The sequence below is a fragment of the Mobula hypostoma genome, chromosome 18 (assembly GCF_963921235.1).
Source record: "Mobula hypostoma chromosome 18, sMobHyp1.1, whole genome shotgun sequence".
Classification (NCBI taxonomy): Eukaryota; Metazoa; Chordata; class Chondrichthyes; order Myliobatiformes; family Myliobatidae; genus Mobula; species Mobula hypostoma.
Genome location: NC_086114.1, coordinates 16688394 through 17841826, shown reverse-complemented (window position 1 = coordinate 17841826; position 1153433 = coordinate 16688394). Strand labels below are relative to the sequence as shown.

Sequence of the window (1153433 nt, the reverse complement as noted above, 5' to 3'; positions counted from 1 at the left end):
GATGGTCCAAGTCCCTCTGCAGGCTCTGAAAACCTTCCTCACCGTCTACTACACCTCCAATCTTTGTATCATCAGCAAACTTGCTGATCCAATTTACCACATTATCATCCAGATCATTGATATAGATGACAAATAACAATGGACCCAGCACTGATCCCTGTGGCACACCACTAGTCACAGGCCTCCACTCAGAGAAGCAATTCTCTACCACCACACTCTGGCTTCTTCCATCGAGCCAATGTCTAATCCAATTTACCACCTCTCCATGTATACCTAGCGACTGAATTTTCCTAACTAACCTCCCATGCGGGACCTTGTCAAAGGCCTTACTGAAGTCCAAGTAGACAATATCCACTGCCTTCCGTTCATCCACTTTCCTGGTAACCTCCTCGAAAAACTCCAATAGATTTGTCAAACGTGACCTACCACGCACAAACCCATGTTGACTCTCCCTAATAAGCCCCTGTCTATCCAAATGCTTGTAGATTCTGTCTCTTAGTACTCCCTCCAATAACTTACCTACTACTGACGTTAAACTCACCGGCCTATAATTTCCCGGATTACTTTTCGATCCTTTTTTAAACAACGGAACATGAGCCACTCTCCAATCCTCCGGCACTTCACCCATAGATAGCGACATTTTAAATATTTCTGCTCGGGCCCCCGCAATTTCAACACTAGTTTCCTTCAAGGTCCGAGGGAACACTCTGTCAGGTCCCGGGGATTTATCCACTTTAATTTTCCTCAAGACAGCAAGCACCTCCTCCTTTTCAATCTGTACAGTTTCTTTGGTCTCACTACTTGATTCCCTCAATTCCATAGATTTCATGCCAGCTTCCTTAGTAAATACAGACGCAAAAAACCTATTTAAGATCTCCCCCATTTCCTTTGGTTTCGCACAAAACCGACCACTCTGATCTTCAAGAGGACCAATTTTATCCCTTACAATCCTTTTGCTCTTAATATACTTGTAAAAGCTCTTTGGATTATCCTTCACTTTGACTGCCAAGGCAACCTCATGTCTTCTTTTAGCCCTCCTGATTTCTTTCTTAAGTATTTTCTTGCACTTCTTATACTTCTCAAGCACCTGATTTACCCCCTGTTTCCTATACATTTCATATAACTCCCTCTTCTTCTTTATCAGAGTTGCAATATCCCTTGAAAACCAAGGTTCCTTATTCCTATTCAATTTGCCTTTAATCCTGACAGGAACATACAAACTCTGCACTCTCAAAATTTCCCCTTTGAAGGCTTACCACCTACCAATCACATCTTTGCCAGAGAACAACCTGTCCCAATCCACGCTTTTTAGATCCTTTCTCATTTCTTCAAATTTGGCCTTCTTCCAGTTCAGAACCTCAACCCTAGGACCAGATCTATCCTTGTCCATGATCAAATTGAAACTAATGGTGTTATGATCACTGGAACCAAAGTGCTCCCCTATACAGACTTCTGTCACTTGCCCTAATTCGTTACCTAACAGGAGATCCAATATTGCATCCCCTCTAGTTGGTCCCTGTATATATTGATTTAGAAAACTTTCCTGAACACATTTTACAAACTCTAAACCATCTAGACCCCTAACAGTATGGGAGTCCCAATCAATGCATGGAAAATTAAAATTCCCCTACCACCACAACTTTATGTTTCCTGCAGTTGCCTGCTATCTCTCTGCAGATTTGCTCTTCCAAGTCTCGTTGACTATTGGGTGGTCTGTAATACAATCCCACTAATGTGGCCATACCTCTCCTGTTTCTCAGCTCCACCCATAAGGACTCAGTAGACAAACCCTCTAATCTGTCCTGCCTGAGCACTGCTGTAATATTTTCCCTAACAAGCAATGCTACTCCCCCACCTTTCATTCCTCTGCCTCGATCACATCTGAAACATCGGAACCCTGGAATATTAAGCTGCCAGTCCTGCCCCTCCTGTAGCCAAGTTTCACTAATTGCTACAACATCATAATTCCACGTGTCAATCCACGCCCTCAACTCATCCACCTTCCCCGCAATACTCCTAGCATTGAAATATATACACTTCAGAAGATTTTTACCACCACTCACAGCCTTTCTATCAGCGGATATGATTATGGCAAGGTCACGGACTCACTGCAATCTCATTGGCTCTCCACTCTGTTTTGGAACACCTAGACAACAGCAGTACATATTTCAGACTGCTAAATGGCCCCTTGTCAGCCCGATACTTGTTGGTCTGCCAACACATCGATATGTCCATCAGGGAATATTGCCATCCAGGTCATTCCAGGTTGCAGGAGTATATGCTGAGGGACACATTAAGGCTTGGTGCAGTCACCACAAGGGCTTGGTGGGGAAGGATCACAGAATAGTGTTCTTCCTGTACTGGACAGGATAGGGCTGGGTTAGGTGAGGAAGCCCCTGAATTATTGTGGAAGTATAGCACCGGGCACCTCAGGAAGATGGGGCCTGTCAGCCGTGGTTGGCAGCTCACCTGGGAGAGGGAAAACTCTGATCTCAAACTTCTGCTGTCTTGCGGCCATACTTTCTCATGGGAAGGCTTTAGGAGTAAACCTGAGGGAAAGTACAGAGCTGGAGCCCCTAAGGCAGTCCCACATAGAGTTCAATGCTGACTGGCAACTCCTGCGATACTGCTGGTACCAAACTGTATCAGTCCCTGCCATTCCTTTGGGTTCATCAGATGTGTGGAGAGGAGGAGCTTGCTATTTGGGCAACAGCTCACTCTCCATATCGTACTGCCCTGGCTTGCGTACCTAGACAGCTAGGATACAATAGCCATGGTCAACTCTGACTGACAGAGTCCTCAACTCAAAGAAATAACACAGAGGGGGCCACATGAATGGTCCCATTGGTTTTAAGAAATGTAGTGAACACTACATAATGCACTATCTATGATTGGAAGAATGAAAAGGCATTGCACGATTTCTTCTAGTAAATAATTTTTACAATAAATAAAGTTTACTTTGCTTAAAAAAAGTACAACTCAGCATTCAGTAACATCATTCCTTCAGTAATAATCACCAAGCTTCTAAACCTGGGCCTCTGTACTTTCATCTGCAATTGGATTCTTAACTTCCTCATTGGAAGACCACAGTTAGTATGGATCAATGATAGTGTTGTATTATGAACAATTTCACCAGAGAGACACTGAAGCTAGAGGATACAGAAGTGCTTTATTCAACAAAATAAGACACTCTTGCAGGAAGAGGCCTTTTTGACCTAATATTACATGACACGTTATATGCTAAAGATCACATGTAACAGCAGGACAATTCTATAGTTACAATGTATCTACAATGCTTCCTTTGAATTACATGCAATTTTCACACAGCTTCTTCTATATACCCACACTCCAGACGCCCAAATTGAATAGAAACATAGAAACATAGAAAATAGGTGCAGGAGTAGGCCATTCGGCCCTTCGAGCCTGCACCGCCATTCAGTATGATCATGGCTGCTCATCCAACTCAGAACCCTGTACCAGCCTTCCTCCCATACCCCCTGATCCCTTTAGCCACAAGGACCATACCTAACTCCCTCTTAAATATAGCTAATTAACTGGCCTCAACTGTTTCCTGTGGCAGAGAATTCCACAGATTCACCACTCTCCGTGTGAAGAAGTTTTTTCCTAATCTCGGTCCTAAAAGGTTTCCCCTTTATCCTCAAACTGTGACCCCTCGTTCTGGACTTCCCCAACATCGGGAACAATCTTCCTGCATCTAGCCTGTCCAATCCCTTTAGGATTTTATATGTTCCAATAAGATCCCCCCTCAATCTTCTAAATTCCAACGAGTATAAGCCTAGTCGATCCAGTCTTTCATCATATGAAAGTCCTGCCATCCCAGGAATCAATCTGTTAACAGCATTGTCTGGTTTTCAATCATCTGGTGTCCACAGCCCCAGGAAGCTTTCGTTCAAGGCTACATTTTAAATTTAATCTACAATCAACATTCAGGTCTGAAGATTGGTTGCTGAAGTTAATATTTGCTCCCCTAACTCTAGAATATGCCCTAACAATATTATGCCCTTCTCACTGACAATCAACACAGGCACACCTCAATGATGGGTACATAGCCCACTGCACTACTCTTTCTACACTGATGACTGTGTAGCTGAGCAGAGCTCTAATACCATCTATAAACTTGCCAACAACACCACTGTATTTGGCAATACCTTAGGTGGTAACAAGGGGGCGTAGCGGGGTGAGATAGATCAGCTGGTGGAGTGGTGTCACAGCAACAACCTTCAGAAAGGGGAAGTCAGGAAAACATGCTCCAGTTCTCAATGAGGGGTCAGCAGTGGAAGGGCAAGTTCCAGAAGATGTGGTATGTCATCAAAGACACTTTGCAAACTTCTATAGATATACAGTGGAGAGCATTCTATTCCCCAGTGCACAGGGTCACAGTAGACTCATCACAGGCATCCGTACCATCAAGGATATTGTCAAGAGTTAATACCTCAGGAAAGCAGCATTCATCATTAGGGACCCTTGCCATCTGGAACATGCCTGCTTCTTGTTACCACCATTGAGGGGAAGGTACAGGGCCCTGAAGACCCACACTCAGTGATTCAGAAATCCATCATCAGATTTCTGAACAGTCTTTATTATCTCATTATTCCTTTCTTTTGCACTATTTATTTGTTTTGTAATTTATAGTAATTTTATATCTTTGCACCGTACTGCTGCTGCAAAACAACAAATTTCACATTATATGAGACGGTGATAATAAACCTGTTTCTGATTCTGAGAAATGTGCAATTAAGTGTACATTCTGGAAATGGAAAATACGTAAGTTTATTCATTTTTTTTAATGGTAAGGATATTTTATTGATTGTATTTTGTTTTGCATTTGTAGGTATTTTTGCAAAATGTCACTACGTCTATCACGGAAGACATTCAGAGGGGAATAGGTTCATCCGTGACGACCAACTTTGAGAATGCTTACGTTAACCTTTCTGCTTGTGTGGTGTATTTTGGTAATAAAGGCAAAATAAAGGGAAAGCAAAAAAGCACAGAGAATACAACTTCAGCCTGCTAGTGTCTTCTGCTGACTTTGCCATGCCTGTCAAGATCAACAGTTCAGTCTGGTCTGAGCAGACACATAGAAATTGACATGATTGCCTTTAAGCAGGTCCCTTGTAACGCCATGACAGACAGCTGCATTCCTGACAGGATGAGCTCCAGTGATGGATTGCTTGGTAGAACTGGGAGGTCAGAGGCCACAGCTGATGTTGAACTGAGCATGCTCATTACATCACCACAAGTTCTTGGAAGTCACATTAAGCCCTTACACCACTCATTAAGAATGACTTGTTGTTGAGTAATGGGGAAATTCTGTTGCATTTTATAGATGACCACGGACAAGATGAAATGAGCAGTCACACTAAACTGTAACTCCCTCTAAGTGACCAATATTATTTCAGGGATTTTATTCTGATTTATGTTTTGCTTGTGGGTCTTATTTTGATATTGGAAAGATTAAATATCAGCCCCATTAGATGAGCTCTTTTTAACTTTGATCAGTGAAGACTCACAAACAAAACTGACAATTCTGGCAGGCTGGAGAGATTATACTTGTACCTCTGTGTGGTTTTGACTTCTGATGCAATGAATGAATACCCAGTCTATCTTTACCACAGCTTATTTTTCTCTTAAGCAGCAGACCATTCCTGAACCATGCTGAAATACATTTTCAACACCATATTTGGTGTGTTATGAGACATTTAAATAGAATTTACAATTTATCCTCACTCTGAAAGGTGAAAAAAAAATTTGAGGATTTTTCATTTTCTGTATTCAATGTTATTAAGTTGGGGGGTCTCATATATTTTGGTAAGAGGAATTTTCAGGCAAACAAGATAATCCACAGTGTTAATTTGGTATCTGGATTTTCACAGTAGTTATCTATTTAGCACAGTGCTGCTTTGGATACATTTCAGGAATGGACAAATTACTACTTTATATTTAATGGTGACTAAACTCTTCAATCTGTATACTTTCCACACAGCACACCATTGTGGTTTTGTTTAATTTAATGCACTAACTAAATATTTGCTTGCATGTTTTCTCTAAATAGTTTTCCTGTTCTCTTGTGTTTGGTACTGAAGATGTTCCAAATATCATGTTTACAACTTAAGGTAGATTCATTGAGCACTGATGATCAAAATTTACTGTAAAGCAGATAACAAGTCCAAACAATATGAAATTATTGCAAGTATATTTACATGTGCTAAGAATATTATGTTACATTGTTTTGATTTAAAAACTAACAAAGCAGAATTTATAGCTTAATTAATCTCTTTCTGACAATCCACTGTAATAATTTATGTTCCAACTTTTTGCCAAAATTACACATATCAGTTTGTTACTGAGTTCAAATCATTGTTTCATTGCACCAAATAAAAGCATTCACCAAAAATGTGGGATTCTTTTTTTTTGCTCTGACCAAGATATTTGCATTGCCCCAAGTTTTTAGAATGGTGGGCCAGCGTTGGTGTTAGTGAAAGATTTCAGACACAGGGCCTGCAAGAAAATGAATCCAGGGTAGTATATGGTGACATATATGTACTTTGATAATAAATTTACTTTGAACCTTGAACTTTGCAGCCATTTCCTGCACAATCTCTCAGATTGCTGAATCTTTTAATTTGCAGTTTTCGATTTATTTTAGTGATGTAAAAATGAAAAGATAGCACATTGTTTCATTTTCAACTGCATCACTTATTTTTAAAGGTTTACTTTTAATTTTCAGTTCAGCTCTGTCACATTGAACCAATTTTGGCCCCATGTCTAAGGAAAGATGTGCTGTCCCTGGAGGTTCACAAGAATGATCCCGGGATGAAATGAGGAGTGTTTGAAGTCTCTGGGCCTGTACTTGATGGAGTGCAGGAGGAGGGGGGAGGGGCAAATCTCATTGCAACCCAGCAGACACTGAAAATGGAGAGAGTACCTTCCATTAGTGGGAGTGTTAGGCTACTAAAAATAAATGGATATACCTTTATAATTGATATGAGGAGAAATTTCTTCAGCCAGAAAGTGGTGAATCTGTGAAATTCATTGGCACAGAGGGCTGTGGAGGCGAAGTCATCGGGAATATTTAAGGCAGAGATTGAAAGATTCTTGATTGGTAAAGGGGTTTAGGATTATGAAGAAAAGGTGGGAGAATGGGGTTAAAAACTAAACAGCCATGATTGAATGGCAGAACAGATTTGATGGACTGAATGGCCTAATTCTGCTTCTATATCTTATAGTCTTATGGTATAATTGTGGGAGTTTGACTACCCTTTCAACTATTCCCTTATACTTGCATTTTAATATGTTTTATTGGCATGCGTTCAGTCCCTTTGGCATAGTATTACATGGGACAACATAGAGAAAGGAATTATTCCATGAAAATTGTTGAGCTTTTATAGAGTTATTATTATGGAAAACGGGCCGGCTGGTGGCATAGTGGCATCAGTGCCGGACTTCAGAGCAAAGACTCCTGAGTTCGAACCCCGCCGGTTCCCCAGGCACGCTTTCCATCCATGCTAAGTTGAGTGTTGAGCTAGCAACTCGACCTCATAAAAAAGAAACTTCCTGCTACAGAAACATCAACGGCAAAAAGTTGATGGCCTATGCTTTCTCATGAGTTAAAAGACAATTTCCTTTCCTTATTATGGAAAACATGGCATCCAAATTGCACGCATCCAGTTCTGACATGACCAGATAATGGCCATACAGTATATTTTTCTTTTTTAAGACAGTAATTGACCAAGATTCCCTGCCTGTCCTTTGAAATATGTTGTTGGGATCTTTAATGTCCATTTTGTTTGGAGGCTAGTACCTTGGACTCTGCAGCTCCCGTTTGGTACTACATGAGGTGGTAACCGAAAAATCTGCCTGTCAAACCCAAGCTGACTTACACTTGGCCCAGGAGATACTGACACCATTCTCCTCAACAGAGGAATGGTTGTGTGAACCTATTGAACTGAATTGACTTTATTTCCTACGTCCTTCACATACCTGAGCAGTAAAAATCTTTACATTATGTCTCCGTCTAAATGTGCAATGTGCAATCATAGTAAGTTACAATAAATAGAACAATCAATGTAACATAGAAATACACTCAAATCAGTGTGAGTTAATCGATCTGATGGCCTGGTGGAACAAGCTGTCCTGAAGCCTGTTAGTCCTGACTTTTTTGCTGCAATACCATTTCCTGGATGGTCACAGCTGGGGTTGGGGTTGACCATGGTTGGGGTGACTCAGGTCCCCAATGATCCTTTGAGTCCTTTTTATACACCTGTCTTTATAAATGACCTGGACCATGGGAAGTTAACCTAAGGTAAGCAGGTTCCTATTCAGATAAAACACACATTGAAATGTGTCATTTGCTGTAACAACCAACACAACATAAGGATGTGCTGGTGGCAACCCACAAGTTTCACCACACATTGCAAAGCCAATATAACATTCCTACAATCTTCTGCAGCCAACTGATGTTCAGCATTTGGGAACTTTTTAAATAATTTGGTTTTACTTGTGCTTTCATAGACACTTTGTAAATCTATTTTAGTTGAACTTTGAAATGTTTATCTTTTAATAGTTTGATTTATTTTAAATCACTTTTGAAAGTGCTTTCTGCATTTTATTGGTTGGGTCCATTTCTGATCGGTGTACTGTTCCACCCATTACAAAGGGCAATTTGACGAAGATCTGGGTGGCTTGGTTAAAGAACTTGCAGCTGGGAATCCACACAAGGTAAGAGCAAGTTTGGAGGCTAGGTGACCAGTGAACTCAGACAGCACAATGGTTGCCATGAACTTTAGCTCCAATGGCCAAAATGCAGTTATAGAGGGATGAGGTCTCAACTCGATCTCAAGAGAGAGAGAACATTCCCAAAACATAAATATTGAAACTGAGACACTGATATTTGAATTGTATGCATCAGTCTTTGGATTTGAAACTGACCTCTGCACAAAAACATTTTGTGGATCAACTTTGGCTGCACAATTGGGATGGCATGGTTAAATGGTTTCATTTAATATCAGAGAATGTATACGGTATACAACCTGAAATTCTTACTCTTTGCAGACGTCCACAAAACAGAAGAAAACCCCAAAGAATGAAGGGCAGAAAAACGTCAGAACCCCAAATGCTCACCACCACTCTCCCAAGCAGTAGCAAATCAATCATTCCCCCCAAGCGTTCCAGCACAAAGCATCAGTGCCCACCATCCACCAAGCAAACAATAGCCCCAAAGAGTCCAAGATCTAGTTCCATCTAAAACTACAGTCCATAACCCAGCACTTTGACATGCCTCAGGCTCTCTCTTTGGTAGCATCACTGTTAGTATAACGCTATTACAGTGCCAGAGACCCGGGTTCAGTACCTCATTGTCTGTGAGGAGTTTTCTCTCCATAACTGTGTTGATTTCCTCCAGGTGCTCTGTTTTCCTCCCACATTCCTAAGAGGCACAGTTTAATAGGTTAATTGCTCACATGGGTGTAACTGGTCAGCACGGGCTTATTGGGTCAGAAAGGCCCATTACTGTACTGTGTCAATAAATAAATGAAACCTGTTTATGATTGTCAGCTGTCCAACATGTAAAGTTAACAAAAGTAATGTTGCTTCAGGAAATGAAAAGGCATTGGTCAAGCACTAGTGGCTTGTTCCTACCCTGTTGATAAGTTTGATAATAACAGATAATGCAAAGGAACAAATTTTCTCCTACGATTTATTTTCTGTGCTCTTGCCAAGCACAGAAGTCACTGGTGCCAATATCACTCTAGAAAGTTGAGTCCAATGTGTCATCTAAGGATCAGATTTTGCTGTGCACACTGATTACTTATTCATGTTCAATTCATTTCATAAAGGACTTCCTTACAACAAAATCATTGTTTCTTGAAAGTATTGAGAAATATCCAAACAAAAGTGAAGAATGCTTCCATTTATTCTAAATCCTTTAATTATGTAGTATGCCAGATCTAATGTTAGCTTAAGGCAACACACTTGAAGAACAGTGTGCCATTGAATGTTGTATGTCTGCTGAACAAAATAGAACAGGAAATACGCAATTAGGTGCTCCTTTCATTTGGGTTTGAGTCTCTTAAACTACGCAATAGAGATATTTACACTCACTCCCAACTATGGCAAAAGGTCTCTGAGTCATTCATATCACATTGAATAAGAGCAGGAGGAGGCCAGTGAGCCTTTACATCCTGTTCTCCTCATTCAGAAATCCACATTCCTCCCTCCGGTTCCCTTCCTCACTTCCTTCCCTTTGTTCCATGGTACACTGTCTTCTTCTATCAGATTTCATCTTCTTCAGCCCGTTGTCCCTTCCACCTATCATCTCCCAGCATCCTTCAGCATTTTGTGTGTTGCTCTCACTCTGTGAGGTAATTTTTCATCTGAATACAGCTTATACTCTGTGTTCCCATTAACACATGGTAACATATCACCCTCTTACTAATTCTGTCTCTCTCTCTCATTTTATATATCTACACATATTCAAAGATTTTTCTTCAGTCAGAAGGTGAAACTGTTCCAAATACTGGCAGTTCTCTGAGGGAAAAAATTACCTCACCTCTACCCTATTTTTAAACACTATTAAACCCTCCCATGAGGAACCATCCTTCCCTGATCCGGCCTGTCAATGCTCTGAAGGATTTTTCATACTTCTCTCAAATCCACCCTTATTCTCCTGACCTGCAAAGGAAGCCTAACCTACCCAACTTTTTCTCAAGAGACAACCAACTCGTTCCAGGTATTAGTCCAGCAAACCTTCTCTGAATTTCCATCATACTAACATTCTGAAATGGGAACAATACTGTACGCTGTACTCCAGATTTAGTCTAATCGATGTCCCAAGTAACTGAAGCATAACCTTACCTTCCAAATCAAATCCTCTATCAAAAAATGATAACATGCTGTTAGCATGACTAACTGTTTTTTATAACTGCATACCAACTTTTAGTGAACTGTGCACTAGGACACAGAGATCTCTCTGAGATGCAGAGCACTGTAACAACATAATACAGAATATGCTTTCTTATTTTTCCTATTAAAATAGACATTTGCACATATCTCTACTTCATACTCCATTTGCCAGGTTTTTTGCTTACTGGTCTAGTCTCTCTACATCCTTTTGTATTCTCCTTGAATCACTTTACAACTTAAACTTCATTCCCAGAGGGCAGACTGCAGGTGATTCAAGTCCAAGTTTAGTTGTCATTCAACTATATAGATGTACATAGCTAAATGAAACAGTGGTCCTCTGTGGGCACGTAGCCAAGAGGTTAAGGCATTCAACTAGTGATCTGAAGGTCGTGAGTTCGAGCCCCAGGCGAGGCAGCGTGTTGTGTCCTTGAGCAAGGCACTTAATCACACAGTGCTCTGCGATGACACCGGTGCCAAGCTGTGTGGGTCTGAGTGCCCTTCCCTTGGATAATATCAGTGTCGTGGAGAGGGGAGACTTGCAGCATGGGCAACTGCTGGTCTTCCATACAACCTTGCCCAGGCCTGCGCCCTGGAGATCCATGGTCTCACAAGACTAACGGATGCCTTGACTTGGTCCTCTGTGACCAGGGCACAAACACAGTACAGTATACAAGCATGATCCCACACCACCAGATTCAGGAACAGTTATTACCCTACAACCATCGGGCTCCTGAACCAACGTTGGTAACTTCACTGACTTCAATGCTGACCTAACTCCACCACCAATAGTTTCAATTTCAAGGAGTCCACAACTTACTATTATTTATTTATTTATTATTTACACAATTCGTCTTCTTTTGCACATTGGTTGTTTGTCAGCCTTTGATATTTATAGTTTTTCATAAATTCTATTGTATTTCTTTATTTTCCTGTAAATACCTGCAAGAAAACAAATCTCACTTTAGTATGCGGTCACATATATGTACTTTGATAATAAATTTACTTTGATCTTTGATTCTGGAATAAAATTGCCAATCACTGGAAGCAGGTGAAACAGCAACTTTGGAGGGAAAGAAGGTGTATGCCAACATTTTGGGTCAAGACCCTGCCTTGGGATAGAGAAGGAAGAGGAAAGATTACCTCTTTATAATAGGGGTGGGACAAAGACGAGGAAGTGATAGGTAGAACGGTGGGGATGGGGATGATGGGCAGATGGAATCACATGCAGCAGAGGGAGAGGATGGGAAAGATTAAGGGATAGATGAGTGTGAGTATGGACGTAGGAGAGCACTGTGGGTGTGTGAAATCAGAAAATTCAATGTTCATACCATTGGGTTGGAACTTCCTAAATGGGAATATTGTTCTGCCAATTTGCACTTAGCAATGGAGAATGTTCAGGGGCCAAAAGGTCAGTGTGGGAGTGGGAAGGAGAGTTAAAGATAGAGGTGTACAAAATGATGAGAGGCAGAGATCAAGTGGACAGCCAGAGACCTTCTTCCTGAGCTGGAAATGGCTAATTTGTGAGGGCATAACTTTAAGGTATTTGGAGGAAAGTTTGTGGGGGGGATGTCAAAGGTAGGTATTTTACACAGTGGTAGCTGCATGGCACACGCTGCCAGATGTGGTGCTAGAGACAAATACATTAGTGATATTTAAGAGAACGTAGGCACATGGATGAAAGAAGAAAATTAAGAGCTATGTGAGAGGGAAAGTTTAGATTGATGTTAGAATTGGTTAAATGGTGAGCGCAACATTGTGAGCTGAAAGTCATGTACTGGCTCAGTGTTCTATTGTATGCTTTATGACACGCAGCACATCGTTTAAGATGGCCGGTGTGGTCAGAGTGCAGATGTTCTGCAAAGTGGTCCCCTCGTCTATATTTGTATTCACCATTGTGGAGAAGGCTGTATAGTGAACACTGCGCAGTAAACCTGGTTGGAAGAGGTGCAGGTGAATCTCGGCCTCACCTGGAATGGCTGCTTAGGTCCCTGGATTGTGGGGAGGAATGAGGTGAAAGGGCAAGTGCTTCTCCTCCTTCAGCTGCAGGGGAAAGTGTAGGAGAGAGGGTGGGTGGACCAGGGAATCACAGAGAGTGTAGTCTCTGCAGAAAGGGAGGTGTCTGTTTGGCAGAAGACAATCCATTTATGCCCATTAGCTATTTAATCCTCTGTCCATACAAACATATTCTTCGCTGCACCAGAAGATTCTATTTTCCACAAGAACCTTTGATGTGGGACTTATTAAGAGCATATGTTATATCACCTTTACACCTTACTATTCTGACATCAGGGAATCCACAATTTCACAGTTGCTCCACCAATATCTCATCCTGTCTAAATGAAGGGTCTCAACCCAAAATATCTGTCCTCAGCAGATGCTGCCTGATTTACTGAGTTCCTCCAGCAGATTTCAGCATCTGCAATCTGCTGTGTCTACATCTGATTTGTTGATTTTCTGCATTTGCTGGTCATTTAATTTAATAGATCACTATTTGATCTAGGATTCTATGATCCACTGTTCAAATTTCAAGTTCAAAGTTCATTTATTATGTATAAATCGGGGCCCGGAGCAAGTGGCAGGATCGCATGGTCCAGGCCTGGAGCCTTTCACAGCAGCGGTACCTGGGTCCTAGTGTGAGGTACAATACGCTGTTTAGACAACTTAAACGCCAATTTCACTCACTTCCTGTGATCTTCACTCTTCTCTCCAGGGCACAGCCTTTCGCTGTTCCATTGCTTGGTCAATTTAAACGCAAGCCTAGATAGACTGAAAAGACACGGAGTCAGCATCCGAGGTGAGAGCTGATTTCACTCGTTCTCCATGGTGCTGAGGCTATGAAGACAGCCTTGGCTGCTATGCTCTGTGCCCGCTAATCTGATGAATTGAAAAATTAGACTTTGGGCTAGGGTTGCCAACTGTCCAGTCTTAGCCGGGACATCCCATATATTGGGGTAAATTGGTTTGTCCCATACGGGACCGCCCTTGTTCCGTATTTCCCCCACTAAGGTACAGCGTTCCTATGAAACCTTTCGTGCTGAAATGGCGTAAAGCGAAGAAGCAATTACCATGAATTTATATGGGAAAAAGTTTTGAGCATTTCCACACCCAAAAAATAACCTATCAAATCATACCAAATAACACATAAAACCTAAAATAACACTAACAGATAGTAATAGCAGGAATGATATGATAAATACACAGCCTATATAAAGTAGAAATAATGTATGGACAATGTAGTTTCACTGAACAGAATCACCAAAACTGATTTGTAGAAAAAAATCGGCACGTACACACATGCGCACACAGGTGCCCGCGCAAGACTTCATGGTCATGGTAGTCTTTCTCGGGGTAAACCCAAGTGTCTCATCTTTGACTGCTACTTTTGTCCCTTATTTGGGAGTGAGAAAGTTGGCAACCCTACTTTGGGCCCACTCCAAGTTGCTCCAAGTTTTGGATCTGAGGACTCAGTTTTGGTTGGGAATGTTGTTATTTGCTTCAATTGTTTGCATGATTTGTATTTTTTTCTTCTCTTGAGCATTGAGTGTTGGTCTTCTATTTTTATTTTTTTCTCTTTTTCTTTAATTGGGTTAATTTGGGTTTCTAGCTTCGTGGCTACCTGTGAGCAAGCAAATCTCAAGGTTGTATAATTTATACGTTCTTTTGAATCTTGAATTATATAACCTTGAGATTGGTCTGCTTACAGGCAGCCACAAAATAATAAACCAGAAAGAACCCATTTTAAAAAAAGACCAACACACAATGCACAGAGAGAGAAAAAAACAAATCACGCAAACAATAAAAACAAGCAACGACAGTCAGAACAAAAGGTCCATAGATCTGAACCTGGAGCAGCCAGAGCAGGCCAAGAGCCTCAGCCTCAGTTCATCAGACAGCGGGGCAAATTGTCGCTAAGCTCTCCGACAGGGCACAACCTCGGCCTTACTGTTTAGACTGGTGCAAATGATCCAGAGGCAAGGTTCAGACCAGCCTGAACCTTGCCTCTGGTCCCGACACCCTGGCCCAGCATTTAAATTGTCCAAACACCTGGTCATACCCCACACTAGTATAAGATTTTAAGCAGAATCAAATGTCTAATACCAGACGGCATGCATTGAAGGTGAGAGGGCATAGGTTCAAAAGGGATGTGAGGGGTAATTTTTTACTCAGTGGTGGATGCCTGGAATGCGCTGCCTGGTATGGTGGTAGAGGCAAATATACTGGAGACTTTTAACAGACGTTTAGATAGGCACATGAATATGAGGAAGATAGAGGGATATGGACATTTTGTAGGTAGGAGAGATTAGTTTTTGGGGGGGAGTGTTTGATTTGCTTTTTAGCTGGTTCGGTACATTGTGGGCTGAAGAACTCTTTCCTGCGCTGTTCTGTTCTATGTTCTAAACCCAGAAAATCAGATGAAAAAAAAAACAGAAGAAAAATATGAAATCAATGATACAATGTGTTTTTTAAAAGTATAAACATTGGACTTGGCTATAAATTCCTTTTCAATGCTGCTGAAAACTCTGAGGAAAAGTTAGGCATTTCATTTTCATCTCCCCAAGCTCATTATTGCTCATGTGGATGCTAATTTGGCCAAATATTTCCACTGCTACCGGGATCAGAATGACCTTCTGCAACTTTTCGTTCATAATTCTCGGTACGGGGAATATTCCAGTGAAATGGAAGGGAGCATTAAGGAACTCATGTGCATTTGAGATGCGCTCATCAGTCCTAGAAAGCAGCGCATCACAAAGGTCAAAAATAGCCTGGCACGAAATAGTTTGTAGCTCTGTTTCCTAGGAGAAAAACTGCACATTTTGACATGGCTTTTTTAAAAAAAAACTTGGTCATTACTGCATTCATTTCCAAATGACCGTGTTCATTTGTCCACAATTTGATATGTTTGGAGGATACTTGCAATGACAGTTGGAAGAGGGAGCCATAAGAACTTTTTCTCCCCCACCCCCTTTACAAAATGTCATCTTTTCCATGGCTGGGATATAGAGGCATCCTAATGAAAAGAGCAGACGTTTAAAAGTTTCTGACAGATGTCAAGGAGGCTGCCATTGAGCCAGTGCTCCTGATGTGGCTCAAGATGACAGCATCAGAGGCTTGAGAGCTGGCTGCAGGACATTCCGAGTTTGGTGTGTGTCGCATTCGATCCTCGTTCACTGGATGTAAGAAGGAGGGAGGAAGGTGGTGGGAGGGTTGGGGGGGGGTGGCTGGCTTAGTGGGGGAAGGTACCTTTATTTTCCATCATCCTCCGGGCTGTGGACTTCAGCACAGAGTGACAGATATGAACGGGTAGAAAAATCCGTTGAAAGCAATAAGCGAACCAGGCTCTGACATTCAGATTGATAGCACAAGGTGTCTGAGTATTTGGATCAAGTGAGATGTTCTCACTAATCACCATGTGAGCAGAGTTAGCTGCATTCTGTACCTGTAGATATCAGCTAAGGCTGGCTCAGGATGAACTCACTCGAAGGAAAGAAAAAGCACCTATTTCTGGAAAGGTTTCAGATGAGCAGTATTTGTCATTGAGGGGGAGATGAATGTAATTAGCTTGTCAGTCTAGTTTGGGCTGAGTTGGCTTGCAGTGGTAAGAAAGATGGACTGACTGCCAGAAGAGCTGACAGCCAGTCGATAATGCAGCAATTAATGTCATAAATAATTCTGGAACCAATTATATCAAAATGGACTCCATGCTTTGAAAAGGAGCAGTATTCCCTTATCATTTCTCCTAACAGCAGGAACAGCTTTCATATTTCTCTGTAATTACTACTTATTCTCCACCACAATACAATAGTTCTGTTCTTAGTACATTTGGACTTTTTTTCCCTCACAAATACATTTTAAAAAATAAAATGATAAAATACAGTACAGCACAATTCAGTGTAATGAAATCAGTTAACTCCAATAGAGAAATAATTGAAAGAGGGTGGGGGGGGGAGTGAAAAAACTTTTATAAAATACTATTTGGCTTAAGCTTAGATAGGGACAAAAAAAAAATCACTTAACAATGACATTTGGGAATGAAGACATTTATGAAAGAAATGGATTTGTCTTGATATTTTAGAGGTTGCTGCCGCATCACTAACACCACAGCTATTGATTTTTTTCCCTTCTCATTGTCGGAATCTGAACACTAGATACGACAATTCCCTGTACACCAGAGCACAGTGGCAGGAGGTGACCGAAGGATCTGTCCCTTCTCCCTTAAAGGCTACCTATGATTATTCTAGTCCTTTGGTATTGACAGCTCACAATGCTGAAGGTCATTGGAGGAGACTCGGACTATCTGTGTCACATGATTTCTGTTCTTGTTGTTGTCACACAGCATTAATCTTCCAGACTGCATGTTGCAGTGTCAGTAATATGGAAGAAAATATTGGTTAAATACAGCTAGTGTATTTATAAGCTGTTGAAGGTCAAATCTGATATAATATACTGTGCAAGTAGTCATGACTCAAGGTCACTGCAGTTTCCTGTTCATAATGTATGAATATTGAAAGTCTCACAGACTCCAATCAACCGACCTAAACCTTGGAACAAAAATTTTACTAAGTAAATCAGTACATGTTCTGGCACTTCTATTAACCTCTAATACACTGCTGACAGTAAATGAGTAATGATAAATAATATGACGTGGTTGCAAATCACTTTTAGTACCATGGGCGAAAGAACTGTGCTGGCATGCAAGCATCTGTTAGCACTTAAGCCTGATTTTTTTTTACTGGTAAAATTAAACTATATTTTGAGTAAGAAATGGCTAATAACAAATGAAAAGAAAGCTTAATAAATTAGCTTTGTCCTCTGGAGAGCTACAGTTATGAATTTGTTTCAGATTATTTAGAATCCAGCTCCTTGAATAAGGGAGCCAGGTCCTACATGGGCACCATTTCAACATTCATCATTGGAACTCAGAAATAAGTTCTATTTCCTGCCATGAAGACATAGCGCAACGGGAACATATCTTTGAAAAATCAGGGTAAAGGCATATTTTTACAGCAGCTTTCATAGCTTGGGGATATATGAAAGTGCTTTGCAACTAGTGAAATCCTTTCTGAAATGCAATCAGATTTGTAGTGTGGGAAACTGAGAGGCATTGGAACCAATTTGTGCACAGCGAGCTCGTGCAAACAGTAATGTAAGTTAGTTACTGCCTGTTACGCCGCTGGCGTTTATGGCTGCAATGAAGTTCTTCCATAAAGAGTTATGTAACAACAGCCATAAAAAATGAGAATAAACTGTACATTAAATCCAGCATGCTTTCACCTTAATCTGATTTTATTCATCTATTTTATTGCTTTTTATTCAACAATTATATCCTCTTCTCCTAGGTCTACAACCTTGATTGTGTCTTCGCAGTAAAAAGCAGAGGTGATCAACTCATCCATCCAGTCTCTGCCGCCAGTCAACATGATTGTGTCAAGTATACAGCACAATGGCCATTTTATTAGGTACTCCTGCACATCTGCTCATTAATGCAATTATCTAATCAGTCAATTACGTGGCAGCAACTCAATGTATAAAAGCATGCAGACATGGTCAAGAGGTTCCACTGTTGTTCAGGCCAAACATCAGAATGGGGAAAAACCTTGATCAAGGTAACTTTCGCTGTGGTATGATTGTTGGCACCAGACGGGGTGGTTGGAGTATCTCAGACACTGTTGATCTCCTGGGATTTTCACACACAGCAGTTTCTAGAGTTTACAGAGAATGGTGTGAGAAACAAAGAAAAGTCCAGTGAGCTGCAGTTTTGTAGGCGAAAATGCCTTATTAATGAGAGCGGTCAGAGGAGAATGACTAGACTGGTTCAAGCTGACAGGAAGGTGACAGTAACTCAAGTACCACGTGTTACAACAGTGGTGTGCAAAAGACCATCTCTGAATATAAAACACGTAGAATCTTGAAGTGGATGGGCTACAGGTGCGCAAGACTACACTGGGTTTGACTTACGTACCTCATAAATCGCATCTGAGTGTAATTGTAATCTTTACTGCTGGATTCCCACTATTCCTGGTAATCATTCTCTCCCTTGCTTCTTCAGAACCTATTCACCTCTGCCTCAAAATTATTCCAAGATTCTGCTGCCATGCGATATGAGAGAGTGACACTTCCAAAGATTTACAACCCTCGTTGACAAGATTTGTCAGTATTTCCAGCTTCTTGAGTACCCGAAGACAAAAGAGTCTGTGGAAGCAAATGCAACCAGGGCAAGTTGTGAAATTGCACATGCAATTCCAGCATTTATTTCAAGAGGGTGAAAATTTAAAAGCAAGGATTTAAGGTGAGACTTTATAAGGCTATGGTCAGACCACTTTGGGAATATTGCGAGCAGAGAAGGAGGTTCTCAGGAATTACCCCAGAAATGAAAGGAGTTAACATACGACAAGGGTTTGATAACTCTGGCCTGTACTTGCTGGAACTTAAAAGAATGAAGGGGGATCTCACTGATATCTATTGAACATTGAAAGGCTAGATAGAGTGGACATTGAGTGGATGATTCTAATAGTAGGGGAATCTAGACCAGAGGGTCATCCTCAGAGTAGAAAGGTGTAGAACAGAGATGAGGAGGAATTTATTTAACCAGGGGGTGGTGAATCTGTGGAATTCATTGCCACTCATGGCTGTGGAGGCCAAGTCACTGGATGTCTTTAAAGCGGTGGTTGATAGATTCTTGATTAATAAGAGTGTCAAAGGTTACAGGGAGAAGGTAGGAGAATGGGATTAAGAGGATAATAAATTGACCACAATCGAATGGCAGAGAAGATTCGATGGGCCGAAAGGCCTAATTCTGCTTCCATGTCTAATTTGTAACTCAGGTCTAGAAAATAACCGTTTAGAGCTGGCAGATTGGCATGGGTCCTCTATTGTCCTTCAAGAAAGGAATCATTGATGTCCAATCAAATGGCTAGCCCTGAAAACACTCAAGATGGTTGGGATGACACCATAAACAATTTTGTACAGCCTATCCTTATTATTGTGTTTATCTAATATTTTTCACAGAAAAGCAATCAGATATTCAATTGAGACAACAAGGCGCAGTTGACAAAATCAAAATTATTTCAACTTATTTCTAAATTTCTTGGCTGTCACTTCAAAAGTAGTTTCAGAAGCCTTTGGTGCCCAGCTGCTCATCAAGAAGGGCACAGCACCACAGAACCACCGGCTGGTGAGTGAACACAAGAGATTCTGCAGATGCTCGAAATCTTGAGCAATGCACTCAGAATACTGGAGGGACTCCACCGATCGGGCAGCATTCATGAAGGAGAACAAACAGTCAACGTTTCAGGCTGAAATCTTTCATCAGAACTGATGAGGGTCTCATCCCGAACTGTTGACTCTTTACTTCCTGCCATAGATGCTGCTTGATCTGCTGAGTTGGTCCAACATTTTGTTTATGTTGCTAGGGAGTGGATAATCCAGCCCTAAAAAGTTCAAAGTAAATTTATTATCAAAGTACATATATATCACCCTGAGATTCATTTTCTTGCAGGCATTCACAGTAGAACAAAGACATACAATAGAATCAGTGAAAAACCACACACTGAAAAAGCCTGTCAAATCAACCAATGTACAAAAGACAAACTGAGCAAATACAAAGAAATAATAAAAATGCATAAATAAATAATACTGCAAACATGAGTTGTGCAGTCCTTGAAAGTAAGTCCAGAGTTTGTGGAATCAATTTAGTGTTGAGGTTAGTGAAGGTATCCACATTGGTGGATGTTTGAAGGGTAATTACTCTTCCTGAACCTGGTGCTGTTGGGCCTAAGGCTTCTGTACCTCCTTCCCAATGGCAGCAACGAGAAGAAAGCATGACCTGGCTGAAGGATAAACATTATGAAGGAGTTCAGGATAGAAATTAGCTGATCGTTGTCTTTGCAGCAAAAGGCAGTCAGGTCCCGGTTTTAAGACAGCACCTCCAGACGTGTTGCAGTCCCTCAGCTCTGTAATTTAATGCCAGAGTCAAGACTTTGTGCTGGACATTCTAGAGTTAGTTTTGAAATTCCTAACTCAGCTACAATAATCCATGCTCAAGTTTAATTTCATTCAACCATACATAGGAATACCCCCAAATGAAACAGTGTTCCTCTGGGGCAAAGGTACGAAACACAGTACCAACAGTCAACACACAGCACCCAGCACGCATCATTAGAGTAGCAGAAAAACATACAGTTACAAAAATATATAAAATAAAAATAATACTATAGCCCAAGTCCCTGTGTTATGGCCTGTAGATTGATGGAAGATGGATGTTTCTGCAAGAACAAGCCGTAGCAGTTCCTCATCTAGCGCAAGTGCAGCCGCAGACTAACGCAATCCAGCTTGCATACCCCGGAGGGATTACTGGAGGGCAGCTTGCATACCCCAGAGGGAGCACTGGAGGGCAGTTTGCATACCCCAGAGGGAGCGCTGGAGGGCAGCTTGCATACCCCAGAGGGAGCACTGGAGGGCAGCTCGCATACCCCGGAGGGAGCACTGGAGAGCAGTACTACCAGGAGGGTTCAGCCCACAACTCAGTACGGGATCCAGCAGCACACAGCCAGCTCTAGTGTTCCCATCATCGCGGATTGTTAGTGAGGACAGAAGAGACTGTCGATACTGAATGCTGGAATCTGGAGCAATAAACAATCTGCTGGAGGAGCTCAGCAGATCGAGCAGCATCTGTGAGGGAGGGGCGTGGTGGAAGGAACTGTTCATGTTCAAGTCAAAACTGCATCAGGTTAAGGACGGAGAGGGAAGAGCAGAGAGGGATGGTGAGACAGGGGCCAATGGGTAATTGATTGAACAAAGAGGGGTGAAGAATGATGAGTAGATGGAGCCATGTAGGGAAAAGTGAGGGATAGAATTCGGAGACCGAGGCAGGTGGATGATAAATGGAGGCAGAAAAAACAAAGGGGCAGATGGAACTAGGTGCTAGAGGAGTGGAGGGTGAAGGTGGAGACACCAGTGAGGGGGATAAAGAATACTAAGTTTACCAGTGCTGGAATCTGATCAGTAAAGAAGGTGGTAATGTGAACTATTAGGGGAGAGGTGAAGGACAGATGGAACCAGAACCAGGTGGGATGCCAGAGGGCAGAATATGTCGGTCGTAGGTAAATGGAATGAGGAGAGGAAAGGGGGATGAAGACACTCTTTACTGTTCTGATTTGATGGCTACGTGATGGTGAAACATCAGCCACACTTTCATTGGAGACCTTCCTGAAGATATAGATAGTTCAGTGCAGGAAAGCTATCATTGTCTGCATTCAGCCTCTGTAATTTGTGTGTTTCATCCACTTTCTCTACCACATTTAAGAGGAAAAAAGTGAAATGAAGAAAACTTTATAAAAACCCAAAAAATGTTACCTTTGATGTCTGACATGAGTCAAAATATTAGTAAATTTAAATACATGAGGAACTGGAATTCCCTTAGGTAAACATTTTTCAATATACTTAATTGTGAAGTAAATAAACTTTAATTTGCCTCCTCTACATTGGTAAGACAAGTTGTAAATTGGGGACCACCGCACCATCCCCTACAGCAGGACTTCCTGGTGGGCAAACATTTTAATTCTAATTCCCATTCCCATTCCAACATGTCGGTGCATGGCCTCCTTTTGTGCCATGATGAAGCCACCCTCAGAGTGGAGGAACGTCACCTTACATTCTGTCTGGGTAGCCTCCAAACTGTTGGCATAAATATTGATTTCTCCTTCTGGTGAACAAATTCTACCCACCCCCCCTTCCTCTATTCCCCACTCTTACCTTTACCTCTTCTCACCTGCCTATTACTTCCCACTGGGTCCCCTCCTCCCTCCCTTTCTCCCATAGTCTCCTCTCCTGTCAGATTCCTTCTTCTCTAGCCATTGACCTTTCCCAGCCACCTGACTTCTTCTTTCACCTTCCGGCAAGCCTCCTTCCCCTTCCCCACCTTTTTGTCCTGGCATCTTTCCCCTTCCTTCTCAATCCTGAAGAAGGGCCTTGCCCCGAAATGTCAACTATCTAGTCATTTCCATAGATGTTGCCTGACCTGCTGAGTTCCTCCGGCATTTTGTGTGTGCTATGGATTTCCAGCATCTGCAGACTTCCTCGTGTTTATAACTTTTTATGATATTTTAGCTTCTATCTTTATGGAGGTGAAAATTCCGATCCTTATTTTGCCTCATATAAAACATTATTTTGTTTTTTTTCCCTTTCTTGTTTGTAGAATGAGCTGCCAGAGGAAATGATAGAGACAGATTCATTTGCAATGTTGGGGGAAATTTGGACAAGTAGACGAACAGGAAAATGACTAAGACAAGTGCAAACAGAGAAGGAGGATTTTTGGCCCATTATGTCCTTGCTGCTCTCCACCAGTGAGTCCCTTATCTACCAACCCATCAAAATATTTATCTATCATATGTTTATCTAAATCTTTCTTGAAGGCAGCAATGGAGCCAACCTCCACCACATGTGTAGGCAGCGCATAGAACAAATGTTCCATCCATCATTTATTTTACAAGTAATTCAGTAACTATAATGACTTGATTGTCATCTGTATTACAATAACACAGTTAATTTTATATGCATCTCAGAAAAAGTACTGAAGTCACAAATGTTTCTGTTGTGTTTGACGGGGGTTCTGCCATGTTGTAGTAGTTGGCAGCACTTTCTGCCGCTCAAACTGTTGTAAAATGGTATTATAATCTCTCACCTCCTTATCCTCCAGCGGGGTACTGAGGCCTCTTAAATCTATCACTACATTTGGACGCCAGCAGCAGCGGACAGCTCAATTTTTTATTCTGCACAAGCTGCCTTCGACATCTGTTATTTTCATCAAAGCAAAAACACTTTGCATGGGTTGCATTATCAGCAAAACAAAATTAAGAATGGCATTATGACAAATAAAATATAGACATTTATGTCACTGCTTTCTTTAGGTATAAACAGACCTGCAAAATTTCACTGCAGGTGTTGAATGTTTCACACAGTGAACTAAAGTCTTCAAAAAGAGAGCCTGGATGAACAATCTTCTGGAAGTGTAATAAATACACAAACTAGTACTCCATTGCGCACAGGCTATGGTATTTAAATCATTAAATATTTTTAAAAAGTACTGCCTTAATTTCAGTTATCTCCATTCTCCTTGCCTTTCCTAGAGGGTGTGAATCCTGAGGGCAAGAGAATTCTGGCAGATCTACTGGGCATTCAGCACTTCGATGTTTCTTCTACACACAGCCTCGCTATCTAGGTCAATCTTCTATCCCATTCTCCCCTAGTGGTCTTGTTTTTTTCATAAAAATACAGCACAGAAAGAGGCCCTTCAGATCAAGCAGTCCAGGCCAACCAAGATGCCCACCTAAGCTAGTCCTATTTGCTCACGTTCGGCCCATATCCAGTACCTGTGAACATTTCCTACCCGTGTCCCTGTGCCTTGTAAGTGCTGATATTGTAACTACCTCACACAATTTCTCTGGCAGTACATATCCAGGCCACCCTCTAGTTGTAGAAGTTACCCCTCATGTTCCTACTAGATCTCTTCCCTCTCAGTTGAAGCTATTCATTCCCCAATCCTGGAAAAATGCTGTTTACATTCACCCTCCCTACAGCGGCCAATTCTAACCAAATCAATTGCCGCTGTTAGCAATGCCCACGGATTTGTTATACTTGTAAGACATGCCCTCAGCTCCAGTAATGATAATCTTGAAGCAATGAAATTGAAACAAAACTAAGCATAAATAAGTAGTCAACAAAAGATATGATATTCATCAGCTCCCAGTACTAATCAAAACTCCTGAGGACAAAGCACAAATACATAACTAAACCTTACACTTTTACCACACCCACACCCATGTAACTAGTTACCATAATAAATTGAATTGCATTGAATTGACTTTATTTCTTACATCCTTTACATACATAAGGAGTAAAAATCTTTACGTTACGTCTCCGTCTAAATGTACAATGTGCAACCATAGTAACTTATAATAAATAGAACAGTCAATGTAACATAGAATACACTCAGATCAGCGGGAGTTAATCAGTCTGATGGCCTAGTGGAAGAAGCTGTCCCGGAGCCTGTTGGTCCTGGCTTTTATGCTGCGGTACCGTTTCCTGGATGGTAGCAGCTGGAATAGATTGTGGTTGGGGTGACTTGGGTCCCCAATGATCCTTCAGGCCCTTTTTTCACATCTGTCTTTGTAAATGTCCCAAATCATGGGAAGTTCACAACTACAGATGTGCTGGGCTGTCCGCACCACTCTCTGCAGAGTCCTGCAATTGAGGGAGGTACAGTTCCCATACCAGCCAGTGATGCAGCCAGTCAGGATGCTCTCAATTGTGCCCCTGTAGAAAGTTCTTAGGATTTGGGGATCCATACCAAACTTCCTCAACTGTCTGAGGTGTTGGTTTTTTTTGCATTTTTCTTGTAGTTTAACTTCACTATGCTGGCTTGTTATTTTAATAAAATTATGTATACATTCAGTGGCCGCTTTATTAGGAACCTTCTGGACCCGATAAAGTAGCCACTGAGTGTATATTCGTGGTCTTCTGCTGCTGTGGTCCATCCATTTCAAGGTTCGACATGCTATGCATTCAGAGATGCTCTTCTCCATTGTTGCTACACTGTTGTAATGTGCGTTTATTTGAGTTACTGTCACTTTCTTGTCATCTTGAACCAGTCTGGCGTTCTCCTCTGACCTCTCTCATTAACAAGGAATTTTCATCCACAGAACTGCCGTTCACTGGATTTTTCTTTTGTATTTTTATACCACTCCTGAGATTGTTGTACATGAAAATCCCAGGAGATCAGCAGTTTCTGAGATACTCGAACCTCCCCATCTGGCACCAACAATCATTCCACAGTCAAAGTCACTTAGATCACACTTCTTCTCAATTTTGATGTTTAGTCTGAACAACAACTGAACCTCTTGACCATATCTGCATACTTTTATATATTCAGCTGCTACCATATGATTGGCTGGTTAGATATTTGTATTAATGAGCATGTGTACAAATGTGCCTAATAAAGTAGCCACTGAGTGTTAACATTTTAGTAAATTTTCTAGTAATTGTGATGTAAATGATTCTGAATTTTCTGGAAGCTTTTCAGTTTTTCTGCAGCAGTTGTCACTCGGCTTCAATCTATTTCATAGTTTACATATTATAATTGAATGTACTTTTATCTCTTGTCTGAGTATGAGACAACTACAACTTTTTCTTTGTCTTCTTCCTTTGTTCTGGTGAAACCGTCAAGTTTTATGACTCATTCTTGACTTCTGAAGAACCTCTGAATCAACATTATCAAATCCAACATTTTTGTCCACGCCACCTTCCGCAGATTAGCTCTGTAGTCAGTAAGAATGGCCTATCTGCACTTCATCTGGATTGGCCCTCCATCGCGGGGAGTGGCTGTATGTCATGCACATAGAATTCATGATCTCTCAGAGCAATTCCACTCCACATGCAGTAGCTTAAGAAAATTAGTCAGGAAAGACTTTTAAAATGTTGGAGCACTGGCGATAATGTGGAACTGTTGTAGAAAAGACCATAAGATAGGAGGAGAATTAGGCCATTTGGCCCATACAGTCTGCTCTGTCATTCCATCATGGCTGATTTATTATTCTTCCCAATCCTGCCTTTTTCCGGCAACCTTTGGCGTCCTGATTAATCAAGAACCTATCAACCTCCGCCCCAAAGATACCCAATGAACTGGCCTGAACTGCAATGAATTCCACAGATTCAACACCTTCTATTCTAAATTGACATTCCTCAATTCTGAGGCAGCTCCCTCTGGTCCTAGACTCCACAGCTATAGGAAACATCATCACCACATCTACTCTATCTAGGCCTTTCAATATTTGGTAGGTTTCAATGAGATTCCCCCTGTTATTCTTCTAAGCTCCAGAGAATATAGGCCCAGAGGCATCAAATGATCCTCATATGTTAACCTGCGCATTCCTGAGATCACTGTCATGAACCTCCTCTGGACCCTCTCCAGTGCCAGCACATCTTTTCTTAGATAAGGGGCCCAGAACTGCTCACAATCTCAAAGCGCAGTCAGACCAATTCCTAATAAACACACAGAATTTCATCCTTGCTTTTCATTCTAGTCCTCTAGAAATGAATGCTAACATTGCATTTGCCTTTCTTACCACTGACTCAACCTATAGGTTAACTTTCAGGGAACCCAGCTCAAGGTCTCCTGAGTCCCTTTGCACCTCTGATTTGTGAATTTTCTCGCCATTTAGAAAATAGTCCACATACTTATTTCTTCTACCAAAGTGTATGACCATACACTTCCCTACACTATATTCTATCTGCCACTTCTTTGCCCATTCTCCCAATCTGTCTATGTCCTTTTGCATACACCCTACTTCCTCAATATTATCTGCACATCCACCTATCTTCATATCATCTGCAAACATGGCCTTAAGGCCATCAAGTCCTTCATCCATATCATTGACATATAACGTGAAAAGAGTAGTCCGAACACCACCACTTTGGCTCACCACTAGTCACTGGTAACAAACCAGAACAGACTCCCTTTATTCCCACTCTGTGTCTCCTGCCAGTCAGCCAAACTTCTATCCATGCTAGTACCTTTCCTGTAATACCATGGGCTCTTACCTTGTTAAGTAGCCTCATATGTGGCACCTCGTCAAAGGCCTTTTGAAAATCCAAATAAACAGCATCCATCGACTCTCCTTTGTCTATCCCGCCTGCTATTTCCTCAAAGGTTTCCAACAGATTTGTCAAGCAAGATTTCACCTTGAATACACCATGCTGACTTTGGCTTATTTTATCATGTGCCCCCAAGTACTTTAATAATCCTTAATAATGGACTCCAACATCTTTCCAACCACAGGCCTATAATACCTTTTCTTCTGTCGCCCTTCCTTCTGAAAGAGTGGAGAGACATTTGCAATTTTCCAGTCCTCCGAAACCATTCCAGAATCTGGTGATTTGTGAAAGATCATTACTAATGCCCCCGCAATCTCTTCAGCTACCTCACTTGGAACTTTGCAGTGTAGTCCATTTGCACCTGGTGACTTATCTACCTTCAGACTCTTTAGCTTCTCAAGCACCTTCTCTTTAGTAATAGCAACACTCACTTCTGCCCCTGACACTCTTGCATTCCTGGCATTCTGCTGATGTCTTGCACAGTGAAGAGTGACGCAAAATCCTTATTAAGTTCAACCACTATTTCTTTGTCCTCCATTACTACCCCTTCAGCATCATTTTCCAGCTGTCTGTTATCTACTCTGATCTCTCTTTTACCCTTTATATATCTGAAAAAAATTGCATCCTCTTTGATATTATTGACTAGCTTACCCTCGTATTTCATCTTTTCTCTCTTTATGTTTTTTTTCAGTTTCATTCTGCTGGTTTTTAAAAAGCTTCAGAGTCCTCTACCTTCCCAGTAATTTTTGCAATATTATATGCCTTCCCTCTATGCCCTTTCTTGTTCTTGTTTCCATCACTGTAACCATTGTTTGGTGTATTGTTTTGTCTAGAGCCTTACACCAAGGAAACATGCCAACCGAGAATACCTGCAACACACACAACATGCTGGAGGAACTCAGCAGGCCAGGCAGCATCTAGGAAAAGATTACAGTCAACACTTCAGGCCAAAACCCTTCAGCAGGACACCCTTCTAAGCTAGTCCCAATTTGGTCACATTTGGTCCATATCCCTCTATACATGTACATGTCACGTTGTAAATGGGTATCATATCCGTGTTCAGGAACACCATAAATGGGTTTCCCTGGAATGTAAGCCTTGAAGTGTTACCACATGATTGTATTGTCTGAAAATAATTTATTTGCAGTGTTCTAGAAAAGCATTGTAACTTTTCAATTAAGTCTCCATACCTTGAAGAGTGTACGAGCAAGATGGGATTTCTGGTGTATCCTGTCATCAACACTATGTGAAAATTCTTCCTCACAGAATATTGTAGGGCATCCAAATTCAAAGCGAAATAAAAATATGATTCCTTTAGTCATAGTCATAGTCATAGTCATAGTCATAGTCATAGTCATAGTCATAGTCATAGTCATACTTTAATGATCCCAGGGGAAATTGGTTTTCATTACAGTTGCACCATAAATAATAAATAGTAATAGAACCATAAATAGTTAAATAGTAATATGTAAATTATGCCAGTAAATTATGAAATAAGTCCACGATCAGCCTATTGGCACAGGGTGTCTGACCCTCCAAGGGAGGGGTTGTAAAGTTTGATGGCCACAGGCAGGAATGACTTCCTATGACGCTCTGTGCTGCATCTTGGAGGAATGAGTCTCTGGCTGAATGTACTCCTGTGCCCATCCAGTACCTTATGTAGTGGATGGGAGACATTGACCAAGATGGCATGCAACTTAGACAGCATCCTCTTTTCAGACACCACCGTGAGAGAGTCCGGTTCCATCCCCACAACATCACCGGCCTTACGAATGAGTTTGTTGATTCTGTTGGTGTCTGCTACCCTCAGCCTGCTGCCCCAGCACACAACAGCAAACAGGATAACACTGGCCACCACAGACTCGTAGAACATCCTCAGCATCGTCCGGCAGATGTTAAAGGACTTCAGTCTCCTCAGGAAATAGAGATAGCTCTGACCCTTCTTATAGACAGCCTCAGTGTTCTTTGACCAGTCCAGTTTATTGTCAATTCATATCCCCAGGTATTTGTAATCCTCCACCATGTCCACACTGACTCCTTGGATGGAAACAGGGGTCACCGATACCTTAGCTCTCCTCAGGTCTACCACCAGCTCCTTAGTCTTTTTCACATTAAGCTGCAGATAATTCTGCTCACACCATGTGACAAAGTTAACATATTGAGGCAATGACTTAAGGCAGATATGCAAAGACAATTCACCTTTCCCTTTCAGCTGATAATTTGATTCACCTTTCCCTCCTGGATAATTTGTACTTTGCATCACCAAGTTTAATTGTTCCACTTATTGTGACCATGCCCTCAGCTAACTTGTTCCTGATCTCTGGAATTCCTTCCCCAAACTACTTATCTTTCCTTCTTTAAGGTCTCCTTAAAACTTGCCTCTTAGACCATGCAGTTGGGTGTCAGTTTTCGAACATAGAACATAGAACTTAGAATCTGGAACATAGGACATTGAAAACTACAGCACAGTACAGAACTGGCCCTTCAGACCACAATGCTGTGTTGACCTTTCAATCTACTCCAAGATGAATCAAAGCTTTCCCTCCTGCATAGTCCTCCATTTTTCAATTAGCCATGCGCCTATCGTAGGAGTCTCTTTAATGTCCCTAATATATCTTGAATGTGGTAAGATATACTTAAGGAGACAGAAAAATTTCTGGATGCAAAGGAGATCGGGGGTATAGGAAGATAGCAGGATATGTAATTGAGATTGGTTATCAACCATGCTGAATGGTAGAGCATGGTCGAAGGGCTGAATGGTTAATCTTTCTCCTATTTTCTGTTTTTTAACTTCACCTTATTTGGTTAGGATTAAGGCATCAAATTCTATTTTCTAATTCTCCTGGGGTATTTGCTATATTAGAAGTTTTATATAAATACAGATAATTTTTCATCACGGCAAAGACAATCGTCCATTTTCCATCCCTGCTGTGGATTCACAGAGCACTACAGCACAGAAACAGGCGCTTCAGCCCATCTAGTTCATGCTACAACTATTGTTCTGTCTAGTTCCATCAACCCACACCTGGACCATAGCAATCCATATACCTCCCATCGATGTACTTATCCAAATTTCTCTTAATGTTGACATCAAACCCGCTTCCACAATTTCCGCTGGAAGCTTGTTGCACACTCTCACCACACTCTGAGTGAAGAAGTTCCCCCTCAGATTCCCCCTAAATATTTCATCTTTCACCTTTATAGATGTACTGTGGAGAGCATTCTGACAGGCTGCTTTACTGTCTGGTATTGGGTGGGGGGGGGCGGGGCTACTGCGCAGGACCGAAAGAAGCTGCAGAGTTTTAAATTTAGTCAATTCCATCTTGGATACTAGCCTACAAAGTACCTAGGACATCTTCAGGGAGCAGTGTCTCAGAAAAGCAGCGTCTATTATTAAGGACCTCCAACACCCAGGGCATGCCCTTTTCTCACTGTTACCATCAGGTGGGAGGTACAGAAGCCTGAAGGCACACACTCAGCGATTCAGGAACAGCTTCTCCCCCTCTGTCAGCTGATTCCTAAATGGACATTGAACCCGTGAACACTACCTCACTTTTTTAATAAATATTATTTCTGGTTTTTTTGCATGATTTTTAATCTATTCAATATATACGTATACTGTAATTGATTTACTTAATTATTTTTTTCTTCTTCTTCTATATTATGCATTGCATTGAGCTGCTGCTGCTGTTAACAAATTTCACGACACGTGCCGGTGATAATAAACCTGATTCTGATTCTGATTCAACCTATGATCTCTAGTTCTATTCTCACCCAACCTCAATAAAAGCCTGTTTGCATTTACTCTATCTATACCCCTCATAATTTTGTATACCTCTATTCCCTCCCTCTCTGTACAGTTCACCGTAGATACTGTAGATTGTAGGAAAGGTGGAGTGCTTTGAAAAGGGGGGAGATGAAGTATTCCCATAGCTGAGGGACAGTAAAGTCATTCCACTGATATCAACCTGCTGCTTGAGAATTTCTATTTGCATGTTGTTTGAAATGTTGTACGGTGTACGGGAAGCTTAGCTGGGAGTACCGATCTACACAGCTCCGTAACAGATCGCAGATTTCCACCAGCTGGCTAAATCTTTTTTATTTACTTAAAATTTCATTCAGAATCAGGTTTATCTTCATTGGCATATGTCATGAAATCTATAAATACAAGAGGTTCCGCAGATGCTGGAAACCCAGAGCAAAAAGCACAGAATGCCAGAGGGAACATACATCAAAGTTGCTGGTGAACACAGCAGGCCAAGCAGCATCTATAGGAAGAGATGCAGTCGATGTTTCAGGCCGAGACCCTTCGTCAGGACTAACTGAAGGAAGAGTGAGTAAGGGATTTGAAAGTTGGAGGGGGAGGGGGAGATCCAAAATGATAGGAGAAGACAGGAGGGGGAGGGATAGAGCCGAGAGCTGGACAGGTGATAGGCAAAAGGGGATACGAGGGGATCATGGGACAGGAGGTCCGGGAAGAAAGACAAGGGGGGGGGGTTGACCCAGAGGATGGGCAAGAGGTATATTCAGAGGGACAGAGGGAGAAAAAGGAGAGTGAGAGAAAGAATGTGTGCATAAAAATAAGTAACAGATGGGGTACGAGGGGGAGGTGGGGCCTTAGCGGAAGTTAGAGAAGTCAATGTTCATGCCATCAGGTTGGAGGCTACCCAGACGGAATATAAGGTGTTGTTCCTCCAACCTGAGTGTGGCTTCATCTCCACAGTAGAGGAAGCCGTGGACAGACATGTCAGAATGGGAATGGGATGTGGAATTAAAATGTGTGGCCACTGGGAGATCCTGCTTTCTCTGGCGGACAGAGCATAGATGTTCAGCAAAGCGGTCTCCCAGTCTGCGTCGGGTCTCACCAATATATAAAAGGCCACATCGGGAGCACCGGACGCAGTGTATCACCCCAGTCGACTCACAGGTGAAGTGATGCCTCACCTGGAAGGACTGTTTGGGGCCCTGAATGGTGGTAAGGGAGGAAGTGTAAGGGCATGTGTAGCACTTGTTCCGCTTACACGGATAAGTGCCAGGAGGGAGATCAGTGGGGAGGGATGGGGGGAACGAATGGACAAGGGAGTTGTGTAGGGAGCGATCCCTGCGGAATGCAGAGAGAGAGGGGGGGAGGGAAAGATGTGCTTAGTGGTGGGATTCCGTTGGAGGTGGCGGAAGTTACGAAGAATAATATGTTGGACCCGGAGGCTGGTGGAGTGGTAGGTGAGGACCAGGGGAACCCTATTCCTAGTGGGGTGGTGGGAGGATGGAGTGAGAGCAGATGTACGTGAAATGGGGGAGATACGTTTAAGAGCAGAGTTGATAGTGGAGGAAGGGAAGCCCCTTTCTTTAAAAAAGGAAGACATCTCCCTCGTCCTAGAATGAAAAGCCTCATCCTGAGAGCAGATGCGGAGACAGAATGCCAGAGGGACTCAGCAGGTCAGGTAGCATCTGTGGAAATTAGTATACAGCCGACATTTCGGGCCGAGACCCAAAACGTCATGAAATTTGTTGTATTGCAATACATTAAAAAGACTATAGATTGCAATAATATATAATAATATATTTTGTTTTTTTTTGATTGAGTAGTGCAACAAGAGAGCCAAAAAGGAGTGAAGTAGTGTTCATGGATTGGTTCATTGTCCGCTCCGAAATCTGATTGTGAGGAAGGAGGACCAGCTCGAGACAACAGAGACTTATGGAGAAGAGGAGTTCGGTGGGTAATAAAATAGACGAGTTCACGGCGCTAGCCAGGCGTCAGCGAACATTTCAGGGGTGCAGTGTTATGTGTTTAACTGGAACAGGGCTGCACGAGGACATACCCGATCAAAACTTCTCCATGGACGGCTTTCAGACTGTTCCAGCTGACCGGAAGTGCACTGAGAGCGGTAAGCATTAAGGAATTGGGTGCTTACTGTTCTGGTTAACAACGGATGGTGCAATCCGGGTCATATTACGATCGAGGAACGTGTTTGTAGACCGGATATTGAATTTATTGCTGTTGGACTCCGGCCATATTCCACCGAGATACAACACTGGGCGTCACGGGAGGTTATTCCTGCCTGTGGCCATCGAACTCTGCAGCTCCTTCCATGGAGGGTCAGACACCCTGAGCCAATAGGTTGGTCCTGGACTTATTTCCATCTGGCATAGTTTGCATATTGTTGTTTGATTGTTTGTGGTTTTTGTCTTGCTATATTTATGCTCTATTCTTGGTTGGTGGGGCTATAGCGAAACCCAATTTCCCTCGGGATCAATAAAATATATCTATCTACCTATCTATCTATTAATGAGAAGAAGGCATTTTCTGGGTGGTGAGGGTGCGTAATGATGGATACCACCTTTTTGATTTCATTCCTATTGCAATAAAAATGGTATGCTATAGTCCCAAGTGGAATGGTAGATTTGAAGAGTCTGCTTATTGTAGAGGAGTGCAATTTCACTTGAAGGCTGAGCAAAATGTATGTATAATGGGAGAAGCAACAACAGCCTCACATTATAGAACAAGTGCGAAGTTAATAAGGCCAACATCTTTGCATACAGCCGAAGGATCTTCAATTTGGAGAGCTCATGAGCTGAGCAAACTCCAATGTTTATCAAGCGTTGTGGAAATTTACTGGCTGTTAGGGGTTTTCATAGGCAGTGTGCTGAGCATGGCCTCAGGCTGTACTGCTTCATTGATGGAGATGCATCCACTGTAGCAGAGTGCATGTTGCACCATGTTTAACATTAAACTGGCCTGAAGCTCTGTTTCAGTTTGTCCCGAGTTTAAATGCAAAAGCTTGCTGGAAACAATGACATTTATTCACATTATCAGTTGCCAAGGGGTCTTTCAAGGGAGACGGTTATTTCTTCTGAGGACACGGGAATCAAGTGCCCCCTGGAGGTGAGGGTTGCTTCTAATGAAGGCCATGTGACGGTGGCTTTGCTGTGACAAGGACCAGTTGCAGGTTATCTGAGGCTGGCTTTATTACAGCTTCAATGCCGTCCAAATTTGTCTCCATGACGATTTAACTTAAACATTCCAGTTAGCAGCAAAATAAAGCTTGTGTGGTCTTTGCGATTGTTTCGCCTTATTAATTACCTCTTGAAAAATGAGATTGTTGTATTAAAAGTTGTATGCAATTTATATATCTCGAGCAAGAGAGAGATAAAGTACTTACGCACGGTAAACAAAATAACGTTGCTATATAGTGACGATTTGATAGGTTGTACTTCAAATGATGTACCGTGTAGAGCAGACAGGTAATCCAGTAACTAGAACTAATGAAATAGAGACAACTGTTCAAATTCTACCATTACATTCAGTTAATAATTTGGCATTCTGAAAAACAGATGGTTAAGCGTAGGGATGACAGCATCCTTACAGGATCATTCCATAAGCCTATCTAGTTCACTAATACCCTTCAATGGAGGAAGTTGTTCTGACCCAGTATGTCTTATATCCAACTCCAGACCCACCAGTCTACTTGCCTCTTAAACACCTCCCGAAAAAGCTCAGCGAGCCATTCAGTTCAAAGGCAATGAGAAAAGCACAATAAATTTTTTTAAAGCTGCATAAACTATTCTAACATCTGTCTTTTCTTTAAAACACAGGATTAAATTATGCTGTAAAATAGTCACCAGTATCCAGAGACTCTCACAGCTAACTCGTGTACACCTCCTCTCTCCCTGCTTCCTCCAAGATTGCCGTTCTTATCCAAGTCAAGCCAAGCCTGCCATGTGCCCGACTACGGTGAGTTACAAGTACGACGAAAGGCATGCTTGTAGCTGCATCACAGGCAGAACAAGAATTACAGTTAAATTATACATAAATTACACAAGATAGTGAAGAAGAAAGAAGGAAAACGCAATACAAGACACTAGTGCAAAACAAAAGACCATTAGAGGCAAGTCGATGGTCAATCAAGAGAAGTTCAGCAGTGCACCATCACTGAGGCAGGATTAGGGTTGTGCACATTAGTTCAAGAACCTGAGGATTACAGCTGCTCTTGAACCTGGTGGTATGGGACCTCAGGTTTCTGTCCATCCTGTTCAATGGCAGCAGTAGGAAGAGGGCTTGACCCAGATAGTGGAGATTCTTGATGATGGATGCCACCTTCTTGTGGGAGCTCTCCAGATTGATATTTCAATGGGAAAAAGCTATGCCACCATTGGACCAGGCAGTGTCCACTCTTTAAAGCTCTTGTGTTCCTGTACATTGGAATTGCCAACCAAGTCATGATGTGACCAGTTCAGCTATTTTTAAAAGTTCCATTTCTTCTCATTTCTTTGTCTCCATCATATCTGCTCTAATAATCAGATTATTAGCTAAATGTCTTTAACATAGAACATAGAATAGTACAGCACAGTACAGGCCCTTCAGCCCACAATGTTGTGCCAACCCTCAAACCTGCCTCCCATATAAGCCCCCACCTTAAATTCCTCCATATACCTGTCTAGTAGTCTCTTAAACTTCACTAATGTATCTGCCTCCACCACTGACTCAGGCAGTGCATTCCACGCACCAACCACTCTCTGAGTAAAAAACCTTCCTGTAATATCCCCCTTGAACTTCCCACCCTTTACCTTAAAGCCATGTCTTCTTGTATTGAGCAGTGGTGCCTTGGAGAAGAGGCACTGGCTATCCACTCTACCTATTCCTCTTATTATCTTGTGCACCTCCATCATGTCTCCTCTCATCCTCCTTCTCTCCAAAGAGTAAAGCCCTAGCTCCCTTAATCTCTGATCATAATGCATACTCTCTAAACCAGGCAGCATCCTGGTACCTCTGCTCTGTACCCTTTCCAATGCTTCCACATCCTTCCTATAGTGAGGTGACCAGAACTGGACACAGTACTCCAAGTGTGACCTAACCAGAGTTTTATAGAGCTGCATCATTACATCGCGACTCTTAAACTCTATCCCTCGACTTATGAAAGCTAACACCCCATAAGCTTTCTTAACTACCCTATCCACCTGTGAGGCAACTTTCAGGGATCTGTGGACGTGCACCCCCAGATCTCTCTGCTCTTCCACACTACCAAGTATCCTGCCATTTACTTTGTACTCCTTCCAAAGTGTACCACCTCACTCTTCTCTGGGTTGAACTCCATCTGCCACTTTTCAGCCCACTTCTGCATCCTATCAATGTCTCTCTGCAATCTTTGACAATCCTCTACACTATCTACAACACCACCAACCTTTGTGTCTTCCATTTTTCTTCACCATGGTTTCCACTCGGCCACGACTCACAAATTTATGCCCACTCGTCTCCCAGTCAGAGCGAGAATAGGGTCTGTTCTTTCCTTCGCTGCCTCCTCTCTGCAATTTAAAACACGCTTGTTTCCTCACTTCTCTCGTTCTGGTGAAGCGTCCTTTAAACTGCGATTCTGTTTCTCTCCCCATTGATGCTGCCTGACCTGCTGATGTCTTCCAAAACTTCCTGTTTTTGTGTCAGGTTTTCAGCATCTGCAGGTTTTTGATCCAAATAATTTATCCTCTTGTGTTGCAACAAAGGCCGCTTTATTAAGTACACCTGTACACCTGCTTGTGAATGCAAATATCTAATCAGCCAATCACGTGGCATCAATTCAATGCATAAAGCATGGAGACATGGTCAAGAGGTTCAGTTGTTGTTCAGACCAAACATTGGAATGGGGAAGAAATGTGATCTAAGTGACTTTGACCGTGGAATGATTGTCAGTGCCAGACGAGTGATTTGAGTATCTCAGAAACTGCTGATCTCCTGGTGCGAAAATTAAAAAAAAACATCCAGTGAGCATCAGTTTCTTGGGCGAAATCACCTTGTTAATGAAAGAGGTCGGAGGAGAGTAGCCAGACTGGTTCAAGCTGACAGGAAGGTGACAGTAACTAAAAAAAAACCACGTATTAGAACAGTGGTGTACAGAAGTGTATCTCTGAATGCACAACATGTCAAACCTCGAAGTGGATGGGCTACAGCAGCAGAAGGTTATGAGTATGCGCTGAGTGGCCATTTTATTAGATACAGCAGGTACCTAGCAAAGTGGCCACAGTGTACTATGCACAATGTTATACTCCAGTCCAGGCTTTGCTTTATTTTTAAACATACACCAGTTTTAAAAATCCAGGAAATTAATAGACATTTTACAGACCATTCATCTTGCACTTCATTCTGCAATAGTCTGAAATTTAAATAGTCCACTGTGTGTGTTTTTGAAAGTAAATCTTTATTCAGTTGTTTAAACATCTGTTCAGCTCAAAAGAATCAAAAGTGAGCTTTATTTCTTTACTTTAGGTAAGACATCATTGCAAATATTTATACTTGTTTCATTTAGAAAGAAAAAAAGCTTTGTTATTTTCATGTCTAAGGTTAACAACACAATTAACAGCTCAGTTATAAATTTAGTAATGCTTTTAAACCGTTCCTCCTGCCAAACACCTCTTAAATAGCTAATAAAAGTGAGACACTAACAGGACATGATCTCCAACTGCACTATCCCCTAGAAGTCAATAAATGTCCAAATTGTTCTGCAATTTAATCCCCACCACAGACCATTGTTCCATCCATGAATTTTAGAAGTGGTGTATAACTGAAATTCCTCATTGGTATTGTTCATCTAGTTTGGTTCTATTTTATCAAAAGAAAAAAATCACAGACAACTATAGTTCCAGCATTATATATTGTTATGAAGTAAATTATTATAAATTAATTTAATATAAGATTATTATAGGTTAATGGGATCTAGGAAGCATGTGTGGCTACATCTAGAAAAAGGAATATGCTTTTAAGCTTTGAAGAATTGGAGATTTTTTCAAATCGATGAGGCATTTTATTGAGAAGTGGGAGTGGATACATTGTATGGAGAGCGCCGGGAAATAAAGTGTTGCCACTGAAAGGACACCATAGTCCCACCATAGAAAAGACATTGAATTATGGATAATAGGAACTGGAGTGGGCTTTGTTGGTCTTTCAAGCTGCTCCACCATTGAGTACAGTCATTGCTGACCTTCTATGAATTCCTGTTCAATACCCACATGACTTTTGCAACTAGAGAACTAACTCTCTCTCTCTTAAATATTTACTCAATGACTTAGTCTTGACCCCAGACATCAACTGTCCATTCCCCTCCATAGATGCTGAATTTGAATTCCTCCAGCTTTTCGTATATGTTACTTGATATTTCTGGCATCTGTTGTGGAGAGTACTACAAGATCACTACCAAAAAATTCTCCACATTTCAGTGCTAAATATCCTACCTATATCCTGAGTTTGGTCTAAGTACAACCTGAGTTTGGTCTAAGTATATCCTGAGTACGGTTTAAGATCCCTCGCCAGCATATGATCCTCCATTCATTCAGCCTGTTGTGTCCAGTCTGGATTTTACATATCAATCCGATCTTCCCTCATTTGTCTTTTCCATAGATGCTGCCTGGCCTGCTGAGTTCCTTCAGCACCTTGGGTATGTTACAAATGAATGCAGATCTAGCCAACCCAATCTCTCCTCCCTTCACAGTACCACCATTCCAGGATTCCGTCCTCTGAACCTCTGGTGCAACAATTCGTTCATGATCATTATAGCCTCTGTTAGATGCAAGTTCAAGTTTATTGTCATGGGCATACATACCAGAGTACAATTGCCTCTTCCAGCAGCAGCACATGTTAAACCCATGTGACCAATTAATCTACTAATCCTTACATCTTTGGAATGTGGGAGAAAGCAGAACACCCGGAGGAAACTGGCATGATCATGGGGAGATCGTACAAGCTCCTTACAGACAGAATCAGAAATTGAACCCTGGATGCAATGAAGCATTATGCCAACTGCTAAGCTACCGTGCCAAATTAACATAAATTATATTTAACTTACAGAACACAATGAATAAAAGTAACATAACAACATTGGTGCAAGTTGAGATAAGTAGAGTCCTAGGAAGAATTAGGGATTCAAGGACCTGACTGCAGCCGGGAATCAGGTCTGTGTCTCAGGTAAGGAAACTAAATATGGAGGGAGGAGAAGATGGTGGCGCGACACAGCGCGTGCAGCCGTTCAGATTTGATATCGTATCTGTGAAGTAGGATGCCGTGCACAATCCTGATTTGATAGAGACAGACGTGAAGAAGCACGGAGGAACATCTGGAGTAACTTCTGAAATGCCAGCTTCGCTGCCGCTGCTACTGCGCGATCGAGAATCTCCGGAGGAAAGGCCCCAAATCCTCGGCCTTGGGTATCACCTGATGCCGGGGCCAGGGTCAAAACGCTCGGCAGAGATGGTGCCCGGTGCATCGGTGTTGGGGAGCTGGTCGGAGGCTCGGAGATTGAGTCGGACTATGGTCGGATGCTTCCAGGATGCTGCATCGGCAAGTTTGCAGCGCTGGAGGTTTACCGTCTGCATGAGATGATGGGACTTTCGAGAGACTCTGTGATTTTACCGTACCCATGGTCTGTTCTCATCAAATTGCGGTATTGCTTTGCACTGTTGTAACTATATGTTATAATTATGTGGTTTTTGTCAGTTTTTCGGTTTGTCGTGTGCCTCTGTGATATCATTCTGGAAAAACATTGTATCATTTCTTAATGCATGCATTACTAAATGACAATAAAAGAGGGCTGCATGTCCTCATAATCTAATCTAATCTAATCTAAATCAGAATACAGTGCCACAGGGTATTCTCCCCAAGGTGCTATGCAATGCCTCTGGTTTAAACTGTTTCATGTGATGCTGAAGACTCCGGTGCAGCAGTGCAATAAACTTTGAGCAATAGTTGAAAACTTACCAATGGGCATTTGATTGGATAAGCTCCTAAATATAGACATAGGCGACAGGACAGAGAGTAGAGAGGGCAATGGGCACTAGAATGGGAGTGTTAAGTCAAGATGCCAACGTCCAGAATCATAGAACTACCCAGCATGAAAGCAAGCTTTTCAGCCCAACAGCCCCTTGCTGGTCTTCAGATCCGGGTGTGGGTAGATGGGACAAAGCAGAAGCTTGGGTCAACACAGACAAGATGGGTCAAAGGGCCTCTTTCTTTTCTGTAGTACTCTATGACTCTACACTAATCCTATATTCAACCCATCTCAATTTCCCCAAGTTCCTATCAAATCCCCTTTGACCCTGTGGTCCACCTGCAGTATACATTAAGAACAAGTTACAACAGCCTGCTTAACCCATCAACCTGCCATCTTAGGGATGCGGGAGGATATCAGAGAATCCCAAGGAAACTATGTGGGTAAAAGTATGGACTTGGCGCAGAACATCAACAGTATCTCTGGAGCAAAAATATAGCCGCTCTACTCACTTTGTTCCTCCAGGGATACTGGGGCTATTGTCCTCAGAGCATTAGGGTTTAGAGGAGATTCAATCAAGGTGGATAAGAACCTGAATGGTTGAGACAGAGTAATGAGTGAGAAGCTGTTCCCAAGAGTGGATTGTCAAGGATTAGAAGACACAGCTTTTTGCCAAAGGATACTAGGAGTTTATAGTCATAGTCATAGTCATACTTTATTGATCCCGGGGGAAACTGGCTTTCATTACAGTTGCACCATAAATAATAAATAGTAATAAAACCATAAATAGTTAAATAATAATATGTAAATTATGCCAGGAAAAAAGTCCAGGACCAGCCTATTGGCTCAACGTGTCTGACCCTCCAAGGGAGGAGTTGTAAATTTTGATGGCCACAGGCAGGAATGACTTCCTATGACGCTCTGTGTTGCATCTCGGTGGAATGAGTCTCTGGCTGAATGTACTCCTGTGCCCAACCAGTACATTATGCAGTGGATGGGAGACATTGACCAAGATGGCATGCAACTTGGACAGCATCCTCTTTTCAGACACCACCATCAGAGAGTCCAATTCCATCCCCACAACATCACTGGCCTTAATTGGATAGACATTAAAGAGAGAGTAATAGAAATTTGGGGGATGGCACTGGTGAGGTTGCTCTACTCAGACCTGGCATAGACTGGATGGGAAAAATGGCCTTTTTCTCAGCTGTAACAATGCCACAATTCAATTAGTAGTTGGGTTTTGGTGCAGGTACATGAATCCCGCACCATACTAAGGCAAGGAGGATGCGTCATCCGACTAGTTAGGGAAAAGTTTAGGCATAACATGTCACATGTTAGGTAATGGGTGGCAGAGGTAGAGAACTACTCAATAGTCCATGCCTCAGAAAGTGGGCCTTGAAAAATCGAGGATGAAGATCAGACATTGAAAGGTAATAGTGAAGAGATCTGAGACAGAGGGAAAGAATAACTTGTTGCGGAAAGGGGTTTAAAATGAATAGAAACGTGAGAGAGATTTAGAGCATTGTACAGGCAGGGTGGGGAGCTCTATGAGATCAAACCAGAACATAAAATAGTCAAAGGGCTTTCATTATTTTCATTTTGACTTGCTTTTAACTGTGCATTTTCCAAGAACAAATGGTGTCACAGTAGCGTAGTGATTAGTGTGATATATTACAGCTTGGGGCATCGGAGTTCAATTCCGATGCTGTCTGTGAGAAGTTTGTCCTGACTGAGCTCATGGGTTTCCTCTAGGTGCTCTGGTTTCTTCCCACAGTCCAAAGTTCAAGTTCAAATTAATTGTCATGCATGAATACAGACAAAAAATACAGTATTTCTCCAGGGCCAATGTGCAAAACAGTACCAATCATCATGCACAGCACAAGGCACATAAAGCACAGAAAATTATGATAGCACAAACAAATAATAATGTAGTCCAAGTTCCTGGGTGTCACATCCTGTAGATTAATGATGCATGGAACGTTGCGGGCAAGGACAAGCCCGCAGGAGTCCATTCACCTCATGCCAGTGCAGCCACAGATGAACGCAATCCAGCTTGTCTTTCACCAAGTGAACACTGGGGGGCAGCACTGACGGGAGAAGCCAGAGCCCAACCCATCACTGGTTAGAATTGATTAGTAGGTTGATTGATCATTGTAAATTTCCTGTGAGTATGTAAGGGTTAATTAAACAGGTGGGTTGGTGGGTGGTGTGGCTCGTTGGTCCAGAAGGGCCGGCTCCACGCTCTAGCTCTAAATAAATAAACTAAAACTACAAAAAAATTATATTATAGACAGAAAATGTTGGATATACTCAGCAGGTCAGGTAGTCTCTGTGGTGAGAGAGATAAGGTAACAGTTTAACAGTTCCGAGGGCTATAGAAGTGGCAGTCTAGAGAGAAAAAGTATCAGAGTTATACAGCACAGAAACAGGCCATTCAGCCCATGTCAATGCCACCCCTGTACATATCTACATTCATCTCATATATGCAAGAGATTCTGCAGATGCTGAAAATCTGGAGCAACAAACACAAAATACCGGAGGAACTTAGCAGGTCAGGCAGCATCTCTGGAGGGGAGTGAACAGTTGATGTTTCATGCTGGGAGCCTTAATCAGGAATGGTAAGGCAGGGGTAAGTGTTGTCTTCCTGTCAGCCTGAACCAGTCTGCCCATTCTCCTCTGACCTCTCTTATTAACAAGGCATTTTCACCTACAAAACTGGCACTTGCTGCATGTTTTGTGTTTTTTCATATCACTCTCTGCTAACTATAGAGACTGTTGTGCATTAAAGTCCCAGATCAGCAGTTTCTGAAATACTCAAACCACATCATCTGGCACCAACAATCATTTCACAGCCAAAGTCTCTCAGATTAAAAAGGATCTAATGCTTTCCTGGCATATATGATGAATTACCTCTTCTTAAGCTTCCGGCCAAGCACAGGTATCAATTTTAACTGTCATTTCGATGCTGTATTCTGCCATCTTCGTCAGTGATGATGCCTGGGCATGTCTAGTCTGGTGGTATTCAAGAAGCACAGGAGTGTATTTGTTTGGGTTACTCGGAGAAATCAGTGGTAGCAGAACATTGTGTTTGCAATGGTCATAGAATTGACTTTGAAGCACCATATTACTGTTCCATGCCAATGGCTTTTGGGATCACCCGGTGAAGGAAGCCATTGAAATAAAACTAGAGGAGAAGAATTTTAACAAAGACGAGGATCTCGCTCTGAGTAAGAACTGGAATTCGATTGTAAACAAGGTGGGACAGCGGAAACCCAACTGGATGAGGACTTACCAATCAGGAGAGAGGACTGATGGATGACGGAGGTATAAATACCCCTGGGCTAAACATGCACAGACATCATCCCTGATGAAGATGGCAGAGTTGGCCATCAAAATGTCAGTTAAAATCAATACTTGTACCCGGCTGGAGGCCCAAGAAGAGTTTATTCATCACTTAGATCACATTTCTTCCCCATTATAATGTTTGGTCTGAACAACAAACAGACCTCCTGCTCATGTCTGCATGCTTTTATTGAGGTGTTGCCACAGGATTGGCTGATTAGATATTTGCATTAATGACCAGGTGCACAGGTGTACTTAATAAAGTGACCACAGGGTATATGTTATCATAGGTGAGTCAATAACAATCAAGCTATAGTGAAGTTATGAGGCAGACCTCACACTGCACATCAGGGGCAGCAAAGTTTGAAATATAGACACATGGGCAAGTGTTCTGACTTGGATTTTCAGCTTGCAGATAATTATATGAAAAGAATTGGATCATCCAATGTTGTCTGTGCAGAAATCTCAAACACACTGCAAGAGTTACTGCTCTTTTTTTTATATTTTTGGTACTGATTATGTCTCTATAGGAGTGGGAGAAATCTGCTCCGCAAACTGTTGTGACAGCCTTGAGAAATGAAGTGGTGGTGTGGAGACAGGACCGAATATGAGAGAATTCATTGGAACTGCATTGCGCTCTACTCTGATTATGATCAGTCCTTCTGCCAGTTAAAAAGCTTTCTCCAAAAAAAGCCCCAAGCTGATGCAATAAGAGCATTATATTTTTTTTCACTTCTGAACACATGGGTCTTCAAAAGCACCACAGCTAACACCTTCGCAAATTGCATAATCAGTTGGCAACAATTTATATAAAAAATTGACTTGCTTTCACATTTTTAAGGCTGGGATATGTCAAGAGTAAACCAAAGTGTCATATTTAATACTCTGAGCCAAAACTTTCTTTGTGGTAAACTAAAATAATAGCCAATGCACTTTTGATTTATTGCCTGTTTATCTGGAATCATCCATATCGCAGCACCTTAAGTGCTCTGATGTGGTTGGTGGTTTGCAATACCTGAGAAATGAGACTGATGTTTCAGCATATTTTTGACTTTTCTTAATTCCTAGCAAGTCCTAACCCTGAAGCCAGTTGTATCACTTCACCAAACCTCACACCTCTGAACGCGTGAGAGCTCTTCCACAACTGTATAAGATTGTAATTGCTTCTGGCTTTCAAGTTCCAGCAAATACAAGAAGCTTTGAATTTGGAGGGCACAACCTCGGAATTGAGTCATTTTAGAACAATGATGAGAAGGAATTTCTTTAGCCAGTTGGTGGTGAATCTGTGGAATTCATTGTCATAGATGGCTGTGAAAGTTAAGTCACTGGGTATATTTAAACTGGAAGTTGAAACGTTTTTGACTAGTAAGGATGTCAAAACATACGGGGAGAAAGCAAGAATATGGGTTTGAGAGGGATAATAAATCAGCCATGATGGAATAGTGGAGCAAACTCGACTGGCCGAATGACCTAATTCTGCTCCAGTGCTTGGCTCACTGCTCCACAAGGTTTACTTGTCTCGGCACTGAACTGACACTGCGGCTGTGGCCTGCAAGCTTTGACAGTCACCTCAGCATTGAACTGACTCCATGCTAATGCCCAGTAGCCATCACAGTCCTGGACCAGATTCACTTGCCCCAGTGTGGCTGTGGACTCATACTCTGTGCTATTCATTTACTTTTCATTGTTTGCACAATTCAGTCTTTTTTTCGCACATTGGGTGGTCAAGGGTCTTCGTCGTCTGTTTTTTTTAACGGGTTCTATTATGTTTCTCTGTTTTGTGGCTGGCTGTAAGAAGATGAATCTCAAGGTTGTATATAGTATGCATACTTTGATAATAAGTGTACTTAAAACTTTGAACTTTGATGTCTTATGATACAGTGAATCTTTTAAATTAGATTAGGCTCAACTTTATTGTCATTTTGCCGAGTACAGATACAAAGCCAATGAAATGCAGTTAGCATCTAACCAGAAATGCAAAGAATAGTGTTATTTACAAAATAACTGCGAATAAAAAGTAAGTGCTACAGCACACAAATATAAAAGTACTGAGACAGTACAATACGGGTGCAATACTGCTTAGCGCTGTGATGTGAGGTTCAACAAGGTCACAGGCTCAGGGAAGAAGCTCTTCCTGTGCCTGCTGGTGCGGGAGCGGAGGCTCCTGTAGCGCCTACTTGTTGGGAGGAGAGTAAAAAGTCCATGGTTAGGGTGAGATGCATCCTTGATAATGCTTTTCACCCTGCCCAGGCAGCACTTATGGTAGATGTTCTCAATGGTGGGCAATTGGGTGCCGATAATCCGCTGGGCAGTTTTCACCACACGCTGGAGTGCTTTGCGGTCCGATACAGGACAATTGCCATACCACACTGAGATGCAGTTGGTGAATATGCTCTCAATGGTACAGCGGTAAAAGTCCGTCAGTATCCTGGGACAGAGGTGAGCTTTCTTGATGCTCCGCAGGAAATAAAGGCGCTGTTACGCCCTTTTGATCAGGATGGAGGAGTTCGGGGACCAGGTGAGATCCTCGGAAATGTGGACACCAAGGAATTTGAAGCTTGATACACGCTCCATTACAGCGCCGTTGAATGTAATACTGCTGTCCACTCTGCCCAATTGTTTTATACTATAATTTCTTCAAACAATGCTCTATAATTTCAAAGTTATTTTCTTCTAATCTGTGACAGAGGAATGTAAGTATGAAGAATGCTTGCCTTTTATTTTGCACTCTGACTATATTGTAATCATTTAATGAGTAAATAAAATTTGCATTGGAGGTGCCACAATCTGTAACGTATAAAGTTTCAGGACCACACCTGGAATATCGTGTTCAGTTCTGGTTACCTCATTATTAGAAGAATGTAGGAGCTTTAGAGGGTGCAGAGGAGATTTACCAGAACGCTGCCTAGACTAGAGGACATTTATTCTGAAGGTAGGTTGAGTGATCGAGGGATTTTCTCATTGGACCGAAGGAGGATGACCGGTGACCTGACAGAGGTGTACAAGATTATAAGAGGCATAGATTGAACGGACAGCCATGGACATTTTCCCGGGGTGGAAATGATTAATACAAGGGGACATTATTTTAGGGTGGTTGGAAGAAAGTAAAGGGTGGATGTCAGGGATAAGTTATTTAACACAAGGAGTGGTAGGTGCATGAAGCATCCTTCCAGGGATGCTGGTAGAGGTAAATACCTTAGGGACATTTAAGAAGCTCTTAGAAAGGCACATGAATGATAGAAATCTGGAAGGTTATATTAGAGGTAAGGGTTAGATTGATCTTAGAGTAGGTTAACAAGCCAGCACAACGTCAAAAGCTCTGGGACTCAATTCTCCAACTAATGAAGGCCATCATACTGTATACCTTTTCAACTAAAAATAGTGTTGAATGAAATGATCATGGAACTACTTGTGTTATGGTTTAGGGTGGTGCTGGTGACTTTAGACTTTATTACAGATATACTTTCCTTATCTTCTCTGCAGTGGTCAAGGTAGGTTTGGATGAAAATGGTAATATTCTCTATATGCGTGGATAGTCAGAGGCTTTTTCCCAGGGCTGAAATGGTTGCCACAAGATGACACAGGCTTAAAGTGCTGGGGAGTAGGTACAGAGGAGATGTCAGGCCTAAGTTTTTTACTCAGAGTGGTGAGTATGTGGAATGAGCTGCCGGCAACGATGGTGGAGGCGGATACGATAGGGTCTTTTAAGAGACGTTTGGATAGGTACATGAAGCTTAGAAAGATAGAGGGCTATGGGGGAATCTAGTTATTTCTAAGGTAGGGACATATTCTGCACAACTTTGTGGGCCAAAGGGCCTGTATTGTGCTGTAGGTTTTCTATGTTTCTATGTTTTTCTATGACTTTGTCCCACACACAACATCAGAAGACAGTATTCTATACTATCTCCAAGAAAACTCAGAGCTTTTGATGGACAACTTTCTACTCTACACTTGTCTTCCAGACTTTTCCAAAACCAAATCTGAAAGTCTCATCTGCTTTTGTTAGTTTATCAAAGCTTAGAGCTCTTTCGAATCTTTTGTTAATGCTTTTAAATTAAATATTTTTTTTGCTGAGAGTTTGTTCTGCTAATCTCTGAAAAGAAATAAAAGACAAGACCTTGTTAGTCTTTCCAGACAGCCCTCAGTTTGTCTGTCAAGTTCCCTCAGAGCTCTGCAGAATTCACAATGATTGCACCAGGTGGCATTTTTCCAGACATCAGTGTAAAAAAATGTTCTTAATCCTCGAGGCTGGATTGTGTTAGTTTTGACAGGATGTCCTTTTGTCTTCCAAAGTGTGTAATGGCTCTACATTCATCTAATCCTTTTATTATTTTAAATTCGAAATTGTAATCCCTCTTCCCCATCATTATGATGCAAAGAAAGCAATTTTCAGTCCTTACCCTAATTTCTCCAGGAGAGCAGAGCCTGGAAATCATCGCTGGCAAGGTTTGACATGCAACTATTTATACCCATCACGTACTAGATACCTCCTGCTCATGGTCTTCTGCTGCTGAAGCCCATCCACTTCAAGATTCGACGTCTTGTGCATTGAAGGATGCTCTTCTGTGCACCACTCTTGTAATATGTGGTTATTTGAGTTACTGATACCTTCCTGTCACTTAGACCAGTCTGACGATTCTCCTCTGACCTCTCTCATTAACAAAGTGTTTTCACCCACTGAACTGCTGCTCACTGGATGTTTTTTTTTGTTTTTCACATCAATCTCTATAAACTCTAGGGACTGTCATGTGTGAAAATCCCAGGAGGTTAGCAGTTTCTGAGATACTCAAACCAACTCATCTGGCACCAACAATCATTCCACAGTCAAAGTCACTGAGATTGCATTTCTTTCCCATTCTGATGTTTGTTCTGAATAACAACTGAATCTGCTGATACACACACAAAATGCAGCAGGCCAGGCAGCATCTATAGGAAGAGGTACAGTCGAAGTTTTGGGCCGAGACCCTTTGTCAGGACTAAATGAAAGAAGAGATAGTAAGAGATTTGAAAGTGGGAGGGGGAGATCCAAAATGATAGGAGAAGACAGGAGGGGGAGGGATAGAGCTAAGAGCTGGAAAGTTGATTGGCAAAAGGGATACAAGGCTGACCATGTCTCCTGATCATGTCTGCATGCCTTTATTGTGGTGCTGCCTCATGACTGCCTGATTGGATATTTGCATTAATGGGCAGATCGACTAAATAAAGTGGCCATTGAGTGTATTTGTCAAACTATGAATGCGGGCACTTTGTCATTAAGCTGACTATTAATCAAAAAATAATTTGCAGCAAAGGTAATGTAATAAATGATGGGGACCTCAGTTTGCATACAGAATGAGTAGTTTTGGATGTGGACTACAGTTTTTGATGGACCTAGGTATTGTTCTCTGGGGGCTTTTGCTATTGTTTGCTTGGTGGGTAGTGGGAGCTGATGCTTTCTGCTGGAACGAGTGAGGGAAGGATGATGTTTTGCTGCTGCTTGTGTGTGGGAGGGGGGAGGAGGCCTTGGGGTTCTAATGTTTTTCAGTCACTCTTAGGGGATTTTCTTCTGTTTTGTGGATGTCTGTGAAGAATAAGAATTTCAGGTTGTATGTTGCATACATTCTCTGATAGTAAATGGAACCATTGAACCATTGAAATTAAATTAGCAAAAGTAACTTGGAGAAGCTTCACAGAATTGATTCAGGATGATGATACATCATAGGACCAGCTAGGGATCAGTCTATTTTAGAACTTGTCTTGTCAAATGATGCAGGTTCAATCAGAATCCTCATTGCAATGGGACCTGCTGCATAAATGTGTTCACCCAGTGATCAAATTTACACAGTTTGAGAGTGACACACTGAAGCCTAAAATGAGAACTTTGAATCGAAAGCAAATTAAAAAAAGATTAGCGGAATGAGCATGTGTAAACCGAGATGATTTGGTAATTCGATTTATTATAGTCTCCTATATTGAGATATAGTGTTTTGAATTCTATCCATAAAGATCATTTCAGAACATTGGAATATTAAAGTAATAAAAGGGAAAACAATAATAGAATGCAATCTAACAATTACAGAGAATGTGCAGTGCAGGCAGATAATAAGGTGCAAATCTACTCTGTTATAGTCTTTCCATTGCAAGATCTACACTCTGTGGGGAAGAGAGTCCTTCCTTTGCTTCTTCACGGTGATAATACAAAAGGAGGAAATGTACAACTTTGTGAAGAATAATACTAATCCTGAGGATTATCAGAAAACTGCAAAGGACAGTCAGTAATTGGAAAAGGGGAATTGATAAATGAGTGGTGTGGTAGCATAGTGGTTAGCATGAGGCTTTACAGTACAGGTGACTAGAGTTCAATTCCCACTGCTGCCTGTAAGGAGTTTGTCTGTTCCCCCGGCATCCGCATGGGCTTCCTCTGGCAGCTCCTGTATCCTCCCACAGTCCAAAGATGTACCAGTTGGTAGGTGAATTGATTGTCGGAAATTGTCCTGTGGTTAAGCTAGGATTAAAATCGGGGTTTGTTGGCTGGTGTGACTTGAGGGTCCAGAAGGGCCTATTCCCTGCAGCATCTCAATAGGTAAATAAATATTGACAAGAAATGTGGCTCCTTGGTCTTTATGTATATTCATGGCTGAGCTAATAGGCTTCAGGAGATTGAAAAAATCAGGGCAGGTGGAGTTCTGGTGGACAAGGCAGTGTATCAACCGAATTATCTGCCCCCACTCAAACATTTTTTCATGTTTTATTTGAAAAGCATGTGCAATATTCTATTACTCTTCGATCCCATGGCAGTTCAAAAAGATGTTTTAATTGACTGACTTTCAGGTACTTGAGGGCTGTCATCTAAGTTGTGTTGGTTGCAGTTCACAGCACGTTTCCATGTACGTATGATAAATAACTGAATCTGACTCTGGGTCCACGATCCCAAGAGCACTATCTCATTATTCCTTTTTATGAACTATTTATTTATTTTGATGTTTATAATAATTTTTAAGTCTGTACACTGTACTGCAAAACAACGAATTTCATGTCATATAATTCACAGATGATAAACATGACCTCTGAGGAACACAGGATTTCTTTATTAAGAAATACAGCCAAGGGTTATGTAATTGTGTTATTTTTATTCATTTAATTAAAGATACAGCACAGAATAGGCCGTTCCAGCCCTCTGAGCCGCACTGGTCAGCAACTCCCGACAACTCCAATTTAACTTGGACCTAACCACTGGATAATTTACAATGACCAATTAAACTACTTGGTACGACTTTGGACTGTGGGAGTAAACCTAGTGAAAACCCATGCCTTTCAAGTTAAGGATGTATAGACTCCTTACAGAGGACACTGGAATTGAACCCTAACCTCCAACGCCCTAACCTGTAATAGCGTCGCCGCTAACCACTATGCTACCATTGCTAAAGTGAATGAAATGAATTTTTACCTCGCTAGTAGACTGGCTTAGCAACTCAGAAGGGCTAATAGAGGCTTCGGCAATTAGTCATAAGTAAACAAATACTCTTTCAATGGCTTATTAAGGTAAATTGGAGTTGTCGCAGGTTGACTGTGCGGTTAAGAAGGCATACGGTGTATTGGCCTTCATCAACCGTAGGATTGTGTTCAAGAGTCAAGAGGTATATAGAACCCCGGTCAGACCCCATATGGAGTACTGTGCTCAGTTCTGGTCACCTCACCACATGAATGTTGTGGAAACTATAGAAAGGGTGCAGAGGAGATTTACAATTATGTTGCCTGGATTGGGGATTATGCCTTATGAGAATAGTTTGAGTGAACTTGGCCATTTCTCCTTGGAACGATGGAGGATGAGAGGTGACCTAATAAAGATGTATAAGATGATGAGAGGCATTGATCATATGGATAGTCAGAGGCTTTTTCCCAGGGCTGAAATGGCTAACATGAGTGGGCACAGTTTTACGGTGCTTGGAAGTAGGTACAGAGGGGATGTCAAGGGTAAGTTTTTTATGTGGAGAGTGGTGAGTGTGTGGAATGGGCTGCTGGCGACGATGGTGGAGGCGGATACAATAGGATCTTTTAAGACAATCTTGGACAGGTACATGGAGCTTAGAAAAATAGTGGGCTATGGGTAAACCTAGGTAATTTCTAAGGTAAGTACATGTTCAGCACAGATTTGTGGGTTGAAGGTCCTGTATGGTGCTGTAGGTTTTCTATGTTTCTATGTACATGACAAGATCAAACCCTATCTGAAAGTGATAACATCATATGTAAACCTGGTTCCAATAAAAATATTCAATTTATGGTGGTATCTTTTTTTAATTAGGTATCATAATTCATTCGGTAAGAACAAATAACACTACTTAATATGTTTTATTTTAAGATCAAAAGCAGGAAAGGTCTGTGTGCTAATTATATTATTTTTGTCTAATCCTACCTGGATGCATCACAGCTCAGTATGACATTTGCTCTGCCCAAGACCACAAGATATTGCAGAGAATTGTAATTAGCAGCTCAGAACATCACACAAACCGGCCACCACTCCTCCGATGCCATTTAACATTTCTGCAGCCTTGGGAAAGAAGCAACATAATCAACAATCCCACCAATGCCAGTCGTTCTCTCTTCTCACCTGCCTGTCCCATTGGGCAAAGGTTTGGGCACACAAGTCACCAGGCTCAAGGACCTGCGTTAACAGACTTTTGAATGGACCTCTCATCTAAAAGGTGAACTCTTGTTCTAGCAATCAATCACACGGTGGCCCTTGTACTTTATCTGTCTACCTGCACTGCACTTTCTCTGTAACTGTTACACCATATTCTGCATTTTATTTCCCTTCGTACTACCTCGATCTACTTGTTTATGGAGTAATCTCTGGATGGTCCACAAAAAAGCTTTTCACTGCATCACGGTACATACTGTTGACAATAATAAACAAATACCAATAATTACACACACTTGGCATCGTAGCGTAGCTGTTAGTGTAATTGATCTACAGTGCTAGCTGCATAAGATTGAGGTTTGATTTTCCTCCCGCTGTCTGCAAGGCATTTATACGTTCTCCCTGTGCCCATGTGGGTTTCCCTCAGGAACTTCAGGTTCCTTCCACATTCCAAAGACATACAGTTTAGGGTTGGTGAATTGAGGGCATGGTATGTTGGCACCAGAAACATGGTGACACTTGTGGGCTGCTCTGCATAATTCGCACTGATTTAACGCAAAATTATGCATTTCACCATAGGCTTCGATGTGCATATGACAAATATAGGCAATCTTATCTTAATTTCTTCACACATAATGTTGATTCCAGCGCCACAGACTCCAAGAGTGCACATCGTGGCTGTGCCTTCATTACCCATGGCTGGCAAATGAGATGTTACCGCACCTGCCTTTGTAAAGGGTGCAAGCACTCCTGATAGTCTGTTGCTTCCAGTTTGTAGTAAATGTAAACACAAGAGGTTCTGAAGGTACTGGAAATCCAAAGGAGCGAACACAAAATGCTGGAGAAACTCAGTAGATCAGACAACATCTGTGGCGAAGAATGAACAATTGACATTTCAGAATGAGACTCTTCATCAGGGCTTTCTCAGCCCGAAATGTCAACTGTTTATTCCTCTCCATTGATTCTGCCTGACCTGCTGAGTTTCTCCAGCATTTTGTGTGTGTTCCTTCATATTAAATGTGTTCATTAGAATCCATTTGTATCTGTATCAATCAATATGGGGAGAAGAAACAATTGAATAAATGTAGGACTAGTATAATTGGATGGTTAATGGTTGGCATGCTCTCAGTGGTCTGAAGAGTCAGTTTTTACACTATATCTCTCTTTGATTAGATTATGAGGACACTCAGTCCTCATTTATTGTCATTTAGAAATACGTGCGTTAAAAAATGATACAATGTTCCTCCAGAAAGATATCACAGAAACACAGGACAAACCAACACTAACTGACTAAACCACATAATTACAACATATAGTTACAACAGTGCAAAGCAATACCGTAATTTGATAAAGAGCAGACCATGGGCACGGTAAAAAAAAGTCTCAAGTCCCGATAGCCCCATCATCTCACGTGGATGGTAGAAGGGAGAAACTCTCCTTGCCGTGAACCCCCAAGCGCCGCAAACTTGCCGAGGCTGCACAATTGGAAGCACCCGACCGCAGCCGACTCTGAGTCTGTCCGAAAACTTCGAGCCTCCGACCAGCCCTCCGACACCGAGCACCGAGCACCATCTCTGCCGAGCGCTTTGACCACTCCCCGGCCGCCGAGTAATAAGCAAAGCCGAGAACTCGGGGCCTTCCTCTCCAGAGATTCTGGATCACACAGTAGCAGCAGCAGCGAAACAGGCATTTCAGAAGTTTCACCAGATGTTCCTCCGTGCTCCCATGTCTGTCTCCATCAAATCAGGATTGTGCACGGCACCCTACTTGACAGATAGCAGATATTATTCACCGGAGTGGCCGCTGCGAGCTGCGTCATGCTGTCATCTTCTCCTCCTTTATGATTCTGACATAACTTCTAGCCCTGTGAACTCTATCCTTTTCCATTTCTGTTCTGTTTGGCAGACCCCACTTCCTTTGACCTCTGTTAACAGCTTTGCCTTCAGCTGTCTTGGTTCAATGCTACAAAATTATACCCTGTCTCAGCTGTTCCTTCCTTAATTAAAGCATATTTCTTTTGACCAAACCATTAATCATACATCTTTTTGTGGTTTAGTGTCAAAACTTGTATGAACACTTTTCCAAGAAACAAATTACCACATTTCTCTCCATTGAAGCCACGACTTCTGATCATTTACCTAATGCTTCTGTATTCTCCACTGCTTACATACTTAAGACCATCACCCTATTGGGGCATACGCCACCAATAGCCCTCACCTTTGTCCTCTGTGCTGAGCCAGTAAAAGATTGATCAGCCCTGTGGCTTCAATGGACTTGAGATTTTCACCTCATGATTTCATATGTCTTCTAGTCCAAGATCCTTTCTTTCCCATAGATGAAGTCTCTAGAGCTTTTACTGGAGTTTCTGTAACATTGGGATGGGGATGCTAACCCCATGCCCAACCCTCCTCCATTTGCAACGGGGTTTGGGACTATCCATGGTCGAGGTGCAATCTCCATGTTCAACTCATATTTTGATAGCTGACGGAATGTTTCTGTGTGAGTTGTTTAACTTGGTTGTGAGAAGTATACTTGCAAACAATGAAACATTGTAGGACAAATATCTACTCTGTATACCCTAGTTCTGTTAAATATTTTTAAATTTTGGCACTAATTCCATAATCATCAATCTCTTGTAAGGTAATTTTGCCAAGTACCTCTTGCAAGTTATTACATATTTATTGGATCACTCCCATCAGAAACTTTAGACCCACCTCCAAAAAAGATGGTAAAAATTTGTGCAGTTTAATTTTTACTTCCATATATATTGGCTTTCATTTATTTGGATTTGTTTTCCTAGACATTGCTCACAATATTATGTAATGGTGTTGAATATATTTTTGCTAAAATTGTTGGCTTGTTAAATCATTTCCAGCGTTGCTTCTCTGGTTCTTGGAGGGCTAATGTAGCATTCTCATTCCTGCATGTCGACCAGTACACAACCAGTGCTGTTATTTTGAGGAATGAGTTCAAGAATCATTCTATATTAGTCACCGGAATCTCTCATTGATGAATCTTTAACAAATCTCATTGTACTGCTTCCCAAGTATGAGGAGAGATCTCAAATGGCGTCTCTCAATGAGCAAGAGATCAATAATGAAAACAGCAAAGGAGTTTAGTGGGATCGTTCTTCATTCCACAAACAAAATGGATGAGGCATCAGGGATTGTGTAGAGAAGACAATTATTAAAGAAGGAGATGGCATTGAGGGAGTATATTCAGTATAACGGTTGTTCTGCTATTGATTTTTGTTCCATGAATTTCCCTTCGTGAAAATTGTCCCTGACTATGACCTGTGTTTGGCTCTTAAATCAAAGCGTTTCTTCATATTCTGTACCAAGTATGTCAAAATGATTTTATTTAGTATAATTCCCAGATTTCTCTCCTCAGTGACACTTCAGTAATCTTCAGTCGAAATTCTGATTTTAGACTTTTTGTGTAGTTCTGTATCACACTTTCATTTACCTCCACACTTCAGTGTAAGTCTGTCTGAATTCTTTTTTCTCCCCAGTGCCTCTAATGTACTGTGTGAAAAGTATATTTAGCTGCTTGTAAACCAGTTTGCCAACTAATCTAACTTTTCTGCTGTTGGAATCACTTGTTCATATGTCAGAAGGATTTATCCTGTCCATTGAATTAGATATGTTCACGACCATTTGGTTTGAAGTCACTTTTATATGCATTGTGTTTGCGTGGATGTTCTTTACTAGTAAGTATTGGAGAGCTCACAGGAGGTGGGTCAGAATGTTTCAATGCTCGATCTTTGCAGCTGATTCAGTGGTAACAATGAGTGTTGCAGATTGATTTGGCCTGGTGTTTGGAAAGAATGTTGATCATTACCTACCTTGAAAAGACAAGGCACCACTTGGCATCAGCTGTAAGCCAAAAACACGGAGAAATGGGATCAACTTGCAACTTATTATGGGAACACAAGCTGTTTCTTCTTATACGCTCTTAGAATCTGCTATTTCCTACATCCTACTCTATCATGACATTGAAATCTGATCTTTTCAATATGTGTCTAATTCTAATTTTAAATATATAGATCTAGCACAACAAAGGGCTTAACATCACAAATCTGCATTCAATCGCCCCTTCATTAAACCTCTACCCAATAAAGTGGCCACTGAGTGAATATACGAGGGGTGATTGATAAGTTTATGGCCTAACAAAGGAGTCAATTTTAGAAAACTTAGCACATTTATTTTTCAACATAGTCCCCTCCTACATTTACACACTTAGTCCAGCGGTCGTGGGGCATACGGATCTTGGACCTCCAGAAAGTGTCCACAGCAGGGGTAATTGATAAGTTTGTGACCTAAGGTAGAAGGAGATGAGTTATACAGCTCTCATTACATTCACATGCAGTTCAACTCTTTGAGTGATTGTGCAGAAAGTTTGAAGTTAATAAATCATCAGTTAATAGCTCATCAGGGGTGATTGATAAGCTCGTGGCCTAAGGTAGAAGGAGATGAGTTATTAACTTCAAACTTTCTGCATAATCACAAAGAGTTGAACTGCATGTGCATGTAACGAGAGCTGTATAACTCAACTCCTTCCACCCCAGGCCACGAACTTATCAATCACCCCTGCTGTGGACATTTCCTGGAGGTCCAAGATCCGTATGCTCCATGACCACTGGACTAAGTGTGTAAATGTAGGAGGGGACTATGTTGAAAAATAAATGTGCTAAGTTTTCTAAAATTGACTCCTTCTACCTTAGGCCACGAACATATCAATCACCCCTCGTATGTTCATGGTCTTCTGCTGTTGTAGCTCATCCACTTCAAGGCTCGACATGTTGTGCATTCAGAGATGCTCTTCTGCACTCCACTGTCGTAACGCATGGTTATCTGAGTTACTGTCACCTTCCTGTCAGCTTGAACCAGTCTGACCATTCTCCTCTGACTTCTCCCACTACAAAGGTGTTTTCGCCCACAGGACTACTGCTCGGTGGATATTTTCTGTTTCTTGCACCACTCTCTGCTAACCCTAGATACTGTTATGTGTGAAAATCCCAGGAGGTCAGCAGTTACTGGGATTCTCAAACTGCTCTGTCAGGCACCAACAATCATTCCACGGTCAAAGTCACACAGACATGACTTTTCTCCCCATTCTGATGTCTGGCCAGAACCAGCAACTGAACCTCTTGTCCATGTTTGCAGCGAGTTGTTGCCGCATGATTGGTTGATGAGATAGTTGCATTAGTAGAGCACGTATATGGGTGTACCTGATAAAGTAACCACTGAGATATGACATATTAAAATCCTTTCATCATCTATGTCAGTCATTACTATTTGGTTCGGTATAGCATCCTCTCACAATATACGAAAACTACAGAGAATTGTCAGGTCATTGGTTGCAGTCTACCATCACCGCAGGACTTGTATGTGTCTGGGAAAATGAAGCGGGCACAAAATATCATTGCAGGCACTACCACACTTTTCCAAAAGCTCCCTCTGGAAAGTGCGATGAGGCCATTAGAAGAAAAACTTCATGCCACCTTAAAATTTTCTACTCCCAAGCAGTTGATCTGATGAACCATTCTAGTTAGCTTGTCCCCACCCCACTCCATTACCCCAGTCATTGCACTGCATTGTAAGCATATTAAACCACTCTTTATAATGTTGTTTGCATTGCTGCTATTTATTTATTTAAGCTCATTTTATTCCATATCCATATTTTAACCACTAGCTTTATTTTTTATATAATTCTTTATCCTTTCTTATAGGCATCCGTTAGTCTCATGAGACCATGGATTTGCGCCATGGAAGGTTTCCAGGGCGCAGGCCTGGACAAGGTTGTATGGAAGACTGGCAGTTGCCCATGCTGCAAGTCTCCCCTCTCCAGGCCACCGATGTTGTCCAAGGGAAGGGCATTAGGGCCGATACAACTTGGCACCGATGTCGTCGCAGAGCAATGTGTGGTTAAGTGCCTTGCTCAAGGACACAACAAGCTGCCTCAGCTGAGGCTCGAACTAGCGACCTTCAGATCACTAGACCGACGCCTTAACCACTTGGCCATGCGCCAACACAGTCTTTATCCTTTATAATTGTGGCATATCACGCCCTGATCAGCACAACACAGCAAGTTCCTAATACATGTAAGTACGTATGCTGAATAAAGTTGATTCTTGATCCTTGATGCTCAAATCACAAATATTGTCATTCTGAATTTATCCACATCTCATCCCTTCTCCTTTAAGGCATACATTAGACCTACCTTTGACCAAGTTTTGGTTTCCTCTTAAAGTTTTTTGGGTCTTTGTTATATTTTGTCTGGTGATGCTCCCTTTAGGTATTATGAAAGGTTTTATGAAAAGTAGTGAATGAATTCATTTGTTAGTGGCCTTTGAACTACCTCACTTACAGTTGCTTAATATGATAGTTGTTCTACTTCCATTGGCCATGGTTTGCGTTGAACAGTTCTGGTTTAGTTTGTTGCTTATACCCCTGTTACCCTGAACAATTATATATGCATTATGTTCTTTTTTAAATGATTTACTGTTAGGATTTGTATTTACCGTCTGATGTTCCTGTATCAAAGATTTCTCTCCATCTTGCTTTTCTCTTTCTAAACATTTTCACTTCCATTAAATATGTTTTTTTGTCAATTATTACGTACTCTTGTCCAATTTTCTGTTCTGAGAAGGGTTTTGGATCTGAAACATTCATCTGTTTCTCTCTCCACAGATGCCACCCAACCTGCTGGCTGTTTCCAGTATTTTCTGATTTTCCAACTAATTTTCCTATGCATCTGGCCAAACGCTAATTTTCCACATTACCATATATAAAATCCAAATCTCTCGTTAAATCTTACTCCTCATGGATTTCAGAACCTTAGTGTAACCCTAGGTTCGGCTAGCGGATTAATCTAGGGAAAGACAGCCAGCGGCCCAGCCAAACTTCAGAAATCTTGTTTGGGTGGATGCTGTGTGATATGCTCCCCTGTTACAAATCAGTACCACAAAATAACAAACAGTACACAATATGCAATTAAACGATTGAGCTTTATAATTCTTATTGACTATAGGGTTAGTAAAGAAACAAAAACCAAAAAGGGCTCATTCTCGTGACACAGTCTAATGCGCAACATTGGAGCTCACTGTTTTCCCATCTGTTCGTTCGCCATCGATTTATTTATTTATTCCCCCCCCCCCGCGGGTGTCGACTCCTGATCCCATTCCAAGTCCACTCCATCCTGCAATCTACGACTTCCCCGTTCTAGCATCTTCTCTCTCCATCTTCTGCCAAACAAAAGACCGCGAAACCTTCGCTCGTGCACACAAGAAAGAAAAGCATCTCCCCTCATTGGCCAGCGCACATTCCAAAGCCCCCGCAACCTTTCCCAGATCGTTACATTAGTTTGTGACTCCACTTATGGCCTTGCTTTATCCTACCTCTGCAGCACATGTGACAAAGATTTCAGATGGGAGCAACCTGTTAAATACAAAATGTGACTTGTTTTGGCTCGAAAAGTCTTTGAAAAGCACTATTGAAGTCATGGAATAGTGTTACAAGTGTGAAATAGGTTGGACATTGGCATATGGAGAGCAATTACATATTTACACGAGGAAAAAGAGTTGAAATTTATTGTCATGTACTTACATACCCAAGGTATATAGTAAATGGCATGAAAAATTATGTTTGTGCAATGGCAGCACAATGCATTACAAACATTTCAAACATCAATTGCATAAGCTTAAATTAACATAAATTACACATAACTTGCATGACAAAATAAAAATGAACATAACACAAGGAGTGCAAATAGAGGAAAATGTCATCTGAAGTAGAATTAGAGGGTTTTGGGTCACTTTAAGAACCTAATTCGAGAAGAAACCATTTTTGAACTTGAGGTGTGGGTCTTCATGTTCCTATACATCCTGTCCCATTGCAGCAATGAGAAGACGGCATAGTTCAGATGGTGGTGGTCCCTGATGATGGCTGCTACCTTCCTAAGATATTGACACCTGGGGTGTAGTCTATTTGGTCCAGCTGACTAATCTTCCCCCAGACCTTTCAATTTCCCAATCACCTTCTCTCTAGTAATAGTAACTGCACTCACTTCTGCCACCTGACAATCTTGACTTTCTGGCATTCTGCTAAGTGTTTTCCACAATGAAGACTGATGCAAAATACTTATCAGTTGGTTGGGCATTTCCTTGTCCTCCATTACTACCTTTCCAGCATAATTTTCCTGTAGTCCAATATCTATTCTTGCCTCCCTGTTAATCTTTGTATATCTGAAAAGACTTTTGGTACCCTCTTTGATATTATTGACTATCTTTCCTTAATATTTAATCTTTTCCCTCCTTATGGCTTTTAGTTGCTTTCTCATGGTTTTAAGAAGTTTCCCTATCTTCTAACTTTCTACTAACATTTGTTTGATTATATGCCCTCTTTTGCTTTTATGTTGTCTTTGCCTTCCCTAGTCAGCCACAGTTGCATCATCCTGCCTTTAGAATGTTTCTCTTGGAAATATCTATCCAGTGCCTTGCGAATTGCTCACAGAAACTTCAGCCATTGCTGTTCTCCTATCATTCCTGCTAGTGTCTCCTTCCAATCAACTTCGGCCAGCTCCTCTCTCATGCCTCTATAATCCCCTTTACTCCACTGTAATGCTGGTACATCTGACTTTATCTTCTCTCCCTCAAATTGCAGGGTGAAATCTATCATGTTATGATCACTATCTCCTAAGGGTCCCTTTACCTTATGCTCCCTGATCAAATCTGGTTCATTACACATTGATTATCATAATATTCCTTTCTTAGATGCTTTTTCTGTTTCCCTTTGTAATTTGTATTCCACATTCTGGCTACTGGTTAGATGCTTTTATGTAACTTCCATCAGTGTCTAACACGGAAACATAGAAACACAGAAAGACTCCAGCACAATACAGGCCCTTTGCCGAACATGTACTTACTTTAGAAATGACCTAGGGTTACCCATAGCCCTCTATTTTTCTAAGCTCCATGTACCTATCCAGCAGTCTCTTAAAAGACCGTATCGTATCCACCTCCACCACCATCTCCAGCAGCCCATTCCACACACTCACCACTCTGCGTATTTTTCTTAAAAAACCCTAACATCTCCTCTGTACCCACTTCCAAGCACCTTAAAACTGTGCCCTCTCGTGTTCGCCATTTCAGCCCTGGGAAAAAGCCTCTGACTATCCACATGATCAATGCCTCTGGGTTTTTTCTAACCTTACGGTCTCTTAACTCTACCTATAAGGATTCTATGTCTTTTGATCCTATGTCACCTTTTTCTTACAATTTGATTTAATTCTTTACCAACAGAGTGAAAATAAACAATCTTTTATCATCCTGCTCTGCCTAACTGCCTGCTCTTTTGATACAACATGTATCCTTGGCTATTAAGCTCTCAACCATAACTTCTTTCAGCCACGTTTCAATGATGGTCACAACGTCATACATGTCAGTCTCTAAATGCACTACAAAGTTAACTATTTTATTCTGTATACCATGTGCAATCAAATATAACATTTTCTGTCCTGTATTCACCACCCTTTTTAATTTTGTACCCATGTTACAAGCAACTCATCCCACTGACTGCAATTTTGCCCTATCATCAGCCTGTCCTTCTTGTCTGTCCCACTACATGCTTCATCTGCTTGTATACTAACTGCTCCATCCTCTGCCCTGTTGCTCCAGTTCCCATTCCCCTGCCAACTTAGTTTAAACCCTCCTCAACAGCTCTGACAAACATACCCAGAAGGACATTGTTCCTCCTCAAGTACAGGCCAGAAGAGATTCAAATGTTCCAGAAATCTGAAGTTCTGCCTCCTGCACCAATCCCTTGGTTAAGCATTCAACTGCCAAATTATCCTGTGTTTACCCTCACTGGTGCATGGCACAGACAGCAACGCAGAGATTACTGCCCAGGAGGTCTCATTTTTTAGCTTTCTGCCTAATTCCTTAAGTTCTCTCTTTAGGACCTCCTCCTTTTTCCTGCTATGTCAATGGTGGCAATATGTACCAAGACTTATGGCTGTTCAGCCTGCCTCTTTAGAATGCCGTAGGCCCAATCTAAAGTATCCCTGACTCTGGCACCTGGGAGGCAACACACCATCCAGGTACCTCTTTCAAGTTCACAGAATCTCGTATCTTCTCCTCTAACCATAGAAAACCCTATCACTACTGAAGTCCTCCTCTCCCTCCTTTCCTTCTGAGACACAGTGCCAGAGACCCAGTCACGGTGATTCCTCTTGGTAGGTCAACCCCCTCAACTGTATCCGAAGCGGTATACTTATTATTGAGGGGAACGGCTACAGAGGAAATCTGCACTGGTTGCCCCTTTCCTTTCCATTACCTGACAGCCACCCAGGTACCTGCCTCCTGCAACTTAGGGGTAAATACATCCCTAAAACTCCTGTCTATAACCTCCACATTGTCCTGTAGGAGTTGAAGGTCATCGAGCAGCATTTCCAGTTTCTTAACACGTTCTCTGAGGAGCTGCAGTGGTGCATATCCAGGAAGCGAGTGGAGTTATCCAGTATCGATAACTTCACTCAACTCAACACTGAACTGATTCCCGAACCTATGGACTCACTTTGAAGGACTCTACATTTCATGCTCTCAGTACTATTTATTTACTTTATTTAATTTTTTTTTGTATTGGTACAATTTGTCTTTGTTTGCACGTTGGTTGTTTGTCAGTCTTTGCGTGTAGTTTGTCATTGATTCGATTGTACTTTGTTCTTTGAATGCCTGCAGTGGAATGAACCTCAGGACAGTATATGGTGGCATATACATAATTAGATAATAACTTAACTTTGAACTTTGTTTTCTTCTGGAGATCTAGACAAAGTAATAAAGAAATCTGCAGTATCAAACAACTTAACAAGCAGCTATGAATGCTCATTTTTTAAAACAGTCCAGTTGATATGAAATAATTTTTTTTTAAATCTAGACTAGTGAAAAGTGTTCGAAAGCTTATGGAAGACACGGCTGGAATGTAGGTTTGCAGAGTTCCTTGAATTCCAGCACCAACACATCCATCCATCACTGGTCAGTGTAGGTGTCTTGCAGTAATTTGATGCTGTCCAACTCATGTCCTGATTTAGTCCAAATTGCAGCTTAAACATTTGTGAGATCAAGTTTAATTCTTATCTTTTCATCTGATCTGATCTGAACTGAATCCCCAGTGTAAATGGATAATGCACTACCTGTTTTCCGAAGCCTGTTTCTTCACTTGTCCTCTCAGTTCACTTTAGTTACCCAGTTCTAAACCTCATTCCAAACCTCCCCTCCATCTGTATCTCCATCACATCTCTGGCATGAACTCACTTGAGATTTCTTGCCACTACAGGTACAATACCAAAGCAAAGTTCAGAACCTGAATCAGAGTCAGGCTTATTATCACGGACATATGTTGTGAAATTTGTTGTTTTGTGGCAGCAATACAGTGCAAGTCATAAAAATTACAATAAATTATAAAATAAATAATAGTGTAAAATAAAATTTTTAAAAAGTAGCAGTAAGACAGAAGCTGTGCTTGAGCATAGTAGTAAACACCTTCAGAATTACAAAAGCCTGATGGCACGTCACAGCAGGCACAAGAACATCTTCTAATCTACTGTTATCAGACTCTTGAATGGACCTCTTGTACAATAAGACCGTCACAATTCACCTTATTATAATCTTTCTCTTCATCATTTACCTGCACTGTACTCCTTCAGTATCTTTTACCCTTTATTCTGCATTTCTATTGTGTTACCTTATTCGAGCTCAGTGCACTGTGTAATGATTGGACCTGTATAAACAGTAAGCAAGACCAGCTTTTCACTGCACCTTGCTACATCTGACAAAAATAAACCACTAACAATAAGGGAAAGGTACATCGCATCCGGAGTTTCTCCGGTTAGCGGAAGATTTCCCTCCACGCCTCTCTGACGTAGTGGGGAATCGCGTACAGGGTACCATATAGCTAATGAGCTAGTGCTTGTGGACCATTCAGAAATTTGACGATGGAGGGATAGAAGCTGTTCCTAAGGCATTGAGTGTGGGTCTTCAGGCTCCTGTATGTCCTTCCTGATGGTGACAAGGAGGCATGTCCTGAATGGCGAGGGTCCTTAGTGATGGATGCTATGAACTCTTGAAGATACCCTTGATGGAAGGGAGGGTTGTGCCTATATGACATTTCCTTAAAATTAACAGGATATGTGTTTTAATTAGAATCTTGCTTTTTTTTTTGTTTTCAATCAAAAATATAGTTTGTTTGGAAAAAAAATGTATCTTGGGCTTTTTTAAAGTCCTAACTGATATTCCAAGGTCAGTTTTTGGTGCAGAGAACAGTTCTGCAAAGTTTTGTGATTACCAGTATGTACATTATCTATTTATAAGCCGCAGTGAAGTGAGTTCAGCTTGGTACCTCAAAGGTACATCACTCCCAACCATTGATAGTACCTACATGAGACGCTGCACTCAAGAAGGCACCGTCCATCATCAAAGATCCCCATGATCTAGGCCATACCATTTTTCTCACAGTTACCTCTGTCTGTGATGTAAACTTTTTCTGAATCTCAAGGTAGTATATGTGAACATATATGTATTTTGATAATAAATTTACTTTGATCTTTGAAATTTGCTTTCATCCCCCAGCCAGGATAGGGCGAGGAGCAAGATTCCAGCATCGGAGTTATAGAACCCTGTTATGTTTGTAAGTGAGGTTTGGTAACTAAGAGAGTTTCGATGACTTCCAAGAAAAAAAATCTGAAAATAATTAGCTGGATGATTTCAGTGATCTGAATACCCAGAGATGCTTACCTAATCCTGTAAATAGTGTCTCCTTTAAGAAGTGCTTCCAATAGTTTCCACTTGATATTACCCCATCAAATGAAAGCTATTGAAAATCGAAAGAGGCCCCTCCATAACGTATTGGTTAGCATAACACTTTGCAGCGCCAGTGATCAGTGATAGGATTCAATTTCCACTGCTGTCTTTAAGGTGTTTGTACGTTCTCTTTGTGACTACAGGGATTTTGCCGGGTGCTCTAGTCTCTTCCCACATTCCAAAGATGTAGGGGTTAGGGTTAGTAAGTTGTGGACATGCAATGTTGGCACTGGAAGCATTGCGACATTTGAGGGCTGCCTCCAGCACATATTTGGACTGTGCTAGTCATTGATGCAAACTACTGATTTCACTGTATGTTTTATGTACATGTGATAAATAAATGAATCTGAATCTGATGCAGGTGTCACCAACACGTTCAGCATGCAAAAGTCCTTCCACAGAAGGTGTAGGATCTTGCAGAGTGCTGTTGGGTAGAGAATTCCTGGAACAGACTCTTCAATAAAGAAGTGTTGAATATAATTCAACTCAAAGTAATGTGTGACAGTTGATGGTATTTTGATGTGCTTGTCTTTCCTCATCCTCTTCAATGGTAGGGATGATGTATCTAAGAGATGGTTTCAAAGACACCTTGGCAAGCTGCTGTTAGACCATAAGACTATAAGACATAGGAGCAGAATTAAGCCACTCAGACGATCAAGTCAGCTCCATCATTTCATCATGATTGATTTATTATCCCTCTCAAATCCATTCTCCTGATTTCTCCACATAAACTTTGATGTGCCTCGGCAAAACCATAAACCTATACACCTTGCTTTAGGCATACTCAATGACATGGCTTCCACAGCCATCATCAATGAATTCCACAGATTCATCACTGTCTGGCCAAAGAAATTCCTTCTCATCTCTGTCCTTAATGGACATCCCTCTATTCTCAGGCTGTGCCATCTGGTCCTAGCCATACCAACTTTAGGAAACATCTTCTCCACATCGACTCCATCTAGGCCATTCAATAATCGATAGGTTTTAATGAGAACACCCCCCCCCAAATTCTTTTGAACTCTTGCAAGTACAGGTCCACAGCCATCAAATACTTCTCATACATTAACTTTTCATTTCCAGAATCATTCTCATGAACTTCCTCTAGAACCTTCTCCAATGCCAAAATATTTTCCTTGGATAAGGGGCTCAAAAAAGCTCACAATACTTAAAGTGCGGTCTGACCAATGTCTTATAAAGCCTCAGCATAATATCCTTGCTTCTGAATTCTAGTGCTCTAGAAATGGATGTTAACATTCCATTTGCTTTCCTTACTACCAACTCAGCCTACAAGTTAACCTGTAGGGAATCTTGTATGAGGAATTCCAATCCCCACTGCACCTCCAATGTTTGAATTTTTTCCCGTTTAGAATATAGTCTATGCTTTTATTCCTTTTACCAAAGTGCATGACCATACACTTCCTGACACTGTAGTCCATCTGACACTTATTTGCCCATTTTCCCAATCTGTCTAAGTCTTTCTGCAGACATCCTGCTTCCTTAACATTACCTGCCCACCCATCTGTCTTCGTATCATCAGCAAACATGGTTACCAAGCCATCAATTCCATCATCCAAATTGTTGACATGATCATGAAAAGTGAGGTCCCAGTACCAGCCCCGGGGCAACAGGCAGCTAACTGGGAAAGGACCCATTATTCCACCTCTTTGTCTCCTGCCAGTCAGCCAAACCTCTATCCATGCTTGTATCATTCCTGTAATATCATGGACTCTTATCTTGTTAAGCAGCCTCATGTGCAGCACCTTGTCAAAGGGTTTCTGAAATCCAATTAAACACTGACTGCTCTCTATCCAGCCTGGTATTTCCTCAAAAAGTTTCAACAAATTTGTGAGGCAACCGTGCTGACTTTGGCCTTGTCTTTAATAATGGACTCCAACATCTTCCCAACCACTGTCAGGCTAACTGGAATATAACTTCCTTTCTTCTGCTATCCTCCCTTCTTAAAGAGTGGAGTAACCAGATGGACCACATCACCTGGGATGTAGACCATATGGTCCAGGTGCCTAATCCAACTTCAGAACTTTCCGCTTGCCAAGCACCTTCTCCTTACTCACTTCTGCTTCCTGGCACTCTCCAATTTCTGGTATACTGCTAGTGTCTTCCACAGTGAATAATGATGCAAAATGCATATTAGGTTCGTCCAACTTTTCTTTGACCCCATTATTGCCTCCCCATTGTCATTTTCCAATGGTCGAATATTCACTGTTGCCTCTTTTTTTCTTTAAATATCTGAAAAACAACTGGTATCCTGTTTGATATTATTGGCTAGCTTACCTTCATATTTCACCTTATCTCTCCTTATGTTTTTTTATAGTTGCCTTCTGTTGGTTTTTAAAAGCTTTCCAATCATCTAACTTCCTACAAATTTTTGCTATATGTCCTCTCTTTTGATTTTATGATGTCTTTGACTTCCCTTATCTGCCACAGTCACCTCATCCTCCCTTTAGAATACTTCTTCATCTTTGGGATGTATCTATCTTGCATCTTCTAAATTACCTGCAGAATCTCCAGCCATTGGTGCTCTGCCATCATCCCTGATAGCGTTTCCATCCAATCAACTACAGCTGCTCATCCTTCATACATCTTTAATTCCTTTTATTCCGCTATAATACTGAAACATCCGACTTTATCTTCTCCTTCTCAAACTGCAGGGTGAGTTCTTTCTTATTATGATCACTGCCTCTCAAGGGTTCCCTTAATTGAAGCCTCCTAATGAAATAAGTAGATAGATATCTTAATGATTCCAAAGGAAAAGACAGTGTCATAGTAACATCACAAGCGTACAGATATACAAATGTTAGGAGAAAAAAATAGTTACCTTGAAAATAAGGTGGAAGTACAAGAATTACCGTAGTATTACACAGTAATGGGTACACATTCACACAGTCCAGATAAGAAGCGATAGTAGAATTGCACAGGGTGTCCTTGATAGCAGAAGTGGTAAAAAGAGCTAAGCAGAGCTTAAACAGAGGTTAATAACAGTCTAACAAGAAGGGTTCATCACTTCCCTGGCTATAGGTTGACTCATTATACAGCCTAATGGCCAAGGATAAGAATGACCTCATATAGTGCTATTTGGAGCAGTGCAGTTGTCTTAAATCTGGTTTATTACACAACACCCAATCCAGAATTGACTTTCCCCTAGCAGGCTCAACCACAAGCTACTTAAAAAGCCATCTTGTAGGCATTCTGCAAATTCCCTCTCTTAGGATCCGGCACCAACCTGATATCCCCAGTCTACTTGCATATTGAAATCCCCCTTGACTATCGTAACATTGCCCATATTACATGCCTTTTATATTTCCTGTTGAGGTTTATATTCCACATCTTGGCTACTGTTTGAGCGCCTGTATATAACTGCCATCGGGATCTTTTTACCCACGCAGCTTCTTACCTCTACCCACAAGAATCCTACATCTTATGATCCTATATCACTTCTTCCTAAGGATTTGATTTAATTTCTTACCAGTGGAGGCACCCCAACCCCTCTGCCTACCTGCCTGTCCTTTTGATGCAATGTGTACCCTTGGATGTTAAGCTCCTAACTATGTTCTTCTTGCAGCCACGTCTCACTGATGCTCACAAAATCACAGACACTAGAACTAGAAACTAGACTCTAGAATACTACAGCACAGTACAGGCCCTTCGGCCCTCGATGTTGTGTCGACCCATATATTCCTAAAAAAAGTACTAAATCCACTCTACCCTGTAACCCTCTATTTTTCTTTCATCCATGTGCCTGTACAAGCGGCTCTCAAATACCCCTAATGTTTTAGCCTCCACCACCATCCCTGGCAATTCATTCCAGGCACCAACAACCCTCTGTGTAAAAAAAACCAAACAAACAAACAAACTTACCCCTAATGTCTCCCCTAGCCTTCCCTCCCTTAATTTTGTGCATATGCCCTGTGGTGTTTGCTATTCATGCGCTGGGAAACAGGTACTGGCTATCCACCCTATCTATGCCTCTCATAATCTTGTAGACCTCTATCAAGTCCCCTCTCATCCTTCTACACTCCAAAGAGAAAAGTCCCAGCTCTGCTAACCTTGCCTCATAAGACTTGTTTTCCAATCCAGGCAACATCCTGGTAAATCTTCTCTGCATCCTCTCCATAGCTTCCACATCCTTCCTATAATGAGGTGACCAGAAATGAACACAACACTCTAAGTGTGGTCTCATCAGAGATTTGTAGAGTTGCAACATGACCTCTCTACTCTTGAGCTCAATCCCCCTATTAATGAAGCCTAGCATCCCATAGGCTTTCTTAACTATCCTATCAACCTGTGCAGCGACCTTGAGGGATGTATGGATTTGAACCCCAAGGTCCCTCTGTTCATCCACACTCTTAAGTAACCAACCATTAACCCTGTACTCAGCCTTCTAGTTTGTCCCTCCAAAATGCATCACCTCACACTTATCCGGATTGGACCCCATCTGCCACTTTTCTGCCCAACTCTGCATCCTATCTATATCCTCTTGTAACCTTCGACACTGTGTGCATCAAACATAACACCTTCAGACCTGTATCCATCATCCATTTTGATTTTGCCCCTACGATGCACTTCACCTCATCCCACTGACTGCAAATTTGCCCTATTATCTGCCTGTCCATCCTCACAGACTTATTATGTACTACATCAACTTATACATCAACCACCCCTTCCTCAGCCCAATCACTCTGGTTCCCATCCCTCTATCAACTGAGTTTAAACCCTCCCCAATAGCTGTAACAAACCTACCCACAAGGATATTACCCCGCCCCCCAAGTTCAGGTGTAATATTCCTTTTGTATCGGTCATACTTTCCAAAGTTCAAGGTAAATTTAATGATCAAGGTACATATATGTCACCATATACAAACCTGAGATTCATTTTCTTGTGGGCATACTCAGCAAATCTATAGAAAAGTATCTATAACAGGATTAATGAAAGATTAACCAGCGTGCAGAAGACAAAAAAAACTGTGCAAATGCAAATATATTATAAATAAATAGCAATAAATAACAAGATCTTGACATAATGAGATAAGAAATTCTTAAAGTGAGATCATTTGTTGCAGGAACATTTCAGTGATGAGGCAAATGAGAGTAGTTATCTGCTTCTATTCAAGAGCCTGATGATTGAGGGGTAGTAACTGTTCTTGAACCTGGTGGTGCGAGTCATGAAGCTCCAAGGCAGCCATCAGGTAAAAGGTACAAAATCTCCAGAAATATAAAACCCTATCCCTTTCACCACTGTCTCATCCACTAATTCATCTGTACCATTATTCTATTCCTGTCCTGACTAGCCTGTGACATTGGGAGTAGTCCAGAGATAAATACCTTGCAGGTCCTATTCTTCAGCCTTTTCCCTAATTCCCTATACACACTGCGCAGGACCCTTTCTACTTATCTCATTGGTGCCAATGCGCACAACGACCTCTAGCTGCTCACCCTCCCTCTTGAGAATCTTGCGCAGTCGCTCTGAGCCTTCCTGGACCCTAGCACCTATGAGACAACACAACATCCTGGTTTCTCTTTCGTTGTTACAGAATCTCCTGTCTCTCCTCCTATCACTACCATTCTGCTCTATCATTCCCTGCTGTGCCTTTTTCAGTAAGAGAATATGTCAGTATTACCGCATTGTTGTTTGAGATCTATTGCATCAGGTCATTATCATGGGCTGTGATGTCAAATGCAGTAATTAGAGACACAAAAAAGGTGGTTACTCTTGGCAACCCATGGAGAGATTTCCAGATATTGATGATTTAAGTAACCCTAAACATGAGAAATTCTGGAAACACAGAGTGACACACACAGAAATCCACAGGTCAGGCAGCATCAACGGAGAGGGATAAGGAGTCGATGCTTCGGGCCAAGACCCTTCATCAGGACTGGAAAGGAAGGAGGAAGAATCTAGAATAAGAATGTGGGGGGAGGGGAAGGAGTACAAGCTGGAAGGTGATGGGTGAAGCTTGGTGAGGGGGAAGGTGGATGGATGGGGGTGGTGGGGGATGATGTAAGAAGCTGGGAGTTGATAGGTAGAAAAGGTAAAGGGCTGAAGAGAGAGGAACCCTGACTGGACTTTCACATGGTGCAGAGAGGAAAGTGACTGAAAATTAGGACTGGAGTCATTGATGTGACCATCCGTAGAGAAATCTGGTTGAGATACCTTGGAAAGGTTGTCTCAGCAGTCTCACCTCTGTGTCAGGTCCTCCTTGACCTCTCAAGTGTGCAATGAGCCAACCACGTTAATAGTATAGCAACACCTGGGAGGCAACCCATCATACAGGCTTCTTTTTCGTGGCCACAGAATCTGCTGTCTGCCCCCTGACATCGAGTCTCTTGTCACTACCACTCTACCTGACTTTACCCTTACTTTCTGAACCTCAGAGTCAGCCACAATGCCACTGGCCTGGCTGCTGCTAACGTGTCTCAAATACGTCAATACCCCCGATAGTATCTGAAGGGGTATACATGTTGCTAAGGAGAAATGCACTAAATACTTACTCACCCATCTAGTCTCTGAAGCCTGCACTCAGTAAAAGGCTCACCTATGAACTTGATAGCCCTGGATAGTCCTGAGTGCATTCTAGCTCCAGTTCCTTGACCTCTACAGACAGGAGCTGAAGTTGGATGTACTTCCTAAAGATGTAGTCATCAGGGAGACTTGAAATCCCACATCTCATTGGAGGAACATTCCACACTGCCTGAACTATCATCCTGCCTACATCTGTTATGCCTCTAACTTCTCAAACTTAAGTTCTAGCCTGCGCCTGTTCTCACTGTATCCTGCTGACTGACCACTCTAACACTGGCCCTTTCCATCAAAGGCCACTCCAATTAAACCTCACTTCTTTTCATTAGCCCTTTTATACACACTTTAAAGGAGGGAATAAAACTACATCTATGCGAATCCCTGCAGCATTCGGTGACCCTGTGATTTCTATCTTTAAGGCCAATGTCAGAACACCTTTCAAGAGGGTGAACCCTCACAAGGCATCAGGGCCTGGTACTTGGTAGGGCTCTGCAAACCTGTGCCAACCAACTGGCAGGAATGTTCAAGGATACCTTCAGTCTCTGATAGCTGCAGTCGGAGGTTCCCATTTGCTTCGAAAGGGTGATAATCATACCAGTGCTCAGCAAGAGCAGAGTGAGCTGCCTCACTGACAATCACCCAGTGACACTCACATCTACTGTGATGAAGTCCTTTGAGAAGTTGGTCATGGCTAGACTCAACTCCTGCCTAAGCGAGGAACTGGACCTGCCTGTGGATACAATGTTTGGTCCACCTTTAGACCTCAGAACTGCAGCTGAATGGTCCTGGATTCAATAGGTTCAATAGGTACATGTCAGAGAAATGTGTACAATATACATCCTGAAATTCTTTTTCTTCGCAAACATCCACGAAAACAGAGGAGTACCCCAAAGAATGAATAACAGTTAAACGTTAGAATCCCAAAGCCTTCCTCTCCCAAACACAAGCAGCAGAAAGGCAACGACCCCGCCACTGGCAAAAAAAGCATTGGCATCCCACCCCCCCCACCGAGCACTCAAGCGTGCAGCAAAGCATTAATAAAGACACAGACTTGCAGTACCCCAAAGACTACTTGTTCACCCGGTAATTTGACATACCACAGGCTCTGTCTCTCTCTGATAAGGGGAAAAGAGGAATCCCCGTTTCACAGCGGGAGGGGAGACAAAACAAACAACTCGCTGATTTATGACGTTAAAAGTCTGTGGTGTCGCTTTTTCCGAGCTCTGCGCCCAGAGAACTTAAGTCTCTGGACACACTGCCCACAGCAGAAAACCCGCTGCTCCCGATGTTCCATGTTCTCCCGCGACGCCTCAGTCAGGGGCAACAGCCTTGAACCAACCTGTCTCCAGAGCCACGAAAATCTGGCACCCTAAAGGCATGCTAGTCTTCAAGGCCGCCTCCTTGGGATAACAAAAAGCAGCTGGTTGTGAGGCCCTGACAGTGGTCCCATTCCTGCAAAGAACCAAAGTCAGAGTGTAACTCCAGGTCAGGGTCTTCAAAAGAACCCTGAAAATGGAAAAATGAGATATGAAAGATAGAAATAGAGCTGCTTCCGAAGATGCAAGCAAAGGAATCGCTATTTAGATTAGATTAGATTATGAGGATACACAGTCCTCTTTTATTGTCATTTAGTAATGCATGCAGTAAGAAACGCTACAATGTTTTTCCAGAATGATATCACAGAAACACATGACAAACTGACTGAAAAACTGACAAAAATCACATAATTATAACATATAGTTACAACAGTGCTAAGCAATACCGTAATTTGATAAGAACAGACCATAGGCACAGTAAAAAATCTCAAAGTCTCTCGAAAGTCCCATCATCTCACGCAGACGGTGAACCTCCAGCGCCGCAAACTTGCCGATGCAGCACCCTGGAAGCAACCGACCACAGTCCGACTCTGAGTCCGTCCGAAAACTCCGAGCCTCCGGCCAGCTCTCCGACACCAAGCACCGAGCACCATCTCTGCCAAGCGCTTTGACCCTGTCCCCGGCAACAGGCAATAGGCAAAGCCGAGGATTTGGGGCCTTCCCCTCTGGAGACTCTTGATCACACAGTAGCAGCGGCAGCAAAGTGGGCATTTCAGAAGTTCCTCCAGGTGTTCCCCCGTGCTTCTCATGTCTGTCTCCATCAAATCAGAATTGTGCACGGCATCCTACGTCACAGATTTGATATCAATTCAGAACGGCTGCGCGCGCTGCGTCACGTCGCCATCTTCTCCTCCCTCTCCTTTAGTGTCTTGACTTTGCTCCGCCCTCCAAATTCAAGCTAAGTACATCTAACTCTGAATCTGAATCTAACAATCTTGACGTTGTGAGCAAACTATGACAGTAATCGACATATTGGTAATGCCTTCTATCGTTTTAAGATGTTAGCTAATAATTGCCGATGTTCAACTTCATTTGCTATACTTCAGAAAATTAATCAAACCACGTCTATCAGATTATCATTGAATAGCAACGTAACTGGGCCGTCTAGATTTGGACTCTGGGATGATACCCAATTCCCTAAACTTTTTCTGCCATCTGCATTACACTGATTAGCAGAGGGATGGAAAGTCCTCCAGTTGATTGGATGAGTGCAGTCCCAATCATGCTCAACCTTGGCACCACACAAGCCAAAGCTGGTCTTTTCACCAGTTTACTTCCTCTGCCACTGCCAACTTAGTTTAAACCCTCCCCTATCAACACATCGTCACCTTGTCATGCTGGAGAGGCTTGAGAATTCCTGAGATCCCGAGAACGATGCCACCCGGAACTTAGTTCCTGGTAGGGTCACCCATGGTGGTAGGGTCAAAGGGGAGATTCGAGACCAAGAGCAATCCAACCAAGACCAGAACAGTGGAGCTTGTGGGATGTGATATAACATCGCAATGACAGTGGAAGTGGTGAAAGGCTGCAGCAGTGAAGGGTCTCCAGTCGTCTTCTGTGCCGTGCCACTGGATCCCGACCCCGATCTGTCAACCACCATGTGGTGGCTGCCCCTGCATCCAGCCTTCCCATGTTCAACAAAACCACACATAGGCATTGTCCATTAAGGGAATAACCCCATGGGAGAACATCATCCTCGAGTCGAGTAATCGCACTATTACCATTAGAAACATTTTTGAATATTGCATAAATGAAATAACTTTTTTTAAAGTTGCTGTATTTTAAAAAGAAGCATATTATCATAGGTTTATTTTTGTTCCCTTTCAATTTTCTATTCCTGAACAAGAAAAGCTTTGGTTCCTTAATTTGTACTTTTCCCCTAATGTTCTACTTTCCTTCTTGTTGGTCTCCTCTGCGCCCTTTCAATTTATGGTCAGATGCCAGACTCACGCTAAGCACTCAATTTCTAAGGATTAAGGTAATCTGTTTTTACTTACATTAATGTTTCCAAGATGACCCCAGTACTTAATTGTTGACAATAGACTTGGCCACCTTGCCTGCTTGGCTGTGAAATTTAAAGTCATTGGAACTGTCAGCTTCACTTGTGCAATTCAGTCTCTGTGCTTGGAGTGTAAATACTTAAATAAGCATCTAGCAAAGGCTTGATTTTACATGGCAGCTTTCTACTAAGTAGGCATTTCCAAAACAAGTGTGGATCTACTGGAAAGATTACAGATGGTGGGAGCCTTGGCAGATTAAATAAAGGAGATCTTGCAGTTCGATAAAGTGCAATCATTCAAACGGGGAGTTTTATTTAAGTAGAAAATGGCTTGAGGTCAGGAAATTGGATCGTACTGTGCCAGTTAGACCATGGGACACAGAAGCAGAATTAGGCCATTTAGCCCATCAAGTCTGCTCCATCATTCAATCATGGCTAATTTAATTTCCCTCTGCTACCTTCTCCATGTTACATTTGGTGTCTTTTTAATCAAGGACCTATCAACGTACGCTTTAAATATATCCAATGATTTGGCCTCCACAGCCATCCAATGAATTCTGCAGATTCACCACCCGTCTGACTAAAGAAATTCCTCCTTATCTCTGTTCTAAAGGCATCTTCTTGTCTTCTGAGGCTGTAGCCTCTGGTTTTAGATTCTACCACTAGTCAAAACATCCTCACCATATCCATTCTACCTACTCCTTTCAATATTTGGTAGGTTTTAATGAGATCCCCAATAATTCTTCTAAACTCCAGCAAATACAGTCCCAGTGCCATCGAACACCTTGTATGTTAACTCGTTCATTCCCAGAATCATTCTTGTAATCCTCCTCTAGACCCTCTCCAACACCAACACAACCTTTTTAGATATGAGGTTGAAAACTGTTCACAATACTCTAACTGTGGTGTCCCCAGTCCTCCTATTAAGTGTCAGCATCACATCATTGCTTTTATATGCCAGTCCTCTTGAAAAGAATACAAACATTGCACTTGCCTTCCTTACTATCAATTCCACCTGCAAGTTAACCTGTAGGGAATACTGCACTAGGACTCTCAAGTCCCTTTGCACCTCTGAATTCTGAATTTTCTCCTGGTTAAGAAATAGTCTACACCTTTATTCCATCTATCAAAGTTCATGACCATACCCTTCCCTACCATCTGCCACTTCATGCCCATTCTGCTAATCTGTCAAATTTTTTCTGTAGGTTACCTGTTTCCTCATAGTACCTGTCCCTCCACCTAACTTTGTATCATCTGCAAACTTGGTCACAGAGCCATCAAATCTTCTAACCGGATCATTAACATATAATGTGAAAAGTAATTTATTAATTTAGAGAAACAGCGTGCATTAGGCCCTCCCAGCCCTTTGAGCCACACCACACAGTAAATCCCGATATGCTGATTTAACCCTTATCTAGACATGTTACAAATTACAATGCCCAATTAACCTGCCCGGTATGTCTTTGAACTGTGGGAGGAATCTGGCTGACCCTAGAAAACCCATACATTCCATGAAGAGGATGTACGAAGATTCTTTGCAGAGGATGCTAGCAAGGAACTCCAAACTCCAACGCCCCAAGATGTAATAGTGTTGCACGAATCGCTACGTTACTGTGGCCGCAGATTTGAAGGTGTTGCCTGAGGGATTCTTGGGGTAGGGGCCAGGTCAAAGCTCACTCTGTGATTAAGGTCCCTCTTTAGTTAAGGTCCCTCAGAAGAATCCTTGCCACAAAGTTGAATTGGTCCTTGGCATGTACATGTACGGAAGTAAATGTGTCTCTGTGGCTTCCTTTGGACAATTGTGTTATGCTTGTGTCTGCTTTAACTGGGCTGATTCTGATTCTGATTCAGATAGCTCATCTGTCTCGAGTTCCCAGGAGTACACCTCCGCCTCCCCACCATTTAATCTTGACCTCCCATGTTTTGTGTTTGTAGATTTTATACATTCTCTCTGTGCCTGTGAAGGTATTCCACTGTAGGTCTGGTTTCACTGTGTAGTTCCGTCTCCTTGCTTGAAATATAAGTACACATCTCATGACAGCTCAATTTCATGTGGCGGCTTCCTACCAAGTGGGTATTTACAAAACTAGAACAGTCGTAACTCAAGCAACCCCTTGTGTGGTTTAATGGAGCAAAGAATCAAATGAGAAATAATGGATATATGAAAGATTTTAGGTTATAGTGATAAAGAGAAATAAAGGGAATGGATCTAACAGCATTGCTTCCCAAAGAGCCAACATGAATTCAATGAGCAAATGGCTTCTTTTTATGCTTTTCTCAGTATTATATCATGAAAACTCATTAGCCCTCCATTAACCGGTAAACCTTGGTGAGATGCTCTGCAACTGTTGACCTGGCTCTTTGCAACATCCTCAATCCCCAGGATATCCCTGACTCATTGGCCTTTTTCCTAGCAGTCATGCTGTTTATTTGCAGGTGGTTCTGAGCTCATCATAGTTCTGATAAAAACTGCCCATGATTTTCTCCAGAGCGTCCTGGAAGTTTCAGAACATTTATTTTTTTGAGATACAGTGTAGAATAGGCCCTTCCAGCCCTTCAAGCCGCATCACCAGTAATCTCTCTAATCATGGGACAGTTTACAATGACCAATTAACCTACCAACTGATACGTCTTTGGACCTTGGGAGGAAGCTGGAACATCAGGAATACAAACTCCTTATAGGTGGGATCTGATCCCAGGTCAACCTGCATTGTTGAGCATTGTGCTCACTACTACGCTACCACCCTGCGCCATGGGCACAAGTTGTACATTGCAGACTAACGAAAAAGAACCTGTGCCCCACCGTGCCCGCACCTCAGTGAGCTCTGTGCCTGCCATGTTGGTGAGCTCCTCCTTCGTCGTCTCCATGTCCATGCCTACTTCTTTGGCAAGGACTCTGCAGCCCGCACCGATCACCCTTTCTCCCATCTTCAAATCTCCTCATCTTTTTGGACACCCTGCTCTGCTTTTCTGCCTGCTCTGGGTCTTTTTATCACTAACTGCTGGAAAAAACCCAGACCTGCTCACGACAAAGATGTTTGCCATTGGCACACATGTGGGGGGTGACATTGTGACTTACTCTCGTGATTTATTTACATCCATGGAAGGCTTCTTCATGAATATAGAGCAATCAGAGGTTCAGTTTATTTACTGTTGCTCTCATGCTTGGATCTTATTACCAGAGTCTGGGTGTCTGGCTCTGCTGATGCACCTTCGTCTGAAGGATGTATGGCTTCCTGACCTACTGTAACTCACTGTTGACTTGAGATGCATTTGATTTGTATTACTACTGGAATAAATTTGTCATCACCTATTACTTCAGTGTGTTCTGGTCTGTCTCTTGCTTCAATCACTTGACCTTTCCTCCAAGTCACAAGTCACGGGAGTTGAATACTGCTGAAGTACTTACTATATTCCCTATGTCCTAATTCTCCATCCAGGTTCTTATTTGTAAGTTTTTCCATTCTCTATCTTTCAAATGAAATAAAAGCAAATAGAATTTTGAAATGGTTGATAGATTAGAGCAAGGAGGATTCTTTTTTCTGACTGGAGGTCTGTAAAAATTGGTGTGCCACAGTGATCAATGCCGGGACCTTTGTTATTTGTACAGAAATGACTTGAGTGAGAATGTAGTAAGAATAAGTAACTTTACAAATGGTGCAAACATTACAGGAGTCTTAAATAGTGAAGAAAGCTGGCTAAACCATTTGGATGCTTGGGCCAGGCAATGGAATTTCACCCAGGGAGCTGTGACGTAAAGCACTTGGGGAAATCAGAATCTGGTAGGACGCACAGGGACATTAAAAGCATTGATGTACAGAGAGATCTTGGAGTACAAGTCTATAGCTTGCTGAAAACAGTGACACTGGTGGGCAGGATAGTGATGAAGGCATTTGGTGCACTTGCGACAGAGGAGTGAAAGAAGTGCATGGAGTAAAGCCAGATCTAACATATAGAGAGGCTTTGAGGAAATAGAAGCAGAATAAACATTGTAAATGTAGTAAGGTAGAAGGGCTGAAGTGTGTGTACCTCAATGCAAGAAGCATCAGGAACAAAGGTGATGAACTGAGATCTTGGATACATACACGGAATTACGATGTAGTGGCCATTACAGAGACTTGGCTGGCACCAGGGCAGGAATGGATTCTCAATATTCCTGGATTTCAGTGCTTTAAAAGGGATAGAGAGGGAGGGAAAGGGGAGGAGGGGTGGCATTACTGGTCAAGGACTATTACAGCTACAGAAAGGGTGGGTATGTAGCAGGATCCTCTTTTGAGTCAGTATGGGTGGAAGTCAGGAACAGGAAGGGAGCAGTTATTCTATTGGGGGTATTCTATAGGCCCCCTGGTAGCAGCAGAGATACAGAGGAGCAGATTGGGAGGCAGATTTTGGAAAGGTGCAAAAATAACAGGGTTGTTATCATAGGTGACTTTAACCTCCCTAATATTGATTGGCACCTGATTAGTTCCAAGGGTTTAGATGGGGCAGAGTTTGTGAAGTGTGTCCAGCACGGATTCCTGTCACAGTCTGTGGACAGGCCGACCAGGGGGAATGCCATACTAGATCTAGTACTAGGTAATGAACCGGGTCAGGTCACAGATCTCTCAGTGGGTGAGCATCTGGGGGACAGTGACCACCGCTCCCTGGCCTTTAGCATTATCATAGAAAAGGATAGAATCAGAGAGGACAGGAAAATTTTTAATTGAAGAAGGGCAAATTATGAGGCATAAGGCTAGAACTTGCGGGTGTGAATTGGGATGATGTTTTTGCAGGGAAATGTACTATGGACATGTGGTCAATGTTTAGAGATCTCTTGCAGGATGTTAGGGATAAATTTGCCCCGGTGAGGAAGATAAAGAACGGTAGGGTGAAGGAACCATGGGTGACAAGTGAGGTGGAAAATCTAGTCAGGTGGAAGAGGGTAGCATACATGAGGTTTAGGAAGCAAGGATCAGATGGGTCTATTGAAGAATATAGGGAAGCAAGACAGGAGCTTAAGAAGAGGCTGAGAAGAGCAAGAAGGGGGCATGAGAAGGCCTTGGCGAGTAGGGTAAAGGAAAACCCCAAGGCATTCTTCAATTATGTGAAGAAAAAATGGATGACAGGAGTGAAGGTAGGACCGATTAGAGATAAAGGTGGGAAGATGTGCCTGGAGGCTGTGGAAGTGAGCGAGGTCCTCAATGAATACTTCTTTTCAGTATTCACCAATGAGAGGGAACTTGATGATGGTGAGGACAATATGAGTGAGGTTGATGTTCTGGAGCATATTGATATTAAGGGAGAGGAGGTGTTGGAGTTGTTAAAATACATTAGGACAGATAAGTCCCCGGGGCCTGACGGAATATTCCCCAGTCTGCTCCACGAGACGAGGGAAGAGATTGTTGAGCCTCTGGCTAGGATCTTTATGTCCTCGTTGTCCACGGGAATGGAACCGGAGGACTGGAGGGAGGCGAATGTTGTCCCCTTGTTCAAAAAAGGTAGTAGGGATAGTCTGGGTAATTATAGACCAGTGAGCCTTACGTCTGTGGTGGGAAAGCTGTTGGAAAAGATTCTTAGAGATAGGATCTATGGGCATTTAGAGAATCATGGTCTGATCAGGGACAGTCAGCATGGCTTTGTGAAGGGCAGATCATGTCTAACAAGCCTGATAGAGTTCTTTGAGGAGGTGACCTGGCAAATAGATGAGGGTAGTGCAGTGCATATGATCTATATGGATTTTAGTAAGGCATTTGACAAGATTCCACATGGTAGGCTTATTCAGAAAGTCAAAAGGCATGGGATCCGGGGAAGTTTGGCCAGGTGGATTCAGAATTGGCTTGCCTGCAGAAGGCAGAGGATGGTGGTGGAGGGAGTACATTCAGATTGGAGGATTGTGACTAGTGGTGTCCCACAAGGATCTGTTCTGGGACCTCTACTTTTCGTGATTTTTATTAACGACCTGGATGTGGGGGTAGAAGGGTGGGTTGGCAAGTTTGCAGACGACACAAAGGTTGGTGGTGTTGTAGATAGTGTAGAGGATTGTCAAAGATTGCAGAGAGACATTGATAGGATGCAGAAGTGGGCTAAGAAGTGGCAGATGGAGTTCAACCCGGAGAAGTGTGAGGTGGTACACTTTGGAAGGACAAACTCCAAGGCAGAGTACAAAGTAAATGGCAGGATACTTGGTAGTGTGGAGGAGCAGAGGAATCTGGGGGTACATGTCCACAGATCCCTGAAAGTTGCCTCACAGGTAGATAGGGTAGTTAAGAAAGCTTACGGGGTGTTAGCTTTCATGAGGGATAGAGTTTAAGAGTCCCGATGTAATGATGCAGCTCTATAAAACTCTGGTTAGGCCACACTTGGAGTACTGTGTCCGGTTCTGGTCGCCTCACTATAGGGAGGTTGTGGAAGCATTGGAAAGGGTACAGAGCAGAGTTACCAGGCTGCTGCCTGGTTTAGAGAGTATGCATTATGATCAGAGATTAAGGGAGCTAGGGCTTTACTCTTTGGAGAGAAGGAGGATGAGAGGAGACATGATAGAGGTGTACAAGAGAGTAAGAGGAATAGATAGAGTGGATAGCCAGCGCCTCTTCCCCAGGGCACCACTGCTCAATACAAGAGGACATATTTTTAAGGTAAGGGGTGGGAAGTTCAAGGGGGATATTAGAGGAAGGTTTTTTACTCAGAGAGTGGTTGGTGCGTGGAATGCACTGCCTGAGTCAGTGGTGGAGGCAGATACATTAGTGAAGTTTAAGAGACTACTAGACAGGTATATGGAGGAATCTAAGCTGGGGGCTTATATGGGAGGCAGGGTTTGAGGGTCGGCACAACATTGTGGGCCGAAGGGCCTGTAATGTGCTGTACTACTCTATGTTCTATGTTCTATGTTCTATAAGGCAAGATACTGAGTACAAGAGTTGGGATGGTGGTGAACATTGGTGGCTGGGGGTAAGGGATTTTATGTTGCGATGTTAACCAAGTTTGATTATTAGCAGACATTTCATCACCAGCTGAGGTGACATTCTCAGTACGCAGTCATTGGTGTTTCTCTCTGGGAGTGCTCCCATTCACTTGTTTCGGTCCTGATCGGCTGCCCTTTCAGTTCACCTTTGAACTCTATTGTCTCACATTTCTTTGGTTCTTAGGGGTTCGTAGATAGCCTTTATTTCAATATGTTTGTTGGGATATTGCATCTGCACAAAACTTTGTTTAGAATAAATCTGAAATACTGTGTATAACTCTGATCACTGTCCTACAGGAGTCCATTGGATCTTTTGAGGAACAATTATCCCGGATTGAATTTTCAAGAATGATGCTAAGCAGTTCAGTGAGCGTTATGGCAGTGATCCTAATTGATTTGGATCAAGCAAAGTTCTAAAGGTTTATTTTATTTGAATAAAACTATGTTCATTAGTGCATTATCTGTGGCTGCAGATTTCAGCCACAGTGGCTCTAAATGACAATACTTGATTTCCTCAGGAGCTGTACATATAAAAAAAAGTTGCCACTCTCTGGCTCCATCTTGCTCCGTTGTGCTATGAACACTACCTCATTTCCATTATTTTTTATTTATTGATTGATTGTAATTTTTATGTCTCACATGTACTGCCAGCACATAACAACAAATTTCACGACATACATCAGTGATAGTAAATCTGATTCTGATAAAGGTTCTGCACTTTTTGTAAGGCCAAATATATTAGACTGAGATGTAACTTAGCAAAAGAGTATGAGGTCGACGACCTATATTTTGAAAAGCAGCATGGTACAGGTCCTTCCAGCTTAACGAACCCATGACGCACAATTACACCGATGTGGCCAATTAACCTACAAACCTGTGCATTTTTGGAATCATCAGATCTGTAAAAAGTTAGAAAAGAAATATGGACAGGCAGCCCTGATTGACAGAGGGTTGAGTTCAAAATGCACACATCACGATTTTCCTTAATGTGAAGCCGCATCCTCTGCAAATGAAACAAGAAATTTGAGTTGAAAAAAAAATCGTATGTGTTTATTTTTGGGTATCATTTCTGTGACACTGGATTTTATTCTGTGTCACAAATTTTTGGATAGTGTTTTGTGAATTCTATACAGGCAAACTTCTATAAACCAAACAGTCATAAGATAGGGCTGCCTGTGTTAAGGTTTCAGGTGGGCAGCACTATTGTGTAGTGATTAGTGTAATGTTATTACAGCACCAGTGATCAGCAATCAGCATTCAATTCCTGCCGTAAGGAGTTTGTATGTTCCCTCCATGACCCCATGGGTGCTCCCACATTCCATAGATGTACAGGTTAGGGCTAATAGGTTGGGGCCATGCTAACTTAGTGGCACTTGCAGGCTGCCCCCAGCACATCCTCGGACTATGTCGATTGTTGATGCAAATGACGCATTTCAAGTTTTCAAAGTCGCTTGGTGAACGCAGCAGGCCAGGCAGCATCTCTAGGAGGAGGTACAGTCGACATTTCAGGCCGAGACCCCTCGTCAGGACTAACTGAAGGAAGAGCTAGTAAGAGATTTGAAAGTGGGAGGGGGAGGGGGAGATCGAAAATGATAGGAGAAGACAGGAGGGGGAGGGACGGAGCCAAGAGCTGGACAGTTGATTGGAAAAAGGGATATGAGAGGATCATGGGACAGGAGGCCCAGGGAGATGGAAAGGGGGAGGGGGGGAAAACCCAGAGGATGGGCAAGGGGTATTGTCAGAGGGGCGGAGGGAGAAAAAGGAGAGAGAGAGAAAGAATGTGTGTATATAAATAAATAACGGATGGGGTACAAGGGGGAGGTGGGGCATTAGCGGAAGTTAGAGAAGTCAATGTTCATGCCATCAGGTTGGAGTGTCGCTTGAATTTCCAGCATCTGCGGAATTCCTCGTGTTTACATTTCATGTTTTGATGTTTCAATGACAAAATAAAGCAAATCTTTAAAAATTTGATGTTTCCACCTTCTCACAGCCAGTGCTACCACCACCTGTGTCCGTCAGTGACTCTTGATCGGAACCCCATCACAGTTATTCTCTTTGTTCTCTCCATCCCCCTCCTTGCTCTGCATCTTAGAACTTGGCCTTGAGCATAGAAGTCAGGATGTGATGTATAAAACATTGGGTTAGGCTGCACAGACTACTGTGTTCAGATTTGGTCACTGTTATAGGAAAGCGGTGCTGAACCGCTGTTCTGCCTAGTCCCATCAACCCACACCTGAAATGCAGCCCTCCACACCCCTCCCATCCACGTAGTTATCCAAACTTCTCTTCAGTTTCAAAAATTTTGATGTGAGGGATTTAGCAGTTACCAGAAGGGCAACTTTCTCATGCAGTGAGTGGTCAGTATATGGAACAAGCTGGCAGCGGAAGCAGGTGAGGCAGGGATAATAACCCAGGGGTTCCCAACCTTTTTTTGCACAACGGACCGGTTTAATATTGATAATATTCTTATGGACCGGCCGACGGGTGTTGGGGGGGAGGGGTGGTGTTCAAGTAGGGTTACACTCACCTCAACATGTCTTTTACAGTTAGGGTTGCCAACTTTCTCACTCCCAAATAAGGGACAAAAGTAGCAGTCAAATCCCGGGACACTTTACCCCAGAAAGACTACCATGACCATGAAGCCTTGCGCGGCACCTTTGTGCGCATGTGTGACGTGCGCATGCGCATACGTGCCGATTCTTTCTCCCCACAAATCGGTTTTCCCTTCAACTTCCCGACTATACTGTACATACATTATTTCTACTTTACATAGGCTGTGTATTTATCATATCATTCCTGCTTTTACTATATGTTAGTGTTATTTGGTATGATTTGGTAGGTTTTTTTTGGGTCTGGGAACACTCAAAAATTTTTCCCATATAAATTAATGGTAATTGCTTCTTTGCATCACGCCATTTCGACATGAATGGTTTCATAGGAACGCTCTACCTTAGTGGGGGAAATACGGGACAAGGGCGGTCCTGTATGGGACAAACCAATTTAGCCCAATATATGGGATGTCCCAGCAAATACGGGACGGTTGGCAACCCTATGTCCAAGTTCAACAGTGTGTGACAGGGAATGAGGAAAGGTGCAGCTGACTCATATCGTTTCCTCACGGCCCGGTGGCACATGCTTTGCAGCCCGGTGGTTGGGGACCGTTGTAATAACCCATAGTAGCATAGCAGTTAGTGCGACGCAATTACAGCTTGGAATGTTCTGGAGTTTGGAGTAGAATTCTGGCACTGTCTGCAACAGGCTTGTTTGTTCTCCCTGTGACTGCGTGGGTTTCCTCCGGGTGCTCCGGTTTCCCCCCACATTCCAAAGATGTGTTGGTTAGTGGGTTAATCGATCATTGTAACTTGTCCTGTGATTAGGCTTGTGTTAAATATTGTCAGGCGGTGTGTCTCGTTGGAGCCAAAGGGCTTGTTCTGCACTATATCTCCAAATAAAGAAAATAAACAACATTTAGAAAGGCAATGGACAAGAAACATTTCTCGATAAATGGGTCAAAAATGGACAGATTGGACTGTCCCAGATTGGTATCTTGCTTAAGTGCCTGTTTCTGCAGATATGATTCTGTGACTCTTATGTTTAACTTCACACCTTCTGTACTTTTGATGAAAACTCATTCACTTGACATATTAATTCTGTTCCCCTCTCAGTAGATGTCCTTGAACTACTGAGTGTTTTCAGCAATCTTTATTTGTATTTTCATGAACAAAATTCCATTGACAAATATTCATCCCTAGGCATTTTCAACCTGATCTTCTATTTTAAGAACATTCTTAGCAGTAAAGGACCTTTCTGTCATTCCCATGCATGCTATGAGACAATTGCGTGCTGTGATTAAGGGATTTAAATTAATGGATTGCCAACCAGAGTTCTGGACCATTGATCCAGGGACAGGAGTTGAAATCCCACCAGAGTAGCTGGGGAATTTAAATTAACTGGATTTTTGTGAAAAGCTGACTGGATTGTGGTAAAAATCCATGGGCAATGTCTTTTAACAAAGTCATTCTTAGTCTGCAGAGCCCAAACGTGACTCCAGATGTGTTAATTGGTTGATTTTTAACTCCCTTCTCAGTTTTGGAACAATCAGGAATGCAGAGTAAATGTCAGAATTTGAGCAATACTCACATCCTCTCAGGTTCTACCTCCATGGCTGCTTGTAGCGATTTTCTCAGCTTGAGCTGCCACTTTATACCTTTGACCACCAAAAAGAGAGACAGCAATGCTTAAATGGTGGTTGAGAGGTAAGCCCGCCTGTGTGTTTAATTCTCTTGTTATCAGCAATACCCTGTGCTACAATCTACCATCTTTATCATTGCTGTTTAAGAGTTACAGAGCTATACAGCTCTGAAACAGATCCTTCAGCCCAACTGGTGCATACTAACCAAGATGTCCCATCCAACCTATTCACACTTGCAAGAACTTGGCCCATAACCTCAACTTTTCTAATCCACAGGGCGGACCAACTGTCTTTTCAAGGTTGTTATTGTACCTTCCACCTACCACCCCACCAGAACTCCGCATCCAGCATGTAATTCTCTGAAAACCTCCTCCACCTCCAATGGGATCTCACCACCAAGCACATCTATCCCTCCACCCAATTTCTGTTTTTTGCAGGGATCACTCCCTATGTGACTCCCTTGTCCATTCATTCCTCCTCACTGATCTACCTCCTGGCACTTACCCTTGCAAGCGGAACAAGTGCTACACCTCCCCCTACACCTCCTCCCTCACTACCATTCAGGGACCTAAACAGCCCCTCCAGGTGAGGCAACTTTTCACCTGTGAGTCTGTTGGGGTCATTTACTATGTTCAGTACTCCCGGTGTGGCCTCCTGTATATCGGTGAGACCCAAGGTAGATTGGGAGATCGCTTCGCCAAGCACCTACGCTCCATTCGCCAGACCAAGTGGGATCTCCCAGTGGCCACCTATTTTAACTCCACTTCCGATTCCTATTCCAATATGTTCATCTATGGCCTCCTTCACTGTCATGATGAGGCCACACTTAGGTTGGAGGAACAACACCTTGTATTCCCTTTGGGTAGCCTCCAACCTGATGGCATGAATATCGATTTCTCAAACTTCAGTACCCTCCACTGCCCCCCATTTTCACCATTTCTTATCACCTTTTCTCTCTCTCACCTTATCTCCCAGCCCACCCATCCTCTCCCTCTGGTGCTCCTCTCCCTCTTTCTTTCTACCATGGCCTTCTGTCTCTTTCACCTATCAACTTCTCAGCTCTTTACTTCATCCCTCCCCCTCCAGGTTTCACCTATCACCTGATGTTTCTCTCTCCCCCTCCCCCTCCCCCACCTTTCAAAGCTACTTCTTAGCTTTCTTTCTCTAGTCCTGTTGAAGGGTTTTGGTCTGAAACGTCGACTGTACTCTTTTTCATAGATGCTACCTGGCCTGCTGAGGTCCTCCAGCATTTTGTGTGTGTTGCTCGGATTTCCAGCATCTTCAGATTTTCTCTTGATTGTACCTTCTTCAACCATTTCCTCAGGTATCTGATTCCACATAAATAGAGTCATAAATTTATCGAACACTACAGCATAAACACAGTCCTTTTGGCCCATTGAGTCCATGCTAAATTATTATTCTGCCTGGACCCATTGAACCATAGCCCCCCATTTCCCTCTTCTCCATGTACTTATCCAATTTTCTCTTAAATGCTGAAATTGGATTAGCATCCACCATTTCCACTGGCAGCTTGTTCCACACTCTCACCACCATCGGAATGACAAAGTTCCCCTTCGTGTTCCCCTTCAATATTTCACTCAGCAGGTCAGGCAGCATTTGTGGAGGGAGATGGGCAGTTTTGCCTTGAAACCCTTCATCTGCAATGAAAGATAGAAGGGAGGTTGCTAGTGAGAAAAATTGAGGGGTAAGGGATGGAGTATGATCGTTCAGAGTTCAAAGTTCAAAGTAAATTTCATATCTTATGGTAGCTCCATAAACTATCCTGAGATTCATTTTCTTGTGGGAATTCACAGTAAATACAAAGAAACACAATACAATCAATGCAAACTGCTCACAAAAAAAGATGAATAAATAACCAATGTGCAAAAGACAACAAATTGTGCAAATGCAAAAGAAAACAAAACAATCATGGATAAATACATAAATAAATATAAAATAGCATTTAGAACATGGGTTGAAGAGTCCCTGAAAGTGAGTCCACGGGTTGAGGTGAGTGAAGTTAACCTTTCTGGTTCAGGGGCCTGGTGGTTGAAGTGTGCTACCTCTTGCTGAACCTGCTGAGGGGTGTAAATAGTTGAGGAGTGGTGGAAGGCAGATGGAGGTCAGAAGACTGGAAGTAGTGACACAGGTTGTAGGTGAGTGGAACCTGACAGGAAAAGAAGGTGGAGAATGGAATCAAACAAGGGAAGTAGGCTGGGGAGATGGGAACAGTGAGGCAGGGTGTAGCTGTTGGAGGAGAGTGTGATTGATGGGTAGACAGAGTGGGAGGAGGAGAGAAAGTAACAGGTGGGTTGGTTAAACCACTGATTGCCCCTAGTGGTAGAGTCTGGTAGTTGTTGATGAGAATTTAAGGAGAATGAAAACTAGGTTGATGCAACACTCCAGTGTAAATATTGGTTGAAGGGCCAGCCCAGACTCAGCGGGCCAAAGGGCCTATTTCCAAAGTACATATATGTCACCATATACAAATCTGAGATTCATTTTTCGCAGGCATGCCTAATAAATCCGATAACCATTATAGAGCAGGGTGGTGTGCAAAAGACAACATATTTGGAAATAACAAAGAAAAAAAATATAAATAATTGAGTGACATTATCTCCTCTGGTTCACAAGCCTGACGATTGAGGGGTAATAACTGTTACTGAACCTGGTAGTGTGAGTTTTAAGGCTCTTGTACCTTCTTCCTGATGGCAGCAGCGAGAAGAGAGCATGAATTGTGTAGTGGGATCCCTGACAGTGGATGCTGCTTTCCTGCGAACAACGCCTTTTGTAGATCTGCTCAACGGTGGGGATTTTCAATCTCCCTCCTACATACTGATTCATCACCACCTTTGATTCAGCCAATGGCTGTGGTGTCATTAGCAAACTTAAATGCGACATTGGAGCCGTGCTTTGCCTCACAGTCATAAGTGTAAAGTGAGTAGAGCAGAGGGCTAAGTACACAAACTTGTGGTGCACCTGAACTGATGGAGATTGAGGAGCAGATGTTGTTGCCAATCCGAACCAACTGGGGTCCGCGAGTGAGGAAATCGTGGATTCAATTGCACAAGGAGGTACTGAGGCCAAGGTCTTGAAGCTTATTGATGAGTTTTGAGTGGAGAATAGTATTGAATACTGAGTTGTAATTGAAAAACAGCATCCTGATATTTGCATCATTGCTGTCCAGATGTTCCAGGGTTGGTGAAGGAAGAACCAATGAGATGGCATCTGCTGTGGGCCTGTTGTGCCGGTAGGAAAATGGAGCAAATGCCTTCTGCCTGTACATGATTCACATCCCTCCATCCCTACATATTCATGAGTCATCATTTCAAAGAGACTAGAATATAAAAGCACGAATGTAATGCTGAGGCCTTATAAGGCATTGGTCAGGCCATACTTGGGATATTGTGAGCAGGTTTGGGCTCCTTATGTCAGAAAGAATGTGCTGACATTGTAGAAGATCCAGAGGATCTTGAGAATGAAAGGGTTAATGTGTGAGGCGTGTTTGATGGCTCTGGACCTGTACTCACTGGAGTTTATAAAAAATGAGAGGGTGATCTCACTGAAACCTATTGAATATTGAAAGACGTAGACAGAGTGGAGGTTCCTTGAGGTTGTAAAAGCTCCCACTACACTCCCAATGGTGTGCGACTTAAATGGCCTTTGACATGCAAGTCCAGCTCTGGGCCTTCACGTATGGTTTAGTTACTAATCCCAGCGGAACTGTTTTTACTGACAGGAGAAGGAGCAAAGGCGGGGTACTAGTGCCTTCAAACCAGTCACTTTGGGCAAATGGGGCTTTTCAGCTGTGGTTTGCAACTCATCTAGGAGAACGAAAACTCTGATCTCAAACCTCCGCTGCATAGCACCTATACCCACATCATGGGGAAGGCTTCAGGAGAAAACCTTGAGGAAAAATCCGGAGCTGGAGTCCTAAAGCAGTCCTACACTGAGTTCAACACGGACGAGCAACTCCTGCGGTGCTGCTGGTGCCAAATTGTATCAGTCTCGGCTGTTCCTTTGGGTTCATCTGCTGTGCGGAGAAGGGGAGCTTGCCACATGGACAGCAGCTTGCTCTTTACATTGTACGACCCTGGCTTGTGTACGTAGACAGCTAGGAGCACCATCCATGGTTGACCCTGACCAAAGGAGGCCTCTCTAGATAAAGAAGACGTGGAAAGAACATTTACTATGGTGGGGGAGTCTAGGACCAGGGGGTACAGACTCAGAACAGAAGGACGTCTTTTTAGAACAGAGATGAGGAGGAATTTCTTTAGCAAGGGGGTGATGAATCTGTGGAATTCATTGCCACAGATGCCTGTGGAGGCCAAGTCATTGGGTATATTTAACACGGAAGGTGATAGGTTCTTGATTAGTTAGAGTGTCAAAGATTATGGAGAGAAGGCAGACGAAAGAGGTTGAGAGGGATCATAAATCAACCATGATGGAATAGTGGAGCAGATCCGATGGACCGAATGATAAATGATGGGTTGTATAACCTAATTCTATTCTTATGTCTTTTGGTTTTATAGTCTATCAAATGGCCTTTGTCATATCTGCTTCTACTCTACTCTGGCAGCTCTTTGCAGGAACCTATAATTCTCTGTGTAAAGAAAATACTTGCCCCTTTAAACTTTCCCCTCTCACCTTAAGTACCTACCCTCCAGTAGATGATATTTCATCCCTGGAGAGAATGATTCCACTATCCTGCTTTAAAATTTATGGATAGCACTTAGGAATTTAAGTAATTTATTTTCTTTAAGTAATGTCATTGATATTTCCAAAGAAGAAACAAAATAAATCACATCCAATGTGATTCTATCAGCAGTTAATCAACAAGTCTGAACATTAACGTGGCACTTAGTAAATACTTAACAGCATTTCAGTTTCTTCTTGTAAAGACCGTCAGTTATGTTTCTGGCAGGAATATACTTGGATCTTCTCCAGCTATGATTATTGCTACTGGTTATTAATTAAAATCCAGTCAGCTAGATGCAATTAAAATAGATTTAAAATCCACAATGGCAAGGGAATTTCATTTTGTTAAATTAATGATTAGGGCTCCTGCAGCTTAGCATAAGCAAAATATTTGCCCTGCATAATAAAGCGTGATTTTACTATGACGGTAATGAAAAATTAGACCAGATGAAAGTGTGTAAAATACACTTGTCAAAACAGAGTTGATGTATCAAACTGACAGTGATATGTTCTGTTGATGTTTTTATTATAATCTTCATTTAAAGATAGGTAATCAAAGTAAGCACGTTGTTACATGTCTGCTGTGCTAATTAAAACATTGCACTGGCAAGTGACAGATTATAAATTGCCGTCTTTTTCATCTTGAGTGTACATTTTTTTTCCAAGCTACCGCTGACACCAAAAATTGACAGGGATCTTGTAGAATACCTGCTATCAGTTAACCTGGAGGGCCAGCTGGCAACAGATGTCTCAGATCCTCTGAGAGCAGGAAGAGGGATGAAGGGTTTGCTTCGGTTTGCTTTGTTCCTCAGTATGTTACTCCTTGACATGCACTTTATCATCTCAAATTACAAGGCTGCTGGGTTTTTTCTTTTTGAAAATTGTTTAAAAACATCCCTCTCTACTCCCTCCCACTATTTCCTTTCCTCCCCTCCCCTTCCTTCCCTCCTTCTAGGGCATAGCATAGGAACTGGCCCTTTGGGCCACAATGTCTGCAAAGAAGATTGCATTAAATCTCTTTTGCCTACATGATTCATATTCCTCTATTCCCTGCTTATCCATGACTTTATTAAGCAGCTTCTTAAATGCCACTGTCATTTCTACTTCCAGCATCACCGCCTGTGGCCCATTCTAAGAACCTACTATTCTTTGTGTGAAGAAATGTGCCCCACACATTCTAATTGTTCTCCCTATCACCTTAAGTGCAATGTTTTCTTCCATCCCTCCTCCACTCTCTTCCTCTCTCCTTCCTTCCCTTCTTCCTCTTCCACTCCCTCTCTCACTTCTTCCTTCCCTTTCTCTCTCCTCCACTCCCTCCCCTCCACACTCTTACTCCCTTCTCCACTCCCTTCCTCCCTCCCTACCTTATTTCTCTTCTTCCCTTCTTTCATACCTCCACACCCACCTTCCCACTTCCTCCGTCCCTCCCTCCCTTATTCTCCTTCCCTTCTTCCTTCCTAGCTCTTCCATCCTCCCTCCTTCTCTTCTTCTCTCTCCTTCCTTCCTCCCCTTCCGCTCCCGCCACACCCTCCCACCCACCTTCCCTTCCTCCCTCCATTCTTCCCAGGTGTTGATTTTATTGAATGACGCACTTGGAGAGTAGGCTGTTCCAGCCCTTCGAGCCACGCCACCCCAGTGTAGGAGTAGGCCTTTCTGGCTCTTCGGGCCATCGTGCCCAAGTGTAGGAGGAGGCCTTTATGGCCCTTCAAGCCACACCCCCCAGCATAGCAGGAGGCCCATCCAGCCCTTCAACCAACGTCACCCCAGTGTAGGAGTAGGCCGTTCTGGCTCTTCGAGCCACACTACCCCAGTGTAGGAGGAGGCCTTTATGGCCCTTCGAGACAAGCTGCCCCAGCAACTCCAACAAACCCAATTAGATTAGATTAGATTATGAGGACACACAGTGCTCTTTTATTGTCATTTAGTAATGCATGCATTAAGGAATGATACAATATTTCCTCCGGTGTGATATCATAGAAACACAGGACAGACCAAGACTGAAAAACTGACAAAAACCACATAATTATAACATATAGTTACAACAGTGCAAGCAGTACTGTAACTTGATGAAGAACAGGCCATGGGCACGGTAAAAAAAGTTCGAAGTCTCTCGAAAGTCTCACATCTCACACAGACGGGAGAAGGAAGAAAACTCTCCCTGCCATGCCCGACCACAGTCCGACTCTGAGTCGTCCGAAAACTTCGAGCCTCCGACCAGCCCTCTGACACCGAGCACTGAGCATCATCTCTGCTGAGCACTTCGACCCCAGCCCCCGGTCGCCAGCAGCAGACAAAGCCAAGGATTTGGGGCCTTCCCCTCCGGAGATTCTCAATCGCACAGTAGCAGCGGCAGTGAACCGGGCATTTCAGAAGTTCCTCCAGATGTTCCTCTGTGCTTCTCACAGCTGTCTCCATCAAATCAGAATTGTGCACGGTACCGTATTTAACAAATACGATATCATTTCACCGGAGAGGCTGCGCACACTGCGTCGTGCTGCCATCTTCTCCTCCCACTCTAATTGACCCTAATCTAATCACAGGAGAATTTACAATGACCAATTAACCTACCTGACATGTTGGTAGGTGCCTGAATCGAACTCCAAACTCCAGAACATCCTGAGCTTTAATAGTGTTGTGCTAACAACTACACTACCATGGTAGTGAAATCATTGACTTGTCAATTCCAGTCTTCCATCCTAAAGCAAATCCAAGCATAACCCATGTTTTTGTAGGCAGCACAGGATGGCAAATTTGTACTAGGAATCAAGACTTATTTAGAGCTGAAACTATCTGCACACTTTATGGAACCTGAATTTCAGACAAAATATGCTGATGGCTGGATTGAATTTTTTTTTCAAAACCCTAAATCTTCTTCCCTCTCTCTATCGAATCAATCTTCCTTCATGCCTATGCTGTTCAAATGCCAGTCTGAATCATGTCTCCATTTTCCCTGGTTTCTTGTTTGTAGCTTGCAAAGATGTTTGCACATTTGGCAAACTGCTGATCCAGTATCCGGTTGATCTTGCAAACATTTATCTCCATAACATCACCCACCTATATTCCCACCTGAGTTCAGAGGTTGGTAAGATGTTAGAGACCATTTTGAAGATGAAGTTTCAGGTTACTTGGAGGCACATGATAAAATAGACAAAGTCAGCAAGGCTTCCTTGAGTGTAAACCTTGCCTGACAAGTCATTTGGAATTGTTGGAAGAAATAACAGGCAGGATAGACAAAGGTGAGTCAGTGGATAATGTTTACTTAAATTTTCAGATGGCCTTTACAAGATGCTGCACATGAGGCTGCTAAACAAGATAAAATCCTATGGTATTACAAGAAAGCTACAAGCATGGATAGAAGATTCATTGACTGGCAGGAGGCAAAGAGTCAGTATTAGGATGTACCTTGGGGTTAGGCATACAGCAAAATATTGACTTCAGTGACCAACATTCAGATTCAAATATAAATTGTGGGTTAAATTTAAAACAGCTCTGAACAGTAAAGGGCAGACTAGGAAACAGGCACTTAACTGATTGATTACACACACACACGAATCCAATCAACATCCCATTGCATGGATACGACCGTAATTAACACTTTTTGTGGGTGTAATGGTGGGAAGATCTAGACACTTGAAACTGTCATTCAAAGGAAAAGATTGTAAGTATGGATTTGTTTGAATTGTCCTGAATATTCTTATTTTCTCTCCCTCTCTATCCCCTCCCTCTGCCCCCTACACACACACACACACACACACACACACACACACACACACACTCTCTCTCTCTCTCTCTCTCTCTCTCTCTCTCTCTCTCTCTCTCTCTCTCTCTCTCTCTCTCTCTCTCTCTCTCTCTCTCTCTCTCTCTCTCTCTCTCTCTCTCTCTCTCTCTCTCTCTCTCTCTCTCTCTCTCTCTCTCTCTCTCTCTCTCTCTCTCTCTCTTATATATATATATATATATATATATATATATATTCCAAAGGCTGTCAGCTTATTTGTGATATTTTCTTATTACACAGACTGCTTCACATCTAACAATACTTCTCTAGTGACTTCCTCCATACAGTCGGGGCTTTTAATGGTTATCAGTTTAATCTGTTCAGAATTGAGTTGAAGGAAGTTATCCATGCTGGTTCAGGAGCCTGATGGTTGTAGGGTAATAACTGTTCCTGAAGCTGGTGTTGTGAGAACTGTTAGAGTGGGTTTTTTTGGATAGATAATTCATTTACACTGAAATGACTTTGGCCACCAGACTACTATTTAACAAAGTGCTTCGGATTGAGTTCTTAACAATGTGCTTCCTAAAAGGGTGTGAATACCAGATGCTTCTGGCGCCGTACTTTGACCAGATGCTGTAGTTTCGATGACGGTATTATCTATACTTTATAAATATTAATTGTCTTCTATGTTAGCACGTAAAATGCCAAATAAATTTATTGTGGATTTAACTTGCAATCCCAAAGGCTGTGGATACCAACCCAGACATGTTGGCGTCGAAAGGAGAGGATAGTCAGCAGGTGTGATGTTTTGTATATAGCTTCAAAAGGAAGCATTGTCTATAACTTTTTCGGTAGCGATTGCCTTTGTGTTTGGCATATAAATATCAAGCCCACATTGAGATAGCAGACCTTTCCACCGAAAGCGTCTCTGTCCGTAGATGCCTGCTGTACCTTGTTGTGTCGAATAAAGAAGCTGCTTTGTATCTACCAGTGATTCTGTCCCTCCGGTGATTTTGTCCACGCTACAACAAGAACTAAGGGTCCTTTATCTCCTGCTCCATGGTGGCAGCAAGAAGGGAGCATGGCCTGGATTGTGGGGGTCCTTGATGATGGATTCTGCTTTCTTGTGGCAGCACACTCCATGTAAATGTGCTCAACGGTGCGAAGGGTTTTGCCTGTGATGAACTGGGCTGTGTCCACCACTTTTTGTAGGCTTTTGTTGGGAAACCTTCCACTGTACTTCTATGGAAGGTTGTCAAAGTTTTAGGTGACATTTTGAATTTGCATAAACTTCTAAGAATGTAGAGGAGCTGCTATGCCTTCTTTGTGATGGAACTTGCGTGATGGTCCCAGGACAGACCCTCTAATATGATAACATCAATGAATTTAAAGTTACTGACCTTCTTCACCTCTGATCCCCTAATGAGGACTTGGCTCATGGTCCTCCAGTTTATTTCTCCTGTTTTTGTGTTGCGTGAGAGGTTGAGTAGCAGGCCATGATACAACCAGTTAGGATACTCTCCACTGTGCATCATATAGGAAACCAAAAACCTTATTTACTTATGTTCAAGAAAAAAATCTGTAATCCTTGGTGATCTAGGCTTAAATATAATACCAGAGCCACCATTGTGGTTGAACCTTGGTGCTCTTCAAAGCATCCCAACCAGACACTTGATTTAGGGACAATTTGGAAGTGGCAATAAATTCTGCTGGCAATGCCCTCATCCCATGACAGAATAAATATAAATAATAATCAGCATCTAGCTACAACATACTTGGCCTGGGAGTGGCTAAAAGCTAAAAAAGAGTCATGATATCATAAACTCGAGGACTTAATGACTCTAAGTGGATGTGTTCCTTCCTACTGCAAACCTTTTGTCACTTATATGAGGAGAATGAAGTTGCACAATATAGGTGTAATGGACAAAAATTAGTTATACAGTATTTTGTTTTGTTTTTATTTATGTTATTTAAAGATTTACAGGCCCTTCCAACCTAGTAAGCCATGCCCCTTAAATACATCCATGATAACAGGTGCTTCCAACCCACCGAGCCCATGCTGTCGAAATATATCCATGAGACCACTTAACCTACGTCTTTGCAATGTAGGAGGAAACTGGAGTACTCAGAGGAAACCCATGCACTCACAGGAAGGATTTACAAGCTCCTTACAGACAGAGGCAGAATTAAACCCGTTTCACTGGTGGTGTATTAGTGTTACACTAACACGAAGCTACCATGCTGCTCCACAAGATTTTAATCAGAGGGCTTATTTGGCTGAGGTGATGCGAGTTTAAAAAAGAGCACAGAGCCATACAGAATTTCTCAGCGGGCTGCAATTACCATGAGCAGTGGCTTGTTTGGCTGAGATGGGACAAGGTTCAGAAAGAACTCGGGGCCCTTTCAGAACTTTTTGGCACCTGCGATTATAACAATCTATTAGTCATTTGGTAAAGGCCAATAAAAAGGTGCAAGGAGTAAGCAAAGTCGCTATTGTAGGAGCAGCCATTATTGGAGTGAGCCAGTGTTAGAGAGGTCAGGCTTTGGCTAAACAGAATTGGGAGAGAACATATGGCCACTCTATGTACGTTTTTAGCAAGCTATTTTGCTCTTTGGTTATTAGCACAGAGCTACTGAGGTGAAAATGGACCCATGGTTAGTGGTGTGTTCTTTGTGAGAGATGTGGGAGTTCTGAAAGATCTCCAGTCTCCCTGATAACTTCATCTGCATGAAGTGCATTGAGCTACAACTCCTAAGAGACTGTGTTAAGGAACTAGAGTTGCAGGTTGATGACCTTCAGATCATAGAGAAGAATGAGGAGGTGACAGACAGGAGCTACAGGGAGGTAGCCATCCCTGAGTTATAGGAGGCAGATGCCTGGGAGACTGTCAGGAGAAGGAAAGGGAATAGGCAGCCAGTGAAGAATACTGCAATGGACATTTTCGTCAATATTACATTGGATACAAGGGGGGAGTGTTTCGGATTTCAGGATCATTGGGATCTCTTCTAGGGAAGGTTTGGACTGTACAAAAAGGATAGGTTACACCTGAACCTGAGAGGGACCAGTATCTTTGCAGGCAACTGTTGGGGATGGTTTAAACTAATTTGACAAGGGGATGGGAACCACAATGATAGGGCTGAGGATGGGGCAGCTAGTATACAAGTTAATGCAGAGTGGAGTGAGATTGTGAGGAAGGACAGGCAGATGATAGACAAAAATTGCAGTCGTGGGATGAGTTGAAATGTAACCTGGGGACAACATTGAAAAGGTGGTTGAATACAGAACTGCAGATGTTAAACTTGGATGCGTGCTGTATATGGACAAAGGTAGATATTTTGTACCACATTTAGAAACTGGAAGGTACGACATTGTGGGCATCACCTAGTCATAGCTGACAAAAAATCATAGTTGGGTGCTTAACATCCACAAATACACAATATATCAAGAGGACAGGCAGGTAGGCAGAATGGGTGGCATTAGATCAGAAGATGTAGAATCCTAATGGGTAGAGATAAGAAAATGCAAGGTTAAAAGGACCCTGATGGGAGCTACGTACAAGCCTTTGAACATTAGACGGGGTGTTGTTGTTCCTTTCTGCACCTTGTGGCACACGGGGCTATAACCTTGCCGTTTCTTTAGCACTTGTCTGTTTTTCATGAAGCTGAGCTGCTTGATGCTCAACCCAGCACAGATGGAAAGTGCTTTTTTAGAGCAGCTTTTGGTTGAGCTCGTTAGGGGAAAGACAATTCTAAATTGGGAGTTGTGTAATGAAATAGAATTGATTAGTGAGCTTAAGGTATGTATTTGTCCATCGTCGACGTCAATGAGGACCTCAACACCATTATGGTGGTGTCGAGACTAGCACGAGATTTGGATTTAAGTGAGGGAGATTTGCGCAGCATCAGCCTCACTCTCTCTTCCCAATTCCCATCTGGATCCAGTGGCAAGACAGAGTCGAGACGGCTGGGGATGGGATGACCAGGACGTTTTCTGTGTCTTGTCCTGCTCTACATGTTCCACGGTGCTTGCAGACCGTTGGACCTTCCATTGGTCTAGTCCGCTCAATTCGCCGGGGTCTGTCTTCACATGCTGGGATAGACAGCTCCCTGTCTCACCGAAGGTTTGTGACCCGTCGGCTACACTCACCTGGTTTAGCCAGCTTGTTGAAGCCGTTGCCCGGGGTATGGCCGCTGTCGCATGCAAACAGCTACGGGGAGCCACAGGTGAGAGCTGAGTGCCAGGTGGGGACCAAAGGTAGACTAACCGCCTTGAAAAGGATGCGACATGTTCCCCCACCAGAGGTGCTACCCCTCCCTGACACCCCATACACCCAAAAATGAAGAGGAAGCTTAAGGACCAATTGATCATAATATCAGATTCATCCTGCCATTTAAGATGGAGAAGCTAAAAACAGATGTATCAGTATTACAGTAGAGTAAAAGGAATTACACTGGCATGAGAGGGGAGCTGGCCAAAGTTGATTAGAAGGGGTCACTAGCAGGGATTTCTGGGAGCATTTCAGAAGGCACATTCTAGATACATTCCAAAGGTGAAGAATTCTTCTAAAGGGAGGATGATGCAACTTTGGTTAACGAAGTAAATCAAAGAAAGCATTAAAGCAAAAGGGAGGTCATATAATATAGAAAAAAAATTAGAAGTTTGAGAAATGGGAAGCTTTTAAAAACCAACAGTAGGCAACCAAAAAAAGCCATAAAGAGAGAAAAGATGAAATATGAAGGTATGCTAGCCGATAATAAACAAGAGGATACCAGAAGTTTTTCAGGTATTGTCGATAAAGAGTAAAAGAGGGGCAAAATTAGATATCGGATCACTGGAGAACAATGTTTCGGAAGCAGTAATGCGGTCAAAGAAATGATAGATGAACCAAACAAGTATTTTGCATTAGTCTTTACAGTGGAAGATAATAGCAATATGCCATAAGTTCGAGAATGTCAGGGGACAGAAATGAGTGCAGTTGCTATTAATAAGGAGAAAACGCTTGGGAAGCTGAAAGGTCTGAAAGTAGGTAGGTGAGCTGGACCAGATGGACTACATCCCAATGTTCTGAAAGAGGTAGCTGAAGAGATTGTGGAGGCATTAGTAATGATCTTTCAAGTATCACTAGATTCTGCAATGGTTCAGGAGCACTGGAAAATTGCAAATGTCACTCCACTAAGAAGGGAGGGAAGCAGAAGAAAGAAAATTGTAGGCAGTTAGCCTGACTTCAATGATTAGGAAGATGTTGGAGTCCATCACTAAGGAAGAGGTTTTGGGTGCTTGGAGGCACATGATAAATAGGCCACGGTCATCAATGTTTCATTGAGGGGAAATTTTACCTTACAAATCTGTTGGAATTCTTTGAGGAAGTAACAGGCAGGATAGACAAGGGAGAGTCAGTGGATGTTGTTTAATTGGATTATCGGAAGGCATTTGTCAAGGTGTGGCAAATGAGGCTGCTTAACAGGATAAGAGTCCATAGTATCACAGGAAGGATACGAGCATGGATAGAAGATTGGCTGACAAGCAGAAGGCAAAAAGTGAGAATTATGGGGTCTCTTCTGGTTGGATGCCAGTGATTAGTGGTGTTCTGCAGGGGACGGTTTTAGGACCACTTCTTTTCACATTATATGTCAATGATATGGACGACAGAATTGGTTGCTTTGTGGTCAGGTTTGTGGATGATACAGGATAGGTGGAGGGCATGTAATGTTGGGGAGGTGGACTCTGATAACGAACTTAGATATATTGGGAGAATGGGCAAAAAGGTGGCACATAGGATATAGTGTAGGGAAGTGTATGGTCATGCATTTTGGTGGAAGGAATAAAGTCATAGACTATTTTCTAAATAGTGAAAAGATTCAAAAATCCAAGGTGCAAGGGGACTTGGGAGTCCTTGTGCAGGATACCCTGAAGGTTAACTTACATGTAGAGTTTGTAATAAGGAAGGCAAGTGCAATGTTAACATTTTTTTTCAAGAGGACTAGAAGATAAAAGCAAGGATGTAATGCTAAGGCTTTACAAGGCATTGGCCAGAATGCACGTGGAGTATTGTGAGCAGATCAATCCTCTAAGAAAATCCCCTCATCTAAGAAAAGTTCACACTCAGGTTGGAGGAGCAACACCTTATAGTCTGTGTGGGTAGCCTCCAATTTGATGGCATGAATATCAAATTCTCAAATTTCTGGTAGTTTTAGATTATGAGGATATGCAGTCCTCTTTTATTGTCATTTAGTAATGCATGCATTTAGAAATGATACAATGTTCCTCCAGAATGATATCACAGAAACACAAGACAAGACTGAAAAACTGGCAAAAACCACATAATTATAACATATAGTTACAACAGTGCAAAGCAATACCGTAATTTGATAAAGAACGCTTCGAACGCCGAGCGCTTCGACCCTGGCCCCAGCAACAAGCAATAGGCAAAGCCGAGGATTTGGGGCCTTCCCCTCCGGAGATTCTCGATCGCACAGTAGCAGCAGCAGCGAAGCAGGCATTTCAGAAGTTTCACCAGATGTTCCGCCATGCTTCTCACTTCTGTCTCCATCAAATCAGGATTGTGCACGGTCCCTACTTAACAAATACGATATCATTTCGGAGCAACCGCGTGTGCTGTGTTGTGCCGCCATCTTCTCCTCCTCTCCTTTTAATTGCCCCTTCCCTCACTATTCCCCATTCCTGTTTTCCTCTCTCACCTTATCTCCTTACCAGTCCATCACTCCCCCTAGTGCTCCTCCACTTTCCCTTTCTTCCATGGTCTTTTACCCTTTCCTTTCAGATTCCCCTTTCTCCAGCCCTTTATCTCTTGCACTAATCAACTTGCCAGCTCTTTATTTCACCCCTCCCCCTTTCCCAGTTTTACCTATTCCTTACCACCTTATAATTATTCCTCCCGCTCCCCCCCACCTTCTTGCTCTGAGTTCTCATTTTCTTCCATGTCCTGACAAAGGCTCTCAGCTCAAAACGTCATCTGTTTACATTTTTCCATAGATGCTGCCTGACTTGCTGAATTCCTCCAGCATTTTGTGTGTGTATTGCTTGGATTTCCAGCAACAGCAGATTTTCTCGTGTTTAAGAAAAGATGCGCTGGCATTGGAGAGTGTCTGGAGGAGGTTCACACAAATGATTCTGGGAATGAAAGAGTTAACGTATGAGGAGCATTTGATGGCTTTGTTATTATAGTCACTGGAGGGTAGAAGAAGAGGGGACCTCATTGAAACCTATTGAATATTGAAAGGTCAGGATAGAGTGAATGTGGAGATGACGTTTCCCATAGTGAGAGAGTCAAGGATCAGAGGGCACAGACTCAGAATAGAGATATGTTCATTTAAACAGAGATGTGAAGGAATATCTTTAGCCAGAGTGTAATGAACCTGTGGAAAATGGCATTGAGAAGGATAATAAATCAGCCATGTTGCAATGGCTGAGAAGATTCAATGGGTTAACTGGTGTAATTCTGCTCCTATGTCTTTTGGTCTTATGGCTCATCCAGGATTTGAACCAGGACATTTCACAAATTGAAACCCATGGCAAGAATCATACACCCCTAGACCAACAACAGCACTGATAGAGAAGTTGTATTCTTATACATTTTACCTTGCAATGAAGATTGGATTGAGTCTGATCAATATGCTCCCAAACCCTAAAACGTACATGAGGACCTCCTTGGAAGGCCAGAGGTTTGTTCAATATCTTCAGACAGTTTAATCCATTTATACCTTCAGAGAACCTGATTATCCAAAATAAATTGCCTGATGAAAAGCTTAGACTTTATTTGATCCACCATCAACTGCCCCAGTTTCTAAACGAGCCAGTGCACATAGAGGTGTGGATAGCACAGCAGTGTAGTGGTTTTTAAAAAAAAATTATTTCAAAATATACTTTATTCAAAAATGAAATTATAAACAATAAACCATTCAATGATTGTCAATCCTTTACATATGTTTCCCTCATGGTCTCTACATATCCATACTTTTGGCCACCCACGTGGCACTCCGTTGGTTCAGTGTAGTGGTTAGTGCAATTGTTTCACAGCACTCACCGACTGGGTTTCAATCCCCATCACTGTCTCTGAGGAGTTTGTACGCTCTCACCTTGACCGTGTGGGCTTTTTCCGGGTACTCCAGTTTCCACCCAACTCCAAAGGCAGACAGTTGGGTCAGTAAGTTCTGTGCACGCGGTGTTGATGACACTTTCCGGCTGCCCCCAGAACAATTCTCCCTGATTTGACTTGATGCAAATGACACACTTCAGTGTATATTTCAATATACATGTGACAAATAAAGCTAATTTTTAGAGATTACTGTTGATGGATTCAGAATTAATGAGCACATCTCGACAGATAAAAGCAGGTTTTCGAAATAAGTCAAATTTTAAATTAAATTATTACATGTACCTACAACATACTATTTGGAGATTTTCCAAAAAATCTCATGTTCACTCACTACATCTAAACACCAGCTGTTTAGTGATATAGAAAAGATTCCTCTACTGGGAAATTGGATTAGAGCGCTGAGTACTTCTCTTTTTAAGTTAATCCTGCAGTTCAATACTACATCTTATGATATGGGAAGGAACAATTGCTGCCAATTTGACCACATTACACTTTCATTTTTTTCTTTCCCTTATTAGTCTTTGTTACTGCATTTATAAAAAGTATTTCAATGAAGATTGTTAAAGCAGCGTTACCCTGAGAATTACCGGCATACAGCTTCTGTCTGTGGTGGAAGGATTCAGGAGATTGAGTGTGTGCAGTGATAAAAATTGGATTTTTATATGTGTTAGCTTATTGTTCAGAAATGAAACATTTTCAATGTGAATTTGATGAATTGAAATCAGTGCTGTTAGTCCTAATGCAAAAGATGAGTTAATACTACCAAGCTGAAAATCAAATAATATAGATGTGAAGTGTACTGTACTAGAAATTTCATTTTTTGTGTGCAGTCAGCATGGATTTTATAAATGTATGCGCATATATCCATTTTTTCCATCTGCATCATTTCCTTTATGTGACAAGCAATGCCATTTGTGATGTTGAAGTAGACTTTTATCTGTTCAGATTCAATTTTTCTGGATTGCTCCATTTTCCAACTTTTTAAGCAATTCACTATTTAACACTTTCTGAATGCTCAGCATGCCAGCATCACAAGGATTAGGTTTCATTAAGCCTTTCTGGATATAGTGCCTCTCTGTGTGTGTATATATGTACACACACAAGGGGAGATGTTTTTGTTAGCTCATAAATGCCAAATCTACGGGGTTAAAAAGAGCTACCATGTTCTGTCATTAGAGAGATATTAGCCACATACACTCAGTGGCCACTTTAGTAGATACCTCCTCTACATAATAAAAACTGTATGTTTGTGGTCTTCTGCCGTTGTAGCCCATCCACTTCAAGGTTCGATGTATCAGAGATGCTCTTCTGCACACCACTGTTGTAGCATGTGGTTATTTGAGTTACTGTCGCCTTCCTGTCAGCTTGAACCAGCCTGGCCATTCTCCTCATGCCTCAATAGCAAGGCAATTCCCCCACAGAACTGGGACTCACTGAATGTTTTCTCGCATTATTCTCTATAAATTCTAGAGAGCGCTCTGCATGAAAATCCCAGGAGATCAGCAGATTCTGGGATACTCAAACCACCAACTATTCCACAGTCAAAGTCACTCAGATCCCATTTCATCCCCGTTCTGGTGTTTGATCTGAACAACAACTGAACCACTTGACCATATCTACATGCTTTTCTGCATTGAGTTGCTGCCACATGATTGGCTGATTAGATATTTGCATTAACAAACAGATGTACAAGTGTACCTAATAAAGTGGCCACTGAGTGCCTAAAGCAGTCCAGTAACAACACCCCCCTCGACCCACCAAATAGTGTGGTGAATGTGGTTTCTGTATTGGGAAGGCAGGAACTGATGGATGCATTTTGCAATTAATGCAAGCATGGTAATTTTGATGAAAATGCCATGAATTAGAAATGTACCTGATACAACTCAATAAATACTATTTATCATATTTGTGGATTGTATTCCATCTTGCTGAACAAATTCCTTACAATAAATGAGACAAAAATCAAACTGCTGGAGGAACTCATTGGGTAAGGCAGCATCTGTTGAGAATGAATTCCTCCATCGGTTGTGGTTTTTTAAGCTTGCTTTCTTTCTTTTTATTTTCTTAAAAGTTTACTTTCTTACTCTACTTTCTTAGAAGTTCGCATATACTCAGCATGACACTAAAACCTTTGACAAACTTCTATAGATGTACAGTGGAGAGTGTCCGAACTGGTTGCAACACGGCCTGGTATGGAAACAATGTGGGCAACTTCATTCACCACAACTCAACTAATTTTACTATCATTGACTCACGTTCAAGGTCCCATTACAACTCGCGTTCTCAGTACTATTTTTATTTGCACAGCTTGTCTCCTTTTGCACACCAATTGTCAATCTTTATTTATGTTTAGTTTTTTATAAAGCTGTATTGTATTTTTTCCTGTAAATGTCTGCAAGGAAATGAATCTCACGAGTAAATGCTAACATATATGCCCTTAGATAATGTATTTACTTTGAACTTTGAACTTTAAGATTCCAGTATCTACAGACTCTTATGCTCCTGCAAAATCTGAATTTTAAATAATTGGGAATGCCTTCAAATGATTACTAGCAGAGAGAATATCTTGTATTTAGGAAAACTATTTAGACTGAGGGAGAGGCAGGAAGGGGGATGATGAACAAACAGACTTTCAACAGGACTGCTAAATAGATTGAGAGAAGTGGCACAGTGTCACTGCATTGTGGGAGCTATTTACAATACAGGCCTGAGTAAATGTAAAGGGTTAATCTACTTGCTGCATACGTTTGTCAACATGGTGGTAGTGACAGGAGTGACTATTGCAGAATTCTGTTGGAACAAAGTCGCGACCTTGTACTGGGGGTGAGATCTTTCATCTTTTACACCTTTTTTTATTCTTGTTATGTTTATTGCTTGCACTTTACTACTGCCACTCAACCCCACAGATTTCAGGAGTTGTCAATTTCAGATTTACTTACCACATGTACTTCGAAACATGCACTGAAAGGCATCATTTGCATTAGCAACCAGCACACTCAAGTATATGCTGGGGGCAGCCCGCAAGTGTCTCCACACTTTCGCCGACAATGTTCAGCAGAACAACACAAGGAGCAGCAACACCAACAAAACAAAACACGCCCCTTTCCCACCCTTCCCACCAAATCACCCACTCACACAACCAGACAGGCCGCCAACCCCAGGACAGGCTGGATATAGGCCTCCAGTCCTCGTCCTAGGATTCTCAGACTCGCAGATTTCTCCCATAATAAACCAGATTCTAATTCTGATTTTCAGTGATATTGTCGCTCTGCTAAATGGAAGCTGAGTAAGCAGAAATCTTACTCTTCACCCTTCTTCGCCTCCTACTCCTCCACTCCTCGTCATACAGTTGTGGTAAGGACTACCCCTTCCCAGCTCAAAGTCTTTCACTAGAGACCCATGCAGTGGAAGTGTTCTTTCTACCTGTTAGAATTGTGTTCCATTTACATTTCTTGTAAAAAGTGGCTTTCATTGTCGGCATGATGCTCATGGTTAAAGTCAGACTGAACTGTATTGTCATATGCGCAAGTACATTTATGCGCAGGTGAAATGAAAAACTAACTTGGAATAGCACAGGCACGTAGGATCAGGGGCATGTTTTACCATGCCAGGGGTACCAGGCATGGACCAGCCTCTGCTCATATACCAGCTGGATTCCCTTTTGGTTTTGGTGATCAGCTGGCAGAGATAAAATGTGTGTGATCAAAGGCACCAAGAGTTCCAGTCCTGGATAAAGCACACACTATTGCTGTACGCAATACAAAAGAGAAGGAAGCTGCCTCCTTTACATTGACAATGGAGTGCAAGCTGTGAGATGTGATACCTTCAGAGAGAACCCTTCCTCACCTGCTTGTCCCCGTTCCGACACCTTACCCGTTCTATGTGGCCTTTGCTCATTCTCCAATTGCATCCACGTCACGGAGCGTCTGGTATGTGAAGAGCTCTGCAAAAGCCCTCCAGCTGCTGTCACACCATCCACGTGGGCTTTTACAGCTTGAGACAACCACAGAAAACTCTAGTGGAGTAAAGTGTGAGCACATTATTTTTGTGTGCTTTCTGTGGTCATAGAAACAGTTTGGAGACAATAAATCAACAACACTCCATTAGGAGTCAATGAACCCATTTTTGTTGGGTGAGTATCCTTCCTCCGGCTTATCAGCCGAGAGAGATTGAGAAAGGGCAACAGACATATCACTGAGCTCCAAAATGGGTTCAACTTTTCAGTGTGCACTGATTGATGTCAGGATCTAACTAATCCAGTTGACGTCTACTGCATTCAACACCGACTTAATTTTGAATCTCTAAAAGGACTCAAGGCATCCAAAAGATGTGCATTAATGATTTCAATTTCTCTTGAACCAGAAATTTAATCTAATGACCTGGTGGTTTATTTTATTGGGACAGTGCTGCAATTGCTTTCACAAATACTGATGAAATAAAAACTGTTCTCGTTTCTTTTCCCTAATTCGACTGAAATTGATGCATTTAGCATGTTAATCGAACATTGTGTGTTGAGCGTCTCACACAACAGGAGTAGAATACAGAGAGGTTAGTAACAAAGTGTTATTGCCTCTCAGTGTAAAAATGGATGGGACAACCAGGATTTATTACAGTAATAAGTGTGCTCTAGACCAGCTGTGAACTTAAATGAACATTAAAATAAGATCGACTATTAATTAAACATTGTAAATGCTTAATTAATACTAGATCATAGTTTGCCAAAGTATTATGTGAATCATTTTATCCAGTTCAATAAAGTTTACCTTCAACAGCTGTCTTTCCCCTGAAAGGTTATATTAGACCACGGCATAACTTGTCACGTGTCATAAACCACAATTAGGCAATTTAAGTATATAGTTTATGCATGCTCTCTTCACAGTTTCACAGATGCTGCTCAATGCATTTAATCTTGGCATTAATTTTTTTTTTATTGATAGTCTTGGTAGAATGCTAAGTTCAAATTGGGCTGAAGGAAATTCGTGTATATGACAACTTTACATTCACTTGCGTAGATAGGAATCAGAATCGAGTTCATTATCATAAGGCCATAAGTTATAGGAGCAGAATTAGGCCATTTGGCCCATTAAGTCTGCTCTGCCATTCAGTCCTGGCTGATTTATTGTGCCCCCTCAAACCCCATTCTCCTGTCTTCTCCCCGTAACCTTTGATGCCCTTACTAACCAAGAATCTATCAACCGCTGCTTTGAATGTACCCAATAACTTGGCCTCCATCAGTGACTCGAATATGACGTTAAATTTGTTATTTTGTGGCAAAAATACCGTGCAAAAAAACAGAATTAGCATAAATTACTAAATAAATAAATGGTTTAAAAATAGGCTCACGGTTTCGTGGACTATTTATATATCAGTGCATCATTTTTTTGTCAAATATATGCAAAATAATTATGTGGGCACTGTAGCTTGTATCCCAAAACTTAAAAGAATTTCTGCTTTCCATCCACACTCTCAATTTAAACATAATAATGTAGTGACACAGTCCTATGCTGCTTCATCTCCTGCTGGTTTTTAACATGTACCCTTCCCTGCTGTGTAACTGAACTCCAACCCTTTTATATTGCTGGACCATTGCATCCAACCGAAAGGAATACTTCAAATGGTTAGTCTTGATTTGGGTGCTGTTGTGTACCTTGGCTAAAGAAGGAGAAAATCATTCAGACTTTCCATTTTCTAATGGTTAGCAGGTGGCTTTATCTGGTAATACTCAGCAAAGTTCTGCAGGTTAGTAATCTATTCGTACTGATGGCATCTCTGCAATCACCTGCTTGGGGGAACGGCGGGGGACCTTTGAGGTCTATAGAATCATTACCCAACATTACTCACTTGTGCAATTAGAGGAAAGACTAGGAACTTCCTCAGAGATCCCTCACTGGAAACACAGCAGATACTCCACTTACATGCTCAAGTAGGCTTTACGAGGCAATTATAATAAGTTTCAGCAGCAGCTCTGAGGAACTTCTTGGCTTTGCTGTGCTGCAGTGATCCTGTTCTCCTCAAGTGTAGCTTAACCAATGCCAGTTGTTGGCTTTGTGGATAATTTGGTGTCTTCAATTTCATCAGGTCACCAACTTCTTTTCCCTGTACTTAAGAACAGGAATTAGTGACATGACTCCTCTGGATAAGAATATATACTGTATTTTATAAAGTCCAAGATAATTATTCTCAGCATTTTATTTTATCTTTGTCTATGTATAGATTCAAGATTCAAGCATGCTTGTCATCAAGTGCACGAGTGAAAAGGAGAGCAAAATGATTGTTACTCTGAATCCGATGCAGCATAAAAAACACAATAAGCATAAAGATGCAATAAATATAAATATAAAAACAATCCTATGATATAAAATGCACAAGTAACTGTTTGGTGTGGCTATATATATATATATATGTGTGGCCTCCTGCTGTTGTAGCCCAACCACATCAAGGTTCAATGTGTTGTGTGTTCGGAGATGCTTTTCTGCACATCGCTGTTATAACACGTGATTACTTAAGTTACTGTCACCTTCCTGTCAGCTTGAAACATTCTCCTCTAACCATTCTCCTCTGACATCGCTCATTAACAAGGCATTGTCAACTCTAGAGACTGTTGTCCATGAAAATCCCAAGAGCATCAGTTTCTGAGATACGCAGACCACCCCATCTGGCACCAACACTCATTCCATGGTCAAAACCACATTCTGATATTTGGTCTGTACAATGACTGAACCTCTTGATCAGTTCTGCATGCTTTTGGCATTGAGTTGCTGCCACATGATTGGCTGATTGGACATTTGCATGAATGAGCAGGTGTTTAGGTGCATCTAATAAAGTTGCCACTAAGTGTATATAACAACAGACATGTCAGGTATTGTTGGTTCACTAATTCTTACTTACTAATCTACTGCCGGTTACACTGCTGGTGTTTAGGGCAGCAATGAAAGTTCTCCACCTCTGTCTGTCCTTAGCCATGTACTGTCTCACACATATAGAGAAGGATTCTTCATGGCTGTGTTCATAACAGGTTTATTTTACCAGTCAGGGTTGTTAGCCCTGAACTGGATCCCGGAACCTGGAGGACCAGTGGACTACCCTTAGTCTGGCCTCTACCCTTTGACCTGTTTGGCATGGGTGACCCTTCCAAGAGCCAAAGCATAAGGCCTGACTCCAATCAGTATCGCTCTTCAGGTCACTGAGGCACACATGCCTCCAAACCCCATGGCAAGTTTGTGGTCCTCTAGGAGGTCATTAATTCTTTTCTGTGTGTTAATCCAACAATGGCAGCAGAGTGAATCCATTTACTGTGCACATCAAGTCACCAGTGTCTGGTACTGAGCAACATTACTTCTATCTGAAGTAATTCTCTTTACTGGTTAGACATTGTTATTGTTACAGTTTGCTTTAATAATGCATAAGGAATGGGCTGCAGTTTATTTTACAACTTGCCATTTATTTTATCAACACCTGCAAAATGGCCAACTGCAATAACTAGGTATATTACTGGCAATCCCTGTCTAATACTGTGGTAACTCTCGCCAAGATTAGATTAGCAGGTACCTGTCTCATGCAGCCAATTTTATTCAGAGACTTCATTGCACAGGATTTTATGTGTACTAGAGGGAGCGGTTAGCTAAGTTCCTTGAATTTAAAGTATAATGATCGATTGTACTGTGCGAATGTGATGAAGTTGGCAGACTCTGAGCTACCTGGTGAAAACAAGTTGTTGAAAACGTGGTTCATCGTCTTTTGCCAGGTGGAATGTCATGTGCGCAAATCAAGTAACACATCTTATTCCCACAGAATATCAAAGTGGGATCTTTTTAATGTTATTGTTTTGATCCTATCACTTTAAAAAGGAGAGGAAAAGCTTAGCTTGTCTACTGTGTGTACTTGACAATTAAGCACGTAACTACTATAAGCCTACAGACTCTCACAGCTACGTGGACTATTCCTCTTCCCATCCTGTCTCTTGCAAAAATGCCATCCCCTTCTCGCAATTCCTCCGTCTCCACCGTATCTGCTCTTGGGATGAGGCCTTTCATTCCAGGACGAAGGAGATGTCTTCCTTTTTAAAAGAAAGGGGCTTCCCTTCATCCACCATCAACTTTGTTCTCAAACGCATCTCTCCCATTTCACACACATTTGCTCTCACCCTATCCTCCCGCCACCCCACTAGGAGTAGGGTTCCCCTTGTCCTCACCTACCACCCCGCTAGCCTCCAGGTCCAACATATAATTCTCCGTAACTTCCGCCACCTCCAATGGGATCCCACCACCAAGAACATCTTTCCCTCCCCTCCACTTTCTGCATTCCGCAGGGATCTCTCCCTACGCGACTCCCTTGTCCATTTGACCCCCCATCCGTTCCCACCGATCTCCCTCTCGGCACATCCTTGTAAGCGGAACAAGTGCTACACATGCCCTTACACTTCCTCCCTCACCACCATTCAGGGCCCCAGGCAGTCCTTCCAGGTGAGGCAACACTTCACCTGTGAGTTGGCTGGTGTGATATATTGCGTCTGATGCTCCCGGTGTGGCCTTCTATATATTAGTGAGACCCGACGCGGACTGGGAGACCATTTCACTGAATGCCTACGCTCTGTCCGCCAGAGAAAGCAGGATCTCCCAGTGGCCACACATTTTAATTCCACGTCCCATTCCCATTCTGATATATCTATCCATGGCCTCCTCTACTGTCAAGATGAAGCCACACTCAGGTTGGAGGAACAACACCTTATATTCCGTCTGGGTAGCCTCCAACCTGATGGTATGAACATTGACTTCTCTAACTTCCGTTAATTCTCCTCCTCCCCTTCTTACCCCATCCCTTATTTATCTATCTATCTATCTGTTTATTTATTTATTTATTCTCTCTCTCTCTCTCTCTCTCTCTCTCTCTCTCTTCTCCCTCTGTTCCTCTTACAATAACTCCTTGCCTGCTCTCCATCTTCCTCTGGTGCTCCCCTCCCCCTTTCTTTCTCCCTAGGCCTCCCATCCCATGATCCTCTCCCTTCTCCAGCCTTGTATCCCTTTTGCCAATCAACTTTCCAGCTCTTAGCTTCATCCCTTCCCCTTCTGTCTTCTCCTATCATTTCAGATCTCCCCTTCCCCCTCCCACTTTCAAATCTCTTACTATCTCTTCTTCCATTTAGTCCTGACGAAGGGTCTCGGCCCGAAATGTTGACTGTACTTCTTCCTATAGATGCTGCCTGGCCTGCTACGTTCCACCAGCATTTTGTTTGTCACATAAATAGATGTTACTTTTAGACCTCTAATTAAAAATGTTCATTGCTTCATTTAGAATATTTGTGCATGCGATTACTTGGAGGTAAGTTGTAGTCATTAAATGTTTTATATGAGAAATAATGTTCACAAAGCAGTATGTCATTTCAATATAGTAATTTTTGAATATCAGATTTATTGGCAACAAGATGGCCACTTTGACCGACTGGAAACTCTACAACAGTTTGTTAAAGCTGCCCAACACATCATCAAAACCAGTCTACCCAATATCAAGGACATATATGCAGAAATGTGTCAGAAAAAGGCCAGAGATATCATGAAGAATCCCACCACCCTGCTTATGGACTATTTATCCCAATGCCATCAGGGAAGAGGATATACAGCATCCACACCAGAACCACTAGACTAAAACACAATTACTTCTCCCAAGATGGCAGGGTGATGTACACCTCCACTCATTAACCCACCCCACCATCACTACATATACAACATCTAATGATACTTTATGACAGATAATCAGACTATTTATATAAATAACACTCACAACACGCTGGAGGAACTCAGCAGGTCGGGCAGCATCTGTGGAAAAGATCGGTCGATGTTTCGGGCTGGAGCCCTTCGTCAGGACTTTTCGATCTTTTCCACGGATGCTGCCCGACCTGCTGAGTTCCTCCAGCGTGTTGTGAGTGTTGCTTCGATCCCAGCATCTGCAGATTATTTTGTATTTATATAAGTTACTTGCATATTGTGTTCTATATGTTTGCTATTATATTTATATATTTTTACTTCTTTATTGTATCTTTATACTTATTGGGTTTTTTTTTAATGCTGCATAAGATTTGGAATAATAATCATTTTGTTTTCCATTACACTCCTACTGAAGAATGACAATAACCAATCTTGAATCGTTCAACTTATTCTTTAACTTAGATTTATTTTCTCAGGAGTTGCAATGTTTATCAGACACATGCCTCTTCTTTCAAAATGTACCATCAGATTTCGACATACTTTTCTCCCAAATCATTGACTTTTTTGAGCTGATTAGAGATCTGTCATTCTGTCAGGCTCCCAGTAAATGAAGATAAGTGAAAGCTATGTCCTTTATTAGGAGCTGCCAATTACAGACTCTCTTTTCAGAAAGTACTTTTCAGTTTCTAACTCTTGCTTATAAGATGCTATGGATTTTGTACCTATTACAAGGACCACCAGCAGCGGCATTAAGGCAAATACAGCCTTTGCGTTGTCAGCTACCAGCTGAGTACCATTGGATACCGGTGACAATAGATCTGCTGGAGTCCTCAGGCTGTCTATAAAACACACCAAAGGTTTCAAGGAAGGAAGTTCTGGATGCAGAAATTGCAATGTGGAGATTGTTCATTGTTACATATCGAGAAATAACGAGCTTAGATTACCTACAATAAAACAATATCTAGAATTAAGTGAAGGAAGATACATCTAGCATGTGCACGGCTGTGGTTTTGTACTTAAATTCTGTTAATCGCCCAAGGTAAAGATTAGCTGCTCTTGTCAATTTAATTCAGCTTCAAGTAAAGCAACAAGGTCACTTTTTCCTGCAACAAGAATTGAGTTGTCATGTAGTTCTAATAGGCAGCACAGGGAATCATTAGTCCACCTCAGCTCAATGACTGATGGGCATTTCACTTCAATCATCTGACCATGCACCAGTGGCCCAGTACTATTGACACCACGTCAGTGCCGAAAGAAGATGCCTTAATCCGCTGAGACACTCTCCGAATTGATTTGACAATCTGCAGTAATGACCTTCTAGTTTTCGTAAAGAATCACTGTTTATCCAGGGCTGTTCTGGTATACTAAATACATTCGATTGTCATGGAAACTCATATCATCACAATCAGAAGCCCTTGAAGTTTCCAGCTGATAATGTAGGTGTCAGACGGTGAATATTGCTGGCATGTTGACAGGGCACACCAGCAGCTAAGTGTGCAAAATCACTAATAGGCTGCATGATGTGCTACTTCTTTCCAAGGTGAGACATGCAGGCAAAGACAACTCCTGGCACTCAGCAACAATAATTTAAAAGACAAAGGAAGTGAGACGAGGCTCCTGGCTCAGAACTTTGCCGAGCTCGGGAATTCACGTAGAACTCTGTCAAACATGATTTTGCAGCTTCTGTTAAGGCAGAGATTAAACAGCATGCCTCGTGTTGCTCTGTGAAGGCGAGATTGAAAATTTTCCTGAAAAATATAATCGACTGAACATTTCCTTGTTATCTGCAACCTTGCCTTAAAATGCAAGGTGATTTCAATAACGCTACTCAAAAGTGGTCAGATACTAGTGTTTTTTTTGGCTCAGGGACTGAAGTGACCAAAGTGCTTTGCATAGCTGAGGTTTGAGAAGGAAAACTAAAATCACCTCCTCACCAATTGTATGTCTATTGATCACACCGTTAGGCCCGATCTCTGTCACATCATTGCACTGTTGGAGGTGTGAAAGTCAGTTTTGAAAAATCGGGAGTGTGAAGAGTTTTGAAACTCAATTTTATAGTGGGAAGAGGTAAAAAATGAGCTGTCATTTTTATTCCATTATTGGTACTTGATTGATTATCAGCAAAGTAAGTTTCTCAGAAACGTTGGTTCCAGTGGCAGCTGATATCATTTGACAACTTAACAATTGTTCAAAAGTTTCCCTACCCTGTGAAGCACAGACAGTGAAATGTTTATGCAGATTGGAAAGTTGACGTTCCAGCAAGAGACAAAAGTGTGAAGCTTTGGAATCCCAGCAATGTATCTGTCATTTGAAATTGAAATTCCTAAATTTAAACTCCGATGTCAAGGTTCCTTAAGGGCTTGGGCTGATTTGGGTAAGAGATGACTTGTCAGATTCAGTTCAAGTCATTGGATTCTTGCCTCAAATGCCAATCATGAGCTTGAGTACAGTGGCTGCCCCAGGCCTTAAATCTATCCATCCTTGCTGACATACCTCCTATCGATTCAAGAGCTGCCTCTTAGATGGAGCATCAGAAGAGGAAAATTATTATGGTAATAGTGAGTTTCATGATAATTGGCAATCACATTATTATGGCAATAGAGAGTTTCCTGATATTTGATGATTACATCTCCCTCTACAGGTACAAGTAATTCAGAACTCAGTGGTAATCCTCAAGAGTACCGAACAATCCATTCCTGTTGCTCTTATCTCCCTGCAGTCTTACCTCAGCACTATGACATGACAGGCAACCTCTTGCACTATAATGGATTTCTCCCTGATTATGTGTTTTCATTTGCACCAAGGTCTTGCTTTCACACACACAAAGAATTCCAAAGCAACACACTGTCATGGACCCTTCTGGCAATCCCCCACCTTGCCATTTGCCTCAAGATTTGGGCCTCGATCACCTCATTTAGATTCCAATCATTCCCAGCTACCACTAACTACACGCACCTGCTTCCCATCAAACGGCAGGATAAAAGCCCTGTGACCACAGCAAGAAGCTGCCAGTTGGTTGGTCGACTCTTGTGAGAGTAAACTTTGTTTCCTATTCCTGAGAACGGTTAGTTCTAAACTTCGCATTGTCTCCTGGATATCGGCTCCCCGTTCGCGGAGGTGCTATGCCTAACGACTCTGCCTCAGCATCTGTGTCCTGCACTTGGGTTCGTCCCCAGCTACGTCCTTGCAACAGAACGAACTGGCCAACATGAACCCAGCGGACACGAATCCTCTGCAACAAGCCCTCGCCAGCCAGGGCTCCCTATTGGGCTTGCACGATCAGCTGCTCCGGGAAGTCATGGAAAACCTCTGTTGCCTGTCGGTAGATGTAAGAAAGGTCAGTGAGCAGGCCAACCGAGTATCCACCCATCTTACCCGGTTGACTCCAGAAACTCTGTCTGACCAGCCCGAGGCATCAACAACACATCCACTAAGGGAGCCGCGCTTCCCTGAACCAGAACCCTACGCCGGAGATCTGGGGAAGTGCCGGGCTTTTCTGCTACAATGCTCCCTGGTGTTCGATCAGCAGCCATCTACGTACGCCACGGACAGATCTAAAATAGCTCACATTATGGGGTTGTTACGAGTTAATGCCTTAGCGTGGGCCACCGTGATTTGGGATAATCAGCCAGAGACCTGCTCTTCCTTCCCCATCTTCATCTCAGAAATAAGGAAGATTTTTGACCATCCCATCTGCAGTAAAGATGCCGCTAAGCGGCTACTCACCCTCCATCAAGGCTCACGTAGTGTTGCAGAATACTCTGGATGCTAGCGGCCGACTCGGGCTGGAATGATGAGGCACTCCAGGAGGTATTCCGGCAAGGCCTCTGTGACAAGGTAAAGGATGAGTTGGCGGCTAGGGATGACACTACCAGCCTGGATTCATTGATCTCCCTAGCCACCAGGCTGGACAACCAGCTCCGAGAACGGCAGAAGGAGAGAACCGGTTGTCCTTTGGCCACCCCAGGGCATGCTTTACCATCTACTCCTAGCCCTAACCTCTCTCCTCCTCCCACTCCCAGAATAGCCATTTGCCTCAAGATTTGGGCCTCGATCACCTCATTTAGATTCCAATCATTCCCAGGTACCACTAACTACACGCACCTGCTTCCCATCAAACGGCAGGATAAAAGACCTGTGACCACAGCAAGAAGCTGCCAGTTTGTTGGTCGATTCTTGTGAGAGTAAACTTTGTTTCCTATTCCTGAGAACTGTTAGTTCTAAGCTTCGCATCGTCTCCTGGACATTGGCTCCCCGTTCGCGGAGGTGCTACGCCTAACGACTCTGCCTCATCATCTGTGTCCTGCACTTGGGTTCGTCCCCAGCTACGTCCTTGCAACATACACACACAAAATGCTGGAGGAACTCAGCAGATCAGGCAGTATCTATGGAAAAGAGTAAACCATTGGCATTTTGGGCTGAGACCCTTCAGGACAGATGAACAGGATGCTTTCAGCCTATTGTTCTCTCTTGTATTACACACTGCCTTGTGTAATTTATATTCTGCGTGTTATTTGGACTGGTATGTGGATAGCATGGACCAGTTGGGCTGAAGGGCCTATTTCGATGCTGTATGACTGTATTTGTACTTGAGCGCCTGTGAAATTGCTGTAAGCAGGCTCTTCCATTGCACCTGCTCCTCACTACACTTTGCATATGGCAATAACCTTGACCTGATTTGACTGAAATGATCACTTCCAATTCCTCTGCTTCTGCGATGCTAATTTACACCCCACCATTGCTGACTACTCTTTCACTCTTTATGCCCCAGTTTTCTGAATTTCAATTATTACGTTAATTTGCCTTCTCAACCCCTTATTTTAAAATGATTTCAGTCTGACCCCTCCTTGCAATTGGCCATCCCTTGTGGCTGAGGATAACCTGATTCTGGTGGGTTCTGGAGTGGCATATTTGACTATGATATCTGCTGGGGTTGGCTGGTAGTGCGAATGGGATGCCTTTCCTCCTGTTTATCACATGGACTCCATGAACTCCCATCATAGTGCTTCAAGAAACTCATTTCATATCCAGGTGAAAATCTTTCATTTTTAAAATTTATTTTTAATTTTAGAGATACAGCATGGAACAAGCCCTTCTGTTCCAGCAAAGCTGTGCCTCTCAGCAACTCACTTATTTAACAATGGTCTAATCTCAGGGCAATTTAGTGTCCAACTAATCTAATCGTGGGCCAGGGATCCCTGTAAATAATGCAGCAGTTTTCCAAGGTGCATCCTTTTCTCCATTATCCTGATAAGTTCTTCATGTGATTGTTACGGGGAGAAGACAGTAGAATGGAGTTAAGAGGGATAATAAATCAGCCAGGATGGAATGTTGGAACAGACTCAATGGGCCAAATGGCCTAGATCTGCTCCGAAGTCTTGTAGTCTTATGGTGATGGAGCTCACTATAAAGTAGCTGTTCAGGTGTTTAAAAATTATCCGTCCTTGGACTCGCTTTACACCGCATGCTGTCGGAGCAGTGCTACCAGGATAATCAAGGACACGGCCCACCAACACACTTTTCATCCCTCTTCCCTCTGGGAGAAGGCTCAGGAGCTTGAAGACTCGTACGGCCAGATTTGGGAACAGCTTCTTTCCAACTGTGATAAGACTGCTAAACGGATGCTGACCCGGATCTGGGCCGTACCCTCCAAATATCCGGACCCACCTCTCGGTTTTTTTGCACTACCTTACTTTCCCTTTTCTATTTTCTAATTATGATTTATAATTTAAATTTTTTATATTTACTATCGATTTGTATCCGGGGAGTGTGAAGCGCAGAATCAAATATCGCTGTGATGATTGTACGCTCTAGTATCAATTGTTTGGCCACAATAAGGTAAAGTAAAAGTAAAGTATTTGTCACATGTATGTCAAGGCATACAGTGAAATGCATCTTTTGCATCAGCAACCAACACATTCCAAATACGTGCTAGGGCAGCCTACAAGTATCGCCATACTTCTGGCACTAAAATAACATGCCCACAACTTTGATGTGTGCTGCAGGATTCCTGTTGTTTGTGTTTTTATGTTCACTGCTGCGAAGCCTCTTCTGGTGATGCCTACACTGAAGAAGTTTAAATCCTCTCTTCAACGGGAGTTCAGTGAAACCATCTCTCACTGCTCCCCATCTGTAATTTCTTCGGCTCTTCAACTTCTTTCCCCCTCCCCCTCCCACTTTCAAATCTCTTACTAACTCTTCCTTCAGTTAGTCCTGACGAAGGGTCTCGGCCTGAAACGTCAACTGTACCTCTTCCTAGAGATGCTGCCTGGCCTGCTGCATTCACCAGCAACTTTGATGTGTGTTGCTTGAATTTCCAGCATCTGCAGAATTCCTGTTGTATGCCCACAATTTACTAACCCTAATCTGTATGTTTTTGGAATATGGGAGGAATCCAGAATACCCAGAGGAAATCTATGCAGTCAGGGTGTGAATGTCCAAGCTCCTCACAGACAGTGGTGGGAATTGAACCCTAATTGGTGATAGTTGGAGCTGTGAAGCATTCTGCTAAATTCTACACTACTGTGCTGCACAGTTTGGAGTCAAACATGTGAGTGATGTTCCCCCTCCTTTCCCACACCAGCAGAATTGTTTTTTTATGGTCAGAGCCTCTAGCTGGGGATCGTGACTTGGGAACTGGCCTGCCAAGGCTGTTAGCTTGGTTGGATGATCTTCAGAAAGTGGACCAAAGATATTTCTTCACAGCTTTGAGATGCCTGCTGTAGGCGGCCAATGTCTATGAAGTATAAAGGAAGGGGAGGATTACAGCAGATGGATAGACCATGGAAATGCTTGACTTCTTTTTCATTAAAACTTCCTTTTCTTCAGCAGCCCAAAGGTTGTTCTGAAGCCCCAAAGATTTTCATTGAGCATGTCTCTCCTGACATATGGGAATTAACTAATATATATTATCAATTTTTTTAATTTCGAGCTACTGGATGGTATCCAACCCAATGAGCCCTTGCTGCCCAGTTACACCCAAGTAACTAAATAACCTACTAACCCATAGTCCTTTGAGATGTGGGAGGAAACCAGAGCACCTGAAAGAAACCCACGCAGTCAGGGGGAGAACGTACAAACTCCTTACACACAGCTGTGGGAATTGAACCTGGGTCGCTGGAGCTGTAAACTGCAATGCCAACCGCTTTGCTACTGTGCTGTCTTTTTCCATTATCTTGGGTATATGCCACCAGATTGTAACATCTGGCACTCTCTGGGCGGCAGCTCTGAATGGGGGATTGCTTTTCCATGTTACTTCAAAGATCTGGCGACCCCTGGCATTTCAGAGAGTCTTTGCAATATACAAAAAAATAAGAGAGATAGCAAGCGTTAAATTTAGCAATACTTCCGTCTCTCTAAGTGTTGTGTATTTATTATTTCAGTAATATTTGACTAATATTGTAAATATATTGTTTGATTAAGCATATTTCGTTGCTTATATAGTTCATTATTATTTTATATATATGTATAAAGTACATAACCCGTTCTCCTGGGCTTCCATCATTTCCTTGCATTAGTTTTGTATTGGAGTTACAAATATAATAGTGGTGATGAGGAAATTTTAACAAACCCGAGATGACTGCCTACCTGTTGAAGCACAACAAAACGTTCAAATTTTTTAAAAGTGCAGCAAGAAAGGTTCAAGAAAAAAAAAAAAATTGCAGCATGTTCTTCAGGAAGGGACCAAGATGTCTGAGTTTTAAAGACAGAGAATGGACAAATTCATGGGTTCATAAACAGTGAGTACCCGGTGATTATAATCATAAAGAAATGAGCAGAAATGACTGGCTATATCGGAAAGATTGATACATTTGATAACAAAACAGATGACTGGATATTGTACATAGAGCAAATTAACCAGTCGTTTGAAACCAATGGAATAAACAATCAGAATCAGGTTTATTATCAATGGCGTGTGACGTGAAATTTGTTAACTTAGCAGCAGCAGTTCAATGCAATACATAATCTAGCAGAGAGAGAAAATAATGATAAATAAAATAAACATAATAAATAAACAAGTAAATCAATTATGTATTTTGAATAGATTTTTTTTAAATGTACAAAAACAGAAATACTGTATATTAAAAAAGTGAGGTAGTGTCCAAAGCTTCAATGTTCATTTAGGAATTGGATGGCAGAGGGGAAGAATCTGTTCCTGAATCGCTGAGTGTGTGCCTTCAGGCTTCTGTATCTCCTACCTCATGCTAACAGTGAGAAAAGGGCATGCCCGGGGTGCTAGAGGTCCTTAATAATGGACGCTGCCTTTCTGAGACACCGCTCCGTAAAGATGTCCTAGGTACTTTGTAGGCTAATAACCAAGATAGAGCTGACTAGATTCACAGCCTTCTGCAGCTTCTTTTGGTCATGTGCAGTAGCCCCTCCATACCAGACAGTGATGCAGTCTGTCAGAATGCTCTCCATAGTACATCTATAGAAGTTTTTGAGTGTATTTGTTGACATGCCAAATCTCTTCAAACTCCAAACAAGGTATAGCTGCTGTCTTGCCTTCAATTAGAAACAAGCACCAGTTTTACTGAGTTCATTGGGTTTAAAAGCATGCTGTTTGCTTAAAAGTTTAACTTCTCCAGCCAAACCAGCTGAAATTAGCTTTGTTGGTATCACGAAAGCAATGCAGGAACATTTAAAACCAAACAAGAGAAAATCTGCAGATGCTGGAAATTCAAGAAAAGCACACACAAAAAAATGAAGGAACTCAAGAGGCCAGGTCCTGCTGAAGGGTCTGGGCCCAAACGTCAACTGTACTATTTTCCATATATGCTGCCTGGCCTGCTGAGTTCCTCCAGTATTTTGTGTGTGACATTTAGAACCAAAGCCTTTGATGATCTCAAAGTGATTTAGGTTTCATAAGTTGAATCAAAAAGAGGGAAGTCCATTTCAGTTTATGTGGCTGAATTGAAGAAATTGTCTGAATATTGTCAGTTCAATAACGAGCCTAATTATGCATTGAGAGATCATTTACTTTTGTGGAACCTAACAAGAAGCATTCAAAATTGCTCCTAGCTGAAGCACAACTAACGTTTAAAAGAGCAGTTGAATTAGCTGTATCAATGGAAACAGCAGAGACACAATTGAGTTGCAGTCAGGAATGAAACAGAGCATGAACAAAATTGCAATGTCTAAACAGAAACTGGTCTGGCCAAACAAATTGTGTCACCATGGTGGCACGATGCTCACATACACCAGAACAAAGCAGATTTAAAGGTGAGACTTGCAGAAAATGCAACAAAGTAGAATACACACAAAGAGCATGTTGGGCAGACAGAAATAAATGGAATGCATAGGGGAAAAGGAGAGTAAAAAGCCAAGTTACAGATTCCAAAAGAACACTAATCTACATGCTGTTGTTCAGAAATCTGATATTGATGAGAGTGACGAAGGACTGAGTAGCCTTATGATTCACAATGTGAAAACTAACAATAGACAAGCAATGTGGCTTGCACCAGAAGTGAACAACAAGATAATTAAAATAGAATTAGACACTGGCTGGGCAGTGTCAGTCATTCCACAAAATGAGTTTAAACAGCATTTCAAAGAGACTAAACTGAAGCCTGCAGATATCCAACAAAAAAAATTATACCGGAGAAAAGATAACTCCTGTGGGAATGACATATATAACTGTGAAATACAATAACCAGCAAGCCATAGTGGGCTTGTGTGTAGTAAAAGCAGGAAGGCCAATGTACTGGGGCTGTGAATGGCCGAGATAGCTACAACTTGATTAGAGATCCATCCATCATTTGCATGCCTCATCCGAACAATAGAGTCAACTGAAAGTGAACTAGGAAATGTGCTGGATGATGCCACAATTGTGTCCATGCTGTACACGATGAATCATTGCCCAACAGAGGACAAACAGATGCTGGTGCCAACCTCTGTGTCTCTGGCTGGAAAGCTTATCAGACTAAGGAAGGTCCGTGCTGCTCAGAATAATCACGAAAGTGATGAGAGCAGTGGTAACTACAACAGTTTTTGTTATCAACATAACTGAGGCAGTTTCTGGTATGTTAATCAGGCAGTTACTTGCAAAATGTGGCTTGGTTTAAGCTGGAAGAGAGTTTAAGGAGCTTCAGGAAAGTTGCAATGATCAGCTTTTGTGAGTATAAAGAACCAGAATCTACTCTGTGTGCATTGAGCTTATTGCATGAGTTCAAGTAGTAGACAAAAAGCTGCTTGTAAAAAAAGATGCAAAGACCAAAGCCCAGCTGGATGAATGGAAGGCAAAAAGGAAGGAGTCAATAGAGATTTGAAAAGAGTGGTTTCATCAGATGATGTTGTGGATGAGGAAACCAATAGGATTTTCCAGCCTCCCCGACGACACATGTCTTCTGCTGTGACACTGACCCTCGACCCTCCTATCTCCAGAGCCCCGAGATCTTAAGCTTCCGAGAACAATCGAGACTCTCAGGCCAAACACTTGGCATGTCGAATAACGGCCAGTTGTGGAACCACAAGAACGGGTCCCATTCCCGCAAAGAACCAAAGTCTGCATGTAACTCCAGGTCAGGGTCTTCAAAAGGGAAAAATAAAGATATTGAAGGTGGAAATAGAGCTGTTTCTGAAGACGCAAGCAAAGGAGTCACCATTAGGCACTATCACCCCTCCTAAGAAATTAGCAAATTCAGAGGAACTCACAAGAGATAGAGAGAAAAAATATGAGCGAGATTAAGAAAGGCACGAAAGAGAGAAGGAATGTGAGACCGGTAAACAGCAGGAATGATGGTGTGAGTGGGATCGGGACCATGAATGAGATGGTGATAGGAATCGTGAGAGAACCAAGGATAAGGAAATGGAGTGTGACCAAGAAAGGGATCGAGAGTGAGATAAAAAGAGAGGTGAGGGGTGAAACTATGAGGTGGAGAGGGGTGAAGTAGAGCGCTGGGAGGTGGACTAGTGAAAGAGATAAAGGACTGGGGAATGGGCAACCTGACAGAAGGGGACAAAGGACCAAGGAAGAAAAAAATGGGGGAGGAACACCAGAGGGAGGTGGTGGGCGGGTAAGGAGATAAGGTGAAAGAGGGAAAAGAAAATGGGGAATGGTGAAGAAGAGGGAGTTCGAGAAATTGATGTTAACACCATCAGGTTAGAGGCTACCCAGATGGAATATAAGGTAACACACACAAAACGCTGGAGGAATTCAGCAGGTCTGGCAGCATCCGTGGAAACGAGCAGTCAATGTTTCGGTCCGAGACCCTTCATCAGGACTGAAGAGGGAGGGGGAAGGGGCCCTATAAAGAACGTGAGGGGAGGGTGGAAAGGAGAAGGCTGGTAGGTGCCAGGTGAGAAACCTGTAAGGGGAAAGATCAAGGGGTGGGGGAGGGGAAGCAGGGAGGGGATAGGCAGGAAATGTGAAGAAGGAATAGAGGAAAGCACAATGGGTAATAGAAGGAGGTGGAACCATGAGGGAGGTGATAGGCAGCTGAAGGAGGGGACAGAGTGAAACTGGGATGGGGGAAAGATGGAGGAAAGGAGGGAGAGGGAATTACCGGAAGTTGGAGAATTCAGTGTTCATGACGAGGGGCTGGAGACTACCCAGATGATATATGAGTTGTTGTTCTTCCAACCTGAGTTTGTCCTCATCATGGCAGCAGAGGAGGCCATGTATGGACACACAGGTGTCCCCCACTTTTCGAACGTTGGCTTTACGAAACCTCACTGTTACGAAAGACCTACATTAGTACCCTGTTTTCGCTTTCAGAAGGTGTTTTCACTGTCACAAAACAAAAAGCAGCGTGCGATAAAAGGCAGCGCGCCGCGCGCCCCAAACAGCCGCTCTCCCCAGATTCGGAACTGCATTCTCTCCAGCATTGCTTAAACAGGTGCCTGTGAGCAGCCATTTGCAAGATGAGTTCTAAGGTATTGGAAAAGCCTCAAAGAGCTCGTAAGGGTGTTACACTTAGCGTAAAACTAGACATAATTAAGCGTTTTGATTGTGGTGAACGAAGTAAGGACTAAGTGAGTTTGGCTTGTGGAAGCTGACGAAGATGATGTTGAAGAGGTTTAGGTATCCCATGACCAAGAACTGATAGATGAAGAGCTGATGCAATTGGAAGAGGAAAGAATAACAATCGAAACCGAATGCAGTAGCGAACGGACCGAAAGTGACTGCGTGAGATTTTCACTGCAATGATAAAGTACGACTTTAATTTTGACAGGGTACGTAGGTTTAGGGGATATTTGCAGGATGGTTTGAGTCCTTATAAAGAACTGCATGATAGAAAAATGTGTGAGGCTCAGCAGTCAAGCAAGCCTTCGGCATCAGCCACAGCAGACGACGAACCTCGACCTTCGACATTGAGGCAGGCAGTCATAGGAGAAGATGAGCTGCCTGCTCTAATGGAAACAGACGATGAGATGACAGCCCAGTGTCCCACCACCCCAACACCCAGGCCGCAGACAGATACTATACAGATTCATGGAGAATGCAGCAGTAGCCGGGAGGCACACAGCACGTCTTTAAGAAAAAAGACGAAATAAACATGCTAATTAATTAGGTGCCACCCGACACATAATTAATTAGCATGTTTATTTCGACTTTTTTCTTAAAGATGTGCTGGATGCATCCCAGCTAGCATTGCACCCCTGCATGCTTCGCGGTTCAGTATCTGTCGGCGGCCTGGAGGATGGGGGCCACTGCACCACCCAAACTGCGACAACTCAGTCTAACACAGTGTGCTCGGCGCTGAACCAATTCCGGTAAGTGATACTACACTGTACATACATTATTTCTACTTTATATCGGCTGTGTATTTTTACGTGTTATTTGGTAAGATTTGGCAGCTTCATAGCTTAAAGGTTACTGGAGAGCGCTTGCGCCGTGTTTTTGCGGACGGTGCTTGCGTGAGATTTTCGCTATGGAGAACAGCAATGATTGTGGAAAAGTATTTCTACTTTATATAGGCTGTGTATTTATCATATCATTCCTGCTTTTATTATATGTTACTGTTATTTTAGGTTTTATGTGTTATTTGGCATGATTTGGTAGGTTATTTTTGGGTCTAAGAATGCTCACAAATTTTCCCATATAAATAAATGGTAATTGCTTCTTCGCTTTACGACATTCCGGCTTACGAATCGTTTCATTGGAACGCTCTACCTTCGGATGGCGGGGGAAACCTGTATCTGAATGAGAATGTGAAGCAGAGTTGAAATGGGTGGCAACCGGGAGATCTTGTCTGTTGTGGCGCATCGAGCGGAGGTGCTCGACGAAGTGGTCCCCCAATCTGCGTTGGGTTTCACCGATGTAGAAGAGGCCACACCGGGAGCACCAGATGCAATAGATGACCCCAACAGACTCACAAGTGAAGTGTTGCCTCACCTGAAAGGACCGTTTGGGGTCCTGAATGGTGGTGAGAGAGGAGGTCTAGGGACAAGTGTATCACTTACATTTGCAGGGATAAGTACCAGGTGGCAGATCCGTGGGGAGGGACGTGTGGACCAGGGAGTGGCGGAGGGAACAATCCCTGCAGAAAGCAGAGAGGGGTAGAGAGGGAAAGATGTGCTTAGTGATCGGGTCCTGTTGAATGTGGCGGAAGTTGCGGAGGATAATGTGCTGGATCCGGAGGCTGGTGGGGTGGTAGGTGAGGACAAGGGGATCTCTGTCCCTGTTGTGGTGACGGGAGGATGGGGTGAGGGCCGAAGTGCGGGAAATGGAGGAGATGCGGGTGAGGGCATCATTGATGATGGCAGAAGGGAAACCAGGATCCTTAAAGAAAGAGGACATTTGAGATGTCCTGGAACGGAAAGCCTCATCCTGGGAGCAGATGCGGCGGAGACGGAGGAACTGGGAATAGGGAATAGCATTTTTGCTTGTGGAAGGGTGGGAAGAGGTATAGTCGAGGTAGTTATGAGAGTTAAATATAAGGTGTAACTCCTCCAACCTGAGTGTGGTCTCCTCGGGACAGTAGAGGAGGCCATGGACTGACAAGGGAATGGGAACAGGAAATGGAATTAAAATGGGTGGCCACCAGGAGATCCCACTTTTTCTGGCGGATGGAGCGTATGAGTTCAGTGAAACAGTCTCCCAATTGACGTTGGGTCTCACCGATATACAGGAGGCCACACGGGGAGCACCGGGTACAGTAGATGTCCTCAACATGACTCACAGGTGAAGTGTTGTCTCACCTGGAAGGACTGTTTGGGGTCCTGAATGGTAGTGAGGGAGGAGGTGTAGTGGCAGGTGTAGAACTTGTTCCGCTTGCAAGGATAAGTGCCAGGAGGGAGATCAGTGGGGAAGGATGAATGGACAATGGAGCTGTGTAGAGAACAAAGTGGGGGGAGGGAAAGATGTGCTCGGTGGTGGGATACCATTGGAGATGGCGGAATTTATGGAAACTTCTCAACCTCTGCTGCCTTGCGGCGATACCCGCTCATGGGGAAGGCTTTGGGAATAAAACCAACGAAAAATCTGAAGCTGGAGTCCCTGAGGCAGTCCTAGGTTGACTGGCAACCAGTGCAATGCCGCTGCTGCCAAACTGTATCCATCTCTTCTGATCCTTTAGATTCCTCTGCTGCATGGAGAGGGTGATCCTGGTGCATGGGCAACAGTTTGCTCTCCATATCATACTATCCTGGCTTGTGTATCAACTTCGAGAGCTAGGATGTAACATCCATGGTTGACCCCAGCCAATGGAGGCCATCAGTGCAGTGCACTAAATAAAATACTGTATACTCTAAATTACAATAAACTTTAAAACAGTCTGCTTCTGTTTGTTGGGGGGGGGGCAGCTGATATAAAGGGAGTACAACTGACACAATCGAGAGACACTTTGAAATGATCTACCACTCAGTAGAATACATACTACATATAAACTGCCTGCCCAGAATGATTAAGGCAGTGTATGTTTTCGCACTGCATCAATTGCCTTAGGCCTCAAGGGCAAGAAAAAATACTGAGGTATTTTTGTCAATACAACAATAATCCATGCTTAATATCAGGTCACTGAGACTCTCCCCCACCAACACACAAAAGCACACACATACACACTTGTGTTAGAGATCAGATAAACTGAAACGGGAGGAAGACATCTTTCACCCAGGCGATAGTTGACGTTGGAGCGCACTACCCAAATGAAAGTGGGAGGTGAAGAATTTCACATTTAATGATGTGAATCACCAAGGCATAGAAGTCTATGGACCAAGTGCTGGAAAAGGGGATTGGTATGGATGGATCCTTGTTGGTGAGCATGGGCATGGTGGGCTGAATGGCCTGTTTTTCAGCTTGTGTGACAGTGTTTCTGTAACACTCTACTCGGAGCACCCTTCTGTCTCACCGTTTCCCCCCTGTACTAACTGGAATAAGCCTACAGCTCAGTCTCAGGTTAAAAATGCCACCTCTACTCTGTCTGTGTGTATACCAGCATTATTGCCCTTCCATTACCTGAACCAGTCTCACAGAACCTTAATCAAAATGGCATACTGCAATGACAAGTGTTCCCTGACCCCAGAGTTATCTGGATTTTATTTTTTTTCTTTCAGATTTTCAGCAATTGCTGAATTTTGCTTCTGATTATTGACTAATCTACATGTCCTGGATCTGTAAATGCTCTGCGCAGAAGACATTTAATATAAACTCAAGGTTGAAGCAACAGCTATTGATGATAGACATCAATAATAAGAAGCCTCAGTAATTATCAGAGACTCAATGTTGTCAGGAATATTCCTATTTGCTTTAAAGTATGGATGCGTTCCACCACTGTCCTCGGGGTAAATATGATAGGCAAAGAGCTTTAAAGAGCTTTCAGCTTTGCTCAGGTGTTTGACTCTACTGATGCCTGAGAGCTGTGGTGACAGTCGCTATTTATTCAGCAGCTTTGTACTGAAGGCTTCACCCATTATCAGTGCTGCTGCATGATCATGAAGGGGGCAATTATTCACTGCAGTGACATTGGGGAAGAAGGCTTTAATGTGAACTGCCAGCCATTGCACACCTGAGCTTCTGTCAGACAGGCTGCTTATGAATAAACAGCTCCTGTACACAGCCCAATATTCTCGTTCACACTGCAAAAGAGGGAATACTGTTAACCCTTTTATTAATGAGTGTGAGTGTGTGTGTGTGTGTGTGTGTGTGTGTGTGTGTGTGTGTGTGTGTGTGAGAGAGAGAGGGAGAGGCCTGATACAAGAATACGCCATGTTTGGATTTCTTTTCTATTTACATGGTATTAAGTGGGTCCTCCAACAGTGCTGCAGTGGTACTGACCACTGCTTCCTGCAGTACCTTAGTCTGTAACTACAATACAATCTTTGGCTGCCTCCTGGACAATGTGCATTTTGCATTCCCCTCTGCCATCCGAGATCTGAATGGACATTGAACCCATGAACACTATCTCACTACTGTTTATTTTTATTTTTGCACTACTTATTTAATGTAACTATCTAATATATATATAGGCACATGGCCAAGTGGCTAAGGCATTCGACTAATGATCTGAAGGTCGTGAGTTCGAGCCCCAGCCGAGGTAACGTGTTGTGTCCTTGAGCAAGGCACTTAACCACACAGTGCTCTGCGACGCCACTGGTGCCAAGCTGTATCGGCCTTTGCCCTTCCCTTGGACATCATCGGTGGCGTGGAGAAGGGAGACTTGCAACATAGGCAATTGCCAGTCTTCCATACAACCTTGCCCACGCCTGCACCCTGGCGAGTGAAGACTTTCCAGGCGCAGATCCATGGTCTCGCAAGACTGACAGATGCCTTAATATCTAATATATATACTTATCTAAATTCACAGATTTTTTTCTCTATTATTATGTATTGCATCGTACTGCTGCCGCAAAGAAAATGCCAGTGATTCTGACACAGTTGTGACCTGATACTGTGAAATATTCGAAGTTCAAACGTCAAGGTAAATTTTGTAATTTATTACACAAAGAGCTGCTGGGTTGGGAGCTGGAGCCTGCAGGCTGTCTCTCCTGTCGGTGTAGCTCTCCAGGGTTCACTCCCTGGAGGACAAACTAGAATGCCTTTGACTCCACCTGACCCAGATGTGCTGGATGTTTGGTCTTGCAGACGTATGTCTCCAGGACAACATCCCATGCACCATGAATTTTCAGGCCAGGCCACTCAGGGACCTGTGCTAATATTATTTTGTGACACTATGTGCTGTGTGTGATTGTACGCATCTTGGCTGCAGAGGAACAATGTATTGTATATGTGTTTATGGATGAATGGCAATTAACCTTGAATTGAACTTTAAAGAAAATCTGAGTGGAAAGTTTTCACACTGAGAGAAGTTGGAGTGTGGAATGTGATGAAGGCAGATACTTTCACCCTATATATGAAGCATTGAGACAACTGGATTTACCAAAGCTAAGGATCGAGGTCAACAGTCGAGGTCAAAATAAAATTCATTATCAAAGTACATTAATATTATCCTATACTGCCTTGCGATTCATTTTCTTGCAAGCACTTACAGGATTTATATAAACAGACGAAGACTGACAAAGAACCAATGTGCAAAAGGAGTTAAACTGTGCAAATAAAACATGACACTGGGAACATGGGTTGTAAGGGGTCCTTGAGAGTGGATCTTAGGTCATAAAACCAGCTTGAAGTTGTGGTGATTGAAATTATCCACGCTGGTTCAGGAGCCTGATATTTGTACGGTAATAACTGATCCTGAACCTGTGGTGAGAGACTTATAGGTGAGGCACTTGCAAAGTTCTGGTCACTTGGTTAAACTGGTAAGAGAGCAGAAAAGATTTATGAGATTTTTACCAGGACTAGAGTGATAAGGAGAGGTTAGCCTGCTACTACTACAACATCAACTCAGGCCTAAGGGGCTGGCGTCGGACACAATGACCTACCCAGCCTGGCTAGGTCTTTAGTCGTTGGAATTTAGGAAAATGAGGGGCAACTTTACAGAAGTGTTTAAAATTATCATAGATTTGGTGGATGGTCACATTCTTACCAAAGTTAAGGGAGTCCAAAACTGGTGGGGGGTGGGGGTGGAGGTTGATGGGTTTAGGGTGAAAGGGGAAGATTTAAAGGAGACCTGAGTGTATGGAATGAGCTGCAGAAGAAGTGGTTAAGGCAAGTACAGTAGTATTAGTTGAGATGCATTTTGATATGTACGTGGAGAGGTGGTGCTTGGAGGGACATAGGCCAAATGTAGGAAATTGGGACTAGCTAGGTGGGGACCCTGGTTAGGCTGAAGAACCTGTATCTGTACTGTATTCCTCTCTGACTCTATGATTGCATCAACCTCATGAAGTCCTGTTTCCCAATGGATATGTGCCCGTTCTACTGACTAAGCCCATTAAACTTAAGTTCCACTTGAAAAGGCATGTCCAACTCCAAAACACAAACCTAATTGCAAGAAAAAATGGGAGCCCAGGAGCAAAGGTCTCGGTTTCATTTTACGTCAAGCTAGGTGCTTAGGTATGATGCAGTGGCGTGATGATGTATGCTGTTCACATTCCTTGTGCATATAATCATAATGAATTATGTAAACAACAGGTAATGCTTAATCCAGCAACACATTTACAATATTCCTCAAATATTAAATAGAAAACACTCCTCCCTGCTTTGCTATAAACTTAAACTCAATACAGAATACATCCCAACAATTTTTAATTGTGCCATTTGGGCCTAAAGCTTTAATCGTTGAGGAGGATTTCCTCCTCTTGTGGAATAATATTTTTCCTGCAAGGGAGGTAACTCTGCCTGGAAGGTGAGAGATGGCTGTGAATAAACCTGATTTTGATTCTAATTCTGAAGTGGGGAAGTGAGGGAGATAGGGCAGTAAACAGATGGGGTTGTGATGTAAGGGTAAGACAGGGTGGAGATGTGAATGAGATGGAGAGGATGGTGTGGAGAGATGAAGGAAATGGAGAGGATGGGGTGGAGAGGTGAAGGGGACAGAATGGAGTAGAGAGGTGAAGGAGATGGACAGGATGCAGTGGAGAGATGAGGGAGATGGACAGGATGGAGTGGAGAGGTGAAGGAGATGGACAGGATGGATTGGAGAGGTGCAGGAGTTGGACAGGATGGGCTGGAGAGGTGAGGGAGATGGACAGGATGGGGTGGAGAGGTGGGGGAGATGGACACAATGCAGTTGAGAGGTGAGGGAGATGGGCAGGATGGGGTGGAGAGGTGGGGGAGATGGACAGGGTGGAGTGGAGAGGTGGGGGAGATGGACACAATGCAGTTGAGAGGTGAGGGAGATGGGCAGGATGGGGTGGAGAGGTGGGGGAGATGGACAGGATGGGGTGGAGAGGTGGGGGAGATGGACACGATGCGGTTGAGAGGTGAAGGAGATGGACAGGATGGAGTGGAGAGGTGGGGGAGATGGACAGGGTGGAGTGGAGAGGTGAGGGAGATGGACAGGGTGGAGTGGAGTGGAGAGGTGGGGCAGATGGATGGGATGGGGTGGAGGTGGGGGAGATGGACAGGATGGAGTGGAGAGGTGGGGGAGATGGACACGATGCGGTTGAGAGGTGAGGGAGATGTACAGGATGGAGTGGAGAGTTGGGGGTGATGGACAGGATGAGTTGGAGAGGTGAAGGAGATGGACAGTTGAGTTATGGAGATGAGGGAGATGGGAGGACAAGGTGGGGAGTGGAGGGAGAATTTGGGAGATGAGGAGATGGGCCGGGCCAGATGATGGAATAGACAGAGCGTTATCCTGGGCAAGATACTTCTGTGACTAGAGTTTTGCAGAATTTGGTTCTGTTGTTGCCACCCGCATTACAATTGCTAACTATTCTTCCCACTTGTTTGCAGAAGCAGGCTGCAATGATCTCTCAATTCTGAAGCCTAAACAATGAATCAGATGGTGAGAGAGAGACAAAAGTAATGATATAGCTAGTTTCCTCTGTAACATTTCAGTTGACAATTCAATGCAACATCTTTAATGGATCAATAGTTCTCTTTTGCTCCTGTCTTTAGGCAAACAATTTACTCAATGTTATTGACAATCAAAATTATGTTTGCATTTCATTTACCTCACTTGAATTTTAAACCATTTTATTGTGATGTTGAAGTGCACAACTTTAAGATATATGCATAATTCTCTCTCACCGTCTAGAAAATTGCCTACATGTTACAGAGTTTCTGAAATTATAGATGGGTACATCTGTGAAGAAAACACTAGCTTTCTCTGAGGACATCAAAGAAATTTACTCAAACTGCTATTGAGGATAGATCTGATTTAGTGAAGAAGGTTAAAATGCTGTGCTTTTGAAAGGATTGAGATTAGATTTGTAAACTCTTTGCAACATAGCCCCCACTGTAGTCAGACAGTGACATGTTCACAGTGCTGTCAATAAAGCTGCTGCCAGATTAAACAGCTGATCAATCACCTTCAGCTAAATCGATCAGAATTGGTTCAGCCTGCATGCACATGCTGGAGGCCAGTTTATTTTCAATCAATCATTTTTAAACCACCTCACAAGTAGGTTTTAAGCAAATGATTGATTTGAATTGATAACTAACATTTGTGTGGACACATCAAAGTGACTCGGTTAACTCCTGGAATGAGCCAGTGGAGGTGGTTACTGGAAAACTCGCACTGCTGAACACTGTTCTGTGATACACACACTGTCTCAGAGTGAGTCACTGTTCACGCTCAAATTGTTGGTTCTTCCACTCCAAGAGTGTGATTGCGTTCAACACAAGACTGGCATAGCATCCAGTATCCAGATGCGGACCGTTGGAAACCTCATGTGGACACAAAGACTGTAGAAGGGCCCTGAAAAGGGATCTCGGCTCGAAACGTCAACTGTTTACTCATTTCCATAGATGCTGACTGACCTGCAGAGTTCCTTCAGCATTTTGAGTTTGTTGCAGATGCTGGAATCTGGAGCAAACTACTGGATGGATTCATCGGATCACGCAGCGTCTGTGAAAGAATCTACCAGACCCATCCGACCCAGTCCAACCCTACACTGGCCAGCCTTTTTCACTCTTTAGTTGCACAAACTCGACCTGAAAAGCAAGCAAATGGCAGATTCTGGAACATAACTTACTGTAGCACAGAAAGAGATTATTCGGCCCATCGTGTCCATGCCAGCCTGCACTGGGTAATCCCATCAGTCCCAGTGGTGAATCTGTGGAATTCATTGTCACAGGCGGCTGTGGAGGCAAAGCCATTTGGGTATATTTAAAGCAGAGATTGATAGATTCTTGATTAGTTAGGGCATGAAGGGAAGTGGCCTGTGCCACTTAACCAGACTCAGAGTTAATTGACAGCACAGCTTTGAGAAACCAGAGCACCCAGGGCAAATCCCGACAGTCACATAATATTCAAACTCCATGCATGAGATAGTCAGTGTCAGGATCAAATGCAGGTCACGAGCTGTAAGGCAACAACACTTTGTGATTAAAGGTCGCTGACCAGCAATACTAGATCTGCTTCGCTCTCCACAGCTGCTGCCTGACCTACACACACACACACACACACACACACACGCAACATGCTGGAGGTACTCAGCAAGTCAGACAGCATCCATGGAGGGAAATAAACCATCTTTGTTTCGGGCAAAATAAGAAAGTGGGGGAAGGGGAGTGTTTACAAACTGTTGGGTGATAGGTGAGATCGGGGGAAGTTGGGTGGGTGGGAAGGGAAATGAAATAAGAAGCTGGGAGGTGATAGATGGAAGAGGTAAAGAGCTGAAGAGGAAAGAATCTAATAGGAGAGGACAGCGGAGCATGGAAGAAAGAGAAGCAGGAGGGGGACCAGTGGGAGGTAATGGGTAGGGCCTGACCTCACTAGCTTTTCCAAGATTTTCTATATTTGTGCCCTTAAATTTGATGTCATTCATAATTCTGTTGTTCATGTCTCAGCTCTCACCAAATCCCATTCCCCGTCAATACTACCCTCACTAATCTACACAGACTCCCAATTAAACAATGCCTTGTCTTTCAAAATTTCTTCCGGGAGTGAGTGCCGGATCAGAGGGACGGCGGAAGTATAAAAAAAAGAAAAAAAGAAAAAAAAAAGTTTCTTCCTTGGCCTCATTCCTCCCACATTCTGTGATTTCCCTGCACCTTATAAATCTCTGAGTTTTTGTCCAACTTTGACCTTTTGAACATTCACATTAATTGCATCCATTCCTTTACCTCCCAAATCCTAACCAATAGAATTACCTCATAGAGACGTCCATTGTTTTATCTTTCTCCTTCTAACACACTCCTCGGAATTTATTTCTTTATCTAGGCTTTGATGTCTCCTCCCTATCTGATGTCACTCAGTTATTTTTATTTTTGTTTGCCAGACCTTCATAAATGAACCTCAATTTGTTACGTTCTTATGCTATCTGCATTTGGTTTACTTTCTCAAACAACTCAAGAAATGGCTCAAGGCAATCCAAAATTTTTACAACCTACAAGATGGCAAATAGTTTCAATCTGTTAGTCAGCTTTCAGGAGGGCATCCACAATGTTTTTAGCCTCTGTGTGTGCATATGTGAGGTTATAATCATCACTACTACCATTGGAAAGGAAGTTCAGAAGCCCTGTGTCCCACACCAGCAGATTCGGGAACAGTTATTACCCTACAGTCATCAGGCTCCTGAGGCAGCATAGGTAACTTCACTCAGCACTGATCTGAATTGATTCTACGACCTACAGACTCACTTTCCAGGAATCAGAGTCAGAATCAGGCTTAATAACATATGTCGTGAAATTTATTGTTTTATGGGAGCGGTGAAGTGCAAAACTTAAAATATTTTATAAATTATAATACAAATATATTAAAAACTTAAATAAATAGAGCAAATAGAGAACAAAAGAAAGCACAAAAGTAGTGAGGACTCTTTACAACTCATGTTCTCTGTATTATTTTTATTTGTGCAGTTTGTCTTTTTTTAGGACGTTGGTTGACAGTCTTTGTTTATGTATATTTTCTTGTAAAATTCTATTTTATTTATTTTTTCCTGTAAATGCCTGCAAATGAATGAATCTCAAGGTAATAAATGGTCACATATATGTACTTTGATAATTCGATATGTAGGGAGGTTTCGTCTCTTATGTTACTGCGTAGGCTCATTAAAATGGCTTCTTATGTTATACTTGGGAATGCTTCTTTGTTATGTTAAATGCTGAGAAAGTTTTTGTGCTAGCGGCTTGTTTTGATTTAGAGTGTGATAAGAATATGTTGCGAACCAATTGGGATAGTTGTAATGTTTTTGGTGTATTTGAAGATACTGTATGCGCAGGGTTTTGGGGCAGAAGGCGGGAGAGAGAGACAGAGGATGGACCGGGTGCTGTGATGTCCACTAATGGGGTCGGACCCCGAGGAGGGTGTTCAGCGAGGAGACGGAGACGGACTCGTGTGGAACGTCTGGTCGACCACCTTTGTTGGTCCCAGGCGGCCGGTCGAGGTGGTCCGAGGGGTCGCAGGGTGAAGAAGAAGGGTCCTGAGCTCCAACTGTTTGTGCACAAAGAGATTGAACTTTGATAAGTGTGGTGCCTTTTATTTTCCTTTTATATTTTATTCTCTCTTAATTATATAGTTCCAGTAATATCTATAAACTGTAGATCATTTAATCGTATCTGGTGTATTGTCTGTTATTTGGGCGGGGTGGGGCACATCACACAGCATCCACAAAAACTAATTACCCAGTTTGGCGGGGCCGAGGGCTGTTTCCCTAGACGACAGCAAGCCAAGCGACCCTGAGGTTGGCCAGGGGGGGCTACAGATACTTTAATAGGTTTAATTTAAACTTTTGAACTTCGAGGTTATCAAGAGCTGAGGAGAGTAGATGTGACTTGGTCACAAGTTCTGCATGCTCCTGTTTCTGCCAACCTGATTTCAAGCCCCATTTCCAAGTATTGTCTAATTGACACAATACTAGTCTCCACATTACTGTCCCCTCTTCCCAACCATTTTTTTTTGAACAGGAGATATGTAATAAATTCTTAGTGACCACATTAATAGGTATTATTTTTATTGAGTTACTGCCACATGGTTGGCTGATTTGCATTACGAGTGCACCAGCTTGTAATACAAATTAGCCAACCATGTGGCAGTAACTCAATGCAGAAGAGCATGCAGACATGGTCAAGAGGTTCTGGTGTTGTTCAGACCAACCATCAGAATGGGGATGTAATGTGATCACAATAACTTTGAACATAGAATGATTGTTGGTGCCAGATGGGGTGGTTTCAGTATCTCAGAAACTGCTGATCTCTGAGGATTTTCACACACAACAGTCTCCAGAGTTTACAGAGAATGCTGCAAAAAACATATAAAAACTCCAGTGAGGGACAGTCTTTGGGAGAAAACACATTATTAATGAGAGAGGTCAGAGGAGAATGGCAAGACTGGTTCAAGCTGACAGGAAGGTGACAGTAACTCAAATAACCACACGCTACAGCTGTGGTGTGCAAAAGAGCATCTCTGAACACACAACACGTCAAGTCTTGAAGTGGATGGGCTACAGCAGCAGAGGACCACAAACATATGGAAATACCTTCAGAGGCCTCTTGGTTAGGTACCTCCTGTACTTAATAAAGAGGGCACTGCGTGTAATGTCTGCATAGGAGACTGATGGTCCTGTGTTTGCTTTTACAGTTTTTTTTTCCCAAGGTCGGTATTAAAATCTATGATGCTACAACTGTACCTTCCCTCACTACCAGCTGAACATCTGCAATGTTTGATCATTCATCACTTTACCTTTAAAAGGCTGTTAATTTTATTGCAGAAATATATTTACAGATGGTCCATCTGCAAAATTAGCCCCTGTACACTGAGATCACTGGTTGGCTTATTTGAAATCCAAGGAACGGACTTGGAATTGACAATTATAATGTGGATATTCATAAAGGAGGAGTTTGGTTGGTTAAGAACTGTGTTAAACCCAGGAGAAAAACTCAATCGTCTCTACCAGAGGAACAAATCGTTTTGCCAATTAAACATAATTTATAAAGCAACAAACTTTTAGTGACAATTATAATCATAAATTCTTTCTTACACAAGTCGTGTTTTAGAGCACCTCTTCATCAGAATTAAAGCCTGTGCACTTTTGTTTGAGAGATGTAGAGTTAAACAGCATGAACAAAGTCCCTTCAGCCCGCTCCCGGCTGGTCTGCCTTCTCATTCAGTGATGGAAAGAACTTCAGCAAAACATCATAGAGTCATTGAGTCCTGAAGAAGGCCCTTCAGCCCACCACATCTATGGTGACCACTAATTACTCTTTGACACAAATCCCATGAATTCAGCCGCCACATTCTGTACCAAATTAAGTGGTCACTGAGTCTATGCCCGTGGTGTTCTGCTTCTGCAGCACATCCACTTCAAGTCACATTTCTTCCTCATTCTGATGTTTGGTCTGAACAACAATTGAACCTCTTGACCATGTCTACATGCTTTTATGCATTGAGTTGCTGCCGCATGATTGGTTGATTAGATACTTGCATTAACAAGCAGGTGTACAAGTGTATCTAAACAAGTGGCCACTGAGTCTACTCCAGCATTTGTCCTGTTGTCTTCTAAGCACTGGCTCATCCAAATGCCTAAACTCAAGAGATTCTGCAGGTGCTGGAAATCCAGAGCAACAAACGCAAATTGCTGAAGGAAATCAGGAGGTCAGGCAGCATCTATGGAAATGAATAAACTGTCCACATTTCAGACTGAGACCCTTCTTCAGGACTGGAAAAGAAGTGGGAAGATGCCATAATGAGGAGGAGGACAGGATAGAGTTTTTCTTGTTCTCATCTACTACCTCATGAGCCTCCGCATCCAACACATTATTCTCTGCAACATCCAACATCTTCACTGAGAACCTACTACCATACACATTTTTACCTCCCCAACCACTCTCCACTTTTCACAGTGATCACTCCCTCCATGATCCCCTTGCCACTCGTCCCATCCCACTCATCTCGCTCCTGGCGTTCATCCCTGCAAGCAACCAAAATGCTACACCTACCAATTCACCTCCTGCCTCACCTCTATTTAGGGTCCCAAACAGTCCTTCCAGATGAGGCGGCACTTCACCTGAGAATATTTTGAAAAGGCCCAGCTCATTTGTACCTACTTCCCTTTCAGGCAGGGAGTGACTGCCATCAGATGCTGTGTGCAAACTTTCTCAGTCTGTCATGCCATCGAAGTTGTGGAACCTGCTGTCTCTTCTATAACTTAAATCCCTCTCCATCTATTTTCCCCAATATCTTTTCTATTCTGTGCTGTTCAACTAATCATCTACCTTCAGCAACCAGCCTTCATTACAGAGTACTGTTACCGTCACACTTTAGCATGCTATTCATGGGTTTCTGTCACACTCTTGGTGTCTTCTGCCTTTCCATTTGCTGTGGGTGTTTCCATCAACTGTGGTCAGGTCTGGTGTGTTCATCTCTTAAGTTCTCTGTAATTACACGGTTACTGGGTACACTTGATCTCCTGCTCTCCTCTCTCTGGGGCAACAAGAAGGTGAGTCATACAGTTTAACCTGAGTCCATTGTTTCCACTGGCTGCCTCGCCAAGTCTGCACACAGACACAAGAGTCACTTGTTGAAAGTACTATCTGTGGTCCTATCCATCTGGGAGCAAACACTGCCCTTTCGGACAGCACCCTCACCATGACTTGGTCACCCAGCTGTGGGAGGACCATCTCCTTTCCTCTGACTCCCTCGGATCAGCAATGTGCTGCTGTTGTTTTGCTCGGTCCTTCAACACTATAAGTTGGTTACAAAGGTCTTTCACACACTGTGTCATTCTATCCCTGTAAGCCCCAAGCTCACTGCAACCCGTAATTACCCCATAAAGGAGTCACATTGCTCACCCCATAAATAATTCACAGGGGCTGAGACCCAGCGAGTGGTTTAGGGTTGCTCGCAATCTCATCAGGACTCCTTGCAGGGAAAGGGACCACATACCTTTCCTGTCTCAGCAATTGCTTTGGCTGAAGGCACTCTCAAATGTTCAGTTCAACCTTTCTACCATTCCTGAACTCTGAGTATGGGAGGGTACTTGAAACCACTGTTGAATCTCCAAAAATGTTTTCCCAAGGTGGTTTGCCAGCCGTAGCTTTCTGCCCTTCCCAGGGTTATGCTGGGCACATATGATACAATGGCAGCAGAACTTCTCAAAATCTCTGGCCACCACCAGTCTTGCCAGAGGATCGTGATCATGCTTTGCCTTCCCCGTTGCATCTCCCCATGATATAACTTCACTAGTATCGGCCTAATACATGGTGGGGCCACAGCGACTCCTTCCTCCTGGTGGGTCCAGCTCCCATCTGGTCCCTCCTTTGCTCCTTTCTCTGCATTTCGCTTTCACATCTGCCTCCACCTCTTCACTGCCAGGGACTTGCTCAGCTCAGGTGGTGGAACTGGTGGTCCTGATAAAAGCACAGCACTACAGTAAAGGCAGACGCGTAATTATATATACAGGTACAGACAACTGGTATGCCTTTGGGGTAGTGCATGATTATCTGATGGTATGGGCCGGACGAGGATTGGTAACTTCAACAGGGCCAGGTATTCAGCTCGGGCACCGAATACAACAACTGCAGGAAACAGCAAGTCTGCTGGCAGAGGTGGCAGTGATTAAAATAAAAGCTCACCAGAAAGGGGAGAGTGAGGAGCAGAAAGGGAATGAGTGGAAAGGAGGGAGCAGGGGAACAAGAGGCAATTGAAATTGCAAGTGTGCAGGAAGAAGTGATGGAAGCCAGTTTAGTGAAATTATATGAAGAGGCGGAGGCAGATGAGAAGACAGCCTCTAAGTCAGATAAAGATGTGGCGGCAGCCCCCACTGCCAGCACTAGTGACCTGCAGATGTACACAACAGTATTGTTAGGAGGCTGGCAATGTGATATGTTAGTGGATACAGGGACATTGGCATCGATAACTGACCTAGCAGCCATTGAGATCGGTACTGCAGATATAGATTGTGCAAAAAATAAGCAATTTTGAGTCTGTTTTGGATTCACTCTTTTGCTGCAGCTTTTACATTCCCATTTAAATCCAAACCCATTGGATGTGCTTGATCCTGGTGTGCTGATTCTTATTTAATTCTCTATATGTATTGAAGACAATGTGAGTATTCCTGTAGTAACTGAAGGTGTCCTTTCCAGGTATTTTCAGAGTGAGGGGCTCTATCATTGCTGCAGTAGCCCACACTCATCTCAGGTATAAATGGGTTTAAGATGGCGCTGGTAAAAGACAGCGACGCCTTAATGGTAGCAAACAAATCTACTATTCTATTAATCATGCTTTTTCTGGACAATGATCACTGAAATCAATAGCCTGTCACTTCCCTTTTGGAGTTGAGCTTTGGAACCTACGATACGACATGGCATTTTTGCAGTGTGAACTGAAGTCTTCGAACGTGCAGGATGGTTGCGCCATGGCAAGTATGGGCCGAATCGAGGTGGTGGGCGCCAGGCCCGAGAGTGAGGAACGAACCAGTGTTTGGCCATTGCTGGAGCAGACTTGGAGCCGATTCGAAGTGGCAGATCCGAGGTGAGATGAGCCTAGTCGAGGTGGTGGAACTCGGTCCCGAGAGCAACGAACAAGTCGATGTTTGATTGATTTAAGCACCAGGTCAAATTGGAAAGGTCAGGTACGGGCTGAATTGGGGTGGCGGAACCTGGGACTTAGAGTGTATCAGAGCGGCAGGGCCCAGTTGCAAGAGCGAGTTTTGCCAGTTTAAGCACTGGACCAGATTGAAAGCTTCAGGGTGACAGCGCCAGAGGCAAGGGATGGCCCAGTGTTCGGTACACTGCTTGGTGACATTTATTGATTCTAGTCTCAACTTAGGCTGTGGCCTACAATTAACGGGCTCCGGGACCAGCTGATGACAAACTTAATGACTGTGAACTCACTTCCGTGAACTTTAGTTCTGAATGTTACTTACTTTTTATTGCTTGCATGATTTGTTTTTTTTTGCACATTGGGTGTTTGACAGTCTTTTTAATGAGTTCTATTGGGATTCTTTTTTTCTCTGGTTGCCTGTAAAGGGACAAATCTCAAGGTTGTATACATACTTTGGTAATAAATGTACTTTCAACTTTGAACTTTGAATTAGCAAGTGTACTGTAGCAGCAGAATTACAAATTCCATGTACACATAAATATTTTTATTAATTTTTATTTGCTTTCAGAACTTTTCATGGACTTCCATAGCTTCCACGCTTGAGATCTGGTAAATGATAACTGCAGGTAGTTGGCTAGCAACAAGAGAGCCCCATAAAACCTCTCTGATGTTTTTAGTGTGTCGGCACACACTTATCATTTCCTTAACTGTGGTGGCTGTATATTATTCCAAGGTCTAACTTCAAGTATTAAAATGGATAGATAGTCTAAGTGCACATAGAACATGGATGTATGAATGAATTAAGCAGCAGAAAAATAACCTTAGATTAATAACTAATAAGACATAAGACATAGCAGTAGAATTAGGCCATTCAGCTTATTGAGTCTGCTTCACCATTCAATCATGGCTTATCGTCCCTCTCAACCCCATTCTCTTGCTTTCTTCCCATAACTTTTGATGTCCTTGCTAATCAAGAACCTATCCTGCTCCGCTTTAAATGTACCCAATGGCCTGAACTCCACAACAATATGTGGCAGTGAATTCTGGAGATTCACCACCCTCTGGTGAAAGAAATTCCTCTCCATAATAAGTTATTATATGTTTGTGAATCATAGTCTGCCACAAAGATTCTGAAAAGATGGAGTTCTTGACATATTTCAGCTGGGCACCAGGAGGTACATTTATCAGATACATCCCCTGTGCAGTTTCTCTCTCTCCCATGGCAAACCATATCAGCAATCCCTTGTTGAGGTCTGGGGTCTTTTGCTCTTTTCTGCACCATTGTGGGTGTTCTGGGCCCCTGCTCCTATGGCTTTATATTTTGACCTATCCTTGACCAACGCATTCAGATCAAATGAAATGACAGGAAATCAATGTCAAGAGGTAACACAGCACTTGATGCTTCTGACCCCAAAGACAACAGGCCTTTTCAATGTCAACATGTACCAGTTAACAAGTTTAATCAAAAAGGCATAGATTCCCATCCTCGTGTCCAGTGTTTGCTCGCAAAGCCACCCCACTGCTTCTTCCCATTCACTTTGGCTGCTGTCCAGAAATTCTGCTTCTCTTCCCCCCATCCTTTTCATTTTCCATTACCCCAGTCTCTCTCCTCCACCCCTTTGTTCTTTTTCTCCCTTTCTGTCATCTCTAACCCGGTCTCTTTCTCCTCTTCATTCTGTCTCTTCCTCCATACTTTATTTCTGCCCCAACCATGTCACTTTTTTCCACACTTGAATCTTTACCCCATCTTGTCCCTCTATCCCCACCTGTCACTTTCTCCCACCCATCCCTGTATCTTGCTCCCTCACTCTCCTACCACCACTGTCTTTCCCCAACTCCATCTCCCTGATCTCATTTGCCTCTCTCCCAAAAACTTTTATCTCTCTCTCTTTCTCTCTCCCTCTCTTCTCTATTCAAACCTTCCTCTCCTTCTGCCCCTCCCTTCCTCCTCTCCCTCTCTTCTCTCTGTTTCTATGTCCCTCCTCTTCACCTTTTTACCCCTCCCTCTACCTCCTCTCCCCCTCTCCCCTTTACCTCCCCTCCCTTTCTCCCTTCTACTTCCCCTCTCCTTGAACTCCTCCCTTCCCCTCTTCCCCCACATCTATCTCCTCCTTCTATTCTCAGGCAGCTTCCTCTTACCTCTCATTTGTCAGATGATGTAGTTATGACTAGATTATGGGTCGATAAAATGGGTTACAAGGCCTAATGATTCCTTTTCTACTTTGTCTGGAAGCCTGATGAAGCTAATTTATCTAATCTTTTGAACTAAAGAATGTGATTTTGTAAAACTCGATCTGTATTGAATACTCATCATTTTAGATGTGCTGCTCGATTAAATTCCCCATCATGAGGGACCTTCAAAGTGTTGTTATCACAAAATTGTTTTCTCGCCCTGACCCACATACCTTTCACTGTTTATTACTATCTAATTTCTTGTTGACTCCCGAGGGGTTATACCTCAACATTAAAGCCATTTTCTATGCTTTGAACAAGAAGAGTTTATACTTCTCTATGAGTGGTAGAGAGGTAAAGAGAGGTGGGGGGAGGGGAGAGAGGGGGAGGGAAAGAGGGAGGGAGAGGGAGGTAGTGGTGGGGAGGTGGAGGTGGGGAGGGGGAGATGGGGAGGGGGAGTGACAAGAGGAAATGAATTAAAGGAACGTGAGATAGGAATGGAGTGGGAAAAAGTGATAGGGGGTGGGCATAGAGGCCAGCATTCTCCTCTCCTTTGCAGAATGTTTCTTTCCTTCCCACTGTGCACCCTAATCCTTAACTCAGCCAATTCCACCACAAATCCTGCACTCCCCGAGCTTTCTTTTCTCCTGTGAGAGACCCCTTGAAACTCAGAAAGGTCCTCATTCCAATACACTGTCTGTTATTCTCATTACTTGTTACAAGGGGGCGCTGGAAGCAGACTCAAATGCAAGACACAGACACTGAAGTACTAGGAACAGGACAAGGTTTTATCAAGAAAGCAAGGGGAGTCAGGAAGAAACGACGTTGGACATGGACACAGGCCCTGGACGAGACAAGGACACCAGGCCTGGGCTAGGACTAAGACTAGGAAAGCGGGACCAGGACAAGGAACTTGGAACTAGGAGCCTGGGCTAGGACTCCGAGCCAGAGACTGGACAGGGACCCGGAACCTGGGTCTTGACTCGAGCTCGGACCCTGGATCAAGGCGAGGACAAGACGTGGCTACAGGACTGGATGTGGAACTCCTGCACAGGACGAGAACACAAAGACTTGACTTAGACTGGACGAGGTTCTTGGACGTGGCTTGGACTGGACGAGGGAACTCCTGGACATGGCTTGGACTGGATGAGGGAGCTCCTGGACATGGCTTGGACTGGATGAGGGGACTCCTGGACATGGCTTGGACTGGACGAGAGAACTCCTGGACATGGCTTGGATGGACGAGGGAACTCCTGGACATGGCTTGGACTGGACGAGGGAACTCCTGGATGTGGCTTGGACTGGATGAGGGAACTCCAGTACGGGGCTGGGCGGGGTACTCTAGGGCAGGACAAGGAAACTCCAGGGCAGAACGTGACTCTTGAACTAGATTTGGCTCGGCTCTTGGACTTGGCTGGGCTAGGCTCTAGGGTACGGAGCCAGGACTCCTACTTGAGCTCGGAGCCACCGGGACCCTTCTAGGACGCAGGGCCTGGATGACTGCCAAGGACGCTTGACGAGGATTCTGACAAAGTGGCAGATGAAAGTTGCGGGCGAGGTAACCGTCGGGGATTCAGAAGGAAGGGGAAGGGAATAGTCCAGTAGGGAATCCTTGGTTTGCAGAGGTATTTATGTGCCAGCCCAAAATGAGAATCAGGTTCCTCAATTAAGGCACCCAATGGAGCAAGGGAAAACAGGAAATCTTGGAACAAGGATCGATGAACCGGACCGTGAACCAGAATGCGGATATCACGGACCGGACCATGACATTACTATCTGCCTTTGCATTGAAAGATACAAATTAATAGCATCTTCTTTGTCATAGCTGATTGCAGAATTGGTGAAATTTCATCTGTAGTTCAATAGAAAACTGTAGAAAACTGGGGAATGGGGACGTGGCTAGTTTTACATTACTATTCTGTATACGGTACTAAGTAGATATGATAATAAGTAGATAAGTTTTGATAAGTACGTGGATGGGAGGGGTACAGAAGGCTATGGTCCAGGTGCATGTCAATGGCACTTGGCAAATTGATTATTTGACATGGACTAGATGGGCTGAAAGGCCATTTTGTGTGCTGTAATTCTCTTTTACTATACTAATTTTCATATTCAATTCAGGTTCATTTATTTATCACATCTGCATCGAGAAATACAGTGAAACGCACTGATTGCATTGACAACTAACACACCCAGGGATGTGCTGGTGGCAGCTGGCAAATGTCGCGATACATTCTGGTACAACATAGCACAGCCAACATCCTCGGCAGAGCAACACAGAACCCAACAAGCAACAAATAGCCACCACAAAACAAGCTCTTTTCCTCCATCCCACCCACCCACGCCCACGGACACCACAGGATGGGCCTCTGGACCTCCAGGCCTCGGCTATCAGGCTTTGATATCTGGACTTCCAGTCAACCTTCAGGCTTTGATATTCGCTTTCGACCTCTGGACTAGCCGACGACGAGGCTTCGAACTCCGAGCTTGCTGACTCACCACGCCTTCTGCTCACACAGAATCTGATACCAACCTGGGACAGTCCAACATCCTTTATCACATGTCCACACTTCTGGCCTTTGAAACAGACCAGAGACCTGGACTACAGATGCGCCTCATCCTATGCCCACGTCACTGGCCTTCTCTATTAATCTCTAGTGATTCTTGCTGATAACAAGTTTCCAATTTCTAATCAGTTTCATGGACTTAGAATCAGTGATTGGACACAGGTGCAGGTAGTGCAGTGGAGCAGCTGGTAGAAACAGTGCCTCACAGCACCAACAACCCAGGTTCAATGCTGACCTAGGCTGCTCTCCGCATGGACTCTGTACCTTCTCTCTGTGGGTTTCTTCCACGTTCCTTCCACATCCCAGAGATGAGTGGGTTGGTAGCTTAATTGACCACACAAACAAGAAGCTGTACTGTATCTCAGTATGTGTGACAATTCAAGCCAATTCTAATTCCATTGTGAAGTTGCCACCAGTGTATATGCAAGTGACGTTGGGAATGTGGAGAAGATAAAACACACAAAATGCTGGACAAACTCAGTAAGTCAGTCAGCTGACATTTTGGGCTGTGACCCTTCGTCAGGACTAGAAGTAAAGGGGGAAGAAGCTAAAATAAGAATGTGGGGAGAGGGAAAGAAGCAAGGGGGGGTAAAATTACTGGAAGTTAGAAAAATTAATGTTCATGCCATTAGGTTGGAGGCTTACCAGATGGAATATGAAGTATTGCTCTTCTATAGAAGTATGTGAAGATTCAACATGTTATCCAAAATTTCTATAGACGTGTGGTGGAGAGCTTATTGACTAGTTGCATCATGGCCTGGTATGGAAACATAAATTCCCTTGTTAAAACAAAGCTTACAAGAACTAGTGGATACAGCCCTGTCCATCACAGGTAAAACCCTCCCCACTACTGAGCGCAGTTGCAGGAAACCAGCATCTATCATCAAGGACTTCCACCATCCAGGCCATGCTGCTGCCATCAGGAAGAAGGTACAGGACCCTTAAGTCTCACAGCACCAGGTTCAGGAACAGTTATTACCCCTCAACAATCAGGCTCTTGAACCAGAGGGGATAACTTCACTCAAATTCACACACCCCATCTCTGAACAGTTCCCTCTGAACAGGATTTCAAGGACTCTTTATCACATACTCAATATACTTACTGTTCATTTCCTTTTTTTCCTTTTTTCCCTCTTTCTTTTTGTATTTGCACAATTAGTTGCTTTTTTTTTGCAGATTGGTTGTGTCCAGCCTGTTGGGTGTGGTGTCTCATTGACCATATTGGGCTTCTTGCATTTACCGTGAATGCCCACAAGAATATGGACGAATTTAAGGTGGAGGGTTATATGGGAGGCAGGGTTTGAGGGTCGGCACTAAATTGTGGGCCGAAGGGCCTGTACTGTGCTGTACTATTCTATGTTCTATGTTCTAAAATGAATCTCGGGGTTCTTTATGGTGCCATATATGTACTTTGATAATAAATGTACTTTGAAGTCTGAGCTTTGAACTTTGAATAAGCTGCACCCTATCCATGTTATTACAGTGGAAAGATGGAATGAGGGCAGATGTGTGGGAAATGGAGGAGAAGTGGGTGAGGGCAGCATCAAATGTGAAGATAAAATGAGAGTTGATGGGAATGTGGAAAACATATGGAGATAAGTGCATGTTTAGTGTAAATAAGTGCATAACTGTGGGCCAAAAGCCTGATTCTGTGCAGAATGACTCTGACTATGAAATTCAATAATCAGTAGATAAATTGCGACTATAATTTAAATGAATAATTAAAGAGTTGAAGCTCATATGCAATATCATTAAGTGTAGTTAATTAGTTGAGAAATTTCCCCAAAACCTATTTCACCATAAATTCTTTGTTAAAGATGGTGCTCCTTCGACTCTGAGCTGGAACTTACTGGGAGATGCAGAGAAGCTGTTCTCATTTCTGGAAGGTTTGATCACGGGGGGAAGGTGAGGGTGCGGGGGTGGGGGGGTTGGGTTTGGCAGAAAGACCTAGAGAGGAGGCAGGGGTGGTGTGTAATGGGGTATCGGTGTGGGGAGGGTCATGTTAGAAATGATGTTCAAACTGGAGTGAAGAAGTGAGGAGAAGCTCTTCTTGGTTAGAGAGTTACTTTCATCTGGAATTCACTGTTGGTAATATCAGTGGAAACAGAGTCTTCAAAATCTTCAGAATCTTCAAAAGGGGCATTGAATGGGCATCAGTTAAAATAATTTCCAGGTCTATGGGGATGATGACGTGGAATTCGACTGAATAGATTGCTAAATATTTGCCTGTGAGTCGGTCGGGGTTATCTACTATATCTGGCACTCTTGGTGCCTCCTCCTCTTCACCGATGGAGATTGGGGTCTAATCAATTGAGCAACTTTTCTCCATCCACCATATATAGTGGGCTTTCTTGGTGGCCACCCATTTTAGTTCTACTTTGCATTCTCATTCCAACATGTCAATCCATGGCCTCTTCTGCTGCCATGACGAAGTCACTCTCAGTTTGGAGGAGCAACACCTCATATTCTGTCTGGGTAATCTCTAGCTTTTCGGCTTGAACATCGATTCCTCTAACTTGCAGTAACCTATTCCTCCTCCTGCCTTCTCTCTTCCATTCTCCTTTCTGGCCCACCTCTTACCCGCTCTCTCATCCTCACCTGTCCATAACTGCCTTCTAACTTTCCCCCTTTTCACCCATGGTCCACTCTCTTCTCCTATTAGATTCCTTCTTCTTCAGCCCTTTACCTCTTCCATCTATCACCTTCCAGCCTTACATTTCACCCCCTTTCCCCAACCACCCACCCACCTACCTCACCCTCTCCCCACTTGTTTTCATCTATTACTCACTAGCTTGCACTCCTACCCCTCCCCATGTTCTTATGCAGGCTTCTTCTCATTTCCTTTCCAGTTCTGATGAAGTGTCTAGGCCCAAAGCATTGCCTGTCCATTCCTTTTCATAGATGCTGCCTCACATGCTGAGTTCCTCCAGCATTTTGTGTGTGTTGTTCAATAGGGAGCCAGTATGGACTTGATGGATTGAATGGCATCTTTTGTGCTATAATGATTGTATAATTCTATGAAACCTACAGAATATGAAGCTGAACTTACGGTCACTAAAGGATTTTGCCAAGCTCATCTTCCTTGTATTGTTCCATGTACCATGTCTAATTGACAGATTTGATTATTTATTATATCTTTGATAGAATGCAGATGAGGTAGCCCTTAAGCACTTCATATCAAACATTCCAAGACCATAAAAGAGAAGGGGAAAGAGGAGGGTCACCAGAGGGAGGCAATGATCAGGCGAGGAGTAAATAAATAGTAAGTGGTGATCTTGAATAAGAAATGGAAGAAGAGAGGATGTGGTAGGAAGAAATTACCAGAAGTTAGACAGATCAATACTTATATCATTCTTTCCTTCATTCCATGGTTTATTGTTCTGTCCTATCAAATTCCCTTTTCTTCAGCTCTTTACCTTTTCCACCTGTCACCTTCTAGCTTCTTACTTCACCCCCTCCCCCACCCACTCACCTTCCCCCTCATCTGCTCTTACCAATTCAGCTGCCGGCTTGTACTCCTTCCACTCCTCACACCTTCTTCTGACTTCTGTTCCCTTCCTTATCCTACCAGTCCCGACGAAAGGTTGACTGTTTATTCCCCTCCATAGATGTCCCCTGACTTGCTGAGTTTCTCCAGCATCTTACATGAGTTGCTCAAGATTCCCAGCATCTGCAGAATCTCTTTTCTGCTTATGTACCACTAAGCGATTTTGCCAAAGTTCATCTTCCTTAAGTTGGTGCATGTACTACTGTGGACTAATTGATACAGTGGATTACTCATTATATCAATGATAGAATGCAAACTAAATAACCCTTATGCATTTCATATGAAGCTTTCCAAGACTCCTGATTCTGGTTCATTTTTTGTGGGCCCTGAATATTTACATATTTTACACGTTACTGTTCATTTAATGCGTCATTTAGCAAACCTTGTTCAGCATAGGAGAATGAAGGATGATCTTCACCGACGTGTATAAAATTATGAGGGACATAGGTAGAGTAAGGCACACAGATTTTTCCTGGGGGGAGGGGGAATCAAGAACTAGAGGGAATAGGTTTAAGGTGGAAGAGTAGAAATTTTATAGGAACCCAAGGGGTAATCTTCTCAGCCAGAAGGTGGTGCATAAATAGAATGAGCTGCTGGAGAAAGTTCAAAGGAAATTTATTATCGAAGTACATTATATCACCATATACAACCCTGAGCTACATTTTCTTATGGACACATACAGTAAATCCAAGAAACACAATAGAATCAATGACAAAAGTTACCAAAAAGGTGGACAACTAGTGTGCAAAAGACAACAAACTGTGCAATACAAAAGAAAAAAAGTAATAATAATAATAAATAAGTACACAATAAATTTCAAGAACATGAGATAAAGAGTCCTTGAAAGTGAGTCCATAGATTGTGGGAACAGTTCAGTGATGGGGTGAGTGAAGTTGAGTGAAGTTATCCCCTCTGCTTCAAAGTGGCGGGAACAGGTAGGTTAAGAACATTTAAAAGAGACTCATACAGGTGCTTGGATAGGAAAGTTTGAGAGGGCTGTTTTAGTCTGGCTTACTGAGCATCTTGGCCAACATTGACTAGTACGGCCAAAGGGCCTGTTTCGATCTGTATGGCTCTATGACTCCATATACCTCTGGGTGCAATTGTAGAAGAACAATGATGTTGCTACTTAATTCTTGGACAGGACCTCCCACAATTTGTGCTTCAGTTAGCGTGGGATATTAGCGATGTGCTGAAATATTTGGTCGTTGCCTTCCGGGAGGGGGGAGAAGATGATGGCAGCGTGCGCGGCCACTTTGGTGATGATATCTGTTATCTGTCAAGTAGGGGACCGTGCACAATTCTGATTTGATGGAGATAGATGTGAGGGTACGGAGGAACATCTGGAAAACTTCTGAAATGCCCGCTTCGCTGCCGCTGCTACTGTGTGGTAACCGGAATCTCCGGAGCTCAAGGCCCCGAAATCCTCGGCTTTGCGTGTTTCAGCAGCTGGGGAGAGGTTGGAGGCGCTCGGCAGAGGATGGCGCTCCAGAGGCTGTATCAGCGAGGCTGGTCGGAAGCTCGAAGTTTTCGGATGGACGGACTCAGAGTCGGCTGTGGTCGGCTGCTTCCAAGGCGTCAGCAAGTTGACGGTGCCTGGAGGTTTATGGCAGAGAGTTTCTCCCTTTTGCCGCCACTATCGGGGACTTGGGAGTCGATCGACTCGGGACTTTGATACTCTCTTTTACTGTGCCTATGGTCTGTTCTTCATCGAATTATGGTATTGCTTTGCTCTGCTGTAACTATATGTTATAATTATGTGGTTTTGTCAGTGTTAATCTTTGGTCTGTCCTGTTTTCTGTGATATCACTCTGGAGAAACATTGTACCATTTCTTAATGCATATATGCATTTCTAAATGACAATAAAAGAGGACTGAGTGTTCTCATAATCTAAGATTAACATTTCTGGCTCTACTGCTTGCAGACTTTCAGCACAGTAGTGTAGAGGTTAGTGTAACACTTTATGGGGGCAGCACAGTAGTGTAAGGGTTGGTGTAACGCTTTACAGAGCCAACTGTAAGACAAGCCCACTGTTGTCTGCAAGGAGTTTGCACATTCTCCCCTTGACTATGTGGGTTTTCTCTGGGTGCTTTATTTTCCAAAGACATACAAGTTACGGTTCGTAAATTATGAACTTACTATGTTGGCATCAGAAGCGTGGCGACCCTTGCAGGCTTCCCCCAGCACATTCTGGATGCAAACGATACGCTTCACTGTTTATTTCACAGAATCAGAATCAGGTTTAATATCATTGGCATATGTCGTGAAATTTGTTAACTTTATGGCAGAAGTACAATGAAATACATGATAAATATAGAGAAAAAACTGAGTTGCATTAAGCATATATGTATCTATAAAAAATTTAAGATAAAATAAGCAGTGCAAAATAAGAAAAATTTTTAAAAAGTAGTGAGGTTGTGTCATGGGTTCAATGTCCATTTAGAAATCGGATGGCAGAGGGGAATAAGCTGTTCCTGAATCACTGAGTGTATTCCTTCAGGCTTCAGTGCCTCCTTCCCGACAGTAACAGTGTGAAGAGGGCATGTTCTGGGTGGTGGGGATCCTTAATGATGGATGCCACCTTCCTAAGGCATTGCTCCTTGAAGATGTCTTGGATACTACCCAGGCTGGAACCCATGAGAGAGCTGACTAATTTCACAAGCTTCTGCAACTTATACCAATCTTGTGCAGTAGTCCCCCCATATCAGATGGTGATGCAGCTAGTCAGAATGCTCTCCACAGTAAATTTGTAGTTTTCGAGCGTTTTGTTTGACAAGCCAAATCGCCCCAAACTCCTAAAAGAATATAGCTGCTGTCTTACCTTCTTTATAGCTGCATCAATATGTTGTGTCCAAGTTAGGTTCTCAGGGATATTGGCACCCAGGAACTTGAAATTGCTCACTCTCTCCACTTCCGATCCCTCTATAAGGACGAGTATGTGTTCCTTTGTCTTACCATTCCTAACATCCATAATCATCGCTTTGGTCTTGCTGACATTGTGTGCTAGGTTGTTGCTGCAACACCACTCAACTAACTGGTATATCTCGCTTCTGGGCGCCATTTTGTCACCATCTGAAATTCTGTCAACAATGGTCACCATCGGCAAATTTATAAACACAATTATAAATTGTGAGCTATGCCTAGCCACACAGTCACGGGTGTAGAGAGGATAGAGCAGTGGGCTAAGCGCACATACCTGTGGAGTGCCAGTGTTAATTGTCAGCAAGGTGGAGATGTTATTTCCAATCCGCACAGATTGTGGTCTTCCGGTTAGGAAGTCAAAGATCCGGTTGCAGAGGAAGGTACAGAGACCTAGGTTCTGTAGCTTTTCAATCAGCACTGTAGGAATGTTGGTGTTAAATGTTGAGCTATCGTCAATAAACAGCATCCTGACATAAGTATTTGCATTGCCCAGGTGATCCAAGGCTGCGTGGAGGGCCACTGAGATTGCATCTGCTGTAGGCCTATTTACATGTGATAAGTAAAACTAATCCCTTTAAAGTCTTCTCAGGACAATCACTATTGATCAGTGGCTACTCTGCTGAAATTGCTTCCCTTTCCTCAGTTCAAGCTTTACTGCCATTGAGATTCAATGGAAGCAGACGAAATCTTGTGTAAACGATCCTCCTTGATAGCCAAGTCAAATCAGCATCCACTTCATCTATTTTGACCAGAGTTTTGACTATAAATTAAAGAGGCAGCCTAAGTTAAAATTTCATTCTTTAAGCCAGCAACACTGGCTTTATCAGTCCTCCATAGATGCTGCTGAGTTCCTCCAGCATTTTGTGTTTGTTAACCTTAATAACTCTTTCTGCCTCTCCCTTTGATACTCACCCCCATACGTACGCTAAAGTTAAATTACAGATAATATTTTCTTTTCAAACATCAGACGGAAGCATTTAAGAAGTTTCCAGAGGAGCACGTGAATAATCTAGGCATAGAGGGCTATAAACAAAGCACACACACACACACACACACACACACACACAAAGTGTTGGCAGAACTCAGCAAGTCAAGCACTATCTATGGAGGGGAATGAACAGTTGGCGTTTTAGGCTGAGAAATGTCAACTGTTTATTCCCCTCCATAGATGCTGCCTGACCTGTTGAGTTCCTCCAGCACTTTGTTGCTCGAGATTTCCAGCATCTTGTGATTACAGAGAGCAATGAGCCAACAAGGGATTAGGAAATATGGCTGCTCACAGGTCAGAGTGGATATGGGGGACCGGATGGGCTATTTCCATGCTGCATGACTCTATGAATCTAACTATTGGACAGGTGGTAGCTAAGTCCCCTTGATCAGCATCTGACCACCAGTACCCCAGTGCAGACACTTGACCCACAAAGGGCAAACAAGACAAATGACCAATAAGTGCCTCCCAGTGTAGCTGGTACAGGGCTAACAGATGAAGTCCCCACTCTCCAATGATTATCACAGAACTGTTTACGTCCACTGCCATTAGCAGCCTAGCTACCACCTCTATATTTCTGACCATGTCCATTGCAAAACACACAGTTACCTGGTTAACACCTGATGTGACATGGTGATGACTACAGCAGAGCCAACACTAACCAATGTTAAACAATATCTTCTCCATTCAGTTGGTAAGGAAAGGGCTAAATAATGCAGAAACTATTGTTTGCTTTGTATTTCCTTGATTAAAAGTCAAGTGAGGAACTGCATCCTTTCAATAGCTTTGTATTTATGATCACCATAAATTTAGTAATATTCCCCTCGTGGCTGAAGTTTAGCACATTTGGCTCTGCTCTGCTCATTCTGGGTAAGCAAAAGTTGGCATTACAATTCCCCAAAGTTGACAAGTTTCCATAATTGTTGAAAAAAACATACACACACATTAAAGAGGACCATCTTTTTGGATGAAATAACCACAGCAATTCAAATAAGTATGATATTGTTAGAATGAACTATTAAAAGAAAAACAAACGGAACATCCTCACTTTAATTGTTGCATGTTTATCGACACAGTTTGAAGCTTAAAGATAAAAATGTCTGTCACAAGTCCATGCTTTAGCTCCAAGACTTCAAACATCTATTTCATACTTTCTGTGCGGTTCCATTATAATCTGTCAGCAGCTAGTGCTGAAAGAGACATTTAATATGATAAAACTGAGTATCATGCATGTATGAATGAACAAGCTAATGAATGGATAAAATGGAGAAAGCTTTACAGCTTGGAAGGCATTTAACCATGCTACTATACCATTTATCATCTTAATTTTTTTAGTGCAGTTCATTTTATCTGACTGGTTAACATCACACTGACATACACAGATATTGAAACATTTCTTGGAGGGTTCGAAGCTTCCGGTTGACAGCAAAGTGGGAGCGTTGTGTGTTCTCCTCTCCTGATGGATTGAGTGTAACCAGGGCCTTGATCGTGTACGAAGATGGAGGCATCTTAAAGCGCTGGTGAAAGGCTGAGTCGCTCTGGAATTAAGATGTGAAATAGTAGTAATCTTAAAATCGCGAGTTGAAAATCTGGTTTGATTCTAAGGAGGTGCACCTCAAAGTGTTTGCATACGTTCATCAGTCAATTGTCATCTCGGCAAACTATTAAAAAAAACGTTATTTGCTATTTTCCATAGTTAAAAAATAAATGTAAAGACAACATATCCAAGGCTTTGTCAGTGGAGACATTTTTTCAATTATTTTAGTTAAGTTACAGTCATAGAACAGGCCTTCAGCCCACCATATCCAGGCTGACTATCAGACACACACCTACATTTATCCCATTTTATCTTTCTCACTAAGATCAATGGGGCTAGGCAGAATAATAGTTTGGCACTGACTAGATGGGCCAAAAGGATCTGTTTCTGTGCTGTAGTGTTCTATGACTCTATCTAAAAGGATTCTAGTGACTGCTCAGAGTCAACATAATGGCTCTGAACTCTCAATACAGGGCCAACATGGGACCAAAGACACTTTGCATAGGAAAGTTAAAAATATTTGAATGGGTACATGGATAGGAAAGGAGTAGAGGGATGTGGGTCAAATGTGGACAACTGGGAGTAGTTTAGATGGACAACTCGGCTGGAATGCACAAGTTAGGTCAAAGGTCCTGTTTCCATGTTCTATGACTCGATGACTCTTTGACCCAATGATGATAATACAAATTGAAAGATATAATAATACTAACTAAATAAATAATCAATAAATTTTGAGAACATGAGATGAAGAGTACTTGAAAGTGGGAACATTTCAATGATGGAGCAAGTGAAATTGAATGAAGTTATTCCCCTTGGTTCAATTGCCTGATGGTCAAGGGGTAATAACTGTTCTTGAATATGGTGGTGTGAGTCCTGAGGCTCCTGCTTATATTGTATGTTGATTCGTCACCACCTTTGATTCGGCCTACAAGAGTGGTGTTGTCAGTAAAGTTGAATATGACATTGAAGCTGTGCTTAGCCACACAGTCATAAGTGTAAAGTGAGTAGAACAGGGGTCTCAGTGCACAGCCTTGTGGTGGACTAGTGCTGATGGAGATTGTGACGGAGATGTTGTTGCCAATCCAAATAGCCTGGGATCTTCAAGTGAGGAAACTGAAGATCCAATTGCACAAGGAGGTATTGAGACCAAGATCTTAAAGCTTATTGATTAGTTTTGAGGAGATGTTGGTATTGAAAGCGAGGCCGTAGTTGATATAGAGTACAGTATTGTATCTTTGCTGTCCAGATGGTCCAGGGTTGAGTGAAAAGCTAATGTGATCTCATCAGCTGTTGACCTGTTGTTCTGGTAGACAAATTGGAGTGGATCCAAGTCACTTGCAGGAGTTGATATGTTTCGTCACCAGCCTCTCAAAACACTTCATCACTCTAGATGTAAGTGCTACTGGATGGTGATCATTAAGGCAGGTACTCACGTTCTTCCTAGGCACCGGTATAAGTGAAGTTTGCTTGAAGCACCTGAGTACCACAGAATGGTGAAGCGAGAGGTTAAAGATCTCAGTGAACACTCCAGACAGTTGATCAGCAGAGGTCTTTGGTACTTGGCCAGTTAGCCCATATGTGCTACTAGACAATAGTCATTGATGCAGGTTACCACTTTCTTTTTGTGCTCCGGTATAAGTGAAGTATACCAGTACTAGTAAAGTAGTAGAAGAGTATAACAAGGATCAGTGCCAGCAAGCCAGCAGCATCTATGGAAGAATAAGCAGAGGATACTTCAAACCAAGACCCATCACCAGGGTGATAACTGATGAAGGATTTGTACAATAATACAGTGATCTCTCACTTAGTCATCATTAGATTCACAGAGATATACAGCATGCAACAGATCCTTCAGCCCACCTGGGCTGTGCCAACCAAGGTGTCCATACATGCTTGTTCTATTTGCCAGTTTTTGTCCCATACCTCCAGCATTTTGTATGTATTGAATTGTCAAACCCTGCCTAGTGAATAAAGCTTATAGAGAAGCAATCCATACTTACCCATTCTTACCCAAATATGACTCCAGATTTTAAGTAACATCAAATACAGTTGATATTTAACTAATTTACAAGGAGCTCAATTGCAGAAAAGCAACATCCATCATCAAGGACCCCCACCACCCATTCCATGCTCTCTTTTCACTGTTAGGACTCACTTTTAAGGACCCTACAACTCATGTTCTTGATATTTATTGCTTTTTATTATTGTCATTGTTTATTTTTCTCAGCTCAAACTGGTAAAATCTAAGGTATGGGCATAACCAAGAAAGCTCATTTGTCAATTGCTAGGAACTTTCGGACCATTCTAGCGCTGTTTAGTATTGTAGCTTTCTGAAGATTTACATAGAAATTTCTGTGTAGTCCTGATAGTTTAATGCTATTGTGTAGTACCTTTGGGATGACACCAGTTGTAGATATTTCTACTGGGATGATGTATACCCTGTTCATGTTCCAGAGCAGCAATGAAGGGCCTCCACCTCTGTCTGTCCTTGGCCATCTGCTCCTTTGTGCCCCAGGTGTGGTTCAGAATATTGGACTTAGTGGTGTTCAGGGCTTCCTTCATCATGCCAGTAACTTCCTCTTGGTTTTCACTACAGTCATGCAAGTACCGAGCCGAGACTCAGGAAAACCATCCCACAAAGATATAGCATTCTTCATTGCGATTTCCTTAACAATTTGATTTGAACAGTCAGAGTTGTTAGCTCTGAACTGAATCCCCGAAACACGGAGGATCAGTGGACCGCTCTTAGTCTGAACTCTACCCTTTGACCTGTTTGGCATAGGTGACCCTACCAAGAGTCAGAGCACAAGACCCTGACTCCAGCCAATATTGTTCTCTGGGTCACTGAGGCATGCAAGCCTCCAAACCCTATGACAAGATTGTGGTCCTCATGGAGGATGAGCAAATGAGACAGTCAGAAACCTCATTAATAATTTATGAATAATTTTCCAAAGAATGTATTTCAATTTCTTACATCTATTTGTTGCTATAAAAGGAACTTGCATTTATAGGTCCTGATACCTCCAGATGCAGAGTTTGACCTGAAACTTTGACAGTTCTTTTCTCCCCATGGATGCTTTTCGACCTGCTGAGTTCCTTCAGCAGATTGTTTGTTGCTCTAAACTCCAGCATCTGTCATCTCTTGGGTCTTCTCTTGCATATATAGGTTACTTTTTATTTGGTAAAGTGTCCCCAAGATGCTTCACAGAATCTGAAACCTTTCTGGAACTTTTCTGGAAAGATTGATTTTACAGCCATCAGGCTGTTGAACAAAGGGGATAACTACTCTCACTTGCCCATCCAATGATCACACTTAAAGGACTCTTTATCTCATTACCTCATGTTCTTGTTACTTAGTACTATTTATTTATATGTACATTTGCACAATTTGTTGTCTTCTGCACTCTGGTTGATCTTTCATTGATCCTGTTATAGTTACTATTCTATAGGTTTGATGAGTATGCCTGCAGGAAAATGAATCTCAGGGTTGTATATGGTGACATATTTGTACTTTGATAATAAAACTTACTTTCAACTTTGAACTTTTAAAGGAGGAAATAAATAATTAGTTTAGGAAGAGAATTCCAGAGTTTAGGTTTTACACAGATCGAATGCACATGCACTAAATGCAAGGATGTGGAAATTGTGGTTGCATAAGGCCAAAGCTGGAAGAAAGTTAGTGACTTGTAGAATCAGGAAAGTCTATGTGAATGTTATAGAGTCATACAACATGGACACAGGCCCTTCAGCCCAATCAATCCATGCCGACCAAGATGCTCATCTAAGCTAGCCACATGTGCTCACATTTGGTCCATATCTTTATGAACGTTTCCTGTCCAAGTGTCTTTTAAATATTGTTAATGTGCCTGCCTCAATCAGGCAGCTTCCTCTGGCAGCTTGTTCCATATATGCACCACCTTCTGGGTGAAAATGTTGCTCCTCAGGTTCCTATGAAATCTCTCCTGCCTCACCTTAAACCAATTCCCCCTAGTTCTTCATTCCCCAACCACGGGAAAAAAGACTGTGTGCATGTGGAAATCGATACCCTATTTATGCCCCTCATGATTTTTTTTACTCTTTTAGCTTTGTACCAATTGCTGAACTGATTTGGTTTCTTGTGATGGCTTCAATGTAGCTGGCATGGCTAATGCCACAAAATGAAAGCATTCCCCCTGCTGCCATGAAACTGGTCGTTATCCTGATCGAACTTACCCCCCTCAGCTTAAATATATGACTTCTAATGTTAGACATTTTGACCCTGGGACAAGAGATACCAGCTGTTTATGTATCTTGAAAACCTCTATCAGGTCTCCCTTCAGCCTCTACCACTGCGGAGAAAACAACCTAAACTCCCCTTATAGGACAGATCCTCTAATCCAGGCAGAATCCTGGTAAACCACTTCTGCACCCCCTCCATAGCTTCCACATCTTTTCTATAACAGGGCGACCAGAACTGAATGCAATATTCCTAAAAAGCCCTAACCAGAGCTTTATAAAGCTGCAATATAACTTCCTGACCTTTGAACTCATTGTCAGTGTTAATAAATGAAAGCATGCTATATACCTTCTTTACCTCTCTATCTGCCTGTGCAGCTGTCTTCAGAAATCTATGACCTAGACTTAGATCTTTCATTGATCCTGTTATAGCTACTATTCTATAGGTTTGATGAGTATGCCTGCAGGAAAATGAATCTCAGGGTTGTATATGGTGACATATTTGTACTTTGTTAATAAAATTTACTTTCAACCTTGAATTTTTAAAGAAGGAAATACATAATTAGTTTAGGAAGCAAATTCTAGAGTTTAGATTTTACACAGATTGAATGCACATGCACTAAATGCAAGGATGTGGAAATTGCAAATTGATGTGGATGTGGAAAGGATCAAGAACCTTCCATACATGATCCCTGCTAAGGATGTTGCCATTTACTGTGAATTGTCCCAAAGGTTCTGAACTTAAAGAGGGGTAACTTTGAAGGTATGAGACATGAATTAGCTAAGATAGACTGGCAAATGACACTTCAAGGATTGACGGTGGATATGCAATGGCAGGCATTTAAAGGTTGCATGGATGAACTACAACAATTGTTCATCCCAGTTTGGCAAAAGAATAAATCAAGGAAGGTAGTGCACCCGTGGCTGACAAGAGAAATTAGGGATAGCATCAATTCCAAAGAAGTAGCATACAAATTAGCCAGAGAAAGTGGCTCACCTGAGGACTGGGAGAAATTCAGAGTTCAGCAGAGGAGGACAAAGGGCTTAATTAGGAAGGGGAAAAAAGATTATGAGAGAACACTGGCAGAGAACATAAAAACGGACTGTAAAAGCTTTTATAGATATGTAAAAAGGAAAAGACTGATAAAGACAAATGTAGGTCCCCTGCAAACAGAAACAGGTGAATTGATTATGGGGAGCAAGGACATGGCAGACCAATTGAATAATTACTTTGGTTCTGTCTTCACTAAGGAGGACATAAATAATCTTCCAGAAATAGTAAGGGACAGAGGGTCCAGTGAGATGGAGGAACTGAGCGAAATACATGTTAGTAGGGAAGTGGTGTTAGGTAAATTGAAGGGATTGAAGGCAGATAAATCCCCAGGGCCAGATGGTCTGCATCCCAGAGTGCTTAAGGAAGTGGCCCAAGAAATAGTGGATGCATTAGTGATAATTTTTCAAAACTCGTTAGATTCTGGACTAGTTCCTGAGGATTGGAGGGTGGCTAATGTAACCCCACTTTTTAAAAAAGGAGGGAGAGAGAAACCGGGGAATTATAGGCCGGTTAGCCTAACGTCGGTGGTGGGGAAACTGCTGGAGTCAGTTATCAAGGATGTGATAACAGCACATTTGGAAAGCGGTGAAATGATCGGACAAAGTCAGCATGGATTTGTGAAAGGAAAATCATGTCTGACGAATCTCATAGAATTTTTTGAGGATGTAACTAGTAGAGTGGATAGGGGAGAACCAGTGGATGTGGTATATTTGGATTTTCAAAAGGCTTTTGACAAGGTCCCACATAGGAGATTAGTGTGCAAACTTAAAGCACACGGTATTGGGGGTAAGGTATTGGTGTGGGTGGAGAATTGGTTAGCAGACAGGAAGCAAAGAGTGGGAATAAACGGGACCTTTTCAGAATGGCAGGCGGTGACTAGTGGGGTACCGCAAGGCTCAGTGCTGGGACCCCAGTTGTTTACAATATATATTAATGACTTGGATGAGGGAATTAAATGCAGCATCTCCAAGTTTGCGGATGACACGAAGCTGGGTGGCAGTGTTAGCAGTGAGGAGGATGCTAAGAGGATGCAGGGTGACTTGGATAGGTTGGGTGAGTGGGCAAACTCATGGCAGATGCAATTTAATGTGGATAAATGTGAAGTTATCCACTTTGGTGGCAAAAATAGGAAAACAGATTATTATCTGAATGGTGGCCGATTAGGAAAAGGGGAGGTGCAACGAGACCTGGGTGTCATTATACACCAGTCATTGAAAGTGGGCATGCAGGTACAGCAGGCGGTGAAAAAGGCGAACGGTATGCTGGCATTTATAGCGAGAGGATTCGAGTACAGGAGCAGGGAGGTACTACTGCAGTTGTACAAGGCCTTGGTGAGACCACACCTGGAGTATTGTGTGCAGTTTTGGTCCCCTAATCTGAGGAAAGACATCTTTGCCATAGAGGGAGTACAAAGAAGGTTCACCAGGTTGATTCCTGGGATGGCAGGTCTTTCATATGAAGAAAGACTGGATGAACTGGGCTTGTACTCGTTGGAATTTAGAAGATTGAGGGGGGATCTGATTGAAACGTATAAGATCCTAAAGGGATTGGACAGGCTAGATGCAGGAAGATTGTTCCCGATGTTGGGGAGGTCTAGAACGAGGGGTCACAGTTTGAGGATAGAGGGGAAGCCTTTTAGGACCGAGGTTAGGAAAAACTTCTTCACACAGAGAGTGGTGAATCTGTGGAATTCTCTGCCACAGCAAACTGTTGAGGCCAGTTCATTAGCTATGTTTAAAAGGAAGTTAGATATGGCCCTTGTGGCTACAGGGGTCAGGGGGTATGGAGGGAAGGCTGGGTTCTGAGTTGGATGATCAGCCATGATCATAATAAATGGCGGTGCAGGCTCGAAGGGCCGAATGGCCTACTCCTGCACCTATTTTCTATGTTTCTATGTTTCTATGTTATTTCCATGGTTTTAATATTCCCACTGATTGTGAGCTGTATTGAATCCTGGCCATGAAATGTTATTCAAAGTAGGACAGATATTTCAGTGGATTACTCCAAAAGTTTTGTGTAACAAATAAAGTCTGTTCGCTCAATTTATGTTTCTATGAGAAAGGAATCTCACTTGGTTAGAATTTGCATGATTGATTGACCAAACCCCATCTGGTAACAGAATGGGAAATTGCACCCGAAGCCTTCAGATCTTCTATTGGGTTGACCTGCAGTTCATCTTCAAACTCAGTTTTCCAACATGCAAATTTAGAAATTGAGGAATAGCAGAGGAAGGTTCTAGAGTTTCTGGATAAAGGTGAATATTATCCAGCCCTTTAAATTTTCTTTATCTTGCTCCAGTATTCATCTTCATCTCTTTTGTTGGGGTTGTCCATTGATGGAGAGAAGTGCTTCTTACTCAATCATTTTTGACAATCTTCTGAATAACAAGTTCCTTTTTATTATACTATTATTATTATTTATTATTATTCTTATTATAAATGGAAAATATATTCAGCAGTACACAACCATTAAAGAAACATCATTCCTAAACTAACTGGTTTGAATGCCCTTGTTGGAAAATTTAGCATTCAGATAGGGATTAGCAGAGGCTGTTTCTTTAAACTATCCAGAGCTCGGGGAAATTACCTCAGGATTTGGGCTTGGATTTTTGGAGAGATGAGAAGGCTCAATCTCCAAATCAATCCATAACTTAGTATTCTCTGTATTTATTTTGTTTTTTTCTTATAGCAGTTAGACTTATTTTTCAGAAGCAGAGTGATACCTGAGCAGCTCTTGGGCTGCATGCTGTTGAGCAGGCAATCCATCAGCCACCAATTATTGGGGGTCCTTAAACCACCTGGGAAGGAAGAGAGGGAAGAGATTTTCCACTTGCTGTTTCTAACCTTTGGGTAAGTACAAGAACATAGTTTTAAGAGTTATTTTAAACATTTGATTCAGGCAAAAACTATTAAGAAGTGTTATATTAAACTGGCTGCATTAAGGCTGAGAAAGTCTTGATGTGAAGGGTTGTTTTGGCACAACATTGCAATTCGGGACAAACAATAAATTCTGCACCAAACAAATAAATAAGAACTTGCGCCCAATATTCCTAAAGTATTATTCTCTGCCAACCAAATGTGTATTTCTCCTTCAATGCATTTTTAAAAATCTTCCCAAGTGAACTTCTAGGACTCAGAACAGGCCTGAGTGAATTGACTTTTGTGGGCCGATGGGCCTGTCGTTATACTATACTGGTCTTGGTCCGGAGTGGCATATAGTGCCAGGCCATGTAAGGACAGGAATTTTCTTCCCTGGAGGATATAATAGAACCAGATATTACCTTTTTAACAACATTCTGTTACAGAGTCTGGCAGCCTTAAGTTCCAAATTTATATAATTATACAAATTTAAACTGCCCCAGCTGTCAGTGAATGGGATTTAAACTTGCGTCTTGGGATTGACATGTACTTCTCCGGATTGCCAGCCTGTTAACCAGTACATTACCAAATGGCACTAACACACCACCGTACATTGGGTTCCATTGAAGTCAATGGAACTGATGATTTCAGTAGTTTTCAAGCCAAAATGGGATTTGTTTAGAGAGGAAACAGGATCATGGGAGAAAGGCGTAAAGTAATACCTGAGGAAAATATTAATGAACAGGTCTAGGCAGGAAAAAAAATCACAGGGATTCCCAAACCGGGGTCCACGATTGGCATAAAAAAAACGGCTGGGAACCTCTGGGCTCGAGGAACTCAATGGGCTAGGCAGCATCCATGGAGGGAAATGGATAATTGACATTTTGGGTTGAGATCCTTCATCTGGGCGGTTCTGTCCAAATGAAGGGTGTCGACCTGAATTATCAAATGTCAATTTCCCTCCACAGATGTTGTCTGGTCTGCTGAGTTCCTCCAAAAGTTTGCCATTTTGGTCCAGATTCCAGTATCTGCAGTCTCTTGTGTCTCTGGTTCATAAGATGATATTCATATTTTTATAATGCCACAGAATTTGGCCATTCAGCTCCGTGCCAGCTCCAGGGGAAGCAGTCTCATCCAATTTAATCCAATTCACCCTCCCTATATACCCTGATTAAGATTTTAATGCTAATGTTGTAGGGTATTTCATTTAATGGTTTTCTGTAGAAGCTATGTGTTCTGCTGATAGTAGAAACATAGGCTACGTCCACACTACGCCAGATAATTTTGGAAATGCTGGTTTCGAGTGAAAACTAAGCGTTTTTCAAAATATCTCTGTCCACATTAGACGGACATTTGGGCGAATTTCCTCATTCTGGGCATGTGCAGGACACACAGAAAACAAGCGAAGAGGAAACGGTGTACTTGGTGCACGTTTGTCCAGTTATAGAGTAGAAAAACTTGAAAGGAATTGCTCTTGGCTCTCGCGCAGGAGGACTTAAAACTGAAAAAAAAACAAATACTGGAGCGTATGGAGGCAACTGACAGGGAGTTCACGGACAGTATGACCCGGCTGACGACGAACATTGAAAAAACTGACTAACTCTGTTGCATTAATAAAGCACCTTGTTAAATGTATAAAACGTCTGCATCAGTGTTATCAACACACATAAAAGTTGCTGGTGAACGCAGCAGGCCAGGCAGCATCTCTAGGAAGAGGCACAGTCGACGTTTCAGGCCGAGACCCTTCGTCAGGACTAACTGAAGGAAGAGTGAGTAAGGGATTTGAAAGTTGGAGGGGGAGGGGGAGATCCAAAATGATGGGAGAAGACAGGAGGAGGAGGGATGGAGCCAAGAGCTGGACAGGTGATAAGCAAAAGGGATATGAGAGGATCATGGGACAGGAGGTCCGGGAAGAAAGACAAGTGGTGGGGGGAACCCAGAGGATGGGCAAGGGGTATATTCAGAGGGACAGAGGGAGAAAAAGGAGAGTGAGAGAAAGAATGTGTGTATAAAAATAAGTAACAGATGGGGTACGAGGGGGAGGTGGGGCATTAGCGGAAGTTAGAGAAGTCGATGTTCATGCCGTCAGGTTGGAGGCTACCCAGACGGAATATAAGGTGTTGTTCCTCCAACCTGAGTGTGGCTTCATCTTTATAGTAGAGGAGGCCGTGGATAGACATGTCAGAATGGGAATGCATCAGTGTTATCTTGTATTTCCATACAATGTTACATTAGGCTGTTACACATCTATTGTCAGAGAAGTACTTGCATAAATAGGTGAACCACCTTCATACAAGCAAGGACAGAAAACAGGGCAAAGTGAGCATACTTATTTATTCAGTAAGCTATGGGTCAAAGTATTTGGTGAGTACATTTCTAACCCTTCTGGCTTCAGTCTCGTGGCCGAAATTGTTAGGTGGTTGCATTCAAGAAAACAATGAAATGCCGCGCTGCTGCCATCTGTTCTGGCACGTCATGACAGCGTTTTTAAATACTGTAGTCAAAAAAGCTCACTTTACAGTTTAACTCTCACGCCGTTCACAACGACTGCGCGTTATAACAGCTTGCGCAGTACCAAGCAGAAGCAGAAAAAGCATTGTTGTTGTGGTGTTGTCATGACAGCGTTTTTAAATCTCTCCAGTTACCCCGTACACACTACAACAGATATTAGGCGTTTTCAGATTTATTCACTCTGGAGATCGTTTCTGAAAATCTCCGTTTTCGGGGGATGAAAACGCAGTTTCAGTGTGGACAGAAGGTCAAAACGAAGAGAAAAAGCTTCATTTTCAAAATTATCTGGCATAGTGTGGACCTACAGAACAATACAGGCCCTTCGGCCAACGAAGTTGTGCCGAACATGTCCCTACCTTAGAAATTATTAGGCTTACCTATAAGCCCTCTATTTTTCTAAGCTCCATGTGTTTGGGTTACTCTTAAAGATAAGGGGTTGTGATGTTCATGCTTAGGAATGTCGTGTCATCCAATCAGGATGGTGGAATTGGGAGAAGGTTCAAGAGAACGCTGGGCAGGGAGGTTATTTTTAGGATACTGGGGTGGGTCGACATCTTTTGCGGTGGGAGATAGAGAGAGGAGAAGCTTGAGAGCACCAGCTGTAGGATGCGATCCAATGGGAGTGCGCAATTTGATGGAGTCCAAAAGGGGAAATCCTACCAGTGAATGGAGAATAAGTACACTGGACATATCAGCTTTTGGAAGATTTGAGCTCCAACCTTGTGGCACCTTAGACTGTTTTAATTACTAATTATTTTGGTTTTTTTCTTTTTCTCCTCTTTTTTCTTTAATAACATTTTGGTTAAATTAATACTTATAAATTTATTTTCTTTATGCTTGAATATAGTGTGCGATCTGTTATTTCCTGCCGATGGGCAATTGCATGGGATCAGTAGTTACACAGTATTTACACAGATCATGGTTTAGGTGGGCAAGACATCCCAACTTCCTGGTTTTGGTGGGACCCAAATCATATCAACCCTAGACGTACGGAGTCTGAGAAAGGCGGTTTTCTCACTGCCGAGTCCAGTGGCTGTTAGCGAGCGGCTTACGAGCCACACCTCTAGCGACACCTGGTAAAAAGGGTTTCATACATAAGGCCAGATATCACAATTGGTAGATTTAAATATAGTAAACAATTAGTTGGAAAAGCCCAGTGGGTCGAGCTGCATCTGAGGAGGGGAATGAAATTTTGACATTTTGGATCAAATCCCTGCGTCAGATCACCCGACCCGGAACGTTGACAATTTTTTTCCTCCCCAACAGAAGCTGCTCGACCCGCTGAGTATTTAAATGCAGGAAGCGTCCTGCTGGTGGAGCTCAGTTGGTCAAGTAGCTGTGAGGAAAAAAACTCAGAGACAGACTCAGGTTTAATATCAATGGTATATGTTGTGAAATTTGTGGCAAGAGTACATTGCAATATATAATAAAAACTAGAAATTACAATAAAATGTGTGTGTGTATATATATAATATATATGACAATTAAATTAAATAAGAAGTGCATACAAGTGGAAAAAATATTGAGGTAGTGTTCACGGGTCATACATTTTGGGTCAAAACCCTGCCTCTGAACACCTCATCCTGAAACATCGACATTTTCTACCTCCACCAGCCCCATAGATGTTGCTCAACTTGCTGATCTCCTCCAACAAGTTGCTTGTTGCTTCAGATTCCATAATTTGCAGTCTCTCATGTATAAGTTTCTGATACACTTATTAGATTAGGTTAGATTATGAGGACATGCAGTCCTCATTTATTGTCATTTAGTAATGCATACAATGCATAGAAATGATACAATGTTCCTCCAGAATGATATCACAGAAACACAAGACAAACCATGACTGAAAAACTGACAAAAAACACATAATTATAATATATAGTTACAACAGTGCAAAGCAATACCGTAATTTGATAAAGAACAGACCATGGGCACAGTTAAAAAAAAAGTCTCAAAGTCTCTCGAAAGTCCCATCATCTCATGCAGACAGTAGAAGGAAGAAAAACTCTCCCTGCCATGAGCTTCCAGCGCCGCAAACTTGCCAATGCAGCACCCTGGAAGCACCCGACCACAGCCGACTCTTGAGTCCATCCAAAAACGTCGAGCCTCCGACCAGCCCTCCAACACTGAGCACCGAGCACCATCTCTGCCGAGCGTTTTGACCCCAGCAACAGGCAGTAGGCAAAGCCAAGGCACAAAATAATCTACAGATGCTGGGGTCAAAGCAACACTCACAACACGCTGGAGGAACTCAGCAGGTCAGGCAACATCTATGGAAAAGATCGGTCGACGTTTCGGGACAGAACCCTTCGTCAGGACTGTAGAGGGAAGGGGCAGAGGCCCTATAAAGAAGGTGGGGGGAGGGTGGGAAGGAGAAGGCTGGTAGGTTCCAGGTGAAAAACCAGTAAGGGGAAAGATAAAGGGGTTGGGGAGGGGAAGCAGGGAGGTGATAGGCAGGAAAGGTGAAGAAGGAACAGGGGAAAACACAACGGGTAGTAGAAGGAGGCGGAACGAAGAGGGAGGTGGTAGGCAGCTGGGGGAGGGGGCAGAGTGACAGGTATAGGGGAAGGGAGGGGGAGGGAATTACCAGAAGTTGGAGAATTCTATGTCCATACCAAGAGGCTGGAGACTACCTAGACGGTATATGAAGTGTTGCTCCTCCAACCTGAGTTTAGCCTCATCATGGCAGTAGGGGAGGCCATGTATGGCCATATCTGAATGGGAGTGAGAAGCAGAGTTGAAGTGGGTGGCTACTGGAAGATCCCGTCTGTTGTGGCAGATGAAGCGGAGCTGCTCGACGAAGCAGTTCCCCCAGTCTGCGTCGAGTTTCACTGATGTAGAGGAGGCCACACCGGGAGCACCGAATGCAATAGATGACCCCAACAGACTCACAAGTGAAGTGTTGCCTCACTTGGAAGTACTGTTTGGGGCCCTGAATGGTGGCAAGAGAGGAGGTGTAGGGACATGTGTATCACTTGCGCTTACAGGGATAAGTGCCAGGTGGGAGATCCATGGGGAGGGACGTGTGGACCAGGGAGTCGCGGAGGGACCGATCCCTGCGGAAGGCGTAGAGGGGTGGAGAGGGAAAGATGTGCCTAGTGGTGGGGTCCCGTTGAAGGTGGCGGAAGTTGCGGAGGATAATGTGCTGGATCCGGAGGCTAGTGGGGTGGTAGGTGAGGACAAGGGGAACTCTGTTCCTGTTGTGGTGGCGGGAGGATGGGGTGAGAGCCGAAGTGCGGGAAATGGAGGAGATGCGGGTGAGGGCATCATTGATGGCAGCCGAAGGGAAACCACGATCCTTAAAGAAAGAGGACATTTGAGATGTCCTGGAACGGAAAACCTCATCCTCGGAGCAGATGCGGCAGAGATGGAGGTACTGGGAATGGGGAATGGCATTTTTGCATGTGGCGGGGTGGGAAGAGGTATAGTTGAGGTAGTTATGAGAGTCAGTGGGCTTGTAGAAGATGTCAGTGGACAGTCTGTCTCCAGAAACAGAGACCAAGAGATCGAGAAAGGGGAGAGAAGTGTCCAAGATAGACCAAGTGAATTTGAGGGCTTGGTGGAAGTTAGAAGTAAAGTCGATGAAATTGACAAGCTCAGCATTGGCGCAGGAAGCAGCACCGAGGATTTGGGGCCTTCCCCTCCGGAGATTCTCGATCGCACAGTAGCAGCGGCAGCGAAGTAGGCATTTCAGAAGTTTCTCCAGATGTTCCTCTGTGCTTCTCACGTCTGTCTCCATCAAATCAGGATTGTGCACAGTACCTACTTACAAATATGATTACTTACACACTTAATACAGCAAATTCTGCTTTAAAGTGAGAATTGACACCAAATAGAATTTGTATTCGAGGAAGTTTTGATAAACTTCAATGGATTATTGATGGCCACAGCCCTGAGTCTTTGATTCTGAAGTTCACCATTGTCTGTAAGTCCACTAGAGGCTTGAAGGCCTATCCTGGGATTATGTTTGGGTGAGTGGATGGGAAGGAGGAAAGGGGCTTGTTTTTCCTATCGTTTTTGGTGTTTGTTGTGCCTTGGGTTGCTCTGCTGAACATTGTGGGTGTGCTACGTTGGTGCTGAAATATGTGGCAACACTTGCGGTCTGCCCCCAGCTCATCCTTGGGTGGCAACACAAACTGCACAATTCTCCGTATGTTTTGATGTATATGTGAGAAATAAATGAATCTGAATTGAGCTATCACCTCCCCCGGTAGCAAGTGGGAAATGGCATCTCATAATTCTGTATCCAGGTACACCAGCAGATTCATTGGATTTGCCCCTGGACCAACTGAGCGCAAAGAAGATGTTTTTCACTTAAAGGACTTTGAATCAACTAATGCAGAGGTTTCCAGATATGAGTACATTTAATGTTTTTTTTCGATTCTGAGAGAATGTGAGGATCATGTTGCATTGTGGCTTGAAGGCAGAGGGTCAGCACTGACTTGACTGAATAACTGAAGAGACAAAGGGCTGATCACCATTAACTGTCTACTTGGCTTGCACATGATTCAGAAAACATGGATTCTTTCTGAGGCATAGGCTGTATATTGGCAGACTGGAGCTGGAGAATGGTTGATAGATGCATTCAAAATTTGCTTTAGTTTCTGGTTTGTGCAGAGTGGATGGTTAACCCTATTGACGCTGTGGCAGACGGTTGATTGAGCATATTGGTAAAGGATAAGGTCGATGGGCATTTTCAATGTAGTGTGATTAGTTTAAAATGTGGCAGCATCAGTCTGATGTAGAATTCAATTGACAAACTTGATTTACTTTCTGTGGGGTCAGGAGAATTTCACAGTAATGAAAAATCACAGAAAAATAATGACTTTCTTCCAAAAATAAGTACATATAGAAAAATATATTGGCCTACAGAGAGCAGACTAAATTTGTGTGGATTCTTGAGTTGCAGTCTGTCTTTGTACTGTGCTGGAACACTGGCATTCTTAATGGATAAGTTTTATTATTTGTGGTCAACTGTCTTGTTAACTCACTGCTGACATCAAGCTGATTTAAAATGACATGCAGAAAGTTGCAAGGCGTGCTCGGGTCTGTAACTTTTTAAGCTGGCTCCTGGAGATAGTCTTGGATTTCTTGCCGAAATGTGGTTCTGCTCACTTCACACCAGATTATACAGCAATGTGCTGACAAGAAACCAAAGATGTGTCATAATGCTCAGTACCTGACCTAGTTGCAGAATGACTTAACTTGCAGTTTCTTATAAGCATGCAGTTTCAAAGTTCAAAAGTTCAAAGTAAATTTATTATCATATAAATGTCACCAATACATCCTTGAGATTCATTTTCTTGTGGGCATACCCAATAAGTCCATAACAGAATTATTACTGTAATAGCATCATTGAGAGACTGCACCAATTTGGGCATACAGCCAGTGTATAAAAGACAACAAACTGTACAAGTAGAAAAATAAAAAAAAAATAAATAAGCAATAAATATCGAGAACCTGAGATGAAGAGTCCTTGAAAGTGAGTCCCTAGGTTGTGGGAGCATTTCAACAATGGAACAAGTGAAGCTGAGTGAAGTTATCCCTTTTGGTTCAAGAGCCTGATGGTCACAGGGTAATAATTGTTCCTGAACCTGGTGGCTTGAGTCCTGAGGCTCCAGTACCTTCTTCGTGATGGCAGCAGCAAGAAGAGAGAATGACCTGGGTGGTGGGGTTCCCTGATGATGGATACAGCTTTCTTGCGACAACATTTCATGTGCATGTGCTCAGTGGTGAGGAGGGCTTTACCTGTGATGGACTGGGTCGTATTCACTGCTTCTTGTGACATTTTATGTTCAAGGACATTGGTGTTTCCATAACAGGCTGTGATGCACCCAGTCATCAAAAGATATTTGTCAGTGTTTCAGATGTTATGACAAATTTTCGCAAACTCCTAAAGAAGTAGAGGCCTTCCTCATAATTGCACTTACATGCTGGGCTCAGGACATGTCCTCTGAAATGACAACACCGAACAATTTAAAGTTGTTGACCCTCTCCACTTCTGATTCTCTGATGATGATGGGCTCATGGACCTCTGGTTTCCTCCTCCTGAAGTCAATAGTTAGCTCCTTGGTCTTGCTGACGTTGAATAAAAGGTTGCTGTTGTGGCACCTCTCAGCCAGATCCTCAATCTCCCTCCAATAAGCTGATACATCACCACTATTGATTGGGCCTGTGACAGTGGTGCTGTCAGCAAACCTGAATATGGCATTGAAGCTGTGCATAGCGGGCCGGCTGGTGGCGCAACGACATTGGTGCCGGACCCGGGAGCGGAGGTTCCCGGGTTCGAAACTAGTCCGGTCTGCCGCCGAGTACGCTTTCCATCCGTGCCGCGTTGAGAGTCGAGATATTCCCTGGAGCGTAGAAGAATGAGGGGAGATTTGATAGAGGTATATAAAATTATGACGGGTATAGATAGAGTGAATGCAAGCAGGCTTTTTCCACTGAGGCAAGGGGAGAAAAAAACCAGAGGACATGGGTTAAGGGTGGGGGGGAAAGTTTAAAGGGAACATTAGGGGGGGCTTCTTCACACAGAGAGTGGTGGGAGTATGGAATGAGCTGCCAGACGAGGTGGTAAATGCGGGATCTTTTTTAACACTTAAGAATAAATTGGACAGATACATGGATGGGAGGTGTATGGAGGGATATGGTCCGTGTGCAGGTCAGTGGGACTAGGCAGAAAATGGTTCGGCACAGCCAAGAAGGGCCAAAAGGCATGTTTCTGTGCTGTAGTTTCTATGGTTCTATGGTTCAACCTCGTAAAATAAAGGGAAAATACTGTGAAAATGTCTGTGTGAGGAGTGGTGCACCACACAGTCTCTCTGTCGCTCCACGTCTTGTAAAAAGCCATGAAAAATCCATCATCACGGACGCACGCATGGACACATGGACGCACACACGGACGCACACGCACAGACTCACACGCACGCAGGCACACGCCAAAAAAAAAATGTGCTTAGCCACGTATTTGTAGGTGTAAAGCGAGTAGACCAATGGGGCTAAGCACACAGCCTTGGGGTGCACCTGAACTGATGAAGATTGAGGTGGACAAGTTGTTGCCAATCCGTATTGACTGGGGTCTGCGAGTGAGGAAATCGAGGATCCAACTGCACAAGAAGGTATTGAGGCCAAGGTCTTGAAGCTTATTGATTAGTTTTGAGGGGACAATGGTATTGAATGCCAAGCTGTACTTGATAAAGAGCATCCTCATGTATGCATATTTGCTGTCCAGATGTTCCATGGTTGAGTGAAGAGCCAATGAAATCTTATTCACTGTTGCCATGTCGCTCTGGGAGGCAAATTGGAGCAGATCCAAGTTACTTCTCTGGAAAGAATTGATATTTTTCATTACCAACCTGGCAAAACACTTCATCACTCTGGATGTAAGTGCTACTGGATGATAGTCATTGAGACAGGTTACCGTGTTCTTCTTAGGCACTAGCAGAAGTGAAGTCTACTTGAAGCAGGTGGGTACTTCAAACTGCCAAAGTGCGAGGTTAAAGATCTTAGTGAACACTCTAGCCAGTTCAGCACAGGTATTTAGTGCTTGACCAGGTACCCCGTCAGGGCCAGATGCTTTGTGTAGGTCACCCTTGTGAAGGCTGCTCACACATCAGCCTCAGAGACAGAAATCACAGGATTATCGGGGGCTCTGTGAGTTTGTGATGGTTCCTCCAGGTTTTGATGGTCAAAACTAGTATAGAGGGCATTGAGCTCATCTGGAAACGAAGACCTGTTGTCGCCTACCTCACTTGATTTTACTTTATAAGAGTTGATAGAATTCAAGCACTGTCACAACTGTCAAGCCTCCTTTGTTGATTCAGGTTTAGTCTGGAATTGCCACTTAGCCCATGAGATAGTTTTCTAGAGATTATACCTGGACCTCGTGTAGCTTTCTTGGTCACTGGGCTTGAATGCCTCTGACCTGGCCCTCAGCAGATTGCGGATCTCATGGTTCATTCAGGGCTTCTGGTGGGGGAAGACCTTGAATGATTCTGAGAGGGCACACTCATTTACAACTGTCTTAATAAAGTCTGTGACAAACATGGTGTATTCATTCAGATCTACAGATGAGTCCTTGATCACAGCCCAGTCCACCGACTCGAAGCAATCCCATAGCCGGTCCTCTGCCTCCCAGGACCACCTCTTTGTTGTCCTAATTTCTGGAGCTTTGCTCTTTAGGCTCCATCTGTATGCAGGTCGGAGAAGGACAGCTAAGTGATCAGATTTGCTGAAAAGCGGTCTGGGCATGGAACGTTAGGCATTCCTTATTTTACTATACCAGTGGTCTAGTGTGTTGGAAGTACTGGTGCTACAGGTTGTATGCTGATGGTAATATGCAGGGTTTTCCTCAAACAAGCCTGGTTGAAGAAAGTTCAGTAGTTGTATGAAACCCCCGGTTTCCTTGGCAGCGTAAATCTAGGGAAGACAACCTCCGGCCCTGCCAATCTCATGAGACTGAGGCACTCTCACACCCCAAACCCCCGTTTGTGTGGATACTGTGTAATTTGCAATCCTGTTACAAATTAGTGCCACGAAATAACAGATAGTACACTGCATACCATTAAAGGATTATATTAATGAATCTTAATTTGACTAAAGGGTTAGTAAAGAAAAGAACCAGAAAAGAAAAGGGCCCATTTTAATGAAACAGTAAATGTGAACAAGTTGAAGCTCAAAGTTTCTCCGTAATCACCGGTCCTCAATCGATCTCGCCCCTGGCTTCTTCGAATCAAGGTCCCACTCTGGGTCGAATGCTACAACGTCTTCTCTCCTGCATCTTCTCTCTTCCTCTCCTCTCAAAAAAAAAACCCCAAGCCCAACCTTAGTGTCTCTCACCAGAGAAACTGCCCCTTAATCTGACCATCCTAATTGGAAGGCACATATTTCTCCTCATCTCTTATCTTCAACAATAACCCAAACAAGCTGAAAACAAAACAGATCACTCTTACAGAACTGCTAAAAGAAATACATACAGCATAACAGTAAAAATATGAACCAGGGCATTACATGTATAAAAATTAAAGAGATTTGTATTTATACAGTACCATTCACAATCTTGAAACGCCTGCAAGTACTTCTCAGACAATGAAATATAGTCTCTGAGTGCTGAAGTAATTTTCTCTCGTTCCAAAACTGACTCCTTTTTGTACACTTAGTGGCCATTTTATTTGGTCCATCTGTATACCTCATTAATGAAAACGGCTAATCAGCCAATCATGTGCCAGCAATTCATTGCATAAAAACATGCAGACGTGATCAAGACACTTAGTTGTTTTTCAGACGAAAACATTAGAATCGGGAAGGAATGTGATCACAATGACTTTGACTGTGGAATGGTTGGTGCCAGATGGGGTGGTCTGAGTAACTCAGAAACTGCTGATATCCTGGAATTTTCATGCAAACAGTGTTTAGAATTTACAGAGAACAGTGGAAAAAACAAAAAAAAAATCTAGTGAGCAGCAGTACTATAGACGAAAAAGCCTTTTTAATGAAAGACATCGGAGGAGAATGGCCAGACTGTTTCAAACTGACAGGAAGGTGACAGTAACTCTACCACACATCATTAAAAAAACATCATTAATAACACCTTTTCCTGAGGTAAATTGTGGTAAACTATTGCCACAAACAACGAAGAGGCAAGTGAAGGTGAAGTCTAACTTGAGCGATGAGCCATGCTGGTGAATTGCAAAGGCAGAGTGTAACATGGTTGAAATGGAGATTGTGTCACTGTTGGAGGTGGAATTGGAGCGAGCGATTTGGAGAGGAGTCAAGGTGGAGGTGTTTTGATGCCCATCCACTGAAACCAGGTGCGAGGTTTGATTGCTCTAAGCAGCAAGCTGATTTGGAAAGGTCGAGAATGACTTTGGGCTGGGAGGAAAGGTCTAGGCCCAGGGCATATCACTGTAGTGGGGCTTAGGTCCTAGTGCGGGGCATGACCTGGTGTTTGAACAATTTAAACACTGGACCAGATTGACTGAGTGTTAGGACTGGAGGTGAGGGTCGGGCCGATTTCGCTTGCTCTCCCACAACATTCACTCCTCTTTCTGCAGTGCTGAGGCTGTGAGACTGCGCCGGTTGCTACACACTTCGTGTATGCGAGCTTTGCGGTGATTTGCTCTGCCATATAATGAGCTGAGACTGAGGCTTTGGGTCTGTGTCATTCCCAGTAAGTTCTCATAATGGGTCCTAAACTGAGTTGATATGCTCAGGTTGGCTTTATGATCCCTTTCCCGCCATGCACGGCGGAATATCCCATTTCCTTAATAATAGGGATGTGTAAATGTGTATATGTTGTTTCTATACTGTATTTAAGGTTGACACCTGTTTATTTTGTAATTATGATTGTAACTACATTGTGGGGTGCATCATATTCTAATTCATGTGTTGTCTTAAGTTAACTTTGTGGGTAATTAAAGATGGTATGTCCTGCTGCCTAATAAACTCAAGCGCTTCACTTTCAGTAGGGGGGAGAGAGCGATTGGGGGCTTCCTGGAGATCACACTGGACAAAGTATGGAACTATTATTGTGCTTTCTGGCAGATATTGCTTTGTAAATATTGGCAGTTTTCTTTTCACTATTTTCGTCAATTTTTGTAAGTTTGATTTTTGATGCACCTCATAAACACACTTGCACTAAAGTGCAAAGCAACTCCAGCCACTTTTCCTTTGGTTATAACCCACATATCTAACAAAGTAAAGTGGGAACTGAGTGTACATTGATTACTAAAGAAAAGCTTGACTTGCTACAGGAACCTTGTTAAACATTTGCTTGCTACTTTACGATTTTGGGTGCTTTGAAATGTAATGTTCAAAGTCTTCCTTGCATTATGTTAAGTGATATTTTCAAAAGCATTGTGTGCTAGTGAGAAAATGTATTAAGTATCAAAAGAGCCAAGGCACTCTGGCTGGAGGAGATTTTATCCCATTGAAGAAATGACTGGTCAGAGGTTAATGCTACTTAGAGTTTTGCTGTGAGTTTTCCATCATTGTATCAAAAGTAGTTCTTCTGATTGACAACCTGTCTAGTATAATGTAATAGGAGAGTACAAAATGTGTCACACCACCATGTGTCAAAAATAGTATCCTTGTTATGGTGATCATTCGAATAGTCCCCTGTGGTGTGGGTTTCCTACACATTCATAGAATTTACATCTGCAGCTGTAACAGCAAGACATGTTCAGTATTTGCAACAGCTATGAGCCAAGTACTGTAAAAATATTGGCACCACAGCGGTTAGCGCAAAGGTATTAAAGCTCGGGGAGTCAGAGTTCGGAGTTTGATTCCGGCATCCTCTGTAAGGAGTTTTTGTACGTCCTCCCTGTGGAATACATGGTTTTCTCAGGGTGCTCTGGTTTCTTCCCACAGTCCAAAACCATACTGGGTAGGTTCGTTGTAAATTCACGCCACTTTTAAGAAAGGAGGGAGGCAACAGAAAGGAAATTATAGACTAGTTAGCCTGACCTCAGTGGTTGGGGAGATGTTGGAGTCAATTGTTATGGATGAGGTTGTGGACTACTTGGTGACATAGGACATGATGGGACAAAGTCAGCATGGTTTCCTTAAAGGAAAAAATTTTCTGATGGACCTGTTGAAATTCTTTGAGGAGATTACATGTAGGATATACAAAGGGGATGTAGAGGATGTTGTATATTTGGATCATCAGAAGTCCTTTGACAAGATGCTATACATGAGGCTGTTTACCAAGTTAAGAGCCCATGGTATTACACAAAAGTTACTAGCATGGTTAGAGCATGGGCTGATTGGTATGAGGTAGCAAGTGGGAATAAAAGGATCCTTTACTGGTTGGTTGCCAGTGACTAATGGTGTATATCAATGATTAAGATAATGGATAGGTGGCTTGTTGCCAAGTTTGCAGATGATACGAAGATTGGTGGAGGGGCAGGTAGTGTTGAGGAAGACTGTGGAAGGACTTAGACAGATTAGGAGAATGGGCAAGAAAGTGGCAAATGAAATACAATGTTGGAAAGTGCATGGTCATGCACTTTGGTAGAAGAAATAAATGTGCAGAGTATTTTATAATGGAGAAAATCCAAAAACCTGAGATGCAAAGGGACTTGGGAGTCCTTATGCAGAACACCTTAAAGGTTAACTTGCAGGTTGAGTCGATGGAGAGGGAGGCAAATGCAATGTTAGCATTCATTTCAAGAGGTCTAGAATACGAGAGCAGGAATGTGATGCTGAGACCTTATAAGGCACTGGTGAGGATTGTGAACAGATTTTAGTTCTTTATCTAAGAAAAGATGTGTTGGCAGTTGAAAGGGTTTAGAGGAGGTTCACAAGGATGATTCATGGAATGAAAGGGTTATCATATGAGGGACATTTGATGCCTCTAGGTCTGTACTCGCTGGAATTTAAAAGGATGAGGGGTGTTCTCAGTGAAACCTTTCAAATATTGAAAGGCCTAGACAGAGTAGATTTGGAAAGGATGTTTCCCACGGTGGGGGAGTCTAGGACAAGTGGGCACAGCCTCAGGATAGAGCGGTGTCCATCTAAAACAGAGATGCAGATATATTTCTTTAGCCAGAAGGTAGTGCATTTGTGGAATTTGTGGCCACAGGCAGCTGAGGAGGCCAGGCCTTTGGGTGTATTTAAGGCCGAGATTGATAGGTTCTTGATTGGACATGACATCAAAGGTTATGGGGAGAAGTCCGGGAAATTGAGCTGAGGAGGGGGAAAAAAAGGATCAACCATGATTGATAGGTAGAGTGGACTCAATGGGCCAAATGGCCTAATTCTGCTCCTATGTCTTATGGTCTTATAATTGGTCATTGTAAATTGTCCTGTGAATAGGTTAGGGTTCAATTGGGATTGTCGGGAGTTGCTGGGTGATGCAGCTCAAAGAGCCGGCAGGGCTTATTCCGAGCTGTCTCCATAAATAAAAATAAAATACATTCCCACTTTTGCTCAGTGAAGCTGTTCAAAATTATGTCAAAGTAACTTAGGTTTAAATTCGATGAAATTATTCATTAAAAGCTTTATCTCGTATTTTTCTGTAATTTCAAATTATTTATAATTGGACCTGCGCCTGGATTATATCCCTCCATACCCCTTATCCATGTACTTATTCAAGTACTTATCCAAATTTCTCTGCACTGGCCTCGACTCCATTGCCATTTCTCCATAGTCCCCTATTCCTGCTCTAACACATGTTGATCCAGCTTCACTTTAAATCCTTCTAATGATCCGACTTCCACCAGCCACTGAGGCAGAGTGTTCCAGAGATTCACCACCCTATGTGATAAGCAAGTTCTGCATACCTCCATTTGAAACAACTGTCTCCTTATCTTGTAGCTATGTCCCCTTGGTCCAGACTTTTCAACTGATGAGAACATCCCAATGTCTACCACCCTGTCGAAAGCACAAGAAAATCTGCTGATCACAAACATGAGAAATTCTGCAAATGCTGGAAATCCAAACCAACACATACAAAACACTGGAGGAACTCAGCAGGTCAGGCAACATCTATGAAAATCAATAAACAGTTGACGTTCAGGCTGAGACCCTTCACTGGGACCTGAAGAAGGATCTTCTTTAGTAGTTTATTATTGACTCCTGTAGCAAGATACAGTGAAAAGTATTCTTTGCATGCCACCCATACATTGGGATGGTACAAGAAGGAAGGACATTTAACAGGATACACTTACAGTTACAGAGAAAGTGCAGTGCAGGTAAATAAATAAAGTGCAAGAGCCAAGACGAGGTAGTTTGGGAGATTATGAGCTAAGCTCGATCGTAAAAACTATGACCATTGTACAGATGAGACATTTTCAATCTGCTTTACAGCCACTTACCAGCACCACCACATGATACACATCTCAACATATCATTTTTCCACATTTGTGTGGTGGTTGGAGAAAAGGGAGGAGACCGTGGTAAAGGAATCATTTTGGGCATTAAATACATTTTTTTGTAATGAAAGGCTTATGGGATCTTGGCATTATTTGTTCAATGACTTGGAATGGTCAGAAACCAGAAAAGAAAGAAATTTTTTGCTCAGATGTCCTTTACAATTAAATGTTGCTGTACATTCAGGATATTCAGCTCTTCAACGCTATGCTGATACTGCTGCTGCTCTCCATCGGCCTTGACCCATTCTCTTCTGTATAATGGTCCAACCTCCTTCGGCAATGGCAACTCCTTTGGAAGGAACTTGCTAATTGGCTCAACTAAACTTTATGTTATAAAAATTCCATGTACTAATTATCCTTCAGAGTAGCAATTACTTAAAGTTCCCCACACTTTATTTTTGCTGTGATTATTAGCATAGATCCCCAAACACCAGTAACGCACGTTTAGGGAGGTACAACTTTATTGAGAGGAAGTGCTTTGACGACAAAGATCCCACAGAAGTGATTTTGGCATTTACTACACCAGGTTAGAATTATGCAATACAGATTTGAGCCTTTGCAGCCCACTTCATCCCTGTTGACTGTGATGCCTTTAAACACTCATTCCATTTGGCTGTATTAGGCCTAATCACTCCATGCCATTCCGATCCAAATCCCTATCCCAATTTCTTTCATCCTTATGGTAAGTGCCTCCGCCATTTCCTTTGGCAACCTGCTTCAAATATTCACCACCTTGTAAAATGATCCTTCAAATCTCCTTTAAGTTTCTCAACTCATACCCTAAGCCAGTGACCTCTAGTTTTAGTCTCCCCAGCACTGGGATAAAGACTGTGTCTATCTATCCTCATAATTTTATATATCTCTTTACGACCATAAGATATAGGAGCAGAATTAGGCCATTTGGCCCAGCAGGTCTGCTCTGCCATTTCTTTGTGGCTGATCCATTTTCCGTCTCAGCTCCAGTCTCCCCATATTCTTTCATGCCCTGACCAAATAAGAGTCTGTCAACCTCTACCTTAAATATATGTAAAGACTTGGCCTCCAGAGCTGCCTGTGGCTACAAATTGCACAGATTCACCAGTCTCTGGCTGATGATCTTCCTCTTCATCTCTATTCTAAAAGAATGCCTCTCTGTTCTGAGACTGTGTCCCCTGGTCTTAGACTCTCCCATCATAGGAAACATCCTCTCTGCATCCATTCTATCAAGGCCTTTCACCATTCAATAAGTTTCAAAGAGATCACCCCCATTCTTCTGAATCCCAGTGAATACAGGCCCAGAGCCATCAAACACTCTTCATGTGGCAAGCCTGATTCCAAGATTCAATCCTGGAGTCATTTCCGTGAATCTCCTTTGAATCCTCTCCTGTATCAGCACATCCTTTCTAAAGTAAGGGGCCCAAAACTGCTAACAATGCTCCAAGTGAGGACTTACCAGTACTTTATATTACCTCAATATTACATCCTTGCTTTTATATTTTAGTTTTCTTGAAATGAGTGCCAACATCGCATTTACTTTCCTCACCACTGACTCAACCTGCAAATTAACCTTGCACAAGGACCCTCCAGGTACCTTTGTGCTTCAGATTTTTGAATTTTCACTCCATTTAGAAAATAGTCTATACTTTCATTTCTTCTACCAAAGTGCATGACCATGCACTTCCTGACATTGTATTCCATCTGTCATTTCTTTGCCCATTCTCTTAATCTGTCTAAGTCCTTCTGTAGCCTCTCTATTTCCTCAAAACTACCTGTCCCTCCACCTATCTTCATATTGTTTGTAAACTTTGTAACAAAACCATCAATTCCATCATCCAAGTCATTGACATATAACGTAAAAAGACACGGTCCCACTGTTGAACACCACTAATCACCGGCAGCCAACCAGAAAAGGACCCCTTTATTCTTACTCTTTGCCTCCTGCCAATCATCCACTGTTCTATCCTTTGCAGCAACTTTCCTGTTATAACATAGACTATTAACTTGTTAAGCAGCCACATATGTGACACCTTGTTAAAGTCCTTCTAAAAATCCAAGTACACAACATCCTACTATTTCCCTTTGTCTATCTTGCTTGTAGTATTTCTTCGAAGAATTCCAACAGATTTGTCAGGCAAGATTTTCCCTTGCAGAAACTATGTTGACTATGGCCTATTTTATCATGTGCCTCCAAGTATCCCAAAACCACATCCTTAACAATCTACTCTCACAACTTCCCAACTACTGAGGTCAGACTAACTAGCCTATAATTTCCTTTCTTCTGCTTCTCTCCCTCATTAAATAGTGGAGTGACATATGCAATTTTCCAGTTCTCCAGTACCATTCCAGAATCTAGGAATTCTTGAAAGATCATTCCTAATGCATCAACAATCCCTTCAACCACCTCTTTCAGGACTCTGGGGTGCACACCATCAGGTTCAGGTGACTTATCTACATTCAGACCTTTCAGTTTCTCTAGAACCTTCTCCCTCGTAACGGCAACTTCACACGCTTCTGACCCCTGATATTCTCAAACTTCCACCATACTGCTAGTGTCTTCCCCTGTGAAGAATGAAGCAAAATACTTATTCAGTACATCTGCTGTTTCCTTGTCTCTCATTACTACCACTCCAGCATCATTTTACAGCGGTCCAATATCCACTCTCGCCTCACTTTTACACTTTATGTACCTGAAGAAACTTTTGGTATCTGCTTTAATATTATTGGCTAGCTTACTTTTGTATTCCTTCATTTCCTACTTACTTTTTTGGTTGCTTTCTGTTGGTTTTTTAAAAGCTTCCCAATCCTCTAATTTTCCACTAATTTGCTCTATTTTATACCTTCTCTTTGGCTTCTCTATTGGCTTTGACTTCTCTTGTTAGCCATGGTTGTGTTATCTTGCTTTAGAATATTTCTTCCTCTAAGGTCACCCTTCAGTTTCTTCTATTCCAGTCACAATAAAACTTGCCTAATCTCTACAAGTGTTTATAGCCCCCCATTCCAGGTCGCATCCCAATCAATCTCCTCTGAACATCTTTCCTTCCAGGATGATCGGGTGGCCATAGGGGTAGTGGAGTTAAGGACTGGAAGAAATGGTGGGGGAATCTGTCTATACCCTTCCTTCTCCTCCCATGTCTAGTCACTTGGTTGAAGTCTGTATGAGTGGAGCCTCCTTTTACCCATCTGGTGGTTAGAATGCTTTATCTTTGTTGTCATACTGACCTCCAAAGAGAGGCTAACAATAATCCACTAAGGCATATGGCATATCCACCATACTTTCATTTCCCAACCTCAAGATTCAGATATGTCAATACATCTTTATCCCTGCTATTTTCCAATGGAATCCTATAATCTCTAAAAGGATTAGGACCAGAACACTCAGACTTTTCAATACACTGGCAGAGTGTTGTTCATTTGTGAAGTCAGTTGATCAGACAGAAGGAATGGTCAGAATTGGTACATTTGTTGAACTGATTGTAACTGCAGTAAATGGAGGACCCAGGATTAATTCTTGTCAATGAGAGGTAGGGAGACATATTTGTGGTACTTGAGGAATAGTGTCCTCATTTTCCTACATCATCTCTGGGCCATTTCTTTGCCATTTTCCCTGTGGGCACTCAATGTCAGATCACAAATTATACAAAATCATAGAGTTATGCAGCACATCCAGGCTGACTGAGATGTCCTTCTAGGCTAGTCTCATTTGCCTGTGTTTTGCCCATGTTCCTGTAGTTCAAGGGGTTCCAACCTGGGGTTCATGGATCTTGATCTGAGCAATGAGATCAACATGCATGAAACAGTGCATCCTAATGCCTTCACCATTGTTTTGGGAGATTTTAACCAGGCCAGTCTGAAAAAATCAAAGTGATTACCATCAACAGATCACTTGCAGTACCAGAGGAAACAACACACTGGACCATTGTTACACCGCCATCAAGAATGCCTACTGTGTTATTCCACACCCTCACTTTGGGAATTCTGATCACCTGGCTGTACTTCTATTCCCTGAGTATAGGCAGAGACTGAAGACTGCAGAACCAGTAGTGAGGACCAAGAAGGTATGGACAAGGGAAGCACAGGAGTGCCTGCGGGATTGCTTTGAATTGGTGGACTGGACTGTATTCAGGGATTTACCTTCGAACCTGGATGAGTATGGTACAGTTGTTACTGACTTCTTTAAAACCTATGTGGATGAGTGTGTTTCTACAAAAGACTTAGTGTACATTCCCAAACCAAAAGCCGTGGATGAGCCAGGAGGTATGTTGCCTGCTGAAGGCTAGATCTGTGGCGTTCAAGTATGGCAACCCAGGATTGTACCAGAAAACCAAGTATGATTTGCGGAGGCTATTTCAAGGGTGAAGAGACAATATTGAATGAGGTTGGAGGCAACATCGGATGCACAGCAACTCTGGCAGGGTCTGCAAGACATTACTTCCTACAGAGTTCAACCCAATAGCATGAATGGCAGCGATGCTTCACTAGCAGATGAACTCAATGCCTTCTGTGCCCGCTTTGAAAGGGAGAACACAACTACAGCCGTAAAGATCCCTTTTGCACCTGATGACCCTGTGATCTCTGTCTCAGAGGCCGATGTTAGGCTGTCTTTAAAGAGAGTGAACACTGGAAAGACGAAGGGTCCAGATGGAGTGCCTGGTAAGGCTCTGAACATCCATGCCAACCAACTAGCAGGAGTGTTCAAGGACATTTTCAACCTTTCACTGCTACGGGTGAAGTTCCCACTTGCTTCAAAAAAGGCAACAATTATACCAGCACCTAAGAAGAATAATGTGAGCTGCCTTAATGACTATCACCCGGTAGCATTCACAATGACAGTGATGAAATGTCTTGAGAGGTTGGTCATGACTAGACTGTACTCCTACCTCAGCAAGGCCCTGGACGCATTGCAATTTGCCTATCGCCACAATAGATCAACAGCAGACACAATCTCAGTGGCTCTCCACACGGCTTTAGGCCACCTGGACAACACAAACACCCATGTCAGGATGCTGTTCATTGACTATAGCTCAGCATTTAATACCATCATTCCCACAATCCCGATTGAGAAGTTGCAGGACCTGAGACTCTGTACCTCCCTCTGCAATTGGATCTTCGACTTTCTAACTGGAAGACCACAATCTGTGCGGATTGGTGATAACATCTCCTCCTTGCTGACGATCAACACCGGTGCACCTCAGGGATGTGTGCTTAGCCCACTGCTCTACTCTCTATATGTACATGACTGTGTGGCCAGGCATAGCTCAAATACCATCTATAAAACTGCTGATGATACAACCATTGTTGGTAGGATCTCAGGTAGTGACGAGAGGGCATACAGGAGTGAGATATGCCAACTAGTGGAATGGTGCTGCAGCAACAACCTGGCACTCAACATCAGTAAGATGAAAGAGCTGATTGTCGACTTCAGGATGGGTAAGGTGAAGGAACACATACCAATCCTCATACAGAGATCAGAAGTGGAGAGAGTGAGCAGCTTCAAGTTCCTGAGTATCAAGATCTCTGAGGATCTAACCTGGTCCCAACATATCGATGTAGTTATAAAGAAAGCAAGACTGTGGCTATTAGGAGTTTGAAAAGATTTGGCATGTCAACAAATACTCTCAAAAACTTCTACAGATGTACCGGGGAGAGCAATCTGACAGGCTGCATCACTGTCTGGTATGGAGGGGCTACTGCACAGGACCAAAAGAAGCTGCAGAACGTTGTAAATCTAGTCAGCTCTATCTTGGGCACTAGCCTACAAAGTACCCAGGACATCTTCAGGGAGCGGTGTCTCAAAAAGGCATGTCCATTATTAAAGACTTCCAGCACCCAGGGCATGCCCTTTTCTCACTGTTACCATCAGGAAGGAGATACAGAAGCCTGAAGGCACACACTCAACGATTCAGGAACAGCTTCTTCCCCTCTGCCATCCGATTCCTAAATGGGCATTGAACTCTTGGACACTAACTCACTTTTTTTAATGTACACTATTTCTATTTTTTGCACATTTTTTAATCTATTCAGTATACATATACTGTAATTGATTTATTTATTATTATTATTATTATTTTTATTTTATCATTTTTTTCCCTCTTCTATATTATGTATTGCATTGAACTGCTGCTGCCAAGTTAACAGATTTCATGTCATATGCCGGTGATAATAAACCTGATTCTGATTGTGAGTTAATGGTAAGGCTCCATAGCATAAAAAGTTTGGGAATCCCTGCTCTAAACCCTTACTATCGTTTACCTGATCCAGAGTCTTTTAAATGTTGTTATTGTGTCCACCACTTCCTCCGGCAGCTCATTTTACTAACTGTCTATGTGAAAAGGTTATCCCTCAGATCTCTTTTAAATCTTTCTTGCTTACCTTTAACTTTTGCTTTCCAGTTTTGATTGCATTCCTCTGGGGAAAAAGACTGTGTGCATTCACCCTTTCCATACCCCAAATATGGGAGTTATGGATGGAAAAGATGCCTGATCTGCAGGTCATTTAATCTCAGCTGAAATGTGAGATTCTTAAAGAAGACTCCGTACACACTAATCATTTGATCTGTTATATGGGACGAAGCCAGTTGTTGTAAAATTAAACCTGGAGCCTCCGGCAGATGATCTTGGTTTGGTAATGTTGGGTTTGCCTGATTGTTCACTCATCTGCACGGCCCTGAGGTTCGGTGGGGTGGGGGGGGGGGGTGCTGCTGTCGGTGGTGTCTTTAATCTTGCTGTTCATTGACCCACAGTCATTGCACAGCAAGCCCACCGATGTGGCACTGTCCAATCCACTCTACTCTGGCAAACTGCTGTGCCTGTTATTGGTGTGGCTCCAAACCTGCTCTTGGCCATAAGATGTGACTTCAGCTTTAGTTCAGAAGCAACCACCCATCTTCCTATCAATGTAACAATCAAAAGCATTTCAAAAAGGGTACTTAAATGCCACCACAATTTAAATTATCAATTAAAAACAAATTGTAATAAAAGGCCAGTATTAGTCATGTTGACCTTGAGATAATCTCATTGTTGTTATAATACTCAGTTCTTGGTCTTCCAAAAGAGCAAGATGTCCATTAAGGGTATGCTGCTGACTGGAACAGTCCAGGCAACAGGAATTCATGTGAAAGGGGTGCACTGAAACTTGGTGCAGCCAATCCAAAGGTTCATTTTGCTACAGGACATGGGCTGAGTTGGGTGAAGAAACCCCTCGAATATGACACAAGTGTTAATGGTGCCAGGGTTCCAAAATCAGGTTAATGCTATTTAATGTAATCATCATGAGTGTAAATGTTTTGCCCTGTTGCCTTTTTTGTATATTTTATTAGGAATAATGTTTCTTTTTGAAATATAAAAATAAGTTCACTAATGTCACATAGGAAGGAAACTCCTCCACTTTTGTATGCTCTGGAAGAATGTGATTCCGGATTCCCTGTACCAATCTTCCCCAGATTATGACAAGGTTCTGTTCTTGTGAACTGTGGATAGTTTGCAAGTCAGAAATGTGGTCACAAACCGAGTTCCCTCCTGGCAGAAGGTACCTGCAGCCCTGTAGCAACCATCCTGCACAATTCCTAGAAGCTCATTTGCGTGTATGGGCTGTAGAGATGTCAGGCGTTCATTGGCTAGGGAGGACCTGTGATCTGGTTCTCTCTTGCCTTCCGGAAATGGCCAAGCAGGCAACTTGGTTCAAGTGCTAATTAAAGATGGGTATAGTCATAGAGTAATACAGCACAGAAACAGTTCCTTTGGCCCCACTTGTCCATGCCGACCGAGCCGGTCTCATTTGCCATCATGTAGCCATCATCTCTCTAAACCTTTCCTATCCATGTACTTAACTAAATATCCTTTCAATATTGTTATTGCACTTGCCTCAACCAGCTTGTCTGGCAACCTATTCCATACACATCCCAACTTTTACATGGAGTATTTACCCCTCCTGCCCCCTTTAAATCGTTCACCCAACATCTTAAACCTATGCCCTCCAGTTTTTAGTTTCCTGTTCCAAAGCTGAAAACTATGTGCATCCACCCTACCTACACCCCTCTCAACTTCATAATCCTCACTGAATCTTCCTCATTCTAAGGAATGAAGAAAGGCGATTGACACCTGCAGTGCAAAAATGAGTACAGTAATGTTTTTTCAATAAATGAAATTATAATGAAATGGGTATTATAAAGGCAAGGAAATGGCATGTTTTGTTAGTTTTATCAGAATATCTATTTCCATTAACTTGGAGCATACCTTTAGTTGTTGTAAATGTCCATTGCACTGGAGATGTCTGAATATCTGCTCTGTTCCCTGGCTGCGTTTATTTAATGGGGTGAAAATCTATTGAAAATCTTATCCTTTTGAGATTTTCTATATATTTTTTTGCTTTGAAGAGTAATTAGATCCTAATCAATCCCAACCAAATTATGTAGAGGATGTGGAAATTTGGCAGAGAGATATAGATAGGTTAAGTGAGTGGGTAAGGGTCTGGCAGATGGAGTACAACATTGGTAAATGCAAAATTATTCACTTTGGAAGGAAAAATAGAAGATTAGATTATTATTTAAATGGTGAAAGACTTGAGACTGCTTGTGCATGGTTTATAGGTGCAACAGGTTATCAAGAAGGCAAATGGAATGTTGGCCGCTTTTGCTAGAGGGAATGAATTTAAGAGCAAGGTGGTTACGCTGCAATTGTACAGGGCACTGATGAGATCATACCTGCGGTACTCGGTGCAGTTCTGTTTTCCTTACTTAAGGAGCGATATATAGGCTTTGTAGGCAGTGCCGGAAGGTTCACCAGGTTGATTTTGGAGATGCGTGAGTTAGCCTGTGAGGAGAGATTGGGACCGTACTTGCTGGAATTCAGAAGGGTGAGAGGAAATCTTATAGGTTCATGAATTGGATTGTGGTTTTCGAACTTTGAGTCTTTATATTCAGTGTTTACATCCGTTCTTGTTGCCACTTGTGCAATTTTCTTTGCGGGGAGGGGTTGGGGTTTATGTTCTTGTTGCTGTTTGCACAATTTGTGTTTTTTGCACAAGAGGGAGGTTTGGGGTTTGATATTTTTGTTGCTATCTGCATGATTAGATTTTTGCACGTGGGTGGGGGGAAATTGATGTTTTACTTTGATGGTTTCCTTCGTTTCATGGCTAACTGGAGAAGAAGAATCCCTAAGTTGTATAAGGCATGCATGCTTTGATAATATATGTACCTTGAAATATACAATTAGGAAATGGATAAATAAGACAGAGGCAGGAAAGTTGTTTCCACTGGTAAGTGGGAGTTGAGCTAGCAGACATAGCCTCAAGATTTGGGAAAACAGATTTAGGACAGAGTTGAGGCGAAACACCTTTTCCCAGAGAGTCATGAATCTTTGGAATTTTCTGCCCTTGGAAACAACAGAGGCTACCTCATTAATTCCCTGTATAGCAGGGGAATTAAAGGTTACGGGCAAAAGGTAGGTAGGTGGAGACGAATCCTTGCCAGATGGTCTAGTCCTGCTCCTTTTTCTATGTTCTCAAGACAATGCAGAATTCTGGGAAAAGGAAAAAATACCATGACTTTCTTAATCCAGTGTTGGTGTCCTGACACTCAATAGAGAAATTGCGAAGAACTCACAACGTTATTTCATTGGACACAAATACAACAGTTTTAATTTGAGAAAAGATATAAAATGAAACCATGTACAATATATGTACAAACTCTTTTTGTACAAGACAAAATATTATCACCAGGTATCAGATATGACATTGCCAGGTCAGTCAAGTCTGAGCACCGCCATATTCATCCTTTCTAATTTCCTAGCGAAAGGAAACTCACTTAAAAAAAATGCAAACCAAAAGTAAAAATTAAGGAGGACGCAGGAGCCTTTTCAGTGATTCTCCGTCTGCACAGCAAGACTGTGGGGAGCGCTTGAGCAACAAGAACGACACAGAGTTCAGGAACGAAATTTAAAGAAAGAAAGTTGTGCAAATGCAAAACCTAAAACATGCCAAATAATGATAAAGATGCATATTTTATCGGTAAGAGCAGTAAAGTTAGCTTTTCATTTTTGTTGGGTTTTAATCCACTTAATTCCCAACTTCAGGCAGCATGAAAGAGTCAAACTTGAATGGTAGATGCTGAAGATTAAAACAGGTTAGCAAGCTTTCCTTATTAACAATCCAATTAATAGTATTATATTTTATTCACAATTCTTTCACTCTACTGCCTACAAAATATAACAACAAAGTAATCACAATTCGAAAATCACTCCAGAACAAGGTGTTATCTGGTTGCAGTATGGATGTGTTCAGTGTTGCAGTCACAGAACAGACAGTGAAGCTGAGATATAAATTTACCTAAAGACTGAATCTAAACTTGTGGGATCATCACAGCAAGATGTGGGTACAAAGAGTGAGGGTGCCCAGTGTGTTTCTTTTCCTCTCCCTTTATGTTAGTCTGCAGGAGTCTTTGTCAGCTATCTTCTTGTGATGGCTATCAGCTCTGTGAGGGGGGCAAGGGGTGTGGTGGGCTGTCCCGCTAAGAGTTAAGACACTGAGTTTATCAGGTCAGTAAGAACAGCTTTAGATTATGAACTAGGTTAAGACTCTAGGCAAGCTTACTTTGGTTTGTCAACTGCAATATTGTTTTCTACATCATTGAATTAACATTAATATCTTCTCCTCCCAGAATATACTGCAACATACAATTTATTCTATAATATTAACTAATTTGTGTCTCAAAATTCCCATTTTAAAAGAATTTATAAACCAAGAAGATGGTCGATGATTACAGTAAAATAGCACTTGGCTGGTAATGTTCTCTTCCACAGGAGACCGTATGCCAAGCCCTTCAGAATCTTAGCCAAGCAGGGAAAAGTAATTCAGGGATGGAAAACTGAATAATGGGCAGTGCCATATTGTTGAACAATTTGTAAAACAGGACTTGCTCTATGCCCTATCTGAACACAGGACAGATAACAGCTTATATTCTGAAAGCATTCACATGCTAGTCATCAGACCACAATGGAAGCCTCACTGCAGAAGTATACTGGCTTTATTGTTTTGTTTATTGAGGGATTGTGTACATTTAACTAATAATTTGTTTTTTTTTGCAGACTTCATCCTCCGAAGGGAAACAAAATCCGAGACTGGTCACAGAAAGAAAGAAGTTACAAAGTAGGAAACGACAACGTTTTGCATTATAAAATAAAGACCTTCTAATCTTAACTGGCCATAATATTCAGTCTGCATCGATTGTCTTCAAGTTATCAGTGAAACCATTCAATAAAACCTGTGATTCCATGCTGGACAAGCAGATAATGTTCAACAGTAGAGAGCTGCTGCTTCTTGGTGGAGTGACATGTATAATCCTTCAACTGCTGTAACGCCAAGCTCCATGGAGTGTCAAAGCCAGCATCCGGTTAAAGGTGCTTCACTAGGTCTCCCTCTCAGTTTAGAGTTTGTACAGGTATCAACATTCGTCTTCTACCTCTCTTATGGGTGGGATCAAACTGCTGGTGGATTTGTACTGATTGATTTGATTAGCCATGTGACCGCTCAGTGGTTTTATCTGAATGTTCCTGGGGAAGGCGTTGTCAGTTTCATCTGTAAACCATTTCTTTTCTGCAGCGAGAGCGAGGAGTCACAGATGAGTGAGGGAGCAAGGAGGGAAAAGAGAGAGAAATGTTATGGTTAGTCTTGCGGGCTGGGGGAGAAAAGGTGTTAGCACTGTTACATGTTTGACAGATTGCAAAATTGGAATTCATGAGATGTTCCCTCCTCCACTGTGATCCTGACTGATTAAGTGGTTTAAATTATTCCCTGTGACAGAATGATAAAGTTACAATCTGTTCTGACATGATCCACAGGTTGCCAGCACTCTGCAGTGTCCATCCACATTCATCTTCACGTCAAACAGACATTTTGTTTTTGGTAGCTGTAATTCAATGGAACTTTTAAAGTAATCAAAAGACCTGAATTATTGATGGGGTTTTTATGTGGAGGGCTCCCAGTGGACCAGAGTTGGAAAGAGAGAGGAAAAACAGTGCTTTCTTTCAGGCTCGGATGGCAGCCGCCCCTAAACTGGTTCAATTGCTTTGAAACCCTAGGCTTATGGCACAGAGGTATTGTAAGTGTAAAATAAGATCAAAGCAATAAAAGACTGACTAACTTTTGACATTACAACACTTGTGAAAACCAATAACATTATGATGTCTTGTTTGATATAGTGAGATTGTTCAGTTTAACAGGCAATTTTTTTTCTTTCTCATTTTATCTTCCACCTTTACAAGCCCTACTACTGTAGACTTGGTGGAACAGGGCAGGCTCAGAAACTTATACCATGCTTAGCTTCCTCACCAGATGCTTACAGTGAGCTTTCATCCTTGCTCTTAGATGGAGTACCTTGCCTTTCTGCAGTGTCCCATTACTGTGATAGATAAGAGGCAAGCTGACTGACTGCTTGAGTGAGGCAAGTTGAAGTGAAAGACCACTCCAAGATTCAAGCACTAGACTTTCTCAATTGTGATTTGATTGTGTGGATGCAGTATTTTAAGCTCTCCAAGTCTCTCGCCAGTGGAGAATGCTGTGCTGGCAGAATCAGGCCTTTGAGCAGCAGTAAAATCATAATTAAACTAACAAAAATCAAATGCACTGCAGATGATGGAAATCTGAAATAAAAAGACTCAGAAAGTCAGGCAGCATCTGTGGAAAGAAAAACAGAGCTAACGTTTCATCAGAACAGTCTCCTACCTGAAACGTTTACTCTGTCCATTACCTGAGTTAAGCAGGAAATAGAAGAACATTGGGTGCAAATATACCCAAAATGCTGGAGGAACTTGGCAGGTTAGGCAGCATCTATGGAAAGAAATAAACAGTCGACTTTTCAGGCCAAGACCCTTCATCTCCTGACTGTCGACTCCATATTCCTTTCCATATTTGCTCCTGACCTGCCTTATTCCTCCATTTTGTGTGTTACTCTGGATTTCCAGCATCTGCAGAATCTCTGGTGTTTATCGGTGCAAGTATGTACTCTGTTGGTCATGATGGAAAGTTGAGATCTTTGGGATGGAATCTTTGACTCACATCCACTCGTTTCCCATTGCATCTCTATGATAATTGACCTTTCATTATAAGACTATTAAATGGTTCCCTACTATGATAAGATCCTCCAATGTACTGGTTGGGCACAGGAGTACATTCAGCCAGAGACTCATTTCACCGAGATGCAACACAGAGCGTCATAGGAAGTCATTCCTGCCTGTGGCCATCAAACTTTACAACTCCTCCCTTGGAGGGTCAGACACCCTGAGCCAATAGGCTGGTCCTGGACTTATTTCCTGGCATAATTTACATATTACTATTTAACTATTTATGGTTTTATTACTATTTATTTATGGTCAACTGTAACGAAAACCAATTTCCCCTGGGATCAATAAAGTATGACTATGACTAAGAGGATCACAATCTTGTCATGGTTTGGAGGCTTGCATGCCTCAATAACCCGGCTCTGTTGGCTGGAGTCAGGACTTTGTGCTTTGGTCACCTATGCCAAACAGATCAAACAGTTGTCCATTGGTCCTCCAGGTTCGGGGGTTCAGCTCTAGGCTAACATCCCTAACTGATAAAACAAGAGTGTTACCAAGACAGCAACGGTGCCTCTACTTCTGAGTGCAACAATATTCCTGAGTCTCCACCTGGAATTTGCATGACTGACAGTAGTGAAAACCGAGCTACTCACATGATGAAGGAAGCCCTGAAACCTGCTAAAGATGAAGGACCTTTATTGGTGCCCTAAACGCCAGCAGTGTGATGGGTAGTAATTAAGTATGATAAGATGGACTCCTGACCTCACAATCTACTTTGTTAACCTGCACTACACTTTCTCTGTAGCTATTAACACTTTTGCTGCATTGTTACCTTGTTCTACTTCAGTGAACTGTGTAATGATTTGTTCTTTATGAAAAGTATGTAAGACATACTTTTTTCACTGTATCTCAGTATATGTGGCAATAATTAAACCAATTACATTTCCAGTACAGCTTGGTAATGAAAGAGATCGGGGGTACAGTCTCAAATACATTCTTTTTAAAGTGTGTAGTTGTAGGTTTTTTTTTCTAGAGCTAAACTCTTCTCCATCAATGTAGTTTCCCACCAAAATTTTCCTGTAAAACCAGACATCTTTGAAACCTGACATGTGAGTGCAACTCTTTCTAACCAATGTTGGCATTTTCATTTCACGCACCTTATCCATGATCAGACAGTTGAAAGATCATGTTCTACAACTCGGGTAGTGGAATAAGACAATTATTTATAATAAACACAAGATATTCTGCAGCTGCTTGAAATCTAGAGCAGTGCACACAAAATGCTTAAGGATCTTGGCAGGTCAGGCAACATCTATGGTGAGGAATAAACAGTCTGTCTTTTATGAATCTAAATCCTTTCAAAAGTTGCAAAGCCCAGGTATTGACAGCAATGATGTTATTCTTCTGGACTTGCAGCCAGATGCAGCCTGTTCTGTTCCACAGACTGTCAGTGATTGATGTGGATATTGATGTTCAGCCAATAGTCACTGGCAGGTTTCACCAACGGTGTCTCACTTTCACAAATCCTGTGACAGGTGTCGAGCTTTGGGGGAGGTGTGTACAGCCAACTAACACATTTGTCACCAAGGGTCTTTTTCTTTCATAGATTATCGAACATCTGGGAATTGGAATAGGTTAAACATGATAACCTCAGACCATTGAGAAGGAACTGCTGATGTGTTAAAAATGCTAAAAGAAGGTGACTTAGATACAGATTTGAGCAGATTAATGACTAAATGTTACCTTCCCCAAAAGTGTATTCTCTCCTACACACGCATATTCACACCACATGCACATGCACATACATGTACACACACATACCACATGTACACTTACACACAGACAACATGCACATCCATATGTGCCACATGTACATACACACACATACTCACAAGTTCAAGGACAGCTTCTATCCCACTGTTACCAGATTCTTGAATGGACCTCTTGTATGATAAGATGGCCTCTTATACTCACAATCTACCTCGTTATGATCTTGCACATAATCATTGACTTGCACTGTATGTTTTCGGTAGCTATTACACTTGTTCTGCATTGTTATTGTTTTAACTTACTTTAGCTCAGTGTGCTGTGTAATGACTTGATTTGTACAAAACAGCTTTTCACTGTATCTCAGTAAATATGACAAAAAAAAAACTAACGCATACTCTCTTGCACTCGCTCTCTCGCGCACGCACTCTTGCACGCACACTCACTCTCACTCTCACTCACTCTCACACTCACTCAAACACACTCAACACACTCAAACACACTCAACACACTCAAACACACTCAGACACACTCTCACACACTCACACATACACTCACACTCTCCCTTATATACATATACACACACACACACACACACACACACACACACACACACACACACACACACCTGACAATCTTTGTTAAAAGTTGAGATCACTATGAAAAGAGATCGGGATAAATAAATTGCAAGTTTGGCCTGAAGTGAGTGAGTGTGTTACTGGACTGCAGGGCAGAGTACAGGTGGTGAACAGCAGTTAGGGTTGAGGAGTGGTGTAAGGAAAAAAGCAGACTAATGTAATATTAGGACACAAAGTTGTTTCCAACTATATCTGGTCATTGGCCCTCACACCTCTGGGTAACAGGTGAGACTTCAAACTTGTTTGAAGATAGTTTTGGTTATTATTATTGTTTGGTAAAATTGCTGATTTTAAAACATAGACAACTTCTGGTTTCTGCAATAAACTAAACTGCTAAAGACCTGTACATTCTAGGTTTTGCTTACCACCACTGAATCATATTATTGACTGGAATATGGAATGAAGTTCCACAAATAAGAATATTCGGTCAATAGTCCACACATTTTTGGGAGCCTGTATTTTAGAAACAAAATCTATGATTGACATCATAAAAGAGTATTAAAATTCCTGATTTTTAAGCAGGCCATCATTACAGTAGACTGAAAAATTCAAGGGCTGCTTTTATTGTATTGGGCTGTGATATCAGAGAATGAGATGTAGAAGCTTGGCTCCAACTGCAAGTGATGAAGAGTTGCTGGTACAAAGAAATGCTCCCTGAGGCTGAATAGTTCTGTGTTTGTAACTATGCATAAATATTTTCCAAAGATCCTAAGCTGCACAGCAGGAAGCAAAGAATTCAAAGAATGTTTTGGGATGCTCATTTTATCAATCTTACTCTAGATTAATAAACTCTGATCAATAAAAAGAAGCTTACAACAGGATAAAGAGTTTAGGATGTAAATTATTGCTAGCAAATCCTCTTCAATACACGTCTTGTACATGATTCACGGCATCCGGCTAGTGCTCTGATCAAAGTTAGGAGTCTTTGCCAATTAAGAGTTGTAGAGTCATAGAGCACAGCAGCATATGAAAAGGCTCTTCAGTCCAAATGGACTGTGGCGAACTGTTATCCTGCCTAATCCCATGACTTGCAGCTGGACCATAACCATCCATGCCCTTCCAATCCATGTAGTTATCGAAACTTATCTTAAATATTGCAATCGAACCCACATCCATACTCACGCCACTCTCTGAGTGAAAACGTTGCCCCTCAGTTTTCCTCAAATAATTCACCTTTTGCCCTTAGCCCATGACCTCTAGTTGTAGTCTCACCTGACCTCAATGGTAAAAGCCTGCTTGCAATTACCCTATCTATACACCTCATAATTTTGGATAACTTTATCAAATCTACTCTCACTCTCCTACACCAGAGAAAAAAAGTCTTAACGTATTCAACCTTTCCGTTGAACTCAGGTCCTCCAATCCTGGCAACATCTTTGTTCTTTTGAGGTGAAGGTCTAGTAAGAGTCCACTACTCTTCTAGAGTGGGTGGTGAGCAGTTCAGTTATAAACATCCTTCATACCCGACATGCATAGAAGGAACCAGGCATATTTTGGGCAGAACTTCTTAGCATGACTAGAAGGTAGCCTCCATTCTTTGGGTGCCAAGTGTTCTGTAGTCAACAGAATCAGTGTTTCCAAAACTAAAATGAGTGGTTGGCAGCAAGTGGGTAGTTGAAGGCAGTTGGCCAAACATCTACTAATTGCAAAAGTACTCAAATCAATTGTTAAGAAGATAAGAAGAAAGTGGGAAGGCCATAATCTGATCAAATAGAATCAACATGGCTTCACAAATGTGTTAGAATTCTTTGAGAAAGCTTCAAGTCAAGTAGATAAAGGGGGACCAGTAGACGCAATGTATCTGGGCTTCCAAAAACCTCTCAACACATAAGTTTTCTTTGCTACAAGTCAGTGACCATCTGATCAGATAATCCAGCACCCTGAGATCAAGGATCAGCTAACCAGACGGAAATTGGGATAAAGGGGTAATTTTCAGATTAACAACCTTCAACTGATAAGAAACTGCAGAGTCAGTGCAGAGACTACTACTGTTTGTGATCTGAAGGTGGGATAGAAAGATATTGGCAGTTTCAATCAATGGATAAAGAGTTGGCAATTGGAGTATAATGTGGGAAAATATGAAAGAGATCATATTAATTATTATTACTACCTGTTTTTGTATTTGCACATTTTGTTTTTTGCACGTTGTTTGTTGTCAGTTTGTGTGTGTAGCTATTCATTCATTCTATTTCTTTGTATTTATTGTGTTTTATTTTGTAAGTCTTTGTTTTGCTGTGAATATCTGCAAAAAAATGAATCCCAATGTAGTATTCGGTGATATATACATACTTTGATAATAAATTTACTTTGCACTTAGCGATCACTTTTGAAAGAAAACCAGTGAAATATTATTTAAATGGAGAGGAACTGCAGAAGCTGAAGGATTTGGGGTTATATGTGATTCACAGGAAGCAAGCCAACACCTTTATATTTTATTTCAGATTTTTGGTTTCTACAGTTATTTGGGTCAGTACTCATTTGGAAAGTTTTGGATACAAATCTAGCAGTTAGCACAATGCTACTACAGCTCGAAATATTGGAGTTTTGAGTTCAATTCTGGCACCGTCTCTAAAGAGTTTGTACATTCTCCCTGTGACCAAATGGGTCTCCTCTCAGTGCTCTGGTTTCCTGCCACAGTCCAAACTTGTACTGGTTAGTAGGTTAATTGGTGATTGTAAATTATCCTGGGATTGGCCAGTATTAAGTAGGTATTGGGCACGTGGCCAAGTGGTTAAGGCGTTCATCTAGTGATCTCAAGGTCGCTAGTTCGAGCCTCAGCTGTGGCAGCGTGTTTGTGTCCTTGAACAAGGCACTTAACCACACATTGCTCTAGTGTCTGTGCAAGGAGTAGCGCCCCACACAGACTTCCAATCTGCGCCTTGTAAGGCATGAAAAATGCCTGACGCATGGTCTGGGTCGATGTTCCCTCCCTCCCCCTAAGTAGGTGGGTTGCTGGGCTGTGTGTTCGTTGGGCTGGAAGGGCCTTTTCCACGCTGTACCTCTAAGTATGTAAATAAATAAATTAAAAGATACAACTAATTTAAAAGGCTAATGGGAAGTGACTTTATTTCAAGTGGGTCAGAATATAAATATAGTGAAAGACTTCCTACAACTGTATAAAGAATTAGTGAGGACACATCAGGAATACTGTAAAGAGTTTCAGGGTTACAAAGCATAGAATCAGGCCCTTCAGCCCATTGAGTCTATGTCAACTATCAAAATTCCTATATCAGTTTTGCTCTAACCACATTTTTTGTTCTCCAGAGATTCTCTTCAACTATTCCCATATGCCACTGCTCTCTACATGTCAGTCAAAATTTGCAAAAATCAGCTAACATATCAACATGCACATCATTTAATGAAAGATATATTGTCATTGAAGGCAGTTCAGAGAAAGGTATGGGGATTGGAGGAATTGTTTACTGTGAAAGGATGAACAAGTTGTGTTTCTACTCATTGCAGATTAGAAAAATCAGAGGTAGTTTTTTTTTGAAACATGAGCTTCTTAGAAAATTTGAGGGGGTAAATGCTGGGAGAATGTTTCTTGATGTGAGAGCCTAGGACCATAGCAGATGGTTTAAGAATAAAGGGATCCCTAATTATTTTGTGTTGGGCACATGGCCAAGTGGTTAAGGGGTTTGTCTAGTGATATGAAGGTCACTAGTTCGAGCCTCAGCTGTGGCAGCGTGTTTGTGTCCTTGAGCAAGGCACTTAACCACACATTGCTCTAGTGTCTGTGTGAGGAGTGGCGCCCCACACAAACTTCCAATCTGTGCCTTGTAAGGCATGAAAAAATGCCCGACGCAGGCCTCTCATGGTCTGAGTCAATGTCTCCTCCCCCCCAATTAAGATTAAGGTGAGGAAGAGTGTCTTCCTTCAAAAGTTTGTTCTGATTCTTTGCCCAAGAATGCTGAATCCATGAATATAGCTAAAGATAATAAACTCCTTCTCTATAAAGAAATAAGGATTAAGAGGGGAGCATGGGAAAATGGCACTGAGGAAATTTGGATCAGCCTTGAAATAGAGGTGGAGCAGGCTGTAGGGATTGAATGGCCAACTCCTGATCTTTTTTTCATTCAGGGCATGTGGGCTTTCCAAGTGGACTGAGCCAGCATTTAACTACTTATTCCTAATTGCCTTTGAGAAGGCGGTGTGAGTTGCCTCTTTAACCATCAAGCTTAGCAGCAGCAGTAGACCATATGGTCCATTAAGCCTGGTTTAGCATTCAATCATGGCAATTTCTTTTCCCTATCAATCCCATTCTCCTGCATTCTTTTGATACCTTACTAATCAACAACCTATCAACCTCTCCTTTAAAATTACCCAGTGACGTGGCTTCCACAGCTATCTGTGGCAATGAAATCCACAGATTCACCATGCTCTGGCTAAAGAAATTCCTTCCCATCTCTGTAAACCACTGCTGTCCTTGAGGCATGAGTGTACCCACAATGCGGTTAGGGAAGGAGTTTGAAGATCTTGATCCTTAGACAGTGAAGGAATGTTGACATATTTCCAAGGAAGAGTGGTGTGTGACTAGGAGAGCATCTCCCAAGTGGTGGCATTTCCATAGTTTTGCTGCCCTTGTCCTTTTAGTGGGCAGAAGTAGTGCATTTGGAAGGTGTTGTCACAGAAGCCTAGGTGAGGAGCTGCAGTACATCCGTGTATAAACAGCTGCTATTGTGAATCAATGGTGGCGTGAGTGGATGCCTATGCATAGTGCTTATCAAGTGAGCTGCTATGTTCATACTTTTCCAGGCAGGAGGAGAGTATGCCATCACACTCCTGACTGTCAAGGGTGGAGTTTGGAGAGTAAAGAGATGAGTTACTTGTCAGAAGATTCTGAGCATCAGGCCTGCTCTTGTATCCGCATTGTTCAGTTGAACTTCATGACTGTTGTTGAAGCTGGACTCAACCAGGCAAATGGAAAACATTCCCTCTCTTTCCTGACTTGAGCCTTAGAGACAGTGGACAGCCCTTTTAGGGAATTACTTGCTTCTGGATTCTTAGTTGCTAAGTTGCTTTTGTTGCCACATTATGTATATGGCTATCCAAGTACATTTGCTGGTCAGTCGTAACCCCCAGTATATTGATAGTAGGATCTTCAGTGGTGGTAATGCCATTGAATATCAAGGAGTGATCTTCTCTTGTTGGACATTGTCATTAGAGTTATAGAGTATCACAGCACAAAAGAAGGCCCTTTGGCCCAACTGTTCCATGCCAGCCACATCAACCTGCCTACTAGTCCCAGTGTCCTACATTCAGCCCATAACCCTGCAAGCTCTTCCCTTCCACATACTCATTCAAATCCCTCTTGAATGTTGGACCAACCTGATATTTCTTAAGATGTGAACCAAAAGCTAGAAATGAAATCATATTTTTTTAATATCAAAAATCCTCTTCATGGAGCATGTAGACCCAGGCAAGGTGGATGAGGCACGTTTTATCTCAAGGAAATTTTAACTCTGTTCATTTTTACACAGATGCTGCCTGACCTGCTGAATTTTTACAACATTTCATGCTTTCATTTAAGATTGCCTGCATCTGCGGCATGCTTTTTAAAATTTTCTAAGGAGAGGTAGGGATGAGCAGCAGTTGTTACACAGAGGCAGAACTGTGTCATGTTATCCCATATGGCTGATGGTAGTCAGTGGATGAAAGCTAATGAGATTGGTTTGTAGAGAGTTCCATTAGCATCAAATTTCTGTGTGTGTGTGGTGGTTTTGCATTTCACCAGAGCCTCAGTTACAACACAAAAAAAAAACAAGCCAACTTTCAGGCCTCAGTAATCAAGCAGAAAATTATAAGCAGATCAAAGAATCCCACAGGGCTCTTAAATAACCTGAAGTTTAATAATTTTATAGCCAATCATCTAATGTTTTCATTTCCTCGAACCATAGCTTTCACACAAGATGATAAAGTAGCAACTGGCAGGAAACAATTTAAGAGTGGGATTTTTTTTACCATAAACAGCTTTGACAGCAACAATCTCATGGCATTACTTTCTATCAATGCAGGGAATTATCTGGACATGTTTATAATTCCTTTCATTTTACCAAGTGCTTTGAATGTTTGAAATAATGGTTCCTATTCTGCAGAATATCTACATTTATGTATGTTTTCAGAAAACTCTCCTAACTGGTTAACTTTATACTTCTTTGTGTAATAAAATTTTGTGTAAAATTCATTATTTAAAGTTTTCCTGATGACACAGGCAGACAGTACCTTTTCTGATAGATTAGGAATTCTTGAGATTTAACTTTCCATCTATTTACATGTAATTGTTCAGTGAATTTTTCAGCAATTACGATACAGTTGTTTCTGCATTTTTCTCGAATTTTCTTTATTTTCTGTAGCAGGTCACGCCACTTGAAAATGGCTATTTTATAGGATACTTGTGTTATCTCTAGTCTGAGTATGAGACCAGCACAACTGCTTTTTCCTTTGCCTTTCTTATTTGTTTCATGCTCTTGTTATATTTAATACAATTGCTAGCAATAAGTTTTCTGCCTCAATTCGCAATATGTTTAATGCCTCATTCTTGACTTCCGAAGAGCCTTTGGATCACAAAAGCATCAGGATAGAAACAGGTAGATGGCACCTATTTCTCTGCATCATTAAACGTATATTCATGTTTGTGGATTCAAGGAGTGCTGTGTTGTTAATAGGGTTCCTCTTCCATTTAAGGTACTACAACAAAAGGGTAGAGGGTGCCACAGGCTGGCTGAAAGCATGTGTTTAAGATAACATAATTTTTCAGACAATACTTCATCTTCAGGTCAAATGGGAGGAGCTTTAATTCCTCATATATTGTTTATAGTTAACTCTTAACATCAGTAATACCATCCATTGAGGGAGAAATAAATAGCTCTTTCCTGCACCTTATATCACCTTTTGGATGATTTGTTTCATGGTTTATGTGTCCTGTTACAAGTAGAATGACAGAGGTTTTTAAGTTCAATACTACAATGAGCTTATTTAATATTACGTCTATTAGATAGGTTAATTGTTATCTCTAGTCTCAGTATGAGATGACCATGACTCAAGCTCATGGTGGAGGACGCTCACTGCTTGTTTCCAGGACCTGGGAGATGAACAAATTGACTGAATTTCCTGCTGTTCCCTGAGTGATATTGTCTGGAGTAGCTGAAAGCACGATTGGATGAACTGCAGTAGGAATTATTTTTTAATTTGAGGAAGTTAATGGCCAAAACCTAAAGCAGAAAAGAGGTGGACAAAGTCCAAGCCAAGTGTGATAACAACTAAATTAAGGCAGGCTTCAATTTTATAGCCCAGTAATTGTAGAATACTGAGCAAGGTGAAATTCCATAGGCCTAGGAAAAGGGGAAGGACAACGAGATCTAGGTGTCTTTGTTCATCAGTCACTGAAAGTAAGCATGCAGGTACAGCAGGCAGTGAAGAAAGCTAATGGCATGTTGGCCTTCATAACAAGGAGAGTTGAGTATAGGAGCAAAGAGGGCCTTCTGCAGTTGAACAGGGCCCTGGTGAGACCACACCTGGAGTATTGTGTACAGTTTTGGTCTCCGAATTTGAGGAAGGACATTCTTGCTATTGAGGGGGTGCAGCGGAGGTTCACGAGGTTAATTCCTGAGATGACGGGAATGTCATATGTTGAAAGATTGGAGCGACTGGGCTTGTATACAGTGGAATTTAGAAGGATGAGAGGGGATCTGATTGAAACATATATATTAAGGGATTGGACATGCTAGAGGCAGGAAATATGTTCCCAATGTTGGGCAAGTCCAGAACCAGAGGTCACAGTTTAAGAATAAGGGGTAGACCATTTAGAACGGAGCTAAGGAAAAACTTTTTCACCCAGAGGGTTGTGGATCTGTGGAATGATCTGCCCCAGAAGGTAGTGGAGGCCAATTCTCCGGACGCTTTCAAGAAAGAGTTAGATAGAGCTCTTAATGATGGCAGAGTCAGGGGATATGGGGAGAAGGCAGGAACGGGGTACTGATTGTGGATGATCAGCCAGGATCACAGTGAATGGCGGTGCTGGCTTGAAGGGCTGAATGGCCTACTACTGCACCTATTGTCTATTGCCTAATATATATTGCGTTAATGTAAGATGTACAATTGGCCAGTGGTAAAGTGGCATCCTGGACTGCCAGGCGAGTGGTCCCAAGTTCGGATCTGGCCAGCTCCTTGCACACTCTCCATCCATGGTGGTCTTAGTGTTCAGCTAGCAAATCGACCTCATAAAAAACAGAGCAATGCTAAAGAAACAGCAAGATTGCTGCCTGATGTGCCACAAGTGTGGAGAGGAACAACAAACAAGATGTACAACGAAATCTTCTTTGCTACAGAGCAGGACTGCAGATCAAATAGCATGTAGGACAGGATATTTAGAAGATAAGAGAAAATAGAAAGGTAGCAATGCTGAAATTTAGAAAATAAGAGGATGAATAGGACAGGCAAGGAAGATTATATCTGGAGAAGTTTTCTCAGCTGGTGAATATTTTCATCTTTCTTGTCCAGGAATGCAGAGAAGTATCTGGAAATTAATGGGAAATTTTTAAACATTTCATGGGTATGTATTTTGCAGACTGTGTGTGAACTGTTGATGGAAAAGACTGGAAAAGGACTTGGCCATTTAGCCTTAATATATGGCTCACCCTTCAGTCGGCATTGGACTGAGCCTCTGCTTCAAGTCCAGTTTTTTCTCTCTCAATAATAAAGCCTCTTGTTCAAAAAGATGTGACTTAAGGTAGCTGTGCTCGGAACAAAAAAGATATTTGATGAATAATCAAGGAAAGTACTTGCAGCATTGAATGGGTGCAGGAAGCAGAGAAGATGTCCTCTGTGAATCTGCAATATGAAGGAATGTCACAACATCAGTAAAAGGAAACTATAGTTCAGTTAGGATTCCATTAATGCAACAGTTATCGAGCTGATAATGGAAAGAAGACTTTGAGTATGACCCATAAACTGCAGCCACATAATTGTTATTCGAAAGGAAAGTACTGAAGGTAATTTCTTGAAATGTCTATATGAGTAGAGTCAGCTTTAAAGTTGAGAGCTGAAATGCTGTCCATTGTTTTGGGTTTGAGGTCAATGAAAAATGTAGCATGAGAGCAGATTTCAAGCAATATTACCTCGAACAACCGATGAGCAACAAATGGAAGATAATCAAAAGCAAGGAATTGTACATTGAATTAGATGAGAAGTTCCAAATAGATGAATTGTTTTAGTATCAACTGCACTTTCCACAACTGTACGAAGTTCAAACCATTATAGATCAGGCTAGAAGTTGGGAAGAAGGTTAAACAAATTTTCTTTGGAGTAGAATATGGCACCAAATTCTGAAGAAAGGAGGTGAGACAACAGAAGAGCTCAGCGGCACTGGAATTGGGAGAATAGAGAAGCTGATGCTGTCTAAGTTGCATGCCATCTTGGTCAATGTCTCCCATCCACTACATAATGTACTGGGTGGGCACAGGAGTACATTCAGCCAGAGACTCATTCCTCTGAGATGCAGCACAGAGCGTCATAGGAAGTCATCCCTGCCTGTGGTCATCAAACTTTACAACTCCTCCCTTGGAGGGTCAGACACCCTGAGCCGATAGGCTGGTCCTGGACTTATTTCATAATTTACTGGCATAATTTACATGTTACTATTTAACTATTTATGGTTCTATTACTATTTATTATTTAGGGTGCAACCGTAACGAAAACCAATTTCCCCCGGGATCAATAAAGTATGACTATGACTGAACACCAGAGATGGTTTTGGATTTGTTCTGTTGGAGCAGAAGTAGGAATAGAGAACGTTATGACTGAATTGAGTGGAAACAGTGAGCCACAAGGTCCAGCTTAATCTTCGGGATAGTCACCCTCCAATGTGTCACATCCCAGCCCCATTTGGCTACTTGAGAGAACAATTTATTGTTGAGAGTATGTAATAATAAATAGGTTAAGTTGGAGAGAGTCCAGAAGTTGTTCATGAGAATGATACTGGGAATGAAAGGGTTAATGTATGAGGAGTATGTGATAGCTCTGGGCCTGTACTCACTGGAGTTTAAAAGAATAATAGAGGATCTCATTGAGCCCTATCAAATATTGAAAAGCCTGGATTGAGTGGATGTGGAGAGGATGTTTCCAACAGTGGGAGAGCCTAGGACCAGAGAGCACAGCCTCAGAATACAAGGAACAGAGATGAAGAGGAATTATTTTTGCTAGAGGGAGAGAAATCTGTGGAATTCATTGCCACAGATGGCTGTGGGGGCCAAGTCATTGGGTATATTTAAATCGGATATTGATACAGCCTTATTTATTAAGGGTGTCAAAGGTTACGGGGAGGAGGCAGAAGAATAGGGTTGAGAGGGATAATAAGTCAACCATCATAGAATGTTGGAGCAAACTTGATGGGCTGAATGGCCTAATTCTACTCCTATGTCTTATGGTCTTATACTACCCGTGACTTCAATATTCACTTGCAAAGCAAATGCAAATGTACTTTGACAAAAGATAACAAAATAAATGATAAAGCTGAGGGTCAAGTAAGTAGATGTGAACAATGCATTTTACTGGGATGGAATGAGTGTACCCTTTTCCAAACATGTACCTAAATGAGTGCAGGCCACCTTGATGACTAATTGGATTTCGCTTGTCCAGAAAGGGTGAGCAGATGGGACAATCTGTATCCTTGGCAAGTTAAAAGAGCCCAGGAGCAACCGCGAGAGCAGGAATGGAGCAGCTGGTCTTTCTTCCCAATGACACATGGATTACTCTTCTTAGTAATCCTGAAGAAGAGCTGCTGCAAGCACAGAGGGAATTGAAGTGGAGTGATTCAGGCTAGTTGTTCCATTTGCCTCAGGAGACTCTAGGTCCTTCTCTGCCCTCCCAAGAAAGAGCAGAAAATGCAGAAAAGCATCTAAAAGAAGACGTGCTTATGGTTTGCAATAATTGTTCTCATTGATATTGAGGGCAATGAAAACAACTTCAGTTCTCTCATGGGAGAAAAATACAATTCAGTCTTGAGCTGTGCTCTTTGCAACAGTTTGTGAGGAATTTTTTGAAGAGAGACTAGATGGGATGGGATTGTTGTCCTTGGAATGGAGGAGTCTGGGAGAGGACCTGAATGAAGTGAGAAGAACTATGAGGGGAATAGAAGGGGGAAACTGCTCCCCTAACCCATAACTGAGAACATAGAACAATACAATACAGGCCAGGCACTTCAGCGCATGATGTTGTGCCAAACTATGACTCTTAATGTATCCAACCTTTCTTCCCTGCACGTTGACCATATCCTTCCCTTCACTGCATATTCACTTGTCCATCTAAGAGTCCCTTAATACCCCTGTGCTGGTTGCCTCTACCAGCACCCCTGGCGGCACATTCCGGGCCCTCACCACCCTCAGTGTGCCTGGCACATCTTCATTGTATTTCCAATACTCCTACCCACTCACCCTAAATAAACGCCCACTAGAACTAGATAGATTGTATCTATGCTTCGCGTAACTTTAGAAACTCTATTAACTCTCTCCTTGACCTCTCACCTCTCTCTAATGCCAGCTTGGCCAACCACTCTCTCGTCATAGCATATGTTCTCCAACCCAGAGAGCATCCTGGTCAACCTCCTCTGCATCCTCCCCATAATCTCCAGCCCTTCCTTTCATGAGGTGACTCAAGATAAATGCCATACTCCATCATTAAGGACCCTCACCATCCAGGACATGCCCTCTTCTCATTACTACCATCAGGATGGAGGTGCAGAAGCCTAATAGAACAGCTTCATCCATTCCACATCAGATTTCTGAATGGTCCATGAACACTACCTCACTATTTTTCTCTTTTTCCACTAATTATTTTTATATATTCTTGTAACTTATAATAATTTTGTGTGTACTGCATTGCATTACTGCAGCAAAACAAAAAGAATCACAACATATATCAGTGATAATGAACCTGATTTTGAGTCTAAAATTGAAACCTTTCAAATGTTGAACGGCTTAGAAAGAGTTGATATGGACAGGATGTTTCCAATAGTGGGAGAGCTTAGGACCAGACAGCACAGCCTCAGAATACAAGTATGTCCCTTTAATACAGAGATGAGGAGGAGTTTCTTTACCAGAAGATGGTGAATTCATGGCATTCATTGCCACAGATGGCTGTGAAGGCCAAGCCATTGGGTATATTTTAAAGAGAATTTAATAGTTTCTTGATTAGTAAAGGCATCAAAGGTAACGGGATTGAGTAGAATAATAAATCAACCATGATAGTCTTTACATGTCACCTTCCACGACCACAGCCTTATGCAATCCTAAAAGATGGAACTCAGGAAGCACATAAGTGGTCTGGGGATTAATTAGTTCTAGCATGAAGAATTAAAAAGATGGTTAAAGTGAAATGAAAGTGCCTACATTTTGAAATGTTTTTTATGGTGGGGCACATAGTGTTTGTAACAAGGAATTAGAAGTAGGAATACATGTGTAAAAATAAGGATCCAACAGGACCAGGACCAGATGCTCAGTTGTTTACATCAGTGACTCAACCCTGTTTGCTCCTCCCATTTGCATCCCAAGGGATGTCCTGATTTGCCCTGCAGGTCCCAAAGTTGTTCTCACTGCTGTGTCCACCCAGAAAGCAGAGAGAGTCAGCCATAAATAAGGGGCGGCATGGTAGCATTATGTTATTACAGCATCTGTGACCTGCTGTAATCATTAGAATAATCCCAGGAATCAAAGGATTAACCTATGAGGAGCATTTGATGGCTTTGTGCCTGTACTCACTTGGTGTTAGAAGAATGGGGCAGTGGATCTCATTGAAACCCTGTAGATATTGAAAAGCTCTGATAGAGTAAACTGTATATTCCTTGAAACATTCCTTGTTTCCTCTGTAAACTCTGCCATTCCTTGGGATTCAACAGCTGCGGGGAGAGGGGGAGCCTAGTGCATGGGTAACAGCTTGTTCTCCATATCGTACTGTCCTAGTTTGTGTACTGGCTTGTGTATCACATTGGCAGCTAGGATGCAATACCATGGTTGACCCTGAACAGTAGAAAGCCTCCGATGGAATGGAGGTAGATAGGATGCTTCCTATAGTGGGGGAATCTAGAACCAGAGGACACAGCCTCAAGATAAAAGGACGTTCCTTTAGAACAGAGATGAGGAGGAATTTCTTTAGCCAGAGGATGGTGAATCTGTAGAATTCATTGCCACAGATGACTGTTGAGGCCGAGTAATTGGGTATATTTGAGGTGGAGGTTTATCAGTTCGTGATTAGTAAGGACATCTGAGGTTAAGGGAAGAAGGCAGGAGAATGGGATAGAGAGGGATACTAAATCAGCCATAATGGAATGGTAGAGCAGACCTGATGAATTGAATAGCCTAATGTTGCTTCTATGTCTTATTTGGTCTGTAGCCTTCAATGCCTTGCCACACTGGAAGTCAGCATTATCTGGTCCATTGATCAAGAGGGGAAAATAAGCATGGATTACCCAAAGATTGCCAATGGTACAAAGCGAGGAAACTGAGATGTGAAAATGAAGCAAAGGGTCTGCTGAGAAAGATATAAAATTATGAAAGAGATAGATAAAATAGAGGCAGGAAAGTTGCTTCCACTGGTAATTGAGGCTAGAACCAGGGGACATAGCCTCGAGATTTGGAGGGGTAGATTTAGGATAGAGAAGAGTTGGAGGGGGAACTGCTTTTCCCAGAGAATAGTCAATCTGTGGAATTCTCTGTGCAGAGAAGCAGTATTGGCTACTTCATTGAATATATCTAAAACACAGTTAGACAGATTTTTGCACAGCAAGGGAATTAAGGATTATGGGGAAAAAGGAGGTAAATAAAGCTGAGTCCACGGCCAGATTACCCATGATTTTATTGAATGGTGGAGCAGGTGCGACAGGTCAGATGGCCGACTCCTGATCCTATTTCTCATATTCTTATATAGGCAGGCGGCACAGGCAGGCAACTGGAAAATATGAGTCTATCCAACTTGAAGGATGTATATTTTTAGCTGGCAGGAAACTAGTACATACTGGTCTACAAAGAGATAGCTTGATATGTAGCAGGTAATTAAGCAGTAGACACAAGAGACAATGGGTGCTGGAAATCTGGAGCAGCACATAAAGTGGTAGAGGTATCAGCAAGTCAGGCAGCATCTATGGAGGGAAATGTAGAGTTGGCTTTTTGGGTCAAAACTGGAAAGGAAGTGGGGAGATAACCAGTGTAAAATGGGAAGTGGTGGAGCAAGATACAGTAGCTGAATTCCGAGTGTTGTCATCTTGTCGTGGTGGAGAGGCTTGTAATTTCCTGAGATCCTGGAAAGATGGCGCCAGGACCTTAGCTGCTGGTAGGGTCACCCATGGTGGTAAGGTTCCAGACAAAGAGCTGTCCAACCAAGACCTCAGTGGTGGAGCTGGCAGAAGATGATGACACATCACAAAGGCAGTGAAGGCAGAGAAAGTGAAGGGTACCAAGTCATCTTGCGTTCTGTGCCTCTGGACCCTGACTCCAATCTGTCAAGGACTGTATGGTGGCTGCCCATGCATCAACCTCCCCACGTTAACCAAAGTCATGCACAAGTGTTCTCCATTAAGGGAATAACCCCTTAGCAGAACATCATACTTGAGTCGAGTAAGAGTAAATTGCAGGTTAGCCTCTACTTCAAGGAGGTGTGGTGCAATAAGTATGAACGCTCTGTCATGAGTCTGAACAGAAAACAGAACGTGTCTGAATCCAAGGAATCCTAAACTTGGCCCGGAACTTATACTCCACAGATTCATTAGACTGATTCCTGTCAGTGAGGAGCAATGAGGAAGATTGGTCCATTCTCATCAGAAAACTAAAACAATGAGGTGATACTGAGGGGTCTGGTCAGGTTACAAGACAGTTCAAAGTATCACTTTTTTCATTTTTTATTTGGAGATACAGCACGGTAACAGGCCCTTCTGGGGCAATGAGACCGTGCTGCACGTTTACACCCCTGTGACATGATAATCTGCTAACTATTAGAATGTGGAGGGGGGAACCAGAACACCTGGAGAAAATCCACATGATCATGGAGAGAACAAACAAATTCCTTTCAGATAGCAGTGGAATTGAACCTGGGTAGCTGGTGCTGTATTAATGCTATGGCAACCACTACGCCCCAGCCATACATTTTGGATTCAAGTCCTCCATCCATACTCATCTACACCAATGACATTTCCTCATACTGCATATGTTCTTCAATGCTGTGGCATAAAAGGAGTATAGACAGGGTAAATGCAAGCAGGCTTTTTTCCCCTCAGGTTGGGTGAGACTAGAACTAGAGGTCACAAGTTAAGGGTGAAAGGTGAAATATTTGAAAGAAACCTGAGGAGGACCTTCTTCACTAAGAGGACATTGTGAATTTGGAATGAATTGCCAGTGGAACTGGTGGATGCGGGTTCAATTCCAACATTTGAGAGAAGTGTGGATAAGTACAAGGGTAGAGGGCTATGGTCCAGATGTGGGTCATTGGGTCTAGACAGAGTAACCGTTCGACAAGGACTAGGTATGCTTGTTTCTGAGCTGCAGTGTTCTATGACTCCATTTCACTTGCCCATCTACAGAGTATGGATAGGCTAGGACCTTTTTCCCTTGAATCACAGGAGGCCGAGGGGTGACCTTAAAACCATGAGGGTATACATCAGGTCACAGTCTTTTCCCAGGGTAGGGGAATCGAAAACTGGAGGACGTACGTTTAAGATGAGAGGGGTAAGATTTAGAAGAGTGGAGCAGAAACTTTCACACAGAGAATGATGGATATATTGCACGTACTACATCTTTGTTCTTGATGGAACAAGCTGCCAGAGAAAGTTCTAGAGGCGGAAACAATGATTTAAAGACATTTGGACAGGTACACGTGTAAGAAAGGTTTCCCAGGGATATGTGCCATATGCGGGCAAATAGGACTAACTTGGATTGATCAGCATGGACGAGTTGGAGCTTGTGCAGTATAACTCTATGAAATAATTCTTAAATGTTGTCAGAGTATCTGCGTTTACCACATCTCCTTAGATATGAATGCCAGGGTTTAACCACCTACTGCAGGCAGCCAGATACCTGGGCGGTAATTGTCAGTGTAATGTAACAGTGGAGGCAGATCCAGAGATGGCAGGTGCTTATGTCTCCAAAGGTATTTCTTGTTCGGCTTCAGCGAGGCTTCACCTTGCAACTGATAAATATTAAGCAATGTAGAACTGCGTCCTATGCATTTTTAGCTGCTGGTGCAGGGGAGGCCAACTTGTAGTTCCTTCAGCATTGAGCAAATTTCCTTGTTCAGAAAGGATTAGTTTACTTTGGCATTTAATAGCTAGTTTAATTAGTTCAGCACAAAAGTGATGGCTGAAGGGCCACAAGAATGCAGCATCCATCATTAAGGACCCCCACCATCCAGGTACTGCTCTCTTCTTGCAGCTGCCATTGGGAAGAAGGTACAGGAGCTTTAGGTCCCACACCACCAGATTCAGGAACAGTTATTACACTTCAACCTTCAGGCTCCCGAACCAGAGTGGATAACTTCACTTAGCTGAACCCTGAACAGATGTCACAACCTATGGGCTCACATTTGAGGACTCTACAAGTCAGTGTGCATGTATGTATGCATTTATTTATCATTGTTATGTATTAACAAGTTTGTTTTCTTTTTGCACATTTGTTATTTTTCAGTCTTTGTGTGTAGTTTTACCACTGATTGTATTGTATTTCTCTGTTCTACTGTGAATACCTGCAGAAAAATGAATCTCAGGGTAATATATGGTAATATATACATACTTTGATAATAAATTTATTTTGAACAGTGAACATTTCCCAATTAAGTCATTTATTCAGCTTCAGAGCATTGCCATATTTTAAGAATGAGTACGCCCTCTTCACCTAGGAAAGGCACTCTTCCCATTGCTATCACCAAGGAGGAGATACAGGAGTCTGAAGACACACACTTGACATTTTAAGAGCAGCTTATTTCCCTCTGCCATCAGATTCCTGAATGGACAATGAACTCATGAACACTACCTCACTATTATTTTTTTTCTTTTTTTCCTTCTCTTTTAGCACTACTTATTTAATTTAGTCATAGATATATAGTAATTTTTAGTTTATTGTTACTATGTTTTGCAATATACTACTACCACAAAACAAATTTCATGATATATGCCAGTGATGCTAAACCTGATTCTAATTCTGAAAAATATACATCCCTAAAATTAGTTTGACCAAAGTTTCTTGGTAAGAAAGGATTTGTTTCATAACCCTGCTCTCCATCCCCACCACCAGAATGTAATGGGAAATAAATACAAAGAGACTGGGAAACAAAGTCACTAGAGTAAAAGCACAGATAAAGGGTGGTATTTCTTTCCTTTGCTTTGATTAGAATATGAAGCTTGTGAGAAACCATTTCCTGCTATGCTAACATTGAGCAAACAGGAGCAGGTTTAATTAGTTCTGCTGTGAGTCCACAGAATGCAGTAGGTCAGTGACAGGGGCAAGAAGAAATTCTTACTTCCCGTGCAGTCATCTGTAATGGCAGGTACCTGCTCAGTGTCTAGCATGCCTATATACACTTTGATCCCACAAACTGTAAAAACACTGGAAAGTCTTATTTTGAGGGAGTGGGTGAAGGCATGGTGAGAGTGGGCAAAAAGTCAAAGGGAAGTGGTATGTTGGTTGGGGGGGGGAGGTGTTAGCAACAATTCATTGATGGCTTTGAAGGAGTATTAGACTGTCAATTAGATGGAGTCTCTCTGGGACTCAGTTCCGTTCAGGTCTCAGTCAGAATCAGGTTTAATATCACTGGTATATGTCATGAAATTTGTTTATGGCAACAGAACATTGCAATACATAAACTATAAGATAATAAAATATGTGTGTGTGTATATATAAATATATTTTTTTCATTTTATTTATATAAGCAGTGCAAAAGGTGCAAAAAAATGGTGAGGTAGTGTACATGGGTTCAATACAGAAATCTTATGGCAGAGGGAAAGAAGCTGTTCCTGAAACAGTGAATGTGTGTCTTCAGGCTCCTGTACCCACTCCCAAATGGTAGCAATGAGAAGAGGACATATCCTGGGTGATGGGGGTCCTTAATGATGGATGCCACCTTTTTGTGATTTCACTGATTTAAAGGGGATCTGAGGAGAAACTTTCACACAGAGTAAGAAGTGTATATTACACATTCTGCCCTTTTTTCTAAAGTAAACAAGCTGCCAGAGAACGCTGTAGAGGTGAGTGCAATAATTAAAAGACATTTGGACAGGTACATGGTTAGTGAAGTTTTTCATGGATATGGACTATAAGCAGGCAAATTCTCTGTAGAGAAGCCTGGTTCAGATACCTTGGAAGGGTGGTCTCAGCAGCCTCACCTCTGTGTCAGGTCCTCCTTGACCTCTCAAGTGTGCAATGAATAAACCTCATTAATAGTATAGCAGCAGAGCATGTGCTCTCTTGCTGACCAGCTCCAGCACACACTGTGTTAACCAATGTGAGAACGCTTCTCAGAAGGATTGGATGAGGAAAGGAAGCACATAGTCCCTGAATCCTGCTATTTGTGTGTTTGTTTGAGCATCATGTGGAGAGGGTTCAGTTGATTTGCAGAGTAACCTGTTGGCCCTTGGCCTTGAATGGCCAAATGCTGTTGAAGAAACATGTCTGCTGAGGAATCTGGATGTCTAGAGGAGGTGGAGAGCATTACTGAGGGAGTACAGCACTGATAACGGTAATCAATGTCCCACTATATTTAATAACCTCACTAATCTGATCAGTACTTCTACAATACTGAGATTTAACTCTGGATTCCAAGGCTAGGAAGAGCAGTAACTTTAACATTTGCCACATGTTGTGAAATGTCAGACTTAGTTTCAACTGGTCTTTAGCCAGAAGATGATGGATCTGTGGAATTCATTGCCACAGGTGGCTGTGGAGGTAAAGTCATTGGGTATTTTGAAAGCGGAGGTTTTTAGGTTTCTTGATTAGTAAGGATAGCAAAGGTTATGGGGAGAGGGGAGGAGAATGGGATTGAGAGGAATAATTAATCATCTTTAATGGAATGGCAGAGCAGACACAATGAGCCAAATAGCTGAATTCTGCTCCTATGTTTTATGATCTTAGAGCTCCACAGAGACCAAGACACCACAAACATTATTTTGCATATTGGCCATCTCAGATTTGAAGCAGGATCTATGATTGTGCTTATTTCAAATCTAAGATCAAATCTGAGATGCGATCAAGAAGATCCTATCTCCTTGGAGATGGAGAAAGAATTAGGAAAGCTACTTCCTTTAGTATTTTACATCATTTTTAATCTCTGAATATTAGAGATATTTAGTAGTTGCTAAAGATTTTTGACAGCGAGTAGAGCTGAGAGGGAGGGAAGAGGCAAAACGGTTTGATTTATTTAGTCGCAATCTCCAGTTAGTTCTTTGTTGTTCAGTTTATCAAGTTAACGCTTGAAATTCTGCTCCTGGTACATTATTTTACTAGTGTGTTTCCTCAGTTCCCACTAATTCTCCTAACAGACCCTTTATGCAGAGAAATTTTAATTTATATCAGACATGCAAAGTGTACAGCAAAATCTACAACTTTGGTTTAAACATTGTTCAAATAAAGCAGAACATACAAGTGGCTTCAAGGTAATGCTTGGTATCAGCGCAGGGTAGGAATGAAGCATCACTGGTTTGCTGGGCTTGCTGTGCAGCTCACACCTCTCCTGCAATGCTCTCATTCACACATTGCTGAATCCCATCCAGACCCCGCTCCCCCCTCCCCTTAACAATTCATGTCAGAATGCGCTGATACAGAATGACTGAGTCACCAAAAAACATCACTTTCAGCAGACCGAGAATTTTCAAGGAAGAATGGGAATAGATGTTAGCAAAACCGCTGTGCAAACAGGATGATTGATTGTTCAGCTAACATCAACACAAGAATCGGATGGTCCCGCCTGTTACCACAGAACAACGACGTGTATGACAGAATCTGCATACGGTGACAGATTCCAATGGGTCACAACGCAACCACATGAGCAGCTGGATGCCACATGCAAGGAAGAGAATGGGTATCGTGGAAATGGGGGAGGGGGGTAGGTGGGGGGGGGGTCACATCTGTCATGGACAAAGCAGCAGCAGCAGACAGCTCGTTTCGGCCAGAAAGCATAAATAAACAAACACAAATTATCTGATCTGTTTTAAAAAAAAGTCTTTTTACTAAAATTTTAATTGACAAAATTTCACAAGGACAATGGAAAGAACCCACGGCACTTGCCGTATCATGCAAAACCATTGACAGTCATACCTTGGCTCATTCTAGTCATCCTTGTAGCACTTTAGAGAAAAAGTAAGTAAATATTCTAGGTAAGTTTACAATTTTCTTAAACTATCACATTTTGGTCTCAGGCCTTTCACTGTCGCTGTCCAAATGAACGGTAAAATATGTTAACAGAACAGGGTCAGTGAAAGGTGATTGGTAGTCTTTGAACCATAACACACACTCACTGGCAAACCCATGCTATGAAATAGCAGTATTGGAAACTATTAAATTTATATATAAAGCTTGCTTTACTGGATTGGGGGAAGAAGATAAAGGCACCGTACAAATCTCCCTAGAGAATCTGCACCCCACAAAACAAATGGACAGTGTGTCTATGACAGTTACACAAAAGTATGCTTAACAATTACTAACTGTGGAATGAAATGGCTACCATATAAAAATATCTGCCACACTATTATTACTTTCTGCCAACATTCATGAAACTAAACCATCCTAGTAAAATTTTATTGCAATTTGTTTTCATCTTAGAAAAATGTAAAAATTAATTTAGAAAAAGTTCATCCATTCTCAGGGAGTAGAAGAAATCTAGTTGACAATGTAGCAGTCAGAGAGAGTAATGTTTTGCATGTCTGACTAAATTCTATTCATTATACCCTCCACCCCAATATTGTTCAACTGTGTCTGCACTCAAGAGTATTGAATTAGTCGCAATGTCATGAAGTTAAAATGATCTGACTCCATTTCCAAGGTGGGAAGCAGTAACCACCTTCATAGGATTTGCCTCTGGATGCAAGCCATGTTTCAGTTTAAGATAATTATAAAAATCTTACCCTTTTCTGTACCCTAATGCTATGCATTAAAATAATTATTATGGTGCTCTGTGTAAACCATCAAACATTAAATAATTGCTTCAAATAATAATGTCAGTGCTTTCTGCAGAGAATTGATTGGTGTTGGATAATGATAGGCTCTTAGGTTCCTCTGGTTTGTTGCTGTTGTGCTGCGGGAATGGATATGATGAAATCTGTTGACAAACGCATGCATATAGACAAACATGTGCAGACATATATGATGCGGTCCGTAACAAAGGGAAGTTCGGCTCTGGGGAATGGACAAAGATGGACATTTACAAACATTCTCTGTCATCATTTAGTATGGTCATAGCAAGCTCTTTTGTCAATCACATACTTCTGCTTTTCCCGGGGATCCCTTGCCTTGTTGCGGTTTGGACGGTTGGTGGAAGATGGGGCTGAGTGCACAGACGAGCTTTTCTTACTGGAAGAGTGTGAGGAATGAGACGAGTGCGATACGCTGCCACGAGACTGGCCAGCATTGTGGTCAAATTGCATCAGGCAGAAGATCACATCCGTTGAGACAAGTTCAAACTCATAGGGTGGATTTGCGATTACATATCTGCAAAGGAAGAGTAAAATACAAATGATTTATGCCATCCATCTCAGGACTGCAGGGTTTTAAAGTAAACCTAGCAAACAATTAGATTTTTAAAGTTCTGCTTATCTACAATGTTGTGTCTGAAGCTATGCATCATTCAAAAACTTCATTGCATTAATATTGCCCTCTACACGTTCTACCATTGGGGAGGAGGTACAGGAGACTGAAGACATGCATTCATTGTTCTGGGAAAAGCTTCTTCCCCTCTGCCATTAAATTTCTGAATGGTCTGTGAACCCATGAGCACAGCCTTGCTATTTATTTTGCACCTTACAATCATTTTTATGTCTTATTGAAGTCACAAAACAACAAATTTCATGACAAATACCAGTGATAATGAACCTATTTTTTAATCTGATTATATTTGCATTAACAGAAACATAATTTTAAGCTGGGATATCCCATGCAATCAAGAACTATAACACGAGGAAATCTGCAGATGCTGGAATTTCAAGCAACACACATAAAAGTTGCTGGTGAACACAGCAGACCAGGCAGCATCTCTAGGAAGAGGTACAGTCGAAGTTTCGGGCGGAGACCCTTCGTCAGGACTAACTGAAAGAAGAGCTAGTAAGAGATTTGAAAGTGGGAGGGGGAGGGGGAGATCCGAAATGATAGGAGAAGACAGGAGAGGGAGGGATGGAGCCAAGAGCTGGACAGGTGATTGGCAAAAGGGATATGAGAGGATCATGGGACAGGAGGCCTAAGGAGAAAGAAAAGTGGAGGGAAGCCCAGAGGATGGACAAAGGGTATAGTGAGAGGGAGAAAAAAGAGAGAGAGAAAAAGAATGTGTGTATATAAATAAATAACGGCTGGGGTACGAGGGGGAGGTGGGGCATTAGCAGAAGTTTGAGAAGTCAATGTTCATGCTATCAGATTGGAGGCTACCCAGACGGAATATAAGGTGTTGTTCCTCCAACCTGAGTGTGGCTTCATCTTTACAGTAGAGGAGGCCGTGGGTAGACATATCAGAATGGGAATGGGACGTGGAATTAAAATATGTGGCCACTGGGGAGCACCGGACGCAGTATATCACCCCAGCTGACTCACAGGTGAAGTTTCGCCTCACCTGGAAGGACTGTCTGGGGCCCTGAATGGTGGTGAGGGAGGAAGTGTAAGGGCATGTGTAGCACTTGTTCCGCTTACAAGGATAAGTGCCAGGAGGGAGACCGGTGTGGAGGGATGGGGGAGGACGAATGGACAAGGGAGTCACGTAGGGAGCGATCCCACTGTACCTCTTCTTAGAGAGCTTCCTGGCCTGCTGCGTTCACCAGCAACTTTTATGTGTGTTGCAATCAAGAACTATATTAGTTTAGACTGACTATTAGTAATTTCCTTTATCTTTACTGGAGTGACATGGTGAAAACCATCATTTAAGTGGCACAGTGCCGCGAATGATTGAGCCACTGCCTCTTAGTGCCAACGATCTGGGTGCTATACCGACCCTGGGTGCTGTGCGTGTGTTCTCCTTGTGACTGTAAGGGTTTTCTCAAGATGTTCTGTTTCTCTCCCACATTTCAAAGTCATGTGGGTTGGTAGGTTAATCGGTGATTATAATTTGTCCCTAGTATATGAGTGAGTTGGAGGGTGGAGGGAGAGATTGGTGAGAATTTGCTATAAGAGCAGGACTGGAGTAAATAGCTTGGCACAGACTCACTGGGCTGAGGGATCTCTTTCCACTACTGAGTTTATTGAGCACTTTCCAAACTCAAAGTAAATTTATTATCAGATTACTTATGTGTTACCATATACTGCCTTGAAATTCATTTTACTTCCATTTTTACAAGATGATCTGCCTAGAAAAATTGAGAATAAATAAAAATTCTTCAATCATGTGGCAGCAGTTAACTTCAAGTATCACGGATTTTGGAGCTGTTCATCTATTCATGAACTCAGAAATAGCACCATCCTACTTAATTAAGGCGCCGATTTAGACATAGCTACCAAATGTTGCGAGCCTAGACAGAGTGGATATCGAGAGGATGTTTATATTAGTGTGAGAACCTCTGGCCAGAGGGTCCTAGATTCTCAGCGTCAGTAGACAAGGACATCCCTTAAGAACATGGATACGGAGGATTGCTTTTTGCCAGCAGATGGTGAATCTGTGGAGTTCATTGCCAAAGACAGCTGTGGAGGCCAAGTCATTGGGTATATTTAAAGTGGATGTTGATGGGTTCTTGATTAGAAAGGGTGTCAAAGGTTATGGAGAGAAAGTAGGAGAATAGAGTTGAAAGGGAAAATAAATCAGCCATGATCAAATGGCAGAGCGGACTTGCTAGATTAAATGGGCTTATTCTGCTTGAATGTCTATGGCCTTATGGACAGTGGTGCAAAGAGACCTTGTTTCAAAGCGAAGTGGGCAAGTGGGCCCTTAAACAGAGTCATCGAGATGTCTCTTCCTTGGTTCCCACAAGCTACTGGACATTGCAGTGTCTTAACGAGCGGGTACACAGGCAGTATATTGTGGTCATCTCACATGCCCAAAATGAGTCACAGGCCATTTATGACGGAAATGTGAAATTCTTTCAGTCAGAGAACGGTGGTGAATATTCAGAATTCTCCTCTTGAAAGCGCTGTGAATGTTCTGTATCCAATTGCATTTAAAACTGTCGTTGATAGATTTCTGGATAGTAGCGAAATTCAGGGAATATGGGAATAGAAATGAAAATGGTATTGCACAGTCTGCTCAGACTCGGACACTGGGAGAATAAATAAGACCAAGATTGGTCAGAGGATAGAGACAATCAGATGCTCTATTGGAGAATAAAAGAATCTGCCCTCTGAATGATAGCTTTAAAAATGGTATGTGTGCACCGCTTAATGGAATAAACTGAAACAATTCAGGCTGTAAACAATAAGAAATAATAGTAGACTACAATGTGGATTTGAATACTTGGCTAATTTTGTCTTTGTATCTTGAACATGAGCAGAACAGAAACTTTAAAGTTATGACTGGTGGTGGATACACCCATCTTCTGGATTTGGTGATCAGCTTAATGTTCCTTTACTCCCTTTGATAGTGGATGGGAAGGTGAAAATCAATCCTAAATCTGACATTGCATAAAATTCAGATCCCACCGGAAGCCCTCACTCATCCATTCTTCCCATCTCTGAGTAAATTTCGGGAGCTCCAGTAGATATCCCTGTAGTAGACTGCCAGTGAATTCATACAAACCGCTGATGAGCTTAGCTCCAGGATGCTGGAATTTCTCCTGGTATTTACTACATCCTGTTGTCGTAGGTTATGATTGGACTTGTTAGGATGCGGACCTGGGCTGAGAAGTGGCAGATAGAGTTCAAACCCGAAAAGTGAGAAGTGATTCACTTTGGAAGGTCGAACTTGAAGGCAGAGTACAGTGCAAGTTAAGAGGGTAGTTAAGGTAGTTAGTGTGTTGGCCTTCATTAATCGGGGTAGTGCATTCAACAGCCATGAGATAACTTTGCAGCTTTATAAAACCCTGGTTAGACCACATTTGGAATACTGTGCAAGAAGGCATAATTTTAAAATGATTGGAAGAATGTATGGGGGGATGTCAGGGGTAGGTTTTTTAAAACTGAGAGTGGTGAGTTCATGGAACGTGCTGCCATGGGTAGTGATAGAGGCAGATACATTAGGGACATTTAAGAGACTCTTAAATGGAAGCGTTGTGGGAGTGAAGAGTTAGATTGATCTTGGAGTAGTTTAAAAGTACAAAGTTCAAATTCATATTTTAACCTTAAGATTCATCTTCTTGCAAATACTCACAAAACAAAGAAACACGATAGAATTTACTGAAACACACACACAGGACCATTACGTATCCAATTTGCAAAGAGGTCAAATCGCGCATATAGTAAAAAAAAAGTACTATAAATAAAAGTACAGGGTATTTGAACTGCAGAGTCCTGAAAGTGAGTCCACAGCTGCACAGCCCCTTCAGCACTGAGGCGAGTGAGTCCCAATGGCTGCAGGGTAACAACTGCTCCTGAACTTGGCGGCGTGGGACCCAAGACTCCTGCACCTCCCTGCCGACCGTAGTAGCAGGAAGAGAGGAAGGCTGGTGAAATGCAGGCAGACGTCATTAAACACCTGTTCATTTTCTGCTGTTGTCCTCGGCAATTGTAATCTTGCTTAAGTGCTTCAATCAGCGTGGACTGATTGTGGGTTCATCTTCTGCTATTAGACCTGGACGCAGCATCCACCCTGGCCATACCTGCACTCTCGGGAGTCCAGTTCATAGAATCCCCCAGGAGATTGCAAAAGCACCAGATCGTTTAGCTGGTTCAAAAGTACATCTTTAAAAGGTAAATTACAGGCTGCAGACTGCACCAATTCCAATTCAGAAGTGTATCTACTAGAGTATCTAGTTTTCTGAGCTGTCTTCTAAAGGTTGTTGTTGGTTGCTGGCACCAAGTTGGCACAACATTGTGGGCTGAAGGGTCTATACTGTACTCTTCTACATCATATGAATGCTTTTGCAATTAATTTTGCTTTTCTGCTAAACCAAACACGAATGACCCCGACATTATTTGTCACCACAAAAGTAAATTCCAAATATCTAAATGCACTATTGCTGATTGTGTTTTTACAGAAGAAATGGACAGTCTAGCTGCTTCCTACACTTGAATTGTCTCAATAATTGACTGGAAACAAACTACTGGAGAAACGCAATGGGTCGAGCAGCATCTGTGAAGGCACACGAATTGTCAGCACTTTGGATCACATTACGGTTAGCAATTCCTTTACCCTCCATGGGTACTGCTTGATCTGCTTAGCTCACCCAGCATTTTCTTTCTTTCTCCAGACTCCAGCATCTGAAGTCTCTTGTGTCTCCAGTAATTGGGCTTCTTTTTGGTGGCTTACCCATGAAGTGAAATTCCAAGTTAAGACAAGACACTCACGATTTGCAGGTCTGAGATTTCTCTCACATAAGCACTGTTGCTTAGATCCTAACTGCTATCTTTGAAACATCATCCAATTCTGCTCCTTTCTTAGTTCATATCCTGTCTCCTGCTGAAGTTCTCCATGTATCTTTATTTGCCCAAGATATAACTATTCACTCTTCCAGCCATCTAACCTTTTCTTTTCTGTATCAATATGTCCATTCAAAGTTTTGCTTTCTAATATTAAACTACTCAAAAAATCTTCATCATTCATGGGCATTGACAACCCCCCTCCCCCCCCACCACTAGCTTCCAGTTTGATAGTCGAAATCTAGAAAGTCAACATAAAACCTGCAGATGCTGGAAATCTGAAAAATATAAACAGAAATTGCTGAAGAACTCAGCATCTGAAGAGGGAACTTTTCAGGTTGAAGACCTGTGATTAGGACTCTGATGAAGAGCCTTCAAACTAAAGCCTTAACTGTTTTCCCTGCCACAAATGTTACCTGATCTGCTTTTTTTTTAAACAGCATTTTCTGTTTTTGTATCAAAATCCTTATACTTGCCTAGTTCATGACCATTACTTCCTCTCCCCCCCTGTATTTTGGTCCAATAATACTTATGTTAAAATTGCCTTAGTACATTTTATTAAATTGGCGCACAATATAATTGCATACTTTTCTGCTCTAGGGTTTAAGATAGTGCCAATTTCAATATGGTTATGCTCTTGAGAAACAAGATATTCCTTAGACTTGACATTCTTGCTTAATTCGTGCTCAGTCAGAAGCACTCGGGGTGGTTTCACCTTTTCACAATACTGTGTACTGGAGTTAGGCCTGGGCAATTCCTACCGACTCATGCAAGATGAATTTTTTGCCAAAATTAAGTTAGGCAAACATTTGAAAGGGTTTTATTTAAATAAATATGGGCTGGTCACACACTTCCCATGACATTTATGTTAGATAGTGTGGTAAGCAAGGCACCTTGCCTTTAATAGTTGAGGCACTGTCTTCAAAAGTCAGGGAGTTAAGCTGTAGCTCTGTAAAACTCTGTTTTGGCTGCACCTTGAATTCTGGTCCCCACACTATAGGAAGAATGCAGAGATTTGGAGAGAGTGCAAGAGAGTTTCACATGAATGATCCTGGGAATGAAAGGATGTTTCTCTCAGAGGGGGAGTCTAGGACAAGAGGGCACAGTCTCGGGATAGAGGGGCATCCATTTGAAACAGAGATGCGGAGAAATTTCTTTAGCCAGAGGGTGGTGAATTTGTGAAATTTGTTACCACGGACAGCTGTGGAGGCCAGGTCGTTGGGTGTACTAAAGGCAGATCTTGATCGGTTATTGATTGGACGTGGCATCAAAGGTTACAGGGAGAATGCCAGGGAATGGGGTTGAGGAGGGGAGCAAAAAGATCAGCCATGATTGAATGATGGAGCAGACTCAATGGGCCAAATGGCCTAATTCTGCTCCCATGTCTTATGGTCTTATGGAAAAGGTTAATATATGAGGAGCATTTGATGGCTCTCTGTCTGTATTCGCTGGAATTTAGAAGTTTGGGGGGACGGATCTCATTGAAAAGTACCAAATATTGAAAGGCGTAGAGTGGATGTGTGGGAGAATCTATGACCAGAGGGCAAAGCCTTAGAATAAAAGGACATCCTTTAGGGTAGAGATTTCTTTAGCCAGAGGGTGGTGAATTTGTGGAATTCATTGCCACAAATTCCTCTGGAGGCCAAATCATTGGGTATATTTAAAGTGGATGTAGGTAGGTTCTTGATTAGTAAGGATGTCAAAGCTACAGGGAAAAGGCAAGAGAGTGAAGTTGAGAGGGACAATAAATCAGCCATCATGGAATGGAAGATCAGAATTGATGGGCTGAATAACCTAATTTTGCTCCTTTATCTTATAGACTTAGGTTCATCAGGATGCTGCCTGGATTAGAGGGCATAAGATAAGACAATAAAATCATAAGATATAGGAGCAGAATTTGGCCATTTGGCCCATTGCATCTGCTCCGCCATTTCACCATGGCTGATCCAAGTTTCCTCTCAGCCCCAATTTTCTGCCTACTCCCTGTATCCCTTCGTTCCCTGATCAATCAAGAATTTATCAGCCTCTGCCCTAAATATACATAAAGACTTGACCTCCACAGCTGCCTGTGGCCAAGAATTCCACTCTCAGGCTAAAGAAATTCCTCCTCATCTCCGTTCTAAAAAGATGCCCCTCTATTCTGAGGCTGTGTCTTCTGGTCTTAGACTCTCCCACCATAGGAAACATCCTCTCCACATCCACTCTATTAAGGCCTTTCACCATTCGATAGGTTTCAATGAGGTCACCCCTCAATCTTTGGAATTCTAGCGAATACAGGCCCAGAGCCATCAAACACTCTTCATATGACAAGCCATTCAATCCTGGGATCATTTTCATAAACCTCCTTTGAACCCTCTTCAGTTTCACCACATCCTTTCTAAGATAAGGGGCCCAAACCTGCTCACAATGCTTTAAGTGAGGCCTCACCAAAGTTTCAACATTACATCCTTGCTTTTATGTTCTAGTCCTCTTGAAATGAATACTTACATTGCATTTGCCTTCCTCACCCCAGACTCGACCTGCAAATTAACATTTAGGGAATCCTGTAAAGGACTCCCAAGTCCTTTTGCCCCTCCATTATTTTTTTGTATTTTCTCACCATTTAGAAAATAGTCAACCATTTCATTTCTTCTACCGAAGTGCATGACCCTACACTTCCCAACACTGAGGAGGTGGGACAAACTTCAGCTGATTTCTCTGGAGTAGCACAGGCTGAATGGGAGAGCTGATAGTTTATAAAATTACGAGAGATACAGATTATGATGGACAGTCAGTATTTTTTGCACCCCCGATCAAAGTTTGTAATAGTGACGGCATGCATTTAAGATGAAAGGAGATGTTTGGTAAAGCTTATTTTATGCATACAGGTGTCTGGAATGTGCTGCCAGACCTTTGCCAGAGGCAGATATGACACACACACATGAATATGCAGAGAATGGATGGATATGGACCATGTAGAGTGGATAGGGGAGAACCAGTGGATGTGGTATATTTGGATTTTCAAAAGGCTTTTGACAAGGTCCCACATAGGAGATTAGTGTGCAAACTTAAAGCACACGGTATTGGGGGTAAGGTATTGGTGTGGGTGGAGAATTGGTTAGCAGACAGGAAGCAAAGAGTGGGAATAAACGGGACCTTTTCAGAATGGCAGGCGGTGACTAGTGGGGTACCGCAAGGCTCAGTGCTGGGACCCCAGTTGTTTACAATATATATTAATGACTTGGATGAGGGAATTAAATGCGGCATCTCCAAGTTTGCGGATGACACGAAGCTGGGTGGCAGTGTTAGCAGTGAGGAGGATGCTAAGAGGATGCAGGGTGACTTGGATAGGTTGGGTGAGTGGGCAAACTCATGGCAGATGCAATTTAATGTGGATAAATGTGAAGTTATCCACTTTGGTGGCAAAAATAGGAAAACAGATTATTATCTGAATGGTGGCCGATTAGGAAAAGGGGAGGTGCAACGAGACCTGGGTGTCATTATACACCAGTCATTGAAAGTGGGCATGCAGGTACAGCAGGCGGTGAAAAAGGCGAACGGTATGCTGGCATTTATAGCGAGAGGATTCGAGTACAGGAGCAGGGAGGTACTACTGCAGTTGTACAAGGCCTTGGTGAGACCACACCTGGAGTATTGTGTGCAGTTTTGGTCCCCTAATCTGAGGAAAGACATCTTTGCCATAGAGGGAGTACAAAGAAGGTTCACCAGATTGATTCCTGGGATGGCAGGTCTTTCATATGAAGAAAGACTGGATGAACTGGGCTTGTACTCGTTGGAATTTAGAAGATTGAGGGGGGATCTGATTGAAACGTATAAGATCCTAAAGGGATTGGACAGGCTAGATGCAGGAAGATTGTTCCCGATGTTGGGGAGGTCTAGAACGAGGGGTCACAGTTTGAGGATAGAGGGGAAGCCTTTTAGGACCGAGGTTAGGAAAAACTTCTTCACACAGAGAGTGGTGAATCTGTGGAATTCTCTGCCACAGCAAACTGTTGAGGCCAGTTCATTAGCTATGTTTAAAAGGAAGTTAGATATGGCCCTTGTGGCTACAGGGGTCAGGGGGTATGGAGGGAAGGCTGGGTTCTGAGTTGGATGATCAGCCATGATCATAATAAATGGCGGTGCAGGCTCGAAGGGCCGAATGGCCTACTCCTGCACCTATTTTCTATGTTTCTATGTTTCTATGTGCAGGCAGGAGGACTTAGGTGTCATTAGCTTAAATAGTTTGCCACAACACCATTGAAAAAATTTCACATCACATACCTCAGGGTAATAAACCTGATTCTGAAACTCAGTCTGAAATATTGACTCAACATTCTGCTTCACAGATGTTGACTTGATGAGTTCCTCCAGCATTTTTTGTGTGTTGCTCAGGATTTCCAGCATCTACAGAAGCTCTTGTGTTTGTAACCCAGAGGCCTGTTCTTGTGCTGTACTCTTCTTTGTCCTAAGTCATTGAAACTGAGTGTAGCTATTTTAGTGACTAAAAAAGTGGAAAGTATTTTCAATCCATTCACTATGTCAATTGAGAAGCAAACGAAATCCAGAGAGATGTATCAATGTGTGTGATTGAGGGAAATTAACAAACAGTCTTCCTACAGAGGAATTCCGAGAAGCTTGTACTACTTACCGCTTGGTACACTGACTTTGTGTACGCATATGTGCGTCTCGCAGTCGGTAAATTCCAAAGCACAGCATGTTATAGGTTTTCAAGGCCTTGCAGAACAGGTCTCCATAGCAGCCACCATCCTGGGGCAAAAATAAAATGGAATGAAGTTATCAGCAATGCTTCCTGAGCAACTTTGGTCTCAGTCCAAATGTACAACACTAAAAGGTTGGAAGGAATAGAAATATCTCAAGTGTAAAACAAAATAATTTCTTTAACACATTTGTAGCATAGGTTTACAAAAATGAGACCTAGATTCTAAGAAAATATGAGGTGAGATTTTTGTCTTAATCTTTTGAAAGAAAGGGTGCATTGCTGACAAAGCCAGTATTTACTGTCCTTTAGATCTCTGCTATCCCTCTAGTGAAAATACACACAGCATGCTGTTTGGCAAAATGTTCCAGAACTTAGACCCAATGATGCTGAAGGAATGTGATGTGTTTATGAGTATAAGGGTAGTGTTATATTTAGATGGGGACGTGAAGGTGGTGATGTTCCCATGCTCCTGATGCCTTTGTCCTCTTGGTCAATGTCACAGATCTGGGAAGAGAAAGGAAGACACTAAAAACCCACTGTGATTATCTCAGTCCTAAAACTCTTAAGCAAAGGAAATAATTTCTCTTTTTCTACCACACTGTTGGATTGGGGTGTACAATTGTAATTTTTTCTTATACAGTATTGTAAAAGTATTCAGCCCCAAACCTTTGTTGACATAAATGAGTATTACAACCAGGGATTTTGATCAATTTAACTAAGAATTTTTATTTGTGAATCATGTTTTTTTTTAACAGTAGAGACCCAAAAAGCAGGGAAAACTGTAAAGCATGATAAACTAAAAATTCAAAATCATGATGTACTCATCCCCCTTTGCGTAGTAGAACCACCTCTTGCAGCTATTACAGCCAATAGTCTTTTTGGATAAGTCTCTCTTCGCTTTGCACAATGTGATGGAGCAAGATTTGCCCATTGCAGCTCATTCAGAGTGTCTGTGTCATAGTAGCCTCCCTTGGAAGTGCCATTTTTCTCCAGCAACTAAATTTAGAGGGGCAGCCTGACCTAGGCAATGTGACTGTGGACTACACTGAGTTCCGAGGTATGTTCAGTGCCTTTGAGATGGTCTTGTACCCTTCCCCAGATTTGTGCTTCTCTACTATTATTTCCCTTACTTGTCTTGAATGCTTTTCTGTCTTCATTTTGGTTGGTCTGTTGCAAACCTACCATAATGATGGACCTTACAGAGAGAGGTGGTATTTATTCAGGTGATCCTCCAATTTTCTACATCAACAAGATGGATGAGTTGGTAAGGTTGTATTCAGTATTGCAACTGAGGAAAGTTAGCACAGTAATTACAATGGGAAGAATACTTCAGCCTCTCAGTTTTAGTTTTTAATTTTTGGTAAATTGTTGACAGGTTTTTGAATTTTTCTTTAGATTTGATATGATGGACTATGTTTTGTACATTAGCTCAAACATTCCTACTACAATATATCTTAAATTTAGAAAATGAGACAGTAAAATGTGAGGATGGTTTTTCAAGACTGTATATTCTAGTCCTCTTGAAATGGATGCCAACACCGCATTTGCCTTCCTTACCTCGACTCAAACCCTGAGTTGACCCTCAGGAAATCCTGCATGAGGACTCCTAAGTCTCTTTGAACCTCTGATTTTTGAAATTTCTCCCTGCTTAGAAAATAGGGCAATATTGGATGGGCAATAAATGCTGGTCTTCCAGCAAATATGTCCTCTGTAAAAGAATAAAAAAACTGTAGTGTAATAGCCTAAGTGCTGTATCTGATATCTCAGGGTAATGTAATTAGACTGCTCCAAATACAAATGTAGAAAGATAATGCAGATATATGGCCCGAAATGTTGACTGTACTTTTTTTCCATAGATGCTGTCTGGCCTGCTGAGTTGCTCCAGCATTTTGTGTGTTGCTAGCAGATGTCAAAATCACTTTCACAAATGGTAATCATTTTCACATTGAGATCTTTTAAAAAAAACTTTTGCTCAGGGATTCCAGTTTGGGCTCAGTCCGGAATCAATCTGGACACAAATTGCATGCATTGCTGGTTATTTTTTTTCATAAAAACAGGAACATGAGGAGGCTATTTGGCTTCTCATGCCTGCTCCCCCATTCAGTAATTTCCTTTGGGTGCCCCAGTTTCCTCCCACATCTCAAATGTGTACTTTTTGGTAGGTTAATAGGCCACTGTTACCTCAAGTACATGGCAGAGCTGATGGAAAAGATTAAAGATGAGCTTTATTTGTCACATGCAAATCAAAACATCGAATGGGTTATTTTGTGTCAATGACCAACACAGTCCAAGGATGTGCTGTGAGCAGACAGCAAATGTCACCAAGCCTCCAGTGCCAAAACAACATGTCCAGTGCTAGAACACCCAGAGGAAACTCATGCAGTCATAGATATCCCACCTCTCCCGGAACTTCTGGGAGTCTCCCACATATTAATAGTGGCTCCCTGATGCCCACAAATTATATACAATATCACGGAAATCAATTTTTTTGAGAGCGAGCGCGAGAGCGACCATAAGAGAGAGCGCAAGAGAGAAAGCAAGCAAGCGCATGAGCGAGAGAGGGGGAGAGAGAGCGAGCGAGAGAGCGCGAGTGAGAGCACGCCATTTCCGAGTGTTCCAAAAAAATATAAAACGTACGTCACCCCAGACTACACTAAAGTGTACCCTTACCTAATAGGGGTCAAAATAATGACAGTGTTGCTCGCTGCACTGTTTGCAACAATGACTTTTCTATTGCCTATGGTGGGTTAAGACTGTAAAAGACACGTTGAGGTGAGTTTTACAGGTGTCATTCATTCATTAGCATAGCTAACATTATTTGAACTAGCTGGCCAGCTGCTAAGGAGCTACTTTATTGCAATCATCCCACCTCTCCCGGAAGTCTCCTGCAAATTGATGGTGCTACCTCCCTGAAATGAGTTTTTGCAGGGTGGGATGTCTGCAGTCATAGGGAAGAACATATAAACTCTTCACAGACAGCAGTGGGAATTGAACCCTAGTCACTGGCATTGTTAAACATTTTGCTGTAGGATTAATGTAGATGGTCAATGTGGATTTAGGAGGCCAAGGACAACTTTCAGAGCTTTGTGACTGTGTCGATATTGATTCAGACCATGGTAATAAAGTAATACGGGAGTGAATGGTTCAGACCTTGGTCTGAATGGTTCACCCCCATATTACTTTTCATGACTACTTGTAAGGATGTACATTGGATGATTCCAAAGTAAATTAGAAGCAATTTAGAAATTTTTTTTTATGAATTTGCTCCAACCTTCCAAAAAATGTTTACTTATTTCAAAGGCCTACAAGCAATTATAATTAGCAGAGTAATTCCCAATAGGAACAAAGGTGCAGGGCCATTTTCTTCATATTACTTTAAAACCAACAGGTTGTGTAAACTCAATTCATTTGAAGTATCGAAGAGTATGGAAGCAGAGTGGTTAAGTTATTATTCTAATATCTTGAAGCCTGGATAATTGACCAGGTAACAAAAGATTGAATCTCACATTTGCCACTGCTGGCTTTCTGTTCATTTAATTCATTTTACACATCTGAAATTAATAATATGGTGAATTTGAAATTACTCTAAGAAAGTTTAGGGGGAGAAAAAAGCATCTGCTTCATTAATATTGTCCAGAAGTAGACTCCTGATTAGATTGGGCCTGTATGCGACTTCACTCTTATCAATAAGTCCAACCCTCAACCTGGGCCTGTCACCACTGGAATTTAGAAGAATGAAGATGATCTCAATAAAAACTACTGTAACAGTGAAAGGCATGGATAAAGTGGACCTTCTGAAGTTGTTTTCTGTCATGGGAGAATTTAGGATCAGAAGGCACAGTCTCAGAATACAAGGTTGTCTCTTTAGAACAAAGATGAAGAGGAATTTCTTTCACCAGAGGGTGGTGAATCTGTGGAATTGATTCATACAGATGGCTGTAGAGGCCTAGTCATTGGGAATATCCAAAGTGAAAGATGATAGGTAGTTTGGGTATCAATGTTAAGAGGAGAAGGCAGGAGAATGGGGTTGAGAGGAAAATTTAATCAGCCATTTATCAAAACATGGAGCTGACTTGATGGGCTGAATGGCCTAATTCTGCTCCAATGTTTAATGGTGAACTGTAGTCAACAAGCCACAGTTTACGAAGAATTGGGACCAGGCTTCCTGGCAACAGGCATGTCCTGTGAACAAATAAATAATCTAATTTCCCTGTACTGATGCTTTGGTTAATTTTGGGCCAATTGCACATGAAATCTCAGGAGCAAATTCTCAAAGTAACTCTTTATTTTCAATCTAGTATCCAGGAACGAGTGATTGCTTAGCTAGGCAGAGAGCAAGGCAAAAGCTAGAGTTGATTTCATGGCTTTTAAGCTCCGGTAGCTTTTTCCTAACACCTTTACAGTGAGCTGAAGATGTTCAGGGTATTTAATCCCTTACAATAATGAGTTTGCTGTTATATACGATTATAGTTTCAGCATTTGCAAAAGTTGAATATGGAGTGCACAGAAACAAGGCATTTCAGCCTGTTTAGTCTATCTATCGACCTGTACCTGGACCATTGCACTCCATACCCCTCCTGTCCATGTACTTAGCCACACTTTACTTAAATTTTGAAATCAAATCCACATGCAACACTTCCACTGGTAGCTCGTTTCACACTCACACCACCCTCCGAGTGAAGAACTTCCACTCAACTTCCCCTTAAATAAAACATAGAACAGTACATTTGGCCCACAGCATTGTGCCTAACCAGCAAAAAGCGAATCAAAAACACCCAAACACTAATCCCTCCTACCCACACCATGTCCACATCCCTCCATCCTCCTTACATGCATGTGCCTATCTCTTAAAAGTGTCTAACGTATTTGCCTTTACCACCATACCAGGCAGCGCATTCCAAGTATCCACCACCCTCTGAGTAAAAAAAAACTTACCCCTCACATTCCCCTTGAACCTGTTTCTTCTCACCTCCAATGCACGCCCTCTGGTATTAGACATTTCAGCCCCGGGAAACAGATACTCTGTCCACTCTATCTATGCCTCTCGTAATCTTGTAAACCTCTATTGAACTCCCTTCAGCCTCCAGTGCCCCAGAGAAAGCTTCTCCTAATAGTACATGACCTCTAAGCCAGGCAGCATCCTGGCGAACCTCTTCTGCACCCTCTCAAAACCCTGAACATTCTTCCTTTTGCGGGGTGACCTTCATTTCACCTTTCTCCCTTAACCCATGACCTCTGGTTCTATTTTCACTCAATCTCAGCCTGCTTGCATTAACCCTATCCATACCCCTCATAATACACTCAGTGGCCACTTTATTAGATACACCTGTACTCCTGTTCGTTAATACAAATCTCATCATCCAACCATGTGGCAGCAACTCAATCATAAAAGCATATGGATGTGGTCAACAGGTTCAGCTGTTGCTAAACCCAAACATCAGAATGGGAGAAGAAATGTGATCTCAGTGGCTTTGACCATGGAATGCTTGTTGATGCCAGGCAGGGTAGTTTGAGTAAACAATCTGCCTGGCACCAACAATCATTCCACGGTCAAAGTTACTTCGATCATATTTTTCCCCATTCTGAAGTTTAGAAGTTATTTCAGTGACTGTTGGTCTCCTGAAGTTTTCAAGCACAACTGGCTGTAGAATTTACAGAGAATGGTATATCAAACAAAAAAAACATCCAATGAGCGACAGTTCTGTGGACAAAAACACCTTGTTAATGAATGAGGTCAGGGGAGAATGGCCAGACTGGTTCAAGCTGACAGTGGCAAAAGTGGTGTGGAGAAGAGCATCTCTGACTGCACAACACATCAGACCTTGAAGTGGATGGACTATAGCAGCAGAAGACCACAAACCTAATAAAGTGGCCACTGAGTGTATTTTGTTATTTTATGCGCAAGGAACAAATACCCACAAAAGTAACCAACTTGATCTCTTTTATATGTACTGTTTATTATATAAAGTACTTTTAAGCTCAAAGCATTGCAGGGAATCAGCAGCAAACATCACAGTAGAGTGGGTTACTGCCCACAAGGCATAAAGCGCTGAATTAACTCACACAGTCAGAATGACATGATTGCTGAAGTACTCTGGGTTAATGACTGTATATCCATTAATGTCAGTTCGGAATGCTCCCTTGACTGAAACCTTTGTGATGTTCTCTTTTTCTATGGGATTGAATGATCATTTGATGGCAGTGGAATTAAAAACAGTAATCCACTGTGCTGGATTGGCACTTAGACGTTCAATTCACAAGGAACATTTTTGAGAACATTTACATTCGAATGCCTTCCCTCATGGAAGACAGTATGTATTAAAGTGCACCAACCCCCTCCCATCCTGCAACTTCAAAAATGCTTCTGTTTTTGATTTGAAACCGTCCTATTCTCGTTACTTTTGCAGCCAGTGTTGCCACAAATAAGTCTCTCACTTCTTGTGATACTTAGCACTCTTGGGTGAAAGTGCAAGTTTCATGAGTTATGGGCATTCCCTGTACATGAAAGAACTTCAGTAATACCACATCACGGATGTATCACGTGGCACAGGGTGGTAACTGTACTTTCAGCAGAAATATTTGCTTTTTCTCAATTCCATTCATGCTTGGAACTGCTCCATGAAGCAAAGGGGTGCTGGCATGATGGACCATGGCAAGGGGATATGCTTTCCTGCAATGCCACTCGGTTCCAGGTTTGTCTCACCCCTTCCCCAGGTGCTGAAATCCATCCCAGTACTCCATTCAGCAGCTTAAACAATGGGTATTAAACTCCATCTCGCACCCACTGTGTGTTGCATTTTAGAGAATGCAAGGGGAGCAGTCTTCACCAAGCCCATGGTAGATCTTCAATTTCTATCTTCATTTCACTTCCTCTCCTGATCCTATGCAAAAATGCATCACTATAAGTTCAAGCAGGTCCCTTTCCACTGAGAGGTCATTGGTTAAGGATGCAAGGTGAAATATTTAAGGGGAAGATGAGGGGGAACTTCTTCACTCAGAGGGTGATGAGAGTGTGGAATGAGCTGCCAGTGGAAGTGGTGGAGGTAGGGTCAGTTTCAACATTCATGAGAAGTTTGAATAAGTGGATGGGAATGATATTGAGGGCTATTGTCCATGTGCAGGTTGATGGGACTTAGAAGAGTTCAGCATAAGCTAGATGGGCCAAAGGGCCGTTCTCTATGCTATAGTGCTTTATGACTCTAATATCAGTTTTAATTACACTCAGTTTCAAATGACCAAATACCTGCAATCTTCTGGCACAGACAACTAATGGAAGGCCAATTATCGTTAACTCCCAGTTGCATGCCATTTTGATTCCACTTCCCAATTCCACACTGGCCTGTACATCCTTGCTCTCCTCTACTGCTAGATTAAGGCCCAAAGCAAACTAGAGCAACAACACCTCATATTCCTCCTGGGTAATCTACTCACTGCTTGGTACTGCTTTGCCTCAGACCACAAGTTATGGACATTGCTCAACAGAAACCAACCTCCCATCCATAGACTCATCTACACTTCTCACTGCCTCGACAGAGGAACCTATATAATTAATGACCCAGACATTCTCTCTTCTATCAGGCAGAAAATACAAAAGTCTTAAAGCACGTACAAACAAGTCAAGTTACTTTTTATTGTCATTTTGACAATAGCTGCTGGTACAGTACACAGTAAAAACGAGATGTTTTTCAGGACCATGGTGCTACGTGAAACAATACAAAAACTACACTGAACTATGTAAAACAACACAAAATCTACACTAGTCTACAGACCTACCCAGGACTGCATGAAGTACACAGAACAGTGCAGGAATTACAATAAATGATGAACAAGATAATAGGCACAGCGGAGGACAGTAGGTTGGTAGTCCGATGGCTTGAGGGAAAAACTGTTACATAAATAAACACACTCAATGCACTCAAGGACAGCTTCTGACCAGCTGTTCCAAGACTATTGAATGGTCCCCTTGTACAATAAGATAGACTCTTGCCTCACAATCGGCCTTACACCATTTTGTCGTTCTGCACTTTCCCTGTAATTGTAACACTACATTCTGCATTCCGTTGTTGGTTTTCCCTTGCGCTACTTCAACGCACTGATGTGATGAAATAATCTGTATGGATATCATACAAAACAACCTTTTCGCGATACCTTGGTATACATAACAAAATTAAACCAATTTACCAGTTCATCAATTTACAATTCCTCTCCTCCCATAGATAGTGCTTGACCTACTGTGTTCCTTGAGCAGATGGTTTGTTGCCTCCTCATCTTTGTCCAAATGAGTCAAACTCTTACTTCAAGGCAGGTTAAGAGGTTGACCCCATGCTGGATTAAGGAAACAGCCTCTCAGTCTACACGTTTGAATGAGATCACTTTGGATTTTTCTAAACTGAGTATAGTTCCAACAGTTTTCTCCTTGGGCAACCCCCTCATCAATCTAATCGATCCACACTGTATGCCCTCTAATAGCGAGGAGATGAAAGGTATACAAAGGACTCTGGGGACTGTGACCAACTCCCTATAATGTGCACATTATAAAAGGAATCTGTTGAAAGGACAGGCTTAACAGTTACAAATAACGTGGGTTAGTTACTGAGTTGCTAAAAACGTTCATTTAAAAAAGCATTTTTCTTCTCGAGGGGATGAAGGGTTCAATGGATTACCATTACTGAACAGGATTACTAAATGCAATCTGCCAAATTTGCATCATGCTTGTGCTGTCTAATTTACTAGAAAAAATTATTGTAATTTCTATACAGAGTTAGAAATGTGGGCTGATCGGATGCAGAAATTAATTTACCCACTGGGCTACAATGACAGACAGCCCTCTGATCTGATCTTACAACATTCCAGTTGGGAGAGAAGTAGTCAGCTGATTGGATTACTTCCTGTAGCTTTGCGACATGTTAATGTGCTTAAAAGTGCATTGTATTGACTATTAGTCATTTAAACTGACCAATGTCTCAATGTTTTATTTTTCCTAATCAGTATTTTAAGGAATTGATTGTGGACTTCAGTAAGAAAAAGTCAGGAGAACACGTACCCACCAGATATCTTCGTAGGGCCAGCAGAGGAAAGGGTGAGCAGCTTCAAGTTAGAACATTTCTGAGAATCTATAAGCACCCCAGCATATAGGCATCCGCTAGTCTCATGAGACCATGGATTTGCGCCTTGGAAGGTTTCCAGGGCGCAGGCCTGGGCAAGGTTGTGTGGAAGACCAGCAGTTGCCCATGCTGCAAGTCTCCCCTCTCCACGCCACTGATGTTGTCCAAGGGAAGGTCATTAGGACCCATATAGCTTGGCACCAGTGTCATCACAGAGCAATGTGTGGTAAAGTGCCTTGCTCAAGGACACAACACGCTGCCTCAGCCAAGGCTCGAACTAGCGACCCTTGAATCACAAGACGAACGCCTTAACCACTTGGCCACACACCCCAACATATTGATGCAATTACAAATAAAGCACGCCAGTGGCTATATTTCATGTTGAATGCGGAGACTTGGTATGTTACCCAAGACGCAAGCAACGTTCTACAGATGGTGGCATCCATCATTAAAGAACCCCATCACCCAGAATTCTTATTGCAACCATCTAGCTGGTGGTACAGGAGCCCAAAGACATGCTCAATATTTTAGGAACAGCTTCTTCCCCTCTACTATCTGATTTCTGAACAATCTATGAACCCATGAACACTACCACAATATTTTGCTCTCTTTAAGGCACTACTTATTTAGTTTATATAAATATTTCTTATTGTCATTTATAGTAATTTTTATGTATTGGACTGTACTGCTGTTGCAAAACAACAATTTTAACAAATTATGTCAGTGATAATAAACCTGATTCTCATTCTGAAGTGCCCTCAAAATATTTGGCAGCTCTTCTCAAAGAGGACATTTTAAACAATCTATTCTTTGCATTTTTTCCCTCTTCTGTCCTGGACTTGCTATCTATAACTCATGGTCATCAGAAAGACAGTAATTACTAAAATGCACTTTGTAGCTATATTTCGTAAACACAAAATATTCTGCAGATGCTGGGGACAAAGCAACACTCACAACACGCTGGAGGAACTCAGCAGGTCGGCAACATCCGTGGAAACGATCAGCCAATGTTTCGGTCCTGACGGAGGGTTCCTGCCTGAAACGTTGACTGATCGTTTCCACGGATGCTGCCCGACCTGCTGTGTTCCTTCAGCGTGTTGTGAGTGTAGCTATACTTCATTTTGAGTTTGAGAAGATTTGGTATGTCACCAAAGACTCAAGCAAATTTCTATAGATGCACCGCGGAGGACATTTTGACTGGTTGCATCAGCACCTGGTATGGAGGTTCCAATCCTTCCAGCTTCATCATGAGTACTAGCCTTCCCTCTGCTTGGAGCCAGCATCCTCACACTCGGACTCAGAGAGCCCAGAAAAAAGTAGGTGCAGAGTGTTTTACTGAGGGGACACCACAGGCAAAGCCTTTCCCATCCTTGCGAAGGTCCACATCCAACCAAACATTGAATATGGGCCAATAAACAGGGGGCCAGCATCTGACAGATTTGCCCATAGTTTGCAGCTCAGAGAAACCTCTGTCATTTTGCATTTGCAAGTTCAACACCCACTCAGGATTAGATTCAAGACATTGCTTACTGTCATGCAATCTCTGTACACCGGACAACGGCTGAGTAAATATACCATGGATCTGATGTACTATGTCTGACCTATTAAAGTGGTAATGATTTGTACCTCAAAATTGTACCTTTTAATATATCCGCCCTATAATGTGCATTAATACATATATACACACACACATTATATATTGCTACACAATACATACACAAATGTCTTATGGTTGACACAACTGAGCAGGGTTTTGGTCAGGCAAGCACTTGAAATCCCATGTACATTTTGATCCCCTTAACTAAATGAAAATATATTTGCCATGGAAGTGGTACAAAAAAAAAGGTTCACACACAAAATGATAGATGATCTCAACAGGTCAGACAGCATCTACAGAGGGGAATAAAAAGTCAACATTTCTGGCCGAGCCCCTTCATCACCAAAATGTCAACTGTTTATTCCTTTCCGTAGATGCTGCCTGACCTGCTGAGTCTCTCCAACATTTTGTGTGTGTTGCTCTGGATTTCCAGCATCTGCAGAGTCTCTTGTGTTTACATAAAGGTTCATAAGATTATTGGATTCATTCCTAGACAAGATGGTTATTCTATGAAGCTGGAGGGACTTGTTCTACGTGCTGTCCTCTGACCGGGAAGTTGACAAGTCATATATAACTTCGCGCGGCCACTTCGGTGATGATGTCTGTTATCTGTCAAGTAGGGGACCGTGCACAATTCTGATTTGATGGAGACAGACGTGAGAGCACAGCAGAACATCTGGAAAACTTCTGCAATGCCCGCTTCGCTGCCGCTGCTACTGTGTGGTAACTGGAATCTCTGGAGCTGAAGGCCCCGAAATCCTCGGCTTTGCGTATCTCAGCGGCCGGGGCTAGGTCGAAAGCGCTCGGCAGAGGATGGCGCTCAGGAGGCTGTATCGGAGAGGCTGGTCGGAAGCTTGAAGATTTTGGACGGATGGACTCTGTCAGCTGGGGTCGGCTGCTTCCAAGGTATCGGCAAGTTGACGGTGCCTGGAGGTTTACGGCAGGGAGTTTCTCCCTTTTCCCGCCTGCTATCGGGGACTCGGGAGTCGATCGACTTGGGGCTTTGAGACTTACTTTTACTGCACCCACGGTCTGTTCTTTATCAAATTATGGTATTGCTTTGCTCTGCTGTAACTATATGTTATAATTATGTGGTTCTGTCAGTGTTAGTCTTTGGTCTGTCCTGTTTTCTGTGATATCACTCTGGAGAAACATTGTATCATTTCTTAATGCATGTATGCATTTCTAAATGACAATAAAAGAGGACTGAGTGTTCTCATAATCTAAAATCTAACCAATTCTCTCAGAACCCCAGCATCTTGTCTTAGCTGAGAGAGGCTGCTAATTTTCCTGATCTGTTTGGGATAGCTGTCTGACTTTTCCCTGTCTAGATCTCTTCCTGAGATTCCCAGGTCAGAACATCCACTATAAAGCACCATGTTCAAGAACCAATCAAACATGGTGGAAATTAATGGGTTGTAATCAATTCATAACGCACACCCTACTATACTGTAGAAAAGTAAGGCAGTTGGAGAGTACATATATTACATTGTCTATATTTGCAGTGCTTTTTGTTCTGAATCACATCTGCTACTCTAAGCCTCGCTCATCAATTATCTTTTCATTGCTTCCCCCTTATAGAGTCATACAGGAGAGAAACTGGTCATCCAGCCCAACTCATTCACACTGACCAAGTACTCCCATTTACTGGCATTTGGCCCATAACCCTCTGACCCTTTCCTACTGGTTTACCTGTTCAGATGTCTTTTAAAATTTGTTATTGTACCTGCCTCAACAATTTCCTCTGGCAGTTCATACAAAGTACATACCACGCTGTGTATGGAAAAATTGTGTGTGTTCGGATTGTCAGCATCTGCAAATTTTCTCTTGTTTACAACATAACATCCCAATTTCTTTACACAGTGCTTTGACTAATGAAGGTCAATGTGCTAAATGTTTTCACCACCTTGTTTATGTATGATAACATTTGCAGTCAGCCATGTACTTGCACTCATAGGTCCCTCTGTTCTGAAACACTCCCCAGGGTCCCAGCGCTCACTGTGAAAGTCCTACCCTGGTTTGACTTTCAAACTGCAATGCCTCACACACCGGCATACTGTCATGTACCTGTTAAGGTGCGACAGAGGTCTGTAGAGTTGGGTAGAGTATTGTATGTCTAGAGTCAAGGAGAAATGGGCCCTTCAGCCCAAATTGTTCCTGTTGTCTCTGATGCCCAATCCTGATGAAGGGTCTCAGCCCGAAACATCGACTGTATATTCCTCTCTATAGATGCTGCCTCACCTGCTGAGTTCCTCCAGCATTTTGTATGTGTTTGCATGTCTATTAATCCTACCTGCCCACATTAGGACCGTATCTCGCTACTCCTTTCCTACCCAGGTACCTATCCAGATGCCTTTTCAAAGTTGCAATGGCATCTCTTGTTCTTCAGTGTAGACGAGTCAAGGTTGGAATGGCACAGCAAGCAAACATCCACCTTACCCCAAGGTCTGCAAAGGGGCCATCGTACAGAGCCAGCTGCGCCACCCGACACCTATCCCTGTTTGCCAGTGTCTGCGGAGTGCTGTAGCCACCTCGCAAGGCATTTTCTTCAGCAAGCATTGACTCCAGCTCCGGTGTGGCTCCCCCCGTCACTAATGTCCGTATCAGAGTCAGGATATTGTCGTTGAAGTATGTCTGTGGAGATAAAACAAACTCTTTAAATGAGCACTATTAAAGTCATCACTGAAGAAATTCAAATTACGCTTTTGGAGGACTTTGTGCAGTTAAAACTAGCGGCCTGTCACTTCACATGTTTTATCTTGGAAGTGAAAAGACAGCAGACTCCAATTACTCTGTTTTAGTTGTATGTCCCATTAGGTCCTTTCACTATATATCTTTTCCTCAACACACAAATTCAGGTCAGTTTTGTTCTAAAGGGCAGAAATTGCAATGATTAATTCCCTCTATAATTGGTGTTAGTGGCGATGCAAAGTCTCCCTCTCTCAGTGTTAACTTCACAACCTATATGAGGCCGGGGAAGATACAGAACTAGAGGATTCTAGACAGGTTTAAAGCTCATGCAAGCTAGAGTGCCTTTTTTCCCCATCACCGATTCATTTGGGAGCGGCCTTTATGTCGAGAATGTCGCTGCACATCGCCACAAGTATACACTGACTGTCCTCTCCTGCGATCACATCCTCTATCCTCACCACAGGAACTGACAGAAATCAGGCTTAAGTATGTATCAATTAAACATTTTGATTTCCTTAAAAAATAAATGCATGATGAGGAGAAAATCCCAGGTGGTCTTGTTTAAAACACTCGAGTGTGCAGGCAAGCAGGGTTTATTAAGTGCAGGTTCCTTCAAGATGATAGCTTGCCAGCATCGATAACTATTCTATGCTGTCAGGTAAACAATCAGGCTTAGAAGTATTTGCTTAATGTCAATATGATATATTTAAGCTTCCTTGAACTAATAGAAATGTACAAAATTATGAGGAGCATAGATAGAGTCAGGAGTCCCAGGGAGCAAATGTCAAATACTAGAACCTTTAAGGTGAGAGGGAAAAGTTTAAAGGAGATTTATGAGGTAAGTTGTTTTTTAACACAGAGAGCAGTAGGTGCCTGGAATGCACTGCCAGGGGGAGGTGGAAGAAATAGACACAATAGCAACATTTAAGAGGAGGTCAGGTAGACAGGCAGGGAAAAGAGAAAGATTAGCTTTGTTTGTCGCATGTACATTCAGTTAAATGCGTTGCTTGCGTCAATGGGCGGCAGAGTCCGAGGATGCAATGAGGGCAGCCTGCAACTGTCGCTACGCTTTTTGCACTAACATAGCATACCCACAACTTTACTAACCCTAACCCGTACGTCTGGAATGTGAAGCACCCGGAGGAAAACCACATGGTCACGGGAGAATGTACAATTCCTGACAGGGAGCACTGGAATTGAACCCGGGGTAGTGGAGCTGTAATAGCATGGCACCAACCACTACTAGAGAGTGGGTTACTGACAGATGTTCCACGGCAAACTAATAGCTAACAAACAAAAGGAGCTAAATGACATAACTCCCAATAGTGACTATGGGCACTAAGATGGACAGTTAATCCCTAATGACAGCATTTAATGATGGACAATAAATATGAGGTGGCATTGTAGCATACTTGCTTTACAGTACATGCCAATGATTACTGATTAGGGTTTAATTCCTGCCTCTGCTTTAAGAAGTTTGTACTTTCTCCCTCAGGGTGCTCTGATTTCCTCACACATTACAAATGGGTATGGCTAGGGTTAGTAAGTTGTGGGCATGCTATGTTGCTGCTGGAAACATGGCTGCTCCCACCACAATCCTTGGTGATTTGCTTTGACTTAAACACTGTATAAATTGATGTTGTAATGTACCTATAACAAGAAAAGCTAAATACTAGCCTTGCTCATGACACTGAAAACTGTTTTTAAAGAAGTGTCAAACCTCCGTCTAGTTGTAGCCAAAGAGTTCCATCAATAATCTGTAATATATCCTGCTGTAAATAAGTGCTGGGTCACTTTTTTGCAATATCAGGAATGGACACCGAGAAACATGGCGAATGAAAACCGTCTATGCAGCTCCAGGGATGAATCACACAGCTATTGCTGCAAGTGAAGCCAGCTCAGCTCTAACATGTGGCAGCTATCTGCGATTCTGACAACGCTGTCAGCCAGAATGATAGATGAGAGTTGTCTATTAAACCATCAACACCTTTGTTCAATGTGAAATGCTGTCTGAATGATGTTTTGTTCTAACCGCTTTTCAAAACCACGATAGAAGCCAAATTGAGACATCAAAGTAATGGAGTGTTTCAATGCCCAGAAATTCATCTCCTCCTCGCTGGCAACTCGTAGACGACGTCACACAATGGAGGGCACACGGTGCCAGAGCAGTACCCACAAGCCCCGGTAACGCTTGAGGATTGTCACTCGGGGAGCTAGATGCTGCAGCGACCTTGTTAAGTCATCTGATGTGCTCAGCACAGCTCCATTTGATGGCAACGTTTGTGAAACGTGTGTTGACAGAAACTTCACTTTGCTGATGCCGCACCAAATCGGACTGTCTAATCAATCTGACAGATCCATTTATAAACTTTTGCTATATTAGTGCAAGTTGGATTCAACTTAAATTTGCATCTGGTGCCAGCAATGAGTCGCTGATTTTTTTTTACTTGTCGCTGCCTGGTACATTAGATTACTTCACATTTCTTGCATCAAGTGATTTAAGGGCGGCACGGTAGCATAGCAGTTAGCTGAACACTATTACACCGCCAGCGATCCAGGTTCAATTCCTGCCACTGTCTGCAAGGAGTTTGTATGTTCCTGCTGTGATCACGTGGGTTTCTTCTGGGTGCTCCTGTCCCTCCTTGCCCCCTCCTCCCCAGCTTTCTAAAGACGTACCGGTCAGTAGGGTAATTAATTAATCACATGGCGTAATTGGACGGCATGGGCAATGTGCTGCATCTCTAAATAAATTGCAAATCTCAGAAGGAAAGCACAGTGGAACTAGTGTAGCTTTGCTGTACAAGAGATTAAAAACCTCTGATGAGCACACTCTCAGCAATTTCTGTACCAGGTTCACAAATTAAAGATCTCTCTGTGTATTTCCACGGCAGTTTGTAGCCCCTGTGCTCATATTCTGGATATACTAACATCTGTCCCTAGTGTTAGAATTATGGGACCATACTTCACAATTTGTCAGCTGTGTTTACACTAATGTTTAATAAAAGTGGAACCATATCTGTTCTGCTCACTGCCGAGCACCCAAACCTCCCTGATCTGAAGCTGTGACAAATGTTAAAGAAAAGTCACTTCTACAGACGTACGGTGGAGAGCATTCCGACTGGCTGCATCACTACCCGTCAGATGGATACTAGCCTCGAGCCATCTTCAGGGCAGTGTCCATGATTAAGGATCCCCACCACCCAGGGCATGCCCTCTTCTCACTGTTACCACCAGGAAGAAGGTACAGAAGCCTGAAGGCTCACACTCAGCAATTCAGAAACAGCTTCTTCCCCTCTGCCATCCAATTTCTAAATGGGCATTGAACCAATGAACACTACCTCAATACTTTTTAAAAATTTTTGTTTTTGTACTATTTATTTAACTACTTAATATACATATGTACTCACCAATTCAGTTTTTGTTATATTTGTCGTGTACTGCTGCCGCAAAGTTTACAAATTTCAAGACATATGCCAGTGATATTAAATCTGATTCTGACTCCGTTACAGTCAATTTCTCACCATGCATATTTAACATTTTGTCCTCGTTTTTCCCTCATGCTACAGGCAACCAAACAATTTGCACAGATACAGCAATTTAACCTCAGTAATCTTCCATTACTGCATTGCAGAACTGTCTCCCCTCAAATGACGGTCTACATTTCCTGCTGCCTTGGGAAAGTGGCCGATATAATCAAAGAGCATGCCCATCTTGGTCATTCTGTCATCTCTCCCTTTCCATTGGGCAGGAGATACAAAAGCTTGAAAATACATACCACTTGGCTCAAGGAGAGTTTCTATCTCACCGCTGAAAGATTCTTGAACAGTCCTCTTGTACGATAAAGATGAACTGTCAATGTCTCAATCTTCCTTACACTTTATTTGTCCACCTGCACTGCACTTTCACTATAACTGAAGCACTATATTCTGTAATGTGTGTTTATTTTCCCCTTTGTTCAACCTCGATGTACTTGTACTCAAAATAATCTGTCAGGATGCATGCAAGAAATGCTTTTCATGCTTTTTGGTACACGTGGCAATTATAAACCATTTAGAATTGCAGGGTGCACTTGTTTGAAAAACAACACTTGGTCAAAGAGGTAGGTTTTAGGACAGAGAAGGAAGTTAAGAGCAGTAACTCAAGACTTAAGGGGATAAAACAATCAGGTGAATGAATAATCTGAATTGGAAGGAAGGACATGAGGCTGCAGAGATGAAGCCCAAGTCGAAGGAAGGATTTCAGAGTTAGAATCAGGTTTATTGTCGCTGACATACAGTATGTCATGATATCGGTTTGTGGTTGCAGAACATTGCAAGTCCTAAAAGAGTTACTATAAGTTAAAATTATAGCAAAAAGCGGGCAAAAATAGTCAGGTGGTTGTCAAGGGTTGATGGTCCAATCAGGAATCTTTTGGCAGAGGGGAAGAAGCTGTTCAAAAAACATTGAGTATGTGTCCTGAGGCTACTGTGCGTCCTCCCTGAAGCTAATGATAAGACAAAAACATGTGCTGCATCATGCGGGTCCCCATGATGGATGATGCCTTCTTGAGGGGAAGAGATGCAGTTGGATTCAATGCAAATGTACGTTGACAGTCCACAGTAAAAAAGATCTGATTCAATTTAGGATAGAGATCTCGATAAACTCAAATGTGAAGAGGAAAAGGGATGAGAGACAAGCTATAACACTGGAATAGCCAAGTTTAAAAACAAAGATAAAGGCATAGAAACATAGAAAATAGGTGCAGGAGTAGGCCATTCAGCCCTTCGAGCCTGCACCGCCATTCAGTATGATCATGGCTGATCATCCAACTCAGAACCCTGTATCTGCCTTCTCTCCATACCCCCTGATCCTTTTAGCCACAAGGATCCATATCTAACTCCCTCTTAAATATAGTCAATGAACTGGCCTCAACTGTTTCCTGTGGCAGAGAATTCCACAGATTCACCACTCCCTGTGTGAAGAAGTTTTTCCTCATCTCGGTGAGCATCAGAGATGGCTTTTGATTTTTATAGTTCCTCAGGTTAATATTGATAAACTAAATAAAAACTAAGACTCTGGAACATAGAACAGGAATACTCTTTAGTGTAGATTACCACATTTCATGAAAGCAATTTTCAATCTTCACCTCAAATTATTGTACTACCTCCTACCTTTCCCTCTTCCTTCTGTTCCCTAAACTCCCTTCATTTACTGATCTATTTGGCTATGCCTCCTAACTTCAAAGTTCAAAGTAAATTTATTATCAAAGCACGTACTGTATGTGTCACCATACACCACCTTGAGATTTATTCTCTTTTACAGTAGACCAAAGAAATACAATAGAATTGATGAAAAACTACACAGAAAGACTGACAAACAACCGATGTGTAAAAGAAGATGAACTGTGCACCTATATAAAAAAATGAATAAATACATAGCACTGAGAACTTTATACTAATGAGAACTTAATACTGATGACTTGGCTTAGTGTCGAAGAATTGTCCGTTCTTCTGGATTCTGTTAATGAGTTAAAGGGTGTTACTTAAATGCAAGTAGTGGTTGTTGTTGTTTAGTGCTCCATGCATGCTGGGAAGGACTGCTGAGTGAAATATTTAACACACAGCAAGTCCAGGCCTTGTTCTGACACATTGAGAAGACTGGCTGTCAAAGGTGAGTCTTCCAGGCATTACATTGCAACTACTCTGGAGCACTTAGCTAACTGAATTCCATTATTTCAGCAACCCATTCAATAAAAATCACCAACCGCTTTAACTGTGGTTGGCTATTATTATTTTGAAGAGATGCTTTGAAAGCTTTTGATCGCTTTCAAAATAACCCCAGCTTTCTTACACGGTGCTTTATTTTGACAAAACAAGAACCACCCTTAAAAATACAGGTTCTGTTACTGGCAGGGATCTCAGCTGATCGATCCTGCAGGTACTTATCACAGTTTGAAACCACGACAGAACTTCACACCAGCACTCTTTACAGCAAATCGTCTAGCCCTAACGGGCCAGTTGAGGCACATCATTTGAATGAACCTTTGCTTCAAACTGATTCGAAATGCAAACTATGATTCTACTGCAGAATTAATATAAGCAGCAAGAAACCACCTTGAGGAGCTGAACTCTTAATAGTGCTTCACCATCTCAGCAACTTCCCTGCGTGCAGCCATCAGCACGTAAGGGGCAATCTAAATGTTTCTGAAGAGACTGGCAGGGAACTTAAATAAATCTTTATTCTCTAGGTTTTAATGTAACAATACCATCAAATATTGTTAAAATTTAACTGCTGTCTGAATGCCTCTAAGCGGAGTTCCAGTTCTCCAGTACTTGGTCAAGAAGCAATCTAAACCTTGTCTGACTCCAAATCAACCTGAGTAGGTAATTATCTGTAAGTGCTACTTGTGCATTGTGCTTAAAAGGATAACTTCACTGCTATTGTCTTCTGAAAGGATGTGCAGCTCAAAAAAAATTGCTTCAGAACTAATGGGAAGTTCAGTTCCAGATATACACTCAGTGGCGACTTTATCAGGTGTAGGTGGTACCTAGTAAAATGGCCACTGGGTGTATTTCTGTATACTTGTGGTCTTCTGCTGCTGTAACCCATCCATCTCAAGGTTTGACGTGTGGTGCATTCAGTGATGCTCTTCTGCACACCACTGTTGTAACGTGTGGTTACTTGAGCTACTGGCTGAACCAGTCTGACCATTCTCCTCTGATCTCTCATTTACTTGGAGTTTTCACCCACAGAACTGCTACTCACTGGATGTTTTTTGCATCATTCTCTGTAAAACATTCTCTGTGAGCTCTAGAGAATGTTGTGAATCTCTAGGAGATCAGCAGTTTCTGAGATACTCAAACCACCCCATCTGGCACTAACATCATTCCATGGTTGAAGTCACTTTCATGTCTTCCCCATTCTGATGTTTGGTCTAAACAGCAACTGAACCTCGTGACCATGTCTGCATGCTTTTATGCATTGACTTGCTTCCCCATGGTTGGCCGATTAGATATTTGCATTAACGAGCAGGTGAACAGGTGTAAAGTGACCACTGAAAATATGCTGTAGTCTGAAGTTACTCTGGCACCCTTCCTTTACAGCACATTGTCATGGTAGAGAGCCTTCTGAGTTCCTGAGATCCCAAGAGCAAAGCTGTCTTCTGCTTAGCTCCTGGTAGGGTCATCCATGTTAGTAAGGTCAAGGGGGAGGTTCCAGTCAAAGAGCGATCCAACCTATACCTCAATGGTGGAGCTGGCAGAAGATGATGACACATCACAATGGGAGTGAAAGAAGAAGAAGGCAACAGCAGTGAAAGGTCCCCAGTCATACGATTACAAGATATAGGAGCAGAATTTAGGCCATTTGGTCCATTGCATCTGCTCCACCATTTAATCATGGCTGATCCATTTTCCCCCTCAGCCCCAATTTCCTGCCTTCTCCCTGTATCCCTTCACACCTTGACTAATCAAGAATCTATCAACATCTGCCTTAAATATACCCAATGACTTGGCTCCACAGCCACCTGTGGCAACGAATTCCACAGACTCACTACTCTCTGGCTAAAGAAATTCCTCCTCATCTCTGTTCTAAAAGGACACTCATATTCGGAGGCTGTGTCTCTGGTCCTAGATGACCCCACCATAGAAAACATCCATTCTTTTGAGGGCCTTCAACACTCTATAGGTTTCAATGAGGTCAAATCTCATTCTTCTGAATTCCAGTGACTACAGGCCCAGACCAACCAAACACCCTTCACATGACAAGCCTTTCAATCCTGGAATAATTTTTGTGAACCTCCTCTGAACCCTTTCCAATGAAAGCACAACCTTTCTTAGATAAGAGGCCTAAAGCTGTCTGCAGTACTCCAAGTGAGACCTCACCAGTGCTTTATAAAGCCTCAACATTATATCCTTGCCTTTATATTCTATTCCTCTTGAAATGAATACTAACATCATATTTGCCTTCCTTACCACCGACTCTACCTGTGGAATCCTTTAGGGAATCCTGCACAAGGAATCCCAAGTCTCTTTGCATCTCAGGTTTTTGAATTTTCTCTCCATTTAGAAAATAGTCTGCCCTTTTATTTCTTCTTCCAAAGGTCATGACCATACAATTCCCAACTCTGTATTCCACGTGCCACTTCTTTGCCCATTCTCCTAATCTAAGTCCTTCTTTAACCTCTCTACTTCCCCAAAACTACCTGCCCTCCACCTACCTTTATATCGTCCACAAACTTTGCCACAAAACCATCAATTCTGTCATCCAAGTCATTGAATATAACGTAAAAAGAAGCGGTCCCAACACAGGCTCTTGTGGAGCAGTACTAGTCACTGGCAGCCAAACAAAAATGGCTCCTTTTATTCCCACTCTTTGCCTCTTGCCAATCAGCCAGTGCTCTACCCATGCTAGTATCTTTCCTATAATATCATGGGCTCATATCTTGTTAATCAGTCTCATGTGTGGCACCTTGTCAAAGGCCTCCCGAAAATCAATATCTACCAATTCTCCATTGTCTATTCTGTTTGTTATTTCCTCAAAAACATCCAACAGATTTGTCATGCAAGATTTTTCCTTAGTCGTCTTGCATTCCAAGCCACTGGACCCCAATTCCACTTAGTCAAGTACCGTGCAGTGACTGCCTATGCATCAGCCTTTCCATGTTAAGCGAAGTCATGCACAGGCATTCCTCAATAAGGAATAACCCCTTTGGAGAACATCACACTCGACTCCAGCGATCGCACTACAACTACTCTGAAACCTTGAATTATACTCAATAGCCAGTTTATTAAGTACACCTGCTTGTTAATGCAAGTATCTAATCAGCTAATTATGTGGCAGCAACTCGGTGCATAAAAGCATGCAGACATATATCAATAGGTTCCGTTGTTGTTCAGAACAAGCATTGGAATGGGGAAGAAATATGACCTAAGTGTCATTGACCATGGAATGATTGCTGATGCCAGACAAGGTGGTTTGAGTATTTCAAAAACTGCTGATCTCCTAGGATTTTCACACAACATTCTCTAGAGTTTACAGAGAATGATGTGAAAAACAAAAAGCATCCAGTAAGCAGCAGTTCTGTGGGTGAAAATGCCTTGTTAATGAGAGAGGTCTGAGGAGAATAGCCAGGCTGGTTGAAGCTGACAGGAAGGCGACAATAACTCAAATAATCAATAATTACAACAATGCTGTGCAGAAGAGCATCTCTGATCGCAGCGCACGCCAACATTGAAGTGGATGGGCTACAGCAGCAAAAGACCTCACTGGGTTCCACTTCTGTACCTAATAAAGTGGGCACTAAGTGTATATCAGCACACCTTATTGAAAAAAAGAGCATGCAAATTCCCAAAGGCTTAGCCGAATCCTGCTAAGCTGTGGCTTGGAGAGGTTGATAGATCATCAACGAGTGACTTGCAAGGAAGGAAACAAAACATACTTATCAGACAGATGCAGTGTAAAAACTAATCTTGAAAGGAATGTGAAACCATATTGGTTTGTTTTTACGTACCGCACTCATTAGAGAGTCTAACACACTGACAGCAAATGCGGTCCCACATGCAAATGGCTGCGTCAGGTACAACTCGGTATCTGGATCATCATCATCATCTTGGTCCAAGAATTGAACGTTGGAGTCATTCACTGGGGGAGGAAAGACAATATGTCAGCACACACTGACCGAACCAGGGAGGGACAAGAGCTCTTGACAATTACCAGCAGATTTAAAAGACTGCAATGTCAAAACTTTGCACTCATTTACTTAATACAGTAATTCCATGCACAGTGATAAGCAACTGGACGTTAGTCTCTGCGTTACAACCCCCGAACTTTGCCTTCAGAGAGTAAATCTAGTAGAAATAAAGAATTTGTTCTGAAGTCTGTTTCCCTTTTCTCAGACATCTGAGAAGAGCTTTAGAAAGAACCGTCAGTCAGCATGACAGAGGCCAATAAAGATGCTACAGCAAACTGCAAGACACAATACTATGGGGAAAATAACAGCAAGGTCAGAGGGCAAGGGGAACAAGAGACGCTTTGTGAAAATAATATTAACTGTTGGGGGGGGGGGTGAAATTAAAAGGACATAGCCAAGGCAGCGAACGTCAATCACAGCTAGCAAAAGAAAAAGTGCAGCAGCGGAGAAAAATCCCTTTCAGCCAAATGCAAAGAGAGCTATGGAGTGAGGTGAGGCTGTGTAAGAAGAGAAAGGGACTGCTTACCCAGCTCAGTTATCATTGGGATGTTGGCTCCAGTGTTTTTTTCCTGACTGAATGAAACCAAAGGGAGCAATTTGCCAGGTTTAACTAATAATGAATGAGAAATTGGTAAACAGGAGAGTACAAAAGACACAAGAAAAGAGAACACATATTGTAGGTAATACTTTCAATATGGAGCAGTAATTTATCAAATAGTTACAGTTTCTAAATGAAGAAAAGGTGTTTGTTAATTAGCTACAAAGGAGAACTAGCTTGAAGTACCTATAAGCTTGGACGTATTTGTATATGGACCCCAACTACTGAGATGTCCATTGTAAGTTCCTCTCTGAGTTTTTCCTCTTCTTTACTGAACGCCGTTACCTGAGAACAAGGGCATTGGACTGGGTGGTGGAGGGGAGGGTTAGCATATCCAAGGTTAGTGCTATCTTTGATAATGCCCAGTGCTTGGTAACAACAGAGGGACTGCAGTCAGAAGTCTTAAACCTTGTTTCTTTTTATTTTGAGATACAATGCCGAACAGGCCCTCCCAGCCCAATGAGCCATGTTGCTCAGCAACCTACCTACTTAACCCTAACCTAATCACAGGACAATTTACATTGGCCAATTAACCTACGAACCGTTACATCTTTGGACTGTGGGAGGAAACCGGGGCACCAGGAGGAAACCCACGCAGTCACGGGGAGAACATACAAACTCCTTACAGAAGGCACCGGAATTGAACTCCGTACTCCGAGCTGTAATAGCGCTGCGCTAACTGCTACGCCATCGTGGCTCCTCTTCACCACTACCAGGTCGCATCAGGCGAAATAAACTCCAAGCGCTGGGTACCACTCCGCACGGCTCCTTCCTGTGAGGTACTTCTCTCTCCCTCTCTCCCGCCCTCCGCCCCCAGGAATACAAGACAATACTTCAATGAAAACTGCTTGGTGTCCTTGAAAGAAAAACTCCAGTGAAGTTATTATTATGAAAATTACCACTGTCATTCAGCTCCTGTCAGCAGAAATCACATAAGCATAAACAACCCCTGCCAACAAGTCCAATGCTTAATAGTAAGGTGCTCAGTGGCTTGCATTGCTACTGAGCATACAGATGATGTGCGTCTATGTAAACCTGGAAGTATTTGTAGCACAGAAGTACTTGGGTTTGGGTTAGTGGGGTACAAATTTTGACACTTTAACTAACAAAAGGTTTGCTAGCTTTGGAGCGTATCTAATGAAGGTTCACAAGAATGAAAGGGTTAACGTATGAGGAACATTTGATGGCTCTGGGCTTGTACTCTCACTGGAGTTTAGAAGAGTGAGGGAGGGTGATTTCATTAAAACCTATTGAATATTGAAAGGCTTAGACAGAGTGGACACGGAGACGAAGTTTCATATGGTGGAGAAGTGTAGGACCAGAGGACACAACCTCAGAATACAAGGTGGCCTTTTAGGACACGGATGATGAGGAGAAATTTCTTTAGCCAGAGGATAGTGAATCTGGAATTCATTACCACAGACCGCTGTGGAGGCCAAGTCATTGGATATACTTAAAGCAAAGGTTGATGGGTTCTTGATTAGTAAGGATATCAAAAGTTATGGGGAGAACAGGGTTGAGAGGGATAATAAATCAGCTATGATGTAAAGGCAGAGCAGACTCGATGGGCCAAGTTGCCTAATTCTGATCCTATGTCTTACAGATAGTAGAAGGAAATAGTTTAATTAGGCAATATTAGCTTTAATCAGTTCAGCACAAATCATGGACTGAAGAATCTATAGCAGTGCTGTCTGTTCTATGTTCTAAACAGAGCAGCTGCAAGTCCCGGCAAGAGCTGAGATAAATTTTTTGTTTAATTTGATCAGAAGACAGTAGAAGGAACAATGCAATACTCTGCTTATAGGTCAAAACAAATTAATAGCTTGCAGGTTATGGAGGTCATCTCACAAGAGATATAGCTGTCTGTTTATGATTCAGTGATGTTGACAGCTTTATATGAATGGTCATGTTTATATTCAACACTTGAAATTTGGTCTTTTTATCTTCTACAAGCTGCAATCTTTAGACTTTTTTTTAGCAGGAGATGAAGTACTCAAGTTGCTGAACACTGATGCTATAAATTGGGGCTAGACATGGAGAAAGTCATGGGCTGGATTATGCTGAATCGGGTTTGTAACTTGCTTGTACCTGCCGAAGCAGAATTTGCTGGGCCTCAGTGCCCAAGGCCTCTATTGTTCAGGTTCTGGCCTCTGAGCAACTGGTGACAGCAGGCAAAATCAGGGTTAGTTGGGGCATCAAGGGGTACGGGGGTGATGGTGGGGGGGGGCAGGAAGGCAGGAGAATGGGTTTGAGAAGGACAATGAATTAGCCATGATAGAATTGCAGAGCAAAAGCAATGGGCCTATTTCTGCTCCATGTCTTATGGTCTTTTTCTCCAGAGTTTTGCTTTCTGTTAAATATGAACATATTTGAGATGTTTTAAATAAATTAATAAAACCTAAATACAAGAGATTCTGCAGATGCAGAAAATCTTGAGCAACACAGACACAAACTCAGAAAGTCAGGCAGCATCTCTGGAGGGGAAGAAACAGTTGAAGGTTTGGTCCGAGGCCCTTCATCGGGACTAATAAAATAAAATCTAAGTAACTTATTAAAAAAAAATAAAAAATAAAAAAACATCAAAGTGTGATAATAATTCACCTTTTTCTGAAGGGTGAGAGGCTTCAGTTTGTTACTCAGGGCCTGAAGGGGTGCAGGGGATGTAACCCTGCTCATACTTAAGCAGTATTTTCATGCGTACTTGAAGCGCTGTGACCTGCAGTGTTAATGGACCCAGTGCCTGAAGGTGGGATTAAGTTGAATAATTCTATCATACAGCACAGACATGATGACCTTACTGTGTTGTAAATGTTCAGTGACTCTACGAACTCTTGACTCCGTGCCAGATGGAGTTCAGTAGTGTGGCTTGGTGACAAGCACCCCAGAGTCTGTTCTGAGTTTGTCTCAGACTGGGTCTAGGCCTTGCTCCACTCTGAATGTCTGGAGGCTCCTGTCTGACTCACCAGACACAGTCAGGAAGATTCATTGCATTACAATCTGACTCCAGAAATTTTGGGTAAGTGTGCAGTTTTACAGTGAGGTGCACAACATCGATTTCTTGTGGTAATTTCTTCCCCCCTCCCCTTTCTCTGTCTTTCCATTCCCCATTCTGGCTTCCCTCTTACTGCTTCTTCTCTCACCTGCCCATCCTCTTCTAGTGCTCCTCTCCCCTCCCTTTCTCCCATGATCCATTCCCCTCTCCTATGAAATTCCTTCCTTTTCACTTATTACCTCCCAGCTTTTCACTTTAACCCTTTCCCCCATCCACCCACCTTCCCCCTCATCGGATTTCACCCATCTCCTACCAGCTTGTTCTCTTTCTCCTTCCCACACCTTCTTATTCTGGCTTCTTTCCCCTTCCTTCCCAGTCCTGATGAAGGGCCTCAGCCCATCACATTGACTGTTTATTCCTAAGTGTGTGCCACTCTAGATTTACAGCATCTGCAGAATCTCTTGTGATTTTGCGTTTGTGTTCCTGTATGTTTCCGGCAGTCCATCTGTATTTCAGAAAAGCACTAACATCAGAAACACCATCCTAGTGTAGGTGAACTCTGTAAACCTTGCGGTAGTATTTTTGAAACATTGTACCAGCCACTGCTGTGATTTTGAAGTCAGCTATTTTCAGTAAATGATGTTTCCTTTGTAGCTTTACGTCTGAAATTTGTCTTGTAAACAGAAACACCCAACAGCCAAAGGAAACAACACCATTTTTGATTTGGAAATCTTGCTAGGTCTGAGTGTTGCAGCAACAAATCAAAGCCTTTGAGTCCTGGAGTCATCCTGCACAGAAATAGGTTCCTCATAACAGATCTCAGCTGGTGCATGCTGCCCAAATTCTCACCGAAATTAGTCCCACTGAACTCAGCAGCAGAAACCACAAAGAGGAGCAGTGAGAGAGGGTCTCACTGAACTTGTGTTTATAAATTAGCCCCATTTGTCCATTTTTGGCTCATAGCTCTCTCAACCTTTTCCATCCACAGAGCTGTTCAAGTTTTTTTTTTAAATCTTGTTAATGTATCTGCCTCAACCACTACCTCTGGCAGCTGTTTCCATATACTGACCACTCTCTGGGTGAAAATATAGCCCCTGAGGTTCCTATTACCTGTCTTCCTGCTCACCCTAAATCTACAATATGCCCTCTAGTTCTTGAGTCCTCAATGATGGGGGAAAAGCTTGTGCAAATTCATGCTACCTGTACCCTTCATGGTTTTATACAACTCTAAAAGGTCACATCTCATTCTCCCTTGTAATGAATAAAGTCCTGACCTGGTCAGCTTCTTTCCATAACAGAGCTCCTCGAATCCTGGCAATGTCCTCATATATCCCTTCTGCACCCTTTCCAGCTTAAGGACATCACTCCTATAGCAGGGTGATGTAAACTGAATACAACCTTCCAAACGCAGCCTCATCAATGCCTTGTACAACTTTATATAGAGCAGTGAAGCAGTACTGTATCTCCACCTGAGATCCAAAAGCAATGTTGCAAGATAGGACTGAGTTTAGGAGTAGGTACATTTTGTATCAGATTGTTGTTCTGCATACAGTTACAGAAAATTAATGTGGAATTGCTCCAAAATTATTGAATTCACCAAGGTTATTGGTATGATGGAGAAATACAATCTGCAAAGCAATGGCAAGAAAGGCACCCTGGTTTCCTACACCATGGGCAGTCTGTATTACAAATACAAAGAACAATAAACCAACTGAAGTGAAAAAACTCATTCGTCAATGGACACATTGTCAGCTCTAGTCAATCTCTTAGAATGTGCAGTTAAATTTTTCTTACATTAAACCCTTACAGAAAGGATCACTATTAATTCTCTGTTAAATAAAGTTTAAATTCTGGTTTAAAAGAGATTTTGCTCAAAGGCACTTGGCATACAGTATTTCATGGTTCAATGCTCATTTTCCCCATCGAGCTGATCAAAATACAAATTAATTAAGATGTTTAGTTAAAACTTGGTTAACAGCTCAGGGCAACTCCGTGCTTCCTGTGAATCTAAAATCAGATAAGGAGTAGTAAATATGCCTCTTGGAAGCTGGTTTCCCCGGGATTCAGGCAACCTACAGGCTGGTCTCTGGAGCAGAGAAACATTTCACTCCTGTTCTTCTGAGAAGTTTTTGTTTATTCTCTTCCTGACAGGTCCAGGGGACAATCTGTTTGTTGCAGTGGGAAAAAAGCTATAAAGCACTGATCGGTGAGAATGTAGTCCAGGGACCGTGAAGCAGAGTGCAAAGGGATTACCCTGATGAGACTGGTAAAATTATTTGCTAATATGAAGTAATAATGTAGGTGCATTTTTTTTATATCTAATACAATGTTGACCTTACTTATTCTATGTGTGTTCACTATATTATGAAAGAAAAATAGATTAGTAACTCCACGTGGTCTTCAAGCAAATGCATAAAATTTAGCCCACATATTAAGGGAATCTGATTTTTACCTCTTCTCACCTGACTATTACTTCCTGCTGTGTCCCCTCCACCTTCCTTTTCTCCTACTGTCTACTCTCTTCCCCTATCAGATTCCGTCTTCTCCACAAGTTCTGCATCAAAAGGCTGGATATTGAGATAGGTGCGGACAAGAACAAAATGACTGGTAGTCATGGTAACACGTAATTCAGAGCAACACACACAAAATGCTGGGGGAACTCCGCAGGTCAGGTGGCTAAGACCATAAGATATAGGAGCAGAAGTAGGCCATTCGGCCCATCGTGTCTGCTCTGCCATTCAATCATGGGCTGATCCACTTCATTCAGTCATCCCCACTCCCCTGCTTTCACTCCATACCCTTTGATGCCCTGGCTAATCAAGAACCTATCTATCTCTGCCTTAAATACACCCGATGACTTGGCCTCCACAGCTGCTCGTGGCAACAAATTCCACAGAGTTACCACCCTCTGACTAAAGTAATTTCTCTGCATCTCAGTTCTAAAAGGACGTCTTCAATCCTGAAGTCATGCCCTTTTGTTCTGGAATCCCCTACCATGACAAATAATTTTGCCATATCTAATCTGCTCAGGCCTTTTAACATTGAGAATGTTTCTATGAGATCCCCCTCATTCTCCTGAACTCCAGGGAATACAGCCCAAGAGCTGCCAGACTTTCCTCATACAGTAACCCTTTCATTCCTGGAATCATTCTCGTGAATCTTCTCTAAACCCTCTCCAATGTCAGTATATCCTTTCTAAAATAAGGAGCCCAAAACTGCACACAATACTCGAAGTGTGGTCTCATGAGTGCCTTATAGAGCCTCAACATCACATCCCTGCTCTTATATTCTATACCTCTAGAAATGAATGCCAACATTCCATACACCTTCTTCACAACCGACTCAACCTGGAGATTAAACTTTAGGGTGTCTTGCACAAGGACTTTCAAGTCCCTTTGCATCTCTGCATTTTGAATTCTCTCCCCATCTAAATAATAGTCTGCCCGTTTATTTCTTCCACCAAAGTGCATGACCATACACTTTCCAACATTGTATTTCATTTGCCACTTCTCTGCCCATTCCCCTAAACTATCTGGATAAACAGTTGATGTTTCCAGCCGAGGCCCTTCATCAGGACTGGAAAGGAAGTGGGAGGGAACCAGAATAAGAAGCAGGGTGGAGGCGAAGGGGCGCAAGCTGGAAGGTGATAGGTGAAGCCAGGTGGGTGGGGGAGGAGGGTAATGAAGTAAGAACCTGGGAGGTAAGGAGAATGGACCATGAGGGAAACGGGAAGGAGGAGGGGCAGCAAGGGGGAGGCGACAGGCAGGTGAGGAGAAAAGAAGAGAAGAGGTAAGGTGGGGCAAGGTGGGGGATAAAAGAAGACGGAAGGGGGAGGGGGAAAAGTTACCGAAAGTTAGAGAAATTGATGTTTATGCCATCAGGTTGGAGGCTACCCAGATGGAATATGAGGTGTTGCTCTTTCACCTGAGACAGGCCTCATTATGGCAGTAGAGAAGACCACGGACTAACACGTCAGAACAAGTAACTCAGATTGCTTTAGCATTGGCCTGTTATACACTATTGATTGTCACTGGGTGGTGTACATGTTGCTTCACTTCTGGTATTCAAGGAGGAACTAGATTTATTCCTGATTGAACAAAGACTTAGAGAAAAGCAAGATCTGGTTAAGAAAAGGCAGATAAATAATTGGTCAGATTAGGATCCAAAATAGAGCAAGAGATTGGCTGGATGGGGCATTCTGCTAGATACTCAGTATAGCGGGAATAAACCCCTACACTACCAAGGCAGTCGCATCAGGGCACAAGCTGTTGACTAAGTCATGCTTTTAAGTTGAAATAAAAGTAAACTTTGCCCTTAATAGATGCGTAGATCTCAAAAGCATCATAGAACAACTGACATGAGAAAATCGCCTCTTCAAATGTTCTGAAGAAGAGCTGAGACCCTTCTTCAGAACAACTGAATACAAGAGGTTCTGCAGGTGCTGGAAATCCAGAGCAACACGCACATAATTCTAGAGGGACTCAGCAGGTCAGGCAGCATCTATGGAAATGAATAAACAGTTGACATTTTGGGCTGGAAAGGAAGTGGGAGGGGGAGTGGGAAGAAGCCAGAACAACTGAACATATTTATTCCTTTACATCTACTTTAACTGGCTGGTTTACGTGGCATTTACGATGAGCAATCATTACAGCTTAATTATAAAATTACAATTTTTAAGTTATCCAGAGGGCAAGAGTAATTGTCCAAAGGCAGGAGTACGAATCCCAACCTGACAGATGGGGAATTTAAATTTGGCATAATGATCTGGAATCATAACAAAAATAATTTGCCCATGAAACCTCAAAACTGTCACAAAAAAATCCATCTGCTTTTTTAAGACACCCGTCATGTGTTTGGCTTATATGTGAGACCAAACCACATCAACACGAGTGCTGAAATGGCCCATCGAGCAGCTCTGTTCTGACAAGAAGACTCAACACTAACTTCTCCAGGGCAACTGGTGATGGTCAATAAATGACAGACTCGTCAGCGGCACCAATGTCCCATAACTGAATATTAAAAGTCTGAGCAGCAGTGGTAGACAACAGATGTCACAGGATTAGCAGTAGGTTATTCTTGGAGAAAAAAATGTTTAGCTGAGTTTACTCTCTATGATTCTTTTGGATAAGTTCCCAAGTAATGGATAATTGGGTGGATTACGCTTTGGCTTATAGGAATGATGTTTAAAGGAAGGCGACAATACTAGCAGAGTTAGAGTATTTTTCTCTGGTTTACATGGACAGTCAAAATATGTGATGTAATTTATGTTTTGTTACATCTGTGTGTAGATACCATGAAGAACAATAGTTGTCACTGTCCTTAACTTGTTTGATAAATCCCATAGGGCAAGTTAAAATCAGTGGAGAGACTGCAAGGGATCTGATAGGTAGTGATGTGAAACTATATGTGCATTGTGTGACTATAATGATAATTATATGTGCTCTGTGTGACTATATGTACTGTGTTTTGCACTTTGACTCCGGAGGAACGGTTTCATTTAGCTGTATTCATGCGTATAGTTGAATGACTATGAACTTGAACTCGAACTCGATTCCATTTGCCGGAGGATCTTCACTGAGCCAAGAGTGAAGCAGAAGACTGGACTAAATCGTGACCTCCGGTGCTGTCCATGGTGGGTGAAAGGTGCTGAGGGTTAGCACACAGAACTGCTAACAAGCTGCTGTCTATGCAATACATACTCTATGCTTCTACAGCTACAGACTTCAGTCTGGAATTGTGGAATATTTATGCCACATTGTATAAACCACCGAGCTGAGGTTCTGGAAACATTACACATCCAAGTCCCAGCTGTACACCAGCCACAATGGGTGTATTCAGCATTCTTCCATTCACTTAAAAGGTTACTTTCAGTAAGTCACAGAGCATCACAGCTCTGAAACAGGCCCTTCAGAACATCTAGTCCATGTTGAACTATTATTGTGCCTAGTACCATTGACCTCCACCTGGATCATTGCCCTCCATACCCCTTCCACCTATGTACTTAATACAAATTTCTTCCAAATGCTGCTATCGAATGCACTTCCGAAGGAAGCTCAGAGCATGCTTGCACCACCTTCGAAGTGAAGAAGTTCTCCCTCGGGTACTCCTTAAACTTTTCATCTTTCTCCCTTAACCTATGACCTATAGTTCTAGTCTCACCCAACCTTAGTGGAAAAAGCCTGTCTATACTCCCCATTCTGTGGATCTCACAGTATTTTCACTGATTTGATACATATCTGCTGTAGACATGATGGGCCAAATGACGACCATTAAATGACGATCTTCAAGCAACTTCCCACTTGCAGAGTCCGACTGTAGGATTTTATTGGGATTTTACCAGGAGAGAAGCAGCAATGAGATGTTGTCAGAACACAACTAGGAGTTCTTCCAGCGTGAAACAGTAAACCCAACTTTATGGCTCCAGTTTCATTTGCACTTGGAGTGCCACATCTATGAAATAAATTCATCCGTTTACAGCACATAGAAATCATGTTGTAATTTTCTACCCAGGACCAGCATCTGGCTCCCAGATACTGGGTTATTTAAGCAGCACTAACGCCATGGCATTACATGTAATGTTATTGTCTACTAATTCCGAGCTTAGGCATCAACTCACAACGTTCCCCAGGTTCCTGTTCTTTAACACAATGACTCACAAGGCGATAGTAGATTTAAATCTCAGCAAGTGTCTCCATTAAGATTGCCAGTGTGCATACCACATAATAAAAGAAAAAAAAAGGAATTTTACAACCACTACAGATTACACATGACATGCATAACGCATCCTAAACATTTATCAGTAACTAATTACAATTAGCTCCTGGTGAACTTGCACTAATCACGTCACGGTTGTTAACCACTGATGAAAATAATTCATTGAGGTGTTGCAATGAGAGAAAGCATATTATAAATGTGTGTCTTACCACTGTTAGAAACAAATTAAAGTGGTGAAGCACTTGCGATGAAATCAGAAACAATAAGGATTTGGAGATGAGTCACGGGAGTTCTATTTGATACCCTAGGGTTTTCATATAATTTACACAGAAGTGAGTACATTAAGCTAACACTCAGCTTCAGAAGGTTAAATTCTCCAAGCTGACCTGAGCTTCCATGAGCCCAGAAGAACCTCTGCTTCCTGCAGAGCATGCAGTAGAAGACAGTTTAGCTCAAAGTTAAAAGTAAACTTATTATCAAAGTACATATGTCTTGCCATACACTACTTTGAAATTTATTTTCTTGCAGGCATTTACAGAAAAAGAAAAAAAAAACAATAGAATTCTATGAAAGCTGTACATAAACAAAGACTACCAAACAACCAATGTTCAAAAGAAGACAATGTGCAAAATGAAAATAAGACTGAGAATATGAATTGTAGAGTCTTTGAAGTGAGTCTCCTGGTCTTAGAATCAGTTCAGAGTAAAGGTGAATGAAGCTCTGCATTCCGGTTCAGGAGCCTGATGACTGTAAGGTAATGACTGTTTCTGAATTTGGTAGTGTGGGATGCAAGGCTTCTCTATCTCCTGCCCGATGATAGTAGTGAGAAGAGAGCATGGCCTGGATGGTGGGTGTCCTTGGTGATGGGTGATGCTTTGTTATGGCAGTAGCTCTCCATGTAAAAGTACTCAGTGGTGGGGAGGGCCTTGCCTGTGATGGACTGGGCTGAATCCACCAATTTCTGTTGCCTGTTCCAATCTTGGCATTGGTATTTCCACATCAGGAAGTCATGCAACCAATTAGGATACTCTCCACTGTGCATCTACAGAAGTTTGTCAAAGTTCATTTATTAGTTACTCCACACTTCCATTTCCAAAGTCCTATTTACTTGACGAGAGCAAAAGGTGTTGATGGGAGTGAATGGTTCTTTACTCAATTAGTAACATTAAAGACCAATCATGAGGACTCAGGCACATCATACACACTTCCCTTTGTTAGTAAATAATTGCCACCAGTTCGTGATAAATGTCCGGGATGTTAACTATGCCATAGGGCTGTCGGTGGGAGAAAAAACTTCTCTTCCCCATCAATGTCAAAGGACAAATACAAGGGTATGGACCCATTGCGGTGGTTGGCCTGATCAGAGGGGATGACAAGACAGCCTACAGGGACGAGGTCCAGCACCTGGCCACGTGGTATGTCAACAACAACCTGGCCCTTACACCCAGAGGACCAAGGAGATCATTGTGGACTTCAGGCATGCTAGGAGCCACACTCACGTCCCCATCTACATCAACGGAGCTGTAGTGGAGCATGCATCAAGCTTCAAATTCCTTGGTGTCCACATTTCCAAGGATCTCACCTGGTCCCTGAACTCCTCCATCCTGATCAAAAAGGCGCAACAGCGCCTTTATTTCCCGCGGAGCATCAAGAAAGCTCACCTCTGTCCCAGGATACTGACGGACTTTTACTGCCGTACCATTGAGAGCATACTCACCAACTGCATCTCAGTGTGGTATGGCAATTGTCCCGTATCGGACCGCAAAGCACTCCAGCATGTGGTGAAAACTGCCCAGCAAATTATCGGCACCCAGTTGCCCACCATTGAGAACATCTACCATAAACACTGACAGGGCAGGGCGAAAAGCATTATCAAGGATGCATCTCACCCTAACCATGGACTTTTCACTCTCCTCCCATCCGGTAGGCACTACAGGAGCCTCCGCTCCCGCACCAGCAGGCACAGGAAGAGCTTCTTCCCTGAGGCTGTGACCCTGCTGAACCTCACATCACAGCGCTAAGCAGCATTGCATCCGTATTGTACTGTCTCAGTACTTTTATATTTGTGTGCTGTAGCTCTTACCTTTTCTTCGCAGTTATTTTGTAAATAACACTATTCTTTGCATTTCATTGGCTTTGTATCTGTACTCAGCACAATGACAATAAAGTTGAATCTAATCTAATCTAATAACTCACCCTTCATTGGGGAATAATTGCAATTAATTACTGAGAAGTATCAAAGTTCAAAGTAAATTTATTATCGAAGTGCATATACATCAGCATATGATGCCCTGAGATTAATTTTCTCACAGGTATTCATAGAAAATAGAAAGAAACACAATAGAATCAATGAAAAACCACACACTACAGAGAGGGACAAACAACCAATGTACAAACTGTGCAAATACAAAAACAATGGAGAAGAATAAATAAATAAGCAAAGAAACAAATAAATAAATAAGGCAATACTGAGAACACAAGTTGTAGAGTCCTTAGAAGTGAGTCTATAGGTTGTGGAATCACTTCAGTGTTGGGGTAAGTGAAGTTATCCACTCTGGTTCAAGAGCCTGATGGCTGAGGATCAATAACTGTTCCTGAATCTGGTGGTGTGGGACTTGAGGTTCCTGTACTTCCTTCTGATAGCAGCAGTGAGAAGAAAGCATAGCCTGGATGGTAGGGGACTTTGATGGTTTCTGGTGACTGCATTCTTTGCAAATGTGCTCAACGGTGGTAGGGCTGTACCTGTGATCGACTGGGCTGTATCCTCTGTAATTACATTTTTGTAGTTTTTTTCTGTATATTTTATATATGTTAACCACACTATGCACAATGGGCAGTAAATGTAATAATCCTTGCTAGTAGCCTTAATACAGAGACTTTCTGACTTTTTAAACTACTAGTGCCTTGAATTAAAGAACAAGGAGTGAGAAACATGAAGAGGTAGTTATTAAAATTTAATCCAATAGTAGCTGCTTTGCACTGTCAAAAATATAAATGTTCACGACCCTGAACAAGGCAAGAAAGAAAAAAAAAACTTGGCCTAGGGATGTAGGGGATATGTCAGAGGTAGGTTTTGTTTTTACACTGAGAGTGATGGATGTGTGGAACGTGCTGCCAGGGATGGTGGTGGAAGTAGCTACATTAAAGGCACTTCAAAAACTGTTAGATAGCTACGTGGATGATAGAAAAATGGAGGGCTATGTGGGAGAGAAGAGTTAGATTGATCTTAAAAGGTCAGCACATCACAGGCCAAATGGCTTGTACTGTACTATAACATTCTATATCCTATGTTCTATGTCTGAAGGACTTGATGTGAGGCAGAAGGTAGAGTCAAGGAAATGCTAATCAAGTACACTCAGTGGCCACTTTATTAGGTGCACAAAAGCATGCAGACATGGTCGTGAGGTTCAGTTGTTGTTCAGCCCAAACCTCAGAATGGGGAAGAAATGTAATCTAAATGACTTTGACTGTGGAATGATTCTTGGTGCCAGGCTGGGTAGTTTGAGTTTCACAGAAATTGCTGATTTCCTGGGATTTTCAAGCATAACAATCTCCAGAGTTTACAGACAATGGTGTGAAAAACAAAAATCATCCAGTGAGCGGCAGTTCTGTGGGCAAAAATGCCTTGTTAATGAAAGGGGTCAGAGGAGAATGTTCAGACAGGTTCAAGCTGACAGGAAGTTGCTGGTAACTCAAATAACTAGGCATTACAACAATGGTTTGCAGAAGAGCATCTCTGAACACATAAGATATCAAACCATGAAAAGGATGGGCTACAGCAGCAGAAAACCATGAACAAGAGGTACCTAATAAAGTGGCTTCTGAGTGTATGTGATATTTAGTCTGCTAACAGTAATTATTACTAGGATTTTTAAGAATCCTTTCTAAGATTATTTCTTTACTTTGCGTTTGCAAACCCTGCTGCTAGTGAGCTCACCTCACTTAAGTGCTGATCAGAAGTACATGGCAAGGATTACTGAATGCTGCTTCAATGCCAAGGAGAAGCTTTGCTTTGATCCTTGGCCAGAGCTATCACTTGACTGCGTATCACTTGTCAGCAATAAAAAACATCAGGTTGCAAGAAATAATGTGACTCACTTATGGAAAGAAAAATCAAAGGAATGATTTATAACAATGTCATTTTGTACATTGCCACAGATGGCTGTGGAGGCCAAGTCATTGGGTATATTTAAAGTGGAGGTTGATAGATTCTTGATTGGAAGCAGCATCAAAGGTTATGGGGAGAAGGCAGAAGAACGGGGTTGAGAGGAATAATACATCAGTCATGATGGAATAGCGGAGCAGATTCAATGAACCTAATGGCCTAATTTTGCTCCTATGTCAAATCAGAATCAGATTTAATATCACTGTCATATGTCCTGAAATTTGTTGTTTTGCAGCAGTAGTACATTGCAATACATAATAATAAAATCTATAAATTACGGAGAGTATATATAAAAACAAAAATTAAATTATATAATAAGTGCAAAAAGAGAGGAAAAAATACTGAGGTATTGTCCATTCAGAGATCTGATGGTGGAGAGGAATAAGTTGTTCCTGAAAAGTTGAGTGTGTCTCTTTAGGCTCCTGTGCCTCCTCCTTAATGGTAGCAATGAGAAGAGGGCATGTCCCGGGTGATGAGGGTCCTTAATGATGGATCCCACTTTTCTGAGACATTGCCTTTTGAAGGTGTCCTTGCTGCTGCCCATAATAAAGCTGGCAGAGTTTACAACTTCCCAATTCTCCTCAAACTCCTAATGAAATGTAGCCGTTGTCATGGCTTCTTTCTGATTGCATCCATATGTTGGGCCCTGGATTGATCCTCGGAGATGTTGACACCTAGGAACTTGAAAGCGCTCACTGAAACGTCGACTGCGCCTCTTCCTATAGATGCTGCCTGGCCTGCTGCGTTCACCAGCAACTTTGATGTGTGTTGCTTGAATTTCCAGCATCTGCAGAATTCCTGTTGTTCACACTTTCCACTCCTGATCTCTCGATGAGGACTGGTGTGCGTTCCCTCAACTTTCCCTTCCTGAAGTCAACCATCAATTCCTTGGTCTTACTAATGCTGTGTACACAGTTGTTGCTGCAACACCATTTAACCAGCCAGTCTATCTTGCTCCTGACACTCCTCACGGTGTCATTATGCACAACTGTAACAATATTTTCCAAGTGTTTTTGTCAGGAACTATTGCAATATTTACAAACAAATTACTGGTGCTGGGGCAACACTGACCAAAGATAATTATTCTCAGTTTCCAGAAAATCTATTTAAACACAGTATAGAATACATGTGGCCAGCATTGTGCTTTCTACCTAATCTAGGAACGTTGACCCAATGAGACATGTTGTTGAGTCTCTGGATCACTGAGTGGGCTACACTGCATTCGTGATCTCAGCTGAGTTGCTGCAGTTGTCCACGGAACAGTAGGTGTACTGCAAGAAGAAAGTTAGGACAGGTTGAACCGCGACTTTTAGACCTAAATGATCTGTAGCATTTCCTGAATTTATTTCTGGGTCATTAGGGGTGGAGACCAAACTAGTTTTGAATTCAATAGTGAACTATAAAATCATAAGGCTTCCTGAACAGTCAGCTCTTTACCTATGGACTTTTGATCTACCAGATTGTAACAGGCTGCACACATTATATCAACAACCCGTGAAAAACTGGGACAGAATTCTGGTCCTCATCCCTTAGCTGGAGTCAGTGTGGATTTCAGTCATCATCCAACATATCTGTGTTGTCATCTTCGAGGTTTCATCATTGTTTTTCTATTAGATTAATAAAAGAATCCATAGTGTATAGCTACTTTTTACAGATCGAGCATGCTGTAAGGCAGGGGTTTCCAACCTGGAGTCCACGGACCCCTGAGTTAATAGTAAGGCTCCAGGCGTACAAAAGGTTGGGAACCCCGGCTCTAAGGCTTTTTAACAAATCCATTGCTCTCAGGTTCTTAGAAACATCTCCAAATCAAGAACTAAGTATATCCAGATAACAACAACCAGCTCCTATTCAAGTTTGTACTGGTGAACCCATTGGAAACAAATCACTGGGAAATGTAGATGTAATACTGTAAATCTCCATTCTACAAACATACTTGATCTCTAAACTTATCTGGTTATTTTATGTAATTCGACCATAAGACATAGGAGCAGAATTAGGCCATCCAGCCTATCAAGTCTGCTCCAACATGCCATGATGGCCGATTTATTATCCATCTGAACCCCATTCTCATACCTTCTCCCCATAACCTCAGACACCCTTAGTAATCTAGAATCTGTCACCCTCACTTTAAATACACCAAATGACTTGATCTCCACTGCCATCTGCGGCAATCAATTCCACAGATTCACCACCATCCGCTAAAGAAATTCATACTCACCTCTGTTCTAAAGAGACATCCTTGTATTCTGAGGCTGTGCCCTCTGGCCCTCACAACAGGAAATATCCTCTCCACATCCAAACAATCTAGGCCTTTCGATATTCAGTAGGTTTCCATGAGATCCCTCCCCCTCATTCTTCTAAACCCCAGTGAGTGCATGCTCAGAGTCATCAAATGCGCCCTATCCTCCTTTTTCATTCCCAGGAACATTCTTGTGAACCTTCTCTGGACCCCTCCCAATGCCAGCACATCCCTTCTTACACAAGGAGCCCAACACTGCTCACAATAGCCCAAGTGCAGTCCGACCAATGCCTCATAAAGCCTCAGCATTACACTTTTGATTTTATATTCTAGTCCTCTTGAAATGAATGCTAACTTGCCTTCCTTTCCACTGATTCTACCTGTATGTAAACTTTTAGGGAATCCAGCACTAAGACTGCCAAGTCCCTTTGTACCTTTAGTTGGAATTACTAGCTAACTAACAGCTACATACTAAAAGAAAATAATTACCATTCCCGATGACTCTCACAGCTATTGTTAGGACCATATGGATGTTTGCTGGGGTATTTCACCAGTCAGGACCATTAATGAAAATACCAGCCTTGGAATGTCACCTCAGGAATAATAGCCATTCTCATTTGCAAGGGTTAAATGCGCAATGTTGTTGCAACTCTGCATAAGCCAAATGCAATTTGCAACTGCAAACTTTGCGTTTGTGTCTGGGGTGAAAACCTCAGTTGCGTAATCTCAAGTCCATAACTTGGGATTGCTGTTGGCAAATGTCAAATAAGTCATGTGACCAACGGGAATAACTTGGCACATGCACACTGAAATGCTCCATGCACTGTTAGCAAATAATGGAGTAATAAAGAATGGCCCGTCCAGGGGAAGAAGCCCCACACCCTTACCTAGCTCAGTCATCATTGGGATGTTGGCTCCTGTGGTGATGCAGGTCTGTCGGACCAGTCCGTGGACGGGACTGTTGTCTGGTGATGTTCTGTCCATCCCTGGAGGTGTGAATCCTATGAAAGAATTTAAGAAGTCACAAAATCAACCATCTATCTCTCCTCATCAGCAAGATGAACATGGGATCTTGGCCGGTCTGGATGATCCCACCGCTGGTTCTGAGGCAACGGTACATCACTTCAGTTATTTATTTGTTTGTTTATTTATCACATGTACACCGAAACACACAGTGAAATGCATCGTTTGCATTGACAACTAATTCAACCTAAGGACGTGCTGGTGGCAGCCCGCAGGTTATACATTCCACTGCCAACGTAGCATGTCTATGTGGGTGATTCATTGATATAGTCTCCTTGTTGGTGTGAACGATCTCCAATCATTGAGACCTATCGTAGGTCCGAATGCTCAGTAGTATTTTCTTGCTAATGAATACATGCGCAGGGTTGGCAGACTGCAACTTATTATTTCTACAAAATACACAAAAAGATCAGCTTGAAATGGAAAAACTAAAAAGTGCTGTCGTAAGCCCTCATTATAAAGCTTTCTGATGCACCACGGTTCTTGATGCAACATACGTTGCTGATAAATAAAGTATATCCAAACTCCAGCCCCTCTACAGAAACATGTTTTTCGCATGGTTCCTGAAGGGAGTGATATAGCGAGGGGCTGCAGTACAAAGGAAGCTGCCAACATCTTAAGTTCAGAGAAGTGACGTGCTTTAAAGCCAAACACCCCAAAAAAATGGTTAAGAATTCTAATTGAAGTGATGAGCTTCAACTGATCAGACAGTCCTCAATTTGGAAATGCAAGGCACACTGAAGAGCAACTCCTGAGGCTTCTCTTAAATCCAGTTCCTTCCCTCCTTTCTAATCTTTTTTAGATCAGAAACTCCATCCTGCAAGCTTTTCTTCCAAATTCATTTTCATTTTGGTGCCTGCATTAATGTTTTACCAAACTGACAAGCCCACTAGCAGTAACCCAAAATAATTTAATCAATAAAGGTCATTTGATCCCTATTTAGCATTTACAGGTTTCCCGTCATGTTGCTGATATTAATTTTACGTGTTCTCCATTTTACTACTACACAGTGAACATAAAATCCTTTTTATCAGAAATGTTAACATTCAACATTCTAAAAACCCACAAACATGCCATTTCTTTTGAAGTCATAGACCTTGACATTTTTCATTTTCCATGTTCACAAGTCAACACCTAAAGCCAGTAATGCAGTATGCATAATACATAGACTTCAGGTTCTTTTAGAGAGGGCTTGAGGCCATTAGTTAATGCTGACACAATAAAACCCTGGCTGTTGGCTTTTAGAATTGTTATCTTTTCTTTAAAACATACTGATCTTAAAGTTTTTAAACAAAATCACATTCTTCCAATTGACCTTTTTAAGCAAACTCTCTGAAATTATTTCTTTCAAATGGAAATGTATACACATTTCATATTTTTTTTAGAAAGCCTTAGTTTAAATGAAGAGTCACGTGCACTTGAATATCAAGGATAAAGCTTAATGGTTGATGACTGCAGAGATGATCAGGATCAGTTCAGGCAATCAAAGCATTGCATTTATCCCAGGCAATTCTTGTTTCTCCCCCCAAGTTAACTTGTGCTAGCAGTTTCTGTTGAAGAACTGTTGGTAATGTGTCATTCAGCTGTTAATAAAAGGGAACCAAGGGTCTTTATTATTTGCATGCAAATTTCCTGACTGTCGTTTAGTTCTTTATATGCTCCAGGCTCTGTGAACCTTGCCAAACTCAATTATATAAATTACCTATACCTTACACAAAAGGGTGACTGAGTGAATGAGGAGGTCAAATACCTGGGTACAAAATTATTTAAAAGCATTAAATGAGAATACATTGAACTTTTTTTTAAAACGTGGAATTGAATGCCGAGGCATATTGAAATTTTATGCCATTACCTTCACTTATTCCTTACCACACTTGTTTGGATGTTTACTGTTCAATAAAAATAAAGTTAACTTTGAATTCTGAACAGTGGCACCCTCATGTTAATTAATGGGGGAACTTTGGAACCTTTGGGAAAACGAGGACTCAATGCACACTTAATGCATGTACAGAAATTACTACACAGCATTACCACGTCAAGTCAAACCTGACATTCCAAATTCTTCCAAAGCAAGGTTTAATGGCCTTGGCAGCATTAAAATAACACAGAATAACCTTGATGCACAAGAAACATGTATTTAGTGAGGCTGGAGAGTAAGGAGAGTGATCGTACAAAGGCCGGTGCTTAGGTCATCTTTGTTTAGTCCCCTCTGCAGAAAGTCAAAGCATTTATTGCATTTAATTCCCCAGCCCAGAGGATTCCTCTACAAGATGCTGACATTCTATATAACACACTATTCAGGCTTTAGAACTCCCTAGTTGTTTGAGATTGTTAGTTACTGGGCCATGCATGGGAACTAATATGGAAATAATGAAAAGGGGAACTGACAGTGTGTCTCTGGTGACTGGGGACAATTTTATGGAGGACGCAGATGAAGTCACTGAGCAAGATATTTTAAGAAAGTGATCATTCAGTGATGCTCACCAGATAACTGAATTCAAACAATTGAAGGCTGAAGAGACAACCAGTCAACAAGATAAATAAAACTCAATGACTGGATTAAATACTTTTTAATATCACATTAGTATCTGCTGCAACATAAATTATGCAAATTTCAAACCAAAGTTTATGTGAAAATTATGCAGATTATAACTTGATTAGGCTTCTATCAGGAGATCCAATTTGGCTTTTTTATCTATTAAGCTCCAATAAATGAAGCATCTGAATAGGTCCCCTGAGCAGCTGCAGTAATAACTGCACCAGCGGTTGTTTCAGCGTTTGATGTTTAAGTAGTTCTGCACATAAAAAGTGCAGGGAGCGATCTGAGTAAAGGATGCAAAGGATTGCTCTTCTCAGTGGATGCGTTTAGATTTCAGAGATGACAAACCAAGCAGCAGTGAATAATCCGGAGCTTGGAAGTCATTCTCCTGGTCACCCTCAGTGTCACAGTGTAAACACAAAAGTAATAATATGCCAACATTAATTTAAGAGGAAGAGATTGATGTATGCATTTCAATCTCTTTAGAACTCCCCAGTTGTTCGAGACTGTTAGTTACTCAGTGGCCACTTTATTAGGTACACCTGCTCGTTAATGCAAATATCTAATCAGCCAATCATGTGGCAGCAACTTAAAAGCATGCAGACTTGGTCAAGAGGTTCAGTTGTTCAGACCAAACATCAGAATGGGGAAGAAGTGTGATCTAAGTGATTTTGACCATGGAATGATTGTTTTTGCCAGTTGAGTGTCTCAGAAACAAGGATCTCCTGCGATTTTCATGCACAACAGTGTCTAGAGTTTACAGAGAATGGTATGAAAAACATCCTATGAGCAGCAGTTCTATAGACTATGCTTTCTTAATGAGAGAGGTCGGAGGCGAATAGCCAGTTAGGTTCCAGCTGAGAGGAAGGCGACAGCAACTCAGATTACCATGGGTTACAACAGTGGTATGCAGAAGAGCATCTCTGAACACGCAACATGTCGAAAGTTGAAGTGGATGGGTTACAGAAGCAAAATACCATGAACATACACTCAGTGGCTACTTGATTAGGTACAGGAGGCACCTAATAAAGTGGCCACTGACTGCAGCTAGGAATCTTAAGTCCTTTCTTTAACATGGCGAGCCTCCCTTAGCCCCAACACCTCTCCCGTCACCACTTATCTAACATGACTGTGTATGGTGGATCACCTGAGCTTTGGTCTGAGCGTTGGTTATGATGATGCTCATTTCTGTCTATTCCTAGTTGTTAGCACATTTCCACTGACTAGTACCCATGTAGTCTCTGTGTCATTGCTTTGGTGTGTTGACACCGTATTTTTAGATAACGACTACCTTTACTTGTCACAGCTACATCGAGATTTGCATCAAATCAAATCAACCCACAAGTGTCGCCACACTTCCTAAGCCAACATAGTATGTCTGTAACTCACTGACCATAATCATACACCTTTTGGAATGCGGGAGGAAACTGGAATACCCAGAGGAAACCCACATGGTCATGGGGTGAACCACTCCTTCAAGTAAGATTTTACCATATCTGTGCATACATGTGCTTGTGGAGACGACAAAAAGCTCGACTTGAATCTTCTGGAAGAACTCAGTGGTTTGAGCAGCATCTGTGTGAGGAAAGGAAGCATGGATGCTTTGAGGCCCGATGCAGGGTTTCGCTCCAAAACTTCGATGATGCTTTTTCTCCCACAGATTGCAGGTTGTTCCAGCATCTGCAGTCTCTTGTGTCTCTGCACAGACACAGCTGCTCTTTATTTGGGATTGATGACACGCCTACCTGCCGTTCACTGGAAAAAGTGTTTTCTCCAGAATTCCCAATTCCCCCAGACTCAGAAAATGGCCATACCCTTCACCTCCAAGCCACAACCATCAGTATATAGTTAAAAATAAAAAAGAACAGCCATCAATTTAAAATTAGGCTTGGAACCTATTGGGATTCTCTTATTAGTCTATGACATTGGTGCTAATACACTCTCATCTTGTGACATCTTGATTACTTTTTAAAAGATTTTCATCACCTTTCCTGTCAGCTCCCTCACAGAAGGCTTCTCTCACCAGCAGGTTTCAGTAATGAATGAGCTTGAAGAAGGAATCATTTCCAGTATTAGAATATGATATAAAGGCACAAAGCATGCTCAAAGCTTGGGCTATTCACCTGCCCTATAACAGCACTATTATGAAACAGATATTAAAACACTGCCATATGGTTCAGCGTGTTGCACAGTGTATAATTATGCACGCCTGTGAAAGAATTGTATCTCTTCAGCTCTGCACACAACTATATCAATATTCTATTCATTCTGTGTCAAAAATGCTAATGATTCAAAGTTTGTATCCATGGTAATTAAAGTTCATGAGTTGTAACAACATGTTTGGAATAACTGCAGTAGATTTTTCATTATTAGTCCTTCATTTGACTTTTGGCAAAATCCAAAAAAAAAGATCTAGATTGTAATAGAAGTAGGAATGATTTTATTTTTAACATATATGAATAATATTTAATTCAACAATCATCATTGTTACTAGTGGGATACTCTTAAAAGTTATGTGTCTGAATATTTTGATAGGATCTGGTCATTTCCTATGTGTTATCTTCTGTAGCCAAGTTCATTTCTCACCCCTGTTCCATGACTCGGTCTGTTCTGTCTTCTCTATATTTTCAATTTCTCGGTCCTTTCTTAATATATCTATAATTTTGCTCATATAATGTTGTGTTGTATACAGTGCTTTGCAATAAAATATTGTTTTATCTGGGAGGCAAGATGTGATAACAATCACTTCCAGGTCACTTTGCAAGAAGGGATACTGGTGGCACGGTGTTTAAATGATCAGACGAGTAAACCAAAGTCATATCCATAGAGTCAGAGAACATCACAGCACAGAAACATGTCCTATGGTCTTACTAGACTGTTCCAAAATATTATGCTGCCTAGTTCCATTGACCTGCGCCTAGAAAAAAGACTTCACTAACAGTCCTGACACCTGACTTCAATACCCACTATGGTATCTGTGGAATTTAAATTCAGATTAATAATCTGGAATTTAAAGCAAAAGCTATCACTGAGCTTGGTCATTGACATCAATGAAGGATGATATGTGACTGCAACATGGTTGACTCTTCAAGCACAAGACAGGATGGGCCATTTGACCAAAATAATTTTCCCAGTGCAATCTCATTGGTCCCATTCCACGACTTATTTCCTAGTAGCACTGCAACATCTTCCCTCTCAGATCTCCACTAAGTTCCCCTTTTGGTTCCTTTAATTTACACGCAATAGCCGTTTTATTAGATGCCTCTCTACATAATAAAGTAGCTGGAGTGTATGTTCATGGTCTTCTACTGCAGTTCAAGATTCAACATGCTGTGTGTTCAGATAATAAAGCAGTCACTGAGTGTATTTTGTGGCAGAATATAGTGGGGATCTGGATTCTGCCATCTTCTTTTCCAGTCCTGATGATGGGTCTGTTTATTCCCTCCATAGGTGCCCCCTGACTTGCTCAGTTCCTCCAGTATTTTGTGTCTGACACTGAAGATTTCCAGCATCTGCAGGATCTCTGTGTTTACATTTTAACGGAAGTCGGACAAGATGATCCATCTCAGATCTAAACTAATTGGCCAATTGGACTCATTCTATGCAGCATCAAGAAACAGATGACAGCACTCAATATAGCAAAGTGTGAGACCTGACCACATATAAAGATAAAGATCAGCTTTATTTTTCCTATATATATATTTAAGCATCAAAATGTACAGTGTCAATGACCAACAAACTCCTAGGAAGTGATGTGCTGGGGGCAACCCATGAGTGTTGGCATGTTTCAGGCACCAGCAATACATGCCCACCACTTACCAACACATTTTTGGAATGTGGGAGGAAACTGGAGCAACCAGAGGAAACCAGTGTGGTCATGGACACTAGCCTCCCCATCATGAGGACATTTTCAAAAGGCAATGGCTCAAAAAGGCAGCATGTGTCATTAAGGACCCCCATCACCCAGGACATGCAGTCTTCTCATTGTTACCATCAGGGAGAAGGTACAGCAACCTGAAGACACACACTCAATGTTTTAGGAACAGCTTCTCTACCATCAGATTTCTGAATGGTCCATGAACCAACACCCGAACTACCTCACTATTTTTGCTCTCTTTTGGCACTACTTATTTAATTTGATTTTTAATATATTTCTTATTGTAATTTATAGTATTGCAATGTATTGTTGTCACAAAACAACAAATTATACATAACATTGATATTAAACCTAATTCTGATTGGTGTCAAATTTTCGACAAGGGAAGCGTGGCTGCAATTGTTGGAGGTCAATCATTCTAGTCCCAGGGCATCAGTGCAGAGTTCCTCACATACAATGTTCTATGCTCAGCCACCTTAAGTGCATTATCTATAATCTCCCTTTCACTATAGATCAAAAATGGACATGTTCATACGGCATAGAAACAGGACCTTTGGCAAACTTGTGCATCCCTACCAAGGTGCCTGCTTGAGCTGGTCCCATTTGCCTGCACTTGGCCAATATCCCCTTAAACCTTTCCTCTCCATTCCCTGTCAAATTTATTTTAAATGTTGCAATTGTACCTGCCTCTCCCAGCTTTTTGACCATCCCTGCCCATTACTTTGTCCCGGCAAAGGTACTTGAACATCCAGAGATGTCTGATCAGTTATAGTGTGCTTCCATTGTAAATATGTAATTTAATGGAACCATCTGTTGGACTCAAAATATTGAAATAAATATTATAATATTATGCTGAGTATTGAAATGATATTGAATACCTGCTTTTATCTTTGTTCTTAAGAGTATAAAAACGGTGTACTTTAAGTTTAACTGAGACTGTCTCCTGGAGAAGGCTTGCTTGTCACGTTGAATAAAGGCCTCTAACAGCTTCCTTTTCTCTAAGGCTTAGTGAGTCACAACACCAATATGCAACAAGACCCAGATAACATTCAGCATAGTCTGATAAATGGCAAGTAACATTCATGCCACAAAAGTGCCACGCAATGATATCTTCCAACAAGAGAGAAGCTAATCACCTACTTCTCATCTTTTTTTCCAGTCCTGATGAAGTCTCGGCCCGAGACTCTTTTTTCCATAGATGCTGCCTAGCCTGTTGTGTTCCTCCAGCATTTTGTGCGTGTCGCCTACTCTTAGCATTGTACCAATATCATCATTAAGATCTTCCATAACCCATATTTTGGGGATGACAAATGACCACCCATGATAAAGACACCTGCAGCAAACTCGCAGTTATCGATCACAGCTCTGCCGTCAATATCATAATTCCAGCTAAACTCATCTCCAAACTCTGAGGCCTTGGAATCAGCTTCGCCCTTTGCAGCTTCTGCATTGATGGTAGATGGCAGTCAATAAGGAAAGGCAGCAACATCACTGGCACGATTATCCTCAACGCCGATCCCCGCAAGGCTGTGTCCTCAGTATCCTGGCATACTCCCTAAGCACTCACAACTGGGTGGCCAGATTCTGCTCTAAGACTGTAAGACATTGGAGCAGACCATCAAGTCTGCTCCACTATTCCATCATGGCTGATCCCAGATCCCGCTCAACCCCATACACCTGCCTTTTCACCATATCCTTTGATGTCCTGACTGATCAGGAAACGATCAACTTCCGTCTTAAATATATGCATGGACTTGGCCTCCGCCACAGTCTGCAACTCCATCTACAAGTTTGCAGAGGACACCAACGTAGTGGGCAACAGCTCAAATAGTGGTGAGACGGAGTACAGGAAGGAGGGAGAGATTGATGGGATAGTGTTCAGGCAACATTTCCCTGAATGTCAGCAGAACCACAGAGCTGGTCAATGATTTCGGGAGGTAGGGTGGAATACATATTCTAGTAGGTATCAATAGTGCTGAGACGGAGGAGATTGAGAACTTCAGGTTCCTGGGTATAAACATTATTAATAGCCCACCTGGATCCACCCACACTGATACCATGGTCAATAAAGTATACCAATGCCTCTGCCTCTGGGGCATTCTATTCAGAATAGAATAATGTCCCTTTAGAACAGAGATGAAGAACCATAGAACCATAGAAACTACAGCACAGAAACAGGTCTTTTGGCCCTTCTTGGCTGTGCCGAACCACTTTCTGCCTAGTCCCACTGACCCGCACATGGACCATATCCCTCCATACACCTCCCATCCATGTATCCGTCCAATTTATTCTTAAATATTAAAAAAGAACCCGCATTTACCACCTCGTCTGGCAGCTCATTCCATACTCCCACCACTCTCTGTGTGAAGAAGCCCCCCTTAATGTTCCCTTTAAACTTTTCCCCCCTCACCCTTAACCCATGTCCTCTGGTTTTTTTCTCCCCTTGCCTCAGTGGAAAAAGCTGCTTGCATTCACTCTATCTATACCCATCATAATTTTATATACCTCTATCAAATCTCCCCTCATTCTTCTACGCTCCAGGGAATAAAGTCCTAACCTATTCAACCTTTCTCTGTAACTGAGTTTCTCAAGTCCCGGCAACATCCTTGTAAACCTTCTCTGTACTCTTTCAACCTTATTTATATCCTTCCTGTAATTTGGTGACCAAAACTGAACACAATACTCCAGATTCGGCCTCACCAATGCCTTATACAACCTTATCATAACATTCCAGCTCTTATACTCAATACTTCGATTAATAAAGGCCAATGTACCAAAAGCTCTCTTTATGACCCTATCTACCTGTGACGACACTTTTAGGGAATTTTGTATCTGTATTCCCAGATCCCTCTGTTCCACTGCACTCCTCAGTGCCTTACCATTAACCCTGTATGTTCTACGTTGGTTTGTCCTTCCAACGTGCAATACCTCACACTTGTCAGTATTAAACGCCATCTGCCATTTTTCAACCCATTTTTCCAGATGGTCCAAGTCCCTCTGCAGGCTCTGAAAACTTTCCTCACTGTCTACTACACCTCCAATCTTTGTATCATCAGCAAACTTGCTGATCCAATTTACCACATTATCATCCAGATCATTGATATAGATGACAAATAACAATGGACCCAGCACAGATTCCTGTGGCACACCACTAGTCACAGGCCTCCACTCAGAGAAGCAATTCTCTACCACCACTCTGTGGCTTCTTCCATCGAGCCAATGTCTAATCCAATTTACCACCTCTCCATGTATACCTAGCGAGTGAATTTTCCTAACTAACCTTCCATGCGGGACCTTGTCAAAGGCCCTACTGAAGTCCATGTAGACAATATCCACTGCCTTCCCTTCATCCACTTTCCTGGTAACCTCCTCGAAAAACTCCAACAGATTGGTCAAACATGACCTACCACGCACAAAGCCATGTTGACTCTCCCTAATAAGCCCCTGTCTATCCAAATGCTTGTAGATTCTGTCTCTTAGTACTCCCTCCAATAACTTACCTACTACTGACGTTAAACTCACTGGCCTATAATTTCCCGGATTACTTTTCGATCCTTTTTTAAACAACGGAACATGAGCCACTCTCCAATCCTCCGGCACTTCACCCGTAGACAGCGACATTTTAAATATTTCTGCCAGGGCCCCCGCAATTTCAACACTAGTCTCCTTCAAGGTCCGAGGGAACACTCTGTCAGGTCCCGGGGATTTATCCACTTTAACTTTCCTCAAGACAGCAAGCACCTCCTCCTTTTCAATCTGTACAGTTTCCATGGTCTCACTACTTGATTCCCTCAATTCCATAGATTTCATGCCAGCTTCCTTAGTAAATACAGACGCAAAAAACCTATTTAAGATCTCCCCCATTTCCTTTGGTTCCGCACAAAGCCGACCACTCTGATCTTCAAGAGGACCAATTTTATCCCTTACAATCCTTTTGCTCTTAATATACTTGTAAAAGCTCTTTGGATTATCCTTCACTTTGACTGCCAAGGCAACCTCATGTCTTCTTTTAGCCCTCCTGATTTCTTTCTTAAGTATTTTCTTGCACTTCTTATACTCCTCAAGCACCTGATTTACCCCCTGTTTCCTATACATTTCATACAACTCCCTCTTCTTCATCAGAGTTGCAATATCCCTTGAGAACCAAGGTTCCTTATTCCTATTCAATTTGCCTTTAATCCTGACAGGAACATACAAACTCTGCACTCTCAATATTTCCCCTTTGAAGGCTTCCCACCTACCAATCACATCTTTGCCAGAGAACAACCTGTCCCAATCCGCACTTTTTAGATCCTTTCTCATTTCTTCAAATTTGGCCTTCTTCCAGTTCAGAACCTCAACCCTAGGACTAGATCTATTCTTGTCCATGATCAAATTGAAACTAATGGTGTTATGATCACTGGAACCAAAGTGCTCCCCTACACAGACTTCTGTCACTTGCCCTAATTCGTTACCTAACAGGAGATCCAATATTGCATTCCCTCTAGTTGGTCCCTGTATATATTGATTTAGAAAACTTTCCTGAACACATTTTACAAACTCTAAACCATCTAGACCCCTAACAGTATGGGAGTCCCAATCAATGTATGGAAAATTAAAATCCCCTACCACCACAACTTTATGTTTCCTGCAGTTGCCTGCTATCTCTCTGCAGATTTGCTCTTCCAAGTCTCGTTGACTATTGGGTGGTCTGTAATACAATCCGACTAATGTGGCCATACCTTTCCTGTTTCTCAGCTCCACCCATAAGGACTCAGTAGACAAGCCCTCTAATCTGTCCTGCCTGAGCACTGCTGTAATATTTTCCCTAACAAGCAATGCTACTCCCCCACCTTTCATTCCTCTGCCTCGATCACATCTGAAACATCAGAACCCTGGAATATTAAGCTGCCAGTCCTGCCCCTCCTGTAGCCAAGTTTTACTAATTGCTACAACATCATAATTCCACGTGTCAATCCACGCGCTCAACTCATCCGCCTTCCCCGCAATACTCCTAGCATTGAAATATATACACCTCAGAAGATTTTTACCACCACTCACAACCTTTCTATCAGCGGATTTGCTTAAACTTTCAACATCATTTATTTTCACTCCAGCCACACTGTCAGCTCTGGCACTCTGGTTCCCATCCCCCTGCAAATCTAGTTTAAAGCCTCCCCAGTAGCACTAACAAACCTCCCTGAAAGGATATTGGTCCCCCTGTGGTTCAAGTGTAACCCGTCTCTCTTGTACAGGTCCCACCTGCCCCAGAAGAGGTCCCAATGATCCTGAAATCTGAAACCCTGCCCCCTACACCCAGTTCCTCAGCCACTTGTTCCTCCTCCAGAGCATCCTATTCCTACCCTCACTGGCACCTAGCACAGGTAGCAATCCTGAGATTACCACCCTTGAGGTCCTGCTTTTCAACTTCCTACCAAGTTCTCTATACTCACTGTCCAGGACCTCTTCACTCTTCCTTGCTATATCATTGGTACCGATGTGCACCACGACATCTGGCTGGTCACCCTCCCACTTCAGAATGTCATGCAATCAATCAGAGACATCCTTGACCCTGGCACCTGGGAGGCAATAAACCATCCTGGATTCTCTGTTACGACTACAGAACCTTCTATCTGCACCTCTAACTATCGAGTCCCCTATCACTACCACTCTCCTCTTTCTCCCCCCTCCCTTCTGCACTGCAGAAGAGGAAATTCTTTAGCCGGAGAGTGGTGAATTTGTAGAATTCATTGTCACAGATGGCTGTGGATGCCAAGTCATTGGGTATACTTAAAATGGAGGTTGATAGGTTCTTGATTAGTAAAGGTGTCAAAGGTTACAGGAAGAAGACAAGAGAATGGGACAAAGAGGGAAAATAAGTCAGTCATGGTTGAATGGCGAAGTAGCCTCAATGGGCCAAGTAGCCTAATTCTGCTCCTATGTCATATGATCTTATGGTCTACTTCTTCAGAAGGCTCAGAAAATTGGGCATGCCCCCAGTGAACCTCACAATTTCTATAGGAATGTATTGTGCTTTTGCCAGTATTTTCCCACCTGAAATTGAACTCACAGGAATCTAAAGAGAAGGATGATGATGAGGGGACTTGGAGTGAACAGAGTGAGACGACCATGGAGGTCAGAATAGTGGTAAGTGGAGAGAAGCAATGAGTCAGTATATCAGCATCATCACAGGAATAAGACCAGGAAGGCTGCACAAGAGACTTTGAGATTAAGATGACTCAGCACAAATGGTGATTTCCCAAGGAGAGGATTGGAAGGCTAAAATCTCCCCACAATCACGAAAATTATTAATAATCTACATTAAATTGGACATCTATATGGACAGGAAAAGAATGCAGGGTTATGGGCGGAGTGCAGGTCGGTGGGACTAGGTGAGAGTAAGAGTTCGGCACAGACTAGAAGGGCCGAGATGGCCTGTTTCCGTGCTGTAATGGTTATATGGTTATGGAGCCTGGTGTGGGACCTGTGCGCAGGCTTCTGGATGTGAATCTTGGATTTGTTACTCTAAGCAAGTTGCAACAGTAAAGGACAGCTACTTTCCTTCAACAATTTGGTTCTCGAATCAACTGGTGCAATTTTAATCACTTCAGAATAGCAGCACAGTTGGTGTAACACTTTACAACACCAGCTGTAAGAGCTGGGTTCAATTCCCATTGTGGCCTGTGAAGTGTTTGTATGTTTTCCCCGTGACTGCATGGGACTCCTTTGGTTTCTTCAGTTTCTCCCACATTCCAAAAAGATGCACGGCTTAAGGTTAGTGAGTTGTGAGTATGCTATGCTGGTGCAGGAAATGTGGCGACACTGGCGGGCTGCCCAGCACAAACTTTGTTGATTTGATATGATACAAAGGACACATTTCACTGTATGCTTCAATGTATATGTGACAAATAAAGCCAATCTTTATCTCTGTTTCAACTTTGATCACTTTGCACAAAAAGAGACATTGTATCTTTTTGTCCTAATTTTGCTCATGCTTGTAAATGTACATCTGATGCAGTTGCAAGTAAGTTTTTCATTGCACTTGTGCATATGACAATAAACTCCACTTTGCTTTTGAGCTTTTGTGCTCATTCTCCTGATCACGGTGTGAGACAGACACTGAACAATCTCCACTGCCCTTAACTCTTTCTCTCTCTCTTTCACACACTAACAGTTGATCATCAATGGACTTAAACTTTACAGAGAGCTCAGAGTTCAAAAAGTGAAAAATAAAACAAAATAAAAGAAAGAAAAAGCTCTTTAGTGCAGATTCTTGGCATAGGATTTCGATCTGAGATCAGAGATTTCAGTACGCATAGACACAGGGGGACTGAAAATGGAGTCATCAAAGACATGGGTTGACAGCTGTTGGTTGGACTTTCATCTTCAGAAGTTGAAAGCTACAATATGATCGCCTGCCCACAGGACATAAGCACAGTGATCCACACATCAGACTGCACAAGAATCAAGGACAGTTTGCACAGAGGGAGCACAGTCTGAAGGAAGTGAGGAATGCACTGGAATTATCTGCAAATTTGATATCACGACTCAGGATATCGGGGTTTAAATTTGAATTAAGCTCTAGATCCACAAAAAGCCTTAATGGACCAAAGGCCAATGGAGGGGAGACAGCCAGCTCCTAACGGCATAAGAGAAGATTGGAGTTCATGTAAGGGATTTGTTCATATACACAGCTCCTCTCTCCAAGTTTTCCTACTTTATTTTTGAAAGCTCTACAGAGGATGGATTTTTTGGGAATGCGACCATCAGGTGACAGGCATTCCAATCGGAGGCTGGAAGGTGGATAACATCAGGTATGCGGACAACACTGCGTTATTAGCTGACAGTGAATACAATCTGCAAATTATGCTGAATAAAGTGAATGAGAAAAGTCTTGACTACGGACTTAAAATCAACCCTAAGAAAACAAAATCAATGGTGGTAAGCAAAACAAACACTAAAGACTCATTCATGATGGTATCGTTACAAGTGAATGGACAAGACATTGAACGGATGCGAAAGTTTGATTATCTTGGCAGTTGTCTGTCAGATAATGGGAGATGTGACGTTGATATCAGAAGGAGAATAGGTATGGCTAAGACCCAGTTCATGATGCAAAAAGATCTACTATGCAATCGAAAGATAGACATCCAAAGTAGAATCTGCTTCCTCGTGTATTACATATGGTCAGTACTGAGGTATGGATCAGAAACACGGACCCTGAAGAAGGATGACATGAAATGAGTTAATGCTTTAGAAATGTGGTGCTATTGATGAATGTTGAACATCAGCTGGGTAGAGAAAGTTTCAAATGAGAGGGTTTTGTTCGAAGCTGATAGACCACGTATATTGCTGGAGAAGATTATGAAGTTAAAAGTTGCTTATTGTGGACACGTTACGCGGAGAGATAACATCTTGTGGGACTTGCTATATGGAAAGGTGGAGGGAAAGAAAAGAAGAGGAAGGCAAAGAACAACGTGGCTGGATAACATCAAGGATTAGATCAGCTGGACAAGAGTAGGGATGTTGTGGACAAATGTTGGGACAGAGCGGCGTGGAGGGAAATCATCCGCCAACTGGAAATTCCGGATGCGACCTAACGACGACGACAAATAAGATTTTTGGTGGGTATGATTCATTTGTGATTCAAGAAAGTGAGCAGTGAAAAGGCATTCTAGAGCAACTGCACTGAATGTGCAACAGAGAAAGGAGCCATTCAGCCCATTTCTGTGATGGTCCTTACAGTTCATTTAAGCATACTCGCATTTTATTTTCTAATTCCTTTTCCCGCATTTACTTATCCAGCTTCCTCTTAAGTTGTACTTACTGGTGGTCTCAACCACTGCACTGAGTTCCACATGACCTTCCAACTGGTTTGATCCGTTAAACTCTGATTCAGCCATAATTAGAATATTGGGGGAAGATGGAGGGTCAAAACCTGAAATGTCAACCATCCCTCTGTCCTCCCCCACCCCCCAGAGATGCTGCTAGACCCACTGAGTTCCTCCAGTAGCTTGTTTTCACTCCATATTCCAAGCATTTGTAACTTCTTGTGTCATTCTTGTACATTGGAGTACTGCACCCATGTGCCAAACTTTTGGGGGAAGAAAAGACTATAGAGAGCTCATGCAGAAGAGACTTAGCAAAATGATTCCAGGGAAGAGGGTGGTTAGTTATGTAAATTGCCCTAAGAAATTAGAACTGTTATCCTTGGACCAAATGGGGTTGTATATCAGGAAAGGCACAGAAAGAGAAACTGCTCCTTTTGGTGGGCAGGTCAGAGTGAAGGTAATTTGCAAAAGTGAGATAATGGCAAATTCTTTTTACCCCATGAGTGACTGTGGTCTGAACTGTGCTGTCAGTGGTGGGAGTAGAGTTGTAGTGTTCATTTTGGAACTGGATAAGTACTGTACCTTAAAAATATATATTTTCATGACTATGTGAAGTAGAATGAACTGTGTGGTCTTTCATGGGAATGGTATAAACTCTATGGACTGAATGGCCAGATTTCATGCTGCTGCTTATTACAAAGACATCTCTTAGGTGCAGCCATGATCATCCAGAGAAAATATCAATTGTCATCCAAACTGTTTGTAAGTTAGAAATGACAGTACAGTGGTAACAGGAGAGTGAGCAGGTACGGGAAGAGCGGTCACTAGGCGGCATCACTGACTGTGGCTCCATCTACCCGATTCCTGATTGCTATGGCACAGGGATGAGGAGGTGTGGTTGGGGAAGGCACACTGAAATACCCCTGTTCATACTCAGCAGAAGATCCTACAGGTCCACAGCAGCATCCGGCAAATCTTTATCCATCCATTTCACGTTTCCAGCATGGGTCCTTGTATGTAGTACAAACCGTCCTAAGTCCAATTGTAACCTGGGCAGGAATCGTTACTATTCCTGTTTAATGTTTTGGTGCTTTTGCCCAGGCAACTGTACTAAGGAGTAATTTAGACTGGCCAATTAACTTCTCAACATGTCTTCAAGAAGTGGGAGAAACACGAAGCACCTGAAGGAAACTTACACCATCACAGAGGAAAAAGCTGACCCTGCACAGAGAGCAACCAAGGTCAGGATCGAACAGTGGCTGTAACCAGGAGCTGCCAGGGAGCAGGACTAACTGCTGAACCAGTGCTCTACCTTACTGCTGCAGGAAAAAGTATTCTACTTGTATAGTCTATTCCCTTTGCAATAAATTTAACCTTCCTAAATATTGCTTCAGCAATGTTGATCCATATGACATTAGCATAGCATACTTCATCGAAATGATAATACTGTACCCCTTGTCAGCTCTGGATTTTCCCAGTACTACACGGGGTACCGTGCCATATTCCGAATTTGAGCCTCTGGAGTGGGGTATGAATTCACTCTAATGGGACAACACAGTAGCATAGCGGGCTGGCTTGGTAGTGTAGTGGGCTAGCTTAACACTTTACAGTGCAAGCGACCAGGGTTCAATTCCCGCCACTGTCTGTGAGGTGTTTTCACACTATTCCCGAGACTGCGTGGGATTCCTCCAGGTGCTTTGGCTTCCTCCCACATTCCCAAGAAGTACCAGTTAGCATTAGTAAATTATGAGAATGCTATGTTGATACTGAAAGCGAGGCGATACTTGCAGGCTGCCCCAGCACATCTTTGGACGGTTGGTCAATGACACAAACGGTGCATGTTGCTTCGTTTGGATGCTTCAGTGGACTTGTGACAACTAAAGCTAATCTTTAAAATAGAGACCTGAGGTGTATAACCAAGCTGCATGGAGAGGTCTTGCCAGGGCAGGCAAACAAAATGGCATGATGGATTGAAGGCAGGAAGAAACCTTTTACAAATGTCGAGTTCTTCCCTTTTAGAGCTCACTCAATTTAAACAGTAAGGTATAAATTAGGTAGCAGAAAGTTGCAAATAAATCACAAATAATGAATATGCAATATCCTTAATCTTCCCTGCCATCAATATGCCACAACTCCTGAAATATATTCACGTTCCAAAAAACATCTGCATGATAACAGAGCTGCTGTCACACTTGCAAAATTGTACCTTATTTATTCATTTAAAAAGGTGAAACAGTCAACATTACAAATCATCAAACCTCACTTTCTGTTCTTATAACAAATCTATTACAGAGAAATATGTAAAGTGGGGATTTCACACCTGAATAAAAGACAAACCGATGAATCACCAGAATGAAATGTTCTCTGCCCATTGTACTCCTTCTTAAATGTCACTGTTATGTAATAAATTATTGACCCCCAGTGGCTATAGAGGCACTTCGTACTTTGTCAAATGCTTCTTTAATGGTCTGTCAGTGTGGGACATTTCAATGTGGTGGACACTCTACATCAGTGCAAGTTGCTGTTGATGACATGTTCCCAGTCTGTACAACAGGAAGACACTTCATCCCATTACTGTGCCTCTCTGGTAGATGATAATGAGCGTCTACAATGGTTGACTCTCATTACTGCTGGAAGGACAGACACGCTAATGCCAGCTGAGGAGGCCAACATAAACAGCATCTCCACCACAGTAAAGCAATAGCCACTCGGATGGCTAAGTCATGTCATTCGGATGACTAACTCATGTCTCCCCAAACAGATCCTGCTGCAGGAAGGTCAGTGAGGCCCCAGTGGGCAAAGGAACTGCTTCAAAAATAACATCAAAATTAGCCTGAAAAATTTTAGCATTATACCTAAAAATTGAGAAGACCTTGCACCCAACAGGTGCACTTGGAGGAAATCTGTTCAAGAGGGAGCTGTGCTACATGGGAACAAACTCACTATTTTCCCTCTCTTACTGTACTACTTATTTAATTTAATTTTATATATATATATATATATATAAAACTATGTTGCAAAAGGAAAGACTGAACAACAAAAAGACCCAATCACTATCCACAGCCACTACTTACTCCTGCCCATTCAGCACCAGAATATGGGAATCCCGGATCAGTCTCAACAGCCACCTGAGAACCTACTAGTAGACATCCCCTTTGGAAAACATCATACTCGACTTGAGTGACCGCACTACTGCTACCACAATGGAGAGTCATTTTGCCTGAAGTTCACACCGAGATTCATGGAGCTCTGAAGTAGTGTGGCTGGTGTAAAAGGCATAGAACAGATCAAAAGAGAACAATGCCGAATTCAGATGCATAAGACTGAGCGCAAATGAGACTCCTCTTCCATCTCCAATGGTAAAACCTTTAAGTAAATCATTTATGAATCAATTTAAAGTAAAGGATTGACTTCCTGTTTTACATGCTGCATTCCTCTCTGGGTGGAGGTTATGCTATGTAAACAACCATTTGGTTTTCATTCCAACAGGAAAAGCAATACATCTGTCCCTTTTGTCGAGTAGGTCCACCCAACTCCCTCACCACCGCTCAGCTCTCCTTCATCCCTCTCTTCCAATTACTGGAGTTGGCTGCACATGAACATGTCCTCCCCAGATGCAGGGAGAACACATTCCTTCCACCTCCTGTCTCCCAGGGTTCATAACCATTCATGCCCAGTTCCTTTTAAGGGGTGCCTCTGCTCATAACATTGTTGCAGCCTCTCTCACTCCCTCCCAGTTCTAATCTCTAGTCCAGTATTGCCTCCTAAGAAAGTCAAAAATCCCCAAGACTCTGAGACCCTCTGCCTCTATCTGAACATGGCTGATATTCCGTCCCTGATTTCCCTCTCTCCCTCTACTAAACATTCTGGTTTCACATTCCTGAGCTTCTCTCCCGCCCCTAAGCACTTATCTCCAATGCAAAGCCTCTGGTTACCTCTCCCTGAAATCCCACACCTCACGTACTGTGTGTAAGTCCTAAACTCTCTTCTCTCAGCAGACATTTCCCAGGTCCTCAGATGGGGGTGCCCATGAACCTAAGTAGCTCAGTGATCAATCATTGTTGCTTCTCAACATATAATGTGCTGGAGGAACTCAACGGGCCTAGCATAATTTGTGGGGGAAGGAACGGTTGACATTTTGGGACAAAATCCTGCACCCAAGCCTCATAACCGGAGCAGATCTTGCCAGTTATTGAAACTACCTGTCAAAGCACCAGCTTTTGCATCAGGGTAGAAAGGTCACGTTAGATACATCTGTTCAAGTAGTCCATCATGAGCATAGTCTCTCCACTATCAAGGACATCTTCAAAAGGTGATGCCTCAAAAAGGCAGCATCCATCATTAAGGACCTCCATCACCCAGAACATGCCCCCATCTCATTACTACCATCACGGAGAAGGATCTGGACTCTTAGATCCCACCAGGTTCAGGAACAGTTATTACCCCTCAACCGTCAAGCTCTTGAACCAGAGGGGATCATTTTAATCACCACAACAATTGATGCACTCACTTTTAAGGACTCTATAACTCGTATTCTCAATATTTATTGCTTATTTATTATGATTATTATTATTATTCTCTGTTCTTTTTGTATTTACTTGGTTCATTATCTTTTGCACCTTGGTTGTTTGTCTGTCTCTGTCATGTGTGGTTTTTCATTGATTCAATTGTTTCTCTCTATTTACCGTGAATGCCCACAAGAAAATGAATTTCAGGGATGTATATGGTGACAAACATGTACTTCAATAATAATTTTACTTTGAACTTTGAATAACTTTTTTTTGTATTGCACTGTATTGCCGCTGAAAAACAACAATGACTTTAGCATCATAGTAGCCTCTTACAAGTCCCATCCTTCCCCAGCATCTAAGTTCAGAGGGGTGGCCAGTGTCGCTGTGGTTTCATATTTGTTCCCAATTTTTCACAATGGACTGCACTCAAATTTGATGACATATACAACTGATAATCAATCTGACTCTGCAGATAATCAGCAAACCCCCAAACCAGGGCACAGGCAGTGGATTTATGTGGTGGCGCGCGACGGGATTTCAACCTCCCACCGAGGTCACATGCAGGACACATACACTGTAAATTCAAGGCCGGCATCCTGTGAGTGAGTCTAATTAGTGTTGTAAATTCCAGAAAGCCCCCATTGACAGGGATGCTGAATGCTGGCAGTGTTTTACACCAGTGATCTGGGCTGACTCTAAAATCATGCCCTGGGCAAACCAAAAGCAGTGTGCAGCTATCAGCCTCTGAGTTCCGTAGGCACACAAAGCTGAAATGATGCGAGTTTTCTGTCAGACTCTCAATGATTTATGGGCAGGCTGAGAAGTCAACCGAAGACCATGAATTTCAAACGTTGGGGCCATGGATAAAAAGCATTCCGAGGGAGCTCTGCAGATTTTCTCACTTTACACAGTTATACATCCCCCTTGGTGAACCAATGCATGAATTGATGTAATGTGGGATCCAGTTTGTGGACTGACAAAAGCTGGGCTTCTGCGGCCTTTTTCGAAAGACATGGAATAAAATTCCGAATCATTCCTGGAGATTTCTTCAGCTCTCTTTCCACCCCTCCACCACCTCGATCAAACATCCAGCTCATCATCCCCTCAAAATTTCAAAGTTCAAAGTACATTTATATGGTAAGCAGTAGATTATGTGTAAAGGACAGTTCATGGAGTGAGTAATCCCAGGTGTTTAAACAGATTAAGGGATTTGGTTGAGTTTAGGCAGGGTAAATCATTTTCTCGTAGGAAATCCAGTTTAAGAGGGCACACACTGGAGGGAAACTTTAAAGCTAGGAATAGAAACATCAACTTTTAACCCACGGGGAAAAAACACAATTTTTGTGTCTCCGAACACTCATCAGTACCAGACAGCAAATGATAGGGTGGGGGGGAAGGGCGGAGTGGAGAGACCATTGAAGGGACTGCATGTTTGTATATATTGAGGGAGTGTATAGCGCCCTGTGTTCACAACAGGCAGCCTCGTTGAGATTTTGCAAGGGGCTGGCAGGGCAGATGCAGCAAGGCTCTTTCCTCAAACTGGAGTCTCAATCAAAGGTGGTGATGAATCAGCACATAGGAGGGAGATTGAAATCTGGTTGAATGGTGCCACAACAACCTCTTATTCAACATGAACAAAACCAAACAGCTAATGATCAACTTCAGGTGGATGAACCTGGAGGTCCATGAGCCAGTCCTCCTTCCAGGATCAGAGGTGAAAAGAGTCAGTACCATTAAAATTCTTTGGCATTATCATTTCAGAGGGTCTGTCCTGGAACAAACACATAAGTACCATACAAAGAAGGCATGACAACACCTCTACTTAGAAGTTTGCATGGATTTGGCTGGTCACCTAAAACTTTGACCAACTTTGATAGATGAACTATGGAGAGTATTTTTACTGGTTCTATCACTGCCTGGTATGGAAAAACCAATGCCGAGGAAGGGAAATATCTATGGAAACTGGTGAATCCAGCTCAGTCTATCACAGGCAAAGCCCTCCCCACAATTGAGCACATTTTCAAGGAGCATTTTCACAAGAAAGCAGCATCTATTGTCAAGGACCCCTACCATCCAGATCATGCTCTCTTCCCACTACTACCATTGAGGAGGTGATACAGAAAGCTTATGTCCCACACCACCAGTTACAACCCAACAATCATCAACTCCTGCACCAGAGAGGATAATGTCACTCACCTCAACCCTGAACTGATTCTATAACGTACAGATTCACTTTCCAGGACTCCTTACAACTCTTGTTCTCAATATTATTTATTTGCAAAATGTGTCTTCTTTCGCGCATTGGTTGGCAGCCTTGATTTATGTATAGTTTTTCATAAATTCTACTGTAATTTCTCTATCTTCCTGTATATGAGTGCAAGAAAATGAATCTCTAGACAGTATATAGTGACATATACATACTTTGATAATAAATTTACTTTGACTTTGAGAGTCTGACCAGAGGCGGCTTCAGGTTAAGGACAGTGAGGTAAACAGAGATGTCTTTAAGCTGTAGGTGGTGAATGTGTGGAATTCTCTTCCTTGAAGGCCAGTGGATGTTTAGTCTCCGAGCATGCTCAAGGCAACAACATAAATTTTTGGACTTCAAGGGAGTTAGAAAACATGAAGATTGGGATGAAGGTATTGAGGCAACAAACTGGCCATTATCTTAGTGGCAGTGCAATCACTCAAGTCAAGTGAGATATACTCCCAAGGGTTTGGCTATTGGTGGGTCCTCAGGTGGCTGTATATTCGGGTGCAGTGTGTGCAAGTGTAAGTTGTGGCTGTGGTTATCTCTGCTTTGAGCATGTTCAGGGACTGAATACCCACTGGCCTTCAAGGGAGAGAATGTTTGGTCGTTCAGCCTCTCCTTTCACAGCTACCTCTTGTGCTCTATGGCACAGAGGAGGTCAGTCTCATGTCGTGCAGTCCCCTCTTTATTTCCTCCAGGTGTATATTGAATACAATACCTTCTCAATTTTTTAGATGTAATGCTGAATTTATTTAAGCCAATTTTGATGTTATCCTTGAAGTGTATCCTTCTTACAGAATCGTGATGGAGGCATGAGGAAAGGAATGGCCGACTCCTGGACCTAATCTCACACTACCTTAGAATAATGACAGCATTTGCATGAATTAAGGCTAATAAGTGAGGAATAGCATTTGAAAGTTGGGAGGTTAAATATGGCCAATGTTACTGTTCTTGATCACCAGATACAAAGTCAGCTATGGAATCCTCTCTAACTCTGTGGCTGTTGGGCTGGAGACAGCCTTCTGTGAAAAGTGAAAGAGAGGAAGTACTGTGCTAAAGTCTTTGGCACTTGTTTATGTTTATGCATTGCACCATACTACTGTTGCAAAACAAAACAATTGCATGACACATGTGATGGTAAATCTGATTCTTATATGGCTCTCTATTGTGGACTGATAGAGGGAAGGGGTAGGGAGAGGGGAATCGTGGTTGTGGTAGGGGACAGAGAGAGGGGAATCATGGTTGGGAAAGGGGGCAGGGAGCACCAGAGAGACATTCTGTAATGATCAATAAACCAATTGGCCTTGCCTGGTGTCTCAGGGCTGGGTGTGCCTGCACTTGCTTCATTCCAACACCGCCCCCCCCAACTCCTTCTCTTCCACCGCACTCCCACGGCGCTCCACCCTCGCCATTCCTGACATCCTTGGCTCCCGCCAGATTTACAAACTCGCTCTCCACTCCACGATGACAAATACAGTACTGTGCAAAAGTCTTAGGCATCCTAGCTATATAAATGTGCCTAAGACCATTGCATAGTACTGCACATGAATGAAATAAAAATGAGTAACCTCACCATAAATGGAATGAAGCTGCCAGCACTGAGGCAAGAATAAGAATGACTCAGTAAGTGGTGACAAAACTCCAAAACGTTGTAGTTTATTTTATAAAGGTTCAGGATAATGAACAGTGAAATCCCATAGCAAAAAGACCTCAAGTGTATAAAGGGAAGATTTGTGATGTTCTACTTTAAAGCCCAAATGGGCGGAGGTTACTATTTTTATTCTGGGCTTGTAATTGCAGTTGAATAGCAAAATAAAAGTGAAGTGTCTCATAATTCAGAACCTGCCAGTGTCTCATATATCAGAACTTGATATAAAAACTAATTAAAACCAAATTCACTTTATCACAGGGAAGTTTCAGGGCAAGCACTTCAGGTCACAATAAGTTAATGGCATTGAGCAGAAACCAAGGACAGCATGTGTCTCTGTTGTAGATTCGATGTGGACAAAGGGAGAGGCTATTGCAGAAGCTCAGCTTTTGACATGGAATTTTCCAAAATCACATTCTATGTTACAACAAACAAGATAAAGAAGAAATCCGAATTGCACAGGTCTTCAATAATATGCTATCTCACCTCAATATCAGAAGGTCATAGGCTTTGGAACAGAGATGAAGAGGAATTTCTTTAGCCAGAGGGTGGTGAATCTGTAGAATTCATTGCCACAGACAGCTGTGGAGGCCAAGTCATTGGATATATTTAAGGTGGAGTTTGATAAGTTCTTGATTAATAAGGGCATCAAAAGTTAAGGGGAGAAGGTAGGAGATTACTGCCCCTGCAACTTGGCTTTAATTCCACTGCTGTCTGTAAGGAGTTTGTACGTTCTCCTCGTGACTACGTGTGTTTCCTCCGGGTGCTCAGGGTTCCTCCCACATTCCAAAGACATTTGGATTAATAGCTAAGACCAGAAGACCATAAGACATAGGAGTTGAATAGGCCATTTGGCCCACTGAGTCTGCTCCACCATTCAGTCATGGCCGATCCTTTTCCCCCTCCCGAACCCCATTTCCTGGCCCTCTCCCTGTAACCTTTGATGCCGTGACCAATCAAGAACCTATCAATCTCTGCGTTAAATACACCCAACAACCTGACCTCCACAGCTTGCCTGTGGTAACAAATTCCACAAATTCACCACCTTCTGGCTAAATAACTTTCTCCGCATCTCTGTTTTAAATGGACACCTCTCTATTGTGAGGCTGTGCCCTCTTGTCCTAGACTCTCCCACCACGGGAAGCATCCTTTCCACAACTACTCTGTCTAGGCCTTTCAACATTCTAAAGGTTTCAATAAAATTCCCCCTTATCTTTCTAAATTCCAGCTAGTAAAGACCTAGAGGCATCAAACCTTGCTTGTATGATAACATTTTCATCTCCAGAATTATCATTGTGAACCACCTCTGGACCCACTCCAATGCCACCACTTCTTTCTTAAATGAGAAGCCCAAAACTGTTCACAATACTCAAGGTGAGGCCTCACTAGTGCCTTATTAAGCATCAACATCACATCCCTGCTCTTGTATTCTAGACCTCTTGAAATGATTACTAACGTTGTATTTGCCTTCTTCACCACAGACTCAACTTAGGGTGTTCTGCACAAGGACTCCCAAGTCCCTTTGAATCTCAGACTTCTGGATTTTCTCTCCATTTAGAAAATAGTCCACACATTTATTTCTATACTAAAGTGCATGGCCATGCATTTTTCAAACATTGTATTTCATTTGCCACTTTCTTGCCCACTCTCCTAATCTGCCTAAATGCTTCTGCAGCCTATCTATTTCAGCAATACTACCTGGCCCCCGCGAATCTTTGTATCATCTGCAAGCTTGGCAACAAAGCCATCTATTCCATCATCTAAATCACTGATATACAGCATAAAAAGAAGAAGCCCCAAAAGAAGAAGAACACCACTAGTCACTGGCAGCCAACCAAAAAAAATGAACCTCTTATTCCCACTCGCCGCCTCCTACCAATCTCCCAATGCTCTAACCATGTTAGTAACTTTCCTGTAATACCATGGGATCTTAATTTGGTAAGCAGCCTTTTGTGTTGTACCTTGTCAAAGGCCTTCTGTATGTCCAAGTATACAACAGACACAGCATCCATTTTATCTATCCTACTTGTAATCTCCTCAATGAGTTCCAACAGGTTTGTCAGGCAAGATCTTCCCTGAAGAAAACCGTGCTGACTTTGTCCTATCTTGTCCTGTGTCACCAAGTACTCCATAACCTCATCCTTAACAACTGACTCCAACATCTTCCCAACCACTGAGGTCAGGCTAATTGGTCACATGGGTGTAATTGGGCGGGCACTGGCTCGTTGGGCCAGAAGTGCCTGTTACCATTCTGTATCTCTAAATACAGAAAATAAATAAAACATTCTCTGAATTGCTTCCAATGTCTTTACATTTGTCCTTACATAAGGAGACCAATTCCATATCTAGAACTCATTAAATCTCCATAAAACTGAAGCATAACCTTCTTCCTTTTTTTTTATCGCCGACAGAGTCCAAATCACTCGTTGGGCAACACTATGATCATTTTGATCAGTCTGTAGTAAGAGTTTTCTTATTCTAATTGTGTTCTTTCTTTTAAAAATCGTGTATAATTTATGTTTTTCCGTGTGAATACTGCTTATATGATGTTGCAAGTAAATTTTTAATTGTGCTTATCACAGTAAACTCAACTTTAACTTTGATATCACTCTTCCATCCTTCATAGAGTCATAGACTTAATGAACTACAGATTTTACAATCTTCCAAAAGACTCGGCGGACTTAACTCTCAAGCAAGCAGGTACAACACCTTTAAGCAAACAAAGGTTCATTGGAAGCAAGGCACGGGACAGGTGCAGGGGGAATTCCAAACCACACTGAAACACAGAGAAATGAGAACCCCTCTACCCAATATCTTGTTAACAAACGTGCAATCACTAGAGAACTAAATTGAGGACGTGAACTTCTTGCCATTAAATGCCCAGATCACATTTCAGTAAATCTGATCACTTGGCTATCCTTTTCTTGCCTGCATATAGGCACAGGCTAAAGAGCAAAACCCCAGAGATGAGGACAACAAAGAGGTGGTTGCAGAAGATTGGCTATGGGATTGCTTTGAGCTGGTGGACTGGGTTATGTTCATCTGTGGATCTGAGGGAACGCACCATAGATGTCACAGACTTATAAAAACAGTTGTAGATGAGTGTGTCCCCACAAAATCATTCGGCGTCTTCCCTAACCAGAAGCCCTGGATACACCATGAGATCTGCAATCTAATGGGTGCCAGATCAGAGGCATTTAAGTCTGGTGACCAACAAAATTACAAGAGGTCCAGGTACGATCTCCAGAAAGCTATCTCATGGGTGAAGTGGCAATTCTGCACTAAACTTGAATCAATGAAGGATGATCGATAGCTATTGCAGGGCTCGAATGCTATCACCTCTATGAAGTAAAATCAAGTGACAGAGTCGACAACAGTGCTTTGCTTCCGTATGTGCTCAATATCCTCTGCACTCGCTTTGACTGTGAAAATATGGAGGAACCATCACGAACTCCACAGCCCCTGATGACCTTGTGATTTCAGTCTCTGAGGCCCCATCACGAACTCCACAGCCCGTGATGATCTCGTGATTTCAGTCTCTGAGGCCATTGTGCGAGCAGCCTTCAGGAGGGTGAACCCATGAAAAACATCCAGTGCAGACGGGATACCTGGGCTGAGTACCAAAGTCCTATGCTGGTCAACTGGCTGGAATGTTCACTAACCTCTCAGTTGGGCAGTCTGAGATACCCAACTGCTTCAGCAGACTTCATTTATATTAGCGCATAAGAAGAACATGGTAACCTGCCTCGATGACTATCATCCAGTAGCACTTACCTTCACAGTGATGAAGTGCTTGAAGAGGTTGGTGATGAAAGATATCAACTACTGCCTGAGAAGTAGCTTGGATCCACTCCATTTGCCTACTGCGCAACAGGTCTACAGGAGATGCCATTTCTTTGGCTCTTCAATCAACTCTGGACATCAAAGATGCATAAATCAGGATGTCCTTTATCAACTACAGCTCAACATTCAATACTATCATCTCTCAAAACTAATCAATAAGCTTCAAGACCTTAGCCTCAATACCTCCTTGTGCAATTGGATCCTCGATTTCCTCACTCGCAGACCCCAGTCAGTTCGGATTGGCAACATTTCCTTCATAATCTCCATTGGCACAGGTGCGCCACGAAGCTGTGTGTGTAGCCGCCTGCTCTGTTTGTTTGACACCTATAATGGTGGGGCTAAGCACAACTCCAATGGCATATTCAAGTTTGCTGACAACACCACTGTTGTAGACCGAATCAAAGGTGGTGATGTATCAGCATGTAGAATGGAGATTGAAAATCTAGCTGAGTGGTACGACGACAACAACAACCGTTTACTCAATGTCAGCAAGACCAAGGAGCTGATTATGATTTTAGGCGGAGTAAACCAAAGGTCCATCAGCCAGTCATCATCAGAGGATCACAGGTGAAGGGGGTCAGGGATTTTAAATTACTCAGTGTTACTTCCTTTACTTTCTTAAGTATTTGTAGAGATTCAGCATGACATCTAAAACTCTGACAAACTTCGAGAAAATCTTCAGATTCAGGAAAGGATGAAGGGTCTCAGCCCAAAACGTCATCTGTTCACTCTTTTCCATAGATGCTGACTGCCCTGCTGAGTTCCTCCAGTATTTTGTGTGTGTTGCTCTGACAAGCTTCTGTAGATGTGTGGTGGAGTGTATATTGACTGGCTGTATCACAGCCAAGTATGGAAACACCAACGCCCTTGAATGGAAAATCCTACAAAAAGTAGTGGATACAGCCCAGTCTATCACAGGTAAAAACCCTCCCCATCATGGAGCAAACATACACAAAGCACCGTCGCAGGATAGCGTTATCACGGATCCCAACCACCCAGGTCATGATCTCTTCTCATTGCTGCCGTCAGAAAGGAAGTATAAGATGCTCAGGACTCACACAACCAAGTTCTGGAACAACCATCAGGCTCTTGAACCAAATGGGATAACTTTACTCAACTTCACCTGCCTCATCTTTGAAATGTTCCCACAACCTATGGACTCACTTTCAAGGACGTTTCATCTCATGTTCTTGATACTTATTGCTTACTTGTTTATTCTGATTATTTCTTTCTATGTGTATTTTCACAGCTTGCTGCCTTCTGCACACTGGTTGAACATCCAAGTGTTCAAATAACTATTGATTCCATTGTGGTTATTATTCTACTATGGATTTATTGAGTAAGCCCGCAAGAAAATGAATTTCAGGGTTAAAGAGATCTAAAGTTGTTACCTATCCAAGTGGAACTGAGATCATGCATCTTATTGTTTGGTGGAGCAGATCTGAGGGACTGCTGGACCAACTCTTGCTCCTATGTCTCTCACTCAAAGTTTGTTCATCATTCACTTGGAAATCAGGAATGCAAATCATCTGCTCTTTGTAAAAATCAACAAAGCAGTGAATATTTTATTTGACTTAATAACCAGTATTAGACGGCGGAACGTCGACTCAGGCCATGAGAGGCCTGCGTCGAGCATTTTCATGCCTTACAAAGCGCAGATTGGAAGTCTGTGTGGGGCGCCACTCCTCGCACAGACAATAGAGCAATGTGTGGTTAAGTGCCTTGCTCAAGGACACAAACACGCTGCCATAGCTGAGGCTCGAACTAGCGACCTTGAGATCACTAGACGAACGCCTTAACCACTTGGACACGTATTAGAATGCTAGCTGAATGAGTGAGATCACAAATTTTGATAGATTAGATAGCTTTTTTCTCAACTGTGATATCTTCTTGAAGTAGACACATCTTAAGTAGGGTCCTTGAAAAGCCGTAGCTAGCACATAATGCATAAGTCTGCTCTTCCTGCCCAGGAAAGGGGATAATTGTAATAGAAGGGCACTGAAGATTCACCAGATTGATCATGACATGGTGTTTTTACCAATCATTATGTTTACAATGTCACATGAATGCCTCCCATCTAGGACATCTTCTCAAGGCTATGTGTCAAGAAAGCAGAAACATTCATGATGTTCCTGCAAGATCCAAGACATCCTTTCTCAATATTACCATCAGACAATAGGTACAGGAGCTTGAAGAGAAAAACTCAATGTTTTAGGAACAGCTTAGAAACACAGAAAACCTACAGCACAATACAGGCCCTTCGGCCCACAAAGCTGTGCTGAACATGTCCTTACCTTAGAACCACCTAGGCTTACCCATAGCCCTCTATTTTTCTAAGCTTTATGTACCTATCCAGGAGTCTCTTAAAAGATCCTATTGTTTCCGCCTCCACCACCGCCACTGGCAGCCCACTCCACGCACTCACCACTCTCTGTGTAAAAAACTTACCCCTGACATCTCCTCTGTGCCTACTCCCAAGCACCTTAAAACGATGCCCTCTCATGATAGCCATTTCAGCCCTGGGAAAAAGCCTCTGACTATCCACACGATCAATGCCTCTACCTCTGCACGATCAGAGGTTCTTCCCCTCTACCATCAGATTTTTGAACACCCTGTGAACCCAGGAACACCAAGTCACTATTGTGATCATTTTGCACTATTTATTTATTTTTTTAAATATTCTTGTAATTTATTGTAATTTTTATGTATTGCACTGCACTGATGTCACAAAACAACAAATTTCACAACATATGTCAGTGATAATAAATCTGATTCTGAAGAAGGATTAAACAGAATAGACTAGGACTCTCTTGAGTTTCGAGGACTGAGAGATTATCTCACTGAATTGGGAAAATTCTTAAGGGGCTTGTCAGAATAAAGGTGAAATTGATATTCCCTCTGGCTGGAGAGTCAATAATCAGGGGCTATGGTCTCAAAACAGGGTCAGTCTTTCTGGACAGAAGTGAAGAGGAATATCTTCACACAAGGGGTACTGAATCTCTGGAATTCATTATGAAAGATGCCTGTGGAATCTGTCACCAAGTAAACATAAAAATCAGCCGATCATTAGATAACAAATCAAGGGTGTTATGTTTTGTAACTCCAGAAATTAATCGAAAGAAAGACAGAGGAGCCCGGGATAACGTGAACAATTTTTGCTTTACTACAGTGAGGCATGTACTTATGACATGGTAGTGTAATGATGTATGTCATTCATGTACTTTTATATTTCTCCTGTAATGAATTATATAAACAATAAAGAATGCTTAATCAAATGATATAGTATATTTATAATATTACTCAAATATTACTGAAGTATTAAATACATGACACACCTCCCTGATTAGCTATAAACTCCATCTCAATACAAAATACATCTCAACACACACACACACACATACATAAACACACACATGTATATAATACAACTACTGTGTAGACATCCACAGCATAGCAAATATTTAATTGTCCCATTCAGGTCTAACAATTTAATCGCTGTGGAGGATTTTTTACTCTTGTGAGATAACATCTTTCCTGACCGGGATGGGGTGGGGGGCATCACACTCCTTAGCAGGTGAGACTCGTGGCTGTGCAACAACCTCAGGTTCTGGGGCTTCCTCCATGTTGTTTTTGGAGTTTACCGGATCGCAACACCCAAGGAGGAAATTGGTGAGCTTCTGATTCAGTGCTGGTGCAGTGTGTGCTCCTGACATTACTCGCAATGCCTTCTTTAGAAACTGGATAAAACCTTTCCGCCAAGCCAGCTGGGTGGTACGGTGCAGGTGTAACATGTCTTATTTATTCATTTTCAGAAATGACTGAAACTGTTCTGCAACGAACTGTGATCCATTGTCACTGACTAAGTTTTCTGCAACAACAGTCCTTGAGATGAGGCTTTTCAACCTTGGAAGAACTTCTTCAGCCTCCATGCAATCTAGCTCACTGGCTAATTTATCATGGATGATATAAGGAACTGGCTGGGCTTTGTAAAACTTAGGTGTGGCATTTTCATTTGACACTATTCTATCCTTGATATGTGCCATCCATTAACACAGCTGTAGCATCATCAAGTACACTTCTTAATTCGCTTTCAGTTGTCTCTATTGCAGGGATGTGACAAACAAATGGAGGACGGATCTCCAGTTAAGTTGTAGTTGTCTCAGCCAATCATGACTCCACAATGCAAGCCCAATATGGCTTGATGGTTGTTGTATTTCACTGCTATGAATGTCATTCCCACAGGTGTTATCTTTTCTCCAGTATAAGCTTATAGTTGGATAATGCAGGTTTCAGTTTAATATCTTCTAAATGCTGGTCAAACTCATTTTGTGGAATGACTGGAACAGACGAGCCAATGTCCAATTCAATTTTAATTAATTTGCCATTCACTTCTGGTGTAAGCCATATTGCTTGCCTATTGTTAGTTATCACGTTGTAAATCTCAAGGCTACCCAGTCCTATGCCACTCTCACCATTACCAGAGTTTTTATCAACAGCATGCAGGTTAATGCTCTTTTTGAAACTTCAACTTGACTTTTTATCTTTTTATTTATTTCTGTCTGCCCAGCATGTTCTTTGCATGTGTCCTACTTTGTTGCATTTTCTGCCAGTTTCACCTTTGTCTGGTGTATGTGAGCCCCTGCCACAACAGTAACAAAATTTGTTTGGTCAGGCCAGTATCTGTTTAGGCATTGTAATTTTGTTCATGATCAAATTCATTCCTGGCTGTAGCTTAGTTGTGTCCCTGTCTGCTGTTTCCATTGATACAGGAATTTCAACCGCTCCTTTAAATGTGAGTTTTGCTTCAGTTAGGAGCCATTTCTGAATGCTTTCTTATAAGATTCCACAAACTAAACGATCTCTCAGTGCACCATTCAGCCCATCACTGAACTGACAATAATCAGATAATTTATTCAATTCAGCCACTTACACTGAAGTGGACTCCCCTTCCTTTTCATTCTGCTTATGAAACCTAAAGCATTCTGGAATCAACAATGGGTTTGGTTCTAAATGTTCCTGCATTACTTTCACAATATCAGCAAAGCTCATGTCTGCTGGTTTGGTTAGAGCAGTTAAACTTCTAAACAACTTGTATGTTCTTCCACCTATTGCACTCAGCAAAATTGGCACTTGTTTCTCACTGGCTATTTCATTTGCTTCAAAATACTGCTCAATTTGCTCAGTACGTATCAGCTAGTTATCCGTTGTACAATCGAACACGTCTATATTTCCGATGTAACCAGCCATTTCTGATTTTTAAATTTATGTTTATTATTTCTGTGTAATCACTGTTTATGAACCCATGAATTTGTCCATCTTCTCCCTTTTTTAAAATTTGACTACCTCTGTCCCCTTGCGAAGAAGCACGTGCTATGCTTTTTTAAAGAAGACTCGAACATCTCACTGTGCTTCAACAGGGAGGCAGTTGTCTCGGGTTCATTTTAAAACTTCCTCATTGCGATGTTATGTTTTGTAACTCCAGAAATTAATCAAAATCAAAATTCAGGAGCCCAGGATAACGTGTACTCTCTTTGCTTTACTATAGTGAGGCGTGCACTTATGACATGGTGACATTATGACGTATGCCAGTCACATAAAACCCATAATGAATTATGTAATCAAGAAAGAATGTTTAATCAAACAATATATTTACAATATTACTCAAATATTATTGAAATATTAAATACACAACAAAGGGTAATGCAGGAAAGTTGGTCAGAGGTAAAGGATCTCACTGAAGGTGGAGCAGACATGGTAGGGTTGAATGATCTATATTTTTTATTTCTTCATGAACCACTTGTGCTCTAGCTAGGATCAGTAAGCTCAGCTCAGACCACAATCAAATTGGGAAGCTCCAGGATCAGTGAGACTTACTGCCAACTCAGGTGATACATGCACCCAGGAAAACACAGAAAGTCCCTCCTTGTTACAAAAGTTATAATGACAGCTGCTCCCACATTCCCAAGGACACTTGTGTGACGACAGCAAAACCTCATGAGGGGACATTTGCAGAGCCCGGAGGAGATTCACAGTAATGGGGTAGGTCCAGTCACACAAAAATTCACTGCCAAGTTATCTGCAGCTCCGGCAGATTTTTAATTGGACCTCTGCATAAAATAACAATTAGACCGTGTTCCAAATGAAGATAAAATACACATTTCACCAGAATTCACTGCAGGTTTCAAAACATTTTTTTTTGCAGTTCATAGCATTGAACAGTAAAAGAATGGCTATGTAGGATTAGTACACCAAGTAATAAATGGAAATGGCAGGAATTTAGAGGTAATGTCTTTCCTGAACTATTCCCTTAAGGCCATGCTGTGAAAAAATTCCTAAACGTAGATACCATGCTAATGTACTTTACCCTGCAATTAGAACATTACTGGAACCATTATCCACTTAAACAACATCATCTGATGCAGTCCTTATAGTCTCATTAGAATTTTAGGGTTATGTAGTTTACTCACATTGTGGTGCTGCCTTGAGTTTGCAATTAGTAAATATAAACCTGCAGGGTGGCTGGTTGTGTCATGCCAAAGGTGTGTAAAATATTACCATGAGAATATTTAATTTTTATTTGCAAGCGAGTGCTTTAAATGGCACTCTCTTAGCCAATGCAGCCCTCATCTAATTAAGATTACTGAGCCTCTTAAGAAAAAAAATCAAAGGGCCAAAAGTCATTCTAATAAGGCACCAAACACAATTATAGTAATAATGATAGAGCTCAAAATCTATTCCAGAGGCTTTTAAAATATACTACCATCACGTCAAATACCTTACTGGCATGAGAGCTTTTCAATCTATTCTGAGGAAAATTAAGACGAGCCTTGGAACAACCTGTCCAACATTAAAGACGCTGAACATTTTAAAAGTCTCAAAGGAGGTATAAAGTGCTTTTATAAATATTTCAGAAGTACAATCATTTAAACGGCGTTATTATCTATTGCTCTGTTAGCTTTCAAATACCACTACTTGAAGTTGGCGAGTGTTATTTAGCAATTGTTGCAAATCGATTTCAGTAATTTTATAAACAGCCTAAAGCAATGGTTGATTTTCAACCTGTTGCCTAGCAACTGCTGTAATGCATAGTCACCTATATAAATCATTACCTTCGGTAGGACCAAATGTTGATGCACTCGTACGTTTTAATTAAATCATAATATTTTTTTCTCTAGATTAAAGTACATAGCATGTTGGGCAGAACTGAAAGCGGAATCTTCTTAAACATCTCAATGTCTTAAGGCAAGAACAGATATTAAAATATTTATAACAGGGTCTAAGATGTAGTAAATAATGGTACTCAACACCTACATGGAGATGTTATCGTGCATTTATTTGCTGCTTTTAAACGTCCCCCGTCATTTCTCACTTGCAAAAAGAAAGTAAGCCTTGTCCCAAATGAGAAGGAAGCATATTAACGATTTCTAATATGTTTCTATCCCAAGATAGTAGCATTTAAAATATTTTCACATTACTGCATAAACAGCCACACAATGTGAATCTAAATCTTTCTCAACAAAACATTTTATGGGGTTAATCCATTCCCTGCCTCAATCCATTGTGAACAGAGTCAAAACTAGTATATGATTAGTCATAGCTAGGGAAGTATATGTGATACCTATCAGTAGGTGGACAATAATGGTGTCTTCTTGAAGTAAACAAGAAGCCTTCTCTGAAACTCTTCAGGAGTTTGCAGAGCTGAAAACCTACAGCCAAGTCCAATTATCCCTTGACCTTGTGACAAAGCAATGAAACGTTTAAGGATAGAAAAAAGAACAATTGTTGCAAGGAAAATTACCATATATATTAAAAATATTTTTTTTGTCCGTATTCTGCTTGGTTCTTTCAATCAGTCAGAAAATGGACCACACACAAACTATAAATATGAACCTTTTAAGCACTTAAGGTTAATTGTTCCTGTCTATATTAAGATTCAACTCGGCTGAAAATCCCCATCAATCCAAAAGCTATTCCTTTTCATGGTTGTTTATCTCAGTCCTGTTTAAAACATCAGAGCAGTCAGTTGTCCTTACCATCAAACAAACCAATACAAGACTGTTTGAATTACTGAGTGAGAGATATTCTACTTGCCAGCTCCTGTCCCCTCCAGGCATAGCAGGGAAGTATTATAGGGCAGTCCTTACCTTGGGAATTAGCTTGTAAGACCCCTATGCTGTCATCAAACTGCATAGACTTGATGTTGAGTGACGCCAAGATGCATTCTTTGTCTTGGAGCGAACAATCGTCGATATTGTTCTGATTGGCTGATAAAATAACACACATGTCGCAGAGGTTGATGTTGACAGCTCTTAAATCAGCTCGACATAATGGCGTACCCTTCAGCAAATAAAAAATAGAAAAACAAATTAAAGATCAAGACTGGAGCTATGGGACAATACTTAACAAGTAGTCTTTTATACTCCAACATTAAACCAATGTAACTATGTGCTGGGGAATTGGAGATGTGCACTTATCTGAAAGGGTAGATGGTGCTGATGGCAACTCTCTGGTTCATTGTTTATACTCAGTGAAGCCATTAAAAGCAAATAAGAAGTCGGTTTGTTGCCAGCTATTCACATCAGAGTCACTGATGCCAAGTCAATAACTGTGAGCAATTTTTTCTAACTGGCAAACTCTGGCATTCAGAATGTGTGAACTAAATGCCAGACTGCTCATCACTGCTACAACATGTCAAAGAGCTAGTTCTGCATCTGGACACGCACAAAAGTAAGGGTCAGTTAAATGAACGAGGCTTGACCTCAACAGATACTTGTGGGGACCAGTCCTCAATAGCTTGTTGACTCTAGCTGTGCTGGTGGATATGCTTTTACTGAGAACTGTCCTCTTGTTGTCAATTACAACCAAATCATGTCTAAAGTCTCAACTTTAGGGGCGGCACTGAGGCGTAACTCCACTATAGTGTAACTCAGTGTAACTCCACTATAGTGCCTGCAACCCTGTTTAAGTCCCACCATCATTTGTAAGGGGTTTGTATATTCTCCCCATGACTGTGTGGGTTTCTTTTAGGTGCTCCGGTTTCCGCTCTCAGTCCAAAGATGTTCAGCTTAGTAGGTTAATTGGTCACATGGGTGTAATTGGGCATCATAACCTTGTTGGGCTGGAAGGACCTGCAACCATATTGTATCTCTAAATAATAAGGGAGGACATTTCTGTTTGTGGAAGATTGTGTTTTGTAGAATGCCTATTTTAGACAGCTCCAGCATATTGGATTTCCAATAAGGTGAGATTTTTGGGTGTGTGAGGATAATTACACGAGAACAAAAGCACTTGGATCAGTTTTGGCCTCTGGAAATCTAGAAGGATAGAAAGTGAGTATTGATAGTTCAAGGGCTGATTTACTGGTTATGCTCTCTCATTGTCAGTTTACCTTTGAGCCACACAGTGCCTCAAAAATGTAAATACCAAAGTTTATTTAGACCACAGGAACTTGAAACAGAGGAGCAGAATTAGGCCATTCATCCCATCAAGTCTGTTCAGCCATTCGATCAACCCCATTCTCCTGCCAACTCCCCATAACCTTTGGCACCATTACTAATGAAAAACCTATCAACCTTTGCTTTAAATATACCCAATGACTCGACTTCCACAGCCCTCCACAACAATGAATTCCACAGATTGTCCACCCTCCAGTCCAGCTGAAGAAATTCTTCCTCCTCTCTGTTTTAAAGAGATGTTCTTGTATTCTGAGGCTGTGGCTTCTGGTCCTAGACTCCCCCACTATAGGAAACATCCTCTCCATGTCCATTCTATCTAGTCCTTTCAATATTCAATAGGTTTTAATGAGATAAACCCCCCCCCCACCGCATTCTTTTAAACTCCAGTGAGTAAAGGCCCAAAGCCATCAAACAATCCACCTACGTTTATCCTTTCATTTCCAGGATTATTCTCATGAACCTCCTTTGGACCCTCTCCTCTGGAGTTGGCTCGCTTAATCCTTCTTGAGTGCTGTGGTCTGCTGCTGGGGACCGGGTGCTAAATGGATCCCAATGAACTGAACTCACATTAACTGATATGATTTCACTAGGTTGAATGAACATTAGCCATTCACTAGTAATATCTGGGTTTATGTCAGTACCAACCACTTACTTGAGAGGTGACATTGGTGCTCAGATGTGCAAGGATAAAAGTGGCTAAGCCAAATGTAAGGTGATGCAAAATTTATGGCTAACAGATGTTGGCATTAACATTCAATTTCTGAACATTTTGCCAAGCAAAATAAGGGTGAGAACTATTTTATTTCTTTCTACGGACAAACATTTACTTCTAGAATCCTGCAGAGATCATAAGGGATGAGAAGGGGGTTTGGGGAAATGAACTGACACCTGGTAAAACTTACCTTCAACAACAGAGGTGCTAGTCTCTGCTCAGCTGGAGAGCCTCCTACCCTTTAGTAGTGGCAGCAAGAGCCAGGGGCATTACACAGTACAGCGAGCTCCAACTGTTTTAACCCTTGTATTTTGTGATCAATTATACAGACCCAGTTCACTGCTGAACGCCTTGGAAAAAAATGGCTGCCTTCTCTCCTATCGTACCTGAGCAAACTCAGAACCAAAGTGCCCGCAAAGAGAACATTCACATGGTGTTTTTAGAAGGGAAATGGACAACATTATAATGTACAAAAACACTATGAATCTTCTGGATTTATATAAACGTCATCCATTTTACCTACATGATGGTATTAAATTGGTGTTTAAGTATGTATAGTGTTCTAGAAGATTTAAGGCTGTCAGAGACCAAGCTATTTCTTAAGCAGGCAACGTCTCATTCTTTCTAAAATTCTTCTGAGGGATAACTTGGGCATTAGTGTGAATTTCCAATATGTTGAAAATTAATCATAGCTGTGGCGTCCTACAGCATGTAAAGACAACCTTCAGCCCATTGACCTCACTGTGCCTAATTAATATACCTCACATCTTCAGGATGTAGAAAGAAGTTAAAGCACCTACTGGAAGCCCAGGCAACGTGAAAACTCCACAGAGGCTGCACCCAAAATCAGTGGGAGCTATGAACTAACAGTATTACTTGCATCACTCTGCATCTCCATACCTCCATAGTCATACAGCACAGAAAGACATCTTTCAGCCCACCCACAACCACTCAATTATTGATTTTCATTTTTATTTGAGATACAACGCAGAACAGGCACGAGCAGCACCAGCCAGCAACCCACCCGTTTAACCCTAGCCTAATCACTGGACAATTTAGAATGACCAATTAACCTACTGAACAGTACGTCTCTAGACTGTCGGAAGAAACTGGAGCACCCAGAGTAAACACATGCAGCTCACGGGGAGAACGTACAACCTCCTTACAGAAGGCGCTGGAGTTGAACTCCGAACTCCAGAATGCCCAAGCTGTAATAGAGTCTCGTTAACTGCTACTCTATTTAAGGGCCGGGGGGGGGGGGCTGCACAGCGGTGTAGCAGTTAGCATAATACTATTACAGTGCTAGACAGCGATCCAGGTTCAATTTGTACTGCTGCTTGTATGGAGCTTGTACGTTTTCCTTGTGACCACATGATTTCCTCTGGATTCTCCGGTTTCCTCCCACAATTCCAAAGACGTATGGGTTAGTAAGGACTAATAAGTTGTGGGCGTGCTATGTTGGTGCTGGAAGCATGGCAACACTTGCGGACTGCACCCAGTACATCCTTGAACTGCGTTGGTCATCGACGCCAATGACGACATTTCACTCTTCACTTCAATGTATGTGTGAACAAATGAAGCTCATCTCTTTGATTTCTTTATGTTATTTGCACTAATTCTACACTAATTTTAAAGTCCAGCACTCACCAATGCAATAGAAAGACTTTACAGTGGCCAATTAACATAGCAATTTGCATGTCTTTGTAACATAAAAAACTAGGAAACCCAAATGTTCACAGAGCGAATGTTCAAACTCAGAATTGAACCCAGGAGAATGGCAACTCCAACACCTCTAGGGTGTTAGTTTCTCCATTCTGTTGCCTTCCAAAATCAAACCAATTCTAGTAGGACTCACCGGCAATATCGAGACTTTGGGGAAGTTGTGAAGGGTCTCCCACTCTCTCGTCAGATATTCCAGTGTCCCGACAAAAACAATGTGCTTCAGTTCATGGTAATGGAAATTGCTGGCCCGTAAAGGCATGACGAGGTTTCGTAAGCCAACCAAGGCAGAGTTCATGTCCCCAAAGATGCACACAACCACGTGACCGCTTAATACTGTCATAGCAGCTTCACTCCGGGTCTGAAAAAGAGAGACCATTGTTAGTGTCATGCACGCAGGCAGCACAGTTCAAACAGGAGAAGGAAACCATGGGTGCAAGGATGGCTTGGTCCATCTCCAAGAAAGGAGCTGGTCATCATGCAGCAGCTGATCCAATCAAGGATTCCACCAACCTTGGGTATTCTCTCCTCTCCACCCTCCACCAGGATGAAGGTGTGTAGCTTAAGGATAGCATCTATCCACAGTTACATGGCTATTGTACAATAATCTGCCTTGTCATGGCCTTGAACCTTATTGTCTGACTGCATGGCACTCTCTCTTTATTGACAACACTTTATTCTGCATTATTTTACTGATTTACCTTGCACTGCCTTAATACACTGATGTGGTGAAACTCAATGCCTTTTATGCTACTCTACCTCGACTTCGCCTTACAAGAACTCTTTACGGCTCATGTTCTCAGTATTATTTTTATTTGCACAGTTTGTCTTCTTTCGCACATTTGTTCTTTGTCCATCTTTGGCTGTTTGTGCATACTTTTTCATAAAATTCTATTGTATTTATTTTTTTCCTGTAAATTCCTGCAGGAAAAAGAATTTCAAGGTTCAAAGTTCAAAGTAAACTTATCATAAAAGTGTGTATATATCCCCATTTACTAACCTGAGATTCATTTTCTTGCAGACATTCACAGTAGAATAAAATTGTATATACTTTGAAAATGGTGTGGAATCAGTTCAGTGTTGAGGTGAGTGAAGTTATCCACGTTAGTTCTGTAGCAAGATGGCTGTAGGATAATAACTGCTCCTGAACCTGGTGGTGTAGGACCTAAGGCTCCTGTGCCCCCTTCCCGATAGCACTGAGAAGAGAGCATGGCCTGGATGGGGGGTCCTTGATGATGGATTCTGCTTTCCTGTGGTAGTGCTGTTTGTAAATGTGCATAATGGTGGAGAGAGCTGGTCCTCTGATGGACTGGGCTGTATCCACCACTTTTTGTAGGCTTTTCCATTTTTGGGCATTGGTGTTTCCAACTAGGCTGTGATGCAACCTGTCAGGATACTCCACTGTGCATCTACAGAAGATTGTCAACGTGGTATATGTTAACATATACATTCTTTGACAGTAAATTTACTTTGAACTTTCAACTTTAAAATGATCTGTACGTATACATGCAAAACAAAATTTTTCATGGTATGCATGTGATAATGAACCCATTTACCAATTTACCATTCTGAGTAAGTAGAGATGGACCCCATAAGGAGCAGCTCATAATGTTGCCCTATTCTTTCTCCCTTGAATCCTACCTACATTAATTCCAAGCCCATCAACAGAGTGAGACAGGAGTGTTTCCATTAGCAGGAGAAGGTTTAGCTGGCAGTGAATGCAGAGTAATATAATTACCAAGGAGCCAGGGATGATTCGGTTGATTTTGTAGAGTTAGAACAAAAAAAGATAGAACAGTTACAGCACAGTACAGGCCCTTTGGCCTACAATATTGCAACAACCTTTAAACCTACTCCAAGGTCAATCTAGCTCGTCCCTCCTGCATAGCCCACAACCCTCTTTCATCCATGTGCCTGAGAGTCTCTTAGCTCTCCCTGTTGTATCAGCCTCTACCACCATTCCCAATGATGTATTCCAGGCATTCTGCGTAAAAAAAAATCCTATCTTTGACATATTCCCTACACTTTCCTCCACTCTCCTTAAAAAGTTATCCTCTGGTATTAGTTACTGCAACCTGAGGGGCCTTTATTCCATATTGTATGGTTCCATGATCTCTAGTGCAGAGGAAGTTCACCAGGTAGATTCCTGGGTTGAAGGGGTTGCGTCATGAGGAAAGTCTGAGTGGAGTGGGTCAAAAAGAGTCACAGAGCACTGAAGTGGCCACTAGATTGTCAGTGCGGTCTTTTGGCCCACTGAGACTGCACCGAGAATCAAGTGTCAATTTATGTTGATCCTTCAACATGTTATTCTCCCACATCACTGAGATAAATGGGGCCAGATTCTACCACACCAACAGCTCAGAGAATTCAGTATCCAATTAACCCACCGATCCTTATATCCTTGGAATGAGGGAGGAAGATGGAGCAGCCAAGAGAAAGCAGCACAATCTCAGGAAGAACTTGAAAATTTCTCACAGGAGCACCCAAGATCAGGATTGAACCAGGTTTGCTGGGACTGGGAGATAGCACCTCTACTACCTCTGCCACTCTGCTGCCAAAAAGTCCAAAGTCTTGTATGATCCTTTAGCACTGGACTATTCTTAGCTATTAAATGGAAGGCGAGTCAGTGGAACATCTAAGATCCTGAAGGGGCTCGAGTAGGTAGATGCTGAGAGGACATCTTCCCCTCCCCACAACTCGACTGGAGATTTAGACCAATGGGACAGACTTTCCAAATAAAGGGGCCATCCAAATAAGATGGAGATAAGGTGGAATTAATGCTCTGTGGATTGTGAACCTTTTGCAATCTCTACCCCGGAGACCTGCAGAGGAGTCACTGAATATATTTAAGTGTGTGCTCAATAGGCTTTTAGACTAAAGGTTAGTCAAAGGTAATGGGATCTGACAGAATGGTTGAGTTGAGATCAAAAATCAGATCAGCCATGCCATAGACATAGAACACTACAGCACAGTACAGGCCCTTTGGCCCATGATGCTATAGAGACTTTTTAACTTACTCTATGATCAGGCTAATCCTTCCCTCCCACATAGACCTCCATTTTTCTATCTGAGTCTCCTATATGTCCCTAATGTATCTACCCCTACCACCACGTCCCACACACCCACCACTCTTTATGTGAATAACTGACCTATGACATCCCCCACTTACTCTCCTCCAAATAACTTAAAGTCATACCCCCTGGTTTTAACCTGGGGAAAAGTCTCTGGCTGTCCACTCGATCTTTGCCTCTTATCATCTTGTACAACTCTTATTAAGTCACCTCTCCTCCTCCTTCACTCCAAAGGAAAAGCCCTGCCTTGCTCATCTATCTTCTTAAGACACACTCCCCAATCCAGGCAACATGACCTTGGTGTATGTTGGACGGATTGAAGATCCACATCCTTTAATTCAACTCCTGCTGCTATTCTTTATGTTATTTATACATTTATTTGAAGGGGAATAGAATATAAAAGCAAGGATATAAATGCTGAAGCTTTATAAGACACTAAATGTGCATTTGGAGTATTGTCAACAGTTTTGGGCTCCGTATCTCAGAAAGTATGAATTGTCATTGGAGAGAGTCCAGAGGAGATTCACGAGGATAATTCTGGGAAAGAAGGTGTTAACATATGAGGAGCATTTGGAAGCTTTGGTCCTGTACTCACTGAAATTTAGAAGAATGTGGGGGGGGGGCATCTTATTGAAATCTACTAAATGTTAAAAGGACTAGATAAGATGGATGTGGAGAGGATGTCTCCTATGGTGGGGATATCCAAAACTAGAGGGCACAGCCGCAAAATTGAGGGGAGACATTTTTTCAGCTGGCGAGTAGTGAATCTGTGGAATGATCTGCCACAGACTGTGGGGAGTGGGGGTGGGGGGGCAAGTCCATGGGTATATTTAAAGTGGAAGTTGATAGTCTCCTGATCGGTCAGGGCATCGAAGGATATGGCAAGAAGGCAGGTGTATAGGGTTGGGTGGGATCTGAGATCAGCCATGATGGAATGATGAAGCAGACTCGACAGGCTGAATAGCCCAATTCTGCTCCAATGACTTATAGTCTTATGTTCTACCTTCACAAGCAGCGGAACTCCTTTCTATTTCCCCTGTCTGTGGGCCCAGTTCAACTGCGGAGACCTAAAGTAGACCTGGTGACCACACCTCAGAAGGCAATGAATTTTATAACAATATTTTCTGTGTTAACATTTCTTTATCACAAAAGGCAAACTGAGACACAAGTCAATGCTCAGAAACTATTTCTATAGCCTTGGAACTGAGGCATTTCCAAAACAGCACCTAGCTTTAGGCTCATTCCAGCTTTCTGCATCTTTGGGCAAACCCTGGTGTAGTCGATGGTAAGTTTTGTTTGTAGCAGAGATCAGTGATCATCTTAGGAAGGGGCTTCTATCATTCACTATCTTCACAACTGCTTCATCCAATCACTTTGCAGCTTTAACCTATGAAGGCAGCGGGAGATCCAGAAGATCTTGGACAGTCTGTGAATCTCTGCAGGTCCACTGGGAAAGTCAAAAGCCCAATATCTGTGAATCTACGAGTCCGCTGTAGCTCCGGAACGTGTGGCAACTTGCAGGCTGTCCCCACAATATTCTGAGGTGTGTTGGTTGTTAATGCAAATAACACATTTCAGGGAATGTTTTAATGTCCATATGATAAATAAATCTGAATCTGAAAATCTCCTCAGCCTACCAATCACCTTGGGAACTTGTCTCACCACTTCTCCTCCCCTTTTTGTGATGGCCATCTCCCCTCCCTGTCCTGATGCAGGGTTCCAACTTGAACCATCGACCACTCGTCTCCGCTCCACCAGGTGCAGCTTGATCCACTGAATTCCTCCAGCAGATGGTTTGTTGTTCCATATCCCAGCATCTGCAGTCTTGTGCCCCTTAGCTAATGGGATGCTGCAAGTTCATGGCAGATTCCAAAGGTGAACTGAGGAATTGTCCTTTAGCTGCAGTGGGAATCAAAATACCATGCAACTTCAGTGGGTCTTCGACCTTTGGAAATGCCAACAGTCATTTCTTCCTCATGAAGTACCCAACTGGGAATGTGGACTGGCTCAAAATGGTGTTAATCCCCATGGCTGAATAGCCAGCTGTCACTCTGAGTCCAAACTTGCTCACAAGTCTACCTACAGCAGGCTATAGCCCCTCTGTATTTTATGGCTTATAATCCAATTCAGCAGGAGATACAAAGGAGAATCTAACAGGAGAACTGAGAATGAGGTGCAATTGTGGTAAGAAAAAACTGTAGAAAAATACGAAGCATACCATGTTCTTATCCAGTAGAAAGTCATCATTTCTTCCTTTCTTCAGTTTTTTTGGCAAAATACCAGAAAAACACTTTTAAAACATTTTGAGATAGATTAGCTTCAGCATGGTGAATGAAAGATCAATTTTCAGAGACATAATGAAGTGATTAATGGTTGGGCATCAACAATACCACAAGCATAACCAAATTGTTCAGTTCATGGTATTCATGGTCTTCCCATGAAACCACGGTTCCCAGGGATCCAAGGACCCTTTGCATAATGGCATTGGTCCATGGCATTAAAAAAGGATGGGAACCCCTGCATTAAACTAGTATTGAGCTGTATTTCCTTTGCCAACATCACACCATCACCTGGCCATACATCCTTTTGACTTAACACTCCGAGAACCTGAAACCATCAATCATTCACTTGCATATTGCAGATGCAATGACTTCAAAACTAATGGCCTATGACACCATTGTCAATGTCAAAGTAAATTTATTATCAAAGTATTTTATGTCATCATATTCTACCTTGACATTTGCTTTCTTGCAGGCATTTACAGGAAATAGAAATGCAATAGAATATACATATGAAAACTATACATACACACACAAACACTGACAAGTAACCGACATGCAAAAGACTACAAACTGTGCAAATAAATAAATAACACTGAGAACATGAGTTGTAGAATCCGTGAAAGTGAGCCTGTAGGTTGTGGAGTCAAGTTCAGCATTGGGGTGAGTGAAGTTATCCAAGCCGGTTTAGGAGCCTGATGGTTGAATGGTTCCTGAACTTGGTGGTGTGAGACCTCAGTTTCCTGTACCTCTTGCCCGATGGTGGCATACATTTCGAAGGAGGACTGTCATATTCCTGCACGTCAGCATTGTGATTTTAAAACAAGAAAAGGCATTTATGCAATCAATAAATACAACTTCACTTTGAGCCTTGGATACTCAAAAATAACCAGGAGGCTAAATGAAAAAGTGCAATTAAATCGCAAGTTTAGAGTTCTAATCATATTTCCATGGTTGATATATTCCACAGCCTGTCTGCAACTAGGTGAAGCCTGGTGTTATTGGGATGAATGAACCATGGTCAATGCTTGTTGCTTCAATATCTCAAGACCAAGTGTGGTCAACATCATTCACAGGCCATGCAATTGGTTCCAATCAGATGGTACCCAACTTGTTAATGTGGGTTTGGTTGGACAGAACTGGACAGAACATAGGAGATTACAGCACAGTACAGGCCCTTCAGCCCACAGTGTTGTGTTAACCCTTTAACCTACTGCAAGACCATTCCCTCAATTTTTCTTTCATCCATGTGCCTATCTAGGTGTCTCTTAAATCTCCTTAATGTATCCAACTCTACCAACACACCTGGCAACACATTCCATGTATCCACCACTCTCATGTGAGATACTTATCTCGGACATACCCCCCCCCCCCCCCGCCCGTACTTCCCTCCAATCATCCTAAAGGGACATCCTCTCGAATTAGCCATTTCCATCCTGGGATAAGGGCATGGTCTGCCAATTCTACCTAGACTTCTTATTATCTTATACAGATCTTATCAAGTCACCTCTCAAACTATAAAATATAATGAATGGGACCAGAAGTCATAAACAGATAAGATGCTGCTGATACTGGAAATCCAGTGCAGCACACACAAAATGCTGGAGGAACTCAGCTGGCCAAGAGGCGTCTATGGAGAGGAATAAACAGTCAACATTTCAGGCCAAGAGCTCTCATCAAGGCCAGAAATCACCATGGTTTCTCAAGTTAATTCCATCATGACCTTAACTCCACTTCCTGTACTCCATAAACAGTGACCACCCCTATAGTCACAAATCTATTGCTACCTTGAATACATTCAAAGAGTTGGCCTTCACAGGCTTCAAGGGACAAGAGTCACAGGGAGTCATAACCCTCTGAAATGAAATACCTCTTAATTTGTTTTAAATGGGAGACCCTCTATTCTGAATCTCTTATAGGCTTGGATTAACTGATGGGAGCTTGAAAAACAGTGTACAACTGCTCCTCCTGGAGATGGTTGGATGTCTCAACACTCACAAGTGTCAAACTTGTAAAACGTCAGCAAATACCGTAAATTATCAGAGGCACGTGGCGGAATGGTGTCAGCACCCAAACTGAGCTGTTGATACTCACCAAGATGACCTTCTCCATTTCTTTGGCCGGGCACCAGTGAAACATGCCAGTGGAATCGTATCGCTTCACACTTGAGTCTTTCTCTTCGATCTGGTCATTCCCGGGGAGTGACAGAGGGTCATGCCTGCAGAGACAAGGAGTTGCCCAGTCATCCTGACACCTTCGCCCTGATCTTCTCCGGCCGGCTGCAACTAGTTGATTAATTTATGCCCAGTCCCATTGCTGCAGTGCTGAGCCCAGACGCCACCCCACCCCCTAGTGCTCCCGCCCGCCCCCTCCCCAAAGATAACACGATCAAAGGGCTCGCATTAACTGCTGCAACGAGGTGAAATAGATAGAGACAGAGCCTCACGCTGCCTGAGTGGCAAGAAGATGAAAAGCCAATTACAGGCTTTTACCGCATACAACTTCCGATGCCATTCTCTGAGCAATAAAAGCTTTAACAGGGTACACTTGATATATTTTAGCAATTTTGCCCCCATCATATTTTGCTTTTTTTGAAAGCTTGAAGCCACTAATGTTTCAGGAGATGTCAGCTCAGTGCAGATTGATTAATTCACATCTGCATTGTGAGCAGATGATTTTTCTCCTAAAGAACACTGAATATGAAAGTGGTCCTCACCAGCTGCCACCTGGCCATCAATGCCTGCACTTCTAACATTTCTCTGCTTTCTGCACATCCATCAGTCACCAGCAGCTGTCATCTTTCGACTCGGTCTTGAATAGTCAGCAATAAACACCCCATTTCATCATGACCCAGCTAAAGCTTTACCAGAATCCCCATTACTTCAGATTCCAGCACTTACAAGGTAATTACATCCATAGCACACCTTCTCTTTAAACTGCATAAGTTGCATTTAAGAGATGTTAAAATAATTGCCAACTGTGAGAAATAAATCTCCAAAGATACATTTTTGAGATATCTAATTACTTCCAATTCTAAAGCCACAAATTTCAAAATTCCCACTAGTATTGTCTTTAGTAAACAAAATAATGGTTTGAAGTATAGAATTAGTATTCTATCAGAATCAGATATACTAAATATACTTCAGGTCTAATTCCACAGCATATTAAATCTGAAGTATATTTGGGGATGCAGGCAAGCAATTCGAAATATGCACCTTTTTGAAAATACTTGACATACAAATGAGGAATTGGCAAGGTTTAACCCTTTTGTCTTTACATAGCAAATGCGTTCTTAACCCTCAACCTGCTCTGATTGTACTGTAGACCCCACCCATGTAACATTATGAGCTTCCCTGCATAAAGTGATGTTTCTTCTACTTAGACTGAGATGAGCATTCCACACATTTGAACATCCTCACTTACATGGAAGTTGTTAAGGAATGGCTGAAATGTGTAAAGAAAAGTACAGTGAAAAATCCAAGCAACACACACAAAATGCTGGTGGAACACAGCAGGCCAGGCAGCATCAGGACTGACGAAGGGTCTCAGCCCGAAACATTGACTGTACTTCTTCCTATAGATGCTGCCTGGCCTGCTGTGTTCCACCAGCATTTTGAGTGCGTTGTTTGAATTTCCAGCATCTGCAGATTTCCTTAGTTTTAAAATTTAAAAAAAGAGCAAAATTAAGTTTCAACTGCCCTGCCATGAGTTCAGTTAATATCCTTTGAAAGACTTTGACAGTAACTTATCAAAAGCTAAAGCAAAAACTTTCTTGTTATATTTAATACTTCCACCTCTTCACTCGGTATATATTGAATCTCCCTATGTTAAAAACTGTTGCCAGGTCATAAAGCTGAAATGGTTTCTAATAACTAGCCGAGAAAATATTGTCAAATTTCCTGCAGCTGAGGACTTGTTTGATCGTCATGTCGAACTGTACCAGTCAACATCAGGCGGAAATTGTAGTTAATTTAGTATGAGCAGACACTAACCCAGCAGTCTCACAAGTACCAGCCAACAGCAAAGCCACAAATCCCAGCAATCCGCTTTGTTGGGATGTATTTTCTTTTGACTAGATGTTGCCTCCATGCCTGTCTGCAATTTGAGTGCCTGCTTGAAACCCCCGCACGTCCACATTATTTTGCCTCCTCCCCCCACCAATCTAACTCTGTGTTCCACTCTCTCACTCCTTCACAACCGTCATGACAAAACATTTGTCTATTAAAATGTCCGTCGCCTAGATGCATGCATTCATCGCAGTTGCTAATAACTGCAAAATCATTTAGTGATTTTACACCATGGCTGAATATTTCATGATGCTCTGCGTGTTTCATGATTTAGTCAATGGACCTCTGTCACTTCAATCTTTGCTGACTGCCTTGACTGGTGCAATAAAGCTCTGCCAAGATAGCTATCTTTCACCAACTGTCACTCACTGCAGCCTGTCACTAGCAACTCTTGTTCAATGCTGCTACTCATAGGGAATAACGACAACATTTGTTACACCGTAATGTTCTATTTTAATGGATTTGAACAAATGCTTTGTGATTAATAGACCCAACATTCGCTGACTGCAATTAGAACCAAGTATCCAGTGACCTCTCCTCTCCCACTGAAATCCATCAGGATGGTATTAATTTCTTGTAAGGAATGCTGGACTGCCACTCGTTAGAACTTGTTATACTGAAGGTTCAAACAGACCTGGGCTTGGGTGCTCAAGCTGCGTTTAGCAATTCCAATGTGTTGCTGACTAGACAGCACGAGGAAGGGATGACTCCTCTCCCTCAGTGCCACTCCACAAGGCAATGAAAGCAGCCAGCTCTTTGAAATTCTCCGATCCCATCATACGAGCTGACAAAGGCATGCTTCTCAAAACCCACATCCAAACTGTTGATCATTACTTATTTACAAAGGCCTTGAGGCGTATCTGCCTGAAAAAACCATACTTGATACAATATATACCAGCTTATTCACCCTTGTGCAATAAGCAACCCCTAGGCATCCTTAAACCGGCACTTAATATTGCCCATAAAGCCTACCTTGTAATTGCAAAATATGTAATATTTAAGGTATAATATATCTGCGGGATAAGGATTTCTGAAAGCTTTGGTGACTTTGTGTTCAGTAATTCTATGTTTTGCTGAGGGCTATGAATTGAAAAAAAACTGCACCAAGCATAGACGAACTGTCATTTCACTACCCAAGGGCCACTAATATAAAGGAGTACCCTAGAGCAGAAAAACTTCGGCACAGCTTTGAAGCATAGAAGAACAGCAGAACTTGCTCCCCCAGAATTATTGCTGCATGCAGATCAAAAGACCCAGTGCATATTTTTCACGGTAAACAGGGACCTTCTGTTAGTCTATGAAATGTTTGGAGTTTCTGTAAACCTGAAGCAATTCTCGTGTAATATTGTTTCATATGTTAAGTGGATGAAGCTGTTTACTTGTCAAACATCGTACGCACTTTAACCCCTGACACAAGAGCAACAAAGCACCCAATACGACCCTCTCCCTACCCCTCTCCCACCAATTATCAGTCTTTGTTTTCCGCAACCAAGTCAAAATCAATTAATGACAATCTAATGTAAATGGACAAGATAAAAGGAATGTAAAAAATTTGGGTTCGCCTCTCATCGTGACACCACATCTCACATATGGCCTGAAGTACAGAAGAGAGGGCTCGAAGGACTCCTTGCAAACGATGGATAGCCTGAGGGGAAGTAACTGGATGAATCCCTCTGATTGGTTGCTGCTGTCATTAGTGCCACTGCTGTTTAAGAAGTACATACGGACAGGCTGGGGTGACAGCTAAGACTTTAAAGACTGCGTTTTCCCTAACAGCCTTTCCTACCTCTTTCATGACAGAATTTTTTCAGCTCTATCATTAACTGCTGACAGCCTGACAGAATAAATACTTCAGCCTTTAAGGATTTCTCTCTCTCTCTCTCTCTCTCTCTCTCGCTCGTTCTCTCTCCTTTTAGACACGAAAGTTCTTTATGCTGTCTTCTCTTACCTCATCAGCTTGGGAGAACTGTTGGGTGAATTTCGCATGCCTCCATTTCGCTGTTTCTTTTTGGGAGACAGCGCTGTTGGGTTTTCATCTTGAACTGCAAACAGACCGAAGATGGAAGATTTAACAGCCGTTCAGAGGCTGACACAAAATGAAAACGCAATATTAAATTTTTTTAAAAAAGCATATTAAACCGAAAGTGACTCATTATCAAAGTTAAAGGTCCCCGCACTACAAGCAGCTAATGAGTCTCGAGAATTAAACAAAATATCAAGACATTTAATACCCAACTAAGGTTAAAATTATTTTGATTATGGTGCAACAAAAAAAGTAAGAAAAGGAAAATTCAAAGCAATGCACATCAAACAAAATACACACACGCACACAGACACACACATGCACACAGAGAAAGGAAAACTCTGATTGGACATGGCCTTAATTTGAGTGCCGTGAGTGGAAGGGATCACCCGCTCTCTGCAAAAACACAAGGAACCCAAACGCACTGTAGATGTAAATATGTTATGTGGTTACATGGCTTAGTAATAAAGAAATCAAACCGCTCGGCTTAAAAGGTGGGCCATTCCAAGCGTGTAGTTTTCATGTATTGACTCCAAATGTTCGGCAGTGGTGATTGGAACTATGCATGGGTACAACTTGCAGGACTGGGCAAAGCAAACAAGGTGGGAGAAAAAAACTGCAGGCTAGGGCCCACTGCCTTCCAAACAACAGCTGTTAAAAAAGGTAGAGACAATGTTTAACCAAAGTACTTAATGCATTAAGGAAACACCGTTAATTCTGGCTTTCAACTTAAAAATAACAGACCCACATAACTCTGTGCCCACGCATCCCTGCTTTGAATTTGAATATATTTCACCAAATAAGAATCTATAATTTGCTGCATAATTTTCATCAAAGTACTGGGATTCGGTTGGAATGTTTAAAAGGCAGGTAGAGTGAAGCTACCACTGTTCGTTGTACGGGCCCTGGTTTCAGGTGAATTTAGGGCAAACAATGTTGTTTTATATCTGCGTGGGATGGCACAGTGAACTTGTGAGAAGCTTGATAGGATTATGGATGGACAATGGAAAGAGATTCTCAGGGGAACAGCTCAGTGAGGTCCGGTTAGACCAGAGCTCTGAGAGGGGAAGAAGGGTACAGAAGGAGCTGGCTCCATTGACTGGGGTCACAGAATATTGGGGTTTTTGATATAGAACTCTGTTTTTCATTTGCTACATGCTATTGACCCCATGAATTTCTGCAGAAAACCAGCCTTTACCACAGCAGGAGTATGGGTATAATACTCCTCCAAACTTACATTTTAAGCTGAATAATGGTAGAACAAAGACAGGGATGTGTTGCTCTGGAAAGCATGCCGGTGGAAATAGGTTGTAATATTGTAGTTCCACCAACACTTCTAAAAGAGCTACAAAAGGTTTGATATCACCACCTACTTATAACAAACTCACAGCTGGAATGAGCATTGAACCACACCATCTAGAACATAATTAGCAAAAGATTAGTTTTGACTGGAAGATGCTCTTAATTTTAGAGCAAACCTGCTGTAGACGGAGGCACAACTGGAGTTTGGACAGAAAGAGGTCAATCAACAGCATTGTATCTGCTCTACCATTCAATGTCAACACTAGTTTCTATTGCCACCTATGAACCTAGTCTTTATGCTTCAGTGTCCAAGAACTTATCTTTGCTCACCAGTGAATATACTCAATAGTGTAGCATCCATAAACCCTGGAGAGGGAATTCCAACCATTTACAAGTGAATAAATTCCTCATTTACTACCTAATTGGCTGACCCCTTTAACCTGAAACCTGTCCTCAGCCAGGAGAATCATTGGTTTTGACAACCTCCTGAAGAACTTTTGCATTTCAACTTTCATGAAACACTCTCATCCATAATTCCATAAGACCATAGGACATGGGGGCAGAATTAGGCCATCTGGCCCATTGAGTCTGCTCGCCATTCTGCCATTGCTAATTTATTATCTTTCTCAACCTCATTCTCCTGCCTTCTATCTGTAACCTTTGACACTCTTGCTAATCAACTTTAAATAGACCCAATGACTTGGCCTCTGCAGCTATCTGTGGCAATGAATTCCATAGATTCACTAACTTCGGGCTGAAGAAATTCCTCCTTACCTCTGTTCTACAGGGACTTCCTTCTATTCAGAGGGTGGACCTTGACTCCTCCACTATAGGGAGCATCTGCTCCACATCCAATCTACTCTAGGCTTTTCAAAATTTGAGAGAATACTGGCTGGTCTAACTAGCCCCTCCCCAATCACAGCAGTTGGAAAGAAAATAACTAATGGGCTGTTAAATCGGGGTGAACTGAGATACCGGCTGGCATGAAATGCTAAAGAGCAAGGTTTTGGCTCAGGTATTCTCAACATTCTCTGGACCATGTTTAGTCAAACTTCAAAACTGTTTTTACTGGCAAATGATAAGATGATATGATCCCCTGGACGGCTCCCCACAAAACCTGGAGTTGCACATACTTCACCTTTAAGTCTGTAATATATCAGTTTCAAACTGTACAGTGTTTACATTCCCCATTTGCAATGTCATTTTATAACTTTTTGAACATTCATTTCTTAAAAGTAAATCTGCACATATAGGTGGCTTTGTCCACATGGGCGACTCATAAACTATGACATGCACTCGTGGGAGTGTGTGTTCATCGAACAGTAACTGCAGCTCCCCCGCTGTAATCAGTAGCCACTGATAATTCTACAGGGTGCGCAGGGGAAAGGAACATAATCAGCGATAAATAATTTAAGAAGCTTGTCCACACAGCCGTCTGCTGGGTTTTATGCACAGCGCTCTGAAAGTGATTTGCCTAGATTTCTGCTCATTATTAACTTAAATAAATGCCATGTATTGTATTTGGAAACACAGCAGCCTTAAACTCTCAAACTCTGCGACTGGCAGCTCTTGGTAAGAAGAGTTCTGCCTGTGAGTGCATCTGCATGGTTGTACGTGCATGTGGAGTGTGTGTGTGCTTGTGCACGCATGCCCAGTTGTAGATGTGGGCATGTGCACAAGTACATACATAAGTATACTGCATGTATCGCTATATGTTTCAAAGTACATCTGATAAATAAACCTCAGTCTGAACCTGAATACATATGTGAGTGAGTAGATACAAGTGTAAAATCAAGGACTCCCCCAGCATCTAGTCCATGCTTCTTCTCACTACCACCATCGGGCAAGAGGTACAGGAAACTTAGGTTCCACACCGCCAGGTTCAAAAATATTTATTACCCTGTGCCTATCAGGCTTTTGAACCAGCGTGGATAACTTCACTCACCCCAATGCTGAACCGATTTCTTAACCTACAGACTCACTTTCAAGGACCTTACAGCCCATGTCCTCAGTATTATTTATTTATTTCTTAATTTGCACGATTTGTCCTCTTTTGTCAATCTTCGTTTATGTATAAAAAAGGTTAAAATTCCTCCCTGCACTTTGTTTGGGGGCAACCTTGCTGTATCTTTAGCATTCACCTCTTTTCTGGGGCCAAGTTCCTAGTCTGACGCTCAACCAGCACGGATGGAAAGGCTGCAAGGCGCCGGGACTATTTGCCCCAATGTCCAGTGCAGATGCCATGTATAGCTTTTCATAAATTCAATTGTATTTATTCATTTTCCTGTAAATGCCTGCAAGAAAATGAATCTCAAGATAGCATATGGTGATACATATGTACTTTGATAATAAATAAATTTACTTTTTTTTTACTTTGCATTGTTTGCATATACATTTGCTTGCAGATGGATGTACAAGAATGATATGGAAGTACTTAGTCATGCCTTTGTGCTTGTTCTATACACACATGTGAACATGACTGGGTCCTTCTGTGTACATGTGGGGTGGCGAATGCATATACACTTAGTGGCCACTTTATTAGGCATTCCTGGTACCAGTAAAGTGTCCACTGAGTCTATATTTGTGATCGTCTGCTGCTGTAGCTCATCCACTTCCAGGTCCAACTTGTGCATTCAGAGATACTCCTGTTGCACACTACTGTTGTAGATCGTGGTTAATTGAGTTACTGTCAGCTTGAACCAGTCCAGCCATTCTCCCCACATCTCTCCTTAGTAAGGTACCTTCATCCGCAAAACTGCCACTCTTTGGATACTTTCTGTCTTTCGCAACACTCTCTGTAAACTCCAGAGACTCTATGTGAAAGTCCCAGGAGATCAACCGATTCTGAGATACTCAAATCAGCCCATCTGGCACCAACAATCATTCCACAGTCAAAGTCATTTCCTCCCCATTCTGGGGTTTGGTCTGAACAACTGAACCTCTTGACCATGCCTGCATGCTGTTCTGCATTGAGATACTGAAACATGATTGGCTGGTTGCCCCCATTACCCAGGACATGCCCTCTTCTCATTGTTATCATCAGCAAGGAGGTACAGGGGCCTGAGGCACACGCTCAACGATTCAGGAACAGCTTCTTCCCCTCTGCCATCTGATTCCTAAATGAACATTGAACCCGTGAACACTGCCTCACTATTTTATTATTTCTGTTTTTGCACTACTATTAATCTAATTATTTAATATACATTTATATATACTTAGTGTAATTGATTTATCTATTTATTTTTCTAAATTTATTATGTATTGCCGCCAAGTTAACAAATTTCATGACAAATATTGGTGATATTAAACCTGATTCTGATTAGATATTTTTCATTAACAGCAGGTGTACAGGTGTACTTAATAAATTGACCACAAAGTGTATTTGCATGTACACGAATGTGTGCTTGTAGGTATGTGGATGAGAATGTACTTCTGTCTGCATGCTGTGCATACATGCATGAATGTTCGTTCATACAGTATTTGTGAAGACAAATCTCAGGGTTGTGCACTGCATAAATGTACATGGGAATGTGTGCGTGAAAATGTGCCTGTGCTTGTGAGTGACTGTGTTGTGTGTGTGTGTATATGCAGAAATGTGCCAAGGGGAGTGTTGTGTATGGGTGTTACATGTGTCTGAATGGGGGTGTGTGTGTGTGTATAAGTACAAAAGAAAATGTGTGCATAGATTTTGGCAGTGTGTGTGTGTGTGTGTGTGTGTGTGTGTGTGTGTGTGTGTGTATGTGTCTTTTCCAGCAATGTTTGAAATGAGGAATAAAAGGCAGCCCAAACTACAATGTCACGCACAGCTGTCAGCACTGACTGCCGACTCCAGCCTGCGACAACTTCTGGAGGTTATTGAAGGTACAACAGCCAGGCTGGTACATCGCAGACAAGTGTTGGGGTCTGCTGCAGCCCACCAGAGACCACACTCCCCCCACCCCCATGCTACGTACTCGGGCAGCTGGGCACACAGTCACGGGTAGGCCGAGGGCTTTTTTTTTACAGCTATTAATAAACATCATGGATTATGTAACAGATGCTGCCCTTGGCAGCTCAATGCCACCTGTGGCACTGAGAGTTAGTTTGGCAAATATACCAAGAAAGAGGAGAGACACTGAAAATAAACGGCAACTGGGAGCAGAAGCACAGTGGATACATTGGTTTTCTGTGATCCATAGGTGGAGTTATTGAGAGATACAGAATGGAAGCAGGCTGCCAGTTCCACTCTCTCTTTCAGGCACCTGTTATAATACTAATCCTACCCTAATCCACCATATCCTTCCCACTTTCTCGACAACTCTCCCACCAGATAATTCCTCTCATCTGCACCAGGGTAATTTTCAACGGTTGTGGATCGCAGGATCCTTCAAAGTCACTGCGCAAGCTGATGGGGTGGTCGAGGAGTATGGTGTGTTGAACTTCATTAGTCGGGGGATTGAGTTCAGGACCGTGAGGTAATGCTGCAGCTCTATAAAAATCTGGTTAGATCACACTTGAAATATTGTGTTCAGTTCTGGTCACTGGAAGTTTTAGAGAGGTTGCAGAGGAGAGCTACCAGGATGCTGCCTGGATTAGAGAGCATGTCTTATGTGGATAGGTTGCACAAGCTAGCGCTCTTCTCTTTAGAGTGAAGGAAGATGAAAGGTGATATGGTAAAGGTGGATATGATAATAAGAGGCATTGATAGAATGGATTGCCAGCGCCTTTTCCCAGAGCAGAAATGGCTGATAAGAGAGGACATAATTTTAAGGTGATCAGAGGAAAGTATGGGGGAGCAGGGGAAATTTTTTTTACGCAGACAGTGGTGGGTGCTTGGAATGCCCGGCCAAGTGCTGTGGTGGTAGAGGCAGATACATTAGGGATGTTTAAGAGACTCTTAGATAGGCACATGGATGGAAGAAAAATGGAGGGCTATGTGGGAGAAAAGCATTTGATTGACCTTGGAGTACGTTAAAAAGACGGCACAACATCGTGGGCCGAAGGGCCTATACTATGAAACAGGAGCATTTGTGGAAACATAGTCACAGGGAGAGTGTGCAGACTACACAAACACACATACCACCGGAGGTGAGGATTGAACCCCGGACACTAGAACTGTGAGGCAGCAGCTCCACCAGTTGCACCACTGTGGACTGAGGTTGAGAACCACAGCTAAAATCTTACAGGAATGGGATCTGCCATTATTACCCAGCTTGGTACATCTGTGGCTCCTAACCTACCAAGGTGATGGAGGGCTTGCTGAACGGCCAGAACCAAGGCAATGCTAGTTTTCCTGGCAAACCCAAATCCATAAAGGATCAAAGCAAAATGTTAGCAACATCTTACAGCTATTATTGTCCTTCACTGTAAAACTAAACTAGCTTGTTTACTCTGACTAAACTGCCAAGAAAGCTCACCAATGCCTCGACTTTTTCGTGAAGTTAAATAAATTCATCATGTCCCCATCGACGTTATCAATGCACCATAAAAAAACACCATTCTATCTGGATGAATAATGACTTGGATGTAACTGTGCTGCATGTGACCACAAGAGACTGCAGGGAGTTGTGGGCACAGTTCAGTGCATCTTAGAAAACTCTATGAATTCTGTCTATACTTCTTGCCACTTCAGTAAAGCAGCCAGCGTGATCAAATTCCAACCCCGCCCCAGATATCCTCTCTTCTCCCTTATCCCATTGGACAAAAGATCCAGAATAACACACACAAAATGCTGGAGGAACTCAGCAGGTCAGGCAGCATCTACGAAGGGGAATGTTTCAGGCTGAGATCCTTCATCAAGACTCATAAAAGCCTAAAAGCAGGTACCGCGGGGCTCAAGGCCAACTTCTAACCGACTTTCCCTGGCTCTTGATAAAAGGGTAGAATCCATTCCTGAGCTTGGTATGATAAGATGGAATCTTAGCCTCACAGTCTACTTCTACCTTATTATGATACTGTACTTTTTGCCTAACTGTCCTGCACTTTTTCGGTAGGTTTTACACTTTATTCTGCATTATTTTACCTCATTCTAACTGAATGCAGTGTGTAACAATTTGATCTGCATTATCAGTATACAAGACAAATTTTACACTGTATCTTGGTACATATGACAATAATAAAATAATATCAATATCATATGTTCTAGTGATAAAGAAGGCAGAGCCAAACTAAGCTAGTGATCTGTGATGGGGTAAGAGTCAAGCAGGCCGTGCAGAGCCATGCTTACAATTCATTATCCTGGACGCTGACAAGTCAGTCAGAAGCAATTGTCATTAGTCTGACTGTTCAGATAACAGTGCACTCACCAGCTGATGATTGTGAGGCACTGTTTTAGTGCCTGTAATTGGATGATTGATGGCAACAAGGGCCACATCTGCTCCTTGAGCTATCTCTGAATAAACAGCACAATGTGATGAATTTCTTGGATATAAATGGTGCTAAGCCAGAGGGCAGCTGAAGAGCAGATTTCCCCTCTCATTCTGCTGCTGTGATAATTCACAAATAAATGAAAATTAATTTATACAAAAAAAATCAGAGTAATGCCCTTTCCCTCTGGCCACTTGAATACTCTTTCACTGTCTGGGTCTCCTCAGGCTTTGACTTGTTTGAGATGGTAAGCTCATCAGTCACTGGGGGTGTGTTCTACTGTCTCCCTCACCTGGTTTCACTCATCACCTGCCAGCTTGTACTCCTTCCTGTACCCCCACCTTCTTATTCTGGCGTCCTCCCCATTTCCTTTCCAGTCCTGATAAATGCTCTTGGCCTGAAATGTCAATTGTTTATTCCCTTCCATAGACGCTGCCTGACCTGTTATGTTGCTCCAGCATTTTGTGTGTGTGTTGCTCTCAATTTTTAGCATCTGCAGAATCTCTTGTTTTTGAGAGGATAAGACTTTCCTCCATTCTACTAGTGGAGGTCTTGATTCATATGTGAGGAGGCAACAGAGAGGTTAGTCCTGTTGCAGGGGTTTGATCTAAATTGTCAACAATCCTTTTACCCTGACAGATGCTGCTTAACCTGCTGAGTTCATCCAGCAGATTGCATGCTCTTCCAGATTCCAATATCTGCAGTTTTTTGTATCTCCAATAGGAAGGTCAGGATGGATTTGGTGACTTTTCAACTATCTCAGGCTTAGGAAAGTGTTTGCAACTGCAGCCTGGTGAAAGTAAGGCAGTCGTCGTGGGGGACAAAGCCCAGTGCAGTCCTACTTTCGATGGCTCTGTGGCACAACTTCCCAACACCAGAGAAGCCTAAGTTTGTTTCCTTAATGACCTGTTTTCTTGCTACTTCCAGCTCCCAAAACCATAGTTCAACACTAAGGAACCAGCATTAGGTCTTGTGCTGGAGACTGAGTGGTTACATCAATAAGCAGAGGTCCTATTATGTCCCAAAAACAGTCCCCACTGCTGCACCTTGGAGACGATAACCACTAATGACTCAGTTTCGTGTTGGCAGTGCAATATTGTGCAGGGAAAGAGGGAAGAGTACTAATCCCAATTAAGAACAGGTAAGAAAAACCTTGTTGACATTCAGTTGGTGTCCTCCATTTAGAGTGAACATTTCAGGAACACCTTATGCCCCTCTGCCATCAGATTCCTGAATGAACTATATATATATATATATATATACATGGTATATATTCACTGCCTTTGGACATTTATTATGTGGCCTCTGGATAGGAAGTTCAACTGAATTAAAAGGGGAAATTGGATTTTTCAGATGGCTGGCATAGAAACAATGGATTAAACTGCCATTTCTAGTCACAATTTGCTCTGCTCTGTCTGACCCATTGTGTTTATATTTCTTATAGACGTGGAAAGTGGCCGTGCAGTCCATTGTTTCGATTCCAGCCCTCTGAACAATCCCATTTCACATTTTAATTCATTTTAACTTCCCATCAAAAGGTCATATGAGAAATGGCCAGTGGCAGTGAATATGCAAACTCCATAAAGCAACTTCTAAAAAAGAAAATTTGTCTGGCCATCAAACCAAAACATTGGTCAATGGTGAGATTGATTCCAGTCTAAGTGATGCTAAATCATGAGGTGCTTTACCTTCACTCTGACAGCATAGGAACCGGGCCCAAGTGCTGATAATGTGTGACTGTCACCAATGCTTCATTAGTTTATGCAATAATTGCCTTATGAACAATTGCAGATTATTTGGATAAATTAACATTTAGTGAAGTTGTTGAGAGATCAACAATAATACAAGTAACTATTTAAGCTTTCTCACATTTATTTGCATAAACAAATTACTTGTTGGAAACACTATTATAATGATTGCTATATTACTCACTTACCATTAATGACTTTGAAACTTTGGTTTATAAGATGCTGAGCATTTTTGCAAACTTAAATCAAATCTTTACAACAGGATTGGATTCTGACTCTAGCATGTAACCTGGTTGAGAGCTACAGTGTAATTAGACAGGTCTAATTCATATTTTCTGATCATTATTCTAAATCTTATTGAAGTGATCACCAAGCATCAGAAAATGTCAGAATAACTTATTGAGCTCATTGCTCTTTCAATAGAGGCCAATGGCACTTTTGAAAAATATTGCTCTTGTGCATTACAGAGGACATTTCCTCTATTCTCTGGACAACAGCAGTAAAATCCCCAAAGTAGCTTGGAGCAATCTGTGGCGGTTGAGTCTAACGTCAGCTGCTGGTTAGATTCAAACCCCCGCATTGATAACTCCTGGATTCATCTGTGTGTTGTCAAACATGTACAGCATTAGTTTGAGAATACGCAAGGTGGCAGTTTCACTGAGGACTTCGAATGATCCAGACGGCTGCTGTCTATTTACGCGCAGCGAGGCAAATGACGAGCTTGTCTTGCATTTATTCTCAGTTTATGCAATGAACAGTTTGCAATTGGAAGGATAAATGTCCAGGAAACCTTACTGCATTTTTATCTGCTGCCACATTACGTGAGTCTCCTTATCGCCTCTCCGGTTTTGGCCTCCTTTGCAGGTTAAAGGCCGACCTCCTCACCAGCAAAGGAAAAGATGGCTGAAGACCAGCTCTCTGGATACAATCAGCTACCATCATTCAGATGTCCAGGTGGGGATGAGCTGATCCATTTCCACGCAGAGCGTGAAATCCCAACTGTTCACCCAGCAAGCTATCAGATAGAATCTTTTGGCAAAATCTGCAGGGCTGGCAACTGGAACACTCAGAGGCTTGAGAAAGCTTATCATCTGCTAGGGGCACACATCCAATCTTCCACACTTTACTCAGGGCCCAACACTGCAGAATTTTCCCGTAATTCAGGGAGAGTAAGTAAAAGGGATTAAGCTTGTTACTTACTCATTCCCACACACTCACTAATGCTAATATCAGCACAAGTGAATGTGTGGGAATAAGAGCAAGCGTCTTTGTAGCAATTGAACATCATGCAGTTGAATGCCAGCCACAATGCTTGCACAGAGACTTTACTGCTGTGTTCATCACCACTGTCTACATCCCTCCTCTAGCGCGAACGCCAAGGACACACTGGGGAAGCTTTACAGCATCTTCAGCTCTCAACAAAACAAGCTTCCGGATGGTCTCTTCATAATTGCAAGAGACTTCAATCTTGTAAATCATGTTATTTATTGTGTTTTTTAATGTCCTTTTAAAAATTGTGTTCACTTTTTTTTGCATTGCATCAGATTTGGAGTGATAATCATTTTGTTTTCCTTTATTGGACAATAGACAATCTTGGGGAATATCAGAGTAATATACGGTAACACATAAGTACTTTGATAATAAATTTACTTCGGACTTTGAATCTTGAGAATGTGCGCAAGTCAGTGTGTGTGTGTGTGTGTGTGTGTGTGTGTGTGTGTGTGTGCGTGTGTGTGTGTGTGTGTGTGTGTGTGTGTGTGTGTGTGTGTGTGTGTGTGTAAACATGTGAGTGTGAGACTAAGTTGCAATGTGAGTACGTGTGCAGTCTCCGGCTGTAGCCATGCAGGTGTGAGTGTGCCTGTGACAGTGAGAAGGGATAGCCGTGAGTGCCGGTGTGTATGTGGTGTGTGCCTGTACAAATACACACGCTGACCTTCTGTGCTAACTTATTCCTTAAGTAGCAGCACCACCTGCTGTTTAATGCGTTCATCTAAGAGCGGGAAGAGTCTGTCTGACAGCAGCAATCACTGCTTTTAGTTTAAGTTAAATAGGAAAGTATGAGTGAGGGACTGTAGATTCATGGGGATGGTTACATTTCACACACTGAGGCCATACAAGGGAAACCATTGCACTTTCCCAGTCAGAAATTTTAAAAAGATACTACGTTTAGAGTGCACTGATGAGCAATTAATGGATAAGATACTCAACTCTTCTGAAGTGATTTCACTTACACAGATTTTGACTGTTTGATTTATTTAATGCCCTGGCTGATAGCTTCAGTTGACAGAGAGTGAACAGCGTGGATCGTCTCCAGATCTGAGCCACCTGACACAGGAGCCCAAAGACAAACACTGAACATTTTAGGAACAACTTCTTCACTCCCACCATCAGGTGCCTGAACAGACAATGAGCCGACCCATGAACACTACCTCACTATTTTTGCTCTTTATTTGCACCACTTATTTAATTTATTTTAATATATCTTTCTTCTTGTAGATTGTAGCATTTTTATGTATTGCACTGCTACCGCAAAATAACAAATTTCATGACATATGCCAGTGATATCAACCTGATTCTTATTCTCACCTGAACAAAGAGTCTGGACGGTGCCAATGTCCCAGTGCCATGGCATTCCCAAGTTCATTCCTTGTATTGCTGCTCTCACGCTACAGCAGCATTGAACAGTAAGGGACCACACAATTTTTAATGTGGTAATAATGCCATGAAAACAGACCGGAACAAAGGCTACAATCCAAATTTGGGTCTTAATAATAATACAGTGAAGGATCCCTTCCTCGTTTGTTTTGTTAATGACACCATTAAGAGTGCTTGCTCAGCCACTGGGACTGTGGCTTCCTCCCAGGTACCCATGTCACTGACCAGGCCCTATGCCAGCTTCACACAAGGATTATTTTAACAACCTTTAGGATTCTTCTGCTCGTACAATATGTTTGGAGAGCAAGCAGCCTATAAATTGGGATGGAGTGGGGTAGATGCCAGGGGACTGCTTGGCAGACATTGCCAGTAAATCCTGCAATTATTCTCGATCAGTGGGCAGACCAGTGTTGCCTCCAGCAGCAGTGCAAGGCTTTATTAGTGTCCATATGTCCATAAGATATAGGTGTAGAATTGGGCCATTCAGCCCATCGAATTTGCTCCACCACTTGATCATGGCTGATTTATTTTCCCTCTCAACTCCATTCTTCTGCCTTCTCCCAACAAAATTTGACACCCTTACTAATTAAGTACCTATCAACCTTCACTTTAAATATACCCAATGACTTGGCCTCCACAGCTGTCCTTGGCAATGAATTCCACAGATTCACCACACTCTGGCTAAAGAAATACCTCCTCATCTCTGTGCTAAAGGGACATCCTTATATTTTGAGGCTGTGTCCTTCCTGCTCCTCAACTCTCTTAGCATCTGAAGCTGCTGGTCTAGACACTTTTCCTCCACTGTTTCATTCAACTTCCCATGTCCCCATAGCTTGCTACAACTAACCAGGAGAAACCCAGAGGAGTCATAGGGTCACAGAGCTCTGTGGTTCATCTGGTCTGTGTCCAACTCTCCTAGTCCCATTGTCCTCATCTGGACCATAGTCGTCCATATCTCTGCTATCCACATACTTATACAATTTCCTCTTAGTTGAAATCAAACCCGCATCGACTATTTTTCACTGGCAGCTCATTCCATACTCTCATGACCCTCTAATTGAAGAAGGTTCCCCTTAAATATTTCACCTTTCACCTTCAACCCAGTTCTAGCCTCACCCAACCTCAGTGGAAAAAGCCTGCTTACATTGACCCTATCTATACACCACCCCCATAATTTTTGTATACTAGAGTTCCATTGGTGCTGCAATGGTTAAACTACCAGACTAGAGGCCCAGCAGGCTATACTATCAATCCAGAGATGCAGTTTTCAAAATCCCAACACGACATCTGTGGAGTTTATGAAAAGAATGGCTGCTAACAACTAGATCGTTGTAGAATCCCCATGTGGTACACAAATGTCTTCCAGAAGAGGAATCTGTGCTACCTTGCCTGGCCCTCATTTTGCTTCAGACACAGCAATGCAGTTGATGCGTGATTGGCCAATGAAATAGCCCAGCAGACCAAGTGCATCATAACCCATGCCCCATTACTGCCTGGTTCAAGGTGACAACAACCTCACCAACAGAATCTCAGGGTAAGAAATGCTGGATTTGTCAGTGATGCCTCGATCTCGAATAAATAAGTAAATAGACTCAAAATAGTCTCCAAGGTGTGACCAGGTTACTGATTTTGGGCAGGTTGTCATCCAACTTTGGGTTTGGAAGGCACAACTTAGTCAGAATGTCCAATTTTGTTTGGTAACTAATCAACCCCTCTCAAGCGCGGGAGAAACTGAGTCAATACATGTAAAGATTCAAACGTGATTATTCCCCAGTTTCTGTTAAGCATGGTTTTAAGTGAAGGCCATTTGAAACAGAACCTAATAGGCAGCCTGTAGCTGTGAAACCATATCCAAGCTCGAGAAAGAGGAAAAGGAAACCCTCTACTTCAGACCAGAGAGACCAGACATTTGACCTTATGAGTTTAGGTTGTAGTTAGGTCCAATGAGGGTGTAGAACAGAAGGATCAATATTCCAAACGAAATCTTAATTCCAACGCGTTCTAATCACACTATTCTAATTGACAAACGGCTTGCAAAAACAAAAGCTAACTAAAAAAAAGTCATCACTGCACTCCAACTGGAAGGGCGAGGGTAGAAAATTGGAACAAAACAGGAGAGTCAGCTGGGTTGGGGGAGAACACAGGGAAAAGAAATCAAACAGGAGGCAACAATTCAAGGGGAAACTAATTGTGGCAAACCAATAACTTACTTGAGCTGAGATATCCGTTATAGCCATATCTTGCTGAGAACAATGCAAAGAAATGACAGGTTAAGAGACGTGGAAACAAGAACCATGTTTCATGAAAGGTCAATAAGAAGCACAGAGAGAAAGCGAGAGAGCGAGAGAAAAATCAAATACAGAGAAGTTGAAACTGAAATAAGATGTTATGATAATGCACTCCACCCAATGCCAGCTCACACATGCATCATTTATATCGCTTTCCCAAAGGATCTGACATTCCCAAAGATGCCTGAAGGCAAGGCACATGGTTTATCCTGCAGTGTGTGTCACTGATTAGGGATTCTGGAGCCATTACAAACATCCTTTACCTGGATCTGTACCATAAGGAAGGCACAGGTTGCTGGCAGTCTCATTGGCAAGTTGGCACTGTATCCCTGGCCAGATAAATGGACCATGGCTTCCAGTCAGTGGTAAAGTTACAGCATTTGCCACTGACTTTGGAAAACTCCCCACAAGTGTCTCGTGTCTCTGTGGCAAGAACTTTCCTTGTCCTGGCACCTGCTGTACTCAGGCACCAAAACAGAGGGACTCCCCCAAAGTCCAACCACCTGAGCAGCCAATCATGTTAGAAGAACTCTCACAGAAAGAAAAGATGCAATTTTGAATTAATTTTTCAACATTATCTAGAAAGCTAAATAAATATCAGAACATGCATATAAATAAAGTTCTGAAATTCCATAAAATTATGCTTAAGGAAGTTCATACTTTAAAGTTCCTTCTGTAAAATATGTGACAAAATTATAAACTCATCGATGAAAATAATTTTAGAAGTACTTATCTGTTAAACACTCATTATGGCAGAATACTGTTAGAAATGCAATTAGACTCATAAATAAGCATATGATTTTCAGGATATTTTGAAGCTAGGGCTGTGGTATAAAGAGCTGAAATTCACATTAGTTCAAGAGATATTCCTTGATTTCAGCGAGGGAGGCTCCCAAACAGTCAGCTTGGCAGAGTTGTGTTGTTTCTACCATGATTTGGCACAGAGGGACACAGTCACAACATTCGTAAAATTGTTGTCAGTTTTGTTAAGTGATAATCGCAAATCCCAGTAGGTTAATTGTCATCATTTCCATCACCACTGAGCTGACTACCAGAAGCAACAGGACACATGACATCGCCATCTGGGACGGAGGGGTCACTGCATAGGATCGAGAAAAGCTGCCGAGGTTTGTAAATTCAGCCAGCTCTATCATGGGGACTAGCCTCCCCAGCATCGAACACACCTTCAAAAGGCAATGTCTCAAAAAGCTGGCATCCATTAATAAGGATTCTCAACATGCAAGACATGGCCGCTTCTCAATGCTACCACTGAGAAGACGTTAGGAGCCTAAAGACGCACACTCAATGTTTCAGTAACAGCTTCTTCCTCTCCGGCATCAGATTTCTGAATGGACAATAAACCCAAGTACACAACTTCACTGAAGTTTTACTTCTTTTTTTTGCTCTCTTTTTGCACTACTTACTTAATTTAGTTATATAAAATATTTCTTCATGTGATTTATAGTTCATTTAGCATTAGGATGTATTACAATGTACTGCTGGTGCATAACAATGATTTTTACAACATATGCCAGTGATATTAAACCTGATTCTGATTCCATCTTCCACCTATCGTGGAGGCATACAGCAGAGGAACAGGCCCTTCTGCCCTTCTGTCCATACTAATCATTAAATAGCCATCACCAGTGTCACCAGCACATGGTCTTGGTTCGGCCTGAGTGAGAAATTCAATTTCTTAACAGCACAGCACAGGAGCAGGGCCGTTCAACCCACAGTATTTATGCCGAATACGATAGCGAATTAAACAAAATATTTCCTGACTGTATATGATCCATATTCCTCCATTCCCTTCTGTTTCAAGCGTCTAACAGCCTCCTAAGCTCCACAAGCATACCTGCTTCTATCACTGCCTCTGGCAGCCTGTCTAGGCTCCATACTTAAATATTTGGATTCAGATTGTCATGTACACCAGGATGGAATGAAATTCCTTGCCTGTGTGAAGTTCAGAGTAAACAGTATATATGGTAATATTAATAAATATAGTGATATATTCAGCAATAACTGGAAAACAACAAAGGGGTTGTTAAGGAGGGGATTGGTTCAGAAGCCTGATAGCAGTGGGGAAGAAGCTGTTCCTAAGATTGGACACCCAGGCTTTCAAGCCCCTCTATCTTCTCCAGAAAGGTAGAAGAGAGAAAAGAGAATGGCCAAGGTTGTAGGCATCCTATTAGCTTTCCATAAGCTTGGGTGAGTGGATCCACCTTGTCAGTTATTCACGTAATGCATCCTGTGATCTTATTTCCCTCAGCTTCCTCCTAACCCTCTTACTCATCGCTTTGCCCTCATACATCAGAGAACCGGTGTCTATGCCCACCATCTAGTACTGATCCACTCTAATTCTATGTGCCAGCACTTGATCTGGAACCTCCGTTGCCTTAACAACTTCAAATATCTGTCTAGGACACAGAACAGTACAGCACAGGGACCCTTTGGCCCACAATGTCTGTGCCCAACACGAGGATGAATTAAACTAAATCTCTTCTGCCCGTACATGATCCATAATCCCTCTATTTCCTGTATTTTCATTAAGCCTCTGCTATGGAGAAATATTTCTTATTATAACAATTGCTATCAAATCCTTGTCCTGTTTACCACACTTAGTCCACCAGTTCTAACATTTGCAATCCTGACCCTAGGGGAGGTGAAGTAAAAGGAAGTAAAATGAGAGCAAGGAAAGGTGTGAGATGGAGGTTAAACAGCAGGGCATTTTTTAGAGGGTTAGATTGGTAAGAATTCTAATAGAAAGCCCTCAATGCTGATGTTATTATGTTGGAATGAGTAAATGAGACAGCAGAAGACAACCTAGATCTTTGCCTCCTGCATGGTACGCTGTTTCAGAGATAATGTTACAGGAGAATTACCTGACTAAAATTAGTGATTTCAACACTGACAAGTGCAATTGTTGCTTGTGTGTGGAGAGGCTGGTCAGATCGCTCCTCCTAATGCAGGCTGACTCGAGGGAAGGAAACAGGAGCAGAATCTTGCTCTGAGCCTGCTCCGGAAGAGACCTGTGCATCTCTGTAAAAGGTTTTGCTTTATTCACTAAAGGTCACTCCTTGGGCCGAAGGCAGCACCGTGACAGAAATCTTCCCGGGAAACAGTTCTTATCCTGGCATCTGTCGCTAGGAATAGCGCAGAGCAAAAGGACTCTGAAAAGCAACTGTCTTGCATGAAAAAACGTCGTGAGAGGAATCGGTTGCCTGGTGGTAAGGAACTGTCAGGGTGAGTTTTGTGACAACCAGCCACACTCAGGAAATGAAAATGCAAACATAATTTCCATGTCACCATATATAAACCCTCCGCTGAATTCACAGCAGAAGATGCAGACAGCATCATTTCCAGCCTGTCCACATCACAATGAACCACTCACTGTTTTGGTTCCAGTGACCCTGGTAAGAAACACCGTGGTAACAAGCCATGCTAACAACTGCCTCTAGCAATAGAAATTCCAGACCTCTCTTCCTGTTAGCCTACACAGATTCCTTTGAAATGCCATTTTGACAGTAATATCCTGCTTTAAAATGTTTGTGCATTATTAAGAATAGGTTTGGTGGATACAGGCGGGAGTGCGAGTTGCTTTCCCTGGTTTTAAAGAGCTGATGATCTCTGTTCCTCATGCACAAGCAGCTCAGGGACACTTGGCCCCAGTGAACGGGCACATCCACCTACGCATTCAATGTTCTCCTCTGTACAACTCGACATTTCAAATTCCCTATGCCATCGTTTCCTAATACCATCCAGGCACTGTTGGCATAGCTGTCCCACCAGGCAGAACTATATCCAGAGTTATCAATTACGCCAGGGGGTGGAGAATCTGAGGCCCTGCCCTTGGCAGCATTGACAGCTCAGCTCTTTCCACTGAGTCAAAGTGTCTCAGACATACTTCCAAACAAAGAAATATATATAAAATTTAAAAATGATAAATTCTCTTCAACCCATATTAAACATACAGCGCCTTTGAGTCACAGAACACTGCAGTACAGAAACAGGCTTTCCAGCCCACCTAATCTGGCCGAACTATTATTCAGCCTAGTCCTCTTGACCTGCACCCAAACCATAGCCCTCCATATGCCTTCCATCCATGTACTTATTCAAACTTCTCTTTAATGCTGAAATCAAACCCACATCCACCACTCCCCGGCAGTGCTTTCCACACTCCCAGCAGCCTCTGGTGAAGAAGTTCCCCTTAAACATTTCACCTTTCACCCAACCTAGGTGGAAAAATCCTGTTTGCATTTACCCTATCTACGCCCTCATTATTTTGTATACCTCTATCAAATCTCCCCTCAATCTCCTACACTCCAGGGAAAAAAGTCCAAACCTATTCGGTCTTTTGCTATAACTCAGGGCACCAAGTGCCTGCAAACATGCTTGCAAAATTTCCCTGCAGTCTTTCATTTCTATTGATATCTTTCCAGCTGGTAGCTGACCAGAATTCAATACACCATATTAGGCCTCACCAATGTATTATACCAATTAAATATAACATCCCAACTCCTGTACTCAGCACTTTCATTTATGAAGACCGAAGCCCCAAAATTATTATGCATATGAACATAAAACTTAAAAATAAGTTCTCTTAAACCCATTGTAAACGTCAAGTCAATAAAATATTATTTATGGGCTCTGCACTTCTTACTGTGGCAGTGAAGTAGCCAACGAAATCAAAGGCCATATCCACATGAGACATTCTTTCTGCTCCTCCCTCTCATCAAGAAGAAGATACAAAAAAATTTAAAACATGTACCACCAAGCTCAAGGATAGCTTCTATCCCACTGTTAAAATATTATTGAATGGATACCAAAGACTTAAAGCACGTACCACCAGGCTCAAGGAAAGCTTCTATCCCACTGCTATAAGATTAATGAATGGTTCTCACGTGTAGAATGGACTCTTGACCTCAACATCTACTTCATTGTGTCCTTGAACCTTATTGTCTGTCTGCACTGCACTTTCTCTGTAACTGTAGCACTGAGTTTTGCATTCTGGCATTAGTTTCCTTTTGTACAACTTCAATGAAAAAATGCTGTGAAATAATTTATCTTGAAAACATACAAATTAATGTTTTTCACTGGACTTTGGAACATGTCCTGAAGACACACACTCAATGATTTAGGACCAGCTTCTTCCTCTCTGCCATTGGATTTCAGAACGGACGAAGAACCAATCCATGAACACTACCGCACAGTATTTTTGCACTATTTACTGAATTTAATGTTTTATCTTCTTGTCATATATAGCATTTTTTATGTATTGCAAGATACTGTTACTGCAAAACAACAAATTTCATGACATATGTCAGTGATATGAATCTGATTCTGAACCTGACTCTGATTCTGATGTGATAATAATAAACCAGTTCATTAATTTTAGAAGCTTTTTTAAAACTTCACTTACTTTTCCTGCCTTAGTTAATTGAATGGGGCCACGCCAATGGGACAGAGTATATAAAGTCGATGGGACAGTATATAGATTTAGCCCTTCAGCTCAGTACATTACAGAACAACTCTAGACATGAACTCCAGACAGAGCAAGATGTCAAGTGTACTCCAGTTTGACCTTCTGTACAGGTTGTCTCCAGGTTACGGTTCTGTTCCTCCAAAGCGTTTGCAACCCAAAACGTTTGCAAGGCAGAAATGTGGCTGCAAACCAAGTTTCTGCATGGCAGAAGATGCCTACTGCCCAACAGCAGCCAGAAAACCCATCCCAGCTGCTTCCCACTCGCTTGCATGTACCAGCTTTACATACTTTGGCAATTGCAAGTTGGGAACAACTGTACATCTGCACTCATTGGCCAGGCAAATCAGTCCAAACTGCACTGACATTGCCACCAAAACTGGCCATACTTCTCTACAGAATTGCCAGCTAGTCACCATCATGGAAATAGAGATGACACAGCAGAGCTAGCGTAATGCTATTACAGCACCAGTGACCTGAGTTCAATTCACACCACTGTCTATAAGGAATGTTTATGTTCCCCCTATGAGTGCATGGGTTTCCTCGGGTGCTCCAGTTTCCTCCACATTCCAAAGACGTATGAGCCAGTACATTAATTGGACACATGGGTATAAATGCACAGTGTGGGCTCATTGGGCCAGGAAGGCTGTAACTGTGCTGTATCTCTAAATGAAATAAAATAAAACGGAACAGATCAATAACTTCCATTCAATAACTTCCTCACTAATCTAACCCAGGACGCTTTTTCAAACAAATAGAAGGATGCAAAGACACACAAGGAGATGTTAGGAGAGATGACCAAAGCATTGCTTAAAGATGTTGGTTTTAAAGGACATTTGGTGGAGGAAGGAGAGGATTCACAGTGGAATTTCAGAGCTTAGAGCCTTGACAGCTGAAGACAAGGCCACCTATGGTGGAGGGATTACATTTTGGGATTGATCAAGAGGTCAGAAGTTTTAAAAAACTGCAAACATTGCAGAGTTTTGACAGCAAGTGGAGGTCACAGAGATAGAATAGAGAATTGTGAAAAGATTGAAACAAAGATAAAAATCAAGACCTTGCTTAACTGAGATCCAATGAAAACGGAAGTGGATTTGATTGATAGTAGGACTCGAGGAACAGAGAAGTTGATGGGAATAATCCAGAACTTCCTTAGTGGGTTGAGCTACCTGCAATCCTCATTTTAATAACCCTACCTTGTCAGGAGCCAGAATAGTGATCGTGCAAGTCTGGGATTCCAAACCACAAGACTACAAATGTCGGTTGGGTTTCAAGTGAGGTGATCAACATGGGAGTTGGCATCTGAAACAGTTCAGCCCATGAAACTCCTCTAAACCCCTTTGTTCAGAAGCAAATTCCCAAGCTAAGCTTGGCCTGCTCTCAAACACTATCAATATTTCTGATTGTCTTTGACACTCAGAAGCATTTAACAGTTTAATTCTATTTTTGAGTTACATTTGGAAAAAAATCGAAGGATGATTAAATAATTTTAAACATCATTGCAAAAACTGATTTTTTAATGAAATGTAACTTCCCCAGAACTTTACAATTCCTAATTAGATGAAAGAGCTGATGGATCCTTTGCTCTATTCTGCTCTGCATCAGGCTCAATGTTTTTCACTGGACCTTGGAACATGTGGATCCATGCAGCAGGCTCAACCCTGATAGTCGGTTAAACCAAGGAACTACCAGCAAAATCCAGTCTACAAGTATACACTTCTCCGTAAGAAATTTCCTCTGGGCACCATTAGTTAGACGCTTTGCCACATGGTGAGGGCAAGAACTGAGATGTTGCTAATGTCATACTATGGAACAGATCAAATCATAAGGGATATTAGAGGAGCGGAGAGCGCCTGACTCTGTGATTTTATTTATCCAGACCAGTCTTATCCCATCACAGCATCAAACCATTTCTTAGCAGATCCTGTCATGCTTCCTATTCCAACTTGATAAATGAATTACTTCTTTCCAACTGTGCTAAACATGCTCCCCACAAGACTGAACCTGTTAACATTTTACGCTTGTGAAATTACACAACATCTTTGTGGACTCACAAGGGCCAGAGAAACCCAACCTGGCTTCCAGCACAGAAAATCCAAGAGTTGGAAGCTGATCTCGCAATATCGTTGTTCAGTATATCCTTAAGCATGGGCGTGCAGCTCTCTTTGTGTCTAGGGTTTGTGTTCTTACGCTGATCTTGATCACGGTTGGAGAGTCATGTGATATGCCTGCTTTGCAATATCTTGGGTAGTCTGAAACGTTCGGTCTGCCAGCTGACAATCTTGGTGATTGGGAACAGCCAAGTATTTTTCGCTGCCAAAGGGTCACATTACCGCAGCCTGTTGATCCAAGGCCAAGGGAAACAGCGAGAGCAATTTCAGTGGCAATGTAAAATGACAACAGAAAAGAAAACCTCATAGTTTGGCACGAAGCAACAGGGGTCATATAGTGTATATGCCATAAGCAGAAATGGCAACAAACACACAGATGTTTCAGGAAGGTGTTAACAAATGCTGCATTAATCTGTTTCATAACAAGTCAAGACAAACACCTTTGAACTTAAAACCTGGCAGGCTTTTATAGACCTTAAGGGAAAGGTGCAGAACTGCAGATGGAACAGCTACCCATCAAATATTACAATGAAAACAAGACAACCTTAATAGGGAAGGATGGGCAGAAACAACTCAAGTTTAAATGGAAAAATCTTCAAAGTAAAACCGTGACACATCATTGGGAAGAATTATGACATGTAGAAAGATAGCTCTGGCAGTATAACCGGCATTTACTTCTAACTTTGTGGAATGGCAGTTGACTACAAGCCCAAGCAAGCTCCAAATGCTAAAATGAATCAGGTCGAGAAGGCACCAGGTAGGTCAGAACAAAATGAGTGAGCCATGCTGAAACCACACTTAATCTAACCTTAGACAAACAATATTTGTTAACCACTGTAGGAGTTATTGGGATCAAAGACATCCACAGAAACATCTCTCCCACACCGATACAGATGGGAACATTGACGTAACAGTCAGCATTGCTTGATCAGCAACACACACAATGGGTCTCCTCATACTCAAGACTGAGTCAAATCTTTGCCTAAGGCTCTTCACAGCATGGTGAATAAAAACTTTGCAAGGTTTTGATCGCTGATTGTGTAACCAAAGTGATCTGCTGATTGCCATGAGCACAGAAGGAGAAAATGTTCTGGTCTTGAAAGAAGCATTCTAGACATCAGAGGAGCAATGTTAAGGAGAAGTGAAGCAAATGTACACTGGGAATTGAGAGGAGACATGATAGAGGTATACAAGATATTAAGAGGAATAGATAGAGTGGATAGCCAGCGCCTCTTCCCCAGGACACCACTGCTCAATACAAGAGGACATGGCTTTAAGGTAAGGGGTGGGAAGTTCAAGGGGGATATTAGAGGAAGGTTTTTTACTCAGAGAGTGGTTGGTGCGTGGAATGCACTCCCCGAGTCAGTGATGGAGGCAGATACACTCGTGAAGTTTAAGAGACTACTAGACAGGTATATGGAGGAATTTAAGGTGGGGGGTTATAAGGGAGGCAGGGTTTGAGGGTCGGCATGACATTGTGGGCCGAAGGGCCTGTAATGTGCTGTACTATTCTATGTTCTATATTAAAGGCTGATGCCAATATCGTACGATCACTGAAAGGAAAAGGAGAGGCCATCACCAATGTGCCAAAGCCAAAATGCCAAAATATTTGGACAGGCATATGGAGGAACTTAAGTTGGGGGCTTATATGGGAGGCAGGGTTTGAGGGTCGGCACAGCATTGTGGACCAAAGGGCCTGTACTGTGCTGTACTATTCTATGTTCTATGTTCTATTTGGAGCAGCTAAAGTCCTTCCTTGTGATAGTGCACAACATTCTGTGCAGTTGCTTCCAAATCTTGAGGGCACTCACACTTCTGCATCATTTGTTGAAAGAGCTGTAAGATTAGTCAGCTCCATCATGGGCACTAACCCCCACAGTATCCAAGACATCTTCAAGGAGCGATGCCACAAACAGGCGGTGTCCTTCTTTAAGGACCCCCATCACCCAGGACATGCCCTCTGCTCTTTGTTACCATCAGGAAAGAGGTAGAGAAAACTGAAGGCACACACTCAGCGATTCAGGAACAGCTTGTTCCCCTCTGCATCAAATTTCTGAATGGACTTTGAACCCATCAACATTACCTCACTACCTTTTTTATTTCTGTTTTCGCATTGTTTATTTACTTTAACTATTTTACATACTGACTGTAATTCACAGGTTTTTTTTATATTATCATGTAATGCATTGTACTGCTGCCACGGAGTTAACAAATTTCACAACATACGCCTGTGATATTAAATGTGATTCTGAAAAGGATATGAAAGGAAGGTGGAACATGAAGCAACAAAGTGCTTCCAGTTCATGCAATAGGAAATAGCAAATGAAGCTCTCTTTGTATAGCAGAACAAGCTATGTCAGCTGCCCCAGCACTTTCGTAGGTAGGTTGATTGTTAATGCAAGCAACGTATTTCACTAACACATAAACACAAGATATTCTGCCGATGCTGGAAATCCAGAGTAACATGTATAAAATGCCTGAGAATCAGCATGGCAAGCAGCATCTATGGAAAGGAATAATAAGTCAACATTTCTGGCTGAGAGCCTATATTCCTTTCCATAGATGCTGCTTGACATGCTGAGCTCCTCCAGCATTTTGTGCGTTGTTAGGACACATTCCACTGTATGTCCATGTACATATGATAAATAAATCTGAATATGAATACACTCCCTGGGGTTGGTATTTAATGGGGTTAGCATGAGTCCAGTCATGGTTCAAGGGAAAGTGGTTGATCTCCTTCTCATTTGCAAAGATGAACACTTGATATCATAAACAGACAAGATTCTGAATATGCTAGAATTCTTGAGCAAAACACACAAGTCACCATTCTGGTTTGCTTCTTGCCCCCTTCTCTTCTCCTCATCTGCCCATCAACCCCTCCTGCTGCTCCTACTCCTTCTCTTTTTCCTATGTTCCACTCTCCTCTCCTGTCAGATTCCTTCTTCTTCAGCTCTTTATCCCTTCCACTTAGCACCACCCAGCTTCTGATTTCATCCCTTTCACCCACCCACCCATCTTCTCCCTCAACTGTCTTCACCTATTACCTGCCGGCTTATTCTCCTCCCCACTTCCACCTTCTTACTCTGGCTTCTTCCCCTTCCTTTCCAGTCCTGATGAAGGGTCTCGGCCCGGAACATCAACTCTTTATTCCCTTCCAGAAATGCTGCCTGGCTTGCTGAGTTCCTTGCTGCGTTGCGACACGTTCCATTGTATGCTTCCATTTACACACGATTGATAAATCTGAATCTGAATATGCAGTCTGCAGTTGCACGTAACGCATCTAGTTATGTGCAGACATAGAGGTATGGCATTCGACGGATAGTGGCCAGTTTAATTTCTTACATTCTCACAAAGAGCAAGTGCAATTATCCGTGAACGGGGATGGAAAGGACCTTTGGAAGGTATCAAGATATTTTTCAACTGTTTCTACAGGCAGAGCGTAAGTCAGAAGCAATAACTTGCACCAGGCCCAGCAAGCCATCATGTTCAAAGATGATTTACTTCAGCTCCTATTTTATGGGTTCTAAGATGACTGAGAGACTACTGTCACAGGTCCCTTCCACAAGTGGGGTGGAGGAGCTCGGTGGGGAAGACTGGTATTGTGCTGTGCTTCTGCCATTTACGTAAGGTTTAGTTCACTTGCAATGCAGGGACCAAGGGGATGACCCATGCATTAATTCTCCCTCACTACTAATATTGTTTTAATTAGGGTTCAGGTCCTTCCAGCCCAACGAGCCCATGTTGCCCAGTTGTACTCATGTGATCAATAAACATACTAACCTGTAATTCTTTGGAATATGGGAGGAAACCCATGCAGTCACGGGGATAATATACAAAATCCTTACAGTGGCAGGAATAGAACCCAGGTTCCTGGCACTGAAATAGCATTACGCGAAATGCTACACTATCATGCTACCCAGGTCATGGGTCAAAACTTCCCAATAGTTTGGAGGGATGTTGAGCTTCTTTAAAAAGGCTTATTAGAAAAGATGAAAGGATTTGTTTATGTTCCTCTGGTAACCAACTCCAAAGGCAGAGCTTGCAATGAAGAGCCTGATTCAAGAGTCACTTGCAGACCCCAGTCAGCTCAGATTGGCAACAACCTCTTGTCCACAATCTCCATCAGCACTAGTGCACCACAAAGCTCTGTGCTTAGCCCCCTGCTCTACCCACCTTATACTCAATGCCATACTTAAGTTTGCTGATGACACCACTGTTGTTGGCTGAATCAAAGGTCAGGAGGGAGAATGAAAACCTGGCTGAGTGATATCACAGCCACAACCTCTTACTCAATGTCAGCAAGACCAAGGAACCTCAGTAAGAGGAAACTGTAGGTTCATGAGCAAGTCCTCATCAGAGGGTCAAAGGTGGAGAGGGTCAGCAACTTAAAATTCCTTGGTGTTATCATTTCAGAGGATCTGTCCTGGGCCCAGCATGTAAGTGCAATTACAAGGAAAACACAGCAGCGCTTCTACTTCCTTGGAAGGGTGTGAAGATTTGACATGACATCTAAAAGTTTGACAAACTTGTATCAATGGTGCTGGAGTGAATATTGACTGGTTACATCATAGCCTGGCATGGAAACACAAATGGCTTTGAATGTAAAAGCCTACAAAAAGTAATGGATGAGACCAAGTCCATCATAGGTAAAGCCCCCCATATCAATGAGCATAATTACATGAAATGCTGTCGCAGGAAAGCAGCATTCACCATTAAGGATACCTGCCACACAGGCCATGCTCTTGATTCACTGTTGACATCTGGAATAAGGTACAGGAGCATCAGGACCCACACCACCAGGTTCAAGAACAGTTATTAACTCTCAGCCATCATCAGGGATGATGTAATCCAATTAGAAACTGAGGCATGTTCCAACATGTTGCATCACGGCCTAGTATGGAAACCCCAATGTCCAAGAAACAGAAAAGCCTACAAAAGGGCTGGATTCAGTCCAATCCATCACAAGAAAAGCCCTTTCTACCACTGAGCATCATAGAGTTTTACCATAAAAAGCAGCTTCCATTATCAAGGATCCCCACCACCCAGGCCATGCTCGCCATCACTGCTGCCATCAGGAAGGAGGTACAGGAGCTTTAGGTCCCACACCACCAGGCTCAGGAACAGTTATTACCCGTTAACCATTAAGCTCTTGAACCAGTGGGAATAACTTCACTCAATTTCACTTGCCCCATCACCGAACTGTTCCCACAACCTATAGACTCACTTTCAAGGGTTCTACAGCTCATGCTCTCGAATTTATTGCTTATTTATTATTATTATCATCATCATTATTATTATTATTTTCTTTTTGTATTTGCAGTTCGTCTTCTTCACATTGTTTGTTTGTTTGCCCTGTTGGGTACGGTCTTTCATCAATTCATTTACTATGTATGCCCGCAAGAAAATGTGTATGATGACATATATGTACTTGGAAAATAAATTTACTTTGAACTTCAAAGAGTCTGTTGTTGTAAAGACAAAACATCATAGCCCGCGCAATTGTGCCACTGTGTAATTAGGGTCTCAATACTGGTGTATGTTGGCCTGGATGATGATGTTGCTTCACTTATCCTTACAATAGATCTTGCAGAGACAGCATAGGTGGCACAACTCTTCAGTGCTATGAGGTGCCTGTAGCAGATCCATGACATAGACTATGTGCAGGAAGACAATGAGCTTTATGTTGGATTTGAATCTTTTCCCCTTTTCCTCAGCTGGCCAAAGGCTGTTCTGGGACACTGGATGCAAATTTCTTAAATGATGTCTGTCTTTACCATGGGGAGGCAATGAATGGGGAGCCTCAGAATAGAAGGACACCCCTTTAGAACAGACGTGAGGAGGAATTTCTTTAGCCAGAGGGTGGGGATTCTATGGAATTCATTACCACAGATGGCTGTGGCCAAGTCATTGGGTATACTTAAAGCAGAGATTTAGGGCATCAAAAGTTATATTTTAAAAAAGAGGCAGGAGATTGGAGTTAAACGGAATAACAAATCAGCTAAGATGTAATGATAGAGCAGACTCGATGGCCAAATGGCAGAATTCTGCTTCTATATCTTATGGTCATAAGGACATCTACAACAATGGCATCAGGTTATCATTGTGATGTAGAGTTTTGACCCGAAAGATTAATAATTCCTTTCCTCCAACAGATGCTGTCTGACTGAGTCCTTCCAGTGGATTGGTTGCTTATAAGCGATGACAAGATGTATGACTTTCTATCCACAGGGAGTAGAGAAGTTCCAAGCAAAACACCAATGTGCATACGCTTGTCACTACTGAACAAGAGTTCTGGCGCTGGATGTGAAGGTGGGATCAACACATTGACTAACTTGTTCCAGTAACTGTATCTGAAACCAAAGATGAGATCCAGAAAGACTCAGTGGCAAATAGGGTCTATGAACAGACGCTGGGTGTCGATAAAATTTAACTAGTGCACAAAGAGCTGAAGCCATTCCACAATCAATGCAACGATTCCATTCCATTTTGTGAAGGTAATTGAAATGGCAGATCATTGTCAGAAACAAGTTCTTCAAGTAAACTGAGGTATGCACATTGGAGACCTCAGCACTTCTGTAGTACGTTTAGTTATGTTAACTTTTATGTTTCAACTTTGAGTGGCCATTGATCAATACTTTGGAATTGCTATTCTTCTTCTCACATAGGTCAAACATATTGTCTGAAGAGGTCTGGTAGACGTATTGCTAATGCAAGAGAGATTTTATTCCTACAATTTTGTAAATACTATATTTGTTTACTGATGATCAACATCCAAACCAAGGAATAACCATGTTTTTATATTGACAATTTTTGTGAGCTTAGTGAATGCCGGCCAAGACCTGGACCTTTACTGTTATTGATAACACTGGTATGATCCCATGGATGCATCATTCTTCTAGCACTTCTGGAGCAACTAAGGGCCTGGTCAGTACAGTCAATGAAGCTCACAAGTAACAAATATTGCAAGAAAATTCAAAACTTAGCACGAAGCTTCACACAGCTAATTTCATGCTCAAGTGCTCTGCAAGCTTTCACATGGAGTTCCCCGGAAAACTCGACGTAAGAAAAGCCATGCCTAACAAAATTTGGCTTGCAGGGTTGAGCAGAAGTAGCTGAGTAAATATTCTCATTATGATATTACTCAAAAAAAAGGAAATGTATGTTTTGAGTCTGTCCCAGAAGTCCAACATCAAGTCAAAACATCAGTTTTGACCCAAAAGGTTAACAAGTCCTTTTGTCCCACAGATGCTGCTTGACCCACAGAGTTCTTCCAACAAATTGTTTGATGAGAAACGATGCCAAGATGTATAATTTTCTATCATAGTTTTCATAGGGAGTACAAAAGTTCCAAGCAAAACACCAATGCGGACACACTTGCTGCTATCGAATGAGAATTTTGACACTGGATGTGTAAGTAGGAGGAAGAAGCTCAGCTAGGTGACTTCTCTAGGTGGTTCTGGTGCTAGAAACCTATAAGAGCACAGGAATCTCAGCTGCTCTTTGATTTTGTGCCAAGATTGATATCTGGATCTTTGTGCATCTTTTTTTCTTCTCGCTCTCAGATGACCAAAGGTGGTGTTACCGCATTGAATGTCGTGGGATGAGAGATGCTTCCTGAAATCTGTAAAATGTCTATGATCTCACTGTGAATGTTTACTATTGGAAGACAGTGATCAATCTTCACTGCCTAGTGTTATTTCTACATATTTGGTCCACACCAACTTAGGCAGTATATAAGATCTGAAATGATTTTCTCAGCAACGATGAGGAAAACAATGAGGTTTCCACTGTAACACTATTACTGCTGTTGTACACTAAGATCTTGGTTATATTTTTGCTGTTCTAATATCATTTATTTTGCCACTTGCCAAATGTCTTGCATGCTTGACAAAATATTGAGTTGGTCTCCATGGGCCAATAACATTTCCACAGTTTAACTTATTCAGAGTTCAATGGCATAATTGTGTTGATGAATGCATCTTTAGTTTGCACTAATGCAAACACATTTGCATCAATCATTTCAGCAGAGATTGTTGTAGTGCTGTAAGATGGAAATGCTAACATGCAAGTGAACCAATGCTCACACATTTGCCAATACCCTCCCCTTTCGTTTCCAATCTCTTACCAAATAATGGAACACAAATCAATTAGTATTTCAATCTGCTACCAAACTAATCCATATTCCTTGGAGAAAGATTTGTTAGTGTTGTACTACTGAAGCTATAGCACTGTTCTCAAACGAGCCATTCAAATGTCAATCAATTAAACACTGACCGTGAAAACTGACCTTGGTAGAGCAATTGATTAATATGCTGTCCTTTCACCTTCTGGGTCAAAGATTAAGTTCAACATGGGTTCTAAGATGAAAAATTCATTTTTCTGAGGTCATTCTGTGGAAGGATCTTGGATAACATCGTCCTCAGTTCTGTGATAGGTGAGTTCACATTCAAGATAATGGAAAAAAACGGGCATTTGATGACCATCTCTTTGACTGTGAATAATGATAATATTAAATTGAACACGTGGGGGCTTAGTTTAGTTCTAAAAATAAAAACAAATACATTCTAGGCTTGCATTCAAGAGCCACAAGACAGATCCTCTTTTACTTATAATTGTACTACAAAGGAGTGGGAGGAAATTGGGTCTGGGTAAGCTGCAGCTGGACTATTCGCTGGTACTGGCATTCACAGTTTGCCCTTAACTCCACTGACTCTCTCCTCCTTGGAGCCCAGCAGCTTGGTCCACACACCACTGAGCCTTAACTGCCGGTGCCTTATTCCAAAAATCATTCAGCAGTTCTCAACAGCCAGTGCAGGCAGGGGAAGAACTTTACCAGCTGTTAAAATTGTCACTAATCATAATAGTTTCCAAGTACCTTTTTGACATTCAGAATCATTTCGAAATTGCTAAAGTTTAATAAAAAATATTATTTTTCAAAATATAAATGACAGTTTAATTATGTGCTTGTAAATAATTTAAAAATTTGAACTAAATGCTGGATGAACTCAGCAGGTCACACAAAATCATTGGAGAGAAATAAACAATCAAAGCTTCGGGCCAAGATCCTTCATCATGATGGGACTTGTGATGATGATCCTGATGGAGGGTCTCGGCCTGTTTACTTCCCCTTATCTCAGTTCTAAAGGGATGTCATTCTATTCTGAGGCTGTACCCGCAGGTCCTAGACTCTCCTACCATTGGAAATTACACATTCCTCTCCATAGATGCTGCCTGGCCTGATGCGGTCCTTCAGCACTTTGTGAGTATAGCTCTGGATTTCCAGCATCTTCACAATCTTTTGTGTTTATATTTTAAACTGAATAACTGCTTTTAAAACAATAATGTAACTTCTTGCTGTGCAAATGTCATTGTGTTATGATTCTCAGTGTTTTGTCTTGATGCAGGATTGAACAATGGAACACTGGAGGGTACCAGGAGGTCTGGTCTACCCTGCTGGGTACCAGGGGAACTCCATGGGTTGTGGTACTGACAGAATCAGTGAGCAGATTAGGAGCTGTCCCTTCGATGGTGCACACATGGCAATCCAGGACCGAATTCAATTGAATGCCTACTGCTCTGATCAAAACTCAACTCAAATGCCATCTATAAATTTGCTGACGACACAAGTATTGTTAGCAGAATTTCAGATAATGACAAGAAGACATACAGGAACAAAATATATCAGCTGGTTGAGTGGTGTTGCAGTAACAACCTTACGCTCAACGTCAGTAAGACCAAAGAACTGATTGTGGACATCAGAAAGATTAAGATGAGGATACACATACTGTATCTGTCCTCATAGAGAGATGAGAAGTGGAAAGAGTGAGTAATTTCAAGCTCCTGGGTCAGCATCTCTGAGGATCTATCCTGGGCCAAACATATTGATACAAGCACGAAGAAGGCCCGACTGCAGCTATATTTCATCAGGAGTTTGAGGAGATTTAGTATGTCACCAAAGACACTTGCAAATTTCCACAGATGTGCCATGGAGAGCATTCTAACTGGCTGCATCATCATTCTGGTATGGGGTGCCACTGCACAGGATTGAAATAAGCTGCAGAAAGCTGTAAACTCAGTCAGCTCTATCATGGGCACTAGCCTCTCCAGCATCCAGGACACCTTCAAGGAGCGAAAAGGCCGCATCCATCATTAAAGAACCCCATCACCCAGGACATGCCCTCTTCTCATTGCTACCACCAGGGAAGAGGGAGTCTGAAGGCACACACTCAATGCTACAGGAACAGCTTCTTCCCATCCACCATCGGATTTCTGAATGGACATTCAACCCATAAACACTACATCGCTACTTTTTTTGCACCACTTATATTTTTAACATACAGTATTTCTTACTGTAATTCACTGTTCTTATTTCTATGTATTGCATTGTACTGCTGCCGCATAACAACAAATTTCATGACATATGCTGGTGATATTAAACCTGATACTGATTCTGACAATCCATTTGTGGTCTTTCACTCTTAATGCAAGCTCATGAAATGGGATTGCAAAGAAACTCTAAAAAGAGAAAAGGGATCTTGATGGATCCCTGAGGGTGGGATCCTTTGTGTGTCGTGCTCTCGCTAACCTGGCAAACCAACTGAACAACATTGCTCCTGTTGTCATCTGGTGAGCCATCAGTGAGTGATGTGTGACTTCAAACCAGTGTTAAGATGAAGCCAGATAGAAGTAGAGGTTTATAAAATAGTACAAAGTATTTAAAGTTCATGTAATCTTTCTGCTTTGAAATTCTTAGATGCCATGAAAACTGGAATAAAATTCAGAAAGTCTTTGAGTAAAGTAATATTTTGGCAGTTAGTCTGAGATCCAAACCAGCTCACCCCAGCGATGAACAGTCCAGCAAGGACCCAAGTGTTTTGCCATGTCTTACTGCAGTGAGATTGTTCCCTGATTAAGATATTTACTTAAACAGGAGTGGACAATGTTGGAAATCTGTAATCATTTACCTGCAGCAGGACACCTGAGTAACAAAAAGATAATGGTAACTGCGCAGGGTAAAGGTACCCAGACTGGTGATGATGACCCACACATAATACCGTTAGTGATACTCCAGGTCCCTGTATCTATTACTGATACAGAATAGTGAGAATAGTTACTGTGACTCTGTCAGTGTTCAGAGCAGCAGAAACAATGCACTGATTTTGCATTTGAAATAATACACACACTCACTCTCTTTCACACAGAGCAGCAACACATCAGTGGAAGTGCCTCATGCAGTCACACATTTTCCTCCAATTTTGTTTTCATTAACTTCACTTTACTCTAACTTCAGTTATAAACTCCCTTTCCATGATCCTCTTAAATGATAACAGATTATCCATCTCCTCGGATAACGTGTAGAGAGCATTAGGGATTGTTACTGCATTTCAGGAGCTGATAACGTCAACTGCGTATCCACTCTCTGCTCTTGTCAATCTATTTTCTCAATTAATGTCTTTTGCTTTCCCTCAGATTTCACCCACAGACATCCCTGGTTAACAAAGGAGTGGGCTAGAAGTTCTACAGCATGGCATTAATATTGTTCTGTGACACATAATTCTTTTCAATGATCTGAAATCCAAGTGCTAACTGTGAATGATAGTTCTGTCCATATATACACTTATTTATTTATTGAGATACAGGGCGGAATAGGCCCTTCCAGCCCTTCAAGCCATGCCATCTAGCAATCCTCCAACTTAATCCTAGCCTAATCATGGGACAATTTACAATGACCAATTAACCTACCAAATGGCGCGTCTTTGGACTGTGGGAGAAAACTGGAGCAACTGGAGGAAACCATGTGGTCATGGGGAAAATGTACAAACTCCATACAGGACAGTGGCGGGAATTGAACCCAAGTTGCTTGTACTGTAAAGCATTGCGGTAACCGCCATGCTACTGTGCCCCCACAAATGCAGCTTGCTATGTGTTCTCTGGGTCAGTGGTCCCCAACCTCTGGGCCGCGGACCGATACATTGCCGCAAAGAATGCAGGGGTGCCACGGTGGCCGGAATGCACCCAGCACATCTTTAAGAAAAAAGCCAAAATAAACAAGCTAATTAATTAGGTGCCGCCCGGCACGTAAATGTCAGCCCGGATCAGAGGTATTTATCTCTAGTTCTAGTCTCGCCCAACCTCAGTACATTTTCCCCCAAGGCTGGATGAGACTAGAACTAGAAGTCATGGGTTAAGGGTGAAAGGTGAAACGTTTGAGGGGAACATGACAGGGAACGACTTCACTCAGAAGGTGGTGAAAGTGTGGAGCAAGCTGCCAGGGGAAATAGTGAAGCGGGTTTAATTTCAGCATTTAAGAGAAATTTGGATAACTACATGGATGGGAAGAGAATGGAGGGCTATGGTCCCTGTATAGGTTGATGGGAGCAGGGAGAATAGTTGTTCATCGCAGACTAGATGGGCCAAAAGATCTGTTTCTGTGCTGTAGTGCTCCGTGATCTTTGACTCTGAATCCACAAGCAGGAGAACCTGGCTGGAAAATGGACCCTGTGACTGCCGGCACTGAATGAGGTGAGGGGTATACTCCCTAACTAACGCTGAATGAATTCATTCTGCTCTACAATTCATAGAACTATTTTACACATGGTGGTAAAACAAGTGTGCCTGCCTACCTCAGTGTTCACATGTCTAGGTGTCCTGGATCAAAATAAGCTGAAAGTTTAACGATGCAATTCCTTCCATGAGCATATGACCAAAGCTATGCTGGATGACAGGACTCCTTTGCTAATCCTCTCAATACTGTGAATACTGATTGTTTGTGAAGAGGCAAGGCAAATTAAATGGCGAAGGTAAAACAGATTTATGGACATCTTTTCTCAGGCTGAAATCCTCAAACTAACTATGGAATTGGGATCTGCTATTGGGCCATTAAGATGATCCATTGGCCAGGTGAAGACACCTTAGACTCACTTACTGTCTCACACACGGTTACAGCTCAACCTAATGGGATTTGGGCAGTTGACCCTGCACACTTAATTGGGTCAGTTATGCAAAGAATTGTGAACGGTGGTTAAATGATTTGGCTTCAGCCTCTATTTGTTCACATTTGAGTGGATTTTTCCCTCATTTGACGTTTACCTGCACCGATTGCCTCTTCTCCTCCTTTGTGTGAACCACACCTCTTATAGGAAGGATCAACAACCCTGTTTATAAAATGGCCTATTTCAGGAACAGCGCTGTCACTAAATACAGGAGACATCCCTCTCAAGCAAGACACACACAGTGCTGGAGGAACTCAACGGGCTAGGCAGCATCTAAAGAAAAGAGTCAACCGTTGATGTTTCAGGCTGAGGTCTTTCATCAGGACTGGGGAAAAAAGATGAGGAGTCAAAGTAAAGAAGTGGGGGGAAGGGAGGAAAATCCACAAGGTGATAGCTGAAACCAGGAGAGGGGGAAGCTCTGAAGTAAAGAGTTGGGATGTTGATTGGTCAAAGAGATAAATGGCTGGAGAAGAAGAAATCTGATAGGAACAGACAGAAGACCATGGAAGAGAGGAGGAGCACCAGAGGGAGGTGATGAGCAGGTAAGAAGAGGAAGTGTGAGAGGGAAACAGGAAAGGGGAATGGTGAAGGAGAGGGGGTGGGCAATTACTGGAAGTTCGAGAAAGCAACGTTCATACCATCAGGTTGGAGGCTACTCAGACAGATAATAAAGCATTGCTCCTCCAACCTGACTTCCCTCTAAAGATGTGCCACACAACTTACTATAAATAGAAGGCCCTCTCAAAACTGACACCAGTTTTATTTGTCTGCCAAAATATAGCTTTGCATGGGAAGATGCTTGTCTGCTGAGCTTTCAAAGGAAAGGCAACACAAAATAAAAACTCACAGCTATTTAAAATGGTTGATAAACTCAAGGGCCTTCCCTTGCGTCTGATAGGCCCGATGTGAATTGTTCCAACTCAGAGGTGTGGACCTAGAGAAGACTTTGCTTGCTGTCTATTTTGGTTTGCTCCACAGAAGAGATAGGTACGTACAGAATAACACCAATGTTGGAGGAACTCAGCAAGTCAGGCAGCATCCATGGAGAGGAACAAACAGTCAACATTTTGAACAGAGATCCTTCATCAGGACTGGTAGCCAGAATAAGAAGGTGGGGGTGGAGCCCAATAAGAAAATGGAAGGTGATGTCTGAAGCCAGGGAGGGGGAGGGTAGGTGAGTTGTGGAGAAGAGGGTGAAGTGAGAAGCGGGGAGATGATAGGTAGGAAAAGGTAAAGGGATGAAAAAGGAGGCATCTGATAGGTACTGATGAAAACAGATGATGTAGTGTGAAGAATCCCAGTTTTCAATCAGTATGTACTCTGCCTTGTCCTTGAAATGCCATTTACGTGCTCAGTTTTGCCAGAAACTGCCCCAAGTAATTACTATATTTGTCCATCAGTGGAACCAGTGCTATGATCTAACTAAAAATATCAAAACAGCATTACAATGAAAAACAATCATCTGACCGAGCCACAGAGAGTACTAACAATACTGGGGTCCGTACTGAAACCAGTAATGATATAATGACCTTTAATGAGCACCTGGGGAAGCAATCGAGTACCACAGAACTAGACAAAGGGCAAGAAACATCATAGCTGAACTGACACTAATTCAAGCTGATTGGGAAAGCAGCTGAAGAATGTAAGTAAGGAAATATGATCTGTATGTTTGACCTGACTTTGTGTCCAACCCCCAGCGCTGCCATTTCTAATTGTCAAATAGTCAACAATTCACATCTGCTCATATTAATTTGGTGAAAATCTGATTCTCACCCCACAATGTCCTTCGATTCCTCCTGTTTCACTAACTGGCTCAGGCCCTGAGCTACACCAATTTATTTTTCGTGCAGAATCATCTGTTGTTCCAACCAGACGTACAGTACACATATTAACATATGAGGACCTTCAAATGGCTCCAGGCCTGTATTCACTGGAGTTTAGAAGAATGAAGGGGGGGATATCACTGAAACCTATCGAATATTGAAAGGTCTAGAGCTGACGTGGAGAGGATACTTCACGTTCAGGAAGTCTAGGACTAGAGGGCACAGCCTCAAAATAGAAAAATGTCTGCTGAGGTATTTTTGATACTCACATTCAAACATAGATATATGCGACCCGAGATTTAGCAATAGTTATGCAAATCCACTGATGTACAGGCTGGGGTTAGTGACAGAGGTCTGGGGTTCAAGGTTGGTCAGTCTTTCAAAGGAGTGGGCTCTGATTCAATGGGTACAATATGACTGTAGCAACTACCAGTTTGGGTTCACTGCTGATGTAGCGGGTTGAGACTGATACTTGTCCAGAAGTATTCAGTTTAGGACTAGTATCCCATCATTCACTGAGGACTCACTCCCATTTGACTCTATTTCATGTTCATATTTCCCACCAGTTGAGAGGTCATTCAGCCCATCTAATCTCTGGCAGCTCTCATCAACCTGAAACCTCTTCTTTATCCTGTGCTCTTTTGCATGCCCATCAACACCATCCAGCTACACTAGGGACAATTTATCGTGGACAATTATCCAACCAACCAGCACAATCTTGGAAATGATTTTTGATGTGGAACCTCTGCACAATAAAGAATTTGCTGGAGGAACTCAGCAGGCTGAGCAGCACCTGTATGAGGAAAGAAATTGTTGTTTAGGGGCGATTATTTCTGATGCAAGGTTTTGACGCAAGACATTGACAATTCCTTTTCTCCTACAGATGCTGCTTGACCTGCTGTGTTCCTCCAGCAGACTGTGTCTTGATCCAGATTCTACCATCTGCAGTTAGATATGTTTCCTGACTTCCCTTATCCAATCTGGTTTTACAGTCCCTTCCAGGCCCTCCTTCCCTCTTCATCTCCCTTTCATTTATCCATTTTCTGTTCCCTGGAGATCCCCTTACACCTTCCTTCTCTCTCCAATCCTAACCCCTTTTGCCCACCAATCCACTAAAACCCATCTCTTCGATGAGAAGATGGGACTCTTGACCTCACCATCTTCCTTGTTATGATCTAGAATTTTATTGTTTGCCTGCATGACACAATCTGTCACTTTTGCACTTTATTTGGCAATGTGATTGTTTTTCCTTGTTCTATCTCAATGCACTGTGCAATGATTTGATACATATGAACACTATGTAAGACAAGCTTTTCACTGTATCTTAGTACAAGTCACACTAATACACTAAAATCAAAACTCCTTCACAAGCTGGACGTTTGCCATGATTAACCAACAGAAAGGTTGAGAACTTCCAGCTCTCCTTTGTTCCATTGCTCTGTCCATCTCCTGCAATGGAACACGGATACCTAGCCTGAGCTAAGAGATTGGATTGCCGTTGACCATCCTCCCTCTCTGAGACCGTGAGTGATTTACAGACATTGAGCACAGCAGCTGGAAGTTCAGCTTCAAAATCGAGGACGACAACAATTCCATTCATATTTGGTGTCATCAACCCTACCTTGAAATACAGAAAGAATTACATTTCCTTTACTTATTTTTACTTCATTTTAAAGGTTCTGACACCTTAAGGGCATTTTTCTTTTCACTAATCTTGAATTACTTAAGACAGTTAAAACTGTTCAAAGGCTGATCTGCAGGATCTTCTACCTGCTCACATCTTGCTGCACCTTGTAGAATGATTCTTGAGGATGGTGGGACAGCTCAGCTAGTCATCGGTGTCCTCAGCAAATTAACTTGGACAGGCAGGAAGCAGTGGGAAAAGGCTTAGGCAACAGACTAGATCCATGATGATCTAGTCCATCACATGCTTCCTTTCAACATGACTTGGGGGGCATTCAGCCCACTGGTAATATACCAACCCACGGAGCAATCCCGCTTCCCACTCAGTGTCCCATCAACTCCCTCCAGATGCTACCACCTACCGACTCATTGAAGCCCAATTTACAGTGGCCAACTAGCCCACAAAGCACACATCTTTGGGATATGGGAGAAAGCCAGAGCACTGAGAGAAAACCCACACAGTCACCAAAGATTGAATCCAGGTCTTCTGGAGTCGTAAAGTTGCAGCGTCACTAGCTGTGCCCAGACGCTGCTCCAGTTACCTCCTTATTAACTCAGCCTCCCTCGTCTTTATGAACCATCCTGCAGCATTGCTCTTTGCTAAACGTGCTGCATGAACACAGGCCACAGTGCAGTGATGTGGATGTGTCAATGGTAGACTCAGTAACTCCATCATGGGCACTACTTTCCCCATCATCGAGGACATGGTGGCATCCATCATTAAGGACCCTCACTGTCCATGGCATGCCCTCTTCTCATTGCTATCATTGGGTAGGAGGTACAGGAGCCTAAACACACACACTCAGTGTTTTAAGAACAGCTTCTTTCCCTCTGCCACCAGATTTCTGAATAGCCCAAGAACACTATTTCATTATTCCTCTCTTGCACTATGTACAACATACATGATTTTTATGTCTTGCACTGTATTGCTGCCACAAAATAACAAATTTAATGACATACGTCAATGATAATAAACCTGTCTAATTCTGAACTGTGTATAGGATTGAGACTTGAGAGATTGCTTCTCTGCTGATGCGGAAACAGATCAGTTATACACTCAACCCTCATCCTCAGCCAAAGTTAAACACTATGCACTTTGGTACAGAGCTCTCTTTAATGGTTTCCGAACACCCGTTACATTTTAATGATCATGATAGTTTCCTAAAATTAGAAGTGTCAAAATCTATGTTTTACAAATGGGCCTCAGAGTTTTTTTGTTTAAACTTTACCCTGGATCTCAGTGCTTTAGCCAAGGTGAAGCCAAAGGGTTCCGTATGACTCGAGTTGTTGGCTTCACGCGCCTAACGTCAGTTTGAGCGACTCATGAAAGAAGCCCTTGTATTATTCCTTGCAGCTGTATAAAATGTGCAGGTAGGACGGTATTAAACATCAGCGCTTGGCTTGTGCAGACTACAGCTGGAATCTGGAAGTTCTGACCAGTTTTGTGTGGGAATAAACATCTTCATCTCACAATAACAGTTCAAAGTTGGACATAAAGCAATGTGATTTGAGTCCTTCTTTTATGAATGTTAGATTACCATCTCTGGCACCTTACTGCCCTGAGTATAGCCTTCTGCAATTGTGTATCCGGCTGGTAATCTCAGACAGTAAACCAACTCCAGACAGGGGTGAGTCTGATTCCTGAGAGATTTGACTTAACTCACAACAACTTCATTCAGACTGAATGTGACTTCTTGGTGTAAACAGAGTATTATGCTGTGAATTAAGATGATAGAGTGACTACTTCTTATCATTCAGCAACAGCACAGGGTCAAGTATTTTGATTTGCCTTGCCACTTGGATCAGGAATACTCAGTTTAAAACGAGCTCAAATTCCGGGGCTGGGTAAAACAATCAGATACCTGGCATGATTTTTCACGTTTACAGAGGGCTTTAGGTTCACTTCACATCTGTTAAATTACAGGCACACCAGTCAGTGTTTATTATTGGTTTTAACAGCCTTTAAATCCCATTTTCCAGCAAGCATCCTTCAGAAGTTTTTGATCATCAGACACTTGATTCTAGAGGCATAGTAACACAGAATCTCTGAAGCGCCTTTTCCCAACTTAACTCTAATCGGGGTCTGGACTGCATCAATTATTGCACCACTGGGAGCCTGGGGTGGCCTTGGAATGGTGGAAAGCTTAGTAACAAAGAAAGGAAAGGGGTGGGCTACCCAGATGTGTGTGGGGGCTCTGGTATGGCTTTGGAGTGATGCAAGTAGGGGTAGTTTGACAGAAAAAAGATAATAACAGACTTAAACAGAGGGATAAATTGAAATAAACCAACTAAATTCAAGAGCTTCATCCCACTTATTCTGCCTATGTACTTTAACTTTAATGAAGTCACTTCGCCATAGATAATCCAAATGACATTTAAATACATGGAATAGTTTCAATACCACACTGTACCAAGAGCATCCACATCAAAGCTGCACAGCGGGTCTCCCATGCTAACGCGCAGACCCATGTTCTAGCAAAGCACACGCAAAGCTAACATCTTCACGAGGAAGCGCTCAATGCACAAAGCAGCAGTGGCAGCTAAAGTACAACTTACTGGACCACAGAGTACAACACAGAAGGGGACAACTCCACACACGACCGACATGGAACAGCATGGTGTTAAACTTACAGGCACGCAAACTGGTGGAGCAATCATTAACAGAGACAGAAGAAAGTGGGAAGGTTCTCTCAAGGGTGTCCAAGTTACTATGTACACTGTCTGACATGCAAGTGCAGTCGCGCTCAGAGCGTCCGCAATCAAAACAACATGCGAGTTTCATTCTCTTGTAGATGGACATCTTGGCTATAATCATGTTTTCGATGGAAGGAGAGGAAGAGGAGCAGGTTAATGGCAAGGTTATTCAGTCCGGCATTTGGAAGGAATCCACAAGGGATCTTAACACAGGCCTTAGTAACATAAGCAGGCTTGACAAGGAAGAAGAGCTTAGTTCATTGCATAAAAAATTTGTGACAAAAAAGTTATTTTCAAAACTTGAAAAGTGTTCAGTCAATAACTTTGAACATACAATTAACAATCTTAAGTACTTTCAAGTTATTTACTTTACAACAGAACCAGAACCGCAGAGGTTGGTGAGAATTTCAGTAATATACCAATATAATACGCTGGCAACAATAGAAAGGACACAGCACTTTTAGTGGCTGCTCTTCTTGTTGCCTTCTACTGTCTTTGCCGGGACTGGTAGTGCTGTTGAGCACTTGGTCTAATGAACCATCTTATCACCGTTACTGCTCTGTTTATGAGCATGTGAAAATTTAAAACACAAACCCAATTCTCTTTAAGCACATTTGATGCCGAAATGGCTACTTTGTCAAGTGATTCACTTGTGCAATGAAATTTGAAGTGTAAATAATATAAATAAGTCACAATTGATAATAAAACTGACATTCTTATAATAAGAAATCATTTAAGTTTTCCACAGCAGGTAAAAAAGAACAAAATGAACCTTGTTTGACCAAGCCATTAAAGGCACCTGAAACTCACACTTAAAGCTCTCAACTGAGTCAAGCACTGACCTAAGGCCATTTATATCAAGAAACTGGCCAAGCAAGGGTTACGCTATGATTGAGGATAAAAAGGCACTGGAAGGTGATGAATGAGAGGCATCTTCAGTAGCATCCCCATTTTTCCACAATCTTTATAGCAGTTAGTTGCAAAACATTTAATTTTCAGCAGTTTTTTTTTTGGTGCTGTGTTATCCGCTAGCTGAAAAAAGAATGATCAGATCATGCAGCAGTAAGCCTCTTCAATGCACGCAAAAAAAGGCTGTTCAGTTTGCATTGATATTTCAATAAATAAAGTAGCATTAGAACCTAATTAAAGCTGGTGATGCTGGGTAACATCGGCCTCTTGTCTTCCTTTAAAGGATGCCAATCTTTTCAGGCTGACAGTAATCAACTCTGACAAACCTTTAAAAAGCAATGGCATCTTGAGGGAGAGTGACTGCTTTTTGATCTCATCTCTTGAAATGAAACCAAATATTTGAGCCAAATCATTCTTCCAAATCAACAGGGAATCGGGGCAATGATGTGTGGGTACATCATTTGTTTTTTGGGGGGGAGGGGAAAAATCAAGGAAGACTTGAGGAGATTTTTTTCTGAGACCATGCACAAGTATCGAAATAACAGCATGCTAATTTAATGAAAACTGGCTTCAACCTTGGCAATCAAGAACAAAAATCCAAATAAAAAATTTAAAAAAGATTATTAAATTCAATGCATTCAGAAACATTAACAAGTCTAGCTCATTTGTCAAAAAAAATCCATGCTGTAATAAAGACACTGCATTTGTTATGGAAATAAAACACAAACAGTCATAGACAGTGACATGTTGAAAAATGTTAGTTATTGATGGGATGCATGTGGTTCTGTACATGAAGGACATGTCTACTAACTCAACACACAAACTGCTATATGAATTCTTTGGAAAAACATGTTTATATTGCCATTTTTATAAAGGGGAAAAAAGATGATTTGGGTTTAGATTATCCTTTCAGGAGAAGTTGAAAAGGCTCAGGGTTGTTGGAACTAGGATAGGGAATGAAGAAGGTCTCTGAGGACATCTAGTGGTTGGGTAGAATCCCGGATTCAGTTACACATGGAAACCACCTGGGTTCATTTCCACAACTGAGTAAAATGTACCCAGCCACCAAAACAGGCTGAAATAATGATGTGCATTTCAATTGGAGTCAAGGTTCAAAGTTCAAGGATTCAGTATTGCTGATTTTTGGCATAACAGAGGAATATCAGATCTCTAAAATAACACTGAAAGGTTATTCTAAATGGTCAGGGATAAACTTATTGTTCTTATCCCAGTTTCCCAATTTGTGGGCCTTCTTGGAGTAGATAGACAGTTTAGTGAAAATACAGCAGCAATATTAGCTGCAGGTTCACAGCACTCTTAGAAAGGTGAGAGAATTCTAAATCACCACTTTGGTCTAACTTTGAGCTAATTTACACGCTCCAGTTTCTATAGCTGGAGGGTGCTGTCAATGGGGCTCTTCTTTTGTGAAATCTAGATTATAATGGCTTTGGGCCTGAAAAATCAGTTGTTGGATTAGACTGCTTGATCTAGTTTACAGAGACAGGAACAAATGTGATGAATCTCCTACAAAGTTTATCCAATGATTGAAAAATGTAATGCACAAACAGAACATTCTTTCTGGCTGAACTTATCTTTCTTTATATATTCCGCATTGTACTAACTTTCCTTCCTTCTTTCCTTCCTGTTCCGCTATTCTATGATTCAGAATTAATACTGGGGGACTATTCAGTTATAAGGAACAGTTATTATCAGGGCCAGACTTTGTATTGGGGAGACAAAAGTTGGCAGAGAAAAGTGTATTGTTAGCAGATGAAATCTAGAACCATTGGGTCTTAATTTCCCATCTAAGTTACAAGGAGTTGATGTCAGCATGACCTTGGCTAAGATCAGCCAACAAACCAAGAGCAACATTAGGATCTTTAACCACTTGTGTCTGTGTCCTGTGGCTAGTGCCTCCTTCTTCCTCCAATAGGAAGGCCTGCTTTTCTTGCTCTGAATCAATAATCTATCATAGATCTGCACTCTAACCTTATCCAAGGGGCAAGGGCAGTTCCTATCCCAGGTCACCAGTGCCATCTACTTCTCATGTAGTTACCAGCAGGTCCTTGCCACCAATAGTGGGCATGCCACCATAACCCTTAAGTAACGAAAATGTGGGGAACTTTGCAAGGTGGCTTTGGTGAGAAAATTCCCTTGTACCTTTCCTTATTCTGCTAAAGCCTGGGCAATAAAACTTCCCACTCAGCTCTAATCATGGTTGCCCACACATTTCCTGCCTTTTGGTTCTGATCTGCTGTATTTTCTACAGATTCAAAGTGATCTGTGGCCATTGCTGAAGATGATGAGTGCGTATGCATGCAACATAAAAATAAACCTCTTGCTTAAGGTAGACAAGTTGTATCGCACTCTGGGCAACAGAGAACCTGCTTTTACTCACAATATATCACTACCAGTGTGCAGTTAAATTATAGAGTTTCATGTTCCAGGGCAGCAAGAAAAAAATAAATTAAAAATACATCAATCATCAAAAGTTACTCGCAATCATTTCATACATGGATTCTCATTTGCCTGAGTTCCATGGAAAGAGGTTTAACTGTATCTGTGCCTTCTCCGTTCCCCTATAATATTTTCTACAAACCTAGAAAGAGCAAATGCTTAATACATTTAAGTTCATCCTTAAACGCAGATAAATACCAATTTCCAGTATTTTTTCCAGCAACCCCCCACCATTCCTCCTCCCAAAAAAAACTTCTGCAAGGACCATTCCAGTTCCATTTCCTACATAAAAGAGATTTCCTTTGCAAATTCTGGACGTTCTTTGAATAATTTAGACTACAATGAAAAAATAATGATACTTTTAAGCTGAAATTTTGTTATGCTTTCAAGTAGTTGGGGGTTCTTTTATTTAATAAAAAGATAAAGCTACTCACTTTAATTATTCTTGACCTTTGTGGATGCATCGAGTTTTTTTGGTTTAAATTATTAATAATGGGCCTAAAAGGTTTGGACAAATGGCTAAGTAGGTCAGGTATATGTTAACAATGTGACATGACTAATGTCAATGTAATGATAAATCTGCTGGAATTTCTACTTAGATGTGACAGCAGCTACTAAGATGTGTGTCCTTATCAAAAAAATATATATCCTTGCAATTCTGGTGTTGTTTCTCAGGTATTACATATTGCATGCTCAGCCAATGTGGGCTGTGAAATACAATGCATTTGGCAAGGATTTGTCTTTGTTTTTCCAGCTGACTTGTAGCATTACCTCTGGAGTTTTCAAACAGCGGCAGTTTAGCTCTGACAACCTCTTTCTTCAGCCTCACTAATCATGTCATTTTATTTATACATCTGTTCTACATCACATCATTAATAGATTGAAATTTGGACTCCTCATTTTAAGCACACTGCTATTCTCCACGTATATTTTTAATTTTTTGCATGTGGTTTAATCACATTAATGCTAATTATTTTTCGCTCTCCAATCTGTAGCATTCATTAATTTTCCCAGAATTGTCATTATATATTAATGGCATAATGTTAATCTAAACCTGCCTTTCTTTCAGGTAATTAAACTTCCTTTCATATAGCCTGAATTATGCTGCTCTCCATTTAATGTCCTTACTCTTACTTATACAAGTAGGTTAAAAGAGTTAGTGAAGGACATTCCTGGCATGGTTACTCTGGCATAAGAGTATGCCCCGAGAAAAGGTATATGTGACAACAGGACAAAGAGAGACACCCAACGTGTCACACTCAAGTGTGTTTCATTAGTCAGTTTCAGGACAGCAGTGGAACAGCCAAATTGTCCATCATACTCTTAACAGAGAACACGTGGCGTGAAGAAAAATCTTAAGGTGAGGAAGTGTGTCCTTCAAAATATTTCAGTGGAAACCATGTTCTGTCAACATCACAAGTAGATGCATTAAATCTTGGTAAAAATAATAATTTTACTCTTACCCACATTGATCTTAAAAGAGTTGACTTTCAATAATTATTAGAATTCAGTTTCCATGCACATTGACCTCTATGCAATTCGTCTATAGGTTTATATGCTGTAGCAAGCTTTATGGCTATTGAAGAGAACTCTGCCAAATGGGGGCTATAATTAATAGGCGAGTGGTGATAAAAATGTGCACCTGTACACTTGAAAGCTGTTAAAAATGAGTGTGTTGCTGTTGGACAGCAGACATTTATAGTGTGTTGTTTATATTCAATGTCTACAGGGTGAGTAAATGGAGCTTTAACTACACAACTGTACTCCATCTCTGATCTTCAATGACAAGCTAATAACACAAAGCACTTGATGACCGGTATGCCCTTCACCAGTATCTACACACTGAAGACAAAACACCTCAACATTCAATCCCGTACATTGGTCTCAAATCATAATCAGTAATTACAAGCTGTTGATGCAAAGATGATGGAATTATTACTTACGTCGTTTACAGCCACATTTCTTAATCCTTTTTGTGTCTGTGATGTCATCATGACAAGCCTTACAGTAGAAAAAGGCCCTAAAGAAATAGATTATAAAATGACCATTTAATGGACAAATAATTTTACTGGGGTAGAGAGGCATGTTTTCTACTGATCTCCAAAGAAAGAGCAGATGTCTTAAACAGCAGATCTTTACTGAACACATGTAAAGTCAGAGTTAATAGTAGCTAGTGTTTAAGTTTTAAGTATCTGAGTAAGGTAACGAATACTTGTTTTAGGGGAAGTAATTTGTTCCAAATGAAGTAAAGGTGTATTCAAGAACACATTAACAGAGGAATGACCTTTCAACTCATTAATCTGCTTCTTTCCCAGAGTCTGCTCACTCGGTGTTAGCGTGGGCTGTACCCGACATACTTAACCTCCAGGGGGAAAGATGTGTGAAGTTTCTCCCTGACCCCCCAAGGTAATTGACTGAAACTCCAGAATATCAATCTAGCCTAACAAGGCCTATTATTCAATCCCCACCAGCTGCCTTCTACCAATGACGTTTCCATAGCGGCAGTGTCACAGAAACCATTGTTTCCTCAAGTCGTCGATCATCTCTGTCAGTACATATCATTATAATCTTCAGATATGTAGCTGCTCCTTTTGAAGGGGTTCATCAGCACAGCCTGAACTGCTTTTGCTAGACTTTGTTCCAACATCCACACCACTCTGCGGGGGGAAAGAACATTCTAATCTTCAGTCCTGCTTGAGGCTTGTTAATTCTGCGCTTATTTCCTGTAACTCTGTGCTCCATGTCCAAGTTAAATAACTGGCTCACATCTACATTATCCATGGTTATCAACATTTGAGAGCTCTGGACACTCTTCCCAACTTATTCCTCTGATGCATTTGGTTCCAAGGAGATCCTTTCATAAGGAGCTCTTTTCACATGTAACATTTTTTTTGACTGCTTCTCGCAGTTGATAACAATAATTTCAACCAGTGTCTAGATTTATCAGTCAATACAGAGTTAATCTCATTTATTTTACAGCATTAGAGTAGGAAAGCATTCCAAAATGCTTTGCAAACAAAGTTTGGCACAGAGCTATTCTAAAACTTATTTGCCATGCGGTAAAAAGGTTCAATCCAAGGAAGAGACTTTAAAGAGCCCTGTTTAAGAGGAAAGGGAGGAGAGAAGTGAAATTCCAGAGTTCAAATGCCAGGTAGCTGAAAGCACGGATGTCGATGGCACAGCAGTTGAAATAAGTACTATTCAAGAACCAGAGTTAGAGATCAGTGAGTTCTCAGAAGGTGAGATGATGCTGTACAGATGGAGAGGGGTGAGTTTATAGTGGGATGTGAAAACAAGGATAGTAACTTTAAGACTGATGGTTTTAAATTTAGGCATTTAATAACCTGATTTTCTACTGGGAATCTGCCTTGGTGGGAGAGAAGACCAAACAGAGTGTCAAAACTAGTCAGATGCAAAAGAACACGAGAAATAAGAACAGGAGTAGTCCCCTCAGCTGAGTGAACCCACCTTATCTTTCAATAAGATTATCATGGATAATCTGCCTTGTCCATTTTCCCTCCTGATCTTTACATCCTTTAATTCCTTTCAAGTGAAAAACATCTAACAAGTTCAGTGAGGAACAGAATGCCAAAGATCCACACCCCTCTCCAGTTGTGGCCTCTTTAACCCTGGCTATTGTACAAGGTTAACAGTGGAGGAACCAACTCAAATGAGGAGGAAGCTATCAATCTTGTCAAGGTCAAGAAATGGGAGCCATTGGATGAAAAAAACAGAATCTCAGGATGATCAATGTTTCTCCTGCAGTGGGTGGCTGGGTTCTAGAATGCACTGGAGGGGAGTGGTGGAGCTGGGAGTCGGGGTGTCCATTCAGTTGCATTATTCAAAACGTAGCTGGTTAGGGGGAAAAAAAAAGAGGACTGAACTCTGGGGAGAGGGCACGTAGTAGGACTGGCCAAAAAGCTGATCAGGTCTCAATGGGAAGAATGGCCTTTTTCCAATGTTTCAGCATTTCTGTGATCCTCAACATTCTGGGGTGGAAGTCTCGGGGGTGTCAGCGTGAAGATACCTGGCAACAACCACTAGATGACACAAGCAATTTCTGCGTGTGTATGTATGCATGTGTCACTCTTTTCTCTCTCACATACACATACACTTTCCCTCCCTCTCAGGAGCTTGCTAAAATCCACTCCTTTGACCAAGCTCTTAGCCCTTATTCTAACTGCATACAGCTTGGTGCCAAATCTTGTCTGTTCACATACTGTGAAATGCCCTGGACTATTTCATTAACACACACAGATACTACATGTGAATGAGTGATAGTAGAGAGAAGCAATGAGAACTTTACCCTCATTCAGTATCAGTCCAGAGCCCTGTACAGAAGTAAATTATTGCATAGGTCTCTTTATTAGGCACAATGATCTCTCCCCCAATTTTGAACTGCACCTTTAAACCATGAACTATTTTCCCAGAATATGGGTTCTTTTAGTGAGATTCCAATTCGAAGTCATAAAGTTAGAGAATAATAGAGCATGGAAACAGGCCTTTCTGCCCAACTCATCCATGCTGACCATAGTTTCCACTAAGCAAGTCCTATTACTCTCAATTGGCCCAGATCCCAGATCTCTATAAACCTTTTCTATCTGTGTACTTACTCAGATGTTTTTTTAAAATGCTTTTTTTGTACCTGCTGCAAAAACTCAGCTATACCTGCTGCTGGCAACTCAGCTATAAAATTAAAACCAACTGCAGCCCAAGGACTCACGGTTTTTTGATGTCCAAACCAACCCAAACCCCAAGAATCGGGCCGCACCAGGATGTGGTCAGTGGCCAGGATCTGCTGCCAGTTCAGTGTCTACTTGAACCAGTTTGCTATTCCAAAGTATACCGTGACCCAACCAGCTTATTGAATCAGATGTTAAGCAGACCAGGCCCACAATCTTGGAAAAAAAATAAAAGCAGATTTGCCGGTGGCATTATTTGAAATTGGGATCATGGTCAGTACAGAATTCATGGGTTGAAAGGCTTGTTGTTGAAAGGCTTCAGTTCTGATGAAGGGCTTTTGACCTGAACTGTTAACTGGCTTATCTTCTCTTTCTGCAGATGCAGCTTGACTGGTTGAGTTCTTGCAGAATTTCTTCTTTGATTTCTAGGCCCATTCTCTCTACAGCAGGAGTTCCCAACCTGGGGTCCATGGACCTCTCAGCTAATGGTAAGGTTCAGTGGCATCAAAAAGGTTGGGAACCCATACTCTACAGGAAAGAAGAACGAGAGCTGATCTCATTGTAGCACAGATAATTTTTAAGAGACTTGGAAAGGTAGATATGGCATTGATTTTTTTCTTCTCTGGTTGGCATGTCCAGCATCAGAGATTAGATTCTCAAAATTTGGAGTCAGCCAATTAGGACAGAGATGAGGAGAAATGTCTTCAATAATATCACCTTTTATTCTCCTAAACTTAATACAAGAATACAGTACCCTTGCTTAAATAGCAAAACCTGAACTATATGTAGTAGCCCAGGTTAAATCTCATCAGTGCACTTGAACTTTGCATCAAAATGTCTGTAACTCTATCCTACCTTGCAATAAAGGCCAACGTCTCATTTGCCTTCCTAATTGCTTGATCTTCCTTCATACTATTTTCTGTTTCATACGCTCGGCTCCCAGATCCCACTGCACTGCAATATTTTGTAGTCTCACTCTATTCAATTAATGACCTGTTTTAATTTTTCAATATAAATCATTTCGCAATTGTCTGAGCTAAATTCCATCTGTTATTCCTTTGCCCGTTTTCCCGAATGATTGAGATCCCGTTGTAACCTTGGACAGGCCTCTTTATTGTCCACCACACCACCAATTCTGGTCCCATCCACAAACTGTATAACAGCTGTGGACCCAGCACCAGTCCCAGTGGTAAACCACTGGTGATAGGCCTTCAGTCTGAAAAGCAACCTCTACAACGCTCTCTGACTCCTTCCACCAATCCAATTTTAAATCCATCTGGTTAGCTGACTTGGGTTCACATGGGGTTTCACCTTTCAGACCATTCTAACATGAAGAAACTTGTCAAAATCCTTGCTAAAATCCAGGGTTCCTGCAATTTATTCCCTTGTTTCCACAATATCTTAGGGTACACTTGGTCAGGCCTTTGGGAGTCATGCACTTTAATTTACTTCCTCTTTCATAACATTCATATGATTCAAGACATCACTGTGCTCTCCCCTGAATTCCTAGCTTTTATGAGTTTCTCCAAGTTAAAAAGAAACATTGTTTCCTCTGAAGGCCTCACTCATTTCCTGTGGCTCCTCACACAGACAACCATACAAATCTTTCAAGGGATCTATTTTTTCTCTGGTTGCCCTTTTGCTCTTAATATAGTTATAGAATCTCTTAGGATTTTCCTTTACCTTATCTACCAAGAATATACCATGCCCTCTTTTTGCCCTCGTAATATCCTTCTCAAGTGCCCTCCTGCATCCCTTAAATTCCTTCCAGAACTCAGTTGATCCCCGCTGCCTATACCGGACATCTACCTCCTCCTTTTTCCTGATAACAGCCTCATCAGCCACAGTCTGATAATCCTGCCAGCCTTGCTCTTTTGCTTGAACAGAAACATGTTGGCCCTGAACTCTTCTTATCTCATGTTCAATTAGAACATCTATCTTGGTTGCAACATTTAGTTACAACTGGAAAGCTGAAAGGAAAAAAGAAGCAGAGGCAGACAGAGAATGAGAATGACAGATGGAATAACATCATGGTTAGAAACAGGGGAGGCAACAACTACAATTTGGAGGGTCAGGGACCGTGATGGATGGAGAGACATGATCGCCCACGCCGAATGGAAAGGCACCTGAATGATGATCTTGGTTGGTTTGTGACCCATACAAACTAAATACTGCTACAATAGTACTCCCAGAAACAAGACTCACAGGGATGGTCAAGAGACCAATTATGACTTGGAAAAAGCACCAAGGAAAAATGAAATGATGGTGTCCACTTTGCTTGAGCAACCAGTAGGCCAGGCTTATGCCCACTGGATGTCTTACAACTTCAGATGACCACTGGCTGTGCAACATCACCAATATGGGTCCGACAATACTCCATTCCATTGCAGGACAGGGCAACGTTTTACAAAGGATTATCAGCAAAACATCAGAAGATCAATTGCAAGGGTTGCAGCAGAAGTGTCCCCAGACTGCCATGGGCACTTTAGCATTGCAAATACAAGAGATCTTGCAAATGCTGGAAATACAGAGCAACACACACAAAATGCTGGAGGAACTCAGCATACATTTCCATGGATGCTGCCTGACCTGTTGAGTTCCTTCAGCATTTTGTGTATGTGATACTTTGACATTGAAAAGATCCATGAAAACGTCCAACAGCAACTCAGATAAACCCAAGTCTGAATTGCCAACTTCTGTGAAAAAGGTCACCACATGGTGACATCTAAGAGGTGTTGTCATATTTAGGAGGGAAGGTTTGCTCTCAGTGGAAGAGATTTGCTTGGTTTAAAGTGAAATTGCTGATCATTAGTAAGAAACTAAACAGAACAAAATCCAGTGCAAAGTTAAAATCGGTACCACTAACACTAAGGAAAGAGAGTGATTGTCTCAAGTTTATGAAGCTCTTGAATGCAGTAACCATGGAAGGTCACTACCAGAAAAAAATTAATTGATTAGTGAAACGATTAAAGACTCTTGCAAGGGAAATTATTATATCTGATGAAGATTGATTGAAAAACGACCTAGAAAGACAATTGTCTCTCATCAGGCATCAAGACCACAGACTATCTGTAGTATAAGTAGCCAACCTTGAGACTTCAAGATCAAAACAAAGGAATGTTCTGCACTTCAGATGGCCTCAGACTTGTGCAGGATGGCTTGAAGAACCTACCAAGAAAGCTGTCTATCACCCCGCCAATGCTATTACTGTTGAAAGCAAGAAGATGTCCTATTGGATTGGAAGCCAAATTTGCAAGATAGAAAGATCACTGTGATACAAGAGATTCTGATGATGCTGGAAATCATGAACAACACATACAAAATGCTGGAGGATCCTAACAAGTAACATCTAAGGAGGAAAATGAACAGTCAATGTTTTGGGCTGACCTCTACCATTTTGTTGTGTTGCTCAAGATTACTGCAAATTATTGGACCAAGTGCCAACTTGTGCTCAAATGAGACATGAAGTCCGCCAAAGAAAAGTTGGACAAGGCTATTGATTCATTGTTGATTGGAAAGGGTCTTGGAAAGGATTGTGTTCCTGTGGAAATCATTAAATGTAGAAACAAAGTCTACTAATACAGATATTTAAATATTGGAAAGAGGCTGAGAGACCACTACCTATGTAAGATGTAAATATTCTCAAATATAAAGGAGATAAGAATGAAGTAGCAACTAGAATTATACTGATGGTAAGCACAGAAGAAAAGCTTTCACAAAAGGTTTGGATGGGTGGGGCATGGAGGGCTATGGCCCATGTGCCAATCAATGGGACTAGGCAAAATAAGAGCTTGGCATGTTTCTATGCAATAGTGCTCTATGATTTTACGATTCTATTACTCTAAAAGTTGCTTTGGCATTGCAGAGTAGCTGATGATTCAGAGCTGGGCATTCAACTAAAGGCAATATTTTACCTCCAACAACTTCAAGAAAAGTACAGCAAACACACTTGATCAGTATACAGCAACTGAGCAGGCTCACGTTACCTCATTAGTGCTGGTAGTTCAGGAGAAGAAACTTTTCTGGGAGAGGAAATTCTCCCCGTACTTTGGAAGGAGAAGGCAAGATTCCTACCAATCCGCTTTAGCCACATTCTTGTTCCACACTTCATCCAGTTAGTCCTAACGAAGGGTCTCGGCCTGAAACGTCGACTGCGCCTCTTCCTATAGATGCTGCCTGGCCTGCTGCGTTCACCAGCAACTTTGATGTGTGTTTCTTGTTCCACAAGGTAGTTACTGTTTAACTTATTGAGTTAGTTTCAGACAGCTTCAAGCTCTAAATGAAGAATGTATCCTTGCCCTTACAATCTTTGGAATCCTCCCTGAACTGCACATTCCAATGTTGGAAGAGGGATTATGCCTCTATTGAAAATCAGATGGGAATCTCTTTCCTCTGTCAAGCATCATGGTAGCATAGCGGTTAGAGCTCCCGGCATCAGAGTTTGGTGTTCAATCCTGGCGTCCTCTGTAAGGAGTTTGTACGTCCTCCCCATGGAATGCATGGTCTCCCATGAATGATCTGGCTTTCTACTGGTTGGTAGGTTAATTAGTCATTGTAAATTGTCCCATGATTAGACCAGGGTTAAATCCGGGGTTGAATACAGCATGGCTCGAAGGGCTGGAAGGCCCTATTCCACGCTGTATCTCTAAATAAAATTAATGACTCGAGGTGAAGACTGATGTCAGTCAGGTGCTTTTCAGCAAACTTCTACTCACTGATGACGCTGCATTATAATACACAAACGGTCTATGATTAAGACTCTTGGATCGCCTTTCACAAGCCGGTCAGGCATTTGCTCTCACTGTCGACAAAAAGAAAACAGCTGTACTCAACCGCGGGCTTTCACCACGTTCATTAATCGCTCCTCATGGGAACCAGTGAGAAGTTCAAAAGTTCAGCTTCCTCCAACTTTTCACTGGAGGAAGAACTCAATGCGCATATCAGAAAAACTGTGACCACCTTCAGCAGACTAGCTCAACTCCCAGATCAGCCTCATGACCAAAATACTAATGTACAAAGCGTGAGCTACTAACCTCTAGAGAGACATGGGCAATTTTTTCTCTCCAAGAACTAAGGTTAAACAGTTTCCAACGGCACTGCTTAAATGCCAGCATCAACATCAAGTGCGAGAGAGAGAGTCACCATTGCAGAAGCACATCAGAGGGCAGATTAACTAGATCCAACAGCCCCAGTCGAACTTGGATGACTCCTTACTTAGGCCATTTGAGCTGACTATAAGATGGTCACACAGACCTTAGGGCATGGTGTGCTGGGATCCAAGTAGGAAACAAGAATACTCCTGATCTTCGCAATTGAGATCATAGACGCACAGAAAGCCGTAGAGCAATGCAACACAGATGCAGGCCTTTCAGCCCAACCAGTCCATGCCAACCAATGTATCCACCCAGTTAGCATCAATTTCCTGAGTTTGGCCAATATATCTCTACACCCTCCCCTCCACGTACATTTCCAAATGCTCCCTAAATGATACTACACCTGCCTCAACCACTTCCCTCCGGCAGTTCAATCCAGATACTCAGCACTTCTTGCATGAAAAATTTGCCTCTAAAGTCCCTTTCAAATTATTCCCTTCTCATCCTCAATCTATACGCCCTAGACCTGGACTCCCCTACTTGCATGTAGAAGGATGAGGGATGACCTAACAGAGATATATAAAATCATAGATAAGGTGGGTGGTGGCGTGATTTTATAAACTTCTTTAGGTCGTCCCTCATCCTCCTACACTAAAAGAACTGAGAACCTAGCCTGGCCTGCCTCAGGCTTTCCAGACCTTGCAACATTCTTGTAAATCTGCACTTATAAATCCTATTTTATCAATCTGGAGGAGATTTTAACTGATACTAATAGGAGGAAAAAACTCCACCATGGATGGTCCCAAGCCCAGCTGCAAAGGAGGAGGGCTGGGCATGAGGCCGGCTAGCAATCACATCACGTAAAAACCCAGAGCTACAGAAATGTCAACTGAAGCTCCAAAGACCTCTCCCCGGGAGAGGAAGTATCTTCGCCTAGATGACCTATTAAGGCATGTATTGAAAGCGGAAGCCACAGGGCTGATCAAACTTCTCTCAGCCCAGGACAGAGGACTCTAGCGAGCTACTATTGGTAGCTATTGTCCCGGTAGGAGTGATGGGCTTAAGAGGAAGAAGGAATAGAAGGAAAACATGTGACATTCACAGGTCATCAAAGTCCATGTTAGGGACAAGCTCTACAACTCGAAGCGATGTGAGCCTGAAAGATGCTTCTGGACTGAATGCATCTCATAGAAACATGCGCGCGTATACACACACACACACACACACACACACACACACACACACACACACACCAATCACTGCCACAGATGATCCAAATCTCAGATTCTCAGATTCTCAGATTACTGAGTCACATGAGACATGGTGAGCCAGCTACATCATTGGCTGCAGTAGAAAGGATGCCAATGAGTAAAACTCAGAGCAGGAACTGATTCCAAGCTGCTTAAATAAAGTGAGAAAAAGCTGTATAGCCTCCTGAGGCAGCCCCGCATCTCAATAAAATCATGGGCAATCTGAATTTGGCCCTGGCCTGTTCCCACAACCTTTGATTCTTGAGTCAAAAAGTCTTGGCAATGATTTAATTCAATCATTGCACAACCTTCTGCAGTAGAGAATTCAAAAAATTTACATCTCTCTGAGAGAAGCATTTTCTCATCTCCCTAAATGGCAAATTCCTTACTCTGAGATTTATCCCCAAGATCTATGTCCCCAACTGGATGAGACTACAACTAGAGGTCATGGATTAAGGGTGAAAGGTAAAAAACTTAAGGGGAACATGAAGGAAAACATTTTTGCTCAGAAGGTCATGAGAGTGTGGACTGAACTGCAAGCACAAGTGGTGAATACGAGCTCAATTTCAACACTTAAGAGAAGTTTGGATAGGTACATGGATTGTAGCGGTACGGAGGGCTGGTCAAAGGGTGTAGGCAGCTTAAAGGTTCAGAATGATTAGAATGGGCCGAAAGGCCTGCATTTATGCTGTACTTTTCTATAACTCTATGACTGTACATCCTCTCAGCTTCTACCTCAACAGAAAATTCTGTTCAAAATTTTCCAACAAAACTGCCTCATTGTGTTATATGACTAATGTACTCTACCTCTCCATTCCAGAAACCACTCTAATAAAATCTGATCCTTCTCCCTTTAAATTAAGAGACCAGAACTGTGCACAGTAGTTCAGGTATGGTTTCACTAATGCCTCATACAACTGTACATAGAACATAGAACATAGAAATTTACAGCAAATTACAGGCCCTTCAGCCCACAATGTTGTGCCTATTATGTAACCGACTCCAGAAACTGCCTAGAATTTCCCTAGCACATAACCCTCTATTTTTCTAAGCTCTATGTACCTATCTAAGAGGCTCTTAAAAGACCCTATTGTATCCACTTCCACCACCGCCGCCGGCAGTGCATTCCACGCCCCCACCAACCTCTGTGTGAAAAACTTACCCTTGACATCCTCTTGGTACCTATTTCCAAGAACCTTAAAACTATGCCCCCTCGTGTTAGACACTTTAGCCCTGGGAAACAGCCTCTGGCTATCCACACGATCAATGCCCCTCATCAGCTTATACAGCTCTATTAGGTCACCTCTCATCCTCCATTGCTCCAAGGAGAAAAGGCCAAGTACACTCTACCTATTCTCATAAGGTACGCCGTCCAATCCAGGCAACATCCTTGTAAATCTCCTCTGCACTCTCTCTATAGTATCCACATCCTTCCTGTAGTGAGATGACCAGAACTGAACACTGTAGTGGGGGCTTTCTTTGGAGGAAACATTCCAATTTGTTTTTTTAATTATTACTTTTCTAATTATTGTGTGTCTACATTTGCACCTTTGTACAAAGACACTCAAATCACTCTGAAATCACTCTGAGCTGTTGCATTCTGTAATATCTATCCATTTCATCAATACTCAGTTTCTCATTGCAAGGATTCCCAACCTGGTGTCCACGGACCCCTCGGTTAATGGTAGGGTTCATGGCATAAAAAAATGGTTGGAAACCCCTGTTCTATAGCAAAATGTATACTCTCACATTTCCTCACATTACACACCATCTACTAAATATTTACCCCTAACAATTAACCATCTATACCCCTTTGCAGACTTGTTCAATTCTCATAACTTGTCCTTGCATCCAATTTTGTATTGTCAACAAATTTAAAGTTAAAATCCCTTCATCTGCTCCTCACTTGGAGCAAAAGAATCACAGAGCACATTAATAGGTCCTTCAGCCCAAAGTCCACATGAACCATGATGTTCTATCAACAATAAACTAATTTTATTTTCCCCACAAGATACCATACTAGAGGAAACTAGAGCCTAAGAAAATGGTCGACCCATATGCCTTTGGGTCTGGAAGTAAATAAATGCACCCAAGGGAAACTCACACAGAGAGAGCATGCAAACTCCACACAGACAGTACTACATGTCAGGATTGGAGCTGTGAGGCAGCGGCTCTACCAACCTGCATTGCTACACTTAATCACTAATGTTGATATCTGTTGTTTCAAAAGGAAAACCATTTGGTTTATGATGATCTCTGTCCTCTCTCCTTATGGTGTTATAGTTCTGGCAGGCACTAATTCCCACATTTCTGCAGCAGCCTGGAATATTGATACTCTGGGGCACATGGCCCACAGAGACAGTCAAGGGCATTGTGTGGTTAGTGGAATGGGAAGACAACTCCAAAAGGTCCAACTACATCTAGTCTCACGTCTCTACCTCCAAACCTTACGGCATTGGATGGACCAAAAGACATTCAATAACAAGCCCTGTGATAATTGACCTCAGCAAGAGCATGGAACATAGAATGGTACAGCAAAAGAACAATCCCTTTGTCCCATTATGTCTGTGGTGACCACAATATCAAATTAAACTAGCCTTATCTGCTTTATCTCCCTCGTTCCCTGCCTGTACATGTCCCTATCTAAGTTCCTCTTAAACACCACTATTATGCTTGTCTCCACCACTAGTGTGTTCCAAGAACCTATACTCTCTATATAAAAACTCACACCACACATCTCCTTTAAACTTTCCCCTTCTCACCTTAAAGCTATGGTATTTTAGTACATTACATTTCTACTCTGAGAAGAATATTCTGTCTAAGTCAGCTATGATGCACATAATTTTATAAACTTCTATTTGGTCTCCCTTCAGACCCCAGTGCACCAGGGAAAACTACTCAAGTTCGTCCAACTCCTCCTTAGAGTTAATGCTCTCTAATCTGGGAAGCAATCTGGTGAATCTCTTCTGTACCCTCTCCACATCCTTCCTGTAATGGGACAACCGGAAATGCACACAATACTCCAAATGTGCTCTAACCAACATTTCATGCAGCTGGAGGATTTGGAGCTGTACAGAACTGCACAGATTGGGAGAGCAGCCACATGAACTACCCTACCCCAGCCAGGTGTAGAAATCTCCCACCTCCATTCAGTCTGGTCATCACTTGGCCTGGTGCAATATACACCATGAGATACAAGAGCAGAACCAGGCCATTCATCCCATCAAGTCTGTGTTCCATTCAATTAGGCTGATTTTTTTAAACCCCATTCACCCTGTAATCCTTAATTTTTTTACCAATCAAGAACCTGTAAATATTTACTTGGAATATACTCAATAAAGGGACATCCCATTGTTCTGTTTTATCCCTTTATCTCTTTATTCATTGCCTTCTCTCTGGTTGTGACCTCAGATCCTAGATTCTCCTGCTAATGAAAACATCCTCTCCTCAGGCTTTTCAGAACTTGTCAGGGTTCAATGAGATTCCCATTAACTTCCTAAACTCCATTGAGTACAGGTCCAGAGTCATAACATACTCCTCATAATCTTGCGTCATTCACTCTTGTGAACTTCTCCTGGAGCCTTACCAGGGCCAACACATCTTTTCTTAAATAAAGGGCCTAAAATTGCTCACTATATTTCAAATGCAGTTTGACCAATGGCTTATAAAGCCTCAGTAGTACAGCCAATATTTGATGAAACAGATTACAGTTATTTTCAATGCCTGTGGATTAAAGAAACAAGGTACCTTTTCACTTCTTTAGCGTCACTTGCAATGAAGAAACCCAATGTGCCTTCATGGATCCTGATGTGGTTTCCAGGATTGATTAGTATGCTACTCAGTGAAAACACAAAACACCATATTTTTGTTAGTTACTGGAGAAGTGAACCATTCTCTCTTTGGCACACATATCAAAGGGGAATACATTCCCATTGTAATGGAAATCATTCCCATATGAACTTAAATTTCAATAGCTCTATACACTCTAACAGATGACCAAATGATTCAATTAATAAATGAAAGGAGCTTTCTTGTTCGTCTTATAATATTAAGATGCATTGTTACCAAGGCACCATCTGCTTAAAAATATACAGCCTTAAATTAATTCTCATTTTTCCTCAATTGAAAACCTCATCATAACAAAATATAGGCCATATAGTTTTGTCTGGATCACAGAGTTTAACCCAGCATCCAAATCAACAGAGGAAGTGTACTTTTAAGATAACTTCTCATGTCAATTTTCCTTAAAAGAATTACAGTTGTTTTGCTCCTGAAGATCAGCTGTGTTATTTACAGATCTACCTTTTTTTATTTGCTATTCCTTGCCCTGTTTGGTCCAGGATCTCCAAAGGAAGTGTGCTAAAATTCAAAGACTATGAGCTAACTTGCTTTTATTTATTCATTGAGATAGCGCACAGAACAGACCCTTCTGGCCTTTCGAGCCGCACGTCCTAGCAACCTCTGATTAACTCGAGCCTAATCACAGGACAATTTACAATGGCCAATTAATACACTATCTGGTACATCTTTGGATTCTGTGAGGAAACCCTTGCAGTCATGGGAAGGACATACAAACCTCGTATAGACAGTGCCAGAACAGAACTCCAAACTCTGACACCCAGGGCTGTAATTGCACCAAGCTAACCACTACTCTACCATGGCACCCCTCAGGCATTCCCCACTTAAAGTGTGAGGAAGGCGATATATGGAAGGAATATTCCTGAAATCTACCTGGGCATTATTCACAGATTTAAATTTCAGATTTCGAAGGGGGTGAGGGGGCAGAAACAGGGTCCTATTTGGGCCTTCAAATAGGAAATGGGTAAGTATGAGGAAGAATAATTTGCACATCTATGGGGAAAAATGACAACAGAGTAGATGGGTTTACTCTTCTAGGACTCAGCTGAGATTTGAAGGGCTGAATGGCCTTATTCAGGACGGACAGGCTTCCTATGACTCAGCATAAACTTGCAAGACTGAATGGGCAGATTCTGTTCCATATCCAACAGGAACAAATTTGAGCCCAAGTTAACAACCTCTGCTGCAGTAATACAGAAGCTGGGTGGGGCTTGACAAGCCAAAGAATTACAGTTCAAATGCTAACCAATCTTACTTATGTGAAATCTTTTAGCAATACTTTGGTGGAGGAAATATGCGTAAGATTTATTACCCACTTACAGGTGGAAAATCAAGCTTAAAATGAAGCGACTGTTCACAGATAGTTTAACAAGGCTGCAGCAGCAGTGCCTCAGTAGTTTGAACAGCTCCCCAGTGATTGGCAAACAATTTGTGTTACTTGTATTATCATCAATTAACCACAACTTATCAATGGTTTAAAGCAACATTCATAATACTTTAGCAATAATGCACGTCAAGAGTACAACTACTGCACTGCACAGCTGTATGCTAAATTAGGCAGCTGGCCCAGAGGAAGGAGGTGGCTGGCACGTTTTAGAAACAAGAATCGCAAACTCCATGTTTAAATAGACTGTTGTCAGAAACCTGATGTTGCTCCCCCATTGTTGGCTATAAACATCCAGCTCTTTCGCCTGGGCACTCTCAACTTACTTGAGTTTTGTTTTAAACCAGTTTAGCTTTCATATTCAAAGATTTTGCTTTCTGCTTGACTCGAAGTACAAACAAATAGAAAAGAAAAGTTGCAATACAGGGAGGATAGACACAGTCACAATTTAATCACAGCAAGACTACAATTGCTTCCAGGACTGAACTCCAAGCAGTTGTTGACCTGATTTTGTATCAATGAGGGCACCTTCTCAACCTGGGTAATGGAATGTGGCAAGGATGCTTGATGTGATTAACAAATTTTATCCTTCTCCAAACAACTTTATCTCATTACTGTCAGTCACTTCATTTCCATTCTTCAGTTATCATGGATTTTATTCTGCACATCATTTGGATCTTGAACTGTGGCCTTTCCTTCTCAACTGACCTCAACAAAAATAGGAAGAACAACACAAACTGTTGGAGGAACTAAGAGGGAAAGGCAACATCTATGGAGGGAAATGGGCAGTTGATATTTCAGGTCAAGATCTTTTGATCTGAAACATTGGCTATCAACTTCCCTCCATAGATGCAAAGCAGAACGTAACCATTTTATTAAAAGGTATCATTAAAACATTGTAAAAAAAAAAGCCCTTTTCCTAATTGACATTACTAAGGCAGGACAAAAATAAACTCTTTTTCTAATGGACATCACTAAATTACTAATTTGAGTGGCAAAGCTACTGTTGAATCAAAATCATTCTGTCCAAGTGTAGAACTACAAAAAAATGCTCGTAAGATGAAAACTGATCTATGCTCTGAATACTTTCACATCTTAAATAAGATTTTCCTTTCCCTTACCATTTCCTTGATCATTTTGTTACAACTCTGAAGCTTTCCTATATTCTTTCTGTTTGTCATTGACATTGCTTTGTATTTCATCCAATGCAAAACACTTGCTATTCCTTTAAGCAGTTTGCAAATGATCTAACATTTTATCCTGACAATTTTTTCTCTCTACTTCTGGCAATTTTTCCCCCCTCCCCCTCTCTCACTTCTTCCATTCCCCATTCTGGCTCCCCTTTTCTCTTATCCTCACCTGCCTTATCGCCTCCCTCTGATACCCCTCCTCCTTCCCTTTCTCTCATGGTTCACTGTCCTCTCCTATCAGATTGCTTCTTCTTCAGCCCTTTACCTCTTCTCCCAGCTTCTCATTTTATCCCCCCTCTCCTACCCATCTTCCCTCCCACCTGGTTTGACCTAACACCTGCCAGCTTGTACACTTCCCCTTCCCTCACCTTCTTTATTCTAGCTTCTTCCCCTTTCTTTCCAGTCCTGGTGAAGGGCCTCAGTGCAAAACATCAACTCATTATTCCTTTCCATAAATGCTGCCTGACCTGCTGAGTTTCTCTAGCATTTTGTGTGTCTAACTTACACTCTTTGACTTCAACCCGGTTTTGTTTCGTTAGTTTACCAGAACTAACGCTCACCCCAACCCACATCACAAAGATGCTTACCCACAATCTTCAGATGCTGAATTACCTGCTTTGTTCAAAATAATCTGTTGCATTGTCACATGGAATCTGTAAAATCCATGCCTTGAAAAACACCAAGGATTTATTCAAATGGAATAATATGACAGCAACCAATTGGAAAACAAACTTTCATTTGTGTGACACGTTTTCAAATTATCGGAAGGTCAACAAGGTGTCCCACATAATAAGCTGTGCTGAAATCTGAGACTCATTTAGGCCGTTTTCCAACAGGTGAGGAACAGCCCAACTTGTCACGCTGATTGTGAGCTCTAATTACCCAATTCGCTAAGTGATTCTACACCTGAGGCTCAGTTATGTCAATCTGCAGGTATCTGATTAATTACCGTATTTCCTGATGGCTTTATTAACAAGTAGAGCATTTACTGTTGACATCGCTGGTTAATCAAATGTGTGTAGGCACTCAATGTTACTGGGAATAATGTGACAATATTGCACTTAGAATTTCCCTTCTCTATGGTGACTTATGTCATGAAATTAGCTGTTTTGCGGCAGGAGTACAGGGCAAAGCACAAAATATATTAAAAAATGACAATAAGAAATATACATAAACATTATATTAGTGCAAACAGAGAAAACATAATGAGGTAGTGTTCATGGATTCATTGTCCATTATGAAAGAGAGAAAAGTAAAAATCTTGTCAGGGATTATGGAAGGTATTAAATAAAATCAGAAAATACTGGATACACTCAGCAAACCCTCCATCCTCTGTGGAATGAGGAACAAAATCAATACTTTAGGTTCAAGAACTGGATAAGCATCCTGTGCCTGAAACACTACTTCTGTTTCTCTTTCCACAAATGCTTCCTGACCTGCTGAATACTTTGCGCATTTTTTATTTTAATTTCAAGTTTCCAGAATCTGCAGTATCTTAAGGTAGAAATCAAAGTTAATTAGGGTTAAACAATGTTATTATATGAAGTAGTAGTAATATCATTCTTCAGATGCTGCACATGACAGAATTTTCTGTTACACATTACTATTGGATGTAATGTAGTGCATGTACTAAAGTGTCAAAAAGCTGTCAATATTCATCCACTTTGGGAAATCCTCGAAGTGGATTTATTTGAAATGAAATAATTCTGTGGCAGCTAATAAAAAAAACGCTTCCATTTATATAACAACTTGTCACATCATTGCACATTAGTATCAGCTTTGCGTAGTTTAAAATTTATTCAAGATCACAGTCCTTAACCAGGCTCAGGTTCCGCTACCAGATAGAAAAGAATATTTGAATGTGGCTGAGTGTGTGTCTCTATCCTATTCACTGGTGTACCTACTGTTGCTCTTGTGTAAGCTTTTCTTCAAGGGTCAGTGTCAGACTCTGCAGACTCAATCCCAAATTCCTTTGACGTTGTAATTAGATTATACATTAATAAAATGCAGTACGGTGCCTATTTCCATATATAGAAAATTCTTCAGACAATTGAATGATTAACAGATTAAATTTTAACCAGAAAAGTATGGAGAAATCCTGGAAGCAAGTTTCCGCCAGAGTGGAGTAGACTCCATTTACTGGCTCTAAGCACACACACACACACACACACACACACACACGCAGAATAACAAACAATTCCAAAAGTAGAGGTGCATCCACTGCATTCTAGGTGTGACTGCAGTTGGATGACTGAAGAGTGGAGTGACGGGAAGCCCTTCTACTTTTGTTGTTAACATAGACCACAGCACACAAGAATAGAGACAGACAAAGCAGTGAGGACAGACATGAAGGAGAGGAGAAGGATCAGTTTGAGAAATACAGAAAATAAGCAAGTGACTGGGCAGATCATCAATTAAATTAAACTCAATAAAATATTAAAACAGAAAGTGATTTTTTAAATAATTTTTAATGGGTGATCCTGGAATAAAAGGACACTGTCAAGGTACCTGGTTACATTATGCATTAATATTTTACTCAGTGTCAAGAACCAATTGCATCAGAGGACAAGCAGTTGCCTTGAATGCTTGGGGTCTTCTGGTACATTTGCAAAACTTGCAATGACATGGTCAATAAAGGGGCATCTCTACTGCTTGGGGCATTAATCGACCAAGTCCAGGCTATACTCAGTTATCCTTAAAGTGTGCTTAAAGTTATCATTGCCGCAAAAAAATTCTAAATCATCGAACTTATTAATTACAACACAGACAAAATGCCGGAGGGGCTCAGCAGGCTTGGCAATATCAATGGAAAAGAGTACATGGTTGATGTTTCGGGCTGAGACCCATTTCTCGTGTTTGTGAAACTTATTAATTGACACTTTGATTTATGGCTGGTCATCAGTGAATCCACAGACAACATGAAACATTGTGAATGTGGAATCTTTTGGCAGGCAAAGGGAGAGACATTTTTAGGATATGTAGGATGACTGATGTCTGGGGATGGAGCTGGGTGAAGGAGAAATAAAATTCCATAGTAGCAAATGTCTTAAAATGAAATTGTCTTTGACAATCTATAATACAATAATGCACCATTTAGAAAATACAAATTCATTAAATTTTGCCACACAAGCGTAAATTTAAAAGCAAGAAAAAAAAAACACTATCTATCTCTTGGGCCAGATCTTGCTAGAGAATACTTGAAAAACCAGCATATGATCTTTAAGTATTAGTACTGGTTTATTATTGGCTCATGTGTAAAGATGCAGTGAAAGGTGGTTCAATCCTAGGTGCCTGGGCACTGTCAAATGCAGACATTCTGGACTTGCTTATGGACTTCCGATGCCAATTGTGTTATCTGTTAGCTCAGTCTTGTTGATATTTCCCAGCATTTATACAAGGGCACTACCTCTCAGATCAAGCACAGAACCAACAATACCTTTTATGTCATTAGAGATTATAAGTAAAGAGAAGGATGAATTATTTTTCTTTAATAATCTCAACTTTCTTTTATGTTTTAATTATTTGTATGCATTTTAGTTAGTTTTATATTTAAATAATCCTGTATTTAACTAAAAATCAAATTGTATTGAGAAACAGCAATAACTCAATTAGACAATGGTCTGCTGGTGGAACAGTGGATCAAGCAACATCTTTTGAAGGGGAAGGAATTGATGATGAATCCTTTCCTCCCTTGGATATTGCTGAGTTCCTCCAGCAGACTATTTGTTGCTCTAGATTCCAGCATCTGGAGTCCCTTGGGCCTTAACAATAACTAGCTCCTTAAGGTTGGGACGGGAAGAATTGGGATATAGGCTTTTCCAGCTGCCAGTGCTGTGCAATCTCCACACAGCGCTGCCAATAACCTTCTAACTTGTCCAGACTATAGTAGAGGAGACCTGAATATGGAGAGCCAATGGGATTGGCTGTTCAAGGCGGACAAGGTAACTTTAGTTGTTTGGGGTCCATCGGTAATAATTTTGGGAAGGGGCTAAAACTGACTAAAAATATATTGCTTTTTATGTATTTAAGTATTATTCTGCTGCTAAGAGAATAATTAGCAAAAAAATTGAGCTCCCAGAGAAATAAGACCAGTTGAAAGTTGAAGAAAAGCTGAGGCAGGTTGGAAAGTAAATGAAGAGGGCTTTACCGCTTGGCACCTCTGCAAACAACAAGAAAACAATTGAGTCAGACGCCATTTAGAAACAAACAGCTCACAACATCAAACAAAGGAAATGACCCAATTTGGCAAACATAAAACAAAGGAAATAGTTTTGCCTCTTTGAAAACATGAACATAAGAAAACAGCGGAAAAAAAGACAATGCTGGCAACGGGAACATATAATCTGAATGTTGCTCAATTTTCTCAGTGGTTTGAAAGAATTAGGAAAATAAAGAATTATGTTCCAGTTGATGTTAAGACAAGCATCCACTTAACAGTTTTTCTGACCTTTGCCATATAATGCATTTTGGCAAAGTAGCATTCCTGAGCATTGGGGGTGTTAATAAATCTCAGGTTCAAGGTCTCACTGGGCTTGTCCAACACCATTGTCTGTAGTCATGGTTTTGACACATGGATCAGTCCATGCTGTCTCTTAAATGTGATACTCTTCACTGCTGTTGTTAAAATGCCCCTAAAATCTTTGGGAAAAGTTACTAATGAATACAAAGAAGGAAGTGCCAGAAATTGCACCTTGCTTAGCAAACTGAATATGGTATTAATATTTTGACTTTTACTAACACTCTCATGATGGAACAAACTTGAACATTAACCTAATGCTACTCCTAACCAGAGATGATGCCCTGCTTTCCATTATAGTCATAAGTAATATTGTGATCAATATTTTAAAAACGTAGGTGTATCGTGTTCAGATTCAGGTTCCCTCATCTTCAGTAGTATGTGGAAGCTTTACAGAGGGTACAGAGGAGATTTACCAGGATGCTGCCTGAATTAGAGGACATGACTTATGAGAAAATGTTGAACAAGCTATGGCTTTTCTCTTTGGAGCAAAGGAAAGGTGTCTTGATTGAGATGAACAAGATGATAAGAGACATAGATAAAGTGGACAGCCAGAAACTTTTTGCCCAGGGCAGCAATGGATAATACAAGAGGGTATACAATTAAGGTGATTGAAGTAAAGTATAAGGAGGGAATATCAGAGATTTTTCTTACTTTTCAGAGGGTGGTGATTGTGTGGAATGCACTCCTGGGGTGGTTGTAAGGCAGATACATTAGGGATATTTAAGAGACTCTTAGATAGACACAAGGATGAAAGAAAAATGGAGGGCTATGTGGGGGGGGGGTGATGTATTGGATTGACCTTGGAGTAGTTTAATAAGCTGGCACAATATCACAGGCCAAAGGGCTTATACTGTGCTGTACTGTTCTATGATCTAAATAGGAGCAGCAGTAGGCTGAATGACCCTTACCTCCTCAGTTAAAAGATCTGTGGTGAACCTTTTCTCAACATTACACAGAAACTATGCTTTACAAAATTTTCTTTAACCTGGAAATCAGCCATGTTTTTCTTTTATGGAAATGTATGGACAGGAAATATATTTTGTATTAGGTAGGTGTTCAGCATTGGACTCATAATGACAGCGGGAAGTTGATTAGACCTTCTAATTAATGTTGGCTGATACAGTATCTCTTGTGAGCTGTTCATTATGTCTTCCTAGTGCCTGATGTATGTAATAATGAGGAGAAGGTTAATGTTAAATTTAAATAACATTAACACAGTTCTTGGTGCAAATGCTAAGCTACACTGTTCTAGAATGTTCTGTGGCCAAGAAGCTACATTTTGATTTAAAAAAATGATTATTTGAACCCTTCAGCGTTGAAAATTAGGTATACTTGGTAAGCAAGTCTCTTGTAAGCTAATAATCTGCCTTTGCTATGGGTCTAGCATCTTAAGAGTTACACGGAAACACAAGGCAGGGAATTGAATCTTAACATGGACTGAGTCTGAATAATGGAAGTATGGCTTCTACCACTCCTTCTCCATGTTGGCTTACACGACAGGGTCCTGAAAGAGTTAGCTGAAGAGATTGCGGAGGCATTAGTAATGATCTTTTGAGAATCACTGGATTCTCGAATGGTTCCTGGGGACTGGAAAATTACAAATGCCACTCCACACTTCAAGAAGGGTGGGAGAAAGAAGAAAGGAAATTATAGCAACACACATCAAAGTTGCTGGTGAATGCAGCAGGCCAGGCAGCATCTCTAGGAAGAGGTACAGTCGACGTTTCGGGCCGAGACCCTTCTGTCCTGACAGTGGATATTGTTTAGTTGGATTTTCAGAAGGCCTTTGACAAGATACCACACATGAGGCTGCTTAACAAGAGTCCACGATATTACAGGAAAGGTACTTGCATGGATAGAAGATTTGCTGACTGACAGGATGCAAAGAGTTGAATAAAGGGAGCTTTTTCTGGTTAGCTGCTGGTGACTATTGGTGTGCTACATGAGGAAGTAGGTTGTCTGCAGAAGGACTTAAGACAGGTTGGGAGAATGGGAAAAGAAATGGCAGGGAAGTGCATGGTCATGCACTTTGGCAGAAGGAATAAAGACAACGACTATTTTAAAAATAGGGATAAAATTCAAAAATCAGAGGTGCAAAGGAACTTGGGAATCCTCATGTAGTATTCCTTAAAGGTTAAATTACAGGTTGAATTGGTGGTATTGTAGGCAAATGCAATGTTTGCATTCATTTTGAGAAGACTAGAATTGGAAAGAGTCCAGAGGAGGTTCATGAGAATAATCCCAGGAATGAAGGGGTTAGCATTTGAGGAGCGCTTGATGGCTCTGAGCCTTTACTTGCTGAAGTTTAGAAGAATGAGGGGTGATCACATGAAACCTATCAAATATTGAAATGCCTAAGTAGAATGGATGTGGAGAGTATGTTTCCTATAGTGAGGGAGTCTAGGACCACAGGGCACAGCCTCAGAATTGAGGAACATCCATTTAGAACAGAGATGAGGAAAAAAATATTTTGCCACAGGGTAGTGAACTTGTAGAATTTATTGCCATAGAATGCTGTGGAGGCCAAGTCATTGGGTATATTTAAGGTGGAAGTTGATAGATTCTTGATTAATCTGGGCATCATGTGTTGGCACGTGGCCAAGTGGTTTAGCCATCAGTCTAGTGATCTGAAGGTCGCTAGTTCGAGCCTCTGCTGAGGCAGCATGTTGTGTCCTTGAGCAAGGCACTTAACCACACATTGCTCTGTGATGACACCAGTGCCAAACTATATTGGCCCTAATGCCCTTCCCTTGGACAACATCAGTGGCGTAGAGAGGGGAGACTTGCAGCATGGGCAACGGCCGGTCTTCCATACAAGCTTGCCCAGGACTGCGCCCTGGAAACCTTCCAAGGCGCAAATCCATGGTCTGACGAGACTAACCGATGCCTATAATAATCAGGGCATCAAAGGTTATGGGGAGAAGGCAGGAAAATTGGGGTTGAGAGGGATAATAAATCAGCCATGATGGAACAATGGAGCAGACTTGAATGGCCAATGACCTAATTCTGCTCCTATGTCTTACGGTCTTGTGATGTTTTAGTCTCAGTCTGCATGGCAGGACAGTTGGACTGGAAAACTGCAGTTGGACATATACTTTAGGTATGAGTCCACTGGCTTTCAGCTTGGCATGGGCAATATTTAACTTGGTTACTTCACCTGGCTTTGCATAAAAAGCTGCTGCCAAGTGGACTACCAAATTCGAAGGGAATATCTGACTTCGGCACCTAACAATTAACTGGTCTATGGATGGGCATGTGACTGCAGTTCTTGAAATCCAGCATTACATATTACAACCAAATGAGAATCAGTATTGGATCAATAATGTTTGCTTAATGCAAATGACTGGATTAAAAAGCAGTTTGCTTAACATGATGCTGCTTTGTTAAGTGGGTTGTATTACATTAACTGAGCTTAAATCAGTAGTATTTATCCTCTTTCACATTTAATGGCAGCTATATCGGAATACATTTACAGAATGAGATATATAACATCTTGCCTCATTTGAATGTAAATCTCCACTGGGCTCTGGGTAAATGCAGGGGCACTGGGCAAGGCTGGTGAGGGTACAATGTGAACTGTCACTGGGTACACTGTGAGTTGGGGTTGTGCAATACCTCTGAAGGTCTACAGTTAGTAAGGATCATCCATTATGATCACCAGAAGAGTCAAAGGTCTTCGGCTATCAGGCAGGAATGTGGTGCTGAGGCCAGGATTTCAGATCAAGCTTAAGAGGCTGCATAGACAAATTCCTTATGTTTTTAGGCAACCCAAAACTGCGATGTAAAAGAACCTATACATTGACTACAAGTTCCTGGACAGCAAATATTAGTAACTACAAAGAGAACTAAGTAAGCATCTTAAAATAAGGAGGAATTTCTGAATTAAATTGATGGCAGGTTTTGAATAATGTTAAAACTCGGCCAATTTAATCTTCCTTAGTTGTGATGGGTGAAAATGCTTTATCAGCAACTGCAAGCAAGAACATGATCGTCCAATTGGCAATAAGTGGTACAAGATCAATGTGACAGGAAGTTGGGATTCCCTTGGCTATAATGATAAAAGAGCGAGACCAACAGCCTCCCATTTCCTATTGGAGGCTCATCTTCAGCCTCTGACCTCTCGTAAGTTATCGCCTTATTTCTCCCCACGGAGTTTTACAAGGTCAGACACTGGTGAGAGAGTGGCACAAGTGTCGTGACTTCACAAACGTCTTTTTGTGTTATTAAAGATACACCAGTCGAGCTTTTCAAAGGGGAGTTGAACAGTTCATTGTTAAAAAAACTCATCAAATATCTTCCCATTTTTTATCAGTTAAAATGAATACTTTGCACTAAAGAAGAATAGCAAGGGCAACAATTAAATCATGAGGGCTGATGAAGATAACAAATTTCACATTTGAATGTATGTTTTGTTTCTGATCGTCTGGTAGTTACTTGCTGGTTATCAACCGTTGACCATTGCGATGCCATTCTCACAATCCCAATATACAAGGACATTCCTGGCGGTACCAATGCTATAATGTTATTAGCTTACAATAATGTAGCTTGGGAAGACCCAATTCTTCAAAGAGCCATCAAGAGCCAGACAAATTTTATTTCAGTCACAGGAGCCCTTCATATCCTTTGCTTAACACTTTAAGTGACTCTGCAACTGAAGCTGGCAACAGCCATACAAAGGTTCTAAAAGTTATTTAAGCTGCCAGCATGAGAGAGGATTAAATGATACTGAAATTTTGGCAACAAATGAATGCCATCATTAACCTTTAGTAATCGCTTAATGTCCTGCCCATGAGGAAGATGGTGATACAGTTAATACTCACAATTCACAGAGAAGGTTGTGGTACCTACCTGCTTTCCCTCGTGTCTGATTTGTATTCTATGGCCAACAGTAAGAGCTTCAGCTTCACAAAGCACAACCTGAGTGAGGAAGAGAAACGGCCAGTTAGCTCAGGAAGCTAGACATTTGCACGTCAGAAATGCTTACAGTGTGGGAAGAGGCCATGCAGTCCACTGTCTGGGTCACACACTGACAAAAGCTTCCACTGTATCTCAGTGCATGTGTCATTAATAAAACCTCAATATCCTCAGTAAATTTTTGTGTTTAGATACCTATACAGCTTTATCTTGAATCCTACAATTGAATCTGACTTCATTACAACACACAGCAGTGCATTCCGGACCCCAAACCACCACTGCAGAAAAACTGAGTTTCATTGTTTCCCTTCCTCCTTCCCTTTCTTCCATGTCCACTGTCCTCCCCAAATAGATTCCTTCTTCTTCAGCTCCTTATCTCTTGCACCTATCCTCTCCCAGCTTCTTAATTCATCTTAACTGCATGCTGCAGGCTCTGCAATACAGGGTCCAAGTCCCAGTCACGAGGGAAACATTCCAGGGAGCAATACAGATGCAATGGTTAAACCACCACACTAGTGATCCAGAGTCATGGGCTAAGTATCCAGATACTCCGAGCTCAACTCCCACCACAGAGGCTGTGGAATTTAACTTCAGTATATTAAATAATCTGGAATTAAAATTTTAAAAAAAGATAATCTAAAGTTCGAACTAAATTTCAAAATAACTTAATGATCAAAGCATATGTCACCATACACAACCCAAAGATGTATTTCCTTGTGGGCATACACAGTAAATCTAAGAAACACAATAGAATCAATGAAAGACTGCACCCAACAGGACGAACAAACAGCCAATGAGCAAAAGACAAACTGTGCAAAATACAAAAAAGAAAATAATAGATAAATAAATAAATAAGCAAGCAAGCAACAAATATGAAGAGTCTTTGAAAGTTAGTCCATAGGTTGTGGAAACAGTTCATTGATGGGCAAGTAAAATTGAGTGACATTATCCCCTCTGGTTCAAGAGTCTGATGGGTGAGGGGTAATAACTGTTCTTGAACCTGGTGATGTGGTTCCTGAGGCTTCTACACCTTCCACCTGATGGCAGCAGTGAGAAGAGAGCATGACCTGGATGGTGGCTGCTTTCCTGGGAAGCCGCTCGGTGTAGGTGTGCTCAATTGTGTGGAGGGCTTTACGTGTGATGGACTAGGTTGTATCCACTACATTTGTAGAATATTCCGAGTGTATTGGCGTTTCCACACCAGGCCGTGATGCAACTAGTCAGTATATTCTCCACCACATATCTATAGAAGATGTCTACATGGGAGAAAAAAAACTGCCAACCTTTTATAGTCTGGTCTGTGTGACTCCAGATTTATTTAGAAATCCAGCACAGTAACAGGGCTTTCCGGCCTAATGAGCCCGATTATATTTATTAATTAACCTACTAACCCACACATCTTCAGAATGTGGGAGGACATTCACATAGCTAGATGGAGAACAGACAAACTCCATGCAGACAGTGGCAGGAATTTTGAACCTGGGTCGCTGGCACTGTAATAGTGTCACACTAACTGCTGTGCTTATAGAGCTGTCCTACTTCTCAACTGCTGCTCAATGCAACTGTGCAGGCCAGGCCTGAACAGAGTGCGTTTTACCTCAGACCCCCATGAAACAGACATCATCACAATCTATCACTGGAAAATTGACCTCTAAGCAGGCTGCATTTCACGTGTATGTCATAGAGTACCGGAAACTTGGGCTTATATTTAGAATCCGGAAAAAGATGGCACTAGCGAACAACACGACCAAGGGTGTTATCTCCCAGACGGTTCACAAAACTACCTCTTTCACTTCTTTTATGTCTTCTTTTTCTTTCAGATATGGTTCTGCTACTGTTGGAGCTTGTGATCTACAATTTGGTGGTGTGTTATCGGGCCGATTGAGCGATCTGGTGCTTTGCTGCCTCCAAGAGGATTTTGTGAGGCTTCGAGTGAAGTGTGCGGCCTTGAAGCCAAGAAGCCTGGAGATGGGGGCGTGAGCCCATGATCGGCTCCATTTCTTGCCGATCTCGCCGATTAAAGCACCGGGGAAGATTGATATCATCAAGGTAAGTGCAGAAGATGAGTGGGTGTTCAGCATTATCTACCAGCTTCTCACTCACTGCCGCTGGAGGAAGGTGCCTGGGTGTGACAGTCTCTCTCTCTCTCTCTCTCTCTCCCTCTCACTCGCTGCTCGGAAGTTCCTGGCGTTCAAATGCTCTCTCTCGCTTGATGCTGTCAGGGGATGGTGCCGAGGTCTGGGGTCTTAGTCAAGGTTTAGTCAATGCGAATTGTAGATTGGACTGTGTGTTGTTCATGTTATGATGTGTTTCCGATTTTTGGTCACTTCTTTTTTTTGTTGCTATTTTGGGCAAATTTGAATCAGGGTGGCCTGCATATAATGAACACTGAGTCGAACTGAATATGCCTAGACTCTTTTGATTTAGTGTTTTGTATTCTGCCTTTCTCGCTAGTTTTTTTGTTGTTGCTGTTTGCACAATTTGTCTTTTTTTTTGCACTGGGGAGGGGTTGATGAATTTTTTGAATGGGTTCTATGGTTTTCTTTGTTTCGTGGCTGTCTGTGAGGAGGACAAATCACAGGGTTGGATACTACTTTCATACTACGGAGATAAATGTACTTTAGATGTTTGAAATGTCACAACGTTCATTCTATTTCCTTTTAATCTAGACATCTGTAAATTGTCTCCACAAACCAGTCAAGTGTTCAGTTTTTTTTTTCCTCATTCATTTATGGGATGAGGGCATCATTGCAAGGAATAGCATTTACTGGCCATCTTTATTGTAGGAGGGTCAATGATAGCTACTTCTGAATGCATATCCAATAAAGTCAAGCATCTCAACAAAGAATCAATCAAAATATAAAATTATTAGCCACTTAATTTCTGGCCCTATATATCAACTTGCTTGTCAATTAACAAGCACAAAGCACCAAGTGTATACTATATGTCCCACACTGATCCTATCATCAATCATTAAGCTCCCTTAAATCTAGTCACTCACATACACACAGAGATAAAAAAAATCCTGAAAATCAATTCTCTTTAGCTATACAATCATTATTAATTAACCAATAAGTATTGAACCAAACTATGAAGGATGATCACTGCACAAAATTAAATTCCAAATTCTTTGGTCACTCATGTGATGTTTATAGCTGAACTCTCACACACATTCAAAAGATAAAATTTAATGAAAGGAAATTGAAATAAAACTCAATGGAGAACTGAATTATCAATTTAAACCCAAAGCCTATCATAGCTTTTAATCAACCTGATATATTTTTTTAAACAAATTATCCTTGTCTTACAGTCTTTAAACATGCCGTTTTAGTGCATGAAGGGTCTACAATCATTTTCCCACACTAAATCTATTCAGGACTGATTTGTAGCAAAAATCTAGGTCCATTCTGACACTCATTCTATACAAAGGTGTTATTGGCATTAGAGGGGTTGAGTTATAAAAGCAACACACACAAAATGCTGGAGGATCTCAGAAGGTCGGGCAGCATCCATGGAAATGAATAAAATGCTGACATTTCGGGCTGAGACCCTTCTTCAGGACTAAATTATCAAAGACCTGGTAAACTGGGATTTTCTTAACCTGGAGCATAGGATGTTGAGATAAATATTGGCTTCATTTGTCACACATACATTGAAACTTGGGGGAACATGCAGTAAAATGTGTCATTTGCTCCAACAACCAACACGGTCCAAGAATGTGCTGTGGACAGCCTGGACGTGTCGCCATGCTTCCGGCACCAACATAACATGCCCACAACTCACTGACCCTAACCCACATATCTTTGGAATGTGGGAGGAACTGGAGAAATTGGAGGAAACCCCCATTGTCATGTGGAGAATTTACAAACTCCTTACAGGCAGTGGCAGGAATTGAACCCCACTGTAAAGCATTATGCAAACCACGTTGCTAATGTGCTGTCCCTGGAGGTATATAAAATCCTGAAGGGCATAGATGGCCAGTCTTTTTCCCAGGGTGGACAAGTAGGAGAAAAGGAGGCATAGGTAAATTGATTTAAAGGCGATCAGAAAAGAATTGTTAATGCCTTGGGTTGAAACCCTGAGAGAGGAGAGGCCAGATCGCCAAACAACGACAATTCCTTTCTTCCCAGATATACTGCTTGACCCGCTAAGTTCTTACAGCAGATTGTTTATTGCATTAAGATATTGCTTTGCAGACACTCAGCTCTGCTTACTGAACTAATGGGTCAGACCTGGAGTGAGTCCATTAAAGACAATGGAAAGAAACGACTTCCAGAGGAATAGTAAGTAGATCTTTTTTACTTAATTTAGTTCAGTTAGTTTAAATGTATTCAATTGGTTTTAAGTATGTGTGAGTGTTACTTCAGTGATTTAATTTTTTTAAATTATATTTTAATAATTTAGAACTTTTAATGTTATATTAATTTTTTAAATAGTTTCTGGGTGTTTTTGACTGTTTAAAAGTTAGTGATTCACAAACTTTCTATTTCGGAGATAGAACAGAGAACTGATGAGCTGGGGGCGGTGAGGGACGGTGGGGGCTTCACTGGTTGTCAGAACGGTTCAATGTTTGCAGCTGGGTGCCTGGGCTGAAACAGCCCCTTTATAGAACCCCATCACAACACAACCCAGGACTGTGCCAGGGCTGCACTTGAGTAATCTGTGTGGCAAAGGAGCAGGGAGACCAGCAGCTTAGGGTCATCTGAAAATCTCTATGTTGAGCACTGAAATAACCTGGGAATCATCCTAACAGTCCCCATTTAGAGCTGATATTCCAATGGATTATTTTTGTTGAGGAGCCTGGCACAGAATCCCTACTGTTTGGAAGCCAAATCACAAAGAATTGACCATGAATCAACAAGCAGGATTTCCCAGTGGCCAACCATTTTAATTCCATTAATTTTAATCCTCTCTCCCATTCCAACACGTCAATTCATGGCCTCCTCTACTGCTACGATGAGGCCACTCACAGGTTGGAGGAGTAATGCCTCATATTCCATTTGGATAGCCTCCAAAGTGATGGCACAAACATTTATTTATTTATAGTTATTGAGCTACAGCGCAGAATAACACCTTCCAGTCCTTTGAGCTACACCATCCAGCAATCCCCCGATTTAACCCTAGCATTATTATGGAACTATTTACAATGACCAATTAACCAATCAAGTGGTACGCCTTTGAACTGTGGGAGGAAATTGGGGCACCTGGAGGAAACCCATCCAGTCACTGGGAGAACATACAAACTCCTTGCAGACAGCAATGGGAATTGAACCCAGGTCGCTGAGAGTGTAAAGCGTTGTGCTAACCTCTACCCTACTTTTCCCCTCTCTCCTCCCTCTTCTTCCATTCACCACTCTGGCTCCCCACTTACCTCTTGTCTTCTCCTCACCTGCCTATCACCTCCCTCTGGTGTCCCTCCTCCTTCCCTTTCTCCCATGGTCCACTCTCGTCTCCTATCAGATTCCCTCTTCAGCTCTTTACCTTTTCCACCTTTCACCACACAGCTTCTCACTTCGTATCCACTCCCCATCCACTTGGCTTCAACTATCGCCGTCCAGCTCGTCCCCTCTTCCCTCCCTCCCACATTCTTATTCTGGCTTCTTTCCCCCACCCCCCACCACTTCCTTTCCACTCCTGATGAAGGGTCACAACTTGAAACGTCAGCTGTTTACTCCTCTCCATAGATGCTGCCTGACCTGCTGAGTTCCTCCAGCATTTTGTGCATGTCTTACTCTGGATTTCCAGCATCTGCAGAATCTTCTGTGTTTATGACCATGAATCAAGCCGGCATTTTAGAAGTAATCAGTTTTAGCACGCGCTTTTTTAAAACTTTTCATCTGTTTAATTATATCTTGCTTCTCCCTAGCATTAGTCCATAAAACAGCTATATTTACTGTAATGTTAACAGATTAATTTGCACAACAATATACAAAAGGACATATTGATTATCATAGGGCTTAATTAAAGAGAATTGGATAGCGTTATCCATCTAACACTAGCAAGGACATGAGAGCATGAATAATGAGGTCTCTTTAATTTAAACTAGAAAACAGGATAATTGAGTCTCTAGGCAAAACCTATGTGTCAAGCGAAGACTTTTAGACTATTCCTAAATCTCATTAGAACATCTGCATCCATTGATCATCTCTTCCTTATGGCAGTGCATCATTAGTCGACAATAACAACTCCTCCTGGTTTAAATCTCATTAACCCCATGAGAACAGATGATTCCAGTTTCCCAAGCAGCCATTACCATGACAGGGTGACTGTTATTTGGCGTAAGAACATTAGTCTTGTAATAAAGTAATCAGCAACTCCCTAGGGGAAATCCAAACTCTGAACTGTAATTACCACGCAGAGGCATTACTGCTTTCATACACTCCCCTTACCCTGGGAAACCCAATTCAATTCCATTTGTTAAGTTCAATTGAATCTGATCTCCCCCTTCATTTCCTTCGTCATTTTTGCCCTGAACCAGGGAATGTCTTGGCCATCACTTCTGTTAATGAAGTCAGATAACCAAGGACTATTTAATCTAGGCATTACATACAGCTGCACAATTTGGATTCCAAATGATATTAACGAAGATCCTGAAACTTTCACAGTGTTTTGATTGGGAATTTTTTTGTATTTCCCATGGTCCCACACGCTTCTCTCTTTTTCTATTCCCCACTATGGCTCCTTTCTTACCCCTTCTCTTCTCCACACCTGCCTGTCACCTTCCCCTGGTTCCCCTCCTCCTTCCCTTTCTCCCATGGTCCACCCTCCTCTCCTATCAGATTCCTTCTTCTTCAGCACTCTACCTTTTCCACCTATCACCTTCCAGCTTTTCACTTCATCCTCCCCTCCTCCACCCATCTAGCTTCCCCCTCACGTACCACCTTCTAGCTTGTACTCCTTCCCCCCACAGGAAGGCAACAGTAACTCAAGTAACCGTGCATTCCAACAGTGCTGTGCAGAAGAGCATCTCCGAATGCACAACACATCAAACTTAGAAGTGGATGAGCTGCAATGGCTGAAGACCACACAGGGTTCCACTCCTGTACCTAAAAAAGTGGCCACTGAGTGTGTATTGAATATTGACGTCTGCTTGTGAATCTGGTAATCTTATGTTCAGTTTATAAATGGTTTCTCACTCCTGCTTTATGAAGAATTATTTCAACATTTTTCAGTGGATCGGTATAGTTAACTTGACAGATAGTGGTTATTTGAGCCAATCAGAAGAGAGTGATAGATAGTTTTCTTGCGTCTTGCAAATAGCTCATTCTCACGTTAAATGCATCGGCTGTCACAGTTAATGTGTGACTGTTATTCACAAGCCTTTTAATTACACAGACAAATGGATCGCCTGCAACAATGGCTGGTGAGGAGAGTGTAGTCAGGACAGCAGTACACGGAGGAGAGGGGAGATACGCGTGCTTGAGTGCGAACACGTACATGGGAGCAAGTGCGGACGGAAGTACGTGTGAGAGGTTGAAGGATACGTCAGTGTCTGTCTATTCGTGGGAGAGTGAGTGAGTTGGTGGGTGTAAAGGAAGGGGGGAGGGAGAGAGAGAGGGGAAGTGTTTTTATGTGTATGTGTGTGTGTGTGTGTGTGTGTGTGTGTGTGTGTGTGTATATATGCACATGCCTATGTTTCTAATTGGCAGTTGAACATGGAACACTATAGAACAGTAAAGTCCCTTAGGACCACAATGTTGTGATGACTTTATTTTTATTTATTTATTGAAATACAGCGAGGAATATGCCCTCCTTGCCCATTGAGCTGTGTGACCCAGCGATCCCCCCTTAATTAATCCCAGCCTAATCACAGGCCAATTTACAATGACCAATTAACCTACCAACAGGTACGCCTTTGGACTGTGGGAGGTAGCAGGAATGCCTGGAGGGAACCCACACGATCACAGGGAGAACATACTGGCAGCAGCGGAAACTGAATCCAGGTTGCTGGTACTGTAAAGTGTCGCGCAACCACTACGCTATATAACCTACTCTAAGATCAATCTAACCCTTCCCTCCTACATAGCCCTCCATTTTTACTTTTATCCATGTGCCTAGCTAAATGTTCTTTAAATGTCTCTAATTTACCTGCCTCTACCACCACCCCTTATAGTGCTTTCCACGCACCCACCACTCTGAGTAAAAAATGTACCTCGGACCTCCCACATACTTTCCTCCAATCACCTTTATAATTGTCACATGTATCAAAATAAAGTAAAAAGCTTCTGTTTGCATGTCATCCAGACCATTCTACTGGGTTTCTACACATATGCATGGTGTGTGTGTATACGCGCGCTCTCTCTGAGTGATGAGGAGTGATGGAGCAAAAGGCAATCTAATGGAGCAAAGATCAGCCGAGAGACACACATTGAAGTGTCTGAGTGTGGGAGGGTGGAGGAATGGAGGAATGTTTGAGCAGCCACTGGGCAGGGTCCAGGAGGTCGATGAGGACCTACACTGTGCAGCAAGCTGTGATCTGATGATCTGGAAGTATGAACATGTCAAAGTCTGTAGAAAATGATTGAAAGAAGCCTGAAAAGACCTGATGGATCCTTGTGTAAGTGGTCAGGGGTAAAACCAGAAAAGAATTATCTCCTCTCTTCAGTCTTACCATTGTTGGTGAATTTGTTTAGCACAATTACAGATAATCATAGTATAGGGAAGAGAGTATTTTCTAAATTGCAGACGTTCCTGCTTCAGAGTTAAAGAAAGCACAAGATTGTACAACACAGCCAATGTTCACTGTTCCTGCTTTACCAACCACAGCCAGGAATACACTACATGTTACGCAACTGCCTTCCTCTCACTCCACTCCTCTTCACATTATTGCACTTTGGAAGCTCATCCAGCTATTGGTATTGGTTTATTATTGTCATACGTACCAAAATACAATGAAAAGTTTGTCTTCCATATTGCTCACACAAATTAGATCATTGCACAGTGCATTGAATTAGAATAAGGTAAAATAATAACAATGCAGAATAAAGTGTAAAAGCTACCGAGAATATGCTGTGCAAGTGAATGATAAAGTGCAAGATCATAATGAGGCAGACTGAGGCCAAGAGACCATCTCATCATAAAAGAGACCCATTCAAGAGTCTGATAACAGTGGGATAGAAACTGTCCTTGAATCTGGTGGTATGCGTTTTCAGGCTTTTGCGTCTTCTGCATAATGGGAGGGGGAGAAGACAGAATGTCCATGATGGGTGAGGTCTTTGATGATGCTGCCTGCTTTACTGAGGTAATGAGAAGCATAGACAGAGGAGAAAGTGGCGACTGGTTCCTGTAACGTGCTCAGCTGTGTCCCCAACCCTCTGCAGTTTGTTACTGTCACCTGCACAACAGTTGTCATACCAAGCTGTTATGCGTCCAGATGGGATGCATTCTACAGTGCATGGATAAAAATCGGTAAGAGCTGATGGGAACATATCAAATATCTTAAGGCTCCTTCAGAAGTAGAGGTGCTGGTGAGCTTTCTTGGCCATAGCGTCAATGTGGTTCGAGCAGGATCAGATGTTCACACCGAGGAACTTGAAGCTCTGAAGCCTCTCAGGCTCTGCACTGTTGACGTAGACAGCAGCGTGCACATCGCTGCCCTTCCTGAAGCCAGTAATCAGGTTTGTTGACACTGAGGGAAAGGTTGTTGTCATGACACCATGTCACTAGGCTCTCTGTCTCATTCCTATACTCCGACTCATCATTAAAGCAATAAGGGTTTGAGTCCCTCACACCCTTTCAGACTGTGAGTTATAGACCATATCAGCCTTGTTCATTGAGTAGAATATTTCCTATCCCTCACCTCCCTCTAATGTCAACACTAATTAAACTAACACCCCCTTGGTTATTAACCTCGCCACTAAGGAAAATGGTTTTATTCATTTAGTCTGCCTAGAATCATAATTCTGTGCATCTGAGATCAATCTCCCCTTAGTCCATAGAAAAAGAACCCAGCCTTGAATGTGTCACCTGATGCCTACAATATACCAGCCTTGCCTACGTCCCAATAAATATCCCAAGATTCTTCTCTAGAGCTGGTTTTTCCTTCCTCGCAGAGGTGACCAGAACTGTGCTCAGCTGCGGCCTATCTAATGTTTTTACACAATTCAAGCATGTGTTCACTGTCCTAGTCTTCAGCAACTTGGCTATTAATGCCAAGTATCCTGAGGGCCTTCTTAACTATCTCATACATGCGTTCGGCTGCCTTTGTAGGCATCTACTCCAAGGCTCTTCTGTTCCTCCCGGCTCTCAGTAATGCACAAGCTTTCAGGTGCAGTGTGCTTTAGTGGCAGTGCTTCAAGTGGTATTTCTATTTCACACACCATTCCTTACAACTTCAGGGTGAGATAGTCAATGTGAAGATAATTATTTCTGTCTGAGCACCAACAACTAGAATGAGACTTCCCAACTGCATGAAAGACTTAACTCTCACACTGGAGGAATAAGGAAAATTATAATTCCAGATTATACATTCTCCCTGTGTGAGTTTCCTCTGAGTGCTCCGGTGTCTTTCCACATTCCAAGGACACATTGGGGTTAGTAGGTTAATTGGTTACATAGATGTAACTGGGTGGCATGAGCTCATTAGAAGGCCCACTTACTACTCTGTATCTCTAAGTAAATTATAGCCATCAGGTTTGGGGAAAACAGTAAAAGAAAACAGGTTTACTTACTCACAAACTGCTGGGAACGACAACCCTATGAAGGCACTGGACAGGTATTCTGTGTACATCTCATTTGCCACACCTTCCAGGTAGTATTTCTGCCAGGTATCCTCCTCAATCTAGAATAGAAAGAGAAACAGGATATTAAAAACACAAGAGGTTCTGCAGATGTTTGAAATCCAGAGTAACACACACAAAATTCTGGAGCAGCTCAGCAGCTCAGGCAGCATCTATGGAGAGGAATAAACAGTCGACGTTTCAGGCCCTTCATAAGGATGTGCAGAATATTGATTCACCCTATTATAAGAAAAGCAAAAGAATTGTGTCCAGTTTTCTCAATGCATTGATGTTACTGCTTGGATCTGAAAACCTGAATCCCTTAACTAGGGAAATGACAGCTCATTAAATCAGACACTCCATTCCCCTCGTCATTTTTCTCACAGGGAGCCAATAAAATGAGATTGGAGAAGTTCCAGTAGTGTTGCCTTTGTCACAATCACTGCCCGTTAACAGTAAGCCAGAGCTTCAGTCATGATTAGTATCTGCAATAGTAAAATGAACTAGAAACACACAGTCAACATCACCTTTAGGTTTTGAGCAGTTCATTTGACAACTGCAGCTTTCACCTCAACCTCATCAGGCCAACTCTATCCTGGAGCCAATGAGGAGAAAAGTTCATTTATTCATAAAAATGCAAATGCTGGATGTATCCAACAGGTCATGCAGCATCAATGGAGAGACAATCTACTGATGTAGCGTTGTGTGTATTGTTCATTGGGTATATTTAAAGTGGAGATTAATAGGTTCTTGATTAGTACGGACGTCAATGGTTACAGGGAAAAGGCAGGACAATGGGGTTGTGAGGGATAATAAATCAGCCACGATGGAATGGTGGAGCAGACTAGATGGGCTAATTCTGCTCCTATGCCTGATGGTCTTTGGTTCTATGTTCTTCAATGTTTCAGGTCATTGACTTTCCATTGATGCCAGAAGTGAGAAGGCAAACGCATTCAAAGTTGCTGTTAAATTGTGATGGGGGTTGGGTGGAGTGGTAGTGATAACAAAGCTTGCTATATGTTCTAGGCACAGACTGGGTGACTGCTTTGTGGATCCTTCCTCTCTGACCTCCTGAGTTCTCTAGGCTTCTTTATTGATTTTCTTTTTTTTCCGCTCGCCTTCTCTCATCTCCAGTTCTGATGAAAGAACATCAACCTTAAATCTTAAATGTTTCTCTCTCCACAGATGCTGCCTAACCTGCTGAGTATCTGCAGCATTATCTGCTTTGTATTTTAGATTTCCACCATCTGCAGATTTTTTTTGCATTTTGATACTCACTCATTGATTTGGTACAGTTTCTTGCTCTCTGACACCCTGGTATACCATAAAATGAGACCATCCAGCCCACTGTCTAGGCTATCAGTTTTATTCCTCCTCATTTCCCTGTAATCCATTTTCTCGCACATGCTCACTGACTTCTGCCAATTCTCCTGCTAATATTTAGAATAGGGGTAAATTTACAGATTTTATACTGGCTTTCTTGTGTTACTGTCATAGAAACACAGAAAAACGTACAGCACAATACAGGCCCTTTGGCCCACAAAGCTGTGCCGAACATGTCCTTACCTTAGAAATTACCTAGGGTTACCCATAGCCCTCTATTTTTCAGAGCTCCATGTACCTATGCAGGAGTCTCTTAAAAGACCCTATCACATCCGCCTCCACCACTGTCGCCAGCAGCCCATTCCACGCACTAACTACTCTCTGTGTAAAAAACTTACCCCTGACATCTCCTCTGTACCTACTTACAAGCACCTTAAAACTGTGCCCTCTCGTGCTAGCCATTTCAGCCCTGGGAAAAAGCCTCTGATTATCCACATGGTCAATACCTCTCATCATCTTATACACCTCTATCAGGTCACCTCTCATCCTCCGTCGCTCCAAGGAGAAAAGGCTGAGTTTACTCAACCTATGCTCATAAGGCATGCTCCCCAATCCAGGCAACATCCTTGTAAATCTCCTCTGCACCCTTTCTACGGATTCCACATCCTTCCTGTAGTGCGGCAACCAGAACTAAGCACAGTACTCCAAGTGGGGTCTGACCAAGGTCCTATATAGCTGCAACATTACCTCTCGTCTCCTGAACTCAATCCCACAATTGATGAAGGCCAATGCACTGTACTCCTTCTTAACCACAGAGTCAACCTGCACAGCAGCATTGAGTGTCCTGAGGACTCGGACTCCAAGATCCCTCTGATCCTGCCAAGAGTCTGACCAATAATACTATAATCTGCCATTGTATTTGACCTACCAAAATGAACACCTCACACTTCTCTGGGGGTTGCACTCCATCTGCCACTTCTCAGCCCAATTTTGCATCCTATCGATGTCCCGCTGTTACCTCTGACAGCCCTCTACACTATCCACAACACCCCCAACCTTTGTGTCATCAGCAAATTTACTAACCCATCCCTCCACTTTCTCATCCAGGTCATTTATAAAAATTACAAAGAGTTGGGATCCCAGAACAGATCCCTGAGGCACACCATTGGTGACCGACCTCTGTGTAGAATATGACCCGTCTACAACCACTCTTTGCTTTGTGTGGACAAGCCAGTTCCGGATCCACGAAGCAATGTCCCCTTGGATCCCATGCCTCCTTACTTTCTCAATAAGCCTTGCATAGGGTACCTTGTCAAATGCCTTGCTGAAATCCATATACACTGCATCTACTGCTCTCCCTTCATCAATGTGTTTAGTCACATCCGCAAAAAATTCAATCAGGCTCATAAGGCATGTTCTGCCTTTGACAAAGCCATACTGACTATTCCTAATCATATTATGCCTCTCCAAATGTCCATAAATCCTGCCTCTCAGGATCTTCTCCATCAACTTACCAACCACTGAAGTAAGACTCACTGGTGTATAATTTCCTGGGCTATCCCTACTCCCTTTCTTGAATAATGGAACAATATCCACAACTCTGCAAAGTTGAGTATCTCCATCCTAGAGATGAAGATATTTTCCCTTTTGAGAACCCACTGCAATGACTGTATAATGAATCGTTCACAGAACATTGATGTCATCATTCTCCATTCTAACGTGTCGCAGAACTAAGTCATTCACTGGGCCATTTCAACACAGCTCTAGGAACAGAGTCGCTCTGAATGGAACTGAATATGCCTGCACTCTTCTGATGAACCTGCGGGTTGGTGTTTCATATTCTGTGCCTTTCACCGTTTGCGTGATGTTTTTCTTTGCACATGGGGGTTTGGTTTGATGTTTCTCTTTGAAAAGCTTCCATGCATTTCTTTGTTTCGTGGCTGTCTGTGGGAAGATGAATCTCAGGGTTGTGTTTTGCATACATACTTTGATAATAAATGTATGTTGAATTTTTGCTTGAATGGATAAGGGTGGCAGATTCCCCCTCCCAAAGGAGATTGGAGGTGAATTTGAAGGTCAACCGCCGTGTGTGTGTGTGTGTGTGTGTGTGTGTGTGTGTGTACACGTGCACAGATGAAAGTGACGTGTTTTGCTGTTGTTGTATGTTGCTAGTTCTAACCTGGATTGTGGGCAGGCTATACTGGTGCCAGAATGTGTGGCAACACTTGCAAACTGCCCCCAGCATATTGTTCGGTGTGTTGGTTGTTGAAGCAAAAGATGCATTTCACTGTATGCTTCCATGTACGTGTGATAAACAAACCTGAATCTGGTGAACCTGATGTCTTTTCCTAACAACTGGTAGCTTAACTCGAGGTTGTACAGTTAAGATGAAAGGGGGTGAATTCAGAAGACGTGCAGGGCAAATCATTTTGCACAGAGAGTGGTGCATGTGTGGCAAATGCTGTCAGGAGTGGTAGTGGAAGCAGGTACAATAGAGGAATTTCAAAAGGCTGTTAGGTAGGCACATGAATGTGCAGAGAATGGAGGAATGTGGACATTGTGTAGGCAGAAGGGATTAGTTTAGTTAAGCATTTAATTACTAATTTAATTAGTTCTGTACAACATTGTGGGCTGCAGGGCCTGTTCTTGCACTGTACATTTCTATGCTCTATGTTAATAATCACTGTTACATGGTTTCATTACAGATTCTATTTAGTCAATTCAAATTAAATTCCCCAGCTGTCATGGTGGGGTTCGAACTCATGTCTCCAGATCAAAGTACAGAGTTCTGGATTCAGTCCAGCAATTTAACCACTGCATGCTATACTTCATTGAAGCTGGCCTCAATAACAAAGCTCTTTTCCCAAAAGGCTTGTCTCAGTTGTTGACAGTGAGTCGAGGCAACAGCCGGACTCAGAATGTAACACACACTCTTTGTCCAACATGGCAACTTTCAAACCAATCTTTACAAATGTGCCCTGCTATACCAGCAACTTCCTCGTTTTTCACTCTGCTGATGCGGCCTCTCGTAGCCAAGTCTGACTAACGAGTAATTTTAGATCATGAACTTGTGATTAGGTCATTGAGAATACATTGCTACTCATTATTCCATGACAGCTGAAAATGGATGAGGAAGAGGAATCATATTTTTTACTTTTGAAAGCGACTCAATATTAGAAAATGAAATCTGAATGACTGTAACCTTGGCTGCTCTCCAACCCTGCAATGTATAAGAAACCGCAGGCACAATCTGTGTGCCAGGTCTCCGATCTAGGTCTAGTTATCTTATGGAGGCACAGTACCTGCTAAAGGTCGGAAGGTTAGGAAATAGTGTGAACCAGAAAGTGACAGAAGCAGGTAGTGCCGGTAGAATGAGGAAGTAAGTTAACATTTCAGGTCATAGAACTCTGGAGTCACGCAGCACAGAAACAGGTCCTTCAGCCCAGCTGCTCCATACCAACCAAGACGCCCATCGAAGATAATTGCGTTTGCCTAAATTTGGCCTATGTCCCTCTAAACCAGGGGTTCCCAACCTTTTCTCTGCCATGGACCCCTACCATTAACTGAGGGGTCCATGGACCCCAGGTTGGGAACCCCTGCTCTAAACTTTTCCTATCCACGTTCATGTCCGTGTACTTCTTACATGTACCTGTGTCATTTACTTCCTCTGAAAGCTCATTCCATATACGGAACACCCTCTGGCTGATTAAGTTAAAGATTAAGGATTAGCTTTATTTCTCATATGTACATCAAAACATTGAAAGATGTAGTGAAATGCGTTGTTTGCATCAAATCAGATCAACAAGGATTGCGCTGGGCACCACACAAGTGTCGCCACACTACAGCACTGACAACTCACTAACCCTGACCATGCATCTTTGAAATGTGGGAAGAAACCAGAGCACCTGGAGGAAACCCATGTGCTTACAGGGAGAAGGTACAAACTCCTTACAGACAGCAGTGGGAATTGAAACCTGATCTCAGAGCTAGCGCTGTAATAGTGTAATGCTAAATGCTATGCAACCATGCCGCCCCTCAAGTTCCGAAATTATTCCTCCCCTCTCAACTTAAATCTTTGCCCTTTGGTTCTTGAGCCCCCCACTCCTGGGGAAAAAAGACTGTACATACTCACCCTATCTATATCCCTCTATAAGATCACCCTCATTCTCCTACGCTCCAATACTAACCTGCTCAGTCCCTCTCCAAAACTCAGTCCCTTGAGCTCTGGCAACATTTGTAAAAGTTCACCAACCCGAACTGTTAGCTCTGTTTCTTCCACCATATATGCTGTCTGACCTCATGTTTATTTTCAGGTTTTATTTCAGATTTCCATCATCTGCATATTTACATTTTTCAAGTTACTGTGATCCTCCGGTGAAGCTTCTTCTTTGGAAATAATTATTACATTCATGGCCCAAGTGAACAATAATTGGAATTATCACAGTTCTTTAAACTTAACAACTAACAGTGGCTCCTTGAACAACAATCAGCTGGAGGAATTCAGCAGGTCGAGCAGCATCTATGGGGAGGAAAGGGGTTATCAACAATTTGAGTCAAAATCCTGCATCTGCAATCTTTTGTGTTTCGAATGAACTACCTCTTGAAGATGTGTGACAACACAGGGCTCATTATCGATCTCCAAAAATCAACTCTGGCAAAGTTAATGACTACTAATATATAAGGACTTCAAATAACTTCGAATGGGGAAAAAAGTAAGTAAAGATTTTTAGCTTTATTTGTCACATGAACATCGAAGCATACAGTGAAATGCATCATTTTGTGTCAAATCAAATCAGAGAGGATTGTGCTGGGCAGCCCACAAGTATCACCAGTATCAATGTAGCATGCCCACAACTCATGAACCCTAACCATACATCTCTGGAATGTAGGATGAAAATGAAGCACCAACAGGAAAACTATACAGTTACAGGGAGAATGTACAAACCTCTTACAGCGATAGAAATTGAACCCCAAACTTACAGCTGGCTCTGTAAAACAAATGCACTAAGTAATAACATACTTTCAATTTTCAAAACTAATAAGACCTGCAAAAGGAACTTATCATAGTTCATGGAATCAATCCCAACTCTGCCTAAGAACAAAGGATGGGATTTAGCCACTTACGGATTGGAAGGGTTTGTCAGACAGCTGTTCAGAGAACTTTATGGACATTAGTCAGGCATCTGAACTTAACTGTTTTTCTGAAAGTGGAGCAAGAGCATTCTCCCTATTGTCCTGACCAGTATTTTTTTCTTTAACCAGTCACTTATAAGAGATTACCTGGTCATTATCACATTGCTGTTTATGGGAGCTTGCTGTGCATAAATTGGCTGCTGCATTTCTCTACATCATAACTATGACAACACTGCAAAAGTGTTTCAAAGGATATAATGTGCATTGGGGAGACGAGAGATCATGAACAGTCCTACAGAAACGCGAGCTGTTGATTTTATATCCTCGCACTTAGTTCAGGCTTTTCTGGTGACAAGTTTAGGTTCTTTATTAAAATACATCATTGTTGCAGTCTGGTGTTTAATAGCTTCCCGCGAACAAATTCACACTCTTAAATAACTACAGAACCATTTGACCTTTCCAGCACAGAAGGAACCATTCTGCCCGACACATCCATAGTCAAAACGAAATATTAGATGTATTCCCATTCTCAGTTCTTGATCCACAACCTTGTTGGTTATTACAGTTTAAGTGCACACCAGACAATTTTTAATTGCTGCAGGGGCTCATCGCCAAGGACTCCCACCATTCAGGCCACACTCTCTTCTCACTGCTGCCATTAGCAAGGAGGTACAGGAGTTTTAGGTCCCAGAACACCAGGTTCAGTAACAGTTATTACACTTCAACCATCAGGCTCCTCAACCAGCATGGATAACCTCAGCTCTGAACTGATTCACAACCTATGGGCTCACTTTCAAGGACCCTACAACTCACGCTCTCAGTTATTTATTTACTATTTGCATTTGCATGACTTCTTCTGCACATTGAGTTGTTTGTCAGTCCTTCCGTGCAGGTTTTCATTAATTCGTTGTTCTACTATGAATGCCGACAAGGAAATGCATTTCAGTGTATTATATGGCGACATACTGTGTATGCACTTCAATAAAAAAAATTACTGTGAAACTTTATTTTGATCTCAAATTTCAAATTTCAAAGTGAATTTATTATCGAAGTATGTATATGTCACCGTATATACCCCTGAGATGGAATTGAATGCTCCTGCCACTCTTTCAGGCAGTGACGTCTAGATCTGTTGAATGAAGTAATCCTTCCAGTCTACCTAGTGTTCTCCCTGCCCAGGGAAATTCAATCCAACCGGGTCTCTCGCAACTTATACACTTTTCAATTAAATCTGCCAGCCATCCCCTTTGCTGCTTGGTGTAGAGGGCTATCAGCCAAAAACAGGCAGATGGAACTCACGCACTAGGCAACATAACGAGTCTGCACTGTCATTTGATCATGCCTGATTTATTGTTCATCTCGCCCTATTCTCCTGCCTTCACCCTGTAACCTTTGACACCTTTACTAATCATGAACCTACCACCCTCCACTTTAAATATACCCAAAGACATGGCCTCCACAACCATCTGTGGCAATTAATTCCACAGATTCACCACAGTCATCTCTGATTTAAAGCGACATCCTTCCATTCTAAGGCTGTGCCCTCTGGTCCAAAAACTTCCATTACTGGAAACATTCTCTCCAGTCCAAATATGAAGGTCTTTCCATATTCTGAATGCTTCAATGAAAACCTCAGTCATCCTCATAAACTCCAGTAAGAACTGGTCCAGAGCCATCAGATGCTCCTGATGCAGTCACCCTTTCACTCTTCTGGAAATCCTCTGGACCCTCTCCAATGCCAGCACATCCTTTCTTAGACATGGGTACCAAAACTGCTCACAATATTCCAAATGCAGACTGACCAATGCCTTTCATCCTTGTTTTTATATTCTAGTCCTCATGAAGTGAATGCTAACATCGCATTTGCCTTCCTTACTACTGACTCAGCCTGAAAATGACCTTTAAGGAATTCACATTAGAATGTCCAAGTTCCTTTGCACCTCTGATTTCTGAATTCTTTCACCATTTAGTATTTAGTCTATGCCTTTACTCCTACCACCGTGCATGACCATACACTTCCTTACACTGTGTTCAACTCGCTACATCTTCATTCATTTTCCTAACCTGTCCAGTCTTTCTGCAGACTCCCTGCTACCTCAATACTACCTGCTTCTCCATCCATCTTTGTTTCATCTGCCAACTTGGCCACAAAGCCATTAATACCATTGTCTAGATCATTAACACACAAGGTGAAAAGTAGCAGACCCAGCAGCTGCAGAACATCACTGGACACCGGCAAGCAAGCAGAAAAGGCCCCTTTTATTCACACTCTTTGCCTCTAAACAGTCAGCCAATCTTTTGTCTATGCTGGTATCTTCTCTGTAATACCACAGGCCCTTACCTTGTTTATCAGTCTCATGTGTGCACCTTGTCAAAGGCTTTCTGAAAATCTAAATGAACAACAGACACTAACTCTCTTTTATGTAATCCTTCCCATTACTTCCTCAGGAATTCCAACATATTTATCAGGCAAGATTTCCCCTGATCAAGGTCATGCCCATCTTGGCCTATTTTATCACGTGAATCTAAATAATTCAAAACATTATCCTTAATAATGGACTCTAATATCTCACCAAATCAGGCTAACTGGCCTATAATTTCCTACCTTTTGCCTCCCTCCCTTCATAAAGAGTTGTAAGGGTTTCTTCTTTTATGTTACTGCGTAGGCTAATCAAAATGGCTTCTTTGTTATGTTATCTGCTGAGAAAGTTCTCTCTCTAGCTGCTTGTTTGGGTTATAAAGAGAATTGTATTCATTTGCTAACCAATTGGGATAGATGTTATTCTTTCTTGTGTGTCTGTAAGCTATTGTTTTTCACGGGCTTTGGGGCAGAAGGTGGATGGGGACAGGGAGAGGAGATGCGATGCTGTAAGCTCGACGGCGGAGCAGACCCTGAGCTGGAGTCCGAGGCCCAGGGTCTTCAGTGATGAGAGGAGACGAAGGCAGACTCGTGTGGAGCGTATGGTCGACCACCGTGGTTGGTCCCAGGCGGCGGGTCGAGGAGGTCGGAGGGGATCAAATGGTGGAAAGAAGACTCCGTTAATTGAGCTCCAACGGTTGTGCAAGAAGTGGTTGAACTTTGATAAGTTTGGCGCCTTTTACTTTCCTTTTATATTTTACCTCTATTAATTACATAGTTCCAGTATATCTATAACTTGTAATCATTTAATCGCATATGGTGTATTGCCTGTTATTTGGCAGGGTGGGGGTACATCACACAGCATCCACGCAAACTTGACTACCCAGTTTGGCGGGGCCGAAGGCTGCTCCCCCTGGACGAAAGCCAGCTGAGCGAGCCTGAGGCCTACCAGGGGGCTACAGAGTGAACTAGCTTTTGCGATTTTCAGGTCGTTTGGAATCATTCCATTTTCAAGTGATTCTCGAAAGATCACTACTAATGGCTCCACAATCTATTTAACCACCTCTTTCAGAACCCTGGGGTGTAGGCCATCTGCTTTAGGTGACTTATCTACCTTCAGATGTTTCAGCTTCCCAAACACCTTCTGCTTAGTATTAGACCAAAAGTGGAGCAGCATGGCATCTGCGCTCGATTGGCGGCTGGCCTCTCCCATTGGTGCGGCCCTCCAGTGTTCGACTGGTGGAATGACAGGCTTGATAGCCAGGAGCTGTAACATCAACTTGCATGTTGCTCAGTGTCTTGGACTGGACACGTGTTTTCTTGCTGAACAATGTGTGTTTTTTTTCCTCTCGCTATTTTGAATGTATGTTATGCATCTTGGCCCCAGAGGAATGCTGTCTTGTTCGACTGTATCCATGTATGGTTTGAATGATAATTAAACTTGATTTGATTTGATTTGATTTGATTTGGTTTGATTTAATTTGCGACCCTGGAGTTTTAAGAATGAGAGGAGATCTCACCGAAACCTACGAAATATTGAAAACCCGGGATAGAGTGGAGATGCAAAAGATATTTCCAATCATGAGAGAGTCCAGGACAAGAGGGGACTGCCTCAGAATACAATGATGTCCCTTTAGAACAGAAATGAGGAGCAATTTCTTTAGCTAGACCACGGTGAATCTGTGGAATCCATTGCCATAGATGGATGTGGAGGTCAAGTCATTGAGTATATTTAAAGTAGATGTTCATACTTGATTTAGTAAGGTCGTCAAAAGTTATGAGGAAAAGGCACAAGAGTTGAGAGGGAAAACAAATCAGCCGTGATCAAATGGTGGAGCAGGCGGAATGGCCTAATTCTGCTCCTATGTCTTATGGTCTAAAGTAATCCTGGCATTTTGTAACCACGTACAAAATGTCCCAAAAATCAATAATTAACATCTACAACACTTCAAAACCTGCAATACAGAAGACCACACACAAAATACTGGAGAAACTCAATGGGTCAAGCAATATCTATGGAGAGAAATGGACTGTTGATGTTTCATCTGGATTTTAACTCTCGACTGTCCATTGTCCTTCATGGATACTGACTGTCCAGTGAGCAGCCCCGTGTAAGTTGCTCCAGATTGCCGCTCCTGTGACTGCATAAGCCCAATTCAGCTTCCTCCTCGAAGAAGAAGCAGCTCCAAGAACACGTGCCCACACCGCCTCACGCTACATCAGTGTTCATTGGATCACTGGATCAGAAACCCTTCCCAGGCACTGCTTGCAAATGGAGTCCAATCAGTCATGGGATTCCAGCCACGGAGCAAGGAGAGGGATGCAGCTCGATGTGCTGGACCTGTAGGCACATTCTGTACCCAGCAGCATTCCCCCACTAAACTGTCTCAGCTGGCAGAATGTGGCATCAGGTGGCATCACCACATATTGAGTCTCATTTCCACAGCTTGCCAGCAGTTTGCCATTGCCTCTTTGTAGTGACTCCATGGGTGGCTTCTTCTCTCATAGTTTAGGGATGAGCTCTCTGTATGGGAGAGGTTTGCACTTTTATTTAGAGCAGGGATTCTCAGTCTTGTTACGCCATGGACCAATACCATGAAGCAGGGGTCTACGGACCCCGGCTTTAGAGATTCAGCATGGTAACAGTCCCTTCCGCCCCAACAAGTCCGGGCTACCCAATTGCACACCTGTGACACTTTAACCTATTAACCCATAAAGCTTTGGAACGTGGGAGAAGATAAGAGTATCCAGAGAAAACCTATGCAGCCATGGGGGCAATGAACAAACTCCTTATGGACGGCAGCAGAACTGAACCCGGACCGCCGATGCTGTGATAGCAACAGACTAACCACTTAAGTCTTGGCAGCTCCAACCGGCTCAGAAGACTTTTGTTAGTGGGAAGGAGGGATGTTTCTCAGGGCAGTCTTGTCCTCTCAGTGTGAAATTTAAACATCAATACCCATCTAGAAATCCCTGGCAGGATTTGGGAGAACTATGGCATTCCCTGAGTATTAACAGAGCTATCTAGCATCCAGAAGGTAGGTGTGTTTGACATGGAGACGTGAGTATGAAGCAATTGAAGAAATATTTGAATGTGATGACAGTGAAACTGCCAGACTGGTCCACATGGTTCACTAATGTTCTTCAAGGAAGGAAAACGACCATCCTTATATGGACTGGTCTAAAAGTGAATCCAGATCCATTTTAGCTGCCCTCTAATCAGGATAATTTGGGGAAGATAACAAATGTCGGTTCACCCGGTGAGGCCACATGTGCTGAGAAAATAAGCTCACTCCCTTGGAACTGAAAAGATGATGTGGCATTGGCTCCGCCAAACGTCCGCTTGCTTGTCGTTCTAGAAGCAAGTCAGACAAATCGGACATTAAAACAAAAGCATGGAATCCAAAACCCAGGCAGTGAAAGATTACATTTGAGCAATGACTGAAGGGGTGGGGGCGGGGGGGGGGGGGCTAGAGAAAAAATTTCCACTTATGAAGCATGGGAAATGAAAGGACTTTAAAGAAGATGAGATTTGCATCTTTCCCACTGAGTGAAATGTTGGTTTTGTTCATCGGCCTATCATTTTCAAATGAAATGAAGGGAGTTTTCTCCATTGGAATGAAACAAAAACAAACTGGAAGAAAGAAAATGTGAAGTCTGTGTGTCTTTGTGAAAAAGAATGAATAACACGTGTGGGGGATGAACTGGTGCCTTGGGAGTCCCAGCTATTCAGGAAGAGATGCCAGATTAACCGTAATTTATTATGTTGATTTTTGAGGTTGTAGCCGAGGCATTCGGCAGTAAATCAATCAGCTGTGGAACAGAATCAAAGTCAGAAGTATTAGGCACAGAGGCAGCAAGAGATCTGTAGAGCTGAACTGAAAGTGCGGCCTGCAAATATCCAAGCCATGAGTTGGGGCAAAAACACCTTCTGGCTTTACTGACATTTAAATTCTCCTCAGATTGGCTAGATTTATGAGCAGATTAATGTGCTGGGGAAAGAGAACCGCTTGAACGAAGTCCAAATATACTTTAGAGTTTTTAATAATTTGCACGTGTTTTCTGTAGCTAGCCTGTGTAAGTACTGGCTCAACATTCCTTTACACAGGGACTCAGTTCTATTCCTAAGGCTGTATTTAGTGCAAAATTACATCTAGAGATGTATGAAAATACTTCAAGGTGCACACGTAATTTAGTGATTTGTCAGTGTGTTTCTGGCACTTTATCAACTCTGTGTTTAATATGCACCATTTATTTTCAGACTTAATTTTGAAAGATGAAATCAGCACTTGAACTTCGAAATGCTCCATAAACTCCCTTCACACCAAATTCTTGAGTGACAACATGGAACCAAGTGATTGATCATTTTCAGGTTTTCTTAACCCTCGAATGAGATTTTGATTAAAACAAATCATTTTTCATCAACGGATCACCAGGTGATTAGTTATTTCAGCAGAACATGAGTAAACAAACAGCAGCTGTGATTAATAAAGGCGATGGATAGAGTCCAACTCTTTAATTCCCAGACAGGTTCGCTGTTCTTATAGCCAATAGAGGAAGTTTTATTATTCCCCTAATCCCTAAAAGCTTTGGCCTGCACAACTGGGCCTGTTAAAAGCCGAGGCCCTGGAGACTCTGTTATACCGATTAAAGGCCAGCGGACAACAGTAAATTATCAAATACACTTTGGAAAAAAAAATATAAAGTCTATTCTCAACTTGGTGACAGGTATGATGTATGTATGTTTTGAAATGATGTGAAACCTTACCTAAACTAATTACTTCATTCATGTTAACAAAGCACTCCCAGAGTCCTATAATTAACTGATTCATGACCAGAGCTCTGTGACAGTGAAGAATTAGAATCAAGTTGGTGTTCCAGCAATTAAACAAAAGTTAACACACATATAACAACTTGTTTAGGTACAAGTGACAAGTGTTAAATCATTCAGTGCAAGTAAAATTTCACATTACAAACTATTCTAGGCACATTGCACCTAGACAAAAGATAAGGAAATAACAGTCTATATTCCCTCTGGTCTGCTCTCCAGTCAGGTTGCAAATGACCTTCAGTTCACATTTCAGCCCACCATGTCAGTCTCAATATGGTGTGTCGAGGGGCTTATTTAACTTTATAACATTTCCTTGCCACCTTTATCCTCAACTGCCTCATAGCCAATAACTAACCTCCATCTAAGTATATTCATCAACTCAACACCCATAGTCCTGGGGAGAAGAGAATTCCAAGGAATGGTAGTGAAGGCATCCCTCCCTCACTTTGGCCTAAACTTCTCTTCCTCCAAACACCAACCCCAACTCTGCTGACATTATACCTTGTGGATTGCAAGGTTCTTCAGCTCAGGGACAAAGGGTTTACTCTCTTAAGCCCTTCTATAATCCTGTTATGTCAAAAGGTTGGCCCATAAGTTCCAACTAAATCATTTCTCTTTCACCTTAAAACAATGCTCTCTCATTCTTGATTCCTCAACCCTGGGCCCTGGGAAAAAGACTGCACATTCATTCTACCCATGTCCCTCATGACTTATACACCTCCATAAGATCACCCCTCAGTCTGCGGCACTCCATGGATTAAAGTCCTAGCCTGTCCAACCTCTCTTATTTAGCCTGGTTGATTTTGGATGTATTTTAGATGGTGGCAGAGTAGCGTACAGCATCAGTGACCCAGGTTTAATTCCACCGCTATCTGTAAGGTGTTTGAACGTTCTCCTTGTAACTACGTGCGTTTCCTCCAGGTGCTCTGATATTCTCCCACATTCCAAAGACATGCAATTTAATAGGTTAATTAATCACATGAATGTAATTGGGCAATGGGGGGGGGGTTGCTGAGCTGTACGGACCTGTTACTGTGCTGTATGTCTAAATAAAATAAATAAATAAAATTAAAAAGCCATCATCGTACATAACATGTTTACAAAAGACATCACACCACCAGGATATAATGCAAGAGTGCCTGGAAAATTCAGTGCAGGGTATATGGTATTCTTTAAATCCATCTCATTTTCTAATTTAGAATGTGGCACGCATTCAGAATGAATACCTCAGACTAATCTGTTGCAAAAAGTAATCGAGTTACCAACAAAAAAAAACTCTCATGTTACACAGTTGAGCGCGCACCACATTAATCAGTCATAACGAGACACACAAATTTCTCTTGTAGCCGTTTTGTTGTAGATGAAAGAAATCATTAATTCTACTGTTGATGGATGTTCGGACACAGATGGTAAATTGCTGCAGAATGCTCCAAAAAAAAACCAATAGATTTATTTTGGTAATGCTTGGAGGTCAATGCAACTCTCCAAAATGCCTTTGCAATCACAATTATCAGAAACGGGAAATGTGTACTGGACTTTGCACTGGCCAATAAAATTAAACCTCCAACCACTTTTGTGCCTAATGACATGACAACAAATGAAATGGAGGATATGTCAGTACACATGAAGGCAATTCAAGGGGGAAGGCTTTATCCTGCAATACGTACCCCCTCCCAAATTAGTGACAGACTGTTCTAAATATCTCTTAATTCAAAAATCAGTGCATTCATGCTATCTCATGGCCTACTACGTCCTCTTTGCTGTTCCAAGCTGCTTGGTTTTTTAACACTTGAATTCGTTTTGTGAGATTTCTGTCAGGGTGGCTTGGTAGTGTAGTGGTTAGCACAATGCTTTACAGTACCAGTGACCCAGGTTCAATTCCCGCCGCTGCCTGTAAGGAGTTTGTATGTTTTCTCCAGGACCATGTGGGTTTCTATCCAGGCTGGAAAGGTAACCTAAGAATGGTGAAGACATGGAGTCATACAGTGTGGAAACAGGCCCAGCTGGTCTGTGCTGACCAAGGTTCCCACCCAAGCTAGTCGCATTTGCCTGTGTTTGTCCCATATCCCTCTAAAGCAGGGGTCCTAACCAGACACCTTGGTTAATGGTAGGGGTCCACGTCATAAAAAGGGTTGGGAATGCCTGTTCTAAACCTTTCCAATCCATGTACCTGTCCAGTTACCTTTGAAATGTTGTTAATGTACCTGCCTCAACCACTTCCTCCACCAGCTCATTCACAAGCTGACCATCCTTTGGGTGAAAAAGTTGCCCCTCAGGTTCTTCTCACCTCTCACCTTAAATCTCTATCCTTGAGTTCTCCATTTCCCAAACCTTGAGAAGAAAAATGCTTGCAATCACCCAAAGATTTTATATACTTCTATGAGATCAAAGTTCAAAGTTCACAGTAAATTTATTATCAATTTATTACCATATACCGCCCTGAGATTCATTTTCTTGCAGGCATTCACAGTAAAACAAAGAAATACAATAGAATCAATGAAACACTGCACACAAAAACTGATAAACAACCAATGTGCAAAAGAAGATGAACTGTGCAAATACAAAAAAAATAGGTAAATAAACAATATTGAGAACATGAGATGAAGAGTCCTTGAAAGTGAGTCTATAGGTTGTAGAATCAGTTCAGCACTGAGGAGAGTGACGTTAACTATGCCAGTTCAGGAGCATGGTGATTGAGGGGTAATAACTGTTCCCAAATCTGGTAGCGTGTACCTCCTTCCTGATGGCAGCAGCGAGATCACTGCCCAGTCTCCTGTACTTCGGTGAATAAAGTCCCAACCTGCTCAAGCTCTCTCTGTATAGTTGAATTAACATAAGTATTTAAGTGTTTATAAATACTTAAATTATTTCATATTTTGTTTAGTTTTTGTACATACTTTAAATTGCAATTTAAACCGCAATAGTATTAATTTTTACATGCTTCTAATTATCAGAAACAATTGAATATGCTCCAAGATTTAACAGCTGACAGGATTTTCAACCACTTGGTGTTTGGGCAACACTATGTATCATTGTGTGATGCTATCTCCGCACAATAAACTTGGCCTCTGTACTGGAATGCATCAACACTTCATGGGAGGCACAAGGAACTGCAGATGTGGAGATGCTAGAATTCGGATAAGCAAACAATATGCTGCAAAAGCTCAGAAGATCAAGCAGCATCTGTGGTGTGGGGTGGAGGAGGTCGGAGATATTGCTGGCATTTTGAGTCTTTTTCCTATGGCTGGGGAATCGAGACCTAGAGGGCATAGGTTTAAGGTGAGAGCAAAAACCTTTAGTAGGGACCTGAAGGGAAACTTCTTCACATAGAGGGTGGTAGTTATATGGGAGCCAGAGGAAGTGGTTGAGGCAGGTAAATTAACACCATGTAAAGGTTACTGCACAGATACATAGGTAGGAAAGGGCTTGAGGGAGATGGGTCAAACACAGTATAATGGAACTAGCTTCGATGGAAATGTTGGTTGGCATGGAGCAGTTGGGCCGAACGGCCATATATTGCATGACTCTATAATTCCTTTCCTTCTCACAGACGCTGCTCACCTTTTTGAGTTCCTCCAGCAGATGGTTTGTAGTACTCTATAGTCAGTTGACACCTACAGATTCACATGAGATAAGCTTGGAATCAGGTCAAACATGGACCTCTCGTCACATTGCTGGCAGGAAGCCCTGGGTCAATAACATTGTCTGAAATGGGAATTCCCAACCTTTTTTATGCCATAGACCCATATTGTTTACTGAAGGGTCTGTGCACCCTAGGTTGGGAACCACTGGCCTAGAAGATTCCCACAATCTTTTGAGATATTTCAAATTCTACATTACCAGTCATTTAGCATAATTTCTGTGGATTTTAAGTCTTGATAAATAAAAAGGTAAATCAAATTTATAAAACAGTGATGCACTGTATCTTGATGTGCTTCTCCACTGAATGGAATGGCAGTGTAGAGGATAACATAGCACCTTCCAGTGCCACCCACTGGTGGTTCAATTCTGTCACCTTCCATCACTTGATGTAACACAACTGCAGAGCTTTGATTTGATCTGCAGTGACAGGAAAACTCAGCTGCTTTCATTACAGAATTGCATTGCAGCTTCACCAATTTGGTGCCAGTTTTTAAGTTCACCTGGTGCCCCTCCTGCATTCCTTCTTGGACCAGGGTTGACCCCTAGCCTCAACAGCATTGTTAGAGAGTGAAGGGTGGCCTCAGCAAGACATTATAGACTGTAGTGGTGTACATTTCTGTCACTGCTGATGGGTCTTCGGGATTCACGGATGCTTGGATTTGAACTGTCAGAATTGTTCTAACACTGTGCAGCACAACATATTGATGGGGTCCTTAGTGGACTTGGAATCTACAATCCCATGGTCAATTCTACCAGAACCATCGTGGATAGTTGGGGTAGTTGTCACAGTGCATTAATTTGAGTTGAGTATGATGTTCTCCAAAGGGGTTGCCTGGTGGTGGGTACTCAAGCGGCTGTAGAGGCTGATTCAGGAGCCACATGATCGGGATGTTGGGATGGACTCCCTTAATGGAGAATGTTTGTGTGTGACTTTGTTTAATGTGGGGAGGCTGATGCATGGGCAGCCATCACACAGTCCTTGACAGATCAGGGTCAAGTTTCAGTGGCATGGAACGCAAGACACCAGGACACCCTTCACTGCTACAGCCTTCCTCTGCCTTCACCGCCATTGAGATGTGTCATTATCTTCCACCAGCTCTGCCAGTGAGGTCTTGGTTGGATCGCACTTTGTCTGGAACTTCCTCCTCCTCCTCTTTGACCTTACCACCATGGGTGACGCTACCAAGAGCTAAGTGCCAGATAGATAAACTCCAAACAGCATCACTCGCGGGGCCTCAGGAACTCGAGCTTCTTCACCACCACAAGGTGATGATTCTCAGAGAACAGAAGATAGATCCATCCAGCATATGTAGACTGCTGAGGACAAGATCAAATAGGTTTATCCTTTGTGACAGTTTGCTCTCTGACTCTCTCTCTCTCTCTCTCGCATGCGCACACACACATACAGACAGACAGGCGCGCGCGCACACACACACACACACACACACACACACACACACACACACACACACACACACACATCAGGTGGTAAATTGCCTCATTTCTTGAAAGGCTGAGTTAATAGTGGTGCTACCAAGCCCTTCTTGGTGATTGACATTGAAGTCCACATTCTGATTATTATTCCCTGCTCTCCTTTGACAGAGAGAAGCACTCTGCTGACAGTTGATAGGGGGAGGGTAGGTGGTGATCGGAAAGTCCATGTTTGACCTGATTTCATGATATTTCAGGGTCTATCCATAGAGCATAGGTTCAGTCTGCTTATTCTTTTCTTATACATAGAACATTGAACTGTAGAACACAGTACAGGCCCTTCCTCCACACATAGCCCTCATTTTTATTTCATCCATGTGCCTATCCAGGAGTCTATTAAGTGCCCCTAATGTATCTGCCTCTACCATCACCCCTGGCAGTGTATGCCATGCACCCATCACTCTCCATGTAAAAAAAAAACGACCCCTGACATCTCCCCTATACATTCCTCCAATCACCTTAAAATTAAGCCCTCATGTATTAGCCATTTTCACCCTAAGAATAAGGTGCTGGCTGTCCACTCGCTGCCTCATCATCTTTACACCTCTTATCAAGTCACCTATCATCCTCCTTTGCTCCAAAGAGAAATGCCCTTGCTCACTCAACCTTTCCTCAACCTGCTCGCCAATCCAGGCAGCATCCTGAGAAATCTCCTCTGCACATCCTTTCACAACCACATCAGCTTCCACATCTTTCCTGGCTGCATCACCAACTGGTATGGAGGAGCTACTGCACAGCATCATAAAAAGCTGCAGAAAAAGTTGCAAACCCAATCAGCTTCATCATGGGCACTAGCCTCCCCAGCAATGAGGACATCTTCAAAAGGCAATACCTCAAAAAAGCAGCATCCATCATTAAGGACCCACATCAACTAGGACATACTCTCTTCTTATTGCTACCATCAAGGAGAAGGTACAGGATGTTGAAGACACAGACTCAACAGTTCAGGAACTGCTCCTTGTCCTCCACCATCACATTTCTGAGTGGTCAATAAACCCATGTACAATACCTCACTTTTTTTTTTCTTTTTGCACTACTTGTTTCATGTTTTAATATATATTTCTTACTATAATTTATGGTTTTTGTTATAATGTATTGCAATATATTGCTGCACAAAACACCAAAGTTCATGACATATGCCAGATATTTAATCTGATTCTCTTCTTGTATGAGGCAACCAGAACTGAGCACAATACTCCAAATGTGGTCTAAACAGAATTTGATAGAGCTGCAACATTACCTCACAGCTTTTGAACTTAATTCCCCGACTAATGAAAGTCCAACACAACGTAGACCTTCTTAAAAACCCTGTCAGCTGTGCAACAAAAGCCCACCCTTTTCCCCAACTAAAGTTATTCAGCACTGATACAGGCTGTTCATCCCACTAAGGCCAGCCATCAAGCATAGCGTTCTCGGTGCAATCCAAACTAAACCTATTTTTGGCAACACAAAATAATCTGCAGATGCTGGGGTCAAAGCAACACTCACAACACGCTGGAGGAACTCATCAGGTCGGACAGCATCCATGGAAAAGATCGAAGGGTTCTGGCCCAAAACGTCGACCAATCTTCTCCACGGATGCTGCCCGACCTGCTGAGTTCCTCCAGCGTGTTGTGAGTGTTCCTATTTTTGGCAATTTCTCCTCCTCCCATCTACTCATTGAACAGTCCACCATCCACCAATATGCTAGGAATCTTTCACAGTAGCCAATTAACCTACCATCTCAATTGTCTTTGGGATGTGAGAGGAAACCAAAGCACCTGGAGGAAACCCATGTGGCCCCAGGTAGGACAGGCAAACTCTGTACAGACAGAAGCAGAGATCAGGATTGAAGCTGGGTCACTGGATCTGTAAGGCAGCCACTAGCTTTGTCACTGTGCTGCCTGGGAGGGTAGAAAGTATACAAAAAAATATTCCAGTGTACACTCTGACGCTTTGATTAAACATAGTAATTATTGTACAGCTAAGGACATTGCTGGTCTGGTAAAGAATTAAGCAAAGGGCTGCATGCCTGGAGTCTGATGGCAGCCAGATCAGATAGGAAAAGCAGATTTCCTTTCCCGAAAGACATTAGTGAATCTGATGATCTTTTGTGATAATCTGGCAGGTCCAGTCATCATTTTCTTTCAAATTCCAGATTATTAACTGAATTTAAATTCCACTGGGAAATTCACATGCTAGTCACTGATTTGCTGGTCTTCGACAGACATTCATCACCAAAATTGACAGGTTTTGTGTACATTAAAAACTTCTGGTTCTTCGATAATGAAATCTGTCAGCCAAGACAGCAGGATATGTTCAAATGCCCACCAAAATGTTGATTATTGCTCACTACGATTACTCAATGGTCTCTTTACTAGGTAGCTCCTATACCTCAAAAGGTAACATTGAGTGTACGTTTGTGGTCTTCTGCTGCTGTAGCCCATCCACTTCAAGGTTCAATATGTTCTGCATTCAGAGGTTCTCTTCTGCACAGCACTATTGTAAAGTGAGGTTATTTTAGTTACTGTCACCTCTCTGTAAGTTTGAACCAGTCTACCCATTTTTCTCTGATCTCTCTCATAAACAAGGGACAGAACTGCTACTCACTGGATTTTTTCTGGGGTTTTTTTGTACCATTCTCTGTAAACTCTAGAGCAGGAGTTCCCAACCTGGGATCCATGGATGCCTCAAATAATGGTAGGAGTCCATGGCATAAAAAAATGTTGGGAACCCTTGGTCCAGAGATTGTTGTGCTTAAAAATCCCAGGAGATCAGCAGTTTCTGAGATACTCAATCTGCCCCATCTAGCACCAACAATCATTGCACGGTCAAAATCACTGAGATCACATTTCTTTCCTATTCTGATGTTTAGTCTGAACAACAACTGAAACTCTTGACCATGTCTGCATGCTTTTGATGCATCAAGTTGCTGCCACATGATTGGCTGATTAGATATTTGCATTAACGAACAGGTGTCCAGGTATACCAAAGAAAATGGCCACTGGTTTTAAATTCTGTCTGACTTGGGAATTTGTTTCCAGTATTTTCTATTTATTTTCTGAATGTAAGGGTGCCAATTCATTTTTATTCAAATATTCACTCATAACTGTGAGCACAGATGTGATGAGCAACATTTTATGGAGCCAGTGGAGATCATCTTGCCATCAGCAAGATCTGTGGAAGTAAAGTCAGTGAGTGATGTCACAATGAAGTTGATCTGCATTTGAGGGAAATAATCTTGCTGAGGTACTGAAGAAGGGACAGACTGGATTGCTCCACAGAGAACTGGCATGGGTTTAATGGACCAAATGGCCTCCTTCTCCGCCATGTAGTTCTGTACAGGCATCACCATTAAAACCCCAGTCCTATTTTCCATTAACTTAATATGAATCTACACATGGAAGAAATAAATCAGGTTTGAGATGTACAGTATGTACAAATATGTGCAAGGGTTGACGGGTCTTTGGAGAAAATACTTGCATTCAAATATCATCTAATTCTAAATCCAATTTGCTTAACACATGGAACATCAAACACAATTTGAAATGTTTTGAAGATCTGCATTTCAACCCAACAGTCCACGATGTTAAGATGCATTGGTCCTGAGAAAGTAGACAAGCATAATTATTCTGGCTCAAACCTGACAGGCAAGTCCTGTTGAAATTATTAGTCATTGTTTAGTAAAGATTTTTTTTTTACATAACTGTATGCTGAACTTTAAGATGTACATTGGAAGTCAAAGTCTTTTTCATTTGATGCCAAATGCTAAATGAAATTAAAAGGTTCCATATGAATATTGTGGTAACTGAACGAATAAATCAGATGATTCTGGTTTGTGTTTGGTTTAAAATGAATAATAGAGCAGGCAGTCAAAATGAATCATACTGTTTAAGGTCCAACTTAATGGGTAAGGTCTGTTCTATCTTCCTAAAATGCAAATCAAGCTCTTGGTCAAGGCAGCTGCTGGTACTTTTAACCATTTGCAGGAAGAGATCAGCAGGTCCAAAGTCTTTCCTGAATTCTGGAACACTGACCAGAGGTAAGGAATCCATCCACATCTCCACATAAATTGCATCACTCGGTCATGAACAGCTGGAGGAAGACAGGTCTTATAGAATTTCACTACACAAAAATCCGAACTACAAAACACACAAGGGAAAGATTTGCTCTGAGTGCTCTGCAGAGTCACAAATATGTTCTTTATAAACTGGCTTATAATTCTGCTTGCCAGGTATTTGCTATCTCCAGGTTTAGTGTTTATAGTGCTCTTGCAGGACACCCACGCTCATGCTTTAGGATATGTTTATTCCCACTCCCTCTCCATCTCCCCATCTTTCTTCAGCTGTACAAGCTCCCCAGATCCCTGAACTTTTCAAATTCTTATATTGCCCTGATCTTCATTGTTTCAATTCAGCTTCCTGGCCACAAAATCTTCCATTTTCTCCTTCTCCTTTTTAAGACACTTCCTTATGACTGGCCCTCGGGTTATCTCTCTGGTAGCTGGGTGTCAAACCTCATTTGCTAATACCTCTGTAAAGTGTGACTGAACAGTTTTACAACACTGAACATGTGCACACAAGCTGTATTTAGAGAGATGAGAGTGAGGAACAGCTCTCCCCACAGTAAGTCTGAGAAGCTCCCTTCAGGTTAAACATTTTGCATCCATTACTTTCCACGATTTTGGACAAAGTTGTGAACCATACACTGGGCTCCATCCAACAGCTACCCCACAGCTGTACAGCACACAATGCTGATCTGTGGAGAATCACAGAAATGAATGGAACAGGAAGCTGTTTGGCTCAATGCGTTCAACCCAGCCTGAAGAAAAATTTAGACTCATCCCACTTCCCAGCTCCTGGCCTGGAGACCTGAAGAAGAGGTTTCTCAGGTTTTCATCCAACGTCAAATTAACTGTTGTAAAAGTTTCTACTCCCACCACCCTTTCAGGCAGGGAGTTCATAAGACCATAAGACATAGGAACAGAATTAGACCATTTGGCCATTAAGAGGAATACAATCCTAGAAAATCACCTATATCCCGATTTATGGTAACATGAACTCTTAACAAAATCTGAAAAGTGTCATTGTTTCTTTCACAATATTTTTTCCTCACATAATTAAATTCAGTAAGTGTGAATTTTCATTCCAGATCTCAAAGGTTTAAAGCAGCACATACACAAAATGCTGAGGGAACTCCTCAGGTCAGGCAGCATCTATGGGAATGAACAAACAGTTGACATTTCAGACTGAGAAGGAAGGAAGAAGATGCCAGAATAAAAAGGTCAGCGGGTTGGTGGGGTGGGAGGAAGGAGGCTAGCTGGAAGGTGATAGGTGAAGCCAAGTGTGTGGAAAAGGTCTAGGGCCAGAGAAGAAAGAATCTGTCAGGAGAGAAGGGTGGACCATCAGAGAAAGGGCAGGAGAAGGGGACTCTTGGGGAAATAATAAGCAGGTGAGATGAGGTAAAAGGTCAGAGTGGGGAATAGATGAAGGTGGAGGGGGAATTTTTTTTACTGGAAGGAGAAATCAATATTCATACCACCTAGTTGGAGGCTACCCAGACGGAATACAAGATGTTGCTCCTCCACTCTGACAGTGGCCTCACCTTGGAGGAAGAGGAGGTCATGGACTGAACGGGAATGGGAATCAGAATTAAAACGCTTGGCCATCGGTAAGTTCCGCTTGTGGTGGATGGAGCGGAGGTGCTCGACAAAGCGGTCCTCTAATTCACAACCAGTCTCACCAATGCAGAGGAGGCCACATTGGGAGCACCAGGTACAATAGACAACCACAGCAGATTCACATGTGAAGTGTTGCTTCACCTGGTAGGACTGCTTGGGGCTCTGAATGGAGGTGAGGGGTGAGGTGTATGGGCAAGTGTAGTATTTAGGCTATTTGCAGGGATAAGTGCCGGGACTGAAATTAGTGGGGAGGGATGAATGGACGAGAGAATCGCAGAGGTAGTGATCCTTGCAGAAAGTGGTGGGGGAGGAGATTTTGCTAGTGATTTGTGATTGCCCACGGGCAAATTTTTATTATCTGAATGGCCATAATGTGGCGGTACACTGTATTATATAACATCCTTTCTCTCTTACTCATTTTGTCAATAGTGAATCACATTTGTTACCTTCTACTTTGCAGAAACCATTCCTAAATTTGAAAGATAATAACCAGAACATCCAGAATCACCACAGTAACTGCTTTCAAAGTTTCCTTCCACCACCCTTTGAATATTTTCTTCCTAACTTGTTCCCAGTCTTTCTGCCAGTTAACTTCAAGCTAAGTTTGCCAGTTATCAACCTCTCCCGAGCTCACCCTGTCCTGTGCAAGCTTCATATAATTTTATAACCTTATGTAAATCAATTTCCAGTCTCCAATTTTAGACATTCCAGTCTCTGTATTTAACTATATTCTCTGCCTTGATCTCATCCTCACAAATCTCCCCTGAATCCTCTCCCGAGGCTTCGTATCCTCCCTGCAGGAGAATGGCGAGCGCTAGACTGGGAAGTGATCTGGTACAGCAAGGGACAGCACAGTAGCACAGTGACAGCTGTAATGCTTTGCAGCGTCGGTAACTAGGGTTCAATTCTAGCCGCTGTCTGTAAGGAGCTTGTAAGTTCTCCCCGTGCCTGCATGGGCTTTCTCCAGGTTCTCTGGTTTCCTTCCGCACTCCAGAAGACTTATGAGTTAGGGTTAGGGAGTTGTGGGCATGCTACGTTGGCGCCAGAAGCATGGCGACATTGGTGGACTGCCCCTAGTGCATTCTCGGACTGTGTTGGTAAACGGCCCACTCCACTGTGAGTTTGTACATGTGACAAATATAGGTAATGCTTATCTCTGAAGTAAGGGTCTAAACCTTCTCACGGAGAGAGCAGTGTGCCAGGGAGGACCTAAGACAGGGTGAGGTACAGACATTCTGCTGTCCAAGAGCATGTAGACAATAGGTGAGAATGTCTGTCACCTCAGCAGGCATGTACAAAGACAATCAGTTGAGTACCAATAGTACTGCACCTCATTACAGTGCAGTACTGCTGCACGACGGCTAAGTGACTGCATTAGTAGCCAGAAGTTTGAAGTTACAAGGACTAGGCAGAATGATGATCTGGACAGATGAGTTTAAATTTCACTGGGGGAGTTGGGGAATTTAAATTCATGTCTTTAACTCAGTCTGGAATTTTGGGGAGTGTGTGGACCAGTAACAGCAACCACGAAACAAATGGATTGTTTTATGAACCCATCCAGTTCATTAGTGTGCTTCAGGGGCAGATATCTGCCCTCCTAGCCCAGCCTGTGTGTGACACGAAATCCACTAACTTGGCTGTGTCTTAACTGCCACCTCAGCTCAGGAGTAATTAGGGAGGTGCATTAAATGCTCGTTTTGCCAGTGAGAACCCGCATAGAACACAGAATAGTACAGTACAGGAACAGGCCCTTCAGCCCACAATGTATGTGCTGACCTTGATGATAATTTAAACTACACATGATCTATATTCCTTAATTCCCTGTTTATCTGAACACCTCTTAAATATTGAGAATGTTATCTGCTTCCACCACTTCCCCAGAACCTACCACTCTCCGTGTAAGAAAACGGCCTTGTAAATCACCATTAAATTTCCCTCTTCTTACTTTTTGGTTGTGCCCTCTAGTATTTGACATTTCCATGCCGGGGAAAAGAGCCTGTCTATTCCTCTCATGATTTTATTCACTGCATTTAGACTTATTTATCGCATGTACATCAAAACATACAGTGAGATGTGCCAGAGGTTTCCACGGCAGCAGGGTGTGCTCGCTAAGAATGAGGAAACATTTCCACTCACCAGAGAGCTGTCAACTATACACCTCACCGCCTTGCCTGCTGCTGGAATCCTGGAAAAGGAAGGCTGGAAAAGGGTTCCTTCCGAGAGTCAGCGTGGCTCTGGAGGATAAACTACAGATGTTGACTCTTGTCCTGGTCACTGGGATTATGATCGAATAATCCACCTGAGTTTCACCTCAGGACTCTCATTATTCCATGTATGAAAGAGGAGAAAGATCCAAATATATGGTGGTGGTCGAGGCAGATACATTACGGTCATTTAAGAGACTCTTAGGCACATAAATGAAAGAAAAGTGGAGGGCTACGTGGGAAGGAAGGATTAGATTAACCTTGGCATCATTGAGCACTTCTACAAGGAGCACTCCCACAAGAAAGCAACATCCATCATCAAGGACCCCCACCAACCAGGCCATTCTGTCTTCTCAATGCTATTGTCAAGAAGGAGATTTAGAAGCCTTAGGTCCCACAGCTTCAGGAACAATTACTACTCCTCAACCGGCATGGATAACTTTACTCAACTCAACACTGAACTGATACCACGACCCATGGGCTCCCTTTCAAGGATTCTATAGTCAATTTTCTCAGTATTATTTATCGATTTGTAATTTTTTTTGTATTTGTATATTGCTTGCTTGTCTGTCTTTGTGTTTTGGATTGATTCTATTGTATTTCTTTGTTCTACTGTGAACACCTGCAAGAAACTAAAGCTCAGGATAATATATGGTGACGTTTTCGTACTTCAATAGTAAATTTACTTTGAACTTTGAAGTAGGTTAAAAAGTTAGCACAATTATCATGGGCCAAATGCCAGTACTATGCTGTGCTGTTCTGTGTCAAGCGAGGTTCTGCGGATATGGGAAATCCACAGCAACACACATAATGCTGTAGGGTTGCTGGGCAGCACGGCTCAAAGGGCCAGAAGGGTCTACTCTGCACTGTATCACTAAATAAAGTCAGCAGGTCAGACACATCTACGGGAGCCACCATCGTTCCTCCAGCATATTGTGTGTGCTGTACTGTTCTATGCTCTATATACAAATATCAACTAAAATAAAAACTATGAAAAGGCTAACAGATCCGTTGTAAGCACAAGCTCCATTACCCACCACCCAGGCCATGCTCTCTTCTCACTGCTGCCATCAGGAAGGAGGTACAGGAGCATCAAGTCCCACACCAGCAGGTTCAGAAATAGTTATTACCCCTCAAGATCTTGAACCAGAGGGGATAACTTCTCTCCCACTGACACTGTACCTATTCCACAATCTCCAGACAACCTAAGGACTCGATAGCTCATGTTCACGACATTTATGCTTATTTATTTATTATTATCATTTCTTTCTTTTTTTTCTGTATTTGCACAATTTGTTGTCTTTTGCAGTTTGTGAGTTTGTCCATATTTGTTGTATGTGTTTTCATTAAATCTATTGTGTTTCTTCATATTACCATGAATGCCCAGACAATAATTAGTCTCAGGAGAGTACATGGTGACATATACAGTAAGTACTTTGATGATAAATTTACTTTGAACTTCGAACAACACAGGCAAAAGGAACAGTGGTAAATGAGCTCAGAAAAATAAAGAATGAGGGGAGATTCTTCCATTTCTCTTTCTTTCCTCCTTCCAGATATGTTCAGAAGGCTGACAAGCTGCATGAATGTTCCATCAGGCTTAACGTGAAGAGACAGCACAATACCTTGACAAATGACCTCATGGAGAAGAGGTTGGCCAGCATCGTAGAGAGGCCTGGAGCCAGGCAACTCTGAGCTATGAAGCCCAGCTTCAGTTCCGCCAGGCAGATTGCATCATCACCCTCCCTCCAGTTCCAGCTGGGTATGTTCAGCAGATGAGCCTGAAAGCAAAGATTAAAAGTTACTAACTCAATTGCCCTCTCGCTCCGCCACAAAGTATTTTTAACACAACGTCTTGTCAACTGCAGTGTTTCACACAATGGCACCTTCAGTGTTTTTGAAGAGTGACATTGTGCATGCCTGTACACACATCTGCTGCCCATTCTTAGCACACTCCCCTGGGGCCCCGCTTACCTTTCCAATTTTGCCACTCTTTAACACTTCGTTTTGTTTTTATATTGTTTGCACAGGAGTGCCAGTGTGGCATTTCGGTGCGGTAATGAACTTCAGGAACTACAAGCAGCTGGATAGTTTCCATGGAGAGCACTGGTGACAAGCCCAATACACACCAGTTTTACTTGCCTCTTTGCCAGGTTGTGTCTGAGCTGTCAACACTGCTATTTGTTGCCTGACGTTTTGCAGGTGTCTCCATTGGTTTGAAGTGCCGCACCGTGCAGACGTTTTAAATAAAGAACATGCAAAATAAAACAGCTCGGAGAGGGGGCTGGAGGAGAACAAGGAATCGTGCTGAACGGCAGCTGAAATTACATCTGAAGTAAAAATCTCACCAGATGATATGTTTTAAGATGGTTGTTTGCTTGTGTATTTGTTTCAGCCCCTTCTCACTTTCCTGCTGTCCCAGGAAATTGAGAGGTGGATCTCTATATACTGTAGGCTCACATGGAATATATAGCACAGAACCAGAATCTAGCTTATTATTAGTGACATGTGTCATGAAATGTGCTGTTTAGCAGCAGTACAGTGCACTACATACAAATATACTATAAACTATAATAAGAAATATATTTAAACATTAAATAAATATTGGATGGTAAGGGTATGGAGGGGGAGTTCCTGGAGCAGGTCGATGGTAGTAGGTAGCTTAAATGGTTTGGCACAGACTAGATGGGCTGAAGGGCCTGTTTCAGTGCTGTACTTTTCTATGACTCTAAATACTGCAAAAAAGCAAAAAATAAAAGTGAGGTAGTATTCATTTTCCACTGTCCGTTCAGAAATCTGATAGTGGAGGAGAAGAAGCTGTTTCTATGAGTGATGACTGTGTGCCTTCAGGCTCCTGTACCTCCTCCTTCATGATAGCAATGAGAAGGGGGCTTGTCCGGGATGGTGAGGATCCTTAATGATCGATGCCACCTTCTTGAGGCATTGCCTTATAAAGATGTCCTCGATGGTGGGGAGGTTAGTGCCCATGATGGAGCTTGGCTGAGTTTACAACTCTTTGCGAGACCACTCAGCCCAATAGCTCCATGCTGTAATTCCTGCTCCACAAGAGCTACTTACCTCATCTCAGTCCACCAGCATAAACCTTTACATCATTTTCGCTCATATGTTTGTCCAGCATCTGAAATAACTGTAAATCCACACTTTTCACCTCAATCACCCAAGTGATCCAGTGGGTGGTAAAAGGATAAACCCTCGGTCCACTGGAGATCATGAAAATCGTTAGCCACAACATCGAAGGCTTCAGCCACAGTAAAGCAGAAATCCTGGCAAACTTAAAACTGGACATCTTGTACATACAAGAAACTCATAGGCTGAACAACCAACCCCATGTGCCAGGAATGCACTTGGATATTGACACCCCTAGCCAAACTTATGGAAGTGCAATCTTTGTTAAAGATAAATCTACAGTAATGAGCACAGCAAACATCCAAGCTGGCTCAGTGGAACTTCTGAAAGTTGAAACAAAACACGTAAATATCATCTCGGTCTACAAACCCCCTAATGAACCACTTATGTGGCCACCTAACCTAGATCTCCAGAACAAAATGTACCTCATTATTGGTGACTTTAATAGCCATAGCACCAACTGGGGATATGAAGATGACGATGCAAATGGAGAAGAAGTTGTATCATGGGCTCTAAACAACAGCCTTGAGCTACTATACCAGTCTAAGGCCACCCCTACCTTCAGAAGTGCCAGATGGAGAAAAGGATACAACCCAGACCCTGCCTTTGTTATCTCGGCAAGCTCCAACCTCTTCACACGAACAGTCCTCCAACATATACCCAAATTCCAACACCGTCCAGTCCAGGAAGAATCCCTTCCAGTTCTGAGACCTGTACCAAAGTACCTACCAAGATTTAACCTGAGAAAAGTGAATTGGACATCTTTCGCAGAATCCCTTGATCAACTTATTGATACCATACCACCAGAACCTGATCATTATGATGAATTTGTCTGACTAATCTGGAAAGTAGCGCAGCAGAACATACCTAGAGGCTGCAGAATCAAATATATTCAGGGATTGACTAGTGATATCAAGCAAAGTTATGATGAGTACGTCAACTTATACAACCAAGACCCGTTTTGTCAAGACATAATTGAAATGGGAGAGTCAGTTCTGTCCCTACTGAGCCAAGAGAACCAACAGCGTTGGCAGGAACTGATAGAAAACACAGACATGACCAAGAACAGTAAGAAGGCATGGGCAACTGTTTGGAAACTCAACTCAGACAATAGACCACCACAGAGAATTGCTGCCATAACACCCAATCAGGCTGCCCACCAACTAATACTAAATGGTCGACCAAATAACAGGGAACGGAGGCAAAAGCAAAAGCAACATCAGGAGATAGAGTCAGCTCTCTCAAACGGGAATAACAACTTCCCACCTCTCACCCTAGAAGAATTAAAGGATGAGGTATCACAGCTAAAATCCAACAAAGCTGCTGGCATAGATAGGATTCTTAATGAATTCCGTAAACATCTTGGACCTAAAGCATTCCACCGGCTTCTGTCCCTTTTTAACTGTTGCCTAAGATCATTAAAATACCTAAAAAGTGGAGAAGAGCCAAAGATGTTGCTCTCCTAAAACCCAATAAAGACCCAACATTCTTAAAAATTCCAGACTGATTTCCTTGCTCTGCACCCTCTATAGTATGAGAGACTCATACTGAAAAGCATATCCCCCTTAGTCGAAGATCTTCTAACACCAGACCAAGCCGGGCTCAGGCCAGGCCGCTCTTGCTGCGGTCCAGTCCTGAACTTTACCCAGTATATTGAGGATGGCTTTGAAATGCGACAAATTACAGGGGCAGTATTCATTGACTTAACAGCAGCATACGATGCTGTGAATCACAGAGGCCTTCTGCTGAAATTATCTAAAATGTTAAAGAATGAAACCACAGTCAAAGTAATGAGAAGCATCCTAGAAAATCTCAGATTTTATGTAGCGATGAATGGAATTAAGAGGAGGTGGCGTCCACAAAAGAACAGACTACCACAGGGATCAGTCCTGGCACCTCTACTATTTAATGCTTACACAAATTACCAACCAACCTTTCCTAACACACGCAGGTTTATCTATGCAGACGACCTATGCATAGCAACACAAGCTAACTCCTTCCAAGAAGTTGAAGTACGACTTACAGCAGCCCTCGAAGCAATGAAGCAGTATTATGAAAAATGGTCTCTGAACCCAAATCCATCAAAAACTCAAGGATGTGCATTCCACCTCAGGAATCGAGAAGCAGCTCGGAAACTCAGGATCTTCTGGTGTGGGAAGGAGCTCGAACACCATCCGACTCCAATTTACCTGGGCGTGACACTGGATAGGACGCTCTCATTTGCCACCCACATCCAAAAACTCCGAGGGAAAGCTGGCTCTCGCAACTCTCTCCTGAAAAAATTAGCAGTCACGAAATGGGGAGCTAATGCTCACACACTTCAATCAACTGCCCTAGCACTCTGCTATGCACCTGCAGAATACTGTGCACCTGTGTGGGGCAGATCAGCCCATGTGAAGAAAATAGACCCATTGCTTAACGAAGCCTGCCGAATAATCACGAGCACACTGCGCCCCACACCCACTAACATCACTTACAGACTTGCAGGCATTTCTCCCCCAGAGATCCGAAGGCACACTACAACAAAAATTGAAAAAGGTACACAGAACTCGGATCCATGGCACCCACTACACCATCATGTGCCAGTTTCTAGCCACCTAAAATCGAGGAAAAGCTTTGCTACAGTGGAGGAACTTCTGCACGGAACATCCCCCCAAACATACAGGATTGAGCTCTGGCAACAAACAGAAGCCAGAACCCCACCAAACAATACAGTGCAAGAGCCCACAGAAATGTTGCCAGACGGGGCACTGCTTGACAGACGGAAGTGGTGCACTCTCAACAGAGCGAGAGCGGGAGTTTGTAGGACGGGAGACAATATGGTGAAGTGGGGTTTAAAGACCAGTGAATCCTGTGAGTGTGGCAAAACGGTGCAGAACATTGAACACGTTCTGCGCAACTGCCCACTCTCACCTGATTTAGCTGGCACTGACCTGCTCAACATCAACTAAACAACACTAGAGTGGCTGGCTGTCTGGTGTGGCAAGCGATGATGGTGATGACCTCAATCAATCCCTGCAGTGGTGAGCTCCATATTCTCATCACTGTTTGGCCAGGGAAGTTTATTCCAAAATTCCTGTTGAATTTCCTGGTGAGCACCTCATATTGTTGCCCTCTGCTTATGCTCTTCCCCGCAAGTGGAAATGCTCTCTCTGCATTCACTCCACAGCATCTGCTCTTCTTTAAGGATGAGGCAAGCCACAATGTGTTTGTAAGCAGCCGACTTGTTTCATTCTCACTATAAAGGTCAAGGGCAGAACTATTCTGTCTTTTACATACAAGCTCAAAGCAGAGACCTTGGCAAGCTTTTCACAGAGTCATAGATTACTGCAGCGCAGAAACATCTATTCTGTGCTGGCTTAGTCCTATTTACCCGCACCCAGACCAGAGCCCTCCGTATCTCTCATCCATGTACCTATCCAAAATTCTCTTAAATGTTGCAGTTGAACCCGTATCCATCACTTCTGCTGGCAGCTCATTCCACACTCACTCCTCCCTTTGAGTGATGAAGTTCCCTCTCAGGTTCTGCTTAAATATTTTACCTTTCACCCTAAACCTATGACCTCTAGTTCTAGTCTCACCTAACTTTAGGGGGAAAAGGCCTATACGTAATTACCCTACCTGTAATCCTCATTAATTTGTATATCTCTACAAGAGCTCCCATCATTCTCTTACTTTCTCTGCAGTAAATCCAAACCTGTTCAAACTTTCCCTAACTTAGGTCCTCAAGTTCCATCAACATCCTTGTAAATTTTCACTCCTGATTTTCAAATGAAATACAAGCCAGACTTCAAATACAGTTTCCAAAGTGTTAGGGATGAAGGGAAACATAGGATGGTCATTGGGAAAAGGAGAGTTCCCTGAGTCCCTTCACCAAATTTTAGATTCACAGAGCTCAATACTAAAGCCTTTTTTTTTTCAGCTGGATCGAACACCAAGAGGAAGCACATAATCAATACAGCAGATGGCCCATTAGCTAATAACCTGCTGACACCAAGAGGAAGCACATAATCAATACAGCAGATGGCGCATTAGCTAATAACCTGCCGACACATGAACAGTCCTGGTTATGACTGGATGGCAGGTCAAATCAACAAAGTCTGAAATTCACCTGCATCCTGAGCAGAGGGGCACCTGCATGGAATTAGGAGGTGAGAAGGAGACTTATTAACCCCATTCAAAACCTTCTTCACCGCGGTCTAGCTGACTGCACCTCCCTCTGGTGATCGCCCTCACCTGGTCTCACCTATCACCTGCCAGCCTGTACTCCTACCACTCCTCCCACCTTCTTATCCTGGCGTCCTCCCGCCTTCTTATCCTGGCGTCTTCCCCCTTCCTTTCCAGTCCCGATGAAAGCTCAAAATAAATTTATTGTCACAGTACATATACACTCCTGAGATTCACTTTCTTGCTGGTGTACTCAATAGTCCATAATAGAACAATAACCATAAAAGAATCAATGATAGACCACACCAACAGAACATTCAACCGGTGTACAAAAATCATCAAACTGTGCAAATGCAAAAAGAAAGAAATAATAATAATAATAAGTAATAAATATCGAGAATATGAGATGAGACATCCTTGAAAGTAAGTTTAAATTGAGTGAAGTTATCCCCTTTCACTCAAAAGCCTGACGGTTGAGGGGTAATAACTGGTAGTGTGGGTCCTGAGGCTCCTGTACCTTCTTCCTGATGGCGGCAGCAAGAAAAGAGCATGACCTGGGTGGTGGGATCCCTGACGATCAATGCTGCTTTCCTGCAACAACGCTCCATGTAGGTGTGCTCAATGGTAGGGAGGGCTTTACCCAAGATAGACTAAAGGGTCTCAGCCTAAAGCATCAACTGTTTATTTATAGGATGAACTTGCCACACAAACATCGGAACATAAAACATATAGGGAAATGTGCTGTTTGCATCAGATCAGATCAGAGGAGAACCCACAATCAGTGATTGCTGGTGCTGTAATGTGTTTGCACTAACTGTTATGCTACTGTGCCACCCTATTTAACCAAAGCTGTGTCTAGGACATAAAAGATCCCTTGGCATTCATTTGAGAAATAGTTGATGGGCTCTCAATCACCTGTGTAGGTTAGCATAAATGTGGATTTCTTCATTGTTTTTCACAGTATGCACAGTATCTAAATGTACATCCACTTGCTAATGCAAATATCTAATCAGCCAGTCATGCGGCAGCAACTCAATGCATAAAAGACATGGTGAAGGGGTTCAGTTGTTATTCAAACCAAACATTGGAATGGGGAAGAAATGTGATCTAAGTGACTTTGACCATGGAATGATTGTTGGTGCAGATGGGGTCGTTTTTCACCAGCACCAGCTGAAGATGACACTGGTGAAAATTGGCAATGGTTTTCAGACAGCTTACAAAACTTCTAAATATACTTCATCTGAACTACTTTCAATGTAATCTTCAGCCTGTGATTTCTCTTTAAGTAATATACTTTTGAACCGTCTTAATGAATTAGGAATTCCACGATCTTCTGAAAGACTCAGAGGACTTAACTCTCAAGAATGCAGGTATGGCACTTTTAAGCACATAAAGGAACAGCATAATGGCTGGAAGAGAGGGAGAAGCCAGATTAAAATGCCAAGGTTTGAGCCTTCCTCTACCCGACATCTTGTTAGCAAATGCACAGTCGCTGGAGGACGAGAATGAGGAGCTAAAGTCAAGATTGCTGTACAGGAGGGAAATGAGGAATTGATGCGTTCTGTGTTTACACAAACATGGCTCACTCTCAACTCATCAGATTCAGCGATCAGACCCAAGCACTTCTTGATACACAGAATGGACCGGACTGCTGATTCGGAGAAGGCAAAAGGTAGGTATTATGATAAATTCTTTATGGTGGGCTTGCTGCACACTTGTTCCACTGACCTGGAACATCTAATGTACTTATCAAAAGAGTTCTCCTCCATGATGTTGACTGCAGCTTACGTAGCATCAAAGGTCGCAGTTAAACAGACACATGAGGTACTGAGTACCACCATCAACAAACAAGAAATGGCCTACCCAATGTATTTCAAATCACAGTTGGGAACTTCAATCAGGCTTGTTTGAAGAGATCTCTGGCCAATTATCAACAACATATGACATGCCAGGGTTCACAATAATTAGCTCCTTGGACTTGCTGATACCAAGGGTATCATACCAGGGGTCCCAATACACTCGACCACTGCTATACTACCATAAGGAATGCTTACTAATTTGCATTTTGGGAAATCTAATGATTTGGCTGTTTTCCTCCTACCTGCATACAAGTAGAGGCTAAAGAGCAAGACTCCAGAAGTAAGAACAACAAAGAGATGGTCGCGGGAAGCTAAGGCGTGGCAATGGGGTTGCTTTGAGTCAGTGGACTAGGCCATGTTCAAGGACTCTATTCAGAGGATCTGATTTTATAAAAACAGTTGTTGGTGAGTGTGTCCCCACAAAATCATTCAGAGTCTTCCCCAAAGAGAAGCTCTGGATCAACCATGAGATCTCCAATTTGCCTGATCAGTGACGTTCAGGTCTGGCGACCAATACAAGAGGTCGAGGTACAGTCTCTACAAAGCCAGCTCACATGCAAAGTGGCAATTCAGGGCAAACTTGAATCACTGAAGTATGCTTGACAACCGTGGCAGGGCTTGAATGCTGTCACCCACTACGAAGCAAAATTAAGTGACAAAGCTCAATGTCTCTTATGCTCACTTTGGCCATCAAAACATGGAGGAACCATCACAAACTTCCACAGTCCCCAATCACCCTGTGATTTCAGTCTCTGAGGTTGACATGAGAGTATCCTTCAGGAGGGTGATGCCATGGACAGCATCCGGCCCAGTTGGGGTACCTGGCTGAGCACTAAAGACCTGTGCTGGCTGGAGAGCTCACTGATATCTTTAACCTCTCACTTCGGCAGTCTGAGGTTTCCGCCTGCTTCAAGCAGGCTTCAATTACACCGGTGTCTAAGGAGAATGTGGTAACTGCCACAATGATTATCATCCAGTAGCACTTACATCCATTGTGATAAAGTACTTTGAGAGGTTGGTGGAACATATCAACTCCCACCTGAGAGGTGTCTTGGATCTACTCCAATTTGCCTACTGTCACAACAGGTCCACAGCAGATGCCATTTTTCTGGCTTTTCACTCGACTACGGAACATCTGGACAGCAAAGATGCTTATACCAGGATTCTCTTCACTGATTTCAGCTCAGCATTCAATACTATCATCCCTTCAAAACTAATCAATAAGCTTCAATATCTCCTTGTGCATATAGATCCTCAATTTCCACAATTGCTGACCCCAATTAGTTCGGAATGACAAAAACATCTCCCCTATGATCTTTACAAGGCTGTATGCTGAACCCTCTGCTATACTCACTTAATACTTATGACTGAGGCTAAGTACAACTCCAATGATGTATTTATGTTAGCTGACAACACCACTGTCATTGGCTGAATTAAAGGTAGTGATGAATCACATATACATTTGTAGAAGGGACATTGAAAATCTGGCTAAGTGGTGCCACAACAACAACTCTCACTCAAAAATCAGCAAGTCCAAGGAGCTGATTATTGCTTTCAGGAGGAGGAAACGGGAGGTCCGTGAGCCAGTCCTCGTTGGAGGACCACAGGTGAAGGGGGTCAGCAACTTTAAATTCCTCGGTGATATCATTTCAGAAGATCTGTCTTGGCTGCAGCACGCAAATGCCATTACAAAGAAAGCACAGCGGCTTGTCTACTTTCTGAGAAACTTGTGAAAAATTCAGCACATTACCTTTGACAAACTTCTATAGCTGTGCAGTGGAGAATATATTGACTGGCTGCATCACAGCCTGATATGGAAATACTCATGCCCTTGAATGGAATAGCCTACAAAAGTAGTGGATACAGCCTAGTCCTTCCCTCCCCACCACTGAGCACATTTACAGGGAGTGCCTTCGCAGGAAAGCACCGTCCATCATCAAATAACCTCACCATCCAGTCCATGCTCTTTTCCCACTGTTGCCATCGGGAAGGAGGTACAGGAGCTTCAGGACTCACACCACCAGGTTCAGGACCAGTTACTACCCCTGAACCAGAGGGGTTAACTTCACTCACCCCATCACTGAGCTGTTCCCACAACCTACGGACTCACTTTCAAGGATTATTCATCTCACATATTCAATATTTATTGCTTATTTATTCTTTTCTTTCTTTTTGTTTTTCCACAGTTTGTTGTCTTTTTCCCGTTGGTTGTTTGCCCATCCTGTTGGGTGCAGTCTTTCACTGATTCTATTGTGTTTCTTGTATCTACTATGAAAGCCCGCATGAAAACGAATCTCTGAGTTATACATGGTGACATACAGTATATGTACTTTGATAATAAATTTACTTTGAACTTTGAACAGAAGTTTTCACACACAACAGTCTCAAGAGTTTACAGAGGATAATGCAAAAAACAACAGGAAAAAACATCCAGTGAGTGGCAGTTCTGTGGGCACAAATGCCTTGTTAATGAAGAAAGTCAGAGGAGAATGGCCAGACTGGTTCAAGCTGACAAGAAGGTGACAGTAACTCAAATAACCACATATTACAAGAAATGCTGTGCAGGACAGCATTTTTGCATAACACATCAAACCCTGAAGTGGATGGGTTACAGCCACAGAAGACTATGAACATACACTTGGTAGCCACCTTTTTAAGTAGAGGAGGCAGATTGGCACTGAGTGTATATTGTGAGTGTAAAAGGAAAATACTCTCTCTGAGCGGTTTGCACTGCCCACTGCCAAAAACAACTTTAGATTCACTTACTGAGTGATAATTGATTACAGTTGCTTCATCTCCCTTTGTTTACTCGTTCATGGGATGTCAACATAACTGGCTTTTGTGAACATCCCTAACTTCACTAAACTGAGGTCAAGAGTCAACTGCATTGGTGGGTCTGGATTCCAAGGACATCTGAAAACCTGTTGGACTTTTAGAAAAGTTCAGTAGCATCGCTGTTTGCGTAAAGACTTACAGTGCCAGCTGTAACATCAGGGTTCAATTCTTGCCACTGTCTGTGAGCACGTGTGGCCACGTGGGTTTCTGCCAGGTGCTCTGGTTTGCTCCCACATTCCAAAAAGATATGAGGGTTAGAGTTAGCAAGTTGGGGGCAGGCTACATTGGCACCGGAAGCATAGCAACCTGCTGGCTGCTCTGAGCACATTTAGGACACAAATTTATGCAATTCACTACATGCTTCAATGTACATGTTACAAATAAAGCTAATCTCTTAAGCATATTTTGTAAAAAAAAGCAGGAGACTGCAATTGACAGATTGAGATGATAAGGGTCCCAGAGCAGAACGTCTCTTTCCTTACAAAGGACAATGAAAGACCACCTGCTACACAAAGACTGAACAACTGACTCCACAAAGCAGATACAGGAGAGCAGTCCCCTGTCCATGACCAAAATATTGTACAAAACAAATCAATAAGCCCAGTTTTCAGTCTTCGTTGCTGAAGATGCTTTTGAGTCTCTAATGCTGATTGTGGGATAAAGGACTCAAACCTGTTATGTCTGTTGCAGAATTGTTGCAAAAATCTTTATTAGTTTCTGAGAAAAGCAACTATTTTTTCCTGAGAGAGTGATATTTTCATTCTACAATTCCAACAGTTGCCACATGGGGGAGCAGCAGCAACTCCTGCCTCATCATTCACCCTGGGAGCAGAACAGATGTGTTCAAAGTGCTTGTCAAAGTAAAAAGGGCCTTGCATTTATATATCATCTATCCTGTCCAGAGAGATTCTTTAGCATATTACTACTAGAGTCAGAGTCACACAGAGCAGAAATAAGTCTTTCTGCCCAACTCGCCCATGCAGACTGAACTATCCCCATTTATCCATAAATATTTCCTATCCACATACCTGCCCAAGTGCCTTTTAAATTATGTTAACATACCTGCCTCAACCACTTCCTCCAGCAGCTCATTCCTCATGCAGACCACCATCTGGGTGACAAAGTTCCCCTTCTCTCCTCTCATGTTAATTCTCTGTCTTCTAGCCCTTGATTCCCCAGCCCCGGAAAAAAGGCTGTGACCATTCACCCACTCCAGGTGATTTCATACATCTCTGTAATATCGCCCCTCATTCTCCTACGCACTGGGCAGGAAAACAGCATCCATCATCAGGGACCCCCAACACCCAGGTCATGCTCTCTTCTCACTGCAGCCACCAGGAAGGTACAGGAGCCTCAGGCCTCACAGCACCAGGTTCAGGAACAGTTACTACCCCTCAGCAATCAGGCTTTTGAACCAAAGGGAATAACTTCACTTGCCCTATCATTGAAATGTTCCCACAACTAATGGACTCACTTTCAAGGACTCTTCATCTCATGTTCTTGATATATTGCTTATTTATTCTTATTATTTTTTTCTTTTTGTATTTGTACAGTTTGTTGTCTTCTGTATTCTGGTGGAACGCCCAGGTTGGGCGGCCTTTCATTGATTCTGTTATGCTTATAATTCTATATATTTATTGAGATTTATGCCCACAAGAAAATGAATCTTAGGGTTCTACAGTATATGGTGACATATACTGTATATCCTTTGATAATAGCATAAAGTTTGAAACAAACCTTCTTCCACAACTCAGTCTCTCAAGCCCTGAAAACATCTTGTAAATTTTCTCTGCAGTCTTTCCAGTGTAATAACATACTTCCTCAGCTAGGCGACCAAAACTGAACACAATATTCCAAATGCCCCAGCAACATTTGGTACAATTGGAACATAACATCCCTACTTCTCCACACAGTGCCTTGACTGATGAAGACCAGCATGTCACAGGTCTTCTTCATCACCCTGCCTACCTGCAAGACCACCTTCAGGGAACCACACACTGTACACTTAGGTTCCTCTGTTCTGTAACACTCCACAGGGATCTACTGTTCACCGTGAAAATCTTACCCTGATTTCTCTTCCCAAAATGCAACATCTTGTACTTATTGTGACATCTCACCAACCTCTTCTACCACCTGAAGTGTAAGCACAGCTGGGAGAGAAGTGTCACGGCAACAACACGTTCCCTGTAACAGTGATGTGATGCTGACCATGTAACGTTTGATGCTGAGTGCGGGGAGGTGGGGGGTGTAATTGGATAAATGAAATGGTGCCATGTGATCTTCAGAATCAGTATCAGGTTTAATATCACTGGCATATGTCGTGAAATCTGCTGTTTTGTGGCAGCAGTACAGTGCAATACATTAAAAAATCTACATCTTACAATAAGTGAAAAAATATATATTAAAAAACAAAAACAAGAAAAATAAATAGTGAAATAGTGTACATGGGTCTGTTCAGAATTCTTTTACTCCATTTGAGGTGACAAAATGGAACCTTCAGATTTTAGATTTAGGTTTATCACGTGTACAGTGAAATGTGCCATTTGCCTTAACAACCAACACACCCAAGGATGTGCTGGAGACAACCTACAAGTGTCACCACACGTTCCAGCACCAACATAGCGTGCCCACCAGGCTTGGCAGAACAACACAGAACTCAACAAAACAGAACATACTCTACCAAGCAATAAAGCAAAAACAGCTAAAGAACAGCCCTGTTCCTACCTTCCTCCCACCCACCCACCCACACACACGTTTCTCTAACCCCAGGACAGGCTGTCTTCAGCCTCCAGCAGTGTAGATTCGCAGATGCTGGGCCCTGGCTCCCTCAGTGGACTTGCAGAGATTCGCAGACACAGGCACAATGACCATCGTTTTAACATCTCCTGCGTGCGCCAACACCTCCACCAGAGCGGTACAAATTCTGCATCACACTGGAGAGTCGTACTGGAAATTTGAGAGCTGAACCACAGCCGCCTGACTGAAAAACACGGGAACTGCCCACAAAACCACAGCAGACACTGATATCAACAGAACATCTAGGTCCCTAAATTCCACCATGCCTCTCATTTCTCCTGGTCTCATTTTCTACCGATGCTGCAAAAATATCAGGTTTCAATTTATTTTTGTTTCCCCCTCTTAGTGAGGAAACACGATGCCAATGCGAGTGAAAGAACAGGCTCTCGAGCATCCTCTGGCAGACAGCAGCTTGGAGCCGAGTCAGGTTGTGGTTGGGAAACCTCACTCTTGGCACAGGCTCTTCCGATCGAATATCGCTCCGTCTCAAAGCCATATGCCATGCTCTCGGGATAAATTATGAATATCATGCTCCACATTTATACAGAGCATATCATTTCTCAGAAGAGTATTTCCTCTCTCTTCTCCATTTTTCCTTGGCATAGCAGCAATGAACCTGGAGAATTCCATTCCCAAGGCAGTATACTTGGACATTTATACTATGGAATTCTTTGCCATGGACAACAGTGGAGGCCAAGTCATTGGATATATTTGAGGCGGAGGTTGATAGGTTCTTGGACAGTAATGGTGCCAAAAGTTGTGAGGAGAAGGCAGGAGAATGGAGTTGAGAGAGATAATAAATTCCATGATGGAATGGTGGAGCACGTGATGGACCAAATGGCGTAATTCTGCTCCTAAATCTGATGGCCTTATGGACATTTCCTGGAGTCCTGGAGTCACAGCCAAACTCCAGCTGAATTCCTATCACAAACCAAGTCTCCAGCATCTAATTTATATTCCCTGTCTGATTTATATTCATGATGAGGGTCCGTTGTTGCCAAAGTCAGTATATATTGCCCAGCCTACACCTTGTTTTCCTTCTGCTGAAGGGACTTCAATAGCGCTGTTGGGGTGGGAAATCCCCGAGACAGACTGTGTGATTTAGAATGACTGGAGATATCAAAGTACAGAGTAAAGGAGTTGGGATGTTATGTTAAGTTGTATTAGATGTTGGTGAGGTCTAATTTGGTGCATTGTGTACAGATCTGGTCACCGACCAACAACAAATATATCAATAAGATTTAAAGAGTACAGAGAAAATATACACGCATTTTGCTGGGACTTGAGGACCTAAGTTATAGGGAAAGGTTGAAGAGGTTCGGACTTCATTCCAGGGATCATGGGAGAATGAGGGGAGTTTTGATAGGTATCTAAATTTATGTGGGCTATTGACAGGGTAAATGCAAGCAGGTTGGTGAGATTAGAACTAGAGGTCACGGGTTAAGTGTGGAAGGTGAAATGTTTTAGGGGAACGTGGGAGAGGGAATTTTTTCACTCTGGAGATGGTGAGAGTGTGGAAGGAGCTGCCAGAGGAAGTGGGGGATGCAGGTTTGATTACAACACTTAAGAGCGAGGTTTGGATAAGTACATGGATGGGAAGGATATGGTTCAGGTGTAGGTTGATAGGACTAGGCAGAGTAATAGTTCAGCATAGACAAGGTGGGCTGAGGACCCTGCTTCTGTACTTTAGTGTTCAATGACTGTCATTCTATGTACTTCCAAGTCAGGATGTTGTGCGACTAGAAGGAGAACACGTAATTGGTGATTGTCCCAGCTCCTGTGTCTTTGTTTTACTGATTGAAATGGTTTGGAGTTGGGAAATTATGGCATGGACCAAAATGAAAAATCAAGAAAATGCAGGTGCTGGAAATATGAAATTAAAAAAAAACTGGAAATGCTTGAAGCAGCAAATATATGTGGAAAGAGAAACTGAGGTGAAGTTTTAGACTGAAAACTTTTCTTCTGACAAAGGGTTTTCACCCTAAACTGTTATTTGTTTCTCTTTCCACAGATGCTGCCTGGTTTGTTGAGTATTTCTAGCACTTGTTGCTTTGAGACAGGTACAGGATCCACATGGGCTGACTGGAGTTTCAGAGGGCAAGAAGTAATGAGGGATTATTAACTCTCCACCATATGCCCGCTTTTGATTGTGGCACTAGCAAACAAAAAGCAACTTTGTCCTCTTTGCCATGACAAAATACAATGGGGCATAATGTTTGAACTCTGTGAGGGAGTTGGGAGCGCTCAAAGAAGGCAGTACTGTAGCGTAGCAGTTAGGCCAGTGCTACTACAGCACCAGTGACTTGGGTTCAATTCCTGTTGCTGTACATTCTCCATGTGACCATATCAGTTTCCTCCCACATTCCAAAGATGTTAATTGCTCACATGGCTGTAATTGGGCAGCACAGGTTCATTGAGACAGAAGCGCCTGTTACCATGTTGTATCTCTAAATTTCTAAATCTCTAAATCGGTATCGTTAAAAACAAACACTAGATGGTGTCCTTGATAATTATTGATAATTAGTGCCCCATGAAGAGGAGAAACATGAGAGGGCATGGAGAATCCACTCAGTCAAATAGGGAATTAATCTAATGAGGGTATCCTGTCCTCCACTTCTTGAGGTTACAGTAGTCAGGCTGGTTTCCTTCAAATAGGTGGGTGTGTCTTCCCCCAGCACCCATAGACTCACACAACAGAGAAACAGGCCTTTCAGGTTCACTGGCCCATGCCAACCAAGATTCCCATCTGTGTTGGTCCCATTTGGCCCCACAGCTCTCTACCCCACCCCCACCATCATGGTCACTGGCCTCCCCAGCATTGAAGACATCTTCAAAATGCAACTTCTCAAATATCATCGATCATTAAGGACCCTCACCATCTAGGACATGGCCTCTTCCCATTTCTATCATCAGAGGACCTGAAGACACAAACTCAGTGCTTGAGAAACAGCTTCTTCCTCTCTGTCATCAAATTTCACAATGAAACCATGAACTTACCTCATTATTGTTGCTCTCCTTTTGCACTACTTATCTGAGTATATAAAGTACAAATCTGATTTATATGTACAGTGCAATACATAAGATAAACAATAAATCATAATAAATGATATACACACATATATATAAATATATATACATACACACACATATATATTGCACTGCATCACTGCTGCAAAGCAACACATTTCACAACATACATCAGTGATTACAAACCTAATTCTGATTCTAAACCTTTCCAAACCATGAACCTGTCTGTTTTTCTTCCCAAAATGCATCACTTCGCCCTTATCCAAATTAGACTCCATTTAATTCAACCCATTTATCCAGCTGATCCAGATCCCTCTGCAAATCCTGATAACTACTTTCACTGTCTATGATATTTAATTCAGGTCAATAACATTCTACTGTATGCCTTGATGATTCAAATGTTCATCCAAATGTTTTCTTTTAATGTTGTATTCACACCACCTTCACAAGCTTACAACCACCCTCTGTGTGATTATATTTACCTCAGATCTCCTCTAGCTGCCTTACTCCTCAACCTCAAGGGGTCAGAAGCCAGGATAAGAAGGTGGAGAGAGGGGGATGAGCACACGCTGGCAGATGATAGGTGAACCCAGGTGGGTGGGTGGGGGAGTGAACAGTAAAATCATGCTTACCTTGTTATGATATTGTAGCATCTGTGTAATAATTCTTATCTTTGGATTATAATTTTTGATAGATATTACCCTGAAATAAAAGAAGAGAAAATGTTTAATCAGCCAGTTTTCTTGGACTCCAATTTTAGGTTAAGCACCTGAATAATAATTGTCTCATTGCATTATTGAGGTAGTATAAGATTAAAGCAAGAACATAATGCAGAACAAAAGGTAACAACTACAGCAAAACACGCACAGAATACTGGAGGAATTCAGCGGGTCAGGCAGCTTCTGTAGAAAGGAATAAACAGTCGATGTTTTGGGCTAAGATCTTTCATCAGGACAGTGACAGAGAAAGTACATTCAGGTAGCCAAAAAGGTACAAAATCATATCGAGATAGATTGAGAGGTCAGGGCTCCATTGACTTGGAAACTATTCAAAAATCTACTGAGATGATACGGAATTTCTTTAGATAGAGGGTGGTGCAGGTTAAAGACAAAAGTAATCAATGGGGAATAATGGTGAGAGATAATAAGATGTAGGCGAAGAGGGAAACTGTGATGGGAATAGGATTAAACACAAGAGATTCTACAGATGCCGGAAATCCAGAGCAACAAATGCAAAATGCTGGAGGAACTCAGCAGGTCAAGCAGCAGCTATGGAAAGGAATAAAGAGTTAGCATTTTGGGCCTTCATCAGAATTGGAAATTAAGGGGGAAGAAGCCAAAATAAGACGGCAAGGGGGAGGAAAGGAGTACAAGCTAGAAGATGATAGTTGAAGCCTGATGAGGTGGGAAGGTAGGTGGGATGGTGGAGGGGAAATGAAGTGAGGCGCTGGGAGGTGCTAGGTGGAAAAGGTAAAGGGCAGACAAAGAAGGCCTTTTTTTTTTAGGAGAGGAGAGTGGACCATGGGAGATAGGGAAGGAGGAGCCATACCAGTAGGAGGTGATAGGCAGATGAGAACAAGAGAAGATGTAAGAGGGAACCAAAATAAAATGTGGAATAGAAGAAGTGAGAAGGTGCAGGGTGGGGGAAAGTGGAGATCAGATTAATGGGATTGCTAGTACTGCTAGGAGCCATCCAAGACCTGATGGGACAAATGGCCTCCTTCCGTGTAAGATAAGAATTGGGACATTGGGTACAGTCTCAGAGAGTTATTCGCGAAAATGACCTCCTTAAAGGGTTTGCAGAGAGTGCAGAGATTAACGACAAGAGTGACTTTCGGACTTAGGAATTTAAGTTATTGGAAAAAGTTCAGGAACTCTGTATGGTTTTCTTTGGAAAAAGTGAGACTGTGAAATGATGTTTCCAGGTTAATTGGCAAAGTTGTTGAAGAAAAATTGACTTTGTGCAGAGTCCAAATTTCAAGGATGTTAAGCTGAAGTTTGTACAGCTAAGAGGGAGGAAAATGGTCGGGCTTAAGCTTCGTCTGAGGTTGAATATGAGTCTTGGAGCTGGCTCTCAGGGAAAATACTGATGAGGATGATGGGTAGCATAGACCCACAGCTCTAATCCTGCCCTCCCGCGCAGTCTACATATTCTCCTGTGACTTTGTGTGTTCCTACTTGCTCCTGCATTCCAAAGACGTGCAGGTTGGTGAAATAAGAGAGAGAGAACCCCTGCACAAGGAGTGCTGAGTCCCGGGATGGGCCGCCAATCTAATGGTGGACTACGGGAGGCCCATAGACCGGTCAGACAAGTTAGACTCCTGCGGGGTGAAAAATCAGATACCACATCGTGTCCATACTTGATAAGGTAGGGTTCCTCAAGAGGAAAGCACCACCATGAGACAACCACACAGAGAGAACAGGGAGTGAAGGATGTAAGTCCCAAGAATGAGGTGGAAGTTCTGCACAGGTGCTGTACCACCATGGGGGAAGCTACCCAGTCAGCGCAGACAAGGGCTAAAGAGCTAGAAGACAAGGGTTGGTTAGTGAAGGTGTAGCAATTAGAAGCTACCCAATGGGCTAAATGGAAAGCGGATCCCATCAAGGTCTAAGCCTTGATACTGTGGGGAGTTATCCCAACACATGGATAGGAATGGGGATATCTGGCTGGATGGTGAGGATGGGCCAGAGAGAGTAGAGCCTATGATTCTCCCCTGAGATGATCACCTTATCCCTATGCATCAGAGACCCCTACTGGCCAGATTGGTGTCCACACAGTCCCCAGCCAGCGTGGGGTGTTTGGCCCATGGCAGGAGGGTGACGAGGAACATGAGGGGGTGGTGCCAGGATAATTGGCCCCTCCAAGATAATAAGCGTCAGGAATTCTCCACCAAGGAACTGGTGAAACTGGGGGATAGATACAGGTAGAAGTCGGCAGAGCCTCTAGCCAGATGGCTGTTGAGGAAAAAGGATGAGCTGGGTATCGGAGAGAGTCTATCTAATAGCGGAATGGGCACCTCGGTGGGAGGGGGAGGTTTGTCATCCCAACACACAGTAAATATCGCCCCAAGGATGCTACTCGCTCCCCAGGAAGGTAATAAATGCTTCTACAAGCGGGTGACAGCAGCATTCAAGGTCAGCTACCCTTCCTTTCTTGTGTGGGATTTAAAGCACTGGGTGGAGTGGAGCAGCTTGGGGCAAGGGATCAGAACCCCTCCCAATAGGCTGTAATTGCAGTCTTACACGGCGATAGTGATAGCCCGCCAGAGGATTCTGAACTAACCTCTGTCCTGGTAGGGCACTTGGTTACGACAGCAGCCCCCCTTGAACAGGTTGGTGCTGTCTTTAATGGGCTGTTGGGTTTACTGTAAATGCAGCCATTCAGATGCAGGAAGAGTTAGAGTATCACTTAATTCATGCTGACTCAACTGTATTTCCATGTTATACTGACTATCCTGTTGTGCATATTTATTATTAATGACTATAATTGCACATTGTACATATAAATAGAGATGTAACCTTAAAGATTTTTACTCCTGATGTACATGAAGGATGTAAGCAATAAAGTCAATTCAATTCAATACATGGAAGAAGGTCCCCATTAGTCAGGGTGCAAATTAGACAAGCGGTCTGGGGGGTGGAGGGCCCTGTGTGGCCTGTAAGGAAATGTTTTTGGTGTTGCTCAGAGCCAGGGTACTGTATAAGCACGCAAATGGGATTCCTATTCTCACCCTCTATGCCATGTGGAAGGAGCTCTGCCAGGGAAGAGAGGCAAAGAGGCGGCTACGGGAGAAAGGTCGTTCTCCAAGCCCTCTCCCAATCAGGACTCCTAGCCTCTGCAGGATTCCTCGCAATCCACTCAGGATTCCTTACCTCCCCCACCCCTGTAAGGAAGGGGGTCGTTCGCCCTGCACCCGCTATAATAAAGTGTGAATGGTTTGAGCTTGAAAAATGTTGCGTGAGTGGTGGCCGCATGTGAGTTCACTTGACTGAGTGTGTATGACGGCAAATTCTATCTTGTGCTTGTTAAATCTGCATCGGAAGGGTGATTGAATCAGTGGAAAAGGTGACCAAATTGAATTATTTTGTTATTTGGTGAACAGAATTTGCAGGAGACCTTATCTTTTATAGGGCTGTGCTTTTTGGTGGCTCTGTGAAGGTGTTAATGTGCCGAGGGCTCCCACCTAGTCATCTTTTCTTTCCTTTTGTAAAATGTGTTAAAGTTTTCCATTGTGGGAATTAATTTTGTTCTGAGTTTTGCAGTTACTTGCGGAGGCTCTGAAGGAAGGAAACTACATGCATGGAATAAATTTGTTTTTGGAGGGAGATGAATGTGACATTTCGTGGGAGTTTCACATCCCATATAACCTGCAGGTGGCGGGGATGGTCGAATGTATGAATGAGCTGTTGAAGCAAGCTGTGGAAATCTGAACTTCTGGCTGGTAGAGTCTGGGTGGGTTCCTGATGACACTGGACACAGCATTTAGCAGTGTCGGACCCTCCAAAGCCAGAAGAGGTGGAAATGGAAGAGGACTCAGGGAAGGTTTGGGTGCAGCTACCAAGGGGCCACTGGGGCTGGGGGCGGGTATGGTTGTGGGAGATTGTGGTGCGTGGACTAGGGAATATGCACTGGGTAGTATTACCAGGGGAAACCGGAAATGACGTCTGAATCCCCAAAAGGTAACCATGAGGGAGAGTGTTTGTGTCTCTCTGCATTACAGAATGGCAAAGTGGGGGATGCTGATGGCAGTGGTGATGACGGTGGTCAGTGTGAACTCCTGCAACACATTCCTATGGATGATATACAAGTATGCAAACCACACCAATGCTTCGGACTGTTGGGTATGCATGAAGGCGTGATCCCACTTGCAGAAGGGGTGCCACTGATACCCATCCCATTTAATGATGAAAAATACTGCTGGGCAGCTACTTGTTTTTGACATTCTGTTTTGGGGGAAGCCAGGAGAGACTAGTTTATTCCAGCCAACTCGTCCCATAGTTTGGGAATGGCCTTAAAGAGCCTGAGTCACAATAACCTCCAGTGGAGAAAGTACTTTCAGGGCTGGTACTTTCCTGAACCTGGTGGTGTGGGACCTAAGGCTATTGTACCTCCTTCCTCACTCACGTGAAGTGGTTCATCTTGATAGGTCAAATATGATGGCGGGATATAGTACTAATGGTAAGACTCTTGGCAGTGTGGAGGATCAGAGGGATCTTGGGGTCCGAGTCCATAGGACACTCAAAACTGCTGCGCAGGTTGACTCTGTGGTTAAGAAAGCATATGGTGTATTGGCCTTCATCAATCGTGGGATTGAGTTTAAGAGCCAAGAGGCAATGTTGCAGCTATATAGGACCCTGGTCAGACCCCACTTGGAGTACTGTGCTCAGTTCTGGTCACCTCACTACAGGATGTGGAAACCATAGAAAGGGTGCAGAGAAGGTTTACAAGGATGTTGCCTGGATTGGGGAGCATGCCTTTTGAGAATAGGTTGAGCGAACTCAGCCTTTTCTCCTTGGAGCGACGGAGGATGAGAGGTGACCTGATAGAGGTGTACAAGATGATGAGAGGCATTAATCGTGTGGATAGTCAGAGGCTTTTTCCTAGGGCTGTAATGGCTAGTACGAGAGGGCACAGTTTTAAGGTGCTTGAAAGTAGGTACAGAGGAGCTGTCAGGGGTAAGTTTTTTACACAAAGAGTGGTGAGTGCATGGAATGGGCTGCCGGCGGTGGTGGTGGAGGCGGATACGACAGGGTCTTTTAAGAGACTCCTGGATAGGTAGATGGAGCTTAGAAAAACAGACTTGGAGTTACACATGACTCTTGCGGGAATGGGACCCGCTTTTGGGGTTTCACGATTGGCCATTGTCTGACATGCCAAGGGCGTGGCCTAAGAGTTCGGCTCGTCTTCGGAGGCCTAGGATCTCAGGGCTCTGGAGACGGGCGGATCGAAGGTCAGTATCTCGACAGACCAGCGTTGGGAGCCGGAAGATCTTTGGCTCTGTGCCCAGTGACCTGAGATCTTTGGGTACAGAGCTCAGGAAAAGCAACGCAACGGACTTTTAACATCGTAAACCAGCAAGTTGTTTGTTATGTCTCCCCTCTCGCTGTGAACGGAGACATTTCTTTCTCCCTTATTAGGGAGAGAAGGAACCTGTAGTATGTCGTATACTGGGTGAACGTATAGTCTTTGGAGTACTGCAAGTCTGTGTCTTTGCTGTTGCTTTCTGCATGGTTGAATGCTCTGTGGTGGGTGCTGATGCTTTTTTTTTGCTGGTGGCGGGAGGGGGGATCATTGCTTGCTTCTGCTTACATGGGGGAGAGGGGAAAGCTGGGGGGACTTTTGGGGTTCTAACATTTAACTGTCATTTATTCTTTGGGGCACTCCTCTGTTTTCGTGCTTGGTTGAGAAGAAAAAGCATTTCAGGATGTATATTGTATACATTTCTCTGGCATTAAATGTACCTTTGAAACCATTGGTAATATTTTAATGTATTGCACTGTATTTGCTGTCAAACAAGTAATTTTACAACGTATGTCAGTGATAATAAACCTGATTCTGATGTTAGAGGAGATGTGTCACAGTTGAGGAGGAATCACAAAAAAAGCTCTTTGGAACCACCGAATCCTTAAGACCATAACGTACAGGAGCAGAATTAGGCCACTCTGCCCATCATGTCAGATACTGACCATTTTATTTTATATTATTTAGCGACACCATGTGGAATAGGCCCTTCCAGCACTTTGAGCCTTGCCTTGAAGCACCCACAAATCCGATTAACCCTAACCTAATCACGGGACAATTTACAATGACCGATTACCCTACCCACTTCGTCATGGGACTGTGGGAGGAAACTCCCACAGAAAAAACCCGAGGTAGACCCATGCATTCCACGGGGAGGATGTACAGACTCCTCACAGGGGATGCTAGGGTTGAACTCTGAATTCCACAGCAGCCCGAGCTGTAATAGCATCGCATTAACCACTATGCTATCATAGTGCCCGGTAGCATTTATTGCATTTCAATCCTAAATTGTTCCTGCTTTGTTTTTATTCAACCATTTTCTTATCATCTCTACCATGCACCCCCCACCCCCCCCAAACCAGTCCCCTGGTTTCACCACACAGCTACACACAAGGGGACAACTTACACAATCCCTTTATCCTACCAACCCACGTATCATTGGGAAGTGGGAGGAAGCTCAAGTGCCCGGAGAAACCCACGGTAGGGATCGATCCTGGGTCTTCTGCATCGTGAGGCAGCGGCTCTACCAGCAATCCCATTGTGCTCCCTGAAAAGCCAGCTGTTGAGAGTTCCTAGCATCATCTATTTTACTTCAGGTTTACCACATCTGCTTGTGTTTCGCTTTTGCACAAATAAAGCCAATTTGCTCAGTCCCACCTGAACTCTCTCTGGGACCTCATTCAACTGGCCAGTCACTGTTCTCTCAGCAGCGAGTTTCCATCCTTCACTCTTACCTCATGATGTTCGAAGCATCTTCAGCATCAGGATCAGGACAGTACTTGTTGGCCAGAATTAAGCAAGCATCTGATGACTCTATCTGAGACACGGAAAGACATGAAAAGCCCGTGAAAGTCATGGATCATTGCGATATACACAAGCCACTACAATACACTGACTTCCACTGGATTGAGCTAAATCGGACTTAAATCTCAAAGTAGAACATTAACCCAAATTCTGCACAGAATCATAATCACGATTGTCAAGTTTTGATTGGAAGACAGAATAAAAGGGAAAGCTGAAAGTAAAGTAAAATTACCCCGGTCAAATTACAATGAAAATTTGCATTAAGCAAAGAGTTGACCTCCTTCAGATTCTACTCAAAGTATCCATTTCATCCAGAGAGAATATTCTGATTTCACCATTTTGGGCTGGATCCAAATGCAGAACGAAAGGCATTTGGCACATACTGAGACAATAAGCTGGGAGCAATTAATGAGGCAAGTGGGTTTGAGGATGTGAGACAATAACCTGGAGAACGTAACGAGGTGGGGGACACATCAAAGACAATAGGCTTAGGTGAAGTAATGTGAGGACTGGTGTTGGGTCTGTAACGATAGGCAAGGGTGAGAGTGAGATAATGGACACGGGTCAAATAATGAGACAACAGACATGGGGCATGTAATGAGACAAACAATGTGAAAGTTGTAATTAAATAATCGATGTGGAGTATTTAAGGAAGTAATAGCGATGGGGCATGTAATGAGACAATAGACATAGGGTACGTAATGAGACAAGCAATGTGGAGCATGTAATGAAATAATCGATGTGGGATATGTAATGAAACAACAGAAATGGGGCGTGTAGACAATAGTCAATGGGCATACAAGACAATAGGCTTGTGGTACGTAACAAGATAATAACATGGGACACATTACAAGCCCACAGTGGTGGGATACATTACACAACAATAAATGTGGTCATGTAACAAGTAATGTAACAGAGTATAGCTTCACTATTGTCCATACCTAGAGTAACAATATTATTATTGGCAGTTGATGGCTGCCATGATTTTAACCCTGTTAGAGATTTTCCACTCGGCTTTGGTTCTGTTGGTGCTTGGTGTGACTTGTGTTTAATAATCCGGGGAGGAAAGAACATAATTCAAGCCATAAAAGGCCACAAGCTGCTGGATAACTTGAACCAGTTCACTATCTCTCTCATAAAGCAGCAAGCTTCAAATCTTAGAATACTGGGAAACAGTGCAGAAAGCAGGGGCTACAAGGAGAAGACTGACATACCAGCCATGGCACTCAGAACAGAAATCAATTGTGTCCTATCTCAGCCATATGAGCAGGAAATTCTTGTCAGAGCCCTTTAAAATGTAAAACTTATACATTACTTTCCATATCTGCTTATTTTATCTCCCTCATTCCAGACCTGCTATTCCTATTTGTATTGCTGTCTCTTCCCAGCAGAAAGATGGGAAATCTTGCACAGACAAAAAACACAGCGCAGCCCCTTCCGATAAACTGGCCATTATTAATGTCTCAGTGTGATCAGGTACACTTTTCAGGTATACTACTGAAAGGCCAGGCAGTTATCTCAAGCTGTGAAAGTAACTTAATTTTTTCACTAACCCACATCAGCTCAGTTGCAGCAGCCAATAGACAACCACAAGACATTCCTCTTCAGGTATAAAAAGACTGTTCCGTTGACATCAGTGGTGAATGCTGAGCAATTGACTCTGGGTTGCATTTCACCACACCTTGTCTACTTTCCTTACAGTAAATGAGATGCAGCTTTCTAAATAAACCAGAGAGAAACCAAACCACCTCCACCCACGGCGACTGATAAATCTGAAACCAAGGGAGACTAGTTTGAGTTTATGCAAGCTTGCTATCCTGGCCGGGGTACCAAACACAGGAGAGCACAGAGGCAGGAAAAGGATACAGTCATTACCTTGACTCTGGCGAGATCATGTGGATTCAGAACAGAACCTTGGAAGAATTCCACCTGAGTGAAATGTCTTTTAAAAAGGGCTTCAAGCTCAAGGTTAGGGGAAATGCTGGGGAGAGATTAAAAAAGAATGTGAAACAGCGGTCAGCAATCTTTTCGTACACTATGCAAGATTTCAAACATGAGAAATATAATGAAATTGTGTAATGGTTTGACACAAAATAACTTTTGCTTTATGCTACTACACATGGGACAATGTAGCCCAAGGTCACATCACAGATCTGAAGCCAGTTAAAAGCAAACAGAAGGAGTGAAAAGTTACCTTTTCCCGGAGCAACGTCTACTAATGTGACTGCATTGACCGAGACTCTGCTGGCATTTCTCTGATATGTTCATCACATGGGTTAAGGGTGAAATATGAAAAGTTTAAGGGGAACATGAGGGGAAATTGCTTTACTCAGAAGGTTGTGAGAATCTGCAACGAACTGCCAGTGCAAGTGGTTCAAGCAAGCTCGATTTCAAGATTTAAGAGAAGTTTGGATAGGGACATGGATAGTAGTGGTATGGAGGGCTATAGTCCCAGTGCAGGTCAATGGGAACAGGCAGTTTAAATGGTTTGGAATGGACTAGATGGACCAAAGGGCCTGTTTCTGTGCTCTGCCTTTCTATGACTCCACGACTGTGTGTGTCAATATTTTGCAGGGAGAAATATATCCTAGAATCTCTTCAGCGTTTGAGAGGTGCCAGATGCCAGCCCCCTTCTGAGCAGCACTTTGCCGCAAGGCGTGAATGCAGGTACCAACTGGAGCTTGGTGGAGTTAGCTGCACACTGGCACAACCAGTAGAGCTGCTACCCCACAACTCCAGCAACGCCGATTCAATCCTGAACTTAGATGCTGTCTGTGTAGTGTTTGCACGTTCTCCCTTTCACCACATGGGTTTCCTCAAGGTGTTTTGGGTTCCTCCCCACCTCCCAAAAGCATGCAGATTAGAAGGACAGCTGGCCGCACTGTATTGCTCCTGATGTGTAGAGGGTAGGGGGAGTTGATAGGAATGTCGAGAGATAGAATAAAATGTGATGAGTGCAGCAGTAGTATAGATGGGTGCCTTGATGGTTAGCACAGATCTGATGGGCTAAAGGGCCTGTTTCCTTATTGTACAACTCAACAACCACAGATTGGTGGGGTGGGGAGGCAGTGTGATTGAGTGAGCCTGTATTGGAGACCTCATCTCGCACAGAATCGATGGATCATAAGGTCACGGAGGGGCCGCGCAGACCATCACACTGGTCACACTTTTTATTGGCTCGTTTTTTGCTGTTTGCACAATTTGTTCTTTTTTTTCTGTGTGTGTTGGGTGTTTGATGTTTTCCTTCAATGGGTTCCACGGTGTTTCTTTGTTTCTTGGCAGTCCGTAGGAAGCTGGTTGTATACTGCATACATATTTTGATAATAAATATACTTTGAATCTTTGAATATATCAATAATTCTCCATTCTCCTTACAAAACGAATGACAGCCATATGACCCATCAAATAGAATCAAATAGGGGACAGAGGAGATTCACCAGGGTGCTGCCTGATGGAGTGCTTCACTGACAGACAAGGTCATTTTCCCTGGATTACATGGGTTTAAGAGGGGACATGATTGAGGTATACGAAATTATGAGGAGCATGGAGAGGGTAGACTGCAGGAAACTTATCCCAAGTATAAGAGACAGATAAAATAGGGGACACAGATTAAGGGCAAGGGGTAAGAAAATTGGAGAGGACCTGATGGATACTAATTCCACCCAGACAGCGGAGAGTACCTGGAACACACACGAGAGAGGGTGGTGGAAACCAGACATTGAGAGCAGATAGAGCAGGGGTTCCCAATCTGGGGTCCACGGACCCCTTGGTTAATGGTAGGGGTCCATGGCATAAAAGAAGCTGGGAACCCCTGGTCTAGATGAATCTAGAAGCATCTAGATAAGCATTTGAATTCCCAGACCCAAAAGGCTAACTACAGGGAGATGGGATTAGTATGAATGGGTGAACATTGGTCAGTAGGGGAAGAGGTGGGCCGAATAGCCTGTTATGACATTCTGTGACTCTATCAGATGTCGTAACTGCCAGCGAAGGTAACAGTATCTCAGAATCGCCCATAAACACACATCCTCTCTTTCACCTGATCAGCCTATCATGTGACATTAACCCGCCCAGTGCCTGGAACCTCTTTCTCTCACACCAATCCTCCCACCCCCACCTTCCTGTCCCAAATTATCCCAGTCACACCACTGTCTACACAATTCCACAAATAAGCACTCACCTCTCCCATGGTCCACTCTCCTCTCCTATCAGATTCCTTCTTCTTCAGCCCTTTACCTTTTCCACCTATCAACTCCCAGCTTCTCACTTCATCCCTGCTCCCCTCCTCACCTAGTTGGACCTATCACCTTTCAGCTTGTCCTCCTCCCCCTTACCTTCTTTTTCTTCCTTTCCAGTCCTGATGAAGGGTCTCAGCGCAAAACATCAACTATTTATTCATCTCCATGGGTATTGCTTAATCTGCTGATATCCCCCAGCATTTTATATGTGTTACCACAAATATGCACGATTGGTGGGTACACTGCTCACATGAGCTGTGTTTAAGATGCTAGCTGCTTTCCTACAGCAGAATGGACAGCTAATATTGTAAATAAGATTTGCTGTCTCATAACTCCAGTGACCTGAATTCATTTCTATCCCCTGATTGTGTGTGTGTGTGTGTGTGTGTGTGTGTGTGTGTGTGTGTGTGTGTGTTGTGTGTGTGTGTGTGTTTTGCACTTTTGCACTTTCTCCTGTGACCATTTTGGTTTACTCAGGGTGCTCCACCTCTTTCCACACCCCAAAGATATGTGTATTGGGAGGTCAGATGGGTAGACAGCTGCTGTGTAGGTGAGTGTTAGAATCAGAGGACAGTTAATGGGAATGTGGGGAGAATAGGTTACGGGGAAGATCAGTTAGCAGTGGGATTGCTCTGTGAGCTGATATAACCTAAATGGGCCACGCAGTCAGAGTTGTAGATGTTCAATCTCATTCAGTACGATATAGAGCACTGCGGGAGATGCCATCAAAACATATGACAAATGTGTATGCATTTCCGTAGATGCTGCCTGACCTGCTGAGTTTCTCCAGCATTTTGTGTGATCTCATTGAAACCCACTGAATATTGGAAGGAGTGAATGTGAAGAGGATATTTCTTTTTTTTTTATTTTATTTTTATTTGGATAAGGAGTTCACAATTATCATGTACTTTTTTCACACATATAACCTTTTCCATTTTTTTATATGTATAAAACTACAATTATTTATACATTCTTAAGTACACATTGAGATGATATAAAAGCAAAATAAACATTTAAATAGATAATTATGTACTGTGGTAAATCTAACCTATTAGGCTAAGTAATGAAATTAGTTGTTAAGAAAAATGGTAATAATAGTTTCCATACAACCCTTCTGGACCATTTCCACTGGTCCCAAATGTTGCATACAAGCCTATATACCAACCATTGTAGGTGTTTATATCCCAATTTGTTCGTGCTTGTTCCTGTCCGCAGACATAATTATCCAATCCCTATGTACTTATTTACTTAATTTTTTCATTTTTTTTTATCCCTTTCCCAAATCTTTCCCTTTACTTGTGTTAATTCTCTATTTTCCAAAAAAAAAACAACAAACATTTAGACTAGGGGTGCTTACGTTAGCAATATTACTGTGTTGATGAGAAGAGCAATATAAATCATTAGGAGAGTCATCTAAAGTCTGCTCGCATTGGGGTTATATATTCAATCCATTTATTCCAGATTCGATAAAATGTTTCTTTTTGAGTTCTCAGGGAGTAGGTCAACTTTTGAGGAGGAATTTCTTTAGCCAGAAGATAGCAAATCTGTGGAATTTATTGCAATAGGTCATTGGGTATACTTAAATTAGGGGTTGATAGGCTTTTGATTAGTAAGAGCATCAAGGGTTACGGGAGATGTCAGGAGAATGGAGTTGTGAGGGAAAATAAATCAGACATGATCGAATGGTGGAGCAAACTCTATGGGCAGAATGGCCTAATTCTCCACTTATGTTTTATGGATTGGTCTGGCTCTATGAGACAGGGAGGTGGCCCACTGAACCTTGGAGGAGAATGTGACGGTGAAGGGTAGAAAGTTGCTTAGGTGGATTTTGAAATAAAAGATTGTGTTCAGATGCCATGATCTCAAAACACTTGTCATTTGAATTCTAGCTGAGGCAGCGCCATCCAGTGGCTGGATCACAAACTGCAGTGATGCACAAAGATTTTCAGTGACTGCAAAATACATCAGTAAATCCTGGGCCAGGCCCTGAAGGGCTTATTCAATGTGCAAAGTCCTTTCTGAAAATATACAGTAAAAGTTATTTTATTCTGTAAGCCTAAAAAGGATAGGACTTATCTCATGATAATCCCAGTGGAGTAAAGGAAATTACAGTGGTATGAGAGAGGAACTGGCCAAAGTTGACTGGAAAGGGACACTGGCGGGAAAGACGGCAGAGCAGCAGTGGCTGGAGTTTATGCAAGAAATGAGGAAGGTGCAAGACAGGTATATTCCAAAAAGGAAGAAATTTTCGAGTGAAAAAAGGATGCAACCGTGGTTGACAAGAGAAGTCAAAGCCAAAGTTAAAGCAAAGGAGAGGGCATACAAGGAAGCAAAATTTAGTGGGAAAACAGAGGATTGGGAAGTTTTTAAAACCTTACAAAAGGAAACCAAGAAGGTCATTAAGAGAGAAAAGAATAACTATGAAAGGAAACAAGCAAATAATATCAAAGAGGATACTAAAAGCTTTTTCAAGTATATAAAAAGTAAAAGACAGGTGAGAGTAGATATAGAACCGATAGAAAATGATACTGGAGAAATTGTAATGGGAGATGAGGAGATGGCAGAGGAACTGAACAAGTATTTTGCATCAGTCTTCACTGAGGAAGACAGCAGGATACCGGACACTCAAGGGTGGCAGGGAAGAGAAGTGTGCGCAGTTACAATTATGACAGAGAAAGTACTCAGGAAGGCTAAAGGTCGATAAATCTCCTGGACCAGATGGAATGCACCCTCGTGTTCTGAAGGAAGTAGCTGTGGAGATTGCGGAGGCATTAGCGATGATCTTTCAAAAGTCGATAGATTCTGGCATGGTTCCGGAAGACTGGAAGATTGCAAATGTCACTCCTCTATTTAAGAAGGGGGCAAGGAAGCAAAAAGGAAATTATAGACCTGTTAGCTTGACGTCGGTGGTTAGGAAGTTGTTGGAGTCGATTGTCAAGGATGAGGTTACAAAGTACCTGGAGGCATATGACAAGATAGGCAGAACTCAGCATGGATTCCTTAAAGGAAAATCCTGCCTGACAAAACTATTACAATTTTTTGAGGAAATTACCAGTAGGCTAGACAAGAGAGATGCAGTGGATGTTGTATATTTGGATTTTCAGAAGGCCTTTGACAAGGTGCCACACATGAGGCTACTTAACAAGATAAGAGCCAATGGAATTACAGGAAAGTTACATATGTGGATAGAGCGTTGGCTGATTGGCAGGAAACAGAGAGTGGGAATAAAGGGATCCTATTCTGGTTAGCTGCCGGTTACCAGTGGTGTTCCACAGGGATCTATGTTGGGGCCGCTTCTTTTTACATTGTACATCAACGATTTGGATTATGGAATAGATGGCTTTGTGGCTAAGTTTGCTGACAATACGAAGATAGGTGGAGGGGCCGGTAGTGTTGAGAAAATGGAGAGTCTGCAGAGAGACTTGGATAGATTGGAAGAATGGGCAGAGAAGTGGCAAATGAAGTACAGTGTTGGAAAGTGTATGGTTATGCACTTTGGCAGAAAAAATAAATGGGCAGACTATTATTTAAATGGAGAAAGAATTCAAAGTTCTGAGATGCAACGGGACTTGGGAGTCCTCGTACAGGATTCCCTTAAAGCTAACCTCCAGGTTGAGTCAGTAGTGAAGAAGGCGAATGCAATGTTGGCATTCATTTCTAGAGGAATAGAGTATAGGAGCAGGGATGTGATATTGACGCTCTACAAGGCGCTGGTGAGACCTCAGTTGGAGTACTGTGGGCAGTTTTGGTCTCCTTATTTAAGAAAGGATGTGCTGACGTTGGAGAGGGTACAGAGAAGATTCACTGGAATGATTCCGGCAATGAGAGGGTTAGCATATGAGGAACGTTTGTCCGCTCTTGGACTGTATTCCTTGGAGTTTAGAAGAATGAGGGGAGACCTCATAGAAACATTTCGAATGTTAAAAGGATAGACAGAGTGGATGTGGCAAAGTTGTTTCCCATGATGGGGGAGTCTAGTACGAGAGGGCATGACTTCAGGATTGAAGGGTGCCCTTTCAGAACAGAAATGCAAAGAAATTTTTTTAGTCAGAGGGTGGTGAATCTATGGAATTTGTTGCCACGGGCAGCAGTGGAGGCCAAGTCATTGGGTGTATTTAAGGCAGAGATTGATAGGTATCTGAGTAGCCAGGGCATCAAAGGTTATGGTGAGAAGGCGGGGCAGTGGGACTAAATAGGATAAAATGGATCAGCTCATGATAAAATGGCGGAGCAGACTCGATGGGCCGAATGGCCTACTTCTGCTCCTTTGTCTTATGGTCTTATGACACAACTTTGGAATTGTGTTGGTGTTCTGTTCACAAGAAGCTTCCTGTGGAAAAACTAAAACTTTGGATCTACTCCTGGGAATACTATTTCTGTCAGTCTGCTTCCAGGATGACACTGATTCTGCTTGTTCTATAGCCACATTTTTCCCAAGCACTGGATGGAATCATGATCTCAACTAGCCAATACGGATATGCGACTGCATTCAGCCATTGCGTGAGGATTAGATACACGTTCAATGAAACTATAATTTTGGCACTTAGGAGGAGGAGAACTGACTTTAGTGAGACAGCGAGCTAAAATTAATGCACTGAATGGGATCACATACAATTGAAGACTGCAGCTGCAGGCAATAATTCAAATTATTGCTGCTGTCAATATCACTCCTAATTACAAAGCTCAACTATTCAGCACTATCTCCAGAACAAGTTGTGCTTGTAAAGATTCTTTATTCCAGAGACATTGCCATAAAGGCTTGCAACATGGAAACAGGTCATTCTGTTCACTGTATCCATTTCAAAGATCCCACCCACCCCAGGCATTCCCTCTTCACCTCTCTCTCCCACTGGGCAGGAGATATAAATGCTTGAAAGCACATGCCACCAGGCTCAAGGACAGCTTCTGCCCAGCTCTACTTAGCCTCTTGAATAAGTTGGACTCTTTGGTCTCACAATCTGTCTCATTACGATCTTGTCCTTCATTGTTTACCTGCAGTGCATTGCACCGAGCTGCACTGTCCAGCAACCCCTGGTTTAGCACTAGCCTAATTACAACGACCAGTAAGCCTGGCAACCAGTAGGTCTTTGGACTGTAGGAGGAAATTAGAGCACCCAGGGGAAACCCACATGGCTATAGGGAGCGACGGGAACTGAACCGAGGTCACTGGTACTATAAAGCATTGTGCTAACAATTACGCTACCAGGCCACCCATAGTGGTTTATACTGCATTGTTAATGTTTTCATTTATTCTCTTACGCACTGTGTAATGATCTAATCTATATAAACAGCATACAGGACAAGTTTTTCACTCTATCTTGGTACATGTGACAATAAAGTTCAAAGTTCAAAGCCAATACCAATACGAACCACCTGTTTACTCTAATCCTATGCCAATGTTGTTTTATGTTCCCACTTTCTCATCATCCCAACACCCTCCCCCATGTTTTGCGCCTCACCTACACACCAGGTACGATTTACAGTGGTCAATTAATGACCCACATACTTTTGGGGTGTGGAAGGAAATGGAGCTCTTGGGAGTAAACAACATGGATTCATTGGGAGAATAGGCAAACAGACAATGTCAGAGGTCAGGATTGAACCGAGGTTGCTGGAGGTGTGAGACAGCAGATCTACAAGCTGATGCACAGTGCCAGCCCAATGATGTCCCAATCAATTGACCTGGACCATGAGGTTCCCAATCTTTTTTTATGCTATGGACCAATATCATTAATCAAGCAGTCTGTGGACCCCTGGTTGCAAACCCCTGACCTACACGAGGTTTGATATTGGGCCTCTTAAAGAGGAATAATTGCATCGGCAACTGAAAGTTGGGTCAAATATGGAAGTTTCAAGACATCATGGGAAGACTAGAAGATGGACTTCCCATTCATGGGTCAATCCACTAAGGCAGGGATGGATGTAAATGCCACAGCCAAGAAAGTGCAATCATGCCTTTACTTCCTCAGGAGTTTGAGGAAATTTGGCACGTTCTCCTTTCACCCTCATCAATTTTTATAGCTGGGCCACCTGGATACATCATGGCTTTGTTTGACAACTGCTCAAACCAAGGCCGCAAGAAACTACAGAATGTGGTGGACACACTTTGCACTCCAGGCTTCTCTTCTCATTGACTCAGTAAAGCAGCCAACATAATCAAAGACTCCACCATCCCAGATGATGTCTGTTCTCCCCTGTCTCACTGGGCAGAAGATGCAAAAACCTGAAAGGATGCACCACCCGACTCCAGAACAATTTCTATCCTACTGTTATAAGGCGACTGAGCGGTTCCTTTATACAATAAGATAGTTAGAGGAGTTGACATGAGATTCTGTGGATGCGATAGAGTCTCTTGGATGGTATGTTGCCTCCCAGGTGTCAGTGTTAAGGATAAAAGTGAACATTCATGAAGCTTGGTACATATTGGCACCCATGACATGGATAGGAAAAACAAAGGGGTCCTGAAGTGAGAATTTAGGGAGCTAGGTAGAAAGCTGAAAAGCAAGACCTCCTTGGTAGTAATCACTGGATTGCTGCCTGTGCCACGTACCAGTGAGGATAAGAATAGGATGATTTGTCAGATGAATACGTGGCTGAGGAACTGATGCAGGGAGCAGGGTTTCAGATTTCTGGATCATATGACTTGCACAAAAGGGTTGGGTTACACCTGAACCTGAGGGTGACTAATATCCTTGATGGAAGGCTTTCTTGGACTGTTGGGGAGGGTTTAAACTAATTTGAAAGGGGAATGGGAGACTGAGTGATAGGGCTGAGGATGGGGCAGTTGGTTTCCAAGCAGAGGTAGTGTGTAGTGGGTCTGTCAGGATGATCAGGCAAAATTGCAGTCAATGGAATGAGTTACATTGTAGGAGATGGACAAAATCAAAACGGGTGCTGAATACAGGACTGAAAGTGTTATATTTGAAAGCATGCAGTATACAAAATAAGGTAGATTATCTTGTAGCACAGTTAGAGATTGACAAGTATGACATTCTGGGCTATCTGAGCTATGGCTGAAAGAAGATTACAGTTGGGAGCTTAACATCCAAGGATACAAATTGTATTGAAAGGGCAGGCAGGTAGGCAGAGGGGGTGGCATGGCTCTGTTAATAAAAAGTGAAGTCAAATCCTTAGAAAGAGGTAACATAGGACTGGAAGATGTAGAATCCTTGTGGGTAGAATTAAGGAACTGCACGGATAAAAAGACCCTCATGGGAGGTACATACAGGCCTCCAAACCATAGTCAGGATGTGAGCTGCAAATTACGATGGGAGATAGAAAATACATGTCAACTGATAATCATGGGGGATTTCAACATGCAGGTGGATAGGAAAAACCAGATTGGTGCTGATATTGGATCCCAAGAGAGAATTTGTAGAATACATACAAGATAGCTTTTTAGAATGGCTTGTGATTGAGCCCACTAGGAGATCAGCTGTTCTGGATTGGGTGTTGTGCAATGAACCAGAATTAGTGATCTTAAGGTCAAGGAACCTTCAGAAGGGAGCGATCATAACATGATAGAATTCACCCTGCAATTTGAGAGGGAGAAGCTACAGTCAAATATATCAGTATAAAAGTGGAGTAAAGGGAATTACAGAGGCATGAGAGAGGAGCTGGCCTTTGGAAGGAGACACTAGAAGGGATGATGGAAGAGAAGCAATCGCTGGAGTTTTGGAAGCAATTCAAAAGGCACAGGATATATTACAAGGAAGAAGTATTCTAAAGGCAGGATGATGCAACCATGGTTGACATGGAAAGTCAAAGTCAACATAAAAGCAAACAAGAGGGCATATAATAAAGCAAAAATTAGTGGAGAAATAGAGGATTGGAAGATTTTAAAATCCAACAGAAGGCAATTTAAAAGTCATTAAGAGAGAAGAGTTGGAATAAGAGGTAAGCTAGCCAAACATATTAAAGAGGAAGCAAAACATTTTTGCGATAGATAAAGAGAAATGAAGAGGTGAGATTAGATATTGGACCACTTCAGAATGACGCTAGAGAGATAGTAATGGAGGTCAAGGAAATGGCCAATGAACTGAATAAGTATTTTGCCTCAGTCTTCACTGAGGAGGATACTAGCAGTATGCTGGCTGTTTGAGAGTGTTAAGGGGCAGAAGTGAATGCAGTTGCAATTACTCGGGAAGCTGAAAGTTCTGAAGGTAGATTAGTCACCTGGACCAGATGGACTACACACCAGGATTCTAAGAAAGATGGTTGAAGGCATTAGTAATTATCTTTCAAGACTGAATCATTTCTGACATGGTTCTGAAGGACTGGAAAAATTGCAAACGTCACTCCACACAGGGAGAGAGGCAGAAGAAAAGAAAGAATAGTCCAGCTAATCTGACTTCAGTGGTTGGGAAGATGTTGGAGTTGATTGTTATGGATGAGGTCTTAGGGTACTTGGAGGCACATGATTAAATAGGCTGAAGTCAGCATGGTTTCCGTAAGGGAAAATCTTGCCTGATACAAACTATTGGAATTCTTTGAAGAAATAGTAAGCAGGATAGACAAAGAAGGATTGGTTGATGTTGTGTACTTGGATTTTCAGAAGGCCTTTGACAAGGTGCCACACATGAAGCTGTCTAACAAGTTAAGAGCCCATGATATTACAGGAAACGTACTAGCATGGTTAGAGCATTGGCTGATTGGCAGGAGGCAAAGAGTGGGAATAAAGGGAGCTTTTTGTGGTTGGCTCCCAGTGATTAGTGGAGTTCCACAGAGGTCTGTGCTGGGACCGCTTCTTTTACAGTAAATATTAATGATTTGGATGATGGAAATTGATAGCTTTTTGGCCAAGATTGCAGACGATATGAAGATAGGCGGAGGGGCAGATAGTGTTGAGGAAGCAGGGAGGCTACAGCAGGAGTCAGGAGAATGGACAAGGAAATGGTAGATGGAATACGGTGTTCAGAAGTGTACATTCATGCAGGTTGGTAGAAGAAATAAAAGTATTGACTATTTTCTAAATGAATGGAAAATTCAAAAATCTGAGGTGCATAGGGACTTGGGAGTCCTCGTGTAGAATTCCCTAAAGGTTACTTTGCAGGGTGAACCAGTGGAGAGCAAAATAAATGCAATGTTAGCATTAATTTTGAATGGACTAGAATATAAAAGCGAAGATGTAATGTTGAGGTTTTATAAGGCACTTGGAGTATAGTGTGCAGTTCTGGGCTCCTTATCTAAGAAAGGATGTGCTGACATTGGGGAGGGTTTAGAGGAGCTTCACAAGGATGATTCCAAGAATGAAAGGGTTACCATATGAGGACCAATTGATGGCTCAGGGCCTGTAGTCACTTGAATTTAGAAGAATGAGGAGGAATCACATTGAAACCTATCAAATGTTGAAAGGCCTTGACAGATGGTGGGGGGAGTCTAGGACCAGAGGGCACAGCCTCTGAACAGAGGGTCATCCATTTAAACTGGAGATAAGAAGGTATTTCTTTATCCAGAGAGTTGTGAATCTGTGTAATTCCTTGTCATAGGTGGGTGTGGAGGCAAAATCACTGGGCATATTTAAGACAGAGGTTGATAAGTTCTTGATTAGTCAGGGCAAGAAGGATTACGGGGAGATTGGAGCTGAGAGGGAAACAGATTAGCCATGATGATATGTCAGAACAGACCCAAATGGGCCAAATGTCCAAATTCTGCTCCTATGTCGTATGGTTTTAAGATGGACTCTTGACCTCACATTCTATCTCTGTTTGGCCTTGAACCCTATTGTTTCTGTAACTTTATACTTTATTCTGTATTTCTTTTTCCCCTTTGTACTACCTCAATACTTTAGAACAGAGATGAGGAGGAACTTCTTCAGCAAGAGAGTGGTGAATCTGTGGAATTCATTGCCACAGACAGCTGTAGAGGCCAAGTTACCGGGTATATTTAAAGTGGAGGCTGGTAGGTTCTTGATTAGTAAGGGCATCAAAAGTTATGGTGAGAAGGCAGGAGAATGATATTGAGAGGAAACATAAAATCAGCCATGATGGAATGGCAGAGCAGACTCTCTAGGCTGAATGGCCTAATTTTGCTCCTATGTCTTCTGCAGTTGCAATGAAATAATCAGTACCTAGCTACATGTGACAATAATGGGGTAGCCTGGAAGCACAGTCGTTAGCACAATGCTTTACAGTACCGGGTTTAATTCCCGCTGCTGCTTGTAAGGAGTTTGTCTGTTCTCCCTGTGACCACATGGGTTTGCTCTAGGTTCTCCAGTTTCCTCCGACAGCCCAAAGACATACCGGTTGGCAGGTCGATTGGTCATTATGAATTGTCCTGGTAAGATTAAATCAGGGAGTTGCTGGGCAGCGTGGCTCGAAGGGCCAGAAGGGCCAAACCCGCACTGTATCCCAATAAATAGATAAAATTTAAGTCCTCATGGAACAGGCAGCACAAACCCAAATGGCTAGTGTGGAGGTGCAGAATTGAGAGAATGAGTTCCTCAGGGCTATTAGCTCTTTGGATATAGCACACATTCAGGCCTCCTTCACCAATCACAGGCACTGGAAGAGAGTCTATGATTACAAATTACAATTGAGGAATGACGTTAAGTTAACAGTGACTCAGTGGCTAAGCACCTTTCATTGTCCGGTCCAATCAGCAGTCGGTGCAGAGGCAGTTTATTTGACTGAGGCCGCCGTACTGGTACAAATGGCCATTTGGCCCCTGGTCTCTGATCGGGATTTTAGTCAGATTACCGTCCAGGATTCCAGTGAAAGGCTGACTCTCGCTTTGCACATTAGATTTTTGCCAGCATTTACTGCCTGTAGCATTGAAGTTCCGGGCTGCCAATGTCTAACCTGTTTCATGGCAATGTACTGGGATAAATAATCTGAGGATCAGAATGAGGAAATCCCCCAACATTTTACTGATGGGAATGGTCTTGGGAAACCATGGTAACAATTTCTTATCTACCAAAGACGAGGGAGTTTGGGAGTGATGATATACTCTGTTGCCATGAGAGTGAGAGTAACTTACAAAGATGCTGCCAGGACTTGAGAACCTGAGTTATAGGGTAAGGTTGAATTGATTATGATTAAAGTCTGTCACGAGCCTTGTGGCCCATCAGGCCGGTGTCATGCCAGTTTCCATGGCGTGAAGCAACTGAGAGTACAAGATTCCCCCCTACCCTGATAGGACGCCAATCTATCACGAGGTTAACCCCCAGCATTTTTGCCGGTACCCATTCTCAGCTGGGTAGACTGGAGCAGTGTGTGGTTAAGTGCCTTGCTCAAGGACACACGATACCTCGGCCGAGGCTCAAACCCACGATCTTCAGATCACTAGTCCAATGCCCTAACCACTTGGCCACGCACCACACTAAGGTTGAATAGATCAGCACTTTATTCCCTGGAGTACAGGAGAATGCGGGGGCATGTGATAGAAGTATACAAAATTATAAGGCATATAAATAGGCTAAATGTAACCAGGTATTTTTTTTTCCCCATTGAAGTTGGGTGAGACTTGAACTACTGCAGAGGTCAGAAGTTAAGGGTGAAAAATGAAACATTAAACGGGAACCTGAAGGGGAACTTCTTCACTCAGATGGTGGTGAGAGTGCGGAATGAGCTGCCAGTGTAAGTGGTGAATGAGGGTTTGATTTCAACATGTAAAAGAAATTTGAATAGGCAGACGGATGAGAGACAGAAGGAGGGCTATGGTGTAGGTGTGGGTCGATGGGATGAAGCATAATAATAGTTCGGCATGGACTAGATGGACTAAAGGGCCTGTTTCTGTGCTGGTGTGCTGTATGAATCTGGTCGGGAGAGTGCACTTCAGGAAGGGAAAGAAAGACATGGTAGCTCCAGCTGTACTGATTGTGCATTTGTATGTGCAACATGGACAAGACTTTAGGACCTCATTGTAATTGGATTATTATTGTCACATGTACTGAAGTACAGTGGAAGAACTTTGTTTTGCATGTCATCCATACAGATCATTTCATCACATCAGCACAAGCAATAGCAGCGATAACACGGGACTACATGGGTTGTGGCGGGAGGTCTTCCCAGAAAGATACACATTCCCATTGGAATATTTCTTAAAGCAGACAAACAGGCGCTTCAGCCCTAGGTGTCTGTGCTGACCATTAAGCACTAATTTACAATAATCCTGTTTCATTTTTCCGATATTTCTGTTACTGTGGCCAAACCACATGTCCTTGGGGTGCGGAGGAAACCAGAGACCTGGGTTTAACCCACACACGGTCACAGGGAGATACAAGGTGCTGGAATCTGGAGCAACAAGCAATCTGCTGAAGGAATTCAGTAGGATGAGCTTCATCCACGGGAAGAAAGGAACTGTCGACGTTTCAGGTCGGAGCCCTCATTAGACTCGATCACAGGGAGAACGTGCAAACTCCACACAGTCAGCACTGAACCTGGATTACTGGGGAACTGAGGCGGCCACTCTACTAGCTGCATCAGTGTACTGGCCTCTGTTGTTCCTCCGCTCCGAGCCAATCCCAGAGCACTTCCACAGTCATGGCTCTGAGATATCCGGGTTCAAGACCTGACCTCGAACACTTTCTGTGTGGAGTTTGCATGTTCTCATGGTGACAGCATGGGGGTTTCTCCCGAGTGCTCTGGTTTCCTCCCACATCCCAGAGACGTGCAGGTTGGCATATGAACTGCCCACTGAAATTGCCCCAAGTAAGAAGGTGAGAGAGAGAGACTCTGTCAGGAAGGGTGGTGTTGGTGGGAAGTGACAAGAATGACCTGAGTTAGATTAGATCTAATATAATCAGCCTCAATATGATTTTGCACTTTATTGTTTACCTGTCCAGCACACTTTCAGTAGCTTTTACATTTTATTCTGCATTGTTACTGTTCTACCTTATTCTAGTTCAATGCGTTGTGTAATCATCTTATCTGTACGAACAGGACAAAATACAAGCTTTTCATTGTATCTTGGTCCATGCGACAATAGCAAAACAATAATAAATAATGAAAATAGCTGGCAGTCAGCACAGACCTAATCGGCTGAAGGGCCTGTTTCTGTGCTCTAGGACTCGATATTGACTGACTCTCCAACCAGAGCTAAATGGGCAATCCGGTTTTTTATTGGTCACCTTGTATCTGTAAATGTTGGGCAAAAAAAGTCCTTATTTTCAAAAAAGGGGTCTCTATGGGTCAGAAGATTCTAAGTGAGCCGCAGAGAGGCTGCTCTGCTCTCCTGGATTTAGGATGCTCTCCATCCCTCCCTTCTATATTTAAACTCACACATTTTACAGGCTGCATCACTGTCTGGTATGGAGGGCTTACTGCACAGAAGCTGTAGAAGGTTGTAAATCTAGTCAGCTCCATCTTGGGTACTAGCCTACAAAGTACCCAGGACATTTTAGGGAGCGGTGTCTCAGAAAGGCAGCGTCCATTATTAAGGACCCCCAGCACCCAGGACATGCCCTTTTCTCACTGTTACCATCAGGTAGGAGGTACAGAAGCCTGAAGGTACACACTCAGCAATTCAGGAACAGCTTCTTCTTCTCTGCTATCCGATTCCTACATGGACATTGAAGCTTTGGACACTAGCTCACTTTATTTAATATACAGTATTTCTGTTTTTGCACATTTAAAAAATCTATTCAATATACGTAATTGATTTACTTGTTTACCTATGATTATATTTTATTTTTTTTCTCTCTCTGCTAGATTATGTATTGCATTGAACTGCTGCTGCTAAGTTAACAAATTTCACGTCACATGCCAGTGATAATAAACCTGATTCTGATTCTGAAATGTTTGACGTACAGATGGATCTTAGGGCTCAAGTGTATAGGTCCCTGGAAGTATCCATGCAAGTTGACGGAGCGGCAAAGAAGGCACGAAGGCACACGGCATGATTGCCTTCATTGGCTGAGGCACCTAGTTCAAGATTCAGGAAGCTACGTTGCAGCTTTATAAATCTGTGATCAGGTCGCATGTGAGGTAGCCCATTCCATTCAGGTCATCCCCACTAGAGGGAAGATCTGGAGGCTTGGAGTGGGTTGAGAAGAGGTTTACCAGGAAGCTGCCTGGATGAGAGAGCAGGAGCTCCAGGGAGAGGTTGAACAAACTTGGGTTATTTTTTTCTGGAGCAGCGAAGGCTGAAGGGAGACCTGTTGGAGGCTTTTGAAATGACGAGGGGCAAAGATAGAGGAGACCGTCAGCATCTTTATTCCAGGGTCAAAGTGCCTAATACAAGAGGGCATGCATTTAAAGTGAGAGGGGGAAGATTAAAGGGGGGTACATGCAGCAAGAGTTTTTACACTGACAGTGGTGGGTGTGTAGAATTCTTTGTCAGTAGCCGGATATGATAGAGGCATTTAAGAGACTCTTAACAGCATGTAAACGTACAGAGAATGGAGATATATGAACATTGTATCGGCCGAATGTAATTAAGGATCATTAATTAGTCTGACCTAACGTGAGGGCCAAAGGGCCTGTTTCTGGGCTGTACATTTTATGTTCTAAATCTGTCCTCCGGATGAGGAAAAATCAGGCAATGTTTTGGTCTGTGGAAACACAGAGCCATTTAGCTCCTTAACTCCATCAATCACTAGGACCATGGCTGATCCTGGCCCTAATTCAAATATCTGCGTTGTTTCCATAACCCTTTTTAAACCATTGATTAACAAAAATCATTCCACCTCAGAAACAGTATTAACAATGGACCTGGCACCGACTGCTGTTTGCGGAAGAGAGTTCCAAGTTTCTAGTGCACGTTGGTATTCAGATGTAAATCAGAGCCGTTACTTACTTGTGCAGAAAGACAATTTCTACATTCACATCATCCCTGTCTTTGTGCAAGAAGTCTTTTAGAAAGTTGGACACACTCTCCAGGGTGATGTGCCCACACACCACTATGTGCCTGTTGGAATGAAAAGCAGATCAGGTCAACACTTGATGCTGCAGCTAAGGTCAAAATATCTGTTCATTCTTATTAAAGCACCTACTGTTGAGGAAACAAAATGGTGTTCTGACAGAGGGGGAGGGACATCTGTGAGAGAAGAAGCAGAGAAAACACAAAATTGCAACATACAAAAGGAAGTGAATGCAAATTTACCTCATAATTCAAATTGGCTGCATTCACTTTTCTCTTGGACAGGCCAACATGCGGTCAAAGATTCAGATTAATTTACTTATTAGACATACTTCGAAACGTACAGTGAAATGCATTGTGTTAACCTAAGGATGTGCTGGGCTCAGCCTGCAAGTGTCACTACACATTTTGGCGCCAATATAGCATGCTCACCATGTTCAGCAGGACAACATAGGCAACAGCAACAACAATACGACTGTAAAGCAAGCCCATTTCCCATCCTCACACCCTTTTGCTCTCTCTCTCTCACACACACACACAGACACACACACACACACACACACACACACACACACACACACACACACACACATACATATGGATGAGCCACTTCCAGGCCTCTGGCCACCAGTTCTTGGCAGACTCACAGATACCCAGCCTCCAACCTCCAGTCCCTGGCCCAGACAGGCAGAGTCGCGGATTCACAGAAAGGCAATAGAAATGGAAGCAAACAACCTCAAATCCACTTCAAATGGTGTTTTGAAAAAGCAATTCTTACCTCCTGCACATGCAGCTGGACATTGAAGGCCCTCATTCTGTAATCCCAATAGCTACTGGGACAACTGGCACCCGAAATTTAAAGTCCATAGGCAAACTTGAATATTTGGAAACGTTATACCTTAAAGCTCATTTGGTGGCTTGAGCTCAATTCATAAGGGTGGGAACTCTGTGGATGGAATGAGACGGTGCTACAGCTGAGGGTCATTAAGAGCAGGAGTTGGCCACTTGTCCCATCAAGTTTGCTCCAGCAGCAGATTGGTGATCTGATCTTGGTTTTGGCTCCACTTCTCCAATTCCTATCGTCCTCGGTTTCCCTGGAACTCCATCTCGTTCGGCCTTGAGTGCCAATTCTCAACTCTCCAGGGGGGAGAAACATTCTGCATTTCAATCTTGGCAGGTTAACTCTTATTTCTTAAACGAAGCCCATGAGTTCCAGATTCCCTCATGAAGGGAAATATCTTCTCAGCTTCCATCCTGCTCAGCCCCTTCTTACACCAACAAGACACCCCTTCGAAACACCAGAGGGTATCAGCTCAAAGCACAGGATGTCTCCAGATTACAAACACCTCACTTACATTCAGGCTGCATACGAGTGAGCATTGCGGACACCAGTGGAATGGATCTGCTGCATGATGAGGGTCTGCAGACATAACTTCGAGACCACATTTCCAATTTGTAAATCATTTGAGAACCTTGCTGTAACCAGGGGAGAATCTACACAGGAAACCTCAGCCAGTCCAGCATCCTCAAGATTTGGTATTGCCTGAGAAACAGATTTACTGGTCTATTGTACATTACTCCTACTACCACTACACTCAACTTCTGTCAATGCCTGTTATAGAGGTGTATAACTTTATAACCGGCATTGATAGAAGCCAGCGTCTGTTTCCCAGGGCAGCAATGACTAATACCAGTGACTGAAGGTGTGTGGAGGAAGGTATTACTGGAGAAATATCAGAGGTAGGTTTGTTTTACACAGAGTGATGAGTACATGAACTGCATTGTCAGGGGTGGTGGCAGAGGCTGATGCATTAGGGATATTTAAGAGACTCTTTAAGACTCTAGGTTACGGAGTTACTCCAGGTGCTGTGAATTCTATGACTGATCAGGCTGTGAGATTCTGACCCATTTACTTATAACATGAAAATAGGTAAGAAAGCATGCTGTGACAGGGATATCTGGCCGCATGCGAAGGGGATATCGGGATGAGAACGGGGACATCACGCCGTGTGTGATGGGGACATCGGGCCGCATGCAACGGGAACATCAAGCCCTGTGTAATGAGGATATCGGATATCTAGACAGTGCAGCACCATTTAGACAGGCCAGTGATCTGGCGAAAACTTATTGAATGGGGTAACAGAGGAAAATGCAAGATCAAGTTATTTCAGCTGAAGTAGTCTAAATGGAGAGAGGCTGCAAATAAGAAGATTATAGAGGGAACAAACAATTTTGGCAGTTCAAGCAACATCTGTAGGGAAAAGAGATTGCTGATGTTTCCGGTCAAGACCCTGCCTCAAGGCTGAATGTGGAGAGGAAGGACAGAGGGAGAGGTGAGACAGGGGCCAGAAGGTGACGAAGAACCAACGATAAATGACAGATAATAAGCAGGGAATAGCAGGGTCTGGGAATTCTTTACGTGAAACAAGCAAAGTAGGAGTGCAGGAAGTAATGGAGAAGCCCAGTGGCAAATAGTCTTTTATGGTAAGGGGTTTAAAATACAGAAGGTTGTTACTATGGCAACTCTACACCTGGATCCCAAGCACCATTATTTGAGAAAGGAAATAGTAGCATTGAAGGCAGTCTAGAAGAGATTTATCATGATCCAGAGATAAATGTCTGATAATAAAAGGCCGAATTATAGACCTGTATTATTTGGTATTTAGATGAAGGGAGATCTTATTGAAACATCTAGGATCCAAAGGGGTTACAACACAGTAAATGTAGAAATGATTCTGCTTGTGGGAAAGTCTCAGACAGGGGGATACAATTGCAAGAAAAAGGGTCAGTCATTTTGAAATTGCTGCTCCAGGAGGGCAGTGAATCTTAGAATTCTAGGCCTCCGATGGATACTGGCTCAACGGGGGTATCAAAAGAGGTGGTAGATTTTTTTTTTAAAGACTCGGGATTGAGGGTCATGGGAATTGGCCCAGGAGTTGAGACCTGAGGCAGATCAATCATGATTGAATTGAATGGTGGGATAGGATTGAGGGGCTGAGTGGCCTACTCCTAACCCCCTGCATTACTCTCATGTTTGTGTACTGAAGGAGAGACTGCTCTCGACTCCAGCAGCTAAAGACAAGATGTGGAGTTAACAAGCCCACACTTACTTTCAGATTGCAGCCTGCAACTTGTGCTTCCTGCTACTATTGCCCTTGGGAAGTACGATCCAGGCCCTAACTTGCCTTGGTCAGACAAACTACAGCCACAGCCATGGCTTCTTACAGTCAGGCTGGGTAACCCAACATCTGCAGATAAATCACAAGAGGTGGCTGTGTTGACCCATGATTTACCCCGGACTCTTGCTTTTAACCTGTAAACTGCTCAAGTGCTGCTTAGGCAACTGTCTGAACCACGCTGGAGATTAGTAATGGCACCGAAAGTTATGGAGAAGGTAGGCAACACACACGAAATGCTGGAGGAACTCAGCAAGTCGAGCAGCATCCATTCCTGATAAAAGCCAAGACCATTTAACAGGAGAGGAAGGGGGGTGAAGCTAGAATAAGAAGGTGGGGTGAGGGGAAGTATAAGCTGGCAGGTGATAAGGGAGACCACATGAAGGGGAAGGAGGGTGGGTGGGGGAGGGGGACGAAGTAAGAAGCTGGGAGCGGTCAGGTGGAAGAGGTAAAGGCAGAAGTTGTTAATCTGTTAGGAGAGGGCAGTGAACTGTGGAAGAATGGAAAGGAGGAGGGGAACCAAACGGAGGTGGTGCGCAGGTGAGGAGAAGTGGAGGGGCGAGAGGGTAAGCAAAATGGAGAATAGAAAAAAAGAGAAGGATGGGGAGAAATTACTGGAAGTTGGAGAAATCAATGTTCATGCCATCAGGTTAGACAGGTCGGAGGAGCAACACTTTATATTCCATCTGAGTAGCCTCTAACCGTTAGAAGCTACTCAGAGGAATGCAAGGTGTTGCTCCTCCAAACCGAGCTTGGGCTCTTCATGGCAGCAGAGAAGGTTATGATTTTGTTGAAGTATCACCATTCTCAAGGGGCTAAATGGATTACTCCTGCTTTTATTGTTGGCTGTTTTTCATTTAACTGCTTATATTCTTAATAATATGCTTAGATACAGCATTATATTGCATGATATTTCACATCTGTAGGTTTCAAAGACCCTCGAGCAACAACAACAGCTGGAACTCTGGCTATAAGAACATGAGTACGGTCCTTCAATACTCCTTCAGCAAGCCAGATCTGATCAATGGACTCAACTCCACTCTCCTTGCAGCTGCCCATGAACTTTGTTTCCCTTAAAACTTAAAAATCCATTTTAAATACACTCAATGATTCAGTTTCTACATACCTCTAGGGTGGAGAATTAAAACAATTCTCAATCCCCAAGGAAGAAATTCCTTTTCAATTTCATCTTAAATGGGTGACCTCCTGACTCAGAACCTGTGACCCTATCTCTGGACTCTCCCCTCAGGGAAAACCTTTTCTTGCATCTATCTTGATAAATCCTCTTACAATCTAACACTTATCATACTCCTCATTCTTCTGAACTCCATTAGTCCAATTTTCTCAACATTTACTCAAACATCAATCCCTTCATCCAAAGAATTGATCGATGGGTTTTTTTCTGGTGGACCTTTCCTGAACTGCAGCCAATGCGAATGTATCATGGTTTAAGTAGGGAAACCAAAACTACCTGCCTTACTTCAGCTTGTTGTCTCCGCAACGCTCTCCCCATGCTTTTGTACTATAACGTCCATATTTTAAATATGGTACAGCTGTACAGCAGCCTGATCAATTAAAACAGTTAAAAAATCAAGTTGTCCTCTCTCCAGTCACCATCTGGTATGGAGGCTCCTTTGCAGATGATCATAAAAGGCTGTAGAAGGCTGTGGACTCAGCCAGCTCTATCATGGGCACCAGCCTTCCTACCATCAAGGACATCTTCAAAGGGTGAAGCCTCAAGAAGGCAGCATCCATCGTTAAGGATCCTTCCCATCCTGGGCATGCTCTCTTCTGATTTGCTGCCATAAGGAGGTAAAGGAGCCTGAAGACAGACACTCAATATTTCAGGAAGAGCTTTTTCCCTTCTGCCATCAGATTTCTGAACAGACCATAAACACTAGTCCTCTTTTGCACTTTTTAAAATCATTTTATACTTCTTATTATAATTTAGTATATATATTTTTTACATATTGAGCTGTACTGCTGCCACAAAACAACAAATATCATGGCATATGTCAGTGACAATAAATCTGATTCTGGGAGAAATACCAGGTAGCTCAAATTTAAGTTAGAGAGATGGCAAATTTGCATTCATAAGTACAGAGATACAGATTCCAAAAGGAACAGAATGAACCATCAGGCCAGGAGTTTAATGGCATGTGCACGACTGGGATTGATAGGGAAATGTTGCCAAAAGAAAACGAACATTTGGGGTTACGATCCCCAGGATAATCTACTATGGTGCTTTGGTTTATTTTTGTGTTGTATGATAGCCATTCAATCAGCAATTAAAGTCAAGCTCTCCTTCCACTTTTTCATTCAATTATCTCAGGGTTTAGAGCAAGTCAGCAGAAATGTATGGAGCCCAATGACCACATTATAATTCAATAAGACATTGATAAGTTGTGAGAATCTGTGTAACTAGAAGATGGAAGCACATTTGAAGTATTGTGGAGGTAATTGATTATTCAGAAAATGTTACACATTCTTCATCATCATTATGAATGTCGAAAAGACCTTACATAAACATCTTCAATCACACAGAACATCTTCATGAGCAACAACAGGAAATATTTCCTCAAACATATTTCCTTACTTAGTGCAGAAAGAAATGGTCATGGATAATGTAATGCACAATATATCAAAGACCTGAGTCCATGTTTGCACTCAATTTTTCTCATTTTTAAAATTCTTTTGTGGCTTCAACAGCCAAGCCCACTCCACAGGAATCTTGCTAAAGCCTCTGTAGTATCTAGTAGGGATGACTGAAAGGAACTCAAATAGGAAGGAAACCATTGGCTGACAGGAGTTCAGCAAGGAAGGAAACCATTGGTGCACAACCTGCAGTTACCTCCTCACCATTGGCTGAGATTGGTTCCGGACATGAACTGGTTAATCACACTTGTACACGCATTTAACACTTCCCCATGATGTGGGGGCCTCCAGTCACTCTGCATACTACTGTATTGGGAAAGGATTACTTTGAAGTGTTAATACAGGTCAGATAGGTTGGCAGGAGATATTAATTTTGATTATTTTGCTGTCCAAGATGTACGTTTGCACATTTACTACCCTCCTCCGCTCAGTAGAACACAGAATGTTGAAGGAAGTCAGGACACAGGGACTCTTCGGAGAGTCTTTGTTCATCAACAATGGTTTTCCCTGCAGCTCCAAGATCCCACTAGTTTGTAAAGACCTATGGGGGCACTCATTATCATGAATGAAGGCAACATGCAGGGAGCTGTGAAGAAAGGCAGGTGATAAATTTCTTCTGCACCAGTAAAAATTCAGATATATATCCACCAAACACCTGATACAACTCTTTGAATAACACCATAAGGTTTGCACTTAAGTACTGAAGACATACCCACAAAAAGCCCATTAAGAGTGAGAAATATGACTGGACTGTCAGAAATCAGCACACACCCTTAAAGATTCAGCAGTGATTGCTGCTCACCCAGCATGAAGGCATCGGGTCAAAGTATCAGGGGGAAATGATTTAGATTATATGCTGTGACCAGGCTCACAGAACTGCATGCTCTCTTTCTACAGACAGCCATGCTTCAGATGCACCCATTGCCAACACAATGATGGAGGCTGGCGGGGAACTCAGTTTTGAAAATCCAGAGATGAACACAGTAAATCAATAAAGACAGAGACTCCAAGAGCAAGAAAGCAAACAACCAAATACTGGTTACAACTGGTCAACATATATCTCATTAATAACCCACCCTCTTGGTTAATCATTATTTCTCATTAAACCTCATTAGAGGCCAATTTGGAAATTACAAGAAAGTACAAGTTTTGTCTCTGAACAGATGCCATTCATAGTACGTTGGCACCACTGGTAAGGCTGGCATTTGGCTCCCATCCCTCAATGTCCCCGAATTGCAAGGCCTCTTCATCCAATTCTGTTCAAGTTAATCACATCGCTGTGAGTTCTGGAGCAATAAGCCAGGGCACAAGAGGATGACAAATTTCCTATTACATTATTCTATTTTTATTCCATATCCATCCTTCAACCTTTAGCTTTATTTTTTATATAAGTTTTTATTCTTTATAATTGTTCAATGTTGTTGTTTTTGTTGCATATCATGCTCTGATTAACACACTGCAGTATACTACTAATACATGTAAATTTATCTGGTGAATAAAGTTGATGCTTGATCCTTCAGTGAATGACATAACTGAACCCCATGAGCTTTCAAAGCAATTTGGCTGTTTAACAATCACTGTGACTGACACAAAACTTTGACTCCAGATTTAATTAAGTACAGAAATTTAAACTGCCCAGTGCTTTGGTCAGATTAGGAATCACATCTGCAGAGTGATCGACCATGCCTTCAGAAAGAACCAGTAGCCGTGATACTGATTTCAGTCTATTTACATGCAGAATTGAAGTGATCCAAAGTTATAACCTGGGAAAAGAAGAGCAGGATCCTTTAGACGGAAATATCTAAAATTTGGAAATAAGAATTTTTGTATGTCAGCAACTTCTGAAACCTGCAAGTAGTTAACCAGATACTTGAGAATGTGAGCAACGAATAATCAGCTGGAGGAGCTTAGCGGGTCGAGTAGCATCTGAGGGAGGAAAGCAATTGTCAACGTTTCTGTCAAAACCCTAAATCAGGACAGGGCAACAGACACAAAATGCTGGAGCAACTCAGCAGACCAGGCAGCATCTATGGAAAAAAGTATACTTGACATTTCAGGCCAAAACCCTTCGGCAGGACTGGAGAGAAAAAGCTGAGGAGTAGATTTCGGCTCGAAACGTCGACTGTACTTTTCTTCATAGATGCCGCAGTGTTCCTCCAGCATTTTGCGTGTGCTGCTCTGATTTCCAGCATCTGCAGATTTTCTCCTTTGTGATCAGGACAGGGTTTCTGCTGCAGAGTTAGGTCCCAAAACATTTGCAATTCCAATAGATGCCGCTTGCCCTGCTGAGTTCCTTCAGAAGGTTGTTTGTTGCTTGAGATTATAACGTGATTTCTGTGACAATGTCAGGGGCCAGAGTAACTAAAATGTGCACAGTACTTGATTACTTTTATCCTCTCCTAGTGAAGCAGCGACTGGTTTCTCACCAAGGATATGGTTGTGGATAGCTTGGTATCATGAATTCCCCTGCATTGCCAACTTGCCAAGGAATCAACTTGTTGCTGTATTTTACTCTTTTCTGCTGAACTCCATGGTGCCTTAAATCCTACACAGTAAAAGCCCTCCCACTAAAGAGAGAGATACCAGTCTGGGGATATAAGGTTTCTTACACTCACCTTCAGATTGCAGGTCACACTTAAGCTTAAAATAACAGCACATCACAAATCCCCAGGTGATACTCACACAATATGGAGCAAAATAAGTCAACATTTCTAATGCCAATTAGTTTGTCTCACTGGGTATGGAGTGTTATAGTTTCCACAGCCACCCTCAATAACACCCAGCAGTCATGTACACAATATCAATTCAGAACCACATCCTGACAAAATACGAAGTTGATTTTTAGATGTTATTTATAGATGCACCAGCCCTTGGGAAGGCCAGCATTTATTTCTCATCCCTAATTGCCCTTGAGAAGGTGGTGATGAGATGTCTCCTTTATTCGATGCAGTACCCTCAGATGAAGGAACGCCTACAATCCTGCTGAGAAGGGTATCCAAGGATTTAGATCCAGAAAGTGTGAGGTATTTCCAAGTCAGGAAGGTGTGTAACTTGGAGATGAATGTCCAGGGTGTGGGTTTCCTATGCCTCTGCTGCCCATCTCCTCAGACACAATTAAGAGGCAGCCTAGGCAAGTGAGCGCAGTGAATTTTACCGGTGATGCGGCCTTACCATAGTGGTGCATGGAATGAAGGTTCTGGGTGCATGTGTTGTCTTGGATGACGTTAGGTGTTGGAGCTGCTCCAATCTAAACAATCACAGATTATTCAATCCAAGCAACACACATCAAAGTTGCTGGTGAACGCAGCAGGCCAATTAGCATCTATAGGAAGAGGCGCAGTCGACGTTTCAGGCCGAGACCCTTCATCAGGACTAGTCCTGACGAAGGGTCTCGGCCTGAAACGTCGACTGCGCCTCTTCCTATAGATGCTGCTTGGCCTGCTGCGTTCACCAGCAACTTTGATGTGTGTTGCTTGAATTTCCAGCATCTGCAGAATTCCTATTGTTTTTATTCAATCCAATTTGTGACTTGTAGAAAAGACCTCAGGAGTTCAGAAGGTGCCTCATTGACCTCAGGATATCTCCCCACCATCAAAGACATCTTTAAAAGGCACTGGCTCAAGAAGGTTGCATCCATTATTAAAGCCCTTCACCATCTAGAACATGCCTTCTTCTTGTTACTACCTTCAAGGAGGTGGTATAGGAGTCTGAAGACCCACACTCAGCATTTTAGAAACGGATTTCTCCCCCTACCATCAAATATATGAGTATTATCTCACTATTTTGATTTGCACTATATATATTTTTTGTTACTAATTGTAATTATTTTTGATTTGCACTGTACCACTGCACAGAAAAAACAAATTTCATGACATACACAGTGAAAATAAACCTGATTCCGATAATCAGCCTCTGACCTAACCCCTTTTTTGAATCACTTGTGTGCCTGTCCACATGAGGTTCTGGTCAAAGGTGAATCTCTAGGATGCTGATAGTTACAGGCATGCTGGTAATGGTGAGGGTAAGTTGTTAAACTCTGTCTTGATGAAGGAAGTCAGTGGTCAGTAAGTTTGAGGCATGAATTTTACTTTCCTCGTATTAGTCATTAACTGAATGATGTTTGGGCCTTGCTCAATGCAGGCTTATCTGGATCTATTTTCTGAGGATTGAAATAGAACTGGACATTGTGACATCACTAGTAGATGGCCTCACAAAATGATGGAAGGAAAGTCATTGATGGTAGGGTGAGGACACTGTCTTGAGGAATTCACGTAGTAATGTCCTGGTGTTGGGATGATTGACCTCCAACAATTTCCATCTTCCACTGTGTGAGGTATGACTGCCACCCAGTTGAAGTACCTTGTCTTCAGTTGTACCAGGACTCCTTGAAGTCACTGTGGGATCTAATGCTCCCTTGATTGCAACAACAATCATTCCTACCCCTTCATTGTAATTCAGCTCATTGGTCCACATTCAGACCAAGGCTATGATGAGGTCTGGAGCTGAGTTGGCCTAGTAAAATAAAAGTCAGGTGAAATCAAAATAGTGAACAGATTACTGGGAGATACGCTCCGCTTGGTAACACTAGACACTTCCCATCACTTCACTTTTGCTTGATAAAGGAGTGTGGGCAATCATCAATCTCATGTAGTAATGGCACACCTTAACTAGAGGTCCCGCTTGTTTGATCCATATTTTGCCATAAGCAGTAATCCCTTCTTTTTTTGATATCAGCTGGTGTGACTTGAATTGGCTGAAGACTAGCTTCTGTGATAGAAGGATCTCAGGGGAGGTAGAGATGGATTAGCAAAGAGGCACTAATGAATACATCTCATGCTGGGCCCCAACATCAAGGAAAGGGTTCATCTCGCAGCTGCCTCCTCCCGTTAGTGGTTTAATTGTTCCTTTCAGGATGTGATAGTACTTCAAAGCTTTGATCTGGTCCGTTTGTTGCCCACACATTAAAATGTTAGAGAATGTAGATTCCCCTTAGGAGGTGGAATAGTGAGATGGAGTAGGTGATGGAGTACAGATTCCTAATCAATTTGAAATTATAACATTTATCTTGGAAATTCAATTGCATAATTGAAAATCAATTTGTCTATGAATGAAAAGTGTCCCTCTTGCCCTCCAGCCAGCCACAGGAGATGAAAAGTGGGAAGAACACTTTCCAAACGGGAAACATGAGGCATGACACTTTGCACACTCAGTCTTGACTGGACACTTCCTAAATTTGGCCATTTCTGCAAATCCAACACAATTTCCCCATTGTGAGTCCCTCTAGAACGGCATCATCCTCCTGCCACATCCCTTTTCAACCATGGCAGGAGAACTTAGACCACAGTGTGTCTTTGGACTGCTCTTTGTTTGGGCAACGTGGTCTGACCCCTGAACCGGGAGTCCAGCAAGGCAAGTAAAGTACTCATCTAGGTGACCATCACTCCCTGTATAAAAACTATGCTTCATCACCACCGTTCAGGCCCTCACCCAGTTAATCTGTGATTCCTCCTGTCAGCTGATTTCCTTAAGCCCCATTCCACTCCCATCCCCTGGTCCCTTTTTCCCCAACCACCACATCAGCAAACAATGTCACCTTGTCCCTCACCCCCCTCCCTCACTGCCCCTCCAAAAAATGACCATGCGGGTGAGCCCTGATTCCATATCCTTCTTGCCTTCCAGCAAGCCTCAGGAGACAAAGAACACTACCCATAAGGCAAACTACGGTTTGTTGGACTTTTGCAACAGAGTTTTGATGGAGTGACATAATGATCAATCATCTGCCAACCCAGTGTGTCTACATCACTCAACATTTTAGGAACATTTTTTCCCAGCCACCATCAGATTTCTGAATGGACCTTAAACTTTTTGCTCTCTTTTTGCACTATTTATATTTTTTATATATTACTCACTGTAACCTATAGTAGTTTTTATTGCACTGCTGCCACAAAACAATAAATTTCACAAAATATGTCAGTGGTAATAAACCTGGTGCTGATTCCGGTTCATATACTTTCAGATGGACTTAAAAGTTCAAGGCTGTGGTGGGAATAACATCCTGGAGTGGAATCCATACTCCTTTTGGTGTGTGTAGATATTCAGCAGATTGCAAAGAACAAGAAAGACCAACGATGCCTGGGAACCCAGAGTATGTATATATGACCCTAGCCACATGGGGAACTATGGCTGAAATCTGACAGTCCACTTACTTATTTCTCTGGGCTGAGGGAAGAGTTCAGGAACAACCACGTAAATGCATGGATTCAAATTACCACTGGCTCTTCGTTAAGATTATCTTGACGGATAGAACTAGATTATAATATGCTGAAGATTATCCCAACCAAAAGAATGATTGGAAACAGGCAAGACTCAAACACAAGTTGCACTTACATCAAAAGGAAACAACACAAGCAAAGCTGAGTCCCAAGCACGCAACACGGAAAGAACAGACAGGGTCAAAATGACTCAACGTGCAAACACAGACATGTAGCACAGAAGTCAAGAGGCAAAAAGATTAAAGATTAGCTCCAACATCAGCACCAGACCCAGCCATGCCTTTGCTACTGCTCTTATCCTTGTCACTCTGGTGTGCTGTAAGGATAATTTTTTTCATACAATGTGGAGCTGGCTGCCCATGTGATGTGGATGAAGCCTGTTAAAAAATTTGTAAAAATACTAGATGTTGGAGGAACTCAGCAGGTCAGGCAGCATCTATGGAGAGGAATGTTTTGGCCCTTCATCATTTGGCCCTAATGAAGGGTCCTGGCCCAAAACATTGACTGTTAATTCTTCTCCTTAGACACTGCCTGACTTGCAGAGTTCCTGCAGCAGTTCACGTGTGTGCGTGTGTGTGTGTGTGTGTGTGTGTGTGTGTGTGTCTGTTAAAGAATGCAGATTTCAGAAGTCATGGAAGTTGGTTAGCCAAACCAAGAGCCTGTACCCTTGATTGACGGCATTCATAGGAGTTCAGTTACAGGGGTTTTCTCTATCCAATTCTGACCCTTTATTTATGATGACAGCTAACAAAGTGTAAGCACCCTTATAGGCAGTTTAGCCAAGTTGGTGCTGTGAAGACAATATATATTGAATGCTAGACTAATCCACTAGAACAGTGGTCCCCAACCTCCGGGCCGCGGACCAATACCGATCCGCGAAGCATGCAGCGGTGCAGCGGTATCCGGCGCGCACCCAGCACATCTTTAAGAAAAGAGCCGAAATAAACAAGCTAATTAATTAGGTGTCGCCCAGATCAGAGACGATTGCCGATTGCGTCGCCTCTGATCTGGGCCGACATTTACGTGCCGCGCAGCACCTAATTAATCAGCTTGTTTATTTCGGCTTTTTTCTTAAAGATGTGCTGGGTGCGTTCCGGCTACCGCTGCACCCCAGCATGCTTCGCGGATCGGTATCGGTCTGCGGCCCGGAGGTTGGGGACCACTGCACTAGAATCAGAAATTTAGAAAATCAGTTGTTTATAAAATGTCACATTGCATCAACTTTCTCTTCACTAAAAAAAGGGTGCAATTATATGAAAGGAAGTAATGCCAGCAAACTGAACTCAGGCTAGAGGCCACACTGCCAGCTATGGTAAAGACATTGCATGGTTCAAAATTACAACCACATGGGGACTTATCTCCTGGGCATGGAGACTGAACCTTCTGACAATTCATTTTCTCTCAACACAGAGCTCCAATTGAAAACCAAAGTGCCGGCCAAACATAACATATAATCAATCTTTTTTTCTTCTGATGGGGAAATGAGTTTAAAAACAAAGGATGCTGACTTTCACAAAAGATTTCCCAACTATACAAGCACTGAGCCAAAGTATAAGTGACTAAAGGTCTTGAAAACATTATTGCAATCATAAATTAGGAATGGTTTAATGGAGTTTTATTTCCACTGGGCATTTTGTGTGCTGATGAAAGAGCCTGGGGTTGGAAATGTGAAGGAATCCATATAGACAAGATTTAGCAGAAGCAGCTAGGGATATCTACAAGCAAGATGCCTGTGTCGGAGAGGAGGCCCAACTACAAGAGACTGCAAAGCAAGCCAACAGCATTTTTGGGTCTAAGGGTGTGGGAGTTAAGGTCTTTAAAGGGAGGGGGGAAGGGAGGTGGGGACAGATGCCAAGGTTTTAGACCACATACTATCACCGGACTGAGTGTTGGTGACAGATGAGACTTTGGCAAATTCTCAAGAAATGGATTCCATGGAAGAGTCACATGGACCTCACTGAAATGTGAATTACAAACTGCATGCAGGAAATTAACTATCAGGCAGAGGAAAGGGCTAACTACCAGGCCAGGATAAATGCTTCCAAAAAAAATAGACAATAAAATAAATTATTCTGATTGAAAGAAGCACGAAGCTTCAGACACTGATATCATGTTCATTTCAGTGAATGTCAATATCAGGGTAGCTGGCTGCCACACTTGTTCCAGTTTTTACGACTGAAGTGTAAGAATCCCTGTTTGAGGCACCCATTAATAAAGAACAACAAAAAAAAACAGCACAACCCTGGCCTCTACTAACGATCCTAGAAGTGACATCCGACCCCACAGCATTGGTGGGGGGGGGGGAGATCTCTGCAGGTCAGAGGTCACTGTTAAGGTGGTGGGGATGTGGAGAGGGTCAGGGGTCAGAGGTCTCACAAGCACACCTTAGTTCACTTCGACTTACTTTCTGCCTCGGGTCGCATTAAATGTCCCTCCGTATTTCTTCCGGTTAAGGATGAGAGCAGCAATTTCTGGTACGTAGCGAGCAAACATTGCCTACATGCATGGAACAGAAAAAGAGAATGGCATGCAGAGAGTGTTCTACTGCAACGGAGGCAGCAGAGCCCCAGATACTTACTTTCTTCCATTTACCGCACTATAGGTACCACCATATTTCTTGCGGTTCCCTATTAACTCTATGATTTCAGGGACGTAGCTTGCAAACATGGCCTAAGAAGAAGATAGGAGACAGAAGAATAGACTAAAAAGAGAGGCCAAAGAGTGGGAGGACACTAACGTTCTAAGGTTCAGAAGACGTTCTTGACTAAAAAAAAGAATTAGTCAGATCTGTAAGGAAAATTTTAGCTCTGCTGAAACTAGAACTCACAAAGCAAAAAGGGTTTAGCTTCTACAAAGGGGAGGTACTTGTTTTCAAACTAGAGAATCTAGAGCTTTCTGTAATTAGACTGTGAAAAGCTTTCACTGAATTACAGAAACATTTGGACAACAGTGCAGTAAAGGCAACAAATACACTACGTCCTCTAAAAGAACAAATGAGGCAAAGGGCGGAGTAGAGCTGGTATCAGTTCGGTTTGTGAGTTTTAGGATAGTTTTGCAATGAAGATTAGTTGGACCAAAACTTATAACATTCTGAGAATTAAAAAATAGAAAGGTTAACACTCAGAGCTGATTCTGTAACAGCAAGCAAGTTCAAAAAGTCTGAACACAGAATCCAACATTGAAGGGGAAAAATGTAAAAGTAGTTGAGAGAAAAATTCTACTGCCATGTTTTGTCCAACAAACACATTCCCTTGTGGCAGGTCACATCCAAGAGCCTCTAACTGGATGAGTTCCCCTCCTGGAGCTAACTCATGGATTTGTGGTAACAATGGCTAGTCTCAGCAAAGTGCAGTGTCTTGCAAACTTAGCCTCTAATTTTGAGCCTGTGCCACTTTGTGCCTTTAGGCTGGACATAAAGCACCCACCCAGTCTCAACAAACTGAGCTCAAATATTGGGGTATTTGGTTCATCTTGTGAATAAGTTTTGCTGGGATTGATATTTTAAAATGTATTTAACATGAATGAGTTCAAGTCAAAATATACATTTCACAAATAAAAAAGTTTTTGCTGACTATATTAATCAGGGTAAAAAAGAGATTGTTGTTTAAAAGAACAAACACAGGTTTGACGGGCAGAATGGCCTCATTCTGCACTGTCAATATTTGATGACAGGTGACCTCTGATGACTATGACTGGTGCTGCTGCAAGTACCCTTAAACCTCTGATAATCTGATACCTTCAGAATTTTGGGAGAGGCAGTTTTCCAGACTATTGTATGTGTTTTTAAATACCCAGGCACACTTCTACTTCAACTTTACTATGTAAACTATTATTTACACAGTTACCCAAATTTACATTATTATGTAAACTAGTATTTAAACATTATTATTATGCAATAGTATAATATGTTTTCTAATGAACCTCGTGCGTTTAAAGAGTGTAGGAAATATACAAAGACTCCTACTGCAAATCCATCCACGTTCCTGACCACTGGTGTTCCTGATTCCAACATGGTCTTTGGCTTTAGAACCCACTTTCACACTAGTTCCCTAACTCACATTCCAGACCAGAGATTAAATCCACTGGATCATCAGATGCTGGACTACCAGAGTTTTACTGTGGAATTTTCTAAGTGTAAAGAACATAGTGTCTGAGAACTCACTTTCGTTCTAAATGCTATTTGCTTGCTTTTATTGTTTGGATGATTTGTTTTTTTTCTCTCTGCACATTGAGTGTATCTTTTTAATGGGTTCTTTTGGGTTTCTTTCTTCTGTGGTTTGTAGGGAGATAAATTTCCAGGGGGTTGCATAATGTATGCATACTTAGATAATAAATGTAGTTTGAACTTTAGAGTGTTTTGAATTAGTCCTTCAGAAGGGTGTGGGTGAGATTGTATCAGATAAAGTTTGTTTGGGTCCAGTCTAACTTACAGCTCATATCAACAAGTCTGTCACCATGCATTTAAGGTGACAGAGGATAAATTCAAAGGAGATGTACAGGGCAAGACACACAAAATGCTGGTGGAACGCAGCAGGCCAGACAGCATCCATAGGAAGAAACACAGTCGATGTTTCAGGCCGAGACCCTTCGTCGGGAAATTTTGTTTTACACGAAGTTGTAGGTGCCTCGAATGTGCTACCAGGAGTGGCAGTGGAAGCAAATACAATAGAGGTGTTTAGAGGTGCAGTTCGGACGAAGGGTCTCGGCCTTAACGTCGACTGTACCTCTTCCTAGAGATGCTGCCTGGCCTGCTGTGTTCACCAGCAACTTTGATGAGAGGTGTCTAAAAGGCTCTTAGGTAGGTTTGTGAATGCGCAGAGAATGGAGAAAAATTGACATTATGTAGATAGAAGTGATTGGGTTAGTTAGATATTTAATTATTATTTTAGTTAATTCTATACATCATTGTAGGCTGAAGGGCCTGTTCTTGTGCTCTACTGTTTAATGTACTAATTAATTCCTAATTAATTCCTGAGAAAGAATTCCTGTGGTAAATTAAGTAGGCTAGCTTGAAAGATTAGAAAGATCAGAGGTGATTTCAGTAAAATGCCCAAAAATCTTACAAGTCTCTCTACAGTGTACAAAAGCATGATACCCCCACCCCCAGATAGAATGCTCAACCCATTGTTAATGTCTCAAAATATGCAGCCAGTCATCCAGACTGTGAGGAAAAGAAATCTATTCACCCAAAAGGTGGTGAATATTTGGAATTCTCTGTTTAATGGGCAGTTGTTGAATGCATTCAGGACAGATCAATCGATTTTGGGGAGTACCAGGGAATAAGTGAAGTGGATTTAGTACAGGATAGTCATGCTGCATTAAAAGGGCCTGATCATTTGAATAGGTGAGTGGGATTGAAGGGAAGGATGACCTCTCTTGTTTCTATCTCTTAAGTGTACTTGGTTCTTTGACCACTCCCATCCTAAACATCTTTGAAAAAAAAAGGTTCCCTATGTCCACGGTCTCCATCCTACTATGTGCGGGATGGGGTCATTATAGTGAAGCCTAGCTCTCCTTATTTGTTTTTAGTTAGAGATTCAGCACAGTAACAGGAACCTTCCAGCCCAACAAGATCGCACCAGCTAGTTACACCCATGTGACCAATTCACCTACTAACCTAGATGTCTTCGGAATCAGAGGAAACCCATGCAGTCACAGGGAGAACATAAAAATTCATTAGACAATGGTGGGAATTGAACCCAGTCACTAGTGCTGTAATGGACTTACTCTAACTGCTGTGGCTACCATACCGCCCCCTTTCTCTGCTAAACTTGGGGCCACTCCAGACTGATGGCTAGTGGAAGCTCGAGCTGCTTCACCCTCACTCACCCAGAGGAACTGAGGCTTACCAGAGAACTCTTATTACAGACCATCATTAACTGAGGAACAGTGGTCAAATGTGCAAACCTTTTATGGACTAAGGCACACAGTGTACGTGAGTGGGGGTGGAAACCAATGAAGCCCTTTTATTCAAAGCGTTTGTCAGGAAGATGAAGAATAATTACAGATTTTACTTTACGATCTGAGCCTTGAACACCAAGGCTAGGGTGTTATTAATCACTATTTTAGTCCCCTTTCTGACAGAGAAGCAGAATTAACAATAGCGAGACCAAAGCCAAGAGAAGGCTTTTTATCTGACCACTGAGTCCTTTAAAGTAATAATATTTTTACTGCGAAGTCTGTTTAGAAGTGGACGAATAGGACAAAGAAGTGTGAGTTATTTCTTGGAGTTAAGTGACTGGATTGACTACATGATTGATACGAGTTGCTATTATTAAACCAGTATGTTAAAAGCAGCTGCTTTCTGATTCATCGTCTTAAATGGATTTCAAAGCCTCAATCTTGTGGCTCAATGTGTTAAATCTAAATGGCTGAGCCTCCTATTTGGGGTTAAAGGTTTTGGCTTCCAGAATGTGGGCAACAATTGAAGACTGCAGCAGTGAATAAACTCCACTCTCCGTGGTGTCAAGTTGTGGTGGGGTGCCACGGTAGCGAGGTGTTTAGCGCAACACTCTTACAGCTCGAGGCCTCGGAGTTCGGAGTTCGGAGTTCAATTCTGGTGCCGTCTGTAAGAAGTTCATACGTTCCTCCTGTGGGCACGTGGGTTTCCTCTGGGTTCTCTGGTTTCTGCCCACAGTCCAAAGGTGTACCGTTTAGAAGGTTAATTGGCCATTGTAAATTGTCGTGTGATTAGGCTAATATTAAATAAATGGGTTGCTGAGCAGTATGGCTTGCCAAACCAGAAGGGCCTGTTCTGCACTTTATCTTGAAATAAAAAATAATAAAATTAAAAAATTAAATTAGTTCAGATTAACAGAAGGTAATAGCACTTAGTCAGCACCAGTATCATTGGTCACTTCTGGTCTTACATCATAGGATCTGGGCCATTCATATTCTCCCTTTGAATACTTGGATAACTGTTCAACGAGCAGCGGCAGTGATTAATGAACTTAACTTTCTCTCATCCAGGGTACAGGCTCTGTAGTGCATCCCATAACCACGTGTTTGTTAGCAGTTGGGGAGGAACACGGAAGGAGTGGGGATGGGTTTCCTGAAACCGCACTAAATATCTAAAACATCACTTCATTGAAAGGAACAAATAACATTAAAGAGATTAGGGTCAGAGTCATTTGTAAAATTCTGCTACACAAAACACCACAGTTGGGAAAAAAAATCCTGGCCTCCAACGTATGAAACAAGGGCAATGCACTTCCTATGTTATCTCGGTTAGCAAAGATGGCGTTCAGTAGCTAACGTGTTTTAATTTTAACCAGCCCGATATGAAAAATGAAAAGAAACACTTCAATTCTATAATTTTAGTAACAAAACAACATTATTTCCATCATAGTACTGCCTGTTTAGTTTAAAGGTGACTGTGCTCTGTTAAAAAGGGAGACCATCAGAGTGAGGCTGTGTGTGATCCCGCCCATAGCTGTTGGGTATAGACTCCTGGCTGATGACTAAGCTGAACAGACATGGATTAAGTGCCTCCAACATGAAGCTTTCTCCAACTTCTCGTAATTTCTCCACCCTTTTCCCTCTATTTCTGCATTCCCTATTCCAGTTACCCCTTCATCCTTTCTCTTCTTCGCACCTTCCCATCACCTCCCTCTGGTTCCCTTCCTCCTTCCCTTTCTTCTATTGTCCATTGTTCCCTCTTATCAGATTCCTTCTTCTTCATTCCTTCATCTCTTCAACCTATTCCCTCCCAGCTTCTTAATTCATCTTCCCTCCCCCACCCTCTCACTTTCCCCTCACCCAGTCTCAGCAGCTTGTACTTCTCCTCCACCACCTTCTTCCCCTGGCTTCTACCCCCTTCCTTTCCCGTCCTGATGAAAGGTCTTGGCCCGAAACATTGACTGTTTATTCCATCATCACAGATGCTCTCTGATTAGCTGGGTTCCTCCTGCACTTTGTGCGTGTGGATCAAGTGAACCTGGCTATCTGTATACATTGACATCTGGAACCGAAGTGTTCAAAGAAAAGCTTAAGCAGAGCAGGACCCTCCTCTCTGGAATTCAGAAGAATGATTGGTGATTTATTTAAAATGTATAGACCTGTCCTCATGCTAATTACAAACAAGAGAAAATCTGCAGATGCTGAAAATTCAAGCAACACAAACAAAATGCTGGAGGAACTCACTCTTCCTTCAGTTAGTCCTGACGAAGGGTCTCGGCCTGAAACGTCGACTGCGCTTCTTCCTATAGATGCTGCCTGGCCTGCTGCGTTCACCAGCAACTTTGATGTATGTTGCTTGAATTTCCAGCATCTGCAGAATTCCTGTTGTTTGCTGGAGGAACTCAGCAGGCCAGGAAGCATCTATGGAAAAGAGTACAGTCAACGTTTCGGAGTGAGAATCTTCATCAGATCTGGAGAAAAAAGATGAGAAGTCAGCATAAGAAGGTAGGGGGAGAGAAGGAAGAAATACAAGGTAGTAGGTGACAGGTGAAACCGGGAGAGGAGAGGGGTGAAGTAAAGAGCTGAAGGTCAATTGGTGAAAGAGATAAAGGGCTGGAGAAGGGGGAATCTGATAGGAGATGACAGAAGGGCATGGAAAAAGGGGAAGGAGGAGGAGCACCAGAAGGAGGTGATGGGCGATAAGATCAGGTGAGAGGAGGAACTGTGAATGGGGAATGGTGGGGTGTGGGGCATTCCTGGAAGTTCAAGAAATTGATGTTCATGCCGTCAAGTTGGAGGCTACTCAGATGGAATACAAGGCGTTACTCCTCCAACCTGAGTGTGGCCTCATCGTGGCAGTAGAGGAGGCCATGGACTGACATGTCAGAATGGGAATGGGAAGTGGAATTAAAATGGGTGGCCAATGGGAGATCCCACTTTTTCTGGCAGATGCCCTACTGCCCTGATGAGGCCACACTCAAGTTGGAGCAGCGACACCTTATACTCCATCTGGGTAGCCTCCAGCCTGAGGGCATGAACATCGATTTCTTGAACTTCCAGTAATGCCGCCACTCCGCCACCATTCTCTATTCACATGTCCCTCTCTCACCTTATCTCCTTACCTGCCCATCACTTCCCTATGGTATCAGATCCCCCCTCCTTCTCCAGCCATTTATCTCTTTTACCAATTGACTTCCCAGCTCTTTACTTCACCTCTCCCCCAACTCCTGGTATCACCTATCACCTGTGGTTCTTTCTTCCCTTCCCCCCACCTTCTAACTCTGACTTCCCATTTTTTTCCTTCAGTTCTCATGAAGGGTCTCAGCCCAAAACGTCGACTGTTTACTCTTTTCCATAGACACTGCCTGGCCTGCTGCGTTCCTCCAGCATCTTGTGTGTGCTGCCCACACGAATTGCTGCACTTTACTGAACAACGTATAAACAAATTTATAAGCCCTAAGGAGGTAAAGGAGCCCAAAGTCAGTGTCTTAGGGACAGATTCTTCCCCTCTGTCATCAGATTTCTGAATGGTCCATGAACCTATAAAGACTGCCTCCATATTTTGTTCTCTTTCTGCACTGCTTACTCATTTTTTAAATATATTTTTATTTTAATCTTATTTTTTGTGCATTGCACTGAACTGCTGCCACAAAACAACACATTTCTTGACATATGTCAACAATAATGAACCTGATTCCGATTCATAAAGGATGAGTTGGGATTGGAGAAATTTGCTGATTTGCTAATAATCTGGCCTCCACCACTCTCCATGCAGAGAGCTCCAGATGCCCACCACCCAGGAGAGAGATCCGAACGCGGGCCTTTGCCCTGTTGGACAAAGAGAATCTGCCCTGAGGCTGAAGTTGGTCACGTGACACGATCACCTCGGTAACTTGGTGAATGCGAAGCCTGAGAATATAATCGCCCTGAGAAACAGACAGCAAAGTGGGAAGAACATTACTGGCGGCTTTGGAAGCATGCCACTGTGCATTCATCAATTTAGTTGAGGCAAAATTTACATTTATGCCTAACTTTTACGATTTTAATTACTTAAAACGACCAGTACAGCCCGATGATGAGCTTTGGGATATGATCTATATCCCACTCAGCTGCTACTCATAAATTTACTGCAATTGTTAGCTGCGAGCTGTCAGGCCAATCTACCCTAGGAAATAAATCGTATTTCGCAACTCAACATATATCTTTGATTTACGTTACACCTGGTTATGCTATAACCAAGTGCAGAATGCTTAATGATAGACGAGGGTTCTTGAAGTAATAAATGTTCCACTGCGACACTGATATGCACCCAACTAAATGAACATTAAAATTCAATATTATTTTATACACCAAAATTTTAAGCTTTCATAATTGACTCTCAGTGATCTATCAGAGAGACTTTCCCTTGAAGCCTTTTGGGAGTTCCAGTTTAACACTGCAGACAATAGCTGTCACAGTTCTTACAGGAGGAACTCAGCAACATCTATGGAGAGGAATAAACAGTCTCTATGTTTTGGCCTGAGACATTTCATTGGAACTAGTAAGGAATGGAGCAGAAGCCCAAATGAGATGGTGGGGCAGAGGGGAAGGAGTACAAGTTGACAGGTATACAGGTGAGACCAGATGAGGGGGATAGTGCATGGTTAGGGGTGGGAGGGATGAAGTAGGAAGCTGGGAGGTGATTGGTGGAGGAGGTAGAGGGCCAGAGAGAAAGGAATCTGATAGGAGAGGACAGTGAAGGAAGAAGGGAACCAGAGGATGGTGATAGACAGGGGAGGAGAAGAGAAGTAAGAGGTATTCAGAATGGCGAAGAGAAAAAGGGAGACAGCGGAGTGGGGAGAAATCACAGGAGAGAAATTGATGTTCACGTCATCAGGTTGGAGGCTACCCAGGTGGAATATGAGGTGTTGCTCCTTCAACCTGAGAGTGGCCTCATCATGACAGTAGAGAAGGCCAGGTTGGAATGGGAATAGGAAGTCAAACTGAAATGGCTTTCCACCGGGAAATCCAACTTCCCTCCAGCATTTTCTGTGTGTTGCTTTGGATCTCCAGCATCCGTAGAATCTCCTGTGTTCATAATTCTTGCAGGTTTGAAACTGTGTAGGAGGCTTGACAAGCCTCAGTGATGTTTATGCGATTGTTTAAGCATTTCAAGTTTTGGCACAAGATCCATTAAGGGAACATAGTGTAAAAATAGCAAGGATAGGGTAATTTGCCAATAAACACCTTCTGTGGTGTCCTTCCTATCACTCATCTCTGCACGACTGTTCTCAAACATTGTTAGGTGAAAAAAAAACCTGACAAACCACCCGAGAAGGAATGGCTGGGAGAGTAAGACCTGAGTTCCAAAGGCAGGGTGGTGGGGACACTTTCTTCAGTGCTATTTGGAAAAAAAAAGATTCAACCAATAACATTGTTTGTAGGGGTTGAAGAGCAACTCCTATAAAATTAATTTTCCTGGATCAGAGATGGTGTTCAGCATAACCAGGGCTTAGAAATTTGGTTGTACGTTGTTCAACAGAGTGTAGCAATTTCTGTGAGGGCAGGTCAGTGAAATGCTCTGTGCTGTTGGCAGTGAATGCCTCAACAAAGCAGTCCATCACCGATCACTGATATTAACTTCTTCAGCTAGAGGGTGATGGATCTGTGGAATTCATTGCCATAGAGTCCAAGTCATTGGATATATTTAAAACAGAGATTGATTGATATTTGATTAGTAACGGCATCAAGGGTTATGTGGAGAAGGGAGGAAAATGGGATTGAGAGGGATTATAAATTGGCCATGATAGAATGGCATAGAGAACTTGGTGGGCCAAATAGGCTAATTCTATTCATATGTTTTGTGGTCTTGTAAGTCTGGTCTTTTGCACCCATTCCTGATTGCCCTTGAGAAGATGTAGGTGAACTGACATCTTGAACTGCTAAAGTCCTCGTGGTGTAAGTGCTGCTGGACAGATAGTTTTTGGACCTGGACCCTGCAACTCCAAAGGAGCAGTGGAATATATTCAAGTCAAGACGGTGTGCAACTTGGTGCACACATTTACAGAACTGAGATGGCGATGGGTCATGGATGGACACTGCATGTTCTCAGCCATATCATTTTCAAAAAGAAGAAAAGAAGAAAAGTAAGAGAGAAAAGATATATTTAAAAACAATAACAGACTAGAAGGCTGCCTTACCCCTGGGCTGACAGTGGGAAGATTGCATGTTTAAACTATAATACACCCACTCAGCAAAACTGCATGAGAGAAAATTAATGACAACCCCTGCTGCTTAATAAAATGCAGTCTTTCAGCATACCCAACTGCTTTACAAGACAGCTGCACAGAACAGGCTGAGAGCCTTGCTGTTCTGCAGTAAACTTAAAATGAAAACAGTTTTCTAAAGGCCTCCAAGAGTACAGTCACCTTTGAACTAAGAAACTAATGAAGTAACATGTCACTTCACCTCCCTTACTCGTGTTCTGGGATATCTGAACATTTTAAACCCATTGTTTGGGATTGCTGTGATGTTCCACTTGACACCGAGGTGGTCAAATGTCTTTAGTACATGGGCCAAATCATTGCCCAGTTTGATAAAAGCAGCACATTTAAAATAAGACCACACTTTGTTTGACCCACAGTAAAAGTATCATTGTTGTACCTTAAAACAGGACAGATTGGGTTGTTCCCCAGTTTCCACTTTTTGGATGCCTTTGGTGTTAAAGAAACATCACAGAATCCTATTTCAAAAGCATGACATGGGGAAAGGAGCCCATCAAGGAAACAATTTAAGAATCAAAAACACCCACCAAATCAATAATTCTATATGCAGATTCAACATATGGCAAGAACAGCAAAATGCAAATTCTAATGACCTTCAATTTCCACACTCACATCACTAAATTCTACGCACTTTCCACACTCACAACTACATCCTATACATTTACCACACACACACTACTAATTTCTATGCATTTTCCACACTCACACTAGTTTCTATGCATTTTCCACACCCACATCACTAAATTCTATACATTTTCCACACACACGATTAAATCTTATACATTTTCCACACTCACACTACTAACTTCTATGCATTTTCCACACTCACACGACTAGTTTCTATGCATTTTCCACACTCACACGACTAGTTTCTATGCATTTTCCACACTCACATGACTAGCTTCTATGCATTTTCCATACTTGCACAACTAATTTCTATGCCCCCTCAAGGTTTTGCGTCTACATTATGCAGAATCTATTTACAAAACCTGCCAAGGATTAGGTAAGATAAAGGCCTTGTCTCCAGGATAATAAAAAGAGCAAATATATTGTACCATGGAGATCCATTGGACGTGTGCTGAGCCAAGAATGCTGAAAATCTCACTTAAGTTATCCAATTGCCCTACAGTGTGCTTTCAAAGCCTTAGCGGCTGCAATAACTCCAAGCTAACATTATGTAGGTGTTAGTGAACTAACCACTCCAGCACAGTGATGTTGTCAGTTGAAAGGATACCCTGTTTGGGAACTGTGACAAGTAGCTACGCAGGAGAATCATGGGGAGGTAGAGTACGAAAATGTCCTTTCAGCCTGTGTGAACCACCGGGAAAACTTTACGCTGATCCTGTACTAACTTAATTTTATTCTCTTCATAAGCTCCCCCAGATTCTACCACTCACCTGCACAGTGGGATCAGTTATAGCCGACCTGAATATTTTTATTTTGAGATGTCGGATAAAATTGAACACTTTGAAGAAAATCCACATGGGCACAGGGAGAACATAGAAACTCCACCCCGACACAGCACTGGGGATAAGGATTGAACCCGGCACAATGTGTATGTGACGGAATGGCTCTGTTTGCTACCATTCTCCTGCCAACTCATCATCTCATTGAATACCACACTACCATGTTCTTTTCCCATCCATTACTAAAAATACCCACTCCCTCTTTAAACATGCTTTTAAGGTTTGTTGAGGGAACTGTCCAGATCTTGAAAAATTGAGAGGAAGGTTGCATAAGTGAAAGATTTATTTTGTACAGTTTCTGCTCAAATTTCCAGGTACTTAGAGCATCCTCTGTTTTTCCTTCTAACCTCAGTGTTCAACCCCTTTCTGGAAGTTTTCGACAGGACACCAGTGTTTATTTCCTTATTTCTCTTGGACTTTCTATAACCCTTCCTAAGATCTGCAACACAGAGAAACCCCCTACTCTTATCGAGGTGCAACTCTCAGCCCTACACAGGGTCACTGAATGTCAGGCGCAGGCACCGAGAGAAATGCCAATGATGAAGGCAAAGCAAAGTAACAAACATGAGTAAGTCTGTAGATGCTTGAAATCCAGAGCAACACACACACAAAATGTTAGAGGAACTCAACAGGTCAGGTAGCATCTATGGAAATGAATAAAGATTTGGCATTTTGGCCGAGACCCTTCTTCAGGAGTGAGAAGGAAGGGGGAAGACACCAGAATATAAAGGTGGGGGGAGGGGAAGGAGGACTAGTTAGAAGGTGATAGGTGAAGCCAGTTGGGAGGGAAACATAAAGGGCTCATGAAGAAGGAATCAACAGGAGAGGAGAGTTGGTCACAGGAAAAAGGGAAGGAGCAGGAGACCCAGGGGGAAATGATAAGAAGAGATAAAAAGGCAGAAGAGTGGGGGAAAGAAGAAGAGGGGAGGCAGATAGGGAAAGAATTTTTTTACCAGATGGAGAAATCGATATTCATGCCATCAGGTTGGAGGCTACCCAGCTAGAATGTTAGATGTTGCTCCTCGACCCTGAGCACTGGCCTCCTCTCGGCATAAGAGGAAGCAATGGACCGACATGTCAGAACAGGAATGGGAATAGGAACTAAAATGTTTGGCCCCTGGAAAGTTCCGCTTTTGGCAGGTGGAGTGGACATCCTCAATGAAGCAGTCCCCCAATTTATGACAGGCATCACCAATGTAGAGGAGGCCGCATCAGGAGCACCAGACACAAAATCAAATTTAAACTTGGCGCTTGATCTGGAAATGGTGGAGTAACTTTTCAAGGTATCACTGGATAAACAATGTGATAGTGAAAACCATTCCTTTTTGTTCTATTTCCATTCCAATTTCTTAGGCCAAATTATATTCTTTCATCTGCATGATGGAGCTAGTAGTATAATTCCACAATTTTGTGTTTTCCTGTTATACTTCATGTAGATTACAAAACTCAACAACTTCTTCTGAGAAACACAATTAAAAGCAAATAAAAATTTGGGAGCAATTTCCCCTGTCAGCTTGCTTTGAGACATGCAAAAGCTGAAAGATTCACAGAGTTAGATGTCCCAGCTACAAACATCAACAGTGTTTAAGTAAATTTGACGATAGCATTCGTAAGAGGCATCATGCCCAGAATAATCTGGTAACTCGGTCGAAAATCCCCCTTGAATTGGCATTGTAAGAGAAATGGAAATATCCTGGATATTTATTTAAGCCACTAAATTCTCTCAAAACCTATAACTTTCATTTAAATTGTACACTCTATTTTAATGGTCTTAAAATGTTCTTTCACCCCAGACAAACTTTGTTGATCTTTGCACTGATATATATTGGCCATCAATCTGCCCTGTTGCTAATATATCAATCTTTCAACTCGCATGGTTCTCTCTGTTTGCTATGATCCCAGATTAATATCATTGGTTAACCATCTCTTCTACTTTCAGCTCAGTTTTTTCCTTCAAAACAAAGTGATATTCCAAAGGCCATCCATGATCTACTCTTTTCCAACCCAAATCACAATAATTTTATATAGCTTCCTGCATTCTGTCTCTTAGAATTGTCTCTTTGCAGCCAATTCCATTTCATTGCATTTTTAAAAATTTTCATATGAGGCACATCAAAAACCTCATCTATATTCAATGTGCACACAGTGTAATCTGCTGAGTTGTGAGATGTTGGAAGCTGTTGCCTTGAGTATGAGGGGAGCATTGATAACTCTTCGCCCAAGGAGTTGATGGTTGTCATAGTGATTTCTTACATAGAGTGGGTCAAGAGAAGGCTCCCATCACCCAGGGATGTAGTCAGTACCCAGTCCAACCCAGTCCGTGGTGGGGATTGTCACTCATCATCCATCTGCCATTCTTCTGCCACGCTCGGCAAAATCCAGGAAAACGAACAGAATCTAATCATCATGGAGATCACATCAAATTTTGCCTGTTACACAAATCCTTCTAACCCAACATGGACAGACCAAAGGCAAGGAAATTTGAAAAAAAACACAAGTCACAAGTATTTGGTGAAAGATCAGAAACAGAAGGTTGCCGGTCTTGATCTTTGACGCAGGTTCTGGAGATTTCTGAATTCCATCCAACAGCAGATGAGGAGGCCTGACGTACTCATGGAACCTAAATCTTCTCCAGTCACCAGAGACAGGCTATAGAGGTCAGGTTAGTTGATGAGCAATCCATACACAGGGTAGCACAGCAAAACACCAACAACAGTATCCTGCTTTAGATTATAACCACTGATTGATAGTTCTGATTTTCAGCTAGTCCGGCCATGTGAAAGTAAATGTGTTTTTCTCCTCAGCAACACTTCAGGATAGGGGTTGGGTGTGCTCATAGGGTACTTTGTCCTGAATGATAGCAAACTTCTCAGTTACAGTTCATTAGGCCTACTCTGGATGAGCGATGTGACAATAAATCCAGAAAGTTCTCTGTGCTCATCTTCACCAACACTTAGAATTTAGCCTCCTCTTGGTGTAACTTCTCTAGATGCACAATGGGGATCATGCTGAGTGGTTGCATCATGACCTGGTATGGAAACACCAATGCCCATGAATGGAAAAGCCTATAAAAAGGGGTGGATACAGTCCAGACTATCACAGGAAAAGCTCTCCCTGCCTTAGAGCACATCCACAAGAAAGCAGAATTCATCATCATGAACCCCCACCATCCAGACAATGCGCTCTTCTCAAAAAAATGCTGGTGAACACAGCAGGCCGGGCAGCACCTATACGAAGAGGTACAGTCGACCTCTCGGCCCGAAACGTCGACTGTACCTCTTTCTACAGATGCTACCTGGCCTGCTGCACTCACCAGCATTTTTTGTGTGTGTTACTTGAAATTCCAGCATCTGCAGATTTCCTCGTGAATGCGCTCTTCTCACTGCTGCTATTGGGAAGGAGATACAGGGGCCTTTGTTTTTTCACCACCAGGTTCAGTAACTGTTATTACGTTTCATCCATCAGGCTCCTGAACCGACGTGGACAACTCCAATCACCTTGATCCTGAACTGATCAATGCCTATAGGCTCACTTGCAAGGACTCTGCAACTCGTCCTCAGTATCATTTATCAAATTATTTATTATTATAATTTGATTTTTTGTGCATTGCACAGTTTGTCTTTCTCTGTACATTGTTTCCTTGTTAGTCTTTGCCTGTGTGTAGGTTTTCATTGATTCTATTGTACTTCTTTGTTCTACTTGAATAACTGCAAGAGAATGAATCTCAACGTGGTATATGGTGGATGTACTTTGATAATAAATTTTGAACTTTGAACTATTCAGTCTACTTCTCATCTGCTCATGAGGAATGTTTTCTACACAGGAACCCCTTAAAGATATGTGTAGCTGAGAAATAGATCTTAATTTCACTGAAACCCATGGCTTGTTAATAAGCTGCTGCTTCTCCTATGCGTTATACTGGTCATTCCCTCACTAACCCCCTCCATTCCAAACAGTTGAAATGAGTTGGACAGTACATTTTACTGGCGTGCGATACCTAACGACTCTCATGAGAAACCTCTCCAGAAAGACGGTTGGGATAAGGCAGAAAAGCTTCAGGCAAACTCTTTGAAACCTCCACAGCATCGCCTTCAGCAAAGTCATCCTCACTGCCACTCCAGTGCTTCACTTACTCATTTGGTTTCACATTGTCAGTCAGTGACTTTGTTCTATCCATCTCCTGTCTTCTCTGCTTCTGAAAATTGCATTGTTTTCCCATTCTTAGAACAGTCGGATGGGTATCTTGCTCAGCATGCACAGGCTGGGCTGGAGAGCCGGTTTCTATGCTGTATGTCTCAATGTTGAAGGATTCTGGATCTGTTTCTTGTATCTCGGACGCTGCCGGACCAGCCCAGTGTTTCTAGCAAAGTCATGGAGCACTACAGTACACTAACTGGCTCTTTGGCCCATCTAATTTGTGCCACACCGCTACTTTGCCTTAACCTATCAATCTGCACCTGGACCATAGCCTTCTATACCTCCCCCATCGTCGTGCTACTTCTAAATGTTGAAATTGAACCTGCTTACACCACTTCCTTTGGCAGCTCGATCCACACTCCTACTTTTATCTCTAATGTCGCCACTTGCCAATAACAACCTTCAGTTCACCACAGTCCTCCTATTTAATGCCAACATTTACTTTTTAAAGCCAAACCTTCCAATATCAACCCCTATTTCATCCATTGCCTCTTAAAGGCACATACTGTATAAAAGTTGAGAAAAAATATTAAAATCAATCTAATAATAGAGATTTTATTTCGGAGATTCTACTGACATTTTATGGAATATTGAAAATTCATTTGCAATTGACTCATCTGAGGACGAGAAATATATTCAACATGGAATATTAGCTCTGTTTCTCAGAGCCACACAGCATCTATGGAAGGGAATAAACCTTCGACACTCCAGTCTGAGACCTCGAGGAAGGATGTTGACTGTTTATCCCCCCAAACCCTGCTCCCCATAGATGCTGCCTGGCCTACTGAGTTCCTCCAGAATTTTGTGTTTGTTGCTTTGGATTTCCAACATCCGCAGAGTCTCTTGTGCTGATCAGCTCTGTTCCTCATTCACAAATACTGCCTGACCGGACTCACCTCCACCTACCTGCCTTTTCCCTACTGAGTGTTTCCAGTACTCTTTGATTTAGTCTCAGATTTGCAGCGTTCACAGGATTTGTATTTTGAACATATGATGCTACTAGCTGTATGACTAATATACTTTGGAATGGTTGACACAGAGGAGATGGATCGCACTGTGTGACAGCTGACTGAAACAGCCAGATTGAACCATAATTAAAGACCCTTCCATTAGAACTGAACGCCTTCCTCACTGTAAACTGAACCTGAAGGAACCACTTGCCACAGTACCTGGATGTGGAATTTATATATTAATTTAGATACTCTCTCATAACATTCTTGGTTGAATGCCTACCAATGTGGAAAATTAAAAAGCTGAGATGGCAGGAATGTACATCTTCTTAAATTATTTCAAAATCATCCCGGATATTTTTTGCTTAGGATCAAAATTACATTCTGTGGGAATGTGGGACTTGCTTGGCCTTCACCTTACCACCTTCAGCAGGTTTCAGATATCCCAGAGTGCTGTGACTTTTTCATAGTAAAGAGGAGATATTTTACCAAACCCCCGAGGATGAAGAAGACCATGAAAAGGCGCCCAAGAGTGGTCCTTGCGTAAACATCCCCATATCCGACGGTTGACATGGTGACCATCAGCAAGTAGACGCATTCCCAGTAAGTCAGCGGCTGGGAGTTCTGGAAATTTTCCCAAGGATCTCCTGAGTTCTCCACCTGAAAACAACATGCGGGAAAGCAAAAGATAAACACAAGGTTGAAGGCTTGTGGAGCACATTAGGTGTGAGTGAACTTTGGTACAACTTCAGCGCCACCTAGTGCCTGCATCCTGACAATGAGCAGACTGCTTTTGGGAGGCTTCCTTGGTTTAAAACTGTGCAAGTAACATAAACTGCTAATTCCGTTCTGCTTCTTCTTCAGAGGAAGAAGGTTGTGGAATTAATCTTTCCACAAGGTTGTTCTTGAGAGGGTGGTTGTGGAATTAATCTTTCCACAATTATCAAGGATGTTGCCGGGACTTAAGGACCTGAGCTATAGGGAAAAGTTGAATCAGTAGGATTTTATTCCCTGGAGAGTAGGAAAATGAGGGAAGATTTAAGAGAAGTATACAAAATGATGAAGGATATTGATAGGGTAAATGCAAGCAGGCTTCTTCCACTGAGGTTGGGTGAGACGAGAACGAGAGGTCATAAATTAAGGATGAAAGGTGAAATGTTTAGCGGGAACATGAGGGGGGATGTGTGAAACGAGCTGCCAGCAGAAGTGGTGGACGTGAGTTCGGTGTCAACATTTAGAGAAATTTGGGTAAGTACATGGGTGGGAGGGGTATGGAGGGCGATGGTCCAAGTTGGAGCGTAACGCAAAGATATGTTTTCACCTGGTGTGAATCCTTGGGAATCTCCACGAAAGGGGCCAGTGAAAGTTCATAGATTCTGAAAGTTCATAGCTCGTTCTTAGACTGACTATATTCATGGCATGTGTTTGGAGTTTGTGGACAGGAAGGGATATAGGGTTAGTAAAAGAAACTACTGCTGAGGTAGAAGTTCAGCTATGAAGCCATGATCTTACTTATGACCTTGTAAGCAGGAGGGATGCTTCCATTCCTTATGTTCCCCTAATACGCCGAGTTATTGAGGTGGATGCAACTGGAGAATTTTGTGTAGTAACCCCCACCTTAACTCCACAATGATTTGGACCAGACTTGATCAACTAATGAAAGAAAAATTGTGCACTCTGTGGGAGGGAAAGGTTAGATTGATCTTGAAATAGGTTAAAGGGATGGAACAACTTTGTGGGCTGAGAGGCCTGTACTGTGCTGTAATGTTCTATGTCATTCTTCATGATGCTCTGACATCATCCAAAATTTCCTTTATTTCTGCCTCTTTACATTGACCAGTGGTAAAAGTGTGAGTTCTGTGAAGCAGTTGCAGCAGGCGCATTAACAACGTATACTGATACTCAGTTGGGCAAGGTTTAGAACAGGGTTCCCAAGCTTTTTTATGCCATAGACCCCTATCATTAACTGAGGAGCCTGTGGATCTGAGGTTGCAATCCACTGGTTTGGAGGGATATGGACCAAATACCGAGGCAGATGGGAATCTTGGTTTAGTTATTTTATTTATTTATATATTCATTTATTTAGAGATACAGTGCGGAACAGGCCCTTCCAGCCCAGAAAACCACACCACCCAGCAACCCACCTACTTAACTCTAGCCTAATCACAGGGCAACCTACAATGACCAATTAAGCTACTAACCAGCACATCTTTAGACTGTGGGAGGAAACCGGAGCACCCGGTGGAAACCCTTGTGGTCACGGGGGAATGTATAAACTCCTTACAGACAGCTCTAGAAGTGAGCCCTGACCTCTGACACCTTGAGATGTCATAGCGTTGCATTCACTGCTAAGTTACCGTGGTCCTCATACTCTGGCTATCTCAGTGCTTGTTTAGAAACAAGATGTCAAACGTTTAATCCTACGTGGACTCAGGATCCAATGTCTGATGTCTGGTTGCTACACCCAGAGCACTCTGCCTCTCATCAGTGAGGCCTGGAACTTATTTTGGCTGCACAAGATTAGTGGGGCCTTGGGATAATGGTGGGACAACTTGTAGTGTGGTCCAGATCAAGCACAACCTCACTCAAATAATGCCTTATATGGAACATAGAACATAGAATAGTACAGCACATTACGGGCCCTTCGGCCCACAGTGTTGTGCCGACCCTCAAACCCTGCCTCCCATATAACCCCCCCCACCTTAAATTCCTCCATATACCTGTCTAGTAGTCTCTTAAACTTCACTAGTGTATCTGCATCCACCACTGACTCAGGCAGTGCATTCCACGCACCATCCACTCTCTGAGTAAAAAACCTTCCTCTAATATCCCCTTTGAACTTCCCACCCTCTACCTTAAAGCCATGTCCTCTTGTATTGAGCAGTGGTGCCCTAGGGAAGAGGCACTTGCTATCTACTCTATCTATTCCTCTTAATATCTTGTACACCTCTATCATGTCTCCTCTCATCCTCCTTCTCTCCAAAGAGTAAAGCCCTAGCTCCCTTAATCTCTGATCATAATGCATACTCTCTAAACCAGGCAGCATCCTGGTAAATCTTCTCTATACCCCTTCCAATGCTTCCACATCCTTCCCATAGTGAGGTGACCAGAACTGGACACAGTTCATTTACATTAACACACTTTGGGCAGCTGAGTGATGTGGTTTTCCTGAAACTGAAACATTAGCCCAACAAAAACATGGACTACATAAAGTCAAAGATGGATCTTGTCTACTGACAGATTGTGCAGATCAACTAACCATGGAGAGAAGACTGCTGGGTGAGATGGAGCTTGTAATTGTGGATCAGAGCATCAAAGTCCGTTACCTGCATCTGGCATTCAAGTACAATGAGCAATCAAAAAGGTGCGTGATTAAAACCAAATGAGAAAAGGTACACCATCTGGAGTAGTGCTCGTCACACAGGGAATATCCTTCTAGGTTTTGGGGAGGTTTTGGGGAGGATTTATGGAGACGTAAAGTATAGAGCCAAATATTCTGGAAGTCTATCCATTTCTATTATGTTCCCATGTGATGAGGAAGTTGATCTATTAGAACTATCTGGAGAGTCTACTGGGGAGAACTCCACTATCAGAGAATTCAGAACATAGCCTTCCCATTCCAATTCAAGAGATGAAGGAAGAGCTTTTTATCCCTAACAATGGAGAGATGGGTTCCACTGTAGGAGGCCACCAAGGTGTTTAAAAGGGAGCTGGATAGTTACTTGGAAGAAAGAACTAAAGGAAAGCTAGGTTGAAAAAGTAAAGACTAAAACCACTGATGGAAGGGGCTCGTCAGGTTACTTGACCCCTTCCTGTTAATGACCATACCCGGATTAGCGCTGAGCCGTTGTTTGTTGGAACACAGTAATAACACTCACAATATAATAATCACCAGGCATTAGTTAGCTCCATCTAGTTAAAGTACCCCAGATACCCCTTAAGCATACGACACTGAATCAATTCTATCATTTTAACATTGCTACCTACAAGAATTGTTGGAGCCCCACAATAAAGTCACTACTCTTTAACCATTTGTGGATATACATCATTCTCAACAAGACCTCACAATACAGCATTATTTACTTACTTGTTTTGTCTGGCCCGGTGAGCTTGTGCTACCCAATTACACCTACTAACCTGTGCGTCTTTGGAAAGGGGAGGAAAACTGGTGCACTTGGAGTAAGTCCATACAGTCATGAGAACATCGAAACCCATTACGCAGATAACAATAGAATTAAACCTGGGTTGCTGGTGCAGTAATGGTCTTACACCAACTGAATAACGTGTGGTTGGTCATGTTACTGGATTGCCTTGTTTAACCGAGATAGCCTCACATTAAACAGAAGAGAAGTTCCAGGATCTCAAGCATCAACCTTAACCACACAACACAGACAACTCTTGCATTCAGTGCCTGATACAATAATTAACTTCAAGTTGGATATTACCCTGTGAGATTTAGTACAAGTATAAAAACTGTAAGGGTTTTACCACTCAAAAATACAAATAACTCATCTGCTTGAAGATTTCAGATCAAGTGAACATTTGACAAGCACTTACCAAGTGTATGAAGCCAGCTCCTGTTAGCCATGTGCTTATAAATATAGAGAGTAGATTCACCAACTTGATGGAGTTACTGTTTGAAAGAGAAGAATAAATTCTGAGTATTATTGTGTGGGAAAATAATATTAAAGTGAATGTGCATTTTCCGTACTGACTGGGAGCTCCTGGAATATCGGAAATGTGTGATTTCAGGAGATAAACAGTTTCTGGATATAAAAAGTTGAATGGAAAAGATTAGTATAGAGCAAATCAATCAGACTTGTTTGAATTATTTATTATTTGTTTATAAACAACCAAATTAACTTCTCCCTTCTCCCTTTACTTTTCAACCTATCGCTTCCCAACTTCTCACTTCAGTCTCCCTCCCCCCACCTCCCCATCACCTGGTCTCACCTATCGCTTTATAGCTTGTACTCCTTCAGCTCCCCTCATCTTCTCATTCTGACTCCTTTCCTCTTCTTTTCCAGTCCTAATGAAGGGTCTTGGCCTGAAACATCAGCCGTTTACTCCCCTCATAGATGTAGACTAACCTGCTGAGTTCCTTCAGCACCATGTCTGTGTTGTAGAACATTTGGCAAGCTGGGTGCTGGGGTCCCAGGGAGCTGGGTTTCCTGAGAGCTAGTAGGCTGAAGCTCCAGACTATATTCACCAGTGTTGGCCTGAAGTGTAGACTGTTTATTCTTTTCCTTTGATGCTGCCTGACTTGCTGAGTTCCTCCAGCACTTTGTGTGTGTTATTCTGGATTTTCAGCATCTGCAGAATCCCTTGTGTTTAAAATTAAGTTACTGTTTTCTATAACTGTAGGCAGCATGACTGTACTCTGTCTTTCTATGCAATTTCTAAAGAAGACAATACATCCAGAACATTCTGCATTCTACATCTGGGCACCGCGGAAGCGCAGTAGTAAGCATAGCACTATTACAGCTCGGGGCGTCTGAGTTCAGAGTTCAATTCCAACGTCATCTCAAAGGAATTCTCGCCATGACTGCATGGGTTCTCCCCAGGTGCTCCGCTTTCTTCCCATCGTCCAAACATATACTAGTTAGTAGGTTAATTGTTCGTTGTAAATTGTCCTATGATTAGGCTAGTGTTAAATAAATGGGCCGCTGGGCAGCGCGGCTTGTTGGGCTGGAAAGGCTGCACTGTATCTCTGAATAAATAGATATTCTATATTTGTTTTCACCTATTAACTACCTTGATGGCATCACAGATACATCGGGTCTTAAAGAGAGCTTTTGGGACATTGGCCTTCATAAATCAGGACACTGATCACAGGAGTTGGGATGTTATGTTCGATTTGTATAAAACATTTCACCTTTCACCTTAAACTTATGACCTGTAGGCTCACTCAACCTGAGGGGATAAGCCTGCATCTATATCTCTCATAATTGTATAATACCTTGATAAGTTCTCCCCTTATTTCCCTGCACTCTAGAGAATAAATTTCTAACCTAGTCTACCTTTCCCTATAATTCAGCTCCTCAAGTCCTGGCCAACTTCCTTGCAAATTTTCTATGCACTCGTTCAAGTTTATTGATACCTTTTGCATAGGTAGTGACCAAAACTGCACACAATGAACCAAAAGCTCTATTTACCTGTCACTCCACTTTCAAGAAATTATGGATCTGTACTACTTCGATGGAATGATCTCTCTGGATGGCATGCAAAACAAAGCTTTTCACTGCATCTCAGTACATATGAAAATAATAAACCAACAACCAATTCTTTGTTTGTTGAAAACATGCCAATGCTTAGACCTGCCTTACACCTGGTTAACTCAAACCTCATGGGTGGGGAAACATAAACCATGAGGAAATATGAAGGAACTGATGTGAGTTGCTGAGCTCCCAAGAACATGATGGGGCCCACTGGAAACTCCTTGAAAATACTGGCAAAGTTACTTTGAAAATTGGCAGAAAAGAAGTTACTTGGGAATGACCTCAGCTTCCTGGGAATACATGGTCACCCAAAAGAAATGCTTCTGGGGGATTTGTGATCAGAATCCAATCATCATCTTTATCCCAGGGTGGAAATGGCAAATAGAGCATATAGCTTCAAGATGAGAGGGGAAGCACTTTAAGGAGGTGAGCAAAGAGCAGGGAATGTCTGGAACTCACCATGAGGGGTAATGATGGATACGGACACAATTAATGGCATTTAAATAGGCATATGAACAGGCAGGGAATGAATAGACATGGATTGTATGTAAGTAGATAGATTTAGTTTAATTTAGCATCAAGGTTTTATGCCAAAGAGCGTGGTCCAATGCTATACTGTTCCATAAGATAGGATGGATGTACAACAAAGTCTTACCAGTCGATAATTAAGAAGAAAAAATTAACCATCATAATCCATGGCGATTTGGAGAATGAAATGCATTACCGGGATTAAGTTGGCAAATTCAGATGTTAAGGATAAATTTTTAACTATCATCCACGCCAGAGGGAGAATGATCCTCCTTATCAACTCCTGTTGCCAGGAAGATGTGTCGAAATAGCTTGGTATTCTCCATTTTCAATCAAAACAACAAAACCTTGTCCCAGAATAGATCTGCAGCCTGTTCAAGCTGAATGTTTATTTTTATTTACGTAGAGATAGACCCTTCTGACCTAATGAGCTCACACTGCCCAATTAAACCCACGTAACCTACCAATTGGAATGAGTGAGAAACACAGAGCATCCAGAGGAAACCCACGTGGTCATGGGGAGAATGTACAAACTCCTTACAGATATTTATCAGTGCAAGGTTTCTTCTGTTCTTATGAAGATGGACATTCCAAACCAGATCTCAAATTGATTCAAAATTAAAAAAAGATCTTTGCCCTGAAATGTTACTTGGTCAAAGTAGGAACAGACCACAGAAAAATGTGCTTATTTCTACTTGTATTATTACATTAACTTCAGTGTAAGCTCTTGCTCCAGGCCTATGACTGCATAATACCATGGAGATGGGCTCAGACCTTTCCCAATACGAACCACTGACCTCTTGCAATGTTAGAGTACTTAATTGGTATTGGCAAAGCTCCTATTACAACACTTCCATCATATAAGTACATGGGAGACAGTTTAAACACTTTGCAAATGCTAAAATGCATTGAACCAATTCTATTTTGTTAACAGAATGGTTCCAAACACCAGCAGTGTTCGCTCCTCTTCACTGAACACTGGTTTAAGGTTATTTATATTGCTGGCTTTTTAAGTTTACTGTGAATAAACACAATCATCCATCATCAGCAAGGGCTGGTGGTTGTTATGTAGTCTCCCTCATTCTAAACAATCCATATAACACAAGGGTGATGTTATTATGCCCTGATTTATCTCTTCACGCTAACTCTGCTGCACTGAATTGATGTGTTTAGAAATCTATGCATTGCCTTCTGAGAAAATGGCTATGTAATCAAGGACATCGCTTAAAAAGTCCAGAGTAGGTGCACTCTATGAAGGGGTTTCTAACAGTTCATTACTGCCAATAAATTACACAACTCTGTCTGAATGGTGATTAGATCTGAATGAAAGCCCAGAGAGACACTTTACCAATCAGATTAATTAAAACATAGCTCTACAGCATGCAACTCCATAGAGAATAGTTCTAATGAGCAGCATTTGAGATGAGTTGACATTGTTTCCTATAATGCAAAGATTCTTAACCTGGGTCCACAGACCCCTCGGGGGTCCATGGACTTAAACGGGAAAAATATTACATCTTTATTTTCACAAACCTCTACCTGAAATGTAACATTTCCTTCAATTATGAATGCAAGCAATAAACCACAATAGTGTCAGCAGTACCTGTGACTTTGTCACCAATAGAAATCATAGATACTTTCATATCATATTACAGTTGTTACAAATACCTCAAAATATTTTTTATGGCACGCTCATCACTACTTTGAAATTACTGTAGTTATTAGACCTGCTGCTAGTCTTCCTGTCTGCAGATGCTCGTGCAACGTAGCTGGCCAACTATCAGGCAGCCCTGCATCTGAAAGTCATTTGGTCACCAAACAACCGTCGCATGTTCTCACATTTGTGACCCAGATATCTACATTGCTCTGCACTATTCCCTATCTACAATTGCTTGTTTTATTAATGTGAAGAAGGAAGTGAGATGTATTTATGGATAAAGTTTTGCAAAACTAGACAATTCAATGAGAATTCTTATCTCTCTGTAAGGCCGCGTGACCTTTTGTAATACCACGAGACCCTATGCACAACAGTGGCCAAAAGAACACGATGCCTGAGATACTTCTGTAATCCTTGTGCCTATCTGAGTATCTAAAAGCCAGGAAAAGTGTTCAACCTTTGGATCAATTGTAAAATCTGCCTTATATTACTTACTTGGCCTCATTTTAATTGAATATCTTACACTTCACTTAATTAATATACAGATTACTTATTTCTTGGCAGATCTATCAAACAAATGACTTAAAACCATACAAAAATATTGAATTTCAAAAAATGTCAATTGAATAAAATATTTTAGCTTTATTTATTCTATATTTTTTATATTTCATATTTATATTGTGCCGACACAATTGAAGTTGAAACGTTGAAGAAAAGGAAGTATGATGAAAACTATTACATGGTTTCACTTACATTAATGAACGTGTTGGGGCACAAAACCCAGTGTTTTGTGTGAAAAAATTCTTACGAATGGAAGTATGAAGCCAGCAAAACTGAAAGAGCACTTCATGTCTGTCCATCCTGAAAATGCATCTAAAGATACGGGTTTTTTTCCCTTTTCTTGAAGCATCCTATAAAGTTGGCACCCAGATTGCCAAACAAAAGAAGCTCCACACTATCGTACACTGGAAATGGTCAAGTTGGCTTGTGGGCCGGCAGAGAGGAAAAATCTGGAAATGGTTCCCTTATCAAATAATGTCGTATGTTCTAGAGTAGCCGATATTTCTTCTAACATTTTGAAGCAGATCATTGAGGAATTGGCAACTTCATAATTCCCATTCCAGAATGCAATTGGATGAAACTACAAACACCCTTCAATGTAGTCAGCTCCTTTTATTTTTTTGTTATGCGAGTGCTGATGCCATCAAAGAAGAATTCTTACTTTGTGAGCCCCCTTTGGAAACTACAAAGGCTGTCGATGTCTTGGGAATGGTAAAAAGTTTTTTTTGCCAAACAAAATTTTGACTGGAAAGAAAAACCTCATATTCCTTGCACAGATGGAGCTCCTGAGATGCTTCGTAATACATCTGGTTTTGCTACGTTAATGATAAAGGAAGCTCCTCATGTCACTGTCACTCATTGTTTTCACACAGACATGCACTGGCAACAAAGACTCTTCCAACAACCCAGAAAGATGTTTTGTCAACAGCCATAAAAGTCATCAACTTTAATAAAAGCAGGTCTCTGAATATTCACATTTTTAAAAGACCTTGTCAAAAAATGGGTACAGAATATGAAGTGCTTTTCTACCACACAGAAGTTCACTGGCTTTCAAGAGGATAAGTCCTGAAGCACTTGTTCAAACTAAAAAGAGAAGTTTCACTTCTTCTGAAAGAAAAAGAAAACCCACTCTTGAAACAGTTTAAAAAATAGAATTGTATTCATGCATTGGCTTACTTGCCTAACATTTTTAACCATATAAATCTTTCAATTCAAGGTCCTGAAGTCACCATTATGGATGATGCTGAAAAATTGCAAGCTTTCTTGGTGAAGCTGCCAATAAGGAAGACGAGAATAGAGGCCGACATCTTTGCAAACTTTTTTCAAATGCTGGAGGAAATGCTTTACCAAGATGGAATTTTCTATCAATTTCTTTGAGGAGAGACATCTGCAAACACCTGGGAACACTTCAGAACTCTTTCAAATGTTATTCCCACCTTAATGGCACTAAAATTGAACCTTGGATCCACAATCCTTTTCTTTCTGATATGAATTGTATCAAAGATGTTACAGTATCCATCCAAAGGTGAACTCATTGACCTTAGGACAAAAAACTCACTACAGTTGGAACTTAATGGAAAAAGCCTTGGAGAATTCTGGTGTTCCTTGAGAGAAGCCTATCCTCACATTGCAAAGTGAGCTACGGAAGCTTTAATCTCATTTGTAACAACATATTTTGGTGAATCAGGGTTATCAACATTTGTAATCATTAACACACAAAAAAGATCAAAATCGATTGTATGCCCAACATGACATGCGTGTTGTTTTGTCAAAGACTGCTCCACAGTTTAATGTTGTTATTCAGACAAAGCAACAACCCTCACACTGGTGTCTTTAAAAAACAAAATTTGATTTTAACTTGCCTATATTTTAAATGTATAGTCTTGTTATTTAATGTTAATAAAGAAGCACATATATTATAATATTACATTTTTTAAAATATTTTCATAAATGTATTTCAATATAATTGGTTTATATTGTAATCCTGAGTACTTTATTTCATATATTTAAATACTTCATTCTGAAAAGCGGTCCTGAGGCTTTTAGACATCCCACCCTGCAAAGACTCATTTCAGGGAGGTAGCACCATCAATTTGCGGGAGACTTCCGGGAGAGGTGGGATGTCTGCGATAGAGTAGCTCCTTAGTAGCTAGCCAGCTAGTTTAAATAATGTTAGCTATGCTAATGAACGAATGACACCTGTTAAACTCACCTCAACATGTCTTTTACAGTCTTAACCCACCATGGGCAATAGAAAAGTCACTGTTGCAAACAGTGCAGCGAGCAACACTGTCATTATTTTGACCCCTATCAGGCAGGGGTTCACTTTAGTGTGGTCTGGGGTGACGTAGGTTTTTTTTTTGGAACACTCTGCAATGGCGTGCTCTTGCTCGCGCACTCTCTCTCTCTCTCGGTCGCTCGCACGCTCTCAAATGCTCTGGCTTGCTTTCTCTCTCTCTCTCTCTCCCTCTCTCGCTTGCTTTTTCTCTCTCTCGCTCTCTCTCCCTCTCTCGCTTGCTTTCTCTCTCTCTCGCTCTCTCTCTCTCTCTCGCTTGCTCTCTCTCTCTCTCTCACTTTCTTGCTCACTCGCTCGCTTGCCTTCGCTCTCGCTGGCACGCTCTCTCTTGCTTTCTCTCTCGTTCGCTCTCAAAAAAATTGATTTCCGTGATATTGTATATAATTTGCGGGCATTAGGGAGCCACTATTCATATGCGGGAGACCCCCGGAACTTCCGGGAGAGGTGGGATGTCTGGGCTTTACCAGAGGGGTCCATGACCTGAAAAAAGTTAAGAACCCGTTATAGTGGGTGAATCTAGGGCCCTGAGAGCACATCCTCAGAACACAAAGACAAAATACAATGAGGAAAGTGTCTCGGCCCAAAACATCAACTGTTTATTCCCTTTCGTAGCTGCCACCTGACTTGTAAGACTTGCATTGTCTGTAGCAGGGAATTCCAAACACTTACAGCTTACTTTAAAAAAAATGAAGACCATAAGCATAGGAGCAAAATAAGGCCATTCAGCCCATTGAGTCTGCTCCATTATTCCATCATGGCTGATTTGCTATCCCTCTCAACCCCCATCCTCATGCCTTCTTACTGTAACCTATGATGCCCTTACTAATCAACCTTTGTTTTAAATATACCCAATGTCTCCACAGCCGTCTGTGCAATGAATTCCACAGATTTATGATCCTCTAGCTAAAGAAATTCCTCCTCACCTCTATTATAAAGGGACATCCTTCTATTCTGAGGCTGTGTCCTCTGGTCCTAGACTCCAACTATTGGAAACATCCACTCTACCCCCTTCTATTTTGATCTCTCAATGAATAAAAAGCTGGAAAGAGTGATGATGTTGGTGCTAGCTTACCCTCTTGAATCTTTTTGTTTGCTCATTAGATGTAGAATTTGTGATGTGGATACATGTAGCAATACAATCATTTATTGTTTCTGTCTAATTGTCTCTGAGCTGAAGAGATAATTAAAGAATCAACCACTTTTGTTGAATCTGCATTCATTTATAGGATTGATCAGGTAAGGGACAGATTTCCTTTCCTAAAGGATATTAATGAACCTGGCCAATTTTTATAACAATCCAGTAGTTTCATGGTTACCCAGACCAGCTTTATTTTAAGTTCCAGATTTACTTAATTACTTGAATTTAAATTTTCCAGTTGTCATGATGGGAATTGAACTCACATTGAGTCAATGGCTCAGAACTTCGGCTGCTACTCCAAAAACTTAATAATTTCTGGTATTATACAGGGCATGACTATATCCATGTTCACATAAACTTCAGATAATGGGAGAATACTCATTAAATCCCATCTCAAAAATAGCCTCTAGATGATGTGAGAACCACAAACTGTATCTGTCTCTCTGTCTTTCTCTTTCCATCTTTCTCTGTCTCTCTCCTTCTGTCTCCTTCTTCTTCCTCTCTCTCCTTCTCCCTCAGTCTCTCTCTTTCTCTTCGTCTCTCTCTCTCTCCTTCTCCCTTTATCTCTCTCTGTCTCCCTCTGTCTCTCTTTGTCTTCTGTTTCTGTCGCCCTTTGTCTCTGTCTTTCTCCCTCTCCCTCTCGTTCACATACTCACTCAAAGGAGCTGTTTTCCTGACCCCCACCCCCAACTCTGTCGATTCTGGCTGCATTAACGAGAAAGGGATTAGTACTTAATCCACAATTCCTCTTCAATCCATGTACAGCATTGCAACTTCTTCCATAAACCTTTTAACTGGATTACCACAATCCAGCTCAGCTCTCCCTGAAATCACAAACCTTTCATCCAAAATGCTTGTTGTTTAAACTATCCAAAGTTATTTATTCTAAAGCCTGAGTGAATGGGGAAAATAAATTGTTCTGCTGCCTTGCTGGCTCAGTTTGTAAAGGCGTCACGTCAAGTGGAAATGAATGAACTGAATGATCTCCATCAGGGTCACAAGCCTATCCACTATCAAGGAATTCTTTAAAAGGTGAGGCCTCAAGAAGGTTACATCCATCATTCAGGACCATCACCATCCAGAACGTGCTCCCTTCCCATTACTGCCTTCGAGGAGGAGGTCCAGGAGTCTAAAGACACGCACTCAACATTTCCCCTCTGCCATCAGATTTCTGAATGGGCAATGAACCCACAAACACAACCTCACTACTCGTCTCTCTTTTTGCACTATTTCTTTTGCTTATTGTAACTTAGAGTAGTTTTTACCAGTTGCAATGTACTGCTGCTACAAAACAACACATTTCACAATGAAGGGTCTCAGGCCAAAGCATCGACTATTTATTCCTCTCCATAGATGCCGCCTGACCTGTTGCGTTCCTCTGGAGTTCTGTGAGAGTTGATCTGCATTTCCAGCATCTGCAGAATCACCTGTGTTTAACAGATTTAGTGGCATATTTCAGTGATAATAAACCCGATTCTGATTCGGATTCAGAATCAGGGCAAGAAGGTAGCACTTCGAATACTTCACGCCAAAGGCTGAGACTCGTTGAGGGGTTGCTTCAGGGCCCAGGAGACACGAGGGAGTCAGAGAGGGACTGGTGAGCAGCTGTAAGGACCCTCTCCTAGCTGCAGGATCTGGGGTCACACTCCCAAATTGTTTAAGGCTGACATAATGTGTGAAATCTCAGAACGATCCAAATCAGAGGTCGCAGATACTCGGGTGCTGATTAAATCTAAACTGAAATCAACAGATTGTTGGATGCTGAGAGAAGCAAAGGAGATTATGCGGAGAGAGGTTTAGATGGAATTGAGAGGAAGATTTTATCCACCCAGGGGGTGGTTCAAGTCAGAACAGAATGTCTGAGTGAGGAGCAGAAACAGGTACTCTCACAACTCTTTGGAAAATTGAATTGCCAAGGTATGGAAAGCTATGAACCAAGTGCTGATAAACTAGATTGAGGCATTAAGTTCAAAATTCAGGAGGTTATGTTGCAGTTTTGTAAAACTGTGTAGGCCACATCTGGACTGTTTCATTTAATTCTTCTCACCCCATTATAGGAAGGACGTAGATGCTATCGAGAAGGTCTACCTGTACGCTGCCTGGATTAGAGAGCATGGGCTGTAAGGAGAGGTTGGATAAACAGGGGCTGTTTTCTTTGGAGCAACAGGGGCTGAGGGGGAGACCAGATATAAATTTATGAGATTATCAGAGACAAAGAAAGAGTAGATAGCCAATGTCTTTTTACTGTTGCATATAATTTGGGAATCTATGAAAAAATTCTTAACTTGGTATTGGTAGGAATTGAACCCAGGTCGCCTGTACTATAAAGCATTGTGCTAACCACTACACTACCATGCCACCACTGATGTAATGAGTTGATCTGTATCAAGCTTATGCAAGGCAGGTTTTTCCACTGTACCATGGTACATGTGACAATAATAAACCAGTTTACTAATTGAACATAAAGCATAGAACAGTATAGCAGACAGCAATAGACCCTTTGGTTTACGATGTTGTATCAAACTAAATAAACCGCGCAGCTAATCCCTTCTGCCAAAGGCAAGGAGCTCCATGATAATGTTGCCCCTTTCTTGGGGTTGATAGGTGTTTAGTACTAGAGGGCATGCACAAAGTGAGAGGGGATAAGTTAAAAGACAACGCATGGGGCAGGTGTTCTCACACCAAGTGGTGGATATTTACAGTATGTTACCAAGCTGGTGCAGGAGGCAGACACGATAGTAACACTTAAGAAGCTTTTAGAAAGGAACATGAATATACAAAGAATGGAGGGATGTGGACCATCTGCACAAATTGGCATATTTAGGCATCAACAGTTTAATTAATTTGGCGTAACATCCTGGGTAGAAGGGCCTGATCTTGTGCTGTACTGTTCTATAGCCTTTATGTATAACGGCTGTCATGTGAAAAAGGGGCAACATTATCATGGAGCTCCTTGCCTTTGGCAGAAGGGATTAGCTGCGCGGTTTATTTAGTTTGATACAACATCGTAAACCAAAGGGTCTATTGCTGTCTGCTATACTGTTCTATGCTTTATGTTCAATTAGTAAACTGGTTTATTATTGTCACATGTACCATGGTACAGTGGAAAAACCTGCCTTGCATAAGCTTGATACAGATCAACTCATTACATCAGTGGTGGCATGGTAGTGTAGTGGTTAGCACAATGCTTTATAGTACAGGCGACCTGGGTTCAATTCCTACCAATACCAAGTTAAGAATTTTTTCATAGATTCCCAAATTATATGCAACAGTAAAAAGATTCTGTGTCACTGGACCAAATCAATTAAACTCATGCTGAAGATGTTCACTTAAAGTCTGGTCTAAACTATGACTATGCCAAAGCCAGGCTGGTGATAGCTAAATAACCATTGTTCTCAAACTTTAGACACTATGACACAAATTAGAGGAAGATTTGAAGTTCAAAGGTAAAAAAGTTCAACGTAAATTTATTATCACAATATGTTGTTGGATCTAACTATTTAATTCTTAGATTAGATTGTTTAATTATTATTTTCTTTGCAGTTTAACACTTAATTATCTGCTTGTATTTTAAGTACAACGTGCCACACATGAGGTTGGTTACCAAGTTAAGAGCCCATAGTATTACAGGAAAGTTACTGTCGTGGTTAAAGTATTGGCTGATTGATAGGAGGCAAGAAGTAGAAATAAAAGGATCCTTTTCTGGATGGCTGCCAGAGATTAATGGAGTTCGCAGGGGTTGGTGTTGGAACGGCTTATTTTTATGCTGTATGTCAATGATTTGGGTAATGGAATTGATGGCTTTGTTGCCAAGTTTGCAGATGATATGAGGATTGGTGGAGGGGCAGGTAGTGTTGAGGAAACAAGAAGGCTACAAATGGACTTAGAGAGATTAGGAGAATGAGCAAGAAAGTGGCAAATGAAATACAACATTGGAAAATGCATGGTCATGCGCTTTGGTAGGAGAAATAAATATTAAGGCTATTTTCTAAATGGGGAGAAAATCCAAAAATCTGAAATGCAAAGGGACTTAGGAGTCCTTGTGCAGAACATCTGAAAGTTTAACTTGGCATGTAGAGACAGTAGTGAGGAGGGCAAATGCAAAGTTAGCATTCATTTCAAGAGGTCTCGAATATAAGAACAGGGTTGTGATGCTGAGCCTTTATAAGGCACTGGTGAAGCCTCACTTTGAGTATTATGAACGGTTTTGGGCTCCTCATCTAAGAAAAGATGTGCTAGCATTGGAGAGGGTTCAGAGGAGGTTCACAAGAATAATTCCAGGAATGAAAGGGTTATCATCTGAGGAACGTTTGATCTTCTGGACCTGTACTCACTGGAATTCAGAAGGATGAGGGGGGATCTCATTGAAACCTTTCGAATGTTGAAAGGCCTAGGCAGAGTAGATGTGGAAAAGATGCTTCCCATGGTGGGGGAGTCTAGGACAAGAGGGCACAGCCTCAGGATAGAGGGGCATCCATTTAAAACAGGGATGTGGAGAAATTTCTTTAGCCAGAGGGTGATGAATTTGTGGAATTTGTTACTACAGGCAGCTGTGGAGGCCAGGTTGTTGGGTGAATTTAAGGCAGAGCTTGATAGGTTCTTCATTGGACATGGCATCAAAAGTTACAGGAAGAAGGCCAGGGAGTGGGGCTGAGGAGGGGGGAGAAAAGGACCAGCCACGATTGAATGGCGGAGCAGATACGATGTGTCAAATTCTGCTCCTATGTCTTATGGTCTAAGTAGTATTATATTATTATAAGTTCACTTATATGCATATAGCAGTTTAATATGTCTCCAGTGGCATATTAAGTATAATTCTGGATGGCTCTGCATTGGTTGACTTTTATCTACAAAACCTAATGGAATTTTTCCTAATTTATGGGTATAGAATAGCTAACCAAAAAGCAGCACCGTCTTCATCTTCTTAGCATCTTAGTCTTGTCTTTAAGCATCCTACTATTAGCTTCTGCTCATGTTTGCTTTGTTCCAGCATTGCTTAATAAAATAATCGTGAAGCAACATGTTCTGTGCCTCTTTCCTATCTTCTGAAAAAACCTTCCATGAAAGCATCAGAATCCAACACCAGCCTGAGATTCAATATCTTGCAGGCATTCACAGTAGAACAGTAAAGTGATGCTATACAGCAGGGAATGAAAATGAAATAGTACAAGAAAATGCTGGGAATACTTGGCAGATAAGGCAGCAAGTGTGGAAAGAGAAACAAGCTTACTGTTTCAGGCTGAAAACTCTCTGTCAACAATGTTAACATTCATTCCCCTTGCACAGATGCTGCCTGACCAGCTGAATGTGTTGCAAGGGAGCGACTGGAGCAACTGGAGGCGGACCCAAGTGCAGGACACAGGCACAGAGACAGACTTGGACTTGACTTGGTACTCGGAACCAGGACTTGACCCGAACTTGGAACTTGGAACTTGACTCGGGACTCGGGACTCGCAGCTTTGGGTCTTGGACTCGGGCCTCAGAGCCTTGGCACCTGGACTCGGGACTTGTATTCGGGACTTGGAGCCTTGAGACTTGGACTCGGACTTGGAACCTGGACTTGGACTACAACTTGGAACGACAAAACAACGACAGTCCATTCGAGTAGCAGCAAACGGCCTGCCTACTGAGCTGGATACGCGACAAGACAACGACAGTCCTCCATTCAAGTAGCGGCAAATGGCCTGCCTACTGAGCTGGATACAAGATGACTAAACAATGACAGTCCATTCGAGTAGCAGCAAAATACCTGCCTACTCAGCTGGATATGAGATGGACAAAATCCAAACCACGACAGTCCATTCGAACCTTGGCTCAGAATAGCGGCAACGGCCAGCAAATCTCAGCTGGCCATGGAAACGGCAGAATTTGTACCTTTGGCTCGGAGTGGCGGCAAACAGCCAGCAACTCAGCTGGACACGAAAACGACCGAATCCACAAAGTACCCCGGGCACCGAAGCCACTTAGAGTCCACAATGAACGGGGACCCGAATCGGGCACAACTGCACTCGCTCAGGTGACGGTCCAGCACCGAGTAGCTGTAAGCTGGAGCTTTAATGCTGCCGGCTCAGATGGGAAACAGGTGCCTTAATCAAGGCACCCAATGGACCACGGGGAAAAGGAAATAACTGGAATGAGGAGTCAATGGACCGGACCGTGACAGAATGCTTCCATCAATATATCATGTTAATGCAAAACTTGAGGAAAAACTTCTTCATACAGAGAGTGGTGAATCTGTGGAATTCTCTGCCACAGGAAACAGTTGAGGCCAGTTCATTGGCTATATTTAAGAGGGAGTTAGATATGGCCCTTGTGGCTAAAGGGATCAGGGGGTATGGAGAGAAGGCAGGTACAGGGTTCTGAGTTGGATGATCAGCCATGATCATACTGAATGGTGGTGCAGGCTCGAAGGGCCGAATGGCCTCCTCCTGCACCTATTTTCTATGTTTCTATTGTGAACTACGCTCCCTGACAAGTACCTTTTTCAAAAACTTCCTTCTGTAAAGTGCCATAGGGCTATTAAAACAAAAATGTCATTTCATCTTAAAAGTTTTGTTTCCCAGGCAGTTAATCTGATCAACCATTCTAATTAGCACCCCCTCTCACCCCCTCTATTTATCATCTCAGACATTGCACTGCACTGTAAACACTTTAAAACACTTTTGCAATGCTGTTTAAATTGTTAATGCATGCTGGTGTTTATGTAGAGTATTTATGCATATTTTATTCCATATCCATACTTTAATCTCTAACTTCATATTCTACATAATGTTTTATTCTTCATAATTGTTGAATGTTGTAGTTTACAGTTGCATTTCATGGCAACACACCACAACAAATTCCGAATATGTGTGAATGTCTATGGCAAATAAAGTTGATCCTTGATCCCCGTTCATTTGAAACCTGAAGCTCACAACATCTCATCCATATTATTTTGTAAAAGATTATGGAACTGACTGTCTTAATTCAAAGTGAACATGTAATTGTGCTTGTAAGCTCAATGCAGCTCTGAGAACAGCGCTAAACTTTCAGTCCACCTCTGTCTGAGGAGCATGGAGACGGTAGAATGCTGGACAAACATTCCTTCCTCCTACCAGCACCCAATCAGTCAGCAACACACACACAAAATGTGGGCTTTGGAAATCAGCAGGTCTTGTGTCCCCAGCCAGTCAGCCATGATTTTGTAGAACTTGATACTGAATGACTGGCCGTCAAATTTGCCTGCATAGCAGGGGTAATCCACTTAAGTTGGTTGTAAAATATTTCGCACAGACAAGATGAAAGGAATGATAAAAGTAAATTCTATTTTAGTCATACAGTCTCACTTACAGGCTCAGCAACGCTCCAAGCCCATGCCCGACCATCAAGCACTCATCAACAGAATTCCCATTTTATTTTCTTCTCACGTTCTCATCATTTCCACCCTGTTCCCTCCCCCCAGCAGACTCCACCACTCAGCAATACACCAAGGGCAATCTATAGCAGCCGGTTAACCAAACAATCCATACATCCATTCAGGAGGAAACAAAAGCACCTCAAAACACCACATGGATAGAACTGAAAATCAAGATAGTGGATAAATAATGGGCAACACTCACTAAATGATGAAGATAACTTAGCAGGCAAGGGAATAAATAGTTGATGTTTCAGGTCGAGACCTGATAGAAGTCCTCAACCCAAAACGTTGACTGTTTATTCCTTTCCATAGATGTCGCTTGACCTGCTGAGTTCCTTCAGCATTTAGTGTGTGCTATTCTTGAATGCCAGAATTTGCAGGATCTCTTGTATTTATCGAGTGGGTCATCAGAGATTTACTGTGAAGTGGCAGCTGTACTGGCTACACGACTATGCCTACCGATTTTACAACAGGGAAAAGTGACATTATTAGGACAAACACCCCTTCCCCCTTCCATTCCCCACTCTGGCTCCCTCTCACCTCCCCTCTTCTCCTCACCTGCCCATCACCTCCCTCTAGTGCCCCTCCTCCTTCCCTTTCTCCTTTGGACAACTCTTCTTTCCTATCAGATTTCTTCTTCTACAAGTCTTTACCTTTTCCACCTATCACCACTCTGCTTCTTACCTCCTCTCTCATGCACCTAGATTCACCTATCACTTTCTATTTTGTACTCCTATCCCTCTTCCCAGCTTCTTATTCTGAATTCTACACCTTTCCTTTCGAGTCCTGATGAAGGGCCTCAGTCCAAAACTTCAACTGCTTATTCCTCTGCATAGGTGTTGCCTGATCTGCTGAATTAGAACATAGAACATAGAATAGTACAACACAGTACAGGCCCTTCGGCCCACAATGTTGTGCCAACCCTCAAACCCTGCCTCCCATATAAGCCCCCACCTTAAATTCCTCCATATACCTGTCTAGTAGTCGCTTAAACTTCACTCTGCCTCCACCACTGACTCAGGCAGTGCATTCCACGCACCAACCACTCTCTGAGTAAAAAACCTTCCTCTAATATCCCCTTTGAACTTCCCACCCCTTACCTCAAAGCCATGTCCTCTTGTATTGAGCAGTGGCGCCCTGGGGAAGAGGCACTGGCTATCCACTCAATCTATTCCTCTTATTAACTTGTATACCTCTATCATGTCTCCTCTCATCCTCCTTCTCTCCAAAGAGTAAAGCCCTAGCTCACTTAATCTCTGATCATAATGCATACTCTCTAAACCAGGCAGCATCCTGGTAAATATCCTCTGTACCCTTTCCAATGCTTCCACAACCTCCCTATAGTGAGGCGACCAGAACCGGACACAGTACTCCAAGTGTGGCCTAACCAGAGTTTTATAGAGCTGCATCATTACATCGCGACTCTTAAACTCTATCCCTCAACTTATGAAAACTAACACCCCATAAGCTTTCTTAACTACCCTATCCACCTGTGAGGCAACTTTCAGGGATCTGTGGACATGTACCCCCAGATCCCTCTGCTCCTCCACACTACCAAGTATCCTGCCATTTACTTTGTACTCTGCCTTGGAGTTTGTCCTTCCAAAGTGTACCACCTCACGCTTCTCCGGGTTGAACTCCATCTGCCACTTCTCAGCCCACTTCTGCATCCTATCAATGTCTCTCTGCAATCTTCGACAATCCTCTACACTATCTACAACACCACCAACCTTTGTGTCGTCTGCAAACTTGCCAACCCACCCTTCTACCCCCACATCCAGGTCGTTAATGAAAATCACAAAAAGCAGAGGTCCCAGAACAGATCCTTGTGGGACACCACTAGTCACAATCCTCCAATCTGAATGTACTCCCTCCACCACCACCCTCTGCCTTCTGCAGGCAAGCCAATTCTGAATCCACCTGGCCAAACTTCCCTGGATCCCATGCCTTCTGACCTTCTGAATAAGTCTACTGTGTGGAACCTTGTCAAATGCCTTACTAAAATCCACATAGATCACATCCACTGCACCACCCTCATCTATATGCCTGGTCACCTCCTCAAAGAACTCTATCAGGCCTGTTAGACACGATCTGCCCTTCACAAAGCCATGCTGACTGTCCCTGGTCAGACCATGATTCTCTAAATGCCCAGAGATCCTATCTCTAAGAATTCCTCCAGTATTTAGTAATGTGTTGCACTGAATTTCCAGCATCAGCAGAATCTCCTGTTTATTATTAGGATAAAGTTGGTGCTGGTTAAAAATCTGTAGCATTTCCAGTTTATATTAATTTTTTAAAATATCTAGTTATAATTCAAGAAGGAAACCAAGAATGCTGCAATCTAGAGTGGATGAGCCAGGGTTTATGAATCCTGTATTTCTTGCCTTTTTCCAAAGTTGGGTCTCTTTGAAAACAGACTCTACATAAATAAATACCGTTTCTCTACAAAACTCAACATTGAAGAGTGATGAAGATTTATTATGTTATTAGTCTAAATGTTTGAAAGTTATCATGCACACTACACCTCTGTAAAATAGCCCTGCCTATCAGTAGATGGTAGAATGATAATCTGTATCACTTACCTTGTTTTTAGGATATTTAGAAACTGTAAAATTTCTGAGAACTGTATCAATCGCAGCGCTCTTAAAAATCGTAAACCTGTAAAAGGAAAGAGCATGATGTCACCTAAACCTGCATGCTTGACAGATTTAACGACTAGTAACACTCAGACCGCACGTAGCCACAAGGTTAGGCTGCAAATTATAGTCATTAAATGGTCAGTAAAGGGAAAACTTTCTACTGGGAGCGATAAAGATCAGGAATTTAAGGGAAACAGAAATTCAACAGATATACTGTGCTTTACTCAGTAAACTCTCCAGATCTCGGTTAAGTAAAGGATGTAATATGACAAAGACATTTTCAGAAAACATTTAGAGCTTGAGCATTTGATTTGTCTGAAACATGCACTTAGAAGTATCTTTAGAGGCATGAAGCTTGGTTCAATTACAAATCACCATTAACAGTGCACAATCTTTACATATCGCAACAGCAGACAAAACAGGAAAATGCAGCTTAGCCCGGTGTGGAAGGGTCAGGAATCAGTCCTCACTTAAGCTAACCACCCATCCTGGCCCAGCAATCCTGTTCTTATACTGAGTCACATTACAAACACTGTAAAACTGAAAATCTTCCAGATGAACCCTTGCATTCAATCACCCAAGAACTGATAAGTTTTACCCATTAATACTTGTTTTTACAGATGTCAAAGGGAAAGAAACAAACGTAAGGAGGCAGCATCTGAAGATTAAGGAGATCTATAATCGCACTTGCAGGCTTTCTGTAAAAGCACCAGGAATGTAAATCAAGGCTTGCTTGGAGATATTATTTTAATTACTTTTCACAAATTCAGCTTCATTCCAGCTTTAAAAGTTCACCAGGCAGAATTCAAATTTCCATTTATTTCACTTATAAAATGCTGCTCATGTCTCTCAAAAGTGCCACTGACCAATCCCATTTCTTGTGGGATTCGCTGGTCAGAGATGTGAGGTGGTGACTTGTTAGGCAGAGCAACAGACACAAAACACTGGAGAAACTCAGCGGGTCAGGCAGCATCTGTGGAGGAAAATGAACAGTTGACGTTATAAGCCAATGATGGGTTCCATTTCCTCCACAGTTGCTGCTTGACTCTGAGTTCCACCAGTGTTTTGTGTGTGTGTGTTGCTCTAGATTTCCAGCACCTGCAGAATCTCCTGTGTCTTAGTAAGCAGAGGTAAATTTTATGGAGACGGCTTTGAATATGTGTTTGTTGTTATTATCATTGGATTCAATCTAGATGACACTGAAATAAACTAAAAGGAAAAACATGGTCAGATGGGAAATCACAGAAACATTGTGAAACAGTATAGAAGGAAGACAGGTAAACAGATCAAGCCACACACATCAAAGTTGCTGGTGAACACAGCAGGCCAGGCAGCATCTCTAGGAAGAGGTACAGTCGACGTTTCGAGCCGAGTTAATCTTTGTGAGCTCTGCCCTCACACGGCCTGGGCGCCTCCTCATTGGCGACCTCTGGAGAAGGGGGCTTTTGCCCCTGGAGCTAAGATTCAGGCCACCTCCGATGCGGGCTGACCACCCTCATCGGAGTATCTCTCGGGTTATGTCTCGTAAACAAGAAATTGCCCCTGGGGCCTCTGCCCCAGGACTTGACCCAAGACCGACAGCAAAACGAGTTGTGTGTGTCCCGACTGTGGTCACGCCTTCCGGTCACGCTCTGGTATGACCAACCAGAGGCGTACCCACATGGCCGCTGGAGAGGCCATCGGCCAGTTCTCATGCGGGATATGCTACTTTGGGACTTTCTCGTGTGGAGCTGGCTGATGCTGCTCTTCTGGTCATTTGTGGGTCGCTTATTTGTTACGATGCATATATGCGGGGCGCGGGCGGGTGGGCGCGGACGTGTCGGGACGCACACTAACGGGATGGTGTGGATCTTGGGTCTCGGCCCGAAACGTCGACTGTACCTCTTCCTAGAGATGCTGCCTGGCCTGTTGCTTTCACCAGCAACTTTGATGTGCGTGGCAGATTTCCTCGTGTGTACAGGTAAACAGATATCCAGTTTGCTCCTCCATCAGCTGAGGAGCAAATATGAGCTTCTAAACACTTCAATTTTCCTTCACATTCCTTGTCTGCAGCCTGTTGTTCATTACAATGAGATCCAATGTAAAACTGAAGAACACCACCTCGTCTTCTGTCTGAGCATATTGAAGCCTTCCAAACTTGGCATCAAATCATCCATCCTTGAGTATCTCCCTTTCCCTGTGTCAGACGAGGCTGTTTCTGCTCCAAGTCACCCGCCTGCTCTACTGGCACAGGTTTCCTCTCTCCATTAGTACAGCCTAACCTGATGGGCATGTGGCAACACATCCCAGTGCCACCTTAGCCTGTCCATAATGCTCAGCTGAACAACACAGAACGCAACAAAACATTAAACAAGCAAAAAAAGCAACCACAGCAAAACAAGACTTCTCTCCCTCGTCTGCCCACTCCCACGCAAATGGATAGTCCTCCAGGCAGGAAAAAAAGCGCTCATGTCGGCCCCCGTCCACATAATATGCAGAGATCTGAACAGCTCCTCCTCGTTGGGAATACGTGTCTATCTTCAGATGCAGCTGGGTTAACCTAAATCTTCTGCTCTCCACGTGACCACTGTCTCGTAAGCACTGGTGCAGTGGGGGTGCAGCCACATGGCAAAGCGACAACCACTTGCGGACTGCCCTCAGCACCTTGTTAGGTGCGTTGGCTGCCAATGTAAGTGAGGCATTGCACTGTATATTTTGATGTACGTGTGATAAATAAATCTGAATTTAAATGTCCCCTACTCTGTCATTAGCAACACAGAACACGCACAGAAACAAACTCACTCTCCAAGTGCTGTTAGCCGACCTGTCAGCTTCACGTATAATATGAGATTTAAAGATTGAAGTAACAACTTTTCAGTCCACTTTTCCCTTGGAGTGGGGGAGGACTCAGTTTTATGCTCCTCTCGCTCCATATTCTGCCTCTCCTCCAAACCTATTAACTATTTAATTGACACCCACGTAAGAAGCGGACAAATGTGATCGCATCACTTTGACAGCCCCACACTTACAGCAGAGAAACACCAAAGGCCACAACTGCCTTGCTTGACTGTCCAGCACACCTCCTGTTCATGCACAAATTCGAGCCCGCAAGATCATTTAGTGAGTTCCACAAGGGAGAACGTGCTGGATTTAACATCAGGTCAAGACAAACCAAGACCAAATAAAACAGAAATGCCAGAAGCTCTCTGTCTAAAGGTCATCAGCCTGAAGCATTGACTCCACTCCTCTCTCCACATATGCTGGCTGACCTGCAGAGTATTTTTTTAAAAAATGTTCAACATTCAAAGCATTTCCAGCAGTGTCTGCTTTTCTTTATATTTTTAGAACACTGAGATCTTTGCAGTGGATTGGGAATATTCTATCAGACAATATATTTTAACCACTTTCTTGACCTGTCCTGTCACTTTCAATGAACAGTACACAATAGCTCTTAATGGCTTTGTTTTTTTAGCCATTTTAGAATTGAAAAGCTTTAGTCAACATTGCCTCTTCTCTTCCTTCCAAAGTATACAGCCATAATGTTTTCAATATTCAGGCTAGTTTATAACATGTACATTGAAACATACACTCAGTGGTCACTTCATTAGGTACAACCTGTACATTCGTGGTCTTCTGCCACTGTAAGCCCATCAACTTCAAGCTTTGATGTGTTGTGCATGCAGAGATACTCTTCTACGTACTACTGTTGTAACGTGTGGTTACTTGTGTTACTGTCACCTTCTCATCATCTTGGACCAGTCTGGCAATCCTCCAGAAAAACAACTGAATCTCTTGACCATGTCTTCATGCTTTAATGCATTGAGGTGCTGCTACATGATTGGCTGATGAGGTGTTTGCATTAACAAGCAGGTGCACAGGTGTACCTAATAAAGTGGCCACTGAGTCTACAGTGAAAGGCCCTGTTTGCATTAACAACCAACTCAATCGTACTTGAGTCCTAATGCCTCCAGTACTAAGCATCATTTTCTCTCATAATCGAGAAGAGGTCCTCACTTATGTGTCAAATCACTACAAAGATCATCTTCAAAGGCAGCTTCTGTACTGTAGGAAAATAGAAAGAGAATAATCTAATACAGCAAAGAGCTGGTTGGAATTAGGGAGCCATGAGTAACTGAACTTTGCAATCAAATTAGAAAAACTATTACCTAAAAAAATGAGATAGGAGTAAGTTCATTTCTGAGTATATCCGGGACAATTCAAAAAGTTTTTGTTGACTTTGTTTAATGATGGAGCAGGTTGTGAAAGCCAATTATGTTGATCCTACAGTTCTTGAAAGGATTAGTTACCTACACAGTATGGCACTCACAGAGATGGGTAATATAATCAATTCAGTCCTAATTGCTTTGAGAAAACAGAGGCTGCAACTAAACAGGTGGGAAAGCCTCATAGTCTCCATCGCTCTTTAGATGATTACTGACCAATTCCTAAAGCACTCTAAATCACTTAATCCATGTTTTGCAAGAACAGATTGGTTAATTCATTGATTGGTTTAGAAGAAAAGAAGGGGAGACAATTGGGGCATCATGGCAGAGTAGCAACACTATTACAGATTGGTGAATCAAAGTTCGGAGTTCAAATCTGGCACTGCCTGTAAGGAGTCTGTACGTACTCCCCATTACCACGCGACTTTCTTCCAGGTGCTCCAGTTTACTCCCATAGTCCAAAGATGTATTGGTTGGTGGTTAATTGATCTTTGTAAATTGTCCTATGGTCAGGCTAGAGTTAAATAAGTGGGTTGCTGGGCAGCGCGGCTCGTTGGGCTGGAAGGGCCCGTTCTACGCTTTCCTCTAAGTAAATTACTTCAATAAAAATAAACAAATGTGTCCGAGGATGATCAAATACATCAGGCAAATCTACTGATCAGATTCGAGGGGAGAATAAGAATCATTACCTCTCAATGATGGCTTGCAAAGAGAGTGCTCTCAGTGTGTGATGAGGGAGCTCTCTCCTTACATGATGAGGAGCAACACCTTGCAAATCAAAAAGAACACAAAGGCCGAGATAAATTAAACAATTAATCGTTGTAATAACGGTTAGGTTTCCGTTCAGCAATGTCCCCCCACCCGCAGCCTCTGGATGCCCAACTTAAGTGCAGCTCATACACAGTACTTGAGCAGGAGACTGGGAGATGAATTTATCTGATGAAGGGTCTCAGCCCGAAACGTTGACTCTTTATTCCTCGCCATAGATGCTGCCTGACATGTCGAGTTCCTCCGGCATTTTGTGTGTGTTAGTTGGATTTGCCAGCTTCTACAAAGCTGCAGACACGCTCTGCCATCAAATCACTGGATTTAAAGCCCTTTAAAAATCTTCTCCAGAATACATGGACCACCACAGTCACAAACAGTTCGCAGGAACGGATCCCTCCAAATATCCAGGGACTCCATGTAAGGATTTACAGGATTTCTGATAAGCCCCACAGTCCAAAGTTATTACATTCAAGGTTGTAACAACTGCTGCTCAGAATTTGGTAAAATGCGGTGGTGTAGGCGTTTTACAAAAGATTTTTAAAGGGCTTTAATTTAGTGATCTGGTGGCAGATGACAGGCTTAGGGCAAGTAACAGCTGAAAGAAGAGGACAGCCAGCTGTGTGAAGACGGAGAGGACTTTAACCCACAAAACATCCAGGACTCGTGGAGAAAAGACAATTTGCTACCCCGATATTCAGTGTTTTGTTTCATTGCATCTGTTTTGATACAGGAGTCACGGATGTTTCACAGAAGCTCTATCAAATGGAATGAGAGAGGAGGGGCTAAGGCTCGCAAACTTTTTTAAGCCATTGACCCCTACCATTAACCGAGGGGTCTGTGGACCCCATGTTGGGAACCCCTGGTCTGAAGCCATTATTACAATAATGTTTAAATCTCAGGAAAAGTGAAATGTTAAGGGGAACATGAGGGGAAACGTCTTCACTCAGAGGGTGGTGAGAGTGAGGAACGAGCTGCCTATGGAAGTAGTGGATGTGGGTTCGATTTCAACATTTACGAGAGATGTGAATAGGTACATGCACGGGAAGGGTATGGATGCAAGCCAACGGGACAAGGCAGAGTAAGTTTGGCTTGGACTAGATGGGCCAAAGGGCCAGTTTCTGTGCTGTACTGTTCCACAACTTTATGACTCTACGACTCTGAAACATCGGGTCTTCTGTGTCATGCTGCCCACACTCTGAATCAAACAGATATTTGCAGCATTTTCAACCTCAATTAAACAGATTGCTCACAGCCACCTCACACTATAAGAAACACACAAGGTAAGTCCTACAATTAATTACACAAATGAGGCACTGTACAGATCTGGTCACTGGGGATGAGACATAAGATAACTCCAGTGAAACTGTGCTAGGTTCTGGGGCAAATCCAGGTCCTTAGAAATTAAATAAATGCAGAGAGAATAAGACAGCACCTAAAATGAGAATGCGGACCACCTAATAAACACATCACTATCCAAAGGGGTTGGGTGGGATGAGGTTCAGGCTTTGGCACAGGAAGTTGCCTGGGCCCAGTACTCCGAGATTGAAGGAAGCTTACCCCAGTAGTACCCAATCTGGTAGCAAGAGCTGTCTTGCTCTTCCTTGTCCACATTCTGGCTGTGCCCCGCTCTGACGCGATATCCATTCTGGAAGAGGTCTCCCAGGGACTTCTTCCGTCTTGTGGTGGGACGGACAGCCTCGATATGTGTGGATCCATTCGGGGCACGGTAGACCAAAATCTTACTGGGGATCATCCTTCAAAAGTTGACCTCGATGCGATGTGGTATATCTCCTCCCTGCCTCACTTGCAAGCCACTCAACATTTCAAAGTGACCACATCTAACATTGCAGAGTCTCTTACTTTACAATTTTGATTCAATGTCTCCCACCAGGACTCCCACTTCCATTGCTTCTCGTCAACAAAACAGTCCATGCAAAGAAGAAAGACTTTGCATTCCTATAGTACTTTCCATAACCTCTGTACATCCCACACTGCCCTAGAGCCAATGACGTGCTCTGGATGTGCGATTACAGCTCGAAAATATCATCAGGGACTATGCTCTCTCACCAGATGACCATAAATTCTGTCGATGGCACGGAGGGACCAATAGTTACAGTGTAAAATGAGGGCATGCGAGCGTGAGAAACAGAACAATGTAATGCAAGGACCTCCCACTCACAGTTTGATCCATGGCAAAGCCTCAAACAGCATTTTTGATCAGGATATTACAACATAAGCTTCTTTGCTACTCACCCAGGAGAATCAGCCTCTGGCTGCCAAGAACAGACCTGCTGCTTTTGGAGCAGACTATTGCCACGCACAGCTGCAGCATCCATGCTAGTTACACTATTGACACCAAGCCCTACGTACTGTAGGTGCTGCCTGTTTCTGTTTCCAGCAGACCTCACATTCAGGTGAGATGGGCCCCCCCTCCTTTGCACTGAAGGAGGATTCTTGTAATCATCCAACTCTCTGGGGACTTAGCGCTAGTGAAATGAAAAAAAAAACAATAATCCTAACTTAATCACAACTCCGCTGGGCTGATGTTGCGCTCGGCTTTCTTGGGAAGATGCCCGAAGGCTTGTGACAAAACATGGATAATGAAAGCCTATTTTAAGCAAATTCTTGCAAACAGTTGTCAAATTTAATGCAGAACGTGGCATAGCTCTTTTATAACTACAAATAATTTATGTATTAAAACCAATGAGCTCAATATAGTCTTTAAGCAAATATAACCATAAAGCTACATGCTTGAAGGCCTTGGAAAACCCACTGGCTTTCTCAGACACTGCTTTACACAGTTCTGTCCACAGTTTCTCTGCAAGGCAAAAATCGTGAAGATCAGTGAAAACACCCTGTCAACCAAGGCAATTGAGGCATGGATAAGAGGTTACGGAATGCACTTAGATTAAGCTGTGTTAAATCCTGCCATTAGTGAAGAAAGCTGATGTGAATTGCAAGTGAAAAATAAAATCAGCCATCTACTCAGGAAAGCAAAGTAAATTTATTATCAAAGTATGCATATGTCACCATTTACTATCTTGAGATTCATTTTTCTTGCAGGCATTTACAGGAAAATAAAGAATTCCAACAGAATTTATGAAAACTAAACATAAACAAAGACTGACAATCAATCAAAGTAAAAGAAGACGACAAAGTGTGGAAATAAAAATAAATAAATAACACCGAGAACTTGAGTTGTCAGGTCCTTGAAAGTGAGTCTGTAGAGGTCGTGGAATCAGTTCAGAGTTGGGCTGAGTGACACCAGCTCGGGCGCCTGACCGTTGTAGGGTAATAACGGTTTCCGAACATGCTGGTGTGGAACTCAAGGCTCCTGAACCTCATGCCCAACGACAGCAGTGAGAAGATAGCTTGGCCTGGAATATGGGGCTCCTAGATGATGGATGCTGCTTTGAGTGACTGAAAGTGAACTGAACGTCATTTGCTTCTATAAAGAAGCTAGAATCTTAGAATTTAATTGCTTGCATTCCAAAACAAACCTTTTAAAAGCCACTTAAGGGCCGGCTGGTGGCGCAATGACATCGGCGCCGGACCCGGGAACGGAGGTTCCCAGGTTCGAAACTAGTCAGGTCCGCTCCCGAGTACGCTTTCCATCCGTGCCGGGTTGAGTGTCGAGATTGCAACTCGACCTCGTAAAATAAAAGGAAAATACTGTGAAAATGTCTGTGTGAGGAATGGCGTGTCCACACAGTCTCTCTCTTGCTCCGCGCCTCGTAAAAAGCCATGAAAAATCCATCATCACGGACACGCAGACGCGCACGCACGCAGGCACACGCCAAAAAAAAAATAAGAGCCATTTAAGAGAAATTTGGATAGATACATGGATGGGAGGGTTATGGAGGGCTATAGTCCAGGTACAGGTTGATTGGACTAGGCAGATTAAACATTCGTCATGGAATAATTAGGCCAAAGAGCCTATCTCTATGCTGTAGTATTCTATGAACCTATCAAATGCCATTTATAGAGCGAACAGCCAATACAATAAATGCTTTCATGGCTACTAACCCAGGGCTGAGTGTTGAAAATTAATGCACTCCAAGAACCAGGAATGCGTGAGGGAACCATGTAAAAGATTGGTTAGGCCACAGAAAGAAGACTGTGTTCTGGTCACTCCACGGAAGGTGATTGGGATTAATATTGGGGAGGTGCATTGGAGATTTATTAGGGATGTTATAAGGCAGGGGTTCCCAATCTTTTTTATGCCATGGATCTCTTCCACTATCTGTGGAGTCTGTGGACCCCAGGCTGGGAACTGCTGTTATAAGGGATGTTATGAGGGCTATTACATTGTTGTGGTAGGACGCTGTCAAGGCTCAGTTTGCCGTCTTCGCAGTTTAGGAGACTGAGAACAAATTGAACTGGGTTAAACAGAAAATATATTTTCTTTGGTAGTGAAGTCTACATGTTGGAGAATTAATTGGCTGAAGGGAAAAAGAAGTCACTGAATGGATGGTGGGGGCCTAGAATTCACTAGGTTAGGGGAGGTGGAGATGGGCAGAAGATACAAGAGCCTTAAGACATGTACCACCAGCCTAAAGGACAGCTTCTGTCCCTCTGTTATCAGAGTCTTGAACAGACCTCACGGGGTGAAGATGAACTCTTGATCTTTCAATTCATCTCCTTGTTTACTTGTTTACCTGCACTGCTCTTTCTCTATAGCTATATCGTATATTCTGCATTTTATTTTACTACTACAATGCATTAATGAATGGTATGATCTCTCATAACAGCTAATAAACGTGGCGCGCTCAGACACTGCAGCCACTCCATGTCCAATCAAAGATTTATTTATTCATCTTGTATGTCGTTTTATGATCACAAGTCACTGCTACATGCAAAGGCCATCAAGTACTGCAGGACTATTCCATCAGCGTGTTGTTCGATAGTGATGCAGCTGGACTTCTTGCATACGGTTGTTGTGTTCTCATCTGGACTTACCATTAGATGGTGTGTGGTCTAAATAAAGGTGCGAGTGATTGTCTTGGGCATTATGATCGTGATTGCAAAACCCTGTTGGACAAGGGTAAAGATGAAAAATGCAAGTCCAGTTCACAGGTTCATTGACGAGACCGACAGCCAGGAATTACATTGCTGGCTTTGAGGCGAGGACCAGATCTAGGCCACGGGGTTCACTGTCGTATTTGCCTAGGGGACGAGATGCCATGGCAATGTAGGAGAGGGATCTGTGCATGCGCTGGAATCCATTCTAGTTTGAGGGCTGGCCAACTTCCATCAGTGCAATCCTCCAGTGTATTCTTGGTGCTTCCCTCCAGAGTTCACTCAGTGCTGCCCTCTGGTGTTCACTTGGTGCTACTCTCCGGTGTTTGCTCAGTGCTGCCCTCCAGTGTACGCTCAGTGCTGCTCTTCAGTGTTTGCTCAGTGGCAGAACAAGTTGGACCAGATGTTTTAAATGTTATTCTGAATTTGCAACCATATGTGCTAGTTGCACTATGTGCTATGTGCTGTGTGCTGCTGGTAATGTGTTTTGTACCTTGGCCCCAGAGGAACAATGTTTTGTTTGGGTAGATTCATTTGGCTGTATGATTGAATGATAAATAAACTTGAATTTGAACTTCACTGTATCTTAGTAGACAGGACAATAGACCATATCACTACCAATCCTTTTCCAATTTAAAAAATACAGGATCTTAAAAACAATGTTACAGGGGTGGTTGCAAGTCTCAGAAAGTGATCTATATTGCTGGACTAGCTGTCTATATTGCTGGACTAGCTGTAACTCAAAGTCAATTTATTTATGCGTGCATCAAGAAATGCCAGTTAAAAATAAATGGTGTTTATTTACTTGGGTTTCTTCACATAAATTCCATGAGCCACAGAGCACTACATTACAGAACCAAACCCTTCAGTCCACCTAGTCCATGCCAAGCTATTATTCTCCCTAGTCCCATCAACATGCACCTGGATCTTAGCCATCCATTCCCCTGCCAGTTATGTACTTATTCAAAACTTCTTTTAAATGTTGAAATCAAACCTACATCCACCACATTTGCTCGCAGCTCATTCCACACTCCGACCATCCTCTGAGTGAAGAAGTTCCCCCTCATGTTCCACTTAACCATTTCACCCTTAACCCATGACTCTAGCTGTAGTCTCACCTAACCTCAGTGAAGAAGCCTGCTTGCATTTACCCCACCTACATAATTTTATATACTTCTATCAAATCTGCCCTCACTCCAGGGAATAAAGTCCTAACCAGTTCAAACTTTCCCGATGACTCAGATTCCGAAGTCCTGGCAACATCTTTGTAATTTTTTTCTTTACTCTTTTAATCTTATTGATAACTTTCCTGTAGATAGATAATTAGAACTGCACATAGCATTCCATATTAGGCCTCATCAGCCTCATATGCAACCTCAACATAACATCAATGCCTCGATTTATGAAGGCCAGTGTGTCAGTAACTCTCTTTATGATCCTATCTACCTGTGATGCCACACTATGGATCTGTATTCCCAGAATCCGCTGCTCTTCCACCCTCCTCAGTGCCCTACCATTCACTGTGCAAGTCCTTCCCTGGTGTCTCCTCCCAAGGAGCAATATGTGCAAAGTGCAAATGAGAGTGAATTTTTATTTTGTATCACAGTGATTTGTGGATTTCGTTAACTTACATGAACTGAACTGCCATAACATGACAGTTCCCTGTATCTCGATGAGCACTTTAACAGTGGTAGTCCACCAGATCTGGACTGACAGCTAGGTAAGATGGAGGATTTACCGCCATCTTTTGGATGACGGAGATAGCTCAAGGAGCCAGATGGCCTGCTTCTGCTATCATTCTCCGCAATAGTATATGTTCTCTTTCAAATACAATGTAAAAACCCAATGTGATCAAATCAAGCAACCAAATTCATTGAGCTACAGCTGTAATGGAGAAAATGGCTGCCAGTCTCACAGTTGGCAATGCACCAGAGTTGCCCTGGAATCCTCCAGGATTAGAATTTACCTCCTGGATGCTCACATGAGCATCTGTGAACAAAAAACTGGACGGGCATTGCAAAAGGCAGGTTATTTTTATTAACAAATGGAATAGAGTAGAAATGCCTGATTGGATGAGGTAGTGGGCGGTCACTCGATGAAACCTGCAGGAATGCACCGAAAGAGAGCTGGCAGTTCTGAGGCCAGCCATCTGCTGCAATGCCAGGGGAAGTCTGACAGAAGTATAAACCAGGCACTATAAATTCATAGTCTTGTTTTTGCCAGGATTTGAAGGTTTTTAATGCAATAATTACAACTAACAATTACATTCCACCTCCCCCTTGCCAAATGCTTAAATCCACCCACCCCAACCCCGACCTCTGATATCTCTGTACTTCTGTGGACTAGATGCGCTTTCTCCAAACTGTTCCTCTTCTGTCCCTTCTCTCTCTCCTGAACTACCCAGTTCCTCCTAAGTGTGCTCCAGCCTCCCATCACCCTGTTTTCCCTTCCTCCATCCACTCCACCTGTCCCTGACTCCGCACTCCTGCCATTCATTCTCGCCAATGCCCTCTGGTCTGAGATACCTTTGCCATCAGGAAAAGTTTCTAAATACCCCAACCACGCCTCTCACAATTTTGCACACAACACGATAAATATAATCACTAGCATTGTACTCCTGGGTTATTTTTATGCCGAGTGTTCATTTAGATATCAAAGGAGTGCACGCTTACAGTTTCCATAAGATAATAAGACATAGGAGCAGAATTAAACCATTCGGCCCATCAAGTCTGCTCTGTCATTCAACCATGGCTGATTTATTATCCCTCTCCACCCCATTTTTCTGCCTTCTCCCCACAACCTTTGATGTCCTTACTAATCAAGAAGCTATTAACGCACTCGTTAAATACACCTAATGACTTGGCCTCCACAGCTCTCTGTGGCAATGAATTCCACAGATTCACCAGCCTCTGGCTAAAGAAACTATTTCTCATTTCTGTCCTAAAGGGACGCCCTTCTATTCTGAGGCTGTGCCATCTGGTCCTAGAATCCTCCACTATTGCAAACACCGTCTCCATATCCACACTATCTATGCCTTTCAAACATTCCTCATATATTAACCCTTTCATTCCTGGGGTCATTCTCGTGAACCTCCTCAGAATCTTCTCCAATGCCAGCACATCCTTTCTTAGATAAGGGCCCCAAAACTGCTCACTGTACTCCAAGTGCAATCTGACCAATGCCTCATGAAGGAAATCAGGTAAAGTGAGAAACACTTTGCACCACACTTCTCCTGTATCACTCTCCACATCATGGATACCTAATACCCACTGATTTGTGCAGTTAATGTTAACGCTACTAGGAAACTCTCTCATAACTTTCAATCAGAGACTCCAAAAATCTAATCATATGCTTCACAAGAAACCTTGATGGTGCTGTCTACTGTAATCTCATGTTTGGTGCCTGCACATTACTGTTTCTACGGTTCTTCTCTGGTCTTTAGATGGATGGGTCATGTCTATAACAAGCAACCAAAAAGAAAAACAGGTCTGCTTTGCACTGGCAACAAATGCATCAATGCAGTCAACAGGTCGTGCTGTGAATATAATAAGTGTGTTGTGCGAGAAATGTCAGGCCTCGCTGACTGACCATCTGTCTGTGTGGAACTGTACCTATTGTCAAGCAAATAGCTGGAGAGTTTGATTCCGTATATGACCCACACGAGAACATAGAGCACTATAGCACAGAACAGGCCCTTTGGCCCACAATGATGTGCTGACCTTTTATCAACTTACCACTTACCTCTTCCCTCCTGCATAGTCCTCCATTTTTTTTTCTCATCTGTGTGCCTAACTAAGAGTTTCTTAACCCTTACATACTGTTCGGGTCAAATTTGACCCGTTTTGACATTTGACAGCAGTAAAAACACCCTAAATGCCATTTTTTAAGCCGAAATTTGATGACTTTTCCTAGAGTGACCCAAAATGCGGAAAAATGAAAATATTTAAAGATTTTATACTTTTGTACAGGTGCTACAAATTTTTGTACATTGAGGCTGTTCCAGGTCAAATTTGACCCGTATCTATTGAAATGGATTTTACATCTCTGAAACATTAATTAAGGATTAATCACCCATTTATTAATCCCAGATAGTCTACTTATACCTTCTAAATAGATCTGTGGTTCAAAATTTGGTATAGACACTTGTTATGAGGGGTTTCTTGGGCCGGGTCAAAATTGACCCGGACCATACTGTGAAGGTATAGAATATGAACTGTATGTAAGAATAAAATACTTCTGATATATCTGACTCTACCACCGTTCCTGGCACTCACCAGTCTCTGTGTAAAGAACTTATCTCTGATATACCCCCTATACTTTCCTCCAATCACCTTAAAATTATGCCCCCTGGATTTAGTCATTTCCACCCTGGGAAAAAGTCTCTCCTGAGTGTTCAGGCCCAGGGTCTCCTCTACTGCCAAAGAAAGAGTGGAATGGTCACAGCCTCAGGTAGGAAAGTACAACTCTTCAGGAGGTATCCAAACTTTTAGCTTTGGCCTCCTAAGTAGACTCTTAGGGAAGAGAAATCCAAAAATTAATTCCTAACTCAGGAGAGAGCCCAAGGCTGAAGTTGCAAGGGTAGGCCTGTTTCAGTAATATCAGAAGACACTGGGAGTACTAGTCTCCTTACTTAAGGGAGACCAATACAGGAAAAGTTCACTAGGCTGCTTCTTGGAATATTAGATTTGCATTATAAGGAATAATTAAGCAGTTCAGCCCCAATACTCAAGGGAGTTTAGGTGGCCTATTGAAACCTGCAGGAGTCTGTAGAGGCTTAAGTTATTCCTGGAGGGGAAATGTAGTCCAGAAGGTATAGTCCCAGTATAAGGGTTCTCTATATAAGACAGTGAATTCTTCTTCATATATATATATTTTACCATACAACTTAAAATAGAGGATATTTGGCCAATCAAAAAAAAAATCGAGGGATGCCTACCTTGAAGAAGTTTGAATCTCTTCAACGGGAGTTCAGTGAAGCCCTCTCTCACTGATCTTCTCTGTGATCTCTGCTGCCCTCATAATTATCAATTTCTCCTACCAGTGAAAAAATTCTCTCCTTCCTCCCCTCTTCTATTCACCACGCTGGCCTCTTACCACTTCTCACCTGCCTATCACCTCCTCCTCCCCTTTCTCCTGTGGTCCACTCTCTTCTTGTTCTTCTCCAGTTCTTTATCTTTCCCACCCACTCGGGTTCACCAGTCAGCTTCTAGCTATCCCCCTTCCCCACACCTTTTTATTCTGTCATCTTTTCAGTCCAGAAAAACGCTGACTGTTTATTCATGTCAATGGATGCTGAGTTTCTCTAGCATTTTGTGTGTGTGTTGCAATTAAATACGTCTGTCCATGGTATAAAGTATAATTAGTAAGTTTGCAGGTGACACGAAGATTGGTAGTGTTATGGGTAGTTGTAAGAGGAAGGTTGTAAAAGGAGAGAGCAGGTTGTAGATCAGATGGAAAATTGGGAAGAGCATTAGGAAATGGAATTTAATCCCAATAAGTGTGAAATAATGAAATTTGTGATGTCAAATAGTTACAGGCATGTACAGTAAACAGTAGGGATTGTCTACAGATGGTGATGCAGAGAGATCTTGGGTTTGGGTTCGAGTCCACATTTCCCTGATAGAGGCAACACAGATATAAGATAGTGAGGAAGGTATATGGCATGAGTTAAGGGCACAGATTATTAAAGTTTGGATGTAATATGGCAACTCCAATGTGTAGTGTGACAAGGTCCCACATAGCAAGTTGGTCAAGAAGGTTCAATTGCTTGGCATTGAAGATGAAATAGTAAATTGGATTAGATACTGGATTTGCAGAAGAATCCAGCGAATGTTGCAGATGGTTGCCTCTCTGACTAGAGTCCTTTGACTAGTGGTGTGTCACAGGGATCAGTGCTGGGTCTGTTGTTTGTCATCTATATCAACGATCTGGATGATAATGTGGTAAACTGGATCAGCAAATTTGAGGATGACGCCAACATTGAGGGTGTAGTGAACAGAGAAGGAAGACCATCAAAGATTGCAGTGAGACCTGGACCAGCTAGTAAAAGGGTGAAAATTGCAGATGGAATTTAATGCAGACAAGTGTGAGGTGTTGCACTTTGGGAGGACTAAGCAAGGTAGGTCTTACACAGTGAGCAGTAGGACACTGAGGAGTGTGATAGAACAGAGGGATCTGCGAACACAGATCCATAGAAGTGGCATTACAGGTACATATGGTCATAAAGACAGCTTTTGGTACATTGCCCTTCATAAATCAATGTATTGAGTACAGGAGATGGGATGTTATGTTGAAGTTGTATAAGATGTTGCTGTGGCCTAATTTAGAGTATCGTGTCCAGTTTTGGTCACCTACCTACAGAAAAGATGTAATTACAATTGAAAGAGTGCAGAGAAAACTTACAGGGATGTTGCCGGTACTTGAGGATCTGAGTTATAGGGAGAAGTTGAATAGGCTAAGACTTTATTCCCTAGAACATGTGGGGATAGAAGGGTGGGTTGGCAAGTTTGCAGATGACACAAAGGTTGGTGGTGTTGTAGATAGTATAGAGGATTGTTGAAGATTGCAGAGAGACATTGATAGGTTGCAGAAGTGGGCTGAGAAGTGGCAGATGGAGTTCAACCCGGAGAAGTGTGAGGTGGTACACTTTGGAAGGACAAACTCCAAGGCAGAGTACAAAGTAAATGGCAGGATACTCGGTAGTGTGGAGGAGCAGAGGGATCTGGGGGTACATGTCCACAGATCCCTGAAAGTTGTCTCACAGGTAGATAGGGTAGTTAAGAAAGCTTATGGGGTGTTAGCTTTCATAAATCAAAGGATAGAGTTTAAGAGTCACGAGGTAATGATGCGGCTCTATAAAACTCTGGTTAGGCCACACGTGGAGTATTGTGTCCAGTTCTAGTCACCTCACTATAGGAAGGATGTGGAATCATTGGAAAGGGTACGGAGGAGATTTACCAGGATGCTGCATGGTTTAGAGAATATGGATTATGACCAGAGATTAAGGGAGCTAGGGCTTTACTCTTTGGAGAGAAGGAAGATGAGAGGAAACATGATAGAGGGCCGAAGGGCCTGTACTGTGCTGTACTATTCTATGTTCCACGATTGAGGGGAAATTTGATCGACGTACAGTATACAAATTTATGAGGGATATAGATAAGGTAAATACAAGCATGTTTTTTCTACAGGTTGGGTGAGATTAGAACTAGAGGTCATGGGTTAAGGGTGAAAGATTAAATGTTTAAGGGGAATGTCTTCACTCAGAGGGTGGTGAGAGTATGGAACAAGCTGCCAGCACAAGTGGTGGATACAGGGTGAATTTCAACATTTAAGAAAAATTACGATAGGTGAATGGGTGGAAAAAAGTATGATGGGCTATGGTCCTGGTCCGGGTCCATGGGCCCAGTCAGAATAATATGTCATGGACTGGAAGGGCCGAATGGCCTGTTTCTATGCTGTAGTGTTCTATCATTTTATGACTTTTGGAGCACATAGGAGTACTATGTGCATTTCTAGTAACAACGCCATAGGAAGGATGTGTTTATGCTGAAGAGAATACAGAGGAGATTCACCTGGATGTTTTCTGCATTTGAGGACTTCGGCCTTGAGAAGAAATTGGATAGGTTGGACTTGTTCAAAATCAAAGTTCATGGAAAATTTATTATTGAAGTACATACATGTCACCATATACCACAGTGAGATTCAATTTCTTGCAGGCAGTCACAGTAGATGCAAAGAAATACAATAAAATATTAATGAAAAGCAACACAAAAATAAAGATGGACAATGTACAAAAGAAGACAAACTTTGCAATTGCAATAAATAAATGAATAAATAAATGAATAAACAAATAACTAAACTAATAAAATTGAGAACATGCGTTGTAGAGTCCTTGAAAGTGAGTCTGTAGGTTGTGGAATCAGTTCAGTGTTGAGGTAACTGAGGTTATCCATGCTGGAATGAAAGAGGGGAAAAGTTTTTACCAGAAGGAATCGATAGTCATGCCATCAGGTTGGAGGCTACTCAGACATCATATAAAGTGCTGCTTCTCCTCGCTGAGCCGACACCAGCAGATTCGCAGGTGAAGTGTTCCCTCAACTGGAAGGGCTGTTTGGGGCCCTTGAAGGGAGGTGAGGAGGTAGGAGAACGGGCAGGTGTAACACACCTGAGCTGCTTGCAGGGCTGTACGCACGTGTGACATGATCTGTCTTGATGGCATGCAAACAAGGCTGTCACTGTCTCTCGGATTACAATCCAATCCAATCACCCATGGGCAAACATGTTCCTCAGACACAATCCACTTACGCTGGAAATGAATCCATTGAGCTTTCGTGCAGGGCAGGGGATTGAAAAAGGAAGAAACATACACAAGGCATAATTCATCAGCTAAAGGAATCAATTTGAAACAGGAGTTTGGATTAATTTTTTTAAACCACATTTTTTCCAGGAGGCAGTTAATAGAAGCCATTAATTTTATGCAGGTTTATTTTGATCGTGACCCAATGTCAAACTGGGCAAAACTCTGGTAAAGTACACAGCAGTGATGCCTCAGGGGTGTTGATCGAACCAATGTGCCCCACTCTTCTGGTGGCAATTGATATGCCTCAAGTTGACATATCCACAACTTGAAAAAATAAAAGATCTCCAGAAAAACATTTTCAAAATTCTTTTATAATGTAGACCAGTCACAATAGATTAATAACCAGAGTCCAAAGGGCAGAAATTTTTAGCAGGAATTATATGAACTTGCACCAAAGGAGACTGTCATTCAACCCTGAATAATCATGGTGGTACAAAAATAGCGGCCTGGTCTAATCCTACCTTCCTGCAGGACATAACCGTTACAGTCCACTTTTCCAATGCTCAGTCAGTCACAGCCTACACCGTTTGTGAGTTCTGTACCAGACAAGGTGTGGTCTGACAGTGCAACGCTCCCTCAGTACTGTCCCTACGATAGTGCAGCACACCCTCACTACTGTAAAAATTAAAGTGTGGCCCTCCCTCAGGATTGTCCCTCTGACAGTGTGACACCTCATCAGTACTGTCCCTCTGACAGTGTGGCACTCCCTCAGGATTGTCCCTCTGACAGTGTGACACTTCATCAGTACTGTCCTTCTGACAGTGTGACACTCCCTCAGTACTGTCCCTCTGACAGTGTGACACTCCCTCAGTACTGTCCCTCTGACAGTGTGACACTTCATCAGTACTGTCCCTCTGACAGTGTGACACTTCATCAGTACTGTCCCTCTGACAGTGTGGCACTCCCTCAGGATTGTCCCTCTGACAGTGTGACACTTCATCAGTACTGTCCCTCTGACAGTGTGACACTTCATCAGTACTGTCCCTCTGACAGTGTGGCACTCCCTCAGTACTGTCCCTCTGACAGTGAGACACTCCCTCAGTACTGTCCCTCTGACAGTGTGACACTCCCTCAGTACTGTCCCTCTGACAGTGAGACGCTCCCTCAGTACTGTCCCTCTGACAGTGTGACACTCCCTCAGTACTGTCCCTCTGACAACGAGACGCTCCCTCAGTACTGTCCCAATGACAGTGAGTCACTCCCTCAGTACTGTCCCTCTGACAGTGTGACTCTCCCTCAGTACTGTCCCAATGACAGTGAGACACTCCCTCAGTACTGTCCCAATGACAGCGAGACACTCCCTCAGTACTGTCCCAATGACAGTGAGTCACTCCCTCAGTACTGTCCCTCTGACAGTGAGTCACTCCCTCAGTACTGTCCCTCTGACAGTGTGACACTCCCTCAGTACTGTCCCTCTGACAGTGAGACACTCCCTCAGTACTGTCCAAATGACAACGAGACACTCCCTCAGTACTGTCCCTCTGACAGTGTGACACTCCCTCAGTACTGTCCCTCTGACAGTGAGACATTTCCTCAGTACTGTCCCTCTGACAGTGTGACGCTCCCTCAGTATTGTCCCTCTGACAGTGTGACACTCCCTCAGTACTGTCCCAATGACAGTGAGACACTCCCTCAGTACTGTCCCAATGACAGTGAGTCACTCCCTCAGTACTGTCCCTCTGACAGTGAGACACTCCCTCAGTACTGTCCAAATGACGAGACACTCCCTCAGTACTGTCCCTCTGACAGTGTGACACTCCCTCAGTACTGTCCCTCTGACAGTGAGACACTTCCTCAGTACTGTCCCTCTGACAGTGTGACGCTCCCTCAGTATTGTCCCTCTGACAGTGTGACACTCCCTCAGTACTGTCCCAATGACAGTGTGACACTCCCTCAGTACTGTCCCTCTGACAGTGAGTCACTCCCTCAGTACTGTCCCTCTGAAAGTGAGACTCTCCCTTGGCAATAACTAAAGAAGTTGAAAAAGCTGCCGGAATTGAAAGTTGAGAGAGAAATCTTACGGAGCCTTGCTGTGGTGATGAAAAGCGATGTTTACTCTTTTGGGATACGTGTGCAAGGACTATGGGATATGTACAGATGTTTTGATGACGGATCGTCAGCTTTCTGTATCTCTTTTCACAAATGCTGCCTGACCCGCTAAATGCCTCTGGCAAATTTAATGTCCGTTTCAGATTTTCAGCATGTATAGCTGTTTTAAAGTAAACTTTTTATTTCGATTCTCCCTTGGCCAATAAAGATGCCGAGTAGAACACAACAGAAATCTGAGTGTGTCCATGACTGGAAAATGAAGAAAAGCTCAAAGAGTTGACTGACTTCTAAGAAAAGTCCCATGTGGGATGCTCAACAGAAATGGTTTAAAGATCTAACATTTAAAATTGTTTAATTTTATTTCCAGCACACAAGTATAAAGGAGAATGAAATGATTGTTACCTCATATCCAATTACAGCACAAAAAACTAAATAAGATAAAGAATATTGTACGATAATAAAAAAACATATTGCAGACCACAAGAACCGTCCCACAATTTGTTTTTGACGTCATACTATCAGGCAAAAGGTGCAACTGCTTCTTCCCCCAGGATGTGAAACTTATAACAGTGCCAGTAGCATTTTACTGTTGTATATTTAATCATATGTCATACATGCATTTTAAGTCAGTTAGTACATCTACAGAATTTTTTATTTGTTAATATTATGTAAATATGATTTATGCAGAGAATATGATATATGTGCTGTGTTTTGTATCTTGGTACCAAAGTGAAATTGTTTTGTTTAGCTGTATACATGTATAGAGTTGAATAACAATAAACTTGAACTTGTGTCTCCTGGTTTTTAATCTCGTGTTCAAGTCTACACAGCGCAGTTCCACACCAGCAACACTAGAGGGTGCTGACAGGACATCTCAGGAAAAGGGCTCAATTCTTATCAATTAATATCACCCCTTGTTCAATCCCTTCCGACCTATGTTCGTGACACTTCTCACGCTCTTAAACTTTTCAATGATTTTAAGTTCCCTGGCCCCCACCGCTTTATTTTCACCATGGATGTCCAGTCCTTATATACTTCCATCCCCCATCAGGAAGGTCTCAAAGCTCTACGCTTCTTTTTGGATTCCAGACCTAATCAGTTCCCCTCTACCACCACTCTGCTCCGTCTAGCGGAATTAGTCCTTACTCTTAATAATTTCTCCTTTTGCTCCTCCCATTTCCTCCAAACTAAAGGTGTAGCTATGGGCACCCGTATGGGTCCTAGCTATGCCTGCCTTTTTGTTGGGTTTGTGGAACAATCTATGTTCCGTGCCTATTCTGGTATCTGTCCCCCACTTTTCCTTCGCTACATCGACGACTGCATTGGCACTGCTTCCTGCACGCATGCAGAACTCATTGACTTTATTAACTTTGCCTCCAACTTTCACCCTGCCCTCAAGTTTACCTGGTCCATTTCTGACACCTCCCTCCCCTTTCTAGATCTTTCTGTCTCTGTCTCTGGAGACAGCTTATCCACTGATGTCTACTATAAGCCTACTGACTTTCACAGCTATCTGGACTATTCCTCTTCTCACCCTGTCTCTTGCAAAAACGCCATCCCCTTCTCGCAATTCCTCCGTCTCCGCCGCATCTGCTCTCAGAATGAGGCTTTTCATTCTAGGACGAGGGAGATGTCTTCATTTTTTAAAGAAAGGGGCTTCCCTTCCTCCACTATCAACACTGCTCTTAAACGCATCTCCCCCATTTCACGTACATCTGCTCTCACTCCATCCTCCCACCACCCCACTAGGAATAGGGTTCCCCTGGTCCTCACCTACCACCCCACCAGCCTCCAGGTCCAACATATTATTCTCCGTAACTTCTGCCACCTCCAACGGGATCCCACCACTAAGCACATCTTTCCCTGCCCCCCCTCTCTGCATTCCGCAGGGATCGCTCCCTACACAACTCCCTTGTCCATTCGTCCCCCCCATCCCTCCCCACTGATCTCCCTCCTGGCACTTATCCGTGTAAGCGGAACAAGTGCTACACATGCCCTTACACTTCCCCACCATCATTCAGGGCCCCAAACAGTCCTTCCAGATGAGGCATCACTTCACCTGTGAGTCGATTGGGGTGATATACTGCGTCCGGTGCTCCCGATGTGGCCTTTTATATATTGGTGAGACCCGACGCAGACTGGGAGACCGCTTTGCTGAACATCTACGCTCTGTCCGCCAGAGAAAGTAGGATCTCCCAGTGGCCACACATTTTAATTCCACATCCCATTCCCATTCTGACATGTCTATCCACGGCCTCCTCTACTGTAAAGATGAAGCCACACTCAGGTTGGAGGAACAACACCTTATATTCCGTCTGGGTAGCCTCCAACCTGATGGCATGAACATCGACTTCTCTAACTTCCGCTAAGGCCCCACCTCCCCCTTGTACCCCATCTGTGACTCATTTTTATGCACACATTCTTTCTCTCACTCTCCTTTTTCTCCCTCTGTCCCTCTGAATATACCCCTTGCCCATTCTCTGGGTTCCCCCCCCCTTGTCTTTCTCCCTAGGCCTCCTGTCCCATGATCCTCTCGTATCCCCTTTTGCCTATCACCTGTCCAGCTCTCGGCTCCATCCCTCCCCCTCCTGTCTTCTCCTATCATTTTGGATCTCCCCCTCCCCCTCCAGCTTTCAAATCCCTTACTCACTCTTCCTTCAGTTAGTCCTGACGAAGGGTCTCGGCCTGAAACGTCGACTGCACCTCTTCCTATAGATGCTGCTTGGCCTGCTGCGTTCACCAGCAACTTTGATGTATGTTGCTTCAATTCTTATGATCTGCGCACCGACTACTCCCCGGACCGAAACAATCACCAGTCTACCGAGATCATACTGCTTCCAGTGGATGTCATGTCAACTGTTTCAATAGAGCTGCCTTCTCAAATGTCAGTAAAGTAGACCTTCATCATCAAATGAAATCCAGAGGCAAACAAGTTCTTTTTGAACTGAGTCACTTGAACATCTACAGTAGTGGTTGTTGCCCTGCAGACGCTGGGCTCCTGGGCCAGTTTCACTCGTCTCAGCACTGACCCTGGCTCAGAGGCCATGCACTCACTCTGTGGTTCATGTTCTGTGTATAACTTGTTTACTTTTTTATAGATTGGACGATTTCTTGTTTCACATATTGGATGTTTGCCAGTCTTGTTCGTGTGTGTGTTTTCGCGGATTCTGCTCTGGCTCTTTGCTTTGTGGCAATGTACAAGACGATGAATTGCAAGGTTGTATATGGTGTTCATACCTTGATAAGAAATGTATTTTGAATTGAAATCAGCTGCAGAAACATTAGTGTTTCCAATCACACCATTTAGATAATTATAGTGTCTTAAGAGTTAATTGTAAATCTAAAACAATATTCTTGTTTAATTTTCTGGCCTTTAAGCAAGCAGCTGGTGCTGAATTCTATTGAGTATAACACTTCCCCTGACTTCAGGCAACAAGGCAGTGTACGCACCCCTGTATGTATCAATGATGCTGAGGTGGAGATGGTTGAGAACTTCAAGTTCCAGCACGCAAACATCACCAATAATTGTCCTGGTTCAACAGGTACAAAAGTCATGGCCAAGAGCACACATCAGAACCTCTACTTCCTTACAAGGCGAAGGAAAGTCGGCATGCCCCTGTTGCCCCTCACCAATTTCTGTAGGTGCACCACAGAAAGGATCCTATCTGGATGGACCATAGCTTGGTATGGTAACTGCTCTGCCCAACAAGTTGCAGAGCTAAGGACCCAGTGCAGTCCAACTCATCTTTCTAAGGACTCCAGCTGCACTTCTCACTGCCTTGGGAAACCAGCCGACATGATCAAAGACCCATCCCCCACAGGACAGTCTCTCTTCTCCCCCTTCCTTCGGGGTGAAGACACAACTGCTTGAAGACACATACCACCAGGCTGAAGGGCAGCTTCTAACCTGTTGTTATTTGACTTATGAATGGCCTTCACATATGACAAAGGTGTAGTTCTGAACTCACAGTCCACGTTATCTGAGCCCTTGCACCTTAGTGTCTCCTTCCACTGAGCAAAGGAGTCAAATCCTGGAACCAGGCGAAACTAAAACCACGAAAGGTGGTGACATCAGGAAGGATGCAACTCCTAAGAACGCTATGAGAAATACATTCGCTGATGAAGCAGCACGGTGTTCCACCATACAGACCTGCTACCTCATAGCTCCTGTGACCTGTGTGCTCTGGTTTCCATCCACATCCCAAAACAGGCGAATGGGTTGATGTAAGAATGGCCCTGTACCTAACGAAGAGGCCACTGGGTGTACGTTTGTGGTCTTCTGCTGCTGTAGCCTTTCCACTTCAAGGTTTATGTTGTTCATTCAGAGATGCTGTTTGGCACACCACTGTTGTAACACGTGGTTATTTCAGTTACTGTTGCCTTCCTGTCAGCTTGAACCAGTCTGGCCATTCTCTCCTGTCCTCTCTCATTAACAATGTGCTTTCACCCAGAGATCTGCTGCTCACTGGATATTGTTTTGCTTCTCACACCATTCTCTGTGAACTCTAGCGACTGTTGAGAAAATCCCAAGAGATCAACAGTTTCAGAGATGCTCAAACCACCTGTCTGGCACCAACAATCATTCCGTAAGTCATTTAGATCCCATTTCTTCCCCATTCTGATGTTTGGTCTGAACATTAACCGAACCTCTTGACCATGTCTCCATGCTTTAATGCATTGACGTGCTGCCACATGATTGGTTGATTAGATATTTGCATCAATTAGAAAGTGTACAGGTGTACCTAATAAAGTGGCTAGTGAATGTAGATTACGGGGAAAATTACTGGGAGGGAAGGGGATTGTTCTGTAAACCATCGAAGAATCAATGAGCTGAATGGTCTCCTTTCTGTGGATTGAACTTCCATACTTCTTGATGCTTTGGCAAATCCATATAGGTCCAACCTACACCAGCCAGTGACTGAGCACATCATGCACCATAGTATTAACTTTCAAGCAGGCAAAACCGACACCTGTTTGCAAGGCTTTAAAGTAACACGTCTATTTTTGCAGAGACACCAAGGGAGAGGCTCTAATGTTCCCCACATGGAAAATCACATCTACAGTAAATTTTCCGGCATTCTGCATCTTCATTAAATGTCGTTGATACTTGTGTGGCACTTAAAAGGGTAATGATTGTGGGGCCCACCTGGAACCAGGGTAGGACTTACATGGTGAGTGGTGGGGTACTGTGGAGTACGGCAGAACAGAGGGATACGGTAAATAAAGTCCATAATCCCTTGAAGGTGGCAACACAGGTCGATAGGGTCATAAAAAAAGCTTTTGGCACATTGGCCTTCATAAATCAATGTATTGAGTTGGAATGTTACGTTAAAGTTGAATCAGACATTGGAGAGGCCTGATTTGGAATATTGTGTGCAGTTTTGGTCACCGACCTACAGAAAAGATGTAAATAAGATTGAAAAATTGCAGAGAGGAAAATACAAGGATGTTGCCTGGACTTGAGGATCTGAGTGGAAGGGAAAGGCTGAAAAGGTTAGAACTTTATTCCTTGGAGATCGTAGAAGAATGAGGGGAGACTTAACAGAGGTATACAAAATTATGAGGAGCATGGATAAAGTAAATGCAAGAAGGCTTTTTTTCATTGCAGTTGGATGTGACTGGAACTAGAGGTCATGGGTTAAGGGTGAAAGGTGAAATGCTTAAGGGGAACATGATGGGGAACTACTTCACTCAGAGAGTGGTAGGAGTGTGGAATGAGATGCCAGCAGAAGCAGAAGATGTGGGTTTGAGTTCAATATTTAAGAGAAATTCAGATAGGTACATGGATGGGAGAGGTATGGGGGGCCATGTTCCGGGTTCAGGTCAATGAGATGAAGCAGATTAAGAAGTAGAACATACTAGATGGGCTGAAGGGCCCGTTTCTGTGTTGTAGTGTTCTATGGCTATCATTTCATGATGCAAGGCCATAATTTTCACAATGCCCCACTTCAGAGAGGATTGTTTTCACTGCATCCTCTCAACAATAATTATTACAGGAAATACAATTCATTTGTGTTGATGAATTTGTCCCACATCTTCTCCCACAAACCCATGATGCACAGTGCTACAAAGTTTATAAGTAAGGATTTTTTTTGCTCCCAAGCCCGACACCTGAAGCTTCGTGTTGTCTCCAGTACAGGACCATTCAGGAACATTGACGGATCTCACCCCACTGTCAGCAATGATAGGTAAGAGAGTCTGAGAGAGAGAGTAAGAGAGAGGAAGGGGGGAGAAGAAGGGAGGGAGGGGGCAGAAAGGGAGAAGGGAAGGGGGCAAGTGGGAGGGGATAGGTGGAGAGGGGGTAAGGTGGAGAGGGGGAAAAGGGGAGTGGGGGAAGAGAGAGCAAGGAGAGAGAGATAGAGAGAGAGAGAGGAGGAGAGGGAGAGAGAGGAGAGGGGAGAGAGAGGGGAGAGTGACAGAGGGGGAGAGAGGGGGCAGTGAAAGAGGGGGAGATAGAGAGGGGCAAAGAAAGAAAAGGCAAGGGGGGCAAAGAGACAACAGAGAGAGAGAGAGAGGGAAGGGGAGAGGGAGAGGGAGCAGATGAGGGGGTGGAGTAGAATCATAGAAACATGGAAACATAAAAAACCTACAGCACAATACAGGCCCTTCAGCCCACAATGCTGTGCCAAACATGTACTTACTTTAGAAGTTACCTAGGTTTACCCATAGCACTCTATCTTTCAAAGCTCCCTGTACCTATCCAAGAGTCTCTTAAAAAACCTTATTGTATCCGCCTCCACCACCATTGCTGGCAGCCTATTCCACGCACTCACCACTCTCTGCATAAAAAACATCCCTGACATCTCCTCTGTACCTACTTCCAAGCACCTTAAAACTGTGCTCTCGTGATAGCCAGTTCAGCCCTGGGAAAAAGCCTCTGACTATCCACACAATCAATGTCTCTCATCATCTTATACACCTCTATCAGGTCACCTCTCATCCTCCGTCACTCCAAGGAGAAAATGCCAAGTTCACTCAACCTATTCTCATAAGGCATGCTCCCCAATCCAGGCAACATCCTTGTAAATCTCCTCTGCACCGTTTCTATAGTTTCCACATCCTTCCTGTAGTGAGGCGACCAGAACTGAGCACAGTACTGCAAGTGGGGTCTGACCAGGGTCTTATATAGCTGTAAGATTACCTCTTGGTTCTTGAACTCAATCCCACAGTTGATGAAGGCCAATGCACCATATGCCTTCTCAACCACACAGTCAACCTGCGCAGCAGCTTTGAGTGTCCTATGGACTCGGACCCCAAGATCCCTCTGATCCTCCACACTGGCAAGAGTCTTACCATTATTATTATATTCTGCCATCATATTTGACCTACCAAAACAAACCACCTCACACTTATCTTGATTGAACTCCATCTGCCACTTCTCAGCCCAGTTTTGCATCCCATTGATATCCCGCTGTAACCTCTGACAGCCCTCCACACTATCCACAACACTCCAAACCTTTGTGTCATCAGCAAATTTACTACCCCCATCCCTTCACTTCCTTATCCAGGTTATTTATAAAAATCACGAAGAGAAGGGGTCCCAGTACAGATCCCTGAAGCACACCGCTGGTGACCGACCTCCATGCAGAATGTGACCCGCTCTTTGCCTTCTGTGGGCAAGCCAATTCTGGATCCACAAAGCAATGTCCCCTTGGATCCCATGCCTCCTTACTTTCTCAATAAGCCTTGCATGGAGTACCTTATCAAATGCCTTGCTGAAATCCATATACACTACATCTACTGCTCTATCTTCATCAATGAATTTGGTCACATCCTCAAAAAATTCAGTCAGGCGCATAAGGCACGATCTGCCTTTGACAAAGCCATGCTGATTATTTCTAATCATATTATGCCTCTCCAAATGTTCATAAATCCTGCCTTTCAGGATCTTCTCCATCGACTTACCAACCACTGAAGTAAGACTCACTCACTGGTCTATAATTTCCTGGGCCATCTCTACTCCCTTTCTTGCATAAGGGAACAACATCTGCAACCCTCCAATCCTCCAGAACCTCACCTATCCCCATTGATGATGCAAAGATTATTGCCAGAGGCTCAGCAATCTCCTCCCTTGCCTCCCACAATAGTCTGGGGTACATCTCATCCAATCCCGGTGACTTATCCAATTTGATACTTTCCAAAAGCTCCAGCACATCCTCTTTTCTGCAGCCTTTGTACACCATGGTTCCTGTACCCTACCATCCTTTCCCTGTCTCATTGGAACGTACCTATGCAGAGCGCCACACAAGTATCCCCTGAATATTTGTCACATTTCTGCTGTACGTTTCCCTGGAAAACCTGCTCCCAATTTATGCTTCCAAGTTCCTGCCTGATACCTTCATATTTCCTCTTACCCCAATTAAATGTTTTCCTGACTTGTCTGCTCCTATCCCTCTATGGTAAAGGAGAGAGAATTTTGATCATGATCTCCAAAATGATCTCCTACTGAGAGACCTGACACCTGACCAGGTTCATTTCTCAATACCAGATCAAATACAGCCTCTCCCCTTGTAGGCTTATCTACATATTGTTTCAGAAAACCTTCCTGAACACACTTAACAAACTCCACCCGATCTAAACCCCTTGATCTAGGGAGATGCCAGTCAATATTGGGAAATTAAAATCTCCCATCACAACAACCCTGTTATTATTGCACCGCTCCACAATCTGTCTCCCAGTCTGCTCCTTGATGTCCCTATTACTATTGGGTGGTGTATAAAAAACACCCGGTAGTGTTATTGACCCCTTCCTGTTTCTAACATCCACCCACACTCAGTAAACAATCCCTCCATGACTTCCTCCTTTTCTGCAGCCGTGACACCATCTCTGACCAGCGGTGCCACACCCCCACCTCTTCTGCCTCCCTCCCTGTCCTTTCTGAAACATCTAAAGCCTAGCACTCTAAGTAGCCATTCCTGCCCGAGCCATCCAAGTCTCTGTAATGACCACAACATCATAGCTCCAAGTACTGATCCATGCCCTAAGCTCAGCCACTTTGTTCATGATACTCCTTGCATTAAAATAGACACATCTCAAACAATCGGTCTGAGCTCGTCCTTTCTCTATCACTCGCCTATCCTCCGTCTTACACTGTCTACAAGCTTTCTTGATTTGCGAGCCAACCACCCCTTCCTCAGTCTCTTCAGTTCGGTTCCGACCCCCTATCAATTCCAGTTTAAACTCTCCCCAATAGCCTAAGCGTACCTCCCTGCCAGGATATTGCCCCCCTTGGATTCAAGTGCAACCTATCTTTAATGTACAGGTCACATCTGCTGCAAAAGACATCCCAATGATCCAGAAATCTGAACCCCTGCCCCCTGCTCCAACCCCTCAGCCACACATTTATCCTGTACCTCACTCTTTTCCTATTCTCACCATCGCGTGGCACGGGCAGTAATCTCAAGATTACTACCCTTGTGGTCCTGCTTCTCAGCTTCTTTCCTAACTCCATGTAGTCTGTTTTCAGGACCTCCTCTCTTTTCCTGCCTATGTTGTTGGTACCAATATGTACCACGACCTCTGACTGTTCACCTCCTCACTTCAGGATATCATGGACATGATCAGGAACATCCCAGACCCTGGCACCTGGGAGGCAAACTACCATCCGTGTAGGGAGGGAACAGTGGGAGGAAGGGAATAGAGGGAGGGGATTGGGGGATTAGAGTGTTGGGAGTGTGGAGGAGGGAGAGTGGAAAGAAAGGGCGAAGAGACGGAGACACAGCAAGAGTGCTCAAGCAATAGTGATTTGAGTGAGATTTAGGGAGACACAGAAGCAGGATTAGAGACAGAAATAGAAAGACAGCAGGGAGAGTGTCAGCTACAGAGGTGAGGTACACCTGAATGAATGAGTAAATACATGTGTGAGTGTGGGAAAGTAAACTTGCACATGAGAAAGTATGGGAGCATTGAGTGTTGCACTGACATGGGTCAGATCTGGCCAGAGCCGAATCCTGCATCTCCAGGCTGTGGGGACCAGAGCTCTGTCAGTTCAGACAGATTGGCTCAGTACTTTCTAACTGATGCCCTGTCCCACCGCCTGGCATGGTTGAATAGACTTTCTTCTCCATCTACATTACAACAAGAAAATAATAATTCAAAGAAAATGAAAGAACCAACAACGAAATATTGGAGATTGTTATATTTACAGTGAAGGCAGACTGTGGGATAGACTAAGCATCCCCTGGCTCTGGTGACAAACAGATTGGCCGTGCCTTGGTTGAATTTTCACTTTGTGTTCTAATAAACTGGCCACTGAGTGTATATTCGTGGTCTTCTGCTGTTGTAGCCCACCCACTTCAAGGTTCAACGTGTTGTGTATTCAGAGATGCTGTTCTGCACACCGCTGTTGTAACGCATAGTTATTTGAGTTACTGTCGCCTTTCTGTCAGCTTAATCCAGTCTGGCCATTCGCCTTTGACCTCTCTCATTTACAGGGCATTTTCACCTACAGAACTGCCACTCATTGGATGTTTTTTTTTCCACAACATTTTCTGTAAACTCTAAAAACTGATGTGCATGAAAATCCCAGGAGATCAGCAGTTTCTGAGATACTCAAATCACTCCGTCTGGCACCAATAATCATTCCACAATCAAAGTCGCTTAGATCCCATTTCTTCCCCATTCTGATATTTGGTCTGAACCTCTTGACCGTGTCTGCATGCTTTTATACATTGAGTTGCCACCATATGATTGGCTGATTAGATATTTGTGTTAATAAGCAGGTGTACAGATGTACCTAATAAAGTGGCCATGGAGTGTATTTCCCGTTTTTCCATCCGCTGACAGAAATGGATGTTTATACCAATTGTCAACAGTAATATCCTTTCAAAAGAAAGCATGTTACATAAAAAAAATTGTGAAAATCGACATGCTTGAGTTATATACTGTATATCAGCTGATCCTCATTTTTTGATGGATTATTTAAATCCCACATTGCAGAGAATGATTTTGAGATCCTTAACTGCTCAAACCATCTGTTCATACATTGAGCTCTATGGTTCTTCCACAGTTATTGCTCTGTAATCAAGGAGAGGTCAATGGCAACAGTTGTGTCATCAGATTTTGCCCCAGAATATGGGAAATGTTTCCACATCAGACATCTAGGTTCCCAAAGGTGTCCTTGATTCACTTGGAAAAGGTCAAGGGTATAAAAACTAAAGATAAAGATTAACTTTGTTTGCCACGTGTGTATCAAAATATTGAACCATATGGAAATGCTTCATTTGAGTCCTATCACATCAGCGAGGACGGTGCTGGGTAGCCCGCAAGTGTCGCCATGCATCTGGTGCCAACACAGCGTGCCCACAACTCACTGATCCATCTTTGGGTGTGTGGGAGGAAACCAGAGCTCCTGGAGGAAACCCACAGGGTCACAGGGAGAACATGCAAACTTCTTACAAGCTGCGGCAGGAACTGAACCCAGATCGCTTGTATTGTAATAGTGGTTGATAACTCCTATTATCAACTCAAGTTATTACTGATGAGAGAGGTTGCTTTGAGTCCACCTCAAATCAGTGAAATGCAAAATGTGTGTGCGTACACTCACATACACTCTGAGACTGAGAGGGTGACTTTATACAAGTTTATAAAATCGTTAGAAGCTTAGATAGAGTGAATGGTCACAGTTTTTTTCCATGGTAGGAGTTCTAAAACTAGAGAGCTCAGGTTAAGGTGAGAGGAGAAAGATTTAAAAGGGATCTGAAGGGCAACTTTTTCATACAGTGGGTGGAGGGAATATGGATCAGGTTGTTGTGTGAATGAAGTCACCAGAGAAAAATACTGGTTAGATACAAAGTAGCTTCTTTATTCAACAAAACGAGGTACAGCAGGTATCATATGGAGATACTTTCTGTCAAAAGGTCTTGTTGGTCCAAAGTGGGGCTCAATATTTTATATGCCAAACATCAAAGGACAACTTCATATTTACAATGTATGGGCAATGCTTTCTTTGAAACTACGTGCGTACAACCTTCACACCTCCTGATACCACACCAATTGAATTTTAATCAGCATTGTCTGATCTGGGATTCACACCTATTGTTCAGAGCAGCAGTTCAAATTAAATCCACAATACATTTTCAGATGTGAAGACTGGTAGCCTAAGTCAATTCCAAAATGTATATGTCCTAAACCCAAAAATCGCTCTAGCACGGGCTGCCAAAGGAAGTGGTAGAAGTAGGTACAACTACAATGTTTCAAAGATATTTAGACAGGTACATGGATTGGAAAGGTTTAGAGCAGGGGTTTACAACCCTTCTTATGCAATGGACCCCTATCATTAAGCAAGAGGTCCATGGACTTCAGGTTGGGAACCCTGCTTTAGAGGGATATGGGTCAAACAAGGGAAATTGGGACCAGCATAAGTGAGTGCTTATTCACCTTGACTGTGTTGAGCTAAAGGGTTTGTTTCTGTGCTGTGCGTGATTCTAATGTGCACTGCTGATGTGTTTCGTTATTGTATTTATTTGGCAATTTAATTTTTCCTTCAATAGTCATATCCATCGCAACTCATCCACAGCCTATAGCACATACCACAGGACAAAGCAATACAGGCCTTCTATTCTACCACTGACTTCAACAGAATGCATTTCTGAGGCAGCGCACAGTGAGCTGAAAATCTTGTGTTTAAGTCAACAGACCAGAGACACATTTCTCAGAAAATGACTCCAATATTTACCTCAAAAATGACGACACACCACAAAATGCCAGAGGAACTCAACAGGTCACGCAGCATCTACGGAGGGAATAAACACACGGCATTTTGGGCCAAGACGCTTCATCAGGACTGACCTGCTGATTTGTTCCAGTGTCTTGTCTGTGTTATTCTGGATCTCCAGCATCTGCAGAATCTCTTGTGTTTCTCAAAATGACAAATTCCTTCATTCTTTTGCACATGATGGCAGGAAGTAATCAAATACTTCAATTCGTAGTTGGCTGTAAGATTGCACAAAATTTTCCATTGAAAATTTTGGCAGATTTTGTCGGAAGTTTTTCACATTGAGCCATGGACTGATGGAAAGGAATTGATTGGCCAAGGATGGATCATTTGATAAACTTCCACAGTAATGTCCACTACCCCTGGATTCAAATAAAGCATTAGATAAAACACCATTTGCAATTCATTGTCTCCACCAGTTTTGGAAATGACATATTTTTGTTTCAGTCATCACTATAGCAAATGTAAAGATGTCCTCCAAGTAATATACTGAAAGGTAACTACACCTGGCATTTCCATATCACCATGAATACAGTAAAATGTTCCAATGAGCTTCAGAACAGAGTTATCAAACTAAATTTGATGCTGAACCATGTGAGCAGATATGAATACCAAGGATCAAGTTCTGTGAAAGGGGAAGGTTTAAGGACCTTCTTCAGTAGGGAGTTGTGGAGAGGAATTAGGAGGGCATTTTGGAACTTGGGGCTTTGGTAGGCAAGGACATGGCTGCCAAAAGTAAAGTGATTAAAATCAAGAATAGTCAAGAGTCAGCATTGGAGGTATGTGTAATTAATTTTCTCCAGTAAGTGAGTAGATTCTATTCTATTCAGTCTTGATGAAGGACCTCGGCCCAGAATGTTGACTGCTCCTCTGTGTAACTGCTGCCCGACCTGCTGAGTCCCTCCAGCACTTTGTGTACAGTATGTTGAGAAGATTCTATTTTCAGCTAGAGGAGATGATTGGTGTTAATTCTGCATGGTGACATTTCACACCTGTTAAGTGAGCAAGGTGTGCTTCAAAAGGTAGCATCGTCACAGCAGGTGCTAACAGCAGCTTTCTGATTTCCACCTTAAGGCAGGAAGAAGACTCAAACCCCAGTGTACCCTTGCAGGGGGTAAGGTGATTTTCTTCCTTCTGACTGAAGAACAAAGCTAGAAAATGGTGGGAACCAGATGTATTACCCTTACTCGCAATCCTGAGGTTAAAATTCATCTCATTACTGATGAATTTTTTTTCTCGGGAAGTTAATACACCCTATTGATCAACAGATTTACCCCACAGCTGCGAAGACAATAACCTATCCCTCAACGTCAGCAAGACGAAGGAATTGGTTGTTGACTTCAGAAGGAGTAGCGGATCGCACGACCCCATTTACATCGGTGGTGCGCAAGTGGAACAGGTCAAAAGCTTTAAGTTCCTCGGGGTCAATATCACAAATGACCTGACTTGGTCCAAACAAGCAGAGTCCACTGCCAAGTTAAATATTAAATTTTTAATATTTACTATCGATTTGTACTCCAGGGAGTGGGAAGTGCAGAATCAAATATCGCTGTGATGATTGTACGTTCTAGTATCAATTGTTTGGCGACAATAAAGTATAAAGTATAAAGTACAGCTGCTTCCCAAATCACAGGATAACTCTGTGGCTCCACTTCCTTTGCCCCCACCTCATAATGTAAACCAATCCCCTTGCATCTCATGTTGATAGTTTGTTTTTGCATGACTTTAACATGGGTTGTTGTTGAAACGGGCTAGAGTTCAGATACTGCAAGTCAGTCCATTTGCTTTGGGCTTTAGAACCATGTCCAGATCCAAACCAGATCCTCATCCAATCAGGCCAGTTCCTGGAACCCTTGCACATGTTTATTTTTGTAGGACACAAAAGATTACAGAAGCAATGTAGATAAATAGAGATATACTTTAAAAATCTGACCGGATTCACAAACAGCTATTTCCCTTCAAGCATGTGGTTCTTGAACCAACAGGCGCAACCCTAATCAGTACCTCAGTGTAACAACACTGTGACCACTTTGTAGTGCAATGGACTTTGTTTCTTTCATTCTAATTGTGCTCTTTCTCATTTAGCCTTGTACCATTTATTTTTGCAGTTACCATCAGGCAGGAGGAGTAGAAGCCTGAAGCCCCACACCATCAGATTCAAGAATAGCGACTTTCCTTCAACCATTTGATCCTTGACCCAACCGGCATAATCCTAATCATCACCTCAGAATGGCAACATTTTGCCACATTGATCACGTTACACTACAATGGACTTTTTATTGGTACTAATTCTGTTCTTTCTTGTAAAAATTGTGTAAATATAATTTATGTTAATGCTTTCTTGTGAGTGCTGTTTACATCATGCTATGAGCCTGTGATGCTGCTGCAAGTAAAGTTTTCATTGAACCCGTCTGTAAAAGTACCTGTGCATATGTGAGAAGAAACTTAACTTTAACTTTCATAAACACAAGAGAGTCTACAGATTCTGAAATTATTAAGCAACACACACGCACACAAAATGCTGGAGGAACCCAGTAAGTTAGGCAGCATCTATAGAGGGAAATTATCAGCCGTGTGTTTTGACCTTGACATTGAATTTGACTATCGAACCACCAACTTCTGACTTCCTGCCCCCGTGCCTCACTGTGTCTCTGGGACGTGGAACCTCTGGGCAGTCAGTGGGCTGCTCCTGGCCATTCAGCGATTTAGTTGTGCCCAAGCACGTTGGTGAAACCAGGCAGTTGAATGTCAAGAGGTGTTTAATGTGCTGAGACTTCAGCCCTTCCAGAGCCTGGGGGGGGGGGGTGCGGGGTGAGTCTGATTGACACTGTTTACCCCAAAGGCAGAGGTGTTTCAGACCATTGATTACGTGAACACAGATGATACCGATATTGCTAGCTTTTGATGTACGATCCACCACACTGAGGTAGAGAACTCTACAAGCTTAAATCCTCCAAATGTGGGGATGTCCGCTCGTCTCAGACTTAAACAGGCACCATCTCCCACTCCTAAGCTCTCCAGTCAAAACAGCCTTTCAGTGCTCAGCCTGTCTATCCCTTGCAGACTCATGAGTTTGAATATGATCATCGCCCATTCTCCAAGACACTGGCGAATACAGCCTGGAGCTTCTGCCTACCAGATCTCAGGGAAGCCGGCAGCCAGCCTGTCACATGTTCTGCAACATTAATACAACGTTGAAGGACCTCAGAGGTTAGGCAGCATCTACGAGGGCAATAAATGGTCGAGACCCTTCATCAGGACTGAAAAAGGAAGGGGAAAGAAGCCAGAATAAGGAGGAAAGCAGGAGGAGTATGAGCTGGCAGCTGATACTCCTGAGTGGGTAGGAAAGGTGTGATGAAGTAAGAAGCAGGGAGGTGACAGGTGGAAGAGGTAAAGTCCCTTTAGAAACAGAGATGGGGAGGAATTTCTTCAGCTAAAGAATGGTGAGTATGTAGAATTAATTGTGAATGCCAAGTCATCGGGTATATTTTAAAGAGGAGGTTGATAGGTTACAGATTAGTAAGGGCATTGAAGGATATGGGGAGAGAGCAGAAGAATGGGGTTGAGAGAGTTAATAAATCAGCCACGATGGAATAGTGCAGCAGATTTGACGGGCCGAGTGACTTAATTCTGCCCCTGTGTCTTCTGGTCTTATGAAGAAGGAATGCCAAATGTACCAGTGTGCAAAATATTCCAGTTGGGGCAGACAGTTACTGGGAGGAGAAGAGCACAGATATTTCAGACTAGCACATTTCTACTCCAATGGCCAGCTGTAACTTCAGTTCTGAAGCAATCACTACCACAATGCAATGGCAAATGGAAACAAAAACCTTAATGCAGAATCCCAGTATTCAGGTACTTTTTGTATGTTTTCTTCATTCATTTTTTAGAAACATAGAAACATTTAAAATAGGTGCAGGAGTAGGCCATTCGGCCCTTCAAGCCTGCACTGCCATTCAGTATGATCATGGCTGATCATCCAACTCAGAACCCTGTACCTGCCTTCTCTCCATACCCCCGATCCCTTTAGCCACAAGGGCCATATCTAATTCCCTCTTAAATATAGCCAATGAACTGGCCTCAACTGTTTCCTGTGGTAGAGAATTCCACAGATTCACCACTGTCTGTGTGAAGAAGTTTTTCCTCACCTCGGTCCTAAAAGGCTTCCCCTTTATCCTTAAACTGTGACCCCTCGTTCTGGACTTCCCCAACATCGGGAACAATCTTCCTGCATCTAGCCTGTCCAATCCCTTTAGAATTTTATACGTTTCAATAAGATCCCCCCTCAATCTTCTAAATTCCAGCGAGTATAAGCCTAGTCCATCCAGTCTTTCATCATATGAAAGTCCTGCCAGCCCAGGAATCAATCTGGTGAACAATTTGGGATGTAAACTTTACTGTAAAGGTGAGCCTGTGTTGCCCATCCCAAATTGCCACTGAGATGGTGATTGTGAGCTACCTTCTTCAAGCACGGTAATGATGACACAAGCTGAATAGTTTTCAGAAGGTGGTTAGGAGCCAGTCACATTGCTCGACACAAGAGTCACATGCACTGTACATACAACCAATTAAGGATGCTATACACACAAAATACTGGAGGAACTCAGCAGGTCGGGCAGCACCTATGGAGGGAGATGAACAGTCTACATTTCAAGGCTGGAAAGGGGGAGGGAAAAGCCAGAATAAAAAGGCAGGGAGCTAGATTTCTTACCTTTGGAGACTATAATGGAAATTTTTATGACTCTGGTATTTCCTGGTTATTACTACAGATACCAGGTTAAAAAGAAACATTTAAAGAATCAAATTTAAATTCTACAAAGTTTGAATAGATTAGCACATTATTCCCTGGAGCATCGAAGAATGAAGGGAGCTCTCATAGAGTTATACAAAGTTATTAAAGATATAGATAGGGTAATTACATGCCAACATTCTCCCCTGAAATCAGATGAGTCTCGAACTGGAGGTCGTAGGTTTAGGGTGAAAAGTGAAATATTTTGGGGAACCTGAGGAGGAAATTTCTCACTCAGGGAGTGGTGCAAAAACAAAACAAGCTGTCAGCAGAAGTGGTAGATGGAGATTCAACTGAAATGTTTTAGGGAAGTTTCAAATTCAAGATATTGCTAGTGAACCATGGTGATGTGTTGTAGCCAGTTTACAAAACTTTTAAATATACTTCTCTTGACCTACTCTCACTGTAATCTGCTGTCTCTATCTCCCTTTGGATAATGTACTTTTGAACCATCTTAATAAATGAGCAATATCACATTATTCTGAAGGATATGGTGAACTTAACTCTCAAGAATGCAAGTATGACACCTTTAAGCAAATGAAGGGATATCACTGCAGTCAAAAGGGAGGGAGGAGTGGAGCACGCCAAGCCAGGCTGAAACGCTAGGGAATGAAAGCCCCTCACCCGAGCATCTCGATAGCAAATGCACAGTTGCTGGAAATCAAGTTCAAGTTCAAATTTGGTTATCATTCAACCGGAAATGATTATAGCTGAATAAAAACAACGTACCTCTGGGGCCAAGGTGCAAAACATACACAGCACAACTCCGCACAAGGCACATACAAGATAGCAAGCAAACATTGTAATGCAAAAAAAAATCTAGCCCAAGTCCTTGAGTGATATGTCCCACAAACTGATGGTGCATGGGTGCTACTAAAAAGAAAAAGCAGTTCTCGGCAGTCTTCAGACAAATGCACGTGCACGCACACACATTATACGGTTCGAACACCGATGGAAGAGGTCAGCTTCCAACTAAGCATGGATGCCACGCTGCACTGTCTCTGGTGTCTTCTCTCCTGGACTGCTGCAGCAGGCAAGCCGATGACTTGAGGCCTAGTCCTCAGTACAATCAAGTTCATGCAATTCTCCCACTGTCTGTTTGTCTGTTGCACCAACAGCGTCTTGCAATCACATGAGAAACTTCCAAGTAAATCACCTGCCATTACACTGCATGCCATCTTTGTGCACCATCTCTAAGGCCTTCCTGTAGCAGGGAGCAATATGATCCACACCAAGTCTAGCTCCTCCACCAACGAGCAGCTTGCTGATGGGAGCAGACCTGCAGCACCTGAAGTTCTTAGAAGTCCAGCATTGTCTTGCAATTGTAGAAAGATGTTTAAAGAAGACAAAAGCACCTTTGGTTGACCCCTGAGAAGCTGCATCTTACCAGAAGAAGGAAAAAACAAGTTTGGAGGCCGAAAGGAAAGATTACTGTATAGGAAGAAAATAAGGAATTGCTGCATTCTCTGTTTCAAGGAGAAGTGGCTCACTCTGGAATCAGCAATCAGACCCAAGGGTTTCTCAATAAACAGAATGGACCTGAAGGCAAAAGGTGGAGGTCTGTGTTTCATAATAAGCTCTTTATGGTGCTTGGACTCAACAGTCTTGCCGCACCCTTGTTCCCCCGGCCTGGAACATTTAATGATTAAGTGCAGCAGTTCTACTTAACATTCCGACTGCTATTTACATACCGCCAAGGGCTGACGTTAAGCAGACACTTGAGGTACTGAGTGTCACCATCACCAAACAAGAAACAGCCTACTCCAACTCCTTTCAAATTATTGTCCGAAATGTCAATCAGGCTTATTTGAAGAAATCTCTGACCAGCTAACATCAACATATGACATGCAGCACCAACTGGACAGCAAAAATGAACACACAAGATGCTCTTCATTGATTACAGCTTGTCATTCAATACTAACATCCTCTAAAAACTAATCAATAATCTTGAACACCTTGGGCTCAATACCTCCTTATGCAACTGGATCCTCAATTTCCCCACTTGCAGACCTAAGTCGGTTTGGATTGGCAACAGCATCTCTTCTGTAATCTCCATCAGCACAGGCACAGGTGTACCACAAGGCTGTGTGCTTAACCCCCCCTGCTCTACTTATGACTGAGAGGCTAGCCACAGCTCCAACACCATATTTAAGTTTGCTGATGATACCACTGTCATTGGCTGAATCAAAGGTGGTGACAAATCAGCATATAGGAGGGAGATTGAAAATCTGGCTGAGTGGTGCTTCAACAACAACCTCTCACTGGATCTCAAGACCAAGGAGCTGATGATTTACGTCAGCAGGAGGAAACAGGAGGCCAATGAGACAGTCTTTACTATGGTATCAATGGTCAAATTTAATTCATTATTGAAGGATGTATACTTTATACAACCTTGAGATTCATTTTCTTACAGGCAGCTACAAAACAAAGAAACCCAATAGAACCCATTTAAAAAGCAGACTGTTAAACACCCAATGTGCAGAATAAAAAACAAAACTCGGAGGTGCAGAGAGTGAGCAACTTTATAATCCTTGGTGTTCTCCTTTTAGAGAAACTGTCTGGGGTCCAGCACATGAGTACCTCTACTTTCTTAGAAGTGTCACAGGAAAGCATCACCCAACGTCAAAGAAACTCTCCATCTAATTCATGCTCCCTTCCTGCTGCTGCAATCAGGACGAAGGCACAGGAGCTTCAGGACCACACACACCAGGTTCAGGAACAGTTATTACTCCTCTCAACTGCTCTCAACTTCACTTGCCCCATCACTGAAATGTTCCCACAACCTATGGACTCACTTTCAGGGACTCTTCATTTCATGTTCTCAATATTTATTGCTTGTTTGCTTACTTATTTATTTTTTATTTATTCTTTTTGTGTTTGCAGTTTGCCGCCTTTTGCACATTGGTTGTTTATCCACCCCTTTGGGTGCTGTCTTTCAATGATTCTGTTGTTTTCTTGTATTTGCTGTGAATGCCCGCAAGAAAATGAATCGTGAGGAAGTATATGGGGACATATATGTATTTAGATAATAAATTTACTTTGAACTTTTGAGCTCTAGAAGTTTAAATAGGAACATGGATAAGAGAGTTATGGAGGGCTATGGTCTGTGTGCAGGCAGATGGAAATGGGCGGAAAAGCAGGCTGTCATAGGCTAGATGGGCTGAAGGACCTGCTTCTGTGCTGTAGTGCTCTATGTCAGCAGCCATTGTGGAATTTAAACTAATGTCTCTACACAGTAAGATTACGCCTCTGAAGTATTATTCTTCACCCCAGGATACAGAGGCCTTAAACTGGCCACTAAATGACCCTGAGAAAAATATAAATGAAGATGTCCTTTCCAAACCATCTACAGGCATTACTAAAATCAGCAAAGCCCCCAGTCATCAGCCATCACTCCACTGTACATACCTTTAGTACTCCCTAACAATTTTGAAGATTAATTATTGCCTAGGAGCTGGTTAACATTTTAGGAAGATTATTTTTACTGGAAATACAAAGCTGCTTCGAGTAGTTCTTCCAGCAACAGGACATCTCTCACGTTGATTCAAGTCAGCCTGCACTATATTTACTCTCTCTCTGCATGGATGCATTTCTAATTTTCTGTTTTGATATATTTCACTTTGTCTGCAAAAGCCATGTGGAATTGTTACCCTGACAGTTTTGATCTGCACCCAGCACAGATACAGACCCTGTCCTCATAAAGCAGGATTGTTTGCTCACTATTCCGGGTCCTCGACTCCGTTTCACTCTCCACAGATACTGCTCAACCTGCTGAGTGTTACTGGTGCTTTTTATCAACTTTGGATTTCCATTTTCAGCATTTTTTTTGCACCAAAGGACAATATTTCAGATGGTTTTCCAGTACACCATCAGAAAGCTCAGACTAGCTAAACAAGAGATAAAGACTTTCAGTAAACATCACTGAAAACCTCTCCATCCTTCTCACACTTTCTTAAATGAAAGTGATGGGTGCACCTTTGATTGCGATATTTAAGAGAAGTTTGGAGAAGTACTTGGATGGGAAGGCTCGGGTCCAGGGGCAGGTCAATGGCGGTAGGCAGAACAATAGTTTGAAATGGACTAGATGGGCGAAGGGCCTGTTTCTGTGCTTCAGTGCTCTCTGACACCATATGCAACCCATTTCACTTATACTGGACGTCAGAGTAAGACCGTCAATATCAATTCCTGACTTAAGCCACCACCCCACTTTGCAGCTGGATCCAGATTCCTGACCGACAGACTGCAATCAGTAAGGAAGGATAGGCAGCAACACCATTGCTACGATTATCCTCAATACTGACGTCCCACAAGGCAGCATCCTGCGCCAACTACTCTACTCCCTGTCCGCTCATGACTATCTGATCAAACGCCATCTACAAGTATGCCGATGGTACGACCATGATGGTCTGCTTCCCAAATAATGATGAGTCGGAGCACAGGGAAGAGATAGAGAACTTAGTGACATGGTGACAATTATTCCCTCAATATCAACAAAAGAGCTGGTCATTGACCTCAGGACAGGGACAGTGCACGTGCTCCCATTTACATCAATGGTGCTGTGGTCAACAGGGTTGAGACCTTCAAGTTTGGATTGAACGTCATCAACGGTCCTAGTCCAACCACATTGAAGGCATGACTGGGAAAGCTCACCAGGCTCTACTTCCTCAGGATGCTAAAGAAATTCATTATGTCTCAACTCTCTGTCACCGATTTTTATTCATGCATCCTGCCCAGATGCATCACGGCTTGGTATGCCACCCATCCTGCCCGTGACTATAATGAGCTACTGAGAGTTGTGGGCACAGCTCAATACATTATGAAAGCCAGCACCCCACCTAACTCAAACCCCCATGGACTCTGTCTACACCTCTCGCTGCCTCCGGAAATTGGCCAAAATAAACAAAGACCCCAACTACCTTGAACAATCTCTCTTCTCCCCACTCCCTTCTGGCAGAAGATACAAAATTCTGAAGGCACATGCCACTTGGTTTTCTACCACTGTTATCAGAATATTAAATGGTTCCCTAGTACAATAAGATGGACTGAACCTCACAATCTACCTCATTATGGCCTTATACCTTATTGTCCATCTGCACTGCATTCTCTCTCTATAATGGTAATATTCTGCCAGTATAAACACAAGGAACTCTACAGACGTTGGAATTCCAGAGCAACACACACAAACACACACACACAATGCTGGAGGAATTCAACAGGTCAGGCAGCAGCTATGGAGGGGAATAAATAGTCGACATTTTGGGCTGAGGCTGGAAAGAAAGGGGGAAGAAACCACAAAAGGAACATGGGGGGTGGGAATGAGGAGAAGGAGCACAAGCTAGCAAGTAACTCTTTTACTGCCTTACCTTGTACTACCTCAATGCATTCTTAAAATGAATTGATCTGCATGCATCGTATGTAGAACAGTTTTCTACTGTACGTCATTAGTACATGTGACAACAATGAACCATTTTAATATTTCCTCTCACATCCCACAATCTGAGTAACACATTCAAGGGGCGGCATGGTATCATAGTGGTTAGCACAACGCTTTATGGTACAGGTGACCCGGGTTCAATTCCTGCTGCTGCCTGCAAGGACTTTGTACCTTCTCCCCGTGACCATGTGGGTTTCCTCCAAGTGCTCCAGTTTTTTCCCCCCACATTCCAAAGTCGCACTGGTTGCTAAATTAATTGGTCATTGTAAATTGTCCCATGATTAGACTGGGACTAAATTGGGGGACTGATGGTCAGCATGGCTCAAAGGGCCGATTATCGATGGAATGGAATAAACCATCAGTGCTTTGGTTTAGTTGAGGAGATTCTTCTACAGCAACCGGGGTAATGTGTGGCAGCCAACTAAACTATCGACCCTCAACTCTTTAGGATGTGGGAAGGAATCAGAGGACTCATAGGAAATTCATGTGGGCACATGGATAATGTACAAACTCACTGTAGATGGTGCTGGAGGTGTGGATGGAATCTAGCTCACTGGGCTGCGTGGCAGGGGCATTAACCAGCCTAACAGTTGTGAGGTCCTCTGTACAGGACCCTCACAACACAGGAACACATCACTGTGGAAGTGGGGAAATTTGATGACTGAAGGGGTGGGCATTGTGGGGGGGGGAGGGGAACAGGAGAACAGGTTAGACAGTTCAAGTTCAGTTTATTGTCATTCAACCCTATACATGTATACTGCCAAACAAAACAATGCTCCTCCTGACCAAGGTGCACAACACATTACATGTGAACCAAACACACAACACATAAAGTAACAGTACTACAAATAAATTAACAGATTAATAAAGTGCATTTACAACACAAGTTAAAAAGTAAACAGTATAATGCTACTTGCACTCCATACTTTATGAGACCTGGCTGATGGCAGAGAGCTCAGTAGTATAGCAGTCTGAAGGAAGAAGTTCTCATCCTAATAGTCCTTGACTTAATGCTATGGTTCCTCTTGCCTGATGGTAGGGGAGGTCAAAGAGATCGTTGGATGGATGGGAGGGATCATAACACACAAAATAGGAACCCTTACAAAATGCTGGAGGAACTCAGCATGTGAGACAGCATCTATGGAAGGGAATGAACAGTCGACATTTCAGGGCGAGACCCTTCATCGGGACTGATGAACAGGAATCATTGCAATAGATTACCCAGGCAATTCGTCCTTTCCACCACTCCCAGAAGGGACGTGAGTCAAACAACCACCCCCCATTCGTCTCCATGCACCCCATGAATAAAATCATTTGTCGCACCCCCCCCCCACCCCTCACATCCACTACATCCAGGCAGGAAGATCTTGTATCCAATCCTATATTCCCAGAGAACTGCTATTTTAAGCATCAAAATGCATTCCGATGATGATATGCCTTGAGATTGTTAATTTTATCGAAATGTTTGACAGGTTGAGTGAAGGCAAATTACAGACCCAACAGTTACTAAACCTGTTATTTCTCAGCCCAGCAGGGTCTTGAATATCCAGCTGCTTTCAATGTTGTTTTGATTATTGGCCTCATTATTCATTTAATAATTCTCCAAACTCCTAAATCAGTTGTCTGCAAAAAGTTTTGTCTGCTCCTCAGATGAGATTATTAATAGATAGTAAACGCAAATACTAAGACTGGCTGAAAAAGGAATCAATTTCCAGCTTTACTGTTATACGGTCACAACTTCTCAGTGCCAGATTTCAAATCAATGCCTTAGATTTCTAACAGCCTTTGAGCATTCTGATGGCAATCTGTGCAAACAAGCTCTCCCTAAACTGCAGCCCATCTTGTTACATACCTTATGATTCTATTCTCTGCATGAAAGTTGTCAAATATCAATACATCAGCAATGGGAATGAGGAAGAGTCATGGAGTACTACAGCACAGGAAAAAAGGCCCTTCAGCCCATATAGTCTGTGCCAAACTATTATTCTGCTTAGCCCCATCGACCTGCACCTGGACCATAGCCCACCATACCCTTCCCATCCATGTACACGTTCAAGCCTAAATGCTGAAATCAAACCCGCATTCATCACTTCCACTGGCTGCTCATTCCACGCATCACCCTCTGAGTAAAGAAGATCCCCTCATGTTCCCTTTAAACATTTCCCCTCTCGTCCTTAACCCATGACTTCTAGTTCTAGTCTCACCTAACCTCAGCTGAAAAAGCCTGCCTACAGTTACCCAGACTATACCAATTTTAATTTTATACTCACTTTACTGGGTCCACCTGTACACCTGTACATTAATGTAAAACTCCAGTAAGCCAATCATGTGGCAGCAACTCAATGTACAAAAGCATGCAGACATGGTCAAGAGATCCAGTTGTTGTTCGGACCAAACATCAGAATAGAGGAGAAATGTGATCTAAGTGACTTTGACTGTGGGGTGATTGTTGGTGCCACACGGGCTAGTATGAGTAGCTCAGAAACTGCTGATCTCCTGGGATCTTCACGCACTCAGTCCATAGTGTTTACGGGGAATGGTATGAAAAACAAACAAAAAGCATCCAGTGAGCAGTAATTCTGTGGGCAAAAACGCCTTGTTAATGAGAGAGGTCAGAGCAGGCAGGTTCAAACTGACAGGAAGGTGACAGTAATCAAATAACCATGCATTACAACAGTAGTGGGCAGAAGAGCATCTCTGAATGCACAACACATTAAACCTTGAAGTGGATGGGCTACAGCAGCAGAAGATTACACCGTGCTTCACTACTGCGCCTGGTAAAGTGGCCACTGAGTGAATACCTCTATCAAATCTCTCATTCTCCTACAACATTTTTAGTTTCTGTATTCTTACTGCGATTTAAACTCTGCTTGTGCATTGCCAGGAAGATTTTCCTCAATTCTATAATTTCAAAAGAAAGAAGATAATATCACCTACCACTTCTTTGCATTGTTACCATTCCCCTCTTGTTGGTTTCCATCTGCAAGGAGTGCAGTGCCAAAATAGTTAACTCTCTCTAACATCAGTGCAACCGTGGCAACCTGCAACTGTTCTTCTCAATATCCTCCCAAAGGCAGAGCCGGCATTTTAAATCATTCCACTAAAGAAGATTATGCTCTTGAACTTTACAAACAGAATTATTTATCTTGTTTTTCATTGTGCGTGGAGATGGGAAAGAATAGCCTGTGTATCTATTGCGAATAAAGGAGGAAACAAGGGCATGTTTTAAACTAATCTACATGCCACTAAATCTCAAAGCTAGACAACTAAATCCCGAAGATGGGCAGGCCAAGCAGCCAGCAAAATAACAAGACAGGATCAACACAGGGGCTCCTGTAAAATCACCCAGATCAACATATTGACTGGGGTTCTAAGGAACTGACACTTCGTCAGGAGTCATCTGGCTGAGATGTCAATATTGGCTGTGAACATCTGCATGCTCTGCAGGACTGGAAAAGTTCCCTGGGCACTTTCTGAAGATCAGTCAGTATTTATCCTTCAAATGTCACCAGCAGAAGCTGATTAATTTGTCATAATCTCACCACACTGGAAAATTAACTTTGTTTATGCTGTAATGGAAATAGCACTTCAAAAGAAGTGATCCATAGCCCGTGAGGGACTTCCAGACTGTCTCAGAATGTGAAACACAATCCATTTCATTACTCACAGTCACTTTAGCCTATAATTATTGAAACCAGATGCTCCTAGGCTTTCCAATATATGAAGAGAGGGGTGGACAACAAACCAGATGATCTCTATTTTCCTGTTTCCTTCTGGCCTCAAAATGTGCAGCTAATGATTATTTAGGTGGTTGAGAGTCTTCAACGGCTGTAAGGATAAGTCTCTATGACGTCCTTTCTAGTCTGGACATGAAACATTAATGAAGCAAACATTGGCAGAGAAGCAGACATTAGCCTCCAAATCCAGGTAACAACAACTTTGAGATCCATCTTGGGTACTAGCCTACAAAGTACCGAGGACATCTTCAAGGAGCGTAGTCTTAGAAAGGCAGCATCCATTATTAAGAACCCCCAGTACCTAGGACATGCCCTTTTCTCATTGTTACCATCAGGTAGGAGGTACAGAAGCCTGAAAGCACACACTCAGCAATTCAGGAACAGCTTCTTCCCCTCTGCCATCCGATTCCTGAATGGACATTGAACCTGTGAACACTACCTCACTTTTTTAGTATATATTATTTATGTTTTTGCACAATTTTTAATCTATTTAACATACATATACTGTAATTGATTGATTCTTCTATATTATGTATTGCATTGAACTGCTGCTGCTAAGTTAACAAATTTCACGTCACATGCCGGTGATAATAAACCCGATTCTGATTCGAATGTAGTAGGGCTTCAAAGTGAATCATTAACAAATCACACAGAGGCTGTGTGATCCCACCTTTCAGGTCATCCGATCTTCCCGCATCTACTGTCGAGCAGTTTTTGGTACAGAAGCCTGAAGTCCTACATCAGCTGGTTCAAGAACAGGTACCTCCCTTTATCCATTCAGTTCCTAAACCAATTGACGCATCCCTACAGTTTGGCAACACGACGACCACTTCCATCGCTTTGCATAAAATGGACTTAGTTGGGTTTTTTTTACTTCAAATTGTGTTTGTTCTTGAAAAGATTGTGCATAATTTTGTTTTTCTTGCGAATACTGTTTATCTGATGCTAAGTACTGTGCTGCTGCTGCAAGCAAGTTTCTCATTGGTCCTGTGCATCCACGCACTAATGCATCTGATAATAAACTCATCTTCCGTTTTTATTCCTGAGGAATGGTTCTGCCAGAAATTTTGGCTGTATATTCACTTCCATAGATGCTGCCTGGCCTGCTGAGTTCCTCTAGCATTTTGTGTGTGTTGCTTTGGATTTCTAGCATCTACAGTCCCTTGTGTCAGCAGTTTTGAATAAACCTGTGAAAGAACCTGATGGGACTAAGATCTAGCTTCTTTTGGAGAAGTTGAGTCCTGGGAAAGGCCTGTAACAATGAGTTATCAGGCATTGATTTTGCTAATCCTCTAACTCAAATTTCAGTTGCACTAATCTCTAAAGTGCTTGGTCAGCAGCAGTTCATTGTTTTTCATGAATGAAAATCACTGTTCCTGCTAAATTCCTTTATCTAATCCACTTCAAGACATGCTGAGAAAGAGACAGCAAAATTTGCAACATCAATAAAGCCAAAGCCTCCTTGTCTATGGTAATTTTGAGCTGGAGCGCTACTGAAAAACACAATTACGGGTAGCTTTAACTGAAGAAACTCAAAATCTGCTGGCATGTAACTAATATGAAAATATTAAAAGATCGAGTGAGATGCTTAATGAGTGCTTTGTCTGCAGGTCTGATTGCCTCATTATAGGAAAGCATCGGAAGTTTTATTTATTTTTTTTTGTTCATTGATTGATTGATTGAGATGCAGCACAGAATAGGGCCTTCCAGCTCTTCTAGCTGCACCAGCCCACAATCCTCCAATTTAACTCTCACCTAATCATTGGACGATTTTCGATGACCAATTAACCTTTCAATCGGTACGTCTTTGGACTGTGGGAGGAAAGCAGCGCACCTGGAAGAAACCCGTGCAGTCACGGTGAGAACTTACAATCTCCTTGCAAAATGGAACTGGGTCACTGGCACCGTAAAGTGTTGTGCTCACCACTTCAGAGAGGGTGCAGAGGAAATCTACCAGGATGCTGCCTGGTTCAGAGAGCATTTCTTATGAGGAAAAGTTAAGTGAGCTAAGGCTTTTCCCTTTGGAATGAAGGAGGATGAGAGCTGACTTGATAGAGGTGTATGAGATGATAAGAGGTGTAGATAAAGTGGACAGCCAGCAACTTTTTCCCCAGGGCAGAATTGGCTAATAGTAGGGAGCATTTTTTTAAGGTGATTGAAGGGAAGTTTAGGGGGGATGTCAGAGGTAAGTTATTTACACTGAGAGTGGTGGGTGTGTGGAACATGCTGCTAGGGGATGTGGTAGAGACAGATACTTTTGGGACAATCAAGAGATTATTATACATATGGATGAATAGAAGGCTGTGTAGGAGGGAAGGGTTAGATTGATCTCAGAGTAGGTTAAAAGTTCGGTACACATCATAGGCTGAAGGGACTGTACTGCACTTTATTGTTCTAAGTTCCATGTTAGAACTAAATTACAGTGAAGTTCTATCAGGAACTATAGAAAATCTGCAGATGCTGGAAATCCAAGCAACACACACAAATGACGAAGGAACTCAGCAGGCCAGGCAGCATCTATGGAAAAGAGTCACCTCCGGACCCACAGCCACCAATCTCCCACTTGACTTTGAAGCCATGGTCATCTTTGACTACGAAGGACGAACAACAACAACAACAACAGCAACATGGAAGAGAGTAAACAGTCGAAGTTTTGGGCTGAGACCTTTCATCAGAACTGGAGAAAAATGAAGGGAAGTCAGAGTAAGATGGTGGGGTGGGGAGGAGGAAATATAAGGTGGTAGGTGATAGGTGACAACAGGAGAGGGGAAGGGGTAATGGGACGGGTGAAGTAAGGAGCTGGGAAGTCAATTGGTGAAAGGGATAAAGGGATGAAGAAGGGAGAATCTGATCGGAGAGGTCAGAAGGTTATGGAAGACAAGGAAAGGGAGGAACACCTAAGGGTGGTGATGGACAGATAAGGATATAAGTTGAGAGAGGGAAATGGGAATGGAGAATAGTGAGGGAAAGGGGGTGAGATATCACTGGAAGTTTGAGAAATCAATGTTCATGTCATCAGGTTGGAGGCTACCCAGACAGAGTATGAGGTGTTGCTCCTCCAACTTGAGTGTAGTGGAGAAGGCCATGGACTGACATGTCAGAATGGGAATGGGAATTAAAGTGGGTGGCCACTGGGAGATTCTGCTTTATCTGGCAGTGTAGGTGCTGGGGAATGGTGTCCCAATCTACATTGGGTCTCACCGACATAAAGGAGCCACACCAAGAGCACTAGATAGAGTAGATGACCTCAAAAGATTCAAAGGTGAAGTGTTGCCTCACCTGGAAGCACTATTTGGGGCACTGAATGGTAGTGAGGGAGGAGGTGCAAGGACAGGTGTAGCACTTATTCCATTTACAAGGATAAGTGCCAGGAGGGAGATCAGTGGGGAAGGATGAATGGATGAATGGACAAGGGAGTCGCGTAGGGATTCATCCCTGCAGAAAGCAGAAAGTGGGGGGGGGGGAACCAAACTTGTGCTTAGTAGTGGGGTCCCGCTGGAGTTGGTGGAAGTTACAGACAATTATGTGCTGAAAGTGGAGGCTGGTGGGTGATAGGTGAGGACAAGAGGAACTCTATTCCCTGGTGGTGTGGTGGGAGAGCAGGGTGAGGGCAGACATGCACAAAATGGACGAGATGTGGTTGAGGGCAGAATTGATGGTGGAGGAAGGAAATGCCCTTTCTTTGAAGAAGAAGAAGAAGGACATGTCCTTAGTTCTGGAATGAAAAGTCTCATCCTGAGAGCAGATGCGGTGGAGATGGAAGTGTTGAGAGAAGGGGATCACATTTTTACAAGTAACAGGATTGGAAGAGGTACAGTCCAGGTAGCAGTGGATGTAGGTAGGAAGGGACTGAACTGGGGGGATAAAACTGAGTCGAGGTATGTAGATATGAGTTCAGTGGGTCAGGAACAAGCAGAAACAATGCTAGTTTTAACAGAAGAAACTAAATATCTGCTGGTCATGTAAGTAATGCACAAAATAGTTTTATTAGAGTGGAGTTGGCCATATGAAGTTATGGAAGAAAGTGGGGTGTTGGAAATATTGGAAAAGTGGTCATAATTGTCCAATCCTCTGTAGGTAAAATGAGGTATCCATGGATAAGGAAAGTGGCAAAGGTGCCACTATAATTCAAGCAAGGGTGTGAGGACGTTCCTGGTAACTCTAGGATAGTCACTTTAACATCAGTGAGGAGTAATTTCATAAAACTAACAGTCACGTGGAGAGCTGGTGGCTTAATCAATGAGTGCCTGCACGGGCTTGGAAGACATTGTGTTTACTAACTCGAACTTTTTCATGAAGTAACGAAGACAGATGTTGCCTGTATAGATTTTAAGAAAGATTGTGATAAAATTCCATATAAAAGAGGGGTTAACAAAGTTTAGGCTTATGAAGAATGGGGGTTTGATGTCACACTGTTTTCAGTGCATTCCTCCCTTGGGGCCTCTCTGTGGGGCATTATCAACTGAAGGAATAAGTAATTACCCCCAAAGGAGCAACAACAACACCAACACGGAAGACGATTCCATCATTTTGACAGTAATTTATCGATTTACAACAAGATAATGAAAATAACACAATGGAACATAAAGAGCGAGGCAGCAGCTGTCCAAATGTTTTTTTTAAAACAACTTTAAGGGTTCTTGGAACTGGTATACTGATAGGAAACTGAGATTATTATTCCTGTGAGGATCACTATGGGTGAACCTCAAAATCAACGAAGAACCCCAAGAGTGGACATTACCCTCCATGCAGACTGCTTTTTCCAAAACCTCCCTTCTAGAAAGCACTAGAGGGTACTAAAACAAACATTTCATGCCATCTTTAAAATTTCTTCACCCAGGCAGTTAATCAGATCAACCATTCTAGTTGGTTGATAGAGGGGGGTGGGGGACTGTTTTAATTAGTTCCCTCCCACCCCATCTGCCAATCACCTCCATCACGGCACAGCATTGTAAACACTCTAAACACTCACTTTTTATAATGCTGCTTATATCGTAAATACACTCTGTGGTCACTTTATTAGGTACACCTGTACATTCATGCAAATATCTGATCAGCCAATCACGTGGCAGCAACTCAATGCATAAAAGCATGCAGACATGGTCAGGAGGTTCAGACCAAACATCAGAATGGAGAAGAAATGTGATCTGAGTAACTTGGACTGTGGAATGACTGTTGGTGCCGGATAGGGTGGTTTGAGCATCTCAGAAACTGGTGATCTGGGATTTTCATGCTCTAGGGTTTACAGAGAATTGTGCAAAAAACAAGAAAAGAAAACTTCCTTGTTAATCTGAGAGGTCAGAGGATATTGGCCAGACTCGTTCAAGAGGACTGGACGGTGACAGTAACTCAAATAACCCCATATTATAACAGCAGTGTGCAGAAGTGTGTCACTGAATGAACAAGGCATTGAAACTTGTAGCAGATGGGCTACAGCGGTAGAAATCCACAAACATACACTCAGAGGCCACTTTATTAGGAACAGGTTGTACCAACTAAAGTGGACACTGAGTGTACAGGCTAATATTTATGTATTTAAGCACAGTTTATTCCATATCCATACTTTAACTTTAAACTTCATTTTATGTAATTCTTTATTTTTTAAATTATTGTTGAATGTTGTGTTTTGTTGTATGCCATGCCCTGACCAACACAATACATGTAAATGTATATGTCATATAAAGTTGATCCTTGAGGTACAGAACAGCCAATAATGAATCCAAGTCCTTGTCAAATCCTGCCTAGCTTCCTTTGCGCTTCTGTCTGTGGCAAACTGAGGGAACTTAGGTCCCTGTGGGTAGCCCTATGTTGTCATCCTACTGTGAAAAATTAAAAGTAATTGCACAGTTGATTTCTAGATCAATTATGATTTTTGTGCTGTTTTCACTTGAAATCTGAATACATTGGACAACCTCTTAAGAGCTGACCAGGATCCTGTTCATCTACCAACATGGTCGCATCCAGTACCTGCCTATTGTCTTTTACAGCAGCACATCAGAGTTCGATGAATTGTCGATGGCAACAGTTGCTATCTGAACATAGATCAGTACAGCACAGGAACAGACCCTTTGACCAACAATGTCTGTGCCGAGCAAGATGTTAAATTAAAATAGTCCATTCCGCCTGCACTTGATCCGTATCTCTCCATACCCCGCATAATCATGTGCCCATCTCACACCTCAACGATAGCTGCTTCCTGACAGCTCATTCCAGACAAGTAAAACACTTTCCCCAAACATCCCCTTTGAATACTGCCATTCTCACCTTAAAGCTGTGCATTTTAGTAGTTGACATTTCTACCCTGGGGGAAAGATTCGGGTTGTGTACTCTGCCTATGCCTCTCATGATTTTATAAACTTCTGTCAGGTCTACACTCAATCTCCGAGACTCCAGAGAAACAATCCAAGTTTGTCCAACCTCTCTTGACAGCTTGTATCCTCTAATCCAGGCAGTGCATTGGTAACCTTCTCTGCACCCTCTCCAATACCTCCATATCCTTCCTGTAATGGGGTGACCAAAGTGTCATACTACACTCCAAGTGCGGCCTAACCGAATCCTTATACAACTGCATCAAGACTTCTTGATCTTTACACTCTATGTTCCAAGTACTGAAGGAAAGCACAACATATACTTTACTGCTCTTAAACACAGGAGATTCTGTGGACGTTGGAAAGCTTGAACAACACACGCAGAATATCGGAGAAATTCAGCAGGTCTGGCTGCATTGATGGAGGAAGATAAATAGTCAATATTTATTCAAAATGTTGCCAATGAAGGGTCTCAGCCAAGAAAAGTCAACTACATAGTCTATTCCATAGATGCTGCCTGATCTGCTCTGTTCCTCCTGCATCTTCAAGTTCAAGTTTAATTGTCATTCAACCACCAGAATCAAAACTTGAATCAGAATCAGGTTTAATATCACCGACATATATCGTGAAATTTGTTATCCTTGTGGCAACAGAACAGTGCAATACATGATAATAGAATAAACATGAATTACAGTAAGTATGTATCTATAGAAACGTAGAAAACCTACAGCACAATACAGGCCCTTCGGCCCACAAAGCTGTGCCGAACTTACATGTCCTTACCTTAGAAATTACCTAGGGTTACCTATAGTCCTCTATTTTTCTAAGCTCCATGTACCTGTCCAAGGGTCTCTTAAAAGACCCTATCGTATTCGCCTCCACCACTGTTGCCGGCAGCGCATTCCACGCACTCACCGCTATCTGCGTAAAAAACTTACCCCTGACATCTCCTCTGCACCTACTTCCAAGCACCTGTTTTTTAAAAAGTTAAATTAAATAAGTAGTGTAAAAATAGAAATAAAAATTTAATTAAGTAGTGTTTATGGGTTCAATGTTCATTCAGAAATTGGATGGCAGAGGGGAAGAAGCTGTTCCTGAATCATTGCAACACACACGAAATGCTGGAGGAACTCAGCAGGCCAGGCAGCATCTATGGGAAAAAGTACAGTTGACGTTTCAGGCCAAAACCCTTTGGCAGGACTGGAGCAAAAAATCTGAGGAGTAGATTTAAAACATGAGGGGAGGGGAGAGAGAACCACCAGCTAAGAGGTGAAACCTGGAGGGGGAGGGATGAAGTCAAGATCTGGGAAGTTGATTGGTGAGATGAGGCAAGAGAGGGAAAAGGGGATGGAAAATGGAGATGGAGGGGGGCCTTTAGGCTGCTGTAGCTCTTCCCTGTTGGCAGCAATGAGAACAAGGCATGACCAGGGTGATGGGGGTCCTTAACGACGGAAGGCGCCTTTTGGAGGCATCGCTCCTTGAAGATCATGGCTTCAACCATACATGAATACCCATGAATACAGCCAACCGAAACAGCATTACTCCAGGGTCAAGCTGCTGACCTTTGCTACCTACTTTCAGGTAGGTATGGAGTTGGAACACAAGATCCATCGGTACATCAGTGCTGTTAAGGGTCCTGCCATTAACCATATACTTTCCCCTTATATTTGACCTCTCAAAGTGCAAACACCATTCTTGCCTGGATTAAACTTCGTCTCCTTTTTCTCTGTCCACTGCTAAAATTGCTCTGCATCCTCCAGTGAGCTTCTTCACGGTTTGCAAATCCATCAATTGTTGCGTTTGCAAACTTACTAACCAACCTCTCTATTTTTTTTGCCCAATTTTTAAAATTCATATTACAAGCCACTACTGAATTTCTGTGGGAAGGTCCTGCCTTGTCTTTAATTCCCTTTTGTATTGAATTATTTTCTACTTCTAAAGCCTCTGCTGTTATCTCTAGTCTCCTTATAAACAACAAGGACACTGAGATCCATCATGAGCCGGGTCATTGACAGAGCAAAAGTACCCACTGTGAAACCTTGAAACACAAGCTAAACCTCCAGCATCTATATAGCAGATACAGTGAACCTATCCTCTGATAATTCAAAGGCTTGCCAAACGCAACACTACCATCGGGAGCAGGTGAGCCCTCGAAGCTGAGCAGAGAGCATTGACGTATATTCAGTGGCCCAAAGGCCACAGGCCCTGCCGAGCTGGGCTCGCTTCCACAGCCGTAGTGCCTTCCTGTCACTCGGTGTCAGCTTCAAACAGTTCGTTGACGAACTTGCTTCCGGCAGGGGGTGGAAGTGGTATGCACGGCTGCCTTAAACTAAAAGCACAGCCCTGCTGCAAAAGAAGATGCAGCCAACGCTCAGAGTAATCTGCCGATCAGCGAACCTTCCAGGCCATTTCTCTACAGGAGTTTCCAGCATTTTCTGCCTTTAATGCTCCGAGTCTAGGTCCTCAGTTTCTGACTCGTTATTAAATTTGGTGCCTTGTGGCAGATATCCATTGGTTTGGGCTGCAAAGCTAAAAAACTTCCATCTAGGTGCATTAAAACCTTCCAAACTCAATACTGAGTTCTCCAGCTTCAGGCAACATGATTTCTCTGTCTGCATCGGAGCTGATCAGGAAGGCAAACGTAATGTTGACATTAACTTCGAGAGAACGAGAATATAAAAGCAAAAGTGTAATGCTGAGGCCTTAAGCCTGATTTTTACTTCTGCGTGAACTCGATGCCGTAACCTACGCAAGTGACTTACACGCGTTGTGAGCATTTATACTTGTGCGTTGGTGTGTCTGCATCGCTCTGCAATTCGGGCACATCGCGCATGCGCACACACCTTCTCGCGCAAGGTTTCATGGTCATGGTAGTCTTTCTGTGGGTTAACAAGAAGCGAGTGTCTTTTCTTGTAAAAGCGAAATATGCCTCCATAATTTCGGAGGTCTGTAAAGCTTTATGGAAAGCATTGCAGCCAGAGTTCCTTCCCTGCCCTTCAGTCACCCAGTGGGAAGCTCTTGCAGTGTAGGATGAAATGCGATGCTACCAAGCGGACCAATCACAGTTCTTACAGTCTGCGTTGCCGCGATGCGCGGTTACATTTTGGGAGAGGTGGCGCGTTGCAGCAACGCAGGCTCTGGCGTAGGGTTCCGCGTAGGGTTTGCATAGGGTTTGTGGCGACGCAGTACTTACGGTGACGCATTGACGCAGAAGTATAAATCAGGCTTTATAAGGCACAGGGAGTATTGTGAGCAGCTTTGGGCCCCGTTTCTAAGGTCCTGGCATTGGACATGGGCCAGAGGAGCTCATGAGACTGATTCTGGGAATTAAAGGGTTAACGTATGAGAAGCATTAGATGGCTCTGAGCCTGTACTAGCTGGAGTTTAGAAGAATGAGGGGAAATCTTATTGAAACCTATCAAATATTGAATGGCCTAGATACAGTGGATGTGGAGAGGATGCTTCCTATAGTGGGGGATTTTAGGATCACAGGGCATAGCCTCAGAATAGAGAGGCATTCATTATGACATAGATGAGGAGGAATTTCTTTAGCCAGAGGGTGGTGAATCTGTGGAATTCATTGCCACAGATGGCTGTGGAAGCCAAGTCATTGGGTATATTTAAAGGGGAGGTTGATAGGTTCTTGATTAGTAACAGCTTCAAAGGTTACAGGGAGAAGGCAGAAGAACGGGGTTGACAGGGTAATAAATCAGCCATGACAGAATGGCAGAGCAGACTCGATGGGCCGAATGGCCAAATTCTGCTCCTATGTCTTATGGTCTGATTGTCTTTTACACTTCATAGAATTACAGAATTGTACAGCAAGGAACTTTCTCTCGCTGACCAGTAGGACACCCATCCATATTAATCGTATTGACTAGAACTTGGTCCATAGCCCTCTAGAACAAAGAATATTACAGAACAGTAGAGGACCTTCGGTCCACAATATTGTGTCAATCTTTTAACCCACTCCAAGATCAATCTAACCCTTTCCTTCCACTTAGCCCTGCTGTTTACTATCACCCACGTGCCCATCTAAGAGTTTCTTATATGTCCCCAATGTATTTGCCTCTACCACACACCTAGCACTCCCTGTGTAAAAAATTACCTCTGACATTGCCCCCTGTATTTTCCCTCGAATCACCTTAAAATCATACCCCTTTGTATTAGACATCTCCATGCTGGGAAAAAGGTGCTGGCTACCTACTCTATGTCCATCTTACACAGTTCTAATCTCTCATCCAAAAGGCCTAGATAGAGTGGATGTGGAGAAGATGTTTCCAATAGTGGGAGAGTCTAGGAACAAAGGGCACAGCCTTGGATCAGAAGGTTGTCCGGTTAGAATGGAGATGAGGAGGAATTTGTTAAACCAGAGCATGGTTAATCTATGGAATTCATTGTCACAGACAACTGTGGAGGCAAAATGATTACTGTAGGTGTATTTAAAGCACATTTTGATAGTTTCTTGATTGCTAACGTTATGGGGAGAATCCAAAAGAATGGGGTTGAGAGAGAAAATAAATCAGCCATGAATAAATGGTCGAGCAGACCCAATCGGCTGAATGACCTAATTCTGCTCCAATGCCTTATGATTTTATGATCTCTTTCATTCCAAAGAGAAAAGCCCTAGCTCATTCAACATCTCCTCATAAGACATGCTCTCTAATCCAGGCAGTATCCTGGTAAATCTCCACTGCACCCTTTCTAAAGCTTCCACATTTTCCTATAATGAAATGACCAGCACTGAAAACAAAGCACATATTTAGTATTCCAGCCCTGCCCTGTTCCTCCAGAGAGACCTCTGTCCCAAAAGGTTCCACTAAATCCTTTACAACTTGTGTAGTAGTTACTTGCCAGCACATTTTGAGCTTCTTCAGTTAAAACTACCAGAACATTGTGCTTTTGAAGTCCAACTCAAATATACAATAGAAAAAGACGCCCTTAGCTTTATTGATGTTGCAAATTTTGCTGTCTCTTTCCCAAAATGTCTTGAAGTGGATTAGTTGAAGGAATGTAACAGGAACAGTGATTTTCATTCATGAACAGTGAAGAATTGCTGCTGCCCAAGCACTTTGGAGATTATTGCAACTGAAGTTTGAGTTAAAGGATTAGCAAGATCGATGCCTGATAACTCAGTGTTACAGGCCTTTCCCAGAACTCAACTTCTCCGATAAAAGCAAGAACTTAGTTCCATCAAGTTCTTTCTGAGGGTGTTCATGTAAAACTGCCGACAGCAGGGACTGCAGATGCTGGAATCTGGAGCAACAGATCTTACTGGAAGGACTCAATAATAAAAGTTTAAAAAAGTGCTCTCTAATCCATGCAGCATCTAGGTAAATCTCCTCTGCACCCTCTCTAAAGCTTCCTTGTTCTTGAATTGCTCTATGCCAAAGCAATTCAAATGCTCGTCCACACTGTCAGTTATTCAACGTCAATCACTCCCTCAAGCAGTGTGGTGTCGTATTCACCGCTCTCTGGGTGCAGGTAGACTTCCTTGTATATCCCTTAAACCTCTATGTCCTTACCCTAAATCTTCTACACAAGAGTTTCTGCAGATGCTGGAAATCGAAAGCAACAGAATGTCTTAAGAACTCAGCAAGTCAAGCAACATCTATGGAGAGGAATAAACAGTCAACTCCACTTGCCAGCTTATAATTCTTGTCCCCCACCCCCCACCTTCTAATTGTGGCCTCTCCCTCTTCCTTTTCAGTTCTGCTGAAGGGTCTCAGACCAAAAAGTCGCATGTTTATTCCACTCCCTAAATCCTTTATCAGCCTCTTTTACGGTGAGAGGCATCCTGCAGTTTACCCTATCTATACCACTCATAATTTTATGTTCCTCAGTCATGTTCACTCTTGACCATCTCCATTCTGCAGAGAACAGACCCAACTTCTCCAGTTTCCCCTCACAAGTGAACCGCTCCATCCCAGGCAACACGCTAGTGAATCTCCTCTGCATTTTTTTCCTCCTCCTCTCCTTTTCCACTCCTCACTCTCACTCCCCTTTCCCTCTTCTCCTCTCCTGTGCGTCAACCCCTCCCCCTTCCCTTTGTCCCATGATCCACTCCCCTCTCCAATCAGATTCCTTCTTCTTCACCTGTTTAACTATCACCTCCCAGCTTCTTACTTCATTTCCCCCTCACTTAGCTTCACCTTTCACCTGATGCTTGTACTACTTCCCCACCCTCCCTTCCTTTTCCGGCTTCTTCCCCCTTCCCTTCCAGTCCTGAGGAAGGGTATCAGCCCGAGACATTGATTCTTTATTCCTCTCCGTAGATGCTGCCTGACCTGCTGAGTTCTTGTAGCATTTTGTGTGTGTGTTGCTCTAGATTTCCGGCATCTGCAGAATCTGTTGTGTCTCTGATTTCCTGGCTCTTTCTGCATCCAGTTGCAAGGATAACCAGCAGGTTCTGGACCTTCTTCACCACTTGAGGACCGAAATTGTGGAGAAGGGTAGAATCGGTTAGGAGTATATTCCTTGGAGCTCAGCTACCATGAGACATCTCAACCCCACCTCCGGGCATACATTCTGCAAACAAAAGTGCCTGGAGCTCAGTTGGTGGTTCCAGCATCTGCAGTCTCTTGTGTCAACTAGAGTCACTCTCTCAGACGGTCTGAAGTAATTTGAACCTACTGAAAGTTGCTAAATAAATGTGAGATTGCACTTCCTTTCTTCGGTTTTATGGGTTTAATTGTTCTGCTTTAACACCTATTGCCTTTAGGAGCCCCATCAAAGGAGATGTCCAGCTTATCACAGTAATGGAGGGACCAATTTATTTTGAAAGTGACACACTGCAAAGTAATTCTGGCTGAGTACATCAGTTATCTAGTGTCACAGTGTTATAGGGCGGTACAGCACAGGAATAGACCCCTTAACCCAATGAGACCATGCCAACCTGATCTTCTGCTCACACACAGACTATATCCTTCTTTATCCTTCCCATCCATGATGCAATTCTAACTTCTCTTAAATGTTACAACTGAATCCGCATCTACATGGAGCTCATTCCATCCCCACACCACCCAGAGTGAAGGAACTCCCCCCCCCCTCAGATTCCCCTTAAATATTTCACCTTTCACTATAAACCGATGACCTCCAGTTTTAGTCTCACCCAACCTAAGGGTAAAAGATCTGCACATATTTACCCTACATACAGTATATTCCTTAAAATTTTGTGTACCTTTGCACGATCTCCCCTTATTCTGACAGTCTGCATCACCATCCAGTATGGGGGGAACTACTGCACAGGATTGTAGTAAGCAGCAGAGAGTTGTAAAATTTGTCAGCTCCAACATGGACACTAGCCTCCATAGCATCCAAGACATCTTCAAGGAGCGGTACCCCAAAAAGGCAACATTCATCATTAACGATTCCCACCTCCCAGGACATGCCCTTTTTTCATTATTACAATCAGGAAGGAGGTAAAGAAGCCTCAATAATTCAGGAACAACTTCTTCCCCTCTGCCATCTGATTCCTGGATGGACAATGAACCCATGAACACTACCTTACTATGTTTTTATTTTCAATTTTGCAGAACTTATTTAATTTAACTGTTTAAAAAACTTATATATATATTTACCGTAATTCACAGTTTTTAATATAATAATATGTATTGCATTGTTCTGTTGCCACAATGTTAACAAATTTCATGAATATGCCTGTGATATTAAACCTGATTCCTACCAGTCCTGATGAAGGGTCTCGACCCAAAACATAGACTGTACTCTTTTCCATAGATGCTGCCTGGTCTGTTGAGTTCCTCCAGCACTTTGTCGGTCTTGCTTGGATTTCCAGCATCTGCAGATTTTCTCTTGTTTGTGATTAAACCTGATTCTGATTCTCCTATGCTCCATAGGTCCTAACCTATTCAACCTTTCTCTATAATTAAGGTCCTCAACTCCCAGGACCATCCTTGTAAATTTTCTACGCACCCTTTACTGTGTACGTGCACTTGAAGGAACTGGTTTCTTTCCACTGGAGGCAATGAGGCAGGTGCAAACTCTGGGCACAATGACCAGCTGAAAGAACGCAAGCAAAATAAAATTAGTTGCTCTTGTTAGCATTTTGCACTATGGTGTTTTCCTGAAGCTTTAATTGTGCATGCAAAGATTCTTATCCAGCTTTGATGATGAATATTACAAAATATATTGACTGTAACCTGTCTTCACTCAAAAGTTTAAAAAAATTCAAAAGTAAATTTTATTATCAAAGTACATGTATGTCACCACATACAACCCTAAGATTCATTTTCTCATGGGCATACTCAGCAAATCTATAGAAAAGTAACTATAAATAGATTAAGCAACATACATCAAAGTTGCTGGTGAACGCAGCAGGCCAGGCAGCATCTCTAGGAAGAGGTACAGTCAACGTTTCGGGCCGAGACCCTTCGTCAGGATAGATTAATTAAGATCAACAAGAGTGCATAAGACAAAAAACTGTGCAAATACATAAATAAATAGCTAGAGCATGAGATAATGAGATAAAGAGCCCTTAAAGTGAGATTATTGGTTGTGAGAACATTTCAATGATGAAGCAAGTGAGTGTAGTTATCTCCTTTTATTCAAGAGCTGATGGTTGAGGGGTAATAACTGTTCTTGAACTTGGCGGTGCGAGTTCCGAGGCTCTTGTACCTTCTACCTGATGGCAGTAATGAGAAAAGACCATGAACTGGATGGTGGGGATCTCTGATGGTGGATGCTACTCTCCTATGACAGTGTAGATGTTCTCAGTGGTTGGGAGGGCTTTACCTGTGACTTGCTGAGCCGAATCCACTACCTTTTCTAGGATTCTCTGCTCCAAGGTATTGGTGTTCCCGTACCAGGCCATGATGCAGCCAGTCAATACACTCTCCACTATACATCTATAGAACTTTGTCAAAATTTTAGACATTATGCCAAATCTCTGCAGATTCCTAAGGAAACGGAGGCACTGCCATGCTTTCTTTGCAACTCACTGCAGTTTAATCAGTCACAAAACTCCAATCTAATTTCTACATTAATGTAGTACAGCTCCCAGCTTTTCTCTCACATACTATTTTGACTAGGTATCTCCTAGGAAGTCTCACTTGAGGCTAACAGGATGGAAACCCATCCATGAGTTAATGGGCTTGCAGAAACACATTGCTCTTCACATAATTTTTTTTTGTTGAAAAGTTATATTTTATACTTTATTGTCACCAAACAATTGATACTAGAACATACAATCATCATAGCAATATTTGATTCTGCACTTCCCGCTCCCTGGATTACAAATCAATAGTAAATATTAAAAAAATAAATTATAAATCATAAATAGTAAAATTAGAAAAATGGAAAGTAAGGTAGTACAAAAAACCAAGATGCAGGTCCGGATATTCGGAGGGTACGGCCCAGATCCGGGTCAGGATCCGTTCAGCAGTCTTATCACAGTTGGAAAGAAGCTGTTCCCAAATCTGGCCGTACGAGTCTTCAAGCTCCTGAGCCTTCTCCCAGAGGGAAGAGGGACGAAAAGTGTGTTGGCTGGGTGGGTCGTGTCCTTGATTACCCTGGCAGCACTGCTCCGACAGCGTGCGGTGTAAAGTGAGTCCAAGGATGGAAGATTGGTTTGTGTGATGTGCTGTGCCGTGTTCACGATCTTCTGCAGCTTCTTCCAGTCTTGGACAGGACAACTTCCATACCAAGTTGTGATGCACCCTAGAAGAATGCTTTCTACAGTGCATCTATAAAAATTAGTGAGAGTTTTAGGGGACAGGACAAATTTCTTTAGTTTTCTCAGGAAGTAAAGGCGCTGGTGGGACTTCTTGGCAGTGAACTCTGCTTGGTTGGACCAAGTCGGGTCATTTGTGATATTGACCCCGAGGAACTTAAAGCTTTTGACTTGTTCCACTTGTGCACCACCGATGTAAATTGGGTCGTGCGGTCTGCTACTCCTTCTGAAGTCAACAACCAATTCCTTCGTCTTGCTGATGTTGAGGGATAGGTTATTATTTTCGCACCATGCCACCAGGTTCTTAATTTCCTCTATGTGCTCAAACTCATCATTACCCGAGATAGTGTCATCAGCAAACTTATATATTAAGTTGTACATTTATATTAGTATAGCAAGGTCAAGCATGACAGAAGTGATCAGGGTTAGTGTCTCAGTACAGCTCCAGAAATAAGTTGTAAAATGCACATTCCTCATGGACATTCTGTAGTCTTGGCTGACCATAAGACATGGGATCAGAATTAGGGAATTTGGTCCATTAATTCTACCCACTGATGAGAAGTTCAAGTTCAAGTTTATCACCTTTCAACCGTACACATGTATACAGCTAAATGAAACATCATTCCTCTGGGACCAAGATGCAAAACACAGCACATGTGTTATATGCAGCACATAAAATAATATTAATGCAATCACATTCACTAATAATAAAAAATATTTTGTAGATGTACATGTTAGCATAAAGTGCATATGCGACATATAGTTAAATATACAACAGTATAATGCTACTGGCACTGTCATAAATAGTGTTTACTGGGTGGTGGCAGGGTGTTTATAAATGTCACAGTTTGGAGGAGGAAGCTGTTACCCAGCCCAGTAGAGTAATACAAACAAAATGCTGCAGGAACTCAGTAGGTCAGGCAGCAGGTTCCTCTGGCATTTTATGTGTTACTCTGAATTTCCAACATCCGCAGAATCTTTGTGTTTATGACCTTCTGCCTGACATTAGGAGAAAAGAGATTGTGGAATGGACACAAAGGGTCTTTGACAATGCTGAGGGTTCTCCAACCCAGCACTTCTGGTGTACGTCCTGGATGGGGTGGTGGTGGGGAGTGGGGGGGGGGGGAGGTGGAAATAAGACAATATCAATTGAACCAAGGCCCTTGACCCAACTCATCACATTCATGAGCCAGTCAATGTTTACAGTAACCATGCTACAAACTCCAATTTAACCAATGTCAAGACCACTGTAAGAACATAAACACAAGTCACCCAGGTCAATTGAGCCTTTCAATAAGATGATGGCTGACCTAATGTTGGGTTCAGGTCTACATTCTTGCCTTTTCTCATAAGCCTTCATTTCTTTATTGTGCTCCTTAATCCTCAATTTCCCTGAAGTTCAGAATCACTTCTTACAGCCTTAATTATAGTTGATGATCCATGATGCAAACCAATCACCCCTCCAGTGGGCCCATCAACACCTTCCCCCTGCCTCAGGAAAGCATCCAGCATTAGTCAAGGATCCCTCCCTCCCCAGTCATTCCCTCCTCATCCCTTTCCTGTCAGGCAGAAGATACAAAAAATTCATTAGCACATACTGTAGCATCAGATTTAAGGACAGCTTCAATCCCTCCATTATCAGGCTTTTGAATGGAGCTCTCATACACTAAGGACAAGCTCTTGACCTCCACAATCTATCTCGCCATGGCCCTAGTCTACCTGTCTCTATTACTGACCTTATAGAGCGAATTTCTTCACACAGAGGACTGCATGTGTGGTTAATAGAGGAGATAGTGGAGGCCGGTATGCTAACAACATTCAAAAGGCAGTTGGTCAGGTAAATGGATATGAAGGATCTAGGGGGATATAGGCCAAATGCAAGCAAATGGGTCTAGCTTAAATGGGCACCTTAGTCTACATGGACAAGTTGGGCCGAAGAGCCTGTTTCCATGCTGTATAACTCTAAACTGAAACCGGTCCCACTATATTCTGAATTCTATTTTCTTTTTCCTACCTCAATGCAATTACACATGACATCTGTCAGGATGACACGCTAAATAAAAGCTTTTCACTGCCTCTCAGTACATGTGACAATAATAAACCAACACCTATAACAAATACCACAGACTCAGCCATTTGGATTTACACCTCAGAGATGGAGTTCCTCTGCAAACTAGTGATCCATTATGTTATTGTATCTCTATATAGTATAGTTCAGATAAAATTAGTTCTTCTATCCTCTTGAGGGAAGGAAATATAAATACACATCACTGTCATTTCAGAGAGCTATAGATGCAAATGTGATGATCAACAGGTATTCTTAATTACATGAATGAAGGGATAATTGATCCAACTGAGTGGGGGACAGGGTTGCGGACCTAATCTTGCTCCAAGTTCCCCTGGGTTCATCACTGAAGACATGTCCAAGTCGCACCAGAAGGTATTCTACAACTAGCAAAGGAAACAGGTCTTCTTTTTGAAGCCACTTCACAGAAATACCACTAGGTGGCACCCAAGCTTTTTTCTGCAAGCAACTCTCAGCCCTCAGATCTGAGAACATCCCAGAACTGCATCCCTACTGACTTAGGTTCATATTCAGATTCAGATTTATTTATCACATGTATATTGAAACATACAGTGAAATGTGTCATTTGCATCAACAACCAACACACCCAAGAATCTGCTGGGGACAGCCACAGGAGGTGCCACATATTCCTGTGCCAACATAGGATGGCCACCATGTTGAGCAGAGCAACACAAGCAGCAGCAAGAGCAACAGAACGAACCAAGGCAACAGCAGCAAAACAAGTCCCTTTCTCACCCCCCCCACCTCATACAGACAGGCCTCCAGCCTCGGACAGTCTGCCTCAGGACCTCCAGTCCTTGGTCTTGGACTCTCAGACTTGCAGACACTGGGTCTCCAACCTATTTCATTTAGGGAACTAAATTGCTTGACCCCACATTCACCAGGGGGAAAGAAACATTATCAGAGCATCTCCTGGAAAAGTCAGCCTGTTCCGGAGCTGAATTTGGCACATGGATGATAAGCAAATGGAGAGTTATGTGGGATGGAAGAGCTATTTATCATAGATTAAGGTTAAAAGCTTAACACAACATTGTGGGACGAAGGGCCTGGGCCTGTATTGTGCTATAATGTTCTGTGTTCCAAATTTATTCTGAAAAGACTACAGTGTGTCTCTACTTTGCAGAAGTAATATTCTTGCAAAACTGATTTCTAGTTGACACTTGGCATATGCAATGGTTCCTGTTGTGATAGATTGTGGTCCTTCTTTCTGAGAATAACAAAATAGCTGTCAGACGCCGATGTAAGATATTAAAGTTTCAGTCTTCGATCATAAATATAGGCCATGCTGTATCCTGAACAAGATCTTGGCTGACTCGTAAGTTTCAACGTGCACTGGTATAATGAGTAGAATTAAATACATGCACCTGGTTCGAACATAAAGCATAGACCAGAACAGCACAGTACTGGCACTTCGATCTTGTGCCAAACTTTTAACTTACTCTAAGATCATTTAACCATTCCCTCTTACATACAGTACTGTGGAAAAGTCTTAGGCACCCTAGCTTTATAGCTACATATTTGTAGCAAGGCCACCTTAGACTTTTGCACAGTATTGCAGTAATTTTAAGCATTGCAATGCATTGCTGCTGCAAAAAAAAAATCATGACATACGTGAGTGATGATTAGCTGATTCTGATATGGGTCTCTATTGTAGACTGAGAGTGGAAAGGGGGCAGGGAGAGGGGAATCATGAAGGGGAAAAGGGGAAGGGAGAGCAAAATCACCTCACGGCTCTTAAACTCAGTTCTTTACTTATGAAGGCTAACATACCATAAGCCTTCCTAACAACCCTATCAACTTGCATGGCAACTTTGAGGGATCTAGGGATGTGGACCCCCAAGATCCCTCTGTTCTTCCACTTGGCCAAGAATCCTGCCATTAACACAGTATTCTGCCTTCAGTTTTGATCTTCCAAAGTGAATCACTTCACACTTTTCTGGGTTGAACTCCCAGCTTGATAGCACATTGAGTTTGAACTGTCCCATCAGCTGATGCACAAAATGATCTTTAGTAGTGGTAGTGCAATCACTCAAGTCGTGAATGACATTCTCCGAAGGGGTTGTCTTTCGGGTGGATTTCCTTAATGCGTCACTGTGGGGAAGCTGATGCACGGCCAGCCACCACACGGTCCTTGACAGATTGGGGGTAAAGTTCAAGAGGCATGGAGCGTGTGGGAGCCATGTGTCTATTTTCTGTCAGTTGGTATTACATTTTGTGTTGCGTGTTCATTATGGGTAATTTGTCACGTGGGTTGGGGCGCGGTAGAAGCAAATGAGTGTAATCACGTATTCACACTTTGTCTCAGTTAGTTCAGTTAAGTCTAGTAAGATCCAGGGAATGGGCTTGTGGGGGGGGGGGGGTAACATTTTTTTAGTTGACCGCTAACGCTTAGTACCACTAACTTCGTTATTAGACTGCCATATCGCTAATTTTAATTTCTTTTTTTTAAATAAGACCATTTGTCTTTGCCGGTTTTGCAATTAAGGATCAAACTTTTTGCAAATCCCCATACTGAGTCTCTGAGTGGTTTTGGTTTTGGTTTTGTTTTCAAGTAACTGTTACAGAACGCAAGATGACTGGACACCTTCAGTACTATTGTGATGTGTCATCTTCTGCCAGCTCCTCATCAAGGTCTGGGTTCGATCACTCTTTGTCTGGAATCTCCCCCTGAGCCTTACTGCCAAGGGTGAGCCTATTAGGAGCTAAGCTCCACACAGTTCACTCTCAGGAACTCAAAAGCCTCTCCACCATGACAAGATGGTGACCTTTGGAGAAGTCAATGGTCTTTAACACACTGTGGCATAAGTGGTGCTTTTCTAAAGCTTTCACAGTAATAATCTTGGAAAGATTCTTATCTATCGTTTCAGGGGCAGGTGCTAACAGATTCCTGGCGGCTCCACAGAAAGTCACTCCCTGGCTGTAGGGTATAGGTCAGGAAGCTCCCCACCTTCTGCACCTGGTGCAGAGGTCAGACAGCAGCAGCTCCGAGCTTCCTCCCTGCAGCTGGGTTTGCTGCTGTGCCCCAGAGCTGAGCTAAGAGCGACTCTCACTTTGAACAGGCTTCCCGGCTACACTCCAGGTGCAGCTAGTACCAGCCTCAGCGACCTTTCCCATTCAACTGGGCTCGATCCACTGCAGATTAGACATACAGAGATGACACCAGTGATGTAGCAAAGCATAAGAATACCCCAAAGATGCAGCAACCAGAGCAGGCCTGAATCCCTTACTGATTTAGCACAAAAGTAATATTGTAATCTATACAATTTCTAAATCTAAATTAAGATGGAGGGACAGTTATCCCCACTCAGTAGAATAAAAATGCACGGAATCATAGAACAGAGTACAGGTACAAAGAACATGGGATCTGGGATGGTAGAGCACAGGAACAAAGGTCCCATAAAGTCAATGCCAATCAAATTGCCAATTTAAACTAATCCCACTTGCCTGCCCGTTGTTCATTCCCTATCTGATCACGTGCCACTTGGAGTCCCGCCATCGGCTAGGCTGATGCTCGATAACAAAGACTGCTGTCCAAAGGTCAATCGGAAGTCTGCAAGTTGAAATTTTTTGATGCCAAAGTCTGGGGGCCTGGGAATTGGAGTATGCGTAGGTGGGTGGGAGAGAGGAAAGGGCTTGTTCTGTTGTTACTGTTTGTTGCTTGTGGTGTTCTGCGTTGTTTTCCTGAGAATTGTGGCCATGCTAAGCTGGTGCCAGAATGTGTGACACTTGTGGGCTGCCCCAGCACAACCCTAGGTGTGTTGGTTGTTAACCCAAGGAACTCATTTCACTGTATGTTTTGATGTACATGTGATAAATAAATCAGAATCTGATTCAGCCCACTTAAACATTTGGTATACATTGCTATCATATCTGATTCACCACCTTCCCAGGCACCTAACACTCTGTAAACAAACTCGTCCTGTAAATCTCCTTTCAACTTTCCCCTTCTCCCTTCCACCTCTGCCCTTTAGCATTTAAAGATTCCCTATCTACCTTATCTGTGGCTCACATAATTTAATACACTTCAATCAATCTTTAGCCCAGAGGGTGGCGAATCCTTGGAGTTCATTGTCATAGACAGTAGGTATGGAAGCCAAGTCATTGGTGTATTTAAAGTGGTGGTTGATATGTTCTTGATTAGTAAAGTCATACACTCCAATCTGGGCAACATCCTTGTAAGAATGGTACACAAAAAATGCTGGAGGAACTCAGCAGGTCAGGCAGCATTGATGGAAATGAATAAGCAGTCAATGTTTTGGGCCAAGACCCTTCTTCAGGACTGGAAAGGAAGGGGGAAGATGCCAGAATAAAAAGGTGGGGGGAGGGATGGTAGACTAGCTAGGTGATAGCTGAAGCCAGGTGGGTGGGAAGGGTAAAAAGTTGGAGAAGAAGGAATCTGATAGGAGAGGATAGTAGACCATGGGAGAAAGGAAAGAAGGAGGGGCAGATGAGGAAAAGAGGAAAAAGTCCAGAGTGGGGAATAGAAGAAGAGAGAAGGTGGAGGGATTTTTTTACTGGAAGGAGAAATTGATGTTCATGCCATCAGTTTGGAGGCTACCCAGATGGAATTTGAGGCATTGCTCCTCCACCCTGACAGTGGCCTCATCATGGCAGAAGAGGAAGCCATGGGCCAGCATGCACCCTACTGGGCCTACTGCACCCTCTCTAAACACCTCCACACACGGTGACCTGAACTGCACACAAAAGACCAGATGTGGCTGAAGTAAAGTCTCAGGCTACAAACAGTCCAGTCCACCAGATTAAAATCCCTCCCCACAACTGAGCACATCTACACAGAGAACTCCCAGAAGAAAGCAGCAACCATCATCAAGGAACCCACCATCCAGGCCATGCTCTCTCCTCTCTGCTGCCACCAGGAAGGAAGTCCCACACCACCAGGGTCAGGAACAATTATTACCCTTCAACATCAGGCTCCTGAACCAGCGTGGATAACTCGCTCATCTCAACTCTGAAATGATTCCACAACCTACCTTTGGACTCACTTTCAAGGACTCTACAACTCATGTTCTCGATATTATTTATTTATTTATTTTGTATTTGCAACGTGTGTCTTCTTTTGCACATTAATTCTTTGTCAATCTTTATTTGGGTGTATTTTTTCACTGATTCTATTGTGTTTCTTTGTTCTACTGTGACTGCCAGCAAGAAAATTAACCTTGCTCGTAGATGGTAATAAATATACTCTTTGAACTTTGAGATGCAGTAGGCATCCCTCTAGTTGGTGATGAATGGACTCTTTTAGTGAGTGAGATGTAACCTGAGTGTGGTCCTGAAGCACCTTCAATTACTCCAAAAGACTGAGGTTTGGTAAAATACTGAAAGGCTTTTATTCGCTGTACAATACGACCTCCACAGTGAGTGTCTGCCCCCGGACTGAGGGGGAGGGGCAAGGCGAACAACTTTATACAGGACTCTGTGGGAGGAGCCACAGGGACAGTCAGCAGAGGGGCGTGTCCAGACAGGCAACCGAGTTACAACATATATATATAGTTTACCACATTCACCCCTCCTTTTTTTAAAAAGAGTCCCGCGGGGTGAAGTGACTGACAGTATTTACAAGAAGTATATTTACAGGTTAAGTCTATCAGGCGGTCGAGTCCGTCGCTGTGACCTACGTAGCACCGGCAATGGCGGTTGTGCTGGCTCCGGCCTGACTTCAGGTGCCAGCACGTTAGGCGTCGGTAATCCCTCGTGCGTGTGCGTCGCGCCCGGTGTGGGAGTGTCGTGTGGTGTCTGTATAGGGTTTGGGGTGCACGGTGTCTCGTAGGTACATACATTGGTGAGTACGGGGTCAATAGTCACCACGGAGTGTTCAGGGTAGGGGCCTGGAGCTCCTGCGGGCGCCAGGTTGCGGATGGAGACCATGTCCTCCCGCCCATCAGGTAAAACCACATAGGCATACTGGGGGTTCGCATGAAGTAAGTGAACCCTCTCAACCATCGGGGAGTATTTATTGCTCCTCGCATGTTTCCGGAGCAGCACTGGCCCCGGGGACGTCAGCCAAGTTGCTGGGTGGTCCCAGTGGTCGATTTTCTGGGAAAAGAAAAGAGCCGCTCATGGGGGGTGGCATTGGTGGACGTGCATAACAGGGAGCAGATGGAGTGGAGTGCCTCGGGAAGGACCTCCTGCCAGTGTGAGACCGGCAGTCCCTTTGACCTGAGGGCTAAGAGTGTGGCTTTCCACACCGTGCCATTCTCCTTCTCCACCTGTCCATTCCCCCGGGGATTATAGCTCGTGGTCCTACTGGTTGCAATTGCCCTAGCCAGTAGATATTGGCGCAACTCGTCACTCATAAACGAGGACCCTCTGTCACTGTGGATATAGCATGGGTATCCGAACAGAGTGAAGAGCTTGCGCAGGGCTTTTATAACTGACGTGGTAGTGGTGTCGGGGCAGGGGATGGCAAAGGGGAACCGCGAGCACTCGTCAATTATGTTAAGAAAGTACACATTGCAGTCGGTGGAAGGAAGGTGGCCCTTAAAGTCAACACTCAGTCGCTCAAAGGGGCAGGTGGCCTTGATGAGTGATGCCTTTTCGGGTCGGTAGAAGTGCGGTTTGCACTCTGCGCAGACTTGGCAGTCCCTGGTCATCATCCTGATCTCCTCAAGGGAGTAAGGCAGGTTCCGGGCTTTCACGAAGTGGAAAAGCCGGGTGACTCCCGGGTGGCAAAGGTCTACATGTAGGGCATATAGCCAGTCGATCTGCACGCTGGCACATGTTCCCCGGGATAGGGCATCGGAGGGCTCGTTGAGCTTCCCAGGCCTGTACATGATGTCATAGTTGTAGGTGGAGAGTTCGATTCTCCACCTCAGAATTTTATCATTTTTGATTCTGCTCCGCTGCTGATTATTAAACATGAGTGCGACTGAGCGCTGGTCAGTCAGCAGGGTGAACCTTTTGCCGGCAAGATAGTGCCTCCAGTGCCTTATAGCTTCCACTATGGCCTGGGCCTCTTTCTCTACCGCAGAGTGCCGAATTTCAGGGCCTTGAAGGGTACGGGAGAAGAACGTCACTGGTCTTCCCGCCTGGTTGAGGGTAGCAGCCAGCGCAGAGTCGGAGGCGTCACTCTCTACTTGAAAGGGAATGGCCTCATCCAACGCATGCATTGCTGCTTTGGCAATGTCCCCTTTTATGCGGTTGAAGGCCGTGTGGGCCTCGGCAGAGAGGGGGAATGTGGTGGACTTGACCAGGGGGCAGGCCTTGTCTGCATAGTTAGAGACCCATTGGGCGTAATATGAAAAGAAGCCCAGGCACCTTTTGAGGGCTCTGAGGGTGTTGGGAAGAGGGAGTTCCAACAGGGGGCACATACGGTCAGGGTCAGGGCCAATGACTCCATTCTCCACGACACACCCAAGGATAGCAAGTCGGGTGGTCCCAAGTACACACTTGTCCTTGTTATAGGTGAGGTTGAAAGATTTGGCCGCTTGGAGAAATTTTTGGAGGTTGTTGTCGTGATCCTGCTGGTCGTGACCGCAGATGGTGATGTTATCCAGATATGGGAACGTGGCCTTCAGTTGGCACTGGTCCACCATCTGGTCCATTGCCCTCTGGAAGACAGATACACCACTCGTGACACCAAAGGGGACGCGCAGGAATTGATAAAGCCTGCCGTCCGCCTCGAAGGCAGTGTAAGGGCGGTCCTCCCGACGGATGGGGAGTTGATGGTAAGCGGATTTTAGGTCTATGGTCGAGTACACCTTGTACTGTACTATCTGATTGACCATATCCGCGATGCGGGGTAGAGGGTACGCGTCGAGCTGCGTGAACCTATTGATGGTCTGGCTATAGTCCACGACCATCCTATTCTTCTCCCCGTTCCGAACAACCACCACCTGCGCCCTCCAAGGACTTGTGCTTGCCTCAATGACCCCCTCCCTGAGCAGCCGCTGCACCTCCGACTTAATGAAAGCTCTGTCCCCCGCGCTGTACCTCCTGCTTTTAGTTGCCACAGGTTTACAGTCGGGGGTTAGGTTGGCGAACAGCGGTGGGGGAGGGATCCTGAGGGTGGAGAGGCCGCAAGTGGTGTCGGTAGTGTGGCAGTTGGCATGATGTTAGGTGGGATGTGCGGGTTGGTGTGTGTGTGTGGTCAGTAGCGGGGTATGTGACATATCTCTACAAAACAGGGGATTTATGACAGTAATTGGTGGGAGGGGCCCATCATTGTCACGTTTTTCAGGTGGTTCTGGAAGTCGAGCCCCAATAGCACAGGGGCACACAGTTGAGGCAAGACCAGTAACTTAAAGTCCCGATATTCTGTGCCCTGCACCACTAGCGTCGCTGTACAACCCCCCCCGGATGTCTGTTGTATGCGACCCGGAAGCCATGGTGACCCTCTGACTTACTGGCCGTATCATGAGTCCACAATGCTGCACCGTGGCCGGGTGGATAAAACTCTCCGTGCTGCCTGTGTCAAACAGGCAGCTTGTCCTGTGCCCCTCCACCAGGATGTCCATCATTGACCTTGCGAGCTGGTGGGGAGCGCTTTGGTCGAGGGTCACGGAAGCCAGGGTGGGGTCGCTGTCTTGGTCCGGCGCGGTGTAGTGGCCCGTGAGCACCCCTTGGTCGTAGGCGATGGGAGGTGGCACCGACCAAGATGGCCGCCCCCATGTCTCGCACGTGGTGGCAGTGTGCAGGGAAGATGGCGACCCCCCATGTCTCGCTCGCGGTTTTGACTTACAGACCTTGGCGAAGTGGCCCTTCTTTCCGCAGCTGGAACAGGTAGCTTGTCGGGCCACGCAGAGTTTCCGGGGGTGCCTCTCCAGTCCGCAGAAGTAGCACTTCGGGAACTCACGACTGGCTGCAGCCGAGGTCGATTCGCCGGCGGGTTGCGGGGTCTACGGCGCCCACGAGGCCATCGGGGGATCGCATTCCTGGAGAGCCTCGGAGTTATGCAGAGCGGCCTCCAACGTATCAGCCAGCTCGATCGCCGAACTTAGGGTAAGATCGGCTTTTTCCAGCAGCCGCTGGCGCACGTACACTGACCTGGTCCCCTTGATGAAGGCGTCTCTCACTAGGAGCTCTGCATGCTGCGCCGCCGTCAGCTCCTGGCAATTGCAGACCCGCACGAGTGTCTGTAGGGCCCGGACAAACTCAGCACTCGATTCCCCGGGGCGTTGTTGCCATGTTGCTAAGCAATGCCGAGCATAGACGCTGTTTATCGGCCGCAGGTATTGTCTTCTGAGTGCGTTCATCGCGCCGTCGTAGTTTGGCTGGTCTCTGATCAGTGAATAAACCCGTGGACTGACCCTGGAGAGTAGAACTCTGCGCTTCACTACGGGGTCGGTCGCTTTAATCTCCTCTAGATACGCTTCGAAGCAGGCCAGCCAGAGTTCGTAAGCGTTTCCAGCGTCAGGCATTTGCGGATCGAGGTCTAATTTGTCTGGTCTCAGAGCCTGTTCCATATTTTAAAATGTACAGCGAATAAAATTGAAGCACCTTCAATTACTCCAAAAGACTGAGGTTTGGTAAAATACTGAAAGGCTTTTATTCGCTGTACAATACGACCTCCACAGTGAGTGTCTGCCCCCGGACTGAGGGGGAGGGGCAAGGCGAACACCTTTATACAGGACTCTGTGGGAGGAGCCACAGGGGCAGGCAGCAGAGGGGTGTGTCCAGACAGGCAACTGAGTTACAACATATATACATGGTTTACCACAGGTCCCTAACCCATCACACTGTCCTTCATATCTATAGGTCAAGGACAGCAACATAGAACATAGAACATTACAGCACGGTGTAAGCCCTTCAGCACACGGTGTTGTGCCTGTCTTATAACCTATTCCATTCCCTCTCACATAGCTCTCCATTTTTCTTTCATCCATGTGCATATCCAAGAGTCCCTCAAAATGTCCCTAACGTATCTACTTCCACCACCACTCCTGGTGGTACATTACAGGGATGCCTTACATGGATAGGTTGAGTGCGCTTGGACTTGTCTCCTTGGAGCAAAGGAGGATGAGAAGTATCTTGATTGAGGAGTGTACAGTAAGGTGATAAGAGAGCATAGATCAATTAGAAAGCAAGTGATTTTCTTTTTCCAGGGTGGAAATGGCTAATATGAGGAGGCATAACTTTAAGGTGATTGGAGGAAAGTATAAGGGGCAAGTTTTTTTAAAAACATCATCCGGGGTGGTGGTAGAGGCAGACACATTAGGAACATTTAAGAAACTCTTAGAGAGGCACATAGATGATTGGAAAATGGAATGCTATGTGGGAGGGAAGGGTTAGATTAATCTTAGAGTGGTTATAATTTTGGCACAACATCATAAGCCAAAGAGCCGGTACTGTGCAGAAATGTTCTAAGACAGATTTACCGAAGCTCACATGGTAGAAAACCGAGTATCAACCTGATGCAAGGCAGATCCACTGACCAAACAGTACAACTTCAGAGAGTTTCCAAGGTCGACCAAGGATGATTAGCAGTTAGCACTGAAGCGAATTATTCACAGGTCATCAAGCACTTTCATTATGACCGTAATTAAACCACCCTGCAAATGCAAGTCGCAGAAGGCAGTTTAAACTGACCGCTTTTTGTACAGATTATTTTCACAATGTATCTGGCATGAAGTATTTTCATGCTCTGCTGGTGGATACATAGACTATAATAGCTAAACCATTTCAGTCTGAATAAAATTGGTTCACAGAAGATTTCAATCGTTCCTCATGTGCAGACTCTACTTTCCTTGCATACTAATCACATTGGGCCAATTTTTATACATGGTATAAGACAATGCACAACAGAATAGGAAATGGCCAGTAAAAGACCAGCAAAATCACAAAGGAATCCACCCACACGGCTTATGGAGTAAGCCCATTTCCATCGGGAGGATGCTCTACAGAATCCACACCAGGATCATTAGACTCAAAAACAGTTATTTCTCCCAAGCCATCAGGCTGATCAACAGCTCCACCATTTAACCCACCCCACCACCACTACAGCCATCAGTATTACTATATATACAATCAGTCTATGTATGTAACATATGGTCACAGTCAACAGTTATTTGTACTTTGTGTTTTATAGCATTGCTTTTATGTTTATTGTGTTTTTATGCTGTTATGCTTTTTTGTTGCTGCATCAGATCGGGAGGAACAATAATTTTGTTCTCCTTGACATTCATCTACCGAAGAATGGCAATAAATGAGCTTGAATCTTCAGCCCACGATGTTTGCACAACAAAATCATAAATTAAACAAAATCACTTCTATCTGCACACGAACAATATCTCTCCACTCCCTGTATATCCATGTTTGTCTGAAAACCTCACAAACAAAAATATCATATTTGCTTCTACTACTATACTTAGCAGCCTACTCTAGGCACCCACAGCACGCTCTATATATGAAAAGAACTTGTCCCATACATCTCCTCTAAATTTCCTCTCCACTTTTTGACATTTAATATTTCAACCCTGGGAAAATGATTCTGACTATTTCTCTCAAAATTTTATTAACATGTGCCAGATGTTCTCTCACCCTCCAACACTCCATAGAAAACAACCCTAGTTTGTCCAATTTCTCTTGATAATCCATACTCTTTAATCCAGATGGTAAATTGATAAACCACTTCTGTGCCCTTTCCAAAATTACAAGTTTTGTCTTTAGCCTTCGACCCTTTTGGAGCAATACATGTCAGATGTACAACATTCCATGGGCACACCGACACATCTGCAGCATGAGCTGATGAGGTATGGGTTCACACTGAGTTACAACTCAAGTATGGAGACTCAGCCCAAAAGTTGTACCTCATTCAAGGTGAGCCAGTCCCCTCCAGAAGATGAGTGCTCACTCACAATTCAGTGCATCCTCCAAGGTTTGGTGTCATAACAAACTCAAATGAGGTGGTAACACATGATGAGATTACTTTCAATCCACTCGTACCACTGGGAAATGATTAAAAATAACACTCTCAATGAGAATGGAAAAGATGAAGAATACATTACTTACCCAGCCAGCTTCTGCTCAAGTACACGGAGACAAAGACGGGTGGAACAGTGAAAAAATCCACCACTGAATTCACTTCCAGCCAGAACCACAGCTTATCATTGGCTGCAATAAACTGAAAGAGAAACAATGGCATCATGATCTCAGCATCCCCCTCATGTCTGGTTCCCGTGCTTTCCCAAAAGCACAAAGAAATCTTATATGTTTTATCTTTAAAGTGTTGTACATTTCAATAACAGTTTGGATCCATGTAAAGATGTGAAGAGTTGTTAATGAGCTAACTATGTACAAGATGAACATTTCCTTCCAAGTGCAAGGTACAAAGGCTCTCAAAGCAAGATATCAATAGAAATCATGCATAAGGAATGCTTGATGTCTCTGGGCTTGCACACGTTGGAATGCAGAAGAATGAGGGGAGATCACATTGAAACCTACAAGAGGCTGAAAGACATGGATGGAGTGGGCATGCAGAGGATATTTCCATCAGTTGGAGAGTCTAAGATCTGAGCGCAGAGCCTCAGAATACAGGGAGCTTCTTTTAGATCTAACATGAGGAGAAATTTCTTCAACCAGGGTGTGGTGAATCTGTAGAATTCATTGCTGCAGGGGTGTGGAGGCCAAGTCTGGGGTGAATGTAAGAGAGAGGTCGATAGTCTCTTGATTTGCATTGGGGTTAAAGGTTACTGAGGAAAGGCAAGAGATTGGAGTTAAAAAAAAAATCCATGTTCGAATGGTAGAACAGACTGGAAATACTGAATGGTCTGATTCTATCACTATAAATTATGGTCTTACAGCAAGAATACATCAGTAATACACCTGAACTTGCCTATGAGATGGCGGATGTCAGGACCTGCTGTAGTTTTACCCCTATTGTTAGTATTATATTTTCCTTACATGTATTTTGCACTGACTATTTTGGTTTAAACAACAAGCTTTGTACTTGTTGAAACCCTCATGGCACCTTTTAACCACTGGTAACTGCTAATCCCTGGAAGTTCTGATCATGGGAAAATGTGGTGATGGGAGTTCCTCTTTTTTTTAAGAAAAATACTTCGGTTTCCCCTTCTGCTCAATAGATATGGAGCTCACAGAAATGGCTTCACAAGAATGCTGGTGGAATTACCAATCATGATGTAGACTATCAGTGCAGTCCCCAGCAGACCAGTCAATTCAGTCAGCTCACATAGACACAACGTAGCTGAGTATTTTATAGGGCACATTAATCGAAACAAACACAGCCAGAATACTTCCCTGAATGAGTATCCCAAGTGCAAAATACTTCAGATACTGGTTCTGATAAAAGGTTATGAATCTGAATTGTACACTCTCTCTCTGCAGATACTACTTAATCTGCTGAGTATTTCGAGTTATTCCTGGGTTAGGAGCTCAGATTTAGCCTAACTGAACTCCAGTGAATGAAGTCCATATTTCCATATAACTGAGATGATACTTCACCCCATAATGAATACATTTGTGCCCAAAGGGTCTCAGACCAAAACATCAACTCTTTATTCCTCTCCATAGATGCTATTTGACCTGCTGAGTTTCTCCAGCATTGTGTGTGTGTGTGTGTGTGTGTGTGTGTGTGTATGTGTGTGTGTGTGTTGCTCTGGATTTCCAGCAACTGCAGAATCTCTTGCAAAAATATATTTGGGTGTTGTTCATTTTCTATGCTTTGATGTAACACATTACATTTAGGTGATGGATAATATACGTGTCTTCTGCTTCTTTGTACAGTATATTCTTTAAGTTGCTCTCCTATACCTGAGAACAGGCACAGTTTGTATATTATAGGCAAAAATATTAAGAGTGTTTGGGTTAAGGATCCATTGCAGAGAAATGGTGTTGAGACAGTGCTGTGCAAAAATCTTAGGTAAATATATATAGCTCAGGTGCCCAAGGCTTTTGCACTGTACTGTAGTAATTTTTTGTGTTACACTGTACTGCTGCCACACAAAAAAAAAAGAAATTTCATGACATACGTGAGTGATTCGGATATGAATCTCTATTGTAGACGAGGAGTGGAAGGGAGCAGGGAGAGGGTAATCATTGTTGGGAAAAGGGGAAGGGAGAGGAGAGGGAGCGGGAAGCACCAGAAGGACATTCTGTAAAGATCAATAAACCAATTGTTTGGAGTCAAATGACCTTGTTGGTGTCTCAGGGCTGGGTGTGTCTGTGCTTTGTGCCCCGCCACTCCTTCCCTCATCTCTCCTGCAGAGCTCCACCTTGGCCATTCCTAACATCCTTTGCTCCCGCCAGATTTAGAAACTTGCTCTCCCCCATATTTATAACTAAAAGTATCGTGCATAAGCTTTAGGTATCCTAGCTATATACACGTGCCGAAGAATTTTGCACTGTACTGTACAAGGAGTGCAAGCTTAAGGAAACACTGTCCTTCAGTGAATCGTAAATACAAGAGATTTTGCAGATGCTGGAAATCCAGAGTAATATGCTGCAGGAGCATAGCAGGCCAGGAAGTATCCATGGAGAGGAATAAAGATTTAAAGTTTCGGGTCGAGACCCTTCATCAGTTCATCAGGACTGATGCATGTGTTTCCCATCCTTCAGTGGATGGTTCGAGGTATTCCGATTTTAAGTACTGGTGAATGTGAAGAATTGGTATTGGCTTATTAGTATTATCTGTACCAAGATACAAGTTTTTGTTTGAATGCCATCAGGACAGATCATTCCATAAGTACTGTGAGTACACTGAGGTGGTATAAAGAAAAAAGTGTAATGCAGAATATTGCATTACATTTATGGAAGTAAAGTGCAGCGTAGTAGACAAAGTGTAAAGGTCATGATGAAACCTGACAGACAATTGGAACTTCCATAACGTGATTGAATAGGCACGAGGGGAATGACGGGAAGGCTTACAGGGAATGAGACCAAGGTTACTCTTCAGAGAGCAGGTACAGACTGAATGTCCTCCTTCTGTCACATGATGGAGTTTTGAAGAATGAGGATGGATCTCTTTGAAACCTATTGAATATTGAACGGCTTGGATAGAGTGGATGAGGAGAGGGTGTTACCTGTAGTGGGAGAGTCTAGGACCAGAGGGCGCTGCCTCAGATTAGAAGGAAGTCCCTGGAGAGCAGAGATGAGGAGGAATTTCTTTAACCAGAAGGTGGCGAACCTGTGGAATTCATTGCCACAAATGGCTGTGGAGGCCAAATCATTGGTTATATTTAAAGTGGAGCTTGACAGGTTCTTAATTAGCAAGGGTGTCAAAGATTACAGGGAGAAGGCAGCAGAGTGGGGATGAGAGGGGTAAACCAGTCATGATGAAATAGCGGGCTGAATGGCCCAGTTCTGCTCCCAAGTCTTATGATGATTCTCAGTGAATGAGGCTTACGGAATGTTCCCATATCTGGTGCAGGGTATTTCAGCATTGATGAGTACAACACTGGAGAAATGAGGGGGAAGGGTGTCCCTGACAGAATGTTTCCAACTGGGGACAAAAGAAGGAAATACTGTAGATGCTGTTTAGATTAAAATTTGTAACCGAGTACCTCCACAAGGGTTGGAACTGTAGCGTAGCAGTTAACATAACTCTATCATAGTGCCGGCGACATGGGTTCGATTTCTGTCCCAGTCTGTGAGGAGTTTGTATGTTCTCCCTGTGACTACCTGTGTTTCCTCTGGGTTCTCCGGTTTCCCCCCCACATTCCAAAGACATACAGGTTAGCAGGTTAATTTGGTCATATGGCTGTAATTTGGCAGCACTGTTTGTTGGGCCAGAAGGACCTTTTACCATGCTGTATCTATAAATAAAAGTCCATCCTTGCGAGCATCTCTCTGTGGAAAAGCTCCCTGCTCCCACAGTTTGGTAATGGACGCCTTGACAATTTCTTCAGCCTGGCCTAACAGCTGACCACATGGCTTCCTTCTGAGAAAGTGCACTATATTCCTCTTGTACTTCAATTCGTCAAGGCCAAACACTCAAAGAGGAAACATGAAGTTGTAATCTTCCCGAAACACATACACAAAATACTAGAGGAACTCTGCAGGTCAGGCAGCATCTACGGAGATGAATAAATAGTCCCCACATTTTGGGTCAAGACCCTTCATCAGGACTGGAAAGGAAGGGGGAAGAGGCCAGAATAAAATGGTGGGAGAAGAGGATGGGCTTCAAGCTGGCAGGCGACAGGTGAAACCAGATGGGGGGAAGGTGGGTGTTTGGGGGAGGGGGATGAACTGAGAAGCTGGGAGGTAATGGGTGGAAAAAGTAACGGACTGAAGAAGGAGGAATCTGATCAGGGAGGAAAGTGAGCCCTGGGGAGAAAGGGAAGGAGGAGAGGCACCAGAGGGATGCTCTGTATTTCCAGTACCTGCAGAATACCTTGTGTTTATAATCATCTCCCCAAGACTCTCCAGGTTATAGAAATATAGAAACATAGAAAACAGGTGCAGGAGTAGGCCATTCGGCCCTTCGAGCATGCATCGCCATTCAGTATGATCATGGCTGATCATCCAACTCAGAACCCTGTACCTGCCTTCTCTCCATACCCCCTGATCCCTTTAGCCACAAGGGCCATATCTAACTCCCTCTTAAATAGAGCCAATGAACTGGCCTCAACCGTTTCCTGTGGCAGAGAATTCCACAGATTCCCCACTCTACACACTGATTTTATAGAAAGGCTGGGTGTGTTTAAAAGAAAAACAATGACCTGTCATCAATGTGTGTGCATTGCTTGTCTGCCTTAGAGGTTCAATGTATTATCACTTCACTCAAAGGAGTGGTCTCCAAACCTCTGGCCCGGAGTCACTGGGGGCCGTTCCACAACTGGTGGAGATCAATCACACTCAGTGATTGATTGTCTCAGGTCATGATTCCAGGTGAAAAAAAATGGGACCCAAGGACAGGGATCAGGCATATACCTTGGTAGAACATTCAGGCTGGGTGAAGCCATGCTGGCTCAGCACTATAACCAAACGAAGATAATTTCCCCCACCTATCTTCTGCTCTGGATTGATAATTGGTACTTCATCCTCAAACAAATCAACAGTACATCTGAATTTTTTACATTTATGATGATACTTTGGTTGGGATCAGGAAAAACAAACATGAGAAAATTTGTCCTGACGAAGGGTCTCGGCCCGAAACGTCGACTGTACCTCTTCCTAGAGATGCTGCCTGGCCTGCTGTGTTCACCAGCAACTTTGATGTGTGTTACTTGAATTTCCAGCATCTGCAGAATTCCTGTTGGATGAGAAGATTTGTAGACGCTGGAAATCCAAAGCAACACACACAAAATGCTGGAGGAACTCAGCAGGTCAGGCAGTAGCTATGGAAAGGAATCAACAGTCAACGTTTCAGGCCATGCTCTGCTGAAGGGTCTCAGCCTGAAACAGTTTTCCATAGATGCTGCTTGGCCTGCTGAGTTCCTCCAGCATTTTGTTTCTCATTCTCGGGAAAAACTGTAAGTCTTCAGGCTCATACTGGCTGAGGTTGGGTAATACTTTGTTTTTTTTAACCAAAGTCATCCTATGCTGGGGCGGACTAAACTGCAGGATCAGAATCAGATTTATTATCACCGGCATGTGATGTGAAACTTTGAGAAACAAGGCCTATTTCATGCGGAGTAAGGCATAAGCTTCAATTGGAAATACAGTGCAACACACAGAAAATGCTCGAAGAATTGAGCAGGTAGGGCAGCATCTATGGAGAGGAATAAACAGTCAATATTATGGGCTGCGACCCTTTGTCAGGGTCTCAAGGACCCATCGTCAATTGGAATTAGATTTCTTTTCACTAGAGGACAAAAAGGGACCTGAGAAAACATCGTTCCTGCCCTGAAGATAACTTAATATTAAGACACACAGCCAGAACCAATGAAACATGAAGGCTTTTTTTTTGTCGGCTGGATTTGTAACATGATTATGCAAACGATGTGCAAGGTCATCCTTTATTTATGAATGTAAGCACATTAAAATACTGAGAGGGACCAGGAAGGGGAGGGTCTGCTGTCACAGTGCAGCTGCTACACTCTTCAGTCTGAAAGGAAATCTGTGGCAGTTCTGCATCATTTTGAGTTATAAACCAGGATTTTTAAAAATCCATTTATAGAACAAAATCCCCAAGTAATTATACATTTGCAACTTAAGCCAAACGTAATGAAGCCTGAGATGAGCCAATTCCATTAATAGCACAAACTGAGATGACTGTACTAGGGAAATTATATGCAGTGTCTCAAATACTGTATTCTAATGCATTCGAGGAAGTCTCAGATATGAAACACTTCTAGTTTACCAAATGAAACCTGCCCTTCCATTTCTTACTGGACATATTTGGTTTCGAGGTGTGAAGCTTTCACAGTTGAATTGCTGATGTTGAATTTGACAGCTTCTCATTGGGCTTCAAGGTCTGGGCAATCAGCAGATTAAAGGCGGCTGTGGTTGTTCAGCTGGGGAAACTACCTGACACACCCCTCACAGCACCAAGCACCCACTTCCCTCTCCGATGAGAGGTCTTGACTCAAAATGTCGACTGGTTATTCCCCCCCATAGATGCTGCTTGGCCTACTGAATTCCTCCAGCATTTTGGGTGTGTGTGTTACTCCAGATTTCCAGCATCTCGTGCTTAATCCAAGATGTGCCCTTAATTGGCTTGAGGGTGAAACTCTAAATGTTCATCGTGCAGAAGGCATGTGGTTGTAATAAGTGAACTATCCTTACTTGGTGTGGTACTGAGCACCCTGACCCAAATTTTCTAACAATGCTGGAGAACCAGGACAAGCAGCCATTCTGTGCATTATGGCTATTTTCCAAATCAGTTCCTTGTCCTCTTCCTGCCCATTCCCAATGTCCCTCTCTCCCTTCTCCTTCCTATTCAAGTCCCATAATCTTGCTCCTTCCCAATCAATCCCACTCCCCTGCTCTTGCCAAAGAGTTGCTCACCCTGTTCAGTTCTGACCTTTCCCAATCTCTGATCCTTCCCAACAATGTGGGACAAGATTGTACCTTGTGACTCATAAGGGATACGAGTAGAATTAGAAAAATCAGCCCATCGAGACTGTTCTGCCATTACACCGTGGCTGATTTCTTATCCTTTTCAAACCACTGTCCTGACTTCTCCACGTAATCTTTGATGCTCTTAGTAGTCAAGAATCTATCAACCTCTCCTTTAAATATACCCAATGGCTTGGCCTCTGTAGCTGTCTGTAGCAATGAATCCCACAGATTCACCACATTCTGGCTACAGGAATTCCTCCTAATCTCTGTACTAAAGGGACATTCTTGTATTCTGAAACTGTGCTCTCTGGTACTAGACTATCCCACTATAAGGAAACATCTTCTCCATGTCCACTCTATCCAGGCCTTTCATTATATTCAGGCATACAAAAGTGCTGCTTTGCCAATACACTGTAGAACTGGGACACAGGTGGATTCACAGGAGAAACCAGCCACTGGATATGACTGTGACTCCTGCAAGGCATGGTATTGGGTCTGAGGAATGTTAACTGTCCCAGAACATTGTTCTCTCCAACACATCCTGTTAACAGTGAGCCTGCATCTCCCGCGGAAGGCCGATACCCTATTTTCGAATGTTGCAGTGGCATAACAAATAGGAGCGGTGTTTTACTTTGGAGCAGCTGTTGAAATGCCATCGCATTTTCCACACCAGATCAGCAGACCGAGTCAAAACACTGCAGTTTTTACACTCTGGTCCATTCCACAGTTTGCATCCTGCTGTTAACGGGAGCTCGTCAGAGCTTGACTCATCGGTTCAGGGTGAAAACGTTGGACAAAAGAACCAATGGAGGGCAAATACACTTGAACTAACTCTGTTATTAACATACGAGTGTTTCCTGGAAATGGTTAATGGCTGGCTTAGACCTGATGTAGACATTTGATGGTGCATCAAAGAGCTACTCTCTTGCCTTTCCTCATAAATATTTTGGGGAACCTCTGTTGTGGGTGGGGGAGGGGCAGTAGGAAGAAAATCTGGGCAATTTGAATCTCTGCATCCCCAGTGTCAACTTCTTAATGACTAGACACTTTTGTTTCCACTATAAATCATGCGGAAGGTCTTGTCACAAAAATCTTGCTGAATCATGGCAACAGGAAACAGCCATTACAAACAGAAAGCATCCAGAATTTTAATGCATAAAATACACTTAGTGGCCACTTTATTGGGTACACCTGTACAACTTCTCGCTAACGCAAATACTGTATTTAATCAGCCATTCACATGGCAGCAACTCAATGCATAAAAGCATGCAGACGTGGTCAAGCAGTTGGTTCAGTTGTTGTTCGGACCAAACATCAGAATGGGGGAGAAACGTGATCTAAGTGACTTTGGCCGTGGAATGATTGCTGGTGCCAGACAGGGAGGTTTGAGTATCTCAGAAACTACTGATCTCCTGGGATTTTCACACACAGCTGTCTCTTGAGTTTACAGAGCTGGTACGAGAAACAAAAAAAAATCCAGTGAGCAGCAATTCTGTGGGGGAAAATAGATGAGAATGGCCAGACTGGTTCAAGCTGATGGGAAGACGACAGTAACTCAAATAACCACACATTACAATAATGGTGTGCAGCAGAGCATCTCTGAATGCACAACATGTCAAACCTCGAAGTTGATGGATTATAGACCTCACTGGATTCCACTCTTGTACCTATAAAGTGGCTACTGAGTGTATATATATTCATAAATATTTAGCTATATAGACTATCATGTCAGATTTCATCAAGGTGAATTCCTTTGATAATAAATCGGAAATAAAATCTCTTATGAACTAAAATAAAGACAGTCACCTTCTAAATACAATTTAAGTCCAATAACTTAATTCTCACCCGCAGTCCGAAGTACAGGAGGAAGAACACGTTGAATGCCATGTCAATCTGTAATGTGAAATCATCGTAGAAATTCTGGCAGGATTCTATTGGGCTAGTAAAACACAGGAAAGGAAAGCTTAGTTTGAATCAGAACGATGCAACACACAGAAAACATAGGCCACAATGAAACATTTTCAGTCCTCATTACACTCCTGAACAGCGAGAGTCATTATTTTTGCAATTTTCCAAGTAAACTGTTCTTTTCATATTAGGCGCACACGAGGAGAGAGCATCCGATATTAGGGAATACCGATAATGCATCAGGAATACGTGGGATTTGCTGTAAAAAAAAAAGTTCATGCAAAAACAAAAAAATACAAAGCAGATATCATTCAGAACGTTGTTGGTCCTTGGTTAACCCTTAAAGAACTGAATACTTAGAAGTCATTTTAAGAATTATCATGATCTGTTAAGCATGGACAATCTGTTCACTGTAACACACGCTTAAATATATTAAATCTTGATAGAAGTGCGAGGAGTTTTAGCAGTGCTTTAAGGGTTATTAAATTCATGCAGCGTTGCTTTTCTCCACATGGGAGGCAGCCAGAGCGAGTGCTAAGATAGAGAATCTCTTCTTGTGTAACAGTACCAGGCACCAGTTATTGATGCGTGTATTTGTAACACATGCAATTGAAACAAAGGAAATTAGAATTGCAACACTCTTAAACTTTACTTTTTAGAAATATTTACATTTACTCATCTATCCGTGAGCTGTAGTCTAGTAACTTATAGAACAGGGTTCTTAAAAGTACTGCAACTTTTAAAAGTATCCAACCAATTGCTTTCTATGCAAATGAGTAAAGTCATTTCCAAGTTGATGTGATGTTTAAACTGCAAAGAATTCGATTATATATTAAAAAAAACTAATGATCAAATCCTGAAAATGTAGCACATTTTCAGTGTTCCATTTGTCTTCCGGAGTTGGACACAAATTATGCATGATGGATATAAAATGCAAGTAAAGAAAGTAAAATTCAAGGTAGGAAGCATTTAATAAAAGAAGCTGGAAAGGTCCAGCATTGCACAGCTCTGATGAAGGATTTAAGCCAACATACCATTTGTTATTTTTCCTTCCCCAGTGCTGTAGATCTCCAATAATTCCCACTTATAATTCAAAATTAGGAACTTATCTTTCTCCCTCATTTACTAGTGCACGCCAATTTCACACCCAGTGCAGGAACTTCAGTTGGATGTGAGGGACGGTGAGACACCATTTGATGATGGGAATTGAACAAGCAGTACTAAAGGTAACATCGGCTAATATTGCTGAAGGTAAAGTTTCTGATTCAAGCATAGATTCAACTTTATTACAGACCAGGGTGTCAGAGTTCAGAGTTCAATTCCAACGCTGTCTGTAAGGAGTTTGTAGTTCTCCCCATGACCACGTGGGTTTCCTCCGGGTGCTCCGGTTTCCTCCCACAGTCCAAAAACATACAGGTTAATAGGTTGATTGGTCATTGTAAATTGTCCTGTGATTAGACTAGGGTTAAATAGTTTGGTTGGTGGGTGTTGGGCTGGAAAGGCCTGTTCCATGCTGTATCTCGAAATAAATAAAAAATAAATAAATACAATAAGCCAACCAACTGCAAAGGTGCTCAACTTGGCCAGGCCTCCACTTGACATCCTGTGAGTCTAATGCTATAAGTGATGAGATTTCAAAGTTGCTCAGGATTTGGTTTGGGCAAATGGCACATTAATCAGTTTTAAGTTGACTTTGAGCAGCTCGTAGTACTTGAGGGCCCATGAAGCCCATAAGACATAGAAGCAGAATTAGGCTATTCGGCCCATTGAGTCTCTTCCGTCATTCGATCATGGCTCATTTCAGTTACACATCACCTTCGAGAGCAGATCTTGCTTTAAGATATTTTACAAGTGGATCTAGCAATTCATACAGCATTATCAGTGCATATATTTCATTGTTAATTCTCTCATATTTCTCTTTTAACATAAAACATAATTAATATTCAGAGTCTCATGTTGCTTTTTTGTGGGATTCTACAATGTACTTCCAGTGTTAAAGGAACAAAGCTTTTGAAGGTTGCTTTGCGTTCATAACAAGTAACAGTCTGCCTCGACTGGCACACCAGCAAATGCCAATATATGGTTTCTAAATATAGCAGCATGTGAATTTATAGACAATGCAACAGACCACAATAAATCTGCTGAATAACGGCCGAACCATGAATTTTCTCTAGTCCACAGAAGGAAAGGCTAAAGCTGGAGGCAAGGGAGATGTCACTGAGCAATGATGGTCACAGGGTAGCCCTTATCAAGAGAAAGGCTGCTACAGTCAAGAAGAAAATGATGTCAACTAACAGTTAGCTGTTACATAGAAGAGATATGCTTTGTTCAGTCACTACTTAATTAATTACCGATATTTTAAAACTATCAGTCAGAGGTTAAAATGTGGGGAGGAAAAGGGGAATTGGGCAAAGTCTTTAAGAAACAGCCAAGATTAGGTTCTGAATCCAGTTCAATATTTGTTTTACATTCCAGTGTAACTGAGTCTCCAACAATATCCATAAAAACACTTGCAATATAAAATCCAGTCTCAAAATGTACAGGAGGTTGCAGTGACCAGAAAAATGAGCTGCCACACTGATAATAGATTTTATTCTAGAAAACACACCAGGCCACAAAGTCCCATGGGCTGCATTATGTGAATTTAAAGTGCTAAAGGGAAATACTTAAATTCATTAAAAATGACTGACATTTTTGATGCGTGTTTAATTACATTTGAGATTACATACTGACAAAATCGGTGCAAAAGCGTGACGAGCTGCAGTGGGAATAACGCAGCTGGGGAAAAGAACCTCAGAAGCTGCTGATTGTAATCTGTAAAGAACATGCTCTCGTGTCGACCTACAGACTGCACCACAAGCATTTCAATAAGGTGGTCAAAATAATCAAGCTTCTTCCATTTTGTCAAATCTACTTGAATCCCTCAGAGTGACATTTTGAACAAACAAACTTTCTTTTGAATTAAACGGCATTGGAAATAGATTAAATCAGACGTGTTCTTCATCTCAAAATGTCAGTCTGTTCATTTATAGGATTCAATAGGTTTACTGGCAAGCCAGGAGCTGTGGAAAAAAACACATTCAAAATACCTCAAGTTTTCGGTGATTACATGTACTGTGACTAGTTAAATAGAAACAACTGAAGCCACAGTGAAAATATCTAAAGTAGTAGTTTGATAACACAGTTCATCAGGAAATAACATTCTGCATGGGAACGATAAAAACATTGGGGATGGTTTAGTGTGACTTTTGTTTCAGGACATAACAGTCAAATTCAGCCATTCGACCATTCAATCATAGCTAATTTATTTTCCCTCTCAACCCCATTCTCCTGCCTTTTCCCCATAAGCTTTAACACCCACACTGATCAAGAACAAATCAACCTCCACTTTAAATACACTCAATTACTTGGCCATAGCCATCTGTGGCAATGAATTCCACAGATTCACCATCCTCTGGCTAAAAAAATTCACCCTCTTTTCTAAAGGGACTGTCCTTGTATTCTGAGGCTGTGCACTCTGTACTTTGAAAGTGCCACTGGATCCTTTACATCCATCACCATCATATTAATATTTCTTGCTATAAGAACCTATGACACAATCCTAAAATAATTTACTATGTTTTTATCACTTCACTTCAAGAATTGATGAAACCAAAATGATGATGTCATTATTGATTTTTTTTTGTTATTTTAAATCTACTTTATGGAGGGGATGAAAATACAGCAAAGCCATCACATTGATTAGAGCAACACACCTCAGTGAAATACTGCTCTAGCAGTTACTGATCACTTTGCACTTTGGTGTAGGCTTTTCACTGAAGCCAAACAGTCTGCACTCATCAAGAATACAATAACAATTCTAAGAGCTAAAGTTTGGGCTGAGAGCAATCTTCTCTCAAAATCTAAAACAGAGTCTAAATTAAATGTCATCCATATTATAAAAGCATGAAAATAAACCATGAAATATAACCACAACCACAAGCAGAAGCAGGTTTCCAAAACCAGTCCCAAAATGCATATTCAGGGTGACTTAAATATTATTCTTTTTTTTACAAGGCTATCTAGGCCATCTCTTTTACAATTACAATTTTTGCTTAAGAAACTATGACACAATCTAAGAAGTATTTAGTGAACATTTACTTGCAGTTGTGAAGAAATGAAGGATGAAGTTAGAGAGGACATTTGGTTCTCAGGCCTATCCTGGCTTTCAATTACACTGAGCAGTCCGCTAATCCCATTTGCTTCATGGCAAGATTCAGCACAGAAAAGGCCCTTCAGCCCATCAAGTCTGTGCTTATGATTATTGACCCACTTACACTAATTCTGATTAAAGGTCTTAGCCTAAACCACTAACTGTTTATTCCTCTCCATATGTGCTGCCTGACCTGATGAGTTTCTCCAGCATTTTGTCTGTGTGTGTTGCTCAGGATTCCCAGCATCTGCAGAATCTCTTGTGTTTATAATCTTACACTAATCCCATTCTCCCTACATTACATCATCTTCCCCCAGATTCTATCACTCAGTTATACATGAGGGGCAATTAATCTACCAAACTGCATGTCTCTGAGCTGTGAGAAGGATCTGCAGTACTTGGAGAAAACCCACGTTTCCTCCTTCGTACATTGGATGTTTGTCGGTCTTTGTTGTGTGTGTATTTTTGGTGGAATCTATTGTGCTTCTTTCTTTTGTGGGTGCCTGTGAGAAGATCAATTCAAGGTTCTATATTGTATAAATATGGTCACATGGAATAAGTGCACAGTCCACACACAGATGGGACCCAAGCTTACGACTGAACTCATGTCTCTGGCACTGTGAGACAATGGCTCCACCATCTACATCGCTCTGCCACCAAATAATCTTTATTGCCTTCACCTCAAAAGAACTTCATTGATTTCAATCTTGCAAAGATTAACTGACTCCCACCACCTCTCATTGTACAGATCCGTAATTCCTTGAAAGTGGCGTCAAAGGGTCGTAAAGAAAGCTTTTGGCACTTTGGCCTTCATAAATCAATATATTTGGTACATGTATTGAGATGTTGCATTGCAATTGTATAAGATGCTGGTGAGACCCAATTTGGAATATTGTGTGCAGGTTTGGTCACCTTCCTACAGGAATGATGTAATTAAGATTGAAAGAGTACAGAGAAAACTTGCAAGGTTGTTGCTGAGACTCAAGGACCTGATTACTGGGAAACGTTGAATAGGTTAAGATTTTTATACCCTAGAATGTAGAATATTGAGGGGAGATTTGATAGAGGTATATAAAATTATGAGGGGTAAATGCAAGCAGGCTTTTTCTACTGAGGTTGGGTAAGATGATACCCAAAGGTCATGGGTTAAGGGTTAAAGGTGAAATGTTTAAGGGGAACATGATAGGGAATTTCTTCACTCAGAGGATGGTGAGAACATGGAATGAGCTGCCAGTGGAATTGATGGATGCAGGTTTGATTTCAACATTGAAATGTAATTTGGGTAGGTACATGGATGGGATGGGTATTCAGGTGCAAGTCAATTGGGCTAAGCAGATTAATGGTGTGGCACAGTCCAGAAGTGCCAAGGGGTCTGTTCCTTTTCTTGTCCTATACTGTTCTATATTTTATCCTTTAACACTTTGGGTGTCAGTACTTCCCTGGTGACTCTACTGCAAGCATTCCTAGGATACTTTGCAATGATCTGAAACAGATTTTTGAGATGATAAAGAGATGTAAGATACTGAATCTAACACAGCAAGGCAGAGTCTACTGGTAGTCTAAAATTGGCAAAAATATCCTCCTTTCTATCAGGGTTCCTTCAGAATGTTCCAGCATGAGCTTCCTTTAACTTCTAGGTTAGTTTTCTCTATGAAGTAACATGGGCTGGAAAAGACCGTCCTGCGGAAAGAGTGAATGAATCAGAGAGGTCTGATTCATCACTGGATGGAATGTCTCTACCTCTGAGTCTCAGAAAGGGCTATCCTTCAAGGAGCTAAACACCAGTGACCAGTTTCTACAAATTCTATCATGCAACCCCCACTGTTTATTTCAGACCATAAGATATCGGAGCAGAATTAAGCCACTTGGCCCATTGAGTCTGCTCCACCATTTTATCATGGCTGATTTATTATCCCTGTCAACCCCATTCTCCTACCTTTTCCCCATAACATTAGATGCCATTACTAATCAAAAAATTATCAACATCAGCTTTAAATATACCCAATGATTTGGCCTCCATAGCCGTTTGTGGCAATGATTTCCACAGATTCACTACCATCTGGGTAAAGAAATTTCTCCACATTTCTGTTTCAAAGGGGTGTCCTATTCTGAGACTGTGTCCTCTGGTCCTGAACTCCCGCAATATAGGGAACACCCTCTCCATGTCCACTTTACCTGGACCTGTCAATGTTCAATAGGTTTCAGTGACATTCCCCTTCATTCTTCTAAACTTCAGTGAGTTACAGACCTCAGCATCATGAGACTGAAACTGCACTTTTATGTCACTCAGGAAATTCAGATACATACTTCCTGCCGCTAGTTGTGCTTTTGTATCCATCAACAATTTTGATTCAGGACAATTTAAGTGGCAGCCTCTCCCAAGCAAAACACTTTGCCGGGAGAATTATGCCACGACGTCCAAAGAGCAACCATCACAATCTACTGGTGAATACATCCAAGGTCCACTCCAACACTGTGTTTAGGTCAAAAGTGCACAGGACATTCCTGATCTTCCATTATAGAAGTGGGGTTACAGGAATGATGTCAGTCAATCTCAGTTTTTAACAGCAAACTCCCAGTGGCTAGTACCATTCACCCAATGTTTAATATCATGGTCCTAGTGTGTAATACAGTCCTCCCAGTATTAAACAATGGTCTCAATATCCAAAATTGTGCTCCCATCTTTCAACGTTGTGCTTTTAGTATCGAATACCATATCTTTCAGGCCTACACTGTGTTCCCAAAGTCTATTACCTGCATCCCAATGTCCAACACCATGCTCTCAAAGTCTATTACCTGTATCCCAATGTCCAACACTGTGTTCCCAAAGTTTAATAACTATATTTCAAAATCCAATACCATGATCCCAAAGTATAATGCATGTATCTCAACATCTAATACCATGCTCCCAAAGCCTAATAACTGTATGTCAACATCCAAAACTGTGCTCTCAACATCTAATATCCATGCCCCCAATGTCCAACACCATGCTCCTAATATCTAATACCTTTGTCCTCAATGTCCAATACCATGCTGCCAACATTCTATGTCAGCCAGCTGGATGACTGACTAGTTTGCAGCCTTAGCATTCAACAAAGCAGTCTGACCTAAAGAAAATGGAAGATCTGGCAGCTGACATTAATTGAAGATAACAATTTTGAGTTGGCTCTCTGTAGGAGGGAAGACTGACATGCCTCAGACTCATACCCTCCCTATGAGATAAACGCAGTTGTTGGCAACTTCGAACAAGTGAGAAAGGTTAGAACACACACCTATGCTTTCTGCTATATATGATAATGCAAGCTGCGAATACTGACTCCAAAGTGTCAGGAACCAAATGGGGAGTTTCAACTGATAAGACAAATGGAAAAACTGTGTCGAGAAGTTGCTAAGATGAGTGCCAGAATGCTATGGAAAGTTATTAAAGAATTTAACAATTCTAACAGTGTATGTAACCCTGAACAGATGCTAGACAGAATTTGTACAATCCTCTGCATATCGGATTCCACGCACAACCATTCAGTGACCCATCTGACCCATCTATCTGATTAGAAGAGCAACCTGAGCACTGAAAATAGCAGCTCACTCTGCAGATAAAACAAAAACCCAGCTTGAATAAAACAGAGAGTGTGTCAAACTGAAATGTCTGGTCATGGTCTTGGTTCAAGAGATGTTGGGAGCACATGCGTGCCAGAGAATCTGTACATAATGTCCCAGTGTTAACTAGAACCCTGCAGGAGGGCAGAGCTGCACAACAAGAGGGAGTGAAACTACAGCAGACTTGTCAAAGTCTCATGGAGTACATTCCATGAAAGATATGGAAGAAATAGGCATCCATGATTCCACAGAGTGCTCTTGATGAGAGGAGCCAGAGATTACACATTAAAATGGAATACCTACCCTTCAATAATCCAGATTTCAGTCAAATAATTATCAACATATTTACCAAATATCTAAACAATTACCTGTACATTCAAATATAAAATTGAAATACACTGAGATTACTCCGGAAGTCAAAGTCTGTTCAAGGATTTTCGAGAATGAAATAATGTAGATAATCATAATCAAAACCTTTGCAGGCTCCAGTGATCTGAGTAATCCAACAAAGGACAAAGCAGCAAATTCAAACACACTGCCCATCTGTCACTACTTCCTGTCTTGGTTGTAATGAATGAACGGTGATAACTCCAGGGCAGAACAGGCAGCACCCTTGATTCACAAGTCGACAGGTAACACACTGTACCAGGCCAAGAGGAGATGAAAGCAGTTGGTCCCGTTCCGTGGGAAAGTAATATCGACTAGTCCCAAGTTAGCTTGAGACTACTTCTAAAAGTTTTCTTCATTTGATAGAGGAGTATGATATGACGGGAGGGTGAGACATAGACAGAATGGCTAGACACTTTTTTCCCAGGCAGAAACGGCTAATACAAGAGAGCGTAAGTTTAAGCAAGGTGGCGGGGTGGAGATACATCTCTACCAAAGGAGGTGTAGGGCGTTGCTTCCCTCTGCTAGCCTGCAAATCACCCTTGGGCAAGGTGTAGCACCTGCTTAGCCAGGGTCAAGTGAAGCCATGGGAGCAGGTGGTAGATGGTCATGTGAGCAGCTAGTGCATAATACAAGTCCTGGTTATGTGACCACTGATGCCAGCCAAACATCTTTGACAGAGTATTCATAATGGCTAAGGTCACCTGTTTTGTAAAGACACTGCCTGGAAGAAAGTAATGGCAAATGACGTCTGCAGAAAAAATTGCCAAGAACAATCATGCTCATGGGACATGATCACCTACGTCATAAAAAGACAAGGCACATAATGAGGACGATAATTTTAAGATGATTGGAGGAAAATATAGGGGGATGTCAGAAGTAGTATTTTATGCAAAGTTGTGGATATGTGGAACATGCTGTCAGGGGTAGTTTTGAAGGGAGATACATTAAGGACATTTAAGAGTCTTTTGGATAGACATGTGGTTGATAGGAAAAGGGGGGCTATGTAGGAGGAAAGGGATAGATTGATTTTAGAGTAGATTAAAAGGTCGGCACAACATTGTGGGTCCAAGGGCCTGTACTGTGAGTACTGTTATATGTTCTGTATTTAAAGATGTCAGAATCAGATTTGGATTTATTATCACTGGCATATGACATAAAATTTAAACATTGGTCACTCTTCAGTCAGCAGCACGGGGAGATCAAGGTGGCTCATAAGCAAGAAGACACGAAGCAAGCCTCAACATCTCAGGTTAAGAAATACCTCAACAGCAGCACCTGGCTGAGCGATGCAGAGAGTGGAAGACATTTTAAAAGTCCTTATACTATAGCACCAATTCTTCATCTGGTACAAAGTTCCCCAGAATGACGGCATACTGACTGCACTCAAATTCTGAGGGGGAACTCGTCACATAATTATTCAGGGCTCCACTTCCAGATCGGTACCTATGAAAGAAGCAGATGATCCAGAAAGAGAAGGTGTGTCTCAGGGTAGGGTGAAGGGTGATGCAAAGTAAAAGTGCATGTTCTTTCCAATCCTTCATGCTTTTGCAGGCGATCACAGTTATTTCAGAATTTTGGAAGGCCTTGCTAAATTTGAGGAAGAGAAGTCCGTGAAAGGAATAATGGAAAAAAGAATCAAAGGCAGTGGCAGAGAGCTTCAATTGCTCAGTTTATATCCTCTGCAGTTGGGGTAATGGCAAGGGAGTTCAAGAGTTGGCATACATGGGCATAGAAGATAGAACAATAATCAGTACAGCACAGGAATGGGACCCCTCAACCCATACTATTGTGCTGAACTAATGAAATTAACAATCAAATGCCCACTAAACAAATCCCTTCTGCCTACACAGTGTCCATATTCTTCCATTTCTTGCACATTCATGCCTACCCAAGAGGCTCTTGAACACTCCTATCACGTTTGCCCCCAATCATCACCCCAGGCATTGGATTCCTGGCACCCACCACACTGTGCAAAAAAAGACTTCTCTTGCACATCTCCTTTGAATATACCCCTCTCACCATAAATGTATTAGGTATTTTATCCCTGTCTACTCTGTCTATGCCTCTCATAATCTTATAAACCTCAGTCAGATCTCATCATCCGCTGTTCAAGAGAAAAATATCCATGTTATGTATTCATTTATATTTTGACCCTTACGGGTTGCTGTTAAGCTTCCCTGTGTGTCACATACTGAACGTAATGTGAGATGGCATTCTGGGTAGATGATTTACAAGTAAAGTAACAAGCAACATGTTTGCTCCTCACCTCTCGTGTGTGTCATTCACGGCCACCAGGCTTCCCAGTACCACAAACATTAGAACAGGTGACGAGGTGACAAGTCCTCACACAATACTTATTGTTTTGTTCCCTTCAGCAAGAAAGGTCCGTGTGTAACACTGGTGGTGTACCGCTGTGTAATGTGGTTGTGTGAAAAGAAAATGGCTGCAGGAAGTGTTGTAAGTGAAAAATCCAAGGGGAAGGAATGAGAATGAGACAGTTAAAAAAGACAAGTGAGGGAGAGAGGGACAGGTACAACAAGTTAACTTTAACTGTTCTGGAATGTGATTGTGTTTGAAAATGGCGACAATGTTTGGAAGCATGGGGCTTATGACAAAATGGCAGAACAATGGAGCTCATATATTGAAAGATTTGAATATTTTTCACTGGAAAATCAAGTTTCAGATGATATCCATGTTCCAACTTTTCAGACTGTGATGGGTACAAAAAACCTTAATTTATTATACAGTCTAGTGCAGCCTACTGAGCCTTATGAGGACATAGTTGAAGTCTTAAAAGACCACTGCTCACCTAAACCTTTGGTTATTGCTGAGAGGTTTAAATTTCATAAAGGGAATCAAGAGGAAGGTGAATATTTTTCACAGTTGTGGTGGTGCTGAAGCAAATGTCTGAACATTGTGACTTTGGGCAGTTGCTGAATGCCATGTTACATGGTATGTGGTTTGCATAATGAAGCAATTCAGAAACGTTTACTTATAGAAAACAGACCAACTTTACAGGAGGTAATTGAGATGAGTACATCTTCGGAGATAGCAGCTAAAGAAGCACAGCTAATAAGTGTATCTTTCAAAGTTCATAAAGTTTCTACTGACTAAGAATAAGACACCAATTGCCAGTTAGTGTTACCATTGTGGCAAAACCAGGCATTCAACAAAAGAATGCTGTTATACGGATTTAGATTGCTGAAACTCTGGCAAAAAAAGGTGGATATTGAACATGCTATAAAAGCAAAAAGACAATATCAGTCAAAAACACAGTAATAAAGAAATATGAGTTTTGCAAAAACAAAAGGAAATGTGAACAAGGTGAAGCATACTGAGGATGGACAGAATGACACACTCTATGGTTGAAGAAGCTGTGCACGTTTTACCTGTTTCAGGACACAAAGACAGCTGTTAGGTGACCCCACGGTTGGATGGGGCCACAGTGAGGATACAGGTGGACAAAGGTGTTACTGGTATCAGAAATTTACAAGGAGAAATCTCACTCCAGGAGAGTGTGTCCTGATGAAGGGTCTCCACCCAAAACATTGACTCTTCACTCTTTTCCATAGATGCTGTCAGGCCTGCTGAGTTTCTCCAGCATTTTGTGTGTGTTTCTAGAAGGGGCAAGGTTGACTTTAAAAGACTTACACTGGTGAGATTGTTCCATTGAGGGAAGTATTGCATATTACAGTGGAGATTAACAAACAGAGAAAGAAAATTCTCACTGTACATTGTTAAAAGAAGTTATCCAGCACTTCTGGGCCACTTGAATTTGGAGCAGCTTAAACTCAACTGGAGCAAAGTGCACTTGATTGGCAGAAGCAATGGTCTACAAGAGGAACTGAAGAAACATGCAGAAAAGTATTCAATGGAAATCTGGGCTGTATGAAAGGAATCACTGTTAAGGTGGCTATTAAATTCGACACACACCCAAATGCCTGAAGGCAACACCTGTTCCATACGCCCTCAAATCAAAGGTAGAGGTTGAATTGGAAAGACTGGTCCTGAGTAGGACCTCTCTCCTTTTTTTCTCTCTTTTTTCTCCCTCTGTCCCTCTCACTATACCCCTTGCCCGTCCTCTGGGGTTTCCCCCCCACTCCCTCTTTTCTTTCTCCCTAGGCCTCCTGTCCCATGATCCTATCATATCCTTTTTGCCTATCAACTTTCCAGCTCCTGGCTCCATCCCTCCCCCTCCTGTCTTCTCCTATCATTTCGGAACTCCCCCTTCCCCTCCCACTTTCAAATCTCTTACTAGCTTTTCTTTCAGTTAGTCCTGACGAAGGGTCTTGGCCCGAAACGTCTACTGTACCTCTTCCAATAGATGCTGCCTGGCCTGCTGCGTTCACCAGCTACTTTTATGTGTGTTGCCCCAGCATCTGCAGATTTCCTCATGTCCTGAATAGGGTATTGGAACTAGTGTGTGTAAGTAAATGGGCAACTCCAGTGGTTCCTGCCCTAAAAAGGGATGGGTTTTCAAAGATTTGTGGAGACTTCAAGGTAACCATTAACCTGATTCCTACGGCTGAACAATAACTCATTCCTATGATTGATGATCTTTTTGCAGGATTAGCCAGATGACAGACATCTGGCAAGATCGATTTGTGTCAAGGGTAATTGCAGATGCTTGTGGAGCTAGACTCACAGGAACTATTGACCATAATGACTCAGAAAGGAATGTTCAGGTACCGAAGACTTTTGCTTGGCATCAGCTCAGCTCCCAGAGCGAGCGATGGACCAGATCCTGAGTGGATTGACAAGGCTGCAATGCTCTTTGGATAACTTACTCATGACTGGGAATAGTGAAAGTGAGCATCTACAAAACTTGGAGGCTACACTACAAAGACTCAAGGAGTATAGGCTAAGGGGTTGGAAGGACAAGTGTGAGTTTTTTCAACCTTCGGTTGAATATTTAAGCCATGTGATCGATAACTTAGGGCTTCATAATGTACCATCAAAGGTGAAGGCAATCATGCAGGCTCCATCACCACAGAATATAAGTGAATTAAGATCTACCCTTCTGTGGCTCAGAAGGGTAGGGAAAGGAAGAGGATGGTAGCAGTGATAGGGGACTCTATAGTTAGCGGGTCAGACAGGCGATTCTGTGCAGGCAGGAAAGAAGCACGGATGGTAGTTTGCCTCTCAGGTGCCAGGGTCCGGTATGTTCCTGATCGCGTCCATGATATCCTGAAGTGGGAAGGAGAACAGCCAGAGGTCATGGTACATATTGGTACCAATGACATAGGCAGGAAAAGGGAGGAGGTCCTGAAAGCAGACTACTGGGAGTTAGGAAGGAAGTTGAGAAGCAGGACAACAAAGGTAGTCATCTCAGGATTATTGCCTGTGCCATGTGATAGTGAGTATAGGAATCGAGTGAGGTGGAGGATAAATACGTGGCTGAGGGATTGGAGCAGGGAGCAGGAATTCAGATTTCTGGATCATTGAGATGTCTTTTGGGGCAGGACTGACCTGCACAAAAAGGACAGGTTGCACTTTATTCCCAGGGGGACCAAAATCCTGATGGGGAGGTTTGCTAAGGCTATTGGGGAGAGTTTAAACTAGGATTGCTCGGGGGTGGAAACCAAACTAAAGAGACAGAGGAAGAGGCGATTGGCTCACAAATAGAGAAAGCAGGAGACAATACGAGAGGGAGGATAGGCAGGTGATAGAGAAGGGACGCGCTCAGATTGCTGGTTTGAAATGTGTCTATTTTAATACAAGGAGTATTATGAACAAAGCAGCTGACATTAGAGTGTGGATCAGTACTTGGAACTATGATGTTGTGGCCATTACAGAGACTTGGATAGCTCAGAGGCAGGAATGGTTATTTTGAGTGCCAGGCTTTCGATGTTTCAGAAAGGACAGGGAGGGAGGCAAAAGAGGCGGGGGAATGGCACTGTTGATGAGAGATCGTGTCGTGGCTGCAGAAAAGGAGGAAGACATTGAGGGATTGTCTACAGAGTCTCTGTGGGTGGAAGTTAGGAACAGGAAGGGGTCAATAACTCTACTGGGTGTTTTTATAGACCACCCAATAGTAACAGGGACATCAAGGAGCAGATAGGGAGACAGATTCTGGAAAGGTGTAATAATAACAGGGTTGTCATGGTGGGGGATTTTGATTTCCCAAATATTGATTGGCATGTCCCTAGTGTGAGGGGTTTAGATGGGGAGGAGTTTGTTAGGTGTGCTCAGGAAGGTTTCTTGACACAATACGTGGATAAGCCTACAAGAGGAGAGGCTGGTAGTGGGAAATGAACAGATGTCAGGTGTCAGATCTCTCAGTGGGAGATCATTTTGAAGATAGTGATCACAATTCTATCTCCTTTACCGTAACACTGGAGAGGGATAGGAACAGACAAGTTAGGAAAGTGTCTAATTGGAGTAAGGGGAAATATGAGGCTATCAGGCAGGAACTTGGAAGCATAAATTGGGAACAAATGTTCTCAGGGAAATGTACGGAAGAAATATGGCAAATATTTAGGGGATATTTGCATGGAGTTCTGCATAGGTATATTCCAATGAGACAGGGAAAGGATGGTAGGGTATAGGAATCATGGTGTACAAAGGCCGTTGTAAATCTTGTCAAGAAGAAAAGAAGAACTTACGAAAGGTTTAAAAAACTAAGTAAAGATAGAGATCTAGAAGATTATAAGGCTAGCAGGAAGGAGCTTAAGAATAAAATTAGGAGAGCCAGAAGGGGCCATGAGAAGGCCTTGGCAGACAGGATTAAGGAAAACCCCAAGGCATTCTACAAGTATGTGAAGAGCAAGAGGATAAGACATGAGAGAATAGGACCAATCAAGTGTGACAGTGGAAAAGTGTGTATGGAGCCAGCAGAGATAGCACAGGTAGTACTTTGGTTTAGTATTCACTATGGAAAAGGATCTTGGCGACAGTAGGGGTGACTTACAGCAGACTGAAAAGCTTGAGCATGTAGATATTAAGAAAGAGGAGGTGCTGGAGCTTTTGGAAAGCATCAAGTTGGATACACCAGGACCAGATGAGATGTACCCCAAGCTACTGTGGGAGGCGAGGGAGCAGATTGTTTAGCCTCTGGTGATGATCTTTGCATTATCAATGGGGACGGGAGATTTCCTGGAGGATTAGAGGGTTGCGGATGTTGTTCCATTGTTCAAGAAAGGGAGTAGAGATAGCCCAAGAAATTATAGACCAGTGAGTCTCACTTCAGTGGTTGGTAAGTTGATGGAGAAGATTCTGAGAGGCATAATATGATTAGGAATAGTCAGCATGGCTTTGTGAAAGGCAGGTCATGCCTTAAGAGCCTGATTGAATTTTTTGAGGATTTGACTAAACACATTGATGAAGGTAGAGCAGTAGATGTAGTGTATATGGATTTCAGCAAGACATTTGATAAGGTACCTCATGCAAGGCTTATTGAGAATACAAGGAGGCATAGGATTCAAGGGGATATTGCTTTGTGGATCCAGAACTGGCTTGCCCACAGAAGGCAAAGAGTGGTTGTAGATGGGTCATATTCTGCATGGAGGTCAGTGACCAGTGGTGTGCCTCAGGGATCTGTTCTGGGACCCCTACTCTTCGTTAATTTAATAGATGACCTGGATGAAGAAGTGGAGGGATGGGTTAGTAATTTGCTGATGACACAAAGGTTGGGAGTGTTGTGGGGAATGTGGAGGGCTGTCAGAGGTTACAGCAGAGCCTTGATAGGTTGCTAAACTGGGCTGAGATGTGGCAGATGGAGTTCAACCTAGGTAAGTGTGAGGTGGTTCATTTTGGTAGGTCAAATACGATGGCAGAATATAGGATTAATTGTAAGACTTTTGGCAGTGTGGAGGATCAGAGGGATCTTGGGGTCTGAGTCCATAGGACACTCAAAACTGCTGTGCAGGTTGACTCTGTGGTTAAGAAAGCATACGGTGCATTGGCCTTCATCAATCGTGGGATTGAGTTTAGGAGCCGAGAGGTAATGTTGCAGCTATCTAGGACCCAGGTCAGACCCCACTTGGAGTAACATGCTCAGTTCTGGTCACGTCACTACAAGAAGGATGTGGAAACCATTGAAAGGGTGCAGAGGAGATTTACAAAGATGTTTCTTGGATTGGGGAGCATGCCTTCTGAGAATAGGTTGAGTGAACTCGGCCTTTTTTCCTTGGAGCGACAGAGAATGAGAAGTTACCTGATAGAGGTGTATAAGATGAAGAGAGGCATTGATCGTGTGGATAGTCAGAGGCTTTTTCCCCAGGGCTGAAACGGCTAGCACGAGAGAGCACAATTTTAAGGTGTTTGGAAGTGGGTACAGAGGAAATGTCAGGAGTTAGTCTTTTCACTCAGAGAGTGGTGAGTGCATGGAATGGGCTGCCGGCAATGGTGGTGGAGGCAGACATGATCGGGTCTTTTAAGAGACTGCCAGACAGGTACACGGAGCTCAGAAAAATAGCGGGCTATGGATAACCTTAGATAATTTCGAAGATAAGGACATGTTCAGCACAGCTTTGTGGGCCAAAGGGCCTGTATTGTGCTGTAGGTTTTCTATGTTTCTATGACTACTACACATACTACATGAAGTTAGTTCCTAACCTAGCTGGCATGCTGCAACTATTCCATGAGATTTTAAATAAATCAGCACACTGGCAGTAAACACACCTCGGTGATGAGGCTTTTAAAAAGGCCAAAACAGCTTTGTCACAGTTTAAAGCACTCACGCACTTCAACCTGTCATTGCCCATATAATTGGTCTGCAACACATCACCCTATGGTGTGGGGCCAGTTATCTCACACATCATGCTGCCAGACGAAGAGCATCCAATCATCTTTGTGTCAAGGACATTAAGCAAAGCAGAAAGCCACTATGCCCAGTTTGAGAGGGAAGCACTCACAATTATCTTTGGAGTTAAGAAATTCCATCAAATTTCCGTTGGTCGACAATTTTCATGTTACTGACAGATCATGGCCCCTTAATGTCAATTTTTGGTCCACATGCGGCCATTACCTCCCTGGTTGCTAGTCGAATGCAACATTGGGCTCTGTTACTATCTGCACATCAGTACAATATAAAGCACAGGAGATCCAAGCACCATTTGAATGTTGACAGACTGTCCAGACTTCCCTTAGCTCTTACAGCTCCAGAGCCATTCCCAAGAGAGATCCTATACTTACAGCTCTGTCTGGAATTAAACACATACTGACCCTGTTCCATCTAAAGCGGTAGACATGGTAACTTATGAATGGAATGAAGAACCAACCATAGAATTGACACCTGACCAGGCTCAATGGAAGAAGCTCACAGTCCAAGCAGGATGTTTACTATGGGGCTACCATGGTGTCATTCCTCCACCATTAAGAAACCAAGTGCTTGATGCGGGGCACTATGGCGTTGTGCGCGTGAAATAAATTACACACAGCTACTTCTGGTGGCCAGGACTGGATGTAACTATTGAAGAGAAGGCCAAAGCATAACCACAGTGTCCATGAGTAAAAAATGTTCCTCAGCTTGTGCCTTTGCATCCATGGGAATGACCTGGAGAATCATGGATATTGCGGGACCTATAGAAGGCTTCATGTTCTTGGTCATAGTGGATGTGTACAGCAAATAGCCTGAGTTGCCATTAGGAAGAGCACTACATCTGAAAAATGCATTGAGGAGCTACATTCCATCTTTAGCTATTTTGGACCTCCTCAACAGCTTGTAAGTGACAATGGCCCACAACTCCTGCCTGAAGAGTTCAAGGCATTTATGGAAACAAACGGTATTCAGCACAATTAGTCTGCCACTCATAGCTTTCCTGAATGATTCATACAAACAACGAAATAAGCCCTCAAGATTTCAGTGGGAAGTGGATCTCGCAACCAGTGTCTTAGCACTTCCTTGTTGCCATGCAGCTACACATCTCATGCCACAACCAAAATGGGTCCAGCCACTGCACTGATGAAAAGTCAGTTTCGCCCCTGGTTTGACTTGTTTATATCCCTGAACACAAAACACATTGTGCTAAATGAACAGAAAACCCAAGCAGAGAGATGCAAAATACAAAATACAAAGGTTTCACAGCAAGAGAGAGCACTTGCCCAGAACTACATCTCTGGAACAAAGTGGACACCTGTGACTGTGGTTGCACAAACTGGTCCTGTGTTGTACACAGTGGAAACTAGTAAACGCAATATCCGGAGAAGGTGTGTTGATCAGCTATTGTACACTTCTGAGGCCACTGAAAACCAACACAAACTAAGCAATCCAGATCCAGTTGTACTTTGTAGAAATGGGACAGGATTTTGAGATCGTGACTGCAGAATATCCGTTAAGATCAAATGACACAGCCAGTTCTCCCCCATCACTTGTGCCTTCTGAGGTCCCCCCTATTGACAATGTAGTAGCCAAGTCAAGATCTATATATACACCACCAAGAGATAAAATGACTTTGGCATCACCACCAGGTTGTCAGCACCCTCACAGGAACAGGTGCCCTCCTGACAGACTTATTCTCTAACTTAGTGATTTACTCCCAGCACACGGGACAGAATAAGCCCCAAGTCATGTCTGAGAATAGAGGCAGTCTACCCACTTCCCCTAGTTTTGAAAAAAAAATGTTTCTTCTTGTTAACCGAATTTGATTACTCCATTGAATGTTGTAGTTCGGCATCTGGTCTGTGTATGGGAGTGGGGAGAAACCTTTAAAATAAAGGGGAAGGAGTATGTTATGTATTCATGTACATTTTGACCCTTATGGGTTGCTGTTAAGCTTTTCTGTGTGTTTTGTACTGAACATGATGTGAGAGGTATTCTGCACAGATGACTTACGAGCTGCATATTTGCTCCTCACCTCTCCATCTCTTGTGTGTGTTATTCATGGCCACCCGGCTTCTCAGTGGCATGAACGTAACAATCCGCACATCAGTATGACTGGGGAAAGCTTGGAAGGATGTGCATGTACACTGTAGGTTGTCATGACCTACGTAGATTCTGTGCTACCCGTAGATGAAGATGACTCCCAGAGTGACATCCTGGGTTAAGATTACCCCTGATCCTTGGCCTCTAAAATGGAAGGTCATTGTGCATTAGGATGGCATGCTCTCTGGATGTAGCTGGTGGTACCTAATTGATGGTGTCAACACAGACTGAGAACACTGATGTGCATTCAGTGCCACAAAAATTAAGATGTATGGATTTTGGGCAACATTTTGCAATTAGCCACCTGACCAGAGATGACAGATTGTTTACAACATAAGATCCCAAATGCTTTGCTAACTGTGGTCTGATTATAGAACATAGAACAGCCCAGCACGGTATGGGCCCTTCGGCCTATGATATTGTGCTGACCAATATAAAACTATTCCACAATCAGTCTAACCCTTCCCTCCTATACAGACCATTTTTCTTACATCCACGAGCCTATCTAAGAGTCCCTTAAGTGTCCCTCGTGTATCCGCCTCTACCATCATCTCCAGCGGTGCATTCCAGACACCCACCACACTGTGTGTAAAAAACCTGCCTCTGACAATTACGCTAAACTGTCCTCCATTTGCCAGAAATGTCCTCTGGTACTGGTCGTTGCTGCCCTGGGAAAAAGGGACAGGCTGTTTACTCTATCTAACCCCCTCCTAATCTTATAGACCCCTATCAAGTCATGGTCTCATCTTCCATCACCCCAACGAGAAAAGCCCTAGCTCACTCACTCTTTGCTTGTAAGACATGTTCTCTAATCCTGGAAGAATCTTGGTAAGTCCCCTCTACAACCTCTCTAACGCTTCCACATCCTTCCTATAATGAGGCGAACTGAAATGGCCATGTCCTTGTTTATCCACAAGCATACCTAGGACCTCTAATCTGCACACTGTGCGTTGGACTAATTGGATAGAAAATGGTTATGACATACTATGTTTCATTGAGGGCTTCAGAATATAAATGGGCTAAATCCCTTCCATAGTGAGGGATATGACCTACCATCAACAAAACCAGGTATGAAGACACTGAGGTAAAGATGCCTGTGTGAAACAAACTGACCAATTCACACCACAATCATAATCATTTTATCTAATGATTATTTTCCAGTCCACAAATAGTGAGAGGACTGCTTTTTAGAGCTCCTTGTGCAGTAGTTTCGATTAATTTATAAGACAAAGTCATCACTAGAAAGGCATGCATTTATTGACAGTCTCTAACTGCCTTTGTAGAAGTATCAGTGACTGGCTTTCTGGGCCAACTTATAAGGCATTTAATTAATTCATTGTAATACCATGGATTTAGGTTTGCATATGGACCAGACCAGGGGAATTAGACAGCCCTCATTCCCTCCAGTATTGTGGGCCCCATTTCTAAGAAAGGATATGCTGGCATTGGGGAGGATCCAGAGGAGGTTTACAAGAATAATCCTGGAAATGAAAGAATTAACATATGAGGAGCGTTTTGCAGTTCTCAGCCCACATTCTCTGGAGTTTAGAAGAATGGGGAGGGAGCTCATTAAAATTTAACAAATATTCAAATGCCTACCCAATTGAGTGGAAATGGAGAGGATGCTTCCAGTAGTGGGAGTGTCAAGGACTACAGGGCATGACCTTAGAATAGAAGGATGTCCCTTTAGAACAAAGTTGAGGAGGAATTTCTTTAGTCACAGGGCGGTGAATCTGTGGAATTCATTGCCACAGATGGCTTGGAGGCCAAGTCATTTAGTATATTTAAAGCAGAGATTAACTGGTACTTAATTAATAAGGGTGCCAAAGGTTATGGAGAGAAGTCAGGAATAATGGAGTTGAGAGGGAAAATAAATGAGCTATGATTGAATGGTGAAGCAGAATGGCCAGATCTCGCTGTTATATCTTATGGTCCAGGATATCCATGCTTGGGTGATGACTTGGTGAACTATAGCTGCATGCTGTTTATTCCAGATCTATTCCTTTCACTGAATTTAAGTTAGCTAGCTGTCGTAATGGGATTCACACACATATGCACAACATTACATCATTCTAGGAACATAACCAGTACACGAGTGTTAATCAGTAGGGCTTCAGTGGATTGGGCATGTCAGTTACTTCAAACAGATGGAGAGAGCACACAACACAGTGAAAATCTCAGGGAACATGGAAGTTGAGTCATGTAGGGTTGGCAGAGATCAAGTTCAACATCATAGAAAGAAAAGACTGGAACAAGATCAAATTATGATGGCCAAGTAAGAAATAGAAATGACATGAACTGAAGATCTGAAGAGCCAGACTTTACAAAGTGCATCAAACAGCACACAATCCTTAAAGCACACATCCCCAGAACTTAACAATCTATCCATTGGATGAGGTTGAAGCAAAGTCAAGGAAGAGTTTGCAAACTGGTTTAATGGCACCCATCAGTGCATCGGCATATGGGAGGACTCTGCAGAGAAAAGTAGTGGCGAGGTCAATGCTGATCAGTTCAACGTGAACAGGTGAAGCATTTCAAAAGTGTGAAGGATCTCAATCTTTGAATTTCACTGACAACCACAAGCATGGGCATGTGGAAAATGAGGAGAGTAGTTATAGATAGATAGATAGACAGACATACTTTATTGATCCCAAGGGAAATTGGGTTTCATTACAGTTGCAACAACCAACAATAGAGTATAAATATAGCAATATAAAACCATAAATAATTAAATAATAATATGTAAATTATGCCAGATGGAAATAAGTCCAGGACCAGCCTATCGGCACAGGGTATCTGACCCTCCAAGCGAGGAGTTGTAAAGTTTGATGGCCACAGGCAGGAATGACTTCCTATGACGCTCTGTGTTGCATCTCGGTGGAATGAGTCTCTGGCTGAATGTACTCCTGTGCCCACCCAGTACATTATGTAGTGGATGGGAGACATTGTCCAAGATGGCAGGCACAGATCAGCTGGCAGGAGGACAAGATAACTGGTAGATGAAGTTCATTTCAGAGAAGTACAGTACAGAGTAAACAAGATTAAATGGCATAGTTTTAAGTTCACAATTCTCTGTAAAATGGAATGCGTTTTCAATATCATTGGAGTCAAACCTCCTCCTTAAAGGCAGATATTAATGATAAAAAAGGAGGACAGACCTAAACAGAATGACAGTATAGAGGACCTGGTTCGCCACAAGCATAAATCATTAAAAGTGCCAGGTCACATTGAGACCATCATTATTAAAGTATATGGAATCCATGATTGATGAGTGGAGTTGTGGAATATAAAAGCAGGCAGGTTACATAAAATGGACTTAAAACATCGGTTAGATCAGAAATGGAGTTTGCATCTATTTCATGTCACTTTCAAAAGGATGTGAAATCCAAGGGAGGATGTTGAAGAGATTTCGTAGGATGGTCCCCGAGACAGGGGATTTGAGCTAAAATATTTGAATGGAGAAGGTTTACCTGTTTCCCTGGGAGCTAAGAAAATTGTGGAGAGATTCCTAGTCTGTATAGAACCCTAGCAGTGTAAGTAGAGTAAAAAGAGAGAAGTTTCCATTCGAGAATGGTTCATGGACTAAGAGATGGTGAAAAGTATAAGGCAGAAGATCAATATGTGAGAAGTAGTTTTTAAATGTGAAATGTAGTTCCAATCCAAAATTCATTGCATGCTGAGGCGGTAAAAATGGAGTCAATGTGAGCCTCCAAATTGAATTAGACTCATTCTCAAGGGTTAATGATATACAGGACATAAGGGGAAAGGGACTGACCATGTTTCGTCAAAAAGAGGCAGCAGAAACTCAGTGGGGCAAACAGCTTCATCCAATGCTGTTTTGATTCTGTAGATTCTTTGCACTTACTATGATGTATTTCAATTTCACTGATGTGTCTCGGATCCAAATCCTTCAGGTAAAATAAGGAGCTTCATGTAGCTAATCAAGTACTTGACAACACTTGAGTAATCATGTACATCAAACAGTAATTTCTGAATTCAAACACACAGACACAAAATGAAAGAACAGATGCTGAGGGAAAGTGGAAGTAAATACCATGGAACAGAGTCTGGAGTGCCACCAAAATAAACTTCATTTACAAAGAAAAAGATCCTTAAACAACTAATAAAGATTAGATTTGAAGATCTTGTGGGAAATGTCAGCAGAGAACATACAAAGTCTTCAGCTGAAGTTGTACAGCCACCTGAAAGAAGTTGCAATTTGAGATAAAGTATCCTTGATTAAAATACTGAGTTCCACAAATTCATCTGGTTACATAATATTGTGACTTGTACTCAATGTAAAACATTGAGTTTGGTTGATTTCCCAAACTCCAGGAAACTTGTGGTCTGAGAGAAAATACAATAGCTACAGTGTGCCCCATGTAAAAAAACGCACTGAAGTTACTCGCAAACACAAGAGATTATGCAGATGCTGGAAATCCAGATCAACACACAGAATGGCAAGAGAACTCAGCAGGTCAGGAAGCATTCATGGAAATGAATAAACAGTCAATGTTCCAGGCTAAGACCCTTCATCAGGCCTGATAAAGATTCCCCGTCCAAAATGTTTGAATGCTTATTCTTTTCCATAGATGTTGCCTAATCTGCTACCTGAAGTTACTTGCCTAGGTTACACTAATAACACCTCCCAGATCTGCATCCCCCAGTACAGAGAAAGACAAGGCTATGAAAAATAATAGAATGGGGTGCAGCTAGCACATTCTTTAGTGTGTTTACTGCAGAAAGTGTCTGGGTAGCTTTGAGCCAACACCAAGTTATCAATCACTAAGTCAGGTCAGTGTCCTAAACATCCTTTTGCCAAATGTACAACATCTAACCTTTGTAACTAAATGCAAAAAGATCCTGTGCTCCCGAAAAACTAACAAAATGTTGTCTTCACCAAAACCAGAACACAGCATCCTGTCATGGTGACTCCTGAACTCTTCATAACCCAATGGCAGAGAATGAAAGCATGCCTTGATAAGTAGGCCAGGATGTATGCATGCAAGTCCAACAACACTTTAAGCAAACGACTTTTCACTACCAGCGGACCATTCCTTAAGTGGAAGCCATCTACAGAATACCACTGTTATACTACAGTCACTCCAACAGCACCCAACAAAACTGGGGGACTGCTTTGTTGAGCACTTTCACTCTACCCGCAACAGGGAGAATTTCCCGGTGGCAAACCATTTTAATTCCACTCTCCATTTCCATTCCAATATGTCAGTCCATGGCCTCCTCTACTGCCACAATGAGGCCACTCACTCTTCAGCTGGGGGAGCAGCACCTCATATTGCGTTTGGATCGGCTCCAACCTGAGGACATGAGCACAGATTTCTCCAACTTCTGGTAATTTCTCCCCCTGCCCCTTCTCTCTTTTCCCCCTTTCTGGCACCCCTCTTACCCCTTCTCTTCTCCTTACCTGGCCATCACCTCCCTCTAGTTCCCCTCTTCCTTCCCTTTCTCCCATGGTTCACTTCCTTCTTCTTCAGTCCTTTACCTTTTCCACCTATCAACTCCCAGCTTCTCAATTCATCCTTTCCAGTCCTGATGAGGGGTCTCAGCCTGAAACGTCAACACTTTATTCTTCTCCATAGATGCTACATGACCTGGTGAGTTCCTCTCACATCTTGTGATACCCCACAGACATGTTATGCTTACCACCAATTTAATCAACAACAGCAGGAACACGGCGACCTGCAAATTCCTCTCTTAGTCTCATGCCACATTGACTTGGAAATATATTGTAGTGCCTTCACTGTCACTGGCGGCAATTCCCTACACCACTGCACTGAGAATTCCTCCACTGGAAAGACAAGAAAGTGGCTCACTTCAAGGGCAGTTAGGGATGGTCTGTAAGTATAGGCCAGCCAGGGAAGGCTCATATCCTGCAAGTATTAACACATGAAAACCAGGATTCAGGGACATTTCAGCCTGCAAGAAAATCCTGTACAAATGCAGGGGGCAAAGGAAATCAATAATTTGCAGACTGGACATCTACCCTTGCTATTTTGCCTGAAAGGTGCCCGTATAACACTCCCACCCACCAAGCTAAATGGCTTATTTGTGTGATACCCATTTGGATAACATTAATTCTGAAGACTAGGAGGTTACCTTGCTATCTATATTTTAGAACATAGAACAGTACAGTCCAGGAACAGACTCTTTGGGCCAAAGTGTGGCCTGAACCAGTTAAATTAGTAATCAAATAGCTAACTAATCCCTTCTACCTACACAATATTAATTTTCCTCACATTCATGTACCTATCTAAATATCTCTTTAAAAGCCCCCAATGCTTCGGCTACTATCACGACCCCAGGCAGTCCATTTCAGGCACCTCTGTGTAAAAAACTTACCCTTCACATCTCCTTTAAAATTATACCCTCTCGCCTTAAATGCATGCCCTCTGGCATTTGACATTTCAAATCTTGGAAAATAATATTGTCTGTCTATCTAAGTCTCTCATAATCTGATAAACCTCTATCAGCATTCCCCTCAGCCTCCCCCTCAGCCTCCGCTGTTGCTGAGAAAACAACCCAAGTTTGTCCAACCTCTTGTTATAGCACATGCCTAAACCAGGTAACATACTGGTAAACCTCTTCTGCTCCCTCTCCAAAGCCTTGATGTCCTTCCCATAAAGGGGCCATGAGAAATGTATGGAATACTCCACATGTTACCTAGAGTTTTATAAAGCTACAGTATAACTTCCAGGCTTTTGAACTCAACGTCTCGACTAATGAAGGCGAGCATATCATATGCCTTCTAACCACATGTCAGATTGCGTAACTACTTTCAGGGAGTTAAGAACTTGGACTGAAGATCCCTATGCTTATCAATACTGTTAAGGATCTTCCCCGAACAGCGTAGTCTCTTTACATTTGCCCTAGTGTTTGCCCTCTTTATATTTGTCGAGGCAACACTTCACATTTACCTAGGTTAAACTCTTGTCTGCCATTTCTCCACCAATCTCTGCAACTGATCTATATCCTGTTGTATTCTTTGCCAGTCTTCTATGCTATCCACACTACCAACCTTTGTATCATCTGCAAACTTACTAACCCGACATTTACAGTACATTCTCATCCATGTCATTTTAATACATCACAAACAGCAGAAGTCCCAGTACAGATCCCTGTGAAACACCACAAATCACAGACCTCCAGCTAGAATAAGTCCCTTCGATCACTATCCTCTGTCTTCTATGGGCAAGGTAGTTCTGAACCTAAACAGATAATTCATCATGGATCCCCATCATCTTAATTTCCTGGATCAACCTCCTGTGAGGCACCTCATCAAACACCTTTCTAAAATCCATGTAGACAACATCCACAGTTCTACCTTTGTCAATCACCTTCGTCACCTTGTCAAAAAACTCAATCAAGTTAGTAGGACATGACTTGTCTCGCACAAAGCCACGCTCGCCTCCCTAGTTAGGCCAAGGTTTTCCAAATGCTCATCAACCCTATCCCTAAGGATTCTCTCCAGTAACTTCCCTACCACTGATGTTATCCTCTTGTCCTTGATGTACTAAATATATAAAATGCTTTGGGATTCTCTTTAATCCTACTTGCCAAGGACTTTTCATGGCCCCTCCTGGCTTTCCTAGTTCCCTTCCTGAGTTCTTTTCTAGTTTATTTATAATCCTCAGGGGCTCTGTTTGATTCTAGCTTCCTAAGCTTTACATACTTTTCCTTTTCCTTTGTGGCAAATTCATCACCTCTCTCGACATCCAAAGTTCTCTTACCTTGCTATTCTGTCCTTCCTTCTGACTGGAACCTACTTTTTCCACACTCTGAGCAGTTGGCCTTTAAACAGCCTCCACATACCAGATGTGGAATTACCCAGAAACAGATATGCCCAATTAATTCTCCCTAGTTCCTGCCTAATATGCTCATAATTTGCCCTGCTGTCCTACAAAGTCCATACTTATCCTTATCTGTAGTTACCTTAAAAATTAACGTGAGCAGTTAAGTCTCTATTCCCTGACTGCTCTCCCACTGACAGGTCAGTCATCTTCTAGGCTCATTACCCAACACCAGGTCCAGTACAGTCCCTCCTCTTGTTGGACTATTTATTTATTGATTTAAGAAACCCTCCTAGATGCACCTAACAAATCCTACCCCATTTAATAATCCTGCACCCAGAAGATCCCAGTTTATAGTAGGGAAGCTAAAGTTCCCTTTGTTTTAACAACTTTCTTTAATCTGCCTGCATATCCGTTCCTCAGTGTTTTATTTTTCAGTTCTACCCTTGTAAATCCGGAAGTGCTCGTCAGACCCAGGCCCCAGGATACCACGTGGGAGAGGGTCCCGCATAACGTGAGCCGTCTCATGGGGATGCCCACCGTGCCCTTCCGTGACACTCCAAGGTGTTTCTTGCACACCTTTCACTTCCTTGCCTCTATCTGCCGACCAGACTCGCCTTGGCGGTCTGTTTTACCATTTGGCAGCGGACGAGGTCCCCAGTGGAAATTTCTTTATGAAGGGGCCTTTCCCCAGTACATTGGGGACCTGGAGTGGAAGGTGTTGTATAGGGCAGTACCGTGCGACAGATCTTTCAGCAGATTCACTGGCACACTATCCACCTCTCCATTCTGTGGCCGGGAGTCAGCGTAGCAGGCTTACATGGAGTGCGAGAGGTTGCAGCCCCTGTTAGAGTGTCTGAAGGGGCTGCTGCTCGGGTTCTGGCTGCACTTCGACTCCGCGCCCCTTATATATGGGCATCCAGTACGGAAGGGGGTGGGTCGCGAGGAGAATCTGCTGGTGGGCTTGCTCCAGGGCCTAGGCACAGGAAGGTCAAAGGCTCTGCCAGGGCTGACTGCCTGCCCCTTTTCCAAGGATACGTTTGTGCCCAGCTGTCCATGGAGAGGCAGCATGTGGACACAATGAGTATAGTGGGGCACTTCCAGGAGTGGTGGGGCCCTCCAGGGAATTGAATGTTTTATAGACAGTAATAATCATATTTTAATTTGAATTTAATCACTGTCATGTAAATACTGAATATTAATACTTTGTGTATGTGTTGTGTAAATAAACGAATCTGGATCACTAATGTCCTTCAGAGGAGGAGATCTGCTGGCCTTAGCTAATCTGAACTACTTGTGATTCCAGACCCAATAACATGGTTGTCTCCTGACACTCTCCTTGGCTTGGGTAAAATTAAGGAAGAACAATAAATCATACGACAGCTACACTTTGTGAGTGAACAAGTCTAAGGCCAACAGAAGCCCGTGCTATTAGGTCCAAGGCAGTGTTAGTAAGTCAGCGCACAAGGGTGTGGAAAATGATCGTCCACTGTCTGCACTAAGCAGCATGAAACCGGTGAACATGAATTTTAGAAGCCTGTTTCATTGAGCACAGTTTTTTGGCTTAGGTTGCAAGTTTAGCAGATGCAACAGAGAGTGAATTTTTATTATCTGCATGAAGTCTTCAGAGGGATGTATGTGTAGGTAATGCAGAATTTGGAATTGTGTTTGAAAAATCCCCATCATCTCTTCTAGCATATGATATTCATGACCAGTTAAACATACAGAAACACAGAGATGAGAATACGAGCTCAGATTCAACATGGATGAATCAGGGGGAGAATAGGGTGAGGTGTTCTTTAGGAATGTCACTGTGTAGTACCAGCTGAGGTGAGAAATTACTCCAATTACTGTCTTGTACTACGGCGTCTAAAGCTCAGCCAGATGGCTGCCTAGAATATCTTGGCCAAGATTTGTGGCAGCTGCTTCATACTGTACTCGGGGGCAAGGTGGGCAAAGGTGCCCTATGTTAATCAACACCAATTTTCATAGTCTGGTGGGAGAGCTCAGTGGTAGATTCAGCTAACATAGTGCCTTTGCATTGCTGTTATTTCTGAACTACTCTCTCTCCTCACAGTGGGAACATAAGAAGCAGCTATCTGAAGACAAAGCAACTTTTCCTGAACTGCTCTTGCAAGCTTATCTATCTCTTGGTGGAGGAGTAGAATCCTCTTGGATCAATTTGTCATTGACACTCTGTTTCAAGCCAGGATTGGGCTCAAACAAACGCTTGAAACTTAATAGCTAATTCTGAAATCTGTTCAAAATTCACCACTCAAGCCAAAAAAATGTTTAAAAAGAAATACCCCTAATTATACATGTCATCCTACATTCATTTTACAAGAGGGAGAATTGAGGTCTTGTCAGAAAATTCTAAAAAAAGGCAAGGCATCTTTGTAAGAATTATATGTCTTTCCCCTGTGGTTTCTATCTATAGTATTACAGAATTGTCTAGACTCAGGCAAGGAAAATCTCATGAGGTGAAGCCATGCATAGATTTGCATTAAGATTAAACGTACAGCCAGTCTTTGTTCCAGTAGATGGTGAACAGGCCCGAGGTATTAGCAGTGATATGATTCTCACAAAGTCTAGCACTAGCAGACAGTAGTTTGACAGTGACAGGGAATATAGGACAGAAAGAACAGTAAGCTGAAAGAAATTTAAAGTTTGAGATTTTTAAATGTGCACTCAATGACATAAAATACTGGAGTTTGAGAAAATGGATTACTTCTTGGTTCTATGCAGAACCACCTTGCTCCACCTTCTTAGGAATGTGTATTACATTACTTTATCACTTTCCCTCTCGATCCCTGTTTAATTTAGATTTTAAATGAGGGGTAGTTTATGTGTTATTACTGGGACCAAAACTTGTGCCTCCATTTCTAGCAGTGAAACTTCTTGCCATCATCTTGAACTGGACTGAAAAAGACCAGCTAGAGCACAATAATATCATAAAATTATCATTCAGAGGAATGGTCAGGAAGCGCTTCAATGAGAACAGACAGCTTGGTCCTGCAGTACATAATGCAGTCTCATTGTTGCCCCTCTGATGTTACAAGTCTGAATATTGTATGAAGTCTTGTCTAACAATACATAGCAAGCTTCTTAACAAAGACAAACTGTTTTATATTTTTCTAGTTCATGACTGTCAAATAGCTTCTACCTCCAGGCCACGACCCTACTGAACTCCCTGCCACAACCCAGGTCTCATCACATACAAAGTGCAAGTAGCAATATACTGTTTATTTTTTAATTTGTGTCCTAGATACACTGAAAGCTAAATGTCAATCTTCTAGAATATATTTTATTATTTGTTCATTTATTTGTGGTAATATTACTTAATATGTTGTTTGTGAGTTACATGCACTGTGTTATGCACCTTGGTCCAGAGGAACATTGCTTTGTTTGGTGGTATATATGTATATGGTTGAATGACGATAAACTTGAATTTGAACTTGAACTTGTCAGATCATTTATTTTGACAGACTGACCATGACTAAAATGAATCAAGTGAATGACTTGGTGCAAATCTTCTTTTTGACTTTTGCCTTAATCTTTAACTTGAATAAAACAACTTTATGATTATCTACCATTTTGAACACTAATGTTTGAAACCTGTGTGATTTGGTTTCTCTGCGAACCAGCAAGTTTTGACCATATACAATATTACATCAGGGTGATGAACTGTTCTGAGGGCAGAGTTACTCACAAGATGCAAACACATTAGACAACAGGTTGACAGGCTTTTCACTGTTTGAGTTCAATGTAATCCATCTATTTTGGATAAATTTCATTAATACATGATATTCAGCAGTTAAAGGGTGAACATCCAGTTGCCCTGAAGCAGAATTGTTTCTCAAACACAACTTGTATGAGGTTGTATCTTTTATAACGATGCTATTTTCAACATACTCGTACCAATAAAATCATCCATGCATATATATTCCAAGACAAGCTAACAAAATAATAGACATTAAAATGCTATTAAATCAAAAAGTGTGAAATGTTATTAAAAATATTACTCAGCCCTTTAATGACATTGAGAAAAGCAAGGAGCTTCAGCAACAAGAAAACTAGTTTATTGATGATTACAGATCACTATAATATTGATTGTTTAATCCTCTGAATCAGGTTTAATATCACCGGCATATGTTGTGAAATTTGTTAACTTTGCAGCAGCAGTACAATGCAATACATGATAAATATAAAAATATTGTTACGTTTAAGAGTAAAAACAAAATCATTCCACTATCAAAGCACACAGACCACCAGCGGATAGTTTGTCTCTATTATTCTATTTGCTTGTCTTGGAGTCCTATACCTTTAACTATGAGGAGCAACAAGTTTCAATATGATCTGACAATCGGTCAACGTTACCATGTCGACACATTCCAAAAGGCATATTAAGTGTACAATTATAAAAATGCTGTGCATTCAGTTAACAAGTCACCAGGCTGGATATGTTGCATGCACAGGCAGCATAGGCTTTAGCTATGGTTGATCAGGGAAGCAGTGGTTAGTACCATCATGCAGTTAGTGCATGGCTTTACTGCCACGCCATTAACCTACATCAATGAGCCTGGAGTGCGTCTCCTGGGTAAGACATGATATGAAACAGGGCTTGGTTAGTACAGCAGTGATAGTTCAAAGGAAAAATGCTGTTGCTATAAAATAAACTATTTAGCAGCACTATATTAATTCTATCAATACTTCCACAGCAGACGTACTATCAATATTTTGTCATTCTATCCATTTCCAACAGTGAATCTGGAGCAACATCATGTCAGAAGGGCACGTACAATTTTAAGCTGTTTTCACTGATGAGAAAGCTGTTTGTCCCTTTAACAATCATGTGATTTTATCCAATGGCACCAACACACAAGACATACTCACCATACACAGCCTAATGGCTTTATTCTCAATATCAAGCAGACCACACTGAGCTGGCTCCAAACTGGCCAACTGTTGGCTGATTCCCCACATTTAATGTTAAAGAAAGTCCCAATAGCTTTTCCCCTTTCAGGAACTAATTTCTTTCACTTTTCTCTTCCTCGCAGGAACAATCGATTGTCATTAGTCCCTGCGTGTCAGGACGCGTTACATATACTTTTGTTTTCCACAAAGTCTATTTCCCAAAGCAACTAAAGTTAATAATATCAATCCATCAGTCGAACTTCGTCCATTTCAGCAACTACGGAAACCAACAGAATGTACGTCGGTCAGTAACTAGAGATCGGAATGGGTGTTTTGGGTTATCAACTTTGACATTAGATGAAGCAATGTCCAGGCACAAAATCTACAATGATATCGTTAAAACAAACTCACGTTAGCATCATCACTTCTATTAAATTCAAAGCATTACCATTTCCAGTGTTCAGATTTCAATGTATGGAAGACACAGATTTTAAAGCATAAATATTTCAGTTGGCTTTCATCCAACTAAATTCTTTGTTAAGTTGAGTCATAATCTAATGTCTCTGTAAAAAAGCATGAAGTATACAGCACAATGGTAACTCATTTGGGCAAATGAAATTAATCTCGGCTTTCTTGAGCCACTGTGTGCAGATACTTCTCATTTTAAAGAAATTAAGGACTCAATATGAAAAAAAAACAGAATATTTTGGAAATATTCAGCAGATCAATCAGCATATGTGGAAAGAGAAACAGTTAGCATTTCAAGTTGACCTGAATTGTTAAGTATATTTCTCTTTCTATTGATTCTGCCTTAGCATCTGCAGTTTACTGAAGTTCAAAAACTGACACAATAGTTTCCTTAGCTTATATTCATTGAATTGTAACAGAATAGTATTTATCTTACTCAGAAGTTAAAACACATGCAGTGAGGCAGTGTAATTCTGGTATTATTTAGTTCTGTACAACACTGATCTTTACACACGGCTCAGGAATCTAAGAATTAATTTACATTGGTTTTAACAAAGCAAAATATTTTGCATAATAGGAAGTTGGAAAAATATTGCATCTGTTGCCCAGATTTTGTGAAACAATATTAATCCAGCAAGAAGTCACAATAGCACATTTAAAATAAAACAAACTAGTTCTTTTCCCACAAGAATAATAATTTGTGTCATTTAAAAAAATCTATAGTAGTGTTAACACGAAGATTACATTAATGTTAGAATTGCATTGATTCTGCTATTTAAAACAATCCACCAATTTTTATTGGCATGCGCCGACATATTTTCCTCGAATACACTTGCTCTGCAAGGAATTTCATATAGAAACATCAAAATTTAAAAAATGGAAATAGCTGTACATGAAATGAAAGAGAACAATGGGAATGCTCAACAATCCATCTAGCCTCCACAGCATGTGAAAGTGTTAGAGCTCCAAGTTGATTTAAAACAAAAGTAGTGAATTGACGAGAGGTAATCAGAGCCAACAGGTCCAAAATGTGAACTCTGTGTAGATCGTCTAACCTGCGGAGTATTTCCAGATTCTGTGTTACTCTAGAATATATGTCAGAAAGGAAAAATGGAAGAAAATCCCGCGATTCCAGAATTATCGTTAATTTGGGATCGTGGATTCAGAATAGCATCATGCAGCCTAGATTCTGGTCAGTCTTCATCAGTAGAATGCAATATACACAACTAAAGACCTCCAGGACAAGCACTGGAAAGATTGCGCACAGTAATAATCCAGACCTTGTTACTTCCTCCCATAACAAATCTTTGGAATCTAATAACTGCTACACAATTATAACACTTTGCATTGTCCGTAAATTTGCAATTTGTGACAGATACCCAATAAGGAATACATAATGCATTTTGCATAAGGGTTATTTGCATCATTGAATCTCATAAGGCAGACAGCTAGAATAATCAATGATAACTTTCGAAGAGCTATGTACAAAATAGCAATCATTTCTTAATTTAACCAGCCATTTTTGCCATCAATCATGCACATTTGTTTTCAATCGCCACAGACTGTTGCCACTCCAGTCTTTGCTAAATGCAATCCAGTTCATTATATTCATCCCGCATTTGAACCGTGAATTCATATAACGCTGTAATGTCTGTAAGTGTTCCTCATCACTTCTCCATCCTTCAGTGTGCAAGGAACAATGTTTATGTATTAAATGTTCTGACAGGTAGAATGTAATCATTACAATTACTTTTAAAATTAACATCAACCGATGAAGTGGTTGAGAAAAACCATGACAGGGAGTTATTGAAGGAAATTTTAACTCATAGCATCTCACAACAAAGAAGGTCATTCAGCTCATCGTGTCTAGGCTGACTCACAGAGCAATCCCACTCTTATTTCCCTATAACATAACCCATTCCCTCTCAAAGGGCCATCAACTGCCACACCCATCCCACCTGATGCTACTACTGCCACCTAAACTAATGGTAACTGAGCCCAACCAATTCACCCACCAGCACGTCCAGAGCACTGGTGGAGAAATCCATACTGTGACCGTAAAAAAGTGAAAACTGTACTCAGGGAGCAGCAGCGGTCAGAATCGAACCCAGAAAGCAGGAGCTATGTGGCAATAAGTTATGGCACTAACTGCATTGTGCTGGCAATAGGTTAAACGTCTTCCTGCATGCAACAGATTGTAAAATACAGAGAAACAAGAGGGTTTAAATGTCCACCCATAAATTCAGTAAATATCAGTATAAAGGCCACTAAAAGTGTAATGCAAGTTTTAAACTCAAGATGTCAGGAATACAAGAGATAGAAAAACATGCCAGGTCTTGCTCAGACCCTCACCCAAGATAATGAGGCTTTGGATCCAATCCTTCTCAAAGACTTTGCAGGGGATTGAACTGCAGATTTACCAAAGTTACTCAAGTGACAAGCCGGCATTCACCGAAATGAATCAACTTTCTTGAATTTTTTAAGGTTGCAAAATGACCCAACTGAGAGGCTTAAATGCATTTGACAGGAAGATCCAATGGAAGAGATCAAGATGATAAAATCAGAGAAGTGCTCCTCAATGTGAGATATGAAAATTTTTTTCCTTCCACACCAGGAGCAGTGGGAAAAACAAATTCTCTTCCCCAAAATCGGAATATTGGAAACCAACCAGAATTTCCAGTACTAAAATTGGTGTTGCGGATTGAGGCATTGTGGGAGAAGAGACATCAGGATTTCACTGCGGTGGATGTGTGGACGGAGGATTCTGTAGTTGAGTGTTCATTCTCTCTCTCTCTCAATGGTGGGGAGAGTTCGCTGCTGCCACTTCTCGTGTTGGTGGATCTCAAAATAAAAAGTAAAGCGGCAGACTGCATCACCTAACTGCAATTGTTAGCCTCGCCTTTCACTGTGAAATGGGTGAAATCCTCTGGCCCGAAAGAGAGAGTGAGAGAGTGACAGAGTGAGTGAGTGAGAGAGCGCGCAAGAGAGAGAGAGAGAGAGAGAGAGAGAAAGAGCGCGAGTACATGCCTGTGGCATGTGGAACTGTTGGGTAAACAATAGTTTTTGTTGACTTCAGACCATGGTCTTTCTTTGGGAGCTTTGCTGTTGCTTGGTGAGTGGAGGGCACTGATGCTTTTTTGCTGAAATGGGTGGAGTGGAAGGTGGAGGTTAATGCGTTGATGTTTGCTGCAGCTTGTACAGGGGAGGGGGAGAGGGGTCTTTGGGGTTCTAATGCTTTTCTGTTGTTTATTCTTTTAGAGTTCTTCAGTTTTTCATGGATGTCTGTGAAAACTAAATATTTCAGGTTGTATACTGCATACGTTCTCTGATAATAAATGGAATGATTTGAAACATTTTGACTTTCATTCAGGAAGCTCATCCAGTTCAGCAAAATGAAGACTGTAAGATATAGGAGCAGAATTAGGCTATTTGACCATTGGCATCTGCTCCGCCATTTCATTGTGGCATATCCAATTTTTGTCTCAGCCCCAATTTTCTGTCTTCTCCCCATATCCCTTATGCATTGACCAATTAAGAATCTATCAACCCCTGCCTTAAATGTACATAAAGACTGGGCCTCCATAGCTGCCTGTGGCAAAGAATTCCACAGATTCACCACTCTGAGGCTAAAGAAATTTCTCCTCATCTCCATTCTAAAAAGGACACCTCTCTATTCTGAGGCTGTGTCCTCTGGACTGAGACTCTCCCACCACAGGAATCATTCTCTCCACGCCCACTCTTTGAAGGTCTTTTACCATTTGATAGGTTTCAGTGAAGTCACCCCTAATTCATCTGAATTCTAGTGAATACAGGCCTAGAGCCATTGAACGCTCTTCGTAAGACAAGCCATTCAATCCTGGAATCGTTTTCGTGAACCCGCTTTGAACCCTCTCCAGTTTTAACTTGCTCACAGTCCTCCAAGTGAGGCCTCACCAATGCTTTATACAGTCTCAACATTACATTCTTGCTTTTATATTCCAGTCCTCTTGAAATGAATGCTAATATTACATTTGCCTTCCTCATCACAGTCTTAATCTGCAAAATTAACCGTAACAGAATCCTGCACAAGGACTCCCAAGCCCCTTTGCACCTCAGTTCTTTCGTATTTTCTCTCCATTTAGAAAATAGTCAACCCTTTCATTTCCTCAATTAAAGTGCATGACTATACACTTCTCTAAGCTGTAATCTATCTGCCATTTCTTTGCTCATTCTCCTAATCTGTCCAAGTCCTTCTGTAGTCTCTCTACTTCCTCAAAACTACCTGCCCCTCTACCTATTTTTATATCGTCTGCAAACTTTGCAACAAAGCCATCAATTCCATCATCCAAATCATTGATATATAACGGAAAAAGAATTGATTCCAGCATAGACCCCTGTGGATCGCCACTAGTTACCAGCAGTGAACCAGAAGAGCCTTCTTTTTTCCCCACTCTTTGCCTCCTGCAAATCAGCCTGTAATACCTTGGGCTCAAAGCTTGTTTAGCAGTCTCATGTGTGGCACCTTTTCAAAGGCCTTCTGAAAATCCAAGTACACAGCATCAAGCGATTTTCCTTTGTCTATCTTGCTTGTTATTTCTTCAAAGAAATCCAACAGATTTGTTACACAAGATTTTCCCTTGAGCAAACCATGCTGACTATGGCCTATTTTATCATGTGCCTCCAAATACCCTGAGACCTCATCCATAATAATTGACTCCAATATCTTCCCAGCAACTGAGGTCAGACTAACTGGCTTATAGTTTTCTTTCTTCTTCCTCTTTCCCTTCATGAAGAGTGGCATGACATTTGCAATTTTCCAGTCCTCTGGAAAGATTCTAGAACTAGTGATTCCTGAAAAATCGTGAATAATGCCTCCACAATCTCTTTAGTCACCTTTTTCAGAGCTCAAGGGTGTCCACCATCTGGTTCTAGTGACTTATCTACCTTCAGACTTTTCAGTTTCCCAAGAAATCTCTTTTTAGTAATGACAGCTTCCACAATTCATGCCCCCGACACCTGGAACTTCCACCATACTGCTGGTGTTTTCCACAGTGAAGAATGATGCAAAATATTTATTCAGTTTGTCTGCCATTTCTTGGTCTCCCATTACTACCTCTCCAGCATCGTTTTCCAGCGGTCCGATATCCACTCTCACTTCTCTTTTACGCTTTATCTATCTGAAGAACCTTTTGGTATCCTCTTTAATATTATTGGTTAGCTTACTTTTGACTTCCATCATTACCTTCTTAATATCTTTTTAGTTGCCTTCTGTTGGCTTTAATAGCTTCCCAATCATCCAACTTCCCACTAATTTTTGCTCTATTATATGCCCACACTTTAGCTTTTAAGTTGGCTTTGATTTCTCTTGTTAGCCACAGCTGTGTTATCTTTCCTTGAGAATGCTTCCTCTTTGGGATGTATATATATCCTGTGCCTTCTGAATTGCTTCCAGAAATTCCAGCCATTGCCGCTCTGCCATCACCCCTGCCAGTGTTCTTTTCCAATCAATTCTGGCCATCTCCTCTCTCATGCCTCTTTAATTCCCTTTACTCCACTGTACTACTGATACATCTGACTTTTGATTCTCCTTCTCAAATTTCAGGATGAATTTGATCATATTATGATCACTTGCCCCCAAGGGTCCTTTTACCTTAAACTCTCTAATTAGTCCTGGTTCATTGCACAACACCAAATCCAGAATAGCTGATCCTCTGGTGATCTCAGCCATGAGCTACTCTATAAAGGCATCTCACAGGCACTCTAGGAAATCCCCCTCCTGTAATTCCGCACCAACCTGCTTTCCACAATCTACCTGCATACTAAAGTCCCCCATGACTATTGCAACATTGTCCTTTTGCATGAATTTTCTGTCTCCTGTTGTAATTTGTAGACCACATCCTTACTACTGTTTGGGGGGGCTGTATACAGCTCCCATCAGGGTATTTTTGCCCATGCAGTTCCTTAGCTCTATCGACAACAATTCAACACATTCCAACCCTATGTCACCACTTTCTGATTTAATTTCATTTTTTATCAATGGAGCAATACCGCCTCCTCTGCCTTCCTGCCTATCCTTTTGATACAATGTGTATCCTTGGACATTAAGCTTCCAGCTATAATCTTCTCTCAGCCATGATTTAGTGATGTCTACAACATCATACCTGCCAATTACAAATGTGCTGCAAGTTCTTCTTCCTTATTCCGTATATTATGCACATTCAAATACAACACATTCAATCCTGTATTCACCCCCTTGATTTTGTTGCGCCATGCCTAACCTTTTGATTCCCAACTTTGTCTGAGGTCTTACCAACAACTGCCTCCACAACCTCTCCACTAACAGTTCTAGCACTTTAGTTCCCATCCCCCTTTCAACTCTAGTTTAGACCTCACCGTGCAGCATGAACAAACTTTTCCAGTGGGGTATTAGTTTTCCCTCCAGTTCAGGTGCAAACTGTCCCTTTTATACAGGTCCCACCTTCCTCGGAAGAGAGACTAATGATCCAAAAATCTTATGCCCTCTGTCTTCCATCAACTCCTTAGCCATGTATTAAACTGTATAATCTTCCTAGTTTTAGCCTTACTAGCGCATGGCATGGATAGCAATCCTGAGATCACAACACTGGAGGTCCTGCCTTTTAACTTAGCACCTAACTCCCTGAACTCCCTCTGCAGAACCTCATCACTCGTCCTACCCATGTCTTTGGTACCTACATGGACCACAGCTTTTAGCTTTTCACCCTTCCACTTAAGAATACTGAGAACTCGGTCCAAGATATTCCAGACCCTGGCACCCAGGAGGCAACATACCATCTGGGAATCTCACTCTCACCAACAGAACCTCCTATCCGTTCCCCTAACTAACAAATCCTCTATCACCACAGCATGTCGCTTCTTCCCCCTTCCCTTAGAGTCACAGAGTAATTAACTACAGGATCTAGTTAATGCAAGACTAGTAATTAACAACAGGATCTGATTGAAAGGCAGATCACCTTGAGACACCGCATGGCATCTTCTTATGTCCCAAATTACATACTACATCCATTGATTGCAGCCAGCAAAAACTTTTAGAAACTGTTCGTCCCCCAACTTACATGCAGGCCATGTATAAATTGGTATAGAGATAGGCCTTCTCAGAAGAAGAGTTCTGAGGAATAATATTATATACAATATTGATAATATTAGGGTCTATCAGTTTTCTCCAAGAAAACAAAGATTTTAAAAGACACAACCAGTGCAAAGAAAGAACTATTTGTGACTGATGCAGGAAAGCCATTTGATCTGATGTGATATTTAATGATGAAAATGTAGACACAAGGACTCAAAACCCAACAATTGTTAATTTTAATCTCTTCATCACGTAAATACTTATTGGGGAAAATTGCTTCTGACTTTTCATTCCAAGTTCAATCCAAATTGCTTCAACACATACCCACATTAGATATATGCGTTAGTAGGTCCAGGATACACACACAGCTTTTCCATTACATTAACTTTATTTAATCGATTTGGGTTTACTCTATCTTGAGTCAATTCTTTAAAGCACAGCTCAGTTTAAGCAGATCAACTTTCTAGTGAAAGTTATAGGAATTCCAAGTAACTGGAGCGCCAGGGAGCACCTGTGCTTGGCAGCTGAGGACAGCCGTGCAAGTGAAGGAAAATACAAATAGCAAAGCTGCAAATACTTTCCAGATTAGCTGTGCTCTTCAATCCAAAGACCATTTACAGAAAAGAATCAGTGACACAAACCATTTTTGGACTGCTCTCTACATTTCTAAGCGCACATTGTTCCAATGATATTAAAATTATATCAAACTCCCACTTCAAATTCGCATAGTGCACAGAATTTTTGAGCCAAAATTTCCTGAGTGTTTTGAGCACTAGGTTACAAAAATTGCAAACAATGAGAATAATCTCTAAATAAGGTCAGGTATTTTGTGCATTAATAGTCGAGAGAGCAGGAGAGTTGTGGGGTGAGGATGTAGAACTGTGGAAGCAGGAGGTATTCCTGTTCCTTCAGGCCAACAAACAGTGCTGGAAGTGGCACTTACTTCCAGAACGGTCACCAAAAGGCTTCCCTTTGACTGCTGGGGTCCTCAAGTCCTTGAAAATTCAAGCCGAAAAAATTAGCTTTATATCCAGGTTCCCAACAATATTTGGACTTGCACACTGAACGCACTCAGTACCAACCACTATATCTAAAATAGGTCTGTTTCTCACATGAAACGAGTTATAATTAAAGTGTTGCCGACAAAGGAAGTGGCCTCTTCCAAAGGGTTTTCGAGGAGTGATATTTACTTTCCAAGGTCTAACAAAGTCACCAGTAATCTTCATGTTGTTTTGGACAACTGTATGTCTGAATCCCTATCACACTACCCAAGTCACACAGTAAGTCAAGTAAAGGAGTGCTCCCAAACTTCCAATAGAGGTACTCTGAGTCAACTATTTGAAACTCTTATAAAGGGTTTTCAGTGTTAATTCTCCTTCTCTTTCCATGGATATATCCTGAGATATAGAGTGTTTCCAGCATTTTCTGCATTTACTTCAGATTTCCAATAGATTTTGCTTGAAGCTTAGAGCTGACAGGGATATCATTGCTATGTTCTATTTCAACTGCTGTAAGAAATTGCCTCCCTCCATCAGTAATGTTTGACTATAGACCTATCAGCAACCTTTGAGACCATTTGATGCATACACACCTCACACAGAATCGTAGAGCACTATGACACAGAAACACACCTTTTGTCCCACCTAGCCCATGACAACTATTAATCTTCCTTGTCCCTTTGTCCAGCACCTGGACCATAGCCCTCCACATCTCTCACATCCGTGTACTAATCCAAAATTTCTCTTAAATGTTGAAATCAAACCCATATCCATCACTTGCTCTGGCAGCTCGTTCCAAACTTGCACGACACTCTGTGTAAAGAAGATCCCCCTCATAATCCCCTTAAATATTTCACCTTTCACTCTTAACCTATGACCTCTAGTTCTCGTCTCACCCAACTGCACTGCAAAAAGCCTGCTTGCATTTCTCTGATCTATACTCATCTATTAAATTTCCCCTCATTTTCTTGCGCTCCATGGAATAATTCTAATTGATTCAATCTTTCCCTATTACTCAGGTTCTCATTTTCCAGCAAAAGTCCTTGTAAATTTTCTCAGTACTCTTTCAATCTTATTGATATCTTCAGACATTCCACCTCTCCCGGAAGCTCCGGGAGTCTCCCGCATATTGATAGTGGCTCCCTGACACCCGGAAATTATATACAATATCCCGAAAATCGATTTTTTTGAGGAAGAGAGGGAAAGGGAGAGCGAGCATCTTGATTGGTGTCTCTTCATGCTAAGAGTGGTCCCCAACCACCGGAAACGATATGATTTAGCGATATGAGTCAGCTGCACTTTCCGTCATTCCCTGTCACACACTGTTGAACTTGAATGCACGCGAGGTTATTACGCATGCATCATCCATGTCAGCGCAGGAAGATCAACTCCTCTCCTCGAGCTTGCAAATGACGGCGGGCTGAAAAGTATGTTTGACATAACATCTCTGCTGGCATTCCGGATCAAAGTCAAGGCTGAATATCCTGAAATAGCCACGAAAACACTGAAAACATTGGTTCCATTTCCAACATGTCTCTGAGAAGCGGAGTTTTCTGCAATTAATGCAACAAAAACAAAATTGTGGAATAGACTGGACATAAGGAAACCCCTTCGAGTATCGCTGTCTCCCATCACCCCTCGATGGGACCGTCTTGTTGCAGGGAAACAAGCCCAGGGCTCCCACTGATTCAGTGATATTGGTGTGTTGCAATGATTTTATATGTTCATACAAGGAAAATATGCACTGTGTTTAATATCCAAACGTTATTTAAAATGTTATGATGCTATTGACTTATAATTGACTTATCACTATATTCATGCAAGGAAAATATGTGCTGTGTGTTTAATATTAATTTCGTTAGATGAACCCTTTTAGAAACAAAATTGAGTGCATTAGCCACTTATAAGTGACTTATAGTTAACTTATCACCTATATTCCGGTCGTGATTAACAGTCTCACCCGCGCCCCCACCCCCCCACCCCCCCATCCCCGGTTGGCTGGCCTGCAAGAATATTGTCAATATTAAACCGGTCCGCGGTGCAAAAAGGGTTGGCGACCCCTGCTAAGTAGACCTATCAGTTTTTTCTGTGGGTGGGCTTTACAGTCGATCTCAAAAATAATGGCAGTGTAGCTCGCGGCACTGTTTGCAACAGTGACTTTTCTATTGCCTATGGTGGGTTAAAATATAAAAGACACGTTGAGGTGAGTTTAACAGGTGTCATTCGTTCATTAGCATAGTTAATGTTATTTAAACTAGCTGGCTGGCTGCTAAAGAGCTACGTTATTGATGTCCTATGTGATGAGGCCAAACTCCCTGTAGACTTGCTTAAAGTTGTAATAGAATAAACATGATAATATGATATAATGTAAGTACATATTTTAATGTCACATTTTCTGCATATACCCAACTTGATTTACAGATTAGACAAAATCACGAAACGAAGTATTACATACACCCCTGGAGGTCAACCGGGGGAGGGGGGGATGTGGGGTTGCGGGAGACAGGGGTGCTACCTCCCTGAAATGGTGGTACTACCTCCCTGAAATGAGTTTTTGCAGTGTGGGATGTCTGTTTCTTTCCTATAGTTAGATAACCAGAACTGCATACAATACTCCAAATTAAGCTTCACTAAAGTCTTATACAACTTCAACATAACATCCGATCTCTGTACATCCTTACAATCCATCTTCCAAAGCCAAACAAAAATCAAATCTTTCATTGGATCACCATTTAGTTCCTCCACGCACAAATTTTCATGATATTCCCATTTTTAAAAAATCCGCCTTTCAATAATTCTTCAGTCCTGAAGAAGGGCCTAGGCCCAAAGTGTCAACTGTTTACTCTTTTCCATGGAAACTGCCTGACCTGCTGAATTCCTCAGGCATTTTGTGTGCGTTGCTTTTAATATTTTTGAAAGCCTTTTTGGAAACTCTCAGAGACAACATGATTTAAAGTTTGTTTAAACACTCACTTTACTTAATGGGTTTGTAAATCTGACCTGTCCTATGAACCTTAAATGATCTGTTAATTAGTAAAACCAGAGCAAGTTGAAATATTTTTTGACTTCACCAAATAATGAGAGACAGCTGCAAAGACTTTTCCGTCGAAATGCTGAAATGAAAAGTCAGCAATTGTCAGCCCCGCTCTAGTAATCCTGACCCAAATGCCTTTCCTTACTTATGTTTGTGGTCCACTTTTCTCAGGAAAATCCCAGTTATTCTAAGGGACTGTGACAGTTAATCTGTACTGCATGTGGATCCTACAAGTTGAACCACTCATTCACCTATTTTCTTCTGGTGTTCCTGTTCTTCTAATACCAGTAATAGAATATTGTGCTGGGTGATATGATAGGACTGTGCGTTGTCTCAGCCAAAAAGTAATAGCTCTCTTGGGACAACTGTATTTGCACAATTAGGTTCCACAGGGGATGGTGAACTCGTGACCTGCTAAGTGAGAGATGCAACCTATTTGTTACTAGTAGTTACCATAAAAGCTTTCCCCACATTTTGTTTCTATGGAGAATCACTTTATCACAATGGCCTCTGGTTATTGCTTCTTCAACTGTTATTTACTCAGTCAAAATCCTGCATGATTTTAAACTCTTCTCTCAAGCCTTCACTGTTTTAAGGAGGATGTGCTCAACTGCTCCTGTCTACGTCCTTAACTACAATGACTCATCGCTGGAGCTCATCAAGGTTGCTTCTGAACTCTTTGCAAGGACTTCATGTTCTAAAGGTTCTCAAGTTCTCTAGTTAAATGAAAGGTTTAGCTGAACGTCCTTGATTTTTCTCTCACAGAATTCAATTTCTAGCACATGATTGCTTTCCTTTTGATTCGGTAGGATATTGAAATGAACAGAGGAATTGACAACACAAGAAAGAAGCTACATAGGGGCACCACAGTAGCATTGCGGTTGGCACGATGCTATTACAGCTCAGGGTGTTGCAGAGTTCAGAGTTCAATCCTGTAAGATGTTTATCTGTTCTTCCATGAACTGTCTGGGTTTCCTCTGGGTGCTCCAGTTTTCTCCCACAATCCAAAGATATACCAGTAGGTTAATTGCTCATTGTAAATTGTCCTGTGATTAGGCTCAGGTTAAATAGATGGGTTGCTGGGCAGTGTGCCTCGTTGGGTCATAGGGCCTGATCAGAACTGTATCTCTAATTAAAAATACATATAACAGTGGCTTTGAGTATGGTTGGAGGCTGTACAACATGACAAAAGAGAAAACATAAGCTGTATCCTCAAAATTTAAAGTAGATTTATTATCAAAGTATGTATATGTTACCATGTACCATCCTGTGACTCATTTTCTTGCAAGCATTTAGGAGGAAAAAAGAAATACAATAGAATTTTCAAAAAAATTATACATGAACAAAGACTGACAAACAGCCAATGTGCAAAAGGAGAAAAGCTGTGCAAAAATAGTAATACAGAGGACGAGTTGTAAACAATTCTTGAAAGTAAGTCTGTAGATTGTAGAATCCATTTGGAGATAATCAGATCAGAAGTAATGAATTTTTTCTTCTAATATGGATTATAGCCAAATAAAATAGAAAACAATTAAAACCATGCCAAGAAGCAAGAAGGGTTTAGGATGCCAGAGAGAAACACAATGGAAATTCTCCCAAATAAAATCATCCTTGAGTATCTCCTCTCTCATAAGTGTTATGGGCTCACCTGCCATTGTGTTGGAAACATGTGGGAATAACGGGCCAAGAAAATACATCACGTCTTCTTCCTCAGCAGGCTAAGAAAATTTTTGCATGTCCCCGATACACCATAGAAAATATCCTATCCAGAAGCAAACAAGAGAAATCTGCAAATGCTAGCAATCCAAGCAACACACACACACACGCACACACACACACACACACAAAATGCTGGAGGAACTCTGTGGAAAAGAGTAAGCAGGTGACATCTTGGACCAAGACCTATCATCTGCACTATCCAGATGCAACTGCTCTGCCCAAGCTACAAAAAATTCAAATGTTGTGAACCATTCTAGTCGATCGTAAAACTAGCCTTCCCACCACTGACTCCACTGCCTTGGAAAAGGAGCCAACATAATCAAACCTCCCACCCCAGTCATTGTATCTTCTCCTTCATTCTGTCAGAAAGAAGATACAAAAGCCTGAGATGTACCAGTGGGCTCAGAGACAATTTTTATCCCATTGTTATTAGAGCCTTGCACAGACCTCTCATTCACTAAAAATTAACTTCGATCTCCCAGTTTACCATGTATAGCCTTTGTACTTTATTTGTCGGATTGCACTGCACCTCTCAATAACTAATAAAACGCACTAAATTCAGAATTTCGCTTTAATTTTTCCTTCAATGAACTGACATGGATTGATCTGTCTGAATAGCATGCTATTCAGAAGCTTTTCACTGTATTTTTGTACAAATGACAGTAATAAACTGATTTCAATCAATGCCAATTCCAAGATGTGCCCCTCAATGTGACAAATGGAAACACTGGGTCAAAGTACCTAATTTGGCGACTTACTATTCAAATACAGTGCACAGAGATCTGGGCACCCGGGTGTAATGTAGGCAGAATTTAGAGCCATAGAGTACTACCACACAGAAACAGGCCCATCTAGCCTATGCCAACCTAGGCTCCTACCTAGTTCTATCTTCCTGCACTCAACTCATTGCCCTCCATTCCCCTCTCATCTACAGCACAGAAACAAGCTCTTTGGCCCATCTAGAACATGCCGAATTATTATTCTGCCTAGTCCCATCAACCCACACCTGGATCATAGACCCACCATACCCCTTCCATCCATGTCCCTGTCCAAACTTCCCTTAAAGGTTACAGTGGAACTCGCATCTACCACTTCTGCTGGCAGCTCATTCTGCACTCGCACCACTCACTGAGTGAAAAGTTCCCAATCAGATTCCCCTTAAATATTTCACTTTTCCCTCTAAATCTTTGACCTTTACATCTAGTCTCACTCAAGCTCAATGCAAAAGCCTGCAAGTATTTACCCCCCCCCCCATAATTTTGCGTAATTCTATATGATCTCCTTCATTCTCCTAAACTCCAGGGAATGAAGTCCAAATCTACTCAACCTCTCCCTGTAACTGAGCTCCTCAGGTCCTGGCAACATCCATGTGAATTTTCTCTGCATTCTTTCAAGCTTATTGACATCTTTTGATATCAATGTTGATGCCCCAACATGGAACTGATTTCACAACCTATGGACTCCCTTTCAAGGACTCTACAACTCATCTTCTCAACATTTATTAATTATTTATTAGTAGGTTTTTGCACAAATTGTTTCTTTTTGCATATTGGTTGTTTGTCCGTATTTATTTATGTGCAGTTTTCCTTTGATTCTATTGTGAATGCCCTCAAGAGAACGAATCTCAGGGTAGTATATGATGACATATATGTACTTTGATAATAAATTTACTTTGAACTTTCCTGCAGGTTGGTGACCAGAACTGCATACAATACACAAATTTGGACTAACCAATGTCTGATACACTTCAACATAATAATCCTTTATCACCAGTTTCAAAGAACCCCTCCACTTGATAATGACCAGGCTGAGGCAATTGATTGTGAGCCTGCTTATTGTGGACCCATTTGAATTAATTGAGGTGGAAGATATGAAAAATGTTGCTGAAACTAAAATGTGCAGTGATGTACTACACCGAGATGATGTGAGTGAGAAAATGTCTCGTCTGACAGACGTTAAACAGATTGATATCCGAACACCTTCCCTCTCACTGCTTCCTCTATCTGAACACTGCCAGACTATTTGTCTGACATCCAGGATGAGATGAGAAGGAACTTCAGCTAGAAGGAGAATGAAGCCAATGTTTCATAACCAGTTACAAACTCTGCTCTATTTACACAGACTCCATCTTGCTCTTTGGCATTCATCTGAGACCATAAGACACAGAAATTGAATTGCCCATTCAGCCCATTGAGTCTGCTCTGCCATTCAATTAGGGCTGATTTATTTTCACTCTCAACTCTATTCTCCTTCCTTCTCCTTACATCCTTTGACACTCTTACTAATCAAGAACCTATCAACCTCCACCTTACATATACCCAATGACTTGACCTCCACAGCCGCCTGTGGCAATGAATTCCACAGATTCTGGCTAAAGAAGTTCTTCCTCATCACTGTTCTATGGAGTTGTCCTTGTATTTTGATGCAATGTCTTCTATCCATCTATTCAATGTCCACTATCCACCAACCAGTCTACCTGACATTCTAATGTTGTTATTTTACCTGACTCAATCACCTTCTCTGGCAAACCATTCCACATTTGCACAAGCCTCTGTGTTAAGAAGTCACTCCTCAGGATCCCTTTGATATTTTTCCCCTTTCATCTTAAGTATATTCCCTGTAGTTTTTAATTTCCTTTTCCAGGGAAAAAGGCAGGGAGACATTCACCCCAACTATGCCCTTCATGATTTTATACACCTCTATAGGATCAACCTATAGGACAGCACAGCAGTTAGCATATCGTTATTGCAAAACCAGTGACCGCGGGTTCAATCCCACCACTGTCTGTGAGGGGCTGGTATGTTCTCCCCGTGACTGTGTGGCTTTCCTCCAGGTGCTCCAGTTTCCTTCCCACATTCCAAGCCGGTACAGGTTAGGGTTAGTGAGTTGTGGACATGCTATGTTGGCATGGCAATACTTGCAGGCTGCCCAGCACAATCCTTGCTGGCAACGCATTTCACTGTACGTTTCGACATTTCAAAGTACATGTGACAAATAATCTTCATATCAAGCTAAAAGTACTGATCAACCTCAACCTTTGCTCATAAGCTAAAAACAGGCATTCCAGTAGGCCTGTACATTGGTTGGTGGGTCGTTTCAGGAACCTACAGCTTCTAAAGTCATTGGCAGATTTGATTAGCAAACTCATTGTGAAGGATGATATACTGGACAGCACTGGATATTTATCGCACCAATGTGTAAAATATCACTCAGCGGGAAAAGCTTGCCCTGCATACTGTCCAGCCCAGTTCCACCTTAATAAGGTGGCATGACAGTGTAGCGGTTAACATAATGCTTTACAGAACCAGCGATATGGATTCAATTCCCACCACAATCTGCAAGGAGCTTGCACATTCTCCCTATGACAGCGTCGGATTCCTCTACATGCTCCGGTCTCGGCCCACGTGCCAAGGATGTGTGGGTTAGGATAGGTAAATTGTGGGCATGCTACGTTGGCGACACCAGTGGGCTGCCCCCAGCACATCATTGGTCATTGACGCAAACAAATACATTTCACAGAATGTTTCGATGTATATGTGGCAAATAAAGCCAACCTTTACCTTTCTTTAACTTAACAAAATTATTCCCCTTTTGAGAGCCCTGCTGTTTAATTAACTTTGTAGCATGGTTATAAATAATGTGTGAGAATGCTAATTGATGCTATTTATTGTATATTTTTGGCCTCAACTGAACTAGTGGAGCTGTTTACTGTATCACCATTTCAGTTAGTCCTGCCTCAATCTATGTACTTTTCGCTGAACACTGTGTATCATTCAATGGCCTTATTCCAGGTAGACTTTACAGAAAACCAATAGGCTCCCAGCAACTTATCTTCATCTGTCTCATTTTAATGAAAAATAAAGGTTTGCAGAACCAAACACAGCAGAACAAGGACTTATTTCTCTCCACTCTATTTATAACACCCCGCTGCCTTTATAGTAATTCGTTTCCAGACCATGCTGATCTGTTGCCCGATTCCATTTAAGGCATATTACACTTCAATCACAGCAGTCATGGAGCAAGGGGCTGTTTAAGTAAATCAAGGTAAGTAATTATACACTCAGTGGCCACTTTATTAGGTACACTTCTACATCTGCTCATTCATGCAAATATCTAATCAGCCAATCATGTGGCAGCAACTCGATTCATGAAAAAACGCACAACAGACTCTGGAGTTTACAAAGAATGGTGACAAAAGCAAAAAAAACATCCAGTGAGTGGCTGTTCTGTGAGCAAAAACATCTTGTTATATCCACTCACTGGATTTTTTTGTTTTTGGCACCATTCTTTGTAAACTCCAGAGTCTGTTGTGCGTAAAAATCCCAGGAGATCAGCAGCTTCTGAGATGCTCAAATCACCCTGGGCGGCACCTAATTAATTAGTTTGTTTATTTTGGCTTTTTCCTTAAAGATGTGCTAGACGTGCTCTGGTGTGCCCGGCTAGCACTGCACCCCTGTCTATTGGAGTCTTAAAAAGCAACACCTACAAAATGCTGGAGGAACACAACAGATCATGCAGCATCTATGGAAAGTTCAGCAGAGTCCCAAAGAAGGATCTTGATCTGAAATATCTACTGTTTATTCCTCACCATGGATGTTGCTTGAGCTGCTGATTTTCTCCAGCATTTTGTGTTTATTACTCAGAATTGGAATCAGGTTTAATATCACTGGCATATGTTGTGCAATTTGTTGTTTTTTTGGCAGCAGTGCAGTGTAATACATAACAAAAAACAAAAAGGATTACAATTTTATTTATATATTAAATAAGCAGAGGAAATAGTGAGGTAGTGTACATGATTCATTGTCCATTCAGGAATCGGAATTCCTGCATCTGCAGAATTTCTTGTCTTATAAAGCAAATCACTTTCCTATAACAGTAAAAAAAGGTCAAAACAGAGAGCAAAAGAGAAGACTAAAGATTATCCTTTGTCCTTAATTTCAATATCATCCCAACACTCAGATGTTCTCTGTGTGTTAACATGATACTGCTACTTTCAATGTTCAAATGACATTAACATTTCAAAATGCTTGATTACACAAAATAATCTGTTTTAAGGTGAAAGACTCACACTTACTTCAATCAAACCGGCAATGCATTAGCTTAGTTGTAAATCCTCCCTCATCTGTTGCTGAAGGCATTCAACATACTGAGTTAAAGTCAGAGACTGTAGAATTGACTGAGGTACCACAATAAGCATTAGCCTGAGACCATACGTTTCGAGTGGCAACAAACAGTGTTATGTGCAGAGTCCCTGGAACTACACAAGTTTCTGGCTACACACACCAATCAACGTGTCCTATGGAGGCTCCCTAGGCAAAAAAAATAGAGCCACTTTTGGTCCTAACTGGGCTCACAACCATCAGCCTATGGAGGAATCAAATCCACCATACCAGCGGTCTATGGGCACAACCTCTCAAAGAAATTGGAGAGCATTTTTTAAATATATATAGCAGAGATGTCTAGGATCAGAGGGCACAACCTCTGAATATGAGGACATTCTTTAGAACAGAGATGAGAAGGAATTTCTGTAGCCAGAGGGCGGTGAATTAGTAGAATTCATTGCCACAGATAGCTGTGGAGGCCAAGTCATTGGGTATATTTAAAGTCGAGGTTGATTGGTGAATGTGTCAAAGGTTAAAGGTAGAAGGATAGGGTTGAGGGGGACATGATCAAATGGCGGAGCAGACTCAAAGGGCTGAATGGCCAAATTCGGCTCCTATATCTTAAGAACACTTCAGAGGATGAAAAGTGTGAATGTTAAATAAAACTTTGGCGTGAAAGACTATGTAACAACTTGTGTTGGATCTGGGATATTATACACTTGGGAATCATTCTAAAGGAAAGATTTGGCATGAAGTTGGGTGTTTACCCCTTCTGCCCAAGTACTTATTTTTGAGTTATTTAACTTAAAAGATCCTTAGGAGACACAGAGTTTACAACTAAACAGAAAAATACACTGTTCATCCTTCCCCCCCACCTCCCCCAAAGTACTATAAGTTCATCCTTCCCTCCCCCAAAGACTATAACATTAATCAAACTTCTAAAAATCTTCACTGACAATCCTTAAGCTCCTGGAACATTATTATTTGAAGGCAAGACTTACTTTATTTTTCTATCCCTTCAGCTACAAAACCAGTTGCAGATCATCTTTAGATATGCGGCTTTAACTGCATTTTCCTCTTCATTTAACCTCCCTCTGGACAGAAAAGCTTACAAAAATTCATGGATACAGCCCAGTCAATCACAGGTAAAGCCCTCTCCACCAATGAGTCCATCTACAAGGAGTGCTGTCACAGGAAAGCAGTGTGCATTATCAAGGACACCCGCCATCCAGGCCATGCTCCCTCTTAGTTCCTGCTTTCAGATAGGAGGTACCAGGATTCTTAGATTCCACACCATCGGGCTCCTGAACCAGAGTGGATAACTTCACTCATCCTGACACTGAACTGATTCCACGACTTTCAAGGACTCCACAACTCCCATTCTCAATATTATTTATCACTTATTTATATGTTATTATTATTTTTTCTTTTTGTGTTTACATAATTTGATCTTTTTTGCTCATTGGCTGTTTGTCCATCTTTGTGTGTAGTTTTTCATTGTTTCTATGGTGTTTCTTTGTAGTTACTGTGAATGCCCACAAGAAAGTGAATCTCCAGGTAGTATATGGTGACATATGCAGTGCTGTGCAATGGCCTAAGGCACATATATACAGCTAGGGTGCTAAAGACTTTTGCTCGGTACTGTAATTGTCAATGTAGAACGGAGTGTGAGTTTGTAAATCTGGCGGGAACAAAGGATGTTCGGAATGGCGGGGGTGGAGTGCTACGGGAGGGGTGTGGGACAGGTGGCAGGAAAGGAGTGCCAGGGGTGTACAGTGATGTGGGCGCAGACACACCAGCCCTGAGACACCAGGCAAGGTCATTTGATTCCAAACAATTAGTTTATTGATCTTTATAGAATGTCTCTCTGGTTCTTCCTGCTCCCTCCCCTCTCCCTTCCCTTTTTCCCAAAAAAGATTCCCTTCTCCCTGCCCCCTTCCCCCTATCAGTCCACAATACAGATCCATATTATCAGTCATATATGTCACAAAATTTGTTCTTTTTTTTGCAGCAACAGTACAGTGCAATACATAAAATCACTAGAGTACTGTGGAAAAGTGTTAGGCACCTTAGCTATGTATACAGTATGTGCCAAAGACTTTTGTACAGTACTGTATGTACTCTGATAATAAATTTAATTTGAACTTTAAACCCCCGTTCTGCTGTTAGTGGTGAACTGCTCAGTATTCAGATCTCACATCTGATTTTTGGGATCATAGTTGTGGCTCCACGTGTTTACTCGGAAATTAAAACTATACTGTGATCTTTTAAAGAGATTTAGTTACTCTGAAACAATGATCATTAACTTGCACAAACCAAACATAAGTTTGTGTGGACATGTAGGTAGACAGTTGTGACATATTTGTCCACAGTTATAGAAATATAATGTGTTCAGACAAGCATCATACATCGGGACTTCCTTGCTGTTAGAGATATAGTAAAATTCTGAGTTCTATAAAATTTCTATTATGTATAGAATCTACCTACACTCCAGCAGTACCCCAGATCCAGCTTAGTATATGTTGCAGATCCAAATTCAGTCATTTATTTAATCATGTACATCTAAACATATGTCATTTGTGTCACTTTAACACGCAATGCAGCCCGATAGCATAGTGGTTACTGAAATAGTATTACAGTGCAGTGCTTGTGACCCAGGTTCAATTCCCACTGCTGTCTGTAAGGAGCGTACACACTCCCCTTGTAACCATGTGTGTTTCCTCCGGGTGCTCCAGTTCCCTCCCACATTCCAGAGACATTAGTAGGCGAACTGGTCATGAGGGTCATTGGGCAGCCTGGCTTGTTGAGCCAGAAGGGCCTCTTGCCTTTCTTTATTTTTAAAAAAATAAATAAACAAACCCAAGGATGTTCTGGGTGGATAGCCCACAAATGTACCACGCATTCAGCGCCAACATAGCATGCCCGCAAGAAGGTTGAGGAAGGATAGTGGGGGCAAGTGACCTCAGAGAACGTAATCAGAAAGAACTCGGAATCTCTGTGCAGGAAAAGCTACTCAATGCAGAGGCTCAGAGAATGGGTGATGCCGCGTCATTCAGATACAAGGGTCACAGCTTGGAAGATTTGTAAAAAGGTGGAAGAACGAAGAGTGGAGAGCAGAGGAGAGAAGGAAGCCAGTAAGGGCAGGTTGTAGCACCAAGTGCAGAAACAACATTGGAGACACCAAGCACAAGGGCAGGGAGCATGGCATCATAATCACTCTTTAATAATGTTTGCATCACGGCAAAATGTCAACGTAGGCGTGATCAATGAACACAGCCCTATTCAGCGGTCAATGGACTTACTGGAAAGGGAGTTGGATGAGTATAGTTAACACAAAGCCAGGAAGAACAGCCTCTATGCAGGACGTGAAGATGGCCAACAGAGGAGGGCGGATGGTCTGAAGGTTGCAATGAATGGAGAGAGGAATTTAAGGAATCCCATGAGCTTAACTATGAGAGTGAAGCCTGGAACGCAGTAGATAGCAGCAAAGAGGCAAAATAGTGTTAGAGATGAAATTTGGGAGGTGAAGTCATGTGGGGATTGGGGAGAGTGAACAGAGGCCGCAATGGGAATCAAAAAGAACTCAGGTAAAGAGGAGAAGCAATGGGTCCAGATCTGGGCATGCAAGTGAACATAGAAGACATTCAGATGACAGAACTTCAGTTCACCATTACAGAACTATAGTACCAAGGTTATACATCTGTCCTGGGCACAGAGGTTGAAGATGGAAGAGACCATGTGAGAGTCTGAAGCTCAAGTCCGGAGGCCTCCTGCTGAGATGTCCTCGACGTGGATATAGGAAAACTTTATCTTGGTTCGTTTATGAGCTAATAAAGAGGGGCAAAATGAGGTACAGAGGTAAAGGGAGACCTTGAGTGCCTGGGCTCACAGAGGAACAAAGAGAAGGCAGCTCCACAAGAAACCGAGTGCCACAGAAGCACAGAGTGTTGCCCATGACCTCATGGAGTCAGGGCTGCCAATGGCTTTGTCCGTTGTGACAAATAGCGGCAGAGCCATGAATGGATGAAGTCAACATTCAGGAGGAGTTACAATGTCATGGCAGGATCGAGAGGAGGGAGATCATCTACTCCTGTTCCAATTTTCGAGCGTTCTTGTGAATTTCATTCCTTACTCCTTTACAATAACCAATAGTTGTTGTTTCAAACTATACGTGTATTCCAAGATGAAGCCATGTGTAATAGAAATGTTCCAAAGGTGAAAGTGCGTCCTGTGGAAATTCATCTTCCCAGCACAACTGGGAATCTAAAATCCATGCAATGGTATTTTCCAAGCTTTAACAAATGATCCATGATTGGCGTCTGGTAAAGGCACTCAAATACGTGAGAAGGCACCTTTATTAAAAACTGGTTTGTTTTTGCTACGTTCAAGGAACATTCTGGTTAGCCGCATTCCAAGCATTTATTCAATGTGACCTTGTAAATGACTCATAGATATAATTGGTTATATGACAGACCATTCCCTCCCAACACCTAAGTGAGTCACACTATTAATTGTGAGATGGAAAGAATTGCAAAGTAATCCTTGTCAAGGTCATTCCTTACGGCTGGAAGTGATATTCAACTGATTGCAGTTGTGACTAAATACTGACAGATTCCTACCGTAAACCAAACACAACCTTGTGAAAACTGTCCAGATTCTCTTCCCAGTAAGGTAACACAGAAAGCTAACAATGCTTACAGCTAACATGACTGGGCTATAGTTAACACAACTGCCCAACAAAGACTGAAAATTCTGTATAAATCGTGTTTACATGTTCCTGTGCAGGTTTGCAGTTTCTTCAGAAAAGCACACAAACCTACAGGCACTAATTAGTAAAGAATATATAGAAATCCTAGAGACCCTCAACAGGGCAGGTAACATCCATGGAGAGACATACCGAGTTAACTTTCCAAGTTGAATAAAATGAAAACTTTATTCTTGTCCGCAGATTCTGCCCGCCCTGCTGATGATTTCCAGCGGTCTTTGTTTTTATTTATGTTTTTCATTTGTCCCCTGATTTAAATACCCATCCATACAATGTAAATGTTTTAAAAGTTTTGTATTTCTTGGAATTAAGTGGCGGGGTGCAGATACATCTCTACCAAAGGAGGTGCAAGGTGCTCCTTTCCCTCTGCTAGCCTGCAGTTCACCCTTGGGCAAGGTGTAGTACCTGCTTATCCCCCGCCCCGCCCCCCGATCTGGGATACGCGAAGCCATGGAAGCAGGTGGTGGATGGCCGTATGAGCAGCTGGTACATGTCGCCAGTCCTGGTTATGCGACCACTGATGCCAGGCAGGCAATCTCTGAAGTGTATTGATAAAGACTGGGGTCACCCCTCTTGTAAAGACACTGCCCAGAAGAAACCAATGGCAAACTCCTTCTGTAGCAAAATTTGCCAAGAGTAATTATGGTCATGATCACCTACATCATATGACATGGCACATACTGAACAAACTATTTCTTAGAATGTTAAGTCTCTTTATTTATTTAGAGATACAGCATGGAACTTCCAATCCAACGAGCAACCATCCAAATTAACCCTGATTACAGGACAAAAGAATGACTAATTAACCTACTAACTGGTATGTCTTTGGACTTCGGGAGGAAAGTGCAACACTTGGAGGAAATCCACGCAGTCATGTGGAGAGCGTACAAACTTCTTATGGACAGCACCAGAATTGAAGTCCAAATTCCGATGCCCTGAGCTATGGTAGTGTCATGCTAACTGTACGCTACCATGGCACGCAGAAATGAGGTTAAACTGATGAGATATTATTTTAGCCTTTGATATCTGCACAGTTTGCTAAGCACCAAAACCATTTCCATGCACTGTAACAAGAATTTCATTATGCTGCCATTAGTAATTTCCACCATGGACATTGCTGAGCAAGCACAATGCATAGGGGCCTGCATGTCTCAGGGAATGATTCTTCTAGGATTAAAAAAAACCTGTCAGGAAGAAACTATTCTCTGGGATAGAAACCCAGATTTTACGTGACCTGCTGAGTGGAACAACACAGGACAGTACAGGTCCTTTGGCCCACAATATTCTGCTGACCTTTTAACCTACTTTAAGATCAATCTACCCCTTCCTTCCTACTTAGCCCTCTATTTTTCTATCATTCATGTGCCTAAGTTTCTTAAATGCTCCTAATGTATCAGCTTCTACCACCACCCCTGGCAGGGCATACCAAATATGAACCATTCTGTGTAAAAAAAAAACTTACCTCTGACATATCCCACCTCTGGCAATCACCTTAAAATTATGCCCTGTCATATTGCAGATTTCTAGCATTTTCTGTTTTTATTTTGCAGATTTTGGCTCTATTTTACTTTGAAACACGCCTCCCCCCCCCACCCCGAGACTCACCTGTTAGCCTGCAGCGTGGAAATCGCAAAAATTATTTAAATAAATATTTTTACCTTAAAGGAAGCTGCTTTATCTTCCACAGGTCCAGGATCATCTCCTTATAGACTCATTTATAAATTCTACTCACTGCTCTGTCCTCCTGTTCATTCCCTCTCACGCTGAGGCTAAAAAAGATTTGTTCAATAGATGCAGGAAGAATCTCTTTAAAGGATGCACTCTGCCCTTCCTAACCTTCAATCTGAAAAGGCCCACAAAATAAAAACATTTTTATTTATTAAAAACAAAATGAAGATAATTTTCCTCTAAATACAAACTCATTTTCCATCGCTTTCTCTCCTGGGGATGTGTTATGCACGTGATTCTACAGCCAGTCTGATAAGGTTGCATTCACTTGTCACCTCTGACCCCCAAGTCCCGGTGTGGACTTCAATCGGTGGCCACCAATACACCAGCTCATTAATGCAAATGTCTAATCAGCCAATCATGTGGCAGCAACTCAATGCATAAAAGCACGCAGACATGGTCAAGAGGTTCAATTGTTGTTCAGACGAAACATCAGAATGAGGAAGAAGTGTGATCTAAGTGACTTTGACCATAGAATAATTGCTGGTAACAGACAGGGTATGAATACCTCAGGAACTGCTGATCTCCTGGGATTTTCATGCACAACAGTCTTCAAGATTTACAGAGAATTGTGCAAAAACAAACAAAAAAATCCAGTGAGTAGTAGTTCTGTGGGTGTTAAAGCCTTGTTAATTAGAGAGGTCAGTGGAAAATGGTCAGACTAGTTCAAGCTGACAGGAAGGCGACAGTAACTCAGGAGCATCTCCGAGCGCACAACACATCGAGCCTTGAAGTGGATGGGCTACAACAGCAGAAGACCACAATGGGTTCCACTCCTGTGACCATTTTATTAGGTACACTTCTGTATCTAATAAAGTGGCTACTGAACGTATTCTTCCCACATTCCCATCGATGCCCACAATTCTATTACCCACTAGAGAGAATTTACAGTGGCCAGATAACTGGTCAAACCACAGATCTCTGGGTCACGTGAAGAAACCAGAACCCCAAGGGGATCCCGGCTGAAGAATGTGAAAACCGTACACAGACTGCACTGGAAATCAGATTTCAACCGAGCAACACTCACAACACGCTGGAGGAACTCAGCAGGTCGGGCAGCATCTGTGGAAAGGATTAGTCCAAGTTTCGGGCCGGAACCCTTCGTCAGGACTGTAGAGGGAAGGGGCAGAGGCCCTATAAAGAAGGTGGGGAGAGGGTGGGAAGGAGAAGGCTGGTAGGTTCCAGGTGAAAAACCAGTAAGGGGATAGATAAAGGGGCAGATATGTCCATACATGGTTTCCTCTACTGCCATGATGAGGCTAAACTCAGGTTGGAGAAGCAACACCTCATATAACCGTCTAGGTAGTCTCCAGCCCCTTGGTATGAACATTGAATTCTCCAACTTCTGGTAATTCCCTCCCCCTCCCTTCCCCTATCCCTATGTCACTCTGCCCCCTCCTCCAGCTGCCTATCACCTCCCTCACTGTTCCGCCTCCTTCTACTACCCATTGTGTTTTCCCCTATTCTTTCTTCACCTTTCCTGCCTATCACCTCCCTGCCTCCCCTCCCCCATCCCTTTATCTTTCCTCTTACTGGTTTTCCACCTGAATTCTACCAGCCTTCTCCTTCCCACCTTCCCCCCACCTTCTTTATAGGGCCTCTGCCCCTTCCCTCTACAGTCCTGATGAAGGGTTCCGGCCCGAAACATTGACCGATCTTTTCCACGGACGCTGCCCGACCTGCTGAGTTCCTCCAGCACGTTGTGAGTGTGGCTTTGACCCCAGCATCTGCAGAGTACTTTGTGTTTAGATTTCAACCCAGGTCGCTGGAGCTGTGAGGCAGCAAATCTATCACCACTGTGCCATTTGACATTTCAAAGCCTAATTTATCCCCCTCCCCTTCTCCCTTTTTTCACTTTCCACTCTGGTTCCCTTCTCACCACCTTTCCTCTCATGCCCAGCACCTCCCTCTGGTGCCCCTCTTCCTTCCCTTTCTTCCATGGTCCACTGCCCTCTCCTATCAGATTCTTCCTTCTCCAACCCTTCACCTTTTCCACCTATCACTTGCCAGCTTCTTATTTCATTCCACTCTCCTCCCCTATTCACACACCTGGTTTCACCTATCACCTGCCAGCTTGTATTCCTTCCCCTTCCCACACCTTCTTATTCTGGCTTCTGCTCTGTTCCTTTCCAGTCCTGATGAAAAGTCTCGGCCCGAAACAATGACTGTTTATTCCCCTCCATAGATGCTGCCTGATTTGCTGAGTTCCTCCAGCATTTTGTGTGTTATGTTCGATTTCCAGCATCTGCAGAATCTCTTGTTTAGGTTCCTTTCTGTACTCTGTCTCTCTCTCATGTACAACAAGCAGCATTTCAATTAATCAACAATTCGACTATTAACACCTTCTAAAGTTTGTGGAGATATCCCTTTCACCCCTATCTGTTCCCTTCACCCGCTCCATTCCCTGGCATCTTTCAGATCTTTAGATGCTACATAATCTTCTATAAACTGTCATGGCAGCCTAGTTTTATTGGAATGATCTTAAATCTATCATCTTCGTTAATATATGGTGCTGTTTCTTAAAAAACACAAACGCACACAAAATTTTAATAACTATTAAGTTACAGCAGTACTTTTATAATGAACCACATAAAGACAGACTCCTACAAGAAACCTGAAGTGCATTATGTAGAGATATGAAATGTATCAGTAGGTAATAACTGTTAAATGAGCTAACAGCAGAAACAGGATTTTTGTATATTAAAGGTGTGAATAAAGCTACCACTTTTTGTCAGAAAATCCACTTCATTTTTGTTGCAACATGCAACTGAATGCATTACTGCACTTCAGCAGATGTGACAGCTCAGAGTTATCGATCAATTTTATAGAGAACTGAGATTATGAGAAATATTACGTAGTGGTCACGTCCATGATTTAGGAACTCTTAATGCTGTCACAACATGTAATGCCAACTGGAGCTTAGCTCCTGGTAGGGTCGCCCAAGGTGAAAAGGTCCAAGGAGAGATTCCAGACAAAGTGCAATCCAACCGAGACCTCAGTGGTGGAGCTGGCGGAAGATAATGACGCATCACAACGGCAGTGAAGGCAGATGAATGCTTCAGCAGTGAAGGGTTCCCAGCTCATCTTGGATGCCATGCTATTGGAGTCTGATCCTGATCTGTCAGGGACCGTATGATCGCTGTCCTTGCATCAACCTCCACACATTTTAACAAAGCCACACATAGGCATTCTCCATTAAGGCAATAACTCCTTGGGAGAACATCATACTCGACTCAAGTGATCACACTTATACTCCTACTAAAAATGTTTGAAATTCACTCGTTTACTGACATTGTATCCCAGTTTAATATGACATATTTTACTGTGGACCATAATTGGTTTAATTATGCATCAGAACTAAAGGGAGAGTTTTGATGCATAATTAAACATCAGACTTTAATTAAACATTGTCAATTGGAATCCAGTCTTCCAAAGGCATTCCTGCATGTATGAAACACACTGATTCTGATAGTTTTCTGAACCCTTCTGAAATCATGCTACCGGGCTAGCGAGGGAGGCAGGCCACATTGCTGCCACGGAAAGTGTTGTTTAGACCAGCAATGGCTAAATTTCCTCATTCTCTACAACAAGAGATGCCATGCTTCTGATTATCACCTGATCATTTACTCAGTAACAAATTTGGATAGTTAACACTCATGGTAATATTATATCACCCATTGTAGGTAAGATTCTGCAATGGAGCAAGAGATGGTTCCCTGTTCAGTCCCCTGAGAATATTACGGACATCTGGACCAATGAGCATGTTCAGGAATCATTCTGCAAAGTGGGACAAAATATATCATGCAAGCAATGGAAGTGGTCAATATGTAATTTTGTCCACAATACGGATAGATCAAGCAAAGAATGGGTGACATCCTTCATTAGGTGGGAAAATGGTACTTTAATTCCCCATGCTCTCAGCCTCTCACACAACACTATTGAACTGAAGGACAGGGCCGTCCCAAGACTGCGCCTCTCCCTTCGATTCTAGGCAGTACCTGGACTGACTGTGTTCGTGCCAGGCCAGTAGCTCAGCAGGAAATCGGCGATTATGACTTTTTTCTGGGGCCTCAGTTTACCAATTCACTTCTTTCAACCATCTGCTTCTCTGCTCCACAACAGTACATTAAACTGAAAATAATTATTTCCCAATTGCATTCACTGTAATATGGCAGTGATTTATGGAAATGGTGCATTTGTAAGCCTCCTATTGATCAGATCATTGACAAAGCTATTCCAGTGTTCATAGAAACATAGAAACATAGAAAATAGGTGCAGGAGTAGGCCATTCGGCCCTTCGAGCCTGCACCGCCATTTATTATGATCATGGCTGATCATCCAACTCAGAACCCAGCCTTCCCTCCATACCCCCTGACCCCTGTAGCCACAAGGGCCATATCTAACTTCCTTTTAAACATAGCTAATGAACTGGCCTCAACAGTTTGCTGTGGCAGAGAATTCCACAGATTCACCACTCTCTGTGTGAAGAAGTTTTTCCTAACCTCGGTCCTAAAAGGCTTCCCCTCTATCCTCAAACTGTGACCCCTCGTTCTAGACCTCCCCAACATCGGGAACAATCTTCCTGCATCTAGCCTGTCCAATCCCTTTAGGATCTTATACGTTTCAATCAGATCCCCCCTCAATCTTCTAAATTCCAACGAGTACAAGCCCAGTTCATCCAGTCTTTCTTCATATGAAAGACCTGCCATCCCAGGAATCAATCTGGTGAACCTTCTTTGTACTCCCTCTATGGCAAAGATGTCTTTCCTCAGATTAGGGGACCAAAACTGCACACAATACTCCAGGTGTGGTCTCACCAAGGCCTTGTACAACTGCAGTAGTACCTCCCTGCTCCTGTACTCGAATCCTCTCGCTATAAATGCCAGCATACCGTTCGCCTTTTTCACCGCCTGCTGTACCTGCATGCCCACTTTCAATGACTGGTGTATAATGACACCCAGGTCTCGTTGCACCTCCCCTTTTCCTAATCGGCCACCATTCAGATAATAATCTGTTTTCCTATTTTTGCCACCAAAGTGGATAACTTCACATTTATCCACATTAAATTGCATCTGCCATGAGTTTGCCCACTCACCCAACCTATCCAAGTCACCCTGCATCCTCTTAGCATCCTCCTCACTGCTAACACTGCCTTATTCAGATGCATTACACAACAGAATGGAAGAGAGTTGGCTATGGCTTCTTACTAGGTAACTAATCAATAGTTCAGGGGACAAGCTCTAAGACAACAGGTGAAAAGGTGGGGAAGGTATTGGGTGGTGGAAAGAGATCCTTTCATGGTATTTGCCAGAAGAGTCTTGTCCTCCACTATTTAGGAAAATTTATGGTAACAATTTCACTACTCAGCTTGTATTTCCTGGGATCCTTTGCCCTACAAAGATTATCCAAAATCACTGAAACTCTTCAAAGATGTTTTGAAAACAGACAAAGCAACATCAGCAGAAAGAGAAAAAAAAAACCAGTATTAAGGTTCAGGTCAACGGTTTTCCATCCAAACTAGGAATAAAACATTAGCTCAGTTTCCCTTTCCACAGATACTGAGCGGCATGTTGATTATTTCCAGCATTATGTTTTTATCTCAGACTGCCTGCAACTGTAGTGTTTTGCTTTTGTACTGCCTCTTCAAAGTTGTGCCAAGCACGTCAAGAGCACCATAACATAAATCTTTTCAAACAATTTAAACCACTCAGCTAAAGTAAATGACAGCCATCTATTTTGTTCATGCAGTGCTACTTGCTATCTATAGAAAATATTTGCAAAGCAGCAAATCTCTTCAGGTGAGTTTTACAACAGAAAGGACTAAATGAAGAGAATTTAATGCTAAGAAATCCAATAGGAGAGTCCAAACAGAAGGGGGTGTGAGGTACTGCATGCATATGTACTCCAACTGCAATCCTATTGAGAACTAGAGTCTAAAATTACTACATTCTTCAGCTATGCAAACAAGTTTAGTACAATTAGCAAAGTAAATCAAAAGCATGCATATCTTACCTTGATGAACTAATAATTTGATTTTTTTAAAGAAATGAACGGGAAAAAGAGCTGGTGTTAGATTTTTATTTTGATGGCAGGTTCTATTTTTTAGGTTTGCAGATTCTCTTTGGGGATGGAGGGTGGCGAAGAAAACATTATATTCCCTCCAGCATTCCAGCCACTGCACCCTGCCTCTGCCAAAGCTGTGCAAAGCAGCCAATGAGAAAAATACTTTGGATGTTTTGCCTGGCCTTCAGCAGGTGGTAATGTATGATATCAGGGACTGATGTGCAGGCCGGAAACAGAAAAATCGAATGAAGTAGCATTAATGACATTTGTGCATCTCTCCTTTTCTAAAAAGTTCAGTAACCTGTGCAGTTCCTCATCAGAAGATCGGTTTGACAAAGTCATGATTAAGTACAATAAAACCCAGATATTTTGTGTTTCCAAAAGGGTAACATTCACGATATTTATTCCCCTTCTCTTGAGCTATGAAAAACTCAACAAAGGACTGAAACATTTCATCCACAACACAATGCATCGTCTCATTAGTTTCCTTCACAGTTTGCATTGTTAGATCAACCTTTCCTGCAGTTAAATATATATATTTCACCAGTGGAATAAAAAGCACATTCATTTCAGAGTTTTGATGATATCACTTGTTATGTTCAATTCCACCAACAGCTTGTTGCCAAGTTTAGATTCTTTTTGAGGAATCCCTGACCTTCTTGGGCTGAGGAGCTGAGTTGGTAACATGCTCCTTTGATGCTGAAAGCTGTAGAAGTCTTTCTTGAAAGAGCAGTCCATCAAAAAGCAAATTTAAACTGCTAGTGAGATTCCGGTACAGTATTTTCTGAAAGCTTACAATCAAAACTATGAGCAGCAGCTCAGCAAGAAGAGCAGGATGTTATGATCACCTCTATTTACTCTAAGCTGGAATTTCAGTGGATTGTTAAATAATCCAAGTCTATAAGAAAATCCCATGGATGTGTCACCTTGCGAGGTAACAAGGGATGTTAACAGCAACAGCAGACTCAGTACCTACCATCCTTTGGAACCATCTGCTTTATAACTGTCTCATTCCTGCCCTTTTTTTTGCTTGTGCCATTACCCTGTTTCATTTAATTGACCCGAAGAACCTGGAATATCCTCAGAGCACCTGAAATCTGCTCTGTCATGTACTGAAACTGTTCAGCAAACCCATTCATCTGATGCTCATCTCCACCCAACTTTCATATTCCCCGAGTGCCCATATTCCCTGCAGGCGTCCTGCCTCCGCCAAAACTGTGCAAAGCAGCCTTTGAGAAAAGTAATTTGGAGGTTTTGCCTTGCCTGTAGCAGGTGGGAATGAATGATATTTGGGATCGACGTGCAGTGTGGGAACAGAGAAGTTAAACACTGACAACCAGAACACAGCCAGAGACCACTTAGTAGAAAAATCCTAACAATGGCCTTACTTTCCTCTTCTCAATACCTTCCATCCTCCGTCTTTTTAAAATCAGTTCTATTAACCTCTAGCCTCTGGCTTCAAGTTCTGATCAGAAATGCCAATCTGAAACATAGTTACTGTTTCTCTTTTCACAAGCACTGAATGTTTCCAATATTTTTAACCAAGTAACAATGCACTCTTACATGGAGGCAGGTTGACCCACAAATCATTGAATAAACTATCTGGTTGTTAACACTCCTGGACTTCTTGGCTGGTGTATTTAAAAACTCTGCTTTACAAGCTAACATCAAACTATTTTTGAATGTACATCTCCCTCAGTTTGCACATTGCAGGCCACAATGTGCAATATCTTAAATAGCATTCTTCACCCTATTCTACCTCGATTATTTACATTAATGCATCAGCTTGAGACATCCAAACAAAACACTTCTATGTGGGCAATAAAGGTTTTGCAAGCAATGCAACTGTTCGAAGTAAGCACATTTCAATAAGGATAAACTGCTGGTGTCAAATTATGAGAGGAACAAAAATCAATTTGCTAACTTTGAACTGCATTTCTAACCTGAAATAAATAAGTCCTAAATAGAGGAGACACGGCAAAGGGTAATATTCCCAAAATGATGGATTTTATATTTTTAAATCATTTGAAAATCACAAAGAAGGGAAGAAAAAAGATAATTTGCAGGTCGTTTACAGTCGTGAACATTAACGTTTGTAATGGTTCAGAAATTATCCCTCTGTAAGAAACTCTGTACCGAAACGACGGCATTTTTGGCGACGGCTTAGTTGATAGTAGTGCGGTACTTACTCTGAAGAATCTATGAAGTATATTACAAGTGCACCAATGCTGAGGGCAAACACCAAGACCACCTGAAAAAGAGAGAGAGGAAGGTTTGTTAGGACATCGGGAAAACTTTGTCATTCAGAGTAGAAGCAAGCTACACACATGATCAGGAAGAAACGCTGATGTCTTTATCAACATTGACTTCCAATCAATATTTTCTTTATGATGATTAAGGTACTGATATAGTGCACCAATATTTTGCCAAGGTGACCTTATCACAAACAATATTTTATTCCCCTTATATTTCAGTCATTAATAGCACTTTAACTCTTTTGGTTTGAACTAAGAAGGGGGAAAAAAGCAAAAGGCATTACAAATGTTATGTATTTTTTACATGTGTTGGTTATTTGTCGTATAGCAACAAACATGCATTTTGTTTCAGGAGGAAGCAATGCAGCTAAGTGTGAGACGATGTAGTTTGGAAAGACAAACCAGAATTGGCCAGTGTGGCATGGTAGTGTAGTGGTTAGCACAACACTTTACAGTTCAGGTGACCAGGGTTCAATTGTGTAACCTTAGTGCTGTAAGGTTCTCCTCGTGACCACGTGGGTTTCTGCCGGGTGCTCCAGTTTCCTTCCACAATCGAGAGACGGGCTGGTTGGTAGGTTAATTGGTCATTGTAAATAGGCTAGGATTAAATTAGGGGATTGCTGGGCAGTGTGGCTTGAAGGGATGGAAGGGCCTATTTCGTATATCAAAAATTAAATAAATATACTATGAATGGTAGGGCACTAAGGCACATAAGAAAACAGAAGGATCGAGAAGCCCAATTGCATAGGTTCATAGGTTGTTGAAAATGGTGTCACAGTTTGAGAAAGTGGTAAGAAAGGTATTTAGCACACTGGCTTCACCAGTCAGAGCACTGACTATAGGAACTGGGACATCATATTGCAATTGTACAGGTCATTGATGAGATTACACTCTAGAGGCCAGGAGGCAGCCTGTCTGGGTGGGTGGGTGGGAGGGAGGGAGGGGAGGGGAGGGGAGGAGAGGAGATGGGATGGGATGGAATGGGAAAGGGGTTTGTTTTGCTTTTGTTCTCTTGTCTTGTTGCTGCTGCTTGTGTTGTTCTGTGGAACATTATGGGCATGCTATGTAGGCACCCCAATATGTGGCAACATTTGTGGGCAGCCCTTGGGTTTGTGGGTTGTTAACATGAATGATGCATTTCACTGTATGTTTCAATGTATATGTGATTTAAAAAAAATCTGAATCTGAGTACTGCACAGAGCTTTGGCTGCCCTGTTATAGGACATACATGGTTAAACTGGAAAGAGGGTAGAAAAGATTTACGAGGATGTTGCCAGAACTAGAGGGCCTGAGCTATAGGGAGAGGTTGGCCAGGCCAGTTCATTATTTCTTGGAATGTAGGACAATGAGTGTAAATGTTATGGAAATGGTTAAAATTATAAGTGGTATAAATAAGGTGCATTGTAACTGTTTTCCCGAGAATAAGGGAGTCCAAAACTAGGGGACACAGATTTAAGGTGAGAGGGGAAAGATTAAAAAGAGACCCAAGGGGCAACATCTTCATGCAGAGGGTGGTGAGTATATGGAATGAGCTCCAAAGGATGGTGAGTATATTGGAATGAGCTGTCAGACAAAGTGGTTGAGAGAGGTGCAAAGGTATTATTTAAGAAGCATGGGGTTTGATCATTGCAGGGGAGGAGCTTTGAAAAATATGGGCTGAAAGCAGGAAATTAGGACAAATTGGTGTCATGGTCCGGTCCATGAAGTCCATATTCCGGTTCACAGTCCAGTCCGTGGACTCAGGACTCTGGGTCTTCCAGCTGTCCCTTGTTTGAGTTCATCATTGGCACCTGATTCCCACCTTCAGGCTTGCAATATAAGTAGCCTTGGGATTGAGTGTGGACTGCTGGTTTGTCTTGTCAGTCCCCCTTGGAGCAACCTGCTGATGGAAGGCTAATGAACCATTCATGATCTCTAGGCCTGGTTGGAGGACCCCAAGAACCCTAGCCTCGATAATCCCGCAGCCAAGCTCCAAGAACCCTAGCCTCGACGATCCCGCAGCCAAGCTCAAGACCCAAGACCCCAGCCGGCAGCCAAGTCATGTCCTTGCCTGGTTCTGGGGTCCGAGCCCGAGGCAAGACCCAGGTTCTGGTTCCTTGTCCAGTCTCGGGCTCGGAGTCCAAACCTTGTCTCCTAGTCCATAGTTCCTAGTCCTGGTCCCACTTCCCCTAGCCCAAGTCTGCACTCTTGTCCCTGCTCCTTGCTTAAATCCTGTCACGTCCTTACTCTAGTCAAGTCCTGTTCCTTGTACTTCAGTGTCTGTGTCTTGCATTTGGGTCCGTTCCCAGCACCCCATTGTGTCAGGTGGAGGGGCACCGTCAGCTGATGGGTCAGTAAAAGACCACCAAACTTAAACAAAGATTAAAAAGAAAACAAATATTCTATCCCTGACAACACACACAAAAAATGCTGGTGGAACGCAGCAGGCCAGGCAGCATCTGTGGGAAGAGGTACAATCGATGTTTCGGGCCGGGACCCTTCATCAGGACTAACTGAAAGAAGAGATAGTAAGAGATTTGGGAGGGGGAGATCTGAAATGATAGGAGAAGACAGGAGGGGAGGGGTGGATCTAAGAGCTGGAGAAGGGAGAGGATCATGAGTTGGGAAGCCTGGAGAGAAAGAGAAGTGGGGAGAGAAGTGTCACGAACATAGGTGGGAAGGGATTAAACAAGGGGGGATAAAACAGTGTCGAGATATGCAGAAATAAGTTCGGTGGGGCAGGAGCAAGCTGAGACAATAGGTCTACCTGGGCAGGCTGGTTTATGGATCTTGGATAGGAGGTAGAAACAGGAAGTGTGGGGTGTGGGAACTATACGGTTGGTAGCAGTGGATGGGAGATCCCCTGAGCGGATAAAGTCGGTGATGGTGTGGGAGACAATGGCCTGGTGCTCTTTAGTGGGGTCATAATCGAGGGGTAAATAAGAGGAGGCATCCGCGAGTTGACGCTGTGCCTCGGCAAGGTAGAGGTCAGTACGCCAGACTGCAACAGCACCCCCTTATCGGCGGGTTTTATAATAAGGTTAGGATTAGTGCGCAGGGAGTGGAGAGCAGAGCGTTTGGAAGGAGTGAGGTTGGAATTGGAACAAGGTGTGGTGAAGTCGAGACGGTTGATGTCCCGTCGGCAGTTAGCAATAAAGAGATCCAGAGCAGGCAGAAGACCAGAGCGGTGTGTCCATGAAGAGGAGGAGGTTCTATCCCTGATCCAGCTCTATGTTTCCATCTCAGTAAGAAGCAGAACAACAATAAAACTATCTAACATTTCCAAATTTTGAGTTAGAACGATTGATGATTCTATGCAATTAATCATGTCATAACAATCAAATCTCTTGCTAGAAATGAACTTGATTTGAGAGCAACCAGCGACTAAATAATCAATGTCATAACCTAATTGCATAATGTAAGCCGACATTAGGCCACTGATGGTAAAGGGTGCAAGGTGGACCTTTGAGCTTACTTCACCATTCAATGAGATCAGGACTGAATCCCACACAGTCTCCACATATCTAATTCACTTGGTATTCACCAATCTACAGTATGATTATCACTGAATATCCACAGTTCACTGCAGTACAGATTTACAACATGTGAATGTTTTCATCATTAGATTAGATTAGATTATGAGGACACGCAGTCCTGTTTTATTATCATTTAGTAATGCATGCATTAAGAAATGATACAATATTCCTCTGGTGTGATATCACAGAAACACAGGACAGACCAAGACTGAAAAACTAACAAAAACCACATAATTATAACATATAGTTACAGCAGTGCAAGCAATACCATAACTTGATGAAGAACAGGCCATGGGCACAGTTAAAAAAAGTTCAAAGTCTCTCGAAAGTCCCATATCTCACGCAGAAGGGAGAAGGAAAAAAACTCTCCCTGCCATCTTCTCCTCCCACCTTTTAGGACATCTCAGTCCTAAAAGGTTAATCTTTAATCAAAAGATACTCCAACAAGAGGACCACACAACAAAGTTGCTGGTGAACGCAGCAGGCCAGGCAGCATCTCTAGGAAGAGGTGCAGTCGACGTTTCAGGCCGAGACCCTTCGTCAGGACTAACTGAAGGAAGAGTGAGTAAGGGATTTGAAAGTTGGAGGGGGAGGGGGAGATCCAACATGATAGGAGAAGACAGGAGGGGGAGGGATAGAGCCAAGAGCTCGACAGGTGATAGGCAAAAGGGGATACGAGAGGATCATGGGACAGGAGGTCCAGGAAGAAAGACAAGGGGGGGGGACCCAGAGGATGGGCAAGAGGTATATTCAGAGGGACAGAGGGAGAAAAAGGAGAGTGAGAGAAAGAATGTGTGCATAAAAATAAGTAACAGATGGGGTACGAGGGGGAGGTGGGGCCTTAGCGGAAGTTAGAGAAGTCGATGTTCATGCCATCAGGTTGGAGGCTACCCAGACAGAATATAAGGTGTTGTTCCTCCAACCTGAGTGTGGCTTCATCTTTACAGTAGAGGAAGCCGTGGATAGACATGTCAGAATGGGAATGGGATGTGGAATTAAAATGTGTGGTCACTGGGAGATCCTGCTTTCTCTGGCGGACAGAGCGTAGATGTTCAGCCAAGCGGTCTCCCAGTCTGCGTCGGGTCTCGCCAATATATAAAAGGCCACATCGGGAGCACTGGACGTAGTATATCACCCCAGTCGACTCACAGGTGAAGTGATGCCTCATCTGGAAGGACTGTTTGGGGCCCTGAATGGTGGTAAGGGAGGAAGTGTAAGGGCATGTGTAGCACTTGTTCCGCTTACACGGATAAGTGCCAGGAGGGAGATCAGTGGGGAGGGATGGGGGGGACGAGTGGACAGGGGAGTTGTGTAGGGTGCGATTCCTGCGGAATGCAGGGGGGGGGAGGGAAAGATGTGCTTAGTGGTGGGATCCTGTTGGAGGTGGCGGAAGTTACGGAGAATAATATGTTGGACCCGGAGCCTGGTGGGGTGGTAGGTGAGGACCAGGGGAACCCTATTCCTGGTGGGGTGGCGGGAGGATGGGGTGAGAGCATATGTACGTGAAATGGGGGAGATGCGTTTAAGAGCAGAGTTGATAGTGGAGGAAGGGAAGCCCCTTTCTTTAAAAAAGGACGACATCTCCCTCATCCTAGAATGAAAAGCCTCATCCTGAGAGCAGATGTGGCGGAGACGGAGGAATTGCGAGAAGGGGATGGCGTTTTTGCAAGAGACAGGGTGAGAAGAGGAATAGTCCAGACAGCTGTGAGAGTCAGTAGGCTTATAGTAGACAAGAGGAAACAGCTTCTAAGAGTTTAGCTCATGAATACCTCACAGAGTCTTGCCCATCCAATCAATTTATTCTTCTAACCTGAGTGAATGTGGGCCTCTCTCCCTTAACTTTTTCTCATAAAACAACCCCATCGTCCCAAGAATCAAATAGAGAAATGTACTTGGCACTAACTCTAAAAACACTCAGGTATTTTACACCCTGTCATGTCTTCAAAAATATAAATGTCATCTGAGGACAGCATAGAACTCAGTTCTGACCCCTGTTCAAACCTAATATTAGCAGCCTGTTAGGTCAAAAAGAATAAGTTGTTTTCCATTCTCTGCTTTCTGTTAACCATTCCTTCATCCATGCTAACATTACCCCAAACCATGAGCTTTCACTTTACGTTACAATATTTCATGAGGCGCTTTATCAGAGGCTGGGTCCCGATGTCCAGAACCTAAGACTGTGAATCTGTGCAGATCCGCTGGGAAAGTAGAAGGTGAAATGTTTGTGAATTCAGGTTTGCTGAAGGCCGGAGGCCTGCACTGGGGTTATAAGTGTGTGTGTGTGTGTGTGTGTGTGTGTGTGTGAGAGAGTGTGTGTGTGTGTGCATGCGTGCGTGTGTGTGTGTATGTATATGGGTGGGAGGGAAGGGCTTGTTCTACTGTTGTTGCATTGTTATTTAGATGTTCTGTGTGTGTATATATATATATACACACACACACACATATGGGTGGGAGGGAGGGGCTTGTTATTCAGATGTTCTGTTTCATTCTGTGTTTCTCTGCTAATCATTGTGAACATGCTACGTTGCTGCCAGCATGTATGGCGACACTTGTTGTCTGCCCCTAGCACATCTTTGGATGTGTTTATTGTTAACACAAATAACACATTTCACTGTTAGTTTCAAAGTGCGTGTGATAAGTAAATCTAAATACAAATCTGTCTATTAAAGATCTAGACATGCTACATTTCACTGGTTTCTCCTTATCTGTCTGACTAGTTACATACTCACAAAATCAAACAAAAAATATTCCATGACATCAGATTAATTGAACCAATAGATCTATATTTCCTCTTTCCCTCATTTAAGTTGTGGTGATATATTTACCACCTTCCAGTCAGGTGGTATGGTTCCAGAAACTAAGTAGTTCAAAAGTCAGAGCTAATTCCTTCAGTCTCACTGCAGTCTCCACTTGTAGATCATCAGGATGGGGCCTGACAGGGTTACATGAATCTGTTGGATTTCATTCCTCTTCTCCAGTCATTTCTCTTTAGTTTAATTAATTACTTTAAGCTCCTCACTGCCATTGAGTGAATAGCAATCCCCTGCTTATGCTTTATTGAACTTCTACACAGAAGATTGCTGCAAAATCATTATTTCACACCTTTACCATTTTTTCTCCTCTATTATTTTTTCAGTTATTATCTTCACCTGTACCTTCCTTTTGATGTGGCAATGCAACTCTTTTTCTATACTTATTCCAATTAATACACCATCAAGCATCACTATCAGTCTAATAGTTTCTCGTTCCATCAAATGGTTCCTGGTACAGATTCGATAGGCCAATTTCTTCCTTCTATGCCATTATGATGCACTAATTCTGACAAATCTAAAAAAGTAAGTTTATCTTCTCTCTTCAGTTAGCACCTCTGTGTATTTTCAACTACTTTGAGTTTTAGTTCATTGCATCGGTAAAACCAATTGTATCTATGCAGCCCTCCAAATGAATGATTCAATTAGTTCCCTTCCCTACAGACCTGAAAACTATAATGTCCAATTATCTTTTCAAAGCTGCTATTGAACTGACTGCCAATATCCTTTCAGAATGTGCATCCAAGAGGATAACAAACAGCTTTTTTTAAAAAAAGTACCCTCCTGCCAAATATTTTGCCGATTATCTCTAGTTTGTGTTATTTGGATACCAGCCATCTTGCCAGTGAAAATGGTGTCCCTACCCAGCACAATAGGTTTTGAGGGCTAAGCCTAAATCAGCCCTCAAACTTTTTAGCTTGGTGAAAAATAATCTCAGATGCACAAAGTGGAACAGCCTTTTCGCTTGTGCTCTTTCAATAAATTTCCCTGGAGCCTGTGATCCCAACTCGGTGACAAAGATAATTTTGCACTTTTTAATACAAGGACAAGGTATAAGTTTACTATATCACTAGAGAAAACAGTCTGGTCCTTCAAGCCTGCTCTACCATTCAACATGACCTTGGGCTCAACTTCTCCTCTGTGCCAGTTCCCCATCAGGCTCAATGCCCTGTACTTTCAAAAGTACACTGAGTGGCCACATTATTAGTACATCTGTTTGTTAATGCAAATATCTAATTAGCCAATCATAGTTGCTGTTCAAATCAAACATCGGTATGAGGAAGATCCGTGATCTAAGTGACATTGACCATGCAATGATTCTTGGTGCCAGGTGGGGAAGTTTGATTATCTTAGAAACTGCTGATCTGGAATCTTCATGCACAGCAGTTTACAGATAATGGTGTGAAAACAAAAACAAAAAAAAACATCCAGTGAGTTCTGTGAGCAAAAACATCTTGTTAACGAGAGCGTTCAGAGGAGAACAGCCAGACTGGTTCAAGTTTACAGGAAGGCAGCAGTAACTCAAATTATCAACATTGGTATACAGAAGAGCATCTCTGTACGCACAACACAATGAGCAATAACAGCTGGAAGTACAGGAGTAGAAACCAATGTGGTCTTCTGTACTGTTATTTAAGGCATCCGTTAGTCTTGCAAGACCATGGATCTGCGCTTGGAAGGTCTTCACTCTCCACGACGCAGGCCTGGGCAAGGTTGTATGGAAGACCGGCAGTTGCCCATGCTGCAAGTCACCCCTCTCCACGACACCAGTGTTGTTCAATGAAGGTCATTAGGACCCACACAGCTTGGCACCAGTGTCGTCGCAGAGTAATGCGTGATTAAGTGCCTTGCTCAAGGACACAACACGTTGCCTCGGCTGGGGCTCGAACTCACGACCTTCAGGTCGCTAGTCCAATGCCTTCACCACTTGGCCACGTGTATTTCTGCCATAAAACAACTAATTTCACTATTGTAACTCAGATAATTAATTTGATTCTGATTTTTAATTATTAGCTATATTAAAGCACTACAGCACAGAAATAAGTGTTTCATAATCTATAACATATAGAAAAATGTAATGCCTGAAATAACAGAAACTGTTACAAACTCTCACAAAATCTCTCCTTGTAAACGTAAGAGAGTACACACACACACACACACACACACACTCTAGGAATCTTGAGCAACACACACAGGGTACTGGAGGATCTCAGCAGATCAGGCAGCATCTATGGAGGGAAATAAACTGTTAACATCTCGGGCTGAAATCCTTCAACATTCACATTCTGATTAATCTATTTCTATTTGGAGATAAAGAACGGTAGCAGGCCCATTAGTCCAATGAACCCACACCACCCTAGTATGCCCAAGTAACCAATTAAATTAGTAACTTGTATGTCTTTGGGATGTGGGAGGAAACTGAAGCACTTGGAAGAAATCCACGCAGTCACAAGGAGAAGATACAAGCTCCTTACAGACATCAGCAGGAATTGAATCCAAGTCGCTGGCTGTAAAGCAGTACGCTAATTGTTCTGCTACCATGATGCTCTATCTCACAACAAATTCCCACACAATCTCCCATATGATTTTTAACATTCTGCTTAAACACGAAGGTTGGAGTGTGGCTAAGTTTATCCCGAGCCACAAGAAACATCATCCTCACAACTACCCTCACAAACCCCAATAGAATTGTGTACATTATTTTGGATCTGACTGCTTAATTCTTAGATTAGACTGTTTAATGTTATTTTCTTTGCAGTTTAATGACATCAGTTTGTGTTTTATTAAATTCCTTATATGCATGTAACAGTATAATACTCTCCCTAGTGGTCATAATAAGTATAAGTAAGGTTAGTGTGTACCCTAGTGGCTAGCTTCTGCAAGCATCTTTCAATATTGCGTTATTTGAATGAAAGCTATCTTGAAAAAGGATCTAGTGCTTTCCCAGTGTGTATGATGAATAAACACTTCTTGGGCTTCCAGCTGGGTACAGGTATTGATTATAACCAACGTTTTGATGACAGACTCTGCCAGCTTCTTCAGGGATAAGCTATCTTATAGATTAACACTTAACTACAAATTTGAATGAAATTTCCCTTACCTATGCGTATAAAAAGCTCTACCGTGAGGTCAGCACTGTTGTGTATGTGGCCTGTTTACACAACAATGCTATTAATAAAAATGCTGGAGACAGAAGCTAAGTTTCATGGTTCTTTACTGGCAGAATCCGAACTCAGCACACACGTACAGATCAATACGCGCCTAATAGCACATGCTCAATATGCACCTAATAGCACATTCAATGACATGTTACTAAAACATAAAGTAGTCCCTTATTATACTGTAAGCTATACAGTACACTCCTCCCCTTTTATTTTAATAGTGCATCAACAGTTTTTTTTACTGGGGCACTATGCTAAACAAATATGTTTACCCTTAACATACAAACACCTACCATTTGTTTACTTAGTAACTTAATAATATCAAATTATAACAATGTAACATAATAATATCAAATTATAACAAGCCTTTTTTTTTCACTTTTGGTCTAAGACCCATTTATAACTCAAGTCTCTGAGGGGGTCTTCTCTGCCTCTCCGGGTAACATCTGTCAATAAACTTGTTTGTTTTAATACAGATTTCCATATAAAAGTCATGAAAAGTTGACCTGAGCATAGGGAGTTAAGAGGATGTGCACCTCCAACTTGCTAAGAGTTCTAGGCAGCAGATCGCCTCCGTATAATGAAGAATCCTCTGTGCAACTGTCCTAAATATATATGCATCTTTGTGCTATCACTTGTTTTCCTTACCCATATCTCATTTGTTCCAACTGAGCTAATTACACAGCCAATCTTCATATTCTCCTTAGATCTGAAATAGATAGCCTGACCTTTATGATACCATCTCTTATTGTAATACAATTTTCCATCTTCTATTCGTGCTTCATATCTTTATGCTAATGATTCAGCAGGAGTGCTGGGAAGATGCTCAGGAAAAGACAGAGCTGCTGGTCTTTTCAGAGGTTTAAGCTTATTGAGAGTTTGCAGATCTTCCATTATCTGATCACCTGTTAACAAGTAATTTAACTGCACAGGTGCAGGTTTTCATCTTTTGGCTGTAATTGGAACAGGGTCTTTAGGTCTCCTCCCTAGTTTCCTAGTCATTATTGGCTTTACCTCCATAGAATCTCTTGTGAGTTCCATTGTCAGCCTCTCATTCTCAATCATCTTTCTCTTTTCTTCTAACTCATTCTTCTTATCTTCAAATTCATTCACTACTGCTTTCTTCTCTTTAATATAAATTCCTTTCCACTTGTTCTGTCTCCAGATGCAGAAAAATCTCTGCATTTCATATTCTTTCCTTGTATTGTTGATCTAGTTTCTTCATCCTTTCTGGTACTCCTGCAAAGTGCCTTCCTGTAACTGCTGTAGCTGTCTTTTGAGAGATGTCAATTTCTCCTGGTACATCAGCTCTTTTACTTCCAGGTAGTCTTCATCATCCTGCTTATTGGCAATCTGTCTCCCTTGCATCCTCTGTATCTTCATCCAAGTCGTGGCCATGGATAATGTGTTCGTCCTCATCATCGATGCTGTCTAGCTCCTCCTTGTCATTGTAATAGTCGACAATGGATGAGAGGAGATCTGCGGATATCTTCCCCGCTGAGTTGCCCTCCGTTGTTGACACATCTAGTGCCTTGATGGTGTGCCAATTCAACTGGATTTTTCTGAGCCATTCACATCCCAGCAATGGTGGTCCTCCATTTTTCAGTACATAGAGGTTCAGCTGCTGTGTTTTGTCTCCGTAGGTCACTGTCACCTCAATTTTACCTTTGGGACGCAATTTCTGTCCTGTGTAAGTCTTTAGCAGTAGTTTAGTTCATTTCAGAGGTATGTGAGAAAACAGTCGTTTGTAGTCATGTACAGAGATCACTGTTAAAGCTGACCTGTGTCCAACTCCATTTTCAGTCTCACGCCTGTCACTTGTGGAGTGATCCTTATTACTCTTCGATCATCCGTCTCTTTCACACTGTGAAGTTGCAGACAAGGCAATTCACTTTCGTCTGAGTCATTTTCATCAGAACTACTTTCTTCCATTTTGTGTACATTGTTGTATTTTCCTTTCTGGGGTTTCTTGTTTCTCTGTATTTTGTCATTTTTCTGCTGTTTACTAGCTTTGTATACTCTGCCAGCGTGGCCTTGTTTGCCACAGTTTCTGCATTCTTTGTCTTTAAACCAACAGTCATCAGGGTCATGTGACACGTTCCCACAACAGTAACATTTCTTTCCTTCATTTCTGTTCAGTGACACTTTATTCGTAGCATATTCCAGAGATTTCTGTTGTATCTCTGAAGCACCCCGTGCTGCTATTTCCATTGATATTGCAATGTTCAGCGCCTTCTCTAATGTAAGGTCTTTTTCACCAAGGAGCTGCTTCTGTGTGGTTTCACAGTGCATGCCACACACTAACCTGTCCCTCAATGCGTCCGATAGACCAGCTCCAAATTGACAATGTTCTGATAATTTGCGCAATTCAGCACAATATTCAGAAATGCTTTCATTTTTGCTCGGATTCCGTTGGTGAAATTTAAATCTTTCAGCAATGACCAGTGGTTTGGGGCTTAAATGCTGTTGGGGCGTGTCTACTATTTGCTTGAACGTTTTGTCAGTTGGCTTTTCAGGGGTTAACAAGCTTCGTAGCAGCTCGTAAGTTTTTACTCCCATAATACTGAGTAAGACACCGGCTTTCTTTTCATCATTAACACCATTAGCCTCACAATATAACTCCACTCTCTCAATGTAAGTTGCCCAGTCTTCAATGCCACTATCAAATGCCGTAATGGTTCCAATCATCACCATCTTTGTTATGTTAACTTAGCCCCATTTTCCCCTTGTTTTCTTTTTGACTCACGTGTCCTTTTTGCTAGCACCACAAGTGCACTCTGTCCAGATGTGTGTGTCGCTGCTTTTTATCTCCCTTCTGGGGCAAGCAGACCCTCAGCCCCTGGGGGTCAGCGCCGACTGTGGTCTCGCCTGGACATGCCGTGGCTCCGACTGTGTCTCTTGATCTCCCGACATTCCAGACCCCGGCTGTGCTCCCGCTTCCTTTCGGACTCCCGGCCTCGCTCTGCCTCCTTTTCCTGCTTCTTGGCTCGTTCCTTGCGCTCTTCCTCCGAGTGTCATTATCAACTAAAACACAGCATTCCGTTAAGATTTAGGTTCATTAACCTTGTCGCCAATATGTTGTGTATGTGGCCTGGTTACACAACAATGCTATTAATAAAAACACCAGAGACAGAAGCTAAATTTCATGGTTCTTTACTGGCAGAATCCGAACTCAGCACGCACATACAAATCAATATGCAACTAATAGCGCATGCTCAATATGCGCCTAATAGCACATTCAATGACGTGTTATTAAAACATAAAGTAGTCCCTTATTATACTGTAGGCTATACGGTACAAGCATCATCTTCTTAATCTTAGTATTTTAGTCTCTCTGTCTTTAAGACTTCTGCTCCTGTTTGCTTTGTTCTATCAATGCTTAATAGAATGATCATGAAGCAACAAGTTTTGTGCCTCTTTCTCGACTGCTGAAAGAAACCTTGGATTAAAACATCAGAATCCAACAATTACAATAAATTCATCTCTTTCTTCTAAAGTTAATAGAATGTGTCTAGCTTGCTTAATCTCTCAAATGGCAATCCCACCATTCCAGCTGTTGGGTCAGGTGTCTGTGAAGGATTGCTATTTAGCTCTACAGAAAGCCAGATGGTATAAGCAGACAAGGATACAGCACTTGCACACAAACTGAAGCGTTTTCTCAGTCTGAATTCTAAAGGAATACATTTAGATTTTCAAAACATAAGTGATGCAGTGTAAATAGCTCCCAGCACTAAATATAGTTCAGAGCTGGTTCCTCTTTAGGGCTGTCAACATCACTGAAAAACCTCACCTATCTTCAGAAAGAAACACTCAAGCCCACAATCACTGTGTTCCATCTCCGAGTCTCGCCGTCACCCGTAACGTAACAGAATGAATCTCTGGCCTACTCAAATTATAGTTAAATTGCTCTTCATTATTTGCAGTGCTGATATCAAAGTCATTTCTTTTTAAATACCTCTTTCCCTACATTTGAAGTACGTAGATGATCAGTTTCTGGGCCTTCAAAGATAAGAAATCATGGTGTAAACTAAATTACTTCTTATGGACAGCCCAGTCTATCATGGGTAAAGCCTTTCCCTCCACTGAACGCATCTACATGGAGTGCTGTCGCAGGGAAGCAGCATCCATCATCAGCGACCCCCACCACGCGGGTCATGCTCTCTTCTTCCCACTGGCATCAGGAATATGATACAGAGCAAGAAAGTGAATCTCAGGATTGTTTCTGGTGACATATGTGTACTTCGATAACAAATTTACTGGGAACTTTGAAATACCTAAATGATGTAATTATTGCAAGTACGGCAGCAACCGATACCAAAACACATTGCAAAAGAACTTTTTACTAGAAACGTATCTGTGTGTGTGTGTGTGTGTGTGTGTGTGTGTGTGAGAGAGTGGGTGGGTGAGAAAGGGGCTTGTTTTGTTGCTGTCTTGTTTGGCTTCATTATTGCTGTTGCTTGTGTTGTTCTGACGAACATTGTGGGCATTCTATGTTGCCGCTGGAATGGATGGCGACACTTGTAGGCTGTCCCGTGCATATCCTTGGTTGTGTCGGTTGTTAATGCAAATAGTGCATTTCACTGTATGCTTTGATAAATAAGTCTGAAATTGAATCTGCATGCATAAATGCTTGGTATACATTGCTATCATATCTGCTTCTAACATCTCCCCTGGTAGGGCAAAGGAAATATTTTACTAATTGCGCATCAAAGCCGTGTCTAATTTGGAAAATCTCAATTAAGTTACTTCAAGCCCTGCAGTGCATCATCAGACAGGATTTAAATTCCCACTGTTGCTCACTGTTGAGGGTTTTACAGCTGGATTTGCCTTGGTGACCTAGCTGAGCATGCTGGTCTTGCTCCTCTTTGGAAGTTTACTCTGTGCATCTTTTAGAAAGAATGACAATGTGCTGGCAAGTCGTGCTAAACACTTTTGATCTGGGACTCACAAATCATTTTAAGCAAGCAATGAATTTGCAAAGAAGGTTTATATTTTAGACTGCGTTGTATTTGGATCATGAATTCCTGGACATCTCCTTCTGTCGGGAGCCATGGAAACTATGTTAATAATTATTCAACACTTTAGTAGAAAACACCACATTATATCATCCCATCCTCTGTACAAAAGCTCAGAATGATAAATATGTTGTACATCAAATGAAATTGCAGTAAGTTTATAAAGCCTGAGGAAAATAGAACTTGGACCAGAACTTTGCAATCAAAATATAATTCAAAAGCTAAATACTGCCAATGGTGGAAATCGGAAATAAAGCAGAGAGAGTTGAAAATACTCTGCAGGGCAGGCGGCATCAGTTGGGACAGATGCAAAGTTAACATTTCAAATTTCAAAGTAAATTTATTATCAAGGTACATATATGTCATCATGTCATCACCTGCTGCCCTGAGATTCAGTGTCTCACAGGCGTTCACAATAGAACAAAGAACTATAGCATTATTAATAAAAAACTACACACCGAGAGTGACAACCAATGTGCAAAAGTTCAAGTTTATTGTCATCTGACTATACATGTATGCAAACAAACAAAACAACAGTCCTCTGGACCACAGTGCACCAACAATACATACATCACATAAAACAAAGTATTACCCCAAATAATTTAATAAAATATAATTTAAAATATATGTGAGGTGCTCAGCATAGGTTAACAGTAAAGTAAACAGCTTGCTGTCGGAGAGACGAAACCTCGGTGGTCTCACAATCCTGATTGAGAAGTTGCAGAACCTGGGCCTCTGTACCTCCCTCTGCAATTGGATTCTTGACTTCCTAACCGGAAGACCATAATCTGTATGGGTTGGTGATAACATCTAATCCTCGCTGATGATCTACACTGGGGCACCTCAGGGGTGTGTGCTTAGCTGACTGCTCTACTCTCTCTATACCCATGAATGTGTGGCTAGGCATAGCTCAAATACCATCTATAAATTTGCTGATGATACAACTGTTGTTGGTAGAATCTCAGATGGTGATGACAGGGCATACAGGAGTGATATATGCCAACTAGTGGAGTGGTGCCACAGCAACAACCTGGCACTCAACGTCAGTAAGACAAAAGAGCTAACTGTGGACATCAGGAAGGGTAAGATGAAGGAACACATAGCTACCCTCATGGAGGGATCAGAAGTGGAGAGAGTGAGCAACTTCAAATTCCTGGGTGTCAAGATCTCTGAGGATTTAACCTGGTCCCAACATATCAATGCAGTTATAAAGAAGACAAGACAGCAACCATACTTCATTTGGAGTTTGAAGAGATTTAGTATGTCAACAAATACACTCAAAAACTTCTATAGATATATCATGGAGAGCATTCTGACAGGCTGCATCACCGTCTGGTATGGAGGGGCAACTGCACAGGACCAAAAGAAGCTGCAGAGGGTTGTAAATTTAGTCGGCTCCATCTTGGGTACTAGCCTACAAAGTGCCCAGGACATTTTCAAGGAGTGGTGTCTCAGAAAGGCAGCGTCCATTATTAAGGACCTCCAGCATCCAGGGCATGCCCTTTTCTCACTGTTACCATCAGGTAGGAAGCACAGAAGCCTGAAGGCACACACTCAGTGATACAGGAACAGCTTCTTCCCCTCCGCCATCTGATTCCTAAATGGACATTGAACTCTTGAACAATACCTCACTTTTTTAATATATATTATTTCTGTTTTTTGCACGCTTTTTAATCTACTGTAATTGATTTATCTATTATTATTTTAAATTTTCTTCTATATTATGCATTGCATTGAACTTCTGCTGCTAAGTTAACAAATTTCACAACAGATGCTGGTGACAATAAACCAGATTCTGATTCTTCTGATGGCAAAGGAAGATAAAATGGGCAAATTTTGAAAGAAATAAATACATATTATTGAGATCATGAGTTGTAGAATATTTCAAAGTGAATCCATAGGTTTAAGAACCAGTTCAGCATAGAGGTTATTCACATGGGTTGAAATATTAAATTTGAAGACCCTTCAGTGAAAATGCCACTGACCAGAAACAATTATTCTGTTTCTCTCTGCTCTGATTTTAACTTGACTACTAAGTATTTCCAACCAGTATGCAAGGTGGACCAGTGTTTAACTTGCCCCACCCTATATCAGTCCCTCCAAAAGTATCAAAATGCAGAGTTACTCACCAGGTTCTATTGTAAATGCTGTTCTATTTTTCTACCTAGCTGCCTCCAATCCCTGGATGCACAGTTACCACAAATGTTTCTGAGCAATGGTCGTCGAGACCATGCAATGGCACTATTTCCTGATTTATAGGGCATGGAGTTCGGGGCCATGTATTGATGATCAGGTGTTACAAGATAGAAACAGACTTCAGGTTTCAAAGGGCACCATTAATCATCACCAAGTTTCAGTCATTTGCTACCATTCACTGATCTCAGAGATTTGTACCCTTATAATACAATCCAACCCACATCATTCCAGGTAATGGATATGGGCTTCACAGCGGCAATTCTTCTCAAATTTGCAGAAGTATTATGGACTGAAAGAGAAAAATCTACTTCTATTTTGCAACTTCTACCTGACATGCTCATCGCCACCTAACTGTGACACCTTGTGTATTACACTTAACGAGTAATAATAAAACAATCGTAAAGAAAATAGCAATAAAAATAGATCAGCTATGAAAAAGGGACTTGAGAAAATAAATAAAATTTCTGACAGATCTACTGGCTCATTTTCAGTGCATACAAAGCTGAGATATTTCATATTTAATAATGCTCAAACTTAAGATAAGATGAACATCAATTTTATCATTACTATTTTGATTTGGAGGCCGTGCATGTGCTGGAAAGGACTAGGGCAGCTTCTATCAGACTGCAAGAAGTCTATTGAATGGATCCCTAGTAAAATAAGATGGACTCTTGACCTCACAATCTACCTCATTATGACACTGCATTCACCATCTATGTGCACTGCACGTTCTCTATAACACTGTATTCTGCATTCTTTTATAGTTTTACTTTGTACCACCTGAATGCACTGTGTAATGATTGTTCTGTATGAATGGTATGCAAGACAATTTTTTTCACAGTAATAAACTAATTTACCAATTTATATCAAAGACTGTCCATACAATGGGATCCCACCATCTGGACCATGCCATCTTCTCACTACTACCAGCCATCAGGAGGTACAGAAGCTTGATTCAGGAATTTTTATACACCCGTTAGGATCTTGAACAGACCTCGGGCTAATCATAATCCTATCACAGCAAGAGGACACGACAGTCTACCTCTTTCAGTACCATGGAATTTTAAGATTAGGTTAGCTTCCTTTGTCACATGTACATCAAAACATACAGTGAAATGCGTTGTTTGCATCAAATCAAACCAGTGAGCATTCTGCTGGGCAACCCGTGAATTCAGCACCATAGCATAAGATACCCACAGCTCACTAAACCCTAACTGCAAATCTTTGGAATGTGGAAGGAAACCAGAGAACTCAAAGGAGACCCACACAGTCATGGGGAGAAAATATAAACTCCTAATAGGCAGCGTTGGGATTTGAACCTGAATCAGTGAAAGCTGGTGCAGTAAAACAATGCACTAATTGATATGATACTGTACGACCCAATATTCTCTTTGATTATGTTTTTCATTGTACTGATGTCTATCTTTCATCTTTTCTCTCTTGTATAATTAGATTATAAGGACACTCAGTCCTCATTTATTGGCATTTAGAAATGCATGCATGCATTACGAAATGATACAATGTTCCTCCAGAGTGATATCACAAAAACAGGACAAACCAAAGACTAACACTGACAAGACAACATAATTATAACATATAGTTACAGCAGTGCAAAGCAATACCATAATTTGATAAAGAACAGACCATGGGAACGGTTAAAAAAAGTCTCAAAGTTCTGATCGACTCCTGATAGCCCCCGATAGCAGGCAGCAGAAGGGAGAAACTCCCTGCCATAAACCTCCAGGCACCGACAACTGTCGATGCATTGGAAGCACCCGACCCCAGCTGACTCTGAGTCCGTCCAAAAACTTCGAGCTTCCGACCAGCCCTTCGACACCGAGCACCGAGCACCATCAATTTAGATACAAGTTATGTCCACGAGAAATCCTGCAGATGCTGGAAATCCAAAGCAACATACACAAAATGACCATAAGACCAAAAGATGGAGGAACTCAGCAGGTCAGGCAGCATATATGAAAATGGACAACAGTCAACATTTCAGGCCAAGACCCTTCTTCAGGGCTGGAAAGGAAGGGGCAAGATGCCAGAATAAACTGGTGAGGAGAGAGGAAGAAGAGTAACTAGAGGGTAGATCCAGGTGGGTGGGAAAGGTAAAGGGCTAATGATGAAGGAATCTGAGAGGAGAGGAGATTGGATCAAAGGAGGAGGAGGAGAAGCAGCTGGGGGAGGTGATAGGCAGGGAGGAAGAGGGAAGAGGCCAGAGTGGGGAAGAGAAGAAGAGGAGAGTGTAGGGAAAAAATTATTGGAAGAGATCGATATTCATGCTATCAGGTTTGGGGCTACCCAGACCGAATACAAGGTGTTGATCCTCCACCCTGAGTATGGTCTCACTGTGGTACAGGAGGAGGCCATGGAATGATATTTTGGAACTGGAATGGGAATCAGAATTAAAATTGTTGGGCCACCGGTAAGCTCTGCTTTTCGAGGATGGAGAGGAGATGCTCGTGAGGCAGTCCCCCAATTTACGACGGGTCTCTACAGTATAGAGGAGGCCACATGAGGAACACCAGACACAATGGGCAATCCCAGTAGATTTGAAAGTGAAGGATTACCTCACGGTTTGGGGAATTGAATGGAGGTGAGGGCGGAAGTGAATGGTCAGGTGGAGCACTTTGGCCGCTTGCAGGGATAAGTGCTGGGAGGGAGATCAGTGGGGGAGGGACAAATGCACAGGGAATCATGGAGGGTGCAACCGCAGCAGGGAAGGGGGAAAGGTAAAATAATAAATAAATAAATATCGAGAGTACGAGTTATAGAGTCCTTGAAAGTGAGTCCATGGGTTGTAGAATCAGTTCAGTGTTGAGGTGAGTGAAGTTAATCACACTGGTTCAGGAGTCCTAATGGCTGAACGGTAATAACTGTTCCTTAATCTAGTGGTGTGGGACCTAAGGTTCTTGCACCTCCTTCCTGATGGGAGCCATGTGAAGACAGCAAGGCCTGGATGGTGGGGTCCTTGAAGATGGATGCTGCTTTCTTGAGGCAGTACTTCCTTGAAGTTTGAATTAAATTGCTTTGACTTTATTATTTATAATCTTCATATACATGAGGAGTAAAAATGTTGATGTTACGTCTCCGTTCAAATGTGCAATGTGCAATTTTAGTGACTTGATAGAAGAGCACAAGACAATAAGAGGCATAAATTGAGTGGATAACCAGAGATTCTTCCCCAAGATGGAAATGGCTAACACAAGGGGAGATAGTTCTTAGGTGACTGAAGCAAAATATAGTGGGGATGTCAGAGTTAAGTTCTTTACACAGAGTGGTAGGAGCATGGTACGCCCTGCCAGGAGTGGTGGTGGAGTACAAACGTTAGGAGCATTTACAAAACTCTTAGATAGGCACATAGATCACAGAACAATGGAAGACTATGTTGGATGGAAGGGTTAGATTGACCTTAAAGGGTTAGGTTAAAAGGTTGGCATAGAATGGTAGGCCAAAGGGCCTGTGCTGTGCTTTAATGTTCTATGTTTGAAACCTAGGTGGACTGGAGGGAGTGGGAAAAGAACACAGTTATGTGAAACTGAAAGATTCAATGCTCATACCACTGGGTTCTCTACTTACTACCCAATAGAAGAATGAGGTGCTAAATCTGTTTGTTTGCATTTAATTTACCGTGGTAGCGGAGATGCCAAACATAGGCCGATCAGGATGAGAATGGGAAGGGGATTTGAAATAGTATGCAACAGGAAGCTCAAGATGGTTGATATGGACAGAGCGCAGGTGTTGTATAAAATGGTCACTTAGCTCAGGCTTGACCTCACACTGGTAATAAGTGGCCTTAACTACAAGAGATTCTGCTGATGCTGCACATCCAGAATAACCCACACAAAATGCTGAAGGAACTCAGTAAGTTAGACAGAGGAATATGGAGAGGAATAAACAGTTGACATATCAAGCTGAGGCCCTTCATCAAGACTGGAAAGGAAGGAGAAAGAAGCCAGAATAAGATGGTGGGGGGGGGGGGAACTGGGGGGAAGGAAGAGGAGAAGTAGTACAAACTGACAGGTGATTGATGAGATCAGGTGAAGGTGGATGGGGCGAGGGAATGAAGTAAGAAGCTGAGAGGCGATAGATGGTAGAGCTGAAGAATGGGGAATCTGAAAGGAGAGGAGGAGAGGAGAGTGGACCATGAGGAAAAAGTGAAGGTGGAGGGGCAGCAGAGGGAACTGATGGGCAGGTGAGAAAATGAAGAGGTGAGAAGGGAGAAAGATGGGAAATGGAAAACGAGAGAAGGGAAAGAAATTACTGGAAGTTAGAGAAATCAATGTTTATGGCATCAGATTGGAGGCTATCCGGATGGAATATGAGGTATTGCTCCTCCATTTAGGAATGAATTCCTGAAGTATTCTATTCCAACGTCATGCCTACATATAACTAGAACTCCAGCTGCTGAGGATAATTTTTTCAATAAAATTATGCTGTGTCACATTAATGATGTTGCCCTGGAGCAGCTCAGCTTGCTAAAAACAAAATAATTCTGCTTCGACACAATTAACACCAAGTCATCCCATGGAATCCTGTCAGCATGGTCAGTCAGACTTCTCTGACTTTTCCAGTCTATGGAAAACTCAGGTGCAAGACCCTGTGACAAATTCTATCCCCAACCATACATTATCCATCATCCCTGCCAGCATGGTTACACCTGAATAAACATTCAAATTGAAGTGGTGATAATTAACTTTGTTAAACATCAGAACCTCTTGAGTTGTTGCAACAAAAATTAACCACAGAACTGTGACTACTACTTTGTGAATGACCAAAATTGAATAGAACATTAACAAAACAAGTCAATTCTGTTTAGTATTTGATTTGTGTGTTTATCTAATGAATAGATTTATCTTTTCCTCCATTGTTATGCCATAAAATGCTGTATGTTTCTCCCACAGAAAATTATTTTTACTTATTATTAACAGTGGGAGATTTATGAGGCAGTAAAAATATAATCAACTAGTTTAGAAATACATTTAGTTTTACAATATGATGGGAGTACTATCCTATTGTGCTGTCAGCCTTTTAAGATGGATTTCGCTCTCAGGTAATTTTATTTCTTTTTCCATGGTTCAAAGCAAACTTCCAAAGTCAGAAAGGTGTTGCTATTTTCACATTAACAAGGAAAAAAAAAGTATTACACATCGCAACCTTTGTGACGGTTGTCACCAAACATCGAGGTAGACAATGAGGAGAGAAGAGTTCAGTCCATGGGCTAGGTCCGCATGGATGAGAAGATGTCAATTTGAGAGCACCAGGAGGATCCAAATTGCTTTTGATGCATTGAGAAAGATGAGTATTTGTGGTTCAGGATCAGATGAAACAAAAACAGAAAATGCTGTAAGACTCAGCAAGTCTGGCAGCATCTATTGAGGTAGATAATGCTTCTGACAGATGTGCAGCATTGATCTTTGCGTCTCTCTCCACAGGTGCTGTCTGACCCAACAAGCCTTTCCAAATCTCTGACTTTAGTTCAAATTCCAAGCACCTTACATGTGTATTGACTTGACAGTGCAGTTTGTACATTCTCTCCATGACTGTGTGGCTTTCCTACGGGTGCTCCAGCTTCCTTCCACATGCCAAGGACATGCAGGTTAGAGTGAGGTTTGGAAGCTTGTCGGCAGGCTATGTTGGCGCTGGAAGCTTGGCAACACTTGAATTGTACATCCTTGAATTGTGTGGGTCGTTGCAACAAAGCAATGTATTTTTTTTTGATGTTTTAAGGCCATAAGATATAGTAACAGAATTAGGCCATTTGGCCCATCGAGTCTGCTCCACTATTTCATTATGGCAGGTCAAAGTTTCCTCTCAGCTCCGATCTTCCGCCTTCTCCCCATATCTGGTGCAGAGCCAACAACCTGTATCTGAATGTGAACAAAACAAAAGAGATGGTTGTTGACTTCAGGAGAGCACGGAGCGACTACTCTCCGCTGAGCATCAGTGGCTCCTCCTTAGAGATCGTTAAGAGCGCCAAATTTCTTCTTGTTCACCTGGTCCCTCAACACCAGTTCCATAGCCAAGAAAGCCCAGCAGCGTCTCTACTTTCTGCGAAGGCTGAAAAAAGAGTCCATCTTTCACCTCCCATCCTCACCATATTCTATAGAGGATATATTGAGCGGCTGCCTGGTTCGGAAATTGCACCGTCTCAGATTGCGAGACCCTGCAGCGGATAGTGAGGTCAGCTGAAGGGATCATCGGGGTCTCTCTTCCTGCCATTACGGACATTTACACCACATCGGCAAAGCTAGCAGCATTGTGAAGGACCCCAAGCACCCCCATACAAACTTTTCTCCCTCCTGCCATCTGGCAAAAGGTATCAAAGCATTCGAGCTCTCACGACCAGACTGTGTAACAGTTTCTTCCCCCAAGCCATTAGACTCCTCAATTCCCAGAGTCTAGACTGACACCAACCTACACACACACACACACACACATTCAACTGAGCACCACTCCACTCCCTCTGCAATTTTTGCTCATTTCTTTCTCAATTCCTGCTAAAACATTGTTTACATTTATATCATTTATTATTATATTGTAATTTGTCCTTTACTGTGCCTATTGTCTTGTTTATTAATTATTGTACTGTCCCGTGTAGGCCTGAAGTCTAATGTAGTTTTGTGTTGTTTCACGTAGTCTAGTGTAGTTTTGTGTTGTTTCAGGTAGTCTAGTGTAGTTTTGTGTTGTTTCATGTAGCACCATGGTCCTGGAGGATCATTGTTTCGTTTTTACTGTGTACTGTACCAGCAGCTATGGTTGAAATGATAAAAGAAGTGACTTGACTTGATATCCCTTCATACCCTGACCAAATCAAGAATCTATTAACCTCTGCCTGAAATATACACGAAAGTTTGCCCTCAACCGCTGTCTGTGGCAAAGAATTCCACAGATTCACCACTCTCTGCTTTTGATGTACATGTGACAAAAAAAAGCTAATCCTTATCTTTATCGGATGCTGCCTAACTTATTAAGATCTAGTTTTTTGTTTGCTGCTCCAGATTCCAGCATGTAGCCTCTTGGGTCTCTTACAAAATCTGTCACATCCAGACAGTTAGCTGATTTGCAGTTTTGTCATTGGGAGTTAACTAAAAGGGTGAGAAAAACTCAGACGAGATCTGATGACGTGGTAAATGATTAGGATACAAAGTTTATTTATTTGCAACCTCTCTGGTACTGCATGTCACATGACTCAACTAACTGGCCTAACAAACTGTCTCTGTAGCTGCCCATTTGATTACTTACCTCATCATATTTTACCACTGGCATTTGTATTCTTCTCATCCAACACAGTTTTCATTGTGGGCTTATTTATCTCCCCCTTCACCGTCTAGACTTGAGCCCAATGCAAAGATTGAGACAAAGACGACTGGTGCTTTAATAGGCATTCTTTCATTACACTTCATCTTGTTGATATTCTAACTTGCTACTCCCACGACGTAGCTAATGATGTAGCTGACGGAATATGTCTATGCTACATTAAGCAAATTTCATTTTTTTCAAGTTTTATATTTTTGTTTCAATTTCAGAAACTTGATAACTTTTGGTTATTGCTATTTGCCAATTTTAGTAATTTCAACTATTAATTAAAAATTTTGAACAGATGCATCCACTTTAAGCTTCTAAAACAAATTGCAATGAAGACTGCAATGACAATAATGGGTTGGATATAATGCCAAGGACTGGAGGCCTAGAGGCAGCGTATGTTGGGTTTGGAGGGTTGTCTGTGTACGTGGGGCTTGTTTTGCTGTTCTCTTGGTCTGTTCTGTTGTTCTTGTTGTTGCTGCTTGTATTGTTCTGCTGAACATCGTGGGCATCTCATGTTGATGCTGGAATGTATGGTGACACTTATAACCATATAACAATTACAGCACGGAAACAGGCCATCTCAGCCCTTCTAGTCCGTGCCGAACTCTTACTCTCACCTAGTCCCACCGACTTGCACTCAGCCCATAACCCTCCATTTTTTTCCTGTCCATATAGCTATCCAATTCAACTTTAAATGACAACATCGAACCTGCCTCAACCACTTCTGCTGAAAGCTCGTTCCACACAGCTACCACTCTCTAAGTAAAGAAGTTCCCCCTCAGGTTACCCCTAAACTTTTGCCCTTTAACTCTCAACTATGTCCTGTTGTTTGAATCTCCCCCACTCTCAATGGAAAAAGCCTATCCACATCAACTCTATCTATCCCCCTCATAATTTTAAACACCTCTATCAAGTCCCCCCTCAATCTTCTATGCTCCAAAGAATAAAGACCAAACTTGTTCAACCTTTCTCTGTAACTTAGGAGATGAAACCCAGGTAACATTCTAGTAAATCTTCTCTGTACTCTCTCAATTTTATTGACATCTTTCCTATAATTTGGTGACCAGAACTGTGCACAATACTCCAAATTTGGCCTTACCAATGCCTTGTACAAACTTGCAGGGTTCCTGCAGCAACTCAGCTCCTGATGACATGAAGTGGTACAGCAATGGCTGTCATGGGAGATAGAGCAGCTACATGTCCCCAGTGAACTATATTTAATTGAAAAAACTTCACATTATTTAAAAACTTAAATTATTTTAAAATACTTAACCAATGTAATTTAATTGAAACTATTAATAATAATCTGGAAAAAATTACTTCACTTAAATTTTAATGAAATGGGTTACACAGACCTAACAGTTGTGTCTTATTTCCAGGACTAGCAGCAGAGATGGAGATGAATAGTGCTTCCATCTGACCACCAATTCTTTCTGTACTTCCATCCAGAATGTGCAGACATGAGGCTCTGAAATGTGTTCGCATATACACACAGACACCCAGACACACACACACACACACACACACACAGAGAAGGCAGCCAATGTCCTCCAAAAGAAATGTTGGCTAATGTCAGCCTGATCTAGCCCAATAATATCCAGCATATTCAATTTGACACACACACAAAATGCAGGAGGCAGGAGCAGGTCAGGTAACATCTATAGAAGGGAATAAATAGTTGGCTTTTCGGGTCAGGACCCTTCACTAGGACTGGAAAGAAAGGGGATAGAAGCCAGAATAAGAAGGTGGGTGGGCTGGGAGGAATACAAGTTGCCAGGTGATAGGTGAGAGAAAATGAGGGGGAAGGTGGGTGGGCGAGGGAGGGGAGATGAAGAAAGAAGCTCTGAGGTAGTAGGTAGAAATGGGAAAGGGGTGATGATGAAGAGGACAGTGGACCATGGAAGAAAGGGAATGAGAAAAGGAACAAGAATGAGGTGATGAGCAGATGAAAAGAAAATGGGTGAGAGAGTAACCAGATTGGGGAATGCAAAAAGAGAGCAGAAGGAGATAGGGAGAGGAACTACTGGAAGTCAGGGAAATCAATGTTCATGCCATCAGGTAGGATGCTACCCAAATGGAATATGAGGTGTTGGTCCTCCAACCTGTGTTTAAATTCATCATGATAGGACATGAGGCTATAGCCAGACATGTCAGAATGGGAATTCAAGTCTATCCTTTGCCAGCCACACTTTTAACAACCAGGTTATCCCTGGTGTATCAATGATGGGCAAATTCCATTACATTTCACAAACCAGGGCAAGCGATTACTAATGGCTGCATTCTAAATATGACATAATATTGACTCCTGATGAATAGTCTTGGCCAGAAGCATTGATTCTTTATTCCTTTTCATAGACATTTCCCGACCTGCTGAGATACTCCAGCATTTTGTGTTTGCAGCTTTGTACTTCTGGTATCTGCAGAATCTTTTGTGTTTATTAAATTAACAATTGTGTTTATTAAATTGTTTAATCCTCCATGGATTAACCCAGTTTATTTACAGCAATTTCAACAAACTGGGGGACAATTACAACACAGTGCTTCTGTCCTCTCAACATTTACTCTTTGTAAACTTGAGGTTATCTAAAGATCTGGTGTCCATGACCAAGCTCACTCTAAGCACCCACTTTGCTCATTTCTTCATTCTCCTTTTGGTGGATGGCTGTGGACTATGCAAAACTGAATTTAGAAGTCTTATCTCTCTTTTCAAATGCTCCATGGCCTCTCTCCTCTCTATTCCTGAAGCCAGCTTCCAACCCCTGAAATTTCTTACTTACAGCTCTCCACCTCTTCATTTAGAATGTTTCTTTAAATCTCTCAGAAAATGTTAATGTCTGACAATGCTCCTGTGAATCATCTTGGGACACTTTACAACATTAAGCGCTTTATTGGTACAAGTTGACAATATTTTACCTTGGCATTATAACAGAAGCTGATATTTTTTATGCCTGGTGCTAATTTAAGAATCCATATTTCCATGTGATTGGCAGTTGCATTTATTTTATAGTAACATCAGAACTACACAGCTGCTGAATTATCTGGAAAGTCATAAATGTCAGTAAGAGAGAGATCAACCTTCTGCTCCAACGTGGTAACTGTCCATGGTGCTGAAAGTGGAGAGCTATTGGTAACCTATTCAAGAGTCTCCTTTTTAATAGAAACACAAAAAACCTACAGCACAATACAGGCCCTACGGCCCACAAAGTTGTGCCGAACATGTCTCTACCTTAGAAATTACCTATAGCCCTCTATTTTACTAAGCTCCATGTACCTATCTAAATGTCCATTGTATCCGCCTCCACCACCGTTGTCGACAGCCTATTCCACGCACTCACCACTCTCTAAGTGAAAAAACTTACTCCTGACATCTCCTGTGTACCTGCTCCCCAGCACCTTAAACCTAAGTCCTCTTGTGGCAATCATTTCAGCCCTGGGAAAAAGCCTCTGACTATCCACACGATCAATGCCTTTTATCATCTTATACACCTCTATCAGGTCATCTCTCATCCTCTGTCACTCCAAGGAGAAATGGCTGAGTTCACTCAACCTATTCTCATAGGGCATGCTCCCCAATCCAGGCAACATCCTTCTAAATCTCCTCTGAATCCTTCCTATGGCTTCCACATCCTTCCTGTAGTGAGGCAACCAGAACTGAGCACAGTACTCCAAGTGGGGTCTGATCCACAGTAATCCACAGTAATCTAGCTGCTTTTCAAAGTTCATTGTAAACTTATGTCATCATATACCACTTTGAGATTCATCTTCTTGCAGGCATTCACAGTAGAACAGAGAAATACAATACAAATAATGAAAAACTACAGACAAAGACTAACGAACAACCAATGTGAAAAAGAAGTGAAACTGTGAAGATAGAAAATACAAAAATAAAACTGTGTTTTTAAGGAGCAGTACTATCCCACAGCATGTGATGCCATAGGATCTGGAGAAATATCCCTTCTATTCAAAGCAACCCCTCCATGGACTCCGTCTACACTTCTCACTGCAGGGGCCACTGTGGGCAGGCTGGAATTCTGTACTGAGTTGTGGACTGGACCCTCACATTGATTCTGCCATCCACTGTTTGCTTGGTGGAAGAACAAGCTGAACCAGGACATGCCACTCGGGGGACTTGAGCTATACTATTTTATTTTAATCATTGTGACTTTATGTTTATCTGAAATCATAACTCTACGTGCTATTTGTGCTATGTGCAATGTGCTAAGTGCTGTTGGTAGCGTTTTGCACCTTGGCACCAAGGAATGCTGTTTCACTTAGCTGTATTAATGTATGGTTGAATGAGAATTAAACTTGAACTTGATCCTAAATTTGAACAGCAGCCAACTTAAACGTAGACCTCTGCCACTCTGGATGTTCTGTCGTCTTCCCTTTTCCATCAGGAAGTAGATAAAAAAAAACTTGAAAGCACACAGCACAGTGCTCAAAGACACCTCTTATCTCACTGTTATAAGACTCTTGAAAGAGCCTCTTGTACATTAAAGGTGAAGTCTTGACCTCTCATCATGGTCATTGCATCCTATTGTCTACCTGCACCACACTTTCTCTGTAACTGTAACACTATATTCTGCATTCTGTAATTATTTTTCCCTGTTGTACTACTTCAAAGTACTTATGCTTTGAAATGATCTGCGTAGATGGTTCACTAAATAAAGTCTTTACACTGTATCTTGACACATGCAACAATAGTAAACCAGTACCAAATAATGATGACATAAAACTGACAAATATTATTTATGTTTCTTCTGTTCAATTCAATTCAAGTTCAATTGTCATTCAATCATACATAAATACCCATGAACGCAGCCAAATGAGATAGAGTTACTCCGGGGCCCAAGTACAAAACACAGTACCAACAGTCTCACACAGCACAAAGCACACATAGCACATACAAAATAGAAAACACATGCAAGATATCAATAAAGTACAGCCATGCAAAAACAAATAGTCCAGACCCTGAGTCCATGATTGCCACAGAAATCTGCAGTCGAACACAATCCAGCTTGTTTTCTGCCAAACAAATACTGGCGGGGCAGCACAGAATCCAGCTTGGACAACACACCTCACTGCCCCTGGTGGAGTACGCAGTCTTTGATGCCTCTCTCCTAGCGGTTGTAAACAAGGAACACTGCAGCTTGAGGCCTAGTCCTCACTACAATGGAGGCCACAAAGCACCCTGCTGTCCGCCAATAAATCAGTGAATCAGATTTGCAGCATTCCATATTAACAATGGCCAAAACAGTCCTGCGATCACAAAAAAAAGCGAGTAAGACAGTCACTCACTATTAGATTGTACACCTACTTCATGCACCAACTCCTCCCAAGCCTCTGTGATGGAAGCACCAGCGCAATCTGCACCAAATCCAGCTCCTTCAGTTTCTCCACCAACGAGCAACTTGCTGATGTGGTAATCCTGCGGTACTTTAAGTTCTTAATGTATAGCAGGAAGCACCATGTGGGAAATTACATATAACTTCGGGCCCAGCGTAGCAAGCCAGGCCAAAATAAAAACACAAGTATGAATTCTTTTTAAAAAAGGAGGGAGAGAGAAACCGGGGAATTATAGGCCGGTTAGCCTAACGTCGGTGGTGGGGAAACTGCTGGAGTCAGTTATCAAGGATGTGATAACAGCACATTTGGAAAGCGGTGAAATGATCGGACAAAGTCAGCATGGATTTGTGAAAGGAAAATCATGTCTGACGAATCTCATAGAATTTTTTGAGGATGTAACTAGTAGAGTGGATAGGGGAGAACCAGTGGATGTGGTATATTTGGATTTTCAAAAGGCTTTTGACAAGGTCCCACACAGGAGATTAGTGTGCAAACTTAAAGCACACGGTATTGGGGGTAAGGTATTGGTGTGGGTGGAGAATTGGTTAGCAGACAGGAAGCAAAGAGTGGGAATAAACGGGACCTTTTCAGAATGGCAGGCAGTGACTAGTGGGGTACCGCAAGGCTCAGTGCTGGGACCCCAGTTGTTTACAATATATATTAATGACTTGGATGAGGGAATTAAATGCAGCATCTCCAAGTTTGCGGATGACACGAAGCTGGGTGGCAGTGTTAGCAGTGAGGAGGATGCTAAGAGGATGCGGGGTGACTTGGATAGGTTAGGTGAGTGGGCAAACTCATGGCAGATGCAATTTAATGTGGATAAATGTGAAGTTATCCACTTTGGTGGCAAAAATAGGAAAACAGATTATTATCTGAATGGTGGCCGATTAGGAAAAGGGGAGGTGCAACGAGACCTGGGTGTCATTATACACCAGTCATTGAAAGTGGGCATGCAGGTACAGCAGGCGGTGAAAAAGGCGAACGGTATGCTGGCATTTATAGCGAGAGGATTCGAGTACAGGAGCAGGGAGGTACTACTGCAGTTGTACAAGGCCTTGGTGAGACCACACCTGGAGTATTGTGTGCAGTTTTGGCCCCCTAATCTGAGGAAAGACATCTTTGCCATAGAGGGAGTACAAAGAAGGTTCACCAGATTGATTCCTGGGATGGCAGGTCTTTCATATGAAGAAAGACTGGATGAACTGGGCTTGTACTCGTTGGAATTTAGAAGATTGAGGGGGGATCTGATTGAAACGTATAAGATCCTAAAGGGATTGGACAGGCTAGATGCGGGAAGATTGTTCCCGATGTTGGGGAGGTCTAGAACGAGGGGTCACAGTTTGAGGATAGAGGGGAAGCCTTTTAGGACCGAGGTTAGGAAAAACTTCTTCACACAGAGAGTGGTGAATCTGTGGAATTCTCTGCCACAGCAAACTGTTGAGGCCAGTTCATTAGCTATGTTTAAAAGGAAGTTAGATATGGCCCTTGTGGCTACAGGGGTCAGGGGGTATGGAGGGAAGGCTGGGTTCTGAGTTGGATGATCAGCCATGATCATAATAAATGGCGGTGCAGGCTCGAAGGGCCGAATGGCCTACTCCTGCACCTATTTTCTATGTTTCTATGTTTCTTCTTGATAACACAACGACAACATATGAGTACTTCTCGATACATAAAGAACTTCATTATAGGAGTCCTCAGAATAGAAACATAGAAAATAGGTGCAGGAGTAGGCCATTCGGCCCTTCGAGCCTGCACCGCCATTCAGTATGATCATGGCTGATCATCCAACTCAGAACCCTGCACCAGCCTTCCCTCCATACCCCCTGATCCCCGTAGCCACAAGGGCCATATCTAACTCCTCTTAAATATAGCCAATGAACTGGCCTCAATTGTTTCCTGTGGCAGAGAATTCCACAGATTCACCACTCTCTGTGTGAAGAAGTTTTTCCCAATCTCGGTCCTAAAAGGCTTCCTCTTTATCCTCAAACTGTGACCCCTCATTCTGGACTTCCCCAACATCGGGAACAATCTTCCTGCATCTAGCCTGTCCAATCCCTTTAGGATTTTATACGTTTCAATCAGATACCCCCTCAATCTTCTAAATTCCAACGAGTACAAGCCCAGTTCATCCAGTCTTTCATCATATGAAAGCCCTGCCATCCCAGGAATCAATCTGGTGAACCTTCTTTGTACTCCCTCTATGGCAAGGATGTCTTTCCTCAGATTAGGGGACCAAAACTGCACACAATACTCCAGGTGTGGTCTCACCAAGGCCTTGTACAACTGCAGTAGTACCTCCCTGCTCCTGTACTCGAATCCTCTTGCTATGAATGCCAGCATACCATTCGCCTTTTTCACCACCTGCTGTACCTGCATGCCCACTTTCAATGACTGGTGTATAATGACACCCAGGTCTCGTTGCACCTCCCCTTTTCCTAATCGGCCACCATTCAGATAATAATCTGTTTTCCTATTTTTGCCACCAAGAATGTATCCATATGATCAGAACAACATTTCTGTCTACCTTTAACTCAACTTGAAACATTGCATTCCCAATTTTTATTTCTGCTTAGAAAAACACAAACTGATTAACACAGGGAATGTGTCCATTTGGCCCATGTGAGACTGAACAAAACAACTGACTTGCAGCCATAGAAAGTGCCAAGATCGCTCTGTAGTGCCTCTGTTGGTGATACCCCAGATGTGACAAGTTTACCGAGTGAGCTGTTGAAAACTGAAGGTGGAGGTGCCTCCTTTAAGGAATTCTCCTTGAAATTAATTTAATGGAATCTTAAACATAAGGTATTCTACAGATGCTATGAAGTCTTGAACAACACAAATAAAGTAATGGAGGAATTCAGCAAGTCAGGCAGCACCTATGGAGGGGAATATACAGTTGATATTTCAGGCTGAGACACTAGGAAGGTGAGAGGGCTCTTGTAATGAAGAGTCGTGCCTGAAACATTGACTGTTTATTCCCCTCTATTGATACTGTCTGACCTGCTGAGTTCTTCAGCATTTTGTGTGTGCGTTTCTCTGGATTTCCAGCATTTGGAGAATCCCTTGTGCTTCTGTTAATCCAAGACTCTAGTTTACTAGTTTGCTAAATTAATCAGAGTTTCACCAGTTACCATTGCACAATATTCACACCTATTCTACACTATGTAAACAATTCTACATGAGACAATTAACTCAGCAAACAAGGTTCCACAGATGCTGGAATCTGGAGCAACACACAAAAAACTGGAGGAACCCAGTGGGTCAGGCAGCATCTATGGAGGGACACGGGCATTGTAACCAATAGTTTAAGTTGGCATCAGTTTAAGCTGGGAAGAGGAAGGTTTAGGGGAGAAGTTTATGATTAAAGATGAAATATTTAAGGGGAAACTGAGGGGGAAACTTCTTCACTCAAAGGTGGTACAACTGTGGAACAAGCTGCCAGCAGAATTGTGGATGTGGGTTCAGTTGTAACATTTAAGAGATGTTTAGATAAGTACATGGAAAGGAGTGGCTTGGAGGGCTATGGTCCAAGTATGGGTAGATGGGACGAGGCAGGAAAATGCATTGGCACCGTCTAGTCCTGTTTCCTTACTGTAGTGCTCTGTGACTCAATGTTACAGGTAGGTTTTCTTGTTAAAAACTCAGAGAAAGGTAAATTCCTGGAATACACTCCCAGGTGTAGTGATAAAAGCTGATACAATAGGGACATTTAAGGGACTCTTAGATAGGCACACTGATGTCAGAAACTGGAGGGTTATGGGAACTGTAGGAAGGAAGGGTGAGATTGATCATGGGGTAGGCTTAGCACAACATCACTGGCCAAAGAATGCTACTGTTTTATGTTTTGAACTAAATACGTAAATGAGGAAATGTACAAAGGCAGATTCTATCCCATTCCACTCACTGAGCTCCAAATCAGCATTACGGAGGCTTGGGTAGATTTACAAGAGGAGATGAGACAGTTTCTGGTATCACCATTAGGTGACAGGATAATAAATGGCACAACTGCAATGATTATTCTGAGAAATAATTATATTGCAGGCTGGATTCTGTGCAGTGACTCTGACAATTACACTCAGCCCAGACAGATGGGATTTAAATCAGGGCTCTTTGTTTTCACAGAGACTGAGCTAAGCCTGGCCAGGTTGGCCTGACTCCAGTGACCTTGCTGAGCACCTACGTGAAGTCACAAAGTCCAGGAATAGTTTCACGTCAATGCTGTTGGGAGCACACTTTGGAACTGGGAATCCGACAGATTGTCAGGGTCACAGGAAGAGAGAAAAGACATTAAGTCTCAACCTGACTTAGCACTGCACAATCCTCAGTGCAAGCAGAAAGAAAATAATGCTCAGCTAGCTGGCACTGTGACAATACCCAGCTTAATGTGCACAACAGCAGACAATGCAGTCACATTGGGCCTGAACGTGCTCTGTTTAGGCCAAAATTTGAGTTTGCCACTTGCACAACACCCACAAACACAATAACCATTTCCAGCTACAATACTCTGACCTGATATCACGAACATCAATCTGCCTAATTTCCTATAATCACTATCCGCCCCCCCCCCCCCAGATTATCCCGATCGCACCTTCTTTTCCATTCCCCATTCTGGGTTACCCTTTCACCCCTTCACTTCTCCTCTGCTAGTCTCATAACTTGTCCATCATGTCCCTCTGGTTCCCCACTTCAAACCCTTCATTCCATGATCTATTCCTATCAGATTCTTTCTTCTTCTGCCCTTTAGCTCCACCACCTATCATCTCCCAGATTTTCACGTGATCCTCCTCCCCTGTTCATTCACCTTCCTCCAGACTTGGTCTCATCTATCACCTGTCAGCTTGTCCTGGCTTCCTCCCCCTTCCTATCTAGACCTGATGAAGGGTTTCAGCCTGAAACATCGAGAGTTTATTCCCCTCCACAACGCTTCAGCCTGCTGAGTTCCTTCAACACGAGCCCAGCTCAAGATTTCCAGCATCTGCAGAATCTCTTGTGATTCCCAGCTTCCTAGCAATCCAGGAGTAACAACTGGGATGAAAGTGATGGAAAGGAAAGCACTAACTCCAAACTGCCCTGATGAAATACTGACAATTCTTGCTCTTACAGGTCTATTTCCCAATATTATTACTTAGAATATTCTAGAAAGAGTTGAGAGTGTATTTAATTAATTCAATGTTTAAAACAATGAACTAAGTAATATAATAAATCCATTTAAATTACATTCAATTTTTAAAATTGATTCAACAGGAATGGGAACTAAAAGCTAAGAGCATAGTTTTAAGGTGAAAGGGGGAAAGATTTAAAAGGGCACTCGGTGGGGGTGAAGCACCTTCAATTACTCCAAAAGACTAAGGTTTGGTAAAATACTGAAAGGCTTTTATTCGCTATACAATACGACCTCCACAGTGAGTGTCTGCCCCTGGACTGAGGGGGAGGGGCAAGGCGAAACCTTTATACAGGACTCTGTGGGAGGAGCCACAGGGGCAGTCAGCAGAGGGGCGTGTCCAGACAGGCAACCGAGTTACAACATATATACATGGTTTACTACAGGGGGGTTATATGGGAGGCAGGGTTTGAGGGTCAGCACAACATTGTGGGCCAAAGGGCCTGTAATGTGCTGTACTATTCTATGTTCTATGCAAAACATAAGAGTAAACCGTGCAAGGCTTTTCATTCCTACATTCACAGCGGTGTTAAATTACTTTGTTTAAAACCAATAGCACAACTGTGCCACTCATGTAACCCCTGGGGGTGGTACACTACCACAATAATTGAGGGGCTTCCTCACCCAGACCAGCCCCTCACTGTCCGGTAGTTGAAGGACACAATACTGTGGTCTTTCCTCACTGAGCCCCTGCAGTGGCTGCACCAAACTTCGGCGTGTCCCCCACCACCGCCCCCCCCAGCCCCCAGGACATACTGTACTCCTGAAGCCTGGAATACCCCAGTCAGCAACATTGCTCCACAGACATTTCAGTCTTGGCAGACCAGCAAGTTTCAGTCAGACGAAAGGGCACCCTTCACCGTGATGATAAGCTTCCAGCAGCACTTCATGTATATGTCTGTTCACGTCCCTGGTTTTGACCACCGGAGGTGGCACAGACACACCTCACCAAGCACTGAAGGTTCACTCTGTTCTTTGGTGTTCAGGCGTCTGACCCAAAGCCTTGCACCTCAGAGATAGAGAGCTGTCGATCGTGCCACATTTCACACAAACTATGATGCTGTCCACGCCTTGCAAGAAACAACCCCATCAGTCCTTCCTCTCCCAGCTGCTTATCATCCCGGGTTCAGTAGCTTTATTCAGTAATGTAAGTTAAATCCTGCACCACTCACCTATTCAGTTAATAAAAGGAGATATACAAGGATCTGGAAATGCTCATTCGCAGTATTCAAAGATGCTTTAGTCCAATTAATGGAAGAAAGCAGCAGAGAATAACAAAACATGAAAATATCCTTCACAAAATCTCCAACAGTTGAATTGACCTTTCTCTTTGAATCACAGTGCCTCAGTGACCACTTTATTACACCTATACACCTGCTCGTTAAAGTAAATGTCCAATCAGCCAATCGTGTGGCAGCAACTCAATGCATAAAAGCATGCAGACATGGTCAAGAGGAGTGCTGCTATTCAGACTAATCACCAGAATGGAGAGGAAATATGATCTAAGTGACTTTGACCATGAAATGATTGTTGGTGCCAGATGGGGTGGTTTGAGTATCTCAGAAACTGCTGATCTCCTGGGGTTTACATGCACAGCAGTCTTTAGAGTTTATAGAGGTAAGCAAAAAGCATCTGTGTGGTGGATCTGTGGGTCAAAAATGCCTTGTTAATGAGAGAGATCAGAGGAGAATGGTCAGACTTGTTCAAGTTGACAGGAAGATGACACACTAATTGCTGGAGGAACTCAACAGGTCAGACAGCATCTTTGGAAATGAATAAACAGTCGATGTTTTAGGGTGAGACCCTTCATCAGGACTGGAAAGCAAAGGGGAAGGTGACAGTCACTCAAGTAACCATGCATTACAGCAGTGCTGTGCAGAAAAGCACCTCTGAATGCAAAATACTTTGAGCCTTGAAGTGGATGTGCTACAGCAGCAGCAGACTACAAATATGCACCGAGTGGGCACTTTATTAGGTTCTTGCTTTGCCTAGCAAAGTGGTGAGTGAGTGTATACTGCTTTGAAATTCATTTTCTTGCAGGCATTCACAGTAGAACAGTGTGTAGTGTTTAATGTTGGGAAAAGCGGCATTGTACCTTTAAAATTGTATCTCCATTGAGGTCCCAACCTTAGCTCAACTGTAGAGATTTCAGGTGGCCCAAACCTGAGGTATCAATGAGCCAGACAAGACATCCAAAGACTCAGTGCAACAGTGGTGATGTAATCATTACATCTGCCAATAGGTGTTGAACTTTATTTTGCTACAGGGGGCACCAGACATTACCAATTCAGCAAGATTAATTACCCTCCAATATTTGTTAGAATAACTATTGAAGTTCAATTTTATTGTCATTCAACCATACAGACGCATACAGCTAAATGAAACATCGTTCCGCTGGGGCCAAAAACACAGTACATATAGTCGCACAGAGTTTAAATCCAGCACGTACAGTCACCACATAATATGAGCACAAGTCCCTGAGTGGCAGGGCCCGAAGGTTGGCAGGTTGGCAGGTTGGCATAAAGTGCAAAGCGTATGATGTTACTGGCACTATTATAATAAAACAATCGTATAAATATATATAAACTGTAATAATAAAAAATTAAAGTGCTCAGTGCTGGATGAAAGTTAGTCTGAGTTGGAGAGCGTTGGGGGGTGGGGTGCAGCAGGGTGTTAGAAAGTCTAACAACCTTGGAGACGAAGCTGTTACCCTGCCTGAATATTAATAGAAGCTTTAGTTATTTGCGAGACTCTTTTGATATTAGCAGAGCCATTAACAAATTATAAATGAATGGAACAAACATCTCTATTAACATAGTCAGTGGCAACATGACACAGTGTGAAATCTTTTCTGTATATTATTAGCTGCTGTCAAGTAGAACCTTGCACACTACTGATGACCAAGTCCAAAATTGTGTCAGCTATATTACGGCAATGTGAAGCTTTATACAGATTGCTGGATCAGAGAGAGGAGAAGCCCCAGCCTAGGGATGCTGAGAAGAATTCCTTTCTTTTTTCAGGTAAACTACATCTTGAGTTGGGGCAGTCCCCATCTGCGGTTAAATTCCACACTATGTTGCATGTTGTGGCCTAGATTATGTCACTGCACTGAAGTCCGGGCCAGCTAAAGATTTTCTCTGAAAACATCCTTCAGAAACATTGTGGATCATAAATTACAAATACAAGATAGAAAATCTATAGGCCAGTCTCAGATATTAGGTTACATTACAAACTAACTGAACATTGCTCTTATGGTGTAAAATGATACAGTCGTAGAATACTCCAACAGAATTTCAATTGGTAACAAAATACAATGCAGTGTGTTTCATGTACAAAAATACACAGAAGAACACTCAGCCCTTCTAGCCTGCTTAATTCTTTAATAACATCATAGCTAATTTTTTTTTGTTAACCTTAATTTCACATTTCTGCCTGCCAGGATCTTCTTTCAACCACTTTCTTAATATTTCCCAATCTCTAAATGTATTCAAAGAATGCTTCCACCAAACTTAAAACAGAGTTCAAAGACTCATGAATCTCTCAGAAAAAAATTTCGCCTCATGTCTGTCTTACTTTATCACCACTTATCACATCTTTACCCATTTACTTAACCTATCTCTATCCTTTTGGTCCTGCAATGTAGCCTACACACAACTTAAACTTTTTCTCATCAGGAAATCTATCAACTGAACCCATGATCCCTTCATCCAAGATTGAGACACAAGGGGACTGCAGATGCTGGAATCTGGAGTGCCACACACCAGACTATGATTATCCTGCTTTACTCTGGTAAATCTGCAAAGGGTGAAAGTGAAATTTGATATTTTAAGGACTGAGATGTAATATTAAGACATTCCTTCCACCCTCCCCCCCCCAAAAAAAAGCTGGAAAAAGCTGGTTTCCCATGAGTCAATGGAATACTGTTATCAGAGCAATGGTCTGATAAAGCAGCATTTGCAGAACTTAGATGTGTTAACATAGAAACTGAAATCATTCATTATGAATGGCCAAGAGTAGGATTTTGCCACAATCCATTCAGTATTAGTCAAGCTTGTTGTGATAACCTTTGCACAGCATTGCATATTTTTGTCACACAAAGCCTGCAGTCCTTGCAACAGGCTGACTGCATATTTACATGTTCCAGTTGTGGGGGAAAAAACCCGCTGGAGTATTCCTACCCAGAAAATTGCACACTTTCCTCACAATGATTGCATGGGTTTTGGGGATCTTTGATCTATGGCAGAGGACATAATAGGAAGATTCTTTTTCTTGGCTGCAGCACATTATTGGATACAAGAACAGCTAAATATACCTTCTCATATTCAGTGCTTTTGAGGATTATTGACTCGGGCAGACTGGGCAGATGAGATCAGCAGTGAGATCCAACGGCTAGGAAGGCAGTTCTGCAATGGTTCACGGAGAGCAAGGGCAAGGCACAGAGAAATCAAGGTCATCCACGGCAACCAGTTACGAACACTACTCGTACCACTGAATCCAGACTTCCTACATCGAGAGCTGCACAAATCTGTCATCATTCTACATCGCAGACAACCAGCTAATCAATCAACCTCCAGTTTAATACTTAGTCCGAAGGGGAAAGTGTACATTGGCAAGGTTAGACAAAGCCCCATCCTGCAGCAATAGTAATGTAATTCCAACACCTAAACAGGAGAGCCAGTTTAAAGGGAGCTCCCAATCCATGTTTGGAAGAATATTCACACTAAGGCTTTATTTAGTTTCCTTCAGCCAACCGCGTTCCTTGGGTAAAGCCTGCCAGTTGGCATAGTAACATAAAAGGTTTTGTTATCTTTTCAAGGGAGAGGAACAGTTATACTCGAAGCATAATATATTATATAATGAGTAAAAGTCAGGTGAGAGTGGATATTGAACCGGTGGTAAAAGATGGGGGTGGTGCAGACAAACAAAGAAATGGAAGACAAGCTGAATACGTCAAATAAACCCTTCTTGGGCTTATAGAAGGGCACAGGTATCGATTAGAAACAACTTTTTGATGACAAACTCTGCAATCTTAATCATAACCCAAATAAATACTGCCAAACTAAATATGCCCAGAGTTTGTCATCGGAATGTCAGTTATAATCGATACCTGTACCAGCAAGGCATTTGATAAGGTACCCCATGCAAGCCTTATTGAGAAAGTAAGGAGGCATGGGATCCAAAGGGACATTGCTTTCTGGATCCAGAACTAGCTTGCCCACAAAAGGCAAAGAGTGGTTGTAGATTGGTCATATTCTGCATGGAGGTCAGTGACCAGTGGTGTGCCTCAGGGATCTGTTCTGGGACCTCTACTCTTTGTGATTTTTATAAATGACCTGGTTAAGGAAGTGGAGGGATGGGTTAGTAAATTTGTTGATGGCACAAAGGTTGTGGATGTTGGGGATAGTGTGGAGGGCTGTCAGACATTACAGCGGGACATTGAAAGGATGAAAAATTGGGCTGAGAAGTGGCAGATAGAGTTCAACCCAGATAAGTGTGAGGTGGTTCACTTAGGTAGGTCAAATATGATGGCAGAATATAGCATTAATGGTAGATTCTTGGCAGTGTAGAGGATCAGGGGGATCTTGGGGTCCAAGTCCACAGGACACTCAAAGCTGCTACGCAGGTTGACTCTGTGGTTAAGAAGGCATATGGGCATTGGCCTTCATCAATCGTGAGATTAAGTTTAAGAGCCGAGAGGTGATGTTGCAGCTATATAGGACCCTGGTCAGACCCCACTTGGAGTACTGTGCTCAATTCTGGTTGCCTCACTACAGGAAGGACGTGGAAACCATAGAAAGGGTGCAGAGGAGATTTACAAGGATGTTGTCTGGACTGGGGAGCATGCCTTATGAGAATAGATTGAGTGAACTTGGCCTTTGTGCTGTAGGTTTTCTATGTTTCTACCTGGCTGGAAGCCCGAGAAGAGTTTATTCATCATAAACGTCAAGAAAGCACTAGATCCTTTAAAGTTAATAAGTACTTTGCATCAGTCTTCACTGTGAAAGACACTAGCAATATACCAGAAATTTGGGTGTCTGGGGGCAGAAGTGAGTGTAGATGTTATTAGTAAGGAGAAGATGCTTGGGTAGCTGAAAGGTCTGAGGGCAATAAGTCATCTGTACCAGCTGGGCTACAGCCCAGGGTTCTGAAAGAGGTGGCTGAAGGGAATGTGGAGACATTGGTAATGATCTTTCAAGAATCACTAGATTCAAGAATACTTCCAGTGGACTGGAAAATTGCAAATGTCATTCCATTCTGTAAGAAAGGAGGGAGGTAGAAGAAAAGACATCATAGACCAGTTTGTCTGACATCAGTGGTTGGGAAGATGCTAGAGTCTCCTATAAAGGATGAGCTTTCGAGGTGCTTTGGGACACATGATAAAATAGGGCAACAGCAGCAGGGCTTGCTGAAGGGAAAATTTTGCCTGATGAACCTGCTGGAATTATTTGAGGAAATATCAGGCAGGATAGATAAAGAGGAGTCAGTGGGTTTCAGAAGGCCTTTGATAAGGTGCTACACATAAGGCTGCTTAACAGGATAAGAGCCCAAGGTACTACAGGAAAAATACTAGCATGGATGGGAGATTGGCTGTCTGGCAGGAGGCAAAGAGTCAGAATAAAGGTGGCCTATTTGGGTTGGCTGCCCGTGACGAGTGGCATGCCGCAGGAGCCAGCGTTGGGATTGCTTCTATTCGTGTTATATGTCAACTACCTGGATGATGGAATTGATGGCTTTGTGGCCATGTTTGCAGACAATGGAAAGCTAGGAGGAGGAGCCGAGAATGTTCAGGAAATAGAGTTTTCAAAAGGATATAGACAGATTAGGAGAATGGGCAAAGAAGTAGCAGATGGAATATAGTGTAGGAAAGTATATGGTCATGCACTTTGGTAGAAGGAAAAAAGGCATAGACTATTTTCTAAACAGGGAGAAAAATTGAAAAATCAAAGGTGCAAAGTGACTTGGGAGTCCATGTGCAGGATTCCTTAAAGGTTCATGTGGATAGTCAGGCTTTTTCCCAGGGCTGAAATGGCTAGCATGAGAGGGCATAGTTTTAAGGTGCTTGGAAGTAGGTACAGAGGAGATGTCAGGGGTATGTTTTTTATGGAGAGAGCGGTGAGTACATGGAATGGGCTGCCGGCGGCGGTGGTGGAAACGGTAGGGTCTTTTAAGAGACTTCTGGACGGATACATGGAGCTTCGAAAAATGGAGGGCTATGGGTAAGCCTAGGTAGTTCTAAGGTAAGACGTGTTCTGCACAGCTTTGTGGGCCGAAGGGCCTGTATAGTGCTGTGGGTTTTCTATGTTTCTATGTTAACTTGCAGGTTGAGTTGCTGGTAAGGAAGGCAAGTGCGATGTTTACATTCATTTTGAGAAGACTAGAATATAACAGCAAGGATGTAATGCTGAGGCTTTATAAGGCATTGCTCAGACTGTACTTGAAGTATTGTGAGCAGTTTTGGGCCCCTCATCTAAGAAAGAATGTGCTGGTATTGGAGAGGGTCCAGAGGAGGTTCATGGGAATGATTCCAGGAATGAAAGGTTAATGGATAAGGAGTGTTTGATGGCTCTGGACCTCTACTTACTGGAGTTTAGAAGAATGAGGGGTATCTCATTGAATATTGAAATTATCAATATTGGAGAGAATGTTTCCTATAAAGTGTAAGTCCAGGACCAGAGGGCACAGCCTCAGAATAAGAGGGACATCCATTAAAAACAGAGATGTGAAGAAATCTCTTTAACCAGGGAGTGGTGAATCTGTGGAATCCATTGTCACAGATGGCTGTGGAGGTCACGTTATTGAAGATATTTAAAATGGTCATTCTTGCTTGTCAGGGCATCAAAGGCTACAGAGAGAGGGAAGGGAAGGATAATAAATCAGCCATTATGCCAGAGCAAAGCAGTCTCAATAGACTGAATGTCTTAATTCTGTTCCTATGTCCTTATGGTCATCACTCAGTAAGTGTGCAGTTTGACTATATCTGGTCAGTATCTTCAAAAGTACCTTTTCTAAAATGCTATAGTTATAACAATAACTTTGTGGAACTTAAAAGAGATAAAAGATTAGCTTTATTTGATACAATGAAATTTGTCCTTTGTGGCAACAACCAACACAGTCTAAATATGTGCTGGAGGCAGTCCACAAGCATCGTCTTGCTTCTGACATAGCATGCCCACAACTTACAAACTCTAACTTGTACAGCTTTGGAATGTGGATGAAACCTGTATACTAGGCGAAACTCGCGTGGTCTCAGGGAGAATGTACAACTTCCTTACAGACAGTGCTGGTAATTGAACCCCAATCACTGACCGTTGGCACTGTAAAGCATTACACTACCATGCCGATTATTTCATAGTGGACTCTAGGAACACAATGTTGTGATGTAACATGGTAAGCTCTGGGGAATAACATGAAGATCATCACCCTTTTATAAATCTCATTAAATCCACCAGGCCTGATTTATTTATTAATTTCTTCTTACTTTTTCCATTCTGCCCTCAAAGCCAATTTCTTCTTGTTGGAATGGTTCCATAAGATGTCCTTGGGTCTGTTCCCAAATTCCTGATTATTACAGATGACGATTAGGAAAGGCCACCATTCTATGGAGGTAACATGGGTACACTAGAAACAAGTCTGACAACATGGCCATTTGTAAACTTCTTGGTGATGCTTGGTAGTTGATAAAGACTGGAAACTGCTGGTCAGTTTTTCATCTTTAACGGGAGAATTTGAGTACTGGAGTCATTCCAGAAAGCAACACATTGCCAAATTCTCATGGGCATTCGGGGACAGTTAATAAATGTTGGCTTTGCTGGTGACTCATAAATTAATAAATTAAAAGTATTTCAACTCAGTGCAGATGGAATCAAAGCAGAGATTGTTAGAGTTTACGTGAATTATAAGCAATGACTCTTTGAAGTGGAGTCATTCAAAAACTGGTAAGTTCAGCGATGTTCCCAAAGTAGCAATGATAAGCATATCAGATAGAACATAATACATTACAGCACAGAACAGGCATTTTGGCCCATGATGTTGTGCCAAATTCTCAACCTACTCTATGATCAATCTGAGATCTAAGATGTTACATCATAAGACCATAAGATATAGGAGCAGAATTAGGCCATTGGCCATCGAGTTTGCTCTGCCATTTCATCATGGCTGAACAATTTTTCCTCTCAGCCCTAATCTCCTGCCTTCTCTCCACATCCCTTCATTCCTTGGCCAATCAGGAATCTATCAACCCTAATGTTGGCTGAAGAATAAGTCCTGACTAGGAATCCGGGAGGACTGTTTGGGTCTTTCTCAGATAGGACACAAGAAATAACCCTCAAGTCTCCTTTGCTATACAATATGAACACAACTGATTTAATCTTGGCCTGAACTCCAATTAGCAAACTAGGCCTCAGAATCCACGACCCCACTATGTTGTTTGTATGTTTCAGCCTTGAACATGTTCAAGAACTCAGGCTCCAGAGATCCCTAGGGTAAAGAATTAAAGGTTCACAATCCTCTAGAGCAGGAGTTCCTAACCCTTTTTTAAATGCCATGGGGCCCCCACCATTAACCAAGGTTTCCATGGACCCCCTGCTCTAGAGAAAGAAATTTATCTTCATATCCACATTAATTTGCAACTTCTTATTCTGAAACGTTGGTTGCAAATTCTAGATTCCCCCAACCCCTCAAGGGGAAATTCTCTTTCAGTACCTGTCCTGTCAAGCAAATCTCAAAATCTTTTAACAAGATCATCTCTCTTTCGCCAAAAAATTCAAATAACTTTAGGTCCAACCTGCTCAATCTTTGAGACACTGTCTTCACCTCATGGTAGACCCTGTGGAAGAAACTTGGTTTAACTCATCAACCACATTTGTCCTCAGTGCACTACCAGTGATAAAGTGACAGAAGTTTCAACCTATGTTAATGTCAGACTGAAGCTGGAGTGCAATCTTGTACTGGGGGAATAAAAACTCAGATATCCAAGAGAGAAAAAAGCCTTCTCCTTCAGCTCACTGAATCAGTGCAGCCAGTAACAAGAATTTACACAGCAGGCCATTCTATTATTCCATTATTTATACTGCATCAAATCAAATATAAAATCCATGAAGTTTCATTGACCCTGTGCAACTTCCCTTGGTCACGCAGTAAGTAAACACTCAGTGCTTCTACTGTAAAAGGTTTGCTGTTGTTGGAGAAAAAGGAGGATACTCTGGTCATCATGCAGTGTCAGAACAGATTTCCTGGAACTGCTCACTCTTTATTTTGCTCCATAACATTCAGAAGAACATCTTAATATTGACCCATCATGAGGAAGCACCAAACAAGAGCAATGAGATAACAGTGAAAACTCAACAGATAAAATGAAAGGAAGAGTTTTTCAAAAGGGACATAAGAGACCGCAGATGCTAAGATCTAGGGCACTGCTTCTCACCACTCTCCCCATTCGAAATGAGCCATCTCTCCTAGAGTCATAGAGCACTACAGAACAGATGCAGTGGCCCATCTAGTCCATGCTGAACTGTTATTCTGCCTAGTCACATCGACCCACCGCTGGACTATAGCCCTGCATACCTTTCCCATCCATGTACTTATCCAAATTTCTCTCTGACATTTAAATCAAATCCGCATCTACCACTTCCGGGGGCAGCTTGTTCCACACTCTCTCAAACCTCTGAGTGAAACCACCCCTCAACTTTCCCTTCAGTATTTCATCTTTCACACTTAATATGAACTTTCGTTCTAGACTCACCCAACCTCAGTGCAAAATCACCTGCTTGCACTTACCTCATCTATACCCCTCATAATTTTGTATATCACTATCAAATCTCCTTTCATTTATTCTCCATTCAATCTACACAATAGTCACAGCACTACACACCATCCTTACACATCTGGAGAAGAAGGATGTTTATATGAGAATGCTGTTCTTGGACTACAGTTCAGCATTCAACACCATAATTCCCTCCAGGGTTGAGAAGAAGCTCAGAGACCTCGGCCTTCACTCTGCCTTGTGCAGCTGGATCCTGGACTTACTGTCCGATTGCCGGCAGATGGTAAGAGTGGGCTCCCTCACCTCTGCCCCTCAACACCACAACACAGGAGTCCCTCAGGCTGTGTCCTAAGCCTCCTCCTGTACTCCTTGTATACCCGTGTCTGTGTCGCCACCCACAGCTCCAAACTGCTAATTAAATTTACTAATAATACTACATTGAGTGGCCTTATCACAAATAATGACGAGGCAACCCACAGAGAGGAAGTCATCACCCTGACAAAGTGGTGTCAAAAGAACAACCTCTCCCTCAATGTCGCAAAAACAAAGGAGCTGGTTGTGGACTACAAGAGGAATGGAGACATCAATGGATCTGGGGTTGAGAGGGTGAATAGTTTTAAGTTCTTGGCTACATCACTGAGGATCTCACATAGGCTGTACATACCGGCTATATGGTGAAAAAAGCACAACAGCGCCCCTTTCACCTCAGACAATTGAAGAAGTTTGGTATGAGTCCCCAAATCCTTAGGACTTTCTACAGGGGCACAACTGAGAGCATCCTGATGGCTGCATCACTGCCTGGTATGGGAGCTGTACCTCCCTTAATCGCAAGACTCTGCAGAGAGTGGTGTGGACAGCCCAGCACATCTGTAGATGTCAACTTCCCACTATTCAGGACATTTACAGATTGGGTGAGACTAGAACTAAAGCTCATTTTAAGTGTGAAAGGTGAAATATTGAAGGGAAAGTCGAGGGAAGGGTTTGACTCAGAGGTTTGAGGGAGTATGAAACACTTACATATAAAGGGCCTGAAGGATCATTGGAGACCTGAGTCACCCAGCCACAAACTGTTTGAGCTGCTACCATCTGGGAAACGGTAGCACAGCATAAAAGCCAGGACCAACAGGCTCCTGGACAGTTTCTTCCACCAGGCCATTAGACTGATTAATTCATGCTGATACAATTGTATTTCCAAGCTATATTGACTGTCCTGTTGTATATACTATTTATTACAAATTACTATAAATTGCACATTGCACATTTAGACAGAGACGTAACGTAAAGATTTTTACTCCTCATATATGTGAAGGATGTAAGAAATAAAGTCAATTCAATTCAAAGTCCTAATCTATTCAAACTTTTTTTATAACTTGGGCCAAGTCCTGGCAACATCATTGTGATTTTGCTCTGTATCTTTCAATTTTATTGATATCTTTTATGTATTGCACATTACCTTCCAAATTAGGCCTCACCAATGTCTTCTCGAAATGCAGCATAATATTCCAACTCCAGTACTCTTGTCTTTGATTTATTAAGATCACTCTTCTCTCCACCATTAGTCCTGATGCTGGGCTTCGACCAGCATTGTCAACAATTCCTTTCCTCCCACAGACACTGCTGAGTTCCTCCAGCACTTCATTTGCTGCTCTTGTTATTCCAAGAGTTTTCAATCTTTGAGAAGAGCAGAGAGATCAGGATAGAACATTCTGGATGAGATGAATTTGCTGAGGAGCTATTAATTATGCAAGGGAGAGATCAGTGCTCCATGTGCCTGAGGTTTGGGGAGTGTCTGTCAAGTTTGGAAGCAGTGAAGCTGATGAAAGTCACTGATAGTGGAAGGAGCAAGGGACAGTTTTGAAAGTGAAGACAGAAATCTAAATGCTCTTGCATAGGGAAAGCATGAGGGTCTCAGAGAGAAGGCGTAGAACTAAGGGACAGCTTCATCCTGAAAGTTTTCCCTCTGCTAAAAGACCTTAGAGTCATACAACACAGAAATAGGACCTTCAGACCAATTGCTCTATGCCAACCAAGATTCCCATCTAACCTATTCCCATTTGCCCAGTTTTGGTGTATATCCCTCTAAAATTTTCCTGTCCCAGTTACCTTTTAAATGCTGTTATTGCACTTGCCTTAACAACTTCAACTGGCATCTCATTCCATATCCTCTGAAAAAGTTCCTCAAGTTACTATTAAATTACTTCCATCTCACCTTTTTCCTTTTAACCTCCTGTTCTTGTGCCCCAACTCTGGAAAAAGACAGTGTGCATTCACCCTATCGATGCTTCATCCTTCCTTCTCAGTCTTGAAGAAGGGTCTCGGCCTGAAATGTCCACTATCTATTCCTTTCCATAGACGTTGCCTAACCTGCTGAATTCCTCCAGCATTTTGTGTGTGACTGTTCAGCAGAAATGCAATAATATCGCTGGAACTGCAGAAATTCACTGTAGCCAGCAGAGGGGGCAAGGATACTATACGTAATTTGCAAAGAATCGCCTGTCAGAGCAGCCAACTAGTACAGGGAAATCCTGGCATCACTTCACATCTCTTCTTCTGGAGAAAGGAGATTTTTCCACTCATCTGACATCAGCCACTACTTTGAAGGCATTTTAGGGAACGTGTGTGAGGTCAGGTGCTACTGCCAGAAGGCAATAGCAACACTATTTTCTCCTTGTTTGGATACTTTCTTACAAAGAGACTGTATTTGGAGAGTGTTTGTGACCAGGCTAGTGAGGTCCAATGTCTCTTGTTACTTAGTGCTGGAATAACTCCTCCAGCTGTTTTTAGTGCTGGTCCCTGTCACGGTTATCCATCCGTGCTGACCTGATATTTACACAAAATGCCAGAGGAACCCAACACATCAGACAGCACCTATTGAGAGGAATAAAGAGTCGACGTTTCAAGCTGAGACCCTCCATCAGGGCTCGCGCCCAAAAAGTCGGCTCTTTATTCCTCTCCATAGATGCTGCCTGACTTGCCAGGTTCCTCCAGCATTTTGTGTGTATTACTTTAGATTTCCAGCATCTGCAGAAATTCTTGTGTTTGTGACCTCATAGTCATAGTCATACTTTATTGATCCCGGGGGAAATTGGTTTTCGTTACAGTTGCACCATAAATAATAATAATAAACCCATAAATAGTTAAATAGTAATATGTAAATTAGACCAGGAAATAAGTCCAGGACCAGCCTATTGGCTCAGAGTGTCTGACCCTCCAAGGGAGGAGTTGTAAAGTTTGATGGCCACAGGCAGGAATGACTTCCTATGATGCTCTGTGTTGCATCTCAGAGGAACGAGTCTCTGGCTGAATGTACTCCTGTGCCCACCCAGTACATTATGTAGTGGATGGGAGACATTTATCTGTAAGATGCCCTTCCTTCACTTCCATACTTACACACAGCCCAACTTACAATAAATAACTACACTTCATTGGTTATGAAATGCTTTGGTCCATCTCAAAGTCCAGAAAGATCCTGGATAAACGAAGGACGACTTTCCAATTCATCACAATGAAGTGACAGAGTGACTGATAGATTCTAGAGTGGTTTGCTGTCACGCTGTTGCCCATCCTTAAACCTCAAAGAGCCCCTCTCCATCTCTCTCTGCTTTTCCTTCTCTCTCACCTTCAATCTCAGTCTACCTTCTCTGTAACACAACATTCTGCATTCTGTTACTGCTTTTCCCTCTGTACAACTTCAATGTACTTGTAAACACAAGAGACACCATATCTGCTCGAAATCTTGAGCAACACACACACAAAATTCTGGAGGAAATCAGCGTGTCAGCAGATCTATGGAGAGGAATAAACAATTGTTATTTCAAACCAAGACCCTTTGCGTTTTGGAATGTTCTATATAGTTACAATTTTTTTATTGTATCTTCGTACTTTAATATCTGTATCTCTCCTCTCTCATAACCCAAGAAATTGGATTTTTTTCCCTAATTTAGTCTTTTCAAAATATTTTGCACAAAGGGGGAATGCTAAAATGGAGGTGACAAAAAAGAAATTCCTCAATACTCAGATGTTCTTGCAGTTGTGGTGCTCCCCTTTTTGAAATGTACATATAACCTGTCAAAGGGTTTCAGCCCGAAACAGAGGAGATTTACCAGGATGCTGCCTGGTTTAGAGAGTATGCATTATGATCAGAGATTAAGGGAGCTAGGGCTTTACTCTTTGGAGAGAAGGAGGATGAGAGGAGACATGATAGGGTTGTACAAGATAATAAGAGGAATAGATACGGTGGATAGCCAGTGCCTCTTCCCCAGGGCACCACTGCTCAATACAAGAGGACATGGCTTTAAGGTAAGGGGTGGGAAGTTCAAGGGGGATATTAGAGGAAGGTTTTTTACTCAGAGAGTGGTTGGTGCTTGGAATACACTGCCTGAGTCAGTGGTGGAGGCAGATACACTAGTGAAATTTAAGAGACTACTAGACAGGTATATGGAGGAGTTTAAGGTGGGGGCTTATATGGGAGGCAGGGTTTGAGGGTCGGCACAACATTGTGGGCTGAAGGACCTGTACTGTGCTGTACTATTCTATTTTCTATGAAATGTCGACTGCACTTTTTTCCATAGATGCTGCCTGGCCTGCTGAGTTCCTCTAGTATTTTGTGTCTGTGTTGCTCAGATTTCCAGCATCTTTAGATTTTTTCTTGTTTGTGATTGTAGAACCTTTCATTGCTGGTTTACACACAGTAACTCCCAGCAAACTTGCTGCCACCTGCCATTCCTCCAATGACCTTTGGGAGGCACTGTTGCAACTGTCACGGCAGTTACATGACAGAAGCATCATGGTCACCATGGAAACGAGGGAAAATGAGAAAAGGGGAAGACGAAGAAGATAACAACAGGAGCAGGTTAATAGAAGTGCCCTGAATATTATCAGGAATAATAAGCAGTTGGTGTTTCAGGCTGAGACCTTCCTGATGAAGAGACAGAGCCCAAAACATTGACTGTTTATTTCAATCCATAAATGCTACCCAACTTACTGAGTTCCTTCAGTACTGTGTGTAGCAATATGTGGAAGATCAATGCTCAATACCAATATTTGGCTGATTACAGTCAGAAATTTCAGCTATCAGTTGTGAAGATTATAGCTAATTCTCGCCTTAAATGATCATGACTTCAATACTGGGCATCGGCAGATGGTTAACAGGCTGTTCACAACTGCTCCCAGCACAGACGGTGATTGTCTGGAGTCACTGTGGTGATTCTATTCCGACTGAGGTGCTTTATTTTGTCTTATGGGTGAAATATGAATTTGTCAGCAGTTCTGGGTCTGGGTCTGGCTCAGGGACTCTGCAGGAGTCGTCAACGCTGAGGCAAGTTCTGTTAACACAGAAACAGCATTAGAGCAACCGAGAATAAGCAGATCGCTGGCCTTAATCTGAACGTTAAACCCTGAAGAGGAGATTATTTAATTGGTGTTACTGGAACAGGGCTGTGAGTGTGAAGTGTGCATAAATCTGGTGTGCATCATGATCTCCAATCTGTCTCCAGTATAACACCAAATTATTTCCAACCACAGAACATCCGAGATACAGTGGCAATTCACTTAGAGATACAGTTCAGAACAGGCCCTTCCAACTCGACGTGCCACACCACCCAGCAACCCAACTATTTAACCTTAGCTTTATCACAGGACCATTTAAAATGACAAGTTCACCTACGAACCAGAACATGTTTGGACTGTGAGAGGAAACCAGAGCACCCAGAGGAAGACCACACAGTCACAGGGAAATTAAATCAAGTTTAATAATCATTCAACCATAATAGATACAGCGTACAAAACAGCTTCCTCTCCTTACAGCCAGCACTGGAATTAAATTCCAAACTCCGACACCCCAAGTTTTTATAGTGTCACACTAACCACTACACTACTGTGGGCAATGCTACTAGGTGAGGTATGCATAGACCAGAAACATTGACCAGGAGACGTGGGTTCAATTCCCACCATAAAAGTTCAGTCCAAAGAAAAGTAAATTCAGTTCAAAATAAATTTACTATCAAAATACACATACGTCAGCATATACAGCCCTGAGATTCAGTTTCTTGAGAGCATACTCAATGAACTCATAATAGAGTAATAACCATAACAGAAATTAATGGAAGAGCACTTGGGTGTTCAACCAGTATGCAAAAAGACAACAAACTGTGCAAATACAAAAAGAAAAAAAAAATAATAATAAACAATAAATATCAAGAGCATGAGATGAATAATCCTTGAAGTTGAATGCAAAGGTCGTGGGAATATCTTACTAACGGGGCAAGTGAAGTTGAATGAGGTTATCCCCTTTGGTTCAAGATCCTGATGACTGAGAGTTAATAACTGTTCCTGAACCTGGTGGTGAGAGTACTGAGGCTCCTGTACCTTCTTCCTGATGGCAGCAATAAGAAGAGAGCACGTCCTGGGTGGTGGATGCCCCTGATGATGAATGCTGTTGATGATGGTTAACTATAGCCCCAGTGTCTATGTTGACTATGATGCCATTGAGACTAATCCTATCTGTCTGCACATGGCCAATATCCTGCTACTGTACATATTTATGTTGATGCATTATCAATACCTCCAAAAGACTGGAAGTAGAGTAAATACTGAAAGGCTTTTATTAGCAGTAAAATGTGACTTCCACTATGCTGAGTATCTGCCCTGGACTGAGAGAGGAGGAGCAATGGCGCAATCGTCTTTATTCAGGGTGCTGTGGGAGGAGCCTCAGGAGCAGTCAGCAGAGGGGCGTGTCCAGACAGGTAACCCAGTTACAACATTTATATTTTTATATATATATGGTTTACCATACATGTGTCTATCTAAATATCTCTTAAATACGATTATATCTGCTTCCATTACTAACCCTAGCAGCCCCTTCCAGGCACCACCACTGCTGTGTAGAAAACTCCCTTAAACAAACCCCCTCTCATGTTAAAGCTTGCTCTCTAGCATTTCACATTTTAAAAATTTAATCCTGGGGGATAAAAACAATCTACCCTACACATGCCTCTCATAATTTTATAAATTTATATCAAGTAACCCCTCAACTTACAACACTTCAGTGGAAAAAAATTATTTCACTTTCCATCTGTGAGTACATGCAGGGGGTAAGTTCACCTGATGAAGTATCAGAATTCCAGTTCAGAAGTCACTTACCAGCTCCAAATGCCTTATTATTCAAACCTACCGAATACTGAGAGGCCTGGATAGAGTGGATGTGCGTGTTCAGAGGAAGTTTCCAATAGTCAGAGAGTCTAGGACCAGAGGGCACTGTCTCAGAATAGAATAACATCTTTTCAGAATAGAGTTGAGCAGCAATTTTTTTAAGCCAGAGGGTGGTGAATTTGTGGAATATATTGCTACAGATGGCTGTGGAGGCAATGTCATTGGGTATATCTAAAGCAGAGGTTGATGGGTACTAAATTGGTAAGGGTGTCAAAAGTTACATGGAGAAGGCAGAAGAAAGGGATTGAAAGGAAAATCAGCCAAGATCGAATGACAGAGCAGACTTAATGGGTGAATGGCCTAATTCTGCTTCTATGTCTCATGGACTTATGGTCTAAGCTTATTAGAGTGACAGAAATTTAAACTCTCTTTTATTAAGCACAAAGCTAAAATAGTCACGCGGCAGCAATACAAACCTTCCAAACTGCGTGAACAAAATCACTTCAATAAAAACAGGAGGCTCTCATTTGGTCATCGTTTCTACATCCTCCTTTGCTACCTGCAGAGTTTCTGATGGGTTTTCTGGGTGAGCTGCTGATTCTGTCTCACACCATGTTGTGGGTGGGAACCTCATCGAGTGTACAATGCCTGATTAGGGAGGGTAGGTATAAAGCTAATAGTGTAGGAGGGTTTATTGTGTATTGAAGAGCTCTCCAATTCTTCCAGCAATTTTTTTGCTTCAGATTCTAGCACCTGCATTTTCATTTCCAGAAGGTGTTTGAGATGGTAGAATGTGGCGTTCTTTTATGTGTGGGTGCCGAAGAATGAGGAAAAATATCACGGGGCCTATTGTTCTACACAGCTGCCAGGTGAGGTCACTGAGACACTCTCAGGAGTTTAACAGAACAAGATTTGACCCAACCACAAGGGAATTTGGAAATGCTTTCTCTCTGCTGTTTCCAGCTGACAGACATTCTTTGGTGCTCTGTAGTTGCAGTTAATCTGTAGGGTACTTAATATCCTGGAGGAGATTTTTTTAAGGGATGTGCTGTGCACAGCTCCCTCTAGTGGTTGAATGAGTATCTTAGAGAAGCACAGCCAGGAAACTGGTCCAATCCACACCCATGTTTTATGAGTATGTTGTGCATAAAAATGCAGATTTATCTATTTTGAAATGCTTGAACCCATTTTTGGTATGTCCTACTCACTGGGAAATTGAACCGGGGGGTCTATCTGACATCTTCAGCTGTATACAGGCTTTATTTCTCAAAAAAAATTACACGTGATAGCTTCACCTAGGCACACTGCCCACTTCAATCATCCAGTGATAGAAATGAGGAGACTGTAAACTACAGCCGTAAGAACTAATTTCAATACAAAAGGATTTCACCATGTTGAGTTGAATAAATTGTATGTGATTTGATGTAAGCCTGCTGATCACAACTGTCGGGTCCACCCCTTGGGAATGAGATGCCTTCAGATCCAGTTTGGAGACAGAGGTCTCCCTCAGGGGGCCAGCGTAATGTCACATTGCGAGTTCAAGAGAAACACACGTTGCTGCGATGCCCAAGTGGATGTACTTGTAAAGTGGAGGAATTTTGATCTACCATCTCCCCAGTGCAGCTGAACTCTAAAAATCCCTCCTGCACTCAAATGTAAGGTCAGATTGATGTGGAAGTTGACTAACACTCTTGCCTTACATTAAAGGTGTAGAGCAGTAAGGTGATTCCATTCACTAGAAATGATGATGAGTCTTTTTTTTTCCAAAGCGATAAGTTTGTGGAACACACGGCCGCGGGTGGTGCTAGGTGTAGATACAATGGGGACATTTAAAAGACTCTTAAAGAGGCCTCAAGTCCTCAACAACAACCTTGTAAATTTTCTCTGTACACTTTATGTCTTTTATTGTCTATGTACACCCATGCTCACTGTGCACTGTCATCCCTTACATTATTCCGCAACCCCCCCTTCACAGACCTTCCCTATTAGCTCCAACCCCACTTTCACTGCAACATTAAACACTAACTTTTCCCAGTTCCAATGAAAGGTCATGCACCTGCGTTCTCCGCTGTTTCCCTCTCCATATCTACTGCCTGACTTGCTCAGAATCTCTAGAAGGTTGTGTCTTTAACCTTTATGTTTCTAGCTTCTGCAGGTTTTTTTTCCTTTTGATAATCATATCATTATATTTCACACGGCACGAGGACATTCGACCCAATGAACTGATGCCAGCTCTTAGAGTATTCTGACCAGTTCCATTCTCTATTTATATCCCTGACACCAATTCTCCCTCACGTACCCATCAATACACTACCAATTCTTCTGCCCACCTACTCTAGGAGTAATTACAGTGATCTACTAACCTCACAGTGGAATGCGGAAAGAAACTAGAGAGCCTGGGGAAGAACATGTAGAACCTATAAACGCCATGCGAACAGGACTGAACCCTGATCACGATAGCTCCAGCACTTCCTACACAACTGTCGTGAATTGTTAGTAATATATTTAGAGATACAGTGTAGAACAGGCCCTCCTAGTCCAATGAGCTCCACTGCCCAGCAACCTAACTATTCAACCCTAGCCTAATCACAGGACAATTTGCATTGACCAATTAACCTACTAGCCAGTATGCCTTTGGGCTGTGGGAGGAAACAGGAGAACCCAGAGGAAATCCACACATTAATGGAGAGGGACGTACAAACCCCTTATAGGATGGTGTCTGAATTGAACTCCAAAATGTCCCAAACTGTAATAGCTAACCACTATACTACCATGGTGCCCTACAATCTGGTCCCCTAATCCAAAAGCATCTACCTATCATTCCCCCTCAGCATTTATGAGGGTGTGGAATGGTGCAAATTTTATATAAAATAAAAAAGAATTAAAAAAAGGAATGGTGAACCACTTCAAGATCAGCTCAGCACAGGGAGCAGTACAGGACTGGATTAAGCCCATCAGCCCACACTTCTGTGCCCAACTAAGTCAGCTAGTGACACCTGGACTGACACTAACCTACTGCCCTCTACTGTGCATATTGTCTTGTTTATTATTTATTGTAATGCCTGCACTGTTTTGTGCACTTTATGCAGTCCTGGGTAGATCTGTAGTCTAGTGTTTTTTTAATGTAGTTCAGTGCAGTTTTTGTATTGTTCATGTAGCACCATGGTCCTGAAAAACGCTGTCTCGTTTTTACTGTGTACTGTACCAGCAGTTATGGTCGAAATGACTATAAAAAGTGACTTGACTTGACTAATCCCTAGATAAGCTTTATTTGTCACATGTACATCAAAACGTACAGTGAAATGTGTCGTTGTGCCAACAATCAACACAACATGCTGGGAGCAGCCCACAAGTGTCACCGTGCTTCTGTCATCAATGTAGTAGGCTCACAGTTTACTATCACTAACCCATTCATCTTTGAAAAATGGAGGGAAACCAAAGCATCAGGAGGAAGCCCTGGCAGAATGTTCAAACTCCTTAGAAGGACAGCAGCAGGAATTGCACCCCGACCTTCTAATTGATTGTTGGTGCTGACAAGTGTTACACTAACCACTACACCGGAGTGCCGCCCTTTCAATTTTGTTCACACTGATCGTGTCTGACATCCAAAAGAAAAATCTAAGGATGAAATCAGTTCATTTTTGTTCCAAATTAAAACTACAGCATGCACCAGCAATGTATGAGTTCATTAATTAATAAACACTAATTGGCAAACCTACTTGAAACACTGGAAATACTTTAGTGCTGGCTGCCTCGGGTATCAATTTAATGGCTCTTTTGATTTATCATTGCAATTAGCTTTCCATGTACACCTAAAATAAACTGGCTTTTAACCTGTCATTTTGGATGGAAGAGTCTAGGAGCAATACTTCAGGGCACGAAGGAGGCATATATTTAAAAAGAGAGAGGGAAAGTTCAAAGGAGGTGTGAGGGGCAAGATTTTTATTTACACAGTGGTGGATGCCTGCAACGTGCTGCCAGAGATGGTGCTGGAGGCAGATACAATAGAGGTGTGTAAGAGGCATTTAGGCAGTCACAGGGCTATGCAAGATATAAACTGCGTGCAGGCAGAAGGAATTAGATGACACAAACTGAATTAATTGGGCACAACATTGTGGGCCGAAGTTCCTGTCCTGAACTGTTCTATGTTCTAAGTTCATCCAAAACTGGTTCACTAGACCACTTCCTCAAAAGTCTGCTGACTGAATGTGAACGATTTAATTCCAGAAGGGAATTCTGCCACCATTTAGGGTTAATTGAACCAAGAGCACATGAAAGTAAGAGCAGAAGTAGGCCACTTTTATGCTGCAAACCAGTCTGAACCAGCTGAGATAAGAAACCCGTGAACAAGGACCATCTGATCATACTTCGGCTTGGCAGTCGAAATGCAGGAAGTACAGAACCAAATGTGGTACAAGATACCATCATCATCCCTGAGGCCTGGCATGGTTGTTCTGTCAGCAACCTTGAAGCAGGTGGTCATGGTAGAACTGACAGTTCCTTGGGAAGACAGGATTGAGGAGGTGTTTGAGCGTAAGAAAGCCTAATACCAGGAGCTGGTAGACCAGTGCCAGAGACCGGTGTGAGAGGAGGGGTGTGGAGGTTTTACTGTGCGGAACCTACTCTCTCCTTGGCATTACAGAGGCTGCAAAGAAAAGAACCATCAGGCCCCTCACAAAGGCTACTGAGCGAGCCTCCAGATGGCTATGGATCAAGAGGTGTGACCCGTGGACCAGTGCTGCTGGGACACGAGCCAGGGCCTGATCAACCGTGGCTGGGACACCTGGGCGATGGTGTCTGGTGTTGAAAGACCCGAAACACCCGATGACCCCAGTTTACATCACTGATGTGTCCCAGCACATCCTAGGATGTACCTCAACATCAAAGTTTACAGACAGACAAGTGATTATACAAACCTAGCTGAAACTATGGGAAAAATACAATAAAAACAACAAACTGAGCCCTAATCCAAAACCATCTACTTATCATTCTCCCCTAGGATCTTATGAGGAAATGGAATGTGATCTACTTCAAAATGAATGTAGAACAGCACAGGACAGGTACAGCCCTTGGACGCATAATGTTGTGCCCAACTAATTCAGCTATTGACATCAAACTCCTTCTGCCTGGGCATGGTCCATACTTCTGTATTCTCTTCCCTTTCACGTGGCTATCTAAGGGCCTCTTAAGCACTTTTATCATACTTGCCTCAAACATCACTCCAGAAGGTCTCATTTCAGTCTCCTAAACTCCAACAAATACTGACCCTTACTAGTTAATCTCTCCTGATGGGACAGGGCTCACCATTTATGTGTAGGTGTTGACGAAGAAAGTTTAATTTGGAAAGTGCAATGGAAATTTGGTTGACTAACACATTAAGCCACAGGAGGAGCCAGCAAGCTGGGGGGAAAAGGGCTGTAGAAGGCGAACAGTTGCTACCCCGCCCCCACCGCGCCTCACCCCCCTGCACTGCTCAATACCCCTGCAACTGTCTGAGGAAAAATAAAGCAAGCTTGCACATCCACTGACTCAGTAGAATAATGATGGGCAACATAATGACGAAACGCCCCAAAGCGGGGTGGCATCACAATGCTGCCACTTGACTGGGGGGGGGGCACATCGCACCAATAGAAACAATCACATTCAGCCACAGATAGTCTTTGCAAAGTAAAAGGATATTTTCCACTGAACACTAAGGAGGCTCCACTGTAGAATGTTTTCAGGGAAACCTTCCTCGTGTGAGCCTTTTGAGATTCATTTTATCTTTAGTCAGCGTGTCTTAACTTCATAGAATGATGACAACAGGCCCTTCAGTCCAACTAAGTTGCCCACATAATTTCGTCCTATTTGCCTGCACTTAGCCCAAGTCCCTCTAAATTTTCCTATCCATGTACTTACCCAAACATCTTGTAAGTGTCATTACTGAAAGCTGCCTCAACTACTGTCACTGCAGTTTGTTCCACATAATTATCACTCTCTGCATGAAGTTGGCCCCCAGGTATTTGTTTGAATCTTTCCTCTCTCACTTTAAGCGTATGCTATACAGCAATCGTTTCACGGCACCAGTGATGGCCATTTGGGGCTCAGTTCCCACACCTGAGTGAGTTTGTACGTTCACCCTGTGGGTTTCCTCCCACACTCCAAAGAAGTATGGTTGGGTTAAGGTTAGTGGCTTGCGGACGTGCTACGTTGGCACCAGAAGCGTGGCGACACTTGCAGGCTGCCCCCAGCACGATCCTCGGACTGTGTTGGTTGTTGTCACAAAATGACACATTTCACTGTATGTTCCAACGTTCTTGTGACAGTCAGTCAGTCAGTCAGTGGGTGCCATCCCGAGTCCGGGGTTGGCGGCTATGCACCTCCATCTTCTTCGGTCTTGCGACAACACCGAGTACAGCCTCTCCTCCAGTTTGTTCTCGCTGGCCGCCTTGGCACCGCCCGCCACTGCCCCGCCGACTCGAGCCCTAGGCCATGTCGGCCTCCAGCTGCGGCCGCTTCTTCGAGCTCGGCCCTTCCTTTGGAGGAGGCCTTGGGCAGGTCCAGGCACACGGTGCAGCACCCAAGTTCATCATGTCTCTTCTAACTAGGTGCATAGCATACGATTCGTAGATACATGGTGAGGCTTTAATCTCTTCCATAGAAGATGGCCGTTGGCTCACAAGAAGCTCATCCGCCCTTTGTCAGATCTTGCTTTTTTTAGTCCTGTGCTGGGTGTCCTCACACCCTCCTCACCAGACTAAGTGGCTAACCACGGCCCCCAGCTTGTGACAAATAAATCTATAAAGTGATCTAAGACTGTTGGACAGATTCATTGAAAGCATCAGCTCCTGCCCATAAACAGTAACGGCATGTGAGTGCTTGCTGGGTGTAATTCAAGTCCTGAACTCAAGCCAAAGGCCAGCATTCTGTCACATTCACGGGCAAGGTCAGCATGGGAAATAACATGCTCCATTAAGTGTTTACTCCAGAACAAGTTTTCAAGAATGTAAAAATAAATTTATTACGTTAAATACTTCAGATACATTTTGACAGCTTAGTAAGATGTTCCACAAGTGTGAATGCATCTCCCTTGGTTCCAGGTGAAGAATTGGGTTTTATTTTTAGAAATGGATTCTTTGCCTGGAAGTATTATTAAAGACCACCGAAACAGGATTGGGTTCACTAGTATGGGGACAGGTATGCTGCTGGAGTTGTTGGCCCTCTACAGCAGAAATGCACTGTTTGACTCAGGAAGACTGATAGTTTCTCTCCTGCCTTAGCCGTGAGCTTGCAGATATTTTACCAACGGTGCGAAGAAAAACTTGTACTTGCCTGGCTGTCTTATTGCAGCTCTAGAACTTGTTATTTACACACAGTGGCCACTTGATTAGGTACACTTGCTTGTTAATCCCAATATTTAATCAATCAAACATGTGATAGCCATTCAATGCAAAAATGGTCAAGAGGTTTGGTGGTTGTACTGACCAAACATCAGAATGGGGAAGAAATGTGATCTAAGCACCTTTGACCATGGAATGATTGTTGGTGCCAGACAGGGTGGTTTGAGTATCTCAGGATTTGCTGATCTTCTTGGATTTTCACGCACAGCAGTCTCTATAGTTTAGAGAGAATGGTACAAAAACAGAATAAAAAGCAAATCTGGTGAGCAGCAGGTGTGTGGATGAAAACACCTTGTTAATGAGAGAGGTGAGAAGAGAATGGTCAGACTGGTTCAAGCTGATAGGAAGGCGACAGTAACACAAATAGCCACGTGTTACAACAGTGGTGTGCAGAAGAGCAACTCTGAAACTTGAAGTGGATGGGTTACAGCAACAGAAGACCACAAACTACTCCAAGTGGCCACTTTATTAGGGACAGGAGGTACCTCATAGAGTCAACTGAGTGTATATTCTTAGCATGCCCATTCACTTATCTGGCACAGATCCTGAGAAGCATCATAGTCTCTGCTTTACATTTCTTTCTCAGATAAAATTCCAAATAATTAGTTGTGAATTTGCCTTTACCTTATCATCACCTTCTGTTAAACAAACCACCATTCTTTCACCCACTCTAAAGAAGTTAATTTTGTTTTGTGTTTGCACAGCTTATCTTCTGGTTGTTTGTCAGCCATTGCCTGTAGTTTTGCATAGATCATATTGTATTTCTTTGTACCTACTGTAAATGCCCACAAGAAAAAGAATCTCAGGGTAGTATATGGCGACATATACGCACTTTGATAATAATTTACTTGAACTTGGAACAATTCTTTATTGTTTTCACTGCCACTCTTCCTGCACTGTTTGTCTTTTTTCCAAAGTGATGCCATCCAGTTGGTCATGAAAACCCTTTACTTTGCTGTTGGCAAAGATATTATTAGTAACCTGGAATGCTCTAAGATTATGATAGAACATAGAACATAGAATAGTACAGCACAGTACAGGCCTTTCAGCCCACAATGTTGTGCCAACCCTCAAACCATACCTCCCATATAACCCCCCACCTTAAATTCCTCCATGTACCTGTCTAGTAGTCTCTTAAACTTCACTAGTGTATCTGCTTCCACCACTGACTCGGGCAGCGCATTCCACGCAACTACCACTCTCTGGGTAAAAAACCTTCCTCTAATATCCCCCTTGAACTTCCCACCCCTTAACTTAAAGCCATGTCCTCTTGTATTGAGCAGTGGTGCCCTGGGGAAGAGGTGCTGGCTATCCACTCTATCTATTCCTCTTGTATAACTCTATCATGTCTCCTCTCATCCTCCTTCTCTCCAAAGAGTAAAGCCCGAGCTCCTTTAATCTCTGATCATAATGCATACTCTCTAAACCAAGCAGCAGCCTGGTATATTTCATCTGTACCCTTTCCAATGCTTCCACATCCTTCCTATAGTGAGGCAACCAGAACTGGACACAGTACTCCAAGTGTGGCCTAACCAGAGTTTTATAGAGCTGCATCATTACATCGCGACTCTTAAACTCTATCCCTCGACTTATGAGAGCTAACACCCCATAAGCCTTCTTAACTACCCTATCCACCTGTGAGGTAACTTTCAGGGATCTGTGGACATGTACTGCCAGATCTCTCTGCTCCTCCACACTACCAAGTATCCTGCCATTTACTTTGTACTTTGCCTTGGAGTTTGTCTTTCCAAAGTGTACCGCCTCACACTTCTTCGGGTTGGACTCCATCTGCCATTTCTCAGCCCACTTCTGCATCCTATCAATGTCTCTCTGCAATCTTTGACAATCCTCTACACTATCTACAACACCACCAACCTTTGTGTCATCTGCAACTTGCCTACCCACCCTTCTACCCCCACATCCAGGTCGTTAATAAAAATCACAAAAAGTAGAGGTCCCAGAACTGATCCTTGTGGGACACCACTAGTCACAACCCTCCAATCTGAATGTACTCCCTTCACCACGACCCTCTGCCTTCTGCAGGCAAGCTAATTCTGAATCCACCTGACCAAACTTCCCTGGATCCCATGCCTTTTGACTTTCTGAATAAGCCTACCGTGTGATACCTTAGAACATGATGCAGCAGGAACAGTGCCTAACGGTGTATTAATCTGATTGAGCTGTGTGCAGTTGACAACTATCCCACCATTCCGGGATTAATTTACTTTTGTTACAATGTCCTGGATTCCAGATTGATCTGTTTTTCTGCTTTGTTATAATACTCCATGTCCTCCTTTCTGCGTCCTTTGGAGGTATGAATTCTCACTGAGTCCCTGTTGCCAATACAATGGTCGATTGTCATATGCACTATCTATATGATACTTCAAGATGTGCTGTGGTGCCATGTATGATGTCATAACTCAAACAGTTGTTTTATTTAAAGGTTCATATGGCTGGTTTTGGGGACAGCACAGGGAGTTAGAAGTCAGGTTGGGTGTGCCTTTTGATAACAGAGAATGACATATTTCAATGTACGTCAGAAAAATTAGTCTGAATCTCAATCTGAATCATAATAAGTTGGCTGCATCACTGAGGGAAGGCAAACTATCATCTCCTCCCTGGCCTTGGCCAGCATCCACAAGGAGACATGCTCAGCACAGGTCACTGCATAACACTCTGGAGGAGGAATATTAGATGCTTTCCACTCATTTATATCCATCAATTCATAACCAGCATGCCATTGTACAGACACTCAACTAATTGCTGGTAGATTGGAAAACAAATTGAAAGACTAAGCTTTATGTATAATCTAGCCAGACATATTATTTCCATCTAGGTGTTGAAGAATAACGGTGAATTTACATATTTGAACTGGAAGCTCATTCAATTAGTCCAGATGAAGGCTCTCGACTGGAAATATGGATGTTGCCTGGCCTGCTGAGTTCCTCTAATATCTTGATGTTTAGCTCAGTTTATCAACCTGTGCTTAAGTAGATACATTGCTACTCTAATACAGTGGATTCTGATTCATTGGACCATTGATTAATCAGAGCAGCCACTTATTTCGGAAAACTCTTTAAAAAAAAACAAAAACTAAACTAGATAGGGTAAATGCAAACAGGCTTTTACCACTGAGATTGGGTGGGACGACAACCAGAAGTTATGGGTTAAGGGTGAAACATGAAAATTTTAAGGAAAACATGAGGGGAAACTTCTTTACTCAGAGGGTCATGAGAGTGTGGAATGCGAGCTCGATTTCAACATCTAAGAGAAGTTTGGATGGGTATATGTACAGTAGGGGTATGGGGGGCTATGGTCCCAGTGCAGGTCGATGGGAGTAGGAAGTTCAAATAGCTTGCACAGACTAGACTGCCAAAGGGCCTGATTCTGTGCTATACTTTTCAATGACTTTAATCAAGAAAATACCCGGGATTCCTACCTTTTATTTGGGACAACCAGGAGACTGTTCCTGAACAGTTTTCTAACTAATGGAAGTCACATTCACTTGTGTGGCCGCTAGATACTAGAGAGTGCTTGGAGCAAACAGTTTTTAAATAGCATTGATTACATGCATTTGTGTTTGAAAAGAAGTGATTTTTGTCTCTGATAGTTGGCGAGAAATAAGCAGTAAGACAATTCTGAACTGTTTTGCCAGTAACACACAGGAATGAAAATGCAACAACTTAATTACTTCAAGTTTGGAACTATGAAATATTTGGAGGTATCAACAGTTAACTTCAATGTTATAATGAATCTGAAGATTTGGAGGATGAAAATATTGGAAGTATTGTATAAAGACAGTCTAATTTCTACAGTAGAGGCCTGTGCTGAGTTTGTTCATTTAACAGGCAATCAAAAGTATACAGCAACGTACATTGAATGAAGTACTCTGTCAATGTATTGGCAGTGTTCTAATTTGTTCTGCATTTCATTTAAATACATAATTTGTTAAAATTAGTTTATCTATCTTATACCTTTTCAACTATCACCACAAAACTTTGGCTATTTGGGACAGCCAACTAATTGGGCCAAAATGTACTAGTCCAGATGTGTCTCAATTAACTGGAATTCACTGTACATGTCAAAATGAGATTTAACTTCCCCCAGTGAGAGTTCCTTTATTTAATGTTATTTATTGGGTCAGATTCTCACACAGTTGTAATCATATTCATGACCAACAGGTTTATCATTGCAGAATGAGAGTAAGACAATGTTCTCCTATTAGATAAAGCAATGATAGCAGGGAGCTATCATTAAAGACCCTCACCATCCAGGCCATGCCCTCTTCTCATTAATACCATCAAGGAGGATGTACAGGAGCCTGAAGACACACACTCAACATTTTAGGAACAGCTTCTTTGCCCCTGTCATCAGATTTCTGAACAGTCAATGAACACTACCTCGTTCTTCCTCTATTTCACTGTTTATCTTTACCATGATACATCTTTATCTTTGTTACCCCTGCACTGTACTACTGCTGCAAAACAACAAATTGACAACTGTTGTCAGTGTTAATAAACCAGATTCTGATCGTTAGCAGTACATTGGCATTTGGGCCAAACCTTCAGGAGGACAAAAAACCATTTGCTGTATTCACCTCTGCTCTCAGTCTGGCTACATGCACAAATTTAAGAGCTGTGCCTTTGATTCCATGCTCAGGTGCAAAGCAATTTCTCAACACAATGGTCTCAGCATGAGGAATCCCAGTACCAACCTTCCATCCTTCCCTCCAGCCTTCTGCTTTCGGTCCTTAAAACAGCAAGCAATTCTGCTGCCTCTTGTCTCCTGACATTGCATCTCTTCAGTCTATTATAGGGTATTTTATCAAGTTCCAGTAAAATTGAAGTAAAATTGTTGAAAGAAAGGAGGCCAAGGCAACTTCTAAGTGGCTTTTAGCATGACAAAGAGTTTTGATCATGAAATGGGAAGACTTTGTTCCAAAAGCGGATAATGTTATTCTGGTTTACCATCACTTTACCACTATATGCCTTGTCTTCCTGCAAGAGGCAACTCTAGGGACTGGTTCAGGCACAGGACATGTTTTTTAAATCAGTGAATAATGGGGTTTCTATCATCAGGGACTCCCACCATCAAGGCCATGCTCTCCTCTCACTGTACCTAACAGAAGGAAACTGGAGGAGACGTTGGTCCCACTCTACCAGGTTCAGGAACAGTTATTACCCTACAAACATTAGATACCTGAACCAGCTTAGATAACCACATAACCATAAGACATGGGAGCAAAATTAAGCCATTCAACCCATCGAATCTGCTTCGCCACTCCAATATGGTGATTTATTATTCCTCTCAAGTGCAAAAAGATTTGTTTGTTTGTTTTATCAACTACACAAAAGCACTTGATAAAGTGAAGCACAGTAAGTTATTTGAAATATTACAGAAAACTCTAGATCTAGATTCGAAAGACCTCAGCCTTATCAGAAATCTGTATTGGGAACAACTGCCGTTGTGAGAATAGATGGAGAAGTGAGTCAGTTTACGGAAATCAACAGAGGCGTTGGACAAGGGTGTGTTTTCTCCCCTGATTTATTTAATGTATGCAGTGAAACAATATTACAAAAAATAAAAGACATCTTGGGAATCAAAGTTGGCGGTGAAAACATCAATAATTTCAGATATGCAGATGACACTGTGTTAATTGCAGTACGGAGGAAGAACCTCAAAACTTAATTGATATAGTTGTTGAAGAAAGTGCAAAAATGGGTCTATCAATTGCAAAAAGACAGAATGTATGACGAAATCCAAAAAGAAGGAGAATCTTATCTGCAGGCTGAGAATAAATGGGGAAGACATAAAACAAGTACAGAACTTTTGCTACTTAGGAAGCTGGGTGACATCAGATGGCAGGTGCGACATGGACATCAAAAGAAGAATAGGGATGGCAAAAGACACCTTTAGGAAAATGAAGAGTATGCTGACCAATACTAAACTAAGCATGACAACCTGCCTCAGAGTACTGAAATGTTACGTTTATCCAATTATGTTATATGGCTCAGAATGTTGGACAATATCCAGTAACATGAGCAAACGAATTGTAGCAGCAGAGATGTGGTTTTTGAGGAAGATGCAAAGAATATCATGGACGAAACGAATATCTAACGAGGATGTCATGAACAGAGCAAACACAAAAAGACAAATAATGCATGAGATCATGAAAAGGCAACGTAACTTCATTGGACATGTGATTAGGAAGGAGGAGTTAGAATGCACGGTAATTATGGGAAAGATTGAAGGGAAGAAATCAAGAGGAAGACAAAGACAAATGATGGTGAAAACAGCAGCCAGAGAACTGGAAATGAATACCAATGAATTGATCCTCTTGACCTGAAACAGGAGTGTGTGGGCCATGGCAGTCAAAGCTCAAACTGGGCACGGCACCTGATGATGATGATGATGATGATGATTATTCCTCTCAAACCCATTCTCCTGCCTTCTCCCCGTAACCTTAGGTGCCCTGATTAATCAAAAAACTAACAACCTCCACCTTAGATATATCCAATAACAGATTCACCACCCTCTAGCAAAATAAATCTTTCTTCATCTCTGTTCTAAATTGATGTCCTTCTATTCTGAGTCTGTGCCCTCTAGTCCTAGACTCGCTCACTATAGGAAACATCCTCTTCACATCTACTCTATCTAGGCCTTTCAATATTTGAAAGGTTTCAATGAGATCCCCCCTCATTCTTTTAATCTCCAGTGAGTACATGACCAGAGCCAACAAACACTGCTCATGTATGTGTTAACCCTTTCAATCCTTGGGTCATTCTCACAAACCTCCTCTGGACTGTCTCCATTGCTACCACATCTTTTCCTAGATAAGGAGCCCAAAATTGTTCATAATACTCCAAATGCAGTCTGACCATTGCCATATAAAGCTTCAGCATTACATCTTTGCTTTTGTATTCTAGTCCTCTCAAAATGAATGCCAACATTGCATTTGCCTTCCTTATCACTGACTCAACCTGCAAGTTATAACCTTTAATGAATCCTGCATGAGGACACCCAAGTCCCTTTGCATTTCTGATTTTTGAGTTTTAGAAAATAGTTCATGCCCTTATTCACTTAAGTGCATGACATGACCATGCACTTCCTTACACTGTATTCCATCTGCCACATCTTTGCCCATTCTCCCAATCTGTCCAAGTCCTTCTGCAGACAACTTTCTTCCTCAACCCTGCATACTCCTTCACCTATCTTCATATCACCTGAAAAATTGGCCACAAAGCCATCAATTCCTTCATTCAAGTCATTGACATATAACGTGCAACGAAGCAGACCCAACACAGAACTCAGCAACACACCGCTAGTTGCCAGCAGCCAACCAGAAAAGGCTTCCTTTATTCCAACTCTATGTCTCCTGCCAGTCAGCCTATCTTCTATCCATGTTAGTATCTTTGCTGTAATACTATGGGCTCTTATCTTTTTAAGCAGCCTCATGTCTGGCGCCTTGTCAAAGGCCTTCTGAAAATCCAAATGAACAACATCCACTGACTCTTCTTTGTCTATCCTGCCTGTTGTTTCCTCAAAGAATTCCAACAGATTTGTTGGGCAAGATTTCTTTAAGGAAACCATGCTGGTTTTGGTCTGTCTTGTCATGTTCATCCAAGTACCCAAAAATCTCATCCTTAAAAATAGGCAACATCTCTCCAACCACTAAGGTTAGGCTAATTGGCCTATAATTTATTTTCTTCTGCCCTCTTCCCTTCTTAAAGAGTGGAGTGACATTCGCAATTTCCAGTCCTCCAGAATGATTCCAGAATCTAGTAATTCTTGAAAGATCATTGCCTATGCCTGCAGAATCTTTCAGCTACCTTTTACAGAACCCTAGAGTATAGTCCCATCTGGTCCAGGTGACTTATCTACCTTCAGACTTTTCAGCTTCCAAAACACATTCTCCTTTGTAATAGCAACTACACTCGCTTCCACCCCCTGACATTCTTGCATTTCTGACATTCTGTTAGTGTCCTCCACAGTGAAGACTGACGCAAAATTAAGTTTGTCTGCCTATTCTTTGTCCCCCATTACTATCTCTTGAGTGACATTTTCCAGTGGTCTGATACCCACTCTCACCTCTCCTTTCAGAAGCTGATTATTTACTTCAGGAGGAGGAAACTGGAGGTCCATGATCTAGTCCTCATTGCAGGATCAGAGGTGGAAAAGGTCAGCAACTTTTAAATTCCTTAGTGTTATCATTTCAGAGGACCTGTCCTGGACCCAACATGTAAGAGCAATTATGAAGAAAGCACGGCAGCACCTCTGCTTCCTTCAGAGTTTGCAAAGATTCAGCATAATATCTATAACTTTGACTAATTTCTATAGATGGTGTGGTGGACAGAACATTGACAGGCTGCATCACAGCCTGGTACTGAAACACCAATGCCCTTGAATGGAAAATCCTGCAAAATGTAGTGGATATGGCCCAGTCTCTTCATCTCATGTTCTTGATGTTCATTGCTTATTAATTTATTATTATTATTTTTTTCTCCAATCAAGTGGTAAAACCTGAGGTATAGGCATAGACAAGCACACTCATTTCTCAATGGCTAGGAACTTTCTGACTATTCTAAAGCTGTTTATTATTTTGCTTTTCTGGAGATTTACATAAATATCGCTGTGTAGGCCTAATTGTTTAATGCTATTGTGCAGTGACTTTGGGATGGTACCAGTTGTGGATATTACCATCAGGAAAATGTATACCCTGTCATTGTTCCATAGTTTTTCAATTTCCTCTTTTAATTCTGGTGTTTGACACTTATTGATTTTTGTATGTTATGTGGCTTGGGAATGGTTGTATCAATTAATTAAGCTATTTTTGCTTGTTTGTCCTGTAATATTAGATATGGACGGTTATTGTGGATTATCCTAGCTATAATAATAGATTGGTTTCAATATAATTTGTAGGATTATAAGGTATGGTAAGGTATGGTGTCTTTTATGGGTTTGTGTTTTAAATCATTTTGGAGATTGGTATTTGCCACTTGATTATGCCTGTGTAAGTAATTAGATTGAATTGGGCTTCTGCTGGATCCTGTAATGTGTTGGATTGTTTCTAGTTTCTCTTTGCACTTTCTGCATTTATCATCTTTAGTTTGTTGTTCATTTATTATGAAATTTTGATCATATCTTGTGTTAGCCACCTGGTCCTATATTGCCAGAAGGAACCCCTTTTTTTCTGAGAACTATCCAATACTGAGCCAGGCGTACAATGCTTCCTCGCTAACATCTAGTCTGCTCAGATCATAGAGACGTCTTCCATGGAGGGTCATGCTCTTCCATTGGTTAAATTTTCTTCGATAGTGATAATTTTTTTTTCATTTTTCTGAGTTGTGCTTTTATTGAGGTTTAGTGGTGTACACTTCTTAGAATTGTATAAGCTCATGTGGAGTGCTGAATCTAGATTTTATACCAAAAGAATATGCTAGAATGGGTATAGCAAAAGTGTTTATTGCCTTTGTAATATTTTTACTATTGACCTCTGTTTGGCAGATATTCTTAAACCGTGAAGTAGATTCTGTCAAGTTTTCCCTTTATCGTACTATGATCTATTTTCTTTGCTTGTTGATACCTAGGTACTTATGTTTTATATTTATCCATCCATCAGTTGTATTGTATCCTGCTGCTCTGTTTTATATTCTACTGGCACATATGCACCTTTCTTTATGTTTAATGTTCTACACTTATCTAGTCCAAAGATCATGTTTATATCTTTCAAAAAATAGCACTACTATCTGAATTAATTACTTCAGTTTTATTGATGGAGTGTATAATTTTAAATCATCTATGTATAGAAGGTATAATCTGTTTTGTTGTTTCTGACTTTCCCTATTTTTGTTCAATTCAGTAAGTTAGAGAGCGGGTTTAAAGTTTGACAAAACCACACAAAACGCTGGAGGAACTCAGCAGGCCAGGTAGCACCTACGGAAAAGTGTACAGTCAACATTTTGGGCCGAGACCCTTCAGCAGGACTAGGAAGCTTGGATTTCCAGCATCTACAGATTTTCTCTTGTCGAGACAAAACCACAGTGGGCTTAGAGCCACCCTGAAAAATGTCTTTGGTTTATTTTGGTAATGGTAGTTATTAATAGACAGGGTGATTATAGTATGCCAATGCTTCATCAAATGTTTGTTTTGTATTTGTAGTTGGCCTTCATTTGCATATTGGTTGTTTGTCAGTTTTTGTGTGTAGTTTCTCATCGATTCCATTGTATTTCTTTGTTCTGCTGTGAATGGTAGCAAGAAAATGAATCTCAGGGTAATAAATGGTGACACATACATACTCTGAGAATAAATTTACTTTGAACTTTGAGCATAGAACAGTTGATATCATAATGAAGTTAGCATAAATAGAGAGAGGGCTCTTGGGGAACTGAAAGGTCTGAGGGTAGATAAGTCACCTGGACCAGGCAGTCTACACCCCAGGGTTCTGAAAGAGATGGCTGAAGAGATCTTGGAGGCATTAGTGACGATCTTTCAAGAATCACTAGGTTCTGGAATGGTTCCAGAAGACTGGAAAATTGAAAAATATCACTCCACTCTTCAAAAAGGGAGAGAGGCAGAAGAAAATAAATATAGGCCAGTTAGTTTAAATCAGTGGTTGTGAAGATGTTGGAGCTGATTATTAAAGATGATGTCTCAGGGTATTTGGAGGCACTTGATCAAACAGGCCTTAGTCAACATGGTTTCCTTAGGGGAAAATCTTGCCTGACAGATCTGATGAACTTCTTTGAAGAAGTAACAAGCAGGACAGAAAATGGAGAATCGGTTGATGTTTTGTACTTGGATTTTCCGAAGGCATTTGACAGCGTGATGCACATGAGGCTGCTTAACAAGCTATGAGCCCATGGTATTACAGGAAAGAACCTATCATGGAGAAAGCAGTAGCTGATTGACAGGAGGCAAAGAGTGGGAATAAAGGGAGCCTTTTCTAGTTAACTGATGGTGACTAGTGGTGTTCCACAGGGGTCTGTGTTGGGACCAATTCTTATTATGTCATATGTCAATGATTTGGATGATGTTATCGATGGTTTTGTTGCAAAGTTTGCAGATGGTATGAAAATAGGTGGCGGGGCAGGTAGTTTTGAGGAAGTAGGCTACAGAAAGACTTAGACAGATTAGGAGGATGGACAAAGAAATGGCAGATGTTTTACAGTGTCCGAAAGTGTATGGTGATTCACTTCGGTAGAAGAAATGAAATTGTTGACTATGTTTAAATGGAGTAAAAATTCAAAAAACTGAGGTGCAAGGGGTCTTGGGAGTCCTTGTGCAGGATTTCCTGAAGGTTAATTTGCAGGCTAAGTCTGTAGCGAAGAAGGCAAATGCAATATTGGCATTTATTTCAAGAGGACCAGAATATAAAAGCAAGGATGTAATGCTGAAACTATATAAAGCACTGGTGAGGCTTCACTTGGAGTATTGTGAGCATGTTTGGGCCCCTTCTCTTAGAAAGCATGTGCTGAAACTGGAGAGGGTCAAAGGGGATTCTCGAAAATGATTCCAGGATTTAAAGGCTTGTCATATGAGAAGTGTTTGATGGCTATGGGCCTGTATTCACGGGCATTCAAAAGAATGAGTGGTTAAATCATTGAAACTTATCAAATAGTGGAAGGCCTTGATAGAGTGCATGTTTCCTATGATGGGACAGTCTAAAACCGCAGGACACAGCCTCAGAATAGAGGGGCATCCTCTGAGAACGGAGATGAAGAGGGATTTCTTTAGCCAGAGAGTGGTGAATGTGTGGAATTGTTTGCCACAGGCAGCTGTGGAGGCCAAGTCTTTATGTATATTTAAAGCAGATGTTGATAGATTCTTGATTGGTCAGGGTATAAAGGCAGGAGATTGGGGCTGAGAAGAAAATTGGATCAGCCATGATGAAATGCCGGAGAAGACTCGATGGACCAAAAGGCCTAATTCTGCTCCTATATCTTATGGTCTTTATAAGGTTTGATCTATTACACAAACTTCTCACAGGAGCCCATTGCTCACTTAAAACTAAACACTTAATACAGAGCCATGGGATCAGAGTCCAACAGCGTGGATGCAGGATCCAGTCCAACTCGTCCAAGCTGATCTAAGCTGATCCCATTTATCGCGTTTGGTCTGTATCCATCTAAAACGTTTTCCATCTGCCTGTCCGATGTTAAATGTTGTTACAGGTTGACAAGGTAAAGTAGCAGTTAAATAATGCTACATCAGCAATTGGGTTTCAATTCCTGTCGCTGCCTGTAAGGAGTTTGGATCTTCTCCTCGTGACATCATGGGCTTCCTCCATGTGCTCCGGATTTCTTCTACATTCCAAAGATGTACAGGTTGGAGCAAATAACTTGTAGCCATGCTATGTTGGAGGGAGACTTGTGGCAAAACTTGTGGGCTGCCCCTAGCACATATTTAGACTATGTTAGACTATATTTAGACTAGGTTTAGCCATTGACACAAGTGACACATTTCACTGTGGCTTGATGCGCATGAGACAAATAAACCCGATCTTTAATCTTTGTCATATTGGCAAGTTCACCGATGACATGACAGTGTGCTGGGGCTCATCACCAACAACGATGAGACAGCCTACAGAGAGGAAGTGGAAGAGCCCAAGGTCTAGTGCCAAGCAAATAACATTTTCCTCAATATCAACAAGTCAAAGGAGGTGGTTATTCAGGAGAACTCACACACCCCTTTACATTGGCAGCACAACCATACAGGCAGTTTCACACTCTGAGTGCACATCTCCCGTAACCTCTCACGGTCCCAGAACATATCCTACACAATCTGGAAAGGTCACCAATGCCACTACCTTCTGAGGAGGCTGAAGAGAGCTAGACTATGCACATCTATACACACATCCTGCTACAGATACAGAGTACAGAGCAGCCTAACATATGCATAACTGTGTGCTACGCGAACTGCACTGTAGCAGATGGGGAGGCTCTAGAATCGTTAGTCAAAACTCCGCAGTGGCTTATTGGCATCAGTCTACCTGCCACCAAGGGCAGATATAGAGGAAAGTGTCAGTAAAGGGCAGTAACATCATGAATGGTCTCACCTTCCCTGCTCATGGACTGTTTATCCCACTTCCCATTGAGGAGGAGTCTACGTAGCATCCGAAGCAGGATCACCAGACGCAAAATCAGTTACTTTGCCCAAGCAGTAAGGCTGAACAACACTTCCACTAATCCACCCCACTACACCCACCAGTCCCCATCAACACCCACTATAGTATCAGTCACTTACGTACAGACACACCTGTGCTTGGCATCACTTTATGGACATAAAAATCAATGTATATAAGCTATCATATGTACTTATACAGTATATTTTTTTATTATTGTGTTCTTTATCTTAGTGTTTTTTGTGCTGTATTATTTACACTTGTATACTGGAAATAATAATAAACAATCTTGAATCTTTACTTCTAACCCTTGCTCTGGAAGTTCGTCTCATAATTTTTATTTTTATAACAAAAAGATGACCCTCTCTTTAAAATAGATCAATAGAGGTCATCAAAGAAAGCTGAAAAGTGTACGTTCAATACAAATTTTCCAGGGCTACACTGAGTGTATGTTCATGGTCTTCTGCTGCTATAGCCCATCCACATCAAGGTTCAATGTGTTATGCATTTGGAGATGCTATTCCGCACACTATTGTAATGCATAATTATCTGAGTTACTATTGTCTTCCCATCAGCTTGAACCAGTCTGGCCACTCTCCTCTGATTTCTCAAATTAACAAAGCATTTTTGCCCACAGAATTGCCGGCCAATGGATTTTCTTTTGTTCTTCACATCATTCTCTGTAAGCTCTAGAGACTCCTGTGTGTGAAAATCTCAGGAGATCAACAATTTCTGATATACTCAGACCACCCTGTCTGGCACCAACAATCATTCCATGATCAAAGTCACTTAAGTTACATTTCTTCCCCATTTTGATATTTGGTCTGAACAACAACTGAATCTCATAACCACGTCTGCATGCTTTTATGCATTGAGTTGCTGCCACATGATTAGCTGGTTAGGTATTTGCATTAACAAGCAAGAGTACAAGTGTAGCAAATAAGGTGGCCACTGGGTGTATATCAGAGTATGATAAAGCCATAAATATACAGCTGGGAAGGAAAATAAAAATGGGAACTAGATTTATGGAGAGGTTCTTTTAGCAATTCTATTGCAAGTACTTAATTCAGATTAATAAGGAGATGTCCTTGGTTGTTTCAAATATATCTATTGGACCAGAGAGAAAATTTATCTGTTAGATCTTTAGATCTGCTGGTTATAATTTCTCAAGGCATAATAGGTACTACTTTTAATGTATCCATTAGTTTGCAATTATCTTCGGTCGACCATTCAACGTGTTATTTAGACGTGGAAAGAAATAATAGAATTATCTTCACTGCATGCATCCAATCTAATTCTCATGAAAAGGTACCAAGCTCAATTTTGGTTTAAAGCTGTGCATTATTTATTGATCTTGATCTTGCACAAATTGGTGCTTTTGTAAATGATTTTGGAATATTTTTTGCAGGAAAATAAGTTGCTGCACTGTAGACAAGGACTAATTAATTGCACCCATTTCCTATTTAACACAGCTCCACCTTAAATATGAATTGAAACATCATTTGCTGTGATAACGTCAGCTGGTGTAGCTCTGACTGAATGGTCTGTCCAGTTCTGCAGCTACTTGGGTTCTATTTCATGATTGGCTTGGCTGGAAGTATTGCCAATGTCAGTCAAAAACAGCAGTGGTGATTGGGTAGCCCTACTATCAATCAATTCAGTAGCCCATCTTGTTGTCACTGTCCAAAGTGAAGTATTTCAATTGTGTGCAATTATCCTCCTCTCATTATATATAGAACAGAGAATTACAGCACAACGCAGGCCCTTCAGCCCAGGATGTTGGGCCAACCTTTTAAAACACTTTAAGATGAACCTTACTCTTCCCTCTTCTCTGCCCTATATTTTTCTATAATTCATGTGTCCATTTAAGAGTTTTTTTAAGTGCCCCTAATGCATCTGTCTCTACCACTACCCTTGGCAGGGTGATCCACACATCTACCACACTGTAAAAGAAAACTTAACTCTGACATCCCCCTTGTAACTTTTCTCTAATCACTTTAAAATTATGCCCATACGTATTAGCCATTTCTGCCCTGGGAAATGGTCTCTAATATCCACTCAATCTATGCCTATTATCTTCTACACCTCTAACAGGTCACCTCACATCCTCCTTTGCTGCAAAGAGAAAACCCCAGCTCACTCAATCTATCCTCATAAGACATGCCCTCTAATCCAGGTAACATTCTGCTGCATCTTCTCTGCACCTTCTCTAAAGCTTCCACATCCTTCCTATAATGAGGCAACCAGAACACAACATAAATTCCAAATGTCATCTAACCATTTCTTAAATGAATTTGCAGTGTTGGCATGACATACTTCTGTAATTTCTACTTACACCATTCGAGATAAACAGTTTTATGAATAAGACATTACTAGCTGAGAAATTTAATGCTTGTTCTTGACCCAGATAAATGCCTGGTGCTGTCTCCAGCACATCTGCTAAAATTAAAGATTTCATATATGATGTAGACATTTATGTCCAGCACAGATGTGTTTTTTATATATAAATGAGCTATCCTTAATATTTGTTCCCACATCTGCCTAATCAGAATCAGATTCATTATCACTAACTTAAGATGTGAAATTTGTTGTTTTGCATCAGTACAGTGCAAAGACATAAAATTACTATAAATTACAAAAATAAATAGTGTAAGGTAGTGTTTATGGACTGCTAAGAAGACTGACAGAAGAGAGCAAGAAGCTGTTCCTAAATTGTTGAGTGTGGTTAATCGGTCTCCAGTGCCTCCTTCCTGATTGTAGCAGCAACAAGAGGGCATGGTGAAGGTTCTTAATGATGGATGCTATCTTCCTGAGGGACCACCCCTTGAAGATGTCCTCAATGATGGGAAGGGTTGGGGCTATGATGGAACTGGTCTACAGCCCTCTGCAGCCTCTTGCGATTCTATGCATTGGAGCCTTCATACCAGGCTGTGATGCAACCAGTCAGAATACTCTCCTCCGTACATCTAATAGAAATTTGTAAGTCTTTGTGGCATACCACATCTCCTCAAACTGCTAAGTATAGCCACTGCTATGCCTTCTTCATGACTGTACAGATAGTTCCTCCAAGATGTTGGTATCCAGGAACTTGAAGCTGTTCACTCTTTGCACCTCCAATAACACTTCCAATGTCACTTCGTGCCACAGAATGTTCAGATATAAACTTCAGTTATATTCAAGGCCATCACAAAACAAAACTCTATGAACTTACAACTTTACTTATATCTTCACATAAAATGCTGGTGTTTATTGAAAACCCTTAATTGCATCTGAACTCACAACCAGAATATGTAACAGTTTCCTCCCCCAAGCCATCAGACTCCCCAATACCCAGAGCCTAGCTTGACACCAACCTACTATACCCTCTACTGTGCCTACTGTCTTGTTTATCATTTATTGTAGCGCCTGCACTGTTTGGTACACTTTATGCAGTCCTGGATAGGACTGTAGTCTAGTGTAGTTTTTGTATTGTTTCATGTAGCACCATGGTCCTGGAAAACGTTGTCTCATTTTTACTATGCTCTGTACCAGCAGTTACGGTTGAAATGACAATAAAAAGAGACTTGATTTGACTTGACTTGACCAAGAAGCCATCCAAGACTTATTAATATTTGTAGGGATGGGAACATATTGAGATCAGACTGGGTAAAAATAACAGGTTTCCTTCCCTGAAAATTAAACACATCCAGAGGCTCTTCCATCAAATTTATGCTCAGGAATTGATTAACTTAAAAGTGTAAATCTCAAAAGGCTTTAAAGCCCTCTCTGAAACAAGAGAAAATCGGCAGCTGCTGGAAATCCAAGCAACACACACACACAATGTTGGAGGAACTCAGCAGGCCAGGCAGCATCTACGGAAAAGAGTATAGTCGACGTTTTGGGCCGAGACCCTTCATCAGGACCCATCTCCTACTTACTTAGTTGCCACTGAATATCAATGTCAACCTGCTTTGAGCTGCTGGCATCAAACCAGGCAGAGATGCTAAAGAATCTCTGACCTTATCAGCATAATTTTTTAATTTTACAACCCAATGATTTTATAGCTTCCTAATCCTAATGTTATTTTTTTTCAGGTTCTCAGCTATCATTGTGTGATTTGAAGATAGTACAGCTATGGCCCATGATGTTGCATCGGTACTTCAATCTATTCCAAAAACAATTTAAACCTTTCCCTTCCACGAAGCCTTCCATTTTTACTTCATCCATGTGCCTATCTAAGAGCCTCTTAAATGTCTATAATGTTTCTGTCTCTAGCACCACCTCTGACAGCATATTTCATGCACCCATCGCTCTTTGTGTATAAACACCACCTCTGACATCATCCCTATACTTTGTTCCAATAACTTTAAGATTATATATTAGGAATTTCTGACCTGGGAAAAGCCTTTGATAGTCCATTCAATCTGTGCCTCTATCAAATCACCTCTCATCCTCTTTTTGCTCCCCCAATGAGAAAATCCCTATCTCACTCAATCTGTCCTCACAAGACATGTTCTCTAATCCAAGCAGCATACAGGTAAGTCTCCAATGCACCCTCTCTAAAGCTTCCACATCCTTCGTGCATCATGATTTATCTTGACCTCTAGGCTGATGACAAATATTTTGACATTGAATTTTAGTTGCCGGACTGCTGTTATTTTTTTCATCCATTGGGACCAAATAAACAGAAACAAGGTAAACTACCTACCATCTTGCCTTATTTGTACTTAAAGTACAAAACCATAGATAGTATTTTTAAAAACTGTTTTAAAATATTTTTTATATTTTAGAGATGAAGCAGAGAATAGGCCCTTCCAGTCCTTTGAGCTATGCTGCCCAAAAACCCACCAATTTAACCTTGACTAATTCCAAGACAATCTACAATAACCAATTAAGTCCAAGTAGCCATTGCACCAAATTGGATCACAGAAAATGGTTGGTTGTCTCCATTTATCAATGACGGGATCTATGAATCTAGGAAAATGTTTTCATCCGAGCCAGTGATCCTTGCATTTCATTCTCATGAGTTCACACAGCAGTTCCTCAAGTGTTTTAAGGGGATGAGTTAATATTGCGAGCCGGACTGATGATGGAAACATACATCAGCCCTAAGAACACAGAATTCAGGGTTTAATGTAATTTCCAGTACACACGTGTAAAGAGAACAAAATAATTGTTACTCCAGATCCAAAGCAGCACACAAGAAGGTCACAATGAGATAAAGAACACAATAATAAAAACACACAAAACAATATAAATACGTAAAACAGCTTTCAGTATATACATAGATTAATTGTATGTTCATAAAGAGATTAGCTACAGGAGTGTCTGTACATAAAGTGACTCCGATAGGAAGTGATAAAGTAGTGACTGTGGGTGGGTGGCTTAGTGGCTGGAGATGTTGATCAGCCTTGCTGCTTGGGGAAATTAACTGTTTTTGAGTCTGTGGAAATGGCATGGATGCTACATAGCCTCCTTCCTGATGGCAGTAGGACAAACAATCCATCAGCAGGGTGGGTGGGATCCATCATGATGTTACTGGCCCATTTCCATACCTTTCTGTAATCATGCCCTTGATGGTGGGTAGGCTGGTGCCAGGGATGCATTGGGCAGTTTTGACCAGCTGTTGTAGAGCCTTCCTGTAGGCGACAAATGTTTAAAAGCAGAAACATCACGCTAGATATAACATTTCATTTTACCATATATGAAATGGGGATGAAAACCATTAAGGCAATGTTTGCGGTAGACATTTTTCAGCCTGGTTTTCCCACCAGTTGCCAAGAATGGAATTGGGCAGCAGAAATGAAGAGCGGAGGTCAGTGACATTGGGAAACCTCAATGTGCATTTCTAGTTAAATTGTACTGAGCATTACAATCCCAAGAGATTGTGCAAATATTGAAAATCCAGAGTAGCGTGCCCAAAATCCTGGAGGAACTCAGCAGGTCAGGCAGCATCTATGGAAAGGACTAAACAGTTGACGTTTCAGGCAGAGACCTTTCATCAGCACTGGAATCTGAATGTTTATCTTTGCAAAGAGAAGCAACCCAAAGAAAATGCTGAAACCCTCTTATTTGGAATCCTAGACACTCCTCGCTGTTGCTTTTGGAGAAGCATCAACAGCACCATAATTGCTTCAATACCAGTGGAAAGTTATTTAAGGGAATTTATTTCAAGTCAGGGCTTTGTGCCAGGGTTTCCCCATGTGCATATAAAAATAAACACCAATTTCACAGGTCCCATTAATAATTTCTAAAAGAGCTAACTGGTTCACACTGCCCATCTGCAGCCAGCATTCCCAATAGAATATTGCATTATTCGAAAGATTTATTTTTAGATTGTGTTCAGCGACAATTTTACTTGGGAAGGCAATATTTCTTTAAAGCTACTAATGTTCCTTGTATTACAATCCCTCCCTGTTCTGTCACCTGGCCAGCAGTTTCATGGTACAATTCAGAAGGCCATCGCCCTTGAACTTTCTTTAGAAATGTCGATTACCCCACACAAACACATTGTCCCCATCACTGACATGATGCTCACATAGTCAGTGGCCACTTTACTCGGTACACCTTTGTGTCAACGCAAATATCTATTCAGCCAATTACGTAGCAGAAACTCAATGCATAAAAACATGCAGACACGGTCATGAGGTTCAGTTGTTCCCCAGACCAAGCAACAGAATGGGGAAGAAATGTGATTTAAGCGACTTTGACCATGCAATGATTGTTAGTGGCTGTTGGGTGGTTGGAGTATCTCAGAAACTGCTGATCACCTGGGATCTTCATGTACAACTATCTCTGGAGCTGGAGTTCCCATCCATTTTTTATACCCCGGAACCCTACCATTAACGAAGGGGTCCGTGGACCCAAGTTGGAAACCCTTGCTCTAAAGTTTAATGGTGCAAAAAACAAAAAAAAACTCCAGTGAATGGCAGTTCTGTGGGCGAAAACGTCTTGTTGATGAGGAAGGACAGAGGACAATGGCCAGACTGGTTCAAACTGACAGGAAGGCAAAAGTAACTCATATAACTATGTGTTACAAGAACAGCGGAAGAGTATCTTTGAATGCACTAAACATCAAACCCTAAGGTTATTAGGTACAGAAGCCACCTGGTAATGTGGCCACTAAGTGTATGTGTACACGTGCACAGAAGCACCATAACAACTTTGGCATATTTGTCAATATGGAAAAACAATTAGTACAAGTCTAGCTATTAGCAGCAGCATAGAATTGTTACAGTATATGCAGTAGATGCAGGAGAGTGCAGAGGAGATTTACCAGGGTGCTGCCTGGGTTACAGAACCTGTCTTATAAAGGAAGAGTGAGCAAGCCATGTTTTTCTCTTTGGAGTAAAGGAGAATGACAGACAACCCAGCAGAGGTGTATAAGATGACAAGAGGCATAGATAGAGTGGGCAACCAGCATCTTTTACTTGAGGTGGCAATAACGAATGTGGGGGTGGGGGGGCATGTGTATAAGGTGATTGAAGGAAAGTATGAGATAGTTTTTTCAGAGGTAGTTTTTATTTTAAAAACACAAGCATCTGCACACACACACACACACACACACAGTTGTTAATGCATAGAATGCACTGCTAGGGGTGGTATTAGAGGTACATACTGTAACCAGGTGACCATTAAATATCTTTTTTTAATTGTTAAAGTGCACTTATGTATTTACCCTGGTAATGCTAAAATAGCTACCTGTGCCTTTAAGAGAAAACAGTGACGTAATTTTACACGGGTGAAGTAGAACGAAGAGTTGCCATGTTCTAGAATGAACAACATTCGAGTGCTTTTCCCAGGTTTGGTGAGGAAAGATGAATAGTATTTGATAATATCTATGCAAATTCATTTATACTTGTTTGTAAATCTAGAATACAGGTTTCCCCCGTTATCGGAAGGTACAGCGTTCCTATGAAACGGTTCGTAAGCCGGAATGTTGTAAAGTGAATAAGCAATTACGATTTATTAATATGGCATACCTTAGAATTCATCTTGCTAACAGATGCACAAAATAAATTGAGATAAGGCACGTGTTTAAGCAATGCCGGCTAGAATGCCATTCCGGGACAGGAGCTTGGCTGTCCGGGCGCACGCCACCTTTTTTTGTAACAGGGAAAACACCTTCTGTTAGCGAAAGCAAGTGACTAATGTAGGTCATTCATAACCGCGAGGTGTCGTAAAGCGAACGTTCAGAAAATGGGGGCCACCTGTATTGGTAATTTGACATGTTTTACATGTGGATGCTTTAGATTCTCCTGAGTAAATTGACCAGCGCTGGAATAGTGTGGTTGTACGAATTTCCTTATCGGCCTACTAGGTTAGTCTTTTTAGTAATTCAACTGCAAGGCAATATACTGTAAAAGTTTATTTTTGTCTTTCTTTATTGTTTCATGACCAAATGTGAATGTGTTAATCTATGTTTACGTAGCGTGAGTGAGAAGAACTCGTTTCAGGGTCTAGCTTATATGTGTTTGGAAGTTAAGCACATGTGTGCCAAAGTGAGTACATCTCTTAGTTAAGATAAGATGTATTTATTCATATTTTTATATTGTTTATAAGGTACAGGGTTGGCGGAATTCCAATGTTGTTGGTTTTATTTATTTTCAAACTGCATACGTAACAAGGGTGTGGTCCAAAATTAAACTGAGATTGTAACAGTGGGAACTGCTATTTTTTAAAATTAATTTTGCTGTTTTTATTTCAATACCTTCTTTCTGCATTGTAACATCTAATACAGATGAAGGAGTTAAAGACTCAAAAAAGTATTTGTTGTTCTGCATGTGTAATTTTCCCTAAGCTGCAATGCATTAGGGGCATTTAAGAGACTCAGACAGGCACATGGCTGTACAAAATGGAGGGCAACGTGGAAGGTAAGGCTTTGATTGATCTCGAGTAGATGAAAGGTTTGGCACAACATTGTGCGCTTAAAGACTTATACTGTGCTGTGTTATTCCATGTTCTTAGCCATTCAGTGTACAAAAGCTGAAATGATCAGCATTTGCAGGTTTCATCACTCGAGTCTGATTAGATGTTTGTTGGTGCATTTGCATGCACAATAAAACAGGTACTTGCTAACAATCAGGAACAGAAACATTAGCTGCCTCTCCCTGCCTGATCCTGAGAACCACATCTATGTCCATCTCTCTCTCTTTCTCCTTAAAGACACTCCTTAAACTCTTTGACCTTTTGCCCTAACATCTTAGCTGGCTCTGTTTCGAACTGTATTTGCTAACATGTCCTATGAAGTGCCTTGCGACACCTCTTCAGGTTACGGATGCCATACAAATTGAGATTGCTACTGATCAGATAACAGTACAGAGCAGGCTACAACAAACAGTTTGGCTTGTGTCTGCAATGCTCATCCACAAATTGTACAAAACCTTTATCAGCCGGGCTGCTGTTTGAAGTAACAATGATGCATGACCCAAGGTTATAATAGACCATTCTGCTTATGGAAGTAGATTCTCCAGGAATCTACCCATGAACCACTGCACACACTCAGTTTAAGAAAAAGCCAATAGAAAAAGCATTTGTTAATTCAGTTCCTTAACTCCTGCTTAACAGGTCTAAAATTTTCAATTTCTGAACTAAATAAAAGTTGCTTTATTCCTAGCTGTGCCATTTTACTGTATATTAAATCCTTGTATTTCATATCAGATGCATTTTATCACAATTACATGTTGATCTATTTTATAAATCCATTAACAATTCTAACTTGAATTTTTTTTTGAAAATTGCTTGCAGACAATCTCACACCACCGGCAATATGCATAATAGATCAGATCCTACTGCAAACGAACCAGTCATCCACACTCACAGCTGGCCAACGTGCCATTTCCCAACACTTCACAAATCTCGCAGTGGCAACTTGCTGGCAAAGATTTGCTCTGGTCTTAAACAATGAGATACATCACCAAATAATGCTGTCATGTAGGGGGAGACAGAACAATACTACCCATAAGACAGCTCAAGATTGTTTTGGCACTGAATTCAGCTAGGCCTCCACGCTTAGCTGGTTGTCAAATCTGTAAAAGGCTTTGAATATTCCTAATTATCAGAGGGTATTCAACATAGAACATCAAAATCTACAGCACATTACAGTGTTGTGCCGACCATGTAACCTACAGTAGAAACTGCCTAGAATTACCCTACTGCACACTCTCTGTTTCTAAGCTTCATCTACCTACCTAAAAGTCTCTTAAAGACCCTATGTATCCACCTCCACCAATGTCACCGGCAGTGCATTCCACACACCCACCACACTCTGTGTGGAAAAACTTACCCCTGACATACCCTCTGTACCTACTTCTAAGCACCTTAAAACTATGCCCCCTCGTGTTAGCCATTTCAGCCCTGGGAAAAAGCCTCTGGCTATCCATGCGATCAATGCCTCTCATCATCTTATACACCTCTATCAGGTCACCTCTCATCTTCTGCCACTCCAAGGAGAAAAGGCCAAGCTCACTCAACCTTCTCTCATAAGGCATGCTCTCCAATCCAGGCAACATCCTTGTAAATCTCCTCTGCACTCTCTCTATAGCATCCATATCCTTCCTGTAATGAGGTGACCAGAACTGAATACAGTACTCCAAGTGGGGTCTGAGCAAGGTCTTATATATTTGTAATATTATCACTCTACCATTGAACTCAGTCCCATGGTTGATGAATGCCAAAACACCATACACCTTCTTAACAACACTGTCAATCTGCACAGCAGCTTTGAACATCCTATAGTCATGAACCCCAAGCTACTAACTAATCAATAAAACATTTTAAAGTAGCAATTACTTAAAAATCATCAAAACACTTTAACAACCCAAGTTCATAAGGTTGAAAGATCTTAAGCAATCTCACTTGTGTAAAGTAGATGGTGAATCTAAACAACCTCTTGACCTACAGTTGCTCATCTCCACTGAAACAACATATCTGATTTTGCTGGTGCAATCTAGAAGTTGTTCAACATTAGGTCAAAGTCAGAAAGACTCCAGCAAAGTGCAGCCACCAACTTTAGGAGCTCTGTGTTCCTGTGAGAATCCCTGAACTTGGTAGCACTTGAGCAGCTTGCTGGGGAACTGTCAGTATTTCCTGTCATATTCTATCCTGACCCAATGATCACAAATATCTTTGACTGATTCAATTAGGCAATTGCCTCTGGAATGGAGAATTATGCATCCAGACAGTCAGATTGTGAGATTTAGGAGCACAAGCAAGTTATCTGATACAACAGAGATCACTTCATTACCTTTTTGGTCAATAGCAAGAGACTTAGAATAACAATATAAATGGATCCAGGAGACAACTGAAGATGTGCTGACCTAACTTATTTCACAGATCATTATGTATTATAGGAAAAGTTCCAACAGACTGATTCCAATTTTTCAACTCGTCTACTTAACCCTTTGTCATAACAAATGGTTTTCACAGATCATTTTTGTCAGTCACCTTTGTAACCTTGAAAACTTCTATTACCACTGATAATAGACTGATAGTCACACTTTAAGAACTTGAAGAAGACAGGCTGGAGCTGATAAGATCTTTTCATATCCAAGACATAAAAGAAACAAAACCTACCCTTCTTGTGTGCACAGCCAATATATAGTCATTCTACTTTATAAAATATTCTTGATCACATTGTTTATTCATTCCAACTGTCTCTGAAAATCAATACAAATTATCTTGTGATATTTTAATAACCTGGACTAATTTAATTATCAATTGATGTGCTATGTTTGTTGGTCTAATGCTAAAGATTTATGTCCATAAAGCATCTTAAATATCCATGGCAAACTGCTTTCTTGCCAGAACTATTGGACTGAGTTTTAGACAGATGGAAAGGGGGAACTCATAGATCATTTCCCATAAACTTCAGAATATTTCCTGAGGGAGAATTTTATGTTTCAATGATTCAATTTAATATCAGAGAATCTATATAGTATACAACCTGAAATTCACAAAGCAGATGAAACCCCAAAGAATGAATGACAGAAAAAATATTAAAACCCCGATGTCCCCCTCCCCACACAAGCAGCAGAGGCATCAACCCTCACCCTCCCCCTTTTACTTCAGCAAAAGCCTCACTCCCCACAACCCACCATGCCAGCAACAGCGAAGACCCTCGGACACCATGATTTAAAGTCCATCAAAAAAAAATCCCAACACTGACATCCCACAGATTCTCTCTCACACTAACAAAAGACTACAGCCCACATCTTCAAAAAGGTTTTGCAGCAGTTTACCACACTTGTCTCAATAGGGATTGGGCAGCATGTTTTAATTTTATTGATATATATGTGTAGTCTTTTCTCAATCACTGAGGTATACAACTTTTCTAAGTATTCACTCTCTCTAATTCAGAAAAAAAATGTTTAGAAAAATATTTTGATATTAAATTAAGGCCAATGCAGTCCTGCCTCAACAACCCTGTTTGCATTCCATAAATCTGAGGTCATCTAAAACTCTGTCATCATTTTCCTAACTTGCTCCATTCCTCATTAATTCTGTGCCCTAAGTCCCACTGTTACCCGGTTCAACAAGGCCTTGTGAATATTAAGATTCACACAATTGTATTCCCAACTGCTCGGTCATCTCAGGTTTTTTCTACAGTTCATTACCACCAAGTAACAAAGCAGTAGAGTGCAGATATGCAGCCTTTCAGCCCAATGGGTCCATGCAGACTACCGTGCCCAACAACTGGTTCCAATTTCCTGCGTTCTGCCTTTATCTTTCTTAGCCCTGCCCTGCATATATTCATCCAGGTGTTATCCAGCTATCCAAAATGGCGGAGGCAAAACACTGGAAATGGACTTGGGGGGAAGAGGATCAGCTGTGATAGTGTATGTATTTGTTTCAGTGTCTTTTGTTCCCACCTTTGAAACCCAAAGGTCTATCAGAATTTAAAGCCCAACAGCTGAAGCCTGGAGGCCCAGTGGCCTGTCCTGGAGTTGGTGTTCTGCCCATGTGTGTGGGAGGGAGGAAAGAAGCTTGTTCTGCTGCTTGTTTTGTTGTGCTCTGCCCAACCTACTATGCTGGTACCGGAATGTGTGGCGACTTTTGCGGGCTGACCCTGGCATATCCTCGGGTGCGTTGGCTGTTAACGCAAATAACACATTTCACTGTATGTTTCCATGTACATGTGACAAATCAATCTGAAACTGAACCTCAGCTCCATTCTCATCATCTGAATTTAATTAGCGTAACAATGGGCGGCACGGCAGCATAGTGATTAGTATGTATAACAGTGCAGGCGGCCTGGGTTCAATTCCCACAAAGCCTGTAAGGAGTTTGAATGTTCTCCCTATGACTGCACGGGTTTCCTCCGGGTGCTCTGATTTCCTCCCACAGCCCAAAGAGTAACTGGTAGGTTAATTGGTCATTGTAAATTGACCCATGATTAGGCTTGCATTAAATCGGGGGATTGCTGGGCTCGAAGAGCCAATTCCATGCTGCATCTCAATAACAATAATAATAATAATAATAATAATACATAGAGCTAGGGGCTTTCAATAATTTTTCTCAAAACCTCTATTCCCCTTTAAAACACAAATGAAAGCAGTTATTGTAATATGCTAACATTCACCCTTTTTTATGATTCATATTTTAGCATGTGGGCAAGACTTGAATTTACTACCCAGCACTAACTGCTCTGCAGAAGATGTCAGTGAATTTCCTTCTTGAATGGCTGAGGTCCTGCTTGTGTAGATCGACCCCCCCAATATGTTCCAGGATTAAGATCCAGTGACGGTGAAAGGATTCGGATATATGAAATGAAGTCATACAGCACTACACCACAGAAACAGGCCCTTCAGCCCATCTAGTCCACACTGCCCTGGCCTTCTACCTGCACCCAGACCATAGCCCTCCATACTTCTCTCATCCATGTACCTATCCAAACTTCTCTTGGCTGTTACAATTGAACCTACACCCACCACACCTCCTGGCAGTTTGTTCCACACTTATACCACCCTCTGAGTGAAGAAGCTCCTCTTCAGGTTCTGTTTAAATATTTCACCTTTCACCCTATTGACTTCAAGTCTCAAAAGGCCTGAGGGGAAAAACCCTGCATGCATTCACCCTATCTATGTCCCTCATTTTGTATAGCTCTAGATGATCTCCTTTCATGATCCTGCAATCCAAGGAATTAAATCGTAACCTGTTCAACCTTTCCCTATAACTCAGATCAAGTCTCAGCAACATGCATGTAAATGTTCTCTGTGACTTAGAGGGGGTTCCTTGTACCTGCGGCCCTTGTCCTCCTGGCAACAGAGGGCTGCAGGCCAGGAAGGGCAGCCATAGAAAGCAATCACACATCATGCACGGAACCACATGCAATGATGAAGTGCCGCTGAGACCAAAGGAACATTAGCATTCAGATGGTCTTTTGGCTTCAGCCAGACGATCATCAAGGCTTAGACTCGGTCACTGGTTGATAGTAATCAAAGTTGTCCAGTAACCTAATAGCATGTTGTTCCTTTAAGAACATTAATGGATGGCTGTCACTGGGCTTAAATAAAAGTACAAGAAGAAATTTGTCTCTTCCTGTGATGGATGGCTAGGTCACTTTAAACTAATACATCCCACTGAAAACAATCAAGTTTGCTGCTTGCCCCAGTCACTTCAAATGACACAGACTTTGTTCTCCAGCTGGTAAGATCAATTTCAAATCTCACTGAGAACTGATTTAATGGAACGTTACCTTTAACTTTCTGTGTGTGGAATAAATAGCATGCACAGTTATCTGGGGGATCTCTGATGAACATAGTGCCACTGAAGCCAGGAACTCTAACCCAAGACCACACATTGCATTTAAACACTAGTTTCAATTTGTTCGTTAATGGTTGTATTGTCTGATGGCTTGTTCACGGTTTTATTCTGACTTCATGATTAGTTACAAAGAGAGATTGTATAAACTTGGGCAACACACACAAAACGCTGGAGGAACTCAGCAGGCCAGGCAGCATCTATGGAAAAGAATAAACAGTCAACATTTCATGCTGAGCTCTTTCATCATCAGAGTCCTGATGAAGGGTCTCGGCCCAAAACATTCACTGTTTTCTCTTTTCCATAGTTGCTGCCTGGCCTGCTGAGTTCCTCCAGCATTTTGCGTGTGTTGCTTCGGATTTCCAGCATCTGCAGGTTTTCTTGTGTTTGTATAAACTCGGATTGTTTTTCTCTGGAATGTCAGAGGGTAAGAGGTGACATAATAAGAGCTTATAAAATATGAGAGGTACACAATAACTAATACAGACTTTCCTCCCCACCCCCAGGGTGGCGATGTCAAATACAAGTTTTAAGGTGAAGGGGAGGGGAAGTTTAATGGAGATATGCAAGGCAAGTTTGAATGGTCAGTGCCTGGAATGCAATGCCAGGGTGGACTGTAAAATAACTGATATTTAAGAGACAGTTAGAAAGTTTACAGAGTGATGGATGGTAGGAACATACAGCTGTAATGGAAGTAGTTATATTAGGGACGTTCAAGAGGCCCGTAGATGGTCCTCCATTTTGCTATTATCCGTGTGTCTATGTGGGCTGGGAGAACAAGATAGATCTTAGAGGCTGTAAAAAGGTCACAACATCATGGGCCGAATGGTTATACTGTTCTATGTTCTAAATCCTGAGCACTGAGACATGAAATAGCGTTTAAATGTGATCTCACTGTGAGTGAATGCCTTTGCCTTTAAAAGTTGATGGCATGAACATCGACTTCTCTAACTTCCGCTAATGCCCCACCTCCCCCTCGTACCCCATCTGTTATTTATTTTTATACACAGATTCTTTCTCTCACTTTCCTTTTTCTCCCTCTGTCCCTCTGACTACACCCCTTGCCCATCCTCTGGGTTCCCCCTCACCCCGTCTTTCTTCCCGGACCTCCTGTCCCATCCTCTTATATCCCTTTTGCCAATCACCTGTCCAGCTCTTGGCTCCATCCCTCCCCCTCCTGTCTTCTCCTATCATTTTGGATCTCCCCCTCCCCCTCCAACTTTCAAACCTCTTACTCACTCTTCCTTCAGTTAGTCCTGACAAAGGGTCTCGGCCTGAAACGTCGACTGTACCTCTTCCTAGAGATGCTGCCCGGCCTGCTGCGTTCACCGGCAACTTTGATGTGTGTTCCTTTAAAAGTTGAACCCAGATTACATTCTACAGCCCTTGTCCTATCATTCCCTGACAACACTCCCCACCCCCCATCACCTTGCAAAATAATGTGGAGATGAAAAAATCTTTACTCCGTTAACTCAGACAGGAATCATTCTACAACGGGGCACCAGGCTGGCTCTCTGCTGATGGTAACACGAGGCTCCTGGTCAGAGTAATACTGTACACTCAAAACCGTGCTACAGTGTTGACTTGCAGATGTCAGTATAATACCATTAAGATGTAGGCACCATAGCAATTAGCTTTATTAGCTTCATAGAATTGCTTTATGGCGCCAGCCTGTAAAGTTGGGGTTCAATTCCCGCCATTGACTGCATTGCTTTCCTCCTACATTCCAAAGTAGTACAGATAGGGTTAATAAGTTGTGGGCATGCTATGTTAATACAGGAAGCATGGCAACACTAGCAGGCCAATCATCACCTTTGTACATGTGATAAGTAAAGCTTATCTGTATCTTTATGTACGGCTAGCTTCCCAATGTTAAAGAGCACTGTTATGAACTCAGAGTTTTCTACAGTGTTTCTCAGGCTCACCTCAGATTATGCATTAAAAGTAAACTGGGAGATGACCTCTTGCAATATGCTGTGCTAAGACATTAATTTTTAGGGGTAGCATTATAGTGTAGTAGTCAGTGCTATTACAGTGCCAGTGATCCAGGTTCAATTCTGCTGCTGTTTGTAAGGAGTCTGTACATTTTCCCCATGACCATGTGGGTTTCCTCTGGGTGATCCAGTTTCCTCCCACATTCCAAAGACGTATGGGTTAGTGGGTTAGTCGGTCACATGGGTGTAATTGGGCAGTGTGGGTCATTGAGAAAAAGGGCCTGCTACCATGCTACATCTCTTAAATTAAAAAGTATAAATAAATCTTACCCAGAAGCCATATGTTGCAAACAGCAAAGAGCAGACTCGAGTTGCTATTGGTAACTTGGGTTAAACATGAAAAACCTAACTCAGGCTCCAGTTATTTGGTAAAGGATGATGGCTCAGATTAGCTTGTGCTCATATGGCCCCAGACTAGAGACAAATGCACTTGCTTCTAACTTTGCGATAGTCACAGAACAATACAGTACAGAATAAGGCCTGTCGCCCACCTAGTTTGTGTTAAACTATTATTCTGCCCAGCCCCACCCACTTGGCTTCACTTAACACTTTCTAGTTAGCCTCCTTCCCCTCCCCCCCCCCCACACTTTTTATTCTGGTCTCTTCCTCCTTCCTTTTCAGTCCTGAAGAAGAGTCTCGGCCCAAAATGTCAACTGTTTATTTATTTCCATTGATGCAGCCTGACCTGTTGAGTTCCTCCAACATTTTGTGTGTGCTACTTCTAGTTTCACACAAACTCAGTGGAAAAAGCCTGCTTGCATTTACCCTATATATACCCTTTAAGATCTGAGGTTATACTTGGACATATTAAATATTCATGCTTGCTATTCAAGCTGTGGAATTTGAGATGCATGGAATCCAGTGCTGGATTTACCACAAAATATCATGAGCTTTTTGATCAAAATTACAACTTTCCTGTAAATCAGTAGCCCTTCAGTTCTCATTTCCTTTTGAGAACTCTGGTGTATTTAACGTGGACAGGACAGCGGTGCAGCTTATTGACCGCCAGCTCCAGTGAGCCAGGTTCAATCCTGCCCTTGGTTCATGTCTGTGTAGCACATCGACATTCTCCCTCCGACCACATGGGCTTCACTCAGGTGTTCAGCAACTTGCATGTCTTTGGAGGTCAATTGGCCACCGTAATTTGCCCCAGTTGTAGATGAGTGATAGAATCCAGTGGGGGTGAGGGGGGAGAAAGAGGGGGCAAAGTGTGTAATTTATGGCAATCAAGGGGAGAATAAAATAGCATTACTGTAAATGGAGATTCTCAGTTGATGCATAATCAGTGGGCTAATGGAATCACAGTCTTTGAACAAGAGCAACATGGGTTCAATCCTGATCTCTGGTGCTGTCTACATAGAATTCACACATTCTCCCTGTGACAGAATATTTCAGCACAGTTTAGGCCATTCAGCCCACAATGTTGTGCCAATCTTTTAACCTACTCTAAGGTCAATCTTGCCCTTCCCTCCTATGTTGAAAAATGGAGAGCTACCACCCTCGAGCCAATCTAAGAGTTTTATAAATGCCCCCAATGTGTCTGCCTCTATAACACCCCGGCAGGGCGTTTCACATACCCACAACTCTCTGTAAATAACCCACCTCTGACATTCCCTTATACCAGGGCTTCCCAACTTTTTTTTATGCCATGGACATGTACCATTAACCGGGGGGGGGGGGGGGCGCGGGGGGGCGCGGTCTGTGGATCCCAGGTTGGGAACCCCTGCCCTACACTTGCCTCCACTCACCTTAAAACTATGTCCTCTGATATTATCCTTGGGAAAATGGTTCAAGCTGATCATGATGGGTTACTACCCCTCCCCCCCATATCCCAAAGATGTGCAGGTTAGTCAATTAAATGATCACTGTAATATGTACGCAGTGTGAGGACAAATGGGAAAACCTTGAGAGAGTTGTCAGGAATGTGGGAGAAGAGAATGGGTTAGGGGGGTAAATATGAGTGTCTGATAGACAGTGTAGACTCGATGAGCCAGACCGCCGTTTCCACACTAATAAATGTATTTATTTTAATCATAAACCATTATCCAGCCCAGTGAATAATCTGAAACACATTACAATGGATCTACACAGCATGAGTTAACAGTAATGAAGCTGGAATATAGACACCTACTAGTTCAACAGCTAATGAACAAAAAGGTCAGCAAGTCACTTAGAGGAATGCAGTGCATGTCAAACGAATGTACAGGTTAAAGTGTAATTGTACTAACAGTACTGATAGAAGAGCAATAAGTTATAACTATAATTTAATTGAAGGGTTATATTACATCAAACTTTAAGTAGTTCAATCTACATTTAATATTAAAACCATAAATGGATTGATTTGAAATTCAGCAATCACGAAGCTGCCACCCAGCTTATTCATGGTGACAAGCCGACACGTCGATTTTTTAAAATACAGAAATGTCTACTCTCTCACAAAATTACATACAATAACCACGAGTCAACTATTAATAATTTTAAATTAAAGTATGATTATTATCTGCAAAACATTCAAGCCTCTGCAGGCCGACTGTTTCCGGAACTCCCCCACTGTATAATATGCACCCCAAGCGAGAATCCTACCACTAGGCTAACGGGCCTACACAGTAGTCCTCACCACTTAACCCAATCTCTGTAGGAAGAGCAACTAAAAAGTGAAACATTTTCTAAAGTGAACTCCACCAAGGAGAAACAGGCTGTGTATCTACTAAGGACTCCTTTCAAATACATTCCTGTTTCAACACAAACACCACTCAGGTATCTGCACAGCAGATGTACTTATGTAATGGAGAGCTTGCTGCAGGGAGGGCATCTGCAGCCAGTCAAACATGGAGAATCTAGAGTGTAAACTACAGAAAGGTGGTGGGGTGGAGGTACGTCTCTACCAAAGGAGACTACTCCGCTAGCCTGCAGGCACCCTTAGGCAAGGTATAGCACCTGCTTAGCCACCTCCCACACACCCCCATCAGGGTCACATGAAGCCATGGGAGCAGGTGGTGGGTGGTTGTATGAGCAGCTGGAGCATATCACAAACCCAGGTTTTGTGACCACTGACGCCAGGCAGGCAATCTCTGAAGAGTATTGATAATAGCTAAGGTCACCCGTCTTGCAAAGACACTGCCCAGAAGGTGGCAATGGCAAAACACTCCTGCAGAAAAATTGCCAAGAACAATCACGGTAATGAGCACATGATTGCCTACGCCATATGACATGGCAAGTAATGATGATGAACGTACAGAGACATTTTGAGATCAGATCCATAGATTAATTGCACCAATCTCCAGTGACATTACTTTCAGCAGATGAAATGACTGATTGCTCTGTAGCACTGCAGAAACCACGTGGGCCGACATCTAATGTATAACTCTGCTGCCGACTGTCATCTAGCACAACTTTTAAAAGTTACAAATCTCCTCCTTCCGGGAGTCGAGTTGAGGCCAACTGATCTAAGCAGGGCATTAAGTCATTCAAGGAATAGATGAGCTTTTATTTTGTCAATAATGCTCAAATATGGAAGAGTCACACACACTTAATTTCCATTAATAAATCCCCTGTGATACCGATCGCAGTGATTTGGTGCTCCCAGAACAACAGGGGTGCGATGCAATTTAATGCGTCATGCATTATGAAGGCCATGGATTTACACGGCCAGTAAGAAATCCTCTAGTCATTACACAGGACCCAGATTTTTTGTTTACTGCTCCTGGGGAACACTATTTCACAACTCTACTTCACAACTTCTAAGCAACATCCACCAATGCAGATTAAACCATCAATCAAAATGCCCGAGAGCACGAACCACCAGATTTAAGGACAGCTTTATCCTGCTATTATCACTCTTGAACAGTTCTCTCATACCCTTCAAAATGAGTTCTTGATCCAGCATCTGCAGACTTTCTCTTGTTTGTTCCTTGATTACCTGATTTACCTCATAATATCCCTTGCACCTTATTATTCTACCTGCATTTGCTCTGTATCTGCAACATACCCCTAAGTACCCCTTAGCCGAAATGCTTGGGTCAGAAGTGTTTGAGAGTTTTTTGGATTTTGGAAGATATAATGAGATAACTTGGGATCAATGTTCCCTCTAATTTGTAATGACCATTGTGTGCAAAAATCTTGCGCTGTACAATTTTTTGCCCCGTGCCGACAACATATGCACATGAATAATTTATTCAATTAAAACAGTTTAAATAAGCCAATTCTAAAACCCGCAGGCAAATCATCGCAGACTCCACGTTGTCAACACTGTCTGCATCAGAAACCGGAAAAGTAAACGTGAATGCGTACGATCGTGAAATATGCATGCCAGCGAGGTAGAGGGTGACAACCTTTTGTGCACAGTTTAAATTCCTTTGTGTGCTAGTAGCAAAAGATGTGTGTATGTGCACACCTTAGAGGGAACATTGCTGGGATCACCATCATTTCTGACTCAGAATTTATGTGCTACTGGTAAGAAGACTTTGTTTTAAAATTGCTCATCACGCACAGAGTCAGAGAGTCACAGAACACTGCAGCACAGAAACAGGCCCTTCAGCCCATCTAGTCTGTCAAACCAGTAACCTACCCAGTCCCACTGACCTGCACCCAGACCATCACCCTCCATACCCCTCCCATCCATGCACCTATCCAAATTGCTTTTAAACATCGAACTTAAACCCACATCCACCACTTGCACTGACAGCTCATTTCCAAGTGAAGTTCCCCCTCACGTTTCCTTAAACACTTCACCATTACACCATGACCTCTAGTTGCAGTCTTCCTTGACCTCAGTGGAAAAAGCCTGCTTCCATTTACCATATCTATACTACTCACGATTTGGTACATGTCTATCCAATCTACATTCTAGTGAATAAAGTTCTAACCTATTCAATCTTTCCTCATAACTCAGGTCCTCCAGTCTCAGTGGCATCTTTCCAAATTTTCTCTGCACTCTTTCAATCTTATTTACATCTCTCCTGCAGGCAGATGACCAAATCTGCACACAATATTCTCACAAACTTCTTATACAATTTCAAGACATTGGTGAGGCCTAAGCTGGAGTATTGTGTGCTTAACAGTAAAATTTATTACAACCCATTAATATAATGAAAATATAAAGTGTGTAAAGCAACAAAGGCAGCAACAGGAGAATACCTGAATCAGCTGTGGAACCAGCTGATTTCTATCTCCACCTACAATGCCGTGTTTTAATTAAAAAGTTACAGTGCATTGCAATGTATCGTATTTTACCTTTTCTTTAGGTTTATGTAAGGTATAAAAACAATCAGCATCGTAGACTTGCTCTGGTGTTAGATTTTCATTATCAGCAAACACTTTAAAAATTCTATACTATGCCTTTTCTTAAAATTGTGCAACCATCCTGCTGAATATTCACAATTACCTTCAATTTGCAGTTTGTCGTGATTGGTCTTTGCTTGTTTCTGACACTGACGATACATGATCAATAGCTTAAATTTTGCTTAATGTAGAGATTTTCTATTTTTCATTAACTTCTGTGAGGCTGCTTAGAAATATCCGTGCATGCAGAGACCTGAGTATCACCAGGGAACCTTCTCAGCGCCTTGTGGAATTTTCCATTTTTGACATCATGTCAGCATTAAAAACATTTTGATTTCAGTGGTTTTTAGATTTTGGAATTTCAGATAAGGGGTACTCAATCTGTATGATGCACAAAATGCTGGAGGAACTCAGCGGGTCAGGCAGCAGTGACAAAGGGGAATAAACAGTCGATATTTCAGGTCAAGATCCTTAATCAGAACTGGAAAGGAAGGGAGCAGAAGCTAGAATAAGATGGGTGGTGAGGAAGAAGTACATTCTGACAGGTATAATACCATCTGACCAACACATTATAAAGCATCAACATTATATCCTTGCTTTTATATTCTAGTCCTCTTGGAATGAATGCTAACATTGCATTTTCTTCCTCATTACCGACTCAACCTACACATGTGGAAATCCTGCACCAGGACGACAAATCGCATTACATCTCCAATTTCTGAATTTCCTCCCTGTGTAGAAAATGGTCTGTGTGATCATTAACTGATAGAATTTGAATATATAGAATTTGATTTTGGTAATCGATAGAATTTGAAAATCAGTCAGCTTCAACCTTTGATTAGTTTACATTTGTGAAACCTCTTTATGCATACTCAAAGGGTCTACTTTCCTGCTACGCTAAATGACTCTAAAAGAGAAAAGCAAGCAGGAATGAGGTTAAGGCTGTCAACAAAAGAGTACGCGAAGAGAACATGAGATGGAAGTCTCAGTAGAAGTCAAGAGCCAAATCCAAGCTTCTAGGGAGCCATAAACAAACACAGGCAATACTTCATACAGACCACAGGTCAGTTTGGAATAGAACAGGTGAGAGACAATTCATACTCATGCCTATTAACAACAGTCATTGGTCAATGCCAACACTGACAGGTGTGATGATATTGAGTATACCTGTTCAAGATGCTAAGCTTAAGTGGAGACTTTAAGCCCCATCTGGTATAAATATTTACATGTATAGTAGAGTATGCTTCAACAACTAGTTTAACTCACTGTTTTAGTCTCTTCCTGGAACTGTCACTAATCACTGTTTTGAGCAGTGGATAGCCCTCCACCAAGGAGGAAATATTTACAGCGAATGAAACTGATTAAACACAGTTTATTGCTAAATGAAGAGTGCTTAATACCAAGGAGAGATTTATAACTTACAAATTATTTCCAAACAGAAGTACAACTCTCATAAATTGGAAAACCATACCAAAGCATTGTAAGCAATCAAGTCATTCATTGCAGAAACTGAGGTCAAGGAATGAACTCTGTGTCCTCTCTTTATCCCTCCTACCAACCCTAAATGCTTGCTAACATCTATGTTGTTTTGTAATTAATCATCATCATCAATATGAAATGTTTCCCAGTCAAATTATCAGGCCAGGTGGAGTATTCAGTTCGGCTAACATGGAACCTCTCGTTTCTCTGGATTGGGTCCCAGTTTAACGAGGCCAACATGGCACCTAATGTTCCTCTTGAATAAGTCAAGGTGATGAGAAAAGTGTACTGGTTAGAAGTCAAGAGGAGAAGCAAAGAATACTAATTAGACATTTAGCTTATTGCACAAGAAACATCTTGAACTTAAGATAATTTCTGCTGCTACGCTAAAAAAAAATTGAAGTGAGCAATAAGCCCTTTTGGGAACTGGAAAGTGAATATCCATCACAACTATCCATCCCTGACTAGCCCTAAGCAGGAGGAGTTCAGAATAAATCTCATTGGTTAGACGAGGATGTAGCCCTAGACCTCAAGTGTGGCTGGCAGTATTCCATTCCTGAAGGTTACGTGGAAATCGAAGTGTTCTTATGACAGTCTTGTAGTTTCACAATTTATGAGATCTGTCTTTCATTAAGTTACAAACTTATTTAATTCCTTACATTTAAACTGCCATGATGGGATTCAAACTAGAGATTGGTCCAGAATTCGCTGTAAGACCAGTAACTTGAATAGTGTGCTACCATACCCCTTGATAGTTGTGTTCTGATGTTCTGCACTAAAATTAAATCTAAGTATGTCAACAGAAGTGTTGAAAAGTTGATGACCCATCACCTGTGAATTACATTAACATTACACTATCACACCCACAATCATTATCTTCTATTAATAATATACTGCAACCAAAATAGAAGGAAATTGTGAATGATTTCTTAAACCCTTGTTGATGGCCTGATAATGTATTTCATTTTATTTAGAGGTGTAGCACGGTAACAGGTTCTTCCACCAATGTGACAAAATAACTTATAAACCGCACTCTTCTATTCCCCGCTCTGGCCTCTTACTCTTCTCTACCTGCCCATCACCTTCCCCTGGTGCCTCTCCTCTTTCCCTTTCTCCTATGGTCCACTCTCCTCTCCTATCATATTCCCCTATCTCCAACACTTTACCTTTCCCAACCACCTGGCTTCATCTATCACCTACCTATCCCTTTTCTCCCGCCTCCACCTTTTTATTCCGGCATCTTCCCCCTTCCTTTCCAGTTCTGAAGGAGGATCTCGGCCCGAAACATCGACTGTTTGTTCATTTCCCATGGATGCTGTCTGATCTGCTGAGTTCCTCCAGTGTGTTGTATATGAAACTTACTAACCCACGAGCCTTTGGAACGTGGGAGGAAACCCATGTAGTCACAGGAAGAACGTACGAGCTCCGTACAGACAGCAGTGGGATTGAACCTGAGTCACTTGCACTATAATAGCAATATTCTGAGTGCTCGTTAGTACTGTGAAAACCAGCCTTGGTGCTGTCTGATGCAAACAGGACAAGAAACAAATTTAACTTGAAGCCAGGGGAATGTGGTGTATTCCAGCCAACACAGAGTTAAAGATTCACCACCAACAGCCCACTCAGTGCAAACAATGGTCACTGCTGTTCATGTCCTGCCTCCTCTCACGTAATAGCTAGCATGGCCATCAGTTCAAGTGTCATTTGGAAAGCATTTCTCTGGAGTACTAAGTCACTGAGACATACCTGGGACGTCAGTGATGGATGGAACCAACAGTCTTTCTCTTTAATCATACATACAAGAGATTCTGCAGTGTTGGAAATGCTGATTTATTATCCATCTCAACTCCATTTTCCTTCTCCCTGTAACCTTTGATGCCCTTGCAAATCAACAACCCATAAACCTCCACTTTAAATATACCCAATGACTTGGCCTCCACAGCCATCTGTGGCAATGAATTCCACAGATTCACCACCCTCTGGCTAAAGAAATTCCTCCTGATCTTTTTTCTAAAGGGACATCCTTCCATTCTCAGACTGTGCCCTCTGGTCCTAGACTCTCCCACCACAGGATACTTCATCTCCATATCCACGATATCTTAGCCTTTCATTATTTGATAGGTCTTGATGAGATACCCCACTCATTCTCCTAACATCCTGTGAGAACAGGCCCAGAGCCACCAAATGCTCCTCATACGTTAATGCTTTCATTCCAAGGACTATTGTCTTGAACCTCCTCTGGATCCTCTCCAATGCCAGCATATCCTTTCTTTGATAAAGGGCTCAAAATTGCTCACAATACTCAAAGTGCAGTCTGACCAATGCCTTATAAAGCCGTTGCATTACATCCTTAATTTTATATTCTAGTCCTCTCAAAATCAATGCTGACATTGCATTTGCCTTCCTTACCACCAGTTCAACCTGCAAGTTAATCTCTAGGGAATCTGCACAAGGACTCCCAAGTCCATTTACACCTCTGATTTCCGAATTTGCTCCCCGTTTAGTAAATAGTCTGTGCCTTTAATCCTTCTACCAAAGTGCTTGACTTCCCTACACTCTATTCCATTTGCCACTTCTTTACCCATTCTCATAATCTGTCTTAAGTCATTCTGCAAGCTCCATGCTTCTTCAACACTATCTGCCTCTCCATCTATCTTTGTATCATCCATAAACTTGGCCACTAAGCCATCAATTCTGTCATTCAAATCATCCAAACTATATCATGTGAAAAAAGTGGTCCCAACACTGACACCTCCAGAACACCACTTGTCACCACTTGGCGGCTAACCATTTTATCTCCCAACTGACTCCCCATAGGGTGAGGCAACAGAGGATGAAGGAAGAAATAATTTATTGAACATCATCTGTTTGTGCTAACTCCACCATGGACGGTTCCAAGCCTGGTTGCAAAAGGAGGAGTGTCGGGCATGGGGCAAGCAACCCCATCCCGTAAAAACCCAGAGCTACAGAAACGCCAGTGGAATTCCCAAAGACCTCATCCCTGGCATCCCTGGGAGAGGAGGAACCCTCAAAGTTTGAAAGACTGGCCCAGAACAGAGCACTCTGGTGAGTTGCTGTCAGTAGTCAATGCCCCAGCAGAGTGACGGGCTTAAATATGTACACCAAGATTAGTATTTCACTATTCACAATGAGAGAATAGCCTGATACTTACAATGCTGGGAAGCCCATGGAACTGGGAATCACCACTTTCCAATTGTTTCATCAAGCAGCATTGTTACTATTGATTTTATTTGGGAATACTGAAGATACTCTGCAACAATGTGGGAAGCGTGAAGGTTTGAATATATAAAAAAGGGCGAGTTATATAAACTGATTCAGCTCCCATATATTTATGTCAGTGACATTTGGAATGACAGTCTCATTGCGCCCACACCTCAAAGGCGTTGGAAAATCACACAACAGTAACAGGATTTTATGTTTCTTGAGCCTGCCAGTGATCAAACTCGCTTTATCAGCAAAACCTACAATACTTCTTTAAGATAAAAAAGCTCAGTCAAGTAATCAGACTTAATTTGTTAGAGTTAAGAGTTCATGGTTACTGAGAGAAAATTCGGAGATCTTAATACCAATAACTTGGAACATGATTTGTCTTGAACTTACAGCAATGATTATTAATGTTCCCACACGTAAAGAACTTACATTTACGAAATACCCCACATTCTTATAATATGTCAAATTGCATTAAGAGCAGTTAACTCCAAATATGTAAAGAGCACACAACTATTAGTCAAGTTGCGGCAGCACCGGAAGTGGTGAGTGACCAACCAAGGGAGCAACGCTTTCCAATGCATTGCAATAATTTCTGACTTTCTCTCCTCCTGAACCAGTGTGGGTAACTACACTCACTAAACACTGAACTGATTGGACTCACTTTCAAAGACTCGACAACTCATGTTCACAGTTTTATTTATTTATTTTTGTGTTTGCACAGTTTGCTTTCTTTTGCACATTGGTTTTTTGTCAGTCTTTGTATGTCATTTTTTCATTGATTCTATTTTATTTTTGTTCTACTGTGAATGTCTGCAAGAAAATGAATCTCAGGGTTGCATATGATGGCAGAGATGTACACTGACAATAAAGTGACTTTGAACATTTTCTTTGCTTAAGGATTTCCAGAGGTCCTTGTTATACTCACTTCTCCAGGCACACACAAACTCAAGTTCATAGTTTCTCCTGATTTGGAGATGACAGTTACAGCTGATGCCTAAACAACACAGTACAGTGCTCTCATTGTTAAACATTTCAAAATGATCTTGAAATTTGTGTCTCTTCTATGTGAAATATTAACAGCTCCATGGTGTTGAAGCTATGAACGCTGCCCCAGCTGCTCTGCTCCATGCCTGCTGGAATGATGAACTGTTAAGTGTGGCTTTGGGCCTACTCCAGGCTTCGGACCTGAGAACTCACTATTAGTTCGGAATGCTGTTGTTCATTTCAATTGTTTGCATGATTTGTATTTTTTTCTTTCTCTTCTGTATCAAGTATTGGCCTTTTATTTTTATTCTTTTGTTTCTTTAAATGGGTTCTTTCAGGTTTCTTGCTTTGTGGCTACCTGGAAGCAAGCAAATCTCAAGGTTGTATAATTTGTACATTCTTTTATAACAAATGTACTGCAATCTTGTATCTTTTCTTCCTCCAAAGTTGTTTGACCTGTTGAAGAACACACACGAAAACCTGATTGCCAAAATCCTGCTGAAGCGTCTCAGCTCAAAACATTTACCATTCATTCCCTCCAAAGGAGCTGCCTAACTTTTGAGTTCCTCCAGCATTTTTCTGTGTGTGTTGCTCTGGATTTCTAGCATCTGCTGATTCTTTTACAAGATTTGTTGAAGTGTTCCTATGAGATTTATTTCAGATTCATGGTAGCTGCAGTATTTTGCCTTGGCTATATCAAGGGCTGGTCTGCTAAAGCAACATGCAGTCTCATCACTACTTCTACCCTCTTTCATTTGACAGTTGTGACTCTTCAGAACATCAGCCTGCTTGCTGCTCTTGTTCCACTGCGTGTGATTAACAAGTGTAAAGTGACTCATAGTTCTGACCAACGTCACCATTCAGTACTATTCATGTGAATTCACTCAGAACATTGAAGAAAGGTCTTACCATCAGAGAGAAAACTCAATGTGAACTACATAAAGGATTTTGACAAAGGAATGTTTTTCCGAACTATAAAAACCCAGGTCAGACCATAGCCACCACACCAAATCACCAACACTTCTGATGCACTGCAGACCTCCCTATGCACAGAGAATGGCCAAATGCTGAAGATGGTGGAAACCCAGAGGTCACTGGGTCATCCAGGAAAACACTTGGCTTTACCTGCTGGTCCTTTGCATGAGATTCTCAAAGGATCAAATTAAGGGAAGTGAGACTAATTCGGATAGATATTTTGGTCAGAATAAACAAATTGGGCTGAAGGACCTGCTTACATGTTGTATGTCTATGCCTATGACCAGCCATAGTAATGCCCACTTGCCTATGGCACTGGAGACCAGGGAACCATGTCCTGGTATGAGTTGGCATCCCCAAGAAAAATGAGGAGCAAATTGAGGAAGGAGATGTAGGTCCAAAGTCAACTGCATACCGCAATACACACCAGCAAGTTAATGACCAGATATCTGACTTGTTCTGGTATACCATCCACAGAAAGTCTGGATACACAGTGAGGAATAGACCTACTTGCTAACAGTGCTCCCCATCCATCACTGCCCTAATGACATTCTGCCAGAAACTAGTTTCCATTCTTTTCAAATTTTCATAAGCCTTATATTTAATCTCATGTGCAATGCCAATCCGAGCATCTCTTTGCAGAGCAGGTAACAGATTGGGAATTTATTTAACCCAGCCCATCGAGACACATTCTATTAAAAGTAAATTTACCTTCATATCAGAGTCATCTTTCAGTCTAAGATTTGATGGCCCCCATCAAAATGTTCATTATCAGTTTAATAGGTGCTGAGAATGAAGGAGAATCCTGGACAGGAAGGCGGTTTTATCTCATTTGGCTGAAACAATGAATGATGATTCTGGATCTTCACTGATGTTACAGGGCTAAGGTGCAGACATAGTAATCTACTTTATCCATCCATCAACCCTTTTCCACAGCAGGTCATTCATCAAAGGGACATATTGTAATATTGTGACCAAAGAGGAATTTTATCTATTTCTGATTACAACCCACCGCATATTAAGAGATCAGCAGAACATTCCTTACTCATTTACCTTCACAGGAGACATCTTCAAAGGACATTACCCCTCTTTCTGCACAGAAGAGGGCCCTGAGTTAGCAGGTGCTTCGAAAAGAAAGATTTGTGTTTCTTTTGCATTCCCACAATCTTCAATTGGTTCCTAGTTCTTTAAAATGATTTTGATATATTGCTACTGCTCCAAATTCACTCTATGGGCAAAGTTCAAAGTTTAAAGTACATTTGAACTTTGAGACTTTTTTTTACAGCGCCCATGGTCTGCTCTTTATCAAATTACGGTATTGCTTTGCACTGTTGTAACTAAATGTTATAATTATGTAGTTTTTGTCAGTTTTTTTAGTCTTGGTTTGTCTTGTGTTTCTGTGATATCATTCTGGAGGAACATTGTATCATTTCTTAATTCATGCATTACTAAATGACAATAAAAGAGGACAGCGTGTTCTCATAATCTAATCTAATCTAATTTATGTCATCATATACAACCGAGATTCATTTTCTTGTGGGCATTCCTAGTAATTATAAAGAAACACAATAGAATCAATGAAAAATCGCACACACTAAAGACAAACAACCAATATGCAAAAGGCAATGAGCTGTGCAAGTTCAACATAAAAACAAAAACAAATTAATAATAGTAAATAAATAAGCAATAAATATCGAAAACATGAATCCATATGTTGTGGGATCAGTATTGGGCTGAGTGAAGTTGAATGAAGGTTGAGGGGTAATAACTGTTCCTGAACCTGGTGAGGTGGGACCAGAAGCTCCTGTGTCTCCTTACTGATGGCAGCAGTGAGAAGAGAGCATGGCCTGGGTGGTGGAGTTCCCTGATGATGGATGCTGCTTTCCTGCTTGACCTTAACCAGTTGAGGTTTTTAATGACACTGATTGACCAGGATACCAGGATCTCATTCTATCAACAGAAATGCACACAAAACGCTGGAGGAATTCAGCAATTAGGCAGCATATATGGAGAGGAATAGCACTCAGTGTTTTGGGCTTTAGACCCTTCATCAGAATGGGAAAAGAAGGGGAGCAGAAGCCAGAATAAGAGTTCTTATTTATTGACCTGCTGAGCTCCTCCAGCATTTTTTATGTCTGGCTCTGGATTTCCAGCATAGACCAGAAGTGCTTTTAATCTTTAGTGTGCCCTTTCTGCACTGCTGCCTGTGTGGCATCACTTGCCTTTCATTAAATGATTAACAAGCCCATTTTAACCAGCACATTGTAAACATGAAATTAACTTTTAGCACAAATTTATTAAGTCAAACAAACAAGAAATTCTATGACAAGTAAAATGATTGATTGTGAATGTTTCATATTCTGCATCTTGAAGCAATTGTGATGGCTTATAACCTATTTCAGAAAAACAATTTGATCCGTAGCTGAGTCCTCTGAAGAGAATCACATTTCCAGTTGCAGACTGAACAGTACTTGTACAATCTGAGAAGTACACAACTAGGAAATAGCTTCATCAGCCCAAAAGGGTCCATGTCACCTAAATATCTGACAATCATCTATAGATGCACTGGAGAGTTTCCTGACTCATTGCATCATGTTCTGGTAAGGAAACACCAATGTCCAGAAATGGAAATGTCTACTAAAATTGGTGGATACAGCTCAGCTGATCTCAGGTAAAGCCCTCCCTACCATTGAGCACATTTATATGGAGTGTTACTACAAGAAAGCATCATCCATCATGCTGTCTTCTCGCTGGTACCATCGGAAAGGAGGTACAGGAGCCTTAGGTTCCACACCACCAGGTTCAGGAATAATAGTTGCCCTACAACCATCAGGCTCTTGAATGGGTGTCGATAACTTCACTCATCACAATTCTTAGCTGATTCCACAACCTACAGACCAGTTTTCAAGAATTCTACAACTCATGTTCTCAGTACTATTTATTTTTATTTGCAAAATTGGTCTTTTGTACATTTATTATTTGTCAGTATTGTTTCTGCATAAATTTTCATAAATTCTATTGCATTTCTTTATTTTCCTGTAAATGCCCACAAGAAAATAAATCTCAAGGTACAGTAACAGATACATACTTTGATCATAAATTGTCTTTGACTTTGCCTTTTCCAGCCATCAAGGACCTGTTCCCATTAATTACATTTTATTCTTCCCACGTTCTGATCAACTCCCTCCAAATTCTATCAATCATTCACATCTGGGTTGGTGACAATTTATTGTAACTACCAGCCTGCATATCTATGGGATATGGAAAGAAGCTGGATCGCAAGGGGAAAACCAAATGATCATAGAGAGAATGAAAGCTCCTCACAGACAGCACCAGAAGTTGTGGTTGAATGTTGTGGACTACAGCACTGTGAAGGAGTATGAGGTAGAGCATGTGGGAGAGAGGCAGGGAGAGGGAGGGGGAGGAAGAGAGGCGGGAGGGGAGGAAGAGAGGGAGGGGTAGGGGGGAGGGGCACAGGCACTGAAATGTTGACTACTTTTTGTTCCATAGATACTGCCTGGTCTGCTGGCCTCCAGCATTTTGGGTGTGTTGCTCGGATTTCTAGCAACCACAGATTTTCTCTTGGTTGAGAAGGATAGATAGAAATGGAGACAAAGATATAGAGATAGAGAGAAACCTTACTGCTCATTTATGTTAGTGAATTGGTAGCTCTCAATGTTCAGGTTGGATCTATCATTTTCAATAACTGCACATTGAAGTCATAGATGCTAAAATACCAGTGCAGTTCCTTAAATCCTTCAGCTTTACTCCTTGAGAATCCTTTGAGCACACATCCACTTCCCAATCCTTCCGTAGGTCTGTCCCATTCTTGGCAATTTGCATATATCTGAAACACCTTGGTAGAATCTGAAATCTTCAATGTGCTCCTAAATACAAGCTCCTGTAAAAACATCCACTCTTTCAAACCAATTGCTTTGCCAAAAGCTCTTTGAAGAAAATGACACATTTTGCTCTTCCTTAAATATTTACCAAGCTCATTTTAAATGCCATTGGTTCCTTACATCATGCTATATAATTATACAGAGGATTGTTTGAGTATCTTTAATTAAATGTTTGTTCTACAGGTGGCCTGAATTACCCTCTAAAACCCAGTTCCAATCATGGAATGAACATTTTTTAAAATTAACCTGTCCATGTTAAACAATTTTAGATGTTGAGCAGGGAACTTTTGATGTAGTATTAACAGAGCTATTACATTGACCATCAGTATACTTATTGGAGCAAGGTGATGTAATGTAAGTCAAGCTCAACAGAAAGCACTTTGGTTCAGTTAAGCTGCTAAGATTTATTAATATTCTATTACCCCACCAGTCCCATACTTGTTATCCAAGTCTAGATCTAGTCTACCTGAACTGACTTCAGTGTTATTTACAATTATTTAGACTCTTTATTTTCCTATCCGTTCTTTGCAGGACCTGCTCATATGTCCTGCAAAGGACAGACATCCTTGACTGCACATTCAGAGATTGTATATACTTGTGCGCTTGAGTGCCGAAGTTGTCCCATTTCTCAGCTGGATTGGAGATGTCTCTGCACAAAATCCTGTTCTTCTCAGCTTAAGACTCTGGTTGTCAGTGACTCTCTATTTTTCATGACACTAAAGGTGACGCAGTAGCATAGCAATTAGCTCAGAACTTTACAGCACCGCTGTAAGATTGGGGTGCAATTTCAACCGCTGAGTGTACGGTTTGACTGCAGGGATTGCTCCACATTACAAAGATGTATTGTTTAGAGTTAGTGAGTTGTGGGCATGCTATGTTGGTGGTGGAAGCGTGGCGACAATTGTGGGCTACTCAATACAATCTTCGGTGATTTGATTTGGCGCAAATAATGCATGTTACTCTATGCTTCAATGTACAGTGACAAATAAAGCAAGTCTTTAAACTGCCCACCACTGCCTGAGCTGGAGGCAAGCTCACGGACTCAGTGTGCACCACGGAGAACCAATTAATTTCCTCTCCCTGACTGGAGGATCTTAAGGTCCAATGTTCAGTGCCATTAATCATTCATCTTAAATGATTTGTCAAATAGTTTCTTTAAAGTGTTTTTTGTTTTTTTCCTGAGGACACAATAACATGCGATGTTATGTTGAGACGTTAGTGAGGTCAAATTGTGTGCAGTTCCGGTCACTTACCTACAGGAAAGATATCAATAACATTGAAAGAGTACAGAGAAAATTTACAAGGATGTTGCCAGGACTTGAGGACCTGAGTTACAGGGAAAGGTTGAATACATTAGCAGTTTATTCCCAGGAGTGTAGAAGAATGAGGGGAGATTTGATAGAGGTATACAAAATTATGAGGGATATTGATGGGATAAATGAAATCAGGATTTTTTCACTGTGGTTGGGTACTACCAGAACTAGAGGTCAGGTTTAAGGGTGAGAAGTGAAACATTTAAGGAGAACCTGAGGGGGATTCTTCTTCACTCAGAGGATGGTGCAAGTTTGGAACAAGGTGCCAGAGGAGGTGATGATGTGGGTCCGACTGCAACATTTAAGAGAAGTTTGGATAAGTACATGGATGGACGAGGTATGGTTTGGCTCCTGATAAGGTAACCCATGCCGAACAGGTCAAAGGGCAGAGGACAGACGAAGAGTGATCCAATGGTCCTCCAGGTTCGAGGTTCGGCTCAAGGCTAACAACCCTGACTGGTAAAACAAAGTTGTTACTGAAACAGCAATGAAGAATCCTTCTACGTCTGAGTGTGACGGTATTCCTGACTCTGCACCCAGGATTTGCATGACTGACAGTGGTGAAAACTGAGAGGAAGCTATTAACGATGAAGGAAGCCGTGCGCACCGCCAGAGATGGAGGATCTTCACTGCTGCCCTAAACGCTAGCGGTGTAACAAGCAGTAAGTAAGATGGACAGAAGGCGTGTTTCTGTGCTGTGCTATTTATGATTTATAATTTAAATTTTTAATATTTACTATCGATTTGTACTACAGGGAGCACGAAGCGCAGAATCAAATATTGCTGTGATGATTGTACGTTCTAGTATCAATTGTTTGGCGACAATAAAGTATAAAGTAAAGTAGTGCTCCGTAAATCTATGTCAGTTGCTTTGATAGTCCCCACAGCCAATTGTAGTGTATTGGGATTTGGCTCATGCGCCAGCCATTTTGGGTTAATGAGCTTTGTGTTAACTGATCTCCAGATACACTAGGAGTTTGAGGGTATGTGCCAACTCTTTATGGTAGATCAACAACCACCATGGCATATTATGTGACAAGTGACTCATTCTTTTTATTTATTCACAAGCATGTGAATGTCAGTGACAATATTGCTCCTGAACTGGGGAGGAAGTATATAAAAACAATCAAGGTCAACTTCATTGTCATCTGCACAAGTATCTTACACAATGAAAACCTTAATTGCAGCAGTATCACAGACATATAGCACTAGATAAGCAGCATTCACAAGAAAAACAGAAAATCATGCACTATTTTTTTAAACATGAAAGACCTCAAAACGAAAAAGCACAATTCCATTTCAGTGCAAGGTGATTAAAGTGGTCATAGTGTTGCTAAACTGCAGTGATTAGCCATTTCCCAACACACAGCAGTTGGCTTCGGGGACCATCAAAGCAACTAGCATAGAGTCATAGGGCATTACAGCACAAAAACAGGCCCTTTGGCCTGTCTAGCCTGTGCCGAACAGTTTCGTATTCTATCACAGCGCACAGCCACCATCCAAAATTAAAAGCATGCCTGAGTACATAGGAAAACAGAACCGCCAACTGCAATGCATGGGCATTTTGGATGATTTGAAGTCACACTGAAGAACATATTAAACCTCAATATTTTGTAGCAGCAGGTTATCTAGTCCAACACTTTAGAGCCATTCAGAATAGAAAAAGAAGCAGAGCACAGCTGAATTATCTTTCAGATTCCAACAGAAACATTGTAGGAACTCAGCAAGTCAGGCAACATCTATGAATAGAAATAAAGAGCCAATGTTTCGGGCTGAGAAAACAATGAGTATTTTCTCCTAAGTAAATAGGGTATGACACAAGTTTATGAAAACAAGAGATTTTGCAGATGCTGGAAATCTAGAGCAACACATACAAGTTAGGGAACATCTGTGGAAGGAAATAGACAGATGACATTTTGGGCCTTCATCTTGTGTATTGCACAAGAATATGGTCAACACTACAAAAAGTAGTGGATATGATCCAGGTCCAACACAGGTAAAGTCTTCCCCATGATTAAGCACATCTACATGGAGCACTGTCTCAGGAAAGCAGCCTCCATCATCTAGGACACCCACCAACCATACCATGCTCTCTTCTTGCTGTTGCCATCCGGAAGAAGGTACGCAGACCTCAGGACCCACACCACTTGGTTCAGGAATAAATATTACCCCTTAACCATCAGGCTCTTGAACTAGAAGGGATAACTTCACTCTCTCCCAGCAATGAATTTTTCCCACAACCTCTGGACTCACTTTTAAGGACTCTTCATCTCATGTTCTCAATAATAATAATAAATAAATAATAAATAAAATTTTCTCTTTTGTACTTGCACATTGGTTGGTTGCTTGTCCTATTTGGTGCAGTCTTTTATTGATTCTATTGTGTTTCTTGGATCTACTGTGTGTGCCCACAAGTAAACAAATCTCCAAGTTTTACATGGTGACATGATAATGTGCTTTGATAATAAATGTACTTTGAACATTTGTAAGAGCACTATGGACTAATCCCCTTTCACATATGCCACCATTCTAACAGACAGCATTTGTCTAGAAACAAATGTACCTTCAGAAGAGAGGAGAGCTCTCCTAGTGCACAAAAACATTAGCCCATTTCTAATGCACGGAACTTTTGAGAGTGAGTTAAGAGGAGACAAAGTCTCATTTCTGAACAGCGAGGAAGAAAATCCTATCTACAACCATTGCCAGAGCAAGCTGACAATGCCTGATATTTGTCCATCCCTCCAGTATCAGCATTGAATCTATTCTCATAACCTTGCAGAAACCAATCAAGATATCTAGTTACAACTGCTGCACAGATAGCACCACACAAGAACACTGATTGAGCAGATGCTCAATAATCTTGCTTGTTTGCTGAACATGTTGCCAGACCTAGGCAATAATAGTTCAACGGTGCAGGATAAACACATATTGATTTTATTTGGAACCATTTAAATTAGGCAAAGATTAGCACTACAATTGCAGTTTCCTTCAAGATTACACATCACAATCAAACCAAACAGGTTCAGCTCAAGCTTTTATCTGTCCCTATAAGTTATTCTGAAGGCCCCTCACTCTTCAAATAGACATTATTGCTACCACAGATTATTATCCCTCAACCATCAGACTCTTAAAGCAAAGGGGATAACTTCACTCACCCCCAACACTGAACTGTTCCCTCAACCAGTGGACTCACTGCCTATGGACTCTTCATCTTAGGTTCTCAATATTTATGGCTTATTTAGTTATTTGCTTGTTTATTTATTGTTCTTATTACTTCATTTTCCCTTTCTGTATTTGCTGCCACTTGATTGGCTGACTAGATATTTGCATTAACGGGGTGTCGTTTGTTGTCTTTTGCACATTGATTGGGGGTGGGCTTTCATTGATTCTATTGTGTTGCTACTATTTACTCTGAATGCCTACAAAAAATGAATCTCAGGGTGAGATTCAATCTATGGTGACATATATGTATATACTTAGAACTTTGAAAACCCTCCACTATATGTAGACCAAGCAATGAAAGAACACATTAACTTTCAAAATTCCCCAAAAGCAGACCATCTAGTACAATACTGAAGAGCCATGTAGGATAGACACAGGCTATTCAGCCCATTGAGGTCATACCAACCATCAAGCATGTATTTACACTAATCCCATTCTCCTCAAATTCCCTTCAAATTCCAGATTCTTCATCACACTACATGTCATCAAAGAGATAAAGTTCAGGTAGCATCAGAGGTAAGGATCCAGCCTGGTTTCTGCAGCCGTCAGGCACCAGCTGTACTAACTGGGCCATTGTGTTGTTCTGTAAATCAGCAATTAGCCCAGAGGCCACACTTTTTAGGTACATCTCTACACCTGCTGGTTAATACAAATATCTAGTCAGCCAATCACGTGGCAGCAACTCAATACATAAAAGCATGCTGACATGGTCAAGAGGTTAAGTTGTTCTCAGACCAAACTCAGAATGGAGAAGAAATGTGCACTAAGTGACTTTGATTGTAGAATGGCGTGGTGCCATTTGGGGTGGTTTGAGCATCTTAGTGCTAGTCTCCTGGGATTTTGATGCACAACAGTCTCTGGAGTTTATAAATAATGGTGTGACAAACAAAAAACATCCGGTGAGCAGCAGTTCTGTGGGTAAAAATGTCTTGTTAATAAGAGAGGTTAGAGGAGAATGGCCTGACTGGCTCAAACTCACAGAAAAGTGACAGTAACTCAAATAACCACATGTTACAACAGTGGTGTGCACAAGAGCCTTTCTAAACACACCATACTTTGAACTTTGAAGTGGATGGGCAGAAGACCACAAACATACACTCAGTGACCGCTTGTTAAGTATAGAAGATTCACTTAGCAACGAATTCCATTTCAGAATACGATGAATGCTGGCTAATTGAAATAATTTCACTACATCAACAAGTTAGGACCTATGAATAATTTGCTGATATCAACAATCATCTTGAATGTTACAATGAAAATGAAGATTTGGAAGATGCAATTACCGAGAGCATTGTGTGATGTCAGTCCATTATCTGCACTAGGTGTCAGCACTAATTTTCTTCATTTACAGCTAATCAAAAGGATGAAATAGTGTGCCGCTTGTCTGTCATATTCAACAAAGACAGTGAAACCTGTGAGGGAGAGTCTTTAATATGGAAAAGCTTTTGTACTGGAACAGTTCCACTCTCTTGACTCAGAAGTCCGGGTCCAGTGTGCACGTACTTGTTACAAACTGAGGTCTTCCTAGGTTGTAGTGGATAACTATGACATCAATCATGCCCTTTGCTCTCCGCAAAACATTGCAGAACTGCATTCTTGCCTGTTGGATCTTACTGTTGATCTCCTCCACCCCGTCCGCCAGCGCTGACTTCACATACTGAGAGTTGCACATGCCTACTTCACCAGGACATGAGGCCTGCTGGCTACCCTCACTGGTTTAGCCCGCCTGTTAAAGTCATGTGCTGGCGTGTGGCCGCTGTCCCATGCAGTCAAAGTCGTGTGCTGGCATGTGGCCGCTGTCCCATGCAAACAGTTACTTGGAGCCACAGGGGAAAGCTGAGTGTCTGAAAGGGACCAAAGGTGAGTGAGCTTCCCCAGAATGGACATGATAAGCCCCTTCACCAGAGGTGCTACTCCACCCTGGACACGCCATACACGGCAGCATATACTGGATAAATTCCTCCACCGATAACAATTAGGAAATAATAGTTTTATACTACTGTAGTAGCTTTGGTAGTGTTCTAATTTATTCTGTATTTCATTTAAATACATCAATTTGTTGCTCAGTTAAATGGTAGTTTGTCATTTCTATACCTTTTTAACTATTTCCATGAAACTTTGCCTAATTGAAGTCGCTGCTTAATTGGTCCAAAATATACTGTTCTTGAACACAAACATCTATGTCAGGATGCTGTTCATCGACCATAGCTCAGCATTTAATACCATCATTCCCACAATCCTGATTGAGAAGTTGCAGAACCTGGGCCTCTGTATCTCCCTCTGCAATTGGATCCTCAACTTCCTAACCGGAAGACCACAATCTGTGCAGATTGGTGATAACACATCCTCCTCGCTGACGATCAACTCAGGGGTGTGTGCTTAGCCCACTGCTTTACTCCGTATATACACATGTCTATGTGGCTAGGCATAGCTCCAGTACCATCTATAAATTTGCTGATGATACAACCATTGTTGGTAGAATCTCAGGTGGTGACGAGAGGGCGTACAGGGGTGAGATATGCCAACTAGTGGAGTGGTGCCGCAGCAACAACCTGGCACTCAACATCAGTAAGACGAAAGAGCTGATTGTGGACTTCAGGAAGGGTAAGATGAAGGAACACGTACCGATCCTCGTAGAGGGATCAGAAGTGGAGAGAGTGAGCAGCTTCATGTTCCTGGGTGTCAAGATCTCTGAGGATCTAACCTGGTCCCAACATATTAATGTAGTTATAAAGAAGGCAAGACAGCGGCTATACTTTATTAGGAGTTTGAAGAGATTTGGTATGTCAACAAACACACTCAAAAATTTCTATAGATGTACCGTGGAGAGCATTCTGATAAGCTACATCACTGTCTGGTATGGAGGGGCAACTGCACAGGACCAAAAGAAGGTTATAAACCTAGTCAGCTCCATCTTGGCCTACAAAGTACCCAGGACATCTTTAGGGAGCGGTGTCTCAGAAAGGCAGCGTCCATTATCAAGGACCTCCAGCACCCAGGGCATGTCCTTTTCTCACTGTTACCATCAGGTAGGAGGTACAGAAGCCTGAAGGCACACACTCAGTGATTCAGGAACAGCTTCTTCCCCTCAGCTATTCTATTCCTAAATGGACATTGAATCTTCTGACACTACCTCGTTTTTTTTAAATACAGTATTTCTGTTTTTGCACGTTCTTTTAAATTGATTCAATATATGTAATTGATTTACTTGTTTATTTATTATTACTATTTTATTATCATTATCATTTTTTTTCTGCTGGATTATGTATTGCATTGAACCGCTACTGCTAAGTTAATGAATTTCATGTCTTATGCCGGTGATAATAAACCTGATTCTGATGTATCCCAGTTAACCTAAGTCCACTGTATGTTCAACATTTGGCCATATACAAGAACTAAGGCAATTGCTTAGCCCAAACTGATTTGGTTTGAGTAGCCAAATAGGAGAAAGTGTGATAAAAGCAAGATTTCCTTCTGATCAAAAGGCTGCTGTGTGCTTCCTTGAACACATCCTACCACTGGGAATCAACGTCCTCAGTCACTGCAAACCCACAAATACTCAGCCCAGCAACACACATCAAAGTTGCTGGTGAATACAGCAGGCCAGGCAGCATCTCTAGGAAGAAGTACAGTCGACGTTTCAGGCCGAGACCCTTCATCTCCGCCCGAAAGAGCTCTTCCTTCAGTTAGTCCTGACGAAGGGTCTCGGCCCGAAACGTCGACTGTACCTCTTCCTAGAGATGCTGCCTGGCCTGCTGCGTTCCCCAGCAACCTTGATGTGTGTTGCTTGAATTTCCAGCATCTGCAGAATTCCTGGTGTTTAAATACTCAGCCCAGTTTCAGCGGTCTTCTGCACCCAGTAGTTGCACAGATAAATCCAAGTATCAGATAAACTTGAGGTAGGTTTTTGAACAGACCTCATACAGAACAATTCTGAAAGCGCTTGTAGTGATAGGTGGGGGAGGGGGATGGGTTGAAAGCTTTGTCAGATGTAAAAACTGTAAGTGACATTAAATGTCTCTGAGATTGAACAAACCTTAAAAACTATTGAAGAAGAACAAAATATGGGTAAGATTTTAAAGAATATTATATAACATAAATTTAAAAAATAATAAACATTTTATTTAAGTAATTACAAATGAATGGACCAAAAATCTCTTTAAGATTTAATATCCTGATTCTTAACAGATCAGACCTGAGGGAGCATCTAAGAGGCCATATGTTCAGTATTAACAAGACCCAAAAAAAAAAATGCAGATGTTGGAAATACAAATAAGAAGCAGAAAAAGATGGAAATCCAGAGCAGGTGATGGGAAAAGTTAGAAATCTTGCTTTATTTTGTAGACTTAGAGAAGGGGTGGAGTAAAATGGGAATGGCAGTGAAGGGGTGAAGATCAAAAGAAATCCAGACACCAGTGGCGTCGGCTGAGAGAAATTGATGAAGACTGGCACATCATGGTTGATTTGTTTGGAGGAGCGCTGAAGAGGAGACAAATAAGAACAGCGAGGTGGGAAATGCAATGTTGTTGTACGAGGTATCTAAGTGTTTCTGATACCTCCTCAATCTCATTGTTATGATGGAAGCATGTTGTGAAGATTGTTGAAGTAAATACTACTTGGCAGAAGATCAAGCAGCAAAGGCTGCCAGTCATGTTAAAAATATTTTGTTGACTGTGAAAAATGCGCTGAAACAAAATCTATGTTTAAAACTTGCAGACTATGAAGGTCAGTGCACAAATTTAGAACATGGTGTTGAGTTTGAGCAAACAGATAACCAAGGACAGGACCACTACATTAAATCTACTGAGTTAACATGAGCATCCATGGTGTTCGTTCCTCCCTTTCCACCTGTCCACTTGGCTACACACCCTGAAGAAGCCCTTAAAACACATCTCTTCGCCAAGCTTTCAATCACCTGCCCTAATATTTCCTTACATTACTTGGAGTCAAATGTTTCATTGTACAGCTGTGAGGCTTCTTTAAGTGTCTTTTTTCAGAAAAGAAGCTATACAAAGTTTGGGTTTGGGTGGGGGTTTGTGGTTTGTCTGTGCTTTAATGTTTGAGTAAGTTATTTTGTTGAAATTAGACCAGGAAAGAATTGTCTTCAAATAACAGGAACATCTAAAGTTCAGAACTTTCAAACACAAAGTCAAAATACATCATATACCGTACTATCTTGAGATTAATTTTCTTGTTGGCATTTAAAGGAAAATGAAGAAATACATTAGCATTTATGAAAAAAAAACTATACAAAGACTGACCAGCAACCAATGTGCAAAAGAAGACAAATTGGAATTCATTGTGTCAGACGACTGTGGAGGCCAAATCATTAGGTATATTTAAAAGTGGAGTTTGATAGTTTCTTGATTAGCAAGGGTGTCAAAAGATACAGGGAAAAGGCAAGAGAATGAGGTAATAAATCAGCCATGATTGAATGGTGGAGTAGACTTGATGGGTCAAATAGTCTAATTCTACTCCTGTGTCTTTATGGTCTAAACTGTGCAAACAAAAAATTCTGAGAACGTGAGTCGTAGAGTCCTAGAAAGTGAGTTCATAGGTTGTGGAATCAATTCAGAGTTGTGGTGAATAAAGTTATCCACACCAGTTCAGGAGCCCGATGATTGTAGGGTAATAACCGTTCCTGAACCTGGTGAAGTGGAACCTGATGTTCCTGTATCATCTGCCCAATGGGTAGTAGCGAGATCAACATATAACCTGAACACCAATAAAACATTGTGCATGTTATTGTCAGGATACAGAACAGATACTGCAAAACAGAAAATCAGACAAGATACACTCAAAATGCTGGAGGAATTCTGCAGGTCAGGCAACATCTATGGATAGGAGTAAAGAGTTGACATTTCAGGCTGAGTCCTTTCATCAAGAATCAGATTAGACAGTTCATTCGCAGTTTGTTGGTGTTATGGACAAGGTCATGTAGACATAGCATATCTTGCATGGTAACAGTGTTCTTCCGTTACTTAAATTTGTTCTGGCCCATTTATTCATTACCCAGTTTACTCAGCCATCTACTTTGGCTCTTGGCTGTGCAACATTTCCATTTTTATTATTATCCTTGTTTCCTAATCCCTCCAAGATTTTGCCCCTCTTTATGCCTAGTGTCTTCCAGTCTCTATGAGCCTCTGAAATGTTTGTGCTCCCTCAACAGCTGATTACAGACATGAGCAATGATGTCACTCTCACTCAGACAGATTTGGAGTTCTTAAGTGCCTTAGATTGATGCTCCAAACTTTTCCAGCAGATGCCAGCAAGAGATGTAACAAAATCAGGTGTGAGCCAAGGCCATGAGTGCATGCATAGAATTCTATTAACATTGACACAGATCTCCAGTGTCCTAATGCATAGGGTTAACAGCATAACTGCATCCTAGATACATGTTGGCATTTGAACTCTACACTAAAGCATTCCAACAGGCTACAGGCATAATCTGCACTTGAGCACGTATCCCACACAAGCGAGAAATCAGAATTCCAAGCAATTTCAATGCTAGTGAGCAAGGCAGCTTTGTTATCACCCTGGCTATCATATAGTACAAAAATGATATCAAATAGGCTTTAATGTTCAAACACCAGCAGTGACAATTTCACCAGGATCTTGCTGTTTTCATCAGGTTTTACTACCTGCTACGTGATGAAAGGTCAAAGCTGATCAGCAACAGATGCTGTCCCAAAATAAAAGTGCCAAAATGCTCTCCCAAGCGAGGTGGAGACGCAAGGGAGATTGCAGATGCTGAAATCTGGAGTAATAAACAATTTGCTGGAGGAACTCACCATCTATGGGAGGAAAGGAATTGTTGATATTTTGTACTGATGCAGGGTTTCAACCCAAAACATTAAGAAGTCCTTTTCTCTGACAAATGCTTTCCAACCCTATGAGTTCCACTAGCAGATTGTTTTCGTTCTCCCAAGCAAGAAAACAGAAACACAATTTTACTTCAGTTCATCCCCCTTACGAAAATGAAGTCCATACACATCTCTTGTGGGCCACACCTGAGAAATTAGCCCTCTCCAGACCAATCACAGAAAACGTGGATGTGTTCATCTTAATTTCAAATTGAGGTCATTGTCGTTGGTCAACTACAAAAACACACACCCAGTCATATGTGCTCACACTAACACCTGTATTTTGTCAAAACCTTGTGGTCAAAGTGCAAGTCTATGAGAAACACTCTTGAACTCCAAATTTCTGACTGGGGGGGCGGGGGGGGAGTCTCACTCTAGAGACTTGTGTGCAAGGTATGAGGGTGTGTCCTGGTGAAGTACCGACAGAATGCTGTCCTGCAAGTGTGCTGCTTTTTAGATGAGATGTTAAGGTCATTCGTTCTGACAGGCAGCAATTTAAAGCAGAATAATTCTCCCTGGTATCGTTGCCAATAAATAACCATCAATCAATGTCACACATGGAGATCATTGGCTCTTCTCTACCATAGACTCATGTTACCCTTTAATATATTCAATGACTTGGCCTCCACAGCTTTTTCCGATAGAGATTTGCAGTGATTCACGGCCAAGAGAAAAGGTCCTTTTCATCTTTGCCTTAAATCTAGAAATGATGCCTGTTGGTTCTAGATTCTTCCACAACATCAGCGTAGAAAGGGTTAATGTACAAGGGGTACACTGGGCCCGTACTCACTGGGGATTCAAAGAATGAGGGGGTATCTCATTGAATCCTATTGAATATTGAAAGACCTGGAAAAAGTGGACATGAGAGCATGTTTCCTCAAGTGAGGGAGTCTCGGACCAGAGGGCATTGGGTATAATTAAATCAGAGGTTGATAGGTTCTTGATTAGTCAGGGTGTCAAAGGCTATGGGAAGAAGGCAGGAAAGTGGTTTTGAGAAGGATAATGGATCAACAATGATGAAGTGGCAGAACAAACTCATAGGGCCAAATGGCCTGATTCTGCTCCTGTATCTTATGGTCTTAAATCAGCCCTGATGGAATAGCAGAGAAGACTCCATGGGTTGAATAGCCTAGTTGTGCTCCTATGTTTCATGGACTTCGAATCAAACATGTCTCAGGATTTAAAATGTTTCAGGAAGACTACCTTTCATTGTTCCAAACTCCAATGGATATACAACTAAACTGATCACTTTTTCTCTCATAAGATAGCCTGCTCATTCAAGGATCAGCCACATGCCCGTGTTATGAATGGCCTCCAGTGCAAGAATATCCCTTCTTAATAGCACAGAAGACTTGCATAAATGGGAAATGGAGTGGACCATCACACAAAGGGCCTACCATCTACCTCCTCTGTGGAAGACTCCGCAGATCGGTCATTTAGAACCCTCAGACAATTTCAACTAAGGTGCAAGATGTTTTTCGCAGTGGACCAACGAAGGTAGATCGGATAATAAATAATTTATTCCTGGGATTCAGTGCCATGTTGTTTTGTGATGTACATCATTCTTTATGTAATTTTAACACATTTACAATGACACATGCAGGCAGCTTTCTGCCTTCATTCTAGGCCTTTCTATATTCATAGGGAATGGACAGAGAGGGAAAAGACAGAATTTATAAAAGGGATGGCAATGTGAAAGCACGCTGTGTGAAATTCAGTTTTGCAGCCAAACACAACTTATTCAAATCAGTGTAGATGGAGTATATATGATATTTTAAACACTGAAATATGACATTTTCATTGAGTGTATTCACCACACTGCTTGTGTTTGGGTAGCACTCTGTGCAGAGTAACACACTCAAAATGCTGGAGGAATTCAGCAGGTCAGGCAGCATCTACGGAGGGGAGTAAATGGTCGACATTTCGGACTGAGACCCCTCATGAGGACTGGAAAACAAGGAGCAGGAAACCAGAATAAGAAGTTAGGAACAGAGGAAGGAGTACAAACTGAAAGATGATAGGTGAACCCAGGTGAGAGGTGAGGTGGGTGGGGAGGGGCAATATGAAGTGAGAAGCTGGAAGGTGACAGGTGGAAAGGGTTAAGGGCTGAAGAAGAGGAATATGATAGGAAAGGACAGTGGACCATGGGAAAAAGACAAGGAGGAGGGGCACTAGAGTGAGGTGATAGGCAAGTAGGGAGAAGAGAAGGGGTAAGAGGGGAGCCAGAATGGGGAATGAAAAAGGGGAGATGAGGGCAGAGGGAGAAATAGCCGTAAGTTGGAGAAATTGATGTTCATGCCACCAGTTTGGAGACCCAAGTTTCTCTTGCGTTTCTCATAACGTGCAGCGATCTTATTGCGGCTGAGCAGGTCAATGTGGATAGGTCAAGAACATATTTCCATCAAATGTCCACATAACGACAGTCTGAAAATAATGGGTGTTCAAGGGAAAACACTGAGAGCCAACACTGGCTGCAGGAATGAAACAGACTCTGATGTAAAATCTCAGCAGGTCAGGCAGCATCTGTGAACAGAGAAACAGGGCTAACATTTCAGTTTGACGAATAGTTTTAAGGCAGATCTAGGCAGAGTACATGGCAAGTGACAAGGTGACTGGGTAGACATGAGTGTGGGGCTGAGATGACACTCAGATCAACCACAATGTTGTTAAATATAACTGGGACAGGTCAAGTCACTTTCTCCCATCCCTAAACTGTAAACTGCAAGCATGGTCATCAGAATCAGAATAAGTTTTAAAATTCTGAAAATGAAGGGAGAGATGGTTGGTGAGAGACGGGAAAGCAGGAGAGATTATAGGATAAAGGGCTGGTGCTGTTGAGAAGGTGGTGATGGATTAGAGTGTCAAATTATTATTTTTCCTCATAGTTTAACCTTTCTTATCTTTGCTTTTTATATAATCATCTATACCTATACATGTATATATAATCATCAATATGCGTGTTCAATGAATTTTCCAGTAAATGTAATATAGCTGATTCTGTATTTTTCCCAGAAGCATTTTAGTTTTACTGGCTATTTCATAAGTTAATTGTTATCACTGGAATGTCTTGTTATCTTTTTAGTTGGAGCTAGTTTTTGCATAAGACCACAACTTCTTTGTTCTTTCTCTTTTCCTTTGATCGTTCTCTACTCTTCTAACACTCAATAAACGGCCGTAAGCAGCAAGTTTTATGCCTCATTCTTGAATTCCAATTAATCACTAGATCAATATCACCCAATCCAACAGTGGAAATGGGGAAGGGCAGTTCAGAGGGTATGTAAGTGAGATCAGGCAGAAATAAGATTCTGTAAATGCAAATTATGTAAAAATCACTGAATTTAAGGATATTCTGAAAAATAATAATCTGTGTAGTTCGAAGATGAGAAGTTATTCTTCAAGCTCATAATGAGCTTGAAAAGAACTCAGGAAAAGGTGTCCTTGTCTTAAACAGATCATTGTCTCTCCCCTTTAGAGGAATCAGTCCCATCGCAGCTGTTACACACTGGCATTACCCCCAACTCAGAGGCCTTCTCAGCGGAGTTTATGAACAGGGTTAAATTCTCAAACATATTTAATTTGTGAGATTCCAAAGTGACAAAGGCAACTTTCAACTCAATGCTCACATTGAATTTCGTTTGAGATAACCCACCTACTGACTTTGACAACACACTTATCACAATGAATAGAAATTCATTCCTTTAACTTCAAAGACCCAGAAAAATTTGCATCACAATTAACAAATACTCTCTGAAGTTCAAGGTTGGATTTAGTGGTGTTAGAAACATAAATTGTGTTCCTATAACTATCGGGTAGCACAGTAGTATAGCGCTCAGTGTAACACTGTTACAGCACCAGTGACCTGGATTCAATTTCCACCACTGTCTGTAAGGAGTTTGTACGTTCTCCCCGTGACTGTGTTGGTTCCCTCTGGGTGCTCTGGTTTCAACCTACATTTCAAAGGTGTACAGGTTTGTAGGTTAATTGGTCACATGAGTGTAATTGCAGAGCAAAACAACCCCAAGAATCTCAAAGGAGAGTGAAAAAAAAAACAGAATTTGACAATAGCTGATGTAAAACAATAAAGGAACTAATGACGAAAAGATCAGTCAAAAGGGGGATTTCAGGAGCATCCTAAAGGAGAAAAGATTGCTGGCGTGATTTAGGGAGGAAATGCTCAGGCTTGAGAGTTCTAGCTGAAGGAATAACCACAAATGGTGACAGAGTATGGGTTAGTAGGCTAACTGGTCACATAGGCAATGTAGGCAGAAAGGCTCGTTACTGTGCTGTACCTCTAAATGAAAAACAAAATAAAATAAAGATTAAAAGAGACTTGAATCACTGTGGTCACAGGTAATACTTTAGTATATCTATATGAGCAGCCAAATTAAACAATCTTGTCTTGTGTATCAGCAAACACACTACATTTGCTGTTCTGAAAATCATTTCTCTTTTTGATTAGTCAGGAGTGATTTTAGACAATATTAGTAAATTAGATTCTGGTAGTCTGCAAGAATTGCCTCCTCGTTCCTTGAAGGAAGCTTCAATGACCTGCGTTAATATGCAGGAAAATCTTTACTGAATTATTTTCAGCATTTTCATTAACAGGAGGTACTGACTTCAGCCTCAGGCAGCAGAAAAGAGTGAGCACCAAGGAGTGAGAGTACAGACCTGACTGAAATCCAACAGGTTTGATAGCAGCGAGCAGGTGCACGTACGTGTACGTGTACAAAATCTATTGCTGGCAGGAACCAAACTGATTGAATTGCTCACAGTTTTCTCAAATCCAAGGGGGATACAACCATAAATAGAATCTGGATAAATGGCATTCACCAGTGGGAACATTGTTTGAGGACAAGTTGGAGAGAGCTGTAATTGTTGAATTAGTTTCTATATATAAATTTGAAATCCTCTAAGCATTGAAAGCAAATTGACCATAAGACACAGAATGTATTTTATGAATGGTTACCTTGAGTCATCTTGCACAAATCTCTTCTGTACATCACCTAATGCTTCTCACACCAATCTCCAGATGTCTGATAATCTATAAATTTAATGTGCCCTTACCCTCTCTGATTGCCTGTTTTATACCCTTGCCTCTTTCTCTCACCTCTACTCAGGTCCCTAATGCTCACATATTGAACTTCATTCTCAATCAATGCCTTAACATGTACCGAGTAAGGAGCTCACAGTATTCAAGTTTCCCCAAACGCTTTTCAAAATTCTGCAGAAATATAGGACATATAACATCTATTTAGACTATAGAGGATCAAGAATGCGCATAGTATAGTATATGGAACATAGCACAGTACAGGCTGTTTGTCCCACAATGTTGTGCCAAACTTATAACCTACTCTAAGCTCAATCTAACCCTTCCCCCCACATAGCCCTCCATTAATCTATCACCTATGCTCCGATATAAGAGTTTCTTAAACGCCCTCGTGCATCTGCTTCTACCATCATCCTGGCAGGGGCTCCATGTACCAACCACTCGCTGTAATTAAAAAAATTACCTCTATTACTCCCATTATACTTCCCTCCAATCACCTTAAAACTATTCCCACTTTATTAGGAATACCTGCTCAATTATGCAAATATCTAATCAGCCAATCATGTGGCAGCAACTCAATGCATAAGAGCATACAGACATGGTCAAGAGGTTCAATTATTGTTCCAAACAAACATCAGAATGGGGAAGACTTTGACGACCCAGTGATTGCTGCTGCCAGATGGGGTGGTTTGAGTATTTCAGAAACTGCTGATCTTCCTGGGTTTTTCATGTACAACAGTCTCTCGTGTTTACAGAGACTGGAGCGAAAAATGAAAAAAAAATTCAACCAGTGAGCGGCAGTTCCGTGGGTGAAAACACTTTGCTAATGAGAGAGGTCAGAGTGGTTCAAGCTGACAGGACCACACATTATAGCAGTAATCTGCAGAGGAGCATCTCTGAAACACCTTCTTAATGACAGAGGTCAGAGGAGAATGGCCAAACTGGTTCAAACTGACAGGAAGACAACAGTAACTCAAATAGTTATGCATTACAATGGTGGTGTGCAGAAGAGCACCTCTGAATGCACAAAATGCCAAACCTTGAAGTGGATGGGCTACAGCAGCAGAAGACCACAAGCATACACTCAGTGGCTATTTTATTAGGTACAGGAGATACCTAATAAAGTGGCCACTGATTGTAGATAAATATTACAAGAAACAATACATGGAGCAAATGCACACAAAAAAAAAGAAACAAGAACGGCTAGCAGATGGATGTCGGCCAATTGTGCTGATTTGCATGCATTCCCTCCATTCCAATCCTGTTGCACAAATATCCTCCCACATTCGACAACACTCTAGATTGCAAACAAAAGTCAGAGCCAGTTGCTAAGTAACAGAAGGTACATCCGGTGCAGTACAGTCTGTAATCTCTCAGCTCGGTGTGTGTGACTCCAGATACAACTCGCTGCGTTTCCTTCGCTGATTCTCCACGCTCACTGATGCACCAAACTTTGCAACCTTTCGAAGGGTACCAGATTATTCCCAGATTAATCACTTCATGTGCCCACACCAATTGCCCTTGAGAATACGACAGCAAGCTTTCAGAGTGAAGATAGCATTTTTATATTTATATAAGATTATAGTTGTAATTTTACAATGCAAACATCAATTATAGAGAAGCACATTAGCTTTGCAAGCATTGACCTTTATTTCGCTGGATTCTCTGCAGTGACAAACACTCCTCTCTCCGTTCACAAACAAGAGAAAATCTGCAGATGCTGGAAATCCTAGCAACACACACAGAATGCAAGAGGAACTCAGCAGGCCAGCAGCATCTATGGAAAAAGAGTACAATCAACGTTTTGATCTAGGCCAGGCAGCATCTATGGAAAAGTGTACAGTCAATGTTTTGTCTGGGCCAGGTGGCACCTATGGAAAAGAGTACAATTGGCATTTCGGGATTACAGTCCTGATGAAGAGTCTCGGCCCGGAACATCAACTGTACTCTTTTCCATAGTTGCTGCCTGGCCCGCTGAGTTCCTCCAGCATCTTGTGTGTGTTACTCTTCTCACCGTCTACGCTCCCTAGTTCCCAATTATGCTGACAGTGAGTTATCTCAGTGCCGTCCATCAAAATTAAATTAATCTGGAAAAAGTGCCTCTCCTTTAAATGATAAAATTCAAACCATAATTGAAACAAAGCAAATTATTTTGGGGCATAGCGATTACACAACACTATTATAACCCAGGGTGTCGGAGTTCAGAGTTCAATTATGGTGCCGTCTGTAAGGAGACTGTGAGTGTGTGGGGCTTCCTGCTCCAGTTTCCTCCCACATTCCAAAGACGTTCCAGTTAGTACGATAATTTTTGCTCTTCTTTTGTGTTTTAGGAGATCGAGCTGTTAGCTCGATGCTTAACCCAGCATGGATGAAAAACGTGCAAGGAGCTGACCAGATTTGAACCTGGGACAACTTGCCTCAAAGTCCAGTGTGGATGCCACTATCCTACCGGCTGGCTGTAGGTTAACTGGTCATTGCAAATTGCCCTGTGCTTAGGCTAGTGTTAAACAGGCGGGTTGCTGGCTCATTGGGCCGGAAGGGCCTGCTCTGTGCTGTATCTTTAAATAAGTAAAAAGAATAAAAATTGTTCCCTGCAATGACAGTGTCTCCTATTACTTTTAATGTTTACGGTTCACAGTACGCTGCAAGCATACAAATGTACCTCTCTGCATCTCCTTTCCTTGATCAGCCTTGAGCAGATAAAGAGATCCAGGCAGATGGAGCCTCTCCCTCTACTTACATACGCGTCTGTACGAGGAGAGTCCCAAGCCAACAGCCAATGGTCACAAAGTGACTCCCTGACTTATTCAGGTGACACCTCACTTCCTGCCTCCACCACTAGGTTTCCTAAGGTCAAGATAGAGAGGTTGGCAGAAATTGAGGAAAAGCCTCAAGAGATCAGTTTGTAAAACCAGAGTCCATAGTCAGGCTCAACAGATTCGTAAGTAGCAAATAACTGTTATCCTTATCGATTGTCTGAAAGCTCTCATTTTGTCTAGAATGATTTCTACTGCTCCCTGATATCTCATCTTTCAGGCAATAGAACTGTGCCAAGATCTGTCTTAAAATCAAGCTTCTAAAATTATATGATTCCTTTTTCCACAGAATAGCCACAGTTTTAAGCTTAGACATGTTCTTGACTGGATCTTTTCCACTGTCTCACACCAAGCATTTCGTCCTTTTAAAAATAATTCATTAAACTTTCCTACATTTGACTTAATTTCCCTTCATCCTTTAGCTCTTTCTATTTTATTGATTTTTAGATACAACACAGTCCTTCCAATGAGCTTGTGCTGCCCAAATACAACCTATGTGATCAACAGAATGACTAAACTGTCTTTGGAATGCAGGAGGAAACTAGAGGTAAGTCATTTGGTCATGAGGAAGACATACAAACTTCTTACAGACTGTAGCAGAATTAAACCCAGGTTGCTAGCACTATAATAATGTTACTCTAACTGCTACACTCCCATCTACTGCATTTCTCCTCCCCTTCCCAAATTTTGTTGGCTTCCATTTTCTTTTTCAGTCTCTTCTTTGCTTTATAGCTGTATATAGTGACAAAACTAGAGCCAGCCAAAGTGGTTACATCTGGACACAGAAGAGACTGCAGATGCTGGAATCTGGAGCAAGACACAATCTGGTGGAGGAACTGCTGAGGGCAGCATCTGTGGGAGGAAAGGAAATGTCATATTTCAGATTTAAGCATTAACCGTCCATTTTCCCCCAGCAGAATTTTTTTGTTGGAGCCTCCAATGCACAAGATCACTAGAGGATGTAGCGGGTTGTCGACTCAGCCAACTCCATCTCAGGCATAAGCTTCCCCCTCATCGAAGACTTCTTCAAGAGGTGGTGACTTAAAAAGTTGGCTTCTATCATTAAAGACCCTTACCCAAGGAAGCTCTCCAAGTACGCAGGACTGGTCAGCGACTGTCAGCAGGCTGGATGGAGAGCGAGGTGTCTCCCAGTGGTGGTTGGTTGTAGGGGATTCGTAGCCCATTCCTTAGTTAGAGCCTTCAGCAATTTGGGCATCGAGGGAGAGAGGAGGAAGAGAGCCATCCGCAGTACCACCAATGCGGCAGAGAGGGCCTCAAGATGGCTGTGGCTCAAAAGAGGGGAGCCATAGAGTCATAAGTAGCTAGCCATCTGGACACAAGCTGGGGTCTGATCAGCCCCGGCTGGGTCACCCGGAGGAGGGTGTATGATGTTGAAAGACCCGAAACACCCGAGGATTCCAGGAATATCACTGAAGATATGTCCAGAAGTACCAGTAGATGTATGTACACAACACCCTCTTCACTGTACTACCACAGGAATATGAAGATCCACCTTCAATGTTTTAAGAACAGCTGCTTCCCCTCTGCCGTCAGATTTCTGAATGGTCCAGCAAAACAACAAATTTCACAAAATATGTCCATGCTAATAATAATGATTCAGAAGCAATTAGGAGATAGTTTACTAAACTAATTCCTGGAACTAATGGATTGTCCTAAAATGGAAAGCTCAGGCAAGCCAGGCTTGTGTATAGTTAGAGGGATTTTTGATTGAAAGAAAATCCTGATGGGTGTTAGTACAGTAACATGAATGTGGAGAGGATATTTCCTCTTGTGGGTGAATCTAAAATGAGGGCATCACAAAGTAAAAAGATGGTTAAGCAAAACAGTGCTAGCAACCAATGGTGATGTATTGCAGACCACTCACAAAACTACTAGATACTCTTCACCTCCTCGACATACATCTTTTACTGAACTGTGATCAGTGCAGTCTGCAGCCTGTAACTTCCCTTTTAAGGATGTACTTTTGAGCCTACTAGACAATCTGGCACTTTTGTGATCTCCTGAGGGATATGACAGATTAGACTCTCAAGAATGCAGGTACAGCTGGGGCGGCCATTGCTCAGGGTAGAAGGTGCATTGATGCCTGATGCCAGAGTACAAACTCATGGTTGGCTCCATTACATACCACTGATTAAAGTGTCGAGCAAGATTAAAATCATCGTGGATGAGAGCGGAAAATGAACAGGTGTTCAGCACCTTCTGCCTGTGTTTGACCCCTCTCCCTCTCTTCTGACTAGTACCTTTCAGCAGGAGATAGTACAGGAATCTTGCATCTCACGCCACCTAGTTTGGGAGCATTTGTTGTCCTGCAGCCATCGGGCTTCTGTACAGGCTTCAGTCATCTCAGTACTAAACAGGAAGATGTGGACTCACTTTTGGTGACTCTGCAGTTCGTGTTCCCTGCATTTTTGTTTACTTTTACTTTACTATTTGCGTGATTTGATAAAGGTGCTTCGGTGCTGAACTGACTCTGCAGCTACGGCCTGCAACCATCATCACTTGCCTCAGTGCTGAACGAGCTCTGCGGGCAGCCATTGGGCTCCTGGATCAGCTTCACTCACTTCAGCACTGAATTGGCTTCATGGCTGTGGACTCACTTTCAGGGACTCTGCCGATAATGTTCTGTGTGTTATTTATCTACTTTTTTATTGTTTCCACAATTAGCCTGTTTTTGCACATTGGGTGTTTGACAGTTTTTGTTATGTGGGTTTTTTTTTTAAAAAGGGATTCTATTGTGTTTCTTTGCTTTGTGGCTGCCTGCAAGAAGAGAAATCTCCAAGATGTATACTTTGATAATAGATGTATTTTGAACTTTCAGTCACTCACGGTAAATTCTTTTCTCACAAGTTTGTAAGTATTTAGGACCTTTCCCCACAGTGAGTAGCGGAAGTCAAACCTTTGAAAAATGTGAAGGTGAGGGTGAAAGGTTACCAGGAGTGGAGTTGAAGTTACAGTGAGATCAGCCATGAATTTTATGGCAGAGCTGGTTTCAGAAACCAGTGGTCTATTCCCAATCCCAGTTTGAACGTTAATGAGGTACAGCAGGCAGGTTGGCATATAGTGCAAGCTGTTAACAGGAAAATGAGTCATCTCCATTCAAGAGTCCATTGGAATGTTGGAATTGTTTCAGAATTTTGGGGTATGAATTACCACGAGTGGCACAGTAGCAAAACAGTTAGCGTAATGCTTTATAGCATCAGAGATCAGAAGTTTGGGGTTCAGTTCCCGCTGCTATGAAGTTTATTGATACCCGAGAGTAATCTAACTGAATGACCACCAGTGAAGGACAGACGGTTACATTGCAGAGAGTCAGCATCAACACAAGGGGCCAAATGGCCTCCTGTGCTGTTACTGTTCTGCGATGCTGCTCCACCTGATGTTCAGCAAATGCCCTAATTTGCCACAGACTGTGAACATATCCCTCACGTATACGTCTCGGATTGCAAGACCCTGCAGCGGATAGTGAGGTCAGCTGAGAAGATCATCGGGGTCTCTCTTCCTGCTATTACAGACACTTACACCATATGCTGCACCCGCAAAGCCAACAGTATTGTGAAGGACCCCACGCACCCCTCACACAAACTCTTCTCCCTCCTGCCACCTGGCAAAAGGTACTGAAGCATTCGGGCTCTCACGACCAGACTGTGCAACAGTTTCTTCCCCCAAGCCATCAGACTTCTCAATACCCAGAGTCTAGACTGACATCTACATCATTTATTACTATATTGTAATTTGTCCTCTACTGTGCCTATTGTCTTGTTTATTAATTATTGTACAGCCCTGTACTGTTTTGTGCATTTTATGTAGTCCTGTGCAGGTCTGCAGTCTAGTGCAGTTTTTATGTTGTTTTACAGAGTCTAGTGTAGCCTTGTGCTGTCTCACATAGTCTAGTGTGGTTTTGTGTTGTTTCATGTAGCACCAGGGTCCTGGAGGAACATTGTTTCGTTTTTACTGTGTACTGTACCAGCAGTTTAAGGTCGAAATGACAATAAACTTGACTTGACTTGACTTTAATAAATCCGTGACAAAAAAACCCTTTAGGAAGTTGCTGGAAGGGCAAATGCACAACAGTGGACTAAAGAGATGAGTGAAATTAAAGCAACGATCCGGAATGAATTATGTTGTGATTAATAACTATAACTATCACTGTACAAGCACCTAGTTGTCATATTTGAAATGTATCTGTAATATCTATGCTATTAAGTTTTGCTAAATCCTGTTACTAATCCATCAATCATGTATGTATATTTATAGAATGGATATGGCTTACCAACTATACCAAGATGTATAACTGAGGACTTGTCAGTGTGATACAGAGAACACTGTGGATATTGCTTTGTGACCTGTCAGTTCTTCCACAACGCTAGCTTGACAACACTCAAAATACTGTGGAGGGGGGCATTATTAGATCTTCTGGCAATAAACAAAAGCCTTACACACTTATTTATTTATTTAGAGATACAGTGAGAAACAGGCCCTTCCAGTCCAATGAGACACTCCAACCAGCAACCCACCTATTTAACACTAGCCTAAACACAGGGCAATTTACAGTGACCTATTAACCTACTAACCAGTCTTTGGACTGTGGAAGGAAACCTGTGCAGTCACAAGGAGAACGTACAAATTCCTTACAGATGGCGCCAGTATTGAACGCCAAACTCTAACCTCCTGAGCTGTAATCGCATTGTGTTAACTGCTAACCACTATATTACCATGGTGCTCTATCTAAAGTCTTCTCCTTCTGTGATATCCACATCTCTTTTAGCATAGCAAGAGTTTTCCCCTCTGTCGATGGGCCTCAAACCCTACCACAGTCTTTCCCCTGGGGATCCCGGTGTGGTTAAAGGGCATCTCTTGCAAGTCTTCTAGTGAACAGCCGCTTCAATGAGGCACAGTTTTCAGAAAGTCACTTTCCTTGAACATCTGCTTTCAGTATTTCAAAAAAGCTCTAAATTGCCCTACTACAAGTAACTGAAAATCTCAGCAAGGGGCGGCTGGTGGCGCAACGACATCGGCGCCGGACCCGGGAGCGGAGGTTCCCGGGTTCGAAACCAGTCGGGTCCGCTCCCGAGCACGCTTTCCATCCGTGCCGGGTTGAGTGTCGAGATTGCAACTCGAACTCGTAAAATAAAAGGAAAATACTGTGAAAATGTCTGTGTGAGGAGTGGAGTGCCACACAGTCTCTCTCTCTTGCTCCGCGCCTTGTAAAAAAGCCATGAAAAAGACATCACCACAGATGCACGCAGGCACACGCCAAAAAAAAAATCTCAGCAAAGGTGGCCCACTGAAATGGAACAGAATCTTTCTGGGAACAGTGTGCAAGACTAAATCACAGCTCATTTAACTGAAAACCAATTGATATTAAAGGAAGATAAATTAAAACTACAGATAAATTAGGGTAAGCAATCTAATTCATGTCAAAGTTTGTAAGGCATTGAACAACGATTACCTTTACCAGTTCAATTTTCTGTCACCCTTATTTGCCTCTGGCAGTTAAGAGCTAAAGAAACAAGGAAGATGATGGAGGTCAGGCAGCAGCTGTGAAAAGAGACCCAAAATGCTAACTGTGTTTCTCTTTCCACTGCTGCCTGACCTGCTGATTCTTGGATACATTTTTCTTTTGTTTTTTGTTTCAGGGTTCCGGCATCTGCAGGTTTTATTTAAACCACAAAGGGAGGTCTGCAGTTGCATATTTGGACCTGAAGGATGCTAGTTAAGCAGGTGAGTATTTTGACAAAGCAATAGTTTCACTATATTGAAAAAATTAAATTAGTATTGCAAAAATAGTGAGATAGTGTTCATGGGTTGGTTCATTGTCCATTCAAAGATCTGATGGTGGAGGGGAAGAAGCTGCTCCTAAAACATTGAATGTGTGCCTTCAGGCTCCTCTCACCCCTCTCTGATGGTGGTAGTAAGAAAAGAGCATGTCCTGTGTGGTGGAAGTCCTTAAAGATGGATACCGCCTTTCTGAGGTATCGTCTTTTGAAGTTGTTCTCGAATCTGGGAAGGCTGGTGCCCATGATGGAGCTAGCCGAGTTTTCAAACATCTGCGGCTTTTTTCCATCCTGTGTAATGACCTTCCATACCAGACGGTGGTGTATCCAGTTACTGTGCTCTCCACTATGTGACATTTATAAATTTTTAGACTCTTTGGTGTCATAACTGATCTCAAGCTCCTAATGAAACATAGCTGCTGACTTGTCTTCTACATAATTGCATCGATATGTTGGGCCCAGGATAGATCTTCAGAGATGTTGACACCCAGGAATCTGATACAGCCCACCCTTTCCACTGCTGACCCCCTAATTGAGGACTGTTGTGTGTTTTGCTGACTTCCCCTTCCTGAAGTCCACAATCAATTCTTTCGTCTTACTGATATTGAGTGCAGGTTTGTTGTTGTGACACCATGCAACCAGCTGATCTATATGATTTTATGAAACAAAAAAACAATAAGTGAAATGAAGAGATGTTGGGACAGCTAACCTAAGGCTTGGTCAGAAAAAGGTTCTGACTAGAGACTTGGAGAAAGTTGGGTGGACAGCCAAAGAAGAATGAATCGGGAATTCTAGAGCCTAGAGCCACAATCTACTGGAGAAGCAGAATATAGGATGATCCAGTCCTGATGCAGGATTTCAACCTAAAGTGTCTACAATTCCTTTTCTCCTACAGATGCTGCTCGACCCATTGAGTTCCTCCATCACATTGCTCATTGCTTCATATTCTAGCATCTGTAGTCTCTCATCTTAATTTGACAGCCTTGGACCAGAGAACTGAGAACATAGACACTCATTTGTTTAATATCAAAATAAACTTTATTCATAATAAAAAATAATTATCTGCAAGAATAAACCATGCCTGTTAATTCTTAAATTCATAGCTGCCTTTTTTTCATTAATTGCCTTGTATTTCTTTGTTCTAGTATGAATCCCCACAAGAAACTGAATCTCTTGGTTGTATATGGTGACACATACATTCTTTGATAATAAATTTAGTTTGAACTTTCAGTAATGTCCTGTTACATTCCTCCTCTCCAAAAGCACTAACACTGATGACAGAGAGACTGAAATGTTGAAAGAGTGAAAGGATTATATTAGATAAAGGCCTTTCAGCTCAACAGATGCATCAATAGTGAGAGGCCATATCCCTGCACAGTACCACCCTCTCTCTTTCTTACTTGCTGATAGCCAAATGCTCTAATTCTGCTCCTATGTCTTGTGGTCTTATCCATCTTCATCTGAAATCTGTCCAGGTTGTGTGGACAAATACCATACTTAGAAACAAAATATTCACGTCAATTTTTCTTTGCTGAGTGCCCAATATTCCCTGCTCAAACAAAATCATGGCATTAAGTGAGATAATGGAGAACAGTGCTTTCCTGAAGGGTAGTAGTTGAGAGAACTCCCAAGGTAGCATGTGCACTCACCACTTTTAATAAAGAGTGCTTTTTATTAGTTAGTGACCCAATTATAATAGCATGCAATTGGATTTGACAGGCTACAACTAACTTCAGCAGAATCAATTCTTAAAGTGCTTTTCAAAAGCATCATTTGCTTTCGTTACAATTTCAGGAATTTGAATAATGAAAGGCTGCAGACCCAATAAATTTAATGAAAATCATTGATTCTGGATCCTTGATGTGGACAGAGAAAACATTTTAATATTCATGTTTACGACATGGGCCTTACAGGAAAGAACAACGTTTATTACTCATCCTTAATCATGTTTCAGGGGATAGTGGTGAGTTACCTTCTTGAACACTGCAGCTCTTCTTGTAAAGGGGCACCCACTGTTGGCAACTGGTTCATTATTGTCATATATACTGAAATGCAGTGAAAATCTTTGGTTTGCATCTCATCCAAACAGATCATTTCACAGAACATAGAACATTACAGCATAGTACAAACTCTTCACTCATGATGTTGACCTGACATTTAAACCTACTCTATGATCAATCTAACCCTTCCCCGCTACATAGCCCTCAATTCTTAAATGTTTCTTAAATGTCTTGAATGTATCAGCCTCTGCCTTCATCCATGACAAAGCATTCCATCACTCTCACCATTTCAAATCTTAAGTACATTGAGGCGGTCGATTGACTGTGTCCAACGATAACAGTGAAACCTGTGCAGGAGAGTGGAAAAACTATTGCTCTGCGGCTGTTCCACTCTCTTGCCCTCAGAACTCCAGGTCCAGTGATATGAGTAATCCTCAAAACTGGGGACTTCCTTGATCACAGGGGATGACCATGATTTCTTTTGTACCTTATCATGCCCTTTGCTCTCGACGAAGTATTGAACAACTCCCTTCCTGGTTGCTGGTCTCACTATTGATCTCAGTCCACTGGAGCTGAATTGATATGTTAGAACAGGCATGTCCTTATCTCACTGGGGTATGAGTCCCACTAGCTCCACTTTAGGGCAGCTTGCTCATCTTTAGAATCCAATGGACACGAAGCTCTAACCCATTTCTCTGGTTGCAAGTAGGTACACACCCCGGTACTTATTTAGTTAATTACTGCTTGTTATGCTATTGGCACATGGGGCAGCAATGAAGGTCCTCCATCTTTGACTGTCCTTGGCAGTGTACAGGGCTTCCTTCATCTTGCCAAGAACTTCCTTTCAGTTTTCACTACGATCAATCATGCAAATCCCGGATGGAGACTCAGGAATACTGTCACGCACAGATATAAAAGGATTCTTCTTTGCTGTTTCCATAACATTTTTTTTTACCAGTCAGGGTTGTTAGCCCTGAGCTGAACCCCAAACCTGGAGGTCCAGTGGACCACTCCTCGTCTGGCCTCTACCCTTTGACCTGTTTGGCATGGGGAGCCTACCAAGAGGCCAAGCACAAGGCCCTGACTCCAGCCAACAAAGCTCTCCAGGTCGTTGAGGTAAGCAAGCCTCCAAACCCTATGACAAAGCTGTGGTCTTCTTGGAGGACCCCAGTACATGGAGGTAGAAGTGCAATAACAGAATGCAGGCTGTGGTGTTACAATTAAAGAGAAAGTAAAATGCGGGTAGACAATAAGGTACAAAGGGCCATGACAAGGTAGACGGTGAGGTCAAGAGCTCACTTTCGTCACACAAGTGGTCTGTTCAAGAGTTTTATAACTGTGGAATAGAAGCTGTCCTTGAGCTTAGTCCTTGCACTCAGGCTTTTCTATCTGCGGCCCAATGGAAGGCAGAAGAGAAAACATCTGGGGTGGGAGAGTTCTTTGATTAGGTTGGCTGCTTTTGTCAAGACAACAGGAAGTGTAAACCAACTCCAGTGGAGGGAGGCTGGTTTTCGTGATGGATTGAGCTGTGTCCAGAGCTCTCTGCAGTTTCTTGCCATCTTGGACCCAGCAGTTAGTATAACAAGCTGTGATACATCTGGATAGGATGCTTTCTACAGTGCATCTATGAAAATTGGTCAGGGTCAACTGGGACATGCTAATTTTCCTTCTTAAGGAGTTCCAGGAATTAAGCTCAACCATGACAAACCAATGGTTTTACAGTTTCATCTCAGGATGGTGTGTGGTATTGTGATATAATAGCTGGGCTGTGCTGATTTTTAACTAATATAAAGTTGGCAGCTAGCCTCATTGCACACATTTGGACAGTTGGGATTTCTGCACTCTACTCTCCGAACAAGTAGTACAGAACACACTGGCAGGACGTATGAAGGTCTGCCCTGCTGCTAGACAATCCACTGGCAGTAGTGTAATGTACTGAGCTGCAGGGCCAGACCCTTCTGTAGTCAGCCTGCCACCTTGATGGCAGCCATAGCTGGTGCACTAAGCGCGGCCGCACTTATCTTCATTTAAAGGTAAGTGAAACATTAGAATTAATTTTTAAAAATTAATGCTTCTAATTTTCCAAAGGTGAAAGTATTTTAGATAAATACATTATTCAAATGAAAATTAAATAAATTGCTGAAATTAATTCAACTGTTTAAGGACGTGTACGATCATCAGAAACAATGAGAACTGCCTTCTGATCATCGAAAGATCACAAGGACAGGCTAAGAAAGGGGTCTCAGGACCTGCAACCGACGGCTTTCTTACTGCTTGCTCTGCTTCATGAAACATCATCATCTTCAGGACATTGGCAAGCACAGAAGGTAAATCCAAAATAGGGGCAGAGACAAGATAATTCTGGTCCAAAGTTTTAAGCAAGAAAGCTTAGTGCACATTGACATCGTCTTGGGGACGTTTAGGAGCAGCCAATATTTAATCCAAACCTTGATAATGACTAATGGAAGAGCCAGTCATAGATTTACAAGTCCTATGCCTATGTCTACAGGTCTACAGTGTGCAGGACCACCCATTGCACATTGAGTCCCAGTCAACTTCACAAAGGAGCTTGGGAAACAGGAACAGGCTGATGTTGAGGTATTGGTAAGCAGGAGATGACAGCTCTCGACTCAAAGCAACAGACCCTTACATTGTGGTTCAGATGGCTGTAGGGTTGTGATGGAACTCCCAACCCCTCTGCACAACTCTCCTGCCTCCCAGCAGCTCATCCTGACCACTCGGTGACAGGTCCACAGGAGCACTTACAGGAAGGCAACACGAGGTTTACAGGCAAGTTTTGTGGTGGTGGGAATTGATGGGCTCCTAGCTGATTTCAGCCAGGCAGACAGGGTCAAACGCAGAAAGCAAAATAAAAACTGTTGGAGATTCCAACCGGTTCAGAGAGCATCCACAGAGAAGGATGCCCTTTTACTTGAATAACCATCCTGAACTGCTGATTGTCTCCAGCAGCTTCTATTCTTACTTGAGAGATCCACAAGAGGAGCGTTTTGTTTTAGAGATAAAGGCATGCTTAATAATGTGCCATAATGAAAGGTTTTAATATTGAGTAGGTTCATGGAGCTCTAGAGTATTACAGCACGGAAATAGGCCCTTTGCTCCAACTCATTCATGCCAGGCAAGACTTCTTCATGACCTAAAGCAACACACACAAAATACTGGAAGACCTCAGAAGGCCAGGCAACATCTGTGGAAAAACGTAAACAGTCAACATTTCGAACTGAGATGCTTTCTATAGATGCTGCCTGGCCTGCTGAGTCCCTCCAGCAGTTTGTGTGTGTTGCTTTGGATTTCCAGCACTGCAAATTTTCTTGTGTTTGTTCCTTCATGACCTAATCCCATTTGTCTGCATTTGGCCCATATGGCAGGAGACAGAATAAAACCAAATGGCTCCATGCTCTGCACACATCTCTCTCTGGGCATTTCATTGACCTACACTGGTTTGGTTGCTCAATTTTTGTCTCCAATATTCAGATTACACCGAGTGATCTGGAGTGGCTGATCACCAATTGTCCAGGTCTGTAGTCTACCAATTTGACTTACAGTTCAGTGTCGTGTTGTTTACACCATCTAGTTTACTCCATAATGGTTGGACAAAGTTAATATCATTCAAAATATGCTTGGCAGAAAATGGCACTTTCATCTTTAAGTGGCATCTTGCCAAACATTGTTGAAATAATGTTCTACTGAAACCTTGCTCCCTGAATCATAATCAGTTCTTAACCTCATGCCAAGATGATAAACTATCTGTGAAATGGGAGGAAATAATTTAATACCATCAACGGATTGAATGGAGATTGTGATTGGTAACCATGTTCTTAAAATGGGGAAATACCATTCACTACTCCTGAAAAACAAGCTGTGAACTTCATCTTTTTTTTCTTAGACTTATTTTGAAGAGATTTATTTTGAAGAAGAACTCATGCTTTTTTTTTACTGGGAGGTTCTGAGCTCCGATATAACCAGCAGCACATTCAAAATGCTGGAGGAACTCAGCAGGTCAGGCAGCATCTATGGAAATGAATAAACAGTGGATGTTTTAGGTCGAGACTCTTACTCAGGATAAGCAAGTTGCTCAAGTTAAATCATGACTTCAAAGGAAATGCATTTTCTTTAACACTTTTTTTTGTTATTTTTATTATTTAAAGATACAGCACGGAACAGGGCCTTCCAATCCAACAAGCCAGACTGCCCAGCAACCCACCTATTTAACAGTAGCCTAACCAATGGACAATTTCCAATGCCGATTAATCTACTGACCGGTATACCTTCAGAACGTGGAACGAAACCAAAACTGTCATGAGGAAAATGTAAAACTCCTTACACTTGAAGCAAGTATTTTAATGCAAACGCTGGTACGTCCCTGTTGGCACGTGGCCAAGTGGTTAAGGCGTTCGTCTAGTGATTTGAAGGTCGCTAGTTCGAGCCTTGGCTGAGGCAGTGTGCGTGTCCTTGAGCAAGGCACTTAATCACACAGAGCTCTGTGACGACACTGGTGCCAAGCAGTATGGGTCCTAATGCCCTTCCCTTGGACAACATTGGTGGCGTGGAGAGGGGAGACTTGCAGCATGGGCAACTGCTGGTCTTCCATACAACCTTGCCCAGGCCTGCACCCTGGAAACCTTCCAAGGCGCAAATCCATGGTCTCATGAGACTAACGGATTCCTATAGGTACGTCCCACACTGTAACAGCATTGCACTACGCTATCGTGGCGCCCCATACCACATCTACCTATATCTCTATCTAGTTCTATCTCACTTCTCTCACTCTCTTGATCGTTCACTCTCTCGTTCTCTCTCTTTCTGACTATGTAGTATAGCAACAAAGAATTTAACACAGATGTTAAATTATATTTGGAGAGGCACAATGTACATAATGTATAAAGTAACGTGTATTGTAAAATATATTTTATATACAAGTTAAATGTATTTAACTGATAATGATTCTCATGATGTTTTTTCAGCTTATCTTGTATCACTGTTTTAGTCAATGACAGATGTCATTTTAAGTTCACCCTGACAACTTTGTTTGCAGATATGAACACTTAATGGACTTATTGGCAATAACCATCCAGCATCATTTTGGTAAATTGGTAAACTGGTTTATTGTCACATACACAGAGGTAAGGGAAAAATTTTCTTCACAACAGTGCACTGAAGTAATACAATGGAAAACAATAACATAACGTGAAATAAATTGCAACAGTATATAGAGGAAGTGCAATACAGCCTTACAAAATGTGTAAGATCATAATGAGGTAGATTGAGCAGTCAAGAGTCTATTTTATTCTTCTAGGAACCATTCAATACTTTTAAAACAGAGGATAGAAACTGGCCTTGAGCTTGGTGGTATACACTTTCAGTTTTTTTCATCTTCTGCCCAATAGGAGGTGGGGTAAAGGGAGAATGACCAGGGTGGGAGAAGTCTTTGATTATGTCAGCTACTTTACTGAGGCAGCAAGAAGTCTGTGGAGGGGAAGCTGGCTTCTCTAAAGTGCTGAACTGTGTCAACAACTCTCTGCTACTTCTCATTAACTATATGTGTACTTTGAAATAGATTTTTAAATATATTTTAAAATATGACATATAGGTAATAAAGATCTCTTTCCTGAGTCAAGTGGGTCAAGTTTTTCCCAAAAGTGAAGAGCTAGAGGAGAGATAAAAAGTTTTAACAACTTTCATCAAATGTGATAGGATGGCATGGTAGTGTGGCAATTCATGTAACGCTTTACAGCACCAGTGACTACCATCCAGCGATTGGGGTTCAATTCCTACCATTGTCTGTAAGGAGCTTGTACATTCTCCCTATAACCACGTAGGTTTCCTCCGGGTTTCCTGGTTTCCTTCCGCATTCTGAAGATGTGCGGTTAGGGTTAGTAAGTTGTGGGCTTTCTATGTAGGCGTGGGAAACATGGTGACACTTACAGACTGCCCCAGTACATATTTGGGCCATGTTATTCATTGTATCAAGCAACACATTTCATCATATGTATCGATGTACATGTGACAAATAAAACTAATTTTTTTTTAAACTAAAGAAAAATGCCCAACCAAGGAGAGCTGCAACATCAGACTCACTCTCAAACCCAGGAATCTGAGGAACATTGCAAAATACTTTTCAATTTCATTGTTACTAATGATGAAAGTACATAGTAATCTTCCCTAATAAGTATGATGCAAGCTGTTAAATAACACTTAATGGAAACTTACCAAGCCCAGAGCCATCTCGTTATGAGGAATTAGTAAAACATCTTAAAAACTTACTTCAATCTAAAATCAAGCAAAATGGTGCAAAGGTTATGAAGTTCGATTCATCATTGTGAAAACCAAGTAAAACAAGTGGCTATGATACAGCCAAGTTGAGAAAGTTATTACAAGATGATAATTATGGCCACTGGGTGGTGGGGTGGAAATACGTCTCTGCCAAAGAAGGCATAAGCTGCTCCTTCTCTCCGCTAGCCTGCAGGTCACCCTTTTTTGCCAGAGGGTGGTGAATCTATAGAATTCATTGCCACAGACAGCTGTAGAAGCCCAGTCATTGTGTATACGTAAAGCGGGGGTTGATAGGTTCTTAATTGGTCAGGATATTAAAGTTTTTGGGGAAAAGGCAGGAGAATAGAGTTGAGAAGGATAATAAATTGGCCATAATGGAATGGAGTAGATTTGATAAGCCAAATGGCCTGATTCTGTTCCTACATCGTATGCTCTTATGTGAATGTGACCTTCGCAAACACACTGAATGATGGAATTGGCAATTCAAATCAGGGAATAGTGCAAGTGAGACCAGCTGTTCCACGTAACAGCATGCACGCTCGTCACATGGCAATGCACACTGTTCTGGAGCAAACCAAGCTCTGTTTTTAAAAGATAAACAAAGACTATTAACACCATGGAGAGAAACATATGTCTTCCGAATACTGGCTCATAACAGAAGGAGAAATGTGGCTTGATAGGTCACATCTCCAGAGCTTGGAGAAATAACCAGAAAGGAAAGTAAATAAAATAAGATGAAAAAAGTAATGTTCAAAACTTCCTGAAGTTTCTACCATTCTCTCGATGTAAAGCAAGGCTTGTACAATAAGATAGTATTTGTAATAGTCACTGACAAATAGGCTTTCTCAATAAAGGTGGAATCATTCACCTGATGCTGATGGACCACACTAAATATCTAACCAGCAATGGTATGAAAGCTCTAAACCTGTTAGAAAGAGGTTGATCGAAATAAGTTCATCACAATAAAATAGCTGAGACTGGAACATAAAGAAAGTGTTGAGGGCATTATGGGGTTTTCAAACTGAGGTTAGCACACTGAAGGGCAGCCAAATGAAAACTCCTGTAGACTCTATCACTCTACCATAGTCCTTCAAGTAAAGGTTATTCCTTTGCACAAAGAAACAAAAGTTAGAGACAGAAATTAACAGACTACTCCATCTCTGAGAGAAAATAACTGAACCTGTGAACTTTTGTGAATGGCAGTAACCATTAGGAAAGTGTTAATATGTTATCAGGATTTGTGGAGATCACAAACTATTAATCTAGTCCTGTCACTGGAACTTAATCTCATTTCTAGAACTAAGGACATAAAAGAGGACCACAACCTTGTAGAGGTTTGGAGGCTTGTGTGCCGCAATAACTTGGAGAGCTATGTGGGCTAGAGCCAGGGCTTTATGTGTTTGGCTCTTGGTAGGGTCACCCATGTCAAACAGATTAAAGGATAGAGGCCATACTAAGTGTGATGGAACTCCCAACCCTTCTGCACAACTTTCCTGCCTCCCAGCAGTTCATCCTGACCACTCGGTAGAGCAGGTCCACAAGAGAACTTACAGGAAGGCAGCACAAGGTTTACAGGCAAGTCTCATGGTGGTGGGAACTGAAGGGCTAACTACCCTGACAGGTAAAACAATTTTTTTACGGAAACAACAATGAAGTATCCCCCTACATCTTAGTGTGATCGTATTCCTAATCACCAGCTGGGACCTGCATGACCGACAGTATTGAAAACTGAGAGGAAGCTATTGATGATGAAGGAAGCCCTGAATGCCACCAGAGATATAGAACCTTCATTGTTCCCTAAACAGCAACAATGTAATGGGCAATAAGGTAAGAACTGAAGACAAATCATCAGGATCTTTGAATTATTATTATAACTTCTTGGAAAACCCAGCAAACCTCTCAGGTCCTTTGCAGTAATTGCCATGAAATAGTATAGAAACGGAGTGAAACTCAAGAAAAAGCTTTTCATATGCTAAAGACCTGCTCCCATCTGCTGATACTCTAGTCTCCTCCACAGACAATTAACCTTGCCTTGCAACACACCCTAAAATGTTGGTGCTATGTTGCCCCATCCAATGGGTGATATCTAGAGTTTATTTCCAACAGCATCTGCAGAATCAGTTGTGTCAGGCTTATTTCCAGAATGCTACAGTAGAAGGAGTTTTAGTTGTCGTCTTAGACCGCAGTTCACAGATCGCAAACTCTCAAATGTGTCTGTTCCATAAAATGAAGACAGTACCTGAAATGCTTCCCCCATGAATTCATTTGACTACTTCCCATTCAGACATGTCGGTCCATGGCCTTCTCCACTTCTCTCTGAGGTTGGAGGAGCAACATCTGAGTACCCTCTAACCTGAAAGCATGAGTATTGATCTCCCTAAATGCCAATAATTTCTTCCCCTCTTCCATCTTTCTTGTTCCATTCCCAGTTCTGGCTCCCTTCTTACCCCTTCTCCTCACTTGCCCATCACCTCCAGCTGGTGCCCCTCCTCCTTCCCTTTCTCCCATGGTCCGCTGTCCTCTTCTGTCAGATTCTTTCTTCTTCAGCCCTTTACCTTTACCAACTATCATCTCGCAGCTTCTCACTTTATCCCCCCTCCCCCCAACCCCACCCATCTTCACCCTCAATTGGTTTCACCTATATCAAGCCGGCTTGTACCCACACTCCACCCCCACTCCCCACGTTCTTATTTCAGCTTCTTCCCCTAGGCCTGATGAGGGGTCTCAGCCCGAAATATCAACTGTTTATTCCCCTCCATAGATGCTGCTGGACCTGCAGAGTTCCTCTTGCATTTTGTGTGTTGCTCTTGAGCATTTAAATATACTATTGTTTTGAAAGCAGTACAGGATTTTCTCAGTCATCTTCCATTGCCACTGGACACGTTATTCTGAGGACACTGTCAACCAGACAATGGGCATCAAAAATTCCTGAACTGCCTCAAGGAGGTCAGACACTCTATTTGTTATAAATCTCCTGCATATTTGAAATATTATTTTAAATAATATTGAATTCACTTTTGGAGATGGGGGAACATAATTGAACATTGAACAGTGCAGGCCATTCAGCCCATAATGTTTAACCTTCTCCAAGATCAATCTAACCCTCCCCTCCCACACAGCCCTCCATGGGTATATCATTCAACAAATGAATCAAGGCTTTTAATTTTTGGGCTCAGATCTGATGCAAAACCGAGTATTTCTTCATAAATTGGCTGTATTAGGTTGAATTTAATCTCTGAGTGCACACATGAACCTTCTTGTTAGCTATGTGCAAAGTGTCAACAAGGTCACTCAACAGTCCTTAAAACTCATAAATTCAGCATGCAAAATTCAAACTGGAAGTTAACTTGGGTTAGGTTGGGTTGGGTTAATCGATGGTTGTTCTTTTCTAAGCAAGCAGAGGACACGGTGCTTTCAGGGGTTTGTGTGTCTGTTGTGGCCTCTGGCAGACTTAATTGTGATTGCTCTCTGCAGGAGCTGTACTTGCAGACATGTGCACTCAGCAGGCTCGAAGCCAATAAAAAAGTTACTAAAGAATGAAACTCAGGCTCCACCTATTTTATATGCTAAAGTGTGATAGACTGTTTCCTTCTTTGCAACTATGGATTACAAATTTGATTGACATCGCAAAGACATCATTAAATGGGAAAACTTACAGAGAAGATGTATGAGGATGGTTCAAGGGCCTCTGTTATAGGGAGAGGTTGAGCAGGGCAGGACAGGACTTTACTTCTTGGAACATGGGAACTAGAGGCGTGAACTTACAGTGGTGTATAAAATCATAAGAGGTTTAGATAAGGTGAATGCCCATGGTAAAATCAAGAGGACAGAACTAAGAGACAAAGATTTAAATGGACCAGAAGGGAAACCTTTTCACACAGGAGATGTGCATATATAGAATGAGCTGCCAGAGAAAGTGAATTAGCTAGGTACAATAGCAACACTTATAAGGCATTAGGATAAGTACATTGACAAGAGAGGTTTAGAGGAATATGGGGCAAATATGGGAAAGTGGGACCAACTTGCATCTAGACCCATGGTCGGCATGGACAGGTTGGGCCAAAGGACTTGTTTTCAATGTCTCTAAAAGATTCCAGAGGCCACTCCTGGTCACAGTAACAACCTAGAGATGCTCAAAATTTCTAAATGCACTTATTGTTTGCATTTACCATCATCTACAGGTGAGCGGTTTGGAGATGACCATAACTTATGTGTGAGATCAAAACTAGGGATTCTCTGTAACAGGTATTTCACAAGATGCTCAGCTGTGACCTCTTGTAAGTTTGGTTGGTGTGTTGTGTTGTTAAGCCACCTCAATGCTCCACGATTAAGAATACAAAAATTCTCAAAGAGAACTTAAACATTCTCTTGCCCCATCAGCAAAGTGTTACAGCTCCACGGCTGTTGGTCCTTCTAGGGTAGTAAAATCAAATTGCAGACAAGCTGGCTACCAGGACTCTGGATGCCCTGAGGTAATAGTAGGTCAATTCAACCCCTTGCTGTCTTCTCGCTGCTGCCATTGGGCAGGAGCTACAGGAGCTTCAGGATCCACACCACCAGGTGCAAGAGCAGTTATTACCATTCAACTATTAGTCTCCTGATCCAATGTGGATAACTTCACACTCACCTCAACACTGAAATGATTTGACAACCTATGAACTCACTTTCAAGTGGAGAGAGAGACAGAGATGAGATAGAGAGAAATTAAGATGGATAGATAGATATGCTCATTTATTTGTATTTGCACAGATTGTCTTCTTTAGCACACTTAATGTTTGTTAGCCTTTATTTGTGTGTAGTTTTTCATTGAATCTATTGTATTTCTACTATGTGCTCTATGAATGCCTGCAAGAAAACGAATATGGTGGCATATACAGTGCATACTTAGATAATAAATTCACTTTGATCCTTAAACTTTTTTTGAACTTGCGCCAAGCGGAAAGAACCAGAAAGCTATCAAAAGTTGTGACTGAAAGGAAATGTAAAATGTCAATCAATGGTAAGTGAAATAATTGATGGTTTTATCTCTGAATTTCATCTGGTGGTTATCAGGGCAGCATTTGCACATCTAGCTTCAGCGATTCCCGATGGTGTCTCAGATACACAGAACGCCAAGTGCATATTTAAAGGAAAGGTCAGCAACAAATCCAGGATGCCTCCAGGTGATTCAATCGTGATGCAGAGAGCACAGGCTCCTGAAAGCCACGACAACCTGAGTATTCATTAAACTCAAACTCGACACATTACTAGAGATGGCTTTTCCCAAAAGAAACTCCAACTAAATTACATTAATTCAAAAGAGATGAACAAAATTGGAAGTTAACTTTTAAGGACAAAAGAGGAAATGAAGCTGAGGGCAATGCACACACAATGCTAGAGGAACACAGCAGATTGGGCAGCACCAAGAGACAGAAATAAGCTGTCAGCGTTTCAGAGTGAGAACCTTCATTGTGAAAGGAAAGGAAGGGGGTAGAAGCCAGAACAAGGAGGTGGGGGAAGTGGAAGAAATACCTGTTGGCAGGTGATTGGTGAGAGCAGGTGAGGGAGAAGATGTGTGGGTAGGGGAGGGGGATGAAGTATGAAGCTAGGTAGGGATAGGTGTAGAGGAAAAAGGCGGGATCTCCCAGTGGGTACACATTTATCTTGACTTCCAATTCCCATTCTGACGTGTCTGTCCATGGCCTCCTCTAATACAATGACAAGTTGGAGAAACAACACCTCAGTTTCTCTCTGATGGCATGAACATTGATTTCTCAAACTTCCAGTAATTTCTCCCTCCTCTCCCTTCTCCGTTTTTCTATTCTCCATTCTAGATCCCTCCGTACCCCTTCTCTTCTCCTCAGCTGCCTATCACCTCCCTCTGGTGCTCTTCCTCCTTCCACCCATCAGCTCCCAGCTTCTCACATCATCCCCTCTCCCACATCCACCCACCTTTCCCCTCATCTGGTCTCACCTAGCCCATGCAAGTTTGTACTTCGTTCCCATCCTCACCCTCCTATTCTGGCTTCTGCTCCCTTCCTTTCCAGTCCTCATGAAGGAGGGCCACAGCCCAAAACGTTCACCTCCTTAGATGTTGCCCGGCCGAGTACCTCCAGCATGTTGTGTGTTCGACTCAAGATTTCCAGCATCTGTATAATTTCTTGTGTTTAGGAAATGGAACTGCGAGACAGGGATTAATACTCTGAGTTTAAACCTTACATAGAAAGGTTATCAGCAATAGACATTTCCACAAACATTTCCAAGGTCAGCATGCATTCTGTATTGTACATCACTTGACTGATGTTACAGGATGATAAGAGGCACAGATCAAGTGGATAGCCAGAGATATTTTTTCCCCCAGGGTGAAAATGGCCAATACAAGGAGGGACCATTTTAAAGTGATTGGAGGAAAGTATAGAGGGGGTTGTCAAAGGCAAGTTCTTTACACACAGAGTGGTGTGCATGGAACATGCCACGTGAAGTGGTGGTAAAGGAAGATACATTGGTGGCATTGAAGCAACTCTTAGATTGGCACATAGATGATAGAAAAATTAAGAGTTATGTAGGAGTGAAGGGTCAGATTCATGTTGCATGATATTAAAAGGTCAACACAACATCATGGGCCGAAGGGCCTACACTGTGCTGTAATGTTCTATGTTCTATATTCTAAGGTGAAGGAGTGATGCCTTCTTGGTCAATTACAGTCTAAGTGGTGAAGATGCTCTCACAGCACTATTCAATATCTTATACATTATTAGTAGATGTTATCAAGTAGGATAGGTCAACAGCTGAGAAGACAACTAATGGTATGTTGTAGGATGGCAAAAGAAATAAGATAAAGATGTTGAACAGTTAAGCTCTTGTTAAACTCACAATGATCAAGATCATCATTGATATTCAACTTCTTGGCAATAAAACTAGTCCTCTCTGCCAAGGATCACATTCAAGTGGGCATCAGATACACTGACCACAGAGCACAAACTAAAGTGTGCTGTGGATTGAAACATGTAGCATCTGCCAAAGAAATACCGACAGTACAACTATTACATCACACCATGAGGTTCATTCCCTAGAACCTCTCTGTAATTTGAAGGCAGCCTATTTGCCCAGTACAACACGGACTGAACAGAAAAATGGCAGGAAAATACAAATGAATTCAGTAAAGACCTCTGCAGTCTTGGTTTTATTCCACTTTGGAGCTACTAGTCCACCCAAGGAAGTGGCCTGCTTATTAAAGAGTCAGAAGGAATCTGGAGGCATAAGCAAAAGTCTGTGGAAAAGGGTTTGGACCAAATCTGTAAACTAGAGGAGATCAGATGCTGAGGTTAGGTATGCTTAGGGGTCAGACCATCCAGTCAATTCACTTGCTCACTGAATAACCACATAGACTCTTAGACACTCAACCTATTGACAGTAATACAACAGTAAATACAAGGCTGCTTTTGCCTACTCAAAATCAGATGTGAAAAATGAAGTGAGATGGCAATTCCACCTAACCCAGACAAATTTTCCATGTGAGATGGCAATTATTTTCCTTAATGTATTTTGACTTTAATGAAGCAAAACATCCCAAGATGTTTCATAGGAGGGTTAAAAAAGAACTGTGATCAAGCCACATAAGAAGGTGGCAGGGCAGATAGTCAAAGGTTGGATCAAAAAGATAGGAATATCTTGAAGGAAAGAGAAATTAGACCTTAAGACATAAGAGCAGAATTTGACCCATCGAGTCAGCTCTACCATTCCATAATGGCTGATTTCTTACTCCTCTTAACCCCATTCTCCTGCCTTCTCATCGTAACCTTCAATACCCTAACTAATCAAGAACCTGTCAAACTCCATTTTTAAATATACTCAGTGACATGACCTCCACAGCTGTCCATGGTTATGAATGCTACAGATTAACCACCCTCTAGCCAAAGAAATTCCAAGTCTCTGTTCTAAAGGGATGTCCCTCTATTCTGAGGGTGTGCCCTCTTGTTCTAGATTCTCCCACTATAGGAAGTATCCTCACCACATCCACTCTATCAAGACTCTTCAATATTCAACAGGCTTCAATAGATTCCTACTCATTCTTCAAAACTCCATCAAGTACAGGCCCAGAGCCATCAAAATCTCCTCATAAGTTAACCCAGAATCATTCTTATGAACCTCCTCTGGACCCTCTCCAATGCCAGCACATCTTTTCTTAAATAAGGGACCAAACCTGCTTACAATACTATATGTGCAGTCTGACCAATGCCTTCTAAACCCTCATCATTACATCCTTGCTTTTATCATCTAGTCCTCTCGAAATGCATGTTAACATTGCATCTGTCTTCCTCACCACAAAGTCATCCTGCAAGTTAACTTTTCGGGAACCCTACACAAGGACTACCGAGTTCTGATTTTCTAAATTTTCTCCCCATTTAGGAAATAGTCTATGCCTTTATTCCTTCTGAAAAAGGATATTTGGAGGGAATTGGGCAACTAGAGGCATAGCCACTAATCATGGAACAACTGAAGTCGGATCTTGATATGGTCAGAACCAGAAAAGTGGGAAACCATAACATTGCAGAATTGGGAACTTTACAGAAGTAGGGAGAAGGGACCCCCACTGAGGCTTTGGAAAAACATGGATGAGTACAACAAAGGCAATGGGTGAGAACATGCTACTCAAAATTTCAGAAGACTCAGAAGAATGCTAAACAGTTCTTGAAAACAAATTAATCTCAATTTGCTACCGTAACTTGGTCATGCAAGTTTCGCAGTTACAAGCTAGCAGATGGGAGCCTAGTTTAACACTTCCCCCCAAAGGATCTAATTTATTTGCAATGATAATGACTATTGCAATGTATGGATAAATGGAGCAACAGAGGAAACTGCTAGAAAGTACAAGCTATAATCTAATTGTCACTCCCGTACCATGCTGAGGTTTAGGTATGCTTAAGGGTCAGACCATCTGGACAAGTCACTAGCTTACTGAATAACCACGTGGACTCTCAAGACAGGGCTTAGACACACTCAACCCATTGACAGTAATGAGACAGTAAAACCAAGGCTTCCTCTCTCCACTTAAATTTGACACTTGATGGTCTTCCAGCATATGGTGACATCTATGAAGAAATACACACAAAATACTGGAGGAATTCAGCAGGTCAGGCAGCATTGTGGAAATGAATAAACACTCGACGTTTCAGGCCGAAACCCTTCTCCATGAAGGGGGATGATGCCAGAATAAAAAGACGGTGGGAGGGGAAAGAGGCTAGCCAGAAGGTGATAGGTGAGGCCAGGTGGGTGGGAAAGGTTGGCTGGAGAATAAGGAAGCTGATGGGAGAGGAGAGTGGACCATAGGAGAAAAGGGAGGAGGAGGGGACTCACGAGGAAGTACTAGGCAAGTAAGAAGAGGCAAAAGGCCAGAGTGGGAAAATGGAAGAAGAGGGGTGGAGGAGGGAATTTTTTTTTTAAACCAGGAAGAGAAATTGATAGTCATACCATCAGGTTGGAGGCTACCCAGATGGAATACAAAGTGTGGCTCCTCCACCCTGAGGGTGGCCTCATCATGATACAAGAGAAGGCCATGGATCAACATGTTGGAATGGGAATTGGAGTTAAAATGTTTGGCCATCGGGAAGTTCCGCATTTGGTAGATGGAGTGGTGGTGCTAAGCGAAGCAGTCCCCCAATCTATGTCAGGTCTCACCATTGTTGGGGAGCAGCGGACAGAAGAGGTGATCCCAGCAAATTCACAGGTGAAGTGTTGCCTCACCTGGAAGGACTCTTTGGGTCCCTGAATGGAGGTGAGGGAGGAAGTAAATGCACAGGCATAGCAGTTAGGCCATTTGCAGGGATAAGTGCTGGGAGGGAGATTAGTGGGGAGGGACGAATGGACAATTCCGTGATGGAATACTGCTGGCAAGCACTGTCCAAGATACAGGAGTACATGTTGAGGGATGTAGTGAAACTCAGAGTCACCATCAGAAAGGCCTTTTGGGGAAGGGACATAATCTAGGTATAGCAGTGAGACCCGACATAGATTGGGAGACCGCTTCGTCAAGCACCTACGCTCTGTCTGCAAGAAAAAGCAGGGTCTCCTGGTGGCCACCCACATCAATTCTACTTCCCATTCCCATTCTGGCATGTCAGTCCTTGGCCTCCTCTACTGCAGTGATGAAGCCACACTCAGGTTGGAGGAGCAACACCTTATATTCCGTCTGGGTAGCCTCCAACCTGATGACATGAACTGATTTCTCGAACATTCTGGTAATTGCCCCCCGCCCTTCACCATTCCCATTTTCCTCTCTGACCTTATTTCCCTACCTGCCCATCTCCTCCCTCTGGTGCTCCTTCCCCTTCCCTTTCTTCCATGGTCTTCTACCCTCTCCTATCAGATTCTCCCTTCTTCAGCCCTTTATTTCTTTCATCTATCAGCTTCCCAGCTCTTTACTTCACCCCGCCCCCTCCCAGTTTCCCCTGTTACCTTCATTTTGCTCTAACCTCTCATCTTTTTTACAGTCTTGATGAAGGGTCTCAGCCCGAAACATCGACTGTTTATTCTTTTCCATAGATGCTGCCTAGCCAGCTGAGTTCCCCCAGCAACTTGTGTGTGTTGCATAAAGTTAAGACTGGCTGTATTTTTGTACACTTTATGAATAAAGTACATTTTTGGAAAATAATTGACACATAAGATTCTTGTGATAAATACAGGATATTTCTCCTAAGTTTGTCACAAGCACCAATTAAACAAATTAACTTTGAATTAACACATTTTGTTTTGGGTATTTGTTGTGTGGCACTTGCCTGCTGCTTCCTGACACCAAAGCCGCGAAAAGACTTCTGTACTTCCTCCATTTGGGACAACCAACGGTCATGAAAGGTGACATCTCCATGGCTTGTACTTAGCAAGGTATAAGCCAAAAGTGCCTTTGGTTTAAGTGCATGATTCAATAATACTGGAGCGATATTGCATATAAATTATTAAGGGAACATTATATCATACATAACCATCAGATGATCACATTTTAATGCAGAAATAATTCTCTGTCATACAAGGACTAGTTTCACTTGTCACATGTACATTGAAATATTGAAGTATACAATGAAATGCATTGCTTGATTCAAATCAAATCAGCATGGGCAGCCCAAAAATGCTGCTACACTTTCAGTGCCAATATAGAATGCCCACAACTCACTACTCTTAATCTGTACGTCTTTGGAATGTGGGAGGAAACTGGTGCACCCAAGCGAACCCCAGGCAGTCAAGGGGAGAAGGTAAAAACTCCTTACAGACAGCAGCGGGAATTGAACCCTGAGTGGTGATCGCTGTAAGGTACGTAATGGCGCTAACTGCCAGGCTACCATGGCACCCATATTCAATGCCTGGATAATATTTAATAAAGTGCGATTCAGAACTCAGGCTCACTGTTGGAGGACTCTCACTTTGTGGTGCCAGATATACACCCAGTGGCTACTTTCTTAGATACACCTGTACACCTGCTCGTTAATGCAAATATCTAATCAGTCAAATACATGGCAGCAACTCAACGCATGTCAGTGCGCATGCGCCGGTCGTGCATGCAGCCTGGTACAGCCGTTCCGATCTATTCTTTTACTTTCTTCTTCTTACTTTTTAATTTACGTTATATTTTTGTTTTTTTTTCTCACGGTAACACGTCGAAGCTGCACCCTCTCTAACATGCTGGTAGAGAGAGTTTTATTTGGGTTTTCTTTAGCGCTGGAAATGGTTACATCCCGACACGCGGGACAGAAGCAAGGTCGCATTGTGTATTCCACGGACCAGCAAATCCCAGCCAGCTTAGCTAACGGAGCGGTGGACACCCCTGCTGAAATCTGGAGGAAAACACACAGAGGGGGATCACAAAGCCGAGGAAAGAGGACCGGGTCGAGACAGCAGAGACTTTTGGAGAAGAGGAGTTCGGTGGGTAATACCGTTCCGGCTGACCGGAAGTGCACTGAGAGCGGTAAGCGTAAATGAGTTGCGTGCTTACTGATCTGGTTAACAACGGATGGTGCAATCCGGGGTATATTACGATCAAGGAACGTGTTTGCAGACTGGATATTGAACTTTTTACTGTTGGACTTCGGCCTCATTCCACTGTGATACAACACTTGGCGGCACGGGAGGTCGTTCCTGCCTGTGGCCATCGAACGTGCAGCTCCTCCCGTGGAGGGTCAGACACCCTGAGCCAATAGACTGGTCCTGGACTTATTTTCCATCTGGCATAGTTTGCATTTTGTTGTTTGATTGTTGGGGTTTTTTGTATTGCTATATTTATGCTCTATTCTTGGTTGGTGCGGCTGTAACGAAACCAAATTTCCCTCGGGATTAATAAAGTATATCTATCTATCTAAAAGCATGCAGACATAGTCAAGCGGTTCAGTTGATTTTCAGACCAAACATCAGAATGGGGAAGAAATGTGACCTGACTGAGTTTGGCCATGGAGTGATTGTGGCTGTCAGGTCAGGTGATTTGCGTATCTCAGAAACTGCTGATCTTCTACAATTTTCTCACACAACAGCTTCTAGAGTTTACAGAGAATGGTGTTAAAAACTAAAAAAAACACACCCTATGAGTGGCATTTCTGTGGGTCAAAATGCCTTGTTAACGAGAGACAACAGAGGACAATGTCCAGACTGGCTCAAGCTGACAGGAAGGCAAGAGTAACTCAAATAACCAGCTGTTAATATACTGGTGTGCAAAAGAGCATCTCTGAATACACAACACGTTGGGATTGGACCTTGCAGTGGACGGGCTACAGCAGCAGAAGACCAGACTGGGTGCCATTCATGTACCTAATAAAGTGGCCACTGAGCAAAATATCAACAGTCAAGGCTAGGATCAGATCCTTTAAGGGTCAGGTAAAAACACTATACAGATTTAATGAATCATTTGATTTTGAAGTTCCAACCATACATGTGTCCTGTGGTTAAACTGAAAAGAGCACCTGAGCTCTTAATAATTTATTTCCTGAGCAATCGTACAGGCAGAGATGAAGTTCTTTAAAACTCAGTGTTCCCCGGCTTCCTTGACGCATATTTATGAGCCACCAATTAATCAATGGAAGATCAGTGCTGAGACATTTTCTGTCATGGTAATAATTTCTCATCAAGAAAACTGCTTCTTCAATTCAGTGTAAGTGAGTTTGAATCCTCCTGATCTATGAGCCACTCTGCTAAGTCCCAGAGAGCAGCGATTGGTCATGACCCCAGTTCCCTGCAGATCTTATCGTAATCACTGGCCATTTGAAAAAGGGCAAGCAAAACCTTCCCTCTCGAGGGTGCGGGGAAGTGAGGGGAGTGTGAGTCACCTCCAGATGAAGCCAGAGTTTCCCAACCTCAGTTAGAAATCAGGTGGTAGAGGGCAAGAAGCTGTTCCTGAATCTCTGAGTGTGTACCTTCAGGCTTCTGCACCTCTTACATAGCAGTAACAACGAAAAGAGGGCATATCCTGGGTGATGGGATAGATGCCGCCTTTCTGAAGCATCGCTCCTTGAAGATGTCTTGGGTACTAAAGAGGCTGCTATCTATGATGGAGCTGACTAATTTTACCGCTCTCTGCAGTTTACTTCGAACCTGTGCAGTAGCCCGCCCCCCCCCCATACCAGACAGTGATGCAGCCCATCCGAATGCTCTCCATGGTACATCTGTAGTTTTCAAGTGTTTGAAATGTTTTAGCACTGAGCTACAACTATGTACGAAGCAAGAACAACAGTGGATAGTGTGATCAATCGGCCGCATGCACACTTGCCACATTCTCACAATCAATCAAATATGCTTCAATAACAATGATCAATTTATTTGGGGCAGATCTAATGTTCAAGCGAGGCTGAAATCGGGTCTTATTCTGACAAGAAGACCCCAACAGGCAGCTTCAGCCACGCACAAAACCTGATGAAGGGTTTTGACCCGAAACAACGTCAACTGTTTACTGTTTTCCACAGATGCTGCCTGGCCTGCTGAGCTCCTCCAGCATTTTGTTTGTGCTGCTCAGATTTCCAGCATCTGCAGGTTTTCTCTTGTTTGTCCTTAGAGAGGACATGGGATTGAACTCTGAACTCCAAAGCCCCGAGCTGTAATAGCATCGTGATAACCACTACGCTACCATGGTGCCACGGTTTTCCCAGAGTTGAAATAGCTAACGCAAGGGAGCATCATTTTAAGGTGACTGGAACAAAGTATAGAAGGAACGTAGGAGCTAGATTTTTCACACAGAGAGTGGTAGGTGTGTGGAACAGCAGGGACATGGTAGCATGTACCGAATTCTTGTAAGAGATGGCAGTAAGTGGGTAAATATGTTGGCTATATGTCTTTTTATGATGGCACCCATGCATTGTTCCTGTAAACTCATGCAATCTCTGTCATATTGTGATCTTTTCCCAGCTGGGAGCCCCTTTCAACTACAACACAACCTGAGAGGAAATGAGGAATGAAAACCTGACTTCAAAGTAATCCTGTGATTGACACCCCGTTCAAATCTAACATTAAGAGAAAATAAATATAATAATGTAAAAGCAGCTGTTCCACAACTTGCTTGAGGTTTATAGTTACTGGGAACATGGATGGAACCTGTGTATGTAAAATTAAAACCAAAAGTCGCTGTCAAAGATGGCCTGCTCCTCACAATGGGCACTACAGCAGTTATCACAGATACAATCAACACAGAATAGGGTGATTTGGTGTGACCTTTAGCTAATTACCTATTATCCTCATTACAAAGTCTGATGAAAATGATAAGCCTTGGGAAATCAGGAATAAGAAAGTTTTTAAACTGCATACTAATTACTCCGAACCAACTCAAAATCAGACCTAAAAAAGTAGTGTTACAAGTACGGAATCTAACTTCAAGAAAATAAATAGTGCTTTAAATTCTGTTTTTAAAAATCCTTAATTGTTTTTTTGTTGTTTAAAATTTTAGCTTAAAATCACATTTATTCAAACACGAGAAAACCTGCAGATGCTGGAAATCCAAAGCAACGCACATAAAATGCCAGAGGATCTCAGCAGGTCAGGCAGCATCTATGGAAAAAAGTAAACAGTTGCTGTATCAGGCTGAGACCCTTCATCAGGATTGGTAAGGAAGGCTCTCATTATCTCCTTTCTAGTCCTAATGAAAGGTCTTGGTCTGAAACGTTGACTACTTCCTCATTTCCACAGATGCTGCCTGGCCTGCTGCATTCCTCCAACGTTTTGTGTTTATTCCAAAAGTCTTACATATACTGTATGTGAGGGACTGTCTCAAGACGGCAATACCGTATCATCAAAAAACCCCACAATCTTGACCATGCCATCTTATCACAGCTACTACTGGGGAGGATGTACAGAACGCTGAAATCCACTACAAGTTCAAGAACAGATACTTCCCTTCAACTAGTCAGTTCTTGAACTAACCAGCACAACCCTAATCACTACCCCAGTACAGCAAAACTGTGATAATTTTGATCACTTTTCACTCCAGAGTGATTCCAATTCTGATCATATCCCCATCCTCATTTGCCACTTCTCCTGAATGCTCATGGAAATGTGAACAATATTGAATTAACTCCAGATTCTAGGGGCATTAACATATATAACTTTTGCCAGCCGTGATCAATCTTCTGTGATCCCCAGCAACAATTTCCAATCCAAATGCCTCAATCTGTCTCTCTTCTTGGGTATTCAAAAATAGAATTCCTCCTTATTTAAACTATAGTCATAGAGACAAAATCTACCAGCTGGCACAGTTTAGTTACCTAACATCAATTATTGAAGGAAAATCTTAGTAATGGCCAAACTATTTGTTGTAATTGCTTGAGGAAATCCTTTTAGGGATGGCACTGATTAACACTGGTTCCAAGAAAGGGCATTTGTTACAGACAGTATGCAATTTTTATGCAAAAGTTATGATGTTCTTTGATTGTTACCATGACTAAGACAACAGAAAACATAACAATCATTGTAAGGTTATAATTGGTAACTAAAGTATAAGTCCAAAAGTCTGCTTCTATTATTGCTCTTCTTAGCCAGTCTCTTGGGATCGAAGATAAATTGCTCCCATGTTGATGTTGGCATCGTAAAGTTATAATTGGTAACTAAAGTACAAGTGCAAAAATCTACTTCTGTTATTCTTCTTCTTAACCAGTCTCTTGGGATTGGAGATAGCTTGCTTCCATGTTGGTTTTGGCATTCCAAGATAACTGATAAGGCCATTGTAGGAATTGCAGACTCTTCCAGAGGAGGTGGCTGATGGGATGAGCGGGTGGTGAGTATGTGTGATGCACATTAATGCTGGATTTCTATGAGGTCTCGCTGCATGGACACTAAGTTCTCAGTAACACCCTACGCATTCCTTCTTCACCATGTAATCAGAGAGTCATACAGCAGGGAAACACTTTTCAGTCCAATTGGTCTACACTGACCATCGAATTCTCTCTTACAGCAATCATATTATAATTTTTTTCATGAATTAGGGGTTTCCAAGGATTCAAGAGAGATGTTAAATTTCTTTCTAAATAAGGCTTTGAGAACTTCCTTGTCCACCTTGGAATCTCTTACTTTGACAGAGCTACAAGACACTGATAGGAAAGGTTTAGAGAGCTATGGGTCAAACATGGGCAAATGGAACAAACTTAGATGGTTATTTTGATTGGCATGGACCTGTTAAGCCAAAGGACCTGGTCCAGTGCTCTATGACTTGAGCATGGTTCTTTTGGAAGTGTTTTGTCAGTCATATGAATGATGAAATCTGCTCATCAAACTGACTGAGTGCTAGTTGTTGGCCTGGGTTGACTTTGGTTTCTTTCTCCTGCCTCTACATTGGAGAATTCTGTGGACACTGCTTTGACGGTATCTTTTCAATGGGTTGAGGTAGTATGGCGGGTAATCCTGATCTCAGAAGCACTGGGGGTTCAGGGATCATTGCCTCACAGGCCAATATTGTCTCCTGACAGTATTCACACATGATCTGCTCAGGTCCCCAATTCTAATCATGAATTTTATTACCACAATTCCCTTCTCTCAAGGGTAACACCTGGTAACTCATGGCTTACTAGCCCTAGTGTCAAGAGGGTTAGGGTCAGACACAATCAACCATACTCCTTTTATGTCTAGAGTGAGCAATGGTTTAGGTTTAATGAAGATTAATGCAAAGTAATATTAAGATTTTGGGTTGGAGGAGCAACCACAGAAAAAAAAAGTGAGATAACATTCATAGCAAGAATAGGCCATGGCAAATCAGAACACCATCAGTGTGGAGGTTCCAGATTCAATATACCCCAGCAGTAATGATGGAGGGGAAAATCTGTCAGTACTGGACAGCAACACACAAACTGCTGGTGGAACGCAGCAGGCCAGGCAGCATCTATAGGAAGAAGTACCGTTAACGTTTCAGATCGAGACCCTTCGTCAAGACTAACGGAAAAAAGAGATAGTAAGAGATTTGAAAGTGGGGGGGGGGCGGACCCAAAATGATAGGAGAAAACAGGAGGGGGAGGGATGAAGCCAAGAGCTGGGAAGTTGATTGGCAAAAGGGATACAAGACTGGAGAAGGGGGAGTATCATGGGACGGAAGGCTTTGGAAGAAAGAAAGGGGGAGGGAAGCGCCAGAGGAAGATGGAGAACAGGCAAGGAGTTATTGTGAGAGGGAAAGAGAGAGAGAAAAAAAGAGGAAAAAAGGGAAATAAATAGATAGATAGACAGATAGATAATTAGGGATGGGGTAAGAAGGGAAGGAGGGGCAATAACGGAAGTTAGAGAAATCAGTGTTCATGCCATCAGGTTGGAGGCTACCCAGACGGAATATAAGGTGCTGTTCCTCCAACCTGAGTGTGGCTTCATCTCAACAGTAGAGGAGGCCATGGATTGACTTATCGGAATGGGAATGGGACGTGGAATTAAAATGTGTGGCCATTGGAAAATCCTGCTTCCTCTGGTGGACAGAGCGTAGGTGTTCAGCGAAGCAGTCTCCCAATTTGTGTCGGGTCCCACCAATATGTAGAAGGCCACACCGGGAGCACTGGACACAGTATATCACACCAGCAGACTCACAGGTGAAGTGTCGCCTCACCTGGAAGGACTGTCTGGGGCCCTGAATGGTGGTGAGGGAGGAAGTGTAAGGGCAGGTGTAGCACTTGTTACGCTGGACAGAACACTTTTGCTTCTAGCAGCAGTATGGAAGACCCAAGCAATGAATAGCACAAATTCTGTGACAGTGTAACCAGCTGAGTGCTTAATAGGCACTCGCTGTATAAAGAGAATGGAGTGGCCTTTTGATGCTCATGCATTCAATGAGGAACAGTGTGCTTTTCACAGAGGTTGGAAAGGTTAATTAAACCAAGTAATTTTGTATGTGGAGATATCTTGGGAGCCATCACTTAGTGAGAGCAGGCACTGATGGTGAAATTTGCATTCAGTGCTCAGCACAGCCTTTGGAACTGTCTGCCATGGATCTCCTGGTTGCCAGCCATTTCAGTCCACTTCCCATTCCCACATTGTCATATCCGTCCTCGGCCTCCTTCACTGCCAGGTCATAGCCAAAGTAAAAACAGAGGAACAATACCTCAGACTCTGACCTGGCAGCACAAACTTTAAATTCTCAATGACCGGTAGCCTCTCTCCCTCTGTCCCCTTTCCCTTATTTTTCTTCCTTCTCGCCTCCTGATCAAACTGGCTCCCATCGCCCAATCTTCCTCCTCTCCCTCTACCTATCACTACACATTCCTCCCACTGTTTCCCCACCCCACCTTCTTTCTTTTATTCCATTGTTCCCCACCCCACATACCTCACTGGTTGCACACTCCACCTACTTCATTTTACACCATCCTCTCCTCTTAGATCACATCATCTACTGCTCTTTGTCTCTTACACCTATCACCTCCCAGCTTCTGACATCATTCCTGATCTCACCGCCGCCCACCCCCTCAACTGAATCCATCCATCACCGACACAAGAGATTCTGCAGATGCTGGAAATCCAGACTAGCACATACAAAATGCTAGAGGAAGTCAGGAAGCATCTACGAAGGGGAATAAAGAGTCAACGTTTTGGGCTGAGATCTTTCATCAGACTGGAAAGGCAGGAGGCAGAAGCCAGAATAAAAATAAGATACCAAAAAACATTGACTTTATTCCTTTTTTGACTTGATTGAACCAAATCTTTATTCCCCTCCATAGATGTTGTCTGATCTGCTGAGGTTCTCCATCATTCTATATGTCCATTTATCACCTGCCTGCTCTCACTCCATCACTTCCTTCCACCTTTTTATACAGGCTATTTCTCCTCTTATTCCTTGTCCAGATAAAGAGTCTCAACCAGAAACAGTGACTGCCCTTTTAAAACCATAAGACATAGGAGCAGAATTAGGCCATCTGGCTCATCGAATCTGCTCCGCTATTCCATCATGGTTGATCCTTTCTTTCTCTCCTTCTCAACCCTAGTTCCTGGCCTTCTCCCCATAATCTTTGATGCCATGACCAATCAAGAACCTATCAATTTCTGCCTTAAATACACCCAGTGACCTGGCCTCCACAGCTTCATGTGGTAACAAATTCCACACATTCAGCATCCTTTGGCTAAAGAAATTTCTCCGCATCTCTGTTTGAATGGGTGCTCCTCTATCCTGAAGCTGTGCCCTTTTGTCCTTGGCTCTCCCACCATGGGAAACATCCTTTCCACATCTACTCTGTCTAGACCTTTCAACATTCGAAAGATTTCAATGAGATCCCCCCTCATCCTTCTGAATTTCAGTGAGTACAGATATAGAGGCATCAAACGTTCCTTGTATGATAACCTTTTTATTCCTGGAATCATCCTTGTGAACCTCCTCTGGACCCTCTCTAATGCCAGCACATCTTTTCTAAGATGAGGGGCTCGAAACTGTTCACAATACTCAAGGTGAGGCCTCACCAGCGCCTTATAAAGCCTAGCATCACATCTTTGCTCTTGTATCCTAGACCTCTTGAAATGAATGCTAACATGGCATGTGTCTTCCTCACCACTGACTCGACTTGCAAGTTAACCTTTAGGGTGTTCTGCACACGGACTCCCAAGTTCCTCTGCATCTCAGATTTTTGGATTTTCTCCCCGTTTAGAAAATAGTCCACACATTAATTTCTACTACCAAAGTGCATGACCATGCGTTTTCCAACATTGTACTTCATCTGCCACTTTCTTCCCTATTCTCCTAATCTGTCTGTCCTTCTGCATCCTACCAGTTTCCTCAACACTACCTGCCCCTCCACCAATCTTCATATCATCTGCAAGCTTGGCAACAAAGCCATCTATTCCATCATCTAAATCACTTACATATAGCATAAAAGGAAGTGGTCCCAACACCAACCCGTGGAACACCACTATTCACTGGCAGCCAACCAGAAAAGGATCCTTTTATTCCCACTCCCTGCTTCCTACCAATCAGCCAATGCTCTAATCATGTTAGTAACTTTCTTGTAATACCATGTCTCTTAACTTGGTAAGCAGCCTCATGTGTGGCACCTTGTCAAAGGCCTTCTGAAAGTCCAAATGTACAACATCCACTGCATCCCTTTTTTCTATCCTACTTGTAATCTCCACAAAGAATTCCAACAGGTTTGTCAGACAGGATTTTCCCTGAAGGAAACCATGCTGACTTTGCACTATCTTGTCCTGTGACACCAAGTACTCCATCACCTCATCCTTAACAATTGACTCTAACATTTTCCCAACCACTGAGGTCAGGCTAACTGGTCTATAATTTCCTTCCTGATGTCTTTCTCCTTTCTTAAAGAGTGGAGTGACATGTACAATTTTCCAGTTTTCTGGCACCATACCAGAGTCCAATGATTTTTGAAAGATCATTTCTAATGCCACCACAATCTCTCCATTGATGTTGCGTGGCCTGCTAAATTATTCTGCAAATTTTGTACTGCTCCAGATTCCCATCCCTTGTGTCTTCAGGAAAAATATGTTTGAAAATCAACACTTCAAACCCGACAAAAAGCTCAACCTGTTCTGAAGAAGGACCTGCATACAGAAATATTTATTCTATTTCTCCCTCCTCAAATGCAAACCTAAACTGTTGAGTGTTTCCAGTAATATCACTTGTTACAATAGTCCCAGATGTCATATTTAATAAACACAGGTAAAGGTGCTGCAAGCCTCTATACCTCATAAAGATAACGAGAACAAACAGCTCGCTGCAATAAATGTAAACACTGATATTACTTGGTGATGGATTAAGAAAATATGGTCAGAGTGCAAAGTAAATTTATTACCAAAGTACCTACATGTCATCATTTACTACCCCGGGATTCATTTTCTTGCAGACATTCACAGTAGAGCAAAGAAATAATTTAAGGCATCCGTTAGTCTTGCGAGACCATGGATCTGTGCCTGGAAAGTCTTCACTCTCCAGGGCGCAGGCCTGGGCAAGGTTGTATGGAAGACCGGCAGTTGCCCATGCTGCAAGTCTCCCCTCTCCACGACACCGATGTTGTCCAAGGGAAGGGCAAGAGCCGATACAGCTTGGCACCAGTGTCATCGCAGAGCACTGTGTGGTTAAGTGCCTTGCTCAAGGACACAACACGCTGCCTTGTCTGGGGCTCGAACTCACGACGTTCACATCGCTAGTCTAATGCCTTAGCCACTTGGCCTCATGCCCACATAAAGAAATAATAGAATCAATGAAAAACTACACACCAATAAACACGGACAAGCAAGCAATGTGCAAAAGACAAACTGTGCAAACAGGAAAAAAATATTAATAAGTAAGCAAATAAACAACAAGGAAACATGAGTTGTAGAGTCCTTGAAAGTGAGACAATTGGTTGAGAAATCAGTTCATTATTGAGATGAGTGAAGTCATCCATGCTGGTTCAGGAGCCTGATGGTTGATGGGTAATAAGCGTTCCTGAATGTAGTGGTGTGGGACCTAAGGCTCCTGTACCTCCTTCCCAATAGCAGTAGCAAGAAGAGCGTATGGCCTGGATGGAGGAGGTCCTTGATGATAAAAGACTGGCTTTTAGAAGTACAGACCTGAATGCTACATGCATCTCGAATTGGCAGCATTCTCGCAAGATCACAGCCCAAAGAGGGGAGGAAAATATTTCTCAAGTGCTGGCAAGAGAAACTGGCACTGTTCCTTTGGACAAAGTGCTCTGTCGACAGCCTCTGCAGAGTGCAGTGACTCAAGACAGATTTTTAGTAATGAACCGGAGCTGGAGAGGGTATGTGCAGAGATTTGCTAACAGGTGTTGTCTGGCAGCGGGTGGGCCAGTAAAAAGATGGTCAGAAAAAAAAAAATCAGGCATCAATTGCATGTGTCGGTGAAAGGCAAGATGAGAGGATCTCAAATCGCCTCCTGACTCATACACCAAGATTAGAAAGTAAGAGCAGGCCCTGAGGCACACAGTTCTTCACCGATGTGAATAATTAGCACAATCTGTGGGTGGCACTGATGCATGCCCATACAGAGCTTTTATTTGGAAACATGAGAAAGTAGAGAAACCTGTTAAGTGAGCTGAGAGACGCAGGCAGTTACCGATGAGGGGACTTGTGATGGAGTTGAATCATCAAGGATCTTCGAGAGCATCAATGGGAATGCCGTGGGCGAGAGGACTGAGAATGATTACTGTGACATTACTAGACAACTCCGTGAGACCAAATGATGATAAAAATCCAAGGATCTAATGATCTACCAGACTCCCTTCCTTTGACTCTGTCTACATGTCCTACTGCCTTGGGAAATTGATAATCAAAGTCAAAGACCCCTCCCACTTAGGTCATTTTCTCCTCTGCCCCCTTCCACCGGGCAGAAGAATCAGAATCAGGACTAACATCACCGGCATGTGTCATTAAATTTGTTATAGAAGATATAAAATCCTGAGAACACATCCCACAGATTAAAGGATAGCTTCATATCCTGCTGTTATAAAACTCTTGAATGGACCTCTTATACGATAGAGGAGGACTCGTGATCTCTCAATCTAGCTCATCATGGGCCATGTACCTTATTTGTCCAACAGGACTGTACTTGCTCTCTAACTGTAAGACTCTATTCCTGTTTTCCCTTGTACTTCCTTAATGTACTGTTCTAAATAGATGATCGCCATGGGTGGGAGGCCAAAGTTTTTCACTACCTCAGTACATGTCTTAGTAATGAATTAATTTACCAAACCACAGAACATTGGAAAAGAATAAGATTTAGAAGTGGTATAGATTTTAAAAAAAGAATTCTTGATTTACTAGATTTTTTGGAATTCTTTGCGAATGTGATCAGAAGAATAATTGAGGGGGAACCAATAGTTGTGATCGCTTTAGATTTTGGGACATGTGTTCTATAACAGGTAAGGTATTTAAGTATGGAAGGTTAGAGGACATGGAATTGTGAACGATGTACTGGCTAGATTGAGAAATTATTAACAGGCAGAAACTAAAGTATTTGGCCAGTGGGGTGCTGCAGGGGTTTGTATTTGAACCTCAGCTTTTCACAATCTATGTCAGTGATTTGGCTGAGGGGATCAAGATTTATAATTACAAGTTTACAGATAATATCTGGTAATGAATTGCTAATTAATTTTTGGCTTGTACCAAAGTACAATGAAAAACTTTTGTTTTGAATGCTATCTGTACAGATCACATCAAAACATAAATACATTGAAGAGTATCAGAGAAAAGCAATAACTTAATTCTGAATGTTACACTACAGTTACAGAGAAAGTGCAGCGCAGGTAGACAATAAGGCACAAGGGCCACAAAGAGGTAGATTGAAAGATACAAAATATAGTGGGATTGAGAGTTACAGGAAAATCTGCAGATGCTGGATATCCCAGCAACCCACACAAAATGCTGGAGGACCTCCGTAGGCCAGGCAGCATCTATAGAAAAGAGTAAACAGTCGACATTTTGGGCTGAGACCTGGCCTTATGAGGGGTCTTGGCCTGAAACATTGACCGTTCACTCTTTTCTATAGATTGTGCCTGACCTGCTGAGTTCCTCCAGCATAGTGTGTGCTGCTGGCATTGACAGTTGCCCGGAAGATGTAGGGGAAATAAACAATGTAAAGTCAATCGGAGACAGTATGACAGGTGGTACAGAGTGTGAAAATATACAATATCAACGTCTTTGAAGCACAAAACAGAAAAATGGAGTATTTTGTAATGGTGTAACATTGGGAAACGTTGATGTTCTCAGAGGTCTGATGTCTTTATACTCAACTCACTGACAGATAACAGGCAAGTGAAGAAAGCAGTCAGGAAGACAAATGGTGGCCTTCATAAAAGAGAATTTAATTACAGAAGCAAAGATAACATTTATAAATATGTAGGGCTTTATTGGTTCTGCATCTTGAAATACACATCTCTGGTTTCATTTTCTAAAAACAGAAGGATTTACTTGCCACAGAGCGAGTGTAATGAATATTCACTGGATTGCTTCCTAGGATGGCAGGCTTTCCATTTAAGGAAGAACTAATGCTAGAGTCTCCAGCATTCAGGAGAATGAGAGGTGATCAGCTTCAAGTTGAGTGAATTCTCTCAGGCCTCCGCAGGGTGGACGCAGGGGGGATTGTTTCCTGCTGACAAATCTAAACCATTTGCGATTCAGATGAGGAGATTTCTTTTCCACTAAGAGGTTGGTAAATCTTTAGAATTTTCTTCACCAGAGAGCTCTGGAGGCACAGTTATTGAATTCATTCAGGATCCCACAATTAACTTTGGTTTTAAAAGAATCAATGGATATAGTAACAGAGCAAGAAAATGGCATTGAGGCAAGAGATCTTTTATTACTTTTGATGAACGGTGGAATGAGCTTAAAGAGACAGATGAACTATTCCTGCTCCTAATCCTTCTGGTGAGAATTATAACCGAGACTACACTGAAAAGTTAATATGTTGAACTGCTACTACAGAAGAAAAAGTTCAGACTTACAATGTTTCTTGTTGCTGAGGATGCAGCTAAAAGTGTCGATGGGGCAGTGTCCAGGACCATAATCATAATCACGATCACCTGAGCTGGTGTTATGGACAAGCAGCAGTTTTGCTGTTTCGATGATGTAATTTTTTCTCAATTCAAATACAAAATAAATCCATTTAACTGAAAGTCTAACACTTAAATTTCATTCTATCAGTTTCCACTTCATGTCCCAACCAGCTAGCATTGCAGATGATATTCTGTCCTGTTCTCCTACTTAGAGCTCGCTGCACAATATAAAGCAAAGCTATTCCACAACGTATTTCATATTACAATTACATTTTCTTTGCTTGACAGGTCATTAAAATATTTGACTGTTTACTTTTGATGATGATGTGGTTTCTATCATATAAGCTCGTGCTGCTAATAAAATAGAATATTACAGCTAAGCAGATGGCTATTCAGCCCATCAAATCCAGAAAGATCCTGAAAGGACAACCATAAAATTCATCTTCACAATGTGCTGCATTAAGAAGGCTCACAATATTGTCAAGGAAGTCTGGCCAGTCCCTTTTCTCTGTTCTTCCAACTTCTCAGAGAAGATACAGGAGCTTGACAGCAAGGACAACCAGAATCAATAATAGTTCTTCCCCTACTTTGGCACCCTCTCTAAATCTTCAGGAGGTATTGGATCCTACTTGCTGTATTGCTTGTTCTTTTAACACATCCTGCAACTTTGAACCATTTATGCCTGTAAACACACAACCTCGCAGATTCCAAAGGACCATAAGACCAAAATATATGGGAGTAGAATTAGGCCATCTGATCAATCGAGTCTGCTCTGCCTTTTCATCATGGCTGATCAAATTTTCCTCTCAGCCCCACTCTCCTGCCCTCCTCCTGTTTCTCTTCATGCCCTGACGAATCAAGAGTCTATCAACCTCTGTCTTAAATATACTTAAATACTTGGCCTCTACGAATTCAACAGATTCGCCGCTCTCTGGTTAAAGAAATTGCTCTGCACCTCTGTTCTAAATGGACATCTCTCTATTCTGAGGCTGTGTCCTCTGGTCCTAGACACTCCCACCATTGGAAATATCCTCTCCACATCCACTCTATCATAGCCTTTCACCATTCGATAGGATTCAATTAGGCCTTCATTCCTCTGAATTCTAGAGATTACTGGCCCACAGCCAACAAATGCTCTTTATACGACAAACCATTCAATCTTAGAATCATTGTTATGAAACTTCTTTGAAACATCTCCAGTTTCAGCACATCCTTTCTAGATAAAGGGCTCAAAACTGCTACAATACTCCAAGTTAGACCTCACCAGTAATTTATAAAGTCTCCACATTACATCTTTGCTTTTATATTCTAGTCCTCTTGAAATTAATGCTAACATTGTATTTACCTTCCTCGCCACAGGCTCAACCTGCAAATTAACCTTTCGGGAATCCTCCCAAGTCCCATTTTTTCGTGTTTTCTTCCCATTTAGAAAATAGTCAACACTTTCATTTCTTTTACCAAAGTACACTTCCCAACACAGTATTCCATTTGCCACTTCTTTGCCCATTCTTTTAATCTGTCTGTCTTTCAGTATATGGATTTCAGCAAGGAATTTGATAAGGTACCCCATTCAAGGCTTATTGAGAAAGTAAGGAGGCATGGGATCCAAGGAGACATTGCTTCGTGGATCCAGAACTGACTTGCACACAGAAGGCAAAGAGTGGTTGCAGACGGGTCATATTCTGCATGGAGGTCGGTGACCAGTGGTGTGCCTCAGGGATCTGTTCTGGGACCCTTACTCTTCGTGATTTTTATAAATGACCTGGATGAGGAAGTGGAGGGATGGGTTAGTAAGTTTGCTGATGACACAAAGGTTGGAGGTGTTGTGGATAGTGTGGAGGGCTGTCAGAGGCTACAGCGGGATGTTGATAGGATGCAAAACTGGGCTGAGAAGTGGCAGATGGAATTCAACCCAGATAAGTGTGAAGTGGTTCATTTTGGTAGGTCCAATGTGATGGCAGAATATAGTATTAATGGTAAGACTCTTGGCAGTGTAGAGGATCAGGGGGATTTTGGGGTCTGAGTCCATAGGACGCTTAAAGCAGCTGCACGGGTTGACGCTGTGGTTAAGAAGGTATACGGTGTATTGGCCTTCATTAATCATGGAATTGAATTCAGGAGCCGAGAGGTAATGTTGCAGCTATATAGGAGCCTGGTCAGACCCCACTTGGAGTACTGTGCTCAGTTCTGGTCACCTCACTACAGTAAGGATGTGGAAGCCATAGAAAGGGTGAAGAGGAGATTTACAAGGATGTTGCCTGGATTGGGGGGCATGCTTTATGGAAACAGGTTGAGTGAACTCAGCCTTTTATCCTTGGAGCTACGGAGGATGAGAGGTGACCTGATAGAGGTGTATAAGATGATGAGAGGCATTGATCGTGTGGATAGTCAGAGGCTTTTTCCCAGGGCTGAAATGGTTGCCACAAGAGGACACAGCTTTAAGATGCTGGGGAGTAGGTACACAGGAGATGTCAAGGAAAAGTTTCTTACTCAGAGTGCGTGGAATGGGCTACCAGCAACAGTGGTGGAGGCGGATACGATAGGGGCTTTTAAGAGACTTTTAGATAGGTACATGGAGCTTAGCAAAATAGAGGGCTATGGGGAAGTCTAGTAATTTCTAAGGTAGGGACATGTTCGGCACAACTTTGTGGGCCAAAGGGCCTGTATTGTGCTGTAGGTTTTCTATGTTTTTTTTTGTAGGCTCTCTACTTCCTTAAAACTACCTTCCCCTCCACCTACCTTCATATCATCTGCAAACGTGGTCACAAAGACATCAATTCCATCATTCAGATCATTGACATATAACATAAAAAGAATCAGTTGCAACACAGACCCCTGTGGAACACCATCAGACACAAGCAGCCAACCAGAAAAGGCCCCCTTTATTCCCACCCTCTGCCTCCCACCAAACAGCCACTGTTTTACCCATACTAGAATTTTTCCTGTAATACTATGGGCTCATAGCTTGTTAAGCAGCCTCATGTGTGGCACCTTGTTAAAGGCCTTCTGAAAATCCAAGTACACAACATCAACAGATTCTCCTTTGTCTATCTTGCTTGTTATTTCCATGCTGACTATGGTCTATTTTATCATGAGGCTCCAAGTACCCTGAGACCTCATCCTTAACAATCAATTCCAAAATCTTCCCGGCCACTGAATCAGAGTAAATGGCCTATGGTTTCCTTTCTTATGTCTCTCTCCCTTCCTGAAGAGTGGAGTGAAATTTGCAATTTTCCAGTGTTCTAGAACCATTCTAGAATCTAGTGATTCTTGAAAGATCATTACTGATGCCTCCACAATCTCTTCAGCCACCTCTTTCAGAACCCTGGGGTGTTCACCATCTGGTACAGATGACCTATCTACCTTCAGACCTTTCAGCTTCCCAAGAACCTTCTCCCTAGTAATGGTAACTTCAGTCACATCATGATCCCTGACACCTGAAACTTCCAGCATACTGCTAGGGTCCTCCAGAGTGAATACTGATACAAAATACTTATTCAGTTCATCAGCCATCTTCTTGTCCTCCAAAACTACTCTTCCAGCATTGTTTTCCGGCTATCCAATATCCTCTCTCACCTCTCTTTTACACCTTAAGTATCTGAAGAAACATTTGGTATCCTCTTTAATATTATTGGCTGCCTTACATTCATATTTCATCTTTATCTTCTTAATTACTTCTTTAGTTGTCTTCTGTTGGTTACTAAAAGCTTCTAATCCTCTAACTTCCCATAAATTTTTACTCTATTATATTCTCTCCCTTTAGCTTTTATGTTGGCTTTGAATTCTTTTGTTGGCCATAGTTGTGTCACATTGCCTTTAGAATACTTCTTCCCTATCCCTTTTCTACAGGTCATACCTTCCCCAGAAGAGATCCCAATGATCTATAAACTTGAACCCCTGCCCCCTACACCAGTTTCTCAGCCATGCATTCACCTGCTAAACCATTCTGTTTTTTCTCTCACAGGCGGCAATCCAAAGGTTACTACCCTGTAGGTCCTGTTTCTCAGCTTTCTACGTAGCTCCTTAAAGTCTCTCTTCAGGATTTCCTCACCTTGTCTACCTATGTCATTGGTACCAATATGTAGCAAGACTCCTGGCTGCTATCTTTTACCCTTCAGAATGCCATGGACCCAATCCAAGATATCCCTAATCCCAGCACCAGGGAGGCAACATACCATGCGGGTGTCTTTATCGTGCCCACAGAACCCCATCTTTGTTCCTCTGACTAGGGAATCTCCTATCAACACTCCAGTCCTCTTCACTTCTCTGCTCTTCTGAGCCACAGCACCAGACTCAGTGCCAGAAACACGGTGACTGAGCTCCCCCATGGTAGGTTGTCCTCCTCGATAGTATCTAAAGTTATATACTACTGTTGAGGGGAACAGCCACAGATGTACTCTGCACTGGGTGTGCATTTCCCCTCATTCTCCTGACAGTCACCCAGTTTCCTGTCTCTTGCCATCTAAGGATAACTACCCCACCGTAGCTCCTGTCTATCACCTACTCATTCTCCCGTATGTCAAAGGTCATTGAGCTGCTTCTCTTAGGGGATGCAGCTTGGTGCACCTGGCCCAGATGTGTTTATCTGAAGGACAGGAGCTCTCCCAAGACTTCCCACATCCTACACACAGTACAAAAATTTGGGGTAATAATAACAACACAAATCTGCATCACAATCACATTTGTTATTACTTCAGGACATCCCAAACTATTCCACAGCCAATATACTTCTGAAGTGTAGTCACTGCTGTAATGGCAGAAAATTTGCACACAGCAAGATCCCACTCTTCCACTAAAAGAAATAGGCTAAAAGTGAGATCATCTGCTTTAGTGAGGTTACTAGGCAGATAGCGTTAGGGAGAACGCTCACAAGGAGCATATTCAGTGCCAAGGCGTTGGTTATGGTCAGATGGAGCCCCACTTTGGCCAAAAACTGACATCTCCAACAGTACCGCACTGTGCTGCACTGCAGTGTCTCACTGAGTTTGCATGCTCAAGTCTCTGACTCCAAGATAAGAACACAATCAGTAATATAACTCATCTGTTTTAGCCACATATTAAAATGAATCATTCTTACCAATCAGAAACGTCCCTCTTCACTGGCAGGCCGAAGGTGATAGGCCCCCTAATTCCACTTTAATTATTGCTTTAGTTAGATGAACTAAGGACTTTTTCACATCAGTACAGTTGAACTCATTGTGGAAACTCAGCCCATCACCTGTGGTTTGATTTAGTTTGAATATTTTGCCTCATTACTGGAAAGCTCTTTAACAAAACTTGTTACATTAAAGGCAGTATTTATTTATTTTCTCCAGCAGAAAGGAGGCCATTTAGCCCTTAGAGTCATCTGGACTGGTCAAAGAACACTGAGGCTGTCTACAAGAAGGGTCAGAGCCGTCTCTATTTCCTGAGGAGACTGAGGTCCTTTAACATCTGCCGGACGATGCTGAGGATGTTCTACGAGTCTGTGGTGGCCAGTGCGATTATGTTTGCTGTTGTGTGCTGGGGCAGCAGGCTGAGGGTAGCAGACACCAACAGAATCAACAAGCTCATTCATAAGGCCAGTGATGCTGTGGAGATGGAACTGGACTCTCTGACGGTGGTGTCTGAAAAGAGGATGCTGTCTGAGTTGCATGCCATCTTGGTCAATGTCTCCCATCCACTACATAATGTACTGGGTGGGCACAGGAGTACATTCAGCCAGAGACTCATTCCACTGAGATGCAGCACAGAGCGTCATAGGAAGTCACTCCTGCCTGTGGCCATCAAATTTTACAACTCCTCCCTTGGAGGGTCAGACACCCTGTGCCGACAGGCTGGTCCTGGACTTATTTCATAATTTACTGGCATAATTTACATATTACTATTTAACTATTTATGGTTCTATTACTATTCATTATTTATGGTGCAACTGCAACGAAAACCAATTTCCCCCGGGATCAATAAAGTATGACTATGACTATTCTACCTCCTTGTACAGCAATCCATCAGACTCATTTCCTGCTCTTTCCCCACAGTCCCTGCAAGTTATTTCATCTGAAGTTCCTGTCTTACTTCCATTTCCAATAAACTGATCAATCACCAGCCCTTCTATAACACATCTCTATAAGGAACAACTATGAGGGAGAGAGGGAGGGTAGCAGAGCAGGCAAGGGGGCAGAGAAACACACACCCAATGCTGGAGGAACTCAGCAGGTCAGGCAGAATCTAGGGGGAAGAATAAACAGTTAATGCTTCAGGCCGACACCCTTCTTCAAAATTAGATAAGAAGGAGAAAGGAACCAGAATAAGAGGTGGGAGGAGTGGAAGGAGTAGCAGCTGGCAAGTGAGACCAGGTAAGGGGGAAGGCAGGTGGGTTGGGGAGGGAGATGAAGAAAGAACCTGGGAGGTGATGGGTAGAAGAGGTAAAGGGCAGAAGAAGAAGGAATCTGATAGGAGAGAAGAATGGACCATGGGAGAAAGGGAAGGAGGAAGGGCACCAGAGGGAGGTGACGGGATGGTGAGAAAAAGAGAAGCGGTAAGAGGGGAACTAGAATGGGGAATGAAGAGATAAGAGGAAGGGGAAAAATAAACAGTAGTTAAGAGAAATCGATGTTCATGCCATCAGGTTGGGGGCTACCCTAATGGAATATCAGTTGTGGGGACAAAGAAAGGGGACAAGGTATACATAAAGATGTATATGATGTGAACATCAAATGCACCAAATATTCCACTTATCACACTGTGATCAATATTCCTCCTCAGTGACTTCAAGACAGAGTTATCAAACTGACATCACCAACATGTACTGACCGAGGTAGTTAGCTTAAATAAGCAAATACTTTTGGATTTCACTAGATTCATTTTGAAGAGGAGTATAATTAAATTACAGCTTAATTCAATTTCTATATTTTAGATCGAGTGTGTCATCAGTGGGGAGTCTTCTGAAGGACTCGGTGGACTTAACTCTCAGGCATGTTTTAGCCGGACGAAAGTATATTACCACAGCCGAAAGAGAGAGAGAGGAGAGGAGGATTCCAAGCCAGGCTAAAATAAAAGGGCATGAAACTTCCTCAGCATATAGGAAAGAGATTGAAAATCTGAGTGAGTGGTGCCACAACGACAACCTCACACTCAATGTCAGCAAGATCAGGAACTGACTATTGACTTCATGAGGAGGAAACTCGAGGTTCCATCAGCCAGACCTCATCTGGGGATCAGAGGCCGAGAGGGTTAGCAACTTTAAGTTCCTTGATATTGTCATTTCAGAGAATCTGTCCTGGGTCCAGCACTTAAGTCCCATCATGAGGAAAGCAAGGCAGTGCCTCTATATTTTTGTTTTTGAAGTTTGCGAGAATTCCCCATGTCATCTAAAACTTTGGAAAATTCTATAGAAGCACGGTGGGGAGTATATTGATTGGTTGCATCACGGCCTGATATGGAAACACTAACATTCTTGAACAGAAAAGCCTACAAAAAGTAGTGCATAGAGCTCAGTCCATCACAGGTAAAGTCCTCCACGCCATTGAGTACATCTACACGGAGCGCTGTCACAGGAAAACAGCACCCATTATTAAGAACCTCTACCATCCAAGCCATGCTTTCTTTTCACTGTTGCCATCAAGAAGGCAGCAGAGGAAACTGAGGACCCACAGCACCAGGTTCAGGAACAGTTATTACCCCTCAGCCATCAGGCTCTTGAATCAGAAAGGATAATTTCACTCAACTTCATTTTCCTATCATTGAACTGTTCCCACAATGCATGGACTCACTCTTAAGGACCCATCAGCTCATATTCTCAATATTTATTATTATTATTATTTCATTTCTTTCCTTTTGCATTTGCACAGATTGTTGTCTTTTGCACATTGATTGTTTCTCCATCCTGTTAGTGGACATCTTTTGTTGATTCTATTGTGTTTCTTATATTTACTGTAAATGCCCACAAGAAAATGAATCTCAGGATTGTATATAGTGACATCTACAATCTTTGATAATAACTTTACTTTGAACTTCTGAGCATTTGACAATTACTCTAATTTTCCAGTTGGTTACAAAGAATCACTAATGATCATCCCTGATGAAGATGGCAGAGTTTCATCGAAACATCATGAAAATTGGTATCATTCCCCAGGTGAAAGCCCAGGAAGAGATTATTCGTCACTCATTAATTATTCACTTATGTGCCGGTGACTGGTTTGAGAGCAACTGTTACTTGAATTACTCAAGCAGAATCACAACATTATGAATGTATCAAGATATTACAGAGGTGAGGTATGAGGCAGAGATTAGGATGTGCACAGACTTTAATTGGCAGTATATCAGACACTTGTTGGGCGGAGGTGGTGGGAAGCAATTGTCAATGCTTCAGTCAAAAACCTGCATTGGAATGGGACAACCTTGCTCTTGCCCCACCAAAACTATCTTCTGATATTGTTGATTGTCTGGTATTCTAGATTCCAACACCGGCAGTCTCTTGTGCCTATATTTCCGCTGCATTTGTCTTCACAGAGAGTCCTGCCTGAGTCACTTCCAGCTACAGAACTAACTGTTGGGTCTGGACGGGACCAGGATACAGCACTTCATTCAGGGTGACAAGTGGTCAATTACACCAATGATAAACCCAGCTCAGCTTTACCGAGAAAAACAATGGGCTGTCTTGGAATGGGCAGACAACCACATCGGTATGAAGCAGTTTTTACTCAGTCACCAATTTCACCAGAGAAGCCTCTGACAGCTGAGTGAGTGTGCCAGGTAAACACGAGTTACGTTCGTAGCTGTGATTTATTCAACAGTGAAGCTTGCCAAGAGGGTTACTTAGTCACATGCACTGCTTCCATGACTTGGTAATCATGTTTGGAACATAGATACACACGTCATTATTAGTCTGCCATTATAAAACGTTAATGTAAGAATCAGTGAACCACTATCACTTGTTTCTATGTGAACCACTGCGGTTTCTTTTTTTAATAATACTTAGCTTTTATAGAGTGCAATAACCCACAATCTAATCTTAACTCAAATAAATGATATATTCAGCCAACATTGTAGAAAGTGAAATGAAATAGCTAACACATAGGATCTCACTTTAAAAATTATGTCATGAGACTGATGCTCGGTGTTATTGTGGCACAAGTTTAGCTGATTAAGAGCAACACACCTAAAATGCTGGAGGAACTGAGCAAGTCAGGCAGCATCTATGGAAAAGAATAAACAACAGCGGTTTTCAGAAAGTCCTGTCGAAAGGGCTCAGCCCAAAGTATTGACTGCTTATCCCCCTCCATAGATGCTGCCTGACTTTGTTGAGTTTCTTCATCTATTTATGTGTGTGTGTTGCTCTAACATCTACAGAACCTCACACGTTCATGATTAACTCATAAAGATGTGTGAATCTAGAAGATTTCACTACCCATTAACAAGAACTTGCTGGCTTTCTCTGCTAACAGCACAGAAAGTTATGTCCATGTACCTCTATAACAAAGCCCCACCCTGCTAGCGAATCTGCATCTTCTGTTCAGGAGCATCTCACGGATCTTTCAACATCGTTGTTCTTCTCTCCTGTTTATGCTGAGTTCACAATACAAAATGTTGTCATTAATTTGAAATTGTCATAATCTTACTGGATTTTCTCGAATCCTTAAGGCATAAGAGGAGGCCATCCAGCCCATTGAGTCTAGGCTGGTTCCCAAAAAAGGAATCTCAATCGCTTGCAATTCAAGTACAGGTCGATGGTCCTGATTGACTCTGCCTCCACTACCTGAATCAGCTGTAAGTCAAAATAACACCCATTAAGTTAAAACGTTGTTCTTCACATCCCCCTTGTGTCTTTTGCACATCGTTTTAAATCACTGTAAGAAGTTTTCCTCTATTGGTAATGCCACAATGCCCACCATTAACCTTCCTGTCATTTACCATTGTTTTCTAGTCCTAGAATGTAAATACAGTCTCACAACTGGAGTGCCTCTGGCATCTTTGTTAAACAGAGTGAGTGCAGCATGAGATTCTGTAATTGTTGAAGACACTTTGCTAATTTAAGCCTCCATTGCTGTTCACCTGTAGGTCCCTTCAATGTGTTCACTTGCAATTAACTTACAAGTGCATCAGTGAAAAATAATTCCTGTCAGCACTTGCAAATTTTGAAGACTGAAACAGATGTTACAACAAATCAGTTGTAAAAACATTGCTTGTCTTGTAAGTGTAGCATACTTCAATATTGTCAAATTCAAAGTCGATTTTATTGTCATTTACATAAGTACTCGTAGGCACTGATACAATGAAAAACTTACTTCCAGCAGCACAGAACCCAAAGTGTTGTGCCAAACCAACTAAATTAGCAATCAACTGGCCAGCTAAACTAATCCCTTCTATCTACAAGATGTCCATATCCTTCTATTTCCCTCACATTCATGTGTCTATGTAAACAATTCTTAAAAGTCCCTAATGTCCTTAAGTCTCTAACACAGGCACAGAGATTCAGATTCAGACTTATCAAGTTCAAGTATATTGCCATTCAACTGCACACACACATAACCACTAATCAAAAAATACGCTCCCCTAGACCAAGATGCACTGCGCAGTAAACTCACACTGTGTTGTGACCTATACCACAAAACATACAGTGAAATGTGTCATTTGTGTTAACAACCGTCACAACCTAGGCACATGCTGGGGGCAGCCCATTAATGTCACCACATGTTCCAACACCAACACTGAAGCTGCTGCAGTTTCTGGAGATCTGCTTTTGTTAAAAAAAAGTTAATTAACTAATTGAGAATAGGCCCTTCCAGCTGTGCCACCCAGCACCCTCCCCCCCGATATAACCCCGGCCTAATCACAGGACTATTTACAATGAACAATTAACCTACTAACTGACACACCTTTGGACTGTGGGAGGAAACCAGAGCACCTGGAAGGAACCCACGCTGTCCTGGGGAGAATGTACAAACACCTTTCAGACAGTGGCGGGAACTGAACTCGGGTCACTGGACCCGTAAAGCACTGTGCTACTGTGCAGCCCCAAAAGTTAATGTTACTTTTCACCTTCTGATCATCAGATAAGATGCACACACAAGAAAAAAACCTAAATTAAATACAAGTAAAATGACCTTTACAAGATAGAACACAATTAAGAATCTAAAATAAAAACACTAAGCCCAGTTTTGCGTCAATTGATCGATGTGATCATAATGTCGCTAAGCTGTAATAATTATGGTTGTACTGGTTGGTTCAGGAGCCAACTGGTTATCGTGGGACTCGTCAAGGCTGCCCCCTTCTCGGTTTTTGTTTGCAGTTATCTTTGAGCCACTGGCTGTTAGCATCAGACAAGACCCTTTGCTATCTCCCATTGATATGCATGGACATAAACATCACCTTCCATTATACGCTGACAATGTCCTTTTATATATCTCCAGCCCACAAACATCAATACCCGCCCTTCTGACTCTAATTAATAATTCTGGTAGTTTCTCAGCTTTCTCTATTAATTGGGTTAAGAGTGAACTAATACCAGTCACTGCAGTGGTTAATACAGCATATTTACCGTCCATTCCCTTTAAAATAACTTACGATAATTTTTCCTATCTTGGCATGACTATTACAAAAAACCCAGATGACCTTTTGCAAGTGAGTCGGCGAAACAAAGTTGAGCAGGTTAAATGCAATATTGATTTCTGGAAAATTCTTCCAATTTCTTTGGAGGGGAGGGTTAACGCAATCAAGATGATGGTACTGCCATGATTTCTTCATCTTTTCCAGTCAATTCCATGTTTTATTCCTCTGTCATATTTTAAGCAATTGGATTCAATTATTAAACCCTTCATTTGGAATTATAAAGCCATTAGAATTACTTGTCAAAACACTTGTCAAAGCCTAAGGAAGCAGGTAGTTTTGCCCTACTGGACGTTAAAAAGTATTACTGGGCTGCATGGTGGAAAAAAGGCCCAGCCTCTACCTCAGACTCGTGCCCAGCATGGTTACTCATAGAGCGAGTGCTTCGTAAGAAGACTTCCTTACCAGCTACCCTTAATAGCCCCACTGCAGTTAATAAGTCACATTTTAGTTACAGCTTCGTGGCTGGCAGCACTATAAGAATTTGGAAGCAGATTCAACTACACATTAAGGCCCCAAAAACTTATATTGATACTCTGATTTGTGACAATCATTCCTTTTTGCCTGGCCTGAATGATACTGTTCTTCTACCTGGAAACAGAGAGGCATCCGTAGTGTAGGTGATCTATATATTAATGGAAACTTTGCCTCATTTGCGCAGTTACAAGCAGTTTACAATATCCCTGCATCTAGTTTTTTTTGGATATTTACAAATTCGAGATTATGTTAGGAAATATATCCCTAACTTTGAAGTTTTAGACAAACGCGAGTCCCTGGGAGCAATAAATAAATTTGTTCCTGTTACTCGTAGTGCGGTATCCTATTTTTATCAGATCCTATATAATGGAGCTCGGGTGAATACTGCAGGTCTTAAACAGGCATGGGTGGATGAATCGGGTATAGAACTGACAGAGGAGGTCTGGGATGAGTGTTTAAAGAGTATACATGATTGTTCGGTCAACGTCAGACACAGACTTGTACAGTTTAAAACAATACATAGACTCCATTATTCCAAAGGAAAGTTGCACAGTTTCTACCCTAATGTTTCACCAGTTTGTAATAGATGTAAATCTGTGAACAGTAACTTGTCACATTCATTCTGATCATGTTGTAAACTTTATGCATACTGGAAAAGTATCTTTCACTGTTTCTCTAAGGCTTTTGGGAAGCGGTGGGAACCAGACCCGCTGATAGCCATCCTTGGGGCAACAAGCTCCTTATCTTCAGCCAATAGGTATGAAAAAATGGCTGTATTGTTTGGAAAGGTGATTGCTAAGAAGTTAATCCTGCAAATGTGGAAAATGGACTCATCTGTGGCTGAGAGAACTGGCAAATACTTTACATTTGGAGAGACTGAGACTATGTAATGAGGGGACATCTTTGAAAGGATATGGGGCCCTGTATTGGACTTCCTTATGGGGTGAGGACAGAGGTATGTTTATATCTTTCTCCCTTTTGCTGCTCAATATTTAATTTGATTTTGTTAAGGTCGTGGTTTTTGTGGATGTGCTGTATTTTTTTGGTTTTTTTGTTTGTAATAAAAAAAATAAGAATATATTAAAAAAAAGGGAACCAACTGGTTGAAGGGAAATAGCTGTAATTGACCCTACTGGTAGATGGTAGCGGCGAGAAGATAGCAGAAGGTGCGAGAAGGTGGTAACTGTGAGAAGCTGGCCCAGATTGTTGGCATACTGCAGCCAGTTGTGAGTTTTTATTTCCACTGGGAATATTTTCCCCATTGGGAGGCACAATGAACTTTTCAATTCTCAATGAATGAAATTATCAACAAACTGCTGCAATTTCTGGAGACCTTTTTGTTAAAGAAAGGAACTTAATGTTACTTTTCATCTTCTGAGCAAAAGCTGATCGGATACTTCAGTTTCATTGGAGGTTGAGTTGAAGGAACTATGTGTTTTTTCAGAAGTTGATGCCTATTTTTCTTTACTGGTGTAACAACGTTTTGGAAAGAACATAGAATATTACAGCACAGTACAGGGCCTTCAACACACTATGTTGTGCAGACCTTTAAACCCACTCTAAGATCAATCTAACACTTCTACATTGCTCTCCATTTTTCTATCATCCATCTGTCTAAGAGTTTCTTAAATGTTCATAATCTATCTGCATTTACTACCACTCCTAGCAGAGTGTTCATTGCACCCACCACTCGGTGTATAAAACCTACCTGTGACATCCCCCTATATATTCCTTCAATCACCTTAAAACTTACACCCCTTGGTATTAGCCATTCTTGTTCTGGGAAAAAGTCTGCCTACCCACTTTATCTGTGTCTTTTATCATCTTATACACTTCTATCAAGTCACCTCTCATCTTCCTTCACAAAAGAAAAAAAAGTCCAAGCTTGTTCAACCTACCCTCATAAGGCCATAAACTATAGAAGCAGAATTAGGCCATTTGCCCCATAAAGTCTGCTCTGACGTATTCTCTAATCCAGGCAGCATCCTGACAAATCCCCTCTGCACCCTCTCTAAAGCTTCCAAAAGCACAAGATGACCAGAATGGAGCACAATATTCCAAATGTATTCAGAACTGCAAGAATTCTAATCTTCACTATCTTTCCCTAAGCTAATTAGGAAAAAAAATAATCTGCTTCCTCATTAGTGCCAAGCACAGGGGAAATGACTGAGATCATTGCAATACAACTGGTTTGTATTCGTTGATAAAGGATTCAATCTGGGATTTACCTCATGCCAAGATTTCTACTTCCCCGAAGGTTGAGACAGAGAGGCTGTACCATAGACGATGCTATTCCTGCAGCTGGTGCATGGATGGCTGATGCCTGATACCTTCAGGTTGAAGGTTAAGAATACTTCACTTGGGAAAACAATAGGACTCATGATACTAAGCTTGTTGAGAAAGGAGAGGCTGATCTCTGCTATTTCCTTCTCCGTTCTCTTCTGCTTGACTTTTCCTGCTCTCTGAAGGTGAAGACAACAGTTCTGGAAACTGTATTTCATCACTGCAATAGAACACATTCTTTTCTCTTAAAATTAGGGGGATAAAAGCTGGAAACCTCAAGCTCAAATTTTATTGTTATTCAACTGTACACATAAATACTGCCAAACAAGACAATGTTCCTCCGGGCCAAGGTGCACTACACAATACATATATATCATACACATAATAAATAAAGCAATATTACCACAAATAAATTAACAAGTAAGGTGCATGTAGGATACAGGTTTAAGCAGTATAACGCTTCTGGTGCTTTATTCGTGATGAGGCTTGAACAGTGACAGGGAGTTCAGTTGTCTTTCGCACTGGGGAAGAAGCTGTTTCCCATATTAACAGTTCTTATCCTAATGCTATTGTACTTCCTGCCTGATGGTGGGGGGGGGGGGTCAATGAGATTGTTGGATGGATGGATGGGATCATTGACAATACTAAGGGACTTGCATATGCAATGTTCCTGATAAATAATTCAAATGGCTGAAAGAGAGACCCCGATAATCCTCTCAGCAGTCTTGTTTTCAAACCTGAAACAAGAGCCCAGAATTCACAGATGTTGCCCCATGTTCTTTGAGCGAAAAGATGTGAGACATCCTGAATCTCCCATTCAGTTGCAGGATTTTGACCTGAAATGTCAACACTTTGAAATGTCTCAAACACTATAGACCAACCTCTTGGAAATAGCCAATATAAAGAGATTGAGGGGAAGGGGCGAAGCAAGAGCTGGTGAGCAACAGGTGGGTCCAGGTGAAGAGGGGTGATAGGTAGATGCTGGAGGGAAGGGCAGAGATAATGACAAAGGCTGAGAGATGACACATGGACACATTAAAAAGCTACAGATAGTGGATAAAGATAAAGTTTGGCTTTGTTTGTCACATATACATTAAAACATCAAAACACACAGTGAAATGCATTGTATACCATCAAATCAAATCAGCCATGATTGTGCTATGCAGCCCACAAGTATCTGGGATCAACATAGCATGCTCACAGCTCAGTAACGCTACGCGTATGTCTTTGGAATGTGTGAGGAAACCGGAGCACCCGGAGAAAACACAGAGGACGTAACAAACTCCTTACAGACAGCAAAGGAACTGAATCCTGATCGCTGATGCTGTAATAGTGTTACACTAACCGCTAGGCTACCATGCTGGAATCTGATAGGAAAGGACGTTGGTGCATGGAAACATGGGAGGTGGGCAAGGTGGATGGGATCAATGGGAAAGAGGACACAGTGGGAGGGGCACATAGGTGATTGGCAGATGGAGGGGGTGGAGGGTGGAAAGAAGAACGTGGAACTTCTTGCCTCATAGAAAGCTAGATATGGCTTCTGTGTTAGGGCATGTACTATCATTGGGCTAGTGGCACACTGAATGCAATAACCTCTTTCCCATGTTATGATTCTGCTTAAGACTATTAAACCCTACCCTTTGCGGTAAAAGAAAATACAAACTATTTCTTTCATGCATTGTCATGTTGTCATGGGACGCTAAGGTACTACAGTGGTTAGTGTGATGCTATTACAGTTTGGGCCATTCTTGAGTTCGGAGTTTGATTCAGCGTCCCCTGTAAGAAGCTTTTATGTCCTTCATGTAAGTGTGTGGGTTTCCTCCAGGTGCTCCAGTTTCCTCCCACAGCCCAAAGACATACCAGTTAGTAGGTTAATTGGTCAATATAAATTGTCCTGTTCTTAGGCTAGGGTTAAATAGGTAAGATGCTGGGTGGTGGGCCGGAAAGGCCTGTTGAACACGGTATCTTAAAATAATAAATAAATAAACAGACTCAGCTGTTCACGTTATGTTGTGTTTCTGTTTCTGTTTGCTCGTTTTTGTTGCTATTTTGTGTGATTTTGACTGGGGCAGCCTGAAGTTAACAAACAACACAGAGCTACTGTAGATATAAGAGCTGAGGTGAAAATGTCTGGACTGTCCAATTTGTGGTTTGGTGTTTTATATTCTGTGTTTTTTGCTCTGTTCTTTTTTTTGCTGTTTGTTCCTTTTTTGTGTGTTGGAGGCCTTATGTTTCTCTTTGAGCAGGTTTCATGCTTTCTTTCTGTGCTTCAGGGCTGTCAGTGGGAAGACGACTCTCAGGATTATGTACCGTATACATACTTTGAAATATAAATGTACACTGAAGCTTTGAGTGTTAGCTAATATAGCATGACTTGCATGTTTATTTAGAAGTCAGTATTTCTGGTTTTCACTCATTCTTCATTTCTATAAACATTCTCTGTCAGCTTTGTTGTAGCTTCTAATTTGTTTCCATCTTCTCTTCTCTTATCTTTTGGCCTTGTTCTGTATTTGCCCAAATGTGCTACATCCCAGTTTCCATGATATTTTTATGCGACTTCCTTTGGCTTATTTCACCATCATGTCCCCTTATAGATAATAGGCTATACTGTTTCAGCTCTCCAGGGACAAGGATTGCTTTTCCTATGATAATTGCTATATTTTTGAAAATCTCCTACAGAAAGGTGCTGGAAAAAGCCCAGCAACATTATAAAGAATCCCACCCACCCATCTAATGGACTGTTTGTCCCATTCCCATCAGGGAGGAGGCCACAAAACATCCACACCAGGACCACCAGACTCAAAAGCAGTTATTTTCCCCAAGCAGTGAGGCTGATCAATACCTCCACCCACTAACCCACCCCTTCACAACCCCAGCACCACTACTTTATCATTTCCTGTCAGTCAGCTTATGTACAGACTGCATTATAAGGCCTAGGTGCTACACCTGCCCATTCACCTCCTCCATCACCTTCATTTAGGGCCCCAAATAATCTTTCCAGGTGAGGTAACACTTCACCTGTTCATCTGTTGGGTTGTCTATTGTATCCAGTGCTCCCAATGTGGCCTTCTCTGAGAGCCCCGTCGTAAATTATGGGGCCACTTGTCAAGCACCTCTGCTAAAAGGGGAACTTCCCGGTGGCCAAACGTTTTAATTCCAGTTCCTATTCCTGTTCGGACATGTTGATCTATGTGCCATGATGAGGCCATCCTCAGGTTGGAGGAGCTACACCTTATATTTCATCTGAGTAGCCTCCTAGCTGATGGCGTGAACATCAATTTCTCCTTTCGGTTAATAAAATTTTCCCTCTCCCTCCTCTCTTCTTTTCCCCCCACTCTGGCCTCTTATCCCTTCTCACCTGCCTATTACCACCTCCTGGTGCCCTTTCTCCCATGGTCCATTCACCTGTCCTGTCAGATTCCTTCCTCTCCAGCCCTTTACCTTTCTCGCCTGCCTGGCATCACATAGCATCTTCGAGCCATCTCCTTCCCCCACCTTTTGATACTGCCATTTTCCCCCTTCCTTTCCATTCCTGAAGAAGAATATTGTGGTGACATACTGTTCTTGTCAAAGTAAAAAGTAGATAAAGTAAGACTATAAAACATAGGAGCAGAATTAGGCCATTCAGCCCATCAAGTCTGCTCCATTATTCTATCATGGCTCATTTACTATCCCTCTCAACCCCATTTTATGCCTTCTCCCTGTAATATTCGATGCCCTCACTAATCAAGAACAAATCGACCTCCATCTTAAATATTGCTAATTACAGTATTTGGCCTCCACAGCCATCTGTGGCTATGAATTCCACCGACTCACCACCCGGTGGCTATAGAAATTCTTCCTGCTTTCCATTCTGAAGGGAAGTCCTGCTATTCTGAGGCTGTGTCGTCTAGTCCTGGACTCGCCCACCCCACAGGAAATATCCTCTTCACGTCCACTCTATTTAGGCCTTCCAATATTTGATAGGTTTTAATGAGATTCTCCCCCATTCTTCTAAACTCCAGCAAGTACAGTCACAAAGCCACCAAGCACTTCTCATTTGTTAACCCTTTCATTCTTGTGAACCTCCTCTGGCTAGCACATTCTTTCTTAGATAAGGACTCAAAACTGCTCACAATATCATGAGCAGTCTGACGATCCAATCTGATTCATCCAATAAACAATAAATTTCTTCAACTTCAAAACACATAAGCTGATTCTTGTAACATTTATAAAACACATTGCAATTATTTTCCAAGGTAACTCTGACTGTACCTCCCCAACACATTATCCAGTACATGGAAGTCAAACACAGTGGGCACCAGGGGGCACCACCAACTCCTTTTCAAGTCACATTATGGTCTAACTTGGAAAATCCCAGCTTTAAAATTGGGCAAATCAATACTGGTACACCAAACTGCCCACAAGCCAAGAATAAATAACAATTAAAGATTAGTCCACTTATGATATTTATATCCTTGTCTGATTACTCAGTGCTAAATCTGGCCTAACCTGTCTACCTTGTCAGGTCTAAAATACACTGTTTAAGAAAGCTGCCCAGGATACATTCTCAGAATTAATGGCCTTTAACATTTGATGTATTAGTTCTCCCAGTCTCTGTGAAAATTGAATTGGGTGTTATAACTACTTTACATCAAACCACGTGCTTCAAGAGATGTGAACTGACAAGATCAGGCTTCCCACCCTTTCCCATTCACTCTACCATTCTACATACTTACTTACTGCCTGTTATAATCATATAACCATATAACAATTACAGCACGGAAACAGGCCATCTCTGACGCTGGCATTTAGGGCAGCAATGAAGGTCCTGCGACTCTGGCAGTCTTCAAGGCTTCCTTCGTCATGTCAGTAGCTTCCTCCCGGTTTTCACAACTGTCAGTCATGCAAATCCTGGGTGGAGTCTCAGGAATACCATCACTCTCAGATGTAGAAGGATTCTTCATTGCTGTTTCCACAACAATTTTGTTTTATCAGTCAGGATTGTTAGCCCTGAGCGGATCCCATGAACCTGGAGGACAAGTGAACCACTCTTATTCTGGCCTCTACCCTTTGACCCGTTTGCCATGGGTGACCCTACCAAGAGCAAGTTAATAGTACCCAGCTAACAGTACCGAAAAGACTGCAGCAAGTTTTATTCACTGAGCTCATTCAAGAGTCAAACACATAGCGATTCTTGAGGTAAAATTGCTTAGATTTCAAATTTTTAGTGTGCATAACCAAAGCGATTATGCACACACTTAGATGATATGCTGTGTGACTATAGCACCTGCTCCTCCAAAAAAAAACTATTTGTTCTGAAATATTTGGAATGGACTTAGGAAAACTTCAGATGAAAGGACACAAACCTGAAACATTATTTCTGATTTTCTTTCCGCAATTGCAGCCTGATCAGCTGAGTTTTTTCAACCTTTTCTATTTCATTTCAGACTTTCAGCTACAGTAGCGAAAGAGACTTTCTTGTTGAATCTTAATCGTAAATTGTGCTCTCTAATAGCACAAAGCCCCATCTGTACTCTCTACTGTATTCTCAGAGGAGCGAGGCTGGAACATAAAAGTGCGCCCAGTTGAGGTGGGGTGCAGGGGCTCTGTAGCCAGTTCCACCGTAAGGCTGCTGAGGGAAGTAGGGGTCAGAGGGCAGGCCCACAGGGAGGCAATCGAAGTACTTGCTAATGCTGCCGAAATGAGCAGTCACTGGCTGTGGCTGAAGAGAAGGGATGCTGTCTGGGTTGCCAAGTGACCATCTAGAGACTAACCATGTGACACACACCCAGAACTGATCAGCCAGTAGTGGGCCTGCCTCGGCTGGGGGTGTCTTGTGATAAAAGCCCGAAACACCCAGAGATGTCGAGGTACACAACTTAAGATGTGTCGTAATGGTAGTAACATCATCTAATGGTCATCTTTAAGAACTACTTCCACTCGAATCAAGTGCAGTGCAGAAACTTTAGAGATTATAACATCCAGCCTTATTAATCAAACTGAGGCACAATCTCAGAACAGGAAGTTGGAACAGAGATGAGGAGGAAATTCTTTAGCCAGTGGGTGTTGAATCTGTGGAATTCATTACTATAAACTGCTGTGGAGAGGAAAATAAACAAGCCATCATGGAATGATGGAGCAGACTCAATGGGCCGAATGGCTTAATTCTGCTCCTATGTTTTACAGTTTTACTTTATCAACTTCTTCCTTTGACGAGAGCAATATGCCTTATTACAAAATGTTGAAGTTTTTTTTTACTTAATTTGGACTTATAAAGCTCAAAAGTACCCCATTGTTCAGGATGCTCTAACATTATTCAGGCCTAACAGAGATAAATAAAGAATAGTGTCACCACATAAACTGCACATACATCATGAGAGAGCGGACAAATATTTATGTTGCTCTGTGACATGTTGAATAAAGCAGTTTTGGTATGTAGCATCTCCAGTTTTACAGAACCGCTGTAGAATCTGCAAAATAATTTCCATTTCTAATATGGTCAAGATCAGAGACCACCAGTTGCTGCAATAATTCTGATTGTCAGGGTCAATAAACCACCATTTATGGTCATCTTCAAGAAGGGATCATAATGGCACTTTGAGCAATACTGCTTTGAATATGGTATTTCACTGAAAAAACTTCATGACTTGCCTCAGGATGGATGCAATAGGCACAATACGAGAAATACATCCAAAATAAATACAAAGCATAGTGCACCATTTGTGTAAATGGGTGATGGTCAGTATGTACTTGGGATCTGAAGGTCTACCTCTATGACTCTATGACTTTCAAACTATGATTTTTTTAAAAAATTTAGACCAATTAGAAAGGCAGGAGTCAGGTTGACCTCTTAAACATCTCTTCAAAGCTTGAAGCATCATTAACATTTAGAAAGTAATATAATTGTCCACAGCATACTCTGTGTTTACAGTACGAATGCTAAATAGGGTCAAAGAGAATCTAAACTATGGGAACATAATTGGTACCACCTTGTGTGTCTTTCATTATCTCTAGAAACAAGACACTCTCACAGTAACAGAGACGTATCAGCTAGCATGTTTATTTTTATTTATTAATTCATTTATTAATTATCCCTAATTGTTCCAGAATAGAGGAGGAGGAAAGGTTGACCATGTCCCTGTTGCCCACAGCCCAGACTGCTTTGTCAAGCATCTTCGTTCCATTCACAAAAAGCAAGAATACCAGGTGATCAACCATTTCAATTCCAATCCGCATTCCCGTTCCACCATGTCAGTTCATGGCTTCTTCATTTACCATGATGAGGTTACTCTCACCTTGGAGGAACAACATCTTATATTCCATCTAGGTAGCCTCCAACCTGATGGTATGAATTTTGATTTCTTCAACTTCTAGTATTTTTTTCCCTTCCATCTTATTTATATCCCCATTCCAGAAGAGGTTAACTCTTCTGTTCACCTGCCTATCACCTCCCACTGGTGCCCCTCCACCTTCCCCTTTCTCCCATTGTCCACTCTCCTTTCCTATCAGATTCTTTCTTCTCCAGCCCTTTGCCCTTTTCACTTATGAGCACCCAACTTCCAACATCATTCCCCCATCCCCCACCTGAATTCACCCATCACTTTCTAGCTTGTACTCCCTCCTCTTCGCCCATCTTCTCATTCTGGCATCTTTCCTGCTCCTTTCCAGCCCTGATGAAGGGTCTTGACAAGAAACATCAACTGTTTATTCATTTCCGTAGATGCTGCCTGATCTGCTGACTTCCTCCAGCATTTTGTGTGTGTGTTGCTCTGGATTACCAGCATCTGCAGAGTCTCTTGTGTTTTTGTTTTGTTAATTCTGCTTTCTTTCACTTCATTTCAAGATAAGTAATGCTAAAATTTGGTCACACACTTTCTCAGACTGAAAGAACAAAAACAAAGCAACTTAACTGTCACAAACAACAGGAATTCTGCAGATGCTGGAAATTCAAGCAACATACATCAAAGTTGCTGGTGAACACAGCAGGCCAAGCAGCATCTATAGGAAGAGGTGCAGTCGACGTTTCAGGCCGAGACCCTTCGTCAGGACTAACTGAAGGAAGAGTGAGTAAGGGATTTGAAAGCTGGAGGGGGAGGGGGAGATCCCTTACTCACTCTTCCTTCAGTTAGTCCTGACGAAGGATCTCGGCCTGAAACGTCGACTGCACCTCTTCCTATAGATGCTGCTTGGCCTGCTGCGTTCACCAGCAACTTTGATGTATGTAACTTAACTGTCACATTTACTTTCACTAAATGATAACGTACAACTTCGTATATCTGCTGTTTGCATGTTATTGCAGTTATCTACATTACAAAATTCCTTATCTTCTTCCACATAATTCCAGTAATAACAATTAACCTATAAAATAGCCAGATTCAAGTAGCATGACACCTGCTATTTAAAACTAATAAATTTCTAGAAAAATATAGAAGCAATTGACTGCAATTTCTGGAAAATTCACAGAATTCACTGAACATTGCATCTATATAAATGATTATATAAAAATACAAGCAAGCATCCCAAAATTAAACTACAAGAAAAATAATTCAACATCCCAATCTGATCATTATTTTTATCCTGCCCCGCTGCAGATTTACACCCAATCTCTTCACTGACATCCGCTACTGAAAACTAAAAGATTTTCTTGAAAAATACAGAAGTCACTGTACTGTAATTTCTGGAAAATTTACTGAAAAATTCTACGTCCACTCATTGGCCACTTTATTAGCTACCTCCTTTACACCTGCTCGTTAATGCAAATATCTAATCAGCCAATCATGTGGCAGCAACTCAATGCATAAAACCATGGTCAAGAGCTTCAGTTGTTGTTCAGACCAAGCATCAGAATGGAGAAGAAATGTGACCGCAGTGATTTTGACCGTGGAATGATTGTTGGTAACAGAGAGACTGGTTTGAACACATAAACTGCTGATCTTTTCACACAGAAGTCTCCTGACCTTACAGAGAATGTTGCAAAAAACAAAAAAAAAAACCTGTGAGTGGCACTTGTGTGGGCAAAAATGCATTGTTAATGGGAGAGATCAGCAGAGGACAGCCAGACTAGTTCAAACTGATAGATGGGTGATAGTAACACAAACACATTACAACAGTGGTGTGCAAAAGAGCATCTCTAAATACACAACACGTCAAACCTCGAAGTGGATGGGCTACAGCAGCAAAAGACTATAAATGTACACTCAGTGGCTACTTGATTAGGTACAGGAGCTGATTATATAAAAATGCAAGCAAGTACAGAAAAAATAAACTACACGAAAAATAACAATTCAGCAATCCAATCCAACAATGATCACCTGCATCCCATATCACTGTGGATTCTCACCCTCTCTTCAATGACCATCTCACTGTCATCAGTTCCTATCATATTGACAAGCATTGCTTAAGGTTGCTCCTGAATGTTTCATATTTCCACAAGAGTGAGTGCAAATAAATGCAGACAAATCCAACTGCCATCAGAGACACATGGCTGCTGGGTGACCATGGCTGGCTGCTGAATATCCAGAAATACTCAATGTTTAGGAAGGATAAGAAAGAAGGAAAAGGAGAAGAAACAGTGTTGGTAGTAAAGGATAAACTCCAAGCCACAGCGGAAAAGGATAATGGATCACAAATTGAAGGTATTGAACAAATCAGTGTGGAGCTAAGAACTAACAAGGGGTAGAAAACACTGTAGGTAGTTAGTAGGCCACCAGACAGTGAAAGTAATGTAGGGGTTACTATCAAACGGGAAGCCAAAGATGAAATAAAGAAGGAAATTACGAAAGGAAAGACAACAATCTCTTGTAAAGTTAATCTACATATGAATGAATTAACAATTTTTAGACTTGTATCTCATAGAATAAAATTGGGAACAGATTACCCTAGACTGGGAATGATATAATGAGAAGGAGATAGTTAATAATCTTATTGTGTGGGATTCATTAAGGCAGACTGACTACAATATCTTAGAAATACACACGAAATGCAAGAGGAACTCAGCAGGCCAGGCAGTATCTATGGAAAAGTAAAAAACAGTCAATGTTTTGGGCCAAGACCCTTCATCAGGACTGGTGAAGGGTCAGGGCCTGAGACATCGACTGTTTACTCTTTTCCATAGAGGCTGCTTGGCCTACAGAGTTCCTCCAGCATTTTGTGCGTATTATGTTGATTTTCAGCATCTGCAGATGTTCTCTTTTTTTATAATATCTTTGAGCTCTTCAGTAAAATAGAAGGTGAAGTAACTCAAACCAAAACCAGGGCTCCTCACACTAAGCAAAGAAACTATTCAGGTTCGAGCAGCGAGTTGGTTATGATGGATTGGGGAGCTTCACTGAAGTTATTTTCACAAGTGGCTAGGAAAGGCAGACATTCAAGGAACGATTGCTTGAGCTTCAAAAATTATATATTCTTTTCTGGTGCAAAAACACAAAAAGAGAAGTAACCCCACCATGACTAACAAAAGCTAAGAATAGTATTGGATCCAAAGTGGATTTTTATACAATTGTCAGATAATTGAAAACAATTTAATATTCCACAAAAGATTAACGGTTGATTAAAAGAGCAAAAATAAGAGTATGAAAATAATATTGTAAGAAACATAAAAGTGCAATTTTGCCTCCAATGAATTCCTGATGAAGAGTTCATCTTCAAGACCAATAGGAAACTGCTCAACCTAGAATGATTATACTATATAGGGTGGCACAGTGGTGTAGTGTTTAGCAGAATGCTTTACGGCACCAGCTGTAAAATGGACTGGGGTTCAATTCCTGCTGCTGTAAGCAGTTTGTACGTTTTCCATGTGGGTTTCCTCCAAGTGCTCCAGTTTCCTCATATTCAAAAGACTTAGAGTTAGAGTTAGTAAATTGTGGGCATATTCTGTTGGTGCCAGAAGCATGGCGACATTGCAGTGTGGCCCCAGCACAGCTTCAGAATGTGTTGATTTTTGATGCAAACAATGCATTTCACTGTATGTTTCAATCTGCATGTAACAAATACAGGTTTCCCCCACCATCCGAAGGTAGAGCGTTCCAATGAAACGGTTCGTAAGCCGGAATGTCGTAAAGCAAAGAAGCAATTACCATTTATTTATACGGGAAAAATTTGTCAGCGTTCGCAGACCCAAAAATAACCTACCAAATCATGCCAAATCACACATAAAACCTAAAATAACAGTAACATATCGTAAAAGTAGGAATGATATGATAAATACACAGCCTATATAAAGTAGAAATATTTTTCCACAATCATTACTGAACTGTTCTCCGTAGCGAAAATCTCGCACAAGCGCTGTCAGCAGGAAATCTCACGCAAGCGCTGTTGGCAAAAACACTCTCTCCAGTAACCTTTAAGCTATGAAGCTGCCAAATCATACCAAATAACATGTAAAAAATACACAGCCTATATAAAGTAGAAATAATGTATGTACAGTGCAGTATCACTTACTGGAATTGGTTTACCACCGAGCACACTGATGATGGTGTGTTAGACTGAGTCATCGCAGTTTGGGTGGTGCAGTGGCCCCACCCTCCAGGCCGCCGACAGATACCAAACCACGAAGCATGCAGGGGTGCAGCAGTAGCTGGGAGGTATCCAGCACATCTTTAAGAAAAAAGCCGAAATAAACATGCTAATTAATTACGTGTCGGGTGGCACCTAATTAATTAGCGTGTTTATTTCGGCTTTTTTCTTAAAGATGTGCTGTGTGCCTCCCGGCTACAGCTGCATTCTCCTCGAATCGCGGGGTGGTGGGACACTGGGGTGTCATCTCATCGTCTGTTTCCATTAGAGCAAACAGCTCGTCTTCTCCTATGACTGCCTGCCTCGATGTCAAAGGTCGAGGTTCGTCATCTGCTGTGGCTGATGCAGAAGGCTTTCATGACTGCTTAGCCTCGCACATTTTTCTATCATACAGTTCTTTGTAAGGACTCAAACCATCCTGCAAATATCCCCTAAACCTACGTACACTTTCAAAATTAAAGTCGTACTTTATCATTGCAGTGAAAATCGCACACAGTTGCTTCACGTTCAGTTCCTGGATGACTTCACTTTCGGTCCGTTCGCTACTGTATTCAGTTTCAATTGTTATCCTTTCCTCTTCCAATTGCATTAGCTCTTCATTTATCAGTTCTTGGTCATGGGATGCCAAAACCTCTTCAACATCATGTTCGTTAGCTTCCACAAGCCAAACTCACTTGTCCTTACTTGGTTCACCATGATCGAAATGTCTAGTCTAGTTTTACGCTAAGTGTAACACCCTTATGAGCTCTTTGAGGCTTTTCCAATACCTTAGAACTCATCTTGCAAACGGCTGCTCACAGGCACCTGTTTAAGCAATGCCGGCGAGAATGCAGTTCCGAATCCGGGGGAGAGCAGCTGCTCGGGGCACGCGCTGCCTTTTATTGCGCACTGATTTTTTCGCGTGCTGATTTTCCCCACGCGCTGTTTTTTTTCGAAACAGTGAAAACACCTTCTGAAAGCAAAAACAGGGTACTAATGTAGGTCTTTCGTAACAGTGAGGTTTCGTAAAGCGAACGTTCGAAAAGCAGGGTCACCTGTAAAGCTAATCTGATCCTAGATTCATCCCAACTTCAATGGTTAAGTTCTGGTGCACAGAAAGACAAAGCTCCCAATCCATCAGCAAAGCATTCGCAATGAGAAACACAGATATCCCGGCACAGTAGAATCAAAGAATTCTACAACGTAGAAACCAGCCTGCACCAACCACCCACACTCTTCTGATTTGCTTGCATTGACCATATCCTTTTACTCCTTGTGTATTTAAGTGTCTGTCCAAATACATCGTAAACATTGTAACTGTATCTGATTCTAAGCCTCCTATCAACCACTTCCTATGCAAAATAAAAGAAATACCTCTCAGATCTCCTGTAAAACTCCTACCTCTCATCCTAAACCTGTGCCCTCTTATTTGATACTGATTCTTGTATTGTGTTTTGCTGTACATACCTCTGAATATGCCTAACAGTGTATCCAAGGAAAATGTCTACATTGTCAAAACCAAAATAATTATAAAATATATGCTCCAGCAATAACATCCTTAAACTGTCATACAAAAGCAAACTATCGTAATCAGATAAGCTTTTCCATGTGCTCTGATGGATGGTCATCGAACTGGTGTTAACCCAAATCTCCACAGAAGCTGCCTGATCTACCAAGCAACACACATAAAAGTTGCTGGTGAACGCAGCAGGCCAGGCAGCATCTCTAGGAAGAGGTGCAGTCGACGTTTCAGGCCGAGACCCTTCGTCAGGACAAAGGGACGAAGGGACGAAGGGACTCGGCCTGAAACGTCGACTGCACCTCTTCCTAGAGATGCTGCCTGGCCTGCTGCGTTCACCAGCAACTTTTATGTGTGTTGCTTGAATTTCCAGCATCTGCAGAATTCCTGTTGCCTGATCTACCAAGTATTTCTGTCATGATCTATTACCATTCCTAAACTATTTGTCATCAATGTTCTACTCTCCTCATTCTGAATATTTTATCATCTGTTCCCTAAACTCAATGATCTCACATAATTGTGACAAATAGTTAATAACGCCTTGTTAAAATATGAGAGTTCATTGTGTAATTCTTGTTAAATTATAAAGATTCAGTTTTGTAACCGAGACCTTTTTTTTTGTAAAAGTGATAGATGATTCATGTTCCTAGATATCCTTCAAACTTCCTAACTTTACTTTAACAATTTAACTTAACAGCCAGCAATGTTGCACTAACATCTCAGAACAGTAATGTTCTAAAGCTGCATTGTCTACCTTTCAGATCAATTAAATCAATTTGGTCTAACAGTCAAGGAGGCTGATTATTCTGAAAATGAGGGGAAAAGACAATGAGTTATTTCAGGCAGTTTAGTAGCTATTGGGAAGTTGCTCTCATAGGGAGAAAAATGAAGGATACTTGGTTTACTCATAGAACATAAAACATCTCAGACCCTTCAGTTGACGATGTTGTGCCGATCTTATAACCTACTCTAAGGTCAATCTAACCCTTCCCTCCCACACAGCCCTCCATTTTTCTCCCATCCATCTGCCTATCTAAGAATCTCGTAAATTCCCCTGATGTATCTGCCTCTACTACCAGTCCTGGCAGGTTCCTCTACTCTCCACTATCTGTGTATAAATTGTACCTCTGATATCTCCCCTGTACTTTCCTCTAAACATCTTAAAATATTGACCCTTCTATTAGTCATTTCCACCCTGGGAGAAGGTCTCTGGCTGTCCACTTCATCTATGCCTCTCTCTCATCTTATACATCTATATCAAGTCACCTCTCACCCTCGTTTTCTCCAAAGAGAAAAACCCTGGCTCGTTCAACCTGTCCTCATGAGACATGCTCTCTAATCCAGGCAGCATCCTAGAAAATCTCCTCTGCACCCTCTCTAAAGCTTCCACAACCTTCCTATAATGAGGTTACTAAAATTGAGCATAATATTCTAAGGTCTAACCAGGGTTTTATAGAGCTGCAGCATTACCTTGTGGCTCTTGAACTAAATCTCCCAACTAATGAAGCCAACACACCGTATGCCTTTTCACAACCTCATCAATTTGCGCAGCCACTTTGAGGGAACCATGAACATACTCTATATAGTCATTGTGCTACAAGTTAAATAAACACAAAGAGATCATCCAGTGGATAAATTCCCATCTGATAGTGTTCCTTGCAGATTTATGGGGATGAATTTATTACAGTATAACTGATGAACAAAAATCTCATATTCTGTTCTGCATACAATTTAGAATGAATTTATGCAACAAATTCAACACATAAGGACATCTCCAAATCAGACAAGATTTTAATATCTGTTTCCCATAGCTGAGGTCAAACCTAAGGAATTGGTGTTAAATCTGAGGAAGATTTAATATGATCATGGGATGGAGAACACTGTGCTGAATTCACTGATGTAACTTTCAAATCTGATGTGTTTTAACCCTAAAATTAAACTTAGGTACAGCAAAATGAAAGGCATAGGGAGTCCCGTCAGTCTGTAAAATTCTTTCTCAGGAGACACAAAAGACTGCTGGAATCTGGAGCAACAAACAAGCTGTTGGGGGAGTTCAGCCGTTCAATCAGAATCTGTGGGAGGAAAGGAGTTGTTGATGTTTGGCGTCGAAACCCTGCATCTTTCTCTGGTCAGAATGGATGGACATCTTAGGAACTCCACCTAAGATGGTGAAACGAGTGAAGTTCTGGTACCAGGTGCAGTGCAATCATTGCTGAAGCAGTTGACTCACGCCAGGTTGACATTAAGGTTCCATAAGCCAAAACAATAGCCAGAGGTGACATTTTACAGATATTGAAGGGAACATCTACCATGAGAAACATTAATTCAGAAAACTATTTTCAGCAACATTCTTGGATCAGACACAGGCTGGAATTTGCAAAGAATCATTTCAGAAGTGAAATTAGAAGGTGAGCCTTCAAGCAGAATGTATGTAATGTTTGGAATCCATCTCTGACAACAAGTAAAAACCTTGGAATGATTTAGGAAACAATGAGATACAGAAGTCCATAAGACAAAGGAGCAGAATTTAGAAACTCAGCCCATCGAATCTGCTCCACCATTCCGTCATAGCTAATTTATTGTCTCTCTCAACCCCATTCTCCTGTCTTCTTCATGTAACCTTTGATGCCATTACGAAATCAAGAACCTATCAACCTATACAACAAGGAGTAATGCAGACTTGATCCCCACTGATCTCCCTCCTGGCACTTATCCTTGCAAGCAGAACAAGTGCTACACCTGCCCCAGCACCTCCTCCCTCACTACCATCCAGGGCCCTAAACAGTCCTTCCAGGTGAGGCTACACTTCACCTGTGAGTCTGTTGGGGCCATTTACTGTATTTGGTGCTCCCGGTGCAGCCTCCTGTACACCGATGAGACCCGACGTAGATTGAGAGACCAACCAATTACCTGAGCATCTACACTCCATCCGCCAGAACAAAAGGGATCTCCCATTGGCCACCCCATTTTAAATCCACTTCTCATTCCCATTCTGATATGTCCATCCGTGGCCTCCTCCACTGTTGCGATGAGGCTACACTTAGGTAGGAGGAGCAAATGTTTGGGTAGCCTCCAACCTGATGGCATGAACATTGATTTCTCTAATTTCTGGCAATGCCCCCCCAACCCCCACCTTCTCCATTACCCATCCCCTTTTCCCTCTCTCACCTCATCTCACCAATCAACTTCCCAGCTCTTTACCTCATCTTCCCCCCGCTCCCCCCAGGTTTCACCTATCACCTGGTGGTTCTCTTTCCCCTCCCCCACCTTTAAAATCTATTCCTCAGTTTTTCTTCTCCAGTCCTGCTGAAGGGTTTCAGTTCCTCCAGTATTGTGTGTGTGTGTGTGTGTGTGTGTGTGTGTTGCTCAGATTTCCAGCATCTGCAGATTTTCTCTTGTTTGTGGGTTGAAAGTAACTTGCATGATTGCACATTATTCTGGTACAGCACTTCATACAGGCAGAAATGAAAGATGGAGCAGAAAGGATTTATATACTGTGGACACATCTGTGCCTCCACTATTAGTAGTATCTACAAGAGAAGGCAAAATCTTTCCATCTAAGATCCCCACCATCTAGGCCAAGCCATCTTTTACAGCTACCATCAGGTAGGAGATATAGAAACCTCATGCCATACACCTCCAGGCTCAAGAACAGCTACTTCCCTTCAACCAGCTGGCACAACCCTAATCACTGCAACTTAGCAACACTGTGACCACCTTACACTAAAACGGATTTTGTTTATTTTTGTCTTAATTATATTTTCTTGTAAAAATTGTGTGTATTTTATGCTTAATGTATGTTTTGTCCAATTGCATGCAAGTTTTTCATTCCCACTGTGTATGCGTGTACTTGTGCAGATGACAGGATGATGATTTTGACCTTGCCTGAAAAGGTTCCTAAATCTACACCATGAGGATTTCTGTGTCTACACCTTTAAGAAGCAAGTGCCATGTGGTGTGACATTTGACACCAGACATTGCTGTTGGTCCCGAGTAAGGACAGACCTGTACCTCTGACTATGCAAATAAGAACACTAAACAAATGTCCAGCATTTCAAATGTGTATGATTGCCCTTCAAAAAAGTCACCATATAAAACATTCAATCCTTATCCCTTTCCCTCACAGCTTCCAGCGATAACTATGCAACAGGCTCATGGAACCAATTTATGCACGGTCTTCATGTAAAACACATTCAGAACTATCAACTGGCTTCTTCCAATCAGTCACCAACAATATCACTATCAGAACATCTGTACCGTTTTATCTCACTTCTGATTCTGCTTCTGGGTTTGTCGCAGAGGGAACCAGCAGGGCAAATGAGACTACTCAGCTGATTCTGATATGTTAGTCTAAAATAAGTATGAAAGTATGTCTCAATCCCATTATTAAACATACATTAAGAATTAGGTTTCAGTTTCGTAGATTTTTTGAGTTTAAAAACTTCGTTCTTTCTAGTAAAATCCATCTTAATTATTTTTTAAACCATCAATTTCCGATCAGACCTTTTTAATTTGGAAAACAAAAGGAATAATAATAACTTTTTTAGATTTGTTTATGGGGGGTTGTTTAATGTCTTTCACTCAGTTAGTAGACAAATATGACTTTATCTAATGCACACTTCTTTAGCAATTTACAAATTAGGAATTTTTTTTTTTACATAGTTTACTTCCAACTTTTCCCTCTGCTTATCCACCCTATATGATAGATACTCTTTTTCAGGTTAAACCATTTCAAAAAGGACTGATAGCTATAATTTATAAATGGTTATTGAATTTGCGAAAGGTATCTAATGATAAAATTAAAGGTGCGTGGGAATTGGAATTTCGAGCGTCACTTTCAGATAATCAATGGGATAAAATTTTTCATTTGGTAAATACCTCATCTATTTGTGCCTGTCATTCCTTGATACAGTTCAAGGTAGTACATCCGGCACATATGTCAAAGGATAAATGAGCCCATATTTTTCCCAATGTTAATCCTACTTGTGACAGATGTAATATTGAGGTGGCTACTTTAACTCATATGTTTCGGTCTTGTATCAAGATAGATAATTTTTGGAAAGATGTCTTTAAAACTTTATCAAAAGTTTTGTATTTGGACCTACAACCGAATTTATTTACAGCAATTTTTGGGATGATTCCACTGGAAACAGGATATGTTCCTCTTTCCGCTCAACGGATGATAGCTTTTATAACTTTATTGGCTAGGAGAGCCATTTTGCTTAAATGGAAGGACTCTAATCCACCTACTGTTTTTTATTGGCTTTCCTCCATTATGTCCTGTCCAAGTTTAGAGAAAATAAGTCGTCGAACATTTGATACATCCTTTAAATTTGAAGAAACCTGGTGACCTTTTATTCAATATTTTCATATGGCTTGATTTATTGTTAATCCAGTTACTTTCTCGGAACTTTGGATTTGATCAGAAGTTTTTTCTTTTTTCTTGCCTTTACTCTCAATATGAGCTGCCCAGTCCCCTTTTTTCCTCTTTTTTGTTTTTGTTTATAGAGAATAGTGGGGTCTTTTTTCAAATATATAAAAATTATAAAAGTTTCTTTATCTTTTTTTCTTTTTATGAAATGATAAGAGGAGAATTGATTATCTTATTTTTATTATATACTATTAGATTAATACTACATATGATCTTGATAATGTTTGTTTTACCTTTTATATGTATTGTTATCGATAGATATCTGAGATAATCCTCCTCTTGTTTGTACATATGTACTTCTTTTAAATAAAAAGATTGATAAAGAAAGAAAGAAAGAAAGTATGTGAAGGAAAGGGGGCAAAATTACAAGCAGTCTTGCCAATTCTCTAAAAGTAGAGTCCTTAGGAGAAACAAACCTATACTTTGGGATATCCAAACTGAAATTCCAGTTTCTTGCTAAGGTGGCATTTAAGTTTAAGGCATTCATTTCAGTGTGAAGGTCTGACAGGAATTATTTTTCTTTATACGTACTGACTGATGCTCAGTCGGAGTTGCTAAGTGAATAAATGTTCGCTCAACTTGGAAAGGTTAGTATTAACCATTTACGGGGGTGGGGGGACACAAAGTGAGAGGATGCTTCTCTGGCAGGGGAGTTTATAACCAGGACACAGGGATTCCAGTTAAGGTGCTGACTTCAAAGTTCAATGTAAATTTGTGATCAAAGTACATATTGTATTGAATTGTCTTGTTTATTATTTATTGTAATGCCCGCACTGTTTTGTGCACTTTATACAGTCCTGGGTAGGTCTGTAGTCTAGCGTAATTTTTGTGTTGTTTTACAAAGTTCAGTGTAGTTTTTGTATTGCTTCATGTAGCATCATGGTCCTGAAAAACGTTGTCTTGTTTTTACCATGTACTGTACCAGCAGTTACCGTTGAAATGGCAATAAAAAGTGACTTGACTTGACTTGATATATCACCATGTACAACCCTAAAATTCATTTTCTTGTGGCCATACACAGTAAATAGAAGAAACACAATAGAATTAATGTAAGACTGCACCCAACAGGATGGACAAAAGAAAAGCAATGTGCGAAAGAGAACAAACTGTGCAAATACAAAATGAAAGAAAAGAAAACAATAATAAATAAATAGATAGATAAGCAGTAAATATTGAGAACACGAGATAGAGAGTCCTTGAAAGTTAGTCATATGTTGTGGGAATAGTTCCATGATGGGGCACTGAACTGGTGATGCAATTGGAGACAAGGAATTGTTTTTCTTGGAGGGTCAAGAGCCCTTTGAATTCATTACCCCTACTGATAAAGGGTGTAGGCTGGAAATATCGACAGTTTATTCCACTCCATTAGATGCTGCCTGACCAGCTGAGTTCCCGCAACATTTTGTGTATGTTGCTCTGGATTTCCAGCATCTGCAGAATCTCTGGTGTTTATGAATCATGGCTTATGTTTACAATGAACACATCACTCTTACTAGTTTTTGATGGACCTCAGGAACACCATCCAGTCTGTGTCCTCGGGGAGAATAATGAAGAAAATTGTAAAATCTATAGTAAAAATAAAAAAAAAAACAGCAGCCTGACCTAAAACTATATTTTATGAATGAGCTGGACAGGTTATTGATTCCTTGGGAGTAAGTTATAGGGAAACATAAATGCACTTTATTCATCAAAACCAAAGTCTCTGATCCTTATGAATCAGTGAGGATCAGCACAGAATACAAGGAACATCCAGTTATTTTTATGCTTTTATTCATTTGCGTTATGCACTCCATAGAGAACAATATGGACCACGTCTCAGTAATAGTAATGTAGTGACTGCAGGCGTTCTGGAAGATATTGCTGGTTCACCAATACCTTTCAAGGAACTAAACCTGCTGTCATTAACCAGTCCATCCTGTATATGTGTCCAGATTCAGAATCAGAATCAGGTTTAACATCACCACATATGTCTTGAAATTTGTTAACTTTGCAGCAGCAGTACAATGAAAAGAAAGTAGGGAGATAAAGAAACTACGAATTACAGTAAGTATACATATACAGTATGCATTGGCGTGTGGCCAAGTGGTTAAGGCATTCGTCTAGTAATTTGAAGGTCGCTAGTTCGAGCCTTGGCTGAGGCAGCGTGTTGTGTCCTTGAGCAAGGCACTTAACCACACATTACTCTGCGACGACACCATTGCCAAGCTGTATGGGTCCTAATGCCCTTCCCTTGGACAATATCAGTGGCATGGAGAGGGGAGACTTGCAGCATGGGCAACTGCCGGTCTTCCATACAACCTTGCCCAGGCCTGCGCTCTGGAAACCTTCCAAGGCGCAAATCCATGGTCTCATGAGACTAACAGATGCCTATAAAAAACATATACAGTATATTCAGTATATTAAATAGTTAAATTAAATGAGTAGTGCAAAAAAACCAGAAATTAAAAAGCAGTGAGGTAGGGTTCGTGGGTTAAATGTCCATTCAGACATCGGATGGCAGAAGGAGAGAAGCTGTTCCCAAATCATTGAGTGTGTGCCTTCAGGGTTCTGTACCTCCTTCCTGATGGTGGCAATGAGAAAAGGGCATGTCCTGGTGGTGAGGGTTTTTAATGATGGTCGCCACCTTTTTGAGGCACTTGGATACTACAGAGGCTATTATCCATGATGGAGCTGACTAAGTTTACAACTCTCTGCAGCTTACTTTGATCCAGTGTAGTAGCCGACGCCCCCCCCCCATTCTAGAAGGTGATGCAGCCAGTTAGAATGCTCTCCAAAATACATTTGTACAAACTTATGAGTGTCTTTGATGACATATCAAATCTCCTCAAACTCCTAATGAAATATAGCCACTGATGTGCCTTCTTTATAGCTGCATTCATATATTGGGTCCAGGTTAGATCGTCAGAGATTTCAATGTAGTTGATTTTTAACTATTCTCTAAAGTCACCTGGCAAGTCATTCGATTGACCAGAAAGCAGACATCCCACTTCTCCCGGAAGTTCCGAGAGTCTCCCGCATATTAATAGTGGCTCCCTGATGCCCGCAAATTATTTACAATATCACGGAAAACAATTTTTTGAGAGTGAGCGAGAGCAAGCAAGCGAGAGAGAAAGCGAGCCAGAGCGCGAGAGAGCGCATGAGCAACCACGAGAGAGAGACAGAGCGAGAGAGAGAGCGTGAGAGAGCCATGGCAGAGTGTTCCAAAAAAAAAAGAAAATATAAAACGTACGTCACCCCAGACTACACTAAAGTGCACCCCTGCCTAATAGGGGTCAAAAATAATGACGGTGTTGCTCGCTGCGCCGTTTGCAACAGTGACTTTTCTATTGCTCATGGTGGGTTAAAATGTAAAAGACATGTTGAGGTGAGTTTAACAGGTGTCGTTCATTCATTAGCATAGCTAACGTTATTTAAACTAGCTGGCTAGCTGCTAAGGAGCTACTCTGTTGCAGACATCCCACCTCTCCCGGAAGTCTCCCGCAAATTGATGATGCTACCTCCCTGAAATCAGTTTTTGCAGGGTGGGATGTCTGAGAAAGTGACTTGGCTGTACCTTCCCCTGCACAATTGGGAATAAAGATTAAATATGACCCTTAACAGTAGCATTATCCCATAAAATGATAAAGCATTAACTTGAGTCAACACTAATTTCAATCCAAATATCACACTTGATTTCAAAGCGGTACATGAAACTAAAACAAATCTCAGTCTATTGTAGAGCATTCTTTTAGAAACTGTATGGCCCCTACCCATTTGGTCTCCTTAGGTGGTTGGAGAGGGTCCAGAGGAGGTTTACAAGAATGATCCAGGAATGAAAGGGTTAATAATTGAGGAATGCTTAATAGTTCTGGGCCTGTACTTGCTGGAGTTTAGAAGAAAGGTGAGGGGAGGGATCTCATTGAAAACCATTAAATATTGAAAGGCCTAGATAAAGTTCACAGTGAGAGCACATTCTCAATAACGGGAATCTAGAATCAGAGAGCAAAGCGTCAGAGCAAGGAGGACCCTTAAGAACAGAGATGAGGAGGAATCTCTTTAGCCAGAGGCTGGTGAATCTGTGGAATTCATTGCCACAGATGGCTATGGAGACCAAGTCACTGGGTATATTTAAAGTGGAGATTGATTGGTTCTTGATTAGTAAGGGCATCAAAAGTTACGGGGAACATAAAAACAGGTTGAGTGAACTCAGCCTTTTCTCCTTGGAGTGACGGAAGGTGAGAGGTGACCTGATAGAGGTGTATAAGGTGATGAGAGGCATTGATCATGTGGATAGTCAGAGGCTTTTTCCCAGGGCTGAAGTGACTGCCACAAGAGGGGACAGGTTTAAGGTGCTTGGGAGTAGGTACAGAGGAGATGTCAGGGGTCAGGTTTTTATGCAGAGAGCGGTGAGTGCGTGGAATGGGCTGCCGGCAACAGTGGTGGAGGCAGATACGACAGGGAAAGCCTGAAATCTTTTAAGAGACTTTTGGATAGGTAAATGTAGCTTAGAAAAATAGAGGGCTATGGGTAACCCGAGTAGTTTCTAAGGTAGGGACATGTTCGTCGCAACTTTCTGGGCCTAAGGGCCTGTATTATGCTGCAGGTCTTCTGTGTTTCTATGTTTCTAAGGTAGCACAATGGAATTGTGAGGGATAATAAATCAGCTATGATTGAATGGTGGAGCAGACTCGATGGGCCAATTGGCCTAATTCTGCTCCTATGTCTTATGATCTATCCCAGCCAGAAGTTCAGTACTGCCTTTAACTACCTGATGCCCCATTCTGTGATTACCTACCAACTCAATGTCATCTCTTTCGTCCAAAGGCAAGTACAAGGTTAGGAGTGCACCACTTGATGTCACAACACAACCTCTTGTCTAGGACTCTGAATTAATCTACTTCACTAGCCGTTGCCTGCAGCTCAGGAATACCATCAATAAACTGTTTAGCTCCTTTGCTATCTTTAAAAGCTTCTTAAATCTAACTCATTGACCATGCCTCTAGTTGTCTCCTTTAAATCACCTTGTGTAACTCAGTGTCAAACTCTTCTTATCTTTTCCATAGGAGCCTTGGGACTTCTTCTGCATGAATGATTTCAGGCTGTTCTATATTTATTTTCGTTTCCCTTCATTTTGGCCCTCTACAGGCTGGATACGTAATGGAATGGTACCAAGTATTTAGGTCCTTATCCAGTCTTTGAAAATGTCAGATTCTGTGGTAAATTGCAATGCATAACTGAATTAATAGCTGATCCCTATTAATGAAGAAGGACCAACTCATTCCAGAACTGTTTATCATTAGCTGGTCCAGAATGAGTTGATCCCTCTTTGTTAAAATGGGGTGTACTGTCTATTCTAGAGTTAGAAGGTTAATAAACAATCACAATAATTCTGGTGCTGCCTATCTTCCTGCCTAGTTTCGCAGCCTCAGTAAGATTATTTCAACATGGACATGTGTGTTGACAATTTAATGCCTGTTCCCCTATTCAATACAACAAAAATGATCTAATCCTTCACTTTATCTATATAGAGTGGACATGGAGAGGATATTTCCAATAGTGGTGGGAGTATAGGAACAGAGGGCACAGTCCCAGAATACCAGGATGTCCCTTTAGAACAAAGATGAGGAGGAATTTGTTCACCCAGAGGGTGGTGAATCTGTGGAATCCATTCTCACAAACAACTCTGGAGGACAATTGGGTATATTTAAAGCAGAGGTTGGCAGGCTCTTAATTCATAAGGACATCAAAGGTTATGGAGAAAAGGCAGGAGAATCAGGTTGAGAGGAATAAATAATCAGCCAAGTTGGAATGGCAGAACAAACTCAAAGCACTGAAAGGCCAAATTCTATTCTCATGTCTTGTGATCTTCCCACTTTGGCCCCATGATCTTCAGTTCAAACACAAAGCAACATCCTTTCAGTCTCTCCTCTGAAATCTTCAATGGCGTACAGGGAGCAAGTGGGGTGAGGGGATGCATTTCCGAAATTCCCCACCATTCGCGCAAGATATCACTCCTGAATGCCCTGTTTCTAATGGTAAGGGATTTTGCAGGGTTCTGTACATCTGCTATCTGAAGGTACAGTTCCCTGCCTTTCCTACTCAGGTCCTGAAGGTAGAAATGACTTTGCATCAGTATTTAGGGCAACGCAGTGCCACAGCTTGTAGAGTTGCTGTCTCATAGCTCCAAAGACACCAGTTCAACCCTCACCTCTGGTGCTGACTATGAGGAGTTTGTACCTTCTCCCTGAGAGAGAATGGGTTTCATCTGAGTGTTCCAATTTCCTCTTACAACCCAAACACGTGCAAGTTAACGGTTATAAGTAGTCACCTTGTGTATAGGTAGGTGAGGAATTGATGGATGTGTGAAGAGAATAAAATGGATTTATGTTGTATTTGTGTAAATGGGTGGTTGATTCTCCACACAGTCCCAATGAGCTGGAGGTCCTGTTTCTGTGCTATATAGTTTAATGACTCTGTTAGTCACTGCTCCCTCTAAGCTCCACGGCAGCGCAGTAACTGAAATGCTGCTGTACACATAGCCTTTGTTGCCGTGCAGCTGGAGTTTTCTTCTATATAAGGTGCCGCGCAGTTTTCAGGTCATATAAAAATTTCCTTCTCAGAGCAATGACAGGTCTGTGCAGCTCTATAAAAAATAGAGGGAACATTGCTGTTAGTACTGCCTTCTTCACTCAGAGGATGATGAGAGTGTCTAATGACTGCCAGTGGAAGTGGTGGATGAGGGTTCTATTTCAACACTTAAGGGACATTTGGATAGGTACATGGATGGGAAGGCTATAGTCCAGGTGCATGTCAATGGCACTAGGTAGAATAATAGTTCAAAAATGGACTGGATGGGCTGAACGGCTGGTTTCTGTGCTGTAGTATTGTTTGACTCTGGTTGTATGATACCAGTGATGAGTAAGCAGGAGACTTGGACCAATAACCCAGAGATAATACTTAAATCCACTCATTTAAATTCAGTTAGAAAGTTCTTTTTTTCATGCTGTAAAACCTTTGATTCACCTCTTGCCTTAGAAAGGAGAAAATTAGCTGGAGGCTATCACAGAACGTCAAACTTCAAGATGCACACTGAGAATGTCAGGAGGAATCTTGTACTGTTGCCCTGGGATAAGATTGCAAACTGTTTTATGGTCCCTCCATGCCTGGGTGCATAGCTGGGGCACCAAGAAGTATAAGCGAAGATTTATAGCAACACAAATTGAATGTGGGTCTCTCTTTGTTTACACATAAAAACCTGAAGGAAACGTACATGTCTGGTTGAGGTTAAGCTATCCCTGCTGTCCCAAGGATGTTCAAAGTAATCTTCTTTGTGTGACGGCAGTACAGCAGCGTAGCAATTAGCACAATCACTTTACAGCAATCACTGATCAGGGTTCAATTCCCACCACTGCCTGTGACACATTTGTAGATTCTCCTTCAGCCCATGTGGGTTCCTCCTGGTGCTCTGATTTCCTCCCACATTCCAAAGGCATGTGGTCTGGGTTAGTAAGTTGTGGGCAGGCTATGTTGCCACTGGAGACTTACAGTCTACCCCAGCAAAACCCTTGTTGATTTGATTCAACACAAACACCACATTACACTGTATGCCTTGAAGTACCTGTGACAAATAAAGCTAATCTTTAATCTTTAAAAATATATCATTCTTGAACATCACCATTAAGTAGTACTGTCAGATTATTTATACCAAAATTGTTTGGAAAGTATGTCTTACGTTTTTGGGACCAACACATCTGAGGAGACCCTTCTCCCAGCTCAAATCTTTCCTGGACCCAAGTCACTTCTCTCCACCTCTACTGACCCTTCTCTCCCCCAACTCCACTTATGAGATAACTGACCACAACCATCTATTCACATTAGTTTTGAACTACTTACTTAATTTGATAGATACAGTATATATATTGCAGTGTACTGTTGCCACTAAACAACAAATTAGACAATATATGTCAGTGATACTAAACCTGATTCTCATTTTAAAATATTGCTGCCCAGTTCCCAACCTCAGAGGTATCCCAATAGCCTTCAACCTAGGAAGTTGTTATCCATCCTCCCTACCCCAAAGAATGTGGCTGGCCACCCACCACACCCTATTTGGGAGGTCACTGCACGTCCCTGTGATTACTCTGCCCTCGCCCCAACCCCACCACTAAGGGACTAATAGAAAGCTTATTCTGCAGCCTATGTGCATAGGGCAGTGTTGTTTTGCAATACCGGGCAAAGCTTCTGCCTTCACCGTCAGTTACAAATGTGACCTTGTGATGGTGAATGGGGAGATTAAACCTGCACAGCTGCTCGCGACTCTGGGATCTCAGAGCATATTGTGCAGATGGTGATACTTGTGACTGGTGAATCCAGTGACAAGATAAGATGTGTCAAGTATTACGTGAATCGGTTATAAGGAATTATAATCATGAGCTCGGTGTATACAGCAAACTGCCAACAGTAGTACAAAGCATGTCTTTACAAAGATACGATAGTGGCATTTAAGAGACACATAAATATGCAGGGATAGATATGAATCACGTTCAGACGGAAGAGGTTCAGTGTAATTTAGCCAAGTGATCCACACAGACATTGCGAGCTGAAGGGACTGTTCCTGGACTGTAGTGTTTTATGGAAATGGATAAACACCTGACTAAAAAGTGGCTAAAAATATAAAGATGTAGTTCACCAAGGAAAACAAACACTTTTTAAGGTTGGAAACACAGATATATCCAGCGTAGAATTTAACTGGTTGAAAGTAAATTGAATTGAGTGGGAGATAAAGATTAATTATCAGCAGTGACCCACACAATTAGTATCCACAATTACAGGCAATTTTCAAACCTTCATTCTTTCTTAAGCAAACTTTTTTTAAAAACTACTGCCACCTCCAAGTAGCTGTGTAAGTTGCACATAATGTTTTGATTGTGTGCCCTCAATACTGCATGCCAATCAACGTCGTAAGTCCCGACACGTTCCTTCAGAGTGCTGCAGAACCTGAGGTTTGCATTGGGTCTGTGAAACAATGGAGATCGCAGCAGGAGCTAAATTTATATTTTCCTTCGCACTGTAATCTCTGAACTCTGAAATGAGCACAACATGAACGAGTACTGCCCTGAGGCCCGTTGCATGCTGAAATTAATTCGCAATTTGAAGCCAATACTGTGTAAACTTGCTTCGGGGACCCAAGGTCAGCCAGGTACCGGACACGGCTGTGAAAGATGCAGCAAGGCAGGTGCTCACCTGAGGTCTACCTGGGGCACTGGATTAAGGGGCGCCGAAACAACCACAAATTTGTCAAAGCTCTGAAAGGCCAGTCAGACCATCAAATCAATACTAGCTACCAGTGGAATTCAACTGGAGCCCAAGAACTTCAAATTCTTCTGACAGCTTTAAAATTTCTCTCTCGACCGCACATCCCTTTTTTTGAAGCACAATAGTTAGTTCAGTTTCCACTACCTCTATAGTTCCAGATTCAAAGTTCAAAGTAAATTTATTACTAAAGTATGTATATGTCACCATATACTACCCTGAGATTCATTTTTACGCAGGCAGTATAGAAAAAAGAAATACAATAGAATCAATGAAAAACAACACACAAGGACTGACAAACCAACCAAAGTGCAAAAGAAGACACACTGTGTAAATAGAAAAAAAAGTTACTAATAAATAAATAAATAATACTGAGAAAATTAGTTTTGGAGTCCTTGAAAGTGAGTTGATTGGTTGTGGAATCAGTTCGAACAATGGTCTGATGGAGGACTTTGCTTTCAGATCCTTCCTGTACACCCTGCCACAAAACTTCCAATCTATCTCCCCAGAGTCATGATCCCAAAGCTAATGGAAACACCTTCCCTTTTCGTACCCACAGTCAATTCTTAAGTCCTCTTAATTAATGAAGGTGATAGTACATTAAAAAAACAGATTGCTTGAGTGAGAATGCATGCTTGAAGATTGCCCCTAATTATGAAAAGTAATTGAGTGGGCCGCTGTTGACAATTAATCTAATCTCTCGCCCTATTCCATTTAATTTTAAGCAATTAAGTTTTGCACTGAATACCACTGTTCTTCCAACCTTAAAAAGTGATGGTTTATCTTGTAGTACATAATCTTGTCCCTATCTTTCTACAAATATTGAGCCCTATTTTCAGTCAGGAGTTGAAGAGATTTGGTATGTCAACAAATACACTCAAAACTTTCTATAGATGTACCGTGGAGAACATTCTGACAGGCTGCATCACTGCCTGCTATGCGGGGGGAGGGTGGCTAATGCACAGGACCGAAAGAAGCTGCAGAGGATTGTAAATGTAGTCGGCTCCATCTGGGGTACTAACCTACAAAGTACCCAGGACGCCATCAAGGAGCAGTGTCTCAGAAAGGCAGCGTCGATTATTAAGGACCTCCAGCACCCAGGGCATGCCCTTTTCTCACCATTACCATCGGGTAGAACCATCAGAAGCCTGAAGGCACACACTCAGCGATTGAGGAACAGCTTTTTCCCCCTGACATCCGACTCCTAAATGGACATTGAACCCTTAAACACTACCTCACTTTTTTAATATATTTCTGTTTTTTTGCACAATTTTTAATCTATTCAATATACGTATACTGTAGTCGATTTACTTACTTATTATTTTTTTCTTCTATATTATATATTGCATTGAACTGCTGTTGCTAAGTTAACAAATTTCACGACACATAATAAACCTGATTCTGATTCTGAATACCATAAAACAGTGCAGGACAGGAACAGACACTTCAGTCCACAATGTATGTGCTGATCACATTGCAAAATTACACAAAAACTCTTCTGTCTCAATGTCATTCATATTCCTGCATCCCTGTATATATACATGTCTAACAGCCTCTTAAATGCAATTACCATATCTTTATAAAGGTATGGTCTGTACTACTGATGGCAGTGCACTATAATCCCTTATAACCGATTCATATTTTCTATGTATGAGGAAGGGGGGTGGGGGTTTGATGCTATTGTCATTGTTTTTTTGTGTGAGGGAGGGGGTGGGGGTTTCAGGTTTGTGAGGTTTCTTTCCTTTTCACTTTCATGTGGGGAGAAGGTTGGTGTCTTTTCTCTTTTCTGTATTTCATGTCTATCTGGAGAAGACGAGTATCAGAGTTGTATTGTACATGCACACTTTGACAATAACATGAACCTTTGAACCTTTTTTAGACCTTTGATATAGTACCAGACACATGCCGGGTAAACCAACCAGGTTTTGTACTGCAATAAATGTTAAGTTCAAATCATCAGCTACTACCACATATAGTATATTTTATCACTCAGTTGGTACTTGTAAAAGGACACACACCCTGATCAGAAGTAAAAGTTCCACTTCTGGGTATCTTAAAAGCCCCTGGCAGTATGTTCCATGCACCTCCCAACTCTGCCATAGATAGAGTGGTTAATTCACCGACTGCCAATTTTGCCAACATACTATAATTACATGGTAACACCATGCAATGCCTTGGCTGTGAGATACTTAGGGAGGTGAGAACACGGAAAGACAACAAAGACTGACAAACAACCAACGTGCAAAAGACGACAAAATATGCAAATACAAAAAAAAGACAATAAATTAATGAATTAATTTAATAATTTGACTTTGAGGTTGAGCTAGCTAGATCTTTTCTCTCTGGAACAAAGGAGGATGAGAGGTGTCCAAGATGATAAGAAGCATAGATGGAGTAGAAAGCCAGAGAGAATGGAGATGGCTAATACAAGACGGTATAATTTTAATGTGACTGGAGGAAAGTAAATGGGGGGATGTCTGAGGTTGATTTTTTAAAAAGAGAGTGGTGGGCATATGGAACACGTTGCCAGGGGTAGTGGTGGAGGCAGATACATTAGGGCATTTAAGAGACTTGTGGATAGGCACATGGATGAAAGGAAAATGGAGGACTGTGTAGGAGGGAAGGGTTAAAGTGATCTAAGAGTAGGTTAACAGGTCAGCAAGACATTGTGGACCAAAGGGCCTGTACTGTGCTGTAAAATTCAATGTTTTATGTTCTGTTGCTATTGCATTAGACTTCATGATCAGACCCGAACATTGTAGATAGATCCTATGCTCATAAGACATCTGGGTATTTGAATTATTTGCCTTGCAATAAAGGTCACCTTTTTATTTCCTTCCAATGACATGCCATACCCGTGCATCAACATTCTGCCTTTGCTGTCCAAGTCCTGCAAGGACACTGAAGTTGGGTCAATGACTCTTTTGATGAAGTCCATCAGCACATTTTCTTAAGCTACTACATTGAACTGGAAATAATTCTATTAACAAGTGGGTCAAGCAGTTTGCCCAATTTATGACTGTATCTTTCTCAGATAACACATTTTAAGTCTAAATTAGAATAGGTTTTAGGTCACGGCATGCATTCCAGATGAATTAGCACAAACCCAATTGCTCAGCCCCCGCTGAGCCAAGTATTCCCCTCATTGCCTTTAATAGAGGTATGATGATGGCCTGCGTCTCACAGCAATAATCTTGTGGATATTCAGAGATTAGAAAGCAATTAGCACGAGTCCTGGGCTTGTATTCCCGACGGTTCTTTTGTTCAAAGAATAATTCTCGGTTTTACATCACTTCTTATAACTAAGAGACTTTTGCTGAGTTGGAGCACTCTCTTGGTGACTCAGTTGAATGGTTTGGAGAGGGGAGGTGCACAGTGAAAAGGTGAACGTAGGGAGTGTGAAAAGACTGGTGTTGGGGGGCTGCTGACTGGGACAGCAATGCCCTGGAAATTCTCCGCGAACATTATCTTCTTTAAGCATGGTGCCTAATGCTGGGCGCAGGTTAATCAGTGTACTTACTACTACATTGCTGTCTATGAGTTATGTTCCCTGTCTTGTATGGTATCATGGAACATCCTGAGATCTAGGGTGTCCTGCTACGAGGAGTCTGACACAGTTGCTGATTTGGTGATTAACAGGGTGATAGGCAAGTTTGGGGATGATGCAACCCCCTTCCACTGTTTGAGAATGGCCTCCTGTCGTAAAGATTTGAGTTTCTCAGAATTTTCCAGCACACTCCTTCTCCACATTGAATGGTCACGGGCCACCAATTCCCACGAGTCGATGAAGCCTAAGCCTGAACCTAATGCGCATTGTCACAGTGAGACAGGGAAACTCCACACTGACAGCACATGGCAACCCCGCCCTCCCCCACCGCCACCCACACCTTTCATCCTCCAAAACCAAACTTAGAAATTTAGTTCTCTGCTAAATATCCTGGGAGCAGCACTGTCGTACAGCAGTTACCACAATGCTTTACAACAATAGCAATCAGCATTCAATTCCCACCACTGTCTGTAAGGAGTTTATACGTTCTCCCCATGACCAGGTGCTCAGATTTCCTTCCATATTGCAAAAGTATATAGGTTAGCGTTAGTAAATTGTAGGCATTCTATGTCAGTGCTTGGAAGTGCAGCAAAATTTGAGGGCTGCCTCCAGCACATCCTCGGACTGTGTTGGTCATTGACGAAAAAAGATGTGTTTGGATGTACATGTGACAAATAAAACTCAGCTTAAATCTTAGCCTTAAAGTAAAAAAGTCAAATCACACTGCAGCTCAAGCGAGAAATAAATAACAGAAACACAAGTTCATGGGATGAGAGAGAATTCAGGAAAGAGAACGGTGATGATGTCTGGAAGTGTACCAATATTACAAAACTTGGATGTTAAAGAGAATAAATCCCCAAGGGCTGACCAAGTGGGAAGAAGGGGAATAAATTGTACAATCCTTGGCAGAGATTTTAGTCCCTTCCTTAGCCACACAAGTGGGACTGAAAACTGTAGGGTGGGTAATGATGTACTTCTATTTAAGAGGGTTGCAAGGATATGCCAAGGAACCTGTGAGCCTAACATCTCAGATGGGAAAGTTTCAGGAGGGAATCCTGAGAGACAAGATCTATCTACGTTTGGCAAGGCAAGGACAGAATAAGGATAGTCAGCATATCTTTGTACATGGGAAATCATGTCTCATAAATCAGATTATTCTTTTTGAAGAAGTGGTCAAAAGGATCAACAAAGAGAGGAGGGTAGACATTGTCTACATGGACTTTGGCAAGATTACTGACAATGTCCTGCATAATAGACTGGTCCAGAAGGTTCAATCACATGGGATTCAGAGTGAGATAGACAACTGCATATAGTATTAGCTCAGTGGAAGGATGTTGGGGGGGCGGGGGTGGAGTAATAGAAGGTTATTTTTCAGAAATCGAAACCTGTGACCTGTGGAGTCCCGCAGAGCTCAGTGCTGGATTCCTATTGTTTGTCAAACTTTATAAATGAATGATTTGGATGATAATGTAGATAATATGTTAGGAAGTTTGCAGATGACACCAAAATTAGTGATGTGGTGGTAGAATGTTGTTCAAGGTTGCAACAGGATCTAGGGAAAGTGAGCAATGGAATGGTGGACGGAAATGAACACAGACAGAACAGTGTAGGAAATTAAATCAGAGGGGGACTTACAGGGCCCAGCTTTGTGTGACAAAGTGACAAGTACAAAGTACACCCCAAAAAGTGGCGCACAGGTAGACAAGATGGTGAAAAAGGTGTACGCCATACTTGTTTTTGCTGGGGGATTTTCTGGAGTTATAAAATATTGCAAATATTAATTTCAACAGCAACTAGTCCAGATCTGAATGTGGATTGTAGATTGAGTTTAAAATGCAGCTCAGATCAATGGTGTTTTTAAAATTGCAGAGTAGGGTCAATTGTAAACGAAGAAACACCCCTTTGATCTGAGATGTCTGCACCTGCTCCAGAAGATGTAAAGTAAAACCACAGACATGAGCTAAAGAGATGAATGCATAGCCCCATATCCAGGATGACATTTCCCCCTTACGGAGACCACTAAATAAAATCAATTGATCACTTATCTTATTTGTCCTTTGCAAGATTCATGCTGTGGAGAAATTAGTCATCACATCTGCCCAAGTAAGAACTATCAGCTTGTGAAGGACAAGTACCTTCTGAGTGTAATACTTCAGTACCCATCTTCACTGTGAGTTTATCACATTGGCGTAGTGACCAGTGTTCAATGACTGACTTCTGATAGTTGCCAATCCCATAGCAAACTTATACTCTCTGCATTTTCTTTCCCACAACTTTCACTGTTGTGAATTCATTTATATCACCAATAATGATGTTACGAGCTTCTGCTTTTCTTTGTAATCTTCTTCATGTATTGTGTATGTCACTAAGAAGGTCAACATCTTTTGCCTGTGCCCTCACAGCCCTTGAGAAGGTGATGGTGGGGACCTGCTGTTTAAGACCTTAACCACACTGCCACAGAGAAGGAGCTTTGGGAAATGGGTGCCCTGCAACGAGCAAATGGTGACTTGAAAGGGCCAGTGCACATGATCCGAAAAAGCTGCAGAAGGCTGTAAGCTCAGCCAGATCCGTCATGGGAACTAGCCTCCCTACAATTCAGGACCTCTTCAAAAGGCGATGCCTTAGAAAGGTCCCCCAACATCCAGGACATGCCCCCTTCTCATTACTACCATCTGAGAGGGGGTATAGTGACCTGAACACACACAGTCAACATTTTAGGTGCAGCTTCTTCCATCCATCATCTGATTTATGAATGGACAATCAACTCCTGAACACGACCTCACTATTTTTACTCTCTTTTTGCACTACTAAACGAACAGCAAATTTCACAACATGACAGGGATAATAAACCTGATTCTGCTTCAGAAATGTGACTAGGTAGACAGTGACGTTTCCTGCTGTTACTGTTCTGCTCCTTTCACAGTTATTAGGAGGTGCTGTCGAACTATCTGTTTATCCTATCATGATTCAACCTTTGGTCCTACATCTGGGTCTTTACAAGCCACCCAGAAAGTTGGAGTCCTCAAATAGCCCAAAATTTCCCTCCCTTACTAATGAGGTAGATGCCAATTACTTTCAGATTCCACCAAGCACTGATGCGACAAACATCCACAAATACTTTATTCCAGAATGAACTATGCCACAGCTCTGTAAAAGTCTGGTTTGACCACACTGGGAATATTGTGTTCAGCTCTGATTGCATCATTATAGGAAGAATGTGGAAGCTTTAGAGAGGGTGCAGAGGAGATTTATCAGGATGCTGTCAGAATTAGAGAGCATGGTGTATGAGGATAGGTTGGATAAGCTAGGACTTTTGCAGCAAATGAGGTGACCTGACAGAGATGTATAGGATGACAAGAGGCATAAATGTGAGTGGACAGCCAGTGCCTTTTCCCCAGGGTGGAAAAGTCTAATATGAGAGGTCATAATTTTAAGGTGATTGAAGATGGTATAGGGGGGGTCTGTCAGAAGTAGGTTTTTACACAGAATGGAATGCACTGGCAGGAGTGGTGGTAGAGGCAAATATATCGGGGACATTTAAGAGACTCTCAGATAGGCACATGGATGAAAGAAAAACGGAGGGCTATGTAGGACTAAAGGGTTAGATTGATCCTAGAGTAGGTTAAAGGGTTGGCACAACACCATGGATTGAAGGGTCTGTACTGTACTGTTCTATGGTCTATGGTCTATGGCCCTGGATAAGATTTCTACTGCTCTGCTGTGAAGTAATTAATATTAGCAGTTTTCTGTAAAAGCAATGTGTCCCGCTGGTAAGAGTGTTTTGGTTTTGGCTAAAGATAAGGAGTAATGTTGTCCAACTTAGGAATGTTGTGTCAGCCAATCAGGATTGTGGGATGTAGAGAAGATTCTAGAAAGTTGGGTGGGAAGAGATTTCTGGTGTAGGGTCCCTTTGGCGGGAGCTGCAGGGTGGGGCAGAAGGGAAGATGCCACAGAATACCATTACAAGGGGAGTTCCCATTGCAAGAGGTGCTTTGTGCAGATGAGTGGTTCCAAGGAGGAAGGGCCAATACTCCTGAGAAAGCCAGTTCTTTCGAGATGTCTTTGAGCAGGTCAGGCTGGGCACATCCTCCACACTCACAGAGAGACAAAAAAAGACAGAGACACAAGAGAGTGTGCAGGTGCTAGAAATCTGGAGCAACAGACACACAACATACACAGGGACTTATTAGGAGAGTCAACATGGCTTTATGCGTGGTAGGTCATGTTTGAACAATCTATTGGAATTTTTCGAGGAGGTTACCAGGGAAGTGGATGAAGGGAAGGCAGTGGATGTTGTCTACATGGACTTCAGTATGGCCTTTGACAAGGTCCCGCATGGGAGGTTAGTTAGGAAAATTCAGTCGCTAGGTATACATGGAGAGGTAGTAAATTGGATTAGATATTGGCTCAATAGAAGAAGCCAAAGAGTGGTAGTAGAGGATTGCTTCTCTGACTGGAGGCCTGCAACTAGTGGTGTGCCACAGGGATCAGTGCTGGGCCATTGTTATTTGTCATCTATATCAATGATCTGGATGACAATATGGTAAATTGGATCAGCAAATTTGCTGATGATACAAAGATTGGAGGTGTAGTGGACAGTGAGGAAGGTTTTCAAAGCTTGCAGAGGGATTTGGACCAGCTGGAAAAATGGACTGAAAAATGGCAGATGGAGCTTAATACAGACAAGTGTGAGGTATTGCACTTTGGAAGGACAAACCAAGGTAGAACATACAGGGTAAATGGTAAGGCACTGAGGAGTGCAGTAGAACAGAGGGATCTGGGAATACAGATACAAAATTCCTTAAAAGTGGTGTCACAGGTAGATAGGGTCGTAAAGAGAGCTTTTGGTACATTGGCCTTTATTAATCAAAGTATTGAGTATAAGAGCTGGAATGTTGTGATGAGGTTGTATAAGGCATTGGTGAGGCCAAATCTGGAGTATTGTGTTCAGTTTTGGTTACCAAATTACAGGAAGGATATTAATAAGGTTGAAAGAGTGCAGAGAAGATTTACAAGGATGATGCCGGGACTTGAAAGACTCAGTTATAGAGAAAGTTTGAATAGGTTAGGACTGTATTCCCTGGAGTGTAGATAAATGAGGGGAGATTTGATAGAGGTATATAAAATTATGATGGGTATAGATAGAATGAATGCAAGCAGGCTTTTTCCGCTGAGGCAAGGGGAGAAAAAAAACCAGAGGACATGGGTTAAGGGTGAGGGGGGAAAAGTTTAAAGGGAACATTAGTGGGGGGGCTTCTTCACACAGAGAGTGGTGGGAGTGTGAAATGAGCTGCCAGACGAGGGGTAAAAGCGGGTTCTTTTTTTAACATTTAAGAATAAATTGGACAGATACATGGATGGGAGGTGTATGGAGGGATATGGTCCGTGTGCAGGTCAGAGGGACTAGGCAGAAAATGGTTCGGCACAGCCAAGAAGGGCCAAAAGGCCTGTTTCTGTGCTGTAGTTTTTCTCTGGTTTCTATGGTTTCTAACATGCTGGATAAACACAGCGGGTCAGGCAGCATCCGGACGGAAATGAACAGTTGGCATTTTGTGCAAAGACCCTTCATCAAAGCTGGAATGGAAGGTGGGAGGAGAGAGGACATGTTCTATTGAGTGCTTTTTTTCCTGTACTAGAAATGAAAAGTTGGAAGTGCAATATAAACAAGTGAATATTCTAGAAAGTTGCATCAGTAAATCCTTAGGTGGAATCAACAGACACTTTTCGAAAGACCACCCTCATGAATGGTGATTCTTCGTTCCCTTCAAATACCAAAACACGGCTACCTCTGGCATAACAAACTGATTTTGTTCATCAGTTTGAAGTTAATTAAAACAATGAATTATTAATGAGCTGGATGCACCACAGATGAATGGATAATGATAAAAGAAAATTGAAAAACAATCGGCTGTAGAGAACTTGACAAATAATGCACTATCCTATAAATTTGTGGTGATTAACAAGCATTTAATGAAGCTTAGGCCAATCTCTGACAGGTTAAATGCTAAAACAGTAGGCAGAAGTGACATGTACTATAACAACCAGTGCATAGATTGCTTCCAGGTTCACTCAGAGATTCAAACACAACCCAGCAAATGTAATTTTAGTGAGAATTATTGTTCACTTTCAAACTAATGGGAATACACAAAAGACATAATCTCACCTATTCTGTAAATCAAACAGCAGTCACTCCTTGTTAATTCAAGTTTAATTGTCATGCAACGGTACATGAATATCCATGAATACAGCAACTGAAACAGCATTACTCCAGGGGTCGAGGTGCAAATACAGTACCAAAAGTCATACACAGAACAAGGCACATATAGCACATATAAGACAGCAGTAAAATACAGTAACACAAAAATATATAGTCCAAGTTCCTCAGTCCATGAATGTTGAAGCACTCTGCAATCAAGCACAATACAGATTGTCTTCTGCCGAGTGAACAGTGGGGACAGCACTGACTCCAGCATGGATGCCACGCCACACCGCTACCAGCACTTTGGTGGAGCGCCTGGCTCCGACATCGCACAGGACGGCTGCAAATAGATGACACTACGGCTCGAGGCCCAGTCCTCGCCACGACTGAGTCTGCACAGCTCCCCCATCGTTCAGCAATTAACCAATGAATTGGACTTGTATTCCACACCACCAATGTCCAAATCACAAGAACTGTTCAATCACAAGAACAGTGGCTCAGACAATCACTCGCTTTATACTGCACACCAGCACCTCTCTGTTGCAGGCAACATCATAGTCCACACCAAGGCCAGTTCCTTCAGTTTCTCTGCCAATGAGAAACTCACTGATGGAGTAGTCCTGCACCACTTTAAGTTCTTAATGTCCGGCAGGTTCTTGTAATCATAAAAAAATACAGTTTAAAAAGGCCTTTGGTTGACCCGTAGAAACCGTTGCATCCAAGCGCATCGCCATCGGAAGTTAGGTTATTTTCTTTGGGGCGATTACCACCAGTTTACAGCAGAGTGAAACATATTCATCATAAATGCATAAAAATTTAGGGCTATAAACTCATGGATCTCAGGTCAGCCTAAAGTGGACTTTAAATTAATCCCAGCTCTCGTTCTGTGGCTCTTCAGACTACAGTTCTTCTCATCCAAGTACATTTTAAATGTGCTAAGGCTTTTTCCTTCACCTTCCAGACTACCACCACTTATTACTGAAGCAATTTCAAAGTTCAAAGCAAATTTATTATCCAATTACATATATGTCACCATGTACTACTTCAAGATTCATTTTCCTGCAGGCATTCCCTGGAGATAACACAACAAAATCAATGAAAAACTACACATAAAGATAGACAAGCAACCAACGGGCAAAAGACCAACTAAACAACAAAAATACAAATAATAATGAATAAATAAATAAATATTATTGACAACGTGAGCCGTAAAGTCCTTGAAAGTGAGCCCGTCAGTTGTGGAATTAGCTCAGAGCCGAGGTAAGGGAAATTGTCCACGCTGATTCAGGAACCTGATGGTTGAAGCGTAATAAACGTTCCTGAACCTGTTCTTTTTTTCCTCAGCTCCCCTCCAGTGTGTTAATGAATAAACTCAAACCTGCACCCTTGAACTGTCATCCTCTGTACTGAGGGAAATAAGTACTTTCTGCAAACCATGTCTGGGTGTCTCATGACGTTGACATACCTCAACAAAATCAGCCCTCGTTGTGTTTCGTTCCATGAAGACAAGTCTCTCTCTGCTCATAACTATAAACCTCCAGCCCTCATTAATCTTCTCTCCACCCTTTCCAGTTTTTCAAATATTTCCTGCAGCATGGTGCCATGAGTACTTTAAGTGTTTTATATAGTTTTAGGAATAAGGAAACATTTGCACTTATGCAAAACCCTTCTTTACACTTTCAGGACGTAAGAACCTTTAACAGATGCTTCAAAGCTGAAGATATGGTTTTAACGGAGATGTTTTGAAGGGATCTGGGGAAGAATTTTTTTTATCCTTAGGTGTTGGGTGGGTGGGTCATGAGAGCAGGTATTCTCATAACTATGAGCAGCAAGGCAAGACCTGTGGAGAAGGGAAGGCTCAGGGTGTGGGTGGGAGATGGAAATGTGATACAAATCTCAAAGATCCTGAAGGGAAAACCGGAAATCAAATCCAATGAGGTGATTTACACTTCACACCCCAGAATCTGGTAACACAACTTAATCTTGGAAAGAAGGAAGGCAGACGGTTTTTCTACCCCGTGGAGAGTAGGCAATGTATCCACGAAGGTGAAATGAAAGATAATTTAATTAGCCTTCACTTATTCTTGAGGGGCAATCACAGTTGTAGGAATCAGAGCATCCCATTACTACACTCTGGTAAACAATAGCGTCATAGTTAACGGAACGTCAGTTTCTCAGTAGTTGATTGAGAGGTTAATATTGGCCAGGGCCCTCGGGAGAATTCTGTGCTTCATCAAAATGGCAGCCAAGGAGCTCCTACAATAAACTGAAAACAGACCAGGTCTCAAGTTAACATCTCAACTTACAGATGACACCTCTGACCATAGAACACTCCATCAGTGGCAAACTGTGTCAGCGTTGACTTTTGTGCTCAACTATCTAATGGTCAATAATTTAGTAGCAAATCTGAAAACTGAACTCCATCCATTCTATGGGTAACTGATATTTTTGGCTTTCCCCAATATATATATATTTTTTTTACTCAGATCATATCCTTGGGATATTTTTCTTCATTGAAACCTTTAAATAGACACAACTTGTTTTCGTGCAGTCACGCGATCCAGAAACCATCTGTGTCTTTTGTAAAAATCAAAACACCTGTCTCTGTACTCTGCCAGGCAGGAGTAAACGTACCCAAATTTCACTGTTCCTGATAGAGCCCAAGTGTCGAGACTTCCATCCTGTACCTGTGTGTGCCTCATCTACCAGAACAGGGTGGGTTCACCACAAGCAGGGGGTGGAAAAGTGAGAGCTATCTGTTGCTGCATGCTAGTTCTTCTCCATCCTTTTCAGCATTTTTTTTAAAGATTAGCTTTATTTGTCACATGTACATTGAAACGTATCTAAACATACCATTGTATGTTGTTTGTGTTAATGACCAATACCGTCTGAGGATGTGCTGGTGGCAGTCCGCAAGTGATGCCATGCTTCCGGTACAGTACCAACATAGCATGGCCACATTCTCTAACCCTTACTAACCTGGACGTTTTTCATAACATGGGAGGAAAGCGGAGCGCCTGGAGAAAACCCACACAGTCACAAGGAGGACATACAAACTCCTTACAGGCAGTGGCAGGAATCGAACTCCAGGGTGAAACTACTCAATGACCTCCAGTCTGGCTAGCTGGAGCGTAGCCACCCTAGCCAAAAGCATAAGTCACAGGCAAAGACGATATAAGCCTTGGAACCTTATTTTCTGATATTTTGCAAAAAACGAAAGCTGCATAACAGTGGCAAGCACATGCATACAATTGCAACACATACAAAATGCTGGAAAAATAACTGAGTGGGTCAGGTTGTATCTGTGGAAAGAGAAACAGCTAATGATTCAAGTCAGAAACCCTTCATCATGGTCGGTCTCCCAAACACAAGGAAACCTGCAGATGCTGGAATTTCAAGCAACACACAAAAGAGTTGCTGGTGAACACAGCAGGCCAGGCAGCATCTCTAGGAAGAGGTACAGTCAACGTTTCAGGCCGAGACCCTTCGTCAGGGCTAGTAAGAGCTCTTACTAGCTCTTCTTTCAGTTAGTCCTGACGAAGGGTCTCGGCCCGAAACGTCGACTGTACCTCTTCCTAGAGATGCTGCCTGGCCTACTGCATTCACCAGCAACTTTTTTGTGTGTATCATGATCAGTCTATGGCCTTTCGTATTGCCACAGTGAAGCCTAAGGAAAGTCTGAGGAACAGCGCCTCAGCTTCTGTCTGAGCACACTGTAGCCTGTGGACTCAATATATTGAATTCTGCAACTTCAGACAACTTTGCTAAGCAGTGTTCAGAAGAAAGGTGTCTGTACCACTCCAACACCTGTTGTATGAGCTCAGATTCTTTCTTTTAACGGGGTGTCTCATCCCAAAATGTTGACTGTTTATTTCTCTGACCCACAATGTGTGTTGTTCTAGATTTCCAGCATAGTGTCTCTTATACATCCCTGTTTTTCTGGGGTTCTTCCCCCCTAACTTTTCTGTCACTGAGAGTGAAGGATATGCTCAGCCTGATCTGCCAGATTTGTCCTCTTGCTTTGGAGGATAAGTTCAGAGGACCCTGCATTCCTGTACAGCTTTTGCCCAAGCTGCACCTCAGTAAAAAAATTTTATCATCCCAGTTTAAGAAAAGAGCATCATCCTGTTTTGGCAAGCAGAGAGGATAGGATAAACAGAAATCACGATCGTCATAGTGTTATGAAGTGCAAATGGTCTCATGACGCATTTCAATCTGATTTGCATGATCAGGCAGTACATGAGCTTCGCATTCTTGAGAAAACTGCCACTTAATGCAGTAAAATAACTTAAATAGATATTTGATCTAGTTCATAGAGTCCATTAACAAAAAATGAGGCACTTATCAATTGTTTATGCAGTACTGCTGCTGTTAGCTGTATCACTTGTGGGTAAGTTGCATAATTTTTCACCGAATGGTACATTTTTGCTTCCTGGCAAAATCTTTCAAAGTCAACAGATTCATACTGCTCTCCTCCAAAGTTCCATTTGTTGTTTAAAAAGAGAAAAATCCACAACAGCAGCTAGCTGTAACTTCAATACTGGATTAGGTGGAAATGGCCAATAATAATGGATCAATATTTGTCAATAAAATCTCTGCAATTTTATAACCTAGATCTTGTTTTTGTGTGTCACGTTTGCTAACACTATGCTAACCAATATACCAGGGGGTGTGCTATTATATTTAAATTTGCCTTCTCTTGGAGGAGCAAATTTAGAAATGCCGCAGGTGAACGAGTGTGTATGCACATCCATAATAGAACACAGAACAGTAAAACTTAATACAGGCCCTTCAGCCCACAATCTTACAATAGTCATGGGGAACTACAATATGCAGGTAGATAGGGAAAATCAGGTTGGTGCGGGAATACAGGAGGGGGAATTGTGAGCGGGCCTACAAGGTGGCTTTTTTGAGCAGCTCATGGTTGAGACCATTATGGGATTAGATGTCCTGGATTAGGTGTTGTGCAATGAACCAGAATTGATGAGAGAGCCTAAGGTAAAGGGAAAAAATGGGGAAAGTGATCATAATACGATCAACTTCACCCTGAAATTTGAGAAGAAGCTAAAATCAGATGTATCAGTATTACAGTGGAGTAAAGGGAATTACAGAGGTATGAGAATTGGTTGGAAAAGAACACTGGCAGGAATGACGGCAGAGCAGCAATGGCTGTAATTTCTAGAAGTAATTCAGAAGCCATAGGATATAAACATCTCAAAGAGGAAGAAGTATTGTAAAGGAAAGATGACACAACTGTGGCTAACAAGAGAAGTCAAAGTCAACATATATGCAAAGAAAGGGTAAAATATAGAGTAAAGACTAGTGGGAAGTTAGTGGATTGGGAAGCTTTACAAAACCAACAGAAGGTAACTAAAAAGTCATTAAGAAGGTAAAGATGGAATACAAAAGTAAGCTAGCCAATAGTATTAAATATGATATCAAAAGTTTCTTCCAATACATAAAATGTAAAAGAGAGGTGAGAGTGGATATCAGATCGCTGGAAAACGATACAGGAGAGCTAGTAACGGGGGACAACAAAATAACGGACGAACTGAATAAGTACATTGCATCAGTCTTCACTGTGGAAGACACTAGCAGTATGGTGGAAGTTCTAGGTTTCTAGGTGTAGGTGTCATGAAGTGTGTGAAGTTACCATAACTAGAGAGAGGTTTTTGGGAAACTGAAAGGTCTGAAGGTAGATAAGTCACCTGGACTAAATGGTGGACACCCCAGAGTTCTGAAAGAGGTGGCTGAAGAGATCATGAAGAAATTTGTCATGATTTATTAAGAATCACTAGGTTCTGGAATGGTTCCAGCAGACTGGAAAATTGCAAAAGTCACTCCACTCTTCAAGAAGGGAGAGAGGCAGAAGAAAGGAAATTATAGGCCATCAGTTTGACCTTGGGGGTGGGAAGGTGTTGGAGTTGATTGTTAAGGATGAGGTTTCAGGGTACTTGGAGGCACAAGATAAAATAGGCTGAGGTCAGCATGGTTTCCTCAAAGGAAAATCTTACCTGACAACTCTGTCGGAATTCTTCTATGAGGAAACAAGCAGGATAGACAAAGAAGTATCAGTTGATGTTATATACTTGGATTTTCAAAAGGCCTTTAACAAGGTGCCACACATGAGGCTGCTTAACAAGCTATGAGCCCGTGATATTACAGAAAAGATTCTAGCATGGATAAAGCAGTGGCTGACTGGCAAGAAGCAAATAGTGGAAATAAATGAAGTCTTTTCCAGCTGGCTGCCAGTGACTGGTGGTGTTTCACAGGGGTCTGTGTTGAGACCGATTCTTTTTACATTATATGTCAATGATTTGGATGATGGAATTGATGGCTTTGTTGCAAAGTTTGCAGATGATATGAAGGTAGCTGGAGGGGCAGGCAGTTTTAAGGAAGTAGAGAGGCTACAGAAGGACTTAGACAGATTAGGAGAATGGGCAAAGAAATGGCAGATGGAATACAGTGTCAGGAAGTGTATGGTCATGCACTTTGGTAGAAGAAAGGAAAGAGTTGACTGAGACAGAAGGTCACTTGAGAGTCCTTGCACAGGATTCCTTAAAGGTTAACTGGAAGGTTGAGCCTGGGGAGAGGAAGGCAAATACAGTGGTAGCATTCATTTCAAGAGGACTAGAATATAAAAACAAATATGTAATGTTGAAACTTTATAAAGCACTGGTGACACCTCACGTGGAGTATTGTAAGCAGGTTTTGGCCACTTATCTTAGAAAGGATGTGCTGAAACTGGAGATGGTTCATGACAATGATTCCAGGATTGAATGGTTTGTCATCGAAGAGCCTCTGATGGCCCCGGGCCTGTATTCCCCGGATTTCAGAAGAGTGAGGGTGACTTAATTGAAACCGATTAAAGACCTTGTTAGAGTAGATGTGGAGAGAATGTTTCCTATGGTGGGAAACTCTAAGACCAGGGGACACAGTCTCAGAATAGGGGGGCGTGCTTTCTGAATGGAGATGAGGAGGAATTTCTTTCGCCAGAGAGTGGTGAATCTGTAGAATTATCTGCCACAGGCAGCTGTGGAGGCCAAGTTTTTATGTATATTTAAGGCAGAGTTTGATAGATTCTTGATTGGTCAGGGCATGAAACGATACGGAGAGAAGGCAGGAGATTGGGGCTGAGAGGAAAATTGACACAGCCATGATGAAATGGTTGAGCAGACTCGATGGGCTGAATGGCCTAATTCTGCTCTGCTCCTATGTCTTAGATCAGATGTTGTGTCAGCCTTTTAACCTATTCCACAATCAATCTAAATCTTTCCTCCCAAGTAGCTCATGACCTTGTGTATTTATTTCATTCATATTCATCCCCTCTGGGATAATCACATTATGTTTCTGAAAGCCTTGGCTTGCTTGCATCAGCCTTCCCAATGTGAAAATACATTCCTGTACACTCTCTGCATTTCATAACCTCGAATCTCCGATCTCCATGGTCTCTTGGCTGCATTCTTGCAGCTTGTTTGCCATTTACTTCATTGTTTCCTCAAGTTTTTTTTTTAACCATTCAGTTGGAGACTCACCACATCATTCCTCCAAGTGCCTACCCTCATCTGCTTACTCAAAGTCACTTGATAGTTGCACTCACTGACAGGAGATCTCATTCAGAAACAAACAGTCTGGTAAGCTTCAACTTCCAATTCTCAACATTTGCTTAGTCTTGACTTCCGCTGAAGGCAGAGTCAAACAACAGCTGGAAATATCTTCCACCATCCCAGCTTCATCCAAAAGAGGATTAACTAACTGACAGATGCCATGGTCAAGTAACTCCACCAATGCCTCTACTTTCTCAGGAGGCTAAAGAAATTTGGCATGATGACATCAACCCTTACCAATTTTTATCAATGCACCACAGAAAGCATCTTATCCATATGTATTATGGCTTGCTCTGCCCGTGACTGCAAGAAACTGCAGAGAGTTGTGCACACAGCGCAGCACATCACAGAAACCAGCCTCCCCTCTATGGACTCTATCTATATATCACACTGCCTCAGTAAATCAGCCAACATAATCAATGACCCCAACCAGACATTCACTCTTCTCCCTTCTCCCATCGGGCAGAAAATACAAAATCCTGAAAGAACATACCACTAGGTTCAAAGACATCTTCTACACTGCTGTTACAAGACTATTGATGAGATGAATTCTTAACCCCACAATCCACTCCATTATGATCTTGCAACTTATAGTCAAAGTTCACACAAAATACTCTGCAGACGCTGGGGTCAAAGGAACACTCACAACACGCTGGAGGAACTCAGCAGGTCGGGCAGCATCCGTGAAAAAGATCGGTCGACCTTTCGGGTCGGAACCCTTCGTCAGGACTGTCCTGACGAAGGGTTCCGGCCCAAAACGTCGACCGATCTTTTTCACGGATGCTACCCGACCTGTTGAGTTTCTCCAGCTTGTTGAGAGTATAGTCAAAGTTCAAAGCAAATAGATTATTAAGGTATGTACGTGTCACCAAATACTACCCTGAGATTCATCTTCTTGCGAGTATTCAGAGTAGAACAAAACGTGCAATAGAATCAATGAAAAAAAAACACACACATTGTCTACCTAAACAGGACTTCTGTAGTTGTAACATTTTACTCTGCATTTTCTTATCTCTCAACGCACCGTGTAATGAGCCAATCTGTGTGAACTATATGCAAGACAAATTTACCACTGTACCTTGCTATATGTGACAATAATAACTCTATTCCAATTTCATCACTGTTTAGACATGAATACAGCAAGGTATCAGATGATATGGATGAGCAGCAGGAAAACCAGACAGAGAAAAAAAAATACTCTTCAATATAATGATGTCAACAAGTAATAATGATATCCCCAACCCCGGGTTCAGGCTGAACCTACTTTTTACAACTTCTATTTCTTCTTGCAGAATATTTATAAAACTGCTTCATGCAATGAATTGAGAGTGGGGAGGATGTACAGCCAAAGACAATAAAGTCTATTTAAAAAACAAAGGAGATAGAATCACTGCAACCCCCAACAAAATCAGGCTAATTTCTCCACAAAAATTAAGACTGTAAGACACAGGAGCAGGATTAGGCCATTCAGCCCATCGTGTTTCTTCCGCCATTCCATCATAGTTGATTTACTATCCCTCTCCTGCCTTCTCCCCGTAACCTTTGATGCCCTCACTAATCAAGAACCTATCAACCTCCGCTTTAAATATACCCAACTGCTTGGCCACAACCATCTGTGGCAATGAATTCTGTAGATTTACTACCTTCTAGCTAAAGAAATTCCCCTTCTCTTTTTTTAAAGGGACTGCAATAGTGTCATGATTAATTTATCAGACTAACTGTCTAGAGTTACGGACAGAGAGACAGAGTTTTGAAATCCAATTACATTATATTTAGTTCAAATCAATGTAATTATTTATCTTTATCTCGTCAAAAGGTGCCGTCTGTTTACAGCCACCCAGGAGAGAGGCGTTGGAATCAGTGTGCCCTACCGGAGTGCCAGAGGTTGGATGGTGTGGCATCCAAGCAAGAATCAGTGCTTCCCCGCAGTGTTAGCTCGGCAGAAGACAAGTCATATCGTGTCGATTGCGGACTGCCTGCAACATTCATGGGCATGGGGACTTGGACTATATTTTTTCGTGTATGACTGTATTTTACTGCTATCTTATACAAGCTTGCTCTCTTCTAAGTGCTATTTGCGTGTTTTGCACCTTGGCCCCAGAGTAAGGCTATATTGTTTGGCTGTATTCATGGATATTCATGAATGGTTGAATGACAATTGAACTTGAACTTGAACCTGAACTCTAAATAAATCTTGAATGAACTGCTGAATTGCTGTAAAAATCCATTTGGTTCTTTAATGTCCTTCAGGGATCCAGCTTCCTTGTGACGCTGTAAAAAATCGTTCAATGCAGTATTAAAGCATGGACAGAGTTGATTGTATATCTACACACTGCTGAGTTCTGGTACAGCAAAGATCATGCAAGGAATGTAATAAGTCAGTGTGGAATAACATGGGCATGTAACATTAGAGCAGGGTCCTAGAGTTTCAGCAGATTAGTTTTTGGAGTCCGTAAATAGCTTCACAGACTCCACATACCTGAATTACAGATCCTTTTTTTGTGTGTGGGTAATCCCTGATAAAATAATCTGCACTTGGCTTTCATAGACTGCACATCTTAAATGAAGAAGCAGTCTCGCATGGGAGTGTGGGACAGTGACAGGAGGGAGAGTGGTGGTCTCTGATGCAGAGCCTTCTTTCAGAGTTATCAGGCCAGTGAAATCATGGTTCCATTTTTTTCTTTTGTAGCCAAAGAGTACTTATCAAAGCAGCTATTAATTATTTATTGTCCTTTCCTGATTCCTCCAAGATTCAAGTTTAAGTTGCAAATTGACATTCTTAGACCATAAGACATAGGAGCATAATTAGGCCATTCAGCCATTGAGTCTGCTCTGCCATTTCATCATGGCTGATCCTGGATCCCATTCAACCCCATACACCTACACTATCACCATATCATTTGATGCCCCAACCAATCTGGAATCTATCAACTTTTGCTTTAAATATACCCACGGACTTGGCCTCAACCACATTCCACAGATTCACCACCCTTTGACTAAAAAAAATCCTCCTTACTTCTGTTCTAAAAGGGGAACCCCGATTGGTAAAAAAAAAAGCTATGCCCTCTTGTTCTGGATACCCCTACCAGAGGAAACATTTTCTTCACATCCTCCTTATCTAGTCCTTTCAACATTCGGTAGGATACAATGAGATTCCAATGCATTCTTCTAAATTCCAGTAAGTACAGGCCCAAAGCTGCCAAATGCTCCTCATATGTTAACCACTTTTTTCCCGGAATCAGCCTTGTGAACCTCCTCTGGACTTTAATTACAATTCATCCTTTCTGAGATAAAGAGCCCAAAACTGTTGACAATACTCTAAGTGCAGCCTGACTAATGTCTTACAAAGCTTCAACATTATCTCCTTGTTTTTATATTCTATTCTTCTTGAATTACATTTAAATAATAGTCCACACTATTGTTCCTTTTACCAAAATGCATTATTGTACATTTCCGTATTCCATCTGCCATTTTTTTGCCCATTCTTCCAATTTGTCTAAGTTCTGCTGCAATCACATCGCTTCCTCAGCGCTATCTACCCCTCCAGCTATCTTCATATCATCTGCAAACTTTGCCAAAAAGCCATTAATTCCGCTATCTAAATCAATGTCAAACAATGTGAAAAGTAGCGGTCCCAACACTGACCCCTGAGGAACATCACTAGTCACTGGCAGCCAACCAGTAAAGGTCCCCTTAATTCCCACTTGCTGCCTCCTGACTATCAGCCATTCCTCTATCCATGCCAGTATATTTCCTGTAACACCAGTAGATTTTATCTTTTTAAGCAGCCTCATGTAAAGCACCTTATCAAATGCCTTCTGAAAATCTAAGTAAATGACATCCACTAACTCTCCTTTGTCAACTCTGCTTGTTACTTCCTCGAAGAATTCAACAGATTTGTTAGACAAGATTTCCCTTGACAGAAATCACGCTGACTTTCACTTATTTTGTTGCTAGTCTCCAAGTACCCCAAAACCTCATCCTTAATAATGGACTCCAACACTTTCCCAACCACTGAGGTTAGGCTAACTGGCCTATAATTTCCTCTCTTTCTTCTTCCTCCTTTCTGAAAGAGTGTGGTAACATTTGCAATCTTTCAGTCCTCCTGGACCATGCCAGAATCAAGTGATTCCTGAAAGATCATGACCATTGCATCTGTTATCTCTTCAGCGACCTCCTTCTGGACTCTGGGATATAGTCCATCTGGTCCAGGTGACTTATCCACCTAAAGACCTTCCAGTTTGTCTAGCACTTTTTCCTTTGTAATAGCAATGGCCCTCACTCCTGCTCCCTGACACTCACAGACCTCTGTCTTACAGCTAGAATCTTCCACAGTAAAGACTGAAGCAAAGTAATAAGTTCATTTGCCATTTCTTTACCCCTCCCCCCTTACTACCTCACCAGTATCGCTTTCCCGTGGTTCAATATCAACTTTCACCTCCCTTTATTTTTTATATAACTGAAAAACTTCTTGTGTCCATAATAATTTTGTTTTTTTACACAGATTCAGCAGAAATAGTGATTATATTTGTTTATTTCTTTGTATTTGACCATTTGTCTTCTTTTGCACATTGTTGCTGTTAGTCTTTATGGGTAGATTGTAATTGACTCTATTGTATTTCTTTGTTCTGCTGTGAATCCCTGCAAGAAAATGAACCTCAGGGTAGCATATAGTGATATATACATCGATAGTAAATTTACTTTGAATTTTGACTCCTGTACTGGCCTTTTGAAAGCATTATCTAGTTATTCTTATCGCCCCTGCTCTCATGGCAAACCTATGTTTTTATCTGTTAAAACTTAATTACTCATATTCATCTAAGGTCGAGGCCATAATTTCAACAGTGATCACATCTTCACAGAGGAGTGTTAGTTTAGCCGGACAGAAGTTCACAGGGGTGGCGCAGTACTTTATACTTTTTACTTCATAGTCGCCAAACAATTGATACTAGAATGTACAATCATCACAGTGATATTTGATTCTGCGTTTCCCGCTCCCTAGATTAGAAATCGATAGTAAATATTAAAAATTTAAATGAGAAATCTTAAATAGAAAATAGAAAAATGCAAAGTAAGGTAGTGCAAAAAAACCGAGAGGCAGGTCCGGTGAGGCAGTAGTGAAGCGGTTAGCATAACAGTATTATAGCGCTAATGACTCGGGTTGAATTCTGCCACTGTCTGTAAGGAGTTTGTATGTTCTGTCTGTAACCATGCACGTTCCCTCTGGGGGCTCCAGTTTCCTCCCACATTCTAAAGACGCAGGGGCTATGAGGTTAATTCGTTACATGTGTGTAACTGGGCAGCATGGGTTCACTGGGCCAGAAGGCCTGTTACCGTACTGTATCACTAAACAATAAACATACACAACATTTACCAACAATTTTTGATAAGTGCATAAAGTGGGTTTAATCAGTTCTTATTATGGTCACCTCACAATTTGCCCTCCCAAGCTGAGAACTCATGAACTCTGTCAGTAGCAATACTCAATTCCATTGTACAATATCTTCCAAAACATAGCTGCTAGCTATATATAGCTAAACCAAATGCAGTAACTGGATTTAATAACTAAATTGCTTGCTTAAGGATATAAATCATCCAAAACAATGCTATTAACACCAACATTTCTTCAACACAGTATCACGGGGACCTTATTGACTACTTGAAGCAGATGGGACCTCTGCTTGGGTGCTCAGCTGAAAGACAACATCTGTGGCACTCCAGCCCTCCCTCAGTATTTCAGCCAAGTTGTCAGCCTCCACTTTAGGGTCTAAGTCTCTAGAGTGGGACTGAAACTCACGAGGCAAGGCAAGTTTTTTGTATAGCACATTTCAAATACAAGGCAATTCAAAATACTTTACATAAAACAAGATATAAATATCAAACAATAAATTTCAGACAATATAAAGAGAATAGGCATCCGTCAGTCTCATGAGACCATGGATTTGCACCTTGGATGGTTTCCAGGGCGCAGGCCTGGGCAAAGTTGTATGGAAGACTAGCAGTTGCCCATGCTGCAAGTCTCCCCTCTCCACGCCACCGATATTGTCCAAGGGAAGGGCATTAGGACCCATACAGCTTGGCACCGGTGTCGTCGCAGAGCAATGTGTGGTTAAGTGCCTTGCTCAAGGACACACACACTACCTCAGCCAAGGCTTGAACGAGCAACCTTCAAATCACTAGACGAACACCTTAACCACTTGGCTACGCGCCAACACTAAAGAGAATAAAATCACACATAAAAATAAAGAAATAGAAATTACAGTGCAGGAGATTCTAATTAACAGCTACAGCAAAAAAAGAAAAGTTTCAAGCCTGAATTTAAAAGGTCTTAAAGTTGGGGCAGACTTCAGATCATCTGGAAGGTTACTCCAGATATGTGGAACATCATAGCTAAAAACTGCTTCACCATGTTTAGTTCTGACCCCGGGGATGGTAAGCAGATCCACCCCAGATGACCTGAGAGGTATACATCCAGCAACTAAATTTCCAGTAATAAATGGAGTTACGGACTATTGACAGCAAGACAGTTTGAATCCAAAATAAGTTATTTCCATAGCAGTTAGGCTTAGACAATAAACGTTAGACTGGCCCAAATCTGGGGAGTAAATAAAGTTCAAAATCCAAAGTAAATTTATTATCGAAGTACTTATATGTCACCATATACTACCTTGAGATTCATTTTCTGCTGGGCATTCACAGTACAGCAAAAAAATATAACAGAATCAATGAAGAACTACATACAAAGACTGACAAATAACTAATGTGCAAAGGAAGAAAAACTGTGCAAGTATAAATAAATAAATAATATTAAGAACATGAGGTGTAGCATCCTTGAAAGTGATTCCATAGATTGTGAAACCAGTTCAGAGTTGGGGTGAGTGAAGTTATCTATGAGTTAAACAGAGTAACTGCTGTCAATGTGGGCACTTGACGTAATGTTTTACTTGCAGAACTCTATGTGAGCACGTTGGCCTTTGTGTGTTTGTTGCTAAGATGCAGGTTGTAGAGCAAAGCGTTGATCTTGTTTCATGCACCTGATAACTTTAGTCACTGACTAGAGACCTTTTGCTAGAATGGTCAGCAACAGGATAGCTGTCACTTTGGCCAGCTCCACTAATCGGAGTATTTTCTCTGACTATTCAGCCCCAGGTGTCCATTTACCATTCTACCCCATTTTTCTACTTGATAGCCAAATTCTAAAAAAAACTATTGATACCATTGCCCAATATACTGAAAGACACTTCTTGCCTATTGTAAATGGCCATCCACTTATACAAAGACATTATCAGGTAAGCTAACAAGGCTTTTCACCTCCAAGAGGGCCACAACCTTGTTGTAGTTTGGAGACTTGCGTGCCTTAATGACATGGAGAACTATGTTGGCTGGAGTCAGGGCCTTGGTGCTTTAGCTCTTGGTAGGGTCACCCAGGCCAAACAAGGTCAAAGGGTAGAGGCCAGACCAGTGGTTCACCGGTTTCCTGGTTTGGGGGAGCCCTGACTGGTTAAAAAAAAATTGTTATGGAAACAGCAATGAAGAATCCTTCTATATCTATGTACAACTGTATGGACAGACAGAGATGGAGGGCCTTCATTGCTGCCCTAGGCACCAGTGGCGTAACAGGCAGTAAGTAAGTAACAGCATATAATCCTGCAGGTCATGGTAGAAGGTTGTTTCTTACAATTTTTTTAAAAAGCTACTGGTGTTAGAAATCTGAAACTAAAATAAGAATTGCTGAGAACATCAATGAATCAGGTAGCATTTGTGAAAAAAGAAATAGCTACTATTTCAGCTGGAAGACTAAGGGTCTTAACACGGAAAATTTAACTATTTCTCTTTCCACGGTCACTTCTAATTCTGACACAGCGACAGGTGACTGTAATATTCAACAGCTATAGACCAAATCCATTGTCATGTTCCCAACTGGAAGTTAAACAAAGGTGACCTAACTTTACACTGGAGGGGCCTCACCTCGGTACCTTTGGAATGACACAACATTGGATTTAATAAGATTTAACAATGGTGCTTACAAAATGTAAAACCCTCTTGAAATGGTTAAGATCGCAAGAGCAGACTTAGTGGGCTGAGTGGCTTTGGTTAATGTGCAGGAAGCTGAAAGATGAACAGGGAGGCAAGAAGCTAGAGGTGAAGAAGAAAAGCAAGAAATTTGTAGAATCAATGGAATTTTTTACTCATATTTCAGGTATGATAAACTATAATCTGAGGTAACTTTCATACTTCAGATCATATTTTTTCTCTTTCTCAATCTTGCATTACTGCCATTATGATTATTTTATTGTTTATTTTGCACATATGTAGACTATGTATAAATTATGTTGATTGAAGTTTCTGTTGGTCCCTTTTCTGCTGGTCCTTTTCTCGTACTTAATGAAACAATTCTCAGTTAAGGTAACATGAGCAAAAAGAAATAGTTTATATTTCACTTTGAAGACCAAGGGGGCATTTATACCCTGTGAATAGACTTCAACTTCCTTATGGCATAGCAGACTATTCATCCTATTGAATTTATGCCAGCTCTTGGTGCAATTTCATCAATCCCGCTCTCCGCATATTTCCCAATAACCTATTCCCTCAGACAAGCACATCAATTTCCCCCTCATTCTTCCCAGAGGGAAAACAGTAACCTCCTGGAAAAAAAGGCAACAACATGAAAAACAGGAGGGATTGCTTCAAGAAGAACTGTCACACACTTTGGAGTGAATGGCCAGCAACTCAAGTTGGAATGCTTAACATTTGCACCAAACGAACTTGAACAAATGCTGGTTGAGAAAAAAAATATTAATTTACATGCGTTTAGCTATTTTTCCAGATTATAAAATGTTCAGTGCAAACTATGTTAGACAATATTTAAATACCCCCATTAATATTCCAGTTGCTGATATCTGTATGCAGTTGCTTTTAGTTGCATGCAACAGCAAGGATCATTAAGATGTTTACAGCCTTGGAGGCAGCACACGCACTAGTTTCCCTTATAATGAGTGTGACCGCCTATTTTGGCGTCCTCTCATTTTCTGCGTCAATGAGTTGAAGATCCTGGGGAATGGGAGACTCCAGTGGGCTTGAACCAGCAAAGGTCCACTTTATACCAGTCAGCTGACGTGATGGAGGCCTCCAGACTTCTGCCCTAGGGAATGATGCAAAACTTGCCAAAACAACATAATTAATTTCGTGAGCAGGGGACCTCAGCATCACTGCAGCTATGTAAACAATCCACCAGAGCTAAGACTAATTAAACTGTTTCTAGATACAGATTCAGTAAGTTGTGAGTCCACCCCCAAAGAACAAAGTGGGATCTGTTTTGCCCTGAGACACAATTAAGGACAGAAACACACATTCCCAAAACATACAGGTATACAGAATTATGAGGGATATAGCTAGAGTAAATTCAAGCAGGCTTTTTCCACTGAGGTAGGGTGGGACTACAACTAGAGATCATGGGTTAAGGACGAAAGGTGAAAAGTTTAAGGGGAACATGAGGGGTAACTTCTTCACTCAGAGTGTCATGAGACTGGGGAATGGGCTGCCAACACAAGTGGTCAAAGCAAGCTTGATTTCAACATGTAAGAGAAGTTTGGATAGGTACATGGATGGTAGTGGTATGAAGGCTGATGGGAGTAGGCAGTTTAAATGGTTTAGCACAGACTAGATGGGCCAAAGGACCTGTTTCTGTTTTATACTTTTCTATGGCTCTACCAAGGACGCTTGCTCCACATCTTTGCATGCTCTCCAAAGCTATAATATCCACTCTTCAAAGTGGTGACTAGAAATTCAGACAATACTCCAAATGTGGCCTGAACAAAATTCTGTGCAGCTACAACGTCTTTTATACTTGGTGTCCCAAACAATGAAAGCAACTTGCTGTATGCTTTCTTTACTGCTCAATCCTCTTGTGTTGCTGCTTTCGGTGAGCTGTGGACCTACACCCTAAATCCCTCTGCACATTACTGCTCCCAAGGGTTCTGCCATTTACTATACACTTATGTTGAATGGTACAACACAGTACAGGCTCTTCAGCCCATGTGTTCTGCCAAAGTTTTAAGCTAACCCTTCCCTCCCACATAGCCCTCCATTTTTCTTTGATCATTGTGCCCGTCTAAAAGTCTGTTAAAGGTCCCAGAAGTGTCTGCCTCTACCACCACCCCAGCAGCATGTTCCACGCATCCACCACGCTCAGTGTCAAAGACGAGAAAAATCTCTGTGTCAAAACCTATTTCTGACATACGCCTATACTTTCCGCCAATCACTTTAAACGTCTAAACACAAGGGATTCTGTAGATGCTGGAAACCGTGAGCAACAAGCACAAAATGCTGAAGGAATTCAGCAAGACAGGCAGCATCAATGAAGAGGAAAAAACTGTTGATGTTCTGGGTCGAAACCTGATGAAGGGACTCGACATTAAAATTACATCCTCTCATATTTTCCCATCCTGGGAAAAAGTTTCTAGATGTTCACTCCATCTACCAATGCCTCGTATTATCTTGTATACCTCTATGAAGTCACTTCCTATCCTTGCCTTTTCCAAAAAGAAAAACCCTTTTGCAATTGACAACATCCCCCCCGCCGCCGCCTCCTCCAAAATGTACCATCCCATACTTGTCTGGTTTAAATTACTGTACCTCTGCCATTTCTCCTCCTAAATTTTCAATTGATCAACATCAATGAATTGTGTTACCATGGTAGTGCAGAGGTTAGTCTGACACTATTAGAGCTCGAGGCGTCAGAGTTTGGAGTTCAATTCTGGCGTCCTCTATAAGAGGTTTTGTACGTCCTCCACATGGAATGCATGGTTTTTCCCTGGGTGCTCCGATTTCCTCCCACAGTCTGAAGACGTGCCGAGTAGGTTAAATGGTCATTGTAAAATGCCCCGTGATTAAGCTATGGATAAATTGGGGTTGTCAGGGGTTGCTGGGGCGACACAGCCTGAAGGGCCGGGAGAAACTACTCTGCGCTGTAACACAAAATAAATACATATATGTCCTGCCATAACCATTACAAGCTTCTTCACTAACCACAACTCCATCAATTTTAATGTCATCTATAAACTTACAAATCAGACCATATGCATGTTCATTTAAATGATTATTCATGTTATAAACATCAGAGGTCCCAGCATTAATCCTTGTGGAACACCACTGGTCATAGATCTCCAGTCAGGTAAAAGCACCCCTCCACCACTACTCTCTGTCTTCTTTGACAAAATCAATTCTATATCCTATTCAAAAACTTATCGTGAGTCCCATATGACCTAATCGCTCGCACTGGCCTATTGCTCCCTCCATTCTGACATAGGTTGAATCAAGATCTAAAATTACTTAATGTCATTTCCAGTACACAAATATAAAGGAGAAGGAAATAATTGTCATAATAAGCAGAATTCTTCGAGGTAGGGTGAAACTATGATAATCTGGTCCCGTTGGGACCTTGGAAAGGCAGCACAGTAGTGTAGTGGTGAGCGTAACACTTTACAGCACCAGTGACCCAGACTGAATTCCCACCACTATCTGTAAGAAGTTTGTACATCCTCCCATGGGTGCCCTCCAGTTTCTTCCCACATTCCTAACACACAAATTAGGGTTAGTAAGTTGTGGGTGTGCATCGTTAGAGTCAGAAGCATGGCAGCATTTGGAAGCTACCTCCAACAAATCCTCGAACTGTGTTGGATGTTGAATTGAATTGACTTTCTAATTTACATCCTTCATACACCCAAGGAGTAAAAATCTTTATGTAACATCCCTGTCTAAATGTGCAATGTGCAATTTATAGTAATTTATAATAAATATTATGTACAACAGGATAGTCAATATAATATAGAAATACAGTAGCATCAGCATGAATTAATCAGTCTGATGGCCTGGTGGAAGAAGCTGACCCGGAGCCTGTTGGTCCTGGCTTTTATGCTGCGGTACCGTTCCCCGAACGGTAGCAGCTGGAACAGTTTGTGGTTGGGGTGACACAGGTCCCAAATAATCCATCAGGCTCTTTTTAAAAATTTGTCTTTGTAAATGTCCTGAATAGTGGGAAGTTCACATCTACAGATGCGCTGGGCTGTCCGCACCACTCTCTGCAGAGTCCTGTGATTGAGGGAGGTACAGTTCCCATACCAGGCAGTGATGCAGCCAGTTAGGATGTTCTCAATTGTGCCCCTGTAGAAAGTTCTTAGAATTTGGGGGGCCCATACCAAACTTCTTCAACCGTCTAAGGTGAAAGAGGCGCTGTTGTGCCTTTTTCACCACACAGACGATATGCAGAGACCACATGAGATCCTCAGTGGTGTTTATGCCGAGGAACTTAAAGCTGTTCACTCTCTCAACCCCAGATCCATTGAGGCCAATAAGAGCTAACGTGTCTCCATTTCTCCTGAGTCCACAACCATCTCCTTTGTTTTTGTGACATTGAGGAAGAGGCTGTTTACTTGACACCACTATGTCAGGGTGATGACTTCTCCTCTGTAGGCTGCCTCTCTATTATTTGAGATTAGGCCAATCAGAGTAGTGTCATCAGCAAATTTAATTAGCAGATTGGAGCTGTGGGTAGTGACACAGACATGGGTATGCAGAGAATAAAGGAGCAGGCTGAGTACAGAGCCCCAAGAGGCACCTGTGTTGAGGGTCAGAGGGGTAGAGGTGAGGGAGCCCACCCTTATCACCTGCCAGCGATCTGACAGGCAGTCCAGGATCCAACTACACAAAACAATGCTTTTCACTGTATGTTTTCATGTACATGTGACAAATAGGGCTAATCTTTAATCTTATCTTTGGAGGTCCTGGACTGGCGTGTTTTCCAGATTATTGGAAGCTCCTCACAATTAGCCAACACAGCTGAATTTCACGTTACCCAGTACTATAAGCTTTCCAACGAACCTGGTGAGTTTAAATGGAGTTGGAGACCAAGCCTTGCCAAGTTATAAGGGAACACCAGAAGCTAAACCTGGTGAACATTCTGGAACCGGACCTCGGACATCGCTCTAGATCTCAGCTCCGGTTGCAAACCTACCCATGCCTGTGACCTCCGGTGTTGCTGACCCTGAATCCAACCCAACATCCGGTGCACAAACCCAATAACACACAACAGTGAAGGGAGTACTGAGACCATGACAAGGATGAGTGAGCCAGCCAGCCACTGATCACCTGGTTACTGGAATTTTACTTAACAGTGGTGAGATTACTGTCTTAGTTATTTGGCTTATGATGACAAGCAATAGCTTTTTCAGTAACATAGAGTACAAATGAATTCTTGAGATAAGCTGATATATATAGCAAATAAGGTCCAAACTAGGTCACAGTCTGAGATAAATGTCAGACCTGTCAAGCACTTGCCTCTGTTTAATGACTCCACTGTGTCTATAACATGATTTAATCCCTTGCTCTATGTACATGCCAAAAATATTTCTATCGCCTTTCAGTTTCGATCATAAAGATGCACCTTCTGATTTTCATCAGAATGCTTTAGGGGTCTTAACTAAGCAAGCACCACCAATGTGAGCATTGGGTAAGAGAGTGATAAACTCAAGCCCAATATGTAGTTAACCCAAGTACTTATTATGAGCTCATGGACCTCATGGACACGGTGCTATATTTACAGAGAAATTGCAGTGGAGGCAGACAATGAGGTGCAAGGCCATGATGACGTAAATTATAAGGTCAATAGTCCATCTTATCATGGAAGGGGTCTGCTCCATAATCTATTTTACTACAGCAAGATCGAAGCTAACCTTGAGTTTAAAAGATACAGCCATAAGCAAGGAACAACTATGTCCTGAAGGATTACGAGTATCGCTGAGGAAAAATAAAATCAAATAGGATGAGAGGATCAGCTGTGGGCATCAATAAAGGTAAACAGGGCATTAGATCACCGGAAATGATGTACACGCAGTGGCCACTTTATTAGGTACATCTGTACACTTGCTCATTAATGCAAATATCTAACCAGCCAATCGTGTAGCAGCATCTCAATGCATAAAAGCATGCAAATAGAGTCAAGGGGTTCCGTCGTTGTTCAGACCAAACATCAAATTGGAGAAAAACTGTGATCTAAGTGACTTTGACCGTGGAATAATTGTTAGTGACAGATGGGGTGGTTTGACTAGTTCAGAAACTGCTAATCTCCTGGGATTTTCACAAACAACAGTCTCTGGAGTTTACTGGAGAATGGTGCGAAAACCAAAAAACATCCGGTGATTGGCAGGTCTGTGCGCAAAAATGCTTTGTTAGCACGAAAGGTCAGAGGAGAATGCAGAATGTTCAGACTGGTTCAACCTGACAGGAAGGTGATAGTAACTCAACTAACACCGTGTTACAATAGTGGTGCCTAGAAGAGGATCCCTGACTACAAAACACATCAAACTTTGTTGCAGATGATTTCCAGCAGCAAAAGACCATGAACATACACTCAGTGGCCACTTTATTAGGTGCCCAGTAAAGTGGCACCAAAACCGAAGGGTGGGAGAATTTCAGAGGTAAGGCACACCAGAGTATTGATATAGAAAGTAAAAATGGAATACAAGTGCAAGTGAACAAGAAACATAAAAGCATTGTAAAAGTTTCCATTAATATGGAAACAAGAAAAGATTAACAAAAGTTAATGCGAGTCCCATGCAGGCTGGGAGAGAAATTCAATGAATATTTTGCATCTGTTTTCATAGAAGGTACAGAAAAGTTCTAGAAAACTGTGAACTATGGAGCTAGGATAAATGAAATATTAACATTTTAACAAAGCACTCCAGTATTGAGAGAAGTAACAGAACGGAAAGACAATAAAGATTTAAAGGAGTTGGCTGAGAATGGATGCATTGACTGCTAGCTTCCAAAATTCTAAAACTCTTCCCTCAAATTGGAAAGTTGCAGAGGTAACTCCACTCATTAAGGAGGGACGAAGGTTGACTGGAATCCCGAAGGCCCATCAGAGGTCCAGTCGAGGCCCAATGGTCAGAGCCCCAAGTCTGCGAATCTGCTGGGGAAGTCAGGATCCAGTGTCTGCAAACTCGTGTGTCTACTGGCGGCCAGAGACTGAAGTTAGACTGTCCTGCGGTTAGGGAACTGTATACATGCATTTGGAAGGGAGGAACAGGGCTTATTTTGCTGCTTGTTATGTTCTGCTTAGTTGTGTTCTGTGTTGTTCTGCTAAGCATTGTCCTAATAAATCAATCTGAATCTGAATTTGAGACAGTAAGGAATTATCATCTAATTTATCTGACATCACTAATAAGGAAAGTGCTGGAACCTATTATTAAACAAGACGCAAAGGTGCACTTAAAAATAATAATAGGATTGGGCTGAGTAAACATGGTTATATGGAAGGAAAATTTCACAATTCTGTTAGTGTTCTGAGCTTGTTACTAACTTTCTGAAGGCTTTATTAAAGTGGTCTACAAGAGATCGCCATAAAAATTAGAGTGCACAGTTTTGGATGTAATATACCAGTGTGTATGGGGAATCGGTCAATGAATAGAAAACACAGAGCTGGATTCAAAAGATCATTTTCAGATTGGCAAGTCATGACCAGTGAGATGCCTTACAATCTATATCATGATTTGGTGAGAGGATCAAGTATAATAAATCCAAGCTGCTGAGGATACAAAACTAAGTACAAATATGGGTTGTGAGGAGAATTCAGTGAGATTAGATTGGATAAGTGAACAGACAAGGAAATAGCAGATGGATTTTTTTTATTATTTCTATTTTTGCACTATTTTTAATTTAACTAATTTGCAATACACATACATATTTACAGTAATTTATTTTTTTCTATATTATCATTTAATGCATTGTACTGCTGCTACTAAGCTAACAAATTTCACAAAATATGCTGGTGATATTAAACTTGATTCTAATTCTGACTCTGATTATGTGGAGAACATAAGGTAGCCCATTTCGGTAGAAATATAAAAACGGAGTATTTTTTGAAATCACGAGAGATCAAAAAGTGTTAGTGTTTAGAAGCACCTAGTGTACTTGAGTGAATCACAAAATAACATATAGAATCATCAAGCAATTAAGAAGACAAATGATAGGTACTTAGTGCAAGAAAACCTGAGTACAGGTCTCAATCCATTTTCTTCCAATTAGATAGGGCCACAGTGAGTGCATCTTTAATATAGTATTCAAGCCTGGTCTCCACACCTATGAAATGAAATACTTGAAATGGAGTAAGTGTGGCCAAAATTCACTTGATTGACTTCCAGGGTGGTGGATTTGTTGTACAATGAGAGATAAAGGAAACTGGCCCTGTACCCTTTGGAGTTTGGTGGAAGGGGAGCTGATCTTACTGAAAGAGAGAAAATACACACAGGGCTTAAAAGGACAAATGCAGAGTTGATAAATCCTCTGGCTGGGTCCAGGGATCACAGGTTCAGAATAAGGACTTGGCCATTCACGAATGAGCCAAGGAAATATTTGAGGGGAACAGGGAAATGACACAGGAGTTAAACATAAATTTTGCGTCAGTCCTTAAGTTAGTCTACACTATGAATATTCTGTTAATACTGAACGATGCCTGGGAAAAATGAAATACTATCTGAAAAGTAATGTCAGACAAACTAATGAGGCTAAAGACTGAGAAGTGCCCCGGACCATACTAAGATCATAAAAGAGACTATCAAGATACTAGATGGATTAATTATCAACTTTCAAAATCCAGTGAGTGACAGTTCTGTGGGCAAAATGGCCTTGTTAATGAGAGAGGTCAGAGGAGGATGACCAGACTGGTTCAAGCTGACAGGAAGGCGACAGTAACTCAAACAACCATGGTGTTACAACAGTGGTGTGCAGAAGAGCAACTCTGAATGCACAACATGTCAAACCTTGAAATGGATGGGCTACAGCAGCAGAAGACCACAACGGGTTCCACCATCATGTGCAGGTACCAAATACTCCTGTGTGGTCATGCTAAAGATGTACATTGCCAGTATATAATAGTTTTAGAATTTGCCATTAGAGAAAAATAACCTTAATTCCTACTTTCCTGCAATTAGCTTGCCATTTGTGAATTTGAATCATTTATCAAGCCATGAATTGCCCCCAAGGTTTCCCTCCATGTTTCTGAACCCACTGAGAGGTACTCCACATTATTAACACATTCCCGGTGTCTCCCCAGGTACAAAAACACCACAGTGCAGTTATCCTCTATATAGGAAATCTGTCACAAAGACTCATTACTCTCTTTTCTAAATCTGATGGTAACCTATATTTTTGCTCTAAATTCCCAGTTCCTACGTACGCTTTTGTGTCATTTGCTAATATGTGGACGGTTCCATTAATATTCTGACCCAAATCATTACTGAAGAGGTGCAGTGTCAGTGAGTACAGAGAATGCTACTGGCTTTACTGACAACCCACCCAGGTGCACCATGAAAAGTGCCTACCTGAGAGCTTGAAACCTCTTCACTATTGCAACCTGCAACTCACTGTCAATCCAAACGCACAGAGGGATGTTTTTGATCTATTCCATCATGGGAACTAGGCGATGCCTCGGAAAGGTGGCATCCATCATTCAAAGGACTCTCACCATTCGGGACATGCCCTCTTTTCTTTACTGTCATCAGGGAGGAGGTACAAGAATGTGAAGACAGAAATTCTTGTTTTAGAATCAGCCTCTTCCCCTGCACCACCAGATTTCTGAAAGAACCATGAACACTACCTTACTTTTTGCTTTCTTTTTGAACTACTGACTTATATTTTTATATATTTCTTATTGTAACTTATAGTAGTTTTTTTATACCGCTGCTGTTTTTCCTTTCCGCGCCTTGTGGCACTTTGGGCAGCAACCTCCACAATCTCCATCAGCACAGAAGCACCGCAGGGATGTGTGCTTAGCCTCCCGCTCTACTCACTTTACACCTATGACCATGTGGCTAAGTGCAGCTCCAACATCATATACAAGTTTGCTGATGACACCACTGTTGTGGGCCGTATCAAAGGTGGTGATGAATCCGCGTACAGGAGGGAGCTTGAAAACTTGGCTGAGTGGTGTGAGAACAACAACCTCTCACTCAATGTCAGTAAGACCAAGGAACTGATTGTAGACCTCAGGAGAGGGAAACCAGAAATCCATCAGCCAGTTCTCATCAGAGAGTCAGAGGTGGAGAGGGTCAGTAACTTTAAACTCCTGTGTGTCACTATCTCCGAGGGCCTGTCCTGGACCTATCATATAAATATAATTGCAAAGGAAGCATGACAGCGCCTCTATTTCCTCAGGAGGCTGCAGAAGTCTGGCATGTCATCAAAAAATTAGGCACACTTCTATAGGTGTGTGGTGGAAAGTGTACAGACTGGCTGCATTACAGCCTGGTATGAGAACACCACTGTCTTTGAGTGGAAAATCCTACCAAAGGTAGTGGATTTGGCCCAGTACAACACAGGTAAAACCCTCAGAACCATTGAATACATCTACATGAAGTGTTACCACAGAAAAGCAACATCCTGATCTTTGATGATGGATGTTGCTTTCGACAGTAACATTTCGTGTAGATGTACTCAGTGGTTGTGAGGGTTTTACCCCTGTTGTACTGGGCTGAATCCACAACCTTTGGTAGGATTTTCCACTCAAAGACATTGCTGTTCCCATGCTCTTGTCTTGCTACTGCCATCAGGTAGAAGATACAAGAGCCTCAGGACTCACACCACAGGGTTTAAGAACAGTTACTACATCTCAACCATCAGGCTCTTGAACAAAAGGGGATTACTACACTAATTTAGGGACGCTTATCTTGTTACTTCATGCTCGTTATTTATTTATTGCTATTTATTATCTGCATTTTCACAGTTTGTTTACAGTTTACAGATCCTGTTTACAGTTACTGTTCTAAAAATTTGCTAGGTATGCCCGCAAAAAAAAATCTCAGGGCTGTATGTGGTGTTTTTATGTACTTTGATAATAAATTTTGCTTCGAACTTTGAACCTTGCATTTTCTTTAGCATTTTTTTGTCCAAAAAAACACTCAAAAAACTTCTATAATTGTACTGTGGAAAACATTCTGACGGGCTGCATTACTATCTGGTATGGGAAGGGGGGCTACTGCACAAGACCAAAATAAGCTGCAGAGGGCCATAAATTTAGTCAGCTCCATCTTGTGTACTAGCCTACAAAATATGCAGGACATCTTCAGGGAGTGGTGTCTCAGAAAGGCAGCGTCCATTATTAAGGACCTCCAGCACCCAGGGCATGGCCTTTTCTCATTATTGCCATCAGGAAGGAGATACAGAAGCCTGAAGGCACACACTCAGGGTTTCAGGAAAAGCTTCTTCCCCTCTGCCATCCAATTCCTAAATGGACATTGAACCCGTGAACACTACCTCACTTTTTTAATATGTATTATTTCTGTCTTTGTACAATTTTTAATCTAATCATTATACGTATACTGTAATTGATTTATTTATTTCTTCTATATCATGTATTGCATTGAACTGCTGCTGCTAAGTCAACAAATTTCACGACACATGTCGGTGATAATAAACCAGATTCAGATTCTGATTATGTTTTTTTTTGAGACCAAGTTGCTAGCACAACGCTCAAGCCAGCACAGATGAAAAGCGTGAAAAGAGCTGGCCAGATTCGAACCTGGGATCACTCACCTTGAAGTCCAGTGCAGATACCACTATACCACCAGCCAGCAATTTTTTTCTTATATATCTGTATTGCACTCTATTTTTATGTATTGGTTGAAAATCTGACTCATTTTCATTTCCAAGGACCTGTCCTGGGCACAGCACATAAGCGACATTATGAAGAAATCACGGCAACGCCCCTATTTCCTTGGAAGGTTGTGGAGATTCAGCATGACATCTAAAACTTTGACAATCTTCCATAGATGCATGGTGGAAAGTTTACTAAATAACTGTATCTCAGCCTGGGATGGAAACAGCAATGCCTTTGAATGGAAAATCCTATAAAAGTAGTAGAAATGGCACAGTCCCTACTACTATTGAGTACACCTTGTCATGAGCCTTTAGATCAGTGGGGGGGCCTCGAGGGTGCCTGACCTTGGTATTTTACCTCACTTGAATAGCGCTAATTTACCTAATAGTAGCTTGCTTGACCTGTTAGTTGCTCCCTGAAGTTTTCCATGCTGTTTACTGGTTACTGCAGGTTTCTTGTGTGCCCTTGCACTATTTAAGTTACACGCATTGAGCACTTGTTGCTCAGTCTTCAACTAGCTTTTCCAAGTAACCTGTGTATCTTCGTTGATTCTTCTGTGAAGAAACTCTCATCGGTGTTTTAAACTCAAATCTCTGATTTATTGAGTGTGCCCACAAGAAAACAAATCTCAGGGTTGTGTATAGTGACATGTATGTACTTTGGTAATAATTTTACTTTAAACTTTGCACTGTTTCTGCAAAACAACAAAATTCATGACATAGTCATAGTCATACTTTATTAATCCCAGGGGGAAATTGGTTTTCGTTACAGTTGCACCATAAATAATAAATAGTAATAGAACCATAAATAGTTAAATAGTATTACGTAAATTATGCCAGTAAATTATGAAATAAGTCCAGGACCAGCCTGTCGGCACAGGGTGTCTGACCCTCCAAGGGAGAAGTTGTAAAATTTGATGGCCACAGGCAGGAATGACTTCCTATGACGCTCTGTGCTGCATCTTGGAGGAATGAGTCTCTGGCTGAATGTACTCCTGTGCCCACCCAGTACATTATGTAGTGGATGGGAGACATTGACCAAGATGGCATGCAACTTAGACAGCATCCTCTTTTCAGACACCACCCGTGAGAGAGTCCAGTTCCATCCCCACAACATCACTGGCCTTACAAATGAGTTTGTTGATTCTGTTGGTGTCTGCCACCCTCAGCCTGCTGCCCCAGCACACAACAGCAAACATGATAGCACTGGCCACCACAGACTCGTAGAACATCCTCAGCATCGTCTGACAGATGTTGAAGGACCTCAGTCTCCTCAGGAAATAGCGATGGCTCTGACCCTTCTTGTAGACAGCCTCAGTGTTCTTAGATCAGTCCAGTTTATTGTCAATTCGTATCCCCAGGTATTTGTAATCCTCCACCATGTCCACACTGACCCCCTGGATGGAAACAGGGGTCACCGGTACCTTAGCTCTCCTTAGGTCTACCACCAGCTCCTTAGTCTTTTTCACATTAAGCTGCAGATAATTCTGCAGATAATTCTGCTCACACCATGTGTAATAAACCTCTCACAGGTTTATTACACCAGTGATAATAAACCTGATTTTGATTTTGGCTCTGATTCCAATGAGAGGTGTCAGACCTTCCTGGCTGGAAGAGTGTGTGACAGAATTGGGCACCTACCTGAATCACAAGGAATTGAAAGGGTGGGTTGGAGGATTACTGGTGGGTAGATGCAGAGGTGGCCTCTTTTCTTTTTTAGCTAATATAAAAATCAGGTTTTTGGAATGGCGTTTGCCCTGGACTCCACAGAAAATAACTTTCAATCTGGAAGGATGTGCTTTGATTTCCTCAGTCGTTATGACACATAGAACATAAAACAGTACAGCGAAAGAACAGGTCATAAGGCCCACAATGTTGTGTCAAACTAATTAAATTAGTGATCAATTGCCCAACTAAGTTAATCCCTTCTGCCTACACGATGTCCATATCCTTCCATTCCCTGCGCATTTATTAGCTCATCTCAGAGTCCCTATGGTATTTACTTCCACCGCCATTCCGGGAGCATATTCCACGCACCCACCTCTCTCTGTAGAAAACATTTGTCCCTCACATCCCCTTTGAACCTACCCCCTCTCACCTTCAATGTATGCCTCCTGGTATTAGCCATTCCAACCCTGGGAAGAAGATACTGACTGTCTGCTCTGTTGATGCCTTCCATAAACCTCTATCACATCAGCCTTCAGCCTCTACCGTTCCAGAGAAAATGCGGGAACAGAGATGTTGGCAGATATCAGAGATCATATTGAGGGATTTTTGCCAATACTGTAGCAGGTGTTAAAGTTTCAGAGAAGGCAAATTCATTGAGATGTCCAGCAGAGCTTTTAGATGTAGCATGTAGACAGATCAGCAAGGGAAGGAGAAATACTGGATCTTGGTGAATGTAGCTGGTCAAGTGAGGGAGCATTTTGAAGAAAGTGAGTACAACTGCATACATTTAATGTGATTATGGAAAAGGACAGGGAGTGGCAAGTAATAAAGGTCTTAAACTGGGGGAAACTAATTTCATTAACAGGGAATGGTAGATTGGGAGCATCTCCTTTCAGATAAGTCTACATCTAAGGTGTACTGTGTTCATCCTGACTAACTACATCGTGGTGTGGTACAGCAAAGTGAATGTGCAGGAACGTTCAAGCGTTTGAGTGGTATCTCTTTTGATGATGTCAGAGGATGTTACCGAAGTTCTGCGTTTATGGATTTGGACTATTGGACTATGGACTTTTTCAGTCTTATGGTTTTTATATTTTGTATTTTTGCCCGTTCTTTCGTTTTTTTTTGCGCAGGGGGAAGGGGTTTTGGGAGGTCAATATCCTTGTTGCATTTTGTTTGTTTTTTTTGTGCGGGGGAAGGGGATTTGGGGGTCAATGTTCTTGTTGTGTTTTGTGTGAGGGGGAGGGGTTTCAGGGGTTGATAATCGTGTTGCCATTCTTTTTTGTGTGTAGGGGGTGAGATAATTGTTTCTCCATGAACTGACTTCCATGGTTTTCTTTGATGGCTATCTGGAGAAGACAAACCTCAGAGTAGTATACTGCATACATACTTTGTTAATAAATGAACCGTTGAACTTTTGTAAGTTTTGTAAGAAGCTACAGAGAGTAGTAGACTCAACCCAGAACAATATGAGCACATCCCTCCCTCACATTGGTAGTATCTACAGGAAGCATTGCCTTAAAGTAGTATCTATCATCAAAAATCCCACCATGAAATTCATGTCAGCTTTTCACAATTACCATTAAGCAGGAGGTACAGAAGCTTGAAGTCTAATGCCATCAGATTTAAGAACAGCTACCTGCTACCTGACCTTGAACCAACCAGCAAAACTATAATCACTGCAGTTTAGTAACTCCACCAGCACTTTGGCCACTTTGCATTAAAATAAACAAAATTCTGAGGTTGAGAATTAATGAGCACTGGGAACAACAGGGGCCAATTAGGGACAGCCAGCATGGCCCTGTCAAGGCCAGGTCCTGGCAGGCACGGAGTAAATCTTCTCTGTGCCAGCCAGGAGCCTATCCCATGTGTTTGGCCCATCTCCCTCTCTTCTCACTACCACCATCAGGTGGGAGACACAGGAGCCTTGAGTCCCACACCACCAGATTCAGGAACAGTTATTGCCCTACAACCACTGGACTCCTGGACCAGTGCAGATTACTTCACGCTGCAGTGATGAACTGACTCCCCAGCCTGTAGACCCATTTTCAGCGACCCGGCCTTCGTTATGTATGGTTTTTCATGGATTCGATCGTATTTCTTTATTTTCCTGTGGGTGCCTGCAAGATAGGTTAATCATACTTTGATAATGAACTTACATTGAACTTTAATTCTGTCAGGATGGTAGATGTGATTTACACAGCAACAGACATTCTTCACAAAGTCAAGTCTACCATTTGCTTATAACCCCTGTCAGTGTATCCCAGAACCTACTGAGTAAAACAATCTTTCTTCATATCACTTTTGGTTCTTTTGCCAACCATATTCATTCTACGTCCTTTGGCTCTTGACCCTTCCACTAATCAGAACAGTTTTTTCCTCGATCTGCTCTACCTAAGCCCTGCTTGATTTTCAAATACTTTCATCAAATTTCCTCCCAATCTCCTCAATTTCAGATCGCACAACCCCAGCTTCTCCTGTCTGCCCGCGTAGCTGGGCGTCCTCATCCGTGAATCATTTTCGTAAATCTCTTCTCTAAGACAGGTACACGGATGAAAGAAGAATGGAGTGCTATGGTGGAGTGAAGAGCTAGATTGATCTTGGAGTTGCTAAAAGGTCAGTGAAACATTGTGGGCTGAAGGGCCTGTACTGTGCTGTGCTGATCTATATTTGACGTTCTTCTGCACCACCTCCAAAGTACAGCACCCAAAAATGACACACAATACTCCATATGCACAGCAGGAATGCCTGAAAAACAGAGGGACATTGATCCCCCGAGTTACTGGACACAGCTGTTATGCCTCTCAGCAAAGTTAGAGTTACTTGTGTCTGAGGTAGCAGATCAGCATTCAATAATCTCCCCTGAACCTGGGAGTTACATTACACAGTAACAAGCCCTTATTTTTTTTAGCATCTATTAAAATCTATTTTATGAGTTTCTTCACTAAAATTATTTGTCAGGTAAGACATTACTGTAGTCATGCTCTTCGACATGTTAAGGATATATCAGTTAATACCAATGTTACCTCTGAAGTGTGTGTATGTGCGTGTGGACACATCTTCTGCTACTCCTGCACAAAGGAATTTAAGCTGCGCACAAAAGGTTGTCACTGGCTGGTGGCGTAGGGGTGTCAGTGCCGGACTTCGGAGTGAAAGCTCCCGAGTTCGAATCCAGCCAGCTCCCCTAGCACGCTTTCCATCCGTGCTGGGTTGAGCGTCGAGCTAGCAACTTGACCTCGTAAAAAAAAAAGAAATTGCCTGCAACGGAAATATCAACCGCAAAAAGTTGATGGCCTGTGCTCTCTCGTGAGTTTAAAGGCAATTTCTCTCTCTCTTTCTTCTCAAAAGGTTGTCACCCTCTACCTCACGTTAAGTATATTTCACGATTGTATACAATCACGTTTTCTCTTTCAGGTCCTGATGCGGATGGAACTGTAGATGAATCCGCAGATATATAGTCAAGAAGTGTCTCATTCTGTACTTCAAATTCAGATCTAAAGGCAGTGTTCGGGGTGAGGGAATAAACAGGAAGGTGTAAGAAGTTCCCATGACTGGGTGAAGCAAAACATTTGAAGAGTGTGCGATGGTAGTGCAGTGGTTAGCACAACGCTTTACAGCACCTGTAGACCTAAAAGCTCTGCTCTGTATAAAACTTCTTTTGGTGGATTAGTTCAGCTGAAGGTGTGTGATGCTTCTCCTGCTGTATTAGTGATCAAAGAGTTTTACTTCCACTTAAAGATTCAGTGTGCACATATTGTTGTCACTGGGCAAAAAATTGCACAAGATTTTTGTCCTTACAAATTACCCAGGGAAAATTAATACACTCGGTACCCCACTTTACTGGGTGTACCTGTGCACATGCTCATTAATACAAATATCTAATCAGCCAATCATGTGGCAGACAATCAACACAAAAAACCATTCAGACATGGTTATGAAGTTCAGTTGGTGTTCAGACCAAACATCGGAATGGGGAAGAAATGTGATCTAAGTGACTTTGACCACAGAATGATTATTGGTGCCAGATGGGGTGGTTTAAGAATCTCAGAAAATTATGATCTCCTAGGATTTTCACTCACAAAAGTGTCCAGAGTTTAGAGAATGGTGCAAAAGAAACCCACATTCAGTGAGCAGCAGTTCTGTGAGTGGAAGTTAATGAGCGAGGTCAGGAATGGCCAGACTGGTTCAAGCTGACAGGAAGACGACAGTAACTCAAATAACCACACTTTACAACAGCGGTGTGCAGAAGAGCATCTCTGAATGCACAACACATCGAACTTTGAAGTGGATGGGCTACAGCAGCAGAACACCATAAACATAGACTCAGTGGCCACTTTACCAGGTTCAGGAGGTAGATAATAAAATGGCCACCGAGTGTATTATGAAATAAAATCAGAGAATGCTGGAAATACTCAGCTGTTCAGGCCACATCTGCAGGAAGAGCAACAAAGTTAACATTTCATGTCAAAGGCCTTTCACCAATACCCTGAAACATTAATGCAACTTGACTTCTCATAGCTGTGACCTGACCACCTGAGTGCATAGAACGTGGAACAGCAGAGCACTGGAACACGTCCCATGATGTCTGTGCCGAACATGATGTCAATTTAAACTGCACATCTGCGTGCACATGGTCCACGTCCCTCATTTCCCTGCCTGTCTTAATTCTTCTTAAACGTTTTTATTTAGAGATACAGAATCATTACAGACCCTTTTGGCCCAATGAGACCCATCACACAATTACACGTGTCCAATTAACCTACTAACCCGAGTGTCCTTGTGGGAGGAAACTAGAGCAGTCACAAGGAGAATGCTTAACCTCCTTACAGACCGCAGCGGAACTGAACCCCAGTCGCTGGTGCTATAATAATCTTACACTCGTGTTGTCTTTGTTATCAGCTTGACATTATTGTTGCCACCCTTATTGTCCTTATCGTATCTACCGCTTCCCTTGGCAGCAAATGCGAGTGTTTCCTTTTGCCAAGATCCTCCTCTAATAGATCCCCTAGTAGTGACGTAAGGCTCGTGGGCATGCTATCTTGGCGCCGAAAGCACAGCGACAATGGCTCAGCCCCAGCCTTGCTGATTTGATTTGACACAAACAATACATTTCAACGTACAATTTGATGTACATGTGACAAATAAAGCTAATCATTACTTCTTTATCTTTACCAGCCTATAATTCTGTGATTATACTCTACTCTTCTCATTAAACAGAGGAACAATATTGGCACCTGGGACCTCAAGTGGGCTCAGCAGTCTTCTGGGACCTCACCTGTATTTCCTCTGTTTTCTTTAGATTGCTGTACCTGTAAATTTTTCAATTTTCACTGAAATAATCTCTCTCCCACACCCCTCAAGTGCAGATACTGGACTTTGGTTTAGCAATATGATAGGCCCACGGGCAGCTGCCAAAAGCGAACAGAAGAACACTTGAACACCATCTGCCTCGTATCTACGTGAAGGACAAACTGGGGTCACACAGCAGCAAGGCAGGTCAAATAGCGAACTTAAAACTCATAACTACACAGGTGAGAGAGACTCTGATCATGGGGGGAGAATCTCTGCTCCGCACAACACAGAGAACTTCAGTAACAGTCCTCTGTCACCAGACACAGTCACTCGACAGCAGCAAGAGTAAGGGTTCCACTGGCTCACTTCTTTGTTGCCTGCTCTCATTCGCGGTCTCCTCCCCTGCACCGTCCTGTTCTCAGTGCTGTCATCGACAATTGTGGGGCTGCAGCACAATTCATGTCTTAGTGAAGCAAAAGTAGCAAAGCTGAGACACAAGGCAGTGTTCGGGGTGAGGAAATAAATAGGAATGTGCAAGAAGCTTCCACGACTGGGTAAAGCAAGATATTTGAAGAGGGCGCCGCAGTAGTGCAGGGGTTAGCACAACGCCTTCCAGCACCTGCTGCTAGATCGGGGTTCATTCCCGCCACTGTCTGCAAGGCATTTGCACTTTCTCTGCATGTCAAGTAAGTCTCCTCCAGGTGCTCTGGTTTCCTCCCACATCGTGGGCGTGCTATGTTGGGACTATAAGCGTAGCGACACTTGCTGGATGCCCAGCACAATTCTCATTGATTTGATTTGATAGAAATGGCACACTTCACTGTATGTTTTGATATACAGATGACAAATACAGCTAATCTTTCTTTTCCTTCTAATCTTTGAAATAAGGATAAACTGGTCCCACTACCAGATAACTCTATCTAACCCAATTTAACTCTAACATCCAATACTATCTATTCTGAGTTTTCATGTTCTAGCTGTGATCACCTGAGTTCCCTCCACAGATTCCGGTCTCCTCCAAGACAAGCAGGTTAGCAGGTCAAATGAGTGCTGTTAATTACCCATTGTGTAGGAGGGTTTACAGAGTAAAAGCCATGAGTGAGAAAAGAGGCAACAGGGCAATCGCTTGAGGAAAAAGACAATTTTTTGAATATAGATCAAACTAAACTTTATTCATAATAAAAAAACATTTACAAGAATAAACCATACAATGATTTTTTTATTCTTACATTCATAGTCAATGTGTTAAGTAGTATTCTATGATATTCCTTAAAACAAATAGTAGTGTTGCCACTCATGTGCGCCCCCTGCAGGTGGTACACTACCACTATCAGTGAGCAGTTTTCTTACTCAGCCCGGCCCCTCCTCGTCCAATAGTTAAACAGCCCCATACTGTGGTCCTTCCCCAGTAAGCCCACAGGACTTTTCTGAGAGTCAGTGTAGGTTTAACAGGTCAAAAGAGAAGCAAGCGACAACCTTCTCACTTAACTCGCTCAGCCCTTTAATATGATTGCAGCTAACCTGATCTTGTCCTCAGCTTCACTACCTGATCCCAAAAAGCCTGTGTTCTCCCAAGGTCTGAAAATCTACTTGTAGACCTTGTTGTGGGAACAGCTTCTTCCCCTCCGCCATCAGATTTCTGAATGGTCCACGATTGCATGGACCCTACCTTGTTATCCTTCTTTTACGCTATTTATTTTTAAATTTATAGTCATTCTTATGTCTTGCAACATACTGCTGTCGTACAGCAATAAAACGACACTGTGTGTTTCAATCTACATGTGATAAATAAAGCAAATCTTTAATCTCGCCTTTTTTTACAACACCACTAATTTACGGCTGGAAAGTAACTGAAACTGAAAGGTTTGGTTGTTTTGCACTGAGTTGATGCCTTGGTGATCTAATGTATGTTGAACTGAAAGCAGTTTGCTGTCAGCCCAGTAACAGATGCTCAGCAAAGCAGTGAAGTTGGGAGGTTAAAAAATGGGATGAAGCTGTTGGACGTCTTCCCCACCCGCCATTCTCTTTGATGCGTCGTCTTGCTTACTGACAGACAGGAAGGAATTCTCGGTGGCAAATTAAACCAATTTGTACTGATTGCCATTTCCGCATCTTTCAAATTAAAGTGCCACATGCTGATGTGTCCAGATAATTAGCAGGCTTGCTGCTCTGCCAAGATATTCCGTTCCCGAGCTGATTTCCACTTCTTACCATAAGACAAGAAGATACAGGAGCAGATCTAGGCCATTTGGCCCATCAAATCTAATCTGCCATTTCATCATGGCTGATTTATCATACCTCTCAACCCTATTCTCTTACCTCCACTCCATAACCTTTGGCATGCTTACAAATCAAGAACCTATTAAGCTCTAGTTTAAGTATACTTAATGACTTGCCATCCACAGCCATCGGTGGCAATGAAATAGCCTCTGGCTAAAGAAACCTCCTTATCTCTGTTCTAAACGCCGTCCGTCTATTCTGAGGCTGTGTGCTCTGGTCCTAGACTCCCCCACTACAGGAAACATCCTCTCCACCTTTCAATATTTGATACATTTCAATGGGATCCCTTTTCATTCTTCCAAACTTCAGCGAGTACAGGCCCAGAGCCATCAAACAGTCCTCATATATTAACCCTTTCAATCCCAGGATCATTCTCGTGAACCTGCTCTGAACCTTCGCCAAGGCCAGGCCATTCTTTCTTCTCTAAGGGGCTCTCATGCTGCCCTTTTGCTTCGGCTGACCGAGGAGCATCCCAGAATCCCAGTTTAGTTGTAGGCAGCACGACCCTGCCCAATAAGGTGGTCATATTCTGCAGCACCTTATGATGCATTCCAAGTTAAATAGGATCCTATAAGGTTACCCAGCAGAGTGAGGTTACAGTCCAGATATGCTCCTCGATCCTCTTTAATCACCCTGAAGCTTGATCAGATCAGCAGACTCCTATCTCAGTCTCAGAGTTGGCACCCAGTCTCAGAACAGGGTCATTAGCTGTAAAGCAACTTAGCTATTAATAACTCCTTCGATAGAACAGCCTCAGCCATCTAACTTAATTAAAGAAATTACTGGAGCACAAGTTTACTGGCAGCAAGTTAAGAAACAAATAACAAATATGGAAACACTCGTGTCCAAAGATTGCAAAGTTCTGAGGCTACAGTCACAATTATTATATAAGGTTTGATTCAATTAAAAATTCTTTCACTTTATTTAGATTTCTCTCAGTTATGCTGTCCCTTTGCGTGACTGCTCATTATATCATGCAACGTGTCGGACTTGCCAAAACATTCATGGAAGCTACTCAGTTGCCTAGAAGAGCAATTTCAAGAGGAGATACAAGTGAATACTAATAATGGAATCTGGAACAAAAATGCTGCTGGAGGAACTCAGCAGGTTAGACGGCATCTTTGGAAGAAAGTGGAGAGTTGACACTTTGATTCTCAAACCGAGACACTGACTTTGCATTTTCTTTCACAGAGAGAATTCAAATTGTTAGAACATGACTGATCTCTGAATCGCCTTATCACTGCCTCTGCTTTTGAAATCCAAATTTGGTTCATTTCTTGAGAGGAAGCAGGAAGGAAGAGTCAGCACGGTATTTTTAACAGCTGACAGCCGCCCATAACCAGTAACAAGGGCACAGTCCTCAGGCAACACACACAAAGCACTGGAGGAACTCAGTGTTGCTTGTATTGTGCCGTGATCTATTAAGGATGATTTCTGAGCTCAATGCCCATGAACAGAAAAGCCTACAAGGAGAGAAGAATACAGCCCAGCTGAATCAGAGGAGGAGCCCTTCCCACATTGAGCTCATCTGCAGGGAGCATTGCCACATGAAAGCAGCATCCATCATCAAGGACCTTCACCACCAGACCATGCTCTCTTTGCGCTGCTGGCATCAGGAAGGCAAAGGAGCCTTATGACCCACACCATCAGGTTCAGGAACAGTTATTACCCTTCAACCATCAGGCTCCTGAACCAGCATGGACAACTTCACTCACCTCAACTCTGAACTGATTCCACAACCTATGGACTTACTCTCAAGGACTCTACAACTCATGATCTCAGAATAACTTCTTTATTTTTTAGTTATTACTAATTATATTTGTACTGTTTGTCTTCTTTTGCACATTGGCTGTTTCTCAGGCTTTCTATGTGTGCACTTTTTCAATGACTATTTTATTTCTTTGCTCTACTGTGAATGCATGCAAGAAAATGAATATGAAGATTGTATATTTTGTCACATACGTACTTTGATAATAAATTTACTTTGAACTTTGAGCATCTATGGAGGGAAATAAACAGTCAACAGTTTGGACCATCTTCCTTCATCGAGATCATGTTTCTCCAGCATCTTATGCTTGCTGCTCCAGATTTCCATGGTCTGCAGTCTCTGTTGTACCAAATCCTCGAGCGATTTTCCGACACACTTCTCCCCTGCTCTCAGCATCTATTAACTCAAATTTGCATATTTCAACAGCTGTTGATAACCAGGAGTGTCTGACTAATGCTTCGGTATGATAAGGAACTGGTCAGACCACATCTGGAATATTGTGAGCAGCTTTGAGCCACATATCTAAGTAGGTATTGGAGGGGGTCCAGAGGAGTTTTATGAGAATGATCCCAGAAATGAAAGGGTTAACATATGAGGAGCATTTGAAGGCTCTGGGCCTGTACTCATTGGAGTTTAGAAGAATGAGGAGGGGTGTCATGAAAATCTATTGAATATTGAATGGCCTGGAGTGGAAGGACATGGAGAGGACGTATCCAATAGTGGACCCTAGGACCAGAGGGCACACCCTCAGATTAGAAGGAGCCTTTAAAAACAGAGAAGAGGATGAACTTCTATAGCTAGAGTGTGGTGAATCTGAGGACCTCATTGTCACAGTTGGCTGTGGAGGACATGTCATTGTGCATATTGAAAGCAGATTTTGATAAGTTTTTGATTAGTGAGGGCATCAAAGGTTACGTTGAGAAAGCAGGAGAATGGGGTTGAGAGGGATAGTAAGTTAAAAGAATGGAATGGTGGAGCAGACATGATGGGCTGAATGGCCCAATTCTTCTCCAATGTGTTATCTTCCATTAGCTGATGTTATAATAAAACATCAGAAAAACAAGTTATCACCCCATCCACCAGAGGTGGCAGCAGTGAGACACATAGAAGCACGTCACTCAAACACAACTCCTCAATGGGATGATAAAACAGAACTGAGCAGAGAACTCAAGCTTTTAATCATATATTCAAGGCTAAAGAGCAAATCGTCCAATTCCAAATCTTTAGTGCAAAATAGATCAGAGACCCATCAATGTCCCCTGAAGATTGCAGTCTCGGTCTCAGAGAGCTAACTGACAAGGTGAACCCATTAATCACTCAATTAAATAATATTGAAAATGTTTTGAAGATGCAACACTTTGGAAGCCAATATCCAGTCAATTATAAACATTTTTAAACACAAGAAGACTAAAATTATTAATTATTTCAGAGACATATACCTTTGCAAAGAGGCTGATGAAAGTCTAGTTTTAAAAAATTGTACTGGTTCTGTTTTAATGGAAGATTGAGATATTTCCAAAGACTTTAATGGAATATTAAATCAAAGGTGCACTTTCATAGGTACATGGAGGGGTGAGGCTTAGAGGGATATGGGCCAAATGCAGGAAATTGGGACTAGCTGGGTGGGCACCAGGGACAGCATGGACTGGATGAGCTGAAGGACCTCCATCCATACGGTATTGTTCTACGACTCTATGACAATAATATTCCATCCAACAAACTGAAAATAATCAACAGAAGGATGAATCCACTGATTAATAAAGGTGTTGAAAACGTAGATAGCTCTAAGCTCAGTCAAGGGTTATTTATATTTTGGCTCAGTTTAAGGTTAAACACCTGCCTTCAGATGAAAGGAGGGATAGTCACTGGTTAAAACAGACCATATCAATTAAAAGCCCAATTTAGAAGGCATCAACTTCCTTGCCACATAAATACTACTTACAGTGACAAAATTACCCATTGACCCATACCTCTTCGCAATGTGCAAGGAATTCAAATTTCCAGGAGGAATCTCGATTACAGAAAGAACATGAAAATACCACAAACATGGGACTAGAGGTCCTGATCGAACCCAGATCACTGGAGCTACAAGGCAGCAAGTTCACTATATGCAACTTGCTGTCCAGATGCCACAGTTCCTCAAAGATGTCATGCCATATTAAGCTGAAAACATCTTTGTTGAATTTCAGAGTGAACATCAGCATTTCCTATAACTGCCTTGGAAGGGCAGTTCCTCATATCTGGTAATTCAACAATAATCTAACCAAGCATAATAAAGTAGAGTACATTCTTCATACTCATAATAGATAGAACAGTAATTTGCCTATTGCATGTCATCTGTTAAAATGGATGCATTAATATTTTGAATAAGATTAAACAATCACTCTAATAAATTAAATGTGACATTGCATGCATTAATTGGACAGAAAATATCCAGCAAAATATCATTGAGTCAGGCTTCGAGACACTGTCAGAAACAGACATTGGACAACTCGCAGGTAAAGGCACTAATACCATCAACACAAAACTAATTTGCCTTTAACTTTGTCACAGCCAAGGTAGTTGTGATGAGAAAAGACAGATTAAGATTATGATGTCCTCAAATGGCAGCAACCACAAATAGACATTTTCAAAGAGGTATTAGGCCTCAATGAGTGAAAGAAAGGTCTTTCAGGAGAGCTGCCTTCAGATGTGTTAAGCTTGCTGGTCTGCTATCTGCTTCATACCAGGAAGCTGATTCAGAATTAAACTCTCATCACACTCAGCTAGGCTACTTGGAAGAGTCAAAATAGTTGCAAGCAAAATGGCTGCACTCTTCTCCTCCATGTTCCCTACTGCAGAAAACCTCTTCTTGCTTTTATATTGCCTCTGGTTAATTTACACTTGTAATGCCTAACTGCTTTTAGATAGGAACATTGTAAACATCAGCTGCAATTATTTGAGACAGATTTATCAGGAAGCTTACCAGCAATCTAAAGGAACAAATACCAAAAAAATAAATAAATCACTCGTCCCGACTTGTAATCATTGCTTTCAAATGCTACAAAAAAACTAGTGCTGCATGATGTTCAAATAACTCCACAGGGTCCAGATTTCCTGTGGAAGCCTCTCATTGTTATTAGACAGCAATATATCTTAATGATTTACCCATCCATACAGGGTTCAGCTGCAGTACTATCCAGCAGTGACAATACTTGGCGTTAATGTAATAACCTCAAACAGAACACCCACACCAGCATCACAAGAATTAAAGGCGTAGACTCACGAGAACTCGGCCGGTGAGGGTCTGGGCAGATATCATGACTCCGGCCCAGTCCTTTACAGAGGTCATCCAGCCCACCTCCCCCTGCGGTACTTCCTCCTTCTCATCCGGGTCGTGGAGGGCGTCGTCCGGCTGACTGGCTGTACCACCGATTTTCTGCGCATCCTGCGAGAATCAAACACAAGGACATGGAGTTTCAGTGTGAATCCATGGGACATTCCAGAAGAAAAGCCAACTTATACTGCAATGCTCAACCAAACCCCAAGTGAAGATTTTGTAAACTCAATTTCAACAAGGCTATCAAAATGATAGCACATTTGTAAACATGCACATATTTCAATTACAAACTAAATAGTAACTATATTGAAACAAGCCCAATGAATTGGCAGGCACAATTACAATGTTGAAAATACATTTAGACAGGTACATGGATAGCCAAAGCTTAGAAATAAATGGGCCAAATGATTGGAAAAGGTACCAGCTGAAGTAGACAGCCTGGTGATCTCTCACTCCCTATCTTTCACGATGTGTATCCCGCCCGTGCACACCAAGGTTCCTCCTTTCCTCAACACTCTCGCCCATTCACGGTCTGTGTCCTACCCTGTACAATGAGATCCCTCTGTACCTTAAAACTCCTCACCATTCACAAGTTTGTGTTCTACCCTTGTACACTGAGGTCCCTCTGTCCCTCGACACTCCCCAACATTCACAAGTTCTGCAGGACTTCAGGGAATCAGGCAACTCTGGATTCTAATCTTTCACACTCACTCTCTCCCCACCCAGCCCTAAGTAAATATTAGAGTCAAAGGATTGTGGAATGAATTGTAATACTGCAGTTTATCAGACTTTGAATGGGGACACTGAGATTATTTAATTTCTTTCAGCTAGTCACTACTTCACTGAAAATGTGGTCTTGGCAAGTGAATCTAGCTCCTGTTCTGTGTGCAGCAGCTCTATCCTTTCATCCGTCATATACAAACCTCTAATACATGTAAATGTATATGGTGAATAAAGTTGATCCTTGACCCTTAACTGCTGACATTTACAGATTGACCGAAAGGGCAGCTGGGGATGAGGTGAGGGTATCGGCATCTCACAGACTTGGCACACACCGGACCCAAGCAATGCATCACCCAGCCCAGAAAGAACATCATTACCGTTTGTTCCAATTTTCAACCTTTTTAACAGTTTATGCTTACTAAGAAAGGATGAATTCTGGCATGAATTCAAGCTGCCACTATGAAGTGTACAAACGCAATGTGCAAAACCTTATTATTCGATGCTTTAGCCTGCAACAAGCTCAAGTTTTCTTCAGTTAGAACATAGAATGCTGCAGCACAACCCACTGTGCTGTGCTAATCTTATAAACTACTCTAAGATCAATCCAACCCTTCCCTCCCACATAGACCTCCAATTTCTCTATCACCCATGTGCCTATCTAAGAGTTTCTGAAATGGGCCTAGTGTATCTGCTTCTACCACCATAGCAGGGTATTACGTGCATCTACCCCTCTTTGTGTAAAAAACTCACCTCTGGCACCCATCCTATAATTTCCTCCAATCACCATAAAATTATGACCCCTCGTATTAGCCACTAACACTAAAGTGGCTTAGCATTATCAGCTTAGCATAACTTTTCCAAAAATAAACTCCTTCTATTTAAAAAACTCCTTCACCAACAAATAGCATCTTGTTGCTAATTCCCTCACACAAACCTCCCAATGAACTTCTTCATTGCAGGAACCTTCAGGAACTGATTATCACCCTCTGTATCAGCTGATCCTGATCATGGCTGGCAGATTAATACTCCTCCCAGAAATGACCACTAGTGGGCACCAGAGAGGAATCCCAGTCTAGTAATAAACTTGGAGCTGGCTGTCAGCTGTCACGCTGTAGGGATCAGTCATTTGATATGGCTTTTGGCATTGCTTTAGAAAATGAGCCTTTGCAGTAAAGTGAAATGGGTAGAGGGAAGGGTGATAAAATAGTTAGGGATTGTGAGGTGTGAGGGTGAGAGGAGAGGACAGTGAGATTGAGAAGGGGACACAAAATCCTGGAGGAACTCAGCAGGTCGGGCGGCATCTATGGAGAGAAATGAACAGCTGAGATCCAAACATTGGCAGTTCATTTCCCTCCATAGATGCTGCCTGACCTGCTGAGTTCCTCCAGCATTTTGTGTGTGTTGTTCAAGATTTCCAGCATCTGCAGAATCTCTTGTGTCAAAGAAGAAATGGGTAGGGGCAAAAAGAGGGAGGAAGGAGGTGAAGTACCCTTCCTGACATTCTGTGGCACCTCATTAATGCTCTATAAGTGATCATACTTAATAACAAAATCAAGATGCCTTGAATCCTTAAGTGCACAAGTATAAGCCTTCCCTTAGTTATGTTCTACATTGTTCCCCACCAGTTCTCCTGAACTAATAATTATATTGTTGCATCATTCTGACACAATTAGAACTCATAAGTCAAAACTCAATGTATAATTCATTTACTTGCTCTCGTAGAATCACAATCTTCCTCGGTACTGACTCGAAACATGTTGTAACTGGAGTGCTGAGTTCTGAAGCAGCACACTGCTGACGAGGTCAGAAGACCTCAGCCAACTTGATGCAAATCCATTCCTTATACAAGCTGGGGATAAGATCCTGGAGAAACCCGAGAGCAGAACTCAGCTCAGTGATTGGCACGTGTGCTGCATATAATGGACAGATCCAGGCTTCTTTACAGAGAGCCTGGTTTCAGACACTCCTTCGATGCTGAGAAATGCAACATTGCCCGCAACCTTTAAATAATCTGATACCCCAGTAGCTTTCTCTAAACTGGCTCAGACACAAAGCAATACAAACATCTACATTCTGACGTTAAAAATTTTTGTTTTGCAGAAAAACTCCATGATTCATAATTCCTAACCCCAAGGCCCAGCATTGGTTGGGGTCGACCATGCATGTTGTGTCCTAGCAGTCTACACATACACAAGCCTGGGCGGTACGATATGGAGAGCAAGCTGTTGTCCATGTAGCAGGCTGATGAATCCAAAGGAACAGCAGAGACCAATACAGTCTGGCACCTGCACATCGCAGGAGTTGCCAATCAGCATTGAATTCAACTTAGCACTGCCTTAGGGAATCTAGCTCCAGATTCTTCCTCCAGGTTTACTCCCAAAGACTCCCCCATGAGTGGATATAGCTGCAAGGCAGCGGAAGTTTGAGATCAGAGTTTTCCTTCTCATAGATGAGCTGCCAACTATGGCTGAGGAGCCCCATCTTCCCAGAGCGACATTCCATCTCAGACGTCCTCCTCCCTCCCATCAGTCAGAAGGTACAAAAGCCTGAAAGCACACAGCACCAGGCTCAAGGACAGCTTCTATCCCACCATTGTAAGAGTATTGAATGGCTCCTTAGTATGCTAGATACACTCTTAACCTTAAAATTTATCTCATTGTGACTTTGTACCTTATTGTCTACCTGAAGTAAACTTTCTCTGGACTGTTACACTATTCTGCACTCTGTTATTGTTTTACCTCAGTGTACCTTTGCAATGACTTATCCTGGACAGTAGGCAAGACAAGGTTTCCCACTGTACATGTAAGAATAAATCAGCTTGCCAATTTAAATAGTTTACAGCAGCAGACAGACGCAACCTTCGCTCTACTACAAATACTGGTGAAGGGACAGAATTTCTTGATTCCATCCACCAGTTACTCTTCCATGGTAAGTAATCCCACAAAATTTCCATATGTAGTCTCTCTGGTCTATATAAACAGAGCAAGAAGTCTCCACTCCTGTACTAACATCTGCTTGCAGTAAAAATCACAAGAAACTCAGGCCTGATCAGTACTTGGATGGGACATTATCTAGGAACATCTTGTACACTGGGAAAGCAAATGATACAATCAGCAGAGTGAATTCAGTAGAACTCTCAGTCATGTTGGTTTAGTTATAGAGTCATAGTATAGTACAGCACAGAAACAAGCCCCATGGCCCATCTAGTCCATGCCGAAAGCATTTAAACTGCCTACTCCCATCAACCTGCACTGGGGCCATAGCCCTACTAACCATATATCTATCCAAACTTGGCTTTAATGTTGAAATCAAGCTTGCATGCCCACTTGCGCTGGCAGCTCATTCCATACTTCCACAACACTCTAAGTGAAGAAGTTTCCCCTCATGTTCCTCTTAAACTTCTCACCTTCCACCCTTAACCCATGTCCTCTGGTTATAGTCCCACCCAACCTCGGTGGAAAAAGCCTTATCTATACCTCTCATAATTTTGTATACCTCTATCAAATCTTCTCTCATTCTTCTGTTTTCTAAGGAATAAAGTTCTGAAGACTGTTAGAGGTAAGAAATGACCCACTTTGCTGTTGAAAATTTGCCTTGTATCTGTAACAATATACAACAGAGTAGATAATCTGTTACCTCCAGACATATTGTCAGATGTGCATCTCGTGAGGAAAACTAAGACAGCTTTTGTGCTGTAACTGAAGTGGCTGGGGTTGGGAACGTGGGAGGAAGGGATGCTGAGGTTTGTGGAAAAGAAGATGCGCACAGCTCCACAAAGCAAGGTTGAGAAAAAGAAATCTTCAAGGGATAGTAAACCAACCATTTGATTGGAAATACGTAACATAGAACCGGCAGTATTTAATGGAAACACAAGAAGCAACGTTAGCGTAGCATTTAACATGATCCTATTAAAGCTTGGAGCATTTTGGAGTTTGGAGTTCAATTCTGACACCATCTACAAGGAATTTGTATCTTCTCCTGGTGAAACACATGGGTTTCTACTGATGCTCCAGTTTCCTCCCACAGTCCAAAGATGTACCGGTTAGTAGTTTAATTGGTTATTGTAAATCCCAAGAGGGCTTCAGAGGTTTGGCTGCTCAGAAGATTCCAGTTAGAAATCAAACGGCTCTTAGAAGTTAAAGGGATCAAGGGATATGGTCCAGTATTCAGTGTACGTTAATAGCTGCATTATTTACCTCACGTATTGCTGCTCTCTGTTCATACTTTACACAAAGAGAATGAAAAACACCTGGCATCATGTCACCTGGTTAGAGCACATTTTTTTATACTGAAGACCAAGAAAAATAATATTTGAAAGATGTAACTAATTTGCACTGTCTTTGTTTCCAAATCAACTCTCTATGCTGCTGAGTGCAACTTGAATGAACACGTTCTAACTTCACAGCTTTTAATCAGAACTTTGTTCCAAACTTCACAGAATTTGGTTTCCTCTGATTAAAATATTTTTAGCTGTTTGTTCACAGTAAGGCTTAGGACCCCGTGGTTAGTATATTTTGTCCCTGTTTGCTACTTGTCAAATTCGCCATGGGTTTAATTATGATCTGTTGCTGTTTCAAAAAATAAAAATAGGTTTATTCTTGGTTTTCCAAGCAAAATGTGAGGCTGACACTTGGCTGATGTAAACGTCCATTCCCAGATGTGGTTCCTTGAATTTACTGGACACGGGTGAGTATGAAACTCACTAAGTCTCCATAGGTTTCTGAGAAAGCTGCCCTATATTTACTCGATGGAATTATTCCTCCCGCGCAACCAGCTGAGAGCTCACCCATTGTCTAGCTTGTCTACTTAAAATATCTGCTATCATAGAGTCACAGAGTGATAAAGCAGAGACACAGGATATTCAGCCCACTGAAACTATGCCTACCACCAACCATCCATCTACACAAATTTTTCACTAGCACCGAATTATTCCCCCACACATTCTCTTTAACACCTCTCAGATTCTACCACTCAACACCACACTAGGAAAAAGATACACCGACCAATTAAGCTACAAACATGCCCTTAATTGGGACATGGGAGGAAACCGGAGTAGCCAGAAGAAACCTGAGATTACGAGAATATGCAAACTTTTTGCAGGTAGCTCCCAAAGTCAGGATCGAACCTTAGCTGCTGATGTTGTGTGGCAGCAGCTCTGTGCTGCTGATATTCCACATCCGTTTTGTTAACCTCGTTTCAAGGTATCAGGACTCTCACTGAGAATGTATCAACCTGCATCTCTTCAGGCAGAGGCCAAAACATCACTCCAGTTGTGGGCCATTTACACCAATATTTACTCAAGATTTTAGGAACAGCTTCTTCCCCTCTATCATCAGATTTCTGAACAGACAATGATCCCATGAACACTACCTCATTCTTTTTGCTCTCTTTTTGAAGGACTTATTTAATATATACAACTCTTCTGCATTATTTCATATATACTATATATATTTGACGACCTAGATCGGTGATAATAAACCTGATTTTTACTCTAAACATCACAATTCTGAAATGAAACCATGCTGCTGAGCAAAGCGCTCAGTGTTAATACAGTTTGAACTGTGCACAGTGTGGCCTTGATTAAGAAGGAAGATACCCGTATTGTAGGCTGTTCAGGGAGGCTCCCCGAGGATGATTCCTCAAATTAAGTGGTTGACTAATGAAAATTGATTGAGCAGACTAGGCCTATTTTCATTAGTGCTCAGAAGAATGCTAGGCTACTTGAATGAAACGTTGAAAATTATGAAGTAGTTTGACATGGCAGATACTATCAGAATGTTTCTCCTAGTGGGGGTTATCAAGAACAAGGGGTCTTTGTTTCAGAATGAGGGAACATCCATTTAAGACAGAGGAGAAGTTTCTTCTCTCAGAAAACCAAAAATCTTTGGAAGTCTCTTCTCAGAGAGGAATGAAGGCAGAGACACTGAGAAACAGAGATTTCTGTACTTTAGGGAAGTCGAGGATCATAATGACCAGAGGCCAAGATATCTGCCAAGATATGAACGATTGGCAGAGCAAAGAACATTGATTCCTTCTGGTAATCTCTCCTCCCTCCCCCTTCCCTCTTGTTCCATTCCCCATTCGGGCTCCCCTCTCACCCTTTCTCCTCCATCTAGTGCCCCTCCTCCTTCCCTTTCTCCCATGGTCTACTGTCCTCTCCTATCAAATTCTTTCTTCTTTAACCTATTACCTCTTCCACCTATCACCTCCCAGCTTCTTACTTCATCTCCTCTCCTCCACCCACTCGCCAACCCCTCAAACACGAGGAAATCTGCAGGAGCTGGAATTTCAAGCAACACACATAAAAGTTGCTGGTGAACGCAGCAGGCCAGGCAGCATCTATTGGAAGAGCTACAGTCGACGTTTCGGGCCGAGACCCTTCGTCAGGACAACCCCTCACCTGGATCCACCTATCAGCTGCCAGCTTGTACTCTTTCACCGCCCCCCCCACCACCACCACCTTTACATTTTGGCTTCTTCCCCCTTCCTTTCCAGTCCTGATGAAAGTTGTCAGCAAGAAATATCGACTGTTTATTTCTCTACATAGATGCCACCTGACCTGCTGAGTTCCTCCAGCATTTTGTGTGTGTGCTGCTCTGAATTTCCAGCTACTGCCGAACCTCTTGTGTTTCTGAATATATTCAAGTCTGAGGAAGAGAGAATTTTGGACTTTAAGAATCACGGTGAATAGAGGCCAAGACATCAGCCATGATCTGAACAATAGACAGAAAAAGGTCGAAGAGCATCAGTCACCAGCTGAACGTGAACTGAACCACGTTGGTTTGGGACTGCACTTTATGTTTAACTGAGGCAGGTCACAGATTTTCTCCATGTGAATCATCCCTCCCAATTCATGAAGCAAGCTTTGTGCCCCCTGTAATTTTATGAACAAACATTCTCCTCAAATATGCTCTCTGACAGCATTAGGGAGCTAATAAGCTGATAACAATGCTTTAATTCCAGTAATGTAATTACGAATGAATCTTGAACAAATGCGCAAATGCGTTAGTGTGAACCATCTTCTGAACATATTAAGTTGGTGTGTACACAACTCATTCAGAATTTCTGCCATGGTAGTGTAATGGTTAGCGCAATGTAATTAGAGCCCAGGGCATTCCAGAGTTATGAGTTCAGTTATGGTGCCGTCTGTAAGAAGTTTGTACATTTTCCCCAGTGAACTGTACTCCTGTTTTGTCCCACAGTCCAAAGATTTATTGGTCAGTAAGTTAATTGGTCATTGTAAATTGTCCTGTGATTAGGCTAGGGTTCAATAGGTGAATTGCTGGGGGTTGTGGCACATTGAGCTGGAAGTAAGTAAGTAAATAAATAAATAAACGGAATGCAGTAGAGATAACCAAACTTACTAATTATTCCTTTTATGGGACACAACCCACAAATGCCTCTTTTACTTCATTAACTTCACTGGTGACAGTGGAGTCTTCCTGGGCATTAGAGTGTTCAAACCCAGTAGAGTGACATCGTAGTTCAATGAAATCAATCTGCTACAGTGTTCTCATCTTCTTTAATTCCCTCACCTTTCCTCTACAATCTTCCCAATTATTACCTTCCAGCTCCGTGGACCAAGTAAAACACAGCTTAGAGCATTATAGTCATACAGCATAGAAACAGACTCTTCGGCCCATCTAGTCCATGCTGAGCTAATGGCTTGCCTAGTCCCATCAAGCTGCAACTGCACCATAGTCCACCAGGGACTTATCTAAATTTCTCTTAAATACTGAAATTGAACCCATAGCCACCACTTCCACTTGACAATTCATTCCATTCTCTCACCACCCTCTGAGTGAAGAAGCCCCCCCCCCGCCATGTTCTTAAGGAATTCATCTTTCGCCCTTTAGCTATGACTTCCATTTCTAGTCTCACCCAACCTTAGTGGGAAAAGCCTGCTTTCCTTTATCCTAGCTGTACCCATTGTATAAATCTACCAAATCTCCCCTCATTCTCCTGTGCTCCAGGGAATAAAGCCTTAAACTATTCAAACTTTCCCTATAACTCAGGTACTCAGGTCCCGGCAACATCCTTGTAAGTTTTCTCTGCGCTCTTTCAATCTTAATGCTATCTATCCAGTAGGTAGGTGACCAAAACTGTACACAATGCTCCAAATTAGGCCCCACCAACATCTTTTAAAACTTCAACATAACATTCCAATTCTTGTACTCAATAATTTGATTTGTGAAAGCCAATGTGCCTAAAGCCCTCCTTTCAACCCTATCTATGGGGACGAGGTCCAGCACCTGGCCGCGTGGTGTGCCGACAACAACCTGGCCCTTAACACCCAGAAGACCAAGGAGATCAATGTGGACTTCAAGCATGCTAGGAGCCACACTCACGTCCCCATCTACATCAACGGAGCTGTAGTGGAGCGTGTATCAAGCTTCAAATTCCTTGGTGTCCACATTTCCGAGGATCTCACCTGGTCCCTGAACTCCTCCATCCTGATCAAAAAGGCGCAACAGCGCCTTTACTTCCTGCGGAGCATCAAGAAAGCTCACCTCTGTCCCAGGATACTGACAGACTTTTACCGCTGTACCATTGAGAGCATACTCACCAACTGCATCTCAGTGTGGTATGGCAATTGTCCGATATCGGACTGCAAAGCACTCCAGCGTATGGTGAAAACTGCCCAGCGGATTATCGGCACCCAATTACCAACCATTGAGAACATCTACCATAAATGCTGCCTGGGCGGGGCAAAAAGCATTATCAAGGATGCATCTCACCCTAACCATGGACTTTTTACTCTCCTCCCATCCAGTAGGCACTACAGGAGCCTCTGCTCCCGCACCAGCAGGTACAGGAAGAGCTTCTTCCCTGAGGCTGTGACCCTGCTGAACCTCACATCACAGCGCTAAGCAGCATTGCACCCATATTGTACTGTCTCAGAACTTCTATATTTGTGTGCTGTAGCACTTACTTTTTATTCACAGTTATTTTGTAAATAACACTATTCTTTGAATTTCTGATCAGATGCTAACCGCATTTCATTGGCTTTGTATCTGTACTTGGCACAATGACAATAAAGTTGAATCTAATCTAATCTAATCTACTTGTGACACCACTTCCAAAAATTGGCTTGCAAATCCAGACTGCATGAACAGAATCTCCCACTGAAACATCTTAATTCCAGTTGTTTCCTCCATTTTCCCAAATAAATTACGTTATTCCAGTGTGAGGACTTTGTCAGTGAAGTGAAGAAGGTTTCGTTGGATCATGAAAGTTATTAACAATATTTCTGACAAATGAATTATCTGGGGCAATCCTCATCATTAACTCCAGAGAATCATTTCTAATTTGACAGAATGCAAAATCAGGCCAAAAGTCTAGGGAATTATTTCATGAAGCTCTTCCTCCAATCTGAAGATTTATATGGAAAGGAGTAAAAATTAAAGATTAAGGATTAGCTTCACTTGTCTCATGTAAATCCAAACATTTGAACATACAGTGAAATGCGTTATTTTGCATCAACAACGAACACAGTCCCAATATTGTGCTGGGGGCAGCCCACAAGAGTTGCATCATTTCCAAAGCCAACGTATTATGTCCGCAATTTACGAACCCTAACCATACATCTTTGGAATATGGGAAGAAACCAGACCACCTGGAGGAAACATACTCACTTATAAGGAGAGCATACAAAGGCCTTACAAACAGCAGTGGAATCAAACCCCGATCATGATCACTGGCGCTATAAAGCAATTGGAATAGTAGTCTTTATGTGGGCTATTGCACTAAATATGTGACCTTAGCTCATGTTTTGGAAGCCTCCATAGTGCCTTGAATGTCGCCAGCCATACACATGGGTATGCGTAGCCAAATGGGCTTTAGATTTCAACTGTAATACAGGACACAAATTGGAAATGAGTAATTGTACTCGCGAACAAAGAAAATTACGTGCCTGGAATGGGCCGCAGATACAATAGAGGTGTTTAAGAAGCTGTTAGATAGGCTCATGACTTCACTCACCTCAACACTCAACTGACACCACAAGAACCTAAAGACTCACTTTCAAGGACTCTACAACTCATGTTCTCAGTATCATTTATTTATTTGCACAATTTATATTCTTTTGCACATTGGCTGTTTATCAGTATTTATGCATAATTTCTCATACATTCTATTCTATTTCTTTTATTTCCAGTAAATGCCTTCAAGAAAATGTATCACAAGGTAGAATAGGGTGACATATACATACTTGAATAATAAATTTACTTTGTGTTTGACCTGACTCTGACATGAATAGAGAAGATTAGGTTTAGCAGAAAGAATTAGAAGGGTTGCAACCTGAAATGTAGACTGTTTACTCTTTTCCATAGGTGCTGACTGACCTGATGAGTTCCTCTGGCTTTTTGTGTGTGTTGTTTTGGATTTCCAGCATCTACAGATTTTCCCTTGAGAATAGCTTATTTTAACATTGTGTTTAGCACATACATCGAGGGCCCAAAGGCCTGCTTCTATGATGCATTGTTCTCTGCAGGAACTTTAATGCGATTATCTTTGCATGAGCACTTTAAACAAGACACACACATACATGTAGGTTCCTAGTGGCCCAGGCTTCAGGCTTCACTGCAATCCCCATACACATGCCCAAATTTGAGCTTCTCAGAACTTTTAAAAAATACTGTTTTTCGACCATCAGGAACTCATTCACTGGTTTCAATACTTAAAATAATTCTCATCTAAATTTTAGTCAGAGGTCACACAATGCTCAACCAAGCTTATTTTCAATTTTCTGTCAGTAAATTACAGGCATGTACAGACAGTCTCCTCCTGGCAGTGATATTTTAGTTTCAAGATAACCAGATTTTTGAAAGATTCATTGTTCTTTTAAACATAGAACATTGTCCTAAGGTCCTTTAAAACAGAAAATTCAAAACAGCTTTGTCTACACAGGAGGATTGGACAAGTTGGCCAAATGTTTGGTAGATATGCTGAAGATCCCAGTAATTCTAACATCATTAGAGTATAGAAGAATGAGAGGGTATCTCATAGAAACATTTTGAATGTTGAAAGGGTTGAACAGAGTAGATGTGGAAAGGTTGTTTCCCTTGGTGGGTGAGTCCAGGACAAGAGGCCATAGTCTTAGAATTAGAGGGTACCCAGTTAAAACAGAGATGAGGAGAAATTTTTTTAGCCAGAGGGTCGTGGATTTGTGGAATTCGTTGCCACATACAGCTGTGGAGGCCCGATCATTGAGGGTGTTTAAGGAGGAGATTGACAGGTATCTAATTAGTCAGGGTATCAAGGGATATGGGGAAAAAGCCGGAAATTGGAACTAGATGGGTGAATAGTTTAGCTCATGGGGGAGCTGCGGAGCAGACTCGATGGGCCGAATGGCCTACTTCTGCTCCTTTGTCTTATGATCTTGTGATCATCACAAAGGTGATGACTCAGAAAGGCAGCAAAATCATTAAAGACCCTCACCACTCAGGAGGTTCCCTCTTCTCAGTGCAACCATCAGAGAGGAGATACTCGAGCCTGAAGATAAACACTCAGTACTTTAGGACAGCTTCTTTCCTCTGCCATCAGATCTCTGAACAAACATGAGGACTTCTTCAATATTTCGACTTCTTTTTGTGCTAGTTATTAATTTATATATATAATTGTAACTTGTAGTATTTTATGCATTACACTGTATTGCTGCTGCTAATCCACAAATTTCATGACATGCAAATGTCAGCAATAATAAACCTGATTCTGACTCTGTTCTGAAAGACAATGCCTCTCTGCCTCTGGAGTTAGGTCGCAAGCACCATCCAGTTCCCAAGGAGACTGGATGAAACATATTGATGGATCAATATTTAAATAGTCAATCAAGGGAAAAACAGGAAAGGATTGGAGAAAAGTTAAGTTTTGCTCATAGTCATAGTCATAGTCATACTTTATTGATCCCGGGGGAAATTGGTTTTCGTTACAGTTGCACCATAAATAATAAATAGCAATAGAAATAGTAATAGTAATACTACTATTAGTAGATAGTAAATAGTAATAGTCATAGAAATAATAAATAGTAATAGTGATATTACTATTAGTAGATAGTAAATAGTAATAGTCATAGAAATAATAAATAGTAATAGAATAGCAATAGAAAATAGTAATAAATAGTTAAATAGTAATATGTAAATTATGCCAGTAAGTACTCGAGGTGAAGGCTAACATTATTTCTAATACCAATGAAGTAAATGCAAGCCTTAAGCATAAGTGTATCACCTTCAGACAACTTCTAATAGCATCTCGTATCTTTTATCGATAAAGCATCACTGTGATAATTGGGCATTAATAGTATGAGATATACAATACTTACAAGAAAAAAAGTTATTCCATCTCAATAATTATATTCACACATTGAATATTTTTCAAGAACATTGTATAAAAATTATTCATATTAGTATTTCTGGTGCTTTCTTTCGAGAAGATAAATAATCACACAAACAGACATTGGCTAGAGGAGACTCTTCATAATGAACTCAGTCAGCACACCAGGGATCTCACAACATGCTATCTCACTTGGTTACCCTGTACATAAAATTCATTAGAAGGAGTAGAAGATTGGCCTGATTTCAGTATCACTAACTCCTTTGAGGACAGTGTGTGGTCTCTATGAAAATGAAAGCTCAGTAACTCAGTCTTTTCAAAGCATTCCCACTATTAATTATTCCCCTATCTTGACTTAGTAAAAGAAACACATAATAGAGACTTTCATTAAAAATGTTCACCAGTGTACCTACGACATCTCTCTACAAATTGTGTGTGTATGTGTGTGTGTGTGTGTGTGTGTGTAAGTCTGACAGAGAGTGGGAGAGGGATAGGTCGAGAGAGAGGGAGAGTGAGAAAAGTGGAAGATTAGAGAGAAGGAAAGAGAAGCAACATCACTTGCCAATATATGGACAGTATGAAAGAGAGGAATGGAAGAATCAATGGTGTGGAAGGTGGAAAGATACAGAAAAGGTAACGGTAGACAGCCGAGGGAGAGTCATTCAAACTGGGATCACAGAGTACTAGCTAAAATTCGGGGGAATTAATCACCCATGTAATAAACTGAACAGAGAGGAAAAGAACTGCTTTTCTACTCATTAACCCTCATTAGCAAAAAGTTTTAAATGTTTAAAACCACAACCCCAGAGAGCTGATGAAGGAATTTCCACCTGAGTCACTAACTGTTACTCTGTCTGCAGGTACTGTCCAATCTGCTGAATGTTTCAGTGTATTTCATCTACCTCTGCTTCCCCTCCTTCCCTCTATTCGACTGTTAACAAATTATTAATCTTTCCTATTAGATTCTTTCTTGTTCAGCCCTTCTTTAATCTATCACCTCCCAATACTCACATACTCACCTAACCCCACCTACCAACCCTCCACCTCACGTATCACCTTCAACCTGGCACTTCTTCCCTTCCTCCCACCTTTTGCCCCTCTCTTTTCCAGTCCTGATGAAGGGTCCTGATTTGAAATGCTGACTGTTCATTCCTCTCCATAGGTGCTGCCGGACTTGCTGACTTCCTCATGCACTTTGTGTGTGTTATTCAAGATCTCCAGCATCTGCAGAATCTCTTGTATCTAACTGTTTTTATGTTTTTGTCCCAAAAAGTGAATCACCAAAAGCTGAAATATTTTTAAATGTTTTAACTATCATCACATTGGTGTTTGTGAGCTTGCTGTCAACAAATCGTTGCTGTTTCCTACTTACAACAATCAGTACACCTCAAAATTACTTCATAGAAGTGTTCTCCTACTGAATATTGAAAGGCCGAGATAGAGTGGACATCTAGAGATTGTTTCCAACAGTGGGGAGTCAAGGACTAGAGGGCACAGCCTCAGAATAGGATGTTTCCTAAGAACAGAGATGAGGAGGAATTTATTTAGCCAGAGGGTGGTGAGTCTGTGGAATTCATTGCTTCAGATGGCTGTAGAGGCCAAGTCATTGGATAGATTTAAAGCAGAGGTTGATAGGTACTTAATTAGTAAAGGTGTGAAAGGTTGTGGGGTGAAGGCAAGTGAATGGGGTCGAGAGGGATTATAAATCAGCCATGATGGAATGGTGGAGCAGACTCATTTGGCTGAATAGCTTAATACTGCTCCCATGTCTTATGCTCTTAATTAGTAATGATGTCAAAGGTTATGAGAAGAAGGCAGGAGAATGGAGTTGAGAAGAAAATTAGATCAGACTTGATCAAATAGTGGAGCAGACTGATGGACTGAATGGTCCAAATCTTACTTCTATACTTTATGGTCTTAGGACATACAGAGATAATGGAGTTACTTTACATATACCAGCTTTCTTCAAATGAGCATCTAATGTCATCCATAATTAGAATTAGAACAATTATCAGCACAAACATTTTTACTCCTTTGCTGATGGATCTGAAATTAATCAAGTGTATTAAGTTTCAAACTTTCCAAATGAAATACGACAAGAATGGTGCTGAAGGCATTTAAAGCTAAAACTTTTACTGATTTAGTAAAGAAAAACAGCGTGCTTCCCTAAGCCAGACAGCTCACAGCAACATATCAGTCAGAGGGGTAATTTCATTTGGCAATGACTCTGGCAGCATGGAGTTGCCCTTTTGACCGACAGTGTAGACTTCCTTGTCCAGAACACTGCAATAATACTGCCACATGTTGCTAAACATCCCAACTTCAACACACAGGGAAAGAATCAGTCATTTGAGGAGCTTAGAACAGTACCACGTCATCAATAAATGCTACTTCAGAGCAACGTGGAACAGGATCAAGGTGCAAGTTTTCATAAAGTTATTTCTGCCATATTAACAGTCCTTTTTGAATGTGAGTAAGTCTCATTGTTCACAGAGTAAATCCATCATACTTCATCTTAATTGGCACCAAGAACATGGGAATGGAAGCAGAGTGGGTATTTGTTGCTTGATGCATCGCCGCCATTCATTGGCATCTCAGATGCACCCTGAAAGGAAACTGCAGAGGGCTGCGGACACAGCTCAGCGTATCACGGAAACCAGTCTCCCTCCATGCACTTAAGCCTATACTTCTCGCTGCCTCAATAAAGCATATTCAAAGACCTCATTCACTCCAGTCATTCTCCCTTCTCCCTCCTCCCATTGGGCAAAAGATACAAAACCCTGAAAGTACCTATCCATCTTCTACTCAGCTGTTGTAAGACTATTGAATAGTTACCTGATTAAATAAATTGGACTCCCAACCTCACAATCTACTTCAAAATAATCTTGCACATGAAGTGTTTTATCTGCATTGCACTTTCTCTGACATCTTGTGCAGGAGCAACCCTGCTTCAAGCAAATATTTCCTACGACTTCACAAATGATGCCATACTCAGCCAAAGACACCTCTGGGTTGAATTAAAGGTAGAGATCAAAATAAATTTATTCAGAGTAAATTTATTATCAAAATGTCTATATATCACCATATACAACCATGACATTCATTTTCTTGTCAGCATTTACAGTAGAACAAAGAAATGAATGAAAAACTACACACAAACAGAGGCTGACAAACAACCAGAGCAACACACAAAATGCTGGAGGAACTCAGCAGGCCAGGCAGCATCTATGGAAAAGAGTGCAGTGACGTTTCAGGCCAAAACATACTTTTTTCCATACATGCTGCCTGGCCTGCTGAGTTCCTCCAGCATTTTGTGTGTGCTGCTTGGATTTCCAGCGTCTGCAGATTTTCTCTTGTTTGTGCTGACAAACAACCAATGTGCAAAAGAAGACAAGTTGCACAAATATAAATAAAAATAACAACCATGAAGTAATATGTAAATAAACAAAACCGAAGGAGTATTGAGTGAATGAAATCAGTGAGGACTGTGCTGGGGCAGCCTACAAGTGACACCACATTTCCGTCGCCAACACAGCATGCCCACAACTGGCTAACCTTAACCCTAACTGTACCCTTTAGAATGCGGGAGGAAACCAGAGGTCCTGGAGGAAACTCACACATACATGAAGAGAATTTACAATCTTCTAACAGACCAGTAGGTGATCTCTAGAAGAATAAAATAATTGCACCTACTGCTACATTGCCATAAACCACTGACTGACCTCCCTTTCTTGTCATTGAGAACTAAGGTTCACAATCTCAAAATTTTAGACACAGAAAAGATGATTCAACCGGCCTGGGTAGACCAAACCTCAGGTCATAATTTTAAAGGACATGCTATTTAGCACAGACAGGGGGGGCTAAGAGTTATTCTCTCAGAAGGTGGTAATTCATTGGACTGTGGAGGCTCAGGCTATATTCCAGAAAGAGAACGAAAGGTTTTTGGATATTAAGGGAATTGAGGGATATGGGTTTGTAAAGTTCAGGTAAAAGATTAGCCATGAGCATAAGAACAGGTTAAAGTTCAAAGAGAATTTATTTTGAAGTATGTATATATCACCATGTAACACCACAAGATTTGTTTTCTTGCAGTAGGCAAAGTTCTGCTTTCTTTCCACTCCAATCAATAAAATCAATAGTTTAATCCAAATATGGTTAATCATTTTTTAGTGACCAAACACTTTGAATCCACTTAACACTCAGTGGCTACTTTATTAGGTACATCCGCACACCTGCTCGTTAATGTAAATATCTGATCAGCCAATCATGTGGCAGCAACTCAATGCATAAAGACGTGTATTCACATAGACATGGTCAAGAGGTTCAGCTGTTATTCAGACCAAACTTCAGAGTGGGGAAGAAATGAGTGACTTTGGCCATGGAATGATTGTTGGTGCCAGACAGGGTAGTTTGAGTATCTCAGAACCTGCTGATCTCCTGGGATTTTCACGTGCAACAGTCTCTAGTGTTTACAGGCAACGGTGTGTATAAAAAAATCATCCAGTGAGTGACAGTTCTGTGGGCAAAAATGCAGTGTTAATGAGAGAGGTCAAAGAAGAACGGCCAGACCGGTTCAAGCTGATAGGATGGTGACAGTTACTCAAATAATCATGTGTTACAACAGTGATGTGCAGAAGAACATCACTGAATGCACAACACATCCACCTTTGAAGTGGACGAACTACGGCGGTAGAAGGCCACAAACCTATACTCAGTGGCCACTTTATTAGGAACAGGAGGTATCTGATTAAGTGTCCAATGAGTGTATTTTATGGAGAAGTCATTAGTAAGGCTTATCATTTGTCAGTGACCAAAATACGTTCAATCCATTATAGCTGTCTAGAAAAGAAAATTTCAGCTATCTGTGTTCTCTAGGCATCAAAACACAATGAGCAGCAAGAACAAGGACTTGAAAGTAAAAGCATTGCTAAGGTTAACAGGAGTTCTAGATGGGCTAGTGTTGGGGAGAGTGCGTGATGATAACTGTAAAATCTATTTTTTAAAATTTTTTTAGAGATACAGCATGGTAATAGGTCCTTCTGGCCCAAGGAACACACACCGCCCAGATACACTCATGTGTCTAATTAGCCTACTACCCCATGTATCTTTGGAACATGGGAGGAACCTGGACCACCAGCAGGAAAAATCCACGCATTCATGGCAAGAATGTACAAACTCCTTACAGACAGAGGCAGGAACTGAAGCTTTGTCACTGGTGCTGTAAAACGTTGCGCTAACCGGTAGATTAAATGGAGCCTTGGACACGTTACATGACAGAGAAAGCATTGCGACAAATCGTAGACATCAAGTTACATGAAGTCATTTGATGTTTATTGTGCTTGGAACATAAAGAGTTCACCAGTGAATAGAAGGGAGTCAATGACAAGTAGCATGACTCCCTCTGCGACACAGACTATGCAGCATTTTGTGAGCCAATCAATAATTCAAAGTCCTAAATCAGCATGGTGCTTTTATACCTTGGCCTCCGAAAGTATAAATAAAACAAAACAAAGGAGGTGACAGTCATCCACAGAGTTACAATAAAATCTTGTGCTATAATTTACATATTTAATTAGTACCGGTCCATTGCTCCACTAGCTTTGACATTGAGAAAGGCACGTTCCATGTTGTTACCAGCTACAGCAGGTTGCTGTCAGGACTATCCTTTCTAAACTGCATTATTAGCAAAGCAGCCTGATACTTTTGTCTAATCCTATTCTGATGTCTGCATAGCAAGCCAGGGTAATGCAAGTTTCATCTCAAATTGTCCTTATTTTTCTATAATCACCCAAAAAGATATTGTAGGGTGGTTGGCAAGAGTTATCAGCCTGTGACCCAGCAGAATGAGATTCTATCTTTGGTGAGAAATGGGCTAGGAACAGTGTTGGCCCAGTGACAATACTCCTGTTGTGTTGAAGTATAAGATTTTATGGAATCACTTGAAGAAGGGAAGGGGACATTCTCCTCATGTCCAGGGGATCTCCCTGAAACGTATCAAATATTGAAAGACCTGGACAGAGTTCACGTGGAGAAGATGCTTCTTATAATGGGGGAGTCTAGGACCAGAGGGCACAGCCTCAGAATATTTGGACATCCATTTAGAACAGAGATTAGAAGGAATTTCTTTAACCAGGGGATGGTAAATCTGTGGAATTCATTGCCACAAACAACTGTGAAAGTTGAAATGTAGTAACTGTTCCTGAAGGTTGAAGGGTAATAACTGTTCCTGACTTTGGCACAAGGAAGTGCCAAGAGTCACAGTTTCCATTCTGCTGCTCTTTGTTGATATTATATGCTTGAACACCAGTAGCTACATCATTGCACGTTCTAATTGGCAAGGAGTGATACTTGGGTGCACAAGCAGCATAACCAATGTTCCCTCTACGATCATTTTCAGCCGGATGGTTACACTGGAATCATGCAACATGGCTTAAGGACAATTTGTTCTCGGGCAAGTTGGTGGAAGTGTTTATTCATTGTGCTAATCCTAAAATAACCATGTTGACACGTCCTCCTGTTCCACATTATAGTTCTTCAACAACCTGAGCTAAGACTACAAATTAATATTTGCCAATAGATTAAAACATATTATCCAAATATTGATCAAATATATAGTGTGCGTTCAAGGAGAAGGGCCGTAATTATCCTCCTAGTTCGGCTTGTTAGCTTCAAATTGATATTGAATTGTGGAGATATTTTTGTTGGGATTGGACTTATACCATTTAGTAACTAATATCATCAGTCTTGCACGGCTGCGGAGAGCTTCCAGGAGTCTAGGACCAGAAGTCACAGCCTCAAAATACGAGGATGTCTCTTTTTTAGAACAGGGATGAGAAGGAATTTCTTTAGACACAGGAAGGTTAGTCTGTGGAATTCATTGCCACAGATAGTTGTGGAGACCAAGACATTGGATATATTTAAGGCAGAGGTTGATAGATTATTGATTAGTAAGAGCATCAAAGTGGGCTAGAGAATGGGGTTCTGAGAGCAGAATCGAAGGGGTGATGGCCTAATTCTGCTGCTATTTTTTAGGGTCTTATGGTTTAACATTGAACACCTAATGACTTAATAAATTAATCATAATTTACATTAGTGCTCATTTTGAGAATTTGTTCTACTATAGGGCTGCCAGATTTCCCAACGTTCAGCTTAATCACATTGGCTTTTGAATGATTTAGACTATATTGGCTCTCTTTATCCTGGGATGAATGGACTTAGTATGACTACTGGACTTATTCTGATTAAGTTCAAGAAAATGAAAGTACTTAAAACTTAATATTGAGTGATTTTATAGGATAGACTCTGAGAGGACATTTCCCCCTTGTGGAGGAATCAAGTTCAGGGTGCCACGGTTTCAGAATAACAGGGTGCCTATTTAAGAGCTGGAGGAGGAGGCATTTCCCTCAGAGCCTTGCGGAGGTTGAATAATGTGCCTAATTCTATCAGAGTTACATAGATTTTTTTAGTGTTATCAGATCACACAGGAAAGCAGAGTTTGGATCAATCTCGGAGGCTCGAAGTTTTCGGACGGACTCAAGAGTCAGCTGTGGTCGGGTGCTTCCAGGGTGCTGCATCTGCAAGTTGGCGGCGCTGGAGGTTCATGGCAGGAAGAGAGTTTCTCTTCCTTCTACCGTCTGCGTGAGATGATGGGACTTTCAAGAGACTTTGAGACTTTTTTTTACCGTGCCCATGGTCTGTTCTTTATCAAATTACGGTATTGCTTTGCACTGTTGTAACTATATGTAACAATTATGTGGTTTTTGTCAGTTTTTTTAGTCTCAGTTTGTCTTGTGTTTCTGTGATATCATTCTGGAGGAACATTGTATCATTTCTTAATGCATGCATTACTAAATGACAATAAAAGAGGACTGCGTGTCCTCATAATCTAAAAAAAAATGATTGGTATGGAAACTGCTCTACCCGAGACTGCGAGAAACTGTAAAGTTGTGAACAGAGCTCAACACATCACAGGAGCCAGACTCCCCTCCATAGACTCTGTCTACACTTCTCGCTGCTTCAGAAAGGCAGTCAACATGATGAAAGATACCCCCCACTCCATGCCTCCTCCCTCCTCCCATCACTCATGTCCCCAGATTCAAGGACAGCTTCTATCTTGCTGTTAAACAAACCCTTAATTTAAAATCGGATGGACTCTTGACCTCCCAATCCACCTCACCATGGCCGTGCACCTTAGTATCTCCCTGCGCTGCATTTTCTCTGTCACTGTAACACGATATTCTGCACTCTGTTATTGTTTTTCCTTGATCTGTCTTGATGCACTGATGTAATGAAAGGATCTATGAGGATGGCATGAAAAACACCATTTTTCACTGGAGCTCGGTGTATGTGACACTAACAAACCAATTTACCAGCTATCTGTTTGGCTGTTTGGACTGCAGGTCATCTTCAAGAGACCATTTAGTTTAATGTTCAAGTTCAAGTTTTTATCATCTAACTGTACAACCTAACCAAATAATATTCCTCCAGACCACGATGCACCCATAAAATATATCACACAGCACAATAAAACACTATATTATCGGAAATAGGTTAATAAAATATAATTCAAAATTCAAGTAGTGCACAACACGGGGAAACAGTAAACAGCTCTCCGTTCTAATGCCAAGACCTTGGTCATGGCAAGGCATTCATTACTCTCACTGCCTGAGGGAAGAAGCTGCCACCCAGTCTGGCTGTTCCAGTCCTGATGCTCTGCACCTTCTTCCTGATTGTAGTAGGTCAAAGAGATTGTGGGATGAGTGGTAGGGATCCTCAACAATGCTTTGGGCCCTTTGTGTACAGCACTTTACCCATGTTCCTATTTCTTCTCTTCCCTATTTCGAAACTTGGTACCGTCACTGTATTTCTGAAAAAGTGTAGTCAATCCAGTATTCATAATCAAGCATGTGATTAATATGGGAAAGTCACGTTCATTGTGAAGAAATGTTGTCTTCCCTCCAAGAAAGAAAAGAGAAAATTGAGGAAAGAAATTGAATTTATAAGTATTTTGTTGATCCTTTCACCCCAGACTGAGGTAACTGTGGTTCCCTTTCCCCAACAGCTGATTTAGTTAGGCAAGCATTCAATGATACACAGTGGTTGCTAGGAAACATCACACATTGGAAACAACTGTCTAACTTTAAACTTGGAATCTATTGTAGATAATCTCCCATTGGCATCCATGAGCTGTAGGGGTGATGGAGGGAGCAGGACAAAACCTTTCCTCAGGGTGTCAAGTGGTCAAAAAGTGATACAGCCGAGTCCTTCACAGGCAAAGGCCTCCCCGTAGTTGAGCACATTCACATGGAGTTCTGCTAGGCCATGCACTGTTGTTGCTACTATCATCAGGCAGGAGGTACAGGTGTCTTATGTCCTGCACCACCAGGTTCAGGAACAGTTATTCCCCTATAATAATTTGGCTCCTGAAGCAGCATGGCACTCACCTCAATGCAGAATGGACACGACAACCTATAGACTCACTTTCAAGACTCTAACACTCGTGTTCTCAGTATTGCTTACTTACTTTTAATTATTATTTGCACGATCTGTCCTCTTTAGCACATGCAATATTTGTTAGGCTTTGTTATGCATTTTTTTAATATAAATTCTATAGTATTCTTTATTTTCTTGTAAATGCCTGCAAGAACATGAATATCAAGATGACTTAAGTGACTTCTATGATAAATTTACTTTGAACTTTGAAATGACGAGTAGAGTACAGAAGAAGAGCAATTGTAGAGCACTAAATATAGAAGTATTAAAGAACTTTATTCAAAAATATTACAAGGTCCTCCCTTTAAAAGAAACTCTCAAAATCTCCTGCTGTTAACATGAATATAATATTCACATAAAGTAACATCTGGAAAAAGTTCAGCTTTCCCATCAATCTCTAATCCACAGACTTTCTTCAACCTAACAAATAAACAAAAACCTTTCAGACCAGCGATAGCCATTCATACAGTTCCTCTTCTATGCTTCTAACTTGCTGTATTTTTATGAAGTAGAAAATACTTCCTACCTCCAATATCTTTTATGCATCAAAGATCAATTCAGGTGTAGCTCGATATTAGAGCACCTGGTGGTCAAGGTTTCATCAATGCGTGCAAACAAGGCTTCTTTTCCCAGTGGGCAGTGTAAGGTTATTTCTTTAGATTATAACCAGAAGCAAGTGGCCCTCAAGGAAGACAATGAATGTAATTTGTGTCTTCATTCATTGATAGTGAATAATCAAATTGCATTCATTCTATCCATCACCACCAATCAATACTAGTTTCAGTAGCTCACTGTTTATCCTCTGTACTCAGAGGCCACATTACTATGTACCTCCTGCACCTAATACTGTGGCCACTGAGTTTATGTTTGTGGTCTTCCGCTACTGTAGCTCATTTACTTCAATTTTTGACGTGTTGTGTGTTCAGGGATTCCCTTCTGCACACCACTGTTGTAATGTGTGGTTATTTGAGTTTCAGTCGCCTTCCTGCAAGCTTGAACCAGTCTGACCTCTCTCATTAACAAGGCATTTTTGCCGACAGATCTGCCTCCCTCTGGATTTTTTTTTAGTTCTTGCACCATTCTCTGTAAACTCGAGAGACTGCTGTGCATGAAAATCCCAGGAGATCAGCATTTTCTGAGATATTCAAACCACCCTGTATGGCATCAACAATCATTCCGTGGACAGAGTCACTTAGATGCCATTTCTTCCCCATGCTGATGTTTAGTCTTAAATACAACTGAATTTCTTGACCATATCTGCATGCTTTTATGCACTGATTTGCTGCCACATGATTGGCTGATTAGATATTTGCATTAACGAGCAGATGTGCAGGTGTACCTGATAAAGTGGCCTATGAGTGTATATTCTTTGGCGAGCTTTAAACTATGCCTCTCCTCTGTCTGCCACTTACTTGACTTTCAAAATGTCAGGCAACATCATCATCATCAGGTGCCATGCCCAGATTGAGCTTTGACTGCCACGGCCCACACACTCCTGTTTCGGGTCAAGTGGATCAATTCACTGGTATTCATTTCCAGTTCCCTGGCTGCTGTCTCCATCATCATTTGTCTTTGTCTTCCTCTTGCTTTCTTCCCTTCAATCTTTCCCATAATTACCATGCATTCTAACTCCTCTTTCCTCATCACATGTCCAATGAAGTTACGTTGCCTTTTCATGATCTCATACATTATTTCTCTTTTTGTGTTTGCTCTGTTCATGACATCCTCATTAGATATTCACTTCATCCGTGATATTCTTTGCATCCTCCTGAAAAACCACATCTCTGCTGCTTCAATTTGATTGCTTATGTTACTAGATATTGTCCAACATTCTGAGCCATATAACATAACTGCATAAACGTAACAATTCAGTACTCTGAGGCGGGTTGTCATGCCTAGTTTAGTATTGATCAGTATACTCTTCATTCTCATAAAGGTATCCTTTGCCATCCCTATTCTTCTTTTGATGTCCATGTCACACCTGCCATCTGATGTCACCCAGTTTCCTAAGTAGCAAAAGTTCTGTACTTGTTTTATGTCTTCCCCATTTATTTTCAGCCTGCAGATAGGATTCTCCTAGATATCGCCATACATTCTGTCTTTTTGCAATTCATAGATAGACCCATTTTTGCACTTTCTTCAACAATTATATCAATTAAGTTTTGTAGTTCTTCCACCATACTTGCAATTAGTACAGTGTCATCTTCATATCTGAAATTATTGATGTTTTCACCGCCAACTTTGATTCCCAAGATGTCTCTTATTTTTTGTAATATTGTTTAACTGTACATATTAAATAAATCAGGGGAGAAAACACATCTTTGTCTGATGCCTCTCTTGATTTTCGTAAACTGACTCACTTCTCCCTCTATTCTTACAGCGGCAGTTTGTTCCCAGTACAGATTTCTGATTAGGCGGAGGTCTTTCGAATCTAGATCTAGAGTTTTCTGTAATATTTCAAATAACTTACTGTGCTTCACTTTATCAAATGCTTTTGTGTAGTCGATAAAACAAACAAACAAATCTTCTTGCACTTGAATAGCTCATTCTGATAGCATCCTTAACATCAATATTGCATTTCTTGTACTTCTGTCTTTCACAAAACCACATTGTTCTTTACCTATTTCAGCTTGTATCTTAGTTTTAGCTCTTGTCATCAAAATTCTTAAAAGTATTTTGGTGATATGATTCATTAAACTTATGGTCCTATGTAATTCACATTCTATTTTTCCAGGTTTCTTAAGAAAAAACCTGGATTCTTTCAAAAAAGATTTAGATAGAGCTCTTAAAGATAACGGAGTGAAGGGATATGGGAGAAGGCAGGAAAAGGGTACTGATTGTGGATGATCAGCCATGATCACAGTGAATGGTGGTGTTGGCTCGAAGGACTGAATGGCCTACTCCTGCACCTATTGTCAATTGTCTATTGTCTATTCCAGAAGAGAATAATAATAATAATAATAGTAATAGTCCTGGGTAGGACTCTAAACCGCAACCGGTGATGAGGCTCTGATTGGGGACTTTCAGAGCTTTGGGGAAAGTGGAGTTTAGTCATTCATTGCTCCCAGGGCCGCTCTGACCTGGAACTGTAGCACCTGCAAGGGTTCCTGATCAGGATACAAGTGAAGGCCAATGGCAGATTCAGCAGTAACTGAACTTATGATGGAGAAGGCGGATGAGCTAGCACCTCAAATGCCAATGGCTATAGTACAGGCGGATGAACATTTGGGAAGAGAAATGGCGATTTCCTTAGTTCGCCCAACGGTAGGCAATAGCAAACCACTGTTGCTAGATACTAGGTTTCCTAGAATCTATTTGCTAAGAAAACCATGGTCAAACAAGGCAACAAGTTCCCTTAAACCAATGACCTCTGCTAATATTGAAAAAAATATCGGGTAAGGAAAAGATTACAAAATAGGCAATATAGCAGGAGGAACCTGAAGGGGAACTTCTTCACTCAGAGAGTAGTTAGAGTGTGGAACAAGCTGCCAGTGGAAGTAGTGGATGTGTGTTTGATCACAACATTTAAGATAAGTTTGAATAACTGTATGGATAGAAGTGGTACGGAAGGCTATGATCCAGGTGCAAGTTGATGGGCTGAGGTAGAAATAACAGTTCAGCACAGACTAGATGGCCTTTTCTGTGCAGTAGTGCTCTATGTCTCTACGACAACCTTTAGTTCATATGAATTCCAGTAAAAGATAATGAAAGGACTTCAAAAGTGACTATGAATGAAATTTAGAATTTGGAGAAGCATTATTTAATTTCACATAAATGGGGAAGATTTCATAAGTGCTCATGTCTCGAAGAAAATGTCTTAGTGTATATCTAGAAATAACCAGCTGCTGTTGATATGGTGAGTAAATCACAAAAGCATGGACAGAGTTGTCCTTCCAAAATCATGTAATTGTTGGAGCACAGAAGATGGAGCCCTGGTGCCCCTCCTTCTCTCCTTTTTCCCATGGTCCACTCTCCTCTCCTATCAGATTCCTTCTTCTGAAAGCCATTAACCTTTCCCTCCCACCTGGCTTCACCTATCACCTTCTGGCTTGTTCCCTGCCCCCACCATTTCATTCCAGCATCTTTCCCTTTCCTTTCCAGTCCTGATGAAGGGTTTCAACCCAAAACATTGACTGTTTACTCATTTTCATAAATGCTGCCTGATCTACTGTGTTCCATCAGCATTTTCTGGGTGTATCTCCAGTATAAGTTGTACTTGAACACCTTTATCCCTGGAACCATTGCTGTAAGTCTTTCTTGTATCCCTTCCAAAACTTCCACATTCTTCCAGCATCATAGTGACTTGAATTGGACACGATCTCAAATACTGCAGAACCAGAGTTTTTAAAACTTTCAACATCCTTTGTGCACATAATATCCAAGCCAATCACCCTCCTTCTGTAGGTTTATTTTACATTTATATGGAGGAGGATTTAGGAATGCATTTAATATTTTATCTTTTTGGAGAGCATGCGTGTATATCCTTAACATTTCACGGCAGGGGCATGAACAGACAAGGGGATTGTTCCTGCTTTCTTTGTTTTCACTTTCCTTGACCTGCTCCCTGGAATATATTTGGCCCATGAACCAAGTGTTCGGGTTAGTAAAGAGTCACTGATCAGACTCCAAATAGAAATTCAAATTATACATGAAAAAAGTCCCAAATGATGAAGTGCCATGTAGGTCAATGGCTGGATTTAATTTATCTGGTTTTTAACTCTTTAATTATGACATGGATATCTGTCCAGGTATGTATGCTTTCACAAAAAAATACAGGATAAATACAATAATGATTAAACAATCTACATTCAGCCACCAGTAAAATAGAGACAGTGCTGTCAAGAGGCAATTACTCACAAATAATTGATTCATCTACACCTAACTCAGGTTTCAACAGGACCACTCAGATCCAGATATGATCCAAACATGGAGCAGGGAGTTGGATTCCAGAAGTGAGGTGAAAACAACGACCTTCAAAACAAAGGTAGCACCCAGATGAAATTGTAGTCAATGCTTATCAAAGGGACAATACTCCACACATTGGAGTTATACCTCACACAAACAATGATCATTGTAAGAGCGCTATCATCCCCAAGCCCCAGGTCATCACGGTGGGAGTTTCTCACAGAGGTGTCCTAGGCTTGACCTAGGATCAGAAATGCATGAGATTCAGAAGATGCTGGAAATCCAAAGTAACACAGACAAAATGCTGGAAGAACTCAGCAGGTCAGGCAGCATCTATGGAAAGTAATAAGAAGTCGACGTTTCATGCTGAAACCCTTCTTTAGCACAGACCTGAACTGCTGAGTACCTCCAGTATTTTTTGAAAGTTATTACAGAATCAGGATCAGTTTTACTATCACAGACGTATGCCATGAAATTTGTTGTTTTGCTGCGGCAGCGTATTGCAATTCTTAAGAAAATATATAAAAAATAAATATCCTGTGCAAAAAGAGAGCAACATCTGCAATAAGTAATGTAGGGTGCGAGGTAATGTTGCAGCTCTATAAAACCCTGGTTAGACTACACTTGGAATACTGTGTTCATTTCTGGTCGCTTCATTATAGGAAGGATGTGAAAACTTCAGAGAGGGTGCACAGGAGATTTATCAAGTTGCTGTTTGAATTGGAGAGTATGTCTTATTAAGACAGGCTCTATGAGCTGGAGCTTTTTTTCTTTAGAGCAAAGAAGGATGAGAAGTTTCTTAATAGAGGTGTACAGGCTAATAAGAGGCATAGACAGAATGTACAGCCTGCGAGCACAAGAAGAGACTTCCTTCTCAGAGTGGAAATGGCTAGTACAAGGGGGCATAATTTTAAGGTGATTGGAGGAAAGTATAGTGTGGGATGTCAGTGATAAGTTTATAACACAGAGAGTGATGGATGCATGGAAAGCCCTGACAGGGGCGATAGTAGAGTTAGATACATTAGGGGCATTTAAGAAATTCTTAGATAGATACATGGATAACAGAAAGACGGCAGGCTACGTAGGTAGGAAGGGTAAGATTGATCTTAGAATAGGTATGGGTGCCACAGTAGCAAAGCGGTTAGTGCGCTGCAATTACAGCTGGGGGCGTCCAAGTTCAGAGTTCAATTCCGCCATCTTCTGGAAGGAGTGTCTGTATGCTTTCCCCGTGGAATGCATGGGTTTCTTCCTACAGTCCAAAAACATACTGGGTAGGTTAATCGATCTTTATAAATTGTCCCGTGATTAGGTTAGGGTTAAATTGGGGTTGTCGAGGATTGGTGAGCAGTGCGGCTCGAAGGACCAGAAGGGCCTATTTCGCGCTGTAACTCTAAATAAGAAAAATAAAGATAAAAAGGTTGGCACAATATTGTGGGCTGAAGGACTTGTACTGTGATGTAATGTTCTATGTTCTATAGTGAGGTGGTTGTCCTGAGTTCATGGACCATTCAGAATATATACTTATCTATAATTTAAAATAATTTAATTTAATTACAAATTAAATTTATAAACATCAGCAAATCACCTTTTTAAAAAATGACATAGTCCTTGATGGATATGAGAATGTTTCAGACATTTCAACATACACACAAGGCAAATAGCTGAAGTTCCCATTTCAAAGACTGTCTTTGTACAGAAGGTTTCAGGGAAACAAAATCACAATGCTTCAAAGCAATGTTAACCAACACCATTCATCTTCTCCCAAGCTAAAATAGAATCAGCTCATTTCTCACTGTGTAACAATGACTCGCTGCCTCCAACAAATCACCCAGAGAAAAGGGAGCTTGACACATACCAGGCCGTAAGCTGGATCGGATGTAAGGCATCCCATTATTTCCTCTTGCACGGGAGGTGACAACAAGCTGGTCAGCAAGACAAACATGCTCTGACACCAGAGCTGAGGCAAATATTCTGAAGTGAGAAATGGCCATATCAAAAGCTACAGTAAGCTTCTCTGTGAGGTTTAAGCAGAGACTGTCAAAACATGGAAGAGCCATCACAGACTCCAACAGCCCCCCCCCCCACCGATGATCCCGTAATTTCGATCTCTGAGGCAGCCGTGCGAGCACCCTTCAGGAGGGTGAACCCACGAAAAGCTCAAACCCTGGCCAAGTACTGAAGACCTACACTGATCAACTGGCTGGAGTGTTCACTGACAAACTTTAACTTCTCACTTCAGTAGTATGTGCTACCCAGCTGCCCCAAGCAGACTTCACTCATACCGGTGCCTAAGAAGAACATGGCAGCCTGCCTCGATGACTGTCATCCAGTAGCACTTAGATCCACACTACCCACCCACCTAAAGCTCCCTTCTCAAAAGTGCTATAGGTCTGTAAAAACAAAACCATCATGCCATTTTAAAAGTTTCTTCCCCCAGGCACTTAATCTGATCAACCATTCTAGTTAGCCACACCCAACCCCCTCTAACTATCACCCCCATCAGTGAACTGCATAAACAACTTAAACCACATTTTATAATACTTTTTATAATGTAAATACTTCCTAGTATTTATAAACATTTTATTCCATAATCATAATTTAATTCCTAACTTTATGTTTTATTTAATTCTTTATACTTTATAATTATTGAATGTTGCTGTTTATTGCTGCATGTCGCGCCCTGACCAATTCCTTATATAAGTAAATGTTTATGGTGAAAAAAGTTGATCCTTGATCCTTGAACAGTGATTCTTGATGGGCAAAGAAGCAAATAAAACTACCCTTTAATGCTTTTGCACTGTGCTTTGTTTCTGGTTCTAATAAAGGAGAGTACAATAAGGGAAATTTTGTTACAATTGTTTTGATGGGGCCACACCTCGAGTACTGCGCATAGTTTTGATCCTCTCACCTAAAAAAAAATTCTATGGTAGCATTGGAGATGGTCCAAAGGAGATTCTCCAGGCTAATTCCTGGGATGAGAAGCTTGTCCTCATATGATTGGCTCCGTAATTTTGATCTGTATTCTTTGGAATTTAGATGAATGAGGGATGATTTTATTGAAACATATATATATATATATATATATATATATATATATATAAGTTCCTAACAAGACATGACAGATTGATGTCAGATGTCATCACTGGTGAGAGAGAGTCTCCAACAAAGGGATCCGGTTATAAGATATGGGGCCAGTTATTTTAAATGGAGATACACAGACATTTCTTCTTGCAGAGGATGGCAGTTCTTGGAATTCTCCACCCTGTAGGGTTGTTGAGACCAGACAATTAGAGTCATAGAGCACTACAGCACAGAAATAGGCCTTTATTCCCCATCATGTCTGTGCCAATTTGGTTTTCTGCCTCGTCCCATCTACTGCACTCACACCATACCCCTCATCCATGTACCTATCCAAACTTCTCTTCAGTTGAACCCACATCTACCACTTCCACTTGCAGCTCATTTCACACTCACACCACCCTCTGAGTGAAGAAGTTCCCTCTCAGATTCTCCTCAAATTTCACACCTTTCACCCCTAACCTATGAACTCCAGTTCTATTCTCCAACCACCCTCAGAGGGAAAAGCCTGCTTACATACACCCTGTCTATCCTCCTTATTGAAGTATTTGAAGTTGAGGTAGATAAATACTTGAAAGATCACTGAACTGCTGACTACCATGATCTAGCACAGAGGAAATGTTAAACCCTTTTGTAGACCAGTCCAGATCGTACCGAATGGTGGGATTCATGGGCCTGGTGACTAAGTTCAAAGTCAAAATCAAGCTGTATGACATCACAAAGGACTGGGCAGTAACAGCTGCTGCTGCCTCACAAACAAACATCTTCTCAGCCTTCCACATTCCTAAAGCTTATTTGCTAATCTATTACAAAAACTGTACTTTGCTTTATTTATTTAATTCATAGATTTATAGATTTATTTTAATTATTATTTAGAGATACAGCACAGAACAGGCCCTCCTGTCCTAGCGAGCCACACTGTCCAGTAACCCACCTATTTAACACTAGCCTAATCATAAGACAATATACAATGCTAGTTAACCTATTAGCCAGTACGTCTTTGGATTGTGGGAGGAAACATGAGCACCCGGAGGAAACCCACGCAGTTCACAGGGAGGACATACAAACTCCTTAGAGAGGGCATCAGAATTGAACTCCAAGCTCTGAAATGCCCCAAGCTGCAACAATAGCATTCTATCAGCTACACTACCGTGGCTGGTTGTTGTTACCTTCCAGGCAGTCGGCCTATGAAAAGGTAGTTTCTGTGCTGTGGGACTGTGTAAAATTATAACACTGAGAATCAGAAACTGTAAGTCTTTGGCTTTGAGCTAGATTCTTGTCTGGATTCTGTATCCTGCCAAAGGGTTGCATATTAAAGAGTTAAAGCTGAATTTCTTGTCACATGCACAAACATAGAGATAGGATCTATGGGCATTTAGAGAATCATGGTCTGATCAGGGACAGTCAGCAGTGGATGTGATCTACATGGATTTCAGTAAGGCATTTGACAAGGTTCCACACGGTAGGCTTATTCAGAAAGTCAGAAGGCATGGGATCCAGGGAAGTTTAGCCAGGTGGATTCAGAATTGGCTTGCCTGCAGAAAGCAAAGGGTCGTGGTGGAGGGAGTACATTCAGATTGGAGGGTTGCGACTAGTGGTGTCCCACAAGGATCTGTTCTGGGACCTCTATTTTTCGTGATTTTTATTAATGACCTGGATGTGGGGGTAGAAGGGTGGGTTGGCAAGTTTGCAGATGACACAAAGTTTGGTGGTGTTGTGGATAGTGTAGAGTATTGTCAAAGATTGCAGAGGGACATTGATAGGATGCAGAAGTGGGCTGAGAAGTGGCAGATGGAGTTCAACCCAGAGAAGTGTGAGGTGGTACACTTTGGAAGGACAAACTCTAAGGCAGAATATAAAGTAAATGGCAGGATACTTGGTAGTGTGGAGGAGCAGAGGGATCCGGGGGTACATGTCTACAGATCCCTAAAAGTTGCCTCACAGGTAGGTAGGGTAATTAAGAAAGCTTATGGAGTGTTAGCTTTCATGTCGAGGGATAGAGTTTAAGAGTCGCGGGGTAATGATGCAGCTCTATAAAACTCTGGTTAGGCCACACTTGGAGTACTGTGTCCAGTTCTGGTCGCCTCACTATAGGAAGGATGTGGAAGCATTGGAAAGGGAACAGGGCAGATTTACCAGGATGCTGCCTGGTTTAGAGAGTGTGCATTATGATCAGAGATTAAGGGAGCTAGGGCTTTACTCTTTGGAGAGAAGGAGGATGAGAGGAGACATGATAGAGGTATACAAGAGGAATAGATAGAGTGGATAGCCAGCGCCTCTTCCCCAGGGCACCACTGCTCAATACAAGAGGACATGGCTTTAAGGTGAGGGGTGGGAAGTTCAAGGGGGATATTAGAGGAAGGTTTTTTACTCAGCGAGTGGTTGGTGTGTAGAATGCACTGCCTGAGTCAGTGGTGGAGGCAGATACACTAGTTAAATTTGAGAGACTACTAGACAGGTATATGGAGGAATTTAAGGTGGGGAGTTATATGGGAGGCAGGGCTTAAGGGTCAGCACAACATGGTGGGCTGAAGGGCCTGTACTATGCTGGACTATTCTATGTTCTATATACATATGCACAGAGCAACAAAAAACTTACTGGCACCAGCGCCACAGGCACTTATAATCAGCAGAAATATAAATTAAATACAATCTTTACATGAAAGAACACAATGGGAACAAAAGAAAACAAATCCCATTTTTTGTGCAAAGTAACCGGCAGGGGTGAGACACTTCAATCATTTTCTCTCTCATCTGATATTTAGCACTGGCAGCTCTCAAGTTCGCGTGCTCAGCAGTACTCCTGCATGTAACGGTGTCATGAGATCTGAAACAAGAGCAGGAATCAGCTTTACACCCCTCAAATCTGCTGCACCATTCAGAAAGATCACAGCTCATCTAATCTCAGCCTTAGATTTACATCCTTACTTGTCATCCATAACCTTCCACTCTCCACTCCCAGCTGAAGACACAGTCGATAACTCAGCCTCCACAGACCTTGGGTCAAGAATATCAGAGATTCACAGCCTCTAAGAAGAAATTATGCCTTAAATTGGCAACCTCTTATTTTCAGACTATGCCCAATGCTCTTGCTTCCCCCAAGAGAGGAACCATGCGCTCTGCATCATAAGCCTGTGACTCCATTGACTCCACTTAGCAATAATTCCTCATTCCGATGGGGGAAGAATTTTATTAAGACTGAAACAGGGTCCTTACTTAAAAGGGAAAATTGTGTGTAATGAACCTTCCTCAATTCAAAGAACTTGGCTCCTTGCAGCACAAATTAGCAAGCTCCTTTATAATTACACTTAATATTAAGTGCAATTAATTTTCATTGTTATGTTAAATTAGTGTCATGCTTAACCTTATTACAAAATAATTCAAAGTTCAAAGTAAACTTATTATTGAAGTATCTATACGTCACCATATACTATCTTGAATATAGAATATAGAATATAACATCACAGTACAGCACTTTGGCCTCCAATGTTGTGCCAACCTTTTAATCTTGCTTTAAATCTCTAAATCTATTTTGCAAAGTAACCAGATGTAATTTAATTTCCAAGGCCCCAGACAACAAAAATTAATTCCAGAATAAATGCATTTTATTCTGTATATGCTCCTGCCCAAATCAATGGTGCTGAGGTTGAGAGGGTTTGAAGTTTCAAGCTCCTCGGAGTGAACATCAACAGTAACCTTTCTATGGCTTCCTGTGGCCATGGAAAGCTCACCAACACCTCTACGGCCACAGGAAGCTAAAGGAATTAGACATATCCCAACATCAACCCTTACCAATCGTTACTGACATAGCATTCTGTCTGGATGCATAACAGCTTAGTACAACCACTGTTCTGCACGTGCCTGCAAGAAACTGCAGAGTATTGTGGACACAGCTCAGCACATTACTGGAATCAGCCTCCCCTCTGTGGACTCTTGCCTACACTTCTTGTTGCCTCAGTAAAGCAGCCAACATAATCCAAAACGTCACCCACCCCAAACATTCTCCCTTCTCCCCTCTTCCTTCGGGCAAAGGATACAAAAGCCTGAAAGAATGAACCACCAGGTTCAAAGACAGCTTCTATCATTGTTATCAGACTCATAAATGAACCTCTGGTATGATAAGATGGGCTCTTGACCTCACAATCCACCTCACTATGATCCTGCACTTTATCATTCACTTGCTCAGTCCTTGCTCTGCAGCTGTTACACATCTAACAGAGAAATGGCAAGGGGCTCTTTGCAGTAAACTTGGTATAAAAATGCATCTGCCGTGGATAAAAAATATTGGTCCTGAACAATGCAGGACCACACACTGATTGTATCCCTTGGAATTGCATTTACTAAGAAATGCAAATGATGGTTCTCTAAATTACAGTACTACTGTTGATTATTCCCAGTGTTCGGCTGTCTAAATTCTCATCAGCTCAAATTCCTCTAATCCTACGCAACACAAACAAAATTCTGGAGAAACTCAGTTCGTCAGGCAGCATCTATGGTGGGATGTTGGTGGCACTGTTATTGTTTTACTTTGTTCTACCTCAGTGTTCTGTGTAATGATTAGATCCATATGAACAATATGCAGACAAAACTTTTCACAATATTTTGGTTAATGTGACAATAATAAACCAATACCACCTTCTTATAAGGCTGGGAAGATCATTGTGAGGACATCGTCATCTGTGTGTATAATGCAATGAAATCCAAACCTGCACTCAGGTTACAGATGGAAATGAGTAAAGTTATCATAAAGTGTGAATAAACAGTTTTTAATGTGTATTTTATGAGGTAAAAGCAGGTGCAGATCTTTTCGCAAACATGAGGAAATCTGCAGATGCTAGAATTTCAAGCAACACACATAAAAGTTGCTGGTGAACGCAGCAGGCCAGGCAGCATCTCTAGGAAGAGGTACAGTTGACGTTTCAGGCCAAGACCCTTCGTCAGGACTAACTGAAAGAAGAGCTAGTAAGAGATTTGAAAGTGGGAGGGGGAGGGGGAGATCCAAAATGATGGGAGAAGACAGGAGGGGGAGGGATAGAGCCAAGAGCTGGACAGTTGATTGGCAAAAGGGATATGAGAGGATCACAGGACAGGAGGCCTAGGGAGAAAGAAAAGGGGGAGGGGGGGAGAAAAAAACCCAGAGGATGGGCAAGGGGTATGGTGAGTCTTCTCCATCTCTAGTTTATCTTGAACACCACAAAAAAAAACAAAGCTGTGATAGGTCTGGAGGACACAAAAGATTTTTCCATTGCTGGAAACCTTGAGCAATGTACACAAAATGCTGGGGGAACTCAGCAGGTCAGGCAGTATCTGAGGACTTAAAGGAGCAGTCAATGTTTCAGGCCAAGACGTCACGGGCAGAGTCCCGATGAAGGGTCTCAGTCCGAAACGTTAACTGGTTATTTCCTACCATCGATGTCGCCTGACCTGCTGAGTTTCTCCAGAATTTTGTGTGTGTTGCATAGGATTGGGGGAATTTGAGCGGATGAGAATTTAGACAACTGAACACTGGGACTAATCAACAGTAACACTGAAATTTAGAGAAGTATCATTTGTATTTCTTAATAAATGCAATTCGAAGGGATACAATCAGTGTGTGTTCCTGTATAGTTCAGGACCAATATTTATTATCCACGGCAAATGCATATTTATACTCAGTTTACTGTAAGGAAACCTTGCCATTTCTCTGTTCGATAAAGCAGAATATATATTGCTCCAAATTCAGTCAGAACAACTTTACTCCCAATTTAAGCAAGAGTTATTAGTGTTGTTGATTCTGCACCTTGTTTCCATAATAGTAATAGGGAATTGTAGCTTTGTACACAATTCCGGGTATATTCTCATAAATCTTTGATACAAAATAACATTGAGTCACCCTAATTCATTTAATTGAAGAGTGCCTAGAGGCTTACTTCCTAGAGGCCACAATCAGCACTATTTCAACTCTCCAGAGATGTTGCTTAGTCATCGTTTAATAAAGCTATCCAATATTAGGCATCCAAATGGCCGATCAGTGCAACTGTAACACTGAGCCATCAATACAATCAGTATGCACTCTTCCAGGAATACTGTTAAGGAGTTTTTTTTGTTCACTTGGGGCTCAGCCATAGAGAAGACTAATATAATGGCTTACAAGGTTTCTATTGAGAGCAGTTATGAATGAATAGCTGTCAATGGCCAAAAACAGATGTGGTTATGACCATGTCAGCATTGCAATTTACTATCTGGATAGTGATAAATCAGATGAAGTTTTTAATCACAATCTGATAACTTCTTGGACAGTATGAGTTTTATATTGTGTGCTGGGGGGAGGGGGTGGTGGAATTCTGCAGGTCGGGAGGCATCTATGGAAGAGAATACACCGCCAGTATTCTCAGCCCAAAACATCGACTGTTTATTCCTTTCCTTAGATGCTGCCTTGCCTTCTGAGTTCCTCCTGCCACAACCGGGGGTCATTTCTATAAAAGAAGAGAGATTTTTTTTCAGTTAGTATGTGGATCGTAGTTTCTCACTGTCACCTTGTGGGTATGCGGTGTTCTTTGAATCGTTTACCTTTTACAGTCTAATTGTTTATTTTAGGACCAGGTCTGGTTTTTCACTTTGTTTTGCAGGTGTCTCATTTGGTATCATGGGATTTATCACTTTTATTCAATTTGAGATAATTTAATTAGCGTGGTATTTTCAATGTCTTACATTGTATTTGTTGGCTTTGGGGATTATCGCTTCATCTGGACACCTGGGCTGTCTGACTGGTGCTAAATTCCTACTTACTCCAGGGTGTATTTCAGGAGGGAATCCAATCCCTCTTTGCTCAGTCATTGTGGTTCGTTGTCTGGTGAAACTCAGACCGCATACTTCTGTGTATCGTGAGTGATTTCAGTTTGCTCGAGCTCTTGGTCGTTGTTCTGGTTAAGTTCTGCAAAAAATCTTTAGTTTTGTTTGCTAGTGATCCTCACACCTCCAGCATTTTGTATGTGTTGCATGGTCTTTATATTTCCAGACTTAGTACTTCAAGTGATTTAATGGTGAAATTGTAACTTCTGTTGACAGATCATTTGCACAGATCTCTTGATCAGCTACCCATTAAAACCACCATTTCATCATTATAAATAGGATAATAGAAATGGCGTTGGGTAGGGAAAGGGACATCATTGCAAGGAAAGAGACGGTAAACAGTGAGCAATACAGAATGAAGGAGAATTGTTGGAGAGGGGAAGGAGGGAAGGGGAGATGGATGATGGCGCAGTAGCTCAGTGATTAGTGCATTCCTATCCAGTACCGGCAACTGGGGTTCATTTCCTGCCACCGTCTGTAAGAAGCTTGCATGTTCTCCCTGTTTCCGTGTGGGTTTCCTCCAGTTTTTTCCCACATTCCAAAGACGCACAGGTCAATGTTAGCTAGTTGTGGGCATGCTATGCTGGAACTGAAAGCATGGAGACACTTGCAGGCTGCCCCATCAGGCTGGGTTGGCCATTGACATAAACGACGCATTTCACTGTACGTTTCGAGGTTTCGATATACATGCGACAAATAAAGCTAATCTTCTCTGAAGAATAGGAGGGGGAATGTTGGGATCAAAGTGAAGAGGAAGGGCCGGGCACAGAGTGAGAGGGTGGGTCTTGGGAAAGGAGAATGGCAACAGTCCAGGGGAGAAGAAAGGTGGGGACGTGGAGAGATACTGGGCCAGATTTGCCTTTGGGAGCAGGGTTTCTGGACACCTCCTCAGTGACCCAGGTACCTGTTTACAGTGAAGCCATCCCTCTGTATTTTATATTAGTGAACTGACTATTGACATGGGTGAGATTAAATTCACACTGTATTTGTTAAAAACATACCACTTCTATTCCTCTGGTGCACAACGTTCATTTTCTGAACTCAATTTATACGCGGGCTTGTAACAAGTCACCTGATAGGCCTAAGTACAAAACAGCAAACTCAGCTTTCAACCAATCAGGAGATAGGTTATTGATCTGAGTAACAGGTCAAACCACTTTTGGGCAAAATAGTAAATGGAAGATTAGTTAAAAAAAGAGAAATAACCTACATGCTCCCAAACAAAGGGAGTTCACCATAACTACCAGCATTTTATGTCTCTAACTCCAACAGTGAAATAAGGTAAAAATGAAAAATCTGCTCAACCTGTTTGAGTAGTGTGTTCTAACAGCTGTCCATAAAACACATCAACTGCCATTAAAACACATCAGCTAGGGTAAAACAACCCACTTAACAGGGATCCAGTCCAGCTTTCTAAGTGTTCATCTCCTCCACCACTAGCACACAGTGACTATAATGTGTACCATCCACAAAATGCACTACAGTCACTCACCCAAGATAGTCCAACAACATCTCCCAAATCCATAACCTCTACCACCAAAGGATAGGGGCAACAGTTAAAGGGATATACAGCCATCTGTCTGTTCCCCTCCAAGTCAGCAAATACTTGTCTGGAAGCCAAAGGGCCGAGCAGGAATCACAGGAGTCATCCAGGTCATTGGAGTTGGAGGGCAAATGACTCCAGAAGTCAAGGCCCAGTGGTCAAATCTGTGATCGCCAAGTCCCGGGGACGACATCCAGAGGCTGGTGAAGTCCAAAGTCAGAGGCCCGATGTCTATAAGTATGAGTGTTTGGGGCCAAGGCCTAGAGGTAGCATATCATAGGGTTGGAGTTCTTTGAGTGCGATGGTGGGAAAGGGGCTTGGTTTGCTGGTGTTGTTTTGTTTTGCTTTTGTTACTTGTGTTATTCTGTTGAACACTGTAAGCATGCAAAGTTTGCAACTGGAAGTGTGGCAACAGTTGCGGGCTGCCCCCAGCTCACCCTCTGTTGTGGTGGTTGTTAATACATCGATGGATTTCACTACATGTTTCAATGTACATCTAACTCTGAATTTGCATGCCATCCCGACTTGGAAATATATTCTCCACCTCACTTGGCTCCGATCAGATTCTACCTTGCACCCCTCCCTGTCACCCCAGCCTACTCACTACATCTCCCCTCTAAAGCCTCTTGCAAGGTCTCGACCCAAAACCTCTGCCCCCAAGACGCTGACTGACCTGGTGAGTTCCTCCACCAGACTCCTTGCTGCTCCAGATTCTAGAACCTGCGACTTCTATCTCTGGAAATACGTCTCTGTTCTTTCATCTCTGCTGCACCTAACTCCTTGAAAGTTAAAGTAAAAATCAAAATAAATTTATTATCAAAGTACGCATATGTCACAATATACTACTGTACATTGAAGTTCATTTTCTTGCAGACACTTTAAGGCAAATAAGGACAAAGTAGAATTTGTGAAAACTATACATAAACAAAGACTGACTAGCAAAAATGTGCAAATAAAAAATAAATAATACTGAAACCAAAAGTCCTTGACAATGAGTCTGTAGGTTATGAAATCAGTTCAGAGCTGAGATGAGTGAAGTTATCCTCAATGGTTTGGGAGCCTGATGGTTGTAGGGTAATTAGAAAGCATTCTTCTAGCGTGCATCACAACCTGGTATGGAAGTTGTCCTGTCCAAGACCGAAAGAAGCTGCAGAAGATCGTGAACACGGCACAGCACATCACACAAACCAATCTTCTGTCCTTGGACTCACTTTACACCGCACGCTGTCGGAGCCGTGCTGCCAGGATAATCAAGGACACGACCCACCCAGCCAACACACTTTTCGTCCCTCTTCCCTCTGGGAGAAGGCTCAGGAGCTTGAAGACTCGTACGGCCGGATTTGGGAACAGCTTCTTTCCAGCTGTGATAAGACTGCTGAATGGAGCCTGACCTGGATCTGGGCTGTTCCTTCCAAATATCCGGACCTGACTTTTGGTTTTTTTGCATTACTTTACTTCCCATTTTTCTATTTTCTAATTATGATTTATAATTTAAGTTTTTAATATTTACTAACTTTAACTATTTTTAATATTTTTAATATTTAATATTTGTAATCCAGGGAGTGGGAAGCGCAGAATCAAATATCGCTGTGATGATTGTATGTTCTAGTACCAATTGTTTGGCGACTATAAAGTATAAAGTATAATAACTGTCCCTGATGGTAGTGTGGGACTGTAGCAACAAGAAGAGAGCATGGCCTGAATGGTGGGATCCTTGACAATGGATGCTGCTTTCTTTAGGAAACAATCCTCGTAACTGTACCCAATGGTGTGGAGGATTTTGCCTGTGATGTACTGGGCTGTATCCATTACGTTCTGTAGACTTAACCATTTCTGGGCATTGCTGTTTCAACCCCAGGCCAAGATGCAACCAGTCAGGATCCTCTCCTAATTGGTCCCCATTAATATTCTGATGACACTTTCACCAGTGGTTCAGCAAGACATCTTGGTTCCGCCTTCCCATTGGCAATTAGGGATGGGTTACATACACTGGCGTTGCCAGCAACACTCACATCTTGAAAAATAAACAAAATCCTACATGCAGGCAAAATCTTTCTCCACGATATCATGTTTAGCAACTAGCAAAATGGTAGGTTGGTAAAGGTACTGGCAACTGTAACACCGATCCATCAATATAATCAATATGCAATCTTCCAAGAATACTATTAAGGAGTTTTCTTTATTCATTTGGGAATGTAGGTATCTCAACCATGGAGAAGCCTAATAGAATAGCTGACAGGGTTTCTACTGAGAGCTGATATGAATGAACAAGCATTAATGGCCAAACACACATGTTGTCATGACACTTTAACCAGTGGTTCAGAAAGACATCTTGGTACCATCTTCCCATTAGAAATTAGGGATGGGTTACAAACACAGTGGCGTTGCCAGCAACACTCACATCCTACATGCAAGCAAAATCTTTCTCCATGACATCATGCTCAGCAAGAACCAGTATTGTAGGTTGGTAAAGGTTTTAAAAATCCAGTCAGATTTTTTACTAAAGCTTGAGCTTCATGTCATCTCAGGAAGTAGTTTCAGCACATACTGCAGTGTCTGAGACAAGCGAGACTCAATTCAATTATTAAAATCAGTTTATTATCCCGATTAAAAAGCTGCTACCACAACCAGAATTAATTTCTTCCTGTAGTAAATCTGTCTGGAGAAAATTTTCTCCGCTCCTTTACCTCAGACTAATTTAAAACCACTTCACTGATAAATCAAGCTGTATTGTCACAGTGACAACGTATATCCTTAAATCATCTCTGCTTCAGTTTATATTCTTGGTTTGAGTAAACTTAGCTTTGTTATAAATTGACTCCTACGCCAGAGTGGACCGGTGTCCTGTGTAATTAGTATAATTCTAGAAGTTTTCAGTACATTCTAATGAAAGTTCTGATTAAATATTGTAGTTTTCAACCCAAAACTATAACGGTTTTCCTTTCCACAGATGCTACCTGACCTGCTGAGTGCTTCCAGCCACTTCTGTTTACATTTCTATATTTTTCATTTTTGAAACTGCCGCACTCTGTATGTACATAGATCTCTAAAAGTACTAAACCAGCAGATAGGACATTATAAGGCAAATATTTAAAACCAAAGTTCAAATTTCAAAGTAAATTTATTATCATAGTACATACACATTTAGTGGGCACTTCATTAGATACCTCCTGTACTGAGTGTATGCCTGTATGTTCCAGGTCTTCTGCTGCTGCAGCCCATCCACTTCAAGGTTCGACATGGCGTGCATTCAGAGATGCTTTTCTGCACACCACAGTTGTAACACGTAACAGTGAGCTACTGTCACTTTCCTGTCAACTAAAACCAATCTGGCCATTTTCTTTTTAACAAGGCATTTTTGCCCACAGAACTGCCACTTGCTGGAATTTTTTTTCTTTCTCACACCATTCTCTGTAAGCTCTCGAAACCGCTGTGTGTGAAAATCCCAGATGATTTTCTGAGATACTCGAACCATCCCATCTGGCACCAACAGTCATTCCACAGCCAAAGTCACAGGTCACATTTCTTCCCCCATTCTGATGTTAATACATTGAGTTGCTGCTATATGATTGGCTAATTGGTCAAAATCTTATTTATTCTTTCATTCACTGGATATAGGTGTGACATCCTAGGCCCTTGGATTGAGAAGTTTGTGAGTCTGTTTATGAAGACAATGTAAAATCCATGACATTGATCGTGGATCTGGAATGAATATCAAATGGACTGGGAAAGGACACAAGATTTTCTTCCCAGAAGAACATTAGAGAACCAAATAGATTTGTACAAGGTCACTCTAAATGATACAAAATATTTTAATTCCAGATCTAATTAATTACTTGAACTTAATATTAACAATTGTCACAAGTGGGAGTCCTTAGAGATTTAGTCACAAGTAGCTTCATCACTATGCAATTGTACCACAGGCAGAAGGCACATTATTCCCATATCAACGTTCAACACTCGAACTAAATTACTTCTGAAACTCTTGTGACAAGACATTAACATGCAGAATACCAACATCCCATTGAGAAAGGCGGAGACCATAAGATATAGGATCAGAATTAGGCCACTTGGCTCATCAAGTCTCCTCCACCATTTCATCATGGCTGAATCATTTTCCTTCTAAGCCCAATATCCTGCCTTCTCCCTGTATCTCTTCATGCACTGATCAATCCAGAATCTATCAACCTCTGCCTTAAATGTACCCAATGACTTGGCCTCCACAGCTGCCTGTGGTAACGAATTCCACAGGTTCAGCACTCACTGGCTAAAGAAATTCCTCCTCATCTCCATTCGAAAATGACGCCCCTTTATTCTGAGGCTGTGTCCTCTGGTCTTTCACTCCCCACTATAGGAAACATCCTCTCCACATCCATGTTTTCAAGGGCTTTCAACATTTGATAAGTTTCTATGAGGTTACCCCTCATTCTTCTTAAAATACAAGACACTGCTGATGCTGGAATCATGAGCAACAAACAATCTACTGGAGGAACTCAGTCAGTTGGGCAGCTTCCGTGGGAGGAAAGATATTGTCAATGCTTCGGGTCGAAATCCTTCATCAGGACTGAGTGTGGAGGGGGAAAACAGCCAAGGAAAAGGGAAATTAATAGCAAGAAGAGAAGGAATACTTGGAATATTTTGCTTATTTCGGGTCGGCTCATTATGTGGAAGCTTCAGAGAGGGTGCAGAGGAGATTTACCAGGATGCTGCCTGGATTACAGAGAATGCCTCATGAGGAAAGGTGGAGTGAGCTGGGTCTTTTCTCTTTGGAGCCAAAGAAGATGAAAGCTGACCTGATAGAGTCAGAGGTATAGATAAGTGGACAGCCAAAGAATTCTTTCTAGAGCTAAAACAACTAATATGGGAGGGCCTAATTTTGAGGTGATTGTAGGGAAGTATATGGAGGCATGTCAGGCAGTTTTTTTACACAGAAAATGGTGGGTGTATGTAATGCACTGCCCATGGTGATGGTAGAGGCAGATACACTGGGGACACTTAAGAGACTCTTGGATAGGCACATAGATGAAAGAAAATTGGAGGGCTATGTGGGAGGGAAGGGTTGGATTGATCTTAGAAAAGGTTAAAAGATCAGCACAACATCGTGGGCCAAACAGTCTGTATTGTGCTCTACTGTTCTATGTTCTATTGGACAGAAGTCAGAGGTGATTGATCCCTTTAAAACTTCAGATATGTAACAGATTTAACCTTTCCACATACAAGTGAGAGAGTCATAGAGTAGTACAGATGGGTACAGGTGCTTTTCCCCAAAAAAATTACAAACCCCAGAGACGGGAAAGATAAACACAAGAAAATCTGCAGATGCTGGAAATCCAAGCAACACCCACAAAATGCGGGAGGAACTCAACAGGTCAGGCAGCATCTATGGAAGTAAGTCGATGTTTTGGGCTGAGACCCTTTTCCATAGATGCTACCTGGCCTGCTGAGTTCCTCCAACACTGTGTGTGTGTTTCACAGGGGAAGGAGTATGTCTACTCACCTGCATGCAGAAAACCACATTAAAATGCATTTCCTCTTCATCTGTAGAAGTTATTCACATGGGTATTGGAAATGGTTTATTATTGTCACTTGTACCAAGATACAATGAAAAACTTGTCTTGCTTACTGTTCATACTGATCAGATCATTACACGGTAAGGTAAAATAATAACAATGCAGAATAAAGTGTAAAACCTGCCTAGAAAGGGCAGTCAGGTAAACTATGAAGTGCAGGATGACAATGGTAGTTTGTGAGTCCACCTTATTGTACAAGAGATCTATTCAAGAGGGCAGACAAGGTAAAACAATAATACTGCAGAATACAATGTAAAAGCTATGGGACAGGTTTTTTGCCTGAACAAATAGTCCACACCATCGCTAGTTCTGACCAACAAGCATCAAGACCTTGCTTGGCTAGCAGTGAGAGGGGCCCTCCCACTCAGAGATTTCCTCGACAAATGACAGATCATCCCCAATGTATGCTGCCCTTGGGACAGCGGTGGTGGTGAAGAAACAGTCATCCATCTCTTAGCAGACTGTGGATTTGCTACAAGGGCATGGAGACAGATGCAAGGGTCCGTGTCCCAGGTCATCCCCAAAAGCTGCGAAACGGAAGACTCACTGATGTATGGGCTGTTCCCAAGGACACACACCAGGACAGGCATCAAGTACCGCTGGAAGGTCATCAACGTCAACAAAGAATGCCTTTAGTCTGCACAAAACTCACTGGTCTTCCATCACAGCAAGATGTCTGTAAGGGAACACTGTCAACCGACACAGTCCAGACCGCGGGACAACATGCTGAGGGACGCACTGAAGCTCTGAGCAGTCAATACAAAGGCTCTGTGGGGAAGGACCACAGTACAGGCTCCCTCTGCTTCTGCACGTGAAGGACAGAATTGTATAGGGTAGCCTCTCATGCAATCACAGAGGTATCACCTGAAGGAGCCACGTGAGGGGTAATGGTGCTATGTTTGTTTGTGTTTTTTTTTCACTTTATACGTTACACTACTGAATGTACCAGCAAAGAATGTAAAGTTATTTTTGCACTATTTATCCTTTATATCTGTTTTCCAAATCACGAATTGTCTATTTTTGAAATAAGATAAAACCTATCGGCCTCTCCTGGTACTGAAGTCCCAGATTCACTTGGTCATCTACACAGGGCTGGCTGGGCTGGTAGATCACCTGAAACAGGCATTTTATTCTCTCCTGAGAAGATATGATCAGATAGATGGAAGAAAACTCTCACAATGAGCTCAAAGCCTTCTTGGTGACAATGCAACATGCACGCCGACTCTGATGCTACTGTCTTCTAGCAGCTACCATCGGGCCAGAGGAACCGAAGCCTGAAGCCCCAACTTCCAAGTTCAAGAACAGCTACTTCCTTTCAACCCTACGGCTCTTGAACCAACTGGCACAGCCCTACACACATCAAATGCTGGAGGAACTCAGCAGATCAAGTGAAGTTCAAAGTACATCTATTGTTAAAGTACGTATACGTTATGCAACCTTAAGATTCATCTCCTTACAGGCAGCGACAAAACTAAGAAAACCAAAAGAACCCTTAAAAAGAAGAAGAGCACCAAACATGCAATGTGCAGAGAAAGAAAAAAGCGAATCATGCAAACAATAGAAGTAAACAAATAACATTTAGAAGGAAAGTGAGTCCTCAGACATGAAGCACAGAGCAGCTAGAGCAGGCCCTCAGGTGTAACCTCGGTTCTGCCCAGAGCGGAGTAAGCAGTGTCAATGGCCAGAAATAAACAGTCGATGTTTTGGGCCAAGACCCTTCATCAGGACTTGGCACGAAATGGGACTGTTCATTCCTCTCTATGCATGCTGCCTGACCTGCTGAGTTCCTCCAGCATTTTGTGTGTCTAACTTTGGATTTCTACCATCTGCAGAATTCCTTGCATTTACCCTAATCACTACGTTGGTAGAGCAACACTGTGATCACTTTGTACAAGAATGGATCTTCCATGGCATGGTATATTTTATTGTTCTAACTGTTCATTCTTTTAAAAAATATAGCATAATTTGTGTTGTTCTTGGAAATACTGCTTATCTAATGCTTTATGCCTGTGATGTTCCTGCAAGTAAGCTTTTCTGTGCACCTGTGCATATGTTTACGGTAGCGGTTAGCGTGATGCTATTACAGCTCGGGGCATTCTGGAGTTCAGAGTTCAGAGTTCAATTCTGGTGCGGTCTCTAAGGAGTTTGTATGCTCTCCCATGACCACATGGGCTTCCTTTGGGTGCTCCTGTTTCCTCCCACAGTCCAAAGACCAATAGGTTAATTTGTCGTTGTACTTTGTCCTGAGATTAGGCTCATGGTAAATGGGTGGGTCGCTGGACACTGCAGCTTGCTGGGCCAGAAGAGTCTGTTCCACACACTCTCTCTCTAAATAAATAAGTAAATTGCTTTGCGCATATGACAGACTCAACCTTGACTAGGAGTAATTGATCTGTGATCGCTTAATGTCAAGAGGGAACATTTCAAGATTAGAGATTCAAGATTCAAAAAACTTTATTGTCATTCTAACCATACATCAGCTCTGCAGGGCAGAATGAGACAGCGTTTCTCAGGAGCAATGCAATCATAACATAACAAACGCAACACTAAATAATAAACATAACAACGAATAGTAAAACACAACAGCCACATGTCAGTTAAAATCAGCTATAAGTGTCCAGTGCAAGTTAAAAGTGTCCAAAGCAGAGTCAGGTAGAGCAGCTATTTAGCAGTCTGACTGCCTGTGGGAGGAAGCTGTTTAGTAGCCTTGTGGTTTTAGTTTTGATGCTCCTGTAACGTTTGCCTGATGGCAGAAGAACAAACAGTTCATGGAGAGGGCGTGAGGGGGCTTTAATGATGTACTGTGTCTTCTGGAGGCATCGACTCTGAAAGAGGTCTTGGACAGAAGGTAGGGAGACCCCAATAACCTTCTCTGCTCCCCTAACCACCCTCTGCAAGGCTTTTTTGTCGACAGCACTGCAGCTGGAGTACCAGGTTGTGATGCAAAAGGTCAGCACACTGTCAACCACGCCTCTGTAGAATGTAGTTAAGATGTTAATGGGGAGTGATGCTTGTTTAAGCTTCCTCAGAAAGTGCAATCTCTGCTGGGCCCATTTCACAATCCCAGTGGTGTTCCTGGACCAGGTGAGATTGTCCGAGATCTGCACCCCAAGGAACTTGATGTTTTCCACTCTCTCCACTGTGGAGCCGCTGATGCTGAGGGGTATGTGCTCAGGCTGAGACCATCTGAAATTGACGATCATCTCCTTGGCACTGAGTGACACTAAGAAACTTGAGTTCTCCATCAGGAGTATACAGGAATCCAAAGGCACACGTTCAGACGATACCCAAATGGAATTCTCACTAACATCCCTCTACTTTGAAATATATAACTCTGCAAACAAAACTCCCTCAGTGTGTACAGATGAGAGTAACTAGTTATTGTGGAATTGGTTAAGGGGAATGCTTATGCAGGATGCTCGGTGGTCAAATTTTTCCCTCAGAATCAAATTTATTATCATTGTCTTATATAACAGGAAATTTATCGATTTGCAGTGGTAAGACAGTACAAAGAAATAAAATTATTATACGTTACAAAAATAAAGAGTGTCAAAAAACCTGACAGCGAGGTAGTGGTTAATAGATCATAACCCATTCAGAAATCTGATGCCGGAGGAGACAAAGCTGTTTTGGAATCATTATTGTGGTTCTTTAAGCCCCTGTACCTTCTCTCCAATAGTAGTAATGAGGAGAGGGTATGCTCTGGATGATGAAAGTCCTTAGTGTTAATTCCGCCTTCTTGAGGTGCTCCTCATGGATGCCCTCTCTGGTGAGGGAGACTATGCCCGTGTTAGAGCTAGCCAAGTCTGCAATCCTCTACAGGCTCTTGTGATCCTGTGATTTGAGCCTCCATACCCGGCAGTAGTGCATCCAGTTAGAACGCTCTCCAGTGAACATCCATAGAAATTTGCAAGTGCGTTTGGTGACATACCAAACCTCCTCAAACTTCTAACAAGTGACGCCACTCGCATTCCTTCTTCGTGAATGCATCAGTGTGTTGGGTTCACTAGAGTCTCAATTGTAATCCAAAAGATGGAACATTAAGCCAACATTTATCATGACCTCTGTGGTTATACCGTCTCCACCAATAAAGGATTATAGTTTGACAATTTTACATTATTTAAATAGCTTATCTACCTTATTTCTATTAGTGAGTCATGACTGGCACTAGTAGAAAAAGAGGCAGTTACAAAGAAATAATTCTTCAATTTTCCTTCAAAGTTGCTAGTATATTTCCAGTAATATTAAAAATGTACAGTGTTCATTTATTTGAAGGTCACAATTTATTATCTTGTCAAAAATGTACTTCAATTATGTTCTACCTCATTCATTTTCCTCTTCCGAAACCAATCTCCTTGCTGTTAAATGACTCTTGATTCTTCACTCCACTTGCTATTTTTCATCTGTGAATCCTGATGGCAAGTATTCCCAAGAGAAGGGGTCTGATAGGAGAAGCGGGATTGGGGGGCATCGCAAGTTTCCCCGATATGGTGGGGTCTGATGGTTGAAGGGGGATGGGGGGGCATTGCGAGTATTCCCAAGATAGGGGGTCTGATGGGAGAAGAGGGATGGAGGCATCACAAGTATCCTCAAGATAGAGGGTCTGATGGGAGAGGAGGAATGGGGGGTGGGGGACAAGTGAGCAAAATGCAAAATCCTCCTTAGTTTCTACAGATTGTAACAGCAGGACCAAACCTCTTACTGTGAGAGCCAAGATTACATATGGGAAGCTGCCACGTTCCAAGCTACAAAAGGGGTGAAACTCTGTAAACCACAACCCTGAAAAGGCTAAATTAAATAATGCAGCTCCTTCTTTCATCCATCTGGTTTTGTTCAGTCTGGTTCCAAGTCAACTTATTAAAGAAGACCATTCCATAAAATAGTTTCTTAAATAATAAACTGAGTATCTGTAAAGGAGGTGGAATCTGTTTCCATCCTAAGTTCCTGAAATACAACATTGGCAAAAGGCCCAACCTTATCAGATTCATTGGAACCCAAAAAGGATGTGACATTTAGAAACCTCTTCATACATAAAGATAAGGCAGGGGTCAATAGTTCCAATGGTTCATCGGCCCATCACCACCGACCATGCAAGCAACAGCAAAGCCCCCAAAGAGTTATCACAAGGCTCCTTATGTGAGGAGCTTATAGTTTCTCCCCGACCCCGGTTAATATTCTCATTTTGATTGCTCCTAAACATAAGAGGAGGAGGGTGTGTGAAATTTTATTTTAACAGATTGGTAATTGGTTTGTTCAGGGACAGAGAGAAGCCATCCATACAGATCATTTCACTACAACATTGCATTGAGGTCATTGAAGGGAAAGCAATAAAGCCTTACAGCACCAGCTATAAGACTGGGGTTCAATTCATACCTCTGTCTGTAAGGAGTTTGTACCTTCTCCCCATGACAGCATGCATTTCCTCCAGGAGATCTGGTTTCCTCCCGCATTCCAAAGACATATGAATGAGGGATAGTAAGTTGTGGGCATGCTACTTGCAGGCTTCCCACAGCACATCCTCAACGCAAATGATGCGTTTCACTGTATGGTTCAATGCATGTACAAGTGACAACTAAAGGTAATCTCTTTTATCAGAATGCAGAACAAAATGTTACAGTTACAGAGAAGGTGCAAGGCCATAGCAAGGCAGATTGTGATAGATTCTCAATGCCATCTTAAATGTTCCTTCTTGACATTAAACAATCATAATGCAAAGATTCATAGTCAAAATCAAGGTTACTGTCATATGCACAAGTGCATATATACACAAAATTTAATTGCAATATCACAGGCATATAGTAACAGATAAGGAGTCTGGCCAGAAACACACATTATTGTGCTGTATCTCTAAATTTAAAACCAAGTCCTCAGGATTCCACCAAGACCCTTTTTCATATGTAACAGTACTTCTAAACTCCCCTATCCTTTTCCCAAAGGACAGCAAACTACTTTCCCTCTGCAAGGGTAAGAAAAATCCTGAAGGCCATGTATTTAAAGGAATTAGAATTGGAAGCAAGTTTATGTAGAATTTTCATCATGTTGAAACACACATTCAAGGTCCCTTTGTTCCCTTGACAGCTGGTGAAATGGCTGATTGACTGTAGCAAGAAAAAATAGCAGGAGTTTAGATAAAATCATGAACATTGGAGTGAATATTAGCCGGTGACTGCTCTAGCTAGGTGATACTCAGTTACCCCTCTGCTATTGATCAGATTTTAATTAAACCATCTGACTGTAAGGTGCAAAGGTGAATGATTTGACATTATCACTGAGGAGCTGACTGAACAATGTGCCATGACACAGAGCTGTGCGGGTCCTCACCAAATACTCCTGACAGTGAATTAGGTACATCCACGCACCAACGCAGTCCAGGAATACATTGCAATTAAGCAGCAGGAACAGAAGCAATTCTCCAGAATGCAATGAGACCAGCAGGTTGATCACTGATTATCAGAGAGAGGTCGTGACTGGGAATGATTCACTTCGGAATACTTAGTGCCTCCAAGGGGAAGTGGAGGGTCAGGCAGGAATTTTCAGGAAGTACTTATTCTCCCCAACCCATCCACAAAGTTATAAATGTTCTTTGTTACAAAATATATAAAGAACATTGATATAATTGTCCCTATTAGGGGTTCATGTTGCAGTGGGGCTGTGTGGGAGGAGTCAGAACATGATCAACCATTATATACATTCACCATGTGTAGAGACACCCAGCAGAATAGTTAGTCCTTTGTCAGCTTCATACCATAAGGTGATGGATATCAACCTATCCAGTCGGCTCTACTATTTGATCCTGGTTGGTTTTATTTTCCCTCTCAACCCCATTCTCCTGCCTTCTCCCTGTAACCTTTGACACCCTTACTTACTATCTATCAACCTCCAACTTAAATATACAGTATACACGAGTTGGCCTCCACGGCCACCTGTGGCAATGTATTCTGCAGATTCACCATCGCCTGGCTAAAGAAATCTCTGTTCTAAAGGGATGTCCTTGTATTCTGATGCTGTGCCGTCTGGTCCTAATTCATCCTTTGCATGACCACTCTATCCAGCCCTTTCAATTTTCAGTATCTTTCATTGAGATCTCCCCCTCATTCTTCTAAACTCCAGCGAGTACAGAGCCAGAGCCATCAAACACGCCTCACACTTTAACCCTTTCACTCCTGGAAGGACAGGAACCAGAAGGGATGAAAGCAGATCTGGCCCAGCTAAATCAGAATTAAAACGTTATGTTACTGTACAGAAAAACCATAGTGACCTCTGCCTCTTATCCTGCTTCTGCTGGGGCATTTCTGTTATTAGAAAACTGATGAGTAGGCCAAAATGCCAAAGCTGTACTCTGATAATAATGTAAATGTACTCAGTGATATGGAAGGCTTAGTTACTTGCTTCTTACTTACGATGTCCAAACAGGCCCTTCTGCCCAATTTGTCTTTGCCAACTGGCAATAATCAAACAGAAGGACAAAAAATAAAAACTCACAAATACTGCAATGATGAAATTGCAAACTAATAAATAAGATGTACAGAATTCACTGGTCACGTGACCAAAGTGCTCTTCTGTAAGACCTTTCAAACACCGAGTTTCAGTAACAGAATCTGGATAGAAAGGATGGATTTGTCCAGGATAGCTCTTTAAGAAACAGCACATTTGAGGAGAAAGCTGTTAAAGCCATGAACAAGGTGCAACTTCCCTGAACATGGCACTTGCTGGAAATTTGTTTTGGTCCTTTTATAGATCAAGGTTAGTTAGCGTGCCCCATGAGGCCCATGGCCCAATTCCAGAGATCAGTTCCCTGACCTTTCCAGCATGCACCCTGCTGCAGGCATTGCCCAAATGATGTCAACAGTCCCCAAGTGGTTGCAGCAGACCTAGAACAGTTCTGAGAAAGATGGTTCTGACCGGAAACATTAACAGTTTCTCTTTCCACAGACACTGCCTGACCTGTTGAGCATTCTGTTTGTATCTCAGATTTCCAACGGCTGCAGCTTTTGCTTTTCACTTTCATTCCTGGGTCGTCCTGGAGGGAGTCAACAGGAAAGAATTGGTGATGGTCTCCTAATCCACTATGAAGCAGATGTTACTCTTTAGCACCTCATTGGTCCATACCAGATGCTAAGGACTGGCAAGTAATGAGTGCTAATGTCAAGTTAAGCCATCATCTAGCCTCCTTAGCCAGACATTAACTTGAATAACTCCCCTACAAAGCAAGAAATAACTTTGCAGTTAATAAAATGGTATCAAGAACAAACTGCTACCAAGGAGCTCACAGGAGCCATACCTTTTGCTCAGCTTTGCTTACATTTGCCTTGCCAGCACTTTAAACTCATTGCTCGGTGGCCTGTCAGTCACTGTAGAAAAAGTCAAAAAAAACAGAGGATTCATTGGCCCTCGTAATCTGACACAGTTCAGGAAGAGAAGCACTGCACTGTCAGCTGCAAAGGTGGCAGGCGGTAAAAGTTAAAACTTTGTCTTAATTGATCAGCTGCCTCAGTGATGAAAGCTGAGGTCATCGTGCAGAGCACCGAGTCAACACTATTCTAGAGAACTCCCCTGAAACCAGAACAAAACAAAACAAGCTCACTTTCATGTCAAAATAAATAAAATATTTGATGCTTTTGCTACAGCTTGCTTGTGCATGGAGGGGAGAGGGGAGAGCTTTGGAGTTCTAACATTTTCTGTTATTCATTCCTCGGGTTTTTTCCATTTCGTGGGTGTCTGTGAAGAGTAAGAATTTCAGATTGTAAACTGTATTTGCCTTCTTTTGCACATTGGTTGTCAGTCTTTATTTATGTCAAAGTTGCTGGTGAACGCAGCAGGTGCAGTTGACGTTTCAGGCTGAGACCCTTCGTCAGGACTTCGAAGGGTCTCGGCCTGAAACGTCAACTGCACCTCTTCCTAGAGATGCTGCCTGGCCTGCTGCGTTCACCAGCAAATTTGATGTGTGTTGCTTGAATTTTCAGCATCGGCAGAATTCCTGTTGTTTGAGTCTTTATTTATGTATAGTTTATCATAAATTCTATTGTATTTCTTTATTCTCTTGTAAACGCCTGCAAGAAAATGAACCTCAAGATAGTATATGATGACACATATGTACTTTGGTAACAAATCTTTGACCATACCACCTCTGATCCTTCCCTAAATAGTTGCACAGAGGTTCCATGAAAGCCGCTGACACATACACAACATTAGTTTGTTTCACTCTCTGATGGTATCCAGCATTTTCTGATTTTCTTACAAGCTTTAGACTTTATTTTTTGCATTGCTGGAAGGTTAGAAAAAAGAGAAATCAATCTCAAAGGCAATTAGGTTTAACTGCTTGGGGAGCTCTCATCTTGAAAACTGAACATTTTGTGAAGTCTTCCATACTGGCAGGTTATGTGCTGTGAAGTATTTTCTGTGTCTGCCCCAAAGACCAAAGGGAAATAAATTACAATTAGTCTGAGGGGCTGTGTGATTCGCAATGTTAATTAGTCTTTAGGGGTTTCAGAACATAAGAAATAGAAATAGAGGTTGTCTTCAATTGCTGTTTTGAGTCTCATTTACTTTCCCTTTTGATCCTTTGGTTCCCTGGCATTCAAGCTTCCACTGATCTCAGCTTTGAACACTATCAATGACCGCACCAACAGCCCTCTGGATTGAAGAAAGAGATTCAAGAGTTGTAGCCATCCAGGCCATGCTCTATACCTACTGCTGCCATTGCGAAGGAAATACTGGAGCCTTAGGTCCCACACCACCAGGTTCAGAAACAGTTATTTCTCTTCAACCATCAAGCTTGTGAACCAGTGTGGATAATTTCGCTCACCTTAAAACTGAACTGACTTCACAAATTATGGACTCATTTTTAAGGACCTTGCAACTCATGTTCTCAGTATTATTTATTAACATTAGTTGTTTGTCAGTCTTTGTTTGTAGTTTTTCATTTATTCTACTGTATTTATTTGTTCTACTGTGAATGTCTGCAAAAGAAAGGAATCTCTAGTATGTGGTGACATATACATACATTGATAATAAAATAACTTTGAATTTTGATATGGGTGGAAGAGTTTCCCCTCTAAGTGACTGAACTCTTCCGAGACTATCCCAACACTGTCCTTTCCAGAGGTAAATGTGTTTGGGGAATTGCGACAGGAGAAAGGAATGTACATTAAATAGAGGCATATTGGCCTTGAATGAACATCACAGAATAGTAAAGACAGCAGGACAAGTCAATAAAGTGGTTATGAAGGTTTTCATTTATTTAGCCGTTGCATAGAGCACTGATAAATGCCAATCCATGATGGTGATGGATTCCAGGAAAATACTAATGAGCTTATAAATGTCAAAGAGGAAGTCAGGATGAGATAACGGCATGAGGAAAACAAATATCATCGAGGACATCTTCAATAGGCGATGCCTTAAGAAGGCAGATCCGTCATTAAGGACCCACACCATTCACAATATGCCCCTCCTCATTGCCACCAACAGGAAGGAAGCACAGAAACTCGAAGATACACATTACATCAGATTTCTGAACACACCATGAACGCTGCCTCACCTTCTGTTCTCTTTTTCCCCTACTTATTTTTTTTGTATTTCTTATTGTAACTTATAATATTTTTACATATTGCACTGTACAGCTGCTGCAAAAAACAACAAATTACATGACAAATGTCTGTGACAATAAATCTGATTCTGATTCTGATTTAAAAATAGTGGGTTCGGCCTTTAACTATTATCGTGACAGAATCCATTAGCAGGGAGTGTAAGTTAGAACTGTGCACAAAATTAGTTAGACCAGAATTTGTGTGCTCGGAGTCATTCCAATTAATCACATTACAGGAAAGAGATGTCGAGAGTGTTTGTAAGAACTGGAAAATTGTAGTTCTGAGGAAAGTGTTGTTTTCTTTGGAACAGAGAAGGCCAAAAGTAAACTTAACTGAGGTGCAGGAAGTTATGAGTAGTCTAGATAGAGCTAGAAGTCGGAAACCAGGAAGTGCATAGTTAAGATAGAGAGGGAAGAGTGAGAGGAGATACATTCGAGGATTATTTTACCTTGGGTGTGTAGAGGTAGAGAAATTACTACCCAAAAGAGTGACAGAAACAGAAATCTTGATTACATTTCAAAAGTGTCTGGACACCCACTTTAAGAGCTGTGAGCTGGCAGCTATGGACCCTGAAGGTGACACTGGGTTGGCAGCTCACTGTAAATCTCCTCTGACTCTCTGGATTTTTGCAGTTTTCAAACTTTCTCCACTGCATGTCGGAGATCAAAGAGGAAGCAGCCTGGTCCTAGCCAATAAAAGAGCAATTTGATTACTTGTGAGCACAAGAGGTTCTGCAGATGCTGGAAGTCCAGAGCAACATACACAACATGCTGGAGGAAGTTGGCAGGTCAGGCAGCATCTATGGAGGGAAATAAATTTTGAGTTTAGACTCTTCATCAGGATGTTCGCTACATTTAAGTTATGGTTTGTCTAACTGTGGTGCTGTGTGATTTTCTATAAAATAAACACTGATTGTTTATTCCATTCCATTTATGCCACATGGTATTCAGTTCCTCTAGCACTTTTTGTGTGTTCACCATTCAAAGTAAATTTATTATAAAAGTACATATATGTCACCATATACAACCCTAAGATTAGTTTTCTTGCAGGCACACACAGTAAGTCCAAGAAACACAATGGAATCAATGGAAGACTGCACCCAACAGGATGGACAACCAATGAATGTGCTAAAGACAAAAAACTGTGCAAATATAAAAAAAGATAAATAATAATAATAAAAATAGATAAGTAATAAATGTCCATAACATGAGATGGAGTCCTTGAAAGTGAAAGTTCAGTGATGGCAGCAGTGAAGTCATCCTCACTGGTTTAAGAGCCTGATGGTTGAGGAACCTGGTTGTGTGTGTCCAAAGGTTCCTGTACCTCCTTCCCAATGGTAGAAGTGAGAAGAGAGTATGGCCTGGGTGTTGGCGGACCTTGATGATGGATGCTACTTTAGTGACAGCGCCCCATGTAGATGTGCTCAATGGTGGAGAGGGCTTTACCCATGTGTTACTCTGATTGCACATGGACTCTGATTGATTGACAGTGGTAACACTGGCTTGCTGACAAAGTGATGTGTAGATGCTCACAAGAGAAACACCTACAGGTTACACCGTCATAAGTGACATCAGAAGGTCCTGTACACAGATCCAATAGGGATTTCAAGTTCACTAATCTTCTTTCATTGTTGCAGCCATAAATACAAACGCATACATATTTGTGAAAATGATCCTCTCCTGGTAAAGCTCTGTGTTTAACCTCGAGCACTCTGTTTGACCATGGAGAGCATTCTAACTGGTTGCATCACTGCCTGACGTGGAAGATCCACTGCAAGGGATCCGAAAAAACTGCAAAGGGTTGCAAACTCAGCCAGATCCATCACAGGCACTGGCCTCCCCACCATCGAGGACTTTTTCAAAAGGCAATGCCTCAAAGGGGCAGCATCCATCACTGAGGACCTCCACCATGCAGAAAAGGCCCTCTTCGCGTTACTACCATTAGGGAGGTACAGGAGCCTGAAGTCACACACTCAACATTTTAGGAACAGTGCCTTCTCCTCTGCTTCAGGTTTCTGAACAGACAATGAACCCATGAACACTACCTTACTATTTTTGCACTAATTATTTATTTTATTTTTTTATATATAAGTTATAGTATATTTTACGCGTTGCACTGTAATCTGCCACAAAACAACAAATTTCCCGACGTCTGTCAGTGATAATAATTGTGATTCTGACTCTAATTCCGACATTGTTTTATGCATTTGGGTTCAAGACACTGCAGTGTCTCCCATCTGAGTACGAAGCTGCTGATTTCAGTCCCACAGATCTTCAGAAGCTCAGTTTGGATTCAGAGATGGATGCACAGCTTTCAATGCCACCAGGAGGCCACATCTCTGAGCCCGGTGTTGCATCTGCAAAATTACATAGAAACAACACGAAGGCCAAATCATTTTCAGTGCCATTAGTCCAAGGAAATTAGCTGATGTGAGCTCTTGGGAACTGCTGACACTGTGCGATAAGAAGGCTTCATTTAAAACTGTTCTGGCAAGTAAACCATTGAGTGCTGACATGTCCAATATCACTTCAAAAACAAGCCATTGAATTGTGTTGGGCTGTATCATTTATATTTTACAGAACTGACATTTTCTCCCTCATCATCCCAAATGCTGTGTTCTCATATTCTCTTCTGATATTTAGCCCATCAAATAGACACCAGCCTGCAGAAGATACCCATCAGTTCTGCTACCCCATTAACATCCTTAAAAGCTATTCTCTCTTACATGTCCATAAGCTCCCTCTGATTTGGGTGTCACCCACCTAAATGAGGGGCAATTTATAGCAACCAAGTAACCTTGCCATCTTGTGCCTTAAATTCATAGATACATTGAGTTGCACTACACTGAAACAGACCATTCAGCCCATCTGGTCCTTGCTAAGATGCCCATCCAACCATTTGCCAGTGTTTGCCCATAAACTTCTAAACCTTTCCATCCATATACCTGTCTGTCTTTTAAAATTTCGTTGTACGTTTGTACCTGCTTCAATATTTTCTTTAGCTATCCCACACTGATACCACCCATTGCCCCTCGAGTTCCTCTTAGTTCTGCTATCTGGTGTTTGCTCCCCCAGCTCTGGGGTGGGGTGGGGGGGGGAACTGACTGCATTCACTCAATCTACACTCTTTATGATTTTGATGGGTCCAGATGGCTGAAGCAGTTCAAGGAAGTACTTCTGCTCTGCAACGCATTTCATATTACTGATTAACATGAAGTTATTTACCCTCTCTCATATCAGTCCACATCATTTTACCCAAGTGAGGCTTTCAGCTGTGAAACTAACATAGAACATTACAGCACAGTACAGGCCCTTTGGCCCACGGCCTACTTGAAGATCAAGTTAATCCTTACCTCCTACAGATGCCTCCGTTCTTCTATGGGGAGGGAACGTCAACTCAGACCATGAGGCCTGCGTCTATAATTCTTCTATAATCCATGCAAACTCTACACAGAGAACACTCAAGGTCAGGACGCCTCAGTGAATGGTAAGGGTCCGTGGCATAAAAATTGCTGGGAACACCTGGATGAGACATCTTCTGTTTAATATTGTAGTGGGGATCTTAATTGCATTAATTAACAAATATCAAAGCAATCATTGTACATTGTGCTTTAAATGATTGCGTTTTATAGTTATCACAAACAAGAGAAAATCTGCAGATGCTGGAAATCCAGCCAACACACACAAAATGCTGGAGGAACTCAGCAGGCCAGGCAGCATGTACAGGAAAGCGTAAACCGTCAACGTATCGGGCCGAGACCCTTCATCAGGACTCTAATATTTATATTTATTGTTTTTTTATTGTGTTCTTTATGTTTATAGTGTATTGTAATGCTGCATTGGATCCAGATTAACAATCATTTCATTCTCCCGTACACTTGTGTACTAAAAATTGACAACAAAGAGTATTGAATCTTAAATTGTGATTGACGCATGGTAAGGCTTGAATGGGAGAGCATTGAACCAGGGTCACTGATACTGTGGGGCAGCATCACAGCTATCTGCACCACTGAGCCATCTAACTGTTACAGAGTCTGAGAGCACTACAGCACAGAAACAGGCCCTTCAGCCCATCTAGTCCATGCTGACCTGTTTTCCTGCCTAGTTTTCAAGGGAAGAATCCTACGTGTGATATCCTGACCCACTGAGTAATCCATCAAATCTGAACCATCCTCTCGTATGGCCCAGCAAAACGGACAACTCAGAATGGGCCAATGCCAAATTCTGTAATTAATTAAAGAAACACCAAAGACATCCGTTAATATGAGCAACTAACAGTGACTTTGAATGGCACAATATAAAGTGGGTTCACTCAAGAAGAGTTGGCTGAAAACACCAAAGAAAACAAATCTAAATTAACATTAGAATATCAGGAAACAAATTCCAGACCTCTATTTTTAAATCACTCGTTCATGGGTGATGAAAATTGCTGGCAACGCAAGTATCGTTTGTGCATCGTTGTCTGCCCCTGAACTAAGACAACAAAAATAGTTTGGGGGGCAGATAGTGAGGAGGAAGCAGGAAGCCTGCAGGACTTGGACGGATTAAGAAAACGAGCAAAGAAATGGCGATGAAATACAGTTCAGGGAAGTGTACGGTCATGCACTTTGGGAGAAGGAAAAAAGGAGTAAATGTAAACTGAATTCAGAAATCAGCTGTGCAAAGGAACTTAGGAGTCTAGTGCAGGATTCCCAAAAGCATCAGTTGTAAGGAAGGTAGATGCAATATTAGCATGCATTAGATTATAAAAGCAAGGATGTGATACTGAGACTTTAGAAGGCATAGGTCATAAAACAATTGGAGTACTTTAGCATTCTAGGCCCCATATCTAGAAAGGATATACTGGGATCAGATACGTTCCAGATGAAGTTTATGTGAATGATCCTGGGAATTGAAGGGTTAATTTGATGGCTCTGTGCCTGTTTTGGTTGTCCATCATTTCTGACAATATTTGTCTGTGCAGCTCATCAATTGTGGGTCTGTACTTACTGAAATTTGGAACAATGAAGGGGATCTCATTGAAACCTACTGAATACTGAAAGGCCTAGAGTGTACGTGGAGAGGATATTTCCATTAGTGGGAGAAGATAATAGACAATAGACAATAGGTGCAGGAGTAGGCCATTCGGCCCTTTGAGCCAGCACCGCCATTCACTGTGATCATGGCTGATCATCCACAATCAGTATCCAGTTCCTGCCTTGCAAGAATGCAAGTACAGCAGGCAGTGAAGAAAGCTAATGGCATGCTGGCCTTCATAACAAGGGGAATTGAGTATAAGAGCAAAAAAGTCCTTCTGCAGTTGTACAGGGCCCTGGTGAGACCACGCCTGGAGTACTGTGTGCAGTTTTGGTCTCCAAATTTGAGGAAGGACATTCTTGCTATTGAGGGAGTGCAGCGTAGGTTCACAAGCTTAATTCCCAGGATGGCAGGACTGTCATATGTTGAAAGATTGGAGCAACTGGGCTTGTATACACTGGAATTTAGAAGGCTGAGAGGGGATCTTATTGAAACATATAAGATTATTAAGGGATTGGACACACTGGAGGCAGGAAGCATGTTCCTGCTGATAGGTGAATCCAGAACCAGAGGCCACAGTTTAAGAATAAGGGGTAGGCCATTTAGAACAGAGTTGAGGAAAAACTTTTTCACCCAGAGAGTGGTGGATATATGGAATGCTCTGCCCCAGAAGGCTGTGGAGGCCAACTCTCTGGATGCTTTCAAGAAAGAGATGGATAGAACTCTTAAAGATAGCGGAATCAAAGGTTATGGGGAGAAGGCAGGAACTGGATACTGACTGTGGATGATCAGCCATGATCACAGTGAATGGTGGTGCTGGGTCAAAGGGCCGAATGGCCTACTCCTGCACCTATTGTCTATTGTCTTATCCCCATAACCTTTGATTCCACTATCTTTAAGAGCTCTATCCATCTCTTTCTTGAAAGCATCCAGAGACTTGGCCTCCACTGCCTTCTGGGGCAAAGTATTCCATGTATCCACCACTCTCTGGGTGAAAAAGTTTTTCCTCAACTCTGTTCTAAACAGCCTATCCCTTTTTCTTAAACTGTGGCATCTGGTTCTGGACTCACCCATCAGCGGGAACATGCTTCCTGCTTCCAGTGTGTGCAATCCCTTAGTAATCTTATATGTTTCAATCATAAGATAGGACCTTGAATTGTGGATAATGCGGTTGATGGCTGGCAGCCTTGTTCAGAGGGGCCTGATAGTATGATAGTCAACTGGTAGACCTTACTGACAGAGTTCTACATATTGATCCAGGGACTTGCATTGAGATCCCACCATGCCAGACAGGGAATTTTATTACAAGACATGAGATAAATTTGGAATTCAATTTCAATTCAAAGATAGGACCAGAATACAAGAATGTCCCTTTAGAACAGAGATGAGGAAGAATTCCTTTACCCAGATGGTAATGAATTTGTGGAATTCATTGCCACAGATGGCTGTGGAAGCCATGTCATTGGGTATATTTAAGGTGGACTTTGTAGGTTCTTGATTAGTAAAGGCCTAAAAAATTACAGGGAGAAAGCAGGGGAATGGGGCTAAGAAGGATAATAAATCAATCGTGATCGAATGGCAGAGCGGACTCAATGAGCCAATGGCCTAATTGTCATATGTCTTATGGTCTAAAATGGTTGAAAGTGGGTCATATTGGCAGGTCAATTACAGCCTGATTTCCTTCCCAAAAAGACAAAACTGACTCGAAACAATCCGGTAATTTCAGAAGCTGCTTTTACGATTAATTCCTAATTTATCTCATGTCTTGTAAGAAAATTCCCTGTCTGGCATGCTGGGATCTCAATGTAAGTCCCTAGATCAATGTGTAGAACTCTGTCAGTAAGGTCTACCAGTTGACTATCATACTATCAGGCCCCTTTGAACAAGGCTGCCAGCCATCATCTGCATTATCCACAATTCAAGTCGTTTCACTGAAATGTTTTAATAGGTATCAATAGCACGACAAAATTGATTTGTTTCATAACTAATATGCCCTTTATTTGATCCTGTGACCTATGATATATCTTCATTACAGCTTTATTGAACACTATGAAATTGCCCTAATTGTACAGAGCCACCCCACTCACATCATTCAGCCTGCTTGCTAATTGCTATCATAGTCATTAACAAGTGATGGCCTACTCAATCATTTTCTCCAGTCCAAGAGTTAGGAATAGACTGAGATAAAGATCAGAAGACATGGGAGCAGAATTAGACTATTCAGCTCATCGAGTCTGCTCCATCATTCCATCGTGGCTGATTTATTATCCGACTCAACCCCATTATCCTGCCTTCTCCCCATAATCGTTGATTGACTACTCAAGAACGTATCATAGTCATAGTCATAGTCATAATTTATTGATTCCGGGGGAAATTGCTTTTCGTTACAGTTGCACCATAAATAATAAATAGTAATAGAACCATAAACAGTTAAATAGTAATATGTAAATTATGCCAGTAAATTATGAAATAAGTCCAGGATCAGCCTATCGGCTCAGGGTGTCTGACTCTCCAAGGGAGGAGTTGTAAAGTTTGATGGCCACAGGCAGGAATGACTTCCTATGACGCTCTGTGCTGCATCTCGGAGGAATGAGACCTCCACTTTAAATCTAGCCAATGACCTAGCCTGCACAATTGTCCATGGCAATTCATTTCAGATTCCGCACCCTCTGATTATAGAAATTCCTCCTCATCTCTGTTCTAAAGGAACTTCCAGTTGATTTGATTTCACGCAAATGATATATTTTACTGTATTCTTCCATGTACATATGACAGATCTAGCTGATTTTTATTTAAGCTGCAGGGAGGGCAAGTTAATGTGTCATTGTCAATGATCCTCCTTCAGATCATCAGTCTTATTCGGTTTTTCTCTACATAGCTGCCGCTTAACTTATTGATTAGTTCCAACGTTTCTCACTTCTATTCCAAGAACTGACTAGAATATTCAGGTTCTAGCTGAATGTCCAATGAAGTTGTGGAGGCTACCTCAGTTGTATGGTTAGGACAAGGGTGGATAGATTTTTGCATAGTAGGGGAATTAAGGGTTGTGGGGAAAACGCATGCAGGTGGAGATTGAGTCCATAGTCAGATCAGCCATGATCTTACTGAATGGTGGAGCAGGCTCAATGGGCCGGATGGCCTACTCCTGCTCCTATTTCTTATGTTCTTATGTTACTTCAACAGCCTCGCCTCTCGAGTGACACAGTAAAATTTCTCCTCCTGGTTACGTGACCACAGTAGCCAGGCAGGCAATCTCTGAAGAGTATTGATAATGGCAGATAAAACCCACAGAAGAAGGCAATGGCAAACCACTTCTGTAGAAAAATTTGCCAAGAACAATCATGGTCATGGAAAGACCATGGTTGCCCATGTCATATGACACGGCACATAATGAACGAACCTGTTCTCTCAGATATAAAAGACACCATGACCCTATTGTATAAAGAGACAACAATATTAGTGTTGTGTATGTAGCCTGGTTACACAACAATGTTATTAATAAAAACGCTGGAGACAGGAGCTAAGTTTCATGGTTCTTTACTGGCAGAATCCAAACTCAGCACACACGTACAGATCAATACACGCCTAATAGCGCATGCAACGACGTGTTACTAAAACATAAAGTAGTCCCTTATTATAATGTAGGCTATACGGTACAATTAGGTTTATTTCCTTCAATATAATCCAGCATCAAAGACTGGAACAAGATAACACAGGACACAAGTAAACTTGCCTCATTCGGACATTTCTTGGCTCTCTACTTGCAGACTTTTATCCAGCCACAAGCTGCACATTTTGACAGATGTTCTTACTGGCAGACAGAATGCCCGGCCGCAATTGGTACAATGCAAGGAGGCTTAAAGGTCATGTTCATTCAGTGCAAATACTTAAAAGCCCAAAAGACTCCAAATCAACATGCAAACAGAAGCTTGCTTTCAGTCAATGTCAAACCTGCTGAAAATGAGGAAATAAAAGAATCCACCTACGTGACCTTGAGAGAGAAGTGAACATTTTGCTGTATTACCTCTGATAGAAAACAACCCTAATTTAGACCACTTGACGCCAATTCCAAGCTAATAAAAAATTTTCCGGCGAATTTACTGAGAGTGATTGAATTCACTGTTAATTCTCATCCATAGGCACCAGGCTGCACTCATCAATCTTGCTGCGGAAGTCCACTTTTTGCCTCTTTCCAGGCTCGGAAGAAACACTTTTCAAGTAAATTGAGTGCATCTAATTTGCACAGTCAAACAAAAAGAATAAGGATAGTGTCAGACAAGCTGATCCTATTGGGAGAACTTGGATTTAATTCAAACAATGATGAGGAATAGAACTAGAAGCATTAAAGAAAGTAATGAGCGATAAAGAAAACATTGGGCTCATTGTAATTAATCTTTCAAATAGACAGTGGTTGAATTGTTAAATTTGACAGTGCATTTAGCTGATTATAGAGGCAGCATTGCAAACTTGTTGCTATGATCATCAGGCTCCTGAAACAATGCGGATAACTTCAATCATCACAACTTGGAATCGATTCTACAACCGAAAGACACATTTTCAAAGCCTCTTTATAACTCGTGTCCTCAATATTATTTGTTTATTTGCACATTTTGTCTTCTTTTGCACATTGATGTTTGGCAATCTTTGGTTATGCATCGCTCTTCATAAAATTCTGTTTATTTTTTCCTCTAAATGCCTGCAAGAAAATGAATCATGGTAACATACTGTATCTGTTCCTTAACAGTAATGTTACTTTGTACTTTAGTAAGTGTTATGAAGGCAATCAATGCACTCAATGGATCTGCTGCTTGTTCATGTATTTCATGTAAAAATAAATTTATTGATTAGTTTAACATAGATAGACGTTTACTCTCTGGAATACTTCAGACTATTTTTTCTGAAAAAGCTGCAAAATTCAAAGCAGCACACACACACACACACACACACACACACACACACACACACACAGAGCTAATATCTGTGATCCAGGAATCTGTTGGTGGGCACCTCAAATTATATTAGCTTTAAGTAATATAGTAAATATGTGGTGGTACAGAACGTAGCAGACGACACGGTTGTTTTTCAGTTAGTACGACTGCTTTACAGTGCCAGTGATCACCGACTGAGATCCTATTCCTCTTTTGCTCCCATATTCCTAAGATGTACGGTTAAGCTTAGTGAGCTGTGGGCATGCTATGTTGGTGCCACAATTGGGACGTTGTTTGTAAGTTTCCCCCAGCACAATCCCTTATTTAACTTGACACAAAAGACACATTTTACTGAATGTTTCAAAGCACATATCGATGAAGTTAATCTTTAATCCTTAACTAGGTATTGAACAGTAAAGTCACACTCCCACTCACAGGCACATAAGTACCACATGGAAGTGATTTTTAGGGAGCATAACTTTAGGTCTTTAGCAAGAGTCTACAATAATGGCAGCTGTTTAAGCAATCAGTCTCGGTACTGATTGTACCGAGCATTGGGGATTAAGAGTACTGCTTGTTAAGGGACTTAGTAGCAACACATACAAAATGCTGGAGGAACTCAGCAGGCCAGACAGCATCTATGGAAAAGAGTAAACAGTCAACATTTTGGGCCGAGATCCTTCATCAGGACTGATAAAATCGGGGACTCAGTCGCTCATCCAGTGTATGTTTTTTGCTTGAAAAGCTCCTTTCCAAATAAATCGGTAATGATGGGACCACACATCCATAGCAGTAAGCTACATTTTGCTTATAATATAATTTGTTGCACATTAAAGATTCTTAATGCTTTTAAATGGACCTTTTCAAAATTATTATTTCTCATCTCTCCCATTCAAACCTTACCATGCATCAATCAACAGCATCACAATTCAAGATTCAATATTCTTTATTGTCAATCTTCAGTACAAAGGAGAATGAAATGATCATTACTCCGGATCCAATGCAGCGTAAAAAAGACACAATAAGCATAAAGAACACAATAAATATAAATATGAAAGCAATCCTATAAAACACAATGTGCAAAGATTGCTTTTATATTTATTAATAGAAGTAATAAGATCCCCATTACAATTATAATCAGAAGACAATCTGACATCAATGTCTAGACAATTGATGTTGATTACAATTTAATTAAAGAATTGCCATTTTGTTCAAATTAACGGATATTCATGTTTTATGTATAGTCATACAAGAGATATGGGCACCACAGACAGAACCACCATTTATTTGCTTGCTCCTAATTGATCTTGAGAAGGTGCTGGCAAGCTGCTTTCTTGAACCACTGCAGTCCTCGAGGTATGGTGTTATGGTGTTAGGGAGGGGGTTCCAGGACTTTGACACAGTGATAGTGAAGGAATAGTGATACAGGTTCAAGTCAGGATGGAGTGTGCCTCAGAGGACAAGTTCTTGGGGAAATCTGGAGCAACAAACACACACACACACAAAACACTGGAGAAACTCAGCAGGTCAGGCAGCACCCATGGAGGGAAATAACAGTGACTCTTCATTTCCTTGCATAGATGCTGCCTGACCTGCTGAGTTCCTCCAGCATTTTGTACATGTTAGAAACATAGAAAACTACAGCGTTTTGTTCCGCCAATTGGTGGTGTTCCCATGTTTTAGCTGCTATTGTCTTTCTAACCTGTACATGGTACATACAATGCCTACTGTGAATCGTGGTGGACTGAGTGAATGGTTGTGGATGGGATCATCAAGCAGGCTGCTAAGTCCTGTGTAAGACCATACAATATAGGAGCAAAATTAGACCATTCGGCCCATCGAGTCTGCTCTCATTATCCCTCTCAACCCCGTTCTCCTCCCCATAATCTTTGATGCCTTAGTAATCAAGATCCTATCAACCCACTTCAAGTATACCCAATGACTTGGCATCCACAGCCACCTGTGTCAAAGAATTCTACAGGTTCGTTACCATCTGGCCAAAGGAATTCCTCCTTATTGCTGTTCTAAGGGAACATCCTTCTATTCTGAGATTAGAAGGATGCCCCCTGGTCCTAGTCTCCCACACTTTTGGAATTGGTGGTGGAGAGGAAGAAGCTGTTCCCAAAACATTGAATGTGCATCTTTAGGCTCCTGTATGTCTTCCTTGAGTGTAGTAATGAGAGAAGGGCATCCCCTGGATGGTGAAGTCACTTCATGTTGGATGCTGCCTTGTGTGGTGTCACCTTTTGAAGATGTCCTTAATTGCTGGAGAGGCTACTGTCCATGACAAAGCTGGCTAAGTTTACAAACCCCTGCAGCTTTTTCTGATCCTGTGCATTGGTATCTCCCATACCAAATGGTGTTGCAACAATCTGGTATGCTCTGTTCATATCATGGTCAGTACATTAGAGGAGTACTTCCAGTGGTTAGTAATTCCAGTGACTTAACACTTTCCACTCTATTATAATCAAGAAGGCATCAACTTTATCACTGGCTGTCTCTTTATCACTATGTCAACTAGTGTGACATGTCATTTACTCCCACATAATGTTTGTACTAAATTGGTGCCAACCCCACCCTTCAAAACATAGCATGGATATGTCAATATGTTAAAATGCAGTAAGTGTTCTGGACTGACTATATCCCAGAGCTTGGCTGACCTTAGTGGTTTGTCACTGTGGCGACAGCTGTGATGCAAGTTAACTAAATTGTTTGTATATAAACATGTAATGGCTATCTTGTTAGTCAATTGCCCACCGTGCCAGTTTAAATATAAAACAACATTTCTAAATATGACTTCATCTCCGTTGTTGAATCCCTTGATGTCAAGGGCTTCCATAAGAGAGGCTTTGCTAAAAGAGACTTGGCATGTCAAAGTCTCTCGCAAATTTCTACAAAACTACCATGGATTGCTTTCTGACTGGATACATCAAGGTCTGGTATGGAGGGGCCACCACACAGAATCAAAAAAAAAGCTACAGAGGGTTGTAAACTCAGAAAGCTCCATCATGGGCACTAGCCTCCTCAGCATCGAGGACATCTTCAAAAGGTGATGCCTCAAAAAGGGGGCATCTGCCATTAAGGCCCTATCACCCAGAACATGTTCTTTCATTACGACCATCAGACAGGATAGCAACTGGCTGAGCTGTTTACTCTACACTTCCCTCCGTAGATCTGGTTTTAGGAGGTCTACGCAAGATCTCAGATTCCTGTTCATGAGCAGCTTTGCAGGTGTTTGATTTGTCATCACATGAACAGGGTTCTGATACACAAAAAGGAAGTTGTCCATCTTGTGCTGAAGAGAAATGTCCTCCTTGTCCATCTCTTGAATGTTTGGATATACCTTTCAGCTAACCCATTCATTGCTAGGTGGTGAAGAGCTGATTTGAAATATCTAATGCCATTTTTCTTTATGAACAGTTGGAATTTGTCTATGAGTATCGTGGTCTGTTGTCACTCACAATTTGTTCTGGTAAGCCGTTTCTGGTAAAGCTAGTCCTCAGAGTGAAGGCAGTCTTTGCTGAGGTGGTTGACTTCATTGCTATAACCTTTGGCTACTTTGAATGAGCATCCACAGCAATCAGGAGTGCATTTTGAAATTTATGGCATCCCCTTCAGCCTTTGGCCAAGTCTTCAATCTGTTTATCTATTCCCAGCCAACACATGTAGCTCCAGACTCTTCATCTTGACTGTACCCAGGTGTCCTTCACGCAGATCTTCTAACACTCTGGTATGAACAGTTAGTCTCATCTCGCTGAGAGCTCTGGAAACATAGGGTTACCATGAGATGGCCATCCTTGCGTGTGATTTCATACTCTTTTGACAATGTCAGGTTATTCCTTGTTTCCCTTTGTATTTCAGAATTTGTTACCAGCAACTGTTCCACCAATGTGGTGTGGAACACTTCTGCTAGATCACAGTATGAAGAGTTTTCTTCTCCAGTTGCCAACAGAGGAAGACATGACAAGCCATCAGCCTTGCTGTGCTGTTTGGTACCCTTGAGCTCTATGTCATAAGAGTGGGCTCCTCAGAATGGTGCCCAACATTGTCACTGGGTAACAGTCATCACTGGGATTGAAAATGGACATGAGGGGCTGGTTTCTGTCACTAGTGTAAAGTTTTGTCCATGGAGGTAATGGTAGAACTTCTTTATTCCTCATATTAGACTAAGGGCCTCTCAGTTGAAATGTGCATAGTTGCATTCTGCGCTTGTCAGTGACCTTGAAGCAAATGCAATCAGGCGTTCAGATCCATCTTTCATAATGTGTGACAAAGTGTCTCCAATGTCATAAGGGGATGTGCCACACACAAGTCTGATGGGAAGGGATGGGTCACAGAGGGTGAGCAGCTCATCGGATGTTATTAGTCTCTTTGTTTCCTTGAATGCTTTTTCACATCTTCCTGACCATTCCCGTTTTCCTACTGTCTGTAACAGTGCATCCAGTGAATGCAACACTGTAACAATGTTTGAGAGAAACTGGTGGTAGTAATTTACTACGCTCAAGTACAATCTGAGTTGTGACACATTTTCTGGCTTGGGTGCTTGTAGCACTGCTTTAATCTTCTCTTGTGACTTATGTAAGCCATGCTTGTCAATGACATGTCCACAATATGAGATTTCATTCTTGAAAAACTCACATATTTATCTCTTTGCACGCAGACCATACTCACTCACCCTGGTAAGCACTTTATCAAAGTTCTAGTGGTGCTCTTCATCATTTTTGCCAGTCATGATAATGTCATCAAGATAACATTGTGTTCCTGCGATATCTTACAGCACTTGGTCCATTGTTCTTTGCGAAATTGCTGGAGCTGATCTAACGCCAAAGAACAAACAATTATACTGGAACAGTCTCTTGTGAGTGTTAATGGTGAAGAACTTCCTGCTTGACTCCTCTATCTCCATTTATAGATAGGTTTGTGACAAGTCAGTCTTTGAAAACCTCTCCCCAGCTGCCAAAGATGCAAAAATGTCTTCTATATATGACCTCCAAGCTCTGAAATTCAGCATCCACTTCAGACATAGTGCATAAGGCACTGGACGTGACTTATGGAATTTTGGTGTTGCTGTTTCATCCAGTTCAATTCTGGTCTTCATGCCTTTGAGTTTACCTATCCCCTTCTCATTAGCATTAAGCAGCTGTGACAGTCTCTGGTTAGTGCTACCATTTGTGCTGCTGTTGCCTGTTGATGTCACACTGACAGCTTTTATTGAGTGCCAGTCTAGTTGGATTTTTCTCAACCGTTCACATCCAATATGCGCTGGCTCTCCACTTTTCAATACATAAAGCTCTGACTGTTGTGCTTGGCCTCGATATGTCATATTTTTTTCAGTTTGCCTCTGGGAGATGTTTTTTCACCTGTGTAAGTCTTTAGTGTCACTAAGGTCTTCTCTAATAGTATCTTAGAAAACAGTCTGTGTAGTCATCCTCTGAAATTATGGACAAAGCTGACCCTGTATCCAGCTCCATTTTCAGTTTTATGTTGGTTACATCTATTTTGATCCAGATGATTTTGTAATCCACTTCAGTTATACTATGTAGTTCTAGGCATGACAGTTCACTTTGTCTGACTCCATGTTGTATAATTCTGTTTTATATTCGATAACTTTACGCATTTGCTTAGTTTTGTGTTTGAGACTTTTCACTCAGTTGTGCTTTTCGGCTGCCTTGCACATTCTCTCTATGTGACTTTGTCTGTGACACTTCCTGCAGACTTTTTCTTTGAATCAACAGTCATTTGCATCATAGGAAGATTTGCCACATCAATATCATCTTTGGCTTTTTGCACTATTCAGGGACATTTTGTGCATTTCACATTCTAACATAATTTTCTGAAGTTCTGCTGCATCCTTTGTGTCTCTACAGTCACAGTACTGGGAAAGCCTGTGCAGTTCTGCAATGTATTCAGAAATGCTTTCATCCTTTGACTGGTACCTTTTGTAAAATCTAAATCTCTCAGCTATTACCAGTGGTTTAGGGCTCAAGTGATTTTGTAAAATTGTAACAATTTCATTGAACGTCTTGCAGGGGTTTTGCAGGGGTTACTAGATTTCATAAAAGACTGTACATTCTTGCACTCATTAAACTAAGAAACATAGGGGGCTTATTTTGTTCCTCTATGTTGTTCGTATTAGAGTACAGTTTCATCCTCTCGATTATGATTCCCAGCCTTCATTAGCGCTATCAACTTCATCAACTTTCCCGAATGAAGCCATTGCCACGTTATTTTCACTTTAAATTCAGTGTGTCTTTCACTGCGTACTATGTAGCACTCACATCTTTGTTAGTGTCTGTGATGGCTTTCTCGTGCTGCTTAACTCTCACTGTTTTGTCCCGTAACTGTTGGTGTAGTTCGTGATATTTTCCAACTCTCAGGTTTGTAGTCGTCACCAATTTGTTGTGTCTGTGCACAACTACATATCAACGAAATAAAAGCACGCACACGGGAGATGGCTGTAAATGGTATATTCATATTGTAGCAAGGGGAAGTGAGAGAGAGAGAGAGAGAAAACAATACGCATGCATAGACAATGGTGCATACATATATAACATATGTAGTGCTGGGAGGGAGGGTGGTGGATGGTCATCACTCTAAAAGAAATAGATCCATACATTAAAACAATCAAACAGGTACAAACCAAGACAAATGCTGCGATTCTTAACTTTAGGGAATTGCAAACTCAATCCACTTCACCACTCATCGTGAATTGTGTTTACGGTATTTTAAATGTTTGAAGCAGGAAGAAAGATTCACTTTGCCAAAATACTTTTTAAGAAATTCTTCATGAAACCAACAGTAATTGGTAATCACTGACTCGTCACTCAGAGAGGCACAGTTTTTTGTTTTAACTATAATTAAAACTATAGTGGGTTTTATAACAATAGGGTCTCTTCCTCAAAGCTGCTTAGGCACTTATTCACTTAGCTGTACTCCTCACACACAAATAATCACAGGAAATGCCAAAATAAAGCTATTTTTTGAAGTTAACCTCTAACCATTGTAACTATAACCAAAAAAGATTGAATTATATTGAATTCACATCAGTTAAACCGCCTCTCACAATTACCTATCATCTACACTGTTCCACTTTGAATCCCCACATCAAAGCACTTTTCTATTCCTTCCAAATTCATTTTGTGTACAATCTATTCAATGAAATAACTGCGACAGAACACAAAGGACCAGCTGAAAGAAGATATTGAATTAAGATCCTCTCCGAAAATCATTGTCTTGTAGTGGTGGAGAGGTTTGTAAGCTTCTGACTTCCCAGGAGCAAAGCCGTCTGGCGTTTAGCCACCTGGTGCTTAGTTCCTGGTCAGGTCACCCTTAAAGGTTAAAGGGGAGGTTCCAGAAAAAAAGTGGTCCAACCAAGACCTCATTTGTGGAGCTGGCGGAAGATAATGACACACCACAATGGCAGTGAAGGTGCAGCAAAGCTGCATCAGTGAAGAGTCCTCAGAGGTCTTGCATTCCATGCCACTAGACAATGATCCTGAACCTGATCGATCAAGCACTGTGTGATGGCTGTCCATGCATTATCCTCTCTACCTTAAACAAAATCATGCACAGATGTTCACCATTAAGGAAATCCACCTTAACATCTGGAATTATGTGGATCCCAGACTGCCTTCTGTTGTGTGTTTAATATTTCAGTAATATTTGAGTAATATTGCAAATGTACCGTTTGATTATGCATTCTTTGTTGTTTAAGTAATTCATTATGGGTTACATGTAGAAGTATGTGAATGGCATACGTCATCACGTCACCCCATCATATATGTGTGCCTCTATTAAACTAAAAACAAAACTAAGACCTGTTCTCATGGGTTCCTGTCTTTTTCTTGCAATAGTTTTACGTTATGGAGCTACAAAACGTAATAGCTTTTTGTACCTGAGGACCCACCAATAGACAACTACTGAGGAGAACATCATACTGAGTCAACAACAGCCCCAGGTTACAAACATCCAAATACATATAAGTGAGAGTTTGGGAGATTGGAAGATGGATGAAGTTGGATTTTCTGGCAGCTGTGAGGCTAAGATATCGTCCATGGGTTAAAATGAGCCATCTCACTCCCAAACAGCCCTTTCTCCCATCCACAACATTTGGGGGTTGGGTGGACTGGGAGCCCCGGGAAGACAGACACAGTCACTCACCAGGTCAGCAGGACAGTTGGCGGCCACCCTTCCCACACATGCTCACTCTCCCACCACTGCTGTTCCTGTGATCTTCTGCCACACAGTTTTTGTTCCATTCTCCAAGCAGACCATTGCCTTTGTCAGAGCTGGGGAGCAGCCAATACCTGCCAAAAGAACATCTGCAGGCACTCTGACCTCTGCAAGGGACTGGCAGCTGTTGGTGGACCTCAAAGAGCAGCTGAAGTTCCCCAACCATATCGCAGCCACCACCCTGCGACCAGACATTGTCCTAGTGTCTGAGTCTACTAAGCAAGTGGTGCTGCTGGAGCTGACAGTCACATGGGAAGATAGCTTGGAGGAGGCCTTTGAAAGGAAGCTCTCCAAGTACACAGGACTGGTCAGCAACTGTCAGCAGGCTGGATGGAGAGCAAGGTATCTCCCAGTGGAGGTTGGTTGTAGGGGATTCGTAGCCTGTTCTTTAGTTAGAGCCTTCAGCATTTTGAGCACCGAGGGAGAAAGGAAGAGGAGAGCCATCCGCAGTACCACCGATGCAGCAGAGAGGGCCTCAAGATGGCTGTGGCTCAAAAGAGGGGAGCCATGGAGTCATAAGTAGCTAGCCATCTGTACACAAGCTGGGGTCTGATCAGCCCCGGCTGGGTCACCTGGAGGAGGTTGTATGATGTTGAAAGACCCGAAACACCCGATGATTCCAGGAACATCACTGAAGATGTGTCCAGAAGCATCAATAGATGTATGTACACAGCATTCTAACTTGTGAACAGTTCAGGTTTCGAACAGTTCTCAGGAATGAATCCTGTTGCAACCGGGGACTGCCTGTATTGTCTCCAATCTAATGAAAGAAAGTCTATTAGACTTCGTGTAAATGGTCTTTGGTCCACAGAGGAGCTCTGTAACTGCTCTCAGCTTCTAGGTGAAAAACTCACTCACTTTTTATAATAAATTTACATCATGTCCATTTAGCCTTTCACAGGAATGAAGTCTTCCTAAATTCCCAGTTTTTTCTTACATACATCAGTGAACAGTACAATAGATGATATTCACAAGAAAGACCTCCTCAGCTAGACCAACCAGAAACTTTGTTGAGATGTCTTATGATACAGGTGCAATACTTCCCTACCCTTATGCTACCTCATAAGACCTTAAGGCATAGGAGCAGAATAGGGCAATAGATCTTTGAGTCTGTTCTGCCATTCAATCATAACAGATCTATTATCCCTCTTCACTGCATTCTTCTGCCTTCTCCCCATAATCTTTGATGCTCTTACAAATCAAGAACCTAGTAACCTCTGCTTTTTAACATAACCCAATGACATGCTCTCTACAGCCATCTGCAGCAATAAATTCCACAGGCTCGCCACCTTCTGGCTAAAGAGATTTTTCTTCAACACACATCAAAGTTGCTGGTGAACGCAGCAGGCCAGGCAGCATCTCTAGGAAGAGGTACAGTCAACATTTCAGGCCAAGACCCTTCATCAGGCCTGCTGCGTTCACCAGCAACTTTGATGTGTGTTGCCTGAATTTCCAGCATCTGCAGAATTCCTCGTGTTTCCGAATTTTTTCTTCATCTCTGTTCCAAAGGGCATCCTTCTATTCTGAGGCTGGTCCTAGACTCTCAACTATTGGAAAAATCCTCTCCACGTTCACTCTGTCTAGGCCTTTCAATATTCAGTAGGTACATTCTCCTGGGCAGCAGTCATCCCTGCCCTCCCAACACCTGGACTATTTACAGCAGGCACATTAAACAAATGGGAAGATACTACCTACAACATCTTCACAAAGTCATCCAAATCTAAATCCAGTGTCCTCTCTCAAACCATTATACCCTCTACCGAGTCCCTCACGATACTGATTCAGCTCCATTAAGCAGACTGCACCACACTAATGCCTCAAAGTGAGAACCAACCAACTGATACGTGGCCTATCAGTGGCGTCAACAGAGCTTTACCAAGAAAGATTTCTCGCAGTTTGGCGGCAGTTATTTAAAAAGTGGGCTTCAAGCGTGTTTGTCCATTGTACGTGGCCTATCAGCGGCGTCGACAGAGCTTTAGCAAGAGGGATTTCTCACAGGTCGGCGGTAGTTATTTAAAAAGGGAGCTTCAAGAGCAGTAGTCCATTGTACATGTCCTATCAGTGGCTATAACTAGAGCATGAATTGTGATTTAAATAGCAAAGAAGTTTCAGGCATAAAAGGGAGACACTGCCTAGCGGAGCGGTCATCGATGGAGTGATCTGAGGCAGAGTGGTAGGGACAGGTTGGGCGAGGTAAGTTACCTGCGAGGAATAGAAACTGGAAGTATGTCTGTGAGGCCGGTGTTCTGTACTGGGTGAACGATGTGGGAAGTCTGGGAGATTAGGAATAGTCAGCATGGCTTTGTCAAAGGTGGGTCGTGCCTTAAAAGCCTGATTGAATTTTTTGAGGATGTGACTAAACGTGTTAATGAAGGTAGAGCAGTAGATATAGCGTATTTGGATTTCAGCAAGGCGTTTGATAAGGCACCCCATTCAAGGCTTATTGAGAAAGTAAGGAGGCATGGGATCCAAGGGGACATTGCTTTGTGGATCCAGAATTGGCTTGCCCACAGAAGGCAAAGTGTGGTTGTAGATGGGTCATATTCTGCATGGAGGTGGGTGACCGGTAGTGGGCCTCAGGGAACTGTTCTGGGACCCCTTCTCTTCGTGATTTTTATATATGACCTGGATGAGGAAGTGGAGGGATGGGTTAGTAAATTTGCTGATGACACTAAGGTTAGGGGTGTTATGGATAGTGTGGGGGGCTGTCAGAGGTTACAGCGGGACATCAATAGGATGCAAAGTTAGGCTGAGAAGAGGCAGATGGAGTTCAATCCAGATTAAGTGTGAGGTGGTTCATTTTGGTAGGTCAAATATGATAGCAGAATATAGTATTAATGGTAAGACACTTGGTAGTGTGGAGGATCAGAGAGATCTTGGGGTCCGAGCCCATAGGACACTGAAAGCTGTTGCACGGGTTGACTCTGTGGTTAAGAAGGCATTCGTTGCATTGGCCTTCATCAATTGTGGAACTGAGCTTAAGAGCAGAGAGGTCATGTTACAGCTATATAGGACCCTGGTCAGACCCCACTTGGAGTACTGTGCTCAGTTCTGGTCACCTCACTACAGGAAGGATGTGGAAACTATAGAAAGGGCGCAGAGGAGATTTACAAGGATGTTGCCTGGATTGGGGAGCATGGCTTAAGAGAATAGGTTGAGTGAACTTGGCCTTTTCTCCTTGGAGTGACAGAGGATGAGAGGTGACCTGATAGTGGTGTATAAGATGATGAGAGGCATTGATCGTGTGGATAGCCACAGCCTTTTCCCAGGGCTAAAATGGCTATCACTAGAGGACACAGTTTTAAGGTGTTTGGAAGTAGGTACAGAAGAGATGTAAGGGGTGTGGTTTTTTTACACAGAGAGTGGTGAGTGTATGGAATGGGCTGCTGGTGATGGTGGTGGAGGCAGGTACAATAGGGTCTTTTAAGAGACTCCTGGATAGGTACGTGGAGCTTAGAGAAATAGAGGGCTGTGGGTAATCCTAGGTAATTTCTAAAGTAAGTATAAGTTCGGCACAGCATTGGGGGCCAAAGGGCCTGTATTGTGCTGTACTTTTTCTAAGTTTTTTCTATTTTCCATCAGATGACAAAGATCGCAAAAAGGTGCTGAATAAACAAAGACAGAGGCTTAATTGGAATTAAAGCACAGATTACCGAGAAGAATTCAGTTCAGAGGTCATTGATAAATCTACCTATCAAAGGATATTTGTATTCTGAAAACACAAGAGATTCTGCAAAGGGTGGAAATCCAGAGTAACACAGACAAAATGCTGGAGGAACTCAACAGGTCAGGCAGCATCTATGGAGAGGATTCTCGGCCCGACTGTTCATTCCTTTTCATGGAGGCCACCTGACCTGCTGAGTTCCTTCAGCATTTTGCCCATGTTGTGCTAGATTTCAGAATCTCTTGTGTCTATGATTTGCTGCTCCACTGTGAAGTCTCTTCGAGGTATGCCTAAACTGAAGAAGTATAAATCTTCTCTTCGACAGGAATGCCTGGAATATATTGCTGGGTTTGGTGATAGAGACAAACATATTCAAGGTTTTTGAGAGAGGTTTAGATAATACATGAATATGAGGAAGATGGAAGGATATGAACATTGAGTTTGTAAGAGGGATTAGATTTTGTTTTTTTTTGAAATTTACTTTTTAGCTGATTTTCGGCTGAAAGGCTGATTCATGAGCTGAACTGTTCTGTGTTTTATGAGTTCAATGAGACCCTCTCTCACTGCTCCCCCTCTGAAATCTCTGCTTGTCTTGACCTGAAACAGCATGTTTATTCCTTTCCATAGATGCCTCCTGACATGCTGAGTTCCTCCAGCATTTTTTTATGTGTTGCTTTATATTCTGAGCTGCCTCTTAAGTGAATTGAATATGGCATAACAATCAGAATGCAATACTCCTGAAATGTTTGATGCATCTATTTCAGAGATTCATTAGAATAATCATTCAGTCCTTATTGGCTGATATTTTGATCAAGATCCAACTCGTTTAAGATTAAGATTTGCATTCAAGACATTCAGTTCATTTTCCTGGACTTTCAATGGTATAGTTTTTTTCCACTCTGAATTTAGATGATGTTTTGCTTTCTGTCCAGTAGGAATTAGATTCCTTCAGCAAATAGTGTTTGGAAGAGATAATTCCCAAGATTAACCTAATGCAGTGATGCTCGAGCAGTCTCAGATTGGCAACTTTGCCTCGTCTTCAAAACCAATTTTGCTTTTGACCTTCACACAATTCCAAATATGCTTTTTTGATTGTTGCAAAAGGAAGGAAAGAAAAAAAACTGCCTGCAGTGCATGTAAACTTTTGCACAAATCAAAATAATTTATTAATTCAGTTCAATATAACCCAGATAAAAATCACTATTCTGTCCTCGGCTGAAAGCCAATTATGGCACTCCTCCCAGAACCTGCTAACAATCAGACCTTTTATGGTAGAATATGTCAGAATATGCTGACCATGCCAACTATGGAATTCCCTATCGTTACTGCACTCCTTTTCTCCCCTCTCCCCTTCTGTGTGATAGAGCCAGACTCAGTGACAGGGACCTGGTCACAGCAGCTTTCCCCTGGTAGGTCAGAATCCCCAGCAATATCCAAAGCAATGTACTTGTTATTGAGGGGAACGGCCACAGGGTACTCTCCACTATCTTCCTATTCCCCTTCCTCCTCCTGACAGTCACCCAAGTTACCTGTCTCCTGCAACTTAGGGGTGACTACCACCCTGTCGCTCCTATCTATTATCTCCTCATTCTGCCACGTCAGCCAGAGGGTGATGAATCTGTGGGACTGATTGCCACAAACAGCTGTGGAGGCCAAGTCACTGGGTATATTTAAAGTGGAGGTTGACAGGTTCTTATGGGAGAAGGCCGGAGAATGAGGTTGAGAGGGGTAATAAATCAGCCAGGAATGAATTGTGAACTAGACTGAATGAGCCAAATGATCTAATTTGGCTCCTATGTCACATGACCTTCGGTTTACTCTGATGATTATGTTGTCACACCAGCACATCCAGGCATATTTCACAGTGTGCAAAACAATGGCACAGAGACAGCAAAATAAAATAAATGTGGTCCAAACCCTTGGAACATAATGAAGACTGAATTAATTTATGGTACTTCCTGACATTATACAAGGCCATTCAAACCATCATGTCTAGCTAGTTCACAGTAGTACCCCATTCCCCTACTAATTTTCCCTGTAATCTGCTCTCCCACCTACCACTCGTCACAGTTTGGTATGGCAAATGCCCTGCCAAAGATGGCAAAGGATTGCAGAACACAGTCCAGTCTATTGCACAAATTAAACTCCCTTTCACTGACTCTGTCTACATGTCTTGCTACCTCAGGAAAGGAGCCAACATCATCAAGGACCCCTTCCATCCCAGTCATTCTCTCTTCTCACCTCTTCCATTGGGCAGAAGATACAAAAGCTTGAGAGAACATTGTTCAAGGACAGCTTCTATTCCACTGTTATAAGACCCTTGAACAGACTTCTTTACAATGAACATGAGCTTGATCTCCCAACCTATGGCACAGTAGCATAGCGGTGTGCGAAGCCAATGACTGGGGTGCCATTGCCACCACTGTCTATAAGCAGTTTTTCTGGTCTCCTCATGACCCCATGGGTTTCCTCCAGGTGTTCCAGTTTCCTCCCACATTCCAAAGACATACAGGTTAGGGTTAATAAGTTGTGGGCACGCCATGTTGGCACCAGAAGCATGGTGACACTTGTGGGCTGCCCCAACACATCCTCAGACCGTGCTTGTCGTTGAAGAAAATTACACATTTCACTGTACGTTTCAATGTACATGTAACAAGTAAAGTTAATCCTTAATTATATCTTTGTCTCAGCCCTTGCACTTCATTTGTCTACCTGCACAGCATGTATTCTACAATGGTAACACCATATTTTGCATTCCTTTATTGGTTTCCGTCTGTACTACCTCGATGTACTTATGGAATGATCTGTGTGGACGGCATACAAACTTTTCACTGAACCTCAGAACATGTCTCAATAATAAATCGAATACTACACACTAGGTTGAAGTTATAATATCCAGCTGACCTACCAATCCACATACTTATGAGGTTTGGACACTTACATAATGCTATACAGCACCGATGATGCCAATCGGGGATTCAATTCCCGCCATCATCCATGTGGAGTTTATACGCTCCCCCCATGAACACATGGGTTTCTTCCGGGTATTCCGGCTTCTTCAAGGAGCAATGCCTCAAAAGGCAGCATCTATCATTAAGGACTCCCGTCACCCAAGTCATGCCCTGTCCTCATTGCTACCATCAGGAAGAAGATACAGAAATCTGAAGGCACACAGACAATGTTTCAGGAACTGCTTCTTCCCCGCTGCTATCCGATCTCTGAATGGACAATGAACCTATGAACTGTAGTCATAGTCATAGACATACTTCATTGATCCCGGGGGAAATTGGTTTTCATTACAGTTGCGCCATAAATAATAAATAGTAATAAAACCATAAATAATTAAATAGTAATATGTAAATTATGCCAGTAAATTATGAAATAAGTCCAGGTCCAGCCTATCGGCACAGGGTATCTGACCCTCCAAGGGAGGAGTTGTAAAGTTTGATGGCCACAGGCAGGAATGACTTCCTATGACGCTTAGTGTTGCATCTCGGTGGAATGAGTCTCTGGCTGAATGTACTCCTGTGCCCAACCAGTACATTATATAGTGGATGGGAGACATCGTCCAAGATGGCATGCAACTTAGACAGCATCCTCTTTTCAGACACCACCGTCAGAGAGTCCAGTTCCATCCCCACAACATCACTGGCCTTACGAATGAGTTTGATGATTCTGTTGGTGTCTGCTACCCTCAGCCTGCTGCCCCAGCACACAACAGCAAACATGATCGCACTGGCCACCACAGACTCGTAGAACATCCTCAGCATCATCCGGCAGATGTTTACTACATTTGTAGTTTGTATTTTTTGCACTGCTTATTTAATTTAACCATTATATATATTTACTGTAATTCAGTTTTCTCACTACTATTACGTTTTGCATTGTACTGCTCCCGCAAAGTTAACAGATTTCATAACATATGTCGGTGATATTAAACCTGATTCTGATTCCTCCCACACTTAAAGGACGTATGCAATAGGGGTAGTAAGCTATGGGCATGCTATGTTGGTGCCAGAAGCATGGCGACACATGCAGTCTGCCCAGCACAATCCCCACTGATTTGTTCTCATAGAAACAATGCATTTCACTACATGTTTTTGTGCACATGTCACAAATAAAATTAACCTTAAATCTTTTAAAAGTGCATCCATAGATGTTAGGTTAGAACACTGGAGTGAATGACGTTATCCTCTCTGGTTCAAAAGCCTGATGCTTTAGGGGAAATAAATTGTTCCTGAACCTGGTGGTGTAGGTCCTGAGGTTCCTGTACCTCCTTCCTGACAACAGCAATGAGAAGAGAGCATGGCCTGGATGGTGGGTGTCCTAGATGATAGATGCTGCTTTCCTGTGACAGTGCTCCATGTAAATGTGCTGAATGTTTAGGGAGGACTTTACCTGGGATGGACCGGACCATATCCACTGCTTTTTGTAGGCTTTTCCATTCAAGGGCATTGGTGTTTCCATACTAGACCCTGATGTAACCTGTCAATAAACTCTCCGCCGCACATCTATAGAAGATTTTCAATGTTTCAGATGACATGCCGAAACTTAGCAAACTTCTAAGAAAGCAGAGGTGCTACCGTGTTTTCTTCATAAAGGCACTTACGTGCTGGACCTATGAAAGATACAATGAAATGATAACACCGAAGAACTTAATGATGGGAAGGGCTTTTTTCATGATGGACTGATTTGCGTCCACTATTTTTTGTAGGTTATTCCTTTTAAGGGCATCAGTTTCCATGCCAGGCCATTCATTCTCCCAGTGAACCCAGCTGATAAAGAACAAGATTAGCTTCATTTGGCACATATACATCTAGACTCACAGTGAAATCTGTCATTTGCTATACCACCTTGCCACTGCAAACTAGATTTGAGTAAAAGATGGCTGTACCATATATCATTCTTTTTAAGGTGATACAGATGTTAAGCAGTCTTATTAACTTTTTCCTTTTCAAGGTGACTGCTGTCTGGTTAATTTAGAAATGATAAATATGTCAAATTCGACAATCTATAAAAATGCACATATTACCATGTTTAAACCCTCTGGCCCAGATATCAAGTATTATCTTGACATAATATAATTCTGCACACAGGCGACAGTGTCAATGAAGCAAATTACCCAAGAAAGATGAGCCTTACTAAGATGCAAAGGAATCAAGGCTTAGTTCATTTACAAGTCACTAACAAACTTTGTTTATCTGAAATGGGTATTTACTCATTTCTTTCATGTAGATTTGAAACACACTCCTCAACATGAAGAAGCTGCAATTTGAGAGATGTGTAAGACTTCTTCCATGAGCTTTTTTGGCTGATATTTCAGGTCAGGCCAAACTTTACTGTGTTATAACTTCACACATGCTTCACAATTGATGCAATGCTGAAGATGCTCTGGTGACATTGTTGTATGTATTCTGTGATATCCAATACTATGAAAAGTTCCAGAAAGAAATGGCATTTTCTGCTTGTTAATAATGTGTGGTATTATTAACAAAATATACTCAGTGGCAACTTAATAAGGTGTACCTGCTCGCTGACATAAATATCTAATCAGCCAATCATGTGGCAGCAATTCAATACATAAAAGCATGCAGACATGGTCAAGAGGTTCAGCTGTTGTTCAGACCAAACGTCATATTGGGGAAGAAATGTGATCTCAGTGACTTGGACTATAGAATGATTGTTCATACCGGACAGGGTGGTTTGAGTACCTCAGAAACTGATGATTTTCTGGGATTTTCACACACACAACAGTTTTACAGAGAATGATATAAAAAACAAAAAAAAAATCCAGTGAGTGGCAGTTCTGTGGGTGGAAATGCCTTGTTAATGAGAGAGATCAGAGGAAAACGGCCTGACTGGTTCTAGCTTGTCTAGGAGGGCGACAGTAACTCAAATAACCATGAGTTAAAACAGTGGTGTTAGAAGAGCATCTCTGAATGCATAACAGGTCAAATGTTGAAGCGGATGTACGACAGCCCCAGAAGACCATGAACATACACTCAGTGGCCACTGTATTAGGAACAGTAGATATAATTTCTGTCATGTGTGGAGTGACAAATCATATTCTTCAGGCGCTGGAAATCCAGAGCCACAAACAAAATACAAAATGTGGGAGGAACTCAGCAAGCCAGGCAGCTGCAGAGTGGAATAAACAGTTGATGCTTCAGGCTGAGACACTTCATTGGGACTGGAAAGGAAGAAGGAAGAAGCCAGAGTAAGATAGCAGGGGGAGGTGGGGAAGGGGTACAAGCTGGCAGGTGATAGGTGAACACAGGTGAGGAGAAGGTGGGTGGGTAAGGGAGGAGGATGCAGAGAGGAGCTTTGTAGGTGATTAGTGGAAAACGTATAAGGCTAAAAAGGGAGGAATCTGATAGAAGAGGAGAGTGGATGGGAGAAAGGACCGTAAAGGACCTTAAATATTTCCTTTTTCTTTTCTTCTACTGACAGGAAAACAATGTAAAAACTATGCACAAATGATCCTTCACCATATCTTACAAATATCCACTCTACCCTTCTGACGTCAGAATCCGGTTTATTATCACTGATACATGTCATGAAATTTGTTGTTCTGGGGCAGCAGTACAAGTTACAATAATACATTTTTAAAAATGCAAAAAAGGAATAGTGAGGTGGTGTTCATGGATCATTCAGAAATTTATCGGCAGGTTGGAAGGATTTGTTCCTGAATCATTGAGTGAACACCTTCAGATTCCTGTACCTCCTCGATGATACTAATGAGAAGAGGGCATATTCCTGATGGTGAGGCTCCTTAGCAATGGATGCTACCATCTTGAAGCACCATCTCTTGAAGATATCCGCAATGGTGCCATGATGGAGCTAACTGAACCACAACCATCTGCTGGTCCGGTTGTGAGCCAGAATGAAGCCTCAACCGTGACTCCTTCTTCAGAACCAAGAATGGTCTGTTCCAGATCTGTCCGTGAGCTTTAGGGGGATGGATGAGGATGATGTGGGAAGCACAGATTCTTCCATAGATGGGACCAGAGGTGCTTGGGTAAATAGTGCTGGTTACACCGTCTGTGTTCTTGAGTTACGGACTCAAGGTTAGACTTGAGGTACTGATTCAGGTGGCATAGTGAATGCCTTTACAGTCCCAGACAGGAAATGATACCAAGGGAGTGGGAGGGATTTACCTAGAATCTCACCTCCGGTCAAAGACTACAGTCTCTGGAACTTTTTAAATATCTCTGACATACAGGGACATATACAACACTTAAAATTGTGTTAACTACTATAATTTTTAAAGTAGTAAAATAAAATAATATTTTGAAAATATAGTATGCTTAGTTTTTATTTAGAGATACAGCACGTTAACAGGCCCCCCCAGCCCAACAAGCCCACGCTGCCCAACTACACCCGTGACCAATTAACCTATTAACCCGTACATCTTCGGAATGTGGGAAGAAACCCGCAAAGTTATAGGGAGAATGCTTTATACCAACATCATAACGGCATCCATTTTAGCAATCCAGCTGGCACTCTGTACAAATAGAAGTCATGTTCTAGTCCTGTTATATCTCTGGTACAGCCTGATTCCACTCAGCGAGGTCAAAGGTCTATCGCCAGCAGAGGTTTATTACTGAAGGTACAAGGAGGAATTCACCTCACAGAGGCTGCCTTCATTTTCTTAAATGAATGATGTGAGCTATGAAATTGATGTTATCACTCTGGCAACATCATACATGGAGGTAACAAAACATTCGGAAGCACTGAAGAGTTATATAAATCAGAATTGGAGGGACTCTGGCACTGGGCTATCCAAAGATAGCAAGGCTTGATTAGTGAATTTCCCTTTAAAATGGTACATTTAAAACACAAAGAGTGAAGTAAGGGGTCTCAGAGAGAATCTCAGGACTTTGCACCAGGATTGATGACAACATAGTTGCTAATATTTACTTATTCATCTCAGGATACAGTGTGGAATAGGCCCTGCTGGGCCAATGCACCAGCCAGCAACACACCACTAGCCTAATCACAGGAGAAGTTACAATGATCAATTAACCTACTAACCAGTACGTCTTTAGACTGTGGGAGGAAACGGGAGCACCCGGAGGAAACCCATGCAGTTACAAGGAGAATGGACAGTGTCGGAATTGAGCTCCGAACTCCCCAAGCTCTAATAGCTCTAATTTCAGTCATCTTATTGCTATTAAGAAGATCAGCTTTTGTCTGAAAGTTCTACATTTATTTAATTACTTGAATTTAAATTTTCCCAGTTGCTTTAGGGGGCTTTGAACTTGTATCACATGGTCACTGGTTCCGAAATCTGGCTTCTAGTCCATAATCTTAACCATTTGGCCATTTAAATACCTTAATGATTTTATACTTTATGATTAATTTTCATGAGCAACTGATGGCAAAATTATTACAGCACTTTCAGAAATATTGGAAAAAGTTGTATGAGAAGATTGTTCACAACATTAAAAATGATTCAAATAATCAGTACACTTCTGGTCAACTACCTACAGGAAAGATATCAATAAGATTGAAGGAGTGCAAAGAAAATTTACACAGATGTTGCCAGGACTTGATGAGCTGAGTGATAGGGAAAAGTTGAATAGGTCAGGATTTTATTTCCTAGAGCTTAGGAGAATGAAGGAAGATTTGATAAAGGTATAAAAAGTTACCAGCGGTATAGATAGGGTAAATGCAAGCAGGCTTTTTTCCACTGAGGTTGGGTGAGGCTAGAACTAGGAGTCATGGGTTAAGGGTGAAAGTTGAAATATTTAAGAAGAACATGAGGTAACATCTTCACTCAGAGGGAGGCACGGGTGTGGAACGAGCTGCCAGAGGAAGTGGTGAATGTGAGTTCAATTTCAACATTTAAGAGAAATTTGGATAAGTACATGGATGGGAGGGGTATGGTCTAGGTACAGGTTGATGTGACTAAAACAGATTAATAGTTCGGCGTGGACTAGATGGGTTGAAGTGTTCCTCCTGTGTTGAAGTGTTAGATGATTCCAGAATCCTGTGCATGTTGTACCAATTTTATCCAAGTTGCAGTGATGTAGAAGGGAGCCTTGAAGACAAAACACGAACAAATGGTAGCTAATTTTATACTGTAGATCCCCCTTGAGAGATCAGTCTCAGGAAATTTCAGAAATTTACAATGAAACTCAGTAACTCCTTGGAAATACAAACAGCTTTTCATGGCAACTGCTCCAAACAGCTGCCATTTTATGAGATTCCCTTCTCTTCAACAGGAACTGTAACTCCACATAACACTAGGCACAGAAAACGCCAACAGCATTTATTTTTGCACACCCACACAAGAGCAGACTTCTGAACTAGTGGGAAGGTTGTTAATGCAATAAAATATCCAGCAACAGATTATGTCAAGCCACTCATATATAGGAATAGGGCAACAGGAGCAATGAGGACACTAAATTATGAGAGGTATGGTTAGGGTTAATGCAGGCACGCTTTTTCCTCTGAGGTGGCGTGAAACTAGAACTAGAGGTCATAGGTTAAGGGTGAAAGACGAAATATTTAAGGGGAACCTGAGGGGAAACATTTTCACTCAGAGGGTGGCGAGAGTGTGGATTGAGTTGTGGTGGATGTGGGTATGATTTCAACATTTAAGAGAAGTTTGGAAAAGAACATGTATGGGGGAGATTTGGTGGGCTACGGCCCGGGTGCAGATTGATGGGACCAGGCTGAATAACAGTTTGGCACAGACTAGATGGGCTGAAGAGCCTGTTCCCATGCTGTAGTGCTCTATACTCTATGACTAACTTTTCACTGTTGAACTTTAATTTACCATTACCACAGAGGAGGCAATTGTGGTCTTGAAATGTATAAAGGTGGTTAAATCCCATGAGCCTCACCAAGTTTATCCTAGGACATTATAGGAAGTGAAAGAAGAAATTACTGAGGCCTTCACAAAGACGTGCATCTTTGTTAGCTACAGGTGAGCTACCAGAAGACTGGGGGATGGCTAATATTGTTCTGCTATTTTAAAAGGGTCATAAGGAAAAGCCAGAGAACTACAGGTAAGGGAGCTTTACATTTAGTGGTGCAGAAGTTACTGGCAGGGATTCTGAGAAACAAGATTTATTTGCACTTGCAAAATGCAAAGGTTTATTCAGTATCGATTGGTGCATGGGAAATCACATCTCGTGAATCTGATTGTTTTCTTTTTGAAGAAGTGACCAAGAAGATTGACAAAGACAGAGCAGTAGTCTTAATCTGCATTGATTTAAGGAAGGCCTTTAAGTCCTGATGAAGGCTATTGGCCCAAAACATTGTCTGTTTCTTTCTTCCCATAAATGCTGCCTGATCTGCTGAGTTCCTTCAGCATTTTGAGTGTTGTCTTTAGGTTCTAAAAATTAAATACTTAGGGATCCAGGGTGAGCTGGTCAATCAGCACGGTGGTTAGAGGTTGTTTTTCAGATTGAAAATGTGGCACAGGGGCAACATCAGTGGAAAGGTAACTTTCCAACCTAACCTGCAATTTACAGAAGTTACTAATACTTGTGATTTACACTGGCTGCTTAAAGCAGTGCAATTTTCTGAATAACAAGGCCATTTCTTTAAATGAAGTTGATTTTGCCTTTCTGTCCATTGCCCTTGGGGATAATTAATAAATAAATGTAATTTTCCAGCGATGAAGCCTGCAAGGCTGGAAAAGGAGATAATGCATCTTTAATAAGTTCTGCACGTGACCATGAAAGTGGTGGCTCATGTGAACTGGTCATTCTGAAGACAGCAACCTGCCTTCTGCTTCACTTAATTGGCAGCATGTGGAGCTCTGTCCCGCAGTGACTGCAAACATCTCTTTAAAAAAATTCCCGTGACTTTTTTCTTCAGTTAAATATTTAAACGTCATGAAGTTCAAAGCCCTGTACCTTACAGTGAGCACAGGATAAAGCCAGAAAAGAACTGCCATTTAATTATTGTTACTCAACCATAGAAGCATGTAGTTAAGGTCACAACTGCTTGGAACAGCAAGTCTTGTGTGCCAGAGAGCACGGTCCAAATCCCATCCCCAAGATCTTTCAGAGCCTGTACTCAGCAACAATTCCCTTCAGAAAATATTTATAATGATTAAAAGCAAATAAATAAAATCCTCTCCTGAGAAAATATTAGAGAAAGCATTGATTTCTTATGAATACAAATTACTCCGCCTCAAGCTGGCTATGTTTTAGACTGACTATATTGTTACCTTCCATAATTACAAAAGAAAATTCACTTTAAATCCATATTTCATGTCAATCTGCTCAACTATATTGTATTTTATAATTTCTTGATTGATGAAGTGTCAGCTAATGCAATTTGATTAAAAAAAAAGCACTCAACACCAGAGTTAGGTAAGCCATAATTTAAATGTGGGGAAGATCCTGATGGAGCATCTTGGTCTAAAACATCACCCAAAACTTCCCCCGTATGGATGCTGCCTGAGTTGCTGAGTTCCTCCGATATTTTGTATGTGTTGCTCAGGATTTCCAGCATCCACAGAATTTCTTGTTGTCACAACGTAAATGGAACTGTTTGATAACATAGTCTTCGTGTGTGTGTCGTTTTTTCATTGATTATATTGCATTTCTTTGCATAACTGGATGACTGCAGGAAAATGAATCTGAAGTATCTAAAGCTCATACAGTGGATTCTGTTTCATAGGACCATTAGTTAATCGGTGCAACCACTTGTGGGGGAGAACACTTAAAGAACAAAAACTATTCGGGAAAATAGCTGGGGTTCTCTTTATTTATTGCAATATGCTGCTTATTTGGGACAGGAAACTATTGCTGAGCTGTTTTTAACTAGTGTCAGTCACAAGCACCTGTGTGGCTGTTAGACACTACATTGTGCTACATTTAGTGAACAGTTTTTAAATAGTGTCAGTTGCATGTGCTTTTGTTCAAAAATATTTGTTTCTGATAGATAGCAAGAAATAAGCAGTTCGACAATTCAGAACTGTTTTGCTCACTGCAGTTACAAGCATCCAGGCTTGGAAATGCCAGAAAGGGCCAGGAATGAAAATAAAATAATCCCACCACTTCAACAAGTTAGGGATTATGAAAAACTTGAAGACATCGACAATCATCTTGAATGTTACAATGAAATTGAAGATTTGGAGAATGGAAACACCAACAGAATATATGAAGGCAGACCATTATCTGCACTAGGTGACTGCACTGATTTTGTTCAATCAAAAGAACATGGGGTGTACATTATTGGATGAATTCCTCTGTCAATAACTATTAGGATTAATACAAAGATTTGTAGTACCATAGTAGTATTGGTAGAGTTTAGTTTGTTCTGTATTTCATTTTATTACATAACTTGTTACTCAATTAAATGGTAATCTGTCTTTTTATATGTTTTTAACTATTTCAATGAAACTTCTGCTAATCGGGGCAGCCGCTTAATTGGGCCAAAATGTACTGGTCCTGAAGCTTCCCAATTACCGAAATTCTCTGTATATGGTGACATAATGCATAGTTTCATCATAAATTTACTTTGAATTTTGTGTTCTTTGCTATTGCATTTACATGTGCATCAGGCCAGGCTAGTTAATACATAACTGAATCATTACAAGCAACTAAGATCAATGACACATTAATGTGACGACTTCAACATCCCGATGGAAAGTTGAAGAAATGTTTAACCACAGGGATGGAGCTGCTGTCTCACACCGTAGTGACCCAAATTCAATAATAATCCTCAGTGGTGTCTGTGTGGAGTTTTCCAGTTCTCCATGGAGTTTGTGGGATTTCCCCAGTGTTCCAGTTTCCACCAACATCCCAAGGATCACTGGTGGATTGGTAGGGTCATTGGTGACTATAAGTCACCCCTAGTGTGAACAGGTAGGTGGGAGAATCTTGAGGAGTGAGGGGAGTTGATGGAAATAGAAAATAGAATTTGTCTACATGCATACTTGGTGGCCTGAAGGACCAGTTGCTGTGCTGTGTTGCCAAATCCTGCAGGAAACCTAAACAGATGGCCACAAACATGCAGCAGACCAGCAGTGCTCATGATGAGTAAAACAGAGTTAACATTTCAAGTCCACAATCATTCTGATAAAACCTCTGCCCCAAGTGTATTTTTATATCCTTAACTTCTACAAGCAAGAATATTATCCCTAAGAATAGGGACAAGGGGCATCCAAATTATTGCCTGGAATGACTCTCAGACTGGCCCATAGTAAAGTTGCTGAACTGCCAAGTGCTGTGTGTGTGAGTGAGAGAGTGTGAGTGTGAGTGAGAGAGTGTGAGTGTGAGTGAGAGAGTGTGAGTGTGAATGAGAGAGAGAAAGTGAGAGAGAGAGAGAATGAGAGAGTGTGAGAGAGAGAGAGAGAATGAGAGAGTGTGAGAGAGAGAGTGTGAGAGTGAGAGAGAATGTGTGTGTGTGTCTCATTCTGTACATGTGATCCTGTGCATGTGCATCTATACAGACACGCAGAGTAAAGCAAGCCCCATGTTCCCCCTCACTGCTGAGAGGATATCAGGCGGAGGACCAAACACAGCACAGCAGGGGTAGGGTTTGGGAGAGGCAGTGATGCATATTGGAGTGTGCGTCAACAGGAGAGTGGGCACATGGTAGAATATGCTCACAGCCGGGCTTCAAGGGGTGGGAAGGTTCAGGACCAATCTGTAACTATCACAGTACAAACTCGACAGCCCCAGGCTTAATTTCACAGCACACAATAGTTTGTGTGGTCTCCTGCAGCTGATACTTTATTGAGCTGGAAGTATTATTTCAGGAGTCTCCTGGACTCGGTGATGGCAGTGGCTATCTATTTTAGTTCTCATTTCTTTGGACTGGAATTTTGTCTAAACTGGGCTTGTTAACCACACAGATAGTGCTGCTGTCTCACATTCCAGTGACCCAAGTTCAAACCCCATCTAAAATGGGATGATACAGCCCCAGAGGGCTGCGTTTACTACCACTGCTGGGTTTTCCCATAAGTAGTACATCCACCACCATGTCTGCATGGTACTTGTGATGTAAGTAGGCATAGCATTCAGTGTTGCCATGGCAACATGGCATGCAAAGATTACTTTTCATGTTACTATGCATGGAAGAGGATTTGAGTGGCCCTGTAAAGAGTAATTAAGTGTGAGGTGATTGAGTCACAATCGTATGATTTATGAATCTTTAAATATAAACTGGCTTTCTCATATAACCTTCTTTGGTGCTGCAGGCACCTTAATATCTCCTGATCCAGGCCAACTTGAAGTAACTTTGGGCCTACAGAGTCACCAAGGTCAGTGGCAGTCATGTTGTTAGGAGTGAAAACCTGTGCAATCAAATCTACTGCTTGGCTTCCACGTAGAACTTCTACAAATTTCTACAGATGTGCAGTGGAGAGTATTCTGACTGGTTGTGTAAGGTAATGTAATTGATGGAAACGTACAGAATTCGCAACCACCGACATTGGGTTGGGGTTCACTTTAAGAGGCTGCTCTGACGTGATGAGGTAATTACGTAAAAGACTTTTACAGCGCTTTGAGTTCAGTTTTTGGTGTTCAATAAATGAATTGCTACAGCCTTTCTTATACATAAAATGCTTTCACCGTTTTATTTGTGGAAACCTACAGTTGCATCACAGCCTGATATGGAACCACCAATGCCCTGGAACTGAAAAGTCTACAAAAAGTGATGAGTACAGCCAGGCATCACAGGAAAAGCCTTCCCATCATTGAGCACATTACAAGGACCACTGCCACAGGAAAGCAGAATCCATCATCGAGGATGCCCACCATGCAGGCCATGCTTCTTTCGCACTACTACCGCTGGGCAGGAGGTACAGGAGCCTTAAATTCCACAGCACTTCAGGCACTGTTACTATCCTGCAACTATCCGTCTCCTAAACCAGCGTGGATAACTTCAATGAACTGACCTCATAACCTATGGACTCACTTTCACTCTAAAACTTATGTTCCCAGCGTTATTCATTTTGTATTATTTGCATGATTTGTCTTCTTGCACACTGGTTTTTTTTTGTCAGTGATTTTCATAAATTCAATTGGATTTCTTTATTTTGCTGTAAATGCGTGTATTCACGGGGCTTTTAATTAGTAACTAGAGAGTGGGGTTACTCAACTGGAGTACAGTATATATTTACTTCAATAAGAATGCGTTTATATAAAACCTTCCTTTATATTGAACAGACTATTGGACTTCTCAAATATAAAAATGCTTCCTTTGCATTAATCTCACAGATTCAATAGAGGGTGGTGAATTTGTGGAACTCATTACTTCCACTGTCAGTGGAGGCCAAGTCACTGGGGACATTTAAAGCGGAGGTTGATAGGTTCTTGACAAACAAGGGCAGCAAAGGTTACAGGGAAAAGGCAGGAGAATGGAGTTGAAGGGGATAATCAATTAGCTATGATGGAATAGCAGAGCAGACTCATTGAGTAGAATGGCTTAATTCTGCTCCTATGTCTTATGGTCTTATTATGAAAGCAGAAACACATAGTACACAACAAAAAGTGCCTGAATGAGAAATTCTATTTCCAAAACCTACAAGGCTTTGAACGAAAAGCTGGGAAGTGGGAATAACTTTCAAAGCTAGCATAGATCAATGGGCTGAATGGCCCCCTTCTCTCCCCCCCCCCAAAAATGTTCGGTACCCTTATGACTCCCACTTATATTAGCAAATAATTCCTTCAATCATGTAAAAGTCACCCCGAAAAATTTCCTTCCTTTTAAACAGTCTTTCTGGATAGGGATTAACATTAATGTGAACAACTTGCTTAACGAGACCAAATAAAGTAAAATGTATTGTGCTTTTCACATGCTGGCCTTACTTTCCATTCCTCATTATTTTAAGAACATTCAGTTTAGTTGTTTATTCTGTGCTGAACAATACTTTACTGGTTGTTCTGCAAGATTGTGGTGCTGCTATTAAGATGATCACCCATTCTCTGGACTCTTGAAATTATTTCTTAAACCATAAAAAAATGGAGTGGACATGGATAGAGTGGATACGGAGACGGTGTTTCATTAATGGCAGATTCTAGGTTCCAAGGGTACAGCCTCAGAATAAAGGGACATCCCTTTAAAACTGATTTAAGAAGAAATTATTTCAGTCAGAGGATGGTGAATCTGTGGAATTTGGTGCCACAGACGGCTGTAGAGGCTGGAGTCACTGGGAGTATTTCAGGCAGGATTGATAGGTTCCAGATTGGTAAGAGAATTAAGGTTTACAGGGAGAAGGTGGGAGAATGCAGATGGGAAAAAAAAAGTTATCAGCCATGATTGAACAGCGGAAAAGACTTGATGAGCCAAATTACCTAATTCTCCTCTTTTGTCTTATGCTCGTAAATAAAATTACCTGATTGGACCTTGATAAAATAAGCAAGGATGATTAACAGTGAGACCCTCATCACTGGAGCAAATGAATACAAATTTTATTTTTATCATTACTTAGAGATACAGTGCAGAACAGACCTTCCTAGCCCACTGAGTCACTCTGCCCAGCAACCCACTGATTTAACCCTAGCTTAATCACAGGACAATTTACAATGACCAATTAACCCACTAACTGATACATCTTTGGATTGTGGGAGGGAGCCAGAGCACCCAAAGGAAACCCACACAGTCTTGGGAAAAACATACAAACTTTCTTCTGGAGGACATTGGAATTGAACTCTGAACTCCGACACCCCAAGCTGTAATAGTGTTGCACTAATCACTATGCTGCCATGACTGCTGACAAAAACATTGGCGTTGGGCATTTAACGGTTGCTCGCCCAGCAAGAACACTAAAACATCTTTCACCAACTGCCTTATCAAGAAGCCATTTAAGAGCTATATAGCTTGAATTTCCACAAACTTCCTTCTTGCTGACCTTCACCCAGTAATGCCTGGAGCAGCACATACAAAATAATTAGACTAGAGATGTACATCTCAACTCCTCCAGCTCCGACCAGATCAAAAAAAATTTAATAGGTTTAGTAATGCGTGTCCTTTGAAATAAGCAATCTGCCCGCCAGCCATCTACGATGTTACAGTGCACAAAAAAAAATGTTTCATAGCTGTCTGCTGCTGCTGTAAAAAGTATAGCAGGCTGAAAGATATCTAATTATGTGTACTACCAAGTATAAATCTTCTGTGCCATCTGGTCTTGCTGCACTGATTAACGACTGGCTTTGCTCTTTCAGAAAGACTTGTTTCGCACTCGGATGTCTCCCAATAAAGCCCATTATATTTACAGACGAACTGCTTTAAAAATGGAAATTCTTTACATTGCACAACAGGATGGTGACAGAAATGAAACTAATATCAGTAAAACTAATGCAGTGCTTTATGCAAGAGTGCACAGGGAACAGCATCAGACTGATGACCCACCAAGCCCATCAAGAAACAGCTAATAAAATGGTTAGCCTACATGTCGCCATTTGCGACACTGCCATCTGTTCCATTATATCTACCTGTCCTTGCTCCTCTATTTAAGGATCACCGTAACGGATATCCAGTTTAAAATTTTATCAATAGTTAACTCTTCGGTACCTTATTTTCAACACAGTTGAGAATTTCACCTACCCCTCGTTCAAAGCATGTTCAGAGTTCGAAGTAAATATATTATCAAAGTACATATATGTCATCCTATACTACTCTCAGATTCATTTATTTGCAGGCATTCTCAGTTGAACAAAGAAGTGCAACAAATCAGTGAAAAACTAGACACGAACCAGGACTCACACACAACCAATGGGCAAGAAAGCAAACTGTCCGATAGAGAGAGAGAGATAGATACAATAGAGTTAGATATGATAGAGAGATACGATTGATCGATAGATATATAAATTAGATAGATATGACAGGGATAGAGAGATAGATAACACTGAGAACGTGAGTTTGTACCGTCCTTGTAAGTGAGTCCATAGGTTGTGGAGTCAGTTCAGTGTTGAGGTGAGTGAAGTTATCCACGCAGGGTTATTATCCTGATAATTGATAGGTAACTGTTGATAACTGTTCCTGAGCCTGGTGTTGTGGGACCTAATGCTCCTGTATCTCCTTCCCAATAACAACAGCAGGAAGAGTGTATGGCCTGGATGGTGGGGTCCCTGATGATGGACACTGCTTTCTTGGGGTAGCACTCCTTGTAGATGTGTTCTGTGGTGGGGAGAGGGATTGTCCGTTCTTGGGCATTGACGTTTCATCAATGAATGGATGTATCAGACTCATGAACCAGCGTGGATAACTTCACTCACCTCAACACTGAATGATCCCATAACTGATATGCACTCACTTACAAGGACCCTACAACACATGGACCAGTCATATGTACTGACACAAGAGACCACGGATGCAGGAATCTGGAGCTATAAACAATCCGCTGGAAGAACTCAGCACGTCAAGTAGCATCTGTAGCAGGAAAGGAATTGTCAATATTTGGGGGCAAAAGTGTGCATCAGGACCTTGGAGTTCCTCCGTCAGATTGGTTGTTGCTCTATGTTGTGTGTGATGACATGTGGTATCCAATTTAAGGCATAGATTGTCCACAACCATCCCTGTAACCACATCCAAAGACAGAAAGATGGTACAACTATTGAAGATTTTTTTTTAAAAGATTAGCTTTTCTTTAAAATCACATGTAAATCAATGCATACACCAAAACTCATCATTTGTCTCTTCTCAAATCAGTGAGGATTGTCCTGAGCAACGTGCAAACATCAGCACACTTCCTATACCCACACAGCATGCACACAACTCACAAACCCTATGTGTTTGGAATGTGGGAGGAAACCTAAGCACCCAGAGGAGATCCACACGGGGAGAACATATAAATCTCCTTACAGACAGTGTTGGGAATTGAACCCCGATCTTACAGTCATTGCTGTAACAGCACGATGCTAACCGTTACACTACCATGCTTCATATAGTGACTTCACAATATAGACAGTTTGATATTTTGTCATTCCTCAGCGGAAAGGTTTCCATGGTGTGAATACCACTGGCCTAACAGCCAATAAGAAGACAAGATGCTCAAAGGAGACAGTATCTTGTCATCTGTGTGTTGAAGGGATCCTTCAACTACGAGTTGAGATGGTAAATTGTGTGGAGAGGAGTCTGTAGTGGGGAATTAAAAGCGTCTGCTCATTGGGGATATTGGTAGCATTGTGATGAAGTTACCAGGCTAATAAAACTAAATCCTTGGCTAATGATCTGAGAGGCACCAGGGAGATCCCTGACAGCAGGGGAAGTTAAATACAGTCAATTAAATTATCATATTGACAAGTTTGTACATAATGAAGGCAATGAGACTACTCATTTGCATAACAACCATCAGTTCGGTTAGGAAGTAACACTACTGTCATTGTGACTGGAGGCCTGGAGGCAGCCAGTCCTGGGTTTGGAGGTCTGTCTGTACGTGTGAGTGAGTGGAATAGGAAAGGGGGAACCACTTCATCCAGCACCTCCTAAAGCAGAATTTGCTGATGGCCAAGTATTTTAATTCCCATTCCCACTCCGACGTGTCCTCTTGTGCCACTGTATGTTCATTTCCAGAGATAATGCTGGAAGAACCTGCTGAGTTCTTCCAGCATTTTGTGTGGGTTGGGACAGGAAAGGTGCTTGTTTTTTTCTTGTTGATTGTGTTGTTCTGCTGAACATCGTGGGCATGCTGATCATTGTTAGAGCTGGAATGTGTGGCGACACTTGCAGGCCTCCCCCAGCACTGACATGTTTCAATGTACATGTGACATCTTTCAATGCAATGTTTCAATGTACATGTGACAAATAACTCACAATCTGACTCCCAAATGGACAGCTGGTTGAGTCTCAAAAAAAACATTTTCTGAAATGGCCCAGCAAGTCTGTCAGTTCAAAAGCAGTTCAATAGGCGAAAGCTGATTATTGTGTTCAGCTTTGGTCACCCCGTTATAGGAAAGCTGTTATTGAATTAGAAAGAGTGCAGTAACGATTTACAAGTATGTTGCTGGGACTCAAGGAACTGAGTTATAGCGAGAGGTTGGGTAGGCTAGGATTTTTCCCTTGGAGACTGAGCTGTGATCTCATCGAGGTGTATAGGATTCGAAGAATTCAAAGTGCATTTAGTATCGTTGTATGTATGCAGTTTCAACCTTGAGCCACAGAACAAAGAAAACCATGGAAACACCAAACCCCAACATGCAAAAAAACACAATATAAAACATCAAACCACTAAATTGTCAAAACAGTCCAGAAATGTTCAGATTCAGCTCAGTTCATTTCAATCTGGTGCTGTGCTGTTCGTTGACAGATCAAAAACGCACAAAATAGCGGTCTCAGCCTGAAACGTCGACTGCGCCTCTTCCTATAGATGCTGCCTGGCCTGCTGCGTTCACCAGCAACTTTGATGTGTGTTGCTTGAACAGAAAAAGGAGCAACCAGAAATCAAAAACACATCATAACATGAAATATAGAGTCCAATTCACAAACTGCGTCGATTAAACCTAGCCCAAGACCCAAGACTTCGGCAGCAACAAGCGAGAGGGAGAGAGAGATACCGATCGCATGCAGCCACCTTGCTCTGGGAGCAGGGAGCGTGAGTGAGTGCGACACTGGTCACCCGCAGGCAGATGGCGTTAAACATCCACTCGCCTTCCAGTCTCATCCTTGTTGATTTCAATCTTCCTCGGCGCTTTAATTGGTGAGATCAGCAAGAAACTGAGTTGACCGTGGGCTCATGTCCCGCCTACAGGCTTCTTAACCTCCTGGCCACAAACTTTGCTCGAAAGATCATCAAACTCCCTCAGAGACAGCAAAGCGCCAGATCGCTAAATTGGCCCAAAAACACACCATAAAAACGTAGGTCATAGGCTCCAATATATTTGAATCATATTTGAAAGTATTAGTAATAAAGGAAGTAAAAGATGTAGCTTTGTGAACTGTTTCTTGAACTGCCTGATGCCTTTGGTTGTGTTGTTCACAGGCGTAATCTTCTCCACAGAAAGAGCTAGGGGGTGAATGTCCTGTGTTTTTCCCAGGGTTGGGGAATCAAGAACTAGTGGGCATAGGTTTAAGTTGAGAGTGGAAAGAATTGATAGGAACTTAAGGTGTGCCTTCCTTTTTTACAAAATTACTGATAAGTACATGGAACGAGCTGCCAGAGGAAGTGGTTGTGTAGGTCTAATAACAACTTTCAATGGGCAGCTGGGCAGGTACATGGATTGGAAAGGTTTGAAATGAGATGGTACAAATGTAGGCAAATGGGACATCTTGACTAGCATTAGGGTTGCCAACTTTCTCACTCCCAATTAAGGGACAAAAGTAGCAGTCAAATACAGGACACTTGTGTTTACCCCGAGGAAGACTACCATGACCATGAAGCCTTGCACGGGCATCTGTGGCACATGCGTGATGTACGCATGCGCGTACGTGCCGATTTTTTTTCTACAAATCGGTTTTGGCTTAATTTTCCCGATTCTGTTAAGTGAAACTACACTTTACATACATTATTTATACTTTATATAGGCTGTGTATTTACCATATCATTCCTGCTTTTACTACATGTTAGCGTTATTTTAGGTTGTATGTGTTACTGGTATGATTTAGTAGACTATTTTTTGAGTCTGGGAACACTCAAAAATTTTTCCCATATAAATTAATGGTAATTGCTTCTTCGCTTTATGCCATTTCGGCTTACGAACGGTTTCATAGGAACGCTCTACCTTAGCAGGGGGAAATACGGGACAAGGGCGGTCCCGTATGAGACAAACCAATTTAGCCCAATATACGGGATGTCCCGGCTAATACGGGACAGTTGACAACCCTAAATGGCATGCACCAGTTAGGCCCAAGAGCCTGTTTCCATGTTGCATGACTATCCAACTCCTGCAATCGATTAAATAGTCAATTCTACTTTAACAAATGGAACTTTTAATGAGGTAATAAAATGTCGGAAAGCCGTTCAATTAGATCCTGGCTGATTTCTCTTTAAAATCCAGTCACCCACTTCAATTCCATTTCAATCACCTTATAAACAATGACTTATCAAGGCAATTAACTCTGATGTCCTTGTGATACAAGAGGTGAAAAGAAGCCTCAGTGAAGTATGTAAAAATAACAGTATAACCTTTCCTTGCACCAGTTATAGTTTTCACAAATATGCATTCTGCCCCCTCCTCCTTCCCATGCTACCCAGAACCAGAGCCTAAATGGGGTATAACCAGATATTAACAATAACTTAGATTCCACCTCATTTTATGCCAACCTCTTCGCGATAAAAACTATCACCCTTTGTAATCAAGATTTTTTTAAAAATCTGTTGCAGGAACTCAATGGGTCAGCCAGCATCTCTGGAAGGAAATGGGCGTTTGATATTTCGGGTCAGTGCAAGGGTAGACGGGACATAGTCAGCATAAAGAGGTTGGGGGAAAGGGATGGAATAACAGCTGCCAAGTGATTGGTGGATCCAGCTGAGGGTTCCGATTCACATGTTCATCAAAACATATAGTGAAATGTGTTATTTGCATTAACAATCAGCACAATCTAACAATCTGGTAGGGGCAGGCCTCAAGTGTCACTGCACATTCTAGCGCCAATGTAGAATGTACACAATATTCAGCAGATCACAGAAAAACAAGCCCATTTCCTCCTTCCCAACCACCCACAGATTGTCCTCGAACCCCAAGACAGGCTGCCTCCAGGCCTCCAGCCTCCATTGGACTGTGGATTTGCAGACATCGAGTCTCCACCTTCCCCAGAGGACTTACAGACCTAGCGCTCAGGCATCAGGCCTCGACTTCCAATCCAACTTCAGGCTTTGGTCTTGGGTATTGACCCTGGGCCTTGCCGATGACGAGTGATAAACAAGTGGAGATTGGGATAGCAGAAACAGTGACAAAAGTTGGGAGGTGATAGGTGGAAACGGTGACAAAAGTTGGGAGGTGACAGGTGCAAACGGTGACAAAAATCGGGAGGTGATAGGTGGAAAAGGTGACAAAAGCCAGGAGGTGATAGGTGGAAATGGTAGCAAAAGCTGGGAGGTGATTGGTGGAAATGGTAGCAAAAGCTGGGAGGTGATTGGTGGAAATGGTAGCAAAAGCTGGGAGGTGATAGGTGGAAGCATCAAAAGGCTACAGATATTGCAATCTGATAGGAGAGGAAGGTGGAGCATGTCACTCAGCTCAAGTAACATATACAAAATGCTGGAGGAGCTAGCAGACCAGGCAGCATCTATGGAAAGCCACAAACAGCTGACATTTCAGGATAACACAAAGATAGGTGGAGGGATAGAGTTGAGAAGCAGGGAGTCTGCAGAAAGACCTAGATAGATTGGGAGAATGGGTCAAAAAGTGGCAGATGGAATATAATGTAGAGAAGTATATGGCCATGACCTTTAGTAGAAGGAATAGCGTGTAGGCTATTTTCAAAATGGGGAGAAAATACAAAAATCTGAGGTGTAAAGGGACTTGTGAGTCCTTGTGTAGGATTCCCTATTGAATATTGAAAGGTTTGAATAGAGTGGATGTGGAGAGGACGTTTCCTCTGATCGGTGAGTCCAGAACGAGAGGGCACAGCCTCAGACTCGAGGGATGTCCATTTAGAATGGAGATGAGGAGGAATTTCTTTAGCCAGACGGTGGTGAACCTGTGGAATTCGTTGCTGCGGAGGCCAAGTCATTGGGTAAATTTAAAGAGGAAGTTGATAGGTTCTTGATTAGCCAGGGCATCGAAGATTACAGGGAGAAGACAGGAGAATTTATTTATTTTTGAAATACAACGCAGAAAAGGCCCTTCAAGCCCTTTGAGCCACACCACCCGGTAATCTTTGATTTAATCCTAGTCTAATCATGGAAGAGTTTACAAGAACCAGTTAACCTACCAAGCGGTATGCCTTTGGAATATGGGAGGAAACCAGAGCAGCTGAAGGAAACCCACGCGGTCACGGGGAGAATGTACAAATTGCTTACAGACAGCGGTGGAAATTGAACCTGGGCCGCTGGTACTATATGGGATTAAGAGGGATAATCAATCAGCCATCAATAGGCCAAATGGCCCAATTCTACTCCTATGCTTTATGGTCTTATAATATGTTGCTCTGCTACATATAATGGAATTGTGAGAAAATCACAATTCTTACTACAATAACTACAGCCCTCTATTACAACTTAAAATACCTTGGCACCATGCTCACAGACCTGCTAATCATAGTTGATTATATGAGCATTTCTGTAAACACATCACAGTTTGCTGCCAATGAAGTAAGTCACCTTACAATTCTGTTAACTTCAAAAATTTAAATATCTCTGGTGCAAACCAAACACGATGCAGTTTCCCTCTGACAACAAAGTGGAATGCAGAACAATTCCTCTGTAACATTAGTATCTGTACTGTACAAATGATGAGCCGTTCCAGGGTTACCAGCAATATCCCTCATTCTAATACAAAATATTACAGTGGTGGCAATATGAGATTCCCAACACATTCACCCGACTTCTCTAAATTACAGGAAATAACCACTTCCACCCCCTTACCACCAATCGAGGGATCAAACAGCCATAGCAAATGAAGCAGCCATACACTTGCACTTCCACTATGATACATTACATTCAGTGTTGACACTGTGGTCACCTCTGCATTACAGAATCTAATTGCAGCTGGGTGATCACCATGTGTTCTTTGATAACATCTGCAATGGTTCTCACTGAAATAACTAAAACTCAAGATTTAAGGCACTATTCTACATCCTTACACGGCCGGTGTCTTCAAGATGTTCAAGTCAGTGTTGCCTCTAACAATTTAGTAGATCTGTTAATAAGCCCATCCCATAATAGTCATAGTCATAGTCATAGTCATACTTCATTGATCCCGGGGGAAATTGGTTTTCGTTACAGTTGCACCATAAATAATTAAATAGTAATAAAACCATAAATAATTAAATAGCAATATGTAAATTATGCCAGGAAATAAGTCCAGGACCAGCCTATTGGCTCAGGGTGTCTGACCCTCCAAGGGAGGAGTTGTAAAGTTTGATGGCCACAGGCAGGAATGACTTCCTATGACGCTCTGTGTTGCATCTCGGTGGAATGAGTCTCTGGCTGAATGTACTCCTGTGCCCAACCAGTACATTATGTAGTGGATGGGAGACTACTAATCTTCTCTCCTTAACCTTTAACCTCTAGTTATCTGGTGTAAAATACAGGTATGCAATGGCAATATTCTCCTTCCCAGAACAGGAATTTTAATCAAAGCACTAAAAGCACTGCACAGGGTCTTTTTTTTAAATCTCAGCTTTAAGTTCTTTGGTTCCCATGTACAACCCTTCTTCAGCCAAGCTTTCAGCCTCTGGGGATATGGCACAAGGACACTTCCCCCTCTGAAGTGCTTCTTGTGAGAAAACGTGAATAAATAAATTCAATGGTTACATAAAAATCGGTCTTGTTCAGAGAACAGAATCCCACAATGCAAGCCAGAAACGAGACCCTGATTGATGTCAAAAAGATAACCTGCTCTTAATTTTAATGTGCTCATAATCTACAACCTGACAGAACGTCCACAAAAATTCAAAAGGTTTTAAGATGATCAGCTGAATTGCCAAGTTTTGTTTCGAGGGCAACAAAGTAGCACCATATATATCAGTACTTGACAGTCAACGAAGACATAATGGACTAAAAATCTGTTTTGGCGCTATCTGTCCATAAGTCTATGACCATCAAAGTCATTGCAAGTCTATTTCTTGCAGTATGCAACATATAATAAGCATTACAGTAATACAATTTTTGAAAGGTACCAAAAGTAAACATCTTGCAAGCTAAAATACCTCAACTTTATTCTTTAAAATTCTCCTAGCATTTGCCGTCTAACAATAAAATGATTTCTGGCGATACAATTGCTTTTGATATAACCACCTGCAACACGCAATTTGTGTGCTCAGTGTCCAACCCTGTGCAACACAGCTCACGATTCACACACAGATTAGCACCACAGAGGTGGTTTTGGGGTAGACATTCAGACTAAAAAATTAAGTATATGTTGATGGTTTTATGATGAAAGAGTAAACATAATTGTTAATGTACTGCATTGTTATTAATATTATAGCTTGGTTGGTAACTTCCTTTATTTTGTAACATAAGACATAGGAGCTGAATTAGGCCATTCAGCCCATTGAGTCTGCTCCACCGTTCCATCTTAACAGTGTTTTCAGCATTTTCTGGTTTTGTTTCAGATTCCCAGCATCTATACTTAGTTTGAGTTCCACCTCAGGTATCTTGCAACTTTTGATGCCCAAAAGGCCCTGAGCCCTTTGAAAACTGCATATACGGAGAGAGACCTTCTCCTAGTTAAGTCTGAATCAGGATCAGGTTCATTATCACCGGCATGTGTCGTGAAATTTGTTAACTTAGCAGCAGCAGTTCAATGCAATACATAATAGAGAAGAAAATAATATTAATAATAATAATCAATTACAGTATACGTATATTGAATAAATTAAAAATTGTGCAAAAAACAGAAATAATATATAATGTATATTTAAAAAAGTGAGGTAGTGTTCTGGGTTCAATGGCCATTTAGGAATCGGATGGTAGAGGGGAAGAAGCTGTTCCTGAATTGCTGAGTGTGTGCCTTCAGGCTTCTGACGGTCCTAGCTGATGGTAACAGTGAGAAAAGGGCATGCCCTGGGTGCTGAAGGTCCTTAATAATGGACACTGCCTTTCTGAGATACTGCTCCCTGAAGATGTCCCGGGTACTTTGTAGTCTCGTACCCAAGATGGAGCCGACTAAATTTACAACCCTCTGCAGCTTCTCGCAGTCCAGTGCAGTAGCCCCTCCATACCAGACAGTGATGCAGCCGGTCAGAATGCTCTCCATGGTATATCTATACAAGTTTTTGTGTGTATTTGTTGACATACCAAACCTCTTCAAACTCCTAATGAAGTATAGTCACGTCTTGCTTTCTTTATAAGTCTATCAATATGTTGGGACCAGGTTAGATCCTCAGAGATCTTGACACCCAGGAACTTGAAACTGCTCACTCTCTCCACTTTGAATCCCTCTATGTGGATTGGTCTGTGATCATTCGTCTTACCCTTCCTGAAGTCCACAATCAGCTCTTTCATATTACTGACATTGAGTGCCAGCATATCACCTTCAATCTTTCCCATTTCTTCCAGCTTGCCCCAGAATGGGAATTTCTGGCAGGATGCTGGCTTCGTCCACATTGACAAAGTCCCACCCAGCACAGAACCTCTGCAATCATAAGTGGCCAGTCTGTCTCAGAATGCCCTTGAATGTCAGTGAGACTATATCACCAGCCGTTGTGACCCACAGGAATACCTGGACACATCATTCAGCATCAACACACACAAAGTTCAACATGTCTTAGAACATAGAAGATTACAGAACAACAAAAGCCTTTCAGCCCATGGTGCCAGCCTTTTAACCTGCTCCAATATCAATGTAACCCTTCCCTCCTGCATAGCCTTGCATTATCCATTCATCCATGTGCCTATCTAAAAGTCTCTTAAATGCCCCTGCCTCTACCTGACCCTGGTATGATTGTTGGTGCCAGGCAGGGTAGTTTGAATATCTCGGAAACTTTTGACCTCTTGAGAATTTCACGTACAACGGTCTCTAGAGTTTACAGAGAATGATGCAAGAAACAAAACAAAATCCAGTGAACAGCAGTTCTGCGGGAGAAAGTGTCTTATTAATGAGAGAGGTCAGAGGAAAATATCCACACTGGTTCAAGGTGACAGGAAAGTGAGAGTAGCTCAAATAATTACAGATTACAACATTGGCTTGTAGAAGAGCGTGTCCGAATGCACAACATGTCGAACCTTAAAGTGGGAGGGCTACAACAGCAGAAGACAACTCCAGCTTCTACTCCTGTCGCCACTTTATCACAAACACTGCTGTACCTAATGAAAGGGAGGGTGAGTGTATGACTCTGGCTCTGTCTCCATGACAATGAGGCTAAGAGAGGAAGTGGACTGATTGAAGATTTGAAATGCAGCCGAGTAGACAGAGGTTGGGAGACTCACCCATTTAAGTGTTTTACAAGCTGATGCACAAAGTTCACCAGCAAATGAGGAGTTAACCATACAGAATGAGATGATTAATAATACAGCTCATCAGTTGAAAGGATTGGCAGAGCGGAGCTGAAAGATCACCCTGGAGGTATATGATGAGCTCCTTAGCAACAGTGAAAGACAGAGCAACGAGGGATACATTAGAAGATACCCTCAGAGCAACCCACAAACAGGAACAAATCTTCTGAAGCTGGCACAGAGCACTTGCCTGCTTCCATGCGAAGTTGACACTGCAAGGACTGACAGTTCAGAGGGGCTTTGAACAGCACAAAAGCCAGTGCTGAAAGGCGAACATACGAAATGGAAGGCTGTTCCACACCTCATTTTTTGCTCTGCCAGTTTTATTAAGTTAGTGGTTGGTCTTTCCAAAGTTTTCCTGCACTAACGTTATACTGTATACCTCAGTTCCTTCAACTGCTACAAGTCCATCAGTCTTTGTCCAATATTTAGCTTCACTTTATTTATTTGTCATACGAGGGATGATTGATAAGTTTGTGGCCTAAGGTAGAAGGAATCAATTTTAGAAAACCTAGCACATTTATTTTTCCTACATTTACACACTTAGTCCACTGGTCGTGGAGCATACGGATCCCTTCTTTGTAGAAGTCAGCGTCTTGGACCTCCAGAAAGTTGTCCACAGCACGGGTGATTGATAAGTTCATGGCCTAAAGTAGAAGGAGATGAGGAGAAACTTCAAACATTCTGCATTTTCACTCAAAGAGTTGAACTGCATGTGCACGTAATGAGAGCTGTATAACTCATCTCCTTCTACCTTAGGCCACAAACTTATCAATTACCCCTGCTGTGGACCACCTGGAGGTCCAAGACACTCTCATTACATGCATGTGCAGTTCAACTCTTTGAGTGATAATGCAGAATGTTTGAAGTTAATAACTCATCTCTTTCTACCTTAGGCCACGAAATTATCAATCACCCCTGCTGTGGACCACTTCTACAAAGACGGGATCGGTATGCCCCACGACCACTGGACTAAGTGTGTACATGTAGAAGGGGACTATGTTGAAAAATAAAGGTGGTAGGTTTTCTAAAATTGACTCCTTCTTCCTTAGGCCACGAACTTATCAATCACCCCTCGAATGTACATCCAAATATACAGTGAAATGTGTCATTTGAGTCAAATCAAATCAGCGAGGACTGTGCCAGATCACAGTGCTTCCAATGTCTCTGTGGCATGCTCAAAACTCACCAACCCTAACCTGTACATCTATGGAATGTGGGAAGAAACCAGAGCACCCAGAACATTGACAGTCCTTGCAGGCATTGGCGGGAATTTGCATAGTGAATGGGCCCCCACTGTCCTCAGGTGAAGAATTCCAAAGATTTACTACTCCGGTTGGCCCGTCAGCTAGCAGGTTTGTCTGTGCACAATCGATCTGAGTTAAGGAGGCATAGAAAATAGTACATGTCACTGCAGGTCCTTCAGCGATGACGTTGTGCCAACCTTTCAAACAACTCCAAGATCAATCTAACCCTTCCTTTCTCCATAGCCCTTTGTTTTACTTTCATCCACATGCCTATCTAAGAGTCTGTTAAATGTCTCTAATGTACCTGTTCCTACCACCACCCCTGGCAGCATGTTCCTCACACGCACGATACTCTGTGTCAAAACCTACTTCTCACATCCCCCAATACTTTCCTGCAAACACCTTAAAGCGTACCTCTCTACATTTCCTGCCTTCTCAATGTTACTGATGTACCCATCTCAACAACTTCCTCTGGTAGTTCACTCTAGGTGAAGAAGTTGCCCCTCCAGTTCCTGTTAAATCTCTCCCCTCTCATCTTTAACTTGTGTGCTCTAGCTCTTGATTCCCCAACACTGGGAACTTGAGTTGATGCCACTAACAATAACTTGTAAATGACTACTTTCTATCAAAATTCAGTTAACAATTTTTTATGCAACACTTTCTGAAATCACATTATATTAATGTTGTTAAATGCAAGCATACAACAGCCAACACCCACATAATGAACCCAGTGCCCTCTCAGACTCCCAGTACTGGCACAGCTATGACAAGGTCATGCTATCGCTGATTAACGGGACTCTGAAAGCTCGCACTCGTTCCTCAATCACTAGCTATTTACTTGTGCACAAGAACAGCCTGGTCCCTGCCACCCACACTGTTCTGAAGTTTGCACAAAGAAATGACATTTTTATGCAGAACTGGCCAGTGGATACAGATATTGACCAGTTAGTAAACTGAGTATGTTCCCTTATTTGCACAATCAATCACCATTCACAAAGGAGGCAGTAATAGTCAGTAGAAACCACAAGCTAACAACCATTGATACTCAGAAGTTAGTACTTAATTGTTCCCCAATCGGTCTGTGGCTTGCATCCTTCTGTTACATCCTTGTCTTGATATGTAAAATGGCTCCAATCCCCTGTTGTGCAACGGGAAGCTACAGTCCATTCTTTAAAGCCCTTACTTGTCTGGGCTGACTGCACACTCCCCATAAACTCTTTGAAATTCTCTGAGCCCTTGCCTTGCTGCAACTGCCACAGTGCAAACTGTGGTACAGCCACCAAACGAGGGATCCAAGGCTTGGGGTAGAGGTGTAGACGCAGCAGGAATATCTGGTATCATTCAATGTTGCTTCTATCCTCGTTCAGCGGACTAATGGCTAGGAAACACCATGCAACGTGTTGGACCAGAGATTGTTCTATCCACAGCTGGCTTTCAGCACTCTGAGCCCAAAGCCTAAGATTCCAACGAGATTAGAATTGTAACAACAGGAATTCTGCAGATGCTGGAAATTCAAGCAACACACATCAAAGTTGCTGGTAAACGCAGCAGGCCAGGCAGCATCCATTGGAAGAGTTTCACCCCTCCCCACTGATCTCCCTCCTGGCACTTATCCTTGTAAGCGGAACAAGTGCTACACATGCCCCTACACTTCCTCCCTTACCACCATTCAGGGCCCTAGACAGACCTTCCAGGTGAGGCAATACTTCACCTGTGAGTCGACTGGGGTGATATACTGCGTCCGGTGTTCCCGATGTGGCCTTCTATATATTGGCGAGACCCGACGCAGACTGGGAGACCGCTTTGCTGAACACCTACGCTCTGTCCGCCAGAGAAAGCAGGATCTCCCAGTGGCCACACATTTTAATTCCACGTCCCATTCCTATTCTGACATGTCCATCCACGGCCTCCTCTACTATAAAGATGAGGCCACACTCAGGTTGGAGGAACAACATCTTATATTCCGTCTGGGTAGCCTCCAACCTGATGGCATGAACATCGACTTTTCTAACTTCCGCTAGTGCCCCACCTCCCCCTAGTACCCCATCCATTATTTATTTTTATACATACATTCTTTCTCTCACTCTCCTTTTTCTCCCTCTGTCCCTCTGACTATACTCCTTTCCCATCCTCTGTTCCCCCCCCCTTGTCTTTCTCCCTGGGCCTCCTGTCCCATGATCCTCTCATATCCCCTTTGCCAATCACCTGTCCAGCTCTTGGCTCCATCCCTCCCCTTCCTGTCTTCTCCTATCATTTTGGATCTCCCCCTCCCCCTCTCACTTTCAAATCTCTTACTAACTCTTCCTTCAGTTAGTCCTGACGAAGGGTCTCGGCCTGAAACGTCGACTGCACCTCTTCCTACAGATGCTGCTTGGCCTGCTGCGTTCACCAGCAACTTTGATGTGTGTAGCAGGCCCACAACTCACTAACTCTATTCTGTACGTCTTTGGAATGTGGGAGGAAACCGGACCAAGTACACGCAGTCATAAGGAGAACATGCAAACTTCTTGCAGACAGCGGTGAGAGTCGAACCCCGATTTTACAGCTGGCACTGCAATAGCGTTACGGTAACCACCACATCTCCATGCTGCCCTGGCGGGATAAGCCTTCCAATATAATGCGAGCAGTGAATACTCTTTAGGACGGCTTTTCCAAAGATAACTCAGCAGCAATCTTGCACCCCTCACTATCAGGAGCTGACTGTCTCATGGGCCCTCTGGCTGTCAGCTGTTTTTCTGTGTCAGTCACAAACAGTGACACATGGGTCCACCTTTACTTCATCTGCACTTGTTTTTTGACTGCAGTTGCCAAAAGAACAAACAGGTGGGTCTCGGCAGGTTGCATTTCTACTTTTTCCATCGGTGGGGGGGAGGGAGGACAGCTTTACCCGAAAGTAAATGGGCTCAAGGAGCAGGGGCGTCCATCAATTCCAGTTTAATCAGGTGGCAGTAATGAGGCCGAGATTGCACAGAGTTTGACAGGCAATTATGTGGAAAAAACACAGAGCGAACATGTCAGCAAAAATTATCATTTCAGAAGGTCGACAGCTTCCACGATAGTGAATGAAGCTTTGGCAAATGAGCCTTTTAATACCGGGGACAGCGGAGAATCTTCCAATGTAATCAGCTCACCTGCCTTCTTTTGTCGAATATTGTGAAGGGGATAGAAATTGTATAATTCTATTTTCATATAAAGGATGAAAAAAAACTGAATGCAAATGCCAACAGCTGGACTGCCTGTGATTGCGTTGTGACAGCATCATGGAACCACTGGGCAAAATGCCCAGGCTGAATAATCACAGCTTACAACATTATCCCTGGATGTAGCTGGTGGATGATCCATTGGGTACAGAGGTCACATACAGACTTCCTTTTGGTTAACCGTCTTCAGCCCAGTGCACACACACAGTAACGTAGAAAATGATGGGATTTATTGGCAATGCTTCACGTTTGATTTATTATACCTCAGAACCCCATCCTTCTGCCTTCTCCCTGTAACTTTTTACACCTTTACTAATCAAGAACCTATAAAGCTGCTACACAGGTTGACTCTGTGGCTAAGAAGGCATACGGTGCATTGGCCTTCATCAACCGTGGGATTGAGTTTAAGAGCCGAGAGGTTATGTTGCAGCTATATAGGACCCTGGTCAGACCCCACTTGGAGTACTGTGCTCAGTTCTGGTCGCCTCACTACAGGAAGGACGTGGAAGCCATAGAAAGGGTGCAGAGGAGATTTACAAGGATGTTACCCGGATTGGGGAGCATGCCTTATGAGAATAGGTTGAGTGAACTCGGCTTTTTCTCCTTGGAGCGACGGAGGATGAGAGGTGACCTGCTAGAAGTGTACAAGATAATGAGAGGCATTTATCGTGTGGATAGTCAACGGCTTTTTCCCAGGGCTGAAATGGCTAGCACGAGAGGGCATAGTTTTAAGGTGCTTGGAAGTAGGTACAGAGAGGATGTCAGGGGTAAGTTCTTTTTAGGCAGAGAGTGGTGAGTACATGGAATGGGCTGCTGGCGGCGGTAGTGGAGGCAGAAACTGTAGGGTTTTTTTTTAAAGAGACTCCTGGATAGGTACATGGAGCTTAGAAAAGTAGAGGGCTACGGGTAAGCCCAGGTAGTTCTAAGGTATGGATATGTTCGGCACAGCTTGCTGTATTGTGCTGTAGGTTTTCTGTGTTTCTATGTTTCTAAACCTCTACAGATGTTCCCTGATGATGTTCTTTGCCCAAAACGTCAACTGTTTATTCACTTCCAAAGATGCAGCGTAACCTGCTGACCTCCGGTGCTTTGTGTGCATTGCTCTAGATTTCCAGCATCTGCAAAATTTCTTCTGTTAATCCTTCACGTTTTCCTGAATTATGTTGTTTCACTGGAGGTCACCAATGCCTGCCGAGCACTGTCCCAGTGTCAAAGGTTTTCAAGTGTTTTGGGGTGGGGGGTTGTTCTGCACCCTCAGTTGCCATCGACACATCACAAGCAAGGGAAGCATGTGCCAGCAAGTTGACACAACAGCAACTGCTTTACACCTCTTCTCGTTCCTACAGTCAGAGTGGAGGCACAGGAACCACCGGATTTATGAATGGACAGTAAACCCATGAAAACTACCTTAACTAGTTGTGCTCTCTCTTTGTACTACTTGTTAATATTTTAATATACACATATTTCCTATTATAAACTATATTTTATGTATTGCACCAGACTGCTGCCGCAAAACATCAAATTTCACAACATGCAGTGAACTGTACCTCCCCTAATCGCAGGACTCTGCAGAGGGTGATGCGGACAGCCCAGCACATCTGTAGTTGTGAACTGCCCATGATTCAGGACATTTGCAAAGACAGATGTGTAAAAAGAATCACTGGAGACCCAAGATACCCCAACCACAATCTATTCCAGCTGCTACCACCCGGGAAACGATACCGCAGCATAAAAGCCAGGACCAACAGGCTCCGGAACAGTTTCTTCCACCAGGCCATCAGACTGATTAACTCCTGCTGATTTGAATGTATTTCTATGTTACATGGACTATTCTATTTATTATAAATTATTAGAAATTACTATGATTGTACATTGCCTATTTATATAGAGACGTAACAAAAAGATTTTTACTTCTCATGTATGTGAAGGATGTAAGAAATAAAGTCAATTCAATTAATAGATATGATTCTGATTCAGTTTCAAGACGTGTGTGATGAAAACGCAAGGTATAGGAGCGAGATGACCATTTGGCCCCTTGAATGTGCAATGTCATTCAATAGGCTGCTGGCTATGTGTGCTTGCCTCAGTTTCATGTTCTTTGATTTCCCTTACAAACCAAGAACTCTGAACACCGTCAATCACTCAGCCTCCACAACTCACTGGGATACAAAATTCACAAGTCTCCAAGAGAAGAAAGCTCTCCTCAACTCCAAATTACAGATGAGTTCACATTCCCAAACTCATTCTACATTTCCAAGCAGCAGAAACAGTTGTGTTAACAAGCAGAACAATCCAAGGAAATGCCGGGGCAGCCCACAAGTGTTCCTGTGCCAATATAGCACGCTCTCAATGCTTGCCAGAACAACACAGAACACAATCAAAACAGGACACAACAAGTAACATAATAACAACAGCCATACAAGCCACCTTCCATCTTCCCATCCATCCAATCACATACAGTACACTATCTTACAACCCCAGGACAGGTCCTTGGGCCTCCATTGGACTGGCAGACTCACTGATAATGGGCCTCTGCTCTTCCCATATCCTCACCACCCTCTGAGTGGAAAAACTTGCCCCTCAGGTCTGCTCTCACCTGAAACCAATGCCTTCCAGTTTTGCACTCCCTTAACTTGGGAGAAGGACCTCATCCACACTCCTCACAATTACATACCCGTCTATATATCACCGCTCAGCCTCCTATCGCAGCCTAAACAGCCCCAGCCTATCCAGACTCTCCGAATAACTCAAGCTCTCCAGCCCTGGCACCATCCTTGTGAATCTTCTCTGCATCCTTTACAGCTTTTTTGACTCCACTCCTTCAGCTCAGCGACCAGAACTTCATTCCATAATCCAAGTGTGGTCTCAAAGTCTCATTCAGCCGCAACATGTCGCCTCAATTCGTAAACAACAGGAATTCTGCAGATGCTGGAAATTCAAGCAACACACATCAAAGTTGCTGGTGAACGCAGCAGGCCAAGCAGCATCTATAGGAAGAGGTGCAGTCGACGTTTCAGGCCGAGACCCTTCGTCAGGACTAACTGAAGGAAGAGTGAGTAAGGGATTTGAAAGTTGGAGGGGGAGGGGGAGATGCAAAATGATAGGAGAAGACAGGAGGGGGAGGGATAGAGCCGAGAGCTGGACAGGTGATAGGCAAAAGGGGATACGAGAGGATCATGGGACAGGAGGTCCAGGAAGAAAGACAAGGGGCGGGGGGACCCAGAGGATGGGCAAGAGGTATATTCAGAGGGACAGAGGGAGAAAAAGGAGAGTGAGAGAAAGAATGTGTGCATAAAAATGAGTAACAGATGGGGTATGAGGGGGAGGTGGGTCCTTAGCGGAAGTTAGAGAAGTCGATGTTCATGCCATCAGGTTGGAGGCTACCCAGACGGAATATAAGGTGTTGTTCCTCCAACCTGAGTGTGGCTTCATCTTTACAGTAGAGGAGGCCGTGGATAGACATATCAGAATGGGAATGGGATGTGGAATTCAAATGTGTGGCCACTGGGAGATCCTGCTTTCTCTGGCGGACAGAGCGTAGATGTTCAGCAAAGCGGTCTTCCAGTCTGCGTCGGGTCTCGCCAATATATAAGTAGGCTTACTATACTGACTCTCACAGCTATCTGGACTATTCCTCTTCTCACCCTGTCTCTTGCAAAAATGCCATCCCCTTCTCGCAATTCCTCCGTCTCCGCCGCATTTGCTCTCAGGATGAGGCTTTTCATTCTAGGACGAGGGAGATGTCTTCCTTTTTTAAAGAAAGGGGCTTCCCTTCCTCCACTATCAACTCTGCTCTTAAACGCATCTCCCCCATTTCACGTACATCTGCTCTCACTCCATCCTCCCGCCACCCCACTAGGAATAGGGTTCCCCTGGTCCTCACCTACCACCCCACCAGCCTCCGGGTCCAACATATTATTCTCCGTAACTTCCACCACCTCCAACGGGATCCCACCACTAAGCACATCTTTCCCTCCCTCCCCCCTGCATTCCGCAGGGATCGCTCCCTACACAACTCCCTTGTCCATTCGTCCCCCCCATCCCTCCCGGCACTTATCCGTGTAAGCGGAACAAGTGCTACACATGCCCTTACAGTTCCTCCCTTACCACCATTCAGGGCCCCAAACAGTCCTTCCAGGTGAGGCAACACTTCACCTGTGAGTCGACTGGGGTGATATACTGCGTCCGGTGCTCCCGATGTGGCCTTTTATATATTGGCGAGACCCGACACAGACTGGGAAACCGCTTTGCTGAACATCTACGCTCTGTCCGCCAGAGAAAGCAGGATCTCCCAGTGGCCACACATTTGAATTCCACATCCCATTCCCATTCTGACATGTCTATCCACGGCCTCCTCTACTGTAAAGATGAAGCCACACTCAGGTTGGAGGAACAACACCTTATATTCCGTCTGGGTAGCCTCCAACCTGATGGCATGAACATCGACTTCTCTAACTTCCGCTAAGGCCCCACCTCCCCCTCATACCCCATCTGTTACTCATTTTTATGCACACATTCTTTCTCTCACTCTCCTTTTTCTCCCTCTGTCCCTCTGAATGTACCTCTTGCCCATCCTCTGGGTCCCCCCCCCCTTGTCTTTCTTCCCGGACCTCCTGTCCCATGATCCTCTCGTATCCCCTTTTGCCTATCACCTGTCCAGCTCTCGGCTCTATCCCTCCCCCTCCTGTCTTCTCCTATCATTTTGGACCTCCCCCTCCCCCTCCAACTTTCAAATCCCTTACTCACTCTTCCTTCAGTTAGTCCTGACGAAGGGTCTCGGCCTGAAACATAGACTGCACCTCTTCCTACAGATGCTGCTTGGCCTGCTGCGTTCACCAGCAACTTTGATGTGTGTTGCCTCAATTCGTATGCATATTGACCATAAAACCGTAAGACATAGGAGCAGAATTAGACCATTTGGCCCATCTAGTCTGCTCCACCATTCAATCATGGCTGATCCTTTTCTGCCCCTCTTCAGCTCTGACTGAAGGCAAGCATGCCAAATGTTTTCTTCACCACTCTGTGTCTACCTGTGTCGCTGCTCTCAGAGAACTATGCATCCCATTCCTTGGTCCCTCTGTTCAATAAAATTCTGCAGGGCCCTGCTGTTTAGTACAAATTCAGCTTCACAAAATGCAGCATCGCACAGTTGTAAAATCTTCAATTCCTCCGACCTGTGGAGAGCATACTGTTGTATCTCCTTCCGGTATGGAGAGGCCACTGCACAGACTCAGAAAAAGCTGCTGACAGTTGTAAACTCAGCTAGCTCCATCATGGCCACTAGCCTCTCCACCTTCTTCAGAAGGCGATGCTTCAAAAAGGCAGCATCCATCACTAACCTATCAATCTCCACCTTAAGTACACCCAACAACCTCGCCTCCACAGCTGCCTGTGGTGACAATTTCCACAAGCTCACCATCCTCTGACCAAAGGAATTTCTCTGCATCTCTGTTTTAAGTGGACACCCCTCTATCCTGAGGCCGTGCCCTTTTGTCCTAGACTCCCCCACCATGGAAACATCCTTACCACATCTACTCTGTCTAGGCCTTTCAACATTTGAAAGGATTCAATGAGATCCCCCCTCATACTTCTAAATTCCAGTGAGTACAAGCCCAGAGCCATCAAACGTTCCTCATATGATAACCCCATCATTTCTGGAATCATCCTTGTGAACTTTATCTGAACCCTCTCCAACGCCTGCACTTCTTTTCTTAGATGAGGAGCCCAAAATTGTTCACAATACTCAAGGTGATGCCTCACTTGTATTCTAGACCTCTCGAACTGATTGCTAACATTGCATTTGCCTTCCTCACCACCAACTCTACCTGCAAGTTAACCTTCAGGGTATTCTGCACATTTGCATCTCAGATTTTTGGATTTTCTCCCCACTTGGAAAATAATCTGCACATTCATTTCTTCTACCAAAGTGCATGACCATGCATTTTCCAGCATTGTATTTCACTTGCCACTCTCTTGCCCATTCTCCTTATCTGTCTAAGTCCTTCTGCAGCTTACCTGTTTCCTCAACATCACCTGCCCCTCCACCAATCTTCGTTCCATCTGCAAACTTGGCAACAAGCCACCTATTCCATCATTTAATCACAAATCTACAGCATAAAAAGAAGTGATTCCAACACCCACCTCTGCAGAGCACCACACTGGCAGTCACTGGCAGTCAACTGGAAAAACATAGAAAACCTACAGCACAATACAAGTCCTTCAGCCCACAATGCTGTGCCGAACATGTACTTACTTTAGAAATTACCTCGGGTTACGCTGAATAGGTAAAATCCCTTTCATTCTGATATGTAGTGAAGTAGATAGATAAATCATGCCCACTAAACAACTTTCATGCAGCTTGTAAACCTAACAAAGCTGTTGCTTTCTTCCTCTGGAGATCTCTGGCAAGGGAGTTGGAAACATAGTCAGCTCTCTTTGAAAAGGGAGTTCAGTCACACCATTTACATCACAGTGGACGGCAGATGACAATATACTGAAAATTTCCCTATCTTCAGTCGAGCACAAGTCCCAGTTGGTGACACAGTCTGCAACTTATCATTGCTCTAAATCTCCAGATTTGTCAATGTCCCTGGATCCCCACTGCAACAAATCACAAAAACAGTTGGAAAAGAGCAAAACAGGTAGGCCGGGAGAGTACAGGACAATGTCAGTGATACTATAACTTGATGGAGGATCAAAAACATGTCCCTAAATTTCCTTCAGGAATGAGGATGCAGCTGGCAAGACCTCAGTTATTATCCATGCATAACATAAGAGCATATTAAGGCTCTTTGATAGACACAAGGTGATAGAAAAATGGAGGGCTATGTGGGAAGGAAGGGTTCGCTTGATCTCGGAGTTGATTAAAAGGTCATCAGAACATTATGGGCAGAAGAACCAGTACTGCGCTGTACAGTTGTACGTTCTATCAAGAGCTCCAACATGCTGCATTTGATGTTAGGAGACAGTGCAAGATAAATCAAACATAAGCAAGTCCAGTCATGTGTGAAGGTGATGCTTTATGAACAGCTTGGCAGGTATCCTTTGGTTCATCATCTACAAATAAGAACTAGTCATCTTTTTAATGGAGGAGTGGACAGGGAACCCTGATTCATTTGGAGTCCTTTGAAGATTTAAACAGCCTTCTCAGCTGCACCATTCATTGCGGGATGATCTGGTCGAGATAAGATATGGATGACCCCATTCGTTTCAAGAAGAGCTCAGCAAACTGCCCTCCTTGGTGATTGATAAGAAGCAAGAAGATCCAGATTCCTGTCCATAGTGGTCAGTTGTGAGGAAAGTACTTACAACCATTTCAGTGAACAACAGTTGCAACCAGAAGATCCTGTTTGTCCACTTCAGAGAAGTTCAGACAGGTGAGGTCCTAGAAGCAGTGGCCTAGGGGCAGATCGATTCCAAATGGCCTTGCAAGATTCTGCTTATCTTGAGCTAGTCCTGGCGGCTGGAGGGAAACCCCCAAGCCAAAGCTTTGATGTGTAAAAAATTCCAGCATGATACATGTGTATCTGAGCCAAATTATTTCCTGACCTTTGGAGATATGATGACACAGGCAGCACACAGAACGCAGGCCTTGGCCTGTTGACAGCTGTTCCCCTTTATCAAAGATAGGGTGGAATGTTGCATCTCAGAGGAAGCTGATCCAGAAATATCAGGATTAAATCTAAGACTTTGAAATGACCAGATTCCTCTTGTTTCTGCAAAAGCATCACATGTTGGATATGTGTCCAAGAAACGATGACTAAACTACTGTTCCATCATTGTTGCTTCCAAACAGGGTTCCCAACCTTGTTTATGCCATGGACCCCTACTACTAACTGAGGGGTCCGTGAACCCCAAATTGGGATCCCCTTTTCCCAATGGTGTTTACGTGGCAACCAAACAGATCAGAGTAAGGTTTAATATTACTGGCGTATGTCACGAAGTTTGTTGCTTTGCAGCAGCAACATGATGCAATACAAAAGAAAACTATGTGACAAGAAGAAATATATAAAAATATAAATAAGGTATGAAAAGAAAAGAACAAACAGTGAGGTAAAGTTCACGGACCATTCAGAATAGCAATAATTTCACCTCTCCCAGCCAAGGATTCAGAAAGAATTGTCAATATTCTTAAGAAATACATTGAAATAGGGAAATTTTCAGTATATTTCTTAAGACTTCAGAAATAAATTGCTTTCCTGAAACTTATTTAGTCTGTTAGAAAGTGGTGTTAGGTTGTCCTGTGTTTGTTTGCCTTGATTATGTTTGCAGTGTTTATAGAAAGGATCTACCTCTGTCAAAACAACAACTGTTGAGTTCTTATCTAATCTTAAATTAGGTGATCAGGATTTGCAAATGGAAAGAGTTGAAACCAGCACCTTTAAAACATTAATAGCCGTTGAACAAGGGATTCGGTGTGAGGTAGGATTACGATGCAGATCAGCCATGAGGTGTGAGATAACGTCACTAGTGTTCAAGAACCAATGACAAAACTCCAGGAGCCAGGAAGAACAACCATAGAGGGAATAAAAAATTAACTTCACTGTTCCTTTAACTCTTTGTTACACCCGTTTAAAAAGTAAATACGTTGACAGTCCAGAATCATCCAATCAGGTAACGAAGCATCAGAAAGGAGAAGGCACGGAGGATGAAAATGGCATCGGGGATCGGGGGTAGATAGTCTGAAGTTCAAAGTAAGTTTATTATCCGAGTAAATATGTGACCATATTCAACACTGAGATTCATTTTCTGGTGGGTATTCACACTAAATCCAAGAAACACAATAGAATCAATGGAAGACCATAGGATGGGTGAACAACCAATGTGCAAATGACAATAAACTGTGCAAACAAAATAATTATTTAAAAATAAGCAATAAATACCAATAAATAAGGGCCGGTTATTTCAAATTCCTTGATGTTATCATATCAGAAGATATGTCCTGGGATCAGCACATACATGCCATCAAAAGGAATGCACAACAAAACCTTACTTCCTTCAACACACATAAAAGTTGCTGGTGAACGCAGCAGGCCAAGCAGCATCTCTAGGAAGAGGTGCAGTCGACGTTTCAGGCCGAGACCCTTCGTCAGGACTAGTAAGAGCTCTTACTAGCTCTTCTTTCAGTTAGTCCTGACGAGACAATTTGCAATGAGCAATTAACCTACTAAACAATACGCCCTTGGATTGCCGGAGGAAACCAGAGCATCTGCAGAAAACCTACGCATTCCATGGGGAGAACCAACAGAGACTCCTTACAGATGATGTCAGGATTGAACCCCGAACTCCGACACCCCAAGCTGTAAAAGCGTCATGTTAACTGCTATGCTACTGTGCACCCATTTTAGATTACTCATATTTACATTTAGATTTCTTAGCTGTTATAGCATTATTTGAACTCAAGTCTCCCAACTTTCAATCCATGTGTCTGAATGTTCGTCCTGTCCACAGTGTTACAAGTAATCCAATAAATTCCCCCCCTCCCCTTCTTACCCCATCCCTTATTTATTTATTTATTTACTTATCCCTTTTTTTCTCTCTCTTTCCCTCTCACAATAACTCCTTGCCTGTTCTCTATCTTCCTCTGGTGCTCCCCTCCCCCTTTCTTTCTTCCAAGGCCTTCCATCCCATGATACTCCCCCTTCTCCAGCCTTGTATCCTTTTTGCCAATCAACTTCCCAGTTCTTGGCTTCATCCCTCTCCTTCCTCCTATCATTTCAGGTCTCCCTCTCCCTCTCCCACTTTCAAATCTCTTACTATCTCTTTTTTCCATTAGTCCTGACAAAGGGCCTCGACCCAAAATGTCAACTCTACTTCTTCCTATAGATGCTGCCTGGCCTGCTGCATTCCACCAGCATTTGTGTGTGTTGCTTCAATAAATTCTTCCTTTTTTTAAATAAAGCTAGTATTAGGAGGGGTAATTATGAAACTATCCGCTTTTGTAAACCCCATCTTGATGCTTGTTTGCAATTTTCTCAGTTCTGGGCAATTAGGGATGGTTAATAAATAAGTGGGGTGGCAGGTTGGAGATACATCTCTACCAGGAGAGGTGTAAGACACTCTTTCCCTCCGCTAGCCTGCAGGTCACCCTTGGGCAGGGTGTTGCACCTGCTAAGCCCAGCCCACTCCCCCACAGGAACCTGTGTTGGATGGTCATATGAGCAGCTGGTGCATATCAGAAGTTATGCGACCACTGACACCAGGCAGACAATCTCTGCAGAGCATTGATAATGGCTGGGGTCACCCATCTTGTGAAGACAATGCCCAGAAGGCAACAATGGCAAAATTTGCCAAGAACAATCATGGATAAAACACCATGATTGCCTACCCCATGGCACATAATGATGATGAATAAATACTGGCAATGCCAGTATGAAGATATATATTAATAATTTAATTTATTTATTAGTTAATATTTTCATTAATTGATATTTGACCCACCGTACCACCAGAATGCATTAAAATGTTGGTTAATTCCTTGCACTGCACTTCTAATTTCCCCAGGGACTTATCTGGTTCATTAATCAATAAATGATTGTCATAAATCACTTGAAGAGAGGAACTAGCTGATGGCCCAAGACAAAAGAGACTCTGCAGATGCCGGAAACTTGTCGAACACACACATAACGCTGGAAAAACTCAGCAAGTCAGGGAATAAACAAACAGACCAAGACCCTTTATCAGGACTAGAAAGGAAGGGTAAGGAGGTGCGGGCAGAGGGGTAAGTACAAACAGGCAGGTGACAGGCAAGGGGGAAGGTGGATGGGAGGATTGAGGAGGAGAGGTGACATGAGGAGCTGGGAGGTGAGAGCTGGTGGAAGTAAAGGGGTGAAGAAGAAGGGAGGACTGAATGGCCTCCAACCCAATAGCATGAACATTAATTTATTTAACCTTAAGTAATTACTCTCTTATTACCCTCCTCCCTGACTTTTTTGTATTTTCTATTTCACATTGTTTACCCTCCCAATCCTTCTCTCCTTCTCCCCTGCCCTCATGACCTGCCTATCACCTCCCTCTGGTTCCACACCTTCTTCCCTTTATTCCATGATCCACAGTCCACTCATATCAGATTCCTTCATCTTCCTCCACTAAAGAGATGCCCGCTTCCTCCAATTCGATCTCCCATTTGACATCCTCCCGTTGCCCAGGAGATCCACGTGGGATACAAAGCATGCATTACCTGGCCTTTCCTCGCCAATTCCTCATGGACTTCAGTCCCAGCTCACTCCCCCCCCCCCCACCCCAGCCGTCCCTTGAGCAGAATGGCCCCTGGTCCACCATCCCTTCACTGGTGTTTAATCTTCAATTACAGCTGAGCCCCACAAAAGTCGTTTCTCGGTACTTTTCAGTTCTATTTTCTGAACAAAACAAAACACACGCACACAAAGATGCTGGAAGGACTCTGGATTCACTGGTACTGGGAAGGGGGATTGGGGTGGCGGGGGTGGGGGGGGATGCGCCATAGTGAAACTAGAAAAGCTACAGCTTGTAGGCACCAAAGACCAAGGTTCAATCCTGTCCTTGAGCAATGGCTGTTTGTAGTTTCCACTTCCTCTCTGTGACAACATGCCGTTACTCTGGGTGTTCCACTCTACACCTACATTCCAAAGACATGCGGGTTGGTAGGATAAATGGTCATTGTAAGTTAGCCCTAGTGTTCTAGTGAGTGGTGGAATCTGAGGGGAGGGGGGGAGGGAGGGAGGGGAGTAATAGGAACATGGGAGAGAATAGAAAAAAACCTGGAATTCATGTAAAAGGGTAGTTGATAGCACAGACGCAGTGGCCGAAGGGCATGACTCAATCACTCTTGGAAAATGGAAACAATTAAAGTTTCATGTCAAAGAAATTTATCAAAATATTTAACTAATTAAATATTTCAAATTAGTGCCAGAAACATATCTTAAGTTACCAATTCACACTTTTGTTTTGCTCAGAGTTGTGCAAATTACCAGTGGATTCAATGGACTTTGACAGGAAAAAAAACTCTTTGTTAAATTACAATGTTCAGAATTAAGTAGAGAGAGAAAAAAATCTACTTCAGTGTTGTATCTAAACTGAGGGACTGACAGAATGTGACAGGGATTCAACATACACTTAGTGGCCACTTTAATAGGTACACCAGCATACATGCTTATTAATGCAAATATCTAATCAGCCAATCATGTGGCAGCATTTCAAAGCATAAAAGCATTCAGGCATGGTCAAGAGGTTCAGTTGTTGTTCAGACCAAACATCAGAATGGGGGAGCAAATGTGATACAGGTGACTTTGACCATGGAATGATTGCTGGTTCCAGATGGAGTGGTTTGTGTATCTCAGAAACTGCTGGCCTCTAAGGATTTTCATATATAACAGTCTTTGATGTTGCACTTCAATAGGACCAATCAGTGTAGGTCTTACACAGTGAACAGTAGTGAACTGAAGAGTGCAGTAGAACAAAGGGATCTGGGAATACAGGTTCATAATTCATTGGAAGTGGTATCACAGGCAGGTAGGGTAGTCTTCACAAATCAAATTTTTGAGAACAGGAGATGGGCTGTTATGTTGAAGTTGTATAAGACATTGGTGAGGGATAATTTGGAGTATTTGGAGTTTTGGTTACCTACCTACAGAAAAGACCTAAGCAAAATTAAAAGAGTACAAAGAAAACTTTACAAAGATGTTGTTGGGTCTGTAGGATCTGAGTTATAAGGAAAAATTAAATAAGTTATAACTTTATTCCTTGGAACATAGAAGATTGAGGGGAGATTTGATGGAGACATACAAAATTATGAGGGATATAGTTGTAGTAAATGCATTCAAACTTTTTTCCCATTGAGGTTGGATGGAATTACAACTAGAGGTCATGGGTTAAAGGTAAAAGGTGAAATATTTAAGGGGAACATGAGGAGAAACTTCTTCATTCTGAGGACCATGAGAGTGTGGAGTGAGATGCCAGCTCAATATCAATGTTTGAGAGAAGTTTGGATAGGTACGTGGATAGTAGGGGTAAGGAGGGCTATGGTCCTGGTGCAGGTGAATGGGACAGGGCAGATTAAGTAGATTGGCATGGACTAGATGAGCCGACGAGCCGAATCTGTGCTGTACTTTTTTATGACTCTATACACTCAGTGGCCACTTTATTAGCTACAGTAGATACAGTGTATCTAATTAAGTAGCCACTGAGTATAAATTTAGTCATAATTAACTGCTCAGGAGACAAGAATATTGTGCCGGTTTTACCAAGGCAAGTATTTCATTTGAACCCTAAATATATCCCTGTTGATATTTGCAAAAACATTAAAACATTCAGATGGTTTGATGATATCGTGCCTGAGATTATTGAGGAGATGCCAAAATCAATAGCAAATGACCATTTGAGAAACTCACATCAATTTAGACTTCTAAGTGCATATAATTGTTTGTCTAATATAGAACAGTTAAATCAGCATAATTATCACCTCAAAAAATTTAATGCTTAATTTTGGATTAGGTCTTCTCTCCCCAATGAACGCACAATGTAATGTTCTAAAACGTTCCATCTGAAAGGGTTAACTTAAATTGCAAAGTTTGGGCTTTTCTCTTGAATGGATGCATTTAGGCAGGCCAAACAGCAGAATTCAATTTCAAAGGGCAATTTTACTACTTCAGTCTCCTGGCATGGATCACAAAACACAGCCACACCCTGACGGCACTTTCCAAAGATTTGAAATGGATAATTGGCAGAATATTCACTCATTTCCGGCTCACAGGGTTTCCCCACTGGAAGCACAAATAGGAAAAATGGCCCTGTTAATTTAATAACCCCAGCTTCCGGTAATTTCTCTCCTTTTTGATTCCCCATTCTGGCCTTCTTACCCTCCCTCTTCTCCTCCAGTGCCTATCACACCCTTCCAGTGCCCCTTCTTTTATTTCTCCCATGGTCCACTCTCCTCTCCTATCAGATTCCTTCTTCAGTCCTTTATATTTTCCTCCTATCACCTCGCGACTTGTCACTTCATCTCCCCCCAACCCTCACCTGGATTCAACTATCACCTTCCAGTTTGAACACCTACCCCCCACCCCTTACGACTTATTCTGGCTTCTTCCCTCTTCCTTTCCAGTCCTGATGAAAGGTCTTGGCCTGAAACATCAAATATTTATTCTCCTCCATAGATTCTGCCTGACCTGCATTTTGTGTGTGTTGCCCTGTTAATTTAATGGCTGTATACCAGGAAGAGCAGAACAGCTTGGTTTGCTACAACTGTAAAAAACACGTATTTTCACTATGCCACAGCCTCATCCCAACATAAACACTTCCCCAATTATTAAACTTTGCTTTGTGTCTTCCTATCATCTGTGATGTAATCAGGGCGTGATCACGGCTGGATGCCACAGCATGAATCATAACGTCAAGCGGAAAAATCAGACAGAGAGGAAGCTGCCCTAATTGGCATTCCACTGTGTGGTTCTCCAATCTGTGTCCTGAATATTCCAGCCAGGGATTTAAACTCACAATAATGGAGAGAGAACGTTTAGTCTGGTTTTTCCAACCTGAGAAACTAAAGAGTTGATTATTTGCTGCAGCAGGAAGAAATCGAAGGACCGCAAGCCAGTCCTCATTAAGGGACTGGAGGTGGAGAGGGTCAGTAACTTTAAATTCCTTGGTGTTATCATTTTAAAGGATCAGCCTGAGACGAGCAAGTAAGTGCCTTTACCAAGAAGGCACGTCAGCGCCTGTACTTTCTTAGAAGTTTGAGCAGATTCAGCATGTAATTTAAAACTTTGACAAACTTCTATAGATGCACAGTGGAGTTTCTTGACAGGTTGCATCACACCTGGTATGGAAACACCAGTGCCCAGTCCTGATAAAAGTTCCTGGTCCGAAACGTCAACTGTTCACCCTTTTCCATGGATGCTGCTTGGCCTGCTGATTTCCTCCAGCATTTTGTGTGTGTTGCCCAGAAATGGAAAAGCCTACAAAGAGTGATGGACCCAGTCCAGTCCATCAGACAAAAAGCCTTATCCACCATCAAGCACATCTACAAGGAGCACTGCCACATGGAAGCATCCATCATCAAGGCACCTCCCCCCATCCAGGCCATGTTCTCTTCTCACTGCTGCCATCAGGAAAAAGGTGCAGGAGCCTTAGGCCGCGCACCACCATGTTCAGGAACAGTTATTACCCTTCAACCAACAGGCTGCTGAACCAGCGTGGATAATTTCACTCACCTCAAAACTGAACTGATTCCACAACCTTTGGACTCACTTTCAAGGAACCTGCAACTCATGTTCTCAGTATCATTTATTGAATTGAATTGAATTGACTTTATTTCTTACATCCTTCACATACCTGAGGAGTAAAAATCTTTACGTAATGTCTCTGTCTAAATGTTCCATGTGCAATCATAGTAAATTATAATAAATAGAACAGTCAATGTAATATAGAGTACACTCAGATCAGCGTGAGTTCATCAGTCTGATGGCCTGGTGGAAGAAGCTGTCCTGGAGCCTGTTGGTCCTGGCTTTTATGCTGCGGTACCGCTTCCTGGATGGTAGCAGCTGGAATAGATTATGGTTGGGATGACTTTGGGTCCCCAAAGATCCTATGGGCCCTTTTTACACACCTGTCCTTGTAAATGTCCTGAATCATGGGAAGTTCACAACTACAGATGTGCTGGGCTGTCCGCAGCACTCTCTGCAGAGTCCTGTATGGGAGGTACAGTTCCCATGCCAGCAGTTTTGCAGCAAGTCAGGATGCTCTCAATTGTGCCCCTGTAGAAAGTCATTAGGATCTGGGGTCCCATACGAAACTTCTGAGGTAAAAGAGGCACTGTGGTGCCTTTTTCACCATACAGCTGGTGTGTATTTATTATTATTATGTGTTTTATTTGTAGAGTTTTTTTCTTTTGCCCATTGGTTGTTTGTCAGTCTTTGTGTGCAGTTTTTCATTGATTCCATCATATTTCTTTGTTCTACTGTAAATACCTGCAAGAAAATGAATCTCAGGGTAGTATACGGCGACATATCTGTATATTGATAATAAATTTACTTCGAACTTTGAAGTTACTATAAAATGAGCCCAGTTTCACAGCTGCTAATTTTGAGGAGGAGTCTGAAAGTGCCAGGAGATACCTGAGCAGAGAAAATCAGGGTGATGCACTGCTGTAGAGGGACAGTGCTGTGGTGCATCTAGTTGAGTCACTGCATCACAGCTCTACCAATAAAAAAAATGTCTTGAAAGATTAGTTTTATTTGTCACATGTACAGTGCATTGAAACACGTAGTGAACTGCATCCATTGCATCGACGATCACATACCTGATGGGGGCAGCCCACAAGTATTGCCATGCTTCTGGCTCCAACATGGCATGCCCACAATTTACTAACCCTAACCTATATGTCTTTAGAATGTGGGAGGAAACCAGAGCACCTGGAGGAACCCCACATGGTCATGGGGGAGAATCCTTACAGAAAATGGCAGGAATTGAACACCAACCACTGATGCTGCAAAGTGCTATGCCAGCAAGCTGCCTTTTTCCGGGCTCATTCCCAACCTCAGGTTCTATCTGCGTGGAGTTTGCATGTTCTCCCTGTATGGGTTTCTTCTAAGGATTTCATTCTGCTGTCACATATCAAAGACATGCGAACCAGTCATTTAATTGGCTGCAGTAAATTAGCCATAGGGTGTAAATGAGTAGTAGAATATGGGCAGTGGTTATTGGAAATGAGGGATAGGTGTAAATTTGGTGCATGAGAGTGCTTGACAGTTGCATAGATACTATGGGCCAAAGGGCCTGTCTCTGTATTGTAAGACTGTGCGTTTCCAAGGGGAATAGCAGAGGGTAAGGGCTCTGAGTTCTGTCACATCAGTGAACGTTCATAGTTCAATGCAGGGATGAAAATGACCCTCAACATTGGAGAAAATTGCACAGTAAACAAAATCTTACAATTCTATAATATGTTTAAGTACATCCTAAGGGAATAGTAAATAACTTAGTATTTTCTTTGAAGAGAGGTCACTGTTGTGAAGTTGGAAACGTGGCAGACAAATAGTGTAAAATTGCCAGGCTGCCTCTGCTTCTAGGTCTTGTTGGATTGGGGTGTAGAATTGTTATGATGCCAGTAGTTTAACTTTCCTCTGCTTGCTTGTAATTTTATATAATCACCTACTGTATACACATGTAATTGTTTGGTGAATTTTCCAGCAATTATGGTAGAGTTGCTTCTGTATTTTTCTATAAACCTTAGTTTTCAGCTGCAGGTGTCATGCCACTTGAATCTGGCTATTTTGTCAGTTACCGGTCATCACTGGAATTTTTTGTTACCTCCAGTCTGAGTATGAAATGACCAAGGCTACTTTTTCCTTTGTCTTTCTTTATCCATTCTTTGTTCATGTAAAACCCTAAATAAAATTGCTAACAGTAAGTTTTATGCCTTATTATTGACTTCTGAAGAACCAGTGGATCACAAAGTCTAATTCCCTGAGCAACACGTGTGGAGTACCTTCTCTACAAGGACTTCAGCAGTTCAACACCACCATTTCAAAGACAACTAGGGAATAAGCAAAAGATTTTGGCCTTGGCAGTGACCCCTGCCTTCTGTCAATAAAAGCACACACTCCCTTATTGTTTCTGAAATGCTCATAGTCTCTCAGATCTCCAATTTCTTCCATTCCGGATGAATGGCCACTGGCTTATAATGTTATCTCTATTTATTTCTCTAACAGTTGTTGCCAGGGCAACTGAGTATTTCCAGCATTTCCTGCTTTTTAGTTCTGATGTCCAGCAACTGCAGTAATCTACTTTTGTTTTCACAACAGTGCATTGGAAGTTGATGTTTAGACTCTTTTGCCCAGTAGATTACTAATATGCACTCAACACAGGAAAAGGTGTCAGAGGCAAGGAGGGATATCAAGTGAGCTCTTCCCACTTGTCAACAGACTGGAAAAGGGGGAAAGCTGGGAGGAGACGAACATCTGCTGAAAGGTGTTCAGCGAAACAGGTGCAACTATTATCATTGCAACTCGATGGTTTTGTGGTGCTTAGGTTACTAGAACAATACCCAAAGCCTACACTTCTCATCTCGAAGCAGGTGATCAAATAGTTCCAGAGCAACTGGGGAAACTAAATCAAGTAATAACACAAATCCAAAATTTAAATCTTGAATTATAGCTCAGCAGAATTCGTCATAGTTGTTCAGATATATGACTTATTTACAAACGTTTGTAGTTTAATTTTTTCTATACAGTATATATTTCCTATTGTAATTTATAATATATTTTAATGTATTGCACTGTACTACTGCTGCAAAACAACAAATTTCACAGTATATGTTGAGGATATTAAATGCATTCTGATTCGAGAGTCATCATAAAAAGACATCCAGTTTTCTTTAGAGAAGAAAATTTTCAATCCCAAGCAAAAGACAAAAAATCTCAGCGGGTCAGGCAGGATCTGTGGAGGGAAATGGACAGTTTGTTTTAGGTGGAGACCATTCATTTGGACTACTTTGTCTTGGCCTATACATGACTCCAGACCGAAACCTGACTCTTAACTATTCTTTACAAGTGACACACTCATTCAAGTAAGAATGAGCAATTTGAATTTGGTCTTCAGACTGCCAGTCCCAACCTGTGAACTAACAGTAACTAAAAGCAGTGAGAACAAATGCACTTTGAGACAGTGCAATTTGATTGTACTAAATCAAAAGTTTCTCTGTTAAATAAGAGTCGACTAAGTTTTAATTTAACAATAAGCCGACATTTTATCATGAGGCAATGCGGAGTGTCAAGTCAGCAATAGAAAACAATAAGAAATAGCAGCACTATTCACTCAGTGGCCACTTTATTAGCTACCTCCTCTACTTAAAAATGTGGCCACTGAGTGTATGTTCATGATCTACTACTGCTGTAGCCCATCCACTTCAAAGTACAGAGACGCTCTTCTGCACACCACTTCTGTAACACCTGGTTATTTGTGTTACTGTAACCTTCCTGTCAGCTTGAACCAGTCTGGCCATTCTCCTCTGACCTCTCTCATTACCAAGGTGTTCTTGCCAACAGAACTGCTGCTCACTAGGTGTTTTATTTTGGTTATTGCACCATTCTCTGTAAACTCGAGAGACTGTTATGTGTGAAAATTCCAGGAGAACAGCAGTTTCTGAGGTAATCGAACCACCCCATCTGGCACCAACAATCATTCCACAGTCAAAGTCACTTAGATCACATTTCTTCCCCATTCTGATGTCTGGTCTGATCAACAACGGAACCTCTTGACCATGTCAGCACACATTTATACAATAAATTGCTGCCACATCATTGGCTGATTAGATATTTGCATAGACAAGCAGGTGTACAGGTGCACCTATTAAAGTGGCTACTCAGTCTATATGCAATTTCAAATCCATCATTAACATTGTGAAGGGAAACTTGTATAAGGCAAAACACTAGAAATGTAACAGTGTGCAGCATATTTAATCACTTCAAAAGGCAAGGTGTCTAGAAGTGTAAAGAATTATTTTGAAAATATAGTGCATCACTTACAACAACCTTGTCAGGAGCAATAAAACACAGGAATTCTACAATGACAAAAGCAACTAGCTGAAAAGTAAAACCAGGTCAATCTCAAAGGGCCTTTGCAATTGCAATCAGAGAATTACATAAAATATGCAGTGTGGAAACAAGCTGTTGACATAACTAATCTGAGCTGGTGTTTACATTCCCAACCAATCTCCCTCATCCGGGTCTCTCTGCACATTTCTCCCACACTTTTTCCTCTCCTGCATTCGTCGCCATTAATTTTCATTCATGAGCATCAAATCTATCGTCTCCAAAAGAACAAGCCAACTGAGGTGAAGAATCTGTCAAGGTAGATCAACAGAAAAGCTCAAGAAATAGTAAAAAGCACAGAGGGGCTGAAATGAATCCACTATTTCATGTACAAAACACATAATATTTTGTAAATCACAAACACAAGAAAATCTGCTGGAAATCCAACACAACACATACAGAATGCTGGGGGGATCTCAGCAGGTCCAGCAGCATCTATGAAAAAGAGTAAACAGTCGAAGTTTCGGACCGAGACCCTTCAACCAGTCCCCAAGAAGGGTCCTGTCCCAAAACGTTGACTGTTTGGTCTTTTCCATAGATGCTGCCTGGCCTGCTGAGTTCCCCCAGTATTCTGTGTGTGTTGCAATATTGTTGTAGCTTCCATGGAACTGACACCAAATGCTATAAGACGAAATCTTGATCTCCCAATCTACCTCATTCAAGGCCCTTTCACTTTATTTGTCTACCTGTACTGCACTTTCTCTATGTTAAGCAATGTTTGGGTGTATGAGGTGTCCAGGGAGGGGCAGAACCTCTGGTGAAGACAATTGTCATGTCCATTCTGGAGCAGTTCACTCACCTTGTGTCCCCACTAGACACTCAACTCTTACCTGTAGCTCCAAGTAGCTGTTTGTATGTGACAGTGGCCACACCCCGGTACACTGCTTCGACAGGCGGGCTAGTCCATGTCAGAGTAGACGGTGGCCTCGTACCCCGGTAAGACCGGGACATGTCTATCCCAGCATGTAACGTCAGCTCCGGCGGATTGGGCGGATGAGATCTACAGTGAGATCCAATGGCGTGGACGGCGGTACTGCAATGGTCCGTGGAGAGTGAAGGGCATGACAAGGTACAGACAACCATGGTCATCCACTGCCACCAAGACCCCAGTTTGTGACACTTGTTCGTACCACTGGACCCAGACTCCTGAGGTCAAAAGGGTGGAACTGCCCCAGTGCAAAGGCTTTTCAACTCTTAAAAACTCTCCCACACAGGTTTCCTGCCATCGACTGAGATGATGAACAACTACCACGCCTTTATATCTGGAATGATTTAGCAGATGGCTTGCAGACAAAAGCTTTCCACATTTGAAGTCCAGCAATGTGGTTGAGTGACAAAGGATATCTGCAGTCCAGGCCTCCGCTCCGTGCTTGGAGGCCAACGACTGAAAGTCCACGCGAGCCAGAGGCACGAGTGCTGCTCAATCAGCAGGACTGGAGCTCAAGCCTGGAATCTGGGGTCCTGTCATTGGCTAGTCTGTGCGGGTGGGTGGGAGGGAGGGATGGAAGGAAGGAAGGAAGGGGTTTGTTTTGCTGTTGTTGTTTTGTTACTTGTTGTGTTCTGTTTGGTCCTGCTGATCATCGTGGGCATGTTGTGTTGGCACCAGAGTGGGTGGTGACAACTGCCAGCTGCCCCCGGCATATCCTAGGCTGTGTTGGTTGTTAATGTCGAAAGGCCTCGATAGAGTGGACACGCAGGGGATGTTTCCTCTGGTGGTGGGGGAAGGGAGGAGGTCTAAGACCAGAGGACACAGCCTCAGAATACAGGGACATCCTTTTAAAACTGGGATGAGGAGGTATTTCTTTAGCCAGGGAGTGGTGAATCTGTGGAGTTCATTGTCACAGGCAGCTGTGGAGGTCAAATCATTGCATATATTTAAGGAAGAGGTTGATACATGCTTGATTAGTCAAGGCAAGACAGGATACGGGGAGAAGGCAGGAGACTGGGGCTGAGAGGAACAACAGATCACCCATGATGAAATGGCGGAGCAGACTCGATGGGCCAAATGCCCTAATTCTGCTCCCATATCTTATGGTTAACTTGAGCAATACCTTTCACTGTATGTTTTGATGTACATGTGATAAGTAAATCTGAATCTATATCTTGGCATTAGTAAACCAATTCCAGATTTTAGCACTGTACCTTCCACAAGGATGGATTTCTATGCTATGCTGCCATGCCTTGGGATTAGGATACCCACTGTAATCTACAGTTCATCCCGGACATGCCAGAGAGACGGCTGAGGCTGGGCATCTGGAGAACACTCAACATGCTGGATGAACTCAGCAGGTCAGGCAGCATCTATGAAGGGAAATGGACAGTTGACATTTTGGGCCAAGACCCTTCCCCAGTCCGGAAGATGAGTCATGAGCCAAAATGATGACTGTCCACTTCTCTCCAAGATGCTGCCTGACCCGTTGAGTTCCTCTAACATCTTGTGAGTTGCTCTGCAATTCATCCTAACCTTTCTAAATAATTAACATCATTAACAGCGTCATTGCCCTCTAAATTCTTAACAGGAGATATTGATCTTTGAAAGCAGCACAATGGTAGAGCTGACAGAGCCACCGCTCATAGCTTCAGTGCCCTCAGTTCAGGCCACCAGTATTGCCTGAGTGGAGTTTCCATGTCCTCCCTGGGGCCACATGGGCTTTCCCCGAGTGTTCTGATTTCTTCCAATACCCGCAAGATGTATGGGTTTGTAGGTTAAATATCCACTCTAAATCCTGCCTAGTGCGAGTGGTTGGTAGAACAGGTGGAAATGTGAGCGAATAAAAATATTTCGGATCAGTGTAAGTGAGTACTTGATAGTCAGTGCAGGCGCACTTGCATTGCTCAAATGATAATTATCCTGGTGCAAGCTCCATAGTTCATTTCATTGAGCTCTGATTGTTTCTCAAGCCTAACATGCCAGGGAACTTTCTAATGCTTACCAATCCCCAAACAAATTCAACCTCCTCACCAAAGAAAACCCTCCGAGAGGACCACAACCTTGTCACAGGGTTTGGAGACTTGCGTGCCTCAATGACCCGGAGAGCTATGCTGGCTGGAGTCAGGGCCTTGTGCTTTGGCAGTTGGTAGGGTCACCCATGCCAATCAGGTCAAAGGATAGAGGCCAGACTAAGAGTGGTTCACCAGTCCTCCAGGTTTGGAGGTTCAGCTCAGAGCTAACAACCCTGGTCAAAGAAAATTGCAACGGAGACAGCAATGAAGAATCCTTCTATACCTATGTGTGACTGAGGACCCTGAACCACACCTGGGGCACAATAGAGAAGATGGCCAAGGACAGACAGAGATAGAGGGCTGTCATTGCTTTCCCAATGCCAGTGGTGTAACAGGCAGCAAGTATCAAAGAAAACAAATAATTGCTTCTGCTTTGACAGCCCTCTTCATAAACATTTAGTCACTAATATCTTGCCTTCAGAAGCTGAATCAGAATTAGGTTTAATATCATGGGCTTATATCATGAAATTTGTTGTTTTTGTGGCAGCAGTGCAATACAATACATAATAATGGGAAAAAAACTTAATTCCCCTACTATACAAAAATCTATCCAACTTTCTCTTAAATATATTTACTGAGGTAGCCTCCACTGCTTCACTGGCCAGAGAATTCCACCGATTTATCACCCTCTGGGAAAAGCAGTTCCTCCTCATCTCCAACCTAAATCTACTCCCCCGAATCTTGAGGCTATGTCCCCTCGTTCTGGACTCACCAATCAGTAGAAACAACTTTCTGTTTCTATCTTATCTATCCCTTTCATAATTTTATATGTCTCTATAAGATCTCCTCTCATTCTTCAGAATTCCATCAAGAACAGTCCCAGGCGACTCAGTCTCTAACCCCTTCATCTCTGGAATCAATCCATGAACCTCCTCTGCACCACCTCCAAAGCCAGTATACCCTTCCCCAAGTAAACAGACCAGAAACACACACAATACTCCAGGTGCTGCCTCACCCGTACCCTGTATAGTTGCAGCATAACCTCCCTGCTCTTAAATTCAATCCTTCTAGCAATGAAGGCCAACATCCCATTTGCCATCTTGATAGACTGCTGCACCTGTAAACCATAGAAATAAAAAAATGTAGTGAGGTAGTGTTCATGGGTTCGTTGTCCATTCAGAAATTGCATGGCAGAGGGGAAGAAGCTGTTCCTGAATCGTTGAGTGTGTGCCTTCAGTCTCCTGTACCTCCTCCCTGATGGAGGGTTGAGCATTGTGAACAAGATATGGCCTGGGTGATGAGGGTCCTTAATGATGGATGCCACCTTTTCGAGGCATCACTTCTTGAAGATGTCCTGGATCCCACGGGGGATAGTGCCTATGATATTCTCTAGAGAGCAAGCCAAATTTTCTTGATCCTTCCCCATAAGAGACTCCACCAGAAGAGTTCCAAGCCTGGCTGCGAAAGGAAGAGGGCCGGGCATGGGGCTGGCAATGCTGTCCCATAAGAAACCAGAACTACAGGTGTTCATAAATTGGAAAAGTCTGCATTAAATACAGGAAGAGTGTTTTTTTTTTAGTTTGTATTTGATTGTCTATCAAAGTCAGTTTCTGGTACCTATTAAATTGCAGTCAATAATATAATGCAGGAAACCGTAATTCTAGGCAAACAAGTTGCCACAAAAAGCAAGGGAAGGCACAGTAGCGTAGCAGTTAGCGCAGTGTTTTACAGTGCTAGCTGTAAACTCGATCGGGGTTCCATTCTTGCCGCTGTCTGTAAGTTTGTGCATTCCCCCCATGACCAAGTGGGTTTCCTCTGGGTGCTCCACTTTCCTCCTCACATTTAAAGGATGTACTGGTTACGGTTAGTAAGTTATGGGCATGCTATGTTACGGTTAGTAAGTTGTGGGCATGCGATGATACGGTTAGTAAGTTGTGGGCATGCTATGTTACGGTTAGTAAGTTGTGGGCATGCGATGATACGGTTAGTAAGTTGTGGGCATGCGATGATACGGTTAGTAAGTTGTGGGCATGCTATGTTGGTGCCGGAAGTATGGCAACACCTCAGGGCTGCCTTCCAGCACATCCTCAGATTGTGCTGACTGCTGACACATCAATGCATTTTGCTGTACATTTTGATTTATAGTACTCTGCGAAAGTCTTAGGAACATATGGGCACACACTAGGGTGCCTAAGACTTATTCACGGTACTGTACTTGTCAACATGGAGCAAAGAGCAAGTTTGTAGGTCTGGCGGGAGCAAAGAATGTTGGGAATGGCGAGGGTGGAGCGCTGCTGAAGGTGTGTGGGACGGGTGGCAGAGGAGTGTTGGGGTGGGTGCAGATACACCAAGCCCAATGACTCCAGGCAAGGAAATTTGATTCCAATCAATCGGTTTATTGATCATTATAGAATGTCCCTTTGGGGCTTCTTTCTCTCTCCCCTCTCTCTTCCCCTTTTCCCAACCACGATTCCCCTCTCCCTGCCCCTTCCCACTCTCAGTGAGACCCATATTAGAATCAGGTTTATCATCACTCGCCTATGTCATGAAATCTGTTTTTCTTTGTAGCAACAGTACAGTGCAATACATAAAATTACTACGGCACTGTGCAACAGCCTTAGGCACCCTAGTTTTATCTACAGTACGTTCTTAAGAATTTTGCACAGCACTGTACATGTGACAAATAAAAGCTAATCTTTAAAATAAATGTAACAACGATGAGATAATCAGGTATTATTTTTTAAAATTCATTTATGGGATGTGGGCATCGCCAGCTAAGCAAGCATTTATTGCCCATCCCTAGTGTCATATTAATGGTTAGACGTTGGTGTTAGGGGCAGCCCCTCCAGCTATCTTCAGAATAACTGTGTGGGATTTTTACATGCATACAAAACAGCAGCCACCTTCAGGTCAATGATGCCTCTGAAGTACGACACGCCTAACAGAGCAGCACTCCTTTTGGTACTGCACCAGGGCACCAGCCGAGATCTTTTATGCTCAGGTCGATAAAGTGAGACTTGAACCTATGACCCTTAACCCTGAGTTAGTACTGAGCGAGGGTTGTCATGGGTTATGACATCCCCTTTCAATTATTCTCCCTGCCAGGCTCTATCACCTACCTACACACTTGGGTCAGTTTGTAACGGCCAATTAACCACTGAGCCCACACTTCTTTGCGATGCCGGAGGAGTCTCACATGGTCAAAGGAAGAGCATGCAGGGCCCTGCACAGATAGTGCACAAGGTCAAGGTCGAACCTGAGTCACTGGAGCTGTGAGACAGTGCCTCTACCAGCTGCACCACCGTACCGAACATTAGATTCCAGCTTCAAAAGAGAGTCCATTGCTATCTAGGAACTGTTGGATTAGAGTGTAAAATTGTTAATTCTCTCATAGTTTAATCTTTCCTATGCTTGCTTGTATTTTACATAATCACTTACACAGTCTATGTAGAACTGTTTAGTGAATTTTCCAGCAACTGTAGGATGGCTGATTTTTTTCCCAGAAACTTCTTAGTTTTTCTGTCACAGGTGTCACACTACCTGAATCTAGTTATTTCACAGGTTAATTGTTATCATTAGAATGTCTTGTTATCTTTCTAGTCTGAGCTGTTTTTTGTATAGTCAACCACAATTTCTTTGCTCAATCTCACTTTTCTTTGTTTTGTTCTTACAAACTGAATAAATGGTTGTCACCACCAAGTATTATGCCTTATTCTTGACTTCCAGTGAACCTCTGGATCAAAAAGAAAAATCACCAGAACCAACAGGATGGATTCGCTCATCCCTCCCATTCCTCACCTGGAAGTGAGGCTACCTTTGCCAAATTCTGCTGCTTCATCGGACATCAGCACTGAGGACCTGCGTCCAATAGCTGCCATGGATTCAGATTTCATACAAGGACCCAGACAGCAAACAAACCCTCCCAGTCCCTGCCAGATTAAAACACAGACCTGAAGGGTGCAGTTTCAATGCACGGATCGATGGGAGCTGCCAGCTTCCCACTTTACAACTCAAGTTACTGAATGTTTACACCAACAAATAAAAAAAATCACAGTAAACATTACTTGTTTGTTTTGAACCACTTCAGATAAGTTTACCACAGGAAGTTAGAACACAAAATTTAGCAGAGACAGGAAATTCTACTGTCAGTAAACCACCACATAAATTATGCAGATCTATGGTATCCTATCAGGATAGGTAGCAGATGAATCACTTTTGAATTATTTAATGCCTGGCTCAGGTTTTATCTGTTTGATAAGTTAGTTCTATTTAACGATTCCCAGTTTGTGTTAGGTAACAAGAGTTTGCTGAAACGGCCAGCTCATCATAACTCTTCTCATCTTTGTATAACTACAACGCAACAATATTTTAATTAAAATGATCCAAGTTACTGTATAAGCCCCATCGGGGTAAATATATGAAATGTAGGTAATGACTAGAAATCTAGAGGAAAATTGAAATGGCCTGTCCTGGTCCAACCACATTGATGCCACAGCCAAGAAAGCTCGCCAACACCTCAAACACAAGAATATCTGCAGATGCTGGAAATCCAAAGCAACATACACAAAATGCTCCAGTAACTCAGAAGGCCAGGCAGCATCTATGAAGAAGAGTAAAGAGTCAATGTTTCGGGCCAAGACCCTTCATCAGGATCATTTACTCTTTGCCATAGATGCTGCCTGGCTGCTGAGTTCTTCCAGTACTTTTTGCGTGTCACCAACACCTCTATTTTCTCAGGAGGCTAAAAAAGATCGGTATGTCCCCATCGATTCTTACCAATTTTTATGGATACACCATAGAAAGTATCCTCTCCAGGTGCATCACGGCTTGACATGTGGAAAGAACTATAGCACGCTCCTATCTTGTACTTCGCAGACAGTGGGAAGGCTCTGGAAAGTTAGGAGCGAATCTCTCACCAAAGGATATCCTGTCTCTGACCAGCCATCATAGCCAGTATCTACATGAGCAACTGGGTGCCTGAGTGATGGTGATGGCCAGGACGTTAATGCTGGGATGTTCAACAGAAGTGATTCATGGAATGTGAGAAATATGCGATTAAACTCTCTTACTGGAGGTGGTGATTGCCTGACGCACGTGTATCACAAATGGTACTGCCACATATCAGCACATACCTGGATATTGTCCAGGTCCAGCTGTCTGCTTCCAAGAATCACAATGAACATAGAACATAGAACAATACAGGTACTTCAGCCCATGATTTTGTACCAACCTTTTACTCTGCTCCAAGATCAATCTAACCCTTCCATCCGACATAACTCTCAAATTTTCTTTCACCCATGTACCTATCTAAGAGTCTCTTAAATGTCCCTAAATATCTGCCTCGACCATCACACTCAATATGTGATAAAAGTACCCGTTATCCTCCCAATACTTTCCCCCAAACATCTTAAAATTATGCCCTCTCAAGTTGGCTTTTCCCAGCCATTTCTGCCCTGGGTAAAAGTGCCTTTTAATGCCTTTTAACATCATGCCCACCTCAATCAAGTCACCATTCATTCTCTTTTGCTCCAAAGGGAAAAGCCCTAGCCTGTTCAGCTTTTCTTCATCAGACATACTCTCTTATTCAGGCAATATCCTGTTAAGAATGAAATACAAGATCTTTCAGCATTGCCATGCCTTTAAATTGTTTAAGGAACTTCTACTTATTATGCACATGACAGTAACTGGGCACGTCATGTAGAATAATTTATTCTCTGAGTCCCTCTCAGGAGCAGCTTCCAAATCACTTTAGTCATCTTCATTCGGTTTCCTTCTGGGCCTTTAGGTTTCCATCCAGAGAAGATTTAGCCGTGCGTGACAAAGTAGTCAGCTGTATAACCAAACCTGTTCCTTGGCCATGACTAGACTAGCAAATCTGCCGAACCTACCACAGAACTCTTCAACAGAGAGTTTGAAAGAATCTGAAAGGACAACTCGCAGCATTCTGCCCTTGGCAATGTTTGATCCAGTTAAACTCCTTTAGTGCAAACACTTGTTAATTTGTTATTCCAGATCCCTCTCCAATTGCAAGAGCTCTGAATCACAATACTCCGAATCCCATTAGAAAGCCAATAGTCAACTATTATACTTTCAACATGGATTGTTAACTATAAAATTATATATCAGGCCATGAAACCAATTAAAATCACTACCGGAGAGATCGTGTTCATTTAGTTTATATTTTTAAAGTCACTACATGGTTGCCGAGTAATCTAAGTTTCAACAAATGTTACTTAATTCATTGCTTGTAACTGACCGCATTCTCCCGGAGTGAATACAGGGCTCAGTTCAAACCAAATCAATCTTCTGTTCAGTTAGAACGACAATCAATCAACCGAACTGAATAAATTAATTAACACAGATTTAACTTCCACTGCAGAGGTATTTATATCAGAGCGATACAGCACCAGGAAATACCAAATGCATGGAATGCAGAAAGCTAGTTTTAACAAATCAGACATACCTGATAATGCCCGAAGACCATCTTCTGAGAGCATACTGATCAGGCACACTACACCATATGGAAAACAATGGCTTATAAGTGCAGATAATAAGAAAGAAATTACACTTTTCTTTCTATCCAACCATTCACTCAGTGGCCATTTTATTAGTTACACCTGTACAGTGCTGTATGTGTTCTATGATATCCAGAAGATAAACCAATACTGTGAAAAGTCACAGAAAGAAACTGTTTTTCTCTTGGTAATAATGTGTGGTATTATTAACAAAATACACTCAATGGCCACTTTATTTCTTCACCTGCTCGTTAACGTAAATATCCAATCAGCCAATCACGCAGCAGCAACTCAATGCATAAAAGCATGCAGACATGGTCAAGAGTTTCAGTTGTTGTTCAGGGCAAATGTCAGAATGAGGAAGAAATGTGATCTAACTGGCTTTGACCATGGAATGATCGTTGGTGTCGAACAGGGTGGTTTGAGTATTTCAGAAACTGCTGACCTCCTGGGATTTTTCATGCACAACAATCTCTAGAGGTTACAGTGAATGGTGTGGAGGGGGGAAAAAACATCTAGAGAATAGCAGTTCTGTTGGTGAAATCACCTTGTTAATGAGAGAGGCCAGAGGAAAATAGCCAGACTGGTTCAAGCTGACAGGAAGGTGACAGTAACTCAAATAACCACACTTTACAACAGTGGTGTGCAGAAGAGCATCTCTGAATGTACAACATGTTGAGCCTTGAAGTTGATGGGCTACGGTGGCAGAAGACCACAAACATACTTGGTGGCAACTTTATTCGGTACAGAAGATACCTCAAAGTGACCTCTGAGTGTATTTGACAATACCCAAAGACCATTTTCCAAGAGTATACTGATCATGCACACCAGATCATATGGAAAATAATCGTTTATTTATGCAGATTACAAGGAAGAAATCAAGCCAACTATCTATTTATTGTTTGTCCCATTCGGAGCTTTGCTGAAATCAATGGTTGCACCAGCAAGAATTCGAGATGTTACCGTGCAGAGAATTATACTGCCGGCCAGCCATCTGGATTTAATATTTCATTGCTGTTGGTCTCCAGAGGAAGGAGTGCTCACTTGCTCAAAGATTTCTGCACTTGAATCCAGCTAATCCCCCAAATCAAACAAGTGCCGATCAGTAGGTGTTTCAGACACAGAATTAATGTTAAGACAGCACCAACTGCAGTGAGAAATCCTGGCAAAGGAACAAATGATTATAAGCGTGGTCCAACACTTTTGCAATAGTGACGAACATGGCAAAAAATATCAGCTGCATCTTTTACATGTAAGCCGATTTGATAAGAAGACAACTATAAATAAATATAGATAGACACCACTGACATAAACTACTTTTTCATAATTGTACTGAGGAGCATTATGTAATGGTGCTGCTTTTTATGTTAAGATTAATGTGTAGCTGGAACAATGAACAGCAGTGATACACAAACATGTGTGTTTGAATATTTGATTCACCAGGTAGCTTTTTTATGATGGTGGAACTCTGGAAGTGTCCTTACCTTATCCCACACCAGTGCATTGTTCATCATCAATGGCTTCAGGAGCACGTCTCCTTCAGCAGCTCCCACATGAGCCTTTGCCAAAGTGAGATACATCCAAAACTTTACATCCTGTCCTAGCCACAGGTCCTGCTCATCTGTCGTTGCCAGATTCCACTGGCTTATCCTTCTCCATCCTAGCTTTAAACGTGGCTTTAAGTATCAAATAATTCACCCATCATCCTCCTGTCTGGGCAGCATGGTAGTGTAATACTTTACAGTGCCAGTGACCCTGGATCAGTTCCTGCCACTGTCGGTAGGGAGTTTGTACGTTCTCCCCCTGACATGTGGGTTTCCTCCAGGTGCTCCAGTGACCTCCCATATTCCAAAGATGCACAAGGTTAGCGTTAGTAAATTGTTGGCACGCTATATTGGCTGCAGAAGTATGGTGACCCTTGCAGGCTGGCCCTACACATCTGAGACTGTGCTGGTTGTTAGTGCAAAACGACACGTTCCTCTGTATTTTTCCATGTTTCTATGCACATGTGACAAATAAAACTAACCTTCATTTCTGAACCTTTATACGACCCAGGTTCTTCCCAATTCCAAAGACGTACAGACTAGGGTTAGTAAGGTTGGTGCCAGAAGCATGGCAGCACTTAAGGTCTGCCCCAGCATATCCTTGGACTGTTGGTTGTTGATGCAAATGACACTTTTCACTGTGCATTTCGGTGTGGATGTGACAAATAAAGCCAATCTTCATCTTCATCTCAGCCCACCTCTGCAAACACTTTCTTGCTCCCTCGCCCAAATTTTCCTGAAAAATGTCAGCTATCCTATGCAGAAATAACAATGTTTACTTCAGTAATGGTCAGGAAGTCGGTGACCCCTGCACAATTATATACAAACCTCCCTCAGAACGGACTATTGCTACTCTTCCAGTTGTGCGCCAATGTTTGTAGAGCTCCTGCTTCTTACGGTTTCCTAGCACTTTTTACTGATTTCTGCAGATGTACCAGAGGATGTATCCTTTCCAGATGCATCACAGCCTGGTATGGCTACTGCTCTGCCCAAAACCGCATGGAACTGTAGAGAGTTGTGAACGCAGCCCAGAACGTCATGCAAGCCAGCCTCCACTCCATCGACTTAGTCTACACTTCCACGGGATTGGAATTGAATTGGCTTGTTATTGTCACATATACCAAGATAGAGTGAAAAGCTCATTTTGCACACTGCACATATGCATTAAATTATTGCATAGTACATTGACGTAGTATAATGTAAAAACAATTGCAGGATGCAGAATAAACTGACAGCTACAGAGAAAGTGCAATGCAGGTTAACAATAAAGTACAAGATGGCATCAAGGTAGATTGTGAGGTCAAGGGTCCATAGATTTTTACTCCTCATGTACATGAAGGATGTAAGTAATAAAGTCAATTCAATTAAATTCAATCTTATTGTACTAGGGAACTGTCTTATAACAGCAGGGTACCAGCTATCCTTCGGGCTGGTGGTATGTGCTTTCAGGCTTTCGTGCCTTCTACCCAAAAGAAGTGGAGAGAAGTGAAAATGTCCAGGGTGGAAGTGGTCTTTGACGTTGGCTGCAAAAATGTTGACAACTTTTTTGATGTCATGAACCAATACTATTAAGCAAGGGGTCTGTGGACCCCAGGTTCATTCAAGGCAGTGAAAGTATAAACAGGAGTCCATTGAGGAGAGGCTGGTTTCCCATGATGTGCTGAGTGTGTCCACAATGCTTTCTAGTTTATTGCAAAAATAATTAGCTCATTCCAATATGCAACAGAGTCACATTTCTTCTTTTTACACCACTCCTAGAGCTAAAAATAGCTGCTTCCATTCTGAAAGGTTCCCCAAAAGTACCAATGTTTAGAACTATTTCTGGTCTTTGGAGACCAGTTTCACAACAATGGCATTGTGCTGTGTGCTGTCCTTTTGAGGCAGGCTTTCAAAGGTATATCACTAACACCCTATGGTTACACTGATTTCACAACATTGTCAAAACAGAGCACACCAGGTCAATTTGAAGAAAGCTTTCAAAGGTTCGTAACCAATGCCCTGTGGCAACAGAAGCAAAAGCACTTTCAGTGTATTCATCAAATGTTTTCCGTAAAGTAGGGACAGGCTTTAAGTGCTTTCTCAATGTTATTTCTCCCTTAGCAAATCATAAACAAATTGAGGAGATCTGGTCCTGCAGGGAATTGAATTACAATAAACCATAAAAATAGCTGATGAAATTGTCTCCTTAAAATACTAAATCAGATATATTCAAATTACTTGAACTTACAAAACAAACATGACTTCAAGATGTAAAGGACAAGAGATGAAAGTGGGAGGTGTGTGTGGTGATTGTGCTTTTCCTGTCTAAATCAAATTCTGCAGAAAAATTAAAATATTCCCAACCTCACAGCCTTTCTAAGTGTGTTGAATTTTCCTTACAAATCATTTCAATAATTTGAAAGAAAGTATGCCGAGGAATTGGTTGACAGTTCTATGTGCAAGTTATGAAAGAAGTGAATGAATTTCAAAAATAGCCCAGTGTGTTCAGATTTGAAAATCAATTTGAGTCTAGCAGCATCCTCATAAATTTTCTTTGCACTCTTTCCAAATTGATGATGTTTTCCCTATAACATAGTGACCAAAACCGTACATAATACTCCAAGTGTGGTTTCGCCAACATTTTCAGAATCAGAATCAGGTTTATAATCACTGACATATATTGTGAAGTTTGTTAGTTTTCAGCTGCAGTACAGTGCAATATATAAAAAATACTATTTAAGTGCTCTACGATTCTGTGCTAACAATGTATTTTTCAGAGTTATCAATAGATGTACAGTGGATTCCAGTTAAATGGGATACATCAGGACCAGTACATTTTGGTCCAATTAAAGCGGCTGCCCCGAACAGCTGAAGTTTCATGGAAATAGTTAAAAGGGTATAGAAAAGACAAACTACATTTAACTGCGTAACCAATTATGTATTTAAATGACATACAGAACAAATTAGAACACTACAAATACTACCACAATACTAAAGCCAGATCAATACCAATGATCTGGATGATAATGTGGTTAACTGGATCAGCAAATTTGTGGATGACACCATGATAAGGGATGTAGTGGACAGTAAGGTAGGGATCTGCAGCAGCTGGAAAAATGGGCTGAAAAGTACAAGATGAAATTTAATGCAGACAAGTGCAAGGTTTTGCACTTCGGGAGAACCAACCAGGGTCGGTCTAACACAGTGAACCGTAGGGCACTGAGGAGAGTAGTAGACAAAGAGATCAGGGAATACAGGTCCACAATTCATTGAAAGTGGTATCACAGGTAGATAGGGTCATAAAGAAGGCTTTTTGCATATTGGCCTTCATAAATCAGTGTAGTGAGTACAGATGATGGGATGTAATGCTGACGATGTATAAGACATTGGTGAGGTCTAATTTGGAGTATTGTGTGCAGTTTTGGTCACCTACCTACAGGAAAGATATAAACAAGGTTTAAAGGGTACAGAAAAAATTTACAAGGATGTTGCCAGATCTGGAGGATCTAAGTTATTACAAAAGATTGAATAAATTAGGACTGTATTTTTTAGAATGTAGAAGATTGAGAGGAGATTTGATAGAGGTATACAAATTATGAGGGGTATATATAAGGTAAATCCAAGCAGGCTTTTTCCACTGAGGGTGACTGAGACTACAACCAAAGGTTAAAGGTGAAAAGTTTAAGGGGTACATGATGAGAAACTTCTTCACTCAGAGGGTCGTGAGAGTCAGGAATGAGCTGCTAGTACAAATAGTGCATGCGAGCACAATTTCAATGTTAAAGGGAAGTTTGGATAAGTACATGGATAGTAAGGATATGGAGGACTATGGTCCATCTGTCAGTCAGTGGGAGCAGGCAGTTTAAATGGTTTTGGCATGGACTAGATGGGCCAAAGGGTCTGTTTCTGTGCTGTACTTCTCTATGACTCTATGACTGTAGACTGTGCATGCTTCCTAACTGTTATCAATGGATCCTGAGCTCACTTCTGTGTTCTTTTGATTCACTGTAAATGAACAATTTCAGCACAGACACTTACTGTAGATAATGGACTACCTTCATACAATTTTCGATGATTACATCCTCCAAATCTTCATTTTCATTGTAACAATCAAGATGATGTTCAATACCTTCAAATTCTTCATCGTTCCTACCTTAATTGAATGAGGGAAATAGTTTCATTTTCACTGGCATCTTCAAGCCTAAATGCTGAATTATCTTACTGCTCATTTCTCGCCAACTACTAGTGACAAAATTGTTCGCTCTAAGCAAGGTCACACAATGCACATGTCTGACTTTAGTTAGAAACTGTTTAGCAACAGTGTCCTGTCCTAATTAACTGCTGTGGTTTCCCAAATAAACAAATGGAATCCTGGTTATTTTCCAGATTTGGTTTTGTTCTTTAAGAGTTATCACAAATAAGTGATTGCCCTGATTAACCAATAGCCCAATTAACCGGAATCCACAGTATTATTTAATTATAATTCAAGAGGACATCTACAGTACTCAATTACAAAGGAGATGGAATACAAAAGAGACAGGAAGTCTTACTATAATGATACAGAGTTCTGGTGAGACCACACCTGTAGGACTAAACACTGCTACTGATAGGAGTATATTCTTGCCTTGAAGATAGTGCATAGAAGTATCCCTAGATTGAGATCCCGTAAAGGAGTTGGTTCATGAGAAAAGATTGAAAGTTTTCATTTCAGTTTCAGTTTTCAGATTCGTATGTTTACACTTTTGTGAGGATTCTGAATCTTGGGAATTCTCTGTGCTAGAGAGTTGTGTGGGATTTCATTTAATATATCTGAGGCTGGGACAGACTTCTGGGCTAGAGAGGAGTGAAGACTAATAGGGAATATGGGTGGAAATTTGAATTGAAACCCATGTACTGCTGCCACTAAACAACAAATTTCACAACACGTCAGTGATAATAAACCTGATTTTTTTTTTCCCTCCAGACCTGCAGAAGGGTCTCAGCGCAAAACATTGACTGTACTTTTTGCCATAGACGTAGCCTGGCCTGCTGAGTTCCTCCAGCATTTTGTATGTGCAACCTGATTCTGATGCTTTTATCAAAAGGTAGAGCAGGTTCAGTGGCCCACTGACCATGGCCTATTCAAGATCCTACTGACCACGGACTAGTCCTGCTCTTACTTCAAATTATTTACGTTCTTGAAGTTGAACAGGCCTAGAGTACAGAAACAACGTGGTGACAATCAGTCAACACACCACCTTTCAGAAGCTCACTCTTTTTAGAGTACAATTAAACTTCGCTCATTGCATTTTATTAACATTTTAATTGCAACAATTTGTCTTCTTTTGAAGTTTGGTTGTCTGTCCTTATAGAACATAGAATAGTACAGCACATTACAGCCCCTTCGGCCCACAACGTTGTGCCGACCCTCAAACCCTGCCTCCCATATAACCTCCCACCTTAAATTCCTCCATATACTTGTCTAGTAGCCTCTTAAACTTCACTAGTGTATCAGCCTCCACCACTGACTCAGGCAATGCATTCCAGGCACCAACCACTCTCTGAGTAAAAAACCTTCCTCTAATATCCCCCTTGAACTTCCCACCCCTTACCTTAAAGCCATGTCCTCTTGTATTCAGTAGTGGTGCCCTGGGGAAGAGGCGCTGGCTATCCACTCTACCTATTCCTCTTAATATCTTGTACACCTCTCTCATTTCTCCTCTCATCCTCCTTCTCTCCAAAGAGTAAAGCCCTAGCTCCCTTAATCTCTGATCATAAGTCATACTCTCTAAACCAAGCAGCATCCAGGTAAATCTCCATTGTACCCTTTCCAATGCTTCCACATCCTTCCATAGTGAGGCGACCAGAAATGGACACAGTACTCCAAGTGTGGCCTAACCAGAGTTTTATAAAGCTGCATCATTACCTTGCGAATCTTAAACTCTATCCCTCAACTTATGAAAGCTAACACCCCATAAGCTTTTTAACTATCCTATCTACCTGTGAGGTAACTTTCAGGGATCCATGGACATGTACCCCCAGATCCCTCTGTTCCTCCACACTACCAAGTATCCTGCCATTTACTTTGTACTCTGCCTTGGAGTTTGTCTTTCCAAGTGTACCACCTCACACTTCTCCAGGTTGAACTCCATCTGCCACTTCTCAGCCCACTTCTGCATCCTATCAATGTCTCTCTGCAATCACTGACAATCCTCTACACTATCTACAACACCACCAACCTTTGTGTCATCTGCAAACTTGCCAACCCACCCTTCTACCCCTACATCCAGGTTGTTAATAAAAATCACGAAAAGTAGAGGTCCCAGAACAGATCCTTGTGAGACACCACTAGTCACAACCCTCCAATCTGAATGTACTCCCTCCACCATGACCCTCTGCCTTCTGCAGGCAAGCCAATTCTGAATCCACCTAGCCAAACTTCCCTGGACCCTATGCTTTCTGACTTTCTGAATAAGCCTATCATGTGGAACCTTGTCAAATGCCTTACTGAAATCCATGTAGATCACATCCACTGCACTACTCTCATCTATATGCCTGGTCATCTCCTCAAAGAACTCTATCAGGCTTGTTAGACACGATCTGCCCTTCACAAAGCCATGCTGACTGTCCCTGATCAGACCATGATTCTCTAAATGCCCATAGATCCTATCTTTAAGAATCTTTTCCAACAGCTTTCCCACCACAGACGTAAGGCTCACTGGTCTATAATTACCCGGACAATCCCTACTTCCTTTTTTGAACAAGGGGACAACATTTGCCTCCCTCCAATCCTCCAGTACCATTCCCATGGACAACGAGGACATAATGATCCTAGCCAGAGGTTCAGCAATCTCTTCCCTTGCCTCGTGGAGCACCCTGGGGAATATTCCGTCAGGCCTCGGGGACTTATCCGTCCTAATGTATTTTAACAACTCCAACACCTCCTCTCCCTTAATATCAACATGCTCCAGAACATCAACCTCACTCATATTGTCCTTGTTTATGTATAGTCTTCATAAATCCTATTTCTTCACTTTCATGTAAAAGCCTGCAAGAAAATGAATCTCAAGGTAGAATATCAGAATCAGGTTTAGCATCACCAGCATATATTGTGAAATTTGTTGTTGGTGCCCTATAGGCACTTTGAAAATAAATTCACTTTGATTTTGCATTTTAGCAATGGGAACATGATGAGCCATTGTCAAACATGGGCAATGAATAACAGACAACGTTGGAACAGGAGCTGATGCACCTGCTTCCAAATTAATGATTCATACTTGGGGTTTGAATTCAGGAGCTGGCTGCTAAACAGATCAGCCTCTCACTCTTGCCACTCGGAGAGAAGTTCAGTCATTAACAACAGACCCAGTTCCAAATGAAACCTTGCTTTTTCCAAATTGTAAGCATTGTTTTTTACTATGCACACGAAGTTGCTTGGAATTTTTGTACAGGGCCCATGCTGTCTGAGCACTGGTAAGCTGCTAAAGGATTACTCATGACTTAAGACACAAAACTTGGGCACATGTCAAACAACATTTGCATGCATATCTGAGTTTGGGTTAATTCCTTTGTTGGCAAGTATCTGGAGACAGCTGTATTGGTACAAGATTTTATATCTACAGCGGCACAAATTTCTCTTTGCATTTTAATGATCTCTGGGGCCACATCACAGCTTTTATACACAGTGCTACATTACTTCTCAACCCTTACACACGACAAGCACATACTGCCCACAGACACCAGCGTCGGTAACGTATAGTGTAATTACACTGCTTAAAGATCACCATACAGTGTAGATCTTGACAAGAACATCTCCAGGGCAACCAAAACATTATCCGATAGCTCCATTAAGGAAGAGCCACAGGCTGCACTAGAAATAAATTGGTGTTGAACATTTTCTTCTTTTTAAAGATACATTCACTCTCTGTTGTATAACAATAATATTCATTGCTGTAGGCTCCTTCACATAGCTCATTCATAGATTCATAGAGTCACATAGCACAGAAACAGACCCTTTGGCCCCTCTGTTCAATGCTGACCAATGTGCCCCATCCAAGCTAGTCCCATTTGCCAGTCGTTGGCCCATAGCCTTCTAAAGCTTTCCATCCATTCACCTGGGCAATTGTCTTTTAAAATTCATTGTACCAGCCTCAAAATCTTCCTTAGCTATCCCACATAGATACCACTCTCTGTCTTAAAAAGCTGCCCTTAATTTTCTTCTAAATCTTTCTCCTCTCACCTTAAATGCATGCCCCCTAGTTCCTGATACACCAGCTCTACCGAAAAGTTCACTCACCCTATCTGTACCCCTCATGATTTTGGTCTAGATGACTCAAACATTTCAAGGAACGTAGACCTGTGGAACTCATTGCTGCAACAGGCTGTGGAGGCCAAGTCATTGGCAGTATTTAAAGCAGAGGTTGAAAGGTTCTTGATTAGTAAGGATGTCAAAGGTCATTCAGAGAAGGCAGGAGAATTGGGTTGATAGAATGGACGAGCAGACGCGAGGGGCTGAATGACCTAAGTCAGCTCCTACATCTTAAGATCTATATTCTTAAGTGTGTCTGCTGTGTAACACATTTCAGATTGCTGATTAATATGAGGTTATTTACCACCTTTCATGTTAATCCACATCATTTTACCCAATACCCAGGACACACCCTCTCCTCATTGCTACCAAGTTAGGGAACTGGAGGTGCAACTCGATGACATTCGGCTTGTTAGGGAAAGTGAGGAGCTGATTGATAGGAGCTACAGGCAGGTAGTCACACCAGGGCCACAGGAGACAGGTAAGTGGGTGACTGTCAGGAGAAGGAAGGGAGAGCATCAGGTAGTGGAGAGCACCTCTGTGGCCGTCCCCCTTAACAATAAGTACTCTATTTTGAGTACTGTTGGGAGGGAACTACCCACCTGGGGGAAGCAACAGTGGCCAAGCCTCTGGCACGGAGCTGGGCCCCATGACTCAGAAGGGTAGGGAACAGAAGAGGATGGCAGCAGTAACAGGGGACTCGGTGGGTGTGAAAAAGAAACATGGATGATAGTTTGCCTCCCAGATGCCAGGGTTCATGATGTTTCTGAGCGCGTCCGCAATATCCTGAAATGAGAGGGTGAGGAGCCAGAGGTCGTGGTACATATTGGTACCAATGACATAGGTAGAAAAAGGGAGGAGGTCCTGAAAGCAGAATACAGGGAGTTAGGAAGGAAGCTGAGAAGAAAGACCTCAAGGGTAGTAATCTCAGGATTGCTGCCTGTGCCACGCGATAGTGAATATAGGAATAGGATGAGGTGATGGATAAATGCGTGACTGAAGAATTGGAGCAGGGGGCAGGGATTCAGATTTCTTGATCATTGGGACCTCTTCTGGGGCAGATGTGACCTGTACAAAAAGGATGGGTTGCACTTGAATCCGAGGGGGATCAATACCCTGGTGGGGAGGTTTGCTAATGCTATTGGGGAGGGTTAAAACTAGATTTTCAGGGGGTGGGAACAGAAGTGAAGAGGCAGAGGACGGTGCGGTTGGAACACAAGTAGAAACACATTGTAGGGAGTTTGTGAGGAAGGATCGGCAGATGATAGAGCAAGGATGCACTCAACCTGATGGTTTGAGGTGTGTCTATTTTAATGCAAGGAGTATCATAAACAAGGCGGATGAACTTAGAGCACAGATCAATACATAGAACTGTGACATTGTGGCCATTGCAGAGACTTGGATGTCTCAGGGGCAGGAATGGCTGTTGAGTGTGCCAGGCTTTAGATGTTTCAAAAAGGACAGGGAGGGAGGCACAGAAGGTGGGAATGCGGCATTACTAATCACAGATAGTGTCACGGCTGCAGAAAAGGAGGAAACCATAGAGGGATTACCTACTGAATCAGTGTGGGTGGAAGTGAGAAACAGGAAGGGGGCAATAACTCTACTGGGTATTTTTATAGTTCCCCCCCCCCCCCACCGAATAGTAACAGGGACATTGACCAGCAGAAAGGGAGGCAGATTCTGGAACGATGCAATAATAATAGGGTTGTTGTGAGGGGAGATTTTAGCTTTCCTAATACTGACTGGGATCTCCTTAGAGCAAGGGGTTTAGATGGGGTGGAGTTTGTTAGGTGTGTTCAGGAAGGTTTCCAAACATTCTGTGGAATGCTCTGCCTCAGAAGGCAGTGGAGGCCAATTCTCTGGATTCTTTCAAAAAAGAGTTAGATAGAGCTCTTAAAGATAGCGGAGTGAAGGGATATGGGGAGAAGGCAGGAAAAGGGTACTGATTATGGATGATCAGCCATGATCACAGTGAATGGTGGTGCTGGCTCGAAGGGCTGAATGGCCTACTCCTGTACCTATTGTCTATTGTCTAACGCAATATGTAAACAAGCCAACTAGAGGAGAGGCTGTACTTGATCTGGTATTGGGAAATAAATCTGGTCAGGTGTCAGATTTCTCAGTGGGAGAGCATTTTGGAGGTAGTGATCACAATCTCCTTTACCATGGCGCTAGAGAGGAATAGGTCAAACAATATGGGAAAACATTCAATTGGGGTAGGGAGGAATATGATGCTATTAGGCAGGAATTTAGGAGCATAAATTAGGAGTAGATGCTCACAGGGAAATGCACGGCAGAAATATGGCAAATGTGGGAATACTTGCATGGCACTCTGAATAGGTATGTTCCATGGAGGCACGGAAAGGATGGTAGGGTAAAAGAACCATGGTGCACAAAGGATGTGGAAAATCCGGTTAAGAAAAAGAGAAAAAAATTACAAAAAATTCAAGAAACAAGGTACTGATAGAGTTCTAGAAAATTACAAGTTTGCCAGGAAGGAGCAGAAGAATGAAATTAGGAGAGTTAGAAGGAGCCAGGAGAAGGCCTTGGCGAGCAGGATGAGGGAAAACCCCAAGGCATTCTACAGTATGTGAAGAGTAAGATGATGAGCCATGTGAGAATAGGTCCAGTCAGGTATGATAGTGGAAGTATGTGCATGAAGCTGCAGGAAGTAGTGCAGGTATTTAATGAATACTTTGCTTCAGTATTCACCAGTGAAAAACACCTTGGCAATTGTGGGGATGACTTTAAGTGGACTGAAACGCCTGAGTGTATGGACGTTAAGAAAGTGGATGTGCTTTTGAAAGGTATTGTTAGATAAGTCATTGGGACCGGACAGGATGTACCCCAGGCTACTATAGGAAGCGAGGGAGGAGATTGCTGAGCCTCTGACGACGATCTTTGCATCATCAAATGGGCCAAGAGAAGTACTGGAGGATTGGAAGGCTGTAAGTGTTGTTCCCTTGTTCAAGAAAGTGGGTAGAGACAAACCAGGAAATTATAAACCAGTGAGTCTTGCTTCAGTGCTGAGCAGTTCTGGATTTATGAGCATTTGGAGAGACATAATCTGATTAGTGATAGTCAGCATGGCTTTGTCAAGGGCAGGTCATGCCTTATGAGCCTGATTGAATTCTTTGAGGATGTAATAAAACATATTGATGAAGGTGGAGCAGTGGATGTCACGTATATAGATTTCAGTAAGGCATTCAGAAGCTTCCCCATGCAAGGCTCATTCAGAAAGTAAGAAGACATGGGATCCAAGGAGACCTTGCTTTGTGGATCCAGATTTGGCTTTCCCACAGAAGGCAAAGGGTGGTTGTGGATGATTTGTATGTGTTCTGCAGGAATCTGTTCTGGGACCCCCCCCCCCCCTTTGTGATTTTTATAAATGACCTGGATGAGAAGTAAAATGGTGGGTTAGTAAGTTTGCTGATGACATAAAAGTTGGGGATGTTGTGGACAACAGTGGGACATTGATAGGATGCAGAACTGGGCTGAGAAGTGGCAGATGGCGTTCAACCCAGGTAAGTGTGAAGTGGTTCACTTTGGTTGGTCAAATTTGAAGACTGAATATAGTATTGGTAAGACTCTTGGCAGTGTGGAGGATCACAGAGATATTGGGGTCTGTGTCCATGGGACACTCAAAGCTGCTGTGCAAGTTGGCAGTATTGTTAAGAAGCCATATGGTGTGTTGGCATTCATCAACCGTGAGTCTGAGTTCAAGAGCTACACAAGACCTTGGTCAGACCCCACTTGGAGTACTGTGTTCAGTTCTGGTCTCCTCACTACAGGAAGGATGTGGATACTATAGAAAGAGTGCAGTGGAGATTTACAAGGATGTTGCCTGGATTGGAGAGCATGCCATAAGAGAATTGGAGGAACAATGGAGGATGAGAAGTGACCTGATAGAGGTGTACAAGATAATGAGAGGTATCGATTGTGTGAATAGCCAGAGGCTTTTTCCCAGGGCTGAAATGGCTAACATGAGGGGGCATAGTTTTAAGGTGCTTGGAAGTAGGTACCGAGGGGATGTCAGAGGTAAGTTTTTCACACAGAGAGTGGTGGGTGCACTGCCGGCAATGATGGTGGAGGGGGATACAATAGGGTCTTTTAAGAGACCTTCAGATAGGTACATGGAGCTTAGAAAAATAGAGGGCAGTAGGGTAATTCTAGGCAGTTTCTGGAGTAGGTTACATGGTCGGCACAACATTGTGGGCCGAAGGGCCTGTAATGTGCGGTACTATGTTCTATGTTCTACCACCAGGGAGGAGGTACTGAAGCCTGAAGGTATACATTCAGAAACAGCTTCTTTCCCTCTGCCATCCGATTTCTGAATGGACATTGAACCCATGAACACTATCTCACTACTTTATTTGCACTACAGGATTTTCAGTCCAAATTTTTGGTTCTTCTAACATCAACCCACCAAGTCTGCAACAAACATGAACCACCATTTACACTATCCTACATTGATTGCATTTATTATTCTCCCCACCTTCTCATTGTTCCCCAGATTCTATACTCACATACATTCAAGGGTGGTTACAGTGTCAAATTAACTGACTAACTGATATCCTGGTTAACCAAGACCACTAAAGTGAACCAACCTTCGGTGAAACATTGCTCTGAATATGTAGTTTTTTTTTTGCTTATTAAATGAACACACTTTCTGAAAGTAACATATTGATTGCAAACTTATTTGGGTTGAACTGTAGCAGGCAACTTCACGACAGTTACTTGCTTCGCTACTTTGATAGCACCAAAGTAGTTAAGTACAACGTACTTCATGCATCACTTTACAGTTCTAGCCAGAAGATCAGGGCTTAAATCCCACTGCTGTCTGTAAGGAGCTTGTATGTTCTCCCCAAGAGTGAAGTTATCCACACTGGTTCGGAAGCCTGAAGGATAGTAACTGCTCCTGAACCCAGTGGTGTGGGATTCTGTAGCTCCTGCCTGATGGTCATAGTGAGATCAACGTATAACCCAAACATGAAATATTGTGCAAGCTAAGCTGGCCCAGGTCAGGCACTGTTCCACATATCCCACAAAGCAGCAAGTACAGCTCAGGTCCACATGAAGTCCCAAAGCCATGTAAAGTTTCAGAGGGAGGGTCATAGACCTGAAACCTTCGCACCTTATTAGAGTCAGAGAGCACACAGCAAAGAATCAGGCCCTTTGGCACATCCTGTCCATGCCTTGTCCCAGCTGACCCGCACCCAGATCACAGCCCTCCATAAACCCTCCCATCCACATACTTATCCAAATTTCTCTTAAATGTTGAAATCGAACCCATATCCACCACTTCCACTGGCAGCTCATTCCACACCCTCACCACCCTCTGAGTGAAGAGGTTCTCCCTCATGCTCCCCTTAACATTTCACCTTTCGCCTGTAACCCGTGACCGTTAGTTCTAGACTCACCAACCTGAGTGGAAAAAGCCTGCTTGCATTTACCCCATCATAGTCATAGTCATAGTCATAGTCATACTTTATTGATCCCAGAGGAAATTGGTTTTCATTACAGTTGCACCATAAATAATTAAATAGTAATAAAACCATAAATAGTTAAATAGTAATATGTAAATTATGCCAGGAAATAAGCCATCTATAGCCATCATAATTTTATATACCTTTGTCTAATCTCCCCTCATTCTCCTATGCTCCAGAGAAGAAGTCTTAACCTATTCAACTTTTCCCTATAACTCATGTATTCTCTGTTAGTTTCTTCTAACTCAGTTGGACATCTTTTGTCGGAAAGTAAATGCTTCAATTAGGAATTCTGACAGACAGATACTAAGCAATGCAGGTTAACAGATGTGAACAAATCACTAGTGATAGATGGTCTATCAGCAGGATGTGACAGGTAACCAATATCTCAGATTGCTGGAGCGACACAAGTGTGGTTTGTTTTACTTTGGAAAGGGTCAAATGGGCACTCACTGAGTCTCAGAATCTGATTTGATTGACGGCTGTATGTTCAAAATCTTTCAACAGAAACATCTCTGCCTTTGGCAGCTGCTTAGCAGCTTCATGCTGGAGTGCCCACTGTGCTTCAGAAGTCATACATGGTGTCAAACTATTTAAAATTACTTATTTACTGCCTGTTATGCTACTGGCGTTTAGGGCAGCAATGAAGGTCCTCCATCTCTGTCTGTCCATACTGTTGCACACAGATACAGAAGGATTCTTCATTGCTGTTTCCATAACAATTTAGGGTTGTTAGGCCTGAGTTAAACCCCAAACCTGGAGGAGCAGTGACCACCCTTACTCTGGTCGCTACCCTTTGACCTGTTTAGCGTGGGTGACCCTACCAAGAGCCAAAGCATAAAGCCCTGACTCCAGCCAGCATAGCTCCCCGGGTCACTGAGGCATGCAAGCCTCCAAACTCTACAACAAAGTCATCCTGATGAAGGGTCTCGGCCCAAAACGTCGACTGTACTCTTTTCCATGTATGCTGCCTGGCCTGCTGAGTTCCTCCAGCATTTTGTGTGTGTTGACAAAGTTGTGCCTTCTCGGAGGTATTTCAAATTATGAGGAAGTAAAAGAATTTTTTCTTATTGCTTCAGAGAACACTTGCAAAACCTAAGAAATGTCAAGTTATTTAAAGTTTCTGTACAACTTTGTTTTTAACTATGAAAGTAATTTATGAAATATTGCATCTATTTCTGTTCATCCCACAGTAGGAAGTATGTGGAGACTCTAGAGAGGCTGCTGAAGAGGTTCACCAGGATGCTGCCTGGATTAGAGGGCATGGAAAGGCTGCACAAACTTGGGTTGTTTTCTCTGCACTGTCAAAGTCTGAGGGGAAGCCTTATAAAAGTTTATAAGACTATGAGAGGCATAGATTGAGTAGACATTCAGAATCTTGTTCCCTAGGGTCAAAATAATCTAATACTAGTGGCATCCATGCATTTATGTTGAGAGAGGATAAGTTCAAAGGAGAAGCACAGGGCAATTTTTTCGTCACTTATTGTTTATATATATTTTTTTACACGAAGTGGTGGATGTCTGGAGTACATTGCCAGGGGTGGTAGAGGTGGGAAGTACAATAGAGGCTTTTAAAAATGCTCATAAAATAGATATGAGCATGCAGAGAATGGATATAGGCATTTTACAAGCAGAAGGAATTAGTACAGTTAGGCATTTAAAGATTAATTAGTTCTGCAGAACATTGTGGGCTGAAGGGCCTGTTTCTGTGTTGTACTGTTTTATGTTCTATAAAATTGGTTTATTTGGCCATTTAGCCTGATCTTCACTATCAACTTCTTGTTTTTCTCCTGATTCACAGAGATCCAGAATCATAATTTCCAGAGAGCTCCCTGACAACCAAAGTGCTAATTGTTCACCTTTAGCACTTTTATCTCAGAGATTTCATACGTTAAGTGATGCTTTAGCAAGCTTCCCTTTGGCAACTGGTTTATTCAGGGAACAGTTATGATGAGTGGTACCTCATTATCCTTCATTAGCATTCCGGGGTTTACATCCTACAGTCTTGGCTAAAGAATGGCGGCCACTGGGTGTTGAATGTCCGAGGATATACAGTGTATCAGAAAGATAGGTTAGTAGGCAGAGGGGGTGGCATGGTCCTGTGTATGAGAAATAATATTAAATTATTAGAAAGGAATGATATAGGATCGGAAAGTATATAGTCTCTATGGGTTGAGTTAAGAAATGGCAAGGGTAAAAGCACCCTAATGACAGTTGTATACAGGCCTCCAAACAACAGCCAGAATGTGGATTACAAATCACAGCAGCAGATAGAAAAAGCATGTCAGAACGGCAATGTCATGGTAATCGTTGGGGATTTTAACATGAAAGTGGATTGGGAAAACCAGGCCAGTACTGGACCTCAAGAGAGAGATTTTGTAGAATGCTTAAGGGATGGTTTTTCAGAACAGCTTGTTGTTCAGCCCACTGGGACATCGGCTGTACTGGATTGGGTGTTGTGCAATGATCCGGAGGTGATAAGAGAGCTTAAGGTTAAGGAACCCTTAGGGAACAGTGATCACAATATGATCGAGTTCACTTTGAAATTTGAGAAGGAGAAACTAAATTCCAATGTGTTGGTACTTCAGTGGAACAAAGGAAATTACAATGGCATGAGAGGCGAACTGGCCAAGGTTGACTGGAAAGGGACACTACCAGGAAGGACAGCACAGCAGCAATGGCTGGCGTTTCTGTGAAAAATGAGGGAAGTGCAATACAGATAGATGTATTCCAAATAAGAAGAAATTTTCGAATGGAAGGACATTACCGTGGCTGACAAGTGAAGTCAGAGCCAAAGTAATAGCAAAAGAGAGGACATACAAGGAAGCCAAAGCCAGTGGGAAGATAAAGGATTGGGAAGCTTTTAAAAACTTGCAGAATGAAATTAAGAAGGTCACTAGGAAGGAAAAGATGAATTATGAAAGGAATCTGGCGACTAATATCAAAGAAGATATGAAAAGCTTTTTTAAGTATGTAAAGGGTAAAAGAGAGTTGAGGGTAGATATAGGACCAATAGAAAATGACGCTGGAGGTATTGTAATGAGAGACGCAGAGATGGCAGAGGAACTGAATGTGTATTTTGCATTAGTCTTCACAGTGGAAGAGATCTGCAGTAGACCGGACATTAAAGAGTGTCAGGGAAGTGAAGTATGTGCAGTGAAAATTACAACTGAGAAGGTGCTCAGGAAGCTTAATGGTCTGAGAGTGGATAAATCTCCTGGACCTGATGGAATGCACTCTCAGGTTCTGAAGGAAGTAGCTGGAGAAATTGAAGAGGCATTAACAATGATCTTTCAAGAATCGATAGATTCTGGCATTGTAACGGATGACTGGAAAACTGTAAATGTTACTTTAAGAATGGTGGGAGGCAGCAGAAAGGAAACTATAGACCTGTTAGCCTGACATCAGTGCTTGGGAAGTTGTTGGAATTGATTGTTAGGGATGAGATTACAGAATACCTGGAGGTATATGACAAGATAGGCCAAAGCCAGCATGCTTTCCTGAAAGGAAAATCCTGCCTGACTAACCTACTGCAATTTTTTGAGGTAATTACAAGCAGGGTAGACAAAGGAGATGCAGTAGATGTGCTGTACTTGAATTTTCAGAAGGCCTTTGACAAGGTGCCGCACATGAGGCTACATAGCAAGATAAGTGCTCATGGAATTACAGGAGAGTTAGTAGCATGGGTGGAGCATTTGCTGATCAGCAGAAAACAGAGAGTGGGAATAAAGGGATGCTATTCTGGCTGGCTGCTGGTTACCAGTGGAGTTCCACAGGGGTCGGTGTTGGGACCACTGCTTTTCATAATGTATGTCAATGATTTGGACTGTGGGATTAATGGATTTGTGGCTAAATTTGTCGATGATACAAAGATAGGTGGAGGAGCGGGTAGTGTTGAGGAAACAGAGAGCCTGCAGAGAGACTTTGATAGTTTAGGGGAATTGACAAAGAAGTGGCAAATGAAATACAATGTTGGAAAGTGTATGGTCATGCACTTTGGTGGAAGAAATAAACAAGCAGATTATTTTTTTAGATGCGGAGAAAATTCAAAATGCAGAGATGCAAAAGGACTTGGGAGTCCTTGTGCAGGTTACCCTAAAGGTTAAGCTCCAGGTGAGTCGGTAGTGAAGAAGGTGAATACAATGTTGGCTTTCATTTCTAGAGGTATAGAATATAAGACAGGATGTGATGTTGAGGCTCTATAAGGCACTCATGAGACCACACTTGTTGTTTTGTGTGCAGTTTTGGGCTCCTTATTTTAGAAAGGATATACTGACATTGGAGAGGGTTCAGAGAAGATTCACGAGAATGATTCCAGAAATGAAAGAGTTCCAATGTGTTGGTACTTCAGTGGAATAAAGGAAATTACAATGGCATGAGAGGCGAACTGGCCAAGGTTGACTGGAAAGGGACACTACCAGGAAGGACAGCAGAGCAGCGATGGCTGGAGTTTCTGTGAAAAATGAGGGAAGTGCATATGAGGAATGTCTGGCAGCTCTTGGGCTGTATTCCCTGGAGTTCAGGAGAATGAGAAGGGATCTCATAGAAACTTTCCAAATGTTAAAAGGCCTGAACAGATTAAATATGGCAAAGTTATTTCCCATAGTAGGGAAGTCTCGGCCAAGAGGGCACGACTTCAGGATTGAAGGACGTCCATTTAGAACAGAGATGTGGAGAAATTACTTTGGTCAGTGGATGGTAAATCTGTGGAATTTGTTGCCACAAGTGGCTGTGGAGGCCAAGTCATTTGGGTGCATTTAAGGCAGAGATAGATAGGTTCTTGATTAGCCAGGGCACAAAGGGTATGGGGAGAAGGTAGGGGAGTGGGGATGACTGGAAGAATTGGATTAGCCCATGATTGAATGACAGAGCAAACTCGATGGGCCGAATAGCCTACTTCTGCTCCTTTATCTTATGGCCTTATGGTCTTGTCTGGCAGGTCTAATTGCTGGTTAATCAGTGTCCTGGCAAAAACTATACCATGAAGAAATATAGGACGATGAGATATTGTCCCATTCTTGTCTGTGGGAGCTCACTGAACACCAAATAGCTCCCATATACAGTGACCACACCCCAAATATACTCCATTCGCAGTGGAGCACTCTGTGATGGTCAAAACAGCTACAGAAATGCAAGTTTTTTTATCTTTTGAGGTGCATGACATCTGGGAATGGAACCGATTAATTTCTGTCACAGAGGCAAGTTAGATAAAAATCAGCAGAACATTGAGATCTGCATTACACTATAATTACTAGTTATAGTTTAATTATTACTAATTATTAGTAATTGCCATTTTTAAAATAATTAGCAAAAATCTGGTGAATAAGAATAATTGATTTTTAAACCTTTGAGTCATTACAAGCTTTATCGCACTGAGTAAGCCCGCAGTTCAGGCAAATTCATTAATAGCTTCAAGAAATTCAGAAGTTACTAATGAGTCTGTGCTGTGGAATTGATCCAATCACATTCACACTCCAGACAGACTTCCCGGAGGGCGAATGGAATTGAATCGATTCTACAGCACATATATGATGGCCTGAATGGCCTCCTTTTTGCTATTTGAATCCAGGATTTGGAGGCAGCACAAAAAGTGCTGGAGGAACTCACCAGGTCAGGTAGCATCTGTGGAAAGGAATAAACAAAATGTCAACTGTTTAGATTCCTTTCCATAGACACTGCCTGATCTGCTGAGTCCCTGCAGCATTGTGTCCCTGTAACTCTGGACTTACAGCATCTGCAGAATCTCGTGTTTGAAGACTATACATATGGTTAAAAAAAAGTACAGGAGCCGCAGATACTTAATCAAAAAACAGATAATACGGGAAACACAGCAGTCAAGGCAGCATCTGCGAACAGTGGAACAAAGCTAATGTTTCAATGCAAAGACCTTTCTCTCTTCTTTGCCACCTAATGCTACCTGATCTGCTGGACATTTCCAGCAGTCTTTGTTTTGATTGAGGAATCATGGTACCTGGAAAATTGTTCCTGAAGTGAATATGAAGGTATACCCTACCCATCACTGCACAGAAGTCAGTCTTCATTGTCCCAGCTTTTAAAAAATATTTTGGAAAAACCAATTTGATGAATATTTAACTTCTCTGTTATGTTGTAATTGGCAAACAACATATCAAAATGAAATGTTTTTGTTCCTTTAAAAAAACCCTCTGCATTATTAAAAGCCGACTGACAAGTAAATAATCATGATATTCACTTCTTTACAGTAATTCCACATAGACTGAAGCACAATTTGGTCCAAGTTTCCGAAATCCATTAACTGTTTCAACTTCTTCAATTCAGTGAGTAATATGAACAGAGGGAAATATGACATCAGTTGTAGCAACCACTGTTCACAACAGGGGTCCTATAGGATTGAGCATATGGAAATCCGTCTACATTTATGTATAATTTGCATACGAACTTTCAATTTAGAGATTCATCCTTTCTGGGAAATTGTATCCTTTTGCAGTAAAAACAACATAGGAAAATTACAAATTTGCCCCAACATTTTGAGCAATGGTGGTCACAGTGTAGGGAATCCTCCTAGTGCCATGGTTACAAATGACTTTAAATGCAATTTTCCATTGTACATTTTTCAACCTCTCCCATCTAAAGTAGCCATTAGCTGTGAAAGGCAACACCAGATTTTGCAACATTACCATAAAATATACAGGACATTTTCAACATGTCATTCTGCCGACATTACATTCCTTCATCCACATTATGCTGAGTATCAATAATTCGGAAGCCTCCTCATGTTGAGTGGGATTGCAAACGAATAAAGACATGTTACAAATATGAGAGATTCTGCAGAAGCAGATGCTGGAAATCCAAAGCAAAACACACAGAATGCTGGAGGAACACAGCAGGTCAGGTTTCGGGGAGAGACCTTTCATCAGGATACATTTTTATTAGTACCATAAATGTAATAAAACACCAGTAAAGTTGAGTGAACAACACTCAGGGAAAACAGGAGATCAGTGAGAGCAGATTGGTCATCAAGTGAGGTTTTTACTGAAAACCTCAAGGAGGAGATGGAAATTCATAAAGGGAAATCCTGCAGCTGAGCCTTTGACAGCTGAAGGTTTGGCCATTGTTGGGTTGGGCTGTAGAATTGTTATTTCTCTTATAGCTTAACTTGACTAAGACAACTGTGCTGCTCCAAAGAACATACTATGAGGCCATTCTTACCCCCAGCCATTAGGCTCTATATTGAGTCAACCTATAGCTGGAGAAGAAGTGACCCCCACGTTTGAGATAACCTATTTTTTATTCTTTTTACTTCTCTTCTAATATTTGTACAACTGTGCACTTGTAATGCTACTGTGACACTGTAATTTCCTTTGGGATCAATAAAGTATCTATCTTTCCAATGCTTGCTTGTATTTTTATATAATAATGTAATTGTTCAGTGAATTTTCCAGTGATTTTGATACAGCTGCTCCCGTGTTTTTCTAGAAACTTCTGAGTTTTCAGTAGTAGATGTCAAGCTGCTTGAATCCAGCTGTGTTATAGGTTAATTGTTATCAATGGAATCTTGGTTATCTCCATTCTGAGTAAGAGATGACCCTGCTTTTTCCTTTATTCTCTCAGCTCCTCTTCCTTGTTCGTTTTCTGCTCTTGTAACACTTAATAAAACAACCAGTAGCAATAAGTTTAATGCCTTACTCTTGACTTCTGAAGACCTTTTCAATTGTAAAAGCCTCAGGATCCAACACCACCAACACTGGCACATCTCAAATTAAGGAAGTGCAAGAAATCACAAATGCAAGAGATTCTGCAGATGCTGGAAATCTTGAGCAACGTGCACAAAATGTCGGAGGAACCGAACAATGTAGGTAGCATCTGAGGAGGGAAATAGTTGATGCTTCTCCTCTACGTTGTCTTCTGACCCTTTCCTTTCCAGGCCTGATGATTTCAGCCTGAGACGTCGCCTGTTCATTGCCCTTCAAAGATGCTGCCTAACCGATTGAGTTCCTCCAGCATTTTGTGAGTGCAAAGTGCAAGAGATCAGAGGAGTAGGAGATATTGGAGTGCTGTTGGGGTGGTGCAAGTTACTGAGCTTGGAAAAGACTGCACCATACCTATATCTATGAAATAGAAATGAGCGCTTTAAAATCCAGACTTGCTGAGTTCCTCCATTATTTTGTATGAGTTGCATTAACATTGGTTAAACAGGAAGTATATTAGTTCATTAATATGGGTCTCATTTCATTTTGAGCCAAGATCCTACATCATTAGTCCTGACGAAGGGTCTTAGCCTAAAACATCAACTGTTTAATTTCACTCCATAGATGCTCTATAACCTGCTGAGTTTCTCCAGTATTTTATATGTGTTACTCTGGATTTCCAGCATTGGCAGAATCTCTTGTGTTTACTCTATTAGTTCAGAAAGGTGAGGGGTAAGAATGAATGGGCATTGGTGCAAGGTAGGATAAGCAGCTTTCTTCCAAGGTGAAGCCTCCCATCCTGAGGTCCACACCAACAATCTCAACTGCTTCAGCCACAGTAACAGAAATTTTCCTCAAAGCCCTGAGGGTTCAGCTTTACACGGGTGCAGCACATCACACAAACCAATCTTCCGTCTGTGGACTCACTTTACACCGTACGCTGTCGGAGCAGTGCTGCCAGGATAATCAAGGACACGACCCACCCAGCCAACAGACTTTTCGTCCCTCTTCCCTCCAGGAGAAGGTTCAGGAGCTTGAAGATGCGTACGACCAGATTTGGGAACAGCTTCTTTCCAACTGTGACAAGACTCCTGAACGGATCCTGACCCAGATCTGGGCTGTACCCTCCAAATATCCGGACCTGCCTCTCGGTTTTTTTGCACTACCTTACTTCACATTTTTCTATTTTCTATTTATGATTTATAATTTAAATTTTTCATATTTACTAATTTTAACTATTTTAATATCTTTAATATTTAATATTTGTAATCCAGGGAGTGTGAAGCGCAGAATCAAATATCGCTGTGATGATTGTACGTTCTAGTACCAATTGTTTGGCGACAATAAAGTATAAAGTATAAAGTATTTGTAATGCAAAGTTGACTAAAACTACAACCTGAGACCTTTATGCACACAGGTTGAGCATCAATGTATCTTTTGTATCTGATGTCCTTGGGAGATTACACTAATGAGAATTCCAAGGATTTGTAGATTCTGTTGGATTTAACACCATGGAAACTCTTGGGACTTTTAGGTTAATTGCTTTCCCAAAGTACATATTGATCATCGTTAAATAAATCTTCATCCATTGTAACCTGATAGCAAGTAATCTTCACTTTAAAGAAACGAAGACTGAGAAGAGTTGAGCTTGTGTTTTCATCAAACCTAATCATAGAATTGTTACAGCATGAGTAGAGCCTATTTGGCCCATTGAGTGCATGCTGACCCTCTTCAAGAGTAATGTTTTCTGATCACTTTCTCCCTTGATCACGTAGCCAATTACTGTTTGAAAACAATGAGAAGATATATTCCAACTTTCCTTACAGGCAGAGAATCCCAGGACTACAGTTTGGAACTCTATCATCCAGTATTGTACACTGCTCCTGTGGCCCGTTCTGTTTTGGCTCTGTAGTACAGATATATGCTAATTAACCATTTCTAAAAAGGTTTCAAAATTAACTAAGATATCATACTTAACTTAGTATTGAATTAAGTATTAATTTGAAGCTAATTAACATTTGGGTGCAACCGACAACATTTCTAACTTACAGGAACTTCACATTATGGACATTCAGTAGTGTAATGGTTAGCGTAATGCTTTACAGTGCCAGCTGTAAAATTGGGTGTCCAATTCCCGCTGCTGTCTGTGAAGGAATTTGTACATTCTCCCCCATGGGTCTCCTCTGGGCGTTTCAGTTTCCTCCCATGAAAGATATAGATAGAGTAGTCAGCTACCCATTCCCCTCTCCCCAGCTTTCTTATTCTAGCTTCTTCCCCCTTCCTATGCAGTCCTGCTGAAAGATCTCAGCCCAAAATGTCGACTGTTTGTTCCTCTCCACAGATGCTGTCTGGCCTGCTGAGTTCCTCCAGTATTTTGTGCATGTTCCTCAAAATTTCCAGCACAGCAGAAGCTCTTGCATTTAGAGGAGACAGCTGGTATCTTTCTCCGAGTGGCAAAATGTCTGGTACTAATGAGCATGCATTCAAGGTGGGGAGCGGGGTTGGAATTCAAAAGGAGATGTGCAGGGTAAATTTCAGAGACAGACAGACAGACATGGAATGCACTGGCAAGGGCAGTGATGGAGACAGATACAACAGAGGCATTTCAGAGATTCTTATATAGGCACATAAATATACCCAAAACAGAGGGTTAGAGACCATATCCAGGCCAAAGAAATCAGTTTAATTAGGCATCACTCATTTAATTATCTCAGCCCAACATTGTGAACTTAACAGTCCTGTTCCTGGGCTGTACTGTTCTATGTTCTATGTACATCATAAATAATTGTTTATTACTACAGAAAGGGTGGAATGGATGGAAAAGTTATTCTTTGATACCTTTATCAAAAATTGATGAACTTAATTTACTACTAATCTTTCACTGCATGAGTGTTGAAGTATTTCACTGCAAGTATCCATTGATTATTTAATTACTCCCCTTTTCTGAATATGTTTCCTTCTTTCTCTGACAGTCAAACTACCTGTTCCAGCTAAACACAATGTTGAAGAAACAGCTTCAGATCATTGTGAATTTCAATAGCTTCTCAACCTACCACACAATAGTCATGTTTAAACTATTAAACTATGCCCACAAGAAAATGAATGTATGGTGACATATATGTACTTCGCTAATACATATACTTTAAACTATGGAATTCTCTACCCTGGAGTTGCATGGAGGCTGGATCGTCGGGGGTGTTTAAGGTGGAAGTAGGTTATTTTTGAAAGACTGAGAATTTGGGGGATTTAGGGAACTGGAACAGAAGAAAAGATGAGGTTGTGATCATATGGAATGGTGGGATAGATTTGATATGCTAAGTAGCTTACACCTGCCCCCATTTTCTTATGTTCTTAATTTCCTAAAGAATTAGAAAATCAAAAAAAAATTAAATTTATATTGTCCTTATATTGTCCTAAATAGGTTTCTTTTCTAAAAATCTGCCCATATTGTGATTTTCTGTAACACAAAGCCAAGGCAAAGATTTGACATAATCTGTTTCTTTTACATATTGTTTCTTTAGTTATTTTCACTCATATGAATTCCGTGAGAGCTAATTTCTATTCCATATATTGAAACGTTTGGTAGTGATTTGTGGATTCTGTAAGGGTGACCATTACCTGAACAGTGAAAATGCGGAGATGCACTGTACTTAAGAATCTGATATGCAAAAAGCCTCATTCAAGTGTTTTACACAAATTTTAACAGCCATTACGTATATGGATGGCAGCTCTATTAAATGGATAGCTGAGTCCAGCTCACTTGTCTTATCTATCCATTGGATGTGTTATCAACAAGGCCAACACTTATCACCCATCTCCATGTGCTCTTACGATGCTGGGGTGCTGCCTTCAACTGCTGCCTAACTACTACTTAACTCTTTTAGGTAAATGTAATCCACTAGTACTGATTGGTAGGGAGTCACAGGATCTGATGGGAGTGGGACAAACAGCCTACGGGCAGGGTGGGTGGGATCCTTCATGATGTTACTGGCCCTTTTCCGACACCTTTCTGTATATACGTATGTGGAGGGAAGGAGTGATTAACGAACATGGCCCAAAACAAGTGGGCAACTCTGGCCTGGATGGTATCAAACTTCTTGAGTGAGAGTATTCCACCAATACTCTGACATGTACTTTATTGATGCTGGAAAGGCTTTGAATTATTCGAAAATAACAAGATAAAGGACTCAGATATCAATCAAATTCAATAGAGGCAATGAAAAATTATTTGAGAAACAAAACTGTAGTTAGGTTAATACAACAACACCAAAAACCTATTTTAATTCATGTGCATAATTCATTCTGCTATGTCTCAGATCGACACCATTCTCAAGAAGTCAAAGATTACAATCTAAAGGTAGAAACCACAAGGGTAACCCAAGTTCAGTGGAATATTGTATGTTGTGCTGATAATGACAGATCAGCTGACTTCAGGATTCTCTTCTCTTCCCAAGGTAACTTCGACAGTTCAAACACCTTGCAAGACCTGCCCCCCACCCCCGCTCATCAGCTTCTAGTTCTCTATTCCAAACCTTTCAGTGATTGAAGCTGCAGCTTAGATATTTCTTTTATATTAATGCTCATATTAACTTTGCATTAATACCCACGTTCAAAACAAGAATGGGTATCTTGGTGAAAGAAGGGTATGGATAACAGAAAATTAACTGGTACAAAACATTGTCCTTAATTAAACACTGAAGTGTGTAAACTGAACAGCAACCTTTTTTTTATTCAAGATTGGTGTATATCTTTGAAATTGTCTAAGACAGTGCTGCATATTCAAAGTTGACATAAGTAGTTGTTTTAAACAGTATAAGAATTAGGGATTTGGGGTCTAAAAGGCATTTTCAAGCACAAGACCTGTGGAGTTCATAGAACAGCACAGTACTGGCCCCATGTCCCACAATTCTGTGCCAACCTTCTAACTTAACCTACTTCAAGATCATGCTAATGCTTCTTTCCTACATACTCCATATTTTTTTCATCCACATGCTTAAGAGTCTATTAAATGTCCCTAATGTATCTGTTTCTACCACTATCCCTGGCAGCACATTCCATAAACCCACCATTTTGTCTAAAAAACCTACCTCTGAGCACCTGCCTATATTCCTGAAATGGCATGAATTTGTTTGCTATGTTTAGTCATCTTAAAATTATGCCCTCTTCTCACTTCCACCCTGGAGGAAAAAGTTGCTGGCTGTAAACTCTATCAATGCCTCTTATCATCTTACACACCTCTATCATCCTTTGTTCCAAAGAAACAAATCTTAGCTTGCTCAACTTTTCCTCATAAGGTATGTTATCTAATCCAGGCAGAATTCTGGTAAATCATTACAACTTCTCTACAGCTTCCACATACTTCCCATAATGAGGCAATCAGAATGGAACACAATAATTCGGTGTCGATGAATGAAGCATATTGAAACAGGTAGGATACAAGGCATATTCAAGGGTCAAATTAAATTTATTATCAAAGTCTGTATATGTCACTGCATACTATCTTGAGATTCATTTTTTGCAGGCATTGACAGTAGAACAAATAGAATCAATGAACCCTACACACATAGACTGACAACCTACCTGCAAAAAACCGTATCCAAATATATAAATAAATGCACGCATACATACATACATACATACATAATACTGAGAACGTGAGTTGTAGAGTCCTTGAAAACGAGTCTGTAGGTTATGGAATCAGTTCAGAGTTGAGGTGAGTGAAGTTATTCACACTAGTTCAGGAGCCTGGTGGTTGATGGGTAACGTGCATGCTTAAAGAGTATACATATGAAACCAAGGAAGTATTTCTGTTCCTTTTTATTAAAATTACAACAATATATGGGCCGTGAAAATTATACCAGGGCCAGCAGTTTGCCCCATAGACCAGAGACAATTAACCAATTCGCTAATCAACTGAACATGTTGAGGAGGTGTTGAGCCAGAGTTAAGCCACTAGCTTTTCCAATGACTTTAGAAATGTCTCCGATGCTCCCTGGGCAAAACTGTATAAAGATATGGCAGCTGCCAAACGCTGACCAGTCCTGACCTGATGTGTGTTACTCTGAAACCATGAATGACTGTATCACAGTGCAGGAGCAGTAATATATATGCAACCCTCTGACCGGGCCCGTATACAAACCTGACTCATTAGCTGACTCTGCTAAGAGCCACGTGACTCAGCAGAGAGAAGGCCACCTTCAAAGTCCTGCTGAAGGGTCTCGGCCCAAAACGTTGACTGTACTTTTTTCCATAGATGCTGCCTAGACTTCTGAGTTCCTCCGGCATTTTGTGTGTGTTGCTTGGATTTCTAGGATCGGTATGATTTGGGGTTCAATCAAACAGGAAAGTTGGGATGTTCAAACTAAGGAACATTGATTGTAGTGAATATTGTGTAAATACTGCTCCACGCAAAGTTATCATTCGCCAGAAAATTAACAGATCATACACCAGGATAAAATGACAAAAAAATATATATATTTTCCAGATTTTTTAAATTAACAAACAGCTACAGAAAAAGAAAAGAAAATTAGAAGGACCCATTACAGTTAAACCAGTCGAAATGTGAACAGAAACGTTGGAGCTCATTTCTGGAGTGGTCGAGGGTGTATCACTTTACTCACGTGCTGGACCCCCACTCTGTGTGAAGGCACCCACCACAGTCCGAATTCCCCTTGAAGTTCAACTCGAACAAACTGATTCTCTCAGGAGTATTGGCCCTTCCTTCTTGGAGCCATTCATCTGCACAAAGCACTTCCTACAACGGGGACTCTCCTTCCAATGGCATTCTGCTTCATCTTCCCTTGTGCCTCGCTCTGCACCGCCAAAAAGTTTCCAAATGGGACTACTGTCCTTCAGAAATCTCCTCCTGCCCAGCACTCACCAACATTCCACCAGGCAAAGAGTAACGACACATACCAAGACAATCCCAATTGGTTGACACCGCATACCCAAGTTGGACGACATTGCTCTTGAGCTGAAGCCAAAACACTATTGCTAGAAGGAGATACTGCTCTTACAGAAAACTGCTAAAATAAAAATACCTCGTAGCATAGCAGTTGAACTCTTACACTGGGCATAGCATATATATTTTTATTTATTTAGAGACAGAGCACGGAACAGGCCCTTCGGCCCAATGAGCTGTACTGCCCAGCAACCCACCTATTTAACCCTAGCCTAACCATGGGGCAATTTACAACGACCAATTAACCTACTAACCGGTACATCATGAGGGACTGAGGGAGGAGGCAGGAGCACCCTGAGGAAACCCACATGCTCAAGGGAAGGACGCACAAACTTCTTACAGACAGCATTGGAACTGAACTCCAAACTCCGACAGTCCGAGCTGCAATAGCATCGCAGGAGCATTTGATTTATTACCCTTGTTCATACCTTGCACATTTATTTGTGGTTACTTATACAGTTTGCGTTCAAAGGAGCTGAACTGGTCCCTGATGCAGTGGTTTCTCGAGCAGCACCACTTTCATTCGTACCTCAAATCTTGTGAATGTTGGAGACCTATAAGAATCTGCCTATACCTGCATTTACAGGTTATGCCATTAATAACGAACAATCTCCAGAAGCTCTTCATTTCTGCTTGTAGATCATTTGCTGTGTCTACACACCTTTACCTCACCTGTTCCTGGAAGCATTATTCATCTACAGAAAAACCTATTTACCATTTCCTAGTGCATCTGTTTTAACCATCCAGAGCACTCAGCATTCAATAAATCTCCTCTTCCCTACTCCCTGGCACACACAGCCTGGTGTCCTTGGATGTTATATAATGGCAGCATTCTCCTCCACGTTGTTTAGCAATATGTTAACACCAGCAAGCCCAGAAGGTACTGCCACTGAACTCCATTTATCACTGACCTCCCGGTAAAGCTTCATTTATTACCTGCTGTTCCCTACTGGCAAGCCGGTCCTTTTATGTAACAAGCACACACAAAATGCTGGAGGATCTCAGCAGGCCAGGCAGCATCCATGGAAAGGAATAAAGCGTGGACATTCCCAGCTGAGACTCTTCCTCAAGACCAAAAAGTTAGGTTGAAGAAGCCAGAGTAAGAAGGTGGGGTAAGGGAAGGGATACAAGCTTGAAGGTGAGAGGTGAAGCCAGGTGAGGAGGAAGGTAGGTGGGTGGGGAAAGAGGATGAAATGAGAAGCTGGGAGATGAGAGATGGAAAAGGTAGAGGGCTGAAGAAGAAGGCATCTGAAAGGAAAGGAGAGTGGACCATGGGAGAAAGAGAAGGTGGAGGGGCACAAGAGGGAGGTGATAAGCAAGTGAGAAGATGAGAAGGGGCTGAGAGAGGAGACAGAAAGGGGAATGGAAAAAGAGAGGAGGAGGAGGAGGAGGGAGAAATTACTGGAAGTTGGGGAAAATGATGTGTATTCCTTCCATTTGGATGTTACTAGACAGAATACAAGGTTTTACTCCTCCACCCTGCGAGTGGACTCATTGTGACAGTACAGGAGGGCATGGACCAACATGTTGGAATGGGAATGAGGAATGGACAAAATGGGCCACTGGTTCTTTTATGTAACCAGCTAATTTCCAAATAGTTCCGTGATGCTGAAAATATTTAAATATTAGAAAGCTACACTGTCTACGTATTAGGTTTTCTAGATCCTAGGTCGATGCATTAAATCCTAACTGTAAATAAAAAAATAATCAACGTGTAAGCTACAGCGCTTTCCCATTTTATAAGTTTCTGTAAGTTTTTAATTTTCTTCTAAGCTTAGAACTTTTGCATTTATTTTGCATTTACCTGCCCCAGACCATACCCATCCATTGGGTTTAAAGGCATACAGTTTGCTTCAAAGTTTAACTGCTCTATCCAAACCAGCAGAAATGAGCTTAGCTGATATTGTAGAAGTAATGCAGGAACATTTAGAATCAAAGCCATTGTTCAGGTTTCATTAGCAGAGTCAAAAAGAAGGGAAGCTTATTTCAGCTTACATGGCTGAATTGAAGAGATCGTCTGAGCATTGCCAGTTCAGTGATGGGCTTAATGATGCACTGAGGTTTAGTCTAGTTTGTGGAATCTTACAAGAAAGCATTCAAAAATGGCTCCTAACTCAAGCACAGCTCACATTTAAAAAAGCAATTGAAATTGCTGTTTCAATGGAAACCACGGACAGAGATACAATTGAGTTGCAGTCAGGAATGAAAATGAGCGTGAACAAAATGACAACATCTAAATAGAAACCAGTTTAGCCAAACAAATTGTGTATCATTGTGGCAGGGGCTCACGTACACCAAACAAATGCAGATCTAAATGCAAAACTTTCAGAAAATGCAACAAAGTAGGATTCATATAAAGCGCATGTCAGGCAGACAAAAATTAATGGATTGCTCGGGGAGGAGAAAGAAGTCAAGTTACAGTTTCATTAAGCGTACTAATCTACACGCTGCTCATGAAAAATCTCATAATGATGAAAGTGACGTAGGTCTGTGTACCTTTGAGATTTACAATGTGAAAATGTACAATAGACAAGCAATATGGTTGATGCCAGAAGTGAATGACAAATTAATTAAAATGAAATTGGATGCCAGTTCAGCTGTTTCACTCATTCCACAAAATGAGTTTAAACATAATTTCACAGAAAATAATATGAACCTTGTAGATATCCAGCGAAGAACTTATACTGGAGAAAATAAAGCTCCTGTGGAAATGACAATAGTTACAATGAAATACAGCAATCAGCAAGCCACATTGAGCTTGTATGTTATGAAAACTGGAGGACCAGCATTGTGGGGACATGAGTAGCTGGACAACTACAACTTGATTGGAGATCCATCCACCACTTGCATGCCACATCCCTTACACTAAAGTACTGAATGATGCCACAAGTTTCTCCATGATGTACACATTGGACCATTCTCCAACAGAGGGCAAACCGGTGTTGGTGCCAACCTCTGTGCTTCTAGTTGGAAAGCATATTAGCCAAGGAAGGACCATGCTGCTCAGAGAAATCATAGAAGTGACTAAAGCATTGGTCTGACAGTTTTTGTAGGCAACATATCTGAGAAAAATTTTGATCTGTTCATCAGGCAGTTAATTTCAAACTGTGGCTTGGAAGAGAGTTCAAGGAGCTTCAGAAAAGTTGCAAGCATTTGGCTTTTGTGAGCATAAAGAACCAGAATAAACTCTGTGTGCATTAAGATTATTGCATGAACTTCAAGTGGGAGACAAAACGCTGCTTGCAAAAGTGGATGCAAAGACCAAAGCCCAACTGGATGAATGAAGGATCTGAAAGGAGTCAGTTGAGATACGAAAACAGAGGATTCATTAGATGATGTTGTGGATGAGAAAACCAAGAAGAGAGATCAGATTGTAAAGGGAGCAATAGAGGGATTAATAAATGTATTCTCCAGTGAACTAAATGCACCTTCCCAAGATCAAGATGCACAAACTAGAAGAAGAAAAGGGAAGAAGAAAGATGTCCAGAGCTGTCAGAACCACTTCCTGCAAATTCAGAGTCAACTCTTTCAAGCACAATGAAGGCTGCCCCAGAAGCTGAGATTGTTTCACAGCCACAAGTCTCACCTGCCAAGCAGAGTGACCCCCACCCCATCAGGAACTACGTTATCGCACAAGAGTAAGAAATCCTCCACAGTGATTAAATCTATAGGCCTGAATGGGACAATTTAAAATTTTCTAAGCTGTGGATATCTGCATATAGTAGTTGTATTATTTAGTACACTGTGTATATAGTTGAGATACATTCTATACTGAGTTCGAGTTTATAGCTAAACAGGGAGGAGTGTTGTGTATTTGACATTTCAGTAATATTTGAGTAATCTTACTTATTTATATTGTTTGATTAAGCATTTTTGTTTGTTTAAATAATTCATTACAGGTTATATGTATAACTACATGAATTACATGCGTCATCATGCTACCACATAATACAAGTGCACTTCATTTAAAGTAAACTCGAAGTTAGACCCATATTTTCAGACTCCCATGTCTTCCTTTGAACTAGTTTAATGTTTTGAAGGTATAAAACATAACAAAACCTGATTCTGGTATCCTGACCTCTGATCAATGCACCCCCATCCCCCAACTCGACATATTTTAAAGACACTCTTCCCGTCCAACTCTCCCCATCAGCTTCAACAGTGACAACGAAAGGAATACACTGAGCTCTAGGTCCAAAACAAGAAACTCATACAAGAACCAATGACAAGTTTTGATGCCTTGAAGGACTCAAGAGGTTTGGAAGGTATGATTTGTGTAAAGTCAAACCCTCTTCTGCCCGTGGATGTGGTAACACATGTCAGAGAATGAAGCCCAGGATGCCACTGTCATAGAGTCATAGAGCACTACGGCACAGTAAAAGACCCTTCAGCCATCCAATCCGTGCCAACCTGTTTTTCTACATAGTTCTATCTACCTGCACCAGGAGTGTACCCCTCCACACCTCTCTCATCTCTGTACCTATTCTTAAAATGTTACTATTTCTTTTAAAATGTTACAATTAGGCCTGCATCCACCACTTCTGTTGTCCGCTCTTTCCACACACCACACCACCTTCGGAATAACAAAATTCCCCCTCGGGTTCCCCTTTAACTTTTCACCCTTAACCTATGACCCACCCAACCTGAGGGGGAAATGCCTGCACTTATTTACACTATCTATACCCCTCAAAGTTTGGTATACCTCTATAAAATCTCCCCTCATTCTTCTACACTCCAGGGAATAAAGTTACTAACCTATTCAATCTTTCCCTGTAACCCCAGTCCTCGAATCCCAGCAATATCCTTGTAGTTCAATGGAGATGTCTCTGAAAACCTCATATAATGGCTTGCCAGCATCAACCTCAATTTATCAATGTTTCCTGCAGCTACATGTGAGGAATCAAAAGGAATTCAATTGGCTTTTTCTTATTTTATGCATTACCACATTTACACACAGTAGCTGCCTTGTTCTGGCATCTCAAGATGACAATGCAAAGTGCACTTCAAATTTAAACAATACTATCAGAAAATATTCCTTGTCCTGTCACAATAAGGCATCATAACTTCAATTACATGGATATTGTTATGATTTTTATTATCTTAAAAAGGTTAAAATTTGTATCAATGGTAATTAAACCAAAATATCCCTCTGCATATTCACCCCCTTGGGGCCACTTTAAACTCAACTCACGACTGTCATAGATGACTATACAACTCTTCATGCAGTGCTGAAAATCGCCTCGCAACGGCAGCCTTGTTATAGGGAGCACAGAGAAGATAAAGATAAACACAAGAGATTCTGTAGATGCTGGAAATCCACATTACAGATAAAATGCTGGAATAACTCAACAGGTTAGGCAGCACCTACGGAAAGGAGGAATCAGTCAACGTTTCAGGCCAAGACCCTTCATCAAGACAGGAAAGGAAGTGGGAAGAAACCAGAATCCAGTCCCGTCGAAGGATTTCAGCCCATAACGTCAACTGTTCTCTTTTCCTAGATGCTGCCTGGCCTGCTGAGTTCCTCCACCATTTTGTACGCGTTGCATAAGAAGGTGGAGAGAGAGGAAGAAGTACAAGATAGGAGGGATAGGTGAAGCCAGGTGGGTGCGGGAGAAAGGATGGATGAAGTGAGAAGCTGGGAGGTGATAGGTGGAGAAGTTAAAAGGCTGAAGAAAGAGTCTGATAGGAGAGAAGAGTGGACCATGGATGGAAGAGAAGAAGAAGAAGGAGCACCAGGTGATAGGCAGGTGAGGAGAAGAAGAAAGTTAAGAGGAGAGCCAGAGTGCAGAATAAAAGAAAAGGAAGGGGGAGAGGAAAAATTACTGGAAGTTAGAGAAACCGATGTTCATGCCATCAGGTCAAAGGCTACCCAGAAGACTATGAGGTGTTGCACCAAAAATAGCGATAGAAGTTGAAACACTTGAAACGCTTTTAGTAGTACAGCACATTTGATATTCTAAAGTTTGTGTTTGATCTCACAGGGTTGGGACATCTGCTTAAACCAGTCAAAATTGTAGATAATTGGAAGCATTCATGTCTGGATAAATAATTGAATATCAAAGATAAAGAATATTTCCAACATCAACAATCAAGTTCAGCATGATTCTGAAAACCTTTAACATATACCTTGTAATGGGATTAAATTGGCAAATTGACTTACTATTGCCATATGTGCAGAGGTACAGTAAAAACATGTTTTGCATACTGTTCATACAGATCATTTCATTGTGTTTTTATTCAGAGATACAGTATTTCCAGCCCAACGGGCCTACGCCGCCCAACCACACTCATGTGACCAATCAACCCATACGTCTCAGGAATGTGAGAGGAAACCAGAGCACCTGAAAGAAACCCACACGGGCACAGATAGGACCCACAAACTCGTTACAGTCAGCAGCAGGAATTGTACCTGAGCCACCGGCGCTTTAATAACATTACGCTACGTTGTACTGAGGAAGTACAAGGGAAGACAATAACAGAATGCAGAATAACGTGCTAGAATTACGGAGAAAGTGCAGTGCAGGCAGACAATAAAGTGCAAGGCAAAATGAGAAAGATTGTGAGGTCAGCAGACCATCTTGCCGTACGAGGGACCATTTAATAGTCTTATTATAGTGTGACAGAAGCTGTCCTTGAGCCTGGTAGTACTTGCTTTTGGGCATCTTCTGCCTTCTGGGTGTGGAAGGGAGAAGGGAGACTATCTAGGGTGGGAGGGGTCTTTTCTGAGGCAGTGAAAATTATAGACAGAGTTTATAATGTGCTGTACTGTATCCGCAACTCTCTGCTGTAACTGGCAGAGCAGCTGCCAAAGCACTAATGCATCAGGCAATATCTTGTCTTGTGTGTAAACATTACTTGTGCACCTAGACAATAAATTAATTTGGAGCTTCTTTTCCAAGTAATTAAATTATCTCATTCATTTTAAATAAATTGAAAGTCAGAGCTTATTTGCACTATCTGACTTCTTCAGATCAGGGAATTTAATTTCACTTGATGAATTTTTTTGCAAAGTTCATCGGCTGTCCCTCTCCTAGACATTCTCGTGCTGCCTTATCAGACAATGTATATTATGAGGGGTGTAGGCAATTGGAAACTTTTTCCCCTATAGCAGAAATGTCAAAATCCAGACAGCAATAGGTTTAGAGGAGACTTGAGGAGGATTTTTACCCAGAGAATGGTTAGAATCTGAAACACTCTGCCTGAAGGATAGAAGAGGCAGCTATTCCCACCCAATTTCAAAAATATTTATTTATTTATTATTTATTTAGAGAAACAGCACAGAACGGCCCTTTCCCACCCATTTCGACACTAGCCGAATCACGGGACAACTTACAATGATCAGTTAACCTACTAACTGGTACATTGTGCATGAATCACAACAGTTTGGTTTGCAGGTGCAGAAGGCTATCAAGGCAGCAAATCGACTGTTGGCCTTCATTTCTAGAGGGAATGAATTTAAGAGCAGGGAGGTTATGCGGCAACTGTACAGGATACTGATGCGGCTGCATCTGGAGTACTATGTGCAGTTCTGGTCTCCTTACTTGAAGAAGAATATACTGGCTTTAGAGGCGGTGCACAAGAGGTTCACCAGGTTGATTCCAGAGATGAGGGGGTTAGACAATGAGGAAAGATTAAATTGCCTAGGAGTGTACTCACTGGAATTCAGAAGAATGAGAGGAGATCTTATAGAAACATGTAAAATTATGAAAGGGATAGATAAGTTAGAGGCAGGCAAGTTGTTTCCACTGGTAGGCGAGACCAGAACGAGAGGACATAGATTCAAGATTTGGGGAAGTAGATAGGGTGGAGATAAAGAGGAACTGCTTTTCCCAGAGAGTGGCGAATCTGTGGAATTCTCTACCCAATGAAGCAGTGGAGGCTACCTCAGTAAATAGACTTAAGCCAAGGTTGGATAGATTTTTGCTTAGTAGGGGAATTGAGGGTTATTGGGAAAAGGAAGATGGGTGGAGATGAGTTCATGGCCAGATCAGCCATGATCTTATTGAATGGTGGAGCAGGCTCGGTGGGCCAGATGACCTACTCCTGCTCCAATTTCTTAGATTCTTATGTTCTTTGGCACGTGGAAGGAAACTGGAATTCCTGGAGGAAATGCACGCAATCACGGGGAGAATGTATACACTTATAGACGGCCCTCCAAGTGCCTCAATGAGCCAGAGAGCTATGTTGGCTGGAGTCAGGGCTTTATGCTTTGGCTCTTGGTAGGGTTGCCCATGCCAAACAGGTCAAAGGGCAGAGATCAGACTAAGAGTAGTCCACCTATCCTCCAGGTTCAGGGGTTCAGCTCAGGGCTAACAACCCTGACTGGCAAAAGAAAATCATTACGGAAACAGCAGTGAAGAATCCTTCTACATCTGAGTCTGACGATCCTGAGCCTCTAGCCAGGAATTGCGTGACTAAAATTAGTGAAAACTGAGCTACTGACATGATGAAGGAGACCAGAGATGGAACAAGCGGTGTAACAGGCGGTAAGTAAGTAAGTTTCAGACAGCACCAGAATTGAACTACAAACTCTGATAAGCCCCGAGCTGTAATAGCATTGTGCCAACCACTATACTACCATGTGGTACATTATGTAGACAAACACAGGCATACAAGGATATGGACCGAGGTCCTGTAAATGGGACTAGCGTGCAAGTGGTCAGCATTGACAAGGTTACCCAAGGGCCTGTTTCTGTGGTGTATGATTCTGTAATATATCTTTAATACTTTTAAACTTCTGCACATTCTCAAAGTTATCCAAGATGTTCTTTAAAAAAAAGAAATGCGCATGGCAGCATGAAAGAAAAACACTTCGTACACGCAATAACAACTCCACAGTACAAAGCAATGTACTTTGCTCGGAAATTAGTATTACACATTAATGATTTAATTCATAGATTCCTGCACCACGAACCTCACAGGAGTAAAAGTTTTAAGATAAAACAAAACCTCTTCACCCTCCTTGCCACTTGCAATCAAGGGAAGACAATAAGGCTTTTGCAAAATGCATTTCCTGGTTCCTGCAAATTATTCAGCCCCATGGTTTATCAATAACTCTAAAGGAGAAAAGGATCAATAAGCAATATAATAATATTTAGACAGGACATTTGAAGGAATTCGATATTGTTTGCATCACAGCACAAGCGGAGGAGGTACAGTGTCAATATTTAAACTGAATTTAAAAAAACAGATTCTGCAGATGCTGGAAATGCAGAGCAACTCACACACACACTAAACGCTAGAGGAACTCAGCAGGTCAGGGAGCATCACTGGAGGGGCCTGAGCAGTCGACGGTCTGGGGCACAACGCTTCATTAGCATATCTTCATCAGAGTCTTGACTCACCTTCAAGGATGCTGAAACTCATGTTCTCAGTCTTATTTAGTTATTATTGTTATTAGTTTTTATTTGTATTTGCATTTTGGTTGATTGTCACTCTTGGTGTGCAGTATTTCATTGGTTCTATTATATTTTTTGTTCTGCTGTGAATACCTGCAAGAAAATGAATCTCAGGGTTGTATATGGTGACATATAAATACTTAGATAATAAATTTACTTCAAAATTTGAAAAATAACAAGTTGTTGAAATATCTTACAAATATGGCACCTCAAGGACTCATCCCCACAACTGGTGCTCCTAATAAAACGAATGGGTATCATTCCTACAGTGGACCTCCATGGTATAAAGCAGAGGCCAGCTATGGAGCACATCTTGATCTTTCTGCAGCACATCACTGTCCCTTTACAGTGGAGAGACTGGTCAGACACATTGGCGTACATTTGAACAAGACCATGGGAATCAACGTGAGACTTCTATTCCTTAAAGTGAGATGTAGCCTCACCAGGAACCGGTTTATGTTTTCACTTCATCAATAATGTAATCAAAGTTTACATATCTTTAAAAAAGTCACTGGCTGGTTTGATCGACCTACAGAAACCTAGTTAAACAAGCTGTTTGCACAGATGTTCTGTCTGCATTTCCAGTCTGTATCAAGAGCATACTCATTAGTCAGAGTGAGTGGCATGTTTTGGTGTGGAACAGCTGCAAATCTGGAAAAGAGCCAAATCATTTGAACATTGAGGAGAAATTCCTGCCAACAATATTGTGCCAGGGAGTGAGAGAGATCAGGCCTATAGCAAAAATTAAATCTCAGATGATCACTCACTCATTTGCTCTTCAACTTCGTACCCACGCGAGAAAACGGCCCCAGTACCTTGTGTGTCTCATGGGCACTTAGAACAGCCCATTGTCCCATTGCAATGCCCCTCCCCATTTTTAAAAGTCAGCTAAACTTCACTTTTCCTCTCTTTAGCATCTGTTCTCCTCATCTGGTCATGGCCAGTGATTCGTATAGCACAGAAATTGGCCCTTCTCTTTGAAATTCAGTATCCACGTACCAGTACTAAGCCTATAGTCTGCCATCACTCATCTTGATGCATGTAATTATTGTGAAAATCTCTAACTCCAACACCCTTTTGAACAATGTAATCAAATTGTTAACCCACCCTCTAAATGAGAAAGATTTTCAGATCCCCTCGAAACCTTATGTGCCTAACTTTGTACTCATGTCCACTGGTTTTAATTACCTCTGCTGTGGGGGAACATTTCTCACGCTTTACCCAATCAATGCTACTTAACTAAGTCACTCCCCAGTTTCCCCCTTCCAAAGCCCAGCCCGTCCAGTTTCACCCCATAACTGAAATGCCCCGTCTCACACGTCTTGGTGATTCTCCTCCGCACCCACTCCAGCATTATCACATCCTTCCTAAATTGTGGCAATCATTAATGCATGCGTTACGCCAGCTGTTATCTAATCAACCTGCTAGATAGCTGCACCATAATATCCTTTCCTTTACACCCAGAACTCCAGCTAATGAAGACAAACATCCCATATGCCTTCTCCCCCAGCCTAACAGTCACCAGGCTTCTGAATCAGTGGGATAACTGCACTCAATCAGTTCTGAACTGATTCAACAACCTACAGACTTAAATACAAAGAATATACAACTCATGGTGTCAGTATTATTTATATATTTTTTTAATTGTCGCAATTTGTCTTCTTTAGCACATTGGTTGTTTTAAGTTTTTCTGTATGTATAGTTTATTCTATTCTACTTCTTTATTTTCCTGTGAATGCCTGCAAGAAAATAAATTTCAGCGTAGTGTATGGTGACATGTACGTCCATGATTTGATATAAATTTTCGTTGACTACCTACTCTATTGAAACGCTAACTAAATTTTGCTGTCATGATACTATTTTACCAAGTCTCAAGTTTACTAGTGTCCAGCAAACAAATTCATGCTATCTAATACTCATGGACTTTTCCAGGACAGAAGGAGGCCATCCTGCCAGGTTATTCAAAACTAGACAAAATTAGATAAATCCCATTCCCAACTCTTGTTCCACAATCTTGCTGGCCATTACAGTTTAAGTGCTCACCAGGTGACTTTTAATAGCTTTGCGGGTTTGTGCCCCCCACCACTCCTTCAGGCAGTGACCCTGCTTCTCTTCTTGCTGCGGCCATTGGGCAGGAGCTACAGGAACCTTAGCTCCCACACCACCAGGTTCAAGAACAGTTCTTACCCTACAACCATCAGGCTCCTGAACCAGCGTGGATAACTTCACCAGCCTCAACTCTGAACGGACTGCGCAACCTACAGACTCACCTTCAAGGACTCAATAACTCATATTGTCAGTTTTTTATTTATTTGCACAATTTTTCTTCCTTTGCAAATTAGTTCTTTGTCAGTCTTTGTTTATGTATAATTTTTCATAAATTCTATTGTATTTCTTAATTTTCCTGTAAGTGCCTGAAAGAAAATGAATCATAAGGTAGTGTATGATTATAGACGTACTTCGATAATAAATTTACTGTGACTTTCACTTTACTACCTGTGCTGCCACTTTCAGGATCCTTGAACTTGTCCTTCAATACTTGCTAACTATCTACCATTCACCATGTTTTTCCTAGCTTTATTAGTCCTCACAAAATTCATCACTCACACTTAATGGGTTTTCATCATCTCTCCAAATCAATGCCGCCCTGTTGCCAATAACTACCTACCTCACGATCAGCAGCAGCCCCAAATTTTGTCCACCATTGCTCCTAGGCTTCCAATCACAAAAGCAACCCTCCACCTCCAAAATCTATGGACTCACTTTCAAGGACTCAATAACTCAGGTTCTTAGTATTGTTGATTTACTATTTATTTAGATGATTATTATTACTAGTTTTTTTTTGTATCTGCTGATCATCTTCTTTTGCACATTGGCTGTTTCTCAGTCTGTGTGTGTAGTTCTTCATTGATTCTATCGTATTTCTTTGTTCTACTGTGAATACCCGCAAGAAAATGAATCTCAGGGTAACATATGGTGACATATATGTACTTTGATAATAAATTTACTTTGAACCTTTGAATGATTTCCCTGTCTCCTTTTACCAAGTCAATTTTAGAACCAATTTGCCAACCTGCCTTGGGTCCCACAGGATTTAATGTTTTGGACTATATCCGCAAACAGGAGAGCTCTGAAGTCCATGTAAAGTGCATCAACTGCACTGTTCTCAGCAATGCATTTTGTTACCTCTTCAGAAAATACAATCAAATTGGTCAAGCTGGATCTCTCCATAGCAAAGACATGCTGACGATATTTGACTAGTACCTCCTGTACCTAGTAAAGTAGCCACTCAGAGTATGTTTGTGTCTTCCGCTGCTGTAGCCCATTTACTTCAAGGTTCAATATGTTGTGCGTTCAGAGATGCTCTTCTGCACATCACTGTTTGAGTTACTGTCACCTCCCTGTCAGCCTGAACCAGTCTGGCCATTCTCCTCCGACCTCTCTCATAAACATGGCATTTTCACCCACAGAACTGTCGCTCACTGGATGTTTCTAGCTTTTTGCACTATTCTCTGCAAACTCTAGAGAGTGTTGCATGTGAAAATCCCAGAAGATCAGCAGCTTTCGAGAGACTCAAACCCACTCCATAGGGCCACCAACAGTCATTCCACAGTCAAAGTCACTTAGATCATGTTTCTTCCCCATTCTGGTGTTTATTCCGAACAGCTGAAACTCTTGACCATGTCTGCATACTTTTATGCACTGAGTTGCTGCCACATGATTGGCTGATTAGATATTTTCATGAACAAGAAGGTGTACAGGTATACCTAATAAAGTGACCACTGAATGTGGATTAATCCTGTCACTCTGATGTTAGACTCACAGGCTTAGAATTACCCAACTAATCCTTGCTGCCCTTCTTAAACAAAGGTACCGTATTATAATCCTCTAGTTATCTATACACACTCTCTTTCATTCCAAAATTTATTACTTCCACATCTAATCGAGCAGCACGGTAGTGTCGAGGTTAGCACATCTTCTTACAGCGCCAGCTCCTATCAGCTGGGATTCAATTCCTGTTAGGATTTTTTACGCTCTCCCCACTTCCAAGTGTTCCAGTTTCCTCCTACATTCCAGAGACGTACAGTTAGGATCGGGGAGCTGTGGGCATGCAATGTTGGCGCTGGAAGTATGGAGACACTTGCAGGCTGTGCAGCACAATCCTCACTGATTCAGACTTGATACAAATGATGCATTTCACCGCATGTTTCTACATCCATATGACAAAGAAAGCGAAACTTCTCAGAACCAGGATCACGATCAGGTTTAATATCATTGACATATGTCTTAAATTTTTTTGTTTAGCAGCAGCAGTACACTGCAATACATTAAAATATACTATTAATTACAATAAATAAATATATAGATAGATATATAAATAGATAGGTACAAATATATACATAGATATTAATTTAATCTTAATTTAATTTAATTTTTAAGGTCTGTAAAAGAGATTACCTCGTTATTTTGCTCTCATTTTGCACGAGTTATTTAAATCAATTTTATACATAAAACTGAATTAAATAGGTAGTGCAAAAATAGCAAGGTAATCTGTTTTATAAAATTCCACAATTTTTATTCTATCTGACATTTGTAACAACTCAGGAGACCTTTCAGCCCATTTTTCCTACACAAACTCAAAGGGAGACATCAATTACTTCTTTATTCTTTGATTTGTTGTTAAAGTACAGATGTTGGCTAATAATATATTTCACTATATGATAAGGATTTTTTTCCTTCTTTCTTTCTTTACCAAGCAGCTTCGATCTTGGTAGAGGGTTTAGATTTTTTTTTCTGTATAATAATAAAATTATCATATTTCAATATTATGATTTAATTTAATTTACATGAATATAGAGTAATAAGATTGCAAGTGTGATTCAAATATATATCGGTATTATTTTATCTTTTTTTGACTTATATACTTCTTGTACTCTGTATTCTTTATGTAGAAATTAATAATAAAAATATTGAAAAAGGATTTCTTCTTTATTTCCCTGTAACCCCTGTAGCTTATTTTTCCATCCACTCTTCTTTGATTCAGTTTGCAATTTTCATATACTAAGGGGTCATTTACAGTAGTCAATTAACCTACCAACATTTCTGTGTTGTAGTAAGAAACCCATGCAGACACAGAGAAGGTGCATACCTCTTGCTTCGTAAAATCTAAGCGATAACTTATCAAATAGTCTCAGAAAATCCATATAAACATCCACTGTAATATTTTAATATTTCCTTTCTGTGCAATTCTGTCAATGCAAAATACCCTGCTGTTCGGTCCTGTTTATGTAGTGTTTGTGAGAGTCTAGGACCAGAGGGCACAGCCTCAAAATAGAGCATCCCTTTAGAACAAAGATCAGGAAGAAGTTCTTAAGCCCCAGTGTGGTGAATGCTGTAGAAAGTAAGTCATGGGGTATATTTAAAGTGGAGATTGATAGATTCTTGATTAGTAAGAGCCTCAATGGTTACGAGGAATGAGGTTGAGAGATATAATAAATCAGCTATGATAGTATGGCGGAGCAGACTTGATGGGCCAAATGGCCTAATTCTGTTCCTATGCCTCATGGTTTGCTGCAATGCCAAGCACCTTGGCCCTTATGATTGTGGTTCACTCCTAATCCAAAACAGTTCTACTCCCATTTTCTGCTTGCTGCACAGAACACCACCGCCATTTTCCACCTCCTCAAATTTTACTTTGTGCAAATCTGTTAAAAATAATATTTTGTGCCTTTGCTGCCATTGTTTCAGGATCCCCAAGGACAATATTGGCTTGAGTGGCTATCACATTCCTTGGAAATCTCCACCAACAATTTCATATCTGCTCTATAATCTCAGCATCCATTCAAGTAATTACTTGCTACTTAACTCAACTGATTGTCCAGACTTAAATAAAAACAGAAAAAGCTGCACTCACTCATCAGCTCAGTTTGTAACTGCTGAAAGAGAAATTGTCTCACATTTATGAACTGACCTGCTTTTTTCCAGTATTTTCTGTATTTATTTTAGATTTCGAACATCAGCAGAATTTTTTACTTTTGTATTTTTATTTACTGATTGATCACACCTATTTAATTTTGATCCCTTATACTGTGGAACTCGCATACTCACACAGCAGTGAGGGTCAGAGGACATCCATATTACAATAGAACATATACATATAACATAGAACGCGGTACAGCTTCTTCAGTTCATGACGTCGTGCTGACCTTTTAACCTACTCCAACGTCACTCTAACCCAGGTGTTCCCAACCTGGGCTCCACGGGATCCTTGGTTAATGGTAAATGTTCATGACATTAAAAAGTTTGGGAACCCCTGCTCTAGCCCCTCCCTGCCACATAGCCGTTTACTTGTCTTTCACCCATGCGCCTATCTAAAGATGAATCAAATACCTCTGCCTCCACCACCACCCTTGACAGTGTGTTCCACGCACCTACCTATCTCTGACCTCCCCCATACATTTCTCCAATTACCTTAAAATTATGCCCTCTCACATTAGCCATATCCACCCTGGGAAATAAAAGTCTCTGCTATCCACTCAATCTATGCCTTTTATCAGCTTATCAAGTCACCCCTCATCCTCCTTCACTGCAGAGGAAGGAGCTCGTTCAACCTTTCCTCGTAAGACGTGGTCTCTATTTCAGGAGCATCCTTGTAAATCCACACCTTGTCTAAAGCTCCACATCCTTCCTACAGCGAGGTGACCAGAACTGAACACAATGCTCCAAACATTATGGGGAAGCTTAATAATCAGAGGCAGTGCGGAGGTACAAGATCGTGGGTTTTCATTGGCAAGTGGTAGAAGGAAGTTCAACACAGCATGGACACAAACCTCCGTAATATCCAAGGCATCTTCAAGCCTCAGAAAATTGGCTTCCATCATCAAGAACCCCCACCACCCAGGATATGCCCTCCTCATTGCTACCATCGGGAAGGAAGCACAGAAGCCTGAAGGCACACACTCAACGATGCAGGAACAGCTTCTTTCCCCCTGCCATCCTGTTTCTAAATGGACCTTGGACTTTGAACCCATGAACACTACCTCACTACGTTATTTTATTTCTGTTTTTGCACTACTTCCCTTAATTTAACTATTTTATATATATATATATATATATATATACACACACTCACTCACTATAATTAAGTTTTGTTATAATCATGCATTGCATTGTATTGCTGCAGCAGAGTTAACAAATTTCATGACATATGCCAGTGATATTTAACTTCATTCAGATTCTGATTCCCTTGATTCAGATGCAGACAGATAGCTCAAGCAATCTATAATAATGGAAGGACCACATTGGACTCCAATCAGTTACATGGAGAAAGTGTTTGATCCGGTGAAATTATTCAGCTGAATGAATATGTAAACAACATGTTGGTCAGAACCTTTCATGTAGTGAAAGATACGACTGAAATCACAGAGTCGGTGCGATGCTTCATTGGAACAGTGCCTATACTATAAAAAGCATGACATCAATTGCAAACTACTTCAGGATAGGAGCAAAAATCTGCAGATGCTAGAAGTCCAAATCAAAAACAGAAAACGCACTGATCTCTCAGTGTCTGTGTGCAGGACGGCAATACTGGAAACACTCAGCAGTTCAGACAGCATCTGCAGGAAGAGTTTCAGTTTCTGAACCATTTTCTGTTTCTCTTCTCACTGACGCTGCCTGACCTGCTGAGTATTTCCAGCATGTCCTGATTCCAGTGTCTGCAGTTGTTAGTGATTTATGTCAATAGGGACAATAACAGAGCGCGTCCCCTTCAATGTCTTGAGCAGCTACAGCATGACGTCCCAAGCTCCTGGATTCAGTGCCCTGAGTGACGAAGGGCCAGTGCACCAACTGCCTTTTTTACCATTCTGTCTACCTGCGGTACCACATTCAACAAACTATTCAGAATCAGAATCAGGCTCACTATGACAGACATATGTCACGACTGTTGTTGCATTACACACCAAGTCCCCATGCAATTTGTTGTTTTGCACCTGTGCAATACAGAAAAATAAAACATAAATTACATGAAGAAATATATAAGTAGTATGGAGTATAAAAATTAAATTAATTAAGTATTGCAAACAAAAAGGAGATATAGTGATGTAGTTGCTCTCCTGAGTTTCTGTGTTCCACAACACTCCCCAAGGCCCTACTGTTCACTGTATAAGACCCACACTGGTCTGACTTCTCAAATTGCACACCTCACATTTATTAAACTCAAAAGCCATTTGCTAATCTTCAGCCCACTTACCTAGCTGATCAAGATCCCCCGGTAGTTTTTGATAACTTAATTCACTGTCTACAGCACACCAACTTTAAATCTACATCACACTCCTGCTCTTGACTGAAATCTAGTAACAGCTCCAGAAAATATTCCTGATACAATCAGACTCTAGTTTTCTAGTCCAGCACTAAATCTTTATCACCTTACATCCCCAGTTTGTTCATTAGCGTCATTAATGTCAGTCTATTGCTACGTGTAGACATTGTGATGTAACAAAAAATGGTGCATAAATACACCAGTTCACATCACCTCGGAAACAATTTTCATGCAGCCTAGAACTACAGCAAAATGTATCTGCTCTGAATGAAGGGAGCAGAAACCTAATGGGGTGTCCCCACCATCGACCAAATTTACAAGGAGCGCTGCCACAAAAAAAAACAGCATCCATCATCAAAGACCCCCCACCAATCAGGCCATGCTCTCTCCTCACTACTACTATTGGACAGAGGGTGGAGAAGTCATAGGTCCTACAACACCAGGTTCAAGAACAGTTATTACCCTACAACCATCAGGCTCCTGAACCTGCGTAGATAATTATAATCACTACTACTCTGTACTGATTCTACGACCTACTTACATGAATCTACAATTCATCTTCTCAGTATTATTATTATTTGCAGTTTGTGGACCATCGGCATATTAATTGCTTGAATGTTGTCTAAAGGCCGTGGCAAGTGACTGACACTAGTTACAAACAGTTCGGCAAAAGTCTCCTGTCCCAGTTAAGCAGTATAGTGTCGCAAACAAATGAAGGGCATCCCAGCTATTTTCTCAATCATTTTTTGTTCTTTAAGAGTTGTCCCAAATAAGCAGCTGCCCTGATTAAGCAAAGGCCCAATTAACTAGAATCTACTTTACATGCAACTTAAGCCAACCACAGCAAAATAATCTATTAGCATTCTATGCCTTTTTCTTCCTCAGTTCAATGCTGCAAATTATTCAAAACAAACTGGCTGATGGCAATATCTAAACACCTCCTCACAATCTATTTACTAGGAATTTGTAGAGATGCACTGGGTGGAGGAAAGAAGTGCATTCAGCTCCACGTTAAAATCTAAATCACCTACTCCTCGTGAACCAATGTACAAATCAAGGGTACAGAAGAGATTTAAATCCACTATTTGTTTAATTTCTTGGGCTGCACAATGATCCCAGGTGGATCACTTATTTCATCTTAAGGGAAAATGGGCAAACTGAATGGGCAAAGTACATTGCTGCTGTTCATCCACTTAGGTAACATTAAAAGATGCCCATTAGAGAGGAGATACACTCAGTGGCCATGAAGAAATATATAAGTAGTATGGAGTATAAAAATTAAATTAATTAAGTATTGCAAACAAAAAGGAGATATAGTGATGTAGTTGCTCTCCTGAGTTTCTGTGTTCCACAACACTCCCCAGGGCCCTACTGTTCACTGTATAAGACCCACACTGGTCTGACTTCTCAAATTGCACACCTCACATTTATTAAACTCAAAAGCCATTTGCTAATCTTCAGCCCACTTACCTAGCTGATCAAGATCCCCCGGTAGTTTTTGATAACTTAATTCACTGTCTACAGCACACCTGCTTTAAATCTACATCACACTCCTGCTCTTGACTGAAATCTAGTAACAGCTCCAGAAAATATTCCTGATACAATCAGACTCTAGTTTTCTAGTCCAGCACTAAATCTTTATCACCTTACATCCCCAGTTTGTTCATTAGCGTCATTAATGTCAGTCTCCTCCTCCATGTAACTTTCAAGATTGCTGTATGCCTTCATTCGCTTCCATAAGCCAACACTGCTGTGTCTCAACTCTAATCATATCTGTTGCACCATGATAATCCCATTAGGGCCTGGATATCTGATGACACCCAACCCTAGTCTCAGGTCAAGTGTGCATGCTAATAAAGCAATTTGGTTTGGCAATGCAAACACGAGAAATCTGCAGATGCTGAAATTTCAAGCAATACACATAAAAATTGCTGGTGAACACAGCAGGCCAGGCAGCATCTATTGGAAGAGGTACAGTCGATGTTTCGGGCTGAGACCTGACAAAGTCCTGATGAGCCCTGACGAAGGGTCTCGACCTGAAACGTCGACTGTACCTCTTCCAATAGATGCTGCCTGGCCTGCTGCGTTCACCACAAACTTTTATGTGTGTTGCTTGGTTTGGCAATGGCAGCCTGATCTGACTCAAAAGGGAAACATCTAAATATTTCTCCAACCGCCTCAACTAGGCCAGGCCATCTTCTCACAGCTAATATCAGGCACAAGGTACCACACCAGCAGGGGCTCAGGAACGGCTACTTCCCTTCAACCATTCGGCTCCTGAACTAACCTGCACAACCTTAATCACGACAGTTTAGCAACACTATGACTGTTCCAATTACTTGCACTAAACTGGATTATTTATTCATTTATTTAGAGATACAGCACAGTAACAAGCACTTCCAGCCCAACGAGACTGTGCCGTACAATTATACCCACACGAACAATTAACCTACCAACCTGTATGTCTTTGGAATGTGGGAAGACACTGGAGTACCCGGAGGAACCACACACAATAACAGGAAGAATGAACAAACTCCTTACAGACAGTGCGGAATTGAGCCTGTTTATCATTTAATTGTGTTCTTTCTTGTAAAATGTGTGTAGAATTTATGTTTAATTGGCTTTTCTTGTGAATACTCCTTAAATATATCATGTGCCTGTGATGCTGCTGTTCCAAGTAAGTTTTCCCTTGCACCTGTGCATACATGTTCTAGTGCACGACAATCAACCTGGACACACACACATTTGGAGCTGGACTAACTCACTCAGCTCCTCAAGCCTACTAACTAATTTCATAAAATCATGGTTAATGTGATTGTAATCTCAGCTCCATCTACTTCTCGTAGTCTTTCATCCCTTTGCTATTCAAGATTCTATCTTTCCTCCTTTTCCTGCCACCCTTTGGAAAAGAGAATTCCAAACATTCACAACCCTTGGGAACACGAGAGTGAGCACGCGAGCGAGAGGGAATGAAAGGCAGCATGTGCGAGAGAGAATTAAAGAGCACGAAAGAGGGAAACTGATAGAGAGTGATTTGGGATGCAAATAAAAATGAGGGAAATATTGGTTACCGCCAGCTTCTGTGTAGTTATGTGCCAATTTTGACAGTGACTGACTGTAACAAACACAGGCTATGACTCACCAAGCCTCTCCTTCACCAAGATACTGAAAGGATAAGAATTCACTTTCTATATATTTAATCCTCGAGGAACATGAACAAAGAAAAAGAAACATCCTAAGAATTGAAATTTTTTCTTGAGTACAGCAGAATCTTCGGATAGCGATGCTAACGCACATTTATAGTTGAGGTTAATGTTGAAAATGGTAGAAAATTTTAAAAATGAATTATTTTATTTTTCCTTTTTATAAGCTCAGCAGGCAATTCCATGTGCAGGAATTATAAGTGCATTGCAAAAGTAGAACATCAGATGTTACTGTCTTTGTGGGGGCTAGAAAATATATTTGCACCAATCTCTCGCACATTGCAAGTGAGCTGGATCCAAACAATGAGTCATATTAGTGGTGACTCAATTTAAAATGCATTGAGAAGACGGAATAGAGAGGAACTGAGGCACCAGCATTGCCTGTCAAATTGTGTTCTGTACATACCCAGTGCATGGAAGATGATGATAAGCCAACAGTATTTTATTGAACTCTTCCTCTTTGGAGAGAAGATCATAAATACGGTTGATATTATAGGAGAATGCAAAGCATTCATTTAGTAACACATTACATAGAGATTAATACTTATGCTGAAAGTTCAATGTAAATTGATTATCAAAGTATATGTACAATATACAACCACCACTACTTCATCATTTCCTGTAAGTCACCTTATTTGCATTCATTCCTGTGCCTAGTGTCACTTTACGGGCATTCAATCTATGTATATAAGCTTTCTTGTGTATTTATATTTATTGTGCTTTTTAATTATTGCATTCTTTATGCTATTATGTTTTTTGTCCTGCACTGGGATCTGGAGTAACAATTATTTCATTATCCTTTACACTTGTGTGCTGGAAATGACATTAAACAATCTTGAATCTTGAGATTCATTTTCTTGCAAGCACCCACAGGAAAACAAAAGAAATACCATAGCATCTGCAAGAAACCACACACAACAAAGACTGACAAACATCCAATGTGCAAAAGAGGACAAATTGTGCAAATAGTTTTCAAAAAGTAAACAAATAATGCATGGAACGTGAGCTGCCGAGCCCCCAAAACTGAGTTTGCAGGCTGTGGAGTCAACTCACTGCTGAGGCAAATGAAGCCAGTCCACAAGCCCAATGGCTCAGGGCCACATCCGCTCCCAAACTTGCAGGCAAGCAATCAAAGACTCCTGCACGCTGACGGTAGTAGCAAAAAGACAGGAAGACAGGTCAAATGTAGGCTTGTCTAATGGGGAACAGTTACAATGTCATTAAGAGAATATTAAGTAAATATTCTTGCCGGGATTAAAATCCAGACCTACCAGTTTTGATGTCAGTCTTTTATTTATAATTAATATAGGAATTTGAAGCAAGAGTTACTTATACAGACTCTTCAGCCTGCCTCATCATTCAATTCAACAGGCCAGGCTTGCTAATCTCAGCATCTCTACCTCATTCCCACAACACTGGACTCTTCCTCCAAAGATCTATCAAGTTCAGCCTTTAATACATTCAGTGCCTCAGCCGCTGGATAGGGAATGGTAAGATGTTCAGCGTTACCAAAGAAGAAATTCTACTTCTTAAATGGGCAAATCTTAGTCCAGAGAATAGACCCCATGGTTCAAGATTCATTCACATGTAAAACCACTGAATTTACCCCACTGAACCCCTCAGAATCTTAAATGGTTCAATAAGATCAAACATTCTTTAAGACAATTTTTCTCAACCTTTCTTGATCAGACAATGCTTTCGTCCTAGGAATCAATCCAGTGAATTATTTCTGAATCATTTCCAAAACAAGTATTTTCAGTGGCCACTTTATTAGGCAAACCCACTTATTAATACAATTGTCTAATCAGCCAATCATGTGGCAGCAACTCAATGCATAAAAGCATGCAGACGTGATCAAGAACTTCAGCTGTGTGATCTAAGTAAGTGACTTTGAATGATTGTTGGTGCCAGATGGGGTGGCTTGTGTATCTCAGAAACTGCTGATCCCCTGGGTTTTTCACGCACAACAGTCTCAAGCATTTACAGAGAATGAGGGAGTTTTTTTTTCTAAATCCAGTGAGTGGTATCTCTGTGGACAAAAACACCATGTTAATGAGCGAAGTCAGAGGAGAACGACCAGACTGGTTCAAGCTGACAGGAAGGAGACACTAACTCAAAAAGTCTCGTATTACAACAGTGGTGTGCAGAAGAACATCTCCAAATGCACAACATGTCACACCTTGAAGTGAATGGGCTACAGCAGCACATGGCCACACCAGGTTAGAACTAATAAAAGTGGCCTCTGAGTGTACACTATACATTACCAAATGTTTACAGACAAGCAGGTGTTTATACAAATATATAAGTGTTAAGAAAACTAAAATTACAGGGAAAACAATAAGAAAACAACAATCTGGATCCTAAGCCAACACCTCTCTGAAAAAACACTAATTATTCCCCAGCAATGTATCCATATTACGTGCTTACTGCATTTCTCCAGTAAATTATCCTACTACCTGATTTTGTGCACGAATCATGTAAAGTCAGACTTAACTTTAATGTTCCCATGCCCAAGATGTCTGGTGGTACTTAACGGTATCAAATACCAATAGCAGAAGCTTCCAAAAGATGTAAAATATCTTTGATTTCCCAGAAAGGTATAGACACCACAGAGGATGGATATATTCTCTCCTTCCTATCTTTTCATTTATACTCCTCTTCCTAAGAGATTAAATGCATTTTGCAAGGCTTCACCACTCTCGTTCTAATGAAAAAAGAACTTGACCACATGAGCTCACTTTATGTCGTAACTATTCGAAAACCAGTTGGATAAGGAAACCCGTGAACAGGTACTGTTACATCACACTTTGGCTTTGCAGCTGAAGAAACTACAGAAGCAAGTCAATGGCTCCACTTAATATCAGAGAATGTATACATTATCTGATATTAAATATATATGCAAATGCACTACAAGTTTCAAAACGTTAGTAGACAAAAATGCAAACTTGTTTTTTGGCAACACAATAGCGTGGTGGTTAGTGCATTGATTTACACCGCCAGCTGTAAGATCCGGGTCCGATTTCCACTGCTGTCCAGAAGGAGTTTATATACGCAAACACGAAGAAATCTGCAGATGCTGGAATTTCAAGCACCACACACAAAGAATGCTGGTGGAACGCAGCAGGCCAGGCAGCATCTATAAGAAGAGGTACAGTTGACGTTTCGGGCCGAGATCCTTCGTCAAGATTGACGAAGGGTCTCGGCCTGAAACGTCGACTGTACTCCTTCCTATAGGAGTTTGTATGTTCTCCCTGTGACCACATGGGTTTCTTCTGGGGGCTCCGACTTCCTCACACATTCCAAAGCTGTACAGGTTAGGGTTAGTGAGTTGTGGGCATACTATGATGGCATCAGAAACCTGGTGGCACTTGTGGGCTGCTTGGCACAATTCTTGCTGATTTGATTTGATGCAAATGACACATTTCCCCATATGTTTCAATGTACATGTGACAAATAAAACTAGTTTTTATCTTTATATACAAGTGTAAAAAAGCTAAAACTACAGAAATACAAAACACAATACATAAGTTATTAAAATTTGCAGACAGATAGGTCACCATACAAATATAAGCACCATTAACAATTGTATCATTTGGCATTTGTTGCCCACCCTATTATAGACATCCCCTTTGCTCTCTCCACCCTTCAACACAGTTTTTTAAAAAAAGTAATCATTTTCCACCTTATCTCTAATGGAAGTTTCTCCACATGAAAGATTGTTTCTTCTCCAGAAGTGCTGCCTGAGATGCTGTTACTTCAGGGACAGTAGCAGTGAAAGGGTTCAGGAAATATAGAGGTATAAAGGGTGTTATTATATAACCGCAGTTACCTTTATCTATGACAATTATTTGATCAACTAGATGAAATGACAGAGTAAATCTAATCAATTTCTAACAAATAGTCATTGCTTGCTAATAGAGAAAAAAAATTGATGCTAGTGACTAATAAAAGCACAGCATACAAAAATTTGCAATTCAGAGACTGAAGGGGATGAACCTGATTGATTGAGATCAGCTCTCTCATGGGATTGTGTAAATGTTCTTTGCTTTAAGTAGTTATCAGGAAAATTCAGTGGAGCAGAGGGAAATCCTTTCCTAAGCCAACGTATAAATCACTCCAATAGTCAGCGCAGTATGGGCGCATGATTTTACTGAACAAACAGAAATGACAAATGGTGATAGATAAGAATCAGTGACAGATGTTAACACTCAACAAGGTTGCAGCACTGGACTAACAAAGGCCACAATATCACTGAACTAAAGAAAGGAGTAACTCTGCCATGGACAGTCCCGAACCCAGCTGTGAAAGGAGAGCTGTACACAGGGTTAGCAGCACCATCCCATAAAAGCCCAGAGCTACAAAAATACCAACAGAAGCTCCAAAGACCTCATTCCTGGAAGAGAAAGGATCTTTGCCTTGAAGACATGCAAAGTCATGTGGTGAAAGCAGAAGGCACAGGGCAATCAAACTTCCATCGGCCCCAGGTAAGGGTCAACGATCAGTGGCCCCAGGAGGGAATACTGGGAGACAAAAGGACGATAAATTTAAAGGAAAGATTTATGGACGCATTTGAAGACAATCCAGCTAAGCTGATTTTGAATTGTCTGTGTTTAGATCTTCCTCGATGGTGGTTTGGGGATGGGTGGAGGGAATTAGAAAATAATAGCTTTGATTTTTGGAATTTTCCCTGCATTCATAAACACCAGTGGTGTGGGCCAACAATCACTTCCCACTGTGTACACTCTGTTGATCTCTGTGAAATTTAGTGAGCATAATGTCTTGATTCAGAGTTGATTTTTGACTGCCTTCAGTGCTACAAAATTCTTATTTGCTGTGTTAGAAAGGGGAACACACTTCATTGATTGTATACCCAATCTTCATTTCACCAAGATCATTTTTACTGGCCACTGTGGTGGTGATATCAAAATAAGACATGATTTCTATCAATTAGTTCTACAGACTGTGACTCAACATTGTGTACACTTAAAAAACAGATATAGGAAAGTGGAATCAAATACAAAGCTATATTCAGTACATATATAATGTCCCCACCACCTCATCAAGCTATTTTGTCATTTGACGATCTGTTAGTGCTGCACAATAATAAATGTATAAGCAACGAACAAAATTGAGGAGGAACTCAGCGGGTCAGGCACCATCTGTGGAGGGAAATGGGTGTTTCAAGTCAAGAACCTTCTTCTAGACTGAAAGACAGGTGAATCTGCCAATACGAAGGGAGAAGGGGAGGGGTAGAGCAAAAGTTGGCTTGTGATTGGTGGATCCAAGCGAGGAGGGGGATGATAGGCAGATGGAGCCGGAAGTGTGGAAATAGTGGGAGGAGAGAGATGAAGGCAACGATGGACTTAAAGATGTTGGAGTCTGAGAGGAAAGGAATCCATCTCGGAAACAGTTTATTCCACAAGGAAAGATCTAGAACAGGGGTTCCCAACCTTTTTTATGCCATGGACCCCTACCATTAACCAAGAGGCCCATGGACCCCAAGTTGGGAACCCCTGATCTAGAAACTCACTTGGCAGCACATTAATGTGGTGGACATTCTGTGTGTACACATGACTTTGCACAAAGCAAGATCCCATCAATAGCAAGGGGATGAATCTATTTCATCTGTTTATGCTACTGAGAGCTGCACACAAAGAAGTCCAGTCTCTTTACCTTCACATGTAAAAGCAATTAAGTGATACAATTTGCAGCTCTCTTTAAAATGGACACAATGATAAAGTAGAATTTTTTAAATCCAACAAATTGGAATTAGACTTAAGTACAAGTATCATTAAAATCTGCTTGTGAATCATACCCCACTCTTTGGTACTTTAATTTAAGTTAAACACATTTAGTTTTTCCCTTAATAATTAGCTTTATTTGTCACACGTACTGTACATTGAAGCATACAGTGAAATGAGTCAACTGTGTGAATTTAAATCAGCGAGGATCGTACTGGGGGCAGCCCGCAAGTGTTACCACGCTCCTGATGCTAACACATCATGTCCACAACTCTCAAATCCTAACCCATACACCTTTGGAATGAGAGAGGAAACTGGAGCACCTGGAAAAAACTGGTGGTCACGGGTAGAACGTACAAACTCTTTACAGACAGCAGGGGGAATTGAATCTCCTTTGGTGATCAGTAACACTGTAAAGCAAGGTGAGGCCACCCTCAGGGTGGAGGAGCAACACCTTATATTCTGTCTGGGAAGCCTCCAACCTGAAGGCATGAATATTGATTTCTCCTTCCAGCTAAAGCAATTTCCCCACCCCTCCCCTTTTCCTCTATCCCCACTTTCACCTTTTTACCTCTTCTCACCTACTTATCACTTCCTCAAGTCCCCTCCTCCTTCCCTTTCTCCTCTGGTCCACTCTCCTCTCCTATCAGATACCCTCCTCTCCAGCCCTTGACCTTTCCCAACCACCTGGCTTCACCTTACACCTTCCAGCTAGCCTCCTTCCCGTCCCCTCCCTTCCCCCCAACTTTTTATTCAAGCTTCGTCCTTCGTCCTTCTTCCTTCTCAGTCTTGAAGAAGTGTCCTGGCCCAAAACGTCGACTATTAATTCATTTCCACAGATGCTGCCTGACCTGCTGAGTCCCTCCGGCATTTTGTGTGTGTTGCTAACTGCCATGCTATCATACTGTTGGTTAACATACGGTATGTGAAAAAATCAGGTCATGTTTTGAGTCTCTATTTATGCCATTAAGAATAAACAAAGATGAAAATAGAAAAGTGGCTTGAATACAAGTTGAATTCTGTCAAGCTTCATCTTAAAAGACAAACAGATCTTTTCAGTCCCCACTAAAAATATTCAGAAAACTTGACATAAACACCAGAAATATCATAAAAATAGCAGCACTATTAATTTTTCTTCTCCAACCCTTCCAAACACAAAACAGCACAAACAATGAAAAGTTCAATCAACAGCAAAACACCTCATTAGGAGATACTTTCTAACTGCTCCCTCTGAAAACCAGCACACAAGCAAATGCAGTGCAGAAGAACAAGGATTTGCATTCATATAGCACCTTCCACTTACCTTGAAGGGTGTTTCTGGGCACTTCCCAGCTGAACAAATACTTAGTAAAATGAATTGCTGTTATAATGTAGGAAACACAGCAATTTGCACAGGTAAAGATCTCACAAACAGTTTTGCGATGATAACCAAACAATCAGAAAACAAAGCTACCAAAAATTGCAAGGTGATCTTCATCAGTTAAGGTATATGGAAAGGTTAAGGAAAGGCAAATGGTATTCAATCCAAATAAGTCTGAGATATTAGATTTTGGATCGTCTAACCAGAGTAGGAGTTTCAGAGCGAACAGTCGGGTTCTGGGAAGCATTGTCAAGCAGAGGGACGTCAACGTCCAAGTGCATACTGTAGGTCCCTGAAAGTGGCTACGCAGGTAGACAGGGTGATGAAAGCACTGTTCGCAACCAAAGTCATGGTAAAGAGCTGAGGAGTGTGGTGTTATATTGCAGTTGTACAAGACGTTGGTGAGCACAAATATTGAGAAGATTTTTAAAATATTTTTAATTTCAGCTTTATTTGTCACATTCAGTGAAATGTGCAATTTGGATCAATGACCAACACAGTCCAAGGGTATGCTGGGGTAGCTCGTAAGTATCATCACACTCCCAGTGCCAGTATAGTATGCCCACAGCTCACTAACCCTAACCCTACGTTGGAATGTGGGAGGAAACCTAAGCACCTGGAGGAAACCAATTCAGTCTCGTGGAGAACGTACAAACTCCTTAAAGACAACGGCGGGAATTGAACCCGGGTCAATGCCGCTGTAAAGTGTTATGCTAACCACTGCATTACTGTGCTGTCCAGTGGTTATCCTGGTATATGAAGGATGAGCAGAGAAGATTTAAGAGAATATTGCCAGACTTGAGGGCTTGAGTTATTGGGAGAAGGTGACCAATCTGTTACTTTATTCCTTGGAGTACATGAAAGTGAAAGGTGACTTTCCAGAGGTGTATAAAATCATGTGGGGAGAGAGATAGATAGCTTCTTCCCATGGCTGGGGAATCAAACACTGGAGGGCATAGGTTTAAGGTGAAAGGGGGGAAAATTTAAAAGGGACTCGAAGGGTAACTTCTTCATGCTGTGGGTGGTGAGGATATGGAACAAGCTGCTAACGGAAGTGGTTGAGGCAGGTACAATAGTAATATTTAAAAGACAGTTAGAGAAGCACTCAGTAGTAGCGGGATATGGGTCAAATGTGGGCAAAGAGGATTATCTGAGATGGGTATCTTTGTTGGTGTGAGTAAGTACTGCAAGTCTTAGGCACGTATAGAGAGCTAAGGTGTTTCAGATTTTTGCACAGTATAGTATTTGTCAACATGGAGTGGAGGACAAGTCTGTAAATCTGGCAGGAGCAAAGGATGTTGGGAATGGCAAAGGTGGAATGCCACAGGATGGGTGTGGGGCAGGTGGAAAAGAAGAATGCTAGGGGCAGTGGGCAGTGGGGGGGGGGGAAGGTTAGCACGGGTACAGAGACACCCAGCCCTGAGACAACAAGCAAGGTCAGTTGATTCAAAACAATTGGTTTATTGATCCTTAACCTTTGTATCTTTGTGTACCTTTGGTGCTTCCTGCTCCCTCCCCCTCTCTCTTCCCATTTGCCCAACCATGATTCCCCTCTCCCTACCCCCTCCTTCTCATTCTCAGTCCACAATAGAGGCCCATATCAGAATCAGGTTTATCGTTATTCACATATATCACAAAATGTGACTTGTTTTGCAGCAGCGGTACCATGCAATACATAAAATTACTTACAGTACTGTGCAAAAGTCTTAGGCACCCTAGCTATATCTATGTGCCTAGAGTTTGCACAGCGCTGTACATACCAGTTTCCCTGCAGTATTATTTACAACACTACATGCCTTGTTTACATTGAGAGACAAATGTTGCTGAAGATACAGGTCAAGGATCAACTTTATTCACCATATACATTTACATGTATTAGGAATTTGCTGTGATGTGTTGGTCAGGGCATAACATGCCACAAAAAACAACATTCAACAATCATAAAGAATAAAGAATTATATAAAAAATTAAAGTACAGATATGGAATGTAATGTGCATAAACACCGACATGTATTTACAATATAAGTATATAAAACATGGTTTGAAACGTTTGCAGTGCAGTGATGCGGGTAATAGATGGGAAGGGAGGGTTAACTAGAGTGGGTGATCAGATTTATTGCCTGGGGGAGGAAATTTTCAAGATGGTGTGAAGTTTTTATTTTAATAGCCTTGCTGTGCTTTTCAGAAGGGAGCCTTTGGAAAAAGCAGTTTGCAAGGTGAGTGGTGTCCACAAATGATTTTTCCTGCCCACTCCTTTCTCCTGGACGCATACCAGTCTGCAGTGGTAGACTGCAGCTAACCTGAATGCTAAAGTGGTGCTAACTGGAGAGTTGTAAACGATAAGTGGGTGACCCCGTTATTCATCTTTCAAATAGGTGCTTAAGGTTTATATTACCTCCGCCGCAGACAGCAGACAGGACTTCTGTCTACATCGCATCTGACAGTGCAGCACTCCCTCAGAGATTTTCGTCGCAGCATCAGCCTGGATTTTTGGGCTCATGTTTCCAGGGTGAGATTTGAACCTGCAACCTTCTGTCTCAAAGGTGGTGATGCTGTCACCTGAGCCATAGCTGACATCAACTGATACAGGTTGTAATGGAGCAACTGTTAAATGTTGGTGTTAGCAGCAATCTGGGTGTGCGTGAACGTGCTTCACAGAAAGTTAGTTGACAGTGACTAGGAATTCACATTTGGCTTTGTGTTGCAAGAAATCTGACACATAAGCATAAAGAAGCCTTGTTTCCATTGTAGAATTCTTTTGATGAGAACATTATTGGATTACTACATGCTGGTTTCGTGTCCTTACTTCAGGAAGGATATACGTCCTTTGGAGGCAGTGTAACAGAGATTAATTAGCTAGCTTTCTGAGGAAAAGTCAATCCTATTAAGGAAATATAAGTAAAATATGGTAAGTTAAGAAAATCAAGAGATTATTTCAGTAAAGCATGTACGACCATGAAGAGCCTTGGGTATATTTAAAGCAGGGTTGATAGGTTCTTACATCATACGCAAAATGCTGGAGGAACTCAGCAGGCCAGGCAACATCTATGGAAAAAAGTAACAGTTGACGTTTCGGGCCGAGATCCTCCTGTTTAGTCTTTTCCATAGATGCTGCCTGGCCTGCTGAGTTCCTCCAGCAATTTGTGCGTGTTGCTGGGATTTCCAGCAACTGCCAATTTCCTCGCGTTTATTGACAGCTTCTTAATCGGTAAGGGCATAAAAGTTGACAGGGAGAAGGCAGGAAAGTTATGTTGACAGGGATAATAAATCAACCATGATTGAATGGCAGAGTGGGTTTGAATGACCTAATGATGCTCCAATGTCTTATGGTCTTGACAAGGTGGATGTCATGAGGCTTTTTTCCTTCACAGGAAGAGACTGGAATTAAGGGACATGGTCCTAGTAATTAGAATCCAAGTAAAGAGGAAAGCCCCCATTCAGAATCCATGGAGTGATAGAGCCCGGAAGCAGGCTCTTTGGCATGCGAGTCCATACCAAATATACAACACCATTTTAAGAAGGCTGTAGAACTTCTGTACCGCAGTAAGAATGGACGTTCGCTCATTGAGTAGATGCAAGGCTGATTTGCACATGTTTTTGGAATCTGAGTGAATCAGGAGAAGTGAGATTGGATAGATTATCTAAGCTTTTGTTTTTAAATGATAGAGCAGGTTGATGAAACCTTCAGGCCTACTCTTAATTCTAATGCTTTCTGAGTTCCTAGGCAAATGTATACTGACTAAAATAATCTTGCTTAGTTGTAATTGTGCTGTACCCTCTTGTCTTTTACCATCTTAAATTTATACCATACAATATTCAAAACAAATTGCAGTCCAGAAGGTGTTACTAAGCAAATTCTTTTTTGGGAAAATGTCAATATCTGAGTCACTAAGCAACTCTGATAAGAAACTAGATTCTGAATAAATTAGACACTTGCTAATCAGCTCCCGAATCAAGCGCACCATTTTGATGGAACATTAGATTTTTCTCTGCTGACATTTACAGGTCCCACTACACCTTGAACTATTCGAACAGTAACAGTGATTATTTTGTGTGCAATGAATGCCCACCCCTCATCTATGATTCATCATGAATCAGTTTTTTTTACAAAGGCAATGAACATGGCATTTGTTCAAAATGTCACTCACTAGTAATTCAAGATGGATTTTAAGAAGAAAGTACAGGCGCTGAATTTTAAGTCTTACGTCTCCTCACCAGTTATACACAATGCTGCATTAGTCATGTTCTGCCAGTCTCTCAGATACATCAGCTCCGGTTAATGTTCACTGGGACAAATAACTCTGCTTCTCCTCACATAGATTCTTCTTTGACTTGATGGGCATTATCCACAGAACAGACAACATGGGGCAAAGGGAACATTCCTGTTCTTCACTGTTCAATGTTCTACCCTCCAGTATTCCTGCAGGAAATGTTCCAAATTGTTCTGCTAGAAGTCACACAGTCCCAGGGGGCTGCAAGACCTCTTTCTGAGGCAAAACTAATGTCATGATTCTGAACAGATATGAGCAGGACTAGGAGACACAGCCTCAAGGTTTGGGGGTGGGTGGAGAGAAAAAACTGCTTTTTCCAGAGAGTAGCAAATCTGCAGTTCCCTGTCCAGGGAAGAATAAGATGCTACCTCATTAAATATATTTAATATTTGAACAGCAGGGAAATTAAGGGTTGTGAGGAAAAGGGAAGAAATGGCCAGAACATCCATGAATGCTGAATGCTGGTGCAGGCTTGATATGCCAGATGCCCTGATCCTATTTCTTATGTTATGTTCTGAGTATGACAAATGGAAGATTTGCCTTTTTATGTGGATTGTGCTAAATTCTTTCACTATATCTTTCACTCACAAGATATAGACTATGTATTCTGGTCTAGATTACAATATGTTCTTTCAATATGTTCAACTCTGCCTTGCAACACAACAATTCGCGCAGGTTATTTGGCCTCCAGAACTTGTTCCACTACTATTTAATTAGGTCATTACTGATCTGCACCATAACTATCATGCCTGATACCCTTATGTAATACATACTATCTGGCCCAGAATTTACTGCCTTCTCGGAAGGAGAATCCCGGATTACAAATACTGCATGAAAACATCCTTTCCTTTCTACCTGTGAATGGCTTAACCTCTGTAGGTTTTGCCTCAAGTTCCCGATCCACAGAAACCCGACTTGGTTTATTCTAGTTGCATGTCAAAACTCTTTTTTTGGATGCCATCCAGACAGTAAGCAAGTACGTCAAGGAAAAGAGAACGCAGAGTTGAGCGTTTAGGAGGTCCTTTCAGAAGTCTGATAATGGTGGGATTGAAGCTGTCCTTCCTGCCAATGCCTGTAAGGAGATTGTATGTTCTCCCCGTAACTGCGTAGGTTTCCTCCAGGTGCTCCAGTTTCCTCCCACGATCCAAAGACACAGCAGCTAGTGGGTCAATTGGTCATTGTAAATTGTCCCGTGATTAGGCTTGGATTAAATCGGGGGATTGCTGGGCGGCGTGGCCCAAAGGAACAGAAAGGCCTATTCCACACTGCATCTCAATAAATAAAAAAAGATCTATGTCATTAAGTTAATTTATTATATTAAGCAAGTTAATTTGATCACAACACATTGAGAGTTTGGAGCCAAATGCTTGTGGGCTGCCCTTAGCACATTTCTGATGCAAAAAAGGCATTTCACTGTATGTTTCAATGTACATGGGCATAGTGGTTAGTGCAAAGCCAACACAGCTCAGGCGTTCCGGAGTTGGGAGTTCAATTCCAGCATGTTCTGCAAGGAATCTCTGTACATCCTCCCCGTGGAATACATGGGTTTTCCCCAGATGCTCCAGTTTCCTCCCACAGTCCAAAGACTCATCGGGTAGGTCAATTGGTCTTTGTAAATGATACTGTGATTAGGTTAGGGTTAATTGGGTTTGTGGGGAGTTCCAGGGCCTGGAATTAATGGAACTGGAGCAGGAGCTGGATGACCTGCGGATCATTCGGGAGAATGAGGAGATTATAGATCGTAGCTACAGGGAGGTAGTTACGCCAAAGACAGGAAATTGGGTCACTGTCAGGCAAGGGAAGAGGAAATGGCAGGCAGAGCAGGGTTCCCCTGTGGCCATTCCCCTCAACAACAAGTATACCGCATTGGATACTGTTGGGGGGGATGACTTAGCTGGGACTAGCTGCAGTAGCCGGATCTCTGGCACTGAGTCTGGCTCTGCAGTGCAGAAGGGAGGGGGGAGAAAGAGGAGAGTGGTAGTGATAGGGGACTCGATAGTTAGAGGTGCAGATAGAAGGTTCTGTGGTCGTGACAGAGAATCCAGGATGGTTTGTTGCCTCCCAGGTGCCAGGGTCAAGGATGTCTCTGATCGATTGCATGACATTCTGAAGTGGGAGGGTGACCAGCCAGATGTCGTGGTGCACATCGGTACCAACGACATAGCAAGGAAGAGTGAAGAGGTCCTGGACAGTGAGTATAGAGAGCTTGGTAGGAAGTTGAAAAGCAGGACCTCAAGAGTGGTAATCTCAGGATTGCTACCTGTGCTAGGTGCCAGTGAGGGTAGGAATAGGATGCTCTGGAGGAGGAATAAGTGGCTGAGGAACTGGTGTAGGGGGCAGGGTTTCAGATTTCAGCATCATTGGGACCTCTTCTGGGGCAGGTGGGACCTGTACAAGAGAGACGGGTTACACTTGAACCACAGGGGGACCAATATCCTTTCAGGGAGGTTTGTTAGTGCTATTGGGGAGGCTTTAAATTAGATTTGCAGGGGGATGGGAACCAGAGTGCCAGAGCTGACAGTGTGGCTGGGGTGAAAATAAATGATGTTGAAAGTTTAAGCAAATCCGCTGATAGAAAGGTTGTGAGTGGTGGTAAAAATCTTCTGAGGTGTATATATTTCAATGCTAGGAGTATTGCGGGGAAGGCGGATGAGTTGAGGGCATGGATTGACACGTGGAATTATGATGTTGTAGCAATTACTGAAACTTGGCTACAGGAGGGGCAGGACTGGCAGCTTAATACTCCAGGGTTCCGATGTTTCAGATGTGATCGAGGCAGAGGAATGAAAGGTCGGGGAGTAGCATTGCTTGTTAGGGAAAATATTACAGCAGTGCTCAGGCAGGACAGATTAGAGGGCTTGTTTACTGAGTCCTTATGGGTGGAGCTGAGAAACAGGAAAGGTATGGCCACATTAGTGGGATTGTATTACAGACCACCCAATAGTCAACGAGACTTGGAAGAGCAAATCTGCAGAGAGATAGCAGGCAACTGCAGGAAACATAAAGTTGTGGTGGTAGGGGATTTTAATTTTCCATACATTGAGGAAAATTAAAGTGGATAGATCCCTGGGACCTGACAGAGTGTTCCCTCGAACCTTGAAGGAGACTAGTGTTGAAATTGCGGGGGCCCTGGCAGAAATATTTAAAACGTCGCTGTCTAGGGGTGAAGTGCCGGAGGATTGGAGAGTGGCTCATGTTGTTCCGTTGTTTAAAAAAGGATCAAAAAGTAATCCGGGAAATTATAGGCCAGTGAGTTTAACGTCAGTAGTAGGTAAGTTATTGGAGGGAGTACTAAGAGACAGAATCTACAAGCATTTGGATAGACAGGGGCTTATTAGGAAGAGTCAACATGGCTTTGTGCGTGGTAGGTCATGTTTGACCAATCTGTTGGAGTTTTTCGAGGAGGTTACCAGGAAGGTGGATGAAGGGAAGGCAGTGGATATTGTCTACACGGACTTCAGTAAGGCCTTTGACAAGGTCCCACATGGGAGGTTAGTTAGGAAAATTCACTCGCTAGGTATACATGGAGAGGTGGTAAATTGGATTAGACATTGGCTCGATGGAAGAATCCAGAGAGTGGTGGTAGAGAATTGCTTCTCTGAGTGAAGGCCTGTGACTAGTGGTGTGCCACAGGGATCAGTGCTGGGTCCATTGTTATTTGTCATCTATATCAATGATCTGGATGATAATGTGGTAAATTGGATCAGCAAGTTTGCTGATGATACAAAGATTGGAGGTGTAGTAGACAGTGAGGAAGGTTTTCAGAGCCTGCAGAGGGACTTGGACCAGCTGGAAAAATGGGCTGAAAAATGGCAGATGGAGCTTAATACTGACAAGTGTGATGTATTGCACATTGGTAGGACAAACCAACGTAGAACATACAGGGTTAATGGTAAGGCACTGAGGAGTGCAGTGGAACAGAGGGATCTGGGAATACAGATCCAAAATTCCCTAAAAGTGTCGTCACAGGTAGATAGGGTCGTAAAGAGAGCTTTTGGTACATTGGCCTTTATTAACCAAAGTATTGAGTATAAGAGCTGGAATGTTGTGATGAGGTTGTATAAGGCATTGGTGAGGCCGAATCTGGAGTATTGTGTTCAGTTTTGGTCACCAAATTACAGGAAGGATATTAATAAGGTTGAAAGAGTGCAGAGAAGATTTACAAGGATGTTGCTGGGACTTGAAAGACTCAGTTATAGAGAAAGTTTGAATAGGTTAGGACTGTATTCCCTGGAATGTAGAAGAATGAGGGGAGATTTGATAGAGGTATATAAAATTATGATGGGTATAGATAGAGTGAATGCAAGCAGGCTTTTTCCACTGAGGCAAGGGGAGAAAAAAACCAGAGGACATGGGTTAAGGGTGAGGGGGGAAAAGTTTAAAGGGAACATTAGAGGGGACTTCTTCACACAGAGAGTGGTGGGAGTATGGAATGAGCTGCCAGACGAGGTGGTAAATGCGGGTTCTTTTTTAACATTTAAGAATAAATTGGACAGATACATGGATGGGAGATGTAAGGAGGGATATGGTCCGTGTGCAGGTCAGTGGGACTAGGCAGAATATGGTTCGGCACAGCCAAGAAGGGCCAAACGGCCTGTTTCTGTGCAGTAGTTTCTATGGTTCTATGGTTCTATGGTTCTATGGAATCTACCAGATACTAGGGACATTTTGAGATAAAACTCTAGAACTGGGTTCGATCCTACCGCTTGGAGACAAGACCGCCGTGGCCAACAACGTACAAACTGTTGTAAGTGTTTCTGAGCTAAAGGTTTTCAATGCAGATTCTGCATGGCATTCCAACCCCCGTCCCTGATTCAGGGAGGTTCACACCGAAAGATCAGGCCGATTATTGCATTTTTAACTGCAGGATTATTAATAATCTGTCATTGATTCACAGTGAACCCTTGTGCTCCATGGGCAGAGAATAAAGCAAACAACAAATGTGAGCTGTGTCTCAGTGAGCAGCAGTCTCTGTCGGTCGCAGATCTGAACAGAAAAATCCAGACCAACACTCCAAGGCAGTACTGCAGGAGCACTGCACTGGTGTATGTACAGACTACCAGATGAAACACTAAACTAGGCCCCGTCTGCAGCCTCAATTGCATGAAACAGTTCATATGGAGCCATTATGAAAATGAGAAGTGACACACCAGCCAATGGCCTGGCCAATATTTATTCCTAAATCAACACCATTACACTGACCTTCTGGTCACATCATGCTCCTGCTTGCTATGCAAAATTAGACGTGGTGTTTCCTCCATTACACTCCAAAAGTAGAGTCATGGAAGAGATATTGCATTGTGATAGACCTTCCTAATCCTAATCCATCCTAATCATCAAGCACTCGAAGTTCAAAGTAAATTGGTTATCCTCCACCATCCAGGTCGTGCTCTCTTCTTGCTGCTGCCATCGGGAAGATGGTACATGAGCCTCAGGACCCACAGAATCGGGTTCAAGAACAGTTCTCTGGCTCTTAAACCAGAGGGGATAAATTCACCTGCCCCTTCACTGAACTGTTCCCACAACCCATGGACTCACTTTCAAGGGTTCTTCATCTCATATTCTCAATATTTATTGCTTATCTATTATTATTGTGGCATATTTATTATTATTTTTCCCTCTGTTTCTACATGCACAGTATGTTGCCTTTTTTAACACATTGGTTGTTTGTCCATCCTGTTCAGTGTGGTTCTTCATTGATTCTATCGTATTTACTATGATTGCCCACAGGGAAATGAATCTCAGGGTCGTATATGGTGACGTATGGGTACTTTGATAATAAATTCACTTTGAACTTTGTACTTTGAAGTGCGTATGTACACTAGCCTGAGATTCATTTTCTTGCAGGCATGCATAGTAGAACAAGGTAATACAATAGAATTAATGAGAACTACACACAAGCAAAGACTCGGGCTAATCCCACATTAACCCATTGTTTTAAAATTCTCCTGTATTTCCACCAACAGCTGACCCCACCTCCGATGTCACCGCTTATCCACCACCAGGGGCGATTTACGATAGCCAGTTAACCTACCAGCCCACATCAGAAACTGACAGATGTCATGTAGCTTGCTGCTTTTCAGAAGCGAGACATAAAATTACTGCAAGCTGCATAAATAAATAGATGGATAAATAGATAGATAATGTTCATGGACCATGCAGAGATCTGATGGCAAAGGGGAAGAATTTGTTCTTAAAATGCTGAGTGTGGTGCCACCTCATGTGATCCTGCGTATTGCAGGCTCCATGCCAGGCAGTGATACAACCAGTCAGAATGCTCTCCATCACAATTCTATAGAAACGTGTAACAGTCTTTGGTGACAAACCAGTCTCCTCAAACTCCCAATGAAGTAGTACCTTCTTTGTGATTGCATCAATGTGTTGGGCCCAGGATGGAGATCATGCAAACGCCACACAGACGGTTCTGGTGGTCATTGTTGAACTCAGTTAATTGGAGCTGTGAGGCATTTTCCTTACCAACTGCAGCTCTACGTTGCCCTTGTTTTTAAATCTTGATCGATCTCAGGACATGCACCGGATCACTACATCGCAACTGTTTGCAGAAGAGAGTCAAGTATGGAATGTGTAAGTTCTTTACAGATGAACGTTCTACCTTCCCTCAACCCATACACAGGTACCATCTTCATCCAGAGTAATTGAACCACAAAAGAGTGTCTGAAGGTGAAGAACAAGCAGTTGGCAGAGGTTTTCTAGTCAAAATCCCTCCCACCAGGTTCTTGAAAATTTCACCTTCAGCACCCAGCAGGCCAGGACAAGGAAATCTCGCTGCCATGGCTTAAATATCTCAGTTCAAAATATAACAGGCGTCCTCAGCGGGAAGATATCCACTCAGTAACATGAGGATCTCCACTGGTTGTCACTCCACTCATTCAACTTTGTCTGTTGGGCATCAAAGTGCAAACTCTCTGTCAGCTGCCCACAATTATTAGCAATGTCTCACAGCAGCAGCTTCAATTCATTAATTTAACCAATGTACGTCGAAAAAGACTGTGAAGTACATCATTTGTGTTGACAACCAACACAACCTAACAATGTGATGGGGCACACACAAAATGCTGGAGGAACTCAGCAAGTCAGGCAGCATCTGTGGAAAAGAGTAAACAGTTGACGTTTCGGGCTGAGACCATTCGTCAGGCCCGAGAAGGAAGGGGCCAGAAGTTGCCAGAATAAAAAGGTGGGGGGAAAGAGGCTAGCTGGAAGGTGACAGGTGAAGCCAGGTGGATGGAAAAGGTAAAGGCCAGGAGAGAAAGAATCTGATAGGAGAGGAGAGTGAACAGTTTGAGAAAGGGAAGGAGGAGGGGAACCAAGGGAAGTAATACGCAGGTGAGAAGAAGTGAAAGATCAGAGTGGAGCATAGAGGAAGGGGGGAGTGTAATTTGTTCACTGGGAGGAGAAACTGATATTCATGCCATCAGGTTGGAGGCTACTCAGATGGAATAAAAGATGTTGCTCCTCCACCCTGAGGGTGGCCTCATCTTGGCACAAGAGGCCATGAATTGACCCGTCTAATGGGAATGGGAATCAGAATTTAAATGCTTGGTCACCAGGAAGTCCTCCTTCTATCTCAGTTCTGATGAAGGGTCTCGGCCTGAAACGTTGGCTGCTTACTCTTTTCCACAGATGCTGCCTGACCTGTTGAGTTCCTGCAGCGTTTTGTGCGTCTTGCTTTGGATTTCCTTGTGAATGCGATGGGGCAGCTCGCTGGTGTCACCACACATTCCAGCGCCAACATAATACGCCCACAATGCTCACCAGAACAGCAAAAAACACAGCAAGTAACAAAACAAAAACAGCAGAACAAGCCCCTCTCTTCCTTCCCACCCACCCATATACACAGAGTGCAGTGAAAGACAACACCTGCAGTTTAATGGAGCCATCCACTCCATGGCCACTGGTGAAGAGCTACCAGACAAAGGCAGAGACCAGCAATGCAATAAACCCAAAGCCAAAAATACTGCTGATGCTGCAAACCTGACATCTAGTAGGTACTCAAGAATTAGATGGCATTAAGTTTAGGATGACTGTGGACAGAATTAACAGGAACATTCATTTATACGTTCCATATATGCACCACTCTCAGGGGCAACATTTCCACCCAGCGGAAGTGGTTGAAGTAGGTAGACAAACATTTAAGAGACACTCGGACAGGTTCATGGATAGGAAAGACCTGGAGGGATGGGGCCAAATGCAAGCAAACGGGACCAGCTCAGTATAAAAACCTTGGCCAGTACAGAGCAGGTGGGCGAAGGCCCAGTGCCTTGCTGCAAGACAGTATTTGGAGTCAAGAGTGAGGAGTGAGGAAGCACGTAACATCTGTGGAGAAAGACACAGAACTGACATTTCAAGCAAATAACTTCTCTTGAGAATTAATGAAAGATCAGTGACCTGAAACATTAATTTCATTTCTGTCTCCACAGATGCTATTTGACTTGTATATTTCCAGCACTTTCTGACTTTGCATTGGAACAGAGTTCATACTGAGAGAAACCACAGCAGACCACTGCTGGAAATCAGCTACATAGCACAAACTAGAGCTGTAATCCAGCACAGAAGAAACTAGGCTGGGTTTCATTATTGAAAACTCAGTACAATCACAACCTTGAGAGTCATTATGAACATCACACAATCAAGTTCAGATATCAGCTAATGAGATGTCAGAGGTCATTTTATTTCTATTTGCACACATTGCCCAGAATGTACCGCCGGGGGTGATGGTAGTGGCTGATACATTGAAGACATTTAGGAGACTCTTAGATAGGCTCATGCATGAAAGAAAAATAGAGGGTTAGGGCATGTGTAGGAGGGAAAGGCTAGATTGATTGTGGAGTAGGTTAAAAGTCCAGCACAGCACTGCAGCCGAAGAAGCTGCACTGTACTATATGTCCTGTATTGTATATCCCGTACCATACGTCCTGCGCTATATGTCCTGTACCATACATACTGTACTATATGTCCTGTATTGTATGTCCTGTACCATACGTCCTGTGCTATATGTCCTGTACCATACATACTGTACTATATGTCCTGTATTATATGTCCTGTACCATACGTCCTGCGCTATATGTCCTGTACCATACATACTGTACTATATGTCCTGTATTGTATGTTCTATGTTATCTACATTGAGCATAATGTTGATTCAGTGAATACTGAAATTGTAACACAGCAGTGCCATGTAAACTGGCAAACAACCTGCTCGGCTACGAGTTAAAGCAACAACTTTCATTAGCACATTATATCGCATCTTAACTTGCTTCTGAAAGACACAATGAAGGTCCAGCACTTTGTCTAACAAGGGATACTTGGGATACTAATTCAGAGTTTCTGAGGAGGGTCTTGCAGGGAAGCTGTGGGGGGATGGATAGGGAAGGAAGTTCAGGGCACTGATTCTAAACAGCATTCGGTCGATCTATTAGAAAGCAAGATCAAGACGAGAGGGAGTTCTGTTGTAGTGCTAGAGGGGAGTTAGAGATTAGGAGTCAGAATTCAATGCAGCAATTTCTAATCCCTGGCAGTGACATACAGTGTGATGAGACCAGGACGTCTTCTGTCAGGCTACCTGCAACCCACCCCCACCAGAATTTGAGTGGCAACTAACCTCTTCAGTATCAGGGGATGGGAGTAAATTAAACCAGGCTGGCAGCCGTTCAGCACAGATTTACACATCAAGACATACAGAAGGCTGGAGTGGCAAACAGAAATAGCACATCATGTCAGAGGCTGCAGACAAAACCACATGGACTCGGGAATGTTTCCCTCTCCTCCAGACCTGAGCCTGATTTACCCTGATAGTTCTTGCTGTTAACAACTGGCACCAAACTGGAAATATCCGTATCTTTCTGGCAATTTGAAACCTTTTTCAAACTGTGCTCCATCCACTTCCTGACCAAGGGCTAAATTGTCTCAGCAGCCCCACCCACACTACACTGAGACTATCCACAGGTGTTAAACTCAGGAAATAAAAAAAAAGCAGAGATACTCAGCAGGTTAGGCATCATCTATGGAGAGGAACAGAAGTTAACCATTCAGATCAATGACTCCTACCTGAAGCATTAACTTTCCCACTCCTAAATCAAGACATAGGAGCACAATTAGCCCATTTGGTCCACCAAGTCCACTCTACCATTTCGTCATGGCTGATTTATTTCCTCTCTGTACCACGTTCTCCCGCCTTCTCCCCTTAACCTTTAACACCCGGACTAATCCAGAACCTACCAACCTCCGCAGATGTTCCCTGATGAAGGGTCTCAGCCCCAAATGTCAACTGCGTATCCCTTACCATAGATGCTGCCTGACCAGCCAAGTTCCTCCAGCACCTCGTGTGTGCTGCTCCGGATTTCCAGCAGTTACTAAATCTCTGATGTTTAGATGTTCACTGACTTGCTGAATATTTTCTGCAGTTTTTAAAAAAATATTTAATGCCCAAAGAGAAAGATAAATAATGAAAGAGGGTGTATTTACTCTGGCTTTACATTGTATTTAAAGAACTCCATCAAAATTTACATAACTGAAAGGCAGACTAGGATATACTGTATACAAAGCCCTGGCTAATCTCAAAAACACTGCTGAGTTTTACAGTGAGAAATACAATCCTTGTTATTTCTCAAAAGTACCAAATGGGTACATAATGTCCCATATATTGCAGAAATTAGTCAATCTGATTCAGATGACAGCAAAAGAAAGAGATAATGCCAAAACACTCTTTATCCTGTAACATTTAACGTCACTACTGGATTAGGCTCAGGGCTTCCCAGGGTAGTATCTCAGTTTTGTAGTGTGCTGGTAATTGAGATGAAATTGATTTCTCTAACTTCCAGTTGAACATCGATTTCTGTAACTACAGGTAACTCCTCCCCATTCTCCTTCTTCTCTTTTTTCCATTCATCACTCTGGCTTCCCTCTTACCTCTTCTCCTCACCAGCCTATCGCCTTCCTCTGGTGGTCTGCCTCCTTTCTTTTCTCCTCTCCTATCTGATTCCTTCTTCTTCACTTCTTTACCTTTTCCACCCATCACCTACCAGCTTCAGACTTCATCTCCTTCCCCAATCCACATATCCTCCTTCACCCTCCCTTGGTTTCACCTATCACCTGCTAGCTTGTACCAGTTCCCCTCCCCCCATCTTCTTATTGTGGATTCTTCCCCCTCCTTTTCCAAAGAAAGACTCTTCACTGCTTCCCAAGGATGCTGCCTGACCTCCTGCGTTCCTCCAGCACTCGGTGTGCGTTCTGCTGAATCTCCAGCATCTGCAGAATACCTTGCGGTTATTACTTAGATGGGTAATTGATGGCCAACATGCCGGGTCTCTTGCCGTGCCGTGATCTCAAAGCCCCTAGTGTTCATCACAGCCAGAATACTACCTGGCTGAGGGAATAATCTCATGCTATGGAACAGAAGAAAGCCAACAGTTTACAAGCAAGAGTATGGCTAACACAAAGTAATTACCCAATCAACTGTACTCACTGATTTTGTACATTAACTTCACCAACCATTATGATGCCATGAATTGTGTGCTGCTTTCTAACACAATTAAATAGACCATAAGAAATGTTACAGACTTAAAAAGCCATTATTCCAGTAATCAAGCCCTTTCAGCTAAATATGCTTAAAATGAAAGTAATATTGATGATGCTCCTATTTTATGTCTCAGATTACTTACTATTCAATAGACAATAGACAACAGGTGCAGGAGTAGGCCATTCAGCCCTTCGAGCCAGCACCACCATTCACTGTGATCATGGCTGATCATCCACAATCAGTATCCAGTTCCTGCCTTATTCCAGTAACCCTTGATTCTGCTATCTTTAAGAGTTCTATCCTTCTCTTTCTTGAAAACATCCAGAGACTTGGCCTCCACAGCCTTCTGGGGCAGAGCATTCCATATATCCACCACTCTCTGGGTGAAAAAGTTTTTCCTCAACTCCGTTCTAAATGGCCTACCCCTAATTCTTAAACTGTGGCCTCTGGTTCTGGACTCACCCATCAGCAGGAACATGCTTCCTGCCCCCAGTGTGTCCAATCCCTTAATAATCTTATATGTTTCAATCAGATCCCCTCTCATCCTTCTAAATTCCAGAGTATACAAGCCCAGTGGCTCCAATCTTTCAATATATGACAGTCCTGCCATCCCGGGAATTAACCTCGTGAACCTCCGCTGCACTCCCTCAATAGCAAGAATGTCCTTCCTCAAACGTATTCAAAGGAAAGGCCCCATCTGCCACTCTTTCTAAATTTACTTTTCACTGGTCCACTTTGGTTAACTTGTGATGCCACTGACACAAAAAAGTGCCTCTCTGTTCAGCTAAAAGTCAAGTTTGCTGGCACAAGAGGGGACAAGGTGAGGTGTGCCTTTTCACTCATCTTTCAAGCAATGATTTTACACAATATATTTTGTTCAACATACATCCAAACAAGACCTGCCAAATTGTGAGATGTACTTTGTGCTACATTTAAATATATGTGTTTAATTTTCTTTTAAGTATTCAACATTTAAGAGAAACTTGAATCGGCTCATGGATGAGAGGAGTAAGGAGTGATGTGGTACGGGCACAGGTCAATGGGACTAGGCAGAATAATAGTTTAGCACAGACTAGACGGGCTGAAGGGACTATTTGGTGTTCTATGACTATTTACCAAATCATTGCATTAGCCAGTGCATTGGAGGTGGGTGTAGTATAGTATTGTCAACAGTTTATTGTTCACCAAACATAGTGAATTTAGTCAGTAAATAGATTCTGTTTAAACAGTGTAGAAAACCGCAGCAATCTCTCCCAATAAGTGCAGGATAATTCCTTCAGAAATAATGGTGTGAGTGGGGAATAGTTAAATATAAATTAAGAGATCGAATTGGCATGGGCAACAAACTTGATTGACAGGGAAATCACACAATCATCTCTAATCTTCCCGGCAAGAACACTGACAATGTAACATTAAATATAAGCATGACATCAAGAGGAACTCTCAATCCTGATGCGGGGTTTGAACCGGTAACGTCAAACTGCAGAGGGTTGTAAGCTCAACCAGCTCCATCCTAGGCACAAATGCCCCAACATCGAGGGCATCTTTAAGGGATAATGCCTCGAGTGGACAGCATCTATCATTAATGACCCTCACCATCCGAGACACGTCTTCTTCTCGTTACTACAATCGGGGAGGAGGCAGCAGCCTGAAGACCCAACCCAGAAGATTCAGAAACAGTTATGCCCTCTAGCATCAGATTTCTGAACGGTCCGTAAACATTACCTCACTATTCCTTCTTTTTTCCCACTTCTGGCTGCCTGATTTATAATAATTTATATCTTTGCCTGGTAACTGCTGCCACGAATTTTCATGTCATATATCAGTGATAACAGACAAGAGACTCCGCAGATGCGGGAAATCCAGAGCAACACACGAACTGCTAGATATTCTCAGCAGATCAGGCAGCATCTACGGAAATGAATAAACAGCCACCGGTTCGGGCTGAGATGAAATTTCAGTCCCGGTGAAGGGCCTCGTCCCGAAACATTGACTGTTTATTCTCCATCAACACAAGAGATTCTGCAGATGCTGGAAATCCACGGCAACACACACACAAAATGCTGGAGGAACTCAGCAGGTCCGGCAATATCTATGGAGAGGAGCAAACAGTCAAAGTTTCCGGCTGAGACTCTACACTCTGTTTACCCTCCTCCATAGTTGCCGTCTGAGCTGCTGAGTTCTTCCCGCATTCAATAAATCTGATTCTGATATCCCTCTGTCTAACCCGCTGAGATCAATCAGCAGTTCCCCCACCCCGCCCCCATTCAACACCCAGCAGTCCCGCGTCTCCAGTTTTCAGGCAGGACCCAGCAATTTTAAAATGCACAGTAGCAACTCTCCACTTTCTGATCAGTGAAACGCCGGGGCAAAGCCGTGAGAACTCTAATGTCTGATGCATTGCCCCCATCTGCCGCTCTGACTCTGGGTTCCATTTTTAAGAATGCTACTCGTACTTCATTAAATCTCAGAAAATGATATTTCCCCGGGGGCATAACATTCAAGCCCCTCTCTGGGGAGCTGAACACAGAAATATTGGCATTACGCGGGGCCTTGCTGTGCCATTTCAATCCCAACCTCTGGAGCTGTCTGTGTGGGGTTTGTGCAGTCTCCCCATGACTGCATGGCAACCCCCTCCCAGAGTACTCTAGTGTCCTCTCACATCGCAGTAACAAGTGGGTTCGTTGGTTAATCGGCCACTGTACATCGATGCTGGTTGAGCGGTGGAAACTGGTTGATGAGGTATTGAGGGAAATGACACATCTTGAGGTTATGTAATTAGTGGTTAGCAGGGCTTGATGGGCCGGTTCTCCATTGCTTCTCTCTCCGATTCAGTCTGGGCTGATCCCCCAGCGCCGCCCTCAGGGCATGCCCTCTACACCAGAGGTTGAAACAAAGCCCCTTATGATGCCTCAAGTGGATATCAAAAGACCCCCCCCCACACACACACACACACACACACACACCATCAACACAATTATCCCCCGAGTGTCCTTCCCAGTGTTTATCCCTCAGTCCAAACTATTTACCCGGGATTGTAATCTTACTCTGCCTGGACTGGTGGCCTTGTTTACTGCACCAGCCAAGGCACCCGGAAAGTTCTCAAAGCGCCCGGAGGCGTCCTGTGAATGCGAGGTGGCAGGCGCTACAGAAACGTAAGCATGTCCTCCTCAAAGGAGAAGCAGGCTGCTGTCGAGAGACAAGCAAACCCTTCCTTAGTCACCGCGAAAGAATCGTTCTTCTCCAACAGAAGAGCATGTCGAAAGGTACCGGGAAGGACGCAAATCCTTGATGTGAGCTCTCCAGCCATCTTCCCCCAGGGGCTCGTTCACCAGACACGCACCGAGCTGGGCTGAGCTCCGCGGATGGCGAGCTCGGTGACCGGGTCAGCTACCCCTTTGTCCACCACCCGGCCGGGAGTCCGGCCAATTTCAACCCCACCGACGACACTGACCAAAAGGAGCGAGGGCTCTTTGAAAGTGTTGGAAACACCATCCCGGAGTTTACGTGCACCAGGTTCAGCGCAGGACTTCCTCAACAGCTCCGGGACACTCGATCCGGGAGGAAAGAGCAGGATACTGGGGACACCGGCTCCCGCGAATTCACCGGAACACGAGCGAGCAAGCGAGTCTCTGTGCATAGACCGTAAGGTGCACAGGTAACCTGCGCCCGACAGGTAATCGCTCTCCCCTTTTATTCCCTCCAGCAAGAATTTTAATTCCCCACCCCCCACAGAAACTCTCCATAAAAAAAACCAAATGAACTGAATCAACCCGCTGGTCCACGTACAAAGGGCACGACAACAGGAGGGGTGCAACCCCCTGCCAAAGGGTTCATATTGAATGCTAGAACGGGTTTGAGGGTCCGAGTGGCCTACTCTTGCACCTATGTTCTTTGAGATACAAAAGCGCAGTTGAATAGAGAATTGGACCCCTGAATGCAACCTCGCGGTTCAACCTGTCGTCGGCGTTCTACCCCAAGAACTTCATCCGTTCCCCCTCATGTTTGACCTCCTGACACCAAAATGATTCCCCCCTCCACTGTAAATACTCCAAAGGCAGAGAGAGGCGTTTTACCTTGTTCTTGAGGCCGCAGTGACAGCAGACCGCCCACAGGTACTGGATGGTCCTCCACACCAGGATGATGAAGAGCCCCCCGAAGAAGGTGACCATAGACGAGGCGAGGAAGGCCCACCACATGCGCTGGTCATTACTGTCGCAGATCATCTCGGCGTCGATGGGGATGATGACGGGGTCCATGTTCGGCGCGGTGGAGTCTCGGTCCGAGGACGCGTTCGCACGGACCATGGTTAACATGAGGGAAGAGGGCAGAGGGAGAGGCAGCGGCGCCTCTCCACCCGGCTAAAAGCCATGCTAGCCGGCACAAGAGGGGCCGAAGACCAAGGGGGAGGGAGTGGAAGGCGGGGGAAGGAACAATCCGAGGAGGACAGACAGCTGGCCTTCCCTTCTCTCCGATCGAAATGCTTTCCTACAATAGATGTGGTTGAACGAGGAATCTCTCTGCCGAGCTGTCAGTGACGCAAGATTCGATGAATAATCTCCCAGCGCAAATTCCCTTCAATCGGGTTTATAATCCAGAGAAGGATAGTCCACCAAACTGTTCCCGTTCCTTCTGGCGGCCGCCTGCCTTATCTGCAAGAGTATTTATATATTGACAGCTCCTGCGCCCCTCTGCCCGCGTCCCCTTGCGCCGAGCCGGGGGTGGGTGGTGAGTTTCCACGGGCGCTCTCGGTGTCAGCGCTAGCCACAGGGGAGCCGGAGGCGATTCCCAGGTGTAGCTGTGTTATTTGCCTGTGTGGAAGGCGGAGCCGACAGACACAGATGGAAGGACCGACTCTCCCGCCCCTCTCTCCCCCTCCGCCAACCAACAGCGTCCTGAGCTCGCAGTACTGACGCAGCGCCAGATAGGTGGCATTATTTGCTGGGCTCTAGTTCCAATTCCCTCCCCAATTAATTTATATATATATTTAAGACCTTCCTCCCCCTTTATAAACCGATTCAGAATGCTCACTGCTGTATTCTATCCTCTTCGAAAAAAAAACAAATATTCTGTTTGAGGATGTAGTTTGTTTGTACTGTGTGCAACCGCAATTATTCAAACAGTAAACGAGTTTGTTGATTTAGTGATGTAGAATGGCGTGAAATGATTGCAGTTCCTAGCTCCATTTTAATAAGTATATATGTATATGTATATATATAATTTAAAACTGCAGGATTAAAATGTACATTTTCTTCACTCATGCCCTCGTCCCAGAATGTTTGATTTTCGCTCCTGTTTTTCACCAGACCTCTTTGCAAAGCTGAACACAGACTGGTGAATGGGGGGGTCGCTGTGCCAATTCCTCCTTGTCCCTGTCAGACGGAAAGTGAGGTGGGGGTGGTCTGGAATGTAAGTATCATTTCCTCCGCCAAATCCTGCAATATGAAGATAACGCGAAGTGCGAATCATTTACATCCAACGTCTCAATACTGAGAGGAAAATCCTTATTTAATTTTTGGTGAACAGTGAAATGCATTAACCGGGCGTTAACCATTTCCCTGGATGCCCACACGTTTTAAATCGGTGGGCATGATGAGTTACGAGAGATGTTTATCAGAAAAATATTGGATAGTGGGTAACAAGATCTAAGTGTTGCAATCAACGGCCTCTCCGTCGCTGTACAGAAGGATGGGCAAATAACAGGCTGAGGTTTTTCTGCCACGGGCTGTTCAGAGCATGGAGAACAATTTCCTGCCAGGATGCAGCAACTGAACAGCTCTCTTGTATGGAAGGGTGTTCAACCTTTTGGCTGAGGTTTGCATCTAGGATATATATTTTCATATCCCATATTGTTAGATACATATGTGCTAACTGTGATATATGTACTGTGTTTTGAACCTCAGTCCCAGAGGAACGTTGTTTCATTTAGCTGTATACATGTGTGCGATTCAATAAACGTGAACTTGAACTTAAAAGCACCTGAAAACTATTAAGATTACAGGTCTTCATCTGAGTAACACAGCTTAAGTTTTTTAAAATAGCTCATCACATAACATTGCGTTAAACACCTAGAAATATTTGTTAACAAGGCTTTTACTCTTTCTGAAAGTACTTCGGCTTCCAACAACTACAAGAACTAAAACAAGTCAACTGAACTAAGAAGTTCTGTAAAATGAAGACGGCAGAATTATAAACCGCGATTGTAATATCCTTCAAACCAAAATTTAAAAACTGGCCACATGCATTTGTAGTTTGTGGAAGCAAGATGATTTTATAATTCATGCTTGGGATATTCAATTCTATGTTAGTAATGATTTGGACAGTTTATGTAGCACTGCTGCCGATACTGAGCGCGAACCAGAACTATTACCCACCCCCTGGTGGCCGTTTTGTGACTTGCCACGGCTGGAGAATGACACAAACACTGTCTTGGTTTGTTTCCAAAGGTCTGTTTGGAACAAAATTTTAGGGCTTTCAGAATCCGATTTATTATCGCTGACTGATACTGTATGACGTGAAATTTATTGTTTTTCAGCACCAGTACAGTGCAAAGAAATAAAAGTACTATAAACTACAAAAATAATGTAAAATAAAATGAATATCAAAGGGGTGTTCATGGGTTTATGGACCATCAGAGATCTGATGATGGAAGGGAAGGTGGGAAAGAAATTGTTACTGAATCACTGAGTGTGGTTCATCAAGTTTCTGTGCCTCCTTCCTGGCAATAGAATGAGAAAAGGGCACAAGTAAGGGGAATATCAATTTCTCCTTCCAGTAAAACAAAATCCCACCCCCTCTCCTCTTCTTCTATTCCCACTCTGGCCCGTTAACTCTTCTAACCTGCCTATCACTTCCCGCCGGGTCCCCTCCTCTTTCCTTTTCTCCTAAGGTCTACTCTCCTCACCTATCAGATTCCTTTTTCTCCAGCCTTTTACATATCCCATCCACCTAGCTTCACCTATCCCCTTTTAGCTAGCATCCTTTCCTGCCCCCCCCCACCCACCCTTTTATTCTGGCATCTTTCTCCTACCTTTTCAGTTCTGAACAAGGGTCTTGACTGGAAATATTGACTGTTTATTCATTTCCATAGATGCTGTCTGACCTGCTGAGTTCCTCCAGCATTTTGGGTGTGTTGATAAGTAAGGGGGTTAAGGGTTATGGGGAAACTGCATGAGAACGATTGAATCAGCCATGATTGAACAGTAAAGATTATTTGATGGGCTGAATGGCCAAATTCTGCTCTTACATATGTCTTATGGTTCAGATGCTAAAATAAGCGAGTAGGAAGATGATGGGGAACCAGAAAAGAGAAGGATGAGAGACAGATGGAATCAGTTGGGACACAGGGGCTCTTGTTTTCCTGAACTTGGAAAATTCAGCCTGTAAGGTTACTCACCTTTATCTCGCGCCTCCATTTCATCTCACAACCCCTACCAAGAACTTCACACACGAACACTATACATAGACGCAATAATTGGTGTTTCACTCCAGACGTGCCTGAACTTCCAGAGATTAAGATATGACTAGTTCAAAACGAGTAATCATTAAATTTTCAGATCAGTTCATTCATTGACTTAGTAATTCATAGAGCCATAGAACAATACAGCATGGATGGAGGCCCTTCACCCAACCAGTCCATGCTGACCATGTTAGTCCCAATTTCCTACATTTGGCCCATATCCTTCCAGGCCTTGCTCCTCCACGTACCTCTCTTAGTACCTGCCTCAATCATACCCTCTGGCAGTTCATTCCATATACTCATCACACACCGTTGCCCCTCAGATTCCTTTTAAATCTTACCCCTCTCGCCCTATGTCCTTATTTTTGGACTGCCCCACCCTGAGGAAAACACTGTTACCATTCATTCCATTTCATGATTTTAAACATTTCTATAAGATTGCTCCTCATTCTCCTATGTTCCAAGCAATAAGGACCAAGCCAGTCCCACCTCTCCCTATAATTCAGGCTCTCTAGTCCTGGCAACCACCCCATAAATCTATTTCTGCACTCCTTCCATTTTAACCAAGTCTTTCCTATAACAGAGTGACCAAAACTGTACTCTAGGAATACTGCATGCAATGAACTGTGCCCCTGTATCTGTGTTCCGTTACACTCCCTATTGCTCTGCATAGTATAGATCCTACATTGTCATAGTATAATTCATAGTTTAAATCCTACACTGGTTTGACTTTCCAAGATTCATCATTTATTACCTCACACTTATCTGCCACTGACATCTACTTAAACTCCTTCAGCAGACCCCTAACTTAATTGCATATAATCAGAAGTATTTTTCATTTCTCTTCCCTTTTCCATAAAATCATAAGACCATAGGAGCAGAATTTGGCCATTCAGCCCATCAAGTCTGTTCTGCAATTCGGTCATGGCCAATTCATTTTTCCTCTCAACCTCCTCCTCACACTTATGAAGGCCCTTACTAATCAAGAGACTAATCAACCTCTGCTTTAAGTATATCAAATTACTTGGCCTCCATAGCCATCGGTGGCAATGAATTCTACTGATTCACCATCCTTCCACTAAAGAAATTCTGCCTCATCTCTGTTTTAAAGAGACATCCTCTTATTCTGAGGCTGTGCCCTTTCAAGCCATTACACGTCCAGTTTTCTCACCACAGATCAATGCATCCCACAAACAAATAGAATTTACCATCAATCTGAAAGTCACAAGCAGCATTAATGGAAAATAATGAAAATATACTGTATACTCAGTGGCTACTTTATTAGGTATACCTGCTCAATAATGCAAATATATCATCAGCCAACCATGTGGCAGCATCTCAACAGATAAAAGCATGCAGACATGGTCAAGAGGTTCAGTTGTTGTTCAGACCAAACATCATAATAGGGAAGACATGTGATCTAAATGACTTTGACTGTGGAATGATTGTTGGTGCCAGACAGGGTGGTTTGAGTATCTCAGAAACTGCTGAGCTGGATTTTTACACACAACAGTGTCTAGAGATTACAGAGAATGGTGTGAGAAACAAAAAGATAATCCAGTAAGTGGCAATTCTGTGGGCAAAACTACTTTGTTAATGAGGCAAACACGAGGAAATCTGCAGATGCTGGAATTTCAAGCAACACACATAAAAGTTCCTGGTGAATACAGCAGGCCAGGCAGCATCTCTAGGAAGAGGTACAGTGGACGTTTCGGGTCGAGACCCTTC

General features: G+C 42.2%; 2 protein-coding genes across 7 annotated transcripts in view; one reads left to right on the top strand and one right to left on the bottom strand.

Moving 5' to 3' along the window:
* The window catches only part of lrmda (leucine rich melanocyte differentiation associated), a 1142867-nt gene extending 1136462 nt beyond the window's left edge, over positions 1 to 6405 (top strand). For both annotated transcript variants that reach the window (XM_063070164.1, XM_063070163.1), the window contains one exon: positions 4853 to 6405. In XM_063070164.1, the coding sequence (XP_062926234.1) occupies positions 4853 to 4932 (80 nt within the window). In that variant the 3' untranslated portion in view covers positions 4933 to 6405. The remainder of the gene's footprint in view (positions 1 to 4852) is intronic.
* A 182329-nt stretch (positions 6406 to 188734) lies between these two features.
* kcnma1a (potassium large conductance calcium-activated channel, subfamily M, alpha member 1a) lies at positions 188735 to 1149100 on the bottom strand. 5 transcript variants are annotated; one of them, XM_063070509.1, is made up of 33 exons: positions 1148323 to 1149100; positions 932058 to 932219; positions 674893 to 674954; positions 609912 to 610005; positions 601116 to 601227; positions 523938 to 524013; positions 506119 to 506194; positions 502051 to 502221; positions 485366 to 485457; positions 470622 to 470732; positions 453523 to 453628; positions 451578 to 451660; positions 444735 to 444804; positions 427897 to 428052; positions 399582 to 399691; positions 388846 to 388914; positions 376794 to 376880; positions 363965 to 364041; positions 361963 to 361971; positions 358593 to 358766; positions 331796 to 331828; positions 317461 to 317554; positions 313540 to 313663; positions 306232 to 306456; positions 302354 to 302546; positions 266595 to 266708; positions 249526 to 249609; positions 248820 to 248950; positions 239078 to 239272; positions 225866 to 225984; positions 216019 to 216243; positions 214855 to 214883; positions 188735 to 190704 (listed from the first exon to the last, which is right to left on the bottom strand). In XM_063070509.1, exons 1-33 carry the CDS (start codon positions 1148560 to 1148562, stop codon positions 190553 to 190555), a joined length of 3855 nt encoding a protein of 1284 aa, XP_062926579.1. In that variant the 5' UTR covers positions 1148563 to 1149100; the 3' UTR covers positions 188735 to 190552. The 5 variants fall into 5 exon arrangements, with proteins under 5 accessions (XP_062926579.1, XP_062926576.1, XP_062926577.1 ...); XM_063070506.1 differs by lacking the exons at positions 331796 to 331828; positions 358593 to 358766; positions 361963 to 361971 and having other exon boundaries at positions 1148323 to 1149098; XM_063070508.1 differs by lacking the exons at positions 214855 to 214883; positions 358593 to 358766; positions 361963 to 361971 and having other exon boundaries at positions 190553 to 190704; positions 1148323 to 1149098.
* Positions 1149101 to 1153433: the final 4333 nt, after the last annotated feature.

What these genes read in the sequence shown, in the direction of transcription:
- kcnma1a (XM_063070509.1), bottom strand. Translation starts at nt 1,148,562, where the DNA reads ATGTTAACCATGGTCCGTGCGAACGCGTCCTCGGACCGAGACTCCACC. An exon ending in CCCAATGATGACTGAGCTAG is followed by an intron (nt 249,610 to 266,594) that starts GTAAGGGTGTGG and finishes ATTCATTATTAG; the next exon opens with TTAAACCTGGCAAATTGCTC. An exon ending in CCCAATGATAACTGAGCTGG is followed by an intron (nt 248,951 to 249,525) that starts GTAAGCAGTCCC and finishes TTCCTCCCCCAG; the next exon opens with TGAATGACTCCAACGTTCAA.